Source organism: Bombus fervidus, chromosome 5, assembly GCF_041682495.2.
Source record: "Bombus fervidus isolate BK054 chromosome 5, iyBomFerv1, whole genome shotgun sequence".
In the NCBI taxonomy this organism is placed as follows: domain Eukaryota; kingdom Metazoa; phylum Arthropoda; class Insecta; order Hymenoptera; family Apidae; genus Bombus; species Bombus fervidus.
In genome coordinates this window covers 4,918,356-6,071,788 of record NC_091521.1, presented here as the reverse complement: position 1 = coordinate 6,071,788, position 1,153,433 = coordinate 4,918,356, and positions in this window count along the sequence as shown.

Below are 1,153,433 nucleotides of genomic sequence, written 5' to 3'. Positions count from 1 at the left end.
ACATGTTATGGAAAAATCCTATTTTATAAAACATTTAAGCTCAACACTAATATCTTAGTTATTGGTGCAACTTCTTAACTCAAAGCAATGTAAATACTCACCCCCTATTACCCCAAGGAAATGACGCTTCTTACATATTTCAGTTCCCTTCCACCCAAGAAAAATTGTACTCAAAGAAAAATCAAAGAGCCTCGTAAGATTTCCATTTGAAACAAAAGATAGTACCCGCAAGTGGTAACATCCGATTCGTGTGCCTAAAATTTGAACTGCACTAACAGCAGTAAGACTGGAACATGTCTGGAATACTGAGTTCTGCCGGACACTAGAGCACCAACCATCGCTTGTACCTAGAACTGGGTAAAGCCGTGGTCAAGTGACATCTTCAGCCATAAAACAGATGTGCAGAACAACAACAGTAGTGCAGTCTCAAGCGTTCCTAAGACCTAAAGCCGCGTACCACGGACTATGTAAGTGGTTCAGGACGTCCGTACAATTTGCGAGTCTTCTGTATAGTCGATGGAAATGCAGACGTACGTATAAATGCTTACTAACGCTAACGAGTGTTTCCGAGAAGTTTCCGTACTTCAAATGATATTTGTTGTCCATAGCGTTCGGTAGAAACTGAAGACCGTCGTCTGTCCATCGATCGACGACAAATGTTTGTAAAAGAGCACTTGTTCACCCTGAGAATTCTAAAAGGCATTCATCAGGAGCGTTTAGTAATATTTTCAATAATTATGAATTCATATTAGATTATAAAGTACAGATCAAAACAACTGCTTGTCAATGTTCGTGAATATTTTTATATCGCCATCGAAAAAGAAGAAATTTGTCTGAATTCGATGAGGATATATTTTTTCCTTCTTTCAGTAGAATTTGCACTTTGCCTGTAAGACTTTTAGAGTTTGTAAGCTGTTTCAATAAACATACAGTAAAGTAGACATTCAGTGAAAATAAAACCTATCGGTATTCGAATTATCTCAAATTTAATTGTGACTATAGGATTCCAAATAATTTATAGAATGTTATCTAACAGATTGTAAAAACTGATAATATTCGTAAAATTGATAATATAAAGCTATAACGTATACAGTTATATGCTATTACGTTATAATGTACAACGTTACGCACTATTACGTTATAACGTATAACGTGAGAAAGTATTACGTTATAACGTATATAGATATGTAGCAATACATAATAAAGTATACTATTATATAGTATTACCTTATAACGTATAACGTTATGTGCTATTACGTTATAATATAGAACGTTACGCACAATTACGTTATAACGTATAATGATATATACTATTACGTTATAAGGTGTAAAGTTATATGGTACTACGTTATAATGTATAACGGTATATGCCATTACCTTATAACGTACAACGATATATACCACTACGTTATAACGTACAGATTTATATGGTATTACGATTATAGTAATTATTATAGTATAATGTTATATACTATTACGTTATAACATATAAAGTTATATGGTATTAGGCTGTAACGTATAACGTTATACGTTACAACGTAATACCACATAACGCAATACGTTATGACGTAATACTATATAACGTTATACGTTACATCGTAGTGCTACATAACGTTATACGTTATAACGGAATATTATATAACGTTATACGTTATAAGGTAATAATAAATAACGTTATACGTTATAACGTAATACCACACAACGTTAAACGTTATAAGGTAATAGCAAATAACGTTATACGTTATGATGTAATAGTATATAACGTTATACGTCATAACGTAATAGTAAATAACGTTATACGTTATAACGGAATAGCATATAACGTTATACGTTATCACGTAATACTATGTAACATTATACGTTATAAGGTAATACCATATAACGTTATTCGTTATAACGTAATAGTATATAACGTTATACGTTTTAACGTACTAATATATAAAATTATACGTTATAACGTAGTAGTATCTAACGTTATACGTTATATCGTAATTGTAGATAACGTTATACTTTATAAGGTTATACTATATAGCAGAATACGTTATAAGGTAATACCATATAACGACATACGTTATAACGTAATAGTATATAACGTTATACGTTAGATGGTAATGCTACATAACGTTATACGTTATAACGGAATATTATATAACGTTATACGTTATAAGGTAATAGTAAATAACGTTATACGTTATAACGTAATACCACACAACGTTAAACGTTATAAGGTAATAGCAAATAACGTTATACGTTATAACGTAATAGTATATAACGTTATACATTATAACGTAATAGTATATAACTTTATACGTTATCACGTGATATCATATAACGTTATACGTTATAACGTAATACCACATAACGTTATACATTATAACGTAATAGTATATAACGTTATACGTTACATGGTAATGCTACATACGTTATACGTTGTAAAGTAATAGTATATAACGTTACACGTTATATGGTAATACTATATAACGTTAAACGTGTTAACGTAATAGTATATAACGTTATACGTTATAACGTAATACTGTACAACGTTATACGTTATTACGCAATAGTATATAACGTGAAACGTTATCACGTAGTAATATACAACGTTATACGTTATAATGTTATAGTAAATAACGTTATACGTTTTAACGTACTAATATATAAAATTATACGTTATAACGTAGTAGTATCTAACGTTATACGTTATATCGTGATTGTAGATAACATTATACGTTATAACGTAATACCACATAACGATCAATTTTATAACGTAATACCACATAACGTTATACGTTATAAGGTAATACCATATAACATTATACGTTATAACGTAATGCCACGTAACGTTATACGTTACAGGGTAATGGTAAAAAACGTTATACGTTATACGTTATAAAGTAATACAACATAACGTAATACGTTAGAGGGTAATAGTAAATACCGTTATACGATATAACGTAATGCGACATAACGTTATAGGTTATAAGGTAATAGTATATAACGTTATACGTTATAACGAAATGCTACATAACGTAATACGTTATAAGGTAATAGTATACAACGTTATACGCTATAACGTAATGCTACATAACGTTATACGTTATAAGGTAATAGTATATAACGTTATACGTTATAACGTAGTGCTACATAACGTTATACGTTATAACGTAATAGAATACAACGATATTCGTTATAACGAAATGCTACATAGCGATATACGTTATAAGGTAATAGTATACAACGTGATACGTTATAATGTAATGCTACATAACGTTATACGTTATAAGGTAATAGTACATAACGTATAACGTTATAAGGTAACAATATATAACGATATACGTTATAACGTACTGCTACATAACGTTATACGTTATAAGGTAATAGTATATACCATATAACGTTATAAGATAACAATATATAACGATATACGTTATAACGTACTGCTACATAACGTTATACGTTATAAGGTAATAGTATATAACGTTATACGTTATAACGTAGTGCTACATAACGTTATACGTTATAACGTAGTGCTACATAACGTTATACGTTATAACGTAGTGCTACATAACGTTATACGTTATAACGTAGTCCTACATAACGTTATACGTTATAAGGTAATAGTATATAACGTTATACGTTATAACGTAGTGCTACATAACGTTATACGTTATAACGTAATAGAATACAACGATATTCGTTATAACGAAATGCTACATAGCGATATACGTTATAAGGTAATAGTATACAACGTTATACGTTATAACGTAATGCTACTTAACGTTATACGTTATAAGGTAATAGTATATAACGTATAACGTTATAAGGTAACAATATATAACGATATACGTTATAACGTACTGCTACATAACGTTATACGTTATAAGGTAATAGTATATACCATATAACGTTATAAGATAACAATATATAACGATATACGTTATAACGTACTGCTACATAACGTTATACGTTATAAGGTAATAGTATATAACGTTATACGTTATAACGTAGTGCTACATAACGTTATACGTTATAACGTAGTGCTACATAACGTTATACGTTATAACGTAGTGCTACATAACGTTATACGTTCTAAGGTAATAGTATATAACGTTATACGTTATAACGTATTGCGACATAACGTTATACGTTATAACGTAGTGCTACATAACGTTATACGTTATAACGTAATAGTATATAACGTTATACGTTATAACGTAGTGCTGCATAACGTTATACGTTATAACGTAGTGCTACATAACGTTATACGTTATAACCTAGTGCTACATAACGTTATAGGTTATAAGGTAATAGTATATAACGTTATACGTTATAACGTATTGCGACATAACGTTATACGTTATAACGTAGTGCTGCATAACGTTATACGTTATAACGTAGTGCTACATAACGTTATACGTTATAAGGTAATAGTATATAACGTTATACCTTATAACGTAATGCTACATAACGTTATACGTTATAAGGTAGTAGTATATAACGTTATACGTTATAACGTAGTGCCGCATAACGTTATACGCTATAAGGTAATAGTATATAACGTTATACGTTATAACGTAATGCTACATAACGTTATACGTTATAAGGTAATAGTATATAACGTTATACGTTATAACGTAGTGCCACATAACGTTGTACGTTATAACGTAACAGTATACAATGTTACACGTTATAACGTAGTGCTGCACAACGTTATACGTTATCACGTAATAGTATACAACGTTGTACGTTATAACGTAATGCTACATAACGTTATACGTTGTAAGGTAATAGTATATAACGTTATACGTTCTAACGTATTGCGACATAACGTTATACGTTATAACGTAGTGCTGCATAACGTTATACGATATAACGTAATGCGACATAACGTTATAGGTTATAAGGTAATAGTATATAACGTTATACGTTATAACGAAATGCTACATAACGTAATACGTTATAAGGTAATAGTATACAATGTTATACGCTATAACGTAATGCTACATAACGTTATCCGTTATAAGGTAATAGTATATAACGTATAACGTTATAAGGTTACAATATATAACGATATACGTGATAACGTACTGCTACATAACGTTATACGATATAAGGTAATAGTATATACCGTATAACGTTATAAGATAACAATATATAACGATATACGTTATAACGTACTGCTACATAACGTTATACGTTATAAGGTAATAGTATATAACGTTATACGTTATAACGTAGTGCTACATAACGTTATACGTTATAACGTAGTGCTACATAACGTTATACGTTATAACGTAGTGCTACATAACGTTATACGTTGTAAGGTAATAGTATATAACGTTATACGTTATAACGTATTGCGACATAACGTTATACGTTATAACGTAGTGCTACATAACGTTATACGTTATAACGTAATAGTATATAACGTTATACGTTATCACGTAGTGCTGCATAACGTTATACGTTATAACGTAGTGCTACATAACGTTATACGTTATAAGGTAATAGTATATAACGTTATACCGTATAACGTAATGCTACATAACGTTATATGTTATAAGGTAGTAGTATATAACGTTATACGTTATAACGTAGTGCTACATAACGTTATACGCTATAAGGTAATAGTATATAACGTTATACGTTATAACGTAATGCTACATAACGTTATACGTTATAAGGTAATAGTATATAACGTTATACGTTATAACGTAGTGCTACATAACGTTGTACGTTATAACGTAACAGTATACAATGTTACATGTTATAACGTAGTGCTGCACAACGTTATACGTTATAACGTAATAGTATACAACGTTGTACGTTATAGCGTAGTGCTACATCACGTTATACGTTATAACGTAGTGCTACACAACGTTATACGTTATACCGTAGTGCTACATAACGTTATACGTTGTAAGGTAATAGTATATAACGTTATACGTTATTACGTAGTGCTACATAACGTTATACGTTATAACGTAGTGCTACATATCGTTATACGTTATAAGGTAGTAGTATATAACGGTACACGTTATAACGTAGTGCTACATATCGTTATACGTTATAACGTATTAGTATATAACGTATAACGTTATAAGGTAACAATATATAACGACATACGTTATAACGTAATGCTACGTAACGTTATACGTTATAAGGTAATAGTATATAACGTTATACGTTATAACGTAATGCTACATAACGTTGTACGTTATAAGGTAATACTATATAACGTATAACGTTATAAGGTAACAAAATATAGCGATATACGTTATAACGTAATGCTACGTAACGTTATACGTTATAACGTACTGCTACATAACGTTATACGTTATAAGGTAATAGTATATAACGTTATACGTTATAACGTAGTGCTACATAACGTTATACGTTATATCGTAGTGCTACATAACGTTATACGTTATAACGTAGTCCTACATAACGTTATATGTTGTAAGGTAATAGTATATAACGTTATACCTTATAGCGTAAAGCTACATAACGTTATACGTTATAAGGTAATAGTATATAACGTTATACGTTATAACGTAATGCTACATAACGTTATACGTTACAAGGTAATACTATATAACGTATAACGTTATCAGGTAACAATATATAACGATATACGTTATAGCGTAATGCCACATAACGTTATACGTTATAAGGTAATAGTATATAACGTTATACGTTATAACGTATTGCTGCATAACGTTATACGTTATAACGTAGTGCTACATAACGTTATACGTTATAAGGTAATAGTATATAACGTTATACCTTATAACGTAATGCTACATAACGTTATACGTTATAAGGTAGTAGTATAGAACGTTATACGTTATAACGTAGTGCTACATAACGTTATACGCTATAAGGTAATAGTATTTAACGTTATACGTTATAAGGTAATAGTATATAACGTTATACCTTATAAAGTAATGCTACATAACGTTATACGTTATATTGTAGTGCTACATATCGTTATACGTTATAAGGTAATAGTATATAACGTTATACCTTATAACGTAAAGCTACATAACGTTATACGTTATAAGTTAGTAGTATATAACGTTATACGTTATAACGTAGTGCTACATAACGTTATGCGCTATAAGGTAATAGTATATAACGTCATACGTTATAACGTAATGCTACATAACGTTATACGTTATAAGGTAATAGTAAATACCGTTATACGATATAACGTAATGCGACATAACGTTATAGGTTATAAGGTAATAGTATATAACGTTATACGTTATAACGAAATGCTACATAACGTAATACGTTATAAGGTAATAGTATACAACGTTATACGCTATAACGTAATGCTACATAACGTTATACGTTATAAGGTAATAGTACATAACGTATAACGTTATAAGGTAACAATATATAACGATATACGTTATAACGTACTGCTACATAACGTTATACGTTATAAGGTAATAGTATATACCATATAACGTTATAAGATAACAATATATAACGATATACGTTATAACGTACTGCTACATAACGTTATACGTTATAAGGTAATAGTATATAACGTTATACGTTATAACGTAGTGCTACATAACGTTATACGTTATAACGTAGTGCTACATAACGTTATACGTTATAACGTAGTGCTACATAACGTTATACGTTATAACGTAGTCCTACATAACGTTATACGTTATAAGGTAATAGTATATAACGTTATACGTTATAACGTAGTGCTACATAACGTTATACGTTATAACGTAATAGAATACAACGATATTCGTTATAACGAAATGCTACATAGCGATATACGTTATAAGGTAATAGTATACAACGTTATACGTTATAACGTAATGCTACTTAACGTTATACGTTATAAGGTAATAGTATATAACGTATAACGTTATAAGGTAACAATATATAACGATATACGTTATAACGTACTGCTACATAACGTTATACGTTATAAGGTAATAGTATATACCATATAACGTTATAAGATAACAATATATAACGATATACGTTATAACGTACTGCTACATAACGTTATACGTTATAAGGTAATAGTATATAACGTTATACGTTATAACGTAGTGCTACATAACGTTATACGTTATAACGTAGTGCTACATAACGTTATACGTTATAACGTAGTGCTACATAACGTTATACGTTATAACGTAGTGCTACATAACGTTATACGTTCTAAGGTAATAGTATATAACGTTATACGTTATAACGTATTGCGACATAACGTTATACGTTATAACGTAGTGCTACATAACGTTATACGTTATAACGTAATAGTATATAACGTTATACGTTATAACGTAGTGCTGCATAACGTTATACGTTATAACGTAGTGCTACATAACGTTATACGTTATAACCTAGTGCTACATAACGTTATAGGTTATAAGGTAATAGTATATAACGTTATACGTTATAACGTATTGCGACATAACGTTATACGTTATAACGTAGTGCTGCATAACGTTATACGTTATAACGTAGTGCTACATAACGTTATACGTTATAACGTAGTGCTACATAACGTTATACGTTATAACGTAATAGTATATAACGTTATACGTTATAACGTAATGCTACATAACATTATACGTTATAAGGTAATAGTATATAACGTTATTCGTTATAACGTAGTGCTACATAACGTTATACGTTATAACGTAATGCTACATAACGTTATACGTTATAAGGTAATAGCATATAACGTTATATGTTATAACGTAGTGCTACATAACGTTATACGTTATAACGTAACAGTATACAATGTTACACGTCATAACGTAGTGCTGCACAACGTTATACGTTATAACGTAATAGTATACAACGTTGTACGTTATAGCGTAGTGCAACATCACGTTATACGTTATAACGTAGTGCTACATAACGTTATACGTTGTAAGGTAATAGTATATAACGTTATACGTTATAAGGTAATAGTATATAACGTTGTACGTTATAAGGTTATAGTATATAACGTTATATGTTATAACGTAGTGCTACATAACGTTATACGTTATAAGGAAGTAGTATATAACGTTATACGTTATAACGTAGTGCTACATAACGTTATACGTTATAACGTAGTGCTACATAACGTTATACGTTATAACGTAGTGCTACATAACGTTATACGTTATAACGTAGTGCTACATAACGTTATACGTTATAAGGTAATAGTATATAACGTTGTACGTTATAAGGTAATAGTATATAACGTTATACGTTATAACGTAGTGCTACATAACGTTATACGTTATAACGTAGTGCTACATAACGTTATACGTTATAACGTAGTGCTACATAACGTTATACGTTGTAAGGTAATAGTATATAACGTTATACGTTATAACGTATTGCGACATAACGTTATACGTTATAACGTAGTGCTACATAACGTTATACGTTATAACGTAATAGTATATAACGTTATACGTTATAACGTAGTGCTGCATAACGTTATACGTTATAACGTAGTGCTACATAACGTTATACGTTATAACCTAGTGCTACATAACGTTATAGGTTATAAGGTAATAGTATATAACGTTATACGTTATAACGTATTGCGACATAACGTTATACGTTATAACGTAGTGCTGCATAACGTTATACGTTATAACGTAGTGCTACATAACGTTATACGTTATAACGTAGTGCTACATAACGTTATACGTTATAACGTAATAGTATATAACGTTATACGTTATAACGTAATGCTACATAACATTATACGTTATAAGGTAATAGTATATAACGTTATTCGTTATAACGTAGTGCTACATAACGTTATACGTTATAACGTAATGCTACATAACGTTATACGTTATAAGGTAATAGCATATAACGTTATATGTTATAACGTAGTGCTACATAACGTTATACGTTATAACGTAACAGTATACAATGTTACACGTCATAACGTAGTGCTGCACAACGTTATACGTTATAACGTAATAGTATACAACGTTGTACGTTATAGCGTAGTGCAACATCACGTTATACGTTATAACGTAGTGCTACATAACGTTATACGTTGTAAGGTAATAGTATATAACGTTATACGTTATAAGGTAATAGTATATAACGTTGTACGTTATAAGGTTATAGTATATAACGTTATATGTTATAACGTAGTGCTACATAACGTTATACGTTATAAGGAAGTAGTATATAACGTTATACGTTATAACGTAGTGCTACATAACGTTATACGTTATAACGTAGTGCTACATAACGTTATACGTTATAACGTAGTGCTACATAACGTTATACGTTATAACGTAGTGCTACATAACGTTATACGTTATAAGGTAATAGTATATAACGTTGTACGTTATAAGGTAATAGTATATAACGTTATACGTTATAACGTAGTGCTACATAACGTTATACGTTATAACGTAGTGCTACATAACGTTATACGTTATAACGTAGTGCTACATAACGTTATACGTTGTAAGGTAATAGTATATAACGTTATACGTTATAACGTATTGCGACATAACGTTATACGTTATAACGTAGTGCTACATAACGTTATACGTTATAACGTAATAGTATATAACGTTATACGTTATAACGTAGTGCTGCATAACGTTATACGTTATAACGTAGTGCTACATAACGTTATACGTTATAAGGTAATAGTATATAACGTTATACCGTATGACGTAATGCTACATAACGTTATACGTTATAAGGTAGTAGTATATAACGTTATACGTTATAACGTAGTGCTACATAACGTTATACGCTATAAGGTAATAGTATATAACGTTATACGTTATAACGTAATGCTACATAACGTTATACGTTATAAGGTAATAGTATATAACGTTATACGTTATAACGTAGTGCTACATAACGTTGTACGTTATAACGTAACAGTATACAATGTTACACGTTATAACGTAGTGCTGCACAACGTTATACGTTATAACGTAATAGTATACAACGTTGTACGTTATAGCGTAGTGCTACATCACGTTATACGTTATAACGTAGTGCTACATAACGTTATACGTTATACCGTAGTGCTACATAACGTTATACGTTGTAAGGTAATAGTATATAGCGTTATACGATATTACGTAGTGCTACATAACGTTATACGTTATAACGTAGTGCTACATATCGTTATACGTTATAAGGTAATAGTATATAACGTTATACCTTATAACGTAATGCTACATAACGTTGTACGTTATAAGGTAATACTATATAACGTATAGCGTTATGAGGTAACAAAATATAGCGATATACGTTATCACGTAATGCTACATAACGTTATACGTTATAGGATAATAGTCTATAACGGTATACGATATAACGTAATGCGACATAACGTTATACGTTATAAGGTAATAGTATATAACGTTATACGTTATAACGTAGTGCTACATAACGTTATACGTTATAAGGTAATAGCATATAACGTTATATGTTATATTGTAGTGCTACATAACGTTGTACGTTATAACGTAACAGTATACAGTGTTACAGGTTATAACGCAATAGTATACAACGTTATACGCTATAACGTAATGCTACATAACGTTATACGTTATAAGGTAATAGTATATAACGTTATACGTTATAACGTAGTGCTACATAACGTTATACGTTATAACGTAATGCTACATAACGTTATACGTTATAAGGTAATAGCATATAACGTTATATGTTATAACGTAGTGCTACATAACGTTATACGTTATAACGTAACAGTATACAATGTTACACGTTATAACATAGTGCTACATAACGTTATACGTTATAACGTAGTGCTACATAACGTTATACGTTATAACGTAGTGCTACATAACGTTATACGTTATAACGTAGTGCTACATAACGTTATACGTTGTAAGGTAATAGTATATAACGTTATACGTTATAACGTATTGCTACATAACGTTATACGTTATAACGTAATAGTATATAACGTTATACGTTATAACGTAATGCTACATAACGTTATACGTTATAAGGTAATAGTATATAACGTTATATGTTATAACGTAGTGCTACATAACGTTATACGTTATAACGTAACAGTATACAATGTTACACGTTATAACGTAGTGCTGCACAACGTTATACGTTATAACGTAATAGTATACAACGTTGTACGTTATAGCGTAGTGCTACATAACGTTATACGTTGTAAGGTAATAGTATATAACGTTATACGTTATAACGTATTGCTACATAACGTTATACGTTACAACGTAATAGTATATAACGTTATACGTTATAACGTAGTGCTGCATAACGTTATACGTTATAACGTAGTGCTACATAACGTTATACGTTATAACGTAGTGCTACATAACGTTATACGTTATAACGTAATAGTATATAACGTTATACGTTATAACGTAATGCTACATAACATTATACGTTATAAGGTAATAGTATATAACGTTATTCGTTATAACGTAGTGCTACATAACGTTATACGTTATAACGTAATGCTACATAACGTTATACGTTATAAGGTAATAGCATATAACGTTATATGTTATAACGTAGTGCTACATAACGTTATACGTTATAACGTAACAGTATACAATGTTACACGTCATAACGTAGTGCTGCACAACGTTATACGTTATAACGTAATAGTATACAACGTTGTACGTTATAGCGTAGTGCAACATCACGTTATACGTTATAACGTAGTGCTACATAACGTTATACGTTGTAAGGTAATAGTATATAACGTTATACGTTATAAGGTAATAGTATATAACGTTGTACGTTATAAGGTTATAGTATATAACGTTATATGTTATAACGTAGTGCTACATAACGTTATACGTTATAAGGAAGTAGTATATAACGTTATACGTTATAACGTAGTGCTACATAACGTTATACGTTATAACGTAGTGCTACATAACGTTATACGTTATAACGTAGTGCTACATAACGTTATACGTTATAACGTAGTGCTACATAACGTTATACGTTATAAGGTAATAGTATATAACGTTGTACGTTATAAGGTAATAGTATATAACGTTATACGTTATAACGTAGTGCTACATAACGTTATACGTTATAACGTAGTGCTACATAACGTTATACGTTATAACGTAGTGCTACATAACGTTATACGTTGTAAGGTAATAGTATATAACGTTATACGTTATAACGTATTGCGACATAACGTTATACGTTATAACGTAGTGCTACATAACGTTATACGTTATAACGTAATAGTATATAACGTTATACGTTATAACGTAGTGCTGCATAACGTTATACGTTATAACGTAGTGCTACATAACGTTATACGTTATAAGGTAATAGTATATAACGTTATACCGTATGACGTAATGCTACATAACGTTATACGTTATAAGGTAGTAGTATATAACGTTATACGTTATAACGTAGTGCTACATAACGTTATACGCTATAAGGTAATAGTATATAACGTTATACGTTATAACGTAATGCTACATAACGTTATACGTTATAAGGTAATAGTATATAACGTTATACGTTATAACGTAGTGCTACATAACGTTGTACGTTATAACGTAACAGTATACAATGTTACACGTTATAACGTAGTGCTGCACAACGTTATACGTTATAACGTAATAGTATACAACGTTGTACGTTATAGCGTAGTGCTACATCACGTTATACGTTATAACGTAGTGCTACATAACGTTATACGTTATACCGTAGTGCTACATAACGTTATACGTTGTAAGGTAATAGTATATAGCGTTATACGATATTACGTAGTGCTACATAACGTTATACGTTATAACGTAGTGCTACATATCGTTATACGTTATAAGGTAATAGTATATAACGTTATACCTTATAACGTAATGCTACATAACGTTGTACGTTATAAGGTAATACTATATAACGTATAGCGTTATGAGGTAACAAAACATAGCGATATACGTTATCACGTAATGCTACATAACGTTATACGTTATAGGATAATAGTCTATAACGGTATACGATATAACGTAATGCGACATAACGTTATACGTTATAAGGTAATAGTATATAACGTTATACGTTATAACGTAGTGCTACATAACGTTATACGTTATAAGGTAATAGCATATAACGTTATATGTTATATTGTAGTGCTACATAACGTTGTACGTTATAACGTAACAGTATACAGTGTTACAGGTTATAACGCAATAGTATACAACGTTATACGCTATAACGTAATGCTACATAACGTTATACGTTATAAGGTAATAGTATATAACGTTATACGTTATAACGTAGTGCTACATAACGTTATACGTTATAACGTAATGCTACATAACGTTATACGTTATAAGGTAATAGCATATAACGTTATATGTTATAACGTAGTGCTACATAACGTTATACGTTATAACGTAACAGTATACAATGTTACACGTTATAACATAGTGCTACATAACGTTATACGTTATAACGTAGTGCTACATAACGTTATACGTTATAACGTAGTGCTACATAACGTTATACGTTATAACGTAGTGCTACATAACGTTATACGTTGTAAGGTAATAGTATATAACGTTATACGTTATAACGTATTGCTACATAACGTTATACGTTATAACGTAATAGTATATAACGTTATACGTTATAACGTAATGCTACATAACGTTATACGTTATAAGGTAATAGTATATAACGTTATATGTTATAACGTAGTGCTACATAACGTTATACGTTATAACGTAACAGTATACAATGTTACACGTTATAACGTAGTGCTGCACAACGTTATACGTTATAACGTAATAGTATACAACGTTGTACGTTATAGCGTAGTGCTACATAACGTTATACGTTGTAAGGTAATAGTATATAACGTTATACGTTATAACGTATTGCTACATAACGTTATACGTTACAACGTAATAGTATATAACGTTATACGTTATAACGTAATAGTATATAACGTTATACGTTATAACGTAATGCTACATAACGTTATACGTTATAAGGTAATAGCATATAACGTTATATGTTATAACGTAGTGCTACATAACGTTATACGTTATAACGTAACAGTATACAATGTTACACGTTATAACGTAGTGCTGCACAACGTTATACGTTATAACGTAATAGTATACAACGTTGTACGTTATAGCGTAGTGCTACATCACGTTATACGTTATAAGGTAATAGTATTTAACGTTATACGATATAACGTAGTGCGACATAACGTTATAGGTTATAAGGTAATAGTATATAACGTTATACGTTATAAGGTAATAGTATATAACGTTATACGTTATAACGTATTGCTACATAACGTTATACGTTATAAGGTAATAGTACATAACGTATAACGTTATAAGGTAACAATATATAGCGATATACGTTATAACGTAGTGCTACATAACGTTATACGTTATAACGTAGTGCTACATATCGTTATACGTTGTAAGGTAATAGTATATAACGTTATACGTTATAACGTAGTGCTACATAACGCAATACGTTATAACGTAATAGAATACAACGATATTCGTTATAACGAAATGCTACATAGCGATATACGTTATAAGGTAATAGTATACAACGTTATACGTTATAACGTAATGCTACTTAACGTTATACGTTATAAGGTAATAGTATATAACGTTATACGTTATAACGTAATGCTACATAACATTATACGTTATAAGGTAATAGTATATAACGTTATTCGTTATAACGTAGTGCTACATAACGTTATACGTTATAACGTAATGCTACATAACGTTATACGTTATAAGGTAATAGCATATAACGTTATATGTTATAACGTAGTGCTACATAACGTTATACGTTATAACGTAACAGTATACAATGTTACACGTCATAACGTAGTGCTGCACAACGTTATACGTTATAACGTAATAGTATACAACGTTGTACGTTATAGCGTAGTGCAACATCACGTTATACGTTATAACGTAGTGCTACATAACGTTATACGTTGTAAGGTAATAGTATATAACGTTATACGTTATAAGGTAATAGTATATAACGTTGTACGTTATAAGGTTATAGTATATAACGTTATATGTTATAACGTAGTGCTACATAACGTTATACGTTATAAGGAAGTAGTATATAACGTTATACGTTATAACGTAGTGCTACATAACGTTATACGTTATAACGTAGTGCTACATAACGTTATACGTTATAACGTAGTGCTACATAACGTTATACGTTATAACGTAGTGCTACATAACGTTATACGTTATAAGGTAATAGTATATAACGTTGTACGTTATAAGGCAATAGTATATAACGTTATACGTTATAACGTAGTGCTACATAACGTTATACGTTATAACGTAGTGCTACATAACGTTATACGTTATAACGTAGTGCTACATAACGTTATACGTTGTAAGGTAATAGTATATAACGTTATACGTTATAACGTATTGCGACATAACGTTATACGTTATAACGTAGTGCTACATAACGTTATACGTTATAACGTAATAGTATATAACGTTATACGTTATAACGTAGTGCTGCATAACGTTATACGTTATAACGTAGTGCTACATAACGTTATACGTTATAAGGTAATAGTATATAACGTTATACCGTATGACGTAATGCTACATAACGTTATACGTTATAAGGTAGTAGTATATAACGTTATACGTTATAACGTAGTGCTACATAACGTTATACGCTATAAGGTAATAGTATATAACGTTATACGTTATAACGTAATGCTACATAACGTTATACGTTATAAGGTAATAGTATATAACGTTATACGTTATAACGTAGTGCTACATAACGTTGTACGTTATAACGTAACAGTATACAATGTTACACGTTATAACGTAGTGCTGCACAACGTTATACGTTATAACGTAATAGTATACAACGTTGTACGTTATAGCGTAGTGCTACATCACGTTATACGTTATAACGTAGTGCTACATAACGTTATACGTTATACCGTAGTGCTACATAACGTTATACGTTGTAAGGTAATAGTATATAGCGTTATACGATATTACGTAGTGCTACATAACGTTATACGTTATAACGTAGTGCTACATATCGTTATACGTTATAAGGTAATAGTATATAACGTTATACCTTATAACGTAATGCTACATAACGTTGTACGTTATAAGGTAATACTATATAACGTATAGCGTTATGAGGTAACAAAATATAGCGATATACGTTATCACGTAATGCTACATAACGTTATACGTTATAGGATAATAGTCTATAACGGTATACGATATAACGTAATGCGACATAACGTTATACGTTATAAGGTAATAGTATATAACGTTATACGTTATAACGTAGTGCTACATAACGTTATACGTTATAAGGTAATAGCATATAACGTTATATGTTATATTGTAGTGCTACATAACGTTGTACGTTATAACGTAACAGTATACAGTGTTACAGGTTATAACGCAATAGTATACAACGTTATACGCTATAACGTAATGCTACATAACGTTATACGTTATAAGGTAATAGTATATAACGTTATACGTTATAACGTAGTGCTACATAACGTTATACGTTATAACGTAATGCTACATAACGTTATACGTTATAAGGTAATAGCATATAACGTTATATGTTATAACGTAGTGCTACATAACGTTATACGTTATAACGTAACAGTATACAATGTTACACGTTATAACATAGTGCTACATAACGTTATACGTTATAACGTAGTGCTACATAACGTTATACGTTATAACGTAGTGCTACATAACGTTATACGTTATAACGTAGTGCTACATAACGTTATACGTTGTAAGGTAATAGTATATAACGTTATACGTTATAACGTATTGCTACATAACGTTATACGTTATAACGTAATAGTATATAACGTTATACGTTATAACGTAATGCTACATAACGTTATACGTTATAAGGTAATAGTATATAACGTTATATGTTATAACGTAGTGCTACATAACGTTATACGTTATAACGTAACAGTATACAATGTTACACGTTATAACGTAGTGCTGCACAACGTTATACGTTATAACGTAATAGTATACAACGTTGTACGTTATAGCGTAGTGCTACATAACGTTATACGTTGTAAGGTAATAGTATATAACGTTATACGTTATAACGTATTGCTACATAACGTTATACGTTACAACGTAATAGTATATAACGTTATACGTTATAACGTAATAGTATATAACGTTATACGTTATAACGTAATGCTACATAACGTTATACGTTATAAGGTAATAGCATATAACGTTATATGTTATAACGTAGTGCTACATAACGTTATACGTTATAACGTAACAGTATACAATGTTACACGTTATAACGTAGTGCTGCACAACGTTATACGTTATAACGTAATAGTATACAACGTTGTACGTTATAGCGTAGTGCTACATCACGTTATACGTTATAAGGTAATAGTATTTAACGTTATACGATATAACGTAGTGCGACATAACGTTATAGGTTATAAGGTAATAGTATATAACGTTATACGTTATAAGGTAATAGTATATAACGTTATACGTTATAACGTATTGCTACATAACGTTATACGTTATAAGGTAATAGTACATAACGTATAACGTTATAAGGTAACAATATATAGCGATATACGTTATAACGTAGTGCTACATAACGTTATACGTTATAACGTAGTGCTACATATCGTTATACGTTGTAAGGTAATAGTATATAACGTTATACGTTATAACGTAGTGCTACATAACGCAATACGTTATAACGTAATAGAATACAACGATATTCGTTATAACGAAATGCTACATAGCGATATACGTTATAAGGTAATAGTATACAACGTTATACGTTATAACGTAATGCTACTTAACGTTATACGTTATAAGGTAATAGTATATAACGTATAACGTTATAAGGTAACAATATATAACGATATACGTTATAACGTAGTGCTACATAACGTTATGCGCTATAAGGTAATAGCATATAACGTCATACGTTATAACGTAATGCTACATAACGTTATACGTTATAAGGTAATAGTATATACCGTTATACGATATAACGTAATGCGACATAACGTTATAGGTTATAAGGTAATAGTATATAACGTTATACGTTATAACGAAATGCTACATAACGTAATACGTTATAAGGTAATAGTATACAACGTTATACGCTATAACGTAATGCTACATAACGTTATACGTTATAAGGTAATAGTATATAACGTTATACGTTATAACGTAGTGCTACATAACGTTATACGTTATAACGTAGTGCTACATAACGTTATACGTTGTAAGGTAATAGTATATAACGTTATACGTTATAACGTATTGCTACATAACGTTATACGTTATAACGTAATAGTATATAACGTTATACGTTATAACGTAATGCTACATAACGTTATACGTTATAAGGTAATAGCATATAACGTTATATGTTATAACGTAGTGCTACATAACGTTATACGTTATAACGTAACAGTATACAATGTTACACGTTATAACGTAGTGCTGCACAACGTTATACGTTATAACGTAATAGTATACCACGTTGTACGTTATAGCGTAGTGCTACATCACGTTATACGTTATAAGGTAATAGTATTTAACGTTATACGATATAACGTAGTGCGACATAACGTTATAGGTTATAAGGTAATAGTATATAACGTTATACGTTATAAGGTAATAGTATATAACGTTATACGTTATAACGTAGTGCTACATAACGTTATACGTTATAACGTAATGCTACATAACGTTATACGTTATAAGGTAATAGCATATAACGTTATATGTTATAACGTAGTGCTACATAACGTTATACGTTATAACGTAACAGTATACAATGTTACACGTTATAACATAGTGCTACATAACGTTATACGTTATAACGTAGTGCTACATAACGTTATACGTTATAACGTAGTGCTACATAACGTTATACGTTATAACGTAGTGCTACATAACGTTATACGTTGTAAGGTAATAGTATATAACGTTATACGTTATAACGTATTGCTACATAACGTTATACGTTATAACGTAATAGTATATAACGTTATACGTTATAACGTAATGCTACATAACGTTATACGTTATAAGGTAATAGTATATAACGTTATATGTTATAACGTAGTGCTACATAACGTTATACGTTATAACGTAACAGTATACAATGTTACACGTTATAACGTAGTGCTGCACAACGTTATACGTTATAACGTAATAGTATACAACGTTGTACGTTATAGCGTAGTGCTACATAACGTTATACGTTGTAAGGTAATAGTATATAACGTTATACGTTATAACGTATTGCTACATAACGTTATACGTTACAACGTAATAGTATATAACGTTATACGTTATAACGTAATAGTATATAACGTTATACGTTATAACGTAATGCTACATAACGTTATACGTTATAAGGTAATAGCATATAACGTTATATGTTATAACGTAGTGCTACATAACGTTATACGTTATAACGTAACAGTATACAATGTTACACGTTATAACGTAGTGCTGCACAACGTTATACGTTATAACGTAATAGTATACAACGTTGTACGTTATAGCGTAGTGCTACATCACGTTATACGTTATAAGGTAATAGTATTTAACGTTATACGATATAACGTAGTGCGACATAACGTTATAGGTTATAAGGTAATAGTATATAACGTTATACGTTATAAGGTAATAGTATATAACGTTATACGTTATAACGTATTGCTACATAACGTTATACGTTATAAGGTAATAGTACATAACGTATAACGTTATAAGGTAACAATATATAGCGATATACGTTATAACGTAGTGCTACATAACGTTATACGTTATAACGTAGTGCTACATATCGTTATACGTTGTAAGGTAATAGTATATAACGTTATACGTTATAACGTAGTGCTACATAACGTTATACGTTATAACGTAATAGAATACAACGATATTCGTTATAACGAAATGCTACATAGCGATATACGTTATAAGGTAATAGTATACAACGTTATACGTTATAACGTAATGCTACTTAACGTTATACGTTATAAGGTAATAGTATATAACGTATAACGTTATAAGGTAACAATATATAACGATATACGTTATAACGTAGTGCTACATAACGTTATGCGCTATAAGGTAATAGCATATAACGTCATACGTTATAACGTAATGCTACATAACGTTATACGTTATAAGGTAATAGTATATACCGTTATACGATATAACGTAATGCGACATAACGTTATAGGTTATAAGGTAATAGTATATAACGTTATACGTTATAACGAAATGCTACATAACGTAATACGTTATAAGGTAATAGTATACAACGTTATACGCTATAACGTAATGCTACATAACGTTATACGTTATAAGGTAATAGTATATAACGTTATACGTTATAACGTAGTGCTACATAACGTTATACGTTATAACGTAGTGCTACATAACGTTATACGTTGTAAGGTAATAGTATATAACGTTATACGTTATAACGTATTGCTACATAACGTTATACGTTATAACGTAATAGTATATAACGTTATACGTTATAACGTAATGCTACATAACGTTATACGTTATAAGGTAATAGCATATAACGTTATATGTTATAACGTAGTGCTACATAACGTTATACGTTATAACGTAACAGTATACAATGTTACACGTTATAACGTAGTGCTGCACAACGTTATACGTTATAACGTAATAGTATACCACGTTGTACGTTATAGCGTAGTGCTACATCACGTTATACGTTATAAGGTAATAGTATTTAACGTTATACGATATAACGTAGTGCGACATAACGTTATAGGTTATAAGGTAATAGTATATAACGTTATACGTTATAAGGTAATAGTATATAACGTTATACGTTATAACGTATTGCTACATAACGTTATACGTTATAAGGTAATAGTACATAACGTATAACGTTATAAGGTAACAATATATAGCGATATACGTTATAACGTAGTGCTACATAACGTTATACGTTATAACGTAGTGCTACATATCGTTATACGTTGTAAGGTAATAGTATATAACGTTATACGTTATAACGTAGTGCTACATAACGTTATACGTTATAACGTAATAGAATACAACGATATTCGTTATAACGAAATGCTACATAGCGATATACGTTAGAAGGTAATAGTATACAACGTTATACGTTATAACGTAATGCTACTTAACGTTATACGTTATAAGGTAATAGTATATAACGTATAACGTTATAAGGTAACAATATATAACGATATACGTTATAACGTAGTGCTACATAACGTTATGCGCTATAAGGTAATAGTATATAACGTCATACGTTATAACGTAATGCTACATAACGTTACACGTTATAAGGTAATAGTATATACCGTTATACGATATAACGTAATGCGACATAACGTTATAGGTTATAAGGTAATAGTATATAACGTTATACGTTATAACGAAATGCTACATAACGTAATACGTTATAAGGTAATAGTATACAACGTTATACGCTATAACGTAATGCTACATAACGTTATACGTTATAAGGTAATAGTATATAACGTTATACGTTATAACGTAGTGCTACATAACGTTATACGTTATAACGTAATAGAATACAACGATATTCGTTATAACGAAATGCTACATAGCGATTTACGTTATAAGGTAATAGTATACAACGTGATACGTTATAATGTAATGCTACATAACGTTATACGTTATAAGGTAATAGTATATAACGTATAACGTTATAAGGTAACAATATATAACGATATACGTTATAACGTACTGCTACATAACGTTATACGTTATAAGGTAATAGTATATACCATATAACGTTATAAGATAACAATATATAACGATATACGTTATAACGTACTGCTACATAACGTTATACGTTATAAGGTAATAGTATATAACGTTATACGTTATAACGTAGTGCTACATAACGTTATACGTTATAACGTAGTGCTACATAACGTTATACGTTATAACGTAGTGCTACATAACGTTATACGTTATAACGTAGTCCTACATAACGTTATACGTTATAAGGTAATAGTATATAACGTTATACGTTATAACGTAGTGCTACATAACGTTATACGTTATAACGTAATAGAATACAACGATATTCGTTATAACGAAATGCTACATAGCGATATACGTTATAAGGTAATAGTATACAACGTTATACGTTATAACGTAATGCTACTTAACGTTATACGTTATAAGGTAATAGTATATAACGTACAACGTTATAAGGTAACAATATATAGCGATATACGTTATAACGTACTGCTACATAACGTTATACGTTATAAGGTAATAGTATATAACGTATAACGTTATAAGGTAACAATATATAACGATATACGTTATAACGTACTGCTACATAACGTTATACGTTATAAGGTAATAGTATATGCCATATAACGTTATAAGATAACAATATATAAAGATATACGTTATAACGTACTGCTACATAACGTTATACGTTATAAGGTAATAGTATATAACGTTATACGTTATAACGTAATGCTACGTAACGTTATACGTTATAAGGTAATAGTATATAACGTTATACGTTATAACGTAATGCTACATAACGTTGTACGTTATAAGGTAATACTATATAACGTATAACGTTATAAGGTAACAAAATATAGCGATATACGTTATAACGTAATGCTACGTAACGTTATACGTTATAACGTACTGCTACATAACGTTATACGTTATAAGGTAATAGTATATAACGTTATACGTTATAACGTAGTGCTACATAACGTTATACGTTATATCGTAGTGCTACATAACGTTATACGTTATAACGTAATAGTATATAACGTTATACGTTATAACGTAATGCTACATAACGTTATACGTTGTAAGGTAATAGTATATAACGTTATACGTTATAAAGTAGTGCTACATAACGTTATACGTTGTAAGGTAATAGTATATAACGTTATACCTTATAACGTAAAGCTACATAACGTTATACGTTATAAGGTAATAGTATATAACGTTATACGTTATAACGTAATGCTACATAACGTTATACGTTACAAGGTAATACTATATAACGTATAACGTTATCAGGTAACAATATATAACGATATACGTTATAGCGTAATGCCACATAACGTTATACGTTATAAGGTAATAGTATATAACGTTATACGTTACAACGTATTGCTGCATAACGTTATACGTTATAACGTAGTGCTACATAACGTTATACGTTATAAGGTAATAGTATATAACGTTATACCTTATAACGTAATGCTACATAACGTTATACGTTATAAGGTAGTAGTATATAACGTTATACGTTATAACCTAGCGCTACATAACGTTATACGCTATAAGGTAATAGTATATAACGTTAAACGTTATAAGGTAATAGTATATAACGTTATACCTTATAACGTAATGCTACATAACGTTATACGTTTTAAGGTAGTAGTATATAACGTTATACGTTATAACGTAGTGCTACATAACGTTATACGCTATAAGGTAATAGTATATAACGTTATACGTTATAACGTAATGCTACATAACGTTATACGTTATAAGGTAATAGTATATACCGTTATACGATATAACGTAATGCGACATAACGTTATAGGTTATAAGGTAATAGTATATAACGTTATACGTTATAACGAAATGCTACATAACGTAATACGTTATAAGGTAATAGTATACAACGTTATACGCTATAACGTAATGCTACATAACGTTATACGTTATAAGGTAATAGTATATAACGTTATACGTTATAACGTAGTGCTACATGACGTTATACGTTATAACGTAATAGAATACAACGATATTCGTTATAACGAAATGCTACATAGCGATATACGTTATAAGATAATAGTATACAACGTCATACGTTATAACGTAATGCTACATAACGTTATACGTTATAAGGTAATAGTATATAACGTATAACGTTATAACGTAATGCTGCACAACGTTATACGTTATCACGTAATAGTATACAACGTTGTACGTTATAACGTAATGCTACATAACGTTATACGTTGTAAGGTAATAGTATATACCGTATAACGTAATAAGATAACAATATATAACGATATACGTTATAACGTACTGCTACATAACGTTATACGTTATAAGGTAATAGTATATAACGTTATACGTTATAACGAAATGCTACATAACGTAATACGTTATAAGGTAATAGTATACAACGTTGTACGTTATAACGTAATGCTACATAACGTTATACGTTGTAAGGTAATAGTATATACCGTATAACGTAATAAGATAACAATATATAACGTTATACGTTATAACGTAGAGCTACATAACGTTATACGTTATATCGTAGTGCTACATAACGTTATACGTTATAACGTAATAGTATATAACGTTATACGTTATAACGTAGTGCTACATAACGTTATACGTTGTAAGGTAATAGTATATAACGTTATACGTTATAAGGTAATAGTATATAACGTTGTACGTTATAAGGTTATAGTATATAACGTTATATGTTATAACGTAGTGCTACATAACGTTATACGTTATAAGGAAGTAGTATATAACGTTATACGTTATAACGTAGTGCTACATAACGTTATACGTTATAACGTAGTGCTACATAACGTTATACGTTATAACGTAGTGCTACATAACGTTATACGTTATAACGTAGTGCTACATAACGTTATACGTTATAACGTAGTGCTACATAACGTTATACGTTATAAGGTAATAGTATATAACGTTGTACGTTATAAGGTAATAGTATATAACGTTATACGTTATAACGTAGTGCTACATAACGTTATACGTTATAACGTAGTGCTACATAACGTTATACGTTATAACGTAGTGCTACATAACGTTATACGTTGTAAGGTAATAGTATATAACGTTATACGTTATAACGTATTGCGACATAACGTTATACGTTATAACGTAGTGCTACATAACGTTATACGTTATAACGTAATAGTATATAACGTTATACGTTATAACGTAGTGCTGCATAACGTTATACGTTATAACGTAGTGCTACATAACGTTATACGTTATAAGGTAATAGTATATAACGTTATACCGTATAACGTAATGCTACATAACGTTATACGTTATAAGGTAGTAGTATATAACGTTATACGTTATAACGTAGTGCTACATAACGTTATACGCTATAAGGTAATAGTATATAACGTTATACGTTATAACGTAATGCTACATAACGTTATACGTTATAAGGTAATAGTATATAACGTTATACGTTATAACGTAATGCTACGTAACGTTATACGTTATAAGGTAATAGTATATAACGTTATACGTTATAACGTAATGCTACATAACGTTGTACGTTATAAGGTAATACTATATAACGTATAACGTTATAAGGTAACAAAATATAGCGATATACGTTATAACGTAATGCTACGTAACGTTATACGTTATAACGTACTGCTACATAACGTTATACGTTATAAGGTAATAGTATATAACGTTATACGTTATAACGTAGTGCTACATAACGTTATACGTTATATCGTAGTGCTACATAACGTTATACGTTATAACGTAATAGTATATAACGTTATACGTTATAACGTAATGCTACATAACGTTATACGTTACAAGGTAATAGCATATAACGTTATATGTTATAACGTAGTGCTACATAACGTTATACGTTATAACGTAACAGTATACAATGTTACACGTCATAACGTAGTGCTACATAACGTTATACGTTGTAAGGTAATAGTATATAACGTTATACGTTATAAGGTAATAGTATATAATGTTGTACGTTATAAGGTTATAGTATATAACGTTATATGTTATAACGTAGTGCTACATAACGTTATACGTTATAAGGAAGTAGTATATAACGTTATACGTTATAACGTAGTGCTACATAACGTTATACGTTATAACGTAGTGCTACATAACGTTATACGTTATAACGTAGTGCTACATAACGTTATACGTTATAACGTAGTGCTACATAGCGTTATACGTTATAAGGTAATAGTATATAACGTTGTACGTTATAAGGTAATAGTATATAACGTTATACGTTATAACGTAGTGCTACATAACGTTATACGTTATAACGTAGTGCTACATAACGTTATACGTTATAACGTAGTGCTACATAACGTTATACGTTGTAAGGTAATAGTATATAACGTTATACGTTATAACGTATTGCGACATAACGTTATACGTTATAACGTAGTGCTACATAACGTTATACGTTATAACGTAATAGTATATAACGTTATACGTTATAACGTAGTGCTGCATAACGTTATACGTTATAACGTAGTGCTACATAACGTTATACGTTATAAGGTAATAGTATATAACGTTATACCGTATAACGTAATGCTACATAACGTTATACGTTATAAGGTAGTAGTATATAACGTTATACGTTATAACGTAGTGCTACATAACGTTATACGCTATAAGGTAATAGTATATAACGTTATACGTTATAACGTAATGCTATATAACGTTATACGTTATAAGGTAATAGTATATAACGTTATACGTTATAACGTAGTGCTACATAACGTTATACGTTATAACGTAACAGTATACAATGTTACACGTTATAACGTAGTGCTGCACAACGTTATACGTTATAACGTAATAGTATACAACGTTGTACGTTATAGCGTAGTGCTACATCACGTTATACGTTATAACGTAGTGCTACATAACGTTATACGTTATACCGTAGTGCTACATAACGTTATACGTTGTAAGGTAATAGTATATAGCGTTATACGATATTACGTAGTGCTACATAACGTTATACGTTATAACGTAGTGCTACATATCGTTATACGTTATAAGGTAATAGTATATAACGTTATACCTTATAACGTAAAGCTACATAACGTTATACGTTATAAGGTAGTAGTATATAACGTTATAAGTTATAACGTAGTGCTACATAACGTTATAGGTTATAAGGTATTAGTATATAACGTATAACGTTATAAGGTAACAATATATAACGATATACGTTATAACGTAATGCTACGTAACGTTATACCTTATAAGGTAATAGTATATAACGTTATACGTTATAACGTAATGCTACATAACGTTGTACGTTATAAGGTAATACTATATAACGTATAGCGTTATGAGGTAACAAAATATAGCGATATACGTTATCACGTAATGCTACATAACGTTATACGTTATAGGATAATAGTCTATAACGGTATACGATATAACGTAATGCGACATAACGTTATACGTTATAAGGTAATAGTATATAACGTTATACGTTATAACGTAGTGCTACATAACGTTATACGTTATAAGGTAATAGCATATAACGTTATATGTTATATTGTAGTGCTACATAACGTTGTACGTTATAACGTAACAGTATACAGTGTTACAGGTTATAACGCAATAGTATACAACGTTATACGATATAACGTAATGCTACATAACGTTATACGTTATAAGGTAATAGTATATAACGTTATACGTTATAACGTAGTGCTACATAACGTTATACGTTATAACGTAATGCTACATAACGTTATACGTTATAAGGTAATAGCATATAACGTTATATGTTATAACGTAGTGCTACATAACGTTATACGTTATAACGTAACAGTATACAATGTTACACGTTATAACATAGTGCTACATAACGTTATACGTTATAACGTAGTGCTACATAACGTTATACGTTATAACGTAGTGCTACATAACGTTATACGTTATAACGTAGTGCTACATAACGTTATACGTTGTAAGGTAATAGTATATAACGTTATACGTTATAACGTATTGCTACATAACGTTATACGTTATAACGTAATAGTATATAACGTTATACGTTATAACGTAATGCTACATAACGTTATACGTTATAAGGTAATAGTATATAACGTTATATGTTATAACGTAGTGCTACATAACGTTATACGTTATAACGTAACAGTATACAATGTTACACGTTATAACGTAGTGCTGCACAACGTTATACGTTATAACGTAATAGTATACAACGTTGTACGTTATAGCGTAGTGCTACATAACGTTATACGTTATAAGGTAATAGTATATAACGTTATACGTTATAACGTAGTGCTACATAACGTTATACGTTATATCGTAGTGCTACATAACGTTATACGTTATAACGTAATAGTATATAACGTTATACGTTATAACGTATTGCTACATAACGTTATACGTTATAACGTAATAGTATATAACGTTATACGTTATAACGTAATGCTACATAACGTTATACGTTATAAGGTAATAGTATATAACGTTATACGTTATAACGTATTGCTACATAACGTTATACGTTATAAGGTAATAGTATATAACGTTATACGTTATAACGTAGTGCTACATAACGTTATACGTTACAAGGTAATAGCATATAACGTTATACGTTATAACGTAATGCTACATAACGTTATACGTTATAAGGTAATAGTATATAACGTTATACGTTATAACGTATTGCTACATAACGTTATACGTTATATCGTAGTGCTACATAACGTTATACGTTATAACGTAATAGTATATAACGTTATACGTTATAACGTAATGCTACATAACGTTATACGTTACAAGGTAATAGCATATAACGTTATATGTTATAACGTAGTGCTACATAACGTTATACGTTATAACGTAACAGTATACAATGTTACACGTCATAACGTAGTGCTACATAACGTTATACGTTGTAAGGTAATAGTATATAACGTTATACGTTATAAGGTAATAGTATATAACGTTGTACGTTATAAGGTTATAGTATATAACGTTATATGTTATAACGTAGTGCTACATAACGTTATACGTTATAAGGAAGTAGTATATAACGTTATACGTTATAACGTAGTGCTACATAACGTTATACGTTATAACGTAGTGCTACATAACGTTATACGTTATAACGTAGTGCTACATAACGTTATACGTTATAAGGTAATAGTATATAACGTTGTACGTTATAAGGTAATAGTATATAACGTTATACGTTATAAGGTAATAGTATATAACGTTATACGTTATAACGTAGTGCTACATAACGTTATACGTTATAACGTAACAGTATACAATGTTACACGTTATAACGTAGTGCTGCACAACGTTATACGTTATAACGTAATAGTATACAACGTTGTACGTTATAGCGTAGTGCTACATCACGTTATACGTTATAACGTAGTGCTACATAACGTTATACGTTATACCGTAGTGCTACATAACGTTATACGTTGTAAGGTAATAGTATATAGCGTTATACGATATTACGTAGTGCTACATAACGTTATACGTTATAACGTAGTGCTACATATCGTTATACGTTATAAGGTAATAGTATATAACGTTATACCTTATAACGTAAAGCTACATAACGTTATACGTTATAAGGTAGTAGTATATAACGTTATAAGTTATAACGTAGTGCTACATAACGTTATAGGTTATAAGGTATTAGTATATAACGTATAACGTTATAAGGTAACAATATATAACGATATACGTTATAACGTAATGCTACGTAACGTTATACCTTATAAGGTAATAGTATATAACGTTATACGTTATAACGTAATGCTACATAACGTTGTACGTTATAAGGTAATACTATATAACGTATAGCGTTATGAGGTAACAAAATATAGCGATATACGTTATCACGTAATGCTACATAACGTTATACGTTATAGGATAATAGTCTATAACGGTATACGATATAACGTAATGCGACATAACGTTATACGTTATAAGGTAATAGTATATAACGTTATACGTTATAACGTAGTGCTACATAACGTTATACGTTATAAGGTAATAGCATATAACGTTATATGTTATATTGTAGTGCTACATAACGTTGTACGTTATAACGTAACAGTATACAGTGTTACAGGTTATAACGCAATAGTATACAACGTTATACGATATAACGTAATGCTACATAACGTTATACGTTATAAGGTAATAGTATATAACGTTATACGTTATAACGTAGTGCTACATAACGTTATACGTTATAACGTAATGCTACATAACGTTATACGTTATAAGGTAATAGCATATAACGTTATATGTTATAACGTAGTGCTACATAACGTTATACGTTATAACGTAACAGTATACAATGTTACACGTTATAACATAGTGCTACATAACGTTATACGTTATAACGTAGTGCTACATAACGTTATACGTTATAACGTAGTGCTACATAACGTTATACGTTATAACGTAGTGCTACATAACGTTATACGTTGTAAGGTAATAGTATATAACGTTATACGTTATAACGTATTGCTACATAACGTTATACGTTATAACGTAATAGTATATAACGTTATACGTTATAACGTAATGCTACATAACGTTATACGTTATAAGGTAATAGTATATAACGTTATATGTTATAACGTAGTGCTACATAACGTTATACGTTATAACGTAACAGTATACAATGTTACACGTTATAACGTAGTGCTGCACAACGTTATACGTTATAACGTAATAGTATACAACGTTGTACGTTATAGCGTAGTGCTACATAACGTTATACGTTATAAGGTAATAGTATATAACGTTATACGTTATAACGTAGTGCTACATAACGTTATACGTTATATCGTAGTGCTACATAACGTTATACGTTATAACGTAATAGTATATAACGTTATACGTTATAACGTATTGCTACATAACGTTATACGTTATAACGTAATAGTATATAACGTTATACGTTATAACGTAATGCTACATAACGTTATACGTTATAAGGTAATAGTATATAACGTTATACGTTATAACGTATTGCTACATAACGTTATACGTTATAAGGTAATAGTATATAACGTTATACGTTATAACGTAGTGCTACATAACGTTATACGTTACAAGGTAATAGCATATAACGTTATACGTTATAACGTAATGCTACATAACGTTATACGTTATAAGGTAATAGTATATAACGTTATACGTTATAACGTATTGCTACATAACGTTATACGTTATATCGTAGTGCTACATAACGTTATACGTTATAACGTAATAGTATATAACGTTATACGTTATAACGTAATGCTACATAACGTTATACGTTACAAGGTAATAGCATATAACGTTATATGTTATAACGTAGTGCTACATAACGTTATACGTTATAACGTAACAGTATACAATGTTACACGTCATAACGTAGTGCTACATAACGTTATACGTTGTAAGGTAATAGTATATAACGTTATACGTTATAAGGTAATAGTATATAACGTTGTACGTTATAAGGTTATAGTATATAACGTTATATGTTATAACGTAGTGCTACATAACGTTATACGTTATAAGGAAGTAGTATATAACGTTATACGTTATAACGTAGTGCTACATAACGTTATACGTTATAACGTAGTGCTACATAACGTTATACGTTATAACGTAGTGCTACATAACGTTATACGTTATAAGGTAATAGTATATAACGTTGTACGTTATAAGGTAATAGTATATAACGTTATACGTTATAACGTAGTGCTACATAACGTTATACGTTATAACGTAGTGCTACATAACGTTATACGTTATAACGTAGTGCTACATAACGTTATACGTTGTAAGGTAATAGTATATAACGTTATACGTTATAACGTATTGCGACATAACGTTATACGTTATAACGTAGTGCTACATAACGTTATACGTTATAACGTAATAGTATATAACGTTATACGTTATAACGTAGTGCTGCATAACGTTATACGTTATAACGTAGTGCTACATAACGTTATACGTTATAAGGTAATAGTATATAACGTTATACCGTATAACGTAATGCTACATAACGTTATACGTTATAAGGTAGTAGTATATAACGTTATACGTTATAACGTAGTGCTACATAACGTTATACGCTATAAGGTAATAGTATATAACGTTATACGTTATAACGTAATGCTACATAACGTTATACGTTATAAGGTAATAGTATATAACGTTATACGTTATAACGTAGTGCTACATAACGTTGTACGTCATAACGTAACAGTATACAACGTTGTACGTTATAGCGTAGTGCTACATCACGTTATACGTTATAACGTAGTGCTACATAACGTTATACGTTATACCGTAGTGCTACATAACGTTATACGTTGTAAGGTAATAGTATATAGCGTTATACGATATTACGTAGTGCTACATAACGTTATACGTTATAACGTAGTGCTACATATCGTTATACGTTATAAGGTAATAGTATATAACGTTATACCTTATAACGTAAAGCTACATAACGTTATACGTTATAAGGTAGTAGTATATAACGTAATAAGTTATAACGTAGTGCTACATAACGTTATAGGTTATAAGGTATTAGTATATAACGTATAACGTTATAAGGTAACAATATATAACGATATACGTTATAACGTAATGCTACGTAACGTTATACCTTATAAGGTAATAGTATATAACGTTATACGTTATAACGTAATGCTACATAACGTTGTACGTTATAAGGTAATACTATATAACGTATAGCGTTATGAGGTAACAAAATATAGCGATATACGTTATCACGTAATGCTACATAACGTTATACGTTATAGGATAATAGTCTATAACGGTATACGATATAACGTAATGCGACATAACGTTATACGTTATAAGGTAGTAGTATATAACGTTATACGTTATAACGTAGTGCTACATAACGTTATACGTTATAAGGTAATAGCATATAACGTTATATGTTATATTGTAGTGCTACATAACGTTGTACGTTATAACGTAACAGTATACAGTGTTACAGGTTATAACGCAATAGTATACAACGTTATACGCTATAACGTAATGCTACATAACGTTATACGTTATAAGGTAATAGTATATAACGTTATACGTTATAACGTAGTGCTACATAACGTTATACGTTATAACGTAATGCTACATAACGTTATACGTTATAAGGTAATAGCATATATCGTTATATGTTATAACGTAGTGCTACATAACGTTATACGTTATAACGTAACAGTATACAATGTTACACGTTATAACATAGTGCTACATAACGTTATACGTTATAACGTAGTGCTACATAACGTTATACGTTATAACGTAGTGCTACATAACGTTATACGTTATAACGTAGTGCTACATAACGTTATACGTTGTAAGGTAATAGTATATAACGTTATACGTTATAACGTATTGCTACATAACGTTATACGTTATAACGTAATAGTATATAACGTTATACGTTATAACGTAATGCTACATAACGTTATACGTTATAAGGTAATAGTATATAACGTTATATGTTATAACGTAGTGCTACATAACGTTATACGTTATAACGTAACAGTATACAATGTTACACTTTATAACGTAGTGCTGCACAACGTTATACGTTATAACGTAATAGTATACAACGTTGTACGTTATAGCGTAGTGCTACATAACGTTATACGTTGTAAGGTAATAGTATATAACGTTATACGTTATAACGTATTGCTACATAACGTTATACGTTACAACGTAATAGTATATAACGTTATACGTTATAACGTAATAGTATATAACGTTATACGTTATAACGTAATGCTACATAACGTTATACGTTATAAGGTAATAGCATATAACGTTATATGTTATAACGTAGTGCTACATAACGTTATACGTTATAACGTAACAGTATACAATGTTACACGTTATAACGTAGTGCTGCACAACGTTATACGTTATAACGTAATAGTATACAACGTTGTACGTGATAGCGTAGTGCTACATCACGTTATACGTTATAAGGTAATAGTATTTAACGTTATACGATATAACGTAGTGCGACATAACGTTATAGGTTATAAGGTAATAGTATATAACGTTATACGTTATAAGGTAATAGTATATAACGTTATACGTTATAAGGTAATAGTATATAACGTTATACGTTATAACGTAGTGCTACATATCGTTATACGTTGTAAGGTAATAGTATATAACGTTATACGTTATAACGTAGTGCTACATAACGTTATACGTTATAACGTAATAGAATACAACGATATTCGTTATAACGAAATGCTACATAGCGATATACGTTATAAGGTAATAGTATACAACGTTATACGTTATAACGTAATGCCACTTAACGTTATACGCTATAAGGTAATAGTATATAACGTATAACGTTATAAGGTAACAATATATAACGATATACGTTATAACGTAGTGCTACATAACGTTATGCGCTATAAGGTAATAGCATATAACGTCATACGTTATAACGTAATGCTACATAACGTTATACGTTATAAGGTAATAGTATATACCGTTATACGATATAACGTAATGCGACATAACGTTATAGGTTATAAGGTAATAGTATATAACGTTATACGTTATAACGAAATGCTACATAACGTAATACGTTATAAGGTAATAGTATACAACGTTATACGCTATAACGTAATGCTACATAACGTTATACGTTATAAGGTAATAGTATATAACGTTATACGTTATAACGTAGTGCTACATAACGTTATACGTTATAACGTAGTGCTACATAACGTTATACGTTGTAAGGTAATAGTATATAACGTTATACGTTATAACGTATTGCTACATAACGTTATACGTTATAACGTAATAGTATATAACGTTATACGTTATAACGTAATGCTACATAACGTTATACGTTATAAGGTAATAGCATATAACGTTATATGTTATAACGTAGTGCTACATAACGTTATACGTTATAACGTAACAGTATACAATGTTACACGTTATAACGTAGTGCTGCACAACGTTATACGTTATAACGTAATAGTATACCACGTTGTACGTTATAGCGTAGTGCTACATCACGTTATACGTTATAAGGTAATAGTATTTAACGTTATACGATATAACGTAGTGCGACATAACGTTATAGGTTATAAGGTAATAGTATATAACGTTATACGTTATAAGGTAATAGTATATAACGTTATACGTTATAACGTATTGCTACATAACGTTATACGTTATAAGGTAATAGTACATAACGTATAACGTTATAAGGTAACAATATATAGCGATATACGTTATAACGTAGTGCTACATAACGTTATACGTTATAACGTAGTGCTACATATCGTTATACGTTGTAAGGTAATAGTATATAACGTTATACGTTATAACGTAGTGCTACATAACGTTATACGTTATAACGTAATAGAATACAACGATATTCGTTATAACGAAATGCTACATAGCGATATACGTTAGAAGGTAATAGTATACAACGTTATACGTTATAACGTAATGCTACTTAACGTTATACGTTATAAGGTAATAGTATATAACGTATAACGTTATAAGGTAACAATATATAAGGATATACGTTATAACGTAGTGCTACATAACGTTATGCGCTATAAGGTAATAGTATATAACGTCATACGTTATAACGTAATGCTACATAACGTTATACGTTATAAGGTAATAGTATATACCGTTATACGATATAACGTAATGCGACATAACGCTATAGGTTATAAGGTAATAGTATATAACGTTATACGTTATAAGGTAATAGTATATAACGTTATACGTTATAACGTAGTGCTACATAACGTTATACGTTATAACGTAATAGAATACAACGATATTCGTTATAACGAAATGCTACATAGCGATTTACGTTATAAGGTAATAGTATACAACGTGATACGTTATAATGTAATGCTACATAACGTTATACGTTATAAGGTAATAGTATATAACGTATAACGTTATAAGGTAACAATATATAACGATATACGTTATAACGTACTGCTACATAACGTTATACGTTATAAGGTAATAGTATATACCATATAACGTTATAAGATAACAATATATAACGATATACGTTATAACGTACTGCTACATAACGTTATACGTTATAAGGTAATAGTATATAACGTTATACGTTATAACGTAGTGCTACATAACGTTATACGTTATAACGTAGTGCTACATAACGTTATACGTTATAACGTAGTGCTACATAACGTTATACGTTATAACGTAGTCCTACATAACGTTATACGTTATAAGGTAATAGTATATAACGTTATACGTTATAACGTAGTGCTACATAACGTTATACGTTATAACGTAATAGAATACAACGATATTCGTTATAACGAAATGCTACATAGCGATATACGTTATAAGGTAATAGTATACAACGTTATACGTTATAACGTAATGCTACTTAACGTTATACGTTATAAGGTAATAGTATATAACGTATAACGTTATAAGGTAACAATATATAACGATATATGTTATAACGTACTGCTACATAACGTTATACGTTATAAGGTAATAGTATATAACGTATAACGTTATAAGGTAACAATATATAACGATATACGTTATAACGTACTGCTACATAACGTTATACGTTATAAGGTAATAGTATATACCATATAACGTTATAAGATAACAATATATAACGATATACGTTATAACGTACTGCTACATAACGTTATACGTTATAAGGTAATAGTATATAACGTTATACGTTATAACGTAATGCTACGTAACGTTATACGTTATAAGGTAATAGTATATAACGTTATACGTTATAACGTAATGCTACATAACGTTGTACGTTATAAGGTAATACTATATAACGTATAACGTTATAAGGTAACAAAATATAGCGATATACGTTATAACGTAATGCTACGTAACGTTATACGTTATAACGTACTGCTACATAACGTTATACGTTATAAGGTAATAGTATATAACGTTATACGTTATAACGTAGTGCTACATAACGTTATACGTTATATCGTAGTGCTACATAACGTTATACGTTATAACGTAATAGTATATAACGTTATACGTTATAACGTAATGCTACATAACGTTATACGTTGTAAGGTAATAGTATATAACGTTAAACGTTATAAAGTAGTGCTACATAACGTTATACGTTGTAAGGTAATAGTATATAACGTTATACCTTATAACGTAAAGCTACATAACGTTATACGTTATAAGGTAATAGTATATAACGTTATACGTTATAACGTAATGCTACATAACGTTATACGTTATAAGGTAGTAGTATATAACGTTATACGTTATAACGTCGCGCTACATAACGTTATACGTTATAAGGTAGTAGTATATAACGTTATACGTTATAACGTCGCGCTACATAACGTTATACGCTATAAGGTAATAGTATATAACGTTATACGTTATAAGGTAATAGTATATAACGTTATACCTTATAACGTAATGCTACATAACGTTATACGTTTTAAGGTAGTAGTATATAACGTTATACGTTATAACGTAGTGCTACATAACGTTATACGCTATAAGGTAATAGTATATAACGTTATACGTTATAACGTAATGCTCCATAACGTTATACGTTATAAGGTAATAGTATATACCGTTATACGATATAACGTAATGCGACATAACGTTATAGGTTATAAGGTAATAGTATATAACGTTATACGTTATAACGAAATGCTACATAACGTAATACGTTATAAGGTAATAGTATACAACGTTATACGCTATAACGTAATGCTACATAACGTTATACGTTATAAGGTAATAGTATATAACGTTATACGTTATAACGTAGTGCTACATGACGTTATACGTTATAACGTAATAGAATACAACGATATTCGTTATAACGAAATGCTACATAGCGATATACGTTATAAGGTAATAGTATACAACGTCATACGTTATAACGTAATGCTACATAACGTTATACGTTATAAGGTAATAGTATATAACGTATAACGTTATAACGTAATGCTGCACAACGTTATACGTTATCACGTAATAGTATACAACGTTGTACGTTATAACGTAATGCTACATAACGTTATACGTTGTAAGGTAATAGTATATACCGTATAACGTAATAAGATAACAATATATAACGATATACGTTATAACGTACTGCTACATAACGTTATACGTTATAAGGTAATAGTATATAACGTTATACGTTATAACGAAATGCTACATAACGTAATACGTTATAAGGTAATAGTATACAACGTTGTACGTTATAACGTAATGCTACATAACGTTATACGTTGTAAGGTAATAGTATATACCGTATAACGTAATAAGATAACAATATATAACGTTATACGTTATAACGTAGAGCTACATGACGTTATACGTTATATCGTAGTGCTACATAACGTTATACGTTATAACGTAATAGTATATAACGTTATACGTTATAACGTAGTGCTACATAACGTTATACGTTGTAAGGTAATAGTATATAACGTTATACGTTATAAGGTAATAGTATATAACGTTGTACGTTATAAGGTTATAGTATATAACGTTATATGTTATAACGTAGTGCTACATAACGTTATACGTTATAAGGAAGTAGTATATAACGTTATACGTTATAACGTAGTGCTACATAACGTTATACGTTATAACGTAGTGCTACATAACGTTATACGTTATAACGTAGTGCTACATAACGTTATACGTTATAACGTAGTGCTACATAACGTTATACGTTATAAGGTAATAGTATATAACGTTGTACGTTATAAGGTAATAGTATATAACGTTATACGTTATAACGTAGTGCTACATAACGTTATACGTTATAACGTAGTGCTACATAACGTTATACGTTGTAAGGTAATAGTATATAACGTTATACGTTATAACGTATTGCGACATAACGTTATACGTTATAACGTAGTGCTACATAACGTTATACGTTATAACGTAATAGTATATAACGTTATACGTTATAACGTAGTGCTGCATAACGTTATACGTTATAACGTAGTGCTACATAACGTTATACGTTATAAGGTAATAGTATATAACGTTATACCGTATAACGTAATGCTACATAACGTTATACGTTATAAGGTAGTAGTATATAACGTTATACGTTATAACGAAATGCTACATAACGTAATACGTTATAAGGTAATAGTATACAACGTTATACGCTATAACGTAATGCTACATAACGTTATACGTTATAAGGTAATAGTATATAACGTTATACGTTATAACGTAGTGCTACATGACGTTATACGTTATAACGTAATAGAATACAACGATATTCGTTATAACGAAATGCTACATAGCGATATACGTTATAAGGTAATAGTATACAACGTCATACGTTATAACGTAATGCTACATAACGTTATACGTTATAAGGTAATAGTATATAACGTATAACGTTATAACGTAATGCTGCACAACGTTATACGTTATCACGTAATAGTATACAACGTTGTACGTTATAACGTAATGCTACATAACGTTATACGTTGTAAGGTAATAGTATATACCGTATAACGTAATAAGATAACAATATATAACGATATACGTTATAACGTACTGCTACATAACGTTATACGTTATAAGGTAATAGTATATAACGTTATACGTTATAACGAAATGCTACATAACGTAATACGTTATAAGGTAATAGTATACAACGTTGTACGTTATAACGTAATGCTACATAACGTTATACGTTGTAAGGTAATAGTATATACCGTATAACGTAATAAGATAACAATATATAACGTTATACGTTATAACGTAGAGCTACATGACGTTATACGTTATATCGTAGTGCTACATAACGTTATACGTTATAACGTAATAGTATATAACGTTATACGTTATAACGTAGTGCTACATAACGTTATACGTTGTAAGGTAATAGTATATAACGTTATACGTTATAAGGTAATAGTATATAACGTTGTACGTTATAAGGTTATAGTATATAACGTTATATGTTATAACGTAGTGCTACATAACGTTATACGTTATAAGGAAGTAGTATATAACGTTATACGTTATAACGTAGTGCTACATAACGTTATACGTTATAACGTAGTGCTACATAACGTTATACGTTATAACGTAGTGCTACATAACGTTATACGTTATAACGTAGTGCTACATAACGTTATACGTTATAAGGTAATAGTATATAACGTTATACGTTATAACGTATTGCGACATAACGTTATACGTTATAACGTAGTGCTACATAACGTTATACGTTATAAGGTAATAGTATATAACGTTATACCGTATAACGTAATGCTACATAACGTTATACGTTATAAGGTAGTAGTATATAACGTTATACGTTATAACGTAGTGCTACATAACGTTATACGCTATAAGGTAATAGTATATAACGTTATACGTTATAACGTAATGCTACATAACGTTATACGTTATAAGGTAATAGTATATAACGTTATACGTTATAACGTAATGCTACGTAACGTTATACGTTATAAGGTAATAGTATATAACGTTATACGTTATAACGTAATGCTACATAACGTTGTACGTTATAAGGTAATACTATATAACGTATAACGTTATAAGGTAACAAAATATAGCGATATACGTTATAACGTAATGCTACGTAACGTTATACGTTATAACGTACTGCTACATAACGTTATACGTTATAAGGTAATAGTATATAACGTTATACGTTATAACGTAGTGCTACATAACGTTATACGTTATATCGTAGTGCTTCATAACGTTATACGTTATAACGTAATAGTATATAACGTTATACGTTATAACGTAATGCTACATAACGTTATACGTTACAAGGTAATAGCATATAACGTTATATGTTATAACGTAGTGCTACATAACGTTATACGTTATAACGTAACAGTATACAATGTTACACGTCATAACGTAGTGCTACATAACGTTATACGTTGTAAGGTAATAGTATATAACGTTATACGTTATAAGGTAATAGTATATAACGTTGTACGTTATAAGGTTATAGTATATAACGTTATATGTTATAACGTAGTGCTACATAACGTTATACGTTATAAGGAAGTAGTATATAACGTTATACGTTATAACGTAGTGCTACATAACGTTATACGTTATAACGTAGTGCTACATAACGTTATACGTTATAACGTAGTGCTACATAACGTTATACGTTATAACGTAGTGCTACATAACGTTATACGTTATAAGGTAATAGTATATAACGTTGTACGTTATAAGGTAATAGTATATAACGTTATACGTTATAACGTAGTGCTACATAACGTTATACGTTATAACGTAGTGCTACATAACGTTATACGTTATAACGTAGTGCCACATAACGTTATACGTTGTAAGGTAATAGTATATAACGTTATACGTTATAACGTATTGCGACATAACGTTATACGTTATAACGTAGTGCTACATAACGTTATACGTTATAACGTAATAGTATATAACGTTATACGTTATAACGTAGTGCTGCATAACGTTATACGTTATAACGTAGTGCTACATAACGTTATACGTTATAAGGTAATAGTATATAACGTTATACCGTATAACGTAATGCTACATAACGTTATACGTTATAAGGTAGTAGTATATAACGTTATACGTTATAACGTAGTGCTACATAACGTTATACGCTATAAGGTAATAGTATATAACGTTATACGTTATAACGTAATGCTACATAACGTTATACGTTATAAGGTAATAGTATATAACGTTATACGTTATAACGTAGTGCTACATAACGTTGTACGTTATAACGTAACAGTATACAATGTTACACGTATAACGTAGTGCTGCACAACGTTATACGTTATAACGTAATAGTATACAACGTTGTACGTTATAGCGTAGTGCTACATCACGTTATACGTTATAACGTAGTGCTACATAACGTTATACGTTATACCGTAGTGCTACATAACGTTATACGTTGTAAGGTAATAGTATATAGCGTTATACGATATTACGTAGTGCTACATAACGTTATACGTTATAACGTAGTGCTACATATCGTTATACGTTATAAGGTAATAGTATATAACGTTATACCTTATAACGTAAAGCTACATAACGTTATACGTTATAAGGTAGTAGTATATAACGTTATAAGTTATAACGTAGTGCTACATAACGTTATAGGTTATAAGGTATTAGTATATAACGTATAACGTTATAAGGTAACAATATATAACGATATACGTTATAACGTAATGCTACGTAACGTTATACCTTATAAGGTAATAGTATATAACGTTATACGTTATAACGTAATGCTACATAACGTTGTACGTTATAAGGTAATACTATATAACGTATAGCGTTATGAGGTAACAAAATATAGCGATATACGTTATCACGTAATGCTACATAACGTTATACGTTATAGGATAATAGTCTATAACGGTATACGATATAACGTAATGCGACATAACGTTATACGTTATAAGGTAATAGTATATAACGTTATACGTTATAACGTAGTGCTACATAACGTTATACGTTATAAGGTAATAGCATATAACGTTATATGTTATATTGTAGTGCTACATAACGTTGTACGTTATAACGTAACAGTATACAGTGTTACAGGTTATAACGCAATAGTATACAACGTTATACGCTATAACGTAATGCTACATAACGTTATACGTTATAAGGTAATAGTATATAACGTTATACGTTATAACGTAGTGCTACATAACGTTATACGTTATAACGTAATGCTACATAACGTTATACGTTATAAGGTAATAGCATATAACGTTATATGTTATAACGTAGTGCTACATAACGTTATACGTTATAACGTAACAGTATACAATGTTACACGTTATAACATAGTGCTACATAACGTTATACGTTATAACGTAGTGCTACATAACGTTATACGTTATAACGTAGTGCTACATAACGTTATACGTTATAACGTAGTGCTACATAACGTTATACGTTGTAAGGTAATAGTATATAACGTTATACGTTATAACGTATTGCTACATAACGTTATACGTTATAACGTAATAGTATATAACGTTATACGTTATAACGTAATGCTACATAACGTTATACGTTATAAGGTAATAGTATATAACGTTATATGTTATAACGTAGTGCTACATAACGTTATACGTTATAACGTAACAGTATACAATGTTACACGTTATAACGTAGTGCTGCACAACGTTATACGTTATAACGTAATAGTATACAACGTTGTACGTTATAGCGTAGTGCTACATAACGTTATACGTTGTAAGGTAATAGTATATAACGTTATACGTTATAACGTATTGCTACATAACGTTATACGTTACAACGTAATAGTATATAACGTTATACGTTATAACGTAATAGTATATAACGTTATACGTTATAACGTAATGCTACATAACGTTATACGTTATAAGGTAATAGCATATAACGTTATATGTTATAACGTAGTGCTACATAACGTTATACGTTATAACGTAACAGTATACAATGTTACACGTTATAACGTAGTGCTGCACAACGTTATACGTTATAACGTAATAGTATACAACGTTGTACGTTATAGCGTAGTGCTACATCACGTTATACGTTATAAGGTAATAGTATTTAACGTTATACGATATAACGTAGTGCGACATAACGTTATAGGTTATAAGGTAATAGTATATAACGTTATACGTTATAAGGTAATAGTATATAACGTTATACGTTATAACGTATTGCTACATAACGTTATACGTTATAAGGTAATAGTACATAACGTATAACGTTATAAGGTAACAATATATAGCGATATACGTTATAACGTAGTGCTACATAACGTTATACGTTATAACGTAGTGCTACATATCGTTATACGTTGTAAGGTAATAGTATATAACGTTATACGTTATAACGTAGTGCTACATAACGTTATACGTTATAACGTAATAGAATACAACGATATTCGTTATAACGAAATGCTACATAGCGATATACGTTATAAGGTAATAGTATACAACGTTATACGTTATAACGTAATGCTACTTAACGTTATACGTTATAAGGTAATAGTATATAACGTATAACGTTATAAGGTAACAATATATAACGATATACGTTATAACGTAGTGCTACATAACGTTATGCGCTATAAGGTAATAGCATATAACGTCATACGTTATAACGTAATGCTACATAACGTTATACGTTATAAGGTAATAGTATATACCGTTATACGATATAACGTAATGCGACATAACGTTATAGGTTATAAGGTAATAGTATATAACGTTATACGTTATAACGAAATGCTACATAACGTAATACGTTATAAGGTAATAGTATACAACGTTATACGCTATAACGTAATGCTACATAACGTTATACGTTATAAGGTAATAGTATATAACGTTATACGTTATAACGTAGTGCTACATAACGTTATACGTTATAACGTAGTGCTACATAACGTTATACGTTGTAAGGTAATAGTATATAACGTTATACGTTATAACGTATTGCTACATAACGTTATACGTTATAACGTAATAGTATATAACGTTATACGTTATAACGTAATGCTACATAACGTTATACGTTATAAGGTAATAGCATATAACGTTATATGTTATAACGTAGTGCTACATAACGTTATACGTTATAACGTAACAGTATACAATGTTACACGTTATAACGTAGTGCTGCACAACGTTATACGTTATAACGTAATAGTATACCACGTTGTACGTTATAGCGTAGTGCTACATCACGTTATACGTTATAAGCTAATAGTGTTTAACGTTATACGATATAACGTAGTGCGACATAACGTTATAGGTTATAAGGTAATAGTATATAACGTTATACGTTATAAGGTAATAGTATATAACGTTATACGTTATAACGTATTGCTACATAACGTTATACGTTATAAGGTAATAGTACATAACGTATAACGTTATAAGGTAACAATATATAGCGATATACGTTATAACGTAGTGCTACATAACGTTATACGTTATAACGTAGTGCTACATATCGTTATACGTTGTAAGGTAATAGTATATAACGTTATACGTTATAACGTAGTGCTACATAACGTTATACGTTATAACGTAATAGAATACAACGATATTCGTTATAACGAAATGCTACATAGCGATATACGTTAGAAGGTAATAGTATACAACGTTATACGTTATAACGTAATGCTACTTAACGTTATACGTTATAAGGTAATAGTATATAACGTATAACGTTATAAGGTAACAATATATAACGATATACGTTATAACGTAGTGCTACATAACGTTATGCGCTATAAGGTAATAGTATATAACGTCATACGTTATAACGTAATGCTACATAACGTTATACGTTATAAGGTAATAGTATATACCGTTATACGATATAACGTAATGCGACATAACGTTATAGGTTATAAGGTAATAGTATATAACGTTATACGTTATAACGAAATGCTACATAACGTAATACGTTATAAGGTAATAGTATACAACGTTATACGCTATAACGTAATGCTACATAACGTTATACGTTATAAGGTAATAGTATATAACGTTATACGTTATAACGTAGTGCTACATAACGTTATACGTTATAACGTAATAGAATACAACGATATTCGTTATAACGAAATGCTACATAGCGATTTACGTTATAAGGTAATAGTATACAACGTGATACGTTATAGTGTAATGCTACATAACGTTATACGTTATAAGGTAATAGTATATAACGTATAACGTTATAAGGTAACAATATATAACGATATACGTTATAACGTACTGCTACATAACGTTATACGTTATAAGGTAATAGTATATACCATATAACGTTATAAGATAACAATATATAACGATATACGTTATAACGTACTGCTACATAACGTTATATGTTATAAGGTAATAGTATATAACGTTATACGTTATAACGTAGTGCTACATAACGTTATACGTTATAACGTAGTGCTACATAACGTTATACGTTATAACGTAGTGCTACATAACGTTATACGTTATAACGTAGTCCTACATAACGTTATACGTTATAAGGTAATAGTATATAACGTTATACGTTATAACGTAGTGCTACATAACGTTATACGTTATAACGTAATAGAATACAACGATATTCGTTATAACGAAATGCTACATAGCGATATACGTTATAAGGTAATAGTATACAACGTTATACGTTATAACGTAATGCTACTTAACGTTATACGTTATAAGGTAATAGTATATAACGTATAACGTTATAAGGTAACAATATATAACGATATACGTTATAACGTACTGCTACATAACGTTATACGTTATAAGGTAATAGTATATAACGTATAACGTTATAAGGTAACAATATATAACGATATACGTTATAACGTACTGCTACATAACGTTATACGTTATAAGGTAATAGTATATACCATATAACGTTATAAGATAACAATATATAACGATATACGTTATAACGTACTGCTACATAACGTTATACGTTATAAGGTAATAGTATATAACGTTATACGTTATAACGTAATGCTACGTAACGTTATACGTTATAAGGTAATAGTATATAACGTTATACGTTATAACGTAATGCTACATAACGTTGTACGTTATAAGGTAATACTATATAACGTATAACGTTATAAGGTAACAAAATATAGCGATATACGTTATAACGTAATGCTACGTAACGTTATACGTTATAACGTACTGCTACATAACGTTATACGTTAGAAGGTAATAGTATATAACGTTATACGTTATAACGTAGTGCTACATAACGTTATACGTTATATCGTAGTGCTACATAACGTTATACGTTATAACGTAATAGTATATAACGTTATACGTTATAACGTAATGCTACATAACGTTATACGTTGTAAGGTAATAGTATATAACGTTATACGTTATAAAGTAGTGCTACATAACGTTATACGTTGTAAGGTAATAGTATATAACGTTATACCTTATAACGTAAAGCTACATAACGTTATACGTTATAAGGTAATATTATATAACGTTATACGTTATAACGTAATGCTACATAACGTTATACGTTACAAGGTAATACTATATAACGTATAACGTTATCAGGTAACAATATATAACGATATACGTTATAGCGTAATGCCACATAACGTTATACGTTATAAGGTAATAGTATATAACGTTATACGTTACAACGTATTGCTGCATAACGTTATACGTTATAACGTAGTGCTACATAACGTTATACGTTATAAGGTAATAGTATATAACGTTATACCTTATAACGTAATGCTACATAACGTTATACGTTATAAGGTAGTAGTATATAACGTTATACGTTATAACGTAGCGCTACATAACGTTATACGCTATAAGGTAATAGTATATAACGTTATACGTTATAAGGTAATAGTATATAACGTTATACCTTATAACGTAATGCTACATAACGTTATACGTTTTAAGGTAGTAGTATATAATGTTATACGTTATAACGTAGTGCTACATAACGTTATACGCTATAAGGTAATAGTATATAACGTTATACGTTATAACGTAATGCTACATAACGTTATACGTTATAAGGTAATAGTATATACCGTTATATGATATAACGTAATGCGACATAACGTTATAGGTTATAAGGTAATAGTATATAACGTTATACGTTATAACGAAATGCTACATAACGTAATACGTTATAAGGTAATAGTATACAACGTTATACGCTATAACGTAATGCTACATAACGTTATACGTTATAAGGTAATAGTATATAACGTTATACGTTATAACGTAGTGCTACATGACGTTATACGTTATAACGTAATAGAATACAACGATATTCGTTATAACGAAATGCTACATAGCGATATACGTTATAAGGTAATGGTATACAACGTCATACGTTATAACGTAATGCTACATAACGTTATACGTTATAAGGTAATAGTATATAACGTATAACGTTATAACGTAATGCTGCACAACGTTATACGTTATCACGTAATAGTATACAACGTTGTACGTTATAACGTAATGCTACATAACGTTATACGTTGTAAGGTAATAGTATATACCGTATAACGTAATAAGATAACAATATATAACGTTATACGTTATAACGTAGAGCTACATAACGTTATACGTTATATCGTAGTGCTACATAACGTTATACGTTATAACGTAATAGTATATAACGTTATACGTTATAACGTAGTGCTACATAACGTTATACGTTGTAAGGTAATAGTATATAACGTTATACGTTATAAGGTAATAGTATATAACGTTGTACGTTATAAGGTTATAGTATATAACGTTATATGTTATAACGTAGTGCTACATAACGTTATACGTTATAAGGAAGTAGTATATAACGTTATACGTTATAACGTAGTGCTACATAACGTTATACGTTATAACGTAGTGCTACATAACGTTATACGTTATAACGTAGTGCTACATAACGTTATACGTTATAAGGTAATAGTATATAACGTTGTACGTTATAAGGTAATAGTATATAACGTTATACGTTATAACGTAGTGCTACATAACGTTATACGTTATAACGTAGTGCTACATAACGTTATACGTTATAACGTAGTGCTACATAACGTTATACGTTGTAAGGTAATAGTATATAACGATATACGTTATAACGTATTGCGACATAACGTTATACGTTATAACGTAGTGCTACATAACGTTATACGTTATAACGTAATAGTATATAACGTTATACGTTATAACGTAGTGCTGCATAACGTTATACGTTATAACGTAGTGCTACATAACGTTATACGTTATAAGGTAATAGTATATAACGTTATACGTTATAACGTAGTGCTACATAACGTTATACGTTATATCGTAGTGCTACATAACGTTATACGTTATATCGTAATAGTATATAACGTTATACGTTATAACGTAATGCTACATAACGTTATACGTTGTAAGGTAATAGTATATAACGTTATACGTTATAAAGTAGTGCTACATAACGTTATACGTTGTAAGGTAATAGTATATAACGTTATACCTTATAACGTAAAGCTACATAACGTTATACGTTATAAGGTAATAGTATATAACGTTATACGTTATAACGTAATGCTACATAACGTTATACGTTACAAGGTAATACTATATAACGTATAACGTTATCAGGTAACAATATATAACGATATACGTTATAGCGTAATGCCACATAACGTTATACGTTATAAGGTAATAGTATATAACGTTATACGTTACAACGTATTGCTGCATAACGTTATACGTTATAACGTAGTGCTACATAACGTTATACGTTATAAGGTAATAGTATATAACGTTATACCTTATAACGTAATGCTACATAACGTTATACGTTATAAGGTAGTAGTATATAACGTTATACGTTATAACGTAGCGCTACATAACGTTATACGCTATAAGGTAATAGTATATAACGTTATACGTTATAAGGTAATAGTATATAACGTTATACCTTATAACGTAATGCTACATAACGTTATACGTTTTAAGGTAGTAGTATATAATGTTATACGTTATAACGTAGTGCTACATAACGTTATACGCTATAAGGTAATAGTATATAACGTTATACGTTATAACGTAATGCTACATAACGTTATACGTTATAAGGTAATAGTACATACCGTTATACGATATAACGTAATGCGACATAACGTTATAGGTTATAAGGTAATAGTATATAACGTTATACGTTATAACGAAATGCTACATAACGTAATACGTTATAAGGTAATAGTATACAACGTTATACGCTATAACGTAATGCTACATAACATTATACGTTATAAGGTAATAGTATATAACGTTATACGTTATAACGTAGTGCTACATGACGTTATACGTTATAACGTAATAGAATACAACGATATTCGTTATAACGAAATGCTACATAGCGATATACGTTATAAGGTAATAGTATACAACGTCATACGTTATAACGTAATGCTACATAACGTTATACGTTATAAGGTAATAGTATATAACGTATAACGTTATAACGTAATGCTGCACAACGTTATACGTTATCACGTAATAGTATACAACGTTGTACGTTATAACGTAATGCTACATAACGTTATACGTTGTAAGGTAATAGTATATACCGTATAACGTAATAAGATAACAATATATAACGATATACGTTATAACGTACTGCTACATAACGTTATACGTTATAAGGTAATAGTATATAACGTTATACGTTATAACGAAATGCTACATAACGTAATACGTTATAAGGTAATAGTATACAACGTTGTACGTTATAACGTAATGCTACATAACGTTATACGTTGTAAGGTAATAGTATATACCGTATAACGTAATAAGATAACAATATATAACGTTATACGTTATAACGTAGAGCTACATAACGTTATACGTTATATCGTAGTGCTACATAACGTTATACGTTATAACGTAATAGTATATAACGTTATACGTTATAACGTAGTGCTACATAACGTTATACGTTGTAAGGTAATAGTATATAACGTTATACGTTATAAGGTAATAGTATATAACGTTGTACGTTATAAGGTTATAGTATATAACGTTATATGTTATAACGTAGTGCTACATAACGTTATACGTTATAAGGAAGTAGTATATAACGTTATACGTTATAACGTAGTGCTACATAACGTTATACGTTATAACGTAGTGCTACATAACGTTATACGTTATAACGTAGTGCTACATAACGTTATACGTTATAACGTAGTGCTACATAACGTTATACGTTATAACGTAGTGCTACATAACGTTATACGTTATAAGGTAATAGTATATAACGTTGTACGTTATAAGGTAATAGTATATAACGTTATACGTTATAACGTAGTGCTACATAACGTTATACGTTATAACGTAGTGCTACATAACGTTATACGTTATAACGTAGTGCTACATAACGTTATACGTTGTAAGGTAATAGTATATAACGTTATACGTTATAACGTATTGCGACATAACGTTATACGTTATAACGTAGTGCTACATAACGTTATACGTTATAACGTAATAGTATATAACGTTATACGTTATAACGTAGTGCTGCATAACGTTATACGTTATAACGTAGTGCTACATAACGTTATACGTTATAAGGTAATAGTATATAACGTTATACCGTATAACGTAATGCTACATAACGTTATACGTTATAAGGTAGTAGTATATAACGTTATACGTTATAACGTAGTGCTACATAACGTTATACGCTATAAGGTAATAGTATATAACGTTATACGTTATAACGTAATGCTACATAACGTTATACGTTATAAGGTAATAGTATATAACGTTATACGTTATAACGTAATGCTACGTAACGTTATACGTTATAAGGTAATAGTATATAACGTTATACGTTATAACGTAATGCTACATAACGTTGTACGTTATAAGGTAATACTATATAACGTATAACGTTATAAGGTAACAAAATATAGCGATATACGTTATAACGTAATGCTACGTAACGTTATACGTTATAACGTACTGCTACATAACGTTATACGTTATAAGGTAATAGTATATAACGTTATACGTTATAACGTAGTGCTACATAACGTTATACGTTATATCGTAGTGCTACATAACGTTATACGTTATAACGTAATAGTATATAACGTTATACGTTATAACGTAATGCTACATAACGTTATACGTTGTAAGGTAATAGTATATAACGTTATACGTTATAAAGTAGTGCTACATAACGTTATACGTTGTAAGGTAATAGTATATAACGTTATACCTTATAACGTAAAGCTACATAACGTTATACGTTATAAGGTAATAGTATATAACGTTATACGTTATAACGTAATGCTACATAACGTTATACGTTACAAGGTAATACTATATAACGTATAACGTTATCTGGTAACAATATATAACGATATACGTTATAGCGTAATGCCACATAACGTTATACGTTATAAGGTAATAGTATATAACGTTATACGTTACAACGTATTGCTGCATAACGTTATACGTTATAACGTAGTGCTACATAACGTTATACGTTATAAGGTAATAGTATATAACGTTATACCTTATAACGTAATGCTACATAACGTTATACGTTATAAGGTAGTAGTATATAACGTTATATGTTATAACGTAGCGCTACATAACGTTATACGCTATAAGGTAATAGTATATAACGTTATACGTTATAAGGTAATAGTATATAACGTTATACCTTATAACGTAATGCTACATAACGTCATACGTTTTAAGGTAGTAGTATATAACGTTATACGTTATAACGTAGTGCTACATAACGTTATACGCTATAAGGTAATAGTATATAACGTTATACGTTATAACGTAATGCTACATAACGTTATACGTTATAAGGTAATAGTATATACCGTTATACGATATAACGTAATGCGACATAACGTTATAGGTTATAAGGTAATAGTATATAACGTTATACGTTATAACGAAATGCTACATAACGTAATACGTTATATGGTAATAGTATACAACGTTATACGCTATAACGTAATGCTACATAACGTTATACGTTATAAGGTAATAGTATATAACGTTATACGTTATAACGTAGTGCTACATGACGTTATACGTTATAACGTAATAGAATACAACGATATTCGTTATAACGAAATGCTACATAGCGATATACGTTATAAGGTAATAGTATACAACGTCATACGTTATAACGTAATGCTACATAACGTTATACGTTATAAGGTAATAGTATATAACGTATAACGTTATAACGTAATGCTGCACAACGTTATACGTTACCACGTAATAGTATACAACGTTGTACGTTATAACGTAATGCTACATAACGTTATACGTTGTAAGGTAATAGTATATACCGTATAACGTAATATGATAACAATATATAACGATATACGTTATAACGTACTGCTACATAACGTTATACGTTATAAGGTAATAGTATACAACGTTGTACGTTATAACGTAATGCTACATAACGTTATACGTTGTAAGGTAATAGTATATACCGTATAACGTAATAAGATAACAATATATAACGTTATACGTTATAACGTAGAGCTACATAACGTTATACGTTATATCGTAGTGCTACATAACGTTATACGTTATAACGTAATAGTATATAACGTTATACGTTATAACGTAGTGCTACATAACGTTATACGTTGTAAGGTAATAGTATATAACGTTATACGTTATAAGGTAATAGTATATAACGTTGTACGTTATAAGGTTATAGTATATAACGTTATATGTTATAACGTAGTGCTACATAACGTTATACGTTATAAGGAAGTAGTATATAACGTTATACGTTATAACGTAGTGCTACATAACGTTATACGTTATAACGTAGTGCTACATAACGTTATACGTTATAACGTAGTGCTACATAACGTTATACGTTATAACGTAGTGCTACATAACGTTATACGTTATAAGGTAATAGTATATAACGTTGTACGTTATAAGGTAATAGTATATAACGTTATACGTTATAACGTAGTGCTACATAACGTTATACGTTATAACGTAGTGCTACATAACGTTATACGTTATAACGTAGTGCTACATAACGTTATACGTTGTAAGGTAATAGTATATAACGTTATACGTTATAACGTGTTGCGACATAACGTTATACGTTATAACGTAGTGCTACATAACGTTATACGTTATAACGTAATAGTATATAACGTTATACGTTATAACGTAGTGCTGCATAACGTTATACGTTATAACGTAGTGCTACATAACGTTATACGTTATAAGGTAATAGTATATAACGTTATACCGTATAACGTAATGCTACATAACGTTATACGTTATAAGGTAACAATATATAACGATATACGTTATAACGTAGTGCTACATAACGTTATGCGCTATAAGGTAATAGTATATAACGTCATACGTTATAACGTAATGCTACATAACGTTATACTTTATAAGGTAATAGTATATACCGTTATACGATATAACGTAATGCGACATAACGTTATAGGTTATAAGGTAATAGTATATAACGTTATACGTTATAACGAAATGCTACATAACGTAATACGTTATAAGGTAATAGTATACAACGTTATACGCTATAACGTAATGCTACATAACGTTATACGTTATAAGGTAATAGTATATAACGTTATACGTTATAACGTAGTGCTACATAACGTTATACGTTATAACGTAATAGAATACAACGATATTCGTTATAACGAAATGCTACATAGCGATTTACGTTATAAGGTAATAGTATACAACGTGATACGTTATAATGTAATGCTACATAACGTTATACGTTATAAGGTAATAGTATATAACGTATAACGTTATAAGGTAACAATATATAACGATATACGTTATAACGTACTGCTACATAACGTTATACGTTATAAGGTAATAGTATATACCATATAACGTTATAAGATAACAATATATAACGATATACGTTATAACGTACTGCTACATAACGTTATACGTTATAAGGTAATAGTATATAACGTTATACGTTATAACGTAGTGCTACATAACGTTATACGTTATAACGTAGTGCTACATAACGTTATACGTTATAACGTAGTGCTACATAACGTTATACGTTATAACGTAGTCCTACATAACGTTATACGTTATAAGGTAATAGTATATAACGTTATACGTTATAACGTAGTGCTACATAACGTTATACGTTATAACGTAATAGAATACAACGATATTCGTTATAACGAAATGCTACATAGCGATATACGTTATAAGGTAATAGTATACAACGTTATACGTTATAACGTAATGCTACTTAACGTTATACGTTATAAGGTAATAGTATATAACGTATAACTTTATAAGGTAACAATATATAACGATATACGTTATAACGTACTGCTACATAACGTTATACGTTATAAGGTAATAGTATATAACGTATAACGTTATAAGGTAACAATATATAACGATATACGTTATAACGTACTGCTACATAACGTTATACGTTATAAGGTAATAGTATATACCATATAACGTTATAAGATAACAATATATAACGATATACGTTATAACGTACTGCTACATAACGTTATACGTTATAAGGTAATAGTATATAACGTTATACGTTATAACGTAATGCTACGTAACGTTATACGTTATAAGGTAATAGTATATAACGTTATACGTTATAACGTAATGCTACATAACGTTGTACGTTATAAGGTAATACTATATAACGTATAACGTTATAAGGTAACAAAATATAGCGATATACGTTATAACGTAATGCTACGTAACGTTATACGTTATAACGTACTGCTACATAACGTTATACGTTATAAGGTAATAGTATATAACGTTATACGTTATAACGTAGTGCTACATAACGTTATACGTTATATCGTAGTGCTACATAACGTTATACGTTATAACGTAATAGTATATAACGTTATACGTTATAACGTAATGCTACATAACGTTATACGTTGTAAGGTAATAGTATATAACGTTATACGTTATAAAGTAGTGCTACATAACGTTATACGTTGTAAGGTAATAGTATATAACGTTATACCTTATAACGTAAAGCTACATAACGTTATACGTTATAAGGTAATAGTATATAACGTTATACGTTATAACGTAATGCTACATAACGTTATACGTTACAAGGTAATACTATATAACGTATAACGTTATCAGGTAACAATATATAACGATATACGTTATAGCGTAATGCCACATAACGTTATACGTTATAAGGTAATAGTATATAACGTTATACGTTACAACGTATTGCTGCATAACGTTATACGTTATAACGTAGTGCTACATAACGTTATACGTTATAAGGTAATAGTATATAACGTTATACCTTATAGCGTAATGCTACATAACGTTATACGTTATAAGGTAGTAGTATATAACGTTATACGTTATAACGTAGCGCTACATAACGTTATACGCTATAAGGTAATAGTATATAACGTTATACGTTATAAGGTAATAGTATATAACGTTATACCTTATAACGTAATGCTACATAACGTTATACGTTTTAAGGTAGTAGTATATAACGTTATACGTTATAACGTAGTGCTACATAACGTTATACGCTATAAGGTAATAGTATATAACGTTATACGTTATAACGTAATGCTACATAACGTTATACGTTATAAGGTAATAGTATATACCGTTATACGATATAACGTAATGCGACATAACGTTATAGGTTATAAGGTAATAGTATATAACGTTATACGTTATAACGAAATGCTACATAACGTAATACGTTATAAGGTAATAGTATACAACGTTATACGCTATAACGTAATGCTACATAACGTTATACGTTATAAGGTAATAGTATATAACGTTATACGTTATAACGTAGTGCTACATGACGTTATACGTTATAACGTAATAGAATACAACGATATTCGTTATAACGAAATGCTACATAGCGATATACGTTATAAGGTAATAGTATACAACGTCATACGTTATAACGTAATGCTACATAACGTTATACGTTATAAGGTAATAGTATATAACGTATAACGTTATAACGTAATGCTGCACAACGTTATACGTTATCACGTAATAGTATACAACGTTGTACGTTATAACGTAATGCTACATAACTTTATACGTTGTAAGGTAATAGTATATACCGTATAACGTAATAAGATAACAATATATAACGATATACGTTATAACGTACTGCTACATAACGTTATACGTTATAAGGTAATAGTATATAACGTTATACGTTATAACGAAATGCTACATAACGTAATACGTTATAAGGTAATAGTATACAACGTTGTACGTTATAACGTAATGCTACATAACGTTATAAGTTGTAAGGTAATAGTATATACCGTATAACGTAATAAGATAACAATATATAACGTTATACGTTATAACGTAGAGCTACATAACGTTATACGTTATATCGTAGTGCTACATAACGTTATACGTTATAACGTAATAGTATATAACGTTATACGTTATAACGTAATGCTACATAACGTTATACGTTGTACGGTAATAGTATATAACGTTATACGTTATAACGTAGTGCTACATAACGTTATACGTTGTAAGGTAATAGTATATAACGTTATACCTTATAACGTAAAGCTACATAACGTTATACGTTATAAGGTAATAGTATATAACGTTATACGTTATAACGTAATGCTACATAACGTTATACGTTACAGGGTAATACTATATAACGTATAACGTTATCAGGTAACAATATATAACGATATACGTTATAGCGTAATGCCATATAACGTTATACGTTATAAGGTAATAGTATATAACGTTATACGTTACAACGTATTGCTGCATAACGTTATACGTTATAACGTAGTGCTACATAACGTTATACGTTATAAGGTAATAGTATATAACGTTATACCTTATAACGTAATGCTACATAACGTTATACGTTATAAGGTAGTAGTATATAACGTTATACGTTATAACGTAGTGCTACATAACGTCATACGCTATAAGGTAATAGTATATAACGTTATACGTTATAAGGTAATAGTATATAACGTTATACCTTATAACGTAATGCTACATAACGTTATACGTTATAAGGTAATAGTATATACCATATAACGTTATAAGATAACAATATATAACGATATACGTTATAACGTACTGCTACATAACGTTATACGTTATAAGGTAATAGTATATAACGTTATACGTTATAACGTAATGCTACGTAACGTTATACGTTATAAGGTAATAGTATATAACGTTATACGTTATAACGTAATGCTACATAACGTTGTACGTTATAAGGTAATACTATATAACGTATAACGTTATAAGGTAACCAAATATAGCGATATACGTTATAACGTAATGCTACGTAACGTTATACGTTATAACGTACTGCTACATAACGTTATACGTTATAAGGTAATAGTATATAACGTTATACGTTATAACGTAGTGCTACATAACGTTATACGTTATATCGTAGTGCTACATAACGTTATACGTTATAACGTAATAGTATATAACGTTATACGTTATAACGTAATGCTACATAACGTTATACGTTGTAAGGTAATAGTATATAACGTTATACGTTATAAAGTAGTGCTACATAACGTTATACGTTACAAGGTAATACTATATAACGTATAACGTTATCAGGTAACAATATATAACGATATACGTTATAGCGTAATGCCACATAACGTTATACGTTATAAGGTAATAGTATATAACGTTATACGTTACAACGTATTGCTGCATAACGTTATACGTTATAACGTATTGCTACATAACGTTATACGTTATAAGGTAATAGTATATAACGTTATACCTTATAACGTAATGCTACATAACGTTATACGTTATAAGGTAGTAGTATATAACGTTATACGTTATAACGTAGTGCTACATAACGTTATACGCTATAAGGTAATAGTATATAACGTTATACGTTATAAGGTAATAGTATATAACGTTATACCTTATAACGTAATGCTACATAACGTTATACGTTTTAAGGTAGTAGTATATAACGTTATACGTTATAACGTAGTGCTACATAACGTTATACGCTATAAGGTAATAGTATATAACGTTATACGTTATAACGTAATGCTACATAACGTTATACGTTATAAGGTAATAGTATATACCGTTATACGATATAACGTAATGCGACATAACGTTATAGGTTATAAGGTAATAGAATACAACGATATTCGTTATAACGAAATGCTACATAGCGATATACGTTATAAGGTAATAGTATACAACGTCATACGTTATAACGTAATGCTACATAACGTTATACGTTATAAGGTAATAGTATATAACGTATAACGTTATAACGTAATGCTGCACAACGTTATACGTTATCACGTAATAGTATACAACGTTGTACGTTATAACGTAATGCTACATAACGTTATACGTTGTAAGGTAATAGTATATACCGTATAACGTTATAAGATAACAATATATAACGATATACGTTATAACGTACTGCTACATAACGTTATACGTTATAAGGTAATAGTATATAACGTTATACGTTATAACGTAGAGCTACATAACGGTATACGTTATATCGTAGTGCTACATAACGTTATACGTTATAACGTAATAGTATATAACGTTATACGTTACAACGTAATGCTACATAACGTTATACGTTGTACGGTAATAGTATATAACGTTATACGTTATAACGTTGTGCCACATAACGTTATACGCTATAAGGTAATAGTATATAACGTTATACGTTATAACGTATTGCGACATAACGTTATACGTTATAACGTAGTGCTACATAACGTTATACGTTATAACGTAATAGTATATAACGTTAAACGTTATAACGTAGTGCTACATAACGTTATACGTTATAACGTAGTGCTACATAACGTTATACGTTATAACGTAATAGAATACAACGATATTCGTTATAACGAAATGCTACATAGCGATATACGTTATAAGGTAATAGTATACAACGTCATACGTTATAACGTAATGCTACATAACGTTATACGTTATAAGGTAATAGTATATAACGTATAACGTTATAACGTAATGCTGCACAACGTTATACGTTATCACGTAATAGTATACAACGTTGTACGTTATAACGTAATGCTACATAACGTTATACGTTGTAAGGTAATAGTATATAACGTTATACGTTAAAACGTAGTGCTACATAACGTTATACGTTATAAGGTAATAGAATACAACGATATTCGTTATAACGAAATGCTACATAGCGATATACGTTATAAGGTAATAGTATACAACGTTATACGTTATAACGTAATGCTACATAACGTTATACGTTATAACGTAGTGCTACATAACGTTATACGTTATAACGTAGTCCTACATAACGTTATACGTTGTAAGGTAATAGTATATAACGTTATACGTTATAACGTATTGCGACATAACGTTATACGTTATAACGTAGTGCTGCATAACGTTATACGTTATAACGTAGTGCTACATAACGTTATACGTTATAAGGTAATAGTATATAACGTTATACCTTATAACGTAATGCTACATAACGTTATACGTTATAAGGTAGTAGTATATAACGTTATACGTTATAACGTTGTGCCACATAACGTTATACGCTATAAGGTAATAGTATATAACGTTATACGTTATAACGTATTGCGACATAACGTTATACGTTATAACGTAGTGCTACATAACGTTATACGTTATAACGTAATAGTATATAACGTTAAACGTTATAACGTAGTGCTACATAACGTTATACGTTATAACGTAGTGCTACATAACGTTATACGTTATAAGGTAATAGTATATAACGTTATACCGTATAACGTAATGCTACATAACGTTATACGTTATAAGGTAGTAGTATATAACGTTATACGTTATAACGTAGTGCCACATAACGTTATACTCTATAAGGTAATAGTATATAACGTTATACGTTATAACGTAATGCTACATAACGTTATACGTTATAAGGTAATAATATATAACGTTATACGTTATAACGTTGTGCCACGTAACGTTGTACGTTATAACGTAACAGTATACAATGTTACACGTTATAACGTAGTGCTGCACAACGTTATACGTTATCACGTAATAGTATACAACGTTGTACGTTATAACGTAATGCTGCACAACGTTATACGTTATCACGAAATAGTATACAACGTTGTACGTTATAACGTAATGCTACATAACGTTATACGTTGTAAGGTAATAGTATGTAACGTTATACGTTATAACGTATTGCGACATAACGTTATACGTTATAACGTAGTGCTGCATAACGTTATACGATATAACGTAATGCGACATAACGTTATAGGTTATAAGGTAATAGTATATAACGTTATACGGTATAACGTAATGCTACATAACGTTATACGTTATAAGGTAATAGTATATAACGTTATACGTTATAACGTAGTGCTACATAACGTTATACGTTATAACGTAATAGAATACAACGATATTCGTTTTAACGATATGCTACATAGCGATATACGTTATAAGGTAATAGTATACAACGTTATACGTTATAACGTAATGCTACATAACGTTATACCTTATAAGGTAATAGTATATAACGTATAACGTTATAAGGTTACAATATATAACGATATACGTTATAACGTACTGCTACATAACGTTATACGATATAAGGTAATAGTATATACCGTATAACGTTATAAGATAACAATATATAACGATATACGTTATAACGTACTGCTACATAACGTTATACGTTATAAGGTAATAGTATATAACGTTATACGTTATAACGTAGTGCTACATAACGATATACGTTATAACGTAGTGCTACATAACGTTATACGTTCTAAGATAATAGTATATAACGTTATACGTTATAACGTATTGCGACATAACGTTATACGTTATAACGTAGTGCTACATAACGTTATACGTTCTAAGATAATAGTATATAACGTTATACGTTATAACGTATTGCGACATAACGTTATACGTTATAACGTAGTGCTACATAACGTTATACGTTATAACGTAATAGTATATAACGTTATACGTTATAACGTAGTGCTACATAACGTTATACGTTATAACGTAGTGCGACATAACGTTATAGGTTATAAGGTAATAGTATATAACGTTATACGTTATAACGTATTGCGACATAACGTTATACGTTATAACGTAGTGCTGCATAACGTTATACGTTATAACGTAGTGCTACATAACGTTATACGTTATAAGGTAATAGTATATAACGTTATACCTTATAACGTAATGCTACATAACGTTATACGTTATAAGGTAGTAGTATATAACGTTATACGTTATAACGTAGTGCCGCATAACGTTATACGCTATAAGGTAATAGTATATAACGTTATACGTTATAACGTAATGCTACATAACGTTATACGTTATAAGGTAATAGTATATAACGTTATACGTTATAACGTAGTGCCACATAACGTTGTACGTTATAACGTAACAGTATACAATGTTACACGTTATAACGTAGTGCTGCACAACGTTATACGTTATCACGTAATAGTATACAACGTTGTACGTTATAACGTAATGCTGCACAACGTTATACGTTATCACGTAATAGTATACAACGTTGTACGTTATAACGTAATGCTACATAACGTTATAGGTTATAAGGTAATAGTATATAACGTTATACGTTATAACGAAATGCTACATAACGTAATACGTTATAAGGTAATAGTATACAACGTTATACGCTATAACGTAATGCTACATAACGTTATACGTTATAAGGTAATAGTATATAACGTATAACGTTATAAGGTTACAATATATAACGATATACGTGATAACGTACTGCTACATAACGTTATACGATATAAGGTAATAGTATATACCGTATAACGTTATAAGATAACAATATATAACGATATACGTTATAACGTACTGCTACATAACGTTATACGTTATAAGGTAATAGTATATAACGTTATACGTTATAACGTAGTGCTACATAACGTTATACGTTATAACGTAGTGCTACATAACGTTATACGTTATAACGTAGTGCTACATAACGTTATACGTTGTAAGGTAATAGTATATAACGTTATACGTTATAACGTATTGCGACATAACGTTAGACGTTATAACGTAGTGCTACATAACGTTATACGTTATAACGTAATAGTATATAACGTTATACGTTATAACGTAGTGCTGCATAACGTTATACGTTATAACGTAGTGCTACATAACGTTATACGTTATAAGGTAATAGTATATAACGTTATACCGTATAACGTAATGCTACATAACGTTATACGTTATAAGGTAGTAGTATATAACGTTATACGTTATAACGTAGTGCTACATAACGTTATACGCTATAAGGTAATAGTATATAACGTTATACGTTATAACGTAATGCTACATAACGTTATACGTTATAAGGTAATAGTATATAACGTTATACGTTATAACGTAGTGCTACATAACGTTGTACGTTATAACGTAACAGTATACAATGTTACATGTTATAACGTAGTGCTGCACAATGTTATACGTTATAACGTAATAGTATACAACGTTGTACGTTATAGCGTAGTGCTACATCACGTTATACGTTATAACGTAGTGCTACATAACGTTATACGTTATACCGTAGTGCTACATAACGTTATACGTTGTAAGGTAATAGTATATAACGTTATACGTTATTACGTAGTGCTACATAACGTTATACGTTATAACATAGTGCTACATATCGTTATACGTTATAAGGTAATAGTATATAACGTTATACCTTATAACGTAAAGCTACATAACGTTATACGTTATAAGGTAGTAGTATATAACGTTATAAGTTATAACGTAGTGCTACATAACGTAATACGTTATAAGGTAATAGTATACAACGTTATACGCTATAACGTAATGCTACATAACGTTATAGGTTATAAGGTATTAGTATATAACGTATAACGTTATAAGGTAACAATATATAACGATATACGTTATAACGTAATGCTACGTAACGTTATACCTTATAAGGTAATAGTATATAACGTTATACGTTATAACGTAATGCTACATAACGTTGTACGTTATAAGGTAATACTATATAACGTATAACGTTATGAGGTAACAAAATATAGCGATATACGTTATCACGTAATGCTACATAACGTTTTACGTTATAGGATAATAGTCTATAACGGTATACGATATAACGTAATGCGACATAAAGTTATACGTTATAAGGTAATAGTATATAACGTTATACGTTATAACGTAGTGCTACATAACGTTATACGTTATAAGGTAATAGCATATAACGTTATATGTTATATTGTAGTGCTACATAACGTTGTACGTTATAACGTAACAGTATACAGTGTTACACGTTATAACGCAATAGTATACAACGTTATACGCTATAACGTAATGCTACATAACGTTATACGTTATAAGGTAATAGTATATAACGTTATACGTTATAACGTAGTGCTACAAAACGTTATACGTTATAACGTAATGCTACATAACGTTATACGTTATAAGGTAATAGCATATAACGTTATATGTTATAACGTAGTGCTACATAACGTTATACGTTATAACGTAACAGTATACAATGTTACACGTTATAACATAGTGCTACATAACGTTATACGTTATAACGTAGTGCTACATAACGTTATACGTTATAACGTAGTGCTACATAACGTTATACGTTATAACGTAGTGCTACATAACGTTATACGTTATAAGGTAATAGTATATAACGTATAACGTTATAACGTAATGCTGCACAACGTTATACGTTATCACGTAATAGTATACAACGTTGTACGTTATAACGTAATGCTACATAACGTTATACGTTGTAAGGTAATAGTATATAACGTTATACGTTAAAACGTAGTGCTACATAACGTTATACGTTATAATGTAATAGAATACAACGATATTCGTTATAACGAAATGCTACATAGCGATATACGTTATAAGGTAATAGTATACAACGTTATACGTTATAACGTAATGCTACATAACGTTATACGTTATAACGTAGTGCTACATAACGTTATACGTTATAACGTAGTCCTACATAACGTTATACGTTGTAAGGTAATAGTATATAACGTTATACGTTATAACGTATTGCGACATAACGTTATACGTTATAACGTAGTGCTGCATAACGTTATACGTTATAACGTAGTGCTACATAACGTTATACGTTATAAGGTAATAGTATATAACGTTATACCTTATAACGTAATGCTACATAACGTTATACGTTATAAGGTAGTAGTATATAACGTTATACGTTATAACGTTGTGCCACATAACGTTATACGCTATAAGGTAATAGTATATAACGTTATACGTTATAACGTATTGCGACATAACGTTATACGTTATAACGTAGTGCTACATAACGTTATACGTTATAACGTAATAGTATATAACGTTAAACGTTATAACGTAGTGCTACATAACGTTATACGTTATAACGTAGTGCTACATAACGTTATACGTTATAAGGTAATAGTATATAACGTTATACCGTATAACGTAATGCTACATAACGTTATACGTTATAAGGTAGTAGTATATAACGTTATACGTTATAACGTAGTGCCACATAACGTTATACTCTATAAGGTAATAGTATATAACGTTATACGTTATAACGTAATGCTACATAACGTTATACGTTATAAGGTAATAATATATAACGTTATACGTTATAACGTTGTGCCACGTAACGTTGTACGTTATAACGTAACAGTATACAATGTTACACGTTATAACGTAGTGCTGCACAACGTTATACGTTATCACGTAATAGTATACAACGTTGTACGTTATAACGTAATGCTACATAACGTTATACGTTGTAAGGTAATAGTATGTAACGTTATACGTTATAACGTATTGCGACATAACGTTATACGTTATAACGTAGTGCTGCATAACGTTATACGATATAACGTAATGCGACATAACGTTATAGGTTATAAGGTAATAGTATATAACGTTATACGTTATAACGAAATGCTACATAACGTTATACGTTATAAGGTAATAGTATATAACGTTATACGTTATAACGTAGTGCTACATAACGTTATACGTTATAACGTAATAGAATACAATGATATTCGTTATAACGAAATGCTACATAGCGATATACGTTATAAGGTAATAGTATACAACGTTATACGTTATAACGTAATGCTACATAACGTTATACGTTATAAGGTAATAGTATATAACGTATAACGTTATAAGGTTACAATATATAACGATATACGTTATAACGTACTGCTACATAACGTTATACGATATAAGGTAATAGTATATACCGTATAACGTTATAAGATAACAATATATAACGATATACGTTATAACGTACTGCTACATAACGTTATACGTTATAAGGTAATAGTATATAACGTTATACGTTATAACGTAGTGCTACATAACGTTATACGTTATAACGTAGTGCTACATAACGTTATACGTTATAACGTAGTGCTACATAACGTTATACGTTGTAAGGTAATAGTATATAACGTTATACGTTATAACGTATTGCGACATAACGTTATACGTTATAACGTAGTGCTACATAACGTTATACGTTATAACGTAATAGTATATAACGTTAAACGTTATAACGTAGTGCTACATAACGTTATACGTTATAACGTAGTGCTACATAACGTTATACGTTATAACGTAGTGCTACATAACGTTATACGTTATAAGGTAATAGTATATAACGTTATACCGTATAACGTAATGCTACATAACGTTATACGTTATAAGGTAGTAGTATATAACGTTATACGTTATAACGTAGTGCTACATAACGTTATACGCTATAAGGTAATAGTATATAACGTTATACGTTATAACGTAATGCTACATAACGTTATACGTTATAAGGTAATAGTATATAACGTTATACGTTATAACGAAGTGCCACATAACGTTGTACGTTATAACGTAACAGTATACAATGTTACACGTTATAACGTAGTGCTGCACAACGCTATACGTTATCACGTAATAGTATACAATGTTGTACGTTATAACGTAGTGCTGCACAACGTTATACGTTATCACGTAATAGTATACAACGTTGTACGGTATAACGTAATGCTGCACAACGTTATACATTATTACGTAATAGTATACAACGTTGTACGTTATAACGTAATGCTACATAACGTTATACGTTGTAAGGTAATAGTATATAACGTTATACGATATAACGTAATGCGACATAACGTTATAGGTTATAAGGTAATAGTATATAACGTTATACGTTATAACGAAATGCTACATAACGTAATACGTTATAAGGTAATAGTATACAACGTTATACGGTATAACGTAATGCTACATAACGTTATACGTTATAAGGTAATAGTATATAACGTTATACGTTATAACGTAGTGCTACATAACGTTATACGTTATAACGTAATAGAATACAACGATATTCGTTTTAACGAAATGCTACATAGCGATATACGTTATAAGGTAATAGTATACAACGTTATACGTTATAACGTAATGCTACATAACGTTATACCTTATAAGGTAATAGTATATAACGTATAACGTTATAAGGTTACAATATATAACGATATACGTTATAACGTACTGCTACATAACGTTATACGATATAAGGTAATAGTATATACCGTATAACGTTATAAGATAACAATATATAACGATATACGTTATAACGTACTGCTACATAACGTTATACGTTATAAGGTAATAGTATATAACGTTATACGTTATAACGTAGTGCTACATAACGATATACGTTATAACGTAGTGCTACATAACGTTATACGTTCTAAGATAATAGTCTATAACGTTATACGTTATAACGTATTGCGACATAACGTTATACGTTATAACGTAGTGCTACATAACGTTATACGTTATAACGTAATAGTATATAACGTTATACGTTATAACGTAGTGCTGCATAACGTTATACGTTATAACGTAGTGCTACATAACGTTATACGTTATAACGTAGTGCTACATAACGTTATAGGTTATAAGGTAATAGTATATAACGTTATACGTTATAACGTATTGCGACATAACGTTATACGTTATAACGTAGTGCTGCATAACGTTATACGTTATAACGTAGTGCTACATAACGTTATACGTTATAAGGTAATAGTATATAACGTTATACGTTATAACGTAGTGCCACATAACGTTGTACGTTATAACGTAACAGTATACAATGTTACACGTTATAACGTAGTGCTGCACAACGTTATACGTTATCACGTAATAGTATACAACGTTGTACGTTATAACGTAATGCTGCACAACGTTATACGTTATCACGTAATAGTATACAACGTTGTACGTTATAACGTAATGCTACATAACGTTATAGGTTATAAGGTAATAGTATATAACGTTATACGTTACAACGAAATGCTACATAACGTAATACGTTATAAGGTAATAGTATACAACGTTATACGCTATAACGTAATGCTACATAACGTTATACGTTATAAGGTAATAGTATATAACGTATAACGTTATAAGGTTACAATATATAACGATATACGTGATAACGTACTGCTACATAACGTTATACGATATAAGGTAATAGTATATACCGTATAACGTTATAAGATAACAATATATAACGATATACGTTATAACGTACTTTTTTTTTTTTTTTTTTTTTTTTATCGTGGGGAAATCCTCATGGACACTCGGCGCTGCGTAGCAACGACCGTGTAGTGTCGGACTCCTACCGACTAAAACCCCACGGTGGTCATCCCGACGTTCGGAGGTGCACCCGGGGTCTCTTGCGAATCACTACCGAGTGCAGCCTCGTCGTCTATCTCCCTGCCGTTGTAGTTGTCTAGGGAGGCATCCCGGTTTGAGTTGGGAAGCTAGGGGGAACCACTCCTCCTAGCGCCACGTCCCCTAATCTGTCGCACCCGGGGCAGCGACGGCGGCGCCGCGCCCCTGCGTCGTACGGAGCCCCTGCGACGTTGATGCGATGATCTACTGGGATCGGCTCTTCTCTTCCGGTCCCTCTCTGCCCGCTCCTTTCTCTGCATAACCTCCTCGCAGTAGGCGCGGACAGCGTTAAACTCCCGGGGCCCTCGGAGCATGGCCTCAACGACCGCTTCCGGAGCCAACCTCTCGCCGATGTCGAGCTGCAGGACGCGCCGCGGTTCCGCCCACGCTGGACAGAACTCCAGCGTGTGCTGTGCCGTGTCCTCCTCTTCCCCGCAGTGGTGACAGGTGGACGTCACCTCCCGCCCGATCTTCAGCAGGTACTCACCGAAGACCCCGTGTCCGGCGAGCATCTGTGTCGTCCTGAAGGTGAGCGGAACCCCGCCTTGATCTCTCCAAGCCTCCCAATTGGGAAGCACGGCGCGGACGGCTCGGTGTGGCCGCCTGGCGTCCTCCTCCATCAGCTGGGAGCGCCACCGCTCCCAGATCTCCAGCTTTGCCTCTTCCCGGACGTTCGAGGCCGAGAGGCCGCCCAGCGACAGCGCCACCGTCGAAGGCGGTGCCCTCAGGTGTTCATGCACCCGACAGAGCTCGAGGGCCCGCAGCTCGAACGGGGGGGACGCCGCCAGCACTGTCGCCGACTCGTAGGATATTGTTCGATATCCTCTGGCTATTCGGATAGCGATCGTCCTTTGCAGTCTCCTCACCAGGGTACGACTGCGACGGTTGGCCATCAGGTCTTGGGCCCACACCGGTGCCCCATAGAGGACCCGGGACCGGATCACTCCCTCGTAGAGTCGGCGGACTCCCGACCCTGCTCCGCCTATATTCGGAAGAAGGCCGCACAAGGCGTTGGCTGCAGCCGTCACCCTCGGGACCAGGAGCTCGAAATGTGGTCCGAACGTCCACCGGCTGTCGATGGTGAGTCCCAGGTACCTCATACGACACTTCACCGGCACCGCTTCGCCATTTATGGCCACGGACAAACCATCGGGAGGGGATCCCCTGCGGCGGCGGTCGAAGAACCATAGGGCCTCCGACTTGGCCGGCGACACGTTCAATCCCAGTCGCTGAATAGCGTGCACCGCGCATGCCACAGCGTCTTCCGCGAGAATCACGGTCTCACTCCACCACCGTCCCCCGGCTAGTACCAAGGTATCGTCGGCGTAACAGACCAAGCCCGTGCCCGGGGGCATCGGGCATCGAAGGACGGAGTCGTAGGCCGTGATCCACAGGATTGGTCCCAACACCGACCCCTGCGGGACGCCGCGCTCCACGCGCCTTCTCTCTTCCCCGTTCTTCCCAGTGAAGGTGATCCACCTATCGTTTAGGTAGGCTCCGATGACCTCAACCAGGTACGCCGGCACCTCGAAATGTCGCAGAGCCTCCATTATCCTCGCCCAGGGGATAGAGTTGAAGGCATTGCTGACGTCCAGGGAGACCGCTACCGCCGTTCCGTAGCGGGAAACCATGTCCTCCGCCATGCTCCTCACCCGCTTCACAGCATCCACCGTGGAGCGACCCCGGCGAAAGCCGTACTGACTGTCGTGCCATCCGGGAACCCGCCCCGAGATATGGGCCTCCAGACGGGCGGCGATCACCCTCTCGAGGAGCTTCCCGATCTCGTCCAGCAGGCATATCGGCCTGTACGCTGACGGCGACTCCGGCGGACGACCCTCCTTTCGCAGCAGGACCAATCTCGCCATCCGCCATATCCGCGGGTAGATGCCCTCCCTCAGGCATCGGGTAAACAGATGCCGCACGCGAGGGGCCACCACCTCCATCGTCTCCGCCCAGACTCGGCCCGGAATTCCGTCCGGACCCGGTGCCACATCCCGGGACGCCATCTTCTTAGTCGCCGCGAGAAGCTCCTCCTGAGTGACCTGCAGCTCCTCGCTCCGCTCCGTCGACGTCGTCGCCACCGCTGCTGTTGACGACGTCTCGCCCCCGCCGGAGGAGAGGGACGATCCCGACCGCCCCGCGTCGCTGTCCTGCCGCGGAAACAGCGTCCCGATGACCCTGGCCAGCAGTACCGGATCCATGTTGGCGGTCAGCGAGGGGGCCGCGGGTCGCAACTTCTTCGTTACCACCTTGTACGGCCGCCCCCACGGGTCTGACTCAACCGCCTCGATCAGCTCCTTCCAAGACCGAGCCTTCGCGATCTTGATCTCCCGCTGCAGAGTTCGTCTCGCCTCTCTGTAGACCCCGTAGCAGCGGGAGATCTCCTCCTCGTCGCGCGTCCTTCTACGGCGACGGGCCCTCAGGAATCTTCTGCGTGCCCGTACGCAGCTCGCCCGCAGTTCCGCTATCTCCGGCGTCCACCAGTGAACGCTGCGGTTGCGTCCACCGCCCGGGACGGAGCGCGGCATCGAGGCGTCGCACGCCGCGTTCATGTATTCTTGGAGGATCTCCGCCTCTTCGTCGACGCTTCCCAGACTGGTCGTCCCTTGGGCGTCCCAGCTCCACGCCGAGACGATGGCTGCCGCCCGCAACATCTCCCTGTCCCGCTCCTTCAGGCGCCATCTGGGTGGTTGCGGGCCGGAGCGGCTCGCACCACCTCGGGCGACTTGGTTGTTATTTTCGTCCACGTCCTCCGAGACCACCTCCATAAGTATGTAGAGGTGATCGGACAAGGTCTCGACTCCCTCGGCCACTCTCCAGTCACGGATCCTCGGGTACAGCTTCGAGGTGGCCCACGTGATGTCGACCACGGAGGACCCCCTCCACGCCACGCAGGTGCTCGCCGTACCCTTGTTTACCAGCAGGAGTCCGAGTCCCGCAGCCCAGTCTGTCAGCCATCTTCCTCTGGCGTTCGTCGCGGAGTTCCCCCACTGCGTCGAGTGAGCGTTGAAGTCCCCGAGGACCAGCACCTGACGGGGAAAGCACCTTTTGACGCATTCCCCGACATCGTCCAGAAAGTCCCCGAACGCGGCCAGGCCGCTGTTGGGGGAGACGTAGACCGCCACCACCGCTATTCCTGCCCATTCGACCGCGACGTAGCCGCTGCCACGGTCAAGCAGGGCGCCAAAGGCGCCCAGGGTCGGCGTCCAAGTTATGGCCGTCAGTCCGTCCAAATCCCCGATCCAGTTGGGAGCGTCAGGGACGCGATACGGCTCGGCCACTGTCGCGAGGGCGACCTCTCCCTCCCGGATAGTCTGGAGGAGCAGGTCATGCGCCCTTCTGGATCTGCCCAGGTTGCATTGGAGGAGACGGTTAAAATCCCTCAATCACCTCCATGGCCTCCTCCCGGCCATCTGCCGCTGAATGTTCGACGGTGCTCCCCTCTTGCGTTACCTCCGCGGTCGGTTCACGGATCGGTGGCTTCCTCTTAGTTCTCGGCGGAGCACATGCCGCCCCGCACATCCTGTGGTTGGCTGGCGCCCCCAGCGACTCGCATAACGGGCACTTGGGCGCGGAGGCGGGACACCCCCTGGCACGATGCCCGCCACCGCCACACCTGTAGCACAGATGCCCGCGATCCACGTTGGACGTGCAGGTTGCCCGCATGTGCCCCAGCTCCAGGCATTTAAAGCACTGCAAGGGTCTCTTCGGGATAGCCGTGACCTTCGCCGTGGACCATCCCAGAGCTACTTTCCCGTCCCGGGCTAATTTCCGGGCTCCAGCCACTGGGCACCTTACCCATGCAGTCCCAAGGCCGTATCTGGTGGTGCGGATCTCTCCGACCCGCACTTCCGCACTGCCGCATCCCGCCGCTGAGGCCAGCGCCTGCCGCAGCTCCTCCTTAGCGATCGAGATGTCTATCCCGGCTACCCTCAGCTCCGCCGTCCTGTTCGGGGCCGCTACTCTCACCGCGGCCGGATCCAGCACCTCGGCCAGACGCGTCGCCAATCGCGACGCCTTACCTCTGTCTCTGTCGCCTGGGAGCCGGATAATTATACCCCCGGTCATCGACTTCCTCATTCCGAGGGATTCGACGCCGATCTCCGCGAGCGGGACCTTCTGTCGCGCCGTCGCGAGAACATCGGCGTATGAAGTCTTAACCCCCTCGTTGATAGTCAACGTCACCGCGGACGTACGCGGTGCGCGGGGGAGCCCGGCCGTTTTTGTCGCCTGCGCCGTTCCTTTTTTAGCCACCAGTGCGACGCCCGTCTTCCGTACGCCCGTTACTCGCGACGAAGGAGCAGCGGGCATTCTCTCTTTTTCCTCCTCCTTCCTTGCGGCCCTTTTCTTCCGCTGCCGTCTTTCCACCACCCTCCATTCGCCACCCTCCTGCTCCCTCGGGAGCATTGTGGCTTGGGTGACGCGTGGGACAGCGGGTTGGTCCGCCTTGCGCCGAGGTTCGGGGCTGCGCGGTCTTCGGCCCCCGAACCGTTCCTCGATGGCCCTCATGATGGAGGGACCGAGTTCGCCCATCTTTTTCTCTAGGGCGTCCAGACGCGCGCCTTCTTGCTTCCCCTCCCGCGGAGGGTGGCCGGGCTCAATAGCCCGACCGTTGCACCGCGGGCACTCGTGGGTGCGAGCGGCCAGCCTCGTTTTCTCTTTACGCAAGGCCGCGTTTTCCTCCTCCAACGCGGTCAGCCTTGCTTCCGCGAGCTTGGCGGCCGTGGAGCTACCGCTGTGGGCCACCTCAGCCCTCTGTAGGTTAAGCTCCCTCCATGCGGCGGCGACGTAGGCCGCCGCGTTTTTTAGGTCCTTGACACTTGTTCCCTTCAGGTTCGGCGCTGTCGTCGCCACCCGCAAGATCTTAGACACCTGCCTGGTGAACTCGGCGCTCATGTCGGCCGCCGAGCTCATCCGTATGTCCAGCGCCAAGTCCACAGAAATCTCCGGGGTCAGCGTCGTCATGCGCCTTCTCTTCCCCCCGGAGACGATCGATCCCAGGGATGACCGGGACGCGGAAGAGGCGACCGAATCCCCGTCATCGGACCTCGTCCGCGCTCTTAGCTCCCTTACCGGCGCGAGGCCCGTTACCGCGGCCGGTGCGAGGAAGACGCCGTCCGCCCCGCCCGTGGTTCTCCGCGATGCTCTTGTTATTCTTCTCGGAGGTTCCTTATGAATCTCCGTACTATTGCCTCCCGCCTCACCAGACGTGAAAACACATCCGGGGGCCTGGCGGTCCACCCCCGAACAGCCGTGGTCGTGAGATGACGACGCAGGTGAGCCCACTTGACTACCCACCGCTGCGCCGGTACTGGGGTATCCCTCCCCTGCACCGTAAACCATTTTCGCTTTTTGGTCGCAATCCATGTTTATCATTGTTGTCGCCGCGGTCATCAACAAAGTCCGTCCTGGTGCCACTCACTCTTTCGCACCCTGTCCCGGTCAAAGCCGGTGCAGGGTGTCGGGGGGCCCCACAGGAAGGTGAGGTGAGTGGTCTTGACAGGCATGGGTCCACCAACTTCTCCGAAACTCTCCGCATCGGATCGGCAAAATTGCCGGGCGCCAGAGGCACCGACCAGCTGCCACCCGACTGTAAGAGAGCATCAGATCTATCGGGGTTTCCCGGGACGTGGTCCTACGGCCCGAAAACCCATGCCCGCCTCATGCCCCCCGACGTTATAACGTACTGCTACATAACGTTATACGTTATAAGGTAATAGTATATAACGTTATACGTTATAACGTAGTGCTACATAACGTTATACGTTATAACGTAGTGCTACATAACGTTATACGTTATAACGTAGTGCTACATAACGTTATACGTTGTAAGGTAATAGTATATAACGTTATACGTTATAACGTATTGCGACATAACGTTATACGTTATAACGTAGTGCTACATAACGTTATACGTTATAACGTAATAGTATATAACGTTATACGTTATAACGTAGTGCTGCATAACGTTATACGTTATAACGTAGTGCTACATAACGTTATACGTTATAAGGTAATAGTATATAACGTTATACCGTATAACGTAATGCTACATAACGTTATACGTTATAAGGTAGTAGTATATAACGTTATACGTTATAACGTAGTGCTACATAACGTTATACGCTATAAGGTAATAGTATATAACGTTATACGTTATAACGTAATGCTACATAACGTTATACGTTATAAGGTAATAGTATATAACGTTATACGTTATAACGTAGTGCTACATAACGTTGTACGTTATAACGTAACAGTATACAATGTTACATGTTATAACGTAGTGCTGCACAACGTTATACGTTATAACGTAATAGTATACAACGTTGTACGTTATAGCGTAGTGCTACATCACGTTATACGTTATAACGTAGTGCTACATAACGTTATACGTTATACCGTAGTGCTACATAACGTTATACGTTGTAAGGTAATAGTATATAACGTTATACGTTATTACGTAGTGCTACATAACGTTATACGTTATAACGTAGTGCTACATATCGTTATACGTTATAAGGTAATAGTATATAACGTTATACCTTATAACGTAAAGCTACATAACGTTATACGTTATAAGGTAGTAGTATATAACGTTATAAGTTATAACGTAGTGCTACATAACGTAATACGTTATAAGGTAATAGTATACAACGTTATACGCTATAACGTAATGCTACATAACGTTATAGGTTATAAGGTATTAGTATATAACGTATAACGTTATAAGGTAACAATATATAACGATATACGTTATAACGTAATGCTACGTAACGTTATACCTTATAAGGTAATAGTATATAACGTTATACGTTATAACGTAATGCTACATAACGTTGTACGTTATAAGGTAATACTATATAACGTATAACGTTATGAGGTAACAAAATATAGCGATATACGTTATCACGTAATGCTACATAACGTTTTACGTTATAGGATAATAGTCTATAACGGTATACGATATAACGTAATGCGACATAAAGTTATACGTTATAAGGTAATAGTATATAACGTTATACGTTATAACGTAGTGCTACATAACGTTATACGTTATAAGGTAATAGCATATAACGTTATATGTTATATTGTAGTGCTACATAACGTTGTACGTTATAACGTAACAGTATACAGTGTTACACGTTATAACGCAATAGTATACAACGTTATACGCTATAACGTAATGCTACATAACGTTATACGTTATAAGGTAATAGTATATAACGTTATACGTTATAACGTAGTGCTACAAAACGTTATACGTTATAACGTAATGCTACATAACGTTATACGTTATAAGGTAATAGCATATAACGTTATATGTTATAACGTAGTGCTACATAACGTTATACGTTATAACGTAACAGTATACAATGTTACACGTTATAACATAGTGCTACATAACGTTATACGTTATAACGTAGTGCTACATAACGTTATACGTTATAACGTAGTGCTACATAACGTTATACGTTATAACGTAGTGCTACATAACGTTATACGTTGTAAGGTAATAGTATATAACGTTATACGTTATAACGTATTGCTACATAACGTTATACGTTATAACGTAATAGTATATAACGTTATACGTTATAACGTAATGCTACATAACGTTATACGTTATAAGGTAATAGTATATAACGTTATTCGTTATAACGTAGTGCTACATAACGTTATACGTTATAGCGTAATGCTACATAACGTTATACGTTATAAGGTAATAGCATATAACGTTATATGTTATAACGAAGTGCTACATAACGTTATACGTTATAACGTAACAGTATACAATGTTACACGTTATAACGTAGTGCTGCACAACGTTATACGTTATAACGTAATAGTATACAACGTTGTACGTTATAGCGTAGTGCTACATCACTTTATACGTTATAAGGTAATAGTATTTAACGTTATACGATATAACGTAGTGCGACATAACGTTATAGGTTATAAGGTAATAGTATATAACGTTATACGTTATAAGGTAATAGTATATAACGTTATACGTTATAACGTATTGCTACATAACGTTATACGTTATAAGGTAATAGTACATAACGTATAACGTTATAAGGTAACAATATATAGCGATATACGTTATAACGTAGTGCTACATAACGTTATACGTTATAACGTAATAGTATATGACGTATACCGTTATAAGGTAACAATATATAACGATATACGTTATATCGTAATGCTACGTAACGTTATACGTTATAACGTACTGCTACATAACGTTATACGCTAGAAGGTAATAGTATATAACGTTATACGTTATAACGTAGTGCTACATAACGTTATACGTTGTAAGGTAATAGTATATAACGTTATACGTTATAACGTATTGCGACATAACGTTATACGTTATAACGTAGTGCTACATAACGTTATACGTTATAACGTAATAGTATATAACGTTAAACGTTATAACGTAGTGCTACATAACGTTATACGTTATAACGTAGTGCTACATAACGTTATACGTTATAAGGTAATAGTATATAACGTTATACCGTATAACGTAATGCTACATAACGTTATACGTTATAAGGTAGTAGTATATAACGTTATACGTTATAACGTAGTGCTACATAACGTTATACGCTATAAGGTAATAGTATATAACGTTATACGTTATAACGTAATGCTACATAACGTTATACGTTATAAGGTAATAGTATATAACGTTATACGTTATAACGAAGTGCCACATAACGTTGTACGTTATAACGTAACAGTATACAATGTTACACGTTATAACGTAGTGCTGCACAACGCTATACGTTATCACGTAATAGTATACAATGTTGTACGTTATAACGTAGTGCTGCACAACGTTATACGTTATCACGTAATAGTATACAACGTTGTACGGTATAACGTAATGCTGCACAACGTTATACATTATCACGTAATAGTATACAACGTTGTACGTTATAACGTAATGCTACATAACGTTATACGTTGTAAGGTAATAGTATATAACGTTATACGATATAACGTAATGCGACATAACGTTATAGGTTATAAGGTAATAGTATATAACGTTATACGTTATAACGAAATGCTACATAACGTAATACGTTATAAGGTAATAGTATACAACGTTATACGGTATAACGTAATGCTACATAACGTTATACGTTATAAGGTAATAGTATATAACGTTATACGTTATAACGTAGTGCTACATAACGTTATACGTTATAACGTAATAGAATACAACGATATTCGTTTTAACGAAATGCTACATAGCGATATACGTTATAAGGTAATAGTATACAACGTTATACGTTATAACGTAATGCTACATAACGTTATACCTTATAAGGTAATAGTATATAACGTATAACGTTATAAGGTTACAATATATAACGATATACGTTATAACGTACTGCTACATAACGTTATACGATATAAGGTAATAGTATATACCGTATAACGTTATAAGATAACAATATATAACGATATACGTTATAACGTACTGCTACATAACGTTATACGTTATAAGGTAATAGTATATAACGTTATACGTTATAACGTAGTGCTACATAACGATATACGTTATAACGTAGTGCTACATAACGTTATACGTTCTAAGATAATAGTATATAACGTTATACGTTATAACGTATTGCGACATAACGTTATACTTTATAACGTAGTGCTGCATAACGTTATACGATATAACGTAATGCGACATAACGTTATAGGTTATAAGGTAATAGTATATAACGTTATACGTTATAACGAAATGCTACATAACGTAATACGTTATAAAGTAATAGTATACAACGTTATACGCTATAACGTAATGCTACATAACGTTATACGTTATAAGGTAATAGTATATAACGTTATACGTTATAACGTAGTGCTACATAACGTTATACGTTATAACGTAATAGAATACAACGATATTCGTTATAACGAAATGCTACATAGCGATATACGTTATAAGGTAATAGTATACAACGTTATACGTTATAACGTAATGCTACATAACGTTATACGTTATAAGGTAATAGTATATAACGTATAACGTTATAAGGTTACAATATATAACGATATACGTTATAACGTACTGCTACATAACGTTATACGATATAAGGTAATAGTATATACCGTATAACGTTATAAGATAACAATATATAACGATATACGTTATAACGTACTGCTACATAACGTTATACGTTATAAGGTAATAGTATATAACGTTATACGTTATAACGTAGTGCTACATAACGTTATACGTTATAACGTAGTGCTACATAACGTTATACGTTATAACGTAGTGCTACATAACGTTATACGTTGTAAGGTAATAGTATATAACGTTATACGTTATAACGTATTGCGACATAACGTTATACGTTATAACGTAGTGCTACATAACGTTATACGTTATAACGTAATAGTATATAACGTTAAACGTTATAACGTAGTGCTACATAACGTTATACGTTATAACGTAGTGCTACATAACGTTATACGTTATAACGTAGTGCTACATAACGTTATACGTTATAAGGTAATAGTATATAACGTTATACCGTATAACGTAATGCTACATAACGTTATACGTTATAAGGTAGTAGTATATAACGTTATACGTTATAACGTAGTGCTACATAACGTTATACGCTATAAGGTAATAGTATATAACGTTATACGTTATAACGTAATGCTACATAACGTTATACGTTATAAGGTAATAGTATATAACGTTATACGTTATAACGAAGTGCCACATAACGTTGTACGTTATAACGTAACAGTATACAATGTTACACGTTATAACGTAGTGCTGCACAACGCTATACGTTATCACGTAATAGTATACAATGTTGTACGTTATAACGTAGTGCTGCACAACGTTATACGTTATCACGTAATAGTATACAACGTTGTACGGTATAACGTAATGCTGCACAACGTTATACATTATCACGTAATAGTATACAACGTTGTACGTTATAACGTAATGCTACATAACGTTATACGTTGTAAGGTAATAGTATATAACGTTATACGATATAACGTAATGCGACATAACGTTATAGGTTATAAGGTAATAGTATATAACGTTATACGTTATAACGAAATGCTACATAACGTAATACGTTATAAGGTAATAGTATACAACGTTATACGGTATAACGTAATGCTACATAACGTTATACGTTATAAGGTAATAGTATATAACGTTATACGTTATAACGTAGTGCTACATAACGTTATACGTTATAACGTAATAGAATACAACGATATTCGTTTTAACGAAATGCTACATAGCGATATACGTTATAAGGTAATAGTATACAACGTTATACGTTATAACGTAATGCTACATAACGTTATACCTTATAAGGTAATAGTATATAACGTATAACGTTATAAGGTTACAATATATAACGATATACGTTATAACGTACTGCTACATAACGTTATACGATATAAGGTAATAGTATATACCGTATAACGTTATAAGATAACAATATATAACGATATACGTTATAACGTACTGCTACATAACGTTATACGTTATAAGGTAATAGTATATAACGTTATACGTTATAACGTAGTGCTACATAACGATATACGTTATAACGTAGTGCTACATAACGTTATACGTTCTAAGATAATAGTATATAACGTTATACGTTATAACGTATTGCGACATAACGTTATACGTTATAACGTAGTGCTACATAACGTTATACGTTATAACGTAATAGTATATAACGTTATACGTTATAACGTAGTGCTGCATAACGTTATACGTTATAACGTAGTGCTACATAACGTTATACGTTATAACGTAGTGCTACATAACGTTATAGGTTATAAGGTAATAGTATATAACGTTATACGTTATAACGTATTGCGACATAACGTTATACGTTATAACGTAGTGCTGCATAACGTTATACGTTATAACGTAGTGCTACATAACGTTATACGTTATAAGGTAATAGTATATAACGTTATACCTTAAAACGTAATGCTACATAACGTTATACGTTATAAGGTAGTAGTATATAACGTTATACGTTATAACGTAGTGCCGCATAACGTTATACGCTATAAGGTAATAGTATATAACGTTATACGTTATAACGTAATGCTACATAACGTTATACGTTATAAGGTAATAGTATATAACGTTATACGTTATAACGTAGTGCCACATAACGTTGTACGTTATAACGTAACAGTATACAATGTTACACGTTATAACGTAGTGCTGCACAACGTTATACGTTATCACGTAATAGTATACAACGTTGTACGTTATAACGTAATGCTGCACAACGTTATACGTTATCACGTAATAGTATACAACGTTGTACGTTATAACGTAATGCTACATAACGTTATAGGTTATAAGGTAATAGTATATAACGTTATACGTTATAACGAAATGCTACATAACGTAATACGTTATAAGGTAATAGTATACAACGTTATACGCTATAACGTAATGCTACATAACGTTATACGTTATAAGGTAATAGTATATAACGTATAACGTTATAAGGTTACAATATATAACGTTATACGTGATAACGTACTGCTACATAACGTTATACGATATAAGGTAATAGTATATACCGTATAACGTTATAAGATAACAATATATAACGATATACGTTATAACGTACTGCTACATAACGTTATACGTTATAAGGTAATAGTATATAACGTTATACGTTATAACGTAGTGCTACATAACGTTATACGTTATAACGTAGTGCTACATAACGTTATACGTTATAACGTAGTGCTACATAACGTTATACGTTGTAAGGTAATAGTATATAACGTTATACGTTATAACGTATTGCGACATAACGTTATACGTTATAACGTAGTGCTACATAACGTTATACGTTATAACGTAATAGTATATAACGTTATACGTTATAACGTAGTGCTGCATAACGTTATACGTTATAACGTAGTGCTACATAACGTTATACGTTATAAGGTAATAGTATATAACGTTATACCGTATAACGTAATGCTACATAACGTTATACGTTATAAGGTAGTAGTATATAACGTTATACGTTATAACGTAGTGCTACATAACGTTATACGCTATAAGGTAATAGTATATAACGTTATACGTTATAACGTAATGCTACATAACGTTATACGTTATAAGGTAATAGTATATAACGTTATACGTTATAACGTAGTGCTACATAACGTTGTACGTTATAACGTAACAGTATACAATGTTACATGTTATAACGTAGTGCTGCACAACGTTATACGTTATAACGTAATAGTATACAACGTTGTACGTTATAGCGTAGTGCTACATCACGTTATACGTTATAACGTAGTGCTACATAACGTTATACGTTATACCGTAGTGCTACATAACGTTATACGTTGTAAGGTAATAGTATATAACGTTATACGTTATTACGTAGTGCTACATAACGTTATACGTTATAACGTAGTGCTACATATCGTTATACGTTATAAGGTAATAGTATATAACGTTATACCTTATAACGTAAAGCTACATAACGTTATACGTTATAAGGTAGTAGTATATAACGTTATAAGTTATAACGTAGTGCTACATAACGTAATACGTTATAAGGTAATAGTATACAACGTTATACGCTATAACGTAATGCTACATAACGTTATAGGTTATAAGGTATTAGTATATAACGTATAACGTTATAAGGTAACAATATATAACGATATACGTTCTAACGTAATGCTACGTAACGTTATACCTTATAAGGTAATAGTATATAACGTTATACGTTATAACGTAATGCTACATAACGTTGTACGTTATAAGGTAATACTATATAACGTATAACGTTATGAGGTAACAAAATATAGCGATATACGTTATCACGTAATGCTACATAACGTTTTACGTTATAGGATAATAGTCTATAACGGTATACGATATAACGTAATGCGACATAACGTTATACGTTATAAGGTAATAGTATATAACGTTATACGTTATAACGTAGTGCTACATAACGTTATACGTTATAAGGTAATAGCATATAACGTTATATGTTATATTGTAGTGCTACATAACGTTGTACGTTATAACGTAACAGTATACAGTGTTACACGTTATAACGCAATAGTATACAACGTTATACGCTATAACGTAATGCTACATAACGTTATACGTTATAAGGTAATAGTATATAACGTTATACGTTATAACGTAGTGCTACAAAACGTTATACGTTATAACGTAATGCTACATAACGTTATACGTTATAAGGTAATAGCATATAACGTTATATGTTATAACGTAGTGCTACATAACGTTATACGTTATAACGTAACAGTATACAATGTTACACGTTATAACATAGTGCTACATAACGTTATACGTTATAACGTAGTGCTACATAACGTTATACGTTATAACGTAGTGCTACATAACGTTATACGTTATAACGTAGTGCTACATAACGTTATACGTTGTAAGGTAATAGTATATAACGTTATACGTTATAACGTATTGCTACATAACGTTATACGTTATAACGTAATAGTATATAACGTTATACGTTATAACGTAATGCTACATAACGTTATACGTTATAAGGTAATAGTATATAACGTTATTCGTTATAACGTAGTGCTACATAACGTTATACGTTATAGCGTAATGCTACATAACGTTATACGTTATAAGGTAATAGCATATAACGTTATATGTTATAACGTAGTGCTACATAACGTTATACGTTATAACGTAACAGTATACAATGTTACACGTTATAACGTAGTGCTGCACAACGTTATACGTTATAACGTAATAGTATACAACGTTGTACGTTATAGCGTAGTGCTACATCACGTTATACGTTATAAGGTAATAGTATTTAACGTTATACGATATAACGTAGTGCGACATAACGTTATAGGTTATAAGGTAATAGTATATAACGTTATACGTTATAAGGTAATAGTATATAACGTTATACGTTATAACGTATTGCTACATAACGTTATACGTTATAAGGTAATAGTACATAACGTATAACGTTATAAGGTAACAATATATAGCGATATACGTTATAACGTAGTGCTACATAACGTTATACGTTATAACGTAATAGTATATGACGTATACCGTTATAAGGTAACAATATATAACGATATACGTTATATCGTAATGCTACGTAACGTTATACGTTATAACGTACTGCTACATAACGTTATACGCTAGAAGGTAATAGTATATAACGTTATACGTTATAACGTAGTGCTACATAACGTTATACGTTATAACGTAGTGCTACATAACGTTATACGTTATAACGTAGTGCTACATAACGTTATACGTTATAACGTAGTGCTACATAACGTTATACGTTGTAAGGTAATAGTATATAACGTTATACGTTATAACGTATTGCGACATAACGTTATACGTTATAACGTAGTGCTACATAACGTTATACGTTATAACGTAGTGCTACATATCGTTATACGTTGTAAGGTAATAGTATATAACGTTATACGTTATAACGTATTGCTACATAACGTTATACGTTATAACGTAGTGCTACATAACGTTATACGTTATAACGTAATAGTATATAACGTTATACGTTATAACGTAATGCTACATAACATTATACGTTATAAGGTAATAGTATATAACGTTATTCGTTATAACGTAGTGCTACATAACGTTATACGTTATAACGTAATGCTACATAACGTTATACGTTATAAGGTAATAGCATATAACGTTATATGTTATAACGTAGTGCTACATAACGTTATACGTTATAACGTAACAGTATACAATGTTACACGTTATAACGTAGTGCTGCACAACGTTATACGTTATAACGTAATAGTATACAACGTTGTACGTTATAGCGTAGTGCAACATCACGTTATACGTTATAACGTAGTGCTACATAACGTTATACGTTGTAAGGTAATAGTATATAACGTTATACGTTATAACGTATTGCTACATAACGTTATACGTTATAACGTAGTGCTACATAACGTTATACGTTATAAAGTAATAGTATATAACGTAATACGTTATAACGTAATGCTACGTAACGTTATACGTTATAAGGTAAGAGTATATAACGTTATTCGTTATAACGTAGTGCTACATAACGTTATACGTTATAACGTAGTGCTACATGACGTTATACGTTATAAGGTAATAGTATATAACGTTATACGATATAACGTATTGCTACATAACGTTATACGTTATAAGGTAATAGCATATAACGTTATACGTTATAACGAAGTGCTACATAACGTAATACGTTATAAGGTAATAGTATACAACGTTATACGCTATAACGTAATGCTACATAACGTTATACGTTATAAGGTAATAGTATATAACGTTGAACGTTATAAGGTTATAGTATATAACGTTATATGTTATAACGTAGTGCTACATAACGTTATACGTTATAAGGAAGTAGTATATAACGTTATACGTTATAACGTAGTGCTACATAACGTTATACGTTATAACGTAGTGCTACATAACGTTATACGTTATAACGTAGTGCTACATAACGTTATACGTTATAACGTAGTGCTACATAACGTTATACGTTGTAAGGTAATAGTATATAACGTTATACGTTATAACGTATTGCGACATAACGTTATACGTTATAACGTAGTGCTACATAACGTTATACTCTATAAGGTAATAGTATATAACGTTATACGTTATAACGTAATGCTACATAACGTTATACGTTATAAGGTAATAATATATAACGTTATACGTTATACCGTAATGCTACATAACGTTATACGTTGTAAGGTAATAGTATGTAACGTTATACGTTATAACGTATTGCGACATAACGTTATACGTTATAACGTAGTGCTGCATAACGTTATACGATATAACGTAATGCGACATAACGTTATAGGTTATAAGGTAATAGTATATAACGTTATACGTTATAACGAAATGCTACATAACGTAATACGTTATAAAGTAATAGTATACAACGTTATACGCTATAACGTAATGCTACATAACGTTATACGTTATAAGGTAATAGTATATAACGTTATACGTTATAACGTAGTGCTACATAACGTTATACGTTATAACGTAATAGAATACAACGATATTCGTTATAACGAAATGCTACATAGCGATATACGTTATAAGGTAATAGTATACAACGTTATACGTTATAACGTAATGCTACATAACGTTATACGTTATAAGGTAGTAGTATATAACGTTATAAGTTATAACGTAGTGCTACATAACGTAATACGTTATAAGGTAATAGTATACAACGTTATACGCTATAACGTAATGCTACATAACGTTATAGGTTATAAGGTATTAGTATATAACGTATAACGTTATAAGGTAACAATATATAACGATATACGTTCTAACGTAATGCTACATAACGTTGTACGTTATAAGGTAATACTATATAACGTATAACGTTATGAGGTAACAAAATATAGCGATATACGTTATCACGTAATGCTACATAACGTTTTACGTTATAGGATAATAGTCTATAACGGTATACGATATAACGTAATGCGACATAACGTTATACGTTATAAGGTAATAGTATATAACGTTATACGTTATAACGTAGTGCTACATAACGTTATACGTTATAAGGTAATAGCATATAACGTTATATGTTATATTGTAGTGCTACATAACGTTATACGTTATAACGTAACAGTATACAATGTTACACGTTATAACATAGTGCTACATAACGTTATACGTTATAACGTAGTGCTACATAACGTTATACGTTATAACGTAGTGCTACATAACGTTATACGTTATAACGTAGTGCTACATAACGTTATACGTTATAACGTAACAGTATACAATGTTACACGTTATAACGTAGTGCTGCACAACGTTATACGTTATAACGTAATAGTATACAATGTTACACGTTATAACGTAGTGCTGCACAACGTTATACTTTATAACGTAATAGTATACAACGTTGTACGTTATAGCGTAGTGCTACATCACGTTATACGTTATAAGGTAATAGTATTTAACGTTATACGATATAACGTAGTGCGACATAACGTTATAGGTTATAAGGTAATAGTATATAACGTTATACGTTATAAGGTAATAGTATATAACGTTATACGTTATAACGTATTGCTACATAACGTTATACGTTATAAGGTAATAGTACATAACGTATAACGTTATAAGGTAACAATATATAGCGATATACGTTATAACGTAGTGCTACATAACGTTATACGTTATAACGTAATAGTATATGACGTATACCGTTATAAGGTAACAATATATAACGATATACGTTATATCGTAATGCTACGTAACGTTATACGTTATAACGTACTGCTACATAACGTTATACGCTAGAAGGTAATAGTATATAACGTTATACGTTATAACGTATTGCTACATAACGTTATACGTTATAACGTAGTGCTACATAACGTTATACGTTATAACGTAGTGCTACATATCGTTATACGTTGTAAGGTAATAGTATATAACGTTATACGTTATAACGTATTGCTACATAACATTATACGTTATAAGGTAATAGTATATAACGTTATTCGTTATAACGTAGTGCTACATAACGTTATACGTTATAACGTAATGCTACATAACGTTATACGTTATAAGGTAATAGCATATAACGTTATATGTTATAACGTAGTACTGCACAACGTTATACGTTATAACGTAATAGTATACAACGTTGTACGTTATAGCGTAGTGCTACATAACGTTATACGTTATAAGGTAATAGTATTTAACGTTATACGATATAACGTAGTGCTACATAACGTTATACGTTATAACGTAGTGCTACATGACGTTATACGTTATAAGGTAATAGTATATAACGTTATACGTTATAACGTATTGCTACATAACGTTATACGTTATAAGGTAATAGCATATAACGTTATACGTTATAACGAAGTGCTACATAACGTAATACGTTATAAGGTAATAGTATACAACGTTATACGCTATAACGTAATGCTACATAACGTTATACGTTATAAGGTAATAGTATATAACGTTGAACGTTATAAGGTTATAGTATATAACGTTATATGTTATAACGTAGTGCTACATAACGTTATACGTTATAAGGAAGTAGTATATAACGTTATACGTTATAACGTAGTGCTACATAACGTTATACGTTATAACGTAGTGCTACATAACGTTATACGTTATAACGTAGTGCTACATAACGTTATACGTTATAACGTAGTGCTACATAACGTTATACGTTGTAAGGTAATAGTATATAACGTTATACGTTATAACGTATTGCGACATAACGTTATACGTTATAACGTAGTGCTACATAACGTTATACGTTATAACGTAATAGTATATAACGTTATACGTTATAACGTAGTGCTGCATAACGTTATACGTTATAACGTAGTGCTACATAACGTTATACGTTATAAGGTAATAGTATACAACGTTGTACGTTATAGCGTAGTGCAACATCACGTTATACGTTATAACGTAGTGCTACATAACGTTATACGTTGTAAGGTAATAGTATATAACGTTATACGTTATAACGTATTGCTACATAACGTTATACGTTATAACGTAGTGCTACATAACGTTATACGTTATAACGTAATAGTATATAACGTAATACGTTATAACGTAATGCTACGTAACGTTATACGTTATAAGGTAAGAGTATATAACGTTATTCGTTATAACGTAGTGCTACATAACGTTATACGTTATAACGTAATGCTACATAACGTTATACGTTATAAGGTAATAGCATATAACGTTATATGTTATAACGTAGTGCTACATAACGTTATACGTTATAACGTAACAGTATACAATGTTACACGTTATAACGTAGTACTGCACAACGTTATACGTTATAACGTAATAGTATACAACGTTGTACGTTATAGCGTAGTGCTACATAACGTTATACGTTATAAGGTAATAGTATTTAACGTTATACGATATAACGTAGTGCTACATAACGTTATACGTTATAACGTAGTGCTACATGACGTTATACGTTATAAGGTAATAGTATATAACGTTATACGTTATAACGTATTGCTACATAACGTTATACGTTATAAGGTAATAGCATATAACGTTATACGTTATAACGAAGTGCTACATAACGTAATACGTTATAAGGTAATAGTATACAACGTTATACGCTATAACGTAATGCTACATAACGTTATACGTTATAAGGTAATAGTATATAACGTTGAACGTTATAAGGTTATAGTATATAACGTTATATGTTATAACGTAGTGCTACATAACGTTATACGTTATAAGGAAGTAGTATATAACGTTATACGTTATAACGTAGTGCTACATAACGTTATACGTTATAACGTAGTGCTACATAACGTTATACGTTATAACGTAGTGCTACATAACGCATAACGTTATACGTTATAACGTAGTGCTGCATAACGTTATACGTTATAACGTAGTGCTACATAACGTTATACGTTATAAGGTAATAGTATATAACGTTATACCGTATAACGTAATGCTACATAACGTTATACGTTATAAGGTAGTAGTATATAACGTTATACGTTATAACGTAGTGCTACATAACGTTATACGCTATAAGGTAATAGTATATAACGTTATACGTTATAACGTAATGCTACATAACGTTATACGTTATAAGGTAATAGTATATAACGTTATACGTTATAACGTAGTGCTACATAACGTTGTACGTTATAAGGTAACAGTATACAATGTTACACGTTATGACGTAGTGCTGCACAACGTTATACGTTATAACGTAATAGTATACAACGTTGTACGTTATAGCGTAGTGCTACATCACGTTATACGTTATAACGTAGTGCTACATAACGTTATACGTTATACCGTAGTGCTACATAACGTTATACGTTGTAAGGTAATAGTATATAACGTTATACGTTATTACGTAGTGCTACATAACGTTATACGTTATAACGTAGTGCTACATATCGTTATACGTTATAAGGTAATAGTATATAACGTTATACCTTATAACGTAAAGCTACATAACGTTATACGTTATAAGGTAGTAGTATATAACGTTATAAGTTATAACGTAGTGCTACATAACGTAATACGTTATAAGGTAATAGTATACAACGTTATACGCTATAACGTAATGCTACATAACGTTATAGGTTATAAGGTATTAGTATATAACGTATAACGTTATAAGGTAACAATATATAACGATATACGTTATAACGTAATGCTACGTAACGTTATACCTTATAAGGTAATAGTATATAACGTTATACGTTATAACGTAATGCTACATAACGTTGTACGTTATAAGGAAATACTATATAACGTATAACGTTATGAGGTAACAAAATATAGCGATATACGTTATCACGTAATGCTACATAACGTTATACGTTATAGGATAATAGTCTATAACGGTATACGATATAACGTAATGCGACATAACGTTATACGTTATAAGGTAATAGTATATAACGTTATACGTTATAACGTAGTGCTACATAACGTTATACGTTATAAGGTAATAGTATATAACGTTATATGTTATATTGTAGTGCTACATAACGTTGTACGTTATAACGTAACAGTATACAGTGTTACACGTTATAACGCAATAGTATACAACGTTATACGCTATAACGTAATGCTACATAACGTTATACGTTATAAGGTAATAGTATATAACGTTATTCGTTATAACGTAGTGCTACATAACGTTATACGTTATAACGTAATGCTACATAACGTTATACGTTATAAGGTAATAGCATATAACGTTATATGTTATAACGTAGTGCTACATAACGTTATACGTTATAACGTAACAGTATACAATGTTACACGTTATAACATAGTGCTACATAACGTTATACGTTATAACGTAGTGCTACATAACGTTATACGTTATAACGTAGTGCTACATAACGTTATACGTTATAACGTAGTGCTACATAACGTTATACGTTGTAAGGTAATAGTATATAACGTTATACGTTATAACGTATTGCTACATAACGTTATACGTTATAACGTAATAGTATATAACGTTATACGTTATAACGTAATGCTACATAACGTTATACGTTATAAGGTAATAGTATATAACGTTATTCGTTATAACGTAGTGCTACATAACGTTATACGTTATAACGTAATGCTACATAACGTTATACGTTATAAGGTAATAGCATATAACGTTATATGTTATAACGTAGTGCTACATAACGTTATACGTTATAACGTAACAGTATACAATGTTACACGTTATAACGTAGTGCTGCACAACGTTATACGTTATAACGTAATAGTATACAACGTTGTACGTTATAGCGTAGTGCTACATCACGTTATACGTTATAAGGTAATAGTATTTAACGTTATACGATATAACGTAGTGCGACATAACGTTATAGGTTATAAGGTAATAGTATATAACGTTATACGTTATAAGGTAATAGTATATAACGTTATACGTTATAACGTATTGCTACATAACGTTATACGTTATAAGGTAATAGTACATAACGTATAACGTTATAAGGTAACAATATATAGCGATATACGTTATAACGTAGTGCTACATAACGTTATACGTTATAACGTAGTGCTACATATCGTTATACGTTGTAAGGTAATAGTATATAACGTTATACGTTATAACGTATTGCTACATAACGTTATACGTTATAACGTAGTGCTACATAACGTTATACGTTATAACGTAATAGTATATAACGTTATACGTTATAACGTAATGCTACATAACATTATACGTTATAAGGTAATAGTATATAACGTTATTCGCTATAACGTAGTGCTACATAACGTTATACGTTATAACGTAATGCTACATAACGTTATACGTTATAAGGTAATAGCATATAACGTTATATGTTATAACGTAGTGCTACATAACGTTATACGTTATAACGTAACAGTATACAATGTTACACGTTATAACGTAGTGCTGCACAACGTTATACGTTATAACGTAATAGTATACAACGTTGTACGCTATAGCGTAGTGCAACATCACGTTATACGTTATAACGTAGTGCTACATAACGTTATACGTTGTAAGGTAATAGTATATAACGTTATACGTTATAACGTATTGCTACATAACGTTATACGTTATAACGTAGTGCTACATAACGTTATACGTTATAACGTAATAGTATATAACGTAATACGTTATAACGTAATGCTACGTAACGTTATACGTTATAAGGTAATAGTATTTAACGTTATACGATATAACGTAGTGCTACATAACGTTATACGTTATAACGTAGTGCTACATGACGTTATACGTTATAAGGTAATAGTATATAACGTTATACGTTATAACGTATTGCTACATAACGTCATACGTTATAAGGTAATAGCATATAACGTTATACGTTATAACGAAGTGCTACATAACGTAATACGTTATAAGGTAATAGTATACAACGTTATACGCTATAACGTAATGCTACATAACGTTATACGTTATAAGGTAATAGTATATAACGTATAACGTTATAAGGTAGCAATATATAGCGATATACGTTATAACGTAATGCTACATAACGTTATACGTTATAACGTAGTGTTACATAACGTTACACGATATAACGTAATAGTATATAACGTTATACGTTATAACGTAGTGCTACATAACGTTATACGTTATAACGTAATGCTACATAACGTTATACGTTATAAGGTAATAGCATATAACGTTATATGTTATAACGTAGTGCTACATAACGTTATACGTTATAACGTAACAGTATACAATGTTACACGTTATAACATAGTGCTACGTAACGTTATACGTTATAACGTAGTGCTACATAACGTTATACGTTATAACGTAGTGCTACATAACGTTATACGTTATAACGTAGTGCTACATGACGTTATACGTTGTAAGGTAATAGTATATAACGTTATACGTTATTACGTAGTGCTACATAACGTTATACGTTATAACGTAGTGCTACATATCGTTATACGTTATAAGGTAATAGTATATAACGTTATACCTTATAACGTAAAGCTACATAACGTTATACGTTATAAAGTAGTAGTATATAACGTTATACGTTATAACGTAGTGCTACATAACGTTATACGTTATAACGTAGTGCAACATCACGTTATACGTTATAACGTACTGCTACATAACGTTATACGTTATAAGGTAATAGCATATATAATGTTATACGTTATAACGTAGTGCTACATAACGTTATACGTTATATCGTAGTGCTACATAACGTTATACGTTATAACGTAATAGTATATAACGTTATACGTTATAACGTAATGATACATAACGTTATACGTTGTAAGGTAATAGTATATAACGTTATACGTTATAACGTAGTGCTACATAACGTTATACGTTGTAAGGTAATAGTATATAACGTTATACTTTATAACGTAAAGCTACATAACGTTATACGTTATAAGGTAATAGTATATAACGTTATACGTTATAAAGTAATGCTACATAACGTTATACGTTACAAGGTAATACTATATAACGTATAACGTTATCAGGTAACAATATATAACGATATACGTTATAGCGTAATGCCACATAACGTTATACGTTATAAGGTAATAGTATATAACGTTATACGTTATAACGTATTGCTGCATAACGTTATACGTTATAACGTAGTGCTACATAACGTTATACGTTATAAGGTAATAGTATATAACGTTATACCTTATAACGTAATGCTACATAACGTTATACGTTATAAGGTAGTAGTATATAACGTTATACGTTATAACGTAGTGCTACATAACGTTATACGCTATAAGGTAATAGTATATAACGTTATACGTTATAAGGTAATAGTATATAACGTTATACCTTATAACGTAATGCTACATAACGTTATACGTTATAAGGTAATAGTATACAACGTTATACGCTATAACGTAATGCTACATAACGTTATACGTTATAAGGTAGTAGTATATAACGTTATACGTTATAACGTAGTGCCACATAACGTTATACGCTATAAGGTAATAGTATATAACGTTATACGTTATAACGTAATGATACATAACGTTATACGTTATAAGGTAATAGTATATAACGTTATACGTTATAACGTAGAGCTACATAACGTTATACGTTATAACGTAGTGCTACATAACGTTATACGTTATAACGTAGTGCTACATAACGTTATACGTTATAACGTAGTCCTACATAGCGTTATACGTTGTAAGGTAATAGTATATAACGTTATACGTTATAACGTATTGCGACATAACGTTATACGTTATAACGTAGTGCTGCATAACGTTATACGTTATAACGTAGTGCTACATAACGTTATACGTTATAAGGTAATAGTATACAACGGTATACGCTATAACGTAATGCTACATAACGTTATACGTTATAAGGTAGTAGTATATAACGTTATACGTTATAACGTAGTGCTACATAACGTTATACGCTATAAGGTAATAGTATATAACGTTATACGTTATAAGGTAATAGTATATAACGTTATACCTTATAACGTAATGCTACATAACGTTATACGTTATAAGGTAATAGTATACAACGTTATACGCTATAACGTAATGCTACATAACGTTATACGTTATAAGGTAGTAGTATATAACGTTATACGTTATAACGTAGTGCCACATAACGTTATACGCTCTAAGGTAATAGTATATAACGTTATACGTTATAACGTAATGATACATAACGTTATAAGTTATAAGGTAATAGTATATAACGTTATACGTTATAACGTAGAGCTACATAACGTTATACGTTATTACGTAGTGCTACATAACGTTATACGTTATAACGTAGTGCTACATAACGTTATACGTTATAACGTAGTCCTACATAACGTTATACGTTGTAAGGTAATAGTATATAACGTTATACGTTATAACGTATTGCGACATAACGTTATACGTTATAACGTAGTGCTGCATAACGTTATACGTTATAACGTAGTGCTACATAACGTTATACGTTATAAGGTAATAGTATACAACGTTATACGCTATAACGTAATGCTACATAACGTTATACGTTATAAGGTAGTAGTATATAACGTTATACGTTATAACGTAGTGCCACATAACGTTATACGCTATAAGGTAATAGTATATAACGTTATACGTTATAACGTAATGATACATAACGTTATACGTTATAAGGTAATAGTATATAACGTTATACGTTATAACGTAGTGCCACATAACGTTGTACGTTATTACGTAACAGTATACAATGTTACACGTTATAACGTAGTGCTGCACAACGTTATACGTTATCACGTAATAGTATACAACGTTGTACGTTATAACGTAATGCTGCACAACGTTATACGTTATCACGTAATAGTATACAACGTTGTACGTTATAACGTAATGCTACATAACGTTATACGTTGTAAGGTAATAGTATATAACGTATAACGTTATAAGGTAACAATATATAGCGATATACGTTATAACGTAGTGCTTCATAACGTTATACGTTATAACGTAATAGTATATGACGTATACCGTTATAAGGTAACAATATATAACGTTATACGCTATAAGGTAATAGTATATAACGTTATATGTTATAAGGTAATAGTATATAACGTTATACCTTATAACGTAATGCTACATAACGTTATACGTTATAAGGTAATAGTATACAACGTTATACGTTATAACGTAGTGCTACGTAACGTTATACGTTGTAAGGTAATAGTATATAACGTTATACGTTATAACGTATTGCTACATAACGTTATACGTTATAAGGTAAGAGTATATAACGTTATTCGTTATAACGTAGTGCTACATAACGTTATACGTTATAACGTAATGCTACATAACGTTATACGTTATAAGGTAATAGCATATAACGTTATATGTTATAACGTAGTGCTACATAACGTTATACGTTATAACGTAGTGCTACATAACGTTATACGTTATAACGTAGTGCTACATAACGTTATACGTTATAACGTAATGCTACATAACGTTATACGTTATAAGGTAATAGTATATAACGTTATATGTTATAACGTAGTGCTACATAACGTTATACGTTATAACGTAACAGTATACAATGTTACACGTTATAACGTAGTACTGCACAACGTTATACGTTATAACGTAATAGTATACAACGTTGTACGTTATAGCGTAGTGCTACATAACGTATAACGTTATAAGGTAGCAATATATAGCGATATACGTTATAACGTAATGCTACATAACGTTATACGTTATAAGGTAATAGTACATAACGTTATACGTTATAACGTAGTGCTACATAACGTTATACGTTATAACGTAGTGTTACATAACGTTACACGATATAACGTAATAGTATATAACGTTATACGTTATAACGTAATGCTACATAACGTTATACGTTATAAGGTAGTAGTATATAACGTTATACGATATAACGTAATGCGACATAACGTTATAGGTTATAAGGTAATAGTATATAACGTTGTACGTTATAAGGTTATAGTATATAACGTTATATGTTATAACGTAGTGCTACATAACGTTATACGTTATAAGGAAGTACTATATAACGTTATACGTTATAACGTAGTGCTACATAACGTTATACGTTATAACGTAGTGCTACATAACGTTATACGTTATAACGTAGTGCTACATAACGTTATACGTTATAACGTACTGCTACATAACGTTATACGTTATAAGGTAATAGCATATATAACGTTATACGTTATAACGTAGTGCTACATAACGTTATACGTTATATCGTAGTGCTACATAACGTTATACGTTATAACGTAATAGTATATAACGTTATACGTTATAACGTAATGATACATAACGTTATACGTTGTAAGGTAATAGTATATAACGTTATACGTTATAACGTAGTGCTACATAACGTTATACGTTGTAAGGTAATAGTATATAACGTTATACCTTATAACGTAAAGCTACATAACGTTATACGTTATAAGGTAATAGTATATAACGTTATACGTTATAAAGTAATGCTACATAACGTTATACGTTACAAGGTAATACTATATAACGTATAACGTTATCAGGTAACAATATATAACGATATACGTTATAGCGTAATGCCACATAACGTTATACGTTATAAGGTAATAGTATATAACGTTATACGTTATAACGTATTGCTGCATAACGTTATACGTTATAACGTAGTGCTACATAACGTTATACGTTATAAGGTAATAGTATATAACGTTATACCTTATAACGTAATGCTACATAACGTTATACGTTATAAGGTAGTAGTATATAACGTTATACGTTATAACGTAGTGCTACATAACGTTATACGCTATAAGGTAATAGTATATAACGTTATACGTTATAAGGTAATAGTATATAACGTTATACCTTATAACGTAATGCTACATAACGTTATACGTTATAAGGTAATAGTATACAACGTTATACGCTATAACGTAATGCTACATAACGTTATACGTTATAAGGTAGTAGTATATAACGTTATACGTTATAACGTAGTGCCACATAACGTTATACGCTATAAGGTAATAGTATATAACGTTATACGTTATAACGTAATGCTACATAACGTTATACGTTATAAGGTAGTAGTATATAACGTTATACGTTATAACGTAGTGCCACATAACGTTATACGCTATAAGGTAATAGTATATAACGTTATACGTTATAACGTAATGATACATAACGTTATACGTTCTAAGGTAATAGTATATAACGTTATACGTTATAACGTAGTGCCACATAACGTTGTACGTTATTACGTAACAGTATACAATGTTACACGTTATAACGTAGTGCTGCACAACGTTATACGTTATCACGTAATAGTATACAACGTTGTACGTTATAACGTAATGCTGCACAACGTTATACGTTATCACGTAATAGTATACAACGTTGTACGTTATAACGTAATGCTACATAACGTTATACGTTGTAAGGTAATAGTATATAACGTATAACTTTATAAGGTAACAATATATAGCGATATACGTTATAACGTAGTGCTTCATAACGTTATACGTTATAACGTAATAGTATATGACGTATACCGTTATAAGGTAACAATATATAACGTTATACGCTATAAGGTAATAGTATATAACGTTATACGTTATAAGGTAATAGTATATAACGTTATACCTTGTAACGTAATGCTACATAACGTTATACGTTATAAGGTAATAGTATACAACGTTATACGTTATAACGTAGTGCTACGTAACGTTAAACGTTGTAAGGTAATAGTATATAACGTTATACGTTATAACGTATTGCTACATAACGTTATACGTTATAAGGTAAGAGTATATAACGTTATTCGTTATAACGTAGTGCTACATAACGTTATACGTTATAACGTAATGCTACATAACGTTATACGTTATAAGGTAATAGCATATAACGTTATATGTTATAACGTAGTGCTACATAACGTTATACGTTATAACGTAGTGCTACATAACGTTATACGTTATAACGTAGTGCTACATAACGTTATACGTTATAACGTAATGCTACATAACGTTATACGTTATAAGGTAATAGCATATAACGTTATATGTTATAACGTAGTGCTACATAACGTTATACGTTATAACGTAACAGTATACAATGTTACACGTTATAACGTAGTACTGCACAACGTTATACGTTATAACGTAATAGTATACAACGTTGTACGTTATAGCGTAGTGCTACATAACGTATAACGTTATAAGGTAGCAATATATAGCGATATACGTTATAACGTAATGCTACATAACGTTATACGTTATAAGGTAATAGTACATAACGTTATACGTTATAACGTAGTGCTACATAACGTTATACGTTATAACGTAGTGTTACATAACGTTACACGATATAACGTAATAGTATATAACGTTATACGTTATAACGTAATGCTACATAACGTTATACGTTATAAGGTAGTAGTATATAACGTTATACGATATAACGTAATGCGACATAACGTTATAGGTTATAAGGTAATAGTATATAACGTTGTACGTTATAAGGTTATAGTATATAACGTTATATGTTATAACGTAGTGCTACATAACGTTATACGTTATAAGGAAGTACTATATAACGTTATACGTTATAACGTAGTGCTACATAACGTTATACGTTATAACGTAGTGCTACATAACGTTATACGTTATAACGTAGTGCTACATAACGTTATACGTTATAACGTAGTGCTACATAACGTTATACGTTGTAAGGTAATAGTATATAACGTTATACGTTATTACGTAGTGCTACATAACGTTATACGTTATAACGTAGTGCTACATATCGTTATACGTTATAAGGTAATAGTATATAACGTTATACCTTATAACGTAAAGCTACATAACGTTATACGTTATAAGGTAGTAGTATATAACGTTATACGTTATAACGTAGTGCTACATAACGTTATACGTTATAAGGTAGTAGTATATAACGGTATACGTTATAACGTAGTGCTACATATCGTTATACGTTATAACGTATTAGTATATAACGTATAACGTTATAAGGTAACAATATATAACGACATACGTTATAACGTAATGCTACGTAACGTTATACGTTATAAGGTAATAGTATATAACGTTATACGTTATAACGTAATGCTACATAACGTTGTACGTTATAAGGTAATACTATATAACGTATAACGTTATAAGGTAACAAAATATAGCGATATACGTTATAACGTAATGCTACGTAACGTTATACGTTATAACGTACTGCTACATAACGTTATACGTTATAAGGTAATAGTATATAACGTTATACGTTATAACGTAGTGCTACATAACGTTATACGTTATATCGTAGTGCTACATAACGTTATACGTTATAACGTAATAGTATATAACGTTATACGTTATAACGTAATGCTACATAACGTTATACGTTGTAAGGTGATAGTATATAACGTTATACGTTATAACGTAGTGCTACATAACGTTATACGTTGTAAGGTAATAGTATATAACGTTATACCTTATAACGTAAAGCTACATAACGTTATACGTTATAAGGTAATAGTATATAACGTTATACGTTATAAAGTAATGCTACATAACGTTATACGTTACAAGGTAATACTATATAACGTATAACGTTATCAGGTAACAATATATAACGATATACGTTATAGCGTAATGCCACATAACGTTATACGTTATAAGGTAATAGTATATAACGTTATACGTTATAACGTATTGCTGCATAACGTTATACGTTATAACGTAGTGCTACATAACGTTATACGTTATAAGGTAATAGTATATAACGTTATACCTTATAACGTAATGCTCCATAACGTTATACGTTATAACGTATTAGTATATAACGTATAACGTTATAAGGTAACAATATATAACGACATACGTTATAACGTAATGCTACGTAACGTTATAGGTTATAAGGTAATAGTATATAACGTTATACGTTATAGCGAAATGCTACATAACGTAATACGTTATAAGGTAGTAGTATATAACGTTATACGTTATAACGTAGTGCTACATAACGTTATACGCTATAAGGTAATAGTATATAACGTTATACAATATGACGCAGTGCTACATAACGTTATACGTTATGAGATAGTAGTATATAACGTTATACGTTATAACGTAGTGCTACATAACGTTATACGTTATAACGTAGTGCTACATAACGTTATACGTTATAGCGTAATAGTATATAACGTTATACGTTATAACGTAATGCTACATAACGTTATACGTTGTAAGGTAATAGTATATAACGTTATTCGTTATAACGTAATGCTTCATAACGTTATACGTTGTAAGGTAATAGTATATAACGTTATATGTTATAACGTAGTGCTACATAACGTTATACGTTATAAGGAAGTAGTATAAAACGTTATACGTTATAACGTAGTGCTACATAACGTTATACGTTATAACGTAGTGCTACATAACGTTATACGTTATAACGTAGTGCTACATAACGTTATACGTTATAACGTAGTGCTACATAACGTTATACGTTGTAAGGTAATAGTATATAACGTTATACGTTATAACGTAGTGCTACATAACGTTATACGTTATAACGTAGTGCTACATAACGTTATTCGTTATAACGTAGTGCTACATAACGTTATACGTTGTAAGGTAATAGTATATAACGTTATACGTTATAACGTAGTGCTACATAACGTTATACGTTATAACGTAGTGCTACATAACGTTATTCGTTATAACGTAGTGCTACATAACGTTATACGTTATAACGTAGTGCTACATAACGTTATACGTTGTAAGGTAATAGTATATAACGTTATACGTTATAACGTATTGCGACATAACGATATACGTTATAACGTACTGCTACATAACGTTATACGTTATAAGGTAATAGTATATAACGTTATACGTTATAACCTAGTGCTACATAACGTTATACGTTATATCGTAGTGCTACATAACGTTATACAATATGACGCAGTGCTACATAACGTTATACGTTATGAGATAGTAGTATATAACGTTATACGTTATATCGTAGTGCTACATAACGTTATACGTTATAACGTAGTGCTACATAACGTTATACGCTATAACATAGTGCTACATAACGTTATACGTTATAACGTAATAGTATATAACGTTATACGTTATAACGTAATGCTTCATAACGTTATACGTTGTAAGGTAATAGTATATAACGTTATATGTTATAACGTAGTGCTACATAACGTTATACGTTATAAGGAAGTAGTATAAAACGTTATACGTTATAACGTAGTGCTACATAACGTTATACGTTATAACGTAGTGCTACATAACGTTATACGTTATAACGTAGTGCTACATAACGTTATACGTTATAACGTAGTGCTACATAACGTTATACGTTGTAAGGTAATAGTATATAACGTTATACGTTATAACGTAGTGCTACATAACGTTATACGTTATAACGTAGTGCGACATAACGTTATTCGTTATAACGTAGTGCTACATAACGTTATACGTTATAACGTAGTGCTACATAACGTTATACGTTGTAAGGTAATAGTATATAACGTTATACGTTATAACGTATTGCGACATAACGATATACGTTATAACGTACTGCTACATAACGTTATACGTTATAAGGTAATAGTATATAACGTTGTACGTTATCACGTAGTGCTACATAACGTTATACGTTATATCGTAGTGCTACATAACGTTATACGTTATAACGTAGTGCTACATAACGTTATACGTTATAACGTAGTGCTACATAACGTTATACGTTGTAAGGTAATAGTATATAACGTTATACGTTATAACGTATTGCGACATAACGATATACGTTATAACGTACTGCTACATAACGTTATACGTTATAAGGTAATAGTATATAACGTTATACGTTATATCGTAGTGCTACATAACGTTATACGTTATAACGTAGTGCTACATAACGTTATACAATATGACGCAGTGCTACATAACGTTATACGTTATGAGATAGTAGCATATAACGTTATACGTTATAACGTAGTGCTACATAACGTTATACGTTATAACGTAGTGCTACATAACGTTATACGTTATAACGTAGTGCTACATAACGTTATACATTGTAAGGTAATAGTATATAACGTTATAGGTTGTAACGTAATGCTACATAACTCTATACGTTATAAGGTAATAGTATTTAACGTTATACCTTATAACGTAATGCTACATAACGTTATACGTTATGAGGTAGTAGTATATAACGTTATACGTTATAACGTAGTGCTACATAACGTTATACGTTATAACGTAGTGCTACATAACGTTATACGTTGTAAGGTAATAGTATATAACGTTATACGTTATAACGTAGTGCTACATAACGTTATTCGTTATAACGTAGTGCTACATAACGTTATACGTTATAACGTAATGCTACATAACGTTATACGTTATAACGTAATGCTACATAACGTTATACGTTATAAGGTAATAGTATATAACGTTATACCTTATAACGTAATGCTACATAACGTTATACGTTATGAGGTAGTAGTATATAACGTTATACGTTATAACGTAGTGCTACATAACGTTATACGTTATAACGTCGTGCTACATAACGTTATACGTTATAACATAGTGCTACATAACGTTATACGTTGTAAGGTAATAGTATATAACGTTATACGTTATAACGTATTGCGACATAACGATGTACGTTATAACGTACTGCTACATAACGTTATACGTTATAAGGTAATAGTATATAACGTTATACGTTATAACGTAGTGCTACATAACGTTATACGTTATATCGTAGTGCTACATAACGTTATACGTAATAACGTAGTGCTACATAACGTTATACAATATAACGCAGTGCTACATAACGTTATACGTTATGAGGTAGTAGTATATAACGTTATACGTTATAACGTAGTGCTACATAACGTTATACGTTATAACGTAGTGCTACATAACGTTATACGTTATAACGTAGTGCTACATAACGTTATACGTTATAGCGTAATAGTATATAACGTTATACGTTATAACGTAATGCTACATAACGTTATACGTTGTAAGGTAATAGTATATAACGTTATTCGTTATCACGTAGTGTTACATAACGTTATACGTTATAACGTAATGCTACATAACGTTATACGTTTTAAGGTAATAGTATATAACGTTATACCTTATAACGTAATGCTACATAACGTTATACGTTATGAGGTAGTAGTATATAACGTTATACGTTATAACGTAATGCTACATAACCTTATACGTTGTAAGGTAATAGTATATAACGTTATTCGTTATAACGTAGTGTTAGATAACGTTATACGTTATATCGTAGTGCTACATAACGTTATACGTTATAACGTAATAGTATATAACGTTATACGTTATAACGTAATGCTACATAACGTTATACGTTGTAAGGTAATAGTATATAACGTTATACGTTATAACGTAGTGCTTCATAACGTTATACGTTGTAAGGTAATAGTATATAACGTTATACGATATAACGTAATGCGACATAACGTTATAGGTTATAGGGTAATAGTATATATAATGTTGTACGTTATAAGGTAATAGTACATAACGTTATATGTTATAACGTAGTGCTACATAACGTTATACGTTATAAGGAAGTAGTATAAAACGTTATACGTTATAACGTAGTGCTACATAACGTTATACGTTATAACGTAGTGCTACATAACGTTATACGTTATAACGTAGTGCTACATAACGTTATACGTCATAACGTAGTGCTACATAACGTTATACGTTGTAAGGTAATAGTATATAACGTTATACGTTATTACGTAGTGCTACATAACGTTATACGTTATAACGTAGTGCTACATATCGTTATACGTTATAAGGTAATAGTATATAACGTTATACCTTATAACGTAAAGCTACATAACGTTATACGTTATAAGGTAGTAGTATATAACGTTATACGTTATAACGTAGTGCTACATAACGTTATACGTTATAAGGTAGTAGTATATAACGGTATACGTTATAACGTAGTGCTACATATCGTTATACGTTATAACGTATTAGTATATAACGTATAACGTTATAAGGTAACAATATATAACGACATACGTTATAACGTAATGCTACGTAACGTTATACGTTATAAGGTAATAGTATATAACGTTATACGTTATAACGTAATGCTACATAACGTTGTACGTTATAAGGTAATACTATATAACGTATAACGTTATAAGGTAACAAAATATAGCGATATACGTTATAACGTAATGCTACGTAACGTTATACGTTATAACGTACTGCTACATAACGTTATACGTTATAAGGTAATAGTATATAACGTTATACGTTATAACGTAGTGCTACATAACGTTATACGTTATATCGTAGTGCTACATAACGTTATACGTTATAACGTAATAGTATATAACGTTATACGTTATAACGTAATGCTACATAACGTTATACGTTGTAAGGTGATAGTATATAACGTTATACGTTATAACGTAGTGCTACATAACGTTATACGTTGTAAGGTAATAGTATATAACGTTATACCTTATAACGTAAAGCTACATAACGTTATACGTTATAAGGTAATAGTATATAACGTTATACGTTATAAAGTAATGCTACATAACGTTATACGTTACAAGGTAATACTATATAACGTATAACGTTATCAGGTAACAATATATAACGATATACGTTATAGCGTAATGCCACATAACGTTATACGTTATAAGGTAATAGTATATAACGTTATACGTTATAACGTATTGCTGCATAACGTTATACGTTATAACGTAGTGCTACATAACGTTATACGTTATAAGGTAATAGTATATAACGTTATACCTTATAACGTAATGCTCCATAACGTTATACGTTATAACGTATTAGTATATAACGTATAACGTTATAAGGTAACAATATATAACGACATACGTTATAACGTAATGCTACGTAACGTTATAGGTTATAAGGTAATAGTATATAACGTTATACGTTATAGCGAAATGCTACATAACGTAATACGTTATAAGGTAGTAGTATATAACGTTATACGTTATAACGTAGTGCTACATAACGTTATACGCTATAAGGTAATAGTATATAACGTTATACAATATGACGCAGTGCTACATAACGTTATACGTTATGAGATAGTAGTATATAACGTTATACGTTATAACGTAGTGCTACATAACGTTATACGTTATAACGTAGTGCTACATAACGTTATACGTTATAGCGTAATAGTATATAACGTTATACGTTATAACGTAATGCTACATAACGTTATACGTTGTAAGGTAATAGTATATAACGTTATTCGTTATAACGTAATGCTTCATAACGTTATACGTTGTAAGGTAATAGTATATAACGTTATATGTTATAACGTAGTGCTACATAACGTTATACGTTATAAGGAAGTAGTATAAAACGTTATACGTTATAACGTAGTGCTACATAACGTTATACGTTATAACGTAGTGCTACATAACGTTATACGTTATAACGTAGTGCTACATAACGTTATACGTTATAACGTAGTGCTACATAACGTTATACGTTGTAAGGTAATAGTATATAACGTTATACGTTATAACGTAGTGCTACATAACGTTATACGTTATAACGTAGTGCTACATAACGTTATTCGTTATAACGTAGTGCTACATAACGTTATACGTTGTAAGGTAATAGTATATAACGTTATACGTTATAACGTAGTGCTACATAACGTTATACGTTATAACGTAGTGCTACATAACGTTATTCGTTATAACGTAGTGCTACATAACGTTATACGTTATAACGTAGTGCTACATAACGTTATACGTTGTAAGGTAATAGTATATAACGTTATACGTTATAACGTATTGCGACATAACGATATACGTTATAACGTACTGCTACATAACGTTATACGTTATAAGGTAATAGTATATAACGTTATACGTTATAACCTAGTGCTACATAACGTTATACGTTATATCGTAGTGCTACATAACGTTATACAATATGACGCAGTGCTACATAACGTTATACGTTATGAGATAGTAGTATATAACGTTATACGTTATATCGTAGTGCTACATAACGTTATACGTTATAACGTAGTGCTACATAACGTTATACGCTATAACATAGTGCTACATAACGTTATACGTTATAACGTAATAGTATATAACGTTATACGTTATAACGTAATGCTTCATAACGTTATACGTTGTAAGGTAATAGTATATAACGTTATATGTTATAACGTAGTGCTACATAACGTTATACGTTATAAGGAAGTAGTATAAAACGTTATACGTTATAACGTAGTGCTACATAACGTTATACGTTATAACGTAGTGCTACATAACGTTATACGTTATAACGTAGTGCTACATAACGTTATACGTTATAACGTAGTGCTACATAACGTTATACGTTGTAAGGTAATAGTATATAACGTTATACGTTATAACGTAGTGCTACATAACGTTATACGTTATAACGTAGTGCGACATAACGTTATTCGTTATAACGTAGTGCTACATAACGTTATACGTTATAACGTAGTGCTACATAACGTTATACGTTGTAAGGTAATAGTATATAACGTTATACGTTATAACGTATTGCGACATAACGATATACGTTATAACGTACTGCTACATAACGTTATACGTTATAAGGTAATAGTATATAACGTTGTACGTTATCACGTAGTGCTACATAACGTTATACGTTATATCGTAGTGCTACATAACGTTATACGTTATAACGTAGTGCTACATAACGTTATACGTTATAACGTAGTGCTACATAACGTTATACGTTGTAAGGTAATAGTATATAACGTTATACGTTATAACGTATTGCGACATAACGATATACGTTATAACGTACTGCTACATAACGTTATACGTTATAAGGTAATAGTATATAACGTTATACGTTATATCGTAGTGCTACATAACGTTATACGTTATAACGTAGTGCTACATAACGTTATACAATATGACGCAGTGCTACATAACGTTATACGTTATGAGATAGTAGCATATAACGTTATACGTTATAACGTAGTGCTACATAACGTTATACGTTATAACGTAGTGCTACATAACGTTATACGTTATAACGTAGTGCTACATAACGTTATACATTGTAAGGTAATAGTATATAACGTTATAGGTTGTAACGTAATGCTACATAACGCTATACGTTATAAGGTAATAGTATTTAACGTTATACCTTATAACGTAATGCTACATAACGTTATACGTTATGAGGTAGTAGTATATAACGTTATACGTTATAACGTAGTGCTACATAACGTTATACGTTATAACGTAGTGCTACATAACGTTATACGTTGTAAGGTAATAGTATATAACGTTATACGTTATAACGTAGTGCTACATAACGTTATTCGTTATAACGTAGTGCTACATAACGTTATACGTTATAACGTAATGCTACATAACGTTATACGTTATAACGTAATGCTACATAACGTTATACGTTATAAGGTAATAGTATATAACGTTATACCTTATAACGTAATGCTACATAACGTTATACGTTATGAGGTAGTAGTATATAACGTTATACGTTATAACGTAGTGCTACATAACGTTATACGTTATAACGTCGTGCTACATAACGTTATACGTTATAACATAGTGCTACATAACGTTATACGTTGTAAGGTAATAGTATATAACGTTATACGTTATAACGTATTGCGACATAACGATGTACGTTATAACGTACTGCTACATAACGTTATACGTTATAAGGTAATAGTATATAACGTTATACGTTATAACGTAGTGCTACATAACGTTATACGTTATATCGTAGTGCTACATAACGTTATACGTAATAACGTAGTGCTACATAACGTTATACAATATAACGCAGTGCTACATAACGTTATACGTTATGAGGTAGTAGTATATAACGTTATACGTTATAACGTAGTGCTACATAACGTTATACGTTATAACGTAGTGCTACATAACGTTATACGTTATAACGTAGTGCTACATAACGTTATACGTTATAGCGTAATAGTATATAACGTTATACGTTATAACGTAATGCTACATAACGTTATACGTTGTAAGGTAATAGTATATAACGTTATTCGTTATCACGTAGTGTTACATAACGTTATACGTTATAACGTAATGCTACATAACGTTATACGTTTTAAGGTAATAGTATATAACGTTATACCTTATAACGTAATGCTACATAACGTTATACGTTATGAGGTAGTAGTATATAACGTTATACGTTATAACGTAATGCTACATAACCTTATACGTTGTAAGGTAATAGTATATAACGTTATTCGTTATAACGTAGTGTTAGATAACGTTATACGTTATATCGTAGTGCTACATAACGTTATACGTTATAACGTAATAGTATATAACGTTATACGTTATAACGTAATGCTACATAACGTTATACGTTGTAAGGTAATAGTATATAACGTTATACGTTATAACGTAGTGCTTCATAACGTTATACGTTGTAAGGTAATAGTATATAACGTTATACGATATAACGTAATGCGACATAACGTTATAGGTTATAGGGTAATAGTATATATAATGTTGTACGTTATAAGGTAATAGTACATAACGTTATATGTTATAACGTAGTGCTACATAACGTTATACGTTATAAGGAAGTAGTATAAAACGTTATACGTTATAACGTAGTGCTACATAACGTTATACGTTATAACGTAGTGCTACATAACGTTATACGTTATAACGTAGTGCTACATAACGTTATACGTCATAACGTAGTGCTACATAACGTTATACGTTGTAAGGTAATAGTATATAACGTTATTCGTTATAACGTAGTGCTACATAACGTTATACGTTATAACGTAGGGCTACATAACGTTATACGTTATAACGGAGTGCTACATAATGTTATACAATATAACGCAGTGCTACATAACGTTATACGTTGTAAGGTAATAGTATATAACGTTATACGTTATAACGTATTGCGACATAACGTTATACGTTATAACGTAGTGCTACATAACGTTATACGTTATAGCGTAATAGTATATAACGTTATACGTTATAACGTAATGCTACATAACGTTATACGTTGTAAGGTAATAGTATATAACGTTATTCGTTATAACGTAGTGTTACATAACGTTATACGTTATAACGTAATGCTACATAACGTTATACGTTTTAAGGTAATAGTATATAACGTTATACCTTATAACGTAATGCTACATAACGTTATACGTTATGAGGTAGTAGTATATAACGTTATACGTTATAACGTAATGCTACATAACGTTATACGTTGTAAGGTAATAGTATATAACGTTATTCGTTATAACGTAGTGTTACATAACGTTATACCTTATAACGTAATGCTACACAACGTTATACGTTATGAGGTAGTAGTATATAACGTTATACGTTATAACGTAGTGCTACATAACGTTATACGTTATAACGTAGTGCTACATAACGTTATACAATATAACGTAGTGCTACATAACGTTATACGTTGGTAGGTAATAGTATATAACGTTATACGTTATAACGTAGTGCTACATAACGTTATACGTTATAACGTAGTGCTACATAACGTTATACGTTATAACGTAGTGCTACATAACGTTATACAATATAACGTAGTGCTACATAACGTTATACGTTATAACGTAGTGCTACATAACGTTATACGTTATAACGTAATAGTATATAACCTTATACGTTATAACGTAATGCTACATAACGTTATACGTTGTAAGGTAATAGTATATAACGTTGTTCGTTATAACGTAGTGCTACATAACGTTATACGTTATAACGTAATGCTACATAACGTTATACGTTGTAAGGTAATAGTATATAACGTTATACGATATAACGTAATGCGACATAACGTTATAGGTTATAAGGTAATAGTATATATAATGTTGTACGTTATAAGGTAATAGTACATAACGTTATACCTTATAACGTAATGCTACATAACGTTATACGTTGTAAGGTAATAGTATATAACGTTATACGATATAACGTAATGCGACATAACGTTATAGGTTATAAGGTAATAGTATATATAATGTTGTACGTTGTAAGGTAATAGTATATAACGTTATACGTTATAACGTAGTGCTACATAACGTTATACGTTGTAAGGTAATAGTATATAACGTTATACCTTATAACGTAATGCTACATAACGTTATACGTTGTAAGGTAATAGTATATAACGTTATACGATATAACGTAATGCGACATAACGTTATAGGTTATAAGGTAATAGTATATATAATGTTGTACGTTATAAGGTAATAGTACATAACGTTATATGTTATAACGTAGTGCTACATAACGTTATACGTTATAAGGAAGTAGTATAAAACGTTATACGTTATAACGTAGTGCTACATAACGTTATACGTTATAACGTAGTGCTACATAACGTTATACGTTATAACGTAGTGCTACATAACGTTATACGTTATAACGTAGTGCTACATAACGTTATACGTTGTAAGGTAATAGTATATAACGTTATTCGTTATAACGTAGTGCTACATAACGTTAGAAGTTATAAGGTAATAGTATATAACGTTATACGTTATAACGTAGTGCTACATAACGTTATACGTTATAACGTAATAGTATATAACGTATAACGTTATAAGGTAACAATATATAACGATATACGTTATAACGTAATGCTACGTAACGTTATACGTTATAACGTACTGCTACATAACGTTATACGTTATAAGGTAATAGTATATAACGTTATACGCTATAACGTAGTGCTACATAACGTTATACGTTATATCGTAGTGCTATATAACGTTATACGTTATAACGTAATAGTATATAACGTTATACGTTATAACGTAATGCTACATAACGTTATACGTTGTAAGGTAATAGTATATAACGTTATACGTTATAACGTAGTGCTACATAACGTTATACGTTGTAAGGTAATAGTATATAACGTTATACGATATAACGTAATGCGACATAACATTATAGGTTATAAGGTAATAGTATATATAATGTTGTGCGTTATAAGGTAATAGTATATAACGTTATACGTTATAACGTATTGCGACATAACGTTATACGTTATAAGGAAGTAGTATAAAACGTTATACGTTATAACGTAGTGCTACATAACGTTATACGTTATAACGTAGTGCTACATAACGTTATACGTTATAACGTAGTGCTACATAACGTTATACGTTGTAAGGTAATAGTATATAACGTTATACGTTATAACGTAGTGCTACATAACGTTATACGTTGTAAGGTAATAGTATATAACGTTATACGTTATAACGTAGTGCTACATAACGTTATACGTTATAACGTAATAGTATATAACCTTATACGTTATAACGTAATGCTACATAACGTTATACGTTGTAAGGTAATAGTATATAACGTTGTTCGTTATAACGTAGTGCTACATAACGTTATACGTTATAACGTAATGCTACATAACGTTATACGTTATAAGGTAATAGTATATAACGTTATACCTTATAACGTAATGCTACATAACGTTATACGTTGTAAGGTAATAGTATATAACGTTATACGATATAACGTAATGCGACATAACGTTATAGGTTATAAGGTAATAGTATATATAATGTTGTACGTTATAAGGTAATAGTACATAACGTTATATGTTATAACGTAGTGCTACATAACGTTATACGTTATAAGGAAGTAGTATAAAACGTTATACGTTATAACGTAGTGCTACATAACGTTATACGTTATAACGTAGTGCTACATAACGTTATACGTTGTAAGGTAATAGTATATAACGTTATACGATATAACGTAATGCGACATAACATTATAGGTTATAAGGTAATAGTATATATAATGTTGTGCGTTATAAGGTAATAGTATATAACGTTATATGTTATAACGTAGTGCTACATAACGTTATACGTTATAAGGAAGTAGTATAAAACGTTATACGTTATAACGTAGTGCTACATAACGTTATACGTTATAACGTAGTGCTACATAACGTTATACGTTATAACGTAGTGCTACATAACGTTATACGTTGTAAGGTAATAGTATATAACGTTATACGTTATAACGTAGTGCTACATAACGTTATACGTTATAACGTAGTGCTACATAAGGTTATACGTTATAACGTAGTGCTACATAACGTTATACGTTATAACGTAGTGCTACATAACGTTATACGTTGTAAGGTAATAGTATATAACGTTATAGGTTGTAACGTAATGCTACATAACGTTATACGTTATAAGGTAATAGTATTTAACGTTATACGCTATAACGTAATGCTACATAACGTTAGAAGTTATAAGGTAATAGTATATAACGTTATACGTTATAACGTAGTGCTACATAACGTTATACGTTATAAGGTAATAGTATATAACGTATAACGTTATAAGGTAACAATATATAACGATATACGTTATAACGTAATGCTACGTAACGTTATACGTTATAACGTACTGCTACATAACGTTATACGTTATAAGGTAATAGTATATAACGTTATACGCAATAACGTAGTGCTGCATAACGTTATACGTTATATCGTAGTGCTACATAACGTTATACGTTATAACGTAATAGTATATAACGTTATACGTTATAACGTAATGCTACATAACGTTATACGTTGTAAGGTAATAGTATATAACGTTATACGTTATAACGTAGTGCTACATAACGTTATACGTTGTAAGGTAATAGTATATAACGTTATACGATATAACGTAATGCGACATAACGTTATAGGTTATAAGGTAATAGTATATAACGTTGTACGTTATAAGGTAATAGTATATAACGTTATATGTTATAACGTAGTGCTACATAACGTTATACGTTATAAGGAAGTAGTATAAAACGTTATACGTTATAACGTAGTGCTACATAACGTTATACGTTATAACGTAGTGCTACATAACGTTATACGTTATAACGTAGTGCTACATAACGTTATACGTTATAAGGTAATAGTATATAACGTTATACGCAATAACGTAGTGCTGCATAACGTTATACGTTATATCGTAGTGCTACATAACGTTATACGTTATAACGTAATAGTATATAACGTTATACGATATAACGTAATGCGACATAACGTTATAGGTTATAAGGTAATAGTATATATCGTTATACGTTATAAGGTAATAGTATATAACGTTATACCTTATAACGTAATGCTACATAACGTTATACGTTATAAGGTAGTAGTATATAACGTTATACGTTATAACGTAGTGCTACATAACGTTATACGCTATAAGGTAATAGTATATAACGTTATACGTTATAACGTAATGCTACATAACGTCATACGTTATAAGGTAATAGTATATAACGTTATACGTTATAACGTAGTGCCACATAACGTTGTACGTTATAACGTAACAGTATACAATGTTACACGTTATAACGTAGTGCTGCACAACGTTATACGTAATCACGTAATAGTATACAACGTTGTACGTTATAACGTAATGCTACATAACGTTATACGTTATAAGGTAATAGTATATAACGTTATACGTTATAACGTAGTGCTGCATAACGTTATACGTTATAACGTAGTGCTACATAACGTTATACGTTATAAGGTAATAGTATATAACGTTATACGTTATTGCGTAGTGCTACATAACGTTATTCGTTATAACGTAGTGCTACATATCGTTATACGTTATAAGGTAATAGTATATAACGTTATACGTTATTGCGTAGTGCTACATAACGTTATTCGTTATAACGTAGTGCTACATATCGTTATACGTTATAAGGTAATAGTATATAACGTTATACCTTATAACGTAATGCTACATAACGTTATACGTTATAAGGTAGTAGTATATAACGTTATACGTTATAACGTAGTGCTACATAACGTTATACGCTATAAGGTAATAGTATATAACGTTATACGTTATAACGTAATGCTACATAACGTCATACGTTATAAGGTAATAGTATATAACGTTATACGTTATAACGTAGTGCCACATAACGTTGTACGTTATAACGTAACAGTATACAATGTTACACGTTATAACGTAGTGCTGCACAACGTTATACGTAATCACGTAATAGTATACAACGTTGTACGTTATAACGTAATGCTACATAACGTTATACGTTATAAGGTAATAGTATATAACGTTATACGATATAACGTAGTGCTGCATAACGTTATACGTTATAACGTAGTGCTACATAACGTTATACGTTATAAGGTAATAGTATATAACGTTATACGTTATAACGTAGTGCCACATAACGTTGTACGTTATAACGTAACAGTATACAATGTTACACGTTATAACGTAGTGCTGCACAACGTTATACGTAATCTCGTAATAGTATACAACGTTGTACGTTATAACGTAATGCTACATAACGTTATACGTTATAAGGTAATAGTATATAACGTTATACGTTATAACGTAGTGCTGCATAACGTTATACGTCATAACGTAGTGCTACATAACGTTATACGTTATAAGGTAATAGTATATAACGTTATACGTTATAACGTAGTGCCACATATCGTTGTACGTTATAACGTAACAGTATTCAATGTTACACGTTATAACGTAGTGCTGCACAACGTTATACGATATCACGTAACAGTATACAACGTTGTACGCTATAAGGTAATAGTATATAACGTTATACGTTATAACGTAATGCTACATAACGTTATACGTTGTAAGGTAATAGTATATAACGTTATAGGTTGTAACGTAATGCTACATAACGTTATACGTTATAAGGTAATAGTATTTAACGTTATACGCTATAACGTAATGCTACATAACGTTAGAAGTTATAAGGTAATAGTATATAACGTTATACGTTATAACGTAGTGCTACATAACGTTATACGTTATAAGGTAATAGTATATAACGTATAACGTTATAAGGTAACAATATATAACGATATACGTTATAACGTAATGCTACGTAACGTTATACGTTATAACGTACTGCTACATAACGTTATACGTTATAAGGTAATAGTATATAACGTTATACGCAATAACGTAGTGCTGCATAACGTTATACGTTATATCGTAGTGCTACATAACGTTATACGTTATAACGTAATAGTATATAACGTTATACGTTATAACGTAATGCTACATAACGTTATACGTTGTAAGGTAATAGTATATAACGTTATACGTTATAACGTAGTGCTACATAACGTTATACGTTGTAAGGTAATAGTATATAACGTTATACGATATAACGTAATGCGACATAACGTTATAGGTTATAAGGTAATAGTATATAACGTTGTACGATATAAGGTAATAGTATATAACGTTATATGTTATAACGTAGTGCTACATAACGTTATACGTTATAAGGAAGTAGTATAAAACGTTATACGTTATAACGTAGTGCTACATATCGTTATACGTTATAAGGTAATAGTATATAACGTTATACCTTATAACGTAATGCTACATAACGTTATACGTTATAAGGTAGTAGTATATAACGTTATACGTTATAACGTAGTGCTACATAACGTTATACGCTATAAGGTAATAGTATATAACGTTATACGTTATAACGTAATGCTACATAACGTCATACGTTATAAGGTAATAGTATATAACGTTATACGTTATAACGTAGTGCCACATAACGTTGTACGTTATAACGTAACAGTGTACAATGTTACACGTTATAACGTAGTGCTGCACAACGTTATACGTAATCACGTAATAGTATACAACGTTGTACGTTATAACGTAATGCTACATTACGTTATACGTTATAAGGTAATAGTATATAACGTTATACGTTATAACGTAGTGCTGCATAACGTTATACGTTATAACGTAGTGCTACATAACGTTATACGTTATAAGGTAATAGTATATAACGTTATACGTTATAACGTAGTGCCACATAACGTTGTACGTTATAACGTAACAGTATACAATGTTACACGTTATAACGTAGTGCTGCACAACGTTATACGTAATCTCGTAATAGTATACAACGTTGTACGTTATAACGTAATGCTACATAACGTTATACGTTATAAGGTAATAGTATATAACGTTATACGTTATAACGTAGTGCTGCATAACGTTATACGTCATAACGTAGTGCTACATAACGTTATACGTTATAAGGTAATAGTATATAACGTTATACGTTATAACGTAGTGCCACATATCGTTGTACGTTATAACGTAACAGTATTCAATGTTACACGTTATAACGTAGTGCTGCACAACGTTATACGATATCACGTAACAGTATACAACGTTGTACGCTATAAGGTAATAGTATATAACGTTATACGTTATAACGTAATGCTACATAACGTTATACGTTATAAGGTAATAGTATATAACGATATACGTTATAACGTAGTGCCACATAACGTTGTACGTTATAACGTAACAGCATACAATGTTACACGTTATAACGTAGTGCTGCACAACGTTATACGTTATCGCGTAATAATATACAACGTTGTACGTTATAGCGTAGTGCTACATCACGTTATACGATATAAGGTAATAGTATATAACGTTATACGATATAACGTAATGCGACATAACGTTATAGGTTATAAGGTAATAGTATATAACGTTGTACGTTATAAGGTAATAGTATATAACGTTATATGTTATAACGTAGTGCTACATAACGTTATACGTTATAAGGAAGTAGTATAAAACGTTATACGTTATAACGTAGTGCTACATATCGTTATACGTTATAAGGTAATAGTATATAACGTTATACCTTATAACGTAATGCTACATAACGTTATACGTTATAAGGTAGTAGTATATAACGTTATACGTTATAACGTAGTGCTACATAACGTTATACGCTATAAGGTAATAGTATATAACGTTATACGTTATAACGTAATGCTACATAACGTCATACGTTATAAGGTAATAGTATATAACGTTATACGTTATAACGTAGTGCCACATAACGTTGTACGTTATAACGTAACAGTATACAATGTTACACGTTATAACGTAGTGCTGCACAACGTTATACGTAATCACGTAATAGTATACAACGTTGTACGTTATAACGTAATGCTACATAACGTTATACGTTATAAGGTAATAGTATATAACGTTATACGTTATAACGTAGTGCTGCATAACGTTATACGTTATAACGTAGTGATACATAACGTTATACGTTATAAGGTAATAGTATATAACGTTATACGTTATAACGTAGTGCCACATAACGTTGTACGTTATAACGTAACAGTATACAATGTTACACGTTATAACGTAGTGCTGCACAACGTTATACGTAATCTCGTAATAGTATACAACGTTGTACGTTATAACGTAATGCTACATAACGTTATACGTTATAAGGTAATAGTATATAACGTTATACGTTATAACGTAGTGCTGCATAACGTTATACGTCATAACGTAGTGCTACATAACGTTATACGTTATAAGGTAATAGTATATAACGTTATACGTTATAACGTAGTGCCACATATCGTTGTACGTTATAACGTAACAGTATTCAATGTTACACGTTATAACGTAGTGCTGCACAACGTTATACGATATCACGTAACAGTATACAACGTTGTACGCTATAAGGTAATAGTATATAACGTTATACGTTATAACGTAATGCTACATAACGTTATACGTTATAAGGTAATAGTATATAACGATATACGTTATAACGTAGTGCCACATAACGTTGTACGTTATAACGTAACAGCATACAATGTTACACGTTATAACGTAGTGCTGCACAACGTTATACGTTATCGCGTAATAATATACAACGTTGTACGTTATAGCGTAGTGCTACATCACGTTATACGATATAAGGTAATAGTATATACCGTTATAGGATATAACGTAATGCGACATAACGTTATAGGTTATAAGGTAATAGTATATAACGTTATACGTTATAACGTATTGCTACATAACGTTATACGTTATAGGGTAATAGTATATAACGTTATACGTTATAACGAAATGCTACATAACGTAATACGTTATAAGGTAATAGTATACAACGTTATACGCTATAACGTAATGCTACATAACGTTATACGTTATAAGGTAATAGTATATACTTATAACGTTATAAGGTAACAATATATAGCGATATACGTTATAACGTAATGCTACATAACGTTATACGTTATAAGGTAATAGTACATAACGTTATACGTTATAACGTAGTGCTACATAACGTTATACGTTATAACGTAGTGTTACATAACGTTACACGATATAACGTAATAGTATATAACGTTATACGTTATAACGTAATGCTACATAACGTTATACGTTATAAGGTAATAGTATATAACGTTATACGATATAACGTAATGCGATATAACGTTATAGGTTATAAGGTAATAGTATATAACGTTGTACGTTATAAGGTAATAGTATATAACGTTATATGTTATAACGTAGTGCTACACAACGTTATACGTTATAAGGAAGTAGTATATAACGTTATACGTTATAACGTAGTGCTACATAACGTTATACGTTATAACGTAGTGCTACATAACGTTATACGTTATAACGTAGTGCTACATAACGTTATACGTTGTAAGGTAATAGTATATAACGTTATACGTTATTACGTAGTGCTACATAACGTTATACGTTATAACGTAGTGCTACTTATCGTTATACGTTATAAGGTAATAGTATATAACGTTATACCTTATAACGTAAAGCTACATAACGTTATACGTTATAAGGTAGTAGTATATAACGTTATACGTTATAACGTAGTGCTACAAAACGTTATACCTTATAACGTATTAGTATATAACGTATAACGTTATAAGGTAACAATATATAACGATATACGTTATAACGTAATGCTACGTAACGTTATACGTTATAAGGTAATAGTATATAACGTTATACGTTATAACGTAATGCTACATAACGTTGTACGTTATAAGGTAATACTATATAACGTATAACGTTATAAGGTATCAAAATATAGCGATATACGTTATAACGTAATGCTACATAACGTTATACGTTATAAGATAGTAGTATATAACGGTATACGATATAACGTAATGCGACATAACGTTATACGTTATAAGGTAATAGTATATAACGTTATACGTTATAACGTAGTGCTACATAACGTTATACGTTATAAGGTAATAGCATATAACGTTATATGTTATATTGTAGTGCTACATAACGTTGTACGTTATAACGTAACAGTATACAATGTTACACGTTATAACGTAATAGTATACAACGTTGTACGTTATAGCGTAGTGCTACATCACGTTATACGATATAAGGTAATAGTATATACCGTTATACGATATAACGTAATGCGACATAACGTTATAGGTTATAAGGTAATAGTATATAACGTTATACGTTATAACGTATTGCTACATAACGTTATACGTTATAGGGTAATAGTATATAACGTTATACGTTATAACGAAATGCTACATAACGTAATACGTTATAAGGTAATAGTATACAACGTTATACGCTATAACGTAATGCTACATAACGTTATACGTTATAAGGTAATAGTATATAACGTTATACGTTATAACGTAGTGCTACATATCGTTACACGTTATACGGTAATAGTATACAACGTTATACGCTATAACGTAATGCTACATAACGTTATACGTTATAAGGTAATAGTATATACGTATAACATTATAAGGTAACAATATATAGCGATATACGTTATAACGTAATGCTACATAACGTTATACGTTATAAGGTAATAGTACATAACGTTATACGTTATAACGTAGTGCTACATAACGTTATACGTTATAACGTAGTGTTACATAACGTTACACGATATAACGTAATAGTATATAACGTTATACGTTATAACGTAATGCTACATAACGTTATACGTTATAAGGTAATAGTATATAACGTTATACGATATAACGTAATGCGACATAACGTTATAGGTTATAAGGTAATAGTATATAACGTTGTACGTTATAAGGTAATAGTATATAACGTTATATGTTATAACGTAGTGCTACACAACGTTATACGTTATAAGGAAGTAGTATATAACGTTATACGTTATAACGTAGTGCTACATAACGTTATACGTTATAACGTAGTGCTACATAACGTTATACGTTATAACGTAGTGCTACATAACGTTATACGTTGTAAGGTAATAGTATATAACGTTATACGTTATTACGTAGTGCTACATAACGTTATACGTTATAACGTAGTGCTACTTATCGTTATACGTTATAAGGTAATAGTATATAACGTTATACCTTATAACGTAAAGCTACATAATGTTATACGTTATAAGGTAGTAGTATATAACGTTATACGTTATAACGTAGTGCTACAAAACGTTATACCTTATAACGTATTAGTATATAACGTATAACGTTATAAGGTAACAATATATAACGATATACGTTATAACGTAATGCTACGTAACGTTATACGTTATAAGGTAATAGTATATAACGTTATACGTTATAACGTAATGCTACATAACGTTGTACGTTATAAGGTAATACTATATAACGTATAACGTTATAAGGTATCAAAATATAGCGATATACGTTATAACGTAATGCTACATAACGTTATACGTTATAAGATAGTAGTATATAACGGTATACGATATAACGTAATGCGACATAACGTTATACGTTATAAGGTAATAGTATATAACGTTATACGTTATAGCGTAGTGCTACATAACGTTATACGTTATAAGGTAATAGCATATAACGTTATATGTTATATTGTAGTGCTACATAACGTTGTACGTTATAACGTAACAGTATACAATGTTACACGTTATAACGTAGTGCTGCACAACGTTATACGATATAACGTAATGCGACATAACGTTATACGTTATAACGTAGTGCTACATAACGTTATACGTTATAAGGTAGTAGTATATAACGTTATACGTTATAACGTACTGCTACATAACGTTATACGTTATAACGTTGTGCTACATAACGTTATACGTTATAACGTAGTGCTACATAACGTTATACAATATAACGTAGTGCTACATAACGTTATACGTTATAACGTAGTGCTACATAACGTTATACGATATAACGTAATGCGACATAACGTTATACGTTATAACGTAGTGCTACATAACGTTATACGTTATAAGGTAGTAGTATATAACGTTATACGTTATAACGTACTGCTACATAACGTTATACGTTATAACGTTGTGCTACATAACGTTATACGTTATAACGTAATAGTATATAACGTATAACGTTGTAAGGTAACAATACATAACGATATACGTTACAACGTAGTGCTACATAACGTTATACGTTATAAGGTAATAGTATATAACGTTATACGTTATAACGTACTGCCACATAACGTTGTACGTTATAACGTAACAGTATACAATGTTACACGTTATAACGTAGTGCTGCACAACGTTATACGTTATCACGTAATAGTATACAACGTTGTACGTTATGACGTAATGCTACATAACGTTATACGTTATAAGGTAATAGTATATAACGTTATACGTTATAACGTAGTGCTGCATAACGTTATACGTTATAACGTAGTGCTACATAACGTTATACGTTATAAGGTAATAGTATATAACGTTATACGTTATAACGTAGTGCCACATAACGTTGTACGTTATAACGTAACAGTATACAATGTTACACGTTATAACGTAGTGCTGCACAACGTTATACGTTATCACGTAATAGTATACAACGTTGTACGCTATAAGGTAATAGTATATAACGTTATACGTTATAACGTAATGCTACATAACGTTATACGTTATAAGGTAATAGTATATAACGATATACGTTATAACGTAGTGCCACATAACGTTGTACGTTATAACGTAGTGTTACATAACGTTACACGATATAACGTAATAGTATATAACGTTATACGTTATAACGTAATGCTACATAACGTTATACGTTATAAGGTAATAGTATATAACGTTATACGATATAACGTAATGCGACATAACGTTATAGGTTACAAGGTAATAGTATATAACGTTGTACGTTATAAGGTAATAGTATATAACGTTATATGTTATAACTTAGTGCTACACAACGTTATACGTTATAAGGAAGTAGTATATAACGTTATACGTTATAACGTTGTGCTACATAACGTTATAAGTTATAACGTAGTGCTATATAACGTTATACGTTATAACGTAGTGCTACATAACGTTATACGTTGTAAGGTAATAGTATATAACGTTATACGTTATAACGTAGTGCTACAAAACGTTATACCTTATAACGTATTAGTATATAACGTATAACGTTATAAGGTAACAATATATAACGATATACGTTATAACGTAATGCTACGTAACGTTATACGTTATAAGGTAATAGTATATAACGTTATACGTTATAACGTAATGCTACATAACGTTGTACGTTATAAGGTAATACTATATAACGTATAACGTTATAGGGTATCAAAATATAGCGATATCCGTTATAACGTAATGCTACATAACGTTATACGTTATAAGATAGTAGTATATAACGGTATACGATATAACGTATTGCGACATAACGTTATACGTTATAAGGTAATAGTATATAACGTTATACGTTATAAGGTAATAGTATATAACGTTATACGTTATAACGTAGTGCTACATAACGTTATACGTTATAAGGTAATAGCATATAACGTTATATGTTATATTGTAGTGCTACATAACGTTGTACGTTATAACGTAACAGTATACAATGTTACACGTTATAACGTAATAGTATACAACGATGTACGTTATAACGTAGCTCTACATCACGTTATACGTTATAACGTAGTGCTACATAACGTTATACGTTATAACGTAGTGCTACATAACGTTATACAATATAACGTAGTGCTACATAACGTTATACGTTATAACGTAGTGCTACATAACGTTATACGTTATAACGTAATAGTATATAAAGTTATACGTTATAACGTAATGCTACATAACGTTATACGTTGTAAGGTAATAGTATATAACGTTATTCGTTATAACGTAGTGCTACATAACGTTCTACGTTATAACGTAATGCTACATAACGTTATACGTTATAAGGTAATAGTATATAACGTTATACCTTATAACGTAATGCTACATAACGTTATACGTTATGAGGTAGTAGTATATAACGTTATACGTTATAGCGTAGTGCTACATAACGTTATACGTTATAACGTAGTGCTACATAACGTTATACGTTATAACGTAGTGCTACATATCGTTATACGTTGTAAGGTAATAGTATATAACGTTATACGTTATAACGTATTGCGACATAACGATATACGCTATAACGTACTGCTACATAACGTTATACGTTATAAGGTAATAGTATATAACGTTATACCTTATAACGTAATGCTACATAACGTTATACGTTATGAGGTAGTAGTATATAACGTTATACGTTATAACGTAGTGCTACATAACGTTATACGTTATAACGTAGTGCTACATAACGTTATACGTTATAACGTAGTGCTACATAACGTTATACGTTGTAAGGTAATAGTATATAACGTTATACGTTATAACGTATTGCGACATAACGATATACGTTATAAGGTAATAGCATATAACGTTATATGTTATAACGTAGTGCCACATAACGTTGTACGTTATAACGTAACAGTATACAATGTTACACGTTATAACGTAATAGTATACAACGTTGTACGTTATAGCGTAGTGCTACATCACGTTATACGTTATAAGGAAGTAGTATATAACGTTATACGTTATAACGTAGTGCTACATAACGTTATACGTTATAACGTAGTGTTATATAACGTTATACGTTATAACGTAGTGCTACATGACGTTATACGTTATAACGTAGTGCTACATAACGTTATACGTTGTATGGTAATAGTATATAACGTTATACGTTATTACGTAGTGCTACATAACGTTATACGTTATAACGTAGTGCTACATAACGTTATACGTTATAACGTAGTGCTACATAACGTTATACCTTATAACGTAAAGCTACATAACGTTATACGCTATAAGGTAACAATATATAACGATATACGTTATAACGTAATGCTACGTAACGTTATACGTTATAAGATAATAGTATATAACGGAATACGATATAACGTAATGCGACATAACGTTATACGTTATAAGGTAATAGTGTATAACGTTATACGTTATAACGTAGTGCTACATAACGTTATACGTTATAAGGTAATAGCATATAACGTTATATGTTATAACGTAGTGCTACATAACGTTGTACGTTATAACGTAACAGTATACAATGTTACACGTTATAACGTAATAGTATACAACGTTGTACGTTATAGCGTAGTGCTACATAACGTTATACGTTATAACGTAGTGCTACATAACGTTATACAATATAACGTAGTGCTACATAACGTTATACGTTATAACGTAGTGCTACATAACGTTATACGTTATAACGTAGTGCTACATAACGTTATACGTTATAACGTAATAGTATATAAAGTTATACGTTATAACGTAATGCTACATAACGTTATACGTTGTAAGGTAATAGTATATAACGTTATTCGTTATAACGTAGTGCTACATAACGTTCTACGTTATAACGTAATGCTACATAACGTTATACGTTATAAGGTAATAGTATATAACGTTATACCTTATAACGTAATGCTACATAACGTTATACGTTATGAGGTAGTAGTATATAACGTTATACGTTATAACGTAGTGTTATATAACGTTATACGTTATAACGTAGTGCTACATGACGTTATACGTTATAACGTAGTGCTACATAACGTTATACGTTGTATGGTAATAGTATATAACGTTATACGTTATTACGTAGTGCTACATAACGTTATACGTTATAACGTAGTGCTACATAACGTTATACGTTATAACGTAGTGCTACATAACGTTATACCTTATAACGTAAAGCTACATAACGTTATACGCTATAAGGTAACAATATATAACGATATACGTTATAACGTAATGCTACGTAACGTTATACGTTATAAGATAATAGTATATAACGGAATACGATATAACGTAATGCGACATAACGTTATACGTTATAAGGTAATAGTGTATAACGTTATACGTTATAACGTAGTGCTACATAACGTTATACGTTATAAGGTAATAGCATATAACGTTATATGTTATAACGTAGTGCTACATAACGTTGTACGTTATAACGTAACAGTATACAATGTTACACGTTATAACGTAATAGTATACAACGTTGTACGTTATAGCGTAGTGCTACATAACGTTATACGTTATAACGTAGTGCTACATAACGTTATACAATATAACGTAGTGCTACATAACGTTATACGTTATAACGTAGTGCTACATAACGTTATACGTTATAACGTAGTGCTACATAACGTTATACGTTATAACGTAATAGTATATAAAGTTATACGTTATAACGTAATGCTACATAACGTTATACGTTGTAAGGTAATAGTATATAACGTTATTCGTTATAACGTAGTGCTACATAACGTTCTACGTTATAACGTAATGCTACATAACGTTATACGTTATAAGGTAATAGTATATAACGTTATACCTTATAACGTAATGCTACATAACGTTATACGTTATGAGGTAGTAGTATATAACGTTATACGTTATAGCGTAGTGCTACATAACGTTATACGTTATAACGTAGTGCTACATAACGTTATACGTTATAACGTAGTGCTACATATCGTTATACGTTGTAAGGTAATAGTATATAACGTTATACGTTATAACGTATTGCGACATAACGATATACGTTATAACGTACTGCTACATAACGTTATACGTTATAAGGTAATAGTATATAACGTTATACCTTATAACGTAATGCTACATAACGTTATACGTTATGAGGTAGTAGTATATAACGTTATACGTTATAACGTAGTGCTACATAACGTTATACGTTATAACGTAGTGCAACATAACGTTATACGTTATAACGTAGTGCTACATAACGTTATACGTTGTAAGGTAATAGTATATAACGTTATACGTTATAACGTATTGCGACATAACGATATACGTTATAAGGTAATAGCATATAACGTTATATGTTATAACGTAGTGCCACATAACGTTGTACGTTATAACGTAACAGTATACAATGTTACACGTTATAACGTAATAGTATACAACGTTGTACGTTATAGCGTAGTGCTACATCACGTTATACGTTATAAGGAAGTAGTATATAACGTTATACGTTATAACGTAGTGCTACATAACGTTATACGTTATAACGTAGTGTTATATAACGTTATACGTTATAACGTAGTGCTACATGACGTTATACGTTATAACGTAGTGCTACATAACGTTATACGTTGTATGGTAATAGTATATAACGTTATACGTTATTACGTAGTGCTACATAACGTTATACGTTATAACGTAGTGCTACATAACGTTATACGTTATAACGTAGTGCTACATAACGTTATACCTTATAACGTAAAGCTACATAACGTTATACGCTATAAGGTAACAATATATAACGATATACGTTATAACGTAATGCTACGTAACGTTATACGTTATAAGATAATAGTATATAACGGAATACGATATAACGTAATGCGACATAACGTTATACGTTATAAGGTAATAGTGTATAACGTTATACGTTATAACGTAGTGCTACATAACGTTATACGTTATAAGGTAATAGCATATAACGTTATATGTTATAACGTAGTGCTACATAACGTTGTACGTTATAACGTAACAGTATACAATGTTACACGTTATAACGTAATAGTATACAACGTTGTACGTTATAGCGTAGTGCTACATCACGTTATACGTTATAAGGTAATAGTATATAACGTTATACGATATAACGTAATGCGACATAACGTTATACGTTATAACGTAGTGCTACATAACGTTATACTTTATAACGTAGTAGTATATAACGTTATACGTTATAACGTACAGCTACATAACGTTATACGTTATAACGTAGTGCTACATAACGTTATACGTTATAACGTAATAGTACATAACGTATAACGTTATAAGGTAACAATACATAACGATATACGTTATAGCGTAGTGCTACATAACGTTATACGTTATAAGGTAATAGTATATATCGTATAACTTTATAAGGTAACAATATATAACGATATACGTTATAACGTACTGCTACATAACGTTATACGTTATCAGGTAATAGTATATAACGTTATACGTTATAACGTAATGCTACATAACGTAATACGTTATAAGGTAACAGTACATAGCGTTATACGATATAACGTAGTGCTACCTAACGTTATACGTCATAACGTGGTGCTACATAACGTTATACGATATAACGTCGTGCTACATAACGTTATACGTTATAAGATAATAGTATATAACGGTATACGATATAACGTAATGCGACATAACGTTATACGTTATAAGGTAATAGTGTATAACGTTATACGTTATAACGTAGTGCTACATAACGTTATACGTTATAAGGTAATAGCATATAACGTTATATGTTATAACGTAGTGCTACATAACGTTGTACGTTATAACGTAACAGTATACAATGTTACACGTTATAACGTAATAGTATACAACGTTGTACGTTATAGCGTAGTGCTACATCACGTTATACGTTATAAGGTAATAGTATATAACGTTATACGATATAACGTAATGCGACATAACGTTATACGTTATAACGTAGTGCTACATAACGTTATACGTTATAACGTAGTAGTATATAACGTTATACGTTATAACGTACTGCTACATAACGTTATACGTTATAACGTACTGCTACATAACGTTATACGTTATAACGTAGTGCTACATAACGTTATACGTTATAACGTAATAGTACATAACGTATAACGTTATAAGGTAACAATACATAACGATATACGTTATAGCGTAGTGCTACATAACGTTATACGTTATAAGGTAATAGTATATATCGTATAACTTTATAAGGTAACAATATATAACGATATACGTTATAACGTAATGCTACATAACATTATGCGTTATAAGGTTATAGCATACAACGTTATACGTTATAACGTAATGCTACATAACGTTATACGTTATAAGGTACTAGTATAAAGCGTCATACGTTATAACGTAATGCTACATAACGTTATACGTTATAACGTAATAGTATACAACGTTATACGTTATAACGAAATGCTACATAACGTTATACGATATACGGTAATAGTATACCACGTTATACGTTATAACGTAATGCTACATAACGTTATACGTTATAACGTAATAGTATACAACGTTATACGTTATAACGTAATTCTACATAACGTTATACGCTATAACGTAATAGTATACAACGTTATACGTTATAACGTAATGCTACATAACGTTATACGTTATAACGTAATAGTATACAACGAAATACGTTATAACGTAATGCTAGATAACGTTATACGTTATAAGGTAATAGTATATAACGTTATACGTTATAGCGTAATGCTACATAACGTTATACGTTATCAGGTAATAGTATATAACGTTATACGTTATAACGTCATGCTACATAACGTAATACGTTATAAGGTAACAGTGCATAGCGTTATACGATATAACGTAGTGCTACCTAACGTTATACGTCATAACGTGGTGCTACATAACGTTATACGTTATAACGTCGTGCTACATAACGTTATACGTTATAACGTAATAGTATACAATGTTATACGTTATAACGTAATGCTACATAACGTTATACGTTATAACGTAATAGTATACAACGTTATACGTTATAACGTAATGCTATCTAACGTTATACGTTATAACGTAATAGTATACAACGTTATATGTTATAACGTAATGCTACATATCGTTATACGTTATAACGTAATAGTATACAACGTTATACGTTATAACGTAATGCTACATAACGTTATACGTTATAACGTAATAGTATACAACGTATAACGTTATAAGGTAACAATATATAAGGATATACGTTATAACGTAATGCTACATATCGTTATACGTTATAACGTAATAGTATACAACGTTATACGTTATAACGTAATGCTACATAACGTTATACGTTATAACGTAATAGTATACAACGTTATACGTTATAACGTAATGCTACATATCGTTATACGTTATAACGTAATAGTATACAACGTTATACGTTATAACGTAATGCTACATAACGTTATACGTTATAAGGTAGTAGTATACAACGTTATACGTTATAACGTAATGCTACATATCGTTATACGTTATAACGTAATAGTATACAACGTTATACGTTATAACGTAATGCTACATAACGTTATACGTTATAACGTAATAGTATACAACGTTATACGTTATAACGTAATGCTACATATCGTTATACGTTATAACGTAATAGTATACAACGTTATACGTTATAACGTAATGCTACATAACGTTATACGTTATAACGTAATAGTATACAACGTTATACGTTATAACGTAATGCTATGTAACGTTATACGTTATAACGTAATAGTATACAACGTTATACGTTATAAGGTAATAGTATATAACGTATAACGTTATAAGGTAACAATATATAACGAAATACGTTATCACGTAATGCTACATAACGTTATACGTTATAAGGTAAGCTTATATAACGTTATACGTTATGGCGTAATGCTACATAACATTATACGTTATAAGGTAATAGTATATAACGTTACACGTTATAACGTAGTGCTATATAACGTTATACGTTATAACGTAATAGTATAAAACGTTATGCGTTATAACGTATTGCTACATAACGTCATACGTTATAAGGTAATAGTATATAACGTATAATGTTATATGGTAACAATATATAACGATATACGTTATAACGTAATGCTACATAACGTTATACGTTATAACGTAATAGTATACAACGTTATACGTTATAACGTAATACTACATAACGTTATACGTTATAACGTCGTGCTACGTAACGTTATACGTTATAACGTAATAGTATACAACGTTATATGTTATAGCATAATGCTACATAACGTTATACGTTATAACGTAATGCTATCTAACGTTATACGTTATAACGTAATAGTATAAACGTTATACGATATAACGTAGTGCTACATAACGTTATACGTTATAACGTAGTGCTACATAACGTTATACGTTATAAGGTAATAGTATATAACGTTATACGTTATAACGTAGTGCTACATAACGTTATACGTTATAACGCAATAGTATACAACGTCATACGTTATAACGTAATGCTACATAACGTTATACGTTATATCGTAATAGTATACAACGTTATACGTTATAACGTAATGCTACATAACGTTATACGTTATAAGGTAATAGTATACAACGTTATATGTTATAGCATAATGCTACATAACGTTATACGTTATAACGTAAAGCTACATAACGTTATACGCTATAAGGTAACAATATATAACGATATACGTTATAACGTAATGCTACGTAACGTTATACGTTATAAGATAATAGTATATAACGGAATACGATATAACGTAATGCGACATAACGTTATACGTTATAAGGTAATAGTGTATAACGTTATACGTTATAACGTAGTGCTACATAACGTTATACGTTATAAGGTAATAGCATATAACGTTATATGTTATAACGTAGTGCTACATAACGTTGTACGTTATAACGTAACAGTATACAATGTTACACGTTATAACGTAATAGTATACAACGTTGTACGTTATAGCGTAGTGCTACATCACGTTATACGTTATAAGGTAATAGTATATAACGTTATACGATATAACGTAATGCGACATAACGTTATACGTTATAACGTAGTGCTACATAACGTTATACTTTATAACGTAGTAGTATATAACGTTATACGTTATAACGTACAGCTACATAACGTTATACGTTATAACGTAGTGCTACATAACGTTATACGTTATAACGTAATAGTACATAACGTATAACGTTATAAGGTAACAATACATAACGATATACGTTATAGCGTAGTGCTACATAACGTTATACGTTATAAGGTAATAGTATATATCGTATAACTTTATAAGGTAACAATATATAACGATATACGTTATAACGTACTGCTACATAACGTTATACGTTATCAGGTAATAGTATATAACGTTATACGTTATAACGTAATGCTACATAACGTAATACGTTATAAGGTAACAGTACATAGCGTTATACGATATAACGTAGTGCTACCTAACGTTATACGTCATAACGTGGTGCTACATAACGTTATACGATATAACGTCGTGCTACATAACGTTATACGTTATAAGATAATAGTATATAACGGTATACGATATAACGTAATGCGACATAACGTTATACGTTATAAGGTAATAGTGTATAACGTTATACGTTATAACGTAGTGCTACATAACGTTATACGTTATAAGGTAATAGCATATAACGTTATATGTTATAACGTAGTGCTACATAACGTTGTACGTTATAACGTAACAGTATACAATGTTACACGTTATAACGTAATAGTATACAACGTTGTACGTTATAGCGTAGTGCTACATCACGTTATACGTTATAAGGTAATAGTATATAACGTTATACGATATAACGTAATGCGACATAACGTTATACGTTATAACGTAGTGCTACATAACGTTATACGTTATAACGTAGTAGTATATAACGTTATACGTTATAACGTACTGCTACATAACGTTATACGTTATAACGTACTGCTACATAACGTTATACGTTATAACGTAGTGCTACATAACGTTATACGTTATAACGTAATAGTACATAACGTATAACGTTATAAGGTAACAATACATAACGATATACGTTATAGCGTAGTGCTACATAACGTTATACGTTATAAGGTAATAGTATATATCGTATAACTTTATAAGGTAACAATATATAACGATATACGTTATAACGTAATGCTACATAACATTATGCGTTATAAGGTTATAGCATACAACGTTATACGTTATAACGTAATGCTACATAACGTTATACGTTATAAGGTACTAGTATAAAGCGTCATACGTTATAACGTAATGCTACATAACGTTATACGTTATAACGTAATAGTATACAACGTTATACGTTATAACGAAATGCTACATAACGTTATACGATATACGGTAATAGTATACCACGTTATACGTTATAACGTAATGCTACATAACGTTATACGTTATAACGTAATAGTATACAACGTTATACGTTATAACGTAATTCTACATAACGTTATACGCTATAACGTAATAGTATACAACGTTATACGTTATAACGTAATGCTACATAACGTTATACGTTATAACGTAATAGTATACAACAAAATACGTTATAACGTAATGCTAGATAACGTTATACGTTATAAGGTAATAGTATATAACGTTATACGTTATAGCGTAATGCTACATAACGTTATACGTTATCAGGTAATAGTATATAACGTTATACGTTATAACGTCATGCTACATAACGTAATACGTTATAAGGTAACAGTGCATAGCGTTATACGATATAACGTAGTGCTACCTAACGTTATACGTCATAACGTGGTGCTACATAACGTTATACGTTATAACGTCGTGCTACATAACGTTATACGTTATAACGTAATAGTATACAATGTTATACGTTATAACGTAATGCTACATAACGTTATACGTTATAACGTAATAGTATACAACGTTATACGTTATAACGTAATGCTATCTAACGTTATACGTTATAACGTAATAGTATACAACGTTATATGTTATAACGTAATGCTACATATCGTTATACGTTATAACGTAATAGTATACAACGTTATACGTTATAACGTAATGCTACATAACGTTATACGTTATAACGTAATAGTATACAACGTATAACGTTATAAGGTAACAATATATAAGGATATACGTTATAACGTAATGCTACATATCGTTATACGTTATAACGTAATAGTATACAACGTTATACGTTATAACGTAATGCTACATAACGTTATACGTTATAACGTAATAGTATACAACGTTATACGTTATAACGTAATGCTACATATCGTTATACGTTATAACGTAATAGTATACAACGTTATACGTTATAACGTAATGCTACATAACGTTATACGTTATAAGGTAGTAGTATACAACGTTATACGTTATAACGTAATGCTACATATCGTTATACGTTATAACGTAATAGTATACAACGTTATACGTTATAACGTAATGCTACATAACGTTATACGTTATAACGTAATAGTATACAACGTTATACGTTATAACGTAATGCTACATATCGTTATACGTTATAACGTAATAGTATACAACGTTATACGTTATAACGTAATGCTACATAACGTTATACGTTATAACGTAATAGTATACAACGTTATACGTTATAACGTAATGCTATGTAACGTTATACGTTATAACGTAATAGTATACAACGTTATACGTTATAAGGTAATAGTATATAACGTATAACGTTATAAGGTAACAATATATAACGAAATACGTTATCACGTAATGCTACATAACGTTATACGTTATAAGGTAAGCTTATATAACGTTATACGTTATGGCGTAATGCTACATAACATTATACGTTATAAGGTAATAGTATATAACGTTACACGTTATAACGTAGTGCTATATAACGTTATACGTTATAACGTAATAGTATAAAACGTTATGCGTTATAACGTATTGCTACATAACGTCATACGTTATAAGGTAATAGTATATAACGTATAATGTTATATGGTAACAATATATAACGATATACGTTATAACGTAATGCTACATAACGTTATACGTTATAACGTAATAGTATACAACGTTATACGTTATAACGTAATACTACATAACGTTATACGTTATAACGTCGTGCTACGTAACGTTATACGTTATAACGTAATAGTATACAACGTTATATGTTATAGCATAATGCTACATAACGTTATACGTTATAACGTAATGCTATCTAACGTTATACGTTATAACGTAATAGTATAAACGTTATACGATATAACGTAGTGCTACATAACGTTATACGTTATAACGTAGTGCTACATAACGTTATACGTTATAAGGTAATAGTATATAACGTTATACGTTATAACGTAGTGCTACATAACGTTATACGTTATAACGCAATAGTATACAACGTCATACGTTATAACGTAATGCTACATAACGTTATACGTTATATCGTAATAGTATACAACGTTATACGTTATAACGTAATGCTACATAACGTTATACGTTATAAGGTAATAGTATACAACGTTATATGTTATAGCATAATGCTACATAACGTTATACGTTATAACGTAATGCTACATAACGTTATACGTTATAAGGTAGTAGTATACAACGTTATGGGGAGCATGAGGCGGGCATGGGTTTTCGGGCCGTAGGACCACGTCCCGGGAAACCCCGATAGATCTGATGCTCTCTTACAGTCGGGTGGCAGCTGGTCGGTGCCTCTGGCGCCCGTCAATTTTGCCGATCCGATGCGGAGAGTTTCGGAGAAGTTGGTGGGCCCATGCCTGTCAAGACCACTCACCTCACCTTCTTGTGGGGCCCCCCGACACCCTGCACCGGCTTTGACCGGGACAGGGTGCGAAAGAGTGAGTGGCACCAGGACGGACTTTGTTGATGACCGCGGCGACAACAATGACAAACATCATGGATTGCGACCAAAAAGCGAAAATGGTTTACGGTGCAGGGGAGGGATACCCCAGTACCGGCGCAGCGGTGGGTAGTCAAGTGGGCTCACCTGCGTCGTCATCTCACGACCACGGCTGTTCGGGGGTGGACCGCCAGGCCCCCGGATGTGTTTTCACGTCTGGTGAGGCGGGAGGCAATAGTACGGAGATTCATAAGGAACCTCCGAGAAGAATAACAAGAGCATCGCGGAGAACCACGGGCGGGGCGGACGGCGTCTTCCTCGCACCGGCCGCGGTAACGGGCCGCGCGCCGGTAAGGGAGCTAAGAGCGCGGACGAGGTCCGATGACGGGGATTCGGTCGCCTCTTCCGCGTCCCGGTCATCCCTGGGATCGATCGTCTCCGGGGGGAAGAGAAGGCGCATGATGACGCTGACCCCGGAGATTTCTGTGGATTTGGCGCTGGACATACGGATGAGCTCGGCGGCCGACATGAGCGCCGAGTTCACCAGGCAGGTGTCTAAGATCTTGCGGGTGGCGACGACAGCGCCGAACCTGAAGGGAGCAAGTGTCAAGGACCTAAAAAACGCGGCGGCCTACGTCGCCGCCGCATGGAGGGAGCTTAACCTACAGAGGGCTGAGGTGGTCCACAGCGGTAGCTCCACGGCCGCCAAGCTCGCGGAAGCAAGGCTGACCGCGTTGGAGGAGGAAAACGCGGCCTTGCGTAAAGAGATAACGAGGCTGGCCGCTCGCACCCACGAGTGCCCGCGGTGCAACGGTCGGGCTATTGAGCCCGGCCACCCTCCGCGGGAGGGGAAACAAGAAGGCGCGCGTCTGGACGCCCTAGAGAAAAAGATGGGCGAACTCGGTCCCTCCATCATGAGGGCCATCGAGGAACGGTTCGGGGGCCGAAGACCGCGCAGCCCCGAACCTCGGCGCAAGGCGGACCAACCCGCTGTCCCACGCGTCACCCAAGCCACAATGCTCCCGAGGGAGCAGGAGGGTGGCGAATGGAGGGTGGTGGAAAGACGGCAGCGGAAGAAAAGGGCCGCAAGGAAGGAGGAGAAAAAAGAGAGAATGCCCGCTGCTCCTTCGTCGCGAGTAACGGGCGTACGGAAGACGGGCGTCGCACTGGTGGCTAAAAAAGGAACGGCGCAGGCGACAAAAACGGCCGGGCTCCCCCGCGCACCGCGTACGTCCGCGGTGACGTTGACTATCAACGAGGGGGTTAAGACTTCATACGCCGATGTTCTCGCGACGGCGCGACAGAAGGTCCCGCTTGCGGAGATCGGCGTCGAATCCCTCGGAATGGGGAAGTCGATGACCGGGGGTATAATTATCCGGCTCCCAGGCGACAGAGACAGAGGAAAGGCGTCGCGATTGGCGACGCGTCTGGCCGAGGTGCTGGATCCGGCCGCGGTGAGAGTAGCGGCCCCGAACAGGACGGCGGAGCTGAGGGTGGCCGGGATAGACATCTCGATCGCTAAGGAGGAGCTGCGGCAGCCGCTGGCCTCAGCGGCGGGATGCGGCAGTGCGGAAGTGCGGGTCGGAGAGATCCGCACCACCAGATCCGGCCTTGGGACTGCATGGGTAAGGTGCCCAGTGGCTGGAGCCCGGAAATTAGCCCGGGACGGGAAAGTAGCTCTGGGATGGTCCACGGCGAAGGTCACGGCTATCCCGAAGAGACCCTTGCAGTGCTTTAAATGCCTGGAGCTGGGGCACATGCGGGCAACCTGCACGTCCAACGTGGATCGCGGGCATCTGTGCTACAGGTGTGGCGGTAGCGGGCATCGTGCCAGGGGGTGTCCCGCCTCCGCGCCCAAGTGCCCGTTATGCGAGTCGCTGGGGGCGCCAGCCAACCACAGGATGTGCGGGGCGGCATGTGCTCCGCCGAGAACTAAGAGGAAGCCACCGATCCGTGAACCGACCGCGGAGGTAACGCAAGAGGGGAGCACCGTCGAACATTCAGCGGCAGATGGCCGGGAGGAGGCCATGGAGGTGATTGAGGGATTTTAACCGTCTCCTCCAATGCAACCTGGGCAGATCGAGAAGGGCGCATGACCTGCTCCTCCAGACTATCCGGGAGGGAGAGGTCGCCCTCGCGACAGTGGCCGAGCCGTATCGCGTCCCTGACGCTCCCAACTGGATCGGGGATTTGGACGGACTGACGGCCATAACCTGGACGCCGACCCTGGGCGCCTTTGGCGCCCTGCTTGACCGTGGCAGCGGCTACGTCGCGGTCGAATGGGCAGGAATAGCGGTGGTGGCGGTCTACGTCTCCCCCAACAGCGGCCTGGCCGCGTTCGGGGACTTTCTGGACGATGTCGGGGAATGCGTCAAAAGGTGCTTTCCCCGTCAGGTGCTGGTCCTCGGGGACTTCAACGCTCACTCGACGCAGTGGGGGAACTCCGCGACGAACGCCAGAGGAAGATGGCTGACAGACTGGGCTGCGGGACTCGGACTCCTGCTGGTAAACAAGGGTACGGCGAGCACCTGCGTGGCGTGGAGGGGGTCCTCCGTGGTCGACATCACGTGGGCCACCTCGAAGCTGTACCCGAGGATCCGTGACTGGAGAGTGGCCGAGGGAGTCGAGACCTTGTCCGATCACCTCTACATACTTATGGAGGTGGTGTCGGAGGACGTGGACGAAAATAACAACCAAGTCGCCCGAGGTGGTGCGAGCCGCTCCGGCCCGCAACCACCCAGATGGCGCCTGAAGGAGCGGGACAGGGAGATGTTGCGGGCGGCAGCCATCGTCTCGGCGTGGAGCTGGGACGCCCAAGGGACGACCAGTCTGGGAAGCGTCGACGAAGAGGCGGAGATCCTCCAAGAATACATGAACGCGGCGTGCGACGCCTCGATGCCGCGCTCCGTCCCGGGCGGTGGACGCAACCGCAGCGTTCACTGGTGGACGCCGGAGATAGCGGAATTGCGGGCGAGCTGCGTACGGGCACGCAGAAGATTCCTGAGGGCCCGTCGCCGTAGAAGGACGCGCGACGAGGAGGAGATCTCCCGCTGCTACGGGGTCTACAGAGAGGCGAGACGAACTCTGCAGCGGGAGATCAAGATCGCGGAGGCTCGGTCTTGGAAGGAGCTGATCGAGGCGGTTGAGTCAGACCCGTGGGGGCGGCCGTACAAGGTGGTAACGAAGAAGTTGCGACCCGCGGCCCCCTCGCTGACCGCCAACATGGATCCGGTACTGCTGGCCAGGGTCATCGGGACGCTGTTTCCGCGGCAGGACAGCGACGCGGGGCGGTCGGGATCGTCCCTCTCCTCCGGCGGGGGCGAGACGTCGTCAACAGCAGCGGTGGCGACGACGTCGACGGAGCGGAGCGAGGAGCTGCAGGTCACTCAGGAGGAGCTTCTCGCGGCGACTAAGAAGATGGCGTCCCGGGATGTGGCACCGGGTCCGGACGGAGTTCCGGGCCGAGTCTGGGCGGAGACGATGGAGGTGGTGGCCCCTCGCGTGCGGCATCTGTTTACCCGATGCCTGAGGGAGGGCATCTACCCGCGGATATGGCGGATGGCGAGATTGGTCCTGCTGCGAAAGGAGGGTCGTCCGCCGGAGTCGCCGTCAGCGTACAGGCCGATATGCCTGCTGGACGAGATCGGGAAGCTCCTCGAGAGGGTGATCGCCGCCCGTCTGGAGGCCCATATCTCGGGGCGGGTTCCCGGATGGCACGACAGTCAGTACGGCTTTCGCCGGGGTCGCTCCACGGTGGATGCTGTGAAGCGGGTGAGGAGCATGGCGGAGGACATGGTTTCCCGCTACGGAACGGCGGTAGCGGTCTCCCTGGACGTCAGCAATGCCTTCAACTCTATCCCCTGGGCGAGGATAATGGAGGCTCTGCGACATTTCGAGGTGCCGGCGTACCTGGTTGAGGTCATCGGAGCCTACCTAAACGATAGGTGGATCACCTTCACTGGGAAGAACGGGGAAGAGAGAAGGCGCGTGGAGCGCGGCGTCCCGCAGGGTTCGGTGTTGGGACCAATCTTGTGGATCACGGCCTACGACTCCGTCCTTCGATGCCCGATGCCCCCGGGCACGGGCTTGGTCTGTTACGCCGACGATACCTTGGTACTAGCCGGGGGACGGTGGTGGAGTGAGACCGTGATTCTCGCGGAAGACGCTGTGGCATGCGCGGTGCACGCTATTCAGCGACTGGGATTGAACGTGTCGCCGGCCAAGTTGGAGGCCCTATGGTTCTTCGACCGCCGCCGCAGGGGATCCCCTCCCGATGGTTTGTCCGTGGCCATAAATGGCGAAGCGGTGCCGGTGAAGTGTCGTATGAGGTACCTGGGCCTCACCATCGACAGTCGGTGGACGTTCGGACCACATTTCGAGCTCCTGGTCCCGAGGGTGACGGCTGCAGCCAACGCCTTGTGCGGCCTTCTTCCGAATATAGGCGGAGCAGGGTCGGGAGTCCGCCGACTCTACGAGGGAGTGATCCGGTCCCGGGTCCTCTATGGGGCACCGGTGTGGGCCCAAGACCTGATGGCCAACCGTCGCAGTCGTACCCTGGTGAGGAGACTGCAAAGGACGATCGCTATCCGAATAGCCAGAGGATATCGAACAATATCCTACGAGTCGGCGACAGTGCTGGCGGCGTCCCCCCCGTTCGAGCTGCGGGCCCTCGAGCTCTGTCGGGTGCATGAACACCTGAGGGCACCGCCTTCGACGGTGGCGCTGTCGCTGGGCGGCCTCTCGGCCTCGAACGTCCGGGAAGAGGCAAAGCTGGAGATCTGGGAGCGGTGGCGCTCCCAGCTGATGGAGGAGGACGCCAGGCGGCCACACCGAGCCGTCCGCGCCGTGCTTCCCAATTGGGAGGCTTGGAGAGATCAAGGCGGGGTTCCGCTCACCTTCAGGACGACACAGATGCTCGCCGGACACGGGGTCTTCGGTGAGTACCTGCTGAAGATCGGGCGGGAGGTGACGTCCACCTGTCACCACTGCGGGGAAGAGGAGGACACGGCACAGCACACGCTGGAGTTCTGTCCAGCGTGGGCGGAACCGCGGCGCGTCCTGCAGCTCGACATCGGCGAGAGGTTGGCTCCGGAAGCGGTCGTTGAGGCCATGCTCCGAGGGCCCCGGGAGTTTAACGCTGTCCGCGCCTACTGCGAGGAGGTTATGCAGAGAAAGGAGCGGGCAGAGAGGGACCGGAAGAGAAGAGCCGATCCCAGTAGATCATCGCATCAACGTCGCAGGGGCTCCGTACGACGCAGGGGCGCGGCGCCGCCGTCGCTGCCCTGGGTGCGCCAGATTAGGGGACGTGGCGCTAGGAGGAGTGGTTCCCCCTAGCTTCCCAACTCAAGCCGGGATGCCTCCCTAGACAACTACAACGGCAGGGAGATAGACGACGAGGCTGCACTCGGTAGTGATTCGCAAGAGACCCCGGGTGCACCTCCGAACGTCGGGATGACCACCGTGGGGTTTTAGTCGGTAGGAGTCCGACACTACACGGTCGTTGCTACGCAGCGCCGAGTGTCCATGAGGATTTCCCCACGATAAAAAAAAAAAAAAAAAAAAAAAAAAAAAAAGTATACAACGTTATACGTTATAACGTAATGCTACATAACGTTATACGTTATAAGGTACTAGTATACAACGTTATACGTTATAACGTCGTGCTACATAACGTTATACGTTATAACGTAATAGTATACAACGTTATACGTTATAACGTAATGCTACATAACGTTATACGTTATAACGTAATAGTATACAACGTTATACGTTATAACGTAATGCTACATAACGTTATACGTTATAACGTAATAGTATATAACGTTATACGATATAACGTAGTGCAACATAACGTCATACGTTATAAGGTAATAGTATATAACGTATAACGTTATATGGTAACAATATATAACGATATACGTTATAACGTAATGCTACATAACGTTATACGTTAGAACGTAATGCTACATAACGTTATACGATATAAGGTAATAGTATATAACGATATACGTTATAACGTAGTGCTACATAACGTTATACGTTATAAGGTAAGAGTATATAACGTTATACGTTATTACGTAATGCCACATAACGTTGTACGTTATAAGGTAATAGTATATAACGATATACGTTATAACGTAGAGCTACATAACGTTATACGTTATAAGGTAAGAGTATATAACGTTATACGTTATTACGTAATGCTAGATAACGTTGTACGTTATAAGGTAATAGTATATAACGTTATACGTTATAACGTAGTGCTACATAACGTTATACGTTATAACGTAATAGTATAGAACGTTATACGTTATAACGTAATGCTACATAACGTTATACGTTATAACGTAATAGTATACAACGTTATACGTTATAACGTAATACCACATAACGTTATACGTTATAACGTAATAGTATACGTTATACGTTATAACGTAATGCTACATAACGTTATACGTTATAACGTCGCGCTACGTAACGTTATACGTTATAACGTAATAGTATACAACGTTATACGTTATAACGTAATGCTACATAACGTTATACGCTATAACGTAATAGTATACAACGTTATACGTTATAACGTAATGCTACATAACGTTATACGTTATAACGTAATAGTATACAACGTTATACGTTATAACGTAATGCTACATAACGTTATACGTTATAAGGTAATACTATACCACGTTATACGTTATAACGTAATGCTACATAACGTTATACGTTATAAGGTACTAGTATACAACGTTATACGTTATAACCTAATGCTACATAACGTTATACGTTATAAGGTAATAGTATATAACGTTATACGTTATAACGTAATGCTACATAACGTAATACGTTATAAGGTAACAGTACATAGCGTTATACGATATAACGTAGTGCAACATAACGTTATACGTTATAACGTGGTGCTACATAACGTTATACGTTATAACGTCGTGCTACATAACGTTATACGTTATAACGTCATAGTATACAACGTTATACGTTATAACGTAATGCTACATAACGTTATACGTTATAACGTAATAGTATACAACGTTATACGTTATAACGTAATGCTATCTAACATTATACGTTATAACGTAATAGTATACAACGTTATACGTTATAACGTAATGCTACATATCGTTATACGTTATAACGTAATGCTACATATCGTTATACGTTATAACGTAATAGTATACAACGTTATACGTTATAACGTAATGCTACATAACGTTATACGTTATAACGTAATAGTATACAACGTTATACGTTATAACGTAATGCTACATAACATTATACGTTATAAGGTTATAGTATACAACGTTATATGTTATAGCATAATGCTACATTACGTTATACGTTATAACGTAATGCTACATAACGTTATACGTTATAAGGTAGTAGTATACAACGTTATACGTTATAACGTAATGCTACATAACGTTATACGTTATAACGTAATAGTATACAACGTTATACGTTATAACGTAATAGCATACAACGAAATACGTTATAACGTAATGCTACATAACGTTATACGATATAAGGTAATAGTATATAACGATATACGTTATAACGTAGTGCTACATAACGTTATACGTTATAAGGTAAGAGTATATAACGTTATACGTAATTACGTAATGCTACATAACGTTGTACGTTATAAGGTAATAGTATATAACGATATACGTTATAACGTAGAGCTACATAACTTTATACGTTATAAGGTAAGAGTATATAACGTTATACGTTATTACGTAATGCTACATAACGTTGTACGGTATAAGGTAATAGTATATAACGTTATACGTTATAACGTAATGCTACATAACGTTATACGTTATAAGGTAGTAGTATACAACGTTATACGTTATAACGTAATGCTACATATCGTTATACGTTATAACGTAATAGTATACAACGTTATACGTTATAACGTAATGCTACATAACGTTATACGTTATAACGTAATAGTATACAACGTTATACGTTATAACGTAATGCTACATATCGTTATACGTTATAACGTAATAGTATACAACGTTATACGTTATAACGTAATGCTACATAACGTTATACGTTATAACGTAATAGTATACAACGTTATACGTTATAACGTAATGCTATGTAACGTTCTTCGTTATAACGTAATAGTATACAACGTTATACGTTATAACGTAATGCTACATACCGTTATACGTTATAACGTAATAGTATACAACGTTATACGTTATAACGTAGAGCTACATAACGTTATACGTTATAAGGTAAGCGTATATAACGTTATACGTTATGGTGTAATGCTACATAACATTATACGTTATAAGGTAATAGTATATAACGTTACACGTTATAACGTAGTGCTATATAACGTTATACGTTATAACGTAATAGTATAAAACGTTATGCGTTATAACGTAATGCTACATAACGTCATACGTTATAAGGTAATAGTATATAACGTATAATGTTATATGGTAACAATATATAACGATATACGTTATAACGTAATGCTACATAACGTTATACGTTAGAACGTAATGCTACATATCGTTATACGATATAAGGTAATAGTATATAACGATATACGTTATAACGTAATGCTACATAACGTTATACGTTATAACGTAATAGTATACAACGTTATACGTTATAACGTAATGCTATCTAACATTATGCGTTATAACGTAATAGTATACAACGTTATACGTTATAACGTAATGCTACATATCGTTATACGTTATAACGTAATAGTATACAACGTTATACGTTATAACGTAATGCTACATAACGTTATACGTTATAACGTAATAGTATACAACGTTATACGTTATAACGTAATGCTACATAACATTATACGTTATAAGGTTATAGTATACAACGTTATATGTTATAGCATAATGCTACATTACGTTATACGTTATAACGTAATAGTATACAACGTTATACGTTATAACGTAATGCTATCTAACATTATGCGTTATAACGTAATAGTATACAACGTTATACGTTATAACGTAATGCTACATATCGTTATACGTTATAACGTAATAGTATACAACGTTATACGTTATAACGTAATGCTACATAACGTTATACGTTATAACGTAATAGTATACAACGTTATACGTTATAACGTAATGCTACATAACATTATACGTTATAAGGTTATAGTATACAACGTTATATGTTATAGCATAATGCTACATTACGTTATACGTTATAACGTAATGCTACATAACGTTATACGTTATAAGGTAGTAGTATACAACGTTATACGTTATAACGTAATGCTACATAACGTTATACGTTATAACGTAATAGTATAAAACGTTATACGTTATAACGTAATAGCATACAACGAAATACGTTATAACGTAATGCTACATAACGTTATACGATATAAGGTAATAGTATATAATGATATACGTTATAACGTAGTGCTACATAACGTTATACGTTATAAGGTAAGAGTATATAACGTTATACGTTATTACGTAATGCTACATAACGTTGTACGTTATAAGGTAATAGTGTATAACGATATACGTTATAACGTAGAGCTACATAACTTTATACGTTATAAGGTAAGAGTATATAACGTTATACGTTATTACGTAATGCTACATAACGTTGTACGTTATAAGGTAATAGTATATAACGTTATACGTTATAACGTAATGCTACATAACGTTATACGTTATAAGGTAGTAGTATACAACGTTATACGTTATAACGTAATGCTACATATCGTTATACGTTATAACGTAATAGTATACAACGTTATACGTTATAACGTAATGCTACATAACGTAATACGTTATAACGTAATAGTATACAACGTTATACGTTATAACGTAATGCTACATATCGATATACGTTATAACGTAATAGTATACAACGTTATACGTTATAACGTAATGCTACATAACGTTATACGTTATAACGTAATAGTATACAACGTTATACGTTATAACGTAATGCTATGTAACGTTATTCGTTATAACGTAATAGTATACAACGTTATACGTTATAACGTAATGCTACATAACGTTATACGTTATAAGGTAAGCGTATATAACGTTATACGTTATGGCGTAATGCTACATAACATTATACGTTATAAGGTAATAGTATATAACGTTACACGTTATAACGTAGTGCTATATAACGTTATACGTTATAACGTAATAGTATAAAACGTTATGCGTTATAACGTAATGCTACATAACGTCATACGTTATAAGGTAATAGTATATAACGTATAATGTTATATGGTAACAATATATAACGATATACGTTATAACGTAATGCTACATAACGTTATACGTTATAACGTAATGCTACATAACGTTATACGTTATAAGGTAAGCGTATATAACGTTATACGTTATGGCGTAATGCTACATAACATTATACGTTATAAGGTAATAGTATATAACGTTACACGTTATAACGTAGTGCTATATAACGTTATACGTTATAACGTAATAGTATACAACGTTATACGTTATAACGTAATGCTACATAACGTTATACGTTATAAGGTAATAGTATATAACGTATAACGTTATAAGGTAACAATATATAACGAAATACGTTATAACGTAATGCTACATAACGTTATACGTTATAAGGTAAGCGTATATAACGTTATACGTTATGGCGTAATGCTACATAACATCATACGTTATAAGGTAATAGTATATAACGTTACACGTTATAACGTAGTGCTATATAACGTTATACGTTATAACGTAATAGTATAAAACGTTATGCGTTATAACGTAATGCTACATAACGTCATACGTTATAAGGTAATAGTATATAACGTATAATGTTATATGGTAACAATATATAACGATATACGTTATAACGTAATGCTACATAACGTTATACGTTAGAACGTAATGCTACATAACGTTATACGATATAAGGTAATAGTATATAACGATATACGTTATAACGTAGTGCTACATGACGTTATACGTTATAAGGTAAGAGTATATAACGTTATACGTTATTACGTAATGCTACATAACGTTGTACGTTATAAGGTAATAGTATATAACGATATACGTTATAACGTAGAGCTACATAACTTTATACGTTATAAGGTAAGAGTATATAACGTTATACGTTATTACGTAATGCTACATAACGTTGTACGTTATAAGGTAATAGTATATAACGTTATACGTTTTAACGTAGTGCTACATAACGTTATACGTTATAACGTAATAGTATAGAACGTTATACGTTATAACGTAATGCTACATAACGTTATACGTTATAACGTAATAGTATACAACGTTATACGTTATAACGTAATACTACATAACGTTATACGTTATAACGTAATAGTATACAACGTTATACGTTATAACGTAATGCTACATAACGTTATACGTTATAACGTCGTGCTACGTAACGTTATACGTTATAACGTAATAGTATACAACGTTATATGTTATAGCATAATGCTACATAACGTTATACGCTATAACGTAATGCTATCTAACGTTATACGTTATAACGTAATAGTATAAACGTTATACGATATAACGTAGTGCTACATAACGTTATACGTTATAACGTAGTGCTACATAACGTTATACGTTATAAGGTAATAGTATATAACGTTATACGTTATAACGTAGTGCTACATAACGTTATACGGTATAACGCAATGGTATACAACGTCATACGTTATAACGTAATGCTACATAACGTTATACGTTATATCGTAATAGTATACAACGTTATACGTTATAACGTAATGCTACATAACGTTATACGTTATAAGGTAATAGTATACAACGTTATATGTTATAGCATAATGCTACATAACGTTATACGTTATAACGTAATGCTACATAACGTTATACGTTATAAGGTAGTAGTATACAACGTTATACGTTATAACGTAATGCTACATAACGTCATACGTTATAAGGTAATAGTATATAACGTATAACGTTATATGGTAACAATATATAACGATATACGTTATAACGTAATGCTACATAACGTTATACGTTAGAACGTAATGCTACATAACGTTATACGATATAAGGTAATAGTATATAACGATATACGTTATAACGTAGTGCTACATAACGTTATACGTTATAAGGTAAGAGTATATAACGTTATACGTTATTACGTAATGCCACATAACGTTGTACGTTATAAGGTAATAGTATATAACGATATACGTTATAACGTAGAGCTACATAACGTTATACGTTATAAGGTAAGAGTATATAACGTTATACGTTATTACGTAATGCTAGATAACGTTGTACGTTATAAGGTAATAGTATATAACGTTATACGTTATAACGTAGTGCTACATAACGTTATACGTTATAACGTAATAGTATAGAACGTTATACGTTATAACGTAATGCTACATAACGTTATACGTTATAACGTAATAGTATACAACGTTATACGTTATAACGTAATGCTACATAACGTTATACGTTATAAGGTAGTAGTATACAACGTTATACGTTATAACGTAATGCTACATATCGTTATACGTTATAACGTAATAGTATACAACGTTATACGTTATAACGTAATGCTACATAACGTTATACGTTATAACGTAATAGTATACAACGTTATACGTTATAACGTAATGCTACATATCGTTATACGTTATAACGTAATAGTATACAACGTTATACGTTATAACGTAATGCTACATAACGTTATACGTTATAACGTAATAGTATACAACGTTATACGTTATAACGTAATGCTATGTAACGTTCTTCGTTATAACGTAATAGTATACAACGTTATACGTTATAACGTAATGCTACATATCGTTATACGTTATAACGTAATAGTATACAACGTTATACGTTATAACGTAATGCTACATAACGTTATACGATATAAGGTAATAGTATATAACGTTATACGTTATAACGTAGTGCTACATAACGTTATACGTTATAACGTAATAGTATACAACGTTATACGTTATAACGTAATGCTATGTAACGTTCTTCGTTATAACGTAATAGTATACAACGTTATACGTTATAACGTAATGCTACATATCGTTATACGTTATAACGTAATAGTATACAACGTTATACGTTATAACGTAATGCTACATAACGTTATACGTTATAAGGTAATAGTATATAACGTATAACGTTATAAGGTAACAATATATAACGAAATACGTTATAACGTAATGCTACATAACGTTATACGTTATAAGGTAAGCGTATATAACGTTATACGTTATGGCGTAATGCTACATAACATTATACGTTATAAGGTAATAGTATATAACGTTACACGTTATAACGTAGTGCTATATAACGCTATACGTTATAACGTAATAGTATAAAACGTTATGCGTTATAACGTAATGCTACATAACGTCATACGTTATAAGGTAATAGTATATAACGTATAATGTTATATGGTAACAATATATAACGATATACGTTATAACGTAATGCTACATAACGTTATACGTTAGAACGTAATGCTACATAACGTTATACGATATAAGGTAATAGTATATAACGATATACGTTATAACGCAATGCTACATAACGTTATACGTTATAACGTAATAGTATACAACCTTATACGTTATAACGTAATGCTATCTAACATTATACGTTATAACGTAATAGTATACATCGTTATACGTTATAACGTAATGCTACATATCGTTATACGTTATAACGTAATAGTATACAACGTTATACGTTATAACGTAATGCTACATAACGTTATACGTTATAACGTAATAGTATACAACGTTATACGTTATAACGTAATGCTACATAACATTATACGTTATAAGGTTATAGTATACAACGTTATATGTTATAGCATAATGCTACATTACGTTATACGTTATAACGTAATGCTACATAACGTTATACGTTATAAGGTAGTAGTATACAACGTTATACGTTATAACGTAATGCTACATAACGTTATACGTTATAACGTAATAGTATACAACGTTATACGTTATAACGTAATAGCATACAACGAAATACGTTATAACGTAATGCTACATAACGTTATACGATATAAGGTAATAGTATATAACGATATACGTTATAACGTAGTGCTACATAACGTTATACGTTATAAGGTAAGAGTATATAACGTTATACGTTATTACGTAATGCTACATAACGTTGTACGTTATAAGGTAATAGTGTATAACGATATACGTTATAACGTAGAGCTACATAACTTTATACGTTATAAGGTAAGAGTATATAACGTTATACGTTATTACGTAATGCTACATAACGTTGTACGTTATAAGGTAATAGTATATAACGTTATACGTTATAACGTAATGCTACATAACGTTATACGTTATAAGGTAGTAGTATACAACGTTATACGTTATAACGTAATGCTACATATCGTTATACGTTATAACGTAATAGTATACAACGTTATACGTTATAACGTAATGCTACATAACGTTATACGTTATAACGTAATAGTATACAACGTTATACGTTATAACGTAATGCTACATATCGATATACGTTATAACGTAATAGTATACAACGTTATACGTTATAACGTAATGCTACATAACGTTATACGTTATAACGTAATAGTATACAACGTTATACGTTATAACGTAATGCTATGTAACGTTATTCGTTATAACGTAATAGTATACAACGTTATACGTTATAACGTAATGCTACATAACGTTATACGTTATAAGGTAAGCGTATATAACGTTATACGTTATGGCGTAATGCTACATAACATTATACGTTATAAGGTAATAGTATATAACGTTACACGTTATAACGTAGTGCTATATAACGTTATACGTTATAACGTAATAGTATAAAACGTTATGCGTTATAACGTAATGCTACATAACGTCATACGTTATAAGGTAATAGTATATAACGTATAATGTTATATGGTAACAATATATAACGATATACGTTATAACGTAATGCTACATAACGTTATACGTTATAACGTAATGCTACATAACGTTATACGTTATAAGGTAAGCGTATATAACGTTATACGTTATGGCGTAATGCTACATAACATTATACGTTATAAGGTAATAGTATATAACGTTACACGATATAACGTAGTGCTATATAACGTTATACGTTATAACGTAATAGTATACAACGTTATACGTTATAACGTAATGCTACATAACGTTATACGTTATAAGGTAATAGTATATAACGTATAACGTTATAAGGTAACAATATATAACGAAATACGTTATAACGTAATGCTACATAACGTTATACGTTATAAGGTAAGCGTATATAACGTTATACGTTATGGCGTAATGCTACATAACATTATACGTTATAAGGTAATAGTATATAACGTTACACGTTATAACGTAGTGCTATATAAGGTTATACGTTATAACGTAATAGTATAAAACGTTATGCGTTATAACGTAATGCTACATAACGTCATACGTTATAAGGTAATAGTATATAACGTATAATGTTATATGGTAACAATATATAACGATATACGTTATAACGTAATGCTACATAACGTTATACGTTATGGCGTAATGCTACATAACATTATACGTTATAAGGTAATAGTATATAACGTTACACGATATAACGTAGTGCTATATAACGTTATACGTTATAACGTAATAGTATACAACGTTATACGTTATAACGTAATGCTACATAACGTTATACGTTATAAGGTAATAGTATATAACGTATAACGTTATAAGGTAACAATATATAACGAAATACGTTATAACGTAATGCTACATAACGTTATACGTTATAAGGTAAGCGTATATAACGTTATACGTTATGGCGTAATGCTACATAACATTATACGTTATAAGGTAATAGTATATAACATTACACGTTATAACGTAGTGCTATATAACGTTATACGTTATAACGTAATAGTATAAAACGTTATGCGTTATAACGTAATGCTACATAACGTCATACGTTATAAGGTAATAGTATATAACGTATAATGTTATATGGTAACAATATATAACGATATACGTTATAACGTAATGCTACATAACGTTATACGTTAGAACGTAATGCTACATAACGTTATACGATATAAGGTAATAGTATATAACGATATACGTTATAACGTAGTGCTACATGACGTTATACGTTATAAGGTAAGAGTATATAACGTTATACGTTATTACGTAATGCTACATAACGTTGTACGTTATAAGGTAATAGTATATAACGATATACGTTATAACGTAGAGCTACATAACTTTATACGTTATAAGGTAAGAGTATATAACGTTATACGTTATTACGTAATGCTACATAACGTTGTACGTTATAAGGTAATAGTATATAACGTTATACGTTATAACGTAGTGCTACATAACGTTATACGTTATAACGTAATAGTATAGAACGTTATACGTTATAACGTAATGCTACATAACATTATACGTTATAACGTAATAGTATACAACGTTATACGTTATAACGTAATACTACATAACGTTATACGTTATAACGTAATAGTATACAACGTTATACGTTATAACGTAATGCTACATAACGTTATACGTTATAACGTAATAGTATACAACGTTATACGTTATAACGTAATGCTACATAACGTTATACGTTATAACGTAATAGTATACAACGTTATACGTTATAACGTAATGCTACATATCGTTATACGTTATAACGTAATAGTATACAACGTTATACGTTATAACGTAATGCTACATAACGTTATACGTTATAACGTAATAGTATACAACGTTATACGTTATAACGTAATGCTATGTAACGTTCTTCGTTATAACGTAATAGTATACAACGTTATACGTTATAACGTAATGCTACATATCGTTATACGTTATAACGTAATAGTATACAACGTTATACGTTATACCGTAATGCTACATAACGTTATACGTTATAAGGTAATAGTATATAACGTATAACGTTATAAGGTAACAATATATAACGATATACGTTATAACGTAGAGCTACATAACTTTATACGTTATAAGGTAAGAGTATATAACGTTATACGTTATTACGTAATGCTACATAACGTTGTACGTTATAAGGTAATAGTATATAACGTTATACGTTATAACGTAGTGCTACATAACGTTATACGTTATAACGTAATAGTATAGAACGTTATACGTTATAACGTAATGCTACATAACGTTATACGTTATAACGTAATAGTATACAACGTTATACGTTATAACGTAATACTACATAACGTTATACGTTATAACGTAATAGTATACAACGTTATACGTTATAACGTAATGCTACATAACGTTATACGTTATAACGTAATAGTATACAACGTTATACGTTATAACGTAATGCTACATAACGTTATACGTTATAACGTAATAGTATACAACGTTATACGTTATAACGTAATGCTACATATCGTTATACGTTATAACGTAATAGTATACAACGTTATACGTTATAACGTAATGCTACATAACGTTATACGTTATTACGTAATGCTAGATAACGTTGTACGTTATAAGGTAATAGTATATAACGTTATACGTTATAACGTAGTGCTACATAACGTTATACGTTATAACGTAATAGTATAGAACGTTATACGTTATAACGTAATGCTACATAACGTTATACGTTATAACGTAATAGTATACAACGTTATACGTTATAACGTAATGCTACATAACGTTATACGTTATAAGGTAGTAGTATACAACGTTATACGTTATAACGTAATGCTACATATCGTTATACGTTATAACGTAATAGTATACAACGTTATACGTTATAACGTAATGCTACATAACGTTATACGTTATAACGTAATAGTATACAACGTTATACGTTATAACGTAATGCTACATATCGTTATACGTTATAACGTAATAGTATACAACGTTATACGTTATAACGTAATGCTACATAACGTTATACGTTATAACGTAATAGTATACAACGTTATACGTTATAACGTAATGCTATGTAACGTTCTTCGTTATAACGTAATAGTATACAACGTTATACGTTATAACGTAATGCTACATATCGTTATACGTTATAACGTAATAGTATACAACGTTATACGTTATAACGTAATGCTACATAACGTTATACGTTATAAGGTAATAGTATATAACGTATAACGTTATAAGGTAACAATATATAACGAAATACGTTATAACGTAATGCTACATAACGTTATACGTTATAAGGTAAGCGTATATAACGTTATACGTTATGGCGTAATGCTACATAACGTCATACGTTATAAGGTAATAGTATATAACGTATAACGTTATATGGTAACAATATATAACGATATACGTTATAACGTAATGCTACATAACGTTATACGTTAGAACGTAATGCTACATAACGTTATACGATATAAGGTAATAGTATATAACGATATACGTTATAACGTAGTGCTACATAACGTTATACGTTATAAGGTAAGAGTATATAACGTTATACGTTATTACGTAATGCTACATAACGTTGTACGTTATAAGGTAATAGTATATAACGATATACGTTATAACGTAGTGCTACATAACGTTATACGTTATAACGTAATAGTATACAACGTTATACGTTATAACGTAATAGCATACAACGAAATACGTTATAACGTAATGCTACATAACGTTATACGATATAAGGTAATAGTATATAACGATATACGTTATAACGTAGTGCTACATAACGTTATACGTTATAAGGTAAGAGTATATAACGTTATACGTTATTACGTAATGCTACATAACGTTGTACGTTATAAGGTAATAGTGTATAACGATATACGTTATAACGTAGAGCTACATAACTTTATACGTTATAAGGTAAGAGTATATAACGTTATACGTTATTACGTAATGCTACATAACGTTGTACGTTATAAGGTAATAGTATATAACGTTATACGTTATAACGTAATGCTACATAACGTTATACGTTATAAAGTAGTAGTATACAACGTTATACGTTATAACGTAATGCTACATATCGTTATACGTTATAACGTAATAGTATACAACGTTATACGTTATAACGTAATGCTACATAACGTTATACGTTATAACGTAATAGTATACAACGTTATACGTTATAACGTAATGCTACATATCGATATACGTTATAACGTAATAGTATACAACGTTATACGTTATAACGTAATGCTACATAACGTTATACGTTATAACGTAATAGTATACAACGTTATACGTTATAACGTAATGCTATGTAACGTTATTCGTTATAACGTAATAGTATACAACGTTATACGTTATAACGTAATGCTACATAACGTTATACGTTATAAGGTAAGCGTATATAACGTTATACGTTATGGCGTAATGCTACATAACATTATACGTTATAAGGTAATAGTATATAACGTTACACGTTATAACGTAGTGCTATATAACGTTATACGTTATAACGTAATAGTATAAAACGTTATGCGTTATAACGTAATGCTACATAACGTCATACGTTATAAGGTAATAGTATATAACGTATAATGTTATATGGTAACAATATATAACGATATACGTTATAACGTAATGCTACATAACGTTATACGTTATAACGTAATGCTACATAACGTTATACGTTATAAGGTAAGCGTATATAACGTTATACGTTATGGCGTAATGCTACATAACATTATACGTTATAAGGTAATAGTATATAACGTTACACGATATAACGTAGTGCTATATAACGTTATACGTTATAACGTAATAGTATAAAACGTTATGCGTTATAACGTAATGCTACATAACGTCATACGTTATAAGGTAATAGTATATAACGTATAATGTTATATGGTAACAATATATAACGATATACGTTATAACGTAATGCTACATAACGTTATACGTTATGGCGTAATGCTACATAACATTATACGTTATAAGGTAATAGTATATAACGTTACACGATATAACGTAGTGCTATATAACGTTATACGTTATAACGTAATAGTATACAACGTTATACGTTATAACGTAATGCTACATAACGTTATACGTTATAAGGTAATAGTATATAACGTATAACGTTATAAGGTAACAATATATAACGAAATACGTTATAACGTAATGCTACATAACGTTATACGTTATAAGGTAAGCGTATATAACGTTATACGTTATGGCGTAATGCTACATAACATTATACGTTATAAGGTAATAGTATATAACGTTACACGTTATAACGTAGTGCTATATAACGTTATACGTTATAACGTAATAGTATAAAACGTTATGCGTTATAACGTAATGCTACATAACGTCATACGTTATAAGGTAATAGTATATAACGTATAATGTTATATGGTAACAATATATAACGATATACGTTATAACGTAATGCTACATAACGTTATACGTTAGAACGTAATGCTACATAACGTTGTACGTTATAAGGTAATAGTATATAACGATATACGTTATAACGTAGAGCTACATAACTTTATACGTTATAAGGTAAGAGTATATAACGTTATACGTTATTACGTAATGCTACATAACGTTGTACGTTATAAGGTAATAGTATATAACGTTATACGTTATAACGTAGTGCTACATAACGTTATACGTTATAACGTAATAGTATAGAACGTTATACGTTATAACGTAATGCTACATAACGTTATACGTTATAACGTAATAGTATACAACGTTATACGTTATAACGTAATACTACATAACGTTATACGTTATAACGTAATAGTATACAACGTTATACGTTATAACGTAATGCTACATAACGTTATACGTTATAACGTCGTGCTACGTAACGTTATACGTTATAACGTAATAGTATACAACGTTATATGTTATAGCATAATGCTACATAACGTTATACGCTATAACGTAATGCTATCTAACGTTATACGTTATAACGTAATAGTATAAACGTTATACGATATAACGTAGTGCTACATAACGTTATACGTTATAACGTAGTGCTACATAACGTTATACGTTATAACGTAATAGTATAGAACGTTATACGTTATAACGTAATGCTACATAACGTTATACGTTATAACGTAATAGTATACAACGTTATACGTTATAACGTAATACCACATAACGTTATACGTTATAACGTAATAGTATACAACGTTATACGTTATAACGTAATAGTATACAACGTCATACGTTATAAAGTAATGCTACATAACGTTATACGTTATATCGTAATAGTATACAACGTTATACGTTATAACGTAATGCTACATAACGTTATACGTTATAAGGTAATAGTATACAACGTTATATGTTATAGCATAATGCTACATAACGTTATACGTTATAACGTAATGCTACATAACGTTATACGTTATAACGTAATGCTACATAACGTTATACGTTATAAGGTAGTAGTATACAACGTTATACGTTATAACGTAATGCTACATAACGTTATACGTTATAAGGTACTAGCATACAACGTTATACGTTATAACGTCGTGCTACATAACGTTATACGTTATAACGTAATAGTATACAACGTTATACGTTATAACGTAATGCTACATAACGTTATACGTTATAACGTAATAGTATACAACGTTATACGTTATAACGTAATGCTACATAACGTTATACGTTATAACGTAATAGTATACAACGTTATACGTTATAACGTAATGCTACATAACGTTATACGTTATAACGTAATAGTATATAACGTTATACGATATAACGTAGTGCAACATAACGTTATACGTTATAACGTAATGCTCCATAACGTTATACGTTATAAGGTAATAGTATATAACGTTATACGATATAACGTAGTGCAACATAACGTTATACGTTATAACGTAGTGCTACATAACGTTATACGTTATAACGTAATAGTATACAACGTTATACGTTATAACGTAATGCTACATAACGTTATACGTTATAACGTAATAGTATATAACGATATACGATATAACGTAGTGCAACATAACGTTATACGTTATAACGTAGTGCTACATAACGTTATACGTTATAACGTAATAGTATACAACGTCATACGTTATAACGTAATGCTACATAACGTTATACGTTATATCGTAATAGTATACAACGTCATACGTTATAACGTAATGCTACATAACGTTATACGTTATAAGGTAATAGTATACAACGTTATATGTTATAGCATAATGCTACATAACGTTATACGTTATAAGGTACTAGTATACAACGTTATACGTTATAACGTCGTGCTACATAACGTTATACGTTATAACGTAATAGTATACAACGTTATACGTTATAACGTAATGCTACATAACGTTATACGTTATAACGTAATAGTATACAACGTTATACGTTATAACGTAATGCTACATATCGTTGTACGTTATAACGTAATAGTATACAACGTTATACGTTATAACGTAATGCTACATAACGTTATACGTTATAACGTAATAGTATATAACGTTATACGATTTAACGTAGTGCAACATAACGTCATACGTTATAAGGTAATAGTATATAACGTTATACGTTATAACGTAGTGCTACATAACGTTATACGTTATAACGTAATAGTATACAACGTCATACGTTATAACGTAATGCTACATAACGTTATACGTTATATCGTAATAGTATACAACGTTATACGTTATAACGTAATGCTACATAACGTTATACGTTATAAGGTAATAGTATACAACGTTATATGTTATAGCATAATGCTACATAACGTTATACGTTATAACGTAATGCTACATAACGTTATACGTTATAACGTAATGCTACATAACGTTATACGTTATAACGTCGTGCTACGTAACGTTATACGTTATAACGTAATAGTATACAACGTTATATGTTATAGCACAATGCTACATAACGTTATACGTTATAACGTAATGCTATCTAACGTTATACGTTATAACGTAATAGTATAAACGTTATACGATATAACGTAGTGCTACATAACGTTATACGTTATAACGTAGTGCTACATAACGTTATACGTTATAACGTAATAGTATACAACGTCATACGTTATAACGTAATGCTACATAACGTTATACGTTATATCGTAATAGTATACAACGTTATACGTTATAACGTAATGCTACATAACGTTATACGTTATAAGGTAATTGTATACAACGTTATATGTTATAGCATAATGCTACATAACGTTATACGTTATAACGTAATGCTACATAACGTTATACGTTATAACGTAATGCTACATAACGTTATACGTTATAAGGTAGTAGTATACAACGTTATACGTTATAACGTAATGCTACATAACGTTATACGTTATAAGGTACTAGTATACAACGTTGTACGTTATAACGTAATGCTACATAACGTTATACGTTATGACGTAATAGTATATAACGTTATACGATATAACGTAGTGCAACATAACGTTATACGTTATAACGTAATGCTCCATAACGTTATACGTTATAAGGTAATAGTATATAACGTTAAACGATATAACGTAGTGCAACATAACGTTATACGTTATAACGCAATGCTACATAACGTTATACGTTATAACGTAATAGTATACAACGTTATACGTTATAACGTAATGCTACATAACGTTATACGTTATAACGTAATAGTATACAACGTTGTACGTTATAACGTAATGCTACATAACGTTATACGTTATGACGTAATAGTATATAACGTTATACGATATAACGTAGTGCAACATAACGTTATACGTTATAACGTAATGCTCCATAACGTTATACGTTATAAGGTAATAGTATATAACGTTAAACGATATAACGTAGTGCAACATAACGTTATACGTTATAACGCAATGCTACATAACGTTATACGTTATAACGTAATAGTATACAACGTTATACGTTATAACGTAATGCTACATAACGTTATACGTTATAACGTAACAGTATACAACGTTATACGTTATAACGTAATGCTACATAACGTTATACGTTATAACGTAATAGTATACAACTTTATACGTTATAACGTAATGCTACATAACGGTATACGTTATAACGTAATAGTATATAACGTTATACGATATAACGTAGTGCAACATAACGTTATACGTTATAACGTAATGCTCCATAACGTTATACGTTATAAGGTAATAGTATATAACGTTATACGATATAACGTAGTGCAACATAACGTTATACGTTATAACGTAGTGCTACATAACGTTATACGTTATAACGTAATAGTATACGACGTTATACGTTATAACGTAATGCTACATAACGATATACGTTATAAGGTAATAGTATATAACGTTATACGTTATAACGTAATGCTACATAACGTAATACGTTATAAGGTAACAGTATATAACGTTATACGATATAACGTAGTGCAACATAACGTTATACGTTATAACGTAGTGCTACATAACGTTATACGTTATAACGTAATAGTATACGACGTTATATGTTATAGCGTAATGCTACATAACGTTATACGCTATAGCGTAATGCTACATAACGTTATACGTTATAAGGTAATAGTATATAACGGTATACGTTATAACGTAATGCTACATAACGTTATACGTTATAAGGTAATAGTATATAACGTTATACGTTATAACGTAGTGCTACGTAACGTTATACGTTATAACGTAATAGTATATAACGTTATACGTTATAACGTAATGCTACATAACGTTATACGTTATAACGTAATAGTATACAACGTTATACGTTATAACGTAATGCTACATAACGTTATACTTTATAACGTAATAGTATACAACGTTGTACGTTATAACGTAATGCTACATAACGTTATACGTTATGACGTAATAGTATATAACGTTATACGATATAACGTAGTGCAACGTAACGTTATACGTTATAACGTAATGCTCCATAACGTTATACGTTATAAGGTAATAGTATATAACGTTAAACGATATAACGTAGTGCAACATAACGTTATACGTTATAACGCAATGCTACATAACGTTATACGTTATAACGTAATAGTATACAACGTTATACGTTATAACGTAATGCTACATAACGTTATACGTTATAACGTAATAGTATACAACGTTATACGTTATAACGTAATGCTACATAACGTTATACGTTATAACGTAATAGTATACAACTTTATACGTTATAACGTAATGCTACATAACGTTATACGTTATAACGTAATAGTATATAACGTTATACGATATAACGTAGTGCAACATAACGTTATACGTTATAACGTAATGCTCCATAACGTTATACGTTATAAGGTAATAGTATATAACGTTATACGATATAACGTAGTGCAACATAACGTTATACGTTATAACGTAGTGCTACATAACGTTATACGTTATAACGTAATAGTATACGACGTTATACGTTATAACGTAATGCTACATAACGATATACGTTATAAGGTAATAGTATATAACGTTATACGTTATAACGTAATGCTACATAACGTAATACGTTATAAGGTAACAGTATATAACGTTATACGATATAACGTAGTGCCACATAACGTTATACGTTATAACGTAGTGCTACATAACGTTATACGTTATAACGTAATAGTATACGACGTTATATGTTATAGCGTAATGCTACATAACGTTATACGCTATAGCGTAATGCTACATAACGTTATACGTTATAAGGTAATAGTATATAACGGTATACGTTATAACGTAATGCTACATAACGTTATACGTTATAAGGTAATAGTATATAACGTTATACGTTATAACGTAGTGCTACGTAACGTTATACGTTATAACGTAATAGTATACAACGTTATACGTTATAACGTAATGCTACATAACGTTATACGCTATAAGGTAATAGTATATAACGTATAACGTTATAAGGTAACAATATATAACGAAATACGTTATAACGTAATGCTACATAACGTTATACGTTATAAGGAAAGCGTATATAACGTTATACGTTATGGCGTAATGCTACATAACATTATACGTTATAAGGTAATAGTATATAACGTTACACGTTATAACGTAGTGCTATATAACGTTATACGTTATAACGTAATAGTATAAAACGTTATACGTTATAACGTAATGCTACATAACGTCATACGTTATAAGGTAATAGTATATAACGTATAACGTTATATGGAAACAATATATAACGATATACGTTATAACGTAATGCTACATAACGTTATACGTTATAAGGTAACAGTATATAACGTTATACGTTAGAACGTAATGCTACATAACGTTATACGATATAAGGTAATAGTATATAACGACATACGTTATAACGTAGTGCTACATAACGTTATACGTTATAAGGTAAGAGTATATAACGTTATACGTTATTACGTAATGCTACATAACGTTGTACGTTATAAGGTGATAGTATATAACGTTATACGTTGTTACGTAATGCTACATAACGTTATACGTTATAAGGTAATAGTATACCACGTTATACGTTATAACGTAATGCTACATAACGTTATACGTTATAACGTAATAGTATACAACGTTATACGTTATAACGTAATGCTACATAACGTTATACGTTATAACGTAATAGTATACAACGTTATACGTTATAACGTAATGCTATCTAACGTTATACGTTATAACGTAATAGTATACAACGTTATACGTTATAACGTAATGCTACATATCGTTATACGTTATAACGTAATAGTATACAACGTTATACGTTATAACGTACTAGTATACAACGTTATACGTTATAACGTCGTGCTACATAACGTTATACGTTATAACGTAATAGTATACAACGTTATACGTTATAACGTAATGCTACATAACGTTATACGTTATAACGTAATAGTATACAACGTTATACGTTATAACGTAATGCTACATATCGTTATACGTTATAACGTAATAGTATACAACGTTATACGTTATAAGGTAATAATATATAACGTATAACGTTATAAGGTAACAATATATAACGATATACGTTATAACGTAATGCTACATAACGTTATACGTTATAAGGTACTAGTATACAACGTTATACGTTATAACGTAATGCTACATAACGTTATACGTTATAACGCAATAGTATACATCGTTATACGTTATAACGTAATGCTACATAACGTTATACGTTAAAAGGTAATAGTATATAACGTTATACGTTATAACGCAGTGCTACATAACGTTATACGTTATAACGTAATAGTATACAACGTTATACGTTATAACGTAATGCTATATATCGTTATACGTTATAAGGTAACAGTATATAACGTTATACGTTAGAACGTAATGCTACATAACGTTATACGATATAAGGTAATAGTATATAACGACATACGTTATAACGTAGTGCTACATAACGTTATACGTTATAACGTAATAGTATACAACGTTATACGTTATAACGTAATGCTACATAACGTTATACGTTATAACGTAATAGTATACAACGTTATACGTTATAACGTAATGCTACATAACGTTATACGTTATAACGTAATAGTATACAACTTTATACGTTATAACGTAATGCTACATAACGTTATACGTTATAACGTAATAGTATATAACGTTATACGATATAACGTAGTGCAACATAACGTTATACGTTATAACGTAATGCTCCATAACGTTATACGTTATAAGGTAATAGTATATAACGTTATACGATATAACGTAGTGCAACATAACGTTATACGTTATAACGTAGTGCTACATAACGTTATACGTTATAACGTAATAGTATACGACGTTATACGTTATAACGTAATGCTACATAACGATATACGTTATAAGGTAATAGTATATAACGTTATACGTTATAACGTAATGCTACATAACGTAATACGTTATAAGGTAACAGTATATAACGTTATACGATATAACGTAGTGCCACATAACGTTATACATTATAACGTAGTGCTACATAACGTTATACGTTATAACGTAATAGTATACGACGTTATATGTTATAGCGTAATGCTACATAACGTTATACGCTATAGCGTAATGCTACATAACGTTATACGTTATAAGGTAATAGTATATAACGGTATACGTTATAACGTAATGCTACATAACGTTATACGTTATAAGGTAATAGTATATAACGTTATACGTTATAACGTAGTGCTACGTAACGTTATACGTTATAACGTAATAGTATACAACGTTATACGTTATAACGTAATGCTACATAACGTTATACGCTATAAGGTAATAGTATATAACGTATAACGTTATAAGGTAACAATATATAACGAAATACGTTATAACGTAATGCTACATAACGTTATACGTTATAAGGAAAGCGTATATAACGTTATACGTTATGGCGTAATGCTACATAACATTATACGTTATAAGGTAATAGTATATAACGTTACACGTTATAACGTAGTGCTATATAACGTTATACGTTATAACGTAATAGTATAAAACGTTATACGTTATAACGTAATGCTACATAACGTCATACGTTATAAGGTAATAGTATATAACGTATAACGTTATATGGAAACAATATATAACGATATACGTTATAACGTAATGCTACATAACGTTATACGTTATAAGGTAACAGTATATAACGTTATACGTTAGAACGTAATGCTACATAACGTTATACGATATAAGGTAATAGTATATAACGACATACGTTATAACGTAGTGCTACATAACGTTATACGTTATAAGGTAAGAGTATATAACGTTATACGTTATTACGTAATGCTACATAACGTTGTACGTTATAAGGTGATAGTATATAACGTTATACGTTGTTACGTAATGCTACATAACGTTATACGTTATAAGGTAATAGTATACCACGTTATACGTTATAACGTAATGCTACATAACGTTATACGTTATAACGTAATAGTATACAACGTTATACGTTATAACGTAATGCTACATAACGTTATACGTTATAACGTAATAGTATACAACGTTATACGTTATAACGTAATGCTATCTAACGTTATACGTTATAACGTAATAGTATACAACGTTATACGTTATAACGTAATGCTACATATCGTTATACGTTATAACGTAATAGTATACAACGTTATACGTTATAACGTACTAGTATACAACGTTATACGTTATAACGTCGTGCTACATAACGTTATACGTTATAACGTAATAGTATACAACGTTATACGTTATAACGTAATGCTACATAACGTTATACGTTATAACGTAATAGTATACAACGTTATACGTTATAACGTAATGCTACATATCGTTATACGTTATAACGTAATAGTATACAACGTTATACGTTATAAGGTAATAATATATAACGTATAACGTTATAAGGTAACAATATATAACGATATACGTTATAACGTAATGCTACATAACGTTATACGTTATAAGGTACTAGTATACAACGTTATACGTTATAACGTAATGCTACATAACGTTATACGTTATAACGCAATAGTATACATCGTTATACGTTATAACGTAATGCTACATAACGTTATACGTTAAAAGGTAATAGTATATAACGTTATACGTTATAACGCAGTGCTACATAACGTTATACGTTATAACGTAATAGTATACAACGTTATACGTTATAACGTAATGCTATATATCGTTATACGTTATAAGGTAATAGTATATAACGTATAACGTTGTAAGGTAACAATATATAACGAAATACGTTATAACGTAATGCTACATAACGCTATACGTTATAAGGTAATAGTATATAACGTTATACGTTATAGCGTAATGCTACATAACGTTATACGTTATAAGGTAATAGTATATAACGTTATACGTTATAACGTAGTGCTACATAACGTTATACGTTATAAGGTAATAGAATACAACGTTATACGTTATAACGTAATGCTGCATATCGTTATACGTTATAACGTAATAGTATACAACGTTATACGTTATAACGTACTAGTATACAACGTTATACGTTATAACGTCGTGCTACATAACGTTATACGTTATAACGTAATGCTACATAACGTTATACGTTATAACGTAATAGTATACAACGTTATACGTTATAACGTAATGCTACATATCGTTATACGTTATAACGTAATAGTATACAACGTTATACGTTATAACGTAATACTACATAACGTTATACGTTATAACGTAATAGTATACAACGTTATACGTTATAACGTAATGTTACATATCGTTATACGTTATAAGGTAGTAGTATATAACGTTATACGTTATAACGTAATACTACATAACGTTATACGTTATAACGTAATAGTATACAACGTTATACGTTATAACGTAATACTACATAACGTTATACGTTATAACGTAATGGTATACAACGTTATACGTTATAACGTAATAGTATACAACGAAATACGTTATAACGTAATGCTACATATCGTTATACGTTATAACGTAATAGTATACAACGTTATACGTTATAACGTAATGTTACATATCGTTATACGTTATAAGGTAGTAGTATATAACGTTATACGTTATAACGTAGTGCCACATAACGTTATACGCTATGAGGTAATAGTATATAACGGTATACGTTATAACGTAATGATACATAACATTATACGTTATAAGGTTATAGTATACAACGTTATATGTTATAGCATAATGCTACATTACGTTATACGTTATAACGTAATGCTACATAACGTTATACGTTATAAGGTAGTAGTATACAACGTTATACGTTATAACGTAATGCTACATAACGTTATACGTTATAACGTACTAGTATACAACGTTATACGTTATAACGTCGTGCTACATAACGTTATACGTTATAACGTAATAGTATACAACGTTATACGTTATAACGTAATGCTACATAACGTTATACGTTATAACGTAATAGTATACAACGTTATACGTTATAACGCAATGCTACATATCGTTATACGTTATAACGTAATAGTATACAACGTTATACGTTATAACGTAATACTACATAACGTTATACGTTATAACGTAATGGTATACAAAGTTATACGTTATAACGTAATAGTATACAACGAAATACGTTATAACGTAATGCTACATATCGTTATACGTTATAAGGTAATAGTATATAACGTTATACGTTATAGCGTAATGCTACATAACGTTATACGTTATAAGGTAACAGTATATAACGTTATACGTTAGAACGTAATGCTACATAACGTTATACGATATAAGGTAATAGTATATAACGATATACGTTATAACGTAGTGCTACATAACGTTATACGTTATAAGGTAAGAGTATATAACGTTATACGTTATTACGTAATGCTACATAACGTTGTACGTTATAAGGTGATAGTATATAACGTTATACGTTATAACGTAGTGCTACATAACGTTATACGTTATAACGTAATAGTATAGAACGTTATACGTTATAACGTAAAGCTACATAACGTTATACGTTATAACGTAATAGTATACAACGTTATACGTTATAACGTAATGCTACATAACGTTATACGTTATAACGTAATAGTATACAACGTTATACGTTGTAACGTAATGCTACATAACGTTATACGTTATAAGGTAATAGTATACCACGTTATACGTTATAACGTAATGCTACATAACGTTATACGTTATAACGTAATAGTATACAACGTTATACGTTATAACGTAATGCTACATAACGTTATACGTTATAACTTAATAGTATACAACGTTATACGTTATAACGTAATGCTACATAACGTTATACGTTATAACGTAATAGTATACAACGAAATACGTTATAACGTAATGCTACATAACGTTATACGTTATAAGGTAATAGTACATAACGTTATACGTTATAGCGTAATGCTACATAACGTGATACGTTATAAGGTAATAGTATATAACGTTATACGTTATAACGTAATTCTACATAACGTAATACGTTATAAGGTAATAGTACATAGCGTTATACGATATAACGTAGTGCTACATAACGTTATACGTTATAACGTGGTGCTACATAACGTTATACGTTATAACGTAATGCTACAAAACGTTATACGTTATAACGTAATAGTATACAACGTTATACGTTATAACGTAATGCTACATATCGTTATACGTTATAACGTAATAGAAAACAAAGTTATACGTTATAACGTAATACTACATAACGTTATACGTTATAACGTAATAGTATACAACGTTATACGTTATAACGTAATGCTACATATCGTTATACGTTATAACGTAATAGTTTACACGTTATACGTTATAACGTAATGCTACATAACATCATACGTTATAAGGTTATAGTATACAACGTTATATGTTATAGCATAATGCTACATTACGTTATACGTTATAACGTAATAGTATACAACGTTATACGTTCTAACGTACTAGTATACAACGTTATACGTTATAACGTCGTGCTACATAACGTTATACGTTATAACGTAATAGTATACAACGTTATACGTTATAACGTAATGCTACATAACGTTATACGTTATAACGTAATAGTATACAACGTTATACGTTATAACGCAATGCTACATATCGTTATACGTTATAAGGTTATAGTATACAACGTTATACGTTATAACGTAATGCTACATATCGTTATACGTTATAACGTAATAGTTTACACGTTATACGTTATAACGTAATGCTACATAACATTATACGTTATAAGGTTATAGTATACAACGTTATATGTTATAGCATAATGCTACATTACGTTATACGTTATAACGTAATAGTATACAACGTTATACGTTATAACGTACTAGTATACAACGTTATACGTTATAACGTCGTGCTACATAACGTTATACGTTATAACGTAATAGTATACAACGTTATACGTTATAACGTAATGCTACATAACGTTATACGTTATAACGTAATAGTATACAACGTTATACGTTATAACGCAATGCTACATATCGTTATACGTTATAAGGTTATAGTATACAACGTTATACGATATAACGCAATGCTACATATCGTTATACGTTATAACGTAATAGTATACAACGTTATACGTTATAACGTAATGTTACATAACGTTATACGTTATAAGGTAATAGTATATAACGTTATACGTTATAGCGTAATGCTACATCACGTTATACGTTATAACGTAATAGTATATAACGTTATACGTTATAACGTAATGCTACATAACGTAATACGTTATAAGGTAACAGAACATAGCGTTATACGATATAACGTAGTGCTACATAACGTTATACGTTATAACGTGGTGCTACATAACGTAATACGTTATAAGGTAACAGTACATAGCATTATACGATATAACGTAGTGCTACATAACGTTATACGTTATACCGTGGTGCTACATAACGTTATACGTTATAACGTCGTGCTACATAACGTTATACGTTATAACGTAATAGTATACAACGTTATACGTTATAACGTAATGCTACATAACGTTATACGTTATAACGTAATAGTATACAACGTTATACGTTATAACGCAATGCTACATATCGTTATACGTTATAAGGTTATAGTATACAACGTTATATGTTATAGTATAATGCTACATTACGTTATACGTTATAACGAAATAGTATACAACGTTATACGTTATAACGTACTAGTATACAACGTTATACGTTATAACGTCGTGCTACATAACGTTATACGTTATAACGTAATAGTATACAACGTTATACGTTATAACGTAATGCTACATAACGTTATACGTTATAACGTAATAGTATACAACGTTATACGTTATAACGCAATGCTACATATCGTTATACGTTATAACGTAATAGTATACAACGTTATACGTTATAACGCAATGCTACATATCGTTATACGTTATAACGTAATAGTATACAACGTTATACGTTATAACGTAATGCTACATAACGTTATACGTTATAAGGTAATAGTATATAACGTTATACGTTATAGCGTAATGCTACATAACGTTATACGTTATAAGGTAATAGTATATAACGTTATACGTTATAACGTAATGCTACATAACGTAATACGTTATAAGGTAACAGAACATAGCGTTATACGATATAACGTAGTGCTACATAACGTTATACGTTATAACGTGGTGCTACATAACGTAATACGTTATAAGGTAACAGTACATAGCATTATACGATATAACGTAGTGCTACATAACGTTATACGTTATAACGTGGTGCTACATAACGTTATACGTTATAACGTCGTGCTACATTACGTTATACGTTATAACGTAATAGTATACAACGTTATACGTTATAACGTAATGCTACATAACGTTATACGTTATAACGTAATATTATATAACGTTATACGTTATAACGTAATGCTATATATCGTTATACGTTATAAGGTAATAGTATACAACTTTATATGTTATAGCATAATGCTACATTACGTTATACGTTATAACGTAATAGTATACAACGTTATACGTTATAACGTACTAGTATACAACGTTATACGTTATAACGTCGTGCTACATAACGTGATACGTTATAAGGTAATAGTATATAACGTTATACGTTATAACGTAATAGTATACAACGTTATACGTTATAACGCAATGCTACATATCGTTATACGTTATAAGGTTATAGTAAACAACGTTATATGTTATAGTATAATGCTACATTACGTTATACGTTATAACGAAATAGTATACAACGTTATACGTTATAACGTACTAGTATACAACGTTATACGTTATAACGTCGTGCTACATAACGTTATACGTTATAACGTAATAGTATACAACGTTATACGTTATAACGTAATGCTACATAACGTTATACGTTATAACGTAATAGTATACAACGTTATACGTTATAACGCAATGCTACATATCGTTATACGTTATAACGTAATAGTATACAACGTTATACGTTATAACGCAATGCTACATATCGTTATACGTTATAACGTAATAGTATACAACGTTATACGTTATAACGTAATGCTACATAACGTTATACGTTATAAGGTAATAGTATATAACGTTATACGTTATAGCGTAATGCTACATAACGTTATACGTTATAAGGTAATAGTATATAACGTTATACGTTATAACGTAATGCTACATAACGTAATACGTTATAAGGTAACAGAACATAGCGTTATACGATATAACGTAGTGCTACATAACGTTATACGTTATAACGTGGTGCTACATAACGTAATACGTTATAAGGTAACAGTACATAGCATTATACGATATAACGTAGTGCTACATAACGTTATACGTTATAACGTGGTGCTACATAACGTTATACGTTATAACGTCGTGCTACATTACGTTATACGTTATAACGTAATAGTATACAACGTTATACGTTATAACGTAATGCTACATAACGTTATACGTTATAACGTAATATTATATAACGTTATACGTTATAACGTAATGCTATATATCGTTATACGTTATAAGGTAATAGTATACAACTTTATATGTTATAGCATAATGCTACATTACGTTATACGTTATAACGTAATAGTATACAACGTTATACGTTATAACGTACTAGTATACAACGTTATACGTTATAACGTCGTGCTACATAACGTGATACGTTATAAGGTAATAGTATATAACGTTATACGTTATAACGTAATTCTACATAACGTAATACGTTATAAGGTAACAGTACATAGCGTTATACGATATAACGTAGTGCTACATAACGTTATACGTTATAACGTGGTGCTACATAACGTTATACGTTATAACGTCGTGCTACATTACGTTATACGTTATAACGTAATAGTATACAACGTAATACGTTATAACGTAATGCTACATAACGTTATACGTTATAACGTAATAGTATACAACGTTATACGTTATAACGTAATGCTACATAACGTTATACGTTATAACGTAATAGTATACAACGTTATACGTTATAACGCAATGCTACATATCGTTATACGTTATAACGTAATGCTACATAACGTTATACGTTATAACGTAATAGTATACAACGTTATACGTTATAACGCAATGCTACATATCGTTATACGTTATAACGTAATAGTATACAACGTTATACGTTATAACGCAATGCTACATATCGTTATACGTTATAACGTAATAGTATACAACGTTATACGTTATAACGTAGTGCTACATAACGTTATACGTTATAACGTGGTGCTACATAACGTAATACGTTATAAGGTAACAGTACATAGCATTATACGATATAACGTAGTGCTACATAACGTTATACGTTATAACGTGGTGCTACATAACGTTATACGTTATAACGTTGTGCTACATAACGTTATACGTTATAACGTAATAGTATACAACGTTATACGTTATAACGTAATGCTACATAACGTTATACGTTATAACGTAATAGTATACAACGTTATACGTTATAACGCAATGCTACATATCGTTATACGTTATAAGGTTATAGTATACAACGTTATACGTTATAACGTAATGCTACGTACCGTTATACGTTATAACGTAATAGTTTACACGTTATACGTTATAACGTAATGCTACATAACATTATACGTTATAACGTAATGCTACATAACGTTATACGTTATAAGGTAATAGTATATAACGTTATACGTTATAGCGTAATGCTACATAACGTTATACGTTATAAGGTAATAGTATATAACGTTATACGTTATAACGTAATGCTACATAACGTAATGCTATATATCGTTATACGTTATAAGGTAATAGTATACAACTTTATATGTTATAGCATAATGCTACATTACGTTATACGTTATAACGTAATAGTATACAACGTTATACGTTATAACGTACTAGTATACAACGTTATACGTTATAACGTCGTGCTACATAACGTGATACGTTATAAGGTAATAGTATATAACGTTATACGTTATAACGTAATTCTACATAACGTAATACGTTATAAGGTAACAGTACATAGCGTTATACGATATAACGTAGTGCTACATAACGTTATACGTTATAACGTGGTGCTACATAACGTTATACGTTATAACGTAATAGTATACAACGTTATACGTTATAACGTAATGCTACATAACGTTATACGTTATAACGTAATAGTATACAACGTTATACGTTATAACGTAATGCTACATAACGTTATACGTTATAACGTAATAGTATACAACGTTATACGTTATAACGCAATGCTACATATCGTTATACGTTATAACGTAATGCTACATAACGTTATACGTTATAACGTAATAGTATACAACGTTATACGTTATAACGCAATGCTACATATCGTTATACGTTATAACGTAATAGTATACAACGTTATACGTTATAACGCAATGCTACATATCGTTATACGTTATAACGTAATAGTATACAACGTTATACGTTATAACGTAGTGCTACATAACGTTATACGTTATAACGTGGTGCTACATAACGTAATACGTTATAAGGTAACAGTACATAGCATTATACGATATAACGTAGTGCTACATAACGTTATACGTTATAACGTGGTGCTACATAACGTTATACGTTATAACGTCGTGCTACATAACGTTATACGTTATAACGTAATAGTATACAACGTTATACGTTATAACGTAATGCTACATAACGTTATACGTTATAACGTAATAGTATACAACGTTATACGTTATAACGCAATGCTACATATCGTTATACGTTATAAGGTTATAGTATACAACGTTATACGTTATAACGTAATGCTACGTACCGTTATACGTTATAACGTAATAGTTTACACGTTATACGTTATAACGTAATGCTACATAACATTATACGTTATAACGTAATGCTACATAACGTTATACGTTATAAGGTAATAGTATATAACGTTATACGTTATAGCGTAATGCTACATAACGTTACACGTTATAAGGTAATAGTATATAACGTTATACGTTATAACGTAATGCTACATAACGTAATACGTTATAAGGTAACAGAACATAGCGTTATACGATATAACGTAGTGCTACATAACGTTATACGTTATAACGTGGTGCTACATAACGTAATACGTTATAAGGTAACAGTACATAGCATTATACGATATAACGTAGTGCTACATAACGTTATACGTTATAACGTGGTGCTACATAACGTTATACGTTATAACGTCGTGCTACATTACGTTATACGTTATAACGTAATAGTATACAACGTTATACGTTATAACGTAATGCTACATAACGTTATACGTTATAACGTAATATTATATAACGTTATACGTTATAACGTAATGCTATATATCGTTATACGTTATAGGGTAATAGTATACAACGTTATATGTTATAGCATAATGCTACATTACGTTATACGTTATAACGTAATAGTATACAACGTTATACGTTATAACGTACTAGTATACAACGTTATACGTTATAACGTCGTGCTACATAACGTTATACGTTATAACGTAATAGTATACAACGTTATACGTTATAGCGTAATGCTACATAACGTTATACGTTATAACGTAATAGTATATAACGTTATACGTTATAACGTAATGCTACATAACGTAATACGTTATAAGGTAACAGAACATAGCGTTATACGATATAACGTAGTGCTACATAACGTTATACGTTATAACGTGGTGCTACATAACGTAATACGTTATAAGGTAACAGTACATAGCATTATACGATATAACGTAGTGCTACATAACGTTATGCGTTATAACGTGGTGCTACATAACGTTATACGTTATAACGTCGTGCTACATAACGTTATACGTTATAACGTAATAGTATACAACGTTATACGTTATAACGTAATGCTACATAACGTTATACGTTATATCGTAATAGTATACAACGTTATACGTTATAACGCAATGCTACATATCGTTATACGTTATAACGTAATAGTATACAACGTTATACGTTATAACGCAATGCTACATATCGTTATACGTTATAACGTAATAGTATACAACGTTATACGTTATAACGTAATGCTACATAACGTTATACGTTATAAGGTAATAGTATATAACGTTATACGTTATAGCGTAATGCTACATAACGTTATACGTTATAAGGTAATAGTATATAATGTTATACGTTATAACGTAATGCTACATAACGTAATACGTTATAAGGTAACAGAACATAGCGTTATACGATATAACGTAGTGCTACATAACGTTATACGTTATAACGTGGTGCTACATAACGTAATACGTTATAAGGTAACAGTACATAGCATTATACGATATAACGTAGTGCTACATAACGTTATACGTTATAACGTGGTGCTACATAACGTTATACGTTATAACGTCGTGCTACATTACGTTATACGTTATAACGTAATAGTATACAACGTTATACGTTATAACGTAATGCTACATAACGTTATACGTTATAACGTAATATTATATAACGTTATACGATATAACGTAGTGCAACATTACGTTATTCGTTATAACGTAGTGCTACATAACGTTATACGTCATAACGTAATAGTATACAACGTTATACGTTATAACGTAATGCTACATAACGATATACGTTATAAGGTAATAGTATATAACGTTATACGTTATAACGTAATGCTATATAACGTTATACGTTATAACGTAATGCTCCATAACGTTATACGTTATAACGTAATAGTATACGACGTTATATGTTATAGCGTAATGCTACATAACGTTATACGCTATAGCGTAATGCTACATAACGTTATACGTTATAAGGTAATAGTATATAACGTTGTACGTTATAACGTAGTGCTACATAACGTTATACGTTATAACGTAATAGAATACAACGTTATACGTTATAACATAATGCTACATAACGTTATACGTTATAAGGTAATAGTACATAACGTATAACGTTATAAGGTAACAATATATAACGAAATACGTTATAACGTAATGCTACATAACGTTATACGTTATAAGGTAAGCGTATATAACGTTATACGTTATGGCGTAATGCTACATAACATTATACGTTATAAGGTAATAGTATATAACGTTACACGTTATAACGTAGTGCTATATAACGTTATACGTTATAACGTAATAGTATAAAACGTTATACGTTATAACGTAATGCTACATAACGTCATACGTTATAAGGTAATAGTATATAACGTGTAACGTTATATGGAAACAATATATAACGATATACGTTATAACGTAATCCTACATAACGTTATACGTTATAAGGTAACAGTATATAACGTTATACGTTAGAACGTAATGCTACATAACGTTGTACGATATAAGGTAATAGTATATAACGATATACGTTATAACGTAGTGCTACATAACGTTATACGTTATAAGGTAAGAGTATATAACGTTATACGTTATTACGTAATGCTACATAACGTTGTACGTTATAAGGTGATAGTATATAACGTTATACGTTGTAACGTAATGCTACATAACGTTATACGTTATAAGGTAATAGTATACCACGTTATACGTTATAACGTAATGCTACATAACGTTATACGTTATAACGTAATAGTATACAACGTTATACGTTATAACGTAATGCTACATAACGTTATACGTTGTAACGTAATAGTATACAACGTTATACGTTATAACGTAATGCTACATAACGTTATACGTTATAACGTAATAGTATACAACGAAATACGTTATAACGTAATGCTACATAACGTTATACGTTATAAGGTAATAGTATATAACGTTATACGTTATAGCGTAATGCTACATAACGTGATACGTTATAAGGTAATAGTATATAACGTTATACGTTATAACGTAATTCTACATAACGTAATACGTTATAAGGTAACAGTACATAGCGTTATACGATATAACGTAGTGCTACATAACGTTATACGTTATAACGTGGTGCTACATAACGTTATACGTTATAACGTCGTGCTACATTACGTTATACGTTATAACGTAATAGTATACAACGTTATACGTTATAACGTAATGCTACATAACGTTATACGTTAAAAGGTAATAGTATATAACGTTATACGTTATAACGCAGTGCTACATAACGTTATACGTTATAACGTAATAGTATACAACGTTATACGTTATAACGTAATGCTATATATCGTTATACGTTATAAGGTAATAGTATATAACGTATAACGTTATAAGGTAACAATATATAACGAAATTCGTTATAACGTAATGCTACATAACGTTATACGTTATAAGGTAATAGTATATAACGTTATACGTTATAGCGTAATGCTACATAACGTTATACGTTATAAGGTAATAGTATATAACGTTATACGTTATAACGTAGTGCTACATAACGTGATACGTTATTACGTAATAGAATACAACGTTATACGTTATAACGTAATGCTGCATATCGTTATACGTTATAACGTAATAGTATACAACGTTATACGTTATAACGTACTAGTATACAACGTTATACGTTATAACGTCGTGCTACATAACGTTATACGTTATAACGTAATGCTACATAACGTTATACGTTATAACGTAATAGTATACAACGTTATACGTTATAACGTAATGCTACATATCGTTATACGTTATAACGTAATAGTATACAACGTTATACGTTGTAACGTAATACTACATAACGTTATACGTTATAACGTAATAGTATACAACGTTATACGTTATAACGTAATGTTACATATCGTTATACGTTATAAGGTAGTAGTATATAACGTTATACGTTATAACGTAATACTACATAACGTTATACGTTATAACGTAATAGTATACAACGTTATACGTTATAACGTAATACTACATAACGTTATACGTTATAACGTAATGGTATACAACGTTATACGTTATAACGTAATAGTATACAACGAAATACGTTATAACGTAATGCTACATATCGTTATACGTTATAACGTAATAGTATACAACGTTATACGTTATAACGTAATGTTACATATCGTTATACGTTATAAGGTAGTAGTATATAACGTTATACGTTATAACGTAGTGCCACATAACGTTATACGCTATGAGGTAATAGTATATAACGTTATACGTTATAACGTAATGATACATAACATTATACGTTATAAGGTTATAGTATACAACGTTATATGTTATAGCATAATGCTACATTACGTTATACTTTATAACGTAATGCTACATAACGTTATACGTTATAAGGTAGTAGTATACAACGTTATACGTTATAACGTAATGCTACATAACGTTATACGTTATAACGTACTAGTATACAACGTTATACGTTATAACGTCGTGCTACATAACGTTATACGTTATAACGTAATAGTATACAACGTTATACGTTATAACGTAATGCTACATAACGTTATACGTTATTACGTAATAGTATACAACGTTATACGTTATAACGCAATGCTACATATCGTTATACCTTATAACGTAATAGTATACAACGTTATACGTTATAACGTAATACTACATAACGTTATACGTTATAACGTAATGGTATACAAAGTTATACGTTATAACGTAATAGTATACAACGAAATACGTTATAACGTAATGCTACATATCGTTATACGTTATAAGGTAATAGTATATAACGTTATACGTTATAGCGTAATGCTACATAACGTTATACGTTATAAGGTAACAGTATATAACGTTATACGTTAGAACGTAATGCTACATAACGTTATACGATATAAGGTAATAGTATATAACGATATACGTTATAACGTAGTGCTACATAACGTTATACGTTATAAGGTAAGAGTATATAACGTTATACGTTATTACGTAATGCTACATAACGTTGTACGTTATAAGGTGATAGTATATAACGTTATACGTTATAACGTAGTGCTACATAACGTTATACGTTATAACGTAATAGTATAGAACGTTATACGTTATAACGCAGTGCTACATAACGTTATACGTTATAACGTAATAGTATACAACGTTATACGTTATAACGTAATGCTATATATCGTTATACGTTATAAGGTAATAGTATATAACGTATAACGTTATAAGGTAACAATATATAACGAAATACGTTATAACGTAATGCTACATAACGTTATACGTTATAAGGTAATAGTATATAACGTTATACGTTATAGCGTAATGCTACATAACGTTATACGTTATAAGGTAATAGTATATAACGTTATACGTTATAACGTAGTGCTACATAACGTGATACGTTATTACGTAATAGAATACAACGTTATACGTTATAACGTAATGCTGCATATCGTTATACGTTATAACGTAATAGTATACAACGTTATACGTTATAACGTACTAGTATACAACGTTATACGTTATAACGTCGTGCTACATAACGTTATACGTTATAACGTAATGCTACATAACGTTATACGTTATAACGTAATAGTATACAACGTTATACGTTATAACGTAATGCTACATATCGTTATACGTTATAACGTAATAGTATACAACGTTATACGTTGTAACGTAATACTACATAACGTTATACGTTATAACGTAATAGTATACAACGTTATACGTTATAACGTAATGTTACATATCGTTATACGTTATAAGGTAGTAGTATATAACGTTATACGTTATAACGTAATACTACATAACGTTATACGTTATAACGTAATAGTATACAACGTTATACGTTATAACGTAATACTACATAACGTTATACGTTATAACGTAATGGTATACAACGTTATACGTTATAACGTAATAGTATACAACGAAATACGTTATAACGTAATGCTACATATCGTTATACGTTATAACGTAATAGTATACAACGTTATACGTTATAACGTAATGTTACATATCGTTATACGTTATAAGGTAGTAGTATATAACGTTATACGTTATAACGTAGTGCCACATAACGTTATACGCTATGAGGTAATAGTATATAACGTTATACGTTATAACGTAATGATACATAACATTATACGTTATAAGGTTATAGTATACAACGTTATATGTTATAGCATAATGCTACATTACGTTATACTTTATAACGTAATGCTACATAACGTTATACGTTATAAGGTAGTAGTATACAACGTTATACGTTATAACGTAATGCTACATAACGTTATACGTTATAACGTACTAGTATACAACGTTATACGTTATAACGTCGTGCTACATAACGTTATACGTTATAACGTAATAGTATACAACGTTATACGTTATAACGTAATGCTACATAACGTTATACGTTATTACGTAATAGTATACAACGTTATACGTTATAACGCAATGCTACATATCGTTATACCTTATAACGTAATAGTATACAACGTTATACGTTATAACGTAATACTACATAACGTTATACGTTATAACGTAATGGTATACAAAGTTATACGTTATAACGTAATAGTATACAACGAAATACGTTATAACGTAATGCTACATATCGTTATACGTTATAAGGTAATAGTATATAACGTTATACGTTATAGCGTAATGCTACATAACGTTATACGTTATAAGGTAACAGTATATAACGTTATACGTTAGAACGTAATGCTACATAACGTTATACGATATAAGGTAATAGTATATAACGATATACGTTATAACGTAGTGCTACATAACGTTATACGTTATAAGGTAAGAGTATATAACGTTATACGTTATTACGTAATGCTACATAACGTTGTACGTTATAAGGTGATAGTATATAACGTTATACGTTATAACGTAGTGCTACATAACGTTATACGTTATAACGTAATAGTATAGAACGTTATACGTTATAACGTAATGCTACATAACGTTATACGTTATAACGTAATAGTATACAACGTTATACGTTATAACGTAATGCTACATAACGTTATACGTTATAACGTAATAGTATACAACGTTATACGTTGTAACGTAATGCTACATAACGTTATACGTTATAAGGTAATAGTATACCACGTTATGCGTTATAACGTAATGCTACATAACGTTATACGTTATAACGTAATAGTATACAACGTTATACGTTATAACGTAATGCTACATAACGTTATACGTTATAACTTAATAGTATACAACGTTATACGTTATAACGTAATGCTACATAACGTTATACGTTATAACGTAATAGTATACAACGAAATACGTTATAGCGTAATGCTACATAACGTTATACGTTATAAGGTAATAGTACATAACGTTATACGTTATAGCGTAATGCTACATTACGTGATACGTTATAAGGTAATAGTATATAACGTTATACGTTATAACGTAATTCTACATAACGTAATACGTTATAAGGTAATAGTACATATCGTTATACGATATAACGTAGTGCTACATAACGTTATACGTTATAACGTGGTGCTACATAACGTTATACGTTATAACGTAATGCTACAAAACGTTATACGTTATAACGTAATAGTATACAACGTTATACGTTATAACGTAATGCTACATATCGTTATACGTTATAACGTAATAGAAAACAAAGTTATACGTTATAACGTAATACTGCATAACGTTATACGTTATAACGTAATAGTATACAACGTTATACGTTATAACGTAATGCTACATATCGTTATACGTTATAACGTAATAGTTTACACGTTATACGTTATAACGTAATGCTACATAACATCATACGTTATAAGGTTATAGTATACAACGTTATATGTTATAGCATAATGCTACATTACGTTATACGTTATAACGTAATAGTATACAACGTTATACGTTATAACGTACTAGTATACAACGTTATACGTTATAACGTCGTGCTACATAACGTTATACGTTATAACGTAATAGTATACAACGTTATACGTTATAACGTAATGCTACATAACGTTATACGTTATAACGTAATAGTATACAACGTTATACGTTATAACGCAATGCTACATATCGTTATACGTTATAAGGTTATAGTATACAACGTTATATGTTATAGCATAATGCTACATTACGTTATACCTTATAACGTAATAGTATACAACGTTATACGTTATAACGTACTAGTATACAACGTTATACGTTATAACGTCGTGCTACATAACGTTATACGTTATAACGTAATAGTATACAACGTTATACGTTATAACGTAATGCTACATAACGTTATACGTTATAACGTAATAGTATACAACGTTATACGTTATAACGCAATGCTACATATCGTTATACGTTATAACGTAATAGTATACAACGTTATACGTTATAACGCAATGCTACATATCGTTATACGTTATAACGTAATAGTATACAACGTTATACGTTATAACGTAATGCTACATAACGTTATACGTTATAAGGTAATGGTATATAACGTTATACGTTATAGCGTAATGCTACATAACGTTATGCGTTATAACGTAATAGTATATAACGTTATACGTTATAACGTAATGCTACATAACGTAATACGTTATAAGGTAGCAGAACATAGCGTTATACGATATAACGTAATGCTACATAACGTTATACGTTATAACGTAATAGTATACAACGTTATACGTTATAACGTAATGCTACATAACGTTATACGTTATAACGTAATAGTATACAACGTTATACGTTATAACGCAATGCTACATATCGTTATACGTTATAAGGTTATAGTATACAACGTTATACGTTATAACGTAATGCTACGTATCGTTATACGTTATAACGTAATAGTTTACACGTTATACGTTATAACGTAATGCTACATAACATTATACGTTATAAGGTTATAGTATACAACGTTATATGTTATAGCATAATGCTACATTACGTTATACGTTATAACGTAATAGTATACAACGTTATACGATATAACGTAATGCTACATAACGTTATACGTTATAACGTAATAGTATACAACGTTATACGTTATAACGCAATGCTACATATCGTTATACGTTATAAGGTTATAGTATACAACGTTATATGTTATAGCATTATGCTACATTACGTTATACGTTATAACGTAATAGTATACAACGTTATACGTTATAACGTACTAGTATACAACGTTATACGTTATAACGTCGTGCTACATAACGTTATACGTTATAACGTAATAGTATACAACGTTATACGTTATAACGTAATGCTACATAACGTTATACGTTATAACGTAATAGTATACAACGTTATACGTTATAACGCAATGCTACATATCGTTATACGTTATAACGTAATAGTATACAACGTTATACGTTATAACGCAATGCTACATATCGTTATACGTTATAACGTAATAGTATACAACGTTATACGTTATAACGTAATGCTACATAACGTTATACGTTATAAGGTAATAGTATATAACGTTATACGTTATAGCGTAATGCTACATAACGTTATACGTTATAAGGTAATAGTATATAACGTTATACGTTATAACGTAATGCTACATAACGTAATACGTTATAAGGTAACAGAACATAGCGTTATACGATATAACGTAGTGCTACATAACGTTATACGTTATAACGTGGTGCTACATAACGTAATACGTTATAAGGTAACAGTACATAGCATTATACGATATAACGTAGTGCTACATAACGTTATACGTTATAACGTGGGGCTACATAACGTTATACGTTATAACGTCGTGCTACATTACGTTATACGTTATAACGTAATAGTATACAACGTTATACGTTATAACGTAATGCTACATAACGTTATACGTTATAACGTAATATTATATAACGTTATACGATATAACGTAGTGCAACATTACGTTATACGTTATAACGTCGTGCTACATAACGTTATACGTTATAACGTAATAGTATACAACGTTATACGTTATAACGTAATGCTACATAACGTTATACGTTATAACGTAATAGTATACAACGTTATACGTTATAACGTAATGCTACATAACGTTATACGTTATAACGTAATATTATATAACGTTATACGATATAACGTAGTGCAACATTACGTTATACGTTATAACGTCGTGCTACATAACGTTATACGTTATAACGTAATAGTATACAACGTTATACGTTATAACGTAATGCTACATAACGTTATACGTTATAACGTAATAGTATACAACGTTATACGTTATAATGTAATGCTACATATCGTTATACGTTATAACGTAATAGTATACAACGTTATACGTTATAACGTAATACTACATAACGTTATACGTTATAACGTAATAGCATACAACGTTATACGTTATAACGTAATGCTATATATCGTTATACGTTATAAGGTAATAGTATACAACGTTATATGTTATAGCATAATGCTACATTACGTTATACGTTATAACGTAATAGTATACAACGTTAATCGTTATAACGTACTAGTATACAACGTTATACGTTATAACGTCGTGCTACATAACGTTATACGTTATAACGTAATAGTATACAACGTTATACGTTATAACGTAATGCTACATAACGTTATACGTTATAACGTAATAGTATACAACGTTATACGTTATAACGCAATGCTACATATCGTTATACGTTATAACGTAATAGTATACAACGTTATACGTTATAACGCAATGCTACATATCGTTATACGTTATAACGTAATAGTATACAACGTTATACGTTATAACGTAGTGCTACATAACGTTATACGTTATAACGTGGTGCTACATAACGTAATACGTTATAAGGTAACAGTACATAGCATTATTCGATATAACGTAGTGCTACATAACGTTATACGTTATAACGTGGTGCTACATAACGTTATACGTTATAACGTCGTGCTACATAACGTTATACGTTATAACGTAATAGTATACAACGTTATACGTTATAACGTAATGCTACATAACGTTATACGTTATAACGTAATAGTATACAACGTTATACGTTGTAACGTAATGCTACATAACGTTATACGTTATAAGGTAATAGTATACCACGTTATGCGTTATAACGTAATGCTACGTATCGTTATACGTTATAACGTAATAGTTTACACGTTATACGTTATAACGTAATGCTACATAACATTATACGTTATAAGGTTATAGTATACAACGTTATATGTTATAGCATAATGCTACATTACGTTATACGTTATAACGTAATAGTATACAACGTTATACGTTATAACGTACTAGTATACAACGTTATATGTTATAACGTCGTGCTACATAACGTTATACGTTATAACGTAATAGTATACAACGTTATACGTTATAACGTAATGCTGCATAACGTTATACGTTATAACGTAATAGTATACAACGTTATACGTTATAACGCAATGCTACATAACATTATACGTTATAAGGTTATAGTATACAACGTTATATGTTATAGCATAATGCTACATTACGTTATACGTTATAACGTAATAGTATACAACGTTATACGTTATAACGTACTAGTATACAACGTTATATGTTATAACGTCGTGCTACATAACGTTATACGTTATAACGTAATAGTATACAACGTTATACGTTATAACGTAATGCTGCATAACGTTATACGTTATAACGTAATAGTATACAACGTTATACGTTATAACGCAATGCTACATATCGTTATACGTTATAAGGTTATAGTATACAACGTTATATGTTATAGCATAATGCTACATTACGTTATACGTTATAACGTAATAGTATACAACGTTATACGTTATAACGTACTAGTATACAACGTTATACGTTATAACGTCGTGCTACATAACGTTATACGTTATAACGTAATAGTATACAACGTTATACGTTATAACGTAATGCTACATAACGTTATACGTTATAACGTAATAGTATACAACGTTATACGTTATAACGCAATGCTACATATCGTTATACGTTATAACGTAATAGTATACAACGTTATACGTTATAACGCAATGCTACATATCGTTATACGTTATAACGTAATAGTATACAACGTTATACGTTATAACGTAATGCTACATAACGTTATACGTTATAAGGTAATAGTATATAACGTTATACGTTATAGCGTAATGCTACATAACGTTATACGTTATAAGGTAATAGTATATAACGTTATACGTTATAACGTAATGCTACATAACGTAATACGTTATAAGGTAACAGAACATAGCGTTATACGATATAACGTAGTGCTACATAACGTTATACGTTATAACGTGGTGCTACATAACGTAATACGTTATAAGGTAACAGTACATAGCATTATACGATATAACGTAGTGCTACATAACGTTATACGTTATAACGTGGTGCTACATAACGTTATACGTTATAACGTCGTGCTACATTACGTTATACGTTATAACGTAATAGTATACAACGTTATACGTTATAACGTAATGCTACATAACGTTATACGTTATAACGTAATATTATATAACGTTATACGATATAACGTAGTGCAACATTACGTTATACGTTATAACGTAGTGCTACATAACGTTATACGTCATAACGTAATAGTATACAACGTTATACGTTATAACGTAATGCTACATAACGTTATACGTTATAACGTAATAGTATACAACGTTATACGTTATAACGTAATGCTACATAACGTTATACGTTATAACGTAATAGTATACAACGTTATACGTTATAACGCAATGCTACATATCGTTATACGTTATAACGTAATAGTATACAACGTTATACGTTATAACGCAATGCTACATATCGTTATACGTTATAACGTAATAGTATACAACGTTATACGTTATAACGTAATGCTACATAACGTTATACGTTATAAGGTAATAGTATATAACGTTATACGTTATAGCGTAATGCTACATAACGTTATACGTTATAAGGTAATAGTATATAACGTTATACGTTATAACGTAATGCTACATAACGTAATACGTTATAAGGTAACAGAACATAGCGTTATACGATATAACGTAGTGCTACATAACGTTATACGTTATAACGTGGTGCTACATAACGTAATACGTTATAAGGTAACAGTACATAGCATTATACGATATAACGTAGTGCTACATAACGTTATACGTTATAACGTGGTGCTACATAACGTTATACGTTATAACGTCGTGCTACATTACGTTATACGTTATAACGTAATAGTATACAACGTTATACGTTATAACGTAATGCTACATAACGTTATACGTTATAACGTAATATTATATAACGTTATACGATATAACGTAGTGCAACATTACGTTATACGTTATAACGTAGTGCTACATAACGTTATACGTCATAACGTAATAGTATACAACGTTATACGTTATAACGTAATGCTACATAACGATATACGTTATAAGGTAATAGTATATAACGTTATACGTTATAACGTAATGCTACATAACGTTATACGTTATAACGTAATGCTCCATAACGTTATACGTTATAACGTAATAGTATACGACGTTATATGTTATAGCGTAATGCTACATAACGTTATACGCTATAGCGTAATGCTACATAACGTTATACGTTATAAGGTAATAGTATATAACGTTATACGATATAACGTAGTGCTACATAACGTTATACGTTATAACGTAATAGAATACAACGTTATACGTTATAACGTAATGCTACATAACGTTATACGTTATAACGTAATATTATATAACGTTATACGTTATAACGTCGTGCTACATTACGTTATACGTTATAACGTAATAGTATACAACGTTATACGTTATAACGTAATGCTACATAACGTTATACGTTATAACGTAATATTATATAACGTTATACGATATAACGTAGTGCTACATAACGTTATACGTTATAACGTAATAGAATACAACGTTATACGTTATAACGTAATGCTACATAACGTTATACGTTATAAGGTAATAGTATATAACGTATAACGTTATAAGGTAACAATATATAACGAAATACGTTATAACGTAATGCTACATAACGTTATACGTTATAAGGTAAGCGTATATAACGTTATACGTTATGGCGTAATGCTACATAACATTATACGTTATAAGGTAATAGTATATAACGTTATACGTTATAACGTCGTGCTACATTACGTTATACGTTATAACGTAATAGTATACAACGTTATACGTTATAACGTAATGCTACATAACGTTATACGTTATAACGTAATATTATATAACGTTATACGATATAACGTAGTGCTACATAACGTTATACGTTATAACGTAATAGAATACAACGTTATACGTTATAACGTAATGCTACATAACGTTATACGTTATAAGGTAATAGTATATAACGTATAACGTTATAAGGTAACAATATATAACGAAATACGTTATAACGTAATGCTACATAACGTTATACGTTATAAGGTAAGCGTATATAACGTTATACGTTATGGCGTAATGCTACATAACATTATACGTTATAAGGTAATAGTATATAACGTTACACGTTATAACGTAGTGCTATATAACGTTATACGTTATAACGTAATAGTATAAAACATTATACGTTATAACGTAATGCTACATAACGTCATACGTTATAAGGTAATAGTATATAACGTGTAACGTTATATGGAAACAATATATAACGATATACGTTATAACGTAATGCTACATAACGTTATACGTTATAAGGTAACAGTATATAACGTTATACGTTAGAACGTAATGCTACATAACGGTGTACGATATAAGGTAATAGTATATAACGATATACGTTATAACGTAGTGCTACATAACGTTATACGTTATAAGGTAAGAGTATATAACGTAATACGTTATTACGTAATGCTACATAACGTTGTACGTTATAACGTAATAGTATACAACGTTATACGTTATAACGTAATGCTACATAACGTTATACGTTATAACGTAATAGTATACAACGAAATACGTTATAACGTAATGCTACATAACGTTATACGTTATAAGGTAATAGTATATAACGTTACACGTTATAACGTAGTGCTATATAACGTTATACGTTATAACGTAATAGTATAAAACATTATACGTTATAACGTAATGCTACATAACGTCATACGTTATAAGGTAATAGTATATAACGTGTAACGTTATATGGAAACAATATATAACGATATACGTTATAACGTAATGCTACATAACGTTATACGTTATAAGGTAACAGTATATAACGTTATACGTTGTAACGTAATGCTACATAACGTTATACGTTATAAGGTAATAGTATACCACGTTATACGTTATACCGTAATGCTACATAACGTTATACGTTATAACGTAATAGTATACAACGTTATACGTTATAACGTAATGCTACATAACGTTATACGTTATAACGTAATAGTATACAACGTTATACGTTATAACGTAATGCTACATAACGTTATACGTTATAACGTAATAGTATACAACGAAATACGTTATAACGTAATGCTACATAACGTTATACGTTATAAGGTAATAGTATATAACGTTATACGTTATAGCGTAATGCTACATAACGTGATACGTTATAAGGTAATAGTATATAACGTTATACGTTATAACGTAATTCTACATAACGTAATACGTTATAAGGTAACAGTACATAGCGTTATACGATATAACGTAGTGCTACATAACGTTATACGTTATAACGTGGTGCTACATAACGTTATACGTTATAACGTCGTGCTACATTACGTTATACGTTATAACGTAATAGTATACAACGTTATACGTTATAACGTAATGCTACATATCGTTATACGTTATAACGTAATAGTATACAACGTTATACGTTATAACGTAATACTACATAACGTTATACGTTATAACGTAATAGCATACAACGTTATACGTTATAACGTAATGCTATATATCGTTATACGTTATAAGGTAATAGTATACAACGTTATACGTTATCAGCTAATGCTACATAACGTTATACGTTATAAGGTAATAATATATAACGTATAACGTTATAAGGTAACAATATATAACGATATACGTTATAACGTAATGCTACATATCTTTATACGTTATAAGGTACTAGTATACAACGTTATACGTTATAACGTAATGCTACATAACGTTATACGTTATAACGCAATAGTATACATCGTTATACGTTATAACGTAATGCTACATAACGTTATACGTTAAAAGGTAATAGTATATAACGTTATACGTTATAACGCAGTGCTACATAACGTTATACGTTATAACGTAATAGTATACAACGTTATACGTTATAACGTAATGCTATATATCGTTATACGTTATAACGTAATAGTATAGAACGTTATACGTTATAACGTAATGCTACATAACGTTATACGTTATAACGTAATAGTATACAACGTTATACGTTATAACGTAATGCTACATAACGTTATACGTTATAACGTAATGCTACATAACGTTGTACGTTATAAGGTAATAGTATATAACGTTATACGTTATAACGTAGTGCTACATAACGTTATACGTTATAACGTAATAGTATAGAACGTTATACGTTATAACGTAATGCTACATAACGTTATACGTTATAACGTAATAGTATACAACGTTATACGTTATAACGTAATGCTACATAACGTTATACGTTATAACGTAATAGTATACAACGTTATACGTTATAACGTAATGCTACATAACGTTATACGTTATAAGGTAATAGTATACCACGTTATACGTTATAACGTAATGCTACATAACGTTATACGTTATAACGTAATAGTATACAACGTTATACGTTATAACGTAATGCTACATAACGTTATACGTTATAACGTAATAGTATACAACGTTATACGTTATAACGTAATGCTACATAACGTTATACGTTATAACGTAATAGTATACAACGTTATACGTTATAACGTAATGCTACATAACGTTATACGTTATAACGTAATAGTATACAACGAAATACGTTATAACGTAATGCTACATAACGTTATACGTTATAAGGTAATAGTATATAACGTTATACGTTATAGCGTAATGCTACATAACGTTATATGTTATAAGGTAATAGTATATAACGTTATACGTTATAACGTAATGCTACATAACGTAATACGTTATAAGGTAACAGTACATAGCGTTATACGATATAACGTAGTGCTACACAACGTTATACGTTATAACGTGGTGCTACATAACGTTATACGTTATAACGTCGTGCTACATTACGTTATACGTTATAACGTAATAGTATACAACGTTATACGTTATAACGTAATGCTACATAACGTTATACGTTATAACGTAATAGTATACAACGTTATACGTTATAACGTAATCCTATCTAACGTTATACGTTATAACGTTATAGTATACAACGTTATACGTTATAACGTAATGCTACATATCGTTATACGTTATAACGTAATAGTATAAAACGTTATACGTTATAACGTACTAGTATACAACGTTATACGTTATAACGTAGTACTACATAACGTTATACGTTATAACGTAATAGTATACAACGTTATACGTTATAACGTAATGCTATATATCGTTATACGTTATAAGGTAATAGTATACAACGTTATACGTTATAACCTAATGCTACATAACGTTATACGTTATAAGGTAATAATATATAACGTATAACGTTATAAGGTAACAATATATAACGATATACGTCATAACGCAATGCTACATAACGTTATACGTTATAAGGTACTAGTATACAACGTTATACGTTATAACGTAATGCTACATAACGTTATACGTTATAACGCAATAGTATACATCGTTATGCGTTATAACGTAATGCTACATAACGTTATACGTTAAAAGGTAATAGTATATAACGTTATACGTTATAACGCAGTGCTACATAACGTTATACGTTATAACGTAATAGTATACAACGATATACGTTATAACGTAATGCTATATATCGTTATACGTTATAAGGTAATAGTATATAACGTATAACGTTATAAGGTAACAATATATAACGAAATACGTTATAACGTAATGCTACATAACGTTATACGTTATAAGGTAATTGTATATAACGTTATACGTTATAGCGTAATGCTACATAACGTTATACGTTATAAGGTAATAGTATATAACGTTATACGTTATAACGTAGTGCTACATAACGTGATACGTTAATACGTAATAGTATACAACGTTATACGTTATTGCGTAATGCTACATAACGTCATACGTTATAAGGTAATAGTATATAACGTATAACGTTATAAGGTAACAATATATAACGATATACGTTATAACGTAATGCTACATAACGTTATACGTTAAAAGGTAATAGTATATAACGTTATACGTTATAGCGTAATGCTACATAACGTTATACGTTATAAGGTATTAGTATATAACGTCATACGTTATAACGTAATGCTACATAACGTAATACGTTATAAGGTAACAGTACATAGCGTTATACGATATAACGTAGTGCTACATAACGTTATACGTTATAACGTGATGCAACATAACGTTATACGTTATAACGCAGTGCTACATAACGTTATACGTTATAACGTAATAGTATACAACGATATACGTTATAACGTAATGCTATATATCGTTATACTTTATAAGGTAATAGTATATAACGAATAACGTTATAAGGTAACAATATATAACGAAATACGTTATAACGTAATGCTACATAACGTTATACGTTATAAGGTAATTGTATATAACGTTATACGTTATAGCGTAATGCTACATAACGTTACACGTTATAAGGTAATAGTATATAACGTTATACGTAATAACGTAGTGCTACATAACGTGATACGTTAATACGTAATAGTATACAACGTTATACGTTATTGCGTAATGCTACATAACGTCATACGTTATAAGGTAATAGTATATAACGTATAACGTTATAAGGTAACAATATATAACGATATACGTTATAACGTAATGCTACATAACGTTATACGTTAAAAGGTAATAGTATATAACGTTATACGTTATAGCGTAATGCTACATAACGTTATACGTTATAAGGTAATAGTATATAACGTCATACGTTATAACGTAATGCTACATAACGTAATACGTTATAAGGTAACAGTACATAGCGTTATACGATATAACGTAGTGCTACATAACGTTATACGTTATAACGTGATGCTACATAACGTTATACGTTATAAGGTCGTGCAACATAACGTTATACGTTATAACGTAATAGTATACAACGTTATACGTTATAACGTAATGCTACATATCGTTATACGTTATAACGTAATAGTATACAACGTTATACGTTATAACGTAATGCTACATAACATTATACGTTATAAAGTTATAGTATACAACGTTATATGTTATAGCATAATGCTACATTACGTTATACGTTATCACGTAATGCTACATAACGTTATACGTTATAAGGTAATAATATATAACGTATAACGTTATAAGGTAACAATATATAACGATATACGTTATAACGTAATGCTACATAACGTTATACGTTATAAGGTACTAGTATACAACGTTATACGTTATAACGTAATGCTACATAACGTTATACGTTATAACGCAATAGTATACATCGTTATACGTTATAACGTAATGCTACATAACGTTATACGTTAAAAGGTAATAGTATATAACGTTATACGTTATAACGTAATGCTACATAACGTTATACGTTATAACGTAATAGTATACAACGTTATACGTTATAACGTAATGCTACATATCGTTATACGTTATAACGTAATAGTATACAACGTTATACGTTATAACGTAGTACTACATAACGTTATACGTTATAACGTATTAGTATACAACGTTATACGTTATAACGTAATGCTATATATCGTTATACGTTATAAGGTAATAGTGTACAACGTTATACGTTATAACCTAATGCTACATAACGTTATACGTTATAAGGTAATAATATATAACGTATAACGTTATAAGGTAACAATATATAACGATATACGTTATAACGTAATGCTACATAACGATATACGTTATAAGGTACTAGTATACAACGTTATACGTTATAACGTAATGCTACATAACGTTATACGTTATAACGCAATAGTATACATCGTTATACGTTATAACGTAATGCTACATAACGTTATACGTTAAAAGGTAATAGTATATAACGTTATACGTTATAACGCAGTGCTACAAAACGTTATACGTTATAACGTAATAGTATACAACGATATACGTTATAACGTAATGCTATATATCGTTATACGTTATAAGGTAATAGTATATAACGTATAACGTTATAAGGTAACAATATATAACGAAATACGTTATAACGTAATGCTACATAACGTTATACGTTATAAGGTAATAGTATATAACGTCATACGTTATAACGTAATGCTACATAACGTAATACGTTATAAGGTAACAGTACATAGCGTTATACGATATAACGTAGTGCTACATAACGTTATACGTTATAACGTGATGCTACATAACGTTATACGTTATAACGTCGTGCTACATAACGTTATACGTTATAACGTAATAGTATACAACGTTATACGTTATAACGTAATAGTATACAACGTTATACGTTATAACGTAATGCTACATAACATTATACGTTATAAGGTTATAGTATACAACGTTATATGTTATAGCATAATGCTACATTACGTTATACGTTATAACGTAATGCTACATTACGTTATACGTTATAAGGTAGTAGTATACAACGTTATACGTTATAACGTAATGCTACATAACGTTATACGTTATAACGTACTAGTATACAACGTTATACGTTATAACGTCGTGCTACATAACGTTATAAGTTATAACGTAATAGTATACAACGTTATACGTTATAACGTAATGCTACATAACGTTATACGTTATAACGTAATAGTATACAACGTTATACGTTATAACGTAATGCTACATATCGTTATACGTTATAACGTAATGCTACATAACGTTATACGTTATAAGGTAATAATATATAACGTATAACGTTATAAGGTAACAATATATAACGATATACGTTATAACGTAATGCTACATAACGTTATACGTTATAAGGTACTAGTATACAACGTTATACGTTATAACGTAATGCTACATAACGTTATACGTTATAACGCAATAGTATACATCGTTATACGTTATAACGTAATGCTACATAACGTTATACGTTAAAAGGTAATAGTATATAACGTTATACGTTATAACGTAATGCTACATAACGTTATACGTAATAACGTAATAGTATACAACGTTATACGTTATAACGTAATGCTACATATCGTTATACGTTATAACGTAATAGTATACAACGTTATACGTTATAACGTAGTACTACATAACGTTATACGTTATAACGTAATAGTATACAACGTTATACGTTATAACGTAATGCTATATATCGTTATACGTTATAAGGTAATAGTATACAACGTTATACGTTATAACCTAATGCTACATAACGTTATACGTTATAAGGTAATAATATATAACGTATAACGTTATAAGGTAACAATATATAACGATATACGTTATAACGTAATGCTACATAACGTTATGCGTTATAAGGTACTAGTATACAACGTTATACGTTATAACGTAATGCTACATAACGTTATACGTTATAACGCAATAGTATACAACGTTATACGTTATAACGTAATGCTATATATCGTTATACGTTATAAGGTAATAGTATACAACGTTATACGTTATAACCTAATGCTACATAACGTTATACGTTATAAGGTAATAATATATAACGTATAACGTTATAAGGTAACAATATATAACGATATACGTTATAACGTAATGCTACATAACGTTATGCGTTATAAGGTACTAGTATACAACGTTATACGTTATAACGTAATGCTACATAACGTTATACGTTATAACGTAATGCTATATATCGTTATACGTTATAAGGTAATAGTATATAACGTATAACGTTATAAGGTAACAATATATAACGAAATACGTTATAACGTAATGCTACATAACGTTATACGTTATAAGGTAATTGTATATAACGTTATACGTTATAGCGTAATGCTACATAACGTTATACGTTATAAGGTAATAGTATATAACGTTATACGTTATAACGTAGTGCTACATAACGTGATACGTTAATACGTAATAGTATACAACGTTATACGTTATTGCGTAATACTACATAACGTCATACGTTATAAGGTAATAGTATATAACGTATAACGTTATAAGGTAACAATATATAACGATATACGTTATAACGTAATGCTACATAACGTTATACGTTAAAAGGTAATAGTATATAACGTTATACGTTATAGCGTAATGCTACATAACGTTATACGTTATAAGGTAATAGTATATAACGTCATACGTTATAACGTAATGCTACATAACGTAATACGTTATAAGGTAACAGTACATAGCGTTATACGATATAACGTAGTGCTACATAACGTTATACGTTATAACGTGATGCTACATAACGTTATACGTTATAACGTCGTGCTACATAACGTTATACGTTATAACGTAATAGTATACAACGTTATACGTTATAACGTAATGCTACATATCGTTATACGTTATAACGTAATAGTATACAACGTTATACGGTATAACGCAATGCTACATAACATTATACGTTATAAGGTTATAGTATACAACGTTATATGTTATAGCATAATGCTACATTACGTTATACGTTATAACGTAATGCTACATAACGTTATACGTTATAAGGTAGTAGTATACAACGTTATACGTTATAACGTAATGCTACATAACGTTATACGTTATAACGTACTAGTATACAACGTTATACGTTATAACGTCGTGCTACATAACGTTATACGTTATAACGTAATAGTATACAACGTTATACGTTATAACGTAATGCTACATAACGTTATACGTTATAACGTAATAGTATACAACGTTATACGTTATAACGTAATGCTACATATCGTTATACGTTATAACGTAATAGTATACAACGATATACGTTATAACGTAATACTACATAACGTTATACGTTATAACGTAATAGTATACAACGTTATACGTTATAACGTAATAGTATACAACGAAATACGTTATAACGTAATGCTACATAACGTTATACGTTATAAGTTAATAGTATATAACGTTATACGTTATAGCGTAATGCTACATAACGTTATACGTTATAAGGTAATAGTATATAACGTTATACGTTATAACGTAATGCTACATAACGTAATACGTTATAAGGTAACAGTACATAGCGTTATACGTTATAACGTAGTGCTACATAACGTTATACGTTATAACGTAATAGTATACAACGTTATACGTTATAACGCAATGCTACATAACGTTATACGTTATAACGTAATAGTATACAACGTTATACGTTATAACGTAATGCTACATAACGTTATACGTTATAACGTCGTGCTACGTACCGTTATACGTTATAAGGTAATAGTATATAACGTATAACGTTATAAGGTAACAATATATAACGAAATACGTTATAACGTAATGCTACATAACGTTATACGTTATAAGGTAAGCGTATATAACGTTATACGTTATGGCGTAATGCTACATAACATTATACGTTATAAGGTAATAGTATATAACGTTACACGTTATAACGTAGTGCTACATAACGTTATACGTTATAACGTAATAGTATAAAACGTTATACGTTACAACGTAATGCTACATAACGTCATACGTTATAAGGTAATAGTATATAACGTATAACGTTATATGGTAACAATATATAACGATATACGTTATAACGTAATGCTACATAACGTTATACGTTATAAGGTAACAGTATATAACGTTATACGTTAGAACGTAATGCTACATAACGTTATACGATTTAAGGTAATAGTATATAACGATATACGTTATAACGTTGTGCTACATAACGTTATACGTTATAAGGTAAGAGTATATAACGTTATACGTTATTACGTAATGCTACATAACGTTGTACGTTATAAGGTAATAGTATATAACGTTATACGTTATAACGTAGTGCTACATAACGTTATACGTTATAACGTAATAGTATAGAACGTTATACGTTATAACGTAATGCTACATAACGTTATACGTTATAACGTAATAGTATACAACGTTATACATTATAACGTAATGCTACATAACGTTATACGTTATAACGTAATAGTATACAACGTTATACGTTATAACGTAAGGCTACATAACGTTATACGTTATAAGGTAATAGTATACCACGTTATACGTTGTAACGTAATGCTACATAACGTTATACGTTATGAGGTACTAGTATACAACGTTATACCTTATAACCTAATGCTACATAACGTTATACGTTATAAGGTAATAGTATACAACGTATAACGTTATAAGGTAACAATATATAAGGATATACGTTATAACGTAATGCTATATAACGTTATACGTTATAACGTAATAGTATACAACGAAATACGTTATAACGTAATAGTATACAACGAAATACGTTATAACGTAATGCTACATAACGTTATACGTTATAAGGTAATAGTATATAACTTTATACGTTATAGCGTAATGCTACATAACGTTATACGTTACAAGGTAATATTATATAACGTTATACGTTATAACGTAATGCTACATAACGTTATACGTTATAACGTAATAGTATACAACGTTATACGTTATAAGTTAATAGTATATAACGTTATACGTTATAGCGTAATGCTACATAACGTTATACGTTATAAGGTAATAGTATATAACGTTATACGTTATAACGTAATGCTACATAACGTAATACGTTATAAGGTAACAGTACATAGCGTTATACGTTATAACGTAATGCTACATATCGTTATACGTTATAACGTAATGCTACATAACGTTATACGTTATAAGGTAATAATATATAACGTATAACGTTATAAGGTAACAATATATAACGATATACGTTATAACGTAATGCTACATAACGTTATACGTTATAAGGTACTAGTATACAACGTTATACGTTATAACGTAATGCTACATAACGTTATACGTTATAACGCAATAGTATACATCGTTATACGTTATAACGTAATGCTACATAACGTTATACGTTAAAAGGTAATAGTATATAACGTTATACGTTATAACGTAATGCTACATAACGTTATACGTAATAACGTAATAGTATACAACGTTATACGTTATAACGTAATGCTACATATCGTTATACGTTATAACGTAATGGTATACAACGTTATACGTTATAACGTAGTACTACATAACGTTATACGTTATAACGTAATAGTATACAACGTTATACGTTATAACGTAATGCTATATATCGTTATACGTTATAAGGTAATAGTATACAACGTTATACGTTATAACCTAATGCTACATAACGTTATACGTTATAAGGTAATAATATATAACGTATAACGTTATAAGGTAACAATATATAACGATATACGTTATAACGTAGTGCTACATAACGTTATACGTTATCAGGTACTAGTATACAACGTTATACGTTATAACGTAATGCTACATAACGTTATACGTTATAACGCAATAGTATACATCGTTATACGTTATAACGTAATGCTACATAACGTTATACGTTAAAAGGTAATAGTATATAACGTTATACGTTATAACGCAGTGCTACATAACGTTATACGTTATAACGTAATAGTATACAACGTTATACGTTATAACGTAATGCTATATATCGTTATACGTTATAAGGTAATAGTATATAACGTATAATGTTATAAGGTAACAATATATAACGAAATACGTTATAACGTAATGCTACATAACGTTATACGTTATAAGGTAATTGTATATAACGTTATACGTTATAGCGTAATGCTACATAACGTTATACGTTATAAGGTAATAGTATATAACGTTATACGTTATAACGTAGTGCTACATAACGTGATACGTTATTACGTAATAGTATACAACGTTATACGTTATTGCGTAATGCTACATAACGTCATACGTTATAAGGTAATAGTATATAACGTATAACGTTATAAGGTAACAATATATAAAGATATACGTTATAACGTAATGCTACATAACGTTATACGTTAAAAGGTAATAGCATATAACGTTATACGTTATAGCGTAATGCTACATAACGTTATACGTTATAAGGTAATAGTATATAACGTCATACGTTATAACGTAATGCTACATAACGTAATACGTTATAAGGTAACAGTACATAGCGTTATACGATATAACGTAGTGCTACATAACGTTATACGTTATAACGTGATGCTACATAATGTTATACGTTATAACGTCGTGCTACATAACGTTATACGTTATAACGTAATAGTATACAACGTTATACGTTATAACGTTATGCTACATATCGTTATACGTTATAACGTAATAGTATACAACGTTATACGTTATAACGTAATGCTACATATCGTTATACGTTATAACGTAATAGTATACAACGTTATACATTATAACGTAATGCTACATAACGTTATACGTTATAACGTAATGCTACATAACGTTATACGTTATAACGCAATAGTATACATCGTTATACGTTATAACGTAATGCTACATAACGTTATACGTTAAAAGGTAATAGTATATAACGTTATACGTTATAACGCAGTGCTACATAACGTTATACGTTATAACGTAATAGTATACAACGTTATACGTTATAACGTAATGCTATATATCGTTATACGTTATAAGGTAATAGTATATAACGTTTAACGTTATAAGGTAACAATATATAACGAAATACGTTATAACGTAATGCTACATAACGTTATACGTTATAAGGTAATTGTATATAACGTTATACGTTATAGCGTAATGCTACATAACGTTATACGTTATAAGGTAATAGTATATGACGTTATACGTTATAACGTAGTGCTACATAACGTGATACGTTATTACGTAATAGTATACAACGTTATACGTTATTGCGTAATGCTACATAACGTCATACGTTATAAGGTAATAGTATATAACGTATAACGTTATAAGGTAACAATATATAACGATATACGTTATAACGTAATGCTACATAACGTTATACGTTAAAAGGTAATAGCATATAACGTTATACGTTATAGCGTAATGCTACATAACGTTATACGTTATAAGGTAATAGTATATAACGTCATACGTTATAACGTAATGCTACATAACGTAATACGTTATAAGGTAACAGTACATAGCGTTATACGATATAACGTAGTGCTACATAACGTTATACGTTATAACGTGATGCTACATAACGTTATACGTTATAACGTCGTGCTACATAACGTTATACGTTATAACGTAATAGTATACAACGTTATACGTTATAACGTTATGCTACATATCGTTATACGTTATAACGTAATAGTATACAACGTTATACGTTATAACGTAATGCTACATATCGTTATACGTTATAACGTAATAGTATACAACGTTATACATTATAACGTAATGCTACATAACGTTATACGTTATAACGTAATAGTATACAACGTTATACGTTATAACGTAATGCTACATAACGTTATACGTTATAAGGTAATAGTATACCACGTTATACGTTATAACGTAATGCTACATAACGTTATACGTTATGAGGTACTAGTATACAACGTTATACGTTATAACCTAATGCTACATAACGTTATACGTTATAAGGTAATAGTATACAACGTATAACGTTATAAGGTAACAATATATAAGGATATACGTTATAACGTAATGCTACATAACGTTATACGTTATAACGTAATAGTATACAACGAAATACGTTATAACGTAATAGTATACAACGAAATACGTTATAGCGTAATGCTACATAACGTTATACGTTATAAGGTAATAGTATATAACGTCATACGTTATATCGTAATGCTACATAACGTAATACGTTATAAGGTAACAGTACATAGCGTTATACGATATAACGTAGTGCTACATAACGTTATACGTTATAACGTGATGCTACATAACGTTATACGTTATAACGTCGTGCTACATAACGTTATACGTTATAACGTAATAGTATACAACGTTATACGTTATAACGTAATGCTACATATCGTTATACGTTATAACGTAATAGTAAACAACGTTATACGTTATGGCGTAATGCTACATAACGTTATACGTTATAAGGTAATAGTATATAACGTTATACGTTATAGCGTAATGCTACATAACGTTATACGTTATAAGGTAATAGTATATAACGTCATACGTTATAACGTAATGCTACATAACGTAATATGTTATAAGGTAACAGTACATAGCGTTATACGATATAACGTAGTGCTACATAACGTTATACGTTATAACGTGATGCTACATAACGTTATACGTTATAACGTCGTGCTACATAACGTTATACGTTATAACGTAATAGTATACAACGTTATACGTTATAACGTATTGCTACATATCGTTATACGTTATAACGTAATAGTATACAACGTAATACGTTATAACGTAATGCTACATAACGTTATACGTTATAACGTAGTAGTATACAACGTTATACGTTATAACGTAATGCTACATATCGTTATACGTTATAACGTAATAGTATACAACGTTATACGTTATAACGTAGTACTACATAACGTTATACGTTATAACGTAATAGTATACAACGTTATACGTTATAACGTAATGCTATATATCGTTATACGTTATAAGGTAATAGTATAAAACGTTATACGTTATAACCTAATGCTACATAACGTTATACGTTATAAGGTAATAATATATAACGTATAACGTTATAAGGTAACAATATATAACGATATACGTTATAACGTAATGCTACATAACGTTATACGTTATAAGGTACTAGTATACAACGTTATACGTTATAACGTAATGCTACATAACGTTATACGTTATAACGCAATAGTATACATCGTTATACGTTATAACGTAATGCTACATAACGTTATACGTTAAAAGGTAATAGTATATAACGTTATACTTTATAACGCAGTGCTACATAACGTTATACGTTATAACGTAATAGTATACAACGTTATACGTTATAACGTAATGCTATATATCGTTATACGTTATAAGGAAATAGTATATAACGTATAACGTTATAAGGTAACAATATATAACGAAATACGTTATAACGTAATGCAACATAACGTTATACGTTATAAGGTAATTGTATATAACGTTATACGTTATAGCGTAATGCTACATAACGTTATACGTTATAAGGTAATAGTATATAACGTTATACGTTATAACGTAGTGCTACATAACGTGATACGTTATTACGTAATAGTATACAACGTTATACGTTATTGCGTAATGCTACATAACGTCATACGTTATAAGGTAATAGTATATAACGTATAACGTTATAAGGTAACAATATATAACGATATACGTTATAACGTAATGCTACATAACGTTATACGTTAAAAGGTAATAGTATATAACGTTATACGTTATAGCGTAATGCTACATAACGTTATACGTTATAAGGTAATAGTATATAACGTCATACGTTATAACGTAATGCTACATAACGTAATACGTTATAAGGTAACAGTACATAGCGTTATACGATATAACGTAGTGCTACATAACGTTATACGTTATAACGTGATGCTACATAACGTTATACGTTATAACGTCGTGCTACATAACGTTATACGTTATAACGTAATAGTATACAACGTTATACGTTATAACGTTATGCTACATATCGTTATACGTTATAACGTAATAGTATACAACGTTATACGTTATAACGTAATGCTACATAACATTATACGTTATAAGGTTATAGTATACAACGTTATACGTTATAACGTAATGCTACATAACGTTATAGGTTATAACGTAATAGTATACAACGTTATACGTTATAACGTAATGCTACATATCGTTATACGTTATAACGTAATAGTATACAACGATATACGTTATAACGTAATACTACATAACGTTATACGTTATAACGTAATAGTATACAACGTTATACTTTATAACGTAATAGTATACAACGAAATACGTTATAACGTAATGCTACATAACGTTATACGTTATAAGGTAATAGTATATAACGTTATACGTTATAGCGTAATGCTACATAACGTTATACGTTATAAGGTAATAGTATATAACGTTATACGTTATAACGTAATGCTACATAACGTAATACGTTATAAGGTAACAGTACATAGCGTTATACGATATAACGTAGTGCTACATAACGTTAGACGTTATAACGTGGTGCTACATAACGTTATACGTTACAACGTAGTGCTATATAACGTTATACGTTATAAGGTAAGAGTATATAACGTTATACGTTATTACGTAATGCTACATAACGTTGTACGTTATAAGGTAATAGTATATAACGTTATACGTTATAACGTAGTGCTACATAACGTTATAAGTTATAACGTAGTAGTATAGAACGTTATACGTTATAACGTAATGCTACATAACGTTATACGTTATAGCGTAATAGTATACAACGTTATACGTTATAACGCAATGCTACATAACGTTATACGTTATAACGTAATAGTATACAACGTTATACGTTATAACGTAATGCTACATAACGTTATACGTTATAAGGTAATAGTATACAACGTATAACGTTATAAGGTAACAGTATATAAGGATATACGTTATAACGTAATGCTACATAACGTTATACGTTATAACGTAATAGTATACAACGAAATACGTTATAACGTAATAGTATACAACGAAATACGTTATAACGTAATGCTACATAACGTTATACGTTATAACGTCGTGCTACGTAACGTTATACGTTATAAGGTAATAGTATACAACGTATAACGTTATAAGGTAACAATATATAAGGGTATACGTTATAACGTAATGCTACATAACGTTATACGTTATAACGTAATAGTATACAACGAAATGCGTTATAACGTAATAGTATACAACGAAATACGTTATAACGTAATGCTACATAACGTTATACGTTATAAGGTAATAGTATATAACGTTATACGTTATAGCGTAATGCTACATAACGTTATACGTTATAAGGTAATATTATATAACGTTATACGTTATAACGTAATGCTACATAACGTTATACGTTATAAGGTAGTAGTATACAACGTTATACGTTATAACGTAATGCTACATAACGTTATACGTTATAACGTACTGGTATACAACGTTATACGTTATAACGTCGTGCTACATAACGTTATACGTTATAACGTAATAGTATACAACGTTATACGTTATAACGTAATGCTACATAACGTTATACGTTATAACGTAATAGTATACAACGTTATACGTTATAACGTAATGCTACATATCGTTATACGTTATAACGTAATAGTATACAACGTTATACGTTATAACGTAATTGTATACAACGAAATACGTTATAACGTAATGCTACATAACGTTATACGTTATAACGTATTAGTATACAACGAAATACGTTATAACGTAATGCTACATAACGTTATACGTTATAAGGTAATAGTATATAACGTTATACGTTATAGCGTAATGCTACATACCGTTATACGTTATAAGGTAATAGTATATAACGTCATACGTTATAACGTAATGCTACATAACGTAATACGTTATAAGGTAACAGTACATAGCGTTATACGATATAACGTAGTGCTACATAACGTTATACGTTATAACGTGATGCTACATAACGTTATAGGTTATAACGTCGTGCTACATAACGTTATACGTTATAACGTAATAGTATACAACGTTATACGTTATAGCGTAATGCTACATAACGTTATACGTTATAAGGTAATAGTATATAACGTCATACGTTATAACGTAATGCTACATAACGTAATATGTTATAAGGTAACAGTACATAGCGTTATACGATATAACGTAGTGCTACATAACGTTATACGTTATAACGTGATGCTACATAACGTTATACGGTATAACGTCGTGCTACATAACGTTATACGTTATAACGTAATAGTATACAACGTTATACGTTATAACGTAATGCTACATATCGTTATACGTTATAACGTAATAGTATACAACGTAATACGTTATAACGTAATGCTACATAACGTTATACGTTATAACGTAATAGTATACAACGTTATACGTTATAACGTAATGCTACATATCGTTATACGTTATAACGTAATAGTATACAACGTTATACGTTATAACGTAGTACTACATAACGTTATACGTTATAACGTAATAGTATACAACGTTATACGTTATAACGTAATGCTATATATCGTTATACGTTATAAGGTAATAGTATAAAACGTTATACGTTATAACCTAATGCTACATAACGTTATACGTTATAAGGTAATAATATATAACGTATAACGTTATAAGGTAACAATATATAACGATATACGTTATAACGTAATGCTACATAACGTTATACGTTATAAGGTACTAGTATACAACGTTATACGTTATAACGTAATGCTACATAACGTTATACGTTATAACGCAATAGTATACATCGTTATACGTTATAACGTAATGCTACATAACGTTATACGTCAAAAGGTAATAGTATATAACGTTATACGTTATAACGCAGTGCTACATAACGTTATACGTTATAACGTAATAGTATACAACGTTATACGTTATAACGTAATGCTATATATCGTTATACGTTATAAGGTAATAGTATATAACGTATAACGTTATAAGGTAACAATATATAACGAAATACGTTATAACGTAATGCAACATAACGTTATACGTTATAAGGTAATTGTATATAACGTTATACGTTATAGCGTAATGCTACATAACGTTATACGTTATAAGGTAATAGTATATAACGTTATACGTTATAACGTAGTGCTACATAACGTGATACGTTATTACGTAATAGTATACAACGTTATACGTTATTGCGTAATGCTACATAACGTCATACGTTATAAGGTAATAGTATATAACGTATAACGTTATAAGGAAACAATATATAACGATATACGTTATAACGTAATGCTACATAACGTTATACGTTAAAAGGTAATAGTATATAACGTTATACGTTATAGCGTAATGCTACATAACGTTATACGTTATAAGGTAATAGTATATAACGTCATACGTTATAACGTAATGCTACATAACGTAATACGTTATAAGGTAACAGTACATAGCGTTATACGATATAACGTAGTGCTACATAACGTTATACGTTATAACGTGATGCTACATAACGTTATACGTTATAACGTCGTGCTACATAACGTTATACGTTATAACGTAATAGTATACAACGTTATACGTTATAACGTAATAGTATACAACGAAATACGTTATAACGTAATGCTACATAACGTAATACGTTATAAGGTAACAGTACATAGCGTTATACGATATAACGTAGTGCTACATAACGTTATACGTTATAACGTGATGCTATATAACGTTATACGTTATAACGTCGTGCTACATAACGTTATACGTTATAACGTAATAGTATACAACGTTATACGTTATAACGTAATGCTACATAACGTTATACGTTATAACGTCGTGCTACGTAACGTTATACGTTATAAGGTAATAGTATACAACGTATAACGTTATAAGGTAACAATATATAAGGATATACGTTATAACGTAATGCTACATAACGTTATACGTTATAACGTAATAGTATACAACGAAATACGTTATAACGTAATAGTATACAACGAAATACGTTATAACGTAATGCTACATAACGTTATACGTTATAACGTCGTGCTACGTAACGTTATACGTTATAAGGTAATAGTATACAACGTATAACGTTATAAGGTAACAATATATAAGGATATACGTTATAACGTAATGCTACATAACGTTATACGTTATAACGTAATAGTATACAACGTTATACGTTATAACGTAATGCTACATAACGTTATACGTTATAACGTAGTGCTATATAACGTTATACGTTATAAGGTAAGAGTATATAACGTTATACGTTATTACGTAATGCTACATAACGTTGTACGTTATAAGGTAATAGTATATAACGTTATACGTTATAACGTAGTGCTACATAACGTTATACGTTATAACGTAGTAGTATAGAACGTTATACGTTATAACGTAATGCTACATAACGTTATACGTTATAACGTAATAGTATACAACGTTATACGTTATAACGCAATGCTACATAACGTTATACGTTATAACGTAATAGTATACAACGTTATACGTTATAACGTAATGCTACATAACGTTATACGTTATAACGTCGTGCTACGTAACGTTATACGTTATAACGTATTAGTATACAACGTTATACGTTATAACGTAATAGTATACAACGAAATACGTTATAACGTAATGCTACATAACGTTATACGTTATAAGGTAATAGTATATAACGTTATACGTTATAGCGTAATGCTACATAACGTTATACGTTATAAGGTAATAGTATATAACGTTATACGTTATAACGTAATGCTACATAACGTCATACGTTATAAGGTAACAGTACATAGCGTTATACGATATAACGTAGTGCTACATAACGTTATACGTTATAACGTGGTGCTACATAACGTTATACGTTATAACGTAGTGCTATATAACGTTATACGTTGTAAGGTAAGAGTATATAACGTTATACGTTATTACGTAATGCTACATAACGTTGTACGTTATAAGGTAATAGTATATAACGTTATACGTTATAACGTAGTGCTACATAACGTTATACGTTATAACGTGGTGCTACATAACGTTATACGTTATAAGGTAATAGTATACAACGTATAACGTTATAAGGTAACAATATATAAGGATATACGTTATAACGTAATGCTACATAACGTTATACGTAATAACGTAATAGTATACAACGTTATACGTTATAACGTAATGCTACATAACGTTATACGTTATAACGTAGTGCTATATAACGTTATACGTTATAAGGTAAGAGTATATAACGTTATACGTTATTACGTAATGCTACATAACGTTGTACGTTATAAGGTAATAGTATATAACGTTATACGTTATAACGTAGTGCTACATAACGTTATACGTTATAACGTAGTAGTATAGAACGTTATACGTTATAACGTAATGCTACATAACGTTATACGTTATAACGTAATAGTATACAACGTTATACGTTATAACGCAATGCTACATAACGTTATACGTTATAACGTAATAGTATACAACGTTATACGTTATAACGTAATGCTACATAACGTTATACGTTATAACGTCGTGCTACGTAACGTTATACGTTATAAGGTAATAGTATACAACGTATAACGTTATAAGGTAACAATATATAAGGATATACGTTATAACGTAATGCTACATAACGTTATACGTTATAACGTAATAGTATACAACGAAATACGTTATAACGTAATAGTATACAACGAAATACGTTATAACGTAATGCTACATAACGTTATACGTTATAAGGTAATAGTATATAACGTTATACGTTATAGCGTAATGCTACATAACGTTATACGTTATAAGGTAATAGTATATAACGTTATACGTTATAACGTAATGCTACATAACGTAATACGTTATAAGGTAACAGTACATAGCGTTATACGATATAACGTAGTGCTACATAACGTTATACGTTATAACGTGGTGCTACATAACGTTATACGTTATAACGTAGTGCTATATAACGTTATACGTTATAAGGTAAGAGTATATAACGTTATACGTTATTACGTAATGCTACATAACGTTGTACGTTATAAGGTAATAGTATATAACGTTATACGTTATAACGTAGTGCTACATAACGTTATACGTTATAACGTAGTAGTATAGAACGTTATACGTTATAACGTAATGCTACATAACGTTATACGTTATAACGTAATAGTATACAACGTTATACGTTATAACGCAATGCTACATAACGTTATACGTTATAACGTAATAGTATACAACGTTATACGTTATAACGTAATGCTACATAACGTTATACGTTATAACGTCGTGCTACGTAACGTTATACGTTATAAGGTAATAGTATACAACGTATAACGTTATAAGGTAACAATATATAAGGATATACGTTATAACGTAATGCTACATAACGTTATACGTTATAACGTAATAGTATACAACGAAATACGTTATAACGTAATAGTATACAACGAAATACGTTATAACGTAATGCTACATAACGTTATACGTTATAACGTCGTGCTACGTAACGTTATACGTTATAAGGTAATAGTATACAACGTATAACGTTATAAGGTAACAATATATAAGGATATACGTTATAACGTAATGCTACATAACGTTATACGTTATAACGTAATAGTATACAACGTTATACGTTATAACGTAATGCTACATAACGTTATACGTTATAAGGTAACAGTACATAGCGTTATACGATATAAGGTAAGAGTATATAACGTTATACGTTATTACGTAATGCTACATAACGTTGTACGTTATAAGGTAATAGTATATAACGTTATACGTTATAACGTAGTGCTACATATCGTTATACGTTATAACGTAATAGTATACAACGTTATACGTTATAACGTAGTACTACATAACGTTATACGTTATAACGTAATAGTATACAACGTTATACGTTATAACGTAATGCTATATATCGTTATACGTTATAAGGTAATAGTATAAAACGTTATACGTTATAACCTAATGCTACATAACGTTATACGTTATAAGGTAATAATATATAACGTATAACGTTATAAGGTAACAATATATAACGATATACGTTATAACGTAATGCTACATAACGTTATACGTTATAAGGTACTAGTATACAACGTTATACGTTATAACGTAATCCTACATAACGTTATACGTTATAACGCAATAGTATACATCGTTATACGTTATAACGTAATGCTACATAACGTTATACGTTATAAGGTAATAGTATATAACGTTATACGTTATAGCGTAATGCTACATACCGTTATACGTTATAAGGTAATAGTATATAACGTCATACGTTATAACGTAATGCTACATAACGTAATACGTTATAAGGTAACAGTACATAGCGTTATACGATATAACGTAGTGCTACATAACGTTATACGTTATAACGTGATGCTACATAACGTTATAGGTTATAACGTCGTGCTACATAACGTTATACGTTATAACGTAATAGTATACAACGTTATACGTTATAGCGTAATGCTACATAACGTTATACGTTATAAGGTAATAGTATATAACGTCATACGTTATAACGTAATGCTACATAACGTAATATGTTATAAGGTAACAGTACATAGCGTTATACGATATAACGTAGTGCTACATAACGTTATACGTTATAACGTGATGCTACATAACGTTATACGGTATAACGTCGTGCTACATAACGTTATACGTTATAACGTAATAGTATACAACGTTATACGTTATAACGTAATGCTACATATCGTTATACGTTATAACGTAATAGTATACAACGTAATACGTTATAACGTAATGCTACATAACGTTATACGTTATAACGTAATAGTATACAACGTTATACGTTATAACGTAATGCTACATATCGTTATACGTTATAACGTAATAGTATACAACGTTATACGTTATAACGTAGTACTACATAACGTTATACGTTATAACGTAATAGTATACAACGTTATACGTTATAACGTAATGCTATATATCGTTATACGTTATAAGGTAATAGTATAAAACGTTATACGTTATAACCTAATGCTACATAACGTTATACGTTATAAGGTAATAATATATAACGTATAACGTTATAAGGTAACAATATATAACGATATACGTTATAACGTAATGCTACATAACGTTATACGTTATAAGGTACTAGTATACAACGTTATACGTTATAACGTAATGCTACATAACGTTATACGTTATAACGCAATAGTATACATCGTTATACGTTATAACGTAATGCTACATAACGTTATACGTTAAAAGGTAATAGTATATAACGTTATACGTTATAACGCAGTGCTACATAACGTTATACGTTATAACGTAATAGTATACAACGTTATACGTTATAACGTAATGCTATACATCGTTATACGTTATAAGGTAATAGTATATAACGTATAACGTTATAACGTAATGCTACATATCGTTATACGTTATAACGTAATAGTATACAACGATATACGTTATAACGTAATACTACATAACGTTATACGTTATAACGTATTAGTATACAACGTTATACGTTATAACGTAATAGTATACAACGAAATACGTTATAACGTAATGCTACATATCGTTATACGTTATAACGTAATAGTATACAACGATATACGTTATAACTTAATACTACATAACGTTATACGTTATAACGTATTAGTATACAACGTTATACGTTATAACGTAATTGTATACAACGAAATACGTTATAACGTAATGCTACATAACGTTATACGTTATAAGGTAATAGTATATAACGTTATACGTTATAGCGTAATGCTACATACCGTTATACGTTATAAGGTAATAGTATATAACGTCATACGTTATAACGTAATGCTACATAACGTAATACGTTATAAGGTAACAGTACATAGCGTTATACGATATAACGTAGTGCTACATAACGTTATACGTTATAACGTGATGCTACATAACGTTATAGGTTATAACGTCGTGCTACATAACGTTATACGTTATAACGTAATAGTATACAACGTTATACGTTATAGCGTAATGCTACATAACGTTATACGTTATAAGGTAATAGTATATAACGTCATACGTTATAACGTAATGCTACATAACGTAATATGTTATAAGGTAACAGTACATAGCGTTATACGATATAACGTAGTGCTACATAACGTTATACGTTATAACGTGATGCTACATAACGTTATACGTTATAACGTCGTGCTACATAACGTTATACGTTATAACGTAATAGTATACAACGTTATACGTTATAACGTAATAGTATACAACGAAATACGTTATAACGTAATGCTACATAACGTAATACGTTATAAGGTAACAGTACATAGCGTTATACGATATAACGTAGTGCTATATAACGTTATACGTTATAACGTCGTGCTACATAACGTTATAGGTTATAACGTAATAGTATACAACGTTATACGTTATAACGTAATGCTACATATCGTTATACGTTATAACGTAATAGTATACAACGATATACGTTATAACGTAATACTACATAACGTTATACGTTATAAGGTAATAGTATATAACGTTATACGTTATAGCGCAATGCTACATAACGTTATACGTTATAAGGTAATAGTATATAACGTTATACGTTATAACGTAATGCTACATAACGTAATACGTTATAAGGTAACAGTACATAGCGTTATACGATATAACGTAGTGCTACATAACGTTATACGTTATAACGTGGTGCTACATAACGTTATACGTTATAACGTAGTGCTATATAACGTTATACGTTATAAGGTAAGAGTATATAACGTTATACGTTATTACGTAATGCTACATAACGTTGTACGTTATAAGGTAATAGTATATAACGTTATACGTTATAACGTAGTGCTACATAACGTTATACGTTATAACGTAGTAGTATAGAACGTTATACGTTATAACGTAATGCTACATAACGTTATACGTTATAACGTAATAGTATACAACGTTATACGTTATAACGCAATGCTACATAACGTTATACGTTATAACGTAATAGTATACAACGTTATACGTTATAACGTAATGCTACATAACGTTATACGTTATAACGTCGTGCTACGTAACGTTATACGTTATAAGGTAATAGTATACAACGTATAACGTTATAAGGTAACAATATATAAGGATATACGTTATAACGTAATGCTACATAACGTTATACGTTATAACGTAATAGTATACAACGAAATACGTTATAACGTAATAGTATACAACGAAATACGTTATAACGTAATGCTACATAACGTTATACGTTATAACGTCGTGCTACGTAACGTTATACGTTATAAGGTAATAGTATACAACGTATAACGTTATAAGGTAACAATATATAAGGATATACGTTATAACGTAATGCTACATAACGTTATACGTTATAACGTAATAGTATACAACGTTATACGTTATAACGTAATGCTACATAACGTTATACGTTATAACGTAGTGCTATATAACGTTATACGTTATAAGGTAAGAGTATATAACGTTATACGTTATTACGTAATGCTACATAACGTTGTACGTTATAAGGTAATAGTATATAACGTTATACGTTATAACGTAGTGCTACATAACGTTATACGTTATAACGTAGTAGTATAGAACGTTATACGTTATAACGTAATGCTACATAACGTTATACGTTATAACGTAATAGTATACAACGTTATACGTTATAACGCAATGCTACATAACGTTATACGTTATAACGTAATAGTATACAACGTTATACGTTATAACGTAATGCTACATAACGTTATACGTTATAACGTCGTGCTACGTAACGTTATACGTTATAAGGTAATAGTATACAACGTATAACGTTATAAGGTAACAATATATAAGGATATACGTTATAACGTAATGCTACATAACGTTATACGTTATAACGTAATAGTATACAACGAAATACGTTATAACGTAATAGTATACAACGAAATACGTTATAACGTAATGCTACATAACGTTATACGTTATAACGTCGTGCTACGTAACGTTATACGTTATAAGGTAATAGTATACAACGTATAACGTTATAAGGTAACAATATATAAGGATATACGTTATAACGTAATGCTACATAACGTTATACGTTATAACGTAATAGTATACAACGTTATACGTTATAACGTAATGCTACATAACGTTATACGTTATAACGTACTGGTATACAACGTTATACGTTATAACGTCGTGCTACATAACGTTATACGTTATAACGTAATAGTATACAACGTTATACGTTATAACGTAATGCTACATAACGTTATACGTTATAAGGTAATAGTATACAACGAAATACGTTATAACGTAATAGTATACAACGAAATACGTTATAACGTAATGCTACATAACGTTATACGTTATAAGGTAGTAGTATACAACGTTATACGTTATAACGTAATGCTACATAACGTTATACGTATTAACGTACTGGTATACAACGTTATACGTTATAACGTCGTGCTACATAACGTTATACGTTATAACGTAATAGTATACAACGTTATACGTTATAACGTAATGCTACATAACGTTATACGTTATAACGTAATAGTATACAACGTTATACGTTATAACGTAATGCTACATATCGTTATACGTTATAACGTAATAGTATACAACGATATACGTTATAACGTAATACTACATAACGTTATACGTTATAACGTATTAGTATACAACGTTATACGTTATAACGTAATAGTATACAACGAAATACGTTATAACGTAATGCTACATAACGTTATACGTTATAAGGTAATAGTATATAACGTTATACGTTATAGCGTAATGCTACATAACGTTATACGTTATAAGGTAATAGTATATAACGTTATACGTTATAACGTAATGCTACATAACGTCATACGTTATAAGGTAACAGTACATAGCGTTATACGATATAACGTAGTGCTACATAACGTTATACGTTATAACGTGGTGCTACATAACGTTATACGTTATAACGTAGTGCTATATAACGTTATACGTTGTAAGGTAAGAGTATATAACGTTATACGTTATTACGTAATGCTACATAACGTTGTACGTTATAAGGTAATAGTATATAACGTTATACGTTATAACGTAGTGCTACATAACGTTATACGTTATAACGTAGTAGTATAGAACGTTATACGTTATAACGTAATGCTACATAACGTTATACGTTATAACGTAATAGTATACAACGTTATACGTTATAACGTAATAGTATACAACGAAATACGTTATAAGGTAACAGTACATAGCGTTATACGATATAACGTAGTGCTACATAACGTTATACGTTATAACGTAATAGTATACAACGTTATACGTTATAACGTAATGCTACATAACGTTATACGTTATAACGTAGTGCTATATAACGTTATACGTTATAAGGTAAGAGTATATAACGTTATACGTTATTACGTAATGCTACATAACGTTGTACGTTATAAGGTAATAGTATATAACGTTATACGTTATAACGTAGTGCTACATAACGTTATACGTTATAACGTAGTAGTATAGAACGTTATACGTTATAACGTAATGCTACATAACGTTATACGTTATAACGTAATAGTATACAACGTTATACGTTATAACGTAATGCTACATAACGTCATACGTTATAAGGTAACAGTACATAGCGTTATACGATATAACGTAGTGCTACATAACGTTATACGTTATAACGTGGTGCTACATAACGTTATACGTTATAACGTAGTGCTATATAACGTTATACGTTGTAAGGTAAGAGTATATAACGTTATACGTTATTACGTAATGCTACATAACGTTGTACGTTATAAGGTAATAGTATATAACGTTATACGTTATAACGTAGTGCTACATAACGTTATACGTTATAACGCAGTAGTATAGAACGTTATACGTTATAACGTAATGCTACATAACGTTATACGTTATAACGTAATAGTATACAACGTTATACGTTATAACGTAATAGTATACAACGAAATACGTTATAAGGTAACAGTACATAGCGTTATACGATATAACGTAGTGCTACATAACGTTATACGTTATAACGTGGTGCTACATAACGTTATACGTTATAAGGTAGTAGTATACAACGTATAACGTTATAAGGTAACAATATATAAGGATATACGTTATAACGTAATGCTACATAACGTTATACGTTATAACGTAATAGTATACAACGTTATACGTTATAACGTAATAGTATACAACGAAATACGTTATAAGGTAACAGTACATAGCGTTATACGATATAACGTAGTGCTACATAACGTTATACGTTATAACGTGGTGCTACATAACGTTATACGTTATAACGTAGTGCTATATAACGTTATACGTTATAAGGTAAGAGTATATAACGTTATACGTTATTACGTAATGCTACATAACGTTGTACGTTATAAGGTAATAGTATATAACGTTATACGTTATAACGTAGTGCTACATAACGTTATACGTTATAACGTAGTAGTATAGAACGTTATACGTTATAACGTAATGCTACATAACGTTATACGTTATAACGTAATAGTATACAACGTTATACGTTATAACGCAATGCTACATAACGTTATACGTTATAACGTAATAGTATACAACGTTATACGTTATAACGTAATGCTACATAACGTTATACGTTATAACGTCGTGCTACGTAACGTTATACGTTATAAGGTAATAGTATACAACGTATAACGTTATAAGGTAACAATATATAAGGATATACGTTATAACGTAATGCTACATAACGTTATACGTTATAACGTAATAGTATACAACGAAATACGTTATAACGTAATAGTATACAACGAAATACGTTATAACGTAATGCTACATAACGTTATACGTTATAAGGTAATAGTATATAACGTTATACGTTATAGCGTAATGCTACATAACGTTATACGTTATAAGGTAATAGTATATAACGTTATACGTTATAACGTAATGCTACATAACGTTATACGTTATAAGGTAACAGTACATAGCGTTATACGATATAAGGTAAGAGTATATAACGTTATACGTTATTACGTAATGCTACATAACGTTGTACGTTATAAGGTAATAGTATATAACGTTATACGTTATAACGTAGTGCTACATATCGTTATACGTTATAACGTAATAGTATACAACGTTATACGTTATAACGTAGTACTACATAACGTTATACGTTATAACGTAGTACTACATAACGTTATACGTTATAACGTAATAGTATACAACGTTATACGTTATAACGTAATGCTATATATCGTTATACGTTATAAGGTAATAGTATAAAACGTTATACGTTATAACCTAATGCTACATAACGTTATACGTTAGAAGGTAATAATATATAACGTATAACGTTATAAGGTAACAATATATAACGATATACGTTATAACGTAATGCTACATAACGTTATACGTTATAAGGTACTAGTATACAACGTTATACGTTATAACGTAATCCTACATAACGTTATACGTTATAACGCAATAGTATACATCGTTATACGTTATAACGTAATGCTACATAACGTTATACGTTAAAAGGTAATAGTATATAACGTTATACGTTATAACGCAGTGCTACATAACGTTATACGTTATAACGTAATAGTATACAACGTTATACGTTATAACGTAATGCTATATATCGTTATACGTTATAAGGTAATAGTATATAACGTATAACGTTATAAGGTAACAATATATAACGAAATACGTTATAACGTAATGCAACATAACGTTATACGTTATAAGGTAATTGTATATAACGTTATACGTTATAGCGTAATGCTACATAACGTTATACGTTATAAGGTAATAGTATATAACGTTATACGTTATAACGTAGTGCTACATAACGTGATACGTTATTACGTAATAGTATACAACGTTATACGTTATTGCGTAATGCTACATAACGTCATACGTTATAAGGTAATAGTATATAACGTATAACGTTATAAGGTAACAATATATAACGATATACGTTATAACGTAATGCTACATAACGTTATACGTTAAAAGGTAATAGTATATAACGTTATACGTTATAGCGTAATGCTACATAACGTTATACGTTATAAGGTAATAGTATATAACGTCATACGTTATAACGTAATGCTACATAACGTAATACGTTATAAGGTAACAGTACATAGCGTTATACGATATAACGTAGTGCTACATAACGTTATACGTTATAACGTGATGCTACATAACGTTATACGTTATAACGTCGTGCTACATAACGTTATACGTTATAACGTAATAGTATACAACGTTATACGTTATAACGTAATAGTATACAACGAAATACGTTATAACGTAATGCTACATAACGTAATACGTTATAAGGTAACAGTACATAGCGTTATACGATATAACGTAGTGCTACATAACGTTATACGTTATAACGTGATGCTATATAACGTTATACGTTATAACGTCGTGCTACATAACGTTATACGTTATAACGTAATAGTATACAACGTTATACGTTATAACGTAATGCTACATAACATTATATGTTATAAGGTTATAGTATACAACGTTATATGTTATAGCATAATGCTACATTACGTTATACGTTATAACGTAATGCTACATAACGTTATACGTTATAAGGTAGTAGTATACAACGTTATACGTTATAACGTAATGCTACATAACGTTATACGTTATAACGTACTAGTATACAACGTTATACGTTATAACGTCGTGCTACATAACGTTATACGTTATAACGTAATAGTATACAACGTTATACGTTATAACGTAATGCTACATAACGTTATAGGTTATAACGTAATAGTATACAACGTTATACGTTATAACGTAATGCTACATATCGTTATACGTTATAACGTAATAGTATACAACGATATACGTTATAACGTAATACTACATAACGTTATACGTTATAACGTAATAGTATACAACGTTATACGTTATAACGTAATAGTATACAACGAAATACGTTATAACGTAATGCTACATAACGTTATACGTTATAAGGTAATAGTATATAACGTTATACGTTATAGCGTAATGCTACATAACGTTATACGTTATAAGGTAATAGTATATAACGTTATACGTTATAACGTAATGCTACATAACGTAATACGTTATAAGGTAACAGTACATAGCGTTATACGATATAACGTAGTGCTACATAACGTTATACGTTATAACGTGGTGCTACATAACGTTATACGTTATAACGTAGTGCTATATAACGTTATACGTTATAAGGTAAGAGTATATAACGTTATACGTTATTACGTAATGCTACATAACGTTGTACGTTATAAGGTAATAGTATATAACGTATACGTTATAACGTAGTAGTATAGAACGTTATACGTTATAACGTAATGCTACATAACGTTATACGTTATAACGTAATAGTATACAACGTTATACGTTATAACGCAATGCTACATAACGTTATACGTTATAACGTAATAGTATACAACGTTATACGTTATAACGTAATGCTACATAACGTTATACGTTATAACGTCGTGCTACGTAACGTTATACGTTATAAGGTAATAGTATACAACGTATAACGTTATAAGGTAACAATATATAAGGATATACGTTATAACGTAATGCTACATAACGTTATACGTTATAACGTAATAGTATACAACGAAATACGTTATAACGTAATAGTATACAACGAAATACGTTATAACGTAATGCTACATAACGTTATACGTTATAACGTCGTGCTACGTAACGTTATACGTTATAAGGTAATAGTATACAACGTATAACGTTATAAGGTAACAATATATAAGGATATACGTTATAACGTAATGCTACATAACGTTATACGTTATAACGTAATAGTATACGACGTTATACGTTATAACGTAATGCTACATAACGTTATACGTTATAACGTAGTGCTATATAACGTTATACGTTATAAGGTAAGAGTATATAACGTTATACGTTATTACGTAATGCTACATAACGTTGTACGTTATAAGGTAATAGTATATAACGTTATACGTTATAACGTAGTGCTACATAACGTTATACGTTATAACGTAGTAGTATAGAACGTTATACGTTATAACGTAATGCTACATAACGTTATACGTTATAACGTAATAGTATACAACGTTATACGTTATAACGCAATGCTACATAACGTTATACGTTATAACGTAATAGTATACAACGTTATACGTTATAACGTAATGCTACATAACGTTATACGTTATAACGTCGTGCTACGTAACGTTATACGTTATAAGGTAATAGTATACAACGTATAACGTTATAAGGTAACAATATATAAGGATATACGTTATAACGTAATGCTACATAACGTTATACGTTATAACGTAATAGTATACAACGAAATACGTTATAACGTAATAGTATACAACGAAATACGTTATAACGTAATGCTACATAACGTTATACGTTATAACGTCGTGCTACGTAACGTTATACGTTATAAGGTAATAGTATACAACGTATAACGTTATAAGGTAACAATATATAAGGATATACGTTATAACGTAATGCTACATAACGTTATACGTTATAACGTAATAGTATACAACGTTATACGTTATAACGTAATGCTACATAACGTTATACGTTATAACGTACTGGTATACAACGTTATACGTTATAACGTCGTGCTACATAACGTTATACGTTATAACGTAATAGTATACAACGTTATACGTTATAACGTAATGCTACATAACGTTATACGTTATAAGGTAATAGTATACAACGAAATACGTTATAACGTAATAGTATACAACGAAATACGTTATAACGTAATGCTACATAACGTTATACGTTATAAGGTAGTAGTATACAACGTTATACGTTATAACGTAATGCTACATAACGTTATACGTATTAACGTACTGGTATACAACGTTATACGTTATAACGTCGTGCTACATAACGTTATACGTTATAACGTAATAGTATACAACGTTATACGTTATAACGTAATGCTACATAACGTTATACGTTATAACGTAATAGTATACAACGTTATACGTTATAACGTAATGCTACATATCGTTATACGTTATAACGTAATAGTATACAACGATATACGTTATAACGTAATACTACATAACGTTATACGTTATAACTTATTAGTATACAACGTTATACGTTATAACGTAGTAGTATACAACGTTATACGTTATAACGTAATGCTACATAACGTTGTACGTTATAACGTAATAGTATACAACGTTATACGTTATAACGTAATGCTACATATCGTTATACGTTATAACGTAATAGTATACAACGATATACGTTATAACGTAATACTACATAACGTTATACGTTATAACGTACTGGTATACAACGTTATACGTTATAACGTAATGCTATATACCGTTATACGTTATAAGGTAATAGTATAAAACGTTATACGTTATAACCTAATGCTACATAACGTTATACGTTATAAGGTAATAATATATAACGTATAACGTTATAAGGTAACAATATATAACGATATACGTTATAACGTAATGCTACATAACGTTATACGTTATAAGGTACTAGTATACAACGTTATACGTTATAACGTAATCCTACATAACGTTATACGTTATAACGCAATAGTATACATCGTTATACGTTATAACGTAATGCTACATAACGTTATACGTTAAAAGGTAATAGTATATAACGTTATACGTTATAACGCAGTGCTACATAACGTTATACGTTATAACGTAATAGTATACAACGTTATACGTTATAACGTAATGCTATATATCGTTATACGTTATAAGGTAATAGTATATAACGTATAACGTTATAAGGTAACAATATATAACGAAATACGTTATAACGTAATGCAACATAACGTTATACGTTATAAGGTAATTGTATATAACGTTATACGTTATAGCGTAATGCTACATAACGTTATACGTTATAAGGTAATAGTATATAACGTTATACGTTATAACGTAGTGCTACATAACGTGATACGTTATTACGTAATAGTATACAACGTTATACGTTATTGCGTAATGCTACATAACGTCATACGTTATAAGGTAATAGTATATAACGTATAACGTTATAAGGTAACAATATATAACGATATACGTTATAACGTAATGCTACATAACGATATACGTTAAAAGGTAATAGTATATAACGTTATACGTTATAGCGTAATGCTACATAACGTTATACGTTATAAGGTAATAGTATATAACGTCATACGTTATAACGTAATGCTACATAACGTAATACGTTATAAGGTAACAGTACATAGCGTTATACGATATAACGTAGTGCTACATAACGTTATACGTTATAACGTGATGCTACATAACGTTATACGTTATAACGTCGTGCTACATAACGTTATACGTTATAACGTAATAGTATACAACGTTATACGTTATAACGTAATAGTATACAACGAAATACGTTATAACGTAATGCTACATAACGTAATACGTTATAAGGTAACAGTACATAGCGTTATACGATATAACGTAGTGCTACATAACGTTATACGTTATAACGTGATGCTATATAACGTTATACGTTATAACGTCGTGCTACATAACGCTATACGTTATAACGTAATAGTATACAAGGTTATACGTTATAACGTAATGCTACATAACATTATACGTTATAAGGTTATAGTATACAACGTTATATGTTATAGCATAATGCTACATTACGTTATACGTTATAACGTAATGCTACATAACGTTATACGTTATAAGGTAGTAGTATACAACTTTATACGTTATAACGTAATGCTACATAACGTTATACGTTATAAGGTAGTAGTATACAACTTTATACGTTATAACGTAATGCTACATAACGTTATACGTTATAACGTACTAGTATACAACGTTATACGTTATAACGTCGTGCTACATAACGTTATACGTTATAACGTAATAGTATACAACGTTATACGTTATAACGTAATGCTACATAACGTTATAGGTTATAACGTAATAGTATACAACGTTATACGTTATAACGTAATGCTACATATCGTTATACGTTATAACGTAATAGTATACAACGATATACGTTATAACGTAATACTACATAACGTTATACGTTATAACGTAATAGTATACAACGTTATACGTTATAACGTAATAGTATACAACGAAATACGTTATAACGTAATGCTACATAACGTTATACGTTATAAGGTAATAGTATATAACGTTATACGTTATAGCGTAATGCTACATAACGTTATACGTTATAAGGTAATAGTATATAACGTTATACGTTATAACGTAATGCTACATAACGTAATACGTTATAAGGTAACAGTACATAGCGTTATACGATATAACGTAGTGCTACATAACGTTATACGTTATAACGTGGTGCTACATAACGTTATACGTTATAACGTAGTGCTATATAACGTTATACGTTATAAGGTAAGAGTATATAACGTTATACGTTATTACGTAATGCTACATAACGTTGTACGTTATAAGGTAATAGTATATAACGTTATACGTTATAACGTAGTGCTACATAACGTTATACGTTATAACGTAGTAGTATAGAACGTTATACGTTATAACGTAATGCTACATAACGTTATACGTTATAACGTAATAGTATACAACGTTATACGTTATAACGCAATGCTACATAACGTTATACGTTATAACGTAATAGTATACAACGTTATACGTTATAACGTAATGCTACATAACGTTATACGTTATAACGTCGTGCTACGTAACGTTATACGTTATAAGGTAATAGTATACAACGTATAACGTTATAAGGTAACAATATATAAGGATATACGTTATAACGTAATGCTACATAACGTTATACGTTATAACGTAATAGTATACAACGAAATACGTTATAACGTAATAGTATACAACGAAATACGTTATAACGTAATGCTACATAACGTTATACGTTATAACGTCGTGCTACGTAACGTTATACGTTATAAGGTAATAGTATATAACGTCATACGTTATAACGTAATGCTACATAACGTAATACGTTATAAGGTAACAGTACATAGCGTTATACGATATAACGTAGTGCTACATAACGTTATACGTTATAAGGTAATAGTATATAACGTCATACGTTATAACGTAATGCTACATAACGTTGTACGTTATAAGGTAATAGTATATAACGTTATACGTTATAACGTAGTGCTACATAACGTGATACGTTATTACGTAATAGTATACAACGTTATACGTTATTGCGTAATGCTACATAACGTCATACGTTATAAGGTAATAGTATATAACGTATAACGTTATAAGGTAACAATATATAACGATATACGTTATAACGTAATGCTACATAACGTTATACGTTAAAAGGTAATAGTATATAACGTTATACGTTATAGCGTAATGCTACATAACGTTATACGTTATAAGGTAATAGTATATAACGTCATACGTTATAACGTAATGCTACATAACGTAATACGTTATAAGGTAACAGTACATAGCGTTATACGATATAACGTAGTGCTACATAACGTTATACGTTATAACGTGATGCTACATAACGTTATACGTTATAACGTCGTGCTACATAACGTTATACGTTATAACGTAATAGTATACAACGTTATACGTTATAACGTAATAGTATACAACGAAATACGTTATAACGTAATGCTACATAACGTAATACGTTATAAGGTAACAGTACATAGCGTTATACGATATAACGTAGTGCTACATAACGTTATACGTTATAACGTGATGCTATATAACGTTATACGTTATAACGTCGTGCTACATAACGTTATACGTTATAACGTAATAGTATACAACGTTATACGTTATAACGTAATGCTACATAACGTTATACGTTATAACGTCGTGCTACGTAACGTTATACGTTATAAGGTAATAGTATACAACGTATAACGTTATAAGGTAACAATATATAAGGATATACGTTATAACGTAATGCTACATAACGTTATACGTTATAACGTAATAGTATACAACGAAATACGTTATAACGTAATAGTATACAACGAAATACGTTATAACGTAATGCTACATAACGTTATACGTTATAACGTCGTGCTACGTAACGTTATACGTTATAAGGTAATAGTATACAACGTATAACGTTATAAGGTAACAATATATAAGGATATACGTTATAACGTCGTGCTACATAACGTTATACGTTATAACGTAATAGTATACAACGTTATACGTTATAACGTAATGCTACATAACGTTATACGTTATAACGTAATAGTATACAACGTTATACGTTATAACGTAATGCTACATATCGTTATACGTTATAACGTAATAGTATACAACGATATACGTTATAACGTAATGCTACATAACGTTATACGTTATAACGTAATAGTATACAACGTTATACGTTATAACGTAATAGTATACAACGAAATACGTTATAAGGTAACAGTACATAGCGTTATACGATATAACGTAGTGCTACATAACGTTATACGTTATAACGTGGTGCTACATAACGTTATACGTTATAAGGTAGTAGTATACAACGTATAACGTTATAAGGTAACAATATATAAGGATATACGTTATAACGTAATGCTACATAACGTTATACGTTATAACGTAATAGTATACAACGTTATACGTTATAACGTAATGCTACATAACGTTATACGTTATAACGTAGTGCTATATAACGTTATACGTTATAAGGTAAGAGTATATAACGTTATACGTTATTACGTAATGCTACATAACGTTGTACGTTATAAGGTAATAGTATATAACGTTATACGTTATAACGTAGTGCTACATAACGTTATACGTTATAACGTAGTAGTATAGAACGTTATACGTTATAACGTAATGCTACATAACGTTATACGTTATAACGTAATAGTATACAACGTTATACGTTATAACGTAATGCTACATAACGTCATACGTTATAAGGTAACAGTACATAGCGTTATACGATATAACGTAGTGCTACATAACGTTATACGTTATAACGTGGTGCTACATAACGTTATACGTTATAACGTAGTGCTATATAACGTTATACGTTGTAAGGTAAGAGTATATAACGTTATACGTTATTACGTAATGCTACATAACGTTGTACGTTATAAGGTAATAGTATATAACGTTATACGTTATAACGTAGTGCTACATAACGTTATACGTTATAACGTAGTAGTATAGAACGTTATACGTTATAACGTAATGCTACATAACGTTATACGTTATAACGTAATAGTATACAACGTTATACGTTATAACGTAATAGTATACAACGAAATACGTTATAAGGTAACAGTACATAGCGTTATACGATATAACGTAGTGCTACATAACGTTATACGTTATAACGTGGTGCTACATAACGTTATACGTTATAAGGTAGTAGTATACAACGTATAACGTTATAAGGTAACAATATATAAGGATATACGTTATAACGTAATGCTACATAACGTTATACGTTATAACGTAATAGTATACAACGTTATACGTTATAACGTAATGCTACATAACGTTATACGTTATAACGTAGTGCTATATAACGTTATACGTTATAAGGTAAGAGTATATAACGTTATACGTTATTACGTAATGCTACATAACGTTGTACGTTATAAGGTAATAGTATATAACGTTATACGTTATAACGTAGTGCTACATAACGTTATACGTTATAACGTAGTAGTATAGAACGTTATACGTTATAACGTAATGCTACATAACGTTATACGTTATAACGTAATAGTATACAACGTTATACGTTATAACGCAATGCTACATAACGTTATACGTTATAACGTAATAGTATACAACGTTATACGTTATAACGTAATGCTACATAACGTTATACGTTATAACGTCGTGCTACGTAACGTTATACGTTATAAGGTAATAGTATACAACGTATAACGTTATAAGGTAACAATATATAAGGATATACGTTATAACGTAATGCTACATAACGTTATACGTTATAACGTAATAGTATACAACGAAATACGTTATAACGTAATAGTATACAACGAAATACGTTATAACGTAATGCTACATAACGTTATACGTTATAAGGTAATAGTATATAACGTTATACGTTATAGCGTAATGCTACATAACGTTATACGTTATAAGGTAATAGTATATAACGTTATACGTTATAACGTAATGCTACATAACGTTATACGTTATAAGGTAACAGTACATAGCGTTATACGATATAAGGTAAGAGTATATAACGTTATACGTTATTACGTAATGCTACATAACGTTGTACGTTATAAGGTAATAGTATATAACGTTATACGTTATAACGTAGTGCTACATATCGTTATACGTTATAACGTAATAGTATACAACGTTATACGTTATAACGTAGTACTACATAACGTTATACGTTATAACGTAATAGTATACAACGTTATACGTTATAACGTAATGCTATATATCGTTATACGTTATAAGGTAATAGTATAAAACGTTATACGTTATAACCTAATGCTACATAACGTTATACGTTATAAGGTAATAATATATAACGTATAACGTTATAAGGTAACAATATATAACGATATACGTTATAACGTAATGCTACATAACGTTATACGTTATAAGGTACTAGTATACAACGTTATACGTTATAACGTAATCCTACATAACGTTATACGTTATAACGCAATAGTATACATCGTTATACGTTATAACGTAATGCTACATAACGTTATACGTTAAAAGGTAATAGTATATAACGTTATACGTTATAACGCAGTGCTACATAACGTTATACGTTATAACGTAATAGTATACAACGTTATACGTTATAACGTAATGCTATATATCGTTATACGTTATAAGGTAATAGTATATAACGTATAACGTTATAAGGTAACAATATATAAGGATATACGTTATAACGTAATGCTACATAACGTTATACGTTATAACGTAATAGTATACAACGAAATACGTTATAACGTAATAGTATACAACGAAATACGTTATAACGTAATGCTACATAACGTTATACGTTATAAGGTAATAGTATATAACGTTATACGTTATAGCGTAATGCTACATAACGTTATACGTTATAAGGTAATAGTATATAACGTTATACGTTATAACGTAATGCTACATAACGTTATACGTTATAAGGTAACAGTACATAGCGTTATACGATATAAGGTAAGAGTATATAACGTTATACGTTATTACGTAATGCTACATAACGTTGTACGTTATAAGGTAATAGTATATAACGTTATACGTTATAACGTAGTGCTACATATCGTTATACGTTATAACGTAATAGTATACAACGTTATACGTTATAACGTAGTACTACATAACGTTATACGTTATAACGTAATAGTATACAACGTTATACGTTATAACGTAATGCTATATATCGTTATACGTTATAAGGTAATAGTATAAAACGTTATACGTTATAACCTAATGCTACATAACGTTATACGTTATAAGGTAATAATATATAACGTATAACGTTATAAGGTAACAATATATAACGATATACGTTATAACGTAATGCTACATAACGTTATACGTTATAAGGTACTAGTATACAACGTTATACGTTATAACGTAATCCTACATAACGTTATACGTTATAACGCAATAGTATACATCGTTATACGTTATAACGTAATGCTACATAACGTTATACGTTAAAAGGTAATAGTATATAACGTTATACGTTATAACGCAGTGCTACATAACGTTATACGTTATAACGTAATAGTATACAACGTTATACGTTATAACGTAATGCTATATATCGTTATACGTTATAAGGTAATAGTATATAACGTATAACGTTATAAGGTAACAATATATAACGAAATACGTTATAACGTAATGCAACATAACGTTATACGTTATAAGGTAATTGTATATAACGTTATACGTTATAGCGTAATGCTACATAACGTTATACGTTATAAGGTAATAGTATATAACGTTATACGTTATAACGTAGTGCTACATAACGTGATACGTTATTACGTAATAGTATACAACGTTATACGTTATTGCGTAATGCTACATAACGTCATACGTTATAAGGTAATAGTATATAACGTATAACGTTATAAGGTAACAATATATAACGATATACGTTATAACGTAATGCTACATAACGTTATACGTTAAAAGGTAATAGTATATAACGTTATACGTTATAGCGTAATGCTACATAACGTTATACGTTATAAGGTAATAGTATATAACGTCATACGTTATAACGTAATGCTACATAACGTAATACGTTATAAGGTAACAGTACATAGCGTTATACGATATAACGTAGTGCTACATAACGTTATACGTTATAACGTGATGCTACGTAACGTTATACGTTATAACGTCGTGCTACATAACGTTATACGTTATAACGTAATAGTATACAACGTTATACGTTATAACGTAATAGTATACAACGAAATACGTTATAACGTAATGCTACATAACGTAATACGTTATAAGGTAACAGTACATAGCGTTATACGATATAACGTAGTGCTACATAACGTTATACGTTATAACGTGATGCTATATAACGTTATACGTTATAACGTCGTGCTACATAACGTTATACGTTATAACGTACTAGTATACAACGTTATACGTTATAACGTCGTGCTACATAACGTTATACGTTATAACGTAATAGTATACAACGTTATACGTTATAACGTAATGCTACATAACATTATACGTTATAAGGTTATAGTATACAACGTTATATGTTATAGCATAATGCTACATTACGTTATACGTTATAACGTAATGCTACATAACGTTATACGTTATAAGGTAGTAGTATACAACGTTATACGTTATAACGTAATGCTACATAACGTTATACGTTATAACGTACTAGTATACAACGTTATACGTTATAACGTCGTGCTACATAACGTTATACGTTATAACGTAATAGTATACAACGTTATACGTTATAACGTAATGCTACATAACGTTATAGGTTATAACGTAATAGTATACAACGTTATACGTTATAACGTAATGCTACATATCGTTATACGTTATAACGTAATAGTATACAACGATATACGTTATAACGTAATACTACATAACGTTATACGTTATAACGTAATAGTATACAACGTTATACGTTATAACGTAATAGTATACAACGAAATACGTTATAACGTAATGCTACATAACGTTATACGTTATAAGGTAATAGTATATAACGTTATACGTTATAGCGTAATGCTACATAACGTTATACGTTATAAGGTAATAGTATATAACGTTATACGTTATAACGTAATGCTACATAACGTAATACGTTATAAGGTAACAGTACATAGCGTTATACGATATAACGTAGTGCTACATAACGTTATATGTTATAACGTGGTGCTACATAACGTTATACGTTATAACGTAGTGCTATATAACGTTATACGTTATAAGGTAAGAGTATATAACGTTATACGTTATTACGTAATGCTACATAACGTTGTACGTTATAAGGTAATAGTATATAACGTTATACGTTATAACGTAGTAGTATAGAACGTTATACGTTATAACGTAATGCTACATAACGTTATACGTTATAACGTAATAGTATACAACGTTATACGTTATAACGCAATGCTACATAACGTTATACGTTATAACGTAATAGTATGCAACGTTATACGTTATAACGTAATGCTACATAACGTTATACGTTATAACGTCGTGCTACGTAACGTTATACGTTATAAGGTAATAGTATACAACGTATAACGTTATAAGGTAACAATATATAAGGATATACGTTATAACGTAATGCTACATAACGTTATACGTTATAACGTAATAGTATACAACGAAATACGTTATAACGTAATAGTATACAACGAAATACGTTATAACGTAATGCTACATAACGTTATACGTTATAACGTCGTGCTACGTAACGTTATACGTTATAAGGTAATAGTATACAACGTATAACGTTATAAGGTAACAATATATAAGGATATACGTTATAACGTAATGCTACATAACGTTATACGTTATAACGTAATAGTATACAACGTTATACGATATAACGTAATGCTACATAACGTTATACGTTATAACGTAGTGCTATATAACGTTATACGTTATAAGGTAAGAGTATATAACGTTATACGTTATTACGTAATGCTACATAACGTTGTACGTTATAAGGTAATAGTATATAACGTTATACGTTATAACGTAGTGCTACATAACGTTATACGTTATAACGTAGTAGTATAGAACGTTATACGTTATAACGTAATGCTACATAACGTTATACGTTATAACGTAATAGTATACAACGTTATACGTTATAACGCAATGCTACATAACGTTATACGTTATAACGTAATAGTATACAACGTTATACGTTATAACGTAATGCTACATAACGTTATACGTTATAACGTCGTGCTACGTAACGTTATACGTTATAAGGTAATAGTATACAACTTATAACGTTATAAGGTAACAATATATAAGGATATACGTTATAACGTAATGCTACATAACGTTATACGTTATAACGTAATAGTATACAACGAAATACGTTATAACGCAATAGTATACAACGAAATACGTTATAACGTAATGCTACATAACGTTATACGTTATAACGTCGTGCTACGTAACGTTATACGTTATAAGGTAATAGTATACAACGTATAACGTTATAAGGTAACAATATATAAGGATATACGTTATAACGTAATGCTACATAACGTTATACGTTATAACGTAATAGTATACAACGTTATACGTTATAACGTAATGCTACATAACGTTATACGTTATAACGTACTGGTATACAACGTTATACGTTATAACGTCGTGCTACATAACGTTATACGTTATAACGTAATAGTATACAACGTTATACGTTATAACGTAATGCTACATAACGTTATACGTTATAAGGTAATAGTATACAACGAAATACGTTATAACGTAATAGTATACAACGAAATACGTTATAACGTAATGCTACATAACGTTATACGTTATAAGGTAGTAGTATACAACGTTATACGTTATAACGTAATGCTACATAACGTTATACGTATTAACGTACTGGTATACAACGTTATACGTTATAACGTCGTGCTACATAACGTTATACGTTATAACGTAATAGTATACAACGTTATACGTTATAACGTAATGCTACATAACGTTATACGTTATAACGTAATAGTATACAACGTTATACGTTATAACGTAATGCTACATATCGTTATACGTTATAACGTAATAGTATACAACGATATACGTTATAACGTAATACTACATAACGTTATACGTTATAACGTATTAGTATACAACGTTATACGTTATAACGTAATAGTATACAACGAAATACGTTATAACGTAATGCTACATAACGTTATACGTTATAACGTACTGGTATACAACGTTATACGTTATAACGTCGTGCTACATAACGTTATACGTTATAACGTAATAGTATACAACGTTATACGTTATAACGTAATGCTACATAACGTTATACGTTATAAGGTAATAGTATACAACGAAATACGTTATAACGTAATAGTATACAACGAAATACGTTATAACGTAATGCTACATAACGTTATACGTTATAAGGTAGTAGTATACAACGTTATACGTTATAACGTAATGCTACATAACGTTATACGTATTAACGTACTGGTATACAACGTTATACGTTATAACGTCGTGCTACATAACGTTATACGTTATAACGTAATAGTATACAACGTTATACGTTATAACGTAATGCTACATAACGTTATACGTTATAACGTAATAGTATACAACGTTATACGTTATAACGTAATGCTACATATCGTTATACGTTATAACGTAATAGTATACAACGATATACGTTATAACGTAATACTACATAACGTTATACGTTATAACGTATTAGTATACAACGTTATACGTTATAACGTAATAGTATACAACGAAATACGTTATAACGTAATGCTACATAACGTTATACGTTATAAGGTAATAGTATATAACGTTATACGTTATAGCGTAATGCTACATAACGTTATACGTTATAAGGTAATAGTATATAACGTTATACGTTATAACGTAATGCTACATAACGTCATACGTTATAAGGTAACAGTACATAGCGTTATACGATATAACGTAGTGCTACATAACGTTATACGTTATAACGTGGTGCTACATAACGTTATACGTCATAACGTAGTGCTATATAACGTTATACGTTGTAAGGTAAGAGTATATAACGTTATACGTTATTACGTAATGCTACATAACGTTGTACGTTATAAGGTAATAGTATATAACGTTATACGTTATAACGTAGTGCTACATAACGTTATACGTTATAACGTAGTAGTATAGAACGTTATACGTTATAACGTAATGCTACATAACGTTATACGTTATAACGTAATAGTATACAACGTTATACGTTATAACGTAATAGTATACAACGAAATACGTTATAAGGTAACAGTACATAGCGTTATACGATATAACGTAGTGCTACATAACGTTATACGTTATAACGTGGTGCTACATAACGTTATACGTTATAAGGTAATAGTATACAACGTATAACGTTATAAGGTAACAATATATAAGGATATACGTTATAACGTAATGCTACATAACGTTATACGTTATAACGTAATAGTATACAACGTTATACGTTATAACGTAATGCTACATAACGTTATACGTTATAACGTAGTGCTATATAACGTTATACGTTATAAGGTAAGAGTATATAACGTTATACGTTATTACGTAATGCTACATAACGTTGTACGTTATAAGGTAATAGTATATAACGTTATACGTTATAACGTAGTGCTACATAACGTTATACATTATAACGTAGTAGTATAGAACGTTATACGTTATAACGTAATGCTACATAACGTTATACGTTATAACGTAATAGTATACAACGTTATACGTTATAACGCAATGCTACATAACGTTATACGTTATAACGTAATAGTATACAACGTTATACGTTATAACGTAATGCTACATAACGTTATACGTTATAACGTCGTGCTACGTAACGTTATACGTTATAAGGTAATAGTATACAACGTATAACGTTATAAGGTAACAATATATAAGGATATACGTTATAACGTAATGCTACATAACGTTATACGTTATAACGTAATAGTATACAACGAAATACGTTATAACGTAATAGTATACTTCGAAATACGTTATAACGTAATGCTACATAACGTTATACGTTATAAGGTAATAGTATATAACGTTATACGTTATAGCGTAATGCTACATAACGTTATACGTTATAACGTAGTGCTATATAACGTTATACGTTATAAGGTAAGAGTATATAACGTTATACGTTATTACGTAATGCTACATAACGTTGTACGTTATAAGGTAATAGTATATAACGTTATACGTTATAACGTAGTGCTACATAACGTTATACGTTATAACGTAATGCTACATAACGTTATACGTTATAACGTAGTGCTATATAACGTTATACGTTATAAGGTAAGAGTATATAACGTTATACGTTATTACGTAATGCTACATAACGTTGTACGTTATAAGGTAATAGTATATAACGTTATACGTTATAACGTAGTGCTACATAACGTTATACGTTATAACGTAGTAGTATAGAACGTTATACGTTATAACGTAATGCTACATAACGTTATACGTTATAACGTAATAGTATACAACGTTATACGTTATAACGCAATGCTACATAACGTTATACGTTATAACGTAATAGTATACAACGTTATACGTTATAACGTAATGCTACATAACGTTATACGTTATAACGTCGTGCTACGTAACGTTATACGTTATAAGGTAATAGTATACAACGTATAACGTTATAAGGTAACAATATATAAGGATATACGTTATAACGTAATGCTACATAACGTTATACGTTATAACGTAATAGTATACAACGAAATACGTTATAACGTAATAGTATACATCGAAATACGTTATAACGTAATGCTACATAACGTTATACGTTATAAGGTAATAGTATATAACGTTATACGTTATAGCGTAATGCTACATAACGTTATACGTTATAACGTAGTGCTATATAACGTTATACGTTATAAGGTAATAGTATATAACGTTATACGTTATAACGTAATGCTACATAACGTAATACGTTATAAGGTAACAGTACATAGCGTTATACGATATAACGTAGTGCTACATAACGTTATACGTTATAACGTGGTGCTACATAACGTTATACGTTATAACGTAGTGCTATATAACGTTATACGTTATAAGGTAAGAGTATATAACGTTATACGTTATTACGTAATGCTACATAACGTTGTACGTTATAAGGTAATAGTATATAACGTTATACGTTATAACGTAGTGCTACATAACGTTATACGTTATAACGTAATAGTATACAACGTTATACGTTATAACGCAATGCTACATAACGTTATACGTTATAACGTAATAGTATACAACGTTATACGTTATAACGTAATGCTACATAACGTTATACGTTATAACGTCGTGCTACGTAACGTTATACGTTATAAGGTAATAGTATACAACGTATAACGTTATAAGGTAACAATATATAAGGATATACGTTATAACGTAATGCTACATAACGTTATACGTTATAACGTAATAGTATACAACGAAATACGTTATAACGTAATAGTATACAACGAAATACGTTATAACGTAATGCTACATAACGTTATACGTTATAACGTCGTGCTACGTAACGTTATACGTTATAAGGTAATAGTATACAACGTATAACGTTATAAGGTAACAATATATAAGGATATACGTTATAACGTAATGCTACATAACGTTATACGTTATAACGTAATAGTATACAACGTTATACGTTATAACGTAATGCTACATAACGTTATACGTTATAAGGTAACAGTACATAGCGTTATACGATATAAGGTAAGAGTATATAACGTTATACGTTATTACGTAATGCTACATAACGTTGTACGTTATAAGGTAATAGTATATAACATTATACGTTATAACGTAGTGCTACATAACGTTATACGTTATAACGTAGTAGTATAGAACGTTATACGTTATAACGTAATGCTACATAACGTTATACGTTATAACGTAATAGTATACAACGTTATACGTTGTAACGCAATGCTACATAACGTTATACGTTATAACGTAATAGTATACAACGTTATACGTTATAACGTAATGCTACATAACGTTATACGTTATAACGTCGTGCTACGTAACGTTATACGTTATAAGGTAATAGTATACAACGTATAACGTTATAAGGTAACAATATATAAGGATATACGTTATAACGTAATGCTACATAACGTTATACGTTATAACGTAATAGTATACAACGAAATACGTTATAACGTAATAGTATACAACGAAATACGTTATAACGTAATGCTACATAACGTTATACGTTATAACGTCGTGCTACGTAACGTTATACGTTATAAGGTAATAGTATACAACGTATAACGTTATAAGGTAACAATATATAAGGATATACGTTATAACGTAATGCTACATAACGTTATACGTTATAACGTAATAGTATACAACGAAATACGTTATAACGTAATAGTATACAACGAAATACGTTATAACGTAATGCTACATAACGTTATACGTTATAACGTCGTGCTACGTAACGTTATACGTTATAAGGTAATAGTATACAACGTATAACGTTATAAGGTAACAATATATAAGGATATACGTTATAACGTAATGCTACATAACGTTATACGTTATAACGTAATAGTATACAACGTTATACGTTATAACGTAATGCTACATAACGTTATACGTTATAAGGTAACAGTACATAGCGTTATACGATATAAGGTAAGAGTATATAACGTTATACGTTATTACGTAATGCTACATAACGTTGTACGTTATAAGGTAATAGTATATAACGTTATACGTTATAACGTAGTGCTACATAACGTTATACGTTATAACGTAGTAGTATAGAACGTTATACGTTATAACGTAATGCTACATAACGTTATACGTTATAACGTAATAGTATACAACGTTATACGTTATAACGCAATGCTACATAACGTTATACGTTATAACGTAATAGTATACAACGTTATACGTTATAACGTAATGCTACATAACGTTATACGTTATAACGTCGTGCTACGTAACGTTATACGTTATAAGGTAATAGTATACAACGTATAACGTTATAAGGTAACAATATATAAGGATATACGTTATAACGTAATGCTACATAACGTTATACGTTATAACGTAATAGTATACAACGAAATACGTTATAACGTAATAGTATACAACGAAATACGTTATAACGTAATGCTACATAACGTTATACGTTATAACGTCGTGCTACGTAACGTTATACGTTATAAGGTAATAGTATACAACGTATAACGTTATAAGGTAACAATATATAAGGATATACGTTATAACGTAATGCTACATAACGTTATACGTTATAACGTAATAGTATACAACGTTATACGTTATAACGTAATGCTACATAACGTTATACGTTATAACGTACTGGTATACAACGTTATACGTTATAACGTCGTGCTACATAACGTTATACGTTATAACGTAATAGTATACAACGTTATACGTTATAACGTAATGCTACATAACGTTATACGTTATAACGTAATAGTATACAACGAAATACGTTATAACGTAATAGTATACAACGAAATACGTTATAACGTAATGCTACATAACGTTATACGTTGTAACGTCGTGCTACGTAACGTTATACGTTATAAGGTAATAGTATACAACGAAATACGTTATAACGTAATAGTATACAACGAAATACGTTATAACGTAATGCTACATAACATTATACGTTATAAGGTAGTAGTATACAACGTTATACGTTATAACGTAATGCTACATAACGTTATACGTATTAACGTACTGGTATACAACGTTATACGTTATAACGTCGTGCTACATAACGTTATACGTTATAACGTAATAGTATACAACGTTATACGTTATAACGTAATGCTACATAACGTTATACGTTATAACGTAATAGTATACAACGTTATACGTTATAACGTAATGCTACATATCGTTATACGTTATAACGTAATAGCATACAACGATATACGTTATAACGTAATACTACATAACGTTATACGTTATAACGTATTAGTATACAACGTTATACGTTATAACGTAATAGTATACAACGAAATACGTTATAACGTAATGCTACATAACGTTATACGTTATAAGGTAATAGTATATAACGTTATACGTTATAGCGTAATGCTACATAACGTTATACGTTATAAGGTAATAGTATATAACGTTATACGTTATAACGTAATGCTACATAACGTCATACGTTATAAGGTAACAGTACATAGCGTTATACGATATAACGTAGTGCTACATAACGTTATACGTTATAACGTGGTGCTACATAACGTTATACGTTATAACGTAGTGCTATATAACGTTATACGTTGTAAGGTAAGAGTATATAACGTTATACGTTATTACGTAATGCTACATAACGTTGTACGTTATAAGGTAATAGTATATAACGTTATACGTTATAACGTAGTGCTACATAACGTTATACGTTATAACGTAGTAGTATAGAACGTTATACGTTATAACGTAATGCTACATAACGTTATACGTTATAACGTAATAGTATACAACGTTATACGTTATAACGCAATGCTACATAACGTTATACGTTATAACGTAATAGTATACAACGTTATACGTTATAACGTAATGCTACATAACGTTATACGTTATAAGGTAATAGTATACAACGTATAACGTTATAAGGTAACAATATATAAGGATATACGTTATAACGTAATGCTACATAACGTTATACGTTATAACGTAATAGTATACAACGAAATACGTTATAACGTAATAGTATACAACGAAATACGTTATAACGTAATGCTACATAACGTTATACGTTATAACGTCGTGCTACGTAACGTTATACGTTATAAGGTAATAGTATACAACGTATAACGTTATAAGGTAACAATATATAAGGGTATACGTTATAACGTAATGCTACATAACGTTATACGTTATAACGTAATAGTATACAACGAAATGCGTTATAACGTAATAGTATACAACGAAATACGTTATAACGTAATGCTACATAACGTTATACGTCATAAGGTAATAGTATATAACGTTATACGTTATAGCGTAATGCTACATAACGTTATACGTTATAAGGTAATATTATATAACGTTATACGTTATAACGTAATGCTACATATCGTTATACGTTATAAGGTAGTAGTATACAACGTTATACGTTATAACGTAATACTACATAACGTTATACGTTATAACGTAATAGTATACAACGTTATACGTTATAACGTAATGCTACATATCGTTATACGTTATAACGTAATAGTATACAACGATATACGTTATAACGTAATACTACATAACGTTATACGTTATAACGTATTAGTATACAACGTTAAACGTTATAACGTAATAGTATACAACGAAATACGTTATAACGTAATGCTACATATCGTTATACGTTATAACGTAATAGTATACAACGATATACGTTATAACGTAATACTACATAACGTTATACGTTATAACGTAATAGTATACAACGTTATACGTTATAACGTAATGCTACATAACGTTATACGTTATAAGGTAATAGTATACAACGTTATACGTTATAACGTAATGCTACATATCGTTATACGTTATAACGTAATAGTATACAACGATATACGTTATAACGTAATGCTACATAACGTAATACGTTATAAGGTAACAGTACATAGCGTTATACGATATAACGTAGTGCTACATAACGTTATACGTTATAACGTGGTGCTACATAACGTTATACGTTATAACGTAATAGTATACAACGTTATACGTTATAACGTAATGCTACATAACATTATACGTTATAAGGTTATAGTATACAACGTTATACGTTATAACGTAATGCTACATATCGTTATACGTTATAACGTAATAGTATACAACGATATACGTTATAACGTAATACTACATAACGTTATACGTTATAACGTAATAGTATACAACGTTATACGTTATAACGTAATAGTATACAACGAAATACGTTATAACGTAATGCTACATAACGTTATACGTTATAAGGTAATAGTATATAACGTTATACGTTATAGCGTAATGCTACATAACGTTATACGTTATAAGGTAATAGTATATAACGTTATACGTTATAACGTAATGCTACATAACGTAATACGTTATAAGGTAACAGTACATAGCGTTATACGATATAACGTAGTGCTACATAACGTTATACGTTATAACGTGGTGCTACATAACGTTATACGTTATAACGTAGTGCTATATAACGTTATACGTTATAAGGTAAGAGTATATAACGTTATACGTTATTACGTAATGCTACATAACGTTGTACGTTATAAGGTAATAGTATATAACGTTATACGTTATAACGTAGTGCTACATAACGTTATACGTTATAACGTAGTAGTATAGAACGTTATACGTTATAACGTAATGCTACATAACGTTATACGTTATAACGTAATAGTATACAACGTTATACGTTATAACGCAATGCTACATAACGTTATACGTTATAACGTAATAGTATACAATGTTATACGTTATAACGTAATGCTACATAACGTTATACGTTATAACGTCGTGCTACGTAACGTTATACGTTATAAGGTAATAGTATACAACGTATAACGTTATAAGGTAACAATATATAAGGATATACGTTATAACGTAATGCTACATAACGTTATACGTTATAACGTAATAGTATACAACGAAATACGTTAGAACGTAATAGTATACAACGAAATACGTTATAACGTAATGCTACATAACGTTATACGTTATAACGTCGTGCTACGTAACGTTATACGTTATAAGGTAATAGTATACAACGTATAACGTTATAAGGTAACAATATATAAGGATATACGTTATAACGTAATGCTACATAACGTTATACGTTATAACGTAATAGTATACAACGAAATACGTTATAACGTAATGCTACATAACGTTATACGTTATAAGGTAATAGTATATAACGTTATACGTTATAGCGTAATGCTACATAACGTTATACGTTATAAGGTAATATTATATAACGTTATACGTTATAACGTAATGCTACATAACGTTATACGTTATAAGGTAGTAGTATACAACGTTATACGTTATAACGTAATGCTACATAACGTTATACGTTATAACGTACTGGTATACAACGTTATACGTTATAACGTCGTGCTACATAACGTTATACGTTATAACGTAATAGTATACAACGTTATACGTTATAACGTAATGCTACATAACGTTATACGTTATAACGTAATAGTATACAACGTTATACGTTATAACGTAATGCTACATATCGTTATACGTTATAACGTAATAGTATACAACGATATACGTTATAACGTAATACTACATAACGTTATACGTTATAACGTATTTGTATACAACGTTATACGTTATAACGTAATAGTATACAACGAAATACGTTATAACGTAATGCTACATAACGTTATACGTTATAAGGTAATAGTATATAACGTTATACGTTATAGCGTAATGCTACATAACGTTATACGTTATAAGGTAATAGTATATAACGTTATACGTTATAACGTAATGCTACATGACGTCATACGTTATAAGGTAACAGTACATAGCGTTATACGATATAACGTAGTGCTACATAACGTTATACGTTATAACGTGGTGCTACATAACGTTATACGTTATAACGTAGTGCTATATAACGTTATACGTTATAAGGTAAGAGTATATAACTTTATACGTTATTACGTAATGCTACATAACGTTGTACGTTATAAGGTAATAGTATATAACGTTATACGTTATAACGTAGTGCTACATAACGTTATACGTTATAACGTAGTAGTATACAACGTTATACGTTATAACGTAATGCTACATAACGTTATACGTTATAACGTAATAGTATACAACGTTATACGTTATAACGTAATAGTATACAACGAAATACGTTATAACGTAATGCTACCTAACGTTATACGTTATAAGGTAATAGTATATAACGTTATACGTTATAGCGTAATGCTACATAACGTTATACGTTATAAGGTAATAGTATATAACGTTATACGTTATAACGTAGTGCTACATAACGTTGTACGTTATAAGGTAATAGTATATAACGTTATACGTTATAACGTAGTGCTACATAACGTTATACGTTATAAGGTAATAGTATACATCGTATAACGTTATAAGGTAACAATATATAAGGATATACGTTATAACGTAATGCTACATAACGTTATACGTTATAACGTAATAGTATACAACGAAATACGTTATAACGTAATGCTACATAACGTAATACGTTATAAGGTAACAGTACATAGCGTTATACGATATAACGTAGTGCTACATAACGTTATACGTTATAACGTGGTGCTACATAACGTTATACGTTATAACGTAGTGCTTCATAACGTTATACGTTATAAGGTAAGAGTATATAACGTTATACGTTATTACGTAATGCTACATAACGTTATACGTTATAAGGTAGTAGTATACAACGTTATACGTTATAACGTAATAGTATACAACGAAATACGTTATAACGTAATGCTACATAACGTTATACGTTATAAGGTAATAGTATATAACGTTATACGTTATAGCGTAATGCTACATAACGTTATACGTTATAAGGTAATAGTATATAACGTTATACGTTATAACGTAATGCTACATAACGTGATACGTTATAAGGTAACAGTACATAGCGTTATACGATATAACGTAGTGCTACATAACGTTATACGTTATAACGTGGTGCTACATAACGTTATACGTTATAACGTAGTGCTATATAACGTTATACGTTATAAGGTAAGAGTATATAACGTTATACGTTATTACGTAATGCTACATAACGTTGTACGTTATAAGGTAATAGTATATAACGTTATACGTTATAACGTAGTGCTACATAACGTTATACGTTATAACGTAGTAGTATAGAACGTTATACGTTATAACGTAATGCTACATAACGTTATACGTTATAACGTAATAGTATACAACGTTAAACGTTATAACGCAATGCTACATAACGTTATACGTTATAACGTAATAGTATACAACGAAATACGTTATAACGTAATGCTACATAACGTTATACGTTATAAGGCAATAGTATATAACGTTATACGTTATAGCGTAATGCTACATAACGTTATACGTTATAAGGTAATAGTATATAACGTTATACGTTATAACGTAATGCTACATAACGTCATACGTTATAAGGTAACAGTACATAGCGTTATACGTTATAACGTAGTGCTACATAACGTTATACGTTATAAGGTAATAGTATATAACGTTATACGTTATAGCGTAATGCTACATAACGTTATACGTTATAAGGTAATAGTATATAACGTTATACGTTATAACGTAGTGCTACATAACGTTGTACATTATAAGGTAATAGTATATAACGTTATACGTTATAACGTAGTGCTACATATCGTTATACGTTATAAGGTAATAGTATACATCGTATAACGTTATAAGGTAACAATATATAAGGATATACGTTATAACGTAATGGTACATAACGTTATACGTTATAACGTAATAGTATACAACGAAATACGTTATAACGTAATGCTACATAACGTAATACGTTATAATGTAACAGTACATAGCGTTATACGATATAACGTAGTGCTACATAACGTTATACGTTATAACGTGGTGCTACATAACGTTATACGTTATAACGTAGTGCTTCATAACGTTATACGTTATAAGGTAAGAGTATATAACGTTATACGTTATTACGTAATGCTACATAACGTTATACGTTATAAGGTAGTAGTATACAACGTTATACGTTATAACGTAATAGTATACAACGAAATACGTTATAACGTAATGCTACATAACGTTATACGTTATAAGGTAATAGTATATAACGTTATACGTTATAGCGTAATGCTACATAACGTTATACGTTATAAGGTAATAGTATATAACGTTATACGTTATAACGTAATGCTACATAACGTAATACGTTATAAGGTAACAGTACATAGCGTTATACGATATAACGTAGTGCTACATAACGTTATACGTTATAACGTGGTGCTACATAACGTTATACGTTAAAACGTAGTGCTATATAACGTTATACGTTATAACGTAATAGTATACAACGTTATACGTTATAACGCAATGCTTCATAACGTTATACGTTATAACGTAATAGTATACAACGTTATACGTTATAACGTAATGCTACATAACGTTATACGTTATAACGTCGTGCTACGTAACGTTATACGTTATAAGGTAATAGTATATAACGTATAACGTTATAAGGTAACAATATATAACGAAATACGTTATAACGTAATGCTACCTAACGTTATACGTTATAAGGTAATAGTATATAACGTTATACGTTATAGCGTAATGCTACATAACGTTATACGTTATAAGGTAATAGTATATAACGTTACACGTTATAACGTAGTGCTACATAACGTTATACGTTATAACGTAATAGTATAAAACGTTATACGTTACAACGTAATGCTACATAACGTCATACGTTATAAGGTAATAGTATATAACGTTATACGTTATAACGTAGTGCTACATAACGTTATACGTTATAACGTAATAGTATAGAACGTTATACGTTATAACGTAATGCTACATAACGTTATACGTTATAACGTAATAGTATACAACGTTATACATTATAACGTAATGCTACATTACGTTATACGTTATAACGTAATAGTATACAACGTTATACGTTATAACGTAATGCTACATAACGTTATACGTTATAAGGTAATAGTATACCACGTTATACGTTATAACGTAATGCTACATAACGTTATACGTTATAACCTAATGCTACATAACGTTATACGTTATAAGGTAATAGTATACAACGTATAACGTTATAAGGTAACAATATATAAGGATATACGTTATAACGTAATGCTACATAACGTTATACGTTATAACGTAATAGTATACAACGAAATACGTTATAACGTAATAGTATACAACGAAATACGTTATAACGTAATGCTACATAACGTTATACGTTATAAGGTAATAGTATATAACGTTATACGTTATAGCGTAATGCTACATAACGATATACGTTATAAGGTAATATTATATAACGTTATAAGTTATAACGTAATGCTACATAACGTTATACGTTATAACGTAATAGTATACAACGTTATACGTTATAACCTAATGCTACATAACGTTATACGTTATAAGGTAATAGTATACAACGTATAACGTTATAAGGTAACAATATATAAGGATATACGTTATAACGTAATGCTACATAACGTTATACGTTATAACGTAATAGTATACAACGAAATACGTTATAACGTAATGCTACATAACGTTATACGTTATAACGTAATAGTATACAACGAAATACGTTATAACGTAATGCTACATAACGTTATACGTTATAAGGTAATAGTATATAACGTTATACGTTATAGCGTAATGCTACATAACGTTATACGTTATAAGGTAATAGTATATAACGTCATACGTTATAACGTAATGCTACATAACGTAATACGTTATAAGGTAACAGTACATAGCGTTATACGATATAACGTAGTGCTACATAACGTTATACGTTATAACGTGATGCTACATAACGTTATACGTTATAACGTCGTGCTACATAACGTTATACGTTATAACGTAATAGTATACAACGTTATACGTTATAACGTAATGCTACATATCGTTATACGTTATAACGTAATAGTATACAACGTTATACGTTATAACTTAATGCTACATAACATTATACGTTATAAGGTTATAGTATACAACGTTATATGTTATAGCATAATGCTACATTACGTTATACGTTATAACGTAGTGCTACATAACGTTATACGTTATAAGGTAAGAGTATATAACGTTATACGTTATTACGTAATGCTACATAACGTTGTACGTTATAAGGTAATAGTATATAACGTTATACGTTATAACGTAGTGCTACATAACGTTATACGTTATAACGTAGTAGTATAGAACGTTATACGTTATAACGTAATGCTACATAACGTTATACGTTATAAGGTAATAGTATATAACGTTATACGTTATAGCGTAATGCTACATAACGTTATACGTTATAAGGTAATAGTATATAACGTTATTCGTTATAACGTAATGCTACATAACGTAATACGTTATAAGGTAACAGTACATAGCGTTATACGATATAACGTAGTGCTACATAACGTTATACGTTATAACGTGGTGCTACATAACGTTATACGTTATAACGTAGTGCTACATAACGCTATACGTTATAAGGTAAGAGTATATAACGTTATACGTTATTACGTAATGCTACATAACGTTGTACGTTATAAGGTAATAGTATATAACGTTATACGTTATAACGTAATGCTACATAACGTTATACGTTATAAGGTAAGCGTATATAACGTTATACGTTATGGCGTAATGCTACATAACATTATACGTTATAAGGTAATAGTATATAACGTTACACGTTATAACGTAGTGCTACATAACGTTATACGTTATAACGTGGTGCTACATAACGTTATACGTTATAACGTAGTGCTACATAACGTTATACGTTATAAGGTAAGAGTATATAACGTTATACGTTATTACGTAATGCTACATAACGTTGTACGTTATAAGGTAATAGTATATAACGTTATACGTTATAACGTAGTGCTACATAACGTTATACGTTATAACGTAGTAGTATAGAACGTTATACGTTATAACGTAATGCTACATAACGTCATACGTTATAAGGTAATAGTATATAACGTTATACGTTATAGCGTAATGCTACATAACGTTATACGTTATAAGGTAATAGTATATAACGTTATACGTTATAACGTAATGCTACATAACGTAATACGTTATAAGGTAACAGTACATAGCGTTATACGATATAACGTAGTGCTACATAACGTTATACGTTATAACGTGGTGCTACATAACGTTATACGTCATAACGTAGTGCTACATAACGTTATACGTTATAAGGTAAGAGTATATAACGTTATACGTTATTACGTAATGCTACATAACGTTGTACGTTATAAGGTAATAGTATATAACGTTATACGTTATAACGTAGTGCTACATAACGTTATACGTTATAACGTAGTAGTATAGAACGTTATACGTTATAACGTAATGCTACATAACGTTATACGTTATAAGGTAATAGTATATAACGTTATACGTTATAGCGTAATGCTACATAACGTTATACGTTATAAGGTAATAGTATATAACGTTATACGTTATAACGTAATGCTACATAACGTAATACGTTATAAGGTAACAGTACATAGCGTTATACGATATAACGTAGTGCTACATAACGTTATACGTTATAACGTAGTGCTACATAACGTTATACGTTATAACGTAGTAGTATAGAACGTTATACGTTATAACGTAATGCTACATAACGTTATACGTTATAACGTAATAGTATACAACGTTATACGTTATAACGTAATGCTACATAACGTTATACGTTATAACGTAATAGTATACAACGTTATACGTTATAACGTAATAGTATACAACGAAATACGTTATAACGTAATGCTACATAACGTTATACGTTATAAGGTAATAGTATATAACGTTATACGTTATAGCGTAATGCTACATAACGTTATACGTTATAACGTAATAGTATACAACGTTATACGTTATAACGTAATGCTACATAACGTTATACGTTATAACGTAATAGTATACAACGTTATACGTTATAACGTAATGCTACATAACGTTATACGTTATAACGTAATAGTATACAACGTTATACGTTATAACGTAATGCTACATAACGTTATACGTTATAACGTCGTGCTACGTAACGTTATACGTTATAAGGTAACAATATATAACGAAATACGTTATAACGTAATGCTACATAACGTTATACGTTATAAGGTAAGCGTATATAACGTTATACGTTATGGCGTAATGCTACATAACATTATACGTTATAAGGTAATAGTATATAACGTTACACGTTATAACGTAGTGGTACATAACGTTATACGTTATAACGTAATAGTATAAAACGTTATACGTTATAACGTAATGCTACATAACGTCATACGTTATAAGGTAATAGTATATAACGTATAACGTTATATGGTAACAATATATAACGATATACGTTATAACGTAATGCTACATAAGGTTATACGTTATAAGGTAATAGTATTCAACGTATAACGTTATAAGGTAACAATATATAAGGATATACGTTATAACGTAATGCTACATAACGTTATACGTTATAACGTAATAGTATACAACGAAATACGTTATAACGTAATAGTATACAACGAAATACGTTATAACGTAATGCTACATAACGTTATACGTTATAAGGTAATAGTATATAACGTTATACGTTATAGCGTAATGCTACATAACGTTATACGTTATAAGGTAATATTATATAACGTTATACGTTATAACGTAATGCTACATAACGTTATACGTTATAACGTAATAGTATACAACGTTATACATTATAACGTAATGCTACATAACGTTATACGTTATAAGGTAACAGTACATAACGTTATACGTTATAACGTAATGCTACATATCGTTATACGTTATAACGTAATAGTATACAACGTTATACGTTATAACGTAGTGCTACATAACGTTATACGTTATAACGTGGTGCTACATAACGTTATACGTTATAACGTCGTGCTACATAACGTTATACGTTATAACGTAATAGTATACAACGTTATACGTTATAACGTAATGCTACATAACGTTATACGTTATAATGTAATAGTATACAACGTTATACGTTATAACGTAATGCTATCTAACGTTATACGTTATAACGTAATAGTATACAACGTTATACGTCATAACGTAATGCTACATATCGTTATACGTTATCAGGTAGTAGTATACAACGTTATACGTTATAACGTAATGCTACATAACGTTATACGTTATAACGTGGTGCTACATAACGTTATACGTTATCAGGTAGTAGTATACAACGTTATACGTTATAACGTAATGCTACATAACGTTATACGTTATAACGTGGTGCTACATAACGTTATACGTTATAACGTCGTGCTACATAACGTTATACGTTATAACGTGGTGCTACATAACGTTATACGTTATAACGTCGTGCTACATAACGTTATACGTTATAACGTAATAGTATACAACGTTATACGTTATAACGTAATGCTACATAACGTCATACGTTATAAGGTAATAGTATATAACGTATAACGTTATATGGTAACAATATATAACGATATACGTTATAACGTAATGCTACATAACGTTATACGTTATAACGTAATAGTATACAACGAAATACGTTATAACGTAACAGTATACAACGAAATACGTTATAACCTAATGCTACATAACGTTATACGTTACAAGGTAATAGTATATAACGTTATACGTTATAGCGTAATGCTACATAACGTTATACGTTATAAGGTAATATTATATAACGTTATACGTTATAACGTAATGCTACATAACGTTATACGTTATAACGTAATAGTATACAACGTTATACATTATAACGTAATGCTACATAACGTTATACGTTATAAGGTAACAGTACATAACGTTATACGTTATAACGTAATGCTACATATCGTTATACGTTATAACGTAATAGTATACAACGTTATACGTTATAACGTAGTGCTACATAACGTTATACGTTATACGTTATAACGTCGTGCCACATAACGTTATACGTTATAAGGTAAGAGTATATAACGTTATACGTTATTACGTAATGCTACATAACGTTGTACGTTATAAGGTAATAGTATATAACGTAATACGTTATAACGTCGTGCTACATAACGTTATACGTTATAACGTAATAGTATACAACGTTATACGTTATAACGTAATAGTATACAACGTTATACGTTATAACGTAGTGCTACATAACGTTATACGTTATAACGTGGTGCTACATAACGTTATACGTTATAACGTAGTGCTACATAACGTTATACGTTATAAGGTAATATTATATAACGTTATACGTTATAACGTAATGCTACATAACGTTATACGTTATAACGTAATAGTACACAACGTTATACGTTATAACCTAATGCTACATAACGTTATACGTTATAAGGTAATAGTATACAACGTATAACGTTATAAGGTAACAATATATAAGGATATACGTTATAACGTAATGCTACATAACGTTATACGTTATAACGTAATAGTATACAACGAAATACGTTATAACGTAATGCTACATAACGTTATACGTTATAAGGTAATAGTATATAACGTTATACGTTATAACGTAAAAGTATACAACGTTATACGTTATAACGTAATGCTACTTAACGTTATACGTTATAACGTACTAGTATACAACGTTATACGTTATAACGTCGTGCTACATAACGTTATACGTTATAACGAAATGGTATACAACGTTATACGTTTTAACGTAATGCTACATCACGTTATACGTTATAACGTAATGAGACATATCGTTATACGTTATAACGTAATAGTATACAACGTTATACGTTATAACGTAATGCTACATAACGTTATACGTTATAACGTAATAGTATACAACGTTATACGTTATAACGTAATGCTACATATCGTTATACGTTATAACGTAATAGTATACAACGTTATACGTTATAACGTATTGCTACATAACATTATACGTTATAAGGTTATAGTATACAACGTTATATGTTATAGCATAATGCTACATAACGTTATACGTTAGAACGTAATGCTACATAACGTTATACGTTATAAGGTAGTAGTATACAACGTTATACGTTATAACGTAATGCTACATAACGTTATACGTTATAACGTACTAGTATACAACGTTATACGTCATAACGTCGTGCTACATAACGTTATACGTTATAACGTAATAGTATACAACGTTATACGTTATAACGTAATGCTACATCACGTTATACGTTATAACGTAATGAGACATATCGTTATACGTTATAACGTAATAGTATACAACGTTATACGTTATAACGTAATGCTACCTATCGTTATACGTTATAACGTAATGCTACATAACGTTATACGTTATAACGTAATAGTATACAACGTTATACGTTATAACGTAATGCTACATATCGTTATACGTTATAACGTAATGCTACATAACGTTATACGTTATAACGTAATAGTATACAACGTTATACGTTATAACGTAATGCTACATAACGTTATACGTTATAACGTAATAGTATACAACGTTATACGTTATAACGTAATGCTACATAACGTTATACGTTATAACGTAATGCTACATAACGTTATACGTTATAACGTAATAGTATACAACGTTATACGTTATAACGTAATGCTATCTAACGTTATACGTTATAACGTAATGCCGCATAACGTTATACGTTATAACGTAATAGTATACGACGTTATACGTTATAACGTAATGCTATCTAACGTTATACGTTATAACGTAATAGTATACAACGTTATACGTCATAACGTAATGCTACATATCGTTATACGTTATCAGGTAGTAGTATACAACGTTATACGTTATAACGTAATGCTACATAACGTTATACGTTATAACGTGGTGCTACATAACGTTATACGTTATCAGGTAGTAGTATACAACGTTATACGTTATAACGTAATGCTACATAACGTTATACGTTAAAACGTGGTGCTACATAACGTTATACGTTATAACGTGGTGCTACATAACGTTATACGTTATAACGTGGTGCTACATAACGTTATACGTTATAACGTCGTGCTACATAACGTTATACGTTATAACGTAATAGTATACAACGTTATACGTTATAACGTAATGCTACATAACGTCATACGTTATAAGGTAATAGTATATAACGTATAACGTTATATGGTAACAATATATAACGATATACGTTATAACGTAATGCTACATAACGTTATACGTTATAACGTAATAGTATACAACGAAATACGTTATAACGTAACAGTATACAACGAAATACGTTATAACCTAATGCTACATAACGTTATACGTTATAAGGTAATAGTATATAACGTTATACGTTATAGCGTAATGCTACATAACGTTATACGTTATAAGGTAATATTATATAACGTTATACGTTATAACGTAATAGTATACAACGTTATACGTTATAACGTAGTGCTACATAACGTTATACGTTATAACGTGGTGCTACATATCGTTATACGTTATAACGTAGTGCCACATAACGTTATACGTTATAAGGTAATATTATATAACGTTATACGTTATAACGTAATAGTATACAACGTTATACGTTATAACGTAGTGCTACATAACGTTATACGTTATACGTTATAACGTCGTGCCACATAACGTTATACGTTATAAGGTAAGAGTATATAACGTTATACGTTATTACGTAATGCTACATAACGTTGTACGTTATAAGGTAATAGTATATAACGTAATACGTTATAACGTCGTGCTACATAACGTTATACGTTATAACGTAATAGTATACAACGTTATACGTTATAACGTAATAGTATACAACGTTATACGTTATAACGCAGTGCTACATAACGTTATACGTTATAACGTGGTGCTACATAACGTTATACGTTATAACGTAGTGCTACATAACGTTATACGTTATAAGGTAATATTATATAACGTTATACGTTATAACGTAATGCTACATAACGTTATACGTTATAACGTAATAGTACACAACGTTATACGTTATAACCTAATGCTACATAACGTTATACGTTATAAGGTAATAGTATACAACGTATAACGTTATAAGGTAACAATATATAAGGATATACGTTATAACGTAATGCTACATAACGTTATACGTTATAACGTAATAGTATACAACGGAATACGTTATAACGTAATGCTACATAACGTTATACGTTATAAGGTAATAGTATATAACGTTATACGTTATAACGTAAAAGTATACAACGTTATACGTTATAACGTAATGCTACATAACGTTATACGTTATAACGTACTAGTATACAACGTTATACGTTATAACGTCGTGCTACATAACGTTATACGTTATAACGAAATAGTATACAACGTTATACGTTATAACGTAATGAGACATATCGTTATACGTTATAACGTAATAGTATACAACGTTATACGTTATAACGTAATGCTACATAACGTTATACGTTATAACGTAATAGTATACAACGTTATACGTTATAACGTAATGCTACATATCGTTATACGTTATAACGTAATAGTATACAACGTTATACGTTATAACGTATTGCTACATAACATTATACGTTATAAGGTTATAGTATACAACGTTATATGTTATAGCATAATGCTACATAACGTTATACGTTAGAACGTAATGCTACATAACGTTATACGTTATAAGGTAGTAGTATACAACGTTATACGTTATAACGTAATGCTACATAACGTTATACGTTATAACGTACTAGTATACAACGTTATACGTTATAACGTCGTGCTACATAACGTTATACGTTATAACGTAATAGTATACAACGTTATACGTTATAACGTAATGCTACATCACGTTATACGTTATAACGTAATGAGACATATCGTTATACGTTATAACGTAATATTATACAACGTTATACGTTATAACGTAATGCTACCTATCGTTATACGTTATAACGTAATGCTACATAACGTTATACGTTATAACGTAATAGTATACAACGTTATACGTTATAACGTAATGCTACATATCGTTATACGTTATAACGTAATGCTACATAACGCTATACGTTATAACGTAATAGTATACAACGTTATACGTTATAACGTAATGCTACATAACGTTATACGTTATAACGTAATAGTATACAACGTTATACGTTATAACGTAATGCTACATAACGTTATACGTTATAACGTAATGCTACATAACGTTATACGTTATAACGTAATAGTATACAACGTTATACGTTATAACGTAATGCTATCTAACGTTATACGTTATAACGTAATGCCGCATAACGTTATACGTTATAACGTAATAGTATACGACGTTATACGTTATAACGTAATGCTATCTAACGTTATACGTTATAACGTAATAGTATACAACGTTATACGTCATAACGTAATGCTACATATCGTTATACGTTATCAGGTAGTAGTATACAACGTTATACGTTATAACGTAATGCTACATAACGTTATACGTTATAACGTGGTGCTACATAACGTTATACGTTATCAGGTAGTAGTATACAACGTTATACGTTATAACGTAATGCTACATAACGTTATACGTTATAACGTGGTGCTACATAACGTTATACGTTATAACGTGGTGCTACATAACGTTATACGTTATAACGTCGTGCTACATAACGTTATACGTTATAACGTGGTGCTACATAACGTTATACGTTATAACGTCCTGCTACATAACGTTATACGTTATAACGTAATAGTATACAACGTTATACGTTATAACGTAATGCTACATAACGTCATACGTTATAAGGTAATAGTATATAACGTATAACGTTATATGGTAACAATATATAACGGTATACGTTATAACGTAATGCTACATAACGTTATACGTTATAACGTAATAGTATACAACGAAATACATTATAACGTAACAGTATACAACGAAATACGTTATAACCTAATGCTACATAACGTTATACGTTATAAGGTAATAGTATATAACGTTATACGTTATAGCGTAATGCTACATAACGTTATACGTTATAAGGTAATATTATATAACGTTATACGTTATAACGTAATGCTACATAACGTTATACGTTATAACGTAATAGTATACAACGTTATACATTATAACGTAATGCTACATAACGTTATACGTTATAAGGTAACAGTACATAACGTTATACGTTATAACGTACTGCTACATATCGTTATACGTTATAACGTAATAGTATACAACGTTATACGTTATAACGTAGTGCTACATAACGTTATACGTTATACGTTATAACGTCGTGCTACATAACGTTATACGTTATAAGGTAAGAGTAAATAACGTTATACGTTATTACGTAATGCTACATAACGTTGTACGTTATAAGGTAAGAGTATATAACGTTATACGTTATTACGTAATGCTACATAACGTTGTACGTTATAAGGTAATAGTATATAACGTAATACGTTATAACGTCGTGCTACATAACGTTATACGTTATAACGTAATAGTATACAACGTTATACGTTATAACGTAATAGTATACAACGTTATACGTTATAACGTAGTGCTACATAACGTTATACGTTATAACGTGGTGCTACATAACGTTATACGTTATAACGTAGTGCTACATAACGTTATACGTTATAAGGTAATATTATATAACGTTATACGTTATAACGTAATGCTACATAACGTTATACGTTATAACGTAATAGTACACAACGTTATACGTTATAACCTAATGCTACATAACGTTATACGTTATAAGGTAATAGTATACAACGTTATACGTTATAACGTAATGCTACATAACGTCATACGTTATAAGGTAATAGTATATAACGTATAACGTTATATGGTAACAATATATAACGGTATACGTTATAACGTAATGCTACATAACGTTATACGTTATAACGTAATAGTATACAACGAAATACATTATAACGTAACAGTATACAACGAAATACGTTATAACCTAATGCTACATAACGTTATACGTTATAAGGTAATAGTATATAACGTTATACGTTATAGCGTAATGCTACATAACGTTATACGTTATAAGGTAATATTATATAACGTTATACGTTATAACGTAATGCTACATAACGTTATACGTTATAACGTAATAGTATACAACGTTATACATTATAACGTAATGCTACATAACGTTATACGTTATAAGGTAACAGTACATAACGTTATACGTTATAACGTAATGCTACATATCGTTATACGTTATAACGTAATAGTATACAACGTTATACGTTATAACGTAGTGCTACATAACGTTATACGTTATACGTTATAACGTCGTGCTACATAACGTTATACGTTATAAGGTAAGACTAAATAACGTTATACGTTATTACGTAATGCTACATAACGTTGTACGTTATAAGGTAAGAGTATATAACGTTATACGTTATTACGTAATGCTACATAACGTTGTACGTTATAAGGTAATGGTATATAACGTAATACGTTATAACGTCGTGCTACATAACGTTATACGTTATAACGTAATAGTATACAACGTTATACGTTATAACGTAATAGTATACAACGTTATACGTTATAACGTAGTGCTACATAACGTTATACGTTATAACGTGGTGCTACATAACGTTATACGTTATAACGTAGTGCTACATAACGTTATACGTTATAAGGTAATATTATATAACGTTATACGTTATAACGTAATGCTACATAACGTTATACGTTATAACGTAATAGTACACAACGTTATACGTTATAACCTAATGCTACATAACGTTATACGTTATAAGGTAATAGTATACAACGTATAACGTTATAAGGTAACAATATATAAGGATATACGTAATAACGTAATGCTACATAACGTTATACGTTATAACGTAATAGTATACAACGAAATACGTTATAACGTAATGCTACATAACGTTATACGTTATAAGGTAATAGTATATAACGTTATACGTTATAACGTAAAAGTATACAACGTTATACGTTATAACGTAATGCTACATAACGTTATACGTTATAACGTACTAGTATACAACGTTATACGTTATAACGTCGTGCTACATAACGTTATACGTTATAACGTAATAGTATACAACGTTATACGTTATAACGTAATGCTACATAACGTTATACGTTATAACGTAATAGTATACAACGTTATACGTTATAACGTAATGCTACATATCGTTATACGTTATAACGTAATAGTATACAACGTTATACGTTATAACGTATTGCTACATAACATTATACGTTATAAGGTTATAGTATACAACGTTATATGTTATAGCATAATGCTACATAACGTTATACGTTATAACGTAATGCTACATAACGTTATACGTTATAAGGTAGTAGTATACAACGTTATACGTTATAACGTAATGCTACATAACGTTATACGTTATAACGTACTAGTATACAACGTTATACGTTATAACGACGTGCTACATAACGTTATACGTTATAACGTAATAGTATACAACGTTATACGTTATAACGTAATGCTACATCACGTTATACGTTATAACGTAATGAGACATATCGTTATACGTTATAACGTAATAGTATACAACGTTATACGTTATAACGTAATGCTACCTATCGTTATACGTTATAACGTAATGCTACATAACGTTATACGTTATAACGTAATAGTATACAACGTTATACGTTATAACGTAATGCTACATATCGTTATACGTTATAACGTAATGCTACATAACGTTATACGTTATAACGTAATAGTATACAACGTTATACGTTATAACGTAATGCTACATAACGTTATACGTTATAACGTAATAGTATACAACGTTATACGTTATAACGTAATGCTACATAACGTTATACGTTATAACGTAATGCTACATAACGTTATACGTTATAACGTAATAGTATACAACGTTATACGTTATAACGTAATGCTATCTAACGTTATACGTTATAACGTAATGCCGCATAACGTTATACGTTATAACGTAATAGTATACGACGTTATACGTTATAACGTAATGCTATCTAACGTTATACGTTATAACGTAATAGTATACAACGTTATACGTCATAACGTAATGCTACATATCGTTATACGTTATCAGGTAGTAGTATACAACGTTATACGTTATAAGGTAAGAGTATATAACGTTATACGTTATTACGTAATGCTACATAACGTTGTACGTTATAAGGTAATAGTATATAACGTTATACGTTATAACGTAGTGCTACATAACGTTATACATTATAACGTAGTAGTATAGAACGTTATACGTTATAACGTAATGCTACATAACGTTATACGTTATAACGTAATAGTATACAACGTTATACGTTATAACGTAATGCTACATATCGTTATACGTTATAACGTAATGCTACATAACGTTATACGTTATAACGTAATAGTATACAACGTTATACGTTATAACGTAATGCTACATAACGTTATACGTTATAACGTAATAGTATACAACGTTATACGTTATAACGTAATGCTACATAACGTTATACGTTATAACGTAATGCTACATAACGTTATACGTTATAACGTAATAGTATACAACGTTATACGTTATAACGTAATGCTATCTAACGTTATACGTTATAACGTAATGCCGCATAACGTTATACGTTATAACGTAATAGTATACGACGTTATACGTTATAACGTAATGCTATCTAACGTTATACGTTATAACGTAATAGTATACAACGTTATACGTCATAACGTAATGCTACATATCGTTATACGTTATCAGGTAGTAGTATACAACGTTATACGTTATAACGTAATGCTACATAACGTTATACGTTATAACGTGGTGCTACATAACGTTATACGTTATCAGGTAGTAGTATACAACGTTATACGTTATAACGTAATGCTACATAACGTTATACGTTAAAACGTGGTGCTACATAACGTTATACGTTATAACGTGGTGCTACATAACGTTATACGTTATAACGTGGTGCTACATAACGTTATACGTTATAACGTCGTGCTACATAACGTTATACGTTATAACGTAATAGTATACAACGTTATACGTTATAACGTAATGCTACATAACGTCATACGTTATAAGGTAATAGTATATAACGTATAACGTTATATGGTAACAATATATAACGATATACGTTATAACGTAATGCTACATAACGTTATACGTTATAACGTAATAGTATACAACGAAATACGTTATAACGTAACAGTATACAACGAAATACGTTATAACCTAATGCTACATAACGTTATACGTTATAAGGTAATAGTATATAACGTTATACGTTATAGCGTAATGCTACATAACGTTATACGTTATAAGGTAATATTATATAACGTTATACGTTATAACGTAATAGTATACAACGTTATACGTTATAACGTAGTGCTACATAACGTTATACGTTATAACGTGGTGCTACATATCGTTATACGTTATAACGTAGTGCCACATAACGTTATACGTTATAAGGTAATATTATATAACGTTATACGTTATAACGTAATAGTATACAACGTTATACGTTATAACGTAGTGCTACATAACGTTATACGTTATACGTTATAACGTCGTGCCACATAACGTTATACGTTATAAGGTAAGAGTATATAACGTTATACGTTATTACGTAATGCTACATAACGTTGTACGTTATAAGGTAATAGTATATAACGTAATACGTTATAACGTCGTGCTACATAACGTTATACGTTATAACGTAATAGTATACAACGTTATACGTTATAACGTAATAGTATACAACGTTATACGTTATAACGCAGTGCTACATAACGTTATACGTTATAACGTGGTGCTACATAACGTTATACGTTATAACGTAGTGCTACATAACGTTATACGTTATAAGGTAATATTATATAACGTTATACGTTATAACGTAATGCTACATAACGTTATACGTTATAACGTAATAGTACACAACGTTATACGTTATAACCTAATGCTACATAACGTTATACGTTATAAGGTAATAGTATACAACGTATAACGTTATAAGGTAACAATATATAAGGATATACGTTATAACGTAATGCTACATAACGTTATACGTTATAACGTAATAGTATACAACGGAATACGTTATAACGTAATGCTACATAACGTTATACGTTATAAGGTAATAGTATATAACGTTATACGTTATAACGTAAAAGTATACAACGTTATACGTTATAACGTAATGCTACATAACGTTATACGTTATAACGTACTAGTATACAACGTTATACGTTATAACGTCGTGCTACATAACGTTATACGTTATAACGAAATAGTATACAACGTTATACGTTATAACGTAATGCTACATCACGTTATACGTTATAACGTAATGAGACATATCGTTATACGTTATAACGTAATAGTATACAACGTTATACGTTATAACGTAATGCTACATAACGTTATACGTTATAACGTAATAGTATACAACGTTATACGTTATAACGTAATGCTACATATCGTTATACGTTATAACGTAATAGTATACAACGTTATACGTTATAACGTATTGCTACATAACATTATACGTTATAAGGTTATAGTATACAACGTTATATGTTATAGCATAATGCTACATAACGTTATACGTTAGAACGTAATGCTACATAACGTTATACGTTATAAGGTAGTAGTATACAACGTTATACGTTATAACGTAATGCTACATAACGTTATACGTTATAACGTACTAGTATACAACGTTATACGTTATAACGTCGTGCTACATAACGTTATACGTTATAACGTAATAGTATACAACGTTATACGTTATAACGTAATGCTACATCACGTTATACGTTATAACGTAATGAGACATATCGTTATACGTTATAACGTAATATTATACAACGTTATACGTTATAACGTAATGCTACCTATCGTTATACGTTATAACGTAATGCTACATAACGTTATACGTTATAACGTAATAGTATACAACGTTATACGTTATAACGTAATGCTACATATCGTTATACGTTATAACGTAATGCTACATAACGCTATACGTTATAACGTAATAGTATACAACGTTATACGTTATAACGTAATGCTACATAACGTTATACGTTATAACGTAATAGTATACAACGTTATACGTTATAACGTAATGCTACATAACGTTATACGTTATAACGTAATGCTACATAACGTTATACGTTATAACGTAATAGTATACAACGTTATACGTTATAACGTAATGCTATCTAACGTTATACGTTATAACGTAATGCCGCATAACGTTATACGTTATAACGTAATAGTATACGACGTTATACGTTATAACGTAATGCTATCTAACGTTATACGTTATAACGTAATAGTATACAACGTTATACGTCATAACGTAATGCTACATATCGTTATACGTTATCAGGTAGTAGTATACAACGTTATACGTTATAACGTAATGCTACATAACGTTATACGTTATAACGTGGTGCTACATAACGTTATACGTTATCAGGTAGTAGTATACAACGTTATACGTTATAACGTAATGCTACATAACGTTATACGTTATAACGTGGTGCTACATAACGTTATACGTTATAACGTGGTGCTACATAACGTTATACGTTATAACGTCGTGCTACATAACGTTATACGTTATAACGTGGTGCTACATAACGTTATACGTTATAACGTCCTGCTACATAACGTTATACGTTATAACGTAATAGTATACAACGTTATACGTTATAACGTAATGCTACATAACGTCATACGTTATAAGGTAATAGTATATAACGTATAACGTTATATGGTAACAATATATAACGGTATACGTTATAACGTAATGCTACATAACGTTATACGTTATAACGTAATAGTATACAACGAAATACATTATAACGTAACAGTATACAACGAAATACGTTATAACCTAATGCTACATAACGTTATACGTTATAAGGTAATAGTATATAACGTTATACGTTATAGCGTAATGCTACATAACGTTATACGTTATAAGGTAATATTATATAACGTTATACGTTATAACGTAATGCTACATAACGTTATACGTTATAACGTAATAGTATACAACGTTATACATTATAACGTAATGCTACATAACGTTATACGTTATAAGGTAACAGTACATAACGTTATACGTTATAACGTACTGCTACATATCGTTATACGTTATAACGTAATAGTATACAACGTTATACGTTATAACGTAGTGCTACATAACGTTATACGTTATACGTTATAACGTCGTGCTACATAACGTTATACGTTATAAGGTAAGAGTAAATAACGTTATACGTTATTACGTAATGCTACATAACGTTGTACGTTATAAGGTAAGAGTATATAACGTTATACGTTATTACGTAATGCTACATAACGTTGTACGTTATAAGGTAATAGTATATAACGTAATACGTTATAACGTCGTGCTACATAACGTTATACGTTATAACGTAATAGTATACAACGTTATACGTTATAACGTAATAGTATACAACGTTATACGTTATAACGTAGTGCTACATAACGTTATACGTTATAACGTGGTGCTACATAACGTTATACGTTATAACGTAGTGCTACATAACGTTATACGTTATAAGGTAATATTATATAACGTTATACGTTATAACGTAATGCTACATAACGTTATACGTTATAACGTAATAGTACACAACGTTATACGTTATAACCTAATGCTACATAACGTTATACGTTATAAGGTAATAGTATACAACGTTATACGTTATAACGTAATGCTACATAACGTCATACGTTATAAGGTAATAGTATATAACGTATAACGTTATATGGTAACAATATATAACGGTATACGTTATAACGTAATGCTACATAACGTTATACGTTATAACGTAATAGTATACAACGAAATACATTATAACGTAACAGTATACAACGAAATACGTTATAACCTAATGCTACATAACGTTATACGTTATAAGGTAATAGTATATAACGTTATACGTTATAGCGTAATGCTACATAACGTTATACGTTATAAGGTAATATTATATAACGTTATACGTTATAACGTAATGCTACATAACGTTATACGTTATAACGTAATAGTATACAACGTTATACATTATAACGTAATGCTACATAACGTTATACGTTATAAGGTAACAGTACATAACGTTATACGTTATAACGTAATGCTACATATCGTTATACGTTATAACGTAATAGTATACAACGTTATACGTTATAACGTAGTGCTACATAACGTTATACGTTATACGTTATAACGTCGTGCTACATAACGTTATACGTTATAAGGTAAGACTAAATAACGTTATACGTTATTACGTAATGCTACATAACGTTGTACGTTATAAGGTAAGAGTATATAACGTTATACGTTATTACGTAATGCTACATAACGTTGTACGTTATAAGGTAATGGTATATAACGTAATACGTTATAACGTCGTGCTACATAACGTTATACGTTATAACGTAATAGTATACAACGTTATACGTTATAACGTAATAGTATACAACGTTATACGTTATAACGTAGTGCTACATAACGTTATACGTTATAACGTGGTGCTACATAACGTTATACGTTATAACGTAGTGCTACATAACGTTATACGTTATAAGGTAATATTATATAACGTTATACGTTATAACGTAATGCTACATAACGTTATACGTTATAACGTAATAGTACACAACGTTATACGTTATAACCTAATGCTACATAACGTTATACGTTATAAGGTAATAGTATACAACGTATAACGTTATAAGGTAACAATATATAAGGATATACGTAATAACGTAATGCTACATAACGTTATACGTTATAACGTAATAGTATACAACGAAATACGTTATAACGTAATGCTACATAACGTTATACGTTATAAGGTAATAGTATATAACGTTATACGTTATAACGTAAAAGTATACAACGTTATACGTTATAACGTAATGCTACATAACGTTATACGTTATAACGTACTAGTATACAACGTTATACGTTATAACGTCGTGCTACATAACGTTATACGTTATAACGTAATAGTATACAACGTTATACGTTATAACGTAATGCTACATAACGTTATACGTTATAACGTAATAGTATACAACGTTATACGTTATAACGTAATGCTACATATCGTTATACGTTATAACGTAATAGTATACAACGTTATACGTTATAACGTATTGCTACATAACATTATACGTTATAAGGTTATAGTATACAACGTTATATGTTATAGCATAATGCTACATAACGTTATACGTTATAACGTAATGCTACATAACGTTATACGTTATAAGGTAGTAGTATACAACGTTATACGTTATAACGTAATGCTACATAACGTTATACGTTATAACGTACTAGTATACAACGTTATACGTTATAACGACGTGCTACATAACGTTATACGTTATAACGTAATAGTATACAACGTTATACGTTATAACGTAATGCTACATCACGTTATACGTTATAACGTAATGAGACATATCGTTATACGTTATAACGTAATAGTATACAACGTTATACGTTATAACGTAATGCTACCTATCGTTATACGTTATAACGTAATGCTACATAACGTTATACGTTATAACGTAATAGTATACAACGTTATACGTTATAACGTAATGCTACATATCGTTATACGTTATAACGTAATGCTACATAACGTTATACGTTATAACGTAATAGTATACAACGTTATACGTTATAACGTAATGCTACATAACGTTATACGTTATAACGTAATAGTATACAACGTTATACGTTATAACGTAATGCTACATAACGTTATACGTTATAACGTAATGCTACATAACGTTATACGTTATAACGTAATAGTATACAACGTTATACGTTATAACGTAATGCTATCTAACGTTATACGTTATAACGTAATGCCGCATAACGTTATACGTTATAACGTAATAGTATACGACGTTATACGTTATAACGTAATGCTATCTAACGTTATACGTTATAACGTAATAGTATACAACGTTATACGTCATAACGTAATGCTACATATCGTTATACGTTATCAGGTAGTAGTATACAACGTTATACGTTATAACGTAATGCTACATAACGTTATACGTTATAACGTGGTGCTACATAACGTTATACGTTATCAGGTAGTAGTATACAACGTTATACGTTATAACGTAATGCTACATAACGTTATACGTTATAACGTGGTGCTACATAACGTTATACGTTATAACGTCGTGCTACATAACGTTATACGTTATAACGTGGTGCTACATAACGTTATACGTTATAACGTCGTGCTACATAACGTTATACGTTATAACGTAATAGTATACAACGTTATACGTTATAACGTAATGCTACATAACGTCATACGTTATAAGGTAATAGTATATAACGTATAACGTTATATGGTAACAATATATAACGATATACGTTATAACGTAATGCTACATAACGTTATACGTTATAACGTAATAGTATACAACGAAATACGTTATAACGTAACAGTATACAACGAAATACGTTATAACCTAATGCTACATAACGTTATACGTTATAAGGTAATAGTATATAACGTTATACGTTATAGCGTAATGCTACATAACGTTATACGTTATAAGGTAATATTATATAACGTTATACGTTATAACGTAATAGTATACAACGTTATACGTTATAACGTAGTGCTACATAACGTTATACGTTATAACGTGGTGCTACATATCGTTATACGTTATAACGTAGTGCCACATAACGTTATACGTTATAAGGTAATATTATATAACGTTATACGTTATAACGTAATGCTACATAACGTTATACGTTATAACGTAATAGTACACAACGTTATACGTTGTAACGTAATGCTACATAACGTTATACGTTATAACGTAATAGTATACAACGTTATACGTTATAACGTAATGCTACATAACGTTATACGTTATAACGTCGTGCTACGTAACGTTATACGTTATAAGGTAATAGTCTATAACGTATAACGTTATAAGGTAACAATATATAACGAAATACGTTATAACGTAATGCTACATAACGTTATACGTTATAAGGTAAGCGTATATAACGTTATACGTTATAAGGTAAGCGTATATAACGTTATACGTTATGGCGTAATGCTACATAACATTATACGTTATAAGGTAATAGTATATAACGTTACACGTTATAACGTAGTGGTACATAACGTTATACGTTATAACGTAATAGTATAAAACGTTATACGTTATAACGTAATGCTACATAACGTCATACGTTATAAGGTAATAGTATTCAACGTATAACGTTATAAGGTAACAATATATAAGGATATACGTTATAACGTAATGATACATAACGTTATACGTTATAACGTAATAGTATACAACGAAATACGTTATAACGTAATAGTATACAACGTTATACGTTATAACGTAGTGCTACATAACGTTATACGTTATAACGTGGTGCTACATAACGTTATGCGTTATAACGTCGTGCTACATAACGTGATACGTTATAACGTAATAGTATACAACGTTATACGTTATAACGTAATGCTACATAACGTTATACGTTATAATGTAATAGTATACAACGTTATACGTTATAACGTAATGCTATCTAACGTTATACGTTATAACGTAATAGTATACAACGTTATAAGTCATAACGTAATGCTACATATCGTTATACGTTATCAGGTAGTAGTATACAACGTTATACGTTATAACGTAATGCTACATAACGTTATACGTTATAACGTGGTGCTACATAACGTTATACGTTATCAGGTAGTAGTATACAACGTTATACGTTATAACGTAATGCTACATAACGTTATACGTTATAACGTGGTGCTACATAACGTTATACGTTATAACGTCGTGCTACATAACGTTATACGTTATAACGTGGTGCTACATAACGTTATACGTTATAACGTCGTGCTACATAACGTTATACGTTATAACGTAATAGTATACAACGTTATACGTTATAACGTAATGCTACATAACGTCATACGTTATAAGGTAATAGTATATAACGTATAACGTTATATGGTAACAATATATAACGATATACGTTATAACGTAATGCTACATAACGTTATACGTTATAACGTAATAGTATACAACGAAATACGTTATAACGTAACAGTATACAACGAAATACGTTATAACCTAATGCTACATAACGTTATACGTTATAAGGTAATAGTATATAACGTTATACGTTATAGCGTAATGCTACATAACGTTATACGTTATAAGGTAATATTATATAACGTTATACGTTATAACGTAATGCTACATAACGTTATACGTTATAACGTAATAGTATACAACGTTATACATTATAACGTAATGCTACATAACGTTATACGTTATAAGGTAACAGTACATAACGTTATACGTTATAACGTAATGCTACATATCGTTATACGTTATAACGTAATAGTATACAACGTTATACGTTATAACGTAGTGCTACATAACGTTATACGTTATACGTTATAACGTCGTGCTACATAACGTCATACGTTATAAGGTAAGAGTATATAACGTTATACGTTATTACGTAATGCTACATAACGTTGTACGTTATAAGGTAAGAGTATATAACGTTATACGTTATTACGTAATGCTACATAACGTTGTACGTTATAAGGTAATAGTATATAACGTAATACGTTATAACGTCGTGCTACATAACGTTATACGTTATAACGTAATAGTATACAACGTTATACGTTATAACGTAATAGTATACAACGTTATACGTTATAACGTAGTGCTACATAACGTTATACGTTATAACGTGGTGCTACATAACGTTATACGTTATAACGTAGTGCTACATAACGTTATACGTTATAACGTAATGCTACATAACGTTATACGTTATAACGTAATAGTACACAACGTTATACGTTATAACCTAATGCTACATAACGTCATACGTTATAAGGTAATAGTATACAACGTATAACGTTATAAGGTAACAATATATAAGGATATACGTTATAACGTAATGCTACATAACGTTATACGTTATAACGTAATAGTATACAACGAAATACGTTATAACGTAATGCTACATAACGTTATACGTTATAAGGTAATAGTATATAACGTTATACGTTATAACGTAAAAGTATACAACGTTATACGTTATAACGTAATGCTACCTATCGTTATACGTTATAACGTAATGCTACATAACGTTATACGTTATAACGTAATAGTATACAACGTTATACGTTATAACGTAATGCTACATATCGTTATACGTTATAACGTAATGCTACATAACGTTATACGTTATAACGTAATAGTATACAACGTTATACGTTATAACGTAATGCTACATAACGTTATACGTTATAACGTAATAGTATACAACGTTATACGTTATAACGTAATGCTACATAACGTTATACGTTATAACGTAATGCTACATAACGTTATACGTTATAACGTAATAGTATACAACGTTATACGTTATAACGTAATGCTATCTAACGTTATACGTTATAACGTAATAGTATACGACGTTATACGTTATAACGTAATAGTATACGACGTTATACGTTATAACGTAATGCTATCTAACGTTATACGTTATAACGTAATAGTATACAACGTTATACGTCATAACGTAATGCTACATATCGTTATACGTTATCAGGTAGTAGTATACAACGTTATACGTTATAACGTAATGCTACATAACGTTATACGTTATAACGTGGTGCTACATAACGTTATACGTTATCAGGTAGTAGTATACAACGTTATACGTTATAACGTAATGCTACATAACGTTATACGTTATAACGTGGTGCTACATAACGTTATACGTTATAACGTCGTGCTACATAACGTTATACGTTATAACGTGGTGCTACATAACGTTATACGTTATAACGTCGTGCTACATAACGTTATACGTTATAACGTAATAGTATACAACGTTATACGTTATAACGTAATGCTACATAACGTCATACGTTATAAGGTAATAGTATATAACGTATAACGTTATATGGTAACAATATATAACGATATACGTTATAACGTAATGCTACATAACGTTATACGTTATAAGGTAACAGTACATAACGTTATACGTTATAACGTAGTGCTACATAACGTTATACGTTATACGTTATAACGTCGTGCTACATAACGTTATACGTTATAAGGTAAGAGTATATAACGTTATACGTTATTACGTAATGCTACATAACGTTGTACGTTATAAGGTAAGAGTATATAACGTTATACGTTATTACGTAATGCTACATAACGTTGTACGTTATAAGGTAATAGTATATAACGTAATACGTTATAACGTCGTGCTACATAACGTTATACGTTATAACGTAATAGTATACAACGTTATACGTTATAACGTAATAGTATACAACGTTATACGTTATAACGTAGTGCTACATAACGTTATACGTTATAACGTGTTGCTACATAACGTTATACGTTATAACGTAGTGCTACATAACGTTATACGTTATAAGGTAATATTATATAACGTTATACGTTATAACGTAATGCTACATAACGTTATACGTTATAACGTAATAGTACACAACGTTATACGTTATAACCTAATGCTACATAACGTTATACGTTATAAGGTAATAGTATACAACGTATAACGTTATAAGGTAACAATATATAAGGATATACGTTATAACGTAATGCTACATAACGTTATACGTTATAACGTAATAGTATACAACGAAATACGTTATAACGTAATGCTACATAACGTTATACGTTATAAGGTAATAGTATATAACGTTATACGTTATAACGTAAAAGTATACAACGTTATACGTTATAACGTAATGCTACATAACGTTATACGTTATAACGTACTAGTATACAACGTTATACGTTATAACGTCGTGCTACATAACGTTATACGTTATAACGTAATAGTATACAACGTTATACGTTATAACGTAATGCTACATCACGTTATACGTTATAACGTAATGAGACATATCGTTATACGTTATAACGTAATAGTATACAACGTTATACGTTATAACGTAATGCTACATAACGTTATACGTTATAACGTAATAGTATACAACGTTATACGTTATAACGTAATGCTACATATCGTTATACGTTATAACGTAATAGTATACAACGTTATACGTTATAACGTATTGCTACATAACATTATACGTTATAAGGTTATAGTATACAACGTTATATGTTATAGCATAATGCTACATAACGTTATACGTTATAACGTAATGCTACATAACGTTATACGTTATAAGGTAGTAGTATACAACGTTATACGTTATAACGTAATGCTACATAACGTTATACGTTATAACGTACTAGTATACAACGTTATACGTTATAACGTCGTGCTACATAACGTTATACGTTATAACGTAATAGTATACAACGTTATACGTTATAACGTAATGCTACATCACGTTATACGTTATAACGTAATGAGACATATCGTTATACGTTATAACGTAATAGTATACAACGTTATACGTTATAACGTAATGCTACCTATCGTTATACGTTATAACGTAATGCTACATAACGTTATACGTTATAACGTAATAGTATACAACGTTATACGTTATAACGTAATGCTACATATCGTTATACGTTATAACGTAATGCTACATAACGTTATACGTTATAACGTAATAGTATACAACGTTATACGTTATAACGTAATGCTACATAACGTTATACGTTATAACGTAATAGTATACAACGAAATACGTTAGAACGTAACAGTATACAACGCAATACGTTATAACCTAATGCTACATAACGTTATACGTTATAAGGTAATAGTATATAACGTTATACGTTATAGCGTAATGCTACATAACGTTATACGTTATAAGGTAATATTATATAACGTTATACGTTATAACGTAATAGTATACAACGTTATACGTTATAACGTAGTGCTACATAACGTTATACGTTATAACGTGGTGCTACATAACGTTATACGTTATAACGTAGTGCTACATAACGTTATACGTTATAAGGTAATATTATATAACGTTATACGTTATAACGTAATGCTACATAACGTTATACGTTATAACGTAATAGTACACAACGTTATACGTTATAACGTAATGCTACATAACGTTATACGTTATAACGTAATAGTATACAACGTTATACGTTATAACGTAATGCTACATAACGTTATACGTTATAACGTCGTGCTACGTAACGTTATACGTTATAAGGTAATAGTCTATAACGTATAACGTTAGAAGGTAACAATATATAACGAAATACGTTATAACGTAATGCTACATAACGTTATACGTTATAAGGTAAGCGTATATAACGTTATACGTTATGGCGTAATGCTACATAACATTATACGTTATAAGGTAATAGTATATAACGTTACACGTTATAACGTAGTGGTACATAACGTTATACGTTATAACGTAATAGTATAAAACGTTATACGTTATAACGTAATGCTACATAACGTCATACGTTATAAGGTAATAGTATATAACGTATAACGTTATATGGTAACAATATATAACGATATACGTTATAACGTAATGCTACATAACGTTATACGTTATAAGGTAATAGTATTCAACGTATAACGTTATAAGGTAACAATATATAAGGATATACGTTATAACGTAATGCTACATAACGTTATACGTTATAACGTAATAGTATACAACGAAATACGTTATAACGTAATAGTATACAACGAAATACGTTATAACGTAATGCTACATAACGTTATACGTTATAAGGTAGTAGTATATAACGTTATACGTTATAGCGTAATGCTACATAACGTTATACGTTATAAGGTAATATTATATAACGTTATACGTTATAACGTAATGCTACATAACGTTATACGTTATAACGTAATAGTATACAACGTTATACATTATAACGTAATGCTACATAACGTTATACGTTATAAGGTAACAGTACATAACGTTATACGTTATAACGTAATGCTACATATCGTTATACGTTATAACGTAATAGTATACAACGTTATACGTTATAACGTAGTGCTACATAACGTTATACGTTATAACGTGGTGCTACATAACGTTATACGTTATAACGTGGTGCTACATAACGTTATACGTTATAACGTAATAGTATACAACGTTATACGTTATAACGTAATGCTACATAACGTTATACGTTATAATGTAATAGTATACAACGTTATACGTTATAACGTAATGCTATCTAACGTTATACGTTATAACGTAATAGTATACAACGTTATACGTCATAACGTAATGCTACATATCGTTATACGTTATCAGGTAGCAGTATACAACGTTATACGTTATAACGTAATGCTACATAACGTTATACGTTATAACGTGGTGCTACATAACGTTATACGTTATCAGGTAGTAGTATACAACGTTATACGTTATAACGTAATGCTACATAACGTTATACGTTATAACGTGGTGCTACATAACGTTATACGTTATAACGTCGTGCTACATAACGTTATACGTTATAACGTGGTGCTACATAACGTTATACGTTATAACGTAATAGTATACAACGTTATACGTTATAACGTAATGCTACATAACGTCATACGTTATAAGGTAATAGTATATAACGTATAACGTTATATGGTAACAATATATAACGATATACGTTATAACGTAATGCTACATAACGTTATACGTTATAAGGTAACAGTACATAACGTTATACGTTATAACGTAGTGCTACATAACGTTATACGTTATACGTTATAACGTCGTGCTACATAACGTTATACGTTATAAGGTAAGAGTATATAACGTTATACGTTATTACGTAATGCTACATAACGTTGTACGTTATAAGGTAAGAGTATATAACGTTATACGTTATTACGTAATGCTACATAACGTTGTACGTTATAAGGTAATAGTATATAACGTAATACGTTATAACGTCGTGCTACATAACGTTATACGTTATAACGTAATAGTATACAACGTTATACGTTATAACGTAATAGTATACAACGTTATACGTTATAACGTAGTGCTACATAACGTTATACGTTATAACGTGGTGCTACATAACGTTATACGTTATAACGTAGTGCTACATAACGTTATACGTTATAAGGTAATATTATATAACGTTATACGTTATAACGTAATGCTACATAACGTTATACGTTATAACGTAATAGTACACAACGTTATACGTTATAACCTAATGCTACATAACGTTATACGTTATAAGGTAATAGTATACAACGTATAACGTTATAAGGTAACAATATATAAGGATATACGTTATAACGTAATGCTACATAACGTTATACGTTATAACGTAATAGTATACAACGAAATACGTTATAACGTAATGCTACATAACGTTATACGTTATAAGGTAATAGTATATAACGTTATACGTTATAACGTAAAAGTATACAACGTTATACGTTATAACGTAATGCTACATAACGTTATACGTTATAACGTACTAGTATACAACGTTATACGTTATAACGTCGTGCTACATAACGTTATACGTTATAACGTAATAGTATACAACGTTATACGTTATAACGTAATGCTACATCACGTTATACGTTATAACGTAATGAGACATATCGTTATACGTTATAACGTAATAGTATACAACGTTATACGTTATAACGTAATGCTACATAACGTTATACGTTATAACGTAATAGTATACAACGTTATACGTTATAACGTAATGCTACATATCGTTATACGTTATAACGTAATAGTATACAACGTTATACGTTATAACGTATTGCTACATAACATTATACGTTATAAGGTTATAGTATACAACGTTATATGTTATAGCATAATGCTACATAACGTTATACGTTATAACGTAATGCTACATAACGTTATACGTTATAAGGTAGTAGTATACAACGTTATACGTTATAACGTAATGCTACATAACGTTATACGTTATAACGTACTAGTATACAACGTTATACGTTATAACGTCGTGCTACATAACGTTATACGTTATAACGTAATAGTATACAGCGTTATACGTTATAACGTAATGCTACATCACGTTATACGTTATAACGTAATGAGACATATCGTTATACGTTATAACGTAATAGTATACAACGTTATACGTTATAACGTAATGCTACCTATCGTTATACGTTATAACGTAATGCTACATAACGTTATACGTTATAACGTAATAGTATACAACGTTATACGTTATAACGTAATGCTACATATCGTTATACGTTATAACGTAATGCTACATAACGTTATACGTTATAACGTAATAGTATACAACGTTATACGTTATAACGTAATGCTACATAACGTTATACGTTATAACGTAATAGTATACAACGAAATACGTTAGAACGTAACAGTATACAACGCAATACGTTATAACCTAATGCTACATAACGTTATACGTTATAAGGTAATAGTATATAACGTTATACGTTATAGCGTAATGCTACATAACGTTATACGTTATAAGGTAATATTATATAACGTTATACGTTATAACGTAATAGTATACAACGTTATACGTTATAACGTAGTGCTACATAACGTTATACGTTATAACGTGGTGCTACATAACGTTATACGTTATAACGTAGTGCTACATAACGTTATACGTTATAAGGTAATATTATATAACGTTATACGTTATAACGTAATGCTACATAACGTTATACGTTATAACGTAATAGTACACAACGTTATACGTTATAACGTAATGCTACATAACGTTATACGTTATAACGTAATAGTATACAACGTTATACGTTATAACGTAATGCTACATAACGTTATACGTTATAACGTCGTGCTACGTAACGTTATACGTTATAAGGTAATAGTCTATAACGTATAACGTTATAAGGTAACAATATATAACGAAATACGTTATAACGTAATGCTACATAACGTTATACGTTATAAGGTAAGCGTATATAACGTTATACGTTATGGCGTAATGCTACATAACATTATACGTTATAAGGTAATAGTATATAACGTTACACGTTATAACGTAGTGGTACATAACGTTATACGTTATAACGTAATAGTATAAAACGTTATACGTTATAACGTAATGCTACATAACGTCATACGTTATAAGGTAATAGTATATAACGTATAACGTTATATGGTAACAATATATAACGATATACGTTATAAAGTAATGCTACATAACGTTATACGTTATAAGGTAATAGTATTCAACGTATAACGTTATAAGGTAACAATATATAAGGATATACGTTATAACGTAATGCTACATAACGTTATACGTTATAAGGTAATAGTATATAACGTATAACGTTATATGGTAACAATATATAACGATATACGTTATAACGTAATGCTACATAACGTTATACGTTATAAGGTAATAGTATTCAACGTATAACGTTATAAGGTAACAATATATAAGGATATACGTTATAACGTAATGCTACATAACGTTATACGTTATAACGTAATAGTATACAACGAAATACGTTATAACGTAATAGTATACAACGAAATACGTTATAACGTAATGCTACATAACGTTATACGTTATAAGGTAGTAGTATATAACGTTATACGTTATAGCGTAATGCTACATAACGTTATACGTTATAAGGTAATATTATATAACGTTATACGTTATAACGTAATGCTACATAACGTTATACGTTATAACGTAATAGTATACAACGTTATACATTATAACGTAATGCTACATAACGTTATACGTTATAAGGTAACAGTACATAACGTTATACGTTATAACGTAATGCTACATATCGTTATACGTTATAACGTAATAGTATACAACGTTATACGTTATAACGTAGTGCTACATAACGTTATACGTTATAACGTGGTGCTACATAACGTTATACGTTATAACGTGGTGCTACATAACGTTATACGTTATAACGTAATAGTATACAACGTTATACGTTATAACGTAATGCTACATAACGTTATACGTTATAATGTAATAGTATACAACGTTATACGTTATAACGTAATGCTATCTAACGTTATACGTTATAACGTAATAGTATACAACGTTATACGTCATAACGTAATGCTACATATCGTTATACGTTATCAGGTAGCAGTATACAACGTTATACGTTATAACGTAATGCTACATAACGTTATACGTTATAACGTGGTGCTACATAACGTTATACGTTATCAGGTAGTAGTATACAACGTTATACGTTATAACGTAATGCTACATAACGTTATACGTTATAACGTGGTGCTACATAACGTTATACGTTATAACGTCGTGCTACATAACGTTATACGTTATAACGTGGTGCTACATAACGTTATACGTTATAACGTCGTGCTACATAACGTTATACGTTATAACGTAATAGTATACAACGTTATACGTTATAACGTAATGCTACATAACGTCATACGTTATAAGGTAATAGTATATAACGTATAACGTTATATGGTAACAATATATAACGATATACGTTATAACGTAATGCTACATAACGTTATACGTTATAACGTAATAGTATACAACGAAATACGTTATAACGTAACAGTATACAACGAAATACGTTATAACCTAATGCTACATAACGTTATACGTTATAAGGTAATAGTATATAACGTTATACGTTATAGCGTAATGCTACATAACGTTATACGTTATAAGGTAATATTATATAACGTTATACGTTATAACGTAAAGCTACATAACGTTATACGTTATAACGTAATAGTATACAACGTTATACATTATAACGTAATGCTACATAACGTTATACGTTATAAGGTAACAGTACATAACGTTATACGTTATAACGTAATGCTACATATCGTTATACGTTATAACGTAATAGTATACAACGTTATACGTTATAACGTAGTGCTACATAACGTTATACGTTATACGTTATAACGTCGTGCTACATAACGTTATACGTTATAAGGTAAGAGTATATAACGTTATACGTTATTACGTAATGCTACATAACGTTGTACGTTATAAGGTAAGAGTATATAACGTCATACGTTATTACGTAATGCTACATAACGTTGTACGTTATAAGGTAATAGTATATAACGTAATACGTTATAACGTCGTGCTACATAACGTTATACGTTATAACGTAATAGTATACAACGTTATACGTTATAACGTAATAGTATACAACGTTATACGTTATAACGTAGTGCTACATAACGTTATACGTTATAACGTGGTGCTACATAACGTTATACGTTATAACGTAGTGCTACATAACGTTATACGTTATAAGGTAATATTATATAACGTTATACGTTATAACGTAATGCTACATAACGTTATACGTTATAACGTAATAGTACACAACGTTATACGTTATAGCCTAATGCTACATAACGTCATACGTTATAAGGTAATAGTATACAACGTATAACGTTATAAGGTAACAATATATAAGGATATACGTTATAACGTAATGCTACATAACGTTATACGTTATAAGGTAATAGTATACAACGAAATACGTTATAACGTAATGCTACATAACGTTATACGTTATAAGGTAATAGTATATAACGTTATACGTTATAACGTAAAAGTATACAACGTTATACGTTATAACGTAATGCTACATAACGTTATACGTTATAACGTACTAGTATACAACGTTATACGTTATAACGTCGTGCTACATAACGTTATACGTTATAACGAAATAGTATACAACGTTATACTATATAGCGTAATGCTACATCACGTTATACGTTATAACGTAATGAGACATATCGTTATACGTTATAACGTAATAGTATACAACGTTATACGTTATAACGTAATGCTACATAACGTTATACGTTATAACGTAATAGTATACAACGTTATACGTTATAACGTAATGCTACATATCGTTATACGTTATAACGTAATAGTATACAACGTTATACGTTATAACGTATTGCTACATAACATTATACGTTATAAGGTTATAGTATACAACGTTATATGTTATAGCATAATGCTACATAACGTTATACGTTAGAACGTAATGCTACATAACGTTATACGTTATAAGGTAGTAGTATACAACGTTATACGTTATAACGTAATGCTACATAACGTTATACGTTATAACGTACTAGTATACAACGTTATACGTTATAACGTCGTGATACATAACGTTATACGTTATAACGTAATAGTATACAACGTTATACGTTATAACGTAATGCTACATCACGTTATACGTTATAACGTAATGAGACATATCGTTATACGTTATAACGTAATAGTATACAACGTTATACGTTTTAACGTAATGCTACCTATCGTTATACGTTATAACGTAATGCTACATAACGTTATACGTTATAACGTAATAGTATACAACGTTATACGTTATAACGTAATGCTACATATCGTTATACGTTATAACGTAATGCTACATAACGTTATACGTTATAACGTAATAGTATACAACGTTATACGTTATAACGTAATGCTACATAACGTTATACGTTATAACGTAATGCTACATAACGTTATACGTTATAACGTAATAGTATACAACGTTATACGTTATAACGTAATGCTATCTAACGTTATACGTTATAACGTAATGCCGCATAACGTTATACGTTATAACGTAATAGTATACGACGTTATACGTTATAACGTAATGCTATCTAACGTTATACGTTATAACGTAATAGTATACAACGTTATACGTCATAACGTACTGCTACATATCGTTATACGTTATCAGGTAGTAGTATACAACGTTATACGTTATAACGTAATGCTACATAACGTTATACGTTATAACGTGGTGCTACATAACGTTATACGTTATCAGGTAGTAGTATACAACGTTATACGTTATAACGTAATGCTACATAACGTTATACGTTATAACGTGGTGCTACATAACGTTATACGTTATAACGTCGTGCTACATAACGTTATACGTTATAACGTGGTGCTACATAACGTTATACGTTATAACGTCGTGCTACATAACGTTATACGTTATAACGTAATAGTATACAACGTTATACGTTATAACGTAATGCTACATAACGTCATACGTTATAAGGTAATAGTATATAACGTATAACGTTATATGGTAACAATATATAACGATATACGTTATAACGTAATGCTACATAACGTTATACGTTATAACGTAATAGTATACAACGAAATACGTTATAACGTAACAGTATACAACGAAATACGTTATAACCTAATGCTACATAACGTTATACGTTATAAGGTAATAGTATATAACGTTATACGTTATAGCGTAATGCTACATAACGTTATACGTTATAAGGTAATATTATATAACGTTATACGTTATAACGTAATGCTACATAACGTTATACGTTATAACGTAATAGTATACAACGTTATACATTATAACGTAATGCTACATAACTTTATACGTTATAAGGTAACAGTACATAACGTTATACGTTATAACGTAATGCTACATATCGTTATACGTTATAACGTAATAGTATACAACGTTATACGTTATAACGTAGTGCTACATAACGTTATACGTTATACGTTATAACGTCGTGCTACATAACGTTATACGTTATAAGGTAAGAGTATATAACGTTATACGTTATTACGTAATGCTACATAACGTTGTACGTTATAAGGTAAGAGTATATAACGTTATACGTTATTACGTAATGCTACATAACGTTGTACGTTATAAGGTAATAGTATATAACGTAATCCGTTATAACGTCGTGCTACATAACGTTATACGTTATAACGTAATAGTATACAACGTTATACGTTATAACGTAATAGTATACAACGTTATACGTTATAACGTAGTGCTACATAACGTTATACGTTATAACGTGGTGCTACATAACGTTATACGTTATAACGTAGTGCTACATAACGTTATACGTTATAAGGTAATATTATATAACGTTATACGTTATAACGTAATGCTACATAACGTTATACGTTATAACGTAATAGTACACAACGTTATACGTTATAACCTAATGCTACATAACGTTATACGTTATAAGGTAATAGTATACAACGTATAACGTTATAAGGTAACAATATATAAGGATATACGTTATAACGTAATGCTACATAACGTTATACGTTATAACGTAATAGTATACAACGAAATACGTTATAACGTAATGCTACATAACGTTATACGTTATAAGGTAATAGTATATAACGTTATACGTTATAACGTAAAAGTATACAACGTTATACGTTATAACGTAATGCTACATAACGTTATACGTTATAACGTACTAGTATACAACGTTATACGTTATAACGTCGTGCTACATAACGTTATACGTTATAACGTAATAGTATACAACGTTATACGTTATAACGTAATGCTACATCACGTTATACGTTATAACGTAATGAGACATATCGTTATACGTTATAACGTAATAGTATACAACGTTATACGTTATAACGTAATGCTACATAACGTTATACGTTATAACGTAATAGTATACAACGTTATACGTTATAACGTAATGCTACATATCGTTATACGTTATAACGTAATAGTATACAACGTTATACGTTATAACGTATTGCTACATAACATTATACGTTATAAGGTTATAGTATACAACGTTATATGTTATAGCATAATGCTACATAACGTTATACGTTAGAACGTAATGCTACATAACGTTATACGTTATAAGGTAGTAGTATACAACGTTATACGTTATAACGTAATGCTACATAACGTTATACGTTATAACGTACTAGTATACAACGTTATACGTTATAACGTCGTGCTACATAACGTTATACGTTATAACGTAATAGTATACAACGTTATACGTTATAACGTAATGCTACATCACGTTATACGTTATAACGTAATGAGACATATCGTTATACGTTATAACGTAATAGTATACAACGTTATACGTTATAACGTAATGCTACATATCGTTATACGTTATAACGTAATGCTACATAACGTTATACGTTATAACGTAATAGTATACAACGTTATACGTTATAACGTAATGCTACATATCGTTATACGTTATAACGTAATGCTACATAACGTTATACGTTATAATGTAATAGTATACAACGTTATACGTTATAACGTAATGCTACATAACGTTATACGTTATAACGTAATAGTATACAACGTTATACGTTATAACGTAATGCTACATAACGTTATACGTTATAACGTAATAGTATACGACGTTATACGTTATAACGTAATGCTACATAACGTTATACGTTATAACGTCGTGCTACGTAACGTTATACGTTATAATGTAATAGTATACAACGTTATACGTTATAACGTAATGCTACATAACGTTATACGTTATAACGTAATAGTATACAACGTTATACGTTATAACGTAATGCTATCTAACGTTATACGTTATAACGTAATGCCGCATAACGTTATACGTTATAACGTAATAGTATACGACGTTATATGTTATAGCGTAATGCTACATAACGTTATACGCTATAGCGTAATGCTACATAACGTTATACGTTATAAGGTAATAGTATATAACGGTATAAGTTATAACGTAATGCTACATATCGTTATACGTTATAACGTAATGCTACATAACGTTATACGTTATAACGTAATAGTATACAACGTTATACGTTATAACGTAGTGCTACATAACGTTATACGTTATACGTTATAACGTCGTGCTACATAACGTTATACGTTATAAGGTAAGAGTATATAACGTTATACGTTATTACGTAATGCTACATAACGTTGTACGTTATAAGGTAAGAGTATATAACGTTATACGTTATTACGTAATGCTACATAACGTTGTACGTTATAAGGTAATAGTATATAACGTAATCCGTTATAACGTCGTGCTACATAACGTTATACGTTATAACGTAATAGTATACAACGTTATACGTTATAACGTAATAGTATACAACGTTATACGTTATAACGTAGTGCTACATAACGTTATACGTTATAACGTGGTGCTACATAACGTTATACGTTATAACGTAGTGCTACATAACGTTATACGTTATAAGGTAATATTATATAACGTTATACGTTATAACGTAATGCTACATAACGTTATACGTTATAACGTAATAGTACACAACGTTATACGTTATAACCTAATGCTACATAACGTTATACGTTATAAGGTAATAGTATACAACGTATAACGTTATAAGGTAACAATATATAAGGATATACGTTATAACGTAATGCTACATAACGTTATACGTTATAACGTAATAGTATACAACGAAATACGTTATAACGTAATGCTACATAACGTTATACGTTATAAGGTAATAGTATATAACGTTATACGTTATAACGTAAAAGTATACAACGTTATACGTTATAACGTAATGCTACATAACGTTATACGTTATAACGTACTAGTATACAACGTTATACGTTATAACGTCGTGCTACATAACGTTATACGTTATAACGTAATAGTATACAACGTTATACGTTATAACGTAATGCTACATCACGTTATACGTTATAACGTAATGAGACATATCGTTATACGTTATAACGTAATAGTATACAACGTTATACGTTATAACGTAATGCTACATAACGTTATACGTTATAACGTAATAGTATACAACGTTATACGTTATAACGTAATGCTACATATCGTTATACGTTATAACGTAATAGTATACAACGTTATACGTTATAACGTATTGCTACATAACATTATACGTTATAAGGTTATAGTATACAACGTTATATGTTATAGCATAATGCTACATAACGTTATACGTTAGAACGTAATGCTACATAACGTTATACGTTATAAGGTAGTAGTATACAACGTTATACGTTATAACGTAATGCTACATAACGTTATACGTTATAACGTACTAGTATACAACGTTATACGTTATAACGTCGTGCTACATAACGTTATACGTTATAACGTAATAGTATACAACGTTATACGTTATAACGTAATGCTACATCACGTTATACGTTATAACGTAATGAGACATATCGTTATACGTTATAACGTAATAGTATACAACGTTATACGTTATAACGTAATGCTACATATCGTTATACGTTATAACGTAATGCTACATAACGTTATACGTTATAACGTAATAGTATACAACGTTATACGTTATAACGTAATGCTACATATCGTTATACGTTATAACGTAATGCTACATAACGTTATACGTTATAACGTAATAGTATACAACGTTATACGTTATAACGTAATGCTACATAACGTTATACGTTATAACGTAATAGTATACAACGTTATACGTTATAACGTAATGCTACATAACGTTATACGTTATAACGTAATAGTATACGACGTTATACGTTATAACGTAATGCTACATAACGTTATACGTTATAACGTCGTGCTACGTAACGTTATACGTTATAATGTAATAGTATACAACGTTATACGTTATAACGTAATGCTACATAACGTTATACGTTATAACGTAATAGTATACAACGTTATACGTTATAACGTAACGCTATCTAACGTTATACGTTATAACGTAATGCCGCATAACGTTATACGTTATAACGTAATAGTATACGACGTTATATGTTATAGCGTAATGCTACATAACGTTATACGCTATAGCGTAATGCTACATAACGTTATACGTTATAAGGTAATAGTATATAACGGTATAAGTTATAACGTAATGCTACATATCGTTATACGTTATAACGTAATGCTACATAACGTTATACGTTATAACGTAATAGTATACAACGTTATACGTTGTAACGTAATGCTACATATCGTTATACGTTATAACGTAGTGCTACATAACGTTATCCGTTATAACGTAATAGTATACAACGTTATACGTTATAACGTAACGCTACATAACGTTATACGTTATAACGTAATAGTATAAAACGTTATACGTTATAACGTAATGCTACATAACGTTATACGTTATAACGTAATAGTATACAACGTTATACGTTATAGCATAATGCTACATAACGTTATACGTTAGAACGTAATGCTACATAACGTTATACGTTATAAGGTAATATTATATAACGTTATACGTTATAACGTAATGCTACATAACGTTATACGTTATAACGTAATAGTATACAACGTTATACGTTATAACCTAATGCTACATAACGTTATACGTTATAAGGTAATAGTATACAACGTATAACGTTATAAGGTAACAATATATAAGGATATACGTTATAACGTAATGCTACATAACGTTATACGTTATAACGTAATAGTATACAACGAAATACGTTATAACGTAATAGTATACAACGAAATACGTTATAACGTAATGCTACATAACGTTATACGTTAAAAGGTAATAGTATATAACGTTATACGTTATAGCGTAATGCTACATAACGTTATACGTTATAAGGTAATATTATATAACGTTATACGTTATAACGTAATGCTACATAACGTTATACGTTATAACGTAATAGTATACAACGTTATACGTTATAACCTAATGCTACATAACGTTATACGTTATAAGGTAATATTATACAACGTATAACGTTATAAGGTAACAATATATAAGGATATACGTTATAACGTAATGCTACATAACGTTATACGATATAACGTAATAGTATACAACGAAATACGTTATAACGTAATAGTATACAACGAAATACGTTATAACGTAGTGCTACATAACGTTATACGTTATAACGTGATGCTACATAACGTTATACGTTATAACGTCGTGCTACATAACGTTATACGTTATAACGTAATAGTATACAACGTTATACGTCATAACGTAATGCTACATAACGTTATACGTTATAACGTAATAGTATACAACGTTATACGTTATAACGTAATGCTATCTAACGTTAATCGTTATAACGTAATAGTATAAACGTTATACGTTATAACGTAGTAGTACAAACGTTATTCGTTATAACGTAATGCTACATAACGTTATACGTTATAAGGTAATGGTACACAACGTTATATGTTATAGCATAATGCTACATAACGTTATACGTTATAACGTAATGCCGCATAACGTTATACGTTATAACGTAATAGTATACGACGTTATATGTTATAGCGTAATGCTACATAACGTTATACGCTATAGCGTAATGCTACATAACGTTATACGTTATAAGGTAATAGTATATAACGGTATAAGTTATAACGTAATGCTACATATCGTTATACGTTATAACGTAATGCTACATAACGTTATACGTTATAACGTAATAGTATACAACGTTATACGTTATAACGTAATGCTACATATCGTTATACGTTATAACGTAGTGCTACATAACGTTATCCGTTATAACGTAATAGTATACAACGTTATACGTTATAACGTAATGCTACATAACGTGATACGTTATAACGTAATAGTATACAACGATTATACGTTATAACGTAATGCTACATAACGTTATACGTTATAACGTAATAGTATACGACGTTATACGTTATAACGTAATGCTACATAACGTTATACGTTATAACGTCGTGCTACGTAACGTTATACGTTATAATGTAATAGTATACAACGTTATACGTTATAACGTAATGCTACATAACGTTATACGTTATAACGTAATAGTATACAACGTTATACGTTATAACGTAATGCTATCTAACGTTATAGGTTATAACGTAATGCCGCATAACGTTATACGTTATAACGTAATAGTATACGACGTTATATGTTATAGCGTAATGCTACATAACGTTATACGCTATAGCGTAATGCTACATAACGTTATACGTTATAAGGTAATAGTATATAACGGTATAAGTTATAACGTAATGCTACATATCGTTATACGTTATAACGTAATGCTACATAACGTTATACGTTATAACGTAATAGTATACAACGTTATACGTTATAACGTAATGCTACATATCGTTATACGTTATAACGTAGTGCTACATAACGTTATCCGTTATAACGTAATAGTATACAACGTTATACGTTATAACGTAACGCTACATAACGTTATACGTTATAACGTAATAGTATAAAACGTTATACGTTATAACGTAATGCTACATAACGTAATACGTTATAAGGTAATAGTATATAACGTATAACGTTATATAGTAATGCTACATAACGTTATACGTTATAAGGTAATATTATATAACGTTATACGTTATAACGTAATGCTACATAACGTTATACGTTATAACGTAATAGTATACAACGTTATACGTTATAACCTAATGCTACATAACGTTATACGTTATAAGGTAATATTATACAACGTATAACGTTATAAGGTAACAATATATAAGGATATACGTTATAACGTAATGCTACATAACGTTATACGTTATAACGTAATAGTATACAACGAAATACGTTATAACGTAATAGTATACAACGAAATACGTTATAACGTAGTGCTACATAACGTTATACGTTATAACGTGATGCTACATAACGTTATACGTTATAACGTCGTGCTACATAACGTTATACGTTATAACGTAATAGTATACAACGTTATACGTCATAACGTAATGCTACATAACGTTATACGTTATAACGTAATAGTATACAACGTTATACGTTATAACGTAATGCTATCTAACTTTATACGTTATAACGTAATAGTATAAACGTTATACGTTATAACGTAGTAGTACAAACGTTATTCGTTATAACGTAATGCTACATAACGTTATACGTTATAAGGTAATGGTACACAACGTTATATGTTATAGCATAATGCTACATAACGTTATACGTTATAACGTAATGCCGCATAACGTTATACGTTATAACGTAATAGTATACGACGTTATATGTTATAGCGTAATGCTACATAACGTTATACGCTATAGCGTAATGCTACATAACGTTATACGTTATAAGGTAATAGTATATAACGGTATAAATTATAACGTAATGCTACATATCGTTATACGTTATAACGTAATGCTACATAACGTTATACGTTATAACGTAATAGTATACAACGTTATACGTTATAACGTAATGCTACATATCGTTATACGTTATAACGTAGTGCTACATAACGTTATCCGTTATAACGTAATAGTATACAACGTTATACGTTATAACGTAATGCTACATAACGTTATACGTTATAACGTAATAGTATACAACGATTATACGTTATAACGTAATGCTACATAACGTTATACGTTATAACGTAATAGTATACGACGTTATACGTTATAACGTAATGCTACATAACGTTATACGTTATAACGTCGTGCTACGTAACGTTATACGTTATAATGTAATAGTATACAACGTTATACGTTATAACGTAATGCTACATAACGTTATCCGTTATAACGTAATAGTATACAACGTTATACGTTATAACGTAACGCTACATAACGTTATACGTTATAACGTAATAGTATATAACGTATAACGTTATATAGTAATGCTACATAACGTTATACGTTATAACGTAATAGTATACAACGTTATACGTTATAACCTAATGCTACATAACGTTATACGTTATAAGGTAATAGTATACAACGTATAACGTTATAAGGTAACAATATATAAGGATATACGTTATAACGTAATGCTACATAACGTTATACGTTATAACGTAATAGTATACAACGAAATACGTTATAACGTAATAGTATACAACGAAATACGTTATAACGTAATGCTACATAACGTTATACGTTAAAAGGTAATAGTATATAACGTTATACGTTATAGCGTAATGCTACATAACGTTATACGTTATAAGGTAATATTATATAACGTTATACGTTATAACGTAATGCTACATAACGTTATACGTTATAACGTAATAGTATACAACGTTATACGTTATAACCTAATGCTACATAACGTTATACGTTATAAGGTAATATTATACAACGTATAACGTTATAAGGTAACAATATATAAGGATATACGTTATAACGTAATGCTACATAACGTTATACGTTATAACGTAATAGTATACAACGAAATACGTTATAACGTAATAGTATACAACGAAATACGTTATAACGTAGTGCTACATAACGTTATACGTTATAACGTGATGCTACATAACGTTATACGTTATAACGTCGTGCTACATAACGTTATACGTTATAACGTAATAGTATACAACGTTATACGTCATAACGTAATGCTACATAACGTTATACGTTATAACGTAATAGTATACAACGTTATACGTTATAACGTAATGCTATCTAACGTTATACGTTATAACGTAATAGTATAAACGTTATACGTTATAACGTAGTAGTACAAACGTTATTCGTTATAACGTAATGCTACATAACGTTATACGTTATAAGGTAATGGTACACAACGTTATATGTTATAGCATAATGCTACATAACGTTATACGTTAGAACGTAATGCTACATAACGTTATACGTTATAAGGTAGTTGTATACAACGTTATACGTTATAACGTAATGCTACATAACGTTATACGTTATAACGTAATGCTACATAACGTTATACGTTATAACGTACTAGTATACAACGTTATACGTTATAACGTAATGCTACATAACATTATACGTTATAAGGTTATAGTATACAACGTTATATGTTATAGCATAATGCTACATTACGTTATACGTTATAACGTAATGCTACATAACGTTATACGTTATAAGGTAGTAGTATACAACGTTATACGTTATAACGTAATGCTACATAACGTTATACGTTATAACGTACTAGTATACAACGTTATACGTTATAACCTAATGCTACATAACGTTATACGTTATAAGGTAAGAGTATATAACGTTATACGTTATTACGTAGTGCTACATAACGTTGTACGTTATAAGGTAATAGTATATAACGTTATACGTTATAACGTAGTGCTACATAACGTTATACGTTATAACGTAATGCTACATAACGTTATACGTTATAACGTAATAGTATACAACGTTATACGTTATAACGTAATGCTACATAACATTATACGTTATAAAGTTATAGTATACAACGTTATATGTTATAGCATAATGCTACATAACGTTATACGTTATAACGTAATGCTACATAACGTTATACGTTATCAGGTAGTAGTATACAACGTTATACGTTATAACGTAATGCTACATAACGTTATACGTTATAACGTGGTGCTACATAACGTTATACGTTATAACGTCGTGCTACATAACGTTATACGTTATAACGTGGTGCTACATAACGTTATACGTTATAACGTCGTGCTACATAACGTTATACGTTATAACGTAATAGTATACAACGTTATACGTTATAACGTAATGCTACATAACGTCATACGTTATAAGGTAATAGTATATAACGTATAACGTTATATGGTAACAATATATAACGATATACGTTATAACGTAATGCTACATAACGTTATACGTTATAACGTAATAGTATACAACGAAATACGTTATAACGTAACAGTATACAACGAAATACGTTATAGCCTAATGCTACATAACGTTATACGTTATAAGGTAATAGTATATAACGTTATACGTTATAGCGTAATGCTACATAACGTTATACGTTATAAGGTAATATTATATAACGTTATACGTTATAACGTAATGCTACATAACGTTATACGTTATAACGTAATAGTATACAACGTTATACATTATAACGTAATGCTACATAACGTTATACGTTATAAGGTAACAGTACATAACGTTATACGTTATAACGTAATGCTACATATCGTTATACGTTATAACGTAATAGTATACAACGTTATACGTTATAACGTAATAGTATACAACGTTATACGTTATAACGTAGTGCTACATAACGTTATACGTTATAACGTGGTGCTACATAACGTTATACGTTATAACGTAGTGCTACATAACGTTATACGTTATAAGGTAATATTATATAACGTTATACGTTATAACGTAATGCTACATAACGTTATACGTTATAACGTAATAGTACACAACGTTATACGTTATAACCTAATGCTACATAACGTTATACGTTATAAGGTAATAGTATACAACGTATAACGTTATAAGGTAACAATATATAAGGATATACGTTATAACGTAATGCTACATAACGTTATACGTTATAACGTAATAGTATACAACGAAATACGTTATAACGTAATGCTACATAACGTTATACGTTATAAGGTAATAGTATATAACGTTATACGTTATAACGTAAAAGTATACAACGTTATACGTTATAACGTAATGCTACATAACGTTATACGTTATAACGTACTAGTATACAACGTTATACGTTATAACGTCGTGCTACATAACGTTATACGTTATAACGTAATAGTATACAACGTTATACGTTATAACGTAATGCTACATCACGTTATACGTTATAACGTAATGAGACATATCGTTATACGTTATAACGTAATAGTATACAACGTTATACGTTATAACGTAATGCTACATAACGTTATACGTTATAACGTAATAGTATACAACGTTATACGTTATAACGTAATGCTACATATCGTTATACGTTATAACGTAATAGTATACAACGTTATACGTTATAACGTATTGCTACATAACATTATACGTTATAAGGTTATAGTATACAACGTTATATGTTATAGCATAATGCTACATAACGTTATACGTTAGAACGTAATGCTACATAACGTTATACGTTATAAGGTAGTAGTATACAACGTTATACGTTATAACGTAATGCTACATAACGTTATACGTTATAACGTACTAGTATACAACGTTATACGTTATAACGTCGTGCTACATAACGTTATACGTTATAACGTAATAGTATACAACGTTATACGTTATAACGTAATGCTACATCACGTTATACGTTATAACGTAATGAGACATATCGTTATACGTTATAACGTAATAGTATACAACGTTATACGTTATAACGTAATGCTACATATCGTTATACGTTATAACGTAATGCTACATAACGTTATACGTTATAACGTAATAGTATACAACGTTATACGTTATAACGTAATGCTACATATCGTTATACGTTATAACGTAATGCTACATAACGTTATACGTTATAACGTAATAGTATACAACGTTATACGTTATAACGTAATGCTACATAACGTTATACGTTATAACGTAATAGTATACAACGTTATACGTTATAACGTAATGCTACATAACGTTATACGTTATAACGTAATAGTATACGACGTTATACGTTATAACGTAATGCTACATAACGTTATACGTTATAACGTCGTGCTACGTAACGTTATACGTTATAATGTAATAGTATACAACGTTATACGTTATAACGTAATGCTACATAACGTTATACGTTATAACGTAATAGTATACAACGTTATACGTTATAACGTAACGCTATCTAACGTTATACGTTATAACGTAATGCCGCATAACGTTATACGTTATAACGTAATAGTATACGACGTTATATGTTATAGCGTAATGCTACATAACGTTATACGCTATAGCGTAATGCTACATAACGTTATACGTTATAAGGTAATAGTATATAACGGTATAAGTTATAACGTAATGCTACATATCGTTATACGTTATAACGTAATGCTACATAACGTTATACGTTATAACGTAATAGTATACAACGTTATACGTTGTAACGTAATGCTACATATCGTTATACGTTATAACGTAGTGCTACATAACGTTATCCGTTATAACGTAATAGTATACAACGTTATACGTTATAACGTAACGCTACATAACGTTATACGTTATAACGTAATAGTATAAAACGTTATACGTTATAACGTAATGCTACATAACGTTATACGTTATAACGTAATAGTATACAACGTTATACGTTATAGCATAATGCTACATAACGTTATACGTTAGAACGTAATGCTACATAACGTTATACGTTATAAGGTAATATTATATAACGTTATACGTTATAACGTAATGCTACATAACGTTATACGTTATAACGTAATAGTATACAACGTTATACGTTATAACCTAATGCTACATAACGTTATACGTTATAAGGTAATAGTATACAACGTATAACGTTATAAGGTAACAATATATAAGGATATACGTTATAACGTAATGCTACATAACGTTATACGTTATAACGTAATAGTATACAACGAAATACGTTATAACGTAATAGTATACAACGAAATACGTTATAACGTAATGCTACATAACGTTATACGTTAAAAGGTAATAGTATATAACGTTATACGTTATAGCGTAATGCTACATAACGTTATACGTTATAAGGTAATATTATATAACGTTATACGTTATAACGTAATGCTACATAACGTTATACGTTATAACGTAATAGTATACAACGTTATACGTTATAACCTAATGCTACATAACGTTATACGTTATAAGGTAATATTATACAACGTATAACGTTATAAGGTAACAATATATAAGGATATACGTTATAACGTAATGCTACATAACGTTATACGATATAACGTAATAGTATACAACGAAATACGTTATAACGTAATAGTATACAACGAAATACGTTATAACGTAGTGCTACATAACGTTATACGTTATAACGTGATGCTACATAACGTTATACGTTATAACGTCGTGCTACATAACGTTATACGTTATAACGTAATAGTATACAACGTTATACGTCATAACGTAATGCTACATAACGTTATACGTTATAACGTAATAGTATACAACGTTATACGTTATAACGTAATGCTATCTAACGTTATACGTTATAACGTAATAGTATAAACGTTATACGTTATAACGTAGTAGTACAAACGTTATTCGTTATAACGTAATGCTACATAACGTTATACGTTATAAGGTAATGGTACACAACGTTATATGTTATAGCATAATGCTACATAACGTTATACGTTATAACGTAATGCCGCATAACGTTATACGTTATAACGTAATAGTATACGACGTTATATGTTATAGCGTAATGCTACATAACGTTATACGCTATAGCGTAATGCTACATAACGTTATACGTTATAAGGTAATAGTATATAACGGTATAAGTTATAACGTAATGCTACATATCGTTATACGTTATAACGTAATGCTACATAACGTTATACGTTATAACGTAATAGTATACAACGTTATACGTTATAACGTAATGCTACATATCGTTATACGTTATAACGTAGTGCTACATAACGTTATCCGTTATAACGTAATAGTATACAACGTTATACGTTATAACGTAATGCTACATAACGTTATACGTTATAACGTAATAGTATACAACGATTATACGTTATAACGTAATGCTACATAACGTTATACGTTATAACGTAATAGTATACGACGTTATACGTTATAACGTAATGCTACATAACGTTATACGTTATAACGTCGTGCTACGTAACGTTATACGTTATAATGTAATAGTATACAACGTTATACGTTATAACGTAATGCTACATAACGTTATACGTTATAACGTAATAGTATACAACGTTATACGTTATAACGTAATGCTATCTAACGTTATAGGTTATAACGTAATGCCGCATAACGTTATACGTTATAACGTAATAGTATACGACGTTATATGTTATAGCGTAATGCTACATAACGTTATACGCTATAGCGTAATGCTACATAACGTTATACGTTATAAGGTAATAGTATATAACGGTATAAGTTATAACGTAATGCTACATATCGTTATACGTTATAACGTAATGCTACATAACGTTATACGTTATAACGTAATAGTATACAACGTTATACGTTATAACGTAATGCTACATATCGTTATACGTTATAACGTAGTGCTACATAACGTTATCCGTTATAACGTAATAGTATACAACGTTATACGTTATAACGTAACGCTACATAACGTTATACGTTATAACGTAATAGTATAAAACGTTATACGTTATAACGTAATGCTACATAACGTAATACGTTATAAGGTAATAGTATATAACGTATAACGTTATATAGTAATGCTACATAACGTTATACGTTATAAGGTAATATTATATAACGTTATACGTTATAACGTAATGCTACATAACGTTATACGTTATAACGTAATAGTATACAACGTTATACGTTATAACCTAATGCTACATAACGTTATACGTTATAAGGTAATATTATACAACGTATAACGTTATAAGGTAACAATATATAAGGATATACGTTATAACGTAATGCTACATAACGTTATACGTTATAACGTAATAGTATACAACGAAATACGTTATAACGTAATAGTATACAACGAAATACGTTATAACGTAGTGCTACATAACGTTATACGTTATAACGTGATGCTACATAACGTTATACGCTATAACGTCGTGCTACATAACGTTATACGTTATAACGTAATAGTATACAACGTTATACGTCATAACGTAATGCTACATAACGTTATACGTTATAACGTAATAGTATACAACGTTATACGTTATAACGTAATGCTATCTAACGTTATACGTTATAACGTAATAGTATAAACGTTATACGTTATAACGTAGTAGTACAAACGTTATTCGTTATAACGTAATGCTACATAACGTTATACGTTATAAGGTAATGGTACACAACGTTATATGTTATAGCATAATGCTACATAACGTTATACGTTATAACGTAATGCCGCATAACGTTATACGTTATAACGTAATAGTATACGACGTTATATGTTATAGCGTAATGCTACATAACGTTATACGCTATAGCGTAATGCTACATAACGTTATACGTTATAAGGTAATAGTATATAACGGTATAAATTATAACGTAATGCTACATATCGTTATACGTTATAACGTAATGCTACATAACGTTATACGTTATAACGTAATAGTATACAACGTTATACGTTATAACGTAATGCTACATATCGTTATACGTTATAACGTAGTGCTACATAACGTTATCCGTTATAACGTAATAGTATACAACGTTATACGTTATAACGTAATGCTACATAACGTTATACGTTATAACGTAATAGTATACAACGATTATACGTTATAACGTAATGCTACATAACGTTATACGTTATAACGTAATAGTATACGACGTTATACGTTATAACGTAATGCTACATAACGTTATACGTTATAACGTCGTGCTACGTAACGTTATACGTTATAATGTAATAGTATACAACGTTATACGTTATAACGTAATGCTACATAACGTTATACGTTATAACGTAATAGTATACAACGTTATACGTTATAACGTAATGCTATCTAACGTTATAGGTTATAACGTAATGCCGCATAACGTTATACGTTATAACGTAATAGTATACGACGTTATATGTTATAGCGTAATGCTACATAACGTTATACGCTATAGCGTAATGCTACATAACGTTATACGTTATAAGGTAATAGTATATAACGGTATAAGTTATAACGTAATGCTACATATCGTTATACGTTATAACGTAATGCTACATAACGTTATACGTTATAACGTAATAGTATACAACGTTATACGTTATAACGTAATGCTACATATCGTTATACGTTATAACGTAGTGCTACATAACGTTATCCGTTATAACGTAATAGTATACAACGTTATACGTTATAACGTAACGCTACATAACGTTATACGTTATAACGTAATAGTATAAAACGTTATACGTTATAACGTAATGCTACATAACGTAATACGTTATAAGGTAATAGTATATAACGTATAACGTTATATAGTAATGCTACATAACGTTATACGTTATAAGGTAATATTATATAACGTTATACGTTATAACGTAATGCTACATAACGTTATACGTTATAACGTAATAGTATACAACGTTATACGTTATAGCATAATGCTACATAACGTTATACGTTAGAACGTAATGCTACATAACGTTATACGTTATAAGGTAATATTATATAACGTTATACGTTATAACGTAATGCTACATAACGTTATACGTTATAACGTAATAGTATACAACGTTATACGTTATAACCTAATGCTACATAACGTTATACGTTATAAGGTAATAGTATACAACGTATAACGTTATAAGGTAACAATATATAAGGATATACGTTATAACGTAATGCTACATAACGTTATACGTTATAACGTAATAGTATACAACGAAATACGTTATAACGTAATAGTATACAACGAAATACGTTATAACGTAATGCTACATAACGTTATACGTTAAAAGGTAATAGTATATAACGTTATACGTTATAGCGTAATGCTACATAACGTTATACGTTATAAGGTAATATTATATAACGTTATACGTTATAACGTAATGCTACATAACGTTATACGTTATAACGTAATAGTATACAACGTTATACGTTATAACCTAATGCTACATAACGTTATACGTTATAAGGTAATATTATACAACGTATAACGTTATAAGGTAACAATATATAAGGATATACGTTATAACGTAATGCTACATAACGTTATACGTTATAACGTAATAGTATACAACGAAATACGTTATAACGTAATAGTATACAACGAAATACGTTATAACGTAGTGCTACATAACGTTATACGTTATAACGTGATGCTACATAACGTTATACGTTATAACGTCGTGCTACATAACGTTATACGTTATAACGTAATAGTATACAACGTTATACGTCATAACGTAATGCTACATAACGTTATACGTTATAACGTAATAGTATACAACGTTATACGTTATAACGTAATGCTATCTAACGTTATACGTTATAACGTAATAGTATAAACGTTATACGTTATAACGTAGTAGTACAAACGTTATTCGTTATAACGTAATGCTACATAACGTTATACGTTATAAGGTAATGGTACACAACGTTATATGTTATAGCATAATGCTACATAACGTTATACGTTAGAACGTAATGCTACATAACGTTATACGTTATAAGGTAGTTGTATACAACGTTATACGTTATAACGTAATGCTACATAACGTTATACGTTATAACGTAATGCTACATAACGTTATACGTTATAACGTACTAGTATACAACGTTATACGTTATAACGTAATGCTACATAACATTATACGTTATAAGGTTATAGTATACAACGTTATATGTTATAGCATAATGCTACATTACGTTATACGTTATAACGTAATGCTACATAACGTTATACGTTATAAGGTAGTAGTATACAACGTTATACGTTATAACGTAATGCTACATAACGTTATACGTTATAACGTACTAGTATACAACGTTATACGTTATAACCTAATGCTACATAACGTTATACGTTATAAGGTAAGAGTATATAACGTTATACGTTATTACGTAGTGCTACATAACGTTGTACGTTATAAGGTAATAGTATATAACGTTATACGTTATAACGTAGTGCTACATAACGTTATACGTTATAACGTAATGCTACATAACGTTATACGTTATAACGTAATAGTATACAACGTTATACGTTATAACGTAATGCTACATAACATTATACGTTATAAAGTTATAGTATACAACGTTATATGTTATAGCATAATGCTACATAACGTTATACGTTATAACGTAATGCTACATAACGTTATACGTTATCAGGTAGTAGTATACAACGTTATACGTTATAACGTAATGCTACATAACGTTATACGTTATAACGTGGTGCTACATAACGTTATACGTTATAACGTCGTGCTACATAACGTTATACGTTATAACGTGGTGCTACATAACGTTATACGTTATAACGTCGTGCTACATAACGTTATACGTTATAACGTAATAGTATACAACGTTATACGTTATAACGTAATGCTACATAACGTCATACGTTATAAGGTAATAGTATATAACGTATAACGTTATATGGTAACAATATATAACGATATACGTTATAACGTAATGCTACATAACGTTATACGTTATAACGTAATAGTATACAACGAAATACGTTATAACGTAACAGTATACAACGAAATACGTTATAGCCTAATGCTACATAACGTTATACGTTATAAGGTAATAGTATATAACGTTATACGTTATAGCGTAATGCTACATAACGTTATACGTTATAAGGTAATATTATATAACGTTATACGTTATAACGTAATGCTACATAACGTTATACGTTATAACGTAATAGTATACAACGTTATACATTATAACGTAATGCTACATAACGTTATACGTTATAAGGTAACAGTACATAACGTTATACGTTATAACGTAATGCTACATATCGTTATACGTTATAACGTAATAGTATACAACGTTATACGTTATAACGTAGTGCTACATAACGTTATACGTTATACGTTATAACGTCGTGCTACATAACGTTATACGTTATAACGTAAAAGTATACAACGTTATACGTTATAACGTAATGCTACATAACGTTATACGTTATAATGTAATAGTATACAACGTTATACGTTATAACGTAATGCTATCTAACGTTATACGTTAGAACGTAATAGTATACAACGTTATACGTTATAACGTAATGCTCCATATCGTTATACGTTATAACGTAATAGTATACAACGTTATACGTTATAACGTAATGCTACATAACGTTATACGTTATAACGTAATAGTATACAACGTTATACGTTATAACGTATTGCTACATAACATTATACGTTATAAGGTTATAGTATACAACGTTATATGTTATAGGATAATGCTACATAACGTTATACGTTATAACGTAATGCTACATAACGTTATACGTTATAAGGTAGTAGTATACAACGTTATACGTTATAACGTAATGCTACATAACGTTATACGTTATAACGTAATAGTATACGACGTTATACGTTATAACGTAATGCTACATAACGTTATACGTTATAACGTCGTGCTACGTAACGTTATACGTTATAATGTAATAGTATACAACGTTATACGTTATAACGTAATGCTACATAACGTTATACGTTATAACGTAATAGTATACAACGTTATACGTTATAACGTAATGCTATCTAACGTTATACGTTATAACGTAGTGCTACATAACGTTATCCGTTATAACGTAATAGTATACAACGTTATACGTTATAACGTAACGCTACATAACGTTATACGTTATAAGGTAATAGTATATAACGTATAACGTTATAAGGTAACAATATATAACGAAATACGTTATAACGTAATGCTACATAACGTTATACGTTATAAGGTAAGCGTATATAACGTTATACGTTATGGCGTGATGCTACATAACATTATACGTTATAAGGTAATAGTATATAACGTTACACGTTATAACGTAGTGCTACATAACGTTATACGTTATAACGTAATAGTATAAAACGTTATACGTTATAACGTAATGCTACATGACGTAATACCTTATAAGGTAATAGTATATAACGTATAACGTTATATGGTAATAATATATAACGATATACGTTAGAACGTAATGCTACATAACGTTGTACGTTATAAGGTAATAGTATATAACGTTATACGTTATAACGTAGTGCTACATAACGTTATACGTTATAACGTAATAGTATAGAACGTTATACGTTATAACGTAATGCTACATAACGTTATACGTTATAAGGTAATAGTATACCGCGTTATACGTTATAACGTAATGCTACATAACGTTATACGTTATCAGGTAGTAGTATACAACGTTATACGTTATAACGTAATGCTACATAACGTTATACGTTATAACGTGGTGCTACATAACGTTATGCGTTATAACGTCGTGCTACATAACGTTATACGTTATAACGTGGTGCTACATAACGTTATACGTTATAACGTCGTGCTTCATAACGTTATACGTTATAACGTAATAGTATACAACGTTATACGTTATAACGTAATGCTACATAACGTCATACGTTATAAGGTAATAGTATATAACGTATAACGTTATATGGTAACAATATATAACGATATACGTTATAACGTAATGCTACATAACGTTATACGTTATAACGTAATAGTATACAACGAAATACGTTATAACGTAACAGTATACAACGTTATACATTATAACGTAATGCTACATAACGTTATACGTTATAAGGTAACAGTACATAACGTTATACGTTATAACGTAATGCTACATATCGTTATACGTTATAACGTAATAGTATACAACGTTATACGTTATAACGTAGTGCTACATAACGTTATACGTTATACGTTATAACGTCGTGCTACATAACGTTATACGTTATAACGTAAAAGTATACAACGTTATACGTTATAACGTAATGCTACATAACGTTATACGTTATAATGTAATAGTATACAACGTTATACGTTATAACGTAATGCTATCTAACGTTATACGTTAGAACGTAATAGTATACAACGTTATACGTTATAACGTAATGCTACATATCGTTATACGTTATAACGTAATAGTATACAACGTTATACGTTATAACGTAATGCTACATAACGTTATACGTTATAAAGTAATAGTATACAACGTTATACGTTATAACGTATTGCTACATAACATTATACGTTATAAGGTTATAGTATACAACGTTATATGTTATAGCATAATGCTACATAACGTTATACGTTTTAACGTAATGCTACATAACGTTATACGTTATAACGTAATAGTATACAACGTTATACGTTATAACGTAATGCTACATCACGTTATACGTTATAACGTAATGAGACATATCGTTATACGTTATAACGTAATAGTATACAACGTTATACGTTATAACGTAATGCTACATATCGTTATACGTTATAACGTAATGCTACATAACGTTATACGTTATAACGTAATAGTATACAACGTTATACGTTATAACGTAATGCTACATATCGTTATACGTTATAACGTAATGCTACATAACGTTATACGTTATAACGTAATAGTATACAACGTTATACGTTATAACGTAATGCTACATAACGTTATACGTTATAACGTAATAGTATACAACGTTATACATTATAACGTAATGCTACATAACGTTATACGTTATAACGTAATAGTATACGACGTTATACGTTATAACGTAATGCTACATAACGTTATACGTTATAACGTCGTGCTACGTAACGTTGTACGTTATAATGTAATAGTATACAACGTTATACGTTATAACGTAATGCTACATAACGTTATACGTTATAACGTAATAGTATACAACGTTATACGTTATAACGTAATGCTACATAACGTTATACGTTATAACGTAATAGTATAAAACGTTATACGTTATAACGTAATGCTACATGACGTAATACGTTATAAGGTAATAGTATATAACGTATAACGTTATATGGTAATAATATATAACGATATACGTTAGAACGTAATGCTACATAACGTTGTACGTTATAAGGTAATAGTATATAACGTTATACGTTATAACGTAGTGCTACATAACGTTATACGTTATAACGTAATAGTATAGAACGTTATACGTTATAACGTAATGCTACATAACGTTATACGTTATAAGGTAATAGTATACCGCGTTATACGTTATAACGTAATGCTACATAACGTTATACGTTATCAGGTAGTAGTATACAACGTTATACGTTATAACGTAATGCTACATAACGTTATACGTTATAACGTGGTGCTACATAACGTTATGCGTTATAACGTCGTGCTACATAACGTTATACGTTATAACGTGGTGCTACATAACGTTATACGTTATAACGTCGTGCTTCATAACGTTATACGTTATAACGTAATAGTATACAACGTTATACGTTATAACGTAATGCTACATAACGTCATACGTTATAAGGTAATAGTATATAACGTATAACGTTATATGGTAACAATATATAACGATATACGTTATAACGTAATGCTACATAACGTTATACGTTATAACGTAATAGTATACAACGAAATACGTTATAACGTAACAGTATACAACGTTATACATTATAACGTAATGCTACATAACGTTATACGTTATAAGGTAACAGTACATAACGTTATACGTTATAACGTAATGCTACATATCGTTATACGTTATAACGTAATAGTATACAACGTTATACGTTATAACGTAGTGCTACATAACGTTATACGTTATACGTTATAACGTCGTGCTACATAACGTTATACGTTATAACGTAAAAGTATACAACGTTATACGTTATAACGTAATGCTACATAACGTTATACGTTATAATGTAATAGTATACAACGTTATACGTTATAACGTAATGCTATCTAACGTTATACGTTAGAACGTAATAGTATACAACGTTATACGTTATAACGTAATGCTACATATCGTTATACGTTATAACGTAATAGTATACAACGTTATACGTTATAACGTAATGCTACATAACGTTATACGTTATAACGTAATAGTATACAACGTTATACGTTATAACGTAATGCTACATATCGTTATACGTTATAACGTAATGCTACATAACGTTATACGTTATAACGTAATAGTATACAACGTTATACGTTATAACGTAATGCTACATAACGTTATACGTTATAACGTAATAGTATACAACGTTATACGTTATAACGTAATGCTACATAACGTTATACGTTATAACGTAATAGTATACGACGTTATACGTTATAACGTAATGCTACATAACGTTATACGTTATAACGTCGTGCTACGTAACGTTATACGTTATAATGTAATAGTATACAACGTTATACGTTATAACGTAATGCTACATAACGTTATACGTTATAACGTAATAGTATACAACGTTATACGTTATAACGTAATGCTATCTAACGTTATACGTTATAACGTAATGCCGCATAACGTTATACGTTATAACGTAATAGTATACGACGTTATATGTTATAGCGTAATGCTACATAACGTTATACGCTATAGCGTAATGCTACATAACGTTATACGTTATAAGGTAATAGTATATAACGGTATAAGTTATAACGTAATGCTACATATCGTTATACGTTATAACGTAATGCTACATAACGTTATACGTTATAACGTAATAGTATACAACGTTATACGTTATAACGTAATGCTACATATCGTTATACGTTATAACGTAGTGCTACATAACGTTTTCCGTTATAACGTAATAGTATACAACGTTATACGTTATAACGTAACGCTACATAACGTTATACGTTATAACGTAATAGTATAAAACGTTATACGTTATAACGTAATGCTACATAACGTAATACGTTATAAGGTAATAGTATATAACGTATAACGTTATATAGTAATGCTACATAACGTTATACGTTATAAGGTAATATTATATAACGTTATACGTTATAACGTAATGCTACATAACGTTATACGTTATAACGTAATAGTATACAACGTTATACGTTATAGCATAATGCTACATAACGTTATACGTTAGAACGTAATGCTACATAACGTTATACGTTATAAGGTAATATTATATAACGTTATACGTTATAACGTAATGCTACATAACGTTATACGTTATAACGTAATAGTATACAACGTTATACGTTATAACCTAATGCTACATAACGTTATACGTTATAAGGTAATAGTATACAACGTATAACGTTATAAGGTAACAATATATAAGGATATACGTTATAACGTAATGCTACATAACGTTATACGTTATAACGTAATAGTATACAACGAAATACGTTATAACGTAATAGTATACAACGAAATACGTTATAACGTAATGTTACATAACGTTATACGTTAAAAGGTAATAGTATATAACGTTATACGTTATAGCGTAATGCTACATAACGTTATACGTTATAAGGTAATATTATATAACGTTATACGTTATAACGTAATGCTACATAACGTTATACGTTATAACGTAATAGTATACAACGTTATACGTTATAACCTAATGCTACATAACGTTATACGTTATAAGGTAATATTATACAACGTATAACGTTATAAGGTAACAATATATAAGGATATACGTTATAACGTAATGCTACATAACGTTATACGTTATAACGTAATAGTATACAACGAAATACGTTATAACGTAATAGTATACAACGAAATACGTTATAACGTAGTGCTACATAACGTTATACGTTATAACGTGATGCTACATAACGTTATACGTTATAACGTCGTGCTACATAACGTTATACGTTATAACGTAATAGTATACAACGTTATACGTCATAACGTAATGCTACATAACGTTATACGTTATAACGTAATAGTATACAACGTTATACGTTATAACGTAATGCTATCTAACGTTATACGTTATATCGTAATAGTCTAAACGTTATACGTTATAACGTAGTAGTACAAACGTTATTCGTTATAACGTAATGCTACATAACGTTATACGTTATAAGGTAATGGTACACAACGTTATATGTTATAGCATAATGCTACATAACGTTATACGTTAGAACGTAATGCTACATAACGTTATACGTTATAAGGTAGTAGTATACAACGTTATACGTTATAACGTAATGCTACATAACGTTATACGTTATAACGTAATGCTACATAACGTTATACGTTATAACGTACTAGTATACAACGTTATACGTTATAACGTAATGCTACATAACATTATACGTTATAAGGTTATAGTATACAACGTTATATGTTATAGCATAATGCTACATTACGTTATACGTTATAACGTAATGCTACATAACGTTATACGTTATAAGGTAGTAGTATACAACGTTATACGTTATAACGTAATGCTACATAACGTTATACGTTATAACGTACTAGTATACAACGTTATACGTTATAACCTAATGCTACATAACGTTATACGTTATAAGGTAAGAGTATATAACGTTATACGTTATTACGTAGTGCTACATAACGTTGTACGTTATAAGGTAATAGTATATAACGTTATACGTTATAACGTAGTGCTACATAACGTTATACGTTATAACGTAATGCTACATAACGTTATACGTTATAACGTAATAGTATACAACGTTATACGTTATAACGTAATGCTACATAACATTATACGTTATAAAGTTATAGTATACAACGTTATATGTTATAGCATAATGCTACATAACGTTATACGTTATAACGTAATGCTACATAACGTTATACGTTATCAGGTAGTAGTATACAACGTTATACGTTATAACGTAATGCTACATAACGTTATACGTTATAACGTGGTGCTACATAACGTTATACGTTATAACGTCGTGCTACATAACGTTATACGTTATAACGTGGTGCTACATAACGTTATACGTTATAACGTCGTGCTACATAACGTTATACGTTATAACGTAATAGTATACAACGTTATACGTTATAACGTAATGCTACATAACGTCATACGTTATAAGGTAATAGTATATAACGTATAACGTTATATGGTAACAATATATATAAGGATATACGTTATAACGTAATGCTACATAACGTTATACGTTATAACGTAATAGTATACAACGAAATACGTTATAACGTAACAGTATACAACGAAATACGTTATAGCCTAATGCTACATAACGTTATACGTTATAAGGTGATAGTATATAACGTTATACGCTATAGCGTAATGCTACATAACGTTATACGTTATAAGGTAATATTATATAACGTTATACGTTATAACGTAATGCTACATAACGTTATACGTTATAACGTAATAGTATACAACGTTATACATTATAACGTAATGCTACATAACGTTATACGTTATAAGGTAACAGTACATAACGTTATACGTTATAACGTAATGCTACATATCGTTATACGTTATAACGTAATAGTATACAACGTTATACGTTATAACGTAGTGCTACATAACGTTATACGTTATACGTTATAACGTCGTGCTACATAACGTTATACGTTATAACGTAAAAGTATACAACGTTATACGTTATAACGTAATGCTACATAACGTTATACGTTATAATGTAATAGTATACAACGTTATACGTTATAACGTAATGCTATCTAACGTTATACGTTAGAACGTAATAGTATACAACGTTATACGTTATAACGTAATGCTACATATCGTTATACGTTATAACGTAATAGTATACAACGTTATACGTTATAACGTAATGCTACATAACGTTATACGTTATAACGTAATAGTATACAACGTTATACGTTATAACGCATTGCTACATAACATTATACGTTATAAGGTTATAGTATACAACGTTATATGTTATAGCATAATGCTACATAACGTTATACGTCATAACGTAATGATACATAACGTTATACGTTATAAGGTAGTAGTATACAACGTTATACGTTATAACGTAATGCTACATAACGTTATACGTTATAACGTAATGCTACATAACGTTATACGTTATAACGTACTAGTATACAACGTTATACGTTATAACGTAATGCTACATAACATTATACGTTATAAGGTTATAGTATACAACGTTATATGTTATAGCATAATGCTACATTACGTTATACGTTATAACGTAATGCTACATAACGTTATACGTTATAAGGTAGTAGTATACAACGTTATACGTTATAACGTAATGCTACATAACGTTATACGTTATAACGTACTAGTATACAACGTTATACGTTATAACCTAATGCTACATAACGTTATACGTTATAAGGTAAGAGTATATAACGTTATACGTTATTACGTAGTGCTACATAACGTTGTACGTTATAAGGTAATAGTATATAACGTTATACGTTATAACGTAGTGCTACATAACGTTATACGTTATAACGTAATGCTACATAACGTTATACGTTATAACGTAATAGTATACAACGTTATACGTTATAACGTAATGCTACATAACATTATACGTTATAAAGTTATAGTATACAACGTTATATGTTATAGCATAATGCTACATAACGTTATACTTTATAACGTAATGCTACATAACGTTATACGTTATCAGGTAGTAGTATACAACGTTATACGTTATAACGTAATGCTACATAACGTTATACGTTATAACGTGGTGCTACATAACGTTATACGTTATAACGTCGTGCTACATAACGTTATACGTTATAACGTGGTGCTACATAACGTTATACGTTATAACGTCGTGCTACATAACTTTATACGTTATAACGTAATAGTATACAACGTTATACGTTATAACGTAATGCTACATAACGTCATACGTTATAAGGTAATAGTATATAACGTATAACGTTATATGGTAACAATATATAACGATATACGTTATAACGTAATGCTACATAACGTTATACGTTATAACGTAATAGTATACAACGAAATACGTTATAACGTAACAGTATACAACGAAATACGTTATAGCCTAATGCTACATAACGTTATACGTTATAAGGTGATAGTATATAACGTTATACGCTATAGCGTAATGCTACATAACGTTATACGTTATAAGGTAATATTATATAACGTTATACGTTATAACGTAATGCTACATAACGTTATACGTTATAACGTAATAGTATACAACGTTATACATTATAACGTAATGCTACATAACGTTATACGTTATAAGGTAACAGTACATAACGTTATACGTTATAACGTAATGCTACATATCGTTATACGTTATAACGTAATAGTATACAACGTTATACGTTATAACGTAGTGCTACATAACGTTATACGTTATACGTTATAACGTCGTGCTACATAACGTTATACGTTATAACGTAAAAGTATACAACGTTATACGTTATAACGTAATGCTACATAACGTTATACGTTATAATGTAATAGTATACAACGTTATACGTTATAACGTAATGCTATCTAACGTTATACGTTAGAACGTAATAGTATACAACGTTATACGTTATAACGTAATGCTACATATCGTTATACGTTATAACGTAATAGTATACAACGTTATACGTTATAACGTAATGCTACATAACGTTATACGTTATAACGTAATAGTATACAACGTTATACGTTATAACGTATTGCTACATAACATTATACGTTATAAGGTTATAGTATACAACGTTATATGTTATAGCATAATGCTACATAACGTTATACGTTATAACGTAATGATACATAACGTTATACGTTATAAGGTAGTAGTATACAACGTTATACGTTATAACGTAATGCTACATAACGTTATACGTTATAACGTACTAGTATACAACGTTATACGTTATAACGTCGTGCTACATAACGTTATACGTTATAACGTAATAGTATACAACGTTATACGTTATAACGTAATGCTACATAACGTTATACGTTATAACGTAATGAGACATATCGTTATACGTTATAACGTAATAGTATACAACGTTATACGTTATAACATAATGCTACATAACGTTATACGTTTTAACGTAATAGTATACAACGTTATACGTTATAACGTAATGCTACATATCGTTATACGTTATAACGTAATGCTACATAACGTTATACGTTATAACGTAATAGTATACAACGTTATACGTTATAACGTAATGCTACATAACGCTATACGTTATAACGTAATAGTATACAACGTTATACGTTATAACGTAATGCTACATAACGTTATACGTTATAACGTAATAGTATACGACGTTATACGTTATAACGTAATGCTACATAACGTTATACGTTATAACGTCGTGCTACGTAACGTTATACGTTATAATGTAATAGTATACAACGTTATACGTTATAACGTAATGCTACATAACGTTATACGTTATAACGTAATAGTATACAACGTTATACGTTATAACGTAATGCTATCTAACTTTATACGTTATAACGTAGTGCTACATAACGTTATCCGTTATAACGTAATAGTATACAACGTTATACGTTATAACGTAACGCTACATAACGTTATACGTTATAAGGTAATAGTATATAACGTATAACGTTATAAGGTAACAATATATAACGAAATACGTTATAACGTAATGCTACATAACGTTATACGTTATAAGGTAAGCGTATATAACGTTATACGTTATGGCGTAATGCTACATAACATTATACGTTATAAGGTAATAGTATATAACGTTACACGTTATAACGTAGTGCTACATAACGTTATACGTTATAACGTAATAGTATAAAACGTTATACGTTATAACGTAATGCTACATGACGTAATACGTTATAAGGTAATAGTATATAACGTATAACGTTATATGGTAATAATATATAACGATATACGTTAGAACGTAATGCTACATAACGTTGTACGTTATAAGGTAATAGTATATAACGTTATACGTTATAACGTAGTGCTACATAACGTTATACGTTATAACGTAATAGTATAGAACGTTATACGTTATAACGTAATGCTACATAACGTTATACGTTATAAGGTAATAGTATACCGCGTTATACGTTATAACGTAATGCTACATAACGTTATACGTTATCAGGTAGTAGTATACAACGTTATACGTTATAACGTAATGCTACATAACGTTATACGTTATAACGTGGTGCTACATAACGTTATGCGTTATAACGTCGTGCTACATAACGTTATACGTTATAACGTGGTGCTACATAACGTTATACGTTATAACGTCGTGCTTCATAACGTTATACGTTATAACGTAATAGTATACAACGTTATACGTTATAACGTAATGCTACATAACGTCATACGTTATAAGGTAATAGTATATAACGTATAACGTTATATGGTAACAATATATAACGATATACGTTATAACGTAATGCTACATAACGTTATACGTTATAACGTAATAGTATACAACGAAATACGTTATAACGTAACAGTATACAACGTTATACATTATAACGTAATGCTACATAACGTTATACGTTATAAGGTAACAGTACATAACGTTATACGTTATAACGTAATGCTACATATCGTTATACGTTATAACGTAATAGTATACAACGTTATACGTTATAACGTAGTGCTACATAACGTTATACGTTATACGTTATAACGTCGTGCTACATAACGTTATACGTTATAACGTAAAAGTATACAACGTTATACGTTATAACGTAATGCTACATAACGTTATACGTTATAATGTAATAGTATACAACGTTATACGTTATAACGTAATGCTATCTAACGTTATACGTTAGAACGTAATAGTATACAACGTTATACGTTATAACGTAATGCTACATATCGTTATACGTTATAACGTAATAGTATACAACGTTATACGTTATAACGTAATGCTACATAACGTTATACGTTATAAAGTAATAGTATACAACGTTATACGTTATAACGTATTGCTACATAACATTATACGTTATAAGGTTATAGTATACAACGTTATATGTTATAGCATAATGCTACATAACGTTATACGTTTTAACGTAATGCTACATAACGTTATACGTTATAAGGTACTAGTATACAACGTTATACGTTATAACCTAATGCTACATAACGTTATACGTTATAAGGTAATAGTATACAACGTATAACGTTATAAGGTAACAATATATACGGATAAACGTTATAACGTAATGCTACATAACGTTATACGTTATAACGTAATAGTATACAACGAAATACGTTATAACGTAATGCTACATAACGTTATATGTTAAAAGGTAATAGTATATAACGTTATACGTTATAGCGTAATGCTACATAACGTTATACGTTATAAGGTAATATTATATAACGTTATACGTTATAACGTAATGCTACATAACGTTATACGTTATAACGTAATAGTATACAACGTTATACGTTATAACGTAATGCTATCTAACGTTATACGTTATAACGTAATAGTATAAACGTTATACGTTATAACGTAGTAGTACAAACGTTATTCGTTACCACGTAATGCTACATAACGTTATACGTTATAAGGTAATGGTACACAACGTTATATGTTATAGCATAATGCTACATAACGTTATACGTTATAACGTAATGCGACATAACGTTATACGTTATAAGGTAATATTATATAACGTTATACGTTATAACGTAATGCTACATAACGTTATACGTTATAACGTAATAGTATACAACGTTATACGTTATAACCTAATGCTACATAACGTTATACGTTATAAGGTAATAGTATACAACGTATAACGTTATAAGGTAACAATATATAAGGATATACGTTATAACGTAATGCTACATAACGTTATACGTTATAACGTAATAGTATACAACGAAATACGTTATAACGTAATAGTATACAACGAAATACGTTATAACGTAATGCTACATAACGTTATACGTTAAAAGGTAATAGTATATAACGTTATACGTTATAGCGTAATGCTACATAACGTTATACGTTATAAGGTAATATTATATAACGTTATACGTTATAACGTAATGCTACATAACGTTATACGTTATAACGTAATAGTATACAACGTTATACGTTATAACGTAATGCTATCTAACGTTATACGTTATAACGTAATAGTATAAACGTTATACGTTATAACGTAGTAGTACAAACGTTATACGTTATAACGTAATGCTATCTAACGTTATACGTTATAACGTAATGCTCCATAACGTTATCCGTTATAACGTAATAGTATACGACGTTATATGTTATAGCGTAATGCTACATAACGTTATACGCTATAGCGTAATGCTACATAACGTTATACGTTATAAGGTAATAGTATATAACGGTATAAGTTATAACGTAATGCTACATAACGTTATACGTTATAAGGTAATAGTATATAACGTTATACGTTATAACGTAGTGCTACATAACGTTATACGTTATAACGTAATAGTATACAACGTTATACGTTATAACGTAATGCTACATAACGTTAAGCGTTATAACGTAATAGTATACAACGTTATACGTTATAACGTAATGCTACATAACGTTATACGTTATAACGTAATAGTATAAACGTTATACGTTATAACGTAGTAGTACAAACGTTATTCGTTATAACGTAATGCTACATAACGTTATACATTATAAGGTAATGGTACACAACGTTATATGTTATAGCATAATGCTACATAACGTTATACGTTAGAACGTAATGCTACATAACGTTATACGTTATAAGGTAGTAGTATACAACGTTATACGTTATAACGTAATGCTACAGAACGTTATACGTTATAACGTACTAGTATACAACGTTATACGTTATAACGTAATGCTACATATCGTTATACGTTATAACGTAATAGTATACAACGTTATACGTTATAACGTAGTGCTACATAACGTTATACGTTATACGTTATAACGTCGTGCTACATAACGTTATACGTTATAACGTAAAAGTATACAACGTTATACGTTATAACGTAATGCTACATAACGTTATACGTTATAATGTAATAGTATACAACGTTATACGTTATAACGTAATGCTATCTAACGTTATACGTTAGAACGTAATAGTATACAACGTTATACGTTATAACGTAATGCTACATATCGTTATACGTTATAACGTAATAGTATACAACGTTATACGTTATAACGTAATGCTACATAACGTTATACGTTATAAAGTAATAGTATACAACGTTATACGTTATAACGTATTGCTACATAACATTATACGTTATAAGGTTATAGTATACAACGTTATATGTTATAGCATAATGCTACATAACGTTATACGTTTTAACGTAATGCTACATAACGTTATACGTTATAACGTAATAGTATACAACGTTATACGTTATAACGTAATGCTACATCACGTTATACGTTATAACGTAATGAGACATATCGTTATACGTTATAACGTAATAGTATACAACGTTATACGTTATAACGTAATGCTACATATCGTTATACGTTATAACGTAATGCTACATAACGTTATACGTTATAACGTAATAGTATACAACGTTATACGTTATAACGTAATGCTACATATCGTTATACGTTATAACGTAATGCTACATAACGTTATACGTTATAACGTAATAGTATACAACGTTATACGTTATAACGTAATGCTACATAACGTTATACGTTATAACGTAATAGTACACAACGTTATACGTTATCACCTAATGCTACATAACGTTATACGTTATAAGGTAATAGTATACAACGTATAACGTTATAAGGTAACAATATATAAGGATATACGTTATAACGTAATGCTACATAACGTTATACGTTATAGCGTAATAGTACACAACGTTATACGTTATAACGTAGTGCTACATAACGTTATACGTTATAAGGTAAGAGTATATAACGTTATACGTTATTACGTAATGCTACATAACGTTGTACGTTATAAGGTAAGAGTATATAACGTTATACGTTATTACGTAATGCTACATAACGTTGTACGTTATAAGGTAATAGTATATAACGTTATACGTTATAACGTCGTGCTACATAACGTTATACGTTATAACGTAATAGTATACAACGTTATACGTTATAACGTAGTGCTACATAACGTTATACGTTATAACGTAATAGTATACAACGTTATACGTTATAACGTAATGCTACATAACGTTATACGTTATAACGTAGTGCTACATAACGTTATACGTTATAAGGTAAGAGTATATAACGTTATACTTTATTACGTAATGCTACATAACGTTATACGTTATAACGTAATAGTACACAACGTTATACGTTATAACCTAATGCTACATAACGTTATACGTTATAAGGTAATAGTATACAACGTATAACGTTATAAGGTAACAATATATAAGGATATACGTTATAACGTAATGCTACATAACGTTATACGTTATAAGGTAATAGTATACAACGTATAACGTTATAAGGTAACAATATATAAGGATATACGTTATAACGTAATGCTACATAACGTTATACGTTATAACGTAATAGTATACAACGAAATACGTTATAACGTAATGCTACATAACGTTATACGTTATAAGGTAATAGTATATAACGTTATACGTTATAACGTCGTGCTACATAACGTTATACGTTATAACGTAATAGTATACAACGTTATACGTTATAACGTAATGCTACATAACGTTATACGTTATAACGTAGTGCTACATAACGTTATTCGTTATAAGGTAAGATTATATAACGTTATACGTTATTACGTAATGCTACATAACGTTGTACGTTATAAGGTAAGAGTATATAACGTTATACGTTATTACGTAATGCTACATAACGTTGTACGTTATAAGGTAATAGTATATAACGTTATACGTTATAACGTCGTGCTACATAACGTTATACGTTATAAGGTAATATTATATAACGTTATACGTTATAACGTAATGCTACATAACGTTATACGTTATAACGTAATGGTACATAACGTTATACGTTATAACGTAATAGTACACAACGTTATACGTTATAACGTAGTGCTACATAACGTTATACGTTATAAGGTAAGAGTATATAACGTTATACGTTATTACGTAATGCTACATAACGTTGTACGTTATAAGGTAAGAGTATATAACGTTATACGTTATTACGTAATGCTACATAACGTTGTACGTTATAAGGTAATAGTATATAACGTTATACGTTATAACGTCGAGCTACATAACGTTATACGTTATAACGTAATAGTATACAACGTTATACGTTATAACGTAATAGTATACAACGTTATACGTTATAACGTAGTGCTACATAACGTTATACGTTATAACGTGATGCTACATAACGTTATACGTTATAACGTAGTGCTACAAAACGTTATACGTTATAAGGTAATATTATATAACGTTATACGTTATAACGTAATGCTACATAACGTTATACGTTATATCGTAATAGTACACAACGTTATACGTTATAACCTAATGCTACATAACGTTATACGTTATAAGGTAATAGTATACAACGTATAACGTTATAAGGTAACAATATATAAGGATATACGTTATAACGTAATGCTACATAACGTTATACGTTATAACGTAATATTATACAACGAAATACGGTATAACGTAATGCTACATAACGATATACGTTATAAGGTAATAGTATATAACGTTATACGTTATAACGTCGTGCTACATAACGTTATACGTTATAACGTAATAGTATACAACGTTATACGTTATAACGTAATGCTACATAACGTTATACGTTATAACGTAATGAGACATATCGTTATACGTTATAACGTAATAGTATACAACGTTATACGTTATAACGTAATACTACATAACGTTATACGTTATAACGTAATAGTATACAACGTTATACGTTATAACGTAATGCTACATATCGTTATACGTAATAACGTAATGCTACATAACGTTATACGTTATAACGTAATAGTATACAACGTTATACGTTATAACGTAATGCTACATAACGTTATACGTTATAACGTAATAGTATACAACGTTATACGTTATAACGTAATGCTACATAACGTTATACGTTATAACGTAATAGTATACGACGTTATACGTTATAACGTAATGCTACATAACGTTATACGTTATAACGTCGTGCTACGTAACGTTATACGTTATAACGTAATAGTATACAACGTATAACGTTATAAGGTAACAATATATAAGGATATACGTTATAACGTAATGCTACATAACGTTATACGTTATAACGTAATAGTATACAACGAAATACGTTATAACGTAATGCTACATAACGTTATACGTTATAAGGTAATAGTATATAACGTTATACGTTATAGCGTCGTGCTACATGACGTTATACGTTATAACGTAATAGTATACAACGTTATACGTTATAACGTAATGCTACATAACGTTATACGTTATAACGTAGTGCTACATAACGTTATACGTTATAAGGTAAGAGTATATAACGTTATACGTTATTACGTAATGCTACACAACGTTATACGTTATAACGTAATACTATACAACGTTATACGTTATAACGTAATAGTATACAACGAAATACGTTATAACGTAATGCTACATAACGTTATACGTTATAAGGTAAGCGTATATAACGTTATACGTTATAACGTAATGCTACATAACGTAATACGTTATAAGGTAACAGTACATGGCGTTATACGATATAACGTAGTGCTACATAACGTTATACGTTATAACGTGGTGCTACATAACGTTATACGTTATAACGTAGTGCTACATAACGTTATACGTTATAAGGTAAGAGTATATAACGTTATACGTTATTACGTAATGCTACATAACGTTGTACGTTATAAGGTAATAGTATATAACGTTATACGTTATAACGTAGTGCTACATAGCGTTATACGTTATAACGTAATAGTATACAACGTTATACGTGGTAACGTAATAGTATTCAACGAAATACGTTATAACGTAATAGTATAGAACGTTATACGTTATAACGTAATGCTACATAACGTTATACGTTATAACGTAATAGTATACAACGTTATACGTTATACCCTAATGCTACATAACGTTATACGTTATAAGGTAATAGTATACAACGTATAACGTTATAAGGTAACAATATATAAGGATATACGTTATAACGTAATGCTACATAACGTTATACGTTATAGCGTAATAGTACACAACGTTATACGTTATAACGTAGTGCTACATAACGTTATACGTTATAAGGTAAGAGTATATAACGTTATACGTTATTACGTAATGCTACATAACGTTGTACGTTATAAGGTAAGAGTATATAACGTTATACGTTATTGCGTAATGCTACATAACGTTGTACGTTAGAAGGTAATAGTATATAACGTTATACGTTATAACGTCGTGCTACATAACGTTATACGTTATAACGTAATAGTATACAACGTTATACGTTATAACGTAGTGCTACATAACGTTGTACGTTATAACGTAATAGTATACAACGTTATACGTTATAACGTAATGCTACATAACGTTATACGTTATAACGTAGTGCAACATAACGTTATACGTTATAAGGTAAGAGTATATAACGTTATACTTTATTACGTAATGCTACATAACGTTATACGTTATAACGTAATAGTACACAACGTTATACGTTATAACCTAATGCTACATAACGTTATACGTTATAAGGTAATAGTATACAACGTATAACGTTATAAGGTAACAATATATAAGGATATACGTTATAACGTAATGCTACATAACGTTATACGTTATAACGTAATAGTATACAACGAAATACGTTATAACGTAATGCTACATAACGTTATACGTTATAAGGTAATAGTATATAACGTTATACGTTATAACGTCGTGCTACATAACGTTATACGTTATAACGTAATAGTATACAACGTTATACGTTATAACGTAATGCTACATAACGTTATACGTTATAACGTAGTGCTACATAACGATATACGTTATAAGGTAAGAGTATATAACGTTATACGTTATTACGTAATGCTACATAACGTTGTACGTTATAAGGTAAGAGTATATAACGTTATACGTTATTACGTAATGCTACATAACGTTGTACGTTATAAGGTAATAGTATATAACTTTATACGTTATAACGTCGTGCTACATAACGTTATACGTTATAAGGTAATATTATATAACGTTATACGTTATAACGTAATGCTACATAACGTTATACGTTATAACGTAATGCTACATAACGTTATACGTTATAACGTAATAGTACACAACGTTATACGTTATAACGTAGTGCTACATAACGTTATACGTTATAAGGTAAGAGTATATAACGTTATACGTTATTACGTAATGCTACATAACGTTGTACGTTATAAGGTAAGAGTATATAACGTTATACGTTATTACGTAATGCTACATAACGTTGTACGTTATAAGGTAATAGTATATAACGTTATACGTTATAACGTCGTGCTACATAACGTTATACGTTATAACGTAATAGTATACAACGTTATACGTTATAACGTAATAGTATACAACGTTATACGTTATAACGTAGTGCTACATAACGTTATACGTTATAACGTGATGCTACATAACGTTATACGTTATAACGTAGTGCTACATAATGTTATACGTTATAAGGTAATATTATATAACGTTATACGTTATAACGTAATGCTACATAACGTTATACGTTATAACGTAATGAGACATATCGTTATACGTTATAACGTAATAGTATACAACGTTATACGTTATAACGTAATACTACATAACGTTATACGTTATAACGTAATAGTACACAACGTTATACGTTATAACCTAATGCTACATAACGTTATACGTTATAAGGTAATAGTATACAACGTATAACGTTATAAGGTAACAATATATAAGGATATACGTTATAACGTAATGCTACATAACGTTATACGTTATAACGTAATAGTATACAACGAAATACGGTATAACGTAATGCTACATAACGATATACGTTATAAGGTAATAGTATATAACGTTATACGTTATAACGTCGTGCTACATAACGTTATACGTTATAACGTAATAGTATACAACGTTATACGTTATAACGTAATGCTACATAACGTTATACGTTATAACGTAATGAGACATATCGTTATACGTTATAACGTAATAGTATACAACGTTATACGTTATAACGTAATACTACATAACGTTATACGTTATAACGTAATAGTATACAACGTTATACGTTATAACGTAATGCTACATATCGTTATACGTAATAACGTAATGCTACATAACGTTATACGTTATAACGTAATAGTATACAACGTTATACGTTATAACGTAATACTACATAACGTTATACGTTATAACGTAATAGTACACAACGTTATACGTTATAACCTAATGCTACATAACGTTATACGTTATAAGGTAATAGTATACAACGTATAACGTTATAAGGTAACAATATATAAGGATATACGTTATAATGTAATGCTACATAACGTTATACGTTATAACGTAATAGTATACAACGAAATACGGTATAACGTAATGCTACATAACGATATACGTTATAAGGTAATAGTATATAACGTTATACGTTATAACGTCGTGCTACATAACGTTATACGTTATAACGTAATAGTATACAACGTTATACGTTATAACGTAATGCTACATAACGTTATACGTTATAACGTAATGAGACATATCGTTATACGTTATAACGTAATAGTATACAACGTTATACGTTATAACGTAATGCTACATAACGTTATACGTTATAACGTAATGAGACATATCGTTATACGTTATAACGTAATAGTATACAACGTTATACGTTATAACGTAATACTACATAACGTTATACGTTATAACGTAATAGTATACAACGTTATACGTTATAACGTAATGCTACATAACGTTATACGTTATAACGTAATAGTATACAACGTTATACGTTATAACGTAATGCTACATAACGTTATACGTTATAACGTAATAGTATACGACGTTATACGTTATAACGTAATGCTACATAACGTTATAAGTTATAACGTCGTGCTACGTAACGTTATACGTTATAACGTAATAGTATACAACGTATAACGTTATAAGGTAACAATATATAAGGATATACGTAATAACGTAATGCTACATAACGTTATACGTTATAACGTAATAGTATACAACGAAATTCGTTATAACGTAATGCTACATAACGTTATACGTTATAAGGTAATAGTATATAACGTTATACGTTATAACGTCGTGCTACATGACGTTATACGTTATAACGTAATAGTATACAACGTTATACGTTATAACGTAATGCTACATAACGTTATACGTTATAACGTAGTGCTACATAACGTTATACGTTATAAGGTAAGAGTATATAACGTTATACGTTATTACGTAATGCTACACAACGTTATACGTTATAACGTAATAGTATACAACGTTATACGTTATAACGTAATAGTATACAACGAAATACGTTATAACGTAATGCTACATAACGTTGTACGTTATAAGGTAATAGTATATAACGTTATACGTTATAACGTAGTGCTACATAGCGTTATACGTTATAACGTAATAGTATACAACGTTATACGTTGTAACGTAATAGTATTCAACGAAATACGTTATAACGTAATACTACATAACGATATACGTTATAACGTAATAGTATACAACGTTATACGTTATAACGTAATAGTATACAACGAAATACGTTATAACGTAATGCTACATAACGTTATACGTTATAAGGTAATAGTATATAACGTTATACGTTATAGCGTAATGCTACATAACGTTATACGTTATAAGGTAATATTATATAACGTTATACGTTATAACGTAATGCTACATAACGTTATACGTTATAACGTAATAGTACACAACGTTATACGTTATAACCTAATGCTACATAACGTTATACGTTATAAGGTAATAGTATACAACGTATAACGTTATAAGGTAACAATATATAAGTATATACGTTATAACGTAATGCTACATAACGTTATACGTTATAACGTAATACTATACAACGAAATACGTTATAACGTAATGCTACATAACGTTATACGTTATATGGTAATAGTATATAACGTTATACGTTATAACGTCGTGCTACATAACGTTATACGTTATAACGTAATGCTACATAACGTTATACGTTATAACGTAATAGTACACAACGTTATACGTTATAACGTAGTGCTACATAACGTTATACGTTATAAGGTAAGAGTATATAACGTTATACGTTATTACGTAATGCTACATAACGTTATACGTTATAAGGTAAGAGTATATAACGTTATACGTTATTACGTAATGCTACATAACGTTATACGTTATAACGTAATAGTACACAACGTTATACGTTATAACCTAATGCTACATAACGTTATACGTTATAAGGTAATAGTATACAACGTATAACGTTATAAGGTAACAATATATAAGGATATACGTTATAACGTAATGCTACATAACGTTATACGTTATAACGTAATAGTACACAACGAAATACGTTATAACGTAATGCTACATAACGTTATACGTTATAAGGTAATAGTATATAACGTTATACGTTATAACGTCGTGCTACATAACGTTATACGTTATAAGGTAATATTATATAACGTTATACGTTATAACGTAATGCTACATAACGTTATACGTTATAACGTAATGCTACATAACGTTATACGTTATAAGGTAAGAGTATATAACGTTATACGTTATTACGTAATGCTACATAACGTTGTACGTTATAAGGTAAGAGTATATAACGTTATACGTTATTACGTAATGCTACATAACGTTGTACGTTATAAGGTAATAGTATATAACGTTATACGTTATAACGTCGTGCTACATAACGTTATACGTTATAACGTAATAGTATACAACGTTATACGTTATAACGTAATGCTACATAACGTTATACGTTATAACGTAGTGCTACATAACGTTATACGTTATAAGGTAAGAGTATATAACGTTATACGTTATTACGTAATGCTACATAACGTTGTACGTTATAAGGTAAGAGTATATAACGTTATACGTTATTACGTAATGCTACATAACGTTGTACGTTATAAGGTAATAGTATATAACGTTATACGTTATAACGTCGTGCTACATAACGTTATACGTTATAAGGTAATATTATATAACGTTATACGTTATAACGTAATGCTACATAACGTTATACGTTATAACGTAATGCTACATAACGTTATACGTTATAACGTAATAGTATACAACGTTATACGTTATAACGTAGTGCTACATAACGTTATACGTTATAAGGTAATATTATATAACGTTATACGTTATAACGTAATGCTACATAACGTTATACGTTATAACGTAATAGTACACAACGTTATACGTTATAACCTAATGCTACATAACGTTATACGTTATAAGGTAATAGTATACAACTTATAACGTTATAAGGTAACAATATATAAGGATATACGTTATAACGTAATGCTACATAACGTTATACGTTATAACGTAATAGTATACAACGAAATACGTTATAACGTAATGCTACATAACGTTATACGTTATAAGGTAATAGTATATAACGTTATACGTTATAACGTCGTGCTACATAACGTTATACGTTATAACGTAATAGTATACAACGTTATACGTTATAACGTAATGCTACATAACGTTATACGTTATAACGTAATGAGACATATCGTTATACGTTATAACGTAATAGTATACAACGTTATACGTTATAACGTAATGCTACATAACGTTATACGTTATAACGTAATAGTATACAACGTTATACGTTATAACGTAATGCTACATATCGTTATACGTAATAACGTAATGCTACATAACGTTATACGTTATAACGTAATAGTATACAACGTTATACGTTATAACGTAATGCTACATAACGTTATACGTAATAACGTAATAGTATACAACGTTATACGTTATAACGTAATGCTACGTAACGTTATACGTTATAACGTAATAGTATACGACGTTATACGTTATATCGTAATGCTACATAACGTTATACGTTATAACGTCGTGCTACGTAACGTTATACGTTATAACGTAATAGTATACAACGTTATACGTTATAACGTAATGCTACATAACGTTATACGTTATAACGTAATAGTATACAACGTTATACGTTATAACGTAATGCTATCTAACGTTATACGTTATAACGTAATGCTCCATAACGTTATATGTTATAACGTAATAGTATACGACGTTATATGTTATAGCGTAATGCTACATAACGTTATACGCTATAGCGTAATGCTACATAACGTTATACGTTATAAGGTAATAGTATACAACGTTATACGTTATAACGTAATGCTACATAACGTCATACGTTATAAGGTAATAGTATATAACGTATAACGTTATATGGTAACAATATATAACGATATACGTTAGAACGTAATGCTACATAACGTTATACGATATAAGGTAATAGTATATAACGATATACGTTATAACGTAGTGCTACATAACGTTATACGTTATAAGGTAAGAGTATATAACGTTATACGTTATTACGTAATGCTACATAACGTTGTACGTTATACGGTAATAGTATATAACGTTATACGTTGTAACGTAGTGCTACATAACGTTATACGTTATAACGTAATAGTATAGAACGTTATACGTTATAACGTAATGCTACATAATGTTATACGTTATAACGTAATAGTATACAACGTTAAACGTTATATCGTAATGCTACATAACGTTATACGTTATAAGGTAATAGTATACCACGTTATACGTTATAACGTAATGCTACATAACGTTATACGTCATAAGGTACTAGTATACAACGTTATACGTTAGAACCTAATGCTACATAACGTTATGCGTTATAAGGTAGTAGTATACAACGTATAACGTTATAAGGTAACAATATATAAGGATATACGTTATAACGTAATGCTACATAACGTTATACGTTATAACGTAATAGTATACAACGAAATACGTTATAACGTAATAGTATACAACGAAATACGTTATAACGTAATGCTACATAACGTTATACGTTATAAGGTAATAGTATATAACGTTATACGTTATAGCGTAATGCTACATAACGTTATACGTTATAAGGTAATATTATATAACGTTATACGTTATAACGTAATGCTACATAACGTTATACGTTATAACGTAATAGTATACAACGTTATACGTTATAACCTAATGCTACATAACGTTATACGTTATAAGGTAATAGTATACAACGTATAACGTTATAAGGTAACAATATATAAGGATATACGTTATAACGTAATGCTACATAACGTTATACGTTAAAAGGTAATAGTATATAACGTTATACGTTATAGCGTAATGCTACATAACGTTATACGTTATAAGGTAATAGTATATAACGTCATACGTTATAACGTAATGCCACATAACGTAATACGTTATAAGGTAACAGTACATAGCGTTATACGATATAACGTAGTGCTACATAACGTTATACGTTATAACGTGATGCTACATAACGTTATACGTTATAACGTCGTGCTACATAACGTTATACGTTATAACGTAATAGTATACAACGTTATACGTTATAACGTAATGCTACATAACATTGTACGTTATAACGTAATAGTATACAACGTTATACGTTATAACGTAATGCTATCTAACGTTATACGTTATAGTGTAATATTATATAACGTTATACGTTATAACGTAATGCTACATAACGTTATACGTTATAACGTAATAGTACACAACGTTATACGTTATTACCTAATGCTACATAACGTTATACGTTATAAGGTAATAGTATACAACGTATAACGTTATAAGGTAACAATATATAAGGATATACGTTATAACGTAATGCTACATAACGTTATACGATATAACGTAATACTATACAACGAAATACGTTATAACGTAATGCTACATAACGTTATACGTTATAAGGTAATAGTATATAACGTTATACGTTATAACGTCGTGCTACATAACGTTATACGTTATAACGTAATAGTATACAACGTTATACGTTATAACGTAATGCTACATAACGTTATACGTTATAACGTAGTGCTACATAACGTTATACGTTATAAGGTAAGAGTATATAACGTTATACGTTATTACGTAATGCTACATAACGTTGTACGTTATAAGGTAAGAGTATATAACGTTATACGTTATTACGTAATGCTACATAACGTTGTACGTTATGAGGTAATAGTATATAACGTTATACGTTATAACGTCGTGCTACAAAACGTTATACGTTATAAGGTAATATTATATAACGTTATACGTTATAACGTAATGCTACATAACGTTATACGTTATTACGTAATGCTACATAACGTTGTGCGTTATAAGGTAAGAGTATATAACGTTATACGTTATTACGTAATGCTACATAACGTTGTACGTTATAAGGTAATAGTATATAACGTTATACGTTATAACGTCGTGCTACATAACGTTATACGTTATAACGTAATAGTATACAACGTTATACGTTATAACGTAGTGCTACATAACGTTATACGTTATAACGTAATAGTATACAACGTTATACGTTATAACGTAATGCTACATAACGTTATACGTTATAACGTAGTGCTACATAACGTTATACGTTATAAGGTAAGAGTATATAACGTTATACGTTATTACGTAATGCTACATAACGTTATACGTTATAACGTAATAGTACACAACGTTATACGTTATAACCTAATGCTACATAACGTTATACGTTATAAGGTAATAGTATACAACGTATAACGTTATAAGGTAACAATATATAAGGATATACGTTATAACGTAATGCTACATAACGTTATACGTTATAACGTAATAGTATACAACGAAATACGTTATAACGTAATGCTACATAACGTTATACGTTATAAGGTAATAGTATATAACGTTATACGTTATAACGTCGTGCTACAGAACGTTATACGTTATAACGTAATAGTATACAACGTTATACGTTATAACGTAATGCTACATAACGTTATACGTTATAACGTAGTGCTACATAACGTTATACGTTATAAGGTAATATTATATAACGTTATACGTTATAACGTAATGCTACATAACGTTATACGTTATAACGTAATGCTACATAACGTTATACGTTATAACGTAATAGTACACAACGTTATACGTTATAACCTAATGCTACATAACGTTATACGTTATAAGGTAATAGTATACAACGTATAACGTTATAAGGTAACAATATATAAGGATATACGTTATAACGTAATGCTACATAACGTTATACGATATAACGTAATACTATACAACGAAATACGTTATAACGTAATGCTACATAACGTTATACGTTATAAGGTAATAGTATATAACGTTATACGTTATAACGTCGTGCTACATAACGTTATACGTTATAACGTAATAGTATACAACGTTATACGTTACACCGTAATGCTACATAACGTTATACGTTATAACGTAGTGCTACATAACGTTATACGTTATAAGGTAAGAGTATATAACGTTATACGTTATTACGTAATGCTACATAACGTTGTACGTTATAAGGTAAGAGTATATAACGTTATACGTTATTACGTAATGCTACATAACGTTGTACGTTATGAGGTAATAGTATATAACGTTATACGTTATAACGTCGTGCTACAAAACGTTATACGTTATAAGGTAATATTATATAACGTTATACGTTATAACGTAATGCTACATAACGTTATACGTTATTACGTAATGCTACATAACGTTGTACGTTATAAGGTAAGAGTATATAACGTTATACGTTATTACGTAATGCTACATAACGTTGTACGTTATAAGGTAATAGTATATAACGTTATACGTTATAACGTCGTGCTACATAACGTTATACGTTATAACGTAATAGTATACAACGTTATACGTTATAACGTAGTGCTACATAACGTTATACGTTATAACGTAATAGTATACAACGTTATACGTTATAACGTAATGCTACATAACGTTATACGTTATAACGTAGTGCTACATAACGTTATACGTTATAAGGTAAGAGTATATAACGTTATACGTTATTACGTAATGCTACATAACGTTATACGTTATAACGTAATAGTACACAACGTTATACGTTATAACCTAATGCTACATAACGTTATACGTTATAAGGTAATAGTATACAACGTATAACGTTATAAGGTAACAATATATAAGGATATACGTTATAACGTAATGCTACATAACGTTATACGTTATAACGTAATAGTATACAACGAAATACGTTATAACGTAATGCTACATAACGTTATACGTTATAAGGTAATAGTATATAACGTTATACGTTATAACGTCGTGCTACATAACGTTATACGTTATAACGTAATAGTATACAACGTTATACGTTATAACGTAATGCTACATAACGTTATACGTTATAACGTAGTGCTACATAACGTTATACGTTATAAGGTAAGAGTATATAACGTTATACGTTATTACGTAATGCTACATAACGTTGTACGTTATAAGGTAAGAGTATATAACGTTATACGTTATTACGTAATGCTACATAACGTTGTACGTTATAAGGTAATAGTATATAACGTTATACGTTATAACGTCGTGCTACATAACGTTATACGTTATAAGGTAATATTATATAACGTTATACGTTATAACGTAATGCTACATAACGTTATACGTTATAACGTAATGCTACATAACGTTATACGTTATAACGTAATAGTACACAACGTTATACGTTATAACGTAGTGCTACATAACGTTATACGTTATAAGGTAAGAGTATATAACGTTATACGTTATTACGTAATGCTACATAACGTTGTACGTTATAAGGTAAGAGTATATAACGTTATACGTTATTACGTAATGCTACATAACGTTGTACGTTATAAGGTAATAGTATATAACGTAATACGTTATAACGTCGTGCTACATAACGTTATACGTTATAACGTAATAGTATACAACGTTATACGTTATAACGTAATAGTATACAACGTTATACGTTATAACGTAGTGCTACATAACGTTATACGTTATAACGTGGTGCTACATAACGTTATACGTTATAACGTAGTGCTACATAACGTTATACGTTATAAGGTAATATTATATAACGTTATACGTTATAACGTAATGCTACATAACGTTATACGTTATAACGTAATAGTACACAACGTTATACGTTATAACCTAATGCTACATAACGTTATACGTTATAAGGTAATAGTATACAACGTATAACGTTATAAGGTAACAATATATAAGGATATACGTTATAACGTAATGCTACATAACGTTATACGTTATAACGTAATAGTATACAACGAAATACGTTATAACGTAATGCTACATAACGTTATACGTTATAAGGTAATAGTATATAACGTTATACGTTATAACGTCGTGCTACATAACGTTATACGTTATAACGTAATAGTATACAACGTTATACGTTATAACGTAATGCTACATAACGTTATACGTTATAACGTAATGAGACATATCGTTATACGTTATAACGTAATAGTATACAACGTTATACGTTATAACGTAATGCTACATAACGTTATACGTTATAACGTAATAGTATACAACGTTATACGTTATAACGTAATGCTACATATCGTTATACGTAATAACGTAATGCTACATAACGTTATACGTTATAACGTAATAGTATACAACGTTATACGATATAACGTAATGCTACATAACGTTATACGTTATAACGTAATAGTATACAACGTTATACGTTATAACGTAATGCTACATAACGTTATACGTTATAACGTAATAGTATACGACGTTATACGTTATAACGTAATGCTACATAACGTTATACGTTATAACGTCGTGCTACGTAACGTTATACGTTATAACGTAATAGTATACAACGTTATACGTTATAACGTAATGCTACATAACGTTATACGTTATAACGTAATAGTATACAACGTTATACGTTATAACGTAATGCTATCTAACGTTATACGTTATAACGTAATGCTCCATAACGTTATACGTTATAACGTAATAGTATACGACGTTATATGTTATAGCGTAATGCTACATAACGTTATACGCTATAGCGTAATGCTACATAACGTTATACGTTATAAGGTAATAGTATACAACGTTATACGTTATAACGTAATGCTACATAACGTAATACGTTATAAGGTAACAGTACATAGCGTTATACGATATAACGTAGTGCTACATAACGTTATACGTTATAACGTGGTCCTACATAACGTTATACGTTATAACGTAGTGCTACATAACGTAATACGTTATAAGGTAATAGTATACAACGTTATACATTATAAGGTCGTGCTACATAACGTTATACGTTATAACGTAATAGTATACAACGTTATACGTTATAACGTAATGCTACATAACGTTATACGTTATAACGTAATAGTATACAACGTTATACGTTATAACGTAATGCTACATATCGTTATACGTTATAAGGTAATAGTATACAACGTTATACGTTATAAGGTCGTGCTACATAACGTTATACGTTATAACGTAATAGTATACAACGTTATACGTTATAACGTAATGCTACATAACGTTATACGTTATAACGTAATAGTATACGACGTTATACGTTATAACGTAATGCTACATAACGTTATACGTTATAACGTCGTGCTACGTAACGTTATACGTTATAACGTAATAGTATACAACGTTATACGTTATAACGTAATGCTACATAACGTTATACGTTATAACGTAATAGTATACAACGTTATACGTTATAACGTAATGCTATCTAACGTTATACGTTATAACGTAATGCTCCATAACGTTATACGTTATAACGTAATAGTATACGACGTTATATGTTATAGCGTAATGCTACATAACGTTATACGCTATAGCGTAATGCTACATAACGTTATACGTTATAAGGTAATAGTATACAACGTTATACGTTATAACGTAATGCTACATAACGTAATACGTTATAAGGTAACAGTACATAGCGTTATACGATATAACGTAGTGCTACATAACGTTATACGTTATAACGTGATCCTACATAACGTTATACGTTATAACGTAGTGCTACATAACGTTATACGTTATAAGGTAATAGCATACAACGTTATACGTTATAAGGTCGTGCTACATAACGTTATACGTTATAACGTAATAGTATACAACGTTATACGTTATAACGTAATGCTACATAACGTTATACGTTATAACGTAGTGCTACATAACGTTATACGTTATAAGGTAAGAGTATATAACGTTATACGTTATTACGTAATGCTACATAACGTTGTACGTTATAAGGTAAGAGTATATAACGTTATACGTTATTACGTAATGCTACATAACGTTGTACGTTATAAGGTAATAGTATATAACGTTATACGTTATAACGTCGTGCTACATAACGTTATACGTTATAACGTAATAGTATACAACGTTATACGTTATAACGTAGTGCTACATAACGTTATACGTTATAACGTAATAGTATACAACGTTATACGTTATAACGTAATAGTATACAACGTTATACGTTATAACGTAATAGTATACAACGAAATACGTTATAACGTAATGCTACATAACGTTATACGTTATAAGGTAATAGTATATAACGTTATACGTTATAACGTCGTGCTACATAACGTTATACGTTATAACGTAATAGTATACAACGTTATACGTTATAACGTAATGCTACATAACGTTATACGTTATAACGTAATAGTATACAACGTTATACGTTATAACGTAATGCTACATATCGTTATACGTAATAACGTAATGCTACATAACGTTATACGTTATAACGTAATAGTATACAACGTTATACGTTATAACGTAATGCTACATAACGTTATACGTTATAACGTAATAGTATACAACGTTATACGTTATAACGTAATGCTACGTAACGTTATACGTTATAACGTAATAGTATACGACGTTATACGTTATAACGTAATGCTACATAACGTTATACGTTATAACGACGTGTTACGTAACGTTATACGTTATAACGTAATAGTATACAACGTTATACGTTATAACGTAATGCTACATAACGTTATACGTTATAACGTAATAGTATACAACGTTATACGTTATAACGTAATGCTATCTAACGTTATACGTTATAACGTAATGCTCCATAACGTTATACGTTATAACGTAATAGTATACGACGTTATATGTTATAGCGTAATGCTACATAACGTTATACGCTATAGCGTAATGCTACATAACGTTATACGTTATAACGTAATGCTACATAACGTCATACGTTATAAGGTAATAGTATATAACGTATAACGTTATATGGTAACAATATATAACGATATACGTTAGAACGTAATGCTACATAACGTTATACGATATAAGGTAATAGTATATAACGATATACGTTGTAACGTAGTGCTACATAACGTTATACGTTATAACGTAATAGTATCGAACGTTATACGTGATAACGTAATGCTACATAATGTTATACGTTATAACGTAATAGTATACAACGTTAAACGTTATAACGTAATGCTACATAACGTTATACGTTATAAGGTAATGCTTCATAACGTTATACGTTATAACGTAATAGTATACAACGTTATACGTTATAACGTAATGCTACATAACGTTATACGTTATAACGTAATAGTATACAACGTTATACGTTATAACGTAATGCTACGTAACGTTATACGTTATAACGTAATAGTATACGACGTTATACGTTATAACGTAATGCTACATAACGTTATACGTTATAACGACGTGTTACGTAACGTTATACGTTATAACGTAATAGTATACCACGTTATACGTTATAACGTAATGCTACATAACGTTATACGTCATAAGGTACTAGTATACAACGTTATACGTTATAACCTAATGCTACATAACGTTATACGTTATACTGTAGTAGTATACAACGTATAACGTTATAAGGTAACAATATATAAGGATATACGTTATAACGTAATGCTACATAACGTTATACGTTATAACGTAATAGTATACAACGAAATACGTTATAACGTAATAGTATACAACGAAATACGTTATAACGTAATGCTACATAACGTTATACGTTATAAGGTAATATTATATAACGTTATACGTTATAGCGTAATGCTACATAACGTTATACGTTATAAGGTAATATTACATAACGTTATACGTTATAACGTAATGCTACATACCGTTATACGTTATAACGTAATAGTATACAACGTTATACGTTATAACCTAATGCTACATAACGTTATACGTTATAAGGTAATAGTATACAACGTATAACGTTATAAGGTAACAATATATAAGGATATACGTTATAACGTAATGCTACATAACGTTATACGTTAAAAGGTAATAGTATATAACGTTATACGTTATAGCGTAATGCTACATAACGTTATACGTTATAAGGTAATAGTATATAACGTCATACGTTATAACGTAATGCCACATAACGTAATACGTTATAAGGTAACAGTACATAGCGTTATACGATATAACGTAGTGCTACATAACGTTATACGTTATAACGTGATGCTACATAACGTTATACGTTATAACGTCGTGCTACATAACGTTATACGTTATAACGTAATAGTATACAACGTTATACGTTATAACGTAATGCTACATAACATTGTACGTTATAACGTAATAGTATACAACGTTATACGTTATAACGTAATGCTATCTAACGTTATACGTTATAAGGTAATATTATATAACGTTATACGTTATAACGTAATGCTACATAACGTTATACGTTATAACGTAATAGTACACAACGTTATACGTTATAACCTAATGCTACATAACGTTATACGTTATAAGGTAATAGTATACAACGTATAACGTTATAAGGTAACAATATATAAGGATATACGTTATAACGTAATGCTACATAACGTTATACGTTATAACGTAATACTATACAACGAAATACGTTATAACGTAATGCTACATAACGTTATACGTTATAAGGTAATAGTATATAACGTTATACGTTATAACGTCGTGCTACATAACGTTATACGTTATAACGTAATAGTATACAACGTTATACGTCATAACGTAATGCTACATAACGTTATACGTTATAACGTAGTGCTACATAACGTTATACGTTATAAGGTAAGAGTATATAACGTTATACGTTATTACGTAATGCTACATAACGTTGTACGTTATAAGGTAAGAGTATATAACGTTATACGTTATTACGTAATGCTACATAACGTTGTACGTTATGAGGTAATAGTATATAACGTTATACGTTATAACGTCGTGCTACATAACGTTATACGTTATAACGTAATAGTATACAACGTTATACGTTGTAACGTAATGCTACATAACGTTATACGTTATAACGTAATGAGACATATCGTTATACGTTATAACGTAATAGTATACAACGTTATACGTTTTAACGTAATGCTACATAACGTTATACGTTATAACGTAATAGTATACAACGTTATACGTTATAACGTAATGCTACATATCGTTATACGTAATAACGTAATGCTACATAACGTTATACGATATAACGTAATAGTATACAACGTTATACGTTATAACGTAATGCTACATAACGTTATACGTTATAACGTAATAGTATACAACGTTATACGTTATAACGTAATGCTACGTAACGTTATACGTTATAACGTAATAGTATACGACGTTATACGTTATAACGTAATGCTACATAACGTTATACGTTATAACGACGTGCTACGTAACGTTATACGTTATAACGTAATAGTATACAACGTTATACGTTATAACGTAATGCTACATAACGTTATACGTTATAACGTAATAGTATACAACGTTATACGTTATAACGTAATGCTATCTAACGTTATACGTTATAACGTAATGCTCCATAACGTTATACGTTATAACGTAATAGTATACGACGTTATATGTTATAGCGTAATGCTACATAACGTTATACGCTATAGCGTAATGCTACATAACGTATAACGTTATATGGTAACAATATATAACGATATACGTTAGAACGTAATGCTACATAACGTTATACGATATAAGGTAATAGTATATAACGATATACGTTATAACGTAGTGCTACATAACGTTATACGTTATAACGTAATAGTATCGAACGTTATACGTGATAACGTAATGCTACATAATGTTATACGTTATAACGTAATAGTATACAACGTTAAACGTTATAACGTAATGCTACATAACGTTATACGTTATAAGGTAATAGTATACCACGTTATACGTTATAACGTAATGCTACATAACGTTATACGTCATAAGGTACTAGTATACAACGTTATACGTTATAACCTAATGCTACATAACGTTATACGTTATACTGTAGTAGTATACAACGTATAACGTTATAAGGTAACAATATATAAGGATATACGTTATAACGTAATGCTACATAACGTTATACGTTATAACGTAATAGTATACAACGAAATACGTTATAACGTAATAGTATACAACGAAATACGTTATAACGTAATGCTACATAACGTTATACGTTATAAGGTAATAGTATATAACGTTATACGTTATAGCGTAATGCTACATAACGTTATACGTTATAAGGTAATATTATATAACGTTATACGTTATAACGTAATGCTACATAACGTTATACGTTATAACGTAATAGTATACAACGTTATACGTTATAACCTAATGCTACATAACGTTATACGTTATAAGGTAATAGTATACAACGTATAACGTTATAAGGTAACAATATATAAGGATATACGTTATAACGTAATGCTACATAACGTTATACGTTAAAAGGTAATAGTATATAACGTTATACGTTATAGCGTAATGCTACATAACGTTATACGTTATAAGGTAATAGTATATAACGTCATACGTTATAACGTAATGCCACATAACGTAATACGTTATAAGGTAACAGTACATAGCGTTATACGATATAACGTAGTGCTACATAACGTTATACGTTATAACGTGATGCTACATAACGTTATACGTTATAACGTCGTGCTACATAACGTTATACGTTATAACGTAATAGTATACAACGTTATACGTTATAACGTAATGCTACATAACATTGTACGTTATAACGTAATAGTATACAACGTTATACGTTATAACGTAATGCTATCTAACGTTATACGTTATAAGGTAATATTATATAACGTTATACGTTATAACGTAATGCTACATTACGTTATACGTTATAACGTAATAGTACACAACGTTATACGTTATAACCTAATGCTACATAACGTTATACGTTATAAGGTAATAGTATACAACGTATAACGTTATAAGGTAACAATATATAAGGATATACGTTATAACGTAATGCTACATAACGTTATACGTTATAACGTAATACTATACAACGAAATACGTTATAACGTAATGCTACATAACGTTATACGTTATAAGGTAATAGTATATACCGTTATACGTTATAACGTCGTGCTACATAACGTTATACGTTATAACGTAATAGTATACAACGTTATACGTCATAACGTAATGCTACATAACGTTATACGTTATAACGTAGTGCTACATAACGTTATACGTTATAAGGTAAGAGTATATAACGTTATACGTTATTACGTAATGCTACATAACGTTGTACGTTATAAGGTAAGAGTATATAACGTTATACGTTATTACGTAATGCTACATAACGTTGTACGTTATGAGGTAATAGTATATAACGTTATACGTTATAACGTCGTGCTACAAAACGTTATACGTTATAAGGTAATATTATATAACGTTATACGTTATAACGTAGTGCTACATAACGTTATACGTTATAACGTAATGCTACATAACGTTATACGTTGTAACGTAATAGTACACAACGTTATACGTTATAACGTAGTGCTACATAACGTTATACGTTTTAAGGTAAGAGTATATAACGTTATACGTTATTACGTAATGCTACATAACGTTGTACGTTATAAGGTAAGAGTATATAACGTTATACGTTATTACGTAATGCTACATAACGTTGTACGTTATAAGGTAATAGTATATAACGTTATACGTTATAACGTCGTGCTACATAACGTTATACGTTATAACGTAATAGTATACAACGTTATACGTTATAACGTAGTGCTACATAACGTTATACGTTATAACGTAATAGTATACAACGTTATACGTTATAACGTAATGCTACATAACGTTATACGTTATAACGTAGTGCTACATAACGTTATACGTTATAAGGTAAGAGTATATAACGTTATACGTTATTACGTAATGCTACATAACGTTATACGTTATAACGTAATAGTACACAACGTTATACGTTATAACCTAATGCTACATAACGTTATACGTTATAAGGTAATAGTATACAACGTATAACGTTATAAGGTAACAATATATAAGGATATACGTTATAACGTAATGCTACATAACGTTATACGTTATAACGTAATAGTATACAACGAAATACGTTATAACGTAATGCTACATAACGTTATACGTTATAAGGTAATATTATATAACGTTATACGTTATAACGTCGTGCTACATAACGTTATACGTTATAACGTAACAGTATACAACGTTATACGTTATAACGTAATGCTACATAACGTTATACGTTATAACGTAGTGCTACATAACGTTATACGTTATAAGGTAAGAGTATATAACGTTATACGTTATTACGTAATGCTACATAACGTTGTACGTTATAAGGTAAGAGTATATAACGTTATACGTTATTACGTAATGCTACATAACGTTGTACGTTATAAGGTAATAGTATATAACGTTATACGTTATAACGTCGTGCTACATAACGTTATACGTTATAAGGTAATATTATATAACGTTATACGTTATAACGTAATGCTACATAACGTTATACGTTATAACGTAATGCTACATAACGTTATACGTTATAACGTAATAGTACACAACGTTATACGTTATAACGTAGTGCTACATAACGTTATACGTTATAAGGTAAGAGTATATAACGTTATACGTTATTACGTAATGCTACATAACGTTGTACGTTATAAGGTAAGAGTATATAACGTTATACGTTAATACGTAATGTTACATAACGTTGTACGTTATAAGGTAATAGTATATAACGTAATACGTTATAACGTCGTGCTACATAACGTTATACGTTATAACGTAATAGTATACAACGTTATACGTTATAACATAATAGTATACAACGTTATACGTTATAACGTAGTGCTACATAACGTTATACGTTATAACGTGGTGCTACATAACGTTATACGTTATAACGTAGTGCTACATAACGTTATACGTTATAAGGTAATATTATATAACGTTATACGTTATAACGTAATGCTACATAACGTTATACGTTATAACGTAATAGTACACAACGTTATACGTTATAACCTAATGCTACATAACGTTATACGTTATAAGGTAATAGTATACAACGTATAACGTTATAAGGTAACAATATATAAGGATATACGTTATAACGTAATGCTACATAACGTTATACGTTATAACGTAATAGTATACAACGAAATACGTTATAACGTAATGCTACATAACGTTATACGTTATAAGGTAATAGTATATAACGTTATACGTTATAACGTCGTGCTACATAACGTTATACGTTATAACGTAATAGTATACAACGTTATACGTTATAACGTAATGCTACATAACGTTATACGTTATAACGTAATGAGACATATCGTTATACGTTATAACGTAATAGTATACAACGTTATACGTTATAACGTAATGCTACATAACGTTATACGTTATAACGTAATAGTATACAACGTTATACGTTATAACGTAATGCTACATATCGTTATACGTAATAACGTAATGCTACATAACGTTATACGATATAACGTAATAGTATACAACGTTATACGTTATAACGTAATGCTACATAACGTTATACGTTATAACGTAATAGTATACAACGTTATACGTTATAACGTAATGCTACATAACGTTATACGTTATAACGTAATAGTATACGACGTTATACGTTATAACGTAATGCTACATAACGTTATACGTTATAACGTCGTGCTACGTAACGTTATACGTTATAACGTAATAGTATACAACGTTATACGTTATAATGTAATGCTACATAACGTTATACGTTATAACGTAATAGTATACAACGTTATACGTTATAACGTAATGCTATCTAACGTTATACGTTATAACGTAATGCTCCATAACGTTATACCTTATAACGTAATAGTATACGACGTTATATGTTATAGCGTAATGCTACATAACGTTATACGCTATAGCGTAATGCTACATAACGTTATACCTTATAAGGTAATAGTATACAACGTTATACGTTATAACGTAATGCTACATAATATTATACGTTATAAGGTAATAGTATATAACGTTACACGTTATAACGTAGTGCTACATAACGTTGTACGTTATAACGTAATAGTATAAAACGTTATACGTTATAACGTAATGCTACATAACGTCATACGTTATAAGGTAATAGTATATAACGTATAACGTTATATGGTAACAATATATTACGATATACGTTAGAACGTAATGCTACATAACGTTATACGATATAAGGTAATAGTATATAACGATATACGTTATAACGTAGTGCTACATAACGTTATACGTTATAAGGTAAGAGTATATAACGTTATACGTTATTACGTAATGCTACATAACGTTGTACGTTATAAGGTAAGAGTATATAACGTTATACGTTATTACGTAATGCTACATAACGTTGTACGTTATAAGGTAAGAGTATATAACGTTATACGTTATTACGTAATGCTACATAACGTTGTACGTTATGAGGTAATAGTATATAACGTTATACGTTATAACGTCGTGCTACAAAACGTTATACGTTATAAGGTAATATTATATAACGTTATACGTTATAACGTAGTGCTACATAACGTTATACGTTATAACGTAATGCTACATAACGTTATACGTTATAACGTAATAGTACACAACGTTATACGTTATAACGTAGTGCTACATAACGTTATACGTTATAAGGTAAGAGTATATAACGTTATACGTTATTACGTAATGCTACATAACGTTGTACGTTATAAGGTAAGAGTATATAACGTTATACGTTATTACGTAATGCTACATAACGTTGTACGTTATAAGGTAATAGTATATAACGTTATACGTTATAACGTCGTGCTACATAACGTTATACGTTATAACGTAATAGTATACAACGTTATACGTTATAACGTAGTGCTACATAACGTTATACGTTATAAGGTAAGAGTATATAACGTTATACGTTATTACGTAATGCTACATAACGTTATACGTTATAACGTAATAGTACACAACGTTATACGTTATAACCTAATGCTACATAACGTTATACGTTATAAGGTAATAGTATACAACGTATAACGTTATAAGGTAACAATATATAAGGATATACGTTATAACGTAATGCTACATAACGTTATACGTTATAACGTAATAGTATACAACGAAATACGTTATAACGTAATGCTACATAACGTTATACGTTATAAGGTAATATTATATAACGTTATACGTTATAACGTCGTGCTACATAACGTTATACGTTATAACGTAATAGTATACAACGTTATACGTTATAACGTAATGCTACATAACGTTATACGTTATAAGGTAATAGTATATAACGTCATACGTTATAACGTAATGCCACATAACGTTATACGTTATAAGGTAGTAGTATACAACGTATAACGTTATAAGGTAACAATATATAAGGATATACGTTATAACGTAATGCTACATAACGTTATACGTTATAACGTAATAGTATACAACGAAATACGTTATAACGTAATAGTATACAACGAAATGCGTTATAACGTAATGCTACATAGCGTTATACGTTATAACGTAATAGTATACAACGTTATACGTTATAACGTCGTGCTACATAACGTTATACGTTATAACGTAATAGTATACAACGTTATACGTTATAACGTAATGCTACATAACGTTATACGTTATAACGTAATAGTATTCAACGAAATACGTTATAACGTAATAGTATAGAATGTTATACGTTATAACGTAATGCTACATAACGTTATACGTTATAACGTAATAGTATACAACGTTATACGTTATAACGTAGTGCTACATAACGTTATACGTTATAAGGTAATAGTATACCACGTTATATGTTATAACGTAATGCTACATAACGTTATACGTTAAAAGGTAATAGTATATAACGTTATACGTTATAGCGGAATGCTACATAACGTTATACGTTATAAGGTAATAGTATATAACGTCATACGTTATAACGTAATGCCACATAACGTAATACGTTATAAGGTAACAGTACATAGCGTTATACGATATAACGTAGTGCTACATAACGTTATACGTTATAACGTGTTGCTACATAACGTTATACGTTATAACGTCGTGCTACATAACGTTATACGTTATAACGTAATAGTATACAACGTTATACGTTATAACGTAATGCTACATAACATTATACGTTATAACGTAATAGTATACAACGTTATACGTTATAACGTAATGCTATCTAACGTTATACGTTATAACGTAATAGTATAAACGTTATACGTTATAACGTAGTAGTACAAACGTTATTCGTTATAACTTAATGCTACATAACGTTATACGTTATAAGGTAATGGTACACAACGTTATATGTTATAGCATAATGCTACATAACGTTATACGTTATAAGGTAATATTATATAACGTTATACGTTATAACGTAATGCTACATAACGTTATACGTTATAACGTAATAGTATACAACGTTATACGTTATAACCTAATGCTACATAACGTTCTACGTTATAAGGTAATAGTATACAACGTATAACGTTATAAGGTAACAATATATAAGGATATACGTTATAACGTAATGCTACGTAACGTTATACGTTAAAAGGTAATAGTATATAACGTTATACGTTATAGCGTAATGCTACATAACGTTATACGTTATAAGGTAATAGTATATAATGTTACACGTTATAACGTAGTGCTACATAGCGTTATACGTTATAACGTAATAGTATACAACGTTATACGTTGTAACGTAATAGTATTCAACGAAATACGTTATAACGTAATAGTACAGAACGTTATACGTTATAACGTAATGCTACATAACGTTATACGTTATAACGTAATAGTATACAACGTTATACGTTATAACGTAATGCTACATAACGTTATACGTTATAAGGTAATAGTATATAACGTTATACGTTATAGCGTAATGCTACATAACGTTATACGTTATAAGGTAATATTATATAACGTTATACGTTATAACGTAATGCTACATAACGTTATACGTTATAACGTAATAGTACACAACGTTATACGTTATAACCTAATGCTACATAACGTTATACGTTATAAGGTAATAGTATACAACGTATAACGTTATAAGGTAACAATATATAAGGATATACGTTATAACGTAATGCTACATAACGTTATACGTTATAACGTAATAGTATACAACGAAATACGTTATAACGTAATGCTACATAACGTTATACGTTATAAGGTAATAGTATATAACGTTATACGTTATAACGTCGTGCTACATAACGTTATACGTTATAACGTAATAGTATACAACGATATACGTTATAACGTAATGCTACATAACGTTATACGTTATAACGTAGTGCTACATAACGTTATACGTTATAAGGTAAGAGTATATAACGTTATACCTTATTACGTAATGCTACATAACGTTGTACGTTATAAGGTAAGAGTATATAACGTTATACGTTATTACGCAATGCTACATAACGTTGTACGTTATAAGGTAATAGTATATAACGTTATACGTTATAACGTCGTGCTACATAACGTTATACGTTATAAGGTAATATTATATAACGTTATACGTTATAACGTAATACTACATAACGTTATACGTTATAACGTAATGCTACATAACGTTATACGTTATAACGTAATAGTACACAACGTTATACGTTATAACGTAGTGCTACATAACGTTATACGTTATAAGGTAAGAGTATATAACGTTATACGTTATTACGTAATGCTACATAACGTTGTACGTTATAAGGTAATAGTATATAACGTTATACGTTATAACGTCGTGCTACATAACGTTATACGTTATAACGTAATAGTATACAACGTTATACGTTATAACGTAGTGCTACATAACGTTATACGTTATAACGTGGTGCTACATAACGTTATACGTTATAACGTAGTGCTACATAACGTTATACGTTATAAGGTAATATTATATAACGTTATAAGTTATAACGTAATGCTACATAACGTTATACGTTATAACGTAATGAGACATATCGTTATACGTTATAACGTAATAGTATACAACGTTATACGTTATAACGTAATGCTACATAACGTTATACGTTATAACGTAATAGTATACAACGTTATACGTTATAACGTAATGCTACATATCGTTATACGTTATAACGTAATGCTACATAACGTTATACGTTATAACGTAATAGTATACAACGTTATACGTTATATCGTAATGCTACATAACGTTATACGTTATAAGGTAAGAGTATATAACGTTATACGTTATTACGTAATGCTACATAACGTTGTACGTTATAAGGTAATAGTATAGAACGTTATACGTTATAACGTAATGCTACATAACGTTATACGTTATAACGTAATAGTATACAACGTTAAACGTTATAACGTAATGCTACATAACGTTATACGTTATAAGGTAATAGTATACCACGTTATACGTAATAACGTAATGCTACATAACGTTATACGTTATAACGTCGTGCTACGTAACGTTATACGTTATAACGTAATAGTATACAACGTTATACGTTATAACGTAATGCTACATAACGTTATACGTTATAACGTAATAGTATACAACGTTATACGTTATAACGTAATGCTATCTAACGTTATACGTTATAACGTAAAGCTCCATAACGTTATACGTTATAACGTAATAGTATACGACGTTATATGTTATAGCGTAATGCTACATAACGTTATACGCTATAGCGTAATGCTACATAACGTTATACGTTATAAGGTAATAGTATACAACGTTATACGTTATAACGTAATGCTACATAATATTATACGTTATAAGGTAATAGTATATAACGTTACACGTTATAACGTAGTGCTACATAACGTTATACGTTATAAGGTAAGAGTATATAACGTTATACGTTATTACGTAATGCTACATAACGTTGTACGTTATATGGTAACAATATATAACGATATACGTTAGAACGTAATGCTACATAACGTTATACGATATAAGGTAATAGTATATAACGATATACGTTATAGCGTAGTGCTACATAACGTTGTACGTTATAAGGTAAGAGTATATAACGTTATACGTTATTACGTAATGCTACATAACGTTGTACGTTATAAGGTAATAGTATAGAACGTTATACGTTATAACGTAATGCTACATAACGTTATACGTTATAACGTAATAGTATACAACGCTAAACGTTATAACGTAATGCTACATAACGTTATACGTTATAAGGTAATAGTATACCACGTTATACGTTATAACGTAATGCTACATAACGTTATATGTTATAAGGTACTAGTATACAACGTTATACGTTATAACCTAATGCTACATAACGTTATACGTTCTAAGGTAATAGTATACAACGTATAACGTTATAAGGTAACAATATATAAGGATATACGTTATAACGTAATGCGACATAACGTTATATGTTATAACGTAATAGTATACAACGAAATACGTTATAACGTAATAGTATACAACGAATTACGTTATAACGTAATGCTACATAACGTTATACGTTATAAGGTAATAGTATATAACGTTATACGTTATAGCGTAATGCTACATAACGTTATACGTTATAAGGTAATATTATATAACGTTATACGTTATAACGTAATGCTACATAACGTTATACGTTATAAGGTAATAGTATACAACGTATAACGTTATAAGGTAAAAATATATAAGGATATACGTTATAACGTAATGCTACATAACGTTATACGTTAAAAGGTAATAGTATATAACGTTATACGTTATAGCGTAATGCTACATAACGTTATACGTTATAAGGTAATATTATATAACGTTATACGTTATAACGTGGTGCTACATAACGTTATACGTTATAATGTAGTGCTACATAACGTTATACGTTATAAGGTAATAGTATACAACGTTATACGTTATAACGTAATGCTACATAATATTACACGTTATAAGGTAATAGTATATAACGTTACACGTTATAACGTAGTGCTACATAACGTTATACGTTATAACGTAATAGTATAAAACGTTATACGTTATAACGTAATGCTACATAACGTTATACGTTATAACGTAATAGTATACAACGTTATACGTTATAACGTAATGCTACATATCGTTATACGTTATAACGTAATGCTACATAACGTTATACGTTATAACGTAATAGTATACAGCGTTATACGTTATAACGTAATGCTACATAACGTTATACGTTATAAGGTAAGAGTATATAACGTTATACGTTATTACGTAATGCTACATAACGTTGTACGTTATAAGGTAATAGTATAGAACGTTATACGTTATAACGTAATGCTACATAACGTTATACGTTATAACGTAATAGTATACAACGTTAAACGTTATAACGTAATGCTACATAACGTTATACGTTATAAGGTAATAGTATACCACGTTATACGTAATAACGTAATGCTACATAACGTTATACGTTATAACGTCGTGCTACGTAACGTTATACGTTATAACGTAATAGTATACAACGTTATACGTTATAACGTAATGCTACATAACGTTATACGTTATAACGTAATAGTATACAACGTTATACGTTATAACGTAATGCTATCTAACGTTATACGTTATAACGTAAAGCTCCATAACGTTATACGTTATAACGTAATAGTATACGACGTTATATGTTATAGCGTAATGCTACATAACGTTATACGCTATAGCGTAATGCTACATAACGTTATACGTTATAAGGTAATAGTATACAACGTTATACGTTATAACGTAATGCTACATAATATTATACGTTATAAGGTAATAGTATATAACGTTACACGTTATAACGTAGTGCTACATAACGTTATACGTTATAAGGTAAGAGTATATAACGTTATACGTTATTACGTAATGCTACATAACGTTGTACGTTATATGGTAACAATATATAACGATATACGTTAGAACGTAATGCTACATAACGTTATACGTTATAAGGTAATAGTATACCACGTTATACGTTATAAGGTAACAATATATAAGGATATACGTTATAACCTAATGCTACATAACGTTATACGTTATAAGGTAATAGTATACAACGTATAACGTTATAAGGTAAAAATATATAAGGATATACGTTATAACGTAATGCTACATAACGTTATACGTTAAAAGGTAATAGTATATAACGTTATACGTTATAGCGTAATGCTACATAACGTTAAACGTTATAAGGTAATATTATATAACGTTATACGTTATAACGTGGTGCTACATAACGTTATACGTTATAACGTAGTGCTACATAACGTTATACGTTATAAGGTAATAGTATACAACGTTATACGTTATAACGTAATGCTACATAATATTATACGTTATAAGGTAATAGTATATAACGTTACACGTTATAACGTAGTGCTACATAACGTTATACGTTATAACGTAATAGTATACAACGTTATACGTTATAACGTAATGCTACATAACGTTATACGTTATAACGTAATAGTATACAACGTTATACGTTATAACGTAATAGTATGCAACGAAATACGTTATAACGTAATAGTATACAACGAAATACGTTATAACGTAATGCTACATAACGTTATACGTTATAAGGTAATAGTATATAACGTTATACGTTATAGCGTAATGCTACATAACGTTATACGTTATAAGGTAATATTATATAACGTTATACGTTATAACGTAATGCTACATAACGTTATACGTTATAACGTAATAGTACACAACGTTATACGTTATAACCTAATGCTACATAACGTTATACGTTATAAGGTAATAGTATACAACGTATAACGTTATAAGGTAACAATATATAAGGATATACGTTATAACGTAATGCTACATAACGTTATACGTTATAACGTAATAGTATACAATGAAATACGTCATAACGTAATGCTACATAACGTTATACGTTATAAGGTAATAGTATATAACGTTATACGTTATAACGTCGTGCTACATAACGTTATACGTTATAACGTAATAGTATACAACGTTATACGTTATAACGTAATGCTACATAACGTTATACGTTATAACGTAATGAGACATATCGTTATACGTTATAACGTAATAGTATACAACGTTATACGTTATAACGTAATGCTACATAACGTTATACGTTATAACGTAATAGTATACAACGTTATACGTTATAACGTAATGCTACATATCGTTATACGTTATAACGTAATGCTACATAACGTTATACGTTATAACGTAATAGTATACAACGTTATACGTTATAACGTAATGCTACATAACGTTATACGTTATAACGTAATAGTATACGACGTTATACGTTATAACGTAATGCTACATAACGTTATACGTTATAACGTCGTGCTACGTAACGTTATACGTTATAACGTAATAGTATACAACGTTATACGTTATAACGTAATGCTACATAACGTTATACGTTATAACGTAATAGTATACAACGTTATACGTTATAACGTAATGCTATCTAACGTTATACGTTAGAACGTAATGCTCCATAACGTTATACGTTATAACGTAATAGTATACGACGTTATATGTTATAGCGTAATGCTACATAACGTTATACGCTATAGCGTAATGCTACATAACGTTATACGTTATAAGGTAATAGTATACAACGTTATACGTTATAACGTAATGCTACATAATATTATACGTTATAAGGTAATAGTATATAACGTTACACGTTATAACGTAGTGCTACATAACGTTATACGTTATAACGTAATAGTATAAAACGTTATACGTTATAACGTAATGCTACATAACGTCATACGTTATAAGGTAATAGTATATAACGTATAACGTTATATGGTAACAATATATAACGATATACGTTAGAACGTAATGCTACATAACGTTATACGATATAAGGTAATAGTATATAACGATATACGTTATAACGTAGTGCTACATAACGTTATACGTTATAAGGTAAGAGTATATAACGTTATACTTTATTACGTAATGCTACATAACGTTGTACGTTATAAGGTAATAGTATATAACGTTATACGTTATAACGTAGTGCTACATAACGTTATACGTTATAACGTAATAGTATAGAACGTTATACGTTATAACGTAATGCTACATAACGTTATACGTTATAACGTAATAGTATACAACGTTAAACGTTATAACGTAATGCTACATAACGTTATACGTTATAAGGTAATAGTATACCACGTTATACGTTATAACGTAATGCTACATAACATTATACGTTATAAGGTACTAGTATACAACGTTATACGTTATAACCTAATGCTACAAAACGTTATACGTTATAAGGTAATAGTATACAACGTATAACGTTATAAGGTAACAATATATAAGGATATACGTTATAACGTAATGCTACATAACGTTATACGTTATAACGTAATAGTATACAACGAAATACGTTATAACGTAATAGTATACAACGAAATACGTTATAACGTAATGCTACATAACGTTATACGTTATAAGGTAATAGTATATAACGTTATACGTTATAGCGTAATGCTACATAACGTTATACGTTATAAGGTAATATTATATAACGTTATACGTTATAACGTAATGCTACATAACGTTATACATTATAACGTAATAGTATACAACGTTATACGTTATAACCTAATGCTACATAACGTTATACGTTATAAGGTAATAGTATACAACGTATAACGTTATAAGGTAACAATATATAAGGATATACGTTATAACGTAATGCTACATAACGTTCTACGTTAAAAGGTAATAGTATATAACGTTATACGTTATAGCGTAATGCTACATAACGTTATACGTTATAACGTAATAGTATACAACGTTATACGTTATAACGTAATGCTACATAACGTTATACGTTATAACGTCGTGCTACGTAACGTTATACGTTATAACGTAATAGTATACAACGTTATACGTTATAACGTAATGCTACATAACGTTATACGTTATAACGTAATAGTATACAACGTTATACGTTATAACGTAATGCTACATAATATTACACGTTATAAGGTAATAGTATATAACGTTACACGTTATAACGTAGTGCTACATAACGTTATACGTTATAACGTAATAGTATACAACGTTATACGTTATAACGTAATGCTACATAACGTTATACGTTATAACGTAATAGTATACAACGTTATACGTTATAACGTAATGCTACATAACGTTATACGTTATAACGTAATAGTATACGACGTTATACGTTATAACATAATGCTACATAACGTTATACGTTATAACGTCGTGCTACGTAACGTTATACGTTATAACGTAATAGTATACAACGTTATACGTTATAACGTAATGCTACATAACGTTATACGTTATAACGTAATAGTATACAACGTTATACGTTATAACGTAATAGTATAAAACGTTATACGTTATAACGTAATGCTACATAACGTCATACGTTATAAGGTAATAGTATATAACGTATAACGTTATATGGTAACAATATATAACGATATACGTTAGAACGTAATGCTACATAACGTTATACGATATAAGGTAATAGTATATAACGATATACGTTATAACGTAGTGCTACATAACGTTATACGTTATAAGGTAAGAGTATATAACGTTATACTTTATTACGTAATGCTACATAACGTTGTACGTTATAAGGTAATAGTATATAACGTTATACGTTATAACGTAGTGCCACATAACGTTATACGTTATAACGTAATAGTATAGAACGTTATACGTCATAACGTAATGCTACGTAACGTTATACGTTATAACGTAATAGTATACAACGTTAAACGTTATAACGTAATGCTACATAACGTTATACGTTATAAGGTAATAGTATACCACGTTATACGTTATAACGTAATGCTACATAACGTTATATGTTATAAGGTACTAGTATACAACGTTATACGTTATAACCTAATGCTACATAACGTTATACGTTATATGGTAATAGTATACAACGTATAACGTTATAAGGTAACAATATATAAGGATATACGTTATAACGTAATGCGACATAACGTTATACGTTATAACGTAATAGTATACAACGAAATACGTTATAACGTAATAGTATACAACGAATTACGTTATAACGTAATGCTACATAACGTTATACGTTATAAGGTAATAGTATATAACGTTATACGTTATAGCGTAATGCTACATAACGTTATACGTTATAAGGTAATATTATATAACGTTATACGTTATAACGTAATGCTACATAACGTTATACGTTATAAGGTAATAGTATACAACGTATAACGTTATAAGGTAAAAATATATAAGGATATACGTTATAACGTAATGCTACATAACGTTATACGTTAAAAGGTAATAGTATATAACGTTATACGTTATAGCGTAATGCTACATAACGTTATACGTTATAAGGTAATATTATATAACGTTATACGTTATAACGTGGTGCTACATAACGTTATACGTTATAATGTAGTGCTACATAACGTTATACGTTATAAGGTAATAGTATACAACGTTATACGTTATAACGTAATGCTACATAATATTACGCGTTATAAGGTAATAGTATATAACGTTACACGTTATAACGTAGTGCTACATAACGTTATACGTTATAACGTAATGCTACATATCGTTATACGTTATAACGTAATGCTACATAACGTTATACGTTATAACGTAATAGTATACAGCGTTATACGTTATAACGTAATGCTACATAACGTTATACGTTATAAGGTAAGAGTATATAACGATATACGTTATTACGTAATGCTACATAACGTTGTACGTTATAAGGTAATAGTATAGAACGTTATACGTTATAACGTAATGCTACATAACGTTATACGTTATAACGTAATAGTATACAACGTTAAACGTTATAACGTAATGCTACATAACGTTATACGTTATAAGGTAATAGTATACCACGTTATACGTAATAACGTAATGCTACATAACGTTATACGTTATAACGTCGTGCTACGTAACGTTATACGTTATAACGTAATAGTATACAACGTTATACGTTATAACGTAATGCTACATAACGTTATACGTTATAACGTAATAGTATACAACGTTATACGTTATAACGTATTGCTATCTAACGTTATACGTTATAACGTAAAGCTCCATAACGTTATACGTTATAACGTAATAGTATACGACGTTATATGTTATAGCGTAATGCTACATAACGTTATACGCTATAGCGTAATGCTACATAACGTTATACGTTATAAGGTAATAGTATACAACGTTATACGTTATAACGTAATGCTACATAATATTATACGTTATAAGGTAATAGTATATAACGTTACACGTTATAACGTAGTGCTACATAACGTTATACGTTATAAGGTAAGAGTATATAACGTTATACGTTATTACGTAATGCTACATAACGTTGTACGTTATATGGTAACAATATATAACGATATACGTTAGAACGTAATGCTACATAACGTTATACGATATAAGGTAATAGTATATAACGATATACGTTATAGCGTAGTGCTACATAACGTTATACGTTATAAGGTAAGAGTATATAACGTTATACGTTATTACGTAATGCTACATAACGTTGTACGTTATAAGGTAATAGTATAGAACGTTATACGTTATAACGTAATGCTACATAACGTTATACGTTATAACGTAATAGTATACAACGTTAAACGTTATAACGTAATGCTACATAACGTTATACGTTATAAGGTAATAGTATACCACGTTATACGGTATAAGGTAACAATATATAAGGATATACGTTATAACGTAATGCGACATAACGTTATACGTTAAAAGGTAATAGTATATAACGTTATACGTTATAGCGTAATGCTACATAACGTTATACGTTATAAGGTAATATTATATAACGTTATACGTTATAACGTGGTGCTACATAACGTTATACGTTATAACGTAGTGCTACATAACGTTATACGTTATAAGGTAATAGTATACAACGTTATACGTTATCACGTAATGCTACATAATATTATACGTTATAAGGTAATAGTATATAACGTTACACGTTATAACGTAGTGCTACATAACGTTATACGTTATAACGTAATAGTATACAACGTTATACGTTATAACGTAATGCTACATAACGTTATACGTTATAACGTAATAGTATACAACGTTATACGTTATAACGTAATAGTATGCAACGAAATACGTTATAACGTAATAGTATACAACGAAATACGTTATAACGTAATGCTACATAACGTTATACGTTATAAGGTAATAGTATATAACGTTATACGTTATAGCGTAATGCTACATAACGTTATACGTTATAAGGTAATATTATATAACGTTATACGTTATAACGTAATGCTACATAACGTTATACGTTATAACGTAATAGTACACAACGTTATACGTTATAACCTAATGCTACATAACTTTATACGTTATAAGGTAATAGTATACAACGCATAACGTTATAAGGTAACAATATATAAGGATATACGTTATAACGTAATGCTACATAACGTTATACGTTATAACGTAATAGTATACAACGAAATACGTCATAACGTAATGCTACATAACGTTATACGTTATAAGGTAATAGTATATAACGTTATACGTTATAACGTCGTGCTACATAACGTTATACGTTATAACGTAATAGTATACAACGTTATACGTTATAACGTAATGCTACATAACGTTATACGTTATAACGTAATGAGACATATCGTTATACGTTATAACGTAATAGTATACAACGTTATACGTTATAACGTAATGCTACATAACGTTATACGTTATAACGTAATAGTATACAACGTTATACGTTATAACGTAATGCTACATATCGTTATACGTTATAACGTAATGCTACATAACGTTATACGTTATAACGTAATAGTATACAACGTTATACGTTATAACGTAATGCTACATAACGTTATACGTTATAACGTAATAGTATACTACGTTATACGTTATAACGAAATGCTACATAACGTTATACGTTATAACGTCGTGCTACGTAACGTTATACGTTATAACGTAATAGTATACAACGTTATACGTTATAACGTAATGCTACATAACGTTATACGTTATAACGTAATAGTATACAACGTTATACGTTATAACGTAATGCTATCTAACGTTATACGTTAGAACGTAATGCTCCATAACGTTATACGTTATAACGTAATAGTATACGACGTTATATGTTATAGCGTAATGCTACATAACGTTATACGCTATAGCGTAATGCTACATAACGTTATACGTTATAAGGTAATAGTATACAACGTTATACGTTATAACGTAATGCTACATAATATTATACGTTATAAGGTAATAGTATATAACGTTACACGTTATAACGTAGTGCTACATAACGTTATACGTTATAACGTAATAGTATAAAACGTTATACGTTATAACGTAATGCTACATAACGTCATACGTTATAAGGTAATAGTATATAACGTATAACGTTATATGGTAACAATATATAACGATATACGTTAGAACGTAATGCTACATAACGTTATACGATATAAGGTAATAGTATATAACGATATACGTTATAACGTAGTGCTACATAACGTTATACGTTATAAGGTAAGAGTATATAACGTTATACTTTATTACGTAATGCTACATAACGTTGTACGTTATAAGGTAATAGTATATAACGTTATACGTTATAACGTAGTGCTACATAACGTTATACGTTATAACGTAATAGTATAGAACGTTATACGTTATAACGTAATGCTACATAACATTATACGTTATAAGGTACTAGTATACAACGTTATACGTTATAACCTAATGCTACATAACGTTATACGTTATAAGGTAATAGTATACAACGTATAACGTTATAAGGTAACAATATATAAGGATATACGTTATAACGTAATGCTACATAACGTTATACGTTATAACGTAATAGTATACAACGAAATACGTTATAACGTAATAGTATACAACGAAATACGTTATAACGTAATGCGACATAACGTTATACGTTATAAGGTAATAGTATATAACGTTATACGTTATAGCGTAATGCTACATAACGTTATACGTTATAAGGTAATATTATATAACGTTATACGTTATAACGTAATGCTACATAACGTTATACATTATAACGTAATAGTATACAACGTTATACGTTATAACCTAATGCTACATAACGTTATATGTTATAAGGTAATAGTATACAACGTATAACGTTATAAGGTAACAATATATAAGGATATACGTTATAACGTAATGCTACATAACGTTCTACGTTAAAAGGTAATAGTATATAACGTTATACGTTATAGCGTAATGCTACATAACGTTATACGTTATAAGGTAACAGTACATAGCGTTATACGATATAACGTAGTGCTACATAACGTTATACGTTATAAGGTAACAGTACATAGCGTTATACGATATAACGTAGTGCTACATAACGTTATACGTTATAACGTGATGCTACATAACGTTATACGTTATAACGTCGTGCTACATAACGTTATACGTTATAACGTAATAGTATACAACGTTATACGTTATAACGTAATGCTACATAATATTATACGTTATAAGGTAATAGTATATAACGTTACACGTTATAACGTAGTGCTACATAACGTTATACGTTATAACGTAATAGTATACAACGTTATACGTTATAACGTAATGCTACATAACGTTATACGTTATAACGTAATAGTATACAACGTTATACGTTATAACGTAATGCTACATAACGTTATACGTTATAACGTAATAGTATACGACGTTATACGTTATAACATAATGCTACATAACGTTATACGTTATAACGTCGTGCTACGTAACGTTATACGTTATAACGTAATAGTATACAACGTTATACGTTATAACGTAATGCTACATAACGTTATACGTTATAACGTAATAGTATACAACGTTATACGTTATAACGTAATAGTATAAAACGTTATACGTTATAACGTAATGCTACATAACGTCATACGTTATAAGGTAATAGTATATAACGTATAACGTTATATGGTAACAATATATAACGATATACGTTAGAACGTAATGCTACATAACGTTATACGATATAAGGTAATAGTATATAACGATATACGTTATAACGTAGTGCTACATAACGTTATACGTTATAAGGTAAGAGTATATAACGTTATACTTTATTACGTAATGCTACATAACGTTGTACGTTATAAGGTAATAGTATATAACGTTATACGTTATAACGTAGTGCCACATAACGTTATACGTTATAACGTAATAGTATAGAACGTTATACGTCATAACGTAATGCTACATAACGTTATACGTTATAACGTAATAGTATACAACGTTAAACGTTATAACGTAATGCTACATAACGTTATACGTTATAAGGTAATAGTATACCACGTTATACGTTATAACGTAATGCTACATAACATTATACGTTATAAGGTACTAGTATACAACGTTATACGTTATAACCTAATGCTACATAACGTTATACGTTATAAGGTAATAGTATACAACGTATAACGTTATAAGGTAACAATATATAAGGATATACGTTATAACGTAATGCTACATAACGTTATACGTTATAACGTAATAGTATACAACGAAATACGTTATAACGTAATAGTATACAACGAAATACGTTATAACGTAATGCTACATAACGTTATACGTTATAAGGTAATAGTATATAACGTTATACGTTATAGCGTAATGCTACATAACGTTATACGTTATAAGGTAATATTATATAACGTTATACGTTATAACGTAATGCTACATAACGTTATACATTATAACGTAATAGTATACAACGTTATACGTTATAACCTAATGCTACATAACGTTATACGTTATAAGGTAATAGTATACAACGTATAACGTTATAAGGTAACAATATATAAGGATATACGTTATAACGTAATACTACATAACGTTATACGTTAAAAGGTAATAGTATATAACGTTATACGTTATAGCGTAATGCTACATAACGTTATACGTTATAAGGTAATAGTATATAACGTCATACGTTATAACGTAATGCCACATAACGTAATACGTTATAAGGTAACAGTACATAGCGTTATACGATATAACGTAGTGCTACATAACGTTATACGTTATAACGTGATGCTACATAACGTTATACGTTATAACGTCGTGCTACATAACGTTATACGTTATAACGTAATAGTATACAACGTTATACGTTATAACGTAATGCTACATAACATTATACGTTATAAGGTAATGGTACACAACGTTATATGTTATAGCATAATGCTCCATAACGTTATACGTTAGAACGTAATGCTACATAACGTTATACGTTATAAGGTAGTAGTATACAACGTTATACGTTATAACGTAATGCTACATAACGTTATACGTTATAAGGTAGTAGTATACAACGTTATACGTTATAACGTAATGCTACATAACGTTATACGTTATAACGTACTAGTATACAACGTTATACGTTATAACGTAATGCTACATAACATTATACGTTATAAGGTTATAGTATACAACGTTATATGTTATAGCATAATGCTACATTACGTTATACGTTATAACGTAATGCTACATAACGTTATACGTTATAAGGTAGTAGTATACAACGTTATACGTTATAACGTAATGCTACATAACGTTATACGTTATAACGTACTAGTATACAACGTTATACGTTATAACGTCGTGCTACATAAGGTTATACGTTATAACGTAATAGTATACAACGTTATACGTTATAACGTAATGCTACATAACGTTATACGTTATAAGGTAGTAGTATACAACGTTATACGTTATAACGTAATGCTACATAACGTTATACGTTATAACGTATTAGTATACAACGTTATACGTTATAACGTCGTGCTCCATAACGTTATACGTTATAACGTAATAGTATACAACGTTATACGTTATAACGTAATGCTACATAACGTTATACGTTATAAGGTAGTAGTATACAACGTTATACGTTATAACGTAATACTACATAACGTTATACGTTATAACGTAATAGTATACAACGTTATACGTTATAACGTAATAGTATAAAACGTTATACGTTATAACGTAATGCTACATAACGTCATACGTTATAAGGTAATAGTATATAACGTTATACGTTATAACGTAGTGCTACATAACGTTATACGTTATAACGTAATAGTATACAACGAAATACGTTATAACGTAATAGTATACAACGAAATACGTTATAACGTAATGCTACATAACGTTATACGTTATAAGGTAACAATATATAAGGATATACGTTATAACGTAATGCTACATAACGTTATACGATATAAGGTAATAGTATATAACGATATACGTTATAACGTAGTGCTACATAACGTTATACGTTATAAGGTAAGAGTATATAACGTTACACGTTATAACGTAGTGCTACATAACGTTATACGTTATAACGTAATAGTATACAACGTTATACGTTATAACGTAATGCTACATAACGTTATACGTTATAACGTAATAGTATACAACGTTATACGTTATAACGTAATGCTACATAACGTTATACGTTATAACGTAATAGTATACGACGTTATACGTTATAACGTAATGCTACATAACGTTATACGTTATAACGTCGTGCTACGTAACGTTATACGTTATAACGTAATAGTATACAACGTTATACGTTATAACGTAATGCTACATAACGTTATACGTTATAACGTAATAGTATACAACGTTATACGTTATAACGTAATGCTATCTAACGTTATACGTTAGAACGTAATGCTCCATAACGTTATACGTTATAACGTAATATTATACGACGTTATACGTTATAGCGTAATGCTACATAACGTTATACGCTATAGCGTAATGCTACATAACGTTATACGTTATAAGGTAATAGCATACAACGTTATACGTTATAACGTAATGCTACATAATATTATACGTTATAAGGTAATAGTATATAACGTTACACGTTATAACGTAGTGCTACATAACGTTATACGTTATAACGTAATAGTATAAAACGTTATACGTTATAACGTAATGCTACATAACGTCATACGTTATAAGGTAATAGTATATAACGTATAACGTTATATGGTAACAATATATAACGATATACGTTAGAACGTAATGCTACATAACGTTATACGATATAAGGTAATAGTATATAACGATATACGTTATAACGTAGTGCTACATAACGTTATACGTTATAAGGTAAGAGTATATAACGTTATACTTTATTACGTAATGCTACATAACGTTGTACGTTATAAGGTAATAGTATATAACTTTATACGTTATAACGTAGTGCTACATAACGTTATACGTTATAACGTAATAGTATAGAACGTTATACGTCATAACGTAATGCTACATAACGTTATACGTTATAACGTAATAGTATACAACGTTAAACGTTATAACGTAATGCTACATAACGTTATACGTTATAAGGTAATAGTATACCACGTTATACGTTATAACGTAATGCTACATAACATTATACGTTATAAGGTACTAGTACACAACGTTATACGTTATAACCTAATGCTACATAACGTTATACGTTATAAGGTAATAGTATACAACGTATAACGTTATAAGGTAACAATATATAAGGATATACGTTATAACGTAATGCTACATAACGTTATACGTTATAACGTAATAGTATACAACGAAATACGTTATAACGTAATAGTATACAACGAAATACGTTATAACGTAATGCTACATAACGTTATACGTTATAAGGTAATAGTATATAACGTTATACGTTATAACGTAATGCTACATAATATTATACGTTATAAGGTAATAGTATATAACGTTACACGTTATAACGTAGTGCTACATAACGTTATACGTTATAACGTAATAGTATAAAACGTTATACGTTATAACGTAATGCTACATAACGTCATACGTTATAAGGTAATAGTATATAACGTATAACGTTATATGGTAACAATATATAACGATATACGTTAGAACGTAATGCTACATAACGTTATACGTTATAACGTAATAGTATACAACGTTATACGTTATAACGTAATGCTACATAACGTTATACGTTATAAGGTAATAGTATACCACGTTATACGTTATAACGTAATGCTACATAACATTATACGTTATAAGGTACTAGTATACAACGTTATACGTTATAACCTAATGCTACATAACGTTATACGTTATAAGGTAATAGTATACAACGTATAACGTTATAAGGTAACAATATATAAGGATATACGTTATAACGTAACGCTACATAACGTTATACGTTATAACGTAATAGTATACAACGAAATACGTTATAACGTAATAGTATACAACGAAATACGTTATAACGTAATGCTACATAACGTTATACGTTATAAGGTAATAGTATATAACGTTATACGTTATAACGTAATGCTACATAACGTTATACGTTATAACGTAATAGTATACAACGTTATACGTTATAACGTAATGCTACATAATATTATACGTTATAAGGTAATAGTATATAACGTTACACGTTATAACGTAGTGCTACATAACGTTATACGTTATAACGTAATAGTATACAACGTTATACGTTATAACGTAATGCTACATAACGTTATACGTTATAACGTAATAGTATACGACGTTATACGTTATAACGTAATGCTACATAACGTTATACGTTATAACGTCGTGCTACGTAACGTTATACGTTATAACGTAATAGTATACAACGTTATACGTTATAACGTAATGCTACATAACATTATACGTTATAAGGTACTAGTATACAACGTTATACGTTATAACCTAATGCTACATAACGTTATACGTTATAACGTAATAGTATACAACGTTATACGTTATAACGTAATAGTATAAAACGTTATACGTTATAACGTAATGCTACATAACGTCATACGTTATAAGGTAATAGTATATAACGTATAACGTTATATGGTAACAATATATAACGATATACGTTAGAACGTAATGCTACATAACGTTATACGTTATAACGTAATAGTATACAACGTTATACGTTATAACGTAATGCTACATAACATTATACGTTATAACGTAATAGTATACAACGTTATACGTTATAACGTAATGCTATCTAACGTTATACGTTATAACGTAATAGTATAAACGTTATACGTTATAACGTAGTAGTACAAACGTTATTCGTTATAACGTAATGCTACATAACGTTATACGTTATAAGGTAATGGTACACAACGTTATATGTTATAGCATAATGCTCCATAACGTTATACGTTAGAACGTAATGCTACATAACGTTATACGTTATAAGGTAGTAGTATACAACGTTATACGTTATAACGTAATGCTACATAACGTTATACGTTATAACGTACTAGTATACAACGTTATACGTTATAACGTAATGCTACATAACATTATACGTTATAAGGTTATAGTATACAACGTTATATGTTATAGCATAATGCTACATTACGTTATACGTTATAACGTAATGCTACATAACGTTATACGTTATAAGGTAGTAGTATACAACGTTATACGTTATAACGTAATGCTACATAACGTTATACGTTATAACGTACTAGTATACAACGTTATACGTTATAACGTCGTGCTACATAAGGTTATACGTTATAACGTAATAGTATACAACGTTATACGTTATAACGTAATGCTACATAACGTTATACGTTATAAGGTAGTAGTATACAACGTTATACGTTATAACGTAATGCTACATAACGTTATACGTTATAACGTACTAGTATACAACGTTATACGTTATAACGTCGTGCTACATAACGTTATACGTTATAACGTAATAGTGTACAACGTTATACGTTATAACGTAATGCTACATAACGTTATACGTTATAAGGTAGTAGTATACAACGTTATACGTTATAACGTAATACTACATAACGTTATACGTTATAACGTAATAGTATACAACGTTATACGTTATAACGTAATAGTATAAAACGTTATACGTTATAACGTAATGCTACATAACGTCATACGTTATAAGGTAATAGTATATAACGTATAACGTTATATGGTAACAATATATAACGATATACGTTAGAACGTAATGCTACATAACGTTATACGTTATAACGTAATAGTATACAACGTTATACGTTATAACGTAATGCTACATAACGTTATACGTTATAAGGTAATAGTATACCACGTTATACGTTATAACGTAATGCTACATAACATTATACGTTATAAGGTACTAGTATACAACGTTATACGTTATAACCTAATGCTACATAACGTTATACGTTATAAGGTAATAGTATACAACGTATAACGTTATAAGGTAACAATATATAAGGATATACGTTATAACGTAATGCTACATAACGTTATACGTTATAACGTAATAGTATACAACGAAATACGTTATAACGTAATAGTATACAACGAAATACGTTATAACGTAATGCTACATAACGTTATACGTTATAAGGTAATAGTATATAACGTTATACGTTATAACGTAATGCTACATAACGTTATACGTTATAACGTAATAGTATACAACGTTATACGTTATAACGTAATGCTACATAATATTATACGTTATAAGGTAATAGTATATAACGTTACACGTTATAACGTAGTGCTACATAACGTTATACGTTATAACGTAATAGTATACAACGTTATACGTTATAACGTAATGCTACATAACGTTATACGTTATAACGTAATAGTATACGACGTTATACGTTATAACGTAATGCTACATAACGTTATACGTTATAACGTCGTGCTACGTAACGTTATACGTTATAACGTAATAGTATACAACGTTATACGTTATAACGTAATGCTACATAACATTATACGTTATAAGGTACTAGTATACAACGTTATACGTTATAACCTAATGCTCCATAACGTTATACGTTATAAGGTAATAGTATACAACGTATAACGTTATAAGGTAACAATATATAAGGATATACGTTATAACGTAATGCTACATAACGTTATACGTTATAACGTAATAGTATACAACGAAATACGTTATAACGTAATAGTATACAACGAAATACGTTATAACGTAATGCTACATAACGTTATACGTTATAAGGTAATAGTATATAACGTTATACGTTATAGCGTAATGGTGCATAACGTTATACGTTATATGGTAATATTATATAACGTTATACGTTATAACGTAATGCTACATAACGTTATACATTATAACGTAATAGTATACAACGTTATACGTTATAACCTAATGCTACATAACGTTATACGTTATAAGGTAATAGTATACAACGTATAACGTTATAAGGTAACAATATATAAGGATATACGTTATAACGTAATGCTACATAACGTTATACGTTAAAAGGTAATAGTATATAACGTTATACGTTATAGCGTAATGCTACATAACGTTATACGTTATAAGGTAATAGTATATAACGTCATACGTTATAACGTAATGCCACATAACGTAATACGTTATAAGGTAACAGTACATAGCGTTATACGATATAACGTAGTGCTACATAACGTTATACGTTATAACGTGATGCTACATAACGTTATACGTTATAACGTCGTGCTACATAACGTTATACGTTATAACGTAATAGTATACAACGAAATACGTTATAACGTAATAGTATACAACGAAATACGTTATAACGTAATGCTACATAACGTTATACGTTATAAGGTAATAGTATATAACGTTATACGTTATAGCGTAATGCTGCATAACGTTATACGTTATAAGGTAATATTATATAACGTTATACGTTATAACGTAATGCTACATAACGTTATACATTATAACGTAATAGTATACAACGTTATACGTTATAACCTAATGCTACATAACGTTATACGTTATAAGGTAATAGTATACAACGTATAACGTTATAAGGTAACAATATATAAGGATATACGTTATAACGTAATGCTACATAACGTCATACGTTAAAAGGTAATAGTATATAACGTTATACGTTATAGCGTAATGCTACATAACGTTATACGTTATAAGGTAATAGTATATAACGTCATACGTTATAACGTAATGCCACATAACGTAATACGTTATAAGGTAACAGTACATAGCGTTATACGATATAACGTAGTGCTACATAACGTTATACGTTATAACGTGATGCTACATAACGTTATACGTTATAACGTCGTGCTACATAACGTTATACGTTATAACGTAATAGTATACAACGTTATACGTTATAACGTAATGCTACATAACATTATACGTTATAACGTAATAGTATACAACGTTATACGTTATAACGTAATGCTATCTAACGTTATACGTTATAACGTAATAGTATAAACGTTATACGTTATAACGTAGTAGTACAAACGTTATTCGTTATAACGTAATGCTACATAACGTTATACGTTATAAGGTAATGGTACACAACGTTATATGTTATAGCATAATGCTCCATAACGTTATACGTTAGAACGTAATGCTACATAACGTTATACGTTATAAGGTAGTAGTATACAACGTTATACGTTATAACGTAATGCTACATAACGTTATACGTTATAACGTACTAGTATACAACGTTATACGTTATAACGTAATGCTACATAACATTATACGTTATAAGGTTATAGTATACAACGTTATATGTTATAGCATAATGCTACATTACGTTATACGTTATAACGTAATGCTACATAACGTTATACGTTATAAGGTAGTAGTATACAACGTTATACGTTATAACGTAATGCTACATAACGTTATACGTTATAACGTACTAGTATACAACGTTATACGTTATAACGTCGTGCTACATAAGGTTATACGTTATAACGTAATAGTATACAACGTTATACGTTATAACGTAATGCTACATAACGTTATACGTTATAAGGTAGTAGTATACAACGTTATACGTTATAACGTAATGCTACATAACGTTATACGTTATAACGTACTAGTATACAACGTTATACGTTATAACGTCGTGCTACATAACGTTATACGTTATAACGTAATAGTATACAACGTTATACGTTATAACGTAATGCTACATAACGTTATACGTTATAAGGTAGTAGTATACAACGTTATACGTTATAACGTAATACTACATAACGTTATACGTTATAACGTAATAGTATACAACGTTATACGTTATAACGTAATAGTATAAAACGTTATACGTTATAACGTAATGCTACATAACGTCATACGTTATAAGGTAATAGTATATAACGTATAACGTTATATGGTAACAATATATAACGATATACGTTAGAACGTAATGCTACATAACGTTATACGTTATAACGTAATAGTATACAACGTTATACGTTATAACGTAATGCTACATAACGTTATACGTTATAAGGTAATAGTATACCACGTTATACGTTATAACGTAATGCTACATAACATTATACGTTATAAGGTACTAGTATACAACGTTATACGTTATAACCTAATGCTACATAACGTTATACGTTATAAGGTAATAGTATACAACGTATAACGTTATAAGGTAACAATATATAAGGATATACGTTATAACGTAATGCTACATAACGTTATACGTTATAACGTAATAGTATACAACGAAATACGTTATAACGTAATAGTATACAACGAAATACGTTATAACGTAATGCTACATAACGTTATACGTTATAAGGTAATAGTATATAACGTTATACGTTATAACGTAATGCTACATAACGTTATACGTTATAACGTAATAGTATACAACGTTATACGTTATAACGTAATGCTACATAATATTATACGTTATAAGGTAATAGTATATAACGTTACACGTTATAACGTAGTGCTACATAACGTTATACGTTATAACGTAATAGTATACAACGTTATACGTTATAACGTAATGCTACATAACGTTATACGTTATAACGTAATAGTATACGACGTTATACGTTATAACGTAATGCTACATAACGTTATACGTTATAACGTCGTGCTACGTAACGTTATACGTTATAACGTAATAGTATACAACGTTATACGTTATAACGTAATGCTACATAACATTATACGTTATAAGGTACTAGTATACAACGTTATACGTTATAACCTAATGCTACATAACGTTATACGTTATAACGTAATAGTATACAACGTTATACGTTATAACGTAATAGTATAAAACGTTATACGTTATAACGTAATGCTACATAACGTCATACGTTATAAGGTAATAGTATATAACGTATAACGTTATATGGTAACAATATATAACGATATACGTTAGAACGTAATGCTACATAACGTTATACGTTATAACGTAATAGTATACAACGTTATACGTTATAACGTAATGCTACATAACATTATACGTTATAACGTAATAGTATACAACGTTATACGTTATAACGTAATGCTATCTAACGTTATACGTTATAACGTAATAGTATAAACGTTATACGTTATAACGTAGTAGTACAAACGTTATTCGTTATAACGTAATGCTACATAACGTTATACGTTATAAGGTAATGGTACACAACGTTATATGTTATAGCATAATGCTCCATAACGTTATACGTTAGAACGTAATGCTACATAACGTTATACGTTATAAGGTAGTAGTATACAACGTTATACGTTATAACGTAATGCTACATAACGTTATACGTTATAACGTACTAGTATACAACGTTATACGTTATAACGTAATGCTACATAACATTATACGTTATAAGGTTATAGTATACAACGTTATATGTTATAGCATAATGCTACATTACGTTATACGTTATAACGTAATGCTACATAACGTTATACGTTATAAGGTAGTAGTATACAACGTTATACGTTATAACGTAATGCTACATAACGTTATACGTTATAACGTACTAGTATACAACGTTATACGTTATAACGTCGTGCTACATAAGGTTATACGTTATAACGTAATAGTATACAACGTTATACGTTATAACGTAATGCTACATAACGTTATACGTTATAAGGTAGTAGTATACAACGTTATACGTTATAACGTAATGCTACATAACGTTATACGTTATAACGTACTAGTATACAACGTTATACGTTATAACGTCGTGCTACATAACGTTATACGTTATAACGTAATAGTATACAACGTTATACGTTATAACGTAATGCTACATAACGTTATACGTTATAAGGTAGTAGTATACAACGTTATACGTTATAACGTAATACTACATAACGTTATACGTTATAACGTAATAGTATACAACGTTATACGTTATAACGTAATAGTATAAAACGTTATACGTTATAACGTAATGCTACATAACGTCATACGTTATAAGGTAATAGTATATAACGTATAACGTTATATGGTAACAATATATAACGATATACGTTAGAACGTAATGCTACATAACGTTATACGTTATAACGTAATAGTATACAACGTTATACGTTATAACGTAATGCTACATAACGTTATACGTTATAAGGTAATAGTATACCACGTTATACGTTATAACGTAATGCTACATAACATTATACGTTATAAGGTACTAGTATACAACGTTATACGTTATAACCTAATGCTACATAACGTTATACGTTATAAGGTAATAGTATACAACGTATAACGTTATAAGGTAACAATATATAAGGATATACGTTATAACGTAATGCTACATAACGTTATACGTTATAACGTAATAGTATACAACGAAATACGTTATAACGTAATAGTATACAACGAAATACGTTATAACGTAATGCTACATAACGTTATACGTTATAAGGTAATAGTATATAACGTTATACGTTATAACGTAATGCTACATAACGTTATACGTTATAACGTAATAGTATACAACGTTATACGTTATAACGTAATGCTACATAATATTATACGTTATAAGGTAATAGTATATAACGTTACACGTTATAACGTAGTGCTACATAACGTTATACGTTATAACGTAATAGTATACAACGTTATACGTTATAACGTAATGCTACATAACGTTATACGTTATAACGTAATAGTATACGACGTTATACGTTATAACGTAATGCTACATAACGTTATACGTTATAACGTCGTGCTACGTAACGTTATACGTTATAACGTAATAGTATACAACGTTATACGTTATAACGTAATGCTACATAACATTATACGTTATAAGGTACTAGTATACAACGTTATACGTTATAACCTAATGCTCCATAACGTTATACGTTATAAGGTAATAGTATACAACGTATAACGTTATAAGGTAACAATATATAAGGATATACGTTATAACGTAATGCTACATAACGTTATACGTTATAACGTAATAGTATACAACGAAATACGTTATAACGTAATAGTATACAACGAAATACGTTATAACGTAATGCTACATAACGTTATACGTTATAAGGTAATAGTATATAACGTTATACGTTATAGCGTAATGGTGCATAACGTTATACGTTATATGGTAATATTATATAACGTTATACGTTATAACGTAATGCTACATAACGTTATACATTATAACGTAATAGTATACAACGTTATACGTTATAACCTAATGCTACATAACGTTATACGTTATAAGGTAATAGTATACAACGTATAACGTTATAAGGTAACAATATATAAGGATATACGTTATAACGTAATGCTACATAACGTTATACGTTAAAAGGTAATAGTATATAACGTTATACGTTATAGCGTAATGCTACATAACGTTATACGTTATAAGGTAATAGTATATAACGTCATACGTTATAACGTAATGCCACATAACGTAATACGTTATAAGGTAACAGTACATAGCGTTATACGATATAACGTAGTGCTACATAACGTTATACGTTATAACGTGATGCTACATAACGTTATACGTTATAACGTCGTGCTACATAACGTTATACGTTATAACGTAATAGTATACAACGTTATACGTTATAACGTAATGCTACATAACATTATACGTTATAACGTAATAGTATACAACGTTATACGTTATAACGTAATGCTATCTAACGTTATACGTTATAACGTAATAGTATAAACGTTATACGTTATAACGTAGTAGTACAAACGTTATTCGTTATAACGTAATGCTACATAACGTTATACGTTATAAGGTAATGGTACACAACGTTATATGTTATAGCATAATGCTCCATAACGTTATACGTTAGAACGTAATGCAACATAACGTTATACGTTATAAGGTAGTAGTATACAACGTTATACGTTATAACGTAATGCTACATAACGTTATACGTTATAACGTACTAGTATACAACGTTATACGTTATAACGTAATGCTACATAACATTATACGTTATAAGGTTATAGTATACAACGTTATATGTTATAGCATAATGCTACATTACGTTATACGTTATAACGTAATGCTACATAACGTTATACGTTATAAGGTAGTAGTATACAACGTTATACGTTATAACGTAATGCTACATAACGTTATACGTTATAAGGTAGTAGTATACAACGTTATACGTTATAACGTAATACTACATAACGTTATACGTTATAACGTAATAGTATACAACGTTATACGTTATAACGTAATAGTATAAAACGTTATACGTTATAACGTAATGCTACATAACGTCATACGTTATAAGGTAATAGTATATAACGTATAACGTTATATGGTAACAATATATAACGATATACGTTAGAACGAAATGCTACATAACGTTATACGTTATAACGTAATAGTATACAACGTTATACGTTATAACGTAATGCTACATAACGTTATACGTTATAAGGTAATAGTATACCACGTTATACGTTATAACGTAATGCTACATAACATTATACGTTATAAGGTACTAGTATACAACGTTATACGTTATAACCTAATGCTACATAACGTTATACGTTATAAGGTAATAGTATACAACGTATAACGTTATAAGGTAACAATATATAAGGATATACGTTATAACGTAATGCTACATAACGTTATACGTTATAACGTAATAGTATACAACGAAATACGTTATAACGTAATAGTATACAACGAAATACGTTATAACGTAATGCTACATAACGTTATACGTTATAAGGTAATAGTATATAACGTTATACGTTATAACGTAATGCTACATAACGTTATACGTTATAACGTAATAGTATACAACGTTATACGTTATAACGTAATGCTACATAATATTATACGTTATAAGGTAATAGTATATAACGTTACACGTTATAACGTAGTGCTACATAACGTTATACGTTATAACGTAATAGTATACAACGTTATACGTTATAACGTAATGCTACATAACGTTATACGTTATAACGTCGTGCTACGTAACGTTATACGTTATAACGTAATAGTATACAACGTTATACGTTATAACGTAATGCTACATAACGTTATACGTTATAACGTAATAGTATACAACGTTATACGTTATAACGTAATGCTATCTAACGTTATACGTTAGAACGTAATGCTCCATAACGTTATACGTTATAACGTAATAGTATACGACGTTATATGTTATAGCGTAATGCTACATAACGTTATACGCTATAGCGTAATGCTTCATAACGTTATACGTTATAAGGTAATAGTATACAACGTTATACGTTATAACGTAATGCTACATAATATTATACGTTATAAGGTAATAGTATATAACGTTACACGTTATAACGTAGTGCTACATAACGTTATACGTTATAACGTAATAGTATAAAACGTTATACGTTATAACGTAATGCTACATAACGTCATACGTTATAAGGTAATAGTATATAACGATATACGTTATAACGTAGTGCTACATAACGTTATACGTTATAAGGTAATATTATATAACGTTATACGTTATAGCGTAATGCTACATAACGTTATACGTTATAAGGTAATATTATATAACGTTATACGTTATAAGGTAATAGTATACAACGTATAACGTTATAAGGTAACAATATATAAGGATATACGTTATAACGTAATGCTACATAACGTTATACGTTATAAGGTAATAGTATATAACGTTATACGTTATAGCGTAATGCTACATAACGTTATACGTTATAAGGTAATATTATATAACGTTATACGTTATAACGTAATGCTACATAACGTTATACATTATAACGTAATAGTATACAACGTTATACGTTATAACCTAATGCTACATAACGTTATACGTTATAAGGTAATAGTATACAACGTATAACGTTATAAGGTAACAATATATAAGGATATACGTTATAACGTAATGCTACATAACGTTATACGTTAAAAGGTAATAGTATATAACGTTATACGTTATAGCGTAATGCTACATAACGTTATACGTTATAAGGTAATAGTATATAACGTCATACGTTATAACGTAATGCCACATAACGTAATACGTTATAAGGTAACAGTACATAGCGTTATACGATATAACGTAGTGCTACATAACGTTATACGTTATAACGTGATGCTACATAACGTTATACGTTATAACGTCGTGCTACATAACGTTATACGTTATAACGTAATAGTATACAACGTTATACGTTATAACGTAATGCTACATAACATTATACGTTATAACGTAATAGTATACAACGTTATACGTTATAACGTAATGCTATCTAACGTTATACGTTATAACGTAATAGTATAAACGTTATACGATATAACGTAGTAGTACAAACGTTATTCGTTATAACGTAATGCTACATAACGTTATACGTTATAAGGTAATGGTACACAACGTTATATGTTATAGCATAATGCTCCATAACGTTATACGTTAGAACGTAATGCTACATAACGTTATACGTTATAAGGTAGTAGTATACAACGTTATACATTAACGTAATGCTACATAACGTTATACGTTATAACGTACTAGTATACAACGTTATACGTTATAACGTAATGCTACATAACATTATACGTTATAAGGTTATAGTATACAACGTTATATGTTATAGCATAATGCTACATTACGTTATACGTTATAACGTAATGCTACATAACGTTATACGTTATAAGGTAGTAGTATACAACGTTATACGTTATAACGTAATGCTACATAACGTTATACGTTATAACGTACTAGTATACAACGTTATTCGTTATAACGTCGTGCTACATAAGGTTATACGTTATAACGTAATAGTATACAACGTTATACGTTATAACGTAATGCTACATAACGTTATACGTTATAAGGTAGTAGTATACAACGTTATACGTTATAACGTAATGCTACATAACGTTATACGTTATAACGTACTAGTATACAACGTTATACGTTATAACGTCGTGCTACATAACGTTATACGTTATAACGTAATAGTATACAACGTTATACGTTATAACGTAATGCTACATAACGTTATACGTTATAAGGTAGTAGTATACAACGTTATACGTTATAACGTAATACTACATAACGTTATACGTTATAACGTAATAGTATACAACGTTATACGTTATAACGTAATAGTATAAAACGTTATACGTTATAACGTAATGCTACATAACGTCATACGTTATAAGGTAATAGTATATAACGTATAACGTTATATGGTAACAATATATAACGATATACGTTAGAACGTAATGCTACATAACGTTATACGATATAAGGTAATAGTATATAACGATATACGTTATAACGTAGTGCTACATAACGTTATACGTTATAAGGTAAGAGTATATAACGTTATACTTTATTACGTAATGCTACATAACGTTATACGTTATAAGGTAATAGTATACCACGTTATACGTTATAACGTAATGCTACATAACATTATACGTTATAAGGTACTAGTATACAACGTTATACGTTATAACCTAATGCTACATAACGTTATACGTTATAAGGTAATAGTATACAACGTATAACGTTATAAGGTAACAATATATAAGGATATACATTATAACGTAATGCTACATAACGTTATACGTTATAACGTAATAGTATACAACGAAATACGTTATAACGTAATAGTATACAACGAAATACGTTATAACGTAATGCTACATAACGTTATACGTTATAAGGTAATAGTATATAACGTTATACGTTATAGCGTAATGCTACATAACGTTATACGTTATAAGGTAATATTATATAACGTTATACGTTATAACGTAATGCTACATAACGTTATACATTATAACGTAATAGTATACAACGTTATACGTTATAACCTAATGCTACATAACGTTATACGTTATAAGGTAATAGTATACAACGTATAACGTTATAAGGTAACAATATATAAGGATATACGTTATAACGTAATGCTACATAACGTTATACGTTAAAAGGTAATAGTATATAACGTTATACGTTATAGCGTAATGCTACATAACGTTATACGTTATAAGGTAATAGTATATAACGTCATACGTTATAACGTAATGCCACATAACGTAATACGTTATAAGGTAACAGTACATAGCGTTATACGATATAACGTAGTGCTACATAACGTTATACGTTATAACGTGATGCTACATAACGTTATACGTTATAACGTCGTGCTACATAACGTTATACGTTATAACGTAATAGTATACAACGTTATACGTTATAACGTAATGCTACATAATATTATACGTTATAAGGTAATAGTATATAACGTTACACGTTATAACGTAGTGCTACATAACGTTATACGTTATAACGTAATAGTATACAACGTTATACGTTATAACGTAATGCTACATAACGTTATACGTTATAACGTAATAGTATACAACGTTATACGTTATAACGTAATGCTACATAACGTTATACGTTATAACGTAATAGTATACGACGTTATATGTTATAGCGTAATGCTACATAACGTTATACGCTATAGCGTAATGCTACATAACGTTATACGTTATAAGGTAATAGTATACAACGTTATACGTTATAACGTAATGCTACATAATATTATACGTTATAAGGTAATAGTATATAACGTTACACGTTATAACGTAGTGCTACATAACGTTATACGTTATAACGTAATAGTATAAAACGTTATACGTTATAACGTAATGCTACATAACGTCATACGTTATAAGGTAATAGTATATAACGTATAACGTTATATGGTAACAATATATAACGATATACGTTAGAACGTAATGCTACATAACGTTATACGATATAAGGTAATAGTATATAACGATATACGTTATAACGTAGTGCTACATAACGTTATACGTTATAAGGTAAGAGTATATAACGTTATACTTTATTACGTAATGCTACATAACGTTGTACGTTATAAGGTAATAGTATATAACGTTATACGTTATAACGTAGTGCTACATAACGTTATACGTTATAACGTAATAGTATAGAACGTTATACGTCATAACGTAATGCTACATAACGTTATACGTTATAACGTAATAGTATACAACGTTAAACGTTATAACGTAATGCTACATAACGTTATACGTTATAAGGTAATAGTATACCACGTTATACGTTATAACGTAATGCTACATAACATTATACGTTATAAGGTACTAGTATACAACGTTATACGTTATAACCTAATGCTACATAACGTTATACGTTATAAGGTAATAGTATACAACGTATAACGTTATAAGGTAACAATATATAAGGATATACGTTATAACGTAATGCTACATAACGTTATACGTTATAACGTAATAGTATACAACGAAATACGTTATAACGTAATAGTATACAACGAAATACGTTATAACGTAATGCTACATAACGTTATACGTTATAAGGTAATAGTATATAACGTTATACGTTATAGCGTAATGCTACATAACGTTATACGTTATAAGGTAATATTATATAACGTTATACGTTATAACGTAATGCTACATAACGTTATACATTATAACGTAATAGTATACAACGTTATACGTTATAACCTAATGCTACATAACGTTATACGTTATAAGGTAATAGTATACAACGTATAACGTTATAAGGTAACAATATATAAGGATATACGTTATAACGTAATGCTACATAACGTAATACGTTATAAGGTAACAGTACATAGCGTTATACGATATAACGTAGTGCTACATAACGTTATACGTTATAACGTGATGCTACATAACGTTATACGTTATAACGTCGTGCTACATAACGTTATACGTTATAACGAAATAGTATACAACGTTATACGTTATAACGTAATGCTACATAATATTATACGTTATAAGGTAATAGTATATAACGTTACACGTTATAACGTAGTGCTACATAACGTTATACGTTATAACGTAATAGTATACAACGTTATACGGTATAACGTAATGCTACATAACGTTATACGTTATAACGTAATAGTATACAACGTTATACGTTATAACGTAATGCTACATAACGTTATACGTTATAACGTAATAGTATACGACGTTATACGTTATAACGTAATGCTACATAACGTTATACGTTATAACGTCGTGCTACGTAACGTTATACGTTATAACGTAATAGTATACAACGTTATACGTTATAACGTAATGCTACATAACGTTATACGTTATAACGTAATAGTATACAACGTTATACGTTATAACGTAATGCTATCTAACGTTATACGTTAGAACGTAATGCTCCATAACGTTATACGTTATAACGTAATAGTATACGACGTTATATGTTATAGCGTAATGCTACATAACGTTATACGCTATAGCGTAATGCTACATAACGTTATACGTTATAATGTAATAGTATACAACGTTATACGTTATAACGTAATGCTACATAATATTATACGTTATAAGGTAATAGTATATAACGTTACACGTTATAACGTAGTGCTACATAACGTTATACGTTATAACGTAATAGTATAAAACGTTATACGTTATAACGTAATGCTACATAACGTCATACGTTATAAGGTAATAGTATATAACGTATAACGTTATATGGTAACAATATATAACGATATACGTTAGAACGTAATGCTACATAACGTTATACGATATAAGGTAATAGTATATAACGATATACCTTATAACGTAGTGCTACATAACGTTATACGTTATAAGGTAAGAGTATATAACGTTATACTTTATTACGTAATGCTACATAACGTTGTACGTTATAAGGTAATAGTATATAACGTTGTACGTTATAACGTAGTGCTACATAACGTTATACGTTATAACGTAATAGTATAGAACGTTATACGTCATAACGTAATGCTACATAACGTTATACGTTATAACGTAATAGTATACAACGTTAAACGTTATAACGTAATGCTACATAACGTTATACGTTATAAGGTAATAGTATACCACGTTATACGTTATAACGTAATGCTACATAACATTATACGTTATAAGGTACTAGTATACAACGTTATACGTTATAACCTAATGCTACATAACGTTATACGTTATAAGGTAATAGTATACAACGTATAACGTTATAAGGTAACAATATATAAGGATATACGTTATAACGTAATGCTACATAACGTTATACGTTATAACGTAATAGTATACAACGAAATACGTTATAACGTAATAGTATACAACGAAATACGTTATAACGTAATGCTACATAACGTTATACGTTATAAGGTAATAGTATATAACGTTATACGTTATAGCGTAATGCTACATAACGTTATACGTTATAAGGTAATATTATATAACGTTATACGTTATAACGTAATGCTACAAAACGTTATACATTATAACGTAATAGTATACAACGTTATACGTTATAACCTAATGCTACATAACGTTATACGTTATAAGGTAATAGTATACAACGTATAACGTTATAAGGTAACAATATATAAGGATATACGTTATAACGTAATGCTACATAACGTTATACGTTAAAAGGTAATAGTATATAACGTTATACGTTATAGCGTAATGCTACATAACGTTATACGTTATAAGGTAATAGTATATAACGTCATACTTTATAACGTAATGCCACATAACGTAATACGTTATAAGGTAACAGTACATAGCGTTATACGATATAACGTAGTGCTACATAACGTTATACGTTATAACGTGATGCTACATAACGTTATACGTTATAACGTCGTGCTACATAACGTTATACGTTATAACGTAATAGTATACAACGTTATACGTTATAACGTAATAGTATACAACGTTATACGTTATAACGTAATGCTATCTAACGTTATACGTTATAACGTAATAGTATAAACGTTATACGTTATAACGTAGTAGTACAAACGTTATTCGTTATAACGTAATGCTACATAACGTTATACGTTATAAGGTAATGGTACACAACGTTATATGTTATAGCATAATGCTCCATAACGTTATACGTTAGAACGTAATGCTACATAACGTTATACGTTATAAGGTAGTAGTATACAACGTTATACGTTATAACGTAATGCTACATAACGTTATACGTTATAACGTACTAGTATACAACGTTATACGTTATAACGTAATGCTACATAACATTATACGTTATAAGGTTATAGTATACAACGTTATATGTTATAGCATAATGCTACATTACGTTATACGTTATAACGTAATGCTACATAACGTTATACGTTATAAGGTAGTAGTATACAACGTTATACGTTATAACGTAATGCTACATAACGTTATCCGTTATAACGTACTAGTATACAACGTTATACGTTATAACGTCGTGCTACATAAGGTTATACGTTATAACGTAATAGTATACAACGTTATACGTTATAACGTAATGCTACATAACGTTATACGTTATAAGGTAGTAGTATACAACGTTATACGTTATAACGTAATGCTACGTAACGTTCTACGTTATAACGTACTAGTATACAACGTTATACGTTATAACGTCGTGCTACATAACGTTATACGTTATAACGTAATAGTATACAACGTTATACGTTATAACGTAATGCTACATAACGTTATACGTTATAAGGTAGTAGTATACAACGTTATACGTTATAACGTAATACTACATAACGTTATACGTTATAACGTAATAGTATACAACGTTATACGTTATAACGTAATAGTATACAACGAAATACGTTATAACTTAATGCTACATAACGTTATACGTTATATGGTAATAGTATATAACGTTATACGTTATAGCGTAATGCTACATAACGTTATACGTTATAAGGTAATAGTATATAACGTTATACGTTATAACGTAATGCTACATAACGTAATACGTTATAAGGTAACTGTACATAGCGTTATACGATATAACGTAGTGCTACATAACGTTATACGTTATAACGTGGTGCTACATAACGTTATACGTTATAACGTAGTGCTACATAACGTTATACGTTATAAGTTAAGAGTATATAACGTTATACGTTATTACGTAATGCTACATAACGTTGTACGTTATAAGGTAATAGTATATAACGTTATACGTTATAACGTAGTGCTACATAACGTTATACGTTATAACGTACTAGTATACAACGTTATACGTTATAACGTAATGCTACATAACATTATACGTTATAAGGTTATAGTATACAACGTTATATGTTATAGCATAATGCTACATTACGTTATACGTTATAACGTAATGCTACATAACGTTGTACGTTATAAGGTAATAGTATATAACGTTATACGTTATAACGTAGTGCTACATAACGTTATACGTTATAACGTAATAGTATGGAACGTTATACGTTATAACGTAATGTTACATAACGTTATACGTTATAACGTCGTGCTACATAACGTTATACGTTATAACGTAATAGTATACAACGTTATACGTTATAACGTAATGCTACATAATATTATACGTTATAAGGTAATAGTATATAACGTTACACGTTATAACGTAGTGCTACATAACGTTATACGTTATAACGTAATAGTATACAACGTTATACGGTATAACGTAATGCTACATAACGTTATACGTTATAACGTAATAGTATACAACGTTATACGTTATAACGTAATGCTACATAACGTTATACGTTATAACGTAATAGTATACGACGTTATACGTTATAACGTAATGCTACATAACGTTATACGTTATAACGTCGTGCTACGTAACGTTATACGTTATAACGTAATAGTATACAACGTTATACGTTATAACGTAATGCTACATAACGTTATACGTTATAACGTAATAGTATACAACGTTATACGTTATAACGTAATGCTATCTAACGTTATACGTTAGAACGTAATGCTCCATAACGTTATACGTTATAACGTAATAGTATACGACGTTATATGTTATAGCGTAATGCTACATAACGTCATACGTTATAAGGTAATAGTATATAACGTATAACGTTATATGGTAACAATATATAACGATATACGTTAGAACGTAATGCTACATAACGTTATACGATATAAGGTAATAGTATATAACGTTATACGTTATAACGTAGTGCTACATAACGTTATACGTTATAACGTAATAGTATAGAACGTTATACGTCATAACGTAATGCTACATAACGTTATACGTTATAACGTAATAGTATACAACGTTAAACGTTATAACGTAATGCTACATAACGTTATACGTTATAAGGTAATAGTATACCACGTTATACGTTATAACGTAATGCTACATAACATTATACGTTATAAGGTACTAGTATACAACGTTATACGTTATAACCTAATGCTACATAACGTTATACGTTATAAGGTAATAGTATACAACGTATAACGTTATAAGGTAACAATATATAAGGATATACGTTATAACGTAATGCTACATAACGTTATACGTTATAACGTAATAGTATACAACGAAATACGTTATAACGTAATAGTATACAACGAAATACGTTATAACGTAATGCTACATAACGTTATACGTTATAAGGTAATAGTATATAACTTTATACGTTATAGCGTAATGCTACATAACGTTATACGTTATAAGGTAATATTATATAACGTTATACGTTATAACGTAATGCTACATAACGTTATACATTATAACGTAATAGTATACAACGTTATACGTTATAACCTAATGCTACATAACGTTATACGTTATAAGGTAATAGTATACAACGTATAACGTTATAAGGTAACAATATATAAGGATATACGTTATAACGTAATGCTACATAACGTTATACGTTAAAAGGTAATAGTATATAACGTTATACGTTATAGCGTAATGCTACATAACGTTATACGTTATAAGGTAATAGTATATAACGTCATACGTTATAACGTAATGCCACATAACGTAATACGTTATAAGGTAACAGAACATAGCGTTATACGATATAACGTAGTGCTACATAACGTTATACGTTATAACGTGATGCTACATAACGTTATACGTTATAACGTCGTGCTACATAACGTTATACGTTATAACGTAATAGTATACAACGTTATACGTTATAACGTAATGCTACATAACATTATACGTTATAACGTAATAGTATACAACGTTATACGTTATAACGTAATGCTATCTAACGTTATACGTTATAACGTAATAGTATAAACGTTATACGTTATAACGTAGTAGTACAAACGTTATTCGTTATAACGTAATGCTACATAACGTTATACGTTATAAGGTAATGGTACACAACGTTATATGTTATAGCATAATGCTCCATAACGTTATACGTTAGAACGTAATGCTACATAACGTTATACGTTATAAGGTAGTAGTATACAACGTTATACGTTATAACGTAATGCTACATAACGTTATACGTTATAACGTACTAGTATACAACGTTATACGTTATAACGTAATGCTACATAACGTTATACGTTATAAGGTAGTAGTATACAACGTTATACGTTATAACGTAATGCTACATAACGTTATACGTTATAAGGTAGTAGTATACAACGTTATACGTTATAACGTAATGCTACATAACGTTATACGTTATAACGTACTAGTATACAACGTTATACGTTATAACGTCGTGCTACATAACGTTATACGTTATAACGTAATAGTATACAACGTTATACGTTATAACGTCGTGCTACATAACGTTATACGTTATAACGTAATAGTATACAACGTTATACGTTATAACGTAATGCTACATAACGTTATACGTTATAAGGTAGTAGTATACAACGTTATACGTTATAACGTAATACTACATAACGTTATACGTTATAACGTAATAGTATACAACGTTATACGTTATAACGTAATAGTATAAAACGTTATACGTTATAACGTAATGCTACATAACGTCATACGTTATAAGGTAATAGTATATAACGTATAACGTTATATGGTAACAATATATAACGATATACCTTAGAACGTAATGCTACATAACGTTATACGATATAAGGTAATAGTATATAACGATATACGTTATAACGTAGTGCTACATAACGTTATACGTTATAAGGTAAGAGTATATAACGTTATACTTTATTACGTAATGCTACATAACGTTGTACGTTATAAGGTAATAGTATATAACGTTATACGTTATAACGTAGTGCTACATAACGTTATACGTTATAACGTAATAGTATAGAACGTTATACGTTATAACGTAATGCTACATACGTTATACGTTATAACGTAATAGTATACAACGTTAAACGTTATAACGTAATGCTACATAACGTTATACGTTATAAGGTAATAGTATACCACGTTATACGTTATAACGTAATGCTACATAACATTATACGTTATAAGGTACTAGTATACAACGTTATACGTTATAACCTAATGCTACATAACGTTATACGTTATAAGGTAATAGTATACAACGTATAACGTTGTAAGGTAACAATATATAAGGATATACATTATAACGTAATGCTACATAACGTTATACGTTATAACGTAATAGTATACAACGAAATACGTTATAACGTAATAGTATACAACGAAATACGTTATAACGTAATGCTACATAACGTTATACGTTATAAGGTAATAGTAGATAACGTTATACGTTATAGCGTAATGCTACATAACGTTATACGTTATAAGGTAATATTATATAACGTTATACGTTATAACGTAATGCTACATAACGTTATACATTATAACGTAATAGTATACAACGTTATACGTCATAACCTAATGCTACATAACGTTATACGTTATAAGGTAATAGTATACAACGTATAACGTTATAAGGTAACAATATATAAGGATATACGTTATAACGTAATGCTACATAACGTTATACGTTAAAAGGTAATAGTATATAACGTTATACGTTATAGCGTAATGCTACATAACGTTATACGTTATAAGGTAATAGTATATAACGTCATACGTTATAACGTAATGCCACATACCGTAATACGTTATAAGGTAACAGTACATAGCGTTATACGATATAACGTAGTGCTACATAACGTTATACGTTATAACGTGATGCTACATAACGTTATACGTTATAACGTCGTGCTACATAACGTTATACGTTATAACGTAATAGTATACAACGTTATACGTTATAACGTAATGCTACATAATATTATACGTTATAAGGTAATAGTATATAACGTTACACGTTATAACGTAGTGCTACATAACGTTATACGTTATAACGTAATGCTACATAACGTTATACGTTATAACGTAATAGTATACAACGTTATACGTTATAACGTAATGCTACATAACGTTATACGTTATAACGTAATAGTATACGACGTTATATGTTATAGCGTAATGCTACATAACGTTATACGCTATAGCGTAATGCTACATAACGTTATACGTTATAAGGTAATAGTATACAACGTTATACGTTATAACGTAATGCTACATAATATTATACGTTATAAGGTAATAGTATATAACGTTACACGTTATAACGTAGTGCTACATAACGTTATACGTTATAACGTAATAGTATAAAACGTTATACGTTATAACGTAATGCTACATAACGTCATACGTTATAAGGTAATAGTATATAACGTATAACGTTATATGGTAACTATATATAACGATATACGTTAGAACGTAATGCTACATAACGTTATACGTTATAACGTCGTGCTACGTAACGTTATACGTTATAACGTAATAGTATACAACGTTATACGTTATAACGTAATGCTACATAACGTTATACGTTATAACGTAATAGTATACAACGTTATACGTTATAACGTAATGCTATCTAACGTTATACGTTAGAACGTAATGCTCCATAACGTTATACGTTATAACGTAATAGTATACGACGTTATATGTTATAGCGTAATGCTACATAACGTTATACGCTATAGCGTAATGCTACATAACGTTATACGTTATAATGTAATAGTATACAACGTTATACGTTATAACGTAATGCTACATAATATTATACGTTATAAGGTAATAGTATATAACGTTACACGTTATAACGTAGTGCTACATAACGTTATACGTTATAACGTAATAGTATAAAACGTTATACGTTATAACGTAATGCTACATAACGTCATACGTTATAAGGTAATAGTATATAACGTATAACGTTATATGGTAACAATATATAACGATATACGTTAGAACGTAATGCTACATAACGTTATACGATATAAGGTAATAGTATATAACGATATACCTTATAACGTAGTGCTACATAACGTTATACGTTATAAGGTAAGAGTATATAACGTTATACTTTATTACGTAATGCTACATAACGTTGTACGTTATAAGGTAATAGTATATAACGTTATACGTTATAACGTAGTGCTACATAACGTTATACGTTATAACGTAATAGTATAGAACGTTATACGTCATAACGTAATGCTACATAACGTTATACGTTATAACGTAATAGTATACAACGTTAAACGTTATAACGTAATGCTACATAACGTTGTACGTTATAAGGTAATAGTATATAACGTTATACGTTATAACGTAGTGCTACATAACGTTATACGTTATAACGTAATAGTATAGAACGTTATACGTCATAACGTAATGCTACATAACGTTATACGTTATAACGTAATAGTATAAAACGTTATACGTTATAACGTAATGCTACATAACGTCATACGTTATAAGGTAATAGTATATAACGTATAACGTTATATGGTAACAATATATAACGATATACGTTATAACCTAATGCTACATAACGTTATACGTTATAAGGTAATAGTATACAACGTATAACGTTATAAGGTAACAATATATAAGGATATACGTTATAACGTAATGCTACATAACGTTATACGTTAAAAGGTAATAGTATATAACGTTATACGTTATAGCGTAATGCTACATAACGTTATACGTTATAAGGTAATAGTATATAACGTCATACGTTATAACGTAATGCCACATAACGTAATACGTTATAAGGTAACAGTACATAGCGTTATACGATATAACGTAGTGCTACATAACGTTATACGTTATAACGTGATGCTACATAACGTTATACGTTATAACGTCGTGCTACATAACGTTATACGTTATAACGTAATAGTATACAACGTTATACGTTATAACGTAATGCTACATAACATTATACGTTATAACGTAATAGTATACAACGTTATACGTTATAACGTAATGCTATCTAACGTTATACGTTATAACGTAATAGTATAAACGTTATACGTTATAACGTAGTAGTACAAACGTTATTCGTTATAACGTAATGCTACATAACGTTATACGTTATAAGGTAATGGTACACAACGTTATATGTTATAGCATAATGCTCCATAACGTTATACGTTAGAACGTAATGCTACATAACGTTATACGTTATAAGGTAGTAGTATACAACGTTATACGTTATAACGTAATGCTACATAACGTTATACGTTATAACGTACTAGTATACAACGTTATACGTTATAACGTAATGCTACATAACGTTATACGTTATAAGGTTATAGTATACAACGTTATATGTTATAGCATAATGCTACATTACGTCATACGTTATAACGTAATGCTACATAACGTTATACGTTATAAGGTAGTAGTATACAACGTTATACGTTATAACGTAATGCTACATAACGTTATACGTTATAACGTACTAGTATACAACGTTATACGTTATAACGTCGTGCTACATAAGGTTATACGTTATAACGTAATAGTATACAACGTTATACGTTATAACGTAATGCTACATAACGTTATACGTTATAAGGTAGTAGTATACAACGTTATACGTTATAACGTAATGCTACGTAACGTTAAACGTTATAACGTACTAGTATACAACGTTATACGTTATAACGTCGTGCTACATAACGTTATACGTTATAACGTAATAGTATACAACGTTATACGTTATAACGTAATGCTACATAACGTTATACGTTATAAGGTAGTAGTATACAACGTTATACGTTATAACGTAATACTACATAACGTTATACGTTATAACGTAATAGTATACAACGTTATACGTTATAACGTAATAGTATACAACGAAATACGTTATAACTTAATGCTACATAACGTTATACGTTATATGGTAATAGTATATAACGTTATACGTTATAGCGTAATGCTACATAACGTTATACGTTATAAGGTAATAGTATATAACGTTATACGTTATAACGTAATGCTACATAACGTAATACGTTATAAGGTAACTGTACATAGCGTTATACGATATAACGTAGTGCTACATAACGTTATACGTTATAACGTGGTGCTACATAACGTTATACGTTATAACGTAGTGCTACATAACGTTATACGTTATAAGTTAAGAGTATATAACGTTATACGTTATTACGTAATGCTACATAACGTAATACGTTATAAGGTAACTGTACATAGCGTTATACGATATAACGTAGTGCTACATAACGTTATACGTTATAACGTCGTGCTACATAACGTTATACGTTATAACGTAATAGTATACAACGTTATACGTTATAACGTAATGCTACATAACGTTATACGTTATAACGTAATAGTATACGACGTTATACGTTATAACGTAATGCTACATAACGTTATACGTTATAACGTCGTGCTACGTAACGTTATACGTTATAACGTAATAGTATACAACGTTATACGTTATAACGTAATGCTACATAACGTTATACGTTATAACGTAATAGTATATAACGTTATACGTTATAACGTAATGCTATCTAACGTTATACGTTAGAACGTAATGCTCCATAACGTTATACGTTATAACGTAATAGTATACGACGTTATATGTTATAGCGTAATGCTACATAACGTCATACGTTATAAGGTAATAGTATATAACGTATAACGTTATATGGTAACAATATATAACGATATACGTTAGAACGTAATGCTACATAACGTTATACGATATAAGGTAATAGTATATAACGTTATACGTTATAACGTAGTGCTACATAACGTTATACGTTATAACGTAATAGTATAGAACGTTATACGTCATAACGTAATGCTACATAACGTTATACGTTATAACGTAATAGTATACAACGTTAAACGTTATAACGTAATGCTACATAACGTTATACGTTATAAGGTAATAGTATACCACGTTATACGTTATAACGTAATGCTACATAACATTATACGTTATAAGGTACTAGTATACAACGTTATACGTTATAACCTAATGCTACATAACGTTATACGTTATAAGGTAATAGTATACAACGTATAACGTTATAAGGTAACAATATATAGGGATATACGTTATAACGTAATGCTACATAACGTTATACGTTATAACGTAATAGTATACAACGAAATACGTTATAACGTAATAGTATACAACGAAATACGTTATAACGTAATGCTACATAACGTTATACGTTATAAGGTAATAGTATATAACGTTATACGTTATAGCGTAATGCTACATAACGTTATACGTTATAAGGTAATATTATATAACGTTATACGTTATAACGTAATGCTACATAACGTTATACATTATAACGTAATAGTATACAACGTTATACGTTATAACCTAATGCTACATAACGTTATACGTTATAAGGTAATAGTATACAACGTATAACGTTATAAGGTAACAATATATAATGATATACGTTATAACGTAATGCTACATAACGTTATACGTTAAAAGGTAATAGTATATAACGTTATACGTTATAGCGTAATGCTACATAACGTTATACGTTATAAGGTAATAGTATATAACGTCATACGTTATAACGTAATGCCACATAACGTAATACGTTATAAGGTAACAGTACATAGCGTTATACGATATAACGTAGTGCTACATAACGTTATACGTTATAACGTGATGCTACATAACGTTATACGTTATAACGTCGTGCTACATAACGTTATACGTTATAACGTAATAGTATACAACGTTATACGTTATAACGTAATGCTACATAACATTATACGTTATAACGTAATAGTATACAACGTTATACGTTATAACGTAATGCTATCTAACGTTATACGTTATAACGTAATAGTATAAACGTTATACGTTATAACGTAGTAGTACAAACGTTATTCGTTATAACGTAATGCTACATAACGTTATACGTTATAAGGTAATGGTACACAACGTTATATGTTATAGCATAATGCTCCATAACGTTATACGTTAGAACGTAATGCTACATAACGTTATACGTTATAAGGTAGTAGTATACAACGTTATACGTTATAACGTAATGCTACATAACGTTATACGTTATAACGTACTAGTATACAACGTTATACGTTATAACGTAATGCTACATAACATTATACGTTATAAGGTTATAGTATACAACGTTATATGTTATAGCATAATGCTACATTACGTTATACGTTATAACGTAATGCTACATAACGTTATACGTTATAAGGTAGTAGTATACAACGTTATACGTTATAACGTAATGCTACATAACGTTATACGTTATAACGTACTAGTATACAACGTTATTCGTTATAACGTCGTGCTACATAAGGTTATACGTTATAACGTAATAGTATACAACGTTATACGTTATAACGTAATGCTACATAACGTTATACGTTATAAGGTAGTAGTATACAACGTTATACGTTATAACGTAATGCTACATAACGTTATACGTTATAACGTACTAGTATACAACGTTATACGTTATAACGTCGTGCTACATAACGTTATACGTTATAACGTAATAGTATACAACGTTATACGTTATAACGTAATGCTACATAACGTTATACGTTATAAGGTAATAGTATACAACGTATAACGTTATAAGGTAACAATATATAATGATATACGTTATAACGTAATGCTACATAACGTTATACGTTAAAAGGTAATAGTATATAACGTTATACGTTATAGCGTAATGCTACATAACGTTATACGTTATAAGGTAATAGTATATAACGTCATACGTTATAACGTAATGCCACATAACGTAATACGTTATAAGGTAACAGTACATAGCGTTATACGATATAGCGTAGTGCTACATAACGTTATACGTTATAACGTGATGCTACATAACGTTATACGTTATAACGTCGTGCTACATAACGTTATACGTTATAACGTAATAGTATACAACGTTATACGTTATAACGTAATGCTACATAACATTATACGTTATAACGTAATAGTATACAACGTTATACGTTATAACGTAATGCTATCTAACGTTATACGTTATAACGTAATAGTATAAACGTTATACGTTATAACGTAGTAGTACAAACGTTATTCGTTATAACGTAATGCTACATAACGTTATACGTTATAAGGTAATGGTACACAACGTTATATGTTATAGCATAATGCTCCATAACGTTATACGTTAGAACGTAATGCTACATAACGTTATACGTTATAAGGTAGTAGTATACAACGTTATACGTTATAACGTAATGCTACATAACGTTATACGTTATAACGTACTAGTATACAACGTTATACGTTATAACGTAATGCTACATAACATTATACGTTATAAGGTTATAGTATACAACGTTATATGTTATAGCATAATGCTACATTACGTTATACGTTATAACGTAATGCTACATAACGTTATACGTTATAAGGTAGTAGTATACAACGTTATACGTTATAACGTAATGCTACATAACGTTATACGTTATAACGTACTAGTATACAACGTTATTCGTTATAACGTCGTGCTACATAAGGTTATACGTTATAACGTAATAGTATACAACGTTATACGTTATAACGTAATGCTACATAACGTTATACGTTATAAGGTAGTAGTATACAACGTTATACGTTATAACGTAATGCTACATAACGTTATACGTTATAACGTACTAGTATACAACGTTATACGTTATAACGTCGTGCTACATAACGTTATACGTTATAACGTAATAGTATACAACGTTATACGTTATAACGTAATGCTACATAACGTTATACGTTATAAGGTAGTAGTATACAACGTTATACGTTATAACGTAATACTACATAACGTTATACGTTATAACGTAATAGTATACAACGTTATACGTTATAACGTAATAGTATAAAACGTTATACGTTATAACGTAATGCTACATAACGTCATACGTTATAAGGTAATAGTATATAACGTATAACGTTATAAGGTAACAATATATAACGATATACGTTAGAACGTAATGCTACATAACGTTATACGATATAAGGTAATAGTATATAACGATATACGTTATAACGTAGTGCTACATAACGTTATACGTTATAAGGTAAGAGTATATAACGTTATACTTTATTACGTAATGCTACATAACGTTGTACGTTATAAGGTAATAGTATATAACGTTATACGTTATAACGTAGTGCTACATAACGTTATACGTTATAACGTAATAGTATAGAACGTTATACGTTATAACGTAATGCTACATAACGTTATACGTTATAACGTAATAGTATACAACGTTAAACGTTATAACGTAATGCTACATAACGTTATACGTTATAAGGTAATAGTATACCACGTTATACGTTATAACGTAATGCTACATAACATTATACGTTATAAGGTACTAGTATACAACGTTATACGTTATAACCTAATGCTACATAACGTTATACGTTATAAGGTAATAGTATACAACGTATAACGTTGTAAGGTAACAATATATAAGGATATACATTATAACGTAATGCTACATAACGTTATACGTTATAACGTAATAGTATACAACGAAATACGTTATAACGTAATAGTATACAACGAAATACGTTATAACGTAATGCTACATAACGTTATACGTTATAAGGTAATAGTATATAACGTTATACGTTATAGCGTAATGCTACATAACGTTATACGTTATAAGGTAATATTATATAACGTTATACGTTATAACGTAATGCTACATAACGTTATACATTATAACGTAATAGTATACAACGTTATACGTCATAACCTAATGCTACATAACGTTATACGTTATAAGGTAATAGTATACAACGTATAACGTTATAAGGTAACAATATATAAGGATATACGTTATAACGTAATGCTACATAACGTTATACGTTAAAAGGTAATAGTATATAACGTTATACGTTATAGCGTAATGCTACATAACGTTATACGTTATAAGGTAATAGTATATAACGTCATACGTTATAACGTAATGCCACATAACGTAATACGTTATAAGGTAACAGTACATAGCGTTATACGATATAACGTAGTGCTACATAACGTTATACGTTATAACGTGATGCTACATAACGTTATACGTTATAACGTCGTGCTACATAACGTTATACGTTATAACGTAATAGTATACAACGTTATACGTTATAACGTAATGCTACATAATATTATACGTTATAAGGTAATAGTATATAACGTTACACGTTATAACGTAGTGCTACATAACGTTATACGTTATAACGTAATAGTATACAACGTTATACGTTATAACGTAATGCTACATAACGTTATACGTTATAACGTAATAGTATACAACGTTATACGTTATAACGTAATGCTACATAACGTTATACGTTATAACGTAATAGTATACGACGTTATATGTTATAGCGTAATGCTACATAACGTTATACGCTATAGCGTAATGCTACATAACGTTATACGTTATAAGGTAATAGTATACAACGTTATACGTTATAACGTAATGCTACATAATATTATACGTTATAAGGTAATAGTATATAACGTTACACGTTATAACGTAGTGCTACATAACGTTATACGTTATAACGTAATAGTATAAAACGTTATACGTTATAACGTAATGCTACATAACGTCATACGTTATAAGGTAATAGTATATAACGTATAACGTTATATGGTAACTATATATAACGATATACGTTAGAACGTAATGCTACATAACGTTATACGTTATAACGTCGTGCTACGTAACGTTATACGTTATAACGTAATAGTATACAACGTTATACGTTATAACGTAATGCTACATAACGTTATACGTTATAACGTAATAGTATACAACGTTATACGTTATAACGTAATGCTATCTAACGTTATACGTTAGAACGTAATGCTCCATAACGTTATACGTTATAACGTAATAGTATACGACGTTATATGTTATAGCGTAATGCTACATAACGTTATACGCTATAGCGTAATGCTACATAACGTTATACGTTATAATGTAATAGTATACAACGTTATACGTTATAACGTAATGCTACATAATATTATACGTTATAAGGTAATAGTATATAACGTTACACGTTATAACGTAGTGCTACATAACGTTATACGTTATAACGTAATAGTATAAAACGTTATACGTTATAACGTAATGCTACATAACGTCATACGTTATAAGGTAATAGTATATAACGTATAACGTTATATGGTAACAATATATAACGATATACGTTAGAACGTAATGCTACATAACGTTATACGATATAAGGTAATAGTATATAACGATATACCTTATAACGTAGTGCTACATAACGTTATACGTTATAAGGTAAGAGTATATAACGTTATACTTTATTACGTAATGCTACATAACGTTGTACGTTATAAGGTAATAGTATATAACGTTATACGTTATAACGTAGTGCTACATAACGTTATACGTTATAACGTAATAGTATAGAACGTTATACGTCATAACGTAATGCTACATAACGTTATACGTTATAACGTAATAGTATACAACGTTAAACGTTATAACGTAATGCTACATAACGTTATACGTTATAAGGTAATAGTATACCACGTTATACGTTATAACGTAATGCTACATAACATTATACGTTATAAGGTACTAGTATACAACGTTATACGTTATAACCTAATGCTACATAACGTTATACGTTATAAGGTAATAGTATACAACGTATAACGTTATAAGGTAACAATATATAAGGATATACGTTATAACGTAATGCTACATAACGTTATACGTTATAACGTAATAGTATACAACGAAATACGTTATAACGTAATAGTATACAACGAAATACGTTATAACGTAATGCTACATAACGTTATACGTTATAAGGTAATAGTATATAACGTTATACGTTATAGCGTAATGCTACATAACGTTATACGTTATAAGGTAATATTATATAACGTTATACGTTATAACGTAATGCTACATAACGTTATACATTATAACGTAATAGTATACAACGTTATACGTTATAACCTAATGCTACATAACGTTATACGTTATAAGGTAATAGTATACAACGTATAACGTTATAAGGTAACAATATATAAGGATATACGTTATAACGTAATGCTACATAACGTTATACGTTAAAAGGTAATAGTATATAACGTTATACGTTATAGCGTAATGCTACATAACGTTATACGTTATAAGGTAATAGTATATAACGTCATACGTTATAACGTAATGCCACATAACGTAATACGTTATAAGGTAACAGTACATAGCGTTATACGATATAACGTAGTGCTACATAACGTTATACGTTATAACGTGATGCTACATAACGTTATACGTTATAACGTCGTGCTACATAACGTTATACGTTATAACGTAATAGTATACAACGTTATACGTTATAACGTAATGCTACATAACATTATACGTTATAACGTAATAGTATACAACGTTATACGTTATAACGTAATGCTATCTAACGTTATACGTTATAACGTAATAGTATAAACGTTATACGTTATAACGTAGTAGTACAAACGTTATTCGTTATAACGTAATGCTACATAACGTTATACGTTATAAGGTAATGGTACACAACGTTATATGTTATAGCATAATGCTCCATAACGTTATACGTTAGAACATAATGCTACATAACGTTATACGTTATAAGGTAGTAGTATACAACGTTATACGTTATAACGTAATGCTACATAACGTTATACGTTATAACGTACTAGTATACAACGTTATACGTTATAACGTAATGCTACATAACGTTATACGTTATAAGGTTATAGTATACAACGTTATATGTTATAGCATAATGCTACATTACGTCATACGTTATAACGTAATGCTACATAACGTTATACGTTATAAGGTAGTAGTATACAACGTTATACGTTATAACGTAATGCTACATAACGTTATACGTTATAACGAACTAGTATACAACGTTATACGTTATAACGTCGTGCTACATAAGGTTATACGTTATAACGTAATAGTATACAACGTTATACGTTATAACGTAATGCTACATAACGTTATACGTTATAAGGTAGTAGTATACAACGTTATACGTTATAACGTAATGCTACGTAACGTTATACGTTATAACGTACTAGTATACAACGTTATACGTTATAACGTCGTGCTACATAACGTTATACGTTATAACGTAATAGTATACAACGTTATACGTTATAACGTAATGCTACATAACGTTATACGTTATAAGGTAGTAGTATACAACGTTATACGTTATAACGTAATACTACATAACGTTATACGTTATAACGTAATAGTATACAACGTTATACGTTATAACGTAATAGTATACAACGAAATACGTTATAACTTAATGCTACATAACGTTATACGTTATATGGTAATAGTATATAACGTTATACGTTATAGCGTAATGCTACATAACGTTATACGTTATAAGGTAATAGTATATAACGTTATACGTTATAACGTAATGCTACATAACGTAATACGTTATAAGGTAACTGTACATAGCGTTATACGATATAACGTAGTGCTACATAACGTTATACGTTATAACGTGGTGCTACATAACGTTATACGTTATAACGTAGTGCTACATAACGTTATACGTTATAAGTTAAGAGTATATAACGTTATACGTTATTACGTAATGCTACATAACGTTGTACGTTATAAGGTAATAGTATATAACGTTATACGTTATAACGTAGTGCTACATAACGTTATACGTTATAACGTAATAGTATGGAACGTTATACGTTATAACGTAATGCTACATAACGTTATACGTTATAACGTCGTGCTACATAACGTTATACGTTATAACGTAATAGTATACAACGTTATACGTTATAACGTAATGCTACATAATATTATACGTTATAAGGTAATAGTATATAACGTTACACGTTATAACGTAGTGCTACATAACGTTATACGTTATAACGTAATAGTATACAACGTTATACGGTATAACGTAATGCTACATAACGTTATACGTTATAACGTAATAGTATACAACGTTATACGTTATAACGTAATGCTACATAACGTTATACGTTATAACGTAATAGTATACGACGTTATACGTTATAACGTAATGCTACATAACGTTATACGTTATAACGTCGTGCTACGTAACGTTATACTTTATAACGTAATAGTATACAACGTCATACGTTATAACGTAATGCTACATAACGTTATACGTTATAACGTAATAGTATACAACGTTATACGTTATAACGTAATGCTATCTAACGTTATACGTTAGAACGTAATGCTCCATAACGTTATACGTTATAACGTAATAGTATACGACGTTATATGTTATAGCGTAATGCTACATAACGTTATACGCTATAGCGTAATGCTACATAACGTTATACGTTATAATGTAATAGTATACAACGTTATACGTTATAACGTAATGCTACATAATATTATACGTTATAAGGTAATAGTATATAACGTTACACGTTATAACGTAGTGCTACATAACGTTATACGTTATAACGTAATAGTATAAAACGTTATACGTTATAACGTAGTGCTACATAACGTCATACGTTATAAGGTAATAGTATATAACGTATAACGTTATATGGTAACAATATATAACGATATACGTTAGAACGTAATGCTACATAACGTTATACGATATAAGGTAATAGTATATAACGATATACCTTATAACGTAGTGCTACATAACGTTATACGTTATAAGGTAAGAGTATATAACGTTATACTTTATTACGTAATGCTACATAACGCTGTACGTTATAAGGTAATAGTATATAACGTTATACGTTATAACGTAGTGCTACATAACGTTATACGTTATAACGTAATAGTATAGAACGTTATACGTCATAACGTAATGCTACATAACGTTATACGTTATAACGTAATAGTATACAACGTTAAACGTTATAACGTAATGCTACATAACGTTATACGTTATAAGGTAATAGTATACCACGTTATACGTTATAACGTAATGCTACATAACATTATACGTTATAAGGTACTAGTATACAACGTTATACGTTATAACCTAATGCTACATAACGTTATACGTTATAAGGTAATAGTATACAACGTATAACGTTATAAGGTAACAATATATAAGGATATACGTTATAACGTAATGCTACATAACGTTATAGGTTATAACGTAATAGTATACAACGAAATACGTTATAACGTAATAGTATACAACGAAATACGTTATAAGGTAATGCTACATAACGTTATACGTTATAAGGTAATAGTATATAACGTTATACGTTATAGCGTAATGCTACATAACGTTATACGTTATAAGGTAATATTATATAACGTTATACGTTATAACGTAATGCTACATAACGTTATACATTATAACGTAATAGTATACAACGTTATACGTTATAACCTAATGCTACATAACGTTATACGTTATAAGGTAATAGTATACAACGTATAACGTTATAAGGTAACAATATATAAGGATATACGTTATAACGTAATGCTACATAACGTTATACGTTAAAAGGTAATAGTATATAACGTTATACGTTATAGCGTAATGCTACATAACGTTATACGTTATAAGGTAATAGTATATAACGTCATACGTTATAACGTAATGCCACATAATGTAATACGTTATAAGGTAACAGTACATAGCGTTATACGATATAACGTAGTGCTACATAACGTTATACGTTATAACGTGATGCTACATAACGTTATACGTTATAACGTCGTGCTACATAACGTTATACGTTATAACGTAATAGTATACAACGTTATACGTTATAACGTAATGCTACATAACATTATACGTTATAACGTAATAGTATACAACGTTATACGTTATAACGTAATGCTATCTAACGTTATACGTTATAACGTAATAGTATAAACGTTATACGTTATAACGTAGTAGTACAAACGTTATTCGTTATAACGTAATGCTACATAACGTTATACGTTATAAGGTAATGGTACACAACGTTATATGTTATAGCATAATGCTCCATAACGTTATACGTTAGAACGTAATGCTACATAACGTTATACGTTATAAGGTAGTAGTATACAACGTTATACGTTATAACGTAATGCTACATAACGTTATACGTTATAACGTACTAGTATACAACGTTATACGTTATAACGTAATGCTACATAACATTATACGTTATAAGGTTATAGTATACAACGTTATATGTTATAGCATAATGCTACATTACGTTATACGTTATAACGTAATGCTACATAACGTTATACGTTATAAGGTAGTAGTATACAACGTTATACGTTATAACGTAATACTACATAACGTTATACGTTATAACGTACTAGTATACAACGTTATTCGTTATAACGTCGTGCTACATAAGGTTATACGTTATAACGTAATAGTATACAACGTTATACGTTATAACGTAATGCTACATAACGTTATACGTTATAAGGTAGTAGTATACAACGTTATACGTTATAACGTAATGCTACATAACGTTATACGTTATAACGTACTAGTATACAACGTTATACGTTATAACGTCGTGCTACATAACGTTATACGTTATAACGTAATAGTATACAACGTTATACGTTATAACGTAATGCTACATAACGTTATACGTTATAAGGTAGTAGTATACAACGTTATACGTTATAACGTAATACTACATAACGTTATACGTTATAACGTAATAGTATACAACGTTATACGTTATAACGTAATACTACATAACGTTATACGTTATAACGTAATAGTATACAACGTTATACGTTATAACGTAATAGTATAAAACGTTATACGTTATAACGTAATGCTACATAACGTCATACGTTATAAGGTAATAGTATATAACGTATAACGTTATAAGGTAACAATATATAACGATATACGTTAGAACGTAATGCTACATAACGTTATACGATATAAGGTAATAGTATATAACGATATACGTTATAACGTAGTGCTACATAACGTTATACGTTATAAGGTAAGAGTATATAACGTTATACTTTATTACGTAATGCTACATAACGTTGTACGTTATAAGGTAATAGTATATAACGTTATACGTTATAACGTAGTGCTACATAACGTTATACGTTATAACGTAATAGTATAGAACGTTATACGTTATAACGTAATGCTACATAACGTTATACGTTATAACGTAATAGTATACAACGTTAAACGTTATAACGTAATGCTACATAACGTTATACGTTATAAGGTAATAGTATACCACGTTATACGTTATAACGTAATGCTACATAACATTATACGTTATAAGGTACTAGTATACAACGTTATACGTTATAACCTAATGCTACATAACGTTATACGTTATAAGGTAATAGTATACAACGTATAACGTTGTAAGGTAACAATATATAAGGATATACATTATAACGTAATGCTACATAACGTTATACGTTATAACGTAATAGTATACAACGAAATACGTTATAACGTAATAGTATACAACGAAATACGTTATAACGTAATGCTACATAACGTTATACGTTATAAGGTAATAGTATATATCGTTATACGTTATAGCGTAATGCTACATAACGTTATACGTTATAAGGTAATATTATATAACGTTATACGTTATAACGTAATGCTACATAACGTTATACATTATAACGTAATAGTATACAACGTTATACGTCATAACCTAATGCTACATAACGTTATACGTTATAAGGTAATAGTATACAACGTATAACGTTATAAGGTAACAATATATAAGGATATACGTTATAACGTAATGCTACATAACGTTATACGTTAAAAGGTAATAGTATATAACGTTATACGTTATAGCGTAATGCTACATAACGTTATACGTTATAACGTAATAGTATAGAACGTTATACGTCATAACGTAATGCTACATAACGTTATACGTTATAACGTAATAGTATACAACGTTAAACGTTATAACGTAATGCTACATAACGTTATACGTTATAAGGTAATAGTATACCACGTTATACGTTATAACGTAATGCTACATAACATTATACGTTATAAGGTACTAGTATACAACGTTATACGTTATAACCTAATGCTACATAACGTTATACGTTATAAGGTAATAGTATACAACGTATAACGTTATAAGGTAACAATATATAAGGATATACGTTATAACGTAATGCTACATAACGTTATAGGTTATAACGTAATAGTATACAACGAAATACGTTATAACGTAATAGTATACAACGAAATACGTTATAAGGTAATGCTACATAACGTTATACGTTATAAGGTAATAGTATATAACGTTATACGTTATAGCGTAATGCTACATAACGTTATACGTTATAAGGTAATATTATATAACGTTATACGTTATAACGTAATGCTACATAACGTTATACATTATAACGTAATAGTATACAACGTTATACGTTATAACCTAATGCTACATAACGTTATACGTTATAAGGTAATAGTATACAACGTATAACGTTATAAGGTAACAATATATAAGGATATACGTTATAACGTAATGCTACATAACGTTATACGTTAAAAGGTAATAGTATATAACGTTATACGTTATAGCGTAATGCTACATAACGTTATACGTTATAAGGTAATAGTATATAACGTCATACGTTATAACGTAATGCCACATAATGTAATACGTTATAAGGTAACAGTACATAGCGTTATACGATATAACGTAGTGCTACATAACGTTATACGTTATAACGTGATGCTACATAACGTTATACGTTATAACGTCGTGCTACATAACGTTATACGTTATAACGTAATAGTATACAACGTTATACGTTATAACGTAATGCTACATAACATTATACGTTATAACGTAATAGTATACAACGTTATACGTTATAACGTAATGCTATCTAACGTTATACGTTATAACGTAATAGTATAAACGTTATACGTTATAACGTAGTAGTACAAACGTTATTCGTTATAACGTAATGCTACATAACGTTATACGTTATAAGGTAATGGTACACAACGTTATATGTTATAGCATAATGCTCCATAACGTTATACGTTAGAACGTAATGCTACATAACGTTATACGTTATAAGGTAGTAGTATACAACGTTATACGTTATAACGTAATGCTACATAACGTTATACGTTATAACGTACTAGTATACAACGTTATACGTTATAACGTAATGCTACATAACATTATACGTTATAAGGTTATAGTATACAACGTTATATGTTATAGCATAATGCTACATTACGTTATACGTTATAACGTAATGCTACATAACGTTATACGTTATAAGGTAGTAGTATACAACGTTATACGTTATAACGTAATACTACATAACGTTATACGTTATAACGTACTAGTATACAACGTTATTCGTTATAACGTCGTGCTACATAAGGTTATACGTTATAACGTAATAGTATACAACGTTATACGTTATAACGTAATGCTACATAACGTTATACGTTATAAGGTAGTAGTATACAACGTTATACGTTATAACGTAATGCTACATAACGTTATACGTTATAACGTACTAGTATACAACGTTATACGTTATAACGTCGTGCTACATAACGTTATACGTTATAACGTAATAGTATACAACGTTATACGTTATAACGTAATGCTACATAACGTTATACGTTATAAGGTAGTAGTATACAACGTTATACGTTATAACGTAATACTACATAACGTTATACGTTATAACGTAATAGTATACAACGTTATACGTTATAACGTAATACTACATAACGTTATACGTTATAACGTAATAGTATACAACGTTATACGTTATAACGTAATAGTATAAAACGTTATACGTTATAACGTAATGCTACATAACGTCATACGTTATAAGGTAATAGTATATAACGTATAACGTTATAAGGTAACAATATATAACGATATACGTTAGAACGTAATGCTACATAACGTTATACGATATAAGGTAATAGTATATAACGATATACGTTATAACGTAGTGCTACATAACGTTATACGTTATAAGGTAAGAGTATATAACGTTATACTTTATTACGTAATGCTACATAACGTTGTACGTTATAAGGTAATAGTATATAACGTTATACGTTATAACGTAGTGCTACATAACGTTATACGTTATAACGTAATAGTATAGAACGTTATACGTTATAACGTAATGCTACATAACGTTATACGTTATAACGTAATAGTATACAACGTTAAACGTTATAACGTAATGCTACATAACGTTATACGTTATAAGGTAATAGTATACCACGTTATACGTTATAACGTAATGCTACATAACATTATACGTTATAAGGTACTAGTATACAACGTTATACGTTATAACCTAATGCTACATAACGTTATACGTTATAAGGTAATAGTATACAACGTATAACGTTGTAAGGTAACAATATATAAGGATATACATTATAACGTAATGCTACATAACGTTATACGTTATAACGTAATAGTATACAACGAAATACGTTATAACGTAATAGTATACAACGAAATACGTTATAACGTAATGCTACATAACGTTATACGTTATAAGGTAATAGTATATATCGTTATACGTTATAGCGTAATGCTACATAACGTTATACGTTATAAGGTAATATTATATAACGTTATACGTTATAACGTAATGCTACATAACGTTATACATTATAACGTAATAGTATACAACGTTATACGTCATAACCTAATGCTACATAACGTTATACGTTATAAGGTAATAGTATACAACGTATAACGTTATAAGGTAACAATATATAAGGATATACGTTATAACGTAATGCTACATAACGTTATACGTTAAAAGGTAATAGTATATAACGTTATACGTTATAGCGTAATGCTACATAACGTTATACGTTATAAGGTAATAGTATATAACGTCATACGTTATAACGTAATGCCACATAACGTAATACGTTATAAGGTAACAGTACATAGCGTTATACGATATAACGTAGTGCTACATAACGTTATACGTTATAACGTGATGCTACATAACGTTATACGTTATAACGTCGTGCTACATAACGTTATACGTTATAACGTAATAGTATACAACGTTATACGTTATAACGTAATGCTACATAATATTATACGTTATAAGGTAATAGTATATAACGTTACACGTTATAACGTAGTGCTACATAACGTTAAACGTTATAACGTAATAGTATACAACGTTATACGTTATAACGTAATGCTACATAACGTTATACGTTATAACGTAATAGTATACAACGTTATACGTTATAACGTAATGCTACATAACGTTATACGTTATAACGTAATAGTATACGACGTTATATGTTATAGCGTAATGCTACATAACGTTATACGCTATAGCGTAATGCTACATAACGTTATACGTTATAAGGTAATAGTATACAACGTTATACGTTATAACGTAATGCTACATAATATTATACGTTATAAGGTAATAGTATATAACGTTACACGTTATAACGTAGTGCTACATAACGTTATACGTTATAACGTAATAGTATAAAACGTTATACGTTATAACGTAATGCTACATAACGTCATACGTTATAAGGTAATAGTATATAACGTATAACGTTATATGGTAACTATATATAACGATATACGTTAGAACGTAATGCTACATAACGTTATACGTTATAACGTCGTGCTACGTAACGTTATACGTTATAACGTAATAGTATACAACGTTATACGTTATAACGTAATGCTACATAACGTTATACGTTATAACGTAATAGTATACAACGTTATACGTTATAACGTAATGCTATCTAACGTTATACGTTAGAACGTAATGCTCCATAACGTTATACGTTATAACGTAATAGTATACGACGTTATATGTTATAGCGTAATGCTACATAACGTTATACGCTATAGCGTAATGCTACATAACGTTATACGTTATAATGTAATAGTATACAACGTTATACGTTATAACGTAATGCTACATAATATTATACGTTATAAGGTAATAGTATATAACGTTACACGTTATAACGTAGTGCTACATAACGTTATACGTTATAACGTAATAGTATAAAACGTTATACGTTATAACGTAATGCTACATAACGTCATACGTTATAAGGTAATAGTATATAACGTATAACGTTATATGGTAACAATATATAACGATATACGTTAGAACGTAATGCTACATAACGTTATACGATATAAGGTAATAGTATATAACGATATACCTTATAACGTAGTGCTACATAACGTTATACGTTATAAGGTAAGAGTATATAACGTTATACTTTATTACGTAATGCTACATAACGTTGTACGTTATAAGGTAATAGTATATAACGTTATACGTTATAACGTAGTGCTACATAACGTTATACGTTATAACGTAATAGTATAGAACGTTATACGTCATAACGTAATGCTACATAACGTTATACGTTATAACGTAATAGTATACAACGTTAAACGTTATAACGTAATGCTACATAACGTTATACGTTATAAGGTAATAGTATACCACGTTATACGTTATAACGTAATGCTACATAACATTATACGTTATAAGGTACTAGTATACAACGTTATACGTTATAACCTAATGCTACATAACGTTATACGTTATAAGGTAATAGTATACAACGTATAACGTTATAAGGTAACAATATATAAGGATATACGTTATAACGTAATGCTACATAACGTTATACGTTATAACGTAATAGTATACAACGAAATACGTTATAACGTAATAGTATACAACGAAATACGTTATAACGTAATGCTACATAACGTTATACGTTATAAGGTAATAGTATATAACGTTATACGTTATAGCGTAATGCTACATAACGTTATACGTTATAAGGTAATATTATATAACGTTATACGTTATAACGTAATGCTACATAACGTTATACATTATAACGTAATAGTATACAACGTTATACGTTATAACCTAATGCTACATAACGTTATACGTTATAAGGTAATAGTATACAACGTATAACGTTATAAGGTAACAATATATAAGGATATACGTTATAACGTAATGCTACATAACGTTATACGTTAAAAGGTAATAGTATATAACGTTATACGTTATAGCGTAATGCTACATAACGTTATACGTTATAAGGTAATAGTATATAACGTCATACGTTATAACGTAATGCCACATAACGTAATACGTTATAAGGTAACAGTACATAGCGTTATACGATATAACGTAGTGCTACATAACGTTATACGTTATAACGTGATGCTACATAACGTTATACGTTATAACGTCGTGCTACATAACGTTATACGTTATAACGTAATAGTATACAACGTTATACGTTATAACGTAATGCTACATAACATTATACGTTATAACGTAATAGTATACAACGTTATACGTTATAACGTAATGCTATCTAACGTTATACGTTATAACGTAATAGTATAAACGTTATACGTTATAACGTAGTAGTACAAACGTTATTCGTTATAACGTAATGCTACATAACGTTATACGTTATAAGGTAATGGTACACAACGTTATATGTTATAGCATAATGCTCCATAATGTTATACGTTAGAACGTAATGCTACATAACGTTATACGTTATAAGGTAGTAGTATACAACGTTATACGTTATAACGTAATGCTACATAACGTTATACGTTATAACGTACTAGTATACAACGTTATACGTTATAACGTAATGCTACATAACATTATACGTTATAAGGTTATAGTATACAACGTTATATGTTATAGCATAATGCTACATTACGTTATACGTTATAACGTAATGCTACATAACGTTATACGTTATAAGGTAGTAGTATACAACGTTATACGTTATAACGTAATGCTACATAACGTTATACGTTATAACGTACTAGTATACAACGTTATACGTTATAACGTCGTGCTACATAAGGTTATACGTTATAACGTAATAGTATACAACGTTATACGTTATAACGTAATGCTACATAACGTTATACGTTATAAGGTAGTAGTATACAACGTTATACGTTATAACGTAATGCTACATAACGTTATACGTTATAACGTACTAGTATACAACGTTATACGTTATAACGTCGTGCTACATAACGTTATACGTTATAACGTAATAGTATACAACGTTATACGTTATAACGTAATGCTACATAACGTTATACGTTATAAGGTAGTAGTATACAACGTTATACGTTATAACGTAATACTACATAACGTTATACGTTATAACGTAATAGTATACAACGTTATACGTTATAACGTAATAGTATACAACGAAATACGTTATAACTTAATGCTACATAACGTTATACGTTATATGGTAATAGTATATAACGTTATACGTTATAGCGTAATGCTACATAACGTTATACGTTATAAGGTAATAGTATATAACGTTATACGTTATAACGTAATGCTACATAGCGTAATACGTTATAAGGTAACTGTACATAGCGTTATACGATATAACGTAATGCTACATAATATTATACGTTATAAGGTAATAGTATATAACGTTACACGTTATAACGTAGTGCTACATAACGTTATACGTTATAACGTAATAGTATACAACGTTATACGGTATAACGTAATGCTACATAACGTTATACGTTATAACGTAATAGTATACAACGTTATACGTTATAACGTAATGCTACATAACGTTATACGTTATAACGTAATAGTATACGACGTTATACGTTATAACGTAATGCTACATAACGTTATACGTTATAACGTCGTGCTACGTAACGTTATACTTTATAACGTAATAGTATACAACGTCATACGTTATAACGTAATGCTACATAACGTTATACGTTATAACGTAATAGTATACAACGTTATACGTTATAACGTAATGCTATCTAACGTTATACGTTAGAACGTAATGCTCCATAACGTTATACGTTATAACGTAATAGTATACGACGTTATATGTTATAGCGTAATGCTACATAACGTTATACGCTATAGCGTAATGCTACATAACGTTATACGTTATAATGTAATAGTATACAACGTTATACGTTATAACGTAATGCTACATAATATTATACGTTATAAGGTAATAGTATATAACGTTACACGTTATAACGTAGTGCTACATAACGTTATACGTTATAACGTAATAGTATAAAACGTTATACGTTATAACGTAGTGCTACATAACGTCATACGTTATAAGGTAATAGTATATAACGTATAACGTTATATGGTAACAATATATAACGATATACGTTAGAACGTAATGCTACATAACGTTATACGATATAAGGTAATAGTATATAACGATATACCTTATAACGTAGTGCTACATAACGTTATACGTTATAAGGTAAGAGTATATAACGTTATACTTTATTACGTAATGCTACATAACGCTGTACGTTATAAGGTAATAGTATATAACGTTATACGTTATAACGTAGTGCTACATAACGTTATACGTTATAACGTAATAGTATAGAACGTTATACGTCATAACGTAATGCTACATAACGTTATACGTTATAACGTAATAGTATACAACGTTAAACGTTATAACGTAATGCTACATAACGTTATACGTTATAAGGTAATAGTATACCACGTTATACGTTATAACGTAATGCTACATAACATTATACGTTATAAGGTACTAGTATACAACGTTATACGTTATAACCTAATGCTACATAACGTTATACGTTATAAGGTAATAGTATACAACGTATAACGTTATAAGGTAACAATATATAAGGATATACGTTATAACGTAATGCTACATAACGTTATACGTTAAAAGGTAATAGTATATAACGTTATACGTTATAGCGTAATGCTACATAACGTTATACGTTATAAGGTAATAGTATATAACGTCATACGTTATAACGTAATGCCACATAATGTAATACGTTATAAGGTAACAGTACATAGCGTTATACGATATAACGTAGTGCTACATAACATTATACGTTATAACGTGATGCTACATAACGTTATACGTTATAACGTCGTGCTACATAACGTTATACGTTATAACGTAATAGTATACAACGTTATACGTTATAACGTAATGCTACATAACATTATACGTTATAACGTAATAGTATACAACGTTATACGTTATAACGTAATGCTATCTAACGTTATACGTTATAACGTAATAGTATAAACGTTATACGTTATAACGTAGTAGTACAAACGTTATTCGTTATAACGTAATGCTACATAACGTTATACGTTATAAGGTAATGGTACACAACGTTATATGTTATAGCATAATGCTCCATAATGTTATACGTTAGAACGTAATGCTACATAACGTTATACGTTATAAGGTAGTAGTATACAACGTTATACGTTATAACGTAATGCTACATAACGTTATACGTTATAACGTACTAGTATACAACGTTATACGTTATAACGTAATGCTACATAACATTATACGTTATAAGGTTATAGTATACAACGTTATATGTTATAGCATAATGCTACATTACGTTATACGTTATAACGTAATGCTACATAACGTTATACGTTATAAGGTAGTAGTATACAACGTTATACGTTATAACGTAATGCTACATAACGTTATACGTTATAACGTACTAGTATACAACGTTATACGTTATAACGTCGTGCTACATAAGGTTATACGTTATAACGTAATAGTATACAACGTTATACGTTATAACGTAATGCTACATAACGTTATACGTTATAAGGTAGTAGTATACAACGTTATACGTTATAACGTAATGCTACATAACGTTATACGTTATAACGTACTAGTATACAACGTTATACGTTATAACGTCGTGCTACATAACGTTATACGTTATAACGTAATAGTATACAACGTTATACGTTATAACGTAATGCTACATAACGTTATACGTTATAAGGTAGTAGTATACAACGTTATACGTTATAACGTAATACTACATAACGTTATACGTTATAACGTAATAGTATACAACGTTATAGGTTATAACGTAATAGTATACAACGAAATACGTTATAACTTAATGCTACATAACGTTATACGTTATATGGTAATAGTATATAACGTTATACGTTATAGCGTAATGCTACATAACGTTATACGTTATAAGGTAATAGTATATAACGTTATACGTTATAACGTAATGCTACATAGCGTAATACGTTATAAGGTAACTGTACATAGCGTTATACGATATAACGTAGTGCTACATAACGTTATACGTTATAACGTGGTGCTACATAACGTTATACGTTATAACGTAGTGCTACATAACGTTATACGTTATAAGTTAAGAGTATATAACGTTATACGTTATTACGTAATGCTACATAACGTTGTACGTTATAAGGTAATAGTATATAACGTTATACGTTATAACGTAGTGCTACATAACGTTATACGTTATAACGTAATAGTATGGAACGTTATACGTTATAACGTAATGCTACATAACGTTATACGTTATAACGTAATAGTATACAACGTTATACGTTATAAGGTAATGCTACATAACGTTATACGTTATAAGGTAATAGTATATAACGTTATACGTTATAGCGTAATGCTACATAACGTTATACGTTATAAGGTAATATTATATAACGTTATACGTTATAACGTAATGCTACATAACGTTATACGTCATAACGTAATAGTACACAACGTTATACGTTATAACCTAATGCTACATAACGTTATACGTTATAAGTTAATAGTATACAACGTATAACGTTATAAGGTAACAATATATAAGGATATAGGTTATAACGTAATGCTACATAACGTTATACGTTATAACGTAATAGTATACAACGAAATACGTTATAACGAAATGCTACATAACGTTATACGTTATAAGGTAATAGTATACAACGTTATACGTTATAACGTAATACTACATAACGTTATACGTTATAACGTAATAGTATACAACGTTATAGGTTATAACGTAATAGTATACAACGAAATACGTTATAACTTAATGCTACATAACGTAATACGTTATAAGGTAACAGTACATAGCGTTATACGATATAACGTAGTGCTACATAACGTTATACGTTATAACGTGGTGCTACATAACGTTATACGTTATAACGTCGTGCTACATAACGTTATACGTTATAACGTAATAGTATACAACGTTATACGTTATAACGTAATGCTACATATCGTTATACGTTATAACGTAATCGTATACAACGTTATACGTTATAACGTAATGCTACATAACGTTATACGTTATAACGTAATGCTACATAACGTTATACGTTATAAGGTAGTAGTATACAACGTTATACGTTATAACGTAATGCTACATAACGTTATACGTTATAACGTAATAGTATACAACGTTATACGTTATAACGTAATGCTACATAACGTCATACGTTATAAGGTAATAGTATATAACGTTATACGTTATAGCGTAATGCTACATAACGTTATACGTTATAAGGTAATATTATATAACGTTAGACGTTATAACGTAATGCTACATAACGTTATACGTTATAACGTAATAGTACACAACGTTATACGTTATAACCTAATGCTACATAACGTTATACGTTATAAGGTAATAGTATACAACGTATGACGTTATAAGGTAACAATATATAAGGATATACGTTATAACGTAATGCTACATAACGTTATACGTTATAACGTAATAGTATACAACGAAATACGTTATAACGTAATGCTACATAACGTTATACGTTATAAGGTAATAGTATATAACGTTATACGTTATAGCGTAATGCTACATAACGTTATACGTTAGAACGTAATGCTACATAACGTTATACGTTATAACGTGGTGCTACATAACATTATACGTTATAACGTCGTGCTACATAACGTTATACGTTATAACGTAATAGTATACAACGTTATACGTTATAACGTAATGCTACATAACATTATACGTTATAAGGTTATAGTATACAACGTTATATGTTATAGCATAATGCTACATAACGTTATACGTTATAACGTAATGCTACATAACATTATACGTTATAAGGTACTAGTATACAACGTTATACGTTATAACCTAATGCTACATAACGTTATACGTTATAAGGTAATAGTATACAACGTATAACGTTATAAGGTAACAATATATAAGGATATACGTTATAACGTAATGCTACATAACGTTATACGTTATAACGTAATAGTATACAACGAAATACGTTATAACGTAATAGTATATAACGAAATACGTTATAACGTAATGCTACATAACGTTATACGTTATAAGGTAATAGTATATAACGTTATACGTTATAGCGTAATGCTACATAACGTTATACGTTATAAGGTAATATTATATAACGTTATACGTTATAACGTAATGCTACATAACGTTATACGTTATAACGTAATAGTATACAACGTTATACGTTATAACCTAATGCTACATAACGTTATACGTTATAAGGTAATAGTATACAACGTATAACGTTATAACGTAACAATATATAAGGATATACGTTATAACGTAATGCTACATAACGATATACGTTAAAAGGTAATAGTATATAACGTTATACGTTATAGCGTAATGCTACATAACGTTATACGTTATAAGGTAATAGTATATAACGTCATACGTTATAACGTAATGCCACATAACGTAATACGTTATAAGGTAACAGTACATAGCGTTATACGATATAACGTAGTGCTACATAACGTTATACGTTATAACGTGATGCTACATAACGTTATACGTTATAACGTCGTGCTACATAACGTTATACGTTATAACGTAATAGTATACAACGTTATACGTTATAACGTAATGCTACATAACATTATACGTTATAACGTAATAGTATACAACGTTATACGTTATAACGTAATGCTATCTAACGTTATACGTTATAACGTAATAGTATAAACGTTATACGTTATAACGTAGTAGTACAAACGTTATTCGACATAACGTAATGCTACATAACGTTATACGTTATAAGGTAATGGTACACAACGTTATATGTTATAGCATAATGCTACATAACGTTATACGTTAGAACGTAATGCTACATAACATTATACGTTATAAGGTACTAGTATACAACGTTATACGTTATAACCTAATGCTACATAACGTTATACGTTATAAGGTAATAGTATACAACGTATAACGTTATAAGGTAACAATATATAAGGATATACGTTATAACGTAATGCTACATAACGTTATACGTTATAACGTAATAGTATACAACGAAATACGTTATAACGTAATAGTATATAACGAAATACGTTATAACGTAATGCTACATAACGTTATACGTTATAAGGTAATAGTATATAACGTTATACGTTATAGCGTAATGCTACATAACGTTATACGTTATAAGGTAATATTATATAACGTTATACGTTATAGCGTAATGCTACATAACGTTATACGTTATAAGGTAATATTATATAACGTTAGACGTTATAACGTAATGCTACATAACGTTATACGTTATAACGTAATAGTACACAACGTTATACGTTATAACCTAATGCTACATAACGTTATACGTTATAAGGTAATAGTATACAACGTATGACGTTATAAGGTAACAATATATAAGGATATACGTTATAACGTAATGCTACATAACGTTATACGTTATAACGTAATAGTATACAACGAAATACGTTATAACGTAATGCTACATAACGTTATACGTTATAAGGTAATAGTATATAACGTTATACGTTATAGCGTAATGCTACATAACGTTATACGTTAGAACGTAATGCTACATAACGTTATACGTTATAACGTGGTGCTACATAACATTATACGTTATAACGTCGTGCTACATAACGTTATACGTTATAACGTAATAGTATACAACGTTATACGTTATAACGTAATGCTACATAACATTATACGTTATAAGGTTATAGTATACAACGTTATATGTTATAGCATAATGCTACATAACGTTATACGTTATAACGTAATGCTACATAACATTATACGTTATAAGGTACTAGTATACAACGTTATACGTTATAACCTAATGCTACATAACGTTATACGTTATAAGGTAATAGTATACAACGTATAACGTTATAAGGTAACAATATATAAGGATATACGTTATAACGTAATGCTACATAACGTTATACGTTATAACGTAATAGTATACAACGAAATACGTTATAACGTAATAGTATATAACGAAATACGTTATAACGTAATGCTACATAACGTTATACGTTATAAGGTAATAGTATATAACGTTATACGTTATAGCGTAATGCTACATAACGTTATACGTTATAAGGTAATATTATATAACGTTATACGTTATAACGTAATGCTACATAACGTTATACGTTATAACGTAATAGTATACAACGTTATACGTTATAACCTAATGCTACATAACGTTATACGTTATAAGGTAATAGTATACAACGTATAACGTTATAACGTAACAATATATAAGGATATACGTTATAACGTAATGCTACATAACGATATACGTTAAAAGGTAATAGTATATAACGTTATACGTTATAGCGTAATGCTACATAACGTTATACGTTATAAGGTAATAGTATATAACGTCATACGTTATAACGTAATGCCACATAACGTAATACGTTATAAGGTAACAGTACATAGCGTTATACGATATAACGTAGTGCTACATAACGTTATACGTTATAACGTGATGCTACATAACGTTATACGTTATAACGTCGTGCTACATAACGTTATACGTTATAACGTAATAGTATACAACGTTATACGTTATAACGTAATGCTACATAACATTATACGTTATAACGTAATAGTATACAACGTTATACGTTATAACGTAATGCTATCTAACGTTATACGTTATAACGTAATAGTATAAACGTTATACGTTATAACGTAGTAGTACAAACGTTATTCGACATAACGTAATGCTACATAACGTTATACGTTATAAGGTAATGGTACACAACGTTATATGTTATAGCATAATGCTACATAACGTTATACGTTAGAACGTAATGCTACATAACGTTATACGTTATAAGGTAGTAGTATACAACGTTATACGTTATAACGTAATGCTACATAACGTTATACGTTATAACGTACTAGTATACAACGTTATACGTTATAACGTAATGCTACATAACATTATACGTTATAAGGTTATAGTATACAACGTTATATGTTATAGCATAATGCTACATTACGTTATACGTTATAACGTAATGCTACATAACGTTATACGTTATAAGGTAGTAGTATACAACGTTATACGTTATAACGTAATGCTACATAACGTTATACGTTATAACGTACTAGTATACAACGTTATACGTTATAACGTCGTGCTACATAACGTTATACGTTATAACGTAATAGTATACAACGTTATACGTTATAACGTAATGCTACATAACGTTATACGTTATAACGTAATGCTACATAACGTTATACGTTATAACGTAATGCTACATAACGTTATACGTTATAAGGTAGTAGTATACAACGTTATACGTTATAACGTAATACTACATAACGTTATACGTTATAACGTAATAGTATACAACGTTATACGTTATAGCGTAATGCTACATAACGTTATACGTTATAAGGTAATAGTATATAACGTTATACGTTATAACGTAATGCTACATAACGTAATACGTTATAAGGTAACAGTACATAGCGTTATACGATATAACGTAGTGCTACATAACGTTATACGTTATAACGTGGTGCTACATAACGTTATACGTTATAACGTAGTGCTACATAACGTTATACGTTATAAGGTAACAGTACATAGCGTTATACGATATAACGTAGTGCTACATAACGTTATACGTTATAACGTGATGCTACATAACGTTATACGTTATAACGTCGTGCTACATAACGTTATACGTTATAACGTAATAGTATACAACGTTATACGTTATAACGTAATGCTACATAACGTTATACGTTATAAGGTAATGGTACACAACGTTATATGTTATAGCATAATGCTCCATAACGTTATACGTTAGAACGTAATGCTACATAACGTTATACGTTATAAGGTAGTAGTATACAACGTTATACGTTATAACGTAATGCTACATAACGTTATACGTTATAACGTACTAGTATACAACGTTATACGTTATAACGTAATGCTACATAACATTATACGTTATAAGGTTATAGTATACAACGTTATATGTTATAGCATAATGCTACATTACGTTATACGTTATAACGTAATGCTACATAACGTTATACGTTATAAGGTAGTAGTATACAACGTTATACGTTATAACGTAATGCTACATAACGTTATACGTTATAACGTACTAGTATACAACGTTATACGTTATAACGTCGTGCTACATAACGTTATACGTTATAACGTAATAGTATACAACGTTATACGTTATAACGTAATGCTACATAACGTTATACGTTATAAGGTAATAGTATATAACGTTATACGTTATAGCGTAATGCTAGATAACGTTATACGTTATAAGGTAATATTATATAACGTTATACGTTATAACGTAATGCTACATAACATTATACGTTATAAGGTACTAGTATACAACGTTATACGTTATAACCTAATGCTACATAACGTTATACGTTATAAGGTAATAGTATACAACGTATAACGTTATAAGGTAACAATATATAAGGATATACGTTATAACGTAATGCTACATAACGTTATACGTTATAACGTAATAGTATACAACGAAATACGTTATAACGTAATAGTATACAACGAAATACGTTATAACGTAATGCTACATAACGTTAGACGTTATAAGGTAATAATATATAACGTTATACGTTATAGCGTAATGCTACATAACGTTATACGTTATAAGGTAATATTATATAACGTTATACGTTATAACGTAATGCTACATAACGTTATACATTATAACGTAATAGTATACAACGTTATACGTTATAACCTAATGCTACATAACGTTATACGTTATAAGGTAATAGTATACAACGTATAACGTTATAAGGTAACAATATATAAGGATATACGTTATAACGTAATGCTACATAACGTTATACGTTAAAAGGGAATAGTATATAACGTTATACGTTATAGCGTAATGCTACATAACGTTGTACGTTATAAGGTAATAGTATATAACGTCATACGTTATAACGTAATGCCACATAACGTAATACGTTATAAGGTAACAGTACATAGCGTTATACGATATAACGTAGTGCTACATAACGTTATACGTTATAACGTGATGCTACATAACGTTATACGTTATAACGTCGTGCTACATAACGTTGTACGTTATAACGTAATAGTATACAACGTTATACGTTATAACGTAATGCTACATAACATTATACGTTATAACGTAATAGTATACAACGTTATACGTTATAACGTAATGCTATCTAACGTTATACGTTATAACGTAATAGTATAAACGTTATACGTTATAACGTAGTAGTACAAACGTTATTCGTTATAACGTAATGCTACATAACGTTATACGTTATAAGGTAATGGTACACAACGTTATATGTTATAGCATAATGCTCCATAACGTTATACGTTAGAACGTAATGCTACATAACGTTATACGTTATAAGGTAGTAGTATACAACGTTATACGTTATAACGTAATGCTACATAACGTTATACGTTATAACGTACTAGTATACAACGTTATACGTTATAACGTAATGCTACATAACATTATACGTTATAAGGTTATAGTATACAACGTTATATGTTATAGCATAATGCTACATTACGTTATACGTTATAACGTAATGCTACATAACGTTATACGTTATAAGGTAGTAGTATACAACGTTATACGTTATAACGTAATGCTACATAACGTTATACGTTATAACGTACTAGTATACAACGTTATACGTTATAACGTCGTGCTACATAAGGTTATACGTTATAACGTAATAGTATACAACGTTATACGTTATAACGTAATGCTACATAACGTTATACGTTATAAGGTAGTAGTATACAACGTTATACGTTATAACGTAATGCTACATAACGTTATACGTTATAACGTACTAGTATACAACGTTATACGTTATAACGTCGTGCTACATAACGTTATACGTTATAACGTAATAGTATACAACGTTATACGTTATAACGTAATGCTACATAACGTTATACGTTATAAGGTAGTAGTATACAACGTTATACGTTATAACGTAATACTACATAACGTTATACGTTATAACGTAATAGTATACAACGTTATACGTTATAACGTAATAGTATACAACGAAATACGTTATAACTTAATGCTACATAACGTTATACGTTATATGGTAATAGTATATAACGTTATACGTTATAGCGTAATGCTACATAACGTTATACGTTATAAGGTAATAGTATATAACGTTATACGTTATAACGTAATGCTACATAACGTTATACGTTATAACGTAATAGTATACAACGAAATACGTTATAACGTAATGCTACATAACGTTATACGTTATAAGGTAATAGTATATAACGTTATACGTTATAGCGTAATGCTACATAACGTTATACGTTATAAGGTAATAGTATATAACGTTATACGTTATAACGTAATGCTACATAACGTAATACGTTATAAGGTAACAGTACATAGCGTTATACGATATAACGTAGTGCTACATAACGTTATACGTTATAACGTGGTGCTACATAACGTTATACGTTATAACGTCGTGCTACATAACGTTATACGTTATAACGTCGTGCTACATAACGTTATACGTTATAACGTAATAGTATACATCGTTATACGTTATAACGTAATGCTACATATCGTTATACGTTATAACGTAATAGTATACAACGTTATACGTTATAACGTAATGCTACATAACGTTATACGTTATAACGTAATGCTACATAACGTTATACGTTATAAGGTAGTAGTATACAACGTTATACGTTATAACGTAATGCTACATAACGTTATACGTTATAACGTAATAGTATACAACGTTCTACGTTATAACGTAATGCTACATAACGTTATACGTTATAAGGTAATAGTATATAACGTTATACGTTATAGCGTAATGCTACATAACGTTATACGTTATAAGGTAATATTATATAACGTTAGACGTTATAACGTAATGCTACATAACGTTATACGTTATAACGTAATAGTACACAACGTTATACGTTATAACCTAATGCTACATAACGTTATACGTTATAAGGTAATAGTATACAACGTATAACGTTATAAGGTAACAATATATAAGGATATACGTTATAACGTAATGCTACATAACGTTATACGTTATAACGTAATAGTATACAACGAAATACGTTATAACGTAATAGTATACAACGAAATACGTTATAACGTAATGCTACATAACGTTATACGTTATAAGGTAATAGTATATAACGTTATACGTTATATCGTAATGCTACATAACGTTATACGTTATAAGGTAATATTATATAACGTTATACGTTATAACGTAATGCTACATAACGTTATACATTATAACGTAATAGTATACAACGTTATACGTTATAACCTAATGCTACATAACGTTATACGTTATAAGGTAATAGTATACAACGTATAACGTTATAAGGTAACAATATATAAGGATATACGTTATAACGTAATGCTACATAACGTTATACGTTAAAAGGGAATAGTATATAACGTTATACGTTATAGCGTAATGCTACATAACGTTATACGTTATAAGGTAATAGTATATAACGTCATACGTTATAACGTAATGCCACATAACGTAATACGTTATAAGGTAACAGTACATAGCGTTATACGATATAACGTAGTGCTACATAACGTTATACGTTATAACGTGATGCTACATAACGTTATACGTTATAACGTCGTGCTACATAACGTTATACGTTATAACGTAATAGTATACAACGTTATACGTTATAACGTAATGCTACATAACATTATACGTTATAAGGTTATAGTATACAACGTTATATGTTATAGCATAATGCTACATTACGTTATACGTTATAACGTAATGCTACATAGCGTTATACGTTATAAGGTAGTAGTATACAACGTTATACGTTATAACGTAATGCTACATAACGTTATACGTTATAACGTACTAGTATACAACGTTATACGTTATAACGTCGTGCTACATAACGTTATACGTTATAACGTAATAGTATACAACGAAATACGTTATAACGTAATGCTACATAACGTTATACGTTATAACGTACTAGTATACAACGTTATACGTTATAACGTAATGCTACATAACATTATACGTTATAAGGTTATAGTATACAACGTTATATGTTATAGCATAATGCTACATTACGTTATACGTTATAACGTAATGCTACATAACGTTATACGTTATAAGGTAGTAGTATACAACGTTATACGTTATAACGTAATGCTACATAACGTTATACGTTATAACGTACTAGTATACAACGTTATACGTTATAACGTCGTGCTACATAACGTTATACGTTATAACGTAATAGTATACAACGAAATACGTTATAACGTAATGCTACATAACGTTATACGTTATAAGGTAATAGTATATAACGTTATACGTTATAGCGTAATGCTACATAACGTTATACGTTATAAGGTAATAGTATATAACGGTATACGTTATAACGTAATGCTACATAACGTAATACGTTATAAGGTAACAGTACATAGCGTTATACGATATAACGTAGTGCTACATAACGTTATACGTTATAACGTGGTGCTACATAACGTTATACGTTATAACGTCGTGCTACATAACGTTATACGTTATAACGTAATAGTATACAACGTTATACGTTATAACGTAATGCTACATATCGTTATACGTTATAACGTAATAGTATACAACGTTATACGTTATAACGTAATGCTACATAACGTTATACGTTATAACGTAATGCTACATAACGTTATACGTTATAAGGTAGTAGTATACAACGTTATACGTTATAACGTAATGCTACATAACGTTATACGTTATAACGTAATAGTATACAACGTTATACGTTATAACGTAATGCTACATAACGTCATACGTTATAAGGTAATAGTATATAACGTTATACGTTATAGCGTAATGCTACATAACGTTATACGTTATAAGGTAATATTATATAACGTTAGACGTTATAACGTAATGCTACATAACGTTATACGTTATAACGTAATAGTACACAACGTTATACGTTATAACCTAATGCTACATAACGTTATACGTTATAAGGTAATAGTATACAACGTATGACGTTATAAGGTAACAATATATAAGGATATACGTTATAACGTAATGCTACATAACGTTATACGTTATAACGTAATAGTATACAACGAAATACGTTATAACGTAATGCTACATAACGTTATACGTTATAAGGTAATAGTATATAACGTTATACGTTATAGCGTAATGCTACATAACGTTATACGTTAGAACGTAATGCTACATAACGTTATACGTTATAACGTGGTGCTACATAACATTATACGTTATAACGTCGTGCTACATAACGTTATACGTTATAACGTAATAGTATACAACGTTATACGTTATAACGTAATGCTACATAACATTATACGTTATAAGGTTATAGTATACAACGTTATATGTTATAGCATAATGCTACATAACGTTATACGTTATAACGTAATGCTACATAACATTATACGTTATAAGGTACTAGTATACAACGTTATACGTTATAACCTAATGCTACATAACGTTATACGTTATAAGGTAATAGTATACAACGTATAACGTTATAAGGTAACAATATATAAGGATATACGTTATAACGTAATGCTACATAACGTTATACGTTATAACGTAATAGTATACAACGAAATACGTTATAACGTAATAGTATATAACGAAATACGTTATAACGTAATGCTACATAACGTTATACGTTATAAGGTAATAGTATATAACGTTATACGTTATAGCGTAATGCTACATAACGTTATACGTTATAAGGTAATATTATATAACGTTATACGTTATAACGTAATGCTACATAACGTTATACGTTATAACGTAATAGTATACAACGTTATACGTTATAACCTAATGCTACATAACGTTATACGTTATAAGGTAATAGTATACAACGTATAACGTTATAACGTAACAATATATAAGGATATACGTTATAACGTAATGCTACATAACGATATACGTTAAAAGGTAATAGTATATAACGTTATACGTTATAGCGTAATGCTACATAACGTTATACGTTATAAGGTAATAGTATATAACGTCATACGTTATAACGTAATGCCACATAACGTAATACGTTATAAGGTAACAGTACATAGCGTTATACGATATAACGTAGTGCTACATAACGTTATACGTTATAACGTGATGCTACATAACGTTATACGTTATAACGTCGTGCTACATAACGTTATACGTTATAACGTAATAGTATACAACGTTATACGTTATAACGTAATGCTACATAACATTATACGTTATAACGTAATAGTATACAACGTTATACGTTATAACGTAATGCTATCTAACGTTATACGTTATAACGTAATAGTATAAACGTTATACGTTATAACGTAGTAGTACAAACGTTATTCGACATAACGTAATGCTACATAACGTTATACGTTATAAGGTAATGGTACACAACGTTATATGTTATAGCATAATGCTACATAACGTTATACGTTAGAACGTAATGCTACATAACGTTATACGTTATAAGGTAGTAGTATACAACGTTATACGTTATAACGTAATGCTACATAACGTTATACGTTATAACGTACTAGTATACAACGTTATACGTTATAACGTAATGCTACATAACATTATACGTTATAAGGTTATAGTATACAACGTTATATGTTATAGCATAATGCTACATTACGTTATACGTTATAACGTAATGCTACATAACGTTATACGTTATAAGGTAGTAGTATACAACGTTATACGTTATAACGTAATGCTACATAACGTTATACGTTATAACGTACTAGTATACAACGTTATACGTTATAACGTCGTGCTACATAACGTTATACGTTATAACGTAATAGTATACAACGTTATACGTTATAACGTAATGCTACATAACGTTATACGTTATAACGTAATGCTACATAACGTTATACGTTATAACGTAATGCTACATAACGTTATACGTTATAAGGTAGTAGTATACAACGTTATACGTTATAACGTAATACTACATAACGTTATACGTTATAACGTAATAGTATACAACGTTATACGTTATAGCGTAATGCTACATAACGTTATACGTTATAAGGTAATAGTATATAACGTTATACGTTATAACGTAATGCTACATAACGTAATACGTTATAAGGTAACAGTACATAGCGTTATACGATATAACGTAGTGCTACATAACGTTATACGTTATAACGTGGTGCTACATAACGTTATACGTTATAACGTAGTGCTACATAACGTTATACGTTATAAGGTAACAGTACATAGCGTTATACGATATAACGTAGTGCTACATAACGTTATACGTTATAACGTGATGCTACATAACGTTATACGTTATAACGTCGTGCTACATAACGTTATACGTTATAACGTAATAGTATACAACGTTATACGTTATAACGTAATGCTACATAACGTTATACGTTATAAGGTAATGGTACACAACGTTATATGTTATAGCATAATGCTCCATAACGTTATACGTTAGAACGTAATGCTACATAACGTTATACGTTATAAGGTAGTAGTATACAACGTTATACGTTATAACGTAATGCTACATAACGTTATACGTTATAACGTACTAGTATACAACGTTATACGTTATAACGTAATGCTACATAACATTATACGTTATAAGGTTATAGTATACAACGTTATATGTTATAGCATAATGCTACATTACGTTATACGTTATAACGTAATGCTACATAACGTTATACGTTATAAGGTAGTAGTATACAACGTTATACGTTATAACGTAATGCTACATAACGTTATACGTTATAACGTACTAGTATACAACGTTATACGTTATAACGTCGTGCTACATAAGGTTATACGTTATAACGTAATAGTATACAACGTTATACGTTATAACGTAATGCTACATAACGTTATACGTTATAAGGTAGTAGTATACAACGTTATACGTTATAACGTAATGCTACATAACGTTATACGTTATAACGTACTAGTATACAACGTTATACGTTATAACGTCGTGCTACATAACGTTATACGTTATAACGTAATAGTATACAACGTTATACGTTATAACGTAATGCTACATAACGTTATACGTTATAAGGTAGTAGTATACAACGTTATACGTTATAACGTAATACTACATAACGTTATACGTTATAACGTAATAGTATACAACGTTATACGTTATAACGTAATAGTATACAACGAAATACGTTATAACTTAATGCTACATAACGTTATACGTTATATGGTAATAGTATATAACGTTATACGTTATAGCGTAATGCTACATAACGTTATACGTTATAAGGTAATAGTATATAACGTTATACGTTATAACGTAATGCTACATAACGTAATACGTTATAAGGTAACTGTACATAGCGTTATACGATATAACGTAGTGCTACATAACGTTATACGTTATAACGTGGTGCTACATAACGTTATACGTTATAACGTAGTGCTACATAACGTTATACGTTATAAGTTAAGAGTATATAACGTTATACGTTATTACGTAATGCTACATAACGTTGTACGTTATAAGGTAATAGTATATAACGTTATACGTTATAACGTAGTGCTACATAACGTTATACGTTATAACGTAATAGTATGGAACGTTATACGTTATAACGTAATGCTACATAACGATATACGTTATAACGTAATAGTATACAACGTTTTACGTTATAAGGTAATGCTACATAACGTTATACGTTATAAGGTAATAGTATATAACGTTATACGTTATAGCGTAATGCTACATAACGTTATACGTTATAAGGTAATATTATATAACGTAATACGTTATAAGGTAACAGTACATAGCGTTATACGATATAACGTAGTGCTACATAACGTTATACGTTATAACGAGATGCTACATAACGTTATACGTTATAACGTCGTGCTACATAACGTTATACGTTATAACGTAATAGTATACCACGTTATACGTTATAACGTAATGCTACATAACATTATACGTTATAACGTAATAGTATACAACGTTATACGTTATAACGTAATGCTATCTAACGTTATACGTTATAACGTAATAGTATAAACGTTATACGTTATAACGTAGTAGTACAAACGTTATTCGACATAACGTAATGCTACATATCGTTATACGTTATAAGGTAATGGTACACAACGTTATATGTTATAGCATAATGCTACATAACGTTATACGTTAGAACGTAATGCTACATAACGTTATACGTTATAAGGTAGTAGTATACAACGTTATACGTTATAACGTAATGCTACATAACGTTATACGTTATAACGTACTAGTATACAACGTTATACGTTATAACGTAATGCTACATAACATTATACGTTATAAGGTTATAGTATACAACGTTATATGTTATAGCATAATGCTACATTACGTTATACGTTATAACGTAATGCTACATAACGTTATACGTTATAAGGTAGTAGTATACAACGTTATACGTTATAACGTAATGCTACATAACGTTATACGTTATAACGTACTAGTATACAACGTTATACGTTATAACGTCGTGCTACATAACGTTATACGTTATAACGTAATAGTATACAACGTTATACGTTATAACGTAATGCTACATAACGTTATACGTTATAACGTAATGCTACATAACGTTATACGTTATAAGGTAGTAGTATACAACGTTATACGTTATAACGTAATACTACATAACGTTATACGTTATAACGTAATAGTATACAACGTTATACGTTATAGCGTAATGCTACATAACGTTATACGTTATAAGGTAATAGTATATAACGTTATACGTTATAACGTAATGCTACATAACGTAATACGTTATAAGGTAACAGTACATAGCGTTATACGATATAACGTAGTGCTACATAACGTTATACGTTATAACGTGGTGCTACATAACGTTATACGTTATAACGTAGTGCTACATAACGTTATACGTTATAAGGTAACAGTACATAGCGTTATACGATATAACGTAGTGCTACATAACGTTATACGTTATAACGTGATGCTACATAACGTTATACGTTATAACGTCGTGCTACATAACGTTATACGTTATAACGTAATAGTATACAACGTTATACGTTATAACGTAATGCTACATAACATTATACGATATAACGTAATAGTATACAACGTTATACGTTATAACGTAATGCTATCTAACGTTATACGTTATAACATAATAGTATAAACGTTATACGTTATAACGTAGTAGTACAAACGTTATTCGACATAACGTAATGCTACATAACGTTATACGTTATAAGGTAATGGTACACAACGTTATATGTTATAGCATAATGCTACATAACGTTATACGTTAGAACGTAATGCTACATAACGTTATACGTTGTAAGGTAGTAGTATACAACGTTATACGTTATAACGTAATGCTACATAACGTTATACGTTATAACGTACTAGTATACAACGTTATACGTTATAACGTAATGCTACATAACATTATACGTTATAAGGTTATAGTATACAACGTTATATGTTATAGCATAATGCTACATTACGTTATACGTTATAACGTAATGCTACATAACGTTATACGTTATAAGGTAGTAGTATACAACGTTATACGTTATAACGTAATGCTACATAACGTTATACGTTATAACGTACTAGTATACAACGTTATACATTATAACGTCGTGCTACATAACGTTATACGTTATAACGTAATAGTATACAACGAAATACGTTATAACGTAATGCTACATAACGTTATACGTTATAAGGTAATAGTATATAACGTTATACGTTATAGCGTAATGCTAGATAACGTTATACGTTATAAGGTAATATTATATAACGTTATACGTTATAACGTAATGCTACATAACATTATACGTTATAAGGTACTAGTATACAACGTTATACGTTATAACCTAATGCTACATAACGTTATACGTTATAAGGTAATAGTATACAACGTATAACGTTATAAGGTAACAATATATAAGGATATACGTTATAACGTAATGCTACATAACGTTATACGTTATAACGTAATAGTATATAACGTTATACGTTATAGCGTAATGCTACATAACGTTGTACGTTATAAGGTAATAGTATATAACGTCATACGTTATAACGTAATGCCACATAACGTAATACGTTATAAGGTAACAGTACATAGCGTTATACGATATAACGTAGTGCTACATAACGTTATACGTTATAACGTGATGCTACATAACGTTATACGTTATAACGTCGTGCTACATAACGTTATACGTTATAACGTAATAGTATACAACGTTATGGGGAGCATGAGGCGGGCATGGGTTTTCGGGCCGTAGGACCACGTCCCGGGAAACCCCGATAGATCTGATGCTCTCTTACAGTCGGGTGGCAGCTGGTCGGTGCCTCTGGCGCCCGTCAATTTTGCCGATCCGATGCGGAGAGTTTCGGAGAAGTTGGTGGGCCCATGCCTGTCAAGACCACTCACCTCACCTTCTTGTGGGGCCCCCCGACACCCTGCACCGGCTTTGACCGGGACAGGGTGCGAAAGAGTGAGTGGCACCAGGACGGACTTTGTTGATGACCGCGGCGACAACAATGACAAACATGGACTGCGACCAAAAAGCGAAAATGGTTTACGGTGCAGGGGAGGGATACCCCAGTACCTGCGCAGCGGTGGGTAGTCAAGTGGGCTCACCTGCGTCGTCATCTCACGACCACGGCTGTTCGGGGGTGGACCGCCAGGCCCCCGGATGTGTTTTCACGTCTGGTGAGGCGGGAGGCAATAGTACGGAGATTCATAAGGAACCTCCGAGAAGAATAACAAGAGCATCGCGGAGAACCACGGGCGGGGCGGACGGCGTCTTCCTCGCACCGGCCGCGGTAACGGGCCTCGCGCCGGTAAGGGAGCGAAGAGCGCGGACGAGGTCCGATGACGGGGATTCGGTCGCCTCTTCCGCGTCTCGGTCATCCCTGGGATCGATCGTCTCCGGGGGGAAGAGAAGGCGCATGACGACGCTGACCCCGGAGATTTCTGTGGATTTGGCGCTGGACATACGGATGAGCTCGGCGGCCGACATGAGCGCCGAGTTCACCAGGCAGGTGTCTAAGATCTTGCGGGTGGCGACGACAGCGCCGAACCTGAAGGGAACAAGTGTCAAGGACCTAAAAAACGCGGCGGCCTACGTCGCCGCCGCATGGAGGGAGCTTAACCTACAGAGGGCTGAGGTGGTCCACAGCGGTAGCTCCACGGCCGCCAAGCTCGCGGAAGCAAGGCTGACCGCGTTGGAGGAGGAAAACGCGGCCTTGCGTAAAGAGAAAACGAGGCTGGCCGCTCGCACCCACGAGTGCCCGCGGTGCAACGGTCGGGCTATTGAGCCCGGCCACCCTCCGCGGGAGGGGAAGCAAGAAGGCGCGCGTCTGGACGCCCTAGAGAAAAAGATGGGCGAACTCGGTCCCTCCATCATGAGGGCCATCGAGGAACGGTTCGGGGGCCGAAGACCGCGCAGCCCCGAACCTCGGCGCAAGGCGGACCAACCCGCTGTCCCACGCGTCACCCAAGCCACAATGCTCCCGAGGGAGCAGGAGGGTGGCGAATGGAGGGTGGTGGAAAGACGGCAGCGGAAGAAAAGGGCCGCAAGGAAAGAGGAGGAAAAAGAGAGAATGCCCGCTGCTCCTTCGTCGCGAGTAACGGGCGTACGGAAGACGGGCGACGCACTGGTGGCTAAAAAAGGAACGGCGCAGGCGACAAAAACGGCCGGGCTCCCCCGCGCACCGCGTACGTCCGCGGTGACGTTGACTATCAACGAGGGGGTTAAGACTTCATACGCCGATGTTCTCGCGACGGCGCGACAGAAGGTCCCGCTTGCGGAGATCGGCGTCGAATCCCTCGGAATGAGGAAGTCGATGACCGGGGGTATAATTATCCGGCTCCCAGGCGACAGAGACAGAGGAAAGGCGTCGCGATTGGCGACGCGTCTGGCCGAGGTGCTGGATCCGGCCGCGGTGAGAGTAGCGGCCCCGAACAGGACGGCGGAGCTGAGGGTAGCCGGGATAGACATCTCGATCGCTAAGGAGGAGCTGCGGCAGGCGCTGGCCTCAGCGGCGGGATGCGGCAGTGCGGAAGTGCGGGTCGGAGAGATCCGCACCACCAGATACGGCCTTGGGACTGCATGGGTAAGGTGCCCAGTGGCTGGAGCCCGGAAATTAGCCCGGGACGGGAAAGTAGCTCTGGGATGGTCCACGGCGAAGGTCACGGCTATCCCGAAGAGACCCTTGCAGTGCTTTAAATGCCTGGAGCTGGGGCACATGCGGGCAACCTGCACGTCCAACGTGGATCGCGGGCATCTGTGCTACAGGTGTGGCGGTAGCGGGCATCGTGCCAGGGGGTGTCCCGCCTCCGCGCCCAAGTGCCCGTTATGCGAGTCGCTGGGGGCGCCAGCCAACCACAGGATGTGCGGGGCGGCATGTGCTCCGCCGAGAACTAAGAGGAAGCCACCGATCCGTGAACCGACCGCGGAGGTAACGCAAGAGGGGAGCACCGTCGAACATTCAGCGGCAGATGGCCGGGAGGAGGCCATGGAGGTGATTGAGGGATTTTAACCGTCTCCTCCAATGCAACCTGGGCAGATCGAGAAGGGCGCATGACCTGCTCCTCCAGACTATCCGGGAGGGAGAGGTCGCCCTCGCGACAGTGGCCGAGCCGTATCGCGTCCCTGACGCTCCCAACTGGATCGGGGATCTGGACGGACTGACGGCCATAACTTGGACGCCGACCCTGGGCGCCTTTGGCGCCCTGCTTGACCGTGGCAGCGGCTACGTCGCGGTCGAATGGGCAGGAATAGCGGTGGTGGCGGTCTACGTCTCCCCCAACAGCGGCCTGGCCGCGTTCGGGGATTTTCTGGACGATGTCGGGGAATGCGTCAAAAGGTGCTTTCCCCGTCAGGTGCTGGTCCTCGGGGACTTCAACGCTCACTCGACGCAGTGGGGGAACTCCGCGACGAACGCCAGAGGAAGATGGCTGACAGACTGGGCTGCGGGACTCGGACTCCTGCTGGTAAACAAGGGTACGGCGAGCACCTGCGTGGCGTGGAGGGGGTCCTCCGTGGTCGACATCACGTGGGCCACCTCGAAGCTGTACCCGAGGATCCGTGACTGGAGAGTGGCCGAGGGAGTCGAGACCTTGTCCGATCACCTCTACATACTTATGGAGGTGGTCTCGGAGGACGTGGACGAAAATAACAACCAAGTCGCCCGAGGTGGTGCGAGCCGCTCCGGCCCGCAACCACCCAGATGGCGCCTGAAGGAGCGGGACAGGGAGATGCTGCGGGCGGCAGCCATCGTCTCGGCGTGGAGCTGGGACGCCCAAGGGACGACCAGTCTGGGAAGCGTCGACGAAGAGGCGGAGATCCTCCAAGAATACATGAACGCGGCGTGCGACGCCTCGATGCCGCGCTCCGTCCCGGGCGGTGGACGCAACCGCAGCGTTCACTGGTGGACGCCGGAGATAGCGGAATTGCGGGCGAGCTGCGTACGGGCACGCAGAAGATTCCTGAGGGCCCGTCGCCGTAGAAGGACGCGCGACGAGGAGGAGATCTCCCGCTGCTACGGGGTCTACAGAGAGGCGAGACGAACTCTGCAGCGGGAGATCAAGATCGCGAAGGCTCGGTCTTGGAAGGAGCTGATCGAGGCGGTTGAGTCAGACCCGTGGGGGCGGCCGTACAAGGTGGTAACGAAGAAGTTGCGACCCGCGGCCCCCTCGCTGACCGCCAACATGGATCCGGTACTGCTGGCCAGGGTCATCGGGACGCTGTTTCCGCGGCAGGACAGCGACGCGGGGCGGTCGGGATCGTCCCTCTCCTCCGGCGGGGGCGAGACGTCGTCAACAGCAGCGGTGGCGACGACGTCGACGGAGCGGAGCGAGGAGCTGCAGGTCACTCAGGAGGAGCTTCTCGCGGCGACTAAGAAGATGGCGTCCCGGGATGTGGCACCGGGTCCGGACGGAGTTCCGGGCCGAGTCTGGGCGGAGACGATGGAGGTGGTGGCCCCTCGCGTGCGGCACCTGTTTACCCGATGCCTGAGGGAGGGCATCTACCCGCGGATATGGCGGATGGCGAGATTGGTCCTGCTGCGAAAGGAGGGTCGTCCGCCGGAGTCGCCGTCAGCGTACAGGCCGATATGCCTGCTGGACGAGATCGGGAAGCTCCTCGAGAGGGTGATCGCCGCCCGTCTGGAGGCCCATATCTCGGGGCGGGTTCCCGGATGGCACGACAGTCAGTACGGCTTTCGACGGGGTCGCTCCACGGTGGATGCTGTGAAGCGGGTTAGGAGCATGGCGGAGGACATGGTTTCCCGCTACGGAACGGCGGTAGCGGTCTCCCTGGACGTCAGCAATGCCTTCAACTCTATCCCCTGGGCGAGGATAATGGAGGCTCTGCGACATTTCGAGGTGCCGGCGTACCTGGTTGAGGTCATCGGAGCCTACCTAAACGATAGGTGGATCACCTTCACTGGGAAGAACGGGGAAGAGAGAAGGCGCGTGGAGCGCGGCGTCCCGCAGGGTTCGGTGTTGGGACCAATCTTGTGGATCACGGCCTACGACTCCGTCCTTCGATGCCCGATGCCCCCGGGCACGGGCTTGGTCTGTTACGCCGACGATACCTTGGTACTAGCCGGGGGACGGTGGTGGAGTGAGACCGTGATTCTCGCGGAAGACGCTGTGGCATGCGCGGTGCACGCTATTCAGCGACTGGGATTGAACGTGTCGCCGGCCAAGTCGGAGGCCCTATGGTTCTTCGACCGCCGCCGCAGGGGATCCCCTCCCGATGGTTTGTCCGTGGCCATAAATGGCGAAGCGGTGCCGGTGAAGTGTCGTATGAGGTACCTGGGCCTCACCATCGACAGTCGGTGGACGTTCGGACCACATTTCGAGCTCCTGGTCCCGAGGGTGACGGCTGCAGCCAACGCCTTGTGCGGCCTTCTTCCGAATATAGGCGGAGCAGGGTCGGGAGTCCGCCGACTCTACGAGGGAGTGATCCGGTCCCGGGTCCTCTATGGGGCACCGGTGTGGGCCCAAGACCTGATGGCCAACCGCCGCAGTCGTACCCTGGTGAGGAGACTGCAAAGGACGATCGCTATCCGAATAGCCAGAGGATATCGAACAATATCCTACGAGTCGGCGACAGTGCTGGCGGCGTCCCCCCCGTTCGAGCTGCGGGCCCTCGAGCTCTGTCGGGTGCATGAACACCTGAGGGCACCGCCTTCGACGGTGGCGCTGTCGCTGGGCGGCCTCTCGGCCTCGAACGTCCGGGAAGAGGCAAAGCTGGAGATCTGGGAGCGGTGGCGCTCCCAGCTGATGGAGGAGGACGCCAGGCGGCCACACCGAGCCGTCCGCGCCGTGCTTCCCAATTGGGAGGCTTGGAGAGATCAAGGCGGGGTTCCGCTCACCTTCAGGACGACACAGATGCTCGCCGGACACGGGGTCTTCGGTGAGTACCTGCTGAAGATCGGGCGGGAGGTGACGTCCACCTGTCACCACTGCGGGGAAGAGGAGGACACGGCACAGCACACGCTGGAGTTCTGTCCAGCGTGGGCGGAACCGCGGCGCGTCCTGCAGCTCGACATCGGCGAGAGGTTGGCTCCGGAAGCGGTCGTTGAGGCCATGCTCCGAGGGCCCCGGGAGTTTAACGCTGTCCGCGCCTACTGCGAGGAGGTTATGCAGAGAAAGGAGCGGGCAGAGAGGGACCGGAAGAGAAGAGCCGATCCCAGTAGATCATCGCATCAACGTCGCAGGGGCTCCGTACGACGCAGGGGCGCGGCGCCGCCGTCGCTGCCCCGGGTGCGCCAGATTAGGGGACGTGGCGCTAGGAGGAGTGGTTCCCCCTAGCTTCCCAACTCAAGCCGGGATGCCTCCCTAGACAACTACAACGGCAGGGAGATAGACGACGAGGCTGCACTCGGTAGTGATTCGCAAGAGACCCCGGGTGCTCCTCCGAACGTCGGGATGACCACCGTGGGGTTTTAGTCGGTAGGAGTCCGACACTACACGGTCGTTGCTACGCAGCGCCGAGTGTCCATGAGGATTTCCCCACGATAAAAAAAAAAAAAAAAAAAAAAAAAAAGTATACAACGTTATACGTTATAACGTAATGCTACATAACATTATACGTTATAACGTAATAGTATACAACGTTATACGTTATAACGTAATGCTATCTAACGTTATACGTTATAACGTAATAGTATAAACGTTATACGTTATAACGTAGTAGTACAAACGTTATTCGTTATAACGTAATGCTACATAACGTTATACGTTATAAGGTAATGGTACACAACGTTATATGTTATAGCATAATGCTCCATAACGTTATACGTTAGAACGTAATGCTACATAACGTTATACGTTATAAGGTAGTAGTATACAACGTTATACGTTATAACGTAATGCTACATAACGTTATACGTTATAACGTACTAGTATACAACGTTATACGTTATAACGTAATGCTACATAACATTATACGTTATAAGGTTATAGTATACAACGTTATATGTTATAGCATAATGCTACATTACGTTATACGTTATAACGTAATGCTACATAACGTTATACGTTATAAGGTAGTAGTATACAACGTTATACGTTATAACGTAATGCTACATAACGTTATACGTTATAACGTACTAGTATACAACGTTATACGTTATAACGTCGTGCTACATAAGGTTATACGTTATAACGTAATAGTATACAACGTTATACGTTATAACGTAATGCTACATAACGTTATACGTTATAAGGTAGTAGTATACAACGTTATACGTTATAACGTAATGCTACATAACGTTATACGTTATAACGTACTAGTATACAACGTTATACGTTATAACGTCGTGCTACATAACGTTATACGTTATAACGTAATAGTATACAACGTTATACGTTATAACGTAATGCTACATAACGTTATACGTTATAAGGTAGTAGTATACAACGTTATACGTTATAACGTAATACTACATAACGTTATACGTTATAACGTAATAGTATACAACGTTATACGTTATAACGTAATAGTATACAACGAAATACGTTATAACTTAATGCTACATAACGTTATACGTTATATGGTAATAGTATATAACGTTATACGTTATAGCGTAATGCTACATAACGTTATACGTTATAAGGTAATAGTATATAACGTTATACGTTATAACGTAATGCTACATAACGTTATACGTTATAACGTAATAGTATACAACGAAATACGTTATAACGTAATGCTACATAACGTTATACGTTATAAGGTAATAGTATATAACGTTATACGTTATAGCGTAATGCTACATAACGTTATACGTTATAAGGTAATAGTATATAACGTTATACGTTATAACGTAATGCTACATAACGTAATACGTTATAAGGTAACAGTACATAGCGTTATACGATATAACGTAGTGCTACATAACGTTATACGTTATAACGTGGTGCTACATAACGTTATACGTTATAACGTCGTGCTACATAACGTTATACGTTATAACGTCGTGCTACATAACGTTATACGTTATAACGTAATAGTATACATCGTTATACGTTATAACGTAATGCTACATATCGTTATACGTTATAACGTAATAGTATACAACGTTATACGTTATAACGTAATGCTACATAACGTTATACGTTATAAGGTAGTAGTATACAACGTTATACGTTATAACGTAATGCTACATAACGTTATACGTTATAACGTAATAGTATACAACGTTCTACGTTATAACGTAATGCTACATAACGTTATACGTTATAAGGTAATAGTATATAACGTTATACGTTATAGCGTAATGCTACATAACGTTATACGTTATAAGGTAATATTATATAACGTTAGACGTTATAACGTAATGCTACATAACGTTATACGTTATAACGTAATAGTACACAACGTTATACGTTATAACCTAATGCTACATAACGTTATACGTTATAAGGTAATAGTATACAACGTATAACGTTATAATGTAACAATATATAAGGATATACGTTATAACGTAATGCTACATAACGTTATACGTTATAACGTAATAGTATACAACGAAATACGTTATAACGTAATAGTATACAACGAAATACGTTATAACGTAATGCTACATAACGTTATACGTTATAAGGTAATAGTATATAACGTTATACGTTATATCGTAATGCTACATAACGTTATACGTTATAAGGTAATATTATATAACGTTATACGTTATAACGTAATGCTACATAACGTTATACATTATAACGTAATAGTATACAACGTTATACGTTATAACCTAATGCTACATAACGTTATACGTTATAAGGTAATAGTATACAACGTATAACGTTATAAGGTAACAATATATAAGGATATACGTTATAACGTAATGCTACATAACGTTATACGTTAAAAGGGAATAGTATATAACGTTATACGTTATAGCGTAATGCTACATAACGTTATACGTTATAAGGTAATAGTATATAACGTCATACGTTATAACGTAATGCCACATAACGTAATACGTTATAAGGTAACAGTACATAGCGTTATACGATATAACGTAGTGCTACATAACGTTATACGTTATAACGTGATGCTACATAACGTTATACGTTATAACGTCGTGCTACATAACGTTATACGTTATAACGTAATAGTATACAACGTTATACGTTATAACGTAATGCTACATAACATTATACGTTATAAGGTTATAGTATACAACGTTATATGTTATAGCATAATGCTACATTACGTTATACGTTATAACGTAATGCTACATAGCGTTATACGTTATAAGGTAGTAGTATACAACGTTATACGTTATAACGTAATGCTACATAACGTTATACGTTATAACGTACTAGTATACAACGTTATACGTTATAACGTCGTGCTACATAACGTTATACGTTATAACGTAATAGTATACAACGAAATACGTTATAACGTAATGCTACATAACGTTATACGTTATAACGTACTAGTATACAACGTTATACGTTATAACGTAATGCTACATAACATTATACGTTATAAGGTTATAGTATACAACGTTATATGTTATAGCATAATGCTACATTACGTTATACGTTATAACGTAATGCTACATAACGTTATACGTTATAAGGTAGTAGTATACAACGTTATACGTTATAACGTAATGCTACATAACGTTATACGTTATAACGTACTAGTATACAACGTTATACGTTATAACGTCGTGCTACATAACGTTATACGTTATAACGTAATAGTATACAACGTTATACGTTATAACGTATTGCTACATAACGTTATACGTTATAAGGTAGTAGTATACAACGTTATACGTTATAACGTAATGCTACATAACGTTATACGTTATAACGTACTAGTATACAACGTTATACGTTATAACGTCGTGCTACATAACGTTATACGTTATAACGTAATAGTATACAACGTTATACGTTATAACGTAATGCTACATAGCGTTATACGTTATAAGGTAGTAGTATACAACGTTATACGTTATAACGTAATACTACATAACGTTATACGTTATAACGTAATAGTATACAACGTTATACGTTATAGCGTAACGCTACATAACGTTATACGTTATAAGGTAATAGTATATAACGTTATACGTTATAACGTAATGCTACATAACGTAATACGTTATAAGGTAACAGTACATAGCGTTATACGATATAACGTAGTGCTACATAACGTTATACGTTATAACGTGGTGCTACATAACGTTATACGTTATAACGTAGTGCTACATAACGTTATACGTTATAAGGTAACAGTACATAGCGTTATACGATATAACGTAATAGTATACAACGTTATACGTTATAACGTAATGCTACATAACATTATACGTTATAACGTAATAGTATACAACGTTATACGTTATAACGTAATGCTATCTAACGTTATACGTTATAACGTAATAGTATAAACGTTATACGTTATAACGTAGTAGTACAAACGTTATTCGACATAACGTAATGCTACATAACGTTATACGTTATAAGGTAATGGTACACAACGTTATATGTTATAGCATAATGCTACATAACGTTATACGTTAGAACGTAATGCTACATAACGTTATACGTTATAAGGTAGTAGTATACAACGTTATACGTTATAACGTAATGCTACATAACGTTATACGTTATAACGTACTAGTATACAACGTTATACGTTATAACGTAATGCTACATAACATTATACGTTATAAGGTTATAGTATACAACGTTATATGTTATAGCATAATGCTACATTACGTTATACGTTATAACGTAATGCTACATAACGTTATACGTTATAAGGTAGTAGTATACAACGTTATACGTTATAACGTAATGCTACATAACGTTATACGTTATAACGTACTAGTATACAACGTTATACGTTATAACGTCGTGCTACATAACGTTATACGTTATAACGTAATAGTATACAACGAAATACGTTATAACGTAATGCTACATAACGTTATACGTTATAAGGTAATAGTATATAACGTTATACGTTATAGCGTAATGCTAGATAACGTCATACGTTATAAGGTAATATTATATAACGTTATACGTTATAACGTAATGCTACATAACATTATACGTTATAAGGTACTAGTATACAACGTTATGCGTTATAACCTAATGCTACATAACGTTATACGTTATAAGGTAATAGTATACAACGTATAACGTTATAAGGTAACAATATATAAGGATATACTTTATAACGTAATGCTACATAACGTTATACGTTATAACGTAATAGTATACAACGAAATACGTTATAACGTAATGCTACATAACGTTATACGTTATAAGGTAATAGTATATAACGTTATACGTTATAGCGTAATGCTACATAACGTTATACGTTATAAGGTAATATTATATAACGTTATACGTTATAACGTAATGCTACATAACGTTATACATTATAACGTAATAGTATACAACGTTATACGTTATAACCTAATGCTACATAACGTTATACGTTATAAGGTAATAGTATACAACGTATAACGTTATAAGGTAACAATATATAAGGATATACGTTATAACGTAATGCTACATAACGTTATACGTTAAAAGGGAATAGTATATAACGTTATACGTTATAGCGTAATGCTACATAATATTATACGTTATAAGGTAATAGTATATAACGTCATACGTTATAACGTAATGCCACATAACGTAATACGTTATAAGGTAACAGTACATAGCGTTATACGATATAACGTAGTGCTACATAACGTTATACGTTATAACGTGATGCTACATAACGTTATACGTTATAACGTCGTGCTACATAACGTTATACGTTATAACGTAATAGTATACAACGTTATACGTTATAACGTAATGCTACATAAAGTTATACGTTATAACGTACTAGTATACAATGTTATACGTTATAACGTCGTGCTACATAAGGTTATACGTTATAACGTAATAGTATACAACGTTATACGTTATAACGTAATGCTACATAACATTATACGTTATAAGGTACTAGTATACAACGTTATGCGTTATAACCTAATGCTACATAACGTTATACGTTATAAGGTAATAGTATACAACGTATAACGTTATAAGGTAACAATATATAAGGATATACGTTATAACGTAATGCTACATAACGTTATACGTTATAACGTAATAGTATACAACGAAATACGTTATAACGTAATAGTATACAACGAAATACGTTATAACGTAATGCTACATAACGTTATACGTTATAAGGTAATAGTATATAACGTTATACGTTATAGCGTAATGCTACATAACGTTATACGTTATAAGGTAATATTATATAACGTTATACGTTATAACGTAATGCTACATAACGTTATACATTATAACGTAATAGTATACAACGTTATACGTTATAACCTAATGCTACATAACGTTATACGTTATAAGGTAATAGTATACAACGTATAACGTTATAAGGTAACAATATATAAGGATATACGTTATAACGTAATGCTACATAACGTTATACGTTAAAAGGGAATAGTATATAACGTTATACGTTATAGCGTAATGCTACATAATGTTATACGTTATAAGGTAATAGTATATAACGTCATACGTTATAACGTAATGCCACATAACGTAATACGTTATAAGGTAACAGTACATAGCGTTATACGATATAACGTAGTGCTACATAACGTTATACGTTATAACGTGATGCTACATAACGTTATACGTTATAACGTCGTGCTACATAACGTTATACGTTATAACGTAATAGTATACAACGTTATACGTTATAACGTAATGCTACATAACATTATACGTTATAACGTAATAGTATACAACGTTATACGTTATAACGTAATGCTATCAAACGTTATACGTTATAACGTAATAGTATAAACGTTATACGTTATAACGTAGTAGTACAAACGTTATTCGTTACAACGTAATGCTACATAACGTTATACGTTATAAGGTAATGGTACACAACGTTATATGTTATAGCATAATGCTCCATAACGTTATACGTTAGAACGTAATGCTACATAACGTTATACGTTATAAGGTAGTAGTATACAACGTTATACGTTATAACGTAATGCTACATAACGTTATACGTTATAACGTACTAGTATACAACGTTATACGTTATAACGTAATGCTACATAACATTATACGTCATAAGGTTATAGTATACAACGTTATATGTTATAGCATAATGCTACATTACGTTATACGTTATAACGTAATGCTACATAACGTTATACGTTATGAGGTAGTAGTATACAACGTTATACGTTATAACGTAATGCTACATAACGTTATACGTTATAACGTACTAGTATACAAGGTTATACGTTATAACGTCGTGCTACATAAGGTTATACGTTATAACGTAATAGTATACAACGTTATACGTTATAACGTAATGCTACATAACGTTATACGTTATAAGGTAGTAGTATACAACGTTATACGTTATAACGTAATGCTACATAACGTTATACGTTATAACGTACTAGTATACAACGTTATACGTTATAACGTAATGCTACATAACGTTATACGTTATAAGGTAATAGTATATAACGTTATACGTTATAGCGTAATGCTAGATAACGTTATACGTTATAAGGTAATATTATATAACGTTATACGTTATAACGTAATGCTACATAACATTATACGTTATAAGGTACTAGTATACAACGTTATACGTTATAACCTAATGCTACATAACGTTATACGTTATAAGGTAATAGTATACAACGTATAACGTTATAAGGTAACAATATATATGGATATACGTTATAACGTAATGCTACATAACGTTATACGTTATAACGTAATAGTATACAACGAAATACGTTATAACGTAATAGTATACAACGAAATACGTTATAACGTAATGCTACATAACGTTATACGTTATAAGGTAATAGTATATAACGTTATACGTTATAGCGTAATGCTACATAACGTTATACGTTATAAGGTAATATTATATAACGTTATACGTTATAACGTAATGCTACATAACGTTATACATTATAACGTAATAGTATACAACGTTATACGTTATAACCTAATGCTACATAACGTTATACGTTATAAGGTAATAGTATACAACGTATAACGTTATAAGGTAACAATATATAAGGATATACGTTATAACGTAATGCTACATAACGTTATACGTTAAAAGGGAATAGTATATAACGTTATACGTTATAGCGTAATGCTACATAATGTTATACGTTATAAGGTAATAGTATATAACGTCATACGTTATAACGTAATGCCACATAACGTAATACGTTATAAGGTAACAGTACATAGCTTTATACGATATAACGTAGTGCTACATAACGTTATACGTTATAACGTGATGCTACATAACGTTATACGTTATAACGTCGTGCTACATAACGTTATACGTTATAACGTACTAGTATACAACGTTATACGTTATAACGTAATGCTACATAACATTATACGTCATAAGGTTATAGTATACAACGTTATATGTTATAGCATAATGCTACATTACGTTATACGTTATAACGTAATGCTACATAACGTTATACGTTATAAGGTAGTAGTATACAACGTTATACGTTATAACGTAATGCTACATAACGTTATACGTTATAACGTACTAGTATACAACGTTATACGTTATAACGTCGTGCTACATAAGGTTATACGTTATAACGTAATAGTATACAACGTTATACGTTATAACGTAATGCTACATAACGTTATACGTTATAAGGTAGTAGTATACAACGTTATACGTTATAACGTAATGCTACATAACGTTATACGTTATAACGTACTAGTATACAACGTTATACGTTATAACGTAATGCTACATAACATTATACGTTATAAGGTTTTAGTATACAACGTTATATGTTATAGCATAATGCTACATTACGTTATACGTTATAACGTAATGCTACATAACGTTATACGTTATAAGGTAGTAGTATACAACGTTATACGTTATAACGTAATGCTACATAACGTTATACGTTATAACGTACTAGTATACAACGTTATACGTTATAACGTCGTGCTACATAACGTTATACGTTATAACGTAATAGTATACAACGAAATACGTTATAACGTAATGCTACATAACGTTATACGTTATAAGGTAATAGTATATAACGTTATACGTTATAGCGTAATGCTAGATAACGTTATACGTTATAAGGTAATATTATATAACGTTATACGTTATAACGTAATGCTACATAACATTATACGTTATAAGGTACTAGTATACAACGTTATACGTTATAACCTAATGCTACATAACGTTATACGTTATAAGGTAATAGTATACAACGTATAACGTTATAAGGTAACAATATATAAGGATATACGTTATAACGTAATGCTACATAACGTTATACGTTATAACGTAATAGTATACAACGAAATACGTTATAACGTAATAGTATACAACGAAATACGTTATAACGTAATGCTACATAACGTTATACGTTATAAGGTAATAGTATATAACGTTATACGTTATAGCGTAATGCTACATAACGTTATACGTTATAAGGTAATATTATATAACGTTATACGTTATAACGTAATGCTACATAACGTTATACATTATAACGTAATAGTATACAACGTTATACGTTATAACCTAATGCTACATAACGTTATACGTTATAAGGTAATAGTATACAACGTATAACGTTGTAAGGTAACAATATATAAGGATATACGTTATAACGTAATGCTACATAACGTTATACGTTAAAAGGGAATAGTATATAACGTTATACGTTATAGCGTAATGCTACATAATGTTATACGTTATAAGGTAATAGTATATAACGTCATACGTTATAACGTAATGCCACATAACGTAATACGTTATAAGGTAACAGTACATAGCGTTATACGATATAACGTAGTGCTACATAACGTTATACGTTATAACGTGATGCTACATAACGTTATACGTTATAACGTCGTGCTACATAACGTTATACGTTATAACGTACTAGTATACAACGTTATACGTTATAACGTAATGCTACATAACATTATACGTCATAAGGTTATAGTATACAACGTTATATGTTATAGCATAATGCTACATTACGTTATACGTTATAACGTAATGCTACATAACGTTATACGTTATAAGGTAGTAGTATACAACGTTATACGTTATAACGTAATGCTACATAACGTTATACGTTATAACGTACTAGTATGCAACGTTATACGTTATAACGTCGTGCTACATAAGGTTATACGTTATAACGTAATAGTATACAACGTTATACGTTATAACGTAATGCTACATAACGTTATACGTTATAAGGTAGTAGTATACAACGTTATACGTTATAACGTAATGCTACATAACGTTATACGTTATAACGTACTAGTATACAACGTTATACGTTATAACGTAATGCTACATAACATTATACGTTATAAGGTTTTAGTATACAACGTTATATGTTATAGCATAATGCTACATTACGTTATACGTTATAACGTAATGCTACATAACGTTATACGTTATAAGGTAGTAGTATACAACGTTATACGTTATAACGTAATGCTACATAACGTTATACGTTATAACGTACTAGTATACAACGTTATACGTTATAACGTCGTGCTACATAACGTTATACGTTATAACGTAATAGTATACAACGAAATACGTTATAACGTAATGCTACATAACGTTATACGTTATAAGGTAATAGTATATAACGTTATACGTTATAGCGTAATGCTAGATAACGTTATACGTTATAAGGTAATATTATATAACGTTATACGTTATAACGTAATGCTACATAACATTATACGTTATAAGGTACTAGTATACAACGTTATACGTTATAACCTAATGCTACATAACGTTATACGTTATAAGGTAATAGTATACAACGTATAACGTTATAAGGTAACAATATATAAGGATATACGTTATAACGTAATGCTACATAACGTTATACGTTATAACGTAATAGTATACAACGAAATACGTTATAACGTAATAGTATACAACGAAATACGTTATAACGTAATGCTACATAACGTTATACGTTATAAGGTAATAGTATATAACGTTATACGTTATAGCGTAATGCTACATAACGTTATACGTTATAAGGTAATATTATATAACGTTATACGTTATAACGTAATGCTGCATAACGTTATACATTATAACGTAATAGTATACAACGTTATACGTTATAACCTAATGCTACATAACGTTATACGTTATAAGGTAATAGTATACAACGTATAACGTTGTAAGGTAACAATATATAAGGATATACGTTATAACGTAATGCTACATAACGTTATACGTTAAAAGGGAATAGTATATAACGTTATACGTTATAGCGTAATGCTACATAATGTTATACGTTATAAGGTAATAGTATATAACGTCATACGTTATAACGTAATGCCACATAACGTAATACGTTATAAGGTAACAGTACATAGCGTTATACGATATAACGTAGTGCTACATAACGTTATACGTTATAACGTACTAGTATACAACGTTATACGTTATAACGTAATGCTACATAACATTATACGTCATAAGGTTATAGTATACAACGTTATATGTTATAGCATAATGCTACATTACGTTATACGTTATAACGTAATGCTACATAACGTTATACGTTATAAGGTAGTAGTATACAACGTTATACGTTATAACGTAATGCTACATAACGTTATACGTTATAACGTACTAGTATGCAACGTTATACGTTATAACGTCGTGCTACATAAGGTTATACGTTATAACGTAATAGTATACAACGTTATACGTTATAACGTAATGCTACATAACGTTATACGTTATAAGGTAGTAGTATACAACGTTATACGTTATAACGTAATGCTACATAACGTTATACGTTATAACGTACTAGTATACAACGTTATACGTTATAACGTAATGCTACATAACATTATACGTTATAAGGTTATAGTATACAACGTTATATGTTATAGCATAATGCTACATTACGTTATACGTTATAACGTAATGCTACATAACGTTATACGTTATAAGGTAGTAGTATACAACGTTATACGTTATAACGTAATGCTACATAACGTTATACGTTATAACGTACTAGTATACAACGTTATACGTTATAACGTCGTGCTACATAAGGTTATACGTTATAACGTAATAGTATACAACGTTATACGTTATAACGTAATGCTACATAACGTTATACGTTATAAGGTAGTAGTATACAACGTTATACGTTATAACGTAATGCTACATAACGTTATACGTTATAAGGTAATAGTATATAACGTTATACGTTATAACGTAATGCTACATAACGTAATACGTTATAAGGTAACTGTACATAGCGTTATACGATATAACGTAGTGCTACATAACGTTATACGTTATAACGTGGTGCTACATAACGTTATACGTTATAACGTAGTGCTACATAACGTTATACGTTATAAGTTAAGAGTATATAACGTTATACGTTATTACGTAATGCTACATAACGTTGTACGTTATAAGGTAATAGTATATAACGTTATACGTTATAACGTAGTGCTACATAACGTTATACGTTATAACGTAATAGTATAGAACGTTATACGTTATAACGTAATGCTACATAACGTTATACGTTATAACGTAATAGTATACAACGTTATACGTTATAACGTAATGCTACATAACGTTATACGTTATAAGGTAATAGTATATAACGTTATACGTTATAGCGTAATGCTACATAACGTTATACGTTATAAGGTAATATTATATAACGTTATACGTTATAACGTAATGCTACATAACGTTATACGTTATAACGTAATAGTACACAACGTTATACGTTATAACCTAATGCTATATAACGTTATAGGTTATAAGTTAATAGTATACAACGTATAACGTTATAAGGTAACAATATATAAGGATATAGGTTATAACGTAATGCTACATAACGTTATACGTTATAACGTAATAGTATACAACGAAATACGTTATAACGTAATGCTACATAACGTTATACGTTATAAGGTAATAGTATATAACGTTATACGTTATAGCGTAATGCTACATAACGTTATACGTTATAAGGTAATAGTATATATCGTTATACGTTATAACGTAATGCTACATAACGCAATACGTTATAAGGTAACAGTACATAGCGTTATACGATATAACGTAGTGCTACATAACGTTATACGTTATAACGTGGTGCTACATAACGTTATACGTTATAACGTCGTGCTACATAACGTTATACGTTATAACGTAATAGTATACAACGTTATACGTTATAACGTAATAGTATACAACGTTATACGTTATAACGTAATGCTACATATCGTTATACGTTATAACGTAATAATATACAACGTTATACGTTATAACGTAATGCTACATAACGTTATTGTTATAACGTAATGCTACATAACGTTATACGTTATAAGGTAGTAGTATACAACGTTATACGTTATAACGTAATGCTACATAACGTTATACGTTATAACGTGGTGCTACATAACGTTATACGTTATAACGTAATAGTATACAACGTTATACGTTATAACGTAATGCTACATATCGTTATACGTTATAACGTAATAGTATACAACGTTATACGTTATAACGTAATGCTACATAACGTTATACGTTATAACGTAATAGTATACAACGAAATACGTTATAACGTAATGCTACATAACGTTATACGTTATAAGGTAATAGTATATAACGTTATACGTTATAGCGTAATGCTACATAACGTTATACGTTATAAGGTAGTAGTATACAACGTTATACGTTATAACGTAATGCTACATAACGTTATACGTTATAACGTAATAGTATACAACGTTATACGTTATAACGTAATAGTATACAACGTTATACGTTATAACGTAATGCTACATATCGTTATACGTTATAACGTAATAATATACAACGTTATACGTTATAACGTAATGCTACATAACGTTATTGTTATAACGTAATGCTACATAACGTTATACGTTATAAGGTAGTAGTATACAACGTTATACGTTATAACGTAATGCTACATAACGTTATACGTTATAACGTGGTGCTACATAACGTTATACGTTATAACGTAATAGTATACAACGTTATACGTTATAACGTAATGCTACATATCGTTATACGTTATAACGTAATAGTATACAACGTTATACGTTATAACGTAATGCTACATAACGTTATACGTTATAACGTAATAGTATACAACGAAATACGTTATAACGTAATGCTACATAACGTTATACGTTATAAGGTAATAGTATATAACGTTATACGTTATAGCGTAATGCTACATAACGTTATACGTTATAAGGTAGTAGTATACAACGTTATACGTTATAACGTAATGCTACATAACGTTATACGTTATAACGTAATAGTATACAACGTTATACGTTATAACGTAATGCTACATATCGTTATACGTTATAACGTAATAGTATACAACGTTATACGTTATAACGTAATGCTACATAACGTTATACGTTATAACGTAATAGTATACAACGAAATACGTTATAACGTAATGCTACATAACGTTATACGTTATAAGGTAGTAGTATACAACGTTATACGTTATAACGTAATGCTACATAACGTTATACGTTATAACGTGGTGCTACATAACGTTATACGTTATAAGGTAGTAGTATACAACGTTATACGTTATAACGTAATGCTACATAACGTTATACGTTATAACGTGGTGCTACATAACGTTATACGTTATAACGTAATAGTATACAACGTTATACGTTATAACGTAATGCTACATAACGTTATACGTTATAACGTAATGCTACATAACGTTATACGTTATAAGGTAGTAGTATACAACGTTATACGTTATAACGTAATGCTACATAACGTTATACGTTATAACGTGGTGCTACATAACGTTATACGTTATAACGTAATAGTATACAATGTTATACGTTATAACGTAATGCTACATATCGTTATACGTTATAACGTAATAGTATACAACGTTATACGTTATAACGTAATGCTACATAACGTTATACGTTATAACGTAATAGTATACAACGAAATACGTTATAACGTAATGCTACATAACGTTATACGTTATAAGGTAATAGTATACAACGTTATACGTTATAACGTAATGCTACATAACGTTATACGTTATAAGGTAATAGTATATAACGTTATACGTTATAGCGTAATGCTACACTACGTTATACGTTATAAGGTAATATTATATAACGTTAGACGTTTTAACGTAATGCTACATAACGTTATACGTTATAACGTAATAGTACACAACGTTATACGTTATAACCTAATGCTACATAACGTTATACGTTATAAGGTAATAGTATATAACGTTATACGTTATAGCGTAATGCTACATAACGTTATACGTTAGAACGTAATGCTACATAACGTTATACGTTATAACGTGGTGCTACATAACGTTATACGTTATAACGTAATAGTATACAACGTTATACGTTATAACGTAATGCTACATATCGTTATACGTTATAACGTAATAGTATACAACGTTATACGTTATAACGTAATGCTACATAACGTTATACGTTATAACGTAATAGTATACAACGAAATACGTTATAACGTAATGCTACATAACGTTATACGTTATAAGGTAATAGTATATAACGTTATACGTTATAGCGTAATGCTACATAACGTTATACGTTAGAACGTAATGCTACATAACGTTATACGTTATAACGTGGTGCTACATAACGTTATACGTTATAACGTCGTGCTACATAACGTTATACGTTATAACGTAATAGTATACAACGTTATACGTTATAACGTAATGCTACATATCGTTATACGTTATAACGTAATAGTATACAACGTTATACGTTATAACGTAATGCTACATAACGTTATACGTTATAACGTAATAGTATACAACGTTATACGTTATAACGTAATGCTACATAACATTATACGTTATAAGGTTATAGTATACAACGTTATATGTTATAGCATAATGCTACATAACGTTATACGTTATAACGTAATGCTACATAACATTATACGTTATAAGGTACTAGTATACAACGTTATACGTTATAACCTAATGCTACATAACGTTATACGTTATAAGGTAATAGTATACAACGTATAACGTTATAAGGTAACAATATATAAGGATATACGTTATAACGTAATGCTACATAACGTTATACGTTATAACGTAATAGTATACAACGAAATACGTTATAACGTAATAGTATACAACGAAATACGTTATAACGTAATGCTACATAACGTTATACGTTATAAGGTAATAGTATATAACGTTATACGTTATAGCGTAATGCTACATAACGTTATACGTTATAAGGTAATATTATATAACGTTATACGTTATAACGTAATGCTACATAACGTTATACGTTATAACGTAATAGTATACAACGTTATACGTTATAACCTAATGCTACATAACGTTATACGTTATAAGGTAATAGTATACAACGTATAACGTTATAAGGTAACAATATATAAGGATATACGTTATAACGTAATGCTACATAACGTTATACGTTAAAAGGTAATAGTATATAACTTTATACGTTATAGCGTAATGCTACATAACGTTATACGTTATAAGGTAATAGTATATAACGTCATACGTTATAACGTAATGCCACATAACGTAATACGTTATAAGGTAACAGTACAGAGCGTTATACGATATAACGTAGTGCTACATAACGTTATACGTTATAACGTGATGCTACATAACGTTATACGTTATAACGTCGTGCTACATAACGTTATACGTTATAACGTAATAGTATACAACGTTATACGTTATAACGTAATGCTACATAACATTATACGTTATAACGTAATAGTATACAACGTTATACGTTATAACGTAATGCTATCTAACGTTATACGTTATAACGTAATAGTATAAACGTTATACGTTATAACGTAGTAGTACAAACGTTATTCGACATAACGTAATGCTACATAACGTTATACGTTATAAGGTAATGGTACACAACGTTATATGTTATAGCATAATGCTACATAACGTTATACGTTAGAACGTAATGCTACATAACGTTATACGTTATAAGGTAGTAGTATACAACGTTATACGTTATAACGTAATGCTACATAACGTTATACGTTATAACGTACTAGTATACAACGTTATACGTTATAACGTAATGCTACATAACATTATACGTTATAAGGTTATAGTATACAACGTTATATGTTATAGCATAATGCTACATTACGTTATACGTTATAACGTAATGCTACATAACGTTATACGTTATAAGGTAGTAGTATACAACGTTATACGTTATAACGTAATGCTACATAACGTTATACGTTATAACGTACTAGTATACAACGTTATACGTTATAACGTCGTGCTACATAACGTTATACGTTATAACGTAATAGTATACAACGTTATACGTTATAACGTAATGCTACATAACGTTATACGTTATAAGGTAGTAGTATACAACGTTATACGTTATAACGTAATACTACATAACGTTATACGTTATAACGTAATAGTATACAACGTTATACGTTATAACGTAATGCTACATAACGTTATACGTTATAAGGTAGTAGTATACAACGTTATACGTTATAACGTAATGCTACATAACGTTATACGTTATAACGTGGTGCTACATAACGTTATACGTTATAAGGTAGTAGTATACAACGTTATACGTTATAACGTAATGCTACATAACGTTATACGTTATAACGTGGTGCTACATAACGTTATACGTTATAACGTAATAGTATACAACGTTATACGTTATAACGTAATGCTACATAACGTTATACGTTATAACGTAATGCTACATAACGTTATACGTTATAAGGTAGTAGTATACAACGTTATACGTTATAACGTAATGCTACATAACGTTATACGTTATAACGTGGTGCTACATAACGTTATACGTTATAACGTAATAGTATACAATGTTATACGTTATAACGTAATGCTACATATCGTTATACGTTATAACGTAATAGTATACAACGTTATACGTTATAACGTAATGCTACATAACGTTATACGTTATAACGTAATAGTATACAACGAAATACGTTATAACGTAATGCTACATAACGTTATACGTTATAAGGTAATAGTATACAACGTTATACGTTATAACGTAATGCTACATAACGTTATACGTTATAAGGTAATAGTATATAACGTTATACGTTATAGCGTAATGCTACACTACGTTATACGTTATAAGGTAATATTATATAACGTTAGACGTTTTAACGTAATGCTACATAACGTTATACGTTATAACGTAATAGTACACAACGTTATACGTTATAACCTAATGCTACATAACGTTATACGTTATAAGGTAATAGTATATAACGTTATACGTTATAGCGTAATGCTACATAACGTTATACGTTAGAACGTAATGCTACATAACGTTATACGTTATAACGTGGTGCTACATAACGTTATACGTTATAACGTAATAGTATACAACGTTATACGTTATAACGTAATGCTACATATCGTTATACGTTATAACGTAATAGTATACAACGTTATACGTTATAACGTAATGCTACATAACGTTATACGTTATAACGTAATAGTATACAACGAAATACGTTATAACGTAATGCTACATAACGTTATACGTTATAAGGTAATAGTATATAACGTTATACGTTATAGCGTAATGCTACATAACGTTATACGTTAGAACGTAATGCTACATAACGTTATACGTTATAACGTGGTGCTACATAACGTTATACGTTATAACGTCGTGCTACATAACGTTATACGTTATAACGTAATAGTATACAACGTTATACGTTATAACGTAATGCTACATATCGTTATACGTTATAACGTAATAGTATACAACGTTATACGTTATAACGTAATGCTACATAACGTTATACGTTATAACGTAATAGTATACAACGTTATACGTTATAACGTAATGCTACATAACATTATACGTTATAAGGTTATAGTATACAACGTTATATGTTATAGCATAATGCTACATAACGTTATACGTTATAACGTAATGCTACATAACATTATACGTTATAAGGTACTAGTATACAACGTTATACGTTATAACCTAATGCTACATAACGTTATACGTTATAAGGTAATAGTATACAACGTATAACGTTATAAGGTAACAATATATAAGGATATACGTTATAACGTAATGCTACATAACGTTATACGTTATAACGTAATAGTATACAACGAAATACGTTATAACGTAATAGTATACAACGAAATACGTTATAACGTAATGCTACATAACGTTATACGTTATAAGGTAATAGTATATAACGTTATACGTTATAGCGTAATGCTACATAACGTTATACGTTATAAGGTAATATTATATAACGTTATACGTTATAACGTAATGCTACATAACGTTATACGTTATAACGTAATAGTATAGAACGTTATACGTTATAACCTAATGCTACATAACGTTATACGTTATAAGGTAATAGTATACAACGTATAACGTTATAAGGTAACAATATATAAGGATATACGTTATAACGTAATGCTACATAACGTTATACGTTAAAAGGTAATAGTATATAACTTTATACGTTATAGCGTAATGCTACATAACGTTATACGTTATAAGGTAATAGTATATAACGTCATACGTTATAACGTAATGCCACATAACGTAATACGTTATAAGGTAACAGTACAGAGCGTTATACGATATAACGTAGTGCTACATAACGTTATACGTTATAACGTGATGCTACATAACGTTATACGTTATAACGTCGTGCTACATAACGTTATACGTTATAACGTAATAGTATACAACGTTATACGTTATAACGTAATGCTACATAACATTATACGTTATAACGTAATAGTATACAACGTTATACGTTATAACGTAATGCTATCTAACGTTATACGTTATAACGTAATAGTATAAACGTTATACGTTATAACGTAGTAGTACAAACGTTATTCGACATAACGTAATGCTACATAACGTTATACGTTATAAGGTAATGGTACACAACGTTATATGTTATAGCATAATGCTACATAACGTTATACGTTAGAACGTAATGCTACATAACGTTATACGTTATAAGGTAGTAGTATACAACGTTATACGTTATAACGTAATGCTACATAACGTTATACGTTATAACGTACTAGTATACAACGTTATACGTTATAACGTAATGCTACATAACATTATACGTTATAAGGTTATAGTATACAACGTTATATGTTATAGCATAATGCTACATTACGTTATACGTTATAACGTAATGCTACATAACGTTATACGTTATAAGGTAGTAGTATACAACGTTATACGTTATAACGTAATGCTACATAACGTTATACGTTATAACGTACTAGTATACAACGTTATACGTTATAACGTCGTGCTACATAACGTTATACGTTATAACGTAATAGTATACAACGTTATACGTTATAACGTAATGCTACATAACGTTATACGTTATAAGGTAGTAGTATACAACGTTATACGTTATAACGTAATACTACATAACGTTATACGTTATAACGTAATAGTATACAACGTTATACGTTATAGCGTAATGCTACATAACGTTATACGTTATAAGGTAATAGTATATAACGTTATACGTTATAACGTAATGATACATAACGTAATACGTTATAAGGTAACAGTACATAGCGTTATACGATATAACGTAGTGCTACATAACGTTATACGTTATAACGTGGTGCTACATAACGTTATACGTTATAACGTAGTGCTACATAACGTTATACGTTATAAGGTACCAGTACATAGCGTTATACGATACAACGTAGTGCTACATAACGTTATACGTTATAACGTGATGCTACATAACGTTATACGTTATAACGTCGTGCTACATAACGTTATACGTTATAACGTAATAGTATACAACGTTATACGTTATAACGTAATGCTACATAACATTATACGTTATAACGTAATAGTATACAACGTTATACGTTATAACGTAATGCTATCTAACGTTATACGTTATAACGTAATAGTATAAACGTTATACGTTATAACGTAGTAGTACAAACGTTATTCGACATAACGTAATGCTACATAACGTTATACGTTATAAGGTAATGGTACACAACGTTATATGTTATAGCATAATGCTACATAACGTTATACGTTAGAACGTAATGCTACATAACGTTATACGTTATAAGGTAGTAGTATACAACGTTATACGTTATAACGTAATGCTACATAACGTTATACGTTATAACGTACTAGTATACAACGTTATACGTTATAACGTAATGCTACATAACATTATACGTTATAAGGTTATAGTATACAACGTTATATGTTATAGCATAATGCTACATTACGTTATACGTTATAACGTAATGCTACATAACGTTATACGTTATAAGGTAGTAGTATACAACGTTATACGTTATAACGTAATGCTACATAACGTTATACGTTATAACGTACTAGTATACAACGTTATACGTTATAACGTCGTGCTACATAACGTTATACGTTATAAGGTAATATTATATAACGTTATACGTTATAACGTAATGCTACATAACATTATACGTTATAAGGTACTAGTATACAACGTTATACGTTATAACCTAATGCTACATAACGTTATACGTTATAAGGTAATAGTATACAACGTATAACGTTATAAGGTAACAATATATAAGGATATACGTTATAACGTAATGCTACATAACGTTATACGTTATAACGTAATAGTATACAACGAAATACGTTATAACGTAATAGTATACATCGAAATACGTTATAACGTAATAGTATACAACGAAATACGTTATAACGTAATGCTACATAACGTTATACGTTATAAGGTAATAGTATATAACGTTATACGTTATAGCGTAATGCTACATAACGTTATACGTTATAACGTCGTGCTACATAACGTTATACGTTATAACGTAATAGTATACAACGTTATACGTTATAACGTAATGCTACATAACATTATACGTTAAAAGGTAATAGTATACAACGTTATACGTTATAACGTAATACTACATAACGTTATACGTTATAACGTAATAGTATACAACGTTATACGTTATAGGGTAATGCTACATAACGTTATACGTTATAACGTAATGCTACATAACGTAATACGTTATAAGGTAACAGTACATAGCGTTATACGATATAACGTAGTGCTACATAACGTTATACGTTATAACGTGGTGCTACATAACGTTATACGTTATAACGTAGTGCTACATAACGTTATACGTTATAAGTTAAGAGTATATAACGTTATACGTTATTACGTAATGCTACATAACGTTGTACGTTATAAGGTAATAGTATATAACGTTATACGTTATAACGTAGTGCTACATAACGTTATACGTTATAAGGTAATAGTATATAACGTTATACGTTATAGCGTAATGCTACATAACGTTATACGTTATAAGGTAATATTATATAACGTTATACGTTATAACGTAATGCTACATAACGTTATACGTTATAACGTAATAGTACACAACGTTATACGTTATAACCTAATGCTACATAACGTTATACGTTATAAGTTAATAGTATACAACGTATAACGTTATAAGGTAACAATATATAAGGATATACGTTATAACGTAATGCTACATAACGTTATACGTTATAACGTAATAGTATACAACGAAATACGTTATAACGTAATGCTACATAACGTTATACGTTATAAGGTAGTAGTATACAACGTTATTCGTTATAACGTAATACTACATAACGTTATACGTTATAACGTAATAGTATACAACGTTATACGTTATAGCGTAATGCTACATAACGTTATACGTTATAAGGTAATAGTATATAACGTTATACGTTATAACGTAATGCTACATAACGTAATACGTTATAAGGTAACAGTACATAGCGTTATACGATATAACGTAGTGCTACATAACGTTATACGTTATAACGTGGTGCTACATAACGTTATACGTTATAACGTAGTGCTACATAACGTTATACGTTATAAGTTAAGAGTATATAACGTTATACGTTATTACGTAATGCTACATAACGTTGTACGTTATAAGGTAATAGTGTATAACGTTATACGTTAGAACGTAATGCTACATAACGTTATACGTTATAAGGTAGTAGTATACAACGTTATACGTTATAACGTAATGCTACATAACGTTATACGTTATAACGTACTAGTATACAACGTTATACGTTATAACGTAATGCTACATAACATTATACGTTATAAGGTTATAGTATACAACGTTATATGTTATAGCATAATGCTACATTACGTTATACGTTATAACGTAATGCTACATAACGTTATACGTTATAAGGTAGTAGTATACAACGTTATACGTTATAACGTAATGCTACATAACGTTATACGTTATAACGTACTAGTATACAACGTTATACGTTATAACGTCGTGCTACATAACGTTATACGTTATAACTTAATAGTATACAACGTTATACGTTATAACGTAATGCTACATAACGTTATACGTTATAAGGTAGTAGTATACAACCTTATACGTTATAACGTAATACTACATAACGTTATACGTTATAACGTAATAGTATACAACGTTATACGTTATAGGGTAATGCTACATAACGTTATACGTTATAACGTAATGCTACATAACGTAATACGTTATAAGGTAACAGTACATAGCGTTATACGATATAACGTAGTGCTACATAACGTTATACGTTATAACGTGGTGCTACATAACGTTATACGTTATAACGTAGTGCTACATAACGTTATACGTTATAAGTTAAGAGTATATAACGTAATACGTTATTACGTATTGCTACATAACGTTGTACGTTATAAGGTAATAGTGTATAACGTTATACGTTATAACGTAGTGCTACATAACGTTATACGTTATAAGGTAATAGTATATAACGTTATACGTTATAGCGTAATGCTACATAACGTTATACGTTATAAGGTAATATTATATAACGTTATACGTTATAACGTAATGCTACATAACGTTATACGTTATAACGTAATAGTACACAACGTTATACGTTATAACCTAATGCTACATAACGTTATACGTTATAAGTTAATAGTATACAACGTATAACGTTATAAGGTAACAATATATAAGGATATACGTTATAACGTAATGCTACATAACGTTATACGTTATAACGTAATAGTATACAACGAAATACGTTATAACGTAATGCTACATAACGTTATACGTTATAAGGTAGTAGTATACAACGTTATACGTTATAACGTAATACTACATAACGTTATACGTTATAACGTTATAGTATACAACGTTATACGTTATAACGTCGTGCTACATAACGTTATACGTTATAACGTAATAGTATACAACGTTATACGTTATAACGTAATGCTACATATCGTTATACGTTATAACGTAATAGTATACAACGTTATACGTTATAACGTAATGCTACATAACGTTATACGTTATAACGTAATAGTATACAACGTTATACGTTATAACGTAATGCTACATATCGTTATACGTTATAACGTAATGCTACATAACGTTATACGTTATAACGTAATAGTATACAACGTTATACGTTATAACGTAATGCTACATAACGTTATACGTTATAACGTAATAGTATACAACGATATACGTTATAACGTAATGCTACATAACGTTATACGTTATAACGTACTAGTATACAACGTTATACGTTATAACGTCGTGCTACATAACGTTATACGTTATAACGTAATAGTATACAACGTTATACGTTATAACGTAATGCTACATAACGTTATACGTTATAAGGTAATATTATATAACGTTAGACGTTATAACGTAATGCTACATAGCGTTATACGTTATAACGTAATAGTACACAACGTTATACGTTATAACCTAATGCTACATAACGTTATACGTTATAAGGTAATAGTATACAACGTATAACGTTATAAGGTAACAATATATAAGGATATACGTTATAACGTAATGCTACATAACGTTATACGTTATAACGTAATAGTATACAACGAAATACGTTATAACGTAATGCTACATAACGTTATACGTTATAAGGTAATAGTATATAACGTTATACGTTATAGCGTAATGCTACATAACGTAATACGTTATAAGGTAACAGTACATAGCGTTATACGATATAACGTAGTGCTACATTACGTTATACGTTATAACGTGGTGCTACATAACGTTATACGTTATAACGTCGTGCTACATAACGTTATACGTTATAACGTAATAGTATACAACGTTATACGTTATAACGTAATGCTACATATCGTTATACGTTATAACGTAATAGTATACAACGTTATACGTTATAACGTAATGCTACATAACGTTATACGTTATAACGTAATGCTACATAACGTTATACGTTATAAGGTAGTATTATACAACGTTATACGTTATAACGTAATGCTACATAACGTTATACGTTATAACGTAATAGTATACAACGTTATACGTTATAACGTAATGCTACATAACGTTATACGTTATAAGGTAATAGTATATAACGTTATACGTTATAGCGTAATGCTACATAACGTTATACGTTATAACGTAATAGTATACAACGAAATACGTTATAACGTAATAGTATACAACGAAATACGTTATAACGTAATGCTACATAACGTTAGACGTTATAATGTAATAGTATATAACGTTATACGTTATAGCGTAATGCTACATAACGTTATACGTTATAAGGTAATATTATATAACGTTATACGTTATAACGTAATGCTACATAACGTTATACGTTATAACGTAATAGTATACAACGTTATACGTTATAACCTAATGCTACATAACGTTATACGTTATAAGGTAATAGTATACAACGTATAACGTTATAAGGTAACAATATATAAGGATATACGTTATAACGTAATGCTACATAACGTTATACGTTAAAAGGTAATAGTATATAACGTTATACGTTATAGCGTAATGCTACATAACGTTATACGTTATAAGGTAATAGTATATAACGTCATACGTTATAACGTAATGCCACATAACGTAATACGTTATAAGGTAACAGTACATAGCGTTATACGATATAACGTAGTGCTACATAACGTTATACGTTATAACGTGATGCTACATAACGTTATACGTTATAACGTCGTGCTACATAACGTTATACGTTATAACGTAATAGTATACAACGTTATACGTTATAACGTAATGCTACATAACATTATACGTTATAACGTACTAGTATACAACGTTATACGTTATAACGTAATGCTATCTAACGTTATACGTTATAACGTAATAGTATAAACGTTATACGTTATAACGTAGTAGTACAAACGTTATTCGATATAACGTAATGCTACATAACGTTATACGTTATAAGGTAATGGTACACAACGTTATATGTTATAGCATAATGCTACATAACGTTATACGTTAGAACGTAATGCTACATAACGTTATACGTTATAAGGTAGTAGTATACAACGTTATACGTTATAACGTAATGCTACATAACGTTATACGTTATAACGTACTAGTATACAACGTTATACGTAATAACGTAATGCTACATAACATTATACGTTATAAGGTTATAGTATACAACGTTATATATTATAGCATAATGCTTCATTACTTTATACGTTATAACGTAATGCTACATAACGTTATACGTTATAAGGTAGTAGTATACAACGTTATACGTTATAACGTAATGCTACATAACGTTATACGTTATAACGTACTAGTATACAACGTTATACGTTATAACGTCGTGCTACATAACGTTATACGTTATAACGTAATAGTATACAACGTTATACGTTATAACGTAATGCTACATAACGTTATACGTTATAAGGTAGTAGTATACAACGTTATACGTTATAACGTAATACTACATAACGTTATACGTTATAACGTAATAGTATACAACGTTATACGTTATAACGTAATGCTACATAACGTAATACGTTATAAGGTAACAGTACATAGCGTTATACGATATAACGTAGTGCTACATAACGTTGTACGTTATAAGGTAATAGTGTATAACGTTATACGTTATAACGTAGTGCTACATAACGTTATACGTTATAAGTTAATAGTATACAACGTATAACGTTATAAGGTAACAATATATAAGGATATACGTTATAACGTAATGCTACATAACGTTATACGTTATAACGTAATAGTATACAACGAAATACGTTATAGCGTAATGCTACATAACGTTATACGTTATAAGGTAATATTATATAACGTTATACGTTATAACGTAATGCTACATAACGTTATACGTTATAACGTACTAGTATACAACGTTATACGTTATAACGTAGTGCTACATAACGTTATACGTTATAAGTTAAGAGTATATAACGTTATACGTTATTACGTAATGCTACATAACGTTGTACGTTATAAGGTAATAGTGTATAACGTTATACGTTATAACGTAGTGCTACATAACGTTATACGTTATAAGGTAATAGTATATAACGTTATACGTTATAGCGTAATGCTACATAACGTTATACGTTATAAGGTAATATTATATAACGTTATACGTTATAACGTAATGCTACATAACGTTATACGTTATAACGTAATAGTACACAACGTTATACGTTATAACCTAATGCTACATAACGTTATACGTAATAAGTTAATAGTATACAACGTATAACGTTATAAGGTAACAATATATAAGGATATACGTTATAACGTAATGCTACATAACGTTATACGTTATAACGTAATAGTATACAACGAAATACGTTATAGCGTAATGCTACATAACGTTATACGTTATAAGGTAATAGTATATAACGTTATACGTTATAACGTAATGCTACATAACGTAATACGTTATAAGGTAACAGTACATAGCGTTATACGATATAACGTAGTGCTACATAACGTTATACGTTATAACGTGGTGCTACATAACGTTATACGTTATAACGTCGTGCTACATAACGTTATACGTTATAACGTAATAGTATACAACGTTATACGTTATAACGTAATGCTACATAACGTTATACGTTATAAGGTAGTAGTATACAACGTTATACGTTATAACGTAATGCTACATAACGTTATACGTTATAACGTAATAGTATACAACGTTATACGTTATAACGTAATGCTACATAACGTTATACGTTATAAGGTAATAGTATATAACGTTATACGTTATAGCGTAATGCTACGTAACGTTATACGTTATAAGGTAATATTATATAACGTTAGACGTTATAACGTAATGCTACATAACGTTATACGTTATAACGTAATAGTACACAACGTTATACGTTATAACCTAATGCTACATAACGTTATACGTTATAAGGTAATAGTATACAACGTATAACGTTATAAGGTAACAATATATAAGGATATACGTTATAACGTAATGCTACATAACGTTATACGTTATAACGTAATAGTATACAACGAAATACGTTATAACGTAATGCTACATAACGTTATACGTTATAAGGTAATAGTATATAACGTTATACGTTATAGCGTAATGCTACATAACGTTATACGTTATAACGTAATAGTATACAACGAAATACGTTATAACGTAATAGTATACAACGAAATACGTTATAACGTAATGCTACATAACGTTAGACGTTATAAGGTAATAGTATATAACGTTATACGTTATAGCGTAATGCTACATAACGTTATACGTTATAAGGTAATATTATATAACGTTATACGTTATAACGTAATGCTACATAACGTTATACGTTATAACGTAATAGTATACAACGTTATACGTTATAACCTAATGCTACATAACGTTATACGTTATAAGGTAATAGTATACAACGTATAACGTTATAAGGTAACAATATATAAGGATATACGTTATAACGTAATGCTACATAACGTTATACGTTAAAAGGTAATAGTATATAACGTTATACGTTATAGCGTAATGCTACATAACGTTATACGTTATAAGGTAATAGTATATAACGTCATACGTTATAACGTAATGCCACATAACGTAATACGTTATAAGGTAACAGTACATAGCGTTATAAGATATAACGTAGTGCTACATAACGTTATACGTTATAACGTGATGCTACATAACGTTATACGTTATAACGTCGTGCTACATAACGTTATACGTTATAACGTAATAGTATACAACGTTATACGTTATAACGTAATGCTACATAACATTATACGTTATAACGTACTAGTATACAACGTTATACGTTATAACGTAATGCTATCTAACGTTATACGTTATAACGTAATAGTATAAACGTTATACGTTATAACGTAGTAGTACAAACGTTATTCGATATAACGTAATGCTACATAACGTTATACGTTATAAGGTAATGGTACACAACGTTATATGTTATAGCATAATGCTACATAACGTTATACGTTAGAACGTAATGCTACATAACGTTATACGTTATAAGGTAGTAGTATACAACGTTATACGTTATAACGTAATGCTACATAACGTTATACGTTATAACGTACTAGTATACAACGTTATACGTAATAACGTAATGCTACATAACATTATACGTTATAAGGTTATAGTATACAACGTTATATGTTATAGCATAATGCTTCATTACTTTATACGTTATAACGTAATGCTACATAACGTTATACGTTATAAGGTAGTAGTATACAACGTTATACGTTATAACGTAATGCTACATAACGTTATACGTTATAACGTACTAGTATACAACGTTATACGTTATAACGTCGTGCTACATAACTTTATACGTTATAACGTAATAGTATACAACGTTATACGTTATAACGTAATGCTACATAACGTTATACGTTATAAGGTAGTAGTATACAACGTTATACGTTATAACGTAATACTACATAACGTTATACGTTATAACGTAATAGTATACAACGTTATACGTTATAACGTAATAGTATACAACGAAATACGTTATAACGTAATGCTACATAACGTTATACGTTATATGGTAATAGTATATAACGTTATACGTTATAGCGTAATGCTACATAATGTTATACGTTATAAGGTAATAGTATAAAACGTTATACGTTATAACGTAATGCTACATAACGTAATACGTTATAAGGTAACAGTACATAGCGTTATACGATATAACGTAGTGCTAAATAACGTTATACGTTATAACGTGGTGCTACATAACGTTATACGTTATAACGTAGTGCTACATAACGTTATACGTTATAAGTAAGAGTATATAACGTTATACGTTATTACGTAATGCTACATAACGTTGTACGTTATAAGGTAATAGTATATAACGTTATACGTTATAACGTAGTGCTACATAACGTCATACGTTATAACGTAATAGTATAGAACGTTATACGTTATAACGTAATGCTACATAACGTTATACGTTATAACGTAATAGTATACAACGTTATACGTTATAACGTAATGCTACATAACGTTATACGTTATAAGGTAATAGTATATAACGTTATACGTTATAGCGTAATGCTACATAACGTTATACGTTATAAGGTAATATTATATAACGTTATACGTTATAACGTAATGCTACATAACGTTATACGTTATAACGTAATAGTACACAACGTTATACGTTATAACCTAATGCTACATAACGTTATACGTTATAAGTTAATAGTATACAACGTATAACGTTATAAGGTAACAATATATAAGGATATACGTTATAACGTAATGCTACATAACGTTATACGTTATAACGTAATAGTATACAACGTTATACGTTATAACGTAATGCTACATAACGTTATACGTTATAACGTAATAGTATACAACGATATACGTTATAACGTAATGCTACATAACGTTATACGTTATAACGTACTAGTATACAACGTTATACGTTATAACGTCGTGCTACATAACGTTATACGTTATAACGTAATAGTATACAACGTTATACGTTATAACGTAATGCTACATAACGTTATACGTTATAAGGTAATATTATATAACGTTAGACGTTATAACGTAATGCTACATAGCGTTATACGTTATAACGTAATAGTACACAACGTTATACGTTATAACCTAATGCTACATAACGTTATACGTTATAAGGTAATAGTATACAACGTATAACGTTATAAGGTAACAATATATAAGGATATACGTTATAACGTAATGCTACATAACGTTATACGTTATAACGTAATAGTATACAACGAAATACGTTATAACGTAATGCTACATAACGTTATACGTTATAAGGTAATAGTATATAACGTTATACGTTATAGCGTAATGCTACATAACGTAATACGTTATAAGGTAACAGTACATAGCGTTATACGATATAACGTAGTGCTACATTACGTTATACGTTATAACGTGGTGCTACATAACGTTATACGTTATAACGTCGTGCTACATAACGTTATACGTTATAACGTAATAGTATACAACGTTATACGTTATAACGTAATGCTACATATCGTTATACGTTATAACGTAATAGTATACAACGTTATACGTTATAACGTAATGCTACATAACGTTATACGTTATAACGTAATGCTACATAACGTTATACGTTATAAGGTAGTAGTATACAACGTTATACGTTATAACGTAATGCTACATAACGTTATACGTTATAACGTAATAGTATACAACGTTATACGTTATAACGTAATGCTACATAACGTTATACGTTATAAGGTAATAGTATATAACGTTATACGTTATAGCGTAATGCTACATAACGTTATACGTTATAACGTAATAGTATACAACGAAATACGTTATAACGTAATAGTATACAACGAAATACGTTAGAACGTAATGCTACATAACGTTAGACGTTATAATGTAATAGTATATAACGTTATACGTTATAGCGTAATGCTACATAACGTTATACGTTATAAGGTAATATTATATAACGTTATACGTTATAACGTAATGCTACATAACGTTATACGTTATAACGTAATAGTATACAACGTTATACGTTATAACCTAATGCTACATAACGTTATACGTTATAAGGTAATAGTATACAACGTATAACGTTATAAGGTAACAATATATAAGGATATACGTTATAACGTAATGCTACATAACGTTATACGTTAAAAGGTAATAGTATATAACGTTATACGTTATAGCGTAATGCTACATAACGTTATACGTTATAAGGTAATAGTATATAACGTCATACGTTATAACGTAATGCCACATAACGTAATACGTTATAAGGTAACAGTACAAAGCGTTATACGATATAACGTAGTGCTACATAACGTTATACGTTATAACGTCATGCTACATAACGTTATACGTTATAACGTCGTGCTACATAACGTTATACGTTATAACGTAATAGTATACAACGTTATACGTTATAACGTAATGCTACATAACATTATACGTTATAACGTACTAGTATACAACGTTATACGTTATAACGTAATGCTATCTAACGTTATACGTTATAACGTAATAGTATAAACGTTATACGTTATAACGTAGTAGTACAAACGTTATTCGATATAACGTAATGCTACATAACGTTATACGTTATAAGGTAATGGTACACAACGTTATATGTTATAGCATAATGCTACATAACGTTATACGTTAGAACGTAATGCTACATAACGTTATACGTTATAAGGTAGTAGTATACAACGTTATACGTTATAACGTAATGCTACATAACGTTATACGTTATAACGTACTAGTATACAACGTTATACGTAATAACGTAATGCTACATAACATTATACGTTATAAGGTTATAGTATACAACGTTATATGTTATAGCATAATGCTTCATTACTTTATACGTTATAACGTAATGCTACATAACGTTATACGTTATAAGGTAGTAGTATACAACGTTATACGTTATAACGTAATGCTACATAACGTTATACGTTATAACGTACTAGTATACAACGTTATACGTTATAACGTCGTGCTACATAACGTTATACGTTATAACGTAATAGTATACAACGTTATACGTTATAACGTAATGCTACATAACGTTATACGTTATAAGGTAGTAGTATACAACGTTATACGTTATAACGTAATAGTACATAACGTTATACGTTATAACGTAATAGTATACAACGTTATACGTTATAACGTAATAGTATACAACGAAATACGTTATAACGTAATGCTACATAACGTTATACGTTATATGGTAATAGTATATAACGTTATACGTTTTAGCGTAATGCTACATAACGTTATACGTTATAAGGTAATAGTATAAAACGTTATATGTTATAGCATAATGCTTCATTACTTTATACGTTATAACGTCGTGCTACATAACGTTATACGTTATAACGTAATAGTATACAACGTTATACGTTATAACGTAATGCTACATATCGTTATACGTTATAACGTAATAGTATACAACGTTATACGTTATAACGTAATGCTACATAACGTTATACGTTATAACGTAATGCTACATAACGTTATACGTTATAAGGTAGTAGTATACAACGTTATACGTTATAACGTAATGCTACATAACGTTATACGTTATAACGTAATAGTATACAACGTTATACGTTATAACGTAATGCTACATAACGTTATACGTTATAAGGTAATAGTATATAACGTTATACGTTATAGCGTAATGCTACATAACGTTATACGTTATAACGTAATAGTATACAACGAAATACGTTATAACGTAATAGTATACAACGAAATACGTTAGAACGTAATGCTACATAACGTTAGACGTTATAATGTAATAGTATATAACGTTATACGTTATAGCGTAATGCTACATAACGTTATACGTTATAAGGTAATATTATATAACGTTATACGTTATAACGTAATGCTACATAACGTTATACGTTATAACGTAATAGTATACAACGTTATACGTTATAACCTAATGCTACATAACGTTATACGTTATAAGGTAATAGTATACAACGTATAACGTTATAAGGTAACAATATATAAGGATATACGTTATAACGTAATGCTACATAACGTTATACGTTAAAAGGTAATAGTATATAACGTTATACGTTATAGCGTAATGCTACATAACGTTATACGTTATAAGGTAATAGTATATAACGTCATACGTTATAACGTAATGCCACATAACGTAATACGTTATAAGGTAACAGTACAAAGCGTTATACGATATAACGTAGTGCTACATAACGTTATACGTTATAACGTGATGCTACATAACGTTATACGTTATAACGTGATGCTACATAACGTTATACGTTATAACGTCGTGCTACATAACGTTATACGTTATAACGTAATAGTATACAACGTTATACGTTATAACGTAATGCTACATAACATTATACGTTATAACGTACTAGTATACAACGTTATACGTTATAACGTAATGCTATCTAACGTTATACGTTATAACGTAATAGTATAAACGTTATACGTTATAACGTAGTAGTACAAACGTTATTCGATATAACGTAATGCTACATAACGTTATACGTTATAAGGTAATGGTACACAACGTTATATGTTATAGCATAATGCTACATAACGTTATACGTTAGAACGTAATGCTACATAACGTTATACGTTATAAGGTAGTAGTATACAACGTTATACGTTATAACGTAATGCTACATAACGTTATACGTTATAACGTACTAGTATACAACGTTATACGTAATAACGTAATGCTACATAACATTATACGTTATAAGGTTATAGTATACAACGTTATATGTTATAGCATAATGCTTCATTACTTTATACGTTATAACGTAATGCTACATAACGTTATACGTTATAAGGTAGTAGTATACAACGTTATACGTTATAACGTAATGCTACATAACGTTATACGTTATAACGTACTAGTATACAACGTTATACGTTATAACGTCGTGCTACATAACGTTATACGTTATAACGTAATAGTATACAACGTTATACGTTATAACGTAATGCTACATAACGTTATACGTTATAAGGTAGTAGTATACAACGTTATACGTTATAACGTAATAGTACATAACGTTATACGTTATAACGTAATAGTATACAACGTTATACGTTATAACGTAATAGTATACAACGAAATACGTTATAACGTAATGCTACATAACGTTATACGTTATATGGTAATAGTATATAACGTTATACGTTATAGCGTAATGCTACATAACGTTATACGTTATAAGGTAATAGTATAAAACGTTATATGTTATAGCATAATGCTTCATTACTTTATACGTTATAACGTAATGCTACATAACGTTATACGTTATAAGGTAGTAGTATACAACGTTATACGTTATAACGTAATGCTACATAACGTTATACGTTATAACGTACTAGTATACAACGTTATACGTTATAACGTCGTGCTACATAACGTTATACGTTATAACGTAATAGTATACAACGTTATACGTTATAACGTAATGCTACATAACGTTATACGTTATAAGGTAGTAGTATACAACGTTATACGTTATAACGTAATAGTACATAACGTTATACGTTATAACGTAATAGTATACAACGTTATACGTTATAACGTAATAGTATACAACGAAATACGTTATAACGTAATGCTACATAACGTTATACGTTATATGGTAATAGTATATAACGTTATACGTTATAGCGTAATGCTACATAACGTTATACGTTATAAGGTAATAGTATAAAACGTTATACGTTATAACGTAATGCTACATAACGTAATACGTTATAAGGTAACAGTACATAGCGTTATACGATATAACGTAGTGCTACATAACGTTATACGTTATAACGTGGTGCTACATAACGTTATACGTTATAACGTAGTGCTACATAACGTTATACGTTATAAGTAAGAGTATATAACGTTATACGTTATTACGTAATGCTACATAACGTTGTACGTTATAAGGTAATAGTATATAACGTTATACGTTATAACGTAGTGCTACATAACGTTATACGTTATAACGTAATAGTATAGAACGTTATACGTTATAACGTAATGCTACATAACGTTATACGTTATAACGTAATAGTATACAACGTTATACGTTATAACGTAATGCTACATAACGTTATACGTTATAAGGTAATAGTATATAACGTTATACGTTATAGCGTAATGCTATATAACGTTATACGTTATAAGGTAATATTATATAACGTTATACGTTATAACGTTATGCTACATAACGTTATACGTTATAACGTAATAGTACACAACGTTATACGTTATAACCTAATGCTACATAACGTTATACGTTATAAGTTAATAGTATACAACGTATAACGTTATAAGGTAACGATATATAAGGATATACGTTATAACGTAATGCTAGATAACGTTATACGTTATAACGTAATAGTATACAACGAAATACGTTATAACGTAATGCTACATAACGTTATACGTTATAAGGTAATAGTATATAACGTTATACGTTATAGCGTAATGCTACATAACGTTATACGTTATAAGGTAATATTATATAACGTTATACGTTATAACGTAATGCTACATAACGTTATACGTTATAACGTAATAGTATACAACGTTATACGTTATAACCTAATGCTACATAACGTTATACGTTATAAGGTAATAGTATACAACGTATAACGTTATAAGGTAACAATATATAAGGATATACGTTATAACGTAATGCTACATAACGTTATACGTTAAAAGGTAATAGTATATAACGTTATACGTTATAGCGTAATGCTACATAACGTTATACGTTATAAGGTAATAGTATATAACGTCATACGTTATAACGTAATGCCACATAACGTAATACGTTATAAGGTAACAGTACAAAGCGTTATACGATATAACGTAGTGCTACATAACGTTATACGTTATAACGTGATGCTACATAACGTTATACGTTATAACGTGATGCTACATAACGTTATACGTTATAACGTCGTGCTACATAACGTTATACGTTATAACGTAATAGTATACAACGTTATACGTTATAACGTAATGCTACATAACATTATACGTTATAACGTACTAGTATACAACGTTATACGTTATAACGTAATGCTATCTAACGTTATACGTTATAACGTAATAGTATAAACGTTATACGTTATAACGTAGTAGTACAAACGTTATTCGATATAACGTAATGCTACATAACGTTATACGTTATAAGGTAATGGTACACAACGTTATATGTTATAGCATAATGCTACATAACGTTATACGTTAGAACGTAATGCTACATAACGTTATACGTTATAAGGTAGTAGTATACAACGTTATACGTTATAACGTAATGCTACATAACGTTATACGTTATAACGTACTAGTATACAACGTTATACGTAATAACGTAATGCTACATAACATTATACGTTATAAGGTTATAGTATACAACGTTATATGTTATAGCATAATGCTTCATTACTTTATACGTTATAACGTAATGCTACATAACGTTATACGTTATAAGGTAGTAGTATACAACGTTATACGTTATAACGTAATGCTACATAACGTTATACGTTATAACGTACTAGTATACAACGTTATACGTTATAACGTCGTGCTACATAACGTTATACGTTATAACGTAATAGTATACAACGTTATACGTTATAACGTAATGCTACATAACGTTATACGTTATAAGGTAGTAGTATACAACGTTATACGTTATAACGTAATAGTACATAACGTTATACGTTATAACGTAATAGTATACAACGTTATACGTTATAACGTAATAGTATACAACGAAATACGTTATAACGTAATGCTACATAACGTTATACGTTATATGGTAATAGTATATAACGTTATACGTTATAGCGTAATGCTACATAACGTTATACGTTATAAGGTAATAGTATAAAACGTTATATGTTATAGCATAATGCTTCATTACTTTATACGTTATAACGTAATGCTACATAACGTTATACGTTATAAGGTAGTAGTATACAACGTTATACGTTATAACGTAATGCTACATAACGTTATACGTTATAACGTACTAGTATACAACGTTATACGTTATAACGTCGTGCTACATAACGTTATACGTTATAACGTAATAGTATACAACGTTATACGTTATAACGTAATGCTACATAACGTTATACGTTATAAGGTAGTAGTATACAACGTTATACGTTATAACGTAATAGTACATAACGTTATACGTTATAACGTAATAGTATACAACGTTATACGTTATAACGTAATAGTATACAACGAAATACGTTATAACGTAATGCTACATAACGTTATACGTTATATGGTAATAGTATATAACGTTATACGTTATAGCGTAATGCTACATAACGTTATACGTTATAAGGTAATAGTATACAACGTTATACGTTATAACGTAATAGTATACAACGAAATACGTTATAGCATAATGCTACATAACGTTATACGTTAGAACGTAATGCTACATAACGTTATACGTTATAAGGTAGTAGTATACAACGTTATACGTTATAACGTAATGCTACATAACGTTATACGTTATAACGTACTAGTATACAACGTTATACGTAATAACGTAATGCTACATAACATTATACGTTATAAGGTTATAGTATACAACGTTATATGTTATAGCATAATGCTTCATTACTTTATACGTTATAACGTAATGCTACATAACGTTATACGTTATAAGGTAGTAGTATACAACGTTATACGTTATAACGTAATGCTACATAACGTTATACGTTATAACGTACTAGTATACAACGTTATACGTTATAACGTCGTGCTACATAACGTTATACGTTATAACGTAATAGTATACAACGTTATACGTTATAACGTAATGCTACATAACGTTATACGTTATAAGGTAGTAGTATACAACGTTATACGTTATAACGTAATAGTACATAACGTTATACGTTATAACGTAATAGTATACAACGTTATACGTTATAACGTAATAGTATACAACGAAATACGTTATAACGTAATGCTACATAACGTTATACGTTATATGGTAATAGTATATAACGTTATACGTTATAGCGTAATGCTACATAACGTTATACGTTATAAGGTAATAGTATAAAACGTTATATGTTATAGCATAATGCTTCATTACTTTATACGTTATAACGTAATGCTACATAACGTTATACGTTATAAGGTAGTAGTATACAACGTTATACGTTATAACGTAATGCTACATAACGTTATACGTTATAACGTACTAGTATACAACGTTATACGTTATAACGTCGTGCTACATAACGTTATACGTTATAACGTAATAGTATACAACGTTATACGTTATAACGTAATGCTACATAACGTTATACGTTATAAGGTAGTAGTATACAACGTTATACGTTATAACGTAATAGTACATAACGTTATACGTTATAACGTAATAGTATACAACGTTATACGTTATAACGTAATAGTATACAACGAAATACGTTATAACGTAATGCTACATAACGTTATACGTTATATGGTAATAGTATATAACGTTATACGTTATAGCGTAATGCTACATAACGTTATACGTTATAAGGTAATAGTATAAAACGTTATACGTTATAACGTAATGCTACATAACGTAATACGTTATAAGGTAACAGTACATAGCGTTATACGATATAACGTAGTGCTACATAACGTTATACGTTATAACGTGGTGCTACATAACGTTATACGTTATAACGTAGTGCTACATAACGTTATACGTTATAAGTAAGAGTATATAACGTTATACGTTATTACGTAATGCTACATAACGTTGTACGTTATAAGGTAATAGTATATAACGTTATACGTTATAACGTAGTGCTACATAACGTTATACGTTATAACGTAATAGTATAGAACGTTATACGTTATAACGTAATGCTACATAACGTTATACGTTATAACGTAATAGTATACAACGTTATACGTTATAACGTAATGCTACATAACGTTATACGTTATAAGGTAATAGTATATAACGTTATACGTTATAGCGTAATGCTATATAACGTTATACGTTATAAGGTAATATTATATAACGTTATACGTTATAACGTTATGCTACATAACGTTATACGTTATAACGTAATAGTACACAACGTTATACGTTATAACCTAATGCTACATAACGTTATACGTTATAAGTTAATAGTATACAACGTATAACGTTATAAGGTAACGATATATAAGGATATACGTTATAACGTAATGCTAGATAACGTTATACGTTATAACGTAATAGTATACAACGAAATACGTTATAACGTAATGCTACATAACGTTATACGTTATAAGGTAATAGTATATAACGTTATACGTTATAGCGTAATGCTACATAACGTTATACGTTATAAGGTAATATTATATAACGTTATACGTTATAACGTAATGCTACATAACGTTATACGTTATAACGTAATAGTATACAACGTTATACGTTATAACCTAATGCTACATAACGTTATACGTTATAAGGTAATAGTATACAACGTATAACGTTATAAGGTAACAATATATAAGGATATACGTTATAACGTAATGCTACATAACGTTATACGTTAAAAGGTAATAGTATATAACGTTATACGTTATAGCGTAATGCTACATAACGTTATACGTTATAAGGTAATAGTATATAACGTCATACGTTATAACGTAATGCCACATAACGTAATACGTTATAAGGTAACAGTACAAAGCGTTATACGATATAACGTAGTGCTACATAACGTTATACGTTATAACGTGATGCTACATAACGTTATACGTTATAACGTGATGCTACATAACGTTATACGTTATAACGTCGTGCTACATAACGTTATACGTTATAACGTAATAGTATACAACGTTATACGTTATAACGTAATGCTACATAACATTATACGTTATAACGTACTAGTATACAACGTTATACGTTATAACGTAATGCTATCTAACGTTATACGTTATAACGTAATAGTATAAACGTTATACGTTATAACGTAGTAGTACAAACGTTATTCGATATAACGTAATGCTACATAACGTTATACGTTATAAGGTAATGGTACACAACGTTATATGTTATAGCATAATGCTACATAACGTTATACGTTAGAACGTAATGCTACATAACGTTATACGTTATAAGGTAGTAGTATACAACGTTATACGTTATAACGTAATGCTACATAACGTTATACGTTATAACGTACTAGTATACAACGTTATACGTAATAACGTAATGCTACATAACATTATACGTTATAAGGTTATAGTATACAACGTTATATGTTATAGCATAATGCTTCATTACTTTATACGTTATAACGTAATGCTACATAACGTTATACGTTATAAGGTAGTAGTATACAACGTTATACGTTATAACGTAATGCTACATAACGTTATACGTTATAACGTACTAGTATACAACGTTATACGTTATAACGTCGTGCTACATAACGTTATACGTTATAACGTAATAGTATACAACGTTATACGTTATAACGTAATGCTACATAACGTTATACGTTATAAGGTAGTAGTATACAACGTTATACGTTATAACGTAATAGTACATAACGTTATACGTTATAACGTAATAGTATACAACGTTATACGTTATAACGTAATAGTATACAACGAAATACGTTATAACGTAATGCTACATAACGTTATACGTTATATGGTAATAGTATATAACGTTATACGTTATAGCGTAATGCTACATAACGTTATACGTTATAAGGTAATAGTATAAAACGTTATATGTTAGAGCATAATGCTTCATTACTTTATACGTTATAACGTAATGCTACATAACGTTATACGTTATAAGGTAGTAGTATACAACGTTATACGTTATAACGTAATGCTACATAACGTTATACGTTATAACGTACTAGTATACAACGTTATACGTTATAACGTCGTGCTACATAACGTTATACGTTATAACGTAATAGTATACAACGTTATACGTTATAACGTAATGCTACATAACGTTATACGTTATAAGGTAGTAGTATACAACGTTATACGTTATAACGTAATAGTACATAACGTTATACGTTATAACGTAATAGTATACAACGTTATACGTTATAACGTAATAGTATACAACGAAATACGTTATAACGTAATGCTACATAACGTTATACGTTATATGGTAATAGTATATAACGTTATACGTTATAGCGTAATGCTACATAACGTTATACGTTATAAGGTAATAGTATAAAACGTTATACGTTATAACGTAATGCTACATAACGTAATACGTTATAAGGTAACAGTACATAGCGTTATACGATATAACGTAGTGCTACATAACGTTATACGTTATAACGTGGTGCTACATAACGTTATACGTTATAACGTAGTGCTACATAACGTTATACGTTATAAGTAAGAGTATATAACGTTATACGTTATTACGTAATGCTACATAACGTTGTACGTTATAAGGTAATAGTATATAACGTTATACGTTATAACGTAGTGCTACATAACGTTATACGTTATAACGTAATAGTATAGAACGTTATACGTTATAACGTAATGCTACATAACGTTATACGTTATAACGTAATAGTATACAACGTTATACGTTATAACGTAATGCTACATAACGTTATACGTTATAAGGTAATAGTATATAACGTTATACGTTATAGCGTAATGCTATATAACGTTATACGTTATAAGGTAATATTATATAACGTTATACGTTATAACGTAATGCTACATAACGTTATACGTTATAACGTAATAGTACACAACGTTATACGTTATAACCTAATGCTACATAACGTTATACGTTATAAGTTAATAGTATACAACGTATAACGTTATAAGGTAACGATATATAAGGATATACGTTATAACGTAATGCTAGATAACGTTATACGTTATAACGTAATAGTATACAACGAAATACGTTATAACGTAATGCTACATAACGTTATACGTTATAAGGTAATAGTATATAACGTTATACGTTATAGCGTAATGCTACATAACGTTATACGTTATAACGTACTAGTATACAACGTTATACGTTATAACGTCGTGCTACATAACGTTATACGTTATAACGTAATAGTATACAACGTTATACGTTATAACGTAATGCTACATATCGTTATACGTTATAACGTAATAGTATACAACGTTATACGTTATAACGTAATGCTACATAACGTTATACGTTATAACGTAATAGTATACAACGTTATACGTTATAACGTAATGCTACATATCGTTATACGTTATAACGTAATGCTACATAACGTTATACGTTATAACGTAATAGTATACAACGTTATACGTTATAACGTAATGCTACATAACGTTATACGTTATAACGTAATAGTATACAACGATATACGTTATAACGTAATGCTACATAACGTTATACGTTATAACGTACTAGTATACAACGTTATACGTTATAACGTCGTGCTACATAACGTTATACGTTATAACGTAATAGTATACAACGTTATACGTTATAACGTAATGCTACATAACGTTATACGTTATAAGGTAATATTATATAACGTTAGACGTTATAACGTAATGCTACATAGCGTTATACGTTATAACGTAATAGTACACAACGTTATACGTTATAACCTAATGCTACATAACGTTATACGTTATAAGGTAATAGTATACAACGTATAACGTTATAAGGTAACAATATATAAGGATATACGTTATAACGTAATGCTACATAACGTTATACGTTATAACGTAATAGTATACAACGAAATACGTTATAACGTAATGCTACATAACGTTATACGTTATAAGGTAATAGTATATAACGTTATACGTTATAGCGTAATGCTACATAACGTAATACGTTATAAGGTAACAGTACATAGCGTTATACGATATAACGTAGTGCTACATTACGTTATACGTTATAACGTGGTGCTACATAACGTTATACGTTATAACGTCGTGCTACATAACGTTATACGTTATAACGTAATAGTATACAACGTTATACGTTATAACGTAATGCTACATATCGTTATACGTTATAACGTAATAGTATACAACGTTATACGTTATAACGTAATGCTACATAACGTTATACGTTATAACGTAATGCTACATAACGTTATACGTTATAAGGTAGTAGTATACAACGTTATACGTTATAACGTAATGCTACATAACGTTATACGTTATAACGTAATAGTATACAACGTTATACGTTATAACGTAATGCTACATAACGTTATACGTTATAAGGTAATAGTATATAACGTTATACGTTATAGCGTAATGCTACATAACGTTATACGTTATAAGGTAATATTATATAACGTTAGACGTTATAACGTAATGCTACATAACGTTATACGTTATAACGTAATAGTATACAACGTTATACGTTATAACGTAATGCTACATAACATTATACGTTATAACGTACTAGTATACAACGTTATACGTTATAACGTAATGCTATCTAACGTTATACGTTATAACGTAATAGTATAAACGTTATACGTTATAACGTAGTAGTACAAACGTTATTCGTTATAACGTAATGCTACATAACGTTATACGTTATAAGGTAATGGTACACAACGTTATATGTTATAGCATAATGCTACATAACGTTATACGTTAGAACGTAATGCTACATAACGTTATACGTTATAAGGTAGTAGTATACAACGTTATACGTTATAACGTAATGCTACATAACGTTATACGTTATAACGTACTAGTATACAACGTTATACGTTATAACGTAATGCTACATAACATTATACGTTATAAGGTTATAGTATACAACGTTATATGTTATAGCATAATGCTTCATTACTTTATACGTTATAACGTAATGCTACATAACGTTATACGTTATAAGGTAGTAGTATACAACGTTATACGTTATAACGTAATGCTACATAACGTTATACGTTATAACGTACTAGTATACAACGTTATACGTTATAACGTCGTGCTACATAACGTTATACGTTATAACGTAATAGTATACAACGTTATACGTTATAACGTAATGCTACATAACGTTATACGTTATAAGGTAGTAGTATACAACGTTATACGTTATAACGTAATACTACATAACGTTATACGTTATAACGTAATAGTATACAACGTTATACGTTATAACGTAATAGTATACAACGAAATACGTTATAACGTAATGCTACATAACGTTATACGTTATATGGTAATAGTATATAACGTTATACGTTATAGCGTAATGCTACATAACGTTATACGTTATAAGGTAATAGTATATAACGTTATACGTTATAACGTAATGCTACATAACGTAATACGTTATAAGGTAACAGTACATAGCGTTATACGATATAACGTAGTGCTACATAACGTTATACGTTATAACGTGGTGCTACCTAACGTTATACGTTATAACGTAGTGCTACATAACGTTATACGTTATAACGTAATAGTATAGAACGTTATACGTTATAACGTAATGCTGCATAACGTTATACGTTATAACGTAATAGTATACAACGTTATACGTTATAACGTAATGCTACATAACGTTATATGTTATAGCATAATGCTACATAACGTTATACGTTATAACGTAATGCTACATAACGTTATACGTTATAAGGTAGTAGTATACAACGTTATACGTTATAACGTAATGCTACATAACGTTATACGTTATAAGGTAGTAGTATACAACGTTATACGTTATAACGTAATGCTACATAACGTTATACGTTATAACGTACTAGTATACAACGTTATACGTTATAACGTAATGCTACATAACATTATACGTTATAAGGTTATAGTATACAACGTTGTATGTTATAGCATAATGCTTCATTACTTTATACGTTATAACGTAATGCTACATAACGTTATACGTTATAAGGTAGTAGTATACAACGTTATACGTTATAACGTAATGCTACATAACGTTATACGTTATAACGTACTAGTATACAACGTTATACGTTATAACGTCGTGCTACATAACGTTATACGTTATAACGTAATAGTATACAACGTTATACGTTATAACGTAATGCTACATAACGTTATACGTTATAAGGTAGTAGTATACAACGTTATACGTTATAACGTAATACTACATAACGTTATACGTTATAACGTAATAGTATACAACGTTATACGTTATAACGTAATAGTATACAACGAAATACGTTATAACGTAATGCTACATAACGTTATACGTTATATGGTAATAGTATATAACGTTATACGTTATAGCGTAATGCTACATAACGTTATACGTTATAGCGTAATGCTACATAACGTTATACGTTATAAGGTAATAGTATATAACGTTATACGTTATAACGTAATGCTACATAACGTAATACGTTATAAGGTAACAGTACATAGCGTTATACGATATAACGTAGTGCTACATAACGTTATACGTTATAACGTGGTGCTACATAACGTTATACGTTATAACGTAGTGCTACATAACGTTATACGTTATAAGTAAGAGTATATAACGTTATACGTTATTACGTAATGCTACATAACGTTATACGTTATAAGGTAATAGTATATAACGTTATACGTTATAGCGTAATGCTACATAACGTTATACGTTATAAGGTAATATTATATAACGTTAGACGTTATAACGTAATGCTACATAACGTTATACGTTATAACGTAATAGTATACAACGTTATACGTTATAACGTAATGCTACATATCGTTATACGTTATAACGTAATGCTACATATCGTTATACGTTATAACGTAATAGTATACAACGTTATACGTTATAACGTAAAGCTACATAACGTTATACGTTATAACGTAATAGTATACAACGTTATACGTTATAACGTAATGCTACATATCGTTATACGTTATAACGTAATGCTACATAACGTTATACGTTATAACGTAATAGTATACAACGTTATACGTTATAACGTAATGCTACATAACGTTATACGTTATAACGTAATAGTATACAACGATATACGTTATAACGTAATGCTACATAACGTTATACGTTATAACGTACTAGTATACAACGTTATACGTTATAACGTCGTGCTACATAACGTTATACGTTATAACGTAATAGTATACAACGTTATACGTTATAACGTAATGCTACATAACATTATACGTTATAAGGTTATAGTATACAACGTTATATGTTATAGCATAATGCTACATAACGTTATACGTTATAACGTAATGCTACATAACGTTATACGTTATAAGGTAGTAGTATACAACGTTATACGTTATAACGTAATGCTACATAACGTTATACGTTATAAGGTAGTAGTATACAACGTTATACGTTATAACGTAATGCTACATAACGTTATACGTTATAACGTACTAGTATACAACGTTATACGTTATAACGTCGTGCTACATAACGTTATACGTTATAACGTAATAGTATACAACGTTATACGTTATAACGTAATGCTACATATCGTTATACGTTATAACGTAATAGTATACAACGTTATACGTTATAACGTAATGCTACATAACGTTATACGTTATAACGTAATAGTATACAACGTTATACGTTATAACGTAATGCTACATATCGTTATACGTTATAACGTAATAGTATACAACGATATACGTTATAACGTAATGCTACATAACGTTATACGTTATAACGTAATAGTATACAACGTTATACGTTATAACGTAATGCTACATAACGTTATACGTTATAACGTCGTGCTACGTAACGTTATACGTTATAACGTAATAGTATACAACGTTATACGTTATAACGTAATGCTACATAACGTTATACGTTATAACGTAATGCTACATAACGTTATACGTTATAACGTAATAGTATACAACGTTATACGTTATAACGTAATGCTACATAACATTATACGTTATAAGGTTATAGTATACAACGTTATATGTTATAGCATAATGCTACATAACGTTATACGTTATAACGTAATGCTACATAACGTTATACGTTATAAGGTAGTAGTATACAACGTTATACGTTATAAGGTAGTAGTATACAACGTTATACGTTATAACGTAATGCTACATAACGTTATACGTTATAACGTACTAGTATACAACGTTATACGTTATAACGTCGTGCTACATAACGTTATACGTTATAACGTAATAGTATACAACGTTATACGTTATAACGTAGTAGTACAAACGTTATTCGTTATAACGTAATGCTACATAACGTTATACGTTATAACGTACTAGTATACAACGTTATACGTTATAACGTAATGCTACATAACGTTATACGTTATAAGGTAATAGTATATAACGTTATACGTTATGAAGTAATGCTACATAACGTAATACGTTATAAGGTAACAGTACATAGTTGGAATGCTTTCTACAGGGTTGGAATGCTTTCTACAGTGTTGGTATGCTTTCTACAGGGTTGGAATGCTTTCGACAGGGTGGGAATGCTTTCTACAGAGTTGGAATACCTTTGTACATAGTTGGAATGCTTTCTACAGGGTTGGAATACCTTTGTACAGAGTTGGAATGCTTTCTACAGGGTTGGAATGCTTTCGACAGGGTTGGAACGCTTTCGACAGAGTTGGAATGCTTTCGACAGGGTTGGAATGCTTTCTACAGGGCTGGAATGCTTTCTACAGTGTTGGAATGCTTTCTACAGCTTTGGAATACTTTCTACAGGGTTGGAATGCTTTCGACAGGGTTGGAATGCTTTCGACAGGGTTGGAATGCTTTCGACAGGGTTGGAATGCTTTCGACAGAGTTGGAATGCTTTCGACAGAATTGGAATACCTTTGTACAGAGTTGGAATGCTTACAACAGTGTTGGAATGCTTTCTACAGGGTTGGAACGCTTTCGACAGAGTTGGAATACCTTTGTACAGAGTTGGAATGCTTTCTACAGGGTTGGAATACCTTTGTACAGAGTTGGAATTCTTTCTACAGGGTTGGAATGCTTTCGACAGAGTTGGAATACCTTTGAACAGAGTCAGAATGTTATGTACAGGGTTGGAATGCTTTCTACAGGGTTGGAATGCTTTCGACAGGGTTGGAATGCTTTCTAGAGGGTTGGAATGCTATCTAGAGGGTTGGAATGCTTTCTACAGGGTTGGAATACCTTTGTACAGAGTTGGAATGCTTTCTACAGGGTTGGAATGCTTTCGACAGGGTTGGAACGCTTTCGACAGAGTTGGAATGCTTTCGACAGGGTTGGAGTGCTTTCTACAGGGCTGGAATGCTTTCTACAGGGTTGGAATGCTTTCTACAGCTTTGGAATACTTTCTACAGGGTTGGAATGCTTTCGACAGGGTTGGAATGCTTTCGACAGGGTTGGAATGCTTTCGACAGGGTTGGAATGCTTTCGACAGGGTTGGAATGCTTTCGACAGAGTTGGAATACCTTTGTACAGAGTCAGAATGTTATGTACAGGGTTGGAATTCTTTCTACAGAGTTGGAATACCTTTGTACATAGTTGGGATGCTTTCTACAGGTTTGGAATACATTTGTACAGAGTTGGAATGCTTTCTACAGGTTTGGAATACATTTGTACAGGGTTGGAATTCTTTCTACAGGGCTGGAATGCTTTCTACAGGGTTGGAATGCTTCCGAAAGTGTTGGAATACCTTTGTACAGAGTTGGAATGCTTTCTACAGTGTTGGAATGCTTTCGATAGAGTTGGAATACCTTTGTACAGAGTTGGAACACCTTTGTACAGAGTTGGAATGCTTTCTACAGGGTTGGAATGCTTTCTACAGGGTTGGAATGCTTTCTACAGGGTTGGAATGCTTTCTACAGTGTTGGTATGCTTTCTACAGTGTTGGAATGCTTTCGACAGGGTGGGAATGCTTTCTACAGAGTTGGAATACCTTTGTACATAGTTGGAATGCTTTCTACAGGGTTGGAATACCTTTGTACAGAGTTGGAATGCTTTCTACAGGGTTGGAATGCTTTCGACAGGGTTGGAACGCTTTCGACAGAGTTGGAATGCTTTCGACAGGGTTGGAATGCTTTCTACAGGGCTGGAATGCTTTCTACAGTGTTGGAATGCTTTCTACAGCTTTGGAATACTTTGTACAGGGTTGGAATGCTTTCGACAGGGTTGGAATGCTTTCGACAGGGTTGGAATGCTTTCGACAGGGTTGGAATGCTTTCGACAGAATTGGAATACCTTTGTACAGAGTTGGAATGCTTTCAACAGTGTTGGAATGCTTTCTACAGGGTTGGAACGCTTTCGACAGAGTTGGAATACCTTTGTACAGAGTTGGAATGCTTTCTACAGGGTTGGAATACCTTTGTACAGAGTTGGAATTCTTTCTACAGGGTTGGAATGCATTCGACAGAGTTGGAATACCTTTGAACAGAGTCAGAATGTTATGTACAGGGTTGGAATTCTTTCTACAGAGTTGGAATACCTTTGTACAGAGTTGGAATGCTTTCTACAGGGTTGGAATACGTTTGTACAGAGTTGGAATGCTTTCTACAGCTTTGGAATACTTTCTACAGGGTTGGAATGCTTTCTAGAGGGTTGGAATGCTTTCGACAGGGTTGGAATGCTTTCGACAGGGTGGGAATGCTTTCTACAGAGTTGGAATACCTTTGTACATAGTTGGAATGCTTTCTACAGGGTTGGAATACCTTTGTACAGAGTTGGAATGCTTTCTACAGGGTTGGAATGCTTTCGACAGGGTTGGAACGCTTTCGACAGAGTTGGAATGCTTTCGACAGGGTTGGAATGCTTTCTACAGGGCTGGAATGCTTTCTACAGGGTTGGAAAGCTTTCTACAGCTTTGGAATACTTTCTACAGGGTTGGAATGCTTTCGACAGGGTTGGAATTCTTTCGACAGGGTTGGAATGCTTTCTACAGTGTTGGAATGCTTTCGATAGAGTTGGAATACCTTTGTACAGAGTTGGAACACCTTTGTACAGAGTTGGAATGCTTTCTACAGGGCTGGAATGCTTTCTACAGGGTTGGAATGCTTTCTACAGGGTTGGAATGCTTTCTACAGTGTTGGTATGCTTTCTACAGGGTTGGAATGCTTTCGACAGAGTTGGAATACCTTTGTACAGAGTTGGAATTCTTTCTACTGGGTTGGAATGTTTTCGACAGAGTTGGAATACCTTTGAACAGAGTCAGAATGTTATGTACAGGGTTGGAATTCTTTCTACAGAGTTGGAATAGCCTTGTACACAGTTGGAATGCTTTCTACAGGGTTGGAATACCTTTGTACAGAGTTGGAATGCTTTCTACAGCTTTGGAATACTTTCGACTGGGTTGGAATGCTTTCTACAGTGTTGGAATGCTTTCTACAGGGTTGGAATGCTTTCTACAGGGTTGGAATACCTTTGTACAGAGTCAGAATGTTATGTACAGGGTTGGAATTCTTTCTACAGAATTGGAATACCTTTCTACAGAGTTGGAATGTTTTCTACAGGGTTGGAATACCTTTGTACAGAGTTGGAATTCTTTCTACTGGGTTGGAATGTTTTCGACAGAGTTGGAATACCTTTGAACAGAGTCAGAATGTTATGTACAGGGTTGGAATTCTTTCTACAGAGTTGGAATAGCCTTGTACACAGTTGGAATGCTTTCTACAGGGTTGGAATACCTTTGTACAGAGTTGGAATGCTTTCTACAGCTTTGGAATACTTTCTACAGGGTTGGAATGCTTTCTAGAGGGTTGGAATGCTTTCGACAGGGTTGGAATGCTTTCGACAGGGTGCGAATGCTTTCTACAGAGTTGGAATACCTTTGTACATAGTTGGAATTCTTTCTACAGGGTTGGAATACCTTTGTACAGAGTTGGAATGCTTTCTACAGGGTTGGATTGCTTTCGACAGGGTTGGAACGCTTTCGACAGAGTTGGAATGCTTTCGACAGGGTTGGAATGCTTTCTACAGGGCTGGAATGCTTTCTACAGTGTTGGAATGCTTTCTACAGCTTTGGAATACTTTCTACAGGGTTGGAATGCTTTCGACAGGGTTGGAATGCTTTCGACAGGGTTGGAATGCATTCGACAGGGTTGGAATGCTTTCGACAGGGTTGGAATGCTTTCGACAGAATTGGAATACCTTTGTACACAGTTGGAATGCTTTCAACAGTGTTGGAATGCTTTCTACAGGGTTGGAACGCTTTCGACAGAGTTGGAATACCTTTGTACAGAGTTGGAATGCTCTCTACAGGGTTGGAATACCTTTGTACAGAGTTGGAATTCTTTCTACAGGGTTGGAATGCTTTCGACAGAGTTGGAATACCTTTGAACAGAGTCAGAATGTTATGTACAGGGTTGGAATTCTTTCTACAGAGTTGGAATACCTTTGTACAGAGTTGGAATGCTTTCTACAGCTTTGGAATACTTTCTACAGGGTTGGAATGCTTTCGACAGGGTTGGAATGCTTTCTACAGGGATGGAATGCTTTCTACAGGGTTGAAAAGCTTTCTACAGCTTTGGAATACTTTCCACAGGGTTGGAATGCTTTCGACAGGGTTGGAATACTTTCTAGAGGGTTGGAATGCTTTCGACAGGGTTGGAATGCTTTCGACAGGGTGCGAATGCTTTCTACAGAGTTGGAATACCTTTGTACATAGTTGGAATGCTTTCTACAGGGTTGGAATACCTTTGTACAGAGTTGGAATGCTTTCTACAGGGTTGGAATGTTTTCGACAGGGTTGGAACGCTTTCGACAGAGTTGGAATGCTTTCGACAGGGTTGGAATGCTTTCTACAGGGCTGGAATGCTTTCTACAGGGTTGGAATGCTTTCTACAGCTTTGGAATACTTTCTACAGGGTTGGTATGCTTTCGACAGGGTTGGAATGCTTTCGACAGGGTTGGAATGCTTTCGACAGGGTTGGAATGCTTTCGACAGGGTTGGAATGCTTTCGACAGAATTGGAATACCTTTGTACAGAGTTGGAATGCTTTCAACAGTGTTGGAATGCTTTCTACAGGGTTGGAACGCTTTCGACAGGGTTGGAATGCTTTCTACAGGGATGGAATGCTTTCTACAGGGTTGAAAAGCTTTCTACAGCTTTGGAATACTTTCTACAGGGTTGGAATGCTTTCGACAGGGTGGGAATGCTTTCTACAGAGTTGGAATACCTTTGTACATAGTTGGAATGCTTTCTACAGGGTTGGAATACCTTTGTACAGAGTTGGAATGCTTTCTACAGGGTTGGAATGCTTTCGACAGGGTTGGAACGCTTTCGACAGAGTTGGAATGCTTTCGACAGGGTTGGAATGCTTTCTACAGGGCTGGAATGCTTTCTACAGTGTTGGAATGCTTTCTACAGCTTTGGAATACTTTCTACAGGGTTGGAATGCTTTCGACAGGGTTGGAATGCTTTCGACAGGGTTGGAATGCATTCGACAGGGTTGGAATGCTTTCGACAGGGTTGGAATGCTTTCGACAGAATTGGAATACCTTTGTACATAGTTGGAATGCTTTCAACAGTGTTGGAATGCTTTCTACAGGGTTGGAACGCTTTCGACAGAGTTGGAATACCTTTGTACAGAGTTGGAATGCTCTCTACAGGGTTGGAATACCTTTGTACAGAGTTGGAATTCTTTCTACAGGGTTGGAATGCTTTCGACAGAGTTGGAATACCTTTGAACAGAGTCAGAATGTTATGCACAGGGTTGGAATTCTTTCTGCAGAGTTGGAATACCTTTGTACAGAGTTGGAATGCTTTCTACAGCTTTGGAATACTTTCTACAGGGTTGGAATGCTTTCGACAGGGTTGGAATGCTTTCGACAGGGTTGGAATGCTTTCGACAGGGTTGGAATGCTTTCGACAGGGTTGGAATGCTTTCGACAGAATTGGTATACCTTTGTACAGAGTTGGAATGCTTTCAACAGTGTTGGAATGCTTTCTACAGGGTTGGAACGCTTTCGACAGAGTTGGAATACCTTTGTACAGAGTTGGAATGCTTTCTACAGGGTTGGAATACCTTTGTACAGAGTTGGAATTCTTTCTACAGGGTTGGAATGCTTTCGACAGAGTTGGAATACCTTTGAACAGAGTCAGAATGTTATGTACAGGGTTGGAATTCTTTCTACAGAGTTGGAATACCTTTGTACAGAGTTGGAATGCTTTCTACAGGGTTGGAATACCTTTGTACAGAGTTGGAATGCTTTCTACAGCTTTGGAATACTTTCTACAGGGTTGGAATGCTTTCTAGAGGGTTGGAATGCTTTCGACAGGGTTGGAATGCTTTCGACAGGGTGGGAATGCTTTCTACAGAGTTGGAATACCTTTGTACATAGTTGGAATGCTTTCTACAGGGTTGGAATACCTTTGTACAGAGTTGGAATGCTTTCTACAGGGTTGGAATGCTTTCGACAGGGTTGGAACGCTTTCGACAGAGTTGGAATGCTTTCGACAGGGTTGGAATGCTTTCTACAGGGCTGGAATGCTTTCTACAGGGTTGGAAAGCTTTCTACAGCTTTGGAATACTTTCTACAGGGTTGGAATGCTTTCGACAGGGTTGGAATGCTTTCGACAGGGTTGGAATGCTTTCTACAGTGTTGGAATGCTTTCGATAGAGTTGGAATACCTTTGTACAGAGTTGGAACACCTTTGTACAGAGTTGGAATGCTTTCTACAGGGCTGGAATGCTTTCTACAGGGTTGGAATGCTTTCTACAGGGTTGGAATGCTTTCTACAGTGTTGGTATGCTTTCTACAGGGTTGGAATGCTTTCGACAGAGTTGGAATACCTTTGGACAGAGATGGAATGCTTTCTACAGGTTTGGAATACCTTTGCACAGAGTTGGAATGCTTTCTACAGGTTTGGAATGCTTTCTACAGGGTTGGAACAGCTTTGTACAGGGTGGGAATACTTTCTACAGGGTTGGAATGCTTTCGACTGGGTTGGAATGCTTTCTACAGGGTTGGAATACCTTTGTACAGAGTTGGAATTCTTTCTACTGGGTTGGAATGTTTTCGACAGAGTTGGAATACCTTTGAACATAGTCAGAATGTTATGTACAGGGTTGGAATTCTTTCTACAGAGTTGGAATAGCCTTGTACAGAGTTGGAATGCTTTCTACAGGGTTGGAATACCTTTGTACAGAGTTGGAATGCTTTCTACAGCTTTGGAATACTTTCTACAGGGTTGGAATGCTTTCTACAGGGTTGGAATGCTTTCTACAGTGTTGGTATGCTTTCTACAGGGTTGGAATGCTTTCGACAGAGTTGGAATACCTTTGTACAGAGTTGGAATGCTTTCTACAGGTTTGGAATACCTTTGTACAGAGCTGGAATGCTTTCTACAGGTTTGGAATGCTTTCTACAGGGTTGGAACAGCTTTGTACAGGGTGGGAATACTTTCTACAGGGTTGGAATGCTTTCGACTGGGTTGGAATGCTTTCTACAGTGTTGGAATGCTTTCTACAGGGTTGGAATGCTTTCTACAGGGTTGGAATACCTTTGTACAGAGTCAGAATGTTATGTACAGTGTTGGAAGTCTTTCTACAGAATTGGAATACCTTTCTACAGAGTTGGAATGTTTTCTACAGGGTTGGAATACCTTTGTACAGAGTTGGAATTCTTTCTACTGGGTTGGAATGTTTTCGACAGAGTTGGAATACCTTTGAACAGAGTCAGAATGTTATGTACAGGGTTGGAATTCTTTCTACAGAGTTGGAATAGCCTTGTACAGAGTTGGAATGCTTTCTACAGGGTTGGAATACCTTTGTACAGAGTTGGAATGCTTTCTACAGCTTTGGAATACTTTCTACAGGGTTGGAATGCTTTCTACAGGGTTGGAATGCTTTCTACAGTGTTGGTATGCTTTCTACAGGGTTGGAATGCTTTCGACAGAGTTGGAATACCTTTGTACAGAGTTGGAATGCTTTCTACAGGTTTGGAATACCTTTGTACAGAGCTGGAATGCTTTCTACAGGTTTGGAATGCTTTCTACAGGGTTGGAACAGCTTTGTACAGGGTGGGAATACTTTCTACAGGGTTGGAATGCTTTCGACTGGGTTGGAATGCTTTCTACAGTGTTGGAATGCTTTCTACAGGGTTGGAATGCTTTCTACAGGGTTGGAATACCTTTGTACAGAGTCAGAATGTTATGTACAGGGTTGGAATTCTTTCTACAGAATTGGAATACCTTTCTACAGAGTTGGAATGTTTTCTACAGGGTTGGAATACCTTTGTACAGAGTTGGAATTCTTTCTACTGGGTTGGAATGTTTTCGACAGAGTTGGAATACCTTTGAACAGAGTCAGAATGTTATGTACAGGGTTAGAATTCTTTCTACAGAGTTGGAATACCCTTGTACAGAGTTGGTATGCTTTCTACAGGGTTGGAATACCTTTGTACATAGTTGGAATGCTTTCTACAGGGTTGGAATACCTTTGTACAGAGTTGGAATGCTTTCTACAGGGTTGGAATGCTTTCGACAGGGTTGGAACGCTTTCGACAGAGTTGGAATGCTTTCGACAGGGTTGGAATGCTTTCTACAGGGCTGGAATGCTTTCTACAGGGTTGGAATGCTTTCTACAGCTTTGGAATACTTTCTACAGGGTTGGAATGCTTTCGACGGGGTTGGAATGCTTTCGACAGGGTTGGAATGCTTTCGACAGGGTTGGAATGCTTTCGACAGGGTTGGAATGCTTTCGACAGAATTGGAATACCTTTGTACAGAGTTGGAATGATTTCAACAGTGTTGGAATGCTTTCCACAGGGTTGGAACGCTTTCGACAGAGTTGGAATACCTTTGTACAGAGTTGGAATGCTTTCTACAGGGTTGGAATACCTTTGTACAGAGTTGGAATTCTTTCGACAGGGCTGGAATGCTTTCGACAGGGTGGGAATGCTTTCTACAGAGTTGGAATACCTTTGTACATAGTTGGAATGCTTTCTACAGGGTTGGAATACCTTTGTACAGAGTTGGAGTGCTTTCTACAGGGTTGGAATGCTTTCGACAGGGTTGGAACGCTTTCGACAGAGTTGGAATGCTTTCGACAGGGTTGGAATGCTTTCTACTGGGCTGGAATGCTTTCTACAGGGTTGGAATGCTTTCTACAGCTTTGGAATACTTTCTACAGGGTTGGAATGCTTTCGACAGGGTTGGAATGCTTTCGACAGGGTTGGAATGCTTTCGACAGGGTTGGAATGCTTTCGACAGGGTTGGAATGCTTTCGACAGAATTGGAATACCTTTGTACAGAGTTGGAATGATTTCAACAGTGTTGGAATGCTTTCTACAGGGTTGGAACGCTTTCGACAGAGTTGGAATACCTTTGTACAGAGTTGGAATGCTTTCTACAGGGTTGGAATACCTTTGTACAGAGTTGGAATGCTTTCTACAGCTTTGGAATACTTTCTACAGGGTTGGAATGCTTTCTAGAGGGTTGGAATGCTTTCGACAGGGTTGGAATGCTTTCGACAGGGTTGGAATGCTTTCGACAGGGTTGGAATGCTTTCGACAGAATTGGAATACCTTTGTACAGAGTTGGAATGATTTCAACAGTGTTGGAATGCTTTCCACAGGGTTGGAACGCTTTCGACAGAGTTGGAATACCTTTGTACAGAGTTGGAATGCTTTCTACAGGGTTGGAATACCTTTGTACAGAGTTGGAATTCTTTCGACAGGGCTGGAATGCTTTCGACAGGGTGGGAATGCTTTCTACAGAGTTGGAATACCTTTGTACATAGTTGGAATGCTTTCTACAGGGTTGGAATACCTTTGTACAGAGTTGGAGTGCTTTCTACAGGGTTGGAATGCTTTCGACAGGGTTGGAACGCTTTCGACAGAGTTGGAATGCTTTCGACAGGGTTGGAATGCTTTCTACTGGGCTGGAATGCTTTCTACAGGGTTGGAATGCTTTCTACAGCTTTGGAATACTTTCTACAGGGTTGGAATGCTTTCGACAGGGTTGGAATGCTTTCGACAGGGTTGGAATGCTTTCGACAGGGTTGGAATGCTTTCGACAGGGTTGGAATGCTTTCGACAGAATTGGAATACCTTTGTACAGAGTTGGAATGATTTCAACAGTGTTGGAATGCTTTCTACAGGGTTGGAACGCTTTCGACAGAGTTGGAATACCTTTGTACAGAGTTGGAATGCTTTCTACAGGGTTGGAATACCTTTGTACAGAGTTGGAATGCTTTCTACAGCTTTGGAATACTTTCTACAGGGTTGGAATGCTTTCTAGAGGGTTGGAATGCTTTCGACAGGGTTGGAATGCTTTCGACAGGGTTGGAATGCTTTCGACAGGGTTGGAATGCTTTCGACAGAATTGGAATACCTTTGTACAGAGTTGGAATGCTTTCAACAGTGTTGGAATGCTTTCTACAGGGTTGGAATACCTTTGTACAGAGTTGGAATGCTTTCTACAGCTTTGGAATACTTTCTACAGGGTTGGAATGCTTTCTACAGGGTTGGAATGCTTTCTACAGTGTTGGTATGCTTTCTACAGGGTTGGAATGCTTTCGACAGAATTGGAATACCTTTGTACAGAGTTGGAATGATTTCAACAGTGTTGGAATGCTTTCTACAGGGTTGGAACGCTTTCGACAGAGTTGGAATACCTTTGTACAGAGTTGGAATGCTTTCTACAGGGTTGGAATACCTTTGTACAGAGTTGGAATGCTTTCTACAGCTTTGGAATACTTTCTACAGGGTTGGAATGCTTTCTAGAGGGTTGGAATGCTTTCGACAGGGTTGGAATGCTTTCGACAGGGTGGGAATGCTTTCTACAGAGTTGGAATACCTTTGTACATAGTTGGAATGCTTTCTACAGGGTTGGAATACCTTTGTACAGAGTCAGAATGTTATGTACAGTGTTGGAATTCTTTCTACAGAGTTGGAATACCTTTGTACAGAGTTGGAATGCTTTCTACATGGTTGGAATACCTTTGTACAGAGTTGGAATGCTTTCTACAGGGTTGGAATACCTTTGTACAGGGTTGGAGCAGCTTTGTACAGGGTGGGAATACTTTCTACAGGGTTGGAATGCTTTCTAGAGGGTTGGAATGCTTTCTAGAGGGTTGGAATGCTTTCTAGAGGGTTGAAATGCTTTCTACAGGGTTGGAATGCTTTCTACAGAGTTGGAATACCTTTCTACAGGGTTGGAATACCTTTGTACAAGGTTAGAATACCTTTGTACAGGGTTGGAATACCTTTGTACAGGGTTGGAATGCTCTCTACAGAGTTGGAATGCTTTCTACAGCGTTGGAATGCTATCTGCTGGAGTTGGAAAGCTTTCTACAGGGTTGGAATGCTTTCTACAGGGTTGGAATGCTTTCTACAGGGTTGGAATGCTTTCTACAGGGTTGGAATGCTTTCTACAGGGTTGGAATGCTTTCTACAGGGTTCGAATGCTTTCTACAGGGTTCGAATGCTTTCTACAGGGTTGGAAAGCTTTCTACAGGGTTGGAATGCTTTCTACAGGGTTGGAATGCTTTCTACAGGGTTAGAATGCTTTCCACAGGGTTGGAATGCTTTCTACAGGGTTAGAATGCTTTCCACAGGGTTGGAATGCTTTCTAGAGGGTTGGAATGCTTTCGACAGAGTTGGAATGCTTTCTACAGAGTTGGAATACCCTTGTACAGGGTTGGAATGCTTTCTACAGGGTTGGAATGCTTTCTACAGGGTTGGAATTTTTTCGGCAGGGTTGGAATACCTTTGCACAGAGTTAGAATGTTATGTACAGAGTTGGAGTGCTTTCTACAGGGTTGGAACGCTTTCTACATGGTTAGAATGGTTTCGACAGATTTGGAATACCTTTGTACAGGGTTGGAACAGCTTTGTACAGGGTTGGAATACTTTCTACAGGGTTGGAATGCTTTCTACAGGGTTGGAATGCTTTCTACAGGGTTGGAATGCTTTCGACAGGGTTGGAATGCTTTCTACAGGGCTGGAATGCTTTCTACAGGGTTGGAAAGCTTTCTACAGCTTTGGAATACTTGCTACAGGGTTGGATTGCTTTCGACAGGGTTGGAATGCTTTCGACAGGGTTGGAATGCTTTCGACAGGGTTGGAATGCTTTCTACAGGGTTGGAATGCTTTCTAGAGGGTTGGAATGCTTTCGACAGAGTTGGAATGCTTTCTACAGAGTTGGAATACCCTTGTACAGGGTTGGAATGCTTTCTACAGGGTTGGAATGCTTTCTACAGGGTTGGAATTTTTTCGGCAGGGTTGGAATACCTTTGCACAGAGTTAGAATGTTATGTACAGAGTTGGAGTGCTTTCTACAGGGTTGGAACGCTTTCTACATGGTTAGAATGGTTTCGACAGATTTGGAATACCTTTGTACAGGGTTGGAACAGCTTTGTACAGGGTTGGAATACTTTCTACAGGGTTGGAATGCTTTCGACAGGGTTGGAATGCTTTCTACAGGGTTGGAATGCTTTCGACAGGGTTGGAATGCTTTCTACAGTGTTGGAATGCTTTCGATAGAGTTGGAATAACTTTGTACAGAGTTGGAACACCTTTGTACAGAGTTGGAATGCTTTCTACAGGGCTGGAATGCTTTCTACAGGGTTGGAATGCTTTCTACAGGGTTGGAATGCTTTCTACAGTGTTGGTATGCTTTCTACAGGGTGGGAATGCTTTCGACAGAGTTGGAATACCTTTGTACAGAGTTGGAATGCTTTCTACAGGTTTGGAATACCTTTGTACAGAGTTGGAAAGCTTTCTACAGGGTTGGAATGCTTTCTACAGGGTTGGAATGCTTTCTACAGGGTTGGAATGCTTTCTACAGGGTTGGAATGCTTTCTACAGGGTTGGAATGCTTTCTACAGGGTTCGAATGCTTTCTACAGGGTTCGAATGCTTTCTACAGGGTTGGAAAGCTTTCTACAGGGTTGGAATGCTTTCTACAGGGTTGGAATGCTTTCTACAGGGTTAGAATGCTTTCCACAGGGTTGGAATGCTTTCTACAGGGTTAGAATGCTTTCCACAGGGTTGGAATGCTTTCTAGAGGGTTGGAATGCTTTCGACAGAGTTGGAATGCTTTCTACAGAGTTGGAATACCCTTGTACAGGGTTGGAATGCTTTCTACAGGGTTGGAATGCTTTCTACAGGGTTGGAATTTTTTCGGCAGGGTTGGAATACCTTTGCACAGAGTTAGAATGTTATGTACAGAGTTGGAGTGCTTTCTACAGGGTTGGAACGCTTTCTACATGGTTAGAATGGTTTCGACAGATTTGGAATACCTTTGTACAGGGTTGGAACAGCTTTGTACAGGGTTGGAATACTTTCTACAGGGTTGGAATGCTTTCTACAGGGTTGGAATGCTTTCTACAGGGTTGGAATGCTTTCGACAGGGTTGGAATGCTTTCTACAGGGCTGGAATGCTTTCTACAGGGTTGGAAAGCTTTCTACAGCTTTGGAATACTTGCTACAGGGTTGGATTGCTTTCGACAGGGTTGGAATGCTTTCGACAGGGTTGGAAAGCTTTCGACAGGGTTGGAATGCTTTCTACAGTGTTGGAATGCTTTCGATAGAGTTGGAATAACTTTGTACAGAGTTGGAACACCTTTGTACAGAGTTGGAATGCTTTCTACAGGGCTGGAATGCTTTCTACAGGGTTGGAATGCTTTCTACAGGGTTGGAATGCTTTCTACAGTGTTGGTATGCTTTCTACAGGGTGGGAATGCTTTCGACAGAGTTGGAATACCTTTGTACAGAGTTGGAATGCTTTCTACAGGTTTGGAATACCTTTGTACAGAGCTGGAATGCTTTCTACAGGTTTGGAATGCTTTCTACAGGGTTGGAACAGCTTTGTACAGGGTGGGAATACTTTCTACAGGGTTGGAATGCTTTCGACTGGGCTGGGATGCTTTCTACAGTGTTAGAATGCTTTCTACAGGGTTGGAATGCTTTCTACAGGGTTGGAATACCTTTGTACAGAGTCAGAATGTTATGTACAGGGTTGGAATTCTTTCTACAGAATTGGAATACCTTTCTACAGAGTTGGAATGTTTTCTACAGGGTTGGAATACCTTTGTACAGGGTTGGAACAGCTTTGTACAGGGTTGGAATACTTTCTACAGGGTTGGAATGCTTTCTACAGGGTTGGAATGCTTTCTACAGGGTTGGAATGCTTTCGACAGGGTTGGAATGCTTTCTACAGGGCTGGAATGCTTTCTACAGGGTTGGAAAGCTTTCTACAGCTTTGGAATACTTGCTACAGGGTTGGATTGCTTTCTACAGGGTTAGAATGCTTTCCACAGGGTTGGAATGCTTTCTACAGGGTTAGAATGCTTTCCACAGGGTTGGAATGCTTTCTAGAGGGTTGGAATGCTTTCGACAGAGTTGGAATGCTTTCTACAGAGTTGGAATACCCTTGTACAGGGTTGGAATGCTTTCTACAGGGTTGGAATGCTTTCTACAGGGTTGGAATTTTTTCGGCAGGGTTGGAATACCTTTGCACAGAGTTAGAATGTTATGTACAGAGTTGGAGTGCTTTCTACAGGGTTGGAACGCTTTCTACATGGTTAGAATGGTTTCGACAGATTTGGAATACCTTTGTACAGGGTTGGAACAGCTTTGTACAGGGTTGGAATACTTTCTACAGGGTTGGAATGCTTTCTACAGGGTTGGAATGCTTTCTACAGGGTTGGAATGCTTTCGACAGGGTTGGAATGCTTTCTACAGGGCTGGAATGCTTTCTACAGGGTTGGAAAGCTTTCTACAGCTTTGGAATACTTGCTACAGGGTTGGATTGCTTTCGACAGGGTTGGAATGCTTTCGACAGGGTTGGAATGCTTTCGACAGGGTTGGAATGCTTTCTACAGTGTTGGAATGCTTTCGATAGAGTTGGAATAACTTTGTACAGAGTTGGAACACCTTTGTACAGAGTTGGAATGCTTTCTACAGGGCTGGAATGCTTTCTACAGGGTTGGAATGCTTTCTACAGGGTTGGAATGCTTTCTACAGTGTTGGTATGCTTTCTACAGGGTGGGAATGCTTTCGACAGAGTTGGAATACCTTTGTACAGAGTTGGAATGCTTTCTACAGGTTTGGAATACCTTTGTACAGAGCTGGAATGCTTTCTACAGGTTTGGAATGCTTTCTACAGGGTTGGAACAGCTTTGTACAGGGTGGGAATACTTTCTACAGGGTTGGAATGCTTTCGACTGGGTTGGGATGCTTTCTACAGTGTTGGAATGCTTTCTACAGGGTTGGAATGCTTTCTACAGGGTTGGAATACCTTTGTACAGAGTCAGAATGTTATGTACAGGGTTGGAATTCTTTCTACAGAATTGGAATACCTTTCTACAGAGTTGGAATGTTTTCTACAGGGTTGGAATACCTTTGTACAGAGTTGGAATTCTTTCTACTGGGTTGGAATGTTTTCGACAGAGTTGGAATACCTTTGAACAGAGTCAGAATGTTATGTACAGGGTTGGAATTCTTTCTACAGAGTTGGAATACCCTTGTACAGAGTTGGAATGCTTTCGACAGGGTTGGAATGCTTTCGACAGGGTGGGAATGCTTTCTACAGAGTTGGAATACCTTTGTACATAGTTGGAATGCTTTCTACAGGGTTGGAATACCTTTGTACAGAGTTGGAATGCTTTCTACAGGGTTGGAATGCTTTCGACAGGGTTGGAACGCTTTCGACAGAGTTGGAATGCTTTCGACAGGGTTGGAATGCTTTCTACAGGGCTGGAATGCTTTCTACAGGGTTGGAATGCTTTCTACAGCTTTGGAATACTTTCTACAGGGTTGGAATGCTTTCGACGGGGTTGGAATGCTTTCGACAGGGTTGGAATGCTTTCGACAGGGTTGGAATGCTTTCGACAGGGTTGGAATGCTTTCGACAGAATTGGAATACCTTTGTACAGAGTTGGAATGCTTTCAACAGTGTTGGAATGCTTTCTACAGGGTTGGAACGCTTTCGACAGAGTTGGAATACCTTTGTACAGAGTTGGAATGCTTTCTACAGGGTTGGAATACCTTTGTACAGAGTTGGAATTCTTTCGACAGGGTTGGAATGCTTTCGACAGGGTGGGAATGCTTTCTACAGAGTTGGAATACCTTTGTACATAGTTGGAATGCTTTCTACAGGGTTGGAATACCTTTGTACAGAGTTGGAATGCTTTCTACAGGGTTGGAATGCTTTCGACAGGGTTGGAACGCTTTCGACAGAGTTGGAATGCTTTCGACAGGGTTGGAATGCTTTCGACAGGGTTGGAATGCTTTCTACAGGGTTGGAATTTTTTCGGCAGGGTTGGAATACCTTTGCACAGAGTTAGAATGTTATGTACAGAGTTGGAGTGCTTTCTACAGGGTTGGAACGCTTTCTACATGGTTAGAATGGTTTCGACAGGTTTGGAATACCTTTGTACAGAGTTGGAATGCTTTCTACAGGGTTGGAATACCTTTGTACAGAGTTGGAATGCTTTCTACTGCTTTGGAATACTTTCTACAGGGTTGGAATGCTTTCTAGAGGGTTGGAATGCTTTCGACAGGGTTGGAATGCTTTCGACAGGGTTGGAATGCTTTCGACAGGGTTGGAATGCTTTCGACAGAATTGGAATACCTTTGTACAGAGTTGGAATGCTTTCAACAGTGTTGGAATGCTTTCTACAGGGTTGGAACGCTTTCGACAGGGTTGGAATGCTTTCGACAGGGTTGGAATGCTTCCGAAAGTGTTGGAATACCTTTGTACAGAGTTGGAATGCTTTCTACAGTGTTGGAATGCTTTCGATAGAGTTGGAATACCTTTGTACAGAGTTGGAACACCTTTGTACAGAGTTGGAATGCTTTCTACAGGGTTGGAATACCTTTGTACAGAGTTGGAATTCTTTCTACTGGGTTGGAATGTTTTCGACAGAGTTGGAATACCTTTGAACAGAGTCAGAATGTTATGTACAGGGTTGGAATTCTTTCTACAGAGTTGGAATACCCTTGTACAGGGTTGGAATTCTTTCTACAGAATTGGAATACCTTTCTACAGAGTTGGAATGTTTTCTACAGGGTTGGAATACCTTTGTACAGAGTTGGAATTATTTCTACTGGGTTGGAATGTTTTCGACAGAGTTGGAATACCTTTGAACAGAGTCAGAATGTTATGTACAGGGTTGGAATTCTTTCTACAGAGTTGGAATAGCCTTGTACAGAGTTGGAATGCTTTCTACAGGGTTGGAATACCTTTGTACAGAGTTGGAATGCTTTCTACAGCTTTGGAATACTTTCTACAGGGTTGGAATGCTTTCTACAGGGTTGGAATGCTTTCTACAGTGTTGGTATGCTTTCTACAGGGTTGGAATGCTTTCGACAGAATTGGAATACCTTTGTACAGAGTTGGAATGATTTCAACAGTGTTGGAATGCTTTCTACAGGGTTGGAACGCTTTCGACAGAGTTGGAATACCTTTGTACAGAGTTGGAATGCTTTCTACAGGGTTGGAATACCTTTGTACAGAGTTGGAATGCTTTCTACAGCTTTGGAATACTTTCTACAGGGTTGGAATGCTTTCTAGAGGGTTGGAATGCTTTCGACAGGGTTGGAATGCTTTCGACAGGGTGGGAATGCTTTCTACAGAGTTGGAATACCTTTGTACATAGTTGGAATGCTTTCTACAGGGTTGGAATACCTTTGTACAGAGTCAGAATGTCATGTACAGTGTTGGAATTCTTTCTACAGAGTTGGAATACCTTTGTACAGAGTTGGAATGATTTCAACAGTGTTGGAATGCTTTCTACAGGGTTGGAACGCTTTCGACAGAGTTGGAATACCTTTGTACAGAGTTGGAATGCTTTCTACAGGGTTGGAATTCCTTTGTACAGAGTTGGAATGCTTTCTACAGCTTTGGAATACTTTCTACAGGGTTGGAATGCTTTCTAGAGGGTTGGAATGCTTTCGACAGGGTTGGAATGCTTTCTACAGGGTTGGAATGCTTTCTACAGGGTTGGAATGCTTTCTACAGGGTTGGAATGCTTTCTACAGGGTTGGAATGCTTTCTACAGGGTTGGAATGCTTTCTACAGGGTTCGAATGCTTTCTACAGGGTTCGAATGCTTTCTACAGGGTTGGAAAGCTTTCTACAGGGTTGGAATGCTTTCTATAGGGTTGGAATGCTTTCAACAGTGTTGGAATGCTTTCTACAGGGTTGGAACGCTTTCGACAGAGTTGGAATACCTTTGTACAGAGTTGGAATGCTTTCTACAGGGTTGGAATACCTTTGTACAGAGTTGGAATTCTTTCGACAGGGTTGGAATGCTTTCGACAGGGTGGGAATGCTTTCTACAGAGTTGGAATACCTTTGTACATAGTTGGAATGCTTTCTACAGAGTTGGAATACCTTTGTACAGAGTTGGAATGCTTTCTACAGGGTTGGAATGCTTTCGACAGGGTTGGAACGCTTTCGACAGAGTTGGAATGCTTTCGACAGGGTTGGAATGCTTTCGACAGGGTTGGAATGCTTTCTACAGGGTTGGAATTTTTTCGGCAGGGTTGGAATACCTTTGCACAGAGTTAGAATGTTATGTACAGAGTTGGAGTGCTTTCTACAGGGTTGGAACGCTTTCTACATGGTTAGAATGGTTTCGACAGATTTGGAATACCTTTGTACAGAGTTGGAATGCTATCTACAGGGTTGGAATACCTTTGTACAGAGTTGGAATGCTTTCTACAGCTTTGGAATACTTTCTACAGGGTTGGAATGCTTTCTAGAGGGTTGGAATGCTTTCGACAGGGTTGGAATGCTTTCGACAGGGTTGGAATGCTTTCGACAGGGTTGGAATGCTTTCGACAGAATTGGAATACCTTTGTACAGAGTTGGAATGCTTTCAACAGTGTTGGAATGCTTTCTACAGGGTTGGAACGCTTTCGACAGGGTTGGAATGCTTTCTACAGGGATGGAATGCTTTCTACAGGGTTGAAAAGCTTTCTACAGCTTTGGAATACTTTCTACAGGGTTGGAATGCTTTCGACAGGGTTGGAATGCTTCCGAAAGTGTTGGAATACCTTTGTACAGAGTTGGAATGCTTTCTACAGTGTTGGAATGCTTTCGATAGAGTTGGAATACCTTTGTACAGAGTTGGAACACCTTTGTACAGAGTTGGAATGCTTTCTACAGGGTTGGAATACCTTTGTACAGAGTTGGAATTCTTTCTACTGGGTTGGAATGTTTTCGACAGAGTTGGAATACCTTTGAACAGAGTCAGAATGTTATGTACAGGGTTGGAATTCTTTCTACAGAGTTGGAATACCCTTGTACAGGGTTGGAATTCTTTCTACAGAGTTGGAATACCCTTGTACAGGGTTGGAATTCTTTCTACAGGGTTGGAATGCTTTCTACAGGGTTGGAATGCTTTCTACAGTGTTGGTATGCTTTCTACAGGGTTGGAATGCTTTCGACAGAATTGGAATACCTTTGTACAGAGTTGGAATGATTTCAACAGTGTTGGAATGCTTTCTACAGGGTTGGAACGCTTTCGACAGAGTTGGAATACCTTTGTACAGAGTTGGAATGCTTTCTACAGGGTTGGAATACCTTTGTACAGAGTTGGAATGCTTTCTACAGCTTTGGAATACTTTCTACAGGGTTGGAATGCTTTCTAGAGGGTTGGAATGCTTTCGACAGGGTTGGAATGCTTTCGACAGGGTGGGAATGCTTTCTACAGAGTTGGAATACCTTTGTACATAGTTGGAATGCTTTCTACAGGGTTGGAATACCTTTGTACAGAGTCAGAATGTTATGTACAGTGTTGGAATTCTTTCTACAGAGTTGGAATACCTTTGTACAGTGTTGGAATGCTTTCTACATGGTTGGAATACCTTTGTACAGAGTTGGAATGCTTTCTACAGGGTTGGAATGCTTTCTACAGAGTTGGAATACCTTTCTACAGGGTTGGAATACCTTTGTACAAGGTTAGAATACCTTTGTACAGGGTTGGAATACCTTTGTACAGGGTTGGAATGCTCTCTACAGAGTTGGAATGCTTTCTACAGCGTTGGAATGCTATCTGCTGGAGTTGGAAAGCTTTCTACAGGGTTGGAATGCTTTCTACAGGGTTGGAATGCTTTCTACAGGGTTGGAATGCTTTCTACAGGGTTGGAATGCTTTCTACAGGGTTGGAATGCTTTCTACAGGGTTCGAATGCTTTCTACAGGGTTGGAAAGCTTTCTACAGGGTTGGAATGCTTTCTATAGGGTTGGAATGCTTTCTACAGGGTTAGAATGCTTTCCACAGGGTTGGAATGCTTTCTACAGGGTTAGAATGCTTTCCACAGGGTTGGAATGCTTTCTAGAGGGTTGGAATGCTTTCGACAGAGTTGGAATGCTTTCTACAGAGTTGGAATACCCTTGTACAGGGTTGGAATGCTTTCTACAGGGTTGGAATGCTTTCTACAGGGTTGGAATTTTTTCGGCAGGGTTGGAATACCTTTGCACAGAGTTAGAATGTTATGTACAGAGTTGGAGTGCTTTCTACAGGGTTGGAACGCTTTCTACATGGTTAGAATGGTTTCGACAGATTTGGAATACCTTTGTACAGGGTTGGAACAGCTTTGTACAGGGTTGGAATACTTTCTACAGGGTTGGAATGCTTTCTACAGGGTTGGAATGCTTTCTACAGGGTTGGAATGCTTTCGACAGGGTTGGAATGCTTTCTACAGGGCTGGAATGCTTTCTACAGGGTTGGAAAGCTTTCTACAGCTTTGGAATACTTGCTACAGGGTTGGATTGCTTTCGACAGGGTTGGAATGCTTTCGACAGGGTTGGAATGCTTTCGACAGGGTTGGAATGCTTTCTACAGTGTTGGAATGCTTTCGATAGAGTTGGAATAACTTTGTACAGAGTTGGAACACCTTTGTACAGAGTTGGAATGCTTTCTACAGGTTTGGAATACCTTTGTACAGAGCTGGAATGCTTTCTACAGGTTTGGAATGCTTTCTACAGGGTTGGAACAGCTTTGTACAGGGTGGGAATACTTTCTACAGGGTTGGAATGCTTTCGACTGGGTTGGGATGCTTTCTACAGTGTTGGAATGCTTTCTACAGGGTTGGAATGCTTTCTACAGGGTTGGAATACCTTTGTACAGAGTCAGAATGTTACGTACAGGGTTGGAATTCTTTCTACAGAATTGGAATACCTTTCCACAGAGTTGGAATGTTTTCTACAGGGTTGGAATACCTTTGTACAGAGTTGGAATTCTTTCTACTGGGTTGGAATGTTTTCGACAGAGTTGGAATACCTTTGAACAGAGTCAGAATGTTATGTACAGGGTTGGAATTCTTTCTACAGAGTTGGAATACCCTTGTACAGAGTTGGAAAGCTTTCTACAGGGTTGGAATGCTTTCTATAGGGTTGGAATGCTTTCTACAGGGTTAGAATGCTTTCCACAGGGTTGGAATGCTTTCTACAGGGTTAGAATGCTTTCCACAGGGTTGGAATGCTTTCTAGAGGGTTGGAATGCTTTCGACAGAGTTGGAATGCTTTCTACAGAGTTGGAATACCCTTGTACAGGGTTGGAATGCTTTCTACAGGGTTGGAATGCTTTCTACAGGGTTGGAATTTTTTCGGCAGGGTTGGAATACCTTTGCACAGAGTTAGAATGTTATGTACAGAGTTGGAGTGCTTTCTACAGGGTTGGAACGCTTTCTACATGGTTAGAATGGTTTCGACAGATTTGGAATACCTTTGTACAGGGTTGGAACAGCTTTGTACAGGGTTGGAATACTTTCTACAGGGTTGGAATGCTTTCTACAGGGTTGGAATGCTTTCTACAGGGTTGGAATGCTTTCTACAGTGTTGGAATGCTTTCGATAGAGTTGGAATAACTTTGTACAGAGTTGGAACACCTTTGTACAGAGTTGGAATGCTTTCTACAGGGCTGGAATGCTTTCTACAGGGTTGGAATGCTTTCTACAGGGTTGGAATGCTTTCTACAGTGTTGGTATGCTTTCTACAGGGTTGGAATGCTTTCGACAGAGTTGGAATACCTTTGTACAGAGTTGGAATGCTTTCTACAGGTTTGGAATACCTTTGTACAGAGCTGGAATGCTTTCTACAGGTTTGGAATGCTTTCTACAGGGTTGGAACAGCTTTGTACAGGGTGGGAATACTTTCTACAGGGTTGGAATGCTTTCGACTGGGTTGGGATGCTTTCTACAGTGTTGGAATGCTTTCTACAGGGTTGGAATGCTTTCTACAGGGTTGGAATACCTTTGTACAGAGTCAGAATGTTATGTACAGGGTTGGAATTCTTTCTACAGAATTGGAATACCTTTCTACAGAGTTGGAATGTTTTCTACAGGGTTGGAATACCTTTGTACAGAGATGGAATTCTTTCTACTGGGTTGGAATGTTTTCGACAGAGTTGGAATACCTTTGAACAGAGTCAGAATGTTATGTACAGGGTTGGAATTCTTTCTACAGAGTTGGAATACCCTTGTACAGAGTTGGAATGCTTTCTACAGGGTTGGAATACCTTTATACAGAGTTGGAATGCTTTCTACAGCTTTGGAATACTTTCTACAGGGTTGGAATGCTTTCTAGAGGGTTGGAATGCTTTCGACAGGGTTGGAATGCTTTCGACAGGGTGGGAATGCTTTCTACAGGGTTGGAATACCTTTGTACATAGTTGGAATGCTTTCTACAGGGTTGGAATACCTTTGTACAGAGTTGGAATGCTTTCTACAGGGTTGGAATGCTTTCGACAGGGTTGGAACGCTTTCGACAGGGTTGGAATGCTTTCGACAGGGTTGGAATGCTTTCTACAGGGCTGGAATGCTTTCTACAGGGTTGGAATGCTTTCTACAGCTTTGGAATACTTTCTACAGGGTTGGAATGCTTTCGACGGGGTTGGAATGCTTTCGACAGGGTTGGAATGCTTTCGACAGGGTTGGAATGCTTTCGACAGGGTTGGAATGCTTACTACAGTGTTGGAATGCTTTCGATAGAGTTGGAATAACTTTGTACAGAGTTGGAACACCTTTGTACAGAGTTGGAATGCTTTCTACAGGGCTGGAATGCTTTCTACAGGGTTGGAATGCTTTCGACAGGGTTGGAATGCTTTCGACAGAATTGGAATACCTTTGTACAGAGTTGGAATGCTTTCAACAGTGTTGGAATGCTTTCTACAGGGTTGGAACGCTTTCGACAGAGTTGGAATACCTTTGTACAGAGTTGGAATGCTTTCTACAGGGTTGGAATACCTTTGTACAGAGTTGGAATTCTTTCGACAGGGTTGGAATGCTTTCGACAGGGTGGGAATGCTTTCTACAGAGTTGGAATACCTTTGTACATAGTTGGAATGCTTTCTACAGGGTTGGAATACTTTCTACAGGGTTGGAATGCTTCCTACAGGGTTGGAATGCTTTCTACAGGGTTGGAATGCTTTCGACAGGGTTGGAATGCTTTCTACAGGGCTGGAATGCTTTCTACAGGGTTGGAAAGCTTTCTACAGCTTTGGAATACTTGCTACAGGGTTGGATTGCTTTCGACAGGGTTGGAATGCTTTCGACAGGGTTGGAATGCTTTCGACAGGGTTGGAATGCTTTCTACAGTGTTGGAATGCTTTCGATAGAGTTGGAATAACTTTGTACAGAGTTGGAACACCTTTGTACAGAGTTGGAATGCTTTCTACAGGGCTGGAATGCTTTCTACAGGGTTGGAATGCTTTCTACAGGGTTGGAATGCTTTCTACAGTGTTGGTATGCTTTCTACAGGGTTGGAATGCTTTCGACAGAGTTGGAATACCTTTGTACAGAGTTGGAATGCTTTCTACAGGTTTGGAATACCTTTGTACAGAGCTGGAATGCTTTCTACAGGTTTGGAATGCTTTCTACAGGGTTGGAACAGCTTTGTACAGGGTGGGAATACTTTCTACAGGGTTGGAATGCTTTCGACTGGGTTGGGATGCTTTCTACAGTGTTGGAATGCTTTCTACAGGGTTGGAATGCTTTCTACAGGGTTGGAATACCTTTGTACAGAGTCAGAATGTTATGTACAGGGTTGGAATTCTTTCTACAGAATTGGAATACCTTTCTACAGAGTTGGAATGTTTTCTACAGGGTTGGAATACCTTTGTACAGAGTTGGAATTCTTTCTACTGGGTTGGAATGTTTTCGACAGAGTTGGAATACCTTTGAACAGAGTCAGAATGTTATGTACAGGGTTGGAATTCTTTCTACAGAGTTGGAATACCCTTGTACAGAGTTGGAATGCTTTCTACAGGGTTGGAATACCTTTATACAGAGTTGGAATGCTTTCTACAGCTTTGGAATACTTTCTACAGGGTTGGAATGCTTTCTAGAGGGTTGGAATGCTTTCGACAGGGTTGGAATGCTTTCGACAGGGTGGGAATGCTTTCTACAGAGTTGGAATACCTTTGTACATAGTTGGAATGCTTTCTACAGGGTTGGAATACCTTTGTACAGAGTTGGAATGCTTTCTACAGGGTTGGAATGCTTTCGACAGGGTTGGAACGCTTTCGACAGAGTTGGAATGCTTTCGACAGGGTTGGAATGCTTTCTACAGGGCTGGAATGCTTTCTACAGGGTTGGAATGCTTTCTACAGCTTTGGAATACTTTCTACAGGGTTGGAATGCTTTCGACGGGGTTGGAATGCTTTCGACAGGGTTGGAATGCTTTCGACAGGGTTGGAATGCTTTCGACAGGGTTGGAATGCTTTCGACAGAATTGGAATACCTTTGTACAGAGTTGGAATGCTTTCAACAGTGTTGGAATGCTTTCTACAGGGTTGGAACGCTTTCGACAGAGTTGGAATACCTTTGTACAGAGTTGGAATGCTTTCTACAGGGTTGCAATACCTTTGTACAGAGTTGGAATTCTTTCGACAGGGTTGGAATGCTTTCGACAGGGTGGGAATGCTTTCTACAGAGTTGGAATACCTTTGTACATAGTTGGAATGCTTTCTACAGGGTTGGAATACCTTTGTACAGAGTTGGAATGCTTTCTACAGGGTTGGAATGCTTTCGACAGGGTTGGAACGCTTTCGACAGAGTTGGAATGCTTTCGACAGGGTTGGAATGCTTTCGACAGGGTTGGAATGCTTTCGACAGGGTTGGAATGCTTTCGACAGGGTTGGAATGCTTTCGACAGAATTGGAATACCTTTGTACAGAGTTGGAATGATTTCAACAGTGTTGGAATGCTTTCTACAGGGTTGGAACGCTTTCGACAGAGTTGGAATACCTTTGTACAGAGTTGGAATGCTTTCTACAGGGTTGGAATACCTTTGTACAGAGTTGGAATGCTTTCTACAGCTTTGGAATACTTTCTACAGGGTTGGAATGCTTTCTAGAGGGTTGGAATGCTTTTGACAGGGTTGGAATGCTTTCGACAGGGTGGGAATGCTTTCTACAGAGTTGGAATACCTTTGTACATAGTTGGAATGCTTTCTACAGGGTTGGAATACCTTTGTACAGAGTCAGAATGTTATGTACAGTGTTGGAATTCTTTCTACAGAGTTGGAATACCTTTGTACAGAGTTGGAATGCTTTCTACATGGTTGGAATACCTTTGTACAGAGTTGGAATGCTTGCTACAGGGTTGGAATACCTTTGTACAGGGTTGGAGCAGCTTTGTACAGGGTGGGAATACTTTCTACAGGGTTGGAATGCTTTCTAGAGGGTTGGAATGCTTTCTAGAGGGTTGGAATGCTTTCTAGAGGGTTGAAATGCTTTCTACAGGGTTGGAATGCTTTCTACAGAGTTGGAATACCTTTCTACAGGGTTGGAATACCTTTGTACAAGGTTAGAATACCTTTGTACAGGGTAGGAATACCTTTGTACAGGGTTGGAATGCTCTCTACAGAGTTGGAATGCTTTCTACAGCGTTGGAATGCTATCTGCTGGAGTTGGAAAGCTTTCTACAGGGTTGGAATGCTTTCTACAGGGTTGGAATGCTTTCTACAGGGTTGGAATGCTTTCTACAGGGTTGGAATGCTTTCTACAGGGTTGGAATGCTTTCTACAGGTTTCGAATGCTTTCTACAGGGTTGGAAAGCTTTCTACAGGGTTGGAATGCTTTCTATAGGGTTGGAATGCTTTCTACAGGGTTAGAATGCTTTCCACAGGGTTGGAATGCTTTCTACAGGGTTAGAATGCTTTCCACAGGGTTGGAATGCTTTCTAGAGGGTTGGAATGCTTTCGACAGAGTTGGAATGCTTTCTACAGAGTTGGAATACCCTTGTACAGGGTTGGAATGCTTTCTACAGGGTTGGAATGCTTTCTACAGGGTTGGAATTTTTTCGGCAGGGTTGGAATACCTTTGCACAGAGTTAGAATGTTATGTACAGAGTTGGAGTGCTTTCTACAGGGTTGGAACGCTTTCTACATGGTTAGAATGGTTTCGACAGATTTGGAATACCTTTGTACAGGGTTGGAACAGCTTTGTACAGGGTTGGAATACTTTCTACAGGGTTGGAATGCTTTCTACAGGGTTGGAATGCTTTCTACAGGGTTGGAATGCTTTCTACAGGGATGGAATGATTTCTACAGGGTTGGAATGCTTTCGACAGAGTTGGAATACCTTTGTACAGAGTTGGAATACCTTTGTACAGAGTTGGAATGCTTTCTACAGGGTTGGAATACCTTTGTACAGAGTCAGAATGTTATGTACAGTGTTGGAATTCTTTCTACAGAGTTGGAATACCTTTGTACAGAGTTGGAATGCTTTCTACAGGGTTGGAATACCTTTCTACAGGGTTGGAATACCTTTGTACAAGGTTGGAATACCTTTGTACAGGGTTGGAATGATTTCTACAGAGTTGGAATGCTTTCTACAGGGTTGGAATACCCTTGTACAGGGTTGGAATGCTTTCTACAGGGTTGGAATGCTTTCTACAGGGTTGGAATTTTTTCGGCAGGGTTGGAATACCTTTGCACAGAGTTAGAATGTTATGTACAGAGTTGGAGTGCTTTCTACAGGGTTGGAACGCTTTCTACATGGTTAGAATGGTTTCGACAGATTTGGAATACCTTTGTACAGGGTTGGAACAGCTTTGTACAGGGTTGGAATACTTTCTACAGGGTTGGAATGCTTTCTACAGGGTTGGAATGCTTTCTACAGGGTTAGAATGCTTTCCACAGGGTTGGAATGCTTTCTAGAGGGTTGGAATGCTTTCGACAGAGTTGGAATGCTTGCTACAAAGTTGGAATACCCTTGTACAGGGTTGGAATGCTTTCTACAGGGTTGGAATGCTTTCTACAGGGTTGGAATTTTTTCGGCAGGGTTGGAATACCTTTGCACAGAGTTAGAATGTTATGTACAGAGTTGGAGTGCTTTCTACAGGGTTGGAATACTTTCTACAGGGTTGGAATGCTTTCTACAGGGTTGGAATGCTTTCTACAGGGTTGGAATGCTTTCGACAGGGTTGGAATGCTTTCTACAGGGCTGGAATGCTTTCTACAGGGTTGGAAAGCTTTCTACAGCTTTGGAATACTTGCTACAGGGTTGGATTGCTTTCGACAGGGTTGGAATGCTTTCGACAGGGTTGGAATGCTTTCGACAGGGTTGGAATGCTTTCTACAGTGTTGGAATGCTTTCGATAGAGTTGGAATAACTTTGTACAGAGTTGGAACACCTTTGTACAGAGTTGGAATGCTTTCTACAGGGCTGGAATGCTTTCTACAGGGTTGGAATGCTTTCTACAGGGTTGGAATGCTTTCTACAGTGTTGGTATGCTTTCTACAGGGTTGGAATGCTTTCGACAGAGTTGGAATACCTTTGTACAGAGTTGGAATGCTTTCTACAGGTTTGGAATACCTTTGTACAGAGCTGGAATGCTTTCTACAGGTTTGGAATGCTTTCTACAGGGTTGGAACAGCTTTGTACAGGGTGGGAATACTTTCTACAGGGTTGGAATGCTTTCGACTGGGTTGGGATGCTTTCTACAGTGTTGGAATGCTTTCTACAGGGTTGGAATGCTTTCGACAGGGTGGGAATGCTTTCTACAGAGTTGGAATACCTTTGTACAGAGTTTGAATACCTTTGCACAGGGTTGGAACAGCTTTGTACAGCGTTGGCATACTTTCTACAGGGTTGGAATGCTTTCTAGAGGGTTGGAATGCTTTCGACAGGGTTGGAATGCCTTCGACAGAGTTGGAATACCTTTGTACAGAGTGGGAATGCTTTCTACAGGGTTGGAATACCTTTGTACAGAGTCAGAATGTTATGTACAGTGTTGGAATTCTTTCTACAGAGTTGGAATACCTTTGTACATAGTTGGAATGCTTTCTACAGGGTTGGAATACCTTTGTACAGAGTTGGAATGCTTTCTACAGGGTTGGAATGCTTTCTACACGGTTGGAATGCTTTCAACAGGGTTGGAATGCTTTCTACAGGGTTGGAATGCTTTCTACACGGTTGGAATGCTTTCAACAGGGTTGGAATGCTTTCTACAGGGTTGGAATGCTTTCTACAGGGTTGGAATGCTTTCGACAGAGTTGGAATACCTTTGTACAGAGTTGGAATGCTTTCTACAGGGTTGGAATACCTTTGTACAGAGTCAGAATGTTATGTACAGGGTTGGAATGCTTTCAACAGAGTTGGAATACCTTTGTACAGAGTCAGAATGTTATGTACAGGGTTGGAATTCTTTCTACAGAGTTGGAATACCTTTGTACAGAGTTTGAATACCTTTGTACAGGGTTGGAACAGCTTTGTACAGCGTTGGCATACTTTCTACAGGGTTGGAATGCTTTCTAGAGGGTTGGAATGCTTTCGACAGGGTTGGAATGCCTTCGACAGAGTTGGAATACCTTTGTACAGAGTTGGAATGCTTTCTACAGGGTTGGAATACCTTTGTACAGAGTCAGAATGTTATGTACAGTGTTGGAATTCTTTCTACAGAGTTGGAATACCTTTGTACATAGTTGGAATGCTTTCTACAGGGTTGGAATACCTTTGTACAGAGTTGGAATGCTTTCTACAGGGTTGGAATGCTTTCTACACGGTTGGAATGCTTTCAACAGGGTTGGAATGCTTTCTACAGGGTTGGAATGCTTTCTACAGGGTTGGAATGCTTTCGACAGAGTTGGAATACCTTTGTACAGAGTTGGAATGCTTTCTACAGGGTTGGAATACCTTTGTACAGAGTCAGAATGTTATGTACAGTGTTGGAATTCTTACTACAGAGTTGGAATACCTTTGTACGGAGTTGGAATGCTTTCTACAGGGTTGGCATACCTTTGTACAGAGTTGGAATGCTTTCTACAGGGTTGGAATTCTTTCTACACGGTTGGAATGCTTTCTAGAGGGTTGGAATGCTTTCGACAGGGTTGGAATGCCTTCGACAGAGTTGGAATACCTTTGTACAGAGTTGGAATGCTTTCGACAGGGTTGGAATGCCTTCGACAGTTTTGGAATACCTTTGTACAGAGTCAGAATGTTATGTACAGGGTTGGAATTCTTTCTACAGAGTTGGAATACCTTTGTACAGAGTTGGAATGCTTTCTAGATGGTTGGAATGCTTTCTACATGGTTCGAATGCTTTCGACAGAGTTGGAATACCTTTGTACAGAGTTGGAATGCTTTCTACAGGGTTGGAATGCTTTCTACAGGGTTTTAATGCTTTCTACAGGGTTTTAATGCTTTCTACAGGGTTGGAATGCTTTCTACAGGGTTGGAATGCTTTCGACAGTGATGAAATACCTTTGTACAGAGTCAGAATGTTATGTACAGGGTTGGAATTCTTTCTACAGAGTTGGAATACCTTTGTACAGAGTTGGAATACCTTTGTACAGGGTTGGAACAGCTTTGTACAGCGTTGGCATACTTTCTACATGGTTCGAATGCTTTCTAGAGGGTTGGAATGCTTTCGACAGGGTTGGAATGCTTTCGACAGGGTTGGAATGCTTTCGACAGGGTGGGAATGCTTTCGACAGAGTTGGAATACCATTGTACAGAGTTGGAATGCTTTTTACAGGGTTGGAATACCTTTGTACAGAGTCAGAATGTTATGTACAGGGTTGGAATTCTTGCTACAGAGTTGGAATTCTTTTCTACAGAGTTGGAATGCTTTCTACAGGGTTGGAATACCTTTGTACAGAGTTGGAATGCTTTCTAGATGGTTGGAATGCTTTCTACAGGGTTGGAATGCTTTCGACAGAGTTGGAATACCTTTGTACAGAGGCAGAATGTTATGTACAGGGTTGGAATTCTTTCTACAGAGTTGGAATACCTTTGTACAGAGTTTGAATACCTTTGTACAGGGTTGGAACAGCTTTGTACAGCGTTGGCATACTTTCTACAGGGTTGGAATGCTTTCTAGAGGGTTGGAATGCTTTCGACAGGGTTGGAATGCCTTCGACAGAGTTGGAATACCTTTGTACAGAGTTGGAATGCTTTCTACAGGGTTGGAATACCTTTGTACAGAGTCAGAATGTTATGTACAGTGTTGGAATTCTTTCTACAGAGTTGGAATACCTTTGTACAGAGTTGGAATGCTTTCTACAGGGTTGGAATACATTTGTACAGAGTCAGAATGTTATGTACAGGGTTGGAATTCTTGCTACAGAGTTGGAATTCTTTTCTACAGAGTTGGAATGCTTTCTACAGGGTTGGAATGCTTTCTAGAGGGTTGGAATGCTTTCGACAGGGTTAGAATGCTTTCGACAGGGTGGGAATGCTTTCGACAGAGTTGGAATACCATTGTACAGAGTTGGAATGCTTTTTACAGGGTTGGAATACCTTTGTACAGAGTCAGAATGTTATGTACAGGGTCGGAATTCTTTCTACAGAGTTGGAATACTTTTCTACAGAGTTGGAATGCTTTCTACAGGGTTGGAATACCTTTGTACAGAGTTGGAATGCTTTCTAGAGGGTTGGAATGCTTTCTGCAGGGTTGGAATGCTTTCGACAGAGTTGGAATACCTTTGTACAGAGTCAGAATGTTATGTACAGGGTTGGAATTCTTTCTACAGAGTTGGAATACCTTTGTACAGAGTTGGAATGCTTTCTACAGGGATGGAATACCTTTGTACAGAGTTAGAATGCTTTCTGCAGGGTTGGAATGCTTTCTACAGGGTTTTAATGCTTTCTACAGGGTTTTAATGCTTTCTACAGGGTTGGAATGCTTTCTACAGGGTTGGAATGCTTTCGACAGTGTTGGAATACCTTTGTACAGAGTCAGAATGTTATGTACAGGGTTGGAATTCTTTCTACAGAGTTGGAATACCTTTGTACAGAGTTGGAATACCTTTGTACAGGGTTGGAACAGCTTTGTACAGCGTTGGCATACTTTCTACATGGTTCGAATGCTTTCTAGAGGGTTGGAATGCTTTCGACAGGGTTGGAATGCTTTCGACAGGGTTGGAATGCTTTCGACAGGGTGGGAATGCTTTCGACAGAGTTGGAATACCATTGTACAGAGTTGGAATGCTTTTTACAGGGTTGGAATACCTTTGTACAGAGTCAGAATGTTATGTACAGGGTTGGAATTCTTGCTACAGAGTTGGAATTCTTTTCTACAGAGTTGGAATGCTTTCTACAGGGTTGGAATACCTTTGTACAGAGTTGGAATGCTTTCTAGATGGTTGGAATGCTTTCTACAGGGTTGGAATGCTTTCGACAGAGTTGGAATACCTTTGTACAGAGGCAGAATGTTATGTACAGGGTTGGAATTCTTTCTACAGAGTTGGAATACCTTTGTACAGAGTTTGAATACCTTTGTACAGGGTTGGAACAGCTTTGTACAGCGTTGGCATACTTTCTACAGGGTTGGAATGCTTTCTAGAGGGTTGGAATGCTTTCGACAGGGTTGGAATGCCTTCGACAGAGTTGGAATACCTTTGTACAGAGTTGGAATGCTTTCTACAGGGTTGGAATACCTTTGTACAGAGTCAGAATGTTATGTACAGTGTTGGAATTCTTTCTACAGAGTTGGAATACCTTTGTACAGAGTTGGAATGCTTTCTACAGGGTTGGAATACCTTTGTACAGAGTTGGAATGCTTTCTACAGGGTTGGAATGCTTTCTACACGGTTGGAATGCTTTCTACAGGGTTGGAATGCTTTCTACAGGGTTGGAATGCTTTCTACAGGGTTGGAATGCTTTCTACAGGGTTGGAATGCTTTCGACAGAGTTGGAATACCTTTGTACAGAGTTGGAATGCTTTCTACAGGGTTGGAATACCTTTGTACAGAGTCAGAATGTTATGTACAGTGTTGGAATTCTTTCTACAGAGTTGGAATACCTTTGTACAGAGTTGGAATGCTTTCTACAGGGTTGGCATACCTTTGTACAGAGTTGGAATGCTTTCTACAGGGTTGGAATGCTTTCTACACGGTTGGAATGCTTTCTAGAGGGTTGGAATGCTTTCGACAGGGTTGGAATGCCTTCGACAGAGTTGGAATACCTTTGTACAGAGTTGGAATGCTTTCTACAGGGTTGGAATACCTTTGTACAGAGTCAGAATGTCATGTACAGTGTTGGAATTCTGTCTACAGAGTTGGAATACCTTTGTACAGAGTTGGAATGCTTTCTACAGGGTTGGAATACCTTTGTACAGAGTTGGAATGCTTTCTACAGGGTTGGAATGCTTTCTACACGGTTGGAATGCTTTCTACAGGGTTGGAATGCTTTCTACAGGGTTGGAATGCTTTCTACAGGGTTGGAATGCTTTCGACAGAGTTGGAATACCTCTGTACAGGGTTGGAACAGCTTTGTACAGGGTGGGAATACTTTCTACAGGGTTGGAATGCTTTCTAGAGGGTAGGAATGCTTTCTAGAGGGTTGGAATGCTTTCGACAGGGTGGGAATGCTTTCGACAGAGTTGGAATACCATTGTACAGAGTTGGAATGCTTTTTACAGGGTTGGAATACCTTTGTACAGAGTCCGAATGTTATGTACAGGGTTGGAATTCTTTCTACAGAGTTGGAATACTTTTCTACAGAGTTGGAATGCTTTCTACAGTGTTGGAATGCATTCTAGAGGGTTGGAATGCTTTCGACAGGATTGGAATGCTTTCGACAGTTTTGGAATACCTTTGTACAGAGTCAGAATGTTATGTACAGGGTTGGAATTCTTTCTACAGAGTTGGAATACCTTTGTACAGAGTTGGAATGCTTTCTAGATGGTTGGAATGCTTTCTACATGGTTCGAATGCTTTCGACAGAGTTGGAATACCTTTGTACAGAGTTGGAATGCTTTCTACAGGGTTGGAATACCTTTGTACAGAGTCAGAATGTTATGTACAGGGTTGGAATTCTTTCTACAGAGTTGGAATACTTTTCTACAGAGTTGGAATGCTTTCTACAGGGTTGGAATACCTTTGTACAGAGTTGGAATGCTTTCTAGATGGTTGGAATGCTTTCTACAGGGTTGGAATGCTTTCGACAGAGTTGGAATACCTTTGTACAGAGTCAGAATGTTATGTACAGGGTTGGAATTCTTTCTACAGAGTTGGAATACCTTTGTACATAGTTGGAATGCTTTCTACAGGGTTGGAATACCTTTGTACAGAGTTGGAATGCTTTCTACAGGGTTGGAATGCTTTCTACAGGGTTGGAATGCTTTCTACAGGGTTGGAATGCTTTCTACAGGGTTGGAATGCTTTCTACAGGGTTGGAATGCTTTCGACAGAGTTGGAATACCTTTGTACAGAGTTGGAATGCTTTCTACAGGGTTGGAATACCTTTGTACAGAGTCAGAATGTTATGTACAGTGTTGGAATTCTTACTACAGAGTTGGAATACCTTTGTGCAGAGTTGGAATGCTTTCTACAGGGTTGGCATACCTTTGTACAGAGTTGGAATGCTTTCTACAGGGTTGGAATGCTTTCTACACGGTTGGAATGCTTTCTAGAGGGTTGGAATGCTTTCGACAGGGTTGGAATGCCTTCGACAGAGTTGGAATACCTTTGTACAGAGTTGGAATGCTTTCGACAGGGTTGGAATGCCTTCGACAGAGTTGGAATACCTTTGTACAGAGTTGGAATGCTTTCGACAGGGTTGGAATGCCTTCGACAGAGTTGGAATACCTTTGTACAGAGTCAGAATGTTATGTACAGGGTTGGAATTCTTTCTACAGAGTTGGAATACTTTTCTACAGAGTTGGAATGCTTTCTACAGGGTTGGAATACCTTTGTACAGAGTTGGAATGCTTTCTAGATGGTTGGAATGCTTTCTACAGGGTTGGAATGCTTTCGACAGAGTTGGAATACCTTTGTACAGAGTTGGAATACCTTTGTACAGGGTTGGAACAGCTTTGTTCAGCGTTGGCATACTTTCTACAGGGTTGGAATGCTTTCTAGAGGGTTGGAATGCTTTCGACAGGGTTGGAATGCCTTCGACAGAGTTGGAATAACTTTGTACAGAGTTGGAATGCTTTCTACAGGGTTGGAATACCTTTGTACAGAGTCAGAATGATATGTACAGTGTTGGAATTCTTTCTACAGAGTTGGAATACCTTTGTACAGAGTTGGAATGCTTTCTACAGGGTTGGAATACCTTTGTACAGAGTTGGAATGCTTTCTACAGGGTTGGAATGCTTTCTACACGGTTGGAATGCTTTCTACAGGGTTGGAATGCTTTCTACAGGGTTGGAATGCTTTCTACAGGGTTGGAATGCTTTCGACAGAGTTGGAATACCTTTGTACAGGGTTGGAACAGCTTTGTACAGGGTGGGAATACTTTCTACAGGGTTGGAATGCTTTCTAGAGGGTAGGAATGCTTTCTAGAGGGTTGGAATGCTTTCGACAGGGTGGGAATGCTTTCGACAGAGTTGGAATACCATTGTACAGAGTTGGAATGCTTTTTACAGGGTTGGAATACCTTTGTACAGAGTCAGAATGTTATGTACAGGGTTGGAATTCTTTCTACAGAGTTGGAATACTTTTCTACAGAGTTGGAATGCTTTCTACAGTGTTGGAATGCATTCTAGAGGGTTGGAATGCTTTCGACAGGATTGGAATGCTTTCGACAGAGTTGGAATACCTTTGTACAGAGTTGGAATGCTTTCTACAGGGTTGGAATACCTTTCTACAGAGTTGGAATGCTTTCTACAGGGTTGGAATGCTTTCTACAGGGTTGGAATGCTTTCGACAGAGTTGGAATACCTTTGTACAGGGTTGGAACAGCTTTGTACATTGTGGGAATACTTTCTACAGGGTTGGAATGCTTTCTAGAGGGTTGGAATGCTTTCTAGAGGGTTGGAATGCTTTCTACAGGGTTGGCATGCTTTCTACAGGGTTGGAATGCTTTCGACAGGGTGGGAATGCTTTCGACAGAGTTGGAATACCTTTGTACAGAGTCAGAATGTTATGTACAGGGTTGGAATTCTTTCTACAGAGTTGGAATACCTTTGTACAGAGTTGGAATACCTTTGTACAGGGTTGGAACAGCTTTGTACAGCGTTGTCATACTTTCTACATGGTTCGAATGCTTTCTAGAGGGTTGGAATGCTTTCGACAGGGTTGGAATGCTTTCGACAGGGTGGGAATGCTTTCGACAGAGTTGGAATACCATTGTACAGAGTTGGAATGCTTTTTACAGGGTTGGAATACCTTTGTACAGAGTCAGAATCTTATGTACAGGGTTGGAATTCTTTCTACAGAGTTGGAATACTTTTCAACAGAGTTCGAATGCTTTCTACAGGGTTGGAATACCTTTGTACGCAGTTGGAATGCTTTCTAGAGGGTTGGAATGCTTTCGAAAGGGTTGGAATGCTTTCGACAGTGTTGGAATACCTTTGTACAGAGTCAGAATGTTATGTACAGGGTTGGAATTCTTTCTACAGAGTTGGAATACCTTTGTACAGAGTTGGAATACCTTTGTACAGGGTTGGAACAGCTTTGTACAGCGTTGGCATACTTTCTACTGGGTTGGAATGCTTTCTAGAGGGTTGGAATGCTGTCGACAGGGTTGGAATGCTTTCGACAGGGTGGGAATGCTTTCGACAGAGTTCGAATACCTTTGTACAGAGTTGGAATACATTTGTACAGAGTTGGAATGCTTTCTACAGGGTTGGAATACCTTTGTACAGAGTCAGAATGTTATGTACAGTGTTGGAATTCTTTCTACAGAGTTGGAATACCTTTCTACAGGGTTGGAATGCTTTCTAGAGGGTTGGAATGCTTTCTAGACGGTTGGAATGCTTTCGACAGGGTTGGAATGCTTTCGACAGGGTGGGAATGCTTTCGACAGAGTTGGAATGTTTTCTACAGGGTTGGAATGATTTCTACAGGGTTTTAATGCTTTCTACAGGGTTGGAATGCTTTCTACAGGGTTGGAACACCTTTGCACAGGGTTGGAGCAGCTTTGTACAGGGTGGGAATACTTTCTACAGGGTTGGAATGCTTTCGACAGGGTGGGAATGCTTTCGACAGTGTTGGAATACCTTTCTACAGAGTTGGAATGCTTTCTACAGGGTTGGAATGCTTTCTAGAGGGTTGGAATGCTTTCTAGACGGTTAGAATGCTTTCTAGAGTGTTGGAATGCTTTCGACAGGGTTGGAATTCCTTCTACAGAGTTGGAATACCTTTGTACAGAGTTGGAATGCTTTCTACAGGTTTGGAATGCTTTCTACAGGGTTGGAAAGCTTTCTAGAGGGTTGGAATGCTTTCGACAGGGTGGGAATGCTTTCGACAGAGTTGGAATGTTTTCTACAGGGTTGGAATGCTTTCTAGAGGGTTGGAATGCTTTCTAGACGGTTAGAATGCTTTCTAGAGTGTTGGAATGCTTTCGACAGGGTTGGAATGCTTTCTACAGGGTTGGAATGCTTTCTAGAGGGTTGGAATGCTTTCGACAGGGTTGGAATGCTTTCGACAGGGTGGGAATGCTTTCGACAGAGTTGGAATACCTTTGTACAGGGTTGGAGCAGCTTTGTACAGGGTGGGACTACTTTCTACAGGGTTGGAATGCTTTCTACAGGGTTGGAATGCTTTCTAGACGATTGGAATGCTTTCTAGAGTGTTGGAATGCTTTCGACAGGGTTGGAATGCTTTCGACAGGGTGGGAATGCTTTCGACAGTGTTGGAATACCTTTCTACAGAGTTGGAATGCTTTCTACAGGGTTGGAATGCTTTCTAGAGGGTTGGAATGCTTTCTAGACGGTTAGAATGCTTTCTAGAGTGTTGGAATGCTTTCGACAGGGTTGGAATTCCTTCTACAGAGTTGGAATACCTTTGTACAGAGTTGGAATGCTTTCTACAGGTTTGGAATGCTTTCTACAGGGTTGGAATGCTTTCGACAGAGTTGGAATACCTTTGTACAGAGTTGGAATGCTTTCTACAGGTTTGGAATGCTTTCTACAGGGTTGGAATGCTTTCTACAGAGTTGGAATACCTTCGCACAGGGTTGGAACAGCTTTGTACAGGGTTGGAATACTTTCTACAGGGTTGGAAAGCTTTCTAGAGGGTTGGAATGCATTCGACAGAGTTGGAATACCTTTGTACAGTGTCAGAATGTTATGTACAGGGTTGGAATTCTTTCTACAGAGTTGAAATACCATAGTACAGAGTTGGAATGCTTTCGACAGGGTTGGAATGCTTTCGACAGAGTTGGAATACCTTTGTACAGAGTTGGAATGCTTTCTACAGGGTTGGAATGCTTTCTACAGAGTTTTAATGCTTTCTACAGGGTTGGAATGCTTTCTACAGGGTTGGAATGCTTTCTACAGGGTTGGAATGCTTTCTACAGGGTTGGAATGCTTTCTACAGGGTTGGAAGACCTTTGTACAGAGTCAGAATGGTATGTACAGGGTTGGAATTCCTTCTACAGTGTTGGAATACCTTTGTACAGAGTTGGAATGCTTTCTACAGGGTTGGAATACCTTTGTACAGAGTTGGAATGCTTTCTACAGGGTTGGAATGCTTTCTACAGAGTTTTAATGCTTTCTACAGGGTTGGAATGCTTTCTACAGGTTTGGAATTCTTTCGACAGAGTTGGAATACCTTTGTACAGAGTTGGAATGCTTTCTACAGGTTTGGAATGCTTTCTACAGGGTTGGAATGCTTTCGACAGAGTTGGAATACCTTTGTACAGGGTTGGAGCAGCTTTGTACAGGGTGGGAATACTTTCTATAGGGTTGGAATGCTTTCTAGAGGGTTGGAATGCTTTCTAGAGGGTTGGAATGCTTTGTACAGGGTTTGAATGCTTTCTACAGAGTTGGAATACCTTCGCACAGGGTTGGAACAGCTTTGTACAGGGTTGGAATACTTTCTACAGGGTTGGAAAGCTTTCTAGAGGGTTGGAATGCATTCGACAGAGTTGGAATACCTTTGTACAGAGTCAGAATGTTATGTACAGGGTTGGAATTCTTTCTACAGAGTTGAAATACCTTTGTACAGAGTTGGAATACTTTCTACAGGGTTGGAAAGCTTTCTAGAGGGTTGGAATACTTTCTACAGGGTTGGAAAGCTTTCTAGAGGGTTGGAATGCTTTCGACAGGGTGGGAATTCTTTCGACAGAGTTGGAATGTTTTCTACAGGGTTGGAATGATTTCTACAGGGTTTTAATGCTTTCTACAGGGTTGGAATGCTTTCTACAGGGTTGGAACACCTTTGTACAGGGTTGGAGCAGCTTTGTACAGGGTGGGAATACTTTCTACAGGGTTGGAATGCTTTCTAGAGGGTTGGAATGCTTTCTGCAGGGTTTTAATGCATTCTACAGGGTGGGAATGCTTTCGACAGAGTTGGAATACCTTTCTACAGAGTTGGAATGCTTTCTACAGGGTTGGAATGCTTTCTACAGGGTTGGAATGCTTTCTAGAGGGTTGGAATGCTTTCGACAGGGTTGGAATGCTTTCGACGGGGTGGGAATGCTTTCGACAGAGTTGGAATACCTTTGTACAGGGTTGGAGCAGCTTTGTACAGGGTGGGACTACTTTCTACAGGGTTGGAATGCTTTCTAGACGGTTAGAATGCTTTCTAGAGTGTTGGAATGCTTTCGACAGGGTTGGAATTCCTTCTACAGAGTTGGAATACCTTTGTACAGAGTTGGAATGCTTTCTACAGGTTTGGAATGCTTTCTACAGGGTTGGAATGCTTTCGACAGAGTTGGAATACCTTTGTACAGAGTTGGAATGCTTTCTACAGGTTTGGAATGCTTTCTACAGGGTTGGAATGCTTTCTACAGAGTTGGAATACCTTCGCACAGGGTTGGAACAGCTTTGTACAGGGTTGGAATACTTTCTACAGGGTTGGAAAGCTTTCTAGAGGGTTGGAATGCATTCGACAGAGTTGGAATACCTTTGTACAGAGTCAGAATGTTATGTACAGGGTTGGAATTCTTTCTACAGAGTTGAAATACCTTTGTACAGAGTTGGAATGCTTTCGACAGGGTTGGAATGCTTTCGACAGAGTTGGAATACCTTTGTACAGAGTTGGAATGCTTTCTACAGGGTTGGAATACCTTTGTACAGAGTTGGAATGCTTTCTACAGGGTTGGAAGACCTTTGTACAGAGTTGGAATGTTTTCTACAGGGTTGGAATGATTTCTACAGGGTTTTAATGCTTTCTACAGGGTTGGAATGCTTTCTACAGGGTTGGAATGCTTTCTACAGGGTTGGAATGCTTTCGACAGAGTTGGAATGCTTTCTACAGAGTTTTAATGCTTTCTACAGGGTTGGAATGCTTTCTACAGGTTTGGAATTCTTTCGACAGAGTTGGAATACCTTTGTACAGAGTCAGAATGTTATGTACAGGGTTGGAATTCTTTCTACAGAGTTGGAATGCTTTCTACAGGGTTGGAATGCTTTCTAGAGGGTTGGAATGCTTTCTAGACGGTTAGAATGCTTTCTAGAGTGTTGGAATGCTTTCGACAGGGTTGGAGTTCTTTCTACAGAGTTGGAATACCTTTGTACAGAGTTGGAATGCTTTCTACAGGTTTGGAATGCTTTCTACAGGGTTGGAATGCTTTCGACAGAGTTGGAATACCTTTGTACAGGGTTGGAACAGCTTTGTACAGCGTTGGAATACTTTCTACAGTTTTGGAATGCCTTCTAAATGTTTCGAATGCTTTCGACAGGGTTGGAATGCTTTCGACAGAGTTGGAATACCTTTGTACAGAGTCAGAATGTTATGTACAGGGTTGGAATTCATTCTACAGAGTTGGAATACCTTTGTACAGAGTTGGAATGCTTTCTACAGGTTTGGAATACATTTGTACAGAGTTGGAATGCTTTCTACAGGGTTGGAATACTTTCTACAGGGTTGGAATGCTTTATACAGGGTTGGAATGCTTTCTACAGGGTTGGAATGCTTTCTACAGAGTTGGAATACCTTTGTGCAGAGTTGGAATACCTTTGTACAGGGTTGGAACAGCTTTGTACAGCGTTGGAATACTTTCTACAGTTTTGGAATGCTTTCTAAAGGTTTCGAATGCTTCCGACAGGGTTGGAATGCTTTCGACAGAGTTGGAATACCTTTGTACAGAGTCAGAATGTTATGTACAGGGTTGGAATTCATTCTACAGAGTTGGAATACCTTCGTACAGAGTTGGAATGCTTTCTACAGGTTTGGAATACATTTGTACAGAGTTGGAATGCTTTCTACAGGGTTGGAATGCTTTCGACAGAGTTGGAATACCTTTGTACAGAGTTGGAATGCTTTCTACAGGGTTGGAATGCTTTCTACAGGGTTGGAATGCTTTCTAGAGGGTTGGAATGCTTTCGACAGGGTTGGAATGCTTTCGACAGGGTGGGAATGCTTTCGACAGAGTTGGAATACCTTTGTACAGGGTTGGAGCAGCTTTGTACAGGGTGGGACTACTTTCTACAGGGTTGGAATGCTTTCTACAGGGTTGGAATGCTTTCTAGACGGTTGGAATGCTTTCTAGAGTGTTGGAATGCTTTCGACAGGGTTGGAATGCTTTCGACAGGGTGGGAATACCTTTGTACAGGGTTGGAACAGCTTTGTACAGCGTTGGAATACTTTCTACAGAGTTGGAATGCTTTCTACAGGGTTGGAATGCTTTCTAGAGGGTTGGAATGCTTTCTAGACGGTTAGAATGCTTTCTAGAGTGTTGGAATGCTTTCGACAGGGTTGGAATTCCTTCTACAGAGTTGGAATACCTTTGTACAGAGTTGGAATGCTTTCTACAGGTTTGGAATGCTTTCTACAGGGTTGGAATGCTTTCGACAGAGTTGGAATACCTTTGTACAGGGTTGGAGCAGCTTTGTACAGGGTTGGAATACTTTCTACAGGGTTGGAAAGCTTTCTAGAGGGTGGGAATGCATTCGACAGAGTTGGAATACCTTTGTACAGAGTCAGAATGTTATGTACAGGGTTGGAATTCTTTCTACAGAGTTGAAATACCTTTGTACAGAGTTGGAATGCTTTCGACAGGGTTGGAATGCTTTCGACAGAGTTGGAATACCTTTGTACAGAGTTGGAATGCTTTCTACAGGGTTGGAATGCTTTCTACAGAGTTTTAATGCTTTCTACAGGGTTGGAATGCTTTCTACAGGGTTGGAATGCTTTCTAGAGGGTTGGAATGCTTTGTACAGGGTTTGAATGCTTTCTACAGAGTTGGAATACCTTCGCACAGGGTTGGAACAGCTTTGTACAGGGTTGGAATACTTTCTACAGGGTTGGAAAGCTTTCTAGAGGGTGGGAATGCATTCGACAGAGTTGGAATACCTTTGTACAGAGTCAGAATGTTATGTACAGGGTTGGAATTCTTTCTACAGAGTTGAAATACCTTTGTACAGAGTTGGAATGCTTTCGACAGGGTTGGAATGCTTTCGACAGAGTTGGAATACCTTTGTACAGAGTTGGAATGCTTTCTACAGGGTTGGAATGCTTTCTACAGAGTTTTAATGCTTTCTACAGGGTTGGAATGCTTTCTACAGGGTTGGAATGCTTTCTACAGGGTTGGAATACCTTTGTACAGAGTTGGAATGCTTTCTACAGGGTTGGAAGACCTTTGTACAGAGTTGGAATGTTTTCTACAGGGTTGGAATGATTTCTACAGGGTTTTAATGCTTTCTACAGGGTTGGAATGCTTTCTACAGGGTTGGAATGCTTTCTACAGGGTTGGAATGCTTTCGACAGAGTTGGAATACCTTTGTACAGAGTCAGAATGGTATGTACAGGGTTGGAATTCCTTCTTCAGTGTTGGAATACCTTTGTACAGAGTTGGAATGCTTTCTACAGGGTTGGAATACCTTTGTACAGAGTTGGAATGCTTTCTACAGGGTTGGAATGCTTTCTACAGAGTTTTAATGCTTTCTACAGGGTTGGAATGCTTTCTACAGGTTTGGAATTCTTTCGACAGAGTTGGAATACCTTTGTACAGAGTCAGAATGTTATGTACAGGGTTGGAATTCTTTCTACAGAGTTGGAATGCTTTCTACAGGGTTGGAATGCTTTCTAGAGGGTTGGAATGCTTTCTAGACGGTTAGAATGCTTTCTAGAGTGTTGGAATGCTTTCGACAGGGTTGGAATTCTTTCTACAGAGTTGGAATACCTTTGTACAGAGTTGGAATGCTTTCTACAGGTTTGGAATGCTTTCTACAGGGTTGGAATGCTTTCGACAGAGTTGGAATACCTTTGTACAGGGTTGGAACAGCTTTGTACAGCGTTGGAATACTTTCTACAGTTTTGGAATGCCTTCTAAATGTTTCGAATGCTTTCGACAGGGTTGGAATGCTTTCGACAGAGTTGGAATACCTTTGTACAGAGTCAGAATGTTATGTACAGGGTTGGAATTCATTCTACAGAGTTGGAATACCTTTGTACAGAGTTGGAATGCTTTCTACAGGTTTGGAATACATTTGTACAGAGTTGGAATGCTTTCTACAGGGTTGGAATACTTTCTACAGGGTTGGAATGCTTTATACAGGGTTGGAATGCTTTCTACAGGGTTGGAATGCTTTCTACAGAGTTGGAATACCTTTGTACAGAGTTGGAATACCTTTGTACAGGGTTGGAACAGCTTTGTACAGCGTTGGAATACTTTCTACAGTTTTGGAATGCTTTCTAAAGGTTTCGAATGCTTCCGACAGGGTTGGAATGCTTTCGACAGAGTTGGAATACCTTTGTACAGAGTCAGAATGGTATGTACAGGGTTGGAATTCCTTCTACAGTGTTGGAATACCTTTGTACAGAGTTGGAATGCTTTCTACAGGGTTGGAATACCTTTGTACAGAGTTGGAATGCTTTCTACAGGGTTGGAATGCTTTCTACAGAGTTTTAATGCTTTCTACAGGGTTGGAATGCTTTCTACAGGTTTGGAATTCTTTCGACAGAGTTGGAATACCTTTGTACAGAGTCAGAATGTTATGTACAGGGTTGGAATTCTTTCTACAGAGTTGGAATGCTTTCGACAGGGTTGGAATTCTTTCTACAGAGTTGGAATACCTTTGTACAGAGTTGGAATGCTTTCTACAGGTTTGGAATGCTTTCTACAGGGTTGGAATGCTTTCGACAGAGTTGGAATACCTTTGTACAGGGTTGGAACAGCTTTGTACAGCGTTGGAATACTTTCTACAGTTTTGGAATGCCTTCTAAATGTTTCGAATGCTTTCGACAGGGTTGGAATGCTTTCGACAGAGTTGGAATACCTTTGTACAGAGTCAGAATGTTATGTACAGGGTTGGAATTCATTCTACAGAGTTGGAATACCTTTGTACAGAGTTGGAATGCTTTCTACAGGTTTGGAATACATTTGTACAGAGTTGGAATGCTTTCTACAGGGTTGGAATACTTTCTACAGGGTTGGAATGCTTTATACAGGGTTGGAATGCTTTCTACAGGGTTGGAATGCTTTCTACAGAGTTGGAATACCTTTGTACAGAGTTGGAATACCTTTGTACAGGGTTGGAACAGCTTTGTACAGCGTTGGAATACTTTCTACAGTTTTGGAATGCTTTCTAAAGGTTTCGAATGCTTCCGACAGGGTTGGAATGCTTTCGACAGAGTTGGAATACCTTTGTACAGAGTCAGAATGTTATGTACAGGGTTGGAATTCATTCTACAGAGTTGGAATACCTTCGTACAGAGTTGGAATGTTATGTACAGGGTTGGAATTCATTCTACAGAGTTGGAATACCTTTGTACAGAGTTGGAATGCTTTCTACAGGTTTGGAATACATTTGTACAGAGTTGGAATGCTTTCTACAGGGTTGGAATACTTTCTACAGGGTTGGAATGCTTTATACAGGGTTGGAATGCTTTCTACAGGGTTGGAATGCTTTCTACAGAGTTGGAATACCTTTGTACAGAGTTGGAATACCTTTGTACAGGGTTGGAACAGCTTTGTACAGCGTTGGAATACTTTCTACAGTTTTGGAATGCTTTCTAAAGGTTTCGAATGCTTCCGACAGGGTTGGAATGCTTTCGACAGAGTTGGAATACCTTTGTACAGAGTCAGAATGGTATGTACAGGGTTGGAATTCCTTCTACAGTGTTGGAATACCTTTGTACAGAGTTGGAATGCTTTCTACAGGGTTGGAATACCTTTGTACAGAGTTGGAATGCTTTCTACAGGGTTGGAATGGTTTCTACAGGGTTGGAATACCTTTGTACAGAGTTGGAATGCTTTCTACAGTGTTGGAATTCTTTCGATAGAGTTGGAATACCTTTGTACTGAGCTGGAATACCTTTGCACAGAGTTGGAATGCATCTACAGAGTTGGAATGCTTTCTACAGGGTTGGAGTGCTTTCGACAGAGTTGGAATACCTTTGTACAGGGTTGGAATGCATTCTACAGAGTTGGAATACACTTGTTCAGAGTTGGAAAGATTTCTACAGGGTTGGAATGCTTTCTACAGGGTTGGAATGCTTTCTACAGGGTTGGAATGCTTTCGACAGAGTTGGAATGCTTTCTACAGGGTTGGAATGCTTTCTACAGGGTTGGAATGCTTTCTACAAGGCTGGAATGCTTTCTACAGGGTTGGTATGCTTTCTACAGGGATGGAATACCTTTGTACAGTGCTGGAATACCTTTGTACAGGGTTGGAATACCTTTGTACAGGGTTGGAATACCTTTGTACAGGGTTGGAATGCTTTCTACAGAGTTCGAATGCTTTCTACAGGGTTGGAATGCTTTCTACAGGGTTGGAATGCTTTCTACAGGGTTGGAATGCTTTCTACAAGGTTGGAATGCTTTCTACAGGGTTGGAATGCTTTCTACAGGGTTGGAATGCTTTCTACAGGGTTGGAATGCTTTCTACAGGGTTGGAATGCTTTCTACAGCGTTGGAATACCTTTGTACAGAGTTGGAGTACCTTTGTACAGCGTTGGAATACCTTTGTACAGGGTTGGAATGCTTTCTACAGAGTTGGAATGCTTTCTACAGGGTTGGAATGCTTTCTACAGGGTTGGTATGCTTTCTACAGGGATGGAATGCCTTTGTACAGTGCTGGAATACCTTTGTACAGGGATGGAATACCTTTGTACAAGGTTGGAATACCTTTGTACAGGGTTGGAATACCTTTGTACAGGGTTGGAATGCTTTCTACAGAGTTGGAATGCTTTCTACAGAGTTGGAATGCTTCCTACAGGGTTGGAATGCTTTCTACAGAGTTGGAATGCTTTCTACAGGGTTGGAATGCTTTCTACAAGGTTGGAATGCTTTCTACAGGGTTGGAATGCTTTCTACAGGGTTGGAATGCTTTCGACAGGGTTGGAATGCTTTCTACAGGGTTGGAATGCTTTCTACAGCGTTGGAATACCTTTGTACATAGTTGGAATGCTTTCTACAGTGTTGGCATGCTTTCTACAGTGTTGGAATTCTTTCGATAGAGTTGGAATACCTTTGTACAGAGTTGGAATACCTTTGTACAGAGTTGGAATGCTTTCTACAGAGTTGCAATACCCTTGTACAGGGTTGGAATGCTTTCTACAGGGTTGGAATGCTTTCTACAGGGGTGGAATACTTTCTACAGGGTTGGAATGCTTTCTACAGGGTGGGAATGCTTTCTACAGAGTTGGAATACCTTTGTACAGAGTTGGAATAACTTTGTACAGGGTAGGAATACTTTCTACAGGGTTGGAATACTTTCTACAGGGTTGGGATACTTTGTACAGGGTTGGAATGCTTTCTACAGGTTTGGAATGCTTTCTACAGGGTTGGAATGCTTTCGACAGGGTTGGAATGCTTTCGACAGAGTTGGAATACCTTTGTACAGAGTTGGAATAACTTTGTACAGGGTAGGAATACTTTCTACAGGGTTGAAATACTTTCTACAGGGGTGGAATACTTTGTACAGGTTTGGAATGCTTTCTAGAGGGTTGGAATGCTTTCTACAGGGTTGGAATAACTTTGTACAGAGTTGGAATGCTTTCTACAGTGTTGGAATTCTTTCGACAGAGTTGGAATACCTTTGTACAGAGTCAGAATGTTATGTACAGGGTTGGAATTCTTTCTACAGGGTTGGAATGCTTTCTACAGGGTTGGAATGCTTTCTACAGGGTTTTAATGCTTTCTACAGGGTTGGAATGCTTTCTACAGGGTTTTAATGCTTTCTACAGGGTTGGAATGCTATCTACAGGGTTGGAATGCTTTCTACAGGGTTGGAATACCTTTGTACAGGGTTGGAACAGCTTTGTACAGGGTTGGAATACTTTTTACAGGGTTGGAATGCTTTCTAGAGGGTTGGAATGCTTTCGACAGGGTTGGAATGCTTTCGACAGAGTTCGAATACCTTTGTACAGAGTTGGAATACATTTGTACAGAGTTGGAATGCTTTCTACAGGGTTGGAATACCTTTGTACAGAGTCAGAATGTTATGTACAGTGTTGGAATTCTTTCTACAGAGTTGGAATACCTTTCTACAGGGTTGGAATGCTTTCTAGAGGGTTGGAATGCTTTCTAGACGGTTGGAATGCTTTCGACAGGGTTGGAATGCTTTCGACAGGGTGGGAATGCTTTCGACAGAGTTGGAATGTTTTCTACAGGGTTGGAATGATTTCGACAGGGTTTTAATGCTTTCTACAGGGTTGGAATGCTTTCTACAGGGTTGGAACACCTTTGTACATGGTTGGAGCAGCTTTGTACAGGGTGGGAATACTTGCTACAGGGTTGGAATGCTTTCTAGAGGGTTGGAATGCTTTCTACAGGGTTTTAATGCATTCTACAGGGTGGGAATGCTTTCGACAGAGTTGGAATACCTTTCTACAGAGTTGGAATGCTTTCTACAGGGTTGGAATGCTTTCTACAGGGTTGGAATGCTTTCTAGAGGGTTGGAATGCTTTCGACAGGGTTGGAATGCTTTCGACAGGGTGGGAATGCTTTCGACAGAGTTGGAATGCCTTTGTACAGGGTTGGAGCAGCTTTGTACAGGGTGGGACTACTTTCTACAGGGTTGGAATGCTTTCTACAGGGTTGGAATGCTTTCTAGACGGTTGGAATGCTTTCTAGAGTGTTGGAATGCTTTCGACAGGGTTGGAATGCTTTCGACAGTGTGGGAATGCTTTCGACAGAGTTGGAATACCTTTCTACAGAGTTGGAATGCTTTATACAGGGTTGGAATGCTTTCTAGAGGGTTGGAATGCTTTCTAGACGGTTGGAATGCTTTCTAGAGTGTTGGAATGCTTTCGACAGGGTTGGAATTCTTTCTACAGAGTTGGAATACCTTTGTACAGAGTTGGAATGCTTTCTACAGGTTTGGAATGCTTTCTACAGGGTTGGAATACTTTCGACAGAGTTGGAATACCTTTGTACAGGGTTGGAGCAGCTTTGTACAGGGTGGGAATACTTTCTATAGGGTTGGAATGCTTTCTAGAGGGTTGGAATGCTTTCTAGAGGGTTGGAATGCTTTGTACAGGGTTTGAATGCTTTCTACAGAGTTGGAATACCTTCGCACAGGGTTGGACCAGCTTTGTACAGGGTTGGAATACTTTCTACAGGGTTGGAAAGCTTTCTAGAGGGTTGGAATGCATTCGACAGAGTTGGAATACCTTTGTACAGAGTCAGAATGTTATGTACAGGGTTGGAATTCTTTCTACAGGGTTGGAATGCTTTCTACAGGGTTGGAATACCTTTGTACAGAGTTGGAATGCTTTCTACAGGGTTGGAAGACCTTTGTACAGAGTTGGAATGTTTTCTACAGGGTTGGAATGATTTCTACAGGGTTTTAATGCTTTCTACAGGGTTGGAATGCTTTCTACAGGGTTGGAATGCTTTCTACAGGGTTGGAATGCTTTCGACAGAGTTGGAATACCTTTGTACAGAGTCAGAATGGTATGTACAGGGTTGGAATTCTTTCTACAGTGTTGGAATACCTTTGTACAGAGTTGGAATGCTTTCTACAGGGTTGGAATACCTTTGTACAGAGTTGGAATGCTTTCTACAGGGTTGGAATGCTTTCTACAGAGTTTTAATGCTTTCTACAGGGTTGGAATGCTTTCTACAGGTTTGGAATTCTTTCGACAGAGTTGGAATACCTTTGTACAGAGTCAGAATGTTATGTACAGGGTTGGAATTCTTTCTACAGAGTTGGAATGCTTTCTACAGGGTTGGAATGCTTTCTAGAGGGTTGGAATGCTTTCTAGACGGTTAGAATGCTTTCTAGAGTGTTGGAATGCTTTCGACAGGGTTGGAATTCTTTCTACAGAGTTGGAATACCTTTGTACAGAGTTGGAATGCTTTCTACAGGTTTGGAATGCTTTCTACAGGGTTGGAATGCTTTCGGCAGAGTTGGAATACCTTTGTACAGAGTCAGAATGTTATGTACAGGGTTGGAATTCATTCTACAGAGTTGGAATACCTTTGTACAGGGTTGGAATGCTTTCTACAGGTTTGGAATACATTTGTACAGAGTTGGAATGCTTTCTACAGGGTTGGAATGCTTTCTACAGGGTTTTAATGCTTTCTACAGGGTTGGAATGCTTTCTACAGGGTTGGAATTCTTTCGACAGAGTTGGAATACCTTTATACAGTGTCAGAATGTTATGTACAGGGTTGGAATTCTTTCTACAGAGTTGGAATACCTTTGTACAGAGTTGGAATACCTTTGTACAGGGTTGGAACAGCTTTGTACAGCGTTGGAATACTTTCTACAGTTTTGGAATGCTTTCTAAAGGTTTCGAATGCTTCCGACAGGGTTGGAATGCTTTCGACAGAGTTGGAATACCTTTGTACAGAGTCAGAATGTTATGTACTGGGTTGGAATTCATTCTACAGAGTTGGAATACCTTTGTACAGAGTTGGAATGCTTTCTACAGGTTTGGAATACATTTGTACAGAGTTGGAATGCTTTCTACAGGGTTGGAATGCTTTCGACAGAGTTGGAATACCTTTGTACAGAGTTGGAATGCTTTCTACAGGGTTGGAATACTTTCTACAGGGTTGGAATGCTTTATACAGGGTTGGAATGCTTTCTACAGGGTTGGAATGCTTTCTACAGGGTTGGAATACCTTTGTACAGAGTTGGAATGCTTTCTACAGGGTTGGAAGACCTTTGTACAGAGTTGGAATGCTTTCTACAGGGTTGGAATACCTTTGTACAGAGTTGGAATGCTTTCTACAGGGTTGGAATACCTCTGTACAGAGTTGGACTGCTTTCTACAGGGTTGGAATGCTTTCTACAGGGTTGGAAAGATTTCTACAGGGTTGTAATGCTTTCGACAGAGTTGGAATACCTTTCTACAGAGTCAGAATGTTATGTACAGGGTTGGAATTCATTCTACAGATTTGGAATACCTTTGTACAGAGTTGGAATGCTTTATCACAGGTTTGGAATACATTTGTACAGAGTTGGAATGCTTTCTACAGGGTTGGAATGCTTTCGACAGAGTTGGAATACCTTTGTACAGAGTCAGAATGCTTTCTACAGGGTTGGAATGCTTTGGACAGAATTGGAATACCTTTGTACAGAGTTGGAATGCTTTCTACAGGGTTGGAATACTTCCTACAGCGTTAGAATGCTTTCTACAGGGTTGGAATGCTTTTCACAGAGCTGAAGTGCTTTCGACAGAGTTGGAATAACTTTGTACAGGGTTGGAATGCTTTCTACAGAATTGGAATACCCTTGTACACGGTTGGAATGCTTTCTACAGGGTTGGAATGGTTTCTACAGGGTTGGAATACCTTTGTACAGAGTTGGAATGCTTTCTACAGTGTTGGAATTCTTTCGATAGAGTTGGAATACCTTTGTACTGAGCTGGAATACCTTTGCACAGAGTTGGAATGCATCTACAGAGTTGGAATGCTTTCTACAGGGTTGGAGTGCTTTCGACAGTGTTGGAATACCTTTGTACAGGGTTGGAATGCATTCTACAGAGTTGGAATACACTTGTTCAGAGTTGGAAAGATTTCTACAGGGTTGGAATGCTTTCTACAGGGTTGGAATGCTTTCTACAGCGTTGGAATACCTTTGTACAGAGTTGGAATGCTTTCTACAGTGTTGGCATGCTTTCTACAGTGTTGGAATTCCTTCGATAGAGTTGGAATACCTTTGTACAGAGTTGGAATACCTTTGTACAGAGTTGGAATGCTTTCTACAGAGTTGGAATACCCTTGTACAGGGTTGGAATTCTTTCTACAGGGTTGGAATGCTTTCTACAGGGGTGGAATACTTTCTACAGGGTTGGAATGCTTTCTACAGGGTGGGAATGCTTTCTACAGAGTTGGAATACCTTTGTACAGAGTTGGAATAACTTTGTACAGGGTAGGAATACTTTCTACAGGGTTGGAATACTTTCTACAGGGTTGGGATACTTTGTACAGGGTTGGAATGCTTTCTACAGGGTTGGAATGCTTTCTACAGGGTTGGAATGCTTTCGACAGGGTTGGAATGCTTTCGACAGAGTTGGAATACCTTTGTACAGAGTTGGAATAACTTTGTACAGGGTAGGAATACTTTCTACAGGGTTGAAATACTTTCTACAGGGGTGGAATACTTTGTACAGGTTTGGAATGCTTTCTAGAGGGTTGGAATGCTTTCTACAGGGTTGGAATAACTTTGTACAGAGTTGGAATGCTTTCTACAGTGTTGGAATTCTTTCGATAGAGTTGGAATACCTTTGTACAGGGTTGGAATACCTTTGTACAGGGTTGGATTGCTTTCTACAGAGTGGCAATGCTTTCTATAGGATTGGAATGCTTTCTACAGGGTTGGAATTTTTTCGGCAGGGTTGGAATACCTTTGTACAGAGTTAGAATGTTATGTACAGAGTAGGAGTGCTTTCTACAGGGTTGGAACGCTTCCTACAGGGTTAGAATGGTTTCGACAGATTTGGAATACCTTTGTACAGGGTTGGAATGCTTTCTACAGAGTTGGAAAACCCTTGTACAGGGTTGGAATGCTTTCTACAGAGTTGGAAAACCCTTGTACAGGGTTGGAATGCTTTCTACAGTGTTGGAATGCTTTCTACAGTGTTGGAATTCTTTCGATAGAGTTGGAATACCTTTGTACAGGGTTGGAATACCTTTGTACAGGGTTGGATTGCTTTCTACAGAGTGGGAATGCTTTCTATAGGATTGGAATGCTTTCTACAGGGTTGGAATTTTTTCGGCAGGGTTGGAATACCTTTGTACAGAGTTAGAATGTTATGTACAGAGTAGGAGTGCTTTCTACAGGGTTGGAACGCTTCCTACAGGGTTAGCATGGTTTCGACAGATTTGGAATACCTTTGTACAGGGTTGGAATGCTTTCTACAGAGTTGGAAAACCCTTGTACAGGGTTGGAATGCTTTCTACAGGGTTGGAATGCCTTCTACAGTTTTGGAATGCTTTCGATAGGGTTGGAACACCTTTGTACAGAGTTGGAATACCTTTGTACAGAGTTGGAATGCTTTCTACAGAGTTGGAATGCTTTGTACAGAGTTGGAATGCTTTCTACAGAGTTGGAATGCTTTCTACAGAGTTGGAATGCTTTCTACAGGATTGGAATGCTTTCTACAGGGTTTGAATTTTTTCGGCAGGGTTGGAATGCTTTCTACAGGGTTGGAATGCTTTCTACAGGGTTGGTATGCTTTCTACAGGGATGGAATACCTTTGTACAGTGCTGGAATACCTTTGTACAGGGTTGGAATACCTTTGTACAAGGTTGGAATACCTTTGTACAGGGTTGGAATGCTTTCTACAGAGTTGGAATGCTTTCTACAGAGTTGGAATGCTTTCTACAGGATTGGAATGCTTTCTACAGGGTTTGAATTTTATCGGCAGGGTTGGAATGCTTTCTACAGGGTTGGAATGCTATCTACAGGGTTGGAATGCTTTCGACAGAGTTGGAATACCTTTGTACAGAGTTGGAATGCTTTCTACAGAGTTGGAATGCTGTCTACAGAGTTGCAATGCTTGCTACAGGGTTGGAATTTTTTCGGCAGGGTTGGAATACCTTTGTACAGAGTTAGAATGTTATGTACAGAGTTGGAGTGCTTTCTACAGGGTTGGAACGCTTTCTACAGGGTTAGAATGGTTTCGACAGATTTGGAATACCTTTGTACAGGGTTGGAATGCTTTCTACAGAGTTGGAATACCCTTGTACAGGGTTGGAATGCTTTCTACAGGGTTGGAATGCCTTCTACAGGGTTCTAATGCTTTCGATAGGGTTGGAACACCTTTGTACAGAGTTGGAATACCTTTGTACAGAGTTGGAATGCTTTCTACAGAGTTGGAATGCTTTGTACAGAGTTGGAATGCTTTCTACAGAGTTGGAATGCTTTCTACAGAGTTGGAATGCTTTCTACAGGATTGGAATGCTTTCTACAGGGTTTGAATTTTTTCGGCAGGGTTGGAATGCTTTCTACAGGGTTGGAATGCTTTCTACAGGGTTGGTATGCTTTCTACAGGGATGGAATACCTTTGTACAGTGCTGGAATACCTTTGTACAGGGTTGGAATACCTTTGTACAAGGTTGGAATACCTTTGTACAGGGTTGGAATACCTTTGTACAGGGTTGGAATGCTTTCTACAGGTTTGGAATACATTTGTACAGAGTTGGAATGCTTTCTACAGGGTTGGAATGCTTTCTACAGGGTTTTAATGCTTTCTACAGGGTTGGAATGCTTTCTACAGGGTTGGAATTCTCTCGACAGAGTTGGAATACCTTTATACAGTGTCAGAATGTTATGTACAGGGTTGGAATTCTTTCTACAGAGTTGGAATACCTTTGTACAGAGTTGGAATAACTTTGTACAGGGAAGGAATACTTTCTACAGGGATGGAATACTTTCTACAGGGTTGGAATGCTTTCTACAGGGTTGGAATGCTTTCGAAAGGGTTGGAATGCTTTCTACAGGGTTGGAATGCTTTCTACAGGGTTGGAATGCTATCTACAGGGTTGGAATGCTTTCGACAGAGTTGGAATACCTTTGTACAGAGTTGGAATAACTTTGTACAGGGAAGGAATACTTTCTACAGGGATGGAATACTTTCTACAGGGTTGGAATGCTTTCTACAGGGTTGGAATGCTTTCGACAGGGTTGGAATGCTTTCTACAGGGTTGGAATGCTTTCTACAGGGTTGGAATGCTATCTACAGGGTTGGAATGCTTTCGACAGAGTTGGAATACCTTTGTACAGAGTTGGAATACGTTTGTACAGAGTTGGAATGCTTTCTACAGAGTTGGAATGCTTTCTACAGAGTTGCAATGCTTTCTACAGGATTGGAATGCTTTCTACAGGGTTGGAATTTTTTCGGCAGGGTTGGAATACCTTTGTACAGAGTTAGAATGTTATGTACAGAGTTGGAGTGCTTTCTACAGGGTTGGAACGCTTTCTACAGGGTTAGAATGGTTTCGACAGATTTGGAATACCTTTGTACAGGGTTGGAATGCTTTCTACAGAGTTGGAATACCCTTGTACAGGGTTGGAATGCTTTCTACAGGGTTGGAATGCCTTCTACAGGGTTGGAATGCTTTCGATAGGGTTGGAACACCTTTGTACAGAGTTGGAATACCTTTGTACAGAGTTGGAATGCTTTCTACAGGGTTTGAATTTTTTCGGCAGGGTTGGAATGCTTTCTACAGGGTTGGAATGCTTTCTACAGGGTTGGTATGCTTTCTACAGGGATGGAATACCTTTGTACAGTGCTGGAATACCTTTGTACAGGGTTGGAATACCTTTGTACAAGGTTGGAATACCTTTCTACAGAGTTGGAATACCCTTGTACAGGGTTGGAATGCTTTCTACAGGGTTGGAATGCCTTCTACAGGGTTCTAATGCTTTCGATAGGGTTGGAACACCTTTGTACAGAGTTGGAATACCTTTGTACAGAGTTGGAATGCTTTCTACAGAGTTGGAATGCTTTGTACAGAGTTGGAATGCTTTCTACAGAGTTGGAATGCTTTCTACAGAGTTGGAATGCTTTCTACAGGATTGGAATGCTTTCTACAGGGTTTGAATTTTTTCGGCAGGGTTGGAATGCTTTCTACAGGGTTGGAATGCTTTCTACAGGGTTGGTATGCTTTCTACAGGGATGGAATACCTTTGTACAGTGCTGGAATACCTTTGTACAGGGTTGGAATACCTTTGTACAAGGTTGGAATACCTTTGTACAGGGTTGGAATACCTTTGTACAGGGTTGGAATGCTTTCTACAGGTTTGGAATACATTTGTACAGAGTTGGAATGCTTTCTACAGGGTTGGAATGCTTTCTACAGGGTTTTAATGCTTTCTACAGGGTTGGAATGCTTTCTACAGGGTTGGAATTCTCTCGACAGAGTTGGAATACCTTTATACAGTGTCAGAATGTTATGTACAGGGTTGGAATTCTTTCTACAGAGTTGGAATACCTTTGTACAGAGTTGGAATAACTTTGTACAGGGAAGGAATACTTTCTACAGGGATGGAATACTTTCTACAGGGTTGGAATGCTTTCTACAGGGTTGGAATGCTTTCGAAAGGGTTGGAATGCTTTCTACAGGGTTGGAATGCTTTCTACAGGGTTGGAATGCTATCTACAGGGTTGGAATGCTTTCGACAGAGTTGGAATACCTTTGTACAGAGTTGGAATAACTTTGTACAGGGAAGGAATACTTTCTACAGGGATGGAATACTTTCTACAGGGTTGGAATGCTTTCTACAGGGTTGGAATGCTTTCGACAGGGTTGGAATGCTTTCTACAGGGTTGGAATGCTTTCTACAGGGTTGGAATGCTATCTACAGGGTTGGAATGCTTTCGACAGAGTTGGAATACCTTTGTACAGAGTTGGAATACGTTTGTACAGAGTTGGAATGCTTTCTACAGAGTTGGAATGCTTTCTACAGAGTTGCAATGCTTTCTACAGGATTGGAATGCTTTCTACAGGGTTGGAATTTTTTCGGCAGGGTTGGAATACCTTTGTACAGAGTTAGAATGTTATGTACAGAGTTGGAGTGCTTTCTACAGGGTTGGAACGCTTTCTACAGGGTTAGAATGGTTTCGACAGATTTGGAATACCTTTGTACAGGGTTGGAATGCTTTCTACAGAGTTGGAATACCCTTGTACAGGGTTGGAATGCTTTCTACAGGGTTGGAATGCCTTCTACAGGGTTGGAATGCTTTCGATAGGGTTGGAACACCTTTGTACAGAGTTGGAATACCTTTGTACAGAGTTGGAATGCTTTCTACAGAGTTGGAATGCTTTGTACAGAGTTGGAATGCTTTCTACAGAGTTGGAATGCTTTCTACAGAGTTGGAATGCTTTCTACAGGATTGGAATGCTTTCTACAGGGTTTGAATTTTTTCGGCAGGGTTGGAATGCTTTCTACAGGGTTGTAATGCTTTCTACAGGGTTGGTATGCTTTCTACAGGGATGGAATACCTTTGTACAGTGCTGGAATACCTTTGTACAGGGTTGGAATACCTATGTACAAGGTTGGAATACCTTTGTACAGGGTTGGAATACCTTTGTACAGGGTTGGAATGCTTTCTACAGAGTTGGAATGCTTTCTACAGGGTTGGAATGCTTTCTACAGGGTTGGAATGCTTTCTACAGGGTTGGAATGCTTTCTACAAGGTTGGAATGCTTTCTACAGGGTTGGAATGCCTTCTACAGGTTTGGAATGCTTTCTACAGGGTTGGAATGCTTTCGACAGAGTTGGAATACCTTTGTACAGAGTTGGAATAGCTTTGTACAGGGAAGGAATACTTTCTACAGGGATGGAATACTTTCTACAGGGTTGGAATGCTTTCTACAGGGTTGGAATGCTTTCGACAGGGTTGGAATGCTTTCTACAGGGTTGGAATGCTTTCTACAGGGTTGGAATGCTATCTACAGGGTTGGAATGCTTTCGACAGAGTTGGAATACCTTTGTACAGAGTTGGAATAACTTTGTACAGGGAAGGAATACTTTCTACAGGGATGGAATACTTTCTACAGGGTTGGAATGCTTTCTACAGGGTTGGAATGCTCTCGACAGGGTTGGAATGCTTTCTACAGGGTTGGAATGCTTTCTACAGGGTTGGAATGCTATCTACAGGGTTGGAATGCTTTCGACAGAGTTGGAATACCTTTGTACAGAGTTGGAATACCTTTGTACAGAGTTGGAATGCATTCTACAGAGTTGGAATGCTTTCTACAGAGTTGCAATGCTTTCTACAGGATTGGAATGCTTTCTACAGGGTTGGAATTTTTTCGGCAGGGTTGGAATACCTTTGTACAGAGTTAGAATGTTATGTACAGAGTTGGAGTGCTTTCTACAGGGTTGGAACGCTTTCTACAGGGTTAGAATGGTTTCGACAGACTTGGAATACCTTTGTACAGGGTTGGAATGCTTTCTACAGAGTTGGAATACCCTTGTACAGGGTTGGAATGCTTTCTACAGGGTTGGAATGCCTTCTACAGGGTTGGAATGCTTTCGATAGGGTTGGAACACCTTTGTACAGAGTTGGAATACCTTTGTACATAGTTGGAATGCTTTCTACAGAGTTGGAATGCTTTGTACAGAGTTGGAATGCTTTCTACAGAGTTGGAATGCTTTCTACAGAGTTGGAATGCTTTCTACAGGATTGGAATGCTTTCTACAGGGTTTGAATTTTTTCGGCAGGGTTGGAATGCTTTCTACAGGGTTGGAATGCTTTCTACAGGGTTGGTATGCTTTCTACAGGGATGGAATACCTTTGTACAGTGCTGGAATACCTTTGTACAGGGTTGGAATACCTTTGTACAAGGTTGGAATACCTTTGTACAGGGTTGGAATACCTTTGTACAGGGTTGGAATGCTTTCTACAGAGTTGGAATGCTTTCTACAGGGTTGGAATGCTTTCTACAGGGTTGGAATGCTTTCTACAGGGTTGGAATGCTTTCTACAGGGTTGGAATGCTTTCTACAGGGTTGGAATGCTTTCTACAGCGTTGGAATACCTTTGTACAGAGTTGGAATGCTTTCTACAGTGTTGGCATGCTTTCTACAGTGTTGGAATTCTTTCGATAGAGTTGGAATACCTTTGTACAGAGTTGGAATACCTTTGTACAGAGTTGGAATGCTTTCTACAGAGTTGGAATACCCTTCTACAGAGTTGGAATGCTTTCTACAGGGTTGGAATGCTTTCTACAGGGTTGGAATACCTTTGTACAAGGTTGGAATACCTTTGTACAGGGTTGGAATACTTTCTACAGGGTTGGAATACTTTCTACAGGGTTGGAATAACTTTGTACAGAGTTGGAATGCTTTCTACAGTGTTGGAATTCTTTCGATAGAGTTGGAATACCTTTGTACAGGGTTGGAATACCTTTGTACAGGGTTGGATTGCTTTCTACAGAGTTGGAATGCTTTCTACAGGATTGGAATGCTTTCTACAGGGTTGGAATTTTTTCGGCAGGGTTGGAATACCTTTGTACAGAGTTAGAATGTTATGTACAGAGTAGGAGTGCTTTCTACAGGGTTGGAACGCTTTCTACAGGGTTAGAATGGTTTCGACAGATTTGGAATACCTTTGTACAGGGTTGGAATGCTTTCTACAGAGTTGGAATAACTTTGTACAGGGTAGGAATACTTTCTACAGGGTTGGAATACTTTCTACAGGGTTGGAATACTTTGTACAGGGTTGGATTGCTTTCTACAGAGTTGGAATGCTTTCTACAGGATTGGAATGCTTTCTACAGGGTTGGAATTTTTTCGGCAGGGTTGGAATACCTTTGTACAGAGTTAGAATGTTATGTACAGAGTAGGAGTGCTTTCTACAGGGTTGGAACGCTTCCTACAGGGTTAGAATGGTTTCGACAGATTTGGAATACCTTTGTACAGGGTTGGAATGCTTTCTACAGAGTTGGGAAACCCTTGTACAGGGTTGGAATGCTTTCTACAGGGTTGGAATGCTTTCGACAGAGTTGGAATGCTTTCTACAGGGTTGGAATGATTTCTACAGGGTTGGAATGCTTTCAACAGGGTTGCAATGCTTTCTACAGGGTTGGAATAACTTTGTACAGAGTTGGAATGCTTTCTACAGTGTTGGAATTCTTTCGATAGAGTTGGAATACCTTTGTACAGGGTTGGAATACCTTTGTACAGGGTGGGATTGCTTTCTACAGAGTTGGAATGCTTTCTACAGGATTGGAATGCTTTCTACAGGGTTGGAATTTTTTCGGCAGGGTTGGAATACCTTTGTACAGAGTTAGAATGTTATGTACAGAGTAGGAGTGCTTACTACAGGGTTGGAACGCTTTCTACAGGGTTAGAATGGTTTCGACAGATTTGGAATACCTTTGTACAGGGTTGGAATGCTTTCTACAGAGTTGGAATAACTTTGTACAGGGTAGGAATACTTTCTACAGGGTTGGAATACTTTCTACAGGGTTGGAATACTTTGTACAGGGTTGGATTGCTTTCTACAGAGTTGGAATGCTTTCTACAGGATTGGAATGCTTTCTACAGGGTTGGAATTTTTTCGGCAGGGTTGGAATACCTTTGTACAGAGTTAGAATGTTATGTACAGAGTAGGAGTGCTTTCTACAGGGTTGGAACGCTTCCTACAGGGTTAGAATGGTTTCGACAGATTTGGAATACCTTTGTACAGGGTTGGAATGCTTTCTACAGAGTTGGAAAACCCTTGTACAGGGTTGGAATGCTTTCTACAGGGTTGGAATGCTTTCGACAGAGTTGGAATGCTTTCTACAGGGTTGGAATGATTTCTACAGGGTTGGAATGCTTTCAACAGGGTTGCAATGCTTTCTACAGGGTTGGAATGCTTTCGACAGGGTTGGAATGCTTTCTACAGAGTTGGAATGCTTTCGACAGGGTTGGAATGCTTTCGACAGAGTTGGAATACCTTTGTGCAGGGTTGGAATGCTTTCTACAGGGTTGGAATGCTTTCTACAGGGTTGGAATGCTTTCTACTGGGTTAGAATGGTTTCGACAGAGTTGGAATACCTTTGTACAGGGTAGGAATACTTTCTGCAGGGTTGAAATACTTTCTACAGGGTAGGAATGCTTCCTAGAGGGTTGTAATTCTTTCGACAGGGTTGGAATGCTTTCGACAGTGTTGGAAAACCTTTGTACAGAGTTGGAATAACTTTGTACAGGGTAGGAATACTTTCTGCAGGGTTGAAATACTTTCTACAGGGTAGGAATACTTTCTACAGGGTTGGAATACTTTCTACAGGGTTGGAATACTTTGTACAGGGTTGGAATGCTTTCGACAGAGATGGAATACCTTTGTTCAGAGTTGCAAAGCTTTCTACAGGGTTGGAATACTTTCTACAGGATTGGAATGTTTTGTACGGGGTTGGAATGCTTTCTACAGGGTGGGAATGCTTCCTAGAGGGTTGTAATTCTTTCGACAGGGTTGGAATGCTTTCGACAGTGTTGGAAAACCTTTGTACAGAGTTGGAATACTTTGTACAGGGTTGGAATGCTTTCGACAGAGATGGAATACCTTTGTTCAGAGTTGCAAAGCTTTCTACAGGGTTGGAATACTTTCTACAGGGTTGGAATGCTTTCGACAGGGTTGGAATGCTTTCGACAGAGTTGGAATACCTTTGTACAGAGTTGGAATAACTTTGTACAGGGTAGGAATACTTTCTGCAGGGTTGAAATACTTTCTACAGGGTTGGAATACTTTCTACAGGGTTGGAATAACTTTGTACAGAGTTGGAATGCTTTCTACAGTGTTGGAATTCTTTCGATAGAGTTGGAATACCTTTGTACAGGGTTGGAATACCTTTGTACAGGGTTGGATTGCTTTCTACAGAGTTGGAATGCTTTCTACAGGATTGGAATGCTTTCTACAGGGTTGGAATTTTTTCGGCAGGGTTGGAATACCTTTGTACAGAGTTAGAATGTTATGTACAGAGTAGGAGTGCTTTCTACAGGGTTGGAACGCTTTCTACAGGGTTAGAATGGTTTCGACAGATTTGGAATACCTTTGTACAGGGTTGGAATGCTTTCTACAGAGTTGGAATAACTTTGTACAGGGTAGGAATACTTTCTACAGGGTTGGAATACTTTCTACAGGGTTGGAATACTTTGTACAGGGTTGGAATGCTTTCTACAGGGTTGGAATGCTTTCTACAGGGTTGGAATGCTTTCGACAGGGTTGGAATGCTTTCGACAGAGTTGGAATACCTTTGTACAGAGTTGGAATAACTTTGTACAGGGTAGGAATACTTTCTACAGGGTTGAAATACTTTCTACAGGGTTGGAATACTTTCTACAGTGTTGGAATAACTTTGTACAGAGTTGGAATGCTTTCTACAGTGTTGGAATTCTTTCGATAGAGTTGGAATACCTTTGTACAGGGTTGGAATACCTTTGTACAGGGTTGGATTGCTTTCTACAGAGTTGGAATGCTTTCTACAGGATTGGAATGCTTTCTACAGGGTTGGAATTTTTTCGGCAGGGTTGGAATACCTTTGTACAGAGTTAGAATGTTATGTACAGAGTAGGAGTGCTTTCTACATGGTTGGAACGCTTCCTACAGGGTTAGAATGGTTTCGACAGATTTGGAATACCTTTGTACAGGGTGGGAATACCTTTCTACAGTGTTGGAATACCTTTGTACAAGGTTGGAATACCTTTGTACAGGGTTGGAACACCTTTGTACAGGGTTGGATTGCTTTCAACAGAGTTGGAATGCTTTCTATAGGATTGGAATGCTTTCTACAGGGTTGGAATTTTTTCGGCAGGGTTGGAATACCTTTGTACAGAGTTAGAATGTTATGTACAGAGTAGGAGTGCTTTCTACAGGGTTGGAACGCTTCCAACAGGGTTAGAATGGTTTCGACAGATTTGGAATACCTTTGTACAGGGTTGGAATGCTTTCTACAGGGTTGGAATAACTTTGTACAGGGTAGGAATACTTTCTACAGGGTTGGAATACTTTCTACAGGGTTGGAATACTTTGTACAGGGTTGGAATGCTTTCTACAGGGTTGGAATGCTTTCTACAGGGTTGGAATGCTTTCGACAGGGTTGGAATGCTTTCGACAGCGTTGGAATACCTTTGTACAGAGTTGGAATGCTTTCTACAGTGTTGGCATGCTTTCTACAGTGTTGGAATTCTTTCGATAGAGTTGGAATACCTTTGTACAGAGTTGGAATACCTTTGTACAGAGTTGGAATGCTTTCTACAGAGTTGGAATACCCTTCTACAGGGTTGGAATGCTTTCTACAGGGTTGGAATGCTTTCTACAGGGTTGGAATACCTTTGTACAAGGTTGGAATACCTTTGTACAGGGTTGGAATACTTTCTACAGGGTTGGAATAGCTTTGTACAGAGTTGGAATGCTTTCTACAGTGTTGGAATTCTTTCGATAGAGTTGGAATACCTTTGTACAGGGTTGGAATACCTTTGTACAGGGTTGGATTGCTTTCTACAGAGTTGGAATGCTTTCTACAGGATTGGAATGCTTTCTACAGGGTTGGAATTTTTTCGGCAGGGTTGGAATACCTTTGTACAGAGTTAGAATGTTATGTACAGAGTAGGAGTGCTTTCTACAGGGTTGGAACGCTTTCTACAGGGTTAGAATGGTTTCGACAGATTTGGAATACCTTTGTACAGGGTTGGAATGCTTTCTACAGAGTTGGAATAACTTTGTACAGGGTAGGAATACTTTCTACAGGGTTGGAATACTTTCTACAGGGTTGGAATACTTTGTACAGGGTTGGATTGCTTTCTACAGAGTTGGAATGCTTTCTACAGGATTGGAATGCTTTCTACAGGGTTGGAATTTTTTCGGCAGGGTTGGAATACCTTTGTACAGAGTTAGAATGTTATGTACAGAGTAGGAGTGCTTTCTACAGGGTTGGAACGCTTCCTACAGGGTTAGAATGGTTTCGACAGATTTGGAATACCTTTGTACAGGGTTGGAATGCTTTCTACAGAGTTGGAAAACCCTTGTACAGGGTTGGAATGCTTTCTACAGGGTTGGAATGCTTTCGACAGAGTTGGAATGCTTTCTACAGGGTTGGAATGATTTCTACAGGGTTGGAATGCTTTCAACAGGGTTGCAATGCTTTCTACAGGGTTGGAATGCTTTCGACAGGGTTGGAATGCTTTCGACAGAGTTGGAATACCTTTGTACAGAGTTGGAATAACTTTGTACAGGGAAGGAATACTTTCTACAGGGTTGGAATGCTTTCGACAGGGTTGGAATGCTTTCTACAGGGTTGGAATGCTTTCGACAGGGTTGGAATGCTTTCGACAGAGTTGGAATACCTTTGTGCAGGGTTGGAATGCTTTCTACAGGGTTGGAATGCTTTCTACAGGGTTGGAATGCTTTCTACTGGGTTAGAATGGTTTCGACAGAGTTGGAATACCTTTGTACAGAGTTGGAATAACTTTGTACAGGGTTGGAATGCTTTCTACAGGGTTGGAATGCTTTCGACAGAGATGGAATACCTTTGTTCAGAGTTGCAAAGCTTTCTACAGGGTTGGAATACTTTCTACAGGATTGGAATGTTTTGTACGGGGTTGGAATGCTTTCTACAGGGTGGGAATGCTTCCTAGAGGGTTGTAATTCTTTCGACAGGGTTGGAATGCTTTCGACAGTGTTGGAAAACCTTTGTACAGAGTTGGAATAACTTTGTACAGGGTAGGAATACTTTCTGCAGGGTTGAAATACTTTCTACAGGGTAGGAATACTTTCTACAGGGTTGGAATACTTTCTACAGGGTTGGAATACTTTGTACAGGGTTGGAATGCTTTCTACAGGGTTGGAATGCTTTCTACAGGGTTGGAATGCTTTCGACAGGGTTGGAATGCTTTCGACAGAGTTGGAATACCTTTGTACAGAGTTGGAATAACTTTGTACAGGGTAGGAATACTTTCTGCAGGGTTGAAATACTTTCTACAGGGTTGGAATACTTTCTACAGGGTTGGAATAACTTTGTACAGAGTTGGAATGCTTTCTACAGTGTTGGAATTCTTTCGATAGAGTTGGAATACCTTTGTACAGGGTTGGAATACCTTTGTACAGGGTTGGATTGCTTTCTACAGAGTTGGAATGCTTTCTACAGGATTGGAATGCTTTCTACAGGGTTGGAATTTTTTCGGCAGGATTGGAATACCTTTGTACAGAGTTAGAATGTTATGTACAGAGTAGGAGTGCTTTCTACAGGGTTGGAACGCTTTCTACAGGGTTAGAATGGTTTCGACAGATTTGGAATACCTTTGTACAGGGTTGGAATGCTTTCTACAGAGTTGGAATAACTTTGTACAGGGTAGGAATACTTTCTACAGGGTTGGAATACTTTCTACAGGGTTGGAATACTTTGTACAGGGTTGGAATGCTTTCTACAGGGTTGGAATGCTTTCTACAGGGTTGTAATGCTTTCGACAGGGTTGGAATGCTTTCGACAGAGTTGGAATACCTTTGTACAGAGTTGGAATAACTTTGTACAGGGTAGGAATACTTTCTACAGGGTTGAAATACTTTCTACAGGGTTGGAATACTTTCTACAGTGTTGAAATACTTTCTACAGGGGTGGAATACTTTCTACAGGGTGGGAATGCTTTCTAGAGGGTTGGAATGCTTTCTAGAGGGTTGGAATGCTTTCTAGAGTGTTGGAATGCCTTCTACAGGGTTGGAATGCTTTCGACATGGTTGGAATGCTTTCGACAGAGTTGGAATGCTTTCGACAGGGTTGGAATGCTTTCTACAGAGTTGGAATGCTTTCTACAGGGTTGGAATGCTTTCTACAGGGTTGGAATACCTTTGTACAAGGTTGGAATACCTTTGTACAGGGTTGGAATACTTTCTACAGGGTTGGAATACTTTCTACAGGGTTGGAATAACTTTGTACAGAGTTGGAATGCTTTCTACAGTGTTGGAATTCTTTCGATAGAGTTGGAATACCTTTGTACAGGGTTGGAATACCTTTGTACAGGGTTGGATTGCTTTCTACAGAGTTGGAATGCTTTCTACAGGATTGGAATGCTTTCTACAGGGTTGGAATTTTTTCGGCAGGGTTGGAGTACCTTTGTACAGAGTTAGAATGTTATGTACAGAGTAGGAGTGCTTTCTACAGGGTTGGAACGCTTTCTACAGGGTTAGAATGGTTTCGACAGATTTGGAATACCTTTGTACAGGGTTGGAATGCTTTCTACAGAGTTGGAATAACTTTGTACAGGGTAGGAATACTTTCTACAGGGTTGGAATACTTTCTACAGGGTTGGAATACTTTGTACAGGGTTGGATTGCTTTCTACAGAGTTGGAATGCTTTCTACAGGATTGGAATGCTTTCTACAGGGTTGGAATTTTTTCGGCAGGGTTGGAATACCTTTGTACAGAGTTAGAATGTTATGTACAGAGTAGGAGTGCTTTCTACAGGGTTGGAACGCTTCCTACAGGGTTAGAATGGTTTCGACAGATTTGGAATACCTTTGTACAGGGTTGGAATGCTTTCTACAGAGTTGGAAAACCCTTGTACAGGGTTGGAATGCTTTCTACAGGGTTGGAATGCTTTCGACAGAGTTGGAATGCTTTCTACAGGGTTGGAATGATTTCTACAGGGTTGGAATGCTTTCAACAGGGTTGCAATGCTTTCTACAGGGTTGGAATGCTTTCGACAGGGTTGGAATGCTTTCGACAGAGTTGGAATACCTTTGTACAGAGTTGGAATAACTTTGTACAGGGAAGGAATACTTTCTACAGGGTTGGAATACTTTCTACAGGGTTGGAATAACTTTGTACAGAGTTGGAATGCTTTCTACAGTGTTGGAATTCTTTCGATAGAGTTGGAATACCTTTGTACAGGGTTGGAATACCTTTGTACAGGGTTGGATTGCTTTCTACAGAGTTGGAATGCTTTCTACAGGATTGGAATGCTTTCTACAGGGTTGGAATACCTTTGTACAGAGTTAGAATGTTATGTACAGAGTATGAGTGCTTTCTACAGGGTTGGAACGCTTTCTACAGGGTTAGAATGGTTTCGACAGATTTGGAATACCTTTGTACAGGGTTGGAATGCTTTCTACAGAGTTGGAATAACTTTGTACAGGGTAGGAATACTTTCTACAGGGTTGGAATACTTTCTACAGGGTTGGAATACTTTGTACAGGGTTGGATTGCTTTCTACAGAGTTGGAATGCTTTCTACAGGATTGGAATGCTTTCTACAGGGTTGGAATTTTTTCGGCAGGGTTGGAATACCTTTGTACAGAGTTAGAATGTTATGTACAGAGTAGGAGTGCTTTCTACAGGGTTGGAACGCTTCCTACAGGGTTAGAATGGTTTCGACAGATTTGGAATACCTTTGTACAGGGTTGGAATGCTTTCTACAGAGTTGGAAAACCCTTGTACAGGGTTGGAATGCTTTCTACAGGGTTGGAATGCTTTCGACAGAGTTGGAATGCTTTCTACAGGGTTGGAATGATTTCTACAGGGTTGGAATGCTTTCAACAGGGTTGCAATGCTTTCTACAGGGTTGGAATGCTTTCGACAGGGTTGGAATGCTTTCGACAGAGTTGGAATACCTTTGTACAGAGTTGGAATAACTTTGTACAGGGAAGGAATACTTTCTACAGGGTTGGAATGCTTTCGACAGGGTTGGAATGCTTTCTACAGGGTTGGAATGCTTTCGACAGGGTTGGAATGCTTTCGACAGAGTTGGAATACCTTTGTGCAGGGTTGGAATGCTTTCTACAGGGTTGGAATGCTTTCTACAGGGTTGGAATGCTTTCTACTGGGTTAGAATGGTTTCGACAGAGTTGGAATACCTTTGTACAGAGTTGGAATAACTTTGTACAGGGTTGGAATGCTTTCTACAGGGTTGGAATGCTTTCGACAGAGATGGAATACCTTTGTTCAGAGTTGCAAAGCTTTCTACAGGGTTGGAATACTTTCTACAGGATTGGAATGTTTTGTACGGGGTTGGAATGCTTTCTACAGGGTGGGAATGCTTCCTAGAGGGTTGTAATTCTTTCGACAGGGTTGGAATGCTTTCGACAGTGTTGGAAAACCTTTGTACAGAGTTGGAATAACTTTGTACAGGGTTGGAATACTTTCTGCAGGGTTGAAATACTTTCTACAGGGTAGGAATACTTTCTACAGGGTTGGAATACTTTCTACAGGGTTGGAATACTTTGTACAGGGTTGGAATGCTTTCTACAGGGTTGGAATGCTTTCTACAGGGTTGGAATGCTTTCGACAGGGTTGGAATGCTTTCGACAGAGTTGGAATACCTTTGTACAGAGTTGGAATAACTTTGTACAGGGTAGGAATACTTTCTGCAGGGTTGAAATACTTTCTACAGGGTTGGAATACTTTCTACAGGGTTGGAATAACTTTGTACAGAGTTGGAATGCTTTCTACAGTGTTGGAATTCTTTCGATAGAGTTGGAATACCTTTGTACAGGGTTGGAATACCTTTGTACAGGGTTGGATTGCTTTCTACAGAGTTGGAATGCTTTCTACAGGATTGGAATGCTTTCTACAGGGTTGGAATTTTTTCGGCAGGGTTGGAATACCTTTGTACAGAGTTAGAATGTTATGTACAGAGTAGGAGTGCTTTCTACAGGGTTGGAACGCTTTCTACAGGGTTAGAATGGTTTCGACAGATTTGGAATACCTTTGTACAGGGTTGGAATGCTTTCTACAGAGTTGGAATAACTTTGTACAGGGTAGGAATACTTTCTACAGGGTTGGAATACTTTCTACAGGGTTGGAATACTTTGTACAGGGTTGGAATGCTTTCTACAGGGTTGGAATGCTTTCTACAGGGTTGGAATGCTTTCGACAGGGTTGGAATGCTTTCGACAGAGTTGGAATACCTTTGTACAGAGTTGGAATAACTTTGTACAGGGTAGGAATACTTTCTACAGGGTTGAAATACTTTCTACAGGGTTGGAATACTTTCTACAGTGTTGGAATAACTTTGTACAGAGTTGGAATGCTTTCTACAGTGTTGGAATTCTTTCGATAGAGTTGGAATACCTTTGTACAGGGTTGGAATACCTTTGTACAGGGTTGGATTGCTTTCTACAGAGTTGGCATGCTTTCTACAGGATTGGAATGCTTTCTACAGGGTTGGAATTTTTTCGGCAGGGTTGGAATACCTTTGTACAGAGTTAGAATGTTATGTACAGAGTAGGAGTGCTTTCTACAGGGTTGGAACGCTTCCTACAGGGTTAGAATGGTTTCGACAGATTTGGAATACCTTTGTACAGGGTGGGAATACCTTTGTACAGTGTTGGAATACCTTTGTACAAGGTTGGAATACCCTTGTACAGGGTTGGAATGCTTTCTACAGGGTTGGAATGTTTTCGACATGGTTGGAATGCTTTCGACAGAGTTGGAATGCTTTCGACAGGGTTGGAATGCTTTCGACAGAGTTGGAATACCTTTGTACAGAGTTGGAATAATTTTGTACAGGGTAGGAATACTTTCTACAGGGTTGGAATACTTTCTACAGGGTTGGAATGCTTATTACAGGGTTGGAACGCTTTCGACATAGCTGAAATGCTTTCGACAGATTTGGTATTCTTTCGACAGAGTTGGAATACCTTTGTACAGAGTTGGAATGCTTTCTACAGGGTTGGAATGCTTTCTACAGGGTTGGAATGCTTTCGACAGAGTTGGAATAGCGTAATGCTACATAACGTTATACGTTATTACGTAACAGTATGTAACGTTATACGTTATACGGTAGTAGTATATAACGTTATACGTTATAAGGTATTACTATATAACGTTATACGTTATAAGGTAATAGTATATAACGTTATACGTTATAACGTAGTGCTACATAACGTTATACGTTATAACGTAATAGTATACAACGTCATACGTTATAACGTAATGCTACATAACGTTATACGTTATAACGTAATGCTTTCTAACGTTATACGTTATAACGTAATAGTATAAACGTTATACGTTATAACGTAATGCTACATAACGTTATACGTTATAAGGTAATAGTATACAACGTTATATGTTATAGCATAATGCTACATAACGTTATACGTTATAACGTAATGCTACATAACGTTATACGTTATAAGGTAGTAGTATACAACGTTATACGTTATAACGTAATGCTACATAACGTTATACGTTATAAGGTACTAGTATACAACGTTATACGTTATAACGTCGTGCTACATAACGTTATACGTTATAACGTCGTGCTACATAACGTTATACGTTATAACGTAATAGTATACAACGTTATACGTTATAACGTAATGCTACATAACGTTATACGTTATAACGTAATAGTATACAACGTTATACGTTATAACGTAATGCTACATAACGTTATACGTTATAACGTAATAGTATACAACGTTATACGTTATAACGTAATGCTACATAACGTTATACGTTATATGGTAATAGTATACAACGTTATATGTTATAGCATAATGCTACATAACGTTATACGTTATAAGGTAATAGTATACCACGTTATACGTTATAACGTAATGCTACATAACGTTATACGTTATAAGGTACTAGTATACAACGTTATACGTTATAACCTAATGCTACATAACGTTATACGTTATAAGGTAATAGTATACAACGTATAACGTTATAAGGTAACAATATATAAGGATATACGTTATAACGTGATGCTACATAACGTTATACGTTAGAACGTAATGCTACATAACGTTATACGATATAAGGTAATAGTATATAACGATATAAGTTATAACGTAGTGCTACATAACGTTATACGTTATAAGGTAAGAGTATATAACGTTATACGGTATTACGTAATGCTACATAACGTTGTACGTTATAAGGTAATAGTATACAACGTTATACGTTATAACGTAATGCTACATAACGTTATACGTTATAAGGTAATAGTATATAACGTATAACGTTATAAGGTAACAATATATAACGAAATACGTTATAACGTAATGCTACATAACGTTATACGTTATAAGGTAAGAGTATATAACGTTATACGTTATGGCGTAATGCTACATAACATTATACGTTATAAGGTAATAGTATATAACGTTACACGTTATAACGTAGTGCTATATAACGTTATACGTTATAACGTAATAGTATAAAACGTTATACGTTATAACGTAATGCTACATAACGTCATACGTTATAAGGTAATAGTATATAACGTATAACGTTATAAGGTAACAATATATAACGAAATACGTTATAACGTAATGCTACATAACGTTATACGTTATAACGTAATAGTATACAACGTTATACGTTATAACGTAATGCTACATAACATTATACGTTATAAGGTTATAGTATACAACGTTATATGTTATAGGATAATGCTACATAACGTTATACGTTATAACGTAATGCTACATAACGTTATACGTTATAACGTAATGCTACATAACGTTATACGTTATAAGGTAGTAGTATACAACGTTATAAGTTATAACGTAATGCTACATAACATAATACGATATAAGGTTATAGTATACAACGTTATATGTTATAGCATAATGCTACATTACGTTATACGTTATAACGTAATGCTAAATAACGTTATACGTTATAAGGTAGTAGTATACAACGTTATACGTTATAACGTAATGCTACATAACGTTATACGTTATAACGTAATAGTATACAACGTTATACGTTATAACGTAATAGTATACAACGAAATACGTTATAACGTAATGCTACATAACGTTATACGTTATAAGGTAATAGTATATAACGTTATACGTTATAGCGTAATGCTACATAACGTTATACGTTATAACGTAATAGTATACAACGGTATACGTTATAACGTAAGGCTACATAACGTTATACGTTATAACGTAATAGTATACAACGTTATACGTAATAACGTAATGCTATCTAACGTTATACGTTATAACGTAATAGTATACAACGTTATACGTTATAACGTAATGCTACATATCGTTATACGTTATAACGTAATAGTATACAACGTTATACGTTATAACGTAATGCTACATAACGTTATACGTTATAAAGTAATAGTATACAACGTTATACGTTATAACGTAATGCTACATAACATTATACGTTATAAGGTTATAGTATACAACGTTATATGTTATAGCATAATGCTACATAACGTTATTCGTTATTACGTAATGCTACATAACGTTATACGTTATAAGGTAGTAGTATACAACGTTATACGTTATAGCGTAATGCTACATAATGTTATACGTTATAAGGTAATAGTATATAACGTTATACGTTATAACGTAATGCTACATAACGTAATACGTTATAAGGTAACAGTATACAACGTTATACGTTATAACCTAATGCTACATAACGTTATACGTTATAAGGTAATAGTATACAACGTATAACGTTATAAGGTAACAATATATAAGGATATACGTTATAACATAATGCTACATAACGTTATACGTTATAACGTAATAGTATACAACGAAATACGTTATAACGTAATGCTACATAACGTTATAAGTTATAAGGTAATAGTATATAACGTTATACGTTATAGCGTAATGCTACATAACGTTGTACGTTATAAGGTAATTGTATATAACGTTATACGTTATAACGTAATGCTACATAACGTAATACGTTATAAGGTAACAGTACATAGCGTTATACGATATAACGTAGTGCTACATAACGTTATACGTTATAACGTGGTGCTACATAACGTTATACGTTATAACGTCGTGCTACATAAGGTTACACGTTATAACGTAATAGTATACAACGTTATACGTTATAACGTAATGCTACATAACGTTATACGTTATAACGTAATAGTATACAGCGTTATACGTTACAACGTAATGCTACATAACATTATACGTTATAAGGTTATAGTATACAACGGTATATGTTATAGCATAATGCTACATTACGTTATACGTTATAACGTAATGCTACATAAGGTTATACGTTATAACGTAATAGTATACAACGTTATACGTTATAACGTAATGCTACATAACGTTATACGTTATAACGTAATAGTATACAACGTTATACGTTATAACGTAATGCTACATAACGTTATACGTTATAAGGTAATAGTATACCACGTTATACGTTATAACGTAATGCTACATAACATTATACGTTATAAGGTTATAGTATACAACGTTATATGTCATAGCATAATGCTACATTACGTTATACGTTATAACGTAATGCTACATATCGTTATACGTTATAACGTAATAGTATATATCGTTATACGTTATAGCGTAATGCTACATAACGTTATACGTTATAACGTAGTGCTACATAAGGTTATACGTTATAACGTAATAGTATACAACGTTATACGTTATAACGTAATGCTACATAACGTTATACGTTATAACGTAATAGTATACAACGTTATACGTTATAACGTAATGCTACATAACGTTATACGTTATAAGGTAATAGTATACCACGTTATACGTTATAACGTAATGCTACATAACATTATACGTTATAAGGTTATAGTATACAACGTTATATGTCATAGCATAATGCTACATTACGTTATACGTTATAACGTAATGCTACATAACGTTATACGTTATAAGGTAGTAGTATACAACGTTATACGTTATAACGTAATGCTACATAACGTTATACGTTATAACGTAATAGTATACAACGTTATACGTTATAACGTAATAGTATACAACGAAATACGTTATAACGTAATGCTACATAACGTTATACGTTATAAGGTAATAGTATATAACGTTATACGTTATAGCGTAATGCTACTTAACGTTATACGTTATAACGTAATAGTATAGAACGTTATACGTTATAACGTAATGCTACATAACGTTATACGTTATAACGTAATAGTATACAACGTTATAAGTTATAACGTAATGCTACATAACGTTATACGTTATAACGTAATAGTATACAACGTTATACGTTATAACGTAATGCTACATAACGTTATACGTTATAAGGTAATAGTATACCACGTTATACGTTATAACGTAATGCTACACAACGTTATACGTTATAAGGTACTAGTATACAACGTTATACGTTATAACCTAATGCTACATAACGTTATACGTTATAAGGTAATAGTATACAACGTATAACGTTATAAGGTAACAATATATAAGGATATACGTTATAACGTGATGCTACATAACGTTATACGTTAGAACGTAATGCTACATAACGTTATACGATATAAGGTAATAGTATATAACGATATAAGTTATAACGTAGTGCTACATAACGTTATACGTTATAAGGTAAGAGTATATAACGTTATACGTTATTACGTAATGCTACATAACGTTGTACGTTATAAGGTAATAGTATACAACGGTATACGTTATAACGTAATGCTACATAACGTTATACGTTATAAGGTAATAGTATATAACGTATAACGTTATAAGGTAACAATATATAACGAAATACGTTATAACGTAATGCTACATAACGTTATACGTTATAAGGTAAGCGTATATAACGTTATACGTTATGGCGTAATGCTACATAACGTTATACGTTATAAGGTAATAGTATATAACGTTACACGTTATAACGTAGTGCTATATAACGTTGTACGTTATAACGTAATAGTATAAAACGTTATACGTTATAACGTAATGCTACATAACGTCATACGTTATAAGGTAATAGTATATAACGTATAACGTTATATGGTAACAATATATAACGATATACGTTAAAACGTAATGCTACATAACGTTATACGTTAGAACGTAATGCTACATAACGTTATACGATATAAGGTAATAGTATACAACGAAATACGTTATAACGTAATGCTACATAACGTTATACGTTATAAGGTAATAGTATATAACGTTATACGTTATAGCGTAATGCTACATAACGTTATACGTTATAAGGTAATAGTATATAACGTTATACGTTATAACGTAATGCTGCATAACGTTATACGTTATAACGTAATGCTGCATAACGTTATACGTTATAACGTAATAGTATACAACGTTATACGTTATAACCTAATGCTACATAACGTTATACGTTATAAGGTAATAGTATACAACGTATAACGTTATAAGGTAACTATATATAAGGATATACGTTATAACGTAATGCTACATAACGTTATAGGTTATAACGTAATAGTATACAACGAAATACGTTATAACGTAATGCTACATAACGTTATACGTTATAAGGTAATAGTATATAACTTTATACGTTATAGCGTAATGCTACATAACGTTATACATTATAAGGTAATAGCATATAACGTTATACGTTATAACGTAATGCTACATAACGTAATACGTTATAAGGTAACAGTACATAGCGTTATACGATATAACGTAGTGCTACATAACGTTATACGTTGTAACGTGGTGCTACATAACGTTATACGTTATAACGTCGTGCTACATAACGTTATACGTTATAACGTCATAGTATACAACGTTATACGTTATAACGTAATGCTACATAACGTTATACGTTATAACGTAATAGTATAAAACGTTATACGTTATAACGTAATGCTACATAACGTCATACGTTATAACGTGGTGCTACATAACGTTACACGTTATAACGTGGTGCTACATAGCGTTATACGTTATAACGTAATGCTATCTAACGTTATACGTTATAACGTAATAGTATACAACGTTATACGTCATAACGTAATGCTACATAACGTTGTAGGTTATAACGTAATAGTATACAACGAAATACGTTATAACGTAATGCTACATAACGTTATACGTTATAAGGTAATAGTATATAACGTTATACGTTATAGCGTAATGCTACATAACGTTATACGTTATAACGTAATAGTATACAACGTTATACGTTATAACGTAATGCTACATAACGTTATACGTTATAACGTAATAGTATACAACGTTATACGTTATAACGTAATGCTACATAACATTATACGTTATAAGGTTATAGTATACAACGTTATATGTTATAGGATAATGCTACATAACGTTATACGTTATAACGTAATGCTACATAACGTTATACGTTATAACGTAATGCTACATAACGTTATACGTTATAAGGTAGTAGTATACAACGTTATACGTTATAACGTAATGCTACATAACATTATACGATATAAGGTTATAGTATACAACGTTATATGTTATAGCATAATGCTACATTACGTTATACGTTATAACGTAATGCTACATAACGTTATACGTTATAAGGTAGTAGTATACAACGTTATACGTTATAACGTAATGCTACATAACGTTATACGTTATAACGTAATTCTACATAACGTTATACGTTATAACGTAATAGTATACAACGTTATACGTTATAACGTAATAGTATACAACGAAATACGTTATAACGTAATGCTACATAACGTTATACGTTATAAGGTAATAGTATATAACGTTATACGTTATAGCGTAATGCTACATAACGTTATACGTTATAACGTAATAGTATACAACGGTATACGTTATAACGTAAGGCTACATAACGTTATACGTTATAACGTAATAGTATACAACGTTATACGTAATAACGTAATGCTATCTAACGTTATACGTTATAACGTAATAGTATACAACGTTATACGTTATAACGTAATGCTACATATCGTTATACGTTATAACGTAATAGTATACAACGTTATACGTTACAACCTAATGCTACATAACGTTATACGTTATAACGTAATAGTATACAACGTTATACGTTACAACGTAATGCTACATAACATTATACGTTATAAGGTTATAGTATACAACGGTATATGTTATAGCATAATGCTACATTACGTTATACGTTATAACGTAATGCTACATAACGTTATACGTTATAAGGTAGTAGTATACAACGTTATACGTTATAACGTAATGCTACTTAACGTTATACGTTATACCGTACTAGTATACAACGTTATACGTTATAACGTCGTGCTACATAACGTTATACGTTATAACGTAATAGTATACAACGTTATACGTTATAACGTAATGCTACATAACGTTATACGTTATAACGTAATAGTATACAACGTTATACGTTATAACGTAATGCTACATATCGTTATACGTTATAACGTAATAGTATATATCGTTATACGTTATAGCGTAATGCTACATAACGTTATACGTTATAACGTAGTGCTACATAACGTTATACGTTATAAGGTAAGAGTATATAACGTTATACGTTATTACATAATGCTACATAACGTTGTACGCTATAAGGTAATAGTATATAACGTTATACGTTATAACGTAGTGCTACATAACGTTATACGTTATAACGTAATAGTATAGAACGTTATACGTTATAACGTAATGCTACATAACGTTATACGTTATAACGTAATAGTATACAACGTTATACGTTATAACGTAATGCTACATAACTTTATACGTTATAACGTCGTGCTACGTAACGTTATACGTTATAACGTATTGGTATAGAACGTTATACGTTATAACGTAATGCTACATAACGTAATACGTTATAAGGTAACAGTATACAACGTTATACGTTATAACCTAATGCTACATAACGTTATACGTTATAAGGTAATAGTATACAACGTATAACGTTATAAGGTAACAATATATAAGGATATACGTTATAACATAATGCTACATAACGTTATACGTTATAACGTAATAGTATACAACGAAATACGTTATAACGTAATGCTACATAACGTTATAAGTTATAAGGTAATAGTATATAACGTTATACGTTATAGCGTAATACTACATAACGTTATACGTTATAAGGTAATTGTATATAACGTTATACGTTATAACGTAATGCTACATAACGTAATACGTTATAAGGTAACAGTACATAGCGTTATACGTTATAACGTAGTGCTACATAACGTTATACGTTATAACGTGGTGCTACATAACGTTATACGTTATAACGTCGTGCTACATAAGGTTATACGTTATAACGTAATAGTATACAACGTTATACGTTATAACGTAATGCTACATAACGTTATACGTTATAACGTAATAGTATACAACGTTATACGTTACAACGTAATGCTACATAACATTATACGTTATAAGGTTATAGTATACAACGGTATATGTTATAGCATAATGCTACATTACGTTATACGTTATAACGTAATGCTACATAACGTTATACGTTATAAGGTAGTAGTATACAACGTTATACGTTATAACGTAATGCTACTTAACGTTATACGTTATACTGTACTAGTATACAACGTTATACGTTATAACGTCGTGCTACATAACGTTATACGTTATAACGTAATAGTATACAACGTTATACGTTATAACGTAATGCTACATAACGTTATACGTTATAACGTAATAGTATACAACGTTATACGTTATAACGTAATGCTACATATCGTTATACGTTATAACGTAATAGTATATATCGTTATACGTTATAGCGTAATGCTACATAACGTTATACGTTATAACGTAGTGCTACATAACGTTATACGTTATAAGGTAAGAGTATATAACGTTATACGTTATTACGTAATGCTACATAACGTTGTACGCTATAAGGTAATAGTATATAACGTTATACGTTATAACGTAGTGCTACATAACGTTATACGTTATAACGTAATAGTATAGAACGTTATACGTTATAACGTAATGCTACATAACGTTATACGTTATAACGTAATAGTATACAACGTTATACGTTATAACGTAATGCTACATAACGTTATACGTTATAACGTCGTGCTACGTAACGTTATACGTTATAACGTATTGGTATAGAACGTTATACGTTATAACGTAATGCTACATAACGTTATACGTTATAACGTAATAGTATACAATGTTATACGTTATGACGTAATGCTACATAACGTTATACGTTATACTGTACTAGTATACAACGTTATACGTTATAACGTCGTGCTACATAACGTTATACGTTATAACGTAATAGTATACAACGTTATACGTTATAACGTAATGCTACATAACGTTATACGTTATAACGTAATAGTATACAATGTTATACGTTATGACGTAATGCTACATAACGTTATACGTTATAACGTAATAGTATACAACGTTATACGTTATAACGTAATGCTACATAACGTTATACGTTATGACGTAATAGTATACAATGTTATACGTTATAACGTAATGCTACATAACGTTATACGTTATAACGTAATAGTATACAACGTTATACGTTATAACGTAATGCTATCTAACGTTATACGTTATAACGTAATGCTCCATAACGTTATACGTTATAACGTAATAGTATACGACGTTATATGTTATAGCGTAATGCTACATAACGTTATACGCTATAGCGTAATGCTACATAACGTTATACGTTATAAGGTAATAATATATAACGTTATACGTTATAACCTAATGCTACATAACGTTATACGTTATAAGGTAATAGTATACAACGTATAACGTTATAAGGTAACAATATATAAGGATATACGTTATAACGTAATGCTACATAACGTTATACGTTATAACGTAATAGTATACAACGAAATACGTTATAACGTAATGCTACATAACGTTATACGTTATAAGGTAATAGTATATAACGTTATACGTTATAGCGTAATGCTACATAACGTTATACGTTATAAGGTAATTGTATATAACGTTATACGTTATAACGTAATGCTACATAACGTAATACGTTATAAGGTAACAGTACATAGCGTTATACGATATAACGTAGTGCTACATAACGTTATACGTTATAACGTGGTGCTACATAACGTTATACGTTATAACGTCGTGCTACATAACGTTATACGTTATAACGTAATAGTATACAACGTTATACGTTATAACGTAATGCTACATAACGTTATACGTTATATGGTAATAGTATATAACGTTATACGTTATAACGTAATGCTACATAACGTTATACGTTATAACGTAATAGTATACAACGTTATACGTTATAACGTAATGCTACATAACGTTATACGTTATAAGGTACTAGTATACAACGTTATACGTTATAACCTAATGCTACATAACGTTATACGTTATAAGGTAATTGTATATAACGTTATACGTTATAACGTAATGCTACATAACGTAATACGTTATAAGGTAACAGTACATAGCGTTATACGATATAACGTAGTGCTACATAACGTTATACGTTATAACGTGGTGCTACATAACGTTATACGTTATAACGTCCTGCTACATAAGGTTATACGTTATAACGTAATAGTATACAACGTTATACGTTATAACGTAATGCTACATAACGTTATACGTTATAACGTAATAGTATACAACGTTATACGTTATAACGGAATGCTACATAACGTTATACGTTATAAGGTAATAGTATACCACGTTATACGTTATAACGTTATGCTACATAACATTATACGTTATAAGGTTATAGTATACAACGTTATATGTCATAGCATAATGCTACATTACGTTATACGTTATAACGTAATGCTACATAACGTTATACGTTATAAGGTAGTAGTATACAACGTTATACGTTATAACGTAATGCTACATAACGTTATACGTTATAACGTAATAGTATACAACGTTATACGTTATAACGTAATAGTATACAACGAAATACGTTATAACGTAATGCTACATAACGTTATACGTTATAAGGTAATAGTATATAACGTTATACGTTATAGCGTAATGCTACATAACGTTATACGTTATAACGTAATAGTATAGAACGTTATACGTTATAACGTAATGCTACATAACGTTATACGTTATAACGTAATAGTATACAACGTTATACGTTATAACGTAATGCTACATAACGTTATACGTTATAAGGTACTAGTATACAACGTTATACGTTATAACCTAATGCTACATAACGTTATACGTTATAAGGTAATAGTATACAACGTATAACGTTATAAGGTAACAATATATAAGGATATACGTTATAACGTGATGCTACATAACGTTATACGTTAGAACGTAATGCTACATAACGTTATACGATATAAGGTAATAGTATATAACGATATAAGTTATAACGTAGTGCTACATAACGTTATACGTTATAAGGTAAGAGTATATAACGTTATACGTTATTACGTAATGCTACATAACGTTGTACGTTATAAGGTAATAGTATACAACGTTATACGTTATAACGTAATGCTACATAACGTTATACGTTATAAGGTAATAGTATATAACGTATAACGTTATAAGGTAACAATATATAACGAAATACGTTATAACGTAATGCTACATAACGTTATACGTTATAAGGTAAGCGTATATAACGTTATACGTTATGGCGTAATGCTACATAACATTATACGTTATAAGGTAATAGTATATAACGTTACACGTTATAACGTAGTGCTATATAACGTTATACGTTATAACGTAATAGTATAAAACGTTATACGTTATAACGTAATGCTACATAACATTATACGTTATAAGGTTATAGTATACAACGTTATATGTTATAGGATAATGCTACATAACGTTATACGTTATAACGTAATGCTACATAACGTTATACGTTATAACGTAACGCTACATAACATTATACGTTATAAGGTAGTAGTATACAACGTTATACGTTATAACGTAATGCTACATAACATTATACGATATAAGGTTATAGTATACAACGTTATATGTTATAGCATAATGCTACATTACGTTATACGTTATAACGTAATGCTACATAACGTTATACGTTATAAGGTAGTAGTATACAACGTTATACGTTATAACGTAATGCTACATAACGTTATACGTTATAACGTAATAGTATACAACGTTATACGTTATAACGTAATAGTATACAACGAAATACGTTATAACGTAATGCTACATAACGTTATACGTTATAAGGTAATAGTATATAACGTTATACGTTATAGCGTAATGCTACATAACGTTATACGTTATAACGTAATAGTATACAACGGTATACGTTATAACGTAAGGCTACATAACGTTATACGTTATAACGTAATAGTATACAACGTTATACGTAATAACGTAATGCTATCTAACGTTATACGTTATAACGTAATAGTATACAACGTTATACGTTATAACGTAATGCTACATATCGTTATACGTTATAACGTAATAGTATACAACGTTATACGTTATAACGTAATGCTACATAACGTTATACGTTATAAAGTAATAGTATACAACGTTATACGTTTTAACGTAATGCTACATAACATTATACGTTATAAGATTATAGTATACAACGTTATATGTTATAGCATAATGCTACATAACGTTATACGTTATTACGTAATGCTACATAACGTTATACGTTATAAGGTAGTAGTATACAACGTTATACGTTATAGCGTAATGCTACATAATGTTATACGTTATAAGGTAACAGTATATAACGTTATACGTTATAACGTAATGCTACATTACGTAATACGTTATAAGGTAACAGTATACAACGTTATACGTTATAACCTAATGCTACATAACGTTATACGTTATAAGGTAATAGTATACAACGTATAACGTTATAAGGTAACAATATATAAGGATATACGTTATAACATAATGCTACATAACGTTATACGTTATAACGTAATAGTATACAACGAAATACGTTATAACGTAATGCTACATAACGTTATAAGTTATAAGGTAATAGTATATAACGTTATACGTTATAGCGTAATGCTACATAACGTTATACGTTATAAGGTAATTGTATATAACGTTATACGTTATAACGTAATGCTACGTAACGTAATACGTTATAAGGTAACAGTACATAGCGTTATACGATATAACGTAGTGCTACATAACGTTATACGTTATAACGTGGTGCTACATAACGTTATACGTTATAACGTCGTGCTACATAAGGTTATACGTTATAACGTAATAGTATACAACGTTATACGTTATAACGTAATGCTACATAACGTTATACGTTATAACGTAATAGTATACAACGTTATACGTTACAACGTAATGCTACATAACATTATACGTTATAAGGTTATAGTATACAACGGTATATGTTATAGCATAATGCTACATTACGTTATACGTTATAACGTAATGCTACATAACGTTATACGTTATAAGGTAGTAGTATACAACGTTATACGTTATAACGTAATGCTACTTAACGTTATACGTTATACCGTACTAGTGTACAACGTTATACGTTATAACGTCGTGCTACATAACGTTATACGTTATAACGTAATAGTATACAACGTTATACGTTATAACGTAATGCTACATAACGTTATACGTTATAACGTAATACTATACAACGTTATACGTTATAACGTAATGCTACATATCGTTATACGTTATAACGTAATAGTATATATCGTTATACGTTATAGCGTAATGCTACATAACGTTATACGTTATAACGTAGTGCTACATAACGTTATACGTTATAAGGTAAGAGTATATAACGTTATACGTTATTACGTAATGCTACATAACGTTGTACGCTATAAGGTAATAGTATATAACGTTATACGTTATAACGTAGTGCTACATAACGTTATACGTTATAACGTAATAGTATAGAACGTTATACGTTATAACGTAATGCTACATAACGTTATACGTTATAACGTAATAGTATACAACGTTATACGTTATAACGTAATGCTACATAACGTTATACGTTATAACGTCGTGCTACGTAACGTTATACGTTATAACGTATTGGTATAGAACGTTATACGTTATAACGTAATGCTACATATCGTTATACGTTATAACGTAATAGTATACAACGTTATACGTTATAACGTAATGCTACATAACGTTATACGTTATAACGTAATAGTATACAATGTTATACGTTATAACGTAATGCTACATAACGTTATACGTTATAACGTAATAGTATACAACGTTATACGTTATAACGTAATGCTACATAACGTTATACGTTATGACGTAATAGTATACAATGTTATACGTTATAACGTAATGCTACATAACGTTATACGTTATAACGTAATAGTATACAACGTTATACGTTATAACGTAATGCTATCTAACGTTATACGTTATAACGTAATGCTCCATAACGTTATACGTTATAACGTAATAGTATACGACGTTATATGTTATAGCGTAATGCTACATAACGTTATACGCTATAGCGTAATGCTACATAACGTTATACGTTATAAGGTAATAATATATAACGTTATACGTTATAACCTAATGCTACATAACGTTATACGTTATAAGGTAATAGTATACAACGTATAACGTTATAAGGTAACAATATATAAGGATATACGTTATAACGTAATGCTACATAACGTTATACGTTATAACGTAATAGTATACAACGAAATACGTTATAACGTAATGCTACATAACGTTATACGTTATAAGGTAATAGTATACAACGTTATACGTTATAACGTAATGCTACATATCGTTATACGTTATAACGTAATAGTATACAACGTTATACGTTATAACGTAATGCTGCATAACGTTATACGTTATAAAGTAATAGTATACAACGTTATACGTTTTAACGTAATGCTACATAACATTATACGTTATAAGGTTATAGTATACAACGTTATATGTTATAGCATAATGCTACATAACGTTATACGTTATTACGTAATGCTACATAACGTTATACGTTATAAGGTAGTAGTATACAACGTGATACGTTATAGCGTAATGCTACATAATGTTATACGTTATAAGGTAATAGTATATAACGTTATACGTTATAACGTAATGCTACATAACGTAATACGTTATAAGGTAACAGTATACAACGTTATACGTTATAACCTAATGCTACATAACGTTATACGTTATAAGGTAATAGTATACAACGTATAACGTTATAAGGTAACAATATATAAGGATATACGTTATAACATAATGCTACATAACGTTATACGTTATAACGTAATAGTATACAACGAAATACGTTATAACGTAATGCTACATAACGTTATAAGTTATAAGGTAATAGTATATAACGTTATACGTTATAGCGTAATGCTACATAACGTTATACGTTATAAGGTAATTGTATATAACGTTATACGTTATAACGTAATGCTACGTAACGTAATACGTTATAAGGTAACAGTACATAGCGTTATACGATATAACGTAGTGCTACATAACGTTATACGTTATAACGTGGTGCTACATAACGTTATACGTTATAACGTAATGCTTCATAACGTTATACGTTTTAACGTAATAGTATACAACGTTATACGTTATAACGTAATGCTACATAACGTTATACGTTATAAGGTACTAGTATACAACGTTATACGTTACAACGTAATGCTACATAACATTATACGTTATAAGGTTATAGTATACAACGGTATATGTTATAGCATAATGCTACATTACGTTATACGTTATAACGTAATGCTACATAACGTTATACGTTATAAGGTAGTAGTATACAACGTTATACGTTATAACGTAATGCTACTTAACGTTATACGTTATACCGTACTAGTGTACAACGTTATACGTTATAACGTCGTGCTACATAACGTTATACGTTATAACGTAATAGTATACAACGTTATACGTTATAACGTAATAGTATACGACGTTATATGTTATAGCGTAATGCTACATAACGTTATACGTTATGACGTAATAGTATACAATGTTATACGTTATAACGTAATGCTATATATCGTTATACGTTATAAGGTAATAGTATATAACGTATAACGTTATAAGGTAACAATATATAACGAAATACGTTATAACGTAATGCTACATAACGTTATACGTTATAAGGTAATAGTATATAACGTTATACGTTATGGCGTAATGCTACATAACGTTATACGTTATAAGGTAATAGTATATAACGTTATACGTTATAACGTAGTGCTACATAACGTGATACGTTATTACGTAATAGTATACAACGTTATACGTTATTGCGTAATGCTACATAACGTCATACGTTATAACGTAATAGTATATATCGTTATACGTTATAGCGTAATGCTACATAACGTTATACGTTATAACGTAGTGCTACATAACGTTATACGTTATAAGGTAAGAGTATATGACGTTATACGTTATTACGTAATGCTACATAACGTTGTACGCTATAAGGTAATAGTATATAACGTTATACGTTATAACGTAGTACTACATAACGTTATACGTTATAACGTAATAGTATAGAACGTTATACGTTATAACGTAATGCTACATAACGTTATACGTTATAACGTAATAGTATACAACGTTATACGTTATAACGTAATGCTACATAACGTTATACGTTATAACGTCGTGCTACGTAACGTTATACGTTATAACGTATTGGTATAGAACGTTATACGTTGTAACGTAATGCTACATATCGTTATACGTTATAACGTAATAGTATACAACGTTATACGTTATAACGTAATGCTACATAACGTTATACGTTATAACGTAATAGTATACAACGATATACGTTATAACGTAATGCTATCTAACGTTATACGTTATAACGTAATGCTCCATAACGTTATACGTTATAACGTAATAGTATACGACGTTATATGTTATAGCGTAATGCTACATAACGTTATACGCTATAGCGTAATGCTACATAACGTTATACGTTATAAGGTAATAATATATAACGTTATACGTTATAACCTAATGCTACATAACGTTATACGTTATAAGGTAATAGTATACAACGTATAACGTTATAAGGTAACAATATATAAGGATATACGTTATAACGTAATGCTACATAACGTTATACGTTATAACGTAATAGTATACAACGAAATACGTTATAACGTAATGCTACATAACGTTATACGTTATAAGGTAATAGTATACAACGTTATACGTTATAACGTAATGCTACATAACGTTATACGTTATAACGTAATAGTATACAACGTTATACGTTATAACGTAATGCTACATATCGTTATACGTTATAACGTAATAGCATATAACGTTACACGTTATAGCGTAATGCTACATAACGTTATACGTTATAACGTAGTGCTACATAACATTATACGTTATAAGGTTATAGTATACAACGTTATATGTTATAGCATAATGCTACATTACGTTATACGTTATAACGTAATGCTACATAACGTTATACGTTATAAGGTAGTAGTATACAACGTTATACGTTATAACGTAATGCTACATAATGTTATACGTTATAACGTACTAGTATACAACGTTATACGTTATAACGTACTAGTATACAACGTTATACGTTATAACGTCGTGCTACATAACGTTATACGTTATAACGTAATAGTATACAACGTTATACGTTATAACGTAATACTACATAACGTTATACGTTATAACGTAATAGTATACAACGTTATACGTTATAACGTAATGCTACATATCGTTATACGTTATAACGTAATAGCATATAACGTTACACGTTATAGCGTAATGCTACATAACGTTATACGTTATAACGTAGTGCTACATAACGTTATACGTTATAAGGTAAGAGTATATAACGTTATACGTTATTACGTAATGCTACATAACGTTGTACGTTATAAGGTAATAGTATATAACGTTATACGTTATAACGTAGTGCTACATAACGTTATACGTTATAACGTAATAGTATAGAACGTTATACGTTATAACGTAATGCTACATAACGTTATACGTTATAACGTAATAGTATACAACGTTATACGTTATAACGTAATGCTACATAACGTTATAGGTTATAATGTAATAGTATACAACGTTACACGTTATAACGTAATGCTACATAACGTTATACGTTATATCGTAATGCTCCATAACGTTATACGTTATAACGTAATAGTACACGACGTTATATGTTATAGCGTAATGCTACATAACGTTATACGCTATAGCGTAATGCTACATAACGTTATACGTTATAAGGTAATAGTATACAACGTATAACCTTATAAGGTAACAATATATAAGGATATACGTTATAACGTAATGCTACATAACGTAATACGTTATAAGGTAACAGTACATAGCGTTATACGATATAACGTAGTGCTACATAACGTTATACGTTATAACGTGGTGCTACATAACGTTATACGTTATAACGTCGTGCTACATAACGTTATACGTTATAGCGTAATAGTATACAACGTTATACGTTATAACGTAATGCTATCTAACGTTATACGTTATAACGTAATGCTACATAACGTTATACGTTATAACGTAATAGTATACAACGTTATACGTTATAACGTAATGCTACATAACATTATACGTTATAAGGTTATAGTATACAACGTTATATGTTATAACGTAATGCTACATATCGTTATACGTTATAGCGTAATAGTATACAACGTTATACGTTATAACGTAATGCTACATAACGTTATACGTTATAACGTAATAGTATACAACGTTATACGTTATAACGTAATGCTACATATAGTTATACGTTATAACGCAATAGTATACAACGTTATACGTTATAACGTAATGCTTCATAACGTTATACGTTTTAACGTAATAGTATACAACGTTATACGTTATAACGTAATGCTACATAACGTTATACGTTATAAGGTACTAGTTTACAACGTTATACGTTATAACGTCGTGCTACATAACGTTATACGTTATAAGGTAATAGTATACAACGTTATATGTTATAGCATGATGCTACATAACGTTATACGTTATAACGTAATGCTACATAACGTTATACGTCATAACGTAATAGTATACAACGTTATACGTTATAACGTAATGCTACATAACGATATACGTTATAAGGTAATAGTATATAACGTTATACGTTATAACGTAATGCTACATAACGTTATACGTTATAACGTAATGCTCTATAACGTTTTACGTTATAACGTAATACTATACGACGTTATATGTTATAGCGTAATGCTACATAACGTTATACGCTATAGCGTAATGCTACATAACGTTATACGTTATAAGGTAATAGTAGATAACGGTATACGTTATAACGTAATGCTACATAACGTTATACGTTATAAGGTAATAGTATATAACGTTGTACGTTATAACGTAGTGCTACATAACGTTATACGTTATAAGGTAGTAGTATACAACGTTATACGTTATAACGTAATGCTACATAACGTTATACGTTATAACGTACTAGTATACAACGTTATACGTTATAACGTACTAGTATACAACGTTATACGTTCTAACGTCGTGCTACATAACGTTATACGTTATAACGTAATAGTATACAACGTTATACGTTATAACGTAATGCTACATAACGTTATACGTTATAACGTAATAGTATACAACGTTATACGTTATAATGTAATGCTACATATCGTTATACGTAATAACGTAATAGCATATAACGTTACACGTTATAGCGTAATGCTACATAACGTTATACGTTATAACGTAGTGCCACATAACGTTATACGTTATAAGGTAAGAGTATATAACGTTATACGTTATTACGTAATGCTACATAACGTTGTACGTTATAAGGTAATAGTATATAACGTTATACGTTATAACGTAGTGCTACATAACGTTATACGTTATAACGTAATAGTATAGAACGTTATACGTTATAACGTAATGCTACATAACGTTATACGTTATAACGTAATAGTATACAACGTTATACGTTATAACGTAATGCTACATAACGTTATAGGTTATAACGTAATAGTATACAACGTTACACGTTATAACGTAATGCTACATAACGTTATACGTTATAACGTCATGCTACATAACGTTATACGTTATAACGAAATAGTATACAACGTTATACGTTATAACGTAATGCTACATAACGTTATACGTTATAACGTAATAGTATACAACGTTATACGTTATAACATAATGCTATCTAACGTTATACGTTATATCGTAATGCTCCATAACGTTATACGTTATAACGTAATAGTATACGACTTTATATGTTATAGCGTAATGCTACATAACGTTATACGCTATAGCGTAATGCTACATAACGTTGTACGTTATAAGGTAATAGTATACAACGTATAACGTTATAAGGTAACAATATATAAGGATATACGTTATAACGTAATGCTACATAACTTAATACGTTATAAGGTAACAGTACATAGCGTTATACGATATAACGTAGTGCTACATAACGTTATACGTTATAACGTGGTGCTACATAACGTTATACGTTATAACGTAATAGTATACAACGTTATACGTTATAACGTAATGCTACATAACGTTATACGTTATAACGTAATAGTATATAACGTTATACGATATAACGTAGTGCAACATAACGTTATACGTTATAACGTAATGCTCCATAACGTTATACGTTATAAGGTAATAGTATATAACGTTATACGATATAACGTAGTGCAACATAACGTTATACGTTATAACGTGGTGCTACATAACGTTATACGTTATAGCGTAATAGTATACAACGTTATACGTTATAACGTAATGCTATCTAACGTTATACGTTATAACGTAGTAGTATACAACGTTATACGTTATAACGTAATGCTAAATAACGTTATACGTTATAACGTAATGCTACATAACGTTATACGTTATAACGTAATAGTATACAACGTTATACGTTATAACGCAATGCTACATATAGTTATACGTTATAACGCAATAGTATACAACGTTATACGTTATAACGTAATGCTTCATAACGTTATACGTTTTAACGTAATAGTATACAACGTTATACGTTATAACGTAATGCTACATAACGTTATACGTTATAAGGTACTAGTATACAACGTTATACGTTATAACGTCGTGCTACATAACGTTATACGTTATAACGTAATAGTATACAACGTTATACGTTATAACGTAATGCTACATAACGTTATACGTTATAACGTAATAGTATACAACGTTATACGTTATAACGTAATGCTACATAACGTTATACGTTATAACGTAATAGTATACAACGTTATACCTTATAACGTAATGCTACATAACGTTATACGTTATAACGTAATAGTATATAACGTTATACGATATAACGTAGTGCAACATAACGTTATACGTTATAACGTAATGCTCCATAACGTTATACGTTATAAGGTAATAGTATATAACGTTATACGATATAACGTAGTGCAACATAACGTTATACGTTATAACGTGGTGCTACATAACGTTATACGTTATAACGTAATAGTATACAACGTTATACGTTATAACGTAATGCTACATAACGTTATACGTTATAACGTAATAGTATACAACGTTATACGTTATAACGTAATGCTACATAACGTTATACGTCATAACGTAATAGTATACAACGTTATACGGTATAACGTAATGCTACATAACGATATACGTTATAAGGTAATAGTATATAACGTTATACGTTATAACGTAATGCTACATAACGTTATACGTTATAACGTAATGCTCTATAACGTTTTACGTTATAACGTAATACTATACGACGTTATATGTTATAGCGTAATGCTACATAACGTTATACGCTATAGCGTAATGCTACATAACGTTATACGTTATAAGGTAATAGTATATAACGGTATACGTTATAACGTAATGCTACATAACGTTATACGTTATAAGGTAATAGTATATAACGTTGTACGTTATAACGTAGTGCTACATAACGTTATACGTTATAACGTAATGCTCTATAACGTTATACGTTATAACGTAATAGTATACGACGTTATATGTTATAGCGTAATGCTACATAACGTTATACGCTATAGCGTAATGCTACATAACGTTATACGTTATAAGGTAATAGTATATAACGGTATACGTTATAACGTAATGCTACATAACGTTATACGTTATAAGGTAATAGTATATAACGTTGTACGTTATAACGTGGTGCTACATAACGTTATACGTTATAACGTAATAGAATACAACGTTATACGTTATAACGTAATGCTACATAACGTTATACGTTATAAGGTAATAGTATATAACGTATAACGTTATAAGGTAACAATATATAACGAAATACGTTATAACGGAATCCTACATAACGTTATACGTTATAAGGTAAGCGTATATAACGTTATACGTTATGGCGTAGTGCTACATAACATTATACGTTATCAGGTAATAGTATATAACGTTACACGTTATAACGTAGAGCTACATAACGTTATACGTTATAACGCAATAGTATAAAACGTTATACGTTATAACGTAATGCTACATAACGTCATACGTTATAAGGTAATAGTATATAACGTATAACGTTATATGGTAACAATATATAACGATATACGTTATAACGTAATGCTACATAACGTTATACGTTATAAGGTAAGAGTATATAACGTTATACGTTATTACGTAATGCTACATAACGTTGTACGTTATAAGGTAATAGTATATAACGTTATACGTTATAACGTAGTGCTACATAACGTTATACGTTATAACGTAATAGTATAGAACGTTATACGTTATAACGTAATGCTACATAACGTTATACGTTATAAGGTAATAGTATATAACGTTATACGTTATAACGTAATGCTACATAACGTAATACGTTATAAGGTAACAGTACATAGCGTTATACGATATAACGCAGTGCTACATAACGTTATACGTTATAACGTGGTGCTACATAACGTTATACGTTATAACGTCGTGCTACATTACGTTACACGTTATAACGTAATAGTATACAGCGTTATACGTTATAACGTAATGCTACTTAACGTTATCCGTTATAACGTAATAGTATACAACGTTATACGTTATAACGTAATGCTATCTAACGTTATACGTTATAACGTAATAGTATACAACGTTATACGTTATAACGTAATGCTACATATCGTTATACGTTATAACGTAATAGTATACAACGTTATACGTTATAACGTAATACTACATAACGTTGTACGTTATAACGTAATAGTATACAACGTTATACGTTATAACGTAATGCTATATATCGTTATACGTTATAAGGTAATAGTATACAACGTTATACGTTATAACCTAATGCTACATAACGTTATACGTTATAAGGTAATAATATATAACGTATAACGTTATAAGGTAACAATATATAACGATATACGTTATAACGTAATGCTACATAACGTTATACGTTAGAAGGTACTAGTATACAACGTTATACGTTATAACGTAATGCTACATAACGTTATACGTTAAAAGGGAATAGTATATAACGTTATACGTTATAACGCAGTGCTACATAACGTTCTACGTTATAACGTAATAGTATACAACGTTATACGTTATAACGTAATGCTATATATCGTTATACGTTATAAGGTAATAGTATATAACGTATAACGTTATAAGGTAACAATATATAACGAAATACGTTATAACGTAATGCTACATAACGTTATACGTTATAAGGTAATAGTATATAACGTTATACGTTATGGCGTAATGCTACATAACGTTATACGTTATAAGGTAATAGTATATAACGTTATACGTTATAACGTAATGCTACATAACATTATACGTTATAAGGTTATAGTATACAACGGTATATGTTATAGCATAATGCTACATTACGTTATACGTTATAACGTAATGCTACATAACGTTATACGTTATAAGGTAGTAGTATACAACGTTATACGTTATAACGTAATGCTACTTAACGTTATACGTTATACCGTACTAGTGTACAACGTTATACGTTATAACGTCGTGCTACATAACGTTATACGTTATAACGTAATAGTATACAACGTTATACGTTATAACGTAATAGTATACGACGTTATATGTTATAGCGTAATGCTACATAACGTTATACGTTATGACGTAATAGTATACAATGTTATACGTTATAACGTAATGCTATATATCGTTATACGTTATAAGGTAATAGTATATAACGTATAACGTTATAAGGTAACAATATATAACGAAATACGTTATAACGTAATGCTACATAACGTTATACGTTATAAGGTAATAGTATATAACGTTATACGTTATGGCGTAATGCTACATAACGTTATACGTTATAAGGTAATAGTATATAACGTTATACGTTATAACGTAGTGCTACATAACGTGATACGTTATTACGTAATAGTATACAACGTTATACGTTATTGCGTAATGCTACATAACGTCATACGTTATAACGTAATAGTATATATCGTTATACGTTATAGCGTAATGCTACATAACGTTATACGTTATAACGTAGTGCTACATAACGTTATACGTTATAAGGTAAGAGTATATGACGTTATACGTTATTACGTAATGCTACATAACGTTGTACGCTATAAGGTAATAGTATATAACGTTATACGTTATAACGTAGTACTACATAACGTTATACGTTATAACGTAATAGTATAGAACGTTATACGTTATAACGTAATGCTACATAACGTTATACGTTATAACGTAATAGTATACAACGTTATACGTTATAACGTAATGCTACATAACGTTATACGTTATAACGTCGTGCTACGTAACGTTATACGTTATAACGTATTGGTATAGAACGTTATACGTTGTAACGTAATGCTACATATCGTTATACGTTATAACGTAATAGTATACAACGTTATACGTTATAACGTAATGCTACATAACGTTATACGTTATAACGTAATAGTATACAACGATATACGTTATAACGTAATGCTATCTAACGTTATACGTTATAACGTAATGCTCCATAACGTTATACGTTATAACGTAATAGTATACGACGTTATATGTTATAGCGTAATGCTACATAACGTTATACGCTATAGCGTAATGCTACATAACGTTATACGTTATAAGGTAATAATATATAACGTTATACGTTATAACCTAATGCTACATAACGTTATACGTTATAAGGTAATAGTATACAACGTATAACGTTATAAGGTAACAATATATAAGGATATACGTTATAACGTAATGCTACATAACGTTATACGTTATAACGTAATAGTATACAACGAAATACGTTATAACGTAATGCTACATAACGTTATACGTTATAAGGTAATAGTATACAACGTTATACGTTATAACGTAATGCTACATAACGTTATACGTTATAACGTAATAGTATACAACGTTATACGTTATAACGTAATGCTACATATCGTTATACGTTATAACGTAATAGCATATAACGTTACACGTTATAGCGTAATGCTACATAACGTTATACGTTATAACGTAGTGCTACATAACATTATACGTTATAAGGTTATAGTATACAACGTTATATGTTATAGCATAATGCTACATTACGTTATACGTTATAACGTAATGCTACATAACGTTATACGTTATAAGGTAGTAGTATACAACGTTATACGTTATAACGTAATGCTACATAATGTTATACGTTATAACGTACTAGTATACAACGTTATACGTTATAACGTACTAGTATACAACGTTATACGTTATAACGTCGTGCTACATAACGTTATACGTTATAACGTAATAGTATACAACGTTATACGTTATAACGTAATACTACATAACGTTATACGTTATAACGTAATAGTATACAACGTTATACGTTATAACGTAATGCTACATATCGTTATACGTTATAACGTAATAGCATATAACGTTACACGTTATAGCGTAATGCTACATAACGTTATACGTTATAACGTAGTGCTACATAACGTTATACGTTATAAGGTAAGAGTATATAACGTTATACGTTATTACGTAATGCTACATAACGTTGTACGTTATAAGGTAATAGTATATAACGTTATACGTTATAACGTAGTGCTACATAACGTTATACGTTATAACGTAATAGTATAGAACGTTATACGTTATAACGTAATGCTACATAACGTTATACGTTATAACGTAATAGTATACAACGTTATACGTTATAACGTAATGCTACATAACGTTATAGGTTATAATGTAATAGTATACAACGTTACACGTTATAACGTAATGCTACATAACGTTATACGTTATATCGTAATGCTCCATAACGTTATACGTTATAACGTAATAGTACACGACGTTATATGTTATAGCGTAATGCTACATAACGTTATACGCTATAGCGTAATGCTACATAACGTTATACGTTATAAGGTAATAGTATACAACGTATAACCTTATAAGGTAACAATATATAAGGATATACGTTATAACGTAATGCTACATAACGTAATACGTTATAAGGTAATAGTATACAACGTTATATGTTATAGCATGATGCTACATAACGTTATACGTTATAACGTAATGCTACATAACGTTATACGTCATAACGTAATAGTATACAACGTTATACGTTATAACGTAATGCTACATAACGATATACGTTATAAGGTAATAGTATATAACGTTATACGTTATAACGTAATGCTACATAACGTTATACGTTATAACGTAATGCTCTATAACGTTTTACGTTATAACGTAATACTATACGACGTTATATGTTATAGCGTAATGCTACATAACGTTATACGCTATAGCGTAATGCTACATAACGTTATACGTTATAAGGTAATAGTAGATAACGGTATACGTTATAACGTAATGCTACATAACGTTATACGTTATAAGGTAATAGTATATAACGTTGTACGTTATAACGTAGTGCTACATAACGTTATACGTTATAAGGTAGTAGTATACAACGTTATACGTTATAACGTAATGCTACATAACGTTATACGTTATAACGTACTAGTATACAACGTTATACGTTATAACGTACTAGTATACAACGTTATACGTTCTAACGTCGTGCTACATAACGTTATACGTTATAACGTAATAGTATACAACGTTATACGTTATAACGTAATGCTACATAACGTTATACGTTATAACGTAATAGTATACAACGTTATACGTTATAATGTAATGCTACATATCGTTATACGTAATAACGTAATAGCATATAACGTTACACGTTATAGCGTAATGCTACATAACGTTATACGTTATAACGTAGTGCCACATAACGTTATACGTTATAAGGTAAGAGTATATAACGTTATACGTTATTACGTAATGCTACATAACGTTGTACGTTATAAGGTAATAGTATATAACGTTATACGTTATAACGTAGTGCTACATAACGTTATACGTTATAACGTAATAGTATAGAACGTTATACGTTATAACGTAATGCTACATAACGTTATACGTTATAACGTAATAGTATACAACGTTATACGTTATAACGTAATGCTACATAACGTTATAGGTTATAACGTAATAGTATACAACGTTACACGTTATAACGTAATGCTACATAACGTTATACGTTATAACGTCATGCTACATAACGTTATACGTTATAACGAAATAGTATACAACGTTATACGTTATAACGTAATGCTACATAACGTTATACGTTACAACGTAATAGTATACAACGTTATACGTTATAACATAATGCTATCTAACGTTATACGTTATATCGTAATGCTCCATAACGTTATACGTTATAACGTAATAGTATACGACTTTATATGTTATAGCGTAATGCTACATAACGTTATACGCTATAGCGTAATGCTACATAACGTTGTACGTTATAAGGTAATAGTATACAACGTATAACGTTATAAGGTAACAATATATAAGGATATACGTTATAACGTAATGCTACATAACTTAATACGTTATAAGGTAACAGTACATAGCGTTATACGATATAACGTAGTGCTACATAACGTTATACGTTATAACGTGGTGCTACATAACGTTATACGTTATAACGTCGTGCTACATAACGTTATACGTTATAGCGTAATAGTATACAACGTTATACGTTATAACGTAATGCTATCTAACGTTATACGTTATAACGTAGTAGTATACAACGTTATACGTTATAACGTAATGCTAAATAACGTTATACGTTATAACGTAATGCTACATAACGTTATACGTTATAACGTAATAGTATACAACGTTATACGTTATAACGCAATGCTACATATAGTTATACGTTATAACGCAATAGTATACAACGTTATACGTTATAACGTAATGCTTCATAACGTTATACGTTTTAACGTAATAGTATACAACGTTATACGTTATAACGTAATGCTACATAACGTTATACGTTATAAGGTACTAGTATACAACGTTATACGTTATAACGTCGTGCTACATAACGTTATACGTTATAACGTAATAGTATACAACGTTATACGTTATAACGTAATGCTACATAACGTTATACGTTATAACGTAATAGTATACAACGTTATACGTTATAACGTAATGCTACATAACGTTATACGTTATAACGTAATAGTATACAACGTTATACGTTATAACGTAATGCTACATAACGTTATACGTTATAACGTAATAGTATATAACGTTATACGATATAACGTAGTGCAACATAACGTTATACGTTATAACGTAATGCTCCATAACGTTATACGTTATAAGGTAATAGTATATAACGTTATACGATATAACGTAGTGCAACATAACGTTATACGTTATAACGTGGTGCTACATAACGTTATACGTTATAACGTAATAGTATACAACGTTATACGTTATAACGTAATGCTACATAACGTTATACGTTATAACGTAATAGTATACAACGTTATACGTTATAACGTAATGCTACATAACGTTATACGTCATAACGTAATAGTATACAACGTTATACGGTATAACGTAATGCTACATAACGATATACGTTATAAGGTAATAGTATATAACGTTATACGTTATAACGTAATGCTACATAACGTTATACGTTATAACGTAATGCTCTATAACGTTTTACGTTATAACGTAATACTATACGACGTTATATGTTATAGCGTAATGCTACATAACGTTATACGCTATAGCGTAATGCTACATAACGTTATACGTTATAAGGTAATAGTATATAACGGTATACGTTATAACGTAATGCTACATAACGTTATACGTTATAAGGTAATAGTATATAACGTTGTACGTTATAACGTAGTGCTACATAACGTTATACGTTATAACGTAATGCTCTATAACGTTATACGTTATAACGTAATAGTATACGACGTTATATGTTATAGCGTAATGCTACATAACGTTATACGCTATAGCGTAATGCTACATAACGTTATACGTTATAAGGTAATAGTATATAACGGTATACGTTATAACGTAATGCTACATAACGTTATACGTTATAAGGTAATAGTATATAACGTTGTACGTTATAACGTGGTGCTACATAACGTTATACGTTATAACGTAATAGAATACAACGTTATACGTTATAACGTAATGCTACATAACGTTATACGTTATAAGGTAATAGTATATAACGTATAACGTTATAAGGTAACAATATATAACGAAATACGTTATAACGGAATCCTACATAACGTTATACGTTATAAGGTAAGCGTATATAACGTTATACGTTATGGCGTAGTGCTACATAACATTATACGTTATCAGGTAATAGTATATAACGTTACACGTTATAACGTAGAGCTACATAACGTTATACGTTATAACGCAATAGTATAAAACGTTATACGTTATAACGTAATGCTACATAACGTCATACGTTATAAGGTAATAGTATATAACGTATAACGTTATATGGTAACAATATATAACGATATACGTTATAACGTAATGCTACATAACGTTATACGTTATAAGGTAAGAGTATATAACGTTATACGTTATTACGTAATGCTACATAACGTTGTACGTTATAAGGTAATAGTATATAACGTTATACGTTATAACGTAGTGCTACATAACGTTATACGTTATAACGTAATAGTATAGAACGTTATACGTTATAACGTAATGCTACATAACGTTATACGTTATAAGGTAATAGTATATAACGTTATACGTTATAACGTAATGCTACATAACGTAATACGTTATAAGGTAACAGTACATAGCGTTATACGATATAACGCAGTGCTACATAACGTTATACGTTATAACGTGGTGCTACATAACGTTATACGTTATAACGTCGTGCTACATTACGTTATACGTTATAACGTAATAGTATACAGCGTTATACGTTATAACGTAATGCTACTTAACGTTATACGTTATAACGTAATAGTATACAACGTTATACGTTATAACGTAATGCTATCTAACGTTATACGTTATAACGTAATAGTATACAACGTTATACGTTATAACGTAATGCTACATATCGTTATACGTTATAACGTAATAGTATACAACGTTATACGTTATAACGTAATACTACATAACGTTGTACGTTATAACGTAATAGTATACAACGTTATACGTTATAACGTAATGCTATATATCGTTATACGTTATAAGGTAATAGTATACAACGTTATACGTTATAACCTAATGCTACATAACGTTATACGTTATAAGGTAATAATATATAACGTATAACGTTATAAGGTAACAATATATAACGATATACGTTATAACGTAATGCTACATAACGTTATACGTTAGAAGGTACTAGTATACAACGTTATACGTTATAACGTAATGCTACATAACGTTATACGTTAAAAGGGAATAGTATATAACGTTATACGTTATAACGCAGTGCTACATAACGTTCTACGTTATAACGTAATAGTATACAACGTTATACGTTATAACGTAATGCTATATATCGTTATACGTTATAAGGTAATAGTATATAACGTATAACGTTATAAGGTAACAATATATAACGAAATACGTTATAACGTAATGCTACATAACGTTATACGTTATAAGGTAATAGTATATAACGTTATACGTTATGGCGTAATGCTACATAACGTTATACGTTATAAGGTAATAGTATATAACGTTATACGTTATAACGTAGTGCTACATAACGTGATACGTTCTTACGTAATAGTATACAACGTTATACGTTATTGCGTAATGCTACATAACGTCATACGTTATAAGGTAATAGTATATAACGTATAACGTTATAAGGTAACAATATATAACGATATACGTTATAACGTAATGCTACATAACGTTATACGTTAAAAGGTAATAGTATACAACGTTATACGTTATAGCGTAATGCTACATAACGTTATACGTTATAAGGTAATAGTATATAACGTCATACGTTATAACGTAATGCTACATAACGTAATACGTTATAAGGTAACAGTACATAGCGTTATACGATATAACGGAGTGCTACATAACATTATACGTTATAACGTGATGCTACATAACGTTATACGTTATAACGTCGTGCTACATAACGTTATACGTTATAACGTAATAGTATACAACGTTATACGTTATAACGTAATGCTACATAACGTTATACGTTATAACGTAATAGTATACAACGTTATACGTTATAACGTAATGCTACATATCGTTATACGTTATAACGTAATAGTATACAACGTTATACGTTATAACGTAATACTACATAACGTTATACGTTATAACGTAATAGTATACAACGTTATACGTTATAACGTAATAGTATACAACGAAATACGTTATAACGTAATGCTACATAACGTTATACGTTATAAGGTAATAGTATATAACGTTATACGTTATAGCGTAATGCTACATACCGTTATACGTTATAAGGTAATAGTATATAACGTTATACGTTATAACGTAATGCTACATAACGTAATACGTTATAAGGTAACAGTACATAGCGTTATACGATATAACGTAGTGCTACATAACGTTATACGTTATAACGTGGTGCTACATAACGTTATACGTTATAACGTAATGCTACATAACGTTATACGTTATAAGGTAAGAGTATATAACGTTATACGTTATTACGTAATGCTACATAACGTTGTACGTTATAAGGTAATAGTATATAACGTTATACGTTATAACGTAGTGCTACATAACGTTATACGTTATAACGTAGTAGTATAGAACGTTATACGTTATAACGTAATGCTACATAGCGTTATACGTTATAACGTAATAGTATACAACGTTATACGTTATAACGTAATGCTACATAACGTTATAGGTTATAACGTAATAGTATACAACGTTATACGTTATAACGTAATACTGCATAACGTTATACGTTATAACGTAATAGTATACCACGTTATACGTTATAACGTAATGCTACATAACGTTATACGTTATAACGTAATAGTATACAACGTTATACGTTATAACCTAATGCTACATAACGTTATACGTTATAAGGTAATAGTATACAACGTATAACGTTATAAGGTAACAATATATAAGGATATACGTTATAACGTAATGCTACATAACGTTATACGTTATAACGTAATAGTATACAACGAAATACGTTATAACGTAATGCTACATAACGTTATACGTTATAACGTAATAGTATACAACGAAATACGTTATAACGTAATGCTACATAACGTTATACGTTATAAGATAATAGTATATAACGTTATACGTTATAGCGTAATGCTACATAACGTTATACGTTATAAGGTAATAGTATATAACGTCATACGTTATAACGTAATGCTACATAACGTAATACGTTATAAGGTAACAGTACATAGCGTTATACGATATAACGTAGTGCTACATAACGTTATAGGTTATAACGTAATAGTATACAACGAAATACGTTATAACGTAATGCTACATAACGTTATACGTTATAACGTAATAGTATACAACGAAATACGTTATAACGTAATGCTACATAACGTTATACGTTATAAGATAATAGTATATAACGTTATACGTTATAGCGTAATGCTACATAACGTTATACGTTATAAGGTAATAGTATATAACGTCATACGTTATAACGTAATGCTACATAACGTAATACGTTATAAGGTAACAGTACATAGCGTTATACGATATAACGTAGTGCTACATAACGTTATACGTTATAACGTGATGCTACATAACGTTATTCGTTATAACGTCGTGCTACATAACGTTATACGTTATAACGTAATCGTATACAACGTTATACGTTATAACGTAATCGTATACAACGTTATACGTTATAACGTAATGCTACATATCGTTATACGTTATAACGTAATAGTATACAACGTTATACGTTATAACGTAATGCTACATAACCTTATACGTTATAAGGTTATAGTATACAACGTTATATGTTATAGCATAATGCTACATTACGTTATACGTTATAACGTAATGCTACATAACGTTATACGTTATAAGGTAGTAGTATACAACGTTATACGTTATAACGTAATGCTACATAACGTTATACGTTATAACGTACTAGTATACAACGTTATACGTTATAACGTCGTGCTACATAACGTTATACGTTATAACGTAATAGTATACAACGTTATACGTTATAACGTAATGCTACATAACGTTATACGTTATAACGTAATAGTATACAACGTTATACGTTATAACGTAATGCTACATATCGTTATACGTTATAACGTAATAGTATACAACGTTATACGTTATAACGTAATACTACATAACGTTACACGTTATAACGTAATAGTATACAACGTTATACGTTATAACGTAATAGTATACAACGAAATACGTTATAACGTAATGCTACATAACGTTATACGTTATAAGGTAATAGTATATAACGTTATACGTTATAGCGTAATGCTACATAACGTTATACGTTATAAGGTAATAGTATATAACGTTATACGTTATAACGTAATGCTACATAACGTAATACGTTATAAGGTAACAGTACATAGCGTTATACGATATAACGTAGTGCTACATAACGTTATACGTTATAACGTAATGCTACATAACGTAATACGTTATAAGGTAACAGTACATAGCGTTATACGATATAACGTAATGCTACATATCGTTATACGTTATAACGTAATAGTATACAACGTTATACGTTATAACGTAATACTACATAACGTTACACGTTATAACGTAATAGTATACAACGTTATACGTTATAACGTAATAGTATACAACGAAATACGTTATAACGTAATGCTACATAACGTTATACGTTATAAGGTAATAGTATATAACGTTATACGTTATAGCGTAATGCTACATAACGTTATACGTTATAAGGTAATAGTATATAACGTTATACGTTATAACGTAATGCTACATAACGTAATACGTTATAAGGTAACAGTACATAGCGTTATACGATATAACGTAGTGCTACATAACGTTATACGTTATAACGTGGTGCTACATAACGTTATACGTTATAACGTAGTGCTACATACCGTTATACGTTATAAGGTAAGAGTATATAACGTTATACGTTATTACGTAATGCTACATAACGTTGTATGTTATAAGGTAATAGTATATAACGTTATACGTTATAACGTAGTGCTACATAACGTTATACGTTATAACGTAATAGTATACAACGTTATACGTTATAACGTAATGCTACATAACGTTATACGTTATAACGTAATAGTATACAACGTTATACGTTATAACGTAATGCTACATAACGTTATACGTTATAACGTAATAGTATACAACGTTATACGTTATAACGTAATGCTTCATAACGTTATACGTTATAACGTCGTGCTACGTAACGTTATACGTTATAAGGTAATAGTATATAACGTATAACGTTATAAGGTAACAATATATAACGAAATACGTTATAACGTAATGCTACATAACGTTATACGTTATAAGGTAAGCGTATATAACGTTATACGTTATGGCGTAATGCTACATAACATTATACGTTATAAGGTAATAGTATATAACGTTACACGTTATAACGTAGTGCTACATAACGTTATACGTTATAACGTAATAGTATAAAACGTTATACGTTATAACGTAATGCTACATTACGTCATACGTTATAAGGTAATAGTATATAACGTATTACGTTATATGGTAACAATATATAACGATATACGTTCTAACGTAATGCTACATAACGTTATACGTTATAGGGTAACAGTATATAACGTTATACGTTAGAACGTAATGCTACATAACGTTATACGATTTAAGGTAATAGTATATAACGATATACGTTATAACGTAGTGCTACATAACGTTATACGTTATAAGGTAAGAGTATATAACGTTATACGTTATTACGTAATGCTACATAACGTTGTACGTTATAAGGTAATAGTATATAACGTTATACGTTATAACGTAGTGCTACATAACGTTATACGTTATAACGTAATAGTATACAACGTTATACGTTATAACGTAATGCTACATAACGTTATACGTTATAACGTAATAGTATACAACGTTATACGTTATAACGTAATACTGCATAACGTTATACGTTATAACGTAGTAGTATAGAACGTTATACGTTATAACGTAATAGTATACAACGAAATACGTTATAACGTAATGCTACATAACGTTATACGTTATAAGGTAATAGTATATAACGTTATACGTTATAGCGTAATGCTACATAACGTTATACGTTATAAGGTAATAGTATATAACGTTATACGTTATAACGTAATGCTACATAACGTAATACGTTATAAGGTAACAGTACATAGCGTTATACGATATAACGTAGTGCTACATAACGTTATACGTTATAACGTGGTGCTACATAACGTTATACGTTATAACGTAGTGCTACATACCGTTATACGTTATAAGGTAAGAGTATATAACGTTATACGTTATTACGTAGTGCTACATAACGTTATACGTTATAACGTAGTAGTATAGAACGTTATACGTTATAACGTAATGCTACATAACGTTATACGTTATAACGTAATAGTATACAACGTTATACGTTATAACGTAATGCTACATAACGTTATACGTTATAACGTAATAGTATACAACGTTATACGTTATAACGTAATGCTACATAACGTAATACGTTATAAGGTAACAGTACATAGCGTTATACGATATAACGTAGTGCTACATAACGTTATACGTTATAACGTGGTGCTACATAACGTTATACGTTATAACGTAGTGCTACATACAGTTATACGTTATAAGGTAAGAGTATATAACGTTATACGTTATTACGTAATGCTACATAACGATGTATGTTATAAGGTAATAGTATATAACGTTATACGTTATAACGTAGTGCTACATAACGTTATACGTTATAACGTAGTAGTATAGAACGTTATACGTTATAACGTAATGCTACATAACGTTATACGTTATAACGTAATAGTATACAACGTTATACGTTATAACGTAATGCTACATAACGTTATACGTTATAACGTAATAGTATACAACGTTATACGTTATAACGTAATGCTACATAACGTTATACGTTATAACGTAATAGTATACAACGTTATACGTTATAACGTAATGCTTCATAACGTTATACGTTATAACGTCGTGCTACGTAACGTTATACGTTATAAGGTAATAGTATATAACGTATAACGTTATAAGGTAACAATATATAACGAAATACGTTATAACGTAATGCTACATAACGTTATACGTTATAAGGTAAGCGTATATAACGTTATACGTTATGGCGTAATGCTACATAACATTATACGTTATAAGGTAATAGTATATAACGTTACACGTTATAACGTAGTGCTACATAACGTTATACGTTATAACGTAATAGTATAAAACGTTATACGTTATAACGTAATGCTACATTACGTCATACGTTATAAGGTAATAGTATATAACGTATTACGTTATATGGTAACAATATATAACGATATACGTTCTAACGTAATGCTACATAACGTTATACGTTATAGGGTAACAGTATATAACGTTATACGTTAGAACGTAATGCTACATAACGTTATACGATTTAAGGTAATAGTATATAACGATATACGTTATAACGTAGTGCTACATAACGTTATACGTTATAAGGTAAGAGTATATAACGTTATACGTTATTACGTAATGCTACATAACGTTGTACGTTATAAGGTAATAGTATATAACGTTATACGTTATAACGTAGTGCTACATAACGTTATACGTTATAACGTAATAGTATACAACGTTATACGTTATAACGTAATGCTACATAACGTTATACGTTATAACGTAATAGTATACAACGTTATACGTTATAACGTAATACTGCATAACGTTATACGTTATAACGTAATAGTATACCACGTTATACGTTATAACGTAATGCTACATAACGTTATACGTTATAACGTAATAGTATACAACGTTATACGTTATAACCTAATGCTACATAACGTTATACGTTATAAGGTAATAGTATACAACGTATAACGTTATAAGGTAACAATATATAAGGATATACGTTATAACGTAATGCTACATAACGTTATACGTTATAACGTAATAGTATACAACGAAATACGTTATAACGTAATGCTACATAACGTTATACGTTATGACGTAATAGTATACAACGAAATACGTTATAACGTAATGCTACATAAGGTTATACGTTATAAGATAGTAGTATACAACGTTATACGTTATAGCGTAATGCTACATAACGTTATACGTTATAAGGTAATAGTATATAACGTCATACGTTATAACGTAATGCTACATAACGTAATACGTTATAAGGTAACAGTACATAGCGTTATACGATATAACGTAGTGCTACATAACGTTATACGTTATAACGTGATGCTACATAACGTTATACGTTATAACGTCGTGCTACATAACGTTATACGTTATAACGTAATAGTATACAACGTTATACGTTATAACGTATTCGTATACAACGTTATACGTTATAACATAATGCTACATATCGTTATACGTTATAACGTAATAGTATACAACGTTATACGTTATAACGTAATGCGACATAACCTTATACGTTATAAGGTTATAGTATACAACGTTATATGTTATAGCATAATGCTACATTACGTTATACGTTATAACGTAATGCTACATAACGTTATACGTTATAAGGTAGTAGTATACAACGTTATACGTTATAACGTAATGCTACATAACGTTATACGCTATAACGTACTAGTATACAACGTTATACGTTATAACGTCGTGCTACATAACGTTATACGTTATAACGTAATAGTATACAACGTTATACGTTATAACGTAATGCTACATAACGTTATACGTTATAACGTAATAGTATACAACGTTATACGTTATAACGTAATGATACATATCGTTATACGTTATAACGTAATAGTATACAACGTTATACGTTACAACGTAATACTACATAACGTTATACGCTATAACGTAATAGTATACAACGTTATACGTTATAACGTAATAGTATACAACGAAATACGTTATAACGTAATGCTACATAACGTTATACGTTATAAGGTAATAGTATATAACGTTATACGTTATAGCGTAATGCTACATAACGTTATACGTTATAAGGTAATAGTATATAACGTTATACGTTATAACGTAATGCTACATAACGTTATACGTTATAACGTGGTGCTACATAACGTTATACGTTATAACGTAGTGCTACATAACGTTATACGTTATAAGGTAAGGGTATATAACGTTATACGTTATTACGTAATGCTACATAACGTTGTATGTTATAAGGTAATAGTATATAACGTTATACGTTATAACGTAGTGCTACATAACGTTATACGTTATAACGTAGTAGTATAGAACGTTATACGTTATAACGTAATGCTACATAACGTTATACGTTATAACGTAGTAGTATACAACGTTATACGTTATAACGTAATGCTACATAACGTTATACGTTATAACGTAATAGTATACAACGTTATACGTTATAACGTAATAGTATACAACGAAATACGTTATAACGTAATGCTACATAACGTTATACGTTATAAGGTAATAGTATATAACGTTATACGTTATAGCGTAATGCTACATAACGTTATACGTTATAAGGTAATAGTATATAACGTTATACGTTATAACGTAATGCTACATAACGTTATACGTTATAACGTGGTGCTACATAACGTTATACGTTATAACGTAGTGCTACATAACGTTATACGTTATAAGGTAAGGGTATATAACGTTATACGTTATTACGTAATGCTACATAACGTTGTATGTTATAAGGTAATAGTATATAACGTTATACGTTATAACGTAGTGCTACATAACGTTATACGTTATAACGTAGTAGTATAGAACGTTATACGTTATAACGTAATGCTACATAACGTTATACGTTATAACGTAGTAGTATACAACGTTATACGTTATAACGTAATGCTACATAACGTTATACGTTATAACGTAATAGTATACAACGTTATACGTTATAACGTAATGCTACATAACGTTATACGTTATAACGTAATAGTATACAACGTTATACGTTATAACGTAATGCTTCATAACGTTATACGTTATAACGTCGTGCTACGTAACGTTATACGTTATAAGGTAATAGTATATAACGTATAACGTTATAAGGTAACAATATATAACGAAATACGTTATAACGTAATGCTACATAACGTTATACGTTATAAGGTAAGCGTATATAACGTTATACGTTATGGCGTAATGCTACATAACATTATACGTTATAAGGTAATAGTATATAACGTTACACGTTATAACGTAGTGCTACATAACGTTATACGTTATAACGTAATAGTATAAAACGTTATACGTTATAACGTAATGCTACATTACGTCATACGTTATAAGGTAATAGTATATAACGTATTACGTTATATGGTAACAATATATAACGATATACGTTCTAACGTAATGCTACATAACGTTATACGTTATAGGGTAACAGTATATAACGTCATACGTTAGAACGTAATGCTACATAACGTTAGACGATTTAAGGTAATAGTATATAACGATATACGTTATAACGTAGTGCTACATAACGTTATACGTTATAAGGTAAGAGTATATAACGTTGTACGTTATAAGGTATAGTATATAACGTTATACGTTATAACGTAGTGCTACATAACGTTATACGTTATAACGTAATAGTATAGGACGTTATACGTTATAACGTAATGCTACATAACGTTATACGTTATAACGTAGTAGTATAGAACGTTATACGTTATAACGTAATGCTACATAACGTTATACGTTATAACGTAATAGTATACAACGTTATACGTTATAACGTAATGCTTCATAACGTTATACGTTATAACGTCGTGCTACGTAACGTTATACGTTATAAGGTAATAGTATATAACGTATAACGTTATAAGGTAACAATATATAACGAAATACGTTATAGCGTAATGCTACATAACGTTATACGTTATAAGGTAAGCGTATATAACGTTATACGTTATGGCGTAATGCTACATAACATTATACGTTATAAGGTAATAGTATATAACGTTACACGTTATAACGTAGTGCTACATAACGTTATACGTTATAACGTAATAGTATAAAACGTTATACGTTATAACGTAATGCTACATTACGTCATACGTTATAAGGTAATAGTATATAACGTATTACGTTATATGGTAACAATATATAACGATATACGTTCTAACGTAATGCTACATAACGTTATACGTTATAGGGTAACAGTATATAACGTTATACGTTAGAACGTAATGCTACATAACGTTATACGATTTAAGGTAGTAGTATATAACGATATACGTTATAACGTAGTGCTACATAACGTTATACGTTATAAGGTAAGAGTATATAACGTTATACGTTATTACGTAATGCTACATAACGTTGTACGTTATAAGGTAATAGTATATAACGTTATACGTTATAACGTAGTGCTACATAACGTTATACGTTATAACGTAATAGTATACCACGTTATACGTTATAACGTAATGCTACATAACGTTATACGTTATAAGGTACTAGTATACAACGTTATACGTTATAACGTAATGCTACATAACGTTATACGTTATAAGGTACTAGTATACAACGTTATACGTTATAACCTAATGCTACATAACGTTATACGTTATAAGGTAATAGTATACAACGTATAACGTTATAAGGTAACAATATACAAGGATATACGTTATAACGTAATGCTACATAACGTTATACGTTATAAGGTAACAGTACATAACGTTATACGTTATAACGTAATGCTACATATCGTTATACGTTATAACGTAATAGTATACAACGTTATACGTTATAACGTAGTGCTACATAACGTTATACGTTATAACGTGGTGCTGCATAACGTTATACGTTATAACGTGGTGCTACATAACGTTATACGTTATAACGTCGTGCTACATAACGTTATACGTTATAACGTAATAGTATACAACGTTATACGTTATAACGTAATGCTGCATAACATTATACGTTATAAGGTTATAGTATACAACGTTATATGTTATAGCATAATGCTACATAACGTTATACGTTATAACGTAATGCTACATAACGTTATACGTTATAAGGTAGTAGTATACAACGTTATACGTTATAACGTAATGCTACATAACGTTATACGTTATCACGTACTAGCATACAACGTTATACGTTATAACGTCGTGCTACATAACGTTATACGTTATAACGTAATAGTATACAACGTTATACGTTATAACGTAATGCTACATAACGTTATACGTTATAAGGTAATAGTATACAACGTTATACGTTATAACGTAATGCTACATAACGTTATACGTTGTAACGTAATAGTATACAACGTTATACATTATAACGTAATGCTACATAACGTTATACGTTATAACGTAATAGTATACAACGTATAACGTTATAAGGTAACAATATATAAGGATATACGTTATAACGTAATGCTACATAACGTTATACGTTATAACGTAATAGTATACAACGAAATACGTTATAACGTAATAGTATACAACGAAATACGTTATAACGTAATGCTACATAACGTTATACGTTATAAGGTAATAGTATATAACGTTATACGTTATAGCGTAATGCTACATAACGTTATACGTTATAAGGTAATATTATATAACGTTATACGTTATAACGTAATGCTACATAACGTTATACGTTATAACGTAATAGTATACAACGTTATACGTTATAACCTAATGCTACATAACGTTATACGTTATAAGGTAATAGTATACAACGTATAACGTTATAAGGTAACAATATATAAGGATATACGTTATAACGTAATGCTACATAACGTTATACGTTATAACGTAATAGTATACAACGAAATACGTTATAGCGTAATGCTACATAACGTTATACGTTGTAAGGTAATATTATATAACGTTATACGTTATAACGTAATGCTACATAACGTTATACGTTATTAGGTAATAGTATACCACGTAATACGTTATAACGTAATGCTACATAACGTTATACGTTATAAGGTACTAGTATACAACGTTATACGTTATAACCTAATGCTACATAACGTTATACGTTATAAGGTAATAGTATATAACGTATAACGTTATAAGGTAACAATATATAAGGATATACGTTATAACGTAATGCTACATAACGTTATACGTTATAACGTAATAGTATACAACGAAATATGTTATAACGTAAGAGTATACAACGAAATACGTTATAACGTAATGCTACATAACGTTATACGTTATAAGGTAATAGTATATAACGTTATACGTTATAACGTAGTGCTACATAACGTTATACGTTATAACGTGGTGCTACATAACGTTATACGTTATAACGCCGTGCTACATAACGTTATACGTTATAAGGTAATAGTATATAACGTTATACGTTATAGCGTAATGCTACATAACGTTATACGTTATAAGGTAATAGTATATAACGTTATACGTTATAGCGTAATGCTACATAACGTTATACGTTATAAGGTAATATTATATAACGTTATACGTTATAACGTAATGCTACATAACGTTATACGTTATAACGTAATAGTATACAACGTTATACGTTATAACCTAATGCTACATAACGTTATACGTTATAAGGTAATAGTATACAACGTATAACGTTATAAGGTAACAATATATAAGGATATACGTTATAACGTAATGCTACATAACGTTATACGTTATAACGTAATAGTATACAACGAAATACGTTATAGCGTAATGCTACATAACGTTATACGTTGTAAGGTAATATTATATAACGTTATACGTTATAACGTAATGCTACATAACGTTATACGTTGTAAGGTAATAGTATACCACGTAATACGTTATAACGTAATGCTACATAACGTTATACGTTATAAGGTACTAGTATACAACGTTATACGTTATAACCTAATGCTACATAACGTTATACGTTATAAGGTAATAGTATATAACGTATAACGTTATAAGGTAACAATATATAAGGATATACGTTATAACGTAATGCTACATAACGTTATACGTTATAACGTAATAGTATACAACGAAATATGTTATAACGTAAGAGTATACAACGAAATACGTTATAACGTAATGCTACATGACGTTATACGTTAAAAGGTAATAGTATATAACGTTATACGTTATAACGTAGTGCTACATAACGTTATACGTTATAACGTGGTGCTACATAACGTTATACGTTATAACGCCGTGCTACATAACGTTATACGTTATAAGGTAATAGTATATAACGTTATACGTTATAGCGTAATGCTACATAACGTTATACGTTATAAGGTAATATTATATAACGTTATACGTTATAACGTAATGCTACATAACGTTATACGTTATAACGTAATAGTATACAACGTTATACGTTATAACCTAATGCTACATAACGATATACGTTATAAGGTAATAGTATACAACGTATAACGTTATAAGGTAACAATATATAAGGATATACGTTATAACGTAATGCTACATAACGTTATACGTTATAACGTAATAGTATACAACGAAATACGTTATAACGTAATAGTATACAACGAAATACGTTATAAAGTAATGCTACATAACGTTATACGTTATAACGTACTAGTATACAACGTTATACGTTATAACGTCGTGCTACATAACGTTATACGTTATAACGTAATAGTATACAACGTTATACGTTATAACGTAATGCTACATAACGTTATACGTTATAACGTAATAGTATACAACGTTATACGTTATAACGTAATGCTACATAACGTTATACGTTATAACGTAATAGTATACAACGTTATACGTTATAGCGTAATGCTACATAACGTTATACGTTATAACGTGATGCTACATAACGTTATACGTTATAACGTCGTGCTACATAACGTTATACGTTATAACGTAATCGTATACAACGTTATACGTTATAACGTAATCGTATACAACGTTATACGTTATAACGTAATGCTACATATCGTTATACGTTATAACGAAATAGTATACAACGTTATACGTTATAACGTAATACTACATAACGTTATACGTTATAACGTAATAGTATACAACGTTATACGTTATAACGTAATAGTATACAACGAAATACGTTATAACGTAATGCTACATAACGTTATACGTTATAAGGTAATAGTATATAACGTTATACGTTATAGCGTAATGCTACATAACGTTATACGTTATAAGGTAATAGTATATAACGTTATACGTTATAACGTAATGCGACATAACGTAATACGTTATAAGGTAACAGTACATAGCGTTATACGATATAACGTAGTGCTACATAACGTTATACGTTATAACGTGGTGCTACATAACGTTATACGTTATAACGTAGTGCTACATAACGTTACACGTTATAACGTAATAGTATACAACGTTATACGTTATAACGTAATGCTACATAACGTTATACGTTATAACGTAATAGTATACAACGTTATACGTTATAACGTAATGCTTCATAACGTTATACGTTATAACGTCGTGCTACGTAACGTTATACGTTATAAGGTAATAGTATATAACGTATTACGTTATATGGTAACAATATATAACGATATACGTTCTAACGTAATGCTACATAACGTTATACGTTATAAGGTAAGCGTATATAACGTTATACGTTATGGCGTAATGCTACATAACATTATACGTTATAAGGTAATAGTATATACCGTTACACGTTATAACGTAGTGCTACATAACGTTATACGTTATAACGTAATAGTATAAAACGTTATACGTTATAACGTAATGCTACATTACGTCATACGTTATAAGGTAATAGTATATAACGTATTACGTTATATGGTAACAATATATAACGATATACGTTCTAACGTAATGCTACATAACGTTATACGTTATAGGGTAACAGTATATAACGTTATACGTTAGAACGTAATGCTACATAACGTTATACGTTATAACGTAATAGTATATAACGTTATACGTTATAACGTAATAGTATACAACGTTATACGTTATAACGTAATGCTACATAACGTTATACGTTATAGGGTAACAGTATATAACGTTATACGTTAGAACGTAATGCTACATAACGTTATACGTTATAACGTAATGCTACATAACGTTATACGTTATAACGTAATAGTATACAACGTTATACGTTATAACGTAATGCTACATAACGTTATACGTTATAACGTAATAGTATACAACGTTATACGTTATAACGTAATACTGCATAACGTTATACGTTATAACGTAATAGTATACCACGTTATACGTTATAACGTAATGCTACATAACGTTATACGTTATAACGTAATAGTATACAACGTTATACGTTATAACCTAATGCTACATAACGTTATACGTTATAAGGTAATAGTATACAACGTATAACGTTATAAGGTAACAATTTATAAGGATATACGTTATAACGTAATGCTACATAACGTTATACGTTATAACGTAATAGTATATAACGTTATACGTTATAACGTAATGCTACATAACGTTATACGTTATAACGCCGTGCTACATAACGTTATACGTTATAAGGTAATAGTATATAACGTTATACGTTATAGCGTAATGCTACATAACGTTATACGTTATAAGGTAATATTATATAACGTTATACGTTATAACGTAATGCTACATAACGTTATACGTTATAACGTAATAGTATACAACGTTATACGTTATAACCTAATGCTACATAACGATATACGTTATAAGGTAATAGTATACAACGTATAACGTTATAAGGTAACAATATATAAGGATATACGTTATAACGTAATGCTACATAACGTTATACGTTATAACGTAATAGTATACAACGAAATACGTTATAACGTAATAGTATACAACGAAATACGTTATAAAGTAATGCTACATAACGTTATACGTTATAACGTACTAGTATACAACGTTATACGTTATAACGTCGTGCTACATAACGTTATACGTTATAACGTAATAGTATACAACGTTATACGTTATAACGTAATGCTACATAACGTTATACGTTATAACGTAATAGTATACAACGTTATACGTTATAACGTAATGCTACATAACGTTATACGTTATAACGTAATAGTATACAACGTTATACGTTATAGCGTAATGCTACATAACGTTATACGTTATAACGTGATGCTACATAACGTTATACGTTATAACGTCGTGCTACATAACGTTATACGTTATAACGTAATCGTATACAACGTTATACGTTATAACGTAATCGTATACAACGTTATACGTTATAACGTAATGCTACATATCGTTATACGTTATAACGAAATAGTATACAACGTTATACGTTATAACGTAATACTACATAACGTTATACGTTATAACGTAATAGTATACAACGTTATACGTTATAACGTAATAGTATACAACGAAATACGTTATGGCGTAATGCTACATAACATTATACGTTATAAGGTAATAGTATATACCGTTACACGTTCTAACGTAATGCTACATAACGTTATACGTTATAGGGTAACAGTATATAACGTTATACGTTAGAACGTAATGCTACATAACGTTATACGTTATAACGTAATAGTATATAACGTTATACGTTATAACGTAATAGTATACAACGTTATACGTTATAACGTAATGCTACATAACGTTATACGTTATAGGGTAACAGTATATAACGTTATACGTTAGAACGTAATGCTACATAACGTTATACGTTATAACGTAATGCTACATAACGTTATACGTTATAACGTAATAGTATACAACGTTATACGTTATAACGTAATGCTACATAACGTTATACGTTATAACGTAATAGTATACAACGTTATACGTTATAACGTAATACTGCATAACGTTATACGTTATAACGTAATAGTATACCACGTTATACGTTATAACGTAATGCTACATAACGTTATACGTTATAACGTAATAGTATACAACGTTATACGTTATAACCTAATGCTACATAACGTTATACGTTATAAGGTAATAGTATACAACGTATAACGTTATAAGGTAACAATATATAAGGATATACGTTATAACGTAATGCTACATAACGTTATACGTTATAACGTAATAGTATATAACGTTATACGTTATAACGTAATGCTACATAACGTTATACGTTATAACGCCGTGCTACATAACGTTATACGTTATAAGGTAATAGTATATAACGTTATACGTTATAGCGTAATGCTACATAACGTTATACGTTATAAGGTAATATTATATAACGTTATACGTTATAACGTAATGCTACATAACGTTATACGTTATAACGTAATAGTATACAACGTTATACGTTATAACCTAATGCTACATAACGATATACGTTATAAGGTAATAGTATACAACGTATAACGTTATAAGGTAACAATATATAAGGATATACGTTATAACGTAATGCTACATAACGTTATACGTTATAACGTAATAGTATACAACGAAATACGTTATAACGTAATAGTATACAACGAAATACGTTATAAAGTAATGCTACATAACGTTATACGTTATAACGTACTAGTATACAACGTTATACGTTATAACGTCGTGCTACATAACGTTATACGTTATAACGTAATAGTATACAACGTTATACGTTATAACGTAATGCTACATAACGTTATACGTTATAACGTAATAGTATACAACGTTATACGTTATAACGTAATGCTACATAACGTTATACGTTATAACGTAATAGTATACAACGTTATACGTTATAGCGTAATGCTACATAACGTTATACGTTATAACGTGATGCTACATAACGTTATACGTTATAACGTCGTGCTACATAACGTTATACGTTATAACGTAATCGTATACAACGTTATACGTTATAACGTAATCGTATACAACGTTATACGTTATAACGTAATGCTACATATCGTTATACGTTATAACGAAATAGTATACAACGTTATACGTTATAACGTAATACTACATAACGTTATACGTTATAACGTAATAGTATACAACGTTATACGTTATAACGTAATAGTATACAACGAAATACGTTATAACGTAATGCTACATAACGTTATACGTTATAAGGTAATAGTATATAACGTTATACGTTATAGCGTAATGCTACATAACGTTATACGTTATAAGGTAATAGTATATAACGTTATACGTTATAACGTAATGCGACATAACGTAATACGTTATAAGGTAACAGTACATAGCGTTATACGATATAACGTAGTGCTACATAACGTTATACGTTATAACGTGGTGCTACATAACGTTATACGTTATAACGTAGTGCTACATACCGTTATACGTTATAAGGTAAGAGTATATAACGTTATACGTTATTACGTAATGCTACATAACGTTGTATGTTATAAGGTAATAGTATATAACGTTATACGTTATAACGTAGTGCTACATAACGTTATACGTTATAACGTAGTAGTATAGAACGTTATACGTTATAACGTAATGCTACATAACGTTACACGTTATAACGTAATAGTATACAACGTTATACGTTATAACGTAATGCTACATAACGTTATACGTTATAACGTAATAGTATACAACGTTATACGTTATAACGTAATGCTTCATAACGTTATACGTTATAACGTCGTGCTACGTAACGTTATACGTTATAAGGTAATAGTATATAACGTATTACGTTATATGGTAACAATATATAACGATATACGTTCTAACGTAATGCTACATAACGTTATACGTTATAAGGTAAGCGTATATAACGTTATACGTTATGGCGTAATGCTACATAACATTATACGTTATAAGGTAATAGTATATACCGTTACACGTTATAACGTAGTGCTACATAACGTTATACGTTATAACGTAATAGTATAAAACGTTATACGTTATAACGTAATGCTACATTACGTCATACGTTATAAGGTAATAGTATATAACGTATTACGTTATATGGTAACAATATATAACGATATACGTTCTAACGTAATGCTACATAACGTTATACGTTATAGGGTAACAGTATATAACGTTATACGTTAGAACGTAATGCTACATAACGTTATACGTTATAACGTAATAGTATATAACGTTATACGTTATAACGTAATAGTATACAACGTTATACGTTATAACGTAATGCTACATAACGTTATACGTTATAGGGTAACAGTATATAACGTTATACGTTAGAACGTAATGCTACATAACGTTATACGTTATAACGTAATGCTACATAACGTTATACGTTATAACGTAATAGTATACAACGTTATACGTTATAACGTAATGCTACATAACGTTATACGTTATAACGTAATAGTATACAACGTTATACGTTATAACGTAATACTGCATAACGTTATACGTTATAACGTAATAGTATACCACGTTATACGTTATAACGTAATGCTACATAACGTTATACGTTATAACGTAATAGTATACAACGTTATACGTTATAACCTAATGCTACATAACGTTATACGTTATAAGGTAATAGTATACAACGTATAACGTTATAAGGTAACAATATATAAGGATATACGTTATAACGTAATGCTACATAACGTTATACGTTATAACGTAATAGTATATAACGTTATACGTTATAACGTAATGCTACATAACGTTATACGTTATAACGTAATAGTATACAACGTTATACGTTATAACGTAATACTGCATAACGTTATACGTTATAACGTAATAGTATACCACGTTATACGTTATAACGTAATGCTACATAACGTTATACGTTATAACGTAATGCTACATAACGTTATACGTTATAACGTAATAGTATACAACGAAATACGTTATAACGTAATGCTACATAACGTTATACGTTATAACGTAATAGTATACAACGAAATACGTTATAACGTAATGCTACATAACGTTATACGTTATAAGATAGTAGTATATAACGTTATACGTTATAGCGTAATGCTACATAACGTTATACGTTGTAAGGTAATAGTATATAACGTCATACGTTGTAACGTAATGCTACATAACGTAATACGTTATAAGGTAACAGTACATAGCGTTATACGATATAACGTAGTGCTACATAACGTTATACGTTATAACGTAATAGTATACAACGAAATACGTTATAACGTAATGCTACATAACGTTATACGTTATAACGTAATAGTATACAACGAAATACGTTATAACGTAATGCTACATAACGTTATACGTTATAAGGTAATAGTATATAACGTTATACGTTATAACGTAATGCTACATAACGTTATACGTTATAACGTGGTGCTACATAACGTTATACGATATAACGTAGTGCTACATAACGTTATACGTTATAAGGTAAGAGTATATAACGTTATACGTTATTACGTAATGCTACATAACGTTGTATGTTATAAGGTAATAGTATATAACGTTATACGTTATAACGTAGTGCTACATAACGTTATACGTTATAACGTAGTAGTATAGAACGTTATACGTTATAACGTAATGCTACATAACGTTATACGTTATAACGTAGTAGTATAGAACGTTATACGTTATAACGTAATGCTACATAACGTTATACGTTATAACGTAATAGTATGCAACGTTATACGTTATAACGTAATGCTTCATAACGTTATACGTTATAAGGTAATAGTATATAACGTATTACGTTATATGGTAACAATATATAACGATATACGTTCTAACGTAATGCTACATAACGTTATACGTTATAGGGTAACAGTATATAACGTCATACGTTAGAACGTAATGCTACATAGCGTTAGACGATTTAAGGTAATAGTATATAACGATATACGTTATAACGTAGTGCTACATAACGTTATACGTTATAAGGTAAGAGTATATAACGTTATACGTTATTACGTAATGCTACATAACGTTGTACGTTATAAGGTATAGTATATAACGTTATACGTTATAACGTAGTGCTACATAACGTTATACGTTATAACGTAATAGTATAGGACGTTATACGTTATAACGTAATGCTACATAACGTTATACGTTATAACGTAGTAGTATAGAACGTTATACGTTATAACGTAATGCTACATAACGTTATACGTTATAACGTAATAGTATACAACGTTATACGTTATAACGTAATGCTTCATAACGTTATACGTTATAACGTCGTGCTACGTAACGTTATACGTTATAAGGTAATAGTATATAACGTATAACGTTATAAGGTAACAATATATAACGAAATACGTTATAACGTAATGCTACATAACGTTATACGTTATAAGGTAAGCGTATATAACGTTATACGTTATGGCGTAATGCTACATAACATTATACGTTATAAGGTAATAGTATATAACGTTACACGTTATAACGTAGTGCTACATAACGTTATACGTTATAACGTAATAGTATAAAACGTTATACGTTATAACGTAATGCTACATTACGTCATACGTTATAAGGTAATAGTATATAACGTATTACGTTATATGGTAACAATATATAACGATATACGTTCTAACGTAATGCTACATAACGTTATACGTTATAGGGTAACAGTATATAACGTTATACGTTAGAACGTAATGCTACATAACGTTATACGATTTAAGGTAATAGTATATAACGATATACGTTATAACGTAGTGCTACATAACGTTATACGTTATAAGGTAAGAGTATATAACGTTATACGTTATTACGTAATGCTACATAACGTTGTACGTTATAAGGTAATAGTATATAACGTTATACGTTATAACGTAGTGCTACATAACGTTATACGTTATAACGTAATAGTATAGAACGTTATACGTTATAACGTAATGCTACATAACGTTATACGTTATAACGTAATAGCATACAACGTTATACGTTATAACGTAATGCTACATAACGTTATACGTTATAACGTAATAGTATACAACGTTATACGTTATAACGTAATGCTACATAACGTTATACGTTATAAGGTAATAGTATACCACGTTATACGTTATAACGTAATGCTACATAACGTTATACGTTATAAGGTACTAGTATACAACGTTATACGTTATAACCTAATGCTACATAACGTTATACGTTATAAGGTAATAGTATACAACGTATAACGTTATAAGGTAACAATATACAAGGATATACGTTATAACGTAATGCTACATAACGTTATACGTTATAAGGTAACAGTACATAACGTTATACGTTATAACGTAATGCTACATATCGTTATACGTTATAACGTAATAGTATACAACGTTATACGTTATAACGTAGTGCTACATAACGTTATACGTTATAACGTGGTGCTGCATAACGTTATACGTTATAACGTGGTGCTACATAACGTTATACGTTATAACGTCGTGCTACATAACGTTATACGTTATAACGTAATAGTATACAACGTTATACGTTATAACGTAATGCTGCATAACATTATACGTTATAAGGTTATAGTATACAACGTTATATGTTATAGCATAATACTACATAACGTTATACGTTATAACGTAATGCTACATAACGTTATACGTTGTAACGTAATAGTATACAACGTTATACATTATAACGTAATGCTACATAACGTTATACGTTATAACGTAATAGTATACAACGTATAACGTTATAAGGTAACAATATATAAGGATATACGTTATAACGTAATGCTACATAACGTTATACGTTATAACGTAATAGTATACAACGAAATACGTTATAACGTAATAGTATACAACGAAATACGTTATAACGTAATGCTACATAACGTTATACGTTATAAGGTAATAGTATATAGCGTTATACGTTATAGCGTAATGCTACATAACGTTATACGTTATAAGGTAATATTATATAACGTTATACGTTATAACGTAATGCTACATAACGTTATACGTTATAACGTAATAGTATACAACGTTATACGTTATAACCTAATGCTACATAACGTTATACGTTATAAGGTAATAGTATACAACGTATAACGTTATAAGGTAACAATATATAAGGATATACGTTATAACGTAATGCTACATAACGTTATACGTTATATCGTAATAGTATACAACGAAATACGTTATAGCGTAATGCTACATAACGTTATACGTTGTAAGGTAATATTATATAACGTTATACGTTATAACGTAATGCTACATAACGTTATACGTTATAAGGTAATAGTATACCACGTCATACGTTATAACGTAATGCTACATAACGTTATACGTTATAAGGTACTAGTATACAACGTTATACGTTATAACCTAATGCTACATAACGTTATACGTTATAAGGTAATAGTATATAACGTATAACGTTATAAGGTAACAATATATAAGGATATACGTTATAACGTAATGCTACATAACGTTATACGTTATAACGTAATAGTATACAACGAAATATGTTATAACGTAAGAGTATACAACGAAATACGTTATAACGTAATGCTACATAACGTTATACGTTATAAGGTAATAGTATATAACGTTATACGTTGTAACGTAGTGCTACATAACGTTATACGTTATAACGTGGTGCTACATAACGTTATACGTTATAACGCCGTGCTACATAACGTTATACGTTATAAGGTAATAGTATATAACGTTATACGTTATAGCGTAATGCTACATAACGTTATACGTTATAAGGTAATATTATATAACGTTATACGTTATAACGTAATGCTACATAACGTTATACGTTATAACGTAATAGTATACAACGTTATACGTTATAACCTAATGCTACATAACGTTATACGTTATAAGGTAATAGTATACAACGTATAACGTTATAAGGTAACAATATATAAGGATATACGTTATAACGTAATGCTACATAACGTTATACGTTATAACGTAATAGTATACAACGAAATACGTTATAACGTAATAGTATACAACGAAATACGTTATAAAGTAATGCTACATAACGTTATACGTTATAACGTACTAGTATACAACGTTATACGTTATAACGTCGTGCTACATAACGTTATACGTTATAACGTAATAGTATACAACGTTATACGTTATAACGTAATGCTACATAACGTTATACGTTATAAGGTAGTAGTATACAACGTTATACGTTATAACGTAATGCTACATAACGTTATACGTTATCACGTACTAGCATACAACGTTATACGTTATAACGTCGTGCTACATAACGTTATACGTTATAACGTAATAGTATACAACGTTATACGTTATAACGTAATGCTACATAACGTTATACGTTATAAGGTAATAGTATACAACGTTATACGTTATAACGTAATGCTACATAACGTTATACGTTGTAACGTAATAGTATACAACGTTATACATTATAACGTAATGCTACATAACGTTATACGTTATAACGTAGTGCTACATAACGTTATACGTTATAAGGTAAGAGTATATAACGTTATACGTTATTACGTAATGCTACATAACGTTGTATGTTATAAGGTAATAGTATATAACGTTATACGTTATAACGTAGTGCTACATAACGTTATACGTTATAACGTAGTAGTATAGAACGTTATACGTTATAACGTAATGCTACATAACGTTATACGTTATAACGTAGTAGTATAGAACGTTATACGTTATAACGTAATGCTACATAACGTTATACGTTATAACGTAATAGTATGCAACGTTATACGTTATAACGTAATGCTTCATAACGTTATACGTTATAAGGTAATAGTATATAACGTATTACGTTATATGGTAACAATATATAACGATATACGTTCTAACGTAATGCTACATAACGTTATACGTTATAGGGTAACAGTATATAACGTCATACGTTAGAACGTAATGCTACATAGCGTTAGACGATTTAAGGTAATAGTATATAACGATATACGTTATAACGTAGTGCTACATAACGTTATACGTTATAAGGTAAGAGTATATAACGTTATACGTTATTACGTAATGCTACATAACGTTGTACGTTATAAGGTATAGTATATAACGTTATACGTTATAACGTAGTGCTACATAACGTTATACGTTATAACGTAATAGTATAGGACGTTATACGTTATAACGTAATGCTACATAACGTTATACGTTATAACGTAGTAGTATAGAACGTTATACGTTATAACGTAATGCTACATAACGTTATACGTTATAACGTAATAGTATACAACGTTATACGTTATAACGTAATGCTTCATAACGTTATACGTTATAACGTCGTGCTACGTAACGTTATACGTTATAAGGTAATAGTATATAACGTATAACGTTATAAGGTAACAATATATAACGAAATACGTTATAACGTAATGCTACATAACGTTATACGTTATAAGGTAAGCGTATATAACGTTATACGTTATGGCGTAATGCTACATAACATTATACGTTATAAGGTAATAGTATATAACGTTACACGTTATAACGTAGTGCTACATAACGTTATACGTTATAACGTAATAGTATAAAACGTTATACGTTATAACGTAATGCTACATTACGTCATACGTTATAAGGTAATAGTATATAACGTATTACGTTATATGGTAACAATATATAACGATATACGTTCTAACGTAATGCTACATAACGTTATACGTTATAGGGTAACAGTATATAACGTTATACGTTAGAACGTAATGCTACATAACGTTATACGATTTAAGGTAATAGTATATAACGATATACGTTATAACGTAGTGCTACATAACGTTATACGTTATAAGGTAAGAGTATATAACGTTATACGTTATTACGTAATGCTACATAACGTTGTACGTTATAAGGTAATAGTATATAACGTTATACGTTATAACGTAGTGCTACATAACGTTATACGTTATAACGTAATAGTATAGAACGTTATACGTTATAACGTAATGCTACATAACGTTATACGTTATAACGTAATAGCATACAACGTTATACGTTATAACGTAATGCTACATAACGTTATACGTTATAACGTAATAGTATACAACGTTATACGTTATAACGTAATGCTACATAACGTTATACGTTATAAGGTAATAGTATACCACGTTATACGTTATAACGTAATGCTACATAACGTTATACGTTATAAGGTACTAGTATACAACGTTATACGTTATAACCTAATGCTACATAACGTTATACGTTATAAGGTAATAGTATACAACGTATAACGTTATAAGGTAACAATATACAAGGATATACGTTATAACGTAATGCTACATAACGTTATACGTTATAAGGTAACAGTACATAACGTTATACGTTATAACGTAATGCTACATATCGTTATACGTTATAACGTAATAGTATACAACGTTATACGTTATAACGTAGTGCTACATAACGTTATACGTTATAACGTGGTGCTGCATAACGTTATACGTTATAACGTGGTGCTACATAACGTTATACGTTATAACGTCGTGCTACATAACGTTATACGTTATAACGTAATAGTATACAACGTTATACGTTATAACGTAATGCTGCATAACATTATACGTTATAAGGTTATAGTATACAACGTTATATGTTATAGCATAATACTACATAACGTTATACGTTATAACGTAATGCTACATAACGTTATACGTTATAAGGTAGTAGTATACAACGTTATACGTTATAACGTAATGCTACATAACGTTATACGTTATCACGTACTAGCATACAACGTTATACGTTATAACGTCGTGCTACATAACGTTATACGTTATAACGTAATAGTATACAACGTTATACGTTATAACGTAATGCTACATAACGTTATACGTTATAAGGTAATAGTATACAACGTTATACGTTATAACGTAATGCTACATAACGTTATACGTTGTAACGTAATAGTATACAACGTTATACATTATAACGTAATGCTACATAACGTTATACGTTATAACGTAATAGTATACAACGTATAACGTTATAAGGTAACAATATATAAGGATATACGTTATAACGTAATGCTACATAACGTTATACGTTATAACGTAATAGTATACAACGAAATACGTTATAACGTAATAGTATACAACGAAATACGTTATAACGTAATGCTACATAACGTTATACGTTATAAGGTAATAGTATATAACGTTATACGTTATAGCGTAATGCTACATAACGTTATACGTTATAAGGTAATATTATATAACGTTATACGTTATAACGTAATGCTACATAACGTTATACGTTATAACGTAATAGTATACAACGTTATACGTTATAACCTAATGCTACATAACGTTATACGTTATAAGGTAATAGTATACAACGTATAACGTTATAAGGTAACAATATATAAGGATATACGTTATAACGTAATGCTACATAACGTTATACGTTATATCGTAATAGTATACAACGAAATACGTTATAGCGTAATGCTACATAACGTTATACGTTGTAAGGTAATATTATATAACGTTATACGTTATAACGTAATGCTACATAACGTTATACGTTATAAGGTAATAGTATACCACGTCATACGTTATAACGTAATGCTACATAACGTTATACGTTATAAGGTACTAGTATACAACGTTATACGTTATAACCTAATGCTACATAACGTTATACGTTATAAGGTAATAGTATATAACGTATAACGTTATAAGGTAACAATATATAAGGATATACGTTATAACGTAATGCTACATAACGTTATACGTTATAACGTAATAGTATACAACGAAATATGTTATAACGTAAGAGTATACAACGAAATACGTTATAACGTAATGCTACATAACGTTATACGTTATAAGGTAATAGTATATAACGTTATACGTTGTAACGTAGTGCTACATAACGTTATACGTTATAACGTGGTGCTACATAACGTTATACGTTATAACGCCGTGCTACATAACGTTATACGTTATAAGGTAATAGTATATAACGTTATACGTTATAGCGTAATGCTACATAACGTTATACGTTATAAGGTAATATTATATAACGTTATACGTTATAACGTAATGCTACATAACGTTATACGTTATAACGTAATAGTATACAACGTTATACGTTATAACCTAATGCTACATAACGTTATACGTTATAAGGTAATAGTATACAACGTATAACGTTATAAGGTAACAATATATAAGGATATACGTTATAACGTAATGCTACATAACGTTATACGTTATAACGTAATAGTATACAACGAAATACGTTATAACGTAATAGTATACAACGAAATACGTTATAAAGTAATGCTACATAACGTTATACGTTATAACGTACTAGTATACAACGTTATACGTTATAACGTCGTGCTACATAACGTTATACGTTATAACGTAATAGTATACAACGTTATACGTTATAACGTAATGCTACATAACGTTATACGTTATAAGGTAGTAGTATACAACGTTATACGTTATAACGTAATGCTACATAACGTTATACGTTATCACGTACTAGCATACAACGTTATACGTTATAACGTCGTGCTACATAACGTTATACGTTATAACGTAATAGTATACAACGTTATACGTTATAACGTAATGCTACATAACGTTATACGTTATAAGGTAATAGTATACAACGTTATACGTTATAACGTAATGCTACATAACGTTATACGTTGTAACGTAATAGTATACAACGTTATACATTATAACGTAATGCTACATAACGTTATACGTTATAACGTAATAGTATACAACGTATAACGTTATAAGGTAACAATATATAAGGATATACGTTATAACGTAATGCTACATAACGTTATACGTTATAACGTAATAGTATACAACGAAATACGTTATAACGTAATAGTATACAACGAAATACGTTATAACGTAATGCTACATAACGTTATACGTTATAAGGTAATAGTATATAACGTTATACGTTATAGCGTAATGCTACATAACGTTATACGTTATAAGGTAATATTATATAACGTTATACGTTATAACGTAATGCTACATAACGTTATACGTTATAACGTAATAGTATACAACGTTATACGTTATAACCTAATGCTACATAACGTTATACGTTATAAGGTAATAGTATACAACGTATAACGTTATAAGGTAACAATATATAAGGATATACGTTATAACGTAATGCTACATAACGTTATACGTTATATCGTAATAGTATACAACGAAATACGTTATAGCGTAATGCTACATAACGTTATACGTTGTAAGGTAATATTATATAACGTTATACGTTATAACGTAATGCTACATAACGTTATACGTTATAAGGTAATAGTATACCACGTCATACGTTATAACGTAATGCTACATAACGTTATACGTTATAAGGTACTAGTATACAACGTTATACGTTATAACCTAATGCTACATAACGTTATACGTTATAAGGTAATAGTATATAACGTATAACGTTATAAGGTAACAATATATAAGGATATACGTTATAACGTAATGCTACATAACGTTATACGTTATAACGTAATAGTATACAACGAAATATGTTATAACGTAAGAGTATACAACGAAATACGTTATAACGTAATGCTACATAACGTTATACGTTATAAGGTAATAGTATATAACGTTATACGTTGTAACGTAGTGCTACATAACGTTATACGTTATAACGTGGTGCTACATAACGTTATACGTTATAACGCCGTGCTACATAACGTTATACGTTATAAGGTAATAGTATATAACGTTATACGTTATAGCGTAATGCTACATAACGTTATACGTTATAAGGTAATATTATATAACGTTATACGTTATAACGTAATGCTACATAACGTTATACGTTATAACGTAATAGTATACAACGTTATACGTTATAACCTAATGCTACATAACGTTATACGTTATAAGGTAATAGTATACAACGTATAACGTTATAAGGTAACAATATATAAGGATATACGTTATAACGTAATGCTACATAACGTTATACGTTATAACGTAATAGTATACAACGAAATACGTTATAACGTAATAGTATACAACGAAATACGTTATAAAGTAATGCTACATAACGTTATACGTTATAACGTACTAGTATACAACGTTATACGTTATAACGTCGTGCTACATAACGTTATACGTTATAACGTAATAGTATACAACGTTATACGTTATAACGTAATGCTACATAACGTTATACGTTATAACGTAATAGTATACAACGTTATACGTTATAACGTAATGCTACATAACGTTATACGTTATAACGTAATAGTATACAACGTTATACGTTATAGCGTAATGCTACATAACGTTATACGTTATAACGTGATGCTACATAACGTTATACGTTATAACGTCGTGCTACATAACGTTATACGTTATAACGTAATCGTATACAACGTTATACGTTATAACGTAATCGTATACAACGTTATACGTTATAACGTAATGCTACATATCGTTATACGTTATAACGAAATAGTATACAACGTTATACGTTATAACGTAATACTACATAACGTTATACGTTATAACGTAATAGTATACAACGTTATACGTTATAACGTAATAGTATACAACGAAATACGTTATAACGTAATGCTACATAACGTTATACGTTATAAGGTAATAGTATATAACGTTATACGTTATAGCGTAATGCTACATAACGTTATACGTTATAAGGTAATAGTATATAACGTTATACGTTATAACGTAATGCTACATAACGTAATACGTTATAAGGTAACAGTACATAGCGTTATACGATATAACGTAGTGCTACATAACGATATACGTTATAACGTGGTGCTACATAACGTTATACGTTATAACGTAGTGCTACATACCGTTATACGTTATAACGTAATAGTATACAACGTTATACGTTATAACGTAATGCTTCATAACGTTATACGTTATAACGTCGTGCTACGTAACGTTATACGTTATAAGGTAATAGTATATAACGTATTACGTTATATGGTAACAATATATAACGATATACGTTCTAACGTAATGCTACATAACGTTATACGTTATAAGGTAAGCGTATATAACGTTATACGTTATGGCGTAATGCTACATAACATTATACGTTATAAGGTAATAGTATATACCGTTACACGTTATAACGTAGTGCTACATAACGTTATACGTTATAACGTAATAGTATAAAACGTTATACGTTATAACGTAATGCTACATTACGTCATACGTTATAAGGTAATAGTATATAACGTATTACGTTATATGGTAACAATATATAACGATATACGTTCTAACGTAATGCTACATAACGTTATACGTTATAGGGTAACAGTATATAACGTTATACGTTAGAACGTAATGCTACATAACGTTATACGATTTAAGGTAATAGTATATAACGATATACGTTATAACCTAATGCTACATAACGTTATACGTTATAAGGTAATAGTATACAACGTATAACGTTATAAGGTAACAATATATAAGGATATACGTTATAACGTAATGCTACATAACGTTATACGTTATAACGTAATAGTATATAACGTTATACGTTATAACGTAATGCTACATAACGTTATACGTTATAACGTAATAGTATACAGCGTTATACGTTATAACGTAATGCTACATAACGTTATACGTTATAACGTAATAGTATACAACGTTATACGTTATAACGTAATACTGCATAACGTTATACGTTATAACGTAATAGTATACCACGTTATACGTTATAACGTAATGCTACATAACGTTATACGTTATAACGTAATAGTATACAACGTTATACGTTATAACCTAATGCTACATAACGTTATACGTTATAAGGTAATAGTATACAACGTATAACGTTATAAGGTAACAATATATAAGGATATACGTTATAACGTAATGCTACATAACGTTATACGTTATAACGTAATAGTATATAACGTTATACGTTATAACGTAATGCTACATAACGTTATACGTTATAACGTAATAGTATACAACGTTATACGTTATAACGTAATACTGCATAACGTTATACGTTATAACGTAATAGTATACCACGTTATACGTTATAACGTAATGCTACATAACGTTATACGTTATAACGTAATGCTACATAACGTTATACGTTATAACGTAATAGTATACAACGAAATACGTTATAACGTAATGCTACATAACGTTATACGTTATAACGTAATAGTATACAACGAAATACGTTATAACGTAATGCTACATAACGTTATACGTTATAAGATAGTAGTATATAACGTTATACGTTATAGCGTAATGCTACATAACGTTATACGTTGTAAGGTAATAGTATATAACGTCATACGTTGTAACGTAATGTTACATAACGTAATACGTTATAAGGTAACAGTACATAGCGTTATACGATATAACGTAGTGCTACATAACGTTATACGTTATAACGTAATAGTATACAACGAAATACGTTATAACGTAATGCTACATAACGTTATACGTTATAACGTAATAGTATACAACGAAATACGTTATAACGTAATGCTACATAACGTTATACGTTATAAGATAATAGTATATAACGTTATACGTTATAGCGTAATGCTACATAACGTTATACGTTATAACGTGATGCTACATAACGTTATACGTTATAACGTCGTGCTACATAACGTTATACGTTATAACGTAATCGTATACAACGTTATACGTTATAACGTAATCGTATACAACGTTATACGTTATAACGTAATGCTACATAACGTTATACGTTATAAGGTAGTAGTATACAACGTTATACGTTATAACTTAATGCTACATAACGTTATACGCTATAACGTACTAGTATACAACGTTATACGTTATAACGTCGTGCTACATAACGTTATACGTTATAACGTAATAGTATACAACGTTATACGTTATAACGTAATGCTACATAACGTTATACGTTATAACGTAATGCTACATATCGTTATACGTTATAACGTAATAGTATACAACGTTATACGTTATAATGTAATACTACATAACGTTATACGTTATAACGTAATAGTATACAACGTTATACGTTATAACGTAATAGTATACAACGAAATACGTTATAACGTAATGCTACATAACGTTATACGTTATAAGGTAATAGTATATAACGTTATACGTTATAGCGTAATGCTACATAACGTTATACGTTATAAGGTAATAGTATATAACGTTATACGTTATAACGTAATGCTACATAACGTAATACGTTATAAGGTAACAGTACATAGCGTTATACGATATAACGTAGTGCTACATAACGTTATACGTTATAACGTGGTGCTACATAACGTTATACGTTATAACGTAGTGGTACATAACGTTATACGTTATATGGTAAGAGTATATAACGTTATACGTTATTACGTAATGCTACATAACGTTGTATGTTATAAGGTAATAGTATATAACGTTATACGTTATAACGTAGTGCTACATAACGTCATACGTTATAATGTAGTAGTATAGAACGTTATACGTTATAACGTAATGCTACATAACGTTATACGTTATAACGTAATAGTATACAACGTTATACGTTATAACGTAATGCTACATAACGTTATACGTTATAACGTAATAGTATACAACGTTATACGTTATAACGTAATGCTTCATAACGTTATACGTTATAACGTCGTGCTACGTAACGTTATACGTTATAAGGTAATAGTATATAACGTATTACGTTATATGGTAACAATATATAACGATATACGTTCTAACGTAATGCTACATAACGTTATACGTTATAAGGTAAGCGTATATAACGTTATACGTTATGGCGTAATGCTGCATAACATTATACGTTATAAGGTAATAGTATATACCGTTACACGTTATAACGTAGTGCTACATAACGTTATACGTTATAACGTAATAGTATAAAACGTTATACGTTATAACGTAATGCTACATTACGTCATACGTTATAAGGTAATAGTATATAACGTATTACGTTATATGGTAACAATATATAACGATATACGTTCTAACGTAATGCTACATAACGTTATACGTTATAGGGTAACAGTATATAACGTTATACGTTAGAACGTAATGCTACATAACGTTATACGATTTAAGGTAATAGTATATAACGATATACGTTATAACCTAATGCTACATAACGTTATACGTTATAAGGTAATAGTATACAACGTATAACGTTATAAGGTAACAATATATAAGGATATACGTTATAACGTAATGCTACATAACGTTATACGTTATAACGTAATAGTATATAACGTTATACGTTATAACGTAATGCTACATAACGTTATACGTTATAACGTAATAGTATACAACGTTATACGTTATAACGTAATGCTACATAACGTTATACGTTATAACGTAATAGTATACAACGTTATACGTTATAACGTAATACTGCATAACGTTATACGTTATAACGTAATAGTATACCACGTTATACGTTATAACGTAATGCTACATAACGTTATACGTTATAACGTAATAGTATACAACGTTATACGTTATAACCTAATGCTACATAACGTTATACGTTATAAGGTAATAGTATACAACGTATAACGTTATAAGGTAACAATATATAAGGATATACGTTATAACGTAATAGTATACCACGTTATACGTTATAACGTAATGCTACATAACGTTATACGTTATAACGTAATGCTACATAACGTTATACGTTATAACGTAATAGTATACAACGAAATACGTTATAACGTAATGCTACATAACGTTATACGTTATAACGTAATAGTATACAACGAAATACGTTATAACGTAATGCTACATAACGTTATACGTTATAAGATAGTAGTATATAACGTTATACGTTATAGCGTAATGCTACATAACGTTATACGTTATAAGGTAATAGTATATAACGTCATACGTTGTAACGTAATGCTACATAACGTAATACGTTATAAGGTAACAGTACATAGCGTTATACGATATAACGTAGTGCTACATAACGTTATACGTTATAACGTAATAGTATACAACGAAATACGTTATAACGTAATGCTACATAACGTTATACGTTATAACGTAATAGTATACAACGAAATACGTTATAACGTAATGCTACATAACGTTATACGTTATAAGATAATAGTATATAACGTTATACGTTATAGCGTAATGCTACATAACGTTATACGTTATAACGTGATGCTACATAACGTTATACGTTATAACGTCGTGCTACATAACGTTATACGTTATAACGTAATCGTATACAACGTTATACGTTATAACGTAATCGTATACAACGTTATACGTTATAACGTAATGCTACATAACGTTATACGTTATAACGTAATAGTATACAACGTTATACGTTATAACATAATGCTACATAACGTTATACGTTATAACGTAATAGTATACAACGTTATACGTTATAACGTAATGCTACATATCGTTATACGTTATAACGTAATAGTATACAACGTTATACGTTATAATGTAATACTACATAACGTTATACGTTATAACGTAATAGTATACAACGTTATACGTTATAACGTAATAGTATACAACGAAATACGTTATAACGTAATGCTACATAACGTTATACGTTATAAGGTAATAGTATATAACGTTATACGTTATAGCGTAATGCTACATAACGTTATACGTTGTAAGGTAATAGTATATAACGTTATACGTTATAACGTAATGCTACATAACGTAATACGTTATAAGGTAACAGTACATAGCGTTATACGATATAACGTAGTGCTACATAACGTTATACGTTATAACGTGGTGCTACATAACGTTATACGTTATAACGTAGTGCTACACAACGTTATACGTTATAAGGTAAGAGTATATAACGTTATACGTTATTACGTAATGCTACATAACGTTGTATGTAATAAGGTAATAGTATATAACGTTATACGTTATAACGTAGTGCTACATAACGTTATACGTTATAATGTAGTAGTGTAGAACGTTATACGTTATAACGTAATGCTACATAACGTTATACGTTATAACGTAATAGTATACAACGTTATACGTTATAACGTAATGCTACATAACGTTATACGTTATAACGTAATAGTATACAACGTTATACGTTATAACGTAATGCTTCATAACGTTATACGTTATAACGTCGTGCTACGTAACGTTATACGTTATAACGTAATAGTATAGAAGGTTATACTTTATATCGTAATGCTACATAACGTTATACGTTATAACGTAGTAGTATAGAACGTTATACGTTATAACGTAATGCTACATAACGTTATACGTTATAACGTAATAGTATACAACGTTATACGTTATAACGTAATGCTTCATAACGTTATACGTTATAACGTCGTGCTACGTAACGTTATACGTTATAAGGTAATAGTATATAACGTATAACGTTATAAGGTAACAATATATAACGAAATACGTTATAACGTAATGCTACATAACGTTATACGTTATAAGGTAAGCGTATATAACGTTATACGTTATGGCGTAATGCTACATAACATTATACGTTATAAGGTAATAGTATATAACGTTACACGTTATAACGTAGTGCTACATAACGTTATACGTTATAACGTAATAGTATAAAACGTTATACGTTATAACGTAATGCTACATTACGTCATACGTTATAAGGTAATAGTATATAACGTATTACGTCATATGGTAACAATATATAACGATATACGTTCTAACGTAATGCTACATAACGTTATACGTTATAGGGTAACAGTATATAACGTTATACGTTAGAACGTAATGCTACATAACGTTATACGATTTAAGGTAATAGTATATAACGATATACGTTATAACGTAGTGCTACATAACGTTATACGTTATAAGGTAAGAGTATATAACGTTATACGTTATTACGTAATGCTACATAACGTTGTACGTTATAAGGTAATAGTATATAACGTTATACGTTATAACGTAGTGCTACATAACGTTATACGTTATAACGTAATAGTATAGAACGTTATACGTTATAACGTAATGCTACATAACGTTATACGTTATAACGTAATAGTATACAACGTTATACATTATAACGTAATGCTACATAACGTTATACGTTATAACGTAATAGTATACAACGTTATACGTTATAACGTAATGCTACATAACGCTATACGTTATAAGGTAATAGTATACCACGTTATACGTTATAACGTAATGCTACATAACGTTATACGTTATAAGGTACTAGTATACAACGTTATACGTTATAACCTAATGCTACATAACGTTATACGTTATAAGGTAATAGTATACAACGTATAACGTTATAAGGTAACAATATACAAGGATATACGTTATAACGTAATGCTACATAACGTTATACGTTATAAGGTAACAGTACATAACGTTATACGTTATAACGTAATGCTACATATCGTTATACGTTATAACGTAATAGTATACAACGTTATACGTTATAACGTAGTGCTACATAACGTTATACGTTATAACGTGGTGCTACATAACGTTATACGTTATAACGTGGTGCTACATAACGTTATACTTTATAACGTCGTGCTACATAACGTTATACGTTATAACGTAATAGTATACAACGTTATACGTTATAACGTAATGCTGCATAACATTATACGTTATAAGGTTATAGTATACAACGTTATATGTTATAGCATAATGCTACATAACGTTATACGTTATAACGTAATGCTACATAACGTTATACGTTATAAGGTAGTAGTATACAACGTTATACGTTATAACGTAATGCTACATAACGTTATACGTTATAACGTACTAGTATACAACGTTATACGTTATAACGTCGTGCTACATAACGTTATACGTTATAACGTAATAGTATACAACGTTATACGTTATAACGTAATGCTACATAACGTTATACGTTATAAGGTAATATTATATAACGTTATACGTTATAACGTAATGCTACATAACGTTATACGTTATAACGTAATAGTATACAACGTTATACGTTATAACTTAATGCTACATAACGTTATACGTTATAAGGTAATAGTATACAACGTATAACGTTATAAGGTAACAATATATAAGGATATACTTTATAACGTAATGCTACATAACGTTATACGTTATAACGTAATAGTATACAACGAAATACGTTATAACGTAATAGTATACAACGAAATACGTTATAACGTAATGCTACATAACGTTATACGTTATAAGGTAATAGTATATAACGTCATACGTTATAACGTAATGCTACATAACGTAATACGTTATAAGGTAACAGTACATAGCGTTATACGATATAACGTAGTGCTACATAACGTTATACGTTATAACGTGATGCTACATAACGTTATACGTTATAACGTCGTGCTACATAACGTTATACGTTATAACGTAATCGTATACAACGTTATACGTTATAACGTAATGCTACATAACGTTATACGTTATAAGGTAGTAGTATACAACGTTATACGTTATAACTTAATGCTACATAACGTTATACGCTATAACGTACTAGTATACAACGTTATACGTTATAACGTCGTGCTACATAACGTTATACGTTATAACGTAATAGTATACAACGTTATACGTTATAACGTAATGCTACATAACGTTATACGTTATAACGTAATAGTATACAACGTTATACGTTATAACGTAATGCTACATATCGTTATACGTTATAACGTAATAGTATACAACGTTATACGTTATAATGTAATACTACATAACGTTATACGTTATAACGTAATAGTATACAACGTTATACGTTATAACGTAATAGTATACAACGAAATACGTTATAACGTAATGCTACATAACGTTATACGTTATAAGGTAATAGTATATAACGTTATACGTTATAGCGTAATGCTACATAACGTTATACGTTATAAGGTAATAGTATATAACGTTATACGTTATAACGTAATGCTACATAACGTAATACGTTATAAGGTAACAGTACATAGCGTTATACGATATAACGTAGTGCTACATAACGTTATACGTTATAACGTGGTGCTACATAACGTTATACGTTATAACGTAGTGCTACATAACGTTATACGTTATAAGGTAAGAGTATAGAACGTTATACTTTATAACGTAATGCTACATAACGTTATACGTTATAACGTAGTAGTATAGAACGTTATACGTTATAATGTAATACTACATAACGTTATACGTTATAACGTAATAGTATACAACGTTATACGTTATAACGTAATAGTATACAACGAAATACGTTATAAGGTAATAGTATATAACGTATTACGTTATATGGTAACAATATATAACGATATACGTTCTAACGTAATGCTACATAACGTTATACGTTATAGGATAACAGTATATAACGTTATACGTTAGAACGTAATGCTACATAACGTTAGACGATTTAAGGTAAGAGTATATAACGTTATACGTTATTACGTAATGCTACATAACGTTGTACGTTATAAGGTAATAGTATATAACGTTATACGTTATAACGTAGTGCTACATAACGTTATACGTTATAACGTAATAGTATAGAACGTTATACTTTATAACGTAATGCTACATAACGTTATACGTTATAACGTAGTAGTATAGAACGTTATACGTTATAACGTAATGCTACATAACGTTATACGTTATAACGTAATAGTATACAACGTTATACGTTATAACGTAATGCTACATAACGTTATACGTTATAACGTAATAGTATACAACGTTATACGTTATAACGTAATGCTTCATAACGTTATACGTTATAACGTCGTGCTACGTAACGTTATACGTTATAAGGTAATAGTATATTACGTATAACGTTATAAGGTAACAATATATAACGAAATACGTTATAACGTAATGCTACATAACGTTATACGTTATAAGGTAAGCGTATATAACGTTATACGTTATGGCGTAATGCTACATAACATTATACGTTATAAGGTAATAGTATATAACGTTACACGTTATAACGTAGTGCTACATAACGTTATACGTTATAACGTAATAGTATAAAACGTTATACGTTATAACGTAATGCTACATTACGTCATACGTTATAAGGTAATAGTATATAACGTATTACGTCATACGGTAACAATATATAACGATATACGTTCTAACGTAATGCTTCATAACGTTATACGTTATAACGTCGTGCTACGTAACGTTATACGTTATAAGGTAATAGTATATAACGTATAACGTTATAAGGTAACAATATATAACGTTATACGTTATTACGTAATGCTACATAACGTTGTACGTTATAAGATAATAGTATATAACGTTATACGTTATAACGTAGTGCTACATAACGTTATACGTTATAACGTAATAGTATAGAACGTTATACGTTATAACGTAATGCTACATAACGTTATACGTTATAACGTAATAGTATACAACGTTATACATTATAACGTAATGCTACATAACGTTATACGTTATAACGTAATAGTATACAACGTTATACGTTATAACGTAATGCTACATAACTCTATACGTTATAAGGTAATAGTATACCACGTTATACGTTATAACGTAATGCTACATAACGTTATACGTTATAAGGTACTAGTATACAACGTTATACGTTATAACCTAATGCTACATAACGTTATACGTTATAAGGTAATAGTATACAACGTATAACGTTATAAGGTAACGATATACAAGGATATACGTTATAACGTAATGCTACATAACGTTATACGTTATAAGGTAACAGTACATAACGTTATACGTTATAACGTAATGCTACATATCGTTATACGTTATAACGTAATAGTATACAACGTTATACGTTATAACGTAGTGCTACATAACGTTATACGTTATAACGTGGTGCTACATAACGTTATACGTTATAACGTGGTGCTACATAACGTTATACGTTATAACGTCGTGCTACATAACGTTATACGTTATAACGTAATAGTATACAACGTTATACGTTATAACGTAATGCTGCATAACATTATACGTTATAAGGTTATAGTATACAACGTTATATGTTATAGCATAATGCTACATAACGTTATACGTTATAACGTAATGCTACATAACGTTATACGTTATAAGGTAGTAGTATACAACGTTATACGTTATAACGTAATGCTACATAACGTTATACGTTATAACGTACTAGTATACAACGTTATACGTTATAACGTCGTGCTACATAACGTTATACGTTATAACGTAATAGTATACAACGTTATACGTTATAACGTAATGCTACATAACGTTATACGTTATAAGGTAATATTATATAACGTTATACGTTATAACGTAATGCTACATAACGTTATACGTTATAACGTAATAGTATACAACGTTATACGTTATAACCTAATGCTACATAACGTTATACGTTATAAGGTAATAGTATACAACGTATAACGTTATAAGGTAACAATATATAAGGATATACGTTATAACGTAATGCTACATAACGTTATACGTTATAACGTAATAGTATACAACGAAATACGTTATAACGTAATAGTATACAACGAAATACGTTATAACGTAATGCTACATAACGTTATACGTTATAAGGTAATAGTATATAACGTTATACGTTATAGCGTAATGCTACATAACGTTATACGTTATAAGGTAATATTATATAACGTTATACGTTATAACGTAATGCTACATAACGTTATACGTTATAACGTAATAGTATACAACGTTATACGTTATAACCTAATGCTACATAACGTTATACGTTATAAGGTAATAGTATACAACGTATAACGTTATAAGGTAACAATATATAAGGATATACGTTATAACGTAATGCTACATAACGTTATACGTTATAACGTAATAGTATACAACGAAATACGTTATAACGTAATGCTACATAACGTTATACGTTATAAGGTAACAGTACATAACGTTATACGTTATAACGTAATGCTACATATCGTTATACGTTATAACGTAATAGTATACAACGTTATACGTTATAACGTAGTGCTACATAACGTTATACGTTATAACGTGGTGCTACATAACGTTATACGTTATAACGTAATGCTACATAACGTTATACGTTATAACGTAATAGTATACAACGTTATACGTTATAACGTAACGCTACATAACGTTATACGTTATAAGGTAAGAGTATATAACGTTATACGTTATAACGTAATGCTATCTAACGTTATACGTTATAACGTAATGCTCCATAACGTTATACGTTATAACGTAATAGTATACGACGTTATATGTTATAGCGTAATGCTACATAACGTTATACGCTATAGCGTAATGCTACATAACGTTATACGTTATAAGGTAATAGTATATAACGGTATAAGTTATAACGTAATGCTACATAACGTTATACGTTCTAAGGTAAGAGTATATAACGATATACGTTATAGCGTAATGCTACATAACGTTATACGTTATAAGGTAATATTATATAACGTTATACGTTATAACGTAATGCTACATAACGTTATACGTTATAACGTAATAGTATACAACGTTATACGTTATAACCTAATGCTACATAACGTTATACGTTATAAGGTAATAGTATACAACGTATAACGTTATAAGGTAACAATATATAAGGATATACGTTATAACGTAATGCTACATAACGTTATACGTTATAACGTAATAGTATACAACGAAATACGTTATAGCGTAATAGTATACAACGAAATACGTTATAACGTAATGCTACATAACGTTATACGTTATAAGGTAATAGTATATAACGTTATACGTTATAGCGTAATGCTACATAACGTTATACGTTATAAGGTAATATTATATAACGTTATACGTTATAACGTAATGCTACATAACGTTATACGTTATAACGTAATAGTATACAACGTTATACGTTATAACCTAATGCTACATAACGTTATACGTTATAAGGTAATAGTATACAACGTATAACGTTATAAGGTAACAATATATAAGGATATACGTTACAACGTAATGCTACATAACGTTATACGTTATAACGTAATAGTATACAACGAAATACGTTATAACGTAATGCTACATAACGTTATACGTTATAAGGTAACAGTACATAACGTTATACGTTATAACGTAATGCTACATATCGTTATACGTTATAACGTAATAGTATACAACGTATATACGTTATAACGTAGTGCGACATAACGTTATACGTTATAACGTGGTGCTACATAACGTTATACGTTATAACGTAATGCTACATAACGTTATACGTTATAACGTAATAGTATACAACGTTATACGTTATAACGTAACGCTACATAACGTTATACGTTATAAGGTAAGAGTATATAACGTTATACGTTATAACGTAATGCTATCTAACGTTATACGTTATAACGTAATGCTCCATAACGTTATACGTTATAACGTAATAGTATACGACGTTATATGTTATAGCGTAATGCTACATAACGTTATACGCTATAGCGTAATGCTACATAACGTTATACGTTATAAGGTAATAGTATATAACGGTATAAGTTATAACGTAATGCTACATAACGTTATACGTTATAAGGTAAGAGTATATAACGTTATATGTTATAGCATAATGCTACATTACGTTATACGTTATAACGTAATGCTACATAACGTTATACGTTATAAGGTAGTAGTATACAACGTTATACGTTATAACGTAATGCTACATAACGTTATACGTTATAACGTACTAGTATACAACGTTATACGTTATAACGTCGTGCTACATAACGTTATACGTTATAACATAATAATATACAACGTTATACGTTATCACGTAATGCTACATAACATTATACGTTATAAGGTTATAGTATACAACGTTATATGTTATAGCATAATGCTACATAACGTTATACGTTATAACGTAATGCTACATAACGTTATACGTTATGAGGTAGTAGTATACAACGTTATACGTTATAACGTAATGCTACATAACGTTATACGTTATAACGTAATGCTCCATAACGTTATACGTTATAACGTAATAGTATACGACGTTATATGTTATAGCGTAATGCTACATAACGTTATACGCTATAGCGTAATGCTACATAACGTTATACGTTATAAGGTAATAGTATATAACGGTATAAGTTATAACGTAATGCTACATAACGTTATACGTTCTAAGGTAAGAGTATATAACGATATACGTTATAGCGTAATGCTACATAACGTTATACGTTATAAGGTAATATTATATAACGTTATACGTTATAACGTAATGCTACATAACGTTATACGTTATAACGTAATAGTATACAACGTTATACGTTATAACCTAATGCTACATAACGTTATACGTTATAAGGTAATAGTATACAACGTATAACGTTATAAGGTAACAATATATAAGAATATACGTTATAACGTAATGCTACATAACGTTATACGTTATAACGTAATAGTATACAACGAAATACGTTATAACGTAATAGTATACAACGAAATACGTTATAACGTAATGCTACATAACGTTATACGTTATAAGGTAATAGTATATAACGTTATACGTTATAGCGTAATGCTACATAACGTTATACGTTATAAGGTAATATTATATAACGTTATACGTTATAACGTAATGCTACATAACGTTATACGTTATAACGTAATAGTATACAACGTTATACGTTATAACCTAATGCTACATAACGTTATACGTTATAAGGTAATAGTATACAACGTATAACGTTATAAGGTAACAATATATAAGGATATACGTTACAACGTAATGCTACATAACGTTATACGTTATAACGTAATAGTATACAACGAAATACGTTATAACGTAATGCTACATAACGTTATACGTTATAAGGTAACAGTACATAACGTTATACGTTATAACGTAATGCTACATATCGTTATACGTTATAACGTAATAGTATACAACGTATATACGTTATAACGTAGTGCGACATAACGTTATACGTTATAACGTGGTGCTACATAACGTTATACGTTATAGCGTAATGCTACATAACGTTATACGTTATAACGTAATAGTATACAACGTTATACGTTATAACGTAACGCTACATAACGTTATACGTTATAAGGTAAGAGTATATAACGTTATACGTTATAACGTAATGCTATCTAACGTTATACGTTATAACGTAATGCTCCATAACGTTATACGTTATAACGTAATAGTATACGACGTTATATGTTATAGCGTAATGCTACATAACGTTATACGCTATAGCGTAATGCTACATAACGTTATACGTTATAAGGTAATAGTATATAACGGTATAAGTTATAACGTAATGCTACATAACGTTATACGTTATAAGGTAAGAGTATATAACGTTATATGTTATAGCATAATGCTACATTACGTTATACGTTATAACCTAATGCTACATAACGTTATACGTTATAAGGTAATAGTATACAACGTATAACGTTATAAGGTAACAATATATAAGGATATACGTTACAACGTAATGCTACATAACGTTATACGTTATAACGTAATAGTATACAACGAAATACGTTATAACGTAATGCTACATAACGTTATACGTTATAAGGTAACAGTACATAACGTTATACGTTATAACGTAATGCTACATATCGTTATACGTTATAACGTAATAGTATACAACGTATATACGTTATAACGTAGTGCGACATAACGTTATACGTTATAACGTGGTGCTACATAACGTTATACGTTATAACGTAATGCTACATAACGTTATACGTTATAACGTAATAGTATACAACGTTATACGTTATAACGTAACGCTACATAACGTTATACGTTATAAGGTAAGAGTATATAACGTTATACGTTATAACGTAATGCTATCTAACGTTATACGTTATAACGTAATGCTCCATAACGTTATACGTTATAACGTAATAGTATACGACGTTATATGTTATAGCGTAATGCTACATAACGTTATACGCTATAGCGTAATGCTACATAACGTTATACGTTATAAGGTAATAGTATATAACGGTATAAGTTATAACGTAATGCTACATAACGTTATACGTTATAAGGTAAGAGTATATAACGTTATATGTTATAGCATAATGCTACATTACGTTATACGTTATAACGTAATGCTACATAACGTTATACGTTATAAGGTAGTAGTATACAACGTTATACGTTATAACGTAATGCTACATAACGTTATACGTTATAACGTACTAGTATACAACGTTATACGTTATAACGTCGTGCTACATAACGTTATACGTTATAACATAATAATATACAACGTTATACGTTATCACGTAATGCTACATAACATTATACGTTATAAGGTTATAGTATACAACGTTATATGTTATAGCATAATGCTACATAACGTTATACGTTATAACGTAATGCTACATAACGTTATACGTTATGAGGTAGTAGTATACAACGTTATACGTTATAACGTAATGCTACATAACGTTATACGTTATAACGTAATGCTCCATAACGTTATACGTTATAACGTAATAGTATACGACGTTATATGTTATAGCGTAATGCTACATAACGTTATACGCTATAGCGTAATGCTACATAACGTTATACGTTATAAGGTAATAGTATATAACGGTATAAGTTATAACGTAATGCTACATAACGTTATACGTTCTAAGGTAAGAGTATATAACGATATACGTTATAGCGTAATGCTACATAACGTTATACGTTATAAGGTAATATTATATAACGTTATACGTTATAACGTAATGCTACATAACGTTATACGTTATAACGTAATAGTATACAACGTTATACGTTATAACCTAATGCTACATAACGTTATACGTTATAAGGTAATAGTATACAACGTATAACGTTATAAGGTAACAATATATAAGAATATACGTTATAACGTAATGCTACATAACGTTATACGTTATAACGTAATAGTATACAACGAAATACGTTATAACGTAATAGTATACAACGAAATACGTTATAACGTAATGCTACATAACGTTATACGTTATAAGGTAATAGTATATAACGTTATACGTTATAGCGTAATGCTACATAACGTTATACGTTATAAGGTAATATTATATAACGTTATACGTTATAACGTAATGCTACATAACGTTATACGTTATAACGTAATAGTATACAACGTTATACGTTATAACCTAATGCTACATAACGTTATACGTTATAAGGTAATAGTATACAACGTATAACGTTATAAGGTAACAATATATAAGGATATACGTTACAACGTAATGCTACATAACGTTATACGTTATAACGTAATAGTATACAACGAAATACGTTATAACGTAATGCTACATAACGTTATACGTTATAAGGTAACAGTACATAACGTTATACGTTATAACGTAATGCTACATATCGTTATACGTTATAACGTAATAGTATACAACGTATATACGTTATAACGTAGTGCGACATAACGTTATACGTTATAACGTGGTGCTACATAACGTTATACGTTATAGCGTAATGCTACATAACGTTATACGTTATAACGTAATAGTATACAACGTTATACGTTATAACGTAACGCTACATAACGTTATACGTTATAAGGTAAGAGTATATAACGTTATACGTTATAACGTAATGCTATCTAACGTTATACGTTATAACGTAATGCTCCATAACGTTATACGTTATAACGTAATAGTATACGACGTTATATGTTATAGCGTAATGCTACATAACGTTATACGCTATAGCGTAATGCTACATAACGTTATACGTTATAAGGTAATAGTATATAACGGTATAAGTTATAACGTAATGCTACATAACGTTATACGTTATAAGGTAAGAGTATATAACGTTATATGTTATAGCATAATGCTACATTACGTTATACGTTATAACGTAATGCTACATAACGTTATACGTTATAAGGTAGTAGTATACAACGTTATACGTTATAACGTAATGTTACATAACGTTATACGTTATAACGTACTAGTATACAACGTTATACGTTATAACGTCGTGCTACATAACGTTATACGTTATAACATAATAATATACAACGTTATACGTTATAACGTAATGCTACATAACATTATACGTTATAAGGTTATAGTATACAACGTTATATGTTATAGCATAATGCTACATAACGTTATACGTTATAACGTAATGCTACATAACGTTATACGTTATAACGTACTAGTATACAACGTTATACGTTATAAAGTCGTGTTATATAACGTTATACGTTATAACGTAATAGTATACAACGTTATACGTTATAACGTGATGCTACATGACGTTATACGTTATAACGTCGTGCTACATAACGTTATACGTTATAACGTAATAGTATACAACGTTATACGTTATAACGTAATGCTACATATCGTTATACGTTATAACGTAATAGTATACAACGTTATATGTTATAGCGTAATGCTACATAACGTTATACGTTATAAGGTAATAGTATATAACGTTATACGTTATAGCGTAATGCTACATAACGTTATACGTTATAAGGTAATAGTATATAACGTCATACGTTATAACGTAATGCTACAGAACGTAATAAGTTATAAGGTAACAGTACATAGCGTTATACGATATAACGTAGTGCTACATAACGTTATACGTTATAACGTGAGGCTACATAACGTTATACGTTATAACGTCGTGCTACATAACGTTATACGTTATAACGTAATCGTATACAACGAAATACGTTATAACGTAATGCTACATAACGTTATACGTTATAAGGTAACAGTACATAACGTTATACGTTATAACGTAATGCTACATATCGTTATACGTTATAACGTAATAGTATACAACGTATATACGTTATAACGTAGTGCGACATAACGTTATACGTTATAACGTGGTGCTACATAACGTTATACGTTATAACGTAATGCTACATAACGTTATACGTTATAACGTAATAGTATACAACGTTATACGTTATAACGTAACGCTACATAACGTTATACGTTATAAGGTAAGAGTATATAACGTTATACGTTATAACGTAATGCTATCTAACGTTATACGTTATAACGTAATGCTCCATAACGTTATACGTTATAACGTAATAGTATACGACGTTATATGTTATAGCGTAATGCTACATAACGTTATACGCTATAGCGTAATGCTACATAACGTTATACGTTATAAGGTAATAGTATATAACGGTATAAGTTATAACGTAATGCTACATAACGTTATACGTTATAAGGTAAGAGTATATAACGTTATATGTTATAGCATAATGCTACATTACGTTATACGTTATAACGTAATGCTACATAACGTTATACGTTATAAGGTAGTAGTATACAACGTTATACGTTATAACGTAATGCTACATAACGTTATACGTTATAACGTACTAGTATACAACGTTATACGTTATAACGTCGTGCTACATAACGTTATACGTTATAACATAATAATATACAACGTTATACGTTATAACGTAATGCTACATAACATTATACGTTATAAGGTTATAGTATACAACGTTATATGTTATAGCATAATGCTACATAACGTTATACGTTATAACGTAATGCTACATAACGTTATACGTTATAACGTACTAGTATACAACGTTATACGTTATAAAGTCGTGTTATATAACGTTATACGTTATAACGTAATAGTATACAACGTTATACGTTATAACGTGATGCTACATGACGTTATACGTTATAACGTCGTGCTACATAACGTTATACGTTATAACGTAATAGTATACAACGTTATACGTTATAACGTAATGCTACATATCGTTATACGTTATAACGTAATAGTATACAACGTTATATGTTATAGCGTAATGCTACATAACGTTATACGTTATAAGGTAATAGTATATAACGTTATACGTTATAGCGTAATGCTACATAACGTTATACGTTATAAGGTAATAGTATATAACGTCATACGTTATAACGTAATGCTACAGAACGTAATAAGTTATAAGGTAAAAGTACATAGCGTTATACGATATAACGTAGTGCTACATAACGTTATACGTTATAACGTGATGCTACATAACGTTATACGTTATAACGTCGTGCTACATAACGTTATACGTTATAACGTAATCGTATACAACGTTATACGTTATAACGTAATCGTATACAACGTTATACGTTATAACGTAATCGTATACAACGTTATACGTTATAACGTAATGCTACATATCGTTATACGTTATAACGTAATAGTATACAACGTTATACGTTATAACGTAATGCTACATAACATTATACGTTATAAGGTTATAGTATACAACGTTATACGTTATAACGTAATGCTACTGTCACACACTCAAGGAATCATCTGATTAGTAAATAAATAGACCGAACACTCTAAAGGCCACACCCGTTGAAACAATGGATTAACGAGACCCCCTCCAAAGGGACTAGATCCTCGGTAGAGCGACCTTCCAAAACGAGCGTAAATACAGTCTATTGTGATACTTCGAATCTATATATTGTAACCGTTACTCAGTTGGATTTTCTATAATAAATTTGATCTTTGCGTATCAAATTCTATTTTCTTCACCCTATTTGTGAAAGAATCGTTTCATTCGTGCCGCGGCGCGAGGATATCATTTGCGATTTGTTAATTTCGCGATCTTTTGTGCCTCCGACGTGACAAAATTGGCGATCCTGCCACGATCCATTCATCGCATCAAGGGGAAACTTCAAAGGGAAGTCTACGGATTCTACAGCGAAGGACCACGGTCACCTCTTTGATCAAAAGAAGGATCTACGAATCTCGGTAAGCTGGTTTTCGAATATTATCGAAATCCTAAACCCAAAATACGTTCTGAAGATAGTGACTCTTCCGAAAATATCGCGTCTATCGAGATGAATCCAACTGACATGAGTACGGTAAAGCAGAGCGAAATTGCGACTGTGATCGAACAACTTCAAATTCTTACTCACGAGTTCAGAAACCTTAAAAGTGATACTGATCAAAGTATTAAGAATATAAAGGAATTCGTGGAAACTTGTGATAGAAGTCAGGCCAAAGAAATACGAGGCCTTGCGAAGGCTATGAAACTAAGGTACAACATCGAAACTGACCAAGTGCTCACGAGCACGGCTTTAGCAATCGGTGTTGACCAAAGGAGCTCAGAAATTCAAAGTATCGAAGCGAAAACAATCCCTGTATCATCTGACGATTCAATGGAAGTAGACAATGAAAATTTATTCAGTACAGTTCCCGAGGAAATGGATCCTTTAGCATGTACTGACGATGATACATTTAAAAAATTAAACGATAACGAGCAGAGTGATATCTCTACTCCAAAAATAGGCTTACGGGTTAAACCCGTATCTGAACTTGTTTATGATGGATGGAAACTGGATTCCACTGAATCACCAAGAGTATCCCATAAGCGACGTAATAGTTCCCATGAATCAAATTCTGAAGATATAATTGCAAAACAAAATGATGAAGAAATAATAGGAGGTAAAAGAATAAAATTACGTGCGAAACGAATACCTGATAAGCAATTGCGAAAATCTGTGGAGGAAAATCGCGTTGTAACAATAAGTTCAGAAGGCGAGGCTGTAAAATGTAGTCCTGAAAAGTCAGAAGATCAAGAAGTTAAGGATGTCAGCGATGACCAAAGTACTACTCATTCGGTTGCAATTGGAAGGAAAACAAGAGGACGTCCTAGAGGAAAACGAAGGCGTTATAGAGGAAGTGGACGTTCAGCTCGACCAAAACATTCTGAATTTCAGAGTATTCAAACTTCTGAGGTATCATCTGAGATCCATCTTGATGAAACACCAAGCAATAACGATTCTTTAAATATGACACCAATTTCACAGAAAAAACGAAAGCAAAGAAAAATGGTGTTGGGCCTAGAGGTAGGTAGAGATATTGTTCCTGAAACACAAACAGGATTAACTCAAGATGAAACACCTGTAAGGCAGTCTAGAAGAATAGCACAATTAAAAATTAAAGAAGAAGCAGATAGACGAAGGATTGAAGAAGAGACTACAATCATGTCGTACAATGTGTCTAAGCCCAAAATTATACATAGTTTTACATTGGATGCCTCAATCAATAATCCTTCTGGCAGGAAATAATCCTTCTGCCCTCCAGCTGGCAGAAAAACAATGAAAATGTGATATCTGAAGTTGATTTATCAGATTTACAAGAAGATGATTTATCAAATTCTAATACTGATATGATTATTGAATTTACAAAATATAATTTTCAAAGTAAAAATACAGAAAAATCTTTCCATCACAATTACGTGAATATTAATGTACATTCTGAAGATACCATTTCTAGAAGTACTGTACATAATGAAATGCAGAAACAAGACTCAGAACAAAAAATTCAGAAAAAGAGTGATGTAATTGCTGATACTCTGATAACTATCTCAAATAATGTTCAAAATAGCACAGATGTTTCCATTCTAGAAGAATTGAATTCTCATCTCACAGAATATATGAAAGATTCTAATACATTTTGTGATGAATTATGTTCAAATGACGAGGAAATATTATTGAAACAGGCATTTATTTGGAAAAATTTTGAAATCAAATTATTAAATAATGTAATGGAAGTAATGAAAGAATCTATACAAAAGTTCACATATCAGAAATACGTTGAAATGCTCAAAGTATTTTATAGAGTACAAAAGAAAGCTCTCTTATGTGTTTATCCAGAAATACGAAATGACGATGAAGTAAATGACACTTATTTATATTTTAGAACTTCTGTAGATGAAAATGTATTAGAACTATATAAAGAAATAGAAAATTTCAAAAGTTCCCATCGAAAATGTAGCAAAAATTTTAATGCATATTTTCCATATCCTGTTGAATTAGATTCATATATGCCAAATCTTATGATCTCCAACACAGACAGAGAAGATTATCTCAATGCATTACGATATTTATATTCAAATCCTTATCCTGGGGAACATTTATTGCAAATAGCTAGTTTTGTGACATTCATTGATGAGCCTAAAAGGTACAATTTAATACAAAAATTAAAAAGTTTAAACAACTCTACAGTTAATGAATTGTTAACAGTAATACAAAGTGAATTATCTAAGAAGGAATCAAATAAAAAGGAAAGAAAGAAGCGGAAGAAACCAAAGCTTGAAAGCGAAGAGGAAATAGTAATAAAAGAAATAGAAAAAGAAAAGAAATCTAAAAAGAAACGTAGAAAAAGGAAAAGGAAGAAAATGTCTGCTAAATTTAATGAAGCAAATCCATGGCAGAGTTCTTCAGGTTCTAGTAGTGATGATGAAAATGAGAATGATGAAGAAGAGGATGAAGAAGAAGAAATAGAAAGCGAAGGATCTATACTTTTTAAAAGCGATCATGAGTTTTCGTCCGAAAGTGATCTTGAAAAAGATCAAGAATCAGAGCCATTAAGAAGGGCAAGGACTGCGCAAAAGGCTCAAAGTGATGTTGAAGAAGCAGATAATGAGTATGCTTGTCAAAAATGTGGTAAGGCAGATCATCCAGAATGGATACTTTTATGTGATTCTTGTGATAAAGGGTGGCACTGTTCTTGCTTGAGACCTGCTCTCATGTTAATACCAGAGGGTGATTGGTTCTGTCCTCCATGTCAGCACAACTTACTAGTGATTAAATTAAGAGACAGCTTAAAAATGTACGATCAATTGACGAAAAGACATGAAAATGAAGTTTTAAGAAAGAAGAGACTAGCATTTGTTGGTATAAGTCTAGATAATGTTCTTCACAAAAATGAATCACAACGTCATCAGAAAGGATCAAAAGCCTCTAGCCAAGAATCTGATAATGAATCTTCATCAGCATCATCTTCGACAAGTACAGAAACATCTAGTAGTGAAGAAAGTGAACCTGTATATCAGTTACGTGAAAGACGATCCGCTAACAAATATAAATTTAATGACTATGATGCCATGATCAATGCTGCAATCCAAGACGAAGTAGAAGCAGTTCAGGGAGCTGGAAATCAAGGAAGAGGAAAAGACATTGCAACTATAGTGAATGCGGAAAAAGAAGAAGCGCAGCTGCATTTTAAGAATGAAGTATCAAGCATTGAAGAAGCTCCAGAAGGTAAAGATGACATTGACAAAAAATCAGAAAAAGAGAGCGATGAAGAGTATAAGATGGAATGTGAGGATGGTATTGATGAGGAAGAAGAAGAACAACACAAAGGAGCAGTAAAGAAATTCTTGTCGCGTAAGAAATATCGTAAGCTGAATAGTCTCGATATAAGCAGCGAAGATGATCCTGAAAGTGACGAAGATTTTAAAGGTACGAGTTCCGAAGAAGAAGAATATTTTGATGACCATATAACATCTTCTGATGAAAGCACTTTTGCTGACGTAAAACGACGTAGTAGAAAAGGAGATTCGCGGTCTGTACGACGAAGCACTAGAGCCAGAACTACGCGTTACGAAGACTTTATAAATGACGATGGTGAAGAAAGCGATAGACAAAGAAAAAAGAAGAAAAAAAAAGAAAAGAGAGAGAGAAAAAAAAAAAAAAAAAAATCTCGGTCTACATGGGATTCAGATAACGAAGATAGCGATAATTCATGGCGACAAAAAAAAAAAAAAAATCAAAAAAATATTTCAATTTTTATTTTAATTTCAATTGAGAATGTATTAATTATTTTATCGAATTGTTCAAAACTCTATTTTACAATACAGATCAAGGAAAAAAAGTTATTTAAAATAAAAGAAACATTGAAGATATTTGAACTCTCTGAAAGTAATAATTTCTTGTTTAATCGCGCCTAGTTCCACCTTAGTATTCTTAAAAGAAACCATAGAATTACGTATAATTTAGTTGTATTACATTAAATATTGCATGTCCATGTATATATTTATACCATTGATATATATATGTGGTATACATGATTGTCATATCATAAATCAAATGTTACTAAACATTACTGTATGAAAAAAAAAAAAAAAAAAAAAAACATAGAATAGAATGCTAATTATTCTATTATTCATTTCTGCAATTAATCAATGAACTGTACAAAACAAAATCAATGATTTAAATAAACGTATTTAGACGTAGACATAAACGTACAAAATTAGAACAAATTATATTAAAGTGAAATAATAGTCAATTCTTGATTGTTGAGGCGGCGAGGTTTCGTTTCTATACAATGTGCGCGAGAAATTGAAATACCAAACCGCACTTATCAAACGCATGGTAGACGACACCGAAACAGATCAATTCGTAAACCTTGTCAACAATATACACAAGATTGAAAACCACAATGAATGTAAAATAACTAAAATTTATCCGATACCTTTCAAACAAATCTCTGTATTCTCTGTAATTCTGTATAATGGAAACTGACTTGATATTAACCAACTCAGAACAATACATCTTAGCCGATAGTCACTACCTAGACAAATATTGTAAACGAACAGCAATCATCCACATTTCTAAAAGAATTCAACCGAACGCAATAAAATTCACCAGAATGCGGGTCAAAATTAATTAATAATCAACAGACAGTCAAAACTTGCCCAACTGCTGTCTTCAAATTGGAAGGATTGATGTTCGTGCCTTTGCAGACAGGAAACCATTATATTATCATTCCTACCAAAAATGTACAAATGTAAACTTTTCGAATGTCTACACCGATCACTTCCCAAAAATGTATGTATCAGAATACTCTGTCCTACCGCTCGAGTAAACAGGATCGATCAAACATCAGCACCAAGGACGGTCACTTACCAAATCATCGCAGATGATGAAAATAGCGGGGTCATCCAAATCAGACGACCCACCAGAACCATACGCTTCCACGGAGTAAAGCGAATCTAAGAAGGGGGGAGTGTCACACACTCAAGGAATCATCTGATTAGTAAATAAATAGACCGAACACTCTAAAGGCCACACCCGTTGAAACAATGGATTAACGAGACCCCCTCCAAAGGGACTAGATCCTCGGTAGAGCGACCTTCCAAAACGAGCGTAAATACAGTCTATTGTGATACTTCGAATCTATATATTGTAACCGTTACTCAGTTGGATTTTCTATAATAAATTTGATCTTTGCGTATCAAATTCTATTTTCTTCACCCTATTTGTGAAAGAATCGTTTCATTCGTGCCGCGGCGCGAGGATATCATTTGCGATTTGTTAATTTCGCGATCTTTTGTGCCTCCGACGTGACACTACATAACATTATACGTTATAAGGTTATAGTATACAACGTTATATGTTATAGCATAATGCTACATAACGTTATACGTTATAACGTAATGCTACATAACGTTATACGTTATAAGGTAGTAGTATACAACGTTATACGTTATAACGTAATGCTACATAACGTTATACGTTATAACGTACTAGTATACAACGTTATACGTTATAACGTCGTGCTACATAACGTTATACGTTATAACGTAATAGTATACAACGTATAACGTTATAAGGTAACAATATATAAGGATATACGTTATAACGTAATGCTACATAACGTTATACGTTATAACGTAATAGTATACAACGAAATACGTTATAACGTAATAGTATACAACGAAATACGTTATAACGTAATAGTATACAACGAAATACGTTATAACGTAATGCTACATAACGTTATACGTTATAAGGTAATAGTATATAACGTTATACGTTATAGCGTAATGCTACATAACGTTATACGTTATAAGGTAATATTATATAACGTTATACGTTATAACGTAATGCTACATAACGTTATACGTTATAACGTAATAGTATACAACGTTATACGTTATAACATAATGCTACATAACGTTATACGTTATAAGGTAATAGTATACAACGTATAACGTTATAAGGTAACAATATATAAGGATATACGTTATAACGTAATGCTACATAACGTTATACGTTATAACGTAATAGTATACAACGAAATACGTTATAACGTAATAGTATACAACGAAATACGTTATAACGTAATGCTACATAACGTTATACGTTATAAGGTAATACTATATAACGTTATACGTTATAGCGTAATGCTACATAACGTTATACGTTATAAGGTAATATTATATAACGTTATACGTTATAACGTAATGCTACATAACGTTATACGTTATAACGTAATAGTATACAACGTTATACGTTATAACCTAATGCTACATAACGTTATACGTTATAAGGTAATAGTATACAACGTATAACGTTATAACGTAATGCTACATAACGTTATACGTTATAAGGTAATAGTAAACAACGAAATACGTTATAACGTAATAGTATACAACGAAATACGTTATAACGTAATGCTACATAACGTTATACGTTATAAGGTAATAGTATATAACGTTATACGTTATAGCGTAATGCCACATAACGTTATACGTTATAAGGTAATATTATATAACGTTATACGTTATAACGTAATGCAACATAACGTTATACGTTATAACGTAATAGTATACAACGTTATACGTTATAACCTAATGCTACATAACGTTACACGTTATAAGGTAATAGTATACAACGTATAACGTTATAAGGTAACAATATATAAGGATATACGTTATAACGTAATGCTACATAACGTTATACGTTATAACGTAATAGTATACAACGAAATACGTTATAACGTAATAGTATACAACGAAATACGTTATAACGTAATGCTACATAACGTTATACGTTATAAGGTAATAGTATATAACGTTATACGTTATAGCGTAATGCTACATAACGTTATACGTTATAAGGTAATATTATATAACGTTATACGTTATAACGTAATGCTACATAACGTTATACGTTATAACGTAATAGTATACAACGAAATACGTTATAACGTAATGCTACATAACGTTATACGTTATAAGGTAACAGTACATAACGTTATACGTTATAACGTCATGCTACATATCGTTATACGTTATAACGTAATAGTATACAACGTTATACGTTATAACGTAGTGCTACATAACGTTATACGTTATAACGTGGTGCTACATAACGTTATACGTTATAACGTAATGCTACATAACGTTATACGTTATAACGTAATAGTATACAACGTTATACGTTATAACGTAACGCTAGATAACGTTATACGTTATAAGGTAAGAGTATATAACGTTATACGTTATAACGTAATGCTATCTAACGTTATACGTTATAACGTAATGCTCCATAACGTTATACGTTATAACGTAATAGTATACGACGTTATATGTTATAGCGTAATGCTACATAACGTTATACGCTATAGCGTAATGCTACATAACGTTATACGTTATAAGGTAATAGTATATAACGGTATAAGTTATAACGTAATGCTACATAACGTTATACGTTATAAGGTAAGAGTATATAACGTTATACGTTATAGCGTAATGCTACATAACGTTATACGTTATAAGGTAATATTATATAACGTTATACGTTATAACGTAATGCTACATAACGTTATACGTTATAACGTAATAGTATACAACGTTATACGTTATAACCTAATGCTACATAACGTTATACGTTATCAGGTAATAGTATACAACGTATAACGTTATAAGGTAACAATATATAAGGATATACGTTATAACGTAATGCTACATAACGTTATACGTTATAACGTAATAGTATACAACGAAATACGTTATAACGTAATAGTATACAACGAAATACGTTATAACGTAATGCTACATAACGTTATACGTTATAAGGTAACAATATATAAGGAAATACGTCATAACGTAATGCTACATAACGTTATACGTTATAAGGTAAGCGTATATAACGTTATACGTTATAACGTAATGCTACATAACGTTATACGTTATAACGTAATAGTATACAACGTTATACGTTATAACGTAACGCTACATAACGTTATACGTTATAAGGTAAGAGTATATAACGTTATACGTTATAACGTAGTGCTACATAACGTTATACGTTATAACGTAATAGTATACAACGTTATACGTTATAACGTAGTGCTACATAACGTTATACGTTATAACGTAATAGTATACAACGAAATACGTTATAACGTAATGCTACATAACGTTATACGTTATAAGGTAATACTATATAACGTTATACGTTATAGCGTAATGCTACATAACGTTATACGTTATAAGGTAATATTATATAACGTTATACGTTATAACGTAATGCTACATAACGTTATACGTTATAACGTAATAGTATACAACGTTATACGTTATAACCTAATGCTACATAACGTTATACGTTATAAGGTAATAGTATACAACGTATAACGTTATAACGTAATGCTACATAACGTTATACGTTATAAGGTAATAGTAAACAACGAAATACGTTATAACGTAATAGTATACAACGAAATACGTTATAACGTAATGCTACATAACGTTATACGTTATAAGGTAATAGTATATAACGTTATACGTTATAGCGTAATGCCACATAACGTTATACGTTATAAGGTAATATTATATAACGTTATACGTTATAACGTAATGCAACATAACGTTATACGTTATAACGTAATAGTATACAACGTTATACGTTATAACCTAATGCTACATAACGTTACACGTTATAAGGTAATAGTATACAACGTATAACGTTATAAGGTAACAATATATAAGGATATACGTTATAACGTAATGCTACATAACGTTATACGTTATAACGTAATAGTATACAACGAAATACGTTATAACGTAATAGTATACAACGAAATACGTTATAACGTAATGCTACATAACGTTATACGTTATAAGGTAATAGTATATAACGTTATACGTTATAGCGTAATGCTACATAACGTTATACGTTATAAGGTAATATTATATAACGTTATACGTTATAACGTAATGCTACATAACGTTATACGTTATAACGTAATAGTATACAACGAAATACGTTATAACGTAATGCTACATAACGTTATACGTTATAAGGTAACAGTACATAACGTTATACGTTATAACGTCATGCTACATATCGTTATACGTTATAACGTAATAGTATACAACGTTATACGTTATAACGTAGTGCTACATAACGTTATACGTTATAACGTGGTGCTACATAACGTTATACGTTATAACGTAATGCTACATAACGTTATACGTTATAACGTAATAGTATACAACGTTATACGTTATAACGTAACGCTAGATAACGTTATACGTTATAAGGTAAGAGTATATAACGTTATACGTTATAACGTAATGCTATCTAACGTTATACGTTATAACGTAATGCTCCATAACGTTATACGTTATAACGTAATAGTATACGACGTTATATGTTATAGCGTAATGCTACATAACGTTATACGCTATAGCGTAATGCTACATAACGTTATACGTTATAAGGTAATAGTATATAACGGTATAAGTTATAACGTAATGCTACATAACGTTATACGTTATAAGGTAAGAGTATATAACGTTATACGTTATAGCGTAATGCTACATAACGTTATACGTTATAAGGTAATATTATATAACGTTATACGTTATAACGTAATGCTACATAACGTTATACGTTATAACGTAATAGTATACAACGTTATACGTTATAACCTAATGCTACATAACGTTATACGTTATCAGGTAATAGTATACAACGTATAACGTTATAAGGTAACAATATATAAGGATATACGTTATAACGTAATGCTACATAACGTTATACGTTATAACGTAATAGTATACAACGAAATACGTTATAACGTAATAGTATACAACGAAATACGTTATAACGTAATGCTACATAACGTTATACGTTATAAGGTAACAATATATAAGGAAATACGTCATAACGTAATGCTACATAACGTTATACGTTATAAGGTAAGCGTATATAACGTTATACGTTATAACGTAATGCTACATAACGTTATACGTTATAACGTAATAGTATACAACGTTATACGTTATAACGTAACGCTACATAACGTTATACGTTATAAGGTAAGAGTATATAACGTTATACGTTATAACGTAGTGCTACATAACGTTATACGTTATAACGTAATAGTATACAACGTTATACGTTATAACGCAGTGCTACATAACGTTATACGTTATAACGTAATAGTATACAACGTTATACGTTATAACGTAATGCTACATAACATTATACGTTATAAGGTTATAGTATACAACGTTATATGTTATAGCATAATGCTACATAACGTTATACGTTAAAACGTAATGCTACATAACGTTATACGTTATAAGGTAGTAGTATACAACGTTATACGTTATAACGTAATGCTACACAACGTTATACGTTATAACGTACTAGTATACAAAGTTATACGTTATAACGTCGTGCTACATAACGTTATACGTTATAACGTAATAGTATACAAAGTTATACGTTATAACGTAATGCTACATAACGTTATACGTTATAACGTAATAGTATACAACGTTATACGTTATAACGTAATGCTACATATCGTTATACGTTATAACGTAATAGTATACAACGTTATACGTTATAACGTAATGCTACATAACGTTATACGTTATAACGTAATAGTATACAACGTTGTACGTTACAACGTAATGCTACATAACGTTATACGTTATAACGTAATAGTATACAACGTTATACGTTATAACCTAATGCTACATAACGTTATACGTTATAAGGTAATAGTATACAACGTATAAAGTTATAAGGTAACAATATATAAGGATATACGTTATAACGTAATGCTACATAACGTTATACGTTATAACGTAATAGTATACAACGAAATACGTTATAACGTAATGCTACATAACGTTATACGTTATAAGGTAACAGTACATAACGTTATACGTTATGACGTAATGCTACATATCGTTATACGTTATAACGTAATAGTATACAACGTTATACGTTATAACGTAGTGCTACATAACGTTATACGTTATAACGTGGTGCTACATAACGTTATACGTTATAACGTCGTGCTACATAACGTTATACGTAATAACGTAAGAGTATACAACGTTATACGTTATAACGTAATGCTACATAACGTTATACGTTATAATGTAATAGTATACAACGTTATACGTTATAACGTAATGCTATCTAACGCTATAAATTATAACGTAATAGTATACAACGTTATACGTTATAACGTAATGCTACATATCGTTATACGTTATAACGTAATAGTATACAACGTTATACGTTATAACGTAATGCTACATAACGTTATACGTTATAACGTAATAGTATACAAAGTTATACGTTATAACGTAATGCTACATAACATTATACGTTATAAGGTTATAGTATACAACGTTATATGTTATAGCATAATGCTACATAACGTTAAACGTTATAACGTAATGCTACATGACGTTATACGTTATAAGGTAGTAGTATACAACGTTATACGTTATAACGTAATGCTACATAACGTTATACGTTATAACGTACTAGTATACAACGTTATACGTTATAACGTCGTGCTACATAACGTTATACGTTATAACGTAATAGTATACAACGTTATACGTTATAACGTAATGCTACATAACGTTATACGTTATAACGTAAAGCTACATATCGTTATTCGTTATAACGTAATAGTATACAACGTTATACGTTATTACGTAATGCTACATAACGTTATACGTTATAACGTAATAGTATACAACGTTATACGTTATAACGTAATGCTACATATCGTCATACGTTATAACGTAATGCTACATAACGTTATACGTTATAACGTAATAGTATACAACGTTATACGTTATAACGTAATGCTACATAACGTTATACGTTATAACGTAATAGTATACAACGTTATACGTTATAACGTAATGCTCCATAACGTTATACGTTATAACGTAATAGTATACGACGTTATATGTTATAGCATAATGCTACATAACGTTATACGTTATAACGTCGTGCTACATAACGTTATACGTTATAACGTCGTGCTACATAACGTTATACGTTATAACGTAATGCTACATAACGTTATACGTTATAACGTAATAGTATACAACGTTATACGTTATAACGTAATGCTACATATCGTTATACGTTATAACGTAATAGTATACAACGTTATACGTTATAGCGTAATGCTACATAACGTTATACGCTATAGCGTAATGCTACATAACGTTATACGTTATAAGGTAATAGTATATAACGTATAACGTTATAAGGTAACAATATATAACGAAATACGTTATAACGTAATGCTACATAACGTTATACGTTATAAGGTAAGCGTATATAACGTTATACGTTATGGCGTAATGCTACATAACATTATACGTTATAAGGTAATAGTATACAACGTTATACGTTATAACGTAATGCTACATAACGTTATACGTTATAACGTAATAGTATACAACGTTATACGTTATAACGTAATGCTACATAACATTATACGTTATAAGGTTATAGTATACAACGTTATATGTTATAGCATAATGCTACATAACGTTATACGTTATAACGTCGTGCTACATAACGTTATACGTTATAACGTAATAGTATACAACGTTATACGTTATAACGTAATGCTACATAACGTTATACGTTATAACGTAATAGTATACAACGTTATACGTTATAACGTAATGCTACATATCGTTATACGTTATAACGTAATAGTATACAACGTTATACGTTATAACGTAATACTACATAACGTTATACGTTATAACGTAATAGTATACAACGTTATACGTTATAACGTAATAGTATACAACGCAATACGTTATAACGTAATGCTACATAACGTTATACGTTATAAGGTAATAGTATATAACGTTATACGTTATAGCGTAATGCTACATAACGTTATACGTTATAAGGTAATAGTATATAACGTTATACGTTATAACGTAATGCTACATAACGTAATACGTTATAAGGTAACAGTACATAGCGTTATACGATATAACGTAGTGCTACATAACGTTATACGTTATAACGTGGTGCTACATAACGTTATACGTTATAACGTAGTGCTACATAACGTTATACGTTATAAGGTAAGAGTATATAACGTTATACGTTATTACGTAGTGCTACATAACGTTATACGTTATAACGTAATAGTATACAACGTTATACGTTATAACGTAACGCTACATAACGTTATACGTTATAAGGTAAGAGTATATAACGTATAACGTTATAAGGTAACAATATATAACGAAATACGTTATAACGTAATGCTACATAACGTTATACGTTATAAGGTAAGCGTATATAACGTTATACGTTATGGCGTAATGCTACATAACATTATACGTTATAAGGTAATAGTATACAACGTTATACGTTATAACGTAATGCTACATAACGTTATACGTTATAACGTAATAGTATACAACGTTATACGTTATAACGTAATGCTACATAACATTATACGTTATAAGGTTATAGTATACAACGTTATATGTTATAGCATAATGCTACATAACGTTATTCGTTATAACGTCGTGCCACATAACGTTATACGTTATAACGTAATAGTATACAACGTTATACGTTATTACGTAATGCTACATAACGTTATACGTTATAAGGTAACAGTACATAGCGTTATACGATATAACGTAGTGCTACATAACGTTATACGTTATAACGTGGTGCTACATAACGTTATACGATATAACGTAGTGCTACATAACGTTATACGTTATAAGGTAAGAGTATATAACGTTATACGTTATTACGTAATGCTACATAACGTTGTACGTTATAAGGTAATAGTATATAACGTTATACGTTATAACGTAGTGCTACATAACGTTATACGTTATAACGTAATAGTATAGAACGTTATACGTTATAACGTAATGCTACATAACGTTATACGTTATAACGTAATAGTATACAACGTTATACGTTATAACGTAATGCTACATAACGTTATACGTTATAAGGTAATAGTATATAACGTTATACGTTATAGCGTAATGCTACATAACTTTATACGTTATAACGAACTAGTATACAACGTTATACGTTATAACGTCGTGCTACATAACGTTATACGTTATAACGTAATAGTATACAACGTTATACGTTATAACGTAATGCTACATAACGTTATACGTTATAAGGTAATAGTATACAACGTATAACGTTATAAGGTAACAATATATAAGGATATACGTTATAACGAAATGCTACATAACGTTATACGTTATAACGTAATAGTATACAACGAAATACGTTATAACGTAATGCTACATAACGTTATACGTTATAAGGTAGTAGTATACAACGTTATACGTTATAACGTAATGCTACATAACGTTATACGTTATAACGTACTAGTATACAACGTTATACGTTATAACGTCGTGCTACATAACGTTATACGTTATAACGTAATAGTATACAACGTTATACGTTATAACGTAATGCTACATAACGTTATACGTTATAACGTAATAGTATACAACGTTATACGTTATAACGTAATGCTACATATCGTTATACGTTATAACGTAATAGTATACAACGTTATACGTTATAACGTAATGCTACATAACGTTATACGTTATAACGTAATAGTATACAACGTTATACGTTATAACGTAATGCTACATAACGTTATACGTTATAACGTAATAGTATACAACGTTATACGTTATAACCTAATGCTACATAACGTTATACGTTATAAGGTAATAGTATACAACGTATAACGTTATAAGGTAACAATATATAAGGATATACGTTATAACGTAATGCTACATAACGTTATACGTTATAACGTAATAGTATACAACGAAATACGTTATAACGTAATGCTACATAACGTTATACGTTATAAGGTAACAGTACATAACGTTATACGTTATAACGTAATGCTACATATCGTTATACGTTATAACGTAATAGTATACAACGTTATACGTTATAACGTAGTGCTACATAACGTTATACGTTATAACGTGGTGCTACATAACGTTATACGTTATAACGTCGTGCTACATAACGTTATACGTGATAACGTAATAGTATACAACGTTATACGTTATAACGTAATGCTACATAACGTTATACGTTATAATGTAATAGTATACAACGTTATACGTTATAACGTAATGCTATCTAACGTTATACGTTATAAGGTAATAGTATACAACGTTATACGTTATGACGTAATGCTACATATCGTTATACATTATAACGTAATAGTATACAACGTTATACGTTATAACGTAATGCCACATAACGTTATACGTTAAAAGGTAATATTATATAACGTTATACGCTATAACGTAATGCTACATAACGTTATACGTTATAACGTAATAGTATACAACGTTATACGTTATAACCTAATGCTACAGAACGTTATACGTTATAAGGTAATAGTATACAACGTATAACGTTATAAGATAACAATATATAAGGATATACGTTGTAACGTAATGCTACATAACGTTATACGTTAAAAGGTAACAGTACATAGCGTTATACGATATAACGTAGTGCTACATAACGTTATACGTTATAACGTGATGCTACATAACGTTATACGTTATAACGTCGTGCTACATAACGTTATACGTTATAACGTAATGCTACACAACGTTATACGTTATAACGTAAAGCTACATATCGTTATACGTTATAACGTAATAGTATACAACGTTATACGTTATTACGTAATGCTACATAACGTTATACGTTATAACGTAATAGTATACAACGTTATACGTTATAACGTAATGCTACATATCGTCATACGTTATAACGTAATGCTACATAACGTTATACGTTATAACGTAATAGTATACAACGTTATACGTTATAACGTAATGCTACATAACGTTATACGTTATAAGGTAACAGTACATAACGTTATACGTTATAACGTAATGCTACATATCGTTATACGTTATAACGTAATAGTATACAACGTTATACGTTATAACGTAGTGCTACATAACGTTATACGTTATAACGTGGTGCTACATAACGTTATACGTTATAACGTCGTGCTACATAACGTTATACGTAATAACGTAATAGTATACAACGTTATACGTTATAACGTAATGCTACATAACGTTATACGTTATAATGTAATAGTATACAACGTTATACGTTATAACGTAATGCTATCTAACGTTATACGTTATAACGTAATATTATACAACGTTATACGTTATAACGTAATGCTACATATCGTTATACGTTATAACGTAATAGTATACAACGTTATACGTTATAACGTAATGCTACATAACGTTATACGTTATAACGTAATAGTATACAAAGTTATACGTTATAACGTAATGCTACATAACATTATACGTTATAAGGTTATAGTATACAACGTTATATGTTATAGCATAATGCTACATAACGTTAAACGTTATAACGTAATGCTACATGACGTTATACGTTATAAGGTAGTAGTATACAACGTTATACGTTATAACGTAATGCTACATAACGTTATACGTTATAACGTACTAGTATACAACGTTATATGTTATAACGTCGTGCTACATAACGTTATACGTTATAACGTAATAGTATACAACGTTATACGTTATAACGTAATGCTACATAACGTTATACGTTATAACGTAATAGTATACAACGTTATACGTTATAACGTAATGCTACATAACGTTATACGTTATAACGTAAAGCTACATATCGTTATACGTTATAACGTAATAGTATAAAACGTTATACGTTATTACGTAATGCTACATAACGTTATACGTTATAACGTAATAGTATACAACGTTATACGTTATAACGTAATGCTACATATCGTCATACGTTATAACGTAATGCTACATAACGTTATACGTTATAACGTAATAGTATACAACGTTAGACGTTATAACGTAATGCTACATAACGTTATACGTTATAACGTAATAGTATACGACGTTATACGTTATAACGTAATGCTACATAACGTTATACGTTATAACGTCGTGCTACGTAACGTTATACGTTATAACGTAATAGTATACAACGTTATACGTTATAACGTAATGCTATCTAACGTTATACGTTATAAGGTAATAGTATACAACGTTATACGTTATAACGTAATGCTACATATCGTTATACATTATAACGTAATAGTATACAACGTTATACGTTATAACGTAATGCCACATAACGTTATACGTTAAAAGGTAATATTATATAACGTTATACGCTATAACGTAATGCTACATAACGTTATACGTTATAACGTAATAGTATACAACGTTATACGTTATAACCTAATGCTACAGAACGTTATACGTTATAAGGTAATAGTATACAACGTATAACGTTATAAGGTAACAATATATAAGGATATACGTTATAACGTAATGCTACATAACGTTATACGTTAAAAGGTAACAGTACATAGCGTTATACGATATAACGTAGTGCTACATAACGTTATACGTTATAACGTGATGCTACATAACGTTATACGTTATAACGTCGTGCTACATAACGTTATACGTTATAACGTAATAGTATACAACGTTATACGTTATAACGTAATGCTACATAACGTTATACGTTATAACGTAAAGCTACATATCGTTATACGTTATAACGTAATAGTATACAACGTTATACGTTATTACGTAATGCTACATAACGTTATACGTTATAACGTAATAGTATACAACGTTATACGTTATAACGTAATGCTACATATCGTCATACGTTATAACGTAATGCTACATAACGTTATACGTTATAACGTAATAGTATACAACGTTATACGTTATAACGTAATGCTACATAACGTTATACGTTATAAGGTAACAGTACATAACGTTATACGTTATAACGTAATGCTACATATCGTTATACGTTATAACGTAATATTATACAACGTTATACGTTATAACGTAGTGCTACATAACGTTATACGTTATAACGTCGTGCTACATAACGTTATACGTAATAACGTAATAGTATACAACGTTATACGTTATAACGTAATGCTACATAACGTTATACGTTATAATGTAATAGTATACAACGTTATACGTTATAACGTAATGCTATCTAACGTTATACGTTATAACGTAATATTATACAACGTTATACGTTATAACGTAATGCTACATATCGTTATACGTTATAACGTAATAGTATACAACGTTATACGTTATAACGTAATGCTACATAACGTTATACGTTATAACGTCGTGCTACATAACGTTATACGTAATAACGTAATAGTATACAACGTTATACGTTATAACGTAATGCTACATAACGTTATACGTTATAATGTAATAGTATACAACGTTATACGTTATAACGTAATGCTATCTAACGTTATACGTTATAACGTAATATTATACAACGTTATACGTTATAACGTAATGCTACATATCGTTATACGTTATAACGTAATAGTATACAACGTTATACGTTATAACGTAATGCTACATAACGTTATACGTTATAACGTAATAGTATACAAAGTTATACGTTATAACGTAATGCTACATAACATTATACGTTATAAGGTTATAGTATACAACGTTATATGTTATAGCATAATGCTACATAACGTTAAACGTTATAACGTAATGCTACATGACGTTATACGTTATAAGGTAGTAGTATACAACGTTATACGTTATAACGTAATGCTACATAACGTTATACGTTATAACGTACTAGGATACAACGTTATATGTTATAACGTCGTGCTACATAACGTTATACGTTATAACGTAATAGTATACAACGTTATACGTTATAACGTAATGCTACATAACGTTATACGTTATAACGTAATAGTATACAACGTTATACGTTATAACGTAATGCTACATAACGTTATACGTTATAACGTAAAGCTACATATCGTTATACGTTATAACGTAATAGTATACAACGTTATACGTTATTACGTAATGCTACATAACGTTATACGTTATAACGTAATAGTATACAACGTTATACGTTATAACGTAATGCTACATATCGTCATACGTTATAACGTAATGCTACATAACGTTATACGTTATAACGTAATAGTATACAACGTTATACGTTATAACGTAATGCTACATAACGTTATACGTTATAACGTAATAGTATACGACGTTATACGTTATAACGTAATGCTACATAACGTTATACGTTATAACGTCGTGCTACGTAACGTTATACGTTATCACGTAATAGTATACAACGTTATACGTTATAACGTAATGCTATCTAACGTTATACGTTATAAGGTAATAGTATACAACGTTATACGTTATAACGTAATGCTACATATCGTTATACATTATAACGTAATAGTATACAACGTTATACGTTATAACGTAATGCCACATAACGTTATACGTTAAAAGGTAATATTATATAACGTTATACGCTATAACGTAATGCTACATAACGTTATACGTTATAACGTAATAGTATACAACGTTATACGTTATAACCTAATGCTACAGAACGTTATACGTTATAAGGTAATAGTATACAACGTATAACGTTATAAGGTAACAATATATAAGGATATACGTTATAACGTAATGCTACATAACGTTGTACGTTAAAAGGTAACAGTACATAGCGTTATACGATATAACGTAGTGCTACATAACGTTATACGTTATAACGTGATGCTACATAACGTTATACGTTATAACGTCGTGCTACATAACGTTATACGTTATAACGTAATAGTATACAACGTTATACGTTATAACGTAATGCTACATAACGTTATACGTTATAACGTAAAGCTACATATCGTTATACGTTATAACGTAATAGTATACAACGTTATACGTTATTACGTAATGCTACATAACGTTATACGTTATAACGTAATAGTATACAACGTTATACGTTATAACGTAATGCTACATATCGTCATACGTTATAACGTAATGCTACATAACGTTATACGTTATAACGTAATAGTATACAACGTTATACGTTATAACGTAATGCTACATAACGTTATACGTTATAAGGTAACAGTACATAACGTTATACGTTATAACGTAATGCTACATATCGTTATACGTTATAACGTAATAGTATACAACGTTATACGTTATAACGTAGTGCTACATAACGTTATACGTTATAACGTAATAGTATACAACGTTATACGTTATAACGTAATGCTACATAACGTTATACGTTATAACGTAATAGTATACAACGTTATACGTTATAACGTAATGCTACATAACGTTATACGTTATAACGTCGTGCTACATAACGTTATACGTTATAACGTAATAGTATACAACGTTATACGTTATAACGTAATGCTACATAACGTTATACGTTATAACGTAATGGTATACAACGTTATACGTTATAACGTAATGCTACATATCGTTATACGTTATAACGTAATAGTATACAACGTTATACGTTATAACGTAATGCTACATAACGTTATACGTTATAACGTAATAGTATACAACGTTATACGTTATAACGTAATAGTATACAACGTTATACGTTATAACGTAATGCTACATAACGTTATACGTTATAAGGTAATAGTATATAACGTTATACGTTATAGCGTAGTGCTACATAACGTTATACGTTATAAGGTAATATTATATAACGTTATACGTTATAACGTAATGCTACATAACGTTATACGTTATAACGTAATAGTATACAACGTTATACGTTATAACCTAATGCTACATAACGTTATACGTTATAAGGTAATAGTATACAACGTATAACGTTATAAGGTAACAATATATAAGGATATACGTTATAACGTAATGCTACATAACGTTATACGTTATAACGTAATAGTATACAACGAAATACGTTATAACGTAATAGTATACAACGAAATACGTTATAACGTAATGCTACATAACGTTATACGTTATAAGGTAATAGTATATAACGTTATACGTTATAGCGTAATGCTACATAACGTTATACGTTATAAGGTAATAGTATATAACGTTATACGTTATAACGTAATGCTACATAACGTAATACGTTATAAGGTAACAGTACATAGCGTTATACGATATAACGTAGTGCTACATAACGTTATACGTTATAACGTGGTGCTACATAACGTTATACGTTATAAGGTAATAGTATATAACGTTATACGTTATAACGTAATGCTACATAACGTTATACGTTATAACGTAATAGTATACAACGAAATACGTTATAACGTAATGCTACATAACGTTATACGTTATAAGGTAATAGTATATAACGTTATACGTTATAACGTAATGCTACATAACGTTATACGTTATAACGTAATAGTATACAACGTTATACGTTATAACCTAATGCTACATAACGTTATACGTTATAACGTAATAGTATACAACGTATAACGTTATAAGGTAACAGTATATAAGGATATACGTTATAACGTAATGCTACATAACGTTATACGTTATAACGTAATAGTATACAACGAAATACGTTATAACGTAATAGTATACAACGAAATACGTTATAACGTAATAGTATACAACGAAATACGTTATAACGTAATGCTACATAACGTTATACGTTTTAAGGTAATAGTATATAACGTTATACGTTATAGCGTAATGCTACATAACTTTATACGTTATAAGGTAATATTATATAACGTTATACGTTATAACGTAATGCTACATAACGTTATACGTTATTACGTAATAGTATACAACGAAATACGTTATAACGTAATAGTATACAACGAAATACGTTATAACGTAATGCTACATAACGTTATACGTTATAAGGTAATAGTATACAACGTATAACGTTATAAGGTAACAATATATAAGGATATACGTTATAACGTAATGCTACATAACGTTATACGTTATAACGTACTAGTATACAACGTTATACGTTATAACGTCGTGCTACATAACGTTATACGTTATAACGTAATAGTATACAACGTTATACGTTATAACGTAATGCTACATAACGTTATACGTTATAACGTAATAGTATACAACGTTATACGTTATAACGTAATGCTACATATCGTTATACGTTATAACGTAATAGTATACAACGTTATACGTTATAACGTAATGCTACATAACGTTATACGTTATAACGTAATAGTATACAACGTTATACGTTATAACGTAATGCTACATAACGTTATACGTTATAACGTAATAGTATACAACGTTATACGTTATAACCTAATGCTACATAACGTTATACGTTATAAGGTAATAGTATACAACGTATAACGTTATAAGGTAACAATATATAAGGATATACGTTATAACGTAATGCTACATAACGTTATACGTTATAACGTAATAGTATACAACGAAATACGTTATAACGTAATGCTACATAACGTTATACGTTATAAGGTAATAGTATATAACGTTATACGTTATAGCGTAATGCTACATAACGTTATACGTTATAAGGTAATAGTATATAACGTTATACGTTATAACGTAATGCTACATAACGTAATACGTTATAAGGTAACAGTACATAGCGTTATACGATATAACGTAGTGCTACATAACGTTATACGTTATAACGTGGTGCTACATAACGTTATACGTTATAAGGTAATAGTATATAACGTTATACGTTATAACGTAATGCTACATAACGTTATACGTTATAACGTAATAGTATACAACGAAATACGTTATAACGTAATGCTACATAACGTTATACGTTATAAGGTAATAGTATATAACGTTATACGTTATAACGTAATGCTACATAACGTTATACGTTATAACGTAATAGTATACAACGTTATACGTTATAACCTAATGCTACATAACGTTATACGTTATAACGTAATAGTATACAACGTATAACGTTATAAGGTAACAGTATATAAGGATATACGTTATAACGTAATGCTACATAACGTTATACGTTATAACGTAATAGTATACAACGAAATACGTTATAACGTAATAGTATACAACGAAATACGTTATAACGTAATGCTACATAACGTTATACGTTATAAGGTAACAGTACATAGCGTTATACGATATAACGTAGTGCTACATAACGTTATACGTTATAACGTGATGCTACATAACGTTATACGTTATAACGTCGTGCTACATAACGTTATACGTTATAACGTAATAGTATACAACGTTATACGTTATAACGTAATGCTACATAACGTTATACGTTATAACGTAATAGTATACAACGTTATACGTTATAACGTAATGCTATCTAACGTTATACGTTATAACGTAATAGTATAAACGTTATACGTTATAACGTAGTAGTACAAGCGTTATTCGTTATAACGTAATGCTACATAACGTTATACCTTATAAGGTAATGGTACACAACGTTATATGTTATAGCATAATGCTACATAACGTTATACGTTAGAACGTAATGCTACATAACGTTATACGTTATAAGGTACTAGTATACAACGTTATACGTTATAACGTACTAGTATACAACGTTATACGTTATAACGTAATGCTACATAACATTATACGTTATAAGGTTATAGTATACAACGTTATATGTTATAGCATAATGCTACATTACGTTATACGTTATAACGTAACGCTACATAACGTTATACGTTATAACGTAATAGTATACAACGTTATACGTTATAACGTAATGCTACATAACGTTATACGTTATAAGGTAATAGTATATAACGTTATACGTTATAGCGTAGTGCTACATAACGTTATACGTTATAAGGTAATATTATATAACGTTATACGTTATAACGTAATGCTACATAACGCTATACGTTATAACGTAATAGTACACAACGTTATACGTTATAACCTAATGCTACATAACGTTATACGTTATAAGGTAATAGTATACAACGTATAACGTTATAAGGTAACAATATATAAGGATATACGTTATAACGTAATGCTACATAACGTTATACGTTATAACGTAATAGTATACAACGAAATACGTTATAACGTAATAGTATACAACGAAATACGTTATAACGTAATGCTACATAACGTTATACGTTATAAGGTAATAGTATATAACGTTATACGTTATAGCGTAATGCTACATAACGTTATACGTTATAAGGTAATAGTATATAACGTTATACGTTTTAACGTAATGCTACATAACGTAATACGTTATAAGGTAACAGTACATAGCGTTATACGATATAACGTAGTGCTACATAACGTTATACGTTATAACGTAATGCTACATAACGTTAAACGTTAAAAGGTAACAGTACATAGCGTTATACGATATAACGTAGTGCTACATAACGTTATACGTTATAACGTGATGCTACATAACGTTATACGTTATAACGTCGTGCTACATAACGTTATACGTTATAACGTAATGGTATACAACGTTATACGTTATAACGTAATGCTACATAACGTTATACGTTATAACGTAATAGTATACAACGTTATACGTTATAACGTAATGCTATCTAACGTTATACGTTATAACGTAATAGTATAAACGTTATACGTTATAACGTAGTAGTACAAGCGTTATTCGTTATAACGTAATGCTACATAACGTTATACCTTATAAGGTAATGGTACACAACGTTATACGTTATAGCATAATGCTACATAACGTTATACGTTATAAGGTAATATTATATAACGTTATACGTTATAACGTAATGCTACATAACGCTATACGTTATAACGTAATAGTACACAACGTTATACGTTATAACCTAATGCTACATAACGTTATACGTTATAAGGTAATAGTATACAACGTATAACGTTATAAGGTAACAATATATAAGGATATACGTTATAACGTAATGCTACATAACGTTATACGTTATAACGTAATGCTACATAACGTAATACGTTATAAGGTAACAGTACATAGCGTTATACGATATAACGTAGTGCTACATAACGTTATACGTTATAACGTGGTGCTACATAACGTTATACGTTATAAGGTAATAGTATATAACGTTATACGTTATAACGTAATGCTACATAACGTTATACGTTATAACGTAATAGTATACAACGAAATACGTTATAACGTAATGCTACATAACGTTATACGTTATAAGGGAATAGTATATAACGTTATACGTTATAACGTAATGCTACATAACGTTATACGTTATAACGTAATAGTATACAACGTTATACGTTATAACCTAATGCTACATAACGTTATACGTTATAAGGTAATAGTATACAACGTATAACGTTATAAGGTAACAATATATAAGGATATACGTTATAACGTAATGCTACATAACGTTATACGTTATAACGTAATAGTATACAACGAAATACGTTATAACGTAATAGTATACACCGAAATACGTTATAACGTAATGCTACATAACGTTATACGTTTTAAGGTAATAGTATATAACGTTATACGTTATAGCGTAATGCTACATAACGTTATACGTTATAAGGTAATATTATATAACGTTGTACGTTATAACGTAATGCTACATAACGTTATACGTTATAACGTAATAGTATACAACGAAATACGTTATAACGTAATGCTACATAACGTTATACGTTATAACGTAATGGTATACAACGTTATACGTTATAACCTAATGCTACATAACGTTATACGTTATAAGGTAATAGTATACAACGTATAACGTTATAAGGTAACAATATATAAGGAGATACGTTATAACGTAATGCTACATAACGTTATACGTTATAACGTAATAGTATACAGCGAAATACGCTATAACGTAATAGTATACAACGAAATACGTTATAACGTAATGCTACATAACGTTATACGTTATAAGGTAATAGTTTATAACGATATACGTTATAGCGTAATGCTACATAACGTTATACGTTATAATGTAATAGTATACAACGTTATACGTTATAACGTAATGCTATCTAACGTTATACGTTATAACGTAATATTATACAACGTTATACGTTATAACGTAATGCTACATATCGTTATACGTTATAACGTAATAGTATACAACGTTATACGTTATAACGTAATGCTACATAACGTTATACGTTATAACGTCGTGCTACATAACGTTATACGTAATAACGTAATAGTATACAACGTTATACGTTATAACGTAATGCTACATAACGTTATACGTTATAATGTAATAGTATACAACGTTATACGTTATAACGTAATGCTATCTAACGTTATACGTTATAACGTAATATTATACAATGTTATACGTTATAACGTAATGCTACATATCGTTATACGTTATAACGTAATAGTATACAACGTTATACGTTATAACGTAATGCTACATAACGTTATACGTTATAACGTAATAGTATACAAAGTTATACGTTATAACGTAATGCTACATAACATTATACGTTATAAGGTTATAGTATACAACGTTATATGTTATAGCATAATGCTACATAACGTTAAACGTTATAACGTAATGCTACATGACGTTATACGTTATAAGGTAGTAGTATACAACGTTATACGTTATAACGTAATGCTACATAACGTTATACGTTATAACGTACTAGGATACAACGTTATATGTTATAACGTCGTGCTACATAACGTTATACGTTATAACGTAATAGTATACAACGTTATACGTTATAACGTAATGCTACATAACGTTATACGTTATAACGTAATAGTATACAACGTTATACGTTATAACGTAATGCTACATAACGTTATACGTTATAACGTAAAGCTACATATCGTTATACGTTATAACGTAATAGTATACAACGTTATACGTTATTACGTAATGCTACATAACGTTATACGTTATAACGTAATAGTATACAACGTTATACGTTATAACGTAATGCTACATATCGTCATACGTTATAACGTAATGCTACATAACGTTATACGTTTTAACGTAATAGTATACAACGTTATACGTTATAACGTAATGCTACATAACGTTATACGTTATAACGTAATAGTATACGACGTTATACGTTATAACGTAATGCTACATAACGTTATACGTTATAACGTCGTGCTACGTAACGTTATACGTTATAACGTAATAGTATACAACGTTATACGTTATAACGTAATGCTATCTAACGTTATACGTTATAAGGTAATAGTATACAACGTTATACGTTATAACGTAATGCTACATATCGTTATACATTATAACGTAATAGTATACAACGTTATACGTTATAACGTAATGCCACATAACGTTATACGTTAAAAGTTAATATTATATAACGTTATACGCTATAACGTAATGCTACATAACGTTATACGTTATAACGTAATAGTATACAACGTTATACGTTATAACCTAATGCTACAGAACGTTATACGTTATAAGGTAATAGTATACAACGTATAACGTTATAAGGTAACAATATATAAGGATATACGTTATAACGTAATGCTACATAACGTTGTACGTTAAAAGGTAACAGTACATAGCGTTATACGATATAACGTAGTGCTACATAACGTTATACGTTATAACGTGATGCTACATAACGTTATACGTTATAACGCCGTGCTACATAACGTTATACGTTATAACGTAATAGTATACAACGTTATACGTTATAACGTAATGCTACATAACGTTATACGTTATAACGTAAAGCTACATATCGTTATACGTTATAACGTAATAGTATACAACGTTATACGTTATTACGTAATGCTACATAACGTTATACGTTATAACGTAATAGTATACAACGTTATACGTTATAACGTAATGCTACATATCGTCATACGTTATAACGTAATGCTACATAACGTTATACGTTATAACGTAATAGTATACAACGTTATACGTTATAACGTAATGCTACATAACGTTATACGTTATAAGGTAACAGTACATAACGTTATACGTTATAACGTAATGCTACATATCGTTATACGTTATAACGTAATAGTATACAACGTTATACGTTATAACGTAGTGCTACATAACGTTATACGTTATAACGTAATAGTATACAACGTTATACGTTATAACGTAATGCTACATAACGTTATACGTTATAACGTAATAGTATACAACGTTATACGTTATAACGTAATGCTACATAACGTTATACGTTATAACGTCGTGCTACATAACGTTATACGTTATAACGTAATAGTATACAACGTTATACGTTATAACGTAATGCTACATAACGTTATACGTTATAACGTAATGGTATACAACGTTATACGTTATAACGTAATGCTACATATCGTTATACGTTATAACGTAATAGTATACAACGTTATACGTTATAACGTAATGCTACATAACGTTATACGTTATAACGTAATAGTATACAACGTTATACGTTATAACGTAATAGTATACAACGTTATACGTTATAACGTAATGCTACATAACGTTATACGTTATAAGGTAATAGTATATAACGTTATACGTTATAGCGTAGTGCTACATAACGTTATACGTTATAAGGTAATATTATATAACGTTATACGTTATAACGTAATGCTACATAACGTTATACGTTATAACGTAATAGTATACAACGTTATACGTTATAACCTAATGCTACATAACGTTATACGTTATAAGGTAATAGTATACAACGTATAACGTTATAAGGTAACAATATATAAGGATATACGTTATAACGTAATGCTACATAACGTTATACGTTATAACGTAATAGTATACAACGAAATACGTTATAACGTAATAGTATACAACGAAATACGTTATAACGTAATGCTACATAACGTTATACGTTATAAGGTAATAGTATATAACGTTATACGTTATAGCGTAATGCTACATAACGTTATACGTTATAAGGTAATAGTATATAACGTTATACGTTATAACGTAATGCTACATAACGTAATACGTTATAAGGTAACAGTACATAGCGTTATACGATATAACGTAGTGCTACATAACGTTATACGTTATAACGTGGTGCTACATAACGTTATACGTTATAAGGTAATAGTATATAACGTTATACGTTATAACGTAATGCTACATAACGTTATACGTTATAACGTAATAGTATACAACGAAATACGTTATAACGTAATGCTACATAACGTTATACGTTATAAGGTAATAGTATATAACGTTATACGTTATAACGTAATGCTACATAACGTTATACGTTATAACGTAATAGTATACAACGTTATACGTTATAACCTAATGCTACATAACGTTATACGTTATAACGTAATAGTATACAACGTATAACGTTATAAGGTAACAGTATATAAGGATATACGTTATAACGTAATGCTACATAACGTTATACGTTATAACGTAATAGTATACAACGAAATACGTTATAACGTAATAGTATACAACGAAATACGTTATAACGTAATGCTACATAACGTTATACGTTTTAAGGTAATAGTATATAACGTTATACGTTATAGCGTAATGCTACATAACTTTATACGTTATAAGGTAATATTATATAACGTTATACGTTATAACGTAATGCTACATAACGTTATACGTTATAACGTAATAGTATACAACGAAATACGTTATAACGTAATAGTATACAACGAAATACGTTATAACGTAATGCTACATAACGTTATACGTTATAAGGTAATAGTATACAACGTATAACGTTATAAGGTAACAATATATAAGGATATACGTTATAACGTAATGCTACATAACGTTATACGTTATAACGTACTAGTATACAACGTTATACGTTATAACGTCGTGCTACATAACGTTATACGTTATAACGTAATAGTATACAACGTTATACGTTATAACGTAATGCTACATAACGTTATACGTTATAACGTAATAGTATACAACGTTATACGTTATAACGTAATGCTACATATCGTTATACGTTATAACGTAATAGTATACAACGTTATACGTTATAACGTAATGCTACATAACGTTATACGTTATAACGTAATAGTATACAACGTTATACGTTATAACGTAATGCTACATAACGTTATACGTTATAACGTAATAGTATACAACGTATAACGTTATAAGGTAACAATATATAAGGATATACGTTATAACGTAATGCTACATAACGTTATACGTTATAACGTAATAGTATACAACGAAATACGTTATAACGTAATGCTACATAACGTTATACGTTATAAGGTAATAGTATATAACGTTATACGTTATAGCGTAATGCTACATAACGTTATACGTTATAAGGTAATAGTATATAACGTTATACGTTATAACGTAATGCTACATAACGTAATACGTTATAAGGTAACAGTACATAGCGTTATACGATATAACGTAGTGCTACATAACGTTATACGTTATAACGTGGTGCTACATAACGTTATACGTTATAAGGTAATAGTATATAACGTTATACGTTATAACGTAATGCTACATAACGTTATACGTTATAACGTAATAGTATACAACGAAATACGTTATAACGTAATGCTACATAACGTTATACGTTATAAGGTAATAGTATATAACGTTATACGTTATAACGTAATGCTACATAACGTTATACGTTATAACGTAATAGTATACAACGTTATACGTTATAACCTAATGCTACATAACGTTATACGTTATAACGTAATAGTATACAACGTATAACGTTATAAGGTAACAGTATATAAGGATATACGTTATAACGTAATGCTACATAACGTTATACGTTATAACGTAATAGTATACAACGAAATACGTTATAACGTAATAGTATACAACGAAATACGTTATAACGTAATGCTACATAACGTTATACGTTATAAGGTAACAGTACATAGCGTTATACGATATAACGTAGTGCTACATAACGTTATACGTTATAACGTGATGCTACATAACGTTATACGTTATAACGTCGTGCTACATAACGTTATACGTTATAACGTAATAGTATACAACGTTATACGTTATAACGTAATGCTACATAACGTTATACGTTATAACGTAATAGTATACAACGTTATACGTTATAACGTAATGCTACATAACGCTATACGTTATAACGTAATAGTACACAACGTTATACGTTATAACCTAATGCTACATAACGTTATACGTTATAAGGTAATAGTATACAACGTATAACGTTATAAGGTAACAATATATAAGGATATACGTTATAACGTAATGCTACATAACGTTATACGTTATAACGTAATAGTATACAACGAAATACGTTATAACGTAATAGTATACAACGAAATACGTTATAACGTAATGCTACATAACGTTATACGTTATAAGGTAATAGTATATAACGTTATACGTTATAGCGTAATGCTACATAACGTTATACGTTATAAGGTAATAGTATATAACGTTATACGTTTTAACGTAATGCTACATAACGTAATACGTTATAAGGTAACAGTACATAGCGTTATACGATATAACGTAGTGCTACATAACGTTATACGTTATAACGTAATGCTACATAACGTTAAACGTTAAAAGGTAACAGTACATAGCGTTATACGATATAACGTAGTGCTACATAACGTTATACGTTATAACGTGATGCTACATAACGTTATACGTTATAACGTCGTGCTACATAACGTTATACGTTATAACGTAATGGTATACAACGTTATACGTTATAACGTAATGCTACATAACGTTATACGTTATAACGTAATAGTATACAACGTTATACGTTATAACGTAATGCTATCTAACGTTATAAGTTATAACGTAATAGTATAAACGTTATACGTTATAACGTAGTAGTACAAGCGTTATTCGTTATAACGTAATGCTACATAACGTTATACCTTATAAGGTAATGGTACACAACGTTATACGTTATAGCATAATGCTACATAACGTTATACGTTATAAGGTAATATTATATAACGTTATACGTTATAACGTAATGCTACATAACGCTATACGTTATAACGTAATAGTACACAACGTTATACGTTATAACCTAATGCTACATAACGTTATACGTTATAAGGTAATAGTATACAACGTATAACGTTATAAGGTAACAATATATAAGGATATACGTTATAACGTAATGCTACATAACGTTATACGTTATAACGTAATGCTACATAACGTAATACGTTATAAGGTAACAGTACATAGCGTTATACGATATAACGTAGTGCTACATAACGTTATACGTTATAACGTGGTGCTACATAACGTTATACGTTATAAGGTAATAGTATATAACGTTATACGTTATAACGTAATGCTGCATAACGTTATACGTTATAACGTAATAGTATACAACGAAATACGTTATAACGTAATGCTACATAACGTTATACGTTATAAGGGAATAGTATATAACGTTATACGTTATAACGTAATGCTACATAACGTTATACGTTATAACGTAATAGTATACAACGTTATACGTTATAACCTAATGCTACATAACGTTATACGTTATAAGGTAATAGTATACAACGTATAACGTTATAAGGTAACAATATATAAGGATATACGTTATAACGTAATGCTACATAACGTTATACGTTATAACGTAATAGTATACAACGAAATACGTTATAACGTAATAGTATACACCGAAATACGTTATAACGTAATGCTATATAACGTTATACGTTTTAAGGTAATAGTATATAACGTTATACGTTATAGCGTAATGCTACATAACGTTATACGTTATAAGGTAATATTATATAACGTTGTACGTTATAACGTAATGCTACATAACGTTATACGTTATAATGTAATAGTATACAACGAAATACGTTATAACGTAATGCTACATAACGTTATACGTTATAACGTAATGGTATACAACGTTATACGTTATAACCTAATGCTACATAACGTTATACGTTATAAGGTAATAGTATACAACGTATAACGTTATAAGGTAACAATATATAAGGAGATACGTTATAACGTAATGCTACATAACGTTATACGTTATAACGTAATAGTATACAGCGAAATACGCTATAACGTAATAGTATACAACGAAATACGTTATAACGTAATGCTACATAACGTTATACGTTATAAGGTAATAGTTTATAACGATATACGTTATAGCGTAATGCTACATAACGTTATACGTTATAAGGTAATATTATATAACGTTATACGTTATAACGTAATGCTACATAACGTTATACGTTATAACGTAATAGTATACAACGTTATACGTTATAACCTAATGCTACATAACGTTATACGTTATAAGGTAATAGTATACAACGTATAACGTTATAAGGTAACAATATATAAGGATATACGTTATAACGTAATGCTACATAACGTTATACGTTATAACGTAATAGTATACAACGAAATACGTTATAACGAAATGCTACATAACGTTATACGTTATAAGGTAACAGTACATAACGTTATACGTTATAACGTAATGCTACATATCGTTATACGTTATAACGTAATAGTATACAACGTTATACGTTATAACGTAGTGCTACATAACGTTATACGTTATAACGTCGTGCTACATAACGTTATACGATATAACGTAATAGTATACAACGTTATACGTTATAACGTTATGCTATCTAACGTTATACGTTATAACGTAATAGTATACAACGTTATACGTTATAACGTAATGCTACATATCGTTATACGTTATAACGTAATAGTATACAACGTTATACGTTATAGCGTAATGCTACATAACGTTATACATTATAACGTAATGCTACATAACGTTATACGTTATAAGGTAGTAGTATACAACGTTATACGTTATAACGTAATGCTACATAACGTTATACGTTATAACGTACTAGTATACAACGTTATACGTTATAACGTCGTGTTACATAACGTTATACGTTATAACGTAATAGTATACTACGTTATACGTTATAACGTAATGCTACATAACGTTATACGTTATAACGTAATAGTATACAACGTTATACGTTATGACGTAATGCTACATATCGTTATACGTTATAACGTAATGCTACATAACGTTATACGTTATAACGTACTAGTATACAACGTTATACGTTAATACGTCGTGTTACATAACGTTATACGTTATAACGTAATAGTATACAACGTTATACGTTATAACGTAATGCTACATAACGTTATACGTTAGAACGTAATAGTATACAACGTTATACGTTATAACGTAATGCTACATAACGTTATACGTTATAACGTAATAGTATACAACGAAATACGTTATAACGTAATGCTACATAACGTTATACGTTATAAGGTAATAGTATATAACGTTACACGTTATAACGTAATGCTACATAACGTTATATGTTATAACGTAATAGTATACAACGTTATACGTTATAACCTAATGCTACATAACGTTATACGTTATAAGGTAATAGTATACAACGTATAACGTTATAAGGTAACAATATATAAGGATATACGTTATAACGTAATGCTACATAACGTTATACGTTATAACGTAATAGTATACAACGAAATACGTTATAGCGTAATAGTATACATCGAAATACGTTATAACGTAATGCTACATAACGTTATGCGTTATAAGGGAATAGTATATAACGTTATACGTTATAGCGTAATGCTACATAACGTTATACGTTATAAGGTAATATTATATAACGTTATACGTTATAACGCAATAGTATACAACGTTATACGTTATAAGGTAATAGTATATAACGTTATACGTTATAACGTAATGCTACATAACGTTATACGTTATAACGTAATAGTATACAACGTTATACGTTATAACCTAATGCTACATAACGTTATACGTTATAAGGTAATAGTATACAACGTATAACGTTATAAGGTAACAATATATAAGGATATACGTTATAACGTAATGCTACATAACGTTATACGTTATAACGTAATAGTATACAACGTTATACGTTATAACCTAATGCTACATAACGTTATACGTTATAAGGTAATAGTATACAACGTATAACGTTATAAGGTAACAATATATAAGGATATACGTTATAACGTAATGCTACATAACGTTATACGTTATAACGTAATAGTATACAACGAAATACGTTATAACGAAATGCTACATAACGTTATACGTTATAAGGTAACAGTACATAACGTTATACGTTATAACGTAATGCTACATATCGTTATACGTTATAACGTAATAGTATACAACGTTATACGTTATAACGTAGTGCTACATAACGTTATACGTTATAACGTCGTGCTACATAACGTTATACGTTATAACGTAATAGTATACAACGTTATACGTTATAACGTAATGCTATCTAACGTTATACGTTATAACGTAATAGTATACAACGTTATACGTTATAACGTAATGCTACATATCGTTATACGTTATAACGTAATAGTATACAACGTTATACGTTATAACGTAATGCTACATAACGTTATACATTATAACGTAATGCTACATAACGTTATACGTTATAAGGTAGTAGTATACAACGTTATACGTTATAACGTAATGCTATCTAACGTTATACGTTATAACGTAATAGTATACAACGTATAACGTTATAAGGTAACAATATATAAGGATATACGTTATAACGTAATGCTACATAACGTTATACGTTATAACGTAATAGTATACAACGAAATACGTTATAACGAAATGCTACATAACGTTATACGTTATAAGGTAACAGTACATAACGTTATACGTTATAACGTAATGCTACATATCGTTATACGTTATAGCGTAATGCTACATAACGTTATACGTTATAAGGTAATATTATATAACGTTATACGTTATAACGCAATAGTATACAACGTTATACGTTATAAGGTAATAGTATATAACGTTATACGTTATAACGTAATGCTACATAACGTTATACGTTATAACGTAATAGTATACAACGTTATACGTTATAACCTAATGCTACATAACGTTATACGTTATAAGGTAATAGTATACAACGTATAACGTTATAAGGTAACAATATATAAGGATATACGTTATAACGTAATGCTACATAACGTTATACGTTATAACGTAATAGTATACAACGTTATACGTTATAACCTAATGCTACATAACGTTATACGTTATAAGGTAATAGTATACAACGTATAACGTTATAAGGTAACAATATATAAGGATATACGTTATAACGTAATAGTATACAACGAAATACGTTATAACGAAATGCTACATAACGTTATACGTTATAAGGTAACAGTACATAACGTTATACGTTATAACGTAATAGTATACAACGTTATACGTTATAACGTAGTGCTACATAACGTTATACGTTATAACGTAATAGTATACAACGTTATACGTTATAACGTAATGCTACATAACGTTATACGTTATAACGTAATAGTATACAACGTTATACGTTATAACCTAATGCTACATAACGTTATACGTTATAAGGTAATAGTATACAACGTATAACGTTATAAGGTAACAATATATAAGGATATACGTTATAACGTAATGCTACATAACGTTATATGTTATAACGTAATGCTACATAACGTTATACGTTATAACGTAATAGTATACAACGAAATACGTTATAACGTAATGCTACATAACGTTATACGTTATAAGGTAATAGTATATAACGTTATACGTTATAACGTAATGCTACATAACGTTATACGCTATAACGTAATAGTATACAACGTTATACGTTATAACCTAATGCTACATAACGTTATACGTTATAAGGTAATAGTATACAACGTATAACGTTATAAGGTAACAATATATAAGGATATACGTTATAACGTAATGCTACATAACGTTATACGTTATAACGTAATAGTATACAACGAAATACGTTATAGCGTAATAGTATACATCGAAATACGTTATAACGTAATGCTACATAACGTTATACGTTATAAGGTAATAGTATATAACGTTATACGTTATAGCGTAATGCTACATGACGTTATACGTTATAAGGTAATATTATATAACGTTATACGTTATAACGTAATGCTACATAACGTTATACATTATAACGTAATAGTATACAACGTTATACGTTATAACCTAATGCTACATAACGTTATACGTTATAAGGTAATAGTATACAACGTATAACGTTATAAGGTAACAATATATAAGGATATACGTTATAACGTAATAGTATACAACGAAATACGTTATAACGAAATGCTACATAACGTTATACGTTATAAGGTAACAGTACATAACGTTATACGTTATAACGTAATAGTATACAACGTTATACGTTATAACGTAGTGCTACATAACGTTATACGTTATAACGTGGTGCTACATAACGTTATACGTTATAACGTCGTGCTACATAACGTTATACGTTATAAGGTAATAGTATACAACGTTATACGTTATAACGTAATGCTATCTAACGTTATACGTTATAACGCAATAGTATACAACGTTATACGTTATAACGTAATGCTACATATCGTTATACGTTATAACGTAATAGTATACAACGTTATACGTTATAACGTAATGCTACATAACGTTATACGTTATAACGTAATAATATACAACGTTATACGTTATAACGTAATGCTACATAACATTATACGTTATGAGGTTATAGTATACAACGTTATATGTTATAGCATAATGCTACATAACGTTATACGTTATAACGTAATGCTACATAACGTTATACGTTATAAGGTAGTAGTAGACAACGTTATACGTTATAACGTAATGCTGCATAACGTTATACGTTATAACGTACTAGTATACAACGTTATACGTTATAACGTCGTGTTACATAACGTTATACGTTATAACGTAATAGTATACAACGTTATACGTTATGACGTAATGCTACATATCGTTATACGTTATAACGTAATAGTATACAACGTTATACGTTATAACGTAATGCTACATAACGTTATACGTTATAACGTAATAGTATACAACGTTATACGTTATAACCTAATGCTACATAACGTTATACGTTATAAGGTAATAGTATACAACGTATAACGTTATAAGGTAACAATATATAAGGATATACGTTATAACGAAATGCTACATAACGTTATACGTTATAACGTAATAGTATACAACGAAATACGTTATAACGTAATAGTATACAACGAAATACGTTATAACGTAATGCTACATAACGTTATACGTTATAAGGTAATAGTATATAACGTTATACGTTATAGCGTAATGCTACATAACGTTATACGTTATAAGGTAATATTATATAACGTTATACGTTATAACGTAATGCTACATAACGTTATACGTTATAACGTAATAGTATACAACGTTATACGTTATAACCTAATGCTACATAACGTTATACGTTATAAGGTAATAGTATACAACGTATAACGTTATAAGGTAACAATATATAAGGATATACGTTATAACGTAATGCTACATAACGTTATACGTTATAACGTAATAGTATACAACGAAATACGTTAGAACGAAATGCTACATAACGTTATACGTTATAAGGTAACAGTACATAACGTTATACGTTATAACGTAATAGTATACAACGTTATACGTTATAACGTAATGCTACATAACGTTATACGTTATAACGTAATAGTATACAACGTTATACGTTATAACGTAATGCTACATATCGTCATACGTTATAACGTAATAGTATACAACGTTATACGTTATAACGTAATGCTACATAACGTTATACGTTATAACGTAATAATATACAACGTTATACGTTATAACGTAATGCTACATAACGTTATACGTTATAACGTAATAATATACAACGTTATACGTTATAACGTAATGCTACATAACATTATAGGTTATAAGGTTATAGTATACAACGTTATATGTTATAGCATAATGCTACATAACGTTATACGTTATAACGTCGTGTTACATGACGTTATACGTTATAACGTAATAGTATACAACGTTATACGTTATAACGTAATGCTACATAACGTTATGCGTTATAACGTAATAGTATACAACGTTATACGTTATGACGTAATGCTACATATCGTTATACGTTATAACGTAATAGTATACAACGTTATACGTTATAACGTAATGCTACATAACGTTATACGTTATAACGTAATAGTATACAACGTTATACGTTATAACGTAATGCTACATAACGTTATACGTTATAACGTAATAGTATACAACGATATACGTTATAACGTAATGCTACATATCGTTATACGTTATAACGTAATAGTATACAACGTTATACGTTATAACGTAATGCTACATAACGTTATACGTTATAACGTAATAATATACAACGTTATACGTTATAACGTAGTGCTACATAACGTTATACGTTATAACGTGGTGCTACATAACGTTATACGTTATAACGTCGTGCTACATAACGTTATACGTTATAACGTAATAGTATACAACGTAATACGTTATAACGTAATGCTATCTAACGTTATACGTTATAACGTAATAGTATACAACGTTATACGTTATAACGTAATGCTACATATCGTTATACGTTATAACGTAATAGTATACAACGTTATACGTTATAACGTAATGCTACATAACGTTATACGTTATAACGTAATAATATACAACGTTATACGTTATAACGTAATGCTACATAACGTTATACGTTATAACGTAATAATATACAACGTTATACGTTATAACGTAATGCTACATAACATTATACGTTATAAGGTTATAGTATACAACGTTATATGTTATAGCATAATGCTACATAACGTTATACGTTATAACGTAATGCTACATAACGTTATACGTTATAAGGTAGTAGTATACAACGTTATACGTTATAACGTTATGCTACATAACGTTATACGTTATAACGTACTAGTATACAACGTTATACGTTATAACGTCGTGTTACATAACGTTATACGTTATAACGTAATAGTATACAACGTTATACGTTATAACGTAACAATATATAAGGATATACGTTATAACGTAATGCTACATAACGTTATACGTTATAACGTAATGCTACATAACGTTATACGTTATAACGTCGTGTTACATAACGTTATACGTTATAACGTAATAGTATACAACGTTATACGTTATAACGTAATGCTACATAACGTTATGCGTTATAACGTAATAGTATACAACGTTATACGTTATGACGTAATGCTACATATCGTTATACGTTATAACGTAATAGTATACAACGTTATACGTTATAACGTAATGCTACATAACGTTATACGTTATAACGTAATAGTATACAACGTTATACGTTATAACCTAATGCTACATAACGTTATACGTTATAAGGTAATAGTATACAACGTATAACGTTATAAGGTAACAATATATAAGGATATACGTTATAACGAAATGCTACATAACGTTATACGTTATAACGTAATAGTATACAACGAAATACGTTATAACGTAATAGTATACAACGAAATACGTTATAACGTAATGCTACATAACGTTATACGTTATAAGGTAATAGTATATAACGTTATACGTTATAGCGTAATGCTACATAACGTTATACGTTATAAGGTAATATTATATAACGTTATACGTTATAACGTAATGCTACATAACGTTATACGTTATAACGTAATAGTATACAACGTTATACGTTATAACCTAATGCTACATAACGTTATACGTTATAAGGTAATAGTATACAACGTATAACGTTATAAGGTAACAATATATAAGGATATACGTTATAACGTAATGCTACATAACGTTATACGTTATAACGTAATAGTATACAACGAAATACGTTAGAACGAAATGCTACATAACGTTATACGTTATAAGGTAACAGTACATAACGTTATACGTTATAACGTAATAGTATACAACGTTATACGTTATAACGTAATGCTACATAACGTTATACGTTATAACGTAATAGTATACAACGTTATACGTTATAACGTAATGCTACATATCGTCATACGTTATAACGTAATAGTATACAACGTTATACGTTATAACGTAATGCTACATAACGTTATACGTTATAACGTAATAATATACAACGTTATACGTTATAACGTAATGCTACATAACGTTATACGTTATAACGTAATAATATACAACGTTATACGTTATAACGTAATGCTACATAACATTATAGGTTATAAGGTTATAGTATACAACGTTATATGTTATAGCATAATGCTACATAACGTTATACGTTATAACGTCGTGTTACATGACGTTATACGTTATAACGTAATAGTATACAACGTTATACGTTATAACGTAATGCTACATAACGTTATGCGTTATAACGTAATAGTATACAACGTTATACGTTATGACGTAATGCTACATATCGTTATACGTTATAACGTAATAGTATACAACGTTATACGTTATAACGTAATGCTACATAACGTTATACGTTATAACGTAATAGTATACAACGTTATACGTTATAACGTAATGCTACATAACGTTATACGTTATAACGTAATAGTATACAACGATATACGTTATAACGTAATGCTACATATCGTTATACGTTATAACGTAATAGTATACAACGTTATACGTTATAACGTAATGCTACATAACGTTATACGTTATAACGTAATAATATACAACGTTATACGTTATAACGTAGTGCTACATAACGTTATACGTTATAACGTGGTGCTACATAACGTTATACGTTATAACGTCGTGCTACATAACGTTATACGTTATAACGTAATAGTATACAACGTAATACGTTATAACGTAATGCTATCTAACGTTATACGTTATAACGTAATAGTATACAACGTTATACGTTAGAACGAAATGCTACATAACGTTATACGTTATAAGGTAACAGTACATAACGTTATACGTTATAACGTAATAGTATACAACGTTATACGTTATAACGTAATGCTACATAACGTTATACGTTATAACGTAATAGTATACAACGTTATACGTTATAACGTAATGCTACATATCGTCATACGTTATAACGTAATAGTATACAACGTTATACGTTATAACGTAATGCTACATAACGTTATACGTTATAACGTAATAATATACAACGTTATACGTTATAACGTAATGCTACATAACGTTATACGTTATAACGTAATAATATACAACGTTATACGTTATAACGTAATGCTACATAACATTATAGGTTATAAGGTTATAGTATACAACGTTATATGTTATAGCATAATGCTACATAACGTTATACGTTATAACGTCGTGTTACATGACGTTATACGTTATAACGTAATAGTATACAACGTTATACGTTATAACGTAATGCTACATAACGTTATGCGTTATAACGTAATAGTATACAACGTTATACGTTATGACGTAATGCTACATATCGTTATACGTTATAACGTAATAGTATACAACGTTATACGTTATAACGTAATGCTACATAACGTTATACGTTATAACGTAATAGTATACAACGTTATACGTTATAACGTAATGCTACATAACGTTATACGTTATAACGTAATAGTATACAACGATATACGTTATAACGTAATGCTACATATCGTTATACGTTATAACGTAATAGTATACAACGTTATACGTTATAACGTAATGCTACATAACGTTATACGTTATAACGTAATAATATACAACGTTATACGTTATAACGTAGTGCTACATAACGTTATACGTTATAACGTGGTGCTACATAACGTTATACGTTATAACGTCGTGCTACATAACGTTATACGTTATAACGTAATAGTATACAACGTAATACGTTATAACGTAATGCTATCTAACGTTATACGTTATAACGTAATAGTATACAACGTTATACGTTATAACGTAATGCTACATATCGTTATACGTTATAACGTAATAGTATACAACGTTATACGTTATAACGTAATGCTACATAACGTTATACGTTATAACGTAATAATATACAACGTTATACGTTATAACGTAATGCTACATAACGTTATACGTTATAACGTAATAATATACAACGTTATACGTTATAACGTAATGCTACATAACATTATACGTTATAAGGTTATAGTATACAACGTTATATGTTATAGCATAATGCTACATAACGTTATACGTTATAACGTAATGCTACATAACGTTATACGTTATAAGGTAGTAGTATACAACGTTATACGTTATAACGTTATGCTACATAACGTTATACGTTATAACGTACTAGTATACAACGTTATACGTTATAACGTCGTGTTACATAACGTTATACGTTATAACGTAATAGTATACAACGTTATACGTTATAACGTAACAATATATAAGGATATACGTTATAACGTAATGCTACATAACGTTATACGTTATAACGTAATGCTACATAACGTTATACGTTATAACGTCGTGTTACATAACGTTATACGTTATAACGTAATAGTATACAACGTTATACGTTATAACGTAATGCTACATAACGTTATGCGTTATAACGTAATAGTATACAACGTTATACGTTATGACGTAATGCTACATATCGTTATACGTTATAACGTAATAGTATACAACGTTATACGTTATAACGTAATGCTACATAACGTTATACGTTATAACGTAATAGTATACAACGTTATACGTTATAACCTAATGCTACATAACGTTATACGTTATAAGGTAATAGTATACAACGTATAACGTTATAAGGTAACAATATATAAGGATATACGTTATAACGAAATGCTACATAACGTTATACGTTATAACGTAATAGTATACAACGAAATACGTTATAACGTAATAGTATACAACGAAATACGTTATAACGTAATGCTACATAACGTTATACGTTATAAGGTAATAGTATATAACGTTATACGTTATAGCGTAATGCTACATAACGTTATACGTTATAAGGTAATATTATATAACGTTATACGTTATAACGTAATGCTACATAACGTTATACGTTATAACGTAATAGTATACAACGTTATACGTTATAACCTAATGCTACATAACGTTATACGTTATAAGGTAATAGTATACAACGTATAACGTTATAAGGTAACAATATATAAGGATATACGTTATAACGTAATGCTACATAACGTTATACGTTATAACGTAATAGTATACAACGAAATACGTTAGAACGAAATGCTACATAACGTTATACGTTATAAGGTAACAGTACATAACGTTATACGTTATAACGTAATAGTATACAACGTTATACGTTATAACGTAATGCTACATAACGTTATACGTTATAACGTAATAGTATACAACGTTATACGTTATAACGTAATGCTACATATCGTCATACGTTATAACGTAATAGTATACAACGTTATACGTTATAACGTAATGCTACATAACGTTATACGTTATAACGTAATAATATACAACGTTATACGTTATAACGTAATGCTACATAACGTTATACGTTATAACGTAATAATATACAACGTTATACGTTATAACGTAATGCTACATAACATTATAGGTTATAAGGTTATAGTATACAACGTTATATGTTATAGCATAATGCTACATAACGTTATACGTTATAACGTCGTGTTACATGACGTTATACGTTATAACGTAATAGTATACAACGTTATACGTTATAACGTAATGCTACATAACGTTATGCGTTATAACGTAATAGTATACAACGTTATACGTTATGACGTAATGCTACATATCGTTATACGTTATAACGTAATAGTATACAACGTTATACGTTATAACGTAATGCTACATAACGTTATACGTTATAACGTAATAGTATACAACGTTATACGTTATAACGTAATGCTACATAACGTTATACGTTATAACGTAATAGTATACAACGATATACGTTATAACGTAATGCTACATATCGTTATACGTTATAACGTAATAGTATACAACGTTATACGTTATAACGTAATGCTACATAACGTTATACGTTATAACGTAATAATATACAACGTTATACGTTATAACGTAGTGCTACATAACGTTATACGTTATAACGTGGTGCTACATAACGTTATACGTTATAACGTCGTGCTACATAACGTTATACGTTATAACGTAATAGTATACAACGTAATACGTTATAACGTAATGCTATCTAACGTTATACGTTATAACGTAATAGTATACAACGTTATACGTTATAACGTAATGCTACATATCGTTATACGTTATAACGTAATAGTATACAACGTTATACGTTATAACGTAATGCTACATAACGTTATACGTTATAACGTAATAATATACAACGTTATACGTTATAACGTAATGCTACATAACGTTATACGTTATAACGTAATAATATACAACGTTATACGTTATAACGTAATGCTACATAACATTATACGTTATAAGGTTATAGTATACAACGTTATATGTTATAGCATAATGCTACATAACGTTATACGTTATAACGTAATGCTACATAACGTTATACGTTATAAGGTAGTAGTATACAACGTTATACGTTATAACGTTATGCTACATAACGTTATACGTTATAACGTACTAGTATACAACGTTATACGTTATAACGTCGTGTTACATAACGTTATACGTTATAACGTAATAGTATACAACGTTATACGTTATAACGTAACAATATATAAGGATATACGTTATAACGTAATGCTACATAACGTTATACGTTATAACGTAATGCTACATAACGTTATACGTTATAACGTCGTGTTACATAACGTTATACGTTATAACGTAATAGTATACAACGTTATACGTTATAACGTAATGCTACATAACGTTATGCGTTATAACGTAATAGTATACAACGTTATACGTTATGACGTAATGCTACATATCGTTATACGTTATAACGTAATAGTATACAACGTTATACGTTATAACGTAATGCTACATAACGTTATACGTTATAAGGTAATAGTATATAACGTTATACGTTATAGCGTAATGCTACATAACGTTATACGTTATAAGGTAATATTATATAACGTTATACGTTATAACGTAATGCTACATAACGTTATACATTATAACGTAATAGTATACAACGTTATACGTTATAACCTAATGCTACATAACGTTATACGTTATAAGGTAATAGTATACAACGTATAACGTTATAAGGTAACAATATATAAGGATATACGTTATAACGTAATAGTATACAACGAAATACGTTATAACGAAATGCTACATAACGTTATACGTTATAAGGTAACAGTACATAACGTTATACGTTATAACGTAATAGTATACAACGTTATACGTTATAACGTAGTGCTACATAACGTTATACGTTATAACGTGGTGCTACATAACGTTATACGTTATAACGTCGTGCTACATAACGTTATACGTTATAAGGTAATAGTATACAACGTTATACGTTATAACGTAATGCTATCTAACGTTATACGTTATAACGTAATAATATACAACGTTATACGTTATAACGTAATGCTACATAACGTTATACGTTATAAGGTAATAGTATATAACGTTATACGTTATAGCGTAATGCTACATAACGTTATACGTTATAAGGTAATATTATATAACGTTATACGTTATAACGTAATGCTACATAACGTTATACATTATAACGTAATAGTATACAACGTTATACGTTATAACCTAATGCTACATAACGTTATACGTTATAAGGTAATAGTATACAACGTATAACGTTATAAGGTAACAATATATAAGGATATACGTTATAACGTAATAGTATACAACGAAATACGTTATAACGAAATGCTACATAACGTTATACGTTATAAGGTAACAGTACATAACGTTATACGTTATAACGTAATAGTATACAACGTTATACGTTATAACGTAGTGCTACATAACGTTATACGTTATAACGTGGTGCTACATAACGTTATACGTTATAACGTCGTGCTACATAACGTTATACGTTATAAGGTAATAGTATACAACGTTATACGTTATAACGTAATGCTATCTAACGTTATACGTTATAACGTAATAGTATGCAACGTTATACGTTATAACGTAATGCTACATATCGTTATACGTTATAACGTAATAGTATACAACGTTATACGTTATAACGTAATGCTACATAACGTTATACGTTATAACGTAATAATATACAACGTTATACGTTATAACGTAATGCTACATAACATTATACGTTATGAGGTTATAGTATACAACGTTATATGTTATAGCATAATGCTACATAACGTTATACGTTATAACGTAATGCTACATAACGTTATACGTTATAAGGTTATAGTATACAACGTTATATGTTATAGCATAATGCTACATAACGTTATACGTTATAACGTCGTGTTACATAACGTTATACGTTATAACGTAATAGTATACAACGTTATACGTTATAACGTAATGCTACATAACGTTATGCGTTATAACGTAATAGTATACAACGTTATACGTTATGACGTAATGCTACATATCGTTACACGTTATAACGTAATAGTATACAACGTTATACGTTATAACGTAATGCTACATAACGTTATACGTTATAAGGTAATAGTATATAACGTTATACGTTATAGCGTAATGCTACATAACGTTATACGTTATAAGGTAATATTATATAACGTTATACGTTATAACGTAATGCTACATAACGTTATACATTATAACGTAATAGTATACAACGTTATACGTTATAACCTAATGCTACATAACGTTAAACGTTATAAGGTAATAGTATACAACGTATAACGTTATAAGGTAACAATATATAAGGATATACGTTATAACGTAATAGTATACAACGAAATACGTTATAACGAAATGCTACATAACGTTATACGTTATAAGGTAACAGTACATAACGTTATACGTTATAACGTAATAGTATACAACGTTATACGTTATAACGTAGTGCTACATAACGTTATACGTTATAACGTGGTGCTACATAACGTTATACGTTATAACGTCGTGCTACATAACGTTATACGTTATAAGGTAATAGTATACAACGTTATACGTTATAACGTAATGCTATATAACGTTATACGTTATAACGTAATAGTATACAACGTTATACGTTATAACGTAATGCTACATATCGTTATACGTTATAACGTAATAGTATACAACGTTATACGTTATAACGTAATGCTACATAACGTTATACGTTATAACGTAATAATATACAACGTTATACGTTATAACGTAATGCTACATAACATTATACGTTATGAGGTTATAGTATACAACGTTATATGTTATAGCATAATGCTACATAACGTTATACGTTATAACGTAATGCTACATAACGTTATACGTTATAAGGTAGTAGTATACAACGTTATACGTTATAACGTAATGCTGCATAACGTTATACGTTATAACGTACTAGTATACAACGTTATACGTTATAACGTCGTGTTACATAACGTTATACGTTATAACGTAATAGTATACAACGTTATACGTTATAACGTAATGCTACATAACGTTATACGTTATAACGTAATAGTATACAACGTTATACGTTATGACGTAATGCTACATATCGTTATACGTTATAACGTAATAGTATACAACGTTATACGTTATAACGTAATGCTACATAACGTTATACGTTATAACGTAATAGTATACAACGTTATACGTTATAACCTAATGCTACATAACGTTATACGTTATAAGGTAATAGTATGCAACGTATAACGTTATAAGGTAACAATATATAAGGATATACGTTATAACGTAATGCTACATAACGTTATACGTTATAACGTAATAGTATACAACGAAATACGTTATAACGTAATAGTATACAACGAAATACGTTATAACGTAATGCTACATAACGTTATACGTTATAAGGTAATAGTATATAACGTTATACGTTATAGCGTAATGCTACATAACGTTATACGTTATAAGGTAATATTATATAACGTTATACGTTATAACGTAATGCTACATAACGTTATACGTTATAACGTAATAGTATACAACGTTATACGTTATAACCTAATGCTACATAACGTTATACGTTATAAGGTAATAGTATACAACGTATAACGTTATAAGGTAACAATATATAAGGATATACGTTATAACGTAATGCTACATAACGTTATACGTTATAACGTAATAGTATACAACGAAATACGTTAGAACGAAATGCTACATAACGTTATACGTTATAAGGTAACAGTACATAACGTTATACGTTATAACGTAATAGTATACAACGTTATACGTTATAACGTAATGCTACATAACGTTATACGTTATAACGTAATAGTATACAACGTTATACGTTATAACGTAATGCTACATATCGTCATACGTTATAACGTAATAGTATACAACGTTATACGTTATAACGTAATGCTACATAACGTTATACGTTATAACGTAATAATATACAACGTTATACGTTATAACGTAATGCTACATAACGTTATACGTTATAACGTAATAATATACAACGTTATACGTTATAACGTAATGCTACATAACATTATAGGTTATAAGGTTATAGTATACAACGTTATATGTTATAGCATAATGCTACATAACGTTATACGTTATAACGTCGTGTTACATGACGTTATACGTTATAACGTAATAGTATACAACGTTATACGTTATAACGTAATGCTACATAACGTTATGCGTTATAACGTAATAGTATACAACGTTATACGTTATGACGTAATGCTACATATCGTTATACGTTATAACGTAATAGTATACAACGTTATACGTTATAACGTAATGCTACATAACGTTATACGTTATAACGTAATAGTATACAACGTTATACGTTATAACGTAATGCTACATAACGTTATACGTTATAACGTAATAGTATACAACGATATACGTTATAACGTAATGCTACATATCGTTATACGTTATAACGTAATAGTATACAACGTTATACGTTATAACGTAATGCTACATAACGTTATACGTTATAACGTAATAATATACAACGTTATACGTTATAACGTAGTGCTACATAACGTTATACGTTATAACGTGGTGCTACATAACGTTATACGTTATAACGTCGTGCTACATAACGTTATACGTTATAACGTAATAGTATACAACGTAATACGTTATAACGTAATGCTATCTAACGTTATACGTTATAACGTAATAGTATACAACGTTATACGTTATAACGTAATGCTACATATCGTTATACGTTATAACGTAATAGTATACAACGTTATACGTTATAACGTAATGCTACATAACGTTATACGTTATAACGTAATAATATACAACGTTATACGTTATAACGTAATGCTACATAACGTTATACGTTATAACGTAATAATATACAACGTTATACGTTATAACGTAATGCTACATAACATTATACGTTATAAGGTTATAGTATACAACGTTATATGTTATAGCATAATGCTACATAACGTTATACGTTATAACGTAATGCTACATAACGTTATACGTTATAAGGTAGTAGTATACAACGTTATACGTTATAACGTAATGCTACATAACGTTATACGTTATAACGTACTAGTATACAACGTTATACGTTATAACGTCGTGTTACATAACGTTATACGTTATAACGTAATAGTATACAACGTTATACGTTATAACGTAACAATATATAAGGATATACGTTATAACGTAATGCTACATAACGTTATACGTTATAACGTAATGCTACATAACGTTATACGTTATAACGTAATAGTATACAACGAAATACGTTATAACGTAATGCTACATAACGTTATACGTTATAAGGTAATAGTATATAACGTTATACGTTATAACGTAATGCTACATAACGTTATACGTTATAACGTAATACTATACAACGTTATACGTTATAACCTAATGCTACATAACGTTATACGTTATAAGGTAATAGTATACAACGTATAACGTTATAAGGTAACAATATATAAGGATATACGTTATAACGTAATGCTACATAACGTTATACGTTATAACGTAATAGTATACAACGAAATACGTTATAGCGTAATAGTATACAACGAAATACGTTATAACGTAATGCTACATAACGTTATACGTTATAACGTAATAATATACAACGTTATACGTTATAACGTAATGCTACATAACATTATACGTTATAAGGTTACAGTATACAACGTTATATGTTATAGCATAATGCTACATAACGTTATACGTTATAACGTCGTGTTACATAACGTTATACGTTATAACGTAATAGTATACAACGTTATACGTTATAACGTAATGCTACATAACGTTATGCGTTATAACGTAATAGTATACAACGTTATACGTTATGACGTAATGCTACATATCGTTATACGTTATAACGTAATAGTATACAACGTTATACGTTATAACGTAATGCTACATAACGTTATACGTTATAAGGTAATAGTATATAACGTTATACGTTATAGCGTAATGCTACATAACGTTATACGTTATAAGGTAATATTATATAACGTTATACGTTATAACGTAATGCTACATAACGTTATACATTATAACGTAATAGTATACAACGTTATACGTTATAACCTAATGCTACATAACGTTATACGTTATAAGGTAATAGTATACAACGTATAACGTTATAAGGTAACAATATATAAGGATATACGTTATAACGTAATAGTATACAACGAAATACGTTATAACGAAATGCTACATAACGTTATACGTTATAAGGTAACAGTACATAACGTTATACGTTATAACGTAATAGTATACAACGTTATACGTTATAACGTAGTGCTACATAACGTTATACGTTATAACGTGGTGCTACATAACGTTATACGTTATAACGTCGTGCTACATAACGTTATACGTTATAAGGTAATAGTATACAACGTTATACGTTATAACGTAATGCTATCTAACGTTATACGTTATAACGTAATAGTATACAACGTTATACGTTATAACGTAATGCTACATATCGTTATACGTTATAACGTAATAGTATACAACGTTATACGTTATAACGTAATGCTACATAACGTTATACGTTATAACGTAATAATATACAACGTTATACGTTATAACGTAATGCTACATAACATTATACGTTATGAGGTTATAGTATACAACGTTATATGTTATAGCATAATGCTACATAACGTTATACGTTATAACGTAATGCTACATAACGTTATACGTTATAAGGTAGTAGTATACAACGTTATACGTTATAACGTAATGCTGCATAACGTTATACGTTATAACGTACTAGTATACAACGTTATACGTTATAACGTCGTGTTACGTAACGTTATACGTTATAACGTAATAGTATACAACGTTATACGTTATAACGTAATGCTACATAACGTTATACGTTATAACGTAATAGTATACAACGTTATACGTTATGACGTAATGCTACATATCGTTATACGTTATAACGTAATAGTATACAACGTTATACGTTATAACGTAATGCTACATAACGTTATACGTTATAACGTAATAGTATACAACGTTATACGTTATAACCTAATGCTACATAACGTTATACGTTATAAGGTAATAGTATACAACGTATAACGTTATAAGGTAACAATATATAAGGATATACGTTATAACGTAATGCTACATAACGTTATACGTTGTAACGTAATAGTATACAACGAAATACGTTATAACGTAATAGTATACAACGAAATACGTTATAACGTAATGCTACATAACGTTATACGTTATAAGGTAATAGTATATAACGTTATACGTTATAGCGTAATGCTACATAACGTTATACGTTATAAGGTAATATTATATAACGTTATACGTTATAACGTAATGCTACATAACGTTATACGTTATAACGTAATAGTATACAACGTTATACCTTATAACCTAATGCTACATAACGTTATACGTTATAAGGTAATAGTATACAACGTATAACGTTATAAGGTAACAATATATAAGGATATACGTTATAACGTAATGCTACATAACGTTATACGTTATAACGTAATAGTATACAACGAAATACGTTAGAACGAAATGCTACATAACGTTATACGTTATAAGGTAACAGTACATAACGTTATACGTTATAACGTCGTGTTACATAACGTTATACGTTATAACGTAATAGTATACAACGTTATACGTTATAACGTAATGCTACATAACGTTATGCGTTATAACGTAATAGTATACAACGTTATACGTTATGACGTAATGCTACATATCGTTATACGTTATAGCGTAATAGTATACAACGTTATACGTTATAACGTAATGCTACATAACGTTATACGCTATAACGTAATAGTATACAACGTTATACGTTATAACGTAATGCTACATAACGTTATACGTTATAACGTAATAGTATACAACGATATACGTTATAACGTAATGCTACATATCGTTATACGTTATAACGTAATAGTATACAACGTTATACGTTATAACGTAATGCTACATAACGTTATACGTTATAACGTAATAATATACAACGTTATACGTTATAACGTAGTGCTACATAACGTTATACGTTATAACGTGGTGCTACATAACGTTATACGTTATAACGTCGTGCTACATAACGTTATACGTTATAACGTAATAGTATACAACGTAATACGTTATAACGTAATGCTATCTAACGTTATACGTTATAACGTAATAGTATACAACGTTATACGTTATAACGTAATGCTACATATCGTTATACGTTATAACGTAATAGTATACAACGTTATACGTTATAACGTAATGCTACATAACGTTATACGTTATAACGTAATAATATACAACGTTATACGTTATAACGTAATGCTACATAACGTTATACGTTATAACGTAATAATATACAACGTTATACGTTATAACGTAATGCTACATAACATTATACGTTATAAGGTTATAGTATACAACGTTATATGTTATAGCATAATGCTACATAACGTAATACGTTATAACGTAATGCTACATAACGTTATACGTTATAAGGTAGTAGTATACAACGTTATACGTTATAACGTAATGCTACATAACGTTATACGTTATAACGTACTAGTATACAACGTTATACGTTATAACGTCGTGTTACATAACGTTATACGTTATAACGTAATAGTATACAACGTTATACGTTATAACGTAACAATATATAAGGATATACGTTATAACGTAATGCTACATAACGTTATACGTTATAACGTAATGCTACATAACGTTATACGTTATAACGTAATAGTATACAACGAAATACGTTATAACGTAATGCTACATAACGTTATACGTTATAAGGTAATAGTATATAACGTTATACGTTATAACGTAATGCTACATAACGTTATACGTTATAACGTAATACTATACAACGTTATACGTTATAACCTAATGCTACATAACGTTATACGTTATAAGGTAATAGTATACAACGTATAACGTTATAAGGTAACAATATATAAGGATATACGTTATAACGTAATGCTACATAACGTTATACGTTATAACGTAATAGTATACAACGAAATACGTTATAGCGTAATAGTATACAACGAAATACGTTATAACGTAATGCTACATAACGTTATACGTTATAAGGTAATAGTATATAACGCTATACGTTATAGCGTAATGCTACATAACGTTATACGTTATAAGGTAATATTATATAACGTTATACGTTATAACGTAATGCTACATAACGTTATACATTATAACGTAATAGTATACAACGTTATACGTTATAACCTAATGCTACATAACGTTATACGTTATAAGGTAATAGTATACAACGTATAACGTTATAAGGTAACAATATATAAGGATATACGTTATAACGTAATGCTACATAACGTTATACGTTATAACGTAATAGTATACAACGAAATACGTTATAACGAAATGCTACATAACGTTATACGTTATAAGGTAACAGTACATAACGTTATACGTTATAACGTAATAGTATACAACGTTAAACGTTATAACGTAGTGCTACATAACGTTATACGTTATAACGTGGTGCTACATAACGTTATACGTTATAACGTCGTGCTACATAACGTTATACGTTATAAGGTAATAGTATACAACGTTATACGTTATAACGTAATGCTATCTAACGTTATACGTTATAACGTAATAGTATACAACGTTATACGTTATAACGTAATGCTACATATCGTTATACGTTATAACGTAATAGTATACAACGTTATACGTTATAACGTAATGCGACATAACGTTATACGTTATAACGTAATAATATACAACGTTATACGTTATAACGTAATGCTACATAACATTATACGTTATGAGGTTATAGTATACAACGTTATATGTTATAGCATAATGCTACATAACGTTATACGTTATAACGTAATGCTACATAACGTTATACGTTATAAGGTAGTAGTATACAACGTTATACGTTATAACGTAATGCTACATAACGTTATACGTTATAACGTACTAGTATGCAACGTTATACGTTATAACGTCGTGTTACATAACGTTATACGTTATAACGTAATAGTATACAACGTTATACGTTATAACGTAATGCTACATAACGTTATACGTTATAACGTAATAGTATACAACGTTATACGTTTTGACGTAATGCTACATATCGTTATACGTTATAACGTAATAGTATACAACGTTATACGTTTTGACGTAATGCTACATAACGTTATACGTTATAACGTAATAGTATACAACGTTATACGTTATAACCTAATGCTACATAACGTTATACGTTATAAGGTAATAGTATACAACGTATAACGTTATAAGGAAACAATATATAAGGATATACGTTATAACGTAATGCTACATAACGTTATACGTTATAACGTAATAGTATACAACGAAATACGTTATAACGAAATGCTACATAACGTTATACGTTATAAGGTAACAGTACATAACGTTATACGTTATAACGTAATGCTACATATCGTTATACGTTATAACGTAATAGTATACAACCTTATACGTTATAACGTAATGCTACATATCGTTATACGTTATAACGTAATAGTATACAACGTTATACGTTATAACGTAATGCTACATAACGTTATACGTTATAACGTAATAATATACAACGTTATACGTTATAACGTAGTGCTACATAACGTTATACGTTATAACGTGGTGCTACATAACGTTATACGTTATAACGTCGTGCTACATAACGTTATACGTTATAACGTATTAGTATACAACGTAATACGTTATAAGGTAATGCTATCTAACGTTATACGTTATAAGGTAATAGTATATAACGTTATACGTTATAGCGTAATGCTACATAACGTTATACGTTATAACGTAATAGTATACAACGATATACGTTATAACGTAATGCTACATATCGTTATACGTTATAACGTAATAGTATACAACGTTATACGTTATAACGTAATGCTACATAACGTTATACGTTATAACGTAATAATATACAACCTTATACGTTATAACGTAATGCTACATAACGTTATACGTTATAACGTAATAATATACAACGTTATACGTTATAACGTAATGCTACATAACATTATACGTTATAAGGTTATAGTATACAACGTTATATGTTATAGCATAATGCTACATAACGTTATACGTTATAACGTCGTGTTACATAACGTTATACGTTATAACGTAATAGTATACAACGTTATACGTTATAACGTAATGCTACATAACGTTATGCGTTATAACGTAATAGTATACAACGTTATACGTTATGACGTAATGCTACATATCGTTATACGTTATAACGTAATAGTATACAACGTTATACGTTATAACGTAATGCTACATAACGTTATACGTTATAACGTAATAGTATACAACGTTATACGTTATAACGTAATGCTACATAACGTTATACGTTATAACGTAATAGTATACAACGATATACGTTATAACGTAATGCTACATATCGTTATACGTTATAACGTAATAGTATACAACGTTATACGTTATAACGTAATGCTACATAACGTTATACGTTATAACGTAATAATATACAACGTTATACGTTATAACGTAGTGCTACATAACGTTATACGTTATAACGTAATAATATACAACGTTATACGTTATAACGTAATGCTACATAACGTTATACGTTATAACGTAATAATATACAACATTATACGTTATAACGTAATGCTACATAACATTATACGTTATAAGGTTATAGTATACAACGTTATATGTTATAGCATAATGCTACATAACGTTATACGTTATAACGTAATGCTACATAACGTTATACGTTATAAGGTAGTAGTATACAACGTTATACGTTATAACGTAATGCTACATAACGTTATACGTTATAACGTACTAGTATACAACGTTATACGTTATAACGTCGTGTTACATAACGTTATACGTTATAACGTAATAGTATACAACGTTATACGTTATAACGTAACAATATATAAGGATATACGTTATAACGTAATGCTACATAACGTTATACGTTATAACGTAATGCTACATAACGTTATACGTTATAACGTAATACTATACAACGTTATACGTTATAACCTAATGCTACATAACGTTATACGTTATAAGGTAATAGTATACAACGTATAACGTTATAAGGTAACAATATATAAGGATATACGTTATAACGTAATGCTACATAACGTTATACGTTATAACGTAATAGTATACAACGAAATACGTTATAGCGTAATAGTATACAACGAAATACGTTATAACGTAATGCTACATAACGTTATACGTTATAACGTAATACTATACAACGTTATACGTTATAACGTAATGCTACATAACATTATACGTTATAAGGTTACAGTATACAACGTTATATGTTATAGCATAATGCTACATAACGTTATACGTTATAACGTCGTGTTACATAACGTTATACGTTATAACGTAATAGTATACAACGTTATACGTTATAACGTAATGCTACATAACGTTATGCGTTATAACGTAATAGTATACAACGTTATACGTTATGACGTAATGCTACATATCGTTATACGTTATAACGTAATAGTATACAACGTTATACGTTATAACGTAATGCTACATAACGTTATACGTTATAAGGTAATAGTATATAACGTTATACGTTATAGCGTAATGCTACATAACGTTATACGTTATAAGGTAATATTATATAACGTTATACGTTATAACGTAATGCTACATAACGTTATACATTATAACGTAATAGTATACAACGTTATACGTTATAACCTAATGCTACATAACGTTATACGTTATAAGGTAATAGTATACAACGTATAACGTTATAAGGTAACAATATATAAGGATATACGTTATAACGTAATAGTATACAACGAAATACGTTATAACGAAATGCTACATAACGTTATACGTTATAAGGTAACAGTACATAACGTTATACGTTATAACGTAATAGTATACAACGTTATACGTTATAACGTAGTGCTACATAACGTTATACGTTATAACGTGGTGCTACATAACGTTATACGTTATAACGTCGTGCTACATAACGTTATACGTTATAAGGTAATAGTATACAACGTTATACGTTATAACGTAATGCTATCTAACGTTATACGTTATAACGTAATAATATACAACGTTATACGTTATAACGTAATGCTACATAACATTATACGTTATGAGGTTATAGTATACAACGTTATATGTTATAGCATAATGCTACATAACGTTATACGTTATAACGTAATGCTACATAACGTTATACGTTATAAGGTAGTAGTATACAACGTTATACGTTATAACGTAATGCTGCATAACGTTATACGTTATAACGTACTAGTATACAACGTTATACGTTATAACGTCGTGTTACATAACGTTATACGTTATAACGTAATAGTATACAACGTTATACGTTATAACGTAATGCTACATAACGTTATACGTTATAACGTAATAGTATACAACGTTATACGTTATGACGTAATGCTACATATCGTTATACGTTATAACGTAATAGTATACAACGTTATACGTTATAACGTAATGCTACATAACGTTATACGTTATAACGTAATAGTATACAACGTTATACGTTATAACCTAATGCTACATAACGTTATACGTTATAAGGTAATAGTATACAACGTATAACGTTATAAGGTAACAATATATAAGGATATACGTTATAACGTAATGCTACATAACGTTATACGTTATAACGTAATAGTATACAACGAAATACGTTATAACGTAATAGTATACAACGAAATACGTTATAACGTAATGCTACATAACGTTATACGTTATAAGGTAATAGTATATAACGTTATACGTTATAGCGTAATGCTACATAACGTTATACGTTATAACGTCGTGCTACATAACGTTATACGTTATAAGGTAATAGTATACAACGTTATACGTTATAACGTAATGCTATCTAACGTTATACGTTATAACGTAATAGTATACAACGTTATACGTTATAACGTAATGCTACATATCGTTATACGTTATAACGTAATAGTATACAACGTTATACGTTATAACGTAATGCTACATAACGTTATACGTTATAACGTAATAATATACAACGTTATACGTTATAACGTAGTGCTACATAACGTTATACGTTATAACGTAATAATATACAACGTTATACGTTATAACGTAATGCTACATAACGTTATACGTTATAACGTAATAATATACAACATTATACGTTATAACGTAATGCTACATAACATTATACGTTATAAGGTTATAGTATACAACGATATACGTTATAACGTAATGCTACATATCGTTATACGTTATAACGTAATAGTATACAACGTTATACGTTATAACGTAATGCTACATAACGTTATACGTTATAACGTAATAATATACAACGTTATACGTTATAACGTAGTGCTACATAACGTTATACGTTATAACGTAATAATATACAACGTTATACGTTATAACGTAATGCTACATAACGTTATACGTTATAACGTAATAATATACAACATTATACGTTATAACGTAATGCTACATAACATTATACGTTATAAGGTTATAGTATACAACGTTATATGTTATAGCATAATGCTACATAACGTTATACGTTATAACGTAATGCTACATAACGTTATACGTTATAAGGTAGTAGTATACAACGTTATACGTTATAACGTAATGCTACATAACGTTATACGTTATAACGTACTAGTATACAACGTTATACGTTATAACGTCGTGTTACATAACGTTATACGTTATAACGTAATAGTATACAACGTTATACGTTATAACGTAACAATATATAAGGATATACGTTATAACGTAATGCTACATAACGTTATACGTTATAACGTAATGCTACATAACGTTATACGTTATAACGTAATACTATACAACGTTATACGTTATAACCTAATGCTACATAACGTTATACGTTATAAGGTAATAGTATACAACGTATAACGTTATAAGGTAACAATATATAAGGATATACGTTATAACGTAATGCTACATAACGTTATACGTTATAACGTAATAGTATACAACGAAATACGTTATAGCGTAATAGTATACAACGAAATACGTTATAACGTAATGCTACATAACGTTATACGTTATAACGTAATACTATACAACGTTATACGTTATAACGTAATGCTACATAACATTATACGTTATAAGGTTACAGTATACAACGTTATATGTTATAGCATAATGCTACATAACGTTATACGTTATAACGTCGTGTTACATAACGTTATACGTTATAACGTAATAGTATACAACGTTATACGTTATAACGTAATGCTACATAACGTTATGCGTTATAACGTAATAGTATACAACGTTATACGTTATGACGTAATGCTACATATCGTTATACGTTATAACGTAATAGTATACAACGTTATACGTTATAACGTAATGCTACATAACGTTATACGTTATAAGGTAATAGTATATAACGTTATACGTTATAGCGTAATGCTACATAACGTTATACGTTATAAGGTAATATTATATAACGTTATACGTTATAACGTAATGCTACATAACGTTATACATTATAACGTAATAGTATACAACGTTATACGTTATAACCTAATGCTACATAACGTTATACGTTATAAGGTAATAGTATACAACGTATAACGTTATAAGGTAACAATATATAAGGATATACGTTATAACGTAATAGTATACAACGAAATACGTTATAACGAAATGCTACATAACGTTATACGTTATAAGGTAACAGTACATAACGTTATACGTTATAACGTAATAGTATACAACGTTATACGTTATAACGTAGTGCTACATAACGTTATACGTTATAACGTGGTGCTACATAACGTTATACGTTATAACGTCGTGCTACATAACGTTATACGTTATAAGGTAATAGTATACAACGTTATACGTTATAACGTAATGCTATCTAACGTTATACGTTATAACGTAATAATATACAACGTTATACGTTATAACGTAATGCTACATAACATTATACGTTATGAGGTTATAGTATACAACGTTATATGTTATAGCATAATGCTACATAACGTTATACGTTATAACGTAATGCTACATAACGTTATACGTTATAAGGTAGTAGTATACAACGTTATACGTTATAACGTAATGCTGCATAACGTTATACGTTATAACGTACTAGTATACAACGTTATACGTTATAACGTCGTGTTACATAACGTTATACGTTATAACGTAATAGTATACAACGTTATACGTTATAACGTAATGCTACATAACGTTATACGTTATAACGTAATAGTATACAACGTTATACGTTATGACGTAATGCTACATATCGTTATACGTTATAACGTAATAGTATACAACGTTATACGTTATAACGTAATGCTACATAACGTTATACGTTATAACGTAATAGTATACAACGTTATACGTTATAACCTAATGCTACATAACGTTATACGTTATAAGGTAATAGTATACAACGTATAACGTTATAAGGTAACAATATATAAGGATATACGTTATAACGTAATGCTACATAACGTTATACGTTATAACGTAATAGTATACAACGAAATACGTTATAACGTAATAGTATACAACGAAATACGTTATAACGTAATGCTACATAACGTTATACGTTATAAGGTAATAGTATATAACGTTATACGTTATAGCGTAATGCTACATAACGTTATACGTTATAACGTCGTGCTACATAACGTTATACGTTATAAGGTAATAGTATACAACGTTATACGTTATAACGTAATGCTATCTAACGTTATACGTTATAACGTAATAGTATACAACGTTATACGTTATAACGTAATGCTACATATCGTTATACGTTATAACGTAATAGTATACAACGTTATACGTTATAACGTAATGCTACATAACGTTATACGTTATAACGTAATAATATACAACGTTATACGTTATAACGTAATGCTACATAACATTATACGTTATGAGGTTATAGTATACAACGTTATATGTTATAGCATAATGCTACATAACGTTATACGTTATAACGTAATGCTACATAACGTTATACGTTATAAGGTAGTAGTATACAACGTTATACGTTATAACGTAATGCTGCATAACGTTATACGTTATAACGTACTAGTATACAACGTTATACGTTATAACGTCGTGTTACATAACGTTATACGTTATAACGTAATAGTATACAACGTTATACGTTATAACGTAATGCTACATAACGTTATACGTTATAACGTAATAGTATACAACGTTATACGTTATGACGTAATGCTACATATCGTTATACGTTATAACGTAATAGTATACAACGTTATACGTTATAACGTAATGCTACATAACGTTATACGTTATAACGTAATAGTATACAACGTTATACGTCATAACCTAATGCTACATAACGTTATACGTTATAAGGTAATAGTATACAACGTATAACGTTATAAGGTAACAATATATAAGGATATACGTTATAACGTAATGCTACATAACGTTATACGTTATAACGTAATAGTATACAACGAAATACGTTATAACGTAATAGTATACAACGAAATACGTTATAACGTAATGCTACATAACGTTATACGTTATAAGGTAATAGTATATAACGTTATACGTTATAGCGTAATGCTACATAACGTTATACGTTATAACGTCGTGCTACATAACGTTATACGTTATAAGGTAATAGTATACAACGTTATACGTTATAACGTAATGCTATCTAACGTTATACGTTATAACGTAATAGTATACAACGTTATACGTTATAACGTAATGCTACATATCGTTATACGTTATAACGTAATAGTATACAACGTTATACGTTATAACGTAATGCTACATAACGTTATACGTTATAACGTAATAATATACAACGTTATACGTTATAACGTAATGCTACATAACATTATACGTTATGAGGTTATAGTATACAACGTTATATGTTATAGCATAATGCTACATAACGTTATACGTTATAACGTAATGCTACATAACGTTATACGTTATAAGGTAGTAGTATACAACGTTATACGTTATAACGTAATGCTGCATAACGTTATACGTTATAACGTACTAGTATACAACGTTATACGTTATAACGTCGTGTTACATAACGTTATACGTTATAACGTAATAGTATACAACGTTATACGTTATAACGTAATGCTACATAACGTTATACGTTATAACGTAATAGTATACAACGTTATACGTTATGACGTAATGCTACATATCGTTATACGTTATAACGTAATAGTATACAACGTTATACGTTATAACGTAATGCTACATAACGTTATACGTTATAACGTAATAGTATACAACGTTATACGTTATAACCTAATGCTACATAACGTTATACGTTATAAGGTAATAGTATACAACGTATAACGTTATAAGGTAACAATATATAAGGATATACGTTATAACGTAATGCTACATAACGTTATACGTTATAACGTAATAGTATACAACGAAATACGTTATAACGTAATAGTATACAACGAAATACGTTATAACGTAATGCTACATAACGTTATACGTTATAAGGTAATAGTATATAACGTTATACGTTATAGCGTAATGCTACTTAACGTTATACGTTATAAGGTAATATTATATAACGTTATACGTTATAACGTAATGCTACATAACGTTATACGTTATAACGTAATAGTATACAACGTTATACGTTATAACCTAATGCTACATAACGTTATACGTTATAAGGTAATAGTATACAACGTATAACGTTATAAGGTAACAATATATAAGGATATACGTTATAACGTAATGCTACATAACGTTATACGTTATAACGTAATAGTATACAACGAAATACGTTAGAACGAAATGCTACATAACGTTATACGTTATAAGGTAACAGTACATAACGTTATACGTTATAACGTAATAGTATACAACGTTATACGTTATAACGTAATGCTACATAACGTTATACGTTATAACGTAATAGTATACAACGTTATACGTTATAACGTAATGCTACATATCGTCATACGTTATAACGTAATAGTATACAACGTTATACGTTATAACGTAATGCTACATAACGTTATACGTTATAACGTAATAATATACAACGTTATACGTTATAACGTAATGCTACATAACGTTATACGTTATAACGTAATAATATAGAACGTTATACGTTATAACGTAATGCTACATAACATTATAGGTTATAAGGTTATAGTATACAACGTTATATGTTATAGCATAATGCTACATAACGTTATACGTTATAACGTCGTGTTACATAACGTTATACGTTATAACGTAATAGTATACAACGTTATACGTTATAACGTAATGCTACATAACGTTATGCGTTATAACGTAATAGTATACAACGTTATACGTTATGACGTAATGCTACATATCGTTATACGTTATAACGTAATAGTATACAACGTTATACGTTATAACGTAATGCTACATAACGTTATACGTTATAACGTAATAGTATACAACGTTATACGTTATAACGTAATGCTACATAACGTTATACGTTATAACGTAATAGTATACAACGATATACGTTATAACGTAATGCTACATATCGTTATACGTTATAACGTAATAGTATACAACGTTATACGTTATAACGTAATGCTACATAACGTTATACGTTATAACGTAATAATATACAACGTTATACGTTATAACGTAGTGCTACATAACGTTATACGTTATAACGTGGTGCTACATAACGTTATACGTTATAACGTCGTGCTACATAACGTTATACGTTATAACGTAATAGTATACAACGTAATACGTTATAACGTAATGCTATCTAACGTTATACGTTATAACGTAATAGTATACAACGTTATACGTTATAACGTAATGCTACATATCGTTATACGTTATAACGTAATAGTATACAACGTTATACGTTATAACGTAATGCTACATAACGTTATACGTTATAACGTAATAATATACAACGTTATACGTTATAACGTAATGCTACATAACGTTATACGTTATAACGTAATAATATACAACGTTATACGTTATAACGTAATGCTACATAACATTATACGTTATAAGGTTATAGTATACAACGTTATACGTTATAGCATAATGCTACATAACGTTATACGTTATAACGTAATGCTACATAACGTTATACGTTATAAGGTAGTAGTATACAACGTTATACGTTATAACGTAATGCTACATAACGTTATACGTTATAACGTACTAGTATACAACGTTATACGTTATAACGTCGTGTTACATAACGTTATACGTTATAACGTAATAGTATACAACGTTATACGTTATGACGTAACAATATATAAGGATATACGTTATAACGTAATGCTACATAACGTTATACGTTATAACGTAATGCTACATAACGTTATACGTTATAACGTAATAGTATACAACGAAATACGTTATAACGTAATGCTACATAACGTTATACGTTATAAGGTAATAGTATATAACGTTATACGTTATAACGTAATGCTACATAACGTTATACGTTATAACGTCATACTATACAACGTTATACGTTATAACCTAATGCTACATAACGTTATACGTTATAAGGTAATAGTATACAACGTATAACGTTATAAGGTAACAATATATAAGGATATACGTTATAACGTAATGCTACATAACGTTATACGTTATAACGTAATAGTATACAACGAAATACGTTATAGCGTAATAGTATACAACGAAATACGTTATAACGTAATGCTACATAACGTTATACGTTATAAGGTAATAGTATATAACGTTATACGTTATAGCGTAATGCTACATAACGTTATACGTTATAAGGTAATATTATATAACGTTATACGTTATAACGTAATGCTACATAACGTTATACATTATAACGTAATAGTATACAACGTTATACGTTATAACCTAATGCTACATAACGTTATACGTTATAAGGTAATAGTATACAACGTATAACGTTATAAGGTAACAATATATAAGGATATACGTTATAACGTAATGCTACATAACGTTATACGTTATAACGTAATAGTATACAACGAAATACGTTATAACGAAATGCTACATAACGTTATACGTTATAAGGTAACAGTACATAACGTTATACGTTATAACGTAATAGTATACAACGTTAAACGTTATAACGTAGTGCTACATAACGTTATACGTTATAACGTGGTGCTACATAACGTTATACGTTATAACGTCGTGCTACATAACGTTATACGTTATAAGGTAATAGTATACAACGTTATACGTTATAACGTAATGCTATCTAACGTTATACGTTATAACGTAATAGTATACAACGTTATACGTTATAACGTAATGCTACATATCGTTATACGTTATAACGTAATAGTATACAACGTTATACGTTATAACGTAATGCTACATAACGTTATACGTTATAACGTAATAATATACAACGTTATACGTTATAACGTAATGCTACATAACATTATACGTTATGAGGTTATAGTATACAACGTTATATGTTATAGCATAATGCTACATAACGTTATACGTCATAACGTAATGCTACATAACGTTATACGTTATAAGGTAGTAGTATACAACGTTATACGTTATAACGTAATGCTACATAACGTTATACGTTATAACGTACTAGTATACAACGTTATACGTTATAACGTCGTGTTACATAACGTTATACGTTATAACGTAATAGTATACAACGTTATACGTTATAACGTAATGCTACATAACGTTATACGTTATAACGTAATAGTATACAACGTTATACGTTTTGACGTAATGCTACATATCGTTATACGTTATAACGTAATAGTATACAACGTTATACGTTTTGACGTAATGCTACATAACGTTATACGTTATAACGTAATAGTATACAACGTTATACGTTATAACCTAATGCTACATAACGTTATACGTTATAAGGTAATAGTATACAACGTATAACGTTATAAGGAAACAATATATAAGGATATACGTTATAACGTAATGCTACATAACGTTATACGTTATAACGTAATAGTATACAACGAAATACGTTATAACGAAATGCTACATAACGTTATACGTTATAAGGTAACAGTACATAACGTTATACGTTATAACGTAATGCTACATATCGTTATACGTTATAACGTAATAGTATACAACCTTATACGTTATAACGTAATGCTACATATCGTTATACGTTATAACGTAATAGTATACAACGTTATACGTTATAACGTAATGCTACATAACGTTATACGTTATAACGTAATAATATACAACGTTATACGTTATAACGTAGTGCTACATAACGTTATACGTTATAACGTGGTGCTACATAACGTTATACGTTATAACGTCGTGCTACATAACGTTATACGTTATAACGTAATAGTATACAACGTAATACGTTATAAGGTAATGCTATCTAACGTTATACGTTATAACGTAATAGTATACAACGTTATACGTTATAACGTAATGCTACATATCGTCATACGTTATAACGTAATAGTATACAACGTTATACGTTATAACGTAATGCTACATAACGTTATAAGTTATAACGTAATAATATACAACCTTATACGTTATAACGTAATGCTACATAACGTTATACGTTATAACGTAATAATATACAACGTTATACGTTATAACGTAATGCTACATAACATTATACGTTATAAGGTTATAGTATACAACGTTATATGTTATAGCATAATGCTACATAACGTTATACGTTATAACGTCGTGTTACATAACGTTATACGTTATAACGTAATAGTATACAACGTTATACGTTTTGACGTAATGCTACATATCGTTATACGTTATAACGTAATAGTATACAACGTTATACGTTTTGACGTAATGCTACATAACGTTATACGTTATAACGTAATAGTATACAACGTTATACGTTATAACCTAATGCTACATAACGTTATACGTTATAAGGTAATAGTATACAACGTATAACGTTATAATGAAACAATATATAAGGATATACGTTATAACGTAATGCTACATAACGTTATACGTTATAACGTAATAGTATACAACGAAATACGTTATAACGAAATGCTACATAACATTATACGTTATAAGGTTATAGTATACAACGTTATATGTTATAGCATAATGCTACATAACGTTATACGTTATAACGTGGTGCTACATAACGTTCTACGTTATAACGGCGTGCTACATAACGTTATACGTTATAACGTAATAGTATACAACGTAATACGTTATAACGTAATGCTATCTAACGTTATACGTTATAACGTAATAGTATACAACGTTATACGTTATAACGTAATGCTACATATCGTTATACGTTATAACGTAATAGTATACAACGTTATACGTTATAACGTAATGCTACATAACGTTATGCGTTATAACGTAATAGTATACAACGTTATACGTTATGACGTAATGCTACATATCGTTATACGTTATAACGTAATAGTATACAACGTTATACGTTATAACGTAATGCTACATAACGTTATACGTTATAACGTAATAGTATACAACGTTATACGTTATAACGTAATGCTACATAACGTTATACGTTATAACGTAATAGTATACAACGTTATACGTTATAACCTAATGCTACATAACGTTATACGTTATAAGGTAATAGTACACAACGTATAACGTTATAAGGTAACAATATATAAGGATATACGATATAACGTAATGCTACATAACGTTATACGTTATAACGTAATGCTACATAACGTTATACGTTATAACGTAATAGTATACAACGAAATACGTTATAACGTAATGCTACATAACGTTATACGTTATAAGGTAATAGTATATAACGTTATACGTTATAACGTAATGCTACATAACGTTATACGTTATAACGTAATAGTATACAACGAAATACGTTATAACGTAATAGTATACAACGAAATACGTTATAACGTAATGCTACATAACGTTATACGTTATAAGGTAATAGTATATAACGTTATACGTTATAGCGTAATGCTACATAAAGTTATACGTTATAAGGTAATATTATATAACGTTATACGTTATAACGTAATGCTACATAACGTTATACGTTATAACGTAATAGTATACAACGTTATACGTTATAACCTAATGCTACATAACGTTATACGTTATAAGGTAATAGTATACAACGTATAACGTTATAAGGTAACAATATATAAGGGTATACGTTATAACGTAATGCTACATAACGTTATACGTTATAACGTAATAGTATACAACGAAATACGTTATAACGAAATGCTACATAACGTTATACGTTATAAGGTAACAGTACATAACGTTATACGTTATAACGTAATGCTACATATCGTTATACGTTATAACGTAATAGTATACAACGTTATACGTTATAACGTAGTGCTACATAACGTTATACGTTATAACGTGGTGCTACATAACGTTATACGTTATAACGTCGTGCTACATAACGTTATACGTTATAAGGTAATAGTATACAACGTTATACGTTATAACCTAATGCTACATAACGTTATACGTTATAACGTAATAGTATACAACGTTATACGTTATAACCTAATGCTACATAACGTTATACGTTATAAGGTAATAGTATACAACGTATAACGTTATAAGGTAACAATATATAAGGATATACGTTATAACGTAATGCTACATAACGTTATACGTTATAACGTAATAGTATACAACGAAATACGTTATAACGAAATGCTACATAACGTTATACGTTATAAGATAACAGTACATAACGTTATACGTTATAACGTAATGCTACATATCGTTATACGTTATAACGTAATAGTATACAACCTTATACGTTATAACGTAGTGCTACATAACGTTATACGTTATAACGTAATAGTATACAACGTTATACGTTATAACGTAATGCTACATAACGTTATACGTTATAACGTAATAATATACAACGTTATACGTTATAACGTAGTGCTACATAACGTTATACGTTATAACGTGGTGCTACATAACGTTATACGTTATAACGTCGTGCTACATAACGTTATACGTTATAACGTAATAGTATACAACGTAATACGTTATAAGGTAATGCTATCTAACGTTATACGTTATAACGTAATAGTATACAACGTTATACGTTATAACGTAATGCTACATATCGTCATACGTTATAACGTAATAGTATACAACGTTATACGTTATAACGTAATGCTACATAACGTTATACGTTATAACGTAATAATATACAACCTTATACGTTATAACGTAATGCTACATAACGTTATACGTTATAACGTAATAATATACAACGTTATACGTTATAACGTAATGCTACATAACATTATACGTTATAAGGTTATAGTATACAACGTTATATGTTATAGCATAATGCTACATAGCGTTATACGTTATAACGTCGTGTTACATAACGTTATACGTTATAACGTAATAGTATACAACGTTACACGTTATAACGTAATGCTACATAACGTTATGCGTTATAACGTAATAGTATACAACGTTATACGTTATGACGTAATGCTACATATCGTTATACGTTATAACGTAATAGTATACAACGTTATACGTTATAACGTAATGCTACATAACGTTATACGTTATAACGTAATAGTATACAACGTTATACGTTATAACGTAATGCTACATAACGTTATACGTTATAACGTAATAGTATACAACGATATACGTTATAACGCAATGCTACATATCGTTATACGTTATAACGTAATAGTATACAACGTTATACGTTATAACGTAATGCTACATAACGTTATACGTTATAACGTAATAATATACAACGTTATACGTTATAACGTAGTGCTACATAACGTTATACGTTATAACGTGGTGCTACATAACGTTCTACGTTATAACGGCGTGCTACATAACGTTATACGTTATAACGTAATAGTATACAACGTAATACGTTATAACGTAATGCTATCTAACGTTACACGTTATAACGTAATAGTATACAACGTTATACGTTATAACGTAATGCTACATATCGTTATACGTTATAACGTAATAGTATACAACGTTATACGTTATAACGTAATGCTACATAACGTTATACGTTATAACGTAATAATATACAACGTTATACGTTATAACGTAATGCTACATAACGTTATACGTTATAACGTAATGATATACAACGTTATACGTTATAACGTAATGCTACATAACATTATACGTTATAAGGTTATAGTATACAACGTTATATGTTATAGCATAATGCTACATAACGTTATACGGTATAACGTCGTGTTACATAACGTTATACGTTATAACGTAATAGTATACAACGTTATACGTTATAACGTAATGCTACATAACGTTATGCGTTATAACGTAATAGTATACAACGTTATACGTTATGACGTAATGCTACATATCGTTATACGTTATAACGTAATAGTATACAACGTTATACGTTATAACGTAATGCTACATAACGTTATACGTTATAACGTAATAGTATACAACGTTATACGTTATAACGTAATGCTACATAACGTTATACGTTATAACGTAATAGTATACAACGTTATACGTTATAACCTAATGCTACATAACGTTATACGTTATAAGGTAATAGTACACAACGTATAACGTTATAAGGTAACAATATATAAGGATATACGATATAACGTAATGCTACATAACGTTATACGTTATAACGTAATGCTACATAACGTTATACGTTATAACGTAATAGTATACAACGAAATACGTTATAACGTAATGCTACATAACGTTATACGTTATAAGGTAATAGTATATAACGTTATACGTTATAACGTAATGCTACATAACGTTATACGTTATAACGTAATAGTATAGAACGAAATACGTTATAACGAAATGCTACATAACGTTATACGTTATAACGTAATGCTACATAACGTTATACGTTATAACGTAATAGTATACAACGAAATACGTTATAACGTAATAGTATACAACGAAATACGTTATAACGTAATGCTACATAACGTTATACGTTATAAGGTAATAGTATATAACGTTATACGTTATAGCGTAATGCTACATAAAGTTATACGTTATAAGGTAATATTATATAACGTTATACGTTATAACGTAATGCTACATAACGTTATACGTTATAACGTAATAGTATACAACGTTATACGTTATAACCTAATGCTACATAACGTTATACGTTATAAGGTAATAGTATACAACGTATAACGTTATAAGGTAATAATATATAAGGGTATACGTTATAACGTAATGCTACATAACGTTATACGTTATAACGTAATAGTATACAACGAAATACGTTATAACGAAATGCTACATAACGTTATACGTTATAAGGTAACAGTACATAACGTTATACGTTATAACGTAATGCTACATATCGTTATACGTTATATCGTAATAGTATACAACGTTATACGTTATAACGTAGTGCTACATAACGTTATACGTTATAACGTGGTGCTACATAACGTTATACGTTATAACGTCGTGCTACATAACGTTATACGTTATAAGGTAATAGTATACAACGTTATACGTTATAACCTAATGCTACATAACGTTATACGTTATAACGTAATAGTATACACCGTTATACGTTATAACCTAATGCTACATAACGTTATACGTTATAAGGTAATAGTATACAACGTATAACGTTATAAGGTAACAATATATAAGGATATACGTTATAACGTAATGCTACATAACGTTATACGTTATAACGTAATAGTATACAACGAAATACGTTATAACGAAATGCTACATAACGTTATACGTTATAAGATAACAGTACATAACGTTATACGTTATAACGTAATGCTACATATCGTTATACGTTATAACGTAATAGTATACAACCTTATACGTTATAACGTAGTGCTACATAACGTTATACGTTATAACGTAATAGTATACAACGTTATACGTTATAACGTAATGCTACATAACGTTATACGTTATAACGTAATAATATACAACGTTATACGTTATAACGTAGTGCTACATAACGTTATACGTTATAACGTGGTGCTACATAACGTTATACGTTATAACGTCGTGCTACATAACGTTATACGTTATAACGTAATAGTATACAACGTAATACGTTATAAGGTAATGCTATCTAACGTTATACGTTATAACGTAATAGTATACAACGTTATACGTTATAACGTAATGCTACATATCGTCATACGTTATAACGTAATAGTATACAACGTTATACGTTATAACGTAATGCTACATAACGTTATACGTTATAACGTAATAATATACAACCTTATACGTTATAACGTAATGCTACATAACGTTATACGTTATAACGTAATAATATACAACGTTATACGTTATAACGTAATGCTACATAACATTATACGTTATAAGGTTATAGTATACAACGTTATATGTTATAGCATAATGCTACATAACGTTATACGTTATAACGTCGTGTTACATAACGTTATACGTTATAACGTAATAGTATACAACGTTATACGTTATAACGTAATGCTACATAACGTTATGCGTTATAACGTAATAGTATACAACGTTATACGTTATGACGTAATGCTACATATCGTTATACGTTATAACGTAATAGTATACAACGTTATACGTTATAACGTAATGCTACATAACGTTATACGTTATAACGTAATAGTATACAACGTTATACGTTATAACGTAATGCTACATAACGTTATACGTTATAACGTAATAGTATACAACGATATACGTTATAACGCAATGCTACATATCGTTATACGTTATAACGTAATAGTATACAACGTTATACGTTATAACGTAATGCTACATAACGTTATACGTTATAACGTAATAATATACAACGTTATACGTTATAACGTAGTGCTACATAACGTTATACGTTATAACGTGGTGCTACATAACGTTCTACGTTATAACGGCGTGCTACATAACGTTATACGTTATAACGTAATAGTATACAACGTAATACGTTATAACGTAATGCTATCTAACGTTATACGTTATAACGTAATAGTATACAACGTTATACGTTATAACGTAATGCTACATATCGTTATACGTTATAACGTAATAGTATACAACGTTATACGTTATAACGTAATGCTACATAACGTTATACGTTATAACGTAATAATATACAACGTTATACGTTATAACGTAATGCTACATAACGTTATACGTTATAACGTAATGATATACAACGTTATACGTTATAACGTAATGCTACATAACATTATACGTTATAAGGTTATAGTATACAACGTTATATGTTATAGCATAATGCTACATAACGTTATACGGTATAACGTCGTGTTACATAACGTTATACGTTATAACGTAATAGTATACAACGTTATACGTTATAACGTAATGCTACATAACGTTATGCGTTATAACGTAATAGTATACAACGTTATACGTTATGACGTAATGCTACATATCGTTATACGTTATAACGTAATAGTATACAACGTTATACGTTATAACGTAATGCTACATAACGTTATACGTTATAACGTAATAGTATACAACGTTATACGTTATAACGTAATGCTACATAACGTTATACGTTATAACGTAATAGTATACAACGTTATACGTTATAACCTAATGCTACATAACGTTATACGTTATAAGGTAATAGTACACAACGTATAACGTTATAAGGTAACAATATATAAGGATATACGATATAACGTAATGCTACATAACGTTATACGTTATAACGTAATGCTACATAACGTTATACGTTATAACGTAATAGTATACAACGAAATACGTTATAACGTAATGCTACATAACGTTATACGTTATAAGGTAATAGTATATAACGTTATACGTTATAACGTAATGCTACATAACGTTATACGTTATAACGTAATAGTATAGAACGAAATACGTTATAACGAAATGCTACATAACGTTATACGTTATAACGTAATGCTACATAACGTTATACGTTATAACGTAATAGTATACAACGAAATACGTTATAACGTAATAGTATACAACGAAATACGTTATAACGTAATGCTACATAACGTTATACGTTATAAGGTAATAGTATATAACGTTATACGTTATAGCGTAATGCTACATAAAGTTATACGTTATAAGGTAATATTATATAACGTTATACGTTATAACGTAATGCTACATAACGTTATACGTTATAACGTAATAGTATACAACGTTATACGTTATAACCTAATGCTACATAACGTTATACGTTATAAGGTAATAGTATACAACGTATAACGTTATAAGGTAACAATATATAAGGGTATACGTTATAACGTAATGCTACATAACGTTATACGTTATAACGTAATAGTATACAACGAAATACGTTATAACGAAATGCTACATAACGTTATACGTTATAAGGTAACAGTACATAACGTTATACGTTATAACGTAATGCTACATATCGTTATACGTTATAACGTAATAGTATACAACGTTATACGTTATAACGTAGTGCTACATAACGTTATACGTTATAACGTGGTGCTACATAACGTTATACGTTATAACGTCGTGCTACATAACGTTATACGTTATAAGGTAATAGTATACAACGTTATACGTTATAACCTAATGCTACATAACGTTATACGTTATAACGTAATAGTATACAACGTTATACGTTATAACCTAATGCTACATAACGTTATACGTTATAAGGTAATAGTATACAACGTTTAACGTTATAAGGTAACAATATATAAGGATATACGTTATAACGTAATGCTACATAACGTTATACGTTATAACGTAATAGTATACAACGAAATACGTTATAACGAAATGCTACATAACGTTATACGTTATAAGATAACAGTACATAACGTTATACGTTATAACGTAATGCTACATATCGTTATACGTTATAACGTAATAGTATACAACGTTATACGTTATAACGTAGTGCTACATAACGTTATACGTTATAACGTGGTGCTACATAACGTTATACGTTATAACGTCGTGCTACATAACGTTATACGTTATAAGGTAATAGTATACAACGTTATACGTTATAACGTAATGCTATCTAACGTTATACGTTATAACGTAATAGTATACAACGTTATACGTTATGACGTAATGCTACATATCGTTATACGTTATAACGTAATAGTATACAACGTTATACGTTATAACGTAATGCTACATAACGTTATACGTTATAACGTAATAGTATACAACGTTATACGTTATAACGTAATGCTACATAACGTTATACGTTATAACGTAATAGTATACAACGTTATACGTTATAACCTAATGCTACATAACGTTATACGTTATAAGGTAATAGTACACAACGTATAACGTTATAAGGTAACAATATATAAGGATATACGATATAACGTAATGCTACATAACGTTATACGTTATAACGTAATGCTACATAACGTTATACGTTATAACGTAATAGTATACAACGAAATACGTTATAACGTAATGCTACATAACGTTATACGTTATAAGGTAATAGTATATAACGTTATACGTTATAACGTAATGCTACATAACGTTATACGTTATAACGTAATAGTATACAACGAAATACGTTATAACGTAATAGTATACAACGAAATACGTTATAACGTAATGCTACATAACGTTATACGTTATAAGGTAATAGTATATAACGTTATACGTTATAGCGTAATGCTACATAAAGTTATACGTTATAAGGTAATATTATATAACGTTATACGTTATAACGTAATGCTACATAACGTTATACGTTATAACGTAATAGTATACAACGTTATACGTTATAACCTAATGCTACATAACGTTATACGTTATAAGGTAATAGTATACAACGTATAACGTTATAAGGTAACAATATGTAAGGGTATACGTTATAACGTAATGCTACATAACGTTATACATTATAACGTAATAGTATACAACGAAATACGTTATAACGAAATGCTACATAACGTTATACGTTATAAGGTAACAGTACATAACGTTATACGTTATAACGTAATGCTACATATCGTTATACGTTATAACGTAATAGTATACAACGTTATACGTTATAACGTAGTGCTACATAACGTTATACGTTATAACGTGGTGCTACATAACGTTATACGTTATAACGTCGTGCTACATAACGTTATACGTTATAAGGTAATAGTATACAACGTTATACGTTATAACCTAATGCTACATAACGTTATACGTTATAACGTAATAGTATACAACGTTATACGTTATAACCTAATGCTACATAACGTTATACGTTATAAGGTAATAGTATACAACGTATAACGTTATAAGGTAACAATATATAAGGATATACGTTATAACGTAATGCTACATAACGTTATACGTTATAACGTAATAGTATACAACGAAATACGTTATAACGAAATGCTACATAACGTTATACGTTATAAGATAACAGTACATAACGTTATACGTTATAACGTAATGCTACATATCGTTATACGTTATAACGTAATAGTATACAACCTTATACGTTATAACGTAGTGCTACATAACGTTATACGTTATAACGTAATAGTATACAACGTTATACGTTATAACGTAATGCTACATAACGTTATACGTTATAACGTAATAATATACAACGTTATACGTTATAACGTAGTGCTACATAACGTTATACGTTATAACGTGGTGCTACATAACGTTATACGTTATAACGTCGTGCTACATAACGTTATACGTTATAACGTAATAGTATACAACGTAATACGTTATAAGGTAATGCTATCTAACGTTATACGTTATAACGTAATAGTATACAACGTTATACGTTATAACGTAATGCTACATATCGTCATACGTTATAACGTAATAGTATACAACGTTATACGTTATAACGTAATGCTACATAACGTTATACGTTATAACGTAATAATATACAACCTTATACGTTATAACGTAATGCTACATAACGTTATACGTTATAACGTAATAATATACAACGTTATACGTTATAACGTAATGCTACATAACATTATACGTTATAAGGTTATAGTATACAACGTTATATGTTATAGCATAATGCTACATAACGTTATACGTTATAACGTCGTGTTACATAACGTTATACGTTATAACGTAATAGTATACAACGTTATACGTTATAACGTAATGCTACATAACGTTATGCGTTATAACGTAATAGTATACAACGTTATACGTTATGACGTAATGCTACATATCGTTATACGTTATAACGTAATAGTATACAACGTTATACGTTATAACGTAATGCTACATAACGTTATACGTTATAACGTAATAGTATACAACGTTATACGTTATAACGTAATGCTACATAACGTTATACGTTATAACGTAATAGTATACAACGATATACGTTATAACGCAATGCTACATATCGTTATACGTTATAACGTAATAGTATACAACGTTATACGTTATAACGTAATGCTACATAACGTTATACGTTATAACGTAATAATATACAACGTTATACGTTATAACGTAGTGCTACATAACGTTATACGTTATAACGTGGTGCTACATAACGTTCTACGTTATAACGGCGTGCTACATAACGTTATACGTTATAACGTAATAGTATACAACGTAATACGTTATAACGTAATGCTATCTAACGTTATACGTTATAACGTAATAGTATACAACGTTATACGTTATAACGTAATGCTACATATCGTTATACGTTATAACGTAATAGTATACAACGTTATACGTTATAACGTAATGCTACATAACGTTATACGTTATAACGTAATAATATACAACGTTATACGTTATAACGTAATGCTACATAACGTTATACGTTATAACGTAATGATATACAACGTTATACGTTATAACGTAATGCTACATAACATTATACGTTATAAGGTTATAGTATACAACGTTATATGTTATAGCATAATGCTACATAACGTTATACGGTATAACGTCGTGTTACATAACGTTATACGTTATAACGTAATAGTATACAACGTTATACGTTATAACGTAATGCTACATAACGTTATGCGTTATAACGTAATAGTATACAACGTTATACGTTATGACGTAATGCTACATATCGTTATACGTTATAACGTAATAGTATACAACGTTATACGTTATAACGTAATGCTACATAACGTTATACGTTATAACGTAATAGTATACAACGTTATACGTTATAACGTAATGCTACATAACGTTATACGTTATAACGTAATAGTATACAACGTTATACGTTATAACCTAATGCTACATAACGTTATACGTTATAAGGTAATAGTATACAACGTATAACGTTATAAGGTAACAATATATAAGGGTATACGTTATAACGTAATGCTACATAACGTTATACGTTATAACGTAATAGTATACAACGAAATACGTTATAACGAAATGCTACATAACGTTATACGTTATAAGGTAACAGTACATAACGTTATACGTTATAACGTAATGCTACATATCGTTATACGTTATAACGTAATAGTATACAACGTTATACGTTATAACGTAGTGCTACATAACGTTATACGTTATAACGTGGTGCTACATAACGTTATACGTTATAACGTCGTGCTACATAACGTTATACGTTATAAGGTAATAGTATACAACGTTATACGTTATAACCTAATGCTACATAACGTTATACGTTATAACGTAATAGTATACAACGTTATACGTTATAACCTAATGCTACATAACGTTATACGTTATAAGGTAATAGTATACAACGTTTAACGTTATAAGGTAACAATATATAAGGATATACGTTATAACGTAATGCTACATAACGTTATACGTTATAACGTAATAGTATACAACGAAATACGTTATAACGAAATGCTACATAACGTTATACGTTATAAGATAACAGTACATAACGTTATACGTTATAACGTAATGCTACATATCGTTATACGTTATAACGTAATAGTATACAACGTTATACGTTATAACGTAGTGCTACATAACGTTATACGTTATAACGTGGTGCTACATAACGTTATACGTTATAACGTCGTGCTACATAACGTTATACGTTATAAGGTAATAGTATACAACGTTATACGTTATAACGTAATGCTATCTAACGTTATACGTTATGACGTAATAGTATACAACGTTATACGTTATAACGTAATGCTACATATCGTTATACGTTATAACGTAATAGTATACAACGTTATACGTTATAACGTAATGCTACATAACGTTATACGTTATAACGTAATAATATACAACGTTATACGTTATAACGTAATGCTACATAACATTATACGTTATAAGGTTATAGTATACAACGTTATATGTTATAGCATAATGCTACATAACGTTATACGTTATAACGTAATGCTACATAACGTTATACGTTATAAGGTAGTAGTATACAACGTTATACGTTATAACGTAATGCTACATAACGTTATACGTTATAACGTACTAGTATACAACGTTATACGTTATAACGTCGTGTTACATAACGTTATACGTTATAACGTAATAGTATACAACGTTATACGTTATAACGTAATGCTACATAACGTTATACGTTATAACGTAATAGTATACAACGTTATACGTTATGACGTAATGCTACATATCGTTATACGTTATAACGTAATAGTATACAACGTTATACGTTATAACGTAATGCTACATAACGTTATACGTTATAACGTAATAGTATACAACGTTATACGTTATAACGTAATGCTACATAACGTTATACGTTATAACGTAATAGTATACAACGTTATACGTTATAACCTAATGCTACATAACGTTATACGTTATAACGTAATAGTATACAACGTTATACGTTATAACCTAATGCTACATAACGTTATACGTTATAAGGTAATAGTATACAACGTATAACGTTATAAGGTAACAATATAAAAGGATATACGTTATAACGTAATGCTACATAACGTTATACGTTATAACGTAATAGTATACAACGAAATACGTTATAACGTAGTGCTACATAACGTTATACGTTATATCGTGGTGCTACATAACGTTATACGTTATAACGTCGTGCTACATAACGTTATACGTTATAACGTAATAGTATACAACGTTATACGTTATAACGTAATGCTACATATCGTTATACGTTATAACGTAATAGTATACAACGTTATACGTTATAACGTAATGCTACATAACGTTATACGTTATAACGTAATAATATACAACGTTATACGTTATAACGTAATGCTACATAACATTATACGTTATAAGGTTATAGTATACAACGTTATATGTTATAGCATAATGCTACATAACGTTATACGTTATAACGTAATTCTACATAACGTTATACGTTATAAGGTAGCAGTATACAACGTTCTACGTTATAACGTAATGCTACATAACGTTATACGTTATAACGTACTAGTATACAACGTTATACGTTATAACGTAGTGCTACATAACGTTATACGTTATAACGTGGTGCTACATAACGTTATACGTTATAACGTCGTGCTACATAACGTTATACGTTATAAGGTAATAGTATACAACGTTATACGTTATAACGTAATGCTATCTAACGTTATACGTTATAACGTAATAGTATACAACGTTATACGTTATAACGTAATGCTACATATCGTTATACGTTATAACGTAATAACATACAACGTTATACGTTATAACGTAATGCTACAGAACATTATACGTTATAAGGTTATAGTATACAACGTTATATGTTATAGCATAATGCTACATAACGTTATACGTTATAACGTAATGCTACATAACGTTATACGTTATAAGGTAGTAGTATACAACGTTATACGTTATAACGTAATGCTACATAACGTTATACGTTATAACGTACTAGTATACAACGTTATACGTTATAACGTCGTGTTACATAACGTTATACGTTATAACGTAATAGTATACAACGTTATACGTTATAACGTAATGCTATCTAACGTTATACGTTATGACGTAATAGTATACAACGTTATACGTTATAACGTAATGCTACATATCGTTATACGTTATAACGTAATAGTATACAACGTTATACGTTATAACGTAATGCTACATAACGTTATACGTTATAACGTAATAATATACAACGTTATACGTTATAACGTAATGCTACATAACATTATACGTTATAAGGTTATAGTATACAACGTTATATGTTATAGCATAATGCTACATAACGTTATACGTTATAACGTAATGCTACATAACGTTATACGTTATAAGGTAGTAGTATACAACGTTATACGTTATAACGTAATGCTACATAACGTTATACGTTATAACGTACTAGTATACAACGTTATACGTTATAACGTCGTGTTACATAACGTTATACGTTATAACGTAATAGTATACAACGTTATACGTTATAACGTAATGCTACATAACGTTATACGTTATAACGTAATAGTATACAACGTTATACGTTATGACGTAATGCTACATATCGTTATACGTTATAACGTAATAGTATACAACGTTATACGTTATAACGTAATGCTACATAACGTTATACGTTATAACGTAATAGTATACAACGTTATACGTTATAACGTAATGCTACATAACGTTATACGTTATAACGTAATAGTATACAACGTTATACGTTATAACCTAATGCTACATAACGTTATACGTTATAACGTAATAGTATACAACGTTATACGTTATAACCTAATGCTACATAACGTTATACGTTATAAGGTAATAGTATACAACGTATAACGTTATAAGGTAACAATATAAAAGGATATACGTTATAACGTAATGCTACATAACGTTATACGTTATAACGTAATAGTATACAACGAAATACGTTATAACGTAGTGCTACATAACGTTATACGTTATATCGTGGTGCTACATAACGTTATACGTTATAACGTCGTGCTACATAACGTTATACGTTATAACGTAATAGTATACAACGTTATACGTTATAACGTAATGCTACATATCGTTATACGTTATAACGTAATAGTATACAACGTTATACGTTATAACGTAATGCTACATAACGTTATACGTTATAACGTAATAATATACAACGTTATACGTTATAACGTAATGCTACATAACATTATACGTTATAAGGTTATAGTATACAACGTTATATGTTATAGCATAATGCTACATAACGTTATACGTTATAACGTAATTCTACATAACGTTATACGTTATAAGGTAGCAGTATACAACGTTCTACGTTATAACGTAATGCTACATAACGTTATACGTTATAACGTACTAGTATACAACGTTATACGTTATAACGTAGTGCTACATAACGTTATACGTTATAACGTGGTGCTACATAACGTTATACGTTATAACGTCGTGCTACATAACGTTATACGTTATAAGGTAATAGTATACAACGTTATACGTTATAACGTAATGCTATCTAACGTTATACGTTATAACGTAATAGTATACAACGTTATACGTTATAACGTAATGCTACATATCGTTATACGTTATAACGTAATAACATACAACGTTATACGTTATAACGTAATGCTACAGAACATTATACGTTATAAGGTTATAGTATACAACGTTATATGTTATAGCATAATGCTACATAACGTTATACGTTATAACGTAATGCTACATAACGTTATACGTTATAAGGTAGTAGTATACAACGTTATACGTTATAACGTAATGCTACATAACGTTATACGTTATAACGTACTAGTATACAACGTTATACGTTATAACGTCGTGTTACATAACGTTATACGTTATAACGTAATAGTATACAACGTTATACGTTATAACGAAATGCTACATAACGTTATACGTTACAACGTAATAGTATACAACGTTATACGTTATGACGTAATGCTACATATCGTTATACGTTATAACGTAATAGTATACAACGTTATACGTTATAACGTAATGCTACATAACGTTATACGTTATAACGTAATAGTATACAACGTTATACGTTATAACGTAATGCTACATAACGTTATACGTTATAACGTAATAGTATACAACGTTATACGTTATAACCTAATGCTACATAACGTTATACGTTATAACGTAATAGTATACAACGTTATACGTTATAACGTAATGCTACATAACGTTATACGTTATAACGTAATAGTATACAACGATATACGTTATAACGCAATGCTACATATCGTTATACGTTATAACGTAATAGTATACAACGTTATACGTTATAACGTAATGCTACATAACGTTATACGTTATAACGTAATAATATACAACGTTATACGTTATAACGTAGTGCTACATAACGTTATACGTTATAACGTGGTGCTACATAACGTTCTACGTTATAACGGCGTGCTACATAACGTTATACGTTATAACGTAATAGTATACAACGTAATACGTTATAACGTAATGCTATCTAACGTTATACGTTATAACGTAATAGTATACAACGTTATACGTTATAACGTAATGCTACATATCGTTATACGTTATAACGTAATAGTATACAACGTTATACGTTATAACGTAATGCTACATAACGTTATACGTTATAACGTAATAATATACAACGTTATACGTTATAACGTAATGCTACATAACGTTATACGTTATAACGTAATGATATACAACGTTATACGTTATAACGTAATGCTACATAACATTATACGTTATAAGGTTATAGTATACAACGTTATATGTTATAGCATAATGCTACATAACGTTATACGGTATAACGTCGTGTTACATAACGTTATACGTTATAACGTAATAGTATACAACGTTATACGTTATAACGTAATGCTACATAACGTTATGCGTTATAACGTAATAGTATACAACGTTATACGTTATGACGTAATGCTACATATCGTTATACGTTATAACGTAATAGTATACAACGTTATACGTTATAACGTAATGCTACATAACGTTATACGTTATAACGTAATAGTATACAACGTTATACGTTATAACGTAATGCTACATAACGTTATACGTTATAACGTAATAGTATACAACGTTATACGTTATAACCTAATGCTACATAACGTTATACGTTATAAGGTAATAGTATACAACGTATAACGTTATAAGGTAACAATATATAAGGGTATACGTTATAACGTAATGCTACATAACGTTATACGTTATAACGTAATAGTATACAACGAAATACGTTATAACGAAATGCTACATAACGTTATACGTTATAAGGTAACAGTACATAACGTTATACGTTATAACGTAATGCTACATATCGTTATACGTTATAACGTAATAGTATACAACGTTATACGTTATAACGTAGTGCTACATAACGTTATACGTTATAACGTGGTGCTACATAACGTTATACGTTATAACGTCGTGCTACATAACGTTATACGTTATAAGGTAATAGTATACAACGTTATACGTTATAACCTAATGCTACATAACGTTATACGTTATAACGTAATAGTATACAACGTTATACGTTATAACCTAATGCTACATAACGTTATACGTTATAAGGTAATAGTATACAACGTTTAACGTTATAAGGTAACAATATATAAGGATATACGTTATAACGTAATGCTACATAACGTTATACGTTATAACGTAATAGTATACAACGAAATACGTTATAACGAAATGCTACATAACGTTATACGTTATAAGATAACAGTACATAACGTTATACGTTATAACGTAATGCTACATATCGTTATACGTTATAACGTAATAGTATACAACGTTATACGTTATAACGTAGTGCTACATAACGTTATACGTTATAACGTGGTGCTACATAACGTTATACGTTATAACGTCGTGCTACATAACGTTATACGTTATAAGGTAATAGTATACAACGTTATACGTTATAACGTAATGCTATCTAACGTTATACGTTATGACGTAATAGTATACAACGTTATACGTTATAACGTAATGCTACATATCGTTATACGTTATAACGTAATAGTATACAACGTTATACGTTATAACGTAATGCTACATAACGTTATACGTTATAACGTAATAATATACAACGTTATACGTTATAACGTAATGCTACATAACATTATACGTTATAAGGTTATAGTATACAACGTTATATGTTATAGCATAATGCTACATAACGTTATACGTTATAACGTAATGCTACATAACGTTATACGTTATAAGGTAGTAGTATACAACGTTATACGTTATAACGTAATGCTACATAACGTTATACGTTATAACGTACTAGTATACAACGTTATACGTTATAACGTCGTGTTACATAACGTTATACGTTATAACGTAATAGTATACAACGTTATACGTTATAACGTAATGCTACATAACGTTATACGTTATAACGTAATAGTATACAACGTTATACGTTATGACGTAATGCTACATATCGTTATACGTTATAACGTAATAGTATACAACGTTATACGTTATAACGTAATGCTACATAACGTTATACGTTATAACGTAATAGTATACAACGTTATACGTTATAACGTAATGCTACATAACGTTATACGTTATAACGTAATAGTATACAACGTTATACGTTATAACCTAATGCTACATAACGTTATACGTTATAACGTAATAGTATACAACGTTATACGTTATAACCTAATGCTACATAACGTTATACGTTATAAGGTAATAGTATACAACGTATAACGTTATAAGGTAACAATATAAAAGGATATACGTTATAACGTAATGCTACATAACGTTATACGTTATAACGTAATAGTATACAACGAAATACGTTATAACGTAGTGCTACATAACGTTATACGTTATATCGTGGTGCTACATAACGTTATACGTTATAACGTCGTGCTACATAACGTTATACGTTATAACGTAATAGTATACAACGTTATACGTTATAACGTAATGCTACATATCGTTATACGTTATAACGTAATAGTATACAACGTTATACGTTATAACGTAATGCTACATAACGTTATACGTTATAACGTAATAATATACAACGTTATACGTTATAACGTAATGCTACATAACATTATACGTTATAAGGTTATAGTATACAACGTTATATGTTATAGCATAATGCTACATAACGTTATACGTTATAACGTAATTCTACATAACGTTATACGTTATAAGGTAGCAGTATACAACGTTCTACGTTATAACGTAATGCTACATAACGTTATACGTTATAACGTACTAGTATACAACGTTATACGTTATAACGTAGTGCTACATAACGTTATACGTTATAACGTGGTGCTACATAACGTTATACGTTATAACGTCGTGCTACATAACGTTATACGTTATAAGGTAATAGTATACAACGTTATACGTTATAACGTAATGCTATCTAACGTTATACGTTATAACGTAATAGTATACAACGTTATACGTTATAACGTAATGCTACATATCGTTATACGTTATAACGTAATAACATACAACGTTATACGTTATAACGTAATGCTACAGAACATTATACGTTATAAGGTTATAGTATACAACGTTATATGTTATAGCATAATGCTACATAACGTTATACGTTATAACGTAATGCTACATAACGTTATACGTTATAAGGTAGTAGTATACAACGTTATACGTTATAACGTAATGCTACATAACGTTATACGTTATAACGTACTAGTATACAACGTTATACGTTATAACGTCGTGTTACATAACGTTATACGTTATAACGTAATAGTATACAACGTTATACGTTATAACGAAATGCTACATAACGTTATACGTTACAACGTAATAGTATACAACGTTATACGTTATGACGTAATGCTACATATCGTTATACGTTATAACGTAATAGTATACAACGTTATACGTTATAACGTAATGCTACATAACGTTATACGTTATAACGTAATAGTATACAACGTTATACGTTATAACGTAATGCTACATAACGTTATACGTTATAACGTAATAGTATACAACGTTATACGTTATAACCTAATGCTACATAACGTTATACGTTATAACGTAATAGTATACAACGTTATACGTTATAACCTAATGCTACATAACGTTATACGTTATAAGGTAATAGTATACAACGTATAACGTTATAAGGTAACAATATATAAGGATATACGTTATAACGTAATGCTACATAACGTTATACGTTATAACGTAATAGTATACAACGAAATACGTTATAACGTAATGCTACATAACGTTATACGTTATAAGGTAATAGTATATAACGTTATACGTTATAACGTAATGCTACATAACGTTATACGTTATAACGTAATAGTATACAACGTTATACGTTATAACCTAATGCTACATAACGTTATGCGTTATAACGTAATAGTATACAACGTTATACGTTATGACGTAATGCTACATATCGTTATACGTTATAACGTAATAGTATACAACGTTATACGTTATAACGTAATGCTACATAACGTTATACGTTATAACGTAATAGTATACAACGTTATACGTTATAACGTAATAGTATACAACGTTATACGTTATAACGTAATGCTACATAACGTTATGCGTTATAACGTAATAGTATACAACGTTATACGTTATGACGTAATGCTACATATCGTTATACGTTATAACGTAATAGTATACAACGTTATACGTTATAACGTAATGCTACATAACGTTATACGTTATAACGTAATAGTATACAACGTTATACGTTATAACGTAATGCTACATAACGTTATACGTTATAACGTAATAGTATACAACGATATACGTTATAACATAATGCTACATATCGTTATACGTTATAACGTAATAGTATACAACGTTACACGTTATAACGTAATGCTACATAACGTTATACGTTATAACGTAATAATATACAACGTTATACGTTATAACGTAGTGCTACATAACGTTATACGTTATAACGTGGTGCTACATAACGTTATACGTTATAACGTCGTGCTACATAACGTTATACGTTATAACGTAATAGTATACAACGTAATACGTTATAACGTAATGCTATCTAACGTTATACGTTATAACGTAATAGTATACAACGTTATACGTTATAACGTAATGCTACATATCGTTATACGTTATAACGTAATAGTATACAACGTTATACGTTATAACGTAATGCTACATAACGTTATACGTTATAAGGTAATAGTATATAACGTTATACGTTATAACGTAATGCTACATAACGTTATACGTTATAACGTAATAGTATACAACGTTATACGTTATAACCTAATGCTACATAACGTTATGCGTTATAACGTAATAGTATACAACGTTATACGTTATGACGTAATGCTACATATCGTTATACGTTATAACGTAATAGTATACAACGTTATACGTTATAACGTAATGCTACATAACGTTATACGTTATAACGTAATAGTATACAACGTTATACGTTATAACGTAATAGTATACAACGTTATACGTTATAACGTAATGCTACATAACGTTATACGTTATAACGTAATAGTATACAACGTTATACGTTATAACGTAATGCTACATATCGTTATACGTTATAACGTAATAGTATACAACGTTATACGTTATAACGTAATGCTACATAACGTTATACGTTATAACGTAATAGTATACAACGTTATACGTTATAACGTAATGCTACATAACGTTATACGTTATAACGTAATAGTATACAACGATATACGTTATAACATAATGCTACATATCGTTATACGTTATAACGTAATAGTATACAACGTTACACGTTATAACGTAATGCTACATAACGTTATACGTTATAACGTAATAATATACAACGTTATACGTTATAACGTAGTGCTACATAACGTTATACGTTATAACGTGGTGCTACATAACGTTATACGTTATAACGTCGTGCTACATAACGTTATACGTTATAACGTAATAGTATACAACGTAATACGTTATAACGTAATGCTATCTAACGTTATACGTTATAACGTAATAGTATACAACGTTATACGTTATAACGTAATGCTACATATCGTTATACGTTATAACGTAATAGTATACAACGTTATACGTTATAACGTAATGCTACATAACGTTATACGTTATAACGTAATAATATACAACGTTATACGTTATAACGTAATGCTACATAACGTTATACCTTATAACGTAATAATATACAACGTTATACGTTATAACGTAATGCTACATAACATTATACGTTATAAGGTTATAGTATACAACGTTATATGTTATAGTATAATGCTACATAACGTTATACGGTATAACGTCGTGTTACATAACGTTATACGTTATAACGTAATAGTATACAACGTTATACGTTATAACGTAATGCTACATAACGTTATGCGTTATAACGTAATAGTATACAACGTTATACGTTATGACGTAATGCTACATATCGTTATACGTTATAACGTAATAGTATACAACGTTATACGTTATAACGTAATGCTACATAACGTTATACGTTATAACGTAATAGTATACAACGTTATACGTTATAACCTAATGCTACATAACGTTATACGTTATAAGGTAATAGTATACAACGTATAACGTTATAAGGTAACAATATATAAGGATATACGTTATAACGTAATGCTACATAACGTTATACGTTATAACGTAATAGTATACAACGAAATACGTTATAACGAAATGCTACATAACGTTATACGTTATAAGGTAACAGTACATAACGTTATACGTTATAACGTAATAATATACAACGTTATACGTTATAACGTAATGCTACATAACATTATACGTTATAAGGTTATAGTATACAACGTTATATGTTATAGCATAATGCTACATAACGTTATACGTTATAACGTCGTGTTACATAACGTTATACGTTATAACGTAATAGTATACAACGTTATACGTTATGACGTAATGCTACATATCGTTATACGTTATAACGTAATAGTATACAACGTTATACGTTATAACGTAATGCTACATAACGTTATACGTTATAACGTAATAGTATACAACGTTATACGTTATAACGTAATGCTACATAACGTTATACGTTATAACGTAATAGTATACAACGTTATACGTTATAACCTAATGCTACATAACGTTATACGTTATAACGTAATAGTATACAACGTTATACGTTATAACCTAATGCTACATAACGTTATACGTTATAAGGTAATAGTATACAACGTATAACGTTATAAGGTAACAATATAAAAGGATATACGTTATAACGTAATGCTACATAACGTTATACGTTATAACGTAATAGTATACAACGAAATACGTTATAACGTAGTGCTACATAACGTTATACGTTATATCGTGGTGCTACATAACGTTATACGTTATAACGTCGTGCTACATAACGTTATACGTTATAACGTAATAGTATACAACGTTATACGTTATAACGTAATGCTACATATCGTTATACGTTATAACGTAATAGTATACAACGTTATACGTTATAACGTAATGCTACATAACGTTATACGTTATAACGTAATAATATACAACGTTATACGTTATAACGTAATGCTACATAACATTATACGTTATAAGGTTATAGTATACAACGTTATATGTTATAGCATAATGCTACATAACGTTATACGTTATAACGTAATTCTACATAACGTTATACGTTATAAGGTAGCAGTATACAACGTTCTACGTTATAACGTAATGCTACATAACGTTATACGTTATAACGTACTAGTATACAACGTTATACGTTATAACGTAGTGCTACATAACGTTATACGTTATAACGTGGTGCTACATAACGTTATACGTTATAACGTCGTGCTACATAACGTTATACGTTATAAGGTAATAGTATACAACGTTATACGTTATAACGTAATGCTATCTAACGTTATACGTTATAACGTAATAGTATACAACGTTATACGTTATAACGTAATGCTACATATCGTTATACGTTATAACGTAATAACATACAACGTTATACGTTATAACGTAATGCTACATAACATTATACGTTATAAGGTTATAGTATACAACGTTATATGTTATAGCATAATGCTACATAACGTTATACGTTATAACGTAATGCTACATAACGTTATACGTTATAAGGTAGTAGTATACAACGTTATACGTTATAACGTAATGCTACATAACGTTATACGTTATAACGTACTAGTATACAACGTTATACGTTATAACGTCGTGTTACATAACGTTATACGTTATAACGTAATAGTATACAACGTTATACGTTATCACGAAATGCTACATAACGTTATACGTTACAACGTAATAGTATACAACGTTATACGTTATGACGTAATGCTACATATCGTTATACGTTATAACGTAATAGTATACAACGTTATACGTTATAACGTAATGCTACATAACGTTATACGTTATAACGTAATAGTATACAACGTTATACGTTATAACGTAATGCTACATAACGTTATACGTTATAACGTAATAGTATACAACGTTATACGTTATAACCTAATGCTACATAACGTTATACGTTATAACGTAATAGTATACAACGTTATACGTTATAACCTAATGCTACATAACGTTATACGTTATAAGGTAATAGTATACAACGTATAACGTTATAAGGTAACAATATATAAGGATATACGTTATAACGTAATGCTACATAACGTTATACGTTATAACGTAATAGTATACAACGAAATACGTTATAACGTAATGCTACATAACGTTATACGTTATAAGGTAATAGTATATAACGTTATACGTTATAACGTAATGCTACATAACGTTATACGTTATAACGTAATAGTATACAACGTTATACGTTATAACCTAATGCTACATAACGTTATGCGTTATAACGTAATAGTATACAACGTTATACGTTATGACGTAATGCTACATATCGTTATACGTTATAACGTAATAGTATACAACGTTATACGTTATAACGTAATGCTACATAACGTTATACGTTATAACGTAATAGTATACAACGTTATACGTTATAACGTAATAGTATACAACGTTATACGTTATAACGTAATGCTACATAACGTTATGCGTTATAACGTAATAGTATACAACGTTATACGTTATGACGTAATGCTACATATCGTTATACGTTATAACGTAATAGTATACAACGTTATACGTTATAACGTAATGCTACATAACGTTATACGTTATAACGTAATAGTATACAACGTTATACGTTATAACGTAATGCTACATAACGTTATACGTTATAACGTAATAGTATACAACGATATACGTTATAACATAATGCTACATATCGTTATACGTTATAACGTAATAGTATACAACGTTACACGTTATAACGTAATGCTACATAACGTTATACGTTATAACGTAATAATATACAACGTTATACGTTATAACGTAGTGCTACATAACGTTATACGTTATAACGTGGTGCTACATAACGTTATACGTTATAACGTCGTGCTACATAACGTTATACGTTATAACGTAATAGTATACAACGTAATACGTTATAACGTAATGCTATCTAACGTTATACGTTATAACGTAATAGTATACAACGTTATACGTTATAACGTAATGCTACATATCGTTATACGTTATAACGTAATAGTATACAACGTTATACGTTATAACGTAATGCTACATAACGTTATACGTTATAACGTAATAATATACAACGTTATACGTTATAACGTAATGCTACATAACGTTATACCTTATAACGTAATAATATACAACGTTATACGTTATAACGTAATGCTACATAACATTATACGTTATAAGGTTATAGTATACAACGTTATATGTTATAGTATAATGCTACATAACGTTATACGGTATAACGTCGTGTTACATAACGTTATACGTTATAACGTAATAGTATACAACGTTATACGTTATAACGTAATGCTACATAACGTTATGCGTTATAACGTAATAGTATACAACGTTATACGTTATGACGTAATGCTACATATCGTTATACGTTATAACGTAATAGTATACAACGTTATACGTTATAACGTAATGCTACATAACGTTATACGTTATAACGTAATAGTATACAACGTTATACGTTATAACCTAATGCTACATAACGTTATACGTTATAAGGTAATAGTATACAACGTATAACGTTATAAGGTAACAATATATAAGGATATACGTTATAACGTAATGCTACATAACGTTATACGTTATAACGTAATAGTATACAACGAAATACGTTATAACGAAATGCTACATAACGTTATACGTTATAAGGTAACAGTACATAACGTTATACGTTATAACGTAATAATATACAACGTTATACGTTATAACGTAATGCTACATAACATTATACGTTATAAGGTTATAGTATACAACGTTATATGTTATAGCATAATGCTACATAACGTTATACGTTATAACGTCGTGTTACATAACGTTATACGTTATAACGTAATAGTATACAACGTTATACGTTATAACGTAATGCTATATAACGTTATGCGTTATAACGTAATAGTATACAACGTTATACGTTAGGACTTAATGCTACATATCGTTTTACGTTATAACGTAATAGTATACAACGTTATACGTTATAACGTAATGCTACATAACGTTATACGTTATAACGTAATAGTATACAACGTTATACGTTATAACGTAATGCTACATAACGTTATACGTTATAACGTAATAGTATACAACGATATACGTTATAACGTAATGCTACATATCGTTATACGTTATAACGTAATAGTATACAACGTTATACGTTATAACGTAATGCTACATAACGTTATACGTTATAACGTAATAATATACAACGTTATACGTTATAACGTAGTGCTACATAACGTTATACGTTATAACGTGGTGCTACATAACGTTATACGTTATAACGTCGTGCTACATAACGTTATACGTTATAACGTAATAGTATACAACGTAATACGTTATAACGTAATGCTATCTAACGTTATACGTTATAACGTAATAGTATACAACGTTATACGTTATAACGTAATGCTACATATCGTTATACGTTATAACGTAATAGTATACAACGTTATACGTTATAACGTAATGCTACATAACGTTATACGTTATAACGTAATAATATACAACGTTATACGTTATAACGTAATGCTACATAACGTTATACGTTATAACGTAATAATATACAACGTTATACGTCATAACGTAATGCTACATAACATTATACGTTATCAGGTTATAGTATACAACGTTATATGTTATAGTATAATGCTACATAACGTTATACGGTATAACGTCGTGTTACATAACGTTATACGTTATAACGTAATAGTATACAACGTTATACGTTATAACGTAATGCTACATAACGTTATGCGTTATAACGTAATAGTATACAACGTTATACGTTATAACGTAATGCTACATAACGTTATACGTTATAACGTAATAGTATACAACGTTATACGTTATAACGTAATGCTACATAACGTTATACGTTATAACGTAATAATATACAACGTTATACGTTATAACGTAATGCTACATAACGTTATACGTTATAACGTAATAATATACAACGTTATACGTTATAACGTAATGCTACATAACATTATACGTTATAAGGTTATAGTATACAACGTTATATGTTATAGCATAATGCTACATAACGTTATACGTTATAACGTCGTGTTACATAACGTTATACGTTATAACGTAATAGTATACAACGTTATACGTTATAACGTAATGCTACATAACGTTATGCGTCATAACGTAATAGTATACAACGTTATACGTTATGACGTAATGCTACATATCGTTATACGTTATAACGTAATAGTATACAACGTTATACGTTATAACGTAATGCTACATAACGTTATACGTTATAACGTAATAGTATACAACGTTATACGTTATAACGTAATGCTACATAACGTTATACGTTATAACGTAATAGTATACAACGATATACGTTATAACGTAATGCTACATATCGTTATACGTTATAACGTAATAGTATACAACGTTATACGTTATAACGTAATGCTACATAACGTTATACGTTATAACGTAATAATATACAACGTTATACGTTATAACGTAGTGCTACATAACGTTATACGTTATAACGTGGTGCTACATAACGTTATACGTTTTAACGTCGTGCTACATAACGTTATACGTTATAACGTAATAGTATACAACGTAATACGTTATAACGTAATGCTATCTAACGTTATACGTTATAACGTAATAGTATACAACGTTATACGTTATAACGTAATGCTACATAACGTTATGCGTCATAACGTAATAGTATACAACGTTATACGTTATGACGTAATGCTACATATCGTTATACGTTATAACGTAATAGTATACAACGTTATACGTTATAACGTAATGCTACATAACGTTATACGTTATAACGTAATAGTATACAACGTTATACGTTATAACGTAATGCTACATAACGTTATACGTTATAACGTAATAGTATACAACGATATACGTTATAACGTAATGCTACATATCGTTATACGTTATAACGTAATAGTATACAACGTTATACGTTATAACGTAATGCTACATAACGTTATACGTTATAACGTAATAATATACAACGTTATACGTTATAACGTAGTGCTACATAACGTTATACGTTATAACGTGGTGCTACATAACGTTATACGTTATAACGTCGTGCTACATAACGTTATACGTTATAACGTAATAGTATACAACGTAATACGTTATAACGTAATGCTATCTAACGTTATACGTTATAACGTAATAGTATACAACGTTATACGTTATAACGTAATGCTACATATCGTTATACGTTATAACGTAATAGTATACAACGTTATACGTTATAACGTAATGCTACATAACGTTATACGTTATAACGTAATAATATACAACGTTATACGTTATAACGTAATGCTACATAACGTTATACGTTATAACGTAATAATATACAACGTTATACGTTATAACGTAATGCTACATAACATTATACGTTATAAGGTTATAGTATACAACGTTATATGTTATAGCATAATGCTACATAACGTTATACGGTATAACGTCGTGTTACATAACGTTATACGTTATAACGTAATAGTATACAACGTTATACGTTATAACGTAATGCTACATAACGTTATGCGTTATAACGTAATAGTATACAACGTTATACGTTATGACGTAATGCTACATATCGTTATACGTTATAAGGTAATAGTATATAACGTTATACGTTATAGCGTAATGCTACATAACGTTATACGTTATAAGGTAATATTATATAACGTTATACGTTATAACGTAATGCTACATAACGTTATACGTTATAACGTAATAGTATACAACGTTATACGTTATAACCTAATGCTACATAACGTTATACGTTATAAGGTAATAGTATACAACGTATAACGTTATAAGGTAACAATATAAAAGGGTATACGTTATAACGTAATGCTACATAACGTTATACGTTATAACGTAATGCTACATAACGTTATACGTTATAACGTAATAGTATACAACGAAATACGTTATAACGTAATGCTACATAACGTTATACGTTATAAGGTAATAGTATATAACGTTATACGTTATAACGTAATGCTACATAACGTTATACGTTATAACGTAATAGTATACAACGAAATACGTTATAACGAAATGCTACATAACGTTATACGTTATAACGTAATGCTACATAACGTTATACGTTATAACGTAATAGTATACAACGAAATACGTTATAACGTAATAGTATACAACGAAATACGTTATAACGTAATGCTACATAACGTTATACGTTATAAGGTAATAGTATATAACGTTATACGTTATAGCGTAATGCTACATAACGTTATACGTTATAAGGTAATATTATATAACGTTATACGTTATAACGTAATGCTACATAACGTTATACGTTATAACGTAATAGTATACAACGTTATACGTTATAACCTAATGCTACATAACGTTATACGTTATAAGGTAATAGTATACAACGTATAACGTTATGAGGTAACAATATAAAAGGGTATACGTTATAACGTAATGCTACATAACGTTATACGTTATAACGTAATAGTATACAACGTATAACGTTATAAGGTAACAATATATAAGGATATACGTTATAACGTAATGCTACATAACGTTATACGTTATAACGTAATAGTATACAACGAAATACGTTATAACGAAATGCTACATAACGTTATACGTTATAAGATAACAGTACATAACGTTATACGTTATAACGTAATGCTACATATCGTTATACGTTATAACGTAATGCTACATATCGTTATACGTTATAACGTAATAGTATACAACGTTATACGTTATAACGTAGTGCTACATAACGTTATACGTTATAACGTGGTGCTACATAACGTTATACGTTATAACGTCGTGCTACATAACGTTATACGTTATAAGGTAATAGTATACAACGTTATACGTTATAACCTAATGCTACATAACGTTATACGTTATAACGTAATAGTATACAACGTTATACGTTATAACCTAATGCTACATAACGTTATACGTTATAAGGTAATAGTATACAACGTATAACGTTATAAGGTAACAATATATAAGGATATACGTTATAACGTAATGCTACATAACGTTATACGTTATAACGTAATAGTATACAACGAAATACGTTATAACGAAATGCTACATAACGTTATACGTTATAAGATAACAGTACATAACGTTATACGTTATAACGTAATGCTACATATCGTTATACGTTATAACGTAATAGTATACAACGTTATACGTTATAACGTAGTGCTACATAACGTTATACGTTATAACGTGGTGCTACATAACGTTATACGCTATAACGTAATGCTACATATCGTTATACGTTATAACGTAATAGTATACAACGTTATACGTTATAACGTAATGCTACATAACGTTATACGTTATAACGTAATAGTATACAACGTTATACGTTATAACGTAATGCTACATAACGTTATACGTTATAACGTAATAGTATACAACGTTATACGTTATAACCTAATGCTACATAACGTTATACGTTATAAGGTAATAGTATACAACGTATAACGTTATAAGGTAACAATATATAAGGATATACGTTATAACGTAATGCTACATAACGTTATACGTTATAAGGTAATAGTATACAACGTATAACGTTATAAGGTAACAATATATAAGGATATACGTTATAACGTAATGCTACATATCGTTATACGTTATAACGTAATAGTATACAACGTTATACGTTATAACGTAGTGCTACATAACGTTATACGTTATATCGTGGTGCTACATAACGTTATACGTTATAACGTCGTGCTACATAACGTTATACGTTATAACGTAATAGTATACAACGTTATACGCTATAACGTAATGCTACATATCGTTATACGTTATAACGTAATAGTATACAACGTTATACGTTATAACGTAATGCTACATAACGTTATACGTTATAAGGTAGTAGTATACAACGTTCTACGTTATAACGTAATGCTACATAACGTTATACGTTATAACGTACTAGTATACAACGTTATACGTTATAACGTAGTGCTACATAACGTTATACGTTATAACGTGGTGCTACATAACGTTATACGTTATAACGTCGTGCTACATAACGTTATACGTTATAAGGTAATAGTATACAACGTTATACGTTATAACGTAATGCTATCTAACGTTATACGTTATAACGTAATAGTATACAACGTTATACGTTATAACGTAATGCTACATATCGTTATACGTTATAACGTAATAGTATACAACGCTATACGTTATAACGTAATGCTACATAACGTTATACGTTATAACGCAATAATATACAACGTTATACGTTATAACGTAATGCTACATAACATTATACGTTATAAGGTTATAGTATACAACGTTATATGTTATAGCATAATGCTACATAACTTTATACGTTATAACGTAATGCTACATAACGTTATACGTTATAAGGTAGTAGTATACAACGTTATACGTTATAACGTAATGCTACATAACGTTATACGTTATAACGTACTAGTATACAACGTTATACGTTATAACGTCGTGTTACATAACGTTATACGTTATAACGTAATAGTATACAACGTTATACGTTATAACGTAATGCTACATAACGTTATACGTTATAACGTAATAGTATACAACGTTATACGTTATGACGTAATGCTACATATCGTTATACGTTATAACGTAATAGTATACAACGTTATACGTTATAACGTAATGCTACATAACGTTATACGTTATAACGTAATAGTATACAACGTTATACGTTATAACGTAATGCTACATAACGTTATACGTTATAACGTAATAGCATACAACGTTATACGTTATAACCTAATGCTACATAACGTTATACGTTATAACGTAATAGTATACAACGTTATACGTTATAACCTAATGCTACATAACGTTATACGTTATAAGGTAATAGTATACAACGTATAACGTTACAAGGTAACAATATATAAGGATATACGTTATAACGTAATGCTACATAACGTTATACGTTATAACGTAATAGTATACAACGAAATACATTATAACGTAATGCTACATAACGTTATACGATATAAGGTAATAGTATATAACGTTATACGTTATAACGTAATGCTACATAACGTTATACGTTATAACGTAATAGTATACAACGTTATACGTTATAACCTAATGCTACATAACGTTATACGTTATAAGGTAATAGTATACAACGTATAACGTTATAAGGTAACAATATATAAGGATATACGTTATAACGTAATGCTACATAACGTTATACGTTATAACGTAATAGTATACAACGAAATACGTTATAACGTAATAGTATACAACGAAATACGTTATAACGTAATGCTACATAACGTTATACGTTATAAGGTAATAGTATATAACGTTATACGTTATAGCGTAATGCTACATAACGTTATACGTTATAAGGTAATATTATATAACGTTATACGTTATAACGTAATGCTACATAACGTTATACGTTATAACGTGGTGCTACATAACGTTATACGTTATAACGTCGTGCTACATAACGTTATACGTTATAAGGTAATAGTATACAACGTTATACGTTATAACGTAATGCTATCTAACGTTATACGTTATAACGTAATAGTATACAACGTTATACGTTATAACGTAATGCTACATAACGTTATACGTTATAACGTAATAGTATACAACGTTATACGTTATAACCTAATGCTACATAACGTTATACGTTATAAGGTAATAGTATACAACGTATAACGTTATAAGGTAACAATATATAAGGATATACGTTATAACGTAATGCTACATAACGTTATACGTTATAAGGTAATAGTATACAACGTATAACGTTATAAGGTAACAATATATAAGGATATACGTTATAACGTAATGCTACATATCGTTATACGTTATAACGTAATAGTATACAACGTTATACGTTATAACGTAGTGCTACATAACGTTATACGTTATATCGTGGTGCTACATAACGTTATACGTTATAACGTCGTGCTACATAACGTTATACGTTATAACGTAATAGTATACAACGTTATACGCTATAACGTAATGCTACATATCGTTATACGTTATAACGTAATAGTATACAACGTTATACGTTATAACGTAATGCTACATAACGTTATACGTTATAACGTAATAATATACAACGTTATACGTTATAACGTAATGCTACATAACATTATACGTTATAAGGTTATAGTATACAACGTTATTTGTTATAGCATAATGCTACATAACGTTATACGTTATAACGTAATGCTACATAACGTTATACGTTATAAGGTAGTAGTATACAACGTTCTACGTTATAACGTAATGCTACATAACGTTATACGTTATAACGTACTAGTATACAACGTTATACGTTATAACGTAGTGCTACATAACGTTATACGTTATAACGTGGTGCTACATAACGTTATACGTTATAACGTCGTGCTACATAACGTTATACGTTATAAGGTAATAGTATACAACGTTATACGTTATAACGTAATGCTATCTAACGTTATGCGTTATAACGTAATAGTATACAACGTTATACGTTATAACGTAATGCTACATATCGTTATACGTTATAACGTAATAGTATACAACGTTATACGTTATAACGTAATGCTACATAACGTTATACGTTATAACGCAATAATATACAACGTTATACGTTATAACGTAATGCTACATAACATTATACGTTATAAGGTTATAGTATACAACGTTATATGTTATAGCATAATGCTACATAACGTTATACGTTATAACGTAATGCTACATAACGTTATACGTTATAAGGTAGTAGTATACAACGTTATACGTTATAACGTAATGCTACATAACGTTATACGTTATAACGTACTAGTATACAACGTTATACGTTATAACGTCGTGTTACATAACGTTATACGTTATAACGTAATAGTATACAACGTTATACGTTATAACGTAATGCTACATAACGTTATACGTTATAACGTAATAGTATACAACGTTATACGTTATGACGTAATGCTACATATCGTTATACGTTATAACGTAATAGTATACAACGTTATACGTTATAACGTAATGCTACATAACGTTATACGTTATAACGTAATAGTATACAACGTTATACGTTATAACGTAATGCTACATAACGTTATACGTTATAACGTAATAGCATACAACGTTATACGTTATAACCTAATGCTACATAACGTTATACGTTATAACGTAATAGTATACAACGTTATACGTTATAACCTAATGCTACATAACGTTATACGTTATAAGGTAATAGTATACAACGTATAACGTTATAAGGTAACAATATATAAGGATATACGTTATAACGTAATGCTACATAACGTTATACGTTATAACGTAATAGTATACAACGAAATACATTATAACGTAATGCTACATAACGTTATACGATATAAGGTAATAGTATATAACGTTATACGTTATAACGTAATGCTACATAACGTTATACGTTATAACGTAATAGTATACAACGTTATACGTTATAACCTAATGCTACATAACGTTATACGTTATAAGGTAATAGTATACAACGTATAACGTTATAAGGTAACAATATATAAGGATATACGTTATAACGTAATGCTACATAACGTTATACGTTATAACGTAATAGTATACAACGAAATACGTTATAACGTAATAGTATACAACGAAATACGTTATAACGTAATGCTACATAACGTTATACGTTATAAGGTAATAGTATATAACGTTATACGTTATAGCGTAATGCTACATAACGTTATACGTTATAAGGTAATATTATATAACGTTATACGTTATAACGTAATGCTACATAACGTTATACGTTATAACGTAATAGTATACAACGTTATACGTTATAACCTAATGCTACATAACGTTATACGTTATAAGGTAATAGTATACAACGTATAACGTTATAAGGTAACAATATATAAGGATATACGTTATAACGTAATGCTACATAACGTTATACGTTATAACGTAATAGTATACCACGAAATACGTTATAACGTAATGCTACATAACGTTATACGTTATAAGGTAATAGTATATAACGTTATACGTTATAGCGTAATGCTACATAACGTTATACGTTATAAGGTAATATTATATAACGTTATACGTTATAACGTAATGCTACATAACGTTATACGTTATAACGTAATAGTATACCACGAAATACGTTATAACGAAATGCTACATATCGTTATACGTTATAACGTAATAGTATACAACGTTATACGTTATAACGCAATGCTACATAACGTTATACGTTATAACGTACTAGTATACAACGTTATACGTTATAACGTCGTGTTACATAACGTTATACGTTATAACGTAATAGTATACAACGTTATACGTTATAACGTAATGCTACATAACGTTATACGTTATAACGTAATAGTATACAACGTTATACGTTATGACGTAATGCTACATATCGTTATACGTTATAACGTAATAGTATACAACGTTATACGTTATAACGTAATGCTACATAACGTTATACGTTATAACGTAATAGTATACAACGTTATACGTTATAACGTAATGCTACATAACGTTATACGTTATAACGTAATAGTATACAACGTTATACGTTATAACCTAATGCTACATAACGTTATACGTTATAACGTAATAGTATACAACGTTATACGTTATAACCTAATGCTACATAACGTTATACGTTATAAGGTAATAGTATACAACGTATAACGTTATAAGGTATCAATATATAAGGATATACGTTATAACGTAATGCTACATAACGTTATACGTTATAACGTGGTGCTACATAACGTTATACGTTATAACGTCGTGTTACATAACGTTATACGTTATAACGTAATAGTATACAACGTTATACGTTATCACGTAATGCTACATAACGTTATACGTTATAACGTAATAGTATACAACGTTATACGTTATGACGTAATGCTACATATCGTTATACGTTATAACGTAATAGTATACAACGTTATACGTTATAACGTAATGCTACATAACGTTATACGTTATAACGTAATAGTATACAACGTTATACGTTATAACGTAATGCTACATAACGTTATACGTTATAACGTAATAGTATACAACGTTATACGTTATAACCTAATGCTACATAACGTTATACGTTATAACGTAATAGTATACAACGTTATACGATATAACCTAATGCTACATAACGTTATACGTTATAAGGTAATAGTATACAACGTATAACGTTATAAGGTAACAATATATAAGGATATACGTTATAACGCAATGCTACATAACGTTATACGTTATAACGTAATAGTATACAACGAAATACGTTATAACGAAATGCTACATATCGTTATACGTTATAACGTAATAGTATACAACGTTATACGTTATAACGTAATGCTACATAACGTTATACGTTATAACGTAATAGTATACAACGTTATACGTTATAACGTAATGCTACATAACGTTATACGTTATAACGTAATAGTATACAACGTTATACGTTATAACCTAATGCTACATAACGTTATACGTTATAACGTAATAGTATACAACGTTATACGTTATAACGTAATGCTACATAACGTTATGCGTTATAACGTAATAGTATACAACGTTATACGTTATGACGTAATGCTACATATCGTTATACGTTATAACGTAATAGTATACAACGTTATACGTTATAACGTAATGCTACATAACGTTATGCGTTATAACGTAATAATATACAACGTTATACGTTATAACGTAATGCTACATAACATTATACGTTATAAGGTTATAGTATACAACGTTATATGTTATAGCATAATGCTACATAACGTTATACGTTATAACGTCGTGTTACATAACGTTATACGTTATAACGTAATAGTATACAACGTTATACGTTATAACGTAATGCTACATAACGTTATGCGTTATAACGTAATAGTATACAACGTTATACGTTAGGACTTATTGCTACATATCGTTATACGTTATAACGTAATAGTATACAACGTTATACGTTATAACGTAATGCTACATAACGTTATACGTTATAACGTAATAGTATACAAGGTTATACGTTATAACGTAATGCTACATAACGTTATACGTTATAACGTAATAGTATACAACGATATACGTTATAACGTAATGCTACATATCGTTATACGTTATAACGTAATAGTATACAACGTTATACGTTATAACGTAATGCTACATAACGTTATACGTTATAACGTAATAATATACAACGTTATACGTTATAACGTAGTGCTACATAACGTTATACGTTATAACGTGGTGCTACATAACGTTATACGTTATAACGTCGTGCTACATAACGTTATACGTTATAACGTAATAGTATACAACGTAATACGTTATAACGTAATGCTATCTAACGTTATACGTTATAACGTAATAGTATACAACGTTATACGTTATAACGTAATGCTACATAACGTTATACGTTATAACGTAATAGTATACAACGTTATACGTTATAACGTAATGCGACATCACGTTATACGTTATAACGTAATAGTATACAACGTTATACGTTATAACCTAATGCTACATAACGTTATACGTTATAACGTAATAGTATACAACGTTATACGTTATAACCTAATGCTACATAACGTTATACGTTATAAGGTAATAGTATACAACGTATAACGTTATAAGGTAACAATATATAAGGATATACGTTATAACGTAATGCTACATAACGTTATACGTTATAACGTAATAGTATACAACGAAATACGTTATAACGTAATGCTACATAACGTTATACGTTATAACGTAATAGTATACAACGAAATACGTTATAACGTAATAGTATACAACGAAATACGTTATAACGTAATGCTACATAACGTTATACGTTATAAGGTAATAGTATATAACGTTATACGTTATAGCGTAATGCTACATAACGTTATACGTTATAAGGTAATATTATATAACGTTATACGTTATAACGTAATGCTACATAACGTTATACGTTATAACGTAATAGTATACAACGTTATACGTTATAACCTAATGCTACATAACGTTATACGTTATAAGGTAATAGTATACAACGTATAACGTTATAAGGTAACAATATATAAGGATATACGTTATAACGTAATGCTACATAACGTTATACGTTATAACGTAATAGTATACCACGAAATACGTTATAACGAAATGCTACATAACGTTATACGTTACAAGGTAGTAGTATACAACGTTATACGTTATAACGTAATGCTACATAACGTTATACGTTATAACGTACTAGTATACAACGTTATACGTTATAACGTCGTGTTACATAACGTTATACGTTATAACGTAATAGTATACAACGTTATACGTTATAACGTAATGCTACATAACGTTATACGTTATAACGTAATAGTATACAACGTTATACGTTATGACGTAATGCTACATATCGTTATACGTTATAACGTAATAGTATACAACGTTATACGTTATAACGTATTGCTACATAACGTTATACGTTATAACGTAATAGTATACAACGAAATACGTTATAACGAAATGCTACATTAAGTTATACGTTATAAGGTAACAGTACATAACGTTATACGTTATAACGTAATGCTACATATCGTTATACGTTATAACGTAATAGTATACAACGTTATACGTTATAACGTAGTGCTACATAACGTTATACGTTATAACGTGGTGCTACATAACGTTATACGTTATAACGTCGTGCTACATAACGTTATACGTTATAAGGTAATAGTATACAACGTTATACGTTATAACGTAATGCTATCTAACGTTATACGTTATAACGTAATAGTATACAACGATATACGTTATAACGTAATGCTACATATCGTTATACGTTATAACGTAATAGTATACAACGTTATACGTTATAACGTAATGCTACATAACGTTATACGTTATAACGTAATAATATACAACGTTATACGTTATAACGTAATGCTACATAACATTATACGTTATAAGGTTATAGTATACAACGTTATATGTTATAGCATAATGCTACATAACGTTATACGTTATAACGTAATGCTACATAACGTTATACGTTATAAGGTAGTAGTATACAACGTTATACGTTATAACGTAATGCTACGTAACGTTATACGTTATAACGTACTAGTATACAACGTTATACGTTATAACGTCGTGTTACATAACGTTATACGTTATAACGTAATAGTATACAACGTTATACGTTATAACGTAATGCTACATAACGTTATACGTTATAACGTAATAGTATACAACGTTATACGTTATGACGTAATGCTACATATCGTTATACGTTATAACGTAATAGTATACAACGTTATACGTTATAACGTAATGCTACATAACGTTATACGTTATAACGTAATAGTATACAACGTTATACGTTATAACGTAATGCTACATAACGTTATACGTTATAACGTAATAGTATACAACGTTATACGTTATAACCTAATGCTACATAACGTTATACGTTATAACGTAATAGTATACAACGTTATACGATATAACCTAATGCTACATAACGTTATACGTTATAAGGTAATAGTATACAACGTATAACGTTATAAGGTAACAATATATAAGGATATACGTTATAACGCAATGCTACATAACGTTATACGTTATAACGTAATAGTATACAACGAAATACGTTATAACGAAATGCTACATATCGTTATACGTTATAACGTAATAGTATACAACGTTATACGTTATAACGTAATGCTACATAACGTTATACGTTATAACGTAATAGTATACAACGTTATACGTTATAACGTAATGCTACATAACGTTATACGTTATAACGTAATAGTATACAACGTTATACGTTATAACCTAATGCTACATAACGTTATACGTTATAACGTAATAGTATACAACGTTATACGTTATAACCTAATGCTACATAACGTTATACGTTATAAGGTAATAGTATACAACGTATAACGTTATATGGTATCAATATATAAGGATATACGTTATAACGTAATGCTACATAACGTTATACGTTATAACGTAATAGTATACAACGAAATACGTTATAACGAAATGCTACATAACGTTATACGTTATAAGGTAACAGTACATAACGTTATACGTTATAACGTAATGCTACATATCGTTATACGTTATAACGTAATAGTATACAACGTTATACGTTATAACGTAGTGCTACATAACGTTATACGTTATAACGTGGTGCTACATAACGTTATACGTTATAACGTCGTGCTACATAACGTTATACGTTATAAGGTAATAGTATACAACGTTATACGTTATAACGTAATGCTATCTAACGTTATACGTTATAACGTAATAGTATACAACGTTATACGTTATAACGTAATGCTACATATCGTTATACGTTATAACGTAATAGTATACAACGTTATACGTTATAACGTAATGCTACATAACGTTATACGTTATAACGTAATAATATACAACGTTATACGTTATAACGTAATGCTACATAACATTATACGTTATAAGGTTATAGTATACAACGTTATATGTTATAGCATAATGCTACATAACGTTATACGTTATAACGTAATGCTACATAACGTTATACGTTATAAGGTAGTAGTATACAACGTTATACTTTATAACGTAATGCTACATAACGTTATACGTTATAACGTACTAGTATACAACGTTATACGTTATAACGTCGTGTTACATAACGTTATACGTTATAACGTAATAGTATACAACGTTATACGTTATAACGTAATGCTACATAACGTTATACGTTATAACGTAATAGTATACAACGTTATACGTTATGACGTAATGCTACATATCGTTATACGTTATAACGTAATAGTATACAACGTTATACGTTATAACGTAATGCTACATAACGTTATACGTTATAACGTAATAGTATACAACGTTATACGTTATAACGTAATGCTACATAACGTTATACGTTATAACGTAACAGTATACAACGTTATACGTTATAACCTAATGCTACATAACGTTATACGTTATAACGTAATAGTATACAACGTTATACGATATAACCTAATGCTACATAACGTTATACGTTATAAGGTAATAGTATACAACGTATAACGTTATAAGGTAACAATATATAAGGATATACGTTATAACGCAATGCTACATAACGTTATACGTTATAACGTAATAGTATACAACGAAATACGTTATAACGAAATGCTACATAACGTTATACGTTATAAGGTAACAGTACATAACGTTATACGTTATAACGTAATGCTACATATCGTTATACGTTATAACGTAATAGTATACAACGTTATACGTTATAACGTAGTGCTACATAACGTTATACGTTATATCGTGGTGCTACATAACGTTATACGTTATAACGTCGTGCTACATAACGTTATACGTTATAAGGTAATAGTATACAACGTTATACGTTATAACGTAATGCTATCTAACGTTATACGTTATAACGTAATAGTATACAACGTTATACGTTATAACGTAATGCTACATATCGTTATACGTTATAACGTAATAGTATACAACGTTATACGTTATAACGTAATGCTACATAACGTTATACGTTATAACGTACTAGTATACAACGTTATACGTTATAACGTCGTGTTACATAACGTTATACGTTATAACGTAATAGCATACAACGTTATACGTTATAACGCAATGCTACATAACGTTATACGTTATAACGTAATAGTATCCAACGAAATACGTTATAACGAAATGCTACATAACGTTATACGTTATAAGGTAACAGTACATAACGTTATACGTTATAACGTAATGCTACATATCGTTATACGTCATAACGTAATAGTATACAACGTTATACGTTATAACGTAGTGCTACATAACGTTATACGTTATATCGTGGTGCTACATAACGTTATACGTTATAACGTCGTGCTACATAACGTTATACGTTATAACGTAATAGTATACAACGTTATACGTTATAACGTAATGCTATCTAACGTTATACGTTATAACGTAATAGTATACAACGTTATACGTTATAACGTAATGCTACATATCGTTATACGTTATAACGTAATAGTATACAACGTTATACGTTATAACGTAATGCTACATAACGTTATACGTTATAACGTAATAATATACAACGTTATACGTTATAACGTAATGCTACATAACATTATACGTTATAAGGTTATAGTATACAACGTTATATGTTATAGCATAATGCTACATAACGTTATACGTTATAACGTAATGCTACATAACATTATACGTTATGACGTACTAGTATACAACGTTATACGTTATAACGTAGTGCTACATAACGTTATACGTTATAACGTGGTGCTACATAACGTTATACGTTATAACGTCGTGCTACATAACGTTATACGTTATAAGGTAATAGTATACAACGTTATACGTTATAACGTAATGCTATCTAACGTTATACGTTATAACGTAATAGTATACAACGTTATACGTTATAACGTAATGCTACATATCGTTATACGTTATAACGTAATAGTATACAACGTTATACGTTATAACGTAATGCTACATAACGTTATACGTTATAACGTACTAGTATACAACGTTATACGTTATAACGTCGTGTTACATAACGTTATACGTTATAACGTAATAGCATACAACGTTATACGTTATAACGTAATGCTACATAACGTTATACGTTATAACGTAATAGTATACAACGTTATACGTTATGACGTAATGCTACATATCGTTATACGTTATAACGTAATAGTATACAACGCTATACGTTATAACGTAATGCTACATAACGTTATACGTTATAACGTAATAGTATACAACGTTATACGTTATAACGTAATGCTACATAACGTTATACGTTATAACGTAATAGTATACAACGTTATACGTTATAACCTAATGCTATATAACGTTATACGTTATAACGTAATAGTATACAACATTATACGTTATAACCTAATGCTACATAACGTTATACGTTATAAGGTAATAGTATACAACGTATAACGTTATAAGGTAACAATATATAAGGATATACGTTATAACGTAATGCTACATAACGTTATACGTTATAACGTAATAGTATACAACGAAATACGTTATAACGTAATGCTACATAACGTTATACGTTATAAGGTAATAGTATATAACGTTATACGTTATAACGTAATGCTACATAACGTTATACGTTATAAGGTAATAGTATACAACGTATAACGTTATAAGGTAACAATATATATGGATATACGTTATAACGTAATGCTACATAACGTTATACGTTATAACGTAATAGTATACAACGAAATAAGTTATAACGTAATAGTATACAACGAAATACGTTATAACGTAAAGCTACATAACGTTATACGTTATAAGGTAATAGTATATAACGTTATACGTTATAGCGTAATGCTACATAACGTTATACGTTATAACGTACTAGTATACAACGTTATACGTTATAACGTAATGCTACATATCGTTATACGTTATAACGTAATAGTATAAAACGTTATACGTTATAACGTAGTGCTACATAACGTTATACGTTATATCGTGGTGCTACATAACGTTATACGTTATAACGTCGTGCTACATAACGTTATACGTTATAACGTAATAGTATACAACGTTATACGTTATAACGTAATGCTACATATCGTTATATGTTATAACGTAATAGTATACAACGTTATACGTTATAACGTAATGCTACATAACGTTATACGTTATAACGTAATAATATACAACGTTATACGTTATAACGTAATGCTACATAACATTATACGTTATAAGGTTATAGTATACAACGTTATATGTTATAGCATAATGCTACATAACGTTATACGTTATAACGTAATGCTACATAACGTTATACGTTATAAGGTAGTAGTATACAACGTTCTACGTTATAACGTAATGCTACATAACGTTATACGTTATAACGTACTAGTATACAACGTTATACGTTATAACGTAGTGCTACATAACGTTATACGCTATAACGTGGTGCTACATAACGTTATACGTTATAACGTCGTGCTACATAACGTTATACGTTATAAGGTAATAGTATACAACGTTATACGTTATAACGTAATGCTATCTAACGTTATACGTTATAACGTAATAGTATACAACGTTATACGTTATAACGTAATGCTACATAACATTATACGTTATAAGGTTATAGTATACAACGTTATATGTTATAGCATAATGCTACATAACGTTATACGTTATAACGTAATGCTACATAACGTTATACGTTATAAGGTAGTAGTATACAACGTTATACGTTATAACGTAATGCTACATAACGTTATACGTTATAACGTACTAGTATACAACGTTATACGTTATAACGTCGTGTTACATAACGTTATACGTTATAACGTAATAGTATACAACGTTATACGTTATAACGTAATGCTACATAACGTTATACGTTATAACGTAATAGTATACAACGTTATACGTTATGACGTAATGCTACATATCGTTATACGTTATAACGTAATAGTACACAACGTTATACGTTATAACGTAATGCTACATAACGTTATACGTTATAACGTAATAGTATACAACGTTATACGTTATAACGTAATGCTACATAACGTTATACGTTATAACGTAATAGTATACAACGTTATACGTTATAACCTAATGCTACATAACGTTATACGTTATAACGTAATAGTATACAACATTATACGTTATAACCTAATGCTACATAACGTTATACGTTATAAGGTAATAGTATACAACGTATAACGTTATAAGGTAACAATATATAAGGATATACGTTATAACGTAATGCTACATAACGTTATACGTTATAACGTAATAGTATACAACGAAATACGTTATAACGTAATGCTACATAACGTTATACGTTATAAGGTAATAGTATATAACGTTATACGTTATAACGTAATGCTACATAACGTTATACGTTATAACGTAATAGTATACAACGTTATACGTTATAACCTAATGCTACATAACGTTATACGTTATAAGGTAATAGTATACAACGTATAACGTTATAAGGTAACAATATATAAGGATATACGTTATAACGTAATGCTACATAACGTTATACGTTATAACGTAATAGTATCCAACGAAATACGTTATAACGAAATGCTACATATCGTTATACGTTATAACGTAATAGTATACAACGTTATACGTTATAACGTAATGCTACATATCGTTATACGTTATAACGTAATAGTATACAACGTTATACGTTATAACGTAATGCTACATAACGTTATACGTTATAACGTAATAGTATACAACGTTATACGTTATAACGTCGTGTTACATAACGTTATACGTTATAACGTAATAGTATACAACGTTATACGTTATAACGTAATAGTATACAACGTTATACGTTATAACGTAATGCTACATAACGTTATACGTTATAACGTAATAGTATCCAACGAAATACGTTATAACGAAATGCTACATATCGTTATACGTTATAACGTAATAGTATACAACGTTATACGTTATAACGTAATGCTACATATCGTTATACGTTATAACGTAATAGTATACAACGTTATACGTTATAACGTAATGCTACATAACGTTATACGTTATAACGTAATAGTATACAACGTTATACGTTATAACGTCGTGTTACATAACGTTATACGTTATAACGTAATAGTATACAACGTTATACGTTATAACGTAATAGTATACAACGTTATACGTTATAACGTAATGCTACATAACGTTATACGTTATAACGTAATAGTATACAACGTTATACGTTATAACGTAATGCTACATAACGTTATACGTTATAACGTAATAGTATACAACGTTATACGTTATAACGTAATGCTACATAACGTTATACGTTATAACGTAATAGTATACAACGTTATACGTTATAACCTAATGCTACATAACGTTATACGTTATAACGTAATAGTATACAACGTTATACGTTATAACCTAATGCTACATAACGTTATACGTTATAAGGTAATAGTATACAACGTATAACGTTATAAGGTATCAATATATAAGGATATACGTTATAACGTAATGCTACATAACGTTATACGTTATAACGTAATAGTATACAACGAAATACGTTATAACGAAATGCTACATAACGTTATACGTCATAAGGTAACAGTACATAACGTTATACGTTATAACGTAATGCTACATATCGTTATACGTTATAACGTAATAGTATACAACGTTATACGTTATAACGTAGTGCTACATAACGTTATACGTTATAACGTGGTGCTACATAACGTTATACGTTATAACGTCGTGCTACATAACGTTATACGTTATAAGGTAATAGTATACAACGTTATGCGTTATAACGTAATGCTATCTAACGTTATACGTTATAACGTAATAGTATACAACGTTATACGTTATAACGTAATGCTACATATCGTTATACGTTATAACGTAATAGTATACAACGTTATACGTTATAACGTAATGCTACATAACGTTATACGTTATAACGTAATAATATACAACGTTATACGTTATAACGTAATGCTACATAACATTATACGTTATAAGGTTATAGTATACAACGTTATATGTTATAGCATAATGCTACATAACGTTATACGTTATAACGTAATAGTATACAACGTTATACGTTATAACCTAATGCTACATAACGTTATACGTTATAACGTAATAGTATACAACGTTATACGTTATAACCTAATGCTACATAACGTTATACGTTATAAGGTAATAGTATACAACGTATAACGTTATAAGGTATCAATATATAAGGATATACGTTATAACGTAATGCTACATAACGTTATACGTTATAACGTAATAGTATACAACGAAATACGTTATAACGAAATGCTACATAACGTTATACGTTATAAGGTAACAGTACATAACGTTATACGTTATAACGTAATGCTACATATCGTTATACGTTATAACGTAATAGTATACAACGTTATACGTTATAACGTAGTGCTACATAACGTTATACGTTATAACGTGGTGCTACATAACGTTATACGTTATAAGGTAATAGTATACAACGTTATACGTTATAACGTAATGCTATCTAACGTTAGACGTTATAACGTAATAGTATACAACGTTATACGTTATAACGTAATGCTACATATCGTTATACGTTATAACGTAATAGTATACAACGTTATACGTTATAACGTAATGCTACATAACGTTATACGTTATAACGTAATAATATACAACGTTATACGTTATAACGTAATGCTACATAACATTATACGTTATAAGGTTATAGTATACAACGTTATATGTTATAGCATAATGCTACATAACGTTATACGTTATAACGTAATGCTACATAACGTTATACGTTATAAGGTAGTAGTATACAACGTTATACGTTATAACGTAATGCTACATAACGTTATACGTTATAACGTACTAGTATACAACGTTATACGTTATAACGTCGTGTTACATAACGTTATACGTTATAACGTAATAGTATACAACGTTATACGTTATAACGTAATGCTACATAACGTTATACGTTATAACGTAATAGTATACAACGTTATACGTTATGACGTAATGCTACATATCGTTATACGTTATAACGTAATAGTATACAAGGTTATACGTTATAACGTAATGCTACATATCGTTATACGTTATAACGTAATAGTATACAACGTTATACGTTATAACGTAATGCTACATAACGTTATACGTTATAACGTAATAGTATACAACGTTATACGTTATAACGTAATGCTACATAACGTTATACGTTATAACGTAATAGTATACAACGTTATACGTTATAACCTAATGCTACATAACGTTATACGTTATAACGTAATAGTATACAACGTTATACGATATAACCTAATGCTACATAACGTTATACGTTATAAGGTAATAGTATACAACGTATAACGTTATAAGGTAACAATATATAAGGATATACGTTATAACGCAATGCTACATAACGTTATACGTTATAACGTAATAGTATACAACGTTATACGTTATAACGTAATGCTACATAACGTTATACGTTATAACGTAATAGTATACAACGTTATACGTTATAACCTAATGCTACATAACGTTATACGTTATAACGTAATAGTTTACAACGTTATACGATATAACCTAATGCTACATAACGTTATACGTTATAAGGTAATAGTATACAACGTATAACGTTATAAGGTAACAATATATAAGGATATACGTTATAACGTAATGCTACATAACGTTATACGTTATAACGTAATAGTATACAACGAAATACGTTATAACGAAATGCTACATAACGTTATACGTTATAAGGTAACAGTACATAACGTTATACGTTATAACGTAATGCTACATATCGTTATACGATATAACGTAATAGTATACAACGTTATACGTTATAACGTAGTGCTACATAACGTTATACGTTATATCGTGGTGCTACATAACGTTATACGTTATAACGTCGTGCTACATAACGTTATACGTTATAACGTAATAGTATACAACGTTATACGTTATAACGTAATGCTATCTAACGTTATACCTTATAACGTAATAGTATACAACGTTATACGTTATAACGTAATGCTACATATCGTTATACGTTATAACGTAATAGTATACAACGTTATACGTTATAACGTAATGCTACATAACGTTATACGTTATAACGTAATAATATACAACGTTATACGTTATAACGTAATGCTACATAACATTATACGTTATAAGGTTATAGTATACAACGTTATATGTTATAGCATAATGCTACATAACGTTATACGTTATAACGTAATGCTACATAACGTTATACGTTATAAGGTAGTAGTATACAACGTTATACGTTATAACGTAATGCTACATAACGTTATACGTTATAACGTACTAGTATACAACGTTATACGTTATAACGTAGTGCTACATAACGTTATACGTTATAACGTGGTGCTACATAACGTTATACGTTATAACGTCGTGCTACATAACGTTATACGTTATAAGGTAATAGTATACAACGTTATACATTATAACGTAATGCTATCTAACGTTATACGTTATAACGTAATAGTATACAACGTTATACGTTATAACGTAATGCTACATATCGTTATACGTTATAACGTAATAGTATACAACGTTATACGTTATAACGTAATGCTACATAACGTTATACGTTATAACGTAATAGTATACAACGAAATACGTTATAACAAAATGCTACATAACGTTATACGTCATAAGGTAACAGTACATAACGTTATACGTTATAACGTAATGCTACATATCGTTATACGTTATAACGTAATAGTATACAACGTTATACGTTATAACGTAGTGCTACATAACGTTATACGTTATAACGTGGTGCTACATAACGTTATACGTTATAACGTCGTGCTACATAACGTTATACGTTATAAGGTAATAGTATACAACGTTATGCGTTATAACGTAATGCTATCTAACGTTATACGTTATAACGTAATAGTATACAACGTTATACGTTATAACGTAATGCTACATATCGTTATACGTTATAACGTAATAGTATACAACGTTATACGTTATAACGTAATGCTACATAACGTTATACGTTATAACGTAATAATATACAACGTTATACGTTATAACGTAATGCTACATAACATTATACGTTATAAGGTTATAGTATACAACGTTATATGTTATAGCATAATGCTACATAACGTTATACGTTATAACGTAATAGTATACAACGTTATACGTTATAACCTAATGCTACATAACGTTATACGTTATAACGTAATAGTATACAACGTTATACGTTATAACCTAATGCTACATAACGTTATACGTTATAAGGTAATAGTATACAACGTATAACGTTATAAGGTATCAATATATAAGGATATACGTTATAACGTAATGCTACATAACGTTATACGTTATAACGTAATAGTATACAACGAAATACGTTATAACGAAATGCTACATAACGTTATACGTTATAAGGTAACAGTACATAACGTTATACGTTATAACGTAATGCTACATATCGTTATACGTTATAACGTAATAGTATACAACGTTATACGTTATAACGTAGTGCTACATAACGTTATACGTTATAACGTGGTGCTACATAACGTTATACGTTATAAGGTAATAGTATACAACGTTATACGTTATAACGTAATGCTATCTAACGTTAGACGTTATAACGTAATAGTATACAACGTTATACGTTATAACGTAATGCTACATATCGTTATACGTTATAACGTAATAGTATACAACGTTATACGTTATAACGAAATGCTACATAACGTTATACGTTATAACGTAATAATATACAACGTTATACGTTATAACGTAATGCTACATAACATTATACGTTATAAGGTTATAGTATACAACGTTATATGTTATAGCATAATGCTACATAACGTTATACGTTATAACGTAATGCTACATAACGTTATACGTTATAAGGTAGTAGTATACAACGTTATACGTTATAACGTAATGCTACATAACGTTATACGTTATAACGTACTAGTATACAACGTTATACGTTATAACGTCGTGTTACATAACGTTATACGTTATAACGTAATAGTATACAACGTTATACGTTATAACGTAATGCTACATAACGTTATACGTTATAACGTAATAGTATACAACGTTATACGTTATGACGTAATGCTACATATCGTTATACGTTATAACGTAATAGTATACAAGGTTATACGTTATAACGTAATGCTACATATCGTTATACGTTATAACGTAATAGTATACAACGTTATACGTTATAACGTAATGCTACATAACGTTATACGTTATAACGTAATAGTATACAACGTTATACGTTATAACGTAATGCTACATAACGTTATACGTTATAACGTAATAGTATACAACGTTATACGTTATAACCTAATGCTACATAACGTTATACGTTATAACGTAATAGTATACAACGTTATACGATATAACCTAATGCTACATAACGTTATACGTTATAAGGTAATAGTATACAACGTATAACGTTATAAGGTAACAATATATAAGGATATACGTTATAACGCAATGCTACATAACGTTATACGTTATAACGTAATAGTATACAACGTTATACGTTATAACGTAATGCTACATAACGTTATACGTTATAACGTAATAGTATACAACGTTATACGTTATAACCTAATGCTACATAACGTTATACGTTATAACGTAATAGTTTACAACGTTATACGATATAACCTAATGCTACATAACGTTATACGTTATAAGGTAATAGTATACAACGTATAACGTTATAAGGTAACAATATATAAGGATATACGTTATAACGTAATGCTACATAACGTTATACGTTATAACGTAATAGTATACAACGAAATACGTTATAACGAAATGCTACATAACGTTATACGTTATAAGGTAACAGTACATAACGTTATACGTTATAACGTAATGCTACATATCGTTATACGATATAACGTAATAGTATACAACGTTATACGTTATAACGTAGTGCTACATAACGTTATACGTTATATCGTGGTGCTACATAACGTTATACGTTATAACGTCGTGCTACATAACGTTATACGTTATAACGTAATAGTATACAACGTTATACGTTATAACGTAATGCTATCTAACGTTATACCTTATAACGTAATAGTATACAACGTTATACGTTATAACGTAATGCTACATATCGTTATACGTTATAACGTAATAGTATACAACGTTATACGTTATAACGTAATGCTACATAACGTTATACGTTATAACGTAATAATATACAACGTTATACGTTATAACGTAATGCTACATAACATTATACGTTATAAGGTTATAGTATACAACGTTATATGTTATAGCATAATGCTACATAACGTTATACGTTATAACGTAATGCTACATAACGTTATACGTTATAAGGTAGTAGTATACAACGTTATACGTTATAACGTAATGCTACATAACGTTATACGTTATAACGTACTAGTATACAACGTTATACGTTATAACGTAGTGCTACATAACGTTATACGTTATAACGTGGTGCTACATAACGTTATACGTTATAACGTCGTGCTACATAACGTTATACGTTATAAGGTAATAGTATACAACGTTATACGTTATAACGTAATGCTATCTAACGTTATACGTTATAACGTAATAGTATACAACGTTATACGTTATAACGTAATGCTACATATCGTTATACGTTATAACGTAATAGTATACAACGTTATACGTTATAACGTAATGCTACATAACGTTATACGTTATAACGTAATAATATACAACGTTATACTTTATAACGTAATGCTACATAACATTATACGTTATAAGGTTATAGTATACAACGTTATATGTTATAGCATAATGCTACATAACGTTATACGTGATAACGTAATGCTACATAACGTTATACGTTATAAGGTAGTAGTATACAACGTTATACGTTATAACGTAATGCTACATAACGTTATACGTTATAACGTACTAGTATACAACGTTATACGTTATAACGTCGTGTTACATAACGTTATACGTTATAACGTAATAGTATACAACGTTATACGTTATAACGTAATGCTACATAACGTTATACGCTATAACGTAATAGTATACAACGTTATACGTTATGACGTAATGCTACATATCGTTATACGTTATAACGTAATAGTATACAACGTTATATGTTATAGCATAATGCTACATATCGTTATACGTTATAACGTAATAGTATACAACGTTATACGTTATAACGTAATGCTACATAACGTCATACGTTATAACGTAATAGTATACAACGTTATACGTTATAACGTAATGCTACATAACGTTATACGTTATAACGTAATAGTATACAACGTTATACGTTATAACCTAATGCTACATAACGTTATACGTTATAACGTAATAGTATACAACGTTATACGTTATAACCTAATGCTACATAACGTTATACGTTATAAGGTAATAGTATACAACGTATAACGTTATAAGGTAACAATATATAAGGATATACGTTATAACGTAATGCTACATAACTTTATACGTTATAACGTAATAGTATACAACGAAATACGTTATAACGAAATGCTACATATCGTTATACGTTATAACGTAATAGTATACAACGTTATACGTTATAACGTAATGCTACATAACGTTATACGTTATAACGTAATAGTATACAACGTTATACGTTATGACGTAATGCTACATATCGTTATACGTTATAACGTAATAGTATACAACGTTATACGTTATAACGTAATGCTACATAACGTTATACGTTATAACGTAATAGTATACAACGTTATACGTTATAACGTAATGCTACATAACGTTATACGTTATAACGTAATAGTATACAACGTTATACGTTATAACCTAATGCTACATAACGTTATACGTTATAACGTAATAGTATACAACGTTATACGTTATGACGTAATGCTACATATCGTTATACGTTATAACGTAATAGTATACAACGTTATACGTTATAACGTAATGCTACATAACGTTATACGTTATAACGTAATAGTATACAACGTTATACGTTATAACGTAATGCTACATAACGTTATACGTTATAACGTAATAGTATACAACGTTATACGTTATAACCTAATGCTACATAACGTTATACGTTATAACGTAATAGTATACAACGTTATACGTTATAACCTAATGCTACATAACGTTATACGTTATAAGGTAATGGTATACAACGTATAACGTTATAAGGTATCAATATATAAGGATATACGTTATAACGTAATGCTACATAATGTTATACGTTATAACGTAATAGTATACAACGTTATACGTTATAACGTAGTGCTACATAATGTTATACGTTATATCGTGGTGCTACATAACGTTATACGTTATAACGTAGTGCTACATAACGTTATACGTTATAACGTAATAGTATACAACGTTATACGTGATAACGTAATGCTACATAACGTTATACGTTATAAGGTAGTAGTATACAACGTTATACGTTATAACGAAATGCTACATAACGTTATACGTTATAAGGTAACAGTACATAACGTTATACGTTATAACGTAATGCTACATATCGTTATACGTTATAACGTAATAGTATACAACGTTATACGTTATAACGTAGTGCTACATAACGTTATACGTTATAACGTGGTGCTACATAACGTTATACGTTATAACGTCGTGCTACATAACGTTATACGTTATAAGGTAATAGTATACAACGTTATACGTTATAACGTAATGCTATCTAACGTTATACGTTATAACGTAATAGTATACAACGTTATACGTTATAACGTAATGCTACATATCGTTATACGTTATAACGTAATAGCATACAACGTTATACGTTATAACGTAATGCTACATAACGTTATACGTTATAACGTAATAATATACAACGTTATACGTTATAACGTAATGCTACATAACATTATACGTTATAAGGTTATAGTATACAACGTTATATGTTATAGCATAATGCTACATAACGTTATACGTTATAACGTAATGCTACATAACGTTATACGTTATAAGGTAGTAGTATACAACGTTATACGTTATAACGTAATGCTACATAACGTTATACGTTATAACGTACTAGTATACAACGTTATACGTTATAACGTCGTGTTACAGAACGTTATACGTTATAACGTAATAGTATAAAACGTTATACGTTATAACGTAATGCTACATAACGTTATACGTTATAACGTAATAGTATACAACGTTATACGTTATGACGTAATGCTACATATCGTTATACGTTATAACGTAATAGTATACAACGTTATACGTTATAACGTAATGCTACATAACGTTATACGTTATAACGTAATAGTATACAACGTTATACGTTATAACGTAATGCTACATAACGTTATACGTTATAACGTAATAGTATACAACGTTATACGTTATAACCTAATGCTACATAACGTTATACGTTATAACGTAATAGTATACAACGTTATACGATATAACCTAATGCTACATAACGTTATACGTTATAAGGTAATAGTATACAACGTATAACGTTATAAGGTAACAATATATAAGGATATACGTTATAACGTAATGCTACATAACGTTATACGTTATAACGTAATAGTATACAACGAAATACGTTATAACGAAATGCTACATAACGTTATACGTTATAAGGTAACAGTACATAACGTTATACGTTATAACGTAATGCTACATATCGTTATACGTTATAACGTAATAGTATACAACGTTATACGTTATAACGTAGTGCTACATAATGTTATACGTTATATCGTGGTGCTACATAACGTTATACGTTATAACGTAGTGCTACATAACGTTATACGTTATAACGTAATAGTATACAACGAAATACGTTATAACGAAATGCTACATAACGTTATACGTTATAAGGTAGTAGTATACAACGTTATACGTTATAACGTAATGCTACATAACGTTATACGTTATAACGTACTAGTATACAACGTTATACGTTATAACGTCGTGTTACATAACGTTATACGTTATAACGTAATAGTATACAACGTTATACGTTATAACGTAATGCTACATAACGTTATACGCTATAACGTAATAGTATACAACGTTATACGTTATGACGTAATGCTACATATCGTTATACGTTATAACGTAATAGTATACAACGTTATATGTTATAGCATAATGCTACATATCGTTATACGTTATAACGTAATAGTATACAACGTTATACGTTATAACGTAATGCTACATAACGTCATACGTTATAACGTAATAGTATACAACGTTATACGTTATAACGTAATGCTACATAACGTTATACGTTATAACGTAATAGTATACAACGTTATACGTTATAACCTAATGCTACATAACGTTATACGTTATAACGTAATAGTATACAACGTTATACGTTATAACCTAATGCTACATAACGTTATACGTTATAAGGTAATAGTATACAACGTATAACGTTATAAGGTAACAATATATAAGGATATACGTTATAACGTAATGCTACATAACTTTATACGTTATAACGTAATAGTATACAACGAAATACGTTATAACGAAATGCTACATATCGTTATACGTTATAACGTAATAGTATACAACGTTATACGTTATAACGTAATGCTACATAACGTTATACGTTATAACGTACTAGTATACAACGTTATACGTTATATCGTCGTGTTACATAACGTTATACGTTATAACGTAATAGTATACAACGTTATACGTTATAACGTAATGCTACATAACGTTATACGTTATAACGTAATAGTATACAACGTTATACGTTATGACGTAATGCTACATATCGTTATACGTTATAACGTAATAGTATACAACGTTATACGTTATAACGTAATGCTACATAACGTTATACGTTATAACGTAATAGTATACAACGTTATACGTTATAACGTAATGCTACATAACGTTATACGTTATAACGTAATAGTATACAACGTTATACGTTATAACCTAATGCTACATAACGTTATACGTTATAACGTAATAGTATACAACGTTATACGTTATAACCTAATGCTACATAACGTTATACGTTATAAGGTAATAGTATACAACGTATAACGTTATAAGGTATCAATATATAAGGATATACGTTATAACGTAATGCTACATAACGTTATACGTTATAACGTAATAGTATACAACGAAATACGTTATAACGAAATGCTACATAACGTTATACGTTATAAGGTAACAGTACATAACGTTATACGTTATAACGTAATGCTACATATCGTTATACGTTATAACGTAATAGTATACAACGTTATACGTTATAACGTAGTGCTACATAACGTTATACGTTATAACGTGGTGCTACATAACGTTATACGTTATAACGTCGTGCTACATAACGTTATACGTTATAAGGTAATAGTATACAACGTTATACGTTATAACGTAATGCTATCTAACGTTATACGTTATAACGTAATAGTATACAACGTTATACGTTATAACGTAATGCTACATATCGTTATACGTTATAACGTAATAGCATACAACGTTATACGTTATAACGTAATGCTACATAACGTTATACGTTATAACGTAATAATATACAACGTTATACGTTATAACGTAATGCTACATAACATTATACGTTATAAGGTTATAGTATACAACGTTATATGTTATAGCATAATGCTACATAACGTTATACGTTATAACGTAATGCTACATAACGTTATACGTTATAAGGTAGTAGTATACAACGTTATACGTTATAACGTAATGCTACATAACGTTATACGTTATAACGTACTAGTATACAACGTTATACGTTATAACGTCGTGTTACATAACGTTATACGTTATAACGTAATAGTATAAAACGTTATACGTTATAACGTAATGCTACATAACGTTATACGTTATAACGTAATAGTATACAACGTTATACGTTATGACGTAATGCTACATATCGTTATACGTTATAACGTAATAGTATACAACGTTATACGTTATAACGTAATGCTACATAACGTTATACGTTATAACGTAATAGTATACAACGTTATACGTTATAACGTAATGCTACATAACGTTATACGTTATAACGTAATAGTATACAACGTTATACGTTATAACCTAATGCTACATAACGTTATACGTTATAACGTAATAGTATACAACGTTATACGATATAACCTAATGCTACATAACGTTATACGTTATAAGGTAATAGTATACAACGTATAACGTTATAAGGTAACAATATATAAGGATATACGTTATAACGTAATGCTACATAACGTTATACGTTATAACGTAATAGTATACAACGAAATACGTTATAACGAAATGCTACATAACGTTATACGTTATAAGGTAACAGTACATAACGTTATACGTTATAACGTAATGCTACATATCGTTATACGTTATAACGTAATAGTATACAACGTTATACGTTATAACGTAGTGCTACATAATGTTATACGTTATATCGTGGTGCTACATAACGTTATACGTTATAACGTAGTGCTACATAACGTTATACGTTATAACGTAATAGTATACAACGAAATACGTTATAACGAAATGCTACATAACGTTATACGTTATAAGGTAACAGTACATAACGTTATACGTTATAACGTAATGCTACATATCGTTATACGTTATAACGTAATAGTATACAACGTTATACGTTATAACGTAGTGCTACATAGCGTTATACGTTATAACGTGGTGCTACATAACGTTATACGTTATAACGTAATGCTACATAACGTTATACGTTATAAGGTAATAGTATACAACGTTATACGTTATAACGTAATGCTACATAACATTATACGTTATAAGGTTATAGTATACAACGTTATATGTTATAGCATAATGCTACATAACGTTATACGTTATAACGTAATGCTACATAACGTTATACGTTATAAGGTAGTAGTATACAACGTTATACGTTATAACGTAATGCTACATAACGTTATACGTTATAACGTACTAGTATACAACGTTATACGTTATAACGTCGTGTTACATAACGTTATACGTTATAACGTAATAGTATACAACGTTATACGTTATAACGTAATGCTACATAACGTTATACGTTATAACGTAATAGTATACAACGTTATACGTTATGACGTAATGCTACATATCGTTATACGTTATAACGTAATAGTATACAAGGTTATACGTTATAACGTAATGCTACATAACGTTATACGTTATAACGTAATAGTATACAACGTTATACGTTATAACGTAATGCTACATAACGTTATACGTTATAACGTAATAGTATACAACGTTATACGTTATAACCTAATGCTACATAACGTTATACGTTATAACGTAATAGTTTACAACGTTATACGATATAACCTAATGCTACATAACGTTATACGTTATAAGGTAATAGTATACAACGTATAACGTTATAAGGTAACAATATATAAGGATATACGTTATAACGTAATGCTACATAACGTTATACGTTATAACGTAATAGTATACAACGAAATACGTTATAACGAAATGCTACATAACGTTATACGTTATAAGGTAACAGTACATAACGTTATACGTTATAACGTAATGCTACATATCGTTATACGATATAACGTAATAGTATACAACGTTATACGTTATAACGTAGTGCTACATAACGTTATACGTTATATCGTGGTGCTACATAACGTTATACGTTATAACGTCGTGCTACATAACGTTATACGTTATAACGTAATAGTATACAACGTTATACGTTATAACGTAATGCTATCTAACGTTATACCTTATAACGTAATAGTATACAACGTTATACGTTATAACGTAATGCTACATATCGTTATACGTTATAACGTAATAGTATACAACGTTATACGTTATAACGTAGTGCTACATAACGTTATACGTTATAACGTAATAATATACAACGTTATACGTTATAACGTAATGCTACATAACATTATACGTTATAAGGTTATAGTATACAACGTTATATGTTATAGCATAATGCTACATAACGTTATACGTTATAACGTAATGCTACATAACGTTATACGTTATAAGGTAGTAGTATACAACGTTATACGTTATAACGTAATGCTACATAACGTTATACGTTATAACGTACTAGTATACAACGTTATACGTTATAACGTAGTGCTACATAACGTTATACGTTATAACGTGGTGCTACATAACGTTATACGTTATAACGTCGTGCTACATAACGTTATACGTTATAAGGTAATAGTATACAACGTTATACGTTATAACGTAATGCTATCTAACGTTATACGTTATAACGTAATAGTATACAACGTTATACGTTATAACGTAATGCTACATATCGTTATACGTTATAACGTAATAGTATACAACGTTATACGTTATAACGTAATGCTACATAACGTTATACGTTATAACGTAATAATATACAACGTTATACTTTATAACGTAATGCTACATAACATTATACGTTATAAGGTTATAGTATACAACGTTATATGTTATAGCATAATGCTACATAACGTTATACGTGATAACGTAATGCTACATAACGTTATACGTTATAAGGTAGTAGTATACAACGTTATACGTTATAACGTAATGCTACATAACGTTATACGTTATAACGTACTAGTATACAACGTTATACGTTATAACGTCGTGTTACATAACGTTATACGTTATAACGTAATAGTATACAACGTTATACGTTATAACGTAATGCTACATAACGTTATACGCTATAACGTAATAGTATACAACGTTATACGTTATGACGTAATGCTACATATCGTTATACGTTATAACGTAATAGTATACAACGTTATATGTTATAGCATAATGCTACATATCGTTATACATTATAACGTAATAGTATACAACGTTATACGTTATAACGTAATGCTACATAACGTCATACGTTATAACGTAATAGTATACAACGTTATACGTTATAACGTAATGCTACATAACGTTATACGTTATAACGTAATAGTATACAACGTTATACGTTATAACCTAATGCTACATAACGTTATACGTTATAACGTAATAGTATACAACGTTATACGTTATAACCTAATGCTACATAACGTTATACGTTATAAGGTAATAGTATACAACGTATAACGTTATAAGGTAACAATATATAAGGATATACGTTATAACGTAATGCTACATAACTTTATACGTTATAACGTAATAGTATACAACGAAATACGTTATAACGAAATGCTACATATCGTTATACGTTATAACGTAATAGTATACAACGTTATACGTTATAACGTAATGCTACATAACGTTATACGTTATAACGTACTAGTATACAACGTTATACGTTATAACGTCGTGTTACATAACGTTATACGTTATAACGTAATAGTATACAACATTATACGTTATAACGTAATGCTACATAACGTTATACGTTATAACGTAATAGTATACAACGTTATACGTTATGACGTAATGCTACATATCGTTATACGTTATAACGTAATAGTATACAACGTTATACGTTATAACGTAATGCTACATAACGTTATACGTTATAACGTAATAGTATACAACGTTATACGTTATAACGTAATGCTACATAACGTTATACGTTATAACGTAATAGTATACAACGTTATACGTTATAACCTAATGCTACATAACGTTATACGTTATAACGTAATAGTATACAACGTTATACGTTATAACCTAATGCTACATAACGTTATACGTTATAAGGTAATAGTATACAACGTATAACGTTATAAGGTATCAATATATAAGGATATACGTTATAACGTAATGCTATATAACGTTATACGTTATAACGTAATAGTATACAACGAAATACGTTATAACGAAATGCTACATAACGTTATACGTTATAAGGTAACAGTACATAACGTTATACGTTATAACGTAATGCTACATATCGTTATACGTTATAACGTAATAGTATACAACGTTATACGTTATAACGTAGTGCTACATAACGTTATACGTTATAACGTGGTGCTACATAACGTTATACGTTATAACGTCGTGCTACATAACGTTATACGTTATAAGGTAATAGTATACAACGTTATACGTTATAACGTAATGCTATCTAACGTTATACGTTATAACGTAATAGTATACAACGTTATACGTTATAACGTAATGCTACATATCGTTATACGTTATAACGTAATAGCATACAACGTTATACGTTATAACGTAATGCTACATAACGTTATACGTTATAACGTAATAATATACAACGTTATACGTTATAACGTAATGCTACATAACATTATACGTTATAAGGTTATAGTATACAACGTTATATGTTATAGCATAATGCTACATAACGTTATACGTTATAACGTAATGCTACATAACGTTATACGTTATAAGGTAGTAGTATACAACGTTATACGTTATAACGTAATGCTACATAACGTTATACGTTATAACGTACTAGTATACAACGTTATACGTTATAACGTCGTGTTACATAACGTTATACGTTATAACGTAATAGTATAAAACGTTATACGTTATAACGTAATGCTACATAACGTTATACGTTATAACGTAATAGTATACAACGTTATACGTTATGACGTAATGCTACATATCGTTATACGTTATAACGTAATAGTATACAACGTTATACGTTATAACGTAATGCTACATAACGTTATACGTTATAACGTAATAGTATACAACGTTATACGTTATAACGTAATGCTACATAACGTTATACGTTATAACGTAATAGTATACAACGTTATACGTTATAACCTAATGCTACATAACGTTATACGTTATAACGTAATAGTATACAACGTTATACGATATAACCTAATGCTACATAACGTTATACGTTATAAGGTAATATTATACAACGTATAACGTTATAAGGTAACAATATATAAGGATATACGTTATAACGTAATGCTACATAACGTTATACGTTATAACGTAATAGTATACAACGAAATACGTTATAACGAAATGCTACATAACGTTATACGTTATAAGGTAACAGTACATAACGTTATACGTTATAACGTAATGCTACATATCGTTATACGTTATAACGTAATAGTATACAACGTTATACGTTATAACGTAGTGCTACATAATGTTATACGTTATATCGTGGTGCTACATAACGTTATACGTTATAACGTAGTGCTACATAACGTTATACGTTATAACGTAATAGTATACAACGAAATACGTTATAACGAAATGCTACATAACGTTATACGTTATAAGGTAACAGTACATAACGTTATACGTTATAACGTAATGCTACATATCGTTATACGTTATAACGTAATAGTATACAACGTTATACGTTATAACGTAGTGCTACATAACGTTATACGTTATAACGTGGTGCTACATAACGTTATACGTTATAACGTAATGCTACATAACGTTATACGTTATAAGGTAATAGTATACAACGTTATACGTTATAACGTAATGCTACATATCGTTATACGTTATAACGTAATAGTATACAACGTTATACGTTATAACGTAATGCTACATAACGTTATACGTTATAACGTAATAGTATACAACGTTATACGTTATAACCTAATGCTACATAACGTTATACGATATAACGTAATAGTATACAACGTTATACGTTATAACGTAATGCTACATAACGTTATACGTTATAACGTAATAGTATACAACGTTATACGTTATAACCTAATGCTACATAACGTTATACGTTATAACGTAATAGTATACAACGTTATACGTTATAACCTAATGCTACATAACGTTATACGTTATAAGGTAATAGTATACAACGTATAACGTTATAAGGTATCAATATATAAGGATATACGTTATAACGTAATGCTACATAACGTTATACGTTATAACGTAATAGTATACAACGAAATACGTTATAACGAAATGCTACATAACGTTATACGTTATAAGGTAACAGTACATAACGTTATACGTTATAACGTAATGCTACATATCGTTATACGTTATAACGTAATAGTATACAACGTTATACGTTATAACGTAGTGCTACATAACGTTATACGTTATAACGTGGTGCTACATAACGTTATACGTTATAACGTAATGCTACATAACGTTATACGTTATAAGGTAATAGTATACAACGTTATACGTTATAACGTAATGCTACATATCGTTATACGTTATAACGTAATAGTATACAACGTTATACGTTATAACGTAATGCTACATAACGTTATACGTTATAACGTAATAGTATACAACGTTATACGTTATAACCTAATGCTACATAACGTTATACGTTATAACGTAATAGTATACAACGTTATACGTTATAACGTAATGCTACATAACGTTATACGTTATAACGTAATAGTATACAACGTTATACGTTATAACCTAATGCTACATAACGTTATACGTTATAACGTAATAGTATACAACGTTATACGTTATAACCTAATGCTACATAACGTTATACGTTATAAGGTAATAGTATACAACGTATAACGTTATAAGGTATCAATATATAAGGATATACGTTATAACGTAATGCTACATAACGTTATACGTTATAACGTAATAGTATACAACGAAATACGTTATAACGAAATGCTACATAACGTTATACGTTATAAGGTAACAGTACATAACGTTATACGTTATAACGTAATGCTACATATCGTTATACGTTATAACGTAATAGTATACAACGCTATACGTTATAACGTAGTGCTACATAACGTTATACGTTATAACGTGGTGCTACATAACGTTATACGTTATAACGTCGTGCTAAATAACGTTATACGTTATAAGGTAATAGTATACAACGTTATACGTTATAACGTAATGCTATCTAACGTTATACGTTATAACGTAATAGTATACAACGTTATACGTTATAACGTAATGCTACATATCGTTATACGTTATAACGTAATAGTATACAACGTTATACGTTATAACGTAATGCTACATAACGTTATACGTTATAACGTAATAATATACAACGTTATACGTTATAACGTAATGCTACATAACATTATACGTTATAAGGTTATAGTATACAACGTTATATGTTATAGCATAATGCTACATAACGTTATACGTTATAACGTAATGCTACATAACGTTATACGTTATAAGGTAGTAGTATACAACGTTATACGTTATAACGTAATGCTACATAACGTTATACGTTATAACGTACTAGTATACAACGTTATACGTTATAACGTCGTGTTACATAACGTTATACGTTATAACGTAATAGTATACAACGTTATACGTTATAACGTAATGCTACATAACGTTATACGTTATAACGTAATAGTATACAACGTTATACGTTATGACGTAATGCTACATATCGTTATACGTTATAACGTAATAGTATACAACGTTATACGTTATAACGTAATGCTACATAACGTTATACGTTATAACGTAATAGTATACAACGTTATACGTTATAACGTAATGCTACATAACGTTATACGTTATAACGTAATAGTATACAACGTTATACGTTATAACCTAATGCTACATAACGTTATACGTTATAACGTAATAGTATACAACGTTATACGATATAACCTAATGCTACATAACGTTATACGTTATAAGGTAATAGTATACAACGTATAACGTTATAAGGTAACAATATATAAGGATATACGTTATAACGTAATGCTACATAACGTTATACGTTATAACGTAATAGTATACAACGAAATACGTTATAACGAAATGCTACATAACGTTATACGTTATAAGGTAACAGTACATAACGTTATACGTTATAACGTAATGCTACATATCGTTATACGTTATAACGTAATAGTATACAACGTTATACGTTATAACGTAGTGCTACATAACGTTATACGTTATATCGTGGTGCTACATAACGTTATACGTTATAACGTCGTGCTACATAACGTTATACGTTATAACGTAATAGTATACAACGAAATACGTTATAACGAAATGCTACATAACGTTATACGTTATAAGGTAACAGTACATAACGTTATACGTTATAACGTAATGCTACATATCGTTATACGTTATAACGTAATAGTATACAACGTTATACGTTATAACGTAGTGCTACATAACGTTATACGTTATAACGTGGTGCTACATAACGTTATACGTTATAACGTCGTGCTACATAACGTTATACGTTATAACGTAATAGTATACAACGTTATACGTTATAACGTAATGCTACATAACGTTATACGTTATAACGTAATCGTATACAACGTTATACGTTATGACGTAATGCTACATAACGTTATACGTTATAACGTACTAGTATACAACGTTATACGTTATAACGTCGTGTTACATAACGTTATACGTTATAACGTACTAGTATACAACGTTATACGTTATAACGTCGTGTTACATAACGTTATACGTTATAACGTAATAGTATACAACGTTATACGTTATAACGTAATGCTACATAACGTTATACGTTATAACGTAATCGTATACAACGTTATACGTTATGACGTAATGCTACATATCGTTATACGTTATAACGTAATAGTATACAACGTTATACGTTATAACGTAATGCTACATAACGTTATACGTTATAACGTAATAGTATACAACGTTAAACGTTATAACGTAATGCTACATAACGTTATACGTTATAACGTAATAGTATACAACGTTATACGTTATAACCTAATGCTACATAACGTTATACGTTATAACGTAATAGTATAAAACGTTATACGATATAACCTAATGCTACATAACGTTATACGTTATAAGGTAATAGTATACAACGTATAACGTTATAAGGTAACAATATATAAGGATATACGTTATAACGTAATGCTACATAACGTTATACGTTATAACGTAATAGTATACAACGAAATACGTTATAACGAAATGCTACATAACGTTATACGTTATAAGGTAACAGTACATAACGATATACGTTATAACGTAATGCTACATATCGTTATACGTTATAACGTAATAGTATACAACGTTATACGTTATAACGTAGTGCTACATAACGTTATACGTTATATCGTGGTGCTACATAACGTTATACGTTATAACGTCGTGCTACATAACGTTATACGTTATAACGTAATAGTATACAACGAAATACGTTATAACGAAATGCTACATAACGTTATACGTTATAAGGTAACAGTACATAACGTTATACGTTATAACGTAATGCTACATATCGTTATACGTTATAACGTAATAGTATACAACGTTATACGTTATAACGTAGTGCTACATAACGTTATACGTTATAACGTCGTGCTACATAACGTTATACGTTATAAGGTAATAGTATACAACGTTATACGTTATAACGTAATGCTATCTAACGTTATACGTTATAACGTAATAGTATACAACGTTATACGTTATAACGTAATGCTACATATCGTTATACGTTATAACGTAATAGTATACAACGTTATACGTTATAACGTAATGCTACATAACGTTATACGTTATAACGTAATAGTATACAACGTTATACGTTATAACCTAATGCTACATAACGTTATACGTTATAACGTAATAGTATACAACGTTATACGTTATAACGTAATGCTATCTAACGTTATACGTTATAACGTAATAGTATACAACGTTATACGTTATAACGTAATGCTACATATCGTTATACGTTATAACGTAATAGTATACAACGTTATACGTTATAACGTAATGCTACATAACGTTATACGTTATAACGTAATAATATACAACGTTATACGTTATAACGTAATGCTACATAACATTATACGTTATAAGGTTATAGTATACAACGTTATATGTTATAGCATAATGCTACATAACGTTATACGTTATAACGTAATGCTACATAACGTTATACGTTATAAGGTAGTAGTATACAACGTTATACGTTATAACGTAATGCTACATAACGTTATACGTTATAACGTAATAGTATACAACGTTATACGTTATAACCTAATGCTACATAACGTTATACGTTATAACGTAATAGTATACAACGTTAAACGTTATAACGTAATGCTACATAACGTTATACGTTATAACGTAATAGTATACAACGTTATACGTTATAACGTAATGCTACATAACGTTATACGTTATAACGTACTAGTATACAACGTTATACGTTATAACGTCGTGTTACATAACGTTATACGTTATAACGTAATAGTATACAACGTTATACGTTATAACGTAATGCTACATAACGTTATACGTTATAACGTAATAGTATACAACGTTATACGTTATGACGTAATGCTACATATCGTTATACGTTATAACGTAATAGTATACAACGTTATACGTTATAACGTAATGCTACATAACGTTATACGTTATAACGTAATAGTATACAACGTTATACGTTATAACGTAATGCTACATAACGTTATACGTTATAACGTAATAGTATACAACGTTATACGTTATAACCTAATGCTACATAACGTTATACGTTATAACGTAATAGTATACAACGTTATACGATATAACCTAATGCTACATAACGTTATACGTTATAAGGTAATAGTATACAACGTATAACGTTATAAGGTAACAATATATAAGGATATACGTTATAACGTAATGCTACATAACGTTATACGTTATAACGTAATAGTATACAACGAAATACGTTATAACGAAATGCTACATAACGTTATACGTTATAAGGTAACAGTACATAACGTTATACGTTATAACGTAATGCTACATATCGTTATACGTTATAACGTAATAGTATACAACGTTATACGTTATAACGTAGTGCTACATAACGTTATACGTTATATCGTGGTGCTACATAACGTTATACGTTATAACGTCGTGCTACATAACGTTATACGTTATAACGTAATAGTATACAACGAAATACGTTATAACGAAATGCTACATAACGTTATACGTTATACGGTAACAGTACATAACGTTATACGTTATAACGTAATGCTACATATCGTTATACGTTATAACGTAATAGTATACAACGTTATACGTTATAACGTAGTGCTACATAACGTTATACGTTATAACGTGGTGCTACATAACGTTATACGTTATAACGTCGTGCTACATAACGTTATACGTTATAAGGTAATAGTATACAACGTTATACGTTATAACGTAATGCTATCTAACGTTATACGTTATAACGTAATAGTATACAACGTTATACGTTATAACGTAATGCTACATATCGTTATACGTTATAACGTAATAGTATACAACGTTATACGTTATAACGTAATGCTACATAACGGTATACGTTATAACGTAATAATATACAACGTTATACGTTATAACGTAATGCTACATAACATTATACGTTATAAGGTTATAGTATACAACGTTATATGTTATAGCATAATGCTACATAACGTTATACGTTATAACGTAATGCTACATAACGTTATACGTTATAACGTCGTGCTACATAACGTTATACGTTATAAGGTAATAGTATACAACGTTATACGTTATAACGTAATGCTATCTAACGTTATACGTTATAACGTAATAGTATACAACGCTATACGTTATAACGTAATGCTACATATCGTTATACGTTATAACGTAATAGTATACAACGTTATACGTTATAACGTAATGCTACATAACGGTATACGTTATAACGTAATAATATACAACGTTATACGTTATAACGTAATGCTACATAACATTATACGTTATAAGGTTATAGTATACAACGTTATATGTTATAGCATAATGCTACATAACGTTATACGTTATAAGGTAATAGTATACAACGTATAACGTTATAAGGTATCAATATATAAGGATATACGTTATAACGTAATGCTACATAACGTTATACGTTATAACGTAATAGTATACAACGAAATACGTTATAACGAAATGCTACATAACGTTATACGTTATAAGGTAACAGTACATAACGTTATACGTTATAACGTAATGCTACATATCGTTATACGTTATAACGTAATAGTATACAACGCTATACGTTATAACGTAGTGCTACATAACGTTATACGTTATAACGTGGTGCTACATAACGTTATACGTTATAACGTCGTGCTAAATAACGTTATACGTTATAAGGTAATAGTATACAACGTTATACGTTATAACGTAATGCTATCTAACGTTATACGTTATAACGTAATAGTATACAACGTTATACGTTATAACGTAATGCTACATATCGTTATACGTTATAACGTAATAGTATACAACGTTATACGTTATAACGTAATGCTACATAACGTTATACGTTATAACGTAATAATATACAACGTTATACGTTATAACGTAATGCTACATAACATTATACGTTATAAGGTTATAGTATACAACGTTATATGTTATAGCATAATGCTACATAACGTTATACGTTATAACGTAATGCTACATAACGTTATACGTTATAAGGTAGTAGTATACAACGTTATACGTTATAACGTAATGCTACATAACGTTATACGTTATAACGTACTAGTATACAACGTTATACGTTATAACGTCGTGTTACATAACGTTATACGTTATAACGTAATAGTATACAACGTTATACGTTATAACGTAATGCTACATAACGTTATACGTTATAACGTAATAGTATACAACGTTATACGTTATGACGTAATGCTACATATCGTTATACGTTATAACGTAATAGTATACAACGTTATACGTTATAACGTAATGCTACATAACGTTATACGTTATAACGTAATAGTATACAACGTTATACGTTATAACGTAATGCTACATAACGTTATACGTTATAACGTAATAGTATACAACGTTATACGTTATAACCTAATGCTACATAACGTTATACGTTATAACGTAATAGTATACAACGTTATACGATATAACCTAATGCTACATAACGTTATACGTTATAAGGTAATAGTATACAACGTATAACGTTATAAGGTAACAATATATAAGGATATACGTTATAACGTAATGCTACATAACGTTATACGTTATAACGTAATAGTATACAACGAAATACGTTATAACGAAATGCTACATAACGTTATACGTTATAAGGTAACAGTACATAACGTTATACGTTATAACGTAATGCTACATATCGTTATACGTTATAACGTAATAGTATACAACGTTATACGTTATAACGTAGTGCTACATAACGTTATACGTTATATCGTGGTGCTACATAACGTTATACGTTATAACGTCGTGCTACATAACGTTATACGTTATAACGTAATAGTATACAACGAAATACGTTATAACGAAATGCTACATAACGTTATACGTTATAAGGTAACAGTACATAACGTTATACGTTATAACGTAATGCTACATATCGTTATACGTTATAACGTAATAGTATACAACGTTATACGTTATAACGTAGTGCTACATAACGTTATACGTTATAACGTGGTGCTACATAACGTTATACGTTATAACGTCGTGCTACATAACGTTATACGTTATAAGGTAATAGTATACAACGTTATACGTTATAACGTAATGCTATCTAACGTTATACGTTATAACGTAATAGTATACAACGTTATACGTTATAACGTAATGCTACATATCGTTATACGTTATAACGTAATAGTATACAACGTTATACGTTATAACGAAATGCTACATAACGGTATACGTTATAACGTAATAATATACAACGTTATACGTTATAACGTAATGCTACATAACGTTATACGTTATAACGTAATAGTATACAACGTTATACGATATAACCTAATGCTACATAACGTTATACGTTATAAGGTAATAGTATACAACGTATAACGTTATAAGGTAACAATATATAAGGATATACGTTATAACGTAATGCTACATAACGTTATACGTTATAACGTAATAGTATACAACGAAATACGTTATAACGAAATGCTACATAACGTTATACGTTATAAGGTAACAGTACATAACGTTATACGTTATAACGTAATGCTACATATCGTTATACGTTATAACGTAATAGTATACAACGTTATACGTTATAACGTAGTGCTACATAACGTTATACGTTATATCGTGGTGCTACATAACGTTATACGTTATAACGTCGTGCTACATAACGTTATACGTTATAACGTAATAGTATACAACGAAATACGTTATAACGAAATGCTACATAACGTTATACGTTATAAGGTAACAGTACATAACGTTATACGTTATAACGTAATGCTACATATCGTTATACGTTATAACGTAATAGTATACAACGTTATACGTTATAACGTAGTGCTACATAACGTTATACGTTATAACGTGGTGCTACATAACGTTATACGTTATAACGTCGTGCTACATAACGTTATACGTTATAAGGTAATAGTATACAACGTTATACGTTATAACGTAATGCTATCTAACGTTATACGTTATAACGTAATAGTATACAACGTTATACGTTATAACGTAATGCTACATATCGTTATACGTTATAACGTAATAGTATACAACGTTATACGTTATAACGTAATGCTACATAACGGCATACGTTATAACGTAATAATATACAACGTTATACGTTATAACGTAATGCTACATAACATTATACGTTATAAGGTTATAGTATACAACGTTATATGTTATAGCATAATGCTACATAACGTTATACGTTATAACGTAATGCTACATAACGTTATACGTTATAACGTCGTGCTACATAACGTTATACGTTATAAGGTAATAGTATACAACGTTATACGTTATAACGTAATGCTATCTAACGTTATACGTTATAACGTAATAGTATACAACGCTATACGTTATAACGTAATGCTACATATCGTTATACGTTATAACGTAATAGTATACAACGTTATACGTTATAACGTAATGCTACATAACGGTATACGTTATAACGTAATAATATACAACGTTATACGTTATAACGTAATGCTACATAACATTATACGTTATAAGGTTATAGTATACAACGTTATATGTTATAGCATAATGCTACATAACGTTATACGTTATAAGGTAATAGTATACAACGTATAACGTTATAAGGTATCAATATATAAGGATATACGTTATAACGTAATGCTACATAACGTTATACGTTATAACGTAATAGTATACAACGAAATACGTTATAACGAAATGCTACATAACGTTATACGTTATAAGGTAACAGTACATAACGTTATACGTTATAACGTAATGCTACATATCGTTATACGTTATAACGTAATAGTATACAACGCTATACGTTATAACGTAGTGCTACATAACGTTATACGTTATAACGTGGTGCTACATAACGTTATACGTTATAACGTCGTGCTAAATAACGTTATACGTTATAAGGTAATAGTATACAACGTTATACGTTATAACGTAATGCTATCTAACGTTATACGTTATAACGTAATAGTATACAACGTTATACGTTATAACGTAATGCTACATATCGTTATACGTTATAACGTAATAGTATACAACGTTATACGTTATAACGTAATGCTACATAACGTTATACGTTATAACGTAATAATATACAACGTTATACGTTATAACGTAATGCTACATAACATTATACGTTATAAGGTTATAGTATACAACGTTATATGTTATAGCATAATGCTACATAACGTTATACGTTATAACGTAATGCTACATAACGTTATACGTTATAAGGTAGTAGTATACAACGTTATACGTTATAACGTAATGCTACATAACGTTATACGTTATAACGTACTAGTATACAACGTTATACGTTATAACGTCGTGTTACATAACGTTATACGTTATAACGTAATAGTATACAACGTTATACGTTATAACGTAATGCTACATAACGTTATACGTTATAACGTAATAGTATACAACGTTATACGTTATGACGTAATGCTACATATCGTTATACGTTATAACGTAATAGTATACAACGTTATACGTTATAACGTAATGCTACATAACGTTATACGTTATAACGTAATAGTATACAACGTTATACGTTATAACGTAATGCTACATAACGTTATACGTTATAACGTAATAGTATACAACGTTATACGTTATAACCTAATGCTACATAACGTTATACGTTATAACGTAATAGTATACAACGTTATACGATATAACCTAATGCTACATAACGTTATACGTTATAAGGTAATAGTATACAACGTATAACGTTATAAGGTAACAATATATAAGGATATACGTTATAACGTAATGCTACATAACGTTATACGTTATAACGTAATAGTATACAACGAAATACGTTATAACGAAATGCTACATAACGTTATACGTTATAAGGTAACAGTACATAACGTTATACGTTATAACGTAATGCTACATATCGTTATACGTTATAACGTAATAGTATACAACGTTATACGTTATAACGTAGTGCTACATAACGTTATACGTTATATAGTGGTGCTACATAACGTTATACGTTATAACGTCGTGCTACATAACGTTATACGTTATAACGTAATAGTATACAACGAAATACGTTATAACGAAATGCTACATAACGTTATACGTTATAAGGTAACAGTACATAACGTTATACGTTATAACGTAATGCTACATATCGTTATACGTTATAACGTAATAGTATACAACGTTATACGTTATAACGTAGTGCTACATAACGTTATACGTTATAACGTGGTGCTACATAACGTTATACGTTATAACGTCGTGCTACATAACGTTATACGTTATAAGGTAATAGTATACAACGTTATACGTTATAACGTAATGCTATCTAACGTTATACGTTATAACGTAATAGTATACAACGTTATACGTTATAACGTAATGCTACATATCGTTATACGTTATAACGTAATAGTATACAACGTTATACGTTATAACGTAATGCTACATAACGGTATACGTTATAACGTAATAATATACAACGTTATACGTTATAACGTAATGCTACATAACATTATACGTTATAAGGTTATAGTATACAACGTTATATGTTATAGCATAATGCTACATAACGTTATACGTTATAACGTAATGCTACATAACGTTATACGTTATAACGTACTAGTATACAACGTTATACGTTATAACGTCGTGTTACATAACGTTATACGTTATAACGTACTAGTATACAACGTTATACGTTATAACGTCGTGTTACATAACGTTATACGTTATAACGTAATAGTATACAACGTTATACGTTATAACGTAATGCTACATAACGTTATACGTTATAACGTAATCGTATACAACGTTATACGTTATGACGTAATGCTACATATCGTTATACGTTATAACGTAATAGTATACAACGTTATACGTTATAACGTAATGCTACATAACGTTATACGTTATAACGTAATAGTATACAACGTTAAACGTTATAACGTAATGCTACATAACGTTATACGTTATAACGTAATAGTATACAACGTTATACGTTATAACCTAATGCTACATAACGTTATACGTTATAACGTAATAGTATAAAACGTTATACGATATAACCTAATGCTACATAACGTTATACGTTATAAGGTAATAGTATACAACGTATAACGTTATAAGGTAACAATATATAAGGATATACGTTATAACGTAATGCTACATAACGTTATACGTTATAACGTAATAGTATACAACGAAATACGTTATAACGAAATGCTACATAACGTTATACGTTATAAGGTAACAGTACATAACGTTATACGTTATAACGTAATGCTACATATCGTTATACGTTATAACGTAATAGTATACAACGTTATACGTTATAACGTAGTGCTACATAACGTTATACGTTATATCGTGGTGCTACATAACGTTATACGTTATAACGTCGTGCTACATAACGTTATACGTTATAACGTAATAGTATACAACGAAATACGTTATAACGAAATGCTACATAACGTTATACGTTATAAGGTAACAGTACATAACGTTATACGTTATAACGTAATGCTACATATCGTTATACGTTATAACGTAATAGTATACAACGTTATACGTTATAACGTAGTGCTACATAACGTTATACGTTATAACGTGGTGCTACATAACGTTATACGTTATAACGTCGTGCTACATAACGTTATACGTTATAAGGTAATAGTATACAACGTTATACGTTATAACGTAATGCTATCTAACGTTATACGTTATAACGTAATAGTATACAACGTTATACGTTATAACGTAATGCTACATATCGTTATACGTTATAACGTAATAGTATACAACGTTATACGTTATAACGTAATGCTACATAACGTTATACGTTATAACGTAATAATATACAACGTTATACGTTATAACGTAATGCTACATAACATTATACGTTATAAGGTTATAGTATACAACGTTATATGTTATAGCATAATGCTACATAACGTTATACGTTATAACGTAATGCTACATAACGTTATACGTTATAAGGTAGTAGTATACAACGTTATACGTTATAACGTAATGCTACATAACGTTATACGTTATAACGTACTAGTATACAACGTTATACGTTATAACGTCGTGTTACATAACGTTATACGTTATAACGTAATAGTATACAACGTTATACGTTATAACGTAATGCTACATAACGTTATACGTTATAACGTAATAGTATACAACGTTATACGTTATGACGTAATGCTACATATCGTTATACGTTATAACGTAATAGTATACAACGTTATACGTTATAACGTAATGCTACATAACGTTATACGTTATAACGTAATAGTATACAACGTTATACGTTATAACGTAATGCTACATAACGTTATACGTTATAACGTAATAGTATACAACGTTATACGTTATAACCTAATGCTACATAACGTTATACGTTATAACGTAATAGTATACAACGTTATACGATATAACCTAATGCTACATAACGTTATACGTTATAAGGTAATAGTATACAACGTATAACGTTATAAGGTAACAATATATAAGGATATACGTTATAACGTAATGCTACATAACGTTATACGTTATAACGTAATAGTATACAACGAAATACGTTATAACGAAATGCTACATAACGTTATACGTTATAAGGTAACAGTACATAACGTTATACGTTATAACGTAATGCTACATATCGTTATACGTTATAACGTAATAGTATACAACGTTATACGTTATAACGTAGTGCTACATAACGTTATACGTTATATCGTGGTGCTACATAACGTTATACGTTATAACGTCGTGCTACATAACGTTATACGTTATAACGTAATAGTATACAACGAAATACGTTATAACGAAATGCTACATAACGTTATACGTTATAAGGTAACAGTACATAACGTTATACGTTATAACGTAATGCTACATATCGTTATACGTTATAACGTAATAGTATACAACGTTATACGTTATAACGTAGTGCTACATAACGTTATACGTTATAACGTGGTGCTACATAACGTTATACGTTATAACGTCGTGCTACATAACGTTATACGTTATAAGGTAATAGTATACAACGTTATACGTTATAACGTAATGCTATCTAACGTTATACGTTATAACGTAATAGTATACAACGTTATACGTTATAACGTAATGCTACATATCGTTATACGTTATAACGTAATAGTATACAACGTTATACGTTATAACGTAATGCTACATAACGGTATACGTTATAACGTAATAATATACAACGTTATACGTTATAACGTAATGCTACATAACATTATACGTTATAAGGTTATAGTATACAACGTTATATGTTATAGCATAATGCTACATAACGTTATACGTTATAACGTAATGCTACATAACGTTATACGTTATAACGTCGTGCTACATAACGTTATACGTTATAAGGTAATAGTATACAACGTTATACGTTATAACGTAATGCTATCTAACGTTATACGTTATAACGTAATAGTATACAACGTTATACGTTATAACGTAATGCTACATATCGTTATACGTTATAACGTAATAGTATACAACGTTATACGTTATAACGTAATGCTACATAACGGTATACGTTATAACGTAATAATATACAACGTTATACGTTATAACGTAATGCTACATAACATTATACGTTATAAGGTTATAGTATACAACGTTATATGTTATAGCATAATGCTACATAACGTTATACGTTATAACGTAATGCTACATAACGTTATACGTTATAACGTACTAGTATACAACGTTATACGTTATAACGTCGTGTTACATAACGTTATACGTTATAACGTACTAGTATACAACGTTATACGTTATAACGTCGTGTTACATAACGTTATACGTTATAACGTAATAGTATACAACGTTATACGTTATAACGTAATGCTACATAACGTTATACGTTATAACGTAATCGTATACAACGTTATACGTTATGACGTAATGCTACATATCGTTATACGTTATAACGTAATAGTATACAACGTTATACGTTATAACGTAATGCTACATAACGTTATACGTTATAACGTAATAGTATACAACGTTAAACGTTATAACGTAATGCTACATAACGTTATACGTTATAACGTAATAGTATACAACGTTATACGTTATAACCTAATGCTACATAACGTTATACGTTATAACGTAATAGTATAAAACGTTATACGATATAACCAAATGCTACATAACGTTATACGTTATAAGGTAATAGTATACAACGTATAACGTTATAAGGTAACAATATATAAGGATATACGTTATAACGTAATGCTACATAACGTTATACGTTATAACGTAATAGTATACAACGAAATACGTTAAAACGAAATGCTACATAACGTTATACGTTATAAGGTAACAGTACATAACGATATACGTTAGAACGTAATGCTACATATCGTTATACGTTATAACGTAATAGTATACAACGTTATACGTTATAACGTAGTGCTACATAACGTTATACGTTATATCGTGTTGCTACATAACGTTATACGTTATAACGTCGTGCTACATAACGTTATACGTTATAACGTAATAGTATACAACGAAATACGTTATAACGAAATGCTACATAACGTTATACGTTATAAGGTAACAGTACATAACGTTATACGTTATAACGTAATGCTACATATCGTTATACGTTATAACGTAATAGTATACAACGTTATACGTTATAACGTAGTGCTACATAACGTTATACGTTATAACGTGGTGCTACATAACGTTATACGTTATAACGTCGTGCTACATAACGTTATACGTTATAAGGTAATAGTATACAACGTTATACGTTATAACGTAATGCTATCTAACGTTATACGTTATAACGTAATAGTATACAACGTTATACGTTATAACGTAATGCTACATATCGTTATACGTTATAACGTAATAGTATACAACGTTATACGTTATAACGTAATGCTACATAACGTTATACGTTATAACGTAATAGTATACAACGTTATACGTTATAACCTAATGCTACATAACGTTATACGTTATAACGTAATAGTATACAACGTTATACGTTATAACGTAATGCTATCTAACGTTATACGTTATAACGTAATAGTATACAACGTTATACGTTATAACGTAATGCTACATATCGTTATACGTTATAACGTAATAGTATACAACGTTATACGTTATAACGTAATGCTACATAACGTTATACGTTATAACGTAATAATATACAACGTTATACGTTATAACGTAATGCTACATAACATTATACGTTATAAGGTTATAGTATACAACGTTATATGTTATAGCATAATGCTACATAACGTTATACGTTATAACGTAATGCTACATAACGTTATACGTTATAAGGTAGTAGTATACAACGTTATACGTTATAACGTAATGCTACATAACGTTATACGTTATAACGTACTAGTATACAACGTTATACGTTATAACGTCGTGTTACATAACGTTATACGTTATAACGTAATAGTATACAACGTTATACGTTATAACGTAATGCTACATAACGTTATACGTTATAACGTAATAGTATACAACGTTATACGTTATGACGTAATGCTACATATCGTTATACGTTATAACGTAATAGTATACAACGTTATACGTTATAACGTAATGCTACATAACGTTATACGTTATAACGTAATAGTATACAACGTTATACGTTATAACGTAATGCTACATAACGTTATACGTTATAACGTAATAGTATACAACGTTATACGTTATAACCTAATGCTACATAACGTTATACGTTGTAACGTAATAGTATACAACGTTATACGATATAACCTAATGCTACATAACGTTATACGTTATAAGGTAATAGTATACAACGTATAACGTTATAAGGTAACAATATATAAGGATATACGTTATAACGTAATGCTACATAACGTTATACGTTATAACGTAATAGTATACAACGAAATACGTTATAACGAAATGCTACATAACGTTATACGTTATAAGGTAACAGTACATAACGTTATACGTTATAACGTAATGCTACATATCGTTATACGTGAAAACGTAATAGTATACAACGTTATACGTTATAACGTAGTGCTACATAACGTTATACGTTATATCGTGGTGCTACATAACGTTATACGTTATAACGTCGTGCTACATAACGTTATACGTTATAACGTAATAGTATACAACGAAATACGTTATAACGAAATGCTACATAACGTTATACGTTATAAGGTAACAGTACATAACGTTATACGTTATAACGTAATGCTACATATCGTTATACGTTATAACGTAATAGTATACGACGTTATACGTTATAACGTAGTGCTACATAACGTTATACGTTATAACGTGGTGCTACATAACGTTATACGTTATAACGTCGTGCTACATAACGTTATACGTTATAAGGTAATAGTATACAACGTTATACGTTATAACGTAATGCTATCTAACGTTATACGTTATAACGTAATAGTATACAACGTTATACGTTATAACGTAATGCTACATATCGTTATACGTTATAACGTAATAGTATACAACGTTATACGTTATAACGTAATGCTACATAACGGTATACGTTATAACGTAATAATATACAACGTTATACGTTATAACGTAATGCTACATAACATTATACGTTATAAGGTTATAGTATACAACGTTATATGTTATAGCATAATGCTACATAACGTTATACGTTATAACGTAATGCTACATAACGTTATACGTTATAACGTACTAGTATACAACGTTATACGTTATAACGTCGTGTTACATAACGTTATACGTTATAACGTACTAGTATACAACGTTATACGTTATAACGTCGTGTTACATAACGTTATACGTTATAACGTAATAGTATACAACGTTATACGTTATAACGTAATGCTACATAACGTTATACGATATAACGTAATCGTATACAACGTTATACGTTATGACGTAATGCTACATATCGTTATACGTTATAACGTAATAGTATACAACGTTATACGTTATAACGTAATGCTACATAACGTTATACGTTATAACGTAATAGTATACAACGTTAAACGTTATAACGTAATGCTACATAACGTTATACGTTATAACGTAATAGTATACAACGTTATACGTTATAACCTAATGCTACATAACGTTATACGTTATAACGTAATGCTACATATCGTTATACGTTATAACGTAATAGTATACAACGTTATACGTTATAACGTAGTGCTACATAACGTTATACGTTATATCGTGGTGCTACATAACGTTATACGTTATAACGTCGTGCTACATAACGTTATACGTTATAACGTAATAGTATACAACGAAATACGTTATAACGAAATGCTACATAACGTTATACGTTATAAGGTAACAGTACATAACGTTATACGTTATAACGTAATGCTACATATCGTTATACGTTATAACGTAATAGTATACAACGTTATACGTTATAACGTAGTGCTACATAACGTTATACGTTATAACGTGGTGCTACATAACGTTATACGTTATAACGTCGTGCTACATAACGTTATACGTTATAAGGTAATAGTATACAACGTTATACGTTATAACGTAATGCTATCTAACGTTATACGTTATAACGTAATAGTATACAACGTTATACGTTATAACGTAATGCTACATATCGTTATACGTTATAACGTAATAGTATACAACGTTATACGTTATAACGTAATGCTACATAACGTTATACGTTATAACGTAATAGTATACAACGTTATACGTTATAACCTAATGCTACATAACGTTATACGTTATAACGTAATAGTATACAACGTTATACGTTATAACGTAATGCTACATAACGTTATACGTTATAACGTAATAGTATACAACGTTATACGTTATAACCTAATGCTACATAACGTTATACGTTATAACGTAATAGTATACAACGTTATACGTTATAACCTAATGCTACATAACGTTATACGTTATAAGGTAATAGTATACAACGTATAACGTTATAAGGTATCAATATATAAGGATATACGTTATAACGTAATGCTACATAACGTTATACGTTATAACGTAATAGTATACAACGAAATACGTTATAACGAAATGCTACATAACGTTATACGTTATAAGGTAACAGTACATAACGTTATACGTTATAACGTAATGCTACATAGCGTTATACGTTATAACGTAATAGTATACAACGTTATACGTTATAACGTAGTGCTACATAACGTTATACGTTATAACGTGGTGCTACATAACGTTATACGTTATAACGTCGTGCTACATAACGTTATACGTTATAAGGTAATAGTATACAACGTTATACGTTATAACGTAATGCTATCTAACGTTATACGTTATAACGTAATAGTATACAACGTTATACGTTATAACGTAATGCTACATATCGTTATACGTTATAACGTAATAGTATACAACGTTATACGTTATAACGTAATGCTACATAACGTTATACGTTATGACGTAATAATATACAACGTTATACGTTATAACGTAATGCTACATAACATTATACGTTATAAGGTTATAGTATACAACGTTATATGTTATAGCATAATGCTACATAACGTTATACGTTATAAGGTAATAGTATACAACGTATAACGTTATAAGGTATCAATATATAAGGATATACGTTATAACGTAATGCTACATAACGTTATACGTTATAACGTAATAGTATACAACGAAATACGTTATAACGAAATGCTACATAACGTTATACGTTATAAGGTAACAGTACATAACGTTATACGTTATAACGTAAGGCTACATAGCGTTATACGTTATAACGTAATAGTATACAACGTTATACGTTATAACGTAGTGCTACATAACGTTATACGTTATAACGTGGTGCTACATAACGTTATACGTTATAACGTCGTGCTACATAACGTTATACGTTATAAGGTAATAGTATACAACGTTATACGTTATAACGTAATGCTATCTAACGTTATACGTTATAACGTAATAGTATACAACGTTATACGTTATAACGTAATGCTACATATCGTTATACGTTATAACGTAATAGTATACAACGTTATACGTTATAACGTAATGCTACATAACGGTATACGTTATAACGTAATAATATACAACGTTATACGTTATAACGTAATGCTACATAACATTATACGTTATAAGGTTATAGTATACAACGTTATATGTTATAGCATAATGCTACATAACGTTATACGTTATAACGTAATGCTACATAACGTTATACGTTATAACGTACTAGTATACAACGTTATACGTTATAACGTCGTGTTACATAACGTTATACGTTATAACGTACTAGTATACAACGTTATACGTTATAACGTCGTGTTACATAACGTTATACGTTATAACGTAATAGTATACAACGTTATACGTTATAACGTAATGCTACATAACGTTATACGTTATAACGTAATCGTATACAACGTTATACGTTATGACGTAATGCTACATATCGTTATACGTTATAACGTAATAGTATACAACGTTATACGTTATAACGTAATGCTACATAACGTTATACGTTATAACGTAATAGTATACAACGTTAAACGTTATAACGTAATGCTACATAACGTTATACGTTATAACGTAATAGTATACAACGTTATACGTTATAACCTAATGCTACATAACGTTATACGTTATAACGTAATAGTATAAAACGTTATACGATATAACCTAATGCTACATAACGTTATACGTTATAAGGTAATAGTATACAACGTATAACGTTATAAGGTAACAATATATAAGGATATACGTTATAACGTAATGCTACATAACGTTATACGTTATAACGTAATAGTATACAACGAAATACGTTATAACGAAATGCTACATAACGTTATACGTTATAAGGTAACAGTACATAACGTTATACGTTATAACGTAATGCTACATATCGTTATACGTTATAACGTAATAGTATACAACGTTATACGTTATAACGTAGTGCTACATAACGTTATACGTTATAACGTGGTGCTACATAACGTTATACGTTATAACGTCGTGCTACATAACGTTATACGTTATAAGGTAATAGTATACAACGTTATACGTTATAACGTAATGCTATCTAACGTTATACGTTATAACGTAATAGTATACAACGTTATACGTTATAACGTAATGCTACATATCGTTATACGTTATAACGTAATAGTATACAACGTTATACGTTATAACGTAATGCTACATAACGTTATACGTTATAACGTAATAGTATACAACGTTATACGTTATAACCTAATGCTACATAACGTTATACGTTATAACGTAATAGTATACAACGTTATACGTTATAACGTAATGCTACATAACGTTATACGTTATAACGTAATAGTATACAACGTTATACGTTATAACCTAATGCTACATAACGTTATACGTTATAACGTAATAGTATACAACGTTATACGTTATAACCTAATGCTACATAACGTTATACGTTATAAGGTAATAGTATACAACGTATAACGTTATAAGGTATCAATATATAAGGATATACGTTATAACGTAATGCTACATAACGTTATACGTTATAACGTAATAGTATACAACGAAATACGTTATAACGAAATGCTATATAACGTTATACGTTATAAGGTAACAGTACATAACGTTATACGTTATAACGTAATGCTACATAGCGTTATACGTTATAACGTAATAGTATACAACGTTATACGTTATAACGTAGTGCTACATAACGTTATACGTTATAACGTGGTGCTACATAACGTTATACGTTATAACGTCGTGCTACATAATGTTATTCGTTATAAGGTAATAGTATACAACGTTATACGTTATAACGTAATGCTATCTAACGTTATACGTTATAACGTAATAGTATACAACGTTATACGTTATAACGTAATGCTACATATCGTTATACGTTATAACGTAATAGTATACAACGTTATACGTTATAACGTAATGCTACATAACGTTATACGTTATGACGTAATAATATACAACGTTATACGTTATAACGTAATGCTACATAACATTATACGTTATAAGGTTATAGTATACAACGTTATATGTTATAGCATAATGCTACATAACGTTATACGTTATAACGTAATGCTACATAACGTTATACGTTATAAGGTAGTAGTATACAACGTTATACGTTATAACGTAATGCTACATAACGTTATACGTTATAACGTACTAGTATACAACGTTATACGTTATAACGTCGTGTTACATAACGTTATACGTTATAACGTAATAGTATACAACGTTATACGTTATAACGTAATGCTACATAACGTTATACGTTTTAACGTAATAGTATACAACGTTCTACGTTATAACGTAATGCTACATAACGTTATACGTTATAACGTAATAGTATACAACGTTATACGTTATAACCTAATGCTACATAACGTTATACGTTATAAGGTAATAGTATACAACGTATAACGTTATCAGGTATCAATATATAAGGATATACGTTATAACGTAATGCTACATAACGTTATACGTTATAACGTAATAGTATACAACGAAATACGTTATAACGAAATGCTACATAACGTTATACGTTATAAGGTAACAGTACATAACGTTATACGTTATAACGTAATGCTACATAGCGTTATACGTTATAACGTAATAGTATACAACGTTATACGTTATAACGTAGTGCTACATAACGTTATACGTTATAACGTGGTGCTACATAACGTTATACGTTATAACGTCGTGCTACATAACGTTATACGTTATAAGGTAATAGTATACAACGTTATACGTTATAACGTAATGCTATCTAACGTTATACGTTATAACGTAATAGTATACAACGTTATACGTTATAACGTAATGCTACATATCGTTATACGTTATAACGTAATAGTATACAACGTTATACGTTATAACGTAATGCTACATAACGTTATACGTTATGACGTAATAATATACAACGTTATACGTTATAACGTAATGCTACATAACATTATACGTTATAAGGTTATAGTATACAACGTTATATGTTATAGCATAATGCTACATAACGTTATACGTTATAAGGTAATAGTATACAACGTATAACGTTATAAGGTATCAATATATAAGGATATACGTTATAACGTAATGCTACATAACGTTATACGTTATAACGTAATAGTATACAACGAAATACGTTATAACGAAATGCTACATAACGTTATACGTTATAAGGTAACAGTACATAACGTTATACGTTATAACGTAAGGCTACATAGCGTTATACGTTATAACGTAATAGTATACAACGTTATACGTTATAACGTAGTGCTACATAACGTTATACGTTATAACGTGGTGCTACATAACGTTATACGTTATAACGTCGTGCTACATAACGTTATACGTTATAAGGTAATAGTATACAACGTTATACGTTATAACGTAATGCTATCTAACGTTATACGTTATAACGTAATAGTATACAACGTTATACGTTATAACGTAATGCTACATATCGTTATACGTTATAACGTAATAGTATACAACGTTATACGTTATAACGTAATGCTACATAACGGTATACGTTATAACGTAATAATATACAACGTTATACGTTATAACGTAATGCTACATAACATTATACGTTATAAGGTTATAGTATACAACGTTATATGTTATAGCATAATGCTACATAACGTTATACGTTATAACGTAATGCTACATAACGTTATACGTTATAACGTACTAGTATACAACGTTATACGTTATAACGTCGTGTTACATAACGTTATACGTTATAACGTACTAGTATACAACGTTATACGTTATAACGTCGTGTTACATAACGTTATACGTTATAACGTAATAGTATACAACGTTATACGTTATAACGTAATGCTACATAACGTTATACGTTATAACGTAATCGTATACAACGTTATACGTTATGACGTAATGCTACATATCGTTATACGTTATAACGTAATAGTATACAACGTTATACGTTATAACGTAATGCTACATAACGTTATACGTTATAACGTAATAGTATACAACGTTAAACGTTATAACGTAATGCTACATAACGTTATACGTTATAACGTAATAGTATACAACGTTATACGTTATAACCTAATGCTACATAACGTTATACGTTATAACGTAATAGTATAAAACGTTATACGATATAACCTAATGCTACATAACGTTATACGTTATAAGGTAATAGTATACAACGTATAACGTTATAAGGGAACAATATATAAGGATATACGTTATAACGTAATGCTACATAACGTTATACGTTATAACGTAATAGTATACAACGAAATACGTTATAACGAAATGCTACATAACGTTATACGTTATAAGGTAACAGTACATAACGTTATACGTTATAACGTAATGCTACATATCGTTATACGTTATAACGTAATAGTATACAACGTTATACGTTATAACGTAGTGCTACATAACGTTATACGTTATAACGTGGTGCTACATAACGTTATACGTTATAACGTCGTGCTACATAACGTTATACGTTATAAGGTAATAGTATACAACGTTATACGTTATAACGTAATGCTATCTAACGTTATACGTTATAACGTAATAGTATACAACGTTATACGTTATAACGTAATGCTACATATCGTTATACGTTATAACGTAATAGTATACAACGTTATACGTTATAACGTAATGCTACATAACGTTATACGTTATAACGTAATAGTATACAACGTTATACGTTATAACCTAATGCTACATAACGTTATACGTTATAACGTAATAGTATACAACGTTATACGTTATAACGTAATGCTACATAACGTTATACGTTATAACGTAATAGTATACAACGTTATACGTTATAACCTAATGCTACATAACGTTATACGTTATAACGTAATAGTATACAACGTTATACGTTATAACCTAATGCTACATAACGTTATACGTTATAAGGTAATAGTATACAACGTATAACGTTATAAGGTATCAATATATAAGGATATACGTTATAACGTAATGCTACATAACGTTATACGTTATAACGTAATAGTATACAACGAAATACGTTATAACGAAATGCTATATAACGTTATACGTTATAAGGTAACAGTACATAACGTTATACGTTATAACGTAATGCTACATAGCGTTATACGTTATAACGTAATAGTATACAACGTTATACGTTATAACGTAGTGCTACATAACGTTATACGTTATAACGTGGTGCTACATAACGTTATACGTTATAACGTCGTGCTACATAACGTTATACGTTATAAGGTAATAGTATACAACGTATAACGTTATAAGGTATCAATATATAAGGATATACGTTATAACGTAATGCTACATAACGTTATACGTTATAACGTAATAGTATACAACGAAATACGTTATAACGAAATGCTATATAACGTTATACGTTATAAGGTAACAGTACATAACGTTATACGTTATAACGTAATGCTACATAACGTTATACGTTATAAGGTAGTAGTATACAACGTTATACGTTATAACGTAATGCTACATAACGTTATACGTTATAACGTACTAGTATACAACGTTATACGTTATAACGTCGTGTTACATAACGTTATACGTTATAACGTAATAGTATACAACGTTATACGTTATAACGTAATGCTACATAACGTTATACGTTTTAACGTAATAGTATACAACGTTCTACGTTATAACGTAATGCTACATAACGTTATACGTTATAACGTAATAGTATACAACGTTATACGTTATAACCTAATGCTACATAACGTTATACGTTATAACGTAATAGTATACAACGTTATACGATATAACCTAATGCTACATAACGTTATACGTTATAAGGTAATAGTATACAACGTATAACGTTATAAGGTAACAATATATAAGGATATACGTTATAACGTAATGCTACATAACGTTATACGTTATAACGTAATAGTATACAACGAAATACGTTATAACGTAATGCTACATAACGTTATACGTTATAACGTAATAGTATACAACGTTATACGTTATAACGTAATGCTATCTAACGTTATACGTTATAACGTAATAGTATACAACGTTATACGTTATAACGTAATGCTACATATCGTTATACGTTATAACGTAATAGTATACAACGTTATACGTTATAACGTAATGCTACATAACGTTATACGTTATAACGTAATAGTATACAACGTTATACGTTATAACGTAATGCTACATAACGTTATACGTTATAACGTAATAGTATACAACGTTATACGTTATAACCTAATGCTATATAACGTTATACGTTATAACGTAATAGTATACAACGTTATACGTTATAACCTAATGCTACACAACGTTATACGTTATAAGGTAATAGTATACAACGTATAACGTTATAAGGTAACAATATATAAGGATATACGTTATAACGTAATGCTACATAACGTTATACGTTATAACGTAATAGTATACAACGAAATACGTTATAACGTAATGCTACATAACGTTATACGTTATAAGGTAATAGTATATAACGTTATACGTTATAACGTAATGCTACATAACGTTATACGTTATAACGTAATAGTATACAACGTTATACGTTATAACCTAATGCTACATAACGTTATACGTTATAAGGTAATAGTATACAACGTATAACGTTATAAGGTAACAATATATAAGGATATACGTTATAACGTAATGCTACATAACGTTATACGTTATAACGTAATAGTATACAACGAAATACGTTATAACGTAATAGTATACAACGAAATACGTTATAACGTCGCGTTACATAACGTTATACGTTATAACGTAATAGTATACAACGTTATACGTTATAACGTAATGCTACATAACGTTATACGTTTTAACGTAATAGTATACAACGTTCTACGTTATAACGTAATGCTACATAACGTTATACGTTATAACGTAATAGTATACAACGTTATACGTTATAACCTAATGCTACATAACGTTATACGTTATAACGTAATAGTATACAACGTTATACGATATAACCTAATGCTACATAACGTTATACGTTATAAGGTAATAGTATACAACGTATAACGTTATAAGGTAACAATATATAAGGATATACGTTATAACGTAATGCTACATAACGTTATACGTTATAACGTAATAGTATACAACGAAATACGTTATAACGAAATGCTACATAACGTTATACGTTATAAGGTAACAGTACATAACGTTATACGTTATAACGTAATGCTACATATCGTTATACGTTATAACGTAATAGTATACAACGTTATACGTTATAACGTAGTGCTACATAACGTTATACGTTATATCGTGGTGCTACATAACGTTATACGTTATAACGTCGTGCTACATAACGTTATACGTTATAACGTAATAGTATACAACGAAATACGTTATAACGAAATGCTACATAACGTTATACGTTATAAGGTAACAGTACATAACGTTATACGTTATAACGTAATGCTACATATCGTTATACGTTATAACGTAATAGTATACAACGTTATACGTTATAACGTAGTGCTACATAACGTTATACGTTATAACGTGGTGCTACATAACTTTATACGTTATAACGTCGTGCTACATAACGTTATACGTTATAAGGTAATAGTATACAACGTTATACGTTATAACGTAATGCTATCTAACGTTATACGTTATAACGTAATAGTATACAACGTTATACGTTATAACGTAATGCTACATATCGTTATACGTTATAACGTAATAGTATACAACGTTATACGTTATATCGTAATGCTACATAACGGTATACGTTATAACGTAATAATATACAACGTTATACGTTATAACGTAATGCTACATAACATTATACGTTATAAGGTTATAGTATACAACGTTATATGTTATAGCATAATGCTACATAACGTTATACGTTATAACGTAATGCTACATAACGTTATACGTTATAAGGTAGTAGTATACAACGTTATACGTTATAACGTAATGCTACATAACGTTATACGTTATAACGTAATAGTATACAACGTTATACGTTATAACCTAATGCTACATAACGTTATACGTTATAAGGTAATAGTATACAACGTATAACGTTATAAGGTAACAATATATAAGGATATACGTCATAACGTAATGCTACATAACGTTATACGTTATAACGTAATAGTATACAACGAAATACGTTATAACGTAATGCTACATAACGTTATACGTTATAACGTAATAGTATACAACGTTATACGTTATAACGTAATGCTATCTAACGTTATACGTTATAACGTAATAGTATACAACGTTATACGTTATAACGTAATGCTACATATCGTTATACGTTATAACGTAATAGTATACAACGTTATACGTTATAACGTAATGCTACATAACGTTATACGTTATAACGTAATAGTATACAACGCTATACGTTATAACCTAATGCTACATAACGTTATACGTTATAAGGTAATAGTATACAACGTATAACGTTATAAGGTAACAATATATAAGGATATACGTTATAACGTAATGCTACATAACGTTATACGTTATAACGTAATAGTATACAACGTTATACGTTATAACCTAATGCTACATAACGTTATACGTTATAAGGTAATAGTATACAACGTATAACGTTATAAGGTAACAATATATAAGGATATACGTTATAACGTAATGCTACATAACGTTATACGTTATAACGTAATAGTATGCAACGAAATACGTTATAACGTAATAGTATACAACGAAATACGTTATAACGTAATGCTACATAACGTTATACGTTATAAGGTAATAGTATATAACGTTATACGTTATAGCGTAATGCTACATAACGTTATACGTTATAAGGTAATATTATATAACGTTATACGTTATAACGTAATGCTACATAACGTTATACGTTATAACGTAATAGTATACAACGTTATACGTTATAACGTAATGCTACATAACGTTATACGTTATAAGGTAATAGTATACAACGTATAACGTTATAAGGTAACAATATATAAGGATATACGTTATAACGTAATGCTACATAACGTTATACGTTATAACGTAATAGTATACAACGAAATATGTTATAACGAAATGCTACATAACGTTATACGTTATAAGGTAACAGTACATAACGTTATACGTTATAACGTAATGCTACATATCGTTATACGTTATAACGTAATGGTATACAACGTTATACGTTATAACGTAATGCTACATAACGTTATACGTTATAACGTAATAGTATACAACGTTATACGTTATGACGTAATGCTACATATCGTTATACGTTATAACGTAATAGTATACAACGTTATACGTTATAACGTATTGCTACATAACGTTATACGTTATAACGTAATAGTATACAACGTTATACGTTATAACGTAATGCTACATAACGTTATACGTTATAACGTAATAGTATACAACGTTATACGTTATAACCTAATGCTACATAACGTTATACGTTATAACGTAATAGTATACAACGTTATACGTTATAACCTAATGCTACATAACGTTATACGTTATAAGGTAATAGTATACAACGTATAACGTTATAAGGTAAGAATATATAAGGATATACGTTATAACGTAATGCTACATAACGTTATACGTTATAACGTAATAGTATACAACGAAATACGTTATAACGAAATGCTACATAACGTTATACGTTATAAGGTAACAGTACATAACGTTATACGTTATAACGTAATGCTACATATCGTTATACGTTATAACGTAATAGTATACAACGTTATACGTTATAACGTAGTGCTACATAACGTTATACGTTATAACGTGGTGCTACATAACGTTATACGTTATAACGTAATGCTACATAACGTTATACGTTATAACGTAATAGTATACAACGTTATACGTTATAACCTAATGCTACATAACGTTATACGTTATAACGTAATAGTATACAACGTTATACGTTATAACCTAATGCTACATAACGTTATACGTTATAACGTAATAGTATACAACGTTATACGTTATAACCTAATGCTACATAACGTTATACGTTATAAGGTAATAGTATACAACGTATAACGTTATAAGGTAACAATATATAAGGATATACGTTATAACGTAATGCTACATAACGTTATACGTTATAACGTAATAGTATACAACGAAATACGTTATAACGAAATGCTACATAACGTTATACGTTATAAGGTAGTAGTATACAACGTTATACGTTATAACGTAATGCTACATAACGTTATACGTTATAACGTACTAGTCTACAACGTTATACGTTATAACGTAGTGCTACATAACGTTATACGTTATAACGTGGTGCTACATAACGTTATACGTTATAACGTAATAGTATACAATGTTATACGTTATAACGTAATCCTACATAACGTTATACGTTATAACGTAATAGTATACAACGTTATACGTTATGACGTAATGCTACATATCGTTATACGTTATAACGTAATAGTATACAACGTTATACGTTATAACGTAATGCTACATAACGTTATACGTTATAACGTAATAGTATACAACGTTATACGTTATAACGTAATGCTACATAATGTTATACGTTATAACGTAATCGTATACAACGTTATACGTTATAACCTAATGCTACACAGCGTTATACGTTATAAGGTAATAGTATACAACGTATAACGTTATAAGGTAACAATATATAAGGATATACGTTATAACGTAATGCTACATAACGTTATACGTTATAACGTAATAGTATACAACGAAATACGTTATAACGTAATAGTATACAACGCAATACGTTATAACGTAATGCTACATAACGTTATACGTTATAAGGTAATAGTATATAACGTTATACGTTATAGCGTAATGCTACATAACGTTATACGTTATAAGGTAATATTATATAACGTTATACGTTATAACGTAATGCTACATAACGTTATACGTTATAACGTAAGAGTATACAACGTTATACGTTATAACGTAATGCTACATATCGTTATACGTTATAACGTAATAGTATACAACGTTATACGTTATAACGTAATACTACATAACGTTATACGTAATAACGTAATAGTATACAACGTTATACGTTATAACGTAATGCTACATAACGTTATACGTTATAATGTAATAGTATACAACGTTATACGTTATAACGTAATGCTATCTAACGTTATACGTTATAACGTAATATTATACAACGTTATACGTTATAACGTAATGCTACATATCGTTATACGTTATAACGTAATAGTATACAACGTTATACGTTATAACGTAATGCTACATAACGTTATACGTTATAACGTCGTGCTACATAACGTTATACGTAATAACGTAATAGTATACAACGTTATACGTTATAACGTAATGCTACATAACGTTATACGTTATAATGTAATAGTATACAACGTTATACGTTATAACGTAATGCTATCTAACGTTATACGTTATAACGTAATATTATACAACGTTATACGTTATAACGTAATGCTACATATCGTTATACGTTATAACGTAATAGTATACAACGTTATACGTTATAACGTAATGCTACATAACGTTATACGTTATAACGTAATAGTATACAAAGTTATACGTTATAACGTAATGCTACATAACATTATACGTTATAAGGTTATAGTATACAACGTTATATGTTATAGCATAATGCTACATAACGTTAAACGTTATAACGTAATGCTACATGACGTTATACGTCATAAGGTAGTAGTATACAACGTTATACGTTATAACGTAATGCTACATAACGTTATACGTTATAACGTACTAGGATACAACGTTATATGTTATAACGTCGTGCTACATAACGTTATACGTTATAACGTAATAGTATACAACGTTATACGTTATAACGTAATGCTACATAACGTTATACGTTATAACGTAATAGTATACAACGTTATACGTTATAACGTAATGCTACATAACGTTATACGTTATAACGTAAAGCTACATATCGTTATACGTTATAACGTAATAGTATACAACGTTATACGTTATTACGTAATGCTACATAACGTTATACGTTATAACGTAATAGTATACAACGTTATACGTTATAACGTAATGCTACATATCGTCATACGTTATAACGTAATGCTACATAACGTTATACGTTATAACGTAATAGTATACAACGTTATACGTTATAACGTAATGCTACATAACGTTATACGTTATAACGTAATAGTATACGACGTTATACGTTATAACGTAATGCTACATAACGTTATACGTTATAACGTCGTGCTACGTAACGTTATACGTTATAACGTAATAGTATACAACGTTATACGTTATAACGTAATGCTATCTAACGTTATACGTTATAAGGTAATAGTATACAACGTTATACGTTATAACGTAATGCTACATATCGTTATACATTATAACGTAATAGTATACAACGTTATACGTTATAACGTAATGCCACATAACGTTATACGTTAAAAGGTAATATTATATAACGTTATACGCTATAACGTAATGCTACATAACGTTATACGTTATAACGTAATAGTATACAACGTTATACGTTATAACCTAATGCTACAGAACGTTATACGTTATAAGGTAATAGTATACAACGTATAACGTTATAAGGTAACAATATATAAGGATATACGTTATAACGTAATGCTACATCACGTTGTACGTTAAAAGGTAACAGTACATAGCGTTATACGATATAACGTAGTGCTACATAACGTTATACGTTATAACGTGATGCTACATAACGTTATACGTTATAACGTCGTGCTACATAACGTTATACGTTATAACGTAATAGTATACAACGTTATACGTTATAACGTAATGCTACATAACGTTATACGTTATAACGTAAAGCTACATATCGTTATACGTTATAACGTAATAGTATACAACGTTATACGTTATTACGTAATGCTACATAACGTTATACGTTATAACGTAATAGTATACAACGTTATACGTTATAACGTAATGCTACATATCGTCATACGTTATAACGTAATGCTACATAACGTTATACGCTATAACGTAATAGTATACAACGTTATACGTTATAACGTAATGCTACATAACGTTATACGTTATAAGGTAACAGTACATAACGTTATACGTTATAACGTAATGCTACATATCGTTATACGTTATAACGTAATAGTATACAACGTTATACGTTATAACGTAGTGCTACATAACGTTATACGTTATAACGTAATAGTATACAACGTTATACGTTATAACGTAATGCTACATAACGTTATACGTTATAACGTAATAGTATACAACGTTATACGTTATAACGTAATGCTACATAACGTTATACGTTATAACGTCGTGCTACATAACGTTATACGTTATAACGTAATAGTATACAACGTTATACGTTATAACGTAATGCTACATAACGTTATACGTTATAACGTAATGGTATACAACGTTATACGTTATAACGTAATGCTACATATCGTTATACGTTATAACGTAATAGTATACAACGTTATACGTTATAACGTAATGCTACATAACGTTATACGTTATAACGTAATAGTATACAACGTTATACGTTATAACGTAATAGTATACAACGTTATACGTTATAACGTAATGCTACATAACGTTATACGTTATAAGGTAATAGTATATAACGTTATACGTTATAGCGTAGTGCTACATAACGTTATACGTTATAAGGTAATATTATATAACGTTATACGTTATAACGTAATGCTACATAACGTTATACGTTATAACGTAATAGTATACAACGTTATACGTTATAACCTAATGCTACATAACGTTATACGTTATAAGGTAATAGTATACAACGTATAACGTTATAAGGTAACAATATATAAGGATATACGTTATAACGTAATGCTACATAACGTTATACGTTATAACGTAATAGTATACAACGAAATACGTTATAACGTAATAGTATACAACGAAATACGTTATAACGTAATGCTACATAACGTTATACGTTATAAGGTAATAGTATATAACGTTATACGTTATAGCGTAATGCTACATAACGTTATACGTTATAAGGTAATAGTATATAACGTTATACGTTATAACGTAATGCTACATAACGTAATACGTTATAAGGTAACAGTACATAGCGTTATACGATATAACGTAGTGCTACATAACGTTATACGTTATAACGTAATGCTACATAACGTTATACGTTATAACGTAATAGTATACAACGAAATACGTTATAACGTAATAGTATACAACGAAATACGTTATAACGTAATGCTACATAACGTTATACGTTATAAGGTAATAGTATACAACGTATAACGTTATAAGGTAACAATATATAAGGATATACGTTATAACGTAATGCTACATAACGTTATACGTTATAACGTACTAGTATACAACGTTATACGTTATAACGTCGTGCTACATAACGTTATACGTTATAACGTAATAGTATACAACGTTATACGTTATAACGTAATGCTACATAACGTTATACGTTATAACGTAATAGTATACAACGTTATACGTTATAACGTAATGCTACATATCGTTATACGTTATAACGTAATAGTATACAACGTTATACGTTATAACGTAATGCTACATAACGTTATACGTTATAACGTAATAGTATACAACGTTATACGTTATAACGTAATGCTACATAACGTTATACGTTATAACGTAATAGTATACAACGTTATACGTTATAACCTAATGCTACATAACGTTATACGTTATAAGGTAATAGTATACAACGTATAACGTTATAAGGTAACAATATATAAGGATATACGTTATAACGTAATGCTACATAACGTTATACGTTATAACGTAATAGTATACAACGAAATACGTTATAACGTAATGCTACATAACGTTATACGTTATAAGGTAATAGTATATAACGTTATACGTTATAGCGTAATGCTACATAACGTTATACGTTATAAGGTAATAGTATATAACGTTATACGTTATAACGTAATGCTACATAACGTAATACGTTATAAGGTAACAGTACATAGCGTTATACGATATAACGTAGTGCTACATAACGTTATACGTTATAACGTGGTGCTACATAACGTTATACGTTATAAGGTAATAGTATATAACGTTATACGTTATAACGTAATGCTACATAACGTTATACGTTATAACGTAATAGTATACAACGAAATACGTTATAACGTAATGCTACATAACGTTATACGTTATAAGGTAATAGTATATAACGTTATACGTTATAACGTAATGCTACATAACGTTATACGTTATAACGTAATAGTATACAACGTTATACGTTATAACCTAATGCTACATAACGTTATACGTTATAACGTAATAGTATACAACGTATAACGTTATAAGGTAACAGTATATAAGGATATACGTTATAACGTAATGCTACATAACGTTATACGTTATAACGTAATAGTATACAACGAAATACGTTATAACGTAATAGTATACAACGAAATACGTTATAACGTAATGCTACATAACGTTATACGTTATAAGGTAACAGTACATAGCGTTATACGATATAACGTAGTGCTACATAACGTTATACGTTATAACGTGATGCTACATAACGTTATACGTTATAACGTCGTGCTACATAACGTTATACGTTATAACGTAATAGTATACAACGTTATACGTTATAACGTAATGCTACATAACGTTATACGTTATAACGTAATAGTATACAACGTTATACGTTATAACGTAATGCTATCTAACGTTATACGTTATAACGTAATAGTATAAACGTTATACGTTATAACGTAGTAGTACAAGCGTTATTCGTTATAACGTAATGCTACATAACGTTATACCTTATAAGGTAATGGTACACAACGTTATATGTTATAGCATAATGCTACATAACGTTATACGTTAGAACGTAATGCTACATAACGTTATACGTTATAAGGTACTAGTATACAACGTTATACGTTATAACGTACTAGTATACAACGTTATACGTTATAACGTAATGCTACATAACATTATACGTTATAAGGTTATAGTATACAACGTTATATGTTATAGCATAATGCTACATTACGTTATACGTTATAACGTAACGCTACATAACGTTATACGTTATAACGTAATAGTATACAACGTTATACGTTATAACGTAATGCTACATAACGTTATACGTTATAAGGTAATAGTATATAACGTTATACGTTATAGCGTAGTGCTACATAACGTTATACGTTATAAGGTAATATTATATAACGTTATACGTTATAACGTAATGCTACATAACGCTATACGTTATAACGTAATAGTACACAACGTTATACGTTATAACCTAATGCTACATAACGTTATACGTTATAAGGTAATAGTATACAACGTATAACGTTATAAGGTAACAATATATAAGGATATACGTTATAACGTAATGCTACATAACGTTATACGTTATAACGTAATAGTATACAACGAAATACGTTATAACGTAATAGTATACAACGAAATACGTTATAACGTAATGCTACATAACGTTATACGTTATAAGGTAATAGTATATAACGTTATACGTTATAGCGTAATGCTACATAACGTTATACGTTATAAGGTAATAGTATATAACGTTATACGTTTTAACGTAATGCTACATAACGTAATACGTTATAAGGTAACAGTACATAGCGTTATACGATATAACGTAGTGCTACATAACGTTATACGTTATAACGTAATGCTACATAACGTTAAACGTTAAAAGGTAACAGTACATAGCGTTATACGATATAACGTAGTGCTACATAACGTTATACGTTATAACGTGATGCTACATAACGTTATACGTTATAACGTCGTGCTACATAACGTTATACGTTATAACGTAATGGTATACAACGTTATACGTTATAACGTAATGCTACATAACGTTATACGTTATAACGTAATAGTATACAACGTTATACGTTATAACGTAATGCTATATAACGTTATACGTTATAACGTAATAGTATAAACGTTATACGTTATAACGTAGTAGTACAAGCGTTATTCGTTATAACGTAATGCTACATAACGTTATACCTTATAAGGTAATGGTACACAACGTTATACGTTATAGCATAATGCTACATAACGTTATACGTTATAAGGTAATATTATATAACGTTATACGTTATAACGTAATGCTACATAACGCTATACGTTATAACGTAATAGTACACAACGTTATACGTTATAACCTAATGCTACATAACGTTATACGTTATAAGGTAATAGTATACAACGTATAACGTTATAAGGTAACAATATATAAGGATATACGTTATAACGTAATGCTACATAACGTTATACGTTATAACGTAATGCTACATAACGTAATACGTTATAAGGTAACAGTACATAGCGTTATACGATATAACGTAGTGCTACATAACGTTATACGTTATAACGTGGTGCTACATAACGTTATACGTTATAAGGTAATAGTATATAACGTTATACGTTATAACGTAATGCTACATAACGTTATACGTTATAACGTAATAGTATACAACGAAATACGTTATAACGTAATGCTACATAACGTTATACGTTATAAGGGAATAGTATATAACGTTATACGTTATAACGTAATGCTACATAACGTTATACGTTATAACGTAATAGTATACAACGTTATACGTTATAACCTAATGCTACATAACGTTATACGTTATAAGGTAATAGTATACAACGTATAACGTTATAAGGTAACAATATATAAGGATATACGTTATAACGTAATGCTACATAACGTTATACGTTATAACGTAATAGTATACAACGAAATACGTTATAACGTAATAGTATACACCGAAATACGTTATAACGTAATGCTACATAACGTTATACGTTTTAAGGTAATAGTATATAACGTTATACGTTATAGCGTAATGCTACATAACGTTATACGTTATAAGGTAATATTATATAACGTTGTACGTTATAACGTAATGCTACATAACGTTATACGTTATAACGTAATAGTATACAACGAAATACGTTATAACGTAATGCTACATAACGTTATACGTTATAACGTAATGGTATACAACGTTATACGTTATAACCTAATGCTACATAACGTTATACGTTATAAGGTAATAGTATACAACGTATAACGTTATAAGGTAACAATATATAAGGAGATACGTTATAACGTAATGCTACATAACGTTATACGTTATAACGTAATAGTATACAGCGAAATACGCTATAACGTAATAGTATACAACGAAATACGTTATAACGTAATGCTACATAACGTTATACGTTATAAGGTAATAGTTTATAACGATATACGTTATAGCGTAATGCTACATAACGTTATACGTTATAATGTAATAGTATACAACGTTATACGTTATAACGTAATGCTATCTAACGTTATACGTTATAACGTAATATTATACAACGTTATACGTTATAACGTAATGCTACATATCGTTATACGTTATAACGTAATAGTATACAACGTTATACGTTATAACGTAATGCTACATAACGTTATACGTTATAACGTCGTGCTACATAACGTTATACGTAATAACGTAATAGTATACAACGTTATACGTTATAACGTAATGCTACATAACGTTATACGTTATAATGTAATAGTATACAACGTTATACGTTATAACGTAATGCTATCTAACGTTATACGTTATAACGTAATATTATACAATGTTATACGTTATAACGTAATGCTACATATCGTTATACGTTATAACGTAATAGTATACAACGTTATACGTTATAACGTAATGCTACATAACGTTATACGTTATAACGTAATAGTATACAAAGTTATACGTTATAAAGTAATGCTACATAACATTATACGTTATAAGGTTATAGTATACAACGTTATATGTTATAGCATAATGCTACATAACGTTAAACGTTATAACGTAATGCTACATGACGTTATACGTTATAAGGTAGTAGTATACAACGTTATACGTTATAACGTAATGCTACATAACGTTATACGTTATAACGTACTAGGATACAACGTTATATGTTATAACGTCGTGCTACATAACGTTATACGTTATAACGTAATAGTATACAACGTTATACGTTATAACGTAATGCTACATAACGTTATACGTTATAACGTAATAGTATACAACGTTATACGTTATAACGTAATGCTACATAACGTTATACGTTATAACGTAAAGCTACATATCGTTATACGTTATAACGTAATAGTATACAACGTTATACGTTATTACGTAATGCTACATAACGTTATACGTTATAACGTAATAGTATACAACGTTATACGTTATAACGTAATGCTACATATCGTCATACGTTATAACGTAATGCTACATAACGTTATACGTTATAACGTCGTGCTACGTAACGTTATACGTTATAACGTAATAGTATACAACGTTATACGTTATAACGTAATGCTATCTAACGTTATACGTTATAAGGTAATAGTATACAACGTTATACGTTATAACGTAATGCTACATATCGTTATACATTATAACGTAATAGTATACAACGTTATACGTTATAACGTAATGCCACATAACGTTATACGTTAAAAGTTAATATTATATAACGTTATACGCTATAACGTAATGCTACATAACGTTATACGTTATAACGTAATAGTATACAACGTTATACGTTATAACCTAATGCTACAGAACGTTATACGTTATAAGGTAATAGTATACAACGTATAACGTTATAAGGTAACAATATATAAGGATATACGTTATAACGTAATGCTACATAACTTTGTACGTTAAAAGGTAACAGTACATAGCGTTATACGATATAACGTAGTGCTACATAACGTTATACGTTATAACGTGATGCTACATAACGTTATACGTTATAACGCCGTGCTACATAACGTTATACGTTATAACGTAATAGTATACAACGTTATACGTTATAACGTAATGCTACATAACGTTATACGTTATAACGTAAAGCTACATATCGTTATACGTTATAACGTAATAGTATACAACGTTATACGTTATTACGTAATGCTACATAACGTTATACGTTATAACGTAATAGTATACAACGTTATACGTTATAACGTAATGCTACATATCGTCATACGTTATAACGTAATGCTACATAACGTTATACGTTATAACGTAATAGTATACAACGTTATACGTTATAACGTAATGCTACATAACGTTATACGTTATAAGGTAACAGTACATAACGTTATACGTTATAACGTAATGCTACATATCGTTATACGTTATAACGTAATAGTATACAACGTTATACGTTATAACGTAGTGCTACATAACGTTATACGTTATAACGTAATAGTATACAACGTTATACGTTATAACGTAATGCTACATAACGTTATACGTTATAACGTAATAGTATACAACGTTATACGTTATAACGTAATGCTACATAACGTTATACGTTATAACGTCGTGCTACATAACGTTATACGTTATAACGTAATAGTATACAACGTTATACGTTATAACGTAATGCTACATAACGTTATACGTTATAACGTAATGGTATACAACGTTATACGTTATAACGTAATGCTACATATCGTTATACGTTATAACGTAATAGTATACAACGTTATACGTTATAACGTAATGCTACATAACGTTATACGTTATAACGTAATAGTATACAACGTTATACGTTATAACGTAATAGTATACAACGTTATACGTTATAACGTAATGCTACATAACGTTATACGTTATAAGGTAATAGTATATAACGTTATACGTTATAGCGTAGTGCTACATAACGTTATACGTTATAAGGTAATATTATATAACGTTATACGTTATAACGTAATGCTACATAACGTTATACGTTATAACGTAATAGTATACAACGTTATACGTTATAACCTAATGCTACATAACGTTATACGTTATAAGGTAATAGTATACAACGTATAACGTTATAAGGTAACAATATATAAGGATATACGTTATAACGTAATGCTACATAACGTTATACGTTATAACGTAATAGTATACAACGAAATACGTTATAACGTAATAGTATACAACGAAATACGTTATAACGTAATGCTACATAACGTTATACGTTATAAGGTAATAGTATATAACGTTATACGTTATAGCGTAATGCTACATAACGTTATACGTTATAAGGTAATAGTATATAACGTTATACGTTATAACGTAATGCTACATAACGTAATACGTTATAAGGTAACAGTACATAGCGTTATACGATATAACGTAGTGCTACATAACGTTATACGTTATAACGTGGTGCTACATAACGTTATACGTTATAAGGTAATAGTATATAACGTTATACGTTATAACGTAATGCTACATAACGTTATACGTTATAACGTAATAGTATACAACGAAATACGTTATAACGTAATGCTACATAACGTTATACGTTATAAGGTAATAGTATATAACGTTATACGTTATAACGTAATGCTACATAACGTTATACGTTATAACGTAATAGTATACAACGTTATACGTTATAACCTAATGCTACATAACGTTATACGTTATAACGTAATAGTATACAACGTATAACGTTATAAGGTAACAGTATATAAGGATATACGTTATAACGTAATGCTACATAACGTTATACGTTATAACGTAATAGTATACAACGAAATACGTTATAACGTAATAGTATACAACGAAATACGTTATAACGTAATGCTACATAACGTTATACGTTTTAAGGTAATAGTATATAACGTTATACGTTATAGCGTAATGCTACATAACTTTATACGTTATAAGGTAATATTATATAACGTTATACGTTATAACGTAATGCTACATAACGTTATACGTTATAACGTAATAGTATACAACGAAATACGTTATAACGTAATAGTATACAACGAAATACGTTATAACGTAATGCTACATAACGTTATACGTTATAAGGTAATAGTATACAACGTATAACGTTATAAGGTAACAATATATAAGGATATACGTTATAACGTAATGCTACATAACGTTATACGTTATAACGTACTAGTATACAACGTTATACGTTATAACGTCGTGCTACATAACGTTATACGTTATAACGTAATAGTATACAACGTTATACGTTATAACGTAATGCTACATAACGTTATACGTTATAACGTAATAGTATACAACGTTATACGTTATAACGTAATGCTACATATCGTTATACGTTATAACGTAATAGTATACAACGTTATACGTTATAACGTAATGCTACATAACGTTATACGTTATAACGTAATAGTATACAACGTTATACGTTATAACGTAATGCTACATAACGTTATACGTTATAACGTAATAGTATACAACGTTATACGTTATAACCTAATGCTACATAACGTTATACGTTATAAGGTAATAGTATACAACGTATAACGTTATAAGGTAACAATATATAAGGATATACGTTATAACGTAATGCTACATAACGTTATACGTTATAACGTAATAGTATACAACGAAATACGTTATAACGTAATGCTACATAACGTTATACGTTATAAGGTAATAGTATATAACGTTATACGTTATAGCGTAATGCTACATAACGTTATACTTTATAAGGTAATAGTATATAACGTTATACGTTATAACGTAATGCTACATAACGTAATACGTTATAAGGTAACAGTACATAGCGTTATACGATATAACGTAGTGCTACATAACGTTATACGTTATAACGTGGTGCTACATAACGTTATACGTTATAAGGTAATAGTATATAACGTTATACGTTATAACGTAATGCTACATAACGTTATACGTTATAACGTAATAGTATACAACGAAATACGTTATAACGTAATGCTACATAACGTTATACCTTATAAGGTAATAGTATATAACGTTATACGTTATAACGTAATGCTACATAACGTTATACGTTATAACGTAATAGTATACAACGTTATACGTTATAACCTAATGCTACATAACGTTATACGTTATAACGTAATAGTATACAACGTATAACGTTATAAGGTAACAGTATATAAGGATATACGTTATAACGTAATGCTACATAACGTTATACGTTATAACGTAATAGTATACAACGAAATACGTTATAACGTAATAGTATACAACGAAATACGTTATAACGTAATGCTACATAACGTTATACGTTATAAGGTAACAGTACATAGCGTTATACTATATAACGTAGTGCTACATAACGTTATACGTTATAACGTGATGCTACATAACGTTATACGTTATAACGTCGTGCTACATAACGTTATACGTTATAACGTAATAGTATACAACGTTATACGTTATAACGTAATGCTACATAACGTTATACGTTATAACGTAATAGTATACAACGTTATACGTTATAACGTAATGCTATCTAACGTTATACGTTATAACGTAATAGTATAAACGTTATACGTTATAACGTAGTAGTACAAGCGTTATTCGTTATAACGTAATGCTACATAACGTTATACCTTATAAGGTAATGGTACACAACGTTATATGTTATAGCATAATGCTACATAACGTTATGCGTTAGAACGTAATGCTACATAACGTTATACGTTATAAGGTACTAGTATACAACGTTATACGTTATAACGTACTAGTATACAACGTTATACGTTATAACGTAATGCTACATAACATTATACGTTATAAGGTTATAGTATACAACGTTATATGTTATAGCATAATGCTACATTACGTTATACGTTATAACGTAACGCTACATAACGTTATACGTTATAACGTAATAGTATACAACGTTATACGTTATAACGTAATGCTACATAACGTTATACGTTATAAGGTAATAGTATATAACGTTATACGTTATAGCGTAGTGCTACATAACGTTATACGTTATAAGGTAATATTATATAACGTTATACGTTATAACGTAATGCTACATAACGCTATACGTTATAACGTAATAGTACACAACGTTATACGTTATAACCTAATGCTACATAACGTTATACGTTATAAGGTAATAGTATACAACGTATAACGTTATAAGGTAACAATATATAAGGATATACGTTATAACGTAATGCTACATAACGTTATACGTTATAACGTAATAGTATACAACGAAATACGTTATAACGTAATAGTATACAACGAAATACGTTATAACGTAATGCTACATAACGTTATACGTTATAAGGTAATAGTATATAACGTTATACGTTATAGCGTAATGCTACATAACGTTATACGTTATAAGGTAATAGTATATAACGTTATACGTTTTAACGTAATGCTACATAACGTAATACGTTATAAGGTAACAGTACATAGCGTTATACGATATAACGTAGTGCTACATAACGTTATACGTTATAACGTAATGCTACATAACGTTAAACGTTAAAAGGTAACAGTACATAGCGTTATACGATATAACGTAGTGCTACATAACGTTATACGTTATAACGTGATGCTACATAACGTTATACGTTATAACGTCGTGCTACATAACGTTATACGTTATAACGTAATGGTATACAACGTTATACGTTATAACGTAATGCTACATAACGTTATACGTTATAACGTAATAGTATACAACGTTATACGTTATAACGTAATGCTATCTAACGTTATACGTTATAACGTAATAGTATAAACGTTATACGTTATAACGTAGTAGTACAAGCGTTATTCGTTATAACGTAATGCTACATAACGTTATACCTTATAAGGTAATGGTACACAACGTTATACGTTATAGCATAATGCTACATAACGTTATACGTTATAAGGTAATATTATATAACGTTATACGTTATAACGTAATGCTACATAACGCTATACGTTATAACGTAATAGTACACAACGTTATACGTTATAACCTAATGCTACATAACGTTATACGTTATAAGGTAATAGTATACAACGTATAACGTTATAAGGTAACAATATATAAGGATATACGTTATAACGTAATGCTACATAACGTTATACGTTATAACGTAATGCTACATAACGTAATACGTTATAAGGTAACAGTACATAGCGTTATACGATATAACGTAGTGCTACATAACGTTATACGTTATAACGTGGTGCTACATAACGTTATACGTTATAAGGTAATAGTATATAACGTTATACGTTATAACGTAATGCTGCATAACGTTATACGTTATAACGTAATAGTATACAACGAAATACGTTATAACGTAATGCTACATAACGTTATACGTTATAAGGGAATAGTATATAACGTTATACGTTATAACGTAATGCTACATAACGTTATACGTTATAACGTAATAGTATACAACGTTATACGTTATAACCTAATGCTACATAACGTTATACGTTATAAGGTAATAGTATACAACGTATAACGTTATAAGGTAACAATATATAAGGATATACGTTATAACGTAATGCTACATAACGTTATACGTTATAACGTAATAGTATACAACGAAATACGTTATAATGTAATAGTATACACCGAAATACGTTATAACGTAATGCTACATAACGTTATACGTTTTAAGGTAATAGTATATAACGTTATACGTTATAGCGTAATGCTACATAACGTTATACGTTATAAGGTAATATTATATAACGTTGTACGTTATAACGTAATGCTACATAACGTTATACGTTATAATGTAATAGTATACAACGAAATACGTTATAACGTAATGCTACATAACGTTATACGTTATAACGTAATGGTATACAACGTTATACGTTATAACCTAATGCTACATAACGTTATACGTTATAAGGTAATAGTATACAACGTATAACGTTATAAGGTAACAATATATAAGGAGATACGTTATAACGTAATGCTACATAACGTTATACGTTATAACGTAATAGTATACAGCGAAATACGCTATAACGTAATAGTATACAACGAAATACGTTATAACGTAATGCTACATAACGTTATACGTTATAAGGTAATAGTTTATAACGATATACGTTATAGCGTAATGCTACATAACGTTATACGTTATAAGGTAATATTATATAACGTTATACGTTATAACGTAATGCTACATAACGTTATACGTTATAACGTAATAGTATACAACGTTATACGTTATAACCTAATGCTACATAACGTTATACGTTATAAGGTAATAGTATACAACGTATAACGTTATAAGGTAACAATATATAAGGATATACGTTATAACGTAATGCTACATAACGTTATACGTTATAACGTAATAGTATACAACGAAATACGTTATAACGAAATGCTACATAACGTTATACGTTATAAGGTAACAGTACATAACGTTATACGTTATAACGTAATGCTACATATCGTTATACGTTATAACGTAATAGTATACAACGTTATACGTTATAACGTAGTGCTACATAACGTTATACGTTATAACGTCGTGCTACATAACGTTATACGATATAACGTAATAGTATACAACGTTATACGTTATAACGTTATGCTATCTAACGTTATACGTTATAACGTAATAGTATACAACGTTATACGTTATAACGTAATGCTACATATCGTTATACGTTATAACGTAATAGTATACAACGTTATACGTTATAGCGTAATGCTACATAACGTTATACATTATAACGTAATGCTACATAACGTTATACGTTATAAGGTAGTAGTATACAACGTTATACGTTATAACGTAATGCTACATAACGTTATACGTTATAACGTACTAGTATACAACGTTATACGTTATAACGTCGTGTTACATAACGTTATACGTTATAACGTAATAGTATACTACGTTATACGTTATAACGTAATGCTACATAACGTTATACGTTATAACGTACTAGTATACAACGTTATACGTTAATACGTCGTGTTACATAACGTTATACGTTATAACGTAATAGTATACAACGTTATACGTTATAACGTAATGCTACATAACGTTATACGTTAGAACGTAATAGTATACAACGTTATACGTTATAACGTAATGCTACATAACGTTATACGTTATAACGTAATAGTATACAACGAAATACGTTATAACGTAATGCTACATAACGTTATACGTTATAAGGTAATAGTATATAACGTTATACGTTATAACGTAATGCTACATAACGTTATATGTTATAACGTAATAGTATACAACGTTATACGTTATAACCTAATGCTACATAACGTTATACGTTATAAGGTAATAGTATACAACGTATAACGTTATAAGGTAACAATATATAAGGATATACGTTATAACGTAATGCTACATAACGTTATACGTTATAACGTAATAGTATACAACGAAATACGTTATAGCGTAATAGTATACATCGAAATACGTTATAACGTAATGCTACATAACGTTATGCGTTATAAGGGAATAGTATATAACGTTATACGTTATAGCGTAATGCTACATAACGTTATACGTTATAAGGTAATATTATATAACGTTATACGTTATAACGCAATAGTATACAACGTTATACGTTATAAGGTAATAGTATATAACGTTATACGTTATAACGTAATGCTACATAACGTTATACGTTATAACGTAATAGTATACAACGTTATACGTTATAACCTAATGCTACATAACGTTATACGTTATAAGGTAATAGTATACAACGTATAACGTTATAAGGTAACAATATATAAGGATATACGTTATAACGTAATGCTACATAACGTTATACGTTATAACGTAATAGTATACAACGTTATACGTTATAACCTAATGCTACATAACGTTATACGTTATAAGGTAATAGTATACAACGTATAACGTTATAAGGTAACAATATATAAGGATATACGTTATAACGTAATGCTACATAACGTTATACGTTATAACGTAATAGTATACAACGAAATACGTTATAACGAAATGCTACATAACGGTATACGTTATAAGGTAACAGTACATAACGTTATACGTTATAACGTAATGCTACGTATCGTTATACGTTATAACGTAATAGTATACAACGTTATACGTTATAACGTAGTGCTACATAACGTTATACGTTATAACGTCGTGCTACATAACGTTATACGTTATAACGTAATAGTATACAACGTTATACGTTATAACGTAATGCTATCTAACGTTATACGTTATAACGTAATAGTATACAACGTTATACGTTATAACGTAATGCTACATATCGTTATACGTTATAACGTAATAGTATACAACGTTATACGTTATAACGTAATGCTACATAACGTTATACATTATAACGTAATGCTACATAACGTTATACGTTATAAGGTAGTAGTATACAACGTTATACGTTATAACGTAATGCTACATAACGTTATACGTTATAACGTACTAGTATACAACGAAATACGTTATAACGTAATGCTACATAACGTTATACGTTATAAGGTAATAGTATATAACGTTATACGTTATAACGTAATGCTACATAACGTTATATGTTATAACGTAATAGTATACAACGTTATACGTTATAACCTAATGCTACATAACGTTATACGTTATAAGGTAATAGTATACAACGTATAACGTTATAAGGTAACAATATATAAGGATATACGTTATAACGTAATGCTACATAACGTTATACGTTATAACGTAATAGTATACAACGAAATACGTTATAGCGTAATAGTATACATCGAAATACGTTATAACGTAATGCTACATAACGTTATGCGTTATAAGGGAATAGTATATAACGTTATACGTTATAGCGTAATGCTACATAACGTTATACGTTATAAGGTAATATTATATAACGTTATACGTTATAACGCAATAGTATACAACGTTATACGTTATAAGGTAATAGTATATAACGTTATACGTTATAACGTAATGCTACATAACGTTATACGTTATAACGTAATAGTATACAACGTTATACGTTATAACCTAATGCTACATAACGTTATACGTTATAAGGTAATAGTATACAACGTATAACGTTATAAGGTAACAATATATAAGGATATACGTTATAACGTAATGCTACATAACGTTATACGTTATAACGTAATAGTATACAACGTTATACGTTATAACCTAATGCTACATAACGTTATACGTTATAAGGTAATAGTATACAACGTATAACGTTATAAGGTAACAATATATAAGGATATACGTTATAACGTAATGCTACATAACGTTATACGTTATAACGTAATAGTATACAACGAAATACGTTATAACGAAATGCTACATAACGTTATACGTTATAAGGTAACAGTACATAACGTTATACGTTATAACGTAATGCTACATATCGTTATACGTTATAACGTAATAGTATACAACGTTATACGTTATAACGTAGTGCTACATAACGTTATACGTTATAACGTCGTGCTACATAACGTTATACGTTATAACGTAATAGTATACAACGTTATACGTTATAACGTAATGCTATCTAACGTTATACGTTATAACGTAATAGTATACAACGTTATACGTTATAACGTAATGCTACATATCGTTATACGTTATAACGTAATAGTATACAACGTTATACGTTATAACGTAATGCTACATAACGTTATACATTATAACGTAATGCTACATAACGTTATACGTTATAAGGTAGTAGTATACAACGTTATACGTTATAACGTAATGCTACATAACGTTATACGTTATAACGTACTAGTATACAACGTTATATGTTATAACGTCGTGTTACATAACGTTATACGTTATAACGTAATAGTATACAACGTTATACGTTATAACGTACTGCTACATAACGTTATACGTTATAACGTAATAGTATACAACGTTATACGTTATGACGTAATGCTACATATCGTTATACGTTATAACGTAATAGTATACAACGTTATACGTTATAACGTAATGCTACATAACGTTATACGTTATAACGTAATAGTATACAACGTTATACGTTATAACGTAATGCTACATAACGTTATACGTTATAACGTAATAGTATACAACGTTATACGTTATAACCTAATGCTACATAACGTTATACGTTATAAGGTAATAGTATACAACGTATAACGTTATAAGGTAACAATATATAAGGATATACGTTATAACGTAATGCTACATAACGTTATATGTTATAACGTAATGCTACATAACGTTATACGTTATAACGTAATAGTATACAACGAAATACGTTATAACGTAATGCTACATAACGTTATACGTTATAAGGTAATAGTATATAACGTTATACGTTATAACGTAATGCTACATAACGTTATACGCTATAACGTAATAGTATACAACGTTATACGTTATAACCTAATGCTACATAACGTTATACGTTATAAGGTAATAGTATACAACGTATAACGTTATAAGGTAACAATATATAAGGATATACGTTATAACGTAATGCTACATAACGTTATATGTTATAACGTAATAGTATCCAACGAAATACGTTATAGCGTAATAGTATACATCGAAATACGTTATAACGTAATGCTACATAACGTTATACGTTATAAGGTAATAGTATATAACGTTATACGTTATAGCGTAATGCTACATGACGTTATACGTTATAAGGTAATATTATATAACGTTATACGTTATAACGTAATGCTACATAACGTTATACATTATAACGTAATAGTATACAACGTTATACGTTATAACCTAATGCTACATAACGTTATACGTTATAAGGTAATAGTATACAACGTATAACGTTATAAGGTAACAATATATAAGGATATACGTTATAACGTAATAGTATACAACGAAATACGTTATAACGAAATGCTACATAACGTTATACGTTATAAGGTAACAGTACATAACGTTATACGTTATAACGTAATAGTATACAACGTTATACGTTATAACGTAGTGCTACATAACGTTATACGTTATAACGTAATAGTATACAACGTTATACGTTATAACGTAATGCTACATAACGTTATACGTTATAACGTAATAGTATACAACGTTATACGTTATAACCTAATGCTACATAACGTTATACGTTATAAGGTAATAGTATACAACGTATAACGTTATAAGGTAACAATATATAAGGATATACGTTATAACGTAATGCTACATAACGTTATATGTTATAACGTAATGCTACATAACGTTATACGTTATAACGTAATAGTATACAACGAAATACGTTATAACGTAATGCTACATAACGTTATACGTTATAAGGTAATAGTATATAACGTTATACGTTATAACGTAATGCTACATAACGTTATACGCTATAACGTAATAGTATACAACGTTATACGTTATAACCTAATGCTACATAACGTTATACGTTATAAGGTAATAGTATACAACGTATAACGTTATAAGGTAACAATATATAAGGATATACGTTATAACGTAATGCTACATAACGTTATACGTTATAACGTAATAGTATACAACGAAATACGTTATAGCGTAATAGTATACATCGAAATACGTTATAACGTAATGCTACATAACGTTATACGTTATAAGGTAATAGTATATAACGTTATACGTTATAGCGTAATGCTACATGACGTTATACGTTATAAGGTAATATTATATAACGTTATACGTTATAACGTAATGCTACATAACGTTATACATTATAACGTAATAGTATACAACGTTATACGTTATAACCTAATGCTACATAACGTTATACGTTATAAGGTAATAGTATACAACGTATAACGTTATAAGGTAACAATATATAAGGATATACGTTATAACGTAATAGTATACAACGAAATACGTTATAACGAAATGCTACATAACGTTATACGTTATAAGGTAACAGTACATAACGTTATACGTTATAACGTAATAGTATACAACGTTATACGTTATAACGTAGTGCTACATAACGTTATACGTTATAACGTGGTGCTACATAACGTTATACGTTATAACGTCGTGCTACATAACGTTATACGTTATAAGGTAATAGTATACAACGTTATACGTTATAACGTAATGCTATCTAACGTTATACGTTATAACGTAATAGTATACAACGTTATACGTTATAACGTAATGCTACATATCGTTATACGTTATAACGTAATAGTATACAACGTTATACGTTATAACGTAATGCTACATAACGTTATACGTTATAACGTAATAATATACAACGTTATACGTTATAACGTAATGCTACATAACATTATACGTTATGAGGTTATAGTATACAACGTTATATGTTATAGCATAATGCTACATAACGTTATACGTTATAACGTAATGCTACATAACGTTATACGTTATAAGGTAGTAGTATACAACGTTATACGTTATAACGTAATGCTGCATAACGTTATACGTTATAACGTACTAGTATACAACGTTATACGTTATAACGTCGTGTTACATAACGTTATACGTTATAACGTAATAGTATACAACGTTATACGTTATGACGTAATGCTACATATCGTTATACGTTATAACGTAATAGTATACAACGTTATACGTTATAACGTAATGCTACATAACGTTATACGTTATAACGTAATAGTATACAACGTTATACGTTATAACCTAATGCTACATAACGTTATACGTTATAAGGTAATAGTATACAACGTATAACGTTATAAGGTAACAATATATAAGGATATACGTTATAACGTAATGCTACATAACGTTATACGTTATAACGTAATAGTATACAACGAAATACGTTATAACGTAATAGTATACAACGAAATACGTTATAACGTAATGCTACATAACGTTATACGTTATAAGGTAATAGTATATAACGTTATACGTTATAGCGTAATGCTACATAACGTTATACGTTATAAGGTAATATTATATAACGTTATACGTTATAACGTAATGCTACATAACGTTATACGTTATAACGTAATAGTATACAACGTTATACGTTATAACCTAATGCTACATAACGTTATACGTTATAAGGTAATAGTATACAACGTATAACGTTATAAGGTAACAATATATAAGGATATACGTTATAACGTAATGCTACATAACGTTATACGTTATAACGTAATAGTATACAACGAAATACGTTAGAACGAAATGCTACATAACGTTATACGTTATAAGGTAACAGTACATAACGTTATACGTTATAACGTAATAGTATACAACGTTATACGTTATAACGTAATGCTACATAACGTTATACGTTATAACGTAATAGTATACAACGTTATACGTTATAACGTAATGCTACATATCGTCATACGTTATAACGTAATAGTATACAACGTTATACGTTATAACGTAATGCTACATAACGTTATACGTTATAACGTAATAATATACAACGTTATACGTTATAACGTAATGCTACATAACGTTATACGTTATAACGTAATAATATACAACGTTATACGTTATAACGTAATGCTACATAACATTATAGGTTATAAGGTTATAGTATACAACGTTATATGTTATAGCATAATGCTACATAACGTTATACGTTATAACGTCGTGTTACATGACGTTATACGTTATAACGTAATAGTATACAACGTTATACGTTATAACGTAATGCTACATAACGTTATGCGTTATAACGTAATAGTATACAACGTTATACGTTATGACGTAATGCTACATATCGTTATACGTTATAACGTAATAGTATACAACGTTATACGTTATAACGTAATGCTACATAACGTTATACGTTATAACGTAATAGTATACAACGTTATACGTTATAACGTAATGCTACATAACGTTATACGTTATAACGTAATAGTATACAACGATATACGTTATAACGTAATGCTACATATCGTTATACGTTATAACGTAATAGTATACAACGTTATACGTTATAACGTAATGCTACATAACGTTATACGTTATAACGTAATAATATACAACGTTATACGTTATAACGTAGTGCTACATAACGTTATACGTTATAACGTGGTGCTACATAACGTTATACGTTATAACGTCGTGCTACATAACGTTATACGTTATAACGTAATAGTATACAACGTAATACGTTATAACGTAATGCTATCTAACGTTATACGTTATAACGTAATAGTATACAACGTTATACGTTATAACGTAATGCTACATATCGTTATACGTTATAACGTAATAGTATACAACGTTATACGTTATAACGTAATGCTACATAACGTTATACGTTATAACGTAATAATATACAACGTTATACGTTATAACGTAATGCTACATAACGTTATACGTTATAACGTAATAATATACAACGTTATACGTTATAACGTAATGCTACATAACATTATACGTTATAAGGTTATAGTATACAACGTTATATGTTATAGCATAATGCTACATAACGTTATACGTTATAACGTAATGCTACATAACGTTATACGTTATAAGGTAGTAGTATACAACGTTATACGTTATAACGTTATGCTACATAACGTTATACGTTATAACGCACTAGTATACAACGTTATACGTTATAACGTCGTGTTACATAACGTTATACGTTATAACGTAATAGTATACAACGTTATACGTTATAACGTAACAATATATAAGGATATACGTTATAACGTAATGCTACATAACGTTATACGTTATAACGTAATGCTACATAACGTTATACGTTATAACGTAATAGTATACAACGAAATACGTTATAACGTAATGCTACATAACGTTATACGTTATAAGGTAATAGTATATAACGTTATACGTTATAACGTAATGCTACATAACGTTATACGTTATAACGTAATACTATACAACGTTATACGTTATAACCTAATGCTACATAACGTTATACGTTATAAGGTAATAGTATACAACGTATAACGTTATAAGGTAACAATATATAAGGATATACGTTATAACGTAATGCTACATAACGTTATACGTTATAACGTAATAGTATACAACGAAATACGTTATAGCGTAATAGTATACAACGAAATACGTTATAACGTAATGCTACATAACGTTATACGTTATAACGTAATAATATACAACGTTATACGTTATAACGTAATGCTACATAACATTATACGTTATAAGGTTACAGTATACAACGTTATATGTTATAGTATAATGCTACATAACGTTATACGTTATAACGTCGTGTTACATAACGTTATACGTTATAACGTAATAGTATACAACGTTATACGTTATAACGTAATGCTACATAACGTTATGCGTTATAACGTAATAGTATACAACGTTATACGTTATGACGTAATGCTACATATCGTTATACGTTATAACGTAATAGTATACAACGTTATACGTTATAACGTAATGCTACATAACGTTATACGTTATAAGGTAATAGTATATAACGTTATACGTTATAGCGTAATGCTACATAACGTTATACGTTATAAGGTAATATTATATAACGTTATACGTTATAACGTAATGCTACATAACGTTATACATTATAACGTAATAGTATACAACGTTATACGTTATAACCTAATGCTACATAACGTTATACGTTATAAGGTAATAGTATACAACGTATAACGTTATAAGGTAACAATATATAAGGATATACGTTATAACGTAATAGTATACAACGAAATACGTTATAACGAAATGCTACATAACGTTATACGTTATAAGGTAACAGTACATAACGTTATACGTTATAACGTAATAGTATACAACGTTATACGTTATAACGTAGTGCTACATAACGTTATACGTTATAACGTGGTGCTACATAACGTTATACGTTATAACGTCGTGCTACATAACGTTATACGTTATAAGGTAATAGTATACAACGTTATACGTTATAACGTAATGCTATCTAACGTTATACGTTATAACGTAATAATATACAACGTTATACGTTATAACGTAATGCTACATAACGTTATACGTTATAAGGTAATAGTATATAACGTTATACGTTATAGCGTAATGCTACATAACGTTATACGTTATAAGGTAATATTATATAACGTTATACGTTATAACGTAATGCTACATAACGTTATACATTATAACGTAATAGTATACAACGTTATACGTTATAACCTAATGCTACATAACGTTATACGTTATAAGGTAATAGTATACAACGTATAACGTTATAAGGTAACAATATATAAGGATATACGTTATAACGTAATAGTATACAACGAAATACGTTATAACGAAATGCTACATAACGTTATACGTTATAAGGTAACAGTACATAACGTTATACGTTATAACGTAATAGTATACAACGTTATACGTTATAACGTAGTGCTACATAACGTTATTCGTTATAACGTGGTGCTACATAACGTTATACGTTATAACGTCGTGCTACATAACGTTATACGTTATAAGGTAATAGTATACAACGTTATACGTTATAACGTAATGCTATCTAACGTTATACGTTATAACGTAATAGTATGCAACGTTATACGTTATAACGTAATGCTACATATCGTTATACGTTATAACGTAATAGTATACAACGTTATACGTTATAACGTAATGCTACATAACGTTATACGTTATAACGTAATAATATACAACGTTATACGTTATAACGTAATGCTACATAACATTATACGTTATGAGGTTATAGTATACAACGTTATATGTTATAGCATAATGCTACATAACGTTATACGTTATAACGTAATGCTACATAACGTTATACGTTATAAGGTTATAGTATACAACGTTATATGTTATAGCATAATGCTACATAACGTTATACGTTATAACGTCGTGTTACATAACGTTATACGTTATAACGTAATAGTATACAACGTTATACGTTATAACGTAATGCTACATAACGTTATGCGTTATAACGTAATAGTATACAACGTTATACGTTATGACGTAATGCTACATATCGTTACACGTTATAACGTAATAGTATACAACGTTATACGTTATAACGTAATGCTACATAACGTTATACGTTATAAGGTAATAGTATATAACGTTATACGTTATAGCGTAATGCTACATAACGTTATACGTTATAAGGTAATATTATATAACGTTATACGTTATAACGTAATGCTACATAACGTTATACATTATAACGTAATAGTATACAACGTTATACGTTATAACCTAATGCTACATAACGTTATACGTTATAAGGTAATAGTATACAACGTATAACGTTATAAGGTAACAATATATAAGGATATACGTTATAACGTAATAGTATACAACGAAATACGTTATAACGAAATGCTACATAACGTTATACGTTATAAGGTAACAGTACATAACGTTATACGTTATAACGTAATAGTATACAACGTTATACGTTATAACGTAGTGCTACATAACGTTATACGTTATAACGTGGTGCTACATAACGTTATACGTTATAACGTCGTGCTACATAACGTTATACGTTATAAGGTAATAGTATACAACGTTATACGTTATAACGTAATGCTATATAACGTTATACGTTATAACGTAATAGTATACAACGTTATACGTTATAACGTAATGCTACATATCGTTATACGTTATAACGTAATAGTATACAACGTTATACGTTATAACGTAATGCTACATAACGTTATACGTTATAACGTAATAATATACAACGTTATACGTTATAACGTAATGCTACATAACATTATACGTTATGAGGTTATAGTATACAACGTTATATGTTATAGCATAATGCTACATAACGTTATACGTTATAACGTAATGCTACATAACGTTATACGTTATAAGGTAGTAGTATACAACGTTATACGTTATAACGTAATGCTGCATAACGTTATACGTTATAACGTACTAGTATACAACGTTATACGTTATAACGTCGTGTTACATAACGTTATACGTTATAACGTAATAGTATACAACGTTATACGTTATAACGTAATGCTACATAACGTTATACGTTATAACGTAATAGTATACAACGTTATACGTTATGACGTAATGCTACATATCGTTATACGTTATAACGTAATAGTATACAACGTTATACGTTATAACGTAATGCTACATAACGTTATACGTTATAACGTAATAGTATACAACGTTATACGTTATAACCTAATGCTACATAACGTTATACGTTATAAGGTAATAGTATGCAACGTATAACGTTATAAGGTAACAATATATAAGGATATACGTTATAACGTAATGCTACATAACGTTATACGTTATAACGTAATAGTATACAACGAAATACGTTATAACGTAATAGTATACAACGAAATACGTTATAACGTAATGCTACATAACGTTATACGTTATAACGTAATAGTATACAACGTTATACGTTATGACGTAATGCTACATATCGTTATACGTTATAACGTAATAGTATACAACGTTATACGTTATAACGTAATGCTACATAACGTTATACGTTATAACGTAATAGTATACAACGTTATACGTTATAACCTAATGCTACATAACGTTATACGTTATAAGGTAATAGTATGCAACGTATAACGTTATAAGGTAACAATATATAAGGATATACGTTATAACGTAATGCTACATAACGTTATACGTTATAACGTAATAGTATACAACGAAATACGTTATAACGTAATAGTATACAACGAAATACGTTATAACGTAATGCTACATAACGTTATACGTTATAAGGTAATAGTATATAACGTTATACGTTATAGCGTAATGCTACATAACGTTATACGTTATAAGGTAATATTATATAACGTTATACGTTATAACGTAATGCTACATAACGTTATACGTTATAACGTAATAGTATACAACGTTATACGTTATAACCTAATGCTACATAACGTTATACGTTATAAGGTAATAGTATACAACGTATAACGTTATAAGGTAACAATATATAAGGATATACGTTATAACGTAATGCTACATAACGTTATACGTTATAACGTAATAGTATACAACGAAATACGTTAGAACGAAATGCTACATAACGTTATACGTTATAAGGTAACAGTACATAACGTTATACGTTATAACGTAATAGTATACAACGTTATACGTTATAACGTAATGCTACATAACGTTATACGTTATAACGTAATAGTATACAACGTTATACGTTATAACGTAATGCTACATATCGTCATACGTTATAACGTAATAGTATACAACGTTATACGTTATAACGTAATGCTACATAACGTTATACGTTATAACGTAATAATATACAACGTTATACGTTATAACGTAATGCTACATAACGTTATACGTTATAACGTAATAATATACAACGTTATACGTTATAACGTAATGCTACATAACATTATAGGTTATAAGGTTATAGTATACAACGTTATATGTTATAGCATAATGCTACATAACGTTATACGTTATAACGTCGTGTTACATGACGTTATACGTTATAACGTAATAGTATACAACGTTATACGTTATAACGTAATGCTACATAACGTTATGCGTTATAACGTAATAGTATACAACGTTATACGTTATGACGTAATGCTACATATCGTTATACGTTATAACGTAATAGTATACAACGTTATACGTTATAACGTAATGCTACATAACGTTATACGTTATAACGTAATAGTATACAACGTTATACGTTATAACGTAATGCTACATAACGTTATACGTTATAACGTAATAGTATACAACGATATACGTTATAACGTAATGCTACATATCGTTATACGTTATAACGTAATAGTATACAACGTTATACGTTATAACGTAATGCTACATAACGTTATACGTTATAACGTAATAATATACAACGTTATACGTTATAACGTAGTGCTACATAACGTTATACGTTATAACGTGGTGCTACATAACGTTATACGTTATAACGTCGTGCTACATAACGTTATACGTTATAACGTAATAGTATACAACGTAATACGTTATAACGTAATGCTATCTAACGTTATACGTTATAACGTAATAGTATACAACGTTATACGTTATAACGTAATGCTACATATCGTTATACGTTATAACGTAATAGTATACAACGTTATACGTTATAACGTAATGCTACATAACGTTATACGTTATAACGTAATAATATACAACGTTATACGTTATAACGTAATGCTACATAACGTTATACGTTATAACGTAATAATATACAACGTTATACGTTATAACGTAATGCTACATAACATTATACGTTATAAGGTTATAGTATACAACGTTATATGTTATAGCATAATGCTACATAACGTTATACGTTATAACGTAATGCTACATAACGTTATACGTTATAAGGTAGTAGTATACAACGTTATACGTTATAACGTAATGCTACATAACGTTATACGTTATAACGTACTAGTATACAACGTTATACGTTATAACGTCGTGTTACATAACGTTGTACGTTATAACGTAATAGTATACAACGTTATACGTTATAACGTAACAATATATAAGGATATACGTTATAACGTAATGCTACATAACGTTATACGTTATAACGTAATGCTACATAACGTTATACGTTATAACGTAATAGTATACAACGAAATACGTTATAACGTAATGCTACATAACGTTATACGTTATAAGGTAATAGTATATAACGTTATACGTTATAACGTAATGCTACATAACGTTATACGTTATAACGTAATACTATACAACGTTATACGTTATAACCTAATGCTACATAACGTTATACGTTATAAGGTAATAGTATACAACGTATAACGTTATAAGGTAACAATATATAAGGATATACGTTATAACGTAATGCTACATAACGTTATACGTTATAACGTAATAGTATACAACGAAATACGTTATAGCGTAATAGTATACAACGAAATACGTTATAACGTAATGCTACATAACGTTATACGTTATAACGTAATAATATACAACGTTATACGTTATAACGTAATGCTACATAACATTATACGTTATAAGGTTACAGTATACAACGTTATATGTTATAGCATAATGCTACATAACGTTATACGTTATAACGTCGTGTTACATAACGTTATACGTTATAACGTAATAGTATACAACGTTATACGTTATAACGTAATGCTACATAACGTTATGCGTTATAACGTAATAGTATACAACGTTATACGTTATGACGTAATGCTACATATCGTTATACGTTATAACGTAATAGTATACAACGTTATACGTTATAACGTAATGCTACATAACGTTATACGTTATAAGGTAATAGTATATAACGTTATACGTTATAGCGTAATGCTACATAACGTTATACGTTATAAGGTAATATTATATAACGTTATACGTTATAACGTAATGCTACATAACGTTATACGTTATAACGTAATAGTATACAACGTTATACGTTATAACGTAATGCTACATATCGTCATACGTTATAACGTAATAGTATACAACGTTATACGTTATAACGTAATGCTACATAACGTTATACGTTATAACGTAATAATATACAACGTTATACGTTATAACGTAATGCTACATAACGTTATACGTTATAACGTAATAATATACAACGTTATACGTTATAACGTAATGCTACATAACATTATAGGTTATAAGGTTATAGTATACAACGTTATATGTTATAGCATAATGCTACATAACGTTATACGTTATAACGTCGTGTTACATGACGTTATACGTTATAACGTAATAGTATACAACGTTATACGTTATAACGTAATGCTACATAACGTTATGCGTTATAACGTAATAGTATACAACGTTATACGTTATGACGTAATGCTACATATCGTTATACGTTATAACGTAATAGTATACAACGTTATACGTTATAACGTAATGCTACATAACGTTATACGTTATAACGTAATAGTATACAACGTTATACGTTATAACGTAATGCTACATAACGTTATACGTTATAACGTAATAGTATACAACGATATACGTTATAACGTAATGCTACATATCGTTATACGTTATAACGTAATAGTATACAACGTTATACGTTATAACGTAATGCTACATAACGTTATACGTTATAACGTAATAATATACAACGTTATACGTTATAACGTAGTGCTACATAACGTTATACGTTATAACGTGGTGCTACATAACGTTATACGTTATAACGTCGTGCTACATAACGTTATACGTTATAACGTAATAGTATACAACGTAATACGTTATAACGTAATGCTATCTAACGTTATACGTTATAACGTAATAGTATACAACGTTATACGTTATAACGTAATGCTACATATCGTTATACGTTATAACGTAATAGTATACAACGTTATACGTTATAACGTAATGCTACATAACGTTATACGTTATAACGTAATAATATACAACGTTATACGTTATAACGTAATGCTACATAACGTTATACGTTATAACGTAATAATATACAACGTTATACGTTATAACGTAATGCTACATAACATTATACGTTATAAGGTTATAGTATACAACGTTATATGTTATAGCATAATGCTACATAACGTTATACGTTATAACGTAATGCTACATAACGTTATACGTTATAAGGTAGTAGTATACAACGTTATACGTTATAACGTAATGCTACATAACGTTATACGTTATAACGTACTAGTATACAACGTTATACGTTATAACGTCGTGTTACATAACGTTGTACGTTATAACGTAATAGTATACAACGTTATACGTTATAACGTAACAATATATAAGGATATACGTTATAACGTAATGCTACATAACGTTATACGTTATAACGTAATGCTACATAACGTTATACGTTATAACGTAATAGTATACAACGAAATACGTTATAACGTAATGCTACATAACGTTATACGTTATAAGGTAATAGTATATAACGTTATACGTTATAACGTAATGCTACATAACGTTATACGTTATAACGTAATACTATACAACGTTATACGTTATAACCTAATGCTACATAACGTTATACGTTATAAGGTAATAGTATACAACGTATAACGTTATAAGGTAACAATATATAAGGATATACGTTATAACGTAATGCTACATAACGTTATACGTTATAACGTAATAGTATACAACGAAATACGTTATAGCGTAATAGTATACAACGAAATACGTTATAACGTAATGCTACATAACGTTATACGTTATAACGTAATAATATACAACGTTATACGTTATAACGTAATGCTACATAACATTATACGTTATAAGGTTACAGTATACAACGTTATATGTTATAGCATAATGCTACATAACGTTATACGTTATAACGTCGTGTTACATAACGTTATACGTTATAACGTAATAGTATACAACGTTATACGTTATAACGTAATGCTACATAACGTTATGCGTTATAACGTAATAGTATACAACGTTATACGTTATGACGTAATGCTACATATCGTTATACGTTATAACGTAATAGTATACAACGTTATACGTTATAACGTAATGCTACATAACGTTATACGTTATAAGGTAATAGTATATAACGTTATACGTTATAGCGTAATGCTACATAACGTTATACGTTATAAGGTAATATTATATAACGTTATACGTTATAACGTAATGCTACATAACGTTATACATTATAACGTAATAGTATACAACGTTATACGTTATAACCTAATGCTACATAACGTTATACGTTATAAGGTAATAGTATACAACGTATAACGTTATAAGGTAACAATATATAAGGATATACGTTATAACGTAATAGTATACAACGAAATACGTTATAACGAAATGCTACATAACGTTATACGTTATAAGGTAACAGTACATAACGTTATACGTTATAACGTAATAGTATACAACGTTATACGTTATAACGTAGTGCTACATAACGTTATACGTTATAACGTGGTGCTACATAACGTTATACGTTATAACGTCGTGCTACATAACGTTATACGTTATAAGGTAATAGTATACAACGTTATACGTTATAACGTAATGCTATCTAACGTTATACGTTATAACGTAATAGTATACAACGTTATACGTTATAACGTAATGCTACATATCGTTATACGTTATAACGTAATAGTATACAACGTTATACGTTATAACGTAATGCTACATAACGTTATACGTTATAACGTAATAATATACAACGTTATACGTTATAACGTAATGCTACATAACATTATACGTTATGAGGTTATAGTATACAACGTTATATGTTATAGCATAATGCTACATAACGTTATACGTTATAACGTAATGCTACATAACGTTATACGTTATAAGGTAGTAGTATACAACGTTATACGTTATAACGTAATGCTGCATAACGTTATACGTTATAACGTACTAGTATACAACGTTATACGTTATAACGTCGTGTTACGTAACGTTATACGTTATAACGTAATAGTATACAACGTTATACGTTATAACGTAATGCTACATAACGTTATACGTTATAACGTAATAGTATACAACGTTATACGTTATGACGTAATGCTACATATCGTTATACGTTATAACGTAATAGTATACAACGTTATACGTTATAACGTAATGCTACATAACGTTATACGTTATAACGTAATAGTATACAACGTTATACGTTATAACCTAATGCTACATAACGTTATACGTTATAAGGTAATAGTATACAACGTATAACGTTATAAGGTAACAATATATAAGGATATACGTTATAACGTAATGCTACATAACGTTATACGTTATAACGTAATAGTATACAACGAAATACGTTATAACGTAATAGTATACAACGAAATACGTTATAACGTAATGCTACATAACGTTATACGTTATAAGGTAATAGTATATAACGTTATACGTTATAGCGTAATGCTACATAACGTTATACGTTATAAGGTAATATTATATAACGTTATACGTTATAACGTAATGCTACATAACGTTATACGTTATAACGTAATAGTATACAACGTTATACCTTATAACCTAATGCTACATAACGTTATACGTTATAAGGTAATAGTATACAACGTATAACGTTATAAGGTAACAATATATAAGGATATACGTTATAACGTAATGCTACATAACGTTATACGTTATAACGTAATAGTATACAACGAAATACGTTAGAACGAAATGCTACATAACGTTATACGTTATAAGGTAACAGTACATAACGTTATACGTTATAACGTCGTGTTACATAACGTTATACGTTATAACGTAATAGTATACAACGTTATACGTTATAACGTAATGCTACATAACGTTATGCGTTATAACGTAATAGTATACAACGTTATACGTTATGACGTAATGCTACATATCGTTATACGTTATAGCGTAATAGTATACAACGTTATACGTTATAACGTAATGCTACATAACGTTATACGCTATAACGTAATAGTATACAACGTTATACGTTATAACGTAATGCTACATAACGTTATACGTTATAACGTAATAGTATACAACGATATACGTTATAACGTAATGCTACATATCGTTATACGTTATAACGTAATAGTATACAACGTTATACGTTATAACGTAATGCTACATAACGTTATACGTTATAACGTAATAATATACAACGTTATACGTTATAACGTAGTGCTACATAACGTTATACGTTATAACGTGGTGCTACATAACGTTATACGTTATAACGTCGTGCTACATAACGTTATACGTTATAACGTAATAGTATACAACGTAATACGTTATAACGTAATGCTATCTAACGTTATACGTTATAACGTAATAGTATACAACGTTATACGTTATAACGTAATGCTACATATCGTTATACGTTATAACGTAATAGTATACAACGTTATACGTTATAACGTAATGCTACATAACGTTATACGTTATAACGTAATACTATACAACGTTATACGTTATAACGTAATGCTACATAACGTTATACGTTATAACGTAATAATATACAACGTTATACGTTATAACGTAATGCTACATAACATTATACGTTATAAGGTTATAGTATACAACGTTATATGTTATAGCATAATGCTACATAACGTAATACGTTATAACGTAATGCTACATAACGTTATACGTTATAAGGTAGTAGTATACAACGTTATACGTTATAACGTAATGCTACATAACGTTATACGTTATAACGTACTAGTATACAACGTTATACGTTATAACGTCGTGTTACATAACGTTATACGTTATAACGTAATAGTATACAACGTTATACGTTATAACGTAACAATATATAAGGATATACGTTATAACGTAATGCTACATAACGTTATACGTTATAACGTAATGCTACATAACGTTATACGTTATAACGTAATAGTATACAACGAAATACGTTATAACGTAATGCTACATAACGTTATACGTTATAAGGTAATAGTATATAACGTTATACGTTATAACGTAATGCTACATAACGTTATACGTTATAACGTAATACTATACAACGTTATACGTTATAACCTAATGCTACATAACGTTATACGTTATAAGGTAATAGTATACAACGTATAACGTTATAAGGTAACAATATATAAGGATATACGTTATAACGTAATGCTACATAACGTTATACGTTATAACGTAATAGTATACAACGAAATACGTTATAGCGTAATAGTATACAACGAAATACGTTATAACGTAATGCTACATAACGTTATACGTTATAAGGTAATAGTATATAACGTTATACGTTATAGCGTAATGCTACATAACGTTATACGTTATAAGGTAATATTATATAACGTTATACGTTATAACGTAATGCTACATAACGTTATACATTATAACGTAATAGTATACAACGTTATACGTTATAACCTAATGCTACATAACGTTATACGTTATAAGGTAATAGTATACAACGTATAACGTTATAAGGTAACAATATATAAGGATATACGTTATAACGTAATGCTACATAACGTTATACGTTATAACGTAATAGTATACAACGAAATACGTTATAACGAAATGCTACATAACGTTATACGTTATAAGGTAACAGTACATAACGTTATACGTTATAACGTAATAGTATACAACGTTAAACGTTATAACGTAGTGCTACATAACGTTATACGTTATAACGTGGTGCTACATAACGTTATACGTTATAACGTCGTGCTACATAACGTTATACGTTATAAGGTAATAGTATACAACGTTATACGTTATAACGTAATGCTATCTAACGTTATACGTTATAACGTAATAGTATACAACGTTATACGTTATAACGTAATGCTACATATCGTTATACGTTATAACGTAATAGTATACAACGTTATACGTTATAACGTAATGCTACATAACGTTATACGTTATAACGTAATAATATACAACGTTATACGTTATAACGTAATGCTACATAACATTATACGTTATGAGGTTATAGTATACAACGTTATATGTTATAGCATAATGCTACATAACGTTATACGTTATAACGTAATGCTACATAACGTTATACGTTATAAGGTAGTAGTATACAACGTTATACGTTATAACGTAATGCTACATAACGTTATACGTTATAACGTAATAGTATACAACGTTATACGTTTTGACGTAATGCTACATATCGTTATACGTTATAACGTAATAGTATACAACGTTATACGTTTTGACGTAATGCTACATAACGTTATACGTTATAACGTAATAGTATACAACGTTATACGTTATAACCTAATGCTACATAACGTTATACGTTATAAGGTAATAGTATACAACGTATAACGTTATAAGGAAACAATATATAAGGATATACGTTATAACGTAATGCTACATAACGTTATACGTTATAACGTAATAGTATACAACGAAATACGTTATAACGAAATGCTACATAACGTTATACGTTATAACGTAATAGTATACAACGTTATACGTTATAACGTAATGCTACATAACGTTATACGTTATAACGTAATAATATACAACGTTATACGTTATAACGTAGTGCTACATAACGTTATACGTTATAACGTGGTGCTACATAACGTTATACGTTATAACGTCGTGCTACATAACGTTATACGTTATAACGTAATAGTATACAACGTAATACGTTATAACGTAATGCTATCTAACGTTATACGTTATAACGTAATAGTATACAACGTTATACGTTATAACGTAATGCTACATATCGTTATACGTTATAACGTAATAGTATACAACGTTATACGTTATAACGTAATGCTACATAACGTTATACGTTATAACGTAATAATATACAACGTTATACGTTATAACGTAATGCTACATAACGTTATACGTTATAACGTAATAATATACAACGTTATACGTTATAACGTAATGCTACATAACATTATACGTTATAAGGTTATAGTATACAACGTTATATGTTATAGCATAATGCTACATAACGTTATACGTTATAACGTAATGCTACATAACGTTATACGTTATAAGGTAGTAGTATACAACGTTATACGTTATAACGTAATGCTACATAACGTTATACGTTATAACGTACTAGTATACAACGTTATACGTTATAACGTCGTGTTACATAACGTTGTACGTTATAACGTAATAGTATACAACGTTATACGTTATAACGTAACAATATATAAGGATATACGTTATAACGTAATGCTACATAACGTTATACGTTATAACGTAATGCTACATAACGTTATACGTTATAACGTAATAGTATACAACGAAATACGTTATAACGTAATGCTACATAACGTTATACGTTATAAGGTAATAGTATATAACGTTATACGTTATAACGTAATGCTACATAACGTTATACGTTATAACGTAATACTATACAACGTTATACGTTATAACCTAATGCTACATAACGTTATACGTTATAAGGTAATAGTATACAACGTATAACGTTATAAGGTAACAATATATAAGGATATACGTTATAACGTAATGCTACATAACGTTATACGTTATAACGTAATAGTATACAACGAAATACGTTATAGCGTAATAGTATACAACGAAATACGTTATAACGTAATGCTACATAACGTTATACGTTATAACGTAATAATATACAACGTTATACGTTATAACGTAATGCTACATAACATTATACGTTATAAGGTTACAGTATACAACGTTATATGTTATAGCATAATGCTACATAACGTTATACGTTATAACGTCGTGTTACATAACGTTATACGTTATAACGTAATAGTATACAACGTTATACGTTATAACGTAATGCTACATAACGTTATGCGTTATAACGTAATAGTATACAACGTTATACGTTATGACGTAATGCTACATATCGTTATACGTTATAACGTAATAGTATACAACGTTATACGTTATAACGTAATGCTACATAACGTTATACGTTATAAGGTAATAGTATATAACGTTATACGTTATAGCGTAATGCTACATAACGTTATACGTTATAAGGTAATATTATATAACGTTATACGTTATAACGTAATGCTACATAACGTTATACATTATAACGTAATAGTATACAACGTTATACGTTATAACCTAATGCTACATAACGTTATACGTTATAAGGTAATAGTATACAACGTATAACGTTATAAGGTAACAATATATAAGGATATACGTTATAACGTAATAGTATACAACGAAATACGTTATAACGAAATGCTACATAACGTTATACGTTATAAGGTAACAGTACATAACGTTATACGTTATAACGTAATAGTATACAACGTTATACGTTATAACGTAGTGCTACATAATGTTATACGTTATAACGTGGTGCTACATAACGTTATACGTTATAACGTCGTGCTACATAACGTTATACGTTATAAGGTAATAGTATACAACGTTATACGTTATAACGTAATGCTATCTAACGTTATACGTTATAACGTAATAGTATACAACGTTATACGTTATAACGTAATGCTACATATCGTTATACGTTATAACGTAATAGTATACAACGTTATACGTTATAACGTAATGCTACATAACGTTATACGTTATAACGTAATAATATACAACGTTATACGTTATAACGTAATGCTACATAACATTATACGTTATGAGGTTATAGTATACAACGTTATATGTTATAGCATAATGCTACATAACGTTATACGTTATAACGTAATGCTACATAACGTTATACGTTATAAGGTAGTAGTATACAACGTTATACGTTATAACGTAATGCTGCATAACGTTATACGTTATAACGTACTAGTATACAACGTTATACGTTATAACGTCGTGTTACGTAACGTTATACGTTATAACGTAATAGTATACAACGTTATACGTTATAACGTAATGCTACATAACGTTATACGTTATAACGTAATAGTATACAACGTTATACGTTATGACGTAATGCTACATATCGTTATACGTTATAACGTAATAGTATACAACGTTATACGTTATAACGTAATGCTACATAACGTTATACGTTATAACGTAATAGTATACAACGTTATACGTTATAACCTAATGCTACATAACGTTATACGTTATAAGGTAATAGTATACAACGTATAACGTTATAAGGTAACAATATATAAGGATATACGTTATAACGTAATGCTACATAACGTTATACGTTATAACGTAATAGTATACAACGAAATACGTTATAACGTAATAGTATACAACGAAATACGTTATAACGTAATGCTACATAACGTTATACGTTATAAGGTAATAGTATATAACGTTATACGTTATAGCGTAATGCTACATAACGTTATACGTTATAAGGTAATATTATATAACGTTATACGTTATAACGTAATGCTACATAACGTTATACGTTATAACGTAATAGTATACAACGTTATACCTTATAACCTAATGCTACATAACGTTATACGTTATAAGGTAATAGTATACAACGTATAACGTTATAAGGTAACAATATATAAGGATATACGTTATAACGTAATGCTACATAACGTTATACGTTATAACGTAATAGTATACAACGAAATACGTTAGAACGAAATGCTACATAACGTTATACGTTATAAGGTAACAGTACATAACGTTATACGTTATAACGTCGTGTTACATAACGTTATACGTTATAACGTAATAGTATACAACGTTATACGTTATAACGTAATGCTACATAACGTTATGCGTTATAACGTAATAGTATACAACGTTATACGTTATGACGTAATGCTACATATCGTTATACGTTATAGCGTAATAGTATACAACGTTATACGTTATAACGTAATGCTACATAACGTTATACGCTATAACGTAATAGTATACAACGTTATACGTTATAACGTAATGCTACATAACGTTATACGTTATAACGTAATAGTATACAACGATATACGTTATAACGTAATGCTACATATCGTTATACGTTATAACGTAATAGTATACAACGTTATACGTTATAACGTAATGCTACATAACGTTATACGTTATAACGTAATAATATACAACGTTATACGTTATAACGTAGTGCTACATAACGTTATACGTTATAACGTGGTGCTACATAACGTTATACGTTATAACGTCGTGCTACATAACGTTATACGTTATAACGTAATAGTATACAACGTAATACGTTATAACGTAATGCTATCTAACGTTATACGTTATAACGTAATAGTATACAACGTTATACGTTATAACGTAATGCTACATATCGTTATACGTTATAACGTAATAGTATACAACGTTATACGTTATAACGTAATGCTACATAACGTTATACGTTATAACGTAATACTATACAACGTTATACGTTATAACGTAATGCTACATAACGTTATACGTTATAACGTAATAATATACAACGTTATACGTTATAACGTAATGCTACATAACATTATACGTTATAAGGTTATAGTATACAACGTTATATGTTATAGCATAATGCTACATAACGTAATACGTTATAACGTAATGCTACATAACGTTATACGTTATAAGGTAGTAGTATACAACGTTATACGTTATAACGTAATGCTACATAACGTTATACGTTATAACGTACTAGTATACAACGTTATACGTTATAACGTCGTGTTACATAACGTTATACGTTATAACGTAATAGTATACAACGTTATACGTTATAACGTAACAATATATAAGGATATACGTTATAACGTAATGCTACATAACGTTATACGTTATAACGTAATGCTACATAACGTTATACGTTATAACGTAATAGTATACAACGAAATACGTTATAACGTAATGCTACATAACGTTATACGTTATAAGGTAATAGTATATAACGTTATACGTTATAACGTAATGCTACATAACGTTATACGTTATAACGTAATACTATACAACGTTATACGTTATAACCTAATGCTACATAACGTTATACGTTATAAGGTAATAGTATACAACGTATAACGTTATAAGGTAACAATATATAAGGATATACGTTATAACGTAATGCTACATAACGTTATACGTTATAACGTAATAGTATACAACGAAATACGTTATAGCGTAATAGTATACAACGAAATACGTTATAACGTAATGCTACATAACGTTATACGTTATAAGGTAATAGTATATAACGTTATACGTTATAGCGTAATGCTACATAACGTTATACGTTATAAGGTAATATTATATAACGTTATACGTTATAACGTAATGCTACATAACGTTATACATTATAACGTAATAGTATACAACGTTATACGTTATAACCTAATGCTACATAACGTTATACGTTATAAGGTAATAGTATACAACGTATAACGTTATAAGGTAACAATATATAAGGATATACGTTATAACGTAATGCTACATAACGTTATACGTTATAACGTAATAGTATACAACGAAATACGTTATAACGAAATGCTACATAACGTTATACGTTATAAGGTAACAGTACATAACGTTATACGTTATAACGTAATAGTATACAACGTTAAACGTTATAACGTAGTGCTACATAACGTTATACGTTATAACGTGGTGCTACATAACGTTATACGTTATAACGTCGTGCTACATAACGTTATACGTTATAAGGTAATAGTATACAACGTTATACGTTATAACGTAATGCTATCTAACGTTATACGTTATAACGTAATAGTATACAACGTTATACGTTATAACGTAATGCTACATATCGTTATACGTTATAACGTAATAGTATACAACGTTATACGTTATAACGTAATGCTACATAACGTTATACGTTATAACGTAATAATATACAACGTTATACGTTATAACGTAATGCTACATAACATTATACGTTATGAGGTTATAGTATACAACGTTATATGTTATAGCATAATGCTACATAACGTTATACGTTATAACGTAATGCTACATAACGTTATACGTTATAAGGTAGTAGTATACAACGTTATACGTTATAACGTAATGCTACATAACGTTATACGTTATAACGTAATAGTATACAACGTTATACGTTTTGACGTAATGCTACATATCGTTATACGTTATAACGTAATAGTATACAACGTTATACGTTTTGACGTAATGCTACATAACGTTATACGTTATAACGTAATAGTATACAACGTTATACGTTATAACCTAATGCTACATAACGTTATACGTTATAAGGTAATAGTATACAACGTATAACGTTATAAGGAAACAATATATAAGGATATACGTTATAACGTAATGCTACATAACGTTATACGTTATAACGTAATAGTATACAACGAAATACGTTATAACGAAATGCTACATAACGTTATACGTTATAAGGTAACAGTACATAACGTTATACGTTATAACGTAATGCTACATATCGTTATACGTTATAACGTAATAGTATACAACCTTATACGTTATAACGTAATGCTACATATCGTTATACGTTATAACGTAATAGTATACAACGTTATACGTTATAACGTAATGCTACATAACGTTATACGTTATAACGTAATAATATACAACGTTATACGTTATAACGTAGTGCTACATAACGTTATACGTTATAACGTGGTGCTACATAACGTTATACGTTATAACGTCGTGCTACATAACGTTATACGTTATAACGTATTAGTATACAACGTAATACGTTATAAGGTAATGCTATCTAACGTTATACGTTATAAGGTAATAGTATATAACGTTATACGTTATAGCGTAATGCTACATAACGTTATACGTTATAACGTAATAGTATACAACGATATACGTTATAACGTAATGCTACATATCGTTATACGTTATAACGTAATAGTATACAACGTTATACGTTATAACGTAATGCTACATAACGTTATACGTTATAACGTAATAATATACAACCTTATACGTTATAACGTAATGCTACATAACGTTATACGTTATAACGTAATAATATACAACGTTATACGTTATAACGTAATGCTACATAACATTATACGTTATAAGGTTATAGTATACAACGTTATATGTTATAGCATAATGCTACATAACGTTATACGTTATAACGTCGTGTTACATAACGTTATACGTTATAACGTAATAGTATACAACGTTATACGTTATAACGTAATGCTACATAACGTTATGCGTTATAACGTAATAGTATACAACGTTATACGTTATGACGTAATGCTACATATCGTTATACGTTATAACGTAATAGTATACAACGTTATACGTTATAACGTAATGCTACATAACGTTATACGTTATAACGTAATAGTATACAACGTTATACGTTATAACGTAATGCTACATAACGTTATACGTTATAACGTAATAGTATACAACGATATACGTTATAACGTAATGCTACATATCGTTATACGTTATAACGTAATAGTATACAACGTTATACGTTATAACGTAATGCTACATAACGTTATACGTTATATCGTAATAATATACAACGTTATACGTTATAACGTAGTGCTACATAACGTTATACGTTATAACGTAATAATATACAACGTTATACGTTATAACGTAATGCTACATAACGTTATACGTTATAACGTAATAATATACAACGTTATACGTTATAACGTAATGCTACATAACATTATACGTTATAAGGTTATAGTATACAACGTTATATGTTATAGCATAATGCTACATAACGTTATACGTTATAACGTAATGCTACATAACGTTATACGTTATAAGGTAGTAGTATACAACGTTATACGTTATAACGTAATGCTACATAACGTTATACGTTATAACGTACTAGTATACAACGTTATACGTTATAACGTCGTGTTACATAACGTTATACGTTATAACGTAATAGTATACAACGTTATACGTTATAACGTAACAATATATAAGGATATACGTTATAACGTAATGCTACATAACGTTATACGTTATAACGTAATGCTACATAACGTTATACGTTATAACGTAATAGTATACAACGAAATACGTTATAACGTAATGCTACATAACGTTATACGTTATAAGGTAATAGTATATAACGTTATACGTTATAACGTAATGCTACATAACGTTATACGTTATAACGTAATACTATACAACGTTATACGTTATAACCTAATGCTACATAACGTTATACGTTATAAGGTAATAGTATACAACGTATAACGTTATAAGGTAACAATATATAAGGATATACGTTATAACGTAATGCTACATAACGTTATACGTTATAACGTAATAGTATACAACGAAATACGTTATAGCGTAATAGTATACAACGAAATACGTTATAACGTAATGCTACATAACGTTATACGTTATAACGTAATACTATACAACGTTATACGTTATAACGTAATGCTACATAACATTATACGTTATAAGGTTACAGTATACAACGTTATATGTTATAGCATAATGCTACATAACGTTATACGTTATAACGTCGTGTTACATAACGTTATACGTTATAACGTAATAGTATACAACGTTATACGTTATAACGTAATGCTACATAACGTTATGCGTTATAACGTAATAGTATACAACGTTATACGTTATGACGTAATGCTACATATCGTTATACGTTATAACGTAATAGTATACAACGTTATACGTTATAACGTAATGCTACATAACGTTATACGTTATAAGGTAATAGTATATAACGTTATACGTTATAGCGTAATGCTACATAACGTTATACGTTATAAGGTAATATTATATAACGTTATACGTTATAACGTAATGCTACATAACGTTATACATTATAACGTAATAGTATACAACGTTATACGTTATAACCTAATGCTACATAACGTTATACGTTATAAGGTAATAGTATACAACGTATAACGTTATAAGGTAACAATATATAAGGATATACGTTATAACGTAATAGTATACAACGAAATACGTTATAACGAAATGCTACATAACGTTATACGTTATAAGGTAACAGTACATAACGTTATACGTTATAACGTAATAGTATACAACGTTATACGTTATAACGTAGTGCTACATAACGTTATACGTTATAACGTGGTGCTACATAACGTTATACGTTATAACGTCGTGCTACATAACGTTATACGTTATAAGGTAATAGTATACAACGTTATACGTTATAACGTAATGCTATCTAACGTTATACGTTATAACGTAATAGTATACAACGTTATACGTTATAACGTAATGCTACATATCGTTATACGTTATAACGTAATAGTATACAACGTTATACGTTATAACGTAATGCTACATAACGTTATACGTTATAACGTAATAATATACAACGTTATACGTTATAACGTAATGCTACATAACATTATACGTTATGAGGTTATAGTATACAACGTTATATGTTATAGCATAATGCTACATAACGTTATACGTTATAACGTAATGCTACATAACGTTATACGTTATAAGGTAGTAGTATACAACGTTATACGTTATAACGTAATGCTGCATAACGTTATACGTTATAACGTACTAGTATACAACGTTATACGTTATAACGTCGTGTTACATAACGTTATACGTTATAACGTAATAGTATACAACGTTATACGTTATAACGTAATGCTACATAACGTTATACGTTATAACGTAATAGTATACAACGTTATACGTTATGACGTAATGCTACATATCGTTATACGTTATAACGTAATAGTATACAACGTTATACGTTATAACGTAATGCTACATAACGTTATACGTTATAACGTAATAGTATACAACGTTATACGTTATAACCTAATGCTACATAACGTTATACGTTATAAGGTAATAGTATACAACGTATAACGTTATAAGGTAACAATATATAAGGATATACGTTATAACGTAATGCTACATAACGTTATACGTTATAACGTAATAGTATACAACGAAATACGTTATAACGTAATAGTATACAACGAAATACGTTATAACGTAATGCTACATAACGTTATACGTTATAAGGTAATAGTATATAACGTTATACGTTATAGCGTAATGCTACATAACGTTATACGTTATAACGTCGTGCTACATAACGTTATACGTTATAAGGTAATAGTATACAACGTTATACGTTATAACGTAATGCTATCTAACGTTATACGTTATAACGTAATAGTATACAACGTTATACGTTATAACGTAATGCTACATATCGTTATACGTTATAACGTAATAGTATACAACGTTATACGTTATAACGTAATGCTACATAACGTTATACGTTATAACGTAATAATATACAACGTTATACGTTATAACGTAATGCTACATAACATTATACGTTATGAGGTTATAGTATACAACGTTATATGTTATAGCATAATGCTACATAACGTTATACGTTATAACGTAATGCTACATAACGTTATACGTTATAAGGTAGTAGTATACAACGTTATACGTTATAACGTAATGCTGCATAACGTTATACGTTATAACGTACTAGTATACAACGTTATACGTTATAACGTCGTGTTACATAACGTTATACGTTATAACGTAATAGTATACAACGTTATACGTTATAACGTAATGCTACATAACGTTATACGTTATAACGTAATAGTATACAACGTTATACGTTATGACGTAATGCTACATATCGTTATACGTTATAACGTAATAGTATACAACGTTATACGTTATAACGTAATGCTACATAACGTTATACGTTATAACGTAATAGTATACAACGTTATACGTTATAACCTAATGCTACATAACGTTATACGTTATAAGGTAATAGTATACAACGTATAACGTTATAAGGTAATAATATATAAGGATATACGTTATAACGTAATGCTACATAACGTTATACGTTATAACGTAATAGTATACAACGAAATACGTTATAACGTAATAGTATACAACGAAATACGTTATAACGTAATGCTACATAACGTTATACGTTATAAGGTAATAGTATATAACGTTATACGTTATAGCGTAATGCTACATAACGTTATACGTTATAAGGTAATATTATATAACGTTATACGTTATAACGTAATGCTACATAACGTTATACGTTATAACGTAATAGTATACAACGTTATACGTTATAACCTAATGCTACATAACGTTATACGTCATAAGGTAATAGTATACAACGTATAACGTTATAAGGTAACAATATATAAGGATATACGTTATAACGTAATGCTACATAACGTTATACGTTATAACGTAATAGTATACAACGAAATACGTTAGAACGAAATGCTACATAACGTTATACGTTATAAGGTAACAGTACATAACGTTATACGTTATAACGTAATAGTATACAACGTTATACGTTATAACGTAATGCTACATAACGTTATACGTTATAACGTAATAGTATACAACGTTATACGTTATAACGTAATGCTACATATCGTCATACGTTATAACGTAATAGTATACAACGTTATACGTTATAACGTAATGCTACATAACGTTATACGTTATAACGTAATAATATACAACGTTATACGTTATAACGTAATGCTACATAACGTTATACGTTATAACGTAATAATATAGAACGTTATACGTTATAACGTAATGCTACATAACATTATAGGTTATAAGGTTATAGTATACAACGTTATATGTTATAGCATAATGCTACATAACGTTATACGTTATAACGTCGTGTTACATAACGTTATACGTTATAACGTAATAGTATACAACGTTATACGTTATAACGTAATGCTACATAACGTTATGCGTTATAACGTAATAGTATACAACGTTATACGTTATGACGTAATGCTACATATCGTTATACGTTATAACGTAATAGTATACAACGTTATACGTTATAACGTAATGCTACATAACGTTATACGTTATAACGTAATAGTATACAACGTTATACGTTATAACGTAATGCTACATAACGTTATACGTTATAACGTAATAGTATACAACGATATACGTTATAACGTAATGCTACATATCGTTATACGTTATAACGTAATAGTATACAACGTTATACGTTATAACGTAATGCTACATAACGTTATACGTTATAACGTAATAATATACAACGTTATACGTTATAACGTAGTGCTACATAACGTTATACGTTATAACGTGGTGCTACATAACGTTATACGTTATAACGTCGTGCTACATAACGTTATACGTTATAACGTAATAGTATACAACGTAATACGTTATAACGTAATGCTATCTAACGTTATACGTTATAACGTAATAGTATACAACGTTATACGTTATAACGTAATGCTACATATCGTTATACGTTATAACGTAATAGTATACAACGTTATACGTTATAACGTAATGCTACATAACGTTATACGTTATAACGTAATAATATACAACGTTATACGTTATAACGTAATGCTACATAACGTTATACGTTATAACGTAATAATATACAACGTTATACGTTATAACGTAATGCTACATAACATTATACGTTATAAGGTTATAGTATACAACGTTATACGTTATAGCATAATGCTACATAACGTTATACGTTATAACGTAATGCTACATAACGTTATACGTTATAAGGTAGTAGTATACAACGTTATACGTTATAACGTAATGCTACATAACGTTATACGTTATAACGTACTAGTATACAACGTTATACGTTATAACGTCGTGTTACATAACGTTATACGTTATAACGTAATAGTATACAACGTTATACGTTATGACGTAACAATATATAAGGATATACGTTATAACGTAATGCTACATAACGTTATACGTTATAACGTAATGCTACATAACGTTATACGTTATAACGTAATAGTATACAACGAAATACGTTATAACGTAATGCTACATAACGTTATACGTTATAAGGTAATAGTATATAACGTTATACGTTATAACGTAATGCTACATAACGTTATACGTTATAACGTCATACTATACAACGTTATACGTTATAACCTAATGCTACATAACGTTATACGTTATAAGGTAATAGTATACAACGTATAACGTTATAAGGTAACAATATATAAGGATATACGTTATAACGTAATGCTACATAACGTTATACGTTATAACGTAATAGTATACAACGAAATACGTTATAGCGTAATAGTATACAACGAAATACGTTATAACGTAATGCTACATAACGTTATACGTTATAAGGTAATAGTATATAACGTTATACGTTATAGCGTAATGCTACATAACGTTATACGTTATAAGGTAATATTATATAACGTTATACGTTATAACGTAATGCTACATAACGTTATACATTATAACGTAATAGTATACAACGTTATACGTTATAACCTAATGCTACATAACGTTATACGTTATAAGGTAATAGTATACAACGTATAACGTTATAAGGTAACAATATATAAGGATATACGTTATAACGTAATGCTACATAACGTTATACGTTATAACGTAATAGTATACAACGAAATACGTTATAACGAAATGCTACATAACGTTATACGTTATAAGGTAACAGTACATAACGTTATACGTTATAACGTAATAGTATACAACGTTAAACGTTATAACGTAGTGCTACATAACGTTATACGTTATAACGTGGTGCTACATAACGTTATACGTTATAACGTCGTGCTACATAACGTTATACGTTATAAGGTAATAGTATACAACGTTATACGTTATAACGTAATGCTATCTAACGTTATACGTTATAACGTAATAGTATACAACGTTATACGTTATAACGTAATGCTACATATCGTTATACGTTATAACGTAATAGTATACAACGTTATACGTTATAACGTAATGCTACATAACGTTATACGTTATAACGTAATAATATACAACGTTATACGTTATAACGTAATGCTACATAACATTATACGTTATGAGGTTATAGTATACAACGTTATATGTTATAGCATAATGCTACATAACGTTATACGTCATAACGTAATGCTACATAACGTTATACGTTATAAGGTAGTAGTATACAACGTTATACGTTATAACGTAATGCTACATAACGTTATACGTTATAACGTACTAGTATACAACGTTATACGTTATAACGTCGTGTTACATAACGTTATACGTTATAACGTAATAGTATACAACGTTATACGTTATAACGTAATGCTACATAACGTTATACGTTATAACGTAATAGTATACAACGTTATACGTTTTGACGTAATGCTACATATCGTTATACGTTATAACGTAATAGTATACAACGTTATACGTTTTGACGTAATGCTACATAACGTTATACGTTATAACGTAATAGTATACAACGTTATACGTTATAACCTAATGCTACATAACGTTATACGTTATAAGGTAATAGTATACAACGTATAACGTTATAAGGAAACAATATATAAGGATATACGTTATAACGTAATGCTACATAACGTTATACGTTATAACGTAATAGTATACAACGAAATACGTTATAACGAAATGCTACATAACGTTATACGTTATAAGGTAACAGTACATAACGTTATACGTTATAACGTAATGCTACATATCGTTATACGTTATAACGTAATAGTATACAACCTTATACGTTATAACGTAATGCTACATATCGTTATACGTTATAACGTAATAGTATACAACGTTATACGTTATAACGTAATGCTACATAACGTTATACGTTATAACGTAATAATATACAACGTTATACGTTATAACGTAGTGCTACATAACGTTATACGTTATAACGTGGTGCTACATAACGTTATACGTTATAACGTCGTGCTACATAACGTTATACGTTATAACGTAATAGTATACAACGTAATACGTTATAAGGTAATGCTATCTAACGTTATACGTTATAACGTAATAGTATACAACGTTATACGTTATAACGTAATGCTACATATCGTCATACGTTATAACGTAATAGTATACAACGTTATACGTTATAACGTAATGCTACATAACGTTATAAGTTATAACGTAATAATATACAACCTTATACGTTATAACGTAATGCTACATAACGTTATACGTTATAACGTAATAATATACAACGTTATACGTTATAACGTAATGCTACATAACATTATACGTTATAAGGTTATAGTATACAACGTTATATGTTATAGCATAATGCTACATAACGTTATACGTTATAACGTCGTGTTACATAACGTTATACGTTATAACGTAATAGTATACAACGTTATACGTTTTGACGTAATGCTACATATCGTTATACGTTATAACGTAATAGTATACAACGTTATACGTTTTGACGTAATGCTACATAACGTTATACGTTATAACGTAATAGTATACAACGTTATACGTTATAACCTAATGCTACATAACGTTATACGTTATAAGGTAATAGTATACAACGTATAACGTTATAATGAAACAATATATAAGGATATACGTTATAACGTAATGCTACATAACGTTATACGTTATAACGTAATAGTATACAACGAAATACGTTATAACGAAATGCTACATAACATTATACGTTATAAGGTTATAGTATACAACGTTATATGTTATAGCATAATGCTACATAACGTTATACGTTATAACGTGGTGCTACATAACGTTCTACGTTATAACGGCGTGCTACATAACGTTATACGTTATAACGTAATAGTATACAACGTAATACGTTATAACGTAATGCTATCTAACGTTATACGTTATAACGTAATAGTATACAACGTTATACGTTATAACGTAATGCTACATATCGTTATACGTTATAACGTAATAGTATACAACGTTATACGTTATAACGTAATGCTACATAACGTTATGCGTTATAACGTAATAGTATACAACGTTATACGTTATGACGTAATGCTACATATCGTTATACGTTATAACGTAATAGTATACAACGTTATACGTTAGAACGTAATGCTACATAACGTTATACGTTATAACGTAATAGTATACAACGTTATACGTTATAACGTAATGCTACATAACGTTATACGTTATAACGTAATAGTATACAACGTTATACGTTATAACCTAATGCTACATAACGTTATACGTTATAAGGTAATAGTACACAACGTATAACGTTATAAGGTAACAATATATAAGGATATACGATATAACGTAATGCTACATAACGTTATACGTTATAACGTAATGCTACATAACGTTATACGTTATAACGTAATAGTATACAACGAAATACGTTATAACGTAATGCTACATAACGTTATACGTTATAAGGTAATAGTATATAACGTTATACGTTATAACGTAATGCTACATAACGTTATACGTTATAACGTAATAGTATACAACGAAATACGTTATAACGTAATAGTATACAACGAAATACGTTATAACGTAATGCTACATAACGTTATACGTTATAAGGTAATAGTATATAACGTTATACGTTATAGCGTAATGCTACATAAAGTTATACGTTATAAGGTAATATTATATAACGTTATACGTTATAACGTAATGCTACATAACGTTATACGTTATAACGTAATAGTATACAACGTTATACGTTATAACCTAATGCTACATAACGTTATACGTTATAAGGTAATAGTATACAACGTATAACGTTATAAGGTAACAATATATAAGGGTATACGTTATAACGTAATGCTACATAACGTTATACGTTATAACGTAATGCTACATAACGTTATACGTTATAACGTAATAGTATACAACGAAATACGTTATAACGTAATAGTATACAACGAAATACGTTATAACGTAATGCTACATAACGTTATACGTTATAAGGTAATAGTATATAACGTTATACGTTATAGCGTAATAGTATACAACGAAATACGTTATAACGAAATGCTACATAACGTTATACGTTATAAGGTAACAGTACATAACGTTATACGTTATAACGTAATGCTACATATCGTTATACGTTATAACGTAATAGTATACAACGAAATACGTTATAACGTAATAGTATACAACGAAATACGTTATAACGTAATGCTACATAACGTTATACGTTATAAGGTAATAGTATATAACGTTATACGTTATAGCGTAATGCTACATAAAGTTATACGTTATAAGGTAATATTATATAACGTTATACGTTATAACGTAATGCTACATAACGTTATACGTTATAACGTAATAGTATACAACGTTATACGTTATAACCTAATGCTACATAACGTTATACGTTATAAGGTAATAGTATACAACGTATAACGTTATAAGGTAATAATATATAAGGGTATACGTTATAACGTAATGCTACATAACGTTATACGTTATAACGTAATAGTATACAACGAAATACGTTATAACGAAATGCTACATAACGTTATACGTTATAAGGTAACAGTACATAACGTTATACGTTATAACGTAATGCTACATATCGTTATACGTTATATCGTAATAGTATACAACGTTATACGTTATAACGTAGTGCTATATAACGTTATACGTTATAACGTGGTGCTACATAACGTTATACGTTATAACGTCGTGCTACATAACGTTATACGTTATAAGGTAATAGTATACAACGTTATACGTTATAACCTAATGCTACATAACGTTATACGTTATAACGTAATAGTATACAACGTTATACGTTATAACCTAATGCTACATAACGTTATACGTTATAAGGTAATAGTATACAACGTATAACGTTATAAGGTAACAATATATAAGGATATACGTTATAACGTAATGCTACATAACGTTATACGTTATAACGTAATAGTATACAACGAAATACGTTATAACGAAATGCTACATAACGTTATACGTTATAAGATAACAGTACATAACGTTATACGTTATAACGTAATGCTACATATCGTTATACGTTATAACGTAATAGTATACAACCTTATACGTTATAACGTAGTGCTACATAACGTTATACGTTATAACGTAATAGTATACAACGTTATACGTTATAACGTAATGCTACATAACGTTATACGTTATAACGTAATAATATACAACGTTATACGTTATAACGTAGTGCTACATAACGTTATACGTTATAACGTGGTGCTACATAACGTTATACGTTATAACGTCGTGCTACATAACGTTATACGTTATAACGTAATAGTATACAACGTAATACGTTATAAGGTAATGCTATCTAACGTTATACGTTATAACGTAATAGTATACAACGTTATACGTTATAACGTAATGCTACATATCGTCATACGTTATAACGTAATAGTATACAACGTTATACGTTATAACGTAATGCTACATAACGTTATACGTTATAACGTAATAATATACAACCTTATACGTTATAACGTAATGCTACATAACGTTATACGTTATAACGTAATAATATACAACGTTATACGTTATAACGTAATGCTACATAACATTATACGTTATAAGGTTATAGTATACAACGTTATATGTTATAGCATAATGCTACATAACGTTATACGTTATAACGTCGTGTTACATAACGTTATACGTTATAACGTAATAGTATACAACGTTATACGTTATAACGTAATGCTACATAACGTTATGCGTTATAACGTAATAGTATACAACGTTATACGTTATGACGTAATGCTACATATCGTTATACGTTATAACGTAATAGTATACAACGTTATACGTTATAACGTAATGCTACATAACGTTATACGTTATAACGTAATAGTAGACAACGTTATACGTTATAACGTAATGCTACATAACGTTATACGTTATAACGTAATAGTATACAACGATATACGTTATAACGCAATGCTACATATCGTTATACGTTATAACGTAATAGTATACAACGTTATACGTTATAACGTAATGCTACATAACGTTATACGTTATAACGTAATAATATACAACGTTATACGTTATAACGTAGTGCTACATAACGTTATACGTTATAACGTGGTGCTACATAACGTTCTACGTTATAACGGCGTGCTACATAACGTTATACGTTATAACGTAATAGTATACAACGTTATACGTTATAACCTAATGCTACATAACGTTATACGTTATAAGGTAATAGTATACAACGTATAACGTTATAAGGTAACAATATATAAGGATATACGTTATAACGTAATGCTACATAACGTTATACGTTATAACGTAATAGTATACAACGAAATACGTTATAACGAAATGCTACATAACGTTATACGTTATAAGATAACAGTACATAACGTTATACGTTATAACGTAATGCTACATATCGTTATACGTTATAACGTAATAGTATACAACCTTATACGTTATAACGTAGTGCTACATAACGTTATACGTTATAACGTAATAGTATACAACGTAATACGTTATAAGGTAATGCTATCTAACGTTATACGTTATAACGTAATAGTATACAACGTTATACGTTATAACGTAATGCTACATATCGTCATACGTTATAACGTAATAGTATACAACGTTATACGTTATAACGTAATGCTACATAACGTTATACGTTATAACGTAATAATATACAACCTTATACGTTATAACGTAATGCTACATAACGTTATACGATATAACGTAATAATATACAACGTTATACGTTATAACGTAATGCTACATAACATTATACGTTATAAGGTTATAGTATACAACGTTATATGTTATAGCATAATGCTACATAGCGTTATACGTTATAACGTCGTGTTACATAACGTTATACGTTATAACGTAATAGTATACAACGTTATACGTTATAACGTAATGCTACATAACGTTATGCGTTATAACGTAATAGTATACAACGTTATACGTTATGACGTAATGCTACATATCGTTATACGTTATAACGTAATAGTATACAACGTTATACGTTATAACGTAATGCTACATAACGTTATACGTTATAACGTAATAGTATACAACGTTATACGTTATAACGTAATGCTACATAACGTTATACGTTATAACGTAATAGTATACAACGATATACGTTATAACGCAATGCTACATATCGTTATACGTTATAACGTAATAGTATACAACGTTATACGTTATAACGTAATGCTACATAACGTTATACGTTATAACGTAATAATATACAACGTTATACGTTATAACGTAGTGCTACATAACGTTATACGTTATAACGTGGTGCTACATAACGTTCTACGTTATAACGGCGTGCTACATAACGTTATACGTTATAACGTAATAGTATACAACGTAATACGTTATAACGTAATGCTATCTAACGTTATACGTTATAACGTAATAGTATACAACGTTATACGTTATAACGTAATGCTACATATCGTTATACGTTATAACGTAATAGTATACAACGTTATACGTTATAACGTAATGCTACATAACGTTATACGTTATAACGTAATAATATACAACGTTATACGTTATAACGTAATGCTACATAACGTTATACGTTATAACGTAATTATATACAACGTTATACGTTATAACGTAATGCTACATAACATTATACGTTATAAGGTTATAGTATACAACGTTATATGTTATAGCATAATGCTACATAACGTTATACGGTATAACGTCGTGTTACATAACGTTATACGTTATAACGTAATAGTATACAACGTTATACGTTATAACGTAATGCTACATAACGTTATGCGTTATAACGTAATAGTATACAACGTTATACGTTATGACGTAATGCTACATATCGTTATACGTTATAACGTAATAGTATACAACGTTATACGTTATAACGTAATGCTACATAACGTTATACGTTATAACGTAATAGTATACAACGTTATACGTTATAACGTAATGCTACATAACGTTATACGTTATAACGTAATAGTATACAACGTTATACGTTATAACCTAATGCTACATAACGTTATACGTTATAAGGTAATAGTACACAACGTATAACGTTATAAGGTAACAATATATAAGGATATACGATATAACGTAATGCTACATAACGTTATACGTTATAACGTAATGCTACATAACGTTATACGTTATAACGTAATAGTATACAACGAAATACGTTATAACGTAATGCTACATAACGTTATACGTTATAAGGTAATAGTATATAACGTTATACGTTATAACGTAATGCTACATAACGTTATACGTTATAACGTAATAGTATAGAACGAAATACGCTATAACGAAATGCTACATAACGTTATACGTTATAACGTAATGCTACATAACGTTATACGTTATAACGTAATAGTATACAACGAAATACGTTATAACGTAATAGTATACAACGAAATACGTTATAACGTAATGCTACATAACGTTATACGTTATAAGGTAATAGTATATAACGTTATACGTTATAGCGTAATGCTACATAAAGTTATACGTTATAAGGTAATATTATATAACGTTATACGTTATAACGTAATGCTACATAACGTTATACGTTATAACGTAATAGTATACAACGTTATACGTTATAACCTAATGCTACATAACGTTATACGTTATAAGGTAATAGTATACAACGTATAACGTTATAAGGTAATAATATATAAGGGTATACGTTATAACGTAATGCTACATAACGTTATACGTTATAACGTAATAGTATACAACGAAATACGTTATAACGAAATGCTACATAACGTTATACGTTATAAGGTAACAGTACATAACGTTATACGTTATAACGTAATGCTACATATCGTTATACGTTATATCGTAATAGTATACAACGTTATACGTTATAACGTAGTGCTACATAACGTTATACGTTATAACGTGGTGCTACATAACGTTATACGTTATAACGTCGTGCTACATAACGTTATACGTTATAAGGTAATAGTATACAACGTTATACGTTATAACCTAATGCTACATAACGTTATACGTTATAACGTAATAGTATACAACGTTATACGTTATAACCTAATGCTACATAACGTTATACGTTATAAGGTAATAGTATACAACGTATAACGTTATAAGGTAACAATATATAAGGATATACGTTATAACGTAATGCTACATAACGTTATACGTTATAACGTAATAGTATACAACGAAATACGTTATAACGAAATGCTACATAACGTTATACGTTATAAGATAACAGTACATAACGTTATACGTTATAACGTAATGCTACATATCGTTATACGTTATAACGTAATAGTATACAACCTTATACGTTATAACGTAGTGCTACATAACGTTATACGTTATAACGTAATAGTATACAACGTTATACGTTATAACGTAATGCTACATAACGTTATACGTTATAACGTAATAATATACAACGTTATACGTTATAACGTAGTGCTACATAACGTTATACGTTATAACGTGGTGCTACATAACGTTATACGTTATAACGTCGTGCTACATAACGTTATACGTTATAACGTAATAGTATACAACGTAATACGTTATAAGGTAATGCTATCTAACGTTATACGTTATAACGTAATAGTATACAACGTTATACGTTATAACGTAATGCTACATATCGTCATACGTTATAACGTAATAGTATACAACGTTATACGTTATAACGTAATGCTACATAACGTTATACGTTATAACGTAATAATATACAACCTTATACGTTATAACGTAATGCTACATAACGTTATACGTTATAACGTAATAATATACAACGTTATACGTTATAACGTAATGCTACATAACATTATACGTTATAAGGTTATAGTATACAACGTTATATGTTATAGCATAATGCTACATAACGTTATACGTTATAACGTCGTGTTACATAACGTTATACGTTATAACGTAATAGTATACAACGTTATACGTTATAACGTAATGCTACATAACGTTATGCGTTATAACGTAATAGTATACAACGTTATACGTTATGACGTAATGCTACATATCGTTATACGTTATAACGTAATAGTATACAACGTTATACGTTATAACGTAATGCTACATAACGTTATACGTTATAACGTAATAGTAGACAACGTTATACGTTATAACGTAATGCTACATAACGTTATACGTTATAACGTAATAGTATACAACGATATACGTTATAACGCAATGCTACATATCGTTATACGTTATAACGTAATAGTATACAACGTTATACGTTATAACGTAATGCTACATAACGTTATACGTTATAACGTAATAATATACAACGTTATACGTTATAACGTAGTGCTACATAACGTTATACGTTATAACGTGGTGCTACATAACGTTCTACGTTATAACGGCGTGCTACATAACGTTATACGTTATAACGTAATAGTATACAACGTAATACGTTATAACGTAATGCTATCTAACGTTATACGTTATAACGTAATAGTATACAACGTTATACGTTATAACGTAATGCTACATATCGTTATACGTTATAACGTAATAGTATACAACGTTATACGTTATAACGTAATGCTACATAACGTTATACGTTATAACGTAATAATATACAACGTTATACGTTATAACGTAATGCTACATAACGTTATACGTTATAACGTAATGATATACAACGTTATACGTTATAACGTAATGCTACATAACATTATACGTTATAAGGTTATAGTATACAACGTTATATGTTATAGCATAATGCTACATAACGTTATACGGTATAACGTCGTGTTACATAACGTTATACGTTATAACGTAATAGTATACAACGTTATACGTTATAACGTAATGCTACATAACGTTATGCGTTATAACGTAATAGTATACAACGTTATACGTTATGACGTAATGCTACATATCGTTATACGTTATAACGTAATAGTATACAACGTTATACGTTATAACGTAATGCTACATAACGTTATACGTTATAACGTAATAGTATACAACGTTATACGTTATAACGTAATGCTACATAACGTTATACGTTATAACGTAATAGTATACAACGTTATACGTTATAACCTAATGCTACATAACGTTATACGTTATAAGGTAATAGTACACAACGTATAACGTTATAAGGTAACAATATATAAGGATATACGATATAACGTAATGCTACATAACGTTATACGTTATAACGTAATGCTACATAACGTTATACGTTATAACGTAATAGTATACAACGAAATACGTTATAACGTAATGCTACATAACGTTATACGTTATAAGGTAATAGTATATAACGTTATACGTTATAACGTAATGCTACATAACGTTATACGTTATAACGTAATAGTATAGAACGAAATACGTTATAACGAAATGCTACATAACGTTATACGTTATAACGTAATGCTACATAACGTTATACGTTATAACGTAATAGTATACAACGAAATACGTTATAACGTAATAGTATACAACGAAATACGTTATAACGTAATGCTACATAACGTTATACGTTATAAGGTAATAGTATATAACGTTATACGTTATAGCGTAATGCTACATAAAGTTATACGTTATAACGTAATGCTACATAACGTTATACGTTATAAGGTAGTAGTATACAACGTTATACGTTATAACGTAATGCTACATAACGTTATACGTTATAACGTACTAGTATACAACGTTATACGTTATAACGTCGTGTTACATAACGTTATACGTTATAACGTAATAGTATACAACGTTATACGTTATAACGAAATGCTACATAACGTTATACGTTACAACGTAATAGTATACAACGTTATACGTTATGACGTAATGCTACATATCGTTATACGTTATAACGTAATAGTATACAACGTTATACGTTATAACGTAATGCTACATAACGTTATACGTTATAACGTAATAGTATACAACGTTATACGTTATAACGTAATGCTACATAACGTTATACGTTATAACGTAATAGTATACAACGTTATACGTTATAACCTAATGCTACATAACGTTATACGTTATAACGTAATAGTATACAACGTTATACGTTATAACGTAATGCTACATAACGTTATACGTTATAACGTAATAGTATACAACGTTATACGTTATAACGTAATAGTATACAACGTTATACGTTATAACGTAATGCTACATAACGTTATGCGTTATAACGTAATAGTATACAACGTTATACGTTATAACGTAATGCTACATAACGTTATGCGTTATAACGTAATAGTATACAACGTTATACGTTATAACGTAGTGCTACATAACGTTATACGTTATAACGTGGTGCTACATAACGTTATACGTTATAACGGCGTGCTACATAACGTTATACGTTATAACGTAATAGTATACAACGTAATACGTTATAACGTAATGCTATCTAACGTTATACGTTATAACGTAATAGTATACAACGTTATACGTTATAACGTAATGCTACATATCGTTATACGTTATAACGTAATAGTATACAACGTTATACGTTATAACGTAATGCTACATAACGTTATACGTTATAACGTAATAATATACAACGTTATACGTTATAACGTAATGCTACATAACGTTATACGTTATAACGTAATGATATACAACGTTATACGTTATAACGTAATGCTACATAACATTATACGTTATAAGGTTATAGTATACAACGTTATATGTTATAGCATAATGCTACATAACGTTATACGGTATAACGTCGTGTTACATAACGTTATACGTTATAACGTAATAGTATACAACGTTATACGTTATAACGTAATGCTACATAACGTTATGCGTTATAACGTAATAGTATACAACGTTATACGTTATGACGTAATGCTACATATCGTTATACGTTATAACGTAATAGTATACAACGTTATACGTTATAACGTAATGCTACATAACGTTATACGTTATAACGTAATAGTATACAACGTTATACGTTATAACGTAATGCTACATAACGTTATACGTTATAACGTAATAGTATACAACGTTATACGTTATAACCTAATGCTACATAACGTTATACGTTATAAGGTAATAGTACACAACGTATAACGTTATAAGGTAACAATATATAAGGATATACGATATAACGTAATGCTACATAACGTTATACGTTATAACGTAATGCTACATAACGTTATACGTTATAACGTAATAGTATACAACGAAATACGTTATAACGTAATGCTACATAACCGTATACGTTATAAGGTAATAGTATATAACGTTATACGTTATAACGTAATGCTACATAACGTTATACGTTATAACGTAATAGTATAGAACGATATACGTTATAACGAAATGCTACATAACGTTATACGTTATAAGGTAATAGTACACAACGTATAACGTTATAAGGTAACAATATATAAGGATATACGATATAACGTAATGCTACATAACGTTATACGTTATAACGTAATGCTACATAACGTTATACGTTATAACGTAATAGTATACAACGAAATACGTTATAACGTAATGCTACATAACGTTATACGTTATAAGGTAATAGTATATAACGTTATACGTTATAACGTAATGCTACATAACGTTATACGTTATAACGTAATAGTATACAACGAAATACGTTATAACGTAATAGTATACAACGAAATACGTTATAACGTAATGCTACATAACGTTATACGTTATAAGGTAATAGTATATAACGTTATACGTTATAGCGTAATGCTACATAAAGTTATACGTTATAAGGTAATATTATATAACGTTATACGTTATAACGTAATGCTACATAACGTTATACGTTATAACGTAATAGTATACAACGTTATACGTTATAACCTAATGCTACATAACGTTATACGTTATAAGGTAATAGTATACAACGTATAACGTTATAAGGTAACAATATATAAGGGTATACGTTATAACGTAATGCTACATAACGTTATACGTTATAACGTAATAGTATACAACGAAATACGTTATAACGAAATGCTACATAACGTTATACGTTATAAGGTAACAGTACATAACGTTATACGTTATAACGTAATGCTACATATCGTTATACGTTATAACGTAATAGTATACAACGTTATACGTTATAACGTAGTGCTACATAACGTTATACGTTATAACGTGGTGCTACATAACGTTATACGTTATAACGTCGTGCTACATAACGTTATACGTTATAAGGTAATAGTATACAACGTTATACGTTATAACCTAATGCTACATAACGTTATACGTTATAACGTAATAGTATACAACGTTATACGTTATAACCTAATGCTACATAACGTTATACGTTATAAGGTAATAGTATACAACGTATAACGTTATAAGGTAACAATATATAAGGATATACGTTATAACGTAATGCTACATAACGTTATACGTTATAACGTAATAGTATACAACGAAATACGTTATAACGAAATGCTACATAACGTTATACGTTATAAGATAACAGTACATAACGTTATACGTTATAACGTAATGCTACATATCGTTATACGTTATAACGTAATAGTATACAACCTTATACGTTATAACGTAGTGCTACATAACGTTATACGTTATAACGTAATAGTATACAACGTTATACGTTATAACGTAATGCTACATAACGTTATACGTTATAACGTAATAATATACAACGTTATACGTTATAACGTAGTGCTACATAACGTTATACGTTATAACGTGGTGCTACATAACGTTATACGTTATAACGTCGTGCTACATAACGTTATACGTTATAACGTAATAGTATACAACGTAATACGTTATAAGGTAATGCTATCTAACGTTATACGTTATAACGTAATAGTATACAACGTTATACGTTATAACGTAATGCTACATATCGTCATACGTTATAACGTAATAGTATACAACGTTATACGTTATAACGTAATGCTACATAACGTTATACGTTATAACGTAATAATATACAACCTTATACGTTATAACGTAATGCTACATAACGTTATACGTTATAACGTAATAATATACAACGTTATACGTTATAACGTAATGCTACATAACATTATACGTTATAAGGTTATAGTATACAACGTTATATGTTATAGCATAATGCTACATAACGTTATACGTTATAACGTCGTGTTACATAACGTTATACGTTATAACGTAATAGTATACAACGTTATACGTTATAACGTAATGCTACATAACGTTATGCGTTATAACGTAATAGTATACAACGTTATACGTTATGACGTAATGCTACATATCGTTATACGTTATAACGTAATAGTATACAACGTTATACGTTATAACGTAATGCTACATAACGTTATACGTTATAACGTAATAGTATACAACGTTATACGTTATAACGTAATGCTACATAACGTTATACGTTATAACGTAATAGTATACAACGATATACGTTATAACGCAATGCTACATATCGTTATACGTTATAACGTAATAGTATACAACGTTATACGTTATAACGTAATGCTACATAACGTTATACGTTATAACGTAATAATATACAACGTTATACGTTATAACGTAGTGCTACATAACGTTATACGTTATAACGTGGTGCTACATAACGTTCTACGTTATAACGGCGTGCTACATAACGTTATACGTTATAACGTAATAGTATACAACGTAATACGTTATAACGTAATGCTATCTAACGTTATACGTTATAACGTAATAGTATACAACGTTATACGTTATAACGTAATGCTACATATCGTTATACGTTATAACGTAATAGTATACAACGTTATACGTTATAACGTAATGCTACATAACGTTATACGTTATAACGTAATAATATACAACGTTATACGTTATAACGTAATGCTACATAACGTTATACGTTATAACGTAATGATATACAACGTTATACGTTATAACGTAATGCTACATAACATTATACGTTATAAGGTTATAGTATACAACGTTATATGTTATAGCATAATGCTACATAACGTTATACGGTATAACGTCGTGTTACATAACGTTATACGTTATAACGTAATAGTATACAACGTTATACGTTATAACGTAATGCTACATAACGTTATGCGTTATAACGTAATAGTATACAACGTTATACGTTATGACGTAATGCTACATATCGTTATACGTTATAACGTAATAGTATACAACGTTATACGTTATAACGTAATGCTACATAACGTTATACGTTATAACGTAATAGTATACAACGTTATACGTTATAACGTAATGCTACATAACGTTATACGTTATAACGTAATAGTATACAACGTTATACGTTATAACCTAATGCTACATAACGTTATACGTTATAAGGTAATAGTATACAACGTATAACGTTATAAGGTAACAATATATAAGGGTATACGTTATAACGTAATGCTACATAACGTTATACGTTGTAACGTAATAGTATACAACGAAATACGTTATAACGAAATGCTACATAACGTTATACGTTATAAGGTAACAGTACATAACGTTATACGTTATAACGTAATGCTACATATCGTTATACGTTATAACGTAATAGTATACAACGTTATACGTTATAACGTAGTGCTACATAACGTTATACGTTATAACGTGGTGCTACATAACGTTATACGTTATAACGTCGTGCTACATAACGTTATACGTTATAAGGTAATAGTATACAACGTTATACGTTATAACCTAATGCTACATAACGTTATACGTTATAACGTAATAGTATACAACGTTATACGTTATAACCTAATGCTACATAACGTTATACGTTATAAGGTAATAGTATACAACGTTTAACGTTATAAGGTAACAATATATAAGGATATACGTTATAACGTAATGCTACATAACGTTATACGTTATAACGTAATAGTATACAACGAAATACGTTATAACGAAATGCTACATAACGTTATACGTTATAAGATAACAGTACATAACGTTATACGTTATAACGTAATGCTACATATCGTTATACGTTATAACGTAATAGTATACAACGTTATACGTTATAACGTAGTGCTACATAACGTTATACGTTATAACGTAATAGTATACAACGTTATACGTTATAACCTAATGCTACATAACGTTATACGTTATAAGGTAATAGTATACAACGTATAACGTTATAAGGTAACAATATAAAAGGATATACGTTATAACGTAATGCTACATAACGTTATACGTTATAACGTAATAGTATACAACGAAATACGTTATAACGTAGTGCTACATAACGTTATACGTTATATCGTGGTGCTACATAACGTTATACGTTATAACGTCGTGCTACATAACGTTATACGTTATAACGTAATAGTATACAACGTTATACGTTATAACGTAATGCTACATATCGTTATACGTTATAACGTAATAGTATACAACGTTATACGTTATAACGTAATGCTACATAACGTTATACGTTATAACGTAATAATATACAACGTTATACGTTATAACGTAATGCTACATAACATTATACGTTATAAGGTTATAGTATACAACGTTATATGTTATAGCATAATGCTACATAACGTTATACGTTATAACGTAATTCTACATAACGTTATACGTTATAAGGTAGCAGTATACAACGTTCTACGTTATAACGTAATGCTACATAACGTTATACGTTATAACGTACTAGTATACAACGTTATACGTTATAACGTAGTGCTACATAACGTTATACGTTATAACGTGGTGCTACATAACGTTATACGTTATAACGTCGTGCTACATAACGTTATACGTTATAAGGTAATAGTATACAACGTTATACGTTATAACGTAATGCTATCTAACGTTATACGTTATAACGTAATAGTATACAACGTTATACGTTATAACGTAATGCTACATATCGTTATACGTTATAACGTAATAACATACAACGTTATACGTTATAACGTAATGCTACATAACATTATACGTTATAAGGTTATAGTATACAACGTTATATGTTATAGCATAATGCTACATAACGTTATACGTTATAACGTAATGCTACATAACGTTATACGTTATAAGGTAGTAGTATACAACGTTATACGTTATAACGTAATGCTACATAACGTTATACGTTATAACGTACTAGTATACAACGTTATACGTTATAACGTCGTGTTACATAACGTTATACGTTATAACGTAATAGTATACAACGTTATACGTTATAACGAAATGCTACATAACGTTATACGTTACAACGTAATAGTATACAACGTTATACGTTATGACGTAATGCTACATATCGTTATACGTTATAACGTAATGCTACATAACGTTATACGTTATAACGTAATAGTATACAACGTTATACGTTATAACGTAATGCTACATAACGTTATACGTTATAACGTAATAGTATACAACGTTATACGTTATAACCTAATGCTACATAACGTTATACGTTATAACGTAATAGTATACAACGTTATACGTTATAACGTAATGCTACATAACGTTATACGTTATAACGTAATAGTATACAACGTTATACGTTATAACGTAATAGTATACAACGTTATACGTTATAACGTAATGCTACATAACGTTATGCGTTATAACGTAATAGTATACAACGTTATACGTTATAACGTAATGCTACATAACGTTATGCGTTATAACGTAATAGTATACAACGTTATACGTTATAACGTAGTGCTACATAACGTTATACGTTATAACGTGGTGCTACATAACGTTCTACGTTATAACGGCGTGCTACATAACGTTATACGTTATAACGTAATAGTATACAACGTAATACATTATAACGTAATGCTATCTAACGTTATACGTTATAACGTAATAGTATACAACGTTATACGTTATAACGTAATGCTACATATCGTTATACGTTATAACGTAATAGTATACAACGTTATACGTTATAACGTAATGCTACATAACGTTATACGTTATAACGTAATAATATACAACGTTATACGTTATAACGTAATGCTACATAACGTTATACGTTATAACGTAATGATATACAACGTTATACGTTATAACGTAATGCTACATAACATTATACGTTATAAGGTTATAGTATACAACGTTATATGTTATAGCATAATGCTACATAACGTTATACGGTATAACGTCGTGTTACATAACGTTATACGTTATAACGTGATAGTATACAACGTTATACGTTATAACGTAATGCTACATAACGTTATGCGTTATAACGTAATAGTATACAACGTTATACGTTATGACGTAATGCTACATATCGTTATACGTTATAACGTAATAGTATACAACGTTATACGTTATAACGTAATGCTACATAACGTTAAACGTTATAACGTAATAGTATACAACGTTATACGTTATAACGTAATGCTACATAACGTTATACGTTATAACGTAATAGTATACAACGTTATACGTTATAACCTAATGCTACATAACGTTATACGTTATAAGGTAATAGTACACAACGTATAACGTTATAAGGTAACAATATATAAGTATATACGATATAACGTAATGCTACATAACGTTATACGTTATAACGTAATGCTACATAACGTTATACGTTATAACGTAATAGTATACAACGAAATACGTTATAACGTAATGCTACATAACGTTATACGTTATAAGGTAATAGTATATAACGTTATACGTTATAACGTAATGCTACATAACGTTATACGTTATAACGTAATAGTATAGAACGAAATACGTTATAACGAAATGCTACATAACGTTATACGTTATAACGTAATGCTACATAACGTTATACGTTATAACGTAATAGTATACAACGAAATACGTTATAACGTAATAGTATACAACGAAATACGTTATAACGTAATGCTACATAACGTTATACGTTATAAGGTAATAGTATATAACGTTATACGTTATAGCGTAATGCTACATAAAGTTATACGTTATAAGGTAATATTATATAACGTTATACGTTATAACGTAATGCTACATAACGTTATACGTTATAACGTAATAGTATACAACGCTATACGTTATAACCTAATGCTACATAACGTTATACGTTATAAGGTAATAGTATACAACGTATAACGTTATAAGGTAACAATATATAAGGGTATACGTTATAACGTAATGCTACATAACGTTATACGTTATAACGTAATAGTATACAACGAAATACGTTATAACGAAATGCTACATAACGTTATACGTTATAAGGTAACAGTACATAACGTTATACGTTATAACGTAATGCTACATATCGTTATACGTTATAACGTAATAGTATACAACGTTATACGTTATAACGTAGTGCTACATAACGTTATACGTTATAACGTGGTGCTACATAACGTTATACGTTATAACGTCGTGCTACATAACGTTATACGTTATAAGGTAATAGTATACAACGTTATACGTTATAACCTAATGCTACATAACGTTATACGTTATAACGTAATAGTATACAACGTTATACGTTATAACCTAATGCTACATAACGTTATACGTTATAAGGTAATAGTATACAACGTTTAACGTTATAAGGTAACAATATATAAGGATATACGTTATAACGTAATGCTACATAACGTTATACGTTATAACGTAATAGTATACAACGAAATACGTTATAACGAAATGCTACATAACGTTATACGTTATAAGATAACAGTACATAACGTTATACGTTATAACGTAATGCTACATATCGTTATACGTTATAACGTAATAGTATACAACGTTATACGTTATAACGTAGTGCTACATAACGTTATACGTTATAACGTGGTGCTACATAACGTTATACGTTATAACGTCGTGCTACATAACGTTATACGTTATAAGGTAATAGTATACAACGTTATACGTTATAACGTAATGCTATCTAACGTTATACGTTATAACGTAATAGTATACAACGTTATACGTTATGACGTAATGCTACATATCGTTATACGTTATAACGTAATAGTATACAACGTCATACGTTATAACGTAATGCTACATAACGTTATACGTTATAACGTAATAGTATACAACGTTATACGTTATAACGTAATGCTACATAACGTTATACGTTATAACGTAATAGTATACAACGTTATACGTTATAACCTAATGCTACATAACGTTATACGTTATAAGGTAATAGTACACAACGTATAACGTTATAAGGTAACAATATATAAGGATATACGATATAACGTAATGCTACATAACGTTATACGTTATAACGTAATGCTACATAACGTTATACGTTATAACGTAATAGTATACAACGAAATACGTTATAACGTAATGCTACATAACGTTATACGTTATAAGGTAATAGTATATAACGTTATACGTTATAACGTAATGCTACATAACGTTATACGTTATAACGTAATAGTATACAACGAAATACGTTATAACGTAATAGTATACAACGAAATACGTTATAACGTAATGCTACATAACGTTATACGTTATAAGGTAATAGTATATAACGTTATACGTTATAGCGTAATGCTACATAAAGTTATACGTTATAAGGTAATATTATATAACGTTATACGTTATAACGTAATGCTACATAACGTTATACGTTATAACGTAATAGTATACAACGTTATACGTTATAACCTAATGCTACATAACGTTATACGTTATAAGGTAATAGTATACAACGTATAACGTTATAAGGTAACAATATATAAGGGTATACGTTATAACGTAATGCTACATAACGTTATACGTTATAACGTAATAGTATACAACGAAATACGTTATAACGAAATGCTACATAACGTTATACGTTATAAGGTAACAGTACATAACGTTATACGTTATAACGTAATGCTACATATCGTTATACGTTATAACGTAATAGTATACAACGTTATACGTTATAACGTAGTGCTACATAACGTTATACGTTATAACGTGGTGCTACATAACGTTATACGTTATAACGTCGTGCTACATAACGTTATACGTTATAAGGTAATAGTATACAACGTTATACGTTATAACCTAATGCTACATAACGTTATACGTTATAACGTAATAGTATACAACGTTATACGTTATAACCTAATGCTACATAACGTTATACGTTATAAGGTAATAGTATACAACGTATAACGTTATAAGGTAACAATATATAAGGATATACGTTATAACGTAATGCTACATAACGTTATACGTTATAACGTAATAGTATACAACGAAATACGTTATAACGAAATGCTACATAACGTTATACGTTATAAGATAACAGTACATAACGTTATACGTTATAACGTAATGCTACATATCGTTATACGTTATAACGTAATAGTATACAACCTTATACGTTATAACGTAGTGCTACATAACGTTATACGTTATAACGTAATAGTATACAACGTTATACGTTATAACGTAATGCTACATAACGTTATACGTTATAACGTAATAATATACAACGTTATACGTTATAACGTAGTGCTACATAACGTTATACGTTATAACGTGGTGCTACATAACGTTATACGTTATAACGTCGTGCTACATAACGTTATACGTTATAACGTAATAGTATACAACGTAATACGTTATAAGGTAATGCTATCTAACGTTATACGTTATAACGTAATAGTATACAACGTTATACGTTATAACGTAATGCTACATATCGTCATACGTTATAACGTAATAGTATACAACGTTATACGTTATAACGTAATGCTACATAACGTTATACGTTATAACGTAATAATATACAACCTTATACGTTATAACGTAATGCTACATAACGTTATACGTTATAACGTAATAATATACAACGTTATACGTTATAACGTAATGCTACATAACATTATACGTTATAAGGTTATAGTATACAACGTTATATGTTATAGCATAATGCTACATAACGTTATACGTTATAACGTCGTGTTACATAACGTTATACGTTATAACGTAATAGTATACAACGTTATACGTTATAACGTAATGCTACATAACGTTATGCGTTATAACGTAATAGTATACAACGTTATACGTTATGACGTAATGCTACATATCGTTATACGTTATAACGTAATAGTATACAACGTTATACGTTATAACGTAATGCTACATAACGTTATACGTTATAACGTAATAGTATACAACGTTATACGTTATAACGTAATGCTACATAACGTTATACGTTATAACGTAATAGTATACAACGATATACGTTATAACGCAATGCTACATATCGTTATACGTTATAACGTAATAGTATACAACGTTATACGTTATAACGTAATGCTACATAACGTTATACGTTATAACGTAATAATATACAACGTTATACGTTATAACGTAGTGCTACATAACGTTATACGTTATAACGTGGTGCTACATAACGTTCTACGTTATAACGGCGTGCTACATAACGTTATACGTTATAACGTAATAGTATACAACGTAATACGTTATAACGTAATGCTATCTAACGTTATACGTTATAACGTAATAGTATACAACGTTATACGTTATAACGTAATGCTACATATCGTTATACGTTATAACGTAATAGTATACAACGTTATACGTTATAACGTAATGCTACATAACGTTATACGTTATAACGTAATAATATACAACGTTATACGTTATAACGTAATGCTACATAACGTTATACGTTATAACGTAATGATATACAACGTTATACGTTATAACGTAATGCTACATAACATTATACGTTATAAGGTTATAGTATACAACGTTATATGTTATAGCATAATGCTACATAACGTTATACGGTATAACGTCGTGTTACATAACGTTATACGTTATAACGTAATAGTATACAACGTTATACGTTATAACGTAATGCTACATAACGTTATGCGTTATAACGTAATAGTATACAACGTTATACGTTATGACGTAATGCTACATATCGTTATACGTTATAACGTAATAGTATACAACGTTATACGTTATAACGTAATGCTACATAACGTTATACGTTATAACGTAATAGTATACAACGTTATACGTTATAACGTAATGCTACATAACGTTATACGTTATAACGTAATAGTATACAACGTTATACGTTATAACCTAATGCTACATAACGTTATACGTTATAAGGTAATAGTATACAACGTATAACGTTATAAGGTAACAATATATAAGGGTATACGTTATAACGTAATGCTACATAACGTTATACGTTATAACGTAATAGTATACAACGAAATACGTTATAACGAAATGCTACATAACGTTATACGTTATAAGGTAACAGTACATAACGTTATACGTTATAACGTAATGCTACATATCGTTATACGTTATAACGTAATAGTATACAACGTTATACGTTATAACGTAGTGCTACATAACGTTATACGTTATAACGTGGTGCTACATAACGTTATACGTTATAACGTCGTGCTACATAACGTTATACGTTATAAGGTAATAGTATACAACGTTATACGTTATAACCTAATGCTACATAACGTTATACGTTATAACGTAATAGTATACAACGTTATACGTTATAACCTAATGCTACATAACGTTATACGTTATAAGGTAATAGTATACAACGTTTAACGTTATAAGGTAACAATATATAAGGATATACGTTATAACGTAATGCTACATAACGTTATACGTTATAACGTAATAGTATACAACGAAATACGTTATAACGAAATGCTACATAACGTTATACGTTATAAGATAACAGTACATAACGTTATACGTTATAACGTAATGCTACATATCGTTATACGTTATAACGTAATAGTATACAACGTTATACGTTATAACGTAGTGCTACATAACGTTATACGTTATAACGTGGTGCTACATAACGTTATACGTTATAACGTCGTGCTACATAACGTTATACGTTATAAGGTAATAGTATACAACGTTATACGTTATAACGTAATGCTATCTAACGTTATACGTTATGACGTAATAGTATACAACGTTATACGTTATAACGTAATGCTACATATCGTTATACGTTATAACGTAATAGTATACAACGTTATACGTTATAACGTAATGCTACATAACGTTATACGTTATAACGTAATAATATACAACGTTATACGTTATAACGTAATGCTACATAACATTATACGTTATAAGGTTATAGTATACAACGTTATATGTTATAGCATAATGCTACATAACGTTATACGTTATAACGTAATGCTACATAACGTTATACGTTATAAGGTAGTAGTATACAACGTTATACGTTATAACGTAATGCTACATAACGTTATACGTTATAACGTACTAGTATACAACGTTATACGTTATAACGTCGTGTTACATAACGTTATACGTTATAACGTAATAGTATACAACGTTATACGTTATAACGTAATGCTACATAACGTTATACGTTATAACGTAATAGTATACAACGTTATACGTTATGACGTAATGCTACATATCGTTATACGTTATAACGTAATAGTATACAACGTTATACGTTATAACGTAATGCTACATAACGTTATACGTTATAACGTAATAGTATACAACGTTATACGTTATAACGTAATGCTACATAACGTTATACGTTATAACGTAATAGTATACAACGTTATACGTTATAACCTAATGCTACATAACGTTATACGTTATAACGTAATAGTATACAACGTTATACGTTATAACCTAATGCTACATAACGTTATACGTTATAAGGTAATAGTATACAACGTATAACGTTATAAGGTAACAATATAAAAGGATATACGTTATAACGTAATGCTACATAACGTTATACGTTATAACGTAATAGTATACAACGAAATACGTTATAACGTAGTGCTACATAACGTTATACGTTATATCGTGGTGCTACATAACGTTATACGTTATAACGTCGTGCTACATAACGTTATACGTTATAACGTAATAGTATACAACGTTATACGTTATAACGTAATGCTACATATCGTTATACGTTATAACGTAATAGTATACAACGTTATACGTTATAACGTAATGCTACATAACGTTATACGTTATAACGTAATAATATACAACGTTATACGTTATAACGTAATGCTACATAACATTATACGTTATAAGGTTATAGTATACAACGTTATATGTTATAGCATAATGCTACATAACGTTATACGTTATAACGTAATTCTACATAACGTTATACGTTATAAGGTAGCAGTATACAACGTTCTACGTTATAACGTAATGCTACATAACGTTATACGTTATAACGTACTAGTATACAACGTTATACGTTATAACGTAGTGCTACATAACGTTATACGTTATAACGTGGTGCTACATAACGTTATACGTTATAACGTCGTGCTACATAACGTTATACGTTATAAGGTAATAGTATACAACGTTATACGTTATAACGTAATGCTATCTAACGTTATACGTTATAACGTAATAGTATACAACGTTATACGTTATAACGTAATGCTACATATCGTTATACGTTATAACGTAATAACATACAACGTTATACGTTATAACGTAATGCTACATAACATTATACGTTATAAGGTTATAGTATACAACGTTATATGTTATAGCATAATGCTACATAACGTTATACGTTATAACGTAATGCTACATAACGTTATACGTTATAAGGTAGTAGTATACAACGTTATACGTTATAACGTAATGCTACATAACGTTATACGTTATAACGTACTAGTATACAACGTTATACGTTATAACGTCGTGTTACATAACGTTATACGTTATAACGTAATAGTATACAACGTTATACGTTATAACGAAATGCTACATAACGTTATACGTTACAACGTAATAGTATACAACGTTATACGTTATGACGTAATGCTACATATCGTTATACGTTATAACGTAATAGTATACAACGTTATACGTTATAACGTAATGCTACATAACGTTATACGTTATAACGTAATAGTATACAACGTTATACGTTATAACGTAATGCTACATAACGTTATACGTTATAACGTAATAGTATACAACGTTATACGTTATAACCTAATGCTACATAACGTTATACGTTATAACGTAATAGTATACAACGTTATACGTTATAACGTAATGCTACATAACGTTATACGTTATAACGTAATAGTATACAACGTTATACGTTATAACGTAATAGTATACAACGTTATACGTTATAACGTAATGCTACATAACGTTATGCGTTATAACGTAATAGTATACAACGTTATACGTTATGACGTAATGCTACATATCGTTATACGTTATAACGTAATAGTATACAACGTTATACGTTATAACGTAATGCTACATAACGTTATACGTTATAACGTAATAGTATACAACGTTATACGTTATAACGTAATGCTACATAACGTTATACGTTATAACGTAATAGTATACAACGATATACGTTATAACATAATGCTACATATCGTTATACGTTATAACGTAATAGTATACAACGTTACACGTTATAACGTAATGCTACATAACGTTATACGTTATAACGTAATAATATACAACGTTATACGTTATAACGTAGTGCTACATAACGTTATACGTTATAACGTGGTGCTACATAACGTTATACGTTATAACGTCGTGCTACATAACGTTATACGTTATAACGTAATAGTATACAACGTAATACGTTATAACGTAATGCTATCTAACGTTATACGTTATAACGTAATAGTATACAACGTTAAACGTTATAACGTAATGCTACATATCGTTATACGTTATAACGTAATAGTATACAACGTTATACGTTATAACGTAATGCTACATAACGTTATACGTTATAACGTAATAATATACAACGTTATACGTTATAACGTAATGCTACATAACGTTATACCTTATAACGTAATAATATACAACGTTATACGTTATAACGTAATGCTACATAACATTATACGTTATAAGGTTATAGTATACAACGTTATATGTTATAGTATAATGCTACATAACGTTATACGGTATAACGTCGTGTTACATAACGTTATACGTTATAACGTAATAGTATACAACGTTATACGTTATAACGTAATGCTACATAACGTTATGCGTTATAACGTAATAGTATACAACGTTATACGTTATGACGTAATGCTACATATCGTTATACGTTATAACGTAATAGTATACAACGTTATACGTTATAACGTAATGCTACATAACGTTATACGTTATAACGTAATAGTATACAACGTTATACGTTATAACCTAATGCTACATAACGTTATACGTTATAAGGTAATAGTATACAACGTATAACGTTATAAGGTAACAATATATAAGGATATACGTTATAACGTAATGCTACATAACGTTATACGTTATAACGTAATAGTATACAACGAAATACGTTATAACGAAATGCTACATAACGTTATACGTTATAAGGTAACAGTACATAACGTTATACGTTATAACGTAATAATATACAACGTTATACGTTATAACGTAATGCTACATAACATTATACGTTATAAGGTTATAGTATACAACGTTATATGTTATAGCATAATGCTACATAACGTTATACGTTATAACGTCGTGTTACATAACGTTATACGTTATAACGTAATAGTATACAACGTTATACGTTATAACGTAATGCTACATAACGTTATGCGTTATAACGTAATAGTATACAACGTTATACGTTATGACGTAATGCTACATATCGTTATACGTTATAACGTAATAGTATACAACGTTATACGTTATAACGTAATGCTACATAACGTTATGCGTTATAACGTACTAATATACAACGTTATACGTTATAACGTAATGCTACATAACATTATACGTTATAAGGTTATAGTATACAACGTTATATGTTATAGCATAATGCTACATAACGTTATACGTTATAACGTCGTGTTACATACCGTTATACGTTATAACGTAATAGTATACAACGTTATACGTTATAACGTAATGCTATATAACGTTATGCGTTATAACGTAATAGTATACAACGTTATACGTTAGGACTTAATGCTACATATCGTTTTACGTTATAACGTAATAGTATACAACGTTATACGTTATAACGTAATGCTACATAACGTTATACGTTATAACGTAATAGTATACAACGTTATACGTTATAACGTAATGCTACATAACGTTATACGTTATAACGTCGTGTTACATAACGTTATACGTTATAACGTAATAGTATACAACGTTATACGTTATAACGTAATGCTACATAACGTTATGCGTTATAACGTAATAGTATACAACGTTATACGTTATGACGTAATGCTACATATCGTTATACGTTATAACGTAATAGTATACAACGTTATACGTTATAACGTAATGCTACATAACGTTATACGTTATAACGTAATAGTATACAACGTTATACGTTATAACCTAATGCTACATAACGTTATACGTTATAAGGTAATAGTATACAACGTATAACGTTATAAGGTAACAATATATAAGGATATACGTTATAACGTAATGCTACATAACGTTATACGTTATAACGTAATAGTATACAACGAAATACGTTATAACGAAATGCTACATAACGTTATACGTTATAAGGTAACAGTACATAACGTTATACGTTATAACGTAATAATATACAACGTTATACGTTATAACGTAATGCTACATAACATTATACGTTATAAGGTTATAGTATACAACGTTATATGTTATAGCATAATGCTACATAACGTTATACGTTATAACGTCGTGCTACATAACGTTATACGTTATAAGGTAATAGTATACAACGTTATACGTTATAACGTAATGCTATCTAACGTTATACGTTATAACGTAATAGTATACAACGTTATACGTTATGACGTAATGCTACATATCGTTATACGTTATAACGTAATAGTATACAACGTTATACGTTATAACGTAATGCTACATAACGTTATACGTTATAACGTAATAGTATACAACGTTATACGTTATAACGTAATGCTACATAACGTTATACGTTATAACGTAATAGTATACAACGTTATACGTTATAACCTAATGCTACATAACGTTATACGTTATAAGGTAATAGTACACAACGTATAACGTTATAAGGTAACAATATATAAGGATATACGATATAACGTAATGCTACATAACGTTATACGTTATAACGTAATGCTACATAACGTTATACGTTATAACGTAATAGTATACAACGAAATACGTTATAACGTAATGCTACATAACGTTATACGTTATAAGGTAATAGTATATAACGTTATACGTTATAACGTAATGCTACATAACGTTATACGTTATAACGTAATAGTATACAACGAAATACGTTATAACGTAATAGTATACAACGAAATACGTTATAACGTAATGCTACATAACGTTATACGTTATAAGGTAATAGTATATAACGTTATACGTTATAGCGTAATGCTACATAAAGTTATACGTTATAAGGTAATATTATATAACGTTATACGTTATAACGTAATGCTACATAACGTTATACGTTATAACGTAATAGTATACAACGTTATACGTTATAACCTAATGCTACATAACGTTATACGTTATAAGGTAATAGTATACAACGTATAACGTTATAAGGTAACAATATATAAGGGTATACGTTATAACGTAATGCTACATAACGTTATACGTTATAACGTAATAGTATACAACGAAATACGTTATAACGAAATGCTACATAACGTTATACGTTATAAGGTAACAGTACATAACGTTATACGTTATAACGTAATGCTACATATCGTTATACGTTATAACGTAATAGTATACAACGTTATACGTTATAACGTAGTGCTACATAACGTTATACGTTATAACGTGGTGCTACATAACGTTATACGTTATAACGTCGTGCTACATAACGTTATACGTTATAAGGTAATAGTATACAACGTTATACGTTATAACCTAATGCTACATAACGTTATACGTTATAACGTAATAGTATACAACGTTATACGTTATAACCTAATGCTACATAACGTTATACGTTATAAGGTAATAGTATACAACGTATAACGTTATAAGGTAACAATATATAAGGATATACGTTATAACGTAATGCTACATAACGTTATACGTTATAACGTAATAGTATACAACGAAATACGTTATAACGAAATGCTACATAACGTTATACGTTATAAGATAACAGTACATAACGTTATACGTTATAACGTAATGCTACATATCGTTATACGTTATAACGTAATAGTATACAACCTTATACGTTATAACGTAGTGCTACATAACGTTATACGTTATAACGTAATAGTATACAACGTTATACGTTATAACGTAATGCTACATAACGTTATACGTTATAACGTAATAATATACAACGTTATACGTTATAACGTAGTGCTACATAACGTTATACGTTATAACGTGGTGCTACATAACGTTATACGTTATAACGTCGTGCTACATAACGTTATACGTTATAACGTAATAGTATACAACGTAATACGTTATAAGGTAATGCTATCTAACGTTATACGTTATAACGTAATAGTATACAACGTTATACGTTATAACGTAATGCTACATATCGTCATACGTTATAACGTAATAGTATACAACGTTATACGTTATAACGTAATGCTACATAACGTTATACGTTATAACGTAATAATATACAACCTTATACGTTATAACGTAATGCTACATAACGTTATACGTTATAACGTAATAATATACAACGTTATACGTTATAACGTAATGCTACATAACATTATACGTTATAAGGTTATAGTATACAACGTTATATGTTATAGCATAATGCTACATAACGTTATACGTTATAACGTCGTGTTACATAACGTTATACGTTATAACGTAATAGTATACAACGTTATACGTTATAACGTAATGCTACATAACGTTATGCGTTATAACGTAATAGTATACAACGTTATACGTTATGACGTAATGCTACATATCGTTATACGTTATAACGTAATAGTATACAACGTTATACGTTATAACGTAATGCTACATAACGTTATACGTTATAACGTAATAGTATACAACGTTATACGTTATAACGTAATGCTACATAACGTTATACGTTATAACGTAATAGTATACAACGATATACGTTATAACGCAATGCTACATATCGTTATACGTTATAACGTAATAGTATACAACGTTATACGTTATAACGTAATGCTACATAACGTTATACGTTATAACGTAATAATATACAACGTTATACGTTATAACGTAGTGCTACATAACGTTATACGTTATAACGTGGTGCTACATAACGTTCTACGTTATAACGGCGTGCTACATAACGTTATACGTTATAACGTAATAGTATACAACGTAATACGTTATAACGTAATGCTATCTAACGTTATACGTTATAACGTAATAGTATACAACGTTATACGTTATAACGTAATGCTACATATCGTTATACGTTATAACGTAATAGTATACAACGTTATACGTTATAACGTAATGCTACATAACGTTATACGTTATAACGTAATAATATACAACGTTATACGTTATAACGTAATGCTACATAACGTTATACGTTATAACGTAATGATATACAACGTTATACGTTATAACGTAATGCTACATAACATTATACGTTATAAGGTTATAGTATACAACGTTATATGTTATAGCATAATGCTACATAACGTTATACGGTATAACGTCGTGTTACATAACGTTATACGTTATAACGTAATAGTATACAACGTTATACGTTATAACGTAATGCTACATAACGTTATGCGTTATAACGTAATAGTATACAACGTTATACGTTATGACGTAATGCTACATATCGTTATACGTTATAACGTAATAGTATACAACGTTATACGTTATAACGTAATGCTACATAACGTTATACGTTATAACGTAATAGTATACAACGTTATACGTTATAACGTAATGCTACATAACGTTATACGTTATAACGTAATAGTATACAACGTTATACGTTATAACCTAATGCTACATAACGTTATACGTTATAAGGTAATAGTATACAACGTATAACGTTATAAGGTAACAATATATAAGGGTATACGTTATAACGTAATGCTACATAACGTTATACGTTATAACGTAATAGTATACAACGAAATACGTTATAACGAAATGCTACATAACGTTATACGTTATAAGGTAACAGTACATAACGTTATACGTTATAACGTAATGCTACATATCGTTATACGTTATAACGTAATAGTATACAACGTTATACGTTATAACGTAGTGCTACATAACGTTATACGTTATAACGTGGTGCTACATAACGTTATACGTTATAACGTCGTGCTACATAACGTTATACGTTATAAGGTAATAGTATACAACGTTATACGTTATAACCTAATGCTACATAACGTTATACGTTATAACGTAATAGTATACAACGTTATACGTTATAACCTAATGCTACATAACGTTATACGTTATAAGGTAATAGTATACAACGTTTAACGTTATAAGGTAACAATATATAAGGATATACGTTATAACGTAATGCTACATAACGTTATACGTTATAACGTAATAGTATACAACGAAATACGTTATAACGAAATGCTACATAACGTTATACGTTATAAGATAACAGTACATAACGTTATACGTTATAACGTAATGCTACATATCGTTATACGTTATAACGTAATAGTATACAACGTTATACGTTATAACGTAGTGCTACATAACGTTATACGTTATAACGTGGTGCTACATAACGTTATACGTTATAACGTCGTGCTACATAACGTTATACGTTATAAGGTAATAGTATACAACGTTATACGTTATAACGTAATGCTATCTAACGTTATACGTTATGACGTAATAGTATACAACGTTATACGTTATAACGTAATGCTACATATCGTTATACGTTATAACGTAATAGTATACAACGTTATACGTTATAACGTAATGCTACATAACGTTATACGTTATAACGTAATAATATACAACGTTATACGTTATAACGTAATGCTACATAACATTATACGTTATAAGGTTATAGTATACAACGTTATATGTTATAGCATAATGCTACATAACGTTATACGTTATAACGTAATGCTACATAACGTTATACGTTATAAGGTAGTAGTATACAACGTTATACGTTATAACGTAATGCTACATAACGTTATACGTTATAACGTACTAGTATACAACGTTATACGTTATAACGTCGTGTTACATAACGTTATACGTTATAACGTAATAGTATACAACGTTATACGTTATAACGTAATGCTACATAACGTTATACGTTATAACGTAATAGTATACAACGTTATACGTTATGACGTAATGCTACATATCGTTATACGTTATAACGTAATAGTATACAACGTTATACGTTATAACGTAATGCTACATAACGTTATACGTTATAACGTAATAGTATACAACGTTATACGTTATAACGTAATGCTACATAACGTTATACGTTATAACGTAATAGTATACAACGTTATACGTTATAACCTAATGCTACATAACGTTATACGTTATAACGTAATAGTATACAACGTTATACGTTATAACCTAATGCTACATAACGTTATACGTTATAAGGTAATAGTATACAACGTATAACGTTATAAGGTAACAATATAAAAGGATATACGTTATAACGTAATGCTACATAACGTTATACGTTATAACGTAATAGTATACAACGAAATACGTTATAACGTAGTGCTACATAACGTTATACGTTATATCGTGGTGCTACATAACGTTATACGTTATAACGTCGTGCTACATAACGTTATACGTTATAACGTAATAGTATACAACGTTATACGTTATAACGTAATGCTACATATCGTTATACGTTATAACGTAATAGTATACAACGTTATACGTTATAACGTAATGCTACATAACGTTATACGTTATAACGTAATAATATACAACGTTATACGTTATAACGTAATGCTACATAACATTATACGTTATAAGGTTATAGTATACAACGTTATATGTTATAGCATAATGCTACATAACGTTATACGTTATAACGTAATTCTACATAACGTTATACGTTATAAGGTAGCAGTATACAACGTTCTACGTTATAACGTAATGCTACATAACGTTATACGTTATAACGTACTAGTATACAACGTTATACGTTATAACGTAGTGCTACATAACGTTATACGTTATAACGTGGTGCTACATAACGTTATACGTTATAACGTCGTGCTACATAACGTTATACGTTATAAGGTAATAGTATACAACGTTATACGTTATAACGTAATGCTATCTAACGTTATACGTTATAACGTAATAGTATACAACGTTATACGTTATAACGTAATGCTACATATCGTTATACGTTATAACGTAATAACATACAACGTTATACGTTATAACGTAATGCTACATAACATTATACGTTATAAGGTTATAGTATACAACGTTATATGTTATAGCATAATGCTACATAACGTTATACGTTATAACGTAATGCTACATAACGTTATACGTTATAAGGTAGTAGTATACAACGTTATACGTTATAACGTAATGCTACATAACGTTATACGTTATAACGTACTAGTATACAACGTTATACGTTATAACGTCGTGTTACATAACGTTATACGTTATAACGTAATAGTATACAACGTTATACGTTATAACGAAATGCTACATAACGTTATACGTTACAACGTAATAGTATACAACGTTATACGTTATGACGTAATGCTACATATCGTTATACGTTATAACGTAATAGTATACAACGTTATACGTTATAACGTAATGCTACATAACGTTATACGTTATAACGTAATAGTATACAACGTTATACGTTATAACGTAATGCTACATAACGTTATACGTTATAACGTAATAGTATACAACGTTATACGTTATAACCTAATGCTACATAACGTTATACGTTATAACGTAATAGTATACAACGTTATACGTTATAACGTAATGCTACATAACGTTATACGTTATAACGTAATAGTATACAACGTTATACGTTATAACGTAATAGTATACAACGTTATACGTTATAACGTAATGCTACATAACGTTATGCGTTATAACGTAATAGTATACAACGTTATACGTTATGACGTAATGCTACATATCGTTATACGTTATAACGTAATAGTATACAACGTTATACGTTATAACGTAATGCTACATAACGTTATACGTTATAACGTAATAGTATACAACGTTATACGTTATAACGTAATGCTACATAACGTTATACGTTATAACGTAATAGTATACAACGATATACGTTATAACATAATGCTACATATCGTTATACGTTATAACGTAATAGTATACAACGTTACACGTTATAACGTAATGCTACATAACGTTATACGTTATAACGTAATAATATACAACGTTATACGTTATAACGTAGTGCTACATAACGTTATACGTTATAACGTGGTGCTACATAACGTTATACGTTCTAACGTCGTGCTACATAACGTTATACGTTATAACGTAATAGTATACAACGTAATACGTTATAACGTAATGCTATCTAACGTTATACGTTATAACGTAATAGTATACAACGTTATACGTTATAACGTAATGCTACATATCGTTATACGTTATAACGTAATAGTATACAACGTTATACGTTATAACGTAATGCTACATAACGTTATACGTTATAACGTAATAATATACAACGTTATACGTTATAACGTAATGCTACATAACGTTATACCTTATAACGTAATAATATACAACGTTATACGTTATAACGTAATGCTACATAACATTATACGTTATAAGGTTATAGTATACAACGTTATATGTTATAGTATAATGCTACATAACGTTATACGGTATAACGTCGTGTTACATAACGTTATACGTTATAACGTAATAGTATACAACGTTATACGTTATAACGTAATGCTACATAACGTTATGCGTTATAACGTAATAGTATACAACGTTATACGTTATGACGTAATGCTACATATCGTTATACGTTATAACGTAATAGTATACAACGTTATACGTTATAACGTAATGCTACATAACGTTATACGTTATAACGTAATAGTATACAACGTTATACGTTATAACCTAATGCTACATAACGTTATACGTTATAAGGTAATAGTATACAACGTATAACGTTATAAGGTAACAATATATAAGGATATACGTTATAACGTAATGCTACATAACGTTATACGTTATAACGTAATAGTATACAACGAAATACGTTATAACGAAATGCTACATAACGTTATACGTTATAAGGTAACAGTACATAACGTTATACGTTATAACGTAATAATATACAACGTTATACGTTATAACGTAATGCTACATAACATTATACGTTATAAGGTTATAGTATACAACGTTATATGTTATAGCATAATGCTACATAACGTTATACGTTATAACGTCGTGTTACATAACGTTATACGTTATAACGTAATAGTATACAACGTTATACGTTATAACGTAATGCTACATAACGTTATGCGTTATAACGTAATAGTATACAACGTTATACGTTATGACGTAATGCTACATATCGTTATACGTTATAACGTAATAGTATACAACGTTATACGTTATAACGTAATGCTACATAACGTTATGCGTTATAACGTAATAATATACAACGTTATACGTTATAACGTAATGCTACATAACATTATACGTTATAAGGTTATAGTATACAACGTTATATGTTATAGCATAATGCTACATAACGTTATACGTTATAACGTCGTGTTACATACCGTTATACGTTATAACGTAATAGTATACAACGTTATACGTTATAACGTAATGCTATATAACGTTATGCGTTATAACGTAATAGTATACAACGTTATACGTTAGGACTTAATGCTACATATCGTTTTACGTTATAACGTAATAGTATACAACGTTATACGTTATAACGTAATGCTACATAACGTTATACGTTATAACGTAATAGTATACAACGTTATACGTTATAACGTAATGCTACATAACGTTATACGTTATAACGTAATAGTATACAACGATATACGTTATAACGTAATGCTACATATCGTTATACGTTATAACGTAATAGTATACAACGTTATACGTTATAACGTAATGCTACATAACGTTATACGTTATAACGTAATAATATACAACGTTATACGTTATAACGTAGTGCTACATAACGTTATACGTTATAACGTGGTGCTACATAACGTTATACGTTATAACGTCGTGCTACATAACGTTATACGTTATAACGTAATAGTATACAACGTAATACGTTATAACGTAATGCTATCTAACGTTATACGTTATAACGTAATAGTATACAACGTTATACGTTATAACGTAATGCTACATATCGTTATACGTTATAACGTAATAGTATACAACGTTATACGTTATAACGTAATGCTACATAACGTTATACGTTATAACGTAATAATATACAACGTTATACGTTATAACGTAATGCTACATAACGTTATACGTTATAACGTAATAATATACAACGTTATACGTCATAACGTAATGCTACATAACATTATACGTTATAAGGTTATAGTATACAACGTTATATGTTATAGTATAATGCTACATAACGTTATACGGTATAACGTCGTGTTACATAACGTTATACGTTATAACGTAATAGTATACAACGTTATACGTTATAACGTAATGCTACATAACGTTATGCGTTATAACGTAATAGTATACAACGTTATACGTTATAACGTAATGCTACATAACGTTATACGTTATAACGTAATTGTATACAACGTTATACGTTATAACGTAATGCTACATAACGTTATACGTTATAACGTAATAATATACAACGTTATACGTTATAACGTAATGCTACATAACGTTATACGTTATAACGTAATAATATACAACGTTATACGTTATAACGTAATGCTACATAACATTATACGTTATAAGGTTATAGTATACAACGTTATATGTTATAGCATAATGCTACATAACGTTATACGTTATAACGTCGTGTTACATAACGTTATACGTTATAACGTAATAGTATACAACGTTATACGTTATAACGTAATGCTACATAACGTTATGCGTCATAACGTAATAGTATACAACGTTATACGTTATGACGTAATGCTACATATCGTTATACGTTATAACGTAATAGTATACAACGTTATACGTTATAACGTAATGCTACATAACGTTATACGTTATAACGTAATAGTATACAACGTTATACGTTATAACGTAATGCTACATAACGTTATACGTTATAACGTAATAGTATACAACGATATACGTTATAACGTAATGCTACATATCGTTATACGTTATAACGTAATAGTATACAACGTTATACGTTATAACGTAATGCTACATAACGTTATACGTTATAACGTAATAATATACAACGTTATACGTTATAACGTAGTGCTACATAACGTTATACGTTATAACGTGGTGCTACATAACGTTATACGTTTTAACGTCGTGCTACATAACGTTATACGTTATAACGCAATAGTATACAACGTAATACGTTATAACGTAATGCTATCTAACGTTATACGTTATAACGTAATAGTATACAACGTTATACGTTATAACGTAATGCTACATAACGTTATGCGTCATAACGTAATAGTATACAACGTTATACGTTATGACGTAATGCTACATATCGTTATACGTTATAACGTAATAGTATACAACGTTATACGTTATAACGTAATGCTACATAACGTTATACGTTATAACGTAATAGTATACAACGTTATACGTTATAACGTAATGCTACATAACGTTATACGTTATAACGTAATAGTATACAACGATATACGTTATAACGTAATGCTACATATCGTTATACGTTATAACGTAATAGTATACAACGTTATACGTTATAACGTAATGCTACATAACGTTATACGTTATAACGTAATAATATACAACGTTATACGTTATAACGTAGTGCTACATAACGTTATACGTTATAACGTGGTGCTACATAACGTTATACGTTATAACGTCGTGCTACATAACGTTATACGTTATAACGTAATAGTATACAACGTAATACGTTATAACGTAATGCTATCTAACGTTATACGTTATAACGTAATAGTATACAACGTTATACGTTATAACGTAATGCTACATATCGTTATACGTTATAACGTAATAGTATACAACGTTATACGTTATAACGTAATGCTACATAACGTTATACGTTATAACGTAATAATATACAACGTTATACGTTATAACGTAATGCTACATAACGTTATACGTTATAACGTAATAATATACAACGTTATACGTTATAACGTAATGCTACATAACATTATACGTTATAAGGTTATAGTATACAACGTTATATGTTATAGCATAATGCTACATAACGTTATACGGTATAACGTCGTGTTACATAACGTTATACGTTATAACGTAATAGTATACAACGTTATACGTTATAACGTAATGCTACATAACGTTATGCGTTATAACGTAATAGTATACAACGTTATACGTTATGACGTAATGCTACATATCGTTATACGTTATAAGGTAATAGTATATAACGTTATACGTTATAGCGTAATGCTACATAACGTTATACGTTATAAGGTAATATTATATAACGTTATACGTTATAACGTAATGCTACATAACGTTATACGTTATAACGTAATAGTATACAACGTTATACGTTATAACCTAATGCTACATAACGTTATACGTTATAAGGTAATAGTATACAACGTATAACGTTATAAGGTAACAATATAAAAGGGTATACGTTATAACGTAATGCTACATAACGTTATACGTTATAACGTAATGCTACATAACGTTATACGTTATAACGTAATAGTATACAACGAAATACGTTATAACGTAATGCTACATAACGTTATACGTTATAAGGTAATAGTATATAACGTTATACGTTATAACGTAATGCTACATAACGTTATACGTTATAACGTAATAGTATACAACGAAATACGTTATAACGAAATGCTACATAACGTTATACGTTATAACGTAATGCTACATAACGTTATACGTTATAACGTAATAGTATACAACGAAATACGTTATAACGTAATAGTATACAACGAAATACGTTATAACGTAATGCTACATAACGTTATACGTTATAAGGTAATAGTATATAACGTTATACGTTATAGCGTAATGCTACATAACGTTATACGTTATAAGGTAATATTATATAACGTTATACGTTATAACGTAATGCTACATAACGTTATACGTTATAACGTAATAGTATACAACGTTATACGTTATAACCTAATGCTACATAACGTTATACGTTATAAGGTAATAGTATACAACGTATAACGTTATGAGGTAACAATATAAAAGGGTATACGTTATAACGTAATGCTACATAACGTTATACGTTATAACGTAATAGTATACAACGTATAACGTTATAAGGTAACAATATATAAGGATATACGTTATAACGTAATGCTACATAACGTTATACGTTATAACGTAATAGTATACAACGAAATACGTTATAACGAAATGCTACATAACGTTATACGTTATAAGATAACAGTACATAACGTTATACGTTATAACGTAATGCTACATATCGTTATACGTTATAACGTAATGCTACATATCGTTATACGTTATAACGTAATAGTATACAACGTTATACGTTATAACGTAGTGCTACATAACGTTATACGTTATAACGTGGTGCTACATAACGTTATACGTTATAACGTCGTGCTACATAACGTTATACGTTATAAGGTAATAGTATACAACGTTATACGTTATAACCTAATGCTACATAACGTTATACGTTATAACGTAATAGTATACAACGTTATACGTTATAACCTAATGCTACATAACGTTATACGTTATAAGGTAATAGTATACAACGTATAACGTTATAAGGTAACAATATATAAGGATATACGTTATAACGTAATGCTACATAACGTTATACGTTATAACGTAATAGTATACAACGAAATACGTTATAACGAAATGCTACATAACGTTATACGTTATAAGATAACAGTACATAACGTTATACGTTATAACGTAATGCTACATATCGTTATACGTTATAACGTAATAGTATACAACGTTATACGTTATAACGTAGTGCTACATAACGTTATACGTTATAACGTGGTGCTACATAACGTTATACGCTATAACGTAATGCTACATATCGTTATACGTTATAACGTAATAGTATACAACGTTATACGTTATAACGTAATGCTACATAACGTTATACGTTATAACGTAATAGTATACAACGTTATACGTTATAACGTAATGCTACATAACGTTATACGTTATAACGTAATAGTATACAACGTTATACGTTATAACCTAATGCTACATAACGTTATACGTTATAAGGTAATAGTATACAACGTATAACGTTATAAGGTAACAATATATAAGGATATACGTTATAACGTAATGCTACATAACGTTATACGTTATAAGGTAATAGTATACAACGTATAACGTTATAAGGTAACAATATATAAGGATATACGTTATAACGTAATGCTACATATCGTTATACGTTATAACGTAATAGTATACAACGTTATACGTTATAACGTAGTGCTACATAACGTTATACGTTATATCGTGGTGCTACATAACGTTATACGTTATAACGTCGTGCTACATAACGTTATACGTTATAACGTAATAGTATACAACGTTATACGCTATAACGTAATGCTACATATCGTTATACGTTATAACGTAATAGTATACAACGTTATACGTTATAACGTAATGCTACATAACGTTATACGTTATAACGTAATAATATACAACGTTATACGTTATAACGTAATGCTACATAACATTATACGTTATAAGGTTATAGTATACAACGTTATATGTTATAGCATAATGCTACATAACGTTATACGTTATAACGTAATGCTACATAACGTTATACGTTATAAGGTAGTAGTATACAACGTTCTACGTTATAACGTAATGCTACATAACGTTATACGTTATAACGTACTAGTATACAACGTTATACGTTATAACGTAGTGCTACATAACGTTATACGTTATAACGTGGTGCTACATAACGTTATACGTTATAACGTCGTGCTACATAACGTTATACGTTATAAGGTAATAGTATACAACGTTATACGTTATAACGTAATGCTATCTAACGTTATACGTTATAACGTAATAGTATACAACGTTATACGTTATAACGTAATGCTACATATCGTTATACGTTATAACGTAATAGTATACAACGTTATACGTTATAACGTAATGCTACATAACGTTATACGTTATAACGCAATAATATACAACGTTATACGTTATAACGTAATGCTACATAACATTATACGTTATAAGGTTATAGTATACAACGTTATATGTTATAGCATAATGCTACATAACTTTATACGTTATAACGTAATGCTACATAACGTTATACGTTATAAGGTAGTAGTATACAACGTTATACGTTATAACGTAATGCTACATAACGTTATACGTTATAACGTACTAGTATACAACGTTATACGTTATAACGTCGTGTTACATAACGTTATACGTTATAACGTAATAGTATACAACGTTATACGTTATAACGTAATGCTACATAACGTTATACGTTATAACGTAATAGTATACAACGTTATACGTTATGACGTAATGCTACATATCGTTATACGTTATAACGTAATAGTATACAACGTTATACGTTATAACGTAATGCTACATAACGTTATACGTTATAACGTAATAGTATACAACGTTATACGTTATAACGTAATGCTACATAACGTTATACGTTATAACGTAATAGCATACAACGTTATACGTTATAACCTAATGCTACATAACGTTATACGTTATAACGTAATAGTATACAACGTTATACGTTATAACCTAATGCTACATAACGTTATACGTTATAAGGTAATAGTATACAACGTATAACGTTATAAGGTAACAATATATAAGGATATACGTTATAACGTAATGCTACATAACGTTATACGTTATAACGTAATAGTATACAACGAAATACATTATAACGTAATGCTACATAACGTTATACGATATAAGGTAATAGTATATAACGTTATACGTTATAACGTAATGCTACATAACGTTATACGTTATAACGTAATAGTATACAACGTTATACGTTATAACCTAATGCTACATAACGTTATACGTTATAAGGTAATAGTATACAACGTATAACGTTATAAGGTAACAATATATAAGGATATACGTTATAACGTAATGCTACATAACGTTATACGTTATAACGTAATAGTATACAACGAAATACGTTATAACGTAATAGTATACAACGAAATACGTTATAACGTAATGCTACATAACGTTATACGTTATAAGGTAATACTATATAACGTTATACGTTATAGCGTAATGCTACATAACGTTATACGTTATAAGGTAATATTATATAACGTTATACGTTATAACGTAATGCTACATAACGTTATACGTTATAACGTGGTGCTACATAACGTTATACGTTATAACGTAATGCTACATAACATTATACGTTATAAGGTTATAGTATACAACGTTATATGTTATAGCATAATGCTACATAACTTTATACGTTATAACGTAATGCTACATAACGTTATACGTTATAAGGTAGTAGTATACAACGTTATACGTTATAACGTAATGCTACATAACGTTATACGTTATAACGTACTAGTATACAACGTTATACGTTATAACGTCGTGTTACATAACGTTATACGTTATAACGTAATAGTATACAACGTTATACGTTATAACGTAATGCTACATAACGTTATACGTTATAACGTAATAGTATACAACGTTATACGTTATGACGTAATGCTACATATCGTTATACGTTATAACGTAATAGTATACAACGTTATACGTTATAACGTAATGCTACATAACGTTATACGTTATAACGTAATAGTATACAACGTTATACGTTATAACGTAATGCTACATAACGTTATACGTTATAACGTAATAGCATACAACGTTATACGTTATAACCTAATGCTACATAACGTTATACGTTATAACGTAATAGTATACAACGTTATACGTTATAACCTAATGCTACATAACGTTATACGTTATAAGGTAATAGTATACAACGTATAACGTTATAAGGTAACAATATATAAGGATATACGTTATAACGTAATGCTACATAACGTTATACGTTATAACGTAATAGTATACAACGAAATACATTATAACGTAATGCTACATAACGTTATACGATATAAGGTAATAGTATATAACGTTATACGTTATAACGTAATGCTACATAACGTTATACGTTATAACGTAATAGTATACAACGTTATACGTTATAACCTAATGCTACATAACGTTATACGTTATAAGGTAATAGTATACAACGTATAACGTTATAAGGTAACAATATATAAGGATATACGTTATAACGTAATGCTACATAACGTTATACGTTATAACGTAATAGTATACAACGAAATACGTTATAACGTAATAGTATACAACGAAATACGTTATAACGTAATGCTACATAACGTTATACGTTATAAGGTAATAGTATATAACGTTATACGTTATAGCGTAATGCTACATAACGTTATACGTTATAAGGTAATATTATATAACGTTATACGTTATAACGTAATGCTACATAACGTTATACGTTATAACGTGGTGCTACATAACGTTATACGTTATAACGTCGTGCTACATAACGTTATACGTTATAAGGTAATAGTATACAACGTTATACGTTATAACGTAATGCTATCTAACGTTATACGTTATAACGTAATAGTATACAACGTTATACGTTATAACGTAATGCTACATAACGTTATACGTTATAACGTAATAGTATACAACGTTATACGTTATAACCTAATGCTACATAACGTTATACGTTATAAGGTAATAGTATACAACGTATAACGTTATAAGGTAACAATATATAAGGATATACGTTATAACGTAATGCTACATAACGTTATACGTTATAAGGTAATAGTATACAACGTATAACGTTATAAGGTAACAATATATAAGGATATACGTTATAACGTAATGCTACATATCGTTATACGTTATAACGTAATAGTATACAACGTTATACGTTATAACGTAGTGCTACATAACGTTATACGTTATATCGTGGTGCTACATAACGTTATACGTTATAACGTCGTGCTACATAACGTTATACGTTATAACGTAATAGTATACAACGTTATACGCTATAACGTAATGCTACATATCGTTATACGTTATAACGTAATAGTATACAACGTTATACGTTATAACGTAATGCTACATAACGTTATACGTTATAACGTAATAATATACAACGTTATACGTTATAACGTAATGCTACATAACATTATACGTTATAAGGTTATAGTATACAACGTTATATGTTATAGCATAATGCTACATAACGTTATACGTTATAACGTAATGCTACATAACGTTATACGTTATAAGGTAGTAGTATACAACGTTCTACGTTATAACGTAATGCTACATAACGTTATACGTTATAACGTACTAGTATACAACGTTATACGTTATAACGTAGTGCTACATAACGTTATACGTTATAACGTGGTGCTACATAACGTTATACGTTATAACGTCGTGCTACATAACGTTATACGTTATAAGGTAATAGTATACAACGTTATACGTTATAACGTAATGCTACATAACGTTATACGTTATAAGGTAATAGTATACAACGTATAACGTTATAAGGTAACAATATATAAGGATATACGTTATAACGTAATGCTACATATCGTTATACGTTATAACGTAATAGTATACAACGTTATACGTTATAACGTAGTGCTACATAACGTTATACGTTATATCGTGGTGCTACATAACGTTATACGTTATAACGTCGTGCTACATAACGTTATACGTTATAACGTAATAGTATACAACGTTATACGCTATAACGTAATGCTACATATCGTTATACGTTATAACGTAATAGTATACAACGTTATACGTTATAACGTAATGCTACATAACGTTATACGTTATAACGTAATAATATACAACGTTATACGTTATAACGTAATGCTACATAACATTATACGTTATAAGGTTATAGTATACAACGTTATATGTTATAGCATAATGCTACATAACGTTATACGTTATAACGTAATGCTACATAACGTTATACGTTATAAGGTAGTAGTATACAACGTTCTACGTTATAACGTAATGCTACATAACGTTATACGTTATAACGTACTAGTATACAACGTTATACGTTATAACGTAGTGCTACATAACGTTATACGTTATAACGTGGTGCTACATAACGTTATACGTTATAACGTCGTGCTACATAACGTTATACGTTATAAGGTAATAGTATACAACGTTATACGTTATAACGTAATGCTATCTAACGTTATACGTTATAACGTAATAGTATACAACGTTATACGTTATAACGTAATGCTACATATCGTTATACGTTATAACGTAATAGTATACAACGTTATACGTTATAACGTAATGCTACATAACGTTATACGTTATAACGCAATAATATACAACGTTATACGTTATAACGTAATGCTACATAACATTATACGTTATAAGGTTATAGTATACAACGTTATATGTTATAGCATAATGCTACATAACGTTATACGTTATAACGTAATGCTACATAACGTTATACGTTATAAGGTAGTAGTATACAACGTTATACGTTATAACGTAATGCTACATAACGTTATACGTTATAACGTACTAGTATACAACGTTATACGTTATAACGTCGTGTTACATAACGTTATACGTTATAACGTAATAGTATACAACGTTATACGTTATAACGTAATGCTACATAACGTTATACGTTATAACGTAATAGTATACAACGTTATACGTTATGACGTAATGCTACATATCGTTATACGTTATAACGTAATAGTATACAACGTTATACGTTATAACGTAATGCTACATAACGTTATACGTTATAACGTAATAGTATACAACGTTATACGTTATAACGTAATGCTACATAACGTTATACGTTATAACGTAATAGCATACAACGTTATACGTTATAACCTAATGCTACATAACGTTATACGTTATAACGTAATAGTATACAACGTTATACGTTATAACCTAATGCTACATAACGTTATACGTTATAAGGTAATAGTATACAACGTATAACGTTATAAGGTAACAATATATAAGGATATACGTTATAACGTAATGCTACATAACGTTATACGTTATAACGTAATAGTATACAACGAAATACATTATAACGTAATGCTACATAACGTTATACGATATAAGGTAATAGTATATAACGTTATACGTTATAACGTAATGCTACATAACGTTATACGTTATAACGTAATAGTATACAACGTTATACGTTATAACCTAATGCTACATAACGTTATACGTTATAAGGTAATAGTATACAACGTATAACGTTATAAGGTAACAATATATAAGGATATACGTTATAACGTAATGCTACATAACGTTATACGTTATAACGTAATAGTATACAACGAAATACGTTATAACGTAATAGTATACAACGAAATACGTTATAACGTAATGCTACATAACGTTATACGTTATAAGGTAATAGTATATAACGTTATACGTTATAGCGTAATGCTACATAACGTTATACGTTATAAGGTAATATTATATAACGTTATACGTTATAACGTAATGCTACATAACGTTATACGTTATAACGTAATAGTATACAACGTTATACGTTATAACCTAATGCTACATAACGTTATACGTTATAAGGTAATAGTATACAACGTATAACGTTATAAGGTAACAATATATAAGGATATACGTTATAACGTAATGCTACATAACGTTATACGTTATAACGTAATAGTATACCACGAAATACGTTATAACGTAATGCTACATAACGTTATACGTTATAAGGTAATAGTATATAACGTTATACGTTATAGCGTAATGCTACATAACGTTATACGTTATAAGGTAATATTATATAACGTTATACGTTATAACGTAATGCTACATAACGTTATACGTTATAACGTAATAGTATACCACGAAATACGTTATAACGAAATGCTACATATCGTTATACGTTATAACGTAATAGTATACAACGTTATACGTTATAACGCAATGCTACATAACGTTATACGTTATAACGTACTAGTATACAACGTTATACGTTATAACGTCGTGTTACATAACGTTATACGTTATAACGTAATAGTATACAACGTTATACGTTATAACGTAATGCTACATAACGTTATACGTTATAACGTAATAGTATACAACGTTATACGTTATGACGTAATGCTACATATCGTTATACGTTATAACGTAATAGTATACAACGTTATACGTTATAACGTAATGCTACATAACGTTATACGTTATAACGTAATAGTATACAACGTTATACGTTATAACGTAATGCTACATAACGTTATACGTTATAACGTAATAGTATACAACGTTATACGTTATAACCTAATGCTACATAACGTTATACGTTATAACGTAATAGTATACAACGTTATACGTTATAACCTAATGCTACATAACGTTATACGTTATAAGGTAATAGTATACAACGTATAACGTTATAAGGTATCAATATATAAGGATATACGTTATAACGTAATGCTACATAACGTTATACGTTATAACGTAATAGTATACAACGAAATACGTTATAACGAAATGCTACATAACGTTATACGTTATAAGGTAACAGTACATAACGTTATACGTTATAACGTAATGCTACATATCGTTATACGTTATAACGTAATAGTATACAACGTTATACGTTATAACGTAGTGCTACATAACGTTATACGTTATAACGTGGTGCTACATAACGTTATACGTTATAACGTCGTGCTACATAACGTTATACGTTATAAGGTAATAGTATACAACGTTATACGTTATAACGTAATGCTATCTAACGTTATACGTTATAACGTAATAGTATACAACGTTATACGTTATAACGTAATGCTACATATCGTTATACGTTATAACGTAATAGTATACAACGTTATACGTTATAACGTAATGCTACATAACGTTATACGTTATAACGTAATAATATACTACGTTATACGTTATAACGTAATGCTACATAACATTATACGTTATAAGGTTATAGTATACAACGTTATATGTTATAGCATAATGCTACATAACGTTATACGTTATAACGTAATAGTATACAACGTTATACGTTATAACCTAATGCTACATAACGTTATACGTTATAACGTAATAGTATACAACGTTATACGATATAACCTAATGCTACATAACGTTATACGTTATAAGGTAATAGTATACAACGTATAACGTTATAAGGTAACAATATATAAGGATATACGTTATAACGCAATGCTACATAACGTTATACTTTATAACGTAATAGTATACAACGAAATACGTTATAACGAAATGCTACATATCGTTATACGTTATAACGTAATAGTATACAACGTTATACGTTATAACGTAATGCTACATAACGTTATACGTTATAACGTAATAGTATACAACGTTATACGTTATAACGTAATGCTACATAACGTTATACGTTATAACGTAATAGTATACAACGTTATACGTTATAACCTAATGCTACATAACGTTATACGTTATAACGTAATAGTATACAACGTTATACGTTATAACGTAATGCTACATAACGTTATGCGTTATAACGTAATAGTATACAACGTTATACGTTATGACGTAATGCTACATATCGTTATACGTTATAACGTAATAGTATACAACGTTATACGTTATAACGTAATGCTACATAACGTTATGCGTTATAACGTAATAATATACAACGTTATACGTTATAACGTAATGCTACATAACATTATACGTTATAAGGTTATAGTATACAACGTTATATGTTATAGCATAATGCTACATAACGTTATACGTTATAACGTCGTGTTACATAACGTTATACGTTATAACGTAATAGTATACAACGTTATACGTTATAACGTAATGCTACATAACGTTATGCGTTATAACGTAATAGTATACAACGTTATACGTTAGGACTTATTGCTACATATCGTTATACGTTATAACGTAATAGTATACAACGTTATACGTTATAACGTAATGCTACATAACGTTATACGTTATAACGTAATAGTATACAAGGTTATACGTTATAACGTAATGCTACATAACGTTATACGTTATAACGTAATAGTATACAACGATATACGTTATAACGTAATGCTACATATCGTTATACGTTATAACGTAATAGTATACAACGTTATACGTTATAACGTAATGCTACATAACGTTATACGTTATAACGTAATAATATACAACGTTATACGTTATAACGTAGTGCTACATAACGTTATACGTTATAACGTGGTGCTACATAACGTTATACGTTATAACGTCGTGCTACATAACGTTATACGTTATAACGTAATAGTATACAACGTAATACGTTATAACGTAATGCTATCTAACGTTATACGTTATAACGTAATAGTATACAACGTTATACGTTATAACGTAATGCTACATAACGTTATACGTTATAACGTAATAGTATACAACGTTATACGTTATAACGTAATGCGACATAACGTTATACTTTATAACGTAATAGTATACAACGTTATACGTTATAACCTAATGCTACATAACGTTATACGTTATAACGTAATAGTATACAACGTTATACGTTATAACCTAATGCTACATAACGTTATACGTTATAAGGTAATAGTATACAACGTATAACGTTATAAGGTAACAATATATAAGGATATACGTTATAACGTAATGCTACATAACGTTATACGTTATAACGTAATAGTATACAACGAAATACGTTATAACGTAATGCTACATAACGTTATACGTTATAACGTAATAGTATACAACGAAATACGTTATAACGTAATAGTATACAACGAAATACGTTATAACGTAATGCTACATAACGTTATACGTTATAAGGTAATAGTATATAACGTTATACGTTATAGCGTAATGCTACATAACGTTATACGTTATAAGGTAATATTATATAACGTTATACGTTATAACGTAATGCTACATAACGTTATACGTTATAACGTAATAGTATACAACGTTATACGTTATAACCTAATGCTACATAACGTTATACGTTATAAGGTAATAGTATACAACGTATAACGTTATAAGGTAACAATATATAAGGATATACGTTATAACGTAATGCTACATAACGTTATACGTTATAACGTAATAGTATACCACGAAATACGTTATAACGAAATGCTACATAACGTTATACGTTACAAGGTAGTAGTATACAACGTTATACGTTATAACGTAATGCTACATAACGTTATACGTTATAACGTACTAGTATACAACGTTATACGTTATAACGTCGTGTTACATAACGTTATACGTTATAACGTAATAGTATACAACGTTATACGTTATAACGTAATGCTACATATCGTTATACGTTATAACGTAATAGTATACAACGTTATACGTTATAACGTAATGCTACATAACGTTATACGTTATAACGTAATAATATACTACGTTATACGTTATAACGTAATGCTACATAACATTATACGTTATAAGGTTATAGTATACAACGTTATATGTTATAGCATAATGCTACATAACGTTATACGTTATAACGTAATAGTATACAACGTTATACGTTATAACCTAATGCTACATAACGTTATACGTTATAACGTAATAGTATACAACGTTATACGATATAACCTAATGCTACATAACGTTATACGTTATAAGGTAATAGTATACAACGTATAACGTTATAAGGTAACAATATATAAGGATATACGTTATAACGCAATGCTACATAACGTTATACTTTATAACGTAATAGTATACAACGAAATACGTTATAACGAAATGCTACATATCGTTATACGTTATAACGTAATAGTATACAACGTTATACGTTATAACGTAATGCTACATAACGTTATACGTTATAACGTAATAGTATACAACGTTATACGTTATAACGTAATGCTACATAACGTTATACGTTATAACGTAATAGTATACAACGTTATACGTTATAACCTAATGCTACATAACGTTATACGTTATAACGTAATAGTATACAACGTTATACGTTATAACGTAATGCTACATAACGTTATGCGTTATAACGTAATAGTATACAACGTTATACGTTATGACGTAATGCTACATATCGTTATACGTTATAACGTAATAGTATACAACGTTATACGTTATAACGTAATGCTACATAACGTTATGCGTTATAACGTAATAATATACAACGTTATACGTTATAACGTAATGCTACATAACATTATACGTTATAAGGTTATAGTATACAACGTTATATGTTATAGCATAATGCTACATAACGTTATACGTTATAACGTCGTGTTACATAACGTTATACGTTATAACGTAATAGTATACAACGTTATACGTTATAACGTAATGCTACATAACGTTATGCGTTATAACGTAATAGTATACAACGTTATACGTTAGGACTTATTGCTACATATCGTTATACGTTATAACGTAATAGTATACAACGTTATACGTTATAACGTAATGCTACATAACGTTATACGTTATAACGTAATAGTATACAAGGTTATACGTTATAACGTAATGCTACATAACGTTATACGTTATAACGTAATAGTATACAACGATATACGTTATAACGTAATGCTACATATCGTTATACGTTATAACGTAATAGTATACAACGTTATACGTTATAACGTAATGCTACATAACGTTATACGTTATAACGTAATAATATACAACGTTATACGTTATAACGTAGTGCTACATAACGTTATACGTTATAACGTGGTGCTACATAACGTTATACGTTATAACGTCGTGCTACATAACGTTATACGTTATAACGTAATAGTATACAACGTAATACGTTATAACGTAATGCTATCTAACGTTATACGTTATAACGTAATAGTATACAACGTTATACGTTATAACGTAATGCTACATAACGTTATACGTTATAACGTAATAGTATACAACGTTATACGTTATAACGTAATGCGACATAACGTTATACGTTATAACGTAATAGTATACAACGTTATACGTTATAACCTAATGCTACATAACGTTATACGTTATAACGTAATAGTATACAACGTTATACGTTATAACCTAATGCTACATAACGTTATACGTTATAAGGTAATAGTATACAACGTATAACGTTATAAGGTAACAATATATAAGGATATACGTTATAACGTAATGCTACATAACGTTATACGTTATAACGTAATAGTATACAACGAAATACGTTATAACGTAATGCTACATAACGTTATACGTTATAACGTAATAGTATACAACGAAATACGTTATAACGTAATAGTATACAACGAAATACGTTATAACGTAATGCTACATAACGTTATACGTTATAAGGTAATAGTATATAACGTTATACGTTATAGCGTAATGCTACATAACGTTATACGTTATAAGGTAATATTATATAACGTTATACGTTATAACGTAATGCTACATAACGTTGTACGTTATAACGTAATAGTATACAACGTTATACGTTATAACCTAATGCTACATAACGTTATACGTTATAAGGTAATAGTATACAACGTATAACGTTATAAGGTAACAATATATAAGGATATACGTTATAACGTAATGCTACATAACGTTATACGTTATAACGTAATAGTATACCACGAAATACGTTATAACGAAATGCTACATAACGTTATACGTTACAAGGTAGTAGTATACAACGTTATACGTTATAACGTAATGCTACATAACGTTATACGTTATAACGTACTAGTATACAACGTTATACGTTATAACGTCGTGTTACATAACGTTATACGTTATAACGTAATAGTATACAACGTTATACGTTATAACGTAATGCTACATAACGTTATACGTTATAACGTAATAGTATACAACGTTATACGTTATGACGTAATGCTACATATCGTTATACGTTATAACGTAATAGTATACAACGTTATACGTTATAACGTAATGCTACATAACGTTATACGTTATAACGTAATAGTATACAACGTTATACGTTATAACGTAATGCTACATAACGTTATACGTTATAACGTAATAGTATACAACGTTATACGTTATAACCTAATGCTACATAACGTTATACGTTATAACGTAATAGTATACAACGTTATACGTTATAACCTAATGCTACATAACGTTATACGTTATAAGGTAATAGTATACAACGTATAACGTTATAAGGTATCAATATATAAGGATATACGTTATAACGTATTGCTACATAACGTTATACGTTATAACGTAATAGTATACAACGAAATACGTTATAACGAAATGCTACATTAAGTTATACGTTATAAGGTAACAGTACATAACGTTATACGTTATAACGTAATGCTACATATCGTTATACGTTATAACGTAATAGTATACAACGTTATACGTTATAACGTAGTGCTACATAACGTTATACGTTATAACGTGGTGCTACATAACGTTATACGTTATAACGTCGTGCTACATAACGTTATACGTTATAAGGTAATAGTATACAACGTTATACGTTATAACGTAATGCTATCTAACGTTATACGTTATAACGTAATAGTATACAACGTTATACGTTATAACGTAATGCTACATATCGTTATACGTTATAACGTAATAGTATACAACGTTATACGTTATAACGTAATGCTACATAACGTTATACGTTATAACGTAATAATATACAACGTTATACGTTATAACGTAATGCTACATAACATTATACGTTATAAGGTTATAGTATACAACGTTATATGTTATAGCATAATGCTACATAACGTTATACGTTATAACGTAATGCTACATAACGTTATACGTTATAAGGTAGTAGTATACAACGTTATACGTTATAACGTAATGCTACGTAACGTTATACGTTATAACGTACTAGTATACAACGTTATACGTTATAACGTCGTGTTACATAACGTTATACGTTATAACGTAATAGTATACAACGTTATACGTTATAACGTAATGCTACATAACGTTATACGTTATAACGTAATAGTATACAACGTTATACGTTATGACGTAATGCTACATATCGTTATACGTTATAACGTAATAGTATACAACGTTATACGTTATAACGTAATGCTACATAACGTTATACGTTATAACGTAATAGTATACAACGTTATACGTTATAACGTAATGCTACATAACGTTATACGTTATAACGTAATAGTATACAACGTTATACGTTATAACCTAATGCTACATAACGTTATACGTTATAACGTAATAGTATACAACGTTATACGATATAACCTAATGCTACATAACGTTATACGTTATAAGGTAATAGTATACAACGTATAACGTTATAAGGTAACAATATATAAGGATATACGTTATAACGCAATGCTACATAACGTTATACGTTATAACGTAATAGTATACAACGAAATACGTTATAACGAAATGCTACATATCGTTATACGTTATAACGTAATAGTATACAACGTTATACGTTATAACGTAATGCTACATAACGTTATACGTTATAACGTAATAGTATACAACGTTATACGTTATAACGTAATGCTACATAACGTTATACGTTATAACGTAATAGTATACAACGTTATACGTTATAACCTAATGCTACATAACGTTATACGTTATAACGTAATAGTATACAACGTTATACGTTATAACCTAATGCTACATAACGTTATACGTTATAAGGTAATAGTATACAACGTATAACGTTATATGGTATCAATATATAAGGATATACGTTATAACGTAATGCTACATAACGTTATACGTTATAACGTAATAGTATACAACGAAATACGTTATAACGAAATGCTACATAACGTTATACGTTATAAGGTAACAGTACATAACGTTATACGTTATAACGTAATGCTACATATCGTTATACGTTATAACGTAATAGTATACAACGTTATACGTTATAACGTAGTGCTACATAACGTTATACGTTATAACGTGGTGCTACATAACGTTATACGTTATAACGTCGTGCTACATAACGTTATACGTTATAAGGTAATAGTATACAACGTTATACGTTATAACGTAATGCTATCTAACGTTATACGTTATAACGTAATAGTATACAACGTTATACGTTATAACGTAATGCTACATATCGTTATACGTTATAACGTAATAGTATACAACGTTATACGTTATAACGTAATGCTACATAACGTTATACGTTATAACGTAATAATATACAACGTTATACGTTATAACGTAATGCTACATAACATTATACGTTATAAGGTTATAGTATACAACGTTATATGTTATAGCATAATGCTACATAACGTTATACGTTATAACGTAATGCTACATAACGTTATACGTTATAAGGTAGTAGTATACAACGTTATACGTTATAACGTAATGCTACATAACGTTATACGTTATAACGTACTAGTATACAACGTTATACGTTATAACGTCGTGTTACATAACGTTATACGTTATAACGTAATAGTATACAACGTTATACGTAATAACGTAATGCTACATAACGTTATACGTTATAACGTAATAGTATACAACGTTATACGTTATGACGTAATGCTACATATCGTTATACGTTATAACGTAATAGTATACAACGTTATACGTTATAACGTAATGCTACATAACGTTATACGTTATAACGTAATAGTATACAACGTTATACGTTATAACGTAATGCTACATAACGTTATACGTTATAACGTAATAGTATACAACGTTATACGTTATAACCTAATGCTACATAACGTTATACGTTATAACGTAATAGTATACAACGTTATACGATATAACCTAATGCTACATAACGTTATACGTTATAAGGTAATAGGATACAACGTATAACGTTATAAGGTAACAATATATAAGGATATACGTTATAACGCAATGCTACATAACGTTATACGTTATAACGTAATAGTATACAACGAAATACGTTATAACGAAATGCTACATAACGTTATACGTTATAAGGTAACAGTACATAACGTTATACGTTATAACGTAATGCTACATATCGTTATACGTTATAACGTAATAGTATACAACGTTATACGTTATAACGTAGTGCTACATAACGTTATACGTTATATCGTGGTGCTACATAACGTTATACGTTATAACGTCGTGCTACATAACGTTATACGTTATAACGTAATAGTATACAACGTTATACGTTATAACGTAATGCTATCTAACGTTATACGTTATAACGTAATAGTATACAACGTTATACGTTATAACGTAATGCTACATATCGTTATACGTTATAACGTAATAGTATACAACGTTATACGTTATAACGTAGTGCTACATAACGTTATACGTTATAACGTGGTGCTACATAACGTTATACGTTATAACGTCGTGCTACATAACGTTATACGTTATGACGTACTAGTATACAACGTTATACGTTATAACGTAGTGCTACATAACGTTATACGTTATAACGTGGTGCTACATAACGTTATACGTTATAACGTCGTGCTACATAACGTTATACGTTATAAGGTAATAGTATACAACGTTATACGTTATAACGTAATGCTACATAACGTTATACGTTATAACGTACTAGTATACAACGTTATACGTTATAACGTCGTGTTACATAACGTTATACGTTATAACGTAATAGCATACAACGTTATACGTTATAGCGCAATGCTACATAACGTTATACGTTATAACGTAATAGTATACAACGAAATACGTTATAACGAAATGCTACATAACGTTATACGTTATAAGGTAACAGTACATAACGTTATACGTTATAACGTAATGCTACATATCGTTATACGTCATAACGTAATAGTATACAACGTTATACGTTATAACGTAGTGCTACATAACGTTATACGTTATATCGTGGTGCTACATAACGTTATACGTTATAACGTCGTGCTACATAACGTTATACGTTATAACGTAATAGTATACAACGTTATACGTTATAACGTAATGCTATCTAACGTTATACGTTATAACGTAATAGTATACAACGTTATACGTTATAACGTAATGCTACATATCGTTATACGTTATAACGTAATAGTATACAACGTTATACGTTATAACGTAATGCTACATAACGTTATACGTTATAACGTAATAATATACAACGTTATACGTTATAACGTAATGCTACATAACATTATACGTTATAAGGTTATAGTATACAACGTTATATGTTATAGCATAATGCTACATAACGTTATACGTTATAACGTAATGCTACATAACATTATACGTTATGACGTACTAGTATACAACGTTATACGTTATAACGTAGTGCTACATAACGTTATACGTTATAACGTGGTGCTACATAACGTTATACGTTATAACGTCGTGCTACATAACGTTATACGTTATAAGGTAATAGTATACAACGTTATACGTTATAACGTAATGCTATCTAACGTTATACGTTATAACGTAATAGTATACAACGTTATACGTTATAACGTAATGCTACATATCGTTATACGTTATAACGTAATAGTATACAACGTTATACGTTATAACGTAATGCTACATAACGTTATACGTTATAACGTACTAGTATACAACGTTATACGTTATAACGTCGTGTTACATAACGTTATACGTTATAACGTAATAGCATACAACGTTATACGTTATAACGTAATGCTACATAACGTTATACGTTATAACGTAATAGTATACAACGTTATACGTTATGACGTAATGCTACATATCGTTATACGTTATAACGTAATAGTATACAACGTTATACGTTATAACGTAATGCTACATAACGTTATACGTTATAACGTAATAGTATACAACGTTATACGTTATAACGTAATGCTACATAACGTTATACGTTATAACGTAATAGTATACAACGTTATACGTTATAACCTAATGCTATATAACGTTATACGTTATAACGTAATAGTATACAACATTATACGTTATAACCTAATGCTACATAACGTTATACGTTATAAGGTAATAGTATACAACGTATAACGTTATAAGGTAACAATATATAAGGATATACGTTATAACGTAATGCTACATAACGTTATACGTTATAACGTAATAGTATACAACGAAATACGTTATAACGTAATGCTACATAACGTTATACGTTATAAGGTAATAGTATATAACGTTATACGTTATAACGTAATGCTACATAACTTTATACGTTATAAGGTAATAGTATACAACGTATAACGTTATAAGGTAACAATATATATGGATATACGTTATAACGTAATGCTACATAACGTTATACGTTATAACGTAATAGTATACAACGAAATACGTTATAACGTAATAGTATACAACGAAATACGTTATAACGTAATGCTACATAACGTTATACGTTATAAGGTAATAGTATATAACGTTATACGTTATAGCGTAATGCTACATAACGTTATACGTTATAACGTACTAGTATACAACGTTATACGTTATAACGTAATGCTACATATCGTTATACGTTATAACGTGGTGCTACATAACGTTATACGTTATAACGTCGTGCTACATAACGTTATACGTTATAAGGTAATAGTATACAACGTTATACGTTATAACGTAATGCTATCTAACGTTATACGTTATAACGTAATAGTATACAACGTTATACGTTATAACGTAATGCTACATATCGTTATACGTTATAACGTAATAGTATACAACGTTATACGTTATAACGTAATGCTACATAACGTTATACGTTATAACGTACTAGTATACAACGTTATACGTTATAACGTCGTGTTACATAACGTTATACGTTATAACGTAATAGCATACAACGTTATACGTTATAACGCAATGCTACATAACGTTATACGTTATAACGTAATAGTATACAACGAAATACGTTATAACGAAATGCTACATAACGTTATACGTTATAAGGTAACAGTACATAACGTTATACGTTATAACGTAATGCTACATATCGTTATACGTCATAACGTAATAGTATACAACGTTATACGTTATAACGTAGTGCTACATAACGTTATACGTTATATCGTGGTGCTACATAACGTTATACGTTATAACGTCGTGCTACATAACGTTATACGTTATAACGTAATAGTATACAACGTTATACGTTATAACGTAATGCTATCTAACGTTATACGTTATAACGTAATAGTATACAACGTTATACGTTATAACGTAATGCTACATATCGTTATACGTTATAACGTAATAGTATACAACGTTATACGTTATAACGTAATGCTACATAACGTTATACGTTATAACGTAATAATATACAACGTTATACGTTATAACGTAATGCTACATAACATTATACGTTATAAGGTTATAGTATACAACGTTATATGTTATAGCATAATGCTACATAACGTTATACGTTATAACGTAATGCTACATAACATTATACGTTATGACGTACTAGTATACAACGTTATACGTTATAACGTAGTGCTACATAACGTTATACGTTATAACGTGGTGCTACATAACGTTATACGTTATAACGTCGTGCTACATAACGTTATACGTTATAAGGTAATAGTATACAACGTTATACGTTATAACGTAATGCTATCTAACGTTATACGTTATAACGTAATAGTATACAACGTTATACGTTATAACGTAATGCTACATATCGTTATACGTTATAACGTAATAGTATACAACGTTATACGTTATAACGTAATGCTACATAACGTTATACGTTATAACGTACTAGTATACAACGTTATACGTTATAACGTCGTGTTACATAACGTTATACGTTATAACGTAATAGCATACAACGTTATACGTTATAACGTAATGCTACATAACGTTATACGTTATAACGTAATAGTATACAACGTTATACGTTATGACGTAATGCTACATATCGTTATACGTTATAACGTAATAGTATACAACGCTATACGTTATAACGTAATGCTACATAACGTTATACGTTATAACGTAATAGTATACAACGTTATACGTTATAACGTAATGCTACATAACGTTATACGTTATAACGTAATAGTATACAACGTTATACGTTATAACCTAATGCTATATAACGTTATACGTTATAACGTAATAGTATACAACATTATACGTTATAACCTAATGCTACATAACGTTATACGTTATAAGGTAATAGTATACAACGTATAACGTTATAAGGTAACAATATATAAGGATATACGTTATAACGTAATGCTACATAACGTTATACGTTATAACGTAATAGTATACAACGAAATACGTTATAACGTAATGCTACATAACGTTATACGTTATAAGGTAATAGTATATAACGTTATACGTTATAACGTAATGCTACATAACGTTATACGTTATAAGGTAATAGTATACAACGTATAACGTTATAAGGTAACAATATATATGGATATACGTTATAACGTAATGCTACATAACGTTATACGTTATAACGTAATAGTATACAACGAAATAAGTTATAACGTAATAGTATACAACGAAATACGTTATAACGTAATGCTACATAACGTTATACGTTATAAGGTAATAGTATATAACGTTATACGTTATAGCGTAATGCTACATAACGTTATACGTTATAACGTACTAGTATACAACGTTATACGTTATAACGTAATGCTACATATCGTTATACGTTATAACGTAATAGTATAAAACGTTATACGTTATAACGTAGTGCTACATAACGTTATACGTTATATCGTGGTGCTACATAACGTTATACGTTATAACGTCGTGCTACATAACGTTATACGTTATAACGTAATAGTATACAACGTTATACGTTATAACGTAATGCTACATATCGTTATACGTTATAACGTAATAGTATACAACGTTATACGTTATAACGTAATGCTACATAACGTTATACGTTATAACGTAATAATATACAACGTTATACGTTATAACGTAATGCTACATAACATTATACGTTATAAGGTTATAGTATACAACGTTATATGTTATAGCATAATGCTACATAACGTTATACGTTATAACGTAATGCTACATAACGTTATACGTTATAAGGTAGTAGTATACAACGTTCTACGTTATAACGTAATGCTACATAACGTTATACGTTATAACGTACTAGTATACAACGTTATACGTTATAACGTAGTGCTACATAACGTTATACGCTATAACGTGGTGCTACATAACGTTATACGTTATAACGTCGTGCTACATAACGTTATACGTTATAAGGTAATAGTATACAACGTTATACGTTATAACGTAATGCTATCTAACGTTATACGTTATAACGTAATAGTATACAACGTTATACGTTATAACGTAATGCTACATATCGTTATACGTTATAACGTAATAGTATACAACGTTATACGTTATAACGTAATGCTACATAACGTTATACGTTATAACGTAATAATATACAACGTTATACGTTATAACGTAATGCTACATAACATTATACGTTATAAGGTTATAGTATACAACGTTATATGTTATAGCATAATGCTACATAACGTTATACGTTATAACGTAATGCTACATAACGTTATACGTTATAAGGTAGTAGTATACAACGTTATACGTTATAACGTAATGCTACATAACGTTATACGTTATAACGTACTAGTATACAACGTTATACGTTATAACGTCGTGTTACATAACGTTATACGTTATAACGTAATAGTATACAACGTTATACGTTATAACGTAATGCTACATAACGTTATACGTTATAACGTAATAGTATACAACGTTATACGTTATGACGTAATGCTACATATCGTTATACGTTATAACGTAATAGTACACAACGTTATACGTTATAACGTAATGCTACATAACGTTATACGTTATAACGTAATAGTATACAACGTTATACGTTATAACGTAATGCTACATAACGTTATACGTTATAACGTAATAGTATACAACGTTATACGTTATAACGTAATGCTACATAACGTTACACGTTATAACGTAATAGTATACAACGTTATACGTTATAACCTAATGCTACATAACGTTATACGTTATAACGTAATAGTATACAACGTTATACGTTATAACCTAATGCTACATAACGTTATACGTTATAAGGTAATAGTATACAACGTATAACGTTATAAGGTATCAATATATAAGGATATACGTTATAACGTAATGCTATATAACGTTATACGTTATAACGTAATAGTATACAACGAAATACGTTATAACGAAATGCTACATAACGTTATACGTTATAAGGTAACAGTACATAACGTTATACGTTATAACGTAATGCTACATATCGTTATACGTTATAACGTAATAGTATACAACGTTATACGTTATAACGTAGTGCTACATAACGTTATACGTTATAACGTGGTGCTACATAACGTTATACGTTATAACGTCGTGCTACATAACGTTATACGTTATAAGGTAATAGTATACAACGTTATACGTTATAACGTAATGCTATCTAACGTTATACGTTATAACGTAATAGTATACAACGTTATACGTTATAACGTAATGCTACATATCGTTATACGTTATAACGTAATAGCATACAACGTTATACGTTATAACGTAATGCTACATAACGTTATACGTTATAACGTAATAATATACAACGTTATACGTTATAACGTAATGCTACATAACATTATACGTTATAAGGTTATAGTATACAACGTTATATGTTATAGCATAATGCTACATAACGTTATACGTTATAACGTAATGCTACATAACGTTATACGTTATAAGGTAGTAGTATACAACGTTATACGTTATAACGTAATGCTACATAACGTTATACGTTATAACGTACTAGTATACAACGTTATACGTTATAACGTCGTGTTACATAACGTTATACGTTATAACGTAGTAGTATAAAACGTTATACGTTATAACGTAATGCTACATAACGTTATACGTTATAACGTAATAGTATACAACGTTATACGTTATGACGTAATGCTACATATCGTTATACGTTATAACGTAATAGTATACAACGTTATACGTTATAACGTAATGCTACATAACGTTATACGTTATAACGTAATAGTATACAACGTTATACGTTATAACGTAATGCTACATAACGTTATACGTTATAACGTAATAGTATACAACGTTATACGTTATAACCTAATGCTACATAACGTTATACGTTATAACGTAATAGTATACAACGTTATACGATATAACCTAATGCTACATAACGTTATACGTTATAAGGTAATAGTATACAACGTATAACGTTATAAGGTAACAATATATAAGGATATACGTTATAACGTAATGCTACATAACGTTATACGTTATAACGTAATAGTATACAACGAAATACGTTATAACGAAATGCTACATAACGTTATACGTTATAAGGTAACAGTACATAACGTTATACGTTATAACCTAATGCTACATAACGTTATACGTTATAAGGTAATAGTATACAACGTATAACGTTATAAGGTAACAATATATAAGGATATACGTTATAACGTAATGCTACATAACGTTATACGTTATAACGTAATAGTATACAACGAAATACGTTATAACGTAATGCTACATAACGTTATACGTTATAAGGTAATAGTATATAACGTTATACGTTATAACGTAATGCTACATAACGTTATACGTTATAACGTAATAGTATACAACGTTATACGTTATAACCTAATGCTACATAACGTTATACGTTATAAGGTAATAGTATACAACGTATAACGTTATAAGGTAACAATATATAAGGATATACGTTATAACGTAATGCTACATAACGTTATACGTTATAAGGTAGTAGTATACAACGTTCTACGTTATAACGTAATGCTACATAACGTTATACGTTATAACGTACTAGTATACAACGTTATACGTTATAACGTAGTGCTACATAACGTTATACGCTATAACGTGGTGCTACATAACGTTATACGTTATAACGTCGTGCTACATAACGTTATACGTTATAAGGTAATAGTATACAACGTTATACGTTATAACGTAATGCTATCTAACGTTATACGTTATAACGTAATAGTATACAACGTTATACGTTATAACGTAATGCTACATATCGTTATACGTTATAACGTAATAGTATACAACGTTATACGTTATAACGTAATGCTACATAACGTTATACGTTATAACGTAATAATATACAACGTTATACGTTATAACGTAATGCTACATAACATTATACGTTATAAGGTTATAGTATACAACGTTATATGTTATAGCATAATGCTACATAACGTTATACGTTATAACGTAATGCTACATAACGTTATACGTTATAAGGTAGTAGTATACAACGTTATACGTTATAACGTAATGCTACATAACGTTATACGTTATAACGTACTAGTATACAACGTTATACGTTATAACGTCGTGTTACATAACGTTATACGTTATAACGTAATAGTATACAACGTTATACGTTATAACGTAATGCTACATAACGTTATACGTTATAACGTAATAGTATACAACGTTATACGTTATGACGTAATGCTACATATCGTTATACGTTATAACGTAATAGTACACAACGTTATACGTTATAACGTAATGCTACATAACGTTATACGTTATAACGTAATAGTATACAACGTTATACGTTATAACGTAATGCTACATAACGTTATACGTTATAACGTAATAGTATACAACGTTATACGTTATAACGTAATGCTACATAACGTTACACGTTATAACGTAATAGTATACAACGTTATACGTTATAACCTAATGCTACATAACGTTATACGTTATAACGTAATAGTATACAACGTTATACGTTATAACCTAATGCTACATAACGTTATACGTTATAAGGTAATAGTATACAACGTATAACGTTATAAGGTATCAATATATAAGGATATACGTTATAACGTAATGCTATATAACGTTATACGTTATAACGTAATAGTATACAACGAAATACGTTATAACGAAATGCTACATAACGTTATACGTTATAAGGTAACAGTACATAACGTTATACGTTATAACGTAATGCTACATATCGTTATACGTTATAACGTAATAGTATACAACGTTATACGTTATAACGTAGTGCTACATAACGTTATACGTTATAACGTGGTGCTACATAACGTTATACGTTATAACGTCGTGCTACATAACGTTATACGTTATAAGGTAATAGTATACAACGTTATACGTTATAACGTAATGCTATCTAACGTTATACGTTATAACGTAATAGTATACAACGTTATACGTTATAACGTAATGCTACATATCGTTATACGTTATAACGTAATAGCATACAACGTTATACGTTATAACGTAATGCTACATAACGTTATACGTTATAACGTAATAATATACAACGTTATACGTTATAACGTAATGCTACATAACATTATACGTTATAAGGTTATAGTATACAACGTTATATGTTATAGCATAATGCTACATAACGTTATACGTTATAACGTAATGCTACATAACGTTATACGTTATAAGGTAGTAGTATACAACGTTATACGTTATAACGTAATGCTACATAACGTTATACGTTATAACGTACTAGTATACAACGTTATACGTTATAACGTCGTGTTACATAACGTTATACGTTATAACGTAGTAGTATAAAACGTTATACGTTATAACGTAATGCTACATAACGTTATACGTTATAACGTAATAGTATACAACGTTATACGTTATGACGTAATGCTACATATCGTTATACGTTATAACGTAATAGTATACAACGTTATACGTTATAACGTAATGCTACATAACGTTATACGTTATAACGTAATAGTATACAACGTTATACGTTATAACGTAATGCTACATAACGTTATACGTTATAACGTAATAGTATACAACGTTATACGTTATAACCTAATGCTACATAACGTTATACGTTATAACGTAATAGTATACAACGTTATACGATATAACCTAATGCTACATAACGTTATACGTTATAAGGTAATAGTATACAACGTATAACGTTATAAGGTAACAATATATAAGGATATACGTTATAACGTAATGCTACATAACGTTATACGTTATAACGTAATAGTATACAACGAAATACGTTATAACGAAATGCTACATAACGTTATACGTTATAAGGTAACAGTACATAACGTTATACGTTATAACCTAATGCTACATAACGTTATACGTTATAAGGTAATAGTATACAACGTATAACGTTATAAGGTAACAATATATAAGGATATACGTTATAACGTAATGCTACATAACGTTATACGTTATAACGTAATAGTATACAACGAAATACGTTATAACGTAATGCTACATAACGTTATACGTTATAAGGTAATAGTATATAACGTTATACGTTATAACGTAATGCTACATAACGTTATACGTTATAACGTAATAGTATACAACGTTATACGTTATAACCTAATGCTACATAACGTTATACGTTATAAGGTAATAGTATACAACGTATAACGTTATAAGGTAACAATATATAAGGATATACGTTATAACGTAATGCTACATAACGTTATACGTTATAACGTAATAGTATCCAACGAAATACGTTATAACGAAATGCTACATATCGTTATACGTTATAACGTAATAGTATACAACGTTATACGTTATAACGTAATGCTACATAACGTTATACGTTATAACGTACTAGTATACAACGTTATACGTTATAACGTCGTGTTACATAACGTTATACGTTATAACGTAATAGTATACAACGTTATACGTTATAACGTAATAGTATACAACGTTATACGTTATAACGTAATGCTACATAACGTTATACGTTATAACGTAATAGTATACAACATTATACGTTATGACGTAATGCTACATATCGTTATACGTTATAACGTAATAGTATACAACGTTATACGTTATAACGTAATGCTACATAACGTTATACGTTATAACGTAATAGTATACAACGTTATACGTTATAACGTAATGCTACATAACGTTATACGTTATAACGTAATAGTATACAACGTTATACGTTATAACCTAATGCTACATAACGTTATACGTTATAACGTAATAGTATACAACGTTATACGTTATAACCTAATGCTACATAACGTTATACGTTATAAGGTAATAGTATACAACGTATAACGTTATAAGGTATCAATATATAAGGATATACGTTATAACGTAATGCTACATAACGTTATACGTTATAACGTAATAGTATACAACGAAATACGTTATAACGAAATGCTACATAACGTTATACGTCATAAGGTAACAGTACATAACGTTATACGTTATAACGTAATGCTACATATCGTTATACGTTATAACGTAATAGTATACAACGTTATACGTTATAACGTAGTGCTACATAACGTTATACGTTATAACGTGGTGCTACATAACGTTATACGTTATAACGTCGTGCTACATAACGTTATACGTTATAAGGTAATAGTATACAACGTTATACGTTATAACGTAATGCTATCTAACGTTATACGTTATAACGTAATAGTATACAACGTTATACGTTATAACGTAATGCTACATATCGTTATACGTTATAACGTAATAGTATACAACGTTATACGTTATAACGTAATGCTACATAACGTTATACGTTATAACGTAATAATATACAACGTTATACGTTATAACGTAATGCTACATAACATTATACGTTATAAGGTTATAGTATACAACGTTATATGTTATAGCATAATGCTACATAACGTTATACGTTATAACGTAATAGTATACAACGTTATACGTTATAACCTAATGCTACATAACGTTATACGTTATAACGTAATAGTATACAACGTTATACGTTATAACCTAATGCTACATAACGTTATACGTTATAAGGTAATAGTATACAACGTATAACGTTATAAGGTATCAATATATAAGGATATACGTTATAACGTAATGCTACATAACGTTATACGTTATAACGTAATAGTATACAACGAAATACGTTATAACGAAATGCTACATAACGTTATACGTTATAAGGTAACAGTACATAACGTTATACGTTATAACGTAATGCTACATATCGTTATACGTTATAACGTAATAGTATACAACGTTATACGTTATAACGTAGTGCTACATAACGTTATACGTTATAACGTGGTGCTACATAACGTTATACGTTATAAGGTAATAGTATACAACGTTATACGTTATAACGTAATGCTATCTAACGTTAGACGTTATAACGTAATAGTATACAACGTTATACGTTATAACGTAATGCTACATATCGTTATACGTTATAACGTAATAGTATACAACGTTATACGTTATAACGTAATGCTACATAACGTTATACGTTATAACGTAATAATATACAACGTTATACGTTATAACGTAATGCTACATAACATTATACGTTATAAGGTTATAGTATACAACGTTATATGTTATAGCATAATGCTACATAACGTTATACGTTATAACGTAATGCTACATAACGTTATACGTTATAAGGTAGTAGTATACAACGTTATACGTTATAACGTAATGCTACATAACGTTATACGTTATAACGTACTAGTATACAACGTTATACGTTATAACGTCGTGTTACATAACGTTATACGTTATAACGTAATAGTATACAACGTTATACGTTATAACGTAATGCTACATAACGTTATACGTTATAACGTAATAGTATACAACGTTATACGTTATGACGTAATGCTACATATCGTTATACGTTATAACGTAATAGTATACAAGGTTATACGTTATAACGTAATGCTACATAACGTTATACGTTATAACGTAATAGTATACAACGTTATACGTTATAACGTAATGCTACATAACGTTATACGTTATAACGTAATAGTATACAACGTTATACGTTATAACCTAATGCTACATAACGTTATACGTTATAACGTAATAGTTTACAACGTTATACGATATAACCTAATGCTACATAACGTTATACGTTATAAGGTAATAGTATACAACGTATAACGTTATAAGGTAACAATATATAAGGATATACGTTATAACGTAATGCTACATAACGTTATACGTTATAACGTAATAGTATACAACGAAATACGTTATAACGAAATGCTACATAACGTTATACGTTATAAGGTAACAGTACATAACGTTATACGTTATAACGTAATGCTACATATCGTTATACGATATAACGTAATAGTATACAACGTTATACGTTATAACGTAGTGCTACATAACGTTATACGTTATATCGTGGTGCTACATAACGTTATACGTTATAACGTCGTGCTACATAACGTTATACGTTATAACGTAATAGTATACAACGTTATACGTTATAACGTAATGCTATCTAACGTTATACCTTATAACGTAATAGTATACAACGTTATACGTTATAACGTAATGCTACATAACGTTATACGTTATAACGTAATAGTATACAACGTTATACGTTATGACGTAATGCTACATATCGTTATACGTTATAACGTAATAGTATACAAGGTTATACGTTATAACGTAATGCTACATAACGTTATACGTTATAACGTAATAGTATACAACGTTATACGTTATAACGTAATGCTACATAACGTTATACGTTATAACGTAATAGTATACAACGTTATACGTTATAACCTAATGCTACATAACGTTATACGTTATAACGTAATAGTTTACAACGTTATACGATATAACCTAATGCTACATAACGTTATACGTTATAAGGTAATAGTATACAACGTATAACGTTATAAGGTAACAATATATAAGGATATACGTTATAACGTAATGCTACATAACGTTATATGTTATAACGTAATAGTATACAACGTTATACGTTATAACGTAGTGCTACATAACGTTATACGTTATAACGTGGTGCTACATAACGTTATACGTTATAACGTCGTGCTACATAACGTTATACGTTATAACGTCGTGCTACATAACGTTATACGTTATAACGTAATAGTATACAACGTTATACGTTATAACGTAATGCTATCTAACGTTATACCTTATAACGTAATAGTATACAACGTTATACGTTATAACGTAATGCTACATATCGTTATACGTTATAACGTAATAGTATACAACGTTATACGTTATAACGTAATGCTACATAACGTTATACGTTATAACGTAATAATATACAACGTTATACGTTATAACGTAGTGCTACATAACGTTATACGTTATATCGTGGTGCTACATAACGTTATACGTTATAACGTCGTGCTACATAACGTTATACGTTATAACGTAATAGTATACAACGTTATACGTTATAACGTAATGCTATCTGACGTTATACCTTATAACGTAATAGTATACAACGTTATACGTTATAACGTAATGCTACATATCGTTATACGTTATAACGTAATAGTATACAACGTTATACGTTATAACGTAATGCTACATAACGTTATACGTTATAACGTAATAATATACAACGTTATACGTTATAACGTAATGCTACATAACATTATACGTTATAAGGTTATAATATACAACGTTATATGTTATAGCATAATGCTACATAACGTTATACGTTATAACGTAATGCTACATAACGTTATACGTTATAAGGTAGTAGTATACAACGTTATACGTTATAACGTAATGCTACATAACGTTATACGTTATAACGTACTAGTATACAACGTTATACGTTATAACGTAGTGCTACATAACGTTATACGTTATAACGTGGTGCTACATAACGTTATACGTTATAACGTCGTGCTACATAACGTTATACGTTATAAGGTAATAGTATACAACGTTATACGTTATAACGTAATGCTATCTAACGTTATACGTTATAACGTAATAGTATACAACGTTATACGTTATAACGTAATGCTACATATCGTTATACGTTATAACGTAATAGTATACAACGTTATACGTTATAACGTAATGCTACATAACGTTATACGTTATAACGTAATAATATACAACGTTATACTTTATAACGTAATGCTACATAACATTATACGTTATAAGGTTATAGTATACAACGTTATATGTTATAGCATAATGCTACATAACGTTATACGTGATAACGTAATGCTACATAACGTTATACGTTATAAGGTAGTAGTATACAACGTTATACGTTATAACGTAATGCTACATAACGTTATACGTTATAACGTACTAGTATACAACGTTATACGTTATAACGTCGTGTTACATAACGTTATACGTTATAACGTAATAGTATACAACGTTATACGTTATAACGTAATGCTACATAACGTTATACGCTATAACGTAATAGTATACAACGTTATACGTTATGACGTAATGCTACATATCGTTATACGTTATAACGTAATAGTATACAACGTTATATGTTATAGCATAATGCTACATATCGTTATACGTTATAACGTAATAGTATACAACGTTATACGTTATAACGTAATGCTACATAACGTCATACGTTATAACGTAATAGTATACAACGTTATACGTTATAACGTAATGCTACATAACGTTATACGTTATAACGTAATAGTATACAACGTTATACGTTATAACCTAATGCTACATAACGTTATACGTTATAACGTAATAGTATACAACGTTATACGTTATAACCTAATGCTACATAACGTTATACGTTATAAGGTAATAGTATACAACGTATAACGTTATAAGGTAACAATATATAAGGATATACGTTATAACGTAATGCTACATAACTTTATACGTTATAACGTAATAGTATACAACGAAATACGTTATAACGAAATGCTACATATCGTTATACGTTATAACGTAATAGTATACAACGTTATACGTTATAACGTAATGCTACATAACGTTATACGTTATAACGTACTAGTATACAACGTTATACGTTATATCGTCGTGTTACATAACGTTATACGTTATAACGTAATAGTATACAACGTTATACGTTATAACGTAATGCTACATAACGTTATACGTTATAACGTAATAGTATACAACGTTATACGTTATGACGTAATGCTACATATCGTTATACGTTATAACGTAATAGTATACAACGTTATACGTTATAACGTAATGCTACATAACGTTATACGTTATAACGTAATAGTATACAACGTTATACGTTATAACGTAATGCTACATAACGTTATACGTTATAACGTAATAGTATACAACGTTATACGTTATAACCTAATGCTACATAACGTTATACGTTATAACGTAATAGTATACAACGTTATACGTTATAACCTAATGCTACATAACGTTATACGTTATAAGGTAATAGTATACAACGTATAACGTTATAAGGTATCAATATATAAGGATATACGTTATAACGTAATGCTACATAACGTTATACGTTATAACGTAATAGTATACAACGAAATACGTTATAACGAAATGCTACATAACGTTATACGTTATAAGGTAACAGTACATAACGTTATACGTTATAACGTAATGCTACATATCGTTATACGTTATAACGTAATAGTATACAACGTTATACGTTATAACGTAGTGCTACATAACGTTATACGTTATAACGTGGTGCTACATAACGTTATACGTTATAACGTCGTGCTACATAACGTTATACGTTATAAGGTAATAGTATACAACGTTATACGTTATAACGTAATGCTATCTAACGTTATACGTTATAACGTAATAGTATACAACGTTATACGTTATAACGTAATGCTACATATCGTTATACGTTATAACGTAATAGCATACAACGTTATACGTTATAACGTAATGCTACATAACGTTATACGTTATAACGTAATAATATACAACGTTATACGTTATAACGTAATGCTACATAACATTATACGTTATAAGGTTATAGTATACAACGTTATATGTTATAGCATAATGCTACATAACGTTATACGTTATAACGTAATGCTACATAACGTTATACGTTATAACGTAATAGTATACAACGTTATACGTTATAACGTAATGCTACATAACGTTATACGTTATAACGTAATAGTATACAACGTTATACGTTATAACCTAATGCTACATAACGTTATACGTTATAACGTAATAGTTTACAACGTTATACGATATAACCTAATGCTACATAACGTTATACGTTATAAGGTAATAGTATACAACGTATAACGTTATAAGGTAACAATATATAAGGATATACGTTATAACGTAATGCTACATAACGTTATACGTTATAACGTAATAGTATACAACGTTATACGTTATAACGTAGTGCTACATAACGTTATACGTTATAACGTGGTGCTACATAACGTTATACGTTATAACGTCGTGCTACATAACGTTATACGTTATAACGTCGTGCTACATAACGTTATACGTTATAACGTAATAGTATACAACGTTATACGTTATAACGTAATGCTATCTAACGTTATACCTTATAACGTAATAGTATACAACGTTATACGTTATAACGTAATGCTACATATCGTTATACGTTATAACGTAATAGTATACAACGTTATACGTTATAACGTAATGCTACATAACGTTATACGTTATAACGTAATAATATACAACGTTATACGTTATAACGTAGTGCTACATAACGTTATACGTTATATCGTGGTGCTACATAACGTTATACGTTATAACGTCGTGCTACATAACGTTATACGTTATAACGTAATAGTATACAACGTTATACGTTATAACGTAATGCTATCTAACGTTATACCTTATAACGTAATAGTATACAACGTTATACGTTATAACGTAATGCTACATATCGTTATACGTTATAACGTAATAGTATACAACGTTATACGTTATAACGTAATGCTACATAACGTTATACGTTATAACGTAATAATATACAACGTTATACGTTATAACGTAATGCTACATAACATTATACGTTATAAGGTTATAGTATACAACGTTATATGTTATAGCATAATGCTACATAACGTTATACGTTATAACGTAATGCTACATAACGTTATACGTTATAAGGTAGTAGTATACAACGTTATACGTTATAACGTAATGCTACATAACGTTATACGTTATAACGTACTAGTATACAACGTTATACGTTATAACGTAGTGCTACATAACGTTATACGTTATAACGTGGTGCTACATAACGTTATACGTTATAACGTCGTGCTACATAACGTTATACGTTATAAGGTAATAGTATACAACGTTATACGTTATAACGTAATGCTATCTAACGTTATACGTTATAACGTAATAGTATACAACGTTATACGTTATAACGTAATGCTACATATCGTTATACGTTATAACGTAATAGTATACAACGTTATACGTTATAACGTAATGCTACATAACGTTATACGTTATAACGTAATAATATACAACGTTATACTTTATAACGTAATGCTACATAACATTATACGTTATAAGGTTATAGTATACAACGTTATATGTTATAGCATAATGCTACATAACGTTATACGTGATAACGTAATGCTACATAACGTTATACGTTATAAGGTAGTAGTATACAACGTTATACGTTATAACGTAATGCTACATAACGTTATACGTTATAACGTACTAGTATACAACGTTATACGTTATAACGTCGTGTTACATAACGTTATACGTTATAACGTAATAGTATACAACGTTATACGTTATAACGTAATGCTACATAACGTTATACGCTATAACGTAATAGTATACAACGTTATACGTTATGACGTAATGCTACATATCGTTATACGTTATAACGTAATAGTATACAACGTTATATGTTATAGCATAATGCTACATATCGTTATACGTTATAACGTAATAGTATACAACGTTATACGTTATAACGTAATGCTACATAACGTCATACGTTATAACGTAATAGTATACAACGTTATACGTTATAACGTAATGCTACATAACGTTATACGTTATAACGTAATAGTATACAACGTTATACGTTATAACCTAATGCTACATAACGTTATACGTTATAACGTAATAGTATACAACGTTATACGTTATAACCTAATGCTACATAACGTTATACGTTATAAGGTAATAGTATACAACGTATAACGTTATATGGTAACAATATATAAGGATATACGTTATAACGTAATGCTACATAACTTTATACGTTATAACGTAATAGTATACAACGAAATACGTTATAACGAAATGCTACATATCGTTATACGTTATAACGTAATAGTATACAACGTTATACGTTATAACGTAATGCTACATAACGTTATACGTTATAACGTACTAGTATACAACGTTATACGTTATATCGTCGTGTTACATAACGTTATACGTTATAACGTAATAGTATACAACGTTATACGTTATAACGTAATGCTACATAACGTTATACGTTATAACGTAATAGTATACAACGTTATACGTTATGACGTAATGCTACATATCGTTATACGTTATAACGTAATAGTATACAACGTTATACGTTATAACGTAATGCTACATAACGTTATACGTTATAACGTAATAGTATACAACGTTATACGTTATAACGTAATGCTACATAACGTTATACGTTATAACGTAATAGTATACAACGTTATACGTTATAACCTAATGCTACATAACGTTATACGTTATAACGTAATAGTATACAACGTTATACGTTATAACCTAATGCTACATAACGTTATACGTTATAAGGTAATAGTATACAACGTATAACGTTATAAGGTATCAATATATAAGGATATACGTTATAACGTAATGCTACATAACGTTATACGTTATAACGTAATAGTATACAACGAAATACGTTATAACGAAATGCTACATAACGTTATACGTTATAAGGTAACAGTACATAACGTTATACGTTATAACGTAATGCTACATATCGTTATACGTTATAACGTAATAGTATACAACGTTATACGTTATAACGTAGTGCTACATAACGTTATACGTTATAACGTGGTGCTACATAACGTTATACGTTATAACGTCGTGCTACATAACGTTATACGTTATAAGGTAATAGTATACAACGTTATACGTTATAACGTAATGCTATCTAACGTTATACGTTATAACGTAATAGTATACAACGTTATACGTTATAACGTAATGCTACATATCGTTATACGTTATAACGTAATAGCATACAACGTTATACGTTATAACGTAATGCTACATAACGTTATACGTTATAACGTAATAATATACAACGTTATACGTTATAACGTAATGCTACATAACATTATACGTTATAAGGTTATAGTATACAACGTTATATGTTATAGCATAATGCTACATAACGTTATACGTTATAACGTAATGCTACATAACGTTATACGTTATAAGGTAGTAGTATACAACGTTATACGTTATAACGTAATGCTACATAACGTTATACGTTATAACGTACTAGTATACAACGTTATACGTTATAACGTCGTGTTACATAACGTTATACGTTATAACGTAATAGTATAAAACGTTATACGTTATAACGTAATGCTACATAACGTTATACGTTATAACGTAATAGTATACAACGTTATACGTTATGACGTAATGCTACATATCGTTATACGTTATAACGTAATAGTATACAACGTTATACGTTATAACGTAATGCTACATAACGTTATACGTTATAACGTAATAGTATACAACGTTATACGTTATAACGTAATGCTACATAACGTTATACGTTATAACGTAATAGTATACAACGTTATACGTTATAACCTAATGCTACATAACGTTATACGTTATAACGTAATAGTATACAACGTTATACGATATAACCTAATGCTACATAACGTTATACGTTATAAGGTAATAGTATACAACGTATAACGTTATAAGGTAACAATATATAAGGATATACGTTATAACGTAATGCTACATAACGTTATACGTTATAACGTAATAGTATACAACGAAATACGTTATAACGAAATGCTACATAACGTTATACGTTATAAGGTAACAGTACATAACGTTATACGTTATAACGTAATGCTACATATCGTTATACGTTATAACGTAATAGTATACAACGTTATACGTTATAACGTAGTGCTACATAATGTTATACGTTATATCGTGGTGCTACATAACGTTATACGTTATAACGTAGTGCTACATAACGTTATACGTTATAACGTAATAGTATACAACGAAATACGTTATAACGAAATGCTACATAACGTTATACGTTATAAGGTAACAGTACATAACGTTATACGTTATAACGTAATGCTACATATCGTTATACGTTATAAAGTAATAGTATACAACGTTATACGTTATAACGTAGTGCTACATAACGTTATACGTTATAACGTGGTGCTACATAACGTTATACGTTATAACGTAATGCTACATAACGTTATACGTTATAAGGTAATAGTATACAACGTTATACGTTATAACGTAATGCTACATAACATTATACGTTATAAGGTTATAGTATACAACGTTATATGTTATAGCATAATGCTACATAACGTTATACGTTATAACGTAATGCTACATAACGTTATACGTTATAAGGTAGTAGTATACAACGTTATACGTTATAACGTAATGCTACATAACGTTATACGTTATAACGTACTAGTATACAACGTTATACGTTATAACGTCGTGTTACATAACGTTATACGTTATAACGTAATAGTATACAACGTTATACGTTATAACGTAATGCTACATAACGTTATACGTTATAACGTAATAGTATACAACGTTATACGTTATGACGTAATGCTACATATCGTTATACGTTATAACGTAATAGTATACAAGGTTATACGTTATAACGTAATGCTACATAACGTTATACGTTATAACGTAATAGTATACAACGTTATACGTTATAACGTAATGCTACATAACGTTATACGTTATAACGTAATAGTATACAACGTTATACGTTATAACCTAATGCTACATAACGTTATACGTTATAACGTAATAGTTTACAACGTTATACGATATAACCTAATGCTACATAACGTTATACGTTATAAGGTAATAGTATACAACGTATAACGTTATAAGGTAACAATATATAAGGATATACGTTATAACGTAATGCTACATAACGTTATACGTTATAACGTAATAGTATACAACGAAATACGTTATAACGAAATGCTACATAACGTTATACGTTATAAGGTAACAGTACATAACGTTATACGTTATAACGTAATGCTACATATCGTTATACGATATAACGTAATAGTATACAACGTTATACGTTATAACGTAGTGCTACATAACGTTATACGTTATATCGTGGTGCTACATAACGTTATACGTTATAACGTCGTGCTACATAACGTTATACGTTATAACGTAATAGTATACAACGTTATACGTTATAACGTAATGCTATCTAACGTTATACGTTATAACGTAATAGTATACAACGTTATACGTTATAACGTAATGCTACATATCGTTATACGTTATAACGTAATAGTATACAACGTTATACGTTATAACGTAATGCTACATAACGTTATACGTTATAACGTAATAATATACAACGTTATACTTTATAACGTAATGCTACATAACATTATACGTTATAAGGTTATAGTATACAACGTTATATGTTATAGCATAATGCTACATAACGTTATACGTGATAACGTAATGCTACATAACGTTATACGTTATAAGGTAGTAGTATACAACGTTATACGTTATAACGTAATGCTACATAACGTTATACGTTATAACGTACTAGTATACAACGTTATACGTTATAACGTCGTGTTACATAACGTTATACGTTATAACGTAATAGTATACAACGTTATACGTTATAACGTAATGCTACATAACGTTATACGCTATAACGTAATAGTATACAACGTTATACGTTATGACGTAATGCTACATATCGTTATACGTTATAACGTAATAGTATACAACGTTATATGTTATAGCATAATGCTACATATCGTTATACGTTATAACGTAATAGTATACAACGTTATACGTTATAACGTAATGCTACATAACGTCATACGTTATAACGTAATAGTATACAACGTTATACGTTATAACGTAATGCTACATAACGTTATACGTTATAACGTAATAGTATACAACGTTATACGTTATAACCTAATGCTACATAACGTTATACGTTATAACGTAATAGTATACAACGTTATACGTTATAACCTAATGCTACATAACGTTATACGTTATAAGGTAATAGTATACAACGTATAACGTTATAAGGTAACAATATATAAGGATATACGTTATAACGTAATGCTACATAACTTTATACGTTATAACGTAATAGTATACAACGAAATACGTTATAACGAAATGCTACATATCGTTATACGTTATAACGTAATAGTATACAACGTTATACGTTATAACGTAATGCTACATAACGTTATACGTTATAACGTACTAGTATACAACGTTATACGTTATAACGTCGTGTTACATAACGTTATACGTTATAACGTAATAGTATACAACGTTATACGTTATAACGTAATGCTACATAACGTTATACGTTATAACGTAATAGTATACAACGTTATACGTTATGACGTAATGCTACATATCGTTATACGTTATAACGTAATAGTATACAACGTTATACGTTATAACGTAATGCTACATAACGTTATACGTTATAACGTAATAGTATACAACGTTATACGTTATAACGTAATGCTACATAACGTTATACGTTATAACGTAATAGTATACAACGTTATACGTTATAACCTAATGCTACATAACGTTATACGTTATAACGTAATAGTATACAACGTTATACGTTATAACCTAATGCTACATAACGTTATACGTTATAAGGTAATAGTATACAACGTATAACGTTATAAGGTATCAATATATAAGGATATACGTTATAACGTAATGCTATATAACGTTATACGTTATAACGTAATAGTATACAACGAAATACGTTATAACGAAATGCTACATAACGTTATACGTTATAAGGTAACAGTACATAACGTTATACGTTATAACGTAATGCTACATATCGTTATACGTTATAACGTAATAGTATACAACGTTATACGTTATAACGTAGTGCTACATAACGTTATACGTTATAACGTGGTGCTACATAACGTTATACGTTATAACGTCGTGCTACATAACGTTATACGTTATAAGGTAATAGTATACAACGTTATACGTTATAACGTAATGCTATCTAACGTTATACGTTATAACGTAATAGTATACAACGTTATACGTTATAACGTAATGCTACATATCGTTATACGTTATAACGTAATAGCATACAACGTTATACGTTATAACGTAATGCTACATAACGTTATACGTTATAACGTAATAATATACAACGTTATACGTTATAACGTAATGCTACATAACATTATACGTTATAAGGTTATAGTATACAACGTTATATGTTATAGCATAATGCTACATAACGTTATACGTTATAACGTAATGCTACATAACGTTATACGTTATAAGGTAGTAGTATACAACGTTATACGTTATAACGTAATGCTACATAACGTTATACGTTATAACGTACTAGTATACAACGTTATACGTTATAACGTCGTGTTACATAACGTTATACGTTATAACGTAGTAGTATAAAACGTTATACGTTATAACGTAATGCTACATAACGTTATACGTTATAACGTAATAGTATACAACGTTATACGTTATGACGTAATGCTACATATCGTTATACGTTATAACGTAATAGTATACAACGTTATACGTTATAACGTAATGCTACATAACGTTATACGTTATAACGTAATAGTATACAACGTTATACGTTATAACGTAATGCTACATAACGTTATACGTTATAACGTAATAGTATACAACGTTATACGTTATAACCTAATGCTACATAACGTTATACGTTATAACGTAATAGTATACAACGTTATACGATATAACCTAATGCTACATAACGTTATACGTTATAAGGTAATAGTATACAACGTATAACGTTATAAGGTAACAATATATAAGGATATACGTTATAACGTAATGCTACATAACGTTATACGTTATAACGTAATAGTATACAACGAAATACGTTATAACGAAATGCTACATAACGTTATACGTTATAAGGTAACAGTACATAACGTTATACGTTATAACGTAATGCTACATATCGTTATACGTTATAACGTAATAGTATACAACGTTATACGTTATAACGTAGTGCTACATAATGTTATACGTTATATCGTGGTGCTACATAACGTTATACGTTATAACGTAGTGCTACATAACGTTATACGTTATAACGTAATAGTATACAACGAAATACGTTATAACGAAATGCTACATAACGTTATACGTTATAAGGTAACAGTACATAACGTTATACGTTATAACGTAATGCTACATATCGTTATACGTTATAACGTAATAGTATACAACGTTATACGTTATAACGTAGTGCTACATAACGTTATACGTTATAACGTGGTGCTACATAACGTTATACGTTATAACGTAATGCTACATAACGTTATACGTTATAAGGTAATAGTATACAACGTTATACGTTATAACGTAATGCTATCTAACGTTATACGTTATAACGTAATAGTATACAACGTTATACGTTATAACGTAATGCTACATATCGTTATACGTTATAACGTAATAGCATACAACGTTATACGTTATAACGTAATGCTACATAACGTTATACGTTATAACGTAATAATATACAACGTTATACGTTATAACGTAATGCTACATAACATTATACGTTATAAGGTTATAGTATACAACGTTATATGTTATAGCATAATGCTACATAACGTTATACGTTATAACGTAATGCTACATAACGTTATACGTTATAAGGTAGTAGTATACAACGTTATACGTTATAACGTAATGCTACATAACGTTATACGTTATAACGTACTAGTATACAACGTTATACGTTATAACGTCGTGTTACATAACGTTATACGTTATAACGTAATAGTATAAAACGTTATACGTTATAACGTAATGCTACATAACGTTATACGTTATAACGTAATAGTATACAACGTTATACGTTATGACGTAATGCTACATATCGTTATACGTTATAACGTAATAGTATACAACGTTATACGTTATAACGTAATGCTACATAACGTTATACGTTATAACGTAATAGTATACAACGTTATACGTTATAACGTAATGCTACATAACGTTATACGTTATAACGTAATAGTATACAACGTTATACGTTATAACCTAATGCTACATAACGTTATACGTTATAACGTAATAGTATACAACGTTATACGATATAACCTAATGCTACATAACGTTATACGTTATAAGGTAATAGTATACAACGTATAACGTTATAAGGTAACAATATATAAGGATATACGTTATAACGTAATGCTACATAACGTTATACGTTATAACGTAATAGTATACAACGAAATACGTTATAACGAAATGCTACATAACGTTATACGTTATAAGGTAACAGTACATAACGTTATACGTTATAACGTAATGCTACATATCGTTATACGTTATAACGTAATAGTATACAACGTTATACGTTATAACGTAGTGCTACATAATGTTATACGTTATATCGTGGTGCTACATAACGTTATACGTTATAACGTAGTGCTACATAACGTTATACGTTATAACGTAATAGTATACAACGAAATACGTTATAACGAAATGCTACATAACGTTATACGTTATAAGGTAACAGTACATAACGTTATACGTTATAACGTAATGCTACATATCGTTATACGTTATAACGTAATAGTATACAACGTTATACGTTATAACGTAGTGCTACATAACGTTATACGTTATAACGTGGTGCTACATAACGTTATACGTTATAACGTAATGCTACATAACGTTATACGTTATAAGGTAATAGTATACAACGTTATACGTTATAACGTAATGCTACATAACATTATACGTTATAAGGTTATAGTATACAACGTTATATGTTATAGCATAATGCTACATAACGTTATACGTTATAACGTAATGCTACATAACGTTATACGTTATAAGGTAGTAGTATACAACGTTATACGTTATAACGTAATGCTACATAACGTTATACGTTATAACGTACTAGTATACAACGTTATACGTTATAACGTCGTGTTACATAACGTTATACGTTATAACGTAATAGTATACAACGTTATACGTTATAACGTAATGCTACATAACATTATACGTTATAACGTAATAGTATACAACGTTATACGTTATGACGTAATGCTACATATCGTTATACGTTATAACGTAATAGTATACAAGGTTATACGTTATAACGTAATGCTACATAACGTTATACGTTATAACGTAATAGTATACAACGTTATACGTTATAACGTAATGCTACATAACGTTATACGTTATAACGTAATAGTATACAACGTTATACGTTATAACCTAATGCTACATAACGTTATACGTTATAACGTAATAGTTTACAACGTTATACGATATAACCTAATGCTACATAACGTTATACGTTATAAGGTAATAGTATACAACGTATAACGTTATAAGGTAACAATATATAAGGATATACGTTATAACGTAATGCTACATAACGTTATACGTTATAACGTAATAGTATACAACGAAATACGTTATAACGAAATGCTACATAACGTTATACGTTATAAGGTAACAGTACATAACGTTATACGTTATAACGTAATGCTACATATCGTTATACGATATAACGTAATAGTATACAACGTTATACGTTATAACGTAGTGCTACATAACGTTATACGTTATATCGTGGTGCTACATAACGTTATACGTTATAACGTCGTGCTACATAACGTTATACGTTATAACGTAATAGTATACAACGTTATACGTTATAACGTAATGCTATCTAACGTTATACCTTATAACGTAATAGTATACAACGTTATACGTTATAACGTAATGCTACATATCGTTATACGTTATAACGTAATAGTATACAACGTTATACGTTATAACGTAGTGCTACATAACGTTATACGTTATAACGTAATAATATACAACGTTATACGTTATAACGTAATGCTACATAACATTATACGTTATAAGGTTATAGTATACAACGTTATATGTTATAGCATAATGCTACATAACGTTATACGTTATAACGTAATGCTACATAACGTTATACGTTATAAGGTAGTAGTATACAACGTTATACGTTATAACGTAATGCTACATAACGTTATACGTTATAACGTACTAGTATACAACGTTATACGTTATAACGTAGTGCTACATAACGTTATACGTTATAACGTGGTGCTACATAACGTTATACGTTATAACGTCGTGCTACATAACGTTATACGTTATAAGGTAATAGTATACAACGTTATACGTAATAACGTAATGCTATCTAACGTTATACGTTATAACGTAATAGTATACAACGTTATACGTTATAACGTAATGCTACATATCGTTATACGTTATAACGTAATAGTATACAACGTTATACGTTATAACGTAATGCTACATAACGTTATACGTTATAACGTAATAATATACAACGTTATACTTTATAACGTAATGCTACATAACATTATACGTTATAAGGTTATAGTATACAACGTTATATGTTATAGCATAATGCTACATAACGTTATACGTGATAACGTAATGCTACATAACGTTATACGTTATAAGGTAGTAGTATACAACGTTATACGTTATAACGTAATGCTACATAACGTTATACGTTATAACGTACTAGTATACAACGTTATACGTTATAACGTCGTGTTACATAACGTTATACGTTATAACGTAATAGTATACAACGTTATACGTTATAACGTAATGCTACATAACGTTATACGCTATAACGTAATAGTATACAACGTTATACGTTATGACGTAATGCTACATATCGTTATACGTTATAACGTAATAGTATACAACGTTATATGTTATAGCATAATGCTACATATCGTTATACGTTATAACGTAATAGTATACAACGTTATACGTTATAACGTAATGCTACATAACGTCATACGTTATAACGTAATAGTATACAACGTTATACGTTATAACGTAATGCTACATAACGTTATACGTTATAACGTAATAGTATACAACGTTATACGTTATAACCTAATGCTACATAACGTTATACGTTATAACGTAATAGTATACAACGTTATACGTTATAACCTAATGCTACATAACGTTATACGTTATAAGGTAATAGTATACAACGTATAACGTTATAAGGTAACAATATATAAGGATATACGTTATAACGTAATGCTACATAACTTTATACGTTATAACGTAATAGTATACAACGAAATACGTTATAACGAAATGCTACATATCGTTATACGTTATAACGTAATAGTATACAACGTTATACGTTATAACGTAATGCTACATAACGTTATACGTTATAACGTACTAGTATACAACGTTATACGTTATAACGTCGTGTTACATAACGTTATACGTTATAACGTAATAGTATACAACGTTATACGTTATAACGTAATGCTACATAACGTTATACGTTATAACGTAATAGTATACAACGTTATACGTTATGACGTAATGCTACATATCGTTATACGTTATAACGTAATAGTATACAACGTTATACGTTATAACGTAATGCTACATAACGTTATACGTTATAACGTAATAGTATACAACGTTATACGTTATAGCATAATGCTACATAACGTTATACGGTATAACGTCGTGTTACATAACGTTATACGTTATAACGTAATAGTATACAACGTTATACGTTATAACGTAATGCTACATAACGTTATGCGTTATAACGTAATAGTATACAACGTTATACGTTATGACGAAATGCTACATATCGTTATACGTTATAACGTAATAGTATACAACGTTATATGTTATAGCATAATGCTACATAACGTTATACGTGATAACGTAATGCTACATAACGTTATACGTTATAAGGTAGTAGTATACAACGTTATACGTTATAACGTAATGCTACATAACGTTATACGTTATAACGTACTAGTATACAACGTTATACGTTATAACGTCGTGTTACATAACGTTATACGTTATAACGTAATAGTATACAACGTTATACGTTATAACGTAATGCTACATAACGTTATACGCTATAACGTAATAGTATACAACGTTATACGTTATGACGTAATGCTACATATCGTTATACGTTATAACGTAATAGTATACAACGTTATATGTTATAGCATAATGCTACATATCGTTATACGTTATAACGTAATAGTATACAACGTTATACGTTATAACGTAATGCTACATAACGTCATACGTTATAACGTAATAGTATACAACGTTATACGTTATAACGTAATGCTACATAACGTTATACGTTATAACGTAATAGTATACAACGTTATACGTTATAACCTAATGCTACATAACGTTATACGTTATAACGTAATAGTATACAACGTTATACGTTATAACCTAATGCTACATAACGTTATACGTTATAAGGTAATAGTATACAACGTATAACGTTATAAGGTAACAATATATAAGGATATACGTTATAACGTAATGCTACATAACTTTATACGTTATAACGTAATAGTATACAACGAAATACGTTATAACGAAATGCTACATATCGTTATACGTTATAACGTAATAGTATACAACGTTATACGTTATAACGTAATGCTACATAACGTTATACGTTATAACGTACTAGTATACAACGTTATACGTTATAACGTCGTGTTACATAACGTTATACGTTATAACGTAATAGTATACAACGTTATACGTTATAACGTAATGCTACATAACGTTATACGTTATAACGTAATAGTATACAACGTTATACGTTATGACGTAATGCTACATATCGTTATACGTTATAACGTAATAGTATACAACGTTATACGTTATAACGTAATGCTACATAACGTTATACGTTATAACGTAATAGTATACAACGTTATACGTTATAACGTAATGCTACATAACGTTATACGTTATAACGTAATAGTATACAACGTTATACGTTATAACCTAATGCTACATAACGTTATACGTTATAACGTAATAGTATACAACGTTATACGTTATAACCTAATGCTACATAACGTTATACGTTATAAGGTAATAGTATACAACGTATAACGTTATAAGGTATCAATATATAAGGATATACGTTATAACGTAATGCTATATAACGTTATACGTTATAACGTAATAGTATACAACGAAATACGTTATAACGAAATGCTACATAACGTTATACGTTATAAGGTAACAGTACATAACGTTATACGTTATAACGTAATGCTACATATCGTTATACGTTATAACGTAATAGTATACAACGTTATACGTTATAACGTAGTGCTACATAACGTTATACGTTATAACGTGGTGCTACATAACGTTATACGTTATAACGTCGTGCTACATAACGTTATACGTTATAAGGTAATAGTATACAACGTTATACGTTATAACGTAATGCTATCTAACGTTATACGTTATAACGTAATAGTATACAACGTTATACGTTATAACGTAATGCTACATATCGTTATACGTTATAACGTAATAGCATACAACGTTATACGTTATAACGTAATGCTACATAACGTTATACGTTATAACGTAATAATATACAACGTTATACGTTATAACGTAATGCTACATAACATTATACGTTATAAGGTTATAGTATACAACGTTATATGTTATAGCATAATGCTACATAACGTTATACGTTATAACGTAATGCTACATAACGTTATACGTTATAAGGTAGTAGTATACAACGTTATACGTTATAACGTAATGCTACATAACGTTATACGTTATAACGTACTAGTATACAACGTTATACGTTATAACGTCGTGTTACATAACGTTATACGTTATAACGTAGTAGTATAAAACGTTATACGTTATAACGTAATGCTACATAACGTTATACGTTATAACGTAATAGTATACAACGTTATACGTTATGACGTAATGCTACATATCGTTATACGTTATAACGTAATAGTATACAACGTTATACGTTATAACGTAATGCTACATAACGTTATACGTTATAACGTAATAGTATACAACGTTATACGTTATAACGTAATGCTACATAACGTTATACGTTATAACGTAATAGTATACAACGTTATACGTTATAACCTAATGCTACATAACGTTATACGTTATAACGTAATAGTATACAACGTTATACGATATAACCTAATGCTACATAACGTTATACGTTATAAGGTAATAGTATACAACGTATAACGTTATAAGGTAACAATATATAAGGATATACGTTATAACGTAATGCTACATAACGTTATACGTTATAACGTAATAGTATACAACGAAATACGTTATAACGAAATGCTACATAACGTTATACGTTATAAGGTAACAGTACATAACGTTATACGTTATAACGTAATGCTACATATCGTTATACGTTATAACGTAATAGTATACAACGTTATACGTTATAACGTAGTGCTACATAATGTTATACGTTATATCGTGGTGCTACATAACGTTATACGTTATAACGTAGTGCTACATAACGTTATACGTTATAACGTAATAGTATACAACGAAATACGTTATAACGAAATGCTACATAACGTTATACGTTATAAGGTAACAGTACATAACGTTATACGTTATAACGTAATGCTACATATCGTTATACGTTATAACGTAATAGTATACAACGTTATACGTTATAACGTAGTGCTACATAACGTTATACGTTATAACGTGGTGCTACATAACGTTATACGTTATAACGTAATGCTACATAACGTTATACGTTATAAGGTAATAGTATACAACGTTATACGTTATAACGTAATGCTATCTAACGTTATACGTTATAACGTAATAGTATACAACGTTATACGTTATAACGTAATGCTACATATCGTTATACGTTATAACGTAATAGCATACAACGTTATACGTTATAACGTAATGCTACATAACGTTATACGTTATAACGTAATAATATACAACGTTATACGTTATAACGTAATGCTACATAACATTATACGTTATAAGGTTATAGTATACAACGTTATATGTTATAGCATAATGCTACATAACGTTATACGTTATAACGTAATGCTACATAACGTTATACGTTATAAGGTAGTAGTATACAACGTTATACGTTATAACGTAATGCTACATAACGTTATACGTTATAACGTACTAGTATACAACGTTATACGTTATAACGTCGTGTTACATAACGTTATACGTTATAACGTAATAGTATAAAACGTTATACGTTATAACGTAATGCTACATAACGTTATACGTTATAACGTAATAGTATACAACGTTATACGTTATGACGTAATGCTACATATCGTTATACGTTATAACGTAATAGTATACAACGTTATACGTTATAACGTAATGCTACATAACGTTATACGTTATAACGTAATAGTATACAACGTTATACGTTATAACGTAATGCTACATAACGTTATACGTTATAACGTAATAGTATACAACGTTATACGTTATAACCTAATGCTACATAACGTTATACGTTATAACGTAATAGTATACAACGTTATACGATATAACCTAATGCTACATAACGTTATACGTTATAAGGTAATAGTATACAACGTATAACGTTATAAGGTAACAATATATAAGGATATACGTTATAACGTAATGCTACATAACGTTATACGTTATAACGTAATAGTATACAACGAAATACGTTATAACGAAATGCTACATAACGTTATACGTTATAAGGTAACAGTACATAACGTTATACGTTATAACGTAATGCTACATATCGTTATACGTTATAACGTAATAGTATACAACGTTATACGTTATAACGTAGTGCTACATAATGTTATACGTTATATCGTGGTGCTACATAACGTTATACGTTATAACGTAGTGCTACATAACGTTATACGTTATAACGTAATAGTATACAACGAAATACGTTATAACGAAATGCTACATAACGTTATACGTTATAAGGTAACAGTACATAACGTTATACGTTATAACGTAATGCTACATATCGTTATACGTTATAACGTAATAGTATACAACGTTATACGTTATAACGTAGTGCTACATAACGTTATACGTTATAACGTGGTGCTACATAACGTTATACGTTATAACGTAATGCTACATAACGTTATACGTTATAAGGTAATAGTATACAACGTTATACGTTATAACGTAATGCTACATAACATTATACGTTATAAGGTTATAGTATACAACGTTATATGTTATAGCATAATGCTACATAACGTTATACGTTATAACGTAATGCTACATAACGTTATACGTTATAAGGTAGTAGTATACAACGTTATACGTTATAACGTAATGCTACATAACGTTATACGTTATAACGTACTAGTATACAACGTTATACGTTATAACGTCGTGTTACATAACGTTATACGTTATAACGTAATAGTATACAACGTTATACGTTATAACGTAATGCTACATAACATTATACGTTATAACGTAATAGTATACAACGTTATACGTTATGACGTAATGCTACATATCGTTATACGTTATAACGTAATAGTATACAAGGTTATACGTTATAACGTAATGCTACATAACGTTATACGTTATAACGTAATAGTATACAACGTTATACGTTATAACGTAATGCTACATAACGTTATACGTTATAACGTAATAGTATACAACGTTATACGTTATAACCTAATGCTACATAACGTTATACGTTATAACGTAATAGTTTACAACGTTATACGATATAACCTAATGCTACATAACGTTATACGTTATAAGGTAATAGTATACAACGTATAACGTTATAAGGTAACAATATATAAGGATATACGTTATAACGTAATGCTACATAACGTTATACGTTATAACGTAATAGTATACAACGAAATACGTTATAACGAAATGCTACATAACGTTATACGTTATAAGGTAACAGTACATAACGTTATACGTTATAACGTAATGCTACATATCGTTATACGATATAACGTAATAGTATACAACGTTATACGTTATAACGTAGTGCTACATAACGTTATACGTTATATCGTGGTGCTACATAACGTTATACGTTATAACGTCGTGCTACATAACGTTATACGTTATAACGTAATAGTATACAACGTTATACGTTATAACGTAATGCTATCTAACGTTATACCTTATAACGTAATAGTATACAACGTTATACGTTATAACGTAATGCTACATATCGTTATACGTTATAACGTAATAGTATACAACGTTATACGTTATAACGTAGTGCTACATAACGTTATACGTTATAACGTAATAATATACAACGTTATACGTTATAACGTAATGCTACATAACATTATACGTTATAAGGTTATAGTATACAACGTTATATGTTATAGCATAATGCTACATAACGTTATACGTTATAACGTAATGCTACATAACGTTATACGTTATAAGGTAGTAGTATACAACGTTATACGTTATAACGTAATGCTACATAACGTTATACGTTATAACGTACTAGTATACAACGTTATACGTTATAACGTAGTGCTACATAACGTTATACGTTATAACGTGGTGCTACATAACGTTATACGTTATAACGTCGTGCTACATAACGTTATACGTTATAAGGTAATAGTATACAACGTTATACGTTATAACGTAATGCTATCTAACGTTATACGTTATAACGTAATAGTATACAACGTTATACGTTATAACGTAATGCTACATATCGTTATACGTTATAACGTAATAGTATACAACGTTATACGTTATAACGTAATGCTACATAACGTTATACGTTATAACGTAATAATATACAACGTTATACTTTATAACGTAATGCTACATAACATTATACGTTATAAGGTTATAGTATACAACGTTATATGTTATAGCATAATGCTACATAACGTTATACGTGATAACGTAATGCTACATAACGTTATACGTTATAAGGTAGTAGTATACAACGTTATACGTTATAACGTAATGCTACATAACGTTATACGTTATAACGTACTAGTATACAACGTTATACGTTATAACGTCGTGTTACATAACGTTATACGTTATAACGTAATAGTATACAACGTTATACGTTATAACGTAATGCTACATAACGTTATACGCTATAACGTAATAGTATACAACGTTATACGTTATGACGTAATGCTACATATCGTTATACGTTATAACGTAATAGTATACAACGTTATATGTTATAGCATAATGCTACATATCGTTATACGTTATAACGTAATAGTATACAACGTTATACGTTATAACGTAATGCTACATAACGTCATACGTTATAACGTAATAGTATACAACGTTATACGTTATAACGTAATGCTACATAACGTTATACGTTATAACGTAATAGTATACAACGTTATACGTTATAACCTAATGCTACATAACGTTATACGTTATAACGTAATAGTATACAACGTTATACGTTATAACCTAATGCTACATAACGTTATACGTTATAAGGTAATAGTATACAACGTATAACGTTATAAGGTAACAATATATAAGGATATACGTTATAACGTAATGCTACATAACTTTATACGTTATAACGTAATAGTATACAACGAAATACGTTATAACGAAATGCTACATATCGTTATACGTTATAACGTAATAGTATACAACGTTATACGTTATAACGTAATGCTACATAACGTTATACGTTATAACGTACTAGTATACAACGTTATACGTTATAACGTCGTGTTACATAACGTTATACGTTATAACGTAATAGTATACAACGTTATACGTTATAACGTAATGCTACATAACGTTATACGTTATAACGTAATAGTATACAACGTTATACGTTATGACGTAATGCTACATATCGTTATACGTTATAACGTAATAGTATACAACGTTATACGTTATAACGTAATGCTACATAACGTTATACGTTATAACGTAATAGTATACAACGTTATACGTTATAACGTAATGCTACATAACGTTATACGTTATAACGTAATAGTATACAACGTTATACGTTATAACCTAATGCTACATAACGTTATACGTTATAACGTAATAGTATACAACGTTATACGTTATAACCTAATGCTACATAACGTTATACGTTATAAGGTAATAGTATACAACGTATAACGTTATAAGGTATCAATATATAAGGATATACGTTATAACGTAATGCTATATAACGTTATACGTTATAACGTAATAGTATACAACGAAATACGTTATAACGAAATGCTACATAACGTTATACGTTATAAGGTAACAGTACATAACGTTATACGTTATAACGTAATGCTACATATCGTTATACGTTATAACGTAATAGTATACAACGTTATACGTTATAACGTAGTGCTACATAACGTTATACGTTATAACGTGGTGCTACATAACGTTATACGTTATAACGTCGTGCTACATAACGTTATACGTTATAAGGTAATAGTATACAACGTTATACGTTATAACGTAATGCTATCTAACGTTATACGTTATAACGTAATAGTATACAACGTTATACGTTATAACGTAATGCTACATATCGTTATACGTTATAACGTAATAGCATACAACGTTATACGTTATAACGTAATGCTACATAACGTTATACGTTATAACGTAATAATATACAACGTTATACGTTATAACGTAATGCTACATAACATTATACGTTATAAGGTTATAGTATACAACGTTATATGTTATAGCATAATGCTACATAACGTTATACGTTATAACGTAATGCTACATAACGTTATACGTTATAAGGTAGTAGTATACAACGTTATACGTTATAACGTAATGCTACATAACGTTATACGTTATAACGTACTAGTATACAACGTTATACGTTATAACGTCGTGTTACATAACGTTATACGTTATAACGTAGTAGTATAAAACGTTATACGTTATAACGTAATGCTACATAACGTTATACGTTATAACGTAATAGTATACAACGTTATACGTTATGACGTAATGCTACATATCGTTATACGTTATAACGTAATAGTATACAACGTTATACGTTATAACGTAATGCTACATAACGTTATACGTTATAACGTAATAGTATACAACGTTATACGTTATAACGTAATGCTACATAACGTTATACGTTATAACGTAATAGTATACAACATTATACGTTATAACCTAATGCTACATAACGTTATACGTTATAACGTAATAGTATACAACGTTATACGATATAACCTAATGCTACATAACGTTATACGTTATAAGGTAATAGTATACAACGTATAACGTTATAAGGTAACAATATATAAGGATATACGTTATAACGTAATGCTACATAACGTTATACGTTATAACGTAATAGTATACAACGAAATACGTTATAACGAAATGCTACATAACGTTATACGTTATAAGGTAACAGTACATAACGTTATACGTTATAACGTAATGCTACATATCGTTATACGTTATAACGTAATAGTATACAACGTTATACGTTATAACGTAGTGCTACATAATGTTATACGTTATATCGTGGTGCTACATAACGTTATACGTTATAACGTAGTGCTACATAACGTTATACGTTATAACGTAATAGTATACAACGAAATACGTTATAACGAAATGCTACATAACGTTATACGTTATAAGGTAACAGTACATAACGTTATACGTTATAACGTAATGCTACATATCGTTATACGTTATAACGTAATAGTATACAACGTTATACGTTATAACGTAGTGCTACATAACGTTATACGTTATAACGTGGTGCTACATAACGTTATACGTTATAACGTAATGCTACATAACGTTATACGTTATAAGGTAATAGTATACAACGTTATACGTTATAACGTAATGCTACATATCGTTATACGTTATAACGTAATAGTATACAACGTTATACGTTATAACGTAATGCTACATAACGTTATACGTTATAACGTAATAGTATACAACGTTATACGTTATAACCTAATGCTACATAACGTTATACGTTATAACGTAATAGTATACAACGTTATACGTTATAACGTAATGCTACATAACGTTATACGTTATAACGTAATAGTATACAACGTTATACGTTATAACCTAATGCTACATAACGTTATACGTTATAACGTAATAGTATACAACGTTATACGTTATAACCTAATGCTACATAACGTTATACGTTATAAGGTAATAGTATACAACGTATAACGTTATAAGGTATCAATATATAAGGATATACGTTATAACGTAATGCTACATAACGTTATACGTTATAACGTAATAGTATACAACGAAATACGTTATAACGAAATGCTACATAACGTTATACGTTATAAGGTAACAGTACATAACGTTATACGTTATAACGTAATGCTACATATCGTTATACGTTATAACGTAATAGTATACAACGTTATACGTTATAACGTAGTGCTACATAACGTTATACGTTATAACGTGGTGCTACATAACGTTATACGTTATAACGTAATGCTACATAACGTTATACGTTATAAGGTAATAGTATACAACGTTATACGTTATAACGTAATGCTACATACCGTTATACGTTATAACGTAATAGTATACAACGTTATACGTTATAACGTAATGCTACATAACGTTATACGTTATAACGTAATAGTATACAACGTTATACGTTATAACCTAATGCTACATAACGTTATACGTTATAACGTAATAGTATACAACGTTATACGTTATAACGTAATGCTACATAACGTTATACGTTATAACGTAATAGTATACAACGTTATACGTTATAACCTAATGCTACATAACGTTATACGTTATAACGTAATAGTATACAACGTTATACGTTATAACCTAATGCTACATAACGTTATACGTTATAAGGTAATAGTATACAACGTATAACGTTATAAGGTATCAATATATAAGGATATACGTTATAACGTAATGCTACATAACGTTATACGTTATAACGTAATAGTATACAACGAAATACGTTATAACGAAATGCTACATAACGTTATACGTTATAAGGTAACAGTACATAACGTTATACGTTATAACGTAATGCTACATATCGTTATACGTTATAACGTAATAGTATACAACGCTATACGTTATAACGTAGTGCTACATAACGTTATACGTTATAACGTGGTGCTACATAACGTTATACGTTATAACGTCGTGCTAAATAACGTTATACGTTATAAGGTAATAGTATACAACGTTATACGTTATAACGTAATGCTATCTAACGTTATACGTTATAACGTAATAGTATACAACGTTATACGTTATAACGTAATGCTACATATCGTTATACGTTATAACGTAATAGTATACAACGTTATACGTTATAACGTAATGCTACATAACGTTATACGTTATAACGTAATAATATACAACGTTATACGTTATAACGTAATGCTACATAACATTATACGTTATAAGGTTATAGTATACAACGTTATATGTTATAGCATAATGCTACATAACGTTATACGTTATAACGTAATGCTACATAACGTTATACGTTATAAGGTAGTAGTATACAACGTTATACGTTATAACGTAATGCTACATAACGTTATACGTTATAACGTACTAGTATACAACGTTATACGTTATAACGTCGTGTTACATAACGTTATACTTTATAACGTAATAGTATACAACGTTATACGTTATAACGTAATGCTACATAACGTTATACGTTATAACGTAATAGTATACAACGTTATACGTTATGACGTAATGCTACATATCGTTATACGTTATAACGTAATAGTATACAACGTTATACGTTATAACGTAATGCTACATAACGTTATACGTTATAACGTAATAGTATACAACGTTATACGTTATAACGTAATGCTACATAACGTTATACGTTATAACGTAATAGTATACAACGTTATACGTTATAACCTAATGCTACATAACGTTATACGTTATAACGTAATAGTATACAACGTTATACGATATAACCTAATGCTACATAACGTTATACGTTATAAGGTAATAGTATACAACGTATAACGTTATAAGGTAACAATATATAAGGATATACGTTATAACGTAATGCTACATAACGTTATACGTTATAACGTAATAGTATACAACGAAATACGTTATAACGAAATGCTACATAACGTTATACGTTATAAGGTAACAGTACATAACGTTATACGTTATAACGTAATGCTACATATCGTTATACGTTATAACGTAATAGTATACAACGTTATACGTTATAACGTAGTGCTACATAACGTTATACGTTATATCGTGGTGCTACATAACGTTATACGTTATAACGTCGTGCTACATAACGTTATACGTTATAACGTAATAGTATACAACGAAATACGTTATAACGAAATGCTACATAACGTTATACGTTATAAGGTAACAGTACATAACGTTATACGTTATAACGTAATGCTACATATCGTTATACGTTATAACGTAATAGTATACAACGTTATACGTTATAACGTAGTGCTACATAACGTTATACGTTATAACGTGGTGCTACATAACGTTATACGTTATAACGTCGTGCTACATAACGTTATACGTTATAAGGTAATAGTATACAACGTTATACGTTATAACGTAATGCTATCTAACGTTATACGTTATAACGTAATAGTATACAACGTTATACGTTATAACGTAATGCTACATATCGTTATACGTTATAACGTAATAGTATACAACGTTATACGTTATAACGTAATGCTACATAACGGTATACGTTATAACGTAATAATATACAACGTTATACGTTATAACGTAATGCTACATAACATTATACGTTATAAGGTTATAGTATACAACGTTATATGTTATAGCATAATGCTACATAACGTTATACGTTATAACGTAATGCTACATAACGTTATACGTTATAACGTACTAGTATACAACGTTATACGTTATAACGTCGTGTTACATAACGTTATACGTTATAACGTACTAGTATACAACGTTATACGTTATAACGTCGTGTTACATAACGTTATACGTTATAACATAATAGTATACAACGTTATACGTTATAACGTAATGCTACATAACGTTATACGTTATAACGTAATCGTATACAACGTTATACGTTATGACGTAATGCTACATATCGTTATACGTTATAACGTAATAGTATACAACGTTATACGTTATAACGTAATGCTACATAACGTTATACGTTATAACGTAATAGTATACAACGTTAAACGTTATAACGTAATGCTACATAACGTTATACGTTATAACGTAATAGTATACAACGTTATACGTTATAACCTAATGCTACATAACGTTATACGTTATAACGTAATAGTATAAAACGTTATACGATATAACCTAATGCTACATAACGTTATACGTTATAAGGTAATAGTATACAACGTATAACGTTATAAGGTAACAATATATAAGGATATACGTTATAACGTAATGCTACATAACGTTATACGTTATAACGTAATAGTATACAACGAAATACGTTATAACGAAATGCTACATAACGTTATACGTTATAAGGTAACAGTACATAACGATATACGTTATAACGTAATGCTACATATCGTTATACGTTATAACGTAATAGTATACAACGTTATACGTTATAACGTAGTGCTACATAACGTTATACGTTATATCGTGGTGCTACATAACGTTATACGTTATAACGTCGTGCTACATAACGTTATACGTTATAACGTAATAGTATACAACGAAATACGTTATAACGAAATGCTACATAACGTTATACGTTATAAGGTAACAGTACATAACGTTATACGTTATAACGTAATGCTACATATCGTTATACGTTATAACGTAATAGTATACAACGTTATACGTTATAACGTAGTGCTACATAACGTTATACGTTATAACGTGGTGCTACATAACGTTATACGTTATAACGTCGTGCTACATAACGTTATACGTTATAAGGTAATAGTATACAACGTTATACGTTATAACGTAATGCTATCTAACGTTATACGTTATAACGTAATAGTATACAACGTTATACGTTATAACGTAATGCTACATATCGTTATACGTTATAACGTAATAGTATACAACGTTATACGTTATAACGTAATGCTACATAACGTTATACGTTATAACGTAATAGTATACAACGTTATACGTTATAACCTAATGCTACATAACGTTATACGTTATAACGTAATAGTATACAACGTTATACGTTATAACGTAATGCTATCTAACGTTATACGTTATAACGTAATAGTATACAACGTTATACGTTATAACGTAATGCTACATATCGTTATACGTTATAACGTAATAGTATACAACGTTATACGTTATAACGTAATGCTACATAACGTTATACGTTATAACGTAATAATATACAACGTTATACGTTATAACGTAATGCTACATAACATTATACGTTATAAGGTTATAGTATACAACGTTATATGTTATAGCATAATGCTACATAACGTTATACGTTATAACGTAATGCTACATAACGTTATACGTTATAAGGTAGTAGTATACAACGTTATACGTTATAACGTAATGCTACATAACGTTATACGTTATAACGTAATAGTATACAACGTTATACGTTATAACCTAATGCTACATAACGTTATACGTTATAACGTAATAGTATACAACGTTAAACGTTATAACGTAATGCTACATAACGTTATACGTTATAACGTAATAGTATACAACGTTATACGTTATAACGTAATGCTACATAACGTTATACGTTATAACGTACTAGTATACAACGTTATACGTTATAACGTCGTGTTACATAACGTTATACGTTATAACGTAATAGTATACAACGTTATACGTTATAACGTAATGCTACATAACGTTATACGTTATAACGAAATCGTATACAACGTTATACGTTATGACGTAATGCTACATATCGTTATACGTTATAACGTAATAGTATACAACGTTATACGTTATAACGTAATGCTACATAACGTTATACGTTATAACGTAATAGTATACAACGTTATACGTTATAACGTAATGCTACATAACGTTATACGTTATAACGTAATAGTATACAACGTTATACGTTATAACCTAATGCTACATAACGTTATACGTTATAACGTAATAGTATACAACGTTATACGATATAACCTAATGCTACATAACGTTATACGTTATAAGGTAATAGTATACAACGTATAACGTTATAAGGTAACAATATATAAGGATATACGTTATAACGTAATGCTACATAACGTTATACGTTATAACGTAATAGTATACAACGAAATACGTTATAACGAAATGCTACATAACGTTATACGTTATAAGGTAACAGTACATAACGTTATACGTTATAACGTAATGCTACATATCGTTATACGTTATAACGTAATAGTATACAACGTTATACGTTATAACGTAGTGCTACATAACGTTATACGTTATATCGTGGTGCTACATAACGTTATACGTTATAACGTCGTGCTACATAACGTTATACGTTATAACGTAATAGTATACAACGAAATACGTTATAACGAAATGCTACATAACGTTATACGTTATAAGGTAACAGTACATAACGTTATACGTTATAACGTAATGCTACATATCGTTATACGTTATAACGTAATAGTATACAACGTTATACGTTATAACGTAGTGCTACATAACGTTATACGTTATAACGTGGTGCTACATAACGTTATACGTTATAACGTCGTGCTACATAACGTTATACGTTATAAGGTAATAGTATACAACGTTATACGTTATAACGTAATGCTATCTAACGTTATACGTTATAACGTAATAGTATACAACGTTATACGTTATAACGTAATGCTACATATCGTTATACGTTATAACGTAATAGTATACAACGTTATACGTTATAACGTAATGCTACATAACGGTATACGTTATAACGTAATAATATACAACGTTATACGTTATAACGTAATGCTACATAACATTATACGTTATAAGGTTATAGTATACAACGTTATATGTTATAGCATAATGCTACATAACGTTATACGTTATAACGTAATGCTACATAACGTTATACGTTATAACGTACTAGTATACAACGTTATACGTTATAACGTCGTGTTACATAACGTTATACGTTATAACGTACTAGTATACAACGTTATACGTTATAACGTCGTGTTACATAACGTTATACGTTATAACGTAATAGTATACAACGTTATACGTTATAACGTAATGCTACATAACGTTATACGTTATAACGTAATCGTATACAACGTTATACGTTATGACGTAATGCTACATATCGTTATACGTTATAACGTAATAGTATACAACGTTATACGTTATAACCTAATGCTACATAACGTTATACGTTATAACGTAATAGTATACAACGTTATACGATATAACCTAATGCTACATAACGTTATACGTTATAAGGTAATAGTATACAACGTATAACGTTATAAGGTAACAATATATAAGGATATACGTTATAACGTAATGCTACATAACGTTATACGTTATAACGTAATAGTATACAACGAAATACGTTATAACGAAATGCTACATAACGTTATACGTTATAAGGTAACAGTACATAACGTTATACGTTATAACGTAATGCTACATATCGTTATACGTTATAACGTAATAGTATACAACGTTATACGTTATAACGTAGTGCTACATAACGTTATACGTTATATCGTGGTGCTACATAACGTTATACGTTATAACGTCGTGCTACATAACGTTATACGTTATAACGTAATAGTATACAACGAAATACGTTATAACGAAATGCTACATAACGTTATACGTTATAAGGTAACAGTACATAACGTTATACGTTATAACGTAATGCTACATATCGTTATACGTTATAACGTAATAGTATACAACGTTATACGTTATAACGTAGTGCTACATAACGTTATACGTTATAACGTGGTGCTACATAACGTTATACGTTATAACGTCGTGCTACATAACGTTATACGTTATAAGGTAATAGTATACAACGTTATACGTTATAACGTAATGCTATCTAACGTTATACGTTATAACGTAATAGTATACAACGTTATACGTTATAACGTAATGCTACATATCGTTATACGTTATAACGTAATAGTATACAACGTTATACGTTATAACGTAATGCTACATAACGGTATACGTTATAACGTAATAATATACAACGTTATACGTTATAACGTAATGCTACATAACATTATACGTTATAAGGTTATAGTATACAACGTTATATGTTATAGCATAATGCTACATAACGTTATACGTTATAACGTAATGCTACATAACGTTATACGTTATAACGTACTAGTATACAACGTTATACGTTATAACGTCGTGTTACATAACGTTATACGTTATAACGTACTAGTATACAACGTTATACGTTATAACGTCGTGTTACATAACGTTATACGTTATAACATAATAGTATACAACGTTATACGTTATAACGTAATGCTACATAACGTTATACGTTATAACGTAATCGTATACAACGTTATACGTTATGACGTAATGCTACATATCGTTATACGTTATAACGTAATAGTATACAACGTTATACGTTATAACGTAATGCTACATAACGTTATACGTTATAACGTAATAGTATACAACGTTAAACGTTATAACGTAATGCTACATAACGTTATACGTTATAACGTAATAGTATACAACGTTATACGTTATAACCTAATGCTACATAACGTTATACGTTATAACGTAATAGTATAAAACGTTATACGATATAACCTAATGCTACATAACGTTATACGTTATAAGGTAATAGTATACAACGTATAACGTTATAAGGTAACAATATATAAGGATATACGTTATAACGTAATGCTACATAACGTTATACGTTATAACGTAATAGTATACAACGAAATACGTTATAACGAAATGCTACATAACGTTATACGTTATAAGGTAACAGTACATAACGATATACGTTATAACGTAATGCTACATATCGTTATACGTTATAACGTAATAGTATACAACGTTATACGTTATAACGTAGTGCTACATAACGTTATACGTTATAACGTGGTGCTACATAACGTTATACGTTATAACGTCATGCTACATAACGTTATACGTTATAAGGTAATAGTATACAACGTTATACGTTATAACGTAATGCTATCTAACGTTATACGTTATAACGTAATAGTATACAACGTTATACGTTATAACGTAATGCTACATATCGTTATACGTTATAACGTAATAGTATACAACGTTATACGTTATAACGTAATGCTACATAACGTTATACGTTATAACGTAATAGTATACAACGTTATACGTTATAACCTAATGCTACATAACGTTATACGTTATAACGTAATAGTATACAACGTTATACGTTATAACGTAATGCTATCTAACGTTATACGTTATAACGTAATAGTATACAACGTTATACGTTATAACGTAATGCTACATATCGTTATACGTTATAACGTAATAGTATACAACGTTATACGTTATAACGTAATGCTACATAACGTTATACGTTATAACGTAATAATATACAACGTTATACGTTATAACGTAATGCTACATAACATTATACGTTATAAGGTTATAGTATACAACGTTATATGTTATAGCATAATGCTACATAACGTTATACGTTATAACGTAATGCTACATAACGTTATACGTTATAAGGTAGTAGTATACAACGTTATACGTTATAACGTAATGCTACATAACGTTATACGTTATAACGTAATAGTATACAACGTTATACGTTATAACCTAATGCTACATAACGTTATACGTTATAACGTAATAGTATACAACGTTAAACGTTATAACGTAATGCTACATAACGTTATACGTTATAACGTAATAGTATACAACGTTATACGTTATAACGTAATGCTACATAACGTTATACGTTATAACGTACTAGTATACAACGTTATACGTTATAACGTCGTGTTACATAACGTTATACGTTATAACGTAATAGTATACAACGTTATACGTTATAACGTAATGCTACATAACGTTATACGTTATAACGAAATAGTATACAACGTTATACGTTATGACGTAATGCTACATATCGTTATACGTTATAACGTAATAGTATACAACGTTATACGTTATAACGTAATGCTACATAACGTTATACGTTATAACGTAATAGTATACAACGTTATACGTTATAACGTAATGCTACATAACGTTATACGTTATAACGTAATAGTATACATCGTTATACGTTATAACCTAATGCTACATAACGTTATACGTTATAACGTAATAGTATACAACGTTATACGATATAACCTAATGCTACATAACGTTATACGTTATAAGGTAATAGTATACAACGTATAACGTTATAAGGTAACAATATATAAGGATATACGTTATAACGTAATGCTACATAACGTTATACGTTATAACGTAATAGTATACAACGAAATACGTTATAACGAAATGCTACATAACGTTATACGTTATAAGGTAACAGTACATAACGTTATACGTTATAACGTAATGCTACATATCGTTATACGTTATAACGTAATAGTATACAACGTTATACGTTATAACGTAGTGCTACATAACGTTATACGTTATATCGTGGTGCTACATAACGTTATACGTTATAACGTCGTGCTACATAACGTTATACGTTATAACGTAATAGTATACAACGAAATACGTTATAACGAAATGCTACATAACGTTATACGTTATAAGGTAACAGTACATAACGTTATACGTTATAACGTAATGCTACATATCGTTATACGTTATAACGTAATAGTATACAACGTTATACGTTATAACGTAGTGCTACATAACGTTATACGTTATAACGTGGTGCTACATAACGTTATACGTTATAACGTCGTGCTACATAACGTTATACGTTATAAGGTAATAGTATACAACGTTATACGTTATAACGTAATGCTATCTAACGTTATACGTTATAACGTAATAGTATACAACGTTATACGTTATAACGTAATGCTACATATCGTTATACGTTATAACGTAATAGTATACAACGTTATACGTTATAACGTAATGCTACATAACGGTATACGTTATAACGTAATAATATACAACGTTATACGTTATAACGTAATGCTACATAACATTATACGTTATAAGGTTATAGTATACAACGTTATATGTTATAGCATAATGCTACATAACGTTATACGTTATAACGTAATGCTACATAACGTTATACGTTATAACGTACTAGTATACAACGTTATACGTTATAACGTCGTGTTACATAACGTTATACGTTATAACGTACTAGTATACAACGTTATACGTTATAACGTCGTGTTACATAACGTTATACGTTATAACGTAATAGTATACAACGTTATACGTTATAACGTAATGCTACATAACGTTATACGTTATAACGTAATCGTATACAACGTTATACGTTATGACGTAATGCTACATATCGTTATACGTTATAACGTAATAGTATACAACGTTATACGTTATAACGTAATGCTACATAACGTTATACGTTATAACGTAATAGTATACAACGTTAAACGTTATAACGTAATGCTACATAACGTTATACGTTATAACGTAATAGTATACAACGTTATACGTTATAACCTAATGCTACATAACGTTATACGTTATAACGTAATAGTATAAAACGTTATACGATATAACCTAATGCTACATAACGTTATACGTTATAAGGTAATAGTATACAACGTATAACGTTATAAGGTAACAATATATAAGGATATACGTTATAACGTAATGCTACATAACGTTATACGTTATAACGTAATAGTATACAACGAAATACGTTATAACGAAATGCTACATAACGTTATACGTTATAAGGTAACAGTACATAACGTTATACGTTATAACGTAATGCTACATATCGTTATACGTTATAACGTAATAGTATACAACGTTATACGTTATAACGTAGTGCTACATAACGTTATACGTTATATCGTGGTGCTACATAACGTTATACGTTATAACGTCGTGCTACATAACGTTATACGTTATAACGTAATAGTATACAACGAAATACGTTATAACGAAATGCTACATAACGTTATACGTTATAAGGTAACAGTACATAACGTTATACGTTATAACGTAATGCTACATATCGTTATACGTTATAACGTAATAGTATACAACGTTATACGTTATAACGTAGTGCTACATAACGTTATACGTTATAACGTGGTGCTACATAACGTTATACGTTATAACGTCGTGCTACATAACGTTATACGTTATAAGGTAATAGTATACAACGTTATACGTTATAACGTAATGCTATCTAACGTTATACGTTATAACGTAATAGTATACAACGTTATACGTTATAACGTAATGCTACATATCGTTATACGTTATAACGTAATAGTATACAACGTTATACGTTATAACGTAATGCTACATAACGTTATACGTTATAACGTAATAGTATACAACGTTATACGTTATAACCTAATGCTACATAACGTTATACGTTATAACGTAATAGTATACAACGTTATACGATATAACCTAATGCTACATAACGTTATACGTTATAAGGTAATAGTATACAACGTATAACGTTATAAGGTAACAATATATAAGGATATACGTTATAACGTAATGCTACATAACGTTATACGTTATAACGTAATAGTATACAACGAAATACGTTATAACGAAATGCTACATAACGTTATACGTTATAAGGTAACAGTACATAACGTTATACGTTATAACGTAATGCTACATATCGTTATACGTTATAACGTAATAGTATACAACGTTATACGTTATAACGTAGTGCTACATAACGTTATACGTTATATCGTGGTGCTACATAACGTTATACGTTATAACGTCGTGCTACATAACGTTATACGTTATAACGTAATAGTATACAACGAAATACGTTATAACGAAATGCTACATAACGTTATACGTTATAAGGTAACAGTACATAACGTTATACGTTATAACGTAATGCTACATATCGTTATACGTTATAACGTAATAGTATACAACGTTATACGTTATAACGTAGTGCTACATAACGTTATACGTTATAACGTGGTGCTACATAACGTTATACGTTATAACGTCGTGCTACATAACGTTATACGTTATAAGGTAATAGTATACAACGTTATACGTTATAACGTAATGCTATCTAACGTTATACGTTATAACGTAATAGTATACAACGTTATACGTTATAACGTAATGCTACATATCGTTATACGTTATAACGTAATAGTATACAACGTTATACGTTATAACGTAATGCTACATAACGGTATACGTTATAACGTAATAATATACAACGTTATACGTTATAACGTAATGCTACATAACATTATACGTTATAAGGTTATAGTATACAACGTTATATGTTATAGCATAATGCTACATAACGTTATACGTTATAACGTAATGCTACATAACGTTATACGTTATAACGTACTAGTATACAACGTTATACGTTATAACGTCGTGTTACATAACGTTATACGTTATAACGTACTAGTATACAACGTTATACGTTATAACGTCGTGTTACATAACGTTATACGTTATAACGTAATAGTATACAACGTTATACGTTATAACGTAATGCTACATAACGTTATACGTTATAACGTAATCGTATACAACGTTATACGTTATGACGTAATGCTACATATCGTTATACGTTATAACGTAATAGTATACAACGTTATACGTTATAACGTAATGCTACATAACGTTATACGTTATAACGTAATAGTATACAACGTTAAACGTTATAACGTAATGCTACATAACGTTATACGTTATAACGTAATAGTATACAACGTTATACGTTATAACCTAATGCTACATAACGTTATACGTTATAACGTAATAGTATAAAACGTTATACGATATAACCAAATGCTACATAACGTTATACGTTATAAGGTAATAGTATACAACGTATAACGTTATAAGGTAACAATATATAAGGATATACGTTATAACGTAATGCTACATAACGTTATACGTTATAACGTAATAGTATACAACGAAATACGTTATAACGAAATGCTACATAACGTTATACGTTATAAGGTAAGAGTACATAACGATATACGTTATAACGTAATGCTACATATCGTTATACGTTATAACGTAATAGTATACAACGTTATACGTTATAACGTAGTGCTACATAACGTTATACGTTATATCGTGGTGCTACATAACGTTATACGTTATAACGTCGTGCTACATAACGTTATACGTTATAACGTAATAGTATACAACGAAATACGTTATAACGAAATGCTACATAACGTTATACGTTATAAGGTAACAGTACATAACGTTATACGTTATAACGTAATGCTACATATCGTTATACGTTATAACGTAATAGTATACAACGTTATACGTTATAACGTAGTGCTACATAACGTTATACGTTATAACGTGGTGCTACATAACGTTATACGTTATAACGTCGTGCTACATAACGTTATACGTTATAAGGTAATAGTATACAACGTTATACGTTATAACGTAATGCTATCTAACGTTATACGTTATAACGTAATAGTATACAACGTTATACGTTATAACGTAATGCTACATATCGTTATACGTTATAACGTAATAGTATACAACGTTATACGTTATAACGTAATGCTACATAACGTTATACGTTATAACGTAATAGTATACAACGTTATACGTTATAACCTAATGCTACATAACGTTATACGTTATAACGTAATAGTATACAACGTTATACGTTATAACGTAATGCTATCTAACGTTATACGTTATAACGTAATAGTATACAACGTTATACGTTATAACGTAATGCTACATATCGTTATACGTTATAACGTAATAGTATACAACGTTATACGTTATAACGTAATGCTACATAACGTTATACGTTATAACGTAATAATATACAACGTTATACGTTATAACGTAATGCTACATAACATTATACGTTATAAGGTTATAGTATACAACGTTATATGTTATAGCATAATGCTACATAACGTTATACGTTATAACGTAATGCTACATAACGTTATACGTTATAAGGTAGTAGTATACAACGTTATACGTTATAACGTAATGCTACATAACGTTATACGTTATAACGTACTAGTATACAACGTTATACGTTATAACGTCGTGTTACATAACGTTATACGTTATAACGTAATAGTATACAACGTTATACGTTATAACGTAATGCTACATAACGTTATACGTTATAACGTAATAGTATACAACGTTATACGTTATGACGTAATGCTACATATCGTTATACGTTATAACGTAATAGTATACAACGTTATACGTTATAACGTAATGCTACATAACGTTATACGTTATAACGTAATAGTATACAACGTTATACGTTATAACGTAATGCTACATAACGTTATACGTTATAACGTAATAGTATACAACGTTATACGTTATAACCTAATGCTACATAACGTTATACGTTATAACGTAATAGTATACAACGTTATACGATATAACCTAATGCTACATAACGTTATACGTTATAAGGTAATAGTATACAACGTATAACGTTATAAGGTAACAATATATAAGGATATACGTTATAACGTAATGCTACATAACGTTATACGTTATAACGTAATAGTATACAACGAAATACGTTATAACGAAATGCTACATAACGTTATACGTTATAAGGTAACAGTACATAACGTTATACGTTATAACGTAATGCTACATATCGTTATACGTTAAAACGTAATAGTATACAACGTTATACGTTATAACGTAGTGCTACATAACGTTATACGTTATATCGTGGTGCTACATAACGTTATACGTTATAACGTCGTGCTACATAACGTTATACGTTATAACGTAATAGTATACAACGAAATACGTTATAACGAAATGCTACATAACGTTATACGTTATAAGGTAACAGTACATAACGTTATACGTTATAACGTAATGCTACATATCGTTATACGTTATAACGTAATAGTATACAACGTTATACGTTATAACGTAGTGCTACATAACGTTATACGTTATAACGTGGTGCTACATAACGTTATACGTTATAACGTCGTGCTACATAACGTTATACGTTATAAGGTAATAGTATACAACGTTATACGTTATAACGTAATGCTATCTAACGTTATACGTTATAACGTAATAGTATACAACGTTATACGTTATAACGTAATGCTACATATCGTTATACGTTATAACGTAATAGTATACAACGTTATACGTTATAACGTAATGCTACATAACGGTATACGTTATAACGTAATAATATACAACGTTATACGTTATAACGTAATGCTACATAACATTATACGTTATAAGGTTATAGTATACAACGTTATATGTTATAGCATAATGCTACATAACGTTATACGTTATAACGTAATGCTACATAACGTTATACGTTATAACGTACTAGTATACAACGTTATACGTTATAACGTCGTGTTACATAACGTTATACGTTATAACGTACTAGTATACAACGTTATACGTTATAACGTCGTGTTACATAACGTTATACGTTATAACGTAATAGTATACAACGTTATACGTTATAACGTAATGCTACATAACGTTATACGATATAACGTAATCGTATACAACGTTATACGTTATGACGTAATGCTACATATCGTTATACGTTATAACGTAATAGTATACAACGTTATACGTTATAACGTAATGCTACATAACGTTATACGTTATAACGTAATAGTATACAACGTTAAACGTTATAACGTAATGCTACATAACGTTATACGTTATAACGTAATAGTATACAACGTTATACGTTATAACCTAATGCTACATAACGTTATACGTTATAACGTAATGCTACATATCGTTATACGTTATAACGTAATAGTATACAACGTTATACGTTATAACGTAGTGCTACATAACGTTATACGTTATATCGTGGTGCTACATAACGTTATACGTTATAACGTCGTGCTACATAACGTTATACGTTATAACGTAATAGTATACAACGAAATACGTTATAACGAAATGCTACATAACGTTATACGTTATAAGGTAACAGTACATAACGTTATACGTTATAACGTAATGCTACATATCGTTATACGTTATAACGTAATAGTATACAACGTTATACGTTATAACGTAGTGCTACATAACGTTATACGTTATAACGTGGTGCTACATAACGTTATACGTTATAACGTCGTGCTACATAACGTTATACGTTATAAGGTAATAGTATACAACGTTATACGTTATAACGTAATGCTATCTAACGTTATACGTTATAACGTAATAGTATACAACGTTATACGTTATAACGTAATGCTACATATCGTTATACGTTATAACGTAATAGTATACAACGTTATACGTTATAACGTAATGCTACATAACGTTATACGTTATAACGTAATAGTATACAACGTTATACGTTATAACCTAATGCTACATAACGTTATACGTTATAACGTAATAGTATACAACGTTATACGTTATAACGTAATGCTACATAACGTTATACGTTATAACGTAATAGTATACAACGTTATACGTTATAACCTAATGCTACATAACGTTATACGTTATAACGTAATAGTATACAACGTTATACGTTATAACCTAATGCTACATAACGTTATACGTTATAAGGTAATAGTATACAACGTATAACGTTATAAGGTATCAATATATAAGGATATACGTTATAACGTAATGCTACATAACGTTATACGTTATAACGTAATAGTATACAACGAAATACGTTATAACGAAATGCTACATAACGTTATACGTTATAAGGTAACAGTACATAACGTTATACGTTATAACGTAATGCTACATAGCGTTATACGTTATAACGTAATAGTATACAACGTTATACGTTATAACGTAGTGCTACATAACGTTATACGTTATAACGTGGTGCTACATAACGTTATACGTTATAACGTCGTGCTACATAACGTTATACGTTATAAGGTAATAGTATACAACGTTATACGTTATAACGTAATGCTATCTAACGTTATACGTTATAACGTAATAGTATACAACGTTATACGTTATAACGTAATGCTACATATCGTTATACGTTATAACGTAATAGTATACAACGTTATACGTTATAACGTAATGCTACATAACGTTATACGTTATGACGTAATAATATACAACGTTATACGTTATAACGTAATGCTACATAACATTATACGTTATAAGGTTATAGTATACAACGTTATATGTTATAGCATAATGCTACATAACGTTATACGTTATAAGGTAATAGTATACAACGTATAACGTTATAAGGTATCAATATATAAGGATATACGTTATAACGTAATGCTACATAACGTTATACGTTATAACGTAATAGTATACAACGAAATACGTTATAACGAAATGCTACATAACGTTATACGTTATAAGGTAACAGTACATAACGTTATACGTTATAACGTAAGGCTACATAGCGTTATACGTTATAACGTAATAGTATACAACGTTATACGTTATAACGTAGTGCTACATAACGTTATACGTTATAACGTGGTGCTACATAACGTTATACGTTATAACGTCGTGCTACATAACGTTATACGTTATAAGGTAATAGTATACAACGTTATACGTTATAACGTAATGCTATCTAACGTTATACGTTATAACGTAATAGTATACAACGTTATACGTTATAACGTAATGCTACATATCGTTATACGTTATAACGTAATAGTATACAACGTTATACGTTATAACGTAATGCTACATAACGGTATACGTTATAACGTAATAATATACAACGTTATACGTTATAACGTAATGCTACATAACATTATACGTTATAAGGTTATAGTATACAACGTTATATGTTATAGCATAATGCTACATAACGTTATACGTTATAACGTAATGCTACATAACGTTATACGTTATAACGTACTAGTATACAACGTTATACGTTATAACGTCGTGTTACATAACGTTATACGTTATAACGTACTAGTATACAACGTTATACGTTATAACGTCGTGTTACATAACGTTATACGTTATAACGTAATAGTATACAACGTTATACGTTATAACGTAATGCTACATAACGTTATACGTTATAACGTAATCGTATACAACGTTATACGTTATGACGTAATGCTACATATCGTTATACGTTATAACGTAATAGTATACAACGTTATACGTTATAACGTAATGCTACATAACGTTATACGTTATAACGTAATAGTATACAACGTTAAACGTTATAACGTAATGCTACATAACGTTATACGTTATAACGTAATAGTATACAACGTTATACGTTATAACCTAATGCTACATAACGTTATACGTTATAACGTAATAGTATAAAACGTTATACGATATAACCTAATGCTACATAACGTTATACGTTATAAGGTAATAGTATACAACGTATAACGTTATAAGGTAACAATATATAAGGATATACGTTATAACGTAATGCTACATAACGTTATACGTTATAACGTAATAGTATACAACGAAATACGTTATAACGAAATGCTACATAACGTTATACGTTATAAGGTAACAGTACATAACGTTATACGTTATAACGTAATGCTACATATCGTTATACGTTATAACGTAATAGTATACAACGTTATACGTTATAACGTAGTGCTACATAACGTTATACGTTATAACGTGGTGCTACATAACGTTATACGCTATAACGTCGTGCTACATAACGTTATACGTTATAAGGTAATAGTATACAACGTTATACGTTATAACGTAATGCTATCTAACGTTATACGTTATAACGTAATAGTATACAACGTTATACGTTATAACGTAATGCTACATATCGTTATACGTTATAACGTAATAGTATACAACGTTATACGTTATAACGTAATGCTACATAACGTTATACGTTATAACGTAATAGTATACAACGTTATACGTTATAACCTAATGCTACATAACGTTATACGTTATAACGTAATAGTATACAACGTTATACGTTATAACGTAATGCTACATAACGTTATACGTTATAACGTAATAGTATACAACGTTATACGTTATAACCTAATGCTACATAACGTTATACGTTATAACGTAATAGTATACAACGTTATACGTTATAACCTAATGCTACATAACGTTATACGTTATAAGGTAATAGTATACAACGTATAACGTTATAAGGTATCAATATATAAGGATATACGTTATAACGTAATGCTACATAACGTTATACGTTATAACGTAATAGTATACAACGAAATACGTTATAACGAAATGCTATATAACGTTATACGTTATAAGGTAACAGTACATAACGTTATACGTTATAACGTAAGGCTACATAGCGTTATACGTTATAACGTAATAGTATACAACGTTATACGTTATAACGTAGTGCTACATAACGTTATACGTTATAACGTGGTGCTACATAACGTTATACGTTATAACGTCGTGCTACATAACGTTATACGTTATAAGGTAATAGTATACAACGTTATACGTTATAACGTAGTGCTACATAACGTTATACGTTATATCGTGGTGCTACATAACGTTATACGTTATAACGTCGTGCTACATAACGTTATACGTTATAACGTAATAGTATACAACGAAATACGTTATAACGAAATGCTACATAACGTTATACGTTATAAGGTAACAGTACATAACGTTATACGTTATAACGTAATGCTACATATCGTTATACGTTATAACGTAATAGTATACAACGTTATACGTTATAACGTAGTGCTACATAACGTTATACGTTATAACGTGGTGCTACATAACGTTATACGTTATAACGTCGTGCTACATAACGTTATACGTTATAAGGTAATAGTATACAACGTTATACGTTATAACGTAATGCTATCTAACGTTATACGTTATAACGTAATAGTATACAACGTTATACGTTATAACGTAATGCTACATATCGTTATACGTTATAACGTAATAGTATACAACGTTATACGTTATAACGTAATGCTACATAACGGTATACGTTATAACGTAATAATATACAACGTTATACGTTATAACGTAATGCTACATAACATTATACGTTATAAGGTTATAGTATACAACGTTATATGTTATAGCATAATGCTACATAACGTTATACGTTATAACGTAATGCTACATAACGTTATACGTTATAACGTACTAGTATACAACGTTATACGTTATAACGTCGTGTTACATAACGTTATACGTTATAACGTACTAGTATACAACGTTATACGTTATAACGTCGTGTTACATAACGTTATACGTTATAACGTAATAGTATACAACGTTATACGTTATAACGTAATGCTACATAACGTTATACGATATAACGTAATCGTATACAACGTTATACGTTATGACGTAATGCTACATATCGTTATACGTTATAACGTAATAGTATACAACGTTATACGTTATAACGTAATGCTACATAACGTTATACGTTATAACGTAATAGTATACAACGTTAAACGTTATAACGTAATGCTACATAACGTTATACGTTATAACGTAATAGTATACAACGTTATACGTTATAACCTAATGCTACATAACGTTATACGTTATAACGTAATGCTACATATCGTTATACGTTATAACGTAATAGTATACAACGTTATACGTTATAACGTAGTGCTACATAACGTTATACGTTATATCGTGGTGCTACATAACGTTATACGTTATAACGTCGTGCTACATAACGTTATACGTTATAACGTAATAGTATACAACGAAATACGTTATAACGAAATGCTACATAACGTTATACGTTATAAGGTAACAGTACATAACGTTATACGTTATAACGTAATGCTACATATCGTTATACGTTATAACGTAATAGTATACAACGTTATACGTTATAACGTAGTGCTACATAACGTTATACGTTATAACGTGGTGCTACATAACGTTATACGTTATAACGTCGTGCTACATAACGTTATACGTTATAAGGTAATAGTATACAACGTTATACGTTATAACGTAATGCTATCTAACGTTATACGTTATAACGTAATAGTATACAACGTTATACGTTATAACGTAATGCTACATATCGTTATACGTTATAACGTAATAGTATACAACGTTATACGTTATAACGTAATGCTACATAACGTTATACGTTATAACGTAATAGTATACAACGTTATACGTTATAACCTAATGCTACATAACGTTATACGTTATAACGTAATAGTATACAACGTTATACGTTATAACGTAATGCTACATAACGTTATACGTTATAACGTAATAGTATACAACGTTATACGTTATAACCTAATGCTACATAACGTTATACGTTATAACGTAATAGTATACAACGTTATACGTTATAACCTAATGCTACATAACGTTATACGTTATAAGGTAATAGTATACAACGTATAACGTTATAAGGTATCAATATATAAGGATATACGTTATAACGTAATGCTACATAACGTTATACGTTATAACGTAATAGTATACAACGAAATACGTTATAACGAAATGCTACATAACGTTATACGTTATAAGGTAACAGTACATAACGTTATACGTTATAACGTAATGCTACATAGCGTTATACGTTATAACGTAATAGTATACAACGTTATACGTTATAACGTAGTGCTACATAACGTTATACGTTATAACGTGGTGCTACATAACGTTATACGTTATAACGTCGTGCTACATAACGTTATACGTTATAAGGTAATAGTATACAACGTTATACGTTATAACGTAATGCTATCTAACGTTATACGTTATAACGTAATAGTATACAACGTTATACGTTATAACGTAATGCTACATATCGTTATACGTTATAACGTAATAGTATACAACGTTATACGTTATAACGTAATGCTACATAACGTTATACGTTATGACGTAATAATATACAACGTTATACGTTATAACGTAATGCTACATAACATTATACGTTATAAGGTTATAGTATACAACGTTATATGTTATAGCATAATGCTACATAACGTTATACGTTATAAGGTAATAGTATACAACGTATAACGTTATAAGGTATCAATATATAAGGATATACGTTATAACGTAATGCTACATAACGTTATACGTTATAACGTAATAGTATACAACGAAATACGTTATAACGAAATGCTACATAACGTTATACGTTATAAGGTAACAGTACATAACGTTATACGTTATAACGTAAGGCTACATAGCGTTATACGTTATAACGTAATAGTATACAACGTTATACGTTATAACGTAGTGCTACATAACGTTATACGTTATAACGTGGTGCTACATAACGTTATACGTTATAACGTCGTGCTACATAACGTTATACGTTATAAGGTAATAGTATACAACGTTATACGTTATAACGTAATGCTATCTAACGTTATACGTTATAACGTAATAGTATACAACGTTATACGTTATAACGTAATGCTACATATCGTTATACGTTATAACGTAATAGTATACAACGTTATACGTTATAACGTAATGCTACATAACGGTATACGTTATAACGTAATAATATACAACGTTATACGTTATAACGTAATGCTACATAACATTATACGTTATAAGGTTATAGTATACAACGTTATATGTTATAGCATAATGCTACATAACGTTATACGTTATAACGTAATGCTACATAACGTTATACGTTATAACGTACTAGTATACAACGTTATACGTTATAACGTCGTGTTACATAACGTTATACGTTATAACGTACTAGTATACAACGTTATACGTTATAACGTCGTGTTACATAACGTTATACGTTATAACGTAATAGTATACAACGTTATACGTTATAACGTAATGCTACATAACGTTATACGTTATAACGTAATCGTATACAACGTTATACGTTATGACGTAATGCTACATATCGTTATACGTTATAACGTAATAGTATACAACGTTATACGTTATAACGTAATGCTACATAACGTTATACGTTATAACGTAATAGTATACAACGTTAAACGTTATAACGTAATGCTACATAACGTTATACGTTATAACGTAATAGTATACAACGTTATACGTTATAACCTAATGCTACATAACGTTATACGTTATAACGTAATAGTATAAAACGTTATACGATATAACCTAATGCTACATAACGTTATACGTTATAAGGTAATAGTATACAACGTATAACGTTATAAGGTAACAATATATAAGGATATACGTTATAACGTAATGCTACATAACGTTATACGTTATAACGTAATAGTATACAACGAAATACGTTATAACGAAATGCTACATAACGTTATACGTTATAAGGTAACAGTACATAACGTTATACGTTATAACGTAATGCTACATATCGTTATACGTTATAACGTAATAGTATACAACGTTATACGTTATAACGTAGTGCTACATAACGTTATACGTTATAACGTGGTGCTACATAACGTTATACGCTATAACGTCGTGCTACATAACGTTATACGTTATAAGGTAATAGTATACAACGTTATACGTTATAACGTAATGCTATCTAACGTTATACGTTATAACGTAATAGTATACAACGTTATACGTTATAACGTAATGCTACATATCGTTATACGTTATAACGTAATAGTATACAACGTTATACGTTATAACGTAATGCTACATAACGTTATACGTTATAACGTAATAGTATACAACGTTATACGTTATAACCTAATGCTACATAACGTTATACGTTATAACGTAATAGTATACAACGTTATACGTTATAACGTAATGCTACATAACGTTATACGTTATAACGTAATAGTATACAACGTTATACGTTATAACCTAATGCTACATAACGTTATACGTTATAACGTAATAGTATACAACGTTATACGTTATAACCTAATGCTACATAACGTTATACGTTATAAGGTAATAGTATACAACGTATAACGTTATAAGGTATCAATATATAAGGATATACGTTATAACGTAATGCTACATAACGTTATACGTTATAACGTAATAGTATACAACGAAATACGTTATAACGAAATGCTATATAACGTTATACGTTATAAGGTAACAGTACATAACGTTATACGTTATAACGTAATGCTACATAGCGTTATACGTTATAACGTAATAGTATACAACGTTATACGTTATAACGTAGTGCTACATAACGTTATACGTTATAACGTGGTGCTACATAACGTTATACGTTATAACGTCGTGCTACATAACGTTATACGTTATAAGGTAATAGTATACAACGTTATACGTTATAACGTAATGCTATCTAACGTTATACGTTATAACGTAATAGTATACAACGTTATACGTTATAACGTAATGCTACATATCGTTATACGTTATAACGTAATAGTATACAACGTTATACGTTATAACGTAATGCTACATAACGTTATACGTTATGACGTAATAATATACAACGTTATACGTTATAACGTAATGCTACATAACATTATACGTTATAAGGTTATAGTATACAACGTTATATGTTATAGCATAATGCTACATAACGTTATACGTTATAACGTAATGCTACATAACGTTATACGTTATAAGGTAGTAGTATACAACGTTATACGTTATAACGTAATGCTACATAACGTTATACGTTATAACGTACTAGTATACAACGTTATACGTTATAACGTCGTGTTACATAACGTTATACGTTATAACGTAATAGTATACAACGTTATACGTTATAACGTAATGCTACATAACGTTATACGTTTTAACGTAATAGTATACAACGTTCTACGTTATAACGTAATGCTACATAACGTTATACGTTATAACGTAATAGTATACAACGTTATACGTTATAACCTAATGCTACATAACGTTATACGTTATAACGTAATAGTATACAACGTTATACGATATAACCTAATGCTACATAACGTTATACGTTATAAGGTAATAGTATACAACGTATAACGTTATAAGGTAACAATATATAAGGATATACGTTATAACGTAATGCTACATAACGTTATACGTTATAACGTAATAGTATACAACGAAATACGTTATAACGTAATGCTACATAACGTTATACGTTATAACGTAATAGTATACAACGTTATACGTTATAACGTAATGCTATCTAACGTTATACGTTATAACGTAATAGTATACAACGTTATACGTTATAACGTAATGCTACATATCGTTATACGTTATAACGTAATAGTATACAACGTTATACGTTATAACGTAATGCTACATAACGTTATACGTTATAACGTAATAGTATACAACGTTATACGTTATAACGTAATGCTACATAACGTTATACGTTATAACGTAATAGTATACAACGTTATACGTTATAACCTAATGCTATATAACGTTATACGTTATAACGTAATAGTATACAACGTTATACGTTATAACCTAATGCTACACAACGTTATACGTTATAAGGTAATAGTATACAACGTATAACGTTATAAGGTAACAATATATACGGATATACGTTATAACGTAATGCTACATAACGTTATACGTTATAACGTAATAGTATACAACGAAATACGTTATAACGTAATGCTACATAACGTTATACGTTATAAGGTAATAGTATATAACGTTATACGTTATAACGTAATGCTACATAACGTTATACGTTATAACGTAATAGTATACAACGTTATACGTTATAACCTAATGCTACATAACGTTATACGTTTTAACGTAATAGTATACAACGTTCTACGTTATAACGTAATGCTACATAACGTTATACGTTATAACGTAATAGTATACAACGTTATACGTTATAACGTAATGCTACATAACGTTATACGTTATGACGTAATAATATACAACGTTATACGTTATAACGTAATGCTACATAACATTATACGTTATAAGGTTATAGTATACAACGTTATATGTTATAGCATAATGCTACATAACGTTATACGTTATAACGTAATGCTACATAACGTTATACGTTATAAGGTAGTAGTATACAACGTTATACGTTATAACGTAATGCTACATAACGTTATACGTTATAACGTACTAGTATACAACGTTATACGTTATAACGTCGTGTTACATAACGTTATACGTTATAACGTAATAGTATACAACGTTATACGTTATAACGTAATGCTACATAACGTTATACGTTTTAACGTAATAGTATACAACGTTCTACGTTATAACGTAATGCTACATAACGTTATACGTTATAACGTAATAGTATACAACGTTATACGTTATAACCTAATGCTACATAACGTTATACGTTATAACGTAATAGTATACAACGTTATACGATATAACCTAATGCTACATAACGTTATACGTTATAAGGTAATAGTATACAACGTATAACGTTATAAGGTAACAATATATAAGGATATACGTTATAACGTAATGCTACATAACGTTATACGTTATAACGTAATAGTATACAACGAAATACGTTATAACGTAATGCTACATAACGTTATACGTTATAACGTAATAGTATACAACGTTATACGTTATAACGTAATGCTATCTAACGTTATACGTTATAACGTAATAGTATACAACGTTATACGTTATAACGTAATGCTACATATCGTTATACGTTATAACGTAATAGTATACAACGTTATACGTTATAACGTAATGCTACATAACGTTATACGTTATAACGTAATAGTATACAACGTTATACGTTATAACGTAATGCTACATAACGTTATACGTTATAACGTAATAGTATACAACGTTATACGTTATAACCTAATGCTATATAACGTTATACGTTATAACGTAATAGTATACAACGTTATACGTTATAACCTAATGCTACACAACGTTATACGTTATAAGGTAATAGTATACAACGTATAACGTTATAAGGTAACAATATATACGGATATACGTTATAACGTAATGCTACATAACGTTATACGTTATAACGTAATAGTATACAACGAAATACGTTATAACGTAATGCTACATAACGTTATACGTTATAAGGTAATAGTATATAACGTTATACGTTATAACGTAATGCTACATAACGTTATACGTTATAACGTAATAGTATACAACGTTATACGTTATAACCTAATGCTACATAACGTTATACGTTATAAGGTAATAGTATACAACGTATAACGTTATAAGGTAACAATATATAAGGATATACGTTATAACGTAATGCTACATAACGTTATACGTTATAACGTAATAGTATACAACGAAATACGTTATAACGTAATAGTATACAACGAAATACGTTATAACGTCGTGTTACATAACGTTATACGTTATAACGTAATAGTATACAACGTTATACGTTATAACGTAATGCTACATAACGTTATACGTTTTAACGTAATAGTATACAACGTTCTACGTTATAACGTAATGCTACATAACGTTATACGTTATAACGTAATAGTATACAACGTTATACGTTATAACCTAATGCTACATAACGTTATACGTTATAACGTAATAGTATACAACGTTATACGATATAACCTAATGCTACATAACGTTATACGTTATAAGGTAATAGTATACAACGTATAACGTTATAAGGTAACAATATATAAGGATATACGTTATAACGTAATGCTACATAACGTTATACGTTATAACGTAATAGTATACAACGAAATACGTTATAACGAAATGCTACATAACGTTATACGTTATAAGGTAACAGTACATAACGTTATACGTTATAACGTAATGCTACATATCGTTATACGTTATAACGTAATAGTATACAACGTTATACGTTATAACGTAGTGCTACATAACGTTATACGTTATATCGTGGTGCTACATAACGTTATACGTTATAACGTCGTGCTACATAACGTTATACGTTATAACGTAATAGTATACAACGAAATACGTTATAACGAAATGCTACATAACGTTATACGTTATAAGGTAACAGTACATAACGTTATACGTTATAACGTAATGCTACATATCGTTATACGTTATAACGTAATAGTATACAACGTTATACGTTATAACGTAGTGCTACATAACGTTATACGTTATAACGTGGTGCTACATAACTTTATACGTTATAACGTCGTGCTACATAACGTTATACGTTATAAGGTAATAGTATACAACGTTATACGTTATAACGTAATGCTATCTAACGTTATACGTTATAACGTAATAGTATACAACGTTATACGTTATAACGTAATGCTACATATCGTTATACGTTATAACGTAATAGTATACAACGTTATACGTTATATCGTAATGCTACATAACGGTATACGTTATAACGTAATAATATACAACGTTATACGTTATAACGTAATGCTACATAACATTATACGTTATAAGGTTATAGTATACAACGTTATATGTTATAGCATAATGCTACATAACGTTATACGTTATAACGTAATGCTACATAACGTTATACGTTATAAGGTAGTAGTATACAACGTTATACGTTATAACGTAATGCTACATAACGTTATACGTTATAACGTAATAGTATACAACGTTATACGTTATAACCTAATGCTACATAACGTTATACGTTATAAGGTAATAGTATACAACGTATAACGTTATAAGGTAACAATATATAAGGATATACGTCATAACGTAATGCTACATAACGTTATACGTTATAACGTAATAGTATACAACGAAATACGTTATAACGTAATGCTACATAACGTTATACGTTATAACGTAATAGTATACAACGTTATACGTTATAACGTAATGCTATCTAACGTTATACGTTATAACGTAATAGTATACAACGTTATACGTTATAACGTAATGCTACATATCGTTATACGTTATAACGTAATAGTATACAACGTTATACGTTATAACGTAATGCTACATAACGTTATACGTTATAACGTAATAGTATACAACGTTATACGTTATAACCTAATGCTACATAACGTTATACGTTATAAGGTAATAGTATACAACGTATAACGTTATAAGGTAACAATATATAAGGATATACGTTATAACGTAATGCTACATAACGTTATACGTTATAACGTAATAGTATACAACGTTATACGTTATAACCTAATGCTACATAACGTTATACGTTATAAGGTAATAGTATACAACGTATAACGTTATAAGGTAACAATATATAAGGATATACGTTATAACGTAATGCTACATAACGTTATACGTTATAACGTAATAGTATGCAACGAAATACGTTATAACGTAATAGTATACAACGAAATACGTTATAACGTAATGCTACATAACGTTATACGTTATAAGGTAATAGTATATAACGTTATACGTTATAGCGTAATGCTACATAACGTTATACGTTATAAGGTAATATTATATAACGTTATACGTTATAACGTAATGCTACATAACGTTATACGTTATAACGTAATAGTATACAACGTTATACGTTATAACGTAATGCTACATAACGTTATACGTTATAAGGTAATAGTATACAACGTATAACGTTATAAGGTAACAATATATAAGGATATACGTTATAACGTAATGCTACATAACGTTATACGTTATAACGTAATAGTATACAACGAAATATGTTATAACGAAATGCTACATAACGTTATACGTTATAAGGTAACAGTACATAACGTTATACGTTATAACGTAATGCTACATATCGTTATACGTTATAACGTAATGGTATACAACGTTATACGTTATAACGTAATGCTACATAACGTTATACGTTATAACGTAATAGTATACAACGTTATACGTTATGACGTAATGCTACATATCGTTATACGTTATAACGTAATAGTATACAACGTTATACGTTATAACGTATTGCTACATAACGTTATACGTTATAACGTAATAGTATACAACGTTATACGTTATAACGTAATGCTACATAACGTTATACGTTATAACGTAATAGTATACAACGTTATACGTTATAACCTAATGCTACATAACGTTATACGTTATAAGGTAATAGTATACAACGTATAACGTTATAAGGTAAGAATATATAAGGATATACGTTATAACGTAATGCTACATAACGTTATACGTTATAACGTAATAGTATACAACGAAATACGTTATAACGAAATGCTACATAACGTTATACGTTATAAGGTAACAGTACATAACGTTATACGTTATAACGTAATGCTACATATCGTTATACGTTATAACGTAATAGTATACAACGTTATACGTTATAACGTAGTGCTACATAACGTTATACGTTATAACGTGGTGCTACATAACGTTATACGTTATAACGTAATGCTACATAACGTTATACGTTATAACGTAATAGTATACAACGTTATACGTTATAACCTAATGCTACATAACGTTATACGTTATAACGTAATAGTATACAACGTTATACGTTATAACCTAATGCTACATAACGTTATACGTTATAACGTAATAGTATACAACGTTATACGTTATAACCTAATGCTACATAACGTTATACGTTATAAGGTAATAGTATACAACGTATAACGTTATAAGGTAACAATATATAAGGATATACGTTATAACGTAATGCTACATAACGTTATACGTTATAACGTAATAGTATACAACGAAATACGTTATAACGAAATGCTACATAACGTTATACGTTATAAGGTAGTAGTATACAACGTTATACGTTATAACGTAATGCTACATAACGTTATACGTTATAACGTACTAGTCTACAACGTTATACGTTATAACGTAGTGCTACATAACGTTATACGTTATAACGTGGTGCTACATAACGTTATACGTTATAACGTAATAGTATACAATGTTATACGTTATAACGTAATCCTACATAACGTTATACGTTATAACGTAATAGTATACAACGTTATACGTTATGACGTAATGCTACATATCGTTATACGTTATAACGTAATAGTATACAACGTTATACGTTATAACGTAATGCTACATAACGTTATACGTTATAACGTAATAGTATACAACGTTATACGTTATAACGTAATGCTACATAATGTTATACGTTATAACGTAATAGTATACAACGTTATACGTTATAACCTAATGCTACACAGCGTTATACGTTATAAGGTAATAGTATACAACGTATAACGTTATAAGGTAACAATATATAAGGATATACGTTATAACGTAATGCTACATAACGTTATACGTTATAACGTAATAGTATACAACGAAATACGTTATAACGTAATAGTATACAACGCAATACGTTATAACGTAATGCTACATAACGTTATACGTTATAAGGTAATAGTATATAACGTTATACGTTATAGCGTAATGCTACATAACGTTATACGTTATAAGGTAATATTATATAACGTTATACGTTATAACGTAATGCTACATAACGTTATACGTTATAACGTAATAGTATACAACGTTATACGTTATAACCTAATGCTACATAACGTTATACGTTATAAGGTAATAGTATACAACGTATAACGTTTTAAGGTAACAATATATAAGGATATACGTTATAACGTAATGCTACATAACGTTATACGTTATAACGTAATAGTATACAACGAAATACGTTATAACGAAATGCTACATAACGTTATACGTTATAAGGTAACAGTACATAACGTTATACGTTATAACGTAATGCTACATATCGATATACGTTATAACGTAATAGTATACAACGTTATACGTTATAACGTAGTGCTACATAACGTTACACGTTATAACGTGGTGCTACATAACGTTATACGTTATAACGTCGTGCTACATAACGTTATACGTTATAACGTAATAGTATACAACGTTATACGTTATAACGTAATGCTATCTAACGTTATACGTTATAACGTAATAGTATACAACGTTATACGTTATAGCGTAATGCTACATATCGTTATACGTCATAACGTAATAGTATACAACGTTATACGTTATAACTTAATGCTACATAACGTTATACGTTATAACGTAATAATATACAACGTTATACGTTATAACGTAATGCTACATAACATTATACGTTATAAGGTTATAGTATACAACGTTATATGTTATAGCATAATGCTACATAACGTTATACGTTATAACGTAATGCTACATAACGTTATACGTTATAAGGTAGTAGTATACAACGTTATACGTTATAACGTAATGCTACATAACGTTATACGTTATAACGTACTAGTATACAACGTTATACGTTATAACGTCGTGTTACATAACGTTATACGTTGTAACGTAATAGTATACAACATTATACGTTATAACGTAATGCTACATAACGTTATACGTTATAACGTAATAGTATACAACGTTATACGTTATGACGTAATGCTACATATCGTTATACGTTATAACGTAATAGTATACAACGTTATACGTTATAACGTAATGCTACATAACGTTATACGTTATAACGTGGTGCTACATAACGTTATACGTTATAACGTCGTGCTACATAACGTTATACGTTATAAGGTAATAGTATACAACGTTATACGTTATAACGTAATGCTATCTAACGTTATACGTTATAACGTAATAGTATACAACGTTATACGTTATAACGTAGTGCTACATAACGTTATACGTTATAACGTGGTGCTACATAACGTTATACGTTATAACGTCGTGCTACATAACGTTATACGTTATAACGTAATAGTATACAACGTTATACGTTATAACGTAATGCTATCTAACGTTATACGTTATAACGTAATAGTATACAACGTTATACATTATAACGTAATGCTACATATCGTTATACGTTATAACGTAATAGTATACAACGTTATACGTTATAACGTAATGCTACAATAACGTTATACGTTATAACGTAATAATTTACAACGTTATACGTTATAACGTAATGCTACATAACATTATACGTTATAAGGTTGTAGTATACAACGTTATATGTTATAGCATAATGCTACATAACGTTATACGTTATAACGTAATGCTACATAACGTTATACGGTACAAGGTAGTAGTATACAACGTTATACGTTATAACGTAATGCTACATAACGTTATACGTTATAACGTACTAGTATACAACGTTATACGTTATAACGTCGTGTTACATAAAGTTATACGTTATAACGTAATAGTATACAACGTTATACGTTATAACGTAATGCTACATAACGTTATACGTTATAAGGTAATATTATATAACGTTATACGTTATAACCTAATGCTACATAACGTTATACGTTATAAGGTAATAGTATACAACGTATAACGTTATAAGGTAACAATATATAAGGATATACGTTATAACGTAATGCTACATAACGTTATACGTTATAACGTAATAGTATATAACGTTATACGTTATAGCGTAATGCTACATAACGTTATACGTTATAAGGTAATATTATATAACGTTATACGTTATAACCTAATGCTACATAACGTTATACGTTATAAGGTAATAGTATACAACGTATAACGTTATAAGGTAACAATATATAAGGATATACGTTATAACGTAATGCTACATAACGTTATACGTTATAACGTAATAGTATACAACGAAATACGTTATAACGAAATGCTACATAACGTTATACGTTATAAGGTAACAGTACATAACGTTATACGTTATAACGTAATGCTACATATCGATATACGTTATAACGTAATAGTATACAACGTTATACGTTATAACGTAGTGCTACATAACGTTATACGTTATAAGGTAATAGTATACAACGTATAACGTTATAAGGTAACAATATATAAGGATATACGTTATAACGTAATGCTACATAACGTTATACGTTATAACGTAATAGTATACAACGAAATACGTTATAACGTAATAGTATACAACGAAATACGTTATAACGTAATGCTACATAACGTTATACGTTATAAGGTAATAGTATATAACGTTATACGTTATAGCGTAATGCTACATAACGTTATACGTTATAAGGTAATAGTATATAACGTTATACGTTATAGCGTAATGCTACATAACGTTATACGTTATAAGGTAATATTATATAACGTTATACGTTATAACGTAATGCTACATAACGTTATACGTTATAACGTAATAGTATACAACGTTATACGTTATAACCTAATGCTACATAACGTTATACGTTATAAGGTAATAGTATACAACGTATAACGTTATAAGGTAACAATATATAAGGATATACGTTATAACGTAATGCTACATAACGTTATACGTTATAACGTAATAGTATACAACGAAATACGTTATAACGAAATGCTACATAACGTTATACGTTATAAGGTAACAGTACATAACGTTATACGTTATAACGTAATGCTACATATCGATATACGTTATAACGTAATAGTATACAACGTTATACGTTATAACGTAGTGCTACATAACGTTACACGTTATAACGTGGTGCTACATAACGTTATACGTTATAACGTAATAGTATACAACGTTATACGTTATAACGTAATGCTATCTAACGTTATACGTTATAACGTAATAGTATACAACGTTATACGTTATAACGTAATGCTACATATCGTTATACGTCATAACGTAATAGTATACAACGTTATACGTTATAACTTAATGCTACATAACGTTATACGTTATAACGTAATAATATACAACGTTATACGTTATAACGTAATGCTACATAACATTATACGTTATAAGGTTATAGTATACAACGTTATATGTTATAGCATAATGCTACATAACGTTATACGTTATAACGTAATGCTACATAACGTTATACGTTATAAGGTAGTAGTATACAACGTTATACGTTATAACGTAATGCTACATAACGTTATACGTTATAACGTACTAGTATACAACGTTATACGTTATAACGTCGTGTTACATAACGTTATACGTTATAACGTAATAGTATACAACGTTATACGTTATAACGTAATGCTACATAACGTTATACGTTATAACGTAATAGTATACAACGTTATACGTTATGACGTAATGCTACATATCGTTATACGTTATAACGTAATAGTATACAACGTTATACGTTATAACGTAATGCTATCTAACGTTATACGTTATAACGTAATAGTATACAACGTTATACGTTATAACGTAGTGCTACATAACGTTATACGTTATAACGTGGTGCTACATAACGTTATACGTTATAACGTCGTGCTACATAACGTTATACGTTATAAGGTAATAGTATACAACGTTATACGTTATAACGTAATGCTATCTAACGTTATACGTTATAACGTAATAGTATACAACGTTATACGTTATAACGTAATGCTACATATCGTTATACGTTATAACGTAATAGTATACAACGTTATACGTTATAACGTAATGCTACATAACGTTATACGTTATAACGTAATAATTTACAACGTTATATGTTATAACGTAATGCTACATAACATTATACGTTATAAGGTTGTAGTATACAACGTTATATGTTATAGCATAATGCTACATAACGTTATACGTTATAACGTAATGCTACATAACGTTATACGTTACAAGGTAGTAGTATACAACGTTATACGTTATAACGTAATGCTACATAACGTTATACGTTATAACGTACTAGTATACAACGTTATACGTTATAACGTCGTGTTACATAAAGTTATACGTTATAACGTAATAGTATACAACGTTATACGTTATAACGTAATGCTACATAACGTTATACGTTATAACGTAATAGTATACAACGTTATACGTTATGACGTAATGCTACATATCGCTATACGTTATAACGTAATAGTATACAACGTTATACGTTATAACGTAATGCTACATAACGTTATACGTTATAACGTAATAGTATACAACGTTATACGTTATAACGTAATGCTACATAACGTTATACGTTATAACGTAATAGTATACAACGTTATACGTTATAACCTAATGCTACATAACGTTATACGTTATAACGTAATAGTATACAACGTTATACGTTATAACCTAATGCTACATAGCGTTATACGTTATAAGGTAATAGTATACAACGTATAACGTTATAAGGTAACAATATATAAGGATATACGTTATAACGTAATGCTACATAACGTTATACGTTATAAGGTAATAGTATATAACGTTATACGTTATAGCGTAATGCTACATAACGTTATACGTTATAAGGTAATATTATATAACGTTATACGTTATAACGTAATGCTACATAACGCTATACGTTATAACGTAATAGTACACAACGTTATACGTTATAACCTAATGCTACATAACGTTATACGTTATAAGGTAATAGTATACAACGTATAACGTTATAAGGTAACAATACATAAAGATATACGTTATAACGTAATGCTACATAACGTTATACGTTATAACGTAATAGTATACAACGAAATACGTTATAACGTAATAGTATACAACGAAATACGTTATAACGTAATAGTATACAACGAAATACGTTATAACGTAATGCTACATAACGTTATACGTTATAAGGTAATAGTATATAACGTTATACGTTATAGCGTAATGCTACATAACGTTATACGTTATAACGTAATAGTATACAACGTTATACGTTATAACGTAATGCTACGTATCGTTATACGTTATAACGTAATAGTATACAACGTTATACGTTATAACGTAATGCTACATAACGTTATACGTTATAACGTAATAATTTACAACGTTATATGTTATAACGTAATGCTACATAACATTATACGTTATAAGGTTGTAGTATACAACGTTATATGTTATAGCATAATGCTACATAACGTTATACGTTATAACGTAATGCTACATAACGTTATACGTTACAAGGTAGTAGTATACAACGTTATACGTTATAACGTAATGCTACATAACGTTATACGTTATAACGTAATAGTATACAACGTTATACGTTATGACGTAATGCTACATATCGTTATACGTTATAACGTAATAGTATACAACGTTATACGTTATAACGTAATGCTATCTAACGTTATACGTTATAACGTAATAGTATACAACGTTATACGTTATAACGTAGTGCTACATAACGTTATACGTTATAACGTGGTGCTACATAACGTTATACGTTATAACGTCGTGCTACATAACGTTATACGTTATAAGGTAATAGTATACAACGTTATACGTTATAACGTAATGCTATCTAACGTTATACGTTATAACGTAATAGTATACAACGTTATACGTTATAACGTAATGCTACATATCGTTATACGTTATAACGTAATAGTATACAACGTTATACGTTATAACGTAATGCTACATAACGTTATACGTTATAACGTAATAATTTACAACGTTATATGTTATAACGTAATGCTACATAACATTATACGTTATAAGGTTGTAGTATACAACGTTATATGTTATAGCATAATGCTACATAACGTTATACGTTATAACGTAATGCTACATAACGTTATACGTTACAAGGTAGTAGTATACAACGTTATACGTTATAACGTAATGCTACATAACGTTATACGTTATAACGTACTAGTATACAACGTTATACGTTATAACGTCGTGTTACATAAAGTTATACGTTATAACGTAATAGTATACAACGTTATACGTTATAACCTAATGCTACATAACGTTATACGTTATAACGTAATAGTATACAACGTTATACGTTATAACCTAATGCTACATAGCGTTATACGTTATAAGGTAATAGTATACAACGTATAACGTTATAAGGTAACAATATATAAGGATATACGTTATAACGTAATGCTACATAACGTTATACGTTATAAGGTAATAGTATATAACGTTATACGTTATAGCGTAATGCTACATAACGTTATACGTTATAAGGTAATATTATATAACGTTATACGTTATAACGTAATGCTACATAACGCTATACGTTATAACGTAATAGTACACAACGTTATACGTTATAACCTAATGCTACATAACGTTATACGTTATAAGGTAATAGTATACAACGTATAACGTTATAAGGTAACAATACATAAAGATATACGTTATAACGTAATGCTACATAACGTTATACGTTATAACGTAATAGTATACAACGAAATACGTTATAACGTAATAGTATACAACGAAATACGTTATAACGTAATAGTATACAACGAAATACGTTATAACGTAATGCTACATAACGTTATACGTTATAAGGTAATAGTATATAACGTTATACGTTATAGCGTAATGCTACATAACGTTATACGTTATAACGTAATAGTATACAACGTTATACGTTATAACGTAATGCTACGTATCGTTATACGTTATAACGTAATAGTATACAACGTTATACGTTATAACGTAATGCTACATAACGTTATACGTTATAACGTAATAATTTACAACGTTATATGTTATAACGTAATGCTACATAACATTATACGTTATAAGGTTGTAGTATACAACGTTATATGTTATAGCATAATGCTACATAACGTTATACGTTATAACGTAATGCTACATAACGTTATACGTTACAAGGTAGTAGTATACAACGTTATACGTTATAACGTAATGCTACATAACGTTATACGTTATAACGTAATAGTATACAACGTTATACGTTATGACGTAATGCTACATATCGTTATACGTTATAACGTAATAGTATACAACGTTATACGTTATAACGTAATGCTATCTAACGTTATACGTTATAACGTAATAGTATACAACGTTATACGTTATAACGTAGTGCTACATAACGTTATACGTTATAACGTGGTGCTACATAACGTTATACGTTATAACGTCGTGCTACATAACGTTATACGTTATAAGGTAATAGTATACAACGTTATACGTTATAACGTAATGCTATCTAACGTTATACGTTATAACGTAATAGTATACAACGTTATACGTTATAACGTAATGCTACATATCGTTATACGTTATAACGTAATAGTATACAACGTTATACGTTATAACGTAATGCTACATAACGTTATACGTTATAACGTAATAATTTACAACGTTATATGTTATAACGTAATGCTACATAACATTATACGTTATAAGGTTGTAGTATACAACGTTATATGTTATAGCATAATGCTACATAACGTTATACGTTATAACGTAATGCTACATAACGTTATACGTTACAAGGTAGTAGTATACAACGTTATACGTTATAACGTAATGCTACATAACGTTATACGTTATAACGTACTAGTATACAACGTTATACGTTATAACGTCGTGTTACATAAAGTTATACGTTATAACGTAATAGTATACAACGTTATACGTTATAACGTAATGCTACATAACGTTATACGTTATAACGTAATAGTATACAACGTTATACGTTATGACGTAATGCTACATATCGCTATACGTTATAACGTAATAGTATACAACGTTATACGTTATAACGTAATGCTACATAACGTTATACGTTATAACGTAATAGTATACAACGTTATACGTTATAACGTAATGCTACATAACGTTATACGTTATAACGTAATAGTATACAACGTTATACGTTATAACCTAATGCTACATAACGTTATACGTTATAAGGTAATAGTATATAACGTTATACGTTATAGCGTAATGCTACATAACGTTATACGTTATAAGGTAATATTATATAACGTTATACGTTATAACGTAATGCTACATAACGCTATACGTTATAACGTAATAGTACACAACGTTATACGTTATAACCTAATGCTACATAACGTTATACGTTATAAGGTAATAGTATACAACGTATAACGTTATAAGGTAACAATACATAAAGATATACGTTATAACGTAATGCTACATAACGTTATACGTTATAACGTAATAGTATACAACGAAATACGTTATAACGTAATAGTATACAACGAAATACGTTATAACGTAATAGTATACAACGAAATACGTTATAACGTAATGCTACATAACGTTATACGTTATAAGGTAATAGTATATAACGTTATACGTTATAGCGTAATGCTACATAACGTTATACGTTATAACGTAATAGTATACAACGTTATACGTTATAACGTAATGCTACGTATCGTTATACGTTATAACGTAATAGTATACAACGTTATACGTTATAACGTAATGCTACATAACGTTATACGTTATAACGTAATAATTTACAACGTTATATGTTATAACGTAATGCTACATAACATTATACGTTATAAGGTTGTAGTATACAACGTTATATGTTATAGCATAATGCTACATAACGTTATACGTTATAACGTAATGCTACATAACGTTATACGTTACAAGGTAGTAGTATACAACGTTATACGTTATAACGTAATGCTACATAACGTTATACGTTATAACGTAATAGTATACAACGTTATACGTTATGACGTAATGCTACATATCGTTATACGTTATAACGTAATAGTATACAACGTTATACGTTATAACGTAATGCTATCTAACGTTATACGTTATAACGTAATAGTATACAACGTTATACGTTATAACGTAGTGCTACATAACGTTATACGTTATAACGTGGTGCTACATAACGTTATACGTTATAACGTCGTGCTACATAACGTTATACGTTATAAGGTAATAGTATACAACGTTATACGTTATAACGTAATGCTATCTAACGTTATACGTTATAACGTAATAGTATACAACGTTATACGTTATAACGTAATGCTACATATCGTTATACGTTATAACGTAATAGTATACAACGTTATACGTTATAACGTAATGCTACATAACGTTATACGTTATAACGTAATAATTTACAACGTTATATGTTATAACGTAATGCTACATAACATTATACGTTATAAGGTTGTAGTATACAACGTTATATGTTATAGCATAATGCTACATAACGTTATACGTTATAACGTAATGCTACATAACGTTATACGTTACAAGGTAGTAGTATACAACGTTATACGTTATAACGTAATGCTACATAACGTTATACGTTATAACGTACTAGTATACAACGTTATACGTTATAACGTCGTGTTACATAAAGTTATACGTTATAACGTAATAGTATACAACGTTATACGTTATAACGTAATGCTACATAACGTTATACGTTATAACGTAATAGTATACAACGTTATACGTTATGACGTAATGCTACATATCGCTATACGTTATAACGTAATAGTATACAACGTTATACGTTATAACGTAATGCTACATAACGTTATACGTTATAACGTAATAGTATACAACGTTATACGTTATAACGTAATGCTACATAACGTTATACGTTATAACGTAATAGTATACAACGTTATACGTTATAACCTAATGCTACATAACGTTATACGTTATAACGTAATAGTATACAACGTTATACGTTATAACCTAATGCTACATAGCGTTATACGTTATAAGGTAATAGTATACAACGTATAACGTTATAAGGTAACAATATATAAGGATATACGTTATAACGTAATGCTACATAACGTTATACGTTATAAGGTAATAGTATATAACGTTATACGTTATAGCGTAATGCTACATAACGTTATACGTTATAAGGTAATATTATATAACGTTATACGTTATAACGTAATGCTACATAACGCTATACGTTATAACGTAATAGTACACAACGTTATACGTTATAACCTAATGCTACATAACGTTATACGTTATAAGGTAATAGTATACAACGTATAACGTTATAAGGTAACAATACATAAAGATATACGTTATAACGTAATGCTACATAACGTTATACGTTATAACGTAATAGTATACAACGAAATACGTTATAACGTAATAGTATACAACGAAATACGTTATAACGTAATAGTATACAACGAAATACGTTATAACGTAATGCTACATAACGTTATACGTTATAAGGTAATAGTATATAACGTTATACGTTATAGCGTAATGCTACATAACGTTATACGTTATAACGTAATAGTATACAACGTTATACGTTATAACGTAATGCTACGTATCGTTATACGTTATAACGTAATAGTATACAACGTTATACGTTATAACGTAATGCTACATAACGTTATACGTTATAACGTAATTGTATACAACGTATAACGTTATAAGGTAACAATATATAAGGATATACGTTATAACGTAATGCTACATAACGTTATACGTTATAACGTAATAGTATACAACGTATACGTTATAGCGTAATGCTACATAACGTTATACGTTATAAGGTAATAGTATATAACGTTATACGTTATAACGTGGTGCTACATAACGTTATACGTTATAACGTCGTGCTACATAACGTTATACGTTATGACGTAATAGTATACAACGTTATACGTTAGAACGTAATGCTACATAACGTTATACGTTATAATGTAATAGTATACAACGTATACGTTATAGCGTAATGCTACATAACGTTATACGTTATAAGGTAATAGTATATAACGTTATACGTTATAACGTAATGCTACATAACGTAATACGTTATAAGGTAACAGTACATAGCGTTATACGATATAACGTAGTGCTACATAACGTTATACGTTATAACGTGGTGCTACATAACGTTATACGTTATAACGTCGTGCTACATAACGTTATACGTTATAACGTAATAGTATACAACGTTATACGTTAGAACGTAATGCTACATAACGTTATACGTTATAATGTAATAGTATACAACGTATACGTTATAACGTAATGCTATCTAACGATATACGTTATAACGTAATAGTATACAACGTTATACGTTATAACGTAATGCTACGTATCGTTATACGTTATAACGTAATAGTATACAACGTTATACGTTATAACGTAATGCTACATAACGTTATACGTTATAACGTAATAGTATACAACGTTATACGTTATAATGTAATGCTACATAACATTATACGTTATAAGGTTATAGTATACAACGTTATATGTTATAGCATAATGCTACATAACGTTATACGTTATAACGTATTAGTATACAACGTTATACGTTATAAGGTAGTAGTATACAACGTTATACGTTATAACGTAATGCTATCTAACGATATACGTTATAACGTACTAGTATACAACGTTATACGTTATAACGTCGTGCTACATAACGTTATACGTTATAACGTAATAGTATACAACGTTATACGTTAGAACGTAATGCTACATAACGTTATACGTTATAATGTAATAGTATACAACGTATACGTTATAACGTAATGCTATCTAACGATATACGTTATAACGTACTAGTATACAACGTTATACGTTATAACGTCGTGCTACATAACGTTATACGTTATAACGTAATAGTATACAACGTTATACGTTATAACGAAATGCTACATAACGTTATACGTTATAACGTAATAGTATACAACGTTATACGTTATAACGTAATGCTACATATCGTTATACGTTATAACGTAATAGTATACAACGTTATACGTTATAACGTAATGCTACATAACGTTATACGTTATAACGTAATAGTATACAACGTTATTCGTTATAACGTAATGCTACATATCGTTATACGTTATAACGTAATGCTACATAACGTTATACGTTATAACGTAATAGTATATAACGTTATACGTTATAACGTAATGCTACATAACGTTATACGTTATAACGTAATAGTATACAACGTTATACGTTATAACGTAATGCTCCATAACGTTATACGTTATAACGTAATAGTATACAACGTTATACGTATTAACGTAATGCTACATAAAGGTATACGTTATAACGTCGTGCTACGTAACGTTATACGTTATAACGTAATAGTATACAACGTTATACGTTATAACGTAATGCTACATAACGTTATACGTTATATGGTAGTAGTATACAACGTTATACGTTATAACGTAATGCTACATAACGTTATACGTTATAAGGTAATAGTATATAACGTTATACGTTATAACGTAATGCTACATAACGTTATACGTTATAAGGTAATATTATATAACGTTATACGTTATAACGTAATGCTACATAACGTTATACGTTATAACTTAATTGTACACAACGTTATACGTTATAAATTAATGCTACATAACGTTATACGTTATAACGTAATAGTATACAACGTATAACGTTATAAGGTAACAATATATAAGGATATACGTTATAACGTAATGCTACATAACGTTATACGTTATAACGTAATAGTATACAACGAAATACGTTATAACGTACTGCTACATAACGTTATACGTTATAAGGTAATAGTATATAACGTTATACGTTATAGCGTAATGCTACATAACGTTATACGTTATAAGGTAATAGTATATAACGTTATACGTTATAACGTAATGCTACATAACGTAATACGTTATAAGGTAACAGTACATAGCGTTATACGATATAACGTAGTGCTACATAACGTTATACGTTATAACGTGGTGCTACATAACGTTATACGTTATAACGTCGTGCTACATAACGTTATACGTTATAACGTAATAGTATACAACGTTATACGTTAGAACGTAATGCTACATAACGTTATACGTTATAATGTAATAGTATACAACGTATACGTTATAACGTAATGCTATCTAACGATATACGTTATAACGTAATAGTATACAACGTTATGCGTTATAACGTAATGCTACGTATCGTTATACGTTATAACGTAATAGTATACAACGTTATACGTTATAACGTAATGCTACATAACGTTATACGTTATAACGTAATAGTATACAACGTTATACGTTATAACGTAATGCTACGTATCGTTATACGTTATAACGTAATAGTATACAACGTTATACGTTATAACGTAATGCTACATAACGTTATACGTTATAACGTAATAGTATACAACGTTATACGTTATAACGTAATGCTACATAACGTTATACGTTATAAGGTAATAGTATATAACGTTATACGTTATAACGTAATGCTACATAACGTTATACGTTATAAGGTAATATTATAGAACGTTATACGTTATAACGTAATGCTACATAACGTTATACGTTATAACGTAATAGTACACAACGTTATACGTTATAAACTAATGCTACATAACGTTATACGTTATAACGTAATAGTATACAACGTATAACGTTATAAGGTAACAATATATAAGGATATACGTTATAACGTAATGCTACATAACGTTATACGTTATAACGTAATAGTATACAACGAAATACGTTATAACGTAATGCTACATAACGTTATACGTTATAAGGTAATAGTATATAACGTTATACGTTATAGCGTAATGCTACATAACGTTATACGTTATAAGGTAATAGTATATAACGTTATACGTTATAACGTAATGCTACATAACGTAATACGTTATAAGGTAACAGTACATAGCGTTATACGATATAACGTAGTGCTACATAACGTTATACGTTATAACGTGGTGCTACATAACGTTATACGTTATAACGTCGTGCTACATAACGTTATACGTTATAACGTAATAGTATACAACGTTATACGTTAGAACGTAATGCTACATAACGTTATACGTTATAATGTAATAGTATACAACGTATACGTTATAACGTAATGCTATCTAACGATATACGTTATAACGTAATAGTATACAACGTTATATGTTATAGCATAATGCTACATAACGTTATACGTTATAACGTAATAGTATACAACGTTATACGTTATAACGTAATGCTACATAACATTATACGTTATAAGGTTATAGTATACAACGTTATATGTTATAGCATAATGCTACATAACGTTATACGTTATAACGTAATGCTACATAACGTTATACGTTATAAGGTAATATTATAGAACGTTATACGTTATAACGTAATGCTACATAACGTTATACGTTATAACGTAATAGTACACAACGTTATACGTTATAAACTAATGCTACATAACGTTATACGTTATAACGTAATAGTATACAACGTATAACGTTATAAGGTAACAATATATAAGGATATACGTTATAACGTAATGCTACATAACGTTATACGTTATAACGTAATAGTATACAACGAAATACGTTATAACGTAATGCTACATAACGTTATACGTTATAAGGTAATAGTATATAACGTTATACGTTATAGCGTAATGCTACATAACGTTATACGTTATAAGGTAATAGTATATAACGTTATACGTTATAACGTAATGCTACATAACGTAATACGTTATAAGGTAACAGTACATAGCGTTATACGATATAACGTAGTGCTACATAACGTTATACGTTATAACGTAATGCTACGTATCGTTATACGTTATAACGTAATAGTATACAACGTTATACGTTATAACGTAATGCTACATAACGTTATACGTTATAACGTGGTGCTACATAACGTTATACGTTATAACGTCGTGCTACATAACGTTATACGTTATAACGTAATAGTATACAACGAAATACGTTATAACGTAATGCTACATAACGTTATACGTTATAAGGTAATAGTATATAACGTTATACGTTATAGCGTAATGCTACATAACGTTATACGTTATAAGGTAATAGTATATAACGTTATACGTTATAACGTAATGCTACATAACGTAATACGTTATAAGGTAACAGTACATAGCGTTATACGATATAACGTAGTGCTACATAACGTTATACGTTATAACGTAATGCTACGTATCGTTATACGTTATAACGTAATAGTATACAACGTTATACGTTATAACGTAATGCTACATAACGTTATACGTTATAACGTAATAGTATACAACGATATACGTTATAACGTAATGCTACATAACATTATACGTTATAAGGTTATAGTATACAGCGTTATATGTTATAGCATAATGCTACATAACGTTATACGTTATAACGTAATGCTACATAACGTTATACGTTATAAGGTAGTAGTATACAACGTTATACGTTATAACGTAATGCTATCTAACGATATACGTTATAACGTACTAGTATACAACGTTATACGTTATAACGTCGTGCTACATAACGTTATACGTTATAACGTAATAGTATACAACGTTATACGTTAGAACGTAATGCTACACAACGTTATACGTTATAATTTAATAGTATACAACGTATACGTTATAACGTAATGCTATCTAACGATATACGTTATAACGTACTAGTATACAACGTTATACGTTATAACGTCGTGCTACATAACGTTATACGTTATAACGTAATAGTATACAACGTTATACGTTATAACGTAATGCTACATAACGTTATACGTTATAACGTAATAGTATACAACGTTATACGTTATAACGTAATGCTACATATCGTTATACGTTATAACGTAATAGTATACAACGTTATACGTTATAACGTAATGCTACATAACGTTATACGTTATAACGTAATAGTATACAACGTTATACGTTATAACGTAATGCTATCTAACGTTATACGTTATAACGTAATAGTATACAACGTTATACGTTATAACGTAATGCTACATATCGTTATACGTTATAACGTAATAGTATACAACGTTATACGTTATAACGTAATGCTACATAACGTTATACGTTATAAGGTACTAGTATAAAGCGTCATACGTTATAACGTAATGCTACATAACGTTATACGTTATAAGGTAATAGTATACAACGTTATACGTTATAACCTAATGCCACATAACGTTATACGTTATAAGGTAATAATATATAACGTATAACGTTATATGGTAACAATATATAACGATATACTTTATAACGTAATGCTACATAACGTTATACGTTATGAGGTACTAGTATACAACGTTATACGTTATAACGTAATGCTACATAACGTTATACGTTATAAGGTAATAGTATATAACGTATAACGTTATAAGGTAATAGTATATAACTTAGAACGGTGGGAATGCTTTCGACAGTGTTGGAATGCTTTCTACAGCTTTGGAATACTTTCTACAGAGTTGGAATGCTTTCTAGAGGGTTGGAATGCTTTCGACAGTGTTGGAATGCTTTCGGCAGGGTGGGAATGCTTTCGACAGAGTTGGAATACCTTTCTACAGAGCTGGAATGCTTTCTACAGGGTTGGAATACCTTTGTACAGAGTTGGAATGCTTTCTACAGGGTTGGAATGCTTTCGACAGAGTTGGAATACCTTTGTACAGGGTTGGAACAGCTTTGTACAGGGTTGGAACAGCTTTGTACAGGGTGGGAATACTTTCTACAGGGTTGGAATGCTTTCTAGATGGTTGGAATGCTTTCGACATGGTTGGAATGCTTTCGACAGGGTTGGAATGCTTTCGACAGGGTTGGAATGCTTTCGACAGAGTTGGAATACCTTTCTACAGGGTCAGAATGTTATGTACAGGGTTGGAATTCTTTCTACAGAGTTGGAATACCTTTGTACAGAGTTGGAATGCTTTCTACAGGGTTGGAATACCTTTGTACAGAGTTGGAATGCTTTCTACAGGGTTGGAATGCTTTCGACAGAGTTGGAATACCTTTGTACAGGGTTGGAACAGCTTTGTACAGGATGGGAATACTTTCTACAGGGTTGAAATGCTTTCTAGATGGTTGGAATGCTTTCGACATGGTTGGAATGCTTTCGACAGGGTTGGAATGCTTTCGACAGGGTTGGAATGCTTTCTACAGGGTTGGAATGCTTTCTACAGGGTTGGAATGCTTTCTACAGGGTTGGAATGCTTTCTACAGGGTTGGAATGCTTCTAAAGGGTTGGAATGCTTTCGACAGAGTTGTAATACCTTTGTACAGAGTTGGAATGCTTTCTACAGGGTTGGAATACCTTTGTACAGAGTTGGAATGCTTTCTACAGGGTTGGAATGCTCTCTAGAGGGTTGGAATGCTTTCTACAGGGTTGGAATGCTTTCTACAGGGTTGGAACAGCTTTGTACAGGGTTGGAACGCTTTCGACAGAGTTGGAATACCTTTGTACAGAGTTGGGATGCTTTCTACAGTGTTGGAATGCTTTCTACAGGGTTGGAATGCTTTCTACAGGGTTGGAATGCTTTCGACAGAGTTGGAATACCTTTGTACAGAGTGGGAATGCTTTCTGCAGGGTTGGAATACCTTTGTACAGAGTTGGAATGCTTTCTACAGGGTTGGAATGCTTTCTACAGGGTTGGAATGCTTTCTACAGTGTTGGAATGCTTTCTACAGGGTTGGAACGCTTTCGACAGAGTTGGAATACCTTTGTACAGAGTTGGAATGCTTTCTACAGGGTTGGAATACCTTTGTACAGAGTTGGAATGCTTTCTACAGGGTTGGAATGCTTTCTACAGGGTAGAAATGCCGTCGACAGAGTTGGAATACCTTTGTACAGGGTTGGAACAGCTTTGTACAGGATGGGAATACTTTCTACAGGGTTGAAATGCTTTCTACAGGGTTGGAATGCTTTCTACAGTGTTGGAATGCTTTCTACAGGGTTGGAACGCTTTCGACAGAGTTGGAATACCTTTGTACAGAGTTGGAATGCTTTCTACAGGGTTGCAATGCTTTCGACAGAGTTGGAATACCTTTGAACAGAGTCAGAATGTTATGTACAGGGTTGGAATTCTTTCTACAGAGTTGGAATACCCTTGTACAGAGTTGGAATGCTTTCTACAGGGTTGGAATACCTTTGTACAGAGTTGGAATGCTTTCTACAGCTTTGGAATACTTTCTACAGGGTTGGAATGCTTTCTAGAGGGTTGGAATGCTTTCGACAGTGTTGGAATGCTTTGGACAGGGTGGGAATGCTTTCTACAGAGTTGAAATACCTTTGTACATAGTTGGAATGTTTGCTACAGGGTTGGAATACCTTTGTACAGAGTTGGAATGCTTTCTACAGGGTTGGAATGCCTTCGACAGGGTTGGAACGCTTTCGACAGAGTTGGAATGCTTTCGACAGGGTTGGAATGCTTTCGACAGGGTTGGAATGCTTTCGACAGGGTTGGAATGCTTTCGACAGGGTTGGAATGCTTTCGACAGGGTTGGAATGCTTTCGACAGAATTGGAATACCTTTGTACAGAGTTGGAATGCTTTCAACAGTGTTGGAATGCTTTCTACAGGGTTGGAACGCTTTCGACAGAGTTGGAATACCTTTGTACAGAGTTGGAATGCTTTCTACAGGGTTGGAATACCTTTGTACAGAGTTGGAATGCTTTCTACAGCTTTTGAATACTTTCTACAGGGTTGGAATGCTTTCTAGAGGGTTGGAATGCTTTCGACAGGGTTGGAATGCTTTCGACAGGGTGGGAATGCTTTCGACAGAGTTGGAATACCTTTGTACAGGTTCAGAATGTTATGTACAGGGTTGGAATTCTTTCTACAGTGTTGGAATACCTTTGTACAGAGTTGGAATGCTTTCTACAGGTTTGGAATACCTTTGTACAGAGTTGGAATGCTTTCTACAGGTTTGGAATGCTTTCTACAGGGTTGGAATGCTTTCTACAGGGTTGGAATGCTTTCTACGGGGTTGGAATACTTTCTACAGGGATGGAATGCTCTATAGATGTTTGGAATGCTTTCGACATGGTTGGAATGCTTTCGACAGGGTTGGAATGCTTTCGACAGGGTTGGAATGCTTTCGACAGAGTTGGAATACCTTTGTACAGGGTCAGAATGTTATGTACAGGGTTGGAATTCTTTCTACAGAGGTGGAATACCTTTGTACATGGGTTGGAATTCTTTCTACAGGTTTGGAATACCTTTGTACAGAGTTGGAATGCTTTCTACAGGTTTGGAATGCTTTCTACAGGGTTGGAATGCTTTCTACAGGGTTGGAATGCTTTCTACGGGGTTGGAATACCTTTGTACAGAGTTGGAACACCTTTGTACAGAGATGGAATACCTTTGTACGGAGTTGGAATGCTTTCTACAGGGTTGCAATGCTTTCTACAGGGTTGGAATGCTTTCTGCAGGGTTGGAATGCTTTCTACAGGGTTGGAATGCTTTCTACATGGTTGGAATGCTTTCGACAGGGTTGGAATGCTTTCTGCAGGGTTGGAATGCTTTCTACAGGGTTGGAATGCTTTCTACATGGTTGGAATGCTTTCTACAGGGTTGGAATGCTTCTACAGGGTTGGAATACCTTTGTACAGAGTTGGAATGCTTTCTACAGGGTTGGAATGCTTTCGACAGAGTTGGAATACCTTTGTACAGAGTTGGAATGCTTTCGACAGAGTTGGAATACCTTTGTACAGGGTTGGAACAGCTTTGTGCAGGGTGGGAATACTTTCTACAGGGTTGGAATGCTTTCTAGAGGGTTGGAATGCTTTCGACATGGTTGGAATGCTTTCGACAGTGTTGGAATGCTTTCGACAGGGTTGGAATGCTTTCCACAGAGTTGGAATACCTTTGTACAGAGTTGGAATGCTTTCGACAGAGTTGGAATACCTTTGTACAGGGTTGGAACAGCTTTGTACAGGGTTGGAACAGCTTTGTACAGCGTTGGAATACTTTCTACAGGGTTGGAATGCTTTCTAGAGGGTTGGAATGCTTTCTAGAGGGTTGGAATGCTTTCTAGAGGGTTGGAATGCTCTCTGCAGGGTTGGAATGCTTTCTACAGAGTTGGAATACCTTTGTACAGGGTTGGACAGCTTTGTACAGGGTTGGAATACTTTCTACAGGGTTCGAATGCTTTCTACAGGGTTGGAATACCTTTGTACAGAGTCAGAATGTTATGTCCAGGGTTGGAATTCTTTCCACAGAGTTGGAATACTTTTCTACAGAGTAGGAATGCTTTCTACAGGGTTGGAATACCTTTGTACAGAGTTGGAATGCTTTTGTACAGGGTTGGAATGCTTCCGACAGAGTTGGAATTCCTTTGTACAGAGTCAGAATGTTATGTACAGGGTTAGAATTCTTTCGACAGATTTGGAATACCTTTGTACGGAGTTGGAATGCTTTCTACAGGGTTTTAATACCTTTGTACAGAGTTGGAATGCTTTCTACAGGGTTGGAATGCTTTCTACAGGGTTTTAATGCTTTCTACAGAGTTGGAATACCTTTGTACAGGGTTGGAATAACTTTGTACAGGGTTGGAACAGCTTTGTGCAGGGTGGGAATACTTTCTACAGGTTTGGAATGCTTTCTAGAGGGTAGGAATGCTTTCGACATGGTTGGAATGCTTTCGACAGGGTTGGAATGCTTTCGACAGGGTTGGAATGCTTTCCACAGAGTTGGAATACCTTTGTACAGAGTTGGAATGCTTTCGACAGAGTTGGAATACCTTTGTACAGGGTTGGAACAGCTTTGTACAGTGTTGGAACAGCTTTGTACAGGGTGGGAATACTTTCTACAGGGTTGGAATGCTTTCTAGAGGGTTGGAATGCTTTCGACATGGTTGGAATGCTTTCGACAGGGTTGGAATGCTTTCGACAGGGTTGGAATTCTTTCGACTGAGTTGGAATACCTTTGTACAGTGTCAGAATGTTATGTACAGGGTTGGAATTCTTTCTACAGAGTTGGAATACCTTTGTACAGAGTTGGAATACCTTTGTACAGGGTTGGAACAGCTTTGTACAGCGTTGGAATACTTTCTACAGTTTTGGAATGCTTTCTAAATGTTTCGAATGCTTCCGACAGGGTTGGAATGCTCTCGACAGAATTGGAATACCTTTGTACAGGTTCAGAATGTTATGTACAGGGTTGGAATTCTTTCTACAGTGTTGGAATACCTTTGTACAGAGTTGGAATGCTTTCTACAGGGTTGGAATGCATTCGACAGAGTTGGAATACCTTTGTACAGAGCCCGAATGTTATGTACAGGGTTGGAATTCTTTCTACAGAGTTGGAATACCTTTGTACAGAGTTGGAATGCTTTCTACAGGGTTGGAATGCTTTCTACAAGGTTGGAATGCTTTCTACAGGGTTGGAACGCTTTCGACAGAGTTGGAATACCTTTGTACAGAGTTGGAATGCTTTCTACAGGGTTGGAATACCTTTGTACAGAGCTGGAATGCTTTCTACAGGGTTGGAATGCTTTCGACTGAGATGGAATACCTTTGTACAGAGTCAGAATGTTATGTACAGGGTTGGAATTCTTTCTACAGAGTTGGAATACCTTTGTACAGAGTTGGAATGCTTTCTACAGGGTTGGAATACTTTCTACAGGGTTGGAGTGCTTTCTACAGGGTTGGAATGCTTTCTACAGGGTTGGAATGCTTTCTACAGGGTTGGAATGCTTTCTACAGTGTTGGTATGCTTTCTACAGGGTTGGAATGCTTTCGACAGAGTTGGAATACCTTTGTACAGAGTTGGAATGCTTTCGACAGAGTTGGAATACCTTTGTACAGGGTTGGAACAGCTTTGTACAGGGTTGGAACAGCTTTGTACAGGGTGGGAATACTTTCTACAGGGATGGAATGCTTTCTAGATGGTTGGAATGCTTTCGACATGGTTGGAATGCTTTCGACAGGGTTGGAATGCTTTCGACAGGGTTGGAATGCTTTCTACAGAGTTGGAATACCTTTGTACAGGGTCAGAATGTTATGTACAGGATTGGAATTCTTTCTACAGTGTTGGAATACCTTTGTACAGAGTTGGAATGCTTTCGACAGAGTTGGAATACCTTTGTACAGGGTTGGAACAGCTTTGTACAGGGTTGGAACAGCTTTGTACAGGGTGGGAATACTTTCTACAGGGATGGAATGCTTTCTAGATGGTTGGAATGCTATCGACAGGGTTGGAATGCATTCGACAGAGTTGGAATACCTTTGTACAGGGTCAGAATGTTATGTACAGGGTTGGAATTCTTTCGACAGTGTTGGAATACCTTTGTACAGAGTTGGAATGCTTTCTACAGGTTTGGAATACCTTTGTACAGAGTTGGAATGCTTTCTGCAGGTTTGGAATGCTTTCTACAGGGTTGGAATGCTTTCTACAGGGTTGGAATGCTTTCTACGGGGTTGGAATGCTTTCTACAGGGTTGGAATGCTTTCTACAGGGTTGGAATGCTTCTACAGGTTTGGAATACCTTTGTACAGAGTTGGAATGCTTTCTACAGGGTTGGAATACCTTTGTACAGGGTCAGAATGTTATGTACAGGGTAGGAATTCTTACTACAGAGTTGGAATACCTTTGTACAGAGTTGGAATGCTTTCTACAGGTTTGGAATACCTTTGTACAGAGTTGGAATGCTTTCGACAGAGTTGGAATACCTTTGTACAGGGTTGGAATGCTTTCTAGAGGGTTGGAATGCTTTCGACATGGTTGGAATGCTTTCGACAGGGTTGGAATGCTTTCTAGAGGGTTGGAATGCTTTCTAGAGGGTTGGAATGCTTTCTAGAGGGTTGGAATGCTTTCTGCAGGGTTGGAATGCCTTCTACAGAGTTGGAATACCTTTGTACAGGGTTGGAACAGCTTTGTACAGGGTTGGAATACTTTCTACAGGGTTGGAATGCTTTCTACAGGGTTGGAATACCTTTGTACAGAGTCAGAATGTTATGTCCAGGGTTGGAATTCTTTCTACAGAGTTGGAATACTTTTCTACAGAGTAGGAATGCTTTCTACAGGGTTGGAATACCTTTGTACAGAGTTGGAATGCTTTCTACAGGGTTGGAGTGCTTTCGACAGAGTTGGAATACCTTTGTACAGAGTCAGAATGTTATGTACAGGGTTAGAATTCTTTCTACAGATTTGGAATACCTTTGTACGGAGTTGGAATGCTTTCTACAGGGTTGGAATACCTTTGTACAGAGTTGGAATGCTTTCTACAGGGTTGGAATGCTTTCTACAGGGTTTTAATGCTTTCTACAGAGTTGGAATACCTTTGTACAGGGTTGGAATACCTTTGTACAGGGTTGGAACAGCTTTGTGCAGGGTGGGAATACTTTCTACAGGGTTGGAATGCTTTCTAGAGGGTAGGAATGCTTTCGACATGGTTGGAATGCTTTCGACAGGGTTGGAATGCTTTCTAGAGGGTTGGAATGCTTTCTAGAGGGTTGGAATGCTTTCTAGAGGGTTGGAATGCTTTCTGCAGGGTTGGAATGCCTTCTACAGAGTTGGAATACCTTTGTACAGGGTTGGAACAGCTTTGTACAGGGTTGGAATACTTTCTACAGGGTTGGAATGCTTTCTACAGGGTTGGAATACCTTTGTACAGAGTCAGAATGTTATGTCCAGGGTTGGAATTCTTTCTACAGAGTTGGAATACTTTTCTACAGAGTAGGAATGCTTTCTACAGGGTTGGAATACCTTTGTACAGAGTTGGAATGCTTTCTACAGGGTTGGAGTGCTTTCGACAGAGTTGGAATACCTTTGTACAGAGTCAGAATGTTATGTACAGGGTTAGAATTCTTTCTACAGATTTGGAATACCTTTGTACGGAGTTGGAATGCTTTCTACAGGGTTGGAATACCTTTGTACAGAGTTGGAATGCTTTCTACAGGGTTGGAATGCTTTCTACAGGGTTTTAATGCTTTCCACAGAGTTGGCATACCTTTGTACAGAGTTGGAATGCTTTCGACAGAGTTGGAATACCTTTGTACAGGGTCAGAATGTTATGTACAGGGTTGGAATTCTTTCTACAGTGTTGGAATACCTTTGTACAGAGTTGGAATGCTTTCGACAGAGTTGGAATACCTTTGTACAGGGTTGGAACAGCTTTGTACAGGGTTGGAACAGCTTTGTACAGGGTGGGAATACTTTCTACAGGGATGGAATGCTTTCTAGATGGTTGGAATGCTATCGACAGGGTTGGAATGCATTCGACAGAGTTGGAATACCTTTGTACAGGGTCAGAATGTTATGTACAGGGTTGGAATTCTTTCTACAGTGTTGGAATACCTTTGTACAGAGTTGGAATGCTTTCTACAGGTTTGGAATACCTTTGTACAGAGTTGGAATGCTTTCTACAGGTTTGGAATGCTTTCTACAGGGTTGGAATGCTTTCTACAGGGTTGGAATGCTTTCTACGGGGTTGGAATGCTTTCTACAGGGTTGGAATGCTTTCTACAGGGTTGGAATGCTTCTACAGGTTTGGAATACCTTTGTACAGAGTTGGAATGCTTTCTACAGGGTTGGAATACCTTTGTACAGGGTCAGAATGTTATGTACAGGGTAGGAATTCTTACTACAGAGTTGGAATACCTTTGTACAGAGTTGGAATGCTTTCTACAGGTTTGGAATACCTTTGTACACAGTTGGAATGCTTTCGACAGAGTTGGAATACCTTTGTACAGGGTTGGAATGCTTTCTAGAGGGTTGGAATGCTTTCGACATGGTTGGAATGCTTTCGACAGGGTTGGAATGCTTTCTAGAGGGTTGGAATGCTTTCTAGAGGGTTGGAATGCTTTCTAGAGGGTTGGAATGCTTTCTGCAGGGTTGGAATGCTTTCTACAGAGTTGGAATACCTTTGTACAGGGTTGGAACAGCTTTGTACAGGGTTGGAATACTTTCTACAGGGTTGGAATGCTTTCTACAGGGTTGGAATACCTTTGTACAGAGTCAGAATGTTATGTCCAGGGTTGGAATTCTTTCTACAGAGTTGGAATACTTTTCTACAGAGTAGGAATGCTTTCTACAGGGTTGGAATACCTTTGTACAGAGTTGGAATGCTTTCTACAGGGTTGGAGTGCTTTCGACAGAGTTGGAATACCTTTGTACAGAGTCAGAATGTTATGTACAGGGTTAGAATTCTTTCTACAGATTTGGAATACCTTTGTACGGAGTTGGAATGCTTTCTACAGGGTTGGAATACCTTTGTACAGAGTTGGAATGCTTTCTACAGGGTTGGAATGCTTTCTACAGGGTTTTAATTCTTTCTACAGAGTTGGAATACCTTTGTACAGGGTTGGAATACCTTTGTACAGGGTTGGAACAGCTTTGTGCAGGGTGGGAATACTTTCTACAGGGTTGGAATGCTTTCTAGAGGGTAGGAATGCTTTCGACATGGTTGGAATGCTTTCGACAGGGTTGGAATGCTTTCGACAGGGTTGGAATGCTTTCCACAGAGTTGGAATACCTTTGTACAGAGTTGGAATGCTTTCGACAGAGTTGGAATACCTTTGTACAGGGTTGGAACAGCTTTGTACAGGGTTGGAACAGCTTTGTACAGGGTGGGAATACTTTCTACAGGGTTGGAATGCTTTCTAGAGGGTTGGAATGCTTTCGACATGGTTGGAATGCTTTCGACAGGGTTGGAATGCTTTCGACAGGGTTGGAATTCTTTCGACAGAGTTGGAATACCTTTGTACAGTGTCAGAATGTTATGTACAGGGTTGGAATTCTTTCTACAGAGTTGGAATACCTTTGTACAGAGTTGGAATACCTTTGTACAGGGTTGGAACAGCTTTGTACAGCGTTGGAATACTTTCTACAGTTTTGGAATGCTTTCTAAAGGTTTCGAATGCTTCCGACAGGGTTGGAATGCTTTCGACAGAATTGGAATACCTTTGTACAGGTTCAGAATGTTATGTACAGGGTTGGAATTCTTTCTACAGAGTTGGAATACCTTTGTACAGAGTTGGAATGCTTTCTACAGGGTTGGAATGCATTCGACAGAGTTGGAATACCTTTGTACAGGGTTGGAATACCTTTGTACAGGGTTGGAACAGCTTTGTGCAGGGTGGGAATACTTTCTACAGGGTTGGAATGCTTTCTAGAGGGTAGGAATGCTTTCGACATGGTTGGAATGCTTTCGACAGGGTTGGAATGCTTTCGACAGGGTTGGAATGCTTTCCACAGAGTTGGAATACCTTTGTACAGAGTTGGAATGCTTTCGACAGAGTTGGAATACCTTTGTACAGGGTTGGAACAGCTTTGTACAGGGTTGGAACAGCTTTGTACAGGGTGGGAATACTTTCTACAGGGTTGGAATGCTTTCTAGAGGGTTGGATTGCTTTCGACATGGTTGGAATGCATTCGACAGAGTTGGAATACCTTTGTACAGAGCCCGAATGTTATGTACAGGGTTGGAATTCTTTCTACAGAGTTGGAATACCTTTGTACAGAGTTGGAATGCTTTCTACAGGGTTGGAATGCTTTCGACAGGGTTGGAATTCTTTCGACAGAGTTGGAATACCTTTGTACAGTGTCAGAATGTTATGTACAGGGTTGGAATTCTTTCTACAGAGTTGGAATACCTTTGTACAGAGTTGGAATACCTTTGTACAGGGTTGGAACAGCTTTGTACAGCGTTGGAATACTTTCTACAGTTTTGGAATGCTTTCTAAAGGTTTCGAATGCTTCCGACAGGGTTGGAATGCTTTCGACAGAATTGGAATACCTTTGTACAGGTTCAGAATGTTATGTACAGGGTTGGAATTCTTTCTACAGAGTTGGAATACCTTTGTACAGAGTTGGAATGCTTTCTACAGGGTTGGAATGCATTCGACAGAGTTGGAATACCTTTGTACAGAGCCCGAATGTTATGTACAGGGTTGGAATTCTTTCTACAGAGTTGGAATACCTTTGTACAGAGTTGGAATGCTTTCTACAGGGTTGGAATGCTTTCTACATGGTTCGAATGCTTTCGGCAGAGTTGGGATACCTTTGTACAGAGTTGGAATGCTTTCTACAGGGTTGGAATACCTTTGTACAGAGTTGGAATGCTTTCTACAGGGTTGGAATGCATTCGACAGAGTTGGAATACCTTTGTACAGAGCCCGAATGTTATGTACAGGGTTGGAATTCTTTCTACAGAGTTGGAATACCTTTGTACAGCGTTGGAATACTTTCTACAGTTTTGGAATGCTTTCTAAAGGTTTCGAATGCTTCCGACAGGGTTGGAATGCTTTCGACAGAATTGGAATACCTTTGTACAGTGTCAGAATGTTATGTACAGGGTTGGAATTCTTTCTACAGAGTTGGAATACCTTTGTACAGAGTTGGAATACCTTTGTACAGGGTTGGAACAGCTTTGTACAGCGTTGGGATACTCTCTACAGGGTTGGAATGCTTTCTAGAGGGTTGGAATGCTTTCTAGAGGGTTGGAATGCTTTCTACAGAGTTGGAATACCTTTGTACAGGGTTGGAACAGCTTCGTACAGGGTTGGAATACTTTCTACAGGGTTGGACTGCTTTCTACAGGGTTGGAATACCTTTGTACAGAGTCAGAATGTTATGTACAGGGTTGGAATTCTTTCTACAGAGTTGGAATACTTTTCTACAGAGTAGGAATGCTTTCTACAGGGTTGGAATACCTTTGTACAGAGTCAGAATGTTATGTACAGGGTTGGAATTCTTTCTACAGAGTTGGAATACTTTTCTACAGAGTAGGAATGCTTTCTACAGGGTTGGAATACCTTTGTACAGAGTCAGAATGTTATGTACAGGGTTGGAATTCTTTCTACAGAGTTGGAATACTTTTCTACAGAGTAGGAATGCTTTCTACAGAGTTGGAATACCTTTGTACAGAGTTGGAATGCTTTCTACAGGGTTGGAATGCTTTCTACATGGTTCGAATGCTTTCGACAGAGTTGGAATACCTTTGTACAGAGTTGGAATGTTATGTACAGGGTTGGAATTCTTTCTACAGAGTTGGAATACCTTTGTACAGAGTTGGAATGCTTTCTACAGGGTTGGAATGCTTTCTACATGGTTCGAATGCTTTCGGCAGAGTTGGGATACCTTTGTACAGAGTTGGAATGCTTTCTACAGGGTTGGAATACCTTTGTACAGAGTTGGAATGCTTTCTACAGGGTTGGAATGCATTCGACAGAGTTGGAATACCTTTGTACAGAGCCCGAATGTTATGTACAGGGTTGGAATTCTTTCTACAGAGTTGGAATACCTTTGTACAGCGTTGGAATACTTTCTACAGTTTTGGAATGCTTTCTAAAGGTTTCGAATGCTTCCGACAGGGTTGGAATGCTTTCGACAGAATTGGAATACCTTTGTACAGTGTCAGAATGTTATGTACAGGGTTGGAATTCTTTCTACAGAGTTGGAATACCTTTGTACAGAGTTGGAATACCTTTGTACAGGGTTGGAACAGCTTTGTACAGCGTTGGGATACTCTCTACAGGGTTGGAATGCTTTCTAGAGGGTTGGAATGCTTTCTAGAGGGTTGGAATGCTTTCTACAGAGTTGGAATACCTTTGTACAGGGTTGGAACAGCTTCGTACAGGGTTGGAATACTTTCTACAGGGTTGGACTGCTTTCTACAGGGTTGGAATACCTTTGTACAGAGTCAGAATGTTATGTACAGGGTTGGAATTCTTTCTACAGAGTTGGAATACTTTTCTACAGAGTAGGAATGCTTTCTACAGGGTTGGAATACCTTTGTACAGAGTCAGAATGTTATGTACAGGGTTGGAATTCTTTCTACAGAGTTGGAATACTTTTCTACAGAGTAGGAATGCTTTCTACAGGGTTGGAACAGCTTTGTACAGGGTTGGAATACTTTCTACAGGGTTGGAATTCTTTCTACAGAGTTGGATTAACTTTGTACAGAGTTGGAATGCTTTCTACAGGGTTGGAATGCTTTCTACATGGTTCGAATGCTTTCGACAGAGTTGGAATACCTTTGTACAGAGTTGGAATGCATTCTACAGGGTTGGAATACCTTTGTACAGAGTTGGAATGCTTTCTTCAGGGTTGGAATGCTTTCTACAGGGTTGGAATGCTTTCGACAGAGTTGGAATACCTTTGTACAGGGTTGGAACAGCTTTGTACAGGGTGGGAATACTTTCTACAGGGTTGGAATGCTTTCTAGAGGGTTGGAATGCTTTCTAGAGGGTTGGAATGCTTTCTACAGGGTTGGAATGCTTTCTACAGGGTTGGAATGCTTTCTACAGGGTTGGAATGCTTTCTACAGGGTTGGAATACCTTTGTACAGAGTTGGAATGCTTTCTGCAGGGTTGGAATGCTTTCTACAGGGTTTTAATGCTTTGTACAGGGTTGGAATGCTTTCTACAGGGTTGGAATGCTTTCGGCAGAGTTGGAATACCTTTGTACAGAGTCAGAATGTTATGTACAGGGTTGGAATTCTTTCTACAGAGTTGGAATACCTTTGTACAGAGTTCGAATACCTTTGTACAGGGTTGGAACAGCTTTGTACAGCGTTGGAATACTTTCTACAGGGTTGGAATGCTTTCTAGAGTTTTGGAATGCTTTCTAGAGGTTTGGAATGCTTTCTAGAGGGTTGGGATGCTTTCTACAGATTTGGAATGCTTTCTACAGAGTTGGAATACCTTTGTACAGGGTTGGAACAGCTTCGTACAGGGTTGGAATACTTTCTACAGGGTTGGAATGCTTTCTACAGGGTTGGAATACCTTTGTACAGAGTCAGAATGTTATGTACAGGGTTGGAATGCTTTCGACAGAGTTGGAATACGTTTGTACAGAGTCAGAATGTTATGTACAGGGTTGGAATTCTTTCTACAGAGTTGGAATACCTTTGTACAGAGTTCGAATACCTTTGTACAGGGTTGGAACAGCTTTGTACAGCGTTGGAATACTTTCTACAGGGTTGGAATTCTTTCTACAGAGTTGGATTAACTTTGTACAGAGTTGGAATGCTTTCTACAGGGTTGGAATGCTTTCTACATGGTTCGAATGCTTTCGACAGAGTTGGAATACCTTTGTACAGAGTTGGAATGCATTCTACAGGGTTGGAATACCTTTGTACAGAGTTGGAATGCTTTCTTCAGGGTTGGAATGCTTTCTACAGGGTTGGAATGCTTTCGACAGAGTTGGAATACCTTTGTACAGGGTTGGAACAGCTTTGTACAGGGTGGGAATACTTTCTACAGGGTTGGAATGCTTTCTAGAGGGTTGGAATGCTTTCTAGAGGGTTAGAATGCTTTCTACAGGGTTGGAATGCTTTCTACAGGGTTGGAATGCTTTCTACAGGGTTGGAATGCTTTCTACAGGGTTGGAATGCTTTCTACAGGGTTGGAATACCTTTGTACAGAGTTGGAATGCTTTCTGCAGGGTTGGAATGCTTTCTACAGGGTTTTAATGCTTTGTACAGGGTTGGAATGCTTTCTACAGGGTTGGAATGCTTTCGGCAGAGTTGGAATACCTTTGTACAGAGTCAGAATGTTATGTACAGGGTTGGAATTCTTTCTACAGAGTTGGAATACCTTTGTACAGAGTTCGAATACCTTTGTACAGGGTTGGAACAGCTTTGTACAGCGTTGGAATACTTTCTACAGGGTTGGAATGCTTTCTAGAGTTTTGGAATTCTTTCTACAGATTTGGAATACCTTTGTACAGAGTTGGAATGCTTTCTACAGGGTTGGAATGCTTTCTACAGGGTTTTAATGCTTTCTACAGGGTTGGAATGCTTTCTACAGGGTTGGAATGCTTTCGACAGTGTTGGAATACCTTTGTACAGAGTCAGAATGTTATGTACAGGGTTGGAATTCTTTCTACAGAGTTGGAATACCTTTGTACAGAGTTGGAATACCTTTGTACAGGGTTGGAACAGCTTCGTACAGGGTTGGAATAATTTCTACAGGGTTGGAATGCTTTCTACAGGGTTTTAATGCTTTCTACAGAGTTGGAATACCTTTGTACAGGGTTGGAACAGCTTTGTACAGGGTTGGAATACTTTCTACAGGGTTGGAATTCTTTCTACAGAGTTGGAATACCTTTGTACAGAGTTGGAATGCTTTCTACAGGGTTGGAATGCTTTCTACATGGTTCGAATGCTTTCGACAGAGTTGGAATACCTTTGTACAGAGTTGGAATGCATTCTACAGGGTTGGAATACCTTTGTACAGAGTTGGAATGCTTTCTACAGGGTTGGAATGCTTTCTACAGGGTTGGAATGCTTTCGACAGAGTTGGAATACCTTTGCACAGTGTTGGAACAGCTTTGTACAGGGTGGGAATACTTTCTACAGGGTTGGAATGCTTTCTAGAGTTTTGGAATGCTTTCTAGAGTTTTGGAATGCTTTCTACAGGGTTGGAATACCTTTGTACAGAGTCAGAATGTTATGTACAGGGTTGGAATTCTTTCTACAGAGTTGGAATACTTTTCTACAGAGTAGGAATGCTTTCTACAGGGTTGGAATACCTTTGTACAGAGTCAGAATGTTATGTACAGGGTTGGAATTCTTTCTACAGAGTTGGAATACTTTTCGACAGAGTAGGAATGCTTTCTACAGAGTTGGAATACCTTTGTACAGAGTTGGAATGCTTTCTACAGGGTTGGAATGCTTTCTACATGGTTCGAATGCTTTCGACAGAGTTGGAATACCTTTGTACAGAGTTGGAATGTTATGTACAGGGTTGGAATTCTTTCTACAGAGTTGGAATACTTTTCTACAGAGTAGGAATGCTTTCTACAGAGTTGGAATACCTTTGTACAGAGTTGGAATGCTTTCTACAGGGTTGGAATGCTTTCTACAGGGTTTTAATGCTTTCTACAGAGTTGGAATACCTTTGTACAGGGTAGGAACAGCTTTGTACAGGGTTGGAATACTTTCTACAGGGTTGGAATTCTTTCTACAGAGTTGGAATACCTTTGTACAGAGTTGGAATGCTTTCTACATGGTTGGAATGCTTTCTACATGGTTCGAATGCTTTCGACAGAGTTGGAATACCTTTGTACAGAGTTGGAATGTTATGTACAGGGTTGGAATTCTTTCTACAGAGTTGGAATACTTTTCTACAGAGTAGGAATGCTTTCTACAGAGTTGGAATACCTTTGTACAGAGTTGGAATGCTTTCTACAGGGTTGGAATGCTTTCTACAGGGTTGGAATGCTTTCGGCAGAGTTGGAATACCTTTGTACAGAGTCAGAATGTTATGTACAGGGTTGGAATTCTTTCTACAGAGTTGGAATACCTTTGTACAGAGTTCGAATACCTTTGTACAGGGTTGGAACAGCTTTGTACAGCGTTGGAATACTTTCTACAGGGTTGGAATGCTTTCTAGAGTTTTGGAATTCTTTCTACAGATTTGGAATACCTTTGTACAGAGTTGGAATGCTTTCTACAGGGTTGGAATGCTTCCTACAGGGTTTTAATGCTTTCTACAGGGTTGGAATGCTTTCTACAGGGTTGGAATGCTTTCGACAGTGTTGGAATACCTTTGTACAGAGTCAGAATGTTATGTACAGGGTTGGAATTCTTTCTACAGAGTTGGAATACCTTTGTACAGAGTTGGAATACCTTTGTACAGGGTTGGAACAGCTTCGTACAGGGTTGGAATAATTTCTACAGGGTTGGAATGCTTTCTACAGGGTTTTAATGCTTTCTACAGAGTTGGAATACCTTTGTACAGGGTTGGAACAGCTTTGTACAGGGTTGGAATACTTTCTACAGGGTTGGAATTCTTTCTACAGAGTTGGAATACCTTTGTACAGAGTTGGAATGCTTTCTACAGGGTTGGAATGCTTTCTACATGGTTCGAATGCTTTCGACAGAGTTGGAATACCTTTGTACAGAGTTGGAATGCATTCTACAGGGTTGGAATACCTTTGTACAGAGTTGGAATGCTTTCTACAGGGTTGGAATGCTTTCTACAGGGTTGGAATGCTTTCGACAGAGTTGGAATACCTTTGCACAGTGTTGGAACAGCTTTGTACAGGGTGGGAATACTTTCTACAGGGTTGGAATGCTTTCTAGAGTTTTGGAATGCTTTGTAGAGTTTTGGAATGCTTTCTACAGGGTTGGAATACCTTTGTACAGAGTCAGAATGTTATGTACAGGGTTGGAATTCTTTCTACAGAGTTGGAATACTTTTCTACAGAGTAGGAATGCTTTCTACAGGGTTGGAATACCTTTGTACAGAGTCAGAATGTTATGTACAGGGTTGGAATTCTTTCTACAGAGTTGGAATACTTTTCGACAGAGTAGGAATGCTTTCTACAGAGTTGGAATACCTTTGTACAGAGTTGGAATGCTTTCTACAGGGTTGGAATGCTTTCTACATGGTTCGAATGCTTTCGACAGAGTTGGAATACCTTTGTACAGAGTTGGAATGTTATGTACAGGGTTGGAATTCTTTCTACAGAGTTGGAATACTTTTCTACAGAGTAGGAATGCTTTCTACAGAGTTGGAATACCTTTGTACAGAGTTGGAATGCTTTCTACAGGGTTGGAATGCTTTCTACAGGGTTTTAATGCTTTCTACAGAGTTGGAATACCTTTGTACAGGGTAGGAACAGCTTTGTACAGGGTTGGAATACTTTCTACAGGGTTGGAATTCTTTCTACAGAGTTGGAATACCTTTGTACAGAGTTGGAATGCTTTCTACATGGTTGGAATGCTTTCTACATGGTTCGAATGCTTTCGACAGAGTTGGAATACCTTTGTACAGAGTTGGAATGTTATGTACAGGGTTGGAATTCTTTCTACAGAGTTGGAATACTTTTCTACAGAGTAGGAATGCTTTCTACAGAGTTGGAATACCTTTGTACAGAGTTGGAATGCTTTCTACAGGGTTGGAATGCTTTCTACAGGGTTTTAATGCTTTCTACAGAGTTGGAATACCTTTGTACAGGGTTGGAACAGCTTTGTACAGGGTTGGAATACTTTCTACAGGGTTGGAATTCTTTCTACAGAGTTGGATTACCTTTGTACAGAGTTGGAATGCTTTCTACAGGGATGGAATGCTTTCTACATGGTTCGAATGCTTTCGACAGAGTTGGAATACATTTGTACAGAGTTTTAATGCATTCTACAGGGTTGGAATACCTTTGTACAGAGTTGGAATGCTTTCTACAGGGTTGGAATGCTTTCTACAGGGTTGGAATGCTTTCGACAGAGTTGGAATACCTTTGTACAGGGTTGGAACAGCTTTGTACAGGGTGGGAATACTTTCTACAGGGTTGGAATGCTTTCTAGAGGGTTGGAATGCTTTCTAGACGGTTGGAATGCTTTCTACAGGGTTGGTATGCTTTCTACAGGGTTGGAATGCTTTCTACAGGGTTGGAATACCTTTGTACAGAGTTGGAATGCTTTCTGCAGGGTTGGAATGCTTTCTACAGGGTTTTAATGCTTTGTACAGGGTTGGAATGCTTTCTACAGGGTTGGAATGCTTTCGGCAGAGTTGGAATACCTTTGTACAGAGTCAGAGTGTTATGTACAGGGTTGGAATTCTTTCTACAGAGTTGGAATACCTTTGTACAGAGTTCGAATACCTTTGTACAGGGTTGGAACAGCTTTGTACAGCGTTGGAATACTTTCTACAGGGTTGGAATGCTTTCTAGAGTTTTGGAATGCTTTCTAGAGGTTTGGAATGCTTTCTAGAGGGTTGGAATGCTTTCTACAGGGTTGGAATACCTTTGTACAGAGTCAGAATGTTATGTACAGGGTTGGAATGCTTTCGACAGAGTTGGAATACGTTTGTACAGAGTCAGAATGTTATGTACAGGGTTGGAATTCTTTCTACAGATTTGGAATACCTTTGTACAGAGTTGGAATGCTTTCTACAGGGTTGGAATGCTTTCTACAGGGTTTTAATGCTTTCTACAGGGTTGGAATGCTTTCTACAGGGTTGGAATGCTTTCGACAGTGTTGGAATACCTTTGTACAGAGTCAGAATGTTATGTACAGGGTTGGAATTCTTTCTACAGAGTTGGAATACCTTTGTACAGAGTTCGAATACCTTTGTACAGGGTTGGAACAGCTTCGTACAGGGTTGGAATACTTTCTACAGGGTTGGAATGCTTTCTACAGGGTTGGAATACCTTTGTACAGAGTCAGAATGTTATGTACAGGGTTGGAATGCTTTCGACAGAGTTGGAATACGTTTGTACAGAGTCAGAATGTTATGTACAGGGTTGGAATTCTTTCTACAGATTTGGAATACCTTTGTACAGAGTTGGAATGCATTCTACAGGGTTGGAATACCTTTGTACAGAGTTGGAATGTTATGTACAGGGTTGGAATTCTTTCTACAGAGTTGGAATACTTTTCTACAGAGTAGGAATGCTTTCTACAGAGTTGGAATACCTTTGTACAGAGTTGGAATGCTTTCTACAGGGTTGGAATGCTTTCTACAGGGTTTTAATGCTTTCTACAGAGTTGGAATACCTTTGTACAGGGTTGGAACAGCTTTGTACAGGGTTGGGATACTTTCTACAGGGTTGGAATTCTTTCTACAGAGTTGGAATACCTTTGTACAGAGTTGGAATGCTTTCTACAGGGTTGGAATTCTTTCTACAGAGTTGGAATACCTTTGTACAGAGTTGGAATGCTTTCTACAGGGTTGGAATGCTTTCTACATGGTTCGAATGCTTTCGACAGAGTTGGAATACCTTTGTACAGAGTTGGAATGCATTCTACAGGGTTGGAATACCTTTGTACAGAGTTGGAATACTTTCTACAGGGTTGGAATGCTTTCTAGAGTTTTGGAATGCTTTCTAGAGGTTTGGAATGCCTTCTAGAGGGTTGGAATGCTTTCTACAGGGTTGGAATGCTTTCTACAGAGTTGGAATACCTTTGTACAGGGTTGGAACAGCTTCGTACAGGGTTGGAATACTTTCTACAGGGTTGGAATGCTTTCTACAGGGTTGGAAGACCTTTGTACAGAGTCAGAATGTTATGTACAGGGTTGGAATGCTTTCGACAGAGTTGGAATACGTTTGTACAGAGTCAGAATGTTATGTACAGGGTTGGAATTCTTTCTACAGATTTGGAATACCTTTGTACAGAGTTGGAATGCTTTCTACAGGGTTGGAATGCTTTCTACAGGGTTGGAATGCTTTCTACAGGGTTGGAATGCTTTCGACAGTGTTGGAATACCTTTGTACAGAGTCAGAATGTTATGTACAGGGTTGGAATTCTTTCTACAGAGTTGGAATACCTTTGTACAGGGTTGGAACAGCTTCGTACAGGGTTGGAATACCTTTGTACAGAGTTGGAATGCTTTCTACAGGGTTGGAACAGCTTTGTACAGCGTTGGAATACTTTCTACAGGGTTTTAATGCTTTCTACAGGGTTGGAATGCTTTCTACAGGGTTGGAATGCTTTCGACAGTGTTGGAATACCTTTGTACAGAGTCAGAATGTTATGTACAGGGTTGGAATTCTTTCTACAGAGTTGGAATACCTTTGCACAGAGTTGGAATACCTTTGTACAGGGTTGGAACAGCTTCGTACAGGGTTGGAATACTTTCTACAGGGTTGGAATGCTTTCTACAGGGTTGGAATGCTTTCTACAGGGTTGGAATGCTTTCGACAGTGTTGGAATACCTTTGTACAGAGTCAGAATGTTATGTACAGGGTTGGAATTCTTTCTACAGAGTTGGAATACCTTTGTACAGGGTTGGAACAGCTTCGTACAGGGTTGGAATACCTTTGTACAGAGTTGGAATGCTTTCTACAGGGTTGGAATGCTTTCTACAGGGTTTTAATGCTTTCTACAGGGTTGGAATGCTTTCTACAGGGTTGGAATGCTTTCGACAGTGTTGGAATACCTTTGTACAGAGTCAGAATGTTATGTACAGGGTTGGAATTCTTTCTAGAGAGTTGGAATACCTTTGTACAGAGTTGGAATACCTTTGTACAGGGTTGGAACAGCTTTGTACAGCGTTGGCATACTTTCTACATGGTTCGAATGCTTTCTAGAGGGTTGGAATGCTTTCGACAGAGTTGGAATACCATTGTACAGAGTTGGAATGCTTTTTACAGGGTTGGAATACCTTTGTACAGAGTCAGAATGTTATGTACAGGGTTGGAATTCTTTCTACAGAGTGGGAATACTTTTCTACAGAGTTGGAATGCTTTCTACAGGGTAGGAATACCTTTGTACAGGGTTGGAATGCTTTCTAGAGGGTTGGAATGCTTTCTACAGAGTTGGAATGCTTTCGACAGAGTTGGAATACCTTTGTACAGAGTCAGAATGTTATGTACAGGGTTGGAATTCTTTCTACAGAGTTGGAATACCTTTGTACAGTGTTGGAACAGCTTTGTACAGAGTGGGAATACTTTCTACAGTGTTGGAATGCTTTCTAGAGGGTTGGAATGCTTTCTACAGGGTTGGAATGCTTTCTACAGGGTTGGAATGCTTTCTACAGGGTTGGAATACCTTTGTACAGAGTTGGAATGCTTTCTGCAGGGTTGGAATGCTTTCTACAGGGTTTTAATGCTTTCTACAGGGTTGGAATGCTTTCTACAGGGTTGGAATGCTTTCGACAGAGTTGGAATACCTTTGTACAGAGTCAGAATGTTATGTACAGGGTTGGAATTCTTTCTACAGAGTTGGAATGCCTTTGTACAGAGTTCGAATACCTTTGTACAGGGTTGGAACAGCTTTGTACAGCGTTGGAATACTTTCTACAGGGTTGGAATGCTTTCTACAGGGTTGGAATGCTTTCTACAGGGTTGGAATACCTTTGTACAGAGTCAGAATGTTATGTACAGGGTTGGAATGCTTTCGACAGAGTTGGAATACGTTTGTACAGAGTCAGAATGTTATGTACAGGGTTGGAATTCTTTCTACAGATTTGGAATACCTTTGTACAGAGTTGGAATGCTTTCTACAGGGTTGGAATGCTTTCTACAGGGTTTTAATGCTTTCTACAGGGTTGGAATGCTTTCTACAGGGTTGGAATGCTTTCGACAGTGTTGGAATACCTTTGTACAGAGTCAGAATGTTATGTACAGGGTTGGAATTCTTTCTACAGAGTTGGAATACCTTTGTACAGAGTTGGAATACCTTTGTACAGGGTTGGAACAGCTTCGTACAGGGTTGGAATACTTTCTACAGGGTTGGAATGCTTTCTATAGGGTTGGAATACCTTTGTACAGAGTCAGAATGTTATGTACAGGGTTGGAATGCTTTCGACAGAGTTGGAATACGTTTGTACAGAGTCAGAATGTTATGTACAGGGTTGGAATTCTTTCTACAGATTTGGAATACCTTTGTACAGAGTTGGAATGCTTTCTACAGGGTTGGAATGCTTTCTACAGGGTTTTAATGCTTTCTACAGGGTTGGAATGCTTTCTACAGGGTTGGAATGCTTTCGACAGTGTTGGAATACCTTTGTACAGAGTCAGAATGTTATGTACAGGGTTGGAATTCTTTCTACAGAGTTGAAATACTTTTCTACAGAGTTGGAATGCTTTCTACAGGGTAGGAATACCTTTGTACAGAGTTGGAATGCTTTCTACAGGGTTGGAATGCTTTCTACAGAGTTGGAGTACCTTTGTACAGAGTTGGAATGCTTTCTACAGGGTTGGAATGCTTTCTACATGGTTCGAATGCTTTCGACAGAGTTGGAATACCTTTGTACAGAGTTGGAATGTTATGTACAGGGTTGGAATTCTTTCTACAGAGTTGGAATACCTTTGTACAGAGTTGGAATACCTATGTACAGGGTTGGAATGCTTTCGACAGAGTTGGAATGCTTTCTACAGGGTTGGAATGCTTTCTACAGGGTTTTAATGCTTTCTACAGAGTTGGAATACCTTTGTACAGGGTTGGAACAGCTTTGTACAGGGTTGGAATACTTTCTACAGGGTTGGAATTCTTTCTACAGGGTTTTAATGCTTTCTACAGGGTTGGAATGCTTTCTACAGGGTTGGAATGCTTTCTACATGGTTCGAATGCTTTCGACAGAGTTGGAATACCTTTGTACAGAGTTGGAATGCATTCTACAGGGTTGGAACAGCTTTGTACAGCGTTGGAATACTTTCTACAGGGTTGGAATGCTTTCTACAGCGTTGGAATACTTTCTACAGGGTTGGAATGCTTTCTACAGGGTTGGAATACCTTTGTACAGAGTCAGAATGTTATGTACAGGGTTGGAATTCTTTCTACAGTGTTGGAATACTTTTCTACAGAGTAGGAATGCTTTCTACAGGGTTGGAATACCTCTGTACAGAGTTGGAATACTTTCTACAGAGTAGGAATGCTTTCTACAGAGTTGGAATACCTTTGTACAGAGTTGGAATGCTTTCTACAGGGTTGGAATGCTTTCTACAGGGTTTTAATGCTTTCTACAGAGTTGGAATACCTTTGTACAGGGTTTTAATGCTTTCTACAGGGTTGGAATGCTTTCTACAGGGTTGGAATGCTTTCGACAGAGTTGGAATACCTTTGTACAGAGTCAGAATGTTATGTACAGGGTTGGAATTCTTTCTACAGTCTTGGAATACCTTTGTACAGAGTTGGAATGCTTTCTACAGGGTTTTAATGCTTTCTACAGAGTTGGAATGCTTTCTACAGGTTTGGAATGCTTTCTACAGGGTTTCAATGCTTTCTACAGAGTTGGAATACCTTTGTACAGGGTTGGAACAGCTTTGTACAGGGTGGGAATACTTTCTACAGGGTTGGAATGCTTTCTAGAGGGTTGGAATGCTTTCCAGAGGGTTGGAATGCTTTCTACAGGGTTGGAATGCTTTCTACAGGGTTGGAATGCTTTCTACAGGGTTGGAATACCTTTGTACAGAGTTGGAATGCTTTCTACAGGGTTGGAATGCTTTCTACAGGGTTTTAATGCTTTCTACAGGGTTGGAATGCTTTCGACAGAGTTGGAATACATTTGTACAGAGTCAGAATGTTATGTACAGGGTTGGAATGCTTTCGACAGAGTTGGAATACGTTTGTACAGAGTCAGAATGTTATGTACAGGGTTGGAATTCTTTCTACAGATTTGGAATACCTTTGTACAGAGTTGGAATGCTTTCTACAGGGTTGGAATGCTTTCTACAGGGTTTTAATGCTTTCTACAGGGTTGGAATGCTTTCTACAGGGTTGGAATGCTTTCGACAGTGTTGGAATACCTTTGTACAGAGTCAGAATGTTATGTACAGGGTTGGAATTCTTTCTACAGAGTTGGAATACCTTTGTACAGAGTTGGAATACCTTTGTACAGGGTTGGAACAGCTTTGTACAGCGTTGGCATACTTTCTACATGGTTCGAATGCTTTCTAGAGGGTTGGAATGCTTTCGACAGAGTTGGAATACCATTGTACAGAGTTGGAATGCTTTTTACAGGGTTGGAATACCTTTGTACAGAGTCAGAATGTTATGTACAGGGTTGGAATTCTTTCTACAGAGTTGGAATACTTTTCTACAGAGTTGGAATGCTTTCTACAGGGTAGGAATATCTTTGTACAGAGTTGGAATGCTTTCTAGAGGGTTGGAATGCTTTCTACAGGGTTGGAATGCTTTCTACAGAGTTGGAATACCTTTGTACAGAGTCAGAATGTTATGTACAGGGTTGGAATTCTTTCTACAGAGTTCGAATACTTTTCTACAGAGTAGAAATGCTTTCTACAGGGTTGGAATACCTTTGTACATAGTTGGAATACTTTCTACAGGGTTGGAATGCTTTCTACAGAGTTGGAATACTTTTCTACAGAGTTGGAATGCTTTCTACAGGGTAGGAATATCTTTGTACAGAGTTGGAATGCTTTCTAGAGGGTTGGAATGCTTTCTACAGGGTTGGAATGCTTTCTACAGAGTTGGAATACCTTTGTACAGAGTCAGAATGTTATGTACAGGGTTGGAATGCTTTCGACAGAGTTGGAATACGTTTGTACAGAGTCAGAATGTTATGTACAGGGTTGGAATTCTTTCTACAGATTTGGAATACCTTTGTACAGAGTTGGAATGCTTTCTACAGAGTTGGAGTACCTTTGTACAGAGTTGGAATGCTTTCTACAGGGTTGGAATGCTTTCTACATGGTTCGAATGCTTTCGACAGAGTTGGAATACCTTTGTACAGAGTTGGAATGTTATGTACAGGGTTGGAATTCTTTCTACAGAGTTGGAATACCTTTGTACAGAGTTGGAATACCTTTGTACAGGGTTGGAATACTTTCTACAGGGTTGGAATGCTTTCTACAGGGTCGGAATACCTTTGTACAGAGTCAGAATGTTATGTACAGGGTTGGAATTCTTTCTACAGAGTTCGAATACTTTTCTACAGAGTAGGAATGCTTTCTACAGGGTTGGAATTCTTTCTACAGAGTTGGAATACCTTTGTACAGAGTTCGAATACCTTTGTACAGGGTTGGAACAGCTTTGTACAGCGTTGGAATACTTTCTACAGGGTTGGAATGCTTTCTACAGGGTTGGAATACCTTTGTACAGAGTCAGAATGTTATGTACAGGGTTGGAATGCTTTCGACAGAGTTGGAATACGTTTGTACAGAGTCAGAATGTTATGTACAGGGTTGGAATTCTTTCTACAGATTTGGAATACCTTTGTACAGAGTTGGAATGCTTTCTACAGGGTTGGAATGCTTTCTACAGGGTTTTAATGCTTTCTACATTGTTGGAATGCTTTCTACAGGGTTGGAATGCTTTCGACAGTGTTGGAATACCTTTGTACAGAGTCAGAATGTTATGTACAGGGTTGGAATTCTTTCTACAGAGTTGGAATACCTTTGTACAGAGTTCGAATACCTTTGTACAGGGTTGGAACAGCTTCGTACAGGGTTGGAATACTTTCTACAGGGTTGGAATGCTTTCTACAGGGTTGGAATACCTTTGTACAGAGTCAGAATGTTATGTACAGGGTTGGAATGCTTTCGACAGAGTTGGAATACGTTTGTACAGAGTCAGAATGTTATGTACAGGGTTGGAATTCTTTCTACAGATTTGGAATACCTTTGTACAGAGTTGGAATGCTTTCTACAGGGTTGGAATGCTTTCTACAGGGTTTTAATGCTTTCTACAGGGTTGGAATGCTTTCTACAGGGTATGAATGCTTTCGACAGTGTTGGAATACCTTTGTACAGAGTCAGAATGTTATGTACAGGGTTGGAATTCTTTCTACAGAGTTGGAATACCTTTGTACAGAGTTGGAATACCTTTGTACAGGGTTGGAACAGCTTTGTACAGCGTTGGCATACTTTCTACATGGTTCGAATGCTTTCTAGAGGGTTGGAATGCTTTCGACAGAGTTGGAATACCATTGTACAGAGTTGGAATGCTTTTTACAGGGTTGGAATACCTTTGTACAGAGTCAGAATGTTATGTACAGGGTTGGAATTCTTTCTACAGAGTTGGAATACCTTTGTACAGGGTTGGAACAGCTTTGTACAGGGTTGGAATACTTTCTACAGGGTTGGAATGCTTTCTACAGGGTTGGAATACCTTTGTACAGAGTCAGAATGTTATGTACAGGGTTGGAATTCTTTCTACAGAGTTCGAATACTTTTCTACAGAGTAGGAATGCTTTCTACAGGGTTGGAATACCTTTGTACAGAGTTGGAATACTTTCTACAGGGTTGGAATGCTTTCTGCAGGGTTGGAATACCTTTGTACAGAGTCAGAATGTTATGTACAGGGTTGGAATTCTTTCTACAGATTTGGAATACCTTTGTACAGAGTTGGAATGCTTTCTACAGGGTTGGAATGCTTTCTACAGGGTTGGAATGCTTTCTACAGGGTTGGAATGCTTTCTACAGGGTTGGAATACCTTTGTACAGAGTCAGAATGTTATGTACAGGGTTGGAATGCTTTCGACAGAGTTGGAATACGTTTGTACAGAGTCAGAATGTTATGTACAGGGTTGGAATTCTTTCTACAGATTTGGAATACCTTTGTACAGAGTTGGAATGCTTTCTACAGGGTTGGAATGCTTTCTACAGGGTTTTAATGCTTTCTACAGGGTTGGAATGCTTTCTACAGGGTTGGAATGCTTTCTACAGGGTTGGAATACCTTTGTACAGAGTCAGAATGTTATGTACAGGGTTGGAATGCTTTCGACAGAGTTGGAATACGTTTGTACAGAGTCAGAATGTTATGTACAGGGTTGGAATTCTTTCTACAGATTTGGAATACCTTTGTACAGAGTTGGAATGCTTTCTACAGGGTTGGAATGCTTTCTACAGGGTTTTAATGCTTTCTACAGGGTTGGAATGCTTTCTACAGGGTATGAATGCTTTCGACAGTGTTGGAATACCTTTGTACAGAGTCAGAATGTTATGTACAGGGTTGGAATTCTTTCTACAGAGTTGGAATACCTTTGTACAGAGTTGGAATACCTTTGTACAGGGTTGGAACAGCTTTGTACAGCGTTGGCATACTTTCTACATGGTTCGAATGCTTTCTAGAGGGTTGGAATGCTTTCGACAGAGTTGGAATACCATTGTACAGAGTTGGAATGCTTTTTACAGGGTTGGAATACCTTTGTACAGAGTCAGAATGTTATGTACAGGGTTGGAATTCTTTCTACAGAGTTGGAATACCTTTGTACAGGGTTGGAACAGCTTTGTACAGGGTTGGAATACTTTCTACAGGGTTGGAATGCTTTCTACAGGGTTGGAATACCTTTGTACAGAGTCAGAATGTTATGTACAGGGTTGGAATTCTTTCTACAGAGTTCGAATACTTTTCTACAGAGTAGGAATGCTTTCTACAGGGTTGGAATACCTTTGTACAGAGTTGGAATACTTTCTACAGGGTTGGAATGCTTTCTGCAGGGTTGGAATACCTTTGTACAGAGTCAGAATGTTATGTACAGGGTTGGAATTCTTTCTACAGATTTGGAATACCTTTGTACAGAGTTGGAATGCTTTCTACAGGGTTGGAATGCTTTCTACAGGGTTGGAATGCTTTCTACAGGGTTGGAATGCTTTCTACAGGGTTGGAATACCTTTGTACAGAGTCAGAATGTTATGTACAGGGTTGGAATGCTTTCGACAGAGTTGGAATACGTTTGTACAGAGTCAGAATGTTATGTACAGGGTTGGAATTCTTTCTACAGATTTGGAATACCTTTGTACAGAGTTGGAATGCTTTCTACAGGGTTGGAATGCTTTCTACAGGGTTTTAATGCTTTCTACAGGGTTGGAATGCTTTCTACAGGGTTGGAATGCTTTCGACAGTGTTGGAATACCTTTGTACAGAGTCAGAATGTTATGTACAGGGTTGGAATTCTTTCTACAGAGTTGGAATACCTTTGTACAGAGTTGGAATACCTTTGTACAGGGTTGGAACAGCTTCGTACAGGGTTGGAATACTTTCTACAGGGTTGGAATGCTTTCTACAGGGTTGGAATACCTTTGTACAGAGTCAGAATGTTATGTACAGGGTTGGAATGCTTTCGACAGAGTTGGAATACGTTTGTACAGAGTCAGAATGTTATGTACAGGGTTGGAATTCTTTCTACAGATTTGGAATACCTTTGTACAGAGTTGGAATGCTTTCTACAGGGTTGGAATGCTTTCTACAGGGTTTTAATGCTTTCTACAGGGTTGGAATGCTTTCTACAGGGTTGGAATGCTTTCGACAGTGTTGGAATACCTTTGTACAGAGTCAGAATGTTATGTACAGGGTTGGAATTCTTTCTACAGAGTTGAAATACTTTTCTACAGAGTTGGAATGCTTTCTACAGGGTAGGAATACCTTTGTACAGAGTTGGAATGCTTTCTACAGGGTTGGAATGCTTTCTACAGAGTTGGAGTACCTTTGTACAGAGTTGGAATGCTTTCTACAGGGTTGGAATGCTTTCTACATGGTTCGAATGCTTTCGACAGAGTTGGAATACCTTTGTACAGAGTTGGAATGTTATGTACAGGGTTGGAATTCTTTCTACAGAGTTGGAATACCTTTGTACAGAGTTGGAATACCTTTGTACAGGGTTGGAATGCTTTCGACAGAGTTGGAATGCTTTCTACAGGGTTGGAATGCTTTCTACAGGGTTTTAATGCTTTCTACAGAGTTGGAATACCTTTGTACAGGGTTGGAACAGCTTTGTACAGGGTTGGAATACTTTCTACAGGGTTGGAATTCTTTCTACAGGGTTTTAATGCTTTCTACAGGGTTGGAATGCTTTCTACAGGGTTGGAATGCTTTCTACATGGTTCGAATGCTTTCGACAGAGTTGGAATACCTTTGTACAGAGTTGGAATGCATTCTACAGGGTTGGAACAGCTTTGTACAGCGTTGGAATACTTTCTACAGGGTTGGAATGCTTTCTACAGCGTTGGAATACTTTCTACAGGGTTGGAATGCTTTCTACAGGGTTGGAATACCTTTGTACAGAGTCAGAATGTTATGTACAGGGTTGGACTTCTTTCTACAGAGTTGGAATACTTTTCTACAGAGTAGGAATGCTTTCTACAGGGTTGGAATACCTCTGTACAGAGTTGGAATACTTTCTACAGAGTAGGAATGCTTTCTACAGAGTTGGAATACCTTTGTACAGAGTTGGAATGCTTTCTACAGGGTTGGAATGCTTTCTACAGGGTTTTAATGCTTTCTACAGAGTTGGAATACCTTTGTACAGGGTTTTAATGCTTTCTACAGGGTTGGAATGCTTTCTACAGGGTTGGAATGCTTTCGACAGAGTTGGAATACCTTTGTACAGAGTCAGAATGTTATGTACAGGGTTGGAATTCTTTCTACAGTCTTGGAATACCTTTGTACAGAGTTGGAATGCTTTCTACAGGGTTTTAATGCTTTCTACAGAGTTGGAATGCTTTCTACAGGTTTGGAATGCTTTCTACAGGGTTTCAATGCTTTCTACAGAGTTGGAATACCTTTGTACAGGGTTGGAACAGCTTTGTACAGGGTGGGAATACTTTCTACAGGGTTGGAATGCTTTCTAGAGGGTTGGAATGCTTTCCAGAGGGTTGGAATGCTTTCTACAGGGTTGGAATGCTTTCTACAGGGTTGGAATTCTTTCTACAGAGTTGGAATACCTTTGTACAGAGTTGGAATGCTTTCTACAGGGTTGGAATGCTTTCTACATGGTTCGAATGCTTTCGACAGAGTTGGAATACCTTTGTACAGAGTTGGAATGCATTCTACAGGGTTGGAATACCTTTGTACAGAGTTGGAATACTTTCTACAGGGTTGGAATGCTTTCTAGAGTTTTGGAATGCTTTCTAGAGGTTTGGAATGCCTTCTAGAGGGTTGGAATGCTTTCTACAGGGTTGGAATGCTTTCTACAGAGTTGGAATACCTTTGTACAGGGTTGGAACAGCTTCGTACAGGGTTGGAATACTTTCTACAGGGTTGGAATGCTTTCTACAGGGTTGGAAGACCTTTGTACAGAGTCAGAATGTTATGTACAGGGTTGGAATGCTTTCGACAGAGTTGGAATACGTTTGTACAGAGTCAGAATGTTATGTACAGGGTTGGAATTCTTTCTACAGATTTGGAATACCTTTGTACAGAGTTGGAATGCTTTCTACAGGGTTGGAATGCTTTCTACAGGGTTGGAATGCTTTCTACAGGGTTGGAATGCTTTCGACAGTGTTGGAATACCTTTGTACAGAGTCAGAATGTTATGTACAGGGTTGGAATTCTTTCTACAGAGTTGGAATACCTTTGTACAGGGTTGGAACAGCTTCGTACAGGGTTGGAATACCTTTGTACAGAGTTGGAATGCTTTCTACAGGGTTGGAACAGCTTTGTACAGCGTTGGAATACTTTCTACAGGGTTTTAATGCTTTCTACAGGGTTGGAATGCTTTCTACAGGGTTGGAATGCTTTCGACAGTGTTGGAATACCTTTGTACAGAGTCAGAATGTTATGTACAGGGTTGGAATTCTTTCTACAGAGTTGGAATACCTTTGCACAGAGTTGGAATACCTTTGTACAGGGTTGGAACAGCTTCGTACAGGGTTGGAATACTTTCTACAGGGTTGGAATGCTTTCTACAGGGTTGGAATGCTTTCTACAGGGTTGGAATGCTTTCGACAGTGTTGGAATACCTTTGTACAGAGTCAGAATGTTATGTACAGGGTTGGAATTCTTTCTACAGAGTTGGAATACCTTTGTACAGGGTTGGAACAGCTTCGTACAGGGTTGGAATACCTTTGTACAGAGTTGGAATGCTTTCTACAGGGTTGGAATGCTTTCTACAGGGTTTTAATGCTTTCTACAGGGTTGGAATGCTTTCTACAGGGTTGGAATGCTTTCGACAGTGTTGGAATACCTTTGTACAGAGTCAGAATGTTATGTACAGGGTTGGAATTCTTTCTAGAGAGTTGGAATACCTTTGTACAGAGTTGGAATACCTTTGTACAGGGTTGGAACAGCTTTGTACAGCGTTGGCATACTTTCTACATGGTTCGAATGCTTTCTAGAGGGTTGGAATGCTTTCGACAGAGTTGGAATACCATTGTACAGAGTTGGAATGCTTTTTACAGGGTTGGAATACCTTTGTACAGAGTCAGAATGTTATGTACAGGGTTGGAATTCTTTCTACAGAGTGGGAATACTTTTCTACAGAGTTGGAATGCTTTCTACAGGGTAGGAATACCTTTGTACAGGGTTGGAATGCTTTCTAGAGGGTTGGAATGCTTTCTACAGAGTTGGAATGCTTTCGACAGAGTTGGAATACCTTTGTACAGAGTCAGAATGTTATGTACAGGGTTGGAATTCTTTCTACAGAGTTGGAATACCTTTGTACAGTGTTGGAACAGCTTTGTACAGAGTGGGAATACTTTCTACAGTGTTGGAATGCTTTCTAGAGGGTTGGAATGCTTTCTACAGGGTTGGAATGCTTTCTACAGGGTTGGAATGCTTTCTACAGGGTTGGAATACCTTTGTACAGAGTTGGAATGCTTTCTGCAGGGTTGGAATGCTTTCTACAGGGTTTTAATGCTTTCTACAGGGTTGGAATGCTTTCTACAGGGTTGGAATGCTTTCGACAGAGTTGGAATACCTTTGTACAGAGTCAGAATGTTATGTACAGGGTTGGAATTCTTTCTACAGAGTTGGAATGCCTTTGTACAGAGTTCGAATACCTTTGTACAGGGTTGGAACAGCTTTGTACAGCGTTGGAATACTTTCTACAGGGTTGGAATGCTTTCTACAGGGTTGGAATGCTTTCTACAGGGTTGGAATACCTTTGTACAGAGTCAGAATGTTATGTACAGGGTTGGAATGCTTTCGACAGAGTTGGAATACGTTTGTACAGAGTCAGAATGTTATGTACAGGGTTGGAATTCTTTCTACAGATTTGGAATACCTTTGTACAGAGTTGGAATGCTTTCTACAGGGTTGGAATGCTTTCTACAGGGTTTTAATGCTTTCTACAGGGTTGGAATGCTTTCTACAGGGTTGGAATGCTTTCGACAGTGTTGGAATACCTTTGTACAGAGTCAGAATGTTATGTACAGGGTTGGAATTCTTTCTACAGAGTTGGAATACCTTTGTACAGAGTTGGAATACCTTTGTACAGGGTTGGAACAGCTTCGTACAGGGTTGGAATACTTTCTACAGGGTTGGAATGCTTTCTATAGGGTTGGAATACCTTTGTACAGAGTCAGAATGTTATGTACAGGGTTGGAATGCTTTCGACAGAGTTGGAATACGTTTGTACAGAGTCAGAATGTTATGTACAGGGTTGGAATTCTTTCTACAGATTTGGAATACCTTTGTACAGAGTTGGAATGCTTTCTACAGGGTTGGAATGCTTTCTACAGGGTTTTAATGCTTTCTACAGGGTTGGAATGCTTTCTACAGGGTTGGAATGCTTTCGACAGTGTTGGAATACCTTTGTACAGAGTCAGAATGTTATGTACAGGGTTGGAATTCTTTCTACAGAGTTGAAATACTTTTCTACAGAGTTGGAATGCTTTCTACAGGGTAGGAATACCTTTGTACAGAGTTGGAATGCTTTCTACAGGGTTGGAATGCTTTCTACAGAGTTGGAGTACCTTTGTACAGAGTTGGAATGCTTTCTACAGGGTTGGAATGCTTTCTACATGGTTCGAATGCTTTCGACAGAGTTGGAATACCTTTGTACAGAGTTGGAATGTTATGTACAGGGTTGGAATTCTTTCTACAGAGTTGGAATACCTTTGTACAGAGTTGGAATACCTATGTACAGGGTTGGAATGCTTTCGACAGAGTTGGAATGCTTTCTACAGGGTTGGAATGCTTTCTACAGGGTTTTAATGCTTTCTACAGAGTTGGAATACCTTTGTACAGGGTTGGAACAGCTTTGTACAGGGTTGGAATACTTTCTACAGGGTTGGAATTCTTTCTACAGGGTTTTAATGCTTTCTACAGGGTTGGAATGCTTTCTACAGGGTTGGAATGCTTTCTACATGGTTCGAATGCTTTCGACAGAGTTGGAATACCTTTGTACAGAGTTGGAATGCATTCTACAGGGTTGGAACAGCTTTGTACAGCGTTGGAATACTTTCTACAGGGTTGGAATGCTTTCTACAGCGTTGGAATACTTTCTACAGGGTTGGAATGCTTTCTACAGGGTTGGAATACCTTTGTACAGAGTCAGAATGTTATGTACAGGGTTGGAATTCTTTCTACAGTGTTGGAATACTTTTCTACAGAGTAGGAATGCTTTCTACAGGGTTGGAATACCTCTGTACAGAGTTGGAATACTTTCTACAGAGTAGGAATGCTTTCTACAGAGTTGGAATACCTTTGTACAGAGTTGGAATGCTTTCTACAGGGTTGGAATGCTTTCTACAGGGTTTTAATGCTTTCTACAGAGTTGGAATACCTTTGTACAGGGTTTTAATGCTTTCTACAGGGTTGGAATGCTTTCTACAGGGTTGGAATGCTTTCGACAGAGTTGGAATACCTTTGTACAGAGTCAGAATGTTATGTACAGGGTTGGAATTCTTTCTACAGTCTTGGAATACCTTTGTACAGAGTTGGAATGCTTTCTACAGGGTTTTAATGCTTTCTACAGAGTTGGAATGCTTTCTACAGGTTTGGAATGCTTTCTACAGGGTTTCAATGCTTTCTACAGAGTTGGAATACCTTTGTACAGGGTTGGAACAGCTTTGTACAGGGTGGGAATACTTTCTACAGGGTTGGAATGCTTTCTAGAGGGTTGGAATGCTTTCCAGAGGGTTGGAATGCTTTCTACAGGGTTGGAATGCTTTCTACAGGGTTGGAATGCTTTCTACAGGGTTGGAATACCTTTGTACAGAGTTGGAATGCTTTCTACAGGGTTGGAATGCTTTCTACAGGGTTTTAATGCTTTCTACAGGGTTGGAATGCTTTCGACAGAGTTGGAATACATTTGTACAGAGTCAGAATGTTATGTACAGGGTTGGAATGCTTTCGACAGAGTTGGAATACGTTTGTACAGAGTCAGAATGTTATGTACAGGGTTGGAATTCTTTCTACAGATTTGGAATACCTTTGTACAGAGTTGGAATGCTTTCTACAGGGTTGGAATGCTTTCTACAGGGTTTTAATGCTTTCTACAGGGTTGGAATGCTTTCTACAGGGTTGGAATGCTTTCGACAGTGTTGGAATACCTTTGTACAGAGTCAGAATGTTATGTACAGGGTTGGAATTCTTTCTACAGAGTTGGAATACCTTTGTACAGAGTTGGAATACCTTTGTACAGGGTTGGAACAGCTTTGTACAGCGTTGGCATACTTTCTACATGGTTCGAATGCTTTCTAGAGGGTTGGAATGCTTTCGACAGAGTTGGAATACCATTGTACAGAGTTGGAATGCTTTTTACAGGGTTGGAATACCTTTGTACAGAGTCAGAATGTTATGTACAGGGTTGGAATTCTTTCTACAGAGTTGGAATACTTTTCTACAGAGTTGGAATGCTTTCTACAGGGTAGGAATATCTTTGTACAGAGTTGGAATGCTTTCTAGAGGGTTGGAATGCTTTCTACAGGGTTGGAATGCTTTCTACAGAGTTGGAATACCTTTGTACAGAGTCAGAATGTTATGTACAGGGTTGGAATTCTTTCTACAGAGTTCGAATACTTTTCTACAGAGTAGAAATGCTTTCTACAGGGTTGGAATACCTTTGTACATAGTTGGAATACTTTCTACAGGGTTGGAATGCTTTCTACAGAGTTGGAATACTTTTCTACAGAGTTGGAATGCTTTCTACAGGGTAGGAATATCTTTGTACAGAGTTGGAATGCTTTCTAGAGGGTTGGAATGCTTTCTACAGGGTTGGAATGCTTTCTACAGAGTTGGAATACCTTTGTACAGAGTCAGAATGTTATGTACAGGGTTGGAATGCTTTCGACAGAGTTGGAATACGTTTGTACAGAGTCAGAATGTTATGTACAGGGTTGGAATTCTTTCTACAGATTTGGAATACCTTTGTACAGAGTTGGAATGCTTTCTACAGAGTTGGAGTACCTTTGTACAGAGTTGGAATGCTTTCTACAGGGTTGGAATGCTTTCTACATGGTTCGAATGCTTTCGACAGAGTTGGAATACCTTTGTACAGAGTTGGAATGTTATGTACAGGGTTGGAATTCTTTCTACAGAGTTGGAATACCTTTGTACAGAGTTGGAATACCTTTGTACAGGGTTGGAATACTTTCTACAGGGTTGGAATGCTTTCTACAGGGTCGGAATACCTTTGTACAGAGTCAGAATGTTATGTACAGGGTTGGAATTCTTTCTACAGAGTTCGAATACTTTTCTACAGAGTAGGAATGCTTTCTACAGGGTTGGAATTCTTTCTACAGAGTTGGAATACCTTTGTACAGAGTTCGAATACCTTTGTACAGGGTTGGAACAGCTTTGTACAGCGTTGGAATACTTTCTACAGGGTTGGAATGCTTTCTACAGGGTTGGAATACCTTTGTACAGAGTCAGAATGTTATGTACAGGGTTGGAATGCTTTCGACAGAGTTGGAATACGTTTGTACAGAGTCAGAATGTTATGTACAGGGTTGGAATTCTTTCTACAGATTTGGAATACCTTTGTACAGAGTTGGAATGCTTTCTACAGGGTTGGAATGCTTTCTACAGGGTTTTAATGCTTTCTACATTGTTGGAATGCTTTCTACAGGGTTGGAATGCTTTCGACAGTGTTGGAATACCTTTGTACAGAGTCAGAATGTTATGTACAGGGTTGGAATTCTTTCTACAGAGTTGGAATACCTTTGTACAGAGTTCGAATACCTTTGTACAGGGTTGGAACAGCTTCGTACAGGGTTGGAATACTTTCTACAGGGTTGGAATGCTTTCTACAGGGTTGGAATACCTTTGTACAGAGTCAGAATGTTATGTACAGGGTTGGAATGCTTTCGACAGAGTTGGAATACGTTTGTACAGAGTCAGAATGTTATGTACAGGGTTGGAATTCTTTCTACAGATTTGGAATACCTTTGTACAGAGTTGGAATGCTTTCTACAGGGTTGGAATGCTTTCTACAGGGTTTTAATGCTTTCTACAGGGTTGGAATGCTTTCTACAGGGTATGAATGCTTTCGACAGTGTTGGAATACCTTTGTACAGAGTCAGAATGTTATGTACAGGGTTGGAATTCTTTCTACAGAGTTGGAATACCTTTGTACAGAGTTGGAATACCTTTGTACAGGGTTGGAACAGCTTTGTACAGCGTTGGCATACTTTCTACATGGTTCGAATGCTTTCTAGAGGGTTGGAATGCTTTCGACAGAGTTGGAATACCATTGTACAGAGTTGGAATGCTTTTTACAGGGTTGGAATACCTTTGTACAGAGTCAGAATGTTATGTACAGGGTTGGAATTCTTTCTACAGAGTTGGAATACCTTTGTACAGGGTTGGAACAGCTTTGTACAGGGTTGGAATACTTTCTACAGGGTTGGAATGCTTTCTACAGGGTTGGAATACCTTTGTACAGAGTCAGAATGTTATGTACAGGGTTGGAATTCTTTCTACAGAGTTCGAATACTTTTCTACAGAGTAGGAATGCTTTCTACAGGGTTGGAATACCTTTGTACAGAGTTGGAATACTTTCTACAGGGTTGGAATGCTTTCTGCAGGGTTGGAATACCTTTGTACAGAGTCAGAATGTTATGTACAGGGTTGGAATTCTTTCTACAGATTTGGAATACCTTTGTACAGAGTTGGAATGCTTTCTACAGGGTTGGAATGCTTTCTACAGGGTTGGAATGCTTTCTACAGGGTTGGAATGCTTTCTACAGGGTTGGAATACCTTTGTACAGAGTCAGAATGTTATGTACAGGGTTGGAATGCTTTCGACAGAGTTGGAATACGTTTGTACAGAGTCAGAATGTTATGTACAGGGTTGGAATTCTTTCTACAGATTTGGAATACCTTTGTACAGAGTTGGAATGCTTTCTACAGGGTTGGAATGCTTTCTACAGGGTTTTAATGCTTTCTACAGGGTTGGAATGCTTTCTACAGGGTTGGAATGCTTTCTACAGGGTTGGAATACCTTTGTACAGAGTCAGAATGTTATGTACAGGGTTGGAATGCTTTCGACAGAGTTGGAATACGTTTGTACAGAGTCAGAATGTTATGTACAGGGTTGGAATTCTTTCTACAGATTTGGAATACCTTTGTACAGAGTTGGAATGCTTTCTACAGGGTTGGAATGCTTTCTACAGGGTTTTAATGCTTTCTACAGGGTTGGAATGCTTTCTACAGGGTATGAATGCTTTCGACAGTGTTGGAATACCTTTGTACAGAGTCAGAATGTTATGTACAGGGTTGGAATTCTTTCTACAGAGTTGGAATACCTTTGTACAGAGTTGGAATACCTTTGTACAGGGTTGGAACAGCTTTGTACAGCGTTGGCATACTTTCTACATGGTTCGAATGCTTTCTAGAGGGTTGGAATGCTTTCGACAGAGTTGGAATACCATTGTACAGAGTTGGAATGCTTTTTACAGGGTTGGAATACCTTTGTACAGAGTCAGAATGTTATGTACAGGGTTGGAATTCTTTCTACAGAGTTGGAATACCTTTGTACAGGGTTGGAACAGCTTTGTACAGGGTTGGAATACTTTCTACAGGGTTGGAATGCTTTCTACAGGGTTGGAATACCTTTGTACAGAGTCAGAATGTTATGTACAGGGTTGGAATTCTTTCTACAGAGTTCGAATACTTTTCTACAGAGTAGGAATGCTTTCTACAGGGTTGGAATACCTTTGTACAGAGTTGGAATACTTTCTACAGGGTTGGAATGCTTTCTGCAGGGTTGGAATACCTTTGTACAGAGTCAGAATGTTATGTACAGGGTTGGAATTCTTTCTACAGATTTGGAATACCTTTGTACAGAGTTGGAATGCTTTCTACAGGGTTGGAATGCTTTCTACAGGGTTGGAATGCTTTCTACAGGGTTGGAATGCTTTCTACAGGGTTGGAATACCTTTGTACAGAGTCAGAATGTTATGTACAGGGTTGGAATGCTTTCGACAGAGTTGGAATACGTTTGTACAGAGTCAGAATGTTATGTACAGGGTTGGAATTCTTTCTACAGATTTGGAATACCTTTGTACAGAGTTGGAATGCTTTCTACAGGGTTGGAATGCTTTCTACAGGGTTTTAATGCTTTCTACAGGGTTGGAATGCTTTCTACAGGGTTGGAATGCTTTCGACAGTGTTGGAATACCTTTGTACAGAGTCAGAATGTTATGTACAGGGTTGGAATTCTTTCTACAGAGTTGGAATACCTTTGTACAGAGTTGGAATACCTTTGTACAGGGTTGGAACAGCTTCGTACAGGGTTGGAATACTTTCTACAGGGTTGGAATGCTTTCTACAGGGTTGGAATACCTTTGTACAGAGTCAGAATGTTATGTACAGGGTTGGAATGCTTTCGACAGAGTTGGAATACGTTTGTACAGAGTCAGAATGTTATGTACAGGGTTGGAATTCTTTCTACAGATTTGGAATACCTTTGTACAGAGTTGGAATGCTTTCTACAGGGTTGGAATGCTTTCTACAGGGTTTTAATGCTTTCTACAGGGTTGGAATGCTTTCTACAGGGTTGGAATGCTTTCGACAGTGTTGGAATACCTTTGTACAGAGTCAGAATGTTATGTACAGGGTTGGAATTCTTTCTACAGAGTTGAAATACTTTTCTACAGAGTTGGAATGCTTTCTACAGGGTAGGAATACCTTTGTACAGAGTTGGAATGCTTTCTACAGGGTTGGAATGCTTTCTACAGAGTTGGAGTACCTTTGTACAGAGTTGGAATGCTTTCTACAGGGTTGGAATGCTTTCTACATGGTTCGAATGCTTTCGACAGAGTTGGAATACCTTTGTACAGAGTTGGAATGTTATGTACAGGGTTGGAATTCTTTCTACAGAGTTGGAATACCTTTGTACAGAGTTGGAATACCTTTGTACAGGGTTGGAATGCTTTCGACAGAGTTGGAATGCTTTCTACAGGGTTGGAATGCTTTCTACAGGGTTTTAATGCTTTCTACAGAGTTGGAATACCTTTGTACAGGGTTGGAACAGCTTTGTACAGGGTTGGAATACTTTCTACAGGGTTGGAATTCTTTCTACAGGGTTTTAATGCTTTCTACAGGGTTGGAATGCTTTCTACAGGGTTGGAATGCTTTCTACATGGTTCGAATGCTTTCGACAGAGTTGGAATACCTTTGTACAGAGTTGGAATGCATTCTACAGGGTTGGAACAGCTTTGTACAGCGTTGGAATACTTTCTACAGGGTTGGAATGCTTTCTACAGCGTTGGAATACTTTCTACAGGGTTGGAATGCTTTCTACAGGGTTGGAATACCTTTGTACAGAGTCAGAATGTTATGTACAGGGTTGGACTTCTTTCTACAGAGTTGGAATACTTTTCTACAGAGTAGGAATGCTTTCTACAGGGTTGGAATACCTCTGTACAGAGTTGGAATACTTTCTACAGAGTAGGAATGCTTTCTACAGAGTTGGAATACCTTTGTACAGAGTTGGAATGCTTTCTACAGGGTTGGAATGCTTTCTACAGGGTTTTAATGCTTTCTACAGAGTTGGAATACCTTTGTACAGGGTTTTAATGCTTTCTACAGGGTTGGAATGCTTTCTACAGGGTTGGAATGCTTTCGACAGAGTTGGAATACCTTTGTACAGAGTCAGAATGTTATGTACAGGGTTGGAATTCTTTCTACAGTCTTGGAATACCTTTGTACAGAGTTGGAATGCTTTCTACAGGGTTTTAATGCTTTCTACAGAGTTGGAATGCTTTCTACAGGTTTGGAATGCTTTCTACAGGGTTTCAATGCTTTCTACAGAGTTGGAATACCTTTGTACAGGGTTGGAACAGCTTTGTACAGGGTGGGAATACTTTCTACAGGGTTGGAATGCTTTCTAGAGGGTTGGAATGCTTTCCAGAGGGTTGGAATGCTTTCTACAGGGTTGGAATGCTTTCTACAGGGTTGGAATGCTTTCTACAGGGTTGGAATACCTTTGTACAGAGTTGGAATGCTTTCTACAGGGTTGGAATGCTTTCTACAGGGTTTTAATGCTTTCTACAGGGTTGGAATGCTTTCGACAGAGTTGGAATACATTTGTACAGAGTCAGAATGTTATGTACAGGGTTGGAATGCTTTCGACAGAGTTGGAATACGTTTGTACAGAGTCAGAATGTTATGTACAGGGTTGGAATTCTTTCTACAGATTTGGAATACCTTTGTACAGAGTTGGAATGCTTTCTACAGGGTTGGAATGCTTTCTACAGAGTTTTAATGCTTTCTACAGGGTTGGAATGCTTTCTACAGGGTTGGAATGCTTTCGACAGTGTTGGAATACCTTTGTACAGAGTCAGAATGTTATGTACAGGGTTGGAATTCTTTCTACAGAGTTGGAATACCTTTGTACAGAGTTGGAATACCTTTGTACAGGGTTGGAACAGCTTTGTACAGCGTTGGCATACTTTCTACATGGTTCGAATGCTTTCTAGAGGGTTGGAATGCTTTCGACAGAGTTGGAATACCATTGTACAGAGTTGGAATGCTTTTTACAGGGTTGGAATACCTTTGTACAGAGTCAGAATGTTATGTACAGGGTTGGAATTCTTTCTACAGAGTTGGAATACTTTTCTACAGAGTTGGAATGCTTTCTACAGGGTAGGAATATCTTTGTACAGAGTTGGAATGCTTTCTAGAGGGTTGGAATGCTTTCTACAGGGTTGGAATGCTTTCTACAGAGTTGGAATACCTTTGTACAGAGTCAGAATGTTATGTACAGGGTTGGAATTCTTTCTACAGAGTTCGAATACTTTTCTACAGAGTAGAAATGCTTTCTACAGGGTTGGAATACCTTTGTACATAGTTGGAATACTTTCTACAGGGTTGGAATGCTTTCTACAGAGTTGGAATACTTTTCTACAGAGTTGGAATGCTTTCTACAGGGTAGGAATATCTTTGTACAGAGTTGGAATGCTTTCTAGAGGGTTGGAATGCTTTCTACAGGGTTGGAATGCTTTCTACAGAGTTGGAATACCTTTGTACAGAGTCAGAATGTTATGTACAGGGTTGGAATGCTTTCGACAGAGTTGGAATACGTTTGTACAGAGTCAGAATGTTATGTACAGGGTTGGAATTCTTTCTACAGATTTGGAATACCTTTGTACAGAGTTGGAATGCTTTCTACAGAGTTGGAGTACCTTTGTACAGAGTTGGAATGCTTTCTACAGGGTTGGAATGCTTTCTACATGGTTCGAATGCTTTCGACAGAGTTGGAATACCTTTGTACAGAGTTGGAATGTTATGTACAGGGTTGGAATTCTTTCTACAGAGTTGGAATACCTTTGTACAGAGTTGGAATACCTTTGTACAGGGTTGGAATACTTTCTACAGGGTTGGAATGCTTTCTACAGGGTCGGAATACCTTTGTACAGAGTCAGAATGTTATGTACAGGGTTGGAATTCTTTCTACAGAGTTCGAATACTTTTCTACAGAGTAGGAATGCTTTCTACAGGGTTGGAATTCTTTCTACAGAGTTGGAATACCTTTGTACAGAGTTCGAATACCTTTGTACAGGGTTGGAACAGCTTTGTACAGCGTTGGAATACTTTCTACAGGGTTGGAATGCTTTCTACAGGGTTGGAATGCTTTCTACAGGGTTGGAATACCTTTGTACAGAGTCAGAATGTTATGTACAGGGTTGGAATGCTTTCGACAGAGTTGGAATACGTTTGTACAGAGTCAGAATGTTATGTACAGGGTTGGAATTCTTTCTACAGATTTGGAATACCTTTGTACAGAGTTGGAATGCTTTCTACAGGGTTGGAATGCTTTCTACAGGGTTTTAATGCTTTCTACATTGTTGGAATGCTTTCTACAGGGTTGGAATGCTTTCGACAGTGTTGGAATACCTTTGTACAGAGTCAGAATGTTATGTACAGGGTTGGAATTCTTTCTACAGAGTTGGAATACCTTTGTACAGAGTTCGAATACCTTTGTACAGGGTTGGAACAGCTTCGTACAGGGTTGGAATACTTTCTACAGGGTTGGAATGCTTTCTACAGGGTTGGAATACCTTTGTACAGAGTCAGAATGTTATGTACAGGGTTGGAATGCTTTCGACAGAGTTGGAATACGTTTGTACAGAGTCAGAATGTTATGTACAGGGTTGGAATTCTTTCTACAGATTTGGAATACCTTTGTACAGAGTTGGAATGCTTTCTACAGGGTTGGAATGCTTTCTACAGGGTTTTAATGCTTTCTACAGGGTTGGAATGCTTTCTACAGGGTATGAATGCTTTCGACAGTGTTGGAATACCTTTGTACAGAGTCAGAATGTTATGTACAGGGTTGGAATTCTTTCTACAGAGTTGGAATACCTTTGTACAGAGTTGGAATACCTTTGTACAGGGTTGGAACAGCTTTGTACAGCGTTGGCATACTTTCTACATGGTTCGAATGCTTTCTAGAGGGTTGGAATGCTTTCGACAGAGTTGGAATACCATTGTACAGAGTTGGAATGCTTTTTACAGGGTTGGAATACCTTTGTACAGAGTCAGAATGTTATGTACAGGGTTGGAATTCTTTCTACAGAGTTGGAATACCTTTGTACAGGGTTGGAACAGCTTTGTACAGGGTTGGAATACTTTCTACAGGGTTGGAATGCTTTCTACAGGGTTGGAATACCTTTGTACAGAGTCAGAATGTTATGTACAGGGTTGGAATTCTTTCTACAGAGTTCGAATACTTTTCTACAGAGTAGGAATGCTTTCTACAGGGTTGGAATACCTTTGTACAGAGTTGGAATACTTTCTACAGGGTTGGAATGCTTTCTGCAGGGTTGGAATACCTTTGTACAGAGTCAGAATGTTATGTACAGGGTTGGAATTCTTTCTACAGAGTTGGAATACTTTTCTACAGAGTAGGAATGCTTTCTACAGAGTTGGAATAACTTTGTACAGAGTTGGAATGCTTTCTACAGGGTTGGAATGCTTTCTACAGAGTTGGAGTACCTTTGTACAGAGTTGGAATGCTTTCTACAGGGTTGGAATGCTTTCTACATGGTTCGAATGCTTTCGACAGAGTTGGAATACCTTTGTACAGAGTTGGAATGTTATGTACAGGGTTGGAATTCTTTCTACAGAGTTGGAATACTTTTCTACAGAGTAGGAATTCTTTCTACAGAGTTGGAATACCTTTGTACAGAGTTGGAATACCTTTGTACAGGGTTGGAATGCTTTCGACAGAGTTGGAATGCTTTCTACAGGGTTGGAATGCTTTCTACAGGGTTTTAATGCTTTCTACAGAGTTGGAATACCTTTGTACAGGGTTGGAACAGCTTTGTACAGGGTTGGAATACTTTCTACAGGGTTGGAATGCTTTCTACAGGGTTGGAATACCTTTGTACAGAGTCAGAATGTTATGTACAGGGTTGGAATTCTTTCTACAGAGTTGGAATACCTTTGTACAGAGTTGGAATGCTTTCTACAGGGTTGGAATACCTTTGTACGGAGTTGGAATGCTTTCTACAGGGTTGGAATGCTTTCTACAGGGTTTTAATGCTTTCTACAGGGTTGGAATGCTTTCTACAGGGTTGGAATCCTTTCGACAGTGTTGGAATACCTTTGTACAGAGTCAGAATGTTATGTACAGGGTTGGAATTCTTTCTACAGAGTTGGAATACCTTTGTACAGAGTTGGAATACCTTTGTACAGGGTTGGAACAGCTTTGTACAGCGTTGGCATACTTTCTACATGGTTCGAATGCTTTCTAGAGGGTTGGAATGCTTTCGACAGAGTTGGAATACCATTGTACAGAGTTGGAATGCTTTTTACAGGGTTGGAATACCTTTGTACATGGTTGGAACAGCATTGTACAGGGTTGGAATACTTTCTACAGGGTTGGAATGCTTTCTACAGGGTTGGAATACCTTTGTACAGAGTCAGAATGTTATGTACAGGGTTGGAATTCTTTCTACAGAGTTGGAATACCTTTGTACAGAGTTGGAATGCTTTCTACAGGGTTGGAATACCTTTGTACGGAGTTGGAATGCTTTCTACAGGGTTGGAATGCTTTCTACAGGGTTTTAATGCTTTCTACAGGGTTGGAATGCTTTCTACAGGGTTGGAATCCTTTCGACAGTGTTGGAATACCTTTGTACAGAGTCAGAATGTTATGTACAGGGTTGGAATTCTTTCTACAGAGTTGGAATACTTTTCTACAGAGTTGGAATGCTTTCTACAGGGTAGGAATACCTTTGTACAGAGTTGGAATGCTTTCTAGAGGGTTGGAATGCTTTCTACAGGGTTGGAATGCTTTCGACAGAGTTGAAATACCTTTGTACAGAGTCAGAATGTTATGTACAGGTTTGGAATTCTTTCTACAGAGTTGGAATACCTTTGTACAGGGTTGGAACAGCTTTGTACAGCGTTGGAATACTTTCTACAGGGTTGGAATGCTTTCTAGAGGGTTGGAATGCATTCTAGAGGTTTGGAATGCTTTCTAGAGGGTTGGAATGCTTTCTACAGGGTTGGAATGCTTTCTACAGAGTTGGAATACCTTTGTACAGGGTTGGAACAGCTTTGTACAGGGTTGGAATACTTTCTACAGGGTTGGAATGCTTTCTACAGGGTTGGAATACCTTTGTACAGAGTCAGAATGTTATGTACAGGGTTGGAATTCTTTCTACAGAGTTGGAATACTTTTCTACAGAGTAGGAATGCTTTCTACAGGGTTGGAATACCTTTGTACAGCGTTGGAATACTTTCTACAGGGTTGGAATGCTTTCTACAGAGTTGGAATACCTTTGTACAGAGTCAGAATGTTATGTACAGTGTTGGAATTCTTTCTACAGAGTTGGAATACCTTTGTACAGAGTTGGAATGCTTTCTACAGGGTTGGAATACCTTTGTACGGAGTTGGAATGCTTTCTACAGGGTTGGAATACCTTTGTACAGAGTTGGAATGCTTTCTACAGGGTTGGAATGCTTTTGACAGGGTGGGAATGCTTTCGACAGAGTTGGAATACGTTTGTACAGAGTCAGAATGTTATGTACAGGGTTGGAATTCTTTCTACAGATTTGGAATACCTTTGTACAGAGTTGGAATGCTTTCTACAGGGTTGGAATACCTTTGTACAGAGTTGGAATGCTTTCTACAGGGTTGGAATGCTTTCTACAGGGTTTTAATGCTTTCTACAGAGTTGGACTACCTTTGTACAGGGTTGGAACAGCTTTGTACAGGGTTGGAATACTTTCTACAGGGTTGGAATGCTTTCTAGAGGGTTGGAATGCTTTCGACAGGGTTGGAATGCTTTCTACAGGGTTGGAATGCTTTCGACAGTGTTGGAATACCTTTGTACAGAGTCAGAATGTTATGTACAGGGTTGGAATTCTTTCTACAGAGTTGGAATACCTTTGTACAGAGTTGGAATACCTTTGTACAGGGTTGGAACAGCTTTGTACAGCGTTGGCATACTTGCTATATGGTTCGAATGCTTACTAGAGGGTTGGAATGCTTTCGGCAGGGTTGGAATGCTTTCGACAGGGTGGGAATGCTTTCGACAGAGTTGGAATACCATTGTACAGAGTTGGAATGCTTTTTACAGGGTTGGAATACCTTTGTACAGAGTTAGAATGTTATGTACAGGGTTGGAATTCCTTCTACAGAGTTGGAATACTTTTCTACAGAGTTGGAATGCTTTCTACAGGGTTGGAATACCTTTGTACAGAGTTGGAATGCTTTCTAGAGGGTTGGAATGCTTTCTACAGGGTTGGAGTGCTTTCGACAGAGTTGGAATACCTTTGTACAGAGTCAGAATGTTATGCACAGGGTTGGAATTCTTTCTACAGAGTTGGAATACCTTTGTACAGGGTTGGAACAGCTTTCTACAGTGTTGGAATACCTTTGTACAGGGTTGGAACAGCTTTGTACAGGGTTGGAATACTTTCTACAGGGTTGGAATGCTTTCTAGAGGGTAGGAATGCTATCTACAGGGTTGGAATGCTTTCTACAGAGTTGGAATACCTTTGTACAGAGTTGGAATGCTTTCTACAGGGTTGGAATGCTTTCTAGAGGGTAGGAATGCTATCTACAGGGTTGGAATTCTTTCTACAGAGTTGGAATACCTTTGTACAGGGTTGGAACAGCTTTCTACAGTGTTGGAATACCTTTGTACAGGGTTGGAACAGCTTTGTACAGGGTTGGAATACTTTCTACAGGGTTGCAATGCTTTCGACAGGGTTGGAATGCTATCTACAGGGTTGGAATGCTTTCGACAGAGTTGGAATACCATTGTACAGAGTTGGAATGCTTTTTACAGGGTTGGAATACCTTTGTACAGAGTCAGAATGTTATGTACAGGTTTGGAATTCTTTCTACAGAGTTGGAATACTTTTCTACAGAGTTGGAATGCTTTCTACAGGGTTGGAATACGTTTGTACAGAGTTGGAATACCTTTGTACAGGGCTGGAACAGCTTTTTACAGAGTTGGAATACCTTTGTACAGAGTTGGAATACCTTTGTACAGAGTTGGAATGCTTTCTACAGGGTTGGAATACCTTTGTACAGAGTCAGAATGTTATGTACAGTGTTGGAATTCTTTCTACAGAGTTGGAATACCTTTGTACAGAGTTGGAATGCTTTCTACAGGGTTGGAATGCTTTCGACAGAGTTGGAATACCTTTGTACAGAGTTAGAATGCTTTCTACAGGGTTGGAATACCTTTGTACAGAGTCAGAATGTTATGTACAGGGTTGGAATGCTTTCGACAGGGTTGGAATACTTTCTACAGGGTTGGAATGCTTTCTAGAGGGTTGGAATGCTTTCGACAGGGTTGGAATGCTTTCTACAGGGTTGGAATGCTTGCTACAGGGTTGGAATGCTTGCTACAGGGTTGGAATGCTTTCGACAGTGTTGGAATACCTTTGTACAGAGTCAGAATGTTATGTACCGGGTTGGAATTCTTTCTACAGAGTTGGAATACCTTTGTACAGAGTTGGAATACCTTTGTACAGGGTTGGAACAGCTTCGTACAGGGTTGGAATACTTTCTACAGGGTTGGAATGCTTTCTACAGGGTTGGAATACCTTTGTACAGAGTCAGAATGTTATGTACAGGGTTGGAATGCTTTCGACAGAGTTGGAATACTTTTGTACAGAGTCAGAATGTTATGTACAGGGTTGGAATTCTTTCTACAGATTTGGAATACCTTTGTACAGAGTTGGAATGCTTTCTACAGGGTTGGAATGCTTCCTACAGGGTTTTAATGCTTTCTACAGGGTTGGAATGCTTTCTACAGGGTTGGAATGCTTTCGACAGTGTTGGAATACCTTTGTACAGAGTCAGAATGTTATGTACAGGGTTCGAATTCTTTCTACAGAGTTGGAATACCATTGTACAGAGTTGGAATGCTTTTTACAGGGTTGGAATACCTTTGTACAGGGTTGGAACAGCATTGTACAGGGTTGGAATACTTTCTACAGGGTTGGAATGCTTTCTACAGGGTTGGAATACCTTTGTACAGAGTCAGAATGTTATGTACAGGGTTGGAATTCTTTCTACAGAGTTGGAATACCTTTGTACAGAGTTGGAATGCTTTCTACAGGGTTGGAATACCTTTGTACGGAGTTGGAATGCTTTCTACAGGGTTGGAATGCTTTCTACAGGGTTTTAATGCTTTCTACAGGGTTGGAATGCTTTCTACAGGGTTGGAATCCTTTCGACAGTGTTGGAATACCTTTGTACAGAGTCAGAATGTTATGTACAGGGTTGGAATTCTTTCTACAGAGTTGGAATACTTTTCTACAGAGTTGGAATGCTTTCTACAGGGTAGGAATACCTTTGTACAGAGTTGGAATGCTTTCTAGAGGGTTGGAATGCTTTCTACAGGGTTGGAATGCTTTCGACAGAGTTGAAATACCTTTGTACAGAGTCAGAATGTTATGTACAGGTTTGGAATTCTTTCTACAGAGTTGGAATACCTTTGTACAGGGTTGGAACAGCTTTGTACAGCGTTGGAATACTTTCTACAGGGTTGGAATGCTTTCTAGAGGGTTGGAATGCATTCTAGAGGTTTGGAATGCTTTCTAGAGGGTTGGAATGCTTTCTACAGGGTTGGAATGCTTTCTACAGAGTTGGAATACCTTTGTACAGGGTTGGAACAGCTTTGTACAGGGTTGGAATACTTTCTACAGGGTTGGAATGCTTTCTACAGGGTTGGAATACCTTTGTACAGAGTCAGAATGTTATGTACAGGGTTGGAATTCTTTCTACAGAGTTGGAATACTTTTCTACAGAGTAGGAATGCTTTCTACAGGGTTGGAATACCTTTGTACAGCGTTGGAATACTTTCTACAGGGTTGGAATGCTTTCTACAGAGTTGGAATACCTTTGTACAGAGTCAGAATGTTATGTACAGTGTTGGAATTCTTTCTACAGAGTTGGAATACCTTTGTACAGAGTTGGAATGCTTTCTACAGGGTTGGAATACCTTTGTACGGAGTTGGAATGCTTTCTACAGGGTTGGAATACCTTTGTACAGAGTTGGAATGCTTTCTACAGGGTTGGAATGCTTTTGACAGGGTGGGAATGCTTTCGACAGAGTTGGAATACGTTTGTACAGAGTCAGAATGTTATGTACAGGGTTGGAATTCTTTCTACAGATTTGGAATACCTTTGTACAGAGTTGGAATGCTTTCTACAGGGTTGGAATACCTTTGTACAGAGTTGGAATGCTTTCTACAGGGTTGGAATGCTTTCTACAGGGTTTTAATGCTTTCTACAGAGTTGGACTACCTTTGTACAGGGTTGGAACAGCTTTGTACAGGGTTGGAATACTTTCTACAGGGTTGGAATGCTTTCTAGAGGGTTGGAATGCTTTCGACAGGGTTGGAATGCTTTCTACAGGGTTGGAATGCTTTCGACAGTGTTGGAATACCTTTGTACAGAGTCAGAATGTTATGTACAGGGTTGGAATTCTTTCTACAGAGTTGGAATACCTTTGTACAGAGTTGGAATACCTTTGTACAGGGTTGGAACAGCTTTGTACAGCGTTGGCATACTTGCTATATGGTTCGAATGCTTACTAGAGGGTTGGAATGCTTTCGGCAGGGTTGGAATGCTTTCGACAGGGTGGGAATGCTTTCGACAGAGTTGGAATACCATTGTACAGAGTTGGAATGCTTTTTACAGGGTTGGAATACCTTTGTACAGAGTTAGAATGTTATGTACAGGGTTGGAATTCCTTCTACAGAGTTGGAGTACTTTTCTACAGAGTTGGAATGCTTTCTACAGGGTTGGAATACCTTTGTACAGAGTTGGAATGCTTTCTAGAGGGTTGGAATGCTTTCTACAGGGTTGGAATGCTTTCGACAGAGTTGGAATACCTTTGTACAGAGTCAGAATGTTATGCACAGGGTTGGAATTCTTTCTACAGAGTTGGAATACCTTTGTACAGGGTTGGAACAGCTTTCTACAGTGTTGGAATACCTTTGTACAGGGTTGGAACAGCTTTGTACAGGGTTGGAATACTTTCTACAGGGTTGGAATGCTTTCTAGAGGGTAGGAATGCTATCTACAGGGTTGGAATGCTTTCTACAGAGTTGGAATACCTTTGTACAGAGTTGGAATGCTTTCTACAGGGTTGGAATGCTTTCTAGAGGGTAGGAATGCTATCTACAGGGTTGGAATTCTTTCTACAGAGTTGGAATACCTTTGTACAGGGTTGGAACAGCTTTCTACAGTGTTGGAATACCTTTGTACAGGGTTGGAACAGCTTTGTACAGGGTTGGAATACTTTCTACAGGGTTGCAATGCTTTCGACAGGGTTGGAATGCTATCTACAGGGTTGGAATGCTTTCGACAGAGTTGGAATACCATTGTACAGAGTTGGAATGCTTTTTACAGGGTTGGAATACCTTTGTACAGAGTCAGAATGTTATGTACAGGTTTGGAATTCTTTCTACAGAGTTGGAATACTTTTCTACAGAGTTGGAATGCTTTCTACAGGGTTGGAATACGTTTGTACAGAGTTGGAATACCTTTGTACAGGGCTGGAACAGCTTTTTACAGAGTTGGAATACCTTTGTACAGAGTTGGAATACCTTTGTACAGAGTTGGAATGCTTTCTACAGTGTTGGAATACCTTTGTACAGAGTCAGAATGTTATGTACAGTGTTGGAATTCTTTCTACAGAGTTGGAATACCTTTGTACAGAGTTGGAATGCTTTCTACAGGGTTGGAATGCTTTCGACAGAGTTGGAATACCTTTGTACAGAGTTAGAATGCTTTCTACAGGGTTGGAATACCTTTGTACAGAGTCAGAATGTTATGTACAGGGTTGGAATGCTTTCGACAGGGTTGGAATACTTTCTACAGGGTTGGAATGCTTTCTAGAGGGTTGGAATGCTTTCGACAGGGTTGGAATGCTTTCTACAGGGTTGGAATGCTTGCTACAGGGTTGGAATGCTTGCTACAGGGTTGGAATGCTTTCGACAGTGTTGGAATACCTTTGTACAGAGTCAGAATGTTATGTACCGGGTTGGAATTCTTTCTACAGAGTTGGAATACCTTTGTACAGAGTTGGAATACCTTTGTACAGGGTTGGAACAGCTTCGTACAGGGTTGGAATACTTTCTACAGGGTTGGAATGCTTTCTACAGGGTTGGAATACCTTTGTACAGAGTCAGAATGTTATGTACAGGGTTGGAATGCTTTCGACAGAGTTGGAATACTTTTGTACAGAGTCAGAATGTTATGTACAGGGTTGGAATTCTTTCTACAGATTTGGAATACCTTTGTACAGAGTTGGAATGCTTTCTACAGGGTTGGAATGCTTCCTACAGGGTTTTAATGCTTTCTACAGGGTTGGAATGCTTTCTACACGGTTGGAATGCTTTCGACAGTGTTGGAATACCTTTGTACAGAGTCAGAATGTTATGTACAGGGTTCGAATTCTTTCTACAGAGTTGGAATACCTTTGTACAGAGTTGGAATGCTTTCTACAGGGTAGGAATACCTTTGTACAGAGTTGGAATGCTTTCTAGAGGGTTGGAATGCTTTCTACAGGGTTGGAATGCTTTCGGCAGAGTTGGAATACCTTTGTACAGAGTCAGAATGTTATGTACAGGGTTAGAATTCTTTCTACAGAGTTGGAATACCTTTGTACAGGGTTGGAACAGCTTTGTACAGGGTGGGAATACTTTCTACAGGGTTGGAATGCTTTCTAGAGGGTTGGAATGCTTTCTAGAGGGTTGGAATGCTTTCTACAGGGTTGGAATGCTTTCTACAGGGTTGGAATGCTTTCTACAGGGTTGGAATACCTTTGTACAGAGTTGGAATGCTTTCTGCAGGGTTGGAATGCTTTCTACAGGGTTTTAATGCTTTCTACAGGGTTGGAATGCTTTCTACAGGGTTGGAATGCTTTCGACAGAGTTGGAATACCTTTGTACAGAGTCAGAATGTTATGTACCGGATTGGAATTCTTTCTACAGAGTTGGAATACCTTTGTACAGAGTTGGAATACCTTTGTACAGGGTTGGAACAGCTTCGTACAGGGTTGGAATACTTTCTACAGGGTTGGAATGCTTTCTACAGGGTTGGAATGCTTTCTACAGGGTAGGAATACCTATTGTACAGAGTTGGAATGCTTTCTAGAGGGTTGGAATGCTTTCTACAGGGTTGGAATGCTTTCGGCAGAGTTGGAATAGGTTTGTACAGAGTCAGAATGTTATGTACAGGGTTGGAATTCTTTCTACAGAGTTGGAATACCTTTGTACAGGGTTGGAACAGCTTTGTACAGGGTGGGAATACTTTCTACAGGGTTGGAATGCTTTCTAGAGGGTTGGAATGCTTTCTAGAGGGTTGGAATGCTTTCTACAGGGTTGGAATGCTTTCTACAGGGTTGGAATGCTTTCTACAGGGTTGGAATACCTTTGTACAGAGTTGGAATGCTTTCTGCAGGGTTGGAATGCTTTCTACAGGGTTGGAACGCTTTCGACAGAGATGGAATACCTTTGTACAGAGTCAGAATGTTATGTACAGGGTTGGAATACCTTTGTACAGAGTCAGAATGTTATGTACAGGGTTGGAATTCTTTCTACAGAGTTGGAATACTTTTCTACAGAGTTGGAATGCTTTCTACAGGGTAGGAATACCTTTGTACAGAGTTGGAATGCTTTCTAGAGGGTTGGAATGCTTTCTACAGGGTTGGAATGCTTTCGGCAGAGTTGGAATACCTTTGTACAGAGTCAGAATGTTATGTACAGGGTTGGAATTCTTTCTACAGAGTTGGAATACCTTTGTACAGGGTTGGAACAGCTTTGTACAGGGTGGGAATACTTTCTACAGGGTTGGAATGCTTTCTAGAGGGTTGGAATGCTTTCTAGAGGGTTGGAATGCTTTCTACAGGGTTGGAATGCTTTCTACAGGGTTGAAATGCTTTCTACAGGGTTGGAATACCTTTGTACAGAGTTGGAATGCTTTCTGCAGGGTTGGAATGCTTTCTACAGGGTTTTAATGCTTTCTACAGGGTTGGAATGCTTTCTACAGGGTTGGAATGCTTTCGACAGAGTAGGAATACCTTTGTACAGAGTCAGAATGTTATGTACCGGGTTGGAATTCTTTCTACAGAGTTGGAATACCTTTGTACAGAGTTGGAATACCTTTGTACAGGGTTGGAACAGCTTCGTACAGGGTTGGAATACTTTCTACAGGGTTGGAATGCTTTCTACAGGGTTGGAATACCTTTGTACAGAGTCAGAGTGTTATGCACAGGGTTGGAATGCTTTCGACAGAGTTGGAATACTTTTGTACAGAGTCAGAATGTTATGTACAGGGTTGGAATTCTTTCTACAGAGTTGGAATACTTTTCTACAGAGTTGGAATGCTTTCTACAGGGTAGGAATACCTTTGTACAGAGTTGGAATGCTTTCTAGAGGGTTGGAATGCTTTCTACAGGGTTGGAATGCTTTCGGCAGAGTTGGAATACCTTTGTACAGAGTCAGAATGTTATGTACAGGGTTGGAATTCTTTCTACAGAGTTGGAATACCTTTGTACAGAGTTAGAATACCTTTGTACAGGGTTGGAACAGCTTTGTACAGCGTTGGCATACTTTCTACATGGTTCGAATGCTTTCTAGAGGGTTGGAATGCTTTCGACAGAGTTGGAATACCATTGTACAGAGTTGGAATGCTTTTTACAGGGTTGGAATACCTTTGTACAGAGTCAGAATGTTATGTACAGGGTTGGAATTCTTTCTACAGAGTTGGAATACTTTTCTACAGAGTTGGAATGCTTTCTACAGGGTAGGAATACCTTTGTACAGAGTTGGAATGCTTTCTAGAGGGTTGGAATGCTTTCTACAGGGTTGGAATGCTTTCGGCAGAGTTGGAATACCTTTGTACAGAGTCAGAATGTTATGTACAGGGTTGGAATTCTTTCTACAGAGTTGGAATACCTTTGTACAGGGTTGGAACAGCTTTGTACAGGGTGGGAATACTTTCTACAGGGTTGGAATGCTTTCTAGAGGGTTGGAATGCTTTCTAGAGGGTTGGAATGCTTTCTACAGGGTTGGAATGCTTTCTACAGGGTTGGAATGCTTTCTACAGGGTTGGAGTACCTTTGTACAGAGTTGGAATGCTTTCTGCAGGGTTGGAATGCTTTCTACAGGGTTTTAATGCTTTCTACAGGGTTGGAATGCTTTCTACAGGGTTGGAATGCTTTCGACAGAGTTGGAATACCTTTGTACAGAGTCAGAATGTTATGTACCGGGTTGGAATTCTTTCTACAGAGTTGGAATACCTTTGTACAGAGTTGGAATACCTTTGTACAGGGTTGGAACAGCTTCGTACAGGGTTGGAATACTTTCTACAGAGTTGGAATGCTTTCTACAGGGTTGGAATGCTTTCTACAGGGTAGGAATACCTTTGTACAGAGTTGGAATGCTTTCTAGATGGTTGGAATGCTTTCTACAGGGTTGGAATGCTTTCGGCAGAGTTGGAATAGGTTTGTACAGAGTCAGAATGTTATGTACAGGGTTGGAATTCTTTCTACAGAGTTGGAATACCTTTGTACAGGGTTGGAACAGCTTTGTACAGGGTGGGAATACTTTCTACAGGGTTGGAATGCTTTCTAGAGGGTTGGAATGCTTTCTAGAGGGTTGGAATGCTTTCTACAGGGTTGGAATGCTTTCTACAGGGTTGGAATGCTTTCTACAGGGTTGGAATACCTTTGTACAGAGTTGGAATGCTTTCTGCAGGGTTGGAATGCTTTCTACAGGGTTTTAATGCTTTCTACAGGGTTGGAATGCTTTCTACAGGGTTGGAATGCTTTCGACAGAGTTGGAATACCTTTGTACAGAGTCAGAATGTTATGTACAGGGTTGGAACGCTCTCGACAGAGTTGGAATACCATTGTACAGAGTTGGAATGCTTTTTACAGGGTTGGAATACCTTTGTACAGAGTCAGAATGTTATGTACACGGTTGGAATTCTTTCTACAGAGTTGGAATACTTTTCTACAGAGATGGAATGCTTTCTACAGGGTAGGAATACCTTTGTACAGAGTTGCAATGCTTTCTAGAGGGTTGGAATGCTTTCTACAGGGTTGGAATGCTTTCGGCAGAGTTGGAATACCTTTGTACAGAGTCAGAATGTTATGTACAGGGTTGGAATTCTTTCTACAGAGTTGGAATACCTTTGTACAGGGTTGGAACAGCTTTGTACAGGGTGGGAATACTTTCTATAGGGTTGGAATGCTTTCTAGAGGGTTGGAATGCTTTCTACAGGGTTGGAATGCTTTCTACGGGGTTGGAATGCTTTCTACAGGGTTGGAATACGTTTGTACAGAGTTGGAATGCTTTCTGCAGGGTTGGAATGCTTTCTACAGGGTTTTAATGCTTTCTACAGGGTTGGAATGCTTTCTACAGGGTTGGAATGCTTTCGACAGAGTTGGAATACCTTTGTACAGAGTCAGAATGTTATGTACAGGGTTGGAATACCTTTGTACAGAGTCAGAATGTTATGTACAGGGTTGGAATTCTTTCTACAGAGTTGGAATACTTTTCTACAGAGTTGGAATGCTTTCAACAGGGTAGGAATACCTTTGTACAGAGTTGGAATGCTTTCTAGAGGGTTGGAATGCTTTCTACAGGGTTGGAATGCTTTCGGCAGAGTTGGAATACCTTTGTACAGAGTCAGAATGTTATGTACAGGGTTGGAATTCTTTCTACAGAGTTGGAATACCTTTGTACAGGGTTGGAACAGCTTTGTACAGGGTGGGAATACTTTCTACAGGGTTGGAATGCTTTCTAGAGGGTTGGAATGCTTTCTACAGGGTTGGAATGCTTTCTACAGGGTTGGAATGCTTTCTACAGGGTTGGAATGCTTTCTACAGGGTTGGAATACCTTTGTACAGAGTTGGAATGCTTTCTGCAGGGTTGGAATGCTTTCTACAGGGTTTTAATGCTTTCTACAGGGTTGGAATGCTTTCTACAGGGTTGGAATGCTTTCGACAGAGTTGGAATACCTTTGTACAGAGTCAGAATGTTATGTACAGGGTTGGAATTCTTTCTACAGAGTTGGAATACCTTTGTACAGAGTTCGAATACCTTTGTACAGGGTTGGAACAGCTTTGTACAGCGTTGGAATACTTTCTACAGGGTTGGAATGCTTTCTAGAGTTTTGGAATGCTTTCTAGAGGTTTGGAATGCTTTCTAGAGGGTTGGAATGCTTTCTACAGGGTTGGAATGCTTTCTACAGAGTTGGAATACCTTTGTACAGGGTTGGAACAGCTTCGTACAGGGTTGGAATACTTTTTACAGGGTTGGAATGCTTTCTACAGGGTTGGAATACCTTTGTACAGAGTCAGAATGTTATGTACAGGGTTGGAATGCTTTCGACAGAGTTGGAATACGTTTGTACAGAGTCAGAATTTTATGTACAGGGTTGGAATTCTTTCTACAGATTTGGAATACCTTTGTACAGAGTTGGAATGCTTTCTACAGGGTTGGAATGCTTTCTACAGGGTTTTAATGCTTTCTACAGGGTTGGAATGCTTTCTACAGGGTTGGAATGCTTTCGACAGTGTTGGAATACCTTTGTACAGAGTCAGAATGTTATGTACAGGGTTGGAATGCTTTCGACAGAGTTGGAATACGTTTGTACAGAGTCAGAATTTTATGTACAGGGTTGGAATTCTTTCTACAGATTTGGAATACCTTTGTACAGAGTTGGAATGCTTTCTACAGGGTTGGAATGCTTTCTACAGGGTTTTAATGCTTTCTACAGGGTTGGAATGCTTTCTACAGGGTTGGAATGCTTTCGACAGTGTTGGAATACCTTTGTACAGAGTCAGAATGTTATGTACAGGGTTGGAATTCTTTCTACAGATTTGGAATACCTTTGTACAGAGTTGGAATGCTTTCTACAGGGTTGGAATGCTTTCTACAGGGTTTTAATGCTTTCTACAGGGTTGGAATGCTTTCTACAGGGTTGGAATGCTTTCGACAGTGTTGGAATACCTTTGTACAGAGTCAGAATGTTATGTACAGGGTTGGAATTCTTTCTACAGATTTGGAATACCTTTGTACAGAGTTGGAATGCTTTCTACAGGGTGGGAATACTTTCTACAGGGTTGGAATGCTTTCTAGAGGGTTGGAATGCTTTCTAGAGGGTTGGAATGCTTTCTACAGGGTTGGAATGCTTTCTACAGGGTTGGAATGCTTTCTACAGGGTTGGAATACCTTTGTACAGAGTTGGAATGCTTTCTGCAGGGTTGGAATGCTTTCTACAGGGTTTTAATGCTTTCTACAGGGTTGGAATGCTTTCTACAGGGTTGGAATGCTTTCGACAGAGTTGGAATACCTTTGTACAGAGTCAGAATGTTATGTACCGGATTGGAATTCTTTCTACAGAGTTGGAATACCTTTGTACAGAGTTGGAATACCTTTGTACAGGGTTGGAACAGCTTCGTACAGGGTTGGAATACTTTCTACAGGGTTGGAATGCTTTCTACAGGGTTGGAATGCTTTCTACAGGGTAGGAATACCTATTGTACAGAGTTGGAATGCTTTCTAGAGGGTTGGAATGCTTTCTACAGGGTTGGAATGCTTTCGGCAGAGTTGGAATAGGTTTGTACAGAGTCAGAATGTTATGTACAGGGTTGGAATTCTTTCTACAGAGTTGGAATACCTTTGTACAGGGTTGGAACAGCTTTGTACAGGGTGGGAATACTTTCTACAGGGTTGGAATGCTTTCTAGAGGGTTGGAATGCTTTCTAGAGGGTTGGAATGCTTTCTACAGGGTTGGAATGCTTTCTACAGGGTTGGAATGCTTTCTACAGGGTTGGAATACCTTTGTACAGAGTTGGAATGCTTTCTGCAGGGTTGGAATGCTTTCTACAGGGTTTTAATGCTTTCTACAGGGTTGGAATGCTTTCTACAGGGTTGGAACGCTTTCGACAGAGATGGAATACCTTTGTACAGAGTCAGAATGTTATGTACAGGGTTGGAATACCTTTGTACAGAGTCAGAATGTTATGTACAGGGTTGGAATTCTTTCTACAGAGTTGGAATACTTTTCTACAGAGTTGGAATGCTTTCTACAGGGTAGGAATACCTTTGTACAGAGTTGGAATGCTTTCTAGAGGGTTGGAATGCTTTCTACAGGGTTGGAATGCTTTCGGCAGAGTTGGAATACCTTTGTACAGAGTCAGAATGTTATGTACAGGGTTGGAATTCTTTCTACAGAGTTGGAATACCTTTGTACAGGGTTGGAACAGCTTTGTACAGGGTGGGAATACTTTCTACAGGGTTGGAATGCTTTCTAGAGGGTTGGAATGCTTTCTAGAGGGTTGGAATGCTTTCTACAGGGTTGGAATGCTTTCTACAGGGTTGAAATGCTTTCTACAGGGTTGGAATACCTTTGTACAGAGTTGGAATGCTTTCTGCAGGGTTGGAATGCTTTCTACAGGGTTTTAATGCTTTCTACAGGGTTGGAATGCTTTCTACAGGGTTGGAATGCTTTCGACAGAGTAGGAATACCTTTGTACAGAGTCAGAATGTTATGTACCGGGTTGGAATTCTTTCTACAGAGTTGGAATACCTTTGTACAGAGTTGGAATACCTTTGTACAGGGTTGGAACAGCTTCGTACAGGGTTGGAATACTTTCTACAGGGTTGGAATGCTTTCTACAGGGTTGGAATACCTTTGTACAGAGTCAGAGTGTTATGCACAGGGTTGGAATGCTTTCGACAGAGTTGGAATACTTTTGTACAGAGTCAGAATGTTATGTACAGGGTTGGAATTCTTTCTACAGATTTGGAATACCTTTGTACAGAGTTGGAATGCTTTCTACAGGGTTGGAATGCTTCCTACAGGGTTTTAATGCTTTCTACAGGGTTGGAATGCTTTCTACAGGGTTGGAATGCTTTCGACAGTGTTGGAATACCTTTGTACAGAGTCAGAATGTTATGTACAGGGTTGGAATTCTTTCTACAGAGTTGGAATACCTTTGTACAGAGTTAGAATACCTTTGTACAGGGTTGGAACAGCTTTGTACAGCGTTGGCATACTTTCTACATGGTTCGAATGCTTTCTAGAGGGTTGGAATGCTTTCGACAGAGTTGGAATACCATTGTACAGAGTTGGAATGCTTTTTACAGGGTTGGAATACCTTTGTACAGAGTCAGAATGTTATGTACAGGGTTGGAATTCTTTCTACAGAGTTGGAATACTTTTCTACAGAGTTGGAATGCTTTCTACAGGGTAGGAATACCTTTGTACAGAGTTGGAATGCTTTCTAGAGGGTTGGAATGCTTTCTACAGGGTTGGAATGCTTTCGGCAGAGTTGGAATACCTTTGTACAGAGTCAGAATGTTATGTACAGGGTTGGAATTCTTTCTACAGAGTTGGAATACCTTTGTACAGAGTTAGAATACCTTTGTACAGGGTTGGAACAGCTTTGTACAGCGTTGGCATACTTTCTACATGGTTCGAATGCTTTCTAGAGGGTTGGAATGCTTTCGACAGAGTTGGAATACCATTGTACAGAGTTGGAATGCTTTTTACAGGGTTGGAATACCTTTGTACAGAGTCAGAATGTTATGTACAGGGTTGGAATTCTTTCTACAGAGTTGGAATACTTTTCTACAGAGTTGGAATGCTTTCTACAGGGTAGGAATACCTTTGTACAGAGTTGGAATGCTTTCTAGAGGGTTGGAATGCTTTCTACAGGGTTGGAATGCTTTCGGCAGAGTTGGAATACCTTTGTACAGAGTCAGAATGTTATGTACAGGGTTGGAATTCTTTCTACAGAGTTGGAATACCTTTGTACAGGGTTGGAACAGCTTTGTACAGGGTGGGAATACTTTCTACAGGGTTGGAATGCTTTCTAGAGGGTTGGAATGCTTTCTAGAGGGTTGGAATGCTTTCTACAGGGTTGGAATGCTTTCTACAGGGTTGGAATGCTTTCTACAGGGTTGGAGTACCTTTGTACAGAGTTGGAATGCTTTCTGCAGGGTTGGAATGCTTTCTACAGGGTTTTAATGCTTTCTACAGGGTTGGAATGCTTTCTACAGGGTTGGAATGCTTTCGACAGAGTTGGAATACCTTTGTACAGAGTCAGAATGTTATGTACCGGGTTGGAATTCTTTCTACAGAGTTGGAATACCTTTGTACAGAGTTGGAATACCTTTGTACAGGGTTGGAACAGCTTCGTACAGGGTTGGAATACTTTCTACAGAGTTGGAATGCTTTCTACAGGGTTGGAATGCTTTCTACAGGGTAGGAATACCTTTGTACAGAGTTGGAATGCTTTCTAGATGGTTGGAATGCTTTCTACAGGGTTGGAATGCTTTCGGCAGAGTTGGAATAGGTTTGTACAGAGTCAGAATGTTATGTACAGGGTTGGAATTCTTTCTACAGAGTTGGAATACCTTTGTACAGGGTTGGAACAGCTTTGTACAGGGTGGGAATACTTTCTACAGGGTTGGAATGCTTTCTAGAGGGTTGGAATGCTTTCTAGAGGGTTGGAATGCTTTCTACAGGGTTGGAATGCTTTCTACAGGGTTGGAATGCTTTCTACAGGGTTGGAATACCTTTGTACAGAGTTGGAATGCTTTCTGCAGGGTTGGAATGCTTTCTACAGGGTTTTAATGCTTTCTACAGGGTTGGAATGCTTTCTACAGGGTTGGAATGCTTTCGACAGAGTTGGAATACCTTTGTACAGAGTCAGAATGTTATGTACAGGGTTGGAACGCTCTCGACAGAGTTGGAATACCATTGTACAGAGTTGGAATGCTTTTTACAGGGTTGGAATACCTTTGTACAGAGTCAGAATGTTATGTACACGGTTGGAATTCTTTCTACAGAGTTGGAATACTTTTCTACAGAGATGGAATGCTTTCTACAGGGTAGGAATACCTTTGTACAGAGTTGCAATGCTTTCTAGAGGGTTGGAATGCTTTCTACAGGGTTGGAATGCTTTCGGCAGAGTTGGAATACCTTTGTACAGAGTCAGAATGTTATGTACAGGGTTGGAATTCTTTCTACAGAGTTGGAATACCTTTGTACAGGGTTGGAACAGCTTTCTACAGGGTGGGAATACTTTCTATAGGGTTGGAATGCTTTCTAGAGGGTTGGAATGCTTTCTAGAGGGTTGGAATGCTTTCTACAGGGTTGGAATGCTTTCTACGGGGTTGGAATGCTTTCTACAGGGTTGGAATACGTTTGTACAGAGTTGGAATGCTTTCTGCAGGGTTGGAATGCTTTCTACAGGGTTTTAATGCTTTCTACAGGGTTGGAATGCTTTCTACAGGGTTGGAATGCTTTCGACAGAGTTGGAATACCTTTGTACAGAGTCAGAATGTTATGTACAGGGTTGGAATACCTTTGTACAGAGTCAGAATGTTATGTACAGGGTTGGAATTCTTTCTACAGAGTTGGAATACTTTTCTACAGAGTTGGAATGCTTTCAACAGGGTAGGAATACCTTTGTACAGAGTTGGAATGCTTTCTAGAGGGTTGGAATGCTTTCTACAGGGTTGGAATGCTTTCGGCAGAGTTGGAATACCTTTGTACAGAGTCAGAATGTTATGTACAGGGTTGGAATTCTTTCTACAGAGTTGGAATACCTTTGTACAGGGTTGGAACAGCTTTGTACAGGGTGGGAATACTTTCTACAGGGTTGGAATGCTTTCTAGAGGGTTGGAATGCTTTCTACAGGGTTGGAATGCTTTCTACAGGGTTGGAATGCTTTCTACAGGGTTGGAATGCTTTCTACAGGGTTGGAATACCTTTGTACAGAGTTGGAATGCTTTCTGCAGGGTTGGAATGCTTTCTACAGGGTTTTAATGCTTTCTACAGGGTTGGAATGCTTTCTACAGGGTTGGAATGCTTTCGACAGAGTTGGAATACCTTTGTACAGAGTCAGAATGTTATGTACAGGGTTGGAATTCTTTCTACAGAGTTGGAATACCTTTGTACAGAGTTCGAATACCTTTGTACAGGGTTGGAACAGCTTTGTACAGCGTTGGAATACTTTCTACAGGGTTGGAATGCTTTCTAGAGTTTTGGAATGCTTTCTAGAGGTTTGGAATGCTTTCTAGAGGGTTGGAATGCTTTCTACAGGGTTGGAATGCTTTCTACAGAGTTGGAATACCTTTGTACAGGGTTGGAACAGCTTCGTACAGGGTTGGAATACTTTTTACAGGGTTGGAATGCTTTCTACAGGGTTGGAATACCTTTGTACAGAGTCAGAATGTTATGTACAGGGTTGGAATGCTTTCGACAGAGTTGGAATACGTTTGTACAGAGTCAGAATTTTATGTACAGGGTTGGAATTCTTTCTACAGATTTGGAATACCTTTGTACAGAGTTGGAATGCTTTCTACAGGGTTGGAATGCTTTCTACAGGGTTTTAATGCTTTCTACAGGGTTGGAATGCTTTCTACAGGGTTGGAATGCTTTCGACAGTGTTGGAATACCTTTGTACAGAGTCAGAATGTTATGTACAGGGTTGGAATGCTTTCGACAGAGTTGGAATACGTTTGTACAGAGTCAGAATTTTATGTACAGGGTTGGAATTCTTTCTACAGATTTGGAATACCTTTGTACAGAGTTGGAATGCTTTCTACAGGGTTGGAATGCTTTCTACAGGGTTTTAATGCTTTCTACAGGGTTGGAATGCTTTCTACAGGGTTGGAATGCTTTCGACAGTGTTGGAATACCTTTGTACAGAGTCAGAATGTTATGTACAGGGTTGGAATTCTTTCTACAGATTTGGAATACCTTTGTACAGAGTTGGAATGCTTTCTACAGGGTTGGAATGCTTTCTACAGGGTTTTAATGCTTTCTACAGGGTTGGAATTCTTTCTACAGAGTTGGAATACCTTTGTACGGAGTTGGAATACCTTTGTACAGGGTTGGAACAGCTTTGTACAGCGTTGGCATACTTTCTACATGGTTCGAATGCTTTCTAGAGGGTTGGAATGCTTTCGACAGAGTTGGAGTACCATTGTACAGAGTTGGAATGCTTTTTACAGGGTTGGAATACCTTTGTACAGAGTCAGAATGTTATGTACAGGGTTGGAATTCTTTCTACAGAGTTGGAATACTTTTCTACAGAGTTGGAATGCTTTCTACAGGGTAGGAATACCTTTGTACAGAGTTGGAATGCTTTCTAGAGGGTTGGAATGCTTTCTACAGGGTTGGAATGCTTTCGACAGAGTTGGAATACCTTTGTACATAGTCAGAATGTTATGTACAGGGTTGGAATTCTTTCTACAGAGTTGGAATACCTTTGTACAGGGTTGGAACAGCTTTGTACAGCGTTGGAATACTTTCTACAGGGTTGGAATGCTTTCTAGAGGGTTGGAATGCATTCAAGAGGTTTGCAATGCTTTCTAGAGGGTTGGAATGCTTTCTACAGGGTTGGAATACCTTTGTACAGAGTCAGAATGTTATGTACAGGGTTGGAATTCTTTCTACAGAGTTGGAATACTTTTCTACAGAGTAGGAATGCTTTCTACAGGGTTGGAATACCTTTGTACAGAGTTGGAATACTTTCTACAGGGTTGGAATGCTTTCTACAGGGTTGGAATACCTTTGTACAGTGTCAGAATGTTATGTACAGGGTTGGAATTCTTTCTACAGAGTTGGAATACTTTTCTACAGAGTAGGAATGCTTTCTACAGGGTTGGAATACCTTTGTACAGAGTTGGAATACTTTCTACAGGGTTGGAATGCTTTCTACAGGGTTGGAATACCTTTGTACAGTGTCAGAATGTTATGTACAGGGTTGGAATTCTTTCTACAGAGTTGGAATACCTTTCTGCAGAGTAGGAATGCTTTCTACAGAGTTGGAATACCTTTGTACAGAGTTGGAATGCTTTCTACAGGGTTGGAATGCTTTCTACAGGGTTTTAATGCTTTCTACAGGGTTGGAATGCTTTCTACAGGGTTGGAATGCTTTCGACAGTGTTGGAATACCTTTGTACAGAGTCAGAATGTTATGTACAGGGTTGGAATTCTTTCTACAGAGTTGGAATACCTTTGTACAGAGTTGGAATACCTTTGTACAGGGTTGGAACAGCTTTGTACAGCGTTGGCATACTTTCTACATGGTTCGAATGCTTTCTAGAGGGTTGGAATGCTTTCGACAGAGTTGGAATACCATTGTACAGAGTTGGAATGCTTTTTACAGGGTTGGAATACCTTTGTACAGAGTCAGAATGTTATGTACAGGGTTGGAATTCTTTCTACAGAGTTGGAATACTTTTCTACAGAGTTGGAATGCTTTCTACAGGGTAGGAATACCTTTGTACAGAGTTGGAATGCTTTCTAGAGGGTTGGAATGCTTTCTACAGGGTTGGAATGCTTTCGACAGAGTTGGAATACCTTTGTACAGAGTCAGAATGTTATGTACAGTGTTGGAATGCTTTCGACAGAGTTGGAATACTTTTGTACAGAGTCAGAATGTTATGTACAGGGTTGGAATTCATTCTACAGATTTGGAATACCTTTGTACAGAGTTGGAATGCTTTCTACAGGGTTGGAATGCTTCCTACAGGGTTTTAATGCTTTCTACAGGGTTGGAATGCTTTCTACTGGGTTGGAATGCTATCGACAGTGTTGGAATACCTTTGTACAGAGTCAGAATGTTATGTACAGGGTTGGAATTCTTTCTACAGAGTTGGAATACCTTTGTACAGAGTTAGAATACCTTTGTACAGGGTTGGAACAGCTTTGTACAGCGTTGGCATACTTTCTACATGGTTCGAATGCTTTCTAGAGGGTTGGAATGCTTTCGACAGAGTTGGAATACCATTGTACAGAGTTGGAATGCTTTTTACAGGGTTGGAATACCTTTGTACAGAGTCAGAATGTTATGTACAGGGTTGGAATTCTTTCTACAGAGTTGGAATACTTTTCTACAGAGTTGGAATGCTTTCTACAGGGTAGGAATACCTTTGTACAGAGTTGGAATGCTTTCTAGAGGGTTGGAATGCTTTCTACAGGGTTGGAATGCTTTCGGCAGAGTTGGAATACCTTTGTACAGAGTCAGAATGTTATGTACAGGGTTGGAATTCTTTCTACAGAGTTGGAATACCTTTGTACAGGGTTGGAACAGCTTTGTACAGGGTGGGAATACTTTCTACAGGGTTGGAATGCTTTCTAGAGGGTTGGAATGCTTTCTAGAGGGTTGGAATGCTTTCTACAGGGTTGGAATGCTTTCTACAGGGTTAGAATGCTTTCTACAGGGTTGGAATACCTTTGTACAGAGTCAGAATGTTATGTACAGGGTTGGAATTCTTTCTACAGAGTTGGAATACTTTTCTACAGAGTAGGAATGCTTTCTACAGGGTTGGAATACCTTTGTACAGAGTTGGAATACTTTCTACAGGGTTGGAATGCTTTCTACAGGGTTGGAATACCTTTGTACAGAGTCAGAATGTTATGTACAGGGTTGGAATTCTTTCTACAGAGTTGGAATACTTTTCTGCAGAGTAGGAATGCTTTCTACAGAGTTGGAATACCTTTGTACAGAGTTGGAATGCTTTCTACAGGGTTGGAATGCTTTCTACAGGGTTTTATTGCCTTCTACAGAGCTGGAATACCTTTGTACAGGGTTGGAACAGCTTTGTACAGGGTTGGAATACTTTCTACGGGGTTGGAATTCTTTCTACAGAGTTGGCGTACCTTTGTACAGAGTTGGAATGCCTTCTACAGGGTTGGAATGCTTTCTACATGGTTCGAATGATTTCGACAGAGTTGGAATACCTTTGTACAGAGTTGGAATGCATTCTACAGGGTTGGAATACCTTTGTACAGAGTTGGAATACTTTCTACAGGGTTGGAATGCTTTCTACAGGGTTGGAATGCTTTCGACAGAGTTGGAATGCTTTCTACAGGGTTGGAATGCTTTCTACAGGGTTTTAATGCTTTCTACAGAGTTGGAATACCTTTGTACAGGGTTGGAACAGCTTTGTACAGGGTTGGAATACTTTCTACAGGGTTGGAATTCTTTCTACAGGGTTTTAATGCTTTCTACAGGGTTGGAATGCTTTCTACAGGGTTGGAATGCTTTCTACATGGTTCGAATGCTTTCGACAGAGTTGGAATACCTTTGTACAGAGTTGGAATGCATTCTACAGGGTTGGAATACCTTTGTACAGAGTCAGAATGTTATGTACAGGGTTGGAATTCTTTCTACAGAGTTGGAATACTTTTCTACAGAGTAGGAATGCTTTCTACAGGGTTGGAATACCTCTGTACAGAGTTGGAATACTTTCTACAGGGTTGGAATGCTTTCTACAGGGTTGGAATACCTTTGTACAGAGTCAGAATGTTATGTACAGGGTTGGAATTCTTTCTACAGAGTTGGAATACTTTTCTACAGAGTAGGAATGCTTTCTACAGGGTTGGAATACCTCTGTACAGAGTTGGAATACTTTCTACAGGGTTGGAATGCTTTCTACAGGGTTGGAATACCTTTGTACAGAGTCAGAATGTTATGTACAGGGTTGGAATTCTTTCTACAGAGTTGGAATACCTTTGTACAGGGTTGGAACAGCTTTCTACAGTGTTGGAATACCTTTGTACAGGGTTGGAACAGCATTGTACAGGGTTGGAATACTTTCTACAGGGTTGGAATGCTTTCTACAGAGTTGGAATACCTTTGCACAGGGTTGGAACAGCTTTGTACAGGGTTGGAATACTTTCTACAGGGTTGGAATACCTTTGTACAGAGTTGGAATACCTTTGTGCAGGGTTGGAACAGCTTTTTACAGAGTTGGAATACCTTTGTACAGGGTTGGAACAGCTTTTTACAGCGTTGGAATACTTTCTACAGGGTTGGAATGCTTTCTAGAGGGTTGGAATGCTTTATACAGTGTTGGAATGCTTTCTACAGGGTTGGAATGCTTTCGACAGGGTTGGAATGCTATCTACAGGGTTGGAATGCTTTCGACAGAGTTGGAATACCATTGTACAGAGTTGGAATGCTTTTTACAGGGTTGGAATACCTTTGTACAGAGTCAGAATGTTATGTACAGGGTTGGAATTCTTTCTACAGAGCTGGAATACTTTTCTACAGAGTTGGAATGCTTTCTACAGGGTTGGAATACCTTTCTACAGAGTTGGAATACCTTTGTACAGGGTTGGAACAGCTTTTTACAGAGTTGGAATACCTTTGTACAGGGTTGGAACAGCTTTTTACAGCGTTGGAATACTTTCTACAGGGTTGGAATGCTTTCTAGAGGGTTGGAATGATTTCTACAGGGTTGGAATGCTTTCTACAGGGTTGGAATGCTTTCTAGAGGGTTGGAATGCTATCTACAGGGTTGGAATGCTTCCTACAGAGTTGGAATACCTTTGTACAGGGTTGGAACAGCTTTGTACAGGGTTGCAATACCTTCTACAGGGTTGGAATGCTTTCTAGAGGGTTGGAATGCTTTCTAGAGGGTTGGAATGCTTTCTACAGGGTTGGAATGCCTTCGACAGAGTTGGAATACCTTTGTACAGAGTTGGAATGCTTTCTACAGGGTTGGAATACCTTTGTACAGAGTCAGAATGTTATGTACAGTGTTGGAATTCTTTCTACAGAGTTGGAATACCTTTGTACAGAGTTGGAATGCTTTCTACAGGGTTGGAATACCTTTGTACAGAGTTGGAATGCTTTCTACAGGGTTGGAATGCTTTCGACAGTGTTGGAATACCTTTGTACAGAGTCAGAATGTTATGTACAGGGTTGGAATTCTTTCTACAGAGTTGGAATACCTTTGTACAGGGTTGGAACAGCTTTCTACAGTGTTGGAATACCTTTGTACAGGGTTGGAACAGCATTGTACAGGGTTGGAATACTTTCTACAGGGTTGGAATGCTTTCTACAGAGTTGGAATACCTTTGTACAGGGTTGGAACAGCTTTGTACAGGGTTGGAATACTTTCTACAGGGTTGGAATACCTTTGTACAGAGTTGGAATACCTTTGTGCAGGGTTGGAACAGCTTTTTACAGAGTTGGAATACCTTTGTACAGGGTTGGAACAGCTTTTTACAGCGTTGGAATACTTTCTACAGGGTTGGAATGCTTTCTAGAGGGTTGGAATGCTTTATACAGTGTTGGAATGCTTTCTACAGGGTTGGAATGCTTTCGACAGGGTTGGAATGCTATCTACAGGGTTGGAATGCTTTCGACAGAGTTGGAATACCATTGTACAGAGTTGGAATGCTTTTTACAGGGTTGGAATACCTTTGTACAGAGTCAGAATGTTATGTACAGGGTTGGAATTCTTTCTACAGAGTTGGAATACTTTTCTACAGAGTTGGAATGCTTTCTACAGGGTTGGAATACCTTTCTACAGAGTTGGAATACCTTTGTACAGGGTTGGAACAGCTTTTTACAGAGTTGGAATACCTTTGTACAGGGTTGGAACAGCTTTTTACAGCGTTGGAATACTTTCTACAGGGTTGGAATGCTTTCTAGAGGGTTGGAATGCTTTCTACAGGGTTGGAATGCTTTCTACAGGGTTGGAATGCTTTCTAGAGGGTTGGAATGCTATCTACAGGGTTGGAATGCTTCCTACAGAGTTGGAATACCTTTGTACAGGGTTGGAACAGCTTTGTACAGGGTTGCAATACCTTCTACAGGGTTGGAATGCTTTCTAGAGGGTTGGAATGCTTTCTAGAGGGTTGGAATGCTTTCTACAGGGTTGGAATGCCTTCGACAGAGTTGGAATACCTTTGTACAGAGTTGGAATGCTTTCTACAGGGTTGGAATGCTTTCGACAGAGTTGGAATACCTTTGTACAGAGTTGGAATGCTTTCTACAGGGTTGGAATACCTTTGTACAGAGTCAGAATGTTATGTACAGGGTTGGAATTCTTTCTACAGAGTTGGAATACCTTTGTACAGAGTTGGAATACCTTTGTACAGGGTTGGAACAGCTTTGTACAGCGTTGCAATACTTTCTACAGGGTTGGAATGCTTTCTAAAGGGTTGGAATGCTTTCGACAGAGTTGGAATACCTTTGTACAGAGTTGGAATACCTTTGTACAGAGTTGGAATGCTTTCTACAGGGTTGGAATACCTTTGTACAGAGTCAGAATGTTATGTACAGTGTTGGAATTCTTTCTACAGAGTTGGAATACCTTTGTACAGAGTTGGAATGCTTTCTACAGGGTTGGAATACCTTTGTACAGAGTTGGAATGCTTTCTAAAGGGTTGGAATGCTTTCGACAGAGTTGGAATACCTTTGTACAGAGTTGGAATGCTTTCTACAGGGTTGGAATACCTTTGTACAGAGTCAGAATGTTATGTACAGGGTTGGAATTCTTTCTACAGAGTTGGAATACCTCTGTACAGAGTTGGAATACCTTTGTACAGGGTTGGAACAGCTTTGTACAGCGTTGCAATACTTTCTACAGGGTTGGAATGCTTTCTAGAGGGTTGGAATGCTTTTGACAGGGTTGGAATACTTTCTACAGGGTTGGAATGCTTTCTAGAGGGTTGGAATGCTTTCGACAGGGTTGGAATGCTTTCGACAGAGTTGGAACAGCATTGTACAGGGTTGGAATACTTTCTACAGGGTTGGAATGCTTTCTAGAGGGTTGGAATGCTTTCGACAGGGTTGGAATGCTTTCGACAGAGTTGGAATACATTTGTACAGAGTTGGAATGCTTTCTACAGGGTTGGAATACCTTTGTACAGAGTCAGAATGTTATGTACAGTGTTGGAGTTCTTCCTACAGAGTTGGAATACCTTTGTACAGAGTTGGAATGCTTTCTACAGGGTTGGAATACCTTTGTACAGAGTTGGAATGCTTTTTACAGGGCTGGAATACCTTTGTACAGAGTCAGAATGTTATGTACAGGGTTGGAATTCTTTCTACAGAGTTGGAACACCTTTGTACAGAGTTGGAATACCTTTGTACAGGGTTGGAACAGCTTTGTACAGCGTTGGCATACTTTCTACATGGTTCGAATGCTTTCTAGAGGGTTGGAATGCTTTCGACAGGGTGGGAATGCTTTCGACAGAGTTGGAATACCATTGTACAGAGTTGGAATGCTTTTTACAGGGTTGGAATACCTTTGTACAGAGTCAGAATGTTATGTACAGGGTTGGAATTCTTTCTACAGAGTTGGAATACTTTTCTACAGAGTTGGAATGCTTTCTACAGGGTTGGAATACCTTTGTACAGAGTTGGAATGCTTTCTAGAGGGTTGGAATGCTTTCTACAGGGTTGGAATGCTTTCTACAGGGTTGGAATGCTTTCGACAGAGTTGGAATACCTTTGTACAGGGTTGGAACAGCTTTGTACAGGGTGGGAATACTTTCTACAGGGTTGGAATGCTTTATACAGAGTTGCAATACTTTTCTACAGAGTTGGAATGCTTTCTACAGGGTTGCAATACCTTTGTACTGAGTTGGAATGCTTTCTAGAGGGTTGTAATGCTTTCGACAGGGTTGGAATGCTTTCGACAGTGTTGGAATACCTTTGTACAGAGTCAGAATGTTATGTACAGGGTTGGAATTCTATCTACAGAGTTGGAATACCTTTGTACAGAGTTGGCATACCTTTGTACAGGGTTGGAACAGCTTTGTACAGGGTTGGAATACTTTCTACAGGGTTGGAATGCTTTCTAGAGGGTTGGAATGCTTTCGACAGGGTTGGAATGCTTTCGACAGAGTTGGAATACCTTTGTACAATGTTGGAATACCTTTGTACAGAGTTGGAATGCTTTCTACAGGTTTGGAATACCTTTGTACAGAGTCAGAATGTTATGTACAGTGTTGGAATTCTTTCTACAGAGTTGGAATACCTTTGTACAGAGTTGGAATGCTTTCTACAGGGTTGGAATACCTTTGTACAGAGTTGGAATGCTTTCTAGAGGGTTGGAATGCTTTCGACAGGGTTGGAATGCTTTCGACAGAGTTGGAACAGCATTGTACAGGGTTGGAATACTTTCTACAGGGTTGGAATGCTTTCTAGAGGGTTGGAATGCTTTCGACAGGGTTGGAATGCTTTCGACAGAGTTGGAATACATTTGTACAGAGTTGGAATGCTTTCTACAGGTTTGGAATACCTTTGTACAGAGTCAGAATGTTATCTACAGTGTTGGAGTTCTTCCTACAGAGTTGGAATACCTTTGTACAGAGTTGGAATGCTTTCTACAGGGTTGGAATACCTTTGTACAGAGTTGGAATGCTTTTTACAGGGTTGGAATACCTTTGTACAGAGTCAGAATGTTATGTACAGGGTTGGAATTCTTTCTACAGAGTTGGAATACCTTTGTACAGAGTTGGAATGCTTTCTACAGGGTTGGAATACCTTTGTACAGAGTTGGAATGCTTTTTACAGGGTGGGAATACCTTTGTACAGAGTCAGAATGTTATGTACAGGGTTGGAATTCTTTCTACAGAGTTGGAATACCTTTGTACAGAGTTGGAATTCCTTTGTACAGGGTTGGAACAGCTTTGTACAGCGTTGGCATACTTTCTACATGGTTCGAATTCTTTCTAGAGGGTTGGAATGCTTTCGACAGGGTTGGAATGCTTTCGACAGGGTGGGAATGCTTTCGACAGAGTTGGAATACCATTGTACAGAGTTGGAATGCTTTTTACAGGGTTGGAATACCTTTGTACAGAGTCAGAATGTTATGTACAGGGTTGGAATTCTTTCTACAGAGTTGGAATACTTTTCTACAGAGTTGGAATGCTTTCTACAGGGTTGGAATACCTTTGTACAGAGTTGGAATGCTTTCAAGAGGGTTGGAATGCTTTCTACAGGGTTGGAATGCTTTCGACAGAGTTGGAATACCTTTGTACAGGGTTGGAACAGCTTTGTACAGGGTGGGAATACTTTCTACAGGGTTGGAATGCTTTATACAGAGTTGGAATACTTTTCTACAGAGTTGGAATGCTTTCTACTGGGTTGGAATACCTTTGTACTGAGTTGGAATGCTTTCTAGAGGGTTGTAATGCTTTCGACAGGGTTGGAATGCTTTCGACAGTGTTGGAATACCTTTGTACAGAGTCAGAATGTTATGTACAGGGTTGGAATTCTTTCTACAGAGTTGGAATACCTTTGTACAGAGTTGGAATACCTTTGTACAGGGTTGGAACAGCTTTGTACAGGGTTGGAATACTTTCTACAGAGTTGGAATACTTTTCTACAGAGTTGGAATGCTTTCGACAGGGTTGGAATGCTTTCGACAGAGTTGGAATACCTTTGTACAGAGTTGGAATACCTTTGTACAGAGTTGGAATGCTTTCTACAGGGTTGGAATACCTTTGTACAGAGTCAGAATGTTATGTACAGTGTTGGAATTCTTTCTACAGAGTTGGAATACCTTTGTACAGGGTTGGAACAGCTTTGTACAGCGTTGCAATACTTTCTACAGGGTTGGAATGCTTTCTAGAGGGTTGGAATGCTTTCTACAGGGTTGGAATACCTTTGTACAGAGTCAGAATATTATGTACAGTGTTGGAATTCTTTCTACAGAGTTGGAATACCTTTGTACAGAGATGGAATGCTTTCGACAGGGTTGGAATGCTTTCGACAGAGTTGGAACAGCATTGTACAGGGTTGGAATACTTTCTACAGGGTTGGAATGCTTTCTAGAGGGTTGGAATGCTTTCGACAGTGTTGGAATGCTTTCGACAGAGTTGGAATACATTTGTACAGAGTTGGAATGCTTTCTACAGTGTTGGAATACCTTTGTACAGAGTCAGAATGTTATGTACAGTGTTGGAGTTCTTCCTACAGAGTTGGAATTCCTTTGTACAGAGTTGGAATGCTTTCTACAGGGTTGGAATACCTTTGTACAGAGTTGGAATGCTTTCTACAGGGTTGGAATGCTTCCGACAGAGTTGGAATACCTTTGTACAGAGTTGGAATGCTTTCTACAGGGTTGGAATACCTTTGTACAGAGTCAGAATGTTATGTACAGGGTTGGAATTCTTTCTACAGAGTTGTAATACCTTTGTACAGAGTTGGAATACCTTTGTACAGGGTTGGAACAGCTTTGTACAGCGTTGCAATACTTTCTACAGGGTTGGAGTGCTTTCTAGACGGTTGGAATGCTTTTGACAGGGTTGGAATACTTTCTACAGGGTTGGAATGCTTTCTAGAGGGTTGGAATGCTTTCGACAGGGTTGGAATGCTTTCGACAGAGTTGGAACAGCATTGTACAGGGTTGGAATACTTTCTACAGGGTTGGAATGCTTTCTAGAGGGTTGGAATGCTTTCGACAGGGTTTTAATGCTTTCGACAGAGTTGGAAGACATTTGTACAGAGTTGGAATGCTTTCTACAGGGTTGGAATACCTTTGTACAGAGTCAGAATGTTATGTACAGTGTTGGAGTTCTTCCTACAGAGTTGGAATACCTTTGTACAGAGTTGGAATGCTTTCTACAGGGTTGGAATACCTTTGTACAGAGTTGGAATGCTTTTTACAGGGTTGGAATACCTTTGTACAGAGTCAGAATGTTATGTACAGGGTTGGAATTCTTTCTACAGAGTTGGAATACCTTTGTACAGAGTTGGAATACCTTTGTACAGGGTTGGAACAGCTTTGTACAGCGTTGGCATACTTTCTACATGGTTCGAATGCTTTCTAGAGGGTTGGAATGCTTTGGACAGGGTTGGAATGCTTTCGACAGGGTGGGAATGCTTTCGACAGAGTTGGAATACCATTGTACAGAGTTGGAATGCTTTTTACAGGGTTGGAATACCTTTGTACAGAGTCAGAATGTTATGTACAGGGTTGGAATTCTTTCTACAGAGTTGGAATACTTTTCTACAGAGTTGGAATGCTTTCTACAGGGTTGGAATACCTTTGTACAGAGTTGGAATGCTTTCTAGAGGGTTGGAATGCTTTCTACAGGGTTGGAATGCTTTCGACAGGGTTGGAATACCTTTGTACTGAGTTGGAATGCTTTCTAGAGGGTTGTAATGCTTTCGACAGGGTTGGAATGCTTTCGACAGTGTTGGAATACCCTTGTACAGAGTCAGAATGTTATGTACAGGGTTGGAATTCTTTCTACAGAGTTGGAATACCTTTGTACAGAGTTGGAATACCTTTGTACAGGGTTGGAACAGCTTTGTACAGGGTTGGAATACTTTCTACAGGGTTGGAATGCTTCCTAGAGGGTTGGAATGCTTTCGACAGGGTTGGAATGCATTCGACAGAGTTGGAATACCTTTGTACAGAGTTGGAATACCTTTGTACAGAGTTGGAATGCTTTCTACAGGGTTGGAATACCTTTGTACAGAGTCAGAATGTTATGTACAGTGTTGAAATTCTTTCTACAGAGTTGGAATACCTTTGTACAGAGTTGGAATGCTTTCTACAGGGTTGGAATACCTTTGTACAGAGTTGGAATGCTTTCTACAGGGTTGGAATGCTTTCGACAGAGTTGGAATACCTTTGTACAGAGTCAGAATGTTATGTACAGGGTTGGAATTCTTTCTACAGAGTTGGAATACCTTTGTACAGAGTTGGAATACCATTGTACAGGGTTGGAACAGCTTTGTACAGCGTTGCAATACTTTCTACAGGGTTGGAATGCCTTCTAGAGGGTTGGAATGCCTTCTACAGGGTTGGAATACCTTTGTATAGAGTCAGAATGTTATGTACAGTGTTGGAATTCTTTCTACAGAGTTGGAATACCTTTGTACAGAGTTGGAATGCTTTCGACAGGGTTGGAATGCTTTCGACAGAGTTGGAACAGCATTGTGCAGGGTTGGAATACTTTCTACAGGGTTGGAATGCTTTCTAGAGGGTTGGAATGCTTTCGACAGGGTTGGAATGCTTTCGACAGAGTTGGAATACATTTGTACAGAGCTGGAATGCTTTCTACAGGGTTGGAATACCTTTGTACAGAGTCAGAATGTTATGTACAGTGTTGGAGTTCTTCCTACAGAGTTGGAATACCTTTGTACAGAGTTGGAATGCTTTCTACAGGGTTGGAACAGCTTTGTACAGCGTTGGCATACTTTCTACATGGTTCGAATGCTTTCTGGAGGGTTGGAATGCTTTCGACAGAGTTGGAATACCTTTGTACAGAGTTGGAATACCTTTGTACAGAGTTGGAATGCTTTCTACAGGGTTGGAATACCTTTGTACAGAGTCAGAATGTTATGTACAGTGTTGGAATTCTTTCTACAGAGTTGGAATACCTTTGTACAGAGTTGGAATGCTTTCTACAGGGTTGGAATACCTTTGTACAGAGTTGGAATGCTTTCTACAGGGTTGGAATGCTTTCGACAGAGTTGGAATACCTTTGTACAGAGTTGGAATGCTTTCTACAGGGTTGGAATACCTTTGTACAGAGTCAGAATGTTATGTACAGGGTTGGAATTCCTTCTACAGAGTTGGAATACATTTGTGCAGAGTTGGAATACCTTTGTACAGGGTTGGAACAGCTTTGTACAGCGTTGCAATACTTTCTACAGGGTTGGAATGCATTCTAGAGGGTTGGAATGCTTTCGACAGAGTTGGAATACCTTTGTACAAAGTTGGAATACCTTTGTACAGAGTTGGAATGCTTTCTACAGGATTGGAATACCTTTGTACAGAGTCAGAATGTTATGTACAGGGTTGGAATTCTTTCTACAGAGTTGGTATACCTTTGTACAGAGTTGGAATACCTTTGTACAGGGTTGGAACAGCTTTGTACAGCGTTGCAATACTTTCTACAGGGTTGGAATGCTTTCTAGAGGGTTGGAATGCTTTTGACAGGGTTGGAATACTTTCTACAGGGTTGGAATGCTTTCTAGAGGGTTGGAATGCTTTCGACAGGGTTGGAATGCTTTCGACAGAGTTGGAACAGCATTGTACAGTGTTGGAATACTTTCTACAGGGTTGGAATGCTTTCTAGAGGGTTGGAATGCTTTCGACAGGGTTGGAATGCTTTCGACAGAGTTGGAATACATTTGTACAGAGTTGGAATGCTTTCTACAGGGTTGGAATACCTTTGTACAGAGTCAGAATGTTATGTACAGTGTTGGAGTTCTTCCTACAGAGTTGGAATACCTTTGTACAGAGTTGGAATGCTTTCTACAGGGTTGGAATACCTTTGTAAAGAGTTGGAATGCTTTTTACAGGGTTGGAATACCTTTGTACAGAGTCAGAATGTTATGTACAGGGATGGAATTCTTTCTACAGAGTTGGAATACCTTTGTACAGAGTTGGAATACCTTTGTACAGGGTTGGAACAGCTTTGTACAGCGTTGGCATACTTTCTACATGGTTCGAATGCTTTCTAGAGGGTTGGAATGCTTTCGACAGGGTTGGAATGCTTTCGACAGGGTGGGAATGCTTTCGACAGAGTTGGAATACCATTGTACAGAGTTGGAATGCTTTTTACAGGGTTGGAATACCTTTGTACAGAGTCAGAATGTTATGTACAGGGTTGGAATTCTTTCTACAGAGTTGGAATACTTTTCTACAGAGTTGGAATGCTTTCTACAGGGTTGGAATACCTTTGTACAGAGTTGGAATGCTTTCTAGAGGGTTGGAATGCTTTCTACAGGGTTGGAATGCTTTCGACAGAGTTGGAATACCTTTGTACAGGGTTGGAACAGCTTTGTACAGGGTGGGAATACTTTCTACAGGGTTGGAATGCTTTATACAGAGTTGGAATACTTTTCTACAGAGTTGGAATGCTTTCTACAGGGTTGGAATACCTTTGTACTGAGTTGGAATGCTTTCTAGAGGGTTGTAATGCTTTCGACAGGGTTGGAATGCTTTCGACAGTGTTGGAATACCTTTGTACAGAGTCAGAATGTTATGTACAGGGTTGGAATTCTTTCTACAGAGTTGGAATACCTTTGTACAGAGTTGGAATACCTTTGTACAGGGTTGGAACAGCTTTGTACAGGGTTGGAATACTTTCTACAGGGTTGGAATGCTTTCTAGAGGGTTGGAATGCTTTCGACAGGGTTGGAATGCTTTCGACAGAGTTGGAATACCTTTGTACAGAGTTGGAATACCTTTGTACAGAGTTGGAATGCTTTCTACAGGGTTGGAATACCTTTGTACAGAGTCAGAATGTTATGTACAGTGTTGGAATTCTTTCTACAGAGTTGGAATACCTTTGTACAGAGTTGGAATGCTTTCTACAGGGTTGGAATACCTTTGTACAGAGTTGGAATGCTTTCTACAGGGTTGGAATGCTTTCGACAGAGTTGGAATACCTTTGTACAGAGTTGGAATGCTTTCTACAGGGTTGGAATACCTTTGTACAGAGTCAGAATGTTATGTACAGGGTTGGAATTCTTTCTACAGAGTTGGAATACCTTTGTACAGAGTTGGAATACCTTTGTACAGGGTTGGAACAGCTTTGTACAGCGTTGCAATACTTTCTACAGGGTTGGAATGCTTTCTAGAGGGTTGGAATGCTTTCGACAGGGTTGGAATACTTTCTACAGGGTTGGAATGCTTTCTAGAGGGTTGGAATGCTTTCGACAGGGTTGGAATGCTTTCGACAGAGTTGGAACAGCATTGTACAGGGTTGGAATACTTTCTACAGGGTTGGAATGCTTTCTAGAGGGTTGGAATGCTTTCTAGAGGGTTGGAATGCTTTCGACAGGGTTGGAATACTTTCTACAGGGTTGGAATGCTTTCTAGAGGGTTGGAATGCTTTCGACAGGGTTGGAATGCTTTCGACAGAGTTGGAACAGCATTGTACAGGGTTGGAATACTTTCTACAGGGTTGGAATGCTTTCTAGAGGGTTTGAATGCTTTCGACAGGGTTGGAATGCTTTCGACAGAGTTGGAATACATTTTTACAGAGTTGGAATGCTTTCTACAGGGTTGGAATACCTTTGTACAGAGTTGGAATGCTACATAACGTTATACGTTATAAGGTAATAGTATATAACGTTATACGTTATAGCGTAATGCTACATAACGTTATACGTTATAAGGTAATATTATATAACGTTATACGTTATAACGTAATGCTACATAACGTTATACGTTATAACGTAATAGTATACAACGTTATACGTTATAACCTAATGCTACATAACGTTATACGTTATAAGGTAATAGTATACAACGTATAACGTTATAAGGTAACAATATATACGGATATACGTTATAACGTAATGCTACGTAACGTCATACGTTATAACGTAATAGTATACAACGTAATACGTTATAACGTAATAGTATACAACGAAATACGTTATAACGTAATGCTACATAACGTTATACGTTATAAGGTAATAGTATATAACGTTATACGTTATAGCGTAATGCTACATAACGTTATACGTTATAACGTAATAGTATACAACGAAATACGTTATAACGTAATAGTATACAACGAAATACGTTATAACGTAATGCTACATAACGTTATACGTTATAACGTAATAGTATACAACGTTATACGTTATAACGTAATGCTACATAACATTATACGTTATAAGGTAATATTATATTACGTTATACGTTATAACGTAATGCTACATAACGTTATACGTTATAACCTAATGCTACATAACGTTATACGTTATAAGGTAATAGTATACAACGTATAACGTTATAACGTAGTGCTACATAACGTTATAGGTTATAAGGTAATAGTATACCACGTAATACGTTATAACGTAATGCTACATAACGTTATACGTTATAAGGTACTAGTATACAACGTTATACGTTATAACCTAATGCTACATAACGTTATACGTTATAAGGTAATAGTATACAACGTATAACGTTATAAGGTAACAATATATAAGGATATACGTTATAACGTAATGCTACATAACGTTATACGTTATAACGTAATACTACATAACGTTATACGTTATAACGTAATAGTATACAACGAAATACGTTATAACGTAATAGTATACAACGAAATACGTTATAACGTAATGCTACATAACGTTATACGTTATAAGGTAATAGTATATAACGTTATACGTTATAGCGTAATGCTACATAACTTTATACGTTATAAGGTAATATTATATAACGTTATACGTTATAACGTAATGCTACATAACGTTATACGTTATAACGTAATAGTATACAACGTTATACGTTATAACCTAATGCTACATAACGTTATACGTTATAAGGTAATTGTATACAAGGTATAACGTTATAAGGTAACAATATATAAGGATATACGTTATAACGTAATGCTACATAACGTTATACGCTTTAACGTAATAGTATACAACGTTATACGTTAGAACCTAATGCTACATAATGTTATACGTTATAAGGTAATAGTATACAACGTATAACGTTGTAAGGTAACAATATATAAGGATATACGTTATAACGTAATGCTACATAACGTTATACGTTATAACGTAATAGTATACAACGAAATACGTTATAACGTAATGCTACATAACGTTATACGTTATAAGGTAACAGTACATAACGTTATACGTTATAACGTAATGCTACATATCGTTATACGTTATAACGTAATAGTATACAACGAAATACGTTATAACGTAATAGTATACAACGAAATACGATATAACGTAATGCTACATAACGTTATACGTTATAAGGTAATAGTGTATAACGTTATACGTTATAGCGTAATGCTACATAACGTTATACGTTATAAGGTAATGTTATATAACGTTATACGTTATAACGTAATGCTACATAACGTTATACGTTATAACGTAATAGTATACAACGTTATACGTTATAACCTAATGCTACATAACGTTATACGTTATAAGGTAATAGCATACAACGTATAACGTTGTAAGGTAACAATATATAAGGATATACGTTATAACGTAATGCTACATAACGTTATACGTTATAACGTAATAGTATACAACGAAATACGTTATAACGTAATGCTACATAACGTTATACGTTATAAGGTGACAGTACATAACGTTATACGTTATAACGTAATGCTACATATCGTTATACGTTATAACGTAATAGTATACAACGTTATACGTTATAACGTAGTGCTACATAACGTTATACGTTATAACGTGGTGCTACATAACGTTATACGTTATAACGTAATGCTACATAACGTTATACGTTATAACGTAATAGTATACAACGTTATACGTTATAACGTAACGCTACATAACGTTATACGTTATAAGGTAAGAGTATATAACGTTATACGTTATAACGTAATGCTATCTAACGTTATACGTTATAACGTAATGCTCCAAAACGTTATACGTTGTATCGTAATAGTATACGACGTTATATGTTATAGCGTAATGCTACATAACGTTATACGCTATAGCGTAATGCTACATAACGTTATACGTTATAAGGTAATAGTATATAACGGTATAAGTTATAACGTAATGCTACATAACGTTATACGTTATAAGGTAAGAGTATATAACGTTATACGTTATAGCGTAATGCTACATAACGTTATACGTTATAACGTAATAGTATACAACGAAATACGTTATAACGTAATAGTATACAACGAAATACGTTATAACGTAATGCTACACAACGTTATACGTTATAACGTAATAGTATACAACGTTATACGTTATAACGTAATGCTACATAACATTATACGTTATAAGGTAATATTATATTACGTTATACGTTATAACGTAATGCTACATAACGTTATACGTTATAACCTAATGCTACATAACGTTATACGTTATAAGGTAATAGTATACAACGTATAACGTTATAACGTAGTGCTACATAACGTTATAGGTTATAAGGTAATAGTATACCACGTAATACGTTATAACGTAATGCTACATAACGTTATACGTTATAAGGTACTAGTATACAACGTTATACGTTATAACCTAATGCTACATAACGTTATACGTTATAAGGTAATAGTATACAACGTATAACGTTATAAGGTAACAATATATAAGGATATACGTTATAACGTAATGCTACATAACGTTATACGTTATAACGTAATACTACATAACGTTATACGTTATAACGTAATAGTATACAACGAAATACGTTATAACGTAATAGTATACAACGAAATACGTTATAACGTAATGCTACATAACGTTATACGTTATAAGGTAATAGTATATAACGTTATACGTTATAGCGTAATGCTACATAACTTTATACGTTATAAGGTAATATTATATAACGTTATACGTTATAACGTAATGCTACATAACGTTATACGTTATAACGTAATAGTATACAACGTTATACGTTATAACCTAATGCTACATAACGTTATACGTTATAAGGTAATTGTATACAAGGTATAACGTTATAAGGTAACAATATATAAGGATATACGTTATAACGTAATGCTACATAGCGTTATACGCTTTAACGTAATAGTATACAACGTTATACGTTATAACCTAATGCTACATAATGTTATACGTTATAAGGTAATAGTATACAACGTATAACGTTGTAAGGTAACAATATATAAGGATATACGTTATAACGTAATGCTACATAACGTTATACGTTATAACGTAATAGTATACAACGAAATACGTTATAACGTAATGCTACATAACGTTATACGTTATAAGGTAACAGTACATAACGTTATACGTTATAACGTAATGCTACATATCGTTATACGTTATAACGTAATAGTATACAACGAAATACGTTATAACGTAATGCTACATAACGTTATACGTTATAAGGTAATAGTGTATAACGTTATACGTTATAGCGTAATGCTACATAACGTTATACGTTATAAGGTAATGTTATATAACGTTATACGTTATAACGTAATGCTACATAACGTTATACGTTATAACGTAATAGTATACAACGTTATACGTTATAACCTAATGCTACATAACGTTATACGTTATAAGGTAATAGTATACAACGTATAACGTTGTAAGGTAACAATATATAAGGATATACGTTATAACGTAATGCTACATAACGTTATACGTTATAACGTAATAGTATACAACGAAATACGTTATAACGTAATGCTACATAACGTTATACGTTATAACGTAATAGTATACAACGTTATACGTTATAACGTAACGCTACATAACGTTATACGTTATAAGGTAAGAGTATATAACGTTATACGTTATAACGTAATGCTATCTAACGTTATACGTTATAACGTAATGCTCCATAACGTTATACGTTGTAACGTAATAGTATACGACGTTATATGTTATAGCGTAATGCTACATAACGTTATACGCTATAGCGTAATGCTACATAACGTTATACGTTATAAGGTAATAGTATATAACGGTATAAGTTATAACGTAATGCTACATAACGTTATACGTTATAAGGTAAGAGTATATAACGTTATACGTTATAACATAGTGCTACATAACGTTATACGTTATAACGTAATAGTATACAACGTTATACGTTATAACGTAACGCTACATAACGTTATACGTTATAAGGTAAGAGTATATAACGTTATACGTTATAACGTAGTGCTACATAACGTTATACGTTATAACGTAATAGTATACAACGTTATACGTTATAACGTAGTGCTACATAACGTTATAAGTTATAATGTGGTGCTACATAACGTTATACGTTATAACGTAACGCTACATAACGGTATACGTTATAACGTAATAGTATACAACGTTATACGTTATAACGTAGTGCTACATAACGTTATACGTTATAACGTAATAGTATACAACGTTATACGTTATAACGTAACGCTACATAACGTTATACGTTATAAGGTAAGATTATATAACGTTATACGTTATAACGTAGTGCTACTTAACGTTATACGTTATAACGTAATAGTATACAACGTTATACGTTATAACGTAACGCTACATAACGTTATACGTTATAAGGTAAGAGTATATAACGTTATACGTTATAACGTAGTGCTACATAACGTTATACGTTATAACGTAATAGTATACAACGTTATACGTTATAACGTAGTGCTACATAACGTTATACGTTATAACGTAATAGTATACAACGTTATACGTTATAACGTAATGCTACATAACATTATACGTTATAAGGTTATAGAATACAACGTTATATGTTATAGCATAATGCTACATAACGTTATACGTTATAACGTAATGCTACATAACGTTATACGTTATAAGGTAGTAGTATACAACGTTATACGTTATAACGTAATGCTACATAACGTTATACATTATAACGTAATAGTATACAACGTTATACGTTATAACGTAACGCTACATAACGTTATACGTTATAAGGTAAGAGTATATAACGTTATACGTTATAACGTAGTGCTACATAACGTTATACGTTATAACGTAATAGTATACAACGTTATACGTTATAACGTAACGCTACATAACGTTATACGTTATAAGGTAAGAGTATATAACGTTATACGTTATAACGTAGTGCTACATAACGTTATACGTTATAACGTAATAGTATACAACGTTATACGTTATAACGTAGTGCTACATAACGTTATACGTTATAACGAAATAGTATACAACGTTATACGTTATAACGTAATGCTACATAACATTATACGTTATAAGGTTATAGTATACAACGTTATATGTTATAGCATAATGCTACATAACGTTATACGTTATAACGTAATGCTACATAACGTTATACGTTATAAGGTAGTAGTATACAACGTTATACGTTATAACGTAATGCTACATAACGTTATACGTTATAACGTACTAGTATACAACGTTATAGGTTATAACGTCGTGCTACATAACGTTATACGTTATAACGTAATAGTATACAACGTTACACGTTAAAACGTAATGCTACATAACGTTATACGTTATAACGTAATAGTATACAACGTTATACGTTATAACGTAATAGTATACAACGTTATACGTTATAACGTAGTGCTACATGACGTTATACGTTATAACGAAATAGTATACAACGTTATACGTTATAACGTAATGCTACATAACATTATACGTTATAAGGTTATAGTATACAACGTTATATGTTATAGCATAGTGCTACATAACGTTATACGTTATAACGTAATGCTACATAACGTTATACGTTATAAGGTAGTAGTATACAACGTTATACGTTATAACGTAATGCTACATAACGTTATACGTTATAACGTACTAGTATACAACGTTATACGTTATAACGTCGTGCTACATAACGTTATACGTTATAACGTAATAGTATACAACGTTGTACGTTATAACGTAATGCTACATAACGTTATACGTTATAACGTAATAGTATACAACGTTATACGTTATAACGTAATGCTACATAACGTTATACGTTATAAGGTAATATTATATAACGTTATACGTTATAACGTAATGCTACATAACGTTATACGTTATAACGTAATAGTATACAACGTTATACGTTATAACCTAATGCTACATAACGTTATACGTTATAAGGTAATAGTATACAACGTATAACGTTATAACGTAGTGCTACATAACGTTATACGTTATAAGGTAATAGTATACCACGTAATACGTTATAACGTAATGCTACATAACGTTATACGTTATAAGGTAATAGTATATAACGTTATACGTTATAGCGTAATGCTACATAACGTTATACGTTATAAGGTAATATTATATAACGTTATACGTTATAACGTAATGCTACATAACGTTATACGTTATAACGTAATAGTATACAACGTTATACGTTATAACCTAATGCTACATAACGTTATACGTTATAAGGTAATAGTATACAACGTATAACGTTATAACCTAATGCTACATAACGTTATACGTTATAACGTAATGCTACATAACGTTATACGTTATAACGTAATAGTATACAACGAAATACGTTATAACGTAATAGTATACCACGTAATACGTTATAACGTAATGCTACATAACGTTATACGTTATAAGGTAATAGTATACAACGTTATACGTTATAACCTAATGCTACATGACGTTATACGTTATAAGGTAATAGTATACAACGTATAACGTTATAAGGTAACAATATATAAGGATATACGTTATAACGTAATGCTACATAACGTTATACGTTATAACGTAATGCTACATAACGTTATACGTTATAACGTAATAGTATACAACGAAATACGTTATAACGTAATAGTATACAACGAAATACGTTATAACGTAATGCTACATAACGTTATACGTTATAAGGTAAGAGTATATAACGTTATACGTTATAACATAGTGCTACATAACGTTATACGTTATAACGTAATAGTATACAACGTTATACGTTATAACGTAACGCTACATAACGTTATACGTTATAAGGTAAGAGTATATAACGTTATACGTTATAACGTAGTGCTACATAACGTTATACGTTATAACGTAATAGTATACAACGTTATACGTTATAACGTAGTGCTACATAACGTTATACGTTATAACGAAATAGTATACAACGTTATACGTTATAACGTAATGCTACATAACATTATACGTTATAAGGTAGTAGTATACAACGTTATACGTTATAACGTAATGCTACATAACGTTATACGTTATAACGTACTAGTATACAACGTTATACGTTATAACGTCGTGCTACATAACGTTATACGTTATAACGTAATAGTATACAACGTTACACGTTAAAACGTAATGCTACATAACGTTATACGTTATAACGTAATAGTATACAACGTTATACGTTATAACGTAATAGTATACAACGTTATACGTTATAACGTAGTGCTACATGACGTTATACGTTATAACGAAATAGTATACAACGTTATACGTTATAACGTAATGCTACATAACATTATACGTTATAAGGTTATAGTATACAACGTTATATGTTATAGCATAGTGCTACATAACGTTATACGTTATAACGTAATGCTACATAACGTTATACGTTATAAGGTAGTAGTATACAACGTTATACGTTATAACGTAATGCTACATAACGTTATACGTTATAACGTACTAGTATACAACGTTATACGTTATAACGTCGTGCTACATAACGTTATACGTTATAACGTAATAGTATACAACGTTATACGTTATAACGTAATGCTACATAACGTTATACGTTATAACGTAATAGTATACAACGTTATACGTTATAACGTAATGCTACATATCGTTATACGTTATAACGTAATAGTATACAACGTTATACGTTATAACGTAATGCTACATAACGTTATACGTTATAAGGTAATATTATATAACGTTATACGTTATAACGTAATGCTACATAACGTTATACGTTATAACGTAATAGTATACAACGTTATACGTTATAACCTAATGCTACATAACGTTATACGTTATAAGGTAATAGTATACAACGTATAACGTTATAACGTAGTGCTACATAACGTTATACGTTATAAGGTAATAGTATACCACGTAATACGTTATAACGTAATGCTACATAACGTTATACGTTATAAGGTAATAGTATATAACGTTATACGTTATAGCGTAATGCTACATAACGTTATACGTTATAAGGTAATATTATATAACGTTATACGTTATAACGTAATGCTACATAACGTTATACGTTATAACGTAATAGTATACAACGTTATACGTTATAACCTAATGCTACATAACGTTATACGTTATAAGGTAATAGTATACAACGTATAACGTTATAACCTAATGCTACATAACGTTATACGTTATAACGTAATGCTACATAACGTTATACGTTATAACGTAATAGTATACAACGAAATACGTTATAACGTAATAGTATACCACGTAATACGTTATAACGTAATGCTACATAACGTTATACGTTATAAGGTAATAGTATACAACGTTATACGTTATAACCTAATGCTACATGACGTTATACGTTATAAGGTAATAGTATACAACGTATAACGTTATAAGGTAACAATATATAAGGATATACGTTATAACGTATTGCTACATAACGTTATACGTTATAACGTAATGCTACATATCGTTATACGTTATAACGTAATAGTATACAACGAAATACGTTATAACGTAATAGTATACAACGAAATACGTTATAACGTAATGCTACATAACGTTATACGTTATAAGGTAAGAGTATATAACGTTATACGTTATAACATAGTGCTACATAACGTTATACGTTATAACGTAATAGTATACAACGTTATACGTTATAACGTAACGCTACATAACGTTATACGTTATAAGGTAAGAGTATATAACGTTATACGTTATAACGTAGTGCTACATAACGTTATACGTTATAACGTAATAGTATACAACGTTATACGTTATAACGTAGTGCTACATAACGTTATACGTTATAATGTGGTGCTACATAACGTTATACGTTATAACGTAACGCTACATAACGTTATACGTTATAACGTAATAGTATACAACGTTATACGTTATAACGTAGTGCTACATAACGTTATACGTTATAACGTAATAGTATACAACGTTATACGTTATAACGTATCGCTACATAACGTTATACGTTATAACATAATAGTATACAACGTTATACGTTATAACGTAATAGTATACAACGTTATACGTTATAATGTAGTGCTACATAACGTTATACGTTATAACGAAATAGTATACAACGTTATACGTTATAACGTAATGCTACATAACATTATACGTTATAAGGTTATAGTATACAACGTTATATGTTATAGCATAATGCTACATAACGTTATACGTTATAACGTAATGCTACATAACGTTATACGTTATAAGGTAGTAGTATACAACGTTATACGTTATAACGTAATGCTACATAACGTTATACGTTATAACGTACTAGTATACAACGTTATACGTTATAACGTCGTGCTACATAACGTTATACGTTATAACGTAATAGTATACAACGTTATACGTTATAACGTAATGCTACATAACGTTATACGTTATAACGTAATAGTATACAACGTTATAGGTTATAACGTAATGCTACATATCGTTATACGTTATAACGTAATAGTATACAACGTTATACGTTATAACGTAATGCTACATAACGTTATACGTTATAAGGTAATATTATATAACGTTATACGTTATAACGTAATGCTACATAACGTTATACGTTATAACGTAATAGTATACAACGTTATACGTTATAACCTAATGCTACATAACGTTATACGTTATAAGGTAATAGTATACAACGTATAACGTTATAACGTAGTGCTACATAACGTTATACGTTATAAGGTAATAGTATACCACGTAATACGTTATAACGTAATGCTACATAACGTTATACGTTATAAGGTAATAGTATATAACGTTATACGTTATAGCGTAATGCTACATAACGTTATACGTTATAAGGTAATATTATATAACGTTATACGTTATAACGTAATGCTACATAACGTTATACGTTATAACGTAATAGTATACAACGTTATACGTTATAACCTAATGCTACATAACGTTATACGTTATAAGGTAATAGTATACAACGTATAACGTTATAACCTAATGCTACATAACGTTATACGTTATAACGTAATGCTACATAACGTTATACGTTATAACGTAATAGTATACAACGTTATACGTTATAACCTAATGCTACATGACGTTATACGTTATAAGGTAATAGTATACAACGTATAACGTTATAAGGTAACAATATATAAGGATATACGTTATAACGTAATGCTACATAACGTTATACGTTATAACGTAATGCTACATAACGTTATACGTTATAACGTAATAGTATACAACGAAATACGTTATAACGTAATAGTATACAACGAAATACGTTATAACGTAATGCTACATAACGTTATACGTTATAAGGTAAGAGTATATAACGTTATACGTTATAACATAGTGCTACATAACGTTATACGTTATAACGTAATAGTATACAACGTTATACGTTATAACGTAACGCTACATAACGTTATACGTTATAAGGTAAGAGTATATAACGTTATACGTTATAACGTAGTGCTACATAACGTTATACGTTATAACGTAATAGTATACAACGTTATACGTTATAACGTAGTGCTACATAACGTTATACGTTATAATGTGGTGCTACATAACGTTATACGTTATAACGTAACGCTACATAACGTTATACGTTATAACGTAATAGTATACAACGTTATACGTTATAACGTAGTGCTACATAACGTTATACGTTATAACGTAATAGTATACAACGTTATACGTTATAACGTATCGCTACATAACGTTATACGTTATAACATAATAGTATACAACGTTATACGTTATAACGTAATAGTATACAACGTTATACGTTATAATGTAGTGCTACATAACGTTATACGTTATAACGAAATAGTATACAACGTTATACGTTATAACGTAATGCTACATAACATTATACGTTATAAGGTTATAGTATACAACGTTATATGTTATAGCATAATGCTACATAACGTTATACGTTATAACGTAATGCTACATAACGTTATACGTTATAAGGTAGTAGTATACAACGTTATACGTTATAACGTAATGCTACATAACGTTATACGTTATAACGTACTAGTATACAACGTTATACGTTATAACGTCGTGCTACATAACGTTATACGTTATAACGTAATAGTATACAACGTTATACGTTATAACGTAATGCTACATAACGTTATACGTTATAACGTAATAGTATACAACGTTATAGGTTATAACGTAATGCTACATATCGTTATACGTTATAACGTAATAGTATACAACGTTATACGTTATAACGTAATGCTACATAACGTTATACGTTATAAGGTAATATTATATAACGTTATACGTTATAACGTAATGCTACATAACGTTATACGTTATAACGTAATAGTATACAACGTTATACGTTATAACCTAATGCTACATAACGTTATACGTTATAAGGTAATAGTATACAACGTATAACGTTATAACGTAGTGCTACATAACGTTATACGTTATAAGGTAATAGTATACCACGTAATACGTTATAACGTAATGCTACATAACGTTATACGTTATAAGGTAATAGTATATAACGTTATACGTTATAGCGTAATGCTACATAACGTTATACGTTATAAGGTAATATTATATAACGTTATACGTTATAACGTAATGCTACATAACGTTATACGTTATAACGTAATAGTATACAACGTTATACGTTATAACCTAATGCTACATAACGTTATACGTTATAAGGTAATAGTATACAACGTATAACGTTATAACCTAATGCTACATAACGTTATACGTTATAACGTAATGCTACATAACGTTATACGTTATAACGTAATAGTATACAACGAAATACGTTATAACGTAATAGTATACCACGTAATACGTTATAACGTAATGCTACATAACGTTATACGTTATAAGGTAATAGTATACAACGTTATACGTTATAACCTAATGCTACATAACGTTATACGTTATAAGGTAATAGTATACAACGTATAACGTTATAAGGTAACAATATATAAGGATATACGTTATAACGTAATGCTACATAACGTTATACGTTATAACGTAATGCTACATAACGTTATACGTTATAACGTAATAGTATACAACGAAATACGTTATAACGTAATAGTATACAACGAAATACGTTATAACGTAATGCTACATAACGTTATACGTTATAAGGTAAGAGTATATAACGTTATACGTTATAACATAGTGCTACATAACGTTATACGTTATAACGTAATAGTATACAACGTTATACGTTATAACGTAACGCTACATAACGTTATACGTTATAAGGTAAGAGTATATAACGTTATACGTTATAACGTAGTGCTACATAACGTTATACGTTATAACGTAATAGTATACAACGTTATACGTTATAACGTAGTGCTACATAACGTTATACGTTATAATGTGGTGCTACATAACGTTATACGTTATAACGTAACGCTACATAACGTTATACGTTATAACGTAATAGTATACAACGTTATACGTTATAACGTAGTGCTACATAACGTTATACGTTATAACGTAATAGTATACAACGTTATACGTTATAACGTAACGCTACATAACGTTATACGTTATAACATAATAGTATACAACGTTATACGTTATAACGTAATAGCATACAACGTTATACGTTATAACGTAGTGCTACATAACGTTATACGTTATAACGAAATAGTATACAACGTTATACGTTATAACGTAATGCTACATAACATTATACGTTATAAGGTTATAGTATACAACGTTATATGTTATAGCATAATGCTACATAACGTTATACGTTATAACGTAATGCTACATAACGTTATACGTTATAACGTAATAGTATACAACGTTATACGTTATAACGTAATGCTACATAACGTTATACGTTATAACGTAATAGTATACAACGTTATAGGTTATAACGTAATGCTACATATCGTTATACGTTATAACGTAATAGTATACAACGTTATACGTTATAACGTAATGCTACATAACGTTATACGTTATAAGGTAATATTATATAACGTTATACGTTATAACGTAATGCTACATAACGTTATACGTTATAACGTAATAGTAAACAACGTTATACGTTATAACCTAATGCTACATAACGTTATACGTTATAAGGTAATAGTATACAACGTATAACGTTATAACGTAGTGCTACATAACGTTATACGTTATAAGGTAATAGTATACAACGTATAACGTTATAACGTAGTGCTACATAACGTTATACGTTATAAGGTAATAGTATACCACGTAATACGTTATAACGTAATGCTACATAACGTTATACGTTATAAGGTAATAGTATATAACGTTATACGTTATAGCGTAATGCTACATAACGTTATACGTTATAAGGTAATATTATATAACGTTATACGTTATAACGTAATGCTACATAACGTTATACGTTATAACGTAATAGTATACAACGTTATACGTTATAACGTAATGCTACATAACGTTATACGTTATAAGGTACTAGTATACAACGTTATACGTTATAACCTAATGCTACATAACGTTATACGTTATAAGGTAATAGTATACAACGTATAACGTTATAAGGTAACAATATATAAGGATATACGTTATAACGTAATGCTACATAACGTTATACGTTATAACGTAATGCTACATAACGTTATACGTTATAACGTAATAGTATACAACGAAATACGTTATAACGTAATAGTATACAACGAAATACGTTATAACGTAATGCTACATAACGTTATACGTTATAAGGTAAGAGTATATAACGTTATACGTTATAACATAGTGCTACATAACGTTATACGTTATAACGTAATAGTATACAACGTTATACGTTATAACGTAACGCTACATAACGTTATACGTTATAAGGTAAGAGTATATAACGTTATACGTTATAACGTAGTGCTACATAACGTTATACGTTATAACGTAATAGTATACAACGTTATACGTTATAACGTAGTGCTACATAACGTTATACGTTATAATGTGGTGCTACATAACGTTATACGTTATAACGTAACGCTACATAACGTTATACGTTATAACGTAATAGTATACAACGTTATACGTTATAACGTAGTGCTACATAACGTTATACGTTATAACGTAATAGTATACAACGTTATACGTTATAACGTAACGCTACATAACGTTATACGTTATAACATAATAGTATACAACGTTATACGTTATAACGTAATAGTATACAACGTTATACGTTATAACGTAGTGCTACATAACGTTATACGTTATAACGAAATAGTATACAACGTTATACGTTATAACGTAATGCTACATAACATTATACGTTATAAGGTTATAGTATACAACGTTATATGTTATAGCATAATGCTACATAACGTTATACGTTATAACGTAATGCTACATAACGTTATACGTTATAACGTAATAGTATACAACGTTATACGTTATAACGTAATGCTACATAACGTTATACGTTATAACGTAATAGTATACAACGTTATAGGTTATAACGTAATGCTACATATCGTTATACGTTATAACGTAATAGTATACAACGTTATACGTTATAACGTAATGCTACATAACGTTATACGTTATAAGGTAATATTATATAACGTTATACGTTATAACGTAATGCTACATAACGTTATACGTTATAACGTAATAGTAAACAACGTTATACGTTATAACCTAATGCTACATAACGTTATACGTTATAAGGTAATAGTATACAACGTATAACGTTATAACGTAGTGCTACATAACGTTATACGTTATAAGGTAATAGTATACAACGTATAACGTTATAACGTAGTGCTACATAACGTTATACGTTATAAGGTAATAGTATACCACGTAATACGTTATAACGTAATGCTACATAACGTTATACGTTATAAGGTAATAGTATATAACGTTATACGTTATAGCGTAATGCTACATAACGTTATACGTTATAAGGTAATATTATATAACGTTATACGTTATAACGTAATGCTACATAACGTTATACGTTATAACGTAATAGTATACAACGTTATACGTTATAACGTAATGCTACATAACGTTATACGTTATAAGGTACTAGTATACAACGTTATACGTTATAACCTAATGCTACATAACGTTATACGTTATAAGGTAATAGTATACAACGTATAACGTTATAAGGTAACAATATATAAGGATATACGTTATAACGTAATGCTACATAACGTTGTACGTTATAACGTAATGCTACATAACGTTATACGTTATAACGTAATAGTATACAACGAAATACGTTATAACGTAATAGTATACAACGAAATACGTTATAACGTAATGCTACATAACGTTATACGTTATAAGGTAAGAGTATATAACGTTATACGTTATAACATAGTGCTACATAACGTTATACGTTATAACGTAATAGTATACAACGTTATACGTTATAACGTAACGCTACATAACGTTATACGTTATAAGGTAAGAGTATATAACGTTATACGTTATAACGTAGTGCTACATAACGTTATACGTTATAACGTAATAGTATACAACGTTATACGTTATAACGTAGTGCTACATAACGTTATACGTTATAATGTGGTGCTACATAACGTTATACGTTATAACGTAACGCTGCATAACGTTATACGTTATAACGTAATAGTATACAACGTTATACGTTATAACGTAGTGCTACATAACGTTATACGTTATAAGGTACTAGTATACAACGTTATACGTTATAACCTAATGCTACATAACGTTATACGTTATAAGGTAATAGTATACAACGTATAACGTTATAAGGTAACAATATATAAGGATATACGTTATAACGTAATGCTACATAACGTTATACGTTATAACGTAATAGTATACAACGAAATACGTTATAACGTAATAGTATACAACGAAATACGTTATAACGTAATGCTACATAACGTTATACGTTATAAGGTAAGAGTATATAACGTTATACGTTATAACATAGTGCTACATAACGTTATACGTTATAACGTAATAGTATACAACGTTATACGTTATAACGTAACGCTACATAACGTTATACGTTATAAGGTAAGAGTATATAACGTTATACGTTATAACGTAGTGCTACATAACGTTATACGTTATAACGTAATAGTATACAACGTTATACGTTATAACGTAATAGTATACAACGTTATACGTTATAACGTAGTGCTACATAACGTTATACGTTATAATGTGGTGCTACATAACGTTATACGTTATAACGTAACGCTACATAACGTTATACGTTATAACGTAATAGTATACAACGTTATACGTTATAACGTAGTGCTACATAACGTTATACGTTATAACGTAATAGTATACAACGTTATACGTTATAACGTAACGCTACATAACGTTATACGTTATAACATAATAGTATACAACGTTATACGCTATAACGTAATAGTATACAACGTTATACGTTATAACGTAGTGCTACATAACGTTATACGTTATAACGAAATAGTATACAACGTTATACGTTATAACGTAATGCTACATAACATTATACGTTATAAGGTTATAGTATACAACGTTATATGTTATAGCATAATGCTACATAACGTTATACGTTATAACGTAATGCTACATAACGTTATACGTTATCAGGTAGTAGTATACAACGTTATACGTTATAACGTAATGCTACATAACGTTATACGTTATAACGTACTAGTATACAACGTTATACGTTATAACGTAATAGTATACAACGTTATACGTTATATCGTAATGCTACATAACGTTATACGTTATAACGTAATAGTATACAACGTTATACGTTATAACGTAATGCTACATATCGTTATACGTTATAACGTAATAGTATACAACGTTATACGTTATAACGTAATGCTACATAACGTTATACGTTATAAGGTAATATTATATAACGTTATACGTTATAACGTAATGCTACATAACGTTATACGTTATAACGTAATAGTATACAACGTTATACGTTATAACCTAATGCTACATAACGTTATACGTTATAAGGTAATAGTATACAACGTATAACGTTATAACGTAGTGCGACATAACGTTATACGTTATAAGGTAATAGTATACCACGTAATACGTTATAACGTAATGCTACATAACGTTATACGTTATAAGGTAATAGTATATAACGTTATACGTTATAGCGTAATGCTACATAACGTTATACGTTATAAGGTAATATTATATAACGTTATACGTTATAACGTAATGCTACATAACGTTATACGTTATAACGTAATAGTATACAACGTTATACGTTATAACCTAATGCTACATAACGTTATACGTTATAAGGTAATAGTATACAACGTAAAACGTTATAACGTAGTGCTACATAACGTTATACGTTATAAGGTAATAGTATACCACGTAATACGTTATAACGTAATGCTACATAACGTTATACGTTATAAGGTACTAGTATACAACGTTATACGTTATAACCTAATGCTACATAACGTTATACGTTATAAGGTAATAGTATACAACGTATAACGTTAAAAGGTAACAATATATAAGGATATACGTTATAACGTAATGCTACATAACGTTATACGTTATAACGTAATGGTATACAACGAAATACGTTATAACGTAATAGTATACAACGAAATACGTTATAACGTAATGCTACATAACGTTATACGTTATAAGGTAATAGTATATAACGTTATACGTTATAGCGTAATGCTACATAACGTTATACGTTATAACGTAATATTATATAACGTTATACGTTATAACGTAATGCTACATAACGTTATACGTTATAACGTAATAGTATACAACGTTATACGTTATAACCTAATGCTACATAACGTTATACGTTATAACGTAATAGTATACAACGTTATACGTTATAACGTAACGCTACATAACGTTATACGTTATAAGGTAAGAGTATATAACGTTATACGTTATAACGTAGTGCTACATAACGTTATACGTTATAACGTAATAGTATACAACGTTATACGTTATAACGTAATGCTACATAACGTTATACGTTATAAGGTAATAGTATACAACGTTATACGTTATAACGTAATGCTACATATCGTTATACGTTATAACGTAATAGTATACAACGTTATACGTTATAACGTAATGCTACATAACGTTATACGTTATAACGTAATAGTATACAACGTTATACGTTACAACGTAATGCTACATAACGTTATACGTTATAACGTAATAGTATACAACGTTATACGTTATAACCTAATGCTACATAACGTTATACGTTATAAGGTAATAGTATACAACGTATAACGTTATAAGGTAACAATATATAAGGATATACGTTATAACGTAATGCTACATAACGTTATACGTTATAACGTAATAGTATACAACGAAATACGTTATAACGTAATGCTACATAACGTTATACGTTATAAGGTAACAGTACATAACGTTATACGTTATAACGTAATGCTACATATCGTTATACGTTATAACGTAATAGTATACAACGTTATACGTTATAACGTAGTACTACATAACGTTATACGTTATAACGTGGTGCTACATAACGTTATACGTTATAACGTAATGCTACATAACGTTATACGTTATATCGTAATAGTATACAACGTTATACGTTATAACGTAATGCTACATATCGTTATACGTTATAACGTAATAGTATACAACGTTATACGTTATAACGTAATGCTACATAACGTTATACGTTATAACGTAATAGTATACAACGTTATACGTTACAACGTAATGCTACATAACGTTATACGTTATAACGTAATAGTATACAACGTTATACGTTATAACCTAATGCTACATAACGTTATACGTTATAAGGTAATAGTATACAACGTATAACGTTATAAGGTAACAATATATAAGGATATACGTTATAACGTAATGCTACATAACGTTATACGTTATAACGTAATAGTATACAACGAAATACGTTATAACGTAATGCTACATAACGTTATACGTTATAAGGTAACAGTACATAACGTTATACGTTATAACGTAATGCTACATATCGTTATACGTTATAACGTAATAGTATACAACGTTATACGTTATAACGTAGTACTACATAACGTTATACGTTATAACGTGGTGCTACATAACGTTATACGTTATAACGTCGTGCTACATAACGTTATACGTAATAACGTAATAGTATACAACGTTATACGTTATAACGTAATGCTACATAACGTTATACGTTATAATGTAATAGTATACAACGTTATACGTTATAACGTAATGCTATCTAACGTTATACGTTATAACGTAATAGTATACAACGTTATACGTTATAACGTAATGCTACATATCGTTATACGTTATAACGTAATAGTATACAACGTTATACGTTATAACGTAATGCTACATAACGTTATACGTTATAACGTAATAGTATACAAAGTTATACGTTATAACGTAATGCTACATAACATTATACGTTATAAGGTTATAGTATACAACGTTATATGTTATAGCATAATGCTACATAACGTTAAACGTTATAACGTAATGCTACATGACGTTATACGTTATAAGGTAGTAGTATACAACGTTATACGTTATAACGTAATGCTACATAACGTTATACGTTATAACGTACTAGTATACAACGTTATACGTTATAACGTCGTGCTACATAACGTTATACGTTATAACGTAATAGTATACAACGTTATACGTTATAACGTAATGCTACATAACGTTATACGTTATAACGTAAAGCTACATATCGTTATACGTTATAACGTAATAGTATACAACGTTATACGTTATTACGTAATGCTACATAACGTTATACGTTATAACGTAATAGTATACAACGTTATACGTTATAACGTAATGCTACATATCGTCATACGTTATAACGTAATGCTACATAACGTTATACGTTATAACGTCGTGCTACGTAACGTTATACGTTATAACGTAATAGTATACAATGTTATACGTTATAACGTAATAGTATACAACGTTATACGTTATAACGTAATGCTACATAACGTTATACGTTATAACGTAATAGTATACGACGTTATACGTTATAACGTAATGCTACATAACGTTATACGTTATAACGTCGTGCTACGTAACGTTATACGTTATAACGTAATAGTATACAATGTTATACGTTATAACGTAATGCTACATAACGTTATACGTTATAACGTAATAGTATACAACGTTATACGTTATAACGTAATGCTATCTAACGTTATACGTTATAACGTAATATTATACAAAGTTATACGTTATAACGTAATGCTACATAACATTATACGTTATAAGGTTATAGTATACAACGTTATATGTTATAGCATAATGCTACATAACGTTAAACGTTATAACGTAATGCTACATGACGTTATACGTTATAAGGTAGTAGTATACAACGTTATACGTTATAACGTAATGCTACATAACGTTATACGTTATAACGTACTAGTATACAACGTTATACGTTATAACGTCGTGCTACATAACGTTATACGTTATAACGTAATAGTATACAACGTTATACGTTATAACGTAATGCTACATAACGTTATACGTTATAACGTAAAGCTACATATCGTTATACGTTATAACGTAATAGTATACAACGTTATACGTTATTACGTAATGCTACATAACGTTATACGTTATAACGTAATAGTATACAACGTTATACGTTATAACGTAATGCTACATATCGTCATACGTTATAACGTAATGCTACATAACGTTATACGTTATAACGTCGTGCTACGTAACGTTATACGTTATAACGTAATAGTATACAATGTTATACGTTATAACGTAATAGTATACAACGTTAGACGTTATAACGTAATGCTACATAACGTTATACGTTATAACGTAATAGTATACGACGTTATACGTTATAACGTAATGCTACATAACGTTATACGTTATAACGTCGTGCTACGTAACGTTATACGTTATAACGTAATAGTATACAATGTTATACGTTATAACGTAATGCTACATAACGTTATACGTTATAACGTAATAGTATACAACGTTATACGTTATAACGTAATGCTATCTAACGTTATACGTTATAACGTAATGCTCCATAACGTTATACGTTCTAACGTAATAGTATACGACGTTATATGTTATAGCGTAATGCTACATAACGTTATACGCTATAGCGTAATGCTACATAACGTTATACGTTATAAGGTAATAGTATATAACGTATAACGTTATAAGGTAACAATATATAACGAAATACGTTATAACGTAACGCTACATAACGTTATACGTTATAAGGTAAGAGTATATAACGTTATACGTTATAACGTAGTGCTACATAACGTTATACGTTATAACGTAATAGTATACAACGTTATACGTTATAACGTAGTGCTACATAACGTTATACGTTATAACGTAATAGTATACAACGTTATACGTTATAACGTAATGCTACATAACATTATACGTTATAAGGTTATAGTATACAACGTTATATGTTATAGCATAATGCTACATAACGTTATACGTTATAACGTAATGCTACATAACGTTATACGTTATAAGGTAGTAGTATACAACGTTATACGTTATAACGTAATGCTACACAACGTTATACGTTATAACGTACTAGTATACAACGTTATACGTTATAACGTCGTGCTACATAACGTTATACGTTATAACGTAATAGTATACAACGTTATACGTTATAACGTAATGCTACATAACGTTATACGTTATAACGTAAAGCTACATATCGTTATACGTTATAACGTAATAGTATACAACGTTATACGTTATTACGTAATGCTACATAACGTTATACGTTATAACGTAATAGTATACAACGTTATACGTTATAACGTAATGCTACATATCGTCATACGTTATAACGTAATGCTACATAACGTTATACTTTATAACGTCGTGCTACGTAACGTTATACGTTATAACGTAATAGTATACAATGTTATACGTTATAACGTAATAGTATACAACGTTATACGTTATAACGTAATGCTACATAACGTTATACGTTATAACGTAATAGTATACGACGTTATACGTTATAACGTAATGCTACATAACGTTATACGTTATAACGTCGTGCTACGTAACGTTATACGTTATAACGTAATAGTATACAATGTTATACGTTATAACGTAATGCTACATAACGTTATACGTTATAACGTAATAGTATACAACGTTATACGTTATAACGTAATGCTATCTAACGTTATACGTTATAACGTAATGCTCCATAACGTTATACGTTCTAACGTAATAGTATACGACGTTATATGTTATAGCGTAATGCTACATAACGTTATACGCTATAGCGTAATGCTACATAACGTTATACGTTATAAGGTAATAGTATATAACGTATAACGTTATAAGGTAACAATATATAACGAAATACGTTATAACGTAATGCTACATAACGTTATACGTTATAAGGTAAGCGTATATAACGTTATACGTTATGGCGTAATGCTACATAACATTATACGTTATAAGGTAATAGTATACAACGTTATACGTTATAACGTAATGCTACATAACATTATACGTTATAAGGTTATAGTATACAACGTTATATGTTATAGCATAATGCTACATAACGTTATACGTTATAACGTCGTGCTACATAACGTTATACGTTGTAACGTAATAGTATACGACGTTATACGTTATAACGTAATGCTACATAACGTTATACGTTATAACGTCGTGCTACGTAACGTTATACGTTATAACGTAATAGTATACAATGTTATACGTTATAACGTAATGCTACATAACGTTATACGTTATAACGTAATAGTATACAACGTTATACGTTATAACGTAATGCTATCTAACGTTATACGTTATAACGTAATGCTCCATAACGTTATACGTTCTAACGTAATAGTATACGACGTTATATGTTATAGCGTAATGCTACATAACGTTATACGCTATAGCGTAATGCTACATAACGTTATACGTTATAAGGTAATAGTATATAACGTATAACGTTATAAGGTAACAATATATAACGAAATACGTTATAACGTAATGCTACAGAACGTTATACGTTATAAGGTAAGCGTATATAACGTTATACGTTATGGCGTAATGCTACATAACATTATACGTTATAAGGTAATAGTATACAACGTTATACGTTATAACGTAATGCTACATAACGTTATACGTTATAACGTAATAGTATACAACGTTATACGTTATAACGTAATGCTACATAACATTATACGTTATAAGGTTATAGTATACAACGTTATATGTTATAGCATAATGCTACATAACGTTATACGTTATAACGTCGTGCTACATAACGTTATACGTTATAACGTAATAGTATACAACGTTATACGTTATAACGTAATGCTACATAACGTTATACGTTATAACGTAATAGTATACAACGTTATACGTTATAACGTAATGCTACATATCGTTATACGTTATAACGTAATAGTATACAACGTTATACGTTATAACGTAATACTACATAACGTTATACGTTATAACGTAATAGTATACAACGTTATACGTTATAACGTAATAGTATACAACGTTATACGTTATAACGTAATAGTATACGACGTTATACGTTATAACGTAATGCTACATAACGTTATACGTTATAACGTCGTGCTACGTAACGTTATACGTTATAACGTAATAGTATACAATGTTATACGTTATAACGTAATGCTACATAACGTTATACGTTATAACGTAATAGTATACAACGTTATACGTTATAACGTAATGCTATCTAACGTTATACGTTATAACGTACTGCTCCATAACGTTATACGTTATAACGTAATAGTATACAACGTTATACGTTATAACGTAATAGTATACAACGTTATACGTTATAACGTAATAGTATACGACGTTATACGTTATAACGTAATGCTACATAACGTTATACGTTATAACGTCGTGCTACGTAACGTTATACGTTATAACGTAATAGTATACAATGTTATACGTTATAACGTAATGCTACATAACGTTATACGTTATAACGTACTAGTATACAACGTTATACGTTATAACGTCGTGCTACATAACGTTATACGTTATAACGTAATAGTATACAACGTTATACGTTATAACGTAATGCTACATAACGTTATACGTTATAACGTAAAGCTACATATCGTTATACGTTATAACGTAATAGTATACAACGTTATACGTTATTACGTAATGCTACATAACGTTATACGTTATAACGTAATAGTATACAACGTTATACGTTATAACGTAATGCTACATATCGTCATACGTTATAACGTAATGCTACATAACGTTATACGTTATAACGTCGTGCTACGTAACGTTATACGTTATAACGTAATAGTATACAATGTTATACGTTATAACGTAATAGTATACAACGTTATACGTTATAACGTAATGCTACATAACGTTATACGTTATAACGTAATAGTATACGACGTTATACGTTATAACGTAATGCTACATAACGTTATACGTTATAACGTCGTGCTACGTAACGTTATACGTTATAACGTAATAGTATACAATGTTATACGTTATAACGTAATGCTACATAACGTTATACGTTATAACGTAATAGTATACAACGTTATACGTTATAACGTAATGCTATCTAACGTTATACGTTATAACGTAATATTATACAAAGTTATACGTTATAACGTAATGCTACATAACATTATACGTTATAAGGTTATAGTATACAACGTTATATGTTATAGCATAATGCTACATAACGTTAAACGTTATAACGTAATGCTACATGACGTTATACGTTATAAGGTAGTAGTATACAACGTTATACGTTATAACGTAATGCTACATAACGTTATACGTTATAACGTACTAGTATACAACGTTATACGTTATAACGTCGTGCTACATAACGTTATACGTTATAACGTAATAGTATACAACGTTATACGTTATAACGTAATGCTACATAACGTTATACGTTATAACGTAAAGCTACATATCGTTATACGTTATAACGTAATAGTATACAACGTTATACGTTATTACGTAATGCTACATAACGTTATACGTTATAACGTAATAGTATACAACGTTATACGTTATAACGTAATGCTACATATCGTCATACGTTATAACGTAATGCTACATAACGTTATACGTTATAACGTCGTGCTACGTAACGTTATACGTTATAACGTAATAGTATACAATGTTATACGTTATAACGTAATAGTATACAACGTTAGACGTTATAACGTAATGCTACATAACGTTATACGTTATAACGTAATAGTATACGACGTTATACGTTATAACGTAATGCTACATAACGTTATACGTTATAACGTCGTGCTACGTAACGTTATACGTTATAACGTAATAGTATACAATGTTATACGTTATAACGTAATGCTACATAACGTTATACGTTATAACGTAATAGTATACAACGTTATACGTTATAACGTAATGCTATCTAACGTTATACGTTATAACGTAATGCTCCATAACGTTATACGTTCTAACGTAATAGTATACGACGTTATATGTTATAGCGTAATGCTACATAACGTTATACGCTATAGCGTAATGCTACATAACGTTATACGTTATAAGGTAATAGTATATAACGTATAACGTTATAAGGTAACAATATATAACGAAATACGTTATAACGTAACGCTACATAACGTTATACGTTATAAGGTAAGAGTATATAACGTTATACGTTATAACGTAGTGCTACATAACGTTATACGTTATAACGTAATAGTATACAACGTTATACGTTATAACGTAGTGCTACATAACGTTATACGTTATAACGTAATAGTATACAACGTTATACGTTATAACGTAATGCTACATAACATTATACGTTATAAGGTTATAGTATACAACGTTATATGTTATAGCATAATGCTACATAACGTTATACGTTATAACGTAATGCTACATAACGTTATACGTTATAAGGTAGTAGTATACAACGTTATACGTTATAACGTAATGCTACACAACGTTATACGTTATAACGTACTAGTATACAACGTTATACGTTATAACGTCGTGCTACATAACGTTATACGTTATAACGTAATAGTATACAACGTTATACGTTATAACGTAATGCTACATAACGTTATACGTTATAACGTAAAGCTACATACCGTTATACGTTATAACGTAATAGTATACAACGTTATACGTTATTACGTAATGCTACATAACGTTATACGTTATAACGAAATAGTATACAACGTTATACGTTATAACGTAATGCTACATATCGTCATACGTTATAACGTAATGCTACATAACGTTATACTTTATAACGTCGTGCTACGTAACGTTATACGTTATAACGTAATAGTATACAATGTTATACGTTATAACGTAATAGTATACAACGTTATACGTTATAACGTAATGCTACATAACGTTATACGTTATAACGTAATAGTATACGACGTTATACGTTATAACGTAATGCTACATAACGTTATACGTTATAACGTCGTGCTACGTAACGTTATACGTTATAACGTAATAGTATACAATGTTATACGTTATAACGTAATGCTACATAACGTTATACGTTATAACGTAATAGTATACAACGTTATACGTTATAACGTAATGCTATCTAACGTTATACGTTATAACGTAATGCTCCATAACGTTATACGTTCTAACGTAATAGTATACGACGTTATATGTTATAGCGTAATGCTACATAACGTTATACGCTATAGCGTAATGCTACATAACGTTATACGTTATAAGGTAATAGTATATAACGTATAACGTTATAAGGTAACAATATATAACGAAATACGTTATAACGTAATGCTACATAACGTTATACGTTATAAGGTAAGCGTATATAACGTTATACGTTATGGCGTAATGCTACATAACATTATACGTTATAAGGTAATAGTATACAACGTTATACGTTATAACGTAATGCTACATAACATTATACGTTATAAGGTTATAGTATACAACGTTATATGTTATAGCATAATGCTACATAACGTTATACGTTATAACGTCGTGCTACATAACGTTATACGTTGTAACGTAATAGTATACGACGTTATACGTTATAACGTAATGCTACATAACGTTATACGTTATAACGTCGTGCTACGTAACGTTATACGTTATAACGTAATAGTATACAATGTTATACGTTATAACGTAATGCTACATAACGTTATACGTTATAACGTAATAGTATACAACGTTATACGTTATAACGTAATGCTATCTAACGTTATACGTTATAACGTAATGCTCCATAACGTTATACGTTCTAACGTAATAGTATACGACGTTATATGTTATAGCGTAATGCTACATAACGTTATACGCTATAGCGTAATGCTACATAACGTTATACGTTATAAGGTAATAGTATATAACGTATAACGTTATAAGGTAACAATATATAACGAAATACGTTATAACGTAATGCTACAGAACGTTATACGTTATAAGGTAAGCGTATATAACGTTATACGTTATGGCGTAATGCTACATAACATTATACGTTATAAGGTAATAGTATACAACGTTATACGTTATAACGTAATGCTACATAACGTTATACGTTATAACGTAATAGTATACAACGTTATACGTTATAACGTAATGCTACATAACATTATACGTTATAAGGTTATAGTATACAACGTTATATGTTATAGCATAATGCTACATAACGTTATACGTTATAACGTCGTGCTACATAACGTTATACGTTATAACGTAATAGTATACAACGTTATACGTTATAACGTAATGCTACATAACGTTATACGTTATAACGTAATAGTATACAACGTTATACGTTATAACGTAATGCTACATATCGTTATACGTTATAACGTAATAGTATACAACGTTATACGTTATAACGTAATACTACATAACGTTATACGTTATAACGTAATAGTATACAACGTTATACGTTATAACGTAATAGTATACAACGTTATACGTTATAACGTAATAGTATACGACGTTATACGATATAACGTAATGCTACATAACGTTATACGTTATAACGTCGTGCTACGTAACGTTATACGTTATAACGTAATAGTATACAATGTTATACGTTATAACGTAATGCTACATAACGTTATACGTTATAACGTAATAGTATACAACGTTATACGTTATAACGTAATGCTATCTAACGTTATACGTTATAACGTACTGCTCCATAACGTTATACGTTCTAACGTAATAGTATACGACGTTATATGTTATAGCGTAATGCTACATAACGTTATACGCTATAGCGTAATGCTACATAACGTTATACGTTATAAGGTAATAGTATATAACGTATAACGTTATAAGGTAACAATATATAACGAAATACGTTATAACGTAATGCTACATAACGTTATACGTTATAAGGTAAGCGTATATAACGTTATACGTTATGGCGTAATGCTACATAACATTATACGTTATAAGGTAATAGTATACAACGTTATACGTTATAACGTAATGCTACATAACGTTATACGTTATAACGTAATAGTATACAACGTTATACGTTATAACGTAATGCTACATAACATTATACGTTATAAGGTTATAGTATACAACGTTATATGTTATAGCATATTGCTACATAACGTTATACGTTATAACGTCGTGCTACATAACGTTATACGTTATAACGTAATAGTATACAACGTTATACGTTATAACGTAATGCTACATAACGTTATACGTTATAACGTAATAGTATACAACGTTATACGTTATAACGTAATGCTACATATCGTTATACGTTATAACGTAATAGTATACAACGTTATACGTTATAACGTAATACTACATAACGTTATACGTTATAACGTAATAGTATACAACGTTATACGTTATAACGTAATAGTACACAACGCAATACGTTATAACGTAATGCTACATAACGTTATACGTTATAAGGTAATAGTATATAACGTTATACGTTATAGCGTAATGCTACATAACGTTATACGTTATAAGGTAATAGTATATAACGTTATACGTTATAACGTAATGCTACATAACGTAATACGTTATAAGGTAACAGTACATAGCGTTATACGATATAACGTAGTGCTACATAACGTTATACGTTTTAACGTGGTGCTACATAACGTTATACGTTATAAGGTAAGAGTATATAACGTTATACGTTATAACGTAGTGCTACATAACGTTATACGTTATAACGTAATAGTATACAACGTTATACGTTATAACGTAGTGCTACATAACGTTATACGTTATAACGTAATAGTATACAACGTTATACGTTATAACGTAATGCTACATAACATTATACGTTATAAGGTTATAGTATACAACGTTATATGTTATAGCATAATGCTACATAACGTTATACGTTATAACGTAATGCTACATAACGTTATACGTTATAAGGTAGTAGTATACAACGTTATACGTTATAACGTAATGCTACACAACGTTATACGTTATAACGTACTAGTATACAACGTTATACGTTATAACGTCGTGCTACATAACGTTATACGTTATAACGTAATAGTATACAACGTTATACGTTATAACGTAATGCTACATAACGTTATACGTTATAACGTAAAGCTACATATCGTTATACGTTATAACGTAATAGTATACAACGTTATACGTTATTACGTAATGCTACATAACGTTATACGTTATAACGTAATAGTATACAACGTTATACGTTATAACGTAATGCTACATATCGTCATACGTTATAACGTAATGCTACATAACGTTATACTTTATAACGTCGTGCTACGTAACGTTATACGTTATAACGTAATAGTATACAATGTTATACGTTATAACGTAATAGTATACAACGTTATACGTTATAACGTAATGCTACATAACGTTATACGTTATAACGTAATAGTATACGACGTTATACGTTATAACGTAATGCTACATAACGTTATACGTTATAACGTCGTGCTACGTAACGTTATACGTTATAACGTAATAGTATACAATGTTATACGTTATAACGTAATGCTACATAACGTTATACGTTATAACGTAATAGTATACAACGTTATACGTTATAACGTAATGCTATCTAACGTTATACGTTATAACGTAATGCTCCATAACGTTATACGTTCTAACGTCGTGCTACATAACGTTATACGTTATAACGTAATAGTATACAACGTTATACGTTATAACGTAATGCTACATAACGTTATACGTTATAACGTAATAGTATACAACGTTATACGTTATAACGTAATGCTACATATCGTTATACGTTATAACGTAATAGTATACAACGTTATACGTTATAACGTAATACTACATAACGTTATACGCTATAGCGTAATGCTACATAACGTTATACGTTATAAGGTAATAGTATATAACGTATAACGTTATAAGGTAACAATATATAACGAAATACGTTATAACGTAATGCTACAGAACGTTATACGTTATAAGGTAAGCGTATATAACGTTATACGTTATGGCGTAATGCTACATAACATTATACGTTATAAGGTAATAGTATACAACGTTATACGTTATAACGTAATGCTACATAACGTTATACGTTATAACGTAATAGTATACAACGTTATACGTTATAACGTAATGCTACATAACATTATACGTTATAAGGTTATAGTATACAACGTTATATGTTATAGCATAATGCTACATAACGTTATACGTTATAACGTCGTGCTACATAACGTTATACGTTATAACGTCGTGCTACATAACGTTATACGTTATAACGTAATAGTATACAACGTTATACGTTATAACGTAATGCTACATAACGTTATACGTTATAACGTAATAGTATACAACGTTATACGTTATAACGTAATGCTACATATCGTTATACGTTATAACGTAATAGTATACAACGTTATACGTTATAACGTAATACTACATAACGTTATACGTTATAACGTAATAGTATACAACGTTATACGTTATAACGTAATAGTACACAACGCAATACGTTATAACGTAATGCTACATAACGTTATACGTTATAAGGTAATAGTATATAACGTTATACGTTATAGCGTAATGCTACATAACGTTATACGTTATAAGGTAATAGTATATAACGTTATACGTTATAACGTAATGCTACATAACGTAATACGTTATAAGGTAACAGTACATAGCGCTATACGATATAACGTAGTGCTACATAACGTTATACGTTATAACGTGGTGCTACATAACGTTATACGATATAACGTAGTGCTACATAACGTTATACGTTATAAGGTAAGAGTATATAACGTTATACGTTATTACGTAGTGCTACATAACGTTATACGTTATAACGTAATAGTATACAACGTTATACGTTATAACGTAACGCTACATAACGTTATACGTTATAACGTAATAGTATACAACGTTATACGTTATAACGTAATGCTACATAACGTTATACGTTATAACGTAATAGTATACAACGTTATACGTTACAACGTAATGCTACATAACGTTATACGCTATAGCGTAATGCTACATAACGTTATACGTTATAAGGTAATAGTATATAACGTATAACGTTATAAGGTAACAATATATAACGAAATACGTTATAACGTAATGCTACATAACGTTATACGTTATAAGGTAAGCGTATATAACGTTATACGTTATGGCGTAATGCTACATAACATTATACGTTATAAGGTAATAGTATACAACGTTATACGTTATAACGTAATGCTACATAACGTTATACGTTATAACGTAATAGCATACAACGTTATACGTTATAACGTAATGCTACATAACATTATACGTTATAAGGTTATAGTATACAACGTTATATGTTATAGCATAATGCTACATAACGTTATACGTTATAACGTCGTGCTACATAACGTTATACGTTATAAGGTAAGAGTATATAACGTTATACGTTATTACGTAGTGCTACATAACGTTATACGTTATAACGTAATAGTATACAACGTTATACGTTATAACGTAATGCTACATAACGTTATACGTTATAACGTAATAGTATACAACGTTATACGTTATAACGTAATGCTACATATCGTTATACGTTATAACGTAATAGTATACAACGTTATACGTTATAACGTAATACTACATAACGTTATACGTTATAACGTAATAGTATACAACGTTATACGTTATAACGTAATAGTACACAACGCAATACGTTATAACGTAATGCTACATAACGTTATACGTTATAAGGTAATAGTATATAACGTTATACGTTATAGCGTAATGCTACATAACGTTATACGTTATAAGGTAATAGTATATAACGTTATACGTTATAACGTAATGCTACATAACGTAATACGTTATAAGGTAACAGTACATAGCGTTATACGATATAACGTAGTGCTACATAACGTTATACGTTATAACGTGGTGCTACATAACGTTATACGTTATAACGTAGTGCTACATAACGTTATACGTTATAAGGTAAGAGTATATAACGTTATACGTTATTACGTAGTGCTACATAACGTTATACGTTATAACGTAATAGTATACAACGTTATACGTTATAACGTAACGCTACATAACGTTATACGTTATAACGTAATAGTATACAACGTTATACGTTATAACGTAATGCTACATAACGTTATACGTTATAACGTAATAGTATACAACGTTATACGTTACAACGTAATGCTACATAACGTTATACGTTATAACGTAATAGTATACAACGTTATACGTTATAACCTAATGCTACATAACGTTATACGTTATAAGGTAATAGTATACAACGTATAACGTTATAAGGTAACAATATATAAGGATATACGTTATAACGTAATGCTACATAACGTTATACGTTATAACGTAATAGTATACAACGAAATACGTTATAACGTAATGCTACATAACGTTATACGTTATAAGGTAACAGTACATAACGTTATACGTTATAACGTAATGCTACATATCGTTATACGTTATAACGTAATAGTATACAACGTTATACGTTATAACGTCGTGCTACATAACGTTATACGTAATAACGTAATAGTATACAACGTTATACGTTATAACGTAATGCTACATAACGTTATACGTTATAATGTAATAGTATACAACGTTATACGTTATAACGTAATGCTATGTAACGTTATACGTTATAACGTAATAGTATACAACGTTATACGTTATAACGTAATGCTACATATCGTTATACGTTATAACGTAATAGTATACAACGTTATACGTTATAACGTAATGCTACATAACGTTATACGTTATAACGTAATAGTATACAAAGTTATACGTTATAACGTAATGCTACATAACATTATACGTTATAAGGTTATAGTATACAACGTTATATGTTATAGCATAATGCTACATAACGTTAAACGTTATAACGTAATGCTACATGACGTTATACGTTATAAGGTAGTAGTATACAACGTTATACGTTATAACGTAATGCTACATAACGTTATACGTTATAACGTACTAGTATACAACGTTATACGTTATAACGTCGTGCTACATAACGTTATACGTTATAACGTAATAGTATACAACGTTATACGTTATAACGTAATGCTACATAACGTTATACGTTATAACGTAAAGCTACATATCGTTATACGTTATAACGTAATAGTATACAACGTTATACGTTATTACGTAATGCTACATAACGTTATACGTTATAACGTAATAGTATACAACGTTATACGTTATAACGTAATGCTACATATCGTCATACGTTATAACGTAATGCTACATAACGTTATACGTTATAACGTCGTGCTACGTAACGTTATACGTTATAACGTAATAGTATACAATGTTATACGTTATAACGTAATAGTATACAACGTTATACGTTATAACGTAATGCTACATAACGTTATACGTTATAACGTAATAGTATACGACGTTATACGTTATAACGTAATGCTACATAACGTTATACGTTATAACGTCGTGCTACGTAACGTTATACGTTATAACGTAATAGTATACAATGTTATACGTTATAACGTAATGCTACATAACGTTATACGTTATAACGTAATAGTATACAACGTTATACGTTATAACGTAATGCTATCTAACGTTATACGTTATAACGTAATGCTCCATAACGTTATACGTTCTAACGTAATAGTATACGACGTTATATGTTATAGCGTAATGCTACATAACGTTATACGCTATAGCGTAATGCTACATAACGTTATACGTTATAAGGTAATAGTATATAACGTATAACGTTATAAGGTAACAATATATAACGAAATACGTTATAACGTAATGCTACATAACGTTATACGTTATAAGGTAAGCGTATATAACGTTATACGTTATGGCGTAATGCTACATAACATTATACGTTATAAGGTAATAGTATACAACGTTATACGTTATAACGTAATGCTACATAACATTATACGTTATAAGGTTATAGTATACAACGTTATATGTTATAGCATAATGCTACATAACGTTATACGTTATAACGTCGTGCTACATAACGTTATACGTTATAACGTAATAGTATACGACGTTATACGTTATAACGTAATGCTACATAACGTTATACGTTATAACGTCGTGCTACGTAACGTTATACGTTATAACGTAATAGTATACAATGTTATACGTTATAACGTAATGCTACATAACGTTATACGTTATAACGTAATAGTATACAACGTTATACGTTATAACGTAATGCTATCTAACGTTATACGTTATAACGTAATGCTCCATAACGTTATACGTTCTAACGTAATAGTATACGACGTTATATGTTATAGCGTAATGCTACATAACGTTATACGCTATAGCGTAATGCTACATAACGTTATACGTTATAAGGTAATAGTATATAACGTATAACGTTATAAGGTAACAATATATAACGAAATACGTTATAACGTAATGCTACAGAACGTTATACGTTATAAGGTAAGCGTATATAACGTTATACGTTATGGCGTAATGCTACATAACATTATACGTTATAAGGTAATAGTATACAACGTTATACGTTATAACGTAATGCTACATAACGTTATACGTTATAACGTAATAGTATACAACGTTATACGTTATAACGTAATGCTACATAACATTATACGTTATAAGGTTATAGTATACAACGTTGTATGTTATAGCATAATGCTACATAACGTTATACGTTATAACGTCGTGCTACATAACGTTATACGTTATAACGTAATAGTATACAACGTTATACGTTATAACGTAATGCTACATAACGTTATACGTTATAACGTAATAGTATACAACGTTATACGTTATAACGTAATGCTACATATCGTTATACGTTATAACGTAATAGTATACAACGTTATACGTTATAACGTAATACTACATAACGTTATACGTTATAACGTAATAGTATACAACGTTATACGTTATAACGTAATAGTATACAACGTTATACGTTATAACGTAATGCTACATAACGTTATACGTTATAACGTAATAGTATACGACGTTATACGTTATAACGTAATGCTACATAACGTTATACGTTATAACGTCGTGCTACGTAACGTTATACGTTATAACGTAATAGTATACAATGTTATACGTTATAACGTAATGCTACATAACGTTATACGTTATAACGTAATAGTATACAACGTTATACGTTATAACGTAATGCTATCTAACGTTATACGTTATAACGTACTGCTCCATAACGTTATACGTTCTAACGTAATAGTATACGACGTTATATGTTATAGCGTAATGCTACATAACGTTATACGCTATAGCGTAATGCTACATAACGTTATACGTTATAAGGTAATAGTATATAACGTATAACGTTATAAGGTAACAATATATAACGAAATACGTTATAACGTAATGCTACATAACGTTATACGTTATAAGGTAAGCGTATATAGCGTTATACGTTATGGCGTAATGCTACATAACATTATACGTTATAAGGTAATAGTATACAACGTTATACGTTATAACGTAATGCTACATAACGTTATACGTTATAACGTAATAGTATACAACGTTATACGTTATAACGTAATGCTACATAACATTATACGTTATAAGGTTATAGTATACAACGTTATACGTTATAACGTAATACTACATAACGTTATACGTTATAACGTAATAGTATACAACGTTATACGTTATAACGTAATAGTACACAACGCAATACGTTATAACGTAATGCTACATAACGTTATACGTTATAAGGTAATAGTATATAACGTTATACGTTATAGCGTAATGCTACATAACGTTATACGTTATAAGGTAATAGTATATAACGTTATACGTTATAACGTAATGCTACATAACGTAATACGTTATAAGGTAACAGTACATAGCGTTATACGATATAACGTAGTGCTACATACCGTTATACGTTATAACGTGGTGCTACATAACGTTATACGTTATAACGTAGTGCTACATAACGTTATACGTTATAAGGTAAGAGTATATAACGTTATACGTTATTACGTAGTGCTACATAACGTTATACGTTATAACGTAATAGTATACAACGTTATACGTTATAACGTAGTGCTACATAACGTTATACGTTATAACGTGGTGCTACATAACGTTATACGTTATAACGTGGTGCTACATAACGTTATACGTTATAACGTCGTGCTACATAACGTTATACGTTATAACGTAATAGTATACAACGTTATACGTTATAACGTAATGCTACATAACGTTATACGTTATAATGTAATAGTATACAACGTTATACGTTATAACGTAATAGTATATAACGTTATACGTTATAACGTAGTGCTACATAACGTTATACGTTATAACGTAATAGTATAGAACGTTATACGTTATAACGTAATGCTACATAACGTTATACGTTGTAACGTAATAGTATACAACGTTATACATAATAACGTAATGCTACATAACGTTATACGTTATAAGGTAATAGTATACCACGTTATACGTTATAACGTAATGCTACATAACGTTATACGTTATAAGGTACTAGTATACAACGTTATACGTTATAACCTAATGCTACATAACGTTATACGTTATAAGGTAATAGTATACAACGTATAACGTTATAAGGTAACAATATATAAGGATATACGTTATAACATAATGCTACATAACGTTATACGTTATAAGGTACTAGTATACAACGTTATACGTTATAACCTAATGCTACATAACGTTATACGTTATAAGGTAATAGTATACAACGTATAACGTTATAAGGTAACAATATATAAGGATATACGTTATAACGTAATGCTACATAACGTTATACGTTATAAGGTAACAGTACATAACGTTATACGTTATAACGTAATGCTACATATCGTTATACGTTATAACGTAATGGTATACAACGTTATACGTTATAACGTAGTGCTACATAACGTTATACGTTATAACGTGGTGCTACATAACGTTATACGTTATAACGTCCTGCTACATAAGGTTATACGTTATAACGTAATAGTATACAACGTTATACGTTATAACGTAATGCTACATAACGTTATACGTTATAACGTAATAGTATACAACGTTATACGTTATAACGGAATGCTACATAACGTTATACGTTATAAGGTAATAGTATACCACGTTATACGTTATAACGTTATGCTACATAACATTATACGTTATAAGGTTATAGTATACAACGTTATATGTCATAGCATAATGCTACATTACGTTATACGTTATAACGTAATGCTACATAACGTTATACGTTATAAGGTAGTAGTATACAACGTTATACGTTATAACGTAATGCTACATAACGTTATACGTTATAACGTAATAGTATACAACGTTATACGTTATAACGTAATAGTATACAACGAAATACGTTATAACGTAATGCTACATAACGTTATACGTTATAAGGTAATAGTATATAACGTTATACGTTATAGCGTAATGCTACATAACGTTATACGTTATAACGTAATAGTATAGAACGTTATACGTTATAACGTAATGCTACATAACGTTATACGTTATAACGTAATAGTATACAACGTTATACGTTATAACGTAATGCTACATAACGTTATACGTTATAAGGTACTAGTATACAACGTTATACGTTATAACCTAATGCTACATAACGTTATACGTTATAAGGTAATAGTATACAACGTATAACGTTATAAGGTAACAATATATAAGGATATACGTTATAACGTGATGCTACATAACGTTATACGTTAGAACGTAATGCTACATAACGTTATACGATATAAGGTAATAGTATATAACGATATAAGTTATAACGTAGTGCTACATAACGTTATACGTTATAAGGTAAGAGTATATAACGTTATACGTTATTACGTAATGCTACATAACGTTGTACGTTATAAGGTAATAGTATACAACGTTATACGTTATAACGTAATGCTACATAACGTTATACGTTATAAGGTAATAGTATATAACGTATAACGTTATAAGGTAACAATATATAACGAAATACGTTATAACGTAATGCTACATAACGTTATACGTTATAAGGTAAGCGTATATAACGTTATACGTTATGGCGTAATGCTACATAACATTATACGTTATAAGGTAATAGTATATAACGTTACACGTTATAACGTAGTGCTATATAACGTTATACGTTATAACGTAATAGTATAAAACGTTATACGTTATAACGTAATGCTACATAACATTATACGTTATAAGGTTATAGTATACAACGTTATATGTTATAGGATAATGCTACATAACGTTATACGTTATAACGTAATGCTACATAACGTTATACGTTATAACGTAATGCTACATAACATTATACGTTATAAGGTAGTAGTATACAACGTTATACGTTATAACGTAATGCTACATAACATTATACGATATAAGGTTATAGTATACAACGTTATATGTTATAGCATAATGCTACATTACGTTATACGTTATAACGTAATGCTACATAACGTTATACGTTATAAGGTAGTAGTATACAACGTTATACGTTATAACGTAATGCTACATAACGTTATACGTTATAACGTAATAGTATACAACGTTATACGTTATAACGTAATAGTATACAACGAAATACGTTATAACGTAATGCTACATAACGTTATACGTTATAAGGTAATAGTATATAACGTTATACGTTATAGCGTAATGCTACATAACGTTATACGTTATAACGTAATAGTATACAACGGTATACGTTATAACGTAAGGCTACATAACGTTATACGTTATAACGTAATAGTATACAACGTTATACGTAATAACGTAATGCTATCTAACGTTATACGTTATAACGTAATAGTATACAACGTTATACGTTATAACGTAATGCTACATATCGTTATACGTTATAACGTAATAGTATACAACGTTATACGTTATAACGTAATGCTACATAACGTTATACGTTATAAAGTAATAGTATACAACGTTATACGTTTTAACGTAATACTACATAACATTATACGTTATAAGGTTATAGTATACAACGTTATATGTTATAGCATAATGCTACATAACGTTATACGTTATTACGTAATGCTACATAACGTTATACGTTATAAGGTAGTAGTATACAACGTTATACGTTATAGCGTAATGCTACATAATGTTATACGTTATAAGGTAATAGTATATAACGTTATACGTTATAACGTAATGCTACATAACGTAATACGTTATAAGGTAACACTATACAACGTTATACGTTATAACCTAATGCTACATAACGTTATACGTTATAAGGTAATAGTATACAACGTATAACGTTATAAGGTAACAATATATAAGGATATACGTTATAACATAATGCTACATAACGTTATACGTTATAACGTAATAGTATACAACGAAATACGTTATAACGTAATGCTACATAACGTTATAAGTTATAAGGTAATAGTATATAACGTTATACGTTATAGCGTAATGCTACATAACGTTATACGTTATAAGGTAATTGTATATAACGTTATACGTTATAACGTAATGCTACGTAACGTAATACGTTATAAGGTAACAGTACATAGCGTTATACGATATAACGTAGTGCTACATAACGTTATACGTTATAACGTGGTGCTACATAACGTTATACGTTATAACGTCGTGCTACATAAGGTTATACGTTATAACGTAATAGTATACAACGTTATACGTTATAACGTAATGCTACATAACGTTATACGTTATAACGTAATAGTATACAACGTTATACGTTACAACGTAATGCTACATAACATTATACGTTATAAGGTTATAGTATACAACGGTATATGTTATAGCATAATGCTACATTACGTTATACGTTATAACGTAATGCTACATAACGTTATACGTTATAAGGTAGTAGTATACAACGTTATACGTTATAACGTAATGCTACTTAACGTTATACGTTATACCGTACTAGTGTACAACGTTATACGTTATAACGTCGTGCTACATAACGTTATACGTTATAACGTAATAGTATACAACGTTATACGTTATAACGTAATGCTACATAACGTTATACGTTATAACGTAATACTATACAACGTTATACGTTATAACGTAATGCTACATATCGTTATACGTTATAACGTAATAGTATATATCGTTATACGTTATAGCGTAATGCTACATACCGTTATACGTTATAACGTAGTGCTACATAACGTTATACGTTATAAGGTAAGAGTATATAACGTTATACGTTATTACGTAATGCTACATAACGTTGTACGCTATAAGGTAATAGTATATAACGTTATACGTTATAACGTAGTGCTACATAACGTTATACGTTATAACGTAATAGTATAGAACGTTATACGTTATAACGTAATGCTACATAACGTTATACGTTATAATGTAACAGTATACAACGTTATACGTTATAACGTAATAGTATATAACGTTATACGTTATAACGTAGTGCTACATAACGTTATACGTTATAACGTAATAGTATAGAACGTTATACGTTATAACGTAATGCTACATAACGTTATACGTTGTAACGTAATAGTATACAACGTTATACATAATAACGTAATGCTACATAACGTTATACGTTATAAGGTAATAGTATACCACGTTATACGTTATAACGTAATGCTACATAACGTTATACGTTATAAGGTACTAGTATACAACGTTATACGTTATAACCTAATGCTACATAACGTTATACGTTATAAGGTAATAGTATACAACGTATAACGTTATAAGGTAACAATATATAAGGATATACGTTATAACATAATGCTACATAACGTTATACGTTATAAGGTACTAGTATACAACGTTATACGTTATAACCTAATGCTACATAACGTTATACGTTATAAGGTAATAGTATACAACGTATAACGTTATAAGGTAACAATATATAAGGATATACGTTATAACGTAATGCTACATAACGTTATACGTTATAAGGTAACAGTACATAACGTTATACGTTATAACGTAATGCTACATATCGTTATACGCTATAACGTAATGGTATACAACGTTATACGTTATAACGTAGTGCTACATAACGTTATACGTTATAACGTGGTGCTACATAACGTTATACGTTATAACGTCCTGCTACATAAGGTTATACGTTATAACGTAATAGTATACAACGTTATACGTTATAACGTAATGCTACATAACGTTATACGTTATAACGTAATAGTATACAACGTTATACGTTATAACGGAATGCTACATAACGTTATACGTTATAAGGTAATAGTATACCACGTTATACGTTATAACGTTATGCTACATAACATTATACGTTATAAGGTTATAGTATACAACGTTATATGTCATAGCATAATGCTACATAACGTTATACGTTATAACGTAATGCTACATAACGTTATACGTTATAAGGTAGTAGTATACAACGTTATACGTTATAACGTAATGCTACATAACGTTATACGTTATAACGTAATAGTATACAACGTTATACGTTATAACGTAATAGTATACAACGAAATACGTTATAACGTAATGCTACATAACGTTATACGTTATAAGGTAATAGTATATAACGTTATACGTTATAGCGTAATGCTACATAACGTTATACGTTATAACGTAATAGTATAGAACGTTATACGTTATAACGTAATGCTACATAACGTTATACGTTATAACGTAATAGTATACAACGTTATACGTTATAACGTAATGCTACATAACGTTATACGTTATAAGGTACTAGTATACAACGTTATACGTTATAACCTAATGCTACATAACGTTATACGTTATAAGGTAATAGTATACAACGTATAACGTTATAAGGTAACAATATATAAGGATATACGTTATAACGTGATGCTACATAACGTTATACGTTAGAACGTAATGCTACATAACGTTATACGATATAAGGTAATAGTATATAACGATATAAGTTATAACGTAGTGCTACATAACGTTATACGTTATAAGGTAAGAGTATATAACGTTATACGTTATTACGTAATGCTACATAACGTTGTACGTTATAAGGTAATAGTATACAACGTTATACGTTATAACGTAATGCTACATAACGTTATACGTTATAAGGTAATAGTATATAACGTATAACGTTATAAGGTAACAATATATAACGAAATACGTTATAACGTAATGCTACATAACGTTATACGTTATAAGGTAAGCGTATATAACGTTATACGTTATGGCGTAATGCTACATAACATTATACGTTATAAGGTAATAGTATATAACGTTACACGTTATAACGTAGTGCTATATAACGTTATACGTTATAACGTAATAGTATAAAACGTTATACGTTATAACGTAATGCTACATAACATTATACGTTATAAGGTTATAGTATACAACGTTATATGTTATAGGATAATGCTACATAACGTTATACGTTATAACGTAATGCTACATAACGTTATACGTTATAACGTAATGCTACATAACATTATACGTTATAAGGTAGTAGTATACAACGTTATACGTTATAACGTAATGCTACATAACATTATACGATATAAGGTTATAGTATACAACGTTATATGTTATAGCATAATGCTACATTACGTTATACGTTATAACGTAATGCTACATAACGTTATACGTTATAAGGTAGTAGTATACAACGTTATACGTTATAACGTAATGCTACATAACGTTATACGTTATAACGTAATAGTATACAACGTTATACGTTATAACGTAATAGTATACAACGAAATACGTTATAACGTAATGCTACATAACGTTATACGTTATAAGGTAATAGTATATAACGTTATACGTTATAGCGTAATGCTACATAACGTTATACGTTATAACGTAATAGTATACAACGGTATACGTTATAACGTAAGGCTACATAACGTTATACGTTATAACGTAATAGTATACAACGTTATACGTAATAACGTAATGCTATCTAACGTTATACGTTATAACGTAATAGTATACAACGTTATACGTTATAACGTAATGCTACATATCGTTATACGTTATAACGTAATAGTATACAACGTTATACGTTATAACGTAATGCTACATAACGTTATACGTTATAAAGTAATAGTATACAACGTTATACGTTTTAACGTAATACTACATAACATTATACGTTATAAGGTTATAGTATACAACGTTATATGTTATAGCATAATGCTACATAACGTTATACGTTATTACGTAATGCTACATAACGTTATACGTTATAAGGTAGTAGTATACAACGTTATACGTTATAGCGTAATGCTACATAATGTTATACGTTATAAGGTAATAGTATATAACGTTATACGTTATAACGTAATGCTACATAACGTAATACGTTATAAGGTAACACTATACAACGTTATACGTTATAACCTAATGCTACATAACGTTATACGTTATAAGGTAATAGTATACAACGTATAACGTTATAAGGTAACAATATATAAGGATATACGTTATAACATAATGCTACATAACGTTATACGTTATAACGTAATAGTATACAACGAAATACGTTATAACGTAATGCTACATAACGTTATAAGTTATAAGGTAATAGTATATAACGTTATACGTTATAGCGTAATGCTACATAACGTTATACGTTATAAGGTAATTGTATATAACGTTATACGTTATAACGTAATGCTACGTAACGTAATACGTTATAAGGTAACAGTACATAGCGTTATACGATATAACGTAGTGCTACATAACGTTATACGTTATAACGTGGTGCTACATAACGTTATACGTTATAACGTCGTGCTACATAAGGTTATACGTTATAACGTAATAGTATACAACGTTATACGTTATAACGTAATGCTACATAACGTTATACGTTATAACGTAATAGTATACAACGTTATACGTTACAACGTAATGCTACATAACATTATACGTTATAAGGTTATAGTATACAACGGTATATGTTATAGCATAATGCTACATTACGTTATACGTTATAACGTAATGCTACATAACGTTATACGTTATAAGGTAGTAGTATACAACGTTATACGTTATAACGTAATGCTACTTAACGTTATACGTTATACCGTACTAGTGTACAACGTTATACGTTATAACGTCGTGCTACATAACGTTATACGTTATAACGTAATAGTATACAACGTTATACGTTATAACGTAATGCTACATAACGTTATACGTTATAACGTAATACTATACAACGTTATACGTTATAACGTAATGCTACATATCGTTATACGTTATAACGTAATAGTATATATCGTTATACGTTATAGCGTAATGCTACATACCGTTATACGTTATAACGTAGTGCTACATAACGTTATACGTTATAAGGTAAGAGTATATAACGTTATACGTTATTACGTAATGCTACATAACGTTGTACGCTATAAGGTAATAGTATATAACGTTATACGTTATAACGTAGTGCTACATAACGTTATACGTTATAACGTAATAGTATAGAACGTTATACGTTATAACGTAATGCTACATAACGTTATACGTTATAATGTAACAGTATACAACGTTATACGTTATAACGTAATAGTATATAACGTTATACGTTATAACGTAGTGCTACATAACGTTATACGTTATAACGTAATAGTATAGAACGTTATACGTTATAACGTAATGCTACATAACGTTATACGTTGTAACGTAATAGTATACAACGTTATACATAATAACGTAATGCTACATAACGTTATACGTTATAAGGTAATAGTATACCACGTTATACGTTATAACGTAATGCTACATAACGTTATACGTTATAAGGTACTAGTATACAACGTTATACGTTATAACCTAATGCTACATAACGTTATACGTTATAAGGTAATAGTATACAACGTATAACGTTATAAGGTAACAATATATAAGGATATACGTTATAACATAATGCTACATAACGTTATACGTTATAAGGTACTAGTATACAACGTTATACGTTATAACCTAATGCTACATAACGTTATACGTTATAAGGTAATAGTATACAACGTATAACGTTATAAGGTAACAATATATAAGGATATACGTTATAACGTAATGCTACATAACGTTATACGTTATAAGGTAACAGTACATAACGTTATACGTTATAACGTAATGCTACATATCGTTATACGTTATAACGTAATGGTATACAACGTTATACGTTATAACGTAGTGCTACATAACGTTATACGTTATAACGTGGTGCTACATAACGTTATACGTTATAACGTCCTGCTACATAAGGTTATACGTTATAACGTAATAGTATACAACGTTATACGTTATAACGTAATGCTACATAACGTTATACGTTATAACGTAATAGTATACAACGTTATACGTTATAACGGAATGCTACATAACGTTATACGTTATAAGGTAATAGTATACCACGTTATACGTTATAACGTTATGCTACATAACATTATACGTTATAAGGTTATAGTATACAACGTTATATGTCATAGCATAATGCTACATTACGTTATACGTTATAACGTAATGCTACATAACGTTATACGTTATAAGGTAGTAGTATACAACGTTATACGTTATAACGTAATGCTACATAACGTTATACGTTATAACGTAATAGTATACAACGTTATACGTTATAACGTAATAGTATACAACGAAATACGTTATAACGTAATGCTACATAACGTTATACGTTATAAGGTAATAGTATATAACGTTATACGTTATAGCGTAATGCTACATAACGTTATACGTTATAACGTAATAGTATAGAACGTTATACGTTATAACGTAATGCTACATAACGTTATACGTTATAACGTAATAGTATACAACGTTATACGTTATAACGTAATGCTACATAACGTTATACGTTATAAGGTACTAGTATACAACGTTATACGTTATAACCTAATGCTACATAACGTTATACGTTATAAGGTAATAGTATACAACGTATAACGTTATAAGGTAACAATATATAAGGATATACGTTATAACGTGATGCTACATAACGTTATACGTTAGAACGTAATGCTACATAACGTTATACGATATAAGGTAATAGTATATAACGATATAAGTTATAACGTAGTGCTACATAACGTTATACGTTATAAGGTAAGAGTATATAACGTTATACGTTATTACGTAATGCTACATAACGTTGTACGTTATAAGGTAATAGTATACAACGTTATACGTTATAACGTAATGCTACATAACGTTATACGTTATAAGGTAATAGTATATAACGTATAACGTTATAAGGTAACAATATATAACGAAATACGTTATAACGTAATGCTACATAACGTTATACGTTATAAGGTAAGCGTATATAACGTTATACGTTATGGCGTAATGCTACATAACATTATACGTTATAAGGTAATAGTATATAACGTTACACGTTATAACGTAGTGCTATATAACGTTATACGTTATAACGTAATAGTATAAAACGTTATACGTTATAACGTAATGCTACATAACATTATACGTTATAAGGTTATAGTATACAACGTTATATGTTATAGGATAATGCTACATAACGTTATACGTTATAACGTAATGCTACATAACGTTATACGTTATAACGTAATGCTACATAACATTATACGTTATAAGGTAGTAGTATACAACGTTATACGTTATAACGTAATGCTACATAACATTATACGATATAAGGTTATAGTATACAACGTTATATGTTATAGCATAATGCTACATTACGTTATACGTTATAACGTAATGCTACATAACGTTATACGTTATAAGGTAGTAGTATACAACGTTATACGTTATAACGTAATGCTACATAACGTTATACGTTATAACGTAATAGTATACAACGTTATACGTTATAACGTAATAGTATACAACGAAATACGTTATAACGTAATGCTACATAACGTTATACGTTATAAGGTAATAGTATATAACGTTATACGTTATAGCGTAATGCTACATAACGTTATACGTTATAACGTAATAGTATACAACGGTATACGTTATAACGTAAGGCTACATAACGTTATACGTTATAACGTAATAGTATACAACGTTATACGTAATAACGTAATGCTATCTAACGTTATACGTTATAACGTAATAGTATACAACGTTATACGTTATAACGTAATGCTACATATCGTTATACGTTATAACGTAATAGTATACAACGTTATACGTTATAACGTAATGCTACATAACGTTATACGTTATAAAGTAATAGTATACAACGTTATACGTTTTAACGTAATACTACATAACATTATACGTTATAAGGTTATAGTATACAACGTTATATGTTATAGCATAATGCTACATAACGTTATACGTTATTACGTAATGCTACATAACGTTATACGTTATAAGGTAGTAGTATACAACGTTATACGTTATAGCGTAATGCTACATAATGTTATACGTTATAAGGTAATAGTATATAACGTTATACGTTATAACGTAATGCTACATAACGTAATACGTTATAAGGTAACACTATACAACGTTATACGTTATAACCTAATGCTACATAACGTTATACGTTATAAGGTAATAGTATACAACGTATAACGTTATAAGGTAACAATATATAAGGATATACGTTATAACATAATGCTACATAACGTTATACGTTATAACGTAATAGTATACAACGAAATACGTTATAACGTAATGCTACATAACGTTATAAGTTATAAGGTAATAGTATATAACGTTATACGTTATAGCGTAATGCTACATAACGTTATACGTTATAAGGTAATTGTATATAACGTTATACGTTATAACGTAATGCTACGTAACGTAATACGTTATAAGGTAACAGTACATAGCGTTATACGATATAACGTAGTGCTACATAACGTTATACGTTATAACGTGGTGCTACATAACGTTATACGTTATAACGTCGTGCTACATAAGGTTATACGTTATAACGTAATAGTATACAACGTTATACGTTATAACGTAATGCTACATAACGTTATACGTTATAACGTAATAGTATACAACGTTATACGTTACAACGTAATGCTACATAACATTATACGTTATAAGGTTATAGTATACAACGGTATATGTTATAGCATAATGCTACATTACGTTATACGTTATAACGTAATGCTACATAACGTTATACGTTATAAGGTAGTAGTATACAACGTTATACGTTATAACGTAATGCTACTTAACGTTATACGTTATACCGTACTAGTGTACAACGTTATACGTTATAACGTCATGCTACATAACGTTATACGTTATAACGTAATAGTATACAACGTTATACGTTATAACGTAATGCTACATAACGTTATACGTTATAACGTAATACTATACAACGTTATACGTTATAACGTAATGCTACATATCGTTATACGTTATAACGTAATAGTATATATCGTTATACGTTATAGCGTAATGCTACATAACGTTATACGTTATAACGTAGTGCTACATAACGTTATACGTTATAAGGTAAGAGTATATAACGTTATACGTTATTACGTAATGCTACATAACGTTGTACGCTATAAGGTAATAGTATATAACGTTATACGTTATAACGTAGTGCTACATAACGTTATACGTTATAACGTAATAGTATAGAACGTTATACGTTATAACGTAATGCTACATAACGTTATACGTTATAACGTAATAGTATACAACGTTATACGTTATAACGTAATGCTACATAACGTTATACGTTATAACGTCGTGCTACGTAACGTTATACGTTATAACGTATTGGTATAGAACGTTATACGTTATAACGTAATGCTACATATCGTTATACGTTATAACGTAATAGTATACAACGTTATACGTTATAACGTAATGCTACATAACGTTATACGTTATAACGTAATAGTATACAATGTTATACGTTATAACGTAATGCTACATAACGTTATACGTTATAACGTAATAGTATACAACGTTATACGTTATAACGTAATGCTACATAACGTTATACGTTATGACGTAATAGTATACAATGTTATACGTTATAACGTAATGCTACATAACGTTATACGTTATAACGTAATAGTATACAACGTTATACGTTATAACGTAATGCTATCTAACGTTATACGTTATAACGTAATGCTCCATAACGTTATACGTTATAACGTAATAGTATACGACGTTATATGTTATAGCGTAATGCTACATAACGTTATACGCTATAGCGTAATGCTACATAACGTTATACGTTATAAGGTAATAATATATAACGTTATACGTTATAACCTAATGCTACATAACGTTATACGTTATAAGGTAATAGTATAAAACGTATAACGTTATAAGGTAACAATATATAAGGATATACGTTATAACGTAATGCTACATAACGTTATACGTTATAACGTAATAGTATACAACGAAATACGTTATAACGTAATGCTACATAACGTTATACGTTATAAGGTAATAGTATACAACGTTATACGTTATAACGTAATGCTACATATCGTTATACGTTATAACGTAATAGTATACAACGTTATACGTTATAACGTAATGCTACATAACGTTATACGTTATAAAGTAATAGTATACAACGTTATACGTTTTAACGTAATGCTACATAACATTATACGTTATAAGGTTATAGTATACAACGTTATATGTTATAGCATAATGCTACATAACGTTATACGTTATTACGTAATGCTACATAACGTTATACGTTATAAGGTAGTAGTATACAACGTTATACGTTATAGCGTAATGCTACATAATGTTATACGTTATAAGGTAATAGTATATAACGTTATACGTTAAAACGTAATGCTACATAACGTAATACGTTATAAGGTAACAGTATACAACGTTATACGTTATATCCTAATGCTACATAACGTTATACGTTATAAGGTAATAGTATACAACGTATAACGTTATAAGGTAACAATATATAAGGATATACGTTATAACATAATGCTACATAACGTTATACGTTATAACGTAATAGTATACAACGAAATACGTTATAACGTAATGCTACATAACGTTATAAGTTATAAGGTAATAGTATATAACGTTATACGTTATAGCGTAATGCTACATAACGTTATACGTTATAAGGTAATTGTATATAACGTTATACGTTATAACGTAATGCTACGTAACGTAATACGTTATAAGGTAACAGTACATAGCGTTATACGATATAACGTAGTGCTACATAACGTTATACGTTATAACGTGGTGCTACATAACGTTATACGTTATAACGTCGTGCTACATAAGGTTATACGTTATAACGTAATAGTATACAACGTTATACGTTATAACGTAATGCTACATAACGTTATACGTTATAACGTAATAGTATACAACGTTATACGTTACAACGTAATGCTACATAACATTATACGTTATAAGGTTATAGTATACAACGGTATATGTTATAGCATAATGCTACATTACGTTATACGTTATAACGTAATGCTACATAACGTTATACGTTATAAGGTAGTAGTATACAACGTTATACGTTATAACGTAATGCTACTTAACGTTATACGTTATACCGTACTAGTGTACAACGTTATACGTTATAACGTCGTGCTACATAACGTTATACGTTATAACGTAATAGTATACAACGTTATACGTTATAACGTAATGCTACATAACGTTATACGTTATAACGTAATAGTATACAACGTTATACGTTATAACGTAATGCTACATATCGTTATACGTTATAACGTAATAGTATATATCGTTATACGTTATAGCGTAATGCTACATAACGTTATACGTTATAACGTAGTGCTACATAACGTTATACGTTATAAGGTAAGAGTATATAACGTTATACGTTATTACGTAATGCTACATAACGTTGTACGCTATAAGGTAATAGTATATAACGTTATACGTTATAACGTAGTGCTACATAACGTTATACGTTATAACGTAATAGTATAGAACGTTATACGTTATAACGTAATGCTACATAACGTTATACGTTATAACGTAATAGTATACAACGTTATACGTTATAACGTAATGCTACATAACGTTATACGTTATAACGTCGTGCTACGTAACGTTATACGTTATAACGTATTGGTATAGAACGTTATACGTTATAACGTAATGCTACATATCGTTATACGTTATAACGTAATAGTATACAACGTTATACGTTATAACGTAATGCTACATAACGTTATACGTTATAACGTAATAGTATACAATGTTATACGTTATAACGTAATGCTACATAACGTTATACGTTATAACGTAATAGTATACAACGTTATACGTTATAACGTAATGCTACATAACGTTATACGTTATGACGTAATAGTATACAATGTTATACGTTATAACGTAATGCTATATATCGTTATACGTTATAAGGTAATAGTATATAACGTATAACGTTATAAGGTAACAATATATAACGAAATACGTTATAACGTAATGCTACATAACGTTATACGTTATAAGGTAATAGTATATAACGTTATACGTTATGGCGTAATGCTACATAACGTTATACGTTATAAGGTAATAGTATATAACGTTATACGTTATAACGTAGTGCTACATAACGTGATACGTTATTACGTAATAGTATACAACGTTATACGTTATTGCGTAATGCTACATAACGTCATACGTTATAACGTAATAGTATATATCGTTATACGTTATAGCGTAATGCTACATAACGTTATACGTTATAACGTAGTGCTACATAACGTTATACGTTATAAGGTAAGAGTATATAACGTTATACGTTATTACGTAATGCTACATAACGTTGTACGCTATAAGGTAATAGTATATAACGTTATACGTTATAACGTAGTGCTACATAACGTTATACGTTATAACGTAATAGTATAGAACGTTATACGTTATAACGTAATGCTACATAACGTTATACGTTATAACGTAATAGTATACAACGTTATACGTTATAACGTAATGCTACATAACGTTATACGTTATAACGTCGTGCTACGTAACGTTATACGTTATAACGTATTGGTATAGAACGTTATACGTTATAACGTAATGCTACATATCGTTATACGTTATAACGTAATAGTATACAACGTTATACGTTATAACGTAATGCTATCTAACGTTATACGTTATAACGTAATGCTCCATAACGTTATACGTTATAACGTAATAGTATACGACGTTATATGTTATAGCGTAATGCTACATAACGTTATACGCTATAGCGTAATGCTACATAACGTTATACGTTATAAGGTAATAATATATAACGTTATACGTTATAACCTAATGCTACATAACGTTATACGTTATAAGGTAATAGTATACAACGTATAACGTTATAAGGTAACAATATATAAGGATATACGTTATAACGTAATGCTACATAACGTTATACGTTATAACGTAATAGTATACAACGAAATACGTTATAACGTAATGCTACATAACGTTATACGTTATAAGGTAATAGTATACAACGTTATACGTTATAACGTAATGCTACATAACGTTATACGTTATAACGTAATAGTATACAACGTTATACGTTATAACGTAATGCTACATATCGTTATACGTTATAACGTAATAGCATATAACGTTACACGTTATAGCGTAATGCTACATAACGTTATACATTATAACGTAGTGCTACATAACATTATACGTTATAAGGTTATAGTATACAACGTTATATGTTATAGCATAATGCTACATTACGTTATACGTTATAACGTAATGCTACATAACGTTATACGTTATAAGGTAGTAGTATACAACGTTATACGTTATAACGTAATGCTACATAACGTTATACGTTATAACGTACTAGTATACAACGTTATACGTTATAACGTACTAGTATACAACGTTATACGTTATAACGTCGTGCTACATAACGTTATACGTTATAACGTAATAGTATACAACGTTATACGTTATAACGTAATACTACATAACGTTATACGTTATAACGTAATAGTATACAACGTTATACGTTATAACGTAATGCTACATATCGTTATACGTTATAACGTAATAGCATATAACGTTACACGTTATAGCGTAATGCTACATAACGTTATACGTTATAACGTAGTGCTACATAACGTTATACGTTATAAGGTAAGAGTATATAACGTTATACGTTATTACGTAATGCTACATAACGTTGTACGTTATAACGTAATAGTATACAACGTTATACGTTATAACGTAATGCTACATAACGTTATAGGTTATAACGTAATAGTATACAACGTTACACGTTATAACGTAATGCTACATAACGTTATACGTTATATCGTAATGCTCCATAACGTTATACGTTATAACGTAATAGTACACGACGTTATATGTTATAGCGTAATGCTACATAACGTTATACGCTATAGCGTAATGCTACATAACGTTATACGTTATAAGGTAATAGTATACAACGTATAACCTTATAAGGTAACAATATATAAGGATATACGTTATAACGTAATGCTACATAACGTAATACGTTATAAGGTAACAGTACATAGCGTTATACGATATAACGTAGTGCTACATAACGTTATACGTTATAACGTGGTGCTACATAACGTTATACGTTATAACGTCGTGCTACATAACGTTATACGTTATAGCGTAATAGTATACAACGTTATACGTTATAACGTAATGCTATCTAACGTTATACGTTATAACGTAGTAGTATACAACGTTATACGTTATAACGTAATGCTACATAACTTTATACGTTATAACGTAATAGTATACAACGTTATACGTTATAACGTAATGCTACATAACATTATACGTTATAAGGTTATAGTATACAACGTTATATGTTATAACGTAATGCTACATATCGTTATACGTTATAGCGTAATAGTATACAACGTTATACGTTATAACGTAATGCTACATAACGTTATACGTTATAACGTAATAGTATACAACGTTATACGTTATAACGTAATGCTACATATAGTTATACGTTATAACGCAATAGTATACAACGTTATACGTTATAACGTAATGCTTCATAACGTTATACGTTTTAACGTAATAGTATACAACGTTATACGTTATAACGTAATGCTACATAACGTTATACGTTATAAGGTACTAGTATACAACGTTATACGTTATAACGTCGTGCTACATAACGTTATACGTTATAAGGTAATAGTATACAACGTTATATGTTATAGCATGATGCTACATAACGTTATACGTTATAACGTAATGCTACATAACGTTATACGTCATAACGTAATAGTATACAACGTTATACGTTATAACGTAATGCTACATAACGATATACGTTATAAGGTAATAGTATATAACGTTATACGTTATAACGTAATGCTACATAACGTTATACGTTATAACGTAATGCTCTATAACGTTTTACGTTATAACGTAATAGTATACGACGTTATATGTTATAGCGTAATGCTACATAACGTTATACGCTATAGCGTAATGCTACATAACGTTATACGTTATAAGGTAATAGTAGATAACGGTATACGTTATAGCGTAATGCTACATAACGTTATACGTTATAAGGTAATAGTATATAACGTTGTACGTTATAACGTAGTGCTACATAACGTTATACGTTATAAGGTAGTAGTATACAACGTTATACGTTATAACGTAATGCTACATAACGTTATACGTTATAACGTACTAGTATACAACGTTATACGTTATAACGTACTAGTATACAACGTTATACGTTCTAACGTCGTGCTACATAACGTTATACGTTATAACGTAATAGTATACAACGTTATACGTTATAACGTAATGCTACATAACGTTATACGATATAACGTAATAGTATACAACGTTATACGTTATAATGTAATGCTACATATCGTTATACGTTATAACGTAATAGCATATAACGTTACACGTTATAGCGTAATGCTACATAACGTTATACGTTATAACGTAGTGCCACATAACGTTATACGTTATAAGGTAAGAGTATATAACGTTATACGTTATTACGTAATGCTACATAACGTTGTACGTTATAAGGTAATAGTATATAACGTTATACGTTATAACGTAGTGCTACATAACGTTATACGTTATAACGTAATAGTATAGAACGTTATACGTTATAACGTAATGCTACATAACGTTATACGTTATAACGTAATAGTATACAACGTTATACGTTATAACGTAATGCTACATAACGTTATAGGTTATAACGTAATAGTATACAACGTTACACGTTATAACGTAATGCTACATAACGTTATACGTTATAACGTCATGCTACATAACGTTATACGTTATCACGAAATAGTATACAACGTTATACGTTATAACGTAATGCTACATAACGTTATACGTTATAACGTAATAGTATACAACGTTATACGTTATAACGCAATGCTACATATAGTTATACGTTATAACGCAATAGTATACAACGTTATACGTTATAACGTAATGCTTCATAACGTTATACGTTTTAACGTAATAGTATACAACGTTATACGTTATAACGTAATGCTACATAACGTTATACGTTATAAGGTACTAGTATACAACGTTATACGTTATAACGTCGTGCTACATAACGTTATACGTTATAACGTAATAGTATACAACGTTATACGTTATAACGTAATGCTACATAACGTTATACGTTATAACGTAATAGTATACAACGTTATACGTTATAACGTAATGCTACATAACGTTATACGTTATAACGTAATAGTATACAACGTTATACGTTATAACGTAATGCTACATAACGTTATACGTTATAACGTAATAGTATATAACGTTATACGATATAACGTAGTGCAACATAACGTTATACGTTATAACGTAATGCTCCATAACGTTATACGTTATAAGGTACTAGTATACAACGTTATACGTTATAACGTCGTGCTACATAACGTTATACGTTATAACGTAATAGTATACAACGTTATACGTTATAACGTAATGCTACATAACGTTATACGTTATAACGTAATAGTATATAACGTTATACGATATAACGTAGTGCAACATAACGTTATACGTTATAACGTGGTGCTACATAACGTTATACGTTATAACGTCGTGCTACATTACGTTATACGTTATAACGTAATAGTATACAACGTTATACGTTATAACGTAATGCTACTTAACGTTATACGTTATAACGTAATGCTACTTAACGTTATACGTTATAACGTAATAGTATACAACGTTATACGTTATAACGTAATGCTATCTAACGTTATACGTTATAACGTAATAGTATACAACGTTATACGTTATAACGTAATGCTACATAACGTTATACGTTATAAGGTACTAGTATACAACGTTATACGTTATAACGTCGTGCTACATAACGTTATACGTTATAACGTAATAGTATACAACGTTATACGTTATAACGTAATGCTACATAACGTTATACGTTATAACGTAATAGTATACAACGTTATACGTTATAACGTAATGCTACATAACGTTATACGTTATAACGTAATAGTATACAACGTTATACGTTATAACGTAATGCTACATAACGTTATACGTTATAACGTAATAGTATACAACGTTATACGTTATAACGCAATGCTACATATAGTTATACGTTATAACGCAATAGTATACAACGTTATACGTTATAACGTAATGCTTCATAACGTTATACGTTTTAACGTAATAGTATACAACGTTATACGTTATAACGTAATGCTACATAACGTTATACGTTATAAGGTAATAGTATATAACGTTGTACGTTATAACGTGGTGCTACATAACGTTATACGTTATAACGTAATAGAATACAACGTTATACGTTATAACGTAATGCTACATAACGTTATACGTTATAAGGTAATAGTATATAACGTATAACGTTATAAGGTAACAATATATAACGAAATACGTTATAACGGAATCCTACATAACGTTATACGTTATAAGGTAAGCGTATATAACGTTATACGTTATGGCGTAGTGCTACATAACATTATACGTTATAAGGTAATAGTATATAACGTTACACGTTATAACGTAGAGCTACATAATGTTATACGTTATAACGCAATAGTATAAAACGTTATACGTTATAACGTAATGCTACATAACGTCATACGTTATAAGGTAATAGTATATAACGTATAACGTTATATGGTAACAATATATAACGATATACGTTATAACGTAATGCTACATAACGTTATACGTTATAAGGTAAGAGTATATAACGTTATACGTTATTACGTAATGCTACATAACGTTGTACGTTATAAGGTAATAGTATATAACGTTATACGTTATAACGTAGTGCTACATAACGTTATACGTTATAACGTAATAGTATAGAACGTTATACGTTATAACGTAATGCTACATAACGTTATACGTTATAAGGTAATAGTATATAACGTTATACGTTATAACGTAATGCTACATAACGTAATACGTTATAAGGTAACAGTACATAGCGTTATACGATATAACGCAGTGCTACATAACGTTATACGTTATAACGTGGTGCTACATAACGTTATACGTTATAACGTCGTGCTACATTACGTTATACGTTATAACGTAATAGTATACAACGTTATACGTTATAACGTAATGCTACTTAACGTTATACGTTATAACGTAATGCTACTTAACGTTATACGTTATAACGTAATAGTATACAACGTTATACGTTATAACGTAATGCTATCTAACGTTATACGTTATAACGTAATAGTATACAACGTTATACGTTATAACGTAATGCTACATATCGTTATACGTTATAACGTAATAGTATACAACGTTATACGTTATAACGTAATACTACATAACGTTGTACGTTATAACGTAATAGTATACAACGTTATACGTTATAACGTAATGCTATATATCGTTATACGTTATAAGGTAATAGTATACAACGTTATACGTTATAACCTAATGCTACATAACGTAATACGTTATAAGGTAACAGTACATAGCGTTATACGATATAACGCAGTGCTACATAACGTTATACGTTATAACGTGGTGCTACATAACGTTATACGTTATAACGTCGTGCTACATTACGTTATACGTTATAACGTAATAGTATACAACGTTATACGTTATAACGTAATGCTACTTAACGTTATACGTTATAACGTAATGCTACTTAACGTTATACGTTATAACGTAATAGTATACAACGTTATACGTTATAACGTAATGCTATCTAACGTTATACGTTATAACGTAATAGTATACAACGTTATACGTTATAACGTAATGCTACATATCGTTATACGTTATAACGTAATAGTATACAACGTTATACGTTATAACGTAATACTACATAACGTTGTACGTTATAACGTAATAGTATACAACGTTATACGTTATAACGTAATGCTATATATCGTTATACGTTATAAGGTAATAGTATACAACGTTATACGTTATAACCTAATGCTACATAACGTTATACGTTATAAGGTAATAATATATAACGTATAACGTTATAAGGTAACAATATATAACGATATACGTTATAACGTAATGCTACATAACGTTATACGTTAGAAGGTACTAGTATACAACGTTATACGTTATAACGTAATGCTACATAACGTTATACGTTAAAAGGGAATAGTATATAACGTTATACGTTATAACGCAGTGCTACATAACGTTCTACGTTATAACGTAATAGTATACAACGTTATACGTTATAACGTAATGATATATATCGTTATACGTTATAAGGTAATAGTATATAACGTATAACGTTATAAGGTAACAATATATAACGAAATACGTTATAACGTAATGCTACATAACGTTATACGTTATAAGGTAATAGTATATAACGTTATACGTTATGGCGTAATGCTACATAACGTTATACGTTATAAGGTAATAGTATATAACGTTATACGTTATAACGTAGTGCTACATAACGTGATACGTTATTACGTAATAGTATACAACGTTATACGTTATTGCGTAATGCTACATAACGTCATACGTTATAAGGTAATAGTATATAACGTATAACGTTATAAGGTAACAATATATAACGATATACGTTATAACGTAATGCTACATAACGTTATACGTTAAAAGGTAATAGTATACAACGTTATACGTTATAGCGTAATGCTACATAACGTTATACGTTATAAGGTAATAGTATATAACGTCATACGTTATAACGTAATGCTACATAACGTAATACGTTATAAGGTAACAGTACATAGCGTTATACGATATAACGGAGTGCTACATAACATTATACGTTATAACGTGATGCTACATAACGTTATACGTTATAACGTCGTGCTACATAACGTTATACGTTATAACGTAATAGTATACAACGTTATACGTTATAACGTAATGCTACATAACGTTATACGTTATAACGTAATAGTATACAACGTTATACGTTATAACGTAATGCTACATATCGTTATACGTTATAACGTAATAGTATACAACGTTATACGTTATAACGTAATACTACATAACGTTATACGTTATAACGTAATAGTATACAACGTTATACGTTATAACGTAATAGTATACAACGAAATACGTTATAACGTAATGCTACATAACGTTATACGTTATAAGGTAATAGTATATAACGTTATACGTTATAGCGTAATGCTACATACCGTTATACGTTATAAGGTAATAGTATATAACGTTATACGTTATAACGTAATGCTACATAACGTAATACGTTATAAGGTAACAGTACATAGCGTTATACGATATAACGTAGTGCTACATAACGTTATACGTTATAACGTGGTGCTACATAACGTTATACGTTATAACGTAGTGCTACATAACGTTATACGTTATAAGGTAAGAGTATATAACGTTATACGTTATTACGTAATGCTACATAACGTTGTACGTTATAAGGTAATAGTATATAACGTTATACGTTATAACGTAGTGCTACATAACGTTATACGTTATAACGTAGTAGTATAGAACGTTATACGTTATAACGTAATGCTACATAGCGTTATACGTTATAACGTAATAGTATACAACGTTATACGTTATAACGTAATGCTACATAACGTTATAGGTTATAACGTAATAGTATACAACGTTATACGTTATAACGTAATACTGCATAACGTTATACGTTATAACGTAATAGTATATCACGTTATACGTTATAACGTAATGCTACATAACGTTATACGTTATAACGTAATAGTATACAACGTTATACGTTATAACCTAATGCTACATAACGTTATACGTTATAAGGTAATAGTATACAACGTATAACGTTATAAGGTAACAATATATAAGGATATACGTTATAACGTAATGCTACATAACGTTATACGTTATAACGTAATAGTATACAACGTTATACGTTATAACGTAATGCTACATAACGTTATACGTTATAACGTAATAGTATACAACGTTATACGTTATAACGTAATGCTACATAACGTTATACGTTATAACGTAATAGTATATAACGTTATACGATATAACGTAGTGCAACATAACGTTATACGTTATAACGTAATGCTCCATAACGTTATACGTTATAAGGTAATAGTATATAACGTTATACGATATAACGTAGTGCAACATAACGTTATACGTTATAACGTGGTCCTACATAACGTTATACGTTATAACGTAATAGTATACAACGTTATACGTTATAACGTAATGCTACATAACGTTATACGTTATAACGTAATAGTATACAACGTTATACGTTATAACGTAATGCTACATAACGTTATACGTCATAACGTAATAGTATACAACGTTATACGGTATAACGTAATGCTACATAACGATATACGTTATAAGGTAATAGTATATAACGTTATACGTTATAACGTAATGCTACATAACGTTATACGTTATAACGTAATGCTCTATAACGTTTTACGTTATAACGTAATAGTATACGACGTTATATGTTATAGCGTAATGCTACATAACGTTATACGCTATAGCGTAATGCTACATAACGTTATACGTTATAAGGTAATAGTATATAACGGTATACGTTATAACGTAATGCTACATAACGTTATACGTTATAAGGTAATAGTATATAACGTTGTACGTTATAACGTAGTGCTACATAACGTTATACGTTATAACGTAATGCTCTATAACGTTATACGTTATAACGTAATAGTATACGACGTTATATGTTATAGCGTAATGCTACATAACGTTATACGCTATAGCGTAATGCTACATAACGTTATACGTTATAAGGTAATAGTATATAACGGTATACGTTATAACGTAATGCTACATAACGTTATACGTTATAAGGTAATAGTATATAACGTTGTACGTTATAACGTGGTGCTACATAACGTTATACGTTATAACGTAATAGAATACAACGTTATACGTTATAACGTAATGCTACATAACGTTATACGTTATAAGGTAATAGTATATAACGTATAACGTTATAAGGTAACAATATATAACGAAATACGTTATAACGGAATCCTACATAACGTTATACGTTATAAGGTAAGCGTATATAACGTTATACGTTATGGCGTAGTGCTACATAACATTATACGTTATAAGGTAATAGTATATAACGTTACACGTTATAACGTAGAGCTACATAACGTTATACGTTATAACGCAATAGTATAAAACGTTATACGTTATAACGTAATGCTACATAACGTCATACGTTATAAGGTAATAGTATATAACGTATAACGTTATATGGTAACAATATATAACGATATACGTTATAACGTAATGCTACATAACGTTATACGTTATAAGGTAAGAGTATATAACGTTATACGTTATTACGTAATGCTACATAACGTTGTACGTTATAAGGTAATAGTATATAACGTTATACGTTATAACGTAGTGCTACATAACGTTATACGTTATAACGTAATAGTATAGAACGTTATACGTTATAACGTAATGCTACATAACGTTATACGTTATAAGGTAATAGTATATAACGTTATACGTTATAACGTAATGCTACATAACGTAATACGTTATAAGGTAACAGTACATAGCGTTATACGATATAACGCAGTGCTACATAACGTTATACGTTATAACGTGGTGCTACATAACGTTATACGTTATAACGTCGTGCTACATTACGTTATACGTTATAACGTAATAGTATACAACGTTATACGTTATAACGTAATGCTACTTAACGTTATACGTTATAACGTAATGCTACTTAACGTTATACGTTATAACGTAATAGTATACAACGTTATACGTTATAACGTAATGCTATCTAACGTTATACGTTATAACGTAATAGTATACAACGTTATACGTTATAACGTAATGCTACATATCGTTATACGTTATAACGTAATAGTATACAACGTTATACGTTATAACGTAATACTACATAACGTTGTACGTTATAACGTAATAGTATACAACGTTATACGTTATAACGTAATGCTATATATCGTTATACGTTATAAGGTAATAGTATACAACGTTATACGTTATAACCTAATGCTACATAACGTTATACGTTATAAGGTAATAATATATAACGTATAACGTTATAAGGTAACAATATATAACGATATACGTTATAACGTAATGCTACATAACGTTATACGTTAGAAGGTACTAGTATACAACGTTATACGTTATAACGTAATGCTACATAACGTTATACGTTAAAAGGGAATAGTATATAACGTTATACGTTATAACGCAGTGCTACATAACGTTCTACGTTATAACGTAATAGTATACAACGTTATACGTTATAACGTAATGATATATATCGTTATACGTTATAAGGTAATAGTATATAACGTATAACGTTATAAGGTAACAATATATAACGAAATACGTTATAACGTAATGCTACATAACGTTATACGTTATAAGGTAATAGTATATAACGTTATACGTTATGGCGTAATGCTACATAACGTTATACGTTATAAGGTAATAGTATATAACGTTATACGTTATAACGTAGTGCTACATAACGTGATACGTTATTACGTAATAGTATACAACGTTATACGTTATTGCGTAATGCTACATAACGATATACGTTATAACGTAATGCTACATAACGTTATACGTTATAAGGTAAGAGTATATAACGTTATACGTTATTACGTAATGCTACATAACGTTGTACGTTATAAGGTAATAGTATATAACGTTATACGTTATAACGTAGTGCTACATAACATTATACGTTATAACGTGATGCTACATAACGTTATACGTTATAACGTCGTGCTACATAACGTTATACGTTATAACGTAATAGTATACAACGTTATACGTTATAACGTAATGCTACATAACGTTATACGTTATAACGTAATAGTATACAACGTTATACGTTATAACGTAATGCTACATATCGTTATACGTTATAACGTAATAGTATACAACGTTATACGTTATAACGTAATACTACATAACGTTATACGTTATAACGTAATAGTATACAACGTTATACGTTATAACGTAATAGTATACAACGAAATACGTTATAACGTAATGCTACATAACGTTATACGTTATAAGGTAATAGTATATAACGTTATACGTTATAGCGTAATGCTACATACCGTTATACGTTATAAGGTAATAGTATATAACGTTATACGTTATAACGTAATGCTACATAACGTAATACGTTATAAGGTAACAGTACATAGCGTTATACGATATAACGTAGTGCTACATAACGTTATACGTTATAACGTGGTGCTACATAACGTTATACGTTATAACGTAGTGCTACATAACGTTATACGTTATAAGGTAAGAGTATATAACGTTATACGTTATTACGTAATGCTACATAACGTTGTACGTTATAAGGTAATAGTATATAACGTTATACGTTATAACGTAGTGCTACATAACGTTATACGTTATAACGTAGTAGTATAGAACGTTATACGTTATAACGTAATGCTACATAGCGTTATACGTTATAACGTAATAGTATACAACGTTATACGTTATAACGTAATGCTACATAACGTTATAGGTTATAACGTAATAGTATACAACGTTATACGTTATAACGTAATACTGCATAACGTTATACGTTATAACGTAATAGTATACCACGTTATACGTTATAACGTAATGCTACATAACGTTATACGTTATAACGTAATAGTATACAACGTTATACGTTATAACCTAATGCTACATAACGTTATACGTTATAAGGTAATAGTATACAACGTATAACGTTATAAGGTAACAATATATAAGGATATACGTTATAACGTAATGCTACATAACGTTATACGTTATAACGTAATAGTATACAACGTTATACGTTATAACGTAATGCTACATAACGTTATACGTTATAACGTAATAGTATACAACGTTATACGTTATAACGTAATGCTACATAACGTTATACGTTATAACGTAATAGTATATAACGTTATACGATATAACGTAGTGCAACATAACGTTATACGTTATAACGTAATGCTCCATAACGTTATACGTTATAAGGTAATAGTATATAACGTTATACGATATAACGTAGTGCAACATAACGTTATACGTTATAACGTGGTGCTACATAACGTTATACGTTATAACGTAATAGTATACAACGTTATACGTTATAACGTAATGCTACATAACGTTATACGTTATAACGTAATAGTATACAACGTTATACGTTATAACGTAATGCTACATAACGTTATACGTCATAACGTAATAGTATACAACGTTATACGGTATAACGTAATGCTACATAACGATATACGTTATAAGGTAATAGTATATAACGTTATACGTTATAACGTAATGCTACATAACGTTATACGTTATAACGTAATGCTCTATAACGTTTTACGTTATAACGTAATAGTATACGACGTTATATGTTATAGCGTAATGCTACATAACGTTATACGCTATAGCGTAATGCTACATAACGTTATACGTTATAAGGTAATAGTATATAACGGTATACGTTATAACGTAATGCTACATAACGTTATACGTTATAAGGTAATAGTATATAACGTTGTACGTTATAACGTAGTGCTACATAACGTTATACGTTATAACGTAATGCTCTATAACGTTATACGTTATAACGTAATAGTATACGACGTTATATGTTATAGCGTAATGCTACATAACGTTATACGCTATAGCGTAATGCTACATAACGTTATACGTTATAAGGTAATAGTATATAACGGTATACGTTATAACGTAATGCTACATAACGTTATACGTTATAAGGTAATAGTATATAACGTTGTACGTTATAACGTGGTGCTACATAACGTTATACGTTATAACGTAATAGAATACAACGTTATACGTTATAACGTAATGCTACATAACGTTATACGTTATAAGGTAATAGTATATAACGTATAACGTTATAAGGTAACAATATATAACGAAATACGTTATAACGGAATCCTACATAACGTTATACGTTATAAGGTAAGCGTATATAACGTTATACGTTATGGCGTAGTGCTACATAACATTATACGTTATAAGGTAATAGTATATAACGTTACACGTTATAACGTAGAGCTACATAACGTTATACGTTATAACGCAATAGTATAAAACGTTATACGTTATAACGTAATGCTACATAACGTCATACGTTATAAGGTAATAGTATATAACGTATAACGTTATATGGTAACAATATATAACGATATACGTTATAACGTAATGCTACATAACGTTATACGTTATAAGGTAAGAGTATATAACGTTATACGTTATTACGTAATGCTACATAACGTTGTACGTTATAAGGTAATAGTATATAACGTTATACGTTATAACGTAGTGCTACATAACGTTATACGTTATAACGTAATAGTATAGAACGTTATACGTTATAACGTAATGCTACATAACGTTATACGTTATAAGGTAATAGTATATAACGTTATACGTTATAACGTAATGCTACATAACGTAATACGTTATAAGGTAACAGTACATAGCGTTATACGATATAACGCAGTGCTACATAACGTTATACGTTATAACGTGGTGCTACATATCGTTATACGTTATAACGTCGTGCTACATTACGTTATACGTTATAACGTAATAGTATACAACGTTATACGTTATAACGTAATGCTACTTAACGTTATACGTTATAACGTAATGCTACTTAACGTTATACGTTATAACGTAATAGTATACAACGTTATACGTTATAACGTAATGCTATCTAACGTTATACGTTATAACGTAATAGTATACAACGTTATACGTTATAACGTAATGCTACATATCGTTATACGTTATAACGTAATAGTATACAACGTTATACGTTATAACGTAATACTACATAACGTTGTACGTTATAACGTAATAGTATACAACGTTATACGTTATAACGTAATGCTATATATCGTTATACGTTATAAGGTAATAGTATACAACGTTATACGTTATAACCTAATGCTACATAACGTTATACGTTATAAGGTAATAATATATAACGTATAACGTTATAAGGTAACAATATATAACGATATACGTTATAACGTAATGCTACATAACGTTATACGTTAGAAGGTACTAGTATACAACGTTATACGTTATAACGTAATGCTACATAACGTTATACGTTAAAAGGGAATAGTATATAACGTTATACGTTATAACGCAGTGCTACATAACGTTCTACGTTATAACGTAATAGTATACAACGTTATACGTTATAACGTAATGATATATATCGTTATACGTTATAAGGTAATAGTATATAACGTATAACGTTATAAGGTAACAATATATAACGAAATACGTTATAACGTAATGCTACATAACGTTATACGTTATAAGGTAATAGTATATAACGTTATACGTTATGGCGTAATGCTACATAACGTTATACGTTATAAGGTAATAGTATATAACGTTATACGTTATAACGTAGTGCTACATAACGTGATACGTTATTACGTAATAGTATACAACGTTATACGTTATTGCGTAATGCTACATAACGTCATACGTTATAAGGTAATAGTATATAACGTATAACGTTATAAGGTAACAATATATAACGATATACGTTATAACGTAATGCTACATAACGTTATACGTTAAAAGGTAATAGTATACAACGTTATACGTTATAGCGTAATGCTACATAACGTTATACGTTATAAGGTAATAGTATATAACGTCATACGTTATAACGTAATGCTACATAACGTAATACGTTATAAGGTAACAGTACATAGCGTTATACGATATAACGGAGTGCTACATAACATTATACGTTATAACGTGATGCTACATAACGTTATACGTTATAACGTCGTGCTACATAACGTTATACGTTATAACGTAATAGTATACAACGTTATACGTTATAACGTAATGCTACATAACGTTATACGTTATAACGTAATAGTATACAACGTTATACGTTATAACGTAATGCTACATATCGTTATACGTTATAACGTAATAGTATACAACGTTATACGTTATAACGTAATACTACATAACGTTATACGTTATAACGTAATAGTATACAACGTTATACGTTATAACGTAATAGTATACAACGAAATACGTTATAACGTAATGCTACATAACGTTATACGTTATAAGGTAATAGTATATAACGTTATACGTTATAGCGTAATGCTACATACCGTTATACGTTATAAGGTAATAGTATATAACGTTATACGTTATAACGTAATGCTACATAACGTAATACGTTATAAGGTAACAGTACATAGCGTTATACGATATAACGTAGTGCTACATAACGTTATACGTTATAACGTGGTGCTACATAACGTTATACGTTATAACGTAGTGCTACATAACGTTATACGTTATAAGGTAAGAGTATATAACGTTATACGTTATTACGTAATGCTACATAACGTTGTACGTTATAAGGTAATAGTATATAACGTTATACGTTATAACGTAGTGCTACATAACGTTATACGTTATAACGTAGTAGTATAGAACGTTATACGTTATAACGTAATGCTACATAGCGTTATACGTTATAACGTAATAGTATACAACGTTATACGTTATAACGTAATGCTACATAACGTTATAGGTTATAACGTAATAGTATACAACGTTATACGTTATAACGTAATACTGCATAACGTTATACGTTATAACGTAATAGTATACCACGTTATACGTTATAACGTAATGCTACATAACGTTATACGTTATAACGTAATAGTATACAACGTTATACGTTATAACCTAATGCTACATAACGTTATACGTTATAAGGTAATAGTATACAACGTATAACGTTATAAGGTAACAATATATAAGGATATACGTTATAACGTAATGCTACATAACGTTATACGTTATAACGTAATAGTATACAACGAAATACGTTATAACGTAATGCTACATAACGTTATACGTTATAACGTAATAGTATACAACGAAATACGTTATAACGTAATGCTACATAACGTTATACGTTATAAGATAATAGTATATAACGTTATACGTTATAGCGTAATGCTACATAACGTTATACGTTATAAGGTAATAGTATATAACGTCATACGTTATAACGTAATGCTACATAACGTAATACTTTATAAGGTAACAGTACATAGCGTTATACGATATAACGTAGTGCTACATAACGTTATACGTTATAACGTAATAGTATACAACGAAATACGTTATAACGTAATGCTACATAACGTTATACGTTATAACGTAATAGTATACAACGAAATACGTTATAACGTAATGCTACATAACGTTATACGTTATAAGATAATAGTATATAACGTTATACGTTATAGCGTAATGCTACATAACGTTATACGTTATAAGGTAATAGTATATAACGTCATACGTTATAACGTAATGCTACATAACGTAATACGTTATAAGGTAACAGTACATAGCGTTATACGATATAACGTAGTGCTACATAACGTTATACGTTATAACGTGATGCTACATAACGTTATTCGTTATAACGTCGTGCTACATAACGTTATACGTTATAACGTAATCGTATACAACGTTATACGTTATAACGTAATCGTATACAACGTTATACGTTATAACGTAATGCTACATATCGTTATACGTTATAACGTAATAGTATACAACGTTATACGTTATAACGTAATGCTACATAACCTTATACGTTATAAGGTTATAGTATACAACGTTATATGTTATAGCATAATGCTACATTACGTTATACGTTATAACGTAATGCTACATAACGTTATACGTTATAAGGTAGTAGTATACAACGTTATACGTTATAACGTAATGCTACATAACGTTATACGTTATAACGTACTAGTATACAACGTTATACGTTATAACGTCGTGCTACATAACGTTATACGTTATAACGTAATAGTATACAACGTTATACGTTATAACGTAATGCTACATAACGTTATACGTTATAACGTAATAGTATACAACGTTATACGTTATAACGTAATGCTACATATCGTTATACGTTATAACGTAATAGTATACAACGTTATACGTTATAACGTAATACTACATAACGTTATACGTTATAACGTAATAGTATACAACGTTATACGTTATAACGTAATAGTATACAACGAAATACGTTATAACGTAATGCTACATAACGTTATACGTTATAAGGTAATAGTATATAACGTTATACGTTATAGCGTAATGCTACATAACGTTATACGTTATAAGGTAATAGTATATAACGTTATACGTTATAACGTAATGCTACATAACGTAATACGTTATAAGGTAACAGTACATAGCGTTATACGATATAACGTAGTGCTACATAACGTTATACGTTATAACGTGGTGCTACATAACGTTATACGTTATAACGTAGTGCTACATACCGTTATACGTTATAAGGTAAGAGTATATAACGTTATACGTTATTACGTAGTGCTACATAACGTTATACGTTATAACGTAGTAGTATAGAACGTTATACGTTATAACGTAATGCTACATAACGTTATACGTTATAACGTAATAGTATACAACGTTATACGTTATAACGTAATGCTACATAACGTTATACGTTATAACGTAATAGTATACAACGTTATACGTTATAACGTAATGCTACATAACGTAATACGTTATAAGGTAACAGTACATAGCGTTATACGATATAACGTAGTGCTACATAACGTTATACGTTATAACGTGGTGCTACATAACGTTATACGTTATAACGTAGTGCTACATACCGTTATACGTTATAAGGTAAGAGTATATAACGTTATACGTTATTACGTAATGCTACATAACGTTGTATGTTATAAGGTAATAGTATATAACGTTATACGTTATAACGTAGTGCTACATAACGTTATACGTTATAACGTAGTAGTATAGAACGTTATACGTTATAACGTAATGCTACATAACGTTATACGTTATAACGTAATAGTATACAACGTTATACGTTATAACGTAATGCTACATAACGTTATACGTTATAACGTAATAGTATACAACGTTATACGTTATAACGTAATAGTATACAACGAAATACGTTATAACGTAATGCTACATAACGTTATACGTTATAACGTAATAGTATACAACGAAATACGTTATAACGTAATGCTACATAACGTTATACGTTATAAGATAATAGTATATAACGTTATACGTTATAGCGTAATGCTACATAACGTTATACGTTATAAGGTAATAGTATATAACGTCATACGTTATAACGTAATGCTACATAACGTAATACGTTATAAGGTAACAGTACATAGCGTTATACGATATAACGTAGTGCTACATAACGTTATACGTTATAACGTGATGCTACATAACGTTATTCGTTATAACGTCGTGCTACATAACGTTATACGTTATAACGTAATCGTATACAACGTTATACGTTATAACGTAATCGTATACAACGTTATACGTTATAACGTAATGCTACATATCGTTATACGTTATAACGTAATAGTATACAACGTTATACGTTATAACGTAATGCTACATAACCTTATACGTTATAAGGTTATAGTATACAACGTTATATGTTATAGCATAATGCTACATTACGTTATACGTTATAACGTAATGCTACATAACGTTATACGTTATAAGGTAGTAGTATACAACGTTATACGTTATAACGTAATGCTACATAACGTTATACGTTATAACGTACTAGTATACAACGTTATACGTTATAACGTCGTGCTACATAACGTTATACGTTATAACGTAATAGTATACAACGTTATACGTTATAACGTAATGCTACATAACGTTATACGTTATAACGTAATAGTATACAACGTTATACGTTATAACGTAATGCTACATATCGTTATACGTTATAACGTAATAGTATACAACGTTATACGTTATAACGTAATACTACATAACGTTATACGTTATAACGTAATAGTATACAACGTTATACGTTATAACGTAATAGTATACAACGAAATACGTTATAACGTAATGCTACATAACGTTATACGTTATAAGGTAATAGTATATAACGTTATACGTTATAGCGTAATGCTACATAACGTTATACGTTATAAGGTAATAGTATATAACGTTATACGTTATAACGTAATGCTACATAACGTAATACGTTATAAGGTAACAGTACATAGCGTTATACGATATAACGTAGTGCTACATAACGTTATACGTTATAACGTGGTGCTACATAACGTTATACGTTATAACGTAGTGCTACATACCGTTATACGTTATAAGGTAAGAGTATATAACGTTATACGTTATTACGTAGTGCTACATAACGTTATACGTTATAACGTAGTAGTATAGAACGTTATACGTTATAACGTAATGCTACATAACGTTATACGTTATAACGTAATAGTATACAACGTTATACGTTATAACGTAATGCTACATAACGTTATACGTTATAACGTAATAGTATACAACGTTATACGTTATAACGTAATGCTACATAACGTAATACGTTATAAGGTAACAGTACATAGCGTTATACGATATAACGTAGTGCTACATAACGTTATACGTTATAACGTGGTGCTACATAACGTTATACGTTATAACGTAGTGCTACATACCGTTATACGTTATAAGGTAAGAGTATATAACGTTATACGTTATTACGTAATGCTACATAACGTTGTATGTTATAAGGTAATAGTATATAACGTTATACGTTATAACGTAGTGCTACATAACGTTATACGTTATAACGTAGTAGTATAGAACGTTATACGTTATAACGTAATGCTACATAACGTTATACGTTATAACGTAATAGTATACAACGTTATACGTTATAACGTAATGCTACATAACGTTATACGTTATAACGTAATAGTATACAACGTTATACGTTATAACGTAATGCTACATAACGTTATACGTTATAACGTAATAGTATACAACGTTATACGTTATAACGTAATGCTTCATAACGTTATACGTTATAACGTCGTGCTACGTAACGTTATACGTTATAAGGTAATAGTATATAACGTATAACGTTATAAGGTAACAATATATAACGAAATACGTTATAACGTAATGCTACATAACGTTATACGTTATAAGGTAAGCGTATATAACGTTATACGTTATGGCGTAATGCTACATAACATTATACGTTATAAGGTAATAGTATATAACGTTACACGTTATAACGTAGTGCTACATAACGTTATACGTTATAACGTAATAGTATAAAACGTTATACGTTATAACGTAATGCTACATTACGTCATACGTTATAAGGTAATAGTATATAACGTATTACGTTATATGGTAACAATATATAACGATATACGTTCTAACGTAATGCTACATAACGTTATACGTTATAGGGTAACAGTATATAACGTTATACGTTAGAACGTAATGCTACATAACGTTATACGATTTAAGGTAATAGTATATAACGATATACGTTATAACGTAGTGCTACATAACGTTATACGTTATAAGGTAAGAGTATATAACGTTATACGTTATTACGTAATGCTACATAACGTTGTACGTTATAAGGTAATAGTATATAACGTTATACGTTATAACGTAGTGCTACATAACGTTATACGTTATAACGTAATAGTATACAACGTTATACGTTATAACGTAATGCTACATAACGTTATACGTTATAACGTAATAGTATACAACGTTATACGTTATAACGTAATACTGCATAACGTTATACGTTATAACGTAGTAGTATAGAACGTTATACGTTATAACGTAATAGTATACAACGAAATACGTTATAACGTAATGCTACATAACGTTATACGTTATAAGGTAATAGTATATAACGTTATACGTTATAGCGTAATGCTACATAACGTTATACGTTATAAGGTAATAGTATATAACGTTATACGTTATAACGTAATGCTACATAACGTAATACGTTATAAGGTAACAGTACATAGCGTTATACGATATAACGTAGTGCTACATAACGTTATACGTTATAACGTGGTGCTACATAACGTTATACGTTATAACGTAGTGCTACATACCGTTATACGTTATAAGGTAAGAGTATATAACGTTATACGTTATTACGTAGTGCTACATAACGTTATACGTTATAACGTAGTAGTATAGAACGTTATACGTTATAACGTAATGCTACATAACGTTATACGTTATAACGTAATAGTATACAACGTTATACGTTATAACGTAATGCTACATAACGTTATACGTTATAACGTAATAGTATACAACGTTATACGTTATAACGTAATGCTACATAACGTAATACGTTATAAGGTAACAGTACATAGCGTTATACGATATAACGTAGTGCTACATAACGTTATACGTTATAACGTGGTGCTACATAACGTTATACGTTATAACGTAGTGCTACATACCGTTATACGTTATAAGGTAAGAGTATATAACGTTATACGTTATTACGTAATGCTACATAACGATGTATGTTATAAGGTAATAGTATATAACGTTATACGTTATAACGTAGTGCTACATAACGTTATACGTTATAACGTAGTAGTATAGAACGTTATACGGTATAACGTAATGCTACATAACGTTATACGTTATAACGTAATAGTATACAACGTTATACGTTATAACGTAATGCTACATAACGTTATACGTTATAACGTAATAGTATACAACGTTATACGTTATAACGTAATGCTACATAACGTTATACGTTATAACGTAATAGTATACAACGTTATACGTTATAACGTAATGCTTCATAACGTTATACGTTATAACGTCGTGCTACGTAACGTTATACGTTATAAGGTAATAGTATATAACGTATAACGTTATAAGGTAACAATATATAACGAAATACGTTATAACGTAATGCTACATAACGTTATACGTTATAAGGTAAGCGTATATAACGTTATACGTTATGGCGTAATGCTACATAACATTATACGTTATAAGGTAATAGTATATAACGTTACACGTTATAACGTAGTGCTACATAACGTTATACGTTATAACGTAATAGTATAAAACGTTATACGTTATAACGTAATGCTACATTACGTCATACGTTATAAGGTAATAGTATATAACGTATTACGTTATATGGTAACAATATATAACGATATACGTTCTAACGTAATGCTACATAACGTTATACGTTATAGGGTAACAGTATATAACGTTATACGTTAGAACGTAATGCTACATAACGTTATACGATTTAAGGTAATAGTATATAACGATATACGTTATAACGTAGTGCTACATAACGTTATACGTTATAAGGTAAGAGTATATAACGTTATACGTTATTACGTAATGCTACATAACGTTGTACGTTATAAGGTAATAGTATATAACGTTATACGTTATAACGTAGTGCTACATAACGTTATACGTTATAACGTAATAGTATACAACGTTATACGTTATAACGTAATGCTACATAACGTTATACGTTATAACGTAATAGTATACAACGTTATACGTTATAACGTAATACTGCATAACGTTATACGTTATAACGTAATAGTATACCACGTTATACGTTATAACGTAATGCTACATAACGTTATACGTTATAACGTAATAGTATACAACGTTATACGTTATAACCTAATGCTACATAACGTTATACGTTATAAGGTAATAGTATACAACGTATAACGTTATAAGGTAACAATATATAAGGATATACGTTATAACGTAATGCTACATAACGTTATACGTTATAACGTAATAGTATACAACGAAATACGTTATAACGTAATGCTACATAACGTTATACGTTATGACGTAATAGTATACAACGAAATACGTTATAACGTAATGCTACATAAGGTTATACGTTATAAGATAGTAGTATACAACGTTATACGTTATAGCGTAATGCTACATAACGTTATACGTTATAAGGTAATAGTATATAACGTCATACGTTATAACGTAATGCTACATAACGTAATACGTTATAAGGTAACAGTACATAGCGTTATACGATATAACGTAGTGCTACATAACGTTATACGTTATAACGTGATGCTACATAACGTTAAACGTTATAACGTCGTGCTACATAACGTTATACGTTATAACGTAATAGTATACAACGTTATACGTTATAACGTATTCGTATACAACGTTATACGTTATAACATAATGCTACATATCGTTATACGTTATAACGTAATAGTATACAACGTTATACGTTATAACGTAATGCGACATAACCTTATACGTTATAAGGTTATAGTATACAACGTTATATGTTATAGCATAATGCTACATTACGTTATACGTTATAACGTAATGCTACATAACGTTATACGTTATAAGGTAGTAGTATACAACGTTATACGTTATAACGTAATGCTACATAACGTTATACGCTATAACGTACTAGTATACAACGTTATACGTTATAACGTCGTGCTACATAACGTTATACGTTATAACGTAATAGTATACAACGTTATACGTTATAACGTAATGCTACATAACGTTATACGTTATAACGTAATAGTATACAACGTTATACGTTATAACGTAATGATACATATCGTTATACGTTATAACGTAATAGTATACAACGTTATACGTTATAACGTAATACTACATAACGTTATACGTTATAACGTAATAGTATACAACGTTATACGTTATAACGTAATAGTATACAACGAAATACGTTATAACGTAATGCTACATAACGTTATACGTTATAAGGTAATAGTATATAACGTTATACGTTATAGCGTAATGCTACATAACGTTATACGTTATAAGGTAATAGTATATAACGTTATACGTTATAACGTAATGCTACATAACGTTATACGTTATAACGTGGTGCTACATAACGTTATACGTTATAACGTAGTGCTACATAACGTTATACGTTATAAGGTAAGAGTATATAACGTTATACGTTATTACGTAATGCTACATAACGTTGTATGTTATAAGGTAATAGTATATAACGTTATACGTTATAACGTAGTGCTACATAACGTTATACGTTATAACGTAGTAGTATAGAACGTTATACGTTATAACGTAATGCTACATAACGTTATACGTTATAACGTAATAGTATACAACGTTATACGTTATAACGTAATGCTACATAACGTTATACGTTATAACGTAATAGTATACAACGTTATACGTTATAACGTAATGCTTCATAACGTTATACGTTATAACGTCGTGCTACGTAACGTTATACGTTATAAGGTAATAGTATATAACGTATAACGTTATAAGGTAACAATATATAACGAAATACGTTATGACGTAATGCTACATAACGTTATACGTTATAAGGTAAGCGTATATAACGTTATACGTTATGGCGTAATGCTACATAACATTATACGTTATAAGGTAATAGTATATAACGTTACACGTTATAACGTAGTGCTACATAACGTTATACGTTATAACGTAATAGTATAAAACGTTATACGTTATAACGTAATTCTACATTACGTCATACGTTATAAGGTAATAGTATATAACGTATTACGTTATATGGTAACAATATATAACGATATACGTTCTAACGTAATGCTACATAACGTTATACGTTATAGGGTAACAGTATATAACGTTATACGTTAGAACGTAATGCTACATAACGTTATTCGATTTAAGGTAATAGTATATAACGATATACGTTATAACGTAGTGCTACATAACGTTATACGTTATAAGGTAAGAGTATATAACGTTATACGTTATTACGTAATGCTACATAACGTTGTACGTTATAAGGTAATAGTATATAACGTTATACGTTATAACGTAGTGCTACATAACGTTATACGTTATAACGTAATAGTATACCACGTTATACGTTATAACGTAATGCTACATAACGTTATACGTTATAAGGTACTAGTATACAACGTTATACGTTATAACGTAATGCTACATAACGTTATACGTTATAAGGTACTAGTATACAACGTTATTCGTTATAACCTAATGCTACATAACGTTATACGTTATAAGGTAATAGTATACAACGTATAACGTTATAAGGTAACAATATACAAGGATATACGTTATAACGTAATGCTACATAACGTTATACGTTATAAGGTAACAGTACATAACGTTATACGTTATAACGTAATGCTACATATCGTTATACGTTATAACGTAATAGTATACAACGTTATACGTTATAACGTAGTGCTACATAACGTTATACGTTATAACGTGGTGCTGCATAACGTTATACGTTATAACGTGGTGCTACATAACGTTATACGTTATAACGTCGTGCTACATAACGTTATACGTTATAACGTAATAGTATACAACGTTATACGTTATAACGTAATGCTGCATAACATTATACGTTATAAGGTTATAGTATACAACGTTATATGTTATAGCATAATGCTACATAACGTTATACGTTATAACGTAATGCTACATAACGTTATACGTTATAAGGTAGTAGTATACAACGTTATACGTTATAACGTAATGCTACATAACGTTATACGTTATCACGTACTAGCATACAACGTTATACGTTATAACGTCGTGCTACATAACGTTATACGTTATAACGTAATAGTATACAACGTTATACGTTATAACGTAATGCTACATTACGTCATACGTTATAAGGTAATAGTATATAACGTATTACGTTATATGGTAACAATATATAACGATATACGTTCTAACGTAATGCTACATAACGTTATACGTTATAACGTAATAGTATACAACGTTATACGTTATAACGTAATGCTTCATAACGTTATACGTTATAACGTCGTGCTACGTAACGTTATACGTTATAAGGTAATAGTATATAACGTATAACGTTATAAGGTAACAATATATAACGAAATACGTTATGACGTAATGCTACATAACGTTATACGTTATAAGGTAAGCGTATATAACGTTATACGTTATGGCGTAATGCTACATAACATTATACGTTATAAGGTAATAGTATATAACGTTACACGTTATAACGTAGTGCTACATAACGTTATACGTTATAACGTAATAGTATAAAACGTTATACGTTATAACGTAATTCTACATTACGTCATACGTTATAAGGTAATAGTATATAACGTATTACGTTATATGGTAACAATATATAACGATATACGTTCTAACGTAATGCTACATAACGTTATACGTTATAGGGTAACAGTATATAACGTTATACGTTAGAACGTAATGCTACATAACGTTATTCGATTTAAGGTAATAGTATATAACGATATACGTTATAACGTAGTGCTACATAACGTTATACGTTATAAGGTAAGAGTATATAACGTTATACGTTATTACGTAATGCTACATAACGTTGTACGTTATAAGGTAATAGTATATAACGTTATACGTTATAACGTAGTGCTACATAACGTTATACGTTATAACGTAATAGTATACCACGTTATACGTTATAACGTAATGCTACATAACGTTATACGTTATAAGGTACTAGTATACAACGTTATACGTTATAACGTAATGCTACATAACGTTATACGTTATAAGGTACTAGTATACAACGTTATACGTTGTAACCTAATGCTACATAACGTTATACGTTATAAGGTAATAGTATACAACGTATAACGTTATAAGGTAACAATATACAAGGATATACGTTATAACGTAATGCTACATAACGTTATACGTTATAAGGTAACAGTACATAACGTTATACGTTATAACGTAATGCTACATATCGTTATACGTTATAACGTAATAGTATACAACGTTATACGTTATAACGTAGTGCTACATAACGTTATACGTTATAACGTGGTGCTGCATAACGTTATACGTTATAACGTGGTGCTACATAACGTTATACGTTATAACGTCGTGCTACATAACGTTATACGTTATAACGTAATAGTATACAACGTTATACGTTATAACGTAATGCTGCATAACATTATACGTTATAAGGTTATAGTATACAACGTTATATGTTATAGCATAATGCTACATAACGTTATACGTTATAACGTAATGCTACATAACGTTATACGTTATAAGGTAGTAGTATACAACGTTATACGTTATAACGTAATGCTACATAACGTTATACGTTATCACGTACTAGCATACAACGTTATACGTTATAACGTCGTGCTACATAACGTTATACGTTATAACGTAATAGTATACAACGTTATACGTTATAACGTAATGCTACATAACGTTATACGTTATAAGGTAATAGTATACAACGTTATACGTTATAACGTAATGCTACATAACGTTATACGTTGTAACGTAATAGTATACAACGTTATACATTATAACGTAATGCTACATAACGTTATACGTTATAACGTAATAGTATACAACGTATAACGTTATAAGGTAACAATATATAAGGATATACGTTATAACGTAATGCTACATAACGTTATACGTTATAACGTAATAGTATACAACGAAATACGTTATAACGTAATAGTATACAACGAAATACGTTATAACGTAATGCTACATAACGTTATACGTTATAAGGTAATAGTATATAACGTTATACGTTATAGCGTAATGCTACATAACGTTATACGTTATAAGGTAATATTATATAACGTTATACGTTATAACGTAATGCTACATAACGTTATACGTTATAACGTAATAGTATACAACGTTATACGTTATAACCTAATGCTACATAACGTTATACGTTATAAGGTAATAGTATACAACGTATAACGTTATAAGGTAACAATATATAAGGATATACGTTATAACGTAATGCTACATAACGTTATACGTTATAACGTAATAGTATACAACGAAATACGTTATAGCGTAATGCTACATAACGTTATACGTTGTAAGGTAATATTATATAACGTTATACGTTATAACGTAATGCTACATAACGTTATACGTTATAAGGTAATAGTATACCACGTAATACGTTATAACGTAATGCTACATAACGTTATACGTTATAAGGTACTAGTATACAACGTTATACGTTATAACCTAATGCTACATAACGTTATACGTTATAAGGTAATAGTATATAACGTATAACGTTATAAGGTAACAATATATAAGGATATACGTTATAACGTAATGCTACATAACGTTATACGTTATAACGTAATAGTATACAACGAAATATGTTATAACGTAAGAGTATACAACGAAATACGTTATAACGTAATGCTACATAACGTTATACGTTATAAGGTAATAGTATATAACGTTATACGTTATAACGTAGTGCTACATAACGTTATACGTTATAACGTGGTGCTACATAACGTTATACGTTATAACGCCGTGCTACATAACGTTATACGTTATAAGGTAATAGTATATAACGTTATACGTTATAGCGTAATGCTACATAACGTTATACGTTATAAGGTAATATTATATAACGTTATACGTTATAACGTAATGCTACATAACGTTATACGTTATAACGTAATAGTATACAACGTTATACGTTATAACCTAATGCTACATAACGTTATACGTTATAAGGTAATAGTATACAACGTATAACGTTATAAGGTAACAATATATAAGGATATACGTTATAACGAAATGCTACATAACGTTATACGTTATAACGTAATAGTATACAACGAAATACGTTATAACGTAATAGTATACAACGAAATACGTTATAAAGTAATGCTACATAACGTTATACGTTATAACGTACTAGTATACAACGTTATACGTTATAACGTCGTGCTACATAACGTTATACGTTATAACGTAATAGTATACAACGTTATACGTTATAACGTAATGCTACATAACGTTATACGTTATAACGTAATAGTATACAACGTTATACGTTATAACGTAATGCTACATAACGTTATACGTTATAACGTAATAGTATACAACGTTATACGTTATAGCGTAATGCTACATAACGTTATACGTTATAACGTGATGCTACATAACGTTATACGTTATAACGTCGTGCTACATAACGTTATACGTTATAACGTAATAGTATACAACGAAATACGTTATAACGTAATAGTATACAACGAAATACGTTATAACGTAATGCTACATAACGTTATACGTTATAAGGTAATAGTATATAACGTTATACGTTATAGCGTAATGCTACATAACGTTATACGTTATAAGGTAATATTATATAACGTTATACGTTATAACGTAATGCTACATAACGTTATACGTTATAACGTAATAGTATACAACGTTATACGTTATAACCTAATGCTACATAACGTTATACGTTATAAGGTAATAGTATACAACGTATAACGTTATAAGGTAACAATATATAAGGATATACGTTATAACGTAATGCTACATAACGTTATACGTTATAACGTAATAGTATACAACGAAATACGTTATAGCGTAATGCTACATAACGTTATACGTTGTAAGGTAATATTATATAACGTTATACGTTATAACGTAATGCTACATAACGTTATACGTTATAAGGTAATAGTATACCACGTAATACGTTATAACGTAATGCTACATAACGTTATACGTTATAAGGTACTAGTATACAACGTTATACGTTATAACCTAATGCTACATAACGTTATACGTTATAAGGTAATAGTATATAACGTATAACGTTATAAGGTAACAATATATAAGGATATACGTTATAACGTAATGCTACATAACGTTATACGTTATAACGTAATAGTATACAACGAAATATGTTATAACGTAAGAGTATACAACGAAATACGTTATAACGTAATGCTACATAACGTTATACGTTATAAGGTAATAGTATATAACGTTATACGTTATAACGTAGTGCTACATAACGTTATACGTTATAACGTGGTGCTACATAACGTTATACGTTATAACGCCGTGCTACATAACGTTATACGTTATAAGGTAATAGTATATAACGTTATACGTTATAGCGTAATGCTACATAACGTTATACGTTATAAGGTAATATTATATAACGTTATACGTTATAACGTAATGCTACATAACGTTATACGTTATAACGTAATAGTATACAACGTTATACGTTATAACCTAATGCTACATAACGATATACGTTATAAGGTAATAGTATACAACGTATAACGTTATAAGGTAACAATATATAAGGATATACGTTATAACGTAATGCTACATAACGTTATACGTTATAACGTAATAGTATACAACGAAATACGTTATAACGTAATAGTATACGACGAAATACGTTATAAAGTAATGCTACATAACGTTATACGTTATAACGTACTAGTATACAACGTTATACGTTATAACGTCGTGCTACATAACGTTATACGTTATAACGTAATAGTATACAACGTTATACGTTATAACGTAATGCTACATAACGTTATACGTTATAAGGTAATAGTATATAACGTTATACGTTATAGCGTAATGCTACATAACGTTATACGTTATAAGGTAATATTATATAACGTTATACGTTATAACGTAATGCTACATAACGTTATACGTTATAACGTAATAGTATACAACGTTATACGTTATAACCTAATGCTACATAACGTTATACGTTATAAGGTAATAGTATACAACGTATAACGTTATAAGGTAACAATATATAAGGATATACGTTATAACGTAATGCTACATAACGTTATACGTTATAACGTAATAGTATACAACGAAATACGTTATAGCGTAATGCTACATAACGTTATACGTTGTAAGGTAATATTATATAACGTTATACGTTATAACGTAATGCTACATAACGTTATACGTTATAAGGTAATAGTATACCACGTAATACGTTATAACGTAATGCTACATAACGTTATACGTTATAAGGTACTAGTATACAACGTTATACGTTATAACTAATGCTACATAACGTTATACGTTATAAGGTAATAGTATATAACGTATAACGTTATAAGGTAACAATATATAAGGATATACGTTATAACGTAATGCTACATAACGTTATACGTTATAACGTAATAGTATACAACGAAATATGTTATAACGTAAGAGTATACAACGAAATACGTTATAACGTAATGCTACATAACGTTATACGTTATAAGGTAATAGTATATAACGTTATACGTTATAACGTAGTGCTACATAACGTTATACGTTATAACGTGGTGCTACATAACGTTATACGTTATAACGCCGTGCTACATAACGTTATACGTTATAAGGTAATAGTATATAACGTTATACGTTATAGCGTAATGCTACATAACGTTATACGTTATAAGGTAATATTATATAACGTTATACGTTATAACGTAATGCTACATAACGTTATACGTTATAACGTAATAGTATACAACGTTATACGTTATAACCTAATGCTACATAACGATATACGTTATAAGGTAATAGTATACAACGTATAACGTTATAAGGTAACAATATATAAGGATATACGTTATAACGTAATGCTACATAACGTTATACGTTATAACGTAATAGTATACAACGAAATACGTTATAACGTAATAGTATACAACGAAATACGTTATAAAGTAATGCTACATAACGTTATACGTTATAACGTACTAGTATACAACGTTATACGTTATAACGTCGTGCTACATAACGTTATACGTTATAACGTAATAGTATACAACGTTATACGTTATAACGTAATGCTACATAACGTTATACGTTATAACGTAATAGTATACAACGTTATACGTTATAACGTAATGCTACATAACGTTATACGTTATAACGTAATAGTATACAACGTTATACGTTATAGCGTAATGCTACATAACGTTATACGTTATAACGTGATGCTACATAACGTTATACGTTATAACGTCGTGCTACATAACGTTATACGTTATAACGTAATCGTATACAACGTTATACGTTATAACGTAATCGTATACAACGTTATACGTTATAACGTAATGCTACATATCGTTATACGTTATAACGAAATAGTATACAACGTTATACGTTATAACGTAATACTACATAACGTTATACGTTATAACGTAATAGTATACAACGTTATACGTTATAACGTAATAGTATACAACGAAATACGTTATAACGTAATGCTACATAACGTTATACGTTATAAGGTAATAGTATATAACGTTATACGTTATAGCGTAATGCTACATAACGTTATACGTTATAAGGTAATAGTATATAACGTTATACGTTATAACGTAATGCTACATAACGTAATACGTTATAAGGTAACAGTACATAGCGTTATACGATATAACGTAGTGCTACATAACGTTATACGTTATAACGTGGTGCTACATAACGTTATACGTTATAACGTAGTGCTACATACCGTTATACGTTATAAGGTAAGAGTATATAACGTTATACGTTATTACGTAATGCTACATAACGTTGTATGTTATAAGGTAATAGTATATAACGTTATACGTTATAACGTAGTGCTACATAACGTTATACGTTATAACGTAGTAGTATAGAACGTTATACGTTATAACGTAATGCTACATAACGTTACACGTTATAACGTAATAGTATACAACGTTATACGTTATAACGTAATGCTACATAACGTTATACGTTATAACGTAATAGTATACAACGTTATACGTTATAACGTAATGCTTCATAACGTTATACGTTATAACGTCGTGCTACGTAACGTTATACGTTATAAGGTAATAGTATATAACGTATTACGTTATATGGTAACAATATATAACGATATACGTTCTAACGTAATGCTACATAACGTTATACGTTATAAGGTAAGCGTATATAACGTTATGCGTTATGGCGTAATGCTACATAACATTATACGTTATAAGGTAATAGTATATACCGTTACACGTTATAACGTAGTGCTACATAACGTTATACGTTATAACGTAATAGTATAAAACGTTATACGTTATAACGTAATGCTACATTACGTCATACGTTATAAGGTAATAGTATATAACGTATTACGTTATATGGTAACAATATATAACGATATACGTTCTAACGTAATGCTACATAACGTTATACGTTATAGGGTAACAGTATATAACGTTATACGTTAGAACGTAATGCTACATAACGTTATACGTTATAACGTAATAGTATATAACGTTATACGTTATAACGTAATGCTACATAACGTTATACGTTATAACGTAATAGTATACAACGTTATACGTTATAACGTAATGCTACATAACGTTATACGTTATAACGTAATAGTATACAACGTTATACGTTATAACGTAATACTGCATAACGTTATACGTTATAACGTAATAGTATACCACGTTATACGTTATAACGTAATGCTACATAACGTTATACGTTATAACGTAATAGTATACAACGTTATACGTTATAACCTAATGCTACATAACGTTATACGTTATAAGGTAATAGTATACAACGTATAACGTTATAAGGTAACAATATATAAGGATATACGTTATAACGTAATGCTACATAACGTTATACGTTATAACGTAATAGTATATAACGTTATACGTTATAACGTAATGCTACATAACGTTATACGTTATAACGTAATAGTATACAACGTTATACGTTATAACGTAATACTGCATAACGTTATACGTTATAACGTAATAGTATACCACGTTATACGTTATAACGTAATGCTACATAACGTTATACGTTATAACGTAATGCTACATAACGTTATACGTTATAACGTAATAGTATACAACGAAATACGTTATAACGTAATGCTACATAACGTTATACGTTATAACGTAATAGTATACAACGAAATACGTTATAACGTAATGCTACATAACGTTATACGTTATAAGATAGTAGTATATAACGTTATACGTTATAGCGTAATGCTACATAACGTTATACGTTGTAAGGTAATAGTATATAACGTCATACGTTGTAACGTAATGCTACATAACGTAATACGTTATAAGGTAACAGTACATAGCGTTATACGATATAACGTAGTGCTACATAACGTTATACGTTATAACGTAATAGTATACAACGAAATACGTTATAACGTAATGCTACATAACGTTATACGTTATAACGTAATAGTATACAACGAAATACGTTATAACGTAATGCTACATAACGTTATACGTTATAAGGTAATAGTATATAACGTTATACGTTATAGCGTAATGCTACATAACGTTATACGTTATAAGGTAATAGTATATAACGTTATACGTTATAACGTAATGCTACATAACGTTATACGTTATAACGTGGTGCTACATAACGTTATACGTTATAACGTAGTGCTACATAACGTTATACGTTATAAGGTAAGAGTATATAACGTTATACGTTATTACGTAATGCTACATAACGTTGTATGTTATAAGGTAATAGTATATAACGTTATACGTTATAACGTAGTGCTACATAACGTTATACGTTATAACGTAGTAGTATAGAACGTTATACGTTATAACGTAATGCTACATAACGTTATACGTTATAACGTAGTAGTATAGAACGTTATACGTTATAACGTAATGCTACATAACGTTATACGTTATAACGTAATAGTATACAACGTTATACGTTATAACGTAATGCTTCATAACGTTATACGTTATAAGGTAATAGTATATAACGTATTACGTTATATGGTAACAATATATAACGATATACGTTCTAACGTAATGCTACATAACGTTATACGTTATAGGGTAACAGTATATAACGTCATACGTTAGAACGTAATGCTACATAGCGTTAGACGATTTAAGGTAATAGTATATAACGATATACGTTATAACGTAGTGCTACATAACGTTATACGTTATAAGGTAAGAGTATATAACGTTATACGTTATTACGTAATGCTACATAACGTTGTACGTTATAAGGTATAGTATATAACGTTATACGTTATAACGTAGTGCTACATAACGTTATACGTTATAACGTAATAGTATAGGACGTTATACGTTATAACGTAATGCTACATAACGTTATAAGTTATAACGTAGTAGTATAGAACGTTATACGTTATAACGTAATGCTACATAACGTTATACGTTATAACGTAATAGTATACAACGTTATACGTTATAACGTAATGCTTCATAACGTTATACGTTATAACGTCGTGCTACGTAACGTTATACGTTATAAGGTAATAGTATATAACGTATAACGTTATAAGGTAACAATATATAACGAAATACGTTATAACGTAATGCTACATAACGTTATACGTTATAAGGTAAGCGTATATAACGTTATACGTTATGGCGTAATGCTACATAACATTATACGTTATAAGGTAATAGTATATAACGTTACACGTTATAACGTAGTGCTACATAACGTTATACGTTATAACGTAATAGTATAAAACGTTATACGTTATAACGTAATGCTACATTACGTCATACGTTATAAGGTAATAGTATATAACGTATTACGTTATATGGTAACAATATATAACGATATACGTTCTAACGTAATGCTACATAACGTTATACGTTATAGGGTAACAGTATATAACGTTATACGTTAGAACGTAATGCTACATAACGTTATACGATTTAAGGTAATAGTATATAACGATATACGTTATAACGTAGTGCTACATAACGTTATACGTTATAAGGTAAGAGTATATAACGTTATACGTTATTACGTAATGCTACATAACGTTGTACGTTATAAGGTAATAGTATATAACGTTATACGTTATAACGTAGTGCTACATAACGTTATACGTTATAACGTAATAGTATAGAACGTTATACGTTATAACGTAATGCTACATAACGTTATACGTTATAACGTAATAGCATACAACGTTATACGTTATAACGTAATGCTACATAACGTTATACGTTATAACGTAATAGTATACAACGTTATACGTTATAACGTAATGCTACATAACGTTATACGTTATAAGGTAATAGTATACCACGTTATACGTTATAACGTAATGCTACATAACGTTATACGTTATAAGGTACTAGTATACAACGTTATACGTTATAACCTAATGCTACATAACGTTATACGTTATAAGGTAATAGTATACAACGTATAACGTTATAAGGTAACAATATACAAGGATATACGTTATAACGTAATGCTACATAACGTTATACGTTATAAGGTAACAGTACATAACGTTATACGTTATAACGTAATGCTACATATCGTTATACGTTATAACGTAATAGTATACAACGTTATACGTTATAACGTAGTGCTACATAACGTTATACGTTATAACGTGGTGCTGCATAACGTTATACGTTATAACGTGGTGCTACATAACGTTATACGTTATAACGTCGTGCTACATAACGTTATACGTTATAACGTAATAGTATACAACGTTATACGTTATAACGTAATGCTGCATAACATTATACGTTATAAGGTTATAGTATACAACGTTATATGTTATAGCATAATGCTACATAACGTTATACGTTATAACGTAATGCTACATAACGTTATACGTTATAAGGTAGTAGTATACAACGTTATACGTTATAACGTAATGCTACATAACGTTATACGTTATCACGTACTAGCATACAACGTTATACGTTATAACGTCGTGCTACATAACGTTATACGTTATAACGTAATAGTATACAACGTTATACGTTATAACGTAATGCTACATAACGTTATACGTTATAAGGTAATAGTATACAACGTTATACGTTATAACGTAATGCTACATAACGTTATACGTTGTAACGTAATAGTATACAACGTTATACATTATAACGTAATGCTACATAACGTTATACGTTATAACGTAATAGTATACAACGTATAACGTTATAAGGTAACAATATATAAGGATATACGTTATAACGTAATGCTACATAACGTTATACGTTATAACGTAATAGTATACAACGAAATACGTTATAACGTAATAGTATACAACGAAATACGTTATAACGTAATGCTACATAACGTTATACGTTATAAGGTAATAGTATATAACGTTATACGTTATAGCGTAATGCTACATAACGTTATACGTTATAAGGTAATATTATATAACGTTATACGTTATAACGTAATGCTACATAACGTTATACGTTATAACGTAATATTATACAACGTTATACGTTATAACCTAATGCTACATAACGTTATACGTTATAAGGTAATAGTATACAACGTATAACGTTATAAGGTAACAATATATAAGGATATACGTTATAACGTAATGCTACATAACGTTATACGTTATAACGTAATAGTATACAACGAAATACGTTATAGCGTAATGCTACATAACGTTATACGTTGTAAGGTAATATTATATAACGTTATACGTTATAACGTAATGCTACATAACGTTATACGTTATAAGGTAATAGTATACCACGTCATACGTTATAACGTAATGCTACATAACGTTATACGTTATAAGGTACTAGTATACAACGTTATACGTTATAACCTAATGCTACATAACGTTATACGTTATAAGGTAATAGTATATAACGTATAACGTTATAAGGTAACAATATATAAGGATATACGTTATAACGTAATGCTACATAACGTTATACGTTATAACGTAATAGTATACAACGAAATATGTTATAACGTAAGAGTATACAACGAAATACGTTATAACGTAATGCTACATAACGTTATACGTTATAAGGTAATAGTATATAACGTTATACGTTGTAACGTAGTGCTACATAACGTTATACGTTATAACGTGGTGCTACATAACGTTATACGTTATAACGCCGTGCTACATAACGTTATACGTTATAAGGTAATAGTATATAACGTTATACGTTATAGCGTAATGCTACATAACGTTATACGTTATAAGGTAATATTATATAACGTTATACGTTATAACGTAATGCTACATAACGTTATACGTTATAACGTAATAGTATACAACGTTATACGTTATAACCTAATGCTACATAACGTTATACGTTATAAGGTAATAGTATACAACGTATAACGTTATAAGGTAACAATATATAAGGATATACGTTATAACGTAATGC